The sequence below is a fragment of the Emys orbicularis genome, chromosome 1, assembly GCF_028017835.1.
Source record: "Emys orbicularis isolate rEmyOrb1 chromosome 1, rEmyOrb1.hap1, whole genome shotgun sequence".
Lineage (NCBI taxonomy): Eukaryota > Metazoa > Chordata > Testudines > Emydidae > Emys > Emys orbicularis.
Genome location: NC_088683.1, coordinates 77,099,138 through 78,252,570, shown reverse-complemented (window position 1 = coordinate 78,252,570; position 1,153,433 = coordinate 77,099,138). Strand labels below are relative to the sequence as shown.

Here is a 1,153,433-nt window from a genome sequence, read left to right as displayed (position 1 = left end):
CCTGCTTCTGCTGGGGGGAAACAGGAGGCCAAACAGGGGGTAAGGAGTGTAGTGGTTGCGGAGAATCCATTCCATTATCTTTTAGATGGTCTTTTAGAGTATCAAGTATATGAGCCCGGTAATGCGAGTCCATTCCAGGTTTTGGTTTTGACTAGAGAGTGCAGTTAGCTACCAACAGAGAAGCTGCCTGCTGTGCAGGATTAAACCAGGACTCTGTGGAATTTTGTTTTAAAACTATATGCCCTGTCTGTGTGATTCATTCCAGAAGCGCCTAATCAGTTAGGGCACAACAAGGAGGAGCCTGGGTTTGTGGGGGAGCCCTCTGAACTGACTTGTGGAGCAGAGGGTGGTACACTCCACGAGGAATCTCCTGTAACCCTAACAGAGAGAGTAGATTGCACACACTCTCCTCCACACAGATCAGCCAAAGAGAGAAGGAGTTTTCCTGAGGTACAATCTATCTGAGGCTTCTCTTGGGGGGGAGCAAGTCTGCACCACCCCTCCTTGGAGCAATGCATAAATGTCACAATCTAGGTCCTATTGTAAATCTCAACCTTGGTCGCAGCTGACTGGAAATGATGTACAACTTCCCTTCAAAGATAACTTGTCGTTTTTATACCTGGTGCAGTACATGGCCATCAGAAAGGATGGGAAGGAAGTAAAAGATTTATGATAACTTGGGCAGGAACCCACGTACAGTGTAGGTCAAATTTCTGCCTCCTCCTGTGCTGGGGAGCATTTGGGAACTGTGCAGTCTGCTTGGAGTATGGTGTTGCCTGGTGCCCCACCCTCTACCACAAAGGCAGAATCTGAGAGTCCATTCCACTTCCCTCCACTACTATCATATGCAGCAGATGGGGCACTAGCGAGTATTGTTTGGAGACATTTGTTCTCCAGTATCCTGGCAGTGTGGATGGGGTTGGATCCTCTCTGTCTGAATGACAGCTAGGGCCTGGGACCCAAAACTCTGAAACATCTGTCACCTGGGAAGGACCAGCTGTCTTGATAAATTGTCATAAAATCCTGTGATATGGGTAGGCTATGTTGTCAATTTCTGATTTATTGGCTTTTTACTTTCTAAAAAGAAAGTGTGATATGCTATATCCTTATCTAATGAAGAAACACTTGCAGACTTGGAACTTTGTGTACATATGACAGAGTTGTTTAAAAACACTTTGAATATCCATCAAAATGACTTTGAAGACTTAATTGTTTCATAACTTTAGACAATTTTTAAAGTGGCTTCAAGATTTGTTAAGAAACTCCTATCCAATTCCATTGTAGGGTGATTATAAACCAAACTGAACTTTTTCCATCATGAAAGGGTTAAAGCTAGTCTCCTATTTTGTAAGCAAAAATGATTTTATTTTCAGAAGAACTGAGTACCCCCAAATCCCAATGAATTCAATTGGATCCACAGAGGCACAACACCTTTGAAAAACCAGGTCAAAACCATGGTAACATTCTCCATTTTAGATTTTGTAGCTGATTTTTAAATTCCAGCAATAAACAACAAAAGTGCAAAGTACTTTCAGCTGTCACATATTACTGGGTTTATAAAACCCACTTCATATGTTTCTAATAATTGCTTCAGGCTTTTGCAAATTTCAAGTTTTCTACAGCATGGTCATTCTTTCTTATATGACCTCAGTCACAGAACTCTGTAGCAATCTAATTAGAATTATCATCTAATTATACAGAGATAGCAGTCACTGTAGGTTAAAGTGGGCTTGTCCTTCCAGTGGAAAATCTGATCTAAATGTCTGATTATATTTTCAAAATGAGCTACATGTCCCTGTTAATAATAATAATACCAATTTGCAGGGGTGGATTCTAGGAGTTCATCTTGAGGATAAGGAAGGGGGTGGCAGAGGAAAGAATAAAAAATTTTCTGGGAGGTGCTAACAAAATGTCCATAGAAAGCAGAAATGTTTATATATATAAACTATATATGTAATAATTTGTCCTTATTCTTTTCAAGCACTATACTAACATTGATGGCTGATCCTTATAACGCTCCTTTGAAGTGTAAGAATAGGATCATGTAACTAGTATGGCTGACAATACTAATTCTTTCAGGAAGGAACAGCTGTCTGTCACAACGTTGTGGTTGACAATACCAAATCTACAGACAGATCTAACGGCATGAGGAGGGATGTTTGCCTTTTGTCTATGGGCAAAATATTTCCTCCACAGAATCAGTAAAAACCTTAGCCTGGATTTGTGTCCTGAAAATAAGGGTTTGAATCTGTTTCCATACTCCTAGTGTTTTATAATGTAGATATCAAGAGGTGAAGCGATTTTAATAATCTAGGTCTGGCTATAACTTTAACACCCACTAGAAGATCATGTGCACTCTTTGGAAACAGTGCTGACCAGGAGTCCATAATTTGAAGAATAAACTATTCAGAACACACTTTTATAATGTGGAACAAAAGGATGAAAGACTGTATTGGGCTGTGACTTCTTGTTGATAGGGTGTTAGTTCCTAAGATTTCAGATTAATTGTTGAGGATTGATAGTTTTGACAGCTGGAACAGAAAATATTTGCACCTATTTCTTGAGTAGTTTGCCAGTGGATTGGATTATATTTGAATAGATCTTAGACCAGCGATACCCACCTTATGGGTATCTATCCTCTTAATGGACTGAATGCCACCTCATCCAAAACTAACCAAACACCCTTTCTGCTGGGAAAGCAGCAGCTCTTTTAGGAGATAAGCTATAGGGAAGTTTTCAAATGTCAGAGGAGTTTGAAGTGGCTCTTTTATGTCACAAGATTGTTGGTACAGAATAAATATAAGTATTTGTTGATTGTGCAAAGTAATGTGAGAGACTAACTCATTAGCATGTCTTATTCTTCCTGTGCAGACTGTTGTAGCCCAGAGACATAAAGAAGAAAATCGTAGGATATTGGGGAAGGATTATAGAAATATTTTGTGCTAGCACTGTGTGATATTCTGTGTCCTGCTCTTGGTTAAATAAATTCATTATCCAGGATGTTGCAAAAATGACCATTTATTGACAGAAAACGAACATGAATATTCTAATGAACAAATAATCTACAGATAACCTTCAAGAACCACAGAGTTTCACAAACCTGCTGTGCTATTCAGAAGAGATAAAGAGCAGTTCATTACCCTGTTAACTATGGTTCTTCAAGATGATTGCCTGCATGAATCCATGCAGTAGGCAATGGGCTTGCCACAGGCAAGTATGGCCAGCAAGTTCTAACCTCTTCCTGGCTGCTCCCTACAGATTTAAAGAAATAGTGCATCTATCATCTTCTTCCTCCCTTCCATTGTCTACTAACATCACTCACCAGTTCTGGCTCACTTAGATTCTGGCTCACTTAGATTCTAAGTTCTTCTGGACACAGACCACATCTTCACTTATTAATGACCACATGCCCATTGATAGTGATTGTAACGGCGTTAGCACCCATCTCTCACAGGCACCCCCTTTTTGGTTGGGTGTGAACCTGCTTTTCTTTTTGTTCTTACAACGGGGTGGCACCCACCTCTTGCAAGTGCTCCCCCAGCTGATGGTTCTTTCGGTGACTCAGCCCTCTGGCCAAGTCTCTAGTTCCCCTTCCGGGGTGTACAGTCTCTAATTCCTTCTCACAGATCTGGTATGGTGCCATAGCACCAAGGCTTCCCCCCCAGAGGCACTGCCTTCTTTAACAGCCCAACAGGGGTCCATCTCAATACCCTCAGTTGGTGTCCTTTTGGCAGCCCTCCCCGGGCTCAGTCTTTAACCAGACAACCAGGGCCCATCACAGTGCCCACACCCCATCTGCCTAGGTTCTGGGCTCAGTCCTCTGGGCTCAACCTGCCCACACTGACCTGTCTATGATCCTGCTACTCTTCCAACCAGCCAGGTACCCGGTACTCCTTCTTCAAGTTCCAGGCAGCAACTAACTGCTCTGCTGCTTCCTTTTATATGGCCCTTCTGGCCCCTGATTGGCTGCTTCTGCAGCCCCTCTAATTGGTTGCTCTTCTGCAGCCACTCTAGGCTGCCTGAAGGACTTCTCCTCTGCTCTTTTCTGGGGGAGGGTGAAGCAGGGCCACCAGGCCTCCAGCAGGGAGCCTCTGGACCTAGTCCACACCGTCACAGTGATATAAAAATAATATGATGGGAAAAAACTGCACAGGAGCTACAATGAATAGATATGAAATCATTAAGTTTAGTTTGGTTTTCTAAAGCAAAACTGATATATAGAGAAACAAGAATGAATTATTTTGCTATAGCACTTTCATACTATAGAATCTTCAAAATATGAGTAAAGTACATAAAGATAGTAAGCCCTGCTCCCAAAGGCTTACAATCTATATAAAATATTTAGATATAATCTATATATCTACGTGCATACAACATCTAGCATAAAGGGTCTCTGCCCCAATCAGGCCACCAGGCACATTAATAAGTATTACATGACAATCTTCTGAGGTTTACAACACCAAGAGGGTAACACCAACAACTGGTGTTCTCAGTTGCTTGTAACTTGTGGTGTTTAGATGCTGCTTGTATTATTAGAACTGGGAGCACTGGCTGTTGGGAGTCTGAAAGGACAGGAAACAGGAAGGAGGGGGGAGGAGTTGAGGAGGCTGGGAGAGTTACAGAGTGTGCAGCTACAGCTTGGTAAAGAGATTTCCACTGTAAATAAAGTTCTGTTAAAGTTTGTTAATACCTTGCCTGGTGGATACAACATTTTGGCGACAAGGGTGGGATCTTCTGCCTCTGAACCCACCTGCACCCTTTCTGCAAAGCCCAGGTGAGCCTCCAATTGCTTTTACTGTCTGGATCCGTATGTTTGAGACTTATCTGCTTGCAATCAGTGCTACAGAGATTTCTGAAGTAAGAAAGCGTGCTCTGCTAATCCACTGCCTTGGAGCAGAAGGGCAGCGTATATTCTACACTTTTCCCCTTGCAGATGATAAATATGAGACTGCACTCACTGCATTAAAGAACTTTTTTGTGCCAAAAGCGAATGTAGTAGCTAATCGCTACAGATTTCGCCAGCGTGAGCAGAAACCAGGGGAGACTATAATGCAGTATATTGCCTCCCTGAGGAGTCTGATTGCAACTTGTGACTTTGGGAATATGGCAGATGAGATGATTAGAGACCAGCTCATTGAGAAAACAACCATGCTTCGTGTAACAGAACGCTTACTTCTAGAACCACAACTTACACTAGAAAAAGCAATAACCATTGCTACTCAGATTGAGTCAGCTACAGCTGAAGCCAAAATAATGAGCACGGGTACAGGAGGCCCAGTCCAGACTATGACTCCTTTGCAGAAAAGTTCACTATCACTGCAGACAAACAATTGCAAAAGGAAAACTAATGTAAAGCCACTGAATCAGCGAATGCAAAATACAGTAAAAGCATGCTTTTGCTGTGGATCCCCACAACATCTTGCAAGCTACACAGGATGTCCAGCAAAAGTAGCTCAGTGCAATCATTGCAAAAAGATTGGGCATTTTGCTAAAGTATGTCGCAGTAGCCAGTTCAATCAACAGGTGCATGCAGTTACAGTACCAGATGTTACTGTGCTGAGTGTAGACAAAATCACTACTGCACATATTCCAGAACAGATAAAGTGCACTGTAAATGTTTCTGCCATACCCTCAGGCAAATCACACTCTATTCAGCTAATGTTGGACACTGGCTCAGAAGTATCTATACTACCTGATTCCATCTATTTGCATTACTTTAAAGATGTGCCTCTTACTGATCCCAAACTTCACTTGGTATGCTATTTGAAAAACCATATTCCAGTACATGGCTGCCTGCCAGCAATAGTTACTTTTGGTGATCGCTGTGTAACTGCGGAATTCTACATTGTTCACAAAGGCACTCCTATCCTTGGCAGAGATTTATTAGCTGCTTTAAATCTCAGGGTAGTTAATGGATGAATTGATCTTCCTCAGCAAAGCACTCTTGTGGTACACACACCAGTTTCAGCTGGGACCCAACTCCAGGTTGAGGAGAAACTCGGCTGTGCTTATGGGTTTCTGCATAAAGTTAAAATGCGGAATAATGTGTTGCCTGTACGACAGAAATTACGGTGCTTACCATTTTCAGTCAGGGAAGCTGTTTCAGAGGAACTTAGAAAACTTGTTCAAAAGGACATTATTGAAGAGATTAACTCCTCGGAATGGGTTTCACCTATAGTAGTGATGCAGAAGAAGGGTGGAGACATTCGCTTTTGTGTGGACTTAAGGGAGCCAAATAAAGCTATTGTGATTGACAGCCATCCTCTTCCTCACATAGAGGAAGTATTTGCAGAACTCCATGGAGCAAAGATGTTTTCTACTCTTGATTTGCAGAGCGCATACCACCAGGTTATGTTGCATGAAGATAGCAGAGACCTCACAACATTTATTACACATGAGGGACTATTTCGTTTTAAACGTGTTCCATACGGTCTCGCATCAGCCCCAAGTGCCTTTCAAAAAATGATGTCATTGATTCTGAAGAATCAACATGGAGTTCAGAGTTATTTGGATGATATTATTGTGTTTGGAAATACTACTGAGGAGCATGACAATAACCTGCAGTCTGTACTAAACTGCATCAGCAAAGCAGGCCTCATGCTCAATAAGTCCAAATGCAAATTTAGACAAACCGAACTCTCCTTTCTGGGGCATACAATTTCACAGGCTGGACTAAAACCTGATCCAGATCATATCTTGGCAATTTCAAATGCTCCTCCTCCAACAGATTTGCAAACCTTACGTTCCTTCTTGGGTCTTACCTCCTGGTATGCAAAATTCATTCCCAATTATGCTTCTGTCATTGAACCGTTACGAGAATTACTACAGAGAAGTTCCACCTTAGTGTGGACAACGGATGCACAAGTTAGTTTCGAAAGGGTGAAAGACTTGATTGTCTATAGTCCAGTACTTGCATTATTCAGTCCCGCATTGCCCACAATTGTAACTACTGATGCTTCTGATTATGGACTTGGGGCTGTCCTCACACAACTTCATGAGGACAACACAGAGAGGACTGTTGCATTTGCTTCAAGGACACTAAGTAATGCTGAGAGAAAATATTCTACAGTTGAAAAAGAAGCACTTGCTTGTGTCTGGGCTACTGAAAAATGGAGAACTTACCTGTGGGGCCGCACGTTCAAGTTGCGCACAGACCACAGCCCTTTGACAACGTTGCTCACCATGAAAGGACTGGGAAGAGCAGGATATCGTATTGCTAGATGGTCTGCAAGACTACTTTCTTTCAATTATGAACTGGAATATAAGCCTGGAAACAAAAATGTGGTAGCTGATTGCCTTTCTCGCCTGCCTTTGCCTTCACCAGATGGTCCACCGGAGGATGAGGATGTAGTAGTTGCGCTTATTACAAGCACTCTTACTGCAGTTACAAGAGAACAATTTCATGCTGCTTGTTCAGCGCGTCCAATTCAACAAAAAATATGGGAATTTCTGACAAAAGAGATGGCCCAGTAACCCTAAAAACCTTGACCCAGTTTTGCTGCCTTATTTTAGAGTTCGGGATGAACTTTCTTTGCTCGATGGCTGTGTGCTACGAGGTACACACCGGCTACTTGTGCCAGAAGAATTACAGTCAAAACTCATACACCTGGCACACGAGACTCATCAAGGAATTGTCAGAACCAAACAACGATCTGTATTGGTGGCCAGGGATGGACTCTCAAACTGAAGCACTCATAAAATCCTGTGTCACTTGCCAAATGCATGATAAGACAGCAGTGACATGTACCCCTCCATTACAGCCTGTTCCTCTTCCTGAATCTGCATGGGAAAAAGTGGCGATTGACATTGTAGGACCCTTTGATACTGCTCCAATTGACTGTCGTTATGCCATCACTTTAATAGACTATTTCAGCAAATGGCCTGAGGTAGCGTTTACATCGCAAATTTCTTCTGCTACAGTAATTAAGTTCCTCTCTTCAGTTTTTAGCCGGGAAGGTAACCCCAAAGAACTGGTTTCAGATAATGGTAGTCAATTTACTTCCCTGGAGTTTGAAACTTTTCTAGCAGAGAGGAACATTTTACACAGGAGGTCATCCCTATATTACCCTCAAGCCAATGGGGAAATCGAACGGTTTAACAGAAGTTTGAAAGAGAGTTTGCAAACAGCTAAACTGGAAGGGCGATTGTGGATACCCTTCACCACTGATTTCTTGAAAGCATACCGGGCTACACGACATGCCACAATGCAAAGATCACCCGCAGAGTTACTTCATGGGAAACAGATGACTACTAAACTGAACATTGCTGGATTGTTAAAGGCACGACCTGATGCCCCAAACAAGGATGATGTGAGAAAGACAGTTGAACAGAACCAAGCAAAGTCTAAGGCTTTTACAGACAAACGGCGGGGTGCTAAGGAACCAAAGTTTGAGTGTGGTTCCTTTGTTAGAATACGAAAACCTGGAATCTTATGCAAAGGGGACCATAAATTCACAGCTCCTCTTAAAATCATAGAGAAGAAGGGACCTTACACCTATCGACTTTCTGATGGGCGGGTATGGAATGCTTCTTATCTTGCACCTGCCTATGCACCAAGAGGAGATTATGCCAACACCCAGTCTGCATTGGATGACTTCACTGTAGAACCAACACAACAAGACATTGCACTGGAACCGGGGCTTGAGAGACAGCCTGTCAGACTCAGACGACCACCTGCCTGGACTAAAGACTATGTTATGTAGTATCTACAGTGTTTTCAGTGTAATATTCCTGCCAACAGTATAGTGTCTTGTTTCATATTTGTTCCTGGGGTTAGAACAACAATGTTTATTTTAATTTGGAAAGTTTCTTAAGAGAGGAGGGAATGTGTTGTTTAGATGCTGCTTGTGTTATTAGAATTGGGAGCACTGGCTGTTGGGAGTCTGAAAGGACAGGAAACAGGAAGGAGGGGGGAGGAGTTGAGGAGGCTGGGAGAGTTACAGAGTGTGCAGCTACAGCTTGGTAAAGAGATTTCCACTGTAAATAAAGTTCTGTTAAAGTTTGTTAATACCTTGCCTGGTGGATACAATATAACTACCCAGGTCACCTTCTGTAGGAATGTAGTGGGATCAAGAGAGGTCTCAGTTCAGAGCCTCCTGCTACAATCTCCTTTCAACTTGTCTTTCTGGTACGTGTTTGTGCAGCACCTAGCACAGTGGAGCTCTGATCCAGGACTGCGCATCAGGCACTAGTATAATGCAAATAATAACTTCAGTGCCCTTTAGCAGCTAGTAGTAAGTAACTGTGTTGATGTAGGCAAACATAGTAGCCATGACAGACTTAGCAACACTTTATGCACACAGCCTTGGGCACTACTGAGAGAGGTAATTCTGCACCTTGTAGCATCCAGGAAACCCAGTCAAAGATCAGGGCTCCATTGTGGTAAGCACTGTACAAAGCAAAGTAACAAAAAAGGCAGTTCCTGCCCAAGAAAGCTTACACTCTTGGTGTCAAACAGGATACAACTGGCTGATGAAACAGACAAACAGCATAAGGGTGAGTGGGAGGATGAAGTAACAGTAACATAGAATTCTCATATTTCCTTTTGAAGAATTATTATCTCTATATATTATAAAGTAGTTTTGACATATGTACAAACTGATAATAGTAGATAGATTCAGTGTATTATGTGTGAGTTGGGGAGATTACATTGCTATGGCTAAAGTCATGTGCTACTGTTTAAACTCATCAAACCATGCATCTAGAAGAAAACGAAATTGCTTGCTTAAATTAATCATATAAAATAACGGAGTAGAAGGAATTCTGTTGGATTGAGGAAGCTTATCAGGCATTATGCAGCCTTGCTTGTTTCTGCAACATGGCTCCAGTCTCATTCAAAGGGTTGGATTTCATTTTTTCCTGTTGCACTGTACTTTAAAGGGATACTATCAAGGTTTACAGGTCCAAAATGTCCTCCCATCCTAAAAAAAAAAATCTGCTTTTAAAATATCCTCCCGATAGATTTTTACTACTAATCTTGAAATAGTTATAAAATGCCAATGTAGTGAGAGAGGAGGGTAGGGGGATGATGATGAAAGATTCTATATAATACTCTCTCTGTGGTTCTTTCACTCCGCTTAACTCCTTTTTCATAGATCAGTGCTATTATTGCTTTCCACCATTCATTCTGAACTTCTTCTTGTTTGTAAATCTCATTGAATAGCTTGGGCATCACCTGCTTGCAGCAGTTCTGTGGTTATGTTGTCACTTCACTTTTCTTTTTCAAGCATTCTCTCAAGATCTTTGCTACTTCTTCTAAGAATCCTGACCTCTGCTATCCCTCATTTGTACTGGGAAGCTTCTCCAAGACTGTTTCATTTACTGTGTTCTGTACATTGTACAGCTCTTCAAAATATTTTTTCCATTGCTCATTCTTCTTTGTTCATCTTCAGTTATTTGCCTGCACTTCTCTTTCACTGCTGACATCTTCAACAACCCCCGAGTCACATTTCTGTTAACATGTTCTTCTGCTTCTTTACATTATTTGCCTATTCAGTTGTTTTCTATCTCTCTTTGTTTTCTCTTTTCTCTCTCTGGTCAACCTATTGTACTCCGCTCTTAAGACTTCATTTTATTCTCCGTCATCTTCCTACACTTGTCACTCAACTGCAGCACTTCATACATTTTCCATCTTGTTTTCTTCATTTTGGCCTTGTAGCCCACTTGTGCAGCCACTCTTGTAATCCCATTTTTTATACTTCAACGTTAATTTCTTCTTTCACCGGAGACATGATGTTTTCCCGCACAGCTTCTCTGTATTCTTTCTCATGTCTGCCTCTTTCTATTTTTCCATGTCCTAGATCTTAGTTCTTGGCATTCTTTCAGTTGCTCTCAGCCTCAACCTCTTTGACACTAGTATTAACTTATTCAATTCAATATTGGCCTCAAATGATCTGCACAACAACACACTTGATTTCCATATGCGATTCACAAGTATGAACTCTATCATGTTTTTCATCTGCCATCAGGCGATATGCAAGAACTACAGAGGAATCAGCTTCTTGGGTGTGCCAGAAAAAGCATTCACCAAGATGTTGCAGAGGAGACTAAAGAGATACATGGAAGTGGGGCTTACAGGGGAAAGGCCAGATTTCAACCAGGATGAAGTGCAATAGATATTAGTGATAAAATAGCTATCGGAAAAGTACATAGAACCCAAATGAACCCACTACAACAGCTTTAGAGACTTCAAAAGGCTTTTGGTAGCATTTGGCAGAAAGGGCTATAGAAAGTTTTGAGAATGTATGGGACCCCTGAGAAATTGATCAAGCTGATTGAGAAGATCTACAGCAAGTCAGTGAGTGTGGTCAAAGTAGACAAGAAGCTGACAGCATAGTGAAAGTAAGACAAGGATGCATGCTAACACCAGATTCGTTCAAATGGGTACCGGCAGAAGTAATTGCTGTAGCACTGAGAGATGAAATGGGAGGAGTTATATTATGTGGCTGGAGAGCGAGTAATCTTAGATTTGTTCAAGACAGAAAGTGGTGAAAAGGCTTCATTCAGCTTCAGCATTACTGTTGAGCTGAGGTACAGAAATTGAAAAATAAGATGAATTACACTTCCCTTCTTCCTGCAGCTCAGCGTAAGTTTTTGCTGAGGCATAGACCAAAGTTCTGTCTTTCCCAGACTCTTCAGAAATCATTATTCAGAGCTAAACCTCAGAGCTATTGTATGTAAAAGCCTGAGAAATAGATGTTGATAGTTCCCAGTGAGTTTCAAAGAGAGAATATCATGTGATTTCTTAGTAAAAGAAATATTTAATTCACAAGAAAACTTTGAAAATAGTCTAAAACCAGGGTTCCCAAACTTTTATACTGAGGCTCCCTTACAGATATTTTAAAACTTTGTGGCTCCTCGCAACCAAATACTGTTTTTTATTTGTTTGTTTTTGCTGACTCAGCACATTAGCTTCAAGAGGGACACTAGAGTTTGGTTTGGTTTGTAAATTTATTCAACTGTTTACAGTTTGTTTAATTATACAATCCGATTAACTCATGTTTTTCAAACTGTAATTTGAAAATACAGGTTTTTTGACATGGTCAGACACAGCCTAAGATTTTAGTAAGAAGAAGGGGCCTGTATCAAAATGCATAGTTGTACAATGTTTGTTTGAATCTATACTGCCAGATGTAAGTTATTTTCCAAGTTTAAATGATTTCTATGTTCAGCTTTCACAGATATCATTGCTAAAAACTCACCATCACAGAGGTAATGAAGTGAATGGAAGCCACATTTTCATAGGTTCATCACTGAGTTCTTCATACTTTCCTTTAACTGAAATCCAGAATTCATGGTTTGTTCAATTTGAAAATGTGGTCTTCAGCGTGTTGTCACTTGACAAGTCAAGACATTTTCTTGAACCAAAATACTTAAAGGTGGAAAAGAGTCAACTGTTACTGAGAACAGGTTTTGAATCCAGTGAGTATCTGGAGATTCATCTTCAATTCCAGGAAAATATTCTTTAAAATAGGAACACAGTCCAGACAAATTAGTTAATGTTTGGTCTTTAATAGCATTTAGATCATTTTCAATCTGTTCTTTTAACAAATTTGACAACACTGGAAACATCTCAGTAACGCCCTTTTCAAAGTGGTGTCTCCAAAGACAAAACTTCTTCATTAATTCCCAGCTTTTCTCTTTCATGTCTAGTATAATGTGTGTTCCTACCTTGAAGTATTAGGTTCAGTGCATTCAGTTTTCCAGATATGCCTACCAGGTAAACTAACATCATCAAGAAGTAAGTCCACATTACTCATGTAATCTGCAAGGGTTGGGTCACCGAGACTACCACCTGATGTGCTGAGACTACCTTTAAGCCCTTTTTCCCTGGCAGCTTGGGACTTCAGGACCCTGCCTGATTGTGCCAGACACACTAGCCTGCTACAAACACAGACCCAGGTCTGAACCACGTCCCCCAAAAGCTGCAGGCTTAACTGAAAACAGCATAAGAAGTGCTCCTGTCTCCAACACCCAACACCCAAATACCCAGTTCCCAATGGGATCCAAACCCCAAATAAATCCGTTTTACTCTGTATAAAGCTTATACAGGGTAAACTCATAAATTGTTCGCCCTCTATAACACTGATAGAGAGATATGCATAGCTGTTTGCTCCCCCAGATATTAATACTTGCTCTGTGTTAATTAATAAGTAAAAAGTTATGTTATTAAATATAAAGAGTAGGATTTAAGTGGTTCCAAGTAATAACAGACAGAACAAAGTAAGTTACCAAGCAAAATAAAATAAAAACACGCAAGTCTAAGCCTAATACAGTAGGAGACTAAATGCAGGTAAATCTCACCCTCAGAGATGTTCCAATAAGCTTCTTTGACAGACTAGACTCCTTCCTAGTCTGGGTCCAGCAATCACTCACACCCCCGTAGTTACTGTCCTTTGTTCCAGTTTCTTTCAGGCATCTCTTTGGGGTGGGAGGCTATGTCTTGAGCCATCTGAAGACAAAGTGGAGGGGTTTACAGGGGCTTATAAGAGAAAAGATGGAGTTTTGCAGTCACCTGGGCAAGTCACATGCCTATGAATGATTCAGCTTTTTGCAGGCTGATGCCACTGTTTACATGTTAATTTGAACGTTCCCCAGGAAAGCTTAGAAGGTCCATTGTTAGATAAGTACTCCCAATTACTTGAATAACCCCTTCACACTATGTTGACCAAATCTGTCTTATGTGCTTACTACTGCAAACACTTTGAATACAAGCATAGAGCCAATGCTCATAACTTCAGATATAAAAATGATATATGCATACAAATAGGATGAATATATTCAGTAGGTCATAACCTTTGCAAAGACATGTTACATGGCATATCTAGCATAAAACATATTCCAGTTATGTCATATTTACTCTCATAAACATATTTCTATAAAGCATTATGGGGTGCAACGTCACAGTCTGTTTTCCCAAGGGAGAAAATTCTGATTTCACCAGGCAATTCAAAGATGTGCTGTAACACTTTCCCCCATTACAATCCCTTGACTTCACTGTGAAACAGCAGCTGAGTGTAGCCAAAGTTCATTCCTTCGCACAGCATACTTAAACAATGTGTTTGCTGCATGGCATTTTATAAAATTAACAATTTTAATAACAGTGTTGAGGGCCTCGTGTACTTTAGGTTGCAACTCCTTCGATACCAAAGCTTGGCGATGAATCATGCATAGGGTTGCCAATTTTGGTTGGACATATTCCTGGAGGTTTCATCACATGACATAATCTTTAATTAAAGATTAATCTTTAAATCCTGGAGACTCCAGGACAAGCCTGGAGGGTTGGCAACCTTAATCTTACAGTGTGTCCAAATTGATGCTGGTGCCACTTTCTTTACTTGTGCTGCATCCCCATTGCTCTCACCAGTTATGGCTGCTGCCCCATCAGTGCACAGCTCCCCTCCTCCCCACATAGTCCAATTAAGAGCTCTACCAATACAAATTTATCAAGGATCTTGCATATTTCCCAACTAGTGGTTTGGGTTGGGATTTCTTTGCAAAATAAAAGTTCTTCAACTGTTGTACCTGCTTTGACAAATCTCATGGAACACAGAAGCTGAGCCATGTTGGCTATGTCTGTGGATTTATCAAGCTGCAGTGCAAAATGTATCATCTGCTCTAGGACATTTTCTGCAAGGTCATCAGTGTATCAACATATGGTACTACTTGATATAAGAATGGTTTTCAGTGCTATGGCTGCTTGTTCACCAATCATAATTCTACGCATTTCTACTTCCCACAGCAATAGACAGATCTCACCAATGTGTGTGCTTGCTTGCATTTTGCAATTTGCATGGCCACAACACAAAATCCTCCTCAGGCTTTTTGAGGAACAGTTGCGTCTTTAGATATGACCTTTTTTTGCTGCTTTAGTTCTTGTTTCCAAAGGAAACATTGTGGCACAGATTCCAGGTGTGAGGTTTCTAAACCTCACTGTAGTTTCCCTGGCCTCAGACCTTCATTTACTGACACTTGAAAACAAATGGCACATTGTGACTATGGACTTTTCATAGTAATACTGAGACATGAAAATCCAAACATAATGTAACTACCATCCTATTGTCTCATTTGCTTCTTTTCCTCTTTACCTGTATTAAAAACATCATCCTCTATCTACTAATGCTGGTGCTGCCAGCCCCAGGAGCCTCTCTGTGCTCTCTGTTCCAGCAGGGACTTTCACCAGAGAAATTTCCTGCTGAATGTTTTCCCCTGCAGGGAGCCTGTCTGCTGAAGGCCCCCCTGCAGGAGCAGAGGGCACAGAGTAGCAGAAGCATCAGACACAGACCCATAGATAAGACACCGGTGATTTTTAAGTCCAGTTTAATAGTTTCTTAATTTGAAAATAACAATTTTCCCCTAATGCTTGTGGCTCCTCCATGAACACTTTATGGGTCCCCAAGGGAGCCATGGTTTGGGACTATTCTAAAATATTGTAAATAGTATTTAGAATATTTTGAGCAACTGTTACATAAAAGCTATTAGACAGTAAATCTACTAGGTGTTCCTTATACAGACGTCCCCACTTTATTTCCGTTAAGTGCATTCAAATATAAAGTTTCAATTTTCTGTACTTTAGCACAGATATCAAAACACATTCCCCTCTGACCTTCTTTCAGAGATGGCTTTTCAGTCTGTAGTGTGTGTCACCTGGACCCTTCAGAGCTTGAGGAGAATGTCAGCCTCTCAATCCTTTCAAACACTTCATAGTACCCTGTCAGCAAACAAACAATGTGGGAATCGCCACAGCTATCGACATTCCAGTCCTTGGGTTAATATATCTGAATGGTCTTCTCGGTTGCTGGTGAAACAGAAATCTCTAGCCTGTATCCAAAGTGATACAGATATTGGGGTCACCATACAAAATATCCGTTTCCTGGATCTCTATAAGGCTCTCACTTTACAGGGAACTATATTATCCCCCTAAGCTCAGCTGAGGGTATATCTATATTATAGTCATACCCTATATGTCTGTATCGGTACAGCTGCGCTGCTGCAGCACATCTGGTGAAGGCGCTCTATGACAACGGGAGAATGCTCTTCCAGCAGCATAAAAACCGCACCTCTGCTAGCGACAGAAGCTATGTTGATGGGAGAAGCTCTCCTGCCAACACTACGCAGTACAAACAAGTGCTTATGTTGCTCCGTGTGGGAGTGTTGGAATATTCACACCCCTGAGCGACATAAGTTTTGCTGACACAGGTTGTAGTGGCAGCTGCGGTATGTACATGGTCCTAGCAGGGGTGCCTGACCAGAGGTATGTTTGCATGAAATGCCGCCTAATAGAGCTGCTGGAAGAAAAGATCCAAGGTTTAGAGATGCAGGTAGATACCCTGGTAGAGTTTAGAAGGGGGTTTGAGCAGCTGATGGAGCAAAGGCAAGGAGTGGCTGAAGGGGAATGCTCAGGGGTACAGGTGGAAGCAGGGGCTAAGGTTTGTGAGGAGGGAATATTGGGGGGAGAACAAGGGCAGTGGAAGCATGTGACCGTGAGAAGCAGGCCAAGGAAAAGGAGGGCCAGTGAAGGAGAAATAGAGCTCAGGAACAGGTTTGGGTGTTTGGATAACGAGGAAGGGGTGCAGCAGGAGGTAACTGAAGGGGGAAGGGTGAGGAAGAAGAGAAGAGCGGCTAGTCCCATAGAAAGAGGGGAGGAGTTGATGGAGACAGCACCAAATCTGGGCCCCGGGAGGATACAGGATGCCACAAGGGGGACTATAAGGGAAAATAGGAACAGACAGGGGTTGCGACTAGAGGGAACAGGGGATAGATTAGTAGATCGCACTGTCACCAGGCAAAGGCAGGTTTATGTGATTGGGGACTCCTTACTGAGGAGGTTAGACAGGCCTGTGACCAGGGCGGACCCAGAGAACAGAAGGGTGTGCTGTCTGCCGGGCGCTAAGATACGGGATGTGGACCTGCGGTTGAAAAGGATCCTAAAAGGAGCAGGTAAGAACCCCTTGATCATCCTTCACGTAGGAACGAATGACACGGCTAGGTTCTCGCTAGAGAGAATCAAGGGAGATTATGCCAGGCTGGGGAAGACACTTAAGGAAATCGAGGCTCAGATCATTTTCAGTGGGATTCTGCCTATTCCTAGAGAAGGGCAGCAAAGGGCTGACAGGATTGTGATGATAAATAGTTGGCTGAGGGAGTGGTGCTATAAGGAGGGCTTTGGGATGTATGGCCACTGGGAGGCTTTCGGGGACAGACAACTGTTCTCACGGGATGGACTTCACCTAAGTAGGGAAGGAAATAGACTTCTGGGAGGGAGGCTGGCTCATCTCATCAAAAGAGCTTTAAACTAGGAATTCGGGGGAGACAGTTGGGAGATGTCCAGTTAATCTCCACGCCAAATTACAACATTGAGAAGGAGGGTGACGAGACAAGAACTGATATAGCCGGGGGGAAGAGATTGGACATAAGGAAGCCAGGGGGGATGGATACTAGACTAATAGGTCATACTGGCGGTACGGTGTCCGTACCAAATCGGATAACTAATGTGAGGGAGGCTAAACGGCATAAATTAAGATGTTTATACACCAATGCGAGAAGCCTAGGTAACAAAATGGAGGAATTGGAGCTCCTGGTCCTAGAAATGAGACCGGATATCGTAGGAATAACCAAAACGTGGTGGAACGGTAGTCATGACTGGAGTACAGGTATGGAAGGGTATGTGCTGTTTAGGAACGACCAGAACAAAGGTAAAGGTGGGGGAGTAGCATTGTATGTAAATAATGAGGTAAACTGTAAAGAAATAATAAGTGATGGAATGGATAAGACGGAGTCTGTCTGGGCAATACTCACATTGGGTAAAAAAACTACTAGAGCCTCCCCTGGGATAGTGCTTGGGGTGTGCTATAGACCGCCGGGATCTACCCTGGATATGGACAGAGAACTCTTTAATGTTTTTAGGGAAGTTAATACTAATAGGAACTGTGTAATCATGGGAGACTTTAACTTCCCCGGATATAGACTGGGGAACAAATGCTAGTAACAATAATAGGGCTCAGATTTTCCTAGACGTGATAGCTGATGAATTCCTTCATCAAGTAGTTGCTGAACCGATGAGGGGGGATGCCATTTTAGATTTGGTTTTGGTGAGTAGTGAGGACCTCGTTGAGGAAATGGTTGTAGGAGACAACCTTGGCTCGAGTGATCATGAGCTAATTCGGTTTAAACTAAATGGAAAGATTAACAGAATTAAATCGGAGACTAGGGTTTACGATTTCAAAAGGGCTAACTTTAATAAATTAAGGCAACTAATTAGGGAAGTGGATTGGACTAACATATTTATGGATCTAAAGGCGGAAGGTGCCTGGGATTATTTCAAGTTGAAGTTGCAGGAGTTGTCGGAGGCCTGTATCCCGAGAAAGGGAAAACGGATCGTAGGCAGGAGATTTAGACCGAGCTGGATGAACGAGCGTCTCAGAGGGGCGATTAAGAAAAAACAGAAAGCGTACAAAGAGTGGAAGAGGGGAGGAATCAGCAAAGAAACCTACCTTATTGAGGTCAGAGCATGTAGAGATGGAGTGAGAAAGGCCAAAAGCCGTGTAGAGTTGGACCTTGCGAGGGGAATTAAAACCAATAGTAAGAGGTTTTATAGCCATATGGTACAATGTCTAAACAAATATTTTGCTTCGGTCTTTAATGAGGCTAATGAAGGGTTTAGGAATAGAGGCAGCGTAACGGAGGGGAACAAAGGAGGGGGGGTTGACATTACAGTATCCGAGGTAGAAGCCAAACTCGAACAGCTTAACGGGACTAAATCGGGCGGACCGGATGATCTTCATCTGAGAATATTAAAGGAACTGGCGCGAGAAATTGCAAGCCTGTTAGCGATAATTTTTAATGAATCTGTAAACTCGGGGGTGGTACCATTGGACTGGAGAATAGCTCATGTGGTTCCTATTTTCAAGAAGGGGGAAAAAAGTGACCCGGGTAACTACAGGCCTGTTAGTTTAACATCTGTAATATGCAAGGTCTTGGAAAAAATTTTGAAGGAGAAAGTGGTTAAGGACCTTGAGGTCAATGGCAATTGGGACAAATTACAACATGGTTTTACGAAAGGCAGATCGTGCCAAACCAACCTGATCTCCTTCTTTGAGAAAGTAACAGATTTTTTAGATAAAGGAAATGCGGTGGATCTAATATACCTCGATTTCAGTAAAGCGTTTGATACGGTACCGCATGAGGAATTACTGGTTAAATTGGCAAAGATGGGGATCGATATGAAAATCCAGAGGTGGATAAAGAACTGGTTAAAGGGGAAACTGCAGCGGGTCGTACTGAAAGGTGAACTGTCAGGTTGGAGGGAGGTTACCAGTGGAGTTCCTCAAGGTTCGGTTTTGGGTCCGATTTTATTTAATCTATTTATTACTGACCTTGGAACCGAATGTAGAAGTGGGCTGATAAAGTTTGCGGATGACACAAAGTTGGGAGGTATTGCCAATTCGGAGAAGGATCGGGATATCCTGCAGGGAGACTTGGATGACCTTGTAAACTGGAGTAATAGTAATAGGATGAAATTTAATAGTGAGAAGTGTAAGGTGATGCATTTAGGGATGACTAACAAGAATTTTAGTTATAAGCTGGGGACGCATCGGTTGGAAGTGACGGAGGAGGAGAAGGACCTCGGAGTCCTGGTTGATCACAGGATGACTATGAGTCGGCAATGTGACGTGGCCGTGAAAAAAGCTAATGTGGTCTTGGGATGCATTAGGCGAGGTATTTATAGTAGGGATAAGGAGGTGCTGCTTCCATTATACAAGGCGCTGGTGAGACCTCATTTGGAGTACTGTGTGCAGTTCTGGTCTCCCATGTTTAAAAAGGATGAACTCAAACTGGAACGGGTACAGAGAAGGGCCACTAGGATGATCAGAGGAATGGAAAACCTGTCGTATGAAAGGAGACTCGAGGAGCTCGGTTTGTTTACCCTAACCAAAAGGAGGCTGAGGGGGGATATGTTTGCTCTCTTTAAATATATCAGAGGGATAAATACCAGGGAGGGAGAGGAATTATTTCAGCTTAGTACTAATGTGGACACGAGAACAAATGGATATAAACTGGCCGTCGGGAAGTTTAGGCTTGAAATTAGATGACGGTTTCTAACTGTCAGAGGGGTGAAGTTCTGGAATAGCCTTCCGAGGGAAACGGTGGGGGCGAAAGACCTCTCTGGCTTTAAGATTAAGCTTGATAAGTTTATGGAGGGGATGGTTTGATGGGATAACGTGATTTTAGTCAATAAGTCAATAACATGCCATCGCTGGTAATTAGTATCAATGGTCAATGTGGGTCTGGCTGGAGAATCTTGCCCGCATGCTCGGGGTTCTGCTGATCGCCATATTTGGGGTCGGGAAGGAATTTTCCTCCAGGGTAGATTGGCAGAGGCCCTGGAGATTTTTCGCCTTCCTCCGCAGCATGGGGCAGGGGTCGCTGGCTGGAGGATTCTCTGCGACTTGAAGTCTTTAAATCATGATTTGGGGACTTCAACAGCTGAGTCAAGGGAGAGAATTATTCCAGGAGTGGGTGGGTCAGATTTTGTGGCCTGCATCATGCGGGAGGTCAGACTAGATGATCATAATGGTCCCTTCTGCCCTTAAAGTCTATGAGTCTATGAGTCTAGTGTAGATGTAGCCTAAGTCAAGAGAGAATGTACAAACTCTCACCTCACTCGTGCTGCCCCATTATCTCTCTTTAACTGAGGGCAAGTCTACACTACTGCTTAAGTCGATCTAACTTATGTTGCTCAGGCATGTGAAAAAGCCCCCCTTCTGAGCGATGCAAGTTACAGTGATCTAAGCGCTGTCCACACCGACGTAGCTTCCTACTCTCATGGAGGTAGAGTAATTATGCCGACGGGAGCAGGCTCTTCACCAGATGCTGTGCAGGTGCGCCGATGTAGCACTTCTAGTGTAGACCTGCCCTGAGACATAATCCCAGTTGAAGGCAGTTAGCTTATAGTTAAATATAAATTCCACAGGCTCTGTGGACTCTAGGGGGTAACAAAATGCTCTAGGAATTATTTTGGAGATGTTCTATGGCCTGTGTTATATAGGAGGTCAGACTAGATGATCCCAATGGTCCCCTCTGGCCTTGGAATTTATGAATCTATGGATATATGTTCTTCCCCCTCCCAGCTTTCTCTCTAGTTCCATAAAATGCACCATGATGGACCAAATATTATCTGAATGGAGGGGCTTCCCTAGTAAATAAAGCTGGAATAACACTCACCTGTATCCCAAGTGTTACAGGTGTTGGGACCCAGCCCTCACAGCAAACCCATCTTTTGGTCCTGCATGGATCACCTGCTGAGTCCACAGACCAGAGGTGTATTTAGTTTCTGTATTTTTAATTCTAACTATATTTAGCTCTTACCCAGTTGCACTCTGATTGGCTCAGCTATCACAAGGTGATTAGGGTTCTGACCTGCCCAGTAGAGTGCCCATAATGAAAACTTCCTCTAGAGCTTCAGAAGAGCTAATGAGCCTGTCTAGTAACTGCCACACCCTATTTCTAGATGTTTCTTGGCCCTTCTAGCTGAGTTGCTCTGGCCAGCACTCTGCACGTGTGCAGAGACAGAGTATTCCAGCTCAAATTCACATCTCCTTCCCACAGCTTATTTCCCTTCTTGGGGCAAAAAAAGGTCAAATACTGCAATATAAAGCATGTGGGTTACACCAGCGTCTAAGCTGGGCAACCATTCAACCAATTCAGGGGACTGGCTTCATTGCAAGCAACCACATTATGTTGTCTTTCTCATTCTTCCTGTTTTTGAACGGGTGGCAGTGGCTTTATACTTATGAAATTCATGCCCTCTTTGGACTTCAGAGATCAGGAACCTCAATAGTTACATTCTTCTGTTGGTTCACTAGACCACAGCAAGAAGGAAGAGTACAGGGAATGCATAATCTGAGCATTCACTATCCTGAAACCACACATCCTATACTGCCTTCCAGCCTAAGTGGTAGTCCAGGATGTGTGAAGTTTAAGAGTTTAAGACTGTCATGGGCCTCTTTTTTGAAGGACTGATAGTGAAAAACTTGTTAGGGCTTTAAAAATCTTTTGGGGATGGATTGTGACCCTGCCCATGCAAATTGGAAAGGGGAAGTAAGGCACTCCGTACATCCCTGTGCACACGGCTGGGACCTAGGGTCTGGTTGTGCAGGAGTAAGTACATTCTGCATGCCCACTTGTTCCCAAGCATAATGTGTGGTCGGAGAGTGTGCCAGGAAAGATGGGGAGTGGATGGAGCCAAGGTTCCACCTCCCCAATGCACTGTATTGCACAGATGAGCTAGTGCAGGGTGTTTTCTAAGTCTAATAGTATAGGCCAATAGCAAATTACTGCCCCTCCAGTCTGGAGTAATAAGGAATCAGAGTGGAATTGTGCTTCAGAGGACAATACCTCCCAGGACTACTCTTCAGGTGATGCTGCTTACACATTGCCTTTTGTTCAGGACTACCCAAAGATAAAATTTAGCCCTTTAAGGATATCATAGCAATTGTTCCAGAAGTAATTACAGCTCAAACTACAGTTCCATTTAGAATGCTTAATAGAAGGAATTTGTTAATTTAGTATGGTACCAGATAGAAAACGAATCCTAATCACATTTAACTTGCACATTAATAATGGCATCTCACACTAATTCTCATTTCTTTTGTTTCAGTGTGTAGCGGGACTGTTTTCCCCCCCACTACCTTGTATCATTCGGAGTTGGAAGCAGAGGTGTAAATAACTAAACAATGTGAAAGACCATGAGAATCAAGTCTAAAATGATCCTAACTGTGGAAACTTAAAAAATAGAACTGGTTGGGAATTTTCCATTGAAACATTAATTGAACAGAAAATACTGTTTCTGCAGGAAAAAAAATAATTTTGATTAAAAAAAAAATCATTTCAGGTCAGTTTTTCCTGAATTGAAATACTTAATTTTTTTGAAACCACTATCAGGTCAGTTTGATATCTGGCTGTGCTGCTGTGTTGCCTCATGAGAATTGTAGTGCAGGGGCCTAATTGTATGCCCTTATTCTCCTATTATATAGGCTGGTTCCCTACCTGGCTGGACTACATTTCCCATGATGCATCCCTTTGGTTGAACTGCTGTGATGTATCATGAGAGTCCCAACCAATAAAGGTACCCAAAGTGTGACTCAGATGACACTCCATGGCAGTTTAGGTAGACACAATTTAACATCAAACAAAACTGAAACTAATTTCAATTTGGTTCAAAAACCAAAACAAAATGTTTCCACCCAGGAATGTTGGAACATTTTCATTTTGATTGAAAATGTGAAAACAAAACATTTTGACATATCTGAATTGAAATCTTTCTGTTCTGAGAAATTTAATTATTTCAACCTTTTATATTGATCAGTGATGAAAACAAATGTTGAAATATTGTAAATTATCACTAGACAGAAATTCAAATTTTCAACTATTTCTAGTAATAAGTAATTTTTTTCACCTGCAGTTATGAAATAGGACGTTAAGGACCTAATGTGATGTTAAAAGAAGCATTTTATCATTGTGTCATATTCCTATTGAGCAAACTCCCAGACCAAAGTTACCATTACAATATCCCTAAAGAATCCATAAGTATGTCATTGGAAGAATCAAAATGGTTCATCTGTTTACATTCTGCCTCATTTACTTTCTAAAATGTAATCTCAGTGTTTATATTATACCTCACTTCATTATTAAAGAAATGGACTATGGAGAAGCCACTGAAAAATTATTTGCTTTTTCTAATAGTTTTCATTTTATAGGGAATATATTTTTCCCTAAAATTATTATATAATAGATTATGTTTCTGTAAGCTATTTTGGAGTGTTTTTAAGGAAATTTATGATATTTTATCATTTAGAAGTCTAATTCAGAGAAACCAAAGCACTTCAGAATTAAGAATTTGTTTAATTTCAGCCTAGGCCCCATTTAAGTACTGCTGCTGATTAGATGTGTGTGTGATTTTTACATACGAGTTTTTATACCAAGAAACAAACCAACAAAAAAAATAAAATGAATTAAGGATAGAAAAGGAGCCTTGAGTTTGAATTTTTTTTTGCTTTGAATAACTTCAGTCTGGTGAGGACCTGCATGTTATTTTGTGTTTAATGGGCATTTTTTTCCGTTGTAATTTTTAGCACTGGGGGCAACAGAATGGAACCACAGTAGTATCATTTACATGTCACTGTGAAATGGAATTGGCTGTAGTATAGTCAGGATAAAATTGATAGTAATTAGAATTCAGTATTTGCATACTCTTACCTATACATTTTACCAATAACTTTTAGAGACAGAAGACAATCAACATTTTAATTTGTTTTATTAGAAACCTGTCCTGTTTTTTTTCTTCTTAATGTCATGACAGAGTTTAATGAGAATTGTTACAGTTTGCAAGTGTCTGCTTCCCAAAGCGTATTTTAAATTGGATGCATTAAGAACGTATTTGCTGCTCTAATGGCAAGTCAGTGCGGTTTTCGAACCTTCCTTTTTCTAGTAGTTTCATATTTTTTCTCTGCACATTCTAATCCAATTTCTAATTACCACTTAGAGATACAGTATTACTTCCTTGACTTTTGAAAACACAACTTTCTAGAAAGAAACAGTGGGGGTGAAATCCTGGCCCCATTGAAGTAAATGGAATTTTTGCCTTTGACTTCAATGAAGTTAGGATTTCACCCAGCGAGTCTTATATCTGCGTATCATTATTGCTGGGGGTAGTGTGGGAGGCATGGGGGTGAAGGGGAAGGGGGGAAGACAGATGTTTCTGAGGTATGTTAGAAAGAATGTTTGCATAACAGCTGCCAATCTACTACTGTGTGCTATGCTCATAGGCACCAACTTTGGCTGGAGCACCCACAGAAAAAAAATAGCCCCGCAGATCAGATCTTCCCCCTCCCCACCCCAGGGGCCCCTGCCCACTGGTGGGCCCCAGTGATTAGCTCTTCCCCCTCCCTCCCAACGCCTCCTGCCTGCCACAATCAGCTGTTCAGCGGCATTCAGGAGGCTCCGCGGGGGGAGGAGTGGGGTCAGGAAGAGGCAGTGGAGGGGGCGGAATGGGATGGGGGCAGGGTGGGAAGAGGCGGGGCGGGGGCAGGAAGAGGTGGAGAAGGGGTGAAGTGGGAGCAGGGCCTGGGGCAGAGCTGGAATCAAGCATCCCTAGGGTGACCAGACGTCCCGATTTTATCGGGACTGTCCCGATATTTCCTTGTTTGTCCCGCGTCCCAACCGATATCCGGTCGGGACACTGGACAAACAAGGAAATGCTCCGGAGCCCGGAAGTGCTCGCCCCCTCCACCCCCTCCTCCCCCCATTGGCTCCCTCCCCGAATCCCCGCCTCTTCCCCAGGCTTACCATTCCTCCTCCCTCCACAAGTGCTGGAGGGAGGCCCCGGAGACGCAGGGGAAGTGCGGGGCCGGGGTGAGTGAGAGTCTGGCCTGGCCCCAGTGCAGGCAGGACTTAGTCGGGCGGTAGGGAGAGTAGGGGGGCGGCCCGCGGGCCCAGGCGGCGGCTGTTCTCCCCCCCTGGGCAGCGGGACTCGGGAGCAGCCGCTGCTGCAGCTCCCACTACCGCGGGGGGAGGAAGCGGCCAATGGCCAAGCTCAGCGGCTGCGGCTCTGGCACCCCCGAACCTCCCGAGCCCGGGCCTGCTGCGGGGACCCAGCAGTGCGCACGCTGCGCCCAGCCCCTGGCCGGTCGCGTCTGGGCTGCTGCCCAGCTGGTGCTATCCCGCGGCGGCCCCGGGGCAGAGGCATCGGCAGCCCAGTCCCGTTCGTTCCCCTGCGGGACCCAAGCGGGACGGGGGGGCTGGGCCCTGCTGCCCCCACTCAGGGGCCGTCGCGGGATAGCACCAGCTGGGCAGCAGCCCAGACGCGACTGGCCAGAGGCTGGGCGCAGCGTGCGCGCTGCTGGGTCCCCGCAGCAGGCCCGGGCTAGGGCCTGGGCACCAGAGCCGCAGCCGCCGAGCTTGGCCTTTGGCCACTTCCTCCCCCCGCGGCAGTGGGAGCTGCAGCAGTGGCTGCTCCCGAGTCCTGCTGCCCAGGGGGGGAGAACAGCCGCCGCCTGGCCCCGCGGGCCACCTCCCTACTCTCCCTACCGCCCAACTGGGTCCTGCCTGCTCGGGGCCAGGCCGGACTCTCACTCACCCTGGCCCCGCGCTTCCCCTGCGTCTCCGGGCCTCCCTCCAGCGCTTGTGGAGGAAGGGTGGTTTTTTTTTTTTGCCCGGCTCCCTCCCGCCACAAACCCCTCCCCCCCCCACGTCCCGATATTTGACTTGGGTGATCTTGTCTCCCTAAGCATCCCCCGGGAATTGGGGAAGTCGGCACCTCTGGCTACGCGGTCTATTCTTATGATAGGCCTCAAAGGAAGTAGCTCTTGAGAATCAAAGAGTAAAATGCTAGCTCCACTGAAATCTGTGCAAAACTCCAATTAACTTTACTGGGACCAGGATTTCACCCATAGAGAGCTGTGCTTGGAGCTAAATATCTAATTTGATAGTAAGAAAATAGGTTTGGAAACATGCCTTACTTTGAGAAAGGTAATAATTTCTTATTCTGATGAAGGAAAGGCCTTATAAAGCCTAAACAATATGTGTCTTACTGGGTGTGTATACTCAGATGCAATAAATACATCTGTTCCTAAACAATTTAAGACTATAAATCTATATATTTGAATTAGTCAATATTTGAGCCAGATTGATGGTGCAGATTCATTGACTGTTTGCATGGAATTTACAATGCATACAAACATGAGTCATTTAAAGGTCCTCCTTGTTTTGAAACATTTCCAAGATGATTGGAGAATATTTTTGAAATGTGCATAAATGTGCAAATGTGTGTTTTCTGAGGGGACATTAGTAAGTTTTATTTGTTTCCATTGTTTTATCTGACAAGCGTGTTCTATTTTTCATGATTTTATCTCCTCTTGATAAAATGACAGTTTTGAAACTGATTGTTTTCTTTGCAAAATATGTGGCAGATAAATTATTAGTGAATTTGCACTCTCCGCAGCCAGAGAGATGATTGTATTAAAATGGAAACAACTAGGTCCCTGTCCATAACATTTTAAATGCATTTCTTAAACAGCAACTGTCTAACTTTCTGCAACAATCAATCTAAAAGAAGACAACTTTCTGAGTATTATTATGCTCAGTCAGTTAGATTATAGGAAGAGAATTAGCCTCAAGATAATCCTTATAATTCAAATAAAATTATCTGAAAGGTGAATTTGGTAACTACAGTGTGACAGGGTGTACCGGGCCCTTTGAGGCCCCCTGCTTGTGGCTCCAAAATCCTACCACATCCTGGCTCCAAGAAAGAAGCAGCTAAGCTGGGTCCTCCAGGCCTGCCTAGAGAGACTGCATAGAAGCAACCAATCAGAGCCCAGAAGGCTCAGATAAAAGGAGTTGCAGGACCTGAGCATGTCAGCTGTTGGCTGGGACTAGAGAAGCAAGGAAGGGTGCTTCTTGATGAAGCTGAGTTGTGGTGGTACTTGCATTCAGTGAGGAGGAAGAGAATCTGAAATTTTCAGCACGACGTAAGGGTGAAGAGAAAGGGGCTATATGGGAAGAGAGCTAGGGACTATCAAGAGCAAACAGTTGCTGCTGTGTGTAGGATCCATGGACTGGGACCTGGGACCTGGTGTGGTGGGCAGGCCCAGGTCTCCCCACTGGTCTACTAGTGAAGTGGTCAAAGAAAGGCTCTGTTGGGAAGCCCAAGTGAAAGGCAGGACTTCAAGGGGCCCAGAGATGGAGCTGAAGACACTGCTGAGAGTAGACAGCATGTCAGGCTAGGTCTACACTAAGGGGGGATGTCGATTTAAGAAATCAGCTACGTGAATAGCGTAGCTGAATTCGGCGTATCCTAGTCGACTTACCCTGCTGTGAGGACGGCGGCAAATCGACCGCCGCGGCTCCCCCGTTGATGGCGCTTACTCCTCCTGATGAGGTGGGAGTTAGCTTGTCGATTCGGGGATCGATTTATCCGTCTAGATGAGACGTGATAAATCAATCCCCGAAAGATCGATTTCTACCCGCCGATCTGGGCGGGTAGTGTAGACTAGCCCTCAAACTATTTGCTACTCTGGAAGGGGTTCATCCATTTTAAATTGTGTGACTTGGCTGGAGTGCTAAGCCAGTGGTTTTCAAACTAGGGTCGCCGCTTGTTCAGGGAAAGCCCCTGGCGGTCCGGGCCGGTTTGTTTACCTGCTGCGTCCACAGGTTCGGCCGATCACAGCTCCCACTGGCCGCGGTTCGCCGCTCCAGGTCAGTGGGGGCTGCAGGAAGGGCGGCCAGCACGTCCCTCGGCCTGTGCTGCTTCCTGCAGCCCCATTGGCCTGAAGCGGCGAACCACAGCCAGTGGGAGCCGCGATCATCCGAACCTGTGGACGCGGCAGGTAAACAACCAGCCCAGCCCGCCAGGGGCTTTCCCTGAACAAGCAGTGGCCCTAGTTTGAGAACCACTGGGCTGAGCCACTGAAGACCTATTGAGTGAGGTCAAGAACCTACAGGGGACGCCAAGAGCAGGAAAGATGGCAGTATCACACCCAGCTGACAGGAGGCACTCATGAGAGGTGAGTGTCCCCCATTATGTACTGAAGCAAAATCAAGCCAATTTAAATAATCTGGCAAGAAATTGAAATGTGTGGTAATTACTGAAGCCACGTTAATACATGAACACTGCTGTTCACAGGGCCGGCTCTAGGCACCAGCAAAACAAGCTGGTGCTTGGGGCGGCACATTTTTAGGGGCGGCATGGCCGGCGCCAGAATGCCGCCCCTAAAAATGTGCCCCGGCCGCCCTAGCTCACCTCCGCTGCTGCTGCCGCTCGCGCGCCACGGCGCGCGAAACAGCTGATTCGCGCGCCGCTACTCGCCCTCCCTCCCAGGCTTGAGAGCCTGGGAGGGAGGGGGAGACTCCGAGTGGCCGCAGCGCGGGCGCCGCTTCTCCCCCTCCCTCCCTCCTAGGCTTGAGAGCCTGGGGGGAGGAGGCAGGGCTGGGGATTTGGGGAAGGGGCGGAGTTGAGGCGGGGCCGGGGGTGGGGTAATTAAAAAAAGGGGGGGTGTGGGGGGTGGCCAAAATTGTTTTTGCTTTGGGCGGCAAAAATCCTAGAGCCGGCCCTGGCTGTTCAGAACATATTTTGGCTCTTTATATGGCTAACCCTTTAAGCATGGATATTTTTATATATAGCATAACTTTATAGACCTGAGCTTTTCTTTTCATGTTGTTATGTATATGAAAATCAGGATAATACCTAAATGGAGTTTGAGTTTAGAGTCTCGTTTTGTGAACAATATATGGAAAGAATCTCTATACAAAGTCTATTTAACATTCATTAATGTAATTATTAATACATAAAAACATTAGTAACAATGATCACTTTGAGGTGCTGTAATTACTATAATTATTAACTTGCTCAAAGTCTTGCTATTTATTTTCATTTTGATTTGTTGTGTTTGCTCCTCCTTACTCCCCTATGGTTCAAGTGGGCTACTTAGCCCATTTTGTTAATATATAATGGCAGTGAGTATGCTAAAATCTTAATTAAAAATGGCATTTACAATGGCGGCCATTGTATTATTTTGTTATGTTGATTATTCCTTTCTTCACCTAACTCAAAAGAATTCCAGAGTGGCTGACATATTGAACTATTGTTTTGGATATGTCTGGTATCTCATTAGTGGTCACTTTTTCAGGTACTGCTAAGGTATGGTGCTGTTACAAACTTGACCAATGGGAAAGGCCACATTGCCATCTACATGGTTTGCTGTGGTGAGCCATAAAAGGCAGCTTTAAACTCTCCACTGTTGGTTAGGAGGATTCTATATTGTACTAACCCTATCAATCAGAACTTTTCTAATGGATTTTATTGCAAATATACCATACCATTTACTAATAAGATTAAATTATAATACTGTCTTCCATAACTAGAGATGAATCCCATATTAAAAAACTGGATCCACACACCCTGGAACTTTGAGAAAAGTTTAAATTTAAATCAGATGTTCTGTATAGGTGTCAACTCCAGTAATCACTTTGGAAGTCTTAGTTCTTTTGCACAGAAGCACTGGTAGCACATTAGCTCAGCTCACAGAAATGAGCAAGTGAGTTTAGCAAACCACCCAAATTCTTCTTAATGCCAATTTTCTTTCTAGTACCCTAGAGAGATAGGTAAAATGGCAGTGTGCAGTGTAAATATTTTCAATAGTTTTATATCTGTTTTGCTTTTAAAATAGCACCCCACTCTTCTGTCAGTCCTCCTGTTGCACTAAAATACAAGGGTGGGTCAACTCATGTATTAAGTGTAGAAAATAGAGACCCTGGAAGTATATACAAATTCCTTTACATCTTTTGGAGTAGGATTCCTAAAAGGAATATTGAAATCATAAGCTCATTTAGTGACTCACATAATAATGTGAATGGATGTTCAATGTCATGATCTGTTCATATGTCTGAAAAATCTAGTATTTGCTACAAGAAAAAGGACTACTATCTCTTTAAAAGTGGATTTATGTTTGCCTTAGTAAGTAATAAAACTATAATTTATTCTTAATAACAAAGAATACACATTTAATTACTTATAATCATAGTGGACATACATAATAATCAGCAAATGGCCCCTAAATTGCTATGCAAAGATTTTATTAAAAAAATTATCAGTGCTGTTTCAGAAAAGATCATCTACAGAAGACCACTTAGATGGGCAGATAGGAAATAGATATCTTAAACCATTTGTCTAGCTGGGACAGTGACAATTGTTTACTGCATACTTTGTTTCCAACAATGTGGGAAACTTATCCTCACTGCTCAGCTCATTGGTTAAATTCAAACCATGCAGTAAAAATGCTCATCTCTTTGGAGAGTCAATGTACAAACCACTGAACTGAAAGAAAAGCTGAGTGGGTGATGAAGGAAGGATGGAATCTTTCTTGACGATGAAGGCACAGCTCAGTGATTAAAGTCAAGGCACACACAATGCTATTCAGGAGGGATATATGGAAAGGTCACTTTAGGTCACCTGTGTGATCTCCCAGGCCTGGACCAGCTATGCACCAGATCAGTCCCCCAACAGAACTTAGAGTACCTGAGGACGGCTGTAACTTGTATCAGTTGCCTCAAGGGGACAATAGGGTAGCAGGGGATCAGCAGGATAGAAGTACCAGGACCAGTATGGCTGCAGGGAGAGAGGTGGCCTTGGGAGCTATCATGTCAGCTCTACACCTTCTATTAGGTTGATCTGCTGGCTCTATGGGCAGTTTGTGCCTGTGGGGCAGCACAGAGAGGCCAACATAACATTCAAAATCTGAGCCAAGAAGTGTTTCTTTTGCAAAGCTCATGTCTGTCTGCAATTAGTGGAATGACTGCTCCTTACCTGGAATCTCTCAGGCAGGCAGTGTAGATCATGTTATGATCCGTGCATCCAGTGTTGGCTCACTGGAAGGCATTCAGGCTTGCACTATGGGAACATGGCATTGGCCCTGTGCAGAAACCCTCTGTAGAAGCTGCAAAGACAGCTATGCTGGCTCTATGCTCTACCTCCTGCAGCAGGTCTCAGCTAATGGGTATGTCGGCTGGGGACAGAAGTGCCTGGGTGTGAAGGTGATTCTGTGCCACTGCAGTGCTTTCATGGCCAGCTTTAAAATCAGATATGTGCAGCGTGATTTAATATTTTCTCTTCATAGGAAGAAGTTACAGTGTTGCTCGAAAGGTTTGTGTGTATGATGTCAATAGATCATGCATCCCTTTGGGTGTGCTTTCTTTTAAAATTATCTACAAAAGATAAACTGTGTGTCTTTTCAGGAGAGGACATACACAGCCTCCTTTCTTTCTAATTTCAGCCTTCCCCCCCCTTAAAGATTGATTAACAAAACAACCTAAATAAATAACTCACTGATACGGTTCCAATATTACTGGAATCTCTGAAAAATGATGGATGGGGTAAAATTGAGGATTCAGTAACTTGAAGGCATTTTGCCCATTAATCATTTTTATTCTCATTACTACTTTGAAAGGACAGTGCAAATAAATTCTTAGGAAGTACAAACCTGCACCTAGCACCCGACTTGCAGATTGATGGCTTCACCTGTTCAGTAGGTACTACTGAGGCATATTAAAACACATACTCTGGACTTCAGCCCTGTGCAGTGATCCTGTTAAGAGCCTGTGCATCATTTCAGTCCCACCTCATGTTATCTTTCGAACCTCAGAATAGCTAAGTCAAAATTTCAAGCACCAGTAAATTATGAAGCCATACCATGTATACTTTTACAAAGACATAATTTTAACAATCTCTTTAAAATTATGCAACCACAAATTAATCATTAAGGGACAGTCGTGCTGTCCTCACATTTTAACTTCAGAAGGTCTAATACATGACTATAGGCTGCAGTATCGCTTTAAAATAGCAAATGTCATTTGTCTGAAAATGTTAATTAAAAAAAGAATCATTCCTAGGTTGAGAGGGAGGGAGGGATTCCTGGAGGGATTTTTCCCCCTCATTAAATAATTATAACAGTGCAAGTGTGCCATTATAATATTTTCAAATAATACATGTCAATTTTACATTCAGGATTATTTCAAAAACAATCACACATACAAAATGCCAAGTTTGAGGAAAAAACCCAAACAGTACATCCATATAAAGATGAGACCATGCCTATAAAAAGAGCCAAAACAAAGAACAGTTGTCCATTGAAATGGACAGATTAAACAAGAGAAAGTTAATGCTAAATTTGGAGTTCCTACTAATGTTTATGAAACCACACAAGGGAACTGTGAACTAGGGATTGGACCAAATTAATCCTAATTGTGTTTTGTTGTCAATTGACCACTTAAATGGCAAATCCTCCTGCAGCAAGGCTGGGGTTTTTAGATAATATATATAGCTCAACCATTCTTTTTCTAACTACTAGAATGTTCTGTATGTTTTGGATTGGTTAACATTTTGTTTGCTTTAGAAAATATTAAGTTACAGTATTAAACTGCAATCACATTAATGGGATAGACTTATTAGAAATGTTAATCAAAACACAACACCCATCTTGTTTCTTTGTAAATATAATACCAATACTTTGGGCCAAGTGTTTTAAAAGGATAGGCCAAAATCCACAAATCACCTCCGTTTGTGTGTGCAGATTATTTAAATTCACATGCAAATAGATATTTTCCAACATGTATCCAAATGTGGATGCACAGAGATCTGGGCCTCTATATTTCAAAACATTGGCCTTTTGTCTGTTTGCTTATTATATTGGTCCTGGAGGGCTTCCATGTTTTTCCATGGATGAACAAAAATTGAATTTAGATATCCATAATAAAAAACCCCAAATTCAAATAAAATGAATTTATTAGTTCATACTAGCTTGTGCCATCACTGAAAATGCCACAAACATTGTATTTAAGTATCAGAGGGGTAGCCGTGTTAGTCTGGATCTGTAAAAAGCAACAAAGAGTCCTGTGGCACCTTTAAGACTAACAGATGTATTGGAGCATAAACTTTTGTGGGTGAATGCCCACTTCGTCGGATGCATGTCCGACGCATTGTATTTAAATTACTCAGTTTTGCTTTAACATACAAATAAAACTTTTCCTAGTTTTTCAATATAAATTTCTCTATAAATAGGACTACAAAATGGGATTTATAAGCAGGTCTATACCATAAAACAAACTGTCTCAAGTTACAGTGATTCGTATTTCCAGGGGAATATGTAAATTTCCCATCAAGTATGGACCAGAGTAGACAGTCCCTGATAGTATTCTTTTCTAACCTTCTGAATCGGTATGGTGACTCGGCTGCACGTGTAGCAAATGTTACCAACACTGGGTAAAAGTTTCTAAAGTTCTTAAGTAGCCTAGGAGTCCAAGTCTCATTGACTTTCAAGATGCCTTTTAGGTGCATCATTTTCCAAACATTTCTTTAGTCAGTTCTATACCTCTTGAGATGGAGAAGGAGCTACCTTCTTCCATTATTTGCTCCAGGTGGGAGTTAGCTGTGGCCGAAAAGCAACAGCTCTTCTACATACTCACCTGCTGACACAGGCCTCACCTCTTCAATGCTGTGCAGTAAAGGGCTAAAAATCTATGGGAGTGGAGTGTGGTGATATGAGGTTGAGCTGAGGAGCAGCTGGAGACCATAGTGATATGCAAAGAGTTAATTTGATGGAGTACTCTACTACCTAACCCATGGCTTTCAGAGTGGAAATATACTTGATAGTTACTGTAGCTTAAAGCAGCAGTAACTCACTCCCCTTCATCCCTTTTAATTCACTTTGGAGTTGGGAGAGACACACCCCAGGACAGGAGTACATGTTAGCCAATGGCAGCTGAGTTGGTAAAGAAGCCAGAAAAGTTGGCAGAGGTCCATGTGCTACCTACATGGGGGTAGCCTGGGATCCAAGGATTTCTTTCCTGCATTCACCATGGTCAAGGATCCACGAGATTTGCAAGCCACTCCTATAGCCATCAGCCCCCAACCCTTCCTCTCCGAGGGGAGAATCCAGATGGAAGTGCAAGTTCAAACATACAGATATTTTGCTGTTTCTACACTCCTGAAGGTTTTTCCACAAGATGGTAACATGTTGTCCATAGTTCTCTGACTGGTGGTAGCTTGGTATCTCAGCTTCCACCTGTATCCTTTTTAGCTCAGGAAGGGGAGGTGGACATCTTCCATTAGTGTCCAAACTAGAAATCTTTTCTCCTTATATTTCTGCCACTGTGGCCTCTCTAAACCTTTTTAACCTTTTTGGCAAATATTTGCAGTGAGGGTAAAAAAAACCCCATTTGCGTTAAAGGAAAGCTCTAGCACTGCCACTGATTGTTCGTTTGAAATGTGACATTGAACAATGTATGTCCTTCTGTCCCCCTTAATTTATTTGGGTGTTTTCATTCTTTAAATTTATTATTAATATTGTGCAGGGTATTTTAGGTGCCAGTGTTGATCAGTGCAATTCCTGGAGGGATGTACATTTGAACTGGCAAAGAAGAAATGACTGGCATCCAGTTTAAATATTTATTGTCAAGGTTGGTTTTTTTTTGTCATGTCATTCACTGTGAAACTAATTCTAAAAATGCCATCTAAGACCTTCAAGGTCTGAAAGGTTCGTGACAACATATTTCAAATGCAGATTATCAATAGTCACTAAAAACTTAACATTTTTGCTTTTGATCTGTACAGCTTCAACATAGGGAATAAAACAGTAATTTTTGTGTTGGGGTCCAATCATGCAGTCTCATCCCAGATAAAACTCTCAATGATGTCTGATGGGAGTTTTGCTCAAAAAATCTTCAAAATTTGGCCCATAGGCTAAGCAACTAGGCTTTGCACTGGTTAGTTCTGTAGGGGCTGAAGGAAGTATTTCTTCCATAGCTGCAAAGCACCAACCCTCAAAGTGTGATTCTGATAGTCAGAAATCCATCAGCCCTGCCTCTTTCACCTACCTTCCCCCCCCCCCCCCTGGAATTGGTCACAGCATGCAGTATAGCATTTTGCCTACCCTCAGCCCCTATGGTAGAGGGACATCAATGATATAAGGTTCCTCCAAGGCCATGGAGGACAGGACAGAATTTTGGTAAGCTCAGAGAGCTGATAGGTAAGGTCCCATGGGAATCAAAACTGAGGGGAAAAACAACTGAGGAGAGTTGGCAGTTTTTCAAAGGGACACTATTAAGGGCCCAAAAGCAAGCTATTCCACTGAGTAGGAAAGATAGGAAATGTGGCAAAAGACCTCCTTGGCTTAACCATGAGATCTTGCATGATCTAAAAAATAAAAAGGAGTCATATAAAAAATGGAAACTAGGACAGATTACAAAGGATGAATATAGGCAAACAACACAGGAATGCAGGGGCAAGATTAGAAAGGCAAAGGCACAAAATGAGCTCAAACTGGCTATGGGAATAAAGGGAAACAAGAAGACTTTTTATCAATACATTAGAAGCAAGAGGAAGACCAAGGACAGGGTAGGCCCACTGCTCAGTTAGGAGGGAGATACAGTAACAGGAAACTTGGAAATGGCAGAGATGCTTAATGACTTCTTTGTTTCGGTCTTCACCGAGAAGTCTGAAGGAATGACTAATTTAGTGAATGCTAATGGGAAGGGGGTAGGTTTAGAAGATAAAATAAAAAAAGAACAAGTTAAAAATCACTTAGAAAAGTTAGATGCCTGCAAGTCACCAGGGCCTGATGAAATGCATCCTAGAATACTCAAGGAGCTAATAGAGGAGGTATCTGAGCCTCTAGCTATTATCTTTGGAAAATCATGGGAGACAGGAGAGATTCCAGAAGACTGGAAAAGGGCAAATATAGTGCCCTACTATAAAAAGGGAAATAAAAACAACCCAGGAAACTACAGACCAGTTAGTTTAACTTCTGTGCCAGGGAAGATAATGGAGCAAGTAATTAAGGAAATCATCTGCAAACACTTGGAAGGTGGTAAGGTGATAGGGAATAGCCAGCATGGATTTGTAAAGAACAAATCATGTCAAACCAATCTGATAGCTTTCTTTGCTAGGATAACAAGTCTTGTGGATAAGGGAGAAGCAGTGGATGTGATAAAACTAGACTTTAGTAAGGCATTTGATACAGTCTCGCATGATATTCTTATCGATAAACTAGGCAAATACAACTTAGATGGGGCTACTATAAGGTGGGTGCATAAGTGGCTGGATAACCATACTCAGAGAGTAATTATTAATGGTTCCCAATCCTGCTGGAAAGGTATAACAAGTGGGGTTCCACAGGGGTCTGTTTTGGAACCGGCTCTGTTCAATATCTTCATCAACGACTTAGATATTGGCATAGAAAGTACGCTTATTAAGTTTGCAGATGATACCAAACTGGGAGGGATTGCAACTGCTTTGGAGGATAGAGTCATAATTCAAAATGATCTGGACAAATTGGAGAAATGGTCTGAGTTAAACAGGATGAAGTTTAACAAAGACAAATGCAAAGTACTCCACTTAGGAAGGAACAATTAGTTTCACACACACAGAATGGGAAAAGACTGTCTAGGAAGGAGTACGGCAGAAAGGGATCTAGGGGTTATAGTAGACCACAAGCTAAATATGAGTCAACAGTGTGATGCTGTTGCAAAAAAAGCAAACATGATTCTGGGATGCATTAACAGGTGTGTTGTGAGCAAGACACGAGAAGTCATTCTTCTGCTCTACTCTGCGCTGGTTAGGCCTCAACTGGAGTATTGTGTCCAGTTCTGGGCACCGCATTTCAAGAAAGATGTGGAGAAATTGAAGAGGGTCCAGAGAAGAGCAACAAGAATGATTAAAGGACTTGAGAACATGACCTATGAAGGAAGGCTGAAAGAATTGGGTTTGTTTAGTTTGGAAAAGAGAAGACTGAGAGGGGACATGATAGCAGTTTTCAGGTATCTAAAATGGTGTCATAAGGAGGAGGGAGAAAACTTGTTCCCCTTAGCCTCTAAGGATAGAACAAGAAGCAATGGGCTTAAACTGCAGCAAGGGAGGTTTAGGTTGGACATTAGGAAAAAGTTCCTAACTGTCAGGGTGGTTAAACACTGGAATAAACTGGCTAGGGAGGTTGTGGAATCTCCATCTCTAGAGATATTTAAGAGTAGGTTAGATAAATGTCTATCTAGGATGGTCTAGACAGTATTTGGTCCTGCCATGAGGGCAGGGGACTGGACTCGATGACCTCTTGAGGTCCCTTCCAGTCCCAGAACCTATGAATCTATGAATTTGCATGACAACTTATAAGGTAATGCATGCTATCCCCGTGAAATGTCCTTGAGCACCACATACGTACAATATTTCCTTATGCATTGTAGCAGTCTCCGCCGCGGTTCAGCCGTCAGCGGGGCTGTGGGGTATCCCACCGCCTCGCTCTGGTCCGCCGTCAGTCCTGGTCCGGCGGCAGTCTGGGATAGCAGACGCACGGTTAGGGGGCTCAGGCCCGTAAGCAGGGGCTGAGCCAATAGGTCCGAAAAGAGCCCCAAGCCCTCAATCAGGGCAGGGCAGTAATCACGCAGTCTGGAGCTCCGGCCCTCAAGCCGGGGCTGAGGCAATGTCTATAGCAGCCCAGGCCCTAGGTCAGGGCAGGGCAACAAAACAGTCAGTCAGAAACCCAGGCCCTTAAGCAGGGGCTGGATCAGGGTTTGTAGCAGCCCAGGCCCTAGGTCAGGGCAGGGCAGCAATCAAATAGTCAGTCAGAAACCCAGGCCTTTAAGCAGGGGCTGGGTCAGGGTGCAACAGGTCCCAGCCTCTCTAGGCCAGGGAAAAGGGGGAGTCTGCCACCCAAGAAGTGGGTGGCAGGGGGGACGCAGGCCCTCCCACTCCACTGCGTCCCAGCCCGGGGCCCTAGCAGCGGCGGAAACTCGCTGCTGTCAGTGGGGATCCTGGCCGCAACACACTGACATCGGCTCTGGCAGTGCTGCCGCCAGACTGGGGTCGGCTACTCCCGGGCTACTTCCATACTCCCCCTCGTATGGTACCTGGGCCGTCCTAGTGTCCTCGGTGGTCTCCACCAGCATCGGTTCCTCTGGGTAGGTAGCGAAGGGTATGCTCGGCTCCTCCTCGGGATAGCAGGAAAGGGGCAGGCTCGGTTCCTCCTCGGGGTATCTCGCACGGGGCAGGCTCGGCTCCTCCTCGGGGTAGCTGGCACGGGGCAGGCTCGGCTCCTCCTCGGGGTAGCTGGCATGGGGCAGGCTTGGCCAGTCCTCCTCAGGGTAGCTGGAACGGGGCAGGCTCGGCACCTCCTCGGGGAGCTAGAACGGGGCAGGCTTGGCCAGTCCTCCTCAGGGTACCGGGCGAGGGGTAGGCTCGGCAGACCTGATGAGTCAGCAGGCTGGTCGCGGCCTGCGGCTGTCTCCCAAGCGGGAGCTCGGCCACCGACGTCTGCTCTCTCCGCCAACCTGTCCTCCACTGAGTTCTGCAGGCGGGCTTTTATACTTCCGGGTCGGCGCTGTGACATCTGCGGGGCGGGCGTCAGACCCGATGGCTCCGCCCCCATTGGTGTTAGGGGAGGTTCGGCCGTCAGCGGGGCTGTGGGATATCCCACCGCCTCGCTACACGCATATATAGATTTTTCCACAAAAATATTTGCCTACCACCTGCTCTCAAGTATATATGGTCAGTTCCCTTTAAAATCACATGTGGCTTGTAAAAAATAAAATAAAAAATAACACTTTGCTTGATTGATCCTAAATAATCCTCCAGCCATTACTGATGTCTTAATTTTGTATATGCTAGTAAGTGAGATACTAAAGAGCATTGTCTCTGATTTTAGCAAAGTATTGTCAGTTTGACACTTTATTCACCCAAGCCATTTTAAATAAATCATTATCTGAATGTTTACACACTTATCCATGAGAAGTTATAAAAAGGATATTTACATTTTTTTTGCCTAATAATACCTGTCGCTCCTTTATTTTAAGAATTACTTTGTTCTGTTTCACTGTGCTCTTATTCAAGTTAAGTTACATGCAGTCCTGTCTTATCTGTATTTAATATGTTGTGAGGATATAAAGAATTAGGCAGTGACCCTTAACAGAGAGATGGAGAATAAATTAATGAATGCCTCAGTCTCTGCAGTAGATTCATTCTTTGGTACCCACGGTCTCCTTGATAAGAGAGACAATTTGAAAGGGAGGATTTTTGAATGACCTTGTGCTTTTGTTCTGGCACACAAGTTATTGGGTGAGTTCCACTGTAAAGAAACAGGTTGTGGTATTACTACTACCTGACCCCATTAAGTGCTCACTGCAGTTTGGTATAATGGCTTTTATGGGGAAGGGGGAGCGAGAACACTTGAACAAAATTCAGCATTTACTCATGTATTCAGGGTTGAATTGGTTTAAAATAAAGTAGTTGAGTAGAGTGTGGTGCTGCTGAAGAGGGCTGACTTGTCTCTTTTAAGTACCCTCTTTGAAATCAAAGCAAATTTATTGTGTTTCAGAAATGTACATGTGAGGAGGTTTCCTGTACAAATAGAGTGAGGCAATGGAAGTTGCCTTTCCTAGTAAAAATGATTGGCATAAACAAATTGCTATTGTAAAGAATCCTGGGGAAGTCAGTGGGTTCTATTTTCCTTTCATTGCCTTAGTACTAACTCCTATTAGTACTAATTAATTATCCATTTTAGCGCCTTGCTTCAAATGGCTAATACTTCAGGTGAATGGAAGTTATATGCATAAATCTTTTGTGCACCGAAATAATAGATTGTAAGATCTTTGGGGCAGGAACTGTTTCTTACAGCCCCTAGCAAAACAGGACTCCAGTCCTGATCAGTGCCTCTGAGTGCTACTGTAATATAAATAATAAGGGCCAGATTCCAACACCTTTGCTTTCACGTTGAGTAGTATTTTACTCCACAAGTAATCCTATTGGGTCAGATAGTGCTCCGCCTATGCTGCCATGCAGGAGCACAAAGGGAGTAAGACATACTCCCTTGGGACAGACTTGGGATTGGGGCAAGGGAGAAAGCAGATTCTCTGTGCCCACTACTCCCCTCCCTAGCAAATGAGTGGGAATGGGTGGAGTTTTGGCCCTGTCCCACCAATATTCTGTTCAACGTAGGTGAGCTAGTGCAAAGGGGACTAACAAAGTCCTGATCTGGGCCACTAGCAGATTAACCCCTCCTGGAGCAAGCTTGGTGTAGAGACACAATTCTTTCCCTTTTCTGCTCCTGGAATTTATAGAAGACAGACTTCATAGCAAAAGCAATCTCCTAGTTTACAATGAGATTTATTGAACAGTACCTGACTCTGTAAAATGTTGTAATTTGACCCTGTATAATTAATAATAATAATTAATGTACCTTACTGTTGTGAACCTTTACAACATGGTTGGCTGCAAACTTGGACAAAGGCATTATATTACATTTGTCATTTTAGATAATAGCAATTTGAAATTTTACATAAGGATAATTCATGTAATATGCTTGCCATAACTTTAAGTCAATATTATAAGGCAGTACTCAACTCTCTCAACAATTACAATAGAAATAAATACATTTAAAATAGCTAAGGTCTTACATTTTATATTTAGTACAGGAACAAAGTAATCAATTCAAAACCAACAACTCCAGAACTCCTGTCATAAAAACAGATTCTCCAGAAAAATATATACTGGTTTTAATTACATTTTTATGGATATTTATTGTTAAATTCTTAGCAGTAACCATCAATATTAATATTTTCTAAGGAAGTATGATAATAAACATGGTTGGAGGAATATCATATCATAGCTTTTGTGTTATTCCCAGTTCAAGAAAAAACCCTAAATCAACTGATCTTTATAATAGTTATGGGCATAGTAGTCACAGCTCTCCTATTATTAAATCTCCAGCCACTTCACATTAAGCATGTTTTAAAAATGTAAATACAGTCAGCATCCTTCTGTCAGCAAGTGCTGCCCTTGAGAGGAAAAACTTCAATAATTGTCTCTGCTAGTAAGTGCCAAGTCAAACAGGAAAATGTTAGAGAGGAGAGTAATAAGGAGTGAGGAGGTAAAGTATAACCTGGAGTCCTCTCCAAACCTATGGAATAGACTTGGGGTTATACAGTAACACATACCTTTGCAGTCTTTTGTGCCTGGGAAGTAACAGAAGGTGATGTCAAGTAAGAGAGTTCACAACACAAGAGGACTATTAGCAACAAGAAGGTCAGGGAAAGTGTGGGACCCTTACTGAATTGGGGAGGCAACCTAGTGACAGATGATGTGGAAAAAGCTGAAGTACTCAATGCTTTTTTTGCCTTGGGAGAGGTAGATACACTGGAGGGTAGGGATAGGGTCCAGAGTGACCTAGACAAGCTGGAGGATTGCGCCAAAAGAAATCTGATGAGGTTCAAAAAGGACAAGTGCAGAGTCCTGCACTTAGGACGGAAGAATCCTATGCACTACTACAGGCTGGGGACCAACTGGCTAAGCGGCAGTTCTGCAGAAAAGGACCCAGGGATTACAGGGACAAGAAGCTGGATATGAGACAAGAATGTGCCCTTGTTGCCAAGAACAGCATATTGGGCCGCATTTGTAGGAGGATTTCCAGCAGATTGAGGGAAGTGATTATTCCCCTCTATTTGGCACTAGTGAGGCCACATCTGGAGTATTTTGTCCAGATTTGTGTCCAGTCCCTGCGACCCACGCTGCTTCCCACAGCTCCCATTGGCTGGGAACAGTGAACTGTGGCCACTGGGAGCTGCGGGCGCCCATGCCTGCAGACGGTCAATGTAAATAAACTGTCTTGTGGCCTGCCAGCGGATTACCATGACGGGCTGCGTGCGGCCCGCAGGTCACAGGTTGCCCACCACTGAGCTAGGCTGTTCTCAGTGGTGGCAGATGACAGAACAAGGAGCAATGGTCTCAAGTTGCAGTGGGGGAGGTCTAGGCTGGATATTAGGAAAAACTATTTCACTAGGAGGGTGGTGAAGCCCTGGAATGGGTTACCTAGGGAAGTGGTGGAATCTCCATCCTTAGAGGTTTTTAAGCCCAACTTGACAAAGCCCTGGCTGGAATGATTTAGTTGGTGTTGGTCCTGCTTTGAGCAGGGGGTTGGACTAGATGACCTCTTCAGGTCTCTTCCTACTCTAATCTTCTATGATTCTATTGTAATTATGATTTAATGTAGGTGATTAGCCTAGTGCATTTAAATTACCATTGAAGTTGCTACTGTGTAAGTAATGCTAAACATTGTAGTGCTCCTAGCAGTTGTCATGTGATGTCTGACCGTTCTAGCAGGCTGATGAGTTTGTGCCCTTCAAAAACAGAGACTGGTTGCTAACGTGCTGACAGAAAGATACTCGGTTTAATACTGAAATAATGTATATGTGCCTAAGGACATCTTTTTTTGTTTCATAGAGTATCTTATAAGCATAACGGGCAATAGGGTTATGATTCAAGAATAAACTGTTTTCCCATATACAAACTATAATAATGCTGGACAAGAGAGAGACCCTTAAGAGAGAGTAAACCTGTATTTTTAATTTTTTTTCAAATATATCTGTTGCATAAAAAACAAAACCCCTATGTTAAAAGTTTTTAAGTTGGCAGAACCAAGTACGTAGATGTTAGAAAATGCCAGAATTAAGGTTGCCTTAATTGCATGGTAAACTTCAATTCTGGCATTTCCTAACTTTGAGTGCTTAACTTTGCAACCTTAACATTCTTTTTAAAAAGTGTAATTTCCTATTTAAAAAAATCAACTCCACCCCCCCCCGAAATTCCCCCCCACCTCCTGGCTCCTCAACCCTTTCTCCCCCTCTTCTATTCTCCTCCATCTGTCTGCCTTCCTCCTCTTCATCCTTGCTGTCTGGATACCAGCAGGGGATGCATTGAGAATACAGGAGAAACAGTATTTGGCAGCAGGGATGAGCAATTGCATAGAAAGTCCTACTAAGCCCTGCAGCTCTGGGTTGGAACATGCTCAATACAGAAGGAATCTTTGGAGAATTTAGCTGCCAAACTCTTTGAATGTGTTTGAACTGAGATTTTTCAAAGGCTTATAACTTGGTCACATTCAAACAGATTTTCATAAGGATGGCGAAAAGGCACGTTCCTGACTCTAGGAAATTGTCCTGCCAAATTTCAAGTCCCCAAAGTATGGGGTCACTAGAACTACTCAATGGAATGGTTGTAAGACATTTTTGAACATAGACAAAACAATCTCATTCCCAGAAATGGCTGAATCATTTTCACTGAGACTTTCCCCAAACTTTCAGCCTGAGGCAGACATCTAGCATGAAAAATTTTCATCCTGAACTGCTAAAGTTTGGCAAATTTATAAGTGACTGAAACAAAAGTGCTTTAATGGAAAGTGTCAGTGTGACCCTGGGAGTCCCTCAGTGCCAACTGGAAGAGGGTGCTCTATACCATGACCCACATCAGGCATGACCCTCTCATTGCCCCAACATACTCTTGTCATAATCTGTATCTAAAAGGTGTCATGTAAAGTATCATATGCAAACTGACAACATGCTGGTCCTGAATATATGGTGATGTATGTATGGGATGTGTACAAAGAGTTATAAATGTATGCTGGAAAGATCTTAAAATGTATTTGGCAGACAGTGCATAAAGCCCTGCCCTAGACAAAGTAATGTGTATTTACTTGGTCGCAGAGAACAGTGAAAAGTACATTTACATATAAGGTAAATACAACCATCAAGCTAGCAAGTCGGGGAGATAACCACTTAATGATCATGATGGGGAATGGAGTCTGACTCTTGAAACAAAGCTAATGAACCTTCTCTCAATAAATAGAGGCTATGAACTTTGGGGTAATATAAGGGGAGCAAAGAGCCATTCAAGTCATCCATCACCTGAGAGATCAAAGAAGCCAGCACTTTGTATCTGTGAAAGATTGGTCCTCCTGCTAAAACAGAATGGAGAATGCTGCCAATTTGATGTGAGTAAGAAAATATGTTAGGCAAAGATATGTCTTGCTAAAATTAAGTTTTTCACACTAGAAAGTATGTTTTTTTGTTTTGTTTGTAATCCTTTCTTCTCTCTTTCACTCTTACTTGAAATCATGTAAAGCTGTTCTTTGTTAATCAATGTATTCTTAGCTTTAATACAAACCACTTCAGTGCTGTGTATTAAGGTGGAGTTTATAACCCTAGTTGGGCTAACAAGCTGTTCCATGTGCAGGCTCTTTGGAAGCAGTGAACTTGGTGTACTGGACACTGGAGGGGAGATGGTTTTGGGGACCCTTGAGATTGGAAGGGTTGCTGGGGGTCATCCGGCAAGGAGTAACTAGGCTTGTGGAAGCCAGGGAGCTGTGGGGATGCTGCTGGTGTCAAGACTCTGAACCAAAGCTGCACAGCATAGAGGGATACAAGTCAGGCAGCGATAGAACCCCTCATTGGTCTGGGTGAACCCCCAAATAGACAGCCTTAACTTTAGGCAGCACTACTACCTCTATCTATAGTACATCTAGCAGATCTCTTTGTGCACACACACTAAAAATGTGAAGACATACCTTTTTAAATCTAAAAAGAAATATTAACGATTCTAAAACCATTCCCCATATATCCTCCAAAAACAAACAAACACAGCTTTTTCCCTCCCTGTAGGGGGAGATTTTGGCAAAGCAGTAAAGTGCCTGAAAACACTATGGCTTATTGCTAAAAGCAGCCAAGTCAGCAGGCCATAAAGTGGCCATGCAGTAAACTCAGCTTGACCAAGGCAGGAGGGGAGGAAGTTTTGGGTGCCACAAAAAGGGCAGCTTGACCCCATGACCTTCCTGATAAAAATTGTGTTAAAGTTGCTGATACATGCATTTTAAAAGACCAGGAATGTCTATTGGGGCCTCAAGGCTGCAAACTCTGGAAAAACCCCACACCTGGTTAATCAATAATCAGAAGGAAGCCTCTTGCTTGATCATTGAAACTACTTGCTTAACAAGTTTTCTTTAAGGGACATGGCATTCTATTACTAATTTATAAATAAGGGGGGAATGTTTGAGGTAGTGGGACTCATCAGGACTGGACTATCCCTCTGGATACATCTTGTGTTCCCCACCAGCACATGGGCTACCACTGTGCCACTCAAAAGCCACACTCAGCTTCAGTAATTATCAAGGGTTGGGGGTGTTTTACTAACTTGTTGCGGACATGTGTAAGTGCTTAAGACTAAGTAAAGTTTAGCTTTAAGTAAAAGCACTCTCGTGTTGTCCTGTTTGTGCCAGCCATCTATTTGTTGGGCGGCCGTGTCTCCCCTGATTTATTTCCTGACACCACCTCTCATAGAGTAAAAGTTACCAAGAGCTTTGGGTTAAAAGAACCCCGGGTAACATCCCCACTTAAGCTAGTCCTTCACAAAAACATATATATGGCTGAACTGCTCTTCCTAATCAGTTTTATTGGTATATTTTAAAATATATACTATACATATATCAATATATTAGTTTCCTAAGGATTAATCTGTAATCATGTAATCACATTAATGGAGTAATGATGCTCAGAATTTTTTTAATGGTGATTGCTTCCTTGCTTGAACTGTTGGCCCCTTAAACAAATGAAAAGATATGAGGTCAGCCTATTTGCTTCCCAAAAGTGTACCTCCCACAAATTATAATCCATCTCATGCCACATGATATGTTTCTATTGTATCTTGGGACAACTTAGTTCTAGAACACACAAGAAGAGAGGCTATTGTTGACTATATCACGAAGGCATAGGCTCAAGAAATAACTACAGGTGAGCCACAGGGTAAGAATGAGCACAATATAAATACGTTCAACATTCTCTAGGGATTGTATCAAAAACCAATCATCGTGATACCAAACTTTTACAAAATAGGACTTTTTAAAAACTGAATCAAGAATGAGGTACCACTAAGTCTCCAGTATGAAACTGAGAAGCTCTGGGGCACTGATTAGAAAGTTCCTGATGAAATTTCTAATTGAATTTTAGAGCACCTAAAATTCCCATCTTAGGGAGTATGAAAGTTTTCTTTCAAAGTCCAAGCTTCCCAAATACAGATAAGCTACCCTTATATTCAAATACAGGTATTTCCCAGGTGTCGCATTATAATCGCAGCATAATGCAAAATAGGTTAATTTAGCTGGCTAGTTTACTTAATGGTAATCCATTATTCCTGTGGCTAATTCAACTTCAGTTTGGAATAGTCACATTGTTACAGTGTTTGGCATCTTGCAAATGTTTTGCCTATTGAGCTCTTTGCCTGCCTGGTTTCCCTACCATTAATTTACAGTTATAGAGTAGAAACTCACTAAACAGCACTTTGCTGAACCCGTAAATTGCACAAACACAACAAAAAATGATCTCTCCATACTTTTCATCAAAGATTTAATAGCTGAGTGCTGTAGTGAGATTTCAAGTAACTAAGAAGTCATGCAGAACATTTCCTAATCTATGATGCAATATTATTAGAACTAATTTAACTTACACTTCTCAATTCAATGTACAAAATATTTTGTGCTACATTACTCCTGCTTTATGTTTGTGTACTTGGTAGTTTATAAAATTCAGTTATTTAAAATAAGTCTTCCAGTCTTTAATGCAAAATAATGAAATTCTACTGCTTTATAAAACACTTTGGGATAATTTACACTCCTGTTTTTCAAAAGTCCTAAATTTCAGAATCAAAACAACTTTCTTTCTTCAGTACCCTGTACACATAGCATTAAGGAAGGCCCATTAATATAGAAACTATTTGCTAACATGAAATGAGATCTCTTCTTTGGAAAAAACAGTCTTGAAATGCTCTAATAGTTTAATTGACTGAAGATCTATTACAAAATGTCAGCAACATGGTATATTCAAAGTACAACTTCCTGGGTGCCAAGAGAGTGTCTCTAGTTGTTTAAAATCAAGACAGTGTCATCATGTCTTGCTATAAACTGAGAACCTAGATAATTTCTCAAAGGCGGCCAAATTCACCAAAGATCCAATTATATGTAGCGCTTCTGGCCTATTCTACGTTTTGTAGAAATCCTATTGAATGCAAGGGACCTGATTCTCATTTATACTAAAGGTACTTTGGCAATGTGAAGGGGCTGTAAAATGAATGTAAATGTAATTTGTTTAAAGTTTAAAGCCCATGTAGGCTGCCAGAGTTGTGTAAAGCTCCTTTAATGTAAATGAGAATCAGGCTCAAGATCATCAAACTATTTAACCTCCTTTGAATAGTTACGGCACTCCATCTATACCAATTGAATTTCAGCTAATGTTCCATAGCAGAAGAGTTCCAGTCTTTTCCTGTGCATTAACTGATAACCTATTTAAATCGTCATTTTTCCAACATGTATCATACTATGTGGACATTTCATCAGCTAAGGTATATCACATGCATGAAGTTAAATGTGATAAAATCCTTTAACACAACATTCCTTACTAATTAAATGTCTCTCTTTTATAGGTATTTTAGAGAGCTTATATACTAAGTCTGTCTGTATGTTTCTAGAGAGACACAAGGTGGTGAGGTAATATCTTTTATTTGACCAACTTCTGCTGACTGACCCAACTTGTGTGGAGATGGGGAATGGCCACTGTGAAAACTATCTGACAGGGAGGATATTCGATTGGAACTTCACAAGTAAGAGAGAACTTTGCAATATTTTTTGAGAGATAGGGAAAGTAGGGAAATGTGAATGTCATGGTATTGGGGTATCAGCTTTTGTGGGTCCGGATGTTGACTAGAGTTGATGGGAAAAAATATCCAGCAAGTATCAGAGCAAAATTTTAAAAATGAATTGGCTTCTCATGTCTCTTTTATATTCACTATCCACACACGTTCAAGTTAACACATCATTCACACTAATGCTCATGGACAGTGAAGTTTTAGTTTGCACACTACGGTATTCTAACTGGAAAAGGTACAATTATATGGGATAGAATGCTGCTTGACACAGCAGATAACACTTCTCAAAAAGCCTCACCAGAGACCTGGAAGAGAAGCAATTTAACAAGCCAGAAAAGGAGCTTGGTCAATATTCATTACAAAATTCAGGTTAGAAAACAAAGCCCTTTTGAATTCTGCCAGCACCTAAACTCTATTTTGTTTTCACTCCTGTAACTTAACATGTTTTAAAAATAAATTTAAAACTCCTCCCCAGGTATGCATTTGTAAGCCCAGTGTAGTTTTACAGCTGAGCTCTAAGCCCATAAAATAGGGGTTTAAATGCCAACATAGCCTTATTCAAGGGCACACAAACAGTGTAACTAGAATACTTCATTTAGTAAATGTTGAGTCTACTTATGTTTTCAGAATAACGTGCATGATAATCTTATAGTAATGAAACTGGCTCCTAATGTTTTCTTAAAACAAGGAGAACGTTAGTGTGCTAAGATCTTCTATTAAAGATGCTTCTAAATGTGCCAGTTAATGTTAAAAGTAAACAGTGGGGCAGTAGCTACAGAATTCTTTGGAATATCTAGAACTGCAGCAGGACCAGAAGTAAACTAATAATGGCTATGATGAGTTTTGGTGTCAGCTAAAGATGAAATAAGAATTTCAATTTCAGTTAGGTTCCCAGCTTCTCAGGGAACCTAATCTAAGTTTAGCATTAATAAAAGTATCAAAAATGGATCCCTAGTTTAAATTCTCATATAGGGCAATGCTGTATGGGCATTGTCAAATGCCTAACTGACTGCTTCTTGGAGCAGTTAGTCCTGGAACTCACAAGGGGGGAGGCAATTCTTTATTCAATCCTAAGTGGAGCACAGGATCTGGTCCAAGAAGTGAATATAGCTGAACCGCTCAGTAATAGCTACCATAATGTAATTAAATGTAACATTTTTGTAGGGGGTGGATGACAGGGCTTGCATGCCCCACACTGGGACCTCAGGGGATTAATTCCTCTCTTTGGGCAGAGGAGGCCACACCCCCTTGACTCTGCTGTACTTGGTCTGGCTGGAGGCCAGGTATAAAAGGGAGAAGCCCAGTTCATTTGTGGCTGACTGCTGGAGAGGAAGGAGATGTGTTGTAGGCTCCTGCTGAAGGAATGCCAGCACTTCAGTATGTGGAAGCCAGCCAGCCAGCAGCGACCTCTGACCCCCAGGCTCTGGATGCCACAGAGGGAGGAGAAACCAGGGGAACCACGAGACCACAAGCTGTGGAGAAACTGAAAGGAAGTAACCCAAGGAATCTTTGCGGGGAGGTGGTTGGAGAACTGGAGACTTAGCCTGGTGTGTTTTGGCTGGATCCCTGCAGAGCTGGGTGCAGGCAACCCTCCCATTGACAGGGTCCTGGATAGGGACCTGGTGGAAAGGGAGGGCCTGAGTCCCCCTATCCTGACTGCCACCCACCCGGGGGTGGTGGCCTGCCTCACCAGCCTTATTGACTGGCAGCTAGGCTGCACTGCCCCAATCATGAGGGCAGCTCTGACTCTGTCTGCTAGGCCACACAGCCCTGATCGTGCAGGCAGCTCTACTGACTGGCCACTAGGCTGCACAGCCCTCTCTATTGACTCTGGTTGCTAGGCTGCACAGCCCTGACAGAGAGGGTGGTGATAGGGACTCTGACTGCAAGACCACCCTGCCCAGATAGAGAGGGTGAGTAGATTGACTTTGGCTGTTAGGCCATGTTACTCCGAGACCTGGAGGGGTCGTACAGACTTGGCCGTGGGCCTATGATGACCCGTGCCCTATCCCAAAAGGGAATGAGGTGTGCATGATCTGTGACAAGAGAGAAATACCAAAGAAGTCCACCACAATAGCATTTAACTTCAAAAGGGGGAGCTACACAAAAAGGAATAAGCTAGGTCAATGGAATGCCTGCAAAGTGCAAGAAAACTTTTAAAACACACCATAATTAGGGCTCTACCAAATTCACGGCAATGAAAAATGCATCACAGACCTTGAAATCGGCCCCTCCCCCCGCTCCCAGCCACGGGGGGAGGGGTCACTATACAGGGAGCAGCCAAAGAGCTTCTTGCAGCTGGGGGAGGTTCACGGAGGTGGGTCTGACCTGGCCCTGGGAGCAGAAGAGGAAGTTCCATCCCTCCCTAGCCCAGCTGGGACTAGCAGCTGGAGCCCAGCACATCGTAGGAGGTCCCGGCAGGGTGCCCCGGCCAATGGCACTGGAACTGGGGAGGCCAGGGGGCCATGCCTGCCCACTTTTTAACATGGGAGTAGTTTGGGATGGTAGGGGGTGGCGTGCAGTGGTGCTGGCAGAGGCTGTGCTTTGCCCCTGCCACGAAGTGTAGCCCCGGCCAGCGTCACTCTGTGCCTGCCTGAGACTTGCAGTTTGGGGGGCAACACCCCTCCTGCTCCCCAAACTATGCCCATGCTAAAAAGTGGGGGGACATGGCCCCTGGCCCCCAGTTCCATTGGTGGTGGCCCCCCCACTTCTACAAAGGTTCTGATGCCCTTGGCCCCAGGCCTGCCTCTCTCCAGCTCCAGGCCCAGTGCTCAGGGGCTAAAGGGGCCTTGGGCTGTCTCTGTATGGGGAGGGGACTACAGCACCCCCCTGACCACAGGGCCCTGGGTGGCTGCTCACCTGTAAGGCTGGCCTTTCTCTACCGAATGATGACCTCCCCCATTCCATGTGACCCTCACGTCTGTGCTGCTCACTGCTCTCCAGCTGCCCAGCTCTGAAGGCAGCACCTCCGTCAGCAGCAGCAGAGAAGGAAGGGTGGCAATAACACGACCTCCCCCACCCTCCAGCCCTCTTTTGGGTCAGGACCCCCATGGTTATAACACTGTGAAATTTCAGATGTAAATATCTGAAACCGTGAAATTGACAATTTTAAAAATCCTATGACCATGCAGTTGATCAAAATGGACCTTGAATTTGGTAGGGCCCTAGTCTTTGGTGATTGATTCAACTGAGTTTTCACCCTATCAGCAAATTGCTTAAAATTAGATTTGGTTTTCCTATACCCAATGAATCTAATGATCACCTGCTAAAGTTGCAGATCCAACCCCATTCTTTGGAAAAAATCCAGACTTTCATCTTTTAAAAAATAAAACAAAACAAAAAACCTGAAAGTCCAAGATGCAGACCTAGGGTTATTACCTCACTCTTTCTCAATCCATTCATCAGTTTCCACAAGTATTGACACTATGTTTCCATCTTTATAAAAGAGTTATGCTGTTAAAGAGGTAGGATTTGGGATTGCTCTATAGAGGCCTCTAAGAATCAGTGTTCATAGAGCAAGTGCCCTCATTAAATTGTATCACTTGCACAAACCTTTATAGATGAGGTTAAAAATTAATTATACTAAATGAAATGTTTCCCACATCTTCCATGAGCCAAAAATTCTTTTTCCTAGACCACTTTTTTTTCTTGTTTACTATCCTTTTGAGGATAACCAGTTTTTCCACTCAAAAGAGTCAGTTTTTGTAGGTAACAACACAATATGGGGCAGGTATGAAAGCAAAACCAGTTGCCAGTTTGCATTATTGCAGAATCCTGCAACCTCTATAGGAACTAGACTCTCTAAAGGGCAGAGTGTTGACTATCCTGTCATAAACATGAAAGCAGAATTGCTTTTATGCTTGGGAAATTTAGCTTTACCACTCTGTTTTGATGAAACGAAGAGACAGACAATAATGGCACTTAGATTCCACAGTGACAGATGTCACCATGTAAGTGCTTAAAAATATCATTCCTTAGCTGAACCATAGCTCCTTTGCACCCTGATCTACTAAGGTATTTATGTGGGAATCCACACAGTTCTTTGTTGATGTTGCACCCTCTTTTGAAACCAGAATTACATTAACGTTGGTGCTTTTGATTTTAAGAGTTTTTTCTTTTAATTAAATACTTCAAGTCACATCCTCAGCTGATATAAATCCACATAACTCCATCATGGAGCAATGCCAATTTACACTGAGGATCAGGTCTTTTTATTTTTACTAACTGAGGCTCTCTCTGTTCATAGTACAGCATCTACAAATGCAAGAGAAAATATAGTCAAAGCCTGAACAAAGTAAAAACTTTTGCAGGTGTATATTAATAATATTTATTGCTAGGAGCCCTGTTGTCAATAAACACTGATTTATATTGAACCCCTAAATCTCATTAAATAATTGTCTGCATAAAACATAATCACAGTTACAAATGTGTTTGCCAATTGCTATGACAGCCCGCATTAGCTGGAGAAGTCTGAATCCCTCTTTCATTAAGAACATTTGCAATATATCTCCCTCTCCACACACACATACCCCTCCAGCTCCCCCAAAATCTTTGAGGTGTGGGTTGGGAGAAACCCATAAAAGAACCAAACCAAGGGAACATTTTAAATGTAGGCACTGAGACTTGAGAAATTTCCTCCTTGGGACATTGTGCCTCTCTGAAGTGAATAGTAAATGGGCAGACAGCATATATTTCCTGTTTGCTCTTTTTGTTCCTCTGACCTCACAGAATTCACTGTAATGGCTTCATCATCCAATCTGAAAGCACAAGTTTTGTAGCTTTGAATAGAGGCTAAGATGACAATGCAGGTGACAGTCTGAGTGTGGAGAGAGAGAGAGAGCTTTAACATGCGTGGTAGAGAAATACCATCTCTATACTTGTAGGGAATGGAAGATGGTGTGGTTTAGATCAGGGGTTCTCAAACATCATTGCACTGCGACCCCCTTCTGACAACAAAAATTACTACACAACCCCAGGAGGGGGGACCAAAACCTGGGGGCCTGTAATCTGAGCCCTGCGACTCAGGGCTGAAACTGAAGCATGAGCCCTGCCACCCAAGGAGCATAGTTGCCAACTTTCACCTGGTAAATAAGCACCCCGACTTTCACAATAAGCCAAAAATCAAAAATCCCATGCATCCGACAAAGTGGGCATTCACCCACGAAAGCTTATGCTCCAATACATCTGTTAGTCTTAAAGGTGCCACAGGACTCTCTGTTCCTTTTCCATTTTAAAGGAGATTTTACATTTTTCTGACACTGGATTTGTGAAATACAGGGAAACCCCGCTATAACATGCCCCGCGATAATGCAAATTTGGATATAACGCGATCATAAGGTGGCTCTGGCCGCCCCAAGCAAAAAAGAAAAAAAAAAGAAAAGAAAAAAAAGAGGCTGGAGTGCCGCCGAAGGGAAAAAAAAATGGAATGTGCCTTCCCCACTGCCTCTTCCCCCCCTACCCCCACTTCTCCTTTTGGCGAGAAGAGCCATTCTCCTCCACAGCTGCTCCTCGCTCTTCCTCTGCCCCTTGCACGTCTCCCCTGCTCTCCCCAAGTGTTTCCCTCTCTCGCTGCATGGCTGAGAGCCCCCGCTGCTGGAGCTGCACCCTTTCAGTTACTGTTATGGGCAGTTCGCAAACACAAGTCGTTTTCTGCCCAAGAGAAATTGACCAGCTTGAAACTGACCGGCTTGAAATGGTAAACCTCGCTATACCGCGACCCTGCATTTATCGCAATCGAATTTTTTGGACCCCAATCATCGCGTTATAGCGGGGTTTCACTGTATATTATTAAGCTATTAGTAAGGAGTGTTCCATTGGTGCTATGTGGTGTATAGAGCAGTGGTTCTCAACCTATTTACCATTGTGGGCTGCATCCAATACTAAATGTATGGCCCACAGGGATGCGCACGGGCCGCAGCTTTGTGCTGATTGGGACACAAGCAGCCCGCGGACCACAGGTTGAGAACCACGGGTAGAGAGTAATTGCCATTGGTTGTTATGCAACGCGAGGAAAAATGACTCTGCATTCCATTTCCATTGCTTATCACGGCCGCAGGAGTATTTTTCAAAGAATTCCAAAAAGCTAGCTAAACAAAACTTCTTCTTCATGGAACTAAATTGATTCTGATCATATTAGGTTTTTCAGTGTGTCCTCATTTCCTCAACCCAATATTATTTCTACATTTTCCTTCAATGACTGATGTTAATCTAACCCAACTATAACTCATTGTGAGCCATTTTTCCTCAATCTGACCTATCTGTTAATTACAAATATTAAGAATTATTGAAGTTCTGTACTTTTATTCTTTGAAACTGATAGATGGATGTTCTATAGACCAAGTAGGTGCTATAGCTGCCTGAAGAGAGACTATTAGTCCATTCACTTAGCAACTGCAAAATTACTCATTTCTGCACACTAACTCCTTTCTCATCTTAATAGGAAACATGACCCCCAAAGACAGAAGAAAAGTAGTTTTGTTTAACAAATCTATCATTTTCTGATCTGCTGTCTCCAATTTCCTTTTACGTATTATTTTAATAGAATTTTTTGGCCTTTTACTTCTGTATTCTGAGTACAACTGAAAAAAATTCTATATCGTTAGACAACGTTAGATATCATTCATCATTTCTCTTTGCTTTGTTAATGATTCTTTGACTTACATTTCCTTATTTTTATAGAGAAATAATAAAAAAAGCACCCTTCTACTCAATGTTTTCAGGACTCTAATCAAAAGTTTTCAAAAAATGGCTGCTGAAAGTTAGGCTTCTAAATCCATATTTAGGCAAATAAATGACTTGATTTTCTAATATACTCAGCACCTGGTGGCTCCCATAGAGGTTAATGTCAACTACCAAGTGCTCAGCATTTTTGAAAATCAAGACAGAGTTAGGTGCCTAAGTGTAGATTTAGGGCCTAATATTAGGCAGCCTTTTTTTTTTTTTTTTTTTTTAAATTTTGGCCTTTATATCCACTGTTGTTGCTTTTATCTCTGTTCATATTTACCTCAGACGACTTTCAATTTTACAACTGCTTTTGGTCCATTTTGTATTAATTTATCTCTTATGATAGTAAGTGAATTTGTATGAACCGAGCACCAAGGGCGGTCAGACTTTTTGCAAGCTTTATCCACAGTCTGTCACTCAAACTCAGTCCTAGACTTCTCTGGTACCAAGACACTCAATCATGTCCAGTTAATGTGGTGATTGGATGAGGACATTAGCCCTATCTCCAGCTATTTCTTAAATATATGTTCATTTAATATATTTAAATACATCTTACTATGTTTAAATATCTTTAATACCTAATAAAATTGTGGTCTTTAAGGGTGCAATCCACAAAGTTACTTAGTCACCTAAACCCAGATTTAGGTGCCTAAATCCCATTTTTAGGTGCCTACATCCCCATTGCGATTCACAAAACTCTCGCTGAACCCTGTAGGGCTAAACTCACTCAAAGTAAAAATTCCTTAGGCATCTCGCTTTTTGGCTGTGGGCATGAGCATTTCTGCCTCACTCTACGTGTCCAGACATCTATCTACAATGGAGCAGGAGCCTACTGTATTGGTCCTCATTAATCCAGGAGGAGGAGGTGGTGGTGTGCTAACCTCTGAACTATGAGATATTCTGATATGGGGCTTTGCATTTCAATGCCTAAATCCTTTCATAGATTATACTATAGGACCCCAATCCTGCAATGAGATCCACATGGAAAGACCCCCTTTGATTTGATTTAATTTAATCTATCCCTCTCCTAAACTATGAAGAATGGAGAATCATCCCCTGCTCTGGGGTTTTATCCAGTCTAATTTTAAATATTCCAAGTGATATATGCTACCCAGATTTAACCTTACCAATTTATCATTCTCCATTCTTAGGAGTAGATTCATGAATAGCCCAATATGCAGGCTGTGTAACAATATGTGTAAATATAAAATCCTGAGCTAGTTCTGGAAACATGCAGTGTTGCTGCTCTCCGAAATTTTTGCGGTGCAACTATTTCAGTCTACGGCAGAGTAATTATAAATCTGGTGTGTTATTCTTACACACTTTGTGATGCTGTGTATAAGAAAGGTGACCATTTATATCACCGTTGTTACCACTGTTACAAGATTACCTTGAATCTTGTACAAAGTATGACATTTAAGGTATTAATAGAAAAGTTAAGAATGCTAAGTATGATTATCTCGTTTATATGTATGTATCATCTTTGTATCTGAAGTTATGAATATTGACTATGTACTTGAATCTTAAACATGTGTTGTATTCCTGGGTAACACCCCCCTCCCCCAGATAGATTTATATTAGGGCTAAACAGTTATATGCTGGTAGCCCATTAAGGACACTCTACTCTCGCAATAGGTCATTGAAGAATCTCATCTCACCCAGTAGGCCTTTCCTGTGGATGCCTCAGACAGCGCGGAGCCAATGGCCACCCACTATGAGTCAGCAAAACATGTAGGGGTGTATAATATGCTCATGTGACCCTGGACTCCATCTTGGGCCACTAACTTTCCATACACAGGGGCTGTGGGCTTTGTTTGGGGCAATAAATTTCCATGCACATGGTGAAGGATATAAAGGACACCGGAGACATCTCCATTTTGCCTCTTTCTTGCTCTAATTCTCTGGACTGTGGATTTACAACTAAAAGGAGTATCTTGCTTTATGTACTAAGGACCTGCCAATCTTTTGGAAGTTACCAGAGAGACTTTTGCAAGCCAGCAGTCTATTCCATCACTACTACAAACTTGAGACAAACAGTCTTTAGTTAGTTTACTAAGGATTGGCTGACATGGTGTATTTGGGTAAAATTTCAGATTGACCTGGGGATAAGTGAACCATGTGAAGTGTGTAATTCAGGTTACCTATAAATATTTATTAGCCAGACATCTAGCCGATACGTTCTCTCTCTTCTTTCAAAATCTAGCATATATCTTAGATATCATTTAGCACACAGTCTTTATTCAGATCCTTCTGAGAACATTTTGAAGTTTTCTGCTTGGAATGGTGAAAGTGATACGTTTATTTTGGAAATCTCTTATTTGGCACAGGGCATGGTTATTGGATCTGGGTCTGGAAATTAATAATTTTTGGATTTGCTCAGATCTAAACTATAGCTATGATCTTGGAAGGGTTTTAAAAGCACAGTGGTATGAAGACTCCCCTGATAATGGTCCTGCTAACGAAAATCAGAGTTAGACAGGGGAATGTACTGTTTAATAAATGACATACTTGGGATCAGACTACCGGTAGCTAAATTCATTAAGAAGTGAGGGGGAAATTAACCATCTAATAGTAATACCTAGTTTTTAATGAAGGTTTATATATTTAGATCATCTGGCTTTGAAAATTGTTTCACACCCATAATTATTTTTAGGACAAGAAGGGAATATCCTGAAAATCACAAGTATACTAAACATTGATTGTTAGTCTAATTTCTCTGAAAGAGAATATATCTTTTTTGAAAACGTCATCTACCTTGCTTACAGTGCTAAGCTCAGACAAGTAATAACAATAACCTCCATTTATTCAGCACCTTTTATCTTAAAGGATCCTAGACTTTTGATAGACTGCTCATGTAGGGCCAGATTCTAATATGCTTACCGGTCTTGAACAGTACCTTTGAAGCCCATTTATGGAGTACGATGCTCCTCTGCATGAGTAAGTGTCTCTGGATCGGGGCCATGTTGATCATTCACATGTCCCTAAAAGGCAATCCTTTTGGGATGGAACATGGCAATCATTTTGTGCCAACCTCATGGCACAAGAGAGGACCTGACGAGAAACATCTACATAGTGCTTTCGAGGATAGGATTAAAATTCAAAATGATCTGGACAAACTGGAGAAATGGTCTGAAGTAAATAGGATGAAATTCAATAAGGACAAATTCAAAGTACTCCACTTAGGAAGGAACAATCAGTTGCACACATACAAAATGGGAAATGACTGCCTAGGAAGGAGTACTGCGGAAAGGGATCTGGGGGTCATAGTGGATCACAAGCTAAATATGAGTCAACAGTGTAACACTATTGCAAAAAAAGCAAACATCATTCTGGGGTGTATTAACAGGAGTATTGTAGGCAAGACACAAGAAGTAATTCTTCCGCTCTACTCCACACTGATTAGGCCTCAACTGGAGTATTGTGTCCTGTTCTGGGCGCCACTTTTCAGGAAAGATGTGGACAAATTGGAGAAAGTCCAGAGAAGAGCAACAAAAATGATTAAAGGTCTAGAAAACATGATCTATGAGGGAAAATTGAAAAAATTGGGTTTGTTTAGTCTGGAGAAAAGAATAATGAGAGGGGACATGATAACCTTTTATGTACTTGAAAACTGTTATTACAAGGAGTAGGGAGAAAAATTGTTCTTCTTAACCTCTGATGATAGGGCAAGAAGCAACAGGCTTAAATTGCAGCAAGGGCTGTTTAGGTTGGACATTAGGAAAAACTTCCTAACCGTCAGAGGGGTTAAGCACTGGAATAAATTGCCTAGGAAGGTTGTGGAATTTCTATCATTGGGGATTTTTAAGAGCAGGTTGGACAAACACCTGTCAGGGATGGTCTAGATAATACTTAGTCCTGTCTTGAGTGCAGGGGACTGGACTAGATGACCTCTCGAGGTCCCTTCTAGTTCTATGATTCTAGATGCCTGCAAGTCACCACGGCCTGATGAAATGCATCCTAGAATACTCAAGGAGCTAATAGAGGAGGTATCTGAGCCTCTAACTATTATCTTTGGAAAATCATGGGAGACGGGAGAGATTCCAGAAGACTGGAAAAGGGCAAATATAGTGCCCATCTATAAAAAGGGAAATAAAAACAACCCAGGAAACTACAGACCAGTTAGTTTAACTTCTGTGCCAGGGAAGATAATGGAGCAAGTAATTAAGGAAATCATCTGCAAACACTTGGAAGGTGGTAAGGTGATAGGGAATAGCCAGCATGGATTTGTAAAGAACAAATCGTGTCAAACCAATCTGATAGCTTTCTTTGATAGGATAATGAGTCTTGTGGATAAGGGAGAAGCTGTGGATGTGGTATACCTAGACTTTAGTAAGGCATTTGATACGGTCTCACATGATATTCTTATCGATAAACTAGGCAAATACAATTTAGATGGGGCTACTATAAGGTGGGTGCATAACTGGCTGGATAACCGTACTCAGAGAGTTGTTATTAATGCTTCCCAATCCTGCTGGAAAGGCATAACAAGTGGGGTTCCGCAGGGGTCTGTTTTGGGACCGGCTCTGTTCAATATCTTCATTAACGACTTAGATATTGGCATAGAAAGTACGCTTATTAAGTTTGCGGATGATACCAAACTGGGAGGGATTGCAACTGCTTTGGAGGACAGGGTCATAATTCAAAACGATCTGGACAAATTGGAGAAATGGTCTGAGTTAAACAGGATGAAGTTTAACAAAGACAAATGCAAAGTGCTCCACTTAGGAAGGAAAAATCAGTTTCACACATACAGAATGGGAAGAGACTGTCTAGGAAGGAGTACGGCAGAAAGGGATCTAGGGGTTATAGTGGACCACAAGCTAAATATGAGTCAACAGTGTGATGCTGTTGTAAAAAAAGCAAACATGATTCTGGGATGTATTAACAGGTGTGTTGTGAGCAAGACACGAGAAGTCATTCGTCCGCTCTACTCTGCTCTGGTTAGGCTTCAGCTGGAGTATTGTGTCCAGTTCTGGGCACCGCATTTCAAGAAAGATGTGGAGAAATTAAAGAGGGTCCAGAGAAGAGCAACAAGAATGATTAAAGGTCTTGAGAACATGACCTATGAAGGAAGGCTGAAAGAATTGGGTTTGTTTAGTTTGGAAAAGAGAAGACTGAGAGGGGACATGATAGCAGTTTTCAGGTATCTAAAAGAGTGTCATAAGGAGGAGGGAGAAAATTTGTTCACCTTAGCCTCTAAGGATAGAACAAGAAGCAATGGGCTTAAACTGCAGGAAGGGAGGTCTAGGTTGGACATTAGGAAAAAGTTCCTAACTTTCAGGGTGGTTAAACACTGGAATAAATTGCTTAGGGAGGTTGTGGAATCTCCATCTCTGGAGATATTTAAGAGTAGGTTAGATAAATGTCTATCAGGGATGGTCTAGACAGTATTTGGTCCTGCCATGCGGGCAGGGGACTGGACTCAATGACCTCTCGAGGTCCCTTCCAGTCCTCGAATCTATGAATCTATGATAGTGGGTTTTTTATTTAAGGTAGACAGAATGTAATGACCAGAACTGGAATTTAACTAGAACATGGAGTGAATACCCCTGTTAATATGAAAACTACAATAAGAATTCTTAATCATCACAAATGCTCAGGACCTCAGTTTTACATCTCATCCAAAAGACAAGAATCCCCCCACCACACACAGTATCAAGTCCCTTTAGATCGCTGCTGGGCTATTGGTTCAAAGCTGACATAGAATGGAGAGAGTCTCCTATTGTATCAAAATGTGTTGCCACCACCACTTTAAGCAGTTACTGTGTAATATCCTCCATACTGCACAGACTCTATATGATAGCATGAAAATAATAGTAGACTCACAAAATCATTACTATGGTGCTTGTGAAACTGTATGACACCATAGGATATAAACCAAAACAGTACACTAAAATCTGTACACTGCAATAGATACAGAGGATGGGCTCTTCCGCATAGTTAAAAACAAATTTACAGGCAGCTCACTTATATAGACACAAACATATTTTATATGTAGTTACTTTCTTAAATCACTGTCTGTGTGTAGATAACTACTCAATCTGTATAACTCTTCTGCCACCTTGCTCATGTTGTCTGTGTTTATACTGCCCTTTAGGCTAAGAATCATACTTTTAACGAGTTAAGTTAGGAGAATATGTTCTTCAAACAGGAGTAAAAATCAGCTCAGAAACCCCTTTAAGGTAAGAAATTAAATATCAAGAATAACAAGCCTTGTGGATAGGGGGAAGCAGTAGATGTGGTATAGCTGGACTTTAGCAAGGCTTTTGATACTGTCTCACATGACCTTCTCATCAACAAACTAGGGAAATATAGCCTAGATGGAGCTATTATAAGGTGAGTGCATAACTGGTTGGAAAACTGTTCCCAGAGAGTAGTTCTCAGTGGTTCACAGTCAAGCTGGAAGGGCATAGCAAGTGGGGTCCTGCAGGGATCGGTCCTCAGTCTGGTTCTGTTCAACATCTTCGTAAATGATTTACTTAATACATAGAATAGAGAGTACACTTATAAAGTTTGCAGACGATACCAAGCTGGGAGGGGTTGCAAGTGCTTTGGAGGATAGGATTAAAATTAAAAATGATCTGGACAAACTGGAGAAATGGTCTGAAGTAAATAGGATGAAATTCAATAAGGACAAATGCAAAGTACTCCACTTAGGAAGGAACAATCAATTGCATACATACAAAATGGGAAATGACTGCCCGGGAAGGAGTACTGCGGAAAGGGATCTGGGGGTCATAGTGGATCACAAGCTAAATATGAGTCAACAGTGTAACACTGTTGCAAAAAAAGCGAACATCATTCTGGGATGTATTAGCAGGAGTGTTGTAAGCAAGACACGAGAAGTAATTTTTCTGCTCTATTCTGCATTGATAAGGCCTCAGCTGGAGTATTGTGCCCAGTTCTGGGCGCAACATTTTGGGAAGAATGTGGACAAATTAGAAAGGGTTCAGAGGAGGGCAACAAAATGATTAAAGTTCTAGAAAATATGACCTAGGAAGAAATATTGAAAAAACTGGGTTTGTGTAGTCTGGGGAAGAAAAGAATGAAATGGGACATGATAACAGTTTTCAAGTACATAAAAAGGTTGTTAGAAAGAGGAGGGTGAAAAATTGTTCTCGTTAACCTCTACAGATAGGACAAGAAGCAATGGGCTTAAATTTCAGCAAGGGAGGTTCAGCTTGGACATTAGGAAAAACTTCCTAACTGTCAGGGTAGTTAAGCACTGGAACAAATTGTAGAATCTCTGTCACTGGAGATTTTTAAGAACATTCTATTTTATCATCAGCTCATTTTAAATACCCCCTCGGTGCTCCCTGGTGTGACTGCACTTTTGCAGTTGTCTGTATGGAACATCTTGTAGGATAGGGGCCTAATACATGAAATGAAAAAGAATCTCATATCCAGTTGAAACTAGAGGCAATCTAGGAATGCTGAATAATACTGAAACTTTGCATACTTCAGTATAAGTGGTCAGAACCTGGATTTTACATCTCATCCAAAAGAATCTAAAATATAGTCAGACTTCTGTAGAATTCCAGTGTAGATATTAGATTGTTCTAACATTACTTCTCAATACTACAAATAAGAGTACTATTAAATGAATGCAAATGTTCTGTTTTCAGAGGCAGTGGCAATGATTTACTGCTCTTTGTATAATTCCCCTCTTCTTGGCTCCATACCGAGGTTCTCTGCACTAAAGAGGCTCTTGACAGCTAGTGGAATACCACAAGCCCATTACAGCTGTGGTGGTTGCTGGTCATTGTATTTACATATCAAACAGCCACACATATGGAGGTGACCAGCAGAGAGAAAACATTTTATATAGCATTTTCTGGTCCTGTCAGAACAACAACAAATCTGAAAATTCTAGGCAGGATATAAGGCTCAGGGTAAGGCTGAATGTGAAAGGGGAACAGTTTCAGAGTTGGTTAAGAACCAGCAAGGTTTGCATTGGCTATTTTCCTCTCAAGATTTATTTGTAATTGATTTTGTTTTGTACAGAGTTGCATGTTCTTTAAACAATTCAATTGCTTGTGTCAATTTTATTGTTTAGGCTACAGATGTTTCGTTCAGTGTGCAATCGTGGCCAATAAAGCCAAATAATTCAGAATAATTGGTCATGCTATAATTAGATTTGATTGTATGTTCTTGTGTTTAATAAAATGTTCCAGATACACATTAAGTTTATTTGCTTGATACAAGTAATTGGGATGGAACTGCAGGTGCTTGGGTAAAAGGAAAGAAAGGTTTGTCTGTTTTTATTGCAGATGCTGTGGTTTGGTGGTGAGGGCACCCACCTGTGGGGCGGGGGACTTAAGGTACGTCTACACAGCAAGTGGCAGAGTCTCAGAGCCCCAGTCGACAGACTTGGGCTCAGGGGGCTCACACTACAGAACTAAAAATAGCTTTGTAGATGTTATAGCTTGGGCTCTGAAGATTAGGGAGGCAGCTGGGCTTCACAGCCTGAGCAGCAACTTCTACACAGCTGTTTTTAGCACCGTGGCATGAGCCCAAGTCTATTGACCTGGGCTCCGAGACTTGCTGCTGCAGGCTGTTTAGATGTACCTCTAGCATCCAGTCTCCCTGGTCCAAAGTTTCCCTAATAATTTGTACACAGTGGAACAGCTTAAACAGGAGAGATTGAGGGGAACCTTACATCAGAATATCCCGTAGCTCAGTGGTTAGAGTACTCTCCTGAGAGATGATAAACCCCTTGTGATGGGATATACCAGACACTTTGAGGCCCCCTTCTGTAGGCCTCATGGCCCTGCCACACCCCATCGCAAGGGCTCTATCACTTCTCAGGAGAGTACTCTAACTACTGACCTATGTAATATTCTGATGTAAGGTTCTCAAGAAAAGGGCAGTGGAGAGGGTCCTCCAAGCTGCCCAGAGTGGCTGTGTGGGACACAGCCAATCAGGGCCCAGCAGCCTAGTATAAAAAGAGCTGCAGGGCCCAAGCCAGTTCAATTCCTTGCTAGAGTTGGAGGAGTGTGGCTGGCTGATGGGCGGAGCTGCAGAGCCTCAGACAAGGCAGCACTGCCAGAAGCTGGGAAGAGCCTGAGGTGGTTGCTGGGACTCCATTAGGACAAGGCCCTCAGGTAAGGGTGATGACAATGAAGGGCCATGGTGAAGTAGCCCAAGGAATTAGAGCAGCAGTGTGACATAGATAAAGGGACACAGTGAATGGCTGCTATCTATGGGGTCCCTGGGTTGGGACCTGGATTAGTAGGCAGGCCTGGGTCCCCTCCACCCGCTCATTAGTCACTGGGGGGAAGTGGCCTGAATGTTGAGGCACCCCAGAGGAGAAACTGAACTGTGGTGGCCCAACTGGAGAGCTGTAACCAGAAAGGATATGACAGGCTGAAGATGTTGTCTCCAGGGAGGGAGCCCTGGGCCACTGCTCTATCCTGGAGCAAGGACAAACAGAGAGAGAGAGTGCAGGCACATTTACTTAGCCAATGGGGTGCTTGTGAGGTGTGTGCCCTGTTACACCCCTGTTCTAATCCTTTCTCCAGGCAGCAAGGAGAATTGAACCTGGGTCTCCCTGCATCCCATCTGAGTGCTCTAACCACTGGGCTAAAAGGACCACTGGGTGTCACCACCTCTTGCTGGGTTTTTTGTGGTGTTAGGCAGGTGCCTCACTCATTCCTGAAGAAACAGATTAGACAACTAAGCAGCCTCCCTCCAGGAGAGGGTTCCCATTTGTTGGTCACTAGCAGAGCTAGGTGCCTCCCTGCAGCTGTAGCTTAGGCACCTATCTCTGACAATGGAAGGGCTGAGGACATGCCCCCTGTCATTGGCAGCTCCCACGAGCTAGCTTAGGTGGCTCCCTGCCTACTGTGCTGGCTTTTGTGGATCACAGTCTAAGGCACCTTCTTTCCCCATTCATTTTACAGGGATCCTAGGCATCTAGCTCAGGCCTTGTGGATCTCAGTGTTGTTCCTATTTTTTTTTCTGGACACCTAAAAGTTAGGGACTGCAAAGCTGAGAGGTGCAATGCCTAAGATACTTTGTGGCTGTGGGTCCTGGTGGAATTTTCAAAAGCACCTAGACAGGTGCCTAGCTGCCATTGATTTAAATAAGAGTTAGGCACTCTCACTAGGTGCCTATCTGCATCTTTAGGTGCCTAACTACCTTTGAAAATCTGGCCTACGGTCCCAGTCTTGTAAAGACTGAAATGTGTGCTTAACTTTATTCACGAGTGACCCCTTTTAAGCCAATAGGACTACTCAAATACATTATGCTAAGCATGTGTATAAGTCTTAGCACCATTGTAGCTGAGACAATCATTGGAAGCATAAATGTTGCTCTCAGTTTAATATATTCCCTAATTTTAAAACAATATACCTGAGTAAGTGAGCATTCCTACCAAAAATAAAATGCTGCCGCCCACCCCCATCTCTTCCCACAATTTCTCAAGCAGAGATCAGTGGAGATATTGAATGCGTGTGCGCACACACATACTATTTCACTGGTCAGACGTATGTATTTTCACCAATACATTACATGAAAGTCATTTTCTTGTATTGTTCTTCAAATAGAAGTTGTTGGGACTTGTAGCCCTAGTTTTTGCCAGTTAATTTAGAACCCTGCAATGTGTATAGGTAATACAAATTATTTCTTATTATTACCTTGGACTTGTCTACACTGTATTTGAAGTTCCATCATTCTACTCATTTGATTAGCTTTGCTAGGTCTCTCTGGAATGCCTCAGGGTCTTCTCCAGTCTTATCATTTTTGTGAAGCATGGCTCTGGGAGGAATATTCTTTCAGTCTGAAAGGTACATAAGACTGAATGCTGTGGAGACCTCAAATATAGGCAAAGACTGATTTTTGGCATGGAGGTAGAAACATTGTGAAAGTGTCCTGCTGAAAAATGCCTGCCTTTCTACTGCTAGAAAAACCCATCATAGTAATTTGGGAAGGACACTTGCTAAGCAACTGGGATTGCATGGAACATCTGTGATCACTGATTGCCCCTGGGTCCTGGTACTTATTGTGGCTCTACTGGCAGCCAGGGGAGAAGAGATGCACCGCTTTACAAAGTGACTCTGATCTATCTGGGTAGCCCCATTATTTTCAAACTATGCCCTCAGTGACGGCTGTTGTAATAGGTTGGCTTGGGGCTCCAAAAGGGTTCTTTATGGTCTGATAAACCTTAGCCCCAGAATAAAATAAAGTGGTTAAGCCTAAATGGGATGGGATTCGGGGGAAAGAGGGCCTGGGAGGGTTGCATAGCTCAGGAAACTTGTTCTAGACCTGAATTTCTTTAGGAGTCTGACTCACTACAACAAAGGCAGCTGTGCTACGTTGCCAGTAGAGAGGTTTATAACTAAGAAGGCAGTCTGTCTCCATTTCTCTAGGAGGCTTAGGGGAATATGCTTGGCATAGTTAGAATTAAATCCCTTTATTGCAAGTTTTTTATTTACATTTGGGATTGTTTGTGCAGACTGGAAGGTCTTTGGGGTAACGACTGCCTTTTTGTTCTGTGTTTATACAGCACCTAGCACAATGAGGTGCAGGCCCATCCCTGGGGCTCATGGGCACTACCACAAATAATAATGATCGCAAGTTCGGAGGCACTGAACAGAGAATTTGTGTCTGACTGCTTTGAGGTTATCCGAGCCTAATAAATGGGACCTCTCAGAAGAAGCTTTGACTTTGCTTTCAGCAGAATTGCCTCTGGTTGTTCTTGTTGGACAACTGAAATTGGGGCAAAGGCATATCTATGCAAACTTGCTTTCAGCTAATAGGGTCTCCCAAGTGTCACTGAGGACATCATATAAAGACAAGGGAGTTGTTTGTTTCTGCCAGAGCTTGTACTCTTTTTACAGTTGGAGTGTCCTTGAGCAAAGGCTAGTCTGTCTTTTATCTTTCTAGGTTAGGACAACTGGATTTGCCCATAAGCCTCCAACTGAAAACCGATTTCTAGCCCCATCATAGTTCAGAATCCAAGCTCAGAGACGTTCCAGTCCAGCATCTGTTATGATGATGCTATGGGGAGATGATCAGTTGACCCCCGTAGACCTCTTTCCTTCCTTTTCCTGTCTTTAACCCATTCCCTTTGCCCTGGAGGTTGGCGGAACAAGGTGGGATCTAATGGGGTTTTTCTTCTCCAAAACACTACTTTTCTTTAGTACACTGTAGCAAAGGACCGTATGCCAGGGTATTTTGTGTAACTTGTAATTAATATTACAAAGCTAACAATCTTGCTAAGTGGGCATGGTTTTTTCCTAGTTGGAAACTCTATTTGAAAATAGACTTACTTTTCCTTGGAAGGACCAATAACCAGGGTAACTACAGAACTTAGAAGGTTTTATCTCATAATTAGGTGCAGGAAGGAAAGGAGTGGTACTTAACAAGGATGGTTCTGATCTATATATTTAGTTAATATTGATGATTTAGTGATGGTGGAAGGTGACATATTGACAGCTCTTGAAGACTTGAATCCTACTTATCCTCAGAGTAAGTACAGCACAGGGAGTGGCAGAACAAACTTCCTGCAAACACATTGCTCCACCAATGTGCCTAAATCCTGTGCTGCAAAGACTTCCACTAAGGATGAGAGGTCAAATCAATCCTTTTTCTCTCTGCTGAAGTTGCAAACAAGAGGTGATAATTAGGACCAACTTGAGCTGGTAGGAAAAAAGTTACTTAAAAAAACCCCATAGGAATAGTTCTATATGTATTTACTAGGTTTTTTCCCCCCCCAAAATTAAAAGTCAAATTGAATTTATCAGAAATTTTAAGTTATCCAAAAACTTTGGCTCACTGCAGAGCTGGCTGAAAACCCCAAAAATATTTGACAAGTTTTTGTTGGAAATTTTTTTAATTCAACTTTGTGGGTTTTTGGTTTCAATGAAATTTTTTGTTGAAACATGTTGCTGCAAAGCTGCAGAAAAGCATATACTTTCTCACCTCTCACATTTTTCTAGATAAGCTATTAGGAGTTGTTGCATCTTTGAGGCTGTAAGTAGAAAAATTATGTGCACTATAGTCACTGGTAGCACATCTTTACATGTCATCTATTGTATGTTTTATCACATCAGTTATACCTGTCTTGTGAAATGGCTAACTCTGCAAGACTATTGCAAATGGCATGTGAACAGTTTGATACTTAATCAATGTGGAAAGGTGGTGTGCCCTACTAGACAGAGCATTGGACTAGGATCCAGGACACCTGGGTATTATTCCCAGTTCTGCCACACACCTGCTGGATGACCTGTGGCAAGTCACTTCACCTCTTTGTGCCACAGTTTCCCCATCTGTAAAATGGGGTCAATGATACTGACCCCTTTTAAAATGCTTTGACATCTACTAATCCAAAGTGCAATATAAGAGGTAGGTGTTACCTATTAATCTGCACATTGATATATGTTGGGCTTGGTGAATGTTATTCAGATGTTACTGGAGTCTAAGCAACTGAGAACAAAAATAAAGGAAAGCACTGAAGGCTACACAAAGCCACTTCTGTGTTGCAGTTGCAAATGGCCACTTAGAATGTTCCAAATAAATGACATGCCTAATTTTTTTTGTGCATGGTAAACTTCCTTCCCTGGGGACTTCTCTTTGATGAGATGGGAAGGCTTGTATGTTCTATAATGCTGGGGTGAATTTTAACTCCTGGTAGGAACACCCAAACTGGACAGATCAAAGGGTAGGGACTAGATGAGAAGCAGCCCACTGGTGCTTTAAGTAGGGGGTTAAGCAATAGGTCAACAAGCTTATCTTTAGCTCATTATCAGATGCAGCATACTTCCCTGCCCCATCACTTCCAGTCAGCTTCTTTTGTGGTGGGGAGTTGAAGTGATGGAGATTGGCAGGGAGTAAATGGAACCATCTCCACTCTGGCCCCACTCTGCCCACTTGCTCAAAAGAGGCAAGGTGTATTGGGTGTGCCGCCCCACTGTTCTCCCTGTATTTGTACTCCAAATCTGGTAAATCCTATGTGACCTTAGGCCCCCTTCCTCCCTTGTGCAGCTGTGTAAAGTCACAATCCAGCTATTAATTAATATGTTATAAATCCAGTCCAAGCTATGCAATGATATAGGAAATGAGAAATACTTAGATACAACTTCTGGCACCCTCTATATTCTGAGCCATGATTTCATTTTGAGAGAAATTCTTTAAATATGTTTAGCATCTCAAAATAGTACAGATTTTGATAGCCATTGCTTCTAAATGGCTATTGTGACTGTAGGTCATAATAGAAACATTTTTCCTGTGCTTTCCTTTACACTTCTACCACAATATTAGGTTTTCCAAAGTTCCCATTTCTCTGGTTAAGGTAACATCTATTAAGTCCAGAGGTTAGTGCACCTTGGAAATCTGTATGAGTAGTTTCTTTTGATCATTTCAATTAGGAGAACTGTCAAAATACTGCATTTTAACATCATGGAATTTACAACTATTGTACTTGGGTGCAAAGAGCTTACTTCATTAAAACTCCAGAAAGCAACTGAGGTTTACATTAAGTCTTTGACCAGAATATGTAACAACAATGTTTGGGCAAATATTCATTCCTAATCTTTATTTGCTGTTTCCTTAACTTTGAATTTTCTTGTCAACTTGCTATGACCTTGTACAAGGGTGTATTTATTTGTAGATGAAAGTGATGATAAAGAATGATACTCTTCTGTTAGCTTCACTTTCAGGGGAAGGGGTAAGATAGATATAAAAAAATCTTATGTTTATGTAACATTTTCATCCCAATGGATTCTGAAGTGCTTTATAATCACAGGCTTCATTTAACCAACAATGAAATGGAATTACATTCAGAGTGGAGGACAACAGTCAGGGATAACACTACATAACAGAGGTGACAGAAGATCTTATTTACAAGATACAGTTTGCTTTTTAATGTTCATGTAAAGCAAACAAGAATTATTTTTAATAGATGAGAGCCTCACTTTGTGTAAATCAGTGCTTCTGATTTAAGAAGCTGGCCTCTTTTTGCCTTGAAACTCTTCCACAGAGTACTTTATTTATACGTTGTGGAAACATAAAACACTGATTTGACCATGCCTGAATCTGATTTGAATCTGTGGAAGTAGGGAGTCTAGGTTTCAAGTCTGAAGTTTATTATAGGTGGAGTAGGTAGTGATGCCTATTGTTAAGGTAGTTCAACACTTTTCATAATTACCAGTTTTCATTTGCTTAGAACTCTGCCAAATTTTAAGTTTGCAATACGTTTTCCATGTCAGGTGTCTGTTCTGGGCTGAATCTTTTGGAAACTTTCACAAAAATGGGTCAGCCATTTCTAAGAATGGGGTTAGAGCACAATAGATTTTGCTCAAGTTAAAAATTCTTACAACCATTTGCTTGAGAAAATTCCAGCATCACCATGCTTTGGAACAGGGACTTGAAATTTGGCAGGGGGTTGCTGCTGCTGTGAAATTCAGTGAACCTCAAGGCCTCTGACCTTCCAGGTGTGCAAAATTAACTAGCAGACTGCCTCAGCAGGTCATTTATAAGTCCCCACTAGTGGTCTCTGTAGGCTGTGCTCACAGTATAGGCCAATACAGTGAATGCCGCCTAGGGGCTGTCAATCAGTGTCTGCTGTGACACCTTTGTGGATCTGCATGTGCAGAGGGACTCCTGGCCCAAGAAACATGGGTCTCAAAGTCTTGGTATGATTCATGTGAAGAGTATTAATTGTAGTCTGCCCAGCAACAGTTACTGGTTTACCCAGTAACCGTTCCTGATTTGTTAATCTGTTTACAGAGTGGGAGAAGTTATTGATAGAGGGTGTGTGTGTGTGATGTCTTAGCATATGATACTCTCTTGGTGGTTTTAATAATTTCTGAACACAATTGGTTAAGATCAGAACAGATTTTGGTGGAAAACAGTGTGTGTGTTTCTTTATATATACACCCACTGTTTCCAAATCTTTGGCGTTATCTGGCAAGGAGTTATCTGCTAGCTAGGTTGCCCCACTATGATTGTGCCTGACCAACAGAGCTTCAGTGTTTGATTTCATTTCCAAAATAAATATTGTTTAAATACTTACCAAAGACTCCAGAGCTGGCTACCTGTCAAAATGGATATCTCAAACCAGGCAGGTAGTAGTAGGAACCTCTGCAAAGGAGCACTATTGCCTGGGAAAGGAAAGGCCAGGTAGTGCCCAACAGTGTCTCTGCCCAGATGTAGCAAGATACATTTTCCAAAAGCAGGGGACTCCTCAGACCTATCTGCAAACAAGGCCAATATGAAAAATCCTCAGTTTTGCTCCCTACAAGGCCACCATCCCAGCTCAATCATGGATGATTTCCTGCTACCCTGGTCAAGCATGTTTTACTACTCTTTCTCCTGAGTCCCATTCTTGCACTGAGTGCTGCTAAGATCAAGCAGGACCAAGGCTGAGTTACATTAATAGTCCCAGAATGACCTTGTCAATATTGGTTCTCCACTCTTCTGAAGCTGGTGGTGGTGGCAACTCCAGTTTCACTCTTACACCTGGATTTGATCTCCCAAGATCATGGTCAGCTGCTCCACCCTGTGAGCCCTTCACTTAACAGCCTGGAAGTTCCATGGCTAAATCCCAGGCAGGAGTCTTGCTCAGAGCAAGTTCACCATGTCTTGCTGAATAGTATGAAGCTTTTCACCAGAGCTGGCTACCTGTCAAAATGGAGCTGTTTCTCTATCTGGGTTCTTCAAACCAGAGTCTCACCAATCCAGTCCTCTATGCAACATAGTCTAGTATATTTATTGCACCTAAAACAGCATGGGTTAGCGATTCTTCTATCGCAATATCCGCTTTCCATCTTCATGTGGATAGCAGTCTGTAGTCTCGAATGACATGACAATCCAGTTTATGAAGGGCCTGGAAAGGTTATACCTTTAATTAGAGAACCTATTCCCCTTTGGGACTTGCACCTACTTTTGTCAAAGCTTATGGGACCCTCATTTGAGCCTCTAGCAATGTACTCCTTACTACCCCTTTCTCTGAAAGTGTCTTTCCTGGTAGCTATCACTTCCGCCAGGAGGGTGGCTGACTTGCCTACTCTGACATCCAAACCACCGTATGTAGGTTTTTATGCCCTCATCCAAGATTTCTCTCAAGTGGTATCAAATTTCTTATTAACTGGTCAATTTACTTATCTGCATTTTACCCAAACCCACACACCAATAGAGAAGAGCAACAGCTTGACATGTTAGAAAGGCATTGGCTTTCTACACAGATGGGACTAATTTTTTTTTTTTTGTCAATTCAGCTGTTCATGGGTATGGCAAACAGAATAGGTCTCCCAGTTTCTTCACAAATAATTTTATCTTGGATGCCTGACAGATCATAAACATGAATACAGGAAGTTATTTCCCTGCCAGGCAAACTGACGGCACATTCCACAAGATCACATCGGCATTCCTTGCACGAGTCCCTATCCAAGACATATGCAGAGCAGCAACCTGGTCTTCAGTTCACACCTTCCCATCTCATTATGCCATCATTCAATGCTCTAGAGATATTCTAAATTTGGATGAGTTGTACTCTAATCTGTGTGTGTGTGTGTATATGAACTCTGATTCCTCCTCCTACATTTACTTCATGTGAGGCACCATGAGTGGACTGGGGTTACTAACCTTTTGTAACTATTATTTGAAATGTTTTGCCCATTTCCATTCCATGCCCTTACTTCCCCCTCCCCCCTGCAATCCCTCTGCATCAGTCATCTGGTAAGAAGGAACTGAGGAGGCCAGGGTTAACTGGACCCTTTATACTGGTGCATAGTGGTGTGAGGCAGTACAGGGGGCACTCAAACCACCCTGATGGTTATCACTGAAGGAAAAATTTCCAACAACTGTGCACAGGGTGTGTGCACACCAAGAATGGATGGACATGTGCAACACATCTTGAACTGTTAAAGTTAGTAACCCTTTTTTATATGGCCACACTTTTTCTGCAGGACTCCTGCCTTATTTTTTTCTTCACTCCCCCTGCTCTTGTTGTCTGCAGGACCCTTGCCTCATTTGCTGCATAAAATTGAAAGGGGGTGCTGAATAAGGCATGGGTTAGAGTAGGTTTTTTTGGGGGGGATGTAACATTTATATAGTTTTGAAACCAGTTAGTCTTTCTTCTGCTGACCAGGACAATGCTGGTCACCTGCAAATGTGGCTGTTGCACAATTAATATGACAAACCACATTATACTTTCAACTGGGTGTTTGCAAAGCTGGGAATACAGAAAACGGATTTTTTTCTATGTGTATAAGGGCAAGTGACCTACCAATCATCGAGGATATCAATGTCTGACACAATGACCAAAATTCAGACAGTCAAATTAGGGTCACTGGAATAAGATAAATGCCATCAGAACTTGAGCAATGTGTGACAGATTGTCAGTGATTTATTAATTATCTGTTAGACTGAAAACTTTCATATAAGATTGTCTCCACACATGTCCTTCAGAAATTATTTTTTTGCAGTTGCTTATTTGTCTATTTATAGGCTGGCTTAAGAAGCATTTATCTTTAAACCTGGGGGGAAAGGATGAATTCATGTTTGACTTTCTCTTGAATAAGATCAAAGCCTATGTACCTTTTTAAAATTTCTCTGGTCTATTTCTCAGCATTTTGTGCATTAGCCCTTTAGAGGTGAGATCACCTCATGTACAGGAAGAGCCAATTCAAACATACATTTCACATGTTAATGGGAGTTACTTTCATAAATTCCCAGTGTACTGATGAGAGATGAAACCTGTCTATTGCACATCCTGTACAAAGCATTCTTCGAAACATTCACTCAATTCCTTAGGTAATTGCTTCCATTTGTTACCAGCCATCTGCATGTACCAATATTTATCCCATAGGAATTCTAACTTCCTGGCACAATGATGAAAGTTAATTTAGTCAATGAACATAATGGATGTGCCCTATTAATATATTGCATCATAGATTCCACACGACTGGAAAAAGTCTATGCATACAGTAGTTTTCAAACAAAACATTAGTCATAGGAAAAATATCTTCTAGTGCAGAGGTTCCTATGCTGTGGCCCATGGACCACTGGTGGTCTACCAAACACTTGCTGGTGATCCTTGACAAGCTGGCTGAGCACATGGCTCTCGCTCCTTCACCACATTTTCATTGATGACATTTCATTAAAAGACAGATAAAATATATTAAATACATGGCTAATATTCCTGTTCCATGTAAAAATCCAGCCACAGCAGTTTATCTGGTCAGTGCAGGAGCAGGAAGTAGGGCAGGGGCAAAAAGTGGCTTCATGCTCATGATGGTCTCCTGGGAATTCTGTGAGGGACTGGGCAGCTGCACTAAATGCCCAACTTTCCATGGCCCTAGGTGGTGTTCTGGCAGCCAGAGATCTGGCAGAGATAGACTCAATCCTCACTGATCTGGGTGCTGTGAGGAGAACATGGCACATGAGCAACTATGTCAGACCTATGGCACTTAGAAATTCTAATATACAAGGGGAATCCTTGGATAGCTGATTAGGCTATCTTTCCGGCTGTGTTGCATTGGTGGAGCAGCTGCTGGAATGGGTCCCAGGATAAGGCCCATGATATTTACATTAAAGTGTTAGGAAATATTTCACACATCTAAGTGCAGTAAAGCTCTCAGGAGAGGTAATCTTCTGAATCTGATTGACTTTGTCAGGAATAGTTTATTTGGAACGAACAGAATGAATACATTATAAGAGGTCTGTATGAACTGCCTCCAAGCCTTAGCATACATACAGCCTGACTCCCCCCCCCCCCCCTTTACACTAGTTTTACTCCAGTGTGTAACTCCATAAAGTTTCTCTTGATTTGCATCAGTAGAAGTGAGAGGATAATTTTAAAAGTGCACCCACATTGGCTTATACATTTTGTGCCTTGCCTTTCTGCTGAAAATGAGGTCCGTCTTTAAAAGACATATAACATGTACACTTTTGTACTGGTAATTTATTTGGTCCGAATTCTCTGTCACACCTGGCTCAGGCAATTGTACGGCGCACCTAAGGCCAACTGAATTCTGATAGCTACTAGACATCAGTAAATAACAGAGGCCAGAAGTTTAGGGTGAGTTACTGTAAGTGATACTGTAAGACTTGGGAAGTGCTGTAGATTGCACAAAGGCAGTTACTGCTGAAGTAACATGAGCTATATGGCTGGAGTCTGGATGGAGTCTCACATCAGTGTCAATGTACAAGGATTCAGTGAACACTATAAATGAACACGTATATGGCTGATCAGACCAATGCATAAACCACAAAGATGATGGCATGGGGGACAGACACAGTTGTCCATGACCATTTCAGGCTGTTATATCCTTGCTTTGCGCTGTTCATATTTTTCAGGTAAGGAACTGATGCACCTTGCTTCAAAGCAGTTAATGGATATGTGACAAATCTGCTGCCACCTTGCTCTGTAGTGGACTGCTGCTTCCCAGTTACCTGAGATTGATCTGATATGCTTTGAAGTTTGACTTCAGTGTATCTTTATACTGTTTGTATTGACCATCTGAAAGTGGGTGTCTTGCTTTAACTAACCATAAAATATGGCCTGGGGTATTCTCAAGTTAGCTATATGAACAAAGTGTCCAGACCAATGCAGCTGACCTGTATGAGAATGCTCTGAACGCTGGACATCCAACAATGATTAGGGATTTTGGTATTAGGAATCTGGTCCCACCATTTGACCCTTCAAAGAGACCAAAGACTGAGCAAATGGAACTGATCAAGTTCCCTGTGGTGGCAGCAATATGTTGTTTATGCCTCACAACCATATAGAGGTGTGGTTAGCACAACTGCCTGATAGACCTTAGCTTAGTGCTTATTTTGACACCCTTATCTTTCCATAGGTAGTGTGGCAACATTCCAAATGCAGACCTGGCCTTAGCTATGAGATGGTTAATTTCATGGTCCGTTTCTGCATTCTGCAAAAGCATGCTTCCTAGGTAACACAACTTCTCCATGGACTTGAGAGGAACACTGTCGATCTTAATAGTTGGGTGGACATGCGCATACCCCAGCACAGCATGGTACAATATTAGTTTTCTTTAGGCTAATTGTGAAACCAAAATAATTGCACAAGAGAAGTGATCAGTTATTTGATCAATGACATTCAATCAGGGCCGTAGCAACAAAGAACGTGGCCCCCTCCGAATGGTGGCCCCCTCCAAACATATGTCCGGGCGGGGCCCCTTACAATGCAGAAACTGGAATGCGGTATTTATTTTGCCACTTTTAGGGGCCCACTTCCTTGCGGGGCCCCCTCCGGTTGGAGGGTACGGAGGACTCTCGCTACGCCTCTGCATTCAATTTATGAGCAACTAGTGCAGTCATCTTCAAATAAAAGCTCCTTAATAAGTAAATCTCCCACTTTTGTGTGATCACAGAAGCACTGTAGATTAAGCAACTTTCCATTGGTGCAAGACTGAATAAATGCTCCTCAGTCAGTGTTATGAAATGCATCCATAAGCAGAGACGAAAAAGAATGTGGGAGCCAGCACACAGCCCTATTTGGTGCCATTAGTGACTGGAAAGGGGTCCAATATCCTGCAATTTCCCACCACTCTGGCCATCCTACTATTGTGGAAGGACTGAATGACAGAAATGTAATAAGAAAAGCCAAAAAAGAGTTTGAAGAACAGCTAGCCAATAACTCAAAAGGTAATAACAAATGTTTAAGTACATCAGAAGCAGGAAACCTGCGAAACAACCAGTGGGGCCCCTGGACAATCGAGATACAAAAGGAGCACTTAAAGACGATAGTCATTGCAGAGAAACTAAATGAATTCTTTGCTTCAGTCTTCACGGCTGAGGATGTTAAGGAGATTCCCAAACCTGAGCCATCCTTTGTAGGTGACAAATCTGAGGAATTGTCACAGATTGAAGTATCACTAGAGGGGGTTTTGGAATTAATTGATAAACTTAACATTAACAAGTCACCAGGACCAGATGGCATTCACCCAAGAGTTCTGAAAGAACTCAAATGTGAAATTGCAGAACTATTAACTATGGTTTGTAACCTGTCCTTTAAATCAGCTTCTGTACCCAGTGACTGGAAGATAGCTAATGTAACGTCAATATTTAAAAAGGGCTCTAGAGGTGATCCCTGCAATTACAGACCTGCAAATCTAATGTCCATACCGGGCAAATTAGTTGAAACAATAGTAAAGAATAAAATTGTCAGACACACAGAAGAACATAAATTGTTGGGCAAAAGTCAACATGGTTTCTGTAAAGGGAAATCATGTCTTACTAATCTATTAGAGTTCTTTGAAGGGGTCAACAAACATGTGGACAAGGAGATCCAGTGGACATAGTGCACTTAGATTTCCAGAAAGCCTTTGACAAGATCCCTCACCAAAGGCTCTTACATAAATTAAACTGTCATGGGATAAGAGGGAAGATCCTTTCTTGGATTGAGAACTGGTTAAAAGACAGGGAACAAAGGGTAGGAATAAATGGTAAATTTTCAGACTGGAGAGGGGTAACTACTGGTGTTCCCCAAGGGTCAGTCCTAGGACCGATCCTATTCAACTTATTTATTAAGATCTGGAGAAAGGGGTTAAAAAGTGAGGTGGCAAAGTTTGCAGATGATACTAAACTACTCAAGATAGTTAAGACCAAAGCAGACAGTGAAGAATTTCAAAAAGATCTCACAAAACTAAGTGGGCAACAAAACGGCAAATGAAATTTCATGTAGATAAATGTAAAGTAATGCACATTTGGAAAAAATAACCCTAACTATACATAAAATATGATTGGGGGGGGGAACTAATTTTAGCTACAACTAATCCGGAAAGATCTTGGCGTCGTCATGGATAGTTCTCTGAAGACGTCCACGCAATGTGCAGTGGCAGTCAAAAGAGCAAACAGGATGTTAGGAATCCCTAAAGGGATAGAGAATAAGATGGAGAATATCTTATTGCTGTTATATAAAATCCATGGTATGCCCACATCTTGAATACTGTGTACAGATGTGGTCTCCTCATCTCAAAAAAGATACTGGCATTAGAAAAGGTTCAAAGAAGGGCAACTAAAATGATTAGGGGGTTGGAACGGTTCCCAAATAAGGAGAGATTAAAGAGGCTAGGACTTTTCAGCTTGGAAAAGAGGAGACTAAGGGGGGATATGATAGAGGTATATACAATCATGAGTGGTGTGGAGAAAGTGAATAAGAAGTTATTTACTTGTTCCCATAATATAAGAACTAGGGGCCACCAAATGAAATTAATGGGCAACAGGTTTAAAACAAATAAAAGCAAGTTCTTCACACAGCGCACAGTCAACCTCTGGAACTCCTTGCCTGAGGAGGTTGTGAAGGCTAGGACTATAACTGGGTTTAAAAGAGAACCTCCATGAATTTATCTAGTTAAGTCCATTTATGGCTATTAGCCAGGATGGGTAAGGAATGGTGTCCCTAGCCTCTGTTTGTCAGAGGGTGGAGATGGATGGCAGGAGAGAGATCACTTGATCATTGCCTGTTACGTTCACTCCCTCTGGGACACCTGGCATTGGTCACGGTCGGTAGACCGGATACTGGGCTGGATGGACCTTTGGTCAGACCCAGTATGGCCATTCTTAAATAAATTTTTGCAGGGCATCCAAAGATCAATACAAGTTTAGAGTCCCTCATGCTTTAAAGACTCAAAAACCTTGGTTAAATCAACAAACCATATAAAGGCTGTGGTCTTGCTCTCAGTATTTTCTCTGAAGCTGACGGGCTGTGAAGACCAGGTCTATAGTGCCTCGTCCAGACCAAAATCTACCTTGAGACTTAGGGAAGATGGTTTCCACAAAATAGATATTAAGTCCATTCAATATAACCCATGCAAGGATTTGTCCAGGAACAGAGAGTAGGGACATAGCACAGTGATTATCACAGTTTGCCCTAATACCCTTACATTTATAAAGTGAACAATGCTGATATCCTTGAAATCCTAACCAACTCTTGCTCCTAGATAATGCAGAAGAGCCTTGTAAGATGCCTTGTAATATGGTGGACACCCTGTTTGTAAATCTCTGCTGGAATGCTATCCAGTCCAGGTGCTTTCCCTTGTAACATCTGCTTGACTGCTGTTGTGGACTTGTATAAGGAAGGGGCTAATGCAAGCTCTTTTAGTGGGTGTTGGGGGAACAGCATCGATTGCTTCCTCAGAGATGTTCGAAGGGTGGTTGAGAAGCAAACTGAAATATTCCATCCATCAAGCAAGTATTTCTTTTTTGTCAGTTAAGAGTTGATTGCCGTCCCGTATGAATAGAGGGATTATCCTGTTGCACCTGGAGCCATACACAGCACAGAAACTGGCAAAAAAGCTTTTAAGGTCTTTGTGGTCTGCTGCCAGTTGTAACTCCACTGCTTTCTTTTCCCACCACTGGTTTTTCATTTGCCAAAGTCCGGTCTGAACCATCTGTTTTGCTAGATGATATGCAGCCCTCCTAGCTGCCAAATCCTTATCCTCTAAGTAGACTTGATGGATAGCATGTGGTGAGTTCAAGAGCTGATATCAGCTTTTTTTCCTCCACTGTCTGTTATCTATGTTTAGAGTGGGTGTTTAGGGAGAGAAGGTTTTCTTGAGGAAATAACCGCACACTGATGGTGGGCACAGTATGGTCCCTCCCTGCCCTGTGCTTAGTCCAACAGGTGTTCTAGTGTGATATGTTCTAAACTTCACTCACTTTTATTTGTATTTTGAAATATTGGTTAACTTTTTTTTTTTTTTTTCCAAATGGCTGTGTTCCTAGCATTGGGCTGTCAGTGAAATACTAACACCTGTGCTACCTCAGGCTTAGCCCTTCTGCCCTTTACATGCAGTATATTGAATTTCCACAAATTGCAGGGTTCAGCTATTTTTTGCCTCTTGAAAAATAAGAGATCTTTGTCACTGTACTTCTCTGCCATTATTTGACATTCAAATGAAGCTTAATAAAACAGACTGCAAAGTAACGTTTAAATTCCATGAAGCTGAGTTCCCCTTTGCATTTTGGGTGGCTCTGTGTTATCCTGAATTTTTATGCTTTCTGTATGAACCATTTTATAGTAAAGGGAATAGGAAAAAATCATAAATTTCAATGAGAATAGCAAAGAATACAGGCAGTGCCACTCTATAGGTCCCAGTTTAGCCTTCTTTGTGCTGTTTACATTGATACCATACCAATGTTTGTGGCTGAATTTTAGCATTTTTTACCCATTACCACATTCTTTCATTTCTTCAAGACCAATTTCATTTAGGCCCCAATCCACATGTTTAACTGAATTGCTGGATTGGAGCCAGAGTATTCAGCTGTTTGCAGGATCAATCTCCAAGATGTCTCCACTGTAACCAAATTAGGGTTGCATTTATAATATTGAAGTATTTGTTATTTAATGAAGAGAATTGCTCTTAGAGAACTATTGTTTTAGGTTCAAGTTTCTACAAGGCAGCACCTCTGGCCTTTGGTTTTCCTGCTCCTATCCCCTCTGGCCTTGTGGCTGTCACACCCTTGAGTCCAATATGCAGCTTCCCATCATTTAAATATAAAGTAAAAATGGTGCAATGTATTAAAAGCTGTAATCTCATTAATAGAGCATTTGTTTGTTGATGCCATGCCATTTATATATAGAAATGAAACGGCATCTTCCTCATTATCCTCCTTCTCTCATTTATTTTAAACTTGTTACTATTCATTTTATTCCAAAAAATAAATAGCAGAAAAGGTGGAAAATTGCTCAGTATTGTGAATGATTCATACAATCTATTTACAATAGGCAACATCACTTCTTTCTCCCTCTCTAAGGATTCATAACCCTCTCTTCCTATTCTGGCCCCTCTCAATCTCTGAGCTATAATCAGTAATTCACCAACAGCTGTGCTGTCTTTTAACTTTCACTTTTTATTTAAAACCTCGGCTCAGGAAAAAAAATTATCTCAACTTACGCTGGCACTTTCTCAGTAAAAGTTAATATCTAGAACAACCATAGTGAAGTATTATTGAAAACCACAGACCCACTAATATCATGACAGGAAAAAAAATGGGTTGTGAAACGTGTTTGAGACACACAACCTACAGGCTTTAGCATACAACATGGACCTACATCCATATTCTCGAATATCCTAGTGAACTCGTATATCATGCTTTCTCTCTTGGAATGATGTTTTAAATACCAAGCAGATTTAAAGTACTTTGTGGTCTTCACTGGGAAATCTGTGTCCAGAGGCTTAGAGCAAGGAGGCAGTCTGTATAAACAAGAAATAAAGGCAGTCTTGCATCCCCTCTCCTCCTCCGTTCACTGTGTGCTGGGTTTCTGTAATCTACAGGGAGGGCAGCAACATTTCCCTCCTCCCCACAACTTTGAGACTATGACTAAGGGGAGGGGAGGAAGGCCATGAGAGATCAGCCCCATAATAATGTGGGAGCTGCCTAATAGCTTATGAGCTAATGTGTGGAGACTCAGACAGTTGAGAGAATTGGATGAAAGAGCCCAGCTCTGCTCCTCTCACAGGAAGGGGAAGGAAAAATGTCCCTTCCCTGCCCCCACATCCTCCCCAAGGCCTAGAGTACATGGGAGGAGGCAGAGGAGACTTCTGGAAGTAGGAAGGTACTGATGAGAGGATCCTTGTTTTGGAGAATGCCCCCCAAAGGGACAGGGACACAGATGGGATGACAGAGCACTGAGGGCCACAGAGATGCAGAACAGGCAGGAAATAGGACATTGCATTGGGGGTGTGCCACAGAGGGCCCAGAGTGTGCTGGGTGGACATGGAGCCCTGAAAGAGAGCCCTATTCAAACACATGCACGCATGCCGTCCTGCATCCACATACACACAAGCATACACACACACACTTGTCTGGCATAAATGTAGACCATGCTGCTACTAAGGAGCTTTGGGAAGGGGAACTCAGTCCAGTGTGCAGCCAGTTCTTCATCCCTTGCCATGTTTAGGGCAAAATATGAGTCCACTGCCCCAACACTTTTCTGTGGTTGCCTCTATGGGCCCATAGTCTTTTCCCCTCAGCTCCTTATACAGATGCTTGAACCATGTAATATTTTGTCTGAAGAGGACTCACAGTGAATCACACAATTAATTATAATGGACTATAGTATTTTCCAAAGTATTAACCAATGTAGACTATTTCCAAAATATAGTTCCCCTGAATTATATGCTAAACCTTTGAAGAAATATTGTTTTTAATAGTATTAGTTGGTAGTAAGTTAAGGCTTCTAAATAAAATTGACATATGAATTGCTGACTGCAGTACTGGAAGATTAGAAGCTGTGGGTTATTTGACTGCTATAAGTAGTAGCCATGAGCCTGTCAAAACACATAGCTTAGATTATTTCTTAATTCAATAACTCTAAGGCAGGGTTCCAGAGAAATAATACAGGTTATGTAATTAAAGACTATTCTAATGCCATGCCACAAGGGACAGTGTTAAGGCTACAGAAATAAACTTACCTTGATCATTTCCTAACTCTTGAGTGCAATCTTAAAAGTGGTGTTAAAAATGGAATTTCCTAAGGGTCTTTCAAGCTGCCATACTGGATGAGCTGCCATTCTGGATGAGACCAGTGGTCCATCTAATCGAGCATGCTGTCTCCAACAACCAGTTGCTGCAGAGGAAGGTGCAAGAAGCCCCACAAAAGGCAGTTATGGGATAACATGTCCCCAGGGAAAAATCAGACCCCTTCCAAAATTCAATCTTTCAGTAGTTTTACATACCTTGTTTAGTCTGCTGAAAATCTAGATCTGTCTAATGAAAATGCTGGAGTTATGGAAGTATGATGAAATTATGCAATATTTGGAACAATAAATAAATATACTGTTACATCTCTTTACTAATAGTGCTTTGCATCTTGTGGCATTCCAACCAGATCTACATGACTTTCTGGCAGAACTGATGGAGAACTGTAGTACTGAGATGGATATAGTGAATGCTGAAGATGGACTATATTCCGGGCTGGTTATGAACTGCATCTTCATGGCTCAAGTCTTCTAACTGAGGAATTTGTCAATATCATCTTCTTAAAGGGAAAGACACACTTTTTTTTTTCTCTTAAACATAGTACTTTTAACCATTAGTGAGGGTTTCTTCTCTTGGCTGCTATGTGCCAATTTGCCTAACCAGATTATACACTTCCAGTTTATTTTGACCAAAGGAAATCTCAAAATAGATCTGTAATAAAAGAGCAGCAACTTAATATTCACTTTTACACAGGGAAACTTCTTTAATCTTAATTGTTTTCTATTACTTATTAAGTCTAATTTCAACACCATGCCTATTATGTATGGGGAGGAAGTATATTGCTTACATTTTCTATTTCACTTAATGAGTCATTACTTTCATTCCTGAACATGTACTATAGATTTTTAATTTGTAGCCTATATTTTGCATTCTGTTGGAGATAGATAAGGGTACTGTGGAAAAATAATGTGATCATGTAATTAATGATGGCATCTTAATGCATACACCCAAGAAGGCAGAGTTGTGTTGCACAGGGAACCTTAATTCATGCATTTCCTAACTTTTTAAGTGTTTGCAACCTTAATCGTCTAACTGTGTGTGTGTGTGTATGTGTGTGTGTGTAATTTCCTAGGCTTTTAAAAAAGCAAACAAATAACAGATATTCCATCATGTGGTATCCTATTGATGCACACATGATTCATCAGAAGGATTGGAACTTTTAGATCCAATGCACAGAGCTCTGACACTTGAACTAACAAATAGTAGTGATAGCAGTAGTAGGTGGTTATCCTTTGTATGGACCAGCACTAAAAGGGGTGAGACATTGTGTCAGTGGGTTTCACAGATACTTGTTAGCTGCAGAGGAATGGTGAGACTAAGAAATCTTTGGTTACGTTCCAGGTTCTGGCATGGGAGGGGCAGTATTCTCTAATGAACACAGACTCTTCTGCCTATTACCCCTTCTGCCCCTTTCCCTGCAACCCGTCCTTGCCCTAGTCCTGCCTCTTTTCCACCCCTGGCTCTTGGTCCTAGTGCCATTCTCCTTGACCATCCAGTCCTAGTCTCAGCCCTCCAAACTCCTCATCCCAGTGTCCCCACCTCTGTTCCCTTACTCAGCCATTTCAAGTTCACCCCATCCCCCAGTTCCCCCTCCTAATTCCTCATCCATTCTCTCTGCCCACCCCGTTGGCCTCCATTTTCCCTCCCCTTTACCCATGTTTCCCAAGCCCACTCACACACAGTTCCAGTCTCCCACCCTGGGCTCTCTTCCTTGTCCCTCCTCAGACTCACTCCCTTGTTCAGTCTCTGTCCCCCTCCACCAATTGTCCTATTCTCCTTATCTCACCAGTCCCAGTGTCCCCTTACTCCTACTACTAGTCCAAGTCTTCTCCTCCCCTGGTTCCTTGTCCCAATCTATTCCTCCACCCTTCACAGGTCTGGCTCTTGTCTCCTTTGCATTCAAATGAGGCAAATTCCTCCTTACTGCCTGGGCATCAGAAGGGTGGTCACTGAGAGCAAAAGAAACATTCTCCATGCTCAGTTCTGGTGCCCCACTTTGGCCCATTCTACAGCAGCCCAGAGCTCAGTTGCAGAGAAAGTCTTGGTCAACTGCAGGCTGGATCATGCCTATTGTAGATGGACTCCTCAAGGAATTGAGCTGCAAAGCTGTGGCAATCCTCTTCTAGTGAGCATGTACAAGCTGTGATTTTTTTCAAAGGCTTATAACATGGCCAAATTTAGGCAGATTTTCACAGGGAGACAAAAGGTACATCCCTGGAAAAGGGGCCATATTTCAAGGCCAAAGACCAAATTTCAAGTTTCTGCTCCAAGTCATGGGGGTGCTAGAGCTTCTCAAAGAAAAGGTCGTGAGAATTTTGTAAGATGGGCAAAACAATGTGTTTTTCTCTACCTTCAATCTTGGAAATAGCTGAATGGTTTTAGTTGAAATTTTCCAGAAACTTTGGCTGACACTCAGCATGGAAAATTTCAACTCCAGTGGTTCAAGTTTGGCCAAGTTTTATAAGCAACTAAAACAGGATCTGATAATGGGAAGTACAGGGCAACCTTAATCATAGGTTAATCTTAATCTTCTAAAGAGTTGTGGTAAAGTTACAGACACAAAGACATGGGGATTCTCTGCTGGCATAACCCTGTTAGACTTCAGCAGGGTTACACCTGTAAAGAATTTAGCCTATGGTCTCTGGCTCAAATGGCTTACAATCTTAGGGTCTGAAACAGTAAGCACTTGTTACTGGGCATAGTGCTTACTGTGATAGCCCCACTGATTTGAACAAGACTTCTCTTTGTAGCAAGTACTATACTGCACTGTTTGTTTGCAAAATCAGGTCCTAAATCAGGGCCGGCTCCAGCGTTTTTGCCGCCCCAAGCGTTGGGGGGGAAAAAACCCACAACCTGCGATCGGCGCCACTTCGTCTTTTGGTGGCAATTCGGCGGCAGGTCCTTCCCTTAGAGGGACTGAGGGACCTGCTGCTGAAGACCCGGATGTGCTGCCCCTTTCCGTTGGCCACCCCAAGCAGCTGCTTGCTGTGCTGGTGCCTGCAGCCAGCCCTGTAAATAATACCACTTGGGAGTGTTTCAGCATCAGTGTAGTAACTGGTTGCCACTTTCTGCCATCTCACTAATGAGAAATCTTGCCATTGGTATTCTTGATAAGAAAACTATTCAATAAGAAGTCTATTGCTCCTGGCACTCCTTAAGACATTATAATTCTTAGTCACAAGTGGGGCAGAGGTAAATCAAACTGTATGAAATCTAAATGATCTGAGCGCAGCTTACATTTGCCTTCTGTTAAGCAACACTGAGCAAATTTAATGTATGTTCACTGCCAGTTAACTGTTCCTTTTTTTTTTTTTTTTCTTTTCCCCCTCCCAACATGTCTATTATGCCTATTTGGTGTGTGTGTGTGTACTATATTTACACTGATATTTACACTTTACACTTGCATGGATGTGACTATGGAGGATTGCTCCAGCAAAATAAACAAGGCAAAAACATTACAGTATTGCCTGTCAGTTATTTGGCCTATGCTTTATTATAATTGGATGCTGACAAGATGCTGCCAGTAGTGAACCAAATTTGTTGTAAAAATTATTAACTTTCATAAGAATATCTGAAATTAACTCCGAGTCATTTATTCAACTTGTCCAACACCCTTTTTTCTCCTGCAAGTGTGACAAAGGTTTGCAGAGGGAAATATGCTTTTATTTTTTGAGAAATTTTTGCCTTTTTCATGGCAAGATGAAATGTTTTCATCTATCTGAACTGCCTTTGATTCACAAAGATCAATGGAGAAATTAGAGGCAAAATAAAGTATTTGCCAAGGGTGAAAAATCTCTTCAATCAACCTTTATTGGCTGCCTATTGTGCACCAGCTTATTATAACTGAAACCCAGACTTAGAAGTGACCCTACCAATCTGTTCCTTTCCTATCAACTCCTGAGTTGGCTGAGTTCAAATGGATCGGATTTGGGGCACTGGTACTTGCAGGTGCCATAGCTTGTCTGTCCATTGTACATATTCTCCATTTGGAATCATGAATGATGGCCAGAAAGGAAGCATTGGTAGCATAATAATAATAATAATTAATCATTTATGTGTTTCACCGTTTGAGTCTTCTATTAAAATAGATAAGATCTTAAGGGCAGGGACTGTTTCTTTCTTTGTACTTCTGCAGTGCCTAACACAACAGGCCTCAATCCTGATCTGGGCACTTTTGTAATACAATTACACATGGAAAAAAGCCGATGTTAAAAACGTTCTTTAGGATGCAAAGTTAAGCACTCAAAAGTTAGGAAAAGGTAAATTTAAGGTTGCACGTTCAACTGTTATTCTGTCCCCTTATGCATCTTTTTCCCCCCACCAACCCTGATACAGTTGCTCCAGCAGCTCCCTGGTATTCCCAGTACAGTTGTTGGTGGTGATGGTGCTGCTGCTGCTTCTGACTCATAGACTTTAAGGTCAGAAGGGACCATTATCATCTAGTCTGACCTCCTGCACCAGTAGGCCACAATATCACCAACCCACTCCTGTAACAAACCCCTAACCTATGCCTGAGTTATTTAAACCACAATTTGAGGACTTCAAGACCTCAAGGTGCAGAGAATCCTCCAGCAAGTGACCTATGCCCCACGCTGCAGAGGAAGGTGAAAAACCTCCAGGGCTTCTGCCAATCTGCCCTGGAGGAAAATTCCTTCCCAACCCCAAATATGGTGATCAGTTAAACCCTGAGCATGTGGGCAAGACTCGCCAGCCAGCACCCAGGAAAGAATTCTCTGTAGTAACTCAGATCCCACCCCATCTAACATCCCATCACAGACCATTGGGCATATTTACCTGCTAATAACCAAAGATCAATTAATTGCCAAAATTAGGCTATCCCATCATACCATCCCCTCAATAAACTTATTAAGCTTAGTTTTGAAGCCAGATACGTCTTTTTCCCCACTACTCCCCTTGGAAGGCTGTTCCAGAACTTCACTCCTCTGATGGTTAGAAACCTTCGTCCAATTTTAAGTCTAAACTTCCTGATGGCCAGTTTATATCCATTTGTTCTTGTGTCCATGTTGGTACTAAGATTAAATAATTCCTCTCCCTCCCTGATATTTATTCCTCAGGATTGCTTTTTATAAATATATCAATCTCCCCTCAGCCTTCTTTTGGTTAGGCTAAACAAGCCTCGCTCTTTGGGTCTCCTTTCATAAGACAGGTTTTCCATTCCTCAGATCATCCTAGTAGCCCTTCTGTGTACCTGTTCCAGTTTGAATTCATCCTTCTTAAACATGGGAGACCAGAACTGCACACAATATTCCAGATGAGGTCTCACCAGTGCCTTGCATAACCAGGCCGGCGCTTCCACTAGGCGGTCGCCTAGGGCGGCAGCATTTGGGGGGCGGCATTTTGCCATCCCCGGCAGCAATTCAGCAGCAGGGGTCCTTCCGCTCCGCGTCTTCGGGGCACTTTGGCGGCAGGTCCTTCACTCACTCTGGGACCCGCCGCCGAAGCGCCCTGAAGACACGGAGCGGAAGGACCCCCGCTGCCAAATGTTCTGAGGAGCGCTGCTGCCTAGGGCGGCAAAAACCTTGGCACCACTCCTGTGTATAACAGTACTAACACCTCCTTATCTTTACTGGAAATACCTCGCCTGATGCATCCCAAGACCGCATTAGCTTTTTTAACGGCCATATCACATTGGCGGCTCATAGTCATCCTGTGATCAACCAATACTCCAAGGTCCTTCTCCTCTTCTGTTATTTCCAACTGATGTGTCCCCAATTTATAACCAAAATTCTTATTATTAATCCCTAAATGCATGACCTTGCACTTTTCACTATTAAATTTCATCCTATTACTATTACTCCAGTTTACAAGGTCATCCAGATCTTCCTGTATGATATCCCGGTCCTTCTCTGTATTAGCAATACCTCCCAGCTTTGTGTCGTCCGCAAACTTTATTAGCACATTCCCACTTTTTGTGCCAAGGTCAGTAATAAAAAGATTAAATAAGACTGGTCCCAAAACCGATCCCCGAGGAACTCCACTAGTAACCTCCTTCCAGCCTGACAGTTCACCTTTCAGTATGACCTGTTGTAGTCTCCCCTTTAACCAGTTCCTTATCCACCTTTCAATTTTCATATTGATCTCCATCTTTTCCAATTTAGCTAATAATTCCCCATGTGGAACCATATCAAATGCCGTAGTGAAATCGAGGTAAATTAGATCCACTGCGTTTCCTTTGTCTAAAAAAATCTGTTACCTTCTCAAAGAAGGTGATCAGGTTGGTTTGGCACAATCTAACTTTTGTAAAACCATCTTGTATTTTGTCCCAATTACCATTGACCTCCATGTCCTTAACTACTTTCTCCTTCAAATTTTTTTCCAAGACCTTGCATACTGCAGATGTCAAACTAACAGGCCTATAGTTACTCGGATCACTTTTTTTTCCTTTCTTAAAAATAGGAACTATGTTAGCAATTCTCCAGTTGTATGGTACAAACCCCGAGTTTACTGTTTCATTAAAAATTCTTGCTAATGGGCTTGCAATTTCATGTGCCAGTTCCTTTAATATTCTTGGAGGAAGATTATCTGGGCCCCCTGATTTAGTCCCGTTAAGCTGTTCGAGTTTGGCTTCTACCTCGGATGCGGTAATATCTACCTCCATATCCTCATTCCCATTTGTCATCCTACTATTATCCCCAAGCTCCTCATTAAAGACTGAGGCAAAGTATTTGTTTAGATATTGGGCCATGCCTAGCTTATGCTTAACCTCCACTCCATCCTCAGTGTTTAGTGGTCCCACTTCTTCTTTCTTTGTTTTCTTCTTATTTATATGGCTATAGAACCTTTTACTATTGGTTTTCATTCCCTTTGCAAGGTCCAACTCTACATGGCTTTTGGCCTTTCTCACTTTATCCCTACATGTTCTGACCTCAATAAGGTAGCTTTCCTTGCTAATCCCTCCCATCTTCCACTCCTTGTAGGCTTTCTGCTTTTTCTTAATCACCTCTCTGAGATGCTTGGTCTACAACTCCTGCCTATGAATTTTTTCCCCTTTCTTGGGATGCAGGCTTCTGATAGTTTCTGCAACTTTGACTTGAAGTAATTCCAGGCCTCCTAGGCCTTTAGATCTACAAGTACTTCAGTCCAATCCACTTCCCTAACTAATTTCCTTAATTCTTTAAAGTTAGCCCTTTTAAAATAAAAAACCCTAGTTCCAGATCTATTTTTGTTCATCCTTGCATCTAGTTTGGACTGAATTAGCTCATGATCACTCAAACCAAGGTTGTCCCCTACAACCATTTCTCCTATGAGGTCCTCACTACTCACCAAAACCAAATCTAAAATGGTATCCCCTCTTGTTGGTTCTTCAACTACTTGGTGAAGGAATCCATCAGCTATCACATCCAGGAAAATCTGAGCCTTATTATTATTATTATTATTATTATTTTATTTATTTTATTACTAGCACTTGTCCTCCAGTCTATATCTGGGAAGTTGGTCTCCCATGATCACACAATTCCCATTAGTGTTTACTTCATTAAAAAGATTAAAGAGGTCTCCATCCATATCCAAATCGGATCCCGGTGGTCTGTAGCACACCCCAAGCACTATCTCAGGGGAGGCTCTAGTAGCTTTCTTTCCCAATGTGATTTTTGCCCAGACAGACTGTCTTATACATTCCATCATTTCTTATTTCTTTACAGTCTACCTCATCATTGATATACAATGCTACTCCACCACCTTTGCCTTTATTTCTGTCTTTCCTAAACAGCACATAGCCTTCAATACCTGTACTCCAGTCATGACTACTATTCCACTGTGTTTCTGTTATCCCTATAATATCTGGTTTCACTTCCTGCACCAGTAGCTCTAGTTCCTCAATTTTGTTACCTAGGCTCCTCACATTAGTGTACAAACATCTTAATTTTTGCTGTTTGGCTTCACTGACATTCTTTACCCGATTAGGCACAGACATTCTACCGCCAGTATTGCCTATTAGACTGGTATCTACACAACCCTTCCTCCTTACGTCCATTCTCATACCCACAGCTGTATCCTTTCTTACTTTTTCTTCCTTCTCCATGTTAAATTCCGGCGTGGAGATTACCTGGACATCTCCCCCAAATTCCTAGTTTAAAGCTCTCAATCAGTTGTGCCAGCCTCCATCCTAGAACTCTATTTCCCTCCTTACTCAGGTGAAGTCCATCCCGAGAGAACAGTCCTCTGTCCATGAATGCTTCCCAGTGGCCATACATCCCAAAGCCCTCCTTATAGCACCACTGCCTGAGCCATCTGTTGATCGCCATAATCTTGTCACACCTTTGTTGCCCTTCTCTAGGAACAGGCAGAATCCCACTGAAGATCACCTGAGCCTCGATTTCCTTAAGCATCTTCCCCAGCCTGGCATAGTCTCCCTTGATACATTCCAGCGAGAATCTAGCAGTATCATTGTCCTTCATGTGGGAACAAATCAGTGGATTATTTCCTGCTCCCGTTAGGCTCCTTTTCAGCCTCAGGTCCACATCCCGTATCTTAGCACCCGGCAGACAGCACACCCTTCTGTTCTCTGGATCCGCTCTAGTTACAGGCCTGTCTATTCTTCTCAGTAAGGAGTCCCCAATCACATAGACCTGCCTTTTCCTGGTAACAGTGCGATTCTCCGGTCTATCCCCTGCTCCCTCTGGCTGCAAGTCCTCTCTATTTCTATTGTCCCTTACAATCCTCCGCAACCCATCCTGTATCTTCATGGGGCTCATATTTGGTGGTGTTATCTCCAGTGACTCTTCCCCCTCTTCCTATAGGACTAGTTGCTCTTCTCTTCTACCTCGTCCGCTCACCTTCAGCGACCACCTGCTGTGCCCCTTCTTCAGAAGATCATCTAGTCCAACCCCCTACTCAGAGAAGGACCAATCCCCAACTAAATCATCCCAGCCAGGGCTTTGTCAAGCCTGACCTTAAAAACCTCTAAGGAAGGAGATTACACCACCTCCCTAGGTAACCCATTCCAGTGCTTCACCACCCTCCTAGTGAACATTTTTTCCCCTAATATCTAACCTAAACCTCCCCAACTGCAACTTGAGACCATTACTCCTTGTTCTGTCATCAGGTACCACTGAGAACAGACTAGATCCATTCTCTTTGGAACCCCCTTTCAGGTAGTTGAAAGCAGCTATCAAATCCCCCCCCCCCTCATTCTTCTCTTCTGCAGACTAAACAATCCCAGTTCCCTCAGCCTCTCCTCGTGTCATGTGCTCCAGCCCCCAATCATTTTTGTTGCCCTCCGCTGGACTCTTTCCAATTTTTCCACATCCTTCTTGTAGTGTGGGGCCCAAAACTGGACACAGTACTCCAGATGAGGCCTCACCAATGTTGAATAGAGGGGAACGCTCACGTCCCTCGATCTGCTGGCAATGCCCCTACTTATACAGCCCGAAATGCCGTTAGCCTTCTTGGCAACAAGGGCACACTGTTGACTCATATCCAGCTTCTCGTCCACTGTAACCCCTAGGTCCTTTCCTGTAGAACTGCTTCCTAGCCCTTCGGTCCCTAGTCTGTAACAGTGCATGGGATTCTTCCGTCCTAAGTGCAGGACTCTGCACTTGTCCTTGTTGAACCTCATCAGGTTTCTTTTGGCCCAATCCTCTAATTTGTCCAAGTCCCTCTGTATCCTATTCCTACCCTCCAGCGTATCTACCACTCCTCCCAGTTTAGTGTCATCTGCAAACTTGCTGAGAGTGCAGTCCACACCATCCTCCAGATCATTAATGAAGATATTGAACAAAACTGACCCCTGGGGCACTCCACTTGAAACCGTCTGCCAACTAGACATGGAGCCGTTGATCACTACCCGTTGAGCCCGACAATCTAGCTAGCTTTCTATCCACCTTATAGTCCATTCATCCAGCCCATACTTCTTTAACTTGCTGGCAAGAATACTGTGGGAGACCGCATCAAAAGCTTTGCTAAAGTCAAGGAATAACACATCCACTGCTTTCCCCTCATCCACGGAGTCAGTTATCTCCTCATAGAAGGCAATTAGGTTAGTCAGGCATGACTTGCCCTTGGTGAATCCATGCTGACTGTTCCTGATCACTTTCCTCTTCTCTAAGTGCTTCAGAATTTGATTCCTTGAGGACCTGCTCCATGATTTTTCCAGGGACTGAGGTGAGGCTGACTGGCCTGTAGTTCCCCAGATCCTCCTTCTTCCCTTTCTCCTTCACTAGCCTGTCTTTTCCTCTGCCTGGTTCGCTTAGTCACATGCTTCCACTGTCCACTTTCCTCACCCAGCAGTCTCCCCTCAGAATTATTTGGTCCTGCTTCCATCTGCAAGTCTGCGCTTTTTCCTTCAGCCTCCTCATGTCTTTACACCATCATCTGCTAGAACACCCTTCTAAACTCAACCAAAGTTTCCACCTGCATCTCCAATCCTCGGATCTTTTCTTCCATCAGCTCTATCAGCCCCTCCAGGATCATGTACATGCCACAGCTTCCACATCCAGTCATCCTAATTGTCTTCCACTGCTGCATCTGTATCGGTCATAGCCTTCCCACCTAAAACCTGTTAGTCCGGGAAACACAAACCAATATGACCACCACCCACAGCAAAATAAACTCCCAACGGGCACCAAAACACTGGCAAACACCACCCACTCCCTTCACTAGCCTGTCTATTCCTCTGCCTAGCTCTCTTAGTCTCCCCCGCAAACTCCCCTTGCAAACTCCCACTGAAACTCCCCTGTTTACAGCTGTTTGCTGGCTCTTGTGCTACTGCAGCTGTCTATGCTGCTGCCTGACTGGCTGGCTACCTTTATAGGACCCCTAGGCAGAGAAGCCCTGCCCCCTAATCAGGGCTCAGCTTCCAGACATATAAAAGAGAGAAGGGAAATGGCTGTTTTGACTAGTTCATATCTCAGCTGAATCTAAATGAAATTTCAGTGGAAAAAGAAAAGTTGTTGTAGTCTGAATGTATTCCTCCTGCTGAATATCAGACTTGTTGCAAACACTGGAAGTGTGGGAATTGCTCAAAGAAAAGGTCACAAGAATCCTTTTATAGTGGAAAGTGCTGACAATCTAAATATAGGGGTCACTAATAAATCACTCCAACTTCCCTTTTTATAAAATCTGAGAGCTAGAGAGAGTGTGGTGCCTGGTCTACACAGAAAAGTTTTATTGGCATAGGTACATCAGTCAGGATGTGCAAAAAACGTCTCTGACTGATGTAGTTATGTCAATATAACCCCCATAGTAGACACAGCTTTGTCAACAGCAGGACTTCTGGCAACAGCTAACTTTATATGGGGAGGTGGTGTTTCTACACTGATGGAAATACCTCTTCTGTTGTATGCTATGTCTACTCTACAAGGCTATGCCGACATAGTTATGCCTGTGTTGTCTCTCTAGTATAGATCAGGGGTCGGCAACCTTTCAGAAGTGATGTGCCAAGTCTTCATTTATTCACTCTAATTTAAGGTTTTGCGTGCCAGTAATACATTTTAACGTTTTTAGAAGCTCTCTTTCTACAAGTCTATAATGTATAAACTATTGTTGTATGTAAGGTAAATAAGGTTTTTAAAATGTTTAAGAAGCTTCATTTAAAATTAAATTAAAATGCAGAGCCCCCTGGACCGGTGGCCAGGACCCAGGCAGTGTGAGTGCCACTGAAAATCAGCTCGCACGCAGCCTTCGGCACACGTCCCATAGGTTGCCTACCCCTGGTATAGATATATCCATATATAGATATCATAACATATTGAACCAGAAAAGCCTGATGTGGGTTGGGGAAAGATCTAAATGGATTTGGGGTAGTAAAAACTGGAATCGTGGAATAAAACACCCGCCCCATAAATAAACAAGAGCACACAAATAAAACACTGATCCACAAAACAATACTGATGGTTTTAGCCTTTAAGAGTACTATGTCTGACTGTGCAACTGTGCTGACTGATTTGTTCTCTATAAGGTCAGCTGAAGATACAGTATGTACACCTTTGTCAAGATGATGCCTTGTGAGGGCACTGAAATATTTAAGAGTTCACATTTGTTTCAGATAGAAGGAAGCAATCTGACAATGTTTTAGGTAACCTCAAATAACTTGAAGACATTAAGAATAAATTTCCAACTAATGAAAAAACAGGCATTTGATGCATTCATATTTATTATTGTAATATATTAATGGTCAAGATTTTTATAAATGACTAGTGATCTTTTTTCAGGAACTGCTGAGCACCCACCTCCAGAAAATCAGGCACCTTTAAGGAGTCTCAACTTGGGCACCCAAAAATCACAGTACCTAAAATCACTAGTTATATAATTTTAAAAACCTTGATCCATAACTACTTTTTTTTTCTCCAGGGTTTTCAGAGATTTGGAGACCCTAAAGAGGCTCCCAATTTAGCCTGCTTTAAACCAGTGGTTTTCAGACTGTGGGTTGTGACCCAGCACTGGGTCGCAGAATGTAAGGCATTGCATCACGGTGGCTCTGGTTAGCACTGCCAACTGGGCCATTGAAAGTCCCATCGGCGGTGCTGCCTGGCTAAGGCAAGCTAGTCCCTACCTGTTCCGACACCATGCTGCGCCCCGGAAGCAGCCAGTAGTAGGTCTGGTGCCTAGGCCGGGGGGCTCCTGGGCTCCATGCACTGCCCCCACCCCAAGCACCAGCTCCGCACTCCCGTTGGCTGGGAGCTGGGGGAGGGGGGTGGTGACTGCGGGCGAGAGCCGCGTGGAGCCGCTTGCACACCTCCATCTAGGAGACGGACCTCCTGCTGGCCACTTCTGGGACACAGTGCGGTCTGTCCCGCCAGGACAGGCGGGAAGCCTGCCTCTGCACCCCAGCTGCACCGTTGACTGGGAGCTGCCAGAGGTAAGCCCACGCCCCAACCCCGTGCCCCAGCCCTGAGTCCCCACCCCAAACCTGGAGCCCCCTCCTGCACTCCAAACCCCTCACCCACGGCCCCAGCCCAGAGCCTGCACCTCCAGTCCAGAGCCCTGCCCCGCTCCTGCACCCCAACACCCTGTCCCAGCCCAGAGCCCCCTCCCACACCCAGAACCCATTCCTGGCCCCACCCCGCAGCCCTCACCCCTGCACACCAACCCTCTGCCCCAGCTCTGAGCCCCTACCACACCCTAAACCACTCATTCCCCAGCTCCTTGGGGCCACAGGCATCAACAATTTTCTTCAACTGGGTTGCCAGAAAAAAAGTTTGAAAACCACTGCTTTAAACCTTCAATACTGAATATCCCATATAATGACCACCATCTTATTGGCCATGGCTGACTGGACAGAACTTCGTTGTTTTTGTTGTTGTTATTTGTAATATCCAGACCTCAATAGAATAGAATTGATTTTTAGAACCAGGTAGTTTACCTCATTATTCAGCCAGAATATTGAATGTATTATTGCCATCTTCCCCCCCCCCCTTAGTTGCTTAATACTCTGCCTTTGAGCACTCCCATCCCAGTTTTGCAGCCTGATCTTCAACTGGTGTATATCCACATAGCTCCACCTGGTCTCTTCATTCCAACATTTTAAACTCAAAGTGTATGGATAAGTAGCCCAGACCAAATTATTGAATTTGAACTTCAAAATTCATAAGAGTTAACCAATCACTACTAAGATATATTTCTGTTTCAAACCTGCAAGGAAATATTATGAAAAGGGAGTCCAAAAATCACAAATTGTTAGCAAATACCTTGACCGTTTCCTTCCACGAATGTGTGTTCACCAAAACACACTTTTTATGTTTCATTTTGGTACCCCATATTTTCACTTTCATATGAACCTTGGCAGAGTAATGATGTCATCTAGATGTCAGTGCCTTTGTAGAGTTATACTGTTGCTGTGGTGATGGTTGTTAGAAGCGGACTAGCAGAGGGTGAATGATCATTATCGGTAGAAGTGCTTTTCGTGTCCTCTAGCATGTCTCTGGTGGTTAACCTCTACAGCTTGCCAGAATAAAACCGGATACCTGTTGTCTGTGTCTTGCGGTTGTTATTGAAGAATGTAGTGGATATTGTATAAATGAACAGGTGAAAAAGGAAAAATGTTGGGCTTGATTCTGATCTCACCCTGGTTTTATGCCAGTGTAACTCCATTAAGGGAGGTTGCTTTTGTGGCTGATACAAATAGATAATAAACAACAATAATAAACTAAGCATCGGGTTGGAACTCAGATGATCTGGGTTAAATTCCCAGCATTGTCATGGACTTCCCATGTAACCTTGGGCAAGTCATTTAATTCTCCTGTGCCTCAGTTCCTCATCTATAAAAACAGGAATAATATCTGAAGATAAATTCATTAGTTTGTGAAATGCCTAGATAGTACAGCAGAGTAGGTAGATGAGTATGTAGATGGATATACACTCTGTGAGATCAGAATCAGGACCTTTGTGGGATCTCTCAGATGAAACAAGTTAAATGTTGAACATTAACATGAGCTTATAAATTGATACCTGCCAAAGATCTAATAGGTAAAATGGAAATAATCTGGGATGTGATGGAGTTGGGAAGGGTGGAATTATACCATCATTGCAATATATTTGAGACCACCCATTACAAACATTAAAATGGAGATTAGACATACTGTAGACATTGATCACTGGTGGAAGAAAAGGGAGAGGTAAATGCTGTAGTTTTGAACCCCCTTTTATCAACTGCTGGGTTGGTGGCTTGCTTATAGGTGGTAGAGAGGATGAGGGAAGAAACCTAGAAGCCACAGAAAGAAGTTGTCTGTCTTGGCTACACAAGGTCCGCACAGCTGTGTACATAGATGACATGTTCTGCTATCACACATGCTGAATGTTGTAACTGAAAGCTTTACTGGATCTTATATACATATTGAACTAGATTGTGGCTTTTAAGCCACAGCCCTATGTAGGGCCACACTGCTCCAGGAGGAGCACAGAAGGGCTTAGATAAACACAACCTCTCTGGGGCTGCCCTTGCGCTTGGAGGATGACAAATCTGCTCTATTCATTAAGATTGAGCAGATTGCTTCCCCTTGGTGCACTAGCCTCACTTTGTGGGAGAATGCAAAGATGAGAGAAATAGGGGATGGTGGGAAATTTGGGCCCTGACCCTCTCTCCCTCTTCCTTTTCTGAGCCCTGTGGAGCGGAGTAGGACACTGCATTCCCCAGAGTATAAGGCTGGCTACTGTGACCTGCACAGCTGACAAAGAGGAAAGGTAGATGACTTCTTGCTGGTCCAGGGGTGGCTCTCAATCTGGGCTATAACTAAGGCAAGTGTAACTCAGAAATCAGGAAGTTTTATTGTCTGTCTTGTGCTGAACAGCAATAGCTGCTTGGTGGCAGGGGACATGGTAGGATCCAATCAACTTTTCTGCTACTGTCAAGAGACCCTGATTAATGACTTTGTTTATTTTCTACAGCTTCCAGGATTTTTTTTTTCTTCTGTTGACATTCTATCTCATAGCAAAGCTTGATTTTTATCAGATATTTCATTGTGTGAAAAAGGGAGGGCATGTCTCACATTTTCTCAGATTCACTTCAATGAAGAATGTAATTGTGTGATCTTTGTATCAAGGGGACATTTAAAATAACTTTAACTGAATTAAATTATTTAGCAAAGCACTTTTTGCAAAGCAACAAACTGCTGTACTGAAGCATAATAAAAACATTACATGGGTATGATCAAAATTAGTAAGCTACAAAAATGAACTGACTGAAAAGAGACTCATTTGTTTCAAGTGTCCAGAGCATTAGTTGAGTGTTTAAATAAAAGGGAGCAGTATCTGTCAAAGCCATTTGATTTGAAAAACCAGCAGTAGTGGTTGTGATGAGAGCTGAACAAGTAACCTCAGCAAATATCAACAAATTCAGTCACTTTTTCTGGTTGCAGAATGGCCATGAACAGATCAGGATTTTCTCACATTTATTTAAAATGTACTTTGTTTTGCAAGTTATTTGTAGACAAGGGCTCTGGAACAATTTGTATAGGGGGGAGGGAGAGGGGCTGAGCGCCATTGACCCAAAATGTAAACCCTGGATTTGATGGAAACCACTTCAAGCGAGGGGCTGCTGCTGTACCCCCAGCACCCCTAGTTCCAGCACCTATGTTTGTAGAAGGGAAGGAAGAGGGCTTACTCTCTGGATCAATTTTGATCAGTTTGCTACAGGTATCTGATATTCATTATTTGAAATTTGAGCTGTTCTGATTGGTGGGGGGTGATCACGTAAGTCACATGATGTTGTTTATGTTCCCAGAATGGATAAGCATGATCCTGAAGAGCATAATCCTGCCAGTTTTTCCACATGGGCAGACCCTTGCTCCCATAAAAAGTCCTACTGAAGTCCACCTGCATGGAACAACTTTCAGGATCAGAGCCACAGTTAAGAGGCATGCTTGAGGAAGCTAAGGAAGATTTAAATATCTCAGGGAGAGGGAGCAGGCTATGGAAATGTAGTAGATAAACAGGTTTAGGAAATTAAAAAAACAAACCAACCATTTTTCCTTGCTGGGTCACACAGCCCTTGCCTGAGCAATCTTTTCTAGAAATGGTAGGTTACTGTCAGATTCATTGTCTAGGTGCAGAGTTTTAATATACGCTTTACAAACAGGAGGAGTCCCTTTTTAACTGCACAAATTATCCATAAACCATTTAATTGTTTGAAAAATCTGTTGTGGGAGTCATTCCATTGATTTCAATAGGGTTTAGCTCAAGCTTATAATGGAGAGGCTTTCCAAACTCTCTTCTACACCTTTGCAGAATGGGGCAGAGATTCTAGTCCCAGAAACCTTGGGTCCCATTTGTACTCCCTTTGCCTTCACCATCCCCCAGCTCCCTGACAAGTCAGCTTTAGAGGAGACATGCTTCCAGATAATTCCCAGGCAGCAGCTGCTTAACACAGCCCAGGGCCATCTCAGGTTGCATTAATTTTTCACTGAATTTTCCAGAGGCCTTGTAATGAATGATGTGCATCCCTTCCCCATCCTTGCCTGCTCCCATTCCTCCTCACAGATCCATATCCCTGGGGAGAGGACATGCCACCATCTCTGCCCTATGGCCTGGCAGGTTGCATTGAGTTTGGTTTCTTTCCCTTCACGGTAATAGAAGTGAGAATATGGCCCTGAATATAATGAGCATTATTAAAAGCTTTTTCATGTTTTGTCTATAAAATTTCAAGCTAATGAGAAGATTAAGGTAAAGAAATAAAACATGGTAACAAAGTAAAGAAATCTTTAAAAATATCTTTATATAAAACAATTCTGATAACTAGATTGTTAGGACAGCAAACACATCTAAAATAAAACTAACTACTTTCCCATTGATTTTTCTTTTAATGGCAAGATTCTGTTAAGTCCCAAGTTTGATTTCTGTACTTCCCAGTTTCTCTTATGGATTATTTTTGTCCATTGTCACAATAGGAGGAAACATCATTAAGTATAAACTTGTTTTATTTTCCCCCCCTGGATATCATTGGTAAATATTAGCTACACCCACTCAGCTGTAACTGAATTTACTGACAGTGAAATTATTTTTTTTGAAGACATGTTTGTTAGGTGACAGCTGGAGGGTTAGTAATAAATATCACTGGTTACCAAACACAGTTTATCAATTCAAACCTACCTTACATTTTAAACTGTTTTATTTTGTTTCCAGATGTTTTGTTTACATTGTCCTGTGTTTCAGAACTATGGCAAATGGACTGAGAGGGCTTGTTCACAGATAGCATCAGAGCTATCTGTGAACAAACAGGAGAGCAAAGTGAACATTTTCAGCATAGTGAAAACCTTTGGGGAATTGGGTGCATTGAGCTTGTTGTAAATGGAAGCTGCACACTAATGATGAGGGCCCCAATTCAGCACAGCTCTTAAACCATCTGCTTAACTTTAAGCCTGTGTTTAAGGCCCATTGAAGTCAATGTATTGGTTCATAGTTCTTGCTAGTTGCACAGCATCCTCATTGCCTATAAAAGCCAACCCCTTGTAGCATGGGTGGTGGAACCAGGAGAGAATGGGGTTGTAACATACCTACAATGGAAATACTGGGGAGACTCTACCCTTATGTAAACTTGCACTTGTGGTGGGTGGGGGCAGAGGTGAGAGCAAGACCCAGAGGGGCTGGAGTGGCCATGGTGGCACCCAGGATCAGATCAGTGAGCAAGTAGGAACCATTGGCACTCCCCAATCTGAAGCCAGCTCAAGTAACCTCCACCTCAAGTAGCTCCCCTCATTGCCCCTCTTATACCTCTTTCCCCACATCCCATTCACAGTGAGCTTCTGCCCCACCCCACCACCCACCTTGCAGAAGCAAATCCCTGATTTCTGAGACTAAAAATGGTACTAAGCTTTCCCAGCCAAGCCCTGGCTCATGTGTTCTGAGATACATTTGCCATCTGTCCAGAAAAACAAACTCTAAGTCATTAAGCACTTTTTTTTTTTAATGACCAAGCCACTTGGTGGTATCTGGTGAGAGGCAGGTACAACCCAAGATACCCATTCATTTTCCAAAAGAAAGGGGACAAAGAACTATGTATCCTGCATAGCTACAAGATTCAGTCTAGCATAATTTCACAACTACTTTTCAATGTCTGCCAGCTGTCTAAATATACGTCCATGCAGAGGCAAGCTCAAACAAGCAGTTATCCTCAAAGATGCACTGTAATTTAAAAAAAGGGACAAAATAATTCAGTAAATAGTGGATGTCTCTCATATTTATTCCAAAACAAAACAAAAATGACAGAAAAGCCATTTAAGGATTCAGAGTCAAAACACTGAACTGACTTGTCACATCATTAACTAAAAAAAACCAGTGCTTCCATGCCAGGAAATAAATCAATTATAAAATTTACATTGTCCCATAATAAAACAATTATTCTTATAAACTGTAAATGTGTTTCAATATAACCTTAACTCTGACCCAAAATGAACACCATTCTTTCACAAGCAATTTCAAAAGAGAAAGGAAACACTAAGCCTTTTTGAATATTACATGTTCAGATTAATGACACACAGAGTATGCTATTATGTCTCCTTAATTTAGAGGTATGTTGAGGGGGGGGGGGAGTAAAAGCAATTGACCTTGGAATAAATAACCAAGGGAAGTGGTCATGGCAACATCACTACCCATATTGAAGTCTATGACATTAGTGGGAATGATTTAATGAGCATCTGTGCAAAATGTAGATCATGCTGCATGGTACAAATGATTGGATTTTTTTGACCGTAGTATCTATGAAGGTATGAAACTGAAGGCTTCAGTGTCTATGGCGGTCATTCTGTCACCTTTCACTTCCTGGAAGGACCTTTCTCTGTTGGCCATCTTCCCTGCTAAAGGTGGGTGCAGTGCTGTTGCTGCTGCTAAAGGGAGAAGTGTGGATTTCTCCATTTTCCCTTATCTTTTTTAATTTGATCATCTTTTGTTGTTGTGCTTATTTTTTGTGCTGTTTGTCCCTTCCCAGTTATGTTTTTTACTTCCTCCTTTTCCAGTCCAGACCTCCCTTTGATTCCCCTTGTCCTCCTCTCCCAGTCTCTACCTACTGTGAAGAACAAGGGAGATAGCTATATTATTTTTATGAATACCATGTGCACCTCTGTTTGTTTGATAGTTGTTGTGCTGTCTGATACCTGGGTTCAAAGGGTTAACTCCTGTAGGAGCTCACACCATGTTCACAGGAAGGCAGCCAATGACTTTAGATAACCCAGTTACTGGTACTTAATGGACAATACAGGTGTTCAGTTACTTCAGTGTGTTGCCTCTGATGGAGCTGAACCTCTAGCTTCTGACAGGGAAGGGGGCCTTTAGCTGGAAAACCTGGACCAAAAACCTAAGCGCATGGGGGGCAGTGTCTGCAGGAAAGTAGACTGAATACCAGTCCCCAGAAGCAGGGGTACCTGGATGAGTTGGGCCTGCCTAAGCTTTGAGGGAAGTGTTAATCTTTAGATAAAACAGCTTGTAAATAAGCTTTTTTTATGTTCCTATGGATAAATAAGCAATACTTTGTCTTGAAGCTATTCTGAGTCACTGCATTAATCTACTGGTCACAGTTCCTGAAAGGAAGTCTCTTGCAGGTGCCAAACCCAGTTGGATCTGCTGAGGAAACATAGTCAGTAATCACAGATGCTGCATCCTGTGGACCTGATCTGTGAGTGGGAGCATCACCGAATTCATCCTGAGAATAGAGGAGGTGTAGGGACTGTCACTTGAAAAGGTGCGCTCAGGAAAGACCAGAGATGGGTTGAGGTTCAGCTCTCTAACTGTGACATCTGCCCAGGGAGCCCTTTTAACTTTTTTAGAGGACAGGTTGCCCCAATCCTGTCTTCCCTTTTCCTTGTCACATTTGTATTTCCATTTCCTCCTCCCCACCCCAATTGCATATCCCAGAACACCTATTGTACAATCCCCATCTATGTGCACAGCTGTGGAGGTCCCCCTCAGTGCACTGGAGGTTGGTCCTAGTGGGTGTCACTAGTCAGATTGCTCCTGGACTATAGCTGGCAGGGTTGGGTGGACCCCACAATGCTCACCTTGTGCATGGGGCTGCTCCCCCTCATGTTCCTCGCTGTGTGCTGGAGGAGGTGAAGACTATCCAGTTCCTTGCAGATCCTGGGAAGGGGTGCTCCCTGCCTGCCTATATAACCTGGTCCTCCAGAGTTTGACATGAGGTCCCTATCCCATGAGCTCCCCTAGTTGCTTGCAATGAATTCACATGGGCATAATGCTCTCCAGCTGCTCCACATCTGAACTGTGCCTTGGGAACTATACACACTCATGAGCCATACTCTCCAGTTCCTCAATCTCGTGTCCTTCCATGATACAAAGTGATGGGACCTTTTTGCCACCTTTGGAGGGCAAAGATTCCCCCATAGGCTAGCTTTCATTCCATGTTGCTTACAAAGCCTGCTTGGGACATAAGTGGGTGCCACCTTCACATAGCTGTGAGGATGGGCATATTGTTGGTATGGTTTAGTCTCCTACCACCTGCCATTTCTGCAGTGACACAGAGGAAACCATGGAGCATGCTTCATTCCTTAAATCACACATGCGGGCAGAGTTCCTTTAGGCATTGTCCACTGACTTCCTAGAGTCTCTCCGCAAACAGTGGGCATTGTCTGCTCAATGGCCTCCTCTGGTTCCCTCATTCTAACCCTATAACCTGCACTCCTGTTCTTGCATACTTTGTCCCCCATAATTAATTGACCCTTGTTCCTTTATAGCCTGCCTCTCCCTACCTTTTGTCAAGGGGTGGTTAAATGTGTTTGTTGTGGGGGAAGCCCCTTTGGCTCCATTCATCCCTACAGGGATCAGATAGTCTGGCAACTTTCATGAGCAGTCAGTTCACATAATAAAAAAAGTGAAACTATTGTTACCAGAATACCAGGATTATCGAAGAGAACAAGGTGCCATACTGAAATTACAAATGGATGATTTATAGTGAACAGCCTACTTTTGTAAAAGAAACCTATTACATCATATTGATTTATTTTGTTGTTCACAACCATAATCAGTCCAGAACTCTTGTTAGATATGTGGGGGGGAGGGGGGAAAGGGAGAAGAAGCTCAAGAAGATGGAAACGACTCTGCAGTTCACCAGCATGAAAAGCCATCTGGGTTAGTTGTCTTCCAGACTGTCTTCCTGCTGTGCTAACTCCACCCACAGATTATAACTCAATAAGGAAAATGGCAGGGCAGTGAAAGTGATTTCTTAAAAAAAAAAAAAAAAAAAAGCCCCATTAATCATAGTAGCAGCCAAGATGCATTCAATGTGAAAGTTAAGGTTTAAACCTGTAGGGTCAGATTCTGCCACCCTACTCACACTGAGTAGTCCCTTACTGCATGAGGAAAGAAATGCAACTTCTCCCAGAGGGAGGTACTACTTAACATGAATATTGGTGGCAGAATCTGGGCCATTGTCAAGTGAATTGAATTATATTTCAGTCTGCTGGATGGGTGCCTGTTGGCGTGTTTACAAATTGAAATAAACTATAGAACAATTAGTTATTAAAAGTGCAGTCAGACTTATCTGATGCCATTTACCTCGTCTCTGGCTGTACTGTGACTATTCTGAAGATCAAATAACAGATGTGAAGGAAACGTTTAGTTTTTTTGCTAGATCATTTTTCAGTAACCCAAAATTCCTTACTTTAGTGCTCATTTAATGGTCTCACATTTTCTTTTTTTGTCCGATAAAGTTAATGAATCTTATTGCTTTTCTAAATATCCTTAGCTAAATTGTTCATTTTTCCTGTCTGTGAATACTCTTTACATCTTATAAAAACTAACACTGCTACAATATTTTGATTGCTGTGACTAAAAAGCTTTGATTTTACTAGCAATTAACTTTAACTACTTATCATTTGTTCACGCTGGTTTTGAAGGTCGGTTCAGTTTTGTGTGGCAGGAAACACTCCTCTTGAATCAACTCTATGACCACTTTACCATTTAAATGCCTGCTAATAAACATTGCCAGTTCATTTAACTTCAGATAACATTAAAATTTAACCTTTTAAAGAAATTTAATTAATCTCTTTGTGCACCTCATATTTTTCCACTGGTTTTGGAAAACTGTATTGAACTGTGATCACTATTTCCCAAATCATCCTTACTAGGTGTTACACTTAACATATCTTCATTGGCTCATATTTAGTCCAAAAGGGTTAGTTGACTCAAAGACTTAACTAATTTTAGAAAATAGATTCTCTACAATACAACTTCTATTCTGTTCTTACTGATCTGTGATCAACTTCTGAACCCTAGCAGGCTAGGAATCGAACTATCTTTAGTATCTTTTATAAGATTTCAGCAGCTTTCTTTAGTAAAGATTTCCTATAAAAACATTTGACCTTTTGCCCCTTAATACTTCAATCCAAACTTACTCAACAATTCCTCTTATTTAAACAAAACCCCCAAACCACCCCTATCCCTCAGCTGTAATTTATCATCACTATCAGACTGCAACCTCACCCTCTTCCTCCCATCTCTCATTAATATTTTCAAATATCTAACCCAACTCTATCCATTGCCCACCTAATTTAGTAATTTCTACAGGGTGAACTATATCGGCTCCTGCACTGGTACGCTAGTACGGGGAAAGGGTGCAGGTATCCAGGATTCATCCTCAGGAGTGAGGTAAAAAAAGAGGTGTGCCTTCTAGTGATGTTACTGGGTGACCTAAGTAGCAGTCACACCTGTAACTGAAGGCAGAATTGAATAGCATAGCTTTTTTTTTTATTCCCAATTGCATAAGGGGATGAATAGAATTAAAAAAAAAAAAAACCCTAAGAATGTTTCTTAATGTTTGGCTTCCAGAAATAATGAAAACTGCATATGGCACTTGAGAGGAAATCACTTACCACCAATTCTCTTCAAAAAGCAAGAAGTCTGCCCTCTCACATATAATTGCCAGTTAGAGAAAATAAATTGGAGTAAAGACAAAACACTTGCTCCAATGAATTACAATAGCATTTGATAGCAGTTACAATCTTCAGATAAGTCAGGTTTGGTCAGCTAGGTCACCTACAGTATATATTTCACAGAGAAAGTCTTTTGCTGCAACTGTAAAGTAATTTAATTTATTATTGAGAGCGTTCAAATTGCTTTTTTCATCTAAACTGATATTCCCCCTGATAGGAGAAATGCTTAAGTTTATCAGTTACCTAAGGTAGCTGATGATGGGGATAGAATAAATAGGAATCACATTTACAATTGAATGTTCACCTTTGGGTGCATGTACTTTTGTTTAGTTTATTTAAGCTTTACATATCTTTCGACAGATGTAACGCAATGCAATATAATGAAGATAGAATCAATCAGGGCCAAAGAGTTTCATTTATTTTAAGGCCCTTTTAAGCTGCTAGAGAAGTGTAAATGGATATTAATGAGAATGAGTCCCTTTATCTTAAAATTAAAGGGTTGGGGGGGGGAGGTAGGTTTCTTTAAATTTACATTTACCTATTTCCTGCCAAAATGCTTTTTCAGCCTGTATAACACACCACCACTGAAATACATAACAGCTGGAGAGGAAACAAGGAGACAGATGGAGCATAATATAACTTCAGTGAAAGAAGAAAAAGTTTTGGGCAAGGAAATTAGGGTAAACCCTTAACCTTAGGAAAGGGCTTATGAGATCTTTGTAATTCACATAGTAAAGACAAGACCGCATCTTTAAGGCATCAGAAAAGACCAACATATATTAAATTGCATGCCAGTTTAGTCTGTCACCTCAGAAGGCGAAAGGGCTAAGTCAGTCCTGTCAGGATTTGAACCTATTGTTCAAGGGAGTGTGGTGATCCTTAGACTGCTGCTTTATCACTTTATATTGTGACTGGATAAATCATTTTATCAGACCAAATAAACAGTGATATACTCTTGCATCTAAATTCTTAATCATAAAAAGAGAGCTTCAAGGCAGAGTTCTTGATCCTATCCTCAATCGACAGAGGAATTTTTCTTAGAGTGCTGTGTATAAAAAAAAAATCATTATTTTTTAGCTTTTTTTTGCATATCAACCTTTATGTCTATCCATCCATTCATCTGTCCAATTCAATCCAAATCCTAGTAACTGGGTCAGTTTTTTGCAGTGGTTTCTTGGTGAATTAGAAAATGAAAAAGTAACCATCCAAAAAACAAAACCCCAATCATATTTGGTTTTGGTGCATAAATATTTTACTTGGGGGTGAGAGGACTGAGTTTTTCACCAGCTTTCTCAACCTAAAGCACTTTTTTTAATCTTTCATTTTCTCCCATTCACGGGAGGGAATCAAACTAGTTAATCATAGCATTCCACTACAAATAGAATATAAAAGCTGTCAATATTTTGAATGTATAGATGAATGTGAGCAAACACTTTATGCTCAAATGAGTATAATCAAACAATTGATATTCTAATAAATATATGAGAAATGCTGGAGTCTTTCTACTCTGTACTATGCCTCAGAATGGAGAAAGTAATGTCGCACTTTTACTTAATCCACACTGGAATAGCTATATCGAAGTGACAGCCATTCTCTTTGCTTTTGCTTTTTAAAGATTTATTTAATCTATTACATTACATTAAATTCTTTGGACCAAGAAATATAGGTCCTGCTTACACAAATTGCAGGGCGATGGAGAGTCATTTACACTAAGGTGAGGTGATTGCATGGTGGATATAAAATGCTACCAAATCAGAATGGTAGCATATAATACCTATTTTGCCCTGGTGTAAATGTGAGTCAGACCGATAGGAGGCAGAAGGTGCCTCAAAGTTCTCTTTGCAGAGTACCCTAGGAAGCATTCCTCAAGTGGGAGAAGGTTTGGGAGCCTGGAAATGTCGCAGAGAGCAAGGCCTTCCAGGCTCAGAGCCGCAAAGTTTATGACAAAGGGACTCATCCTCAGATCTGCAAAGAGCTATCCTGTGTATACTGCTCCTCTAAGCTGGTCCCATCCCTATGGCTCCAGTTTGCACAAACATTTTGCCAAGCAATGTACAAGGTTTCCTCTGCTCTAATTGACTGCAGTGGATCTTGCAGAATTGATCAGTAACATCCACATTTCTAATTTGTTACCATTCCCCTCCCTTATGGCTCTTTCCTTTGAGAACCTAATGAAAGGAAAGCAGCAGCTAGGAGACAATTATAAGCAGCAGCACATTAGGCAAGTCTGCATATTTTTCCCCTTTGTGAATAGTATATTTTGAGTTCACAAACATTCCCCTCTGACTCCAGTACATGTAAATGAGGAATATTGATGACCGTATAAACCCTTTCCAGCTGAAACTCCCTCCAGCTGAAAATATATTGATGTGATGCCAAAATTTTAACATATTACCCTTAAATTGTTTTACCTTAATCTGCTGCTGTTGTTCATCAGTTGTACTGTGATAGTGCCTAGCTGCCCCACTCATGGATCTGGGATACATACATGCATAATAGAAACATGTAACAAAGAGATCCCACCTTGAAGAGCATACAATCAGTGACCAGCAATATATATGACATCCCCTCCATAAAATACTCTTCCCTCTGTCTGTTAAAAAAATACATACCACTGATTGGTCAGGTAGGGAGTGGGTCCCCTTTGTTTTTTGCAGGGGGCAGGTCTCCTCTGACTATAGGTGGTCTACCCTACCTGACGTAGTGTTGCTAACTCTTGAAACACATGTAATGCGATTTTGGCCCCTTGCTCAAGCCAGTCTCCAGCCATGAAACTCCCACCCTCACACAATTTCCATCCTGGCATGGGGGAAATCCCCCAAGACTGGCTACCTTCCCCACTTCTCTGCCTCCTGGGTATGACTCAGGCACAGCTCTCATTCCACATATACCCCATACCCCCAAACTCCTCTCTGCTCCTGAGGGGGTAGGTAAGGGGGGGGAGAGGCCAATACCATTCTCACAAGAGGAGTGGGCGAGAAGGAAAATGTCCAGCAGTTCAGGGTGGCACTGCTCCCTCCTCCCCAGCTGTGAAAAATGGCTCAGGAGCAGTCCATTCTCTTCTCCTCCCCTTTCCATTCCTGCACCACAAGGCTTTGGAAGAGGAGGTGAAGAATGCAATGAAATGCACTCTCCACAGGCCTGGAAAGGGGTAGAAGAGGACCTCATTGCAGCTGCTCCCTGGGCCTGGAGAGAGGGGAAACTTACCCCCAACATTCCACAAGGACCCAGGTCCTTAAAAGGACAATGGTCTGGTATGTCCCTATGCTTTCCCTCTCCCAGATATTGTCTTTTCCCCAACACCGTCTTTCTCTCTCTCCCAGTGATTGCTTCAGTTATTTTCTGGCTTCCTTCTACTATCTCTAGACACAGAGAATGGAGTAAATGGCCACCCAAACTACCTCCTCTGGCCTTGAAGTCAGCCCTAAAATCTTCTTACGTGGGAGGAACTGAGAAACACACCTTGTTGGTCCATTCCCAGACCATTTTAAATAAGCTATCTTCCAATAATGTAATGCACTCAGAAATGGGCAGCTGGTCATTAGGGACTAATAGGGCTAAAACCCACTAATAATGTCATGGTGGTGTGACTGATGTACTACAGGGTGCAGAACTGCCCATTTCCATTGGGGGACTACTGGTGCAGCTGGTGAGTCTGGGGGCCCTTACCCCCACCACTACCCACTGAATAGAAGAAACCTGCTTCTGTAGCCTATTCTCTACCTGAACCAGGAGAGAGCCTTGTCCCACCTCACCTTCTCTCTTCAGCAGTATTGCCATACCCAAAACAATGAGATTTAAAAATAAATCTCATGATTTTGAGACCAATTTGTCATTTTTTTGGGTCTGTCTTTTGATTTTTGAACTTCCTCTGCCCATTCCCAGTTACAGTGGTGCCAACTCTCCCAGATGTAGAGTAAGGTGATTCTGGCCCCTGGTGCAGGAGCTCTTACCATGTGCCTGATCATTTTCCAACCTCAAAATTCTAATAATTCTGTGCCCCTCTCAGCCCAGCAATTAATGATGCACCTTCCAACCCCCCATATCAACTTTGCCCCCTGAAACTCCACTTCTGCTCCTCCTGCAGCTCCAGAGGTTCTTCACCCTCCCAGCCAACACAGACAGAGGATTGGGCTTATTAGATCCAGTTGGGGAGGATTCAGAGACCGATTAGTTGACTGGGTGGGTGACTCAAGAAAGAGGATCTAAGCTCAGTCAAGGGGGGAGCTGCTTTAAACTGGGGAGTATCACAAAATACATGAGGGAAATTTTAGTGCAATGTAGTAGGGTCCATATGGAGAGTTAGTGCATGGCAGGCTAATGCAAGGTAGATTTACCCCCTAGCTTGCTGCAAATTTAGTGATTGGGTAGACAAGCCCTGAGAGGAAGAGCTCAGCTAGGACATAAGCTGTAAGGAGGAGTGCTATGAAATCCTGAACCAAAGGGGACAGTCTACAGAACAGCATGGTCAGGACTAGAAACACTGCCCCAGGAAGGAGTGTGAAACCCCTGAACTGGAAAGAGGATGAGTTTATAGGCTTGGGAAGTCAAAACTGAAAGCACATAGCCCCCTAAAAAGGAGGGCCATGAAGACCTTGGACTGTAGGGGAGAGTTACAAGCCAAGGAATACACAGCTTGAAGCACCCAGCCCCAGGAAAGGGGCCTGGGAAACCCTAAATCTAAAAAATGTGCCATTTATGGGCAGTTAGTTAATCTGATGAGATTAGCCCCAAGGGAGGGGGAATATTAGTCTTAAAGACTCTGGGTATAAGCAGGGCCGGCTCCAGGCACCAGCTTGCCAAGCAGGTGCTTGGGGCGGCCACTCCGGAGAGGGGCAGCACGTCCAGCTATTCGGCGGCAATTGGGCGGACGGTCCCTCACTCCCGCTCGGAGCGAAGGACCTCCTGCCGAATTGCCACCGCAGATCGCAATCGCGATCACGGCTTTTTTTTTTTTTTTTTTTGCACCGCTTGGGGCGGCAAAAACCCTGGAGCCGGCCCTGGGTATAAGTGGGCTATTCTCACAATGAATGAGGGAAAGTGAGGAAGGGTTCCTGCCAGGCCATCCTTTGCCATGAGAGGATATAGACAATATACCTACAATATGCTATGTAAAGATTTTATATTATAATTTATATAGGACTGTATGTGTACATAATACAATCAAAGCCAAATAAAAGCACAAAGGGTTGTAATGATATAAAATCAGTTCTGAAATCTGTTTTATAATGAAACTGTGTTATAGGCAGTACAGGTAGTGATGCTTATAGTATTAGGTTGCATAACACTTTCCATTATAAGACCCTCTTTTTCAGTTGCTTATAATTTTGCCTAACTTTAGATCATTCATGCTAAAGTTTTCCAGGCTACGTCTCTGCCTATGGCTGATTTTTTTTAAAGTTTCAGCTAAAAATGGATCCGCCATTTCTCAGAGATTAGGGGAAATATGGTGTTGCCCATATTAAAAAAATACTTACAACTGTTTTGTAGAGAAATTATAGCGTCTCTATGTTTTAGAGCAAGGGCTTGAAGTTTGGCTGGGGATATGCTTGCTACATCTTTGTAAAAATTTTCCAAAATTTGCCCAGGTTATAAGCCTCTGAAAAAACACAGGTTGCACATGCTCAGTAGAGATTTGTTAGTGTTTGACAGCTAAAGTTTTCATCCCCTCTTGACTACCATATGCCAGTTGGACTGTGCTTATGCCATCCCTGGTGAGGAACTGAGCATGCTCCATCCCAGCACTGCAGGACTGAGCTCCTTGGGTACTGCACACCACTATGGCACCAGAACTGAGAACAAGGAGAGTGTTCTCACATTCAGAAGAAAGAGGGTTAAGCCTGACTTGAATGAAGGATGGAGAGCAAGGGGGTGGGGAGAAGAGATTCAGGGCAGGAGGACAGAGGTAGAAATTCAGGATGGAAGAGGGATAGGAGCAGGAGTTGGGATGGGGGAAAAGAAGCAGGAAGCCAGGGCAAGGAAGGGATAGTTGGGAACAAGAAGGGGGCAGGTGCGGAAGTGGGAAGAGGGGCAGGAGCATGGAAGGATAGGAGCAGAGAGGGAAGGGATAGGATGGAAGAGAAGGTAAATACAGGAGCAGGGAGTGGTGAGGACAGGCTTTGGAGCAGAAGGAGAAACAGGCAGGGAATGGGAACAGGAGCAGAGGGAGGAGGGCAATGGGGGAATAATGGGGTGGGGACAGGATCTGGGGATGGGGAGATAGAAACAGAGGGGACAGTGAGTAGAATCCTGGGATATGATTTACAGAAGTGCTGAATAGGAGCTTTGCTTAGGCCCTAGGGTCTCAAATTGGGCTCCAAAAGTAGAAATTTGGTAATTTCTATCTTGAGCTCTCTGCCTTATTTGCCATGTTAAAATGGAGGTAATATATCATTTTACCTCACACCCAGATGGTGAAGATAACTTCATTCAAGTTTTTCAAGAACTAAGTTATGATGGTGAGAACAGCATAGAAAAGCCCATGAGGGAATGAATAATTCCATATGCAGCTGATTCTAGGGACAGGTGAGCAAGGTGGCCACCCTAGTTGCTAACTTCCAGGTGGCCCGGTACCACTACACTGCTTGACCTCCTCCACACACCTGCAGCCACTCACAGGAAATGGGGTGGAGAGGAGACCGCACTGAAAACATTTTCCTCGTCCAGCAAATCAGCTGGGGCTGCTCTTGAGTGCAGGGTTTGGAAGGTGCACAGTAATTATGCATAAAACCATACTTAGAATGATGAGGAGAAAAAGAAACATTGAGCTTCCCATTCAGTCAGCACCACCCGTCCTATGCACTGAATGAGGCAGGGGTCCTGTGCTAAAAATTGTGTGTGATCATGATAAAGTGTGTATCATAGTGTATAATACAGAATAGGTCCAATTAAGCAACGTTGGAAAGCTTGATTTTGCCATTTTAACATTTTCTTAATTCATTTTTTGGGGGGTGGAATAGGGATGTAGAATATTGTTACTAAATGCTGCAGCATTCAAATAGCAAGTGTATTTCTAGTGAGTGTCCAGCTTATTATATTTTTTTAAATAAAACTACTTCCTTTTGGGTCTGGGTCTGTTCCCATTGAAGTCAATGGCAAAACTCCTATTGATTTCAATTAAACTCTTTATGGGGCTCCCTAGTGCATTGTGGTTTATATGGTTATCAGGACCACCTGATTAAAAATGCAAGTTTTGAATTGTGCTGTTTTCAGTACATTATACCTTACGAGGGGAGGGGGGTTGTTTGTTTGTTTTTACTAGTTATGTCCTTTCTGAATATGTGACAGTTTTTTTCTTTAAAAATATCGTGCTTTGTTATTTTGCACTATGATGCCTATGACATACTTTGCTGCTTCAGCCTAAGGAAGAAGAATATTAGAGAAATATTAGCTTGTTTTCTTATAATTTTTCTGAGCATATAAAGCACAAAACTAAATACAGATTTTAAACCATTTATGTTGTCAAATTCAAGTGAATTAATAAAGCTCTCAATTTTTGCTTGTCTGGCTTGTCAATATATTCATGATCCTTCATTGTAAGTATAGGTTTACACCCTGATTTTTATGCACATGACTAACTTTAAGCATACGAATAGTACAATTTACTGTACATAAAAAAAGTAAAACATTCAAAGCAAAATGATGAACTAGTTAGCTGCATCATTAATACCTTTCTGGAGTTGCTTATAACTACTGCCAGATATTGTTGTCTGACGAACATTAAACAGAAGAAGTGATGATTAAACCATCCATATATGTGACACCAAGTCATAATTCAAACAGTAGCACCACGCTGATGTTTTTGATAGATTGGTTAGGGTTTTTTTTTAATAAAAGGTAATTTATTATTGGTATTCCTAGGGCCAAATTTATCCTTGATGTAAGTGGATGAAACTCCACTGAAGCAAATTGACTTATGACTAATCATGTTGTCCAGTGAATAACAAAAGAAAATTTACCTATAGTTATATTCTAAAGATTAATAAGGGATTATGTATACCCAGCTGTGCAAGTGCTTACATTTAAGCATATGAGTAGTCCCATGGAAGTTACTTACAGAGAGTCAGTCAGAATTTGGCCTAAGTGTTTTCCCTTCTGTATTAAGTGTGTGTGTGTGATTTGGTTGGTAATATGTAAAAGAACAGTAATTTGAGGAGGAATGGAAGCAACCTAATATGACGGCCCTCAAAACATCCTACTATAGCAATTCCAGAGGCTACAGGAGATGACTGTGGCAGTGATATCTCAGTTACACAATATATAACATTATGAAATGTCATAAAATGAGGCATGATTAAAAAGGAAACTAAAGCTTTTACAGGAAGTAGAAATATTAATCAAATATGTCAAAGTAAGATGATCACAGAAGCATTAAAGGTCTAAGTGTTCAGCACTGAACTAAGCATTTCTCTGTTGTTACAGAAACAGTCATCCCTACAGCCCAAAATTCAAAGTGAGGGGGTAGAGTTGAGAGCTATCCAGACATATGAAACTGCATGAGCAACTAATACAAATTATTAAAAGGTTGACTCTTTGACATTCTGTTTTAGATTAAATTCATTAAACCAATTCAGTGAAATTCAAAATTCTGATAAATAATTGTTTTACATTTTCTCATTCATTGAAAATGAATGGAAAACCCCCTCATTCACCTGCTTATCTTCTATGAATTTGTCCTGTCAGGTTTTCTAGTAAAAAAAAAAAAATCAGATAGTCATCTCTGATGCAAACTTTGCTATAACAATCTTACTATCAGTACAAACTATTGCTGCAGTTCTGAAAACATGCTAGCTTTTTAGGAAGATCAACAAACCTTTCCACTTCATGCGGCTTTGATAGGGCTTCTCATCATATTCGAGATCTAGGTAAGAAGAAAAAAAACAATATATGCCTAAATCTATTTTTTTTTAAAGTACAGCTGCTTAGCTGGATTAATGTATTCAAATAAAAAATAACTACCTCTATGGCTCTAGAGGGGAGTTTTTGATTGTGACTTCAACAAGACAGAATAATTCCTAGTGGGAGGAGAATGGAGCGGGACGATACAGGATGTATTTCAAAGCCTATTGAAATCAATGAGATCCTTTCCATTCTCTTCTTTGGCCTTTAGGGTCAGGCACATAAAGGAGTATTTAATTTCTTTCCTCTTGTTTGTCTATGCAGTATGTACCAAAAATAGTTTACATAGGCTGGCCAACTTCCCCCCGTGAGCAGTCCTCTACAAATACAGTCTGGCGATCTGCCCAGGGATCTACCAGATGATATATTTTAAATTCTTAGCACTAAATGCTAAGTGTGGAAAGGTTTTCTCATTTTATAGTAACTGTGACAGAATACACCCCTGTGTTCATGCTCAACATACTACTGTAATAATGTTTGTACAAGGTATTGTGATACCGCTCGCTTGCCCTGAAAGGGTTAATGTAGATTGAGAAGGGGGCTGATTAACCTGAAAGGCCACAGCTGAGGGGAATCAGGTGGCTAAGTAATCCCCTGACTGAGTGAGGGAGCCCAGCTGAGGCATGCTGGGTTTATAAAGACAGGAAAGTAGGAGCAGAAAGACCTACTGGGAAAATCTATAGTCACTCTGTAGGAGAAAGGAAGAGTGTTCTAGAGCTACAGAGTCAAGTTACTCCTTAGGAGGAGGGAGTTGTGAGGCTGGCAAACCCTGAGAGAAGGGAAATACCAATGGTAAGGAAAAGAGAGAGAGAGAACAGACCTTAGCTGATGACTAGAGAATCCCTATGTTGGCAGCTGGAGTAGAGAGTTAGTGCAGGTTTCCTCTGCCAGCCACTGAGGAAGTGGCACTGTAGGATAAGGAATTCGAAACTTGTCTAACACTGAGGAGGAAATCCTGTGATACCTTGGAAGGGGAAAATGTGTATAGGGACTTGGCTGGAGGGCTGAGTCATGAAGAGGCAGCAGCAACCCCTGGAGCAAGAGAGGGTCTGCAGGGGGAGAGAGCGAGCGAGCAAGCAACTGTGGAAAAGAGTGTTGACCTCATGAAGCTAATCCATAGAATGGCCAGGCAGTGGGGCCATCTAGCAGAGTCAAGCATCACATCACAGGTATGACTTGTGAGGTATCACTTAAACTCATAATTTGTTGATCAATATCAAGCAGAATGCACATAGTGACATTATGTTCATAAGCTTACATATAAGCTGAAATCCTGACTGAAGTATGTTTCTCAAATAAAATCTGGGGAGTAACGAAACCAGTTCCTCGGAGACAAAGGGCAAGCTGATGCCTCAGCCAGGGGTCAATAAGGCTGATAGACCATAGATTGCTGCTAAATAACAATTTTCAAACTTTTGAGCTGAGCTGCTCCCCTTTGAGTTAACATTTTTGGTTATTCCCCCTGGGGGTGGGGGGACTGGTGGCCAGGGGCTCCTGCTGTCAACCCCGTTCCTTAGCAGGGGCTGGTGGTACTGATCCAAATGTTCCTACATACCCTGCACCCCCAGGGAGGGTGTGCCCTACAGTTTAAAAACCGCTGCTAGATGGCCAAGGTTTGGCAGGAAAGGGAGCTGGAAGAAAATCTACATTTTTTGCAAAGAAAGAGCATAGAGTTTCTTTTCTTCACTAGTCTGCCTTTTGCCTTACTCCCAGCTGGAAATGCTTCTGAAAGTGGGAACAGGGGTATAAAAAGAAAGGGGTAGACCCCCCTCCTCCCACTGCATTCGCTGTACCTGAAAAGACAAAAGGCAATAGCTGTTGGACTTTGGGGGAGGGGTCTTGGCCTGAAGAGGAACACCATTTCATAACTGAAGAGCGATTACTCATAAATGGGCAAAAACTGATACATCCCCTAGCCACCTACATCACAGACCAAACCAAAAAAAAAAAAAAAAAAAAAAGGCTGTGGCTGCACCCATTCAGCTAGAAAAACCTCCAATCAAGGAAAATCCAAAGTCATGATGAAGCCTATTTAGGAAATGAAATGTGACATTACTGGTTGCTATATATAGATTTGAGAGAGGCACAGTAGCTTAAGTTCATGATGTAACTGGGTAAACTCTCCATATGCCAAAAATGCTAAAATATTCATAGAAGATTAGTTAAACTTAATCTTCTTTGCAAAGACATGTGGACCCATAAGGCACATTGAAGATGTCATGGTTTTGAAAGACAAACGCAATGCACTGACTCTTGCAGTGTTTAATATAAATCGTCTTTTAAATCCCCTTTAATATGAATAGTTTAAAACAGTTTTGTATTCTTGAAGGCTATTGCTGTCCTATATATTTTGAGCACTACCTATTATATCTGTAGGATCTTGTGCCTCACCTTCCATCATGGTAGCTGAGCTCTGTCTTCTAATTCCTTAATGAACATATGCTTTTTATGGTTAAACTCCTAAGGGGCAATCCTCAAATGGTATAAATTACATAGCTTCATTGACTTGGAGGAGGATCAGAGAATCTTCCTGGTTTTCCAGTTCAAAAAATAATTCTCACTCCGAAGAAATATTCAAAAAAAGTGCCAAAGTACCACAGTGTGTGTGAGATTTCAAATGACATTGTAATACCTCTCCCTATACTAGGAGATTAAAATATTGATCCAAGCGCCACAAAGCTTTTTTTTTTTCTTTAAAAAAAGCACAAATAAAATGTGGTGTTTGTTTGTTTGTTTGTTTGTTTTTTACATGATATGGAGTAGAGAAGAGAAAAATGTGTGCTGACTTATCAAGGAGCTGAACCAATTTGTTTCAATTTTGCTACTTGCTGATTCTTCTACAACTTAAGGTTCTCACCTTGCAATAATCATCAAAATAGAAGGATCCCAGAGTCCTCCCTCCTATCTGTGTGTTGCCTTATAGACTCCATAAAGGTGACCTGCAAAGGTCAGAGCTAAAAATTCAAAATATCTTAAGATCTCAGAGGGGAAAAATTGAATAACACTGCATTATAACAAAATTTGAAACAATTACAATCTTAGAGCTGGGACTGAGCCAAAATCCCAGGTCCAGATACTAACCCCATAAACTCTGGAGTGCTATTATTTGCATCTCAACTTTACAACTAATGAATTACTTAATTTCCTGAGAAATTTTAGCTGCAGTTTCCCACCACCAGAGCAAGTGAGATCTCAACTACTATGATCATAGGCCTAATCCTGGAAACACCAAAGTGTGTGTGCAACAGTATTCACATGGAGATTTCTGGTTAAGTCAATCTGACTAATCTCATGAATCAAGATGCCCAGTGACCATGACATAATATGCAAATTTAAAGAGTGGTCATCATTGGCCTAACTTTGCCTCCATCGACTTCAATGGGAGCAGTGCTATAACAGTGCCGAATTTCTGAAAACCCCACTCTAGAGAGACACTGATGCTAAATACATTTATTTTTCACTCCATAACTTTCTCAATCTTTTCATCTAGGGCTGAAATGTGTCAGATCCGTCTGTACTCAAAGGTGATTTTTTTCTGAAAGTTTAAACAAAATTGATTGAGCTATTTTTGAATTATGTACAGATTGGAGGTGGTGGAGAATCTCCTTAGCCTAAAAGAAGAGGTGGCTACACAAGCTCAACAAAAAACTGAGCTTCAGATTTCAGCAGAATAGACATTCCAGTAAATTTTACCATTGACAATATCAGAGGTGTGGCAAAGAATAATGGCCCTTTTTATGGTATTTCTAATGCATCAGCCATAACATACATTAGAGGATGCAAAAGTAGGCAAAAATAACTAGAGATGAAATTACACAATTATAATTGTTTTAAGTCAGAAGAGAGTTCTGGGTCCTCTTCAGTTTTGGCTCTGATTCATGTCTGCTCCAGTTTTACTCAAATTCTTTCACTAATTCCTGCCTCTCCAGATGCAATGGTTCACTCTTGCAAATTGTTACAGATTTATGTGCTTTTAATGCTGCTGGCTTTCTCTGCAATTTATTGTGTGTGTGGTGAACCAGGGAAAAAGCTATTTAAATATTACAATGTTTCCATCCAGATTTTTTTCTCTTGTCTGTCTTCATAGGAGGCCCTTTCTGTCTAGTGTGTCTAGATACTTATATGGGTTACTCCAGCCAAACTCTTAAGCACATTTTAACTTCATTAAGCCCCATTATTATAACTTCAGTGGGGCTACTTTCATGCTTAAAGATAAGCATGTGCTTAAATGTTTTTGATCAGAACTGTAGCTCTTATCACAGTAGTATTGTAGTGCCTAGTCATGAGGACGGTGGATCCAGATTTTTGCCTCTTTGGGTGTGTAACAGAGCACTTACCTCTTTATCATGGAAACATGGCCACTGCCTGAGCTTCTCTCTTCCATACCTGGGTAGTTAGTTTGGCTGTCCAGCCAAGCCAAGACCATTCTGTGACTTCCAGGCTAATAGAGCATATTTTATAATGGGACTTTAACACAAGCAGTCCTTTACCCTGTTGTTCTCCCTCTGGGCCAAAGCCCTTCCTCCATAGTCTGTAATTCCTTTGGTGCGGAAGTTCCCCTTCTTAGAATATCCACAACACCTTCTAGTAGACACTCAGTCATAGTGGAACTCAGCTTCTCCATCTTCCATGAGCTATTTCTCTGGGGCCCCAGACAAATGAAGTGGCCAACTAGTCTGTCCTCCACAAACTATCTCAAATTCTCTTTTCTCTAGAGCTACTTCCTACACTCTACCCCAAATTAGGGTACTCAAAATACCATCTGTAACCAGCCCCCAAGATTTCCCATTGAGCTCTGTACCACCTTCCACCTCAACTTCCTCTTTCCTTTGGTTCCTTTTTAGGTCTTTTCCCAGGCTCTCTCTGGAGCTGCTTGAAAGACCAACCCCCAAGCAGTCTCTTGCAAATTATATATGGCCACTCCCTTTTCAGCATGTTTTGCCAATCCCTAATTCCCACAATGCTTCTGGAATACAAGTCTACTATCTGTGTGTTCTGGGTGAAGTCTGGGGCAGAGAGGGATCTCAAACATATTTTAAAACATTTTTGTAAATCTAAACAAACTAATTCATCAAATAAATTGTGGCAAGATGAAATGGTTCATATTTGTAAATTAGTGTTTTAAGAGCTGCTGTTGCCTTCCTGCTTCTTTAATTTTAGTTCTTTGCTGCACAACATAGTAAATAATGCATAATTCTAAACTCCCACAACCCTACTCCTAAACTTGAAACAAAAAGGCTTTTTATAACTAAAGGGTCTCATTCTCTTCTGACTACCATCAGTTTTACACCATTGTAGCTCTTTTGACGTTAGTGGCATTTCTGTACACTAAGTGAAAGGAGAATCAAGCCCAGTGTTTACAAGTTGAAATAAGCTGACATTCCTAGGCCTATGCTACGCTCAGACTTTCACGCCTACCCTGCAAGCTGAAATTTCTGCAGAGATCTAAACTTTATGCAAAGCTCAGAAAGCCTGAATGGAATGGTGTGAAACTCAAATAGACCAAGTTAAATTCACCATTGCTGCCGTGAGACAGTTCTATTTACATTGTAAAGACGATGACGTAAAGACTGAAAAAAAGAGATTCCAACAGCAAGACGTTTCATTGGCCAAATGCTTAGTAACACTATAATACTCTTCCTCTCATATTTGTTACTAGCATAACTGATATCAGAGTTCAAATTCAGTTAACTGCTCGTTAGTCCAAAGAAAGAAAGACACAGTTTGTATATACCATTAGAATTCTCAGTGATTTCCCTAGATTCTAGTAAACTTTATAGAACAGGGTCATAAGTACGGGCTGATCTTTTAAACTCTCAAAACCTTGTTGATACAAATTTTAATTGTTTTTAAAGTTTCCCAAGTAGTTTGACAACCTTCTTACAGGGCTATTTGCTGATAAACATTCAGCTCATTGTGCAATTTTAATATTGACTGATCAGCCATTGTGCTAATGAAAGACCCTCAGTGGATCAGCATAGAAACCAAAGGAACATGCATTGTCTTGTGGTTAAGGCACTGGACTGGAAGTTGGAGGATCTAGGCTCAAGTCCTGGCTTTATCACAGATTTTTTGCGAGTCCTTGAACAAGTCAATTAATGACTCTGCCTCAGTTTACCATCTGCAAAATGGGGATACTACTACTTTTTGCACATTCTTTTAACGTCTTGTTACATTTAAGCTCTTCGGGGCAGGAGCTATCTTCACATACATTAAAATAAGATACACAAATGGCATGTAGTTGTCCATATGTCATGCAAGCAAACCAGACATTTCACCACTTAAAGGTTTAAAATGGATTAGTTTTATACTCCAAAGATGAGATTTGCAAGGACTTTGGATGCCTAATTTCCATTAATTTTAATAAGAACGTGGGCCTAGATCCTCAAAGGTATTTAGGTGTTGCTCCATTCAGCACTGCAATGCCTAAGCACTAGGTGGCTGCCACCCAGTGGAATCCTCATCCCCAAACTAGGTTCCCTGGCTCTCCATTCAATGCAGGGGGAGACATAGGTGCCTAAGAAAGGCATCCTCAGAAGTCAGCCAGCTGAGTAGGGAGCTGCCTAAACTAGCCAGAAGTGAACTATTGAGGTAAAGTGAGGGGAGAGGAAAGGGACTTAGGCACCTGACTGAGAGGCCAGCGATAGAAACCTCCCTCAACACCTTCAGCCACAAACTCTCTCCTGGAGTTGGGCACCTAAGCCAGGTCAACTGCTTAGGTTGCCCATGCCCTAGCAACCAAAACAGGCTTTTTCTCTGTCTCCTGCTCATGCTCAATTCCATTGTCACTTACTTAACGTTGCCCTGTGTCTGATTGTTTTTGTGCTGCCCACATACCTACTAGTGTCTTGCATCTGGCCCTCCTGCTATAAAGTCTGACAGGTATCAGGCCTTAGGCATGCTCTGAGCATGCCTACAGGACCAGGCCTCACTGGTGAGATAGGTGGGGGAACATCTAGTTTGAGAATCCTGCTGTGGGGGTTCTGGGCCTTTGTCCTGAGTGAGGGCTCCAAGCTGGTCATCACCTACGGTGCAGCACCAGGGCTTAGACAGCTTTGCAAATGCCAGTTGGTGGAAACTTAAGCACTTATGGGATTTCAGTACCTATGGGGTTAGGTGTGAGCTAAGTGGAAGTTTTAGAAATGTCAATGGCACTTAAATGGTGGACTACAGAGGCAGATAGATGCCTAAATACCTTTGAGAGTCTGTCGGGTGTCTGAATCCCCAAGCAACCATGAAAATCTCATCCTGACCAAGTTCATAGAATATCAGGGTTGGAAGGGACCTCAGGAGGTCATCTAGTCCAACCCCCTGCTCAAAGCAGGGCCAATCCCCAACTAAATTATCCCAGCCAGGGCTTTGTCAAGCCTGACCTTAAAAACCTCTAAGGAAGGAGATACCACCACCTCCCTAGGTAACCCATTCCAGTGCTTCACCACCCTCCTAGTGAAATAGTGTTTCCTAACTTCCAACCTAGACCTCCCCCACTGCAACTTGAGACCATTACTCTTTGTTCTGTCATCTGCTACCACTGAGAACAGTCTAGATCCATCCTCTTTGGAACCCCCTTTCAGGTAATTGAAAGCAGCTATCAAATCCCCCCTCATTCTTCTCTTCTGCAGACTAAATAATCCCAGTTCCCTCAGCCTCTCCTCATAAGTCATGTGCTCCAGCCCCCTAATCATTTTTGTTGCTCTCCACTGGACTCTTTCCAATTTTTCCATATCCTCCTTGTAGTGTGGGGCCCAAAACTGGACACAGTACTCCAGATGAGGCCTCACCAATGCCAAATAGAGGGGAATGATCACATCCCTCGATCTGCTGGCAATGCTCCTACTTATACAGCCCAAAATGCCATTAGCCTTCTTGGTAACAAGGGCACACTGTTGACTCATATCCAGCTTCTCGTCCACTGTAACCCCTAGGTCCTTTTCTGCAGAACTGCTGCCTAGCCACTTGGTCCCTAGTCTATAGCAGTGCATGGGATTCTTTTGTCCTAAGTGCAAGACTCTGCACTTGTCCTTGTTGAACCTCATCAGATTTCTTTTGGCCCAATCCTCTAATTTGTCTTGGTCCCTCTGTATCCTATCCCTACTCTCCAGCATATCTACCACTCCTCCCAGTTTAGTGTCATCTGCAAACTTGCTGAGGGCGCAATCCATGCCATCCTCCATATCATTAATGAAGATATTGTACAAACCCAGCCCCAGGACCAACCTTTGGGGTACTCCGCTTGATACTGGCTGCCAACTAGACATGGAGCCATTGATCACTACCTGTTGAGCCCGATGATCTAGCCAGCTTTCTATCCACCTTATAATCCATTCATCCAGCCCATACTACTTTCACTTGCTGGCAAGAACACTGTGGGAGACTGTATCAAAAGCTTTGCTAAAGTCAAGGAATAACACGTCCACTTTTTCCCCCTCATCCATAGGGCCAGTTATGTCATCATAGAAGGCAATTAGGTTAGTCAGGCATGACTTGCCCTTGGTGAATCCATGCTGACTGTTCCTGATCACTTTCCTCTCCTCTAAGTGCTTCAAAATTGATTCCTTGAGGACCTGCTCCATGATTTTTCCAGTAGGTTAACCAGTAGGACTGCATATCCAGCAATATGTAGATGTGAACATAAAAGCAAATATGGAACGAAGAAGGGATGCCAAATCCCTACCAAATGCTGAAGTTTCACAGCAAGGAACAATGATCACCCTCCAGTTTGGTATAGGCAAGGGAATTACACTGGGTGGAACTGAAAGGGGAGAGTGACGGATATAGAGCTGATCTGTAATAATTATTAATACTGTATGCTAACCTGGTTGCTGGAATGTGTACTGTATGACTATATCAGGTTAAATCAAAAAGGCTTTTGGGAAATGGGCCAAAAGGCAAAACAATGACTCAAGATTAACACACACCCCCCCCCCGGCAAACAGTTAAGGGTTGTAACAAAACAATGGGTGAGCCATTGGCCCTGAGGAGACTAGCTTGATTTTTCTGCTGAACCCAACTGGTTTTTGACTAGCAAAGTCAAAAAGCCACAGAACTGAAGACACAAGGAAGTTGGGTTAAATATAAAATAACTCTCTGTAGGGAGGGAAGAGGTTGTTGGGTAGTTGGTTAGACTAATACACGCACTGGCTGCAAATGTCTGAAGAAGCTAGTCCTACCTGGGTCACCATCACAGACTCATAGGGTTTAGGTATGAGAGATACATGCAGGCTGTTTGGTACTTTAAATAATTTTCCTCTTATGTTATGCTAAGTTCCTACTGTTAAGGTTAAACAATACTTTGGTCCTAAGAAGGCTGTCTGGTCACTATATTCACTGTTGGTCACAGACTCCCAAAGGGAAGAATTGCAGGTGCCAAACCCAGGACAGATAAAGGCTCAACAGCTCTTCAGCACACTTCCCACCTCATGGGACACTGCAGAGCTCCATTGCATGCATGATGCCCAAGCGCTCTATATAGCAGGGGTGGCCAAACTTACTGACCCTCCAAGCCGCATACGACAATCTTCATAAGTTCAAGAGCTGGGGCACACTTGCCAGGGCTTGGGGCTCCATCTCTGCGGGAGGTGCCTGACGGGGCTCGGGGCTTCAACCCCGCTCCTGCTGAAGCCTCAAGCCCCAGCAGGTGCACCCCATGGTGCAGAAGCCCTCACCCCACCACCCCGCTGAAAGCAGAGGTCCCAAGCTCCCTCCCAGTCTGGTAGGTGGAGAATGGGAGGGCCTGGGGGGGCTTTGCAAGCCACACTTTAATGGTAAGAGTTCACAGTTTGGCTACCCCTGCTAGATAGGATGTCAAGGGCAGAAGGTGCTCTGGAATCGGGATAATTTTTGTCAACAGCAGGCTGTCTTCCTAAACTACTGGATTGCTCTGCACAGCCTTGGAAAGAGACATGTGAAGCCAATGTGAGGAAATGTTCTCCAGAGTGCCCTAGAGCAGCACAAAGGAGATGGTCTAGATTCCATGGGATTGTGCTCTGCTTTCTCTGCTGATCTTCATGATCTGTGTGGTTTTCAGGCTGTACCTCCTTTGCATTCTGCAAGGCCATAAAAACTTCTCCTTTTGAGCTTTGAAGGCTGAGTGTGGTTCCAGTTCTGAGGGTGCCTCTTGGTTTTTTTTAGTAGTTTTTCCCTCTCCAATGTTGCTTTTATCAGAAAGGAAGCATCCAGCCTATGCATGGCCTTAATACAATTCTGATTGAACTTACACTTGCTAAGGGGTATAAAGAGAGTCTAAGGGGGATATAAAAATGTTTCCTCATTTTCTCCTGCCCTTTACTCTGTCCCAGTAGCAGCTATGGAAAAGATGACATATAGGAAGTGTATAGGGTCATGCAGCTGTACTGTTTTTGGATGGGAGTGGCATTATAGAGTCTGGTGAGCGGGAGACTGATATAAAGTTAATGCTAGCAGACATCCTCATCATTGTGAAATGTGCAAAGCTAAGCCTTACTCTTACCATCATCAGTGACCACAACTTAGACAGGGAGTCAAAGCACAGTGCAAACCAAGAGAAGAATGATCTTGGAATCAACGGGGTAGGAGGTTTAACAGACAATTTCAACTCCAGTGTCCAAAATGCAAGGCAGGAAGAGAAAATTTGATGAAATATCTATCAGAAATGGTGAAAGGCTGAGGGGTGTGTGTGTGTGGAGGGGGGGAGCTGCATAGCTGTGACAGAAAGGAGTGAGACGGCAGAGACAGCTTACTGCTACGTGGCACATTGCCACCACCTCAGACATGGACATAGGAGATAAAACACCAAACACATGATAATTATCCTGTCCTGGACAGATAATTGAGGTCTCTTTTACTACACTTCAGAAACACTTGTACAGAATAAAAAGCATTGAATTACTTGCCTGACCTGTCCTGGAACAATGGCCTCTCACCACAAGGAGGCACTTACCTAACTTAGGGTATGTCTATACAACGAAATTAGGTCGATTTTATAGAAGTTGATTTTTAGAAATTGATTTTATACAGTCGATTGTGTATGTCCACACTAAGCGCATTAAGTCGGCAGAGTGCATCCTCACTACCATGGCTAGCATTGACTTACGGAGCGGTGCACTGTGGGTAGCTATCCCACAGTTCCTGCAGTCTCCGCCGCCCATTGGAATTCTGGGTTAAGCTCCCAATGCCTGATGGGGCAAAAACATTGTCATGGGTGGTTTTGGGTACGTCATCAGTCGCCCCTCCTTCCGTGAAGAAACGGCAGACAATCATTTTGCGCCAGACACCAGGGTGATTAGAAGAGCACAGCAAGGCGCGCTGCGCATCAGAGAGGCTTTGAAAACCAGTTTCATGACTGGCCAGGCTTCGGTGTGACAATTGTGTGTGTTTCTCCTTGATGCAAACCCGCCCCCTTGTTGATTTTAATTCCCTGTAAGCCAACCACCCTCCCCCCCTTCGAAATAAAGTAACTATTGTTTTGAAACCATGCATTCTTTCTTTATTAATTAAAAAAAATGCGATAACAGACAAGGTAGCCCGAGTGGGGTGGGGGAGGAGGGAAGGACAAGGCCACATTGTTTGTTGTAGCCACACTGAAAATCAAACTGTTTGAATGACAGCCTTCTGTTGCTTGGGCCATCCTCTGCAGTGGAGTGGCTGGGTGCCCGGAGCCTCCCCACCCGCGTTCTTGGGCGTCTGGGTGAGGAGGTTATGGAACATGAGGAGGAGGGTAGGCGGTTATACAGTGGACGCAGCAGGGTCTGTGCTCTTGTTGGCTTTCCTGCAGCTCCAACAGATGCTTCATCATGTCCGTTTGCTCCCCCATTAGCGTCAGCATCACGTCCTGCCTCCACTCTTTGTGCTCACTTAATTCCTTCCTCGCCTCTGCCACTGAATGCCTCCATGCATTAAGCTGTGCCCTATCAGTGCGGGAGGACTGCATGAGCTCAGAAAACATGTCATCGCAAGTGCGTTTTTTTCACCTTCTAATCTGCGATAACCTCAGGGACGGAGATGATAGGGGGAGCGTAGAAACATTCTCCACTCTACGATTCTGGGGGGACTGCATGGTCACCTGTGCTGCTGAGTTTGCCATGCTGACCAAACAGGAAATAAAATTCAAAAGTTCCCGGGGCTCTTCCTGTGTACCTAGCTAGTGCATCAGAGTTCAAAGTGCTGTCCAGAGCAGTCACAATGGAGCACTCTGGGATAGCTCCCGGAGGCGAATACCCTCGATTCGCGTCTGCACTACCCCAAATCTGACCCAGCAAAGTTGATTTTAGCGCTACTCCCCTCGCCGGGGAGGAGTACAGAAGTCGATTTTAAGAGCACTTTAGGCCGACGGAACGGGGTTGGTTGTGTGGACGCGGTCATTTTTAAATCAACCTAATGCGGCTAAATTCGACTTAACCCTGTAGTGTTACACTGACATAAGCACTCATGTACATGACACTATGTCGGTGGGCGAGCTTCTCCCGCTGACATAGCTTCTGCCCCTCGCGGAGGTGGGTTTTTTTCATGCTGATGGGAGAGCTCTCTCCCACTGGCAATAGTGTGTCTTCACTAGACGCACTGCAGCAACACAGATGTTTTGGTACAGCTGCGCTGCTGCAGCACTATACATATAGACATAGCCTTAAATTTCCTCTGCCAACTGGCGAGAAGCCAGTAAGAATAGCCAACTGAGAAGGAAGCAATTTTACCCCACCATCTTTTGTCTAGTGAACATTTCCACAGGAGGAAAAGACGCAGGACTGAGGAGTCTATAGGACTAGAGAGAGATGGTTGCTGAATAGCTCTGTCACTAAGGTGGGGATCTAATTACACAGCGACAAGGTCAGAAAATGTCAGCTGAACCTGCAAGCTGGGCACAGAAAGTAGAGGGGAAAGGCACCAAGGGAAGATTCCAAACAAAGAGTTAAGTGGACAAACCAATGAAATCCAGTGGAAGTGGGGTAGCCAGCCAGGGAATGACAAAGACTAGTAAGTGCAAGTAGAAGTTTACCATGCCATGTTGTGAGAAATCAGCAGGGTGACAGCACACAGACATCATAGTTAAGCTTAGATGGGACACCTGGCTGTCAGTGAGATTAGACCGGATCTGGTGAAAGAGAAAAAACAGACCAAACCCCACTCTTAAACAGAGTTCTCTCTCTGCTACATCCCACCCTGGCTGAATAATTATGAATTGTCTGGAAAGTGATCTGGGTAAAGCCAATCCTGACAAAACATAAGCAACACAGCTGGAGGTCAGGTGGGGGCCCCATATGTGTGAGGTAATTGCTAGTGATTTTCTAGTAGACTGGTAGTTTTTCCCAATGATTGTTCAGTGAGATCTGCAAGGGATGAACCATCTATAACTTTGGGATCAGTCAGAAGATCAGTGAAGAATATTCGGTAAATATCTAGGGAAAGACTTGTCAAGTGATTTATTCTGTTTACCACAGGCTATTTTCCAAATTAAACTGTTTGCTTCAATGGAACTGTCACTGACATGTTTCTCTATATTCTTTGTTTGGCTTCAAGGTAAGAATCATGCTATGTATAGGGAGGGGGTGATCAGGCCGCTATTATACAATTATTTTTTTCACACATGGATAAGAAATGTGACCAGTTTAGAGATGGTTAATCCATATTTGAAAGTCAGTTGATAACCTGGAGCAGCAGTTTAGCATAACCCACACAGCACCAAGACATTGCCAGGTGTCAAGTGTACTGCTTAAAGAAAGCATATTTTGTTAAGAACAGAACTGAGCTTTTGAAAAATCAGGTAGTGTTGTACAATGTATAGATAATGGGATTGTCAGAGCTGACATTGGAAAGAGACATCAGGTTGCTAGATTATTTTTTGAAATTATACAATCCATCATATACATCTCACATAGGCCTTGATACTGCAATGGGATCCATGTCCACACAGAGTCCCATTAAAGTCAATACAGCTAAATGCTTTCACAAAGATCTGCCTTTTTCAGGCACAAGGTTCTTTCATACCCATATAAAAAATACAGTGCTTGTTCAGATCTCAGAGTTGGGAGACCGGGGGGAAAGCATAATTAAATTGAAATATATTCCACCATCTCAGCTATGAAATCTCTTTGGACCTAGGCCACACAACGAAATGAACCTTTGGGCTTTTTGTTGACAGCAGCAAAGGTTGTGTAACAAAGGGAGTGTGACAAAGATGGCTTGTGGCAGCAGCAAAAAGCAAGTCAAAAAGTAAAGTTAAGAGAAGAAAACGGCAGAGATACAGAGAATGGTTAAAGAATGGAAGAACAGCAGCAAGTGAGACACAGAGGGCCTGTCTACATGAGAAAGTTGCAGCAGTATAACTTAAGGTGTAAATATAAACTGATGTATTTAAAACAGTGCAGTGTAAACATTATTAGGTTGATTTGAGAGTAGCTTATTTTGGTTTAAATAATGTAATTAGGAACAGATTTAACTTTAGTGACATAAGCCACTCATTCTGAAATAAGAGCTATTTGCACTGGTTTGGCTATATTGGGGATAAAGCTGATGCAATTTTCTCATTTAGAGGAGTTGAGTTCAGAGATGAGAAACAAAGATAAAGCTTTGCAGGGCAAGAAAGAGTTGCTGAGTCAAGGGAGCTGACTGTGTAAACAAGCAGTCTGAACAAACCCATTTTTGTAACAGCTTTTCTTAACAATCTATTATTGGAGTTGCTTAAAATTACTTGGTAATTAGTGATAAAATTAGCTGGTGGCTCTGTGAAGCTAATGACCAAAACAATTACTTTCAACTAGGGCTGTCAAGCAATTAAAAAAATTAATTGTGCGATTAATCGCGCTGTTAAACAGTAATAGAATACCATTTATTTAAATATTTTTGGATGTTTTCTACATTTTCAAATATATTGATTTCAATTATAACAGAACACAAAGTGTACAGTGCTCACTTTATTTTTCATTACAAATATTTGCGCTGTAAAAAACAAATAGTATGTTTCAATTCACCTCTTACAAGTACTGTAATACAATCTCTTTATTGTGAATGTTAAACTTACAAATGTAGAATTATGTATAAAAAATAACTGCATTCAAAAATAAAACAATGTAAGACTTTAGAGCCTACATGTCCACTCAGTCCTACTTCTTGTTCAGCCAGTCACTCAGACAAACAAGTTTGTTTATATTTGCAGGAGATATTACTTCCCACTTCTTGTTTACAATATCACCTGAAAGTGAGAATAGGCGTTTGCATGGCGCTGTTGTAGCCAGTGTCACAAGATATTTACGTGCCAGATGCATTAAAGATTCATATGTTTCTTCATCATTCAACCACCATTCCAGAAGACATGCGTCCATGCTGATGACGGGTTCTGCTCAATATGGTCCAAAGCAGTGCGGACTGACGCATTTTCACTTTCATCATCTGAGTCAGATGCCACCAGCAGAAGGTTGATTCTTTTTTGGTGGTTCAGGTTCTGTAGTTTCCACGTCGGAGTGTTGCTCTTTTAAGACTTCTGAAAGTGTGCTCCACACCTGGTCCCTCTCAGATTTTGGAAGGCACTTCAGATTCTTAAACCTTGGGTCGAGTGCTGTAGCTATCTTTAGAAATCTCATGTTGGTGCCTTCTTTGCATTTTGTCAAGTCTGCAGTGAAAGTGTTCTTAAAACAAACAACGTGCTGGGTCATCATCCAAGACTACTATAACATGAAATATATGGCAGACTGCGGGTAAAACAGCAGGAAACCTACTATTCTCCCCCAAGGAGTTCAGCCAAAAATGTAATTAATGCATTTTTTTTAACGCGTGTCATCAGCATGGAAGCATGTCCTCTGCAATGATGGCCGAAGCATGAAGAGGCATACAAATGTTTAGCATATCTGGCACATAAATACCTTGCAATACCAGCTACAAAAGTGCCATGTGAATGCCTGTTCTCACTTTCAGGTGATGTTGTAAATAAAAAGCCAGCAGCATTATCACCCATAAATGTAAACAAACTTGTTTGTCTTAGTGATTGGCTGAACAAGAAGTAGAACTGAGTCGACATGTAGACTCTAAAGTTTTACATTGTTTTATTTTTGAATGCAGTTATGTAACAAAAAAATCTACATCTGCAAGTTGCACTTTCACAATAGAGATAGCACTACAGTACTTGCATGAGGTGAATTGAAAAATATGATTTCTTTTATCATTTTTACAGTGCAAAGATTTGTAATAAAATAATATAAAGTGAAAACTGTACACTTTGTATTCTGGGTTGTAATAGAAATCAATATATTAGAAAATGTAGAAAAACATCCAAAAACATTTAATAAATTTCAATTGGTATTCTATTGTTTAACAGTGCGATTAAAACTGCAATTAATCATGATTAATTTTTTTTTTAGTTAATCGCGTGAGTTAGCTACGATTAATCAACAGCCCTGGTTTCAACCCCTGGTGGTGTGGTACAAATCAAAGTTAGGATGACCTTACTTGAAACATATTTATTAACACTGACCATGTTACTCATCAGCTTTTAACTCTAAAAAGGAACTTGGGTCAAGAGATCTCAACTCAAAGATGCACAATTTGTAGTTGCAGATCGTGGTTTTATAATGTCCATTTGATTGAGAGCTGATCTAGGAAAACAGAAGTGTGAGCACACTACGTTTCTTTGCTCATCTCTCCATTCAAGGGAATGGATAGCAACAACTGAAACTTGTCAGAAATGGGAAAAGGGAGGAGAAAGGTCCCATTCCTGGTACAGGGATCCAAACCAGGGTATGCCTGTGGAGAGGGTGTAACATTCAGTAGGAGTCATGGAACTAGAGCTGGGTGACTTTTTTTGGCCAAACATTTTTTAGCCAAAAAACACAGATTCTGCTCAAACAAAAGATTTCACACATTTGTGTAAATTTCAAATTAATTTTCTTTTAAACCTGGGGGGGAAAAAATTGTTCTGGCATTTTCTAAATAAACTGTCTTGATTTTTCAATTCAAAATGACTTTGTTTGAAATTTACCTAATTTTATAAAATTAAAAGGTAAAATACATAAATTAAAAAATGTTTTATTTTGGATCAAAGAAAGCATTGTGTGGGACCCAAAACAAAATAACTTATCAGTTAACCCTAGTTTTTTTTTTAATTGTTGACATGATTTTTTTTTATACAATCAGTGAATTGAAAAGTCAGTTATTGGCACAGCTGTACATGAGCCGCCAACATGAAACTGTTTGTTTAAAAGAATATTTTTGGACCATGCTGATAGAATCTGATTGCATTACAAATTTTAGTGGACAAAGGAGAAGTTTGTATCTGATTCAAGCAAACTGATCTTCAATAGGTTTGTTCAACATGAATTAAATAGAAATATATGGGTGCATGTGTTGGAAATAGTGATGGTTGTGGTTTTATTTTATTAGAAGCTTTTGTGAGTTGATCATGGTTGGTGACCTATTCACCAAACTATGCATATGATCATGTTACCTTTCAGAATCTCAGGCCTGGTCTATACTACAGAGTTAAGTTAACATGAGGCAGCTTATGTTACATCAGAGTCTACACCAATGGTTCTCAAACTAGGGCCGCCGCTTGTTCAGGGAAAGCCCCTGGCGGGCCGAGCTGGTTTGTTTACCTGCCGCGTCCACAGGTTCGGCCGATCGTGGCTCCCACTGGCCGCAGTTCGCCGCTCCAGGCCAATGGGGGCTGCAGGAAGTGGCGCAGGCTGAGGGACCCTTATGGAGCGGTGCACTGTGGGTAGGTATCCCACAGTTTCCGCAGTCTCCGCCGCCCATTGGGTTGAGCTCCCAGTGCCTGATTGGGCACAAACATAGTCGTGGGTGGTTTTGGGTACATGTCATCAGTCGCCCCTCCATCAATGAAAGGAACGGCAGACAATTGTTTTGCGCCTTTTTTCTGTGCAGACACCATACCATGGCAAGCGTGCAGCCCGCTCAGCTCAGCTCACCGCCACCACCACTGTGGTGTCCTGGGTGCTGTTGTGAGGTAGGACAGCTAACCGTCGTCATACACTGCTTCCGCTGCAACTCTGCTCTGCTGCTCTTGTCTCTATAGCAAATTTCTCCATGTTGTCTGTCATGGGCTCCCAGGTACGTGTGTTCTTCCTCGGGAAATGTGCGTGGTGCTAACCGTCTGCTTCTGCTGCAACTCTGCTCTCCTGGTGCCATGAATCCACCTCGCAGGTCCTCTCGTCATTCTATATAAATATCTACTCTCGTGGCATCTGTCGTCATCCACCGCTTCCGCTGCAAATCTGCTTTCCTGCTGTCCTGCAGACACCATACCACAGCAAGCATGGAGCCCGCTCAGCTCATCATCACCGCTGCTGTTGTGAGCATTGTAAACACCTCGCGCATTATCCTGCAGTATGTGCAGAACCTGCAAAAGCAGGTGAGGAGGCGACAACAGCGCGATCACAATGATGAGGCCATGGACACAGACTTCTCTCAAAACGTGGGCCCTGGTAATTTGGACATCATGGTGTTACTGGGGCAGGTTCATGCCATGGAACGCTGATTCTGGCCCCAGGAAACAAGCACAGACTGGTGGGACCGCATAGTGTTGCAGGTCTGGGATGATTCCCAGTGGCTGCGAAACTTTCGCATGCGTAAGGGCACTTTCATGGAACTTTGTGACTTGCTTTCCCTTGCCCTGAAGCGCAAGAATACCAAGATGAGAGCAGCCCTCACAGTTGAGAAGCAAGTGGCAATAGCCCTGTGGAAGCTTGCAACGCCAGACAGCTTCCGGTCAGTCGGGAATCAATTTGGAGTGGGTAAAACTACTGTGGGGGCTGCTGTGATCCAAGTAGCCAACACAATCACTGAGCTGCTGCTATCAAGGGTAGTGACTCTGGGAAATGTGCAGGTCATAGTGGATGGCTTTGCTGCAATGGGGTTCCCTAACTGTGGTGGGGCGATAGACGGAATATATATCCCTCTCTTGGAACCAGACCACCTTGGCAGCCAGTACGTAAACCGCAAGGGGTACTTTTCAATGGTGCTGCAAGCACTGGTGGATCACAAGGGACGTTTCACCGACATCAATGTGGGATGGCCGGGAAAGGTGCATGACACTCGCATCTTCAGGAACTCTGGTCTGTTTGAACAGCTGCAGGAAGGAACTTACTTCCCAGACCAGAAAATTACCGTTGGGGATGTTGAAATGCCTATAGTTATCCTTGGGGACCCAGCCTACCCCTTAATGCCATGGCTCATGAAGCCATACACCGGTACCATGGACAGTAGTAAGGAGCAGTTCAACTATAGGCTGAGCAAGTGCAGAATGGTGGTAGAATGTGCATTTGGACGTTTAAAAGCTCACTGGCGCAGTTTACTGACTAGGTTAGACCTCAGCCAAACCAATATTCCCATTGTTATTGCTGCTTGCTGTGTACTCCACAATATCTGAGAGAGTAAGTGGGAGACATTTACGGTGGGGTGGGAGGTTTAGGCAAATCACCTGGTGGCCGATTACGCACAGCCAGACACCAGGGTGATTAGAAGAGCACAGCTGGACACCCTGCGCATCAGAGAAGCTTTGAAAACCAGTTTCATGACTGGCCACGCTACAGTTCAAAACATATTGAATGCCAGCCTTCTGTTGCTTGGGCAATCCTCTGGGGTGGAGTGACTGGGTGCCCATAGCCTCCTCCCCCGCGTTCTTGGGCGTCTGGGTGAGGTGGATATGGAACTTGGGGAGGAGGGCAGGCAGTTATGCAGTGGCGGTCTGTGCTCCTGCTGCCTTTCTTGCAGCTCCACCGGACGCCTGAGCATGTCAGTTTGCTCCCCCATTAGCCTCAGCATTGCATCCTCTGTGTGCTCCTCCCTCCTCCCATAGCGTTCATTTAACGCTTTCCTGCACTCTGCCATTGTTTGCCTCCACGCATTCTGCTGAGCTCTTTCAGTGCGGGAGGACTGCATGAGCTCTGAGAACATCATGTTGCGAGTGCGTTTTTTTTCGCCTTCTAATCTGCGCTAGCCTCTGGGATGGAGATAAGGGGAGGGTAGAAACATTTGCAGCTGCGGGAGGGGAAAAAAGGGAGAGTAATATTTCACACTGAATCAAGCAATTCACATTACATAGCACATGTGCTTTTGGTACAAGTTCGCATTTTGCCTTTTATATTGAGTGCCTGCCAGTTTGGTGTGAGACATCACACACGCTCGGCTGGGCAACAGAATTCGGCTTGCAGGCAGCCATGGTAAGGCAAAGGGTTTCGGCTTCTTCAACCTTCATAACATGTGGGAACGGTTTCAAACAGCAGCGCCCTCCTTTCCCATACCAAGCAAAGCCTGTTGGGTTGGCCATTTAAAAGGAGGGGCTGTGGTTTTAGGGTGAATGTGCAGCACAATCCACCCCCCCCCCAATTCTCTGGGATGATCGCTTCACCCCCCACCCCCACCGGGTGGCTAGTATCAGGGAAGATGCCTGCCAGCCAAATGTGAACAGCTCAGCATGAACAGGCCTCCCCTCACCACGTGGCTAACAGCAGGGATGATTTATTTTCAGCCAAAGGCAAACAGCCAAAGCCCGGGCCCATTCGCTGCAAGGTTTTGTTCTGCAATGATTCCAGGCTACTTGCTACTGGCTTGGCATGGTAAATTAATCATTACATGCTTGCTTTTAAACCCTGTATTATATTTACAAAGGTACACTCACCAGAGGTGCCTTCTCCAGCTTCATGGTCCAGGAGCCCACCTTGGGAGGGTTGGGAGGGTATTGGCTCCAGGGTGATGAACAGTTCCTGGCTGCTGGGGAGAAGGGATTCTCTGCTTGTCTGCTGTGTGCTATCCTCAACCACTTCCTCCTCTTCATCTTCCTCATTCACAAAATCCTCATCCCTTTTGCGTGAGACTCCCCTCCCCGCCCCCTTGCAGGTGTCCATGGACAGTGGTGGGGTAGTGGTAGGGGCCACCCTAGAATTGCATGCAGTTCATCATAGAAGCAGCAGGTATGGGGCTCTGACCCGGAGCGACCGTTTGCATCCTTTGTTTTTTTGGTAGGCTTGCCTCAGTTCCTTAACTTCCATGCGGCACTGCTGTGTGTCCCTGTTGTAGCCTCTGTCCATTATGCCCTTGGAGACTTGGCATTTCGTCTTTTGTAACGGAGTTCTGCCTGCACGGATTCTTCTCCCCATACAGCGATCAGATCCAGTACGTCCTGTTCAGTCCATGCTGGAGCTCTTTTGCGATTCTGGGACTCCATGGTCACCTGTGCTGATGAGCTCTGCATGGTCACCTGTGCTGATCAGTTCGCCACGGTGGCCAAACAGGAAATGAAATTCAAAAGTTCCCAGGGCTTTTCCTGTCTACCTGGCCAGTGCATCTGAGTTGAGCGCTGTCCAGAGCGGCCACAATGAAGCACTCTGGGATAGCTCCCAGAGGCCAATACCATCGAATTGCATCCACGCTACCCCAAATTCAACCCAGCAAGGTGGATTTTAGTGCTAAACCCCTCGCCGGGGAGGAGTACAGAAATCAATTTTAATAGCCCTTTAAGTCGACAAAACAGGCTTGGTCATGTGGACGGGTACAGGGTTAAATTGACCTAACGCTGCTAAATTCGACCTAAACTCATAGTGTAGACCAGGGCTATGTATCTGGCTGCTGGGCAGCAGAGTTCAAAACGGTAACCAGAGAGGACACCTCTGGGAGGCCACTAAAATTGATATAAATAATGCCGTGTCTATGCGTCGACCTAACTATGTTGACCTAAATTCTACACCTCCTGCAGAGGTGGAGTTAAGTTGGCATAGTGGGTGAGTTATATTGGCAGGAGCGAAATTGTAGTGTAGACACAAACATAGTTAGGTCAATGTAAGCTGCCTTATGTCGATCTAACTCTGTAGTGTAGACCAGGCCTTAGCTTTGTGGATCTGGGTCTGAGGTGCACTTTCCCCTTATGGGCTGAGAGAATTGACTCCACAGCACTGCAAACACACATGCTGTCAGTCTATTGTGTGATGAATTGGATGAGCAATAACAGGTCATTAGAGGGCAGTGTGATTAAAGCTGCTAAAAGTAAATCATCTGCTTGCTTCTCTTTGGAGAGCGATAGGTTGGGAGGAAGGGAAGGTTGAAAGGACAGTAGGGGAGGAGTGGGTCACAGAGAGTGGGCATCTAGGGGGCAAAAAAGGAGGGGGAAGCTTTAGTGAAGAAAATGGGCAAACACCTGAGAAGTGTGTGGTTTTAATTTTTTTATGCCATCTATAAGAACAGATCTGTGAGGTAATTAAATCCTCAACTTACCAGCTGGATGGTGTTAGAAATTAACTTTAAGCATGATGAATCCCGAGGTGTTCGGATGGATTCTGAGGCTGATTTCTTTTATAATACCTCTTTAAGTTCTGCTCTGTCTGTTTCTGCTCTTTTAATTTGGAAACAAAATTAAAAGGTTCAAACTCTTTTGATCCTGAAAGGAATAATGATATCAAAGTGTTAATTACAATTGTTCAAGTAAAGAAACTTGATGGCTCAGGCCTATGGATCTTTTCAAGTCTAAGACACTGTTTTAAATGCAATTTAGATCAAAACTCATTAAAAGATGGTCAACATAGTATATTAAATGAATTTGGTGATCTCAGACTAGTTCCTAATTATGTGTTTATGGTGCAGAAATAACAAGAATGCTATAACAATGGTTGAGAGTCTCATCGAAGAGGCCAAAGATAGTCTGCTTGGAGACTAAATGACCCTCATTCCTTGAGGTAGCCTTTCAGAACAGGGCTGATTTACATTGATGAGGTTAGGGCAGGAACCATGGTTCTGGGCACAAGTTGGGAGTTAGGATCCATGACGGGACTTCACAATCAGACAGCACTGCAGTTGCCATGGAGATTAGGGAGCGGGAAGGGACATTTGTAGGACAAGAGCTACCCCTTGATTCTACCGAGGGGATGAGCAGAAGGGGAAAAAATGCCTCAGGGCTCTGAGGTGGCAGTTTAAAAACTGTGTGTGGGGGAGTTGCTGTTGCAACTCTTTCTCCATCTATCAGAGTAGGATGATAGTAGCATTAAAATTCCCATCCTTAACTCGTAGGCTACTCCTTTCAGACATCATTCTTTTTACCTATTCTAGCTGTTAGGCCCTCATTTTGTAAACACTTATGTATATAGTTAACTTTTACTTTACTACTGTGAGTAGTGTCTCCCCCAAAGTCAAGCCTATGTGAAAATGTTCACAGGATCTGAGCCTTTCTGTGTGCATTTAAGACTTTCTATGGAGAGTTACATCAGAGTTTCAAAAAAGTCAGTATATTTGGTTTTTCAGATAAGTTTCAGGTAAGCTACAAATCTTGCACAGCAGAGGTGCTACTTCAGTCTGAGATAAGCGCCTTTTACTCTGCTGCACCAGTCCTCTGTGCAAAAGGGAAAACAAGGACAAAAATTAAAGTAAAAAGAGGAGGATGCATAACCTAAAACACCCTCAACCATCAACAGACCAAAATCTGTCCTCTGTTACTCACATGCAACTTCATCTGAATCACTCTGGGAACAGTTGGAACCTTGATGTTCAAGATTGTCACTGGGTGTAAGGTGCAGTGCCAGTGGTCAATCATGGCTCCTTACTTTTTATATGAGAGAGAGCTGAAAGCCACAATTAGGATAGTCATAGGTTACATACAGTACCAGGCATTTCTATTAAAAACACACACACAACCCCCCCCCCTCAAAAAAAAAACCAGTCCATATATTTATTTTTAAAGCCCTTTTTAATGACTCAGCTCCTGTATTCCATGTAGCACTTTCTATAGTCCCCCATTACTGTAATATCTGGTAACCTCACAGTATTCCTCTGAAGTAGAGAAGTATTTTGCAGATGGGAAACTGAGACCCAAAGAGATTAAGAACTGGATCCACAAAGGTAATTAGTTTCCTACTCCCCAGATTTAGACACCGCTACAATCCACAAAAACCTGCTCAGCTGCTGCCTAACCCTTAAACACTTAGGCACTTAAACTCACTCCAAACCTAAGTTTTCAGGGTAAAAACTCACTGGATACATGTGCGTGGGAACCAGGGGTATGGGGGGGGGGAGGAGGGTGCTGCAGCACCCCCAGGTTTTGCGAGGGGTCACAGCACTGCCAGACCCATGCCTGGGGTCCCGACTGCAGGACCTGCACCTGTGGCTCTGCTTCTGCCCCCAGCTGTGGTCCCTGCCTCAGCCCCTTTACCTCTGTCTGCATCCCCCTCCCAGTCCCAGAGCCCTGGCCTGGTCCTGGCCCCAGCCCTGGGGAGAGGGAGCACAGAGAGGGGTAAGGGGGTGCAAAGTAAAAAAGTTTGGGGACCACTGGCTTTCAGCACCCCCACTGTAAAAAGTGTTCCAGCGCCACTGACTGGATACCTATGGTTCTGCCTCTGGACATGCACACACCAGTGTGCCTCTATAGGCAGCTTGATCCTTATCTCTCTCCTAAGCCCTAGAGCAATCCATGAAGTGGGGGAAGTCTGGCATTCCTCCTAACTCACGTGCAGGGCCTGGTCCTATAGGTGTGCTCGGAGGCCACTTAACTCCAGACAAAACAGCTGGGGAGGGGGAACAAGGAGACCATCCCTTATAACCTTTAGCTCAATAGTTAGGGTACTAAGTTAGGCTGTAGGAGAGCCCCCAGATCCCCCCTCTCCCTGAGCAGGAGTTGGGATTTGAACAGTGCACTGCTACTTCACAGGTGAGTGCCCTGGGCTGTAGGATATCCCTCAACTTCTCCTATTTGAAGTATTTCCACTCTAAATAAATGAACAATTAAATATTGGAGCAGAGAAAATGTGAGAAACTCTAGCCCAATGGTTAGATCGCTCACCGAAGTGGCATATCCCTCTTCAAATCCCATTCCCTCATTTGGTAGAGGGGGGACTTGAATTAGGGGTTTCTCACATTCCAGCTCAGTACCCTATTCCCTGGGATAAATGTTACAAGGGAGCACCTTCTCTCAGCCATTTTGTGTGGAGTTAGGGGCCTCTGATTACACCCCAGATTAGGCCCTGCATGCAAGTTAAGCAGAGGAACACCTATTTCCCCCCACTTCATTGATAGCTAGCAGACACAGGTTCCTAAGGAAGCACCCGTCTCTGCAAGAAGGGAGGGGCTTAAGACATACTCCTCTCATCAGCATCTCCCCTCCTAGCATGCAGGGTTTTGTGGGTCACATTTTAGGATGTCTCTCCCTCTTCATTGTATAGGGGAGCTTAGGGTGGCTTATGGATCACAGTGTTGTTCCTGTGATTTTCAAAGCATTGCACCACTAAGCATCACAATGCTTAAGTCTTGCTGTGGAACTGGGCCAAAGTGATTAGCCAAAGGTTGCTCAAGAAGTTAGTGGTAGAGGTAAGAATTGAATTCATATCTCCTTTAGTACAAGACTATCCTTCCTTCCCCTGCTTCTCCACTTCAAAAGGGACAGATTTCAATTATATGAGTCAATGATTTTTAATGCCACACAATGCATATATCCACATTTGCCCCTATGGTTAGCTTTACAATCTCATTAATTTGTGCTGTTTTAATTATTAGCTTGTACTAATGCCCCAGTTGTTAAAAGTCCTCCTCCTGTAATTAATCAAACAGATAAAATGCACGTAAAGGACCTTTAGTGGAAAAATAAACTAAAAATAGGACAAATCTGCAAAGCACTCTCACAATCACAGATCTAACTTGGTGTAATAATCTCACATGCTTTGCACATTGCATAGTATAAACATAGCACAATCTGTTGTGAAGTTTGTATAAAATATTTAAAATAAAAAGTTTATGGATTAAAATTGGTATAAGGAAGCTGCTCTTTGCTAATTATTAACTAATACGTACTAAACCCAGAAAAGTAGTATTTACCAGAGTCAGGTATACATGTGGGCCCTTTGGTTAGAATGGATTCAACCCAATTCTTTATCCACCATGGAGTGGTGGGGTGGGTCAAAGCCTGAACATATTCTCTTTGAAGTTAGAGGACGTTAGTCTTCAGGCTTAAATTAATGAGCACTAAATTCATTCAAAAAGAAACATGATTTAATGTACAAACAGTGTAACTAGAAACAGGATAAAGAAGCATTGAGCATCAAAATATAAAATCTAATTAAGACAAAAAAATCTGCTGAAGCCAAATACATGAGGTATTAATCAGTGAAGCTCAGGCAATATCATGCCATGTTTACTACAGGCCTGATGCAACACTCTTTGAAGTTAATGGACATATTTCTTTGACTTCAGTGGAGCTGAATGAGGCCCAAAGAGCCCTCTGGACTTCTTTCATTTCATCATGCAGCTTTTCCTAGTAGTTGCATTCACTAAAGACCCTGTTGGTGGCTGAAAAAGGGAGAAATCAGTATGTGTTAAGAAGAGGAGGCTGTGAGGCCCTATGAAATTTCACTTCTCTCCTCTCCTTCCTGAAGATTCCAGCTGGTTGTGGAAAGTCTTTGTAGTTGGTTGAACACTGTTTATACACTATGAGCCCCTTGTCTGGTATTTTGAAGTCAAGGAAGCTCAGGAAAGTTCAAACTGGGTCCAGACCTGCTAGGGTACCAGTAAACATGTGACAGGAGCACTAACAATATGGTTGAACAGCTATTCAGTTTGTAGGGCCACATGCAGGCTTTCCTACTGAAACGTAAGTCCTGAAGTCATTTAGCAATGGCTAAGAATTAAGGAACAGATCAATGCATTGGAAAAGGAACATGGCCTCTTTCAGGAGAAAAATCAGTGTGAGCTCTTAAGAGATCAGCAGTTAAGGATGCAACTCCAGCACCTGTGTGGGCAGGTTGTGTCTACAGTGCTCCAGGTGCAGAAGGAGTTTACAGGTGAACAAAGTGGAAAATACCAGACACCCCATGACTGGGAAGAACTGGTCGTGGTGGTGGCCAACACTCAAGCTCAGAGAGCCCTGGCCGTAGGAGAGGAGCAATGCTCAGAGACCCAAATAGCTGAACTTGAGGAGAAGCACAGCAATAGCACAAATGGGGAACAACTGAACCACAAGAGCAAACTGGCAGGAGAGTCAAGCAAGTACAAACTTAAGGGCCAGCTTACAGGTGATGGACCTCAGCATGCTGTCTAAGTACAGAACTTCTTCTTTGGAGGTGAGAATAATATAGTTTGAATGGCAATAGGATGTGGAGTCCAAGATGTGTCAGGCAGTCAAGGTGGAAAATAAACTAGTCCTCCTGGACAAATACCCAAGATCTGAAATGGAAAGAGTGTAAACAAGCCCTATTACTCCTGATAGACGGACTCTGGAAAGAGCAGCTGGACAGGATTTAAATGTCTGCCAGACATCATCAAACAGCTGAGACTGAAGGTGAAAGACACCATGGATGGACAGTGCATCCTGGAGAAGACAGGCAGCGCTGCACTAAAGGTTTTGAAGCGGCAGCTGCACCTGGAGTGTGACTGAGCAGACAAGATTCAGAAGAGACTGGAGGAGATCCTGAGCAACAGCAAGATCTGGACACCTATCCCTCCTAAGGCTCGTAGCTGAGATCAGAAGTGGAGGTGAAATGGAAGATGGAGAAAGAGGAGAAGAGGCTGCAAAAGGAGCAACTGCAGAGTCTGGAGACAGCAAAGCATGCAGAGATCTTTCTGATTGAGGAAGAGCAGAACAAGCTCTCCAAGAAACTGAAGCAGCACAAGAGAGTTGCTTGAGGCTATAAATGGAGAAGGAAACTCTTTACCACTGCAGGACCAAAAGTGAGGAGATTAAGCAGAGGAAGGATGAGGACCTGAAATCAACAGCCACCCTCTGGAACAAGTTAAGGAATAGAAAGGACTAACAAGGGTGGTCCAGGAGAGGGTGGACAGTGGAATGGAAAACAGTCAAAATATACCAAGGGACTTGCACCCCTGTGTGGGGTAAGAGTTAAAGCATCTTGGAGAATGGTGCAAGGAGGCAGGTTCACCTCCCAGTGAAAGACTTGATGTTAACCACCCCAAATACAGATGTGGTGTCCACAATCAAAGCTGCAGTAATGGTGGCAGCCTCTCCAACCTCTAATGGAAATAAGAGAGTTAGAAGACTGGGTCACATGGCTGACAGGGTCAAGGCAGAAATCATGGCACTGCTTGACACTTACAGGACCAAAAAGCAGCAGCTTTGCAGGTGTGAGGGTATGTCTACACTACGAGGGTAGTTCGATTTCTCTTAAATCGAAAATGTAGACTCGATATTGCAAAGTTGAACGTGTGTGTCCACACTAAGGACAGTAATTCGACTTTGTGAGTCCACACTAACGGGGAAAGCGGTGCACTGTGGGCAGCTATCCCACAGTTCCTGCAGTCCCCGCTGCCCATTGGAATTCTGGGTCGAGCCGCCAATGCCTTCTGGGTAAAAAAAAAAAGGGTCGAGGGTGCTTTTGGGTAATTGTCGTCATCCGTCCGTCACTACCGCCCTCCCTCCCTCCCTGAAAGCGCCGGCGGGAAATCAGTTCGCGCACTTTTCCGGTCAGTGACAGCGCGGACGCCACAGCACTGCGAGCATGGATCCCGCTGCGACCATCGCTGCAGTTGTGGCCGTTGTCAACGCCTCGCAGGTTATCATCCACCTTTACCACAGGCAGATGCAGATAAACCAGGCGAGGAGGCTACGGCACCGCGGTGAGGACCTGAAGTCTGAGAGTAGCACAGGCCTGTCAGAAAGCACGGGACCCAGCGCCGAGGACATCACGGTGACAATGGGTCATGTGGATGTTGTGGAACGGCGATTCTGGGCACGGGAAACAAGCACGGACTGGTGGGACCGCATAGTGCTGCAGGTCTGGGATGAATCCCAGTGGCTGCGAAACTTTCGCATGCGGAAGGGGACTTTCCTTGAACTTTGTGAGTTGCTGTCCCCTGCCCTGAAGCGCAATGACACCCGGATGCGAGCAGCCCTGACTGTCCAGAAGCGAGTGGCCATAGCCCTCTGGAAGCTTGCAACGCCGGACAGCTACCGGTCTGTCGCGAACCAGTTTGGCGTGGGCAAATCTACCGTGGGGGTTGTTGTGATGCAAGTAGCCAACGCAATCGTTAAGGTACTGCTCTCAAAGGTAGTGACCCTGGGAAACGTGGAGGTCATCATAGATGGCTTCGCCGCGATGGGATTCCCAAACTGTGGTGGGGCTATAGATGGAACTCACATCCCTATCCTGGGACCGGACCACCAGGCCAGCCAGTACATTAACAGAAAGGGATACTTTTCAATGGTGCTGCAAGCACTGGTGGACCATCGGGGACGTTTTACAAACATCAACGTCGGATGGCCGGGCAAGGTTCATGACGCTCGCGTCTTCAGGAACTCTGGTCTGTTTAGACGGCTGCAGGAAGGTATTTACTTCCCGGACCACAAAATAAGTCTTGGGGATGTGGAGATGCCTACAGTGATCCTTGGGGACGCAGCCTACCCGCTAATGCCCTGGCTCATGAAGCCCTACACTGGCGCCCTGGACACTGAAAAAGAACTGTTCAACTACCGGCTGAGCAAGTGCAGAATGGTGGTGGAGTGTGCTTTTGGACGTCTCAAGGGGAGATGGAGAAGCTTACTCACTCGCTGTGATCTCAGCGAAACCAATATCCCCATTGTTATAGCAGCTTGCTGTGTGCTCCACAATCTGTGTGAGAGCAAGGGGGAGACCTTTATGGCGGGGTGGGAGGTTGAGGCAAATAGCCTGGCATCTGATTACGCCCAGCCAGACAGCCGGGCGATTAGAAGAGCCCAGCGGGACGCGCTGTGCATCCGGGAGGCTTTGAAAGCTAGGTTCCACAGTGAGCAGGGTAACCAGTGACTTTTAAGTTTCTGTACAGAGAAGCTGAACCTGCCACCGTTTCTTTACCCAGTTAATGTTGACTATCCTCTCCAGTTACAGACCCCCTCCACCCCCTTCCAAAAAAATAAAATCAGTTTTATTTTGTTAATGAACACTGTTGTCTTTATTACTGTTTTCGCGGGAATGTTTTAAACCTGGGACGCAGACTGTGGTGGGGAGCGGGTGTAGTGTACTGATGCAAATGATCCTTCTAAACTCCAGGAATGACAGGATTCGCAGTGGCGGACTGGTTGTTTGAATGGAGCCTGCCAGCCCTCCTGAGCGGGACTGCGTGTATGTGGGGGCTATGTGACTTTATGGCAGGGGGAGGAGGGTTACAGATCCCCTGCTGCATGGCTCTGTGATCCAGGACAAGGACCGCTGCATAAGATCTGTAACTGCCCTCCCCCGCCACAAAGTCACAGAGCAACTCCCCCCTGCACAGAACATGAAAACCACCTCCCAGACTGACCAGGGTAACTAGTCACTGCACTGAGTATGTGCCCTGCTGCTGGACCTGCCCCCGCCTCTGTACCCTGCTAAAGGTGACTGTCCTGTCCAAGTATCAAGCCCCTTCCCCCCCCTCAGACAGACTCTCCCTCAAAAGAACATGATTGAAACAGTAATGAACAGAAACGTATTTTTTATTAACAACCACACATGAAACTGGGGGGTGAAACTTGGACGGGGGCTTGGGGGAGGCGGGCAGAAAAGGACTTTTCAAATTTTGGGGAATGACAGCCTTCTGGTGCTTGAGCAGTCTGCAGGGGTGGAGTGAGAGTTTTCACGGACTCTGCCGCCCCTCCTTCTTTGGACTTTGGGCGAGGGGGGTATGGGACTTGGTGGCGGGGGAGTGCGGTTACTGATAGACTGCAGCAGGGCTCTGTCCTCCTGCCTCCGTTCCTGCAGAACATCAACAAGGCGCCGGAGCGTGTCCGTTTGCTCCCTCATAAGTCCAAGCAGCGTTTGAGTCGCCTGCTGGTCCTCCTGCCGCCACCTCTCCTCACGTTCCATGTGTGTCCGGTGCATTTGGGACAAATTCTCCCTCCAATGGTTCTGCTGTGCTGTCTGGGCTCAGGAGCAGCCCATTAGTTCTGAGAACATGTCCTCTCGCGTCTTCTTCTTCCTCCGCCTAATGTGCGCTAGCCTCTGGGAGTGTGATGCCAGGCTGGGTTGGGAGACAGTTGCAGATGTGGCTGTGGGAATGAGAAAAAGGTAGTGAATTCCTCCGAAACATAAATGTAGTTGTGAACAGAGAACATAGTCTTTCTCTGTGAACAAGACCATGCACCGCACCTATCACATGCGCACTCAGGACAAGGTCGAATTTTCAGACCTCGCCTTCAGTGCCTGGGGTCTTGCACTGCCGATCTGGGAAGCGGGGCAGGACACCATAATCTCTGTAGCAGGCAGACATGGTAAGCCGTAGACTTGTGGCTCCTTAAAACTGTAGTAGTACCACTGGCCTCCTTTCACATTGAAAGCAATGCCAGTCTCTGCTGCCAGCAATCGGCCAAGCATGAACTCTGGCCCTGTCCCACCCCCTCGCGGCTGTCCCAGGGAAAGATCCCTGTATGCTGCCCCTCTCCCGCCTCCACCGCATGGCTGTAAACCAGCGGTTACAGTTCTGTAAAGGAACGGGCAAGCAGTCCCAATACTAACAGTCCCCTACCTAATTCAAAGCAGGTCATCATGAGCGACATCACACTCATGAGGATCTCGGACAGCGAGAAGGAAAGGATGCTTCGGGAAAGCCTGCAAAGACCAGGGCCCTATGCCGCCATGCTGTGCAAGGCAATGATCCCGGAGTACTTGAGGATCTCCTGGCGCGGGAATGTCTCCTACTTCGGAGGACCCACTAAGGTCGCTCTCCCCAGGAACCTGATGAACAGGCTTTCCCATTACCTCCAGGAGAGCTTCGTCGAGATGTCCGTGGAGGATTTCAGCTCGATCCCCGGACATATAGACCGGATTTTAATATAGCTGCAGTGGCAGGGACTAAAGAGTGGAGCAGCTTGGGCAGCAGAATCATGCACAACCGGACACTGTTAGATTTTTTTTAAATAGTTGGAACTGAGTACTTAAGCGCCCAGGGTTAAGAAATCATGAAGAACACATTGTTATTATTCTTAATATTCCAGTTTTGTTAAAAATAAATGTTTAGATGTTTAAAACACTTACTGCTTGATCCTTCCCCTGAATCTGTGTCTGGGTTAAATGCTGGGGAGGGTTGGTAGGGGATCTCTGTAAGGGTGATGAAGAGCTCCTGGCTGTCGGGGAAATCAGCTTGGTAAGCGCTGCCGACTGCCTCGTCCGCCTCATCTCCTTCCTTATCTTCCCCGTCCTCTAACATGTCAGAGGAAGCGGCCGTAGACAATATCCCATCCTCAGAGTCCACGGTCAGTGGTGGGGTAGTGGTGGCGGCCGCACCTAGGATGGAATGCAGTGCCTCGTAGAAACGGGATGTGTGGGGCTGGGATCCGGATCGTCCGTTTGCCTCTTTGGTCTTCTGGTAGCCTTGTCTCAGCTCCTTGATTTTCACGCGGCACTGCGTTGCATCCCGGCTGTATCCTCTCTCTGCCATGGCTTTAGAGATCTTCTCATAGATCTTTGCGTTCCGTCTTTTGGAGTGCAGCTCGGAAAGCACGGACTCATCGCCCCACACAGCGATCAGATCCAAGACTTCCCGATCAGTCCATGCTGGGGCCCTCTTTCTATTCTGGGATTGCACGGCCATCTCTGCTGGAGAGCTCTGCATCGTTGCCAGTGCTGCTGAGCTCGCCACAATGTCCAAACAGGAAATGAGATTCAAACTGCCCAGACAGGAAAAGGAATTCAAATTTTCCCGGGGCTTTTCCTGTGTGGCTGGTCAGAGCATCCGAGCTCGGACTGCTGTCCAGAGCGTCAACAGAGTGGTGCACTGTGGGATAGCTCCCGGAGCTATTAGCGTCGATTTCCATCCACACCAAGCCTAATTCGATATGGCCATGTCGAATTTAGCGCTACTCCCCTCGTTGGGGAGGAGTACAGAAGTCGAATTTAAGAGACCTCTATGTCGAACTAAATAGCCTCGTGGTGTGGACGGGTGCAGGGTTAATTCGATGTAACGGCGCTAAATTCGACATAAACGCCTAGTGTAGACCAGGCCTGAGAGGAAATACGCTCCTCAAGGGACTGAATTTTTGCATAAGCCATAAAATGAGAGCAAGAATTAGCCCATCTGAAGATAAAAGAAGACTAGGAACATCACCTGCTGTTACAGAAAGATCTGAGGGTGCAGCAAAACCCACCACAGAAGCCGGTAGAAACTAAGGCCACTAATAAAAGCCTTGAGAGAAGAGGGCATGAGATCCCTGCTCTCTTTGGTTGAGAAGTACCGAATGAAACTTCTGCTTTGCAAGAAGCCAAGCAGCAAGCCCTGAAAGAAAAGGAGGAATGCCTGAAAGAGAAGCCAGGGTTCTAGTCTTCAGTCCAGACTGAGCTCCTGGAGTATATGACAGATGTATTTCAAGTGCAGATCTGGGACATGCAAAAGGAACTCCAGGAGAGATCAGTTACCCTTTGTGAAGAGCCAGCTGAAAGGAGAGTGAGAGCAATTGCAGAATGAAAAAAACAGACTGGTACAGGTTGGAGGAAGAAATGAGGCACCTCTCTTCAACCAAAGATTTGGAAACAGCAGCACAAGACCATAATTAAAGGGGCATTAAAAAGAAGTCTAAACTAAAGGTAAAGATGATTCCCCTCAAGAGAGGAGGATAAAAATGGTTCTCCAATGGATAACATACCACACAAAGTGATATAGGTCAAAGAGGGTCCAAAATGGGCTCTCATAAGTTCTTTACTCAAGACTGTAGGGGAAATAAAGATGCAGTTGATAACACTTAGAAATCATTATGGGGAATTAGGCAAGTGAAAGGATGTATATGCGAGTGTAGAAGACTGTGCCTAAAGAGACTGAGAGGCAGCCATATGCAGGTTTGCCAATGGTGAGCGCCCAGTGCTGTCAATCACCTCTGATCAGGTCAGAGGACTAGACTCAGAAGGTCTGATTCCTGCAAAGAAGTGGATAGCAATGTCCCTTAAATGTGAAATGAACATCTTTCTCTTATAGTTTCTTTATTGCCTTGGGTTTCCAATCTACGGTGTTCTTATCAACCTGCTATATTTTCTTTACTATTAATTGTAAGTGTGCAACAAACAGACTAAATTGTATGTATTATAGATTGGCATCACCTCTAAGCCATGTTCCCACTTTTTAACCTCTTTAACATTTGCAGGACTCACTGTTGATGATGATTTTAGAAAAACAATCAGATCATTGATAGACACTTAAAGTTACAGGGCCATGTAGGTACAGACAATCTAGCTGTTATGCTGTATGGCCCTGTTGTAGTCAGTATGGATTCAGCTGACAATTCTGTGAAAACCTAGCAGGTTCTTCTTTCCTTTCATCTGACCCAGCCTACACTGGCTTAAAATATTTTTTGTTTCATCTGCCATTAAAATTAATACAAATTGAGAATTATGACAAGTATAATTTTCTCAATTCCATAGGGCATATTTCCTGCTGCAGGTGGATGAAGTCAGTATATTTTACTACTTCCCCAGCAGCATTGAATTATCAATTGATATCTATAGATTCGTACTTGATGTAAGGGTATCAGGCTTTCTTTTACAGACCTGCAGTGCTTCCTAAAATCATTTAAAGCCAACTCTGAGCCATTCTGTGGCATTATCTGCTTTCAAATTCCATATCCGATTACACAGACACTGTCATCATTATCTTAGATATTGGTACGATACTATCCTACTCTTTGAAGGGTGGTTTGATCTAGGTGCAGGCAGGAAACACAGCTCCCCAGAGAGTGGTGCTGATACGGATGCTTGAGGAGTAGTGGTGGCTCTGGGTTTCCCTATGAATGTACCATTCCTCTGTTCGTACCCTGAGATCAACAAAATCATCTCCTAGATGAAATTGTTGTTGTTTATGAGAGAGAGATTGCAGTTAGCTGCTTACAACTTCCTGTTAGCCCTGAAGATTCCTCTTTTCCATGGCCTTTCTATCCATAATATTTGTATGATCCCATCACCACAGTATGTGAGTATCTCACAGTCTTCAATATGTGTATCCTCACAATACCCCTGTAACACAGAGAAGCACGAATATCTCTATTTTACAAAGGAGGAACTGAGGCACATAGAGACTAAGGCCCAGATTTTTAAGGGTATTTTGGCATTTTTCCACTCCATGTGGGAAGAAGGAAGTCTCATTTTCAAGAGTGACTTAAGCACTTGGGCCCAGATCCTCTAAAGGTATTTAGACACCATTGATTTATGACTTGGAGCCTCAATCTCATTGAAAATCATTGGGATTTAAGGCTTGTCTACATGCAGAGCTGGCACTCGGCACAAGCAGACTAAGCAATTGCTTAGGGCCCTGAGCAGCTCAAGTGTCCCCCTATTCACTTTCTATTATAAAAACTTGACTGTTTTAGGGTTGTGGTGGCAGGGAGGTCCAAAAATATTCCTGTTTAGGGCTCCCAATAGGCTAGAATGGGCTCTGTCTACATGGTACGTTAGTTTGCACTAGAGGGTTGTAAATTCCAGTATGCACACAAACTGGCCTGTGTGGACCCAGCTGGTGCCCACTAAAAGTTCCCCAGTGCGTGTTCATGTAGTCCAGTTTTAATAGGCTACATTAATCCACGCTAGGGAACTTTTCAGAATCCACATTGTCCAGTTAGTGGGCGTAACACACTAGTGCACACTGGAATTTCCTAAGGGCCTTTGTCACATTTGAAAATGAGACTTAGGGCTTATCTACACTGAAAACTTACATAGGCATAGCTACATCTCTCAGAGGTGTGAAAAATCCACACCCTTGAGAGGCATAACTAAGGGCATGGCTACACTTGCGAGTTAGAGCGCATTAAAGCAGCCCAGTGCACTCTAACTCACGATGCGTCCACACTGGCAAGGCATGTAGATCGCTCTGACTCCATGGCTAGAGCGCTCCTGGTACTCCACCTCGGCAAGTGGAATAATGTTTGATGTGCCCCACTGGAGCACTGTGGTGCCAGTGTGGATGCCCTGGTCTGTTAATGCGCTCTGATTGGCCTCCAGAAGTGTCCCACAATGCCTGTTCTAGCCACTCTGGTCATCAGTTTGAACTCTATTGCCCTGCCCTCAGGTGACCAACCATCAGACCCGCCCTTTACATTCTCTGGGAATTTTGGAAAACCCCTTCCTGTTTGCTCAGCCAGGCGTGGAGTGCTATCAGCGAATCTTTCCAGGTGACCATGCCTCCATGGGCCAGGCGATCCCCAGTATGGAGCAATGGCAAGGTGATGGACCTCATCAGTGTTTGGGGGGGAGGAAGCTGTCCAGTCCCAGCTGCGCTCCAGCCGTAGGAATTACGATACCTTCGGGCAGATATCAAGGGACATGATGGAAAGGGGCCATGACCGGGACATACTGCAGTACAGGGTTAAAGTGAAGGAGCTGCAGAATGCCTACCGCAAAGCCCGTGAGCCAAACCGCCACTCTGGTGCTGCCCCGGCAACCTGCCATTTCTACAAAGAGCTGGACGCGATACTTGGGGGCGACCCCACCTCCACTCCGAGTACCACCATGGACACTTCAGAGCCCAGTTCAACAAGGCAAGAGGAGGAGGAGGCAGGAGCGTAGCTGGGGGCGAGCGGGGGGAGCGGCCGCTCCCCCACTGACCACATTCTTCAAAAGTGGCGCCTTAGGCGCTGACTCTCTGGGTGCTCCAGGGCTGGAGCACCCATGGGGAAAAATTGGTGGGTGCTGAACACCCACCAGCAGCCCAGCTCCCCAGTCCCCACCCCCCTGCCCAGCTCACCTCTGCCTCCTCCCCTGAGGGCGCCCCCGCCTTCTGCTTCTCCCCCTGGCTCCCAGCTCTTGCACCGCAAAACAGCTGATTCGCTGCAAGCCTGGGAGGGAGGGGGGAGGAGGGGGAACGCAGCGTGCTGGGGAAGAGGCGGGGCCAGGGCGGGGATTTGGGGAGAGGTGCAATAGGGGCAGGGAGGGGGCGGAGTCGGGGCGGGGCAGAGGGGTGGGGATTTGGGGAGGGGTCCAATAGGGGCAAGGAGGGGTGGAGTCGGGGCAGGGCCAGGTGGAAACAAAACAGCAATCTGGTAGGAAAGAACATTGAATACTAGAAACATAAAGCCTTTTAAAAATCCATTTCACCTGTCACTATTTTTGTTGTTTGCTTTTTGCATTTCTCTCAATGCTGACAAGGGAAATAAATAAAGTCAGTTCCACCTTTGTTTACAGTCAGGTTTGCAGGGCTGTGAAGTTTGGGTTGCAAACACTGCAGGGTAACCTTTATTTGTTTGAAAACCCAAACTGTTTCAATTAGAATGCTCAGAAAAATGCATCCCAAATCTCTCTTCTGGCCTTGTTTTTACAAATCTAATCTTGGGTCAAAATTTGAGTTGTGTGGTGGATCACTGTTCTCTCCCACAAACAACCTTTGTTCTGTGTCATAGCTTTCAGAAGTTGGCACGTATTCCATAGTAATAAAGTCTGCCCCTGCTACCAGAGGATCTGAACCTGCAAACACTTACACACAAGCTTAATTTTACACAGGTGAGGAGTCCCATTGAGTTCAAAGTTATGTATGTGTGTATTTGCAGAAACTGGGTCAGAGTTCCCTCTATCACAATTTAGATAACGTCAGGTCAAGCTACACGGCAATGATTTGCTACCAATACTTCAAAACAGGGGTTCCCCAAAAAATCTCCTTAGCTTGTGAAAAAACTAGGCATGTGGGTGGTTGCTGAAAGGACATTTATTTGCTTCCTTCCTTATGGAAAGGTCTCAGAATTTAATAGGGATTAAACCAATACAGGGAAGACATTAAATAGGTTTCTATAGAAATTGCTATAAAAACTTATAGCTAAGAATAAAAAACTAGAATGCTTTTTGTAGATGGTTCAAACCATTGTAGCCCACAGAGCTAGCTTTACCATTTATTTTATTTAGGGATAATGCAAGTAACCTACAGGACTGTATCCTGTAAGACATTAGCTTAAGCAGTTAGGATGAGGCTTGAGGCCTATGAACTTCGTCCGCCACACTTAAGTTATGGGGGAAGTTTATACACAACACCACCAGGCAACCACAGGAATATGAACCAACACAAGCTTTTGGATATTTAAAGTTTTTTGTTTTGCTTTTTTTTGTGTTTTGTTGTGCCTTTTTTTTTTTTTTTTTTTTTTTTTTTTGGACTAAATGGCGCACTGGAGAGAGGTGATGGATTGATGGCTCTAGTACCTAGAGTCACCTCTGTTCCTGTAGAACAGGAGAGCAGCAGGGCAAGCCAGCCAGCCCCCCCCCCCATGATTCCCCAAGATAAATCTCTGATAACACTGCTCTACAGACAAAATGCTTCTGAAATAAAAGTAGTCAAACTTTACTAATTCTGGGTCACTGAGAACGAAAATGATGCTTAAAATTGTTGATTGGCTCTAGTTTTCAAGATATGCTATTGGGTCAGTATATACGACCCTTGACTTGGGAATGGCGGAGGATAAGTGAGTTATAAAGGGAAGGGATCTCAATTTAAACCAGAAATGACTAAAATACATCTTTGACTGGATCTATGAATAAATCTATGACTGGGTTTGGACAGTACTTGCTTTTTAGGCAAAACAATGAATGATGCAATCTGAAGCTGGTATTGCGTCATACATGATATGAATTGTATCATGTCATTCCTAGAAGTCATGGATGATGCAATCATAACGAAGCTTACATCACTCTGCTGAACAAATTGCCCTATATCAGCTCTAGAAATCATACAGTGTCGTGCTCTCTTCTTTGTCAGTGTTTGATTTTGCAAAGGGACACATTTCTGTTTATCCAAAGTGAGCAGAGATGCCTCGTACTTGTGTGAACAGTGCAGATAACTTCTGCTATGTTTGTGGTGAAGTGACTTTTGCATCACAAAAGCGCAGTATAACCACTATGGTTAAGAAAGCCTATCACCTTTATTTTGGCTGCAAAATTGGAGATCAGGACAAGAGGTGGGCCCCACACATATGCTGCAACACTTGTGCAACAAATCTTCGCCAGTGGTTGAAGCATGAAAAGGAAATCTATGCCTTTTGCAGTGCCAATGATTTGGAGAGAGCCAACAGATCATACCAGCAATTGTTACTTCTGCATGGTGCCTCCAGTTGGGAAAGGTGTGTCAAAGAAGAAAAAGTGGACTGTGCATTATCCAAACATTCCATCAGCTATACGCCCAGTACCCCACGGAGAAGGACTGCCGGTTCCTGATGCACCAGAATCATTCTCACTTGAGTCAGACGAGGAAGAGGATGAAACTTCTGGTCCTGAACCATCAATGTCACGGGACCCACATTTTCTCCCATCCTCCTCCTCTGAACCACACCTCATAACACAAGGTGAACTGAATGACCTTGTCAGGGATTTGGAACTACCCAAGAGTAAGGCAGAGCTGTTGGGCTCCAGACTACAGCAGTGGAATCTCCTGGCAGGTGATGTTAGGGTTTCCATGTTCCGTGACCGTCAAAAGGATCTTGTCCCATTCTTCTTCATGGAAGGTGATCTTGTAGCCTGCAACAACATCGATGGTGTGATGGCAGCCCTCAACATCGTTCACGATCCAGATGAGTGGAGACTGTTCATTGATTCATCGAAGACGAGTCTTAAAGCTGTTTTACTGCATAATGGCAATGTTTTGCCATCAATTCCAGTTGGTCATGCAGTCCATATGAAGGAAACCTATGACAACATGAAACAACTTTTGAGGTGCAAAAACTATGACCAGCATCAGTGGCAGCTTTGTGGCGATTTGAAGGTTGTTGCTCTCTTGCTTGGTCTGCAGACTGGATACACAAAGTACTGCTGTTTTCTCTGCGAATGGGATAGTCGTGCAAGAGATTCCCACTACATCAAGAAAGATTGGCCACTCCGACAGTCATTGGAGCCTGGGAGGAAAAGTGTTCAGCATCCACCACTTGTTGAATCAAGGAAGATTTTTGTTACCACCCTTATACATCAAGCTGGGTCTGATGAAGAACTTTGTCAAGGCCATTGACAAAACACAAGCAGCTTTCAAATACCTCCGTGGAAAATTTCCAAGGTTAAGTGAAGCTAAGATAAAGGAAGGTGTCTTTGTTGGTCCTCAGATTTGTGAACTTCTTCGAGATGATGCATTTGACCATGCACTGCGTGGCAAGGAAAAGACGGCATGGAAAGCCTTCCAGTTAGTGGCAATAAATTTTCTCGGAAACAACAAGGCAGACAACTACAGGTTGTTGGTGGAAAACCTCCTCAAGGCATACAAACGCCTTGGTTGCAACATGTCACTAAAGATACATTTTTTGCACTCTCATCTAGATTTTTTTTCCACCGAACTGCGGAGCAGTGAGCGACGAGCACGGCGAGCGATTTCACCAGGACATTGCAACAATGGAGAAACACTATCAGGGCAAATGGAGCCCATCAATGCTTGCAGACTATTGCTGGACAGTGACAAGAGATGCTCCATTGAATGAATACAAGAGACAAGCCAAGAAGCGCCGAGTAGACACTGAATAGGACTAAACTATGTACAGAATAGTTTTTTGCCTTTTGTTTCATAATAAATTTTATTTATATAACCCTTTTGCTGATTTTTAAAGTGTTACATAAACAGGACAGGTGAAATATTATCATGTAAAGCAACCATAAACACATGAAAAGACCTAGGTTTACAATTTATGATTAAAACTCTACTATCTACACAATATACATAGACATAATATGTAAAAACTTAAATATCTTAGAAACAGTAGCCAATCAGTTGTTTTAATTGTCATATTTGAATTCAGCACATCAAAATACATAATAAATAGCACATTTTATCTCTGAAGCAGACGACTTCTCAAAAATTGTAGACCAGTGTAATTTTCATATGACTTTACATTGTGCCTCTTCCTATAACCTTGTAGTGGGTCTACCCACGTGTGACCTCTGTTTTCATGAAACTTTGTATCAAAGCCTCATATAGAAACCTTGTACTGATGAGCTTTGGTATATGAAAACTTCGTATCGAAGCCTCATGTAGAAACTTTGCATTGCCCTTGGTATAATGTTATAGCCCCTAAGGATAGAATAAGATAGAAGAAAAATGTCTCTTTGCTAAGAATAGACTAAGATTTCCCCCCACCCCTTAATCAGTTGCCCTGTTGAATGAATGAGGAAGGCGTGAAAGGCAAGCACCTCCAGACAGCTGCAACAGTTGGAAAGGGGATGGAAGCCAGACCCAAGGACAATAAAAATTGTCAGGTGGGCTCACGTACTTGTAAAATAATATAATTCTTGTGTTTTTATTTTAAGTACAAAATAAATATGTATAACGAATTTAAAAGTATGTAATTAGTAATTTGATATGTCGGGTGGTGCCTTTTTTTAATGTGTTCGCTCCCCCTGATGTTAGAACCTGGCTACGCCACTGGGAGGAAGAGGAGCAAAGTGGGAGCGAGGGTGCTGAGGCAGAGGAAGACACCCCGGAATCCCTAGATGCATGCAGCCAGGAGCTGTTCTCAAGCCAGGAGGAAGGTAGCCAGTCACGGCGGCCGGTGCTTGGGGAAGGACAAACACCAGAGGAGGTTCCTGCTAAGCGGCTTTTATTTTGGTAACGAAGTTATTCTGTGTGGGCTCTTGGGGCGAGGAGGGTTAGGGCTGCATGCATGCCTAGATGCAGAATAGGGTGTTGATGTGCTCTCTCACATCGCGGTAATCGGCCTCAGTGATCTCTTCAAAGGTCTCAGCCAGAACTTGGGCAATGCGCTTACGCAGTGACAAGAGCCACTGTGGTCCTTGTCCCAGTCAGGCTAACATGTCTGCGCCACTGTGCCGTGAGGGGCAGGGGGACCATTGCTTCACACAGGCAAGCTGCATATGGGCCAGGGCAGAAGCCGCATTGTAGTAGAAGACCTTCCCTTGCTTCCCAGGTCACCCTCAGCAGCGAGATATCTTCCAAGACAAACTCCTGTGGAAAATGTGAGGACCGTGTTCAGTATGGGGCCCCCTGCAGCTGTTGGCTTTCCCCAAGGCACAGAAACCTAGAGGACAGTATATCCATGAAACAATAAGTCCCCCTTGACCCTGTGCTTACTCACCATTCTGGGGCTCCCATGGGTTGTGTGCGCTCGCTTTGGGACGGGAAAATTATGCTATTGTGTAGACTGTGCTTGCCCTCCTTAAGTACGGGGGAATCATTGTTCTGTCTGGTGTTAACAATGCTGCCTCTAAGTGTTGTATTTTTCCTTTACAGATACAACCTTGAGATCTCAGCTGCCCATGTTATCACCGGCTGAGAGACTGCAAAGAATCAGGAAGAGGCCACATAGAAGCAAAGAAGACATGCTGCATGAAGTAATGCAGCAGTCACTTAATGAGAATCTAAAAGTGCAGGAGTGGAGGGAGAGTGAAAGGAGGATCCGCCAGCAGAATGCGCATCGCCAGCACAAAAGCGCGGAGCTCCGGCAGCAAAGCACGGATCAGCTGATAAGCATCATGGAGCGCCAAGTGGACTCGATCCAGGTGCTCGTAGCCATGCAGGCGGAGCACTACCGTGCCTGACCCCCCACAGTCCTTGTCCCAAAACTCTTTCCCTTGTACCCCCATGTCACCTCCAACCTACTTTCCCCAACATCCAGGTTCTTATCGCCACCAGCTGCCTCCAACACCTGTAGTTTCACCACCCAGCTCTGAAAACTCTGACCCTTAATCCCCATCACCATGCAGTATAGGCATCCTGAAGTGCAGCACTCATTGCACAGCACTCCAGACAGGAAGGCTGAGTATGATAACAGGACATACGCAAATCTGTGATTATACCGTTCCCTACCCCACCCCACCCCCTTGCCCTTTCTGTTTTCCAAGCAGTTGTTTCTTTTCAATAAATGGACTTTTTTGGCTTTGAAAACATTCTTTATTATTGCATAAAGTAAAAGATACCTTAGCACAGGAAAGCAACAGACACTGCAAGTCAGCGTAGCGCAAACAGATTCCTACTAACATTGGAACCACTGCACTTCACTCCCGTGCAGAGCACCAGACATTACTGGTGGCTTTCAGCCTCAAATTGCTCCTTCAAGACATCCCTAATCCTTGCAGCCCCACGCTGGGCCCCTCTAATAGCCCTGCTCTCTGGCTGTTCAAATTCAGCCTCCAGGTGTTGAACCTCTGAGGTCCATGCCTGAGTGAAGCCTTCACCCTTCCCTTCACAAATGTTATGGAGGGTACAGCATGCGGATATAACCGCGGGGATGCTGTTATCGGCCAGGTCCAGCTTCCCATACAGAGAGCACCAGTGGCCCTTTAAATGGCCAAAAGCACACTCCAGTCATTCTGCACCAGCTCAGCCTGTTGTTGAACTGCTCCTTGCTGCTGTCAAGGCTCCCTGTGTAGGGTTTCATGAGCCATGGCATTAAAGGGTAAGTGGGGTCTCCAAGGATCACAATGGGCATTTCGACTTCCCCTACAGTGATCTTCTGGTCTGGGAAAAAAGTCCCAGCTTGCAGCTTCCTGAACAGGCCAGTGTTCCGAAAGATGTGTGTGTCATGCACCTTTCCTGGCCAGCCTGCGTTAATGTCAATGAAACGCCCACGGTGATCCACAAGCACCTCAAGAACCATAGAGAAATACCCCTTTCGATTAACGTACTAGGAGGCTAGGTGGGCTGGTGCCAGAATTGGAATATGCGTCCCATATATCGCCCCTCCGCAGTTAGGGAAACCCATTTGTGCAAAGCCAGCCACAATGTCATGCACGTTACCCAGAGTCACAGTTGTTCTGAGCAGGATGCAATTAATGGCCCTGCAAACTTGCATCAACATGATTCCAACAGTAGACTTTCCCACTCCAAACTGGTTAGCGACCGATCAGTAGCTGTCTGGAGTTGCCAGCTTCTAGATTGCAATAGCCACCCACTTCTCCACTGCCAGGGCAGCTCTCAATCTCGTGTCCTTGCGCCGCAGGGTGGGGGCGAGCTCATCACACAGTCCCATGAAAAAGTGGCTTTTCTCATCCAAAAGTTCTGCAGCCGCTGCTCATCATCCTAGACTTGCATGACGATGTGATCCCACCAGTCAGTGCTTGTTTCCCGAGCCCAAAAGCAGCGTTCCATGGTGGTGAGCATGTCCGTAAATGCCACAAGCAATCTCGTGTCATATGTGTTACTTGAGTCAATAGCATTATCGGAGTCCTCACTGTCAGTTTGGATCTTAAGGAGTAACTCGACTGCCAAACGTGACGTGCTGGCGAGACTCATCAGCATAGTCCTCGGCAGTTTGGGCTCCATTCCCGCAGACTGAAAGGGAAGACAGAGCGCGCGGCACAAAAAATGTTGAAAGATGGCACCAAATGTGGATGGAAGCAGAGGGATTGCTGGGATGCGAACTGATGCATCACAGAGCCTTGGGACAGGACCCAGAATGTCCCGCACCCCCTGCACCCTTCCCACAAGCCACAGCGCCAGAATGAGAAGAGGTGCTCTGTGGGATAGCTGCCCATAATGCACCACTCCCAATGCCGCTGCAAGTGCCACAAATGTGGCCAGTGCACTTGCAGCTTTCAGTGTGGACAGACTGCAGCGCTTTCCCTACTGCGCTCTCCGAAGGCTGGTTTAACTCAAAGCACTCTACATCTGCAAGTGTAGCCATGCCCTATGCCTACCTAACCCCCAGTGTAGACAGTGCTAGGTTGATGGAAGGATTCCCTCCCATTGCTGTAGTGAGTGTCTACATTGAAGTCTTACGGTGGCGCAGTGCAGCTACAGCTGCACTGCTGTAAGTGTAGACATGCCTCAGGCATTGCAATCCTGATCAGAGCAACCTCTAGCCACTGGACAATCCTTCCTCCTCTTTGTAGCTTAAAGCAACAGAGAGTCCTGTGGCACCTTTATGACTAACTGATGTATTCCATTACATGCGTCTGACGAAGTGGGTATTCACCCACGAAAGCTTATGCTCCAGTACATCTGTTAGTCTTAAAGGTGCCACAGGACTCTGTTGCTTTTTACAGATCCAGACTAACACGGCTACCCCTCTGATACTTTGTAGCTTAAGTCCTTTTGCATGCTGTCAAGGTTCCTTCCCCACTCTGAACTCTGGGGTACAGATGTAGGGACCCGCATGAAAGACCCCCTAAGCTTATTTTTACCAGCTTAGGTTAAAAACTTGCCCAAGGCACAAATTCCACCTTGCCTCAAACAGTATGCTGCCACCACCAAGTGATTTAGACAAAGAAGCAGGGAAAGGACCACTTGGAGTCCTATTCCCTCAAAATATTCCCCCAAGCCCTGCACCCCCTTTCCTGGGGAAGGCTTGAGAATAATATCCTCACCAATTGGTACAGGTGAACACAGACCCAAACCCTTGGACCTTAAGAACAATGAAAAATCAATTGGATTCTTAAAAGAAGAATTTTAATTAAAGAAAAGGTAAAAGAATCACCTCTGTTAAATCAGGATAAGTACTTTACAGAATAACAAAAGATTCAAAAACACAAAGGATTTCCCCTCTAGGCAAAACTTGAAAGTTACAAAAACAGGGATAAACCTCCCTCTTAGCACAGCGAAAATTCACAAACTAAAACAAAAGATAACCTAATACATCTTCTCCCCTTATTGGTCCTTTTGGTCAGATGCCACCCAGGTTATTTGAGCTTCTTAACCCTTTACAGGTAAAAGAAAAATTAACCTTTTACAGGGTAAAAAGGGATTTTATGCTACCCTTAGCTATATGTTTATGACACATGCCATAGCTTTACTGCTGTGTCCCAGAAACTAGTCAGTCACCTCATCTTAGGTACCTTATTTTAAAAATAACGTTGCTAAGTTTTGACTTAAACTGTGACTAGATTAAAACATTAAAGCACATCATGCCTTGCCTTTTCCTCTGCTTTCACTACCACAATACATTTAGTGATCCATGGGATTGTACTTCTTACCATTTCTCTCTTGGTTTGTCATTTAATCTTTTTTAATCATGATTCATACATTACAAGATATTAATCAATATTTATGTATATCTTGTGTGTGTCCTTATAAGGAAAGAGAAGAATGTTGCCTGCAACAGTTCTGAATCATTCTGCAGGCAAATGATTTGTAAAATTGTCATATTCATTTTCAGTCATTTGGAATCCTGGTACAAAGGAAATATTTGATTAATTTCATTTGATCTAGGCATTCATTTCATCCACTACATACAGAATCATTTATTTTATGCTTACCAGTAAGCCATAGATAATTAAAGCCATAGTTTAGCGTTTTGCCTGAGCAACAGAAGCTTTTACATTCAGTGTCTGCCAGCTTTTCTCTTAGGATGACAATGATGTGTCACTAAAGGGACCTATACTACAGTTTTGAGGGCTATATAGTACCTGGATAGATCTATTTTATGATTTAGACTCCAACTAAAATGTTTTCTATCTTGGATACCTAGCATTATCAGCTCAACAATATACTGAATATACTAGTCATTTTCTGGATTCAGAACAAAACTGCCAATGGGCATAATGAGCATCTTCCAACCTGTTCATTTCATATACATAGCATATACAGCATGAACTTATTTGTGGATTTAAGTCACTCGAGCTTTTTCCTCCTCTACAGCAGCTGTTAAAAATTGCATTTGTTTCAGTTCTGACACTACAGTCACAGAGCATCTGAGGTAAGTATTAAATGCATGTAATATTCTCTTCTAGTACTGAGTCCGCAAACTGCTCTGTTTTATCTTGTGACTGTCGAGAGAAAACATGTAAGTTGGGGTTTTGAAGCTGTGATAAGCATATTTTGGTTTTGCCCTATGTACTGGCGGTGATACACCCACACAGATTGGCTCATTACCTTACTCATGACTAATTCTTTTTTTGCAGGAAAAAAATGACACAACATAACAAATTAGTCAACTAGAGCTGTAACTGAAAGAAAGTGTAGCACATTAAAGACTTATTTTCAATGCCCAGATAAAGCTGCTTGATTCTAACTACTAGCATATGACAAAGTTGGCAAATATTCTGTGCTGTCGTAGAAGCATAAACCACTCACAGGCCTTTGATGCCTTATTTGTCAGAGCAAGTTGTAAAAAATATTGTCTGTTTCAGACAAAGTAGAACAGTGTGAAACTTGATGGGTTTGTTCATGTGGGTTTGCAACCCCAAATGTTTACTTAGTGAATCCACAAATAGAGTAAAATGCAAGTGATAAAACAATTTTGCCTGACTTCCACATAACTAATTGTGGATATGGTTTAAACTCAGGTTCACAAACATTTCAGCAAAGCTGGTCCAAGCTTCAGGTTTCATTATGAAAGTTTTGCACAGGTCAAGTGAAAAGTGCCTTGTATCAAACAAAATTATTGAGACAAATGCCTGTTGTTCTTTCCAAAACTTAAAGCTCTTAGGGCTAAATTATAGCTGGTTCTGAATGGAGCCCTAGAGTGGAGAATGGTTTCAGGGATCCTCTTTCCATCCTTTCCCTCTGTATACAAGGCAGTCAAATTGACTGAAGGCAATGGAGAATGGATCTGGACTGCAGCCAGCATTGCTGCCAGTATGCAGTGTCCCTAAGAAGGGGGTTTTCTTTGGAGAGTGTGACCCAGATCATTACTCAGGGCAAGCTGCACCTTTTTAACAATAAACAAGGACTACCCATCACCCCAGAAGGCATTATGCCTCATGCCTCCACACTGCTTGAGCATTAGGGGTCGCTCAAATGTTCTACTCTCATGGCCATGAGAATATTTATGGTACACTTTCAACATCCTAATATATATTTAGCAAAGTGAAATGTACATGCCACTTTTTTAATATGGGAAATTTGCATAATTTGTTCAATTATTACTGAATTTTGGGGCTGTACACAACATTTGATCAGAAAACAGTGCCTAGCTTCAGTATCCTCCTTTCCCACTTCCAACACAATGAGGTAAGAATGAAAATGCTTCTACAGTGCTCTCCAAGAAACAGAGATTTAGAACCAAAGGTTTTTACAAGAACCCTCCTACACCTGAAACAAAATAAAACATACAATTTGTGACAAATGCTGTAGAAATAATACAGTATTGGAATTAAATGAATCATACAGTTTGTTCATGATTTAAAACTCTAGTAAGCAATTTTGACTGATAGCCCAAATCACACCCACATACCTCCGCTGAGTTACATTTTTTGAACTAGAAAAGACTATGATTGAAAGAGCAGATTTTTTTCCAACTGCAAAAAGTTGGCTTGGGGCCAAATTCATCTCTACTGAAGTCAATGGAGTTACACCACTGAATTAAGTGGTCCTTTCTGGACCAAATTCTAAGTTATACTAATGTAAGTAAGGCCCTGTCTACACTTATGGGTAAATCGGTACTGCTGCGATCGATGCAGCAAGTGTTGAGTTAGAAGGTCTGGTGAAGGCCTGCTAAGTCAATGGCAGAGCGCTCTCCCATTGACTCCGGTACTCCAGCTCCCCGAGAAGACTAAGGTAAGTCATTGGGAGAGCGTCTCCTGTAGACACATTGCGGTGTTGACACTACGATAAGTCAACCTAAGCTATGTTGACTTCAGTTACGTTATTCACATAATTGGAATAGCGTAATTTAGGTTGACTTATCATGGTAGTATAGACAAGGCCTAAGAAGTGAATTTGCCCCACCATTTTCAGTAATAATACTTCCTTAAACTAAAATATTTCTGATTCATTCTCTCTCTCTCTCGCTAGATAAAAACAAACACATACTTCTCAAACTGATCTGTCTCTGCCCCATAGAGCTAAGGTCAAGAGAGATGGAAACTTATTTCCCCCCCTTCATTCTAAGTTCAGTTCAATTCTTGTGCAAGGCTGTTTCCAAAAATCCACTCTTGGACCCATATATCCACAAATGAGACAATCATACCCCCTTTCTCTTCCCCCTCTCACCCCACACATTTACTTTATCTCATTCTGTTTCTTCACCAGTAAGTTGCATACTTTCTCCATGCAGCAGAATTGTATATAATAAAAGAATAGCTGAACCTGGAAAACGGATTTTATAAAAATGGCATCTTTCTCTCAACAGAACTTTAACTTTTGTATATTTGGAGTCTTAACCACTTACTGTGGTGACTTTTCTTTTTTACTTTTGTTAGTCCTGCAGAGTCAAATACAGCTAAAACTGAGCTAGCTGGCTTCTAGGCTTTGTACATGGTCCATAGAATTATTAACTAAGGCTTTTGTTTAACTACAATTTGTTATTAAGTTAACTTAGTAATGCCGGTGCAAACCTTTGTGTGGTCACACTTATGTAGGTTTACCACTGCCTTATATTGATTAGGCTTAATTTAAAAAAAAAAAAGTTGGTCAAACCAATGTTCCAATTACAAAATCTGGTGATGAATGATGAATCAGGAAGAACACACTGCTTGCCTGTCAGTGCTATGGAAGAATGGGCAGCAGGGGTAGTCAGAACCACTACCTTTTTTTGCTTGTGAGCAATGCTTGTTGGTTATGGACATCAATGAGAGAAGATACTCATGAATTCTGTTATGCCATTTTTAAGGAGGCACTTTTGAGAGGATTGCCACTCTTCAATAGTTCATGAATCATTGATTCCATATGGACACCTAGATCAAGTCCTTGTTTGCCCACTGGAACCAGTTTACTTTTGCATTCTGGAATGTCATTTGCCTCTCCAGCAAGTAGGTACCTTGCCAGGGCAGTATTACTTTTGACTAACTGAAGTATTCATGAGAATGTCTTAGTTCTATTGAACTCTGAAATGACTACTCTATGCTTATCTTTTCAAGCTTGTAGATTCAATTTTCCCCTTGAGGGAGTTATAGCCAGCAGTATTTTTGCCTTTCCAGAAACTATTTACTCATGCCACAGGTGGATTATGTTCATTTCCTGTGGATTCCCTACCACATTTTTCTCAGAGTATGAGGTCAGACATGTCTCTAGCCCACTCGGCCCAGGAAAATCTAGTAGTGTCTTAAAATCCTTCTGCACTTGATATAGCTTGTTCTATGGCACATTAGGCCTGCTTCTTCTTGCTGGAAGCTGGTGTGAGGGTTAAGGTCTGCTAGGCTTGTCTATAAGTATTTGTTTGTTTTAAAGATTAGCACCTTTACACCTGCATCTGACCCAACATGCACCCACTCCATCTCCCCGTTGCTATACTATCACACAATAACCATGTCACACTCCCAAATGATCAAAGCCTGTTACAAAATCTTCCTTTTGTACAGGCAGAGACTTAAGCTGCTCCAGTTTGGTGTCCAGATAGTTCATTCATACTAGGTTGCAGAATAAAAAGGAGCCTGAAGATTTCAGTCAGAAAATGAAATTTGTTGCTGTCTTCTCCATATGTGAAAAAATGTACCGTATCTAATCATAGAGTTTCTGGTAGGGCTACTTTTCTATTCATGAAGTTTCACTTTCTGTTGAATTACTGTTGACTTACTCTGTGGCAAGGTAGTCTGGTAACAAAATGGGGATATGCATGCCATCTATCTCCTCACTTCAATTTGGGAACTCCTTTGCTGCAAAACCATCCACTATGTCCTGCACATTACCAGAGTCATAGTCCTTCATAGCAGGAGGCAATTCATGGCCCTGCACACGAACATCACAACAGCCCCCATGGTGGATTTCCCAGCTCCAAATTGATTACTGACTGATCGGTAGCATTCAGGAGTTGCAAGTTTCCACAATGGAATCGCCATTTGCTTCTCCATAGTCAGCGCGGCTCTCATTTTGGTGTTGCTGCACTGGAAGGCTGGGGCGAGCACTGCACCCAGATCCAGGAATGTGGCCTTATGCATCCAAAAGTTCTGCAGCCACTGTTCATCATCCCAAACCTGCATGACAATGAGATTCCACCAATCAGTACTTGTTTCTCAGGCCCAGAACTGGCGTTCCACCATCTAAAGCTGCTTGGTGAACACTGCCAACGACCCTGAATTGTTTCTTTCTATGTCCCACAGCAATTTAGCCTCCAAGGAATTGTCATGTTCCCCACAGCTCCTCTTGTGGCTCTGCAAATACTGCAGGATCAGGCAGCCCATGCTTGCAACACTCATAATAATGCAGAGTTGTGCAAGATCCATGCTTCCATCACAGATGGTGGACAGCAAGTTGCACAGTGGGATAGCTACCCACGGTACACTACTCTCTGCATTGATACAAACGCTCCTAATGAGGACATGCACCACCGACTAAAGGGAGCGTAGTGTGGACACCCACACGCAATGTAATAACTGCAATGGCTGAACACCGACCTAAGCATAGATATGGCCCAGCTTTGTAATGAATTAAACTAAACAGGAACTCTTGTTGCAAAATAGTAGTGTCCACACCTGGTGTTATTCAGGAACAGTGATTGCTCTTTAAATTTACAACCTACCTTAATCCACAGCAACTTTCAAGGACTTGTCCACCTTTGAAATATCACAGTGGCACAGCTGCACCGCAGTGGCACTTCAGTGTAGATACTACACATGTCAACAGGAGTGATTCTCCTGTCAGTGTACGTAATCCACCTCCCTGAGGGATCAGCTCTTGACCATTTTATAGAAGTTCCATACAGGCATTGATAGACCAGTGGTTTGCTCCAGTATGGCAAATCTTCTGTTCCTATGTGAAAAACCTCTTTAGCCTCTGTGTCCTACATCACTAAACTGTTGCTCTGCTGTTTAAACTTCAGCCTGATGTTTTGTTTGTTTGGTTTTTTTAAAATAATTCTCTCAGGAGAGCTGTACAGCATTTTGTGATGGGAAAACAGAACAGCATTTTCTGTTTTGACCAGGCAGTGCTTGAATTTGACATGAATATCAATGTTCACCTACACCAACCAGCCCCTACCCACGGGGGGGTTAGCGGGAAGGGGAAGGAAGGTGAGGGGTGCGGGGGAAGGGGAGACAAAACAAAAACCTGTTATGAAGAGTTCTGCTACTTAAAGGCTAAATTCTGGTGCTCTTACTCACACTGAGTAGTTCATTACTCTACAATTAGATCATGACTTTCAAGACATGACTAATCACAGATTACCATACTACTTCAATGTGAACGAGGGTGTCCAGATCTGACCCTAAAAGTGCCAATGTGGAATACAAGTGCATGTAGATACAATTCAAGACCTGTTTCTGTGAGGTTAAAAAAAATAGCTGTGAGGTTAAAGGATCCTGTGTCCTGCAAAACCTGAATGTGAAGCACTAAGATTTTCCATTGCAGCTTGTGTTATGATGCAGAAGATAGTTAATTTGTTTTGAAATGAAATATGCTTTCATGCAGTATCTGTTGATCCGTTTTGACTATCCTTATTCTTGCTGAGTAGTAACTTATTTCATGAGTAGACCCATTGATTTCAGATCTGGCTGTTAATCCCGGATCTAAGGAGAAAACTGTCTAGATATTTGTTCTGATTTGGCTTTGAATTATGACAAGGATGCACGAAGAATGATAACTGATATGTTTTCACAAAGAAGAAGTGATGCCATGTCAGGGTGTTTGGTTTTGCTCCTCTTCCACTAACTGTGAGTCATAGGGATATATTTAGACATTTGAACTCAGAAAACTTTCTTTTTCAACATACCGGAGGAAGTGTTGGTGCTTTAGAATGCTGGACATGTGCCCACAATGAAGGACACAACAAATTGAGCAGAAACAACTTATTTTCATGTAACCATGGTTTCATCAGAGTACTTCTTTTGTTAGCACATCATTTTAAAGGGGGGGGGGGGAAAGCCTTTCTTTATGATAACAAGATAGATTTGAATCCAACATGACAGAATGTTGAAGGAAGACTTAATATAAATACCATAATATACTCCCTTATTTCCAAGAGATTTTTGAATTGCTGAAAAATCAACAATTGAAAGTATTAATTGGCTAACTGGGTTATTATATTTGTTGGTATAAAACTGAAATTATAAAGAGTGACCCATTGTGAAATGCTAAAGTAACATGACGTACTGATATTTATCTAGTATAACTCATTAGCTATTAAATTCTTAAGATTGATATCACCTTGAGGTTATTTGACCTAATGAGTATTTGTGGATGAATTTGATGACTCCACAATACCTAGACTCTGAAAAGACACTAAGTAAATATGACTACATAAATATAGTTTCCCAGATATTTCTCTCTGACAGCATGACGTGCTTGAAATTTTATACAAAACATGGAGAATTACAGTTCCTAAGACCCAGAGCTGGCTAACTGCTTTAGATATGTTAATTATGAGTATTGAGGTGACAGAGAATAAAAGATACAAACCAGTGGGGGAAACTTGTCAGAAACCAAATAAATGTGGATGAATTCCAAACTCTTTCCAGAAGGCAGCTTTAGTGGAAGAGAAATTTTTCATGAGCATATCAAATACTGAATGCTAGAGAACTAGCATTAGTACAATATTAAGGCTCAAGATCAAGCACTCCAAAGTTTGTCTTTACATTACGAATTTCCAAAGATACCATATTTACTATTGTACATTTTAGATGTTTTATGGTATACTTAAAATAATACTTTATTGTATTGCTATTATCAACCAAAATAAGGAATAGAAATATGAATGTGTGTAATGGGGTCAAATCAATAGTGTTGGATCAGTTTGATCTGCTGTAATGTCTTGACTTCTGAATTCTCAATCTCACAATCATAATGCTGCATTAGTACTAGTTTAGGGAAATTTTGTTGCATTTTTTCCTAATCTGGGGTTGCTAGTTTACAGCTCTGCAGACTTTTAAATATTTTGTCTCTGTAGCTATATACTTGACACAGGTTATACACTCTGCTGACTTTGGGCAGCAGTGGTGCCAGTACTTTAACTTCATGTATTTCATTTCTATATTTATTTGATCTGCTTTCCATATAGTGGCCCAAATTCTGCTCCCAGTTACAGAGGAACAATCCTACACTACAGAGTTGCATTGAAATCAGAAGGTAACCCAGTATTTTAGTTTTGTTCTTAGTCAACAATGCAATCCTCCCACAAACAACTATCATCCTCAGACACTAAGGGTCAGATCCTCAGCTGCTGTATAGTGTCATAGTGTCGTTCAATTATGACATCAAACAGGTGTGTTTCTATTGAGGTCCTGCAGGGATCAATTCTTGGCCCTACACCATTTAATATTTTGATCAGTAACACTGGTCTACAATTTTTGTGAAGTCGTCTGCTTCAGAGATAAAATGTGCTATTTATTATGTATTTTGATGTGCTGAATTCAAATATGACAATTAAAACAACTGATTGGCTACTGTTTCTAAGATATTTAGTTTTTACATTTTATGTCTATGTATATTGTGTAGATAGTAGAGTTTTAATCATAAATTGTAAACCTAGGTCTTTTCATGTGTTTATGGTTGCTTTACATGATAATATTTCACCTGTCCTGTTTATGTAACACTTTAAAAATCAGCAAAAGGGTTATATAAATAAAATTTATTATGAAACAAAAGGCAAAAAACTATTATATACATAGTTCAGTCCTATTCAGTGTCTACTCGGCGCTTCTTGGCTTGTCTCTTGTATTCATTCAATGGAGCATCTCTTGTCACTGTCCAGCAATAGTCTGCAAGCACTGATGGGCTCCATTTGCCCTGATAGCGTTTCTCCATTGTTGCAATGTCCTGGTGAAATCGCTCGCCGTGCTTGTCGCTCACTGCTCCGCAGTTCGGTGGAAAAAAATCTAGATGAGAGTGCAAAAAATGTATCTTTAGTGACATGTTGCAACCAAGGCTTTTGTATGCCTTGAGGAGGTTTTCCACCAACAACCTGTAGATGTCTGCCTTGTTGTTTCCGAGAAAATTTACTGCCACTAACTGGAAGGCTTTCCATGCCGTCTTTTCCTTGCCACGCAGTGCATGGTCAAATGCATCATCTTGAAGAAGTTCACGAATCTGAGGACCAACAAAGACACCTTCCTTTATCTTAGTTTCACTTAACCTTGGAAATTTTCCACGGAGGTACTTGAAAGCTTCTTGTGTTTTGTCAATGGCCTTGACAAAGTTCTTCATCAGACCCAGCTTGATGTGTAAGGGTGGTAACAAAATCTTCCTTGATTCAACAAGTGGTGGATGCTGAACACTTTTCCTCCCAGGCTCCAATGACTGTCGGAGTGGCCAATCTTTCTTGATGTAGTGGGAATCTCTTGCACGACTATCCCATTCACAGAGAAAACAGCAGTACTTTGTGTATCCAGTCTGCAGACCAAGCAAGAGAGCAACAACCTTCAAATTGTCACAAAGCTGCCACTGATGTTGGTCATAGTTTTTGCACCTCAAAAGTTGTTTCATGTTGTCATAGCTTTCCTTCATATGGACTGCATGACCAACTGGAATTGATGGCAAAACATTGCCATTATGCAGTAAAACAGCTTTAAGACTCGTCTTCGATGAATCAATGAACAGTCTCCACTCATCTGGATCGTGAACGATGTTGAGGGCTGCCATCACACCATCGATGTTGTTGCAGGCTACAAGATCACCTTCCATGAAGAAGAATGGGACAAGATCCTTTTGACGGTCACGGAACATGGAAACCCTAACATCACCTGCCAGGAGATTCCACTGCTGTAGTCTGGAGCCCAACAGCTCTGCCTTACTCTTGGGTAGTTCCAAATCCTTGACAAGGTCATTCCGTTCACCTTGTGTTATGAGGTGTGGTTCAGAGGAGGAGGATGGGAGAAAATGTGGGTCCTGTGACATTGATGGTTCAGGACCAGAAGTTTCATCCTCTTCCTCTTCCTCGTCTGACTCAAGTGAGAATGATTCTGGTGCATCAGGAACCGGCAGTCCTTCTCCGTGGGGTACTGGGCGTATAGCTGATGGAATGTTTGGATAATGCACAGTCCACTTTTTCTTCTTTGACACACCTTTCCCAACTGGAGGCACCATGCAGAAGTAACAATTGCTGGTATGATCTGTTGGCTCTCTCCAAACCATTGGCACTGCAAAAGGCATAGATTTCCTTTTCCTGTTCAACCACTGGCGAAGATTTGTTGCACAAGTGTTGCAGCATATGTGTGGGGCCCACCTCTTGTCCTGATCTCCAATTTTGCAGCCAAAATAAAGGTGATAGGCTTTCTTAACCATAGTGGTTATACTGTGCTTTTGTGATGCAAAAGTCACTTCACCACAAACATAGCAGAAGTGATCTGCACTGTTCACACAAGTACGAGGCATCTCTGCTCACTTTGGCTAAACAGAAATGTGTCCCTTTGCAAAATCAAACACTGACAAAGAAGAGAGCACGACACTGTATGATTTCTAGAGCTGATATAGGGCAATTTGTTCAGCAGAGTGATGTAAGCTTCGTTATGATTGCATCATCCATGACTTCTAGGAATAATATGATGCAATTCATATCATGTATGACGCAATACCAGCTTCAGATTGCATCATTCATTGTTTTGCCTAAAAAGCAAGTATTGTCCAAACCCACACATAGATTTATTCATAGATCCAGTCAAAGATGTATTTTAGTCATTTCTGGTTTAAATTGAGATCCCTTCCCTTTATAACTCACTTATCCTCCGCCATTCCCAAGTCAAGGGTCGTATATACTGACCCAATAGCATATCTTAAAAACTAGAGCCAATCAACAATTTTAAGCATCATTTTCATTCTCAGTGACCCAGAATTAGTAAAGTTTGACTACATTTATTTCAGAAGCATTTTGGCTGTAGAGCAGTGTAACCTGGAAGAAAACACAATCATTACTGATTACGTTTGCAGATACCACAAAAATTGGGGGGAGCAGTAAATAATGAAGAGGACAGATCACTGATACTGAGCTTAAGCAAGTAATATGCATTTTAATATGGGCAAATGAAAACAAAACAAAATCTAGGCCACATTTATAGGATGGGGGACTATCTTGGTAAGCAGTGACTGAAAAATACTTGGTAGTCATGGTGGCTATTCAGCAGTGCAATGATGTGGCCAAAGGGGCTAATGCTATCTTTTGGTATTTGGCAGTTGCTACTGGAATGCTGTGTCCATAATTCAAGAAGAATGTTGATAAATTGAAAAGGGTTCAGAGAAGAGCCATGAGAACGATTAAAAGATTGGAAAACATGGCTTAGAGTAATTGGGTCTAACAGAGAAAGTTAAGTGGTGACTTGTGTAAGTTAAGTGTGTAAGTACCTATGTGGGGAACAAATATTTGCTAATGGGCTCTCCAGTCTAGCAGACAAAGTTATAAAAAGAAAAAAAATCAGTGGCCGGAAGTTGAGGCAAGACAACTTCAGACTAGAAATAAGGTGTAATTTTTTAATAGTGAAGATAATTTCCAAGGGTTGCAGTGGATTCTCCATCACTGGTAATTTTAAAATCAAGATTGGATGTTGTTTCTGGGAAATATGTTCTAGTTCAAACAAGAATTAATTCAGGGATCTTCTTCTATAGCCTGTTATGCAGGAGTTCAGACCAGATGACCAGAGTGGCCCCCTCTGGTCACAGAATCTATGAATTTATTAAGGCAATTGAACTATGACAATTTACCCCAGCTGAGGATTTGTGCCAACTGGCAAAATCCTATGCCTGCCTCATCAGCTACACAGGGATAGTGGCTTATTAATATTGTCAACTGATCAGAAACATGTATTTTGATATGATAGTCAATCTTACAGAACATATGAAAACTGATGTTTGTTCTATTTGACATGACAAATATAAAACGAAAACCCTTAAATATAAGCTCCTAAATTTGGATTTTTTCACTTGCTATCTATAAGAATAGAACTAGAGATGTCCTCAACACAGACCTTTACAAAATTTGCATGTGAAGCTGAGACATCTAAGCATAAGTACTTACCACAGTAAATATCTAGCATGCTGTCCTGAAATTTAATCCTGCAACTTTTTTTTAACTTAATTGGGAATATGGACCATACTGCTATAGTAAGATATACTAAAATAAATATGCTCATTTGAAATAATCCATCCTGAGGGACTATTATTTAGGGGGATTGTTAAAAGGGTATAGAGCAGAAATCAGGAACTATATTAAGGAAAGGCGCCAAAGCTAATCAATTTCTATATCAAAATCAACAAACAGATGTGCTAGTTTTCCCCAAGCATAAGAACAGCCACATCACAAGTGAGTGCAGGGGGCTGTAGGAAGCTATGGGGTTAGATACTTTTTAGGACTAGCCTATGCAGGGGGAAGGGATAGCTCAGTGGTTTGAGCATTGGCCTGCTTAAACCCAGGGTTGTTAGTTCAATCCTTGAGGGGGCCATTTAGGGATCTGGGGCAAAAATCTGTTGGGGGATTAATCCTGCTTTGAGCAGGGGGTTGGACTAGATGATCTCCTGAAGTCCCTTCCAACCCTGATATTCTATGATTCCTTATATGCCAATATTTAGACTTGACTAGGAGGGAGAAATTATTTAATCTTACACTATTGCTTCTTGTGCCGCACTTTTTTGTGGACTAATAGGAGTTAGGTCTCTAGGATGATCAAACCAGCATATTTCACCAACAGTACATCAATAAAAAACAAACAAGGTAAGTAACAGTTCATCCTGGTATGCAATGCCTGTATGAAAGGTATGGCAGCAACCATCCAACTAATCTGATTATTCAAAAATTGTCTCATCCCTGGAAGGGTATCTGCAGGGAGCCAGGCTGCAGAGACAAAGAGATGATTTAAATGAGTCTCAGAATGACTGGTTTGTTGCAATAATGTGTCTCTTGATTTCAGTAATTGGCCATCCTTTGAATCATGGAGGTGATGTTTAAGAATGCATAGTTGCTTTACCTTTTGGCTGGATTAGCTGCTGCAGAATTTACTATTTGGATGGGGAAGACAGGCCAAATGTTTAACTATTTCCCATGCTATTTTTCAGTTTCTTCCAGATTCTTCTGAGTCCCCTATTGATTTATAGGAGGTTGCTGTCAATAAATCTTGATTTCTCCTCCATTCCTCCTTCAGATTTTCAGAACAAATCTCTCAGTTGGCTTTCCATCACTAATCTTATCTCTGACACTAGCTGCTCTTTTTCTCACACAAAACATTAAAAGAAGAGGAAAAAACAAATGAAGTGACCTGCCTCTTGGAAAATATTCTCCCACAAGCAACGTTATTTTTCTCCTTGTTCTCTCCACCCTCCCCTTGTAGTCATCAGGGCTGGATAAAGCATAGGCATCATAAGCCCATGTTCCAGGTCCTGGAGTCTTGTGATTGCATCAGAATTTGAATTTACTTTCTTTTAATATGTCTAGCTGTTATGGTTGCAAAGAAAAGCTTGAAAATGTGACAGTAGCCTCTCGTGGCTTGGGTTGCCTCGCTGGCCAGCCCACTGCAATTACTCCTTCATTTGGGCCCCCTTTAAGAACTCACTAAGTCTCCAGTGACCTTCTAAACTCAAACTTTAATATACTTTTTACCAGTTCTCCTCAGGCTGGCAACAGAGTCTGTCAAAAATAGAATTCAAAAGTCCAAAACAAACAACATTTTTCAGATCACCTTCCTTTCCTTAACTCCAACTCACAGGGGTTATCTGGCCAGAGCTCTGCAGGAGCCATACTTGCTCCTCCTAGCTGAGAGGCAGGAGGGGCCCTCCTGTGTCTGAGGTTGGGGGGGGGGAGGGTGCTGCCACTTCAGGTGAGAGACATGGCCCCCGCTGTTGCCCCTGCCTCTGTGGGAGGGTTGGGGCTCCCTGCCACTGCTGATCTAAGCAAGGAGTGGGGGCACAGAGGCAGAACCCTGGGGGTCCCTTGCTTTAGCATGTGTTGGGCCCTGGATTCCCTTAATGCAACCTTGGTCATCCATTGTTATTAGAGGTGGCTGAAACACAGGATTTCCGTTTCACAGGAAATTTCAACACTATTAAATCTGGTTTCATTCCAATTCAGACCAAACCAATTTTTTCAAAATTTTCCCATGAACCTCAAATTCTATGATATTTTTATTTTGGAAAAACCAACATGTTGATTTTAAATGAAATATATTCCCCGGGACTTCAGCAGCTGCTGACTGCCATTGATATGGTTCCCCAGCATCCTGGGGTGCAAGCTGACCTAGGAATCTGGAAGCACTGGGGTCCCCGGCCCTGGGGCAGTTCATACGGTGGGGCTGTCTTACAGTGATAGACCTGGAAGCCCAGGCTCCCTAGCAGCCTGCCAGGCAACCTGGAAGGGTTCTATTGAAACCCCTGTCTGTGATTCAACAAAAGTTTATTGAACCCAAGATGTTTCTTAAAAAACATGGTATTTTCTAATGAAACTGTTTTGTCAGAGAATTTGTGACCAGTTGTAGAAGTCATTTTCTTTGTTATCCATCTAATTTTGATTGTGAGCTCTTTTGGGCAAGGGACTGTATATTCCTACATGTATTTTAAGCAATTTGCATTCCTCTGATGCTAGATAAATAATTACATGGCTTCATGACAGGTTTCAGAGTAGCAGCCGTGTTAGTCTGTATCCGCAAAAAGAACAGGAGTACTTGTGGCACCTTAGAGACTAACAAATTTATTAGAGCATAAGCTTTCGTGGGCTACAGCCCACTTCTTCGGATGCAGTTTCTCATATTTGTGTTGACAACTTGCAAATATATTTCTTGGCATATGACCTCTCCCCCTTTGTTGAAACTTGTATCTCTGGCTGGCCAGTCCAGCATCTATTCCTGGACTTTTTGTAATGAATACCAAACTCATCGTTCTTCTTCATCTCTTTTTGCCTCCTCTTTTAATTTTGGCCATTTCACCATCCTCCCTAGCATGATGTAATTGTGAGCTGCTCTCTTACATGATCTTGCCTTGCCCTGCCCTCTCCTCCTCCATGTCCCTTCTGAAATGATTTGTCTTTAGAATTTTAGAAGACAAGAGTCAAGGTTACTGTGACAGAGTGCTGGGCAACAATGTGTTACTGTCCACAGTGAATCTAATAGACTTTAAGACCAGAAGGGACCATCATAATCATCTAGTGTGACCGTCTTGCACGTTACAAGTCACAGAACCTCACCCACCCACTCCTGCTGGTCAACAATGGCTGAGCCAGCGCTCTGGTCACAGCAGCTCAAATTCAGGGCCACCCAGAGGGGGGGAGCAAGTGGGGCAATTTGCCCCAGGCCCCGCAGGGGCCCCCACGAGAATATAGTATTCTATAGTATTGCAACTTTTTTTTATGGAAGGGGCCCCCAAAATTGCTTTGCCCCAGGTCCCCTGAATCCTCTGGGCAGCCCTGCTCCAATTAAACACTGCAGAACAGATCTTTTTAAGAAGAGCTGTGCCTAATGGGTGGGTGGAGGAGACCTGGAAAGCTAATTAAACCATTAGGCAGAGACTACAAAAAGGCAAAGGAAGGAAGTAAAAGGGGGGGGGGGGAAGAGATTTTGCTCTTTCCTGCTTGTCTCAGGAACTGAGGGCTCCCTCAGACTGTAGGAGTAGGGCTGTATATTGTACAAGGGTGGTAGAACCAATATTGTAAATAAACTGCACCAGGTGTTTTACCAGCATAAAGGTTTGTGGACTTGAGCAGAAGCAGGAGTCAGAGGGCCCTGCCACAGTTACGTATGGTCTTTTTGGTAGAGATGGGGGAGTCCTAGTGTGCTGCTGGTAAACCAGGTGCTAGCTCCTGCCAAGCCTGTAGGTGTCAGCTGAGCAGTGACAAATTCATAGCTGGAAACCCAGCTCACCTCTATGTTGCTATTGTTCAGGTGTTGGACTTGTAAGGATTGTTTGGACTCCATAAAATGCTTGTAAGTTGCTGCGTGCATTAATCTTGTAATGTCTATTCCATGCTACATGGTAAAATATGTTTGTTTTATAATTGTAAAAATACCTGCTCTGAACTTGTGAGCTCAGATGGGAAGAGTGGCTCCACCTGCCCAACCAGGAATATTATCAAATTTAAATGGGCCATTGAAGGACAAAAGCTTTTTCGATTACCCCATCCGCCTATGGAGAGGTGTGTGCAAGGGGTCTTATCCCCTCAATTTGAATGCTGGAAGAGAAAAATAAAAATACTTGACATGAAGATTTTTCCTCTCTTTGCTCTTACAAGGGCTGGAGCTAAGAAACAAGAAGCAGAGATCCCCTGGGTTGACCTGCGTTAAACCCTGAAAAGATAGTCAATGGTGACAAATTATTATATTGCTTTCACCTTTTGGAACCATAGACTGAACTCATTTGTGCATACAAGTTGCCTGTAAATAACTCTCTCATTTCATTTTCCTAGTTAATGAATCCTTAATTAGCTTACTATAGGATTGGCTATAAGCATTGCCTTTGTATGAGATCTAAGGTACAAATCAATTTGTACCTAAGTGACTGGTCTCTCAGGACTGGGGACAACCTCAATAATTAGTAATTTTTGGTGTAAGTGACCACTTATCACTAAGTCCAGCTTGCCTGGGTGGCAAGATACACTTCAGAGTCTAAGGGACTGTCTGTGACTCCATGGTAAGAGTGTTACAGTGATCCAAAGGAGTTCACATTTGTTATTGGGTTGGTGAAATCTAATTATAGAATGTACCACCAGTTTGGGGGAGCTGACATGCTTTTGGCACTCTGTCATGAACCTCCCCAGGCAGTATGACACCTAGAATTTCCACTGATGACAACTCTTGATCTGCCAGACTTTAGCAGAAGCCCTGGGATAGTGAAGGTGCCTGTCTTTGCCTCATTTCTTTAGGTGTGAAATATACACCCCTGCCAGGAGCGCCCCGAAATGCTGCCCCCCCCACAGAAGCGGCGGAAGGTCCCGCTGCTGAAATACCACCGTGGTCACCGCCCCCCAAATCGCCGACCCTGACCCCTTGCAGAGGGCCCTCCTCTGAGCTATAAAAGCCCTGCAAAGAGATGGGGTCAGAGGGCAGAACACTCATGCACTTTACACTCCAACTCTAAATAGGTTTGTATAGAGGCACATCTTGGAGCCAGGCTGAGTAGGCCAGTTAGAGGGCCAGTGGAAGAAGGGTGCAGACTGGGAGGCAGGCAGTGGAGCAGGTTTCATATCTTCATATATTTCCCCAGACAAAGCTTTTACTCATAAAATGTACCTTAAATGCACCATCACTTTGAAATAACATTAATACCACATAGTCTTCAGTCTCAGTTCTTAGCTTCCTTCTCCCTTCTGTGGTTAATTATTTAAAGTATTCAGCTTTTGTGTACAGTCAGTATGATATTTATTTTTACAAATAATGTGTGTTAAATTGGCAGACAAGCGGGGTTTTAAAATATGGACCATCTGTTTAGTGTTATTTTGTTAGCTGCTATCAAATTCATTTTTCTTACATTATAATAAACCCACTTTTTATACATATCTAGTACTTCATACAAAAGTAATAAAACTAAGGAGTGAAGGATTTTATTGTGTTTTACTGAGATGGGACAGAATGATGATTAACAAATGCTAGTAACTGTAATGTCAGAGTCAAGGTATCCAGATATTGAATCTCATCCAGAAAAGGGAATGCCAAACAATTTTAATGAATGATTCCTAAGGAAGGTTAAACAGGGCAAAATCTCATCCCATTGAAGTCAACAGGAGATTTGCCATTGATTTAAATGATCCCAGGATTTCACCCCTAGCTGATGCCACCTATAAACTCCATATTGCTTTATATCTTTATTTAAACAGAACCGGTTCCAGTAAGCTGGAAAATGGATGTAAGCAGAGTCAGGATGAGCTCTACCCTGACATCTGGTGGTGAATTATGGTGAGTGTGGAAAAGAACTCCAGGGGCTGATCTTGTTTGCATAGGCACACCCACCCGCCTGGCATGAGACAACAGCAACTGATAGTGGTTACTTTGGATGGGGTGGGATCCCCAGTTTCTCTGTTATTGGGGCAGGAGGAATAAAGTGTTGTTACCCTGATTATGTGAATCAAGGACAATGAAACAGTTTTATGACAGAGGATCTCACCATCACCTAAGTAGCACTCGCTAGACAAGGGACATGGGTTCCACAACCCAGTGAATTGAGAGAGGATGGGGACAGATATTTGTACCTGATGGTATGGGCCTCTTTTGAGGGCCTGAAACACCAATTGCTCCATCTCCACTGTTGTATGAGATCTGTTGAATGTCAGCGCTAACTTTGATTCCATTAGAAGTCTAGTTACAGGCTGCTGAGCTGAATTCACTTTGGGCTAATGGTGCACCAGCACTGGGGTTCTCCTACTATGAGCTGAAATTGCAAAAGAGCTAAAGTTACTAAGAGCTGAGATCACTGAGTGCTGTGTTAACTAGGGGGGGAGCCTGAAGCTATATTGCTAAGCGGCTGGTGGAGCAGTTTGCGGAGACGGCTGGAGGAGCAGCGAGCGGCGCGGAGCCTTGCGGGGATGGTTGGCGTGACCCAAGGAATGCCAAGCGGAGCTGTTTGCGGGGACGGCTGGAGCGGCTCACAGGTCGGTGAGCGGAGCGGAGCAGCTCGTAGAGCAGAGCAATTTGTGGGATGGCAGGAAGTGGACTGGCTCGTGGTGAAGACTGCGGCGGAACCCCATGGGGAGACGGCCGGTCGGCCTCAGATCACGTAAGGTGCCCCTTAACACCCTGCGTGCCTCCCCTTTTTACTCTGGGGCTGCACTGACCAGGGACAGAGACTTTGGGGGTGTTGGACTTTGGGGACTCTGGGTGATTTTTGGGTTCCTGGATTCAAGAACCAAAGGGAAATGACACGGCCCAATTTGCTGGGGTGGGTCTTTTGTTCATGGTTTGTGTTAGGAATCCTATCTGTGGTGTTTTTTCCAATTTAATGCTGATGTCGTTTACCTCATGTTATTAAACATTTTCTGCTACACTCAGACTCCATGCTTGCGAGAGGGGAAGTATTGCCTCTTAGAGGCGCCCAGGGGGTGGTATGTAATTGTCCCAGGTCACTGGGTGGGGGCTCGAGCCGGTTTTGCATTGCGTTATTGAAACGGAACCCCTAGATACAGAACCCGGCCCTTGTTGCTACCAACTTAGATGGGCAGAAGGGTTACATTTACATGTTTTTACTTTTTAATTTGTTATTAAGCTAAGTATCTTATAACCATTTAGATGGCAAATATTTTATTTAAAATATCTTTAAACCAGAGCGCTGGGAGGGAGAGCAAGTGGAGCACTAGGCAGGGTTGCCAGGTGTCCAGTGTCTAGTTTACGCAGCTCCCTGCCTAGCAGGCTGGCTTTTATGGATCCAATTCTCAGGTGCCTCTCTAGCTCCCCTCTCATTGTATAGGGAGGCCAAGTGCCTAACCCTGGGTTTGTGACTTCTACTGTGAGTATGTCTATACTGCAGCTGGGAGTGTGCCTCCCAGCGCGAGTAGACAGCCTTGTGCCAGCTTGGCTCGAGCTAGTGTGCTAGAAATAATAGTGTGGGGCCCTGGCAGACACTTGAGCTAGCTACCTGAGGTCAAACCCAGGGGTCAGGTAGGCTTGAGAGCCCAAGCTGGTGCCAGAGCTACAATGTGTACACTGCCATTTGTAGCAGGCTAGCTTAAACCAAGCTAGCGCAAGTCTGTGTCCCTGGGCAGGGCGGCTTGCTCCCAGCTAGGGTGACCAGACAGCAAGTGTGAAAAATCAGGACAGGGGTGGGGGGTAATAAGAGCCTATATAAGAAAAAGACCCAAATATCGGGACTGTCCCTATAAAATCGGGACATCTGGTCACCCTACTCCCAGCTGCACTGTGAACATATTCTGAGTGGCTAGTCACCTAAAAGTTAAGCGGTCAGTGCTTAAGTCCCTTTGTAGGTCTGGGCCCAGGTCCACCCCCTCTCCAAAAGCATTTCTTCTGCCTTGTCTAGACAAGGACAATAAGTGCTTCTGTTCAGTCAAATTAGCTTCATTTGATTAGAAAACCCACTTAACACCAATGTATCCACACACTTTAACCCCTTCAGCTCCTTTCTAACACAAAAGGGGACATCATCCTGAATTTATAGATAGGGGAAACTGAAGCACACAGAAGTTACAAGTCCATGGCATAGAACTCAGGTTTCTAGACTCCTGCTCCAGTACCTTAACCATTCTACTGGCTTGAAGGCCATAAGGTGGCAGCACAAAAAACATTCAGCTTTGTAATTTAATATTTTTGGTTTGGGGGAACTTAGCTGGAAGCCCATCTCTTTGCTTTATTGTAGTTCTAGACTATACTTTGGCCTGCTGTATTAATCACCAACTGAGAAATAACAGTTGTTTTCTTAATGAGAATGCTAGGCAGGAGCTTTTAATTGGCTAATTACATACAGCTGTTTGCTGGCTTGCACAAAGTTTGCATGTAACCCCTCTGGAAAGCTGCTTTTTCTGTAAAACGTCTGAGTTTTTCCTCCCATGCTAATTTTGGGCAGTTTTTGTTTTCTATTTTAAAAAATAAAGTAACACATTCATCTGTGTGCATTACATTTGACTTGTTTTCATCTTAAGAAACGAAGGAAAAATCAGAAGAATGCCTTGAAGAAAAGAGAGAGATTGTTTTAGAGAAAATTGACTACCAACTTTAAATTTTGGACTATTAAGCTCAAAAATTATTCTACCCGTAGGGGTGAATGGACATTGAGACGGGAAGAGCAAAAAATCCACCAAGATACACTAAATAAAGTTGAGTGAAGGAAGAACATAGAGATGACTTAGTAAGCTCTTACTTTTGTAAAAATCTTTTTAATGGAAAATTCCATTTGCTGTATTTTACAGCAGTGTTTGTTAGTTATAAATACTATGATTAAGGTTGAAAAACTGCTTTCAGTGATAGTTCTGCTTTTTCACAAGTTTGTAGCAAGCTTGGTCTGAGTTGAAAGGTGTTCTTATGGTTTGCGCTCTCATTATTATTATTATTATTATTGGGGAGGGGAAGTAATTCCTTTCTGCTGTTTGCAGTCTACAAAGATGGAAAGAGAATATTTTTCCTATTTAAAACAAAAACCACCGAACCTTGTTCACCTATTTTTCCTGCTCTTCCCCTCCTCCCATTTTTGATAACTGATGATAGCTGAAGTTTTGATACCTGGCATGTAAATAGATATCATACACATCCTTGTCAATGACTAAGTCTGGAAACAGTTTGGATAGTAATGGTATAAATTGTTAATGCTACTGTACCTGCACAGCAGAAAACTTCAGTAGTTTTTAGCAGTGGCACTCGAATATATTGCAAATATATGTGTTCTCACCTTAGTATTTGCTTTCTTGTCTCCCTTATTCTTCCTTAATGTTTCTTTTTAAATGCATTTGTCTTCATTTAATTTCCTAAGTTAAAGAAATGTTAAGGTTGCACAGGCACTTAATATCACTAAATGAAAAGATAAGCAAAATATAAGGATGCAACAGACAGTAGTATGGAGTATGTTCTATGCCTGCTTATCACTGGCTTGCTTAATAGATTCCTGTGTTATAAAAAATATATACCACAAAATATACAATGAGAGTAATAATACTGAGCTAACATTGTAATCTTAGTTTTTTGTATTTCTTCAGTTAGTGATACTTAGGATCTCACAATTGGATACAGATGGGTGGCCCCATGATTAAGTTAGTGGTGTTTCCCAGAACAGGACAGAAATGGGGAAGCCTGGCCAGTCTGTGCTGGTGGGGAGTTTGGTGAGGGAGGTACCTGAAGGCTGGCATTCCTGTAGGAAATGAATTAACACTGTGGGGTACGGTGGTTGTGCTAGTTGTGAAGTCTTTCTCTCTCTCTCTGGCTACAAGATAGTAAATGATGTGTTCCGTTAAATGGCTTAAGTTCTCAATTTCTTGCTTTTGAGGTTTTGTGCCGGGTATATATTGTGTGTAGCAGTCTTAACTACATAGTGTTTTGTGTATGAATACAGATACTGGTCACTTTGAAGAATTTTTTCCTTCCCAGTCCTCTTTCCACTGTTCTGTGACCATCACTGAAAAGCTCTCTGGAGTGAGTAGAATAACTACCCTTAAGGCTCTGATCCTGCACATCTTACTGTAGGATTAGTTTGAATGTTCCTATAATTGTTTTTCTTGTTTCAATGCTGAATTTTTCCTTTGGAAGATATTAATGCCAGAAGCCCAGCATTCATCTAACACCCCCACCTTCCAAACACAACCAGTGTGTGAGTGCAGTGAAGGGGATAAAGAAACAGATTTCAGCTTCAAGCCTCCAAGGGATTTATTGTAAAGATTAAGTGGCGGGGAGGGGAAGAAATGTTTTAAATATCATGAGACATTGATTCTTGGTAGCAGTTGCTCACTTCCTCTGTTGGGAGTCTACAGAAGCTGCATTGCTTAACCTTCCAGAGAGGGAGGCTATGAATGCTTTATATCCTCATGTTGCTCAGTGATGACTACTTTCAATACTCAAATAGTGACCCCTCTCTCATGTGCTGGATCTGGCTAGACAATGTAGGATTTTAGGGATTTCCTCAGAACGTACAAATATGCTAGCAGGTCAGACCAAGAGTCTACCCAGCTTAGTACCCTGTCTTGAACAAAGGCCAGTACTAGGTACTTAACAGGAAGGTGCAGAAAACATAAAATGAACAATTGTTTCATAATTTGTCCATATGAGATGGTTCCCCTACCTTCATGCAATTTGTTAGTTACTCTAATGACCCTGACCCTGCATTTTTTTTGTTCCAATTGGAACAGAGTGGAATGCTATTACTCCTGCTTTGCTGCAGTTTTTAACGGGAGCAGACTAAATCAAACTCTTTATTCACTTGTTACTCCCAGTAGTTAGAAGCAACACTAATAATATTCATTAGAGACCCTTGTGCTTTCTCCCATGCTTACCTTCACAAATGGGAGGAGCTCCCCATTAATAGCCACAAAACCACCACATTGTCCTCCTTCAAATACCTCCTTAAAACACTCTTCCTGTGGTGCCTACAAATACCAGTTAGCTGATGTGCTGAAAGCACTGCTTAACACGCTGACCAGTATTGTCTCAGGCTATGTCTGCACTACATCATTTACAGTGGTAAAGCTGCACTGCTCTGGTGCTTCTGATGAAGACATTTGAAGTCGATAGGAGCACTTCTCCTGTCTATACTGGTGCTTAGGTCAGTATAACTTGCATCACTCAGGGGTGTGGATTATTCACACCCCTCAGTAACGTAAGTTATACCAAAGTAATTTTGTAGTGTAGACATAGCCTCTGTGTGTTCTCCCTGTCTCTCTGTATCCACTCATCTTGTACTTTTAGATTCAAACTTTGAGGAGCAGGGAGCACTTTTTGCTATGTTCTCCAAAAAAACAACCAACCGACCCCCACAACAGTAATCCAGAGATGAGCCATATACAATAATGTAAGAACATAGAACTTACTTTTGTGGTGAGATTTTCGAGTGTTTGATCCTTTTTTTCATTGACACTTGGAATGGATTTGGTTTGCATGCTGCAAATTTACATAACCTTGCAACACAAGTGTGCATCTGAGATCTGGTCATTGTGCCTAGACTTAGAATGTGCTCCATACAGGAAAGAATGGCTCAGGGGGATTGTTAATGGGATACAGTCTTTCTTCCTTTCTGTGTTTTCAGTCAAACTTTTCCCAGGGAAAGCTTCTGTTGCATAGCTAAATGGAGTGTCTCTGTCTTCAGCAACTTTTAAATAAAACCTGTTAATAGTGAAAACTCACCCTGTGCAGGTGATCTTGAGTTTCTGAAGGAGACCCTGTTAGTGCAGGAAACAATCTTGTGGGATGGCCAAGCAGTACCACTACCTGGGGAGGCTCACGTATATGAGTTCAGCTGGATTCTCCAGAGACCAACAGACAAAAAAAGGACTTTTGGATAAATAGCCTGACTTCAATCTGACTCAGGGCCTTCTTTTTTTTCGGGGGGAAGCAATCCTTCTTGGGAGGGATTGGAAGGATTTGGCTTCTGAGGTTCCATAAGACTAGTAAGCTTTAAGCATGTTAATAGGAACTTGTTTTTATGGTTTTTTTTTTCTCTGTATTGTTTTCAACTTAAGAATAACTGTGCTTGCTTATAAAGAGCTATGTGGTAACTCATTGTTCGTAGCCTTTGAAGAGAAAGCAAAGCGCAGCTGTTGGCCTATTTAGGAAGTCTGGCTTGCTGGCAGATCCACAGTATAAGTAGGGATCGGTGCAGCCTTGAAAAACCTTGCTGAGGGGGGAGAGAGATGTAGGTCCCTATCCAAGAGAGGTGAAGGTTGAGGAGGCTGGAGTAGGTGCCCTCATGGGACCACAGAGGAATACGGCGCAGTTCCCATGAACTGACACTAAGGAGAAACTTCTTTACTATACAGTAACCTCAGTATCATAAATTATTCTGAAGCCTCTTACTCACTGGTGAAGTTGGCAGCAGAGAGCTGGGGTCGCAGGTCAAGTAGAGCAATCGCACAAGTAGCAATAATAGTTTTCCACTTTTAAAACAGAAATTCTACTCTTTCTGTGCTGGAGGGAAGGAGGTTGATGGGGGAGGGGGGGAGTAGATTTTCTGAATTATTCCACAATATATTTATAAATCATATGAATGGGAAGGAGGGCTGTGTATTGGTTAGTGCATAGGAAAGACTCTGGCAAAGAGAATGACTTGACCTATGCAAGGGCATGTGAGCCAGCGGGAAGTCCGTTTTCCCCTGTGCCTCCAGTTGCTTGCCTCACAGGAGTGTTGTAAGATTTAATTAATATTTAAGTATTGGGACCCTCACATGTAATGGTGACAGATGCAAAGGACCATTTTACACAGTGCTCACTTGCTATTAAGAATTGTAAGTCACAGGATGACTGCTCCCTGTATGGGGAAATGGGGACCCAGCCCCTACTGTGACTAATCAGCTATGTCCCAGCTGAGGCTAGGGGTCAGGAGGTAGCTGGAAGAGCACCTAGTTCTTATAAAGGCTGGCAAGAGCTCAGGTGAACTGGAAAATAGTGGATGGTCTGCTGGTGGGTTGGGAACTGCAGGGAGCATAAAGTATCAAGTATCAGAGGATAAAAGCTCCCGTGGGAGTCCCTGGGCCAGGGCATGGACCCAGAAGGGCTGAGAGCGGTGAGGGGAAAGCCTCTGTGGATTATAGCCCATGTTGGTCAGAAGAATTATTCCATCTTGGTATTTTGCATAAGCTTTCATTTAAACCAGTAATTTATACCTCAAGGCAAATGCCTGAAACAGGCTGGTGTGGCATCAATCCTTCCTGCTCATGCCCACCGACTTACAGACTAGTACTTTGTCATTTTTTCTTTGTGCCTGTTTTTTAGAATGGTCTTGCCAGCACCTTCCTTAGCTATTCATATTTCACCATTCACTTACATATGGGTAGCAATAGAACAAGCAAATGTGGAGGGCAAACCTTCTATTGTATCTCTGAGCACCTTTAGTACAGTTGTGAGCCTGGTATAAGAATCTGAATAGAATAGATTGCACTGGCTCGGTGGTTGTGTGTGTTTTGTTCTCCTTCTCACAAAGATGAATGACGTTTCCAGAGAAGCTTAAATATAAAATTCACTTTCTGAAATACTTCTTGGCCCCTGGTAAAATGGAAGTTCCCTGTCGATGCCAAATGAGCAATCTAGAAATCATGGACCAAGCCTTTTCTTAACTTGATATATGAAAGTTAAGCTAAAGCTTGGTCCCCAATTTCTAGATTGCTGGTTTGGCATCAATAGGAGGAACTTAGAAAACCATGATTATAAATCATTTTCAGTAATGTATTATTCTGCTATTCGGTGGTTCCCAACCTCTTATTGTAAGAGCTCCATACCTTCGGGATGGATTAGCACATGGGTGCCCCAAGTTTCTTTGCACCATATCACTCCAGTTTTTCTCTTATTTTCTGCTTTTTTTGTTTTTGTTCTATTTGTGTGTGTCTCATTTTCCCCCGCCCCTGACTTTTCTCCTTCCTGGTAGGTGTAAACCCCCACTCACCAGAAGACTCTGCTTGTATATGTCAGTATGGGGTGAGTGGGAGGGAGAGAGCTTCTGTTGGTACTCACACCAGAGTTTTGAGACTCTGAGTGGACAATGTTCCTTTTGCCTAAAGATCATTTAAAAAAAACAAAACAATATTTTTAGCTGTTAGTATTAAATAACCCCATAGATTGCTGTGACTGAAAGGCCCAAATCCTTGAAGGTATTTAGGTGCCTAACTCCCAGGGCCAAAAAGACTAAATGGTTCCCCTTCTCCCTCCCCCCCCCTTGTTTATTTTTCACATTTGCCAGCATTTGGGGTAGTCCTGCTAGCAGGTGACCTCACACTTTTGTAATTCTGTGCAACTCTATAGTCACCCCATGCAATGGACCTTGACAGAGCAATCAGGTGGGTGTCTCCCACTTCAGGAAGCCTGTGAAGGGAAAAGAGGTGTAGCCAGAAGGGTTTCTTTCCAACCCCCTGCAGCTGTGGTGAGGAGACTCCTCAAACCTCCAGAGGGAAGGGGTTGTGGGAGCTGGCTCCTACACACTGAACCTCACTGGTGTTGTGTGGTAAATGAGCCCAGGGTAGTGGACTAGTCTTCGTTCTTGAGCAGGCCATAGGGACTGATGTGCAGATAGAGGTAGAAGCTCCCTTGAGGTTGGGAAGTCACTGAAGGAAAGGGGGTTACCTGTTTCATAAACAGTCTTCACTCAGTTGGCAGAAAGAGCCATAAAGGAGGGTGGAAGAAGGGTATGGGAGGAAAGCAATGGTGGGTGTGTTCCATTTCCCTCTGCAGAGTCAGAGGGCAGCAGAGTCAAGGGAGGGGGCTGGTGAGGAGTGATCTCCGTTCTCCAGATTATTCTGCATGAGGGTGCAGAGAAGGTCACACCCTGGACACCTGCATAGGGCCTTGAGGTGGTGTTCAGAGCAGGAGGCATCTTCATTGCTTGGGCCTCTGTGTCATAGGGTTAGGAAGGATTGGGAGGTTAAGGGAAATGGAGTTGAGTGATTATTTTATTTAGTTTTATTGCTTCTGGACCCCTAGATGTTGCAGGAGTGGTGAGGGTAGGGAGTGGGGTAGATAAACAAGATTCGCTCTGCTGTGGGTGTGGGTCGGGAATGCAGGTAAGAAGGTTCTTTATAGTGGGACCAAGGAGTAGAAGTTACAGGATGGAAGGTGACAAGCAGAGGCTCCGACTTTGAGTTCCCGTGGAGTGTTTGAGCCCCGCTCAACCCATTCCCCCAAGGCCCCGTCACACCCCACCTCTTCCTGCTCCTTCCCCTCTCCCCCAGTGCCTCCTGCCCACTGCTGAATAGCTGATCACTGGAAAGCAGGAGGCGCTGGGTAGGAGCTGATTGGTGGGGACCACCAGAGGGTGCTGAGCACCCACTATTTTTTTCTGTGGGTGCTCCAGCCCTGGTGACAAGGGACAAGAGCATCACAGCTGCTCTGGGATATGAAGCCTAGGAGATCCAGGAGAGTGGGGGGATCTTCATCTTCTGGACCCTGGAGTACTAGCACAGTTGCTCAGGGCAGGGGATGAGAGCTCTGGAATGCTTAGGTGATCACAAGCATAAGAATGGCCATAATGGGTCAGACCAGTGGTCCATCTATCTTGGTGTCCTGTCTTCCAACAGTGGCCAGTGCCAGGTGCTTCAAAGGGAATGAACAAAACAGGCAATTATCAAGTGATCCATCCCCTGTCATAAAGTCCCAGCTTCTGGCAGTGAGAGGCTAAGGACATCCAGAGCCTGGGGTTGCATCCCTGATGATCTTGGCTAATAGCCTTTGATGGGCCTATCTTCCATGAACGTCTCTAATCCTTTTTTGAACCCAATTATAGTTTTGGCCTTCACAACATCCCCTGGCAATGAGTTTCACAGGTTGATTGTGCATTGTGTGAAGAAATATTTCCTATTGTTTGTTGTAAACCTGCTACCCATTAATTTCATTGGGTGACCCTGGTTTTTGTGTTATGTGAAGGGGTAAATAACACTTCCCTATTCACTTTCTCCTCACCATTCATGATTTTATAGACCTCCATCATAGCCCCGCAAGCTGAACAGTCAGTCTTTTTAATCTCTCCTCATATGGAAGCTGTTTTGTACCCCAATCATTTTTGTTGCCCTTCTTTGTACTTTTTCCAATTCTAATATAACTTTTTGGAGATGGGGCCAATAGAACTGCAGGCAGTATTCCAGGTGAGGGTATACCATGGATTTATTTAGTGGCATTATATTTTCTGTCTTATTATCTATCCCTTTCCTGATGGTTTCTAGCATTCTGTTAGCCTTTTTGACTGTTGTGCACATTGAACAGATGTTTTCAGAGAACTAGCTACAGTGACTCCAAGACCTTTCTCCGGTGGTAACAGCTAATTTAGATCCCATGGTTTTATATGTATAGAAAGGGGCGGGGCAGCAAAAGGTCCCTGACGCCCCCCCCCCCCCCACCTTGGGAGCAGAGACACCCTTAACTAGATAAATGGGGGAGGGCAATCAGACTGTCCGACTGAAAGGTGTGTTACAAGATCAGACGCGGGCATGTTTTAGAAATTCATCCCTTTTCAATAGCACGGACGGTCATGTCCCGTCAAACTCCTAAGCCAGCAGAAGAGAGCAGAGCACTGCCTTCCCGCTAGCATATCTTCTTTTCTTGCTCTCTCCGGCGCTAGGTTGTCTCTGTGGAGGGGCGGGTGTTGGAGAATTAACACTGCGAGCTGCGGAGCAGCTGTAGCTGGGGACCCGTGTGTGCGTGAGGCAGGGAGAGGAGACGTGATTACTTCAGAATTTATTTAAGGGCTGGTGGAAACCACTGCAGCAGCTTCCAGGGGAAACCCCAGCTGAGGAGGAAGAGAAAACCACTCCTGTCCTCCCCAGCCCAGCTCCCTCCTCCTTACCTGGCACCCTGTGTCATCAATGCAGGCGCACCCTGGGGGGCTGTGGGCAACACCCTGCTCTCCCGATTTGGGCAGAAGCGGCGTTGTTATTGGTAGTATTTCTGAAGACACAATACGATTTGAATTGCATGACTGCGCTAGTCAGATCAGACCCGGTATTGTCGCTGCTTTGTCCTGGCCGGATTATAGTAGCGGATTCATGTTATTACGCTACATATCCGATTAGAGGAGATGTAGGAGCACTGGCCTGACCTCTCCAAATTATAGCCACTCTCAGTTTAGCGCTGTCATAGGGCTTGAAAGACAGGCGTCCCTCGAACCCCCACACCACGGGGATTTGGGAACAACCCCGCAAGTTTCTGGAGCTACTGGAGGAGGAGCGGTGAAGTAGCGTCCATCGGTTGTTCCTACACACCCAGCGCACCTGAGCGCCGAGCAGCCTTTCCCCGGGCCCTACAGATCAATATCGGCGTGTGACTCTCATGCGGATCCTGGACGCCGTCTGAAACGCCCCTGACGAATGAATTTCCTTGATTCTGCTCAACTTACACCAGGGCAGTTCCACTGAGGTGTTTGCAGCAGTTACTTCTGGTTTACCCCGGAATCTGAGGGGCTGTAAGGCAGGAGTGTGCTAGGGCCAGCAAGCTTCTTTCTAATAGTGCATGTTCTTATTTCTTCTAACCCGTGTGTACTGCCTTAATTATACACGCAGGAGCTGATTAGCTTGGGAGAGGGCAGGCTGTGAAGAAATGGGGATTTCAGACCACACTCCGTCAAGTTTTTAATAAAAACAAAAGATAAATTCACTCACCCACTCCCTCCCCCTAATCCCCAGTCTCCAGATGTAAAGATGCTGCTGCTGCTTGAAAGGGGCTGCTGGAGCTTTAAGAGCCGCCTCCCCCCTCTCTTCCTCCTAACAATGGTCTGAACCAAGCTCTGCTTCCCAAAGCAAAATTTGTAATATGCCATTTTTCCCATGGACGCTTTTCCTTTTGGCTGCTGACGAAGTGGCCGAAGAAAATGCCGAGGTGCCATGCAGATACTCCTGCCGGGAGAAGGGCGCTGGGGCTTCGGTTTTCTCTGAGCAACGCCTGTGTCATCAATGCTAGGAAGATGCTCTAGGACTGCCCAGCTGTGTGAGCCCCCATCAAAGCCGAGAGAGACTGCGGTTGTCATTGATCAACGGAATAAGCAGAAGCCGAAGTAAAAGCCACTAGGTACTGAAACCTGCATATCTAAGCTCCTCCATCCCTCCTTAATCCCAGCCCCCTAAGGGGAGAAATGATACAAATGCAAATTCTTCCTCTCTGCTGCTTGCTGTAGTATGCCCTGTCTTGTTTAAATGTGGCTCTGTACTGGGCTTTGGGAGATGGGGGAATTTCATTGTAAAAAAACCCATGAAGTCAACTTCTTTTCGGATGGGGGTTGCTGGAGTGATGTCATGCAGAATAGGTGATCGGAACAGGTTATATGTTAAGATACTGTGTTGATTACCCCTGTGAGTGAAAGGAGTGCAAAATGTTTCTGTTAAAAGGTGATTTCATGATTTAGGGAAGATTCTGGGAGAGAATGAGTTAACTAGGAGGAGGAATATGCATGTAATGCAACTCAGACAATGGCAAGGATTTTCCATATGGAATTACACTGTGTGGGTTAAGTGAGGTGTTGAAAGCATCTGAAAATAAATCAGTGCAGTACAGGAACTGGTTGTACCAATCACTGTATCTATTTTTTAGTTGTAAACGCAAAATGTAAAAAAATGGTTCAATAAAAGGATGGAGTGTAGGGTGAGTCTTCAAAGCTGATGTCACTGTAGACGGATTCAGATCAGAGCGTACTGTAGTTGAATTTCTCCTTAGGGTATTGCTAAGGGGAAAAGTAACTTGAAATTGACTCCTAAACCTGGATGAAAAATTAATATCTGGGTATACCAAAATCAAGGGATTTAAGACCGAGATTAGGTACAAAGGTGATGGGGTAAAATTAGAAACACTTCCTAGAAGCTGGAAGTCTTCACGGTGAACTAAATGAATGCTCCTCTAAAAAGAGCTTTTTGTCGAGCTACAGATAGATATTTCTGATTCCCACCCCCAAATTCTCCCCAAGTGAAAAGAGTACTGGTGGCAAACCAAGTCCCAGACCACATGATTTATTCCTGAAGTGGAGATTTTTGTTGTGGTCACACAACTTCTTTTTATAATTGAGACACCAGAGGGACTCAAATTGGGTGGGGTCAAGTCAGAAGAAAGATGAGAACTTTTTACTCCCTTACTGCACACATCATATACCTATTTCAAATACCTTGTCTTCTGAGAATCATTCGGAATAAAGCAAATTTTAAATGTACTATTACAGTCCAGGTGTGAAAGTGATTATCTGCATCTGTGAGCATAAGAAATACAAAAAGGAAAAAAAAAACCCAGTCGTTATTTGGGTGTTCTTGAAAAGGAGCCGTGTATAACTGTACCCACAGGATTGTCATGAACTATACAATTTGTTTCAATTCATGTCCAGTCACTTCATCTGTAATTATAAACTGAGGTCTGCGACCTCAAGATGAGTCAACTACATGATTGTTCTTGGTGAGGATGTGTTGCAGGTAGCTAGGTAGATAACTTGACAGATCTGTAATGCAATGACACTGAGCTATTTTTAGGAATAGACTACTTTTGAGCAAAGTCTATTTTTAATTGTCAATTAAAATCTCTGGTGACCACAGGGGGGAAATGTGCAGGATTTCACTTAATATTCCAAGCCTTGGTCAAATAATACTCACTTTGATATGGCTAATACAGGCTGACATGTCAGATACTTTTTGTTTACACATTCCTGTTTGAAGATATATGAGATCAATCTGAAGCTTTGAACATGTCAGTGGTTTCTCCTATCATCTTCATGGAGCCTGATCCAGTGACCACTGAAGTCACTGAAAATACTATCATTGACTTCAGTGGGGTTTGGATCAGGTTCTAGTCAGATGACAGGGGAAACCACTGAAATGTGCAAACCTTCAAATAGGCATCATGTTATTTCACCATACATTGTTAGAGATAGAAAACCTTGCTCTATGAAATGATAGTATGAACTTATTCTAACGGTACACAAAAGTTCACGAAATGTATGTATTTTCATAATGTGCATGGAATTCTCTAGTTGAGTAATTCAGTGCTATGAGTATTAGGAGTAAATACATCATTTAAAAATTAGGCTTATTTTAGTTCTTTAATATTAAAGGTGAACTGCAAAGCTAAAACTGATTTACTTCCAGTAATGGGGGAGCTGAAGGCATTCAGCCCTTTGCTGTGTGCCCAAACTGAGCACATCACCTTAATGACTACCCAGGTATGGGGAACATGCATTCAGTACATAATTTTTTAACCGAAGTGCAGAGTGCTTCCCTTTCTACCCCTTTCCTTCATATGCTATTGGTGGGCTCAGTTTAGCCATGATCTTTCACACACCTTCAGCTCCCATCATAGTTATGGGAGTTGAGTGCACTCAGCACATATAAGGCCTTGGTTTTTTCTAGGGAAAGGGGTTTTAATCAGTGTCCTTGTCAGTAGCTGTTGATGAATCCAAGGAGCAGTATTTGTGTCTCTTTCCAAAGAGGCAGTGATGTATTGGGCACAATAAAGTAGTGGTGCTGCTGAAGGGGACCCAGGCTGCTTTGTGGGATTATTCCTTTTTTCTTTCTTGTTCAAACAAAAGGTTTAAACATTCCAGTTCAAAACATTAAAAATAGTTTTTAAAATTATTTTCAAGCAAAAAAAGATTGAAATTGAAAACTTCTTTAAAGGAGCCTAGTAGATTATTATTATTATTATTGATTTATTAATTCAGACATCTGTTCACATTATAACAGTGACTACAGGTGATTATTTTACAGGACATGAGGGTGCCTGGCCTCCCTTTAAAAAAATAAAATCATAAAACTTGTGGTACTCTCCCCCTCTCTTTATTCTTTCCTCTATCAATTTTTAAGATACTCATGAGGCACCTATCACCTTCATAGTTAAGCCTTCTGCTCTTGTCTATCCATGTTAAATATCCACAATATTAAATGAGCCCAGTGGAAATTAAAGGTGCACCTTAAATCCTCACATGCCAGTTGGATGCCTTACCTCAGTTGTCACACTTTGTGTGCTTCCTAGGTTCTCTTGTACCATATCCCTGTGCATCCTTCCTTTTATTCAAATAATATGTCACACTTAGATCTCTAATCTGCCTAACTTTTTTTTTTTACTTTCTTGAAAGAAAAAAGACTGTGTTTTGTCTCCATCAGACCCCAATTTTTGAGACTGTTTTATGGTGAAGGATTCAAATCACCAAATAATCCTGGTGATGATCATTCAGGATCTCAGTCCTTACTCATTTACTTCAGTAGGGGTTTGCCTAAGTATTGCTAGCAGAATTGAGGCCTTGGCGAGTTTCACCATCAGGAACTAAGTTGCTGAGTCCACTCTGTGTTCTCCAATGGTGATTTTTTTTTTTCCTGGTGAGACTAGGATGAACATTAATCTTTGTTACTCATTAATAGTAAATTAGGGAATTGACAAAGCAGAAAAAACTTAGCCAGTGGTAGGTGCAGAACTATATATTGAAGGATAACTTCCCAAAAGATCTGAATCTCATAGTACTTTGCAACATGTTTAAAATTTAATTTTAATCTAGTGTGTCTTTATCACCTATATTCTAAACAAATCAGTGACTATTGTGATTACTGAGAAAGTATTATTGTTTGTTTGTTTTTTCTTTTGATGATCCCTTCCACAAATCCTAGTAGAGATTGGCTTTGCTAGAAAGGCATCGTTATTCAATATGTAGCTTTTCACCTGCCTGGAGTCTAGTTTTAAATTTCTATTTTTTAACAAAAATATTTCTCTTGTTACAATTCCTTTGTGTTTGGTGGTAAAACAATTTTAAATCTTTCTTCAAATTTTTCTTTGATGTGAGATTCTTGGAATGACAAGCAAAGCAGGAAAATAACTATCAATATTATACTTTAGCTATGAAAGGCAGTTCTCAAAAATGTTAGATTTCAGATGTCCTGTGTGAGAACCCACTTTCTAGCAATCTAGTGTATAATCCTGGCTTGTTCTTCTGAGGCTCATGTTCATAAAATGAATAACTGCCTAAATTTTCAAAAGTACCCATGTTGAAAGCCTCCATTTTTGGGTGGCCAAATTCCCACCCTAATAAGGCTGGGTTTTCAGCCAATGGCTCAGCACTTCAATGAAAATCAAGACCTTTTTGAGTTGTCTCAAATTGAGTACTCAAAAATTGAGATGCCCAAAATCACAAGTTGCTTCTGAAAATTTAGGCTACATTTTTAATAAACAGTAGTTTAAACACCAAAATGGCCTATTAAAAGAGAGTTTTCTTTAGCTTTACTAAAATGCTTCCATAGTGGTTGGTGGCCCAAATCCTTCTGCTTTACTCATGCAACTAGTCCCATGGAAGGCAAAGGGATTATTTGTGTGAGTGAAGTGAGTAGTATTTGGCCCCAAGCCTTTATTTTTTTTCTTACTTTCTTTAAATTTCCTTTGAGTTCTGTATCTCTAAATTTAAATTCAATTATGGAATCCTATGACCAGTGAGTAGATCCTTTGAAGTTAATAGATCCTCCTTCTCTACAGGCAGTTGAAAATAATTGTTTAGCTGCAGTTGAGTCTCCTATGGAATTCTAAAGCTGATTTTGATACAGTCCAACTTCAGTAGTCTGTCTGGAGATTGGTTGGGAAGGTCTTTTGCCAAGGCAGAATTATTATGGTTTAAGGCAAATGCAGCTGGCATGTTCTAAGATTACATGAATTCCAAAAACGAGGGATTTGACACTTTAAAAATGTAGTGGTTGTGGTTTTGGTTTTATATCTTCTCCCCAGCTTCTTAGACAAGTCCTTTCTAAGATGAGTGACTGTTTGGCAGGGGTATCTATGGGTAATTATTTCATTAATAAAGGAAGCAATGCCTTAGGATACACAGATCTTAGCACTCCACATAGCACCATGCACATATAAGCCTAGTAGAGACATGGGAATATGTGCACATAGACCATTTGTATTTTCATGTCCGCAATCCAGTGTGCACACAGATCTGTATGAGGAAATGAAGGGTGTTGGTGTAAAAACAATGGAATGGAATGGAGAATTGGGGCTAAGATCTTGATACAGATCCTTGGGTCTATGCAGACTATCGCTGCACATATTTAATACATAGGAGCTGGATCACAAATTAGTATCTGATGCTGCATGTACACCTTAAAAAGCATGTAGTCTTTGGATGTGAACTTATTGACTGCTGAAGTTCCACCAAAAGTTAGGAATTAGGAAGCCCAAACCGTACTAAGTTATATTGGGGGCATCTCCAGCCACCAGAGCAGCCCAGGATCAGGAGAGCACAAAGGTGGCTTAAAGACATCATAGGCTTTCCCTCCACCTAGGCTGAGAGTTGTTGCACCTCTTAGAAGTTCAGCACAAACTTCACCCTGTTTTCTCCCTCTGTCTTTGTGGCCCTTAGACTCCTGCACATTTTGTAAGCTCTGTAGGTCTTCCCTTCAGACTTTTCAATGTGATTTTGATCAGACCCAGTCAATGGGAATCTTTCAATTGACTTTGATGGACTTTGGATCTGGCCCTTTTGTGGGGTCTGCAGGTGCTTCTTTGGCATGACACTTCGTAATTCCTTATTGAACCCACAAATTGAACAATTGTTACAATTAAAAATGCATAAGGAAATAGAGGAATAAAACTGTTAAACTAGAGGTAAGGTTGTAAATAAGTTACATTCATAACAAGGATAATTAACCATTGGAACAACTTACTTGTGGATGTGGTGTGTTCCCTATCATTTAAGACTTTAAGTCAACATTGGATATCTTTTTGTACACGATATACAATAGTTCAACTGGAATTTATGGTTTGTGTTAATCAGAACGTCAGACTGGATGGTGATAATAGGTCTTTCTGGCCTTAAAATCCATGAGTCTACAAAATACCTGAGTTAATTATGCGATAGACCTCTTGAGGTTCCTCAAATAACCAAAAACATGTGGTAAGCTGGAAATTCAAGGTTAAAGCTACCCATTTAATAATAATAATAAAAAAAAGCAAGTAACAACAAACAAAAAAAGACTGACATAAAAATCTTAGAAATGCACTGATGGTTACTTAAATAACCTTTACTCTGCCACTTCTCATATCCCCGCACCCTCAAAATCCAAAGAGAACCTTATGACTGAACACCAGAGACCCTCGACAAAGAAAATACTAGCCAACCTAAATGGTAGTGGTCCATAACCAATACTGAGATATTAATGTTCCCTGTTTACTCTGCTCACCACTCTACATTGGCTAAAGAAGAAACTGAAACTGAAATCTACTAGAGTCTGTGTAAAAGCTTAGAATGTAGGCAAGACCAGTTCTTCCTGATAAAGCTGGATCACTGTCTCAGCAAATCCCAGGAAACAATTGGCAGCTGCATTATTATCTGTACTTGTGACAAATGGGGGGGGAGGGGGCAGGTTTTGTGTGTTTGCACAAATGGCTCAGCTACCTTTACTCCCCTGCTACTTGAAACAACATTGGGCTGACCTTAAGATAGATGTGGCTGGTACAGAACATTTCAGTCCCATAAATTCTATTAGGAAAAATATACCAGATTTAAGAAGTCTTAAATCCTTACCAAAACAGAGAATATGCAGAGCTAATCAATACAAGTATTGACAGTGTGAAATGGTGAAGATTTTGTGTGTTGGCAGGTTTATAATGGAAGTGCCTGAAATTTATATATCATGTACAAGGCTTCCAGAAGCTCTAGTCTACACAAGATCTACAGGCAAACTCCTAAACTGAAAAATAGATTTAAACCTGCAGCTAGTGAAATTACAAACTCTGTAGGCATACTTGCTGATATATAAGGACTACAAGATTTAAGATCCAAGACTAATCCTTAGACCCAAATCTAACTTACATCTGCTATATATAAAAGGAGTATAATTTAGTAGTGATGGAAGGGCAAAGTTAAGGTTGGTGGTGATGACCTTATCCACAGACTTCCATAGAGGTAAATGTTTATTTTAAGCATAATCCTAATTTAGATTGAATTTTCAGGTTTTCTACCATATATGGCTTTTGAGAACCTCCAATGTCCTGGTTATTTTTGTGTGTGTTGTACCCAGCATCCAGTATCTTAAGGTTCCTGATTCCACATATGTCTAAATCTAGGTTGTGAGATGGACATGAGAGGCATCTTAATGGAAATGCTGAGCCAAGTGAGACTAATTGTTTTTTTTTTTTTCCTGAAGCCACTCTTTGTGCGGTGGCCTATGTGAACAAATTGGCTTCATGTGATTGTGGTCCTGTTCCTAGTGGCTCAATTTGGACAAGGTATCACAAGGATAGCAATTAGCAGTGAGCCTCTAGTCTTTGACATCTTACTCGGAGAGATCACCTTAAAGTAATTCCCCCTGTGGGAAGGAAAAACTAGGTAGAAAGATAGATTAACCTCGCATTATTAAGGCAGCATGCTACTAGATCAGTGGTTCCCAAACTTTAACAACCTGTGAACCCCTTTCACTAAAATGTCAAGTCTCACGAACCCCCTCCTAAAAATGAATATTTCCAGGGATTTTTTCCTTTACCTGAGTATAAATTATAAAAGCAGTGATCTTGGAAATATAAAATTTGACATGCTTATTACACACTATTTATTATTAATTATTATTTATCATTACAGTATTTTTATTACATTATGAAAACGGCAACACTCTTCCAAGATCTGACTTTTGTAGCTTGTATCACTTTGAATAAGTCTGTTATAAGACAAGACTCCTATGTTTCATCAAGGAGTATCAGATGTGAAACAGCATGAAGGTATTTAAGAAGCCAACTCAAAGAATTACTCCTACACAAGCATTCAGGTCTTGAGCAGTCCAGGCAAACAATGCACCTTACAACAAAGCTTAAACTTGTTCTTCATAATAATTTTAAAAACAATACTAGATGCCTATTTAATTTAAAAAACAGCAAAAAATATCCACCTCCCTTTCCATTTCTTATAGGGAGTCTTGAAGTTTTTATTTCCTCAGTGTAATAGATATGCTTGCTTTGATCTGCTTAGCTCTTGGAAGTCCAGGGGCTCCAGGCTGCTGGTCCCGTGCTGCCCGGGGACCCTAGGGACAGCTCTGTCTGCCATTAAGGAATTTTTTCCCGAGAACCCCCTGTAACATTTAGCGAACCCCCAGGGGTTCACAAACACCAGTTTGGGAACCACTGTACTAGATCAATGGTCAGTCTGGAGTCTGCCGTAGAAAAGCCTGCAGCAGGACCGAACTCTGCAATTATTGGCATCAATACAAACAAGCGGAAAATGATAGAGGGCAAAGGAAAGATAAAATGAACTAAACCAAAAAGTATCAGAGGGGTAGCCGTGTTAGTCTGAATCTGTAAAAAGCAACAGAGGGTCCTGTGGCACCTTTAAGACTAACAGAAGTATTGAGAGCATAAGCTTTCGTGGGTAAGAACCTCACTTCTTGCATCTGAAGAAGTGAGGTTCTTACCCACGAAAGCTTATGCTCCCAATACTTCTGTTAGTCTTAAAGGTGCCACAGGACCCTCTGTTGCTTTAAACCAAAAAGGAAATTTTCGACATGATTTTTTGTGTCAAGCCATTCATATGAATTAAATATCTCTTACCCTTATATAGGAAGTGTATTCAACATTTTTGCAATGTTGAATGATCAGTTATTTTGTCAGCCATGTGACTGGTGAAAACCTAAAGTTGAGAATCAATGCAATAATGTGCTAGCAGTTTGTGACTATATTAAATTCCTCATATAAAGTTCCCCTAAATGTTTTTCTACCTAAGATTTTTTCCTCTAACTTCTTATTTTAAAGAAATGATGTGTGAAGTGATGCCAACGATAAACGAGGACACCCCAATGAGTCAACGGGGGTCCCAGAGTAGTGGGTCGGACTCGGATTCTCACTTTGAACAACTGATGGTGAACATGCTAGATGAAAGGGATCGTCTCCTTGATACCCTTCGGGAGACTCAGGAAAGCCTGTCGCTTGCACAGCAACGCCTTCAGGATGTCATCTACGACAGAGACTCCCTCCAGCGACAGCTCAATTCAGCACTGCCACAGGTATGTCGCTTGTAAAAATCTTCCTCGTAACCTTAACCAGGAAATTGATTAAAGTGATTTGAATATTAATTGACAGCACCTATTTATTCCTTAAGGAACCAGTCCTGTTCTTATTGAGATCTATTGCAAAACTCCCATTAGATTCAATAGTATAGTATATGGTCTGGCCCTTAAGCCTTGGTATTGTATCTAGAAGAGATTGGGGGTTTTGTTACTGATCTCAAGGAGATCAGGATACAGGCCCTTAACCACACTTTTGGCTGTTGCTCTAACGTCCCTGACAATTTAGGATTTATTGAAATTAAATCTGTGATGGTGGAAGTCGGACAAAATATAAACTGAGAGATGGTGATATCACAAGTTCACTCCAGTCAATTCCAGAAAGGCACACCTTGCTACAAATAGGACTTGCTTTCTAATATTACCACAAGTAGAGCTACCACATTAGTTTACATATGATAAGTAAATTGCACCACACAATCTGTGATGTGATTGAAAATGGAATATAAAAAAAAATAGGCATTTTACTCATTTTTTTCCCTCCTGTTTTTAAAATAAACCGTCATGATTTTCTTTTTACTTTGACGTTTTCAAAAACTTAAAACATTGTTTGCTTGGGTTAAAACAAGGTAATATTTGTAATCAGTTAAAAAACGAAACAAGTAAAAAAACAAAAACAAAAAAAAAACCACCCACCCTGAGCCAAGATCTACAAATTACATCCTGCCCTGAGGTTTGGAATATGACACATGGTAAAGATGGGTTTTCTTCATACTCCTCTCTGGTCTCCCAACTTTTGGTTGGCTAAAGATGTGCTTGGAACTTGAGAGTCCTGAGAGCAAAGCTCTGCCCATAATTATTGCTGGTGACTGGGAAGGACGGGTGGCAGAGAGATTTAGATGAGAGATTGGGAGAAGGTGGTGTGGATGGGTTAAGGAGAAAGGTAAAGAGGGGCCAGTGTTGGCAGTTCTTGAGAATGGTGGGAGAGAGAATTCAGTTCCAAGGGTGGGTGGAGTTAATTAAAAATGTGCTACTGGTGGAGGGGCTCGCAATAATGGATGATGGTGGTGAAAGGAGGACAGGGACTGTGCAAGCAGTTGAGGAGTAGAGTAGGGGGTCTCCAATGTCAGCCTGGGTTTGGGGGAGTAAGAGCTTGTCATAGGTTTCACCCCCACTCTGGACTTTAGAGTACAGATATGGGGACCTGCATGTGAATCCCTAAGCTCAATTACCCGCTTAGATCTGGTCTTGCTGCCACCACCCAAATGATTTATGAGTTATTTGGGAAACTCTGTCTTCCCCCCAAAAAACCTTTCCCTCCCTGGGTAGCCTTGAGAGACTCCTTCACCAATCCCCTGGGCAAAAACTTAGTTACACAAAAAATACCCAGTTTGATTATTCCTCTAATTGCACAAGACAAGTTACAAAAGAAAATAAACATAAACCTATTTATTCCCTTCACTAATACTCACTACTTGATAAGAGGCTGAATTCTGGAGCTTTCCCACTCCGGTCAAAAGTGAAACTGACCCAGACAAAGGGAACTTCCCTCCTTCCTTTTGAAACATTTTGTCCCCGCATTGGTTCCTCTGGTCACGTGGCAGCTAGGCTAGGTGAACTTCTTAACCCTTTACAGGTAAAGAGGTATTAACCCTTAACTATCTGTTTATGACAGAGCTATTCAGAGGCTGCTGGTGGGGGTCAAACATTGGAATAGCAGCTGAGGGCAGGAACAGTAATGATAGCCACTGCTCCCATTATAGTAGAGGAAATTCTGTAGTCTAGAGGAAGTTAAACTCATCTTCCCTCCCACAAGTTATGTCTCCTGATAGAAGCATGTGGAAGAGTGCAGATCAGGGTAGGACCTATACTAGGGGCAACCCCTGCCAGGCATCTGTAGCTATGAACCTACAACAGCGCCGCAGAGCATTAGGTAAGTAATGCAGGCTAGAGGGGCTGTACGCTATCTTTGTATTAGGTATTGCTACACTGTAGAAGTGCTGGGAGAACATAGTCCTAAAAATTCAGTATTCATGACTCAGCCCTTACCCTTACTGAAGCCTGGCAATCGAAACGATGAGGGAAATGATAGTGAATAGGAAAGTGATATACATCCTACAGGAAACTAAAGTAATATGGCACAAACAATCTCTTATCTGATCTTGTGCGTGAAGTGATGCTAATGTCTAGTAATGCCATAATATTAAATGTCCATTTTTAATACTTTTAGATTTATACAAAACATAAAGATATAAACTGACTTGTCAGATCATTTAATCTCTTGTGTGACAATACAAATGTTGATTCCTGGCAGCGCTATATAATAATCCCCCAAAATTGCATAAGAAAGTGTACTATATAATGTATAAGGAACTTTTTGCTTACATTTTGAAAGAAGACCAGATGGTTTTTCATCAACTAGGTCACCTAGGTGTTTGTGTACATAACTAAGTAGTGTAGTGAATTATTTTTATAAATATGGAGCACCATGCTATCAGTGTCATTAAAAAGAAGAAAATCCCAAACAAAAGAATACAAAATGTATTCCATGCTTGTACTATCTAGCTCCCTTTTTTGAAGTTGAAAAATCCTGAGTTGTGTGTTTCTGAAGGGTTGTTTGGAGGAATTATTTTATGAATGGCAGGCTAGTATTTTTAACTGTTTGACCTAATCTCATTGTGCATTGGGAGAATCTTGGTTCTTTAAAAGATAGAGAAGAAAATTTATTATAATCTCCAAGATAATTAAGATTTGTATATTGTGTGGCACTTGTGAATCTTGCAAATGTGATATTTGCATAGACCATTCAGTTTTTGAATGATTTGCAACCTATAATGTATTAACCAAATTTTATTTATAATATTTAGCATTTACATAGTGCTTTATATCTACAAAGCACTGAACAAACAGTCAGGTTGATGTAATTTTTTTTCCAGTTTACTACTTCTGGGCATAAATACATCATTGAAATCTTGTGTAAAAACAACAACCGTCCCTCCCCCCAGCACACAATTTCATCGTAAGGACAGACTAAATTTCAAAATTTGCCTAATTGGAGACAATAAATAGATTAAAGTAGATTTGAAATTGTTCACTTTGCTTTGAAATGTTAATGATTACATTTAAGATATTGAAATACAATAGTTACAAAATGTACAAATATGAATAGGAATTAGAGCTGTACTGTAAGTGAATGTAACACATTACTGAACAGAGTATTCTACCACAACTGTCTTGGTCACCTACAAAGTGTATATGCATTATAGTGATTCCACTATAAGGCTATTTCAAAATATAAGTATAGGAGATGAGATCCCAACCATGTTGAAGTCAATTGGCATTTTATCATTGACTTCAGTGGGGATAGGATATCACTCAAGATGAGAGAATTAGACCTTGTTTACACTATGGGGGTAAGTCAACCTAAGTTACGCAATTCCAGCTACATGAATAACATAGCTGGAATCAACATCGCTTAGGTCGACTTACTGCGGTGTCTACCCCACGCTGCATCAATGGGAGACACTCTTCCATCGACTTCCCTTATTACCCTTGTTCCAGTGGAGTACTGGAGTCGACGGGAGAGCGATCTGCGGTTGATTTGGCGGGTCTTCACTAGACCCACTAAATCAACCCCTGGTGCACCGATTGCCACAGCGTCCATCCCCCACGGTAAGCGTAGACATGCCCTTAGAGGGCTCTATTGAGAAATGGTTTCTGCAGTCTTAGTCCCTGATCTTGCAAACACTCTTCTTATTAATTATTATTAATTAAATATATTTATTATGGTAGTGTCTAAGGGCCAACCAAAAATGGGAGCCCATTGTGCTAGGCACTGCGCGCAGACACACGCACCCAGGTTAGTACACCAGTCGTTCTCAACCAGGGGTATATGTACCCCTGGGGGTACACTGAGTTCTTCCAGGAGGTACATCGACTCATCTAGATATTTGCCTAGTTTTACAACAGGCTACAGAAAAATCACTAGCCAAGTTAGTACAAACTAAAATTTCATACAGACAATGACTTGTTTATACGGCTCTATATACTACACACTGAAATGTAAGTACAGTATTTATATTCCCATTGATTTATTTTATAATTAATGGTAGAAATGAGAAAGTGAGCAATTTTTCAGTAATAGTGTGCTGTGACACTTTTGTATTTTTATGTCTGTAAGCAAGTAGTTTTTAAGTGAGGTATAACTTGTGGGTATGCAAGACAAATCCGACTCCTGAAAGGGGTACAGCAGTCTGGAAAGGTTGAGAGCCACTGTAGTAGATGGTTCTTGCCCCAAAGAGTTTATCTATCTAAATAGACAAAACCGACAGTGGGGGAGGGGGGAGGGATTGAATAAACAAGCAGATTGCACAATGTGATAGCAACAAATGGCATGCTCCACAATATTTTATTTTAATTTTGGAAGGGGAGGGAGTTAGTCAGGAGGGGATGAATTAAATGGAAATAAAAGGGACATGCGCTGGGGACAGGGCAGGAGAGAAAAGGGTAAGAGGAGCAGGTGTGGAAGTTGGAGCATGCAATTGATCAGCACAGGGCAGAGAGTTTGTTCAAAACTGTATGGAGTTCTCTTAACATCCAAAGGACCAAAAGTCCCTGCTTTGTCTACGTTTGCTTGTACTGGCTGGAGTCTCTGGCTGGCTCCTCTGTAGTTTTCTCCTCATCCTGACCCTGCAAATACTTACACACAATCTTAACTTTACTACTCTAAGTGGTCACATTAGTTTCAATGGGACTATGCATGGTAATAAGGTTGTGTACATGTATGAACACTAAAACAAACAGGATTACTTGAAGTAGTAAACTTAAGCGTGTGTATAAGTATTTGCACAATGGGACCTTAATTTGCAGCCTCCACTGGTCTTCCAATATTCAGAATCCTTCTGAATAATGGACATGCTTGCTAGGCAAGGACTTCCAGAGGCTGCCTGGAAAGTGCTCAAACTGAACTCTGAGGGAAATGCACTTGGGTCGACACTTGGGCTGTGTGTCACTTATAGCCAGTATTCTGGGTCACAATGTGTGACCCTTTTAAGGAAAAAAAAAAACCTTCAGATACAACAGGACTGGACTATACAAGGAGTTAATTTATTTATCTTACAATATTTAATATTTCACTTTTGCTTTGGGATGAATAAAGTTCTTTGTATATAACTTAATCAAAAAGATCAATTATCAATAGAGTCGAGTTACAAAAGGAAAAGGTTAATAAAGAGTAAATTGCAACTTCTATTCTGAAACCTTTTTCAGTTATTACTTTCTCAAATTCCTTTTGGGGCTGAAAGCTTCCATACTCTTTCTCTACGTAATGATAAAGCGTTTGGAAATTTGGCCAATATTGTTTAACCTGTGAATGTGAACATTATATACATGGATCCAATTTCAGGATTGGGGTCTCAGTCTTCAACTTGATTGATGTCCATTTGATTTTCCTCTCTCCCCAATCCCCATTTTCTTTGATGCATTTTAAGGATTCCCCAGTTAAGCTTCAATCCATCATATCTGACTGACATTTACGTAGCAATACATTATTAAAGTTTACACTGGAAAAATATTTTTACAATGTGTAAAATGTTTATTAGCATAGAATATTAAAACAGCCCATTATCAAAATTATCTGGGCTTCATTGCACACAAGTTATGTATTACAAAGAAGCAGATATGGTAGAGAAAATACATTATTTGACAATAGCTCAGCTTCCATCATTATCAAGTTAAATAATAATCCTCAAGACATTTGTTATTGGAGCCAATATGATGTCTCTTTGTAGTGCAATCACCAAAGTATATATTGTAGCTCCAGTAAAAAACATACATTAGAGTGCCCTTTGATTATCATAGCTCCTTGAATGTAAGTGTGTGTTAAAAAAATTAATTTTCTGTTTTATTTAATACATCTGTTTTTATTTAATACTGGTAGTTATTTAGAAAATAAACAGAGGAATTTACCCGGTAGTCTAGTGGTGCCACAGGATACTGCCATGGCTCACACAGCCAAGTTTAAGACTGATCCCAGGCCAGCAGCAGCTGGGAATGCTATGAAAACAGTAGAGCATGTCTCCCATCAGCCTGGAAAAATCCCTATTGTTCAAAAGAGTTATTAATGGACTCCTGGGGGAGAACTTGCATCCAACTCTTCTCAATTGGAAAAAGGAACCACCCTCAAAAAAAAGTCTTCTAGTAAGTGTGAGTGTGTACTGAAAGTAAATTATGCATATTTTAGGGGGGGAAATTAGGATTTTTTTTTTTAGTGACTACAATAGCTTTCAGAATTGCTGGCCATGTCATTGCTCTACCATGAGGCATGATTTTACCAAACCCAAAACTATAATGCACTTCAACCTTAAGAACTCTAAGGTGTTTTTATTTTGGGGGTGATGACAGTGGTACGTGAGCTTGTGCAACTCAGCGTACTACAAGTGGGAGAAAATACTTGATAATGGACAGATGGAAGAGAAGGGCAAAATGCTTGTCTTCTAGCATTTGTAGTCACCTATTTTTAATTGATTAAATAATTTAAATATCATTCCTTTTTAAATACTTGAACCTGGTGGCACTCCTGATTTAAACAGGAGCGCCAACAGTGTTTCACAGAACTACTTCCAAGATTAGATCACCTGATCTAGCATTTTTTCACATCAAGTTAGTTGTAACTAAACTGGGCAAGAGAGAATGCAGCAATAACCAAGTGACAAGTGGCATCCAATTAACCTTCTTAACATGTAGCCACCTTTCTGAAGATTTTAACTACCTACCTAGTGCTTTTAGCTTCCATTAAACAGCTCCAGTGTAAGTGCTTACATTGACTTCAAAGGGGTTAACCATGTCCCCAGTATTACATGTGCTTGCAGGCACCGAGACTATTCCCTGTAGCAAGCTTGGTAACAAATGTTTATATTCAGAGGAAATTACCTTTTAATAAGGGCCCAATCTCTCAGTCAAAGACTTTTTCCACACACAGTGAAAGGACATGGCCTGGGTTAACAAAAGATATAGGAAACTATAGAACATCTTAAATTTTCAACATGAAGACCACATATTAGTGTAGTATATGATTATGCTGGTATTTCTATTTCACATCTCTATTTGAGCTCTCCTTTTTTATTATACTGCAATGTAATATGCAAGTGACTCTGGAGCTTAAATTAGATATTGTATAAGTACAGCAGGTGTCTAAATGAAAGAAGGTATTGTGTCTACACTCCTCATTTTAAGAAGATGTCAGAGTTAATAAAAATGTCTGCCTCATGTTCTAAAAATCACCAAACCTGGGATATAGCAGATCAAAATGTGAGTGAATTCCAATGCATAATACAGAACAGCAATCCCCGACAATGGATTGGTTGGTTGTTGTGGGTTTTGTTTTGGTTTTGGTTTGAAGATCCAAAATCTCATGGTGAATTTTTTCTTCCTCTCCTCTCACTCTGTGGAAGAAGGGGCTTCTGGCCTGGGTATCTCCTTATCCTCCAGCACTGTTTAAGGAGCAGCTCTTCTTGCATTTCAGGGGAAGCCCTGCAGGTCTCCCAAATTTTGCAGGTGTGCTGCTTGTCCAGGCGCAGACACCGTTGCTTATATAAGTGTCTTCAAAATGCCAGCCTGAAAGATTTTACATGCCAAAAAGGCAAAACAAAAAATGTACAACGGACAGAGTTTTCATGGGATGGCGATGCTGAATATACTTAGAAACAGTAAACGTTAAATTGACAGTATCCCTTTAATTGAAGTGGTGTGTTCCAGAGGATAGGGCACTGACCTGGGAGTCAGGAAGCCAGGGTTAAATTCCTAGCTCTCCCATTGACCTGCTACCTCATTCACCTCTTCTACCTTTGTGTCTCTGTCGCTGGCCCCCTGTGGATAAATACTCAAACAGTCATTGAGAGACAGAGAGACTCTGAAGTCAAGTGGTAGGGCACCCACATGGGATGTGGGACATCCTGGACCCAGATTCCTTTCCCCAAACACTTTTTTTTTTTTCATTATTTATCCAGAGTCCAACAGCTTTGACAGGAGATTGAGGGAGCCCCAAATTGGGATATTGTGTAATTCAGTGGTTGCAGCACCCTCTTGAGAGGTGGGAGATTCAAGTTCTAATCCATTCTTCCCCTCTGGCAGAAAGGGGGGAATTGATTATGGGTCTTCCATATCCCAGGCAAGTTTTCTAACCGCTGGGCTAAAAGTTATAAGGTGGGCACCATCCCTACCACCTCCTCTTCCCTCTCATTGTATAGGAAGCTTAGGCACCTAATTCAGCTTTGTGGATTACTGTATTATTCCTGTGATTTTTTTTTTCTAGGCACCTAAAAGTTGGGTGCTCTGATTCTCAGCATTGCAGCACTAAGTCCTTTCTTGGATTCCACCCTAGCTGCCTGGGAGTTTGTAAGGAATTTCTCAAACAATGCATTGTAGGATTGCACTGTCCCTTGAAGCATTTGGTCACTAAGGGCAGGACAGACAAGATACTGGACTAGATGAACTATTGGTCTTAGCTGAATACCTGATTCCAGTATTAATAAGGTTTGTAATAATCTTGGGTAAGATACTACATGGCAGATCTTATTCAGCGTCATTTTTTGCATATAGTGCGTAAATAACTGATGGATTTTTGAGACACCAGTCTTTAATGGATAGAAAAGCTGATAGCCCCTGGTCATGTAGTAAGACACTTACAGCAAACCCAATTTATTTCAAACAAGTGCATATTGTACGTGAGCAATTCACTTGCTCCGTGGCTTAATTAGAAATTAATCACGTTTTATATTGCCAGAAACACACACAACACTGGACATGCCCCTCAGGAATGCTGGGATGGTAAATTTGAGCAGTTTTGAGGGCAGTTTTTAATTTGTGACAGTTGCTAATGGCCCCAAGAGGCTCAAGTGGCTCCCAGGATTCTTAGGGTGCAGGTTTTCCCAACCATACTCCTACTTCTACAGCTGGGAGGGAAAGTGGGTAGCATAAAACCCGCTATACCAGCTATCTGCTACCAGAAGATCCCCATGGTCTGGAATGATCTTCCCATGGCTAGCTACAATAGCTTTAGTATTGCTCTGCACTAGTGGTAAGACCTTAAGTAGCCATGATGTTGATGCAAATCTGGCCCTATATTCATAATTATTGTTGACTACTTAAATGTACAGGAACTTTCCATCTTTTTTTTTTTTAAAAATCTGTTAGTTTATCTCTTTTTAAAATAGACATTAAGAAAAAGAAATCTGGCTCAATAATATACTCCCAGCAGCTTTATAGGCCTGATACTGATATCTTGGCATATAGAACAGAGTTTAAGTAAATAGCAACGTTATAGACGTAATCAATGCTTTTTTTCCCTTGATGAAAAAAGACAATTCTATGTACTCCTAGAACTAAAAAACCAAAAGTGAAACTAATGAATTGCTTCTTTAAACCAGTATTTATTGGCTACTAAAGTGTGTGCTCAGCATAAGGACTCTGGGACTTTTCACTGATAAAAATGAGTGAGATTAGTAAAATAGAATTATTCTGTTAATTGCCTGAAATAGTCTGTTTTAGGAGACATGTACCATACACAGTAGCCCGGATCCTGTACTGCCTTGCACAAATATAGAATATTACCTAAAGTGGTTGTAAATTATTGTCACCAGGGTAAATGAGTGGAATTTTAATTTGGCAGCATTTTACGCTCGCTTTGCAGAGCTGTAAGTGATTGCCCAGTGCACAAGGTAGTAGAGTCTAGTCCAGTAAATGCATGTATAACACTGTCAGTATTATTTTACTAGAAGAAAGCACATTTTGAAAAATCAGACTTAAATTGGACATAGATCCTTAGAGTTGCTTATAAAAAGAGTTCTAAAGATCTGTTTCTCTGTATTATAATATTTATGACGTGGTAGAGCACAATTTGGTCTGATTATAAGATTGATGCTAGTTCTATGATCATATTTACTTGTCTAAGTAAACTTTTTTTATGAAAACAAACTTATACCTGCTATAAAAAGGAAGTGATACAATTCTGAAAAATGCTACTCTCTCATCCTGCAGATAGAACTCCATGGGTTCTGTGCAGGTGTCTATCCGCCTATTGTAACTTATAGGATCCAGGATCAGGACTACAGACTGCATTGCCAACTCATCACAATATTAAAGATCATTCCATCAAAGGAAAGTCGCACACTGATTTATTTAACATTACATTTGAGTGCAAACTGTGTGTCTGAAGCTGTACAAACATGAAAGAAGCAAGAGACACAGAGGTTCCAAATCCTGAAGTACTACAGACTCTTTATTTCTTAAATCAAAGTTATAAAGATTTGTGGAAGAAGTATGTGTTAAGAGTGATTGGATTAAAGAGGGCCAGCATGTTTGGTGTGAAAGGAAAGGGAGTGAGCTCCTGCCATGAATGGAGCATGGGAAAAGGGCATGAAGCCTAAAGTGGTAGAAGAGAACAAAAGGAATGTTTAGTTGGGCAGCTGGAACATATTTCTTGAAAGCTACTTGCATTCTCTAGCTTGTTCTGCTATAGTTAAGGGGAGTAGATAAAATATTTAAAATGTCTGAAGTGTAGTTCTGTACTTTTAATATGAGAGCAGACTCAGCGTGAGCTTGAGGCAAGGCCCAGAGAAGGAATCTTGAAAGACTTCCATTGACTACGGTGGGCTTTGGATCAAAGCCCCATCTAGAAAGTTGTACAGACCAGTCTTAAACTTTGAGGAGAACTTTTAAACTGTACCTGCTGCAAGATGAAAATGTGGCCTGACATTTTGTTGTAAGTTGCATATCTTTCAAGTTATGGAAAAGTGAAAAGTTTAAGTAAGTAAGTTATTAGTGACTGAAAAGATGGATTCTTAATGCATTCTGAACACCCCTGAACACTGATGGAGACTGAAATCTGACTCCAGATCCAGATGGCTGCTTGAGTCTGTCTCTAGTTTATAATGGAAGTGTGTTTGTCATCTCCGTCATGTTGTATTTGTTAGTGAGTCCTGTAATATTGTCACTATAGTGAACTGGCCTCATGCATAAAAATACCTTGCCTAAGATACAGTATTGACCAAGCTGCTCTTTTGGGATCATGAGTAAGGATGAACACAAATGGGTAAGATCTATCATTATGTTTAAATGATTTAGTTTTGATGCAAACTGATGGCAAAGAATAGAGATGCTGACACAAGTCTTAAAAAACTACCATGACAACTTTGTTTTGATGTTGTTGTGAAATGAAATATATTACCATTTGAACATGGCCTGCACTTGTTGACTAGAACCTTACTATTTATGTTGCCCTGGTGATTTGACTATTTAAGAAATAAAGATCTATATTTATTAATATATTTTATAGATGGTGGAAGTTGTCATAGCTTCATTGACGTCAATAGAGCTATAATTTGCACCAGCTGATGTGTCCCACTGAGCATCAGAACATGCCCCAGAGTATAGAGAATACATGTAGTTGTTGTGCTATGCAGTTGTTCTCACATATAGATTCATTCAAAAAGTCCATGCTCAACACTGGTTTTGATGTGTTGTAGTGTGATGTTATTTACAAAGATCTAGATTTTGATCTCAGGATTTTCCGCAGTGTAACTCCACTGTCATCAGGATTACTCTGGTTTTTCATTGGCGTAACCAAGATTAGAATCTGCACCAAAGTCTCTCTGTCTTACTGTGCACAGATTTTTAAAAGTACACTCTAAAAAATTGAACTCAGAATTGACCTCTTCACAGTGTAATGGTCAAAAATGATATATTGTAAAGACTTCTGTCTGCCTGACATCAAACACCTTGTTTTTCCAGCACTGCAATATTATATAGAAGTTTATTTTTAAATGTTCATTTTTCACTTAGATACATAAGTTATTTCTAGTGTAGTGGATCATACTGTTAAAAGGATTATTAGTATATTTACTAGTGCACTTCAAACTTCAGTTGCATTAACAATTATCAGTATATTTATTACTGAGGGGGTTTTGTTAATGTCTTATCTGCAGGGCCGGCTCCAGGGTTTTTGCTGCCCCAAGCAGCCACCCCACCCCTCCTCGCAAAACAAAAAACAAACAAACAAACAAAAAAAGTCGCAATCACGATCTGCGGCACTTTGGCAGGAGGTCCTTCGCTCCGCGCGAGAGTGACGGACCCACTGCCGAATTGCCGCTGAAGAGCCGGACGTGCCGCCCCAATCTGGTGTGGCCGCCCCAAGCACCTGCTTGGTAAGCTGGTGCCTGAAGCCGGCCCTTCTTATCAGATTAAATAAATTTATTTGGAAATGTTGACTTGTGTGGGGGAGAGAAGGGAAAATTCAGGAGGAAAATATAGTGACCTTGCTTTATTGAACTAGTGCATGCAGTTTGATCAATAATAAGCTTGAATAGGGTTCTGTTTAGGGAAGTTTGTTGGTAGCTTTGCAGTTTCTTCCAATACTGAGGAACAATTAAAACTTGTCTGATTGGGAATAGGAGGATATAAAAAAAAAGGAATGTTAAAGTTAATTATTACTCTGAGGCCATACTTTTGAGGGCCTGCCATTCTGCACACACCACCTCCTTCCTACCCAGCCTCAATTTATTGTTGCTAGTTGCAGAAATTGTGCCTTAATAAAGTAAAATATCAGCTAAGAATGGAAAAAGTAAACCAAAGCTCAAAAAAAGGAAAGAGACCCAGCTAGACAGCTTCATGAGGTTGAAAATCTCCATGACAGGAATTTCAGATATTATTGTTTGGATAGAAATGATGGCTAGTAGTACAGCACCAAGTTCCATATTGAAAACCACGCTTTGAGATCTTGTGATGAATGCAGCTTTATCTTGTATTTTATTATTTTATCTTTCACTGACTATATAGAAAGCATATCTTACTGTGCAGTTAAATAGATGATCAGAAATTTTTGAATGGTGAATTGCCACTCTTTTTCTCTTGAGAGACAAGCTACTTCCTATCGTAGTTCTGGTGGCAGTAGTTGGGGTGTCTTCAGGTTGCTCGGCTGGGGCTGTTCCTGGCGTCTCCAACCCCTCTTGGGTATCAGCGGGTGCCTGGGTGTCAGCTGGGGCCTCAGTGCTTTGGGCTTCCATGGGGTGGGTTGGTAGCTGCTCCCCGGCAAAAGCCTGTATGCTACATCCTTCCCCTCCGGCGGTCAGCCCCAACTGAACTGGGTGGCCTGTCTTTATACAGTCACTGCACCTGGAGCATGCCCAGTAGGGCTGTGGGGGCGTGGCTTCCTCAGCCACCAAGGAAGAGTTAACCCCTTCCTGTTCAGTGTGGGTGAGTACACCCCGTCACAGTCTCTAATACCCTGGGACCAACATGGCTACAACACTGCACAGAGCTCTTTTTTTTTTTCTTGTAAGAAAACATCAATTTTTAGGATAATAAATTTTTCGAATATTAGTTTTCTCTTACATTGGCCATGCTGATGTGCAACAGGAGTGTTTTCTGTTTCAGTTTCGGAAGATAAAATGGATACATGTGAAATTCTACAAAGCTATTTAAAAATGAATCCTACAAGCGGCTAGGATATCATGTTCCACTTAACTAATCTAAGGTTGAAGGCCAAATTTTTCAATCTTGGGTGCCTATCATTAGACACTATTTCCATGTTTATTACCTAGGGCTTGCTCCAATGCCTATTGAAGTCAATGGGAAGGATTCCCATGGGGTTCAACAAACATTTATTTGGGCCTCTAAATAGAAGAGCTTGGTTTTCAGATGTGCTGAGGATCTGCAGCTCCCAGTGAAATCAGTGTTTTACAATAAATAATTTCAGTTGATATTTCTCACTTGTTGTGTCTAATCTCCCTCCCTTCCTCCCCCCCCCCGCAAGCTAATCTTTGTACAATACTAGGGGGCATGCACTGCGTTTGGAGCTAAAAAACTGTATATTGCTCTTAAATGATCTTCTATTTATGTTTAATAGAGTAAAACAAAGTTAAATGCATTTTTATATAGGTGTGCAGATAGGGTTGCCAACCATCCCGGATTGGCTGGAAGTCTCCTGGAATCAGAATTGATCTCCCGGTGACTACTGAAACAAATATGGGAGATTTTAATAGGCCGCTAAAAGTCCTGTCAGTGGCGCAGCAGGGCTAAGGCTCCACCCGGCTCCCAGAAGTGACCAGCATGTCCCTCTGGCTCCTAGGCGCAGGGGTGGCCAGTGGGTCTCTGTGCACTGCCCCCGCCCTGAGTGCCGACTCTGCAGCTCTCATTGGCCGGGAACCGCGGCCAATGGGAGCTGCGGGGGCAGTGCCTGCAGGCAGGGGCGGCACACAGAACTGCTTGGCCGCCCTGAGCCTAGGAGCCGGACGTGCCAATTGCTTCCGTGAGCTGCCCAAGGTAAGTGCTGCCCAGCTGGAGCTCTCACCCCTCACCCCAACCCTCTTCTCCATCCATGAGCCCCCTCTTGCACCCAAACTCCCTCCCAGAGCCTGCACCCCCTCTCGCACCCCAACCTCCTGCCCCAACCCAGTGAAATTGAGGGTGGGGGAGAGTGAGCGACGGAGGGAGGTGGGATGGAGTGAGCGGGGGGCAGGGCCTCATAGAAGGGACGGGGTGGGGCGTGGCCTAGTTTTAGGGGCGGGGCAGGGATGGGGCAAGGGTGTTTGGGTTTGAGTGATTAGACAGTTGGCAACCCTAAGTGCAGACTATGGGAAAACCAGACCATATAGAAACAAAGAGGGCATGGCTTAAGCGTGGACACTAAAGTATTCTTAACATAGGTTGAAAGTAGGAAATGATGATGAAATTTTGTTTGTGGTCATGCCCGAGGAAATAGAAGGCACAGTAACAGTCAGAAGCAGTAACCTTCTTTTTTTTTTTTCAGAATCATATATTCATAGATTTTATTTGCTTTTATATGACAAAAGTTAGTTGCCCACTATTAAATATAAACTTGGTTATTGCTAATGTCTCCTGGTTAACGTTATCTATCAAAATGCAGACTGGCTGTAACATTATAATAACTAGGATAAAGCTTTATTTTGCTTTCTGTTAGTCTTACTGTCTCCTATTGAACTGTGAGCATATTCCCAACACAGAGCCATCGCATATGCAGTTGAATTCTTTTAAAGTAATATTATTCTTAAAGCACAAACCCATTGATCTTCTCTCTTCTTTATAATTTTTTGCCATATTTGGTAATTATTGGAAATATTCTTAGGTAAAGAAAGCTTTTCTCTTAGAGCCTGTCTCTCTTCCTAAAATATTTGATCATGTAAACAGTAAAGCAGTAGTGCTGTGTCTGTGGTATCTTAATCATTTTCACGATAAAAGACTGATGTCACAAATAGAATTATGGCTCCCTTACAGCATCTAGCAGAAGAAAATGCTGGGCTGTAAGTAAGAAAGCTTTGAAATATTAATATCGGGGGGGGGGGGGGGAGGGATGATCATGTGGTGATTGCCTGAAACCAGCAGCAAGAACTGCATGCATCAGTCTCGCTTTCTAATTCTGCTTCATAAACATCACTATCAGTTATTTTAGCTTCAACCAGACACATCAACTGGTACATAAACTATTGATGGTTCATTATCTCAATGCTCATAAAGACACATGACTGAAAATGAGATAAAAATAAACTGGGCTAGTCAATAGAATAGAGATGGAGTCCAAATGCTTACAAAGGAGACCGTTGCCACTAAAATTTGTACTCAAAATAACTTTCATATAAGCTATAGCTGGCGGTGAGGAGTGAAAAAATATAAGCAAGTTTAGAAGGCATAACTCTAAAATCTGATAAATTCTCTGCTTGCTTTAAAGAATCTGAGTGATATATTTCCACAATCTAAGACACCACAGGAATATGTCAAGAGAATAATGCAAGGAGATAAAAATCTAACTTATTGAATGAGGTGGTGTTGTAGCCATGTCAGTCTCAGGATATTAGCGATACAAGGCAGGTGAGGTAATATCGCTTATTGGACCAACTTCTGCTAGTGAAAGCTCATCTCTCTCATCAACAGAAGTTGGGCCAATAAAAGATATTACTTCACCCACCTTGTGTCTCTAACTTCTTGAAAACATATAAGCCCTCACTAACTAACTATGGAAAATATTTAGGGACAGCTCTTAAAGAGACCTCCATCCAGCTTCTATGTTTACACCCACAATCAATTGTTCACAAGCATAAATAATACTTAGAGCTGGGATTTTTCCAAAGCTCTCTTCTTTGGCCCAACTCTGCTCCTATTGGAGCCAGTGGTAGTTTTGCCATTCACTTTGCCTAACTCTGCTACTAATGCAGAATGGTTTGCCCCACCCTAATGCCTGCCTGCCTCATTGCACCCCTAGGCTCCCCTAGATATGGGGAATCTTCAGGTGGCCATGTAAACCAGGTGGCTTTGCACTTCCAGACTGGCACAAAACTTCTGCAGCTTAGCCAAGGATCTGTCTCAAGATTTCAAAAACAATGGGCTGTAAGTTTTAATTGAATCTTTTATCTGTTTTAAACCCAGTTTTCTGTTTGCATTTCCAGGATCTTGCCAAAATCTATTAGCTATTTTTTCATTAATGATTTTTCTGAATAGTGAATATGTATAATTTGTTAGGAACCTATAGTCCACTTGGCACTAAGTCGCAGAAAAAATCATAGTCCATCTCTAAGAACTTGCAGTCAAAACAGCTGGATGATTTAAAATAACCCATGAGATTAGAAGAAGGTTCTGTTTTACATGTGTGACAGCATTTTTATTGATGTGGTTTAGTTTGTGGGATTCCCAGTTGAAGTGAATATTGAGGAGGGATTTGAAAGAGGATGGATATCTGGTATGCTGGGATAGGAAGGAAATTCTAGATATAGGAAGGATCAAGAGCAGTAAGAAAATGGGACAAAGCAAGAGGTGAGATGGGATTCATTGTGGGAGTGGTAGGGAAAGGGAGGAGCAGTATGAAATTACAATAGTTATGGGCTGGAGCATGTACATGCATCTTGACCATACCTTAATACATGGAAGGTAAAAGGCAGTCCGTGTAGGGATTTAGGACCTGGTCCATTTCCCGATGAAGTCAGTTGGATACTGCTGTTGTTATTAGTCATCTTTGATAATGTCCTGATGATCTGGAAGAGAATACATGCCACCATTGTTTGAATGGAAAGATTCTTCAGTTAACATGAACTGATTTTGAAACTCTCCTACCCACTGGTCTCCATACACACATCCCCCGGGTAGTGGACCAAGCACCTGATCCAAAGCCCACAGAAGTCAATGGGACTTGCATCAGGACTTAATTGGGGAATAGTCATTGAGCTTTGGATCAGGCTCTAATTGTGGTTGTTAAATATGCAAGTCTCTTAGATAAGTGGAACATTAAAAGTGAAACAGCAGAATGTTTACAGCTCTCGATTAACTGACTGAATCACTTAACTAAACATTACCTGCTAAAAAAGGAAATGGCCATGTTTCCTTTCATGTTGTGGGCAAGCTATAAACTGGTATGTTTCACTGGTAAGTTGAGCACTGGTTTGGTTTTTCACTATGGGAAGTTGAGTGACATAATGCAGTTTTATGGTGGCATCTATCAGAGGGGTGTTGGGAAATGCATTCTAAAGAAGGGGGGGATTACATTTTAAAATGCAAGAAAATATATTTAGAAAGTAGTAATCCGTAGGTTTTCATGCCAGGCTCCAGGGAGTATCTTTCCTTTCAATGATATGAAGTGCTGTTTGTGCCTGCTCTAAACCAACATAAAAACCCTGTGGCAATAAAAATATTAAAACATGCATTAAATAATATTAACACAGTATGGATGGAAAAATAAATACACCTCTACCCCGATATAACGCGACTCGATATAACACGAATTCGGATATAATGCGGTAAAGCAGTGCTCCGGTCTGGCGGGGCTCCGCACTCTGCTGGATCAAAGCAAATTCGATATAACGCAGTTTCACCTATAACACAGTAAGATTTTTTGGCTCCCGTAGACAACGTTATATCGAGGTAGAGGTGTACTACATTTGAAGTGGTTGCACTTTTCCTTTATCTGTTATATATTTGCCTAAATTCAGTAGGTTTTCTTTTTTTCTCGTATTGAGTCAGAATAATAATTTCAAGTGGAACCTGAATTATTTAAACGTTTTGTACTACTACTAGAGAACTGTACAGTTAATCAATTTTGTGTGACGATTTCATTGATACATATTTTAAAAAACACTACTGTGAATATGAATAAAGGTATGCTATCACATAATAGCATGTAGAGTCTAATCCCTCAATATATGTTTTTGACCATCTCATTTGTAAATTTACAATACTATACTTCTTAGTGAATGGAAACTTTTTGTCGTAGTCCTATGACTATGTAGATTTTTAGGGCCAAGTATTCAACCAGCTTCCATTAATGAACGCAAAATGCTTGTAGGCAACTTGATGTACCTACACAAACTCACATTTGTGCATCCACATTGGCATTTCCATGCACAGATCAGGTAATTAGAAATGGAGTCACCTGCTTTGCATGTCCAAACATAAGTTTTATTTGCTCACAAATGGATGCCTCCTCGTACTTTATAAACACCTTAATTAAGACTGTTTGTTTGAAAGTCTACACTTGAGCCTGACAGTTAATAATCTCCTTTTGGGGAAAAAAGCTGTTTATTATATTGTATGCTATAGGATCCCAACTAACTCTTGTAGACTTGAGAAAATGCATACTTTTGCCATCATAAATACGTGTAGATATTTCTAATTGTATTGTTATAGTGCAGTCAAAAACATAAACTCTGAAATCTAATAATGTGCATCACAACCATATAGTGGCAATCATTTTATGGTTATAAGTTGATTCATTGATATTTCTGCTTCTTAATGTCTCACTGGAGAGTTCTGTTTTAAAACAGTGATATTACAAGGAGAAGTGAAATATTTACATTCATTTATTCCCCAAATCAGATCCATATTAAAAAATGAATTTTTTGCTACCTGTAATGATTTCTACTTTGATTTTTGAGAACTTTGAAAGGAAAAATAAATATCACTTTCATTTTGCTTGTAAGTCTTTCAAATTGAATCTGTACTCCAATATTTTTATCCGAGTTTTTAACAATAAGATATAACTTGTTCCTTGTAAGCATGCTTCCACACTCCTAGGACACCCCTCACTCCTGGATGCAGAATTGCAGGGGATTTTGCCTATTGCACCCTCTCCAAGGGGCCAGTTCTTTTGCCTACAATAGTCTTTCTCAGTCTACATCCTCTCCTGACTCCCCCTCTGGTTGTTCTGTGGCTTGGCCCTCTGGTCAAGTCACATAAAAGTCTAAACTCCTTCCCAAGTAGCATGAACAAGTCCATATAAAGATTCAGACAAGTCATCAGATTAAAAGCCCTTCTGCCCCTCTCAGGCTTTACTATTGTTCCCTTATCCTGCCTGTTAAGTCCTAGTCCAAGGCTTCTCTCTGTCAGAGAGACCTGTCTCTGCAGTCTCTCCCCCTCAATTGAGCTCTCTTTATATGGCTTAGCTCTGCCTCCTCTATCCAGGAAACAATTAGTTAGTTCCCCCCAAGAGCAGAGCATGACTGAGTCCTTTCTCTTGCCTTGCAAGAGTTGGGGGTTAAGCCCCATCAGACTCCTACAATGGTTTCTTTTAGCACAGTATTAGCAGAAAGGAATGTTCTATCTGCTAAGGGGGGATAGCTCAGTGGTTTGAGCATTGGCCTGCTAAACCCAGGGTTGTGAGTTCAATCCTTGAGGGGGCCATTTAGGGATATGAGGCAAAAATCTGTTGGATGATTTAATTGGGTATTGGTCCTGCTTTGAGCAGGGGGTTGGACTAGATGATCTCCTGAGGTCATGAGCTTATACTTCTAAAGTGCTATGGATACATTTTACCAATGCAGGTGACAAGAGAATAAACATTGTAGACCATAATTATCCATTTTTCCTAAAACCAAAACAAACAAACAAAAACTTGAGGTAAAGTAGAACTGGAATCAATGTCAGGTCTGAAGTCTCTGGATTTGTGCACAGTGAAATGATTTCACTGTTTGTTTCTCTGGAAAATGGCAGACCTCCTCTGGTGTAAATCTATTTAACTCACAGCACTGACCTAACCCAAGTTATAGAGGGTACACTCTTGCTGTTCCCAAAATAATAAAGCAGTCCTGTATCAACATTTTAACGGGAAGACAACGAATGGCTCTTTCCTTTCCTCCACTTTGAACTGCAGCCTCGAGCTAAATCCCTTTTGCAAACAGCTCTACAGGAATTTAACCTCCAAATTCACTAAATTACATGGTGTAAAAATTTAAACTCGTATCATTTAATTAACAGAATAAAATTCCTTGGTGTAATCTTCTCTTGAAGGGAAAATCTTTTCTGATCTCAAGGAATCCTAGTTGAAAACAGTTTTCCCTTCATAGTCTTCAAACCCAAGTTTCCCTCTTTTAGATTAAAACAGCTTTAGAGAGGAGGATTTTTAAAAATCTGTTAACTGCAAAACTCTGCCTCTTGCAGGTGAAGAAAAACACTCATGTCTGAGTACACATTTCCCTTATAGAGATTGGAAACAACTCGCCCACAGTCTGATGATTAAAGCACTTGGCTGCCACAGAGGTGTTTTTGCTATCATGATGATGTGCAGTATAAGAAACAGAATGACAGAACACTTGTTATCTCACTGGCTAAATATTTGCGATTTTTTTGTTTGTTCAACATTCTGCATTTTCTTCTGTTGTCAAGTATGTGGATTGCATTCACTGTCCTTCCATTTCATACCACACTGTCATTCACCACCCATTTCTCCTTCTTATGAATCATGTGCACATGCTCACCAGAGGGTGCCCATCTGGTTGCAAGCCTGTATACCATGTACGGAGGTAGTTCATAGAGCAGTCCTCCTTGGAGATACTCATCTGCTTCATTGTCGGATGACATCTCAGACACCTTTCTCAATTTTCTGGGGCTGGAGTATGCAAACAATTTCCAATCTGTAGATCTTTTACCAGAAATTCCTGTCTTGACCTTCCTTCTCCTCACTGTTTCTCATGCTGACAGTGGCTGATCACTTGGTGTTGGTAGGGTTTTTGTAACCTGTTTTTCTTGCTCCCCTGCTTAGGCTGCCTCCCCACAGGTGACATCCAGGCTTCCAAAGAAACCTGTCCAATAAGCAAATGGATAGGCATACCAATACGTTTTTTACAAATGTCTGTGAACATCTCCAAATATGCAACTTTCTACATTAATAGGTTCATTCTCAAAAAATTAAATGGGGCCTCCATAAATATCAGTGTAACCAGATGCTGGTTGTCTGAATGCTTACAGAAAACTGAATGTAACTTAGTGTACATGTTAGCAAATACTTTGAAAAGGAGAGTGGGTTACATTTATGAGGAAAGTGTGTGCAAAATAAGGTTATAACAAAAACAATTCCATTGTTCAGACTTTGAGTACAAAAACAAGCCATCCACATCACATTACATAGGGGCCTTTTGCAATGTTTTTTTCTTTTTCTCTATAAAACAAGTGTCCTTGAGGAATGGAGTAGTTTTTCCCCCCCATGAGTCAATAAATGACTCATGAATGGTCATTGTACAGCTTCCTTCAGAGGTGACGTATTTGATTTGGCATGAGTGTAGTGTTTCTATTTTTGAAGCGCTGCAAGAGAAGTCTAAGTAGGTAAGTTTGGAATACTGACATGCAAGGTCTATTTCAGTGGAATGTTAAATAGCCAGTTTGAAAGAAATTATATCCCAAATGCCAAAGAAAGACCACAAATATTTCTATGCAATGTGAAGGATAAATCCCTTTCTAATGGGGTTTTCTGACTGAATGCACCCCTGTATTCACACCCTACACACTATTGTACTAATCTTTATACAGAATATGCCTTTTAAGGTATCATTTGAAAACTAATAACTTGTTGGTCAATAATATCATGGTGGAATATGTGTGGCAACGTTCTATGTGAAGTTATAAATGGACACAAATCTGACATCAAGAAGCATAACATTCAAAAACCAGTAGGAGAACACTTCAACCTCTCTGGCCATTTAGTAATAGATTTAAAGGTGGCAATTTTTCAACAGAAAAGCTTCAAAAACAGACTCCAATGAGAAACTGCTGAACTTGAATTGATATGCAAACTAGATAAAATCAACTTAGGCTTAAATAGAGACTGGGAATGGCTGAGCCATTACACACATTGAATCTATTTCCCCATGTTAAGTATCCTCACAGCTTCTTGTCAAACTGTCTTAAATGGGCTATCTTGATTATCACTACAAACGTTTTTTTTCTCCTGCTGACAACAGTTCATCTTAATTAATTAGCCTCTTAGAGTTGGTAGGGGAACTCCCACCTTTTCATGTTCTCTGTATGTATATATATCTCCTCACTATATGTTCCATTCTATGCATCCGATGAAGTGGGCTGTAGCCCACGAAAGCTTATGCTCAAATAAATTTGTTAGTCTCTAAGGTGCCACAAGTACTCCTGTTCTTTTTATAGGTTGAAATTATGACTGAAATGTCTGGGAAGGGGCAAACCTATTCCTCAGCGACAAAGAGCAAGCTGGCGCCTCTAGCCAGGTGTCATCAAAGCTGATGGGCAGTCACCTGTCAAGTGGCCATTCTTTGGCAGTGAAGGGGGGCAGGAACAGGTCCATCTGCAAATAACAGTATGGAACCTCTTTCACCATGAGATTCCATGTCTCCATCCTCACAGTGGGAATCTAGGGGTAGCCCTCAGGAATATGTATTTCAAAGGATGACTGACTATAAAAGCAAGAGGCAAAAACACCCCAGGATCGATTGATCTTTCTCTCCCCCCAGAAGACAAAGGAACCAGCCTTTGGACTTTGACAGGGGTTCTGACCTGAGAATTTGGTCAGCCATGTTGCTGGGAACATGTGATAAGGATATTTTACCTTGAACCAAGTCTAGTTTGTTAGGTCTTAGCTACTAAAAAGCATTTTTATCTTGTAAAGGTTTGACTTTAATACCTTGTACTCAAATAAAATCTCTCATTGTAGTTAAATAAACTTATTTTATTTTTAATAAAAACTAATCCAGTGTTTAAACTGAGTTGTTTGGTAACTCCCAATAAAATAGCCACTTGTTGTATATTGATCCCTTACAGGAGCAACAGACCGCCAATATCTGAACTATCCAGGAGAAGGCGGGACAGTGTAGAACACACATGTTTTGGGGAAAATTTGGGACTGGAGTGTGTTGGGATCACCATGCTGGAGCCAGGGGGTGGCTAGTGTGTTGCTGAGAGGCTGCTGGGGTCAGAGCTGCTGGACCAAGGCTCAGCTATAAACAGACACTCAGACTGTGACCTGCACGCTGGTAGGCTGTTTGTGAGCGGCTCAGGTTGGAAGCTACAGCAGCAAAGCATTGTGAGGCACCCAAGGTTGCAGGGCAGGTGGTGACACAGTCCCTCACTGGTCTTGACTGCACCCTGGAATGTGACTGATTAGACTCCCATTCAGTCACATAAGATGCAGAGGTTGGTGACATGGGACCTTTGGTCCCCTGGGGCCTGATAATGCTTTCACCCATCCTGGTGTAAATCAGGATTGACACCCGTTAAAAATCTATGGAATTATATGCTGTTTAAGATGAAATAATTGAAAGGAAAATTAGGCCCTTTAGGACTGTGTCTGTCTAAACTGTTCTTTGAAGTTGCAGCTCAGGCTGATGCTTGGGCTCTGAAGCCTAGGGAGGAGGTTGGGTGTCAGACCCCTGAGCTCCAGCCCAAGCCACAACTTCAAAGTGCGGTCTGCGCAGATACTTTTAGCACACTAGCATGACCCCCAAGTCTGACAACGCAGGCTGGGAGGCTCATTGACATGGACAGTGTCGACATACCCGTAAGTTTTCCCACTGTCGGTGCCCAGTGCAGTTCTCCCAGTGATAGTGCTAGTGCAGACTGGCCAGTAGCTATTTAACTCCTATCGTCTGGTTTGAATAACACTGTGGTTAAAATGCCAGTGGCTGCCAGTATCCTTGCCTATTCTAATTCTCCCACCATTGCTAATACAGGTGGAGCTGTACCAGCAGCAGTAATGGTGAAGAATTTCAAGAAAAAAGGGTTAGTGCAGTTAAGGTCTGAATTACAGCAAGTCAACATTTTTCAAACAAACTTAATCAAATTTGCCTAAAAAAAGAATTTTTTTGACAAAAATTTTCAGTTTTTCTTGAAAAATGTTTTGGTAGTTCTTATCAAAAAGGCTTTTTTTTTTTTTTTTTTTTAAGTGAAAACCGGGTTTTCTGTAAACAAAAAATTCTTATAGTGGTTTTCAATGTTAAAAAGAAAAAAAAATCTACAGTTTGGACCTTTAGTAGTTTTGAAGCCTTTTGTTATGAAAACAGCTTTGAAATTTTTCCAAGAAACGAAACGACTTCTTTCATTTTACAACTAGCACTAGCGTGAGTGTGGTGGGACCCTGAAGGCCTTATGCTTTGAATAGTATGAGAAATGCTATTATTGAACTGCACTTAATGAGGTTACTTAAAAAAAATAAAAGGGGAGGGGGTAGCATCAGGGTTTGAGTCTGTTAGGTTACATGCCAGCACCTGCCTTTCCATGCTTAAAAGTGAACCTAATGGCAGCATGCCAGCCAATGAGATTCCACCTTTAGCAATGACTTTTAGCAGGAAATGTCATGTGAGCTCTTTCTTTTATGGCATAAAATATGAATGTTCTGAATATGTAAGAATACCTGTATGCACATCTTTCTCCTATCTAAGTAAAACAATTTATAGCAATAATTTTATCTTTAACTACAAATGTCCCTTACAGATATTTCTCCCCATCCCACCCCCACCCCCAAAAGTCTACTGGCTGAAAATGTTGCAAGTTTCCTATGGTTTTGTTTTAGATATTTTTTTATAGTACCCCAAAGTGATGACAATAAGGCAATATCTATTTTGATCCACTTATTTTCAGGGTATCTATAAATAGAAAAATATACAGTTTATCAGAATGGCCCCAATTCTCTAAAGCACATTAAGTTCAATTAACTTTTATATCTGAATAGGGATTGTTCACTTGCTTAAACTTAAGATTCTGATGTGTACATATACACAGCAAACTGATGGATACTTAAATCTTGCTTTATAGAGGAACTGTTAGGGTGACCAGATAACAAGTGTGAAAAGTCGGGACAGGGGTGGTGGGTAATAGGAGCCCATATTAAAAAAAAAAGCCCCAAATATCAGGACTGTCCCAATAAAATTGGGACATCTGGTCATCCTAGGAACTGTATGGCTGGGAGACGTGCATGTAATCCTATACTGGCAACTGTTTAAGTGCTTATGCTTTGTGCTATTAGTATTACCCATTGAAAGTGGCTGTGCTCTAACTAGCATGTTCCTTGTAAGCCTGCTGGTTTGGAAAACTGACTGGCGTTCTTTGCTGCTCTCCAAGGTCAGAGGGTCTAGACTGCAGCTACTTTGAAGCCTATTGCCTTTAGGCCTTTCTCCAGCTGTGTAAAATCTTTTTTACTATGCTTCAATGTGTAGGCCTTTCACAACTTGTTGTACACCTCTCTGCTAATGTGAAACTGACTTTACTTAAAAATAATAGTAATGAGTCTACAATCCCTACCATCTTTTTTGGGGGGGGGGGGGGGGTTGCGGTTTGTAATTGATTCATCTGTTTTTTCTCATTTGTTAACCCTGCAGCGTGCCCAGCCCTAGTAGGAACAAAAATGCAGAGTCCCTGCCATGAAATGTTTACAATTGAAGTAAGACAGATATAGACACACTGACAATAAGATATGGATTGTTCTCTGCTACAAATTCCTGCCTTTGGGTAATTTTGTACATAGTTTAAATTTTAACTAATTTAGGAGAGTTCAGAGGGTCTAAAATGCAGGTTGTCATATTAAACTCAACTTCATTTTATGATTTTGGGTGTAACAACATTCAGTACTCTTGGAGCTGATTTTTCTAAATGTTAAAATGTTTGTCATGATAAGGCATGCACATTTGAAATAACTGCATTTTTCTATTTAGTTGCTCCCAGAGGAAGATTACTTATGTTCCTCAAATTAAATAACATCACATCTTCTGAAAACCAAGGAACGAATATTTCCTGTTTTAATAAAATTATTTTAAAATGACACTGCTCATATTATTGTTAATCCTGTTTGGCTCACGTGGTGGTTGCCTGTTCTATTCATTCCCTCTGGGGCAACTGCATTGTCCACTGTCAGAAGACAGGATACTGGGCTAGATGGACCTTTGGTCTGATCCAGTATGACCATTCTTATGTTCTTAATTTCATTCTGCTGCTTTTTATCAAAGTAATGAGCAGCAGCATAGCCACTAAGTTGTCCACTTGCAGACTCAGGAATGCCACACTGCCACATTTGGAAAGTTATCTACAACATTGAGAACTTGAAACTTAATTTTGTTTGTAAATACAAGCTTGGTTTCAGCAGATATGGATGAGGTAGGCTTTCCTATTCATCACTGGTAAACAGGCAAGAGCCATTTTCAAGTGCTGTGTTCAGTACAATTTAAACAACTCATTCTATTGTAACCAAAAAACAATCTTTACTTATTTTTTTAAAAAGGAGTTTGATGAAGATTCCCAGCTAATCTGACTTTCAGAATGTGTACCTGTATCTTTTATAGTACAGAGATTAGTACAGAGACACGGCTAGGTCCAATAGCTGTGTGTCTGAGTGGTTAAGTTAAAGGAGGGCTGGCAGGAAAGGGAGAGGTTACAGTACCATAGGTGTAGAGGCTTCAACAGTTGTAATTCAAAGTGAGCAATAGTTGTAAATGTCCGAGTCCCTGGAACAATCCAATCGAGTTTCAGAGCTCGTGCCTAGGGTGCCCTCTCCAACCTAGTCTTTATCAAAGCAAATCGGTGCTTGCAGGTTTCCAGGCCAGGTTCAGTTAGTTTCTCTCACTGGGGCCCCTCTGCACTGGCTCCCTGCCCAGCTGCTGCTGCTTCCCCGTAAGTCCCACACAGACCTGCACCAAGCTGTAATGTCTGGTAGTTGCAGCCTGTTCCGCACATGGCTCTGCATGTGGTTCCTGCTGAGGTTTACTGCTTCCAGCTTTCCCGCAGCTCCTTGATGGCCTTGCCCTCTTCCCAAACAGAGCCTGGCCACTTCCTGGTTTAGGAATTTTCGCCCTACCTGGCCAGGAGGAAGCAGATGTGCAGTGGGGAGGGGGCTGATGGGAGTTGTTGTCCTCTGCTTAGCAGATCCATCACAAACTAAAACTGTTGGCCATCAATAATGTGATCTCAAACCCTTTTTTCAAGTCATGGCTTAGCTAGCACATACGAGGTACTGCCCTGTGTTGCTGCATTTGAGTTCAATCAAGAAATGTCAAAAATCACCCAACTTGCTCTTTAGAAAGTGGAACGTTTTAACTGTGTATCGCACTGCACATACCTGCTTCTAGTCACTGTCTCACCCTTGGTTCTGTACTAAGTTCTGGGGTGAAATATGAAGTCCATCAATACAGCAAACTTCAGTGGACTCTGCCAAAGAACACCAGTAATTGGCTGGAAGAGTTCAAGCAAGAAAATGTACCTTTCTTCAAAACTGGAAATCTGACCAGAATGTTGGACAGGTGAATCCATCTTCATTAAACAAGCTTGAATTACTATGTGACTTCTCTTTCCTGATAACAATCCTCCACCATGCATGCCGATTAAATGCTTGACCATTTCTCCTGACTTACCCCTTTTCTGTCACAGTACATCTGACTGGGCTTCACCACCCTCTGCCATTTTAGACTAAAACTAGATATCTGGAAGTAGTTAAGGAAGCTGACTATAAGGTCTATCCATGTCCATCTTACTAGTTTGTTTCTCTCATTCTACTTCATTTCCCTCAAAGTTTCCTGGAATTTGTAGCAGATCCAGATACCACTCTATAGAATACAGGGTGAAATGCAGCTGATCCCAGAGCATTCAGCATATGCCATGCCAACAGAGATACATATTCCTGGATTGCACACCAGTCCTCCATAGCAGTCACATGCTTCTGTGGTCAGTGGATGATGCTTTTATCTCATCTCCAGCTCTCCCACCTCTCCCCTTTGGAGAACACTAATCTGTAATGAAAAGAGAATAAAATGAGGACATATGGAGAAGAAAAAAAGAAATCTGTGCTAGCCCATGACACCATACAATCTGATTAAACCCAAGAAACCCTGATAACCATCATTAAACTGTCACCAACCAGTGGCCTGAATGTCCGAGATACCTAAACCAAGCATAGGCGCTAAGGCATTCTGTGGGATTTACAAAGAGTGTCTATCTGCATCTTGATGTGTTTAAATGCCTTTAAAAATCTGGCCCCAGTGTGAAGACCCAGCTGGAACAGCCTTATGTGGAACCAGAGACCAGTTTACAAATATATGGACACACTCAGAGATACTACTGACAAGGCTGATCAGTAAAGCACCTATTTCGAGCTGACGTATTACAGAATATATGACAAGGGCTTGAGAGTCTGCATAAAAATGTATACAGCTTGGGCCCTCGTCAACCAGTTTGTAGACTACAAAATCTTTGCATTGATCTGGGAAGTCAGCAGAGCACATACAGAAAGGTGTGATCATATTATGGAAGAGGAGATCCTCTGCTGAAACATGCTAATAAAATGTAAGCATACATTGAGGTGTTCTGGCTCCACTAGAACAGTGGCAAAACTGTTGGCTGCCTGCTGGCTTCTACTACCAAGGCTAGTAACCTGTCCTGGAAATCAGGCAAAATATAGGCAATGCTGTTGTTAATTCTGTGTATGGAATTAGCTGTACAGTAGCAGGGATGGCATATATGAAAAATGCAGCCATCCATTCCTCGAGGCATCGGTACGCTTATGTTGTTTGGCTTTAACCTTGTCCACGTCTCTCACTCTTCCACCACCTACATATGAGAAACTGCCACTCAGTGCTGTAGTACTACTTTTGTAGTATATTTTACTTTTATATTTTCTTCTTCCTGGGTTTCATTATTCATTATGAAACAGCAATGATTTTCATGTACACCACCCAAGCAAAGGATGTTCATGGCAGGAAACCATGCACATCCACAGGCAAAACCTGAAGGAAAAATCTGGGAAGAGCCGGCAGTGCCATCAAAAACAGAGTAGGAATTTGATAGAATAGCAAGCCCTTCATGGTGTTTGGGCTAGTAGAAGATAAAGCACACAATACAGGTGAAAGGGAGGAAGAAGACACCCACCCCCCTATGTTTTAGCATACCATACTCATATGTTAGGACACTTTTTTAGGGAAAGGGAGGAATTCACCTGCAAACTGAATCTCCATGATGCCAAAACTCCTTGAAAAATGAGGTCAATAAGGTCACCGGAGAGTCTGTTTAAATTCACAGGGTAACACCCCCCCCCCCCCCAATCCTACCAGTGAAATTTATCTAAGTAGAGGTGAAAAAAGTTTTGCTGGCCCGAGAAGGAGGTGAAGATGTGCTACTTGGGGTTCCACCCTGGAGAGCAAGGAAAGCCCTGCATATTGAAGGTAAGCTCATAAAACCTCCACAAACAGAGTGTTGTCATCAGGTCCACTGAAGAGTCAACAGAGAGAGGGAGACTATGGTCATGTTCTATAGTTTCTTATTCAGGCCTGCCTGCTTGGGCAAGCAGGGAAAGAATGTCTCTAGATATCCCTTCTTTAGGCCCCGTGCTGAGAAGTTGCAGGTAGGCACTTGAAATGTGGGTGCTGAGGGGGAGGGTCTGAGCCTCCCCCTCAGCTGGCTAAGGCACTGGCCTGGGACTCAGAAAATGTGGGTGTGACGGGTTTGGTCTGAGCCCGTTTTCCCTGTCAGCTTGGGACTTTCAGAACCCTGTCTTGTTGAGCCAGACACGCTAGCCTGCTGCAATACAGACCCAGGGGCTGGGCCACGCCCCCAAAGCTGCAGACTTTAGCCAAAACTGCTCAGCAGGTTTCCTATCTCCAGCACCCAGACACCCAGCTCCCAATGGTATCCAAACCCAAAATAAATCCGTTTTACTCTGTATAAAGCTTATACAGGGTAAATTCATAAATTGTCTGCCCTCTGTAACACTGATAGAGAGATATGCACAGCTGTTTGCTCTCCCAGGTATTAATCACTTACTCTGGGTTCATTAATAAACAAAAGTGATTTTATTAAGTATAAAAAGTAGGATTTAAGTGGTTTCAAGTAATAACAGAACAAAGTATGTCACCAAGCAGAATAAAGCAAAAACATGCAAGTCTAAGCCTAGTACATTAAGAAACTGATTACAAGTAATATCTCACCCTCAGAGATGTTCCAATAAGCTTCTTTCACAGACTAGACGCCTTCCTAGTCTGGGCCTAATCCTTTCCCCTGGTACAGTCTTTGTTAGTTCCAGCAGACATCTCAGGTGGTAAGCAGGGGTTTTCTCAGGACTGGCCGCCACTTTGTCCTGCTCCACCCCCTTGTATAGCTTTGGCACAAGGTGGGAATCTTTTGTCTGTGCTTGTCTCTTCTCCCCCCCCCCAATCAATGGAAAAGTACCAAGATTAAGATGGAGTCCAGTATCATGTGACATGGTCACATGTCACTAAGAGCCCAAGTCTCCATTCTTCCTGGGTTGGGCCACATGTACACAGGAAGGTTTGCTGGTAAATAAACCATTTACAACCAATTGTCCTAGTCAATGGGAACCATCAAGATTCTAAACCACCATGAATGGCCCACATTTTGCATAATTACAACAGGACCTCAGAGTTATACTTCATATTTCTAGCTTCAGATACAAGAATGATACATGCATACAAATAGGACGAATATATTCAGTAGGTTATAACCTTTGTTATGATACCTTACAAGCGACCTTTTGCATAAAGCATATTCCAGTTACATCATATTCACACTCATAAGCATATTTCCATAAAACATATAGAGTGCAACATCACAGAGGGAATGATTCTAGGGTTTGTGGCCTTGGATCAATTGGCTAATTTTTCAGTGTCGCAGTTCTCCATCTGTAAATTATATGTTGGGGGATATTGTTTCATTGTATTTTCTTCTCACTGTCCCTTGGAGACTAAGCCTAAGTGTGGCAGATGTATAGTTACATTGCTTAATGTGCTACTGGAAAGGGTTCAGATACTATGATGATGAGCGTGGTATAAGAATCTGAATAGAATAGTGGTTCCAACTGTGTCAGTTTCCCCTGGAGCTCAATAAAATATATTTTCTATGTGGGCAGGGGCACGTATTACAATAGGCCCCTTTCTCGTGAGATCTTAACACTGAGCTCTATTCAGCTGTGGAATAGTGTTCTAAGACTAGTAGAAGCTCCATTCACTTGAGACATTTAAAATTAGAGTGGCCAAAGCACAAGAAAACTATACTGTAGGGAATAATTTTGCACTGGCAGTTGGAATGGACTATGTGGGTCTTCTCATCTCAAATATAAATTGTATTCACAAGTACTAAAGTTTTATCTCGAAAGAAATTATTAGAGGGGTTTTAACATTTTTACAGATAAGAGAAGAAGACTGTGAATGGCAGTCTGTGCTAACTGAAACACAAATATATATTTAACTGAACTCTGTGCAAGACTAAAAGAATGTTCATTGTCAATTCTGGGTGACACATGTGAAACTTAATCTCCCAATTTATGCCAGAGGCAAATGAACATTTGTAGGTTTTAGACTCTGGGTATTACTCATGAGACTGCTCACAAAGTATGATTTGTATCTCATTGCTTCTATTCCAATTCCAGCAGCTGCCTTGGTTTGTTTGTGGAAAATAGATTCCCATATAGAAATTGCAGAGCTGAATGTTTAGAAAGATGTACAATGTATTTTGGAACATTCAGTTTTGTAGTTAAGTATGAATACCTATCTTGCCCAACAGTGATAATCTTCAGGCACTGGAGTTGTGATGTTTGTATTATAGATTGACGTTAAATGTTATAATTTCAGTTTATAATCTGAATCAAGTAAAAATGCATTTTAAAAATGATTCCAAGTGATGCAATTAAAAAAAAAATTACATAGAAATTTTTATGCAATATAAAATTGCTATCTTACACAATATGGATTCAGTTGTGCCCAGTACTGTGCAGGTTCACACAGACATGGAGGATGGGGCATAATGAGTAGTCACATCTTTTGTGTCCCTTCATAGGACAAGGCAAAATCAACCTTTGTAGTCTCTTTATAACCTTTGGGTTTCTCAAGCAAATTCTTCTTGTACTGAAATTTTCCATGTTTGTTTTTGTTCTCAGCCAATATTTTTTTTGTAAAGTTACCTGGAAGAATTTGAGCCAAGTGTGGGCTATTCATATATTGGTGGAAGGACAGGGAAAAGTCTCTTTATATGTTTTCTGAAGAAAATTTGTGCTCCTACAACTCAAACAGCTGAATCTAGAAAATTCTAACCTGACTTGTTCTGTAGATCTCACTGAGATTTAAAATAAAATTGGAACAAAACTTCAGTTTGATAGTTTTTAAATTTATAAATGTTTGAAATTGGGGCTTTCACAGGAATACAGTGGAACACATTTATCCTTCTTTTGTTGTATATTTCTTGATTACATACAAGTAAACTTAAAAATTTATCAGCCACGTTAATTCCTAATTCACCACTCATCAGTTTGGCATGGAAAACTGGGAGAGCATGCAACTCACTTAAGGCATTTTAAGGATATGCCAGTTGGGGAGACCTGACAAGTGGCAGGTTTGTCATACATTGCTGCAGAACTAGTAGAATGTCTGTCTGTGTATAAGATGGCAGGAAGAACATAGACTTTCCACTGCACAATAACCTAGGGTATTGTGCACTGAACTACAAGCCAGGAGAACTTGAATTCCAATCCCAGTCTTCCACTGTTTCCTGTTAATCCTTGTTAACCAAAGCCTCATGCCTGTGCCTTAGGGGAGGCTCCTATCTTTCATCTATGTATGGATAAGGTAACAGGAGTTTCACGAGGTCACTCAGGTGGGAATAGAATCAATGTTTCTAATGTAACATCCTCTGATCTCATCCATTTTGCCATCTTGCCTTTCAGATTTAAACTAAATTTCAATGTTTTTCACTTGTCTTTTGACACCTTCCCCCCCCCCCCCACGCCTTTGGGGAAATGTAAGATTGTCTTAGGATCTAGATAAATTCATGGAGGATAAGTCCATCAATGGCTATTAGCCAGGATGGGCAGGGATGGTGTCCCTGGTCTCTGTTTGCCAGAAGCTGGGAATGGGCAACAAGGGATGGATCACTTGATTACCTGTAGTGTTCATTCCCTCTGGGGCACCTGGCACTGGCCACTGTTGGAAGACAGGATACTGGGTTAGATGGACCTTTGGTCTGATGCAATATGGTCGTTCTTATGATAAAAATTGAACCTTCCAGTTCACTCATTTCAGGGAACTCTACTTACCTTCTCCTGTCCCCTGAGGTGTGGAGCTGCATTATCTATTAACTACTTGTATACATACAGACAGAGCACTCTTTTAACAATGCTGCATACCAGCAGTAAATCCATTTTTTAAAGCTAACATTTATGGTGATGTTCAAATTATTTGCAAATATGCACATTGTCTCATACCATTTGTTCAAAATGTCATACATGGAGCCTCACCAAATTTGGCAGCTATGGTCAAGCATACATTTGTTAGCTATTTGCCAAACTTTAGAAATGTATCAGGTAATCAGATTTTAATCTCACTTGCAGTTTTAAATTTTAGAGAGATTTACAAAGCAAGAGAAGCTTGTTTCTGGCACTATTTTAGAGTGTTTAGCTATGAATGAGTTAGGTTTAGGCCAGCTATATCATAGTTACTAGGGCCAGATCCTTGTTGAGTTTGAGCCAAATTCCTCCCTAGCTTAACTCCACAGGGATGAATTAGGCCTTTCATTCCCAGAGGGGAGGGAGACATTAGTTTGGGGAGCCTTTAGCATAGGCTCAGGATCAAAGAAGATACACACTTCACTAATATCTGCAAACTGATGATATTAAGATCAAGGAATTTAAAGTAAGGGTGGTATTAGATTAATGGGACCTGGATTTCAGTGTCCTCCACAAGATTGTCTCTTGAGCATTTTTCCCTGCTCCTGATGGATTTTCCATCTCCTGTTAAAAAACATTTCTCCTGTATAGGGGCTAGTGGTGGTCTTAGAATAGATGTGTGTCCCTTGTGTGGTGGCATGGGCAACTGCAGACATTGCTTTCTCTTTCTGTCTTAATTCCTCAGGATTTATCTACCTGCCTATCACAACTATTGTCTGCTACATCAGCAAATAGCTTCTTGTTGGCCTCTGCAATCTGGGTTGCATAACACGCATCTTGTCAATCACTATCCCAGCCTACCCACTCACTGTGCCTGGGGTTTACACATCTAATTTTGTGCCTTGTGCATTGCTGAATCAGATTTTGGATTCACTCCCTTGCACACGACTAACTTTCATGTGTGGGATTTATTCACAGTGCTTTTTGCGCTTTTACTGTTGAATTTATCACAACATGCACTTGTGACACAAAGTACTGTTTTTTAGATGGAAATTAAATGAGAGGCTCATTGTGTTAAGAATGCCTCTTCTGGAGTTCTACCAACAGAAATGCCTCCGGAATGTGAATCAGGAATTAAGCACATTCAGGAGTTTTGAAGAAGCCCAAAACGCATCAATTAAGCATTTCATCTATACTTGCATCATTTTTCAGAGAATAAGTATGTGTAGATGTGACAGATGAACTTTTCTTTTAAACCTTTTATTGATTATCAGTCAAAATCACACTCATCATGTTCCCTTTGCTCTTTCATGAGGCTGAAGTTATTGAGGAAGGTAGACTTTTTAAAAAAAAAAATCTAGAAGGATCCACCATTTTAAAAATTAGGTAGCAAACACACAATTTATCCACTTCATACTAAAATGTTGCATAGATATATTTCCCTTTTCTGTTTTAATTTTGTATCTGAACTAACCATTGCAAGCACTTTGCACATTGTAAATGGTACTTCCTGCTGAGGCCCAATTAAACTGAATGGAAACAGTGGGAATGAATCAGATATGTTCAAGTGGACAAGGAACTGGTTAAAGGGGAGACTACAACGGGTTATACTGAAAGATGAACTGTGAGGCTGGAGGGAGGTTACTAGTGGAGTTCTGCAGGGATCGGTTTTGGGACCAATCTTATTTAACGTTTTTATTATTGACCTTGGCACAAAAGGTGGGAGTGTGCAGATGACACAAAGCTGGGAATTATTGCCAATACAGAGAAGGACCGGGATATCATACAGGAAGATCTGGATGACCTTGTAAACTGGAGTAATAGTAATAGGATGAAATTTAATAGTGAAAAGTGCAAGGTCATGCATTTAGGGATTAATAACAAGAATTTTTGTTATAAGCTGGGGACTCATCAGTTAGAAGTAACAGAAGAGAAGGACCTTGGAGTATTGGTTGATCACAGGATGACTATGAACCACCAATGTGATATGGCCATGAAAAAAGCTAATGCAGTCTTGGGATGCATTAGGCAAGGTATTTCCAGTAGAGATAAGGAGGTGTTAATACCGTTATACAAGGCACTGGTGAGACCTCATCTGGAATACTGTGTACAGTTCTGGTCTCCCATGTTTAAGAAGGATGAATTCAAACTGGAACAGGTGCAGAGAAGGGCTACTAGGATGATCCGAGGAATGGAAAACCTGTCTTATGAAAGGAGACTCAAAGAGCTCGGCTTGTTTAGCCTAACCAAAAGAAGGCTGAGGGGAGATATGATTGCTCTCTATAAATATATCAGAGGGATAAATACCAGGGAGGTAGAGGACTTATTTAAACTCAGTACCAATGTGGATACAAGAACAAATGGATATAAACTGGCCATCAGGAAGTTTAGACTTGAAATTAGATGAAGGTTTCTAACCATCAGAGGAGTGAAGTTCTGGAACAGCCTTCCAAGGGAAGCAGTGGGGCAAAAGACATATCTGGCTTCAAGACTAAGCTTGATAAGTTTATGGAGGGGATGGTATGATGGGATAGTCTAATTTTGGCAATTAATTGATCTTTGACTATTAGCGGTAAATATGCCCAATGGCCTGTGATGGGATGTTAGATGGGGTGGGATCTGAGTTACTACAGAGAATTCTTTCCTGGGTGTCTGGCTGGTGAGTCTTGCCCACATGCTCAGGGTTTAGCTGATCGCCATATTTGGGGTCGGGAAGGAATTTTCCTCCAGGGCAGATTGTCAGAGGCCCTGGGGTTTTTTTGCCTTCCTCTGCAGCATGGGGCATGGGTCACTTGCTGGAGGATTCTCTGCACCGTGAAGTCTTTAAACCACGATTTGAGGACTTCGATAGCTCAGACATAGGTTAGGGGTTTAATACAGGAATGGGTGGGTGAGAATCTGCGGCCTGTGTTGTGCAGGAGGTCATACTAGACAATCATATTGGTCCCTTCTGACCTTAAAGTCTATGACTCTAAATAAAAAAAAGTTACTGCACGAAGGGCATGCATATGTAAGGGGACTGTTGCCCCCTTACTAACATTCAGTGGGGTGTTTTGGTTGGCTAGCCCCCAGCCCTAAAAGGGGAAGGGTCGATGGCAAATCAGGAGCCTGAGACTGACAGTCCCCAGGAACAATGGGGAGAGGCCAATGCTCCAGATCAGCCTGATTGACAGGGCGGGCAGGCTAATCAGAGAGTCAGGAGGCGAGGGGGGCCCCGTCCTCCGTGTGAGCTGGAATTGCCTGGGTCAGACTGAGTGGGGCCGAGCTAAGGAGAAAGCAGGGGCCCAAGCTGAGCTGGAGAGCAGAACCGTGCCAGATCCAGAGGGGCCAGAGGCGCAGCCACAGAGCCAGAGACAAAGCCCAGGGAGAGCAGATCCTGAGCTGGGAGCAGAGCTGCAGCCCCAAAGCCAGAGCACAGCCAGGAGAGAGCAGGGGCCTGAGCTAAGTTGCTGGGAGCAGAGCTGCAGCCCCAAAGCCAGAGCACAGCCAGGAGAGAGCAGGGGCCTGAGCTAAGTTGCTGGGAGCAGAGCTGCAGCCCCAAAGCAGAGTTACAGAAGCAGCCTGCAGAGCAGACCTGCCCTGGGAGGAGAGCTGCAGCAACCAGAGCCAGAGGGGCCAGAGAAGCAGCCCAGGGAGCTGGAGGCAGAGCAGCAGCAGCAGCCGTGCTGAGGCAGAGTGGAGCTGGAGCTGGGGCTGGAGCAGTCCGGAGCTGGGTGCGGTGAGCAGCTGGGGAGAGTGAGGGGGACCCTGGCAGTGGGCCCAGCGCAGGGAGATACCTCAGCCAAGAGGCCTTGCAGGCCAGACTTGGAGGGGGATCGTAACCCTGACAGGGCGGGGGCGACGCTGGGAAGAAGGGTCCTGCCACCTAGAGCCTGAGAGCGTGTGGCCACCGCCAGAGCAAGTGTCCAACCCACAGCGTCCCTGCAGCACAGCCAGGGCCTGAGAAGGAGGCCCGGGACCTACAAGGAACAGACTGTGAACTGCCCTGACGTTCCAGAGACACTGCTTGTGATATTCCCTGCCTCAGAGCAGGGTGATGTGTTTCCTTTAACCTTTTCCATTTTTCCTTATTCTTTTTTAAAAGTAATTGTTAATTAAATAACTTGTATTTGCTTTAAATTGTATAAAATGATCAGTGGGTCAGGGAGGTGCCCAGTGCAGAGTGAGTACCCCGGAGTGGGGACACCCTAGCCCCTGTCCTAGGTGACCACAGCAGGGTTGGGGGTCAAGCCCCCCAGGAATCCTGGGCCCAGCCTTGTTGGGGTTTACGAGGACTCTGCCAGACAGGAGAGTGGAAGGGGAGTCCTCAAGGGCAGGGAGGCCTCTGGGTAAAGGAAGTGGGAGCGAGGACTCGGATCCTTTCGCTAGCCCACTTCACCGGGGTAGTGCAGAAGCCAGGAAAGTTCCCCACAATAGCGGGACCATTCCCCCGCTTACATAATTGGCGTCACGAACAGGATCCTATCCACAGGGTCCATCCCATTGGTTTTCTGGTTAAGTTCTAGTAGCACGGTCCGGGCCTGGTTGAGCACCCTACCATGGCTGGAATTGAAGAACTACGAACCCAGTTTGCTGAACTTCAGCGCAGATTATCAGACCAAGCGGAGGCATTACAGCAAGCTAGAACTGAACAGAGAGAAGCCTTATCGCTGGCCAAGGCAGTAATAGACCAACAGACAGCAGAAGCTAAGAAACCCCCTACTATTTATGTCCCACGGGAGCGGAAGGTCACGGAGTTTGGTGGCTTCCCGACTAGACCAGGAGACATTACAGTAGAGGAGTGGGTCAAGTCTGTGAAGGCGGCTCTGCGTGTGCTAAGAGTACCTGAAGAAGATCATGTGGACTTCATAGAGGAGCACCTCAAGGGCCAGGCCAAGGCCACAGTAAAGTTCATGGCAGTGGCAGACAAGAAAGATGTGAAAAAGGTATTTGAACTCCTCCTAGAAGTGTATGGAGACAAGGTACCTGTTGGAACCCGACTAAAGGAGTTTTTTGAGAAAAAGCAGGAGCCTGGTGAAACTGTCCGGGCATACGCATATGACCTCCAGGAGAGAATGAGCAAAGTGGAGCGGCGAGACCCTCAGCGAGTTCCAGACCCAGATACGGTTCTGAAAGAGCAGTTGGTGCTGGGGCTCCGTGATGACTCCCTCCGACGTGAAATGAAAAGGAGGTTTAAAGAAGAGCCCAGTAAGAAGTTCCATGAACTCATGCAGGCTGCCATTATGTGGTCAGAAGAAGAGGAAGTTCCTGTGGCAGAGGCGGCCAAGCCTAACCCCCATACACGAAGAGGGGGCCTAGTGAATGCAGCTGCTGGGGAAAAGGCCCTGCCCCAAACAGAGCTAACATTGGAAAGCTTAAGTGAAGCTGTCCAAAAACTGGCAGTCCAACAGGGGGAGATGCTGAAAGTGATGACCGAGTTGATGAAAGAAAAAAATCCCATTAGTATGCCAAAGTATCCAAGGGCACCGGGATCCCGAAGAGCCCCACTGAAGGACGAGCTGGGAAGATACATTTGTTACACTTGTGAAAGGCCAGGACATACTAGCCGAGAATGTCCACTGAGAAGGAGAACAGAGTCCCAGGCATTCGAAACCAATGGGGCACCAGGAGCAAATGGTCCATCTACAGTAGAAGGCCAAGCAGTGGCAGAAGGATTCCTAGGCCTGTCCTTCGTGGAAAATCCCTCTGCATACAGTGTTGAGAGGAACGTGGGCAGTGCCAGCATATCTAGCGACTTCTGTAAGCGAGCATTTGGAGACTGTCTAACTGCTGAAGTATGAATAGCAGGGGTGAAGACCAGATGTTTGTTAGATACTGGCTCAGAAGTCACCACCATTACTGAGTCACATTTTCAAAAATATCTGAAGGACAAGGACCTGACCATGCACAGCACACGGTTTGTACGTCTAACAGGTGTTAATGGACTGGCAATCCCAGTGGTGGGGTGCCTTGAAGCAGACATAGAGTATATGGGCCAGACACTGCCAGGAAAATGCATCTTCATCCTGAAAGACAAAGCCTCAAAAGGGAGCCATATAGGAGAAGGAGTCCCAGGGATTCTAGGGATGAACATCATTAGTGAGCTGAAGGAGCTACTCTTACCAGGAAAAGGGACCAGGAGGATGAACTGTCACGAGCACTCTACGAAGAATGCTGTGCTGAGTAAAGTACTGGCTCGAGAGGAGAGGCAGAGTCTTTCCCTGGGCCCCACAAGGCATATGGGAAATGTTAAAGTGGGCAGAGAACGGAAGACCGTTATTCCTCCTTGGAGAGGGAAGATCCTTGACGAACACAGCTGTGTACCAGGAAATGAGCTGCAGGTGACAAGGGAGAAGGGAGGACGAGTTACCTTTCTTCAAGAAAGATGTGATGGGAGACTGCCAGTTCCAGTTCAAGCGGCACGCCAAGGGCTGATTCCTGCACATGTGGCTAACATAAGGGCGTTGCCAGAGAAGCATCAAGAAATCTTTTCTAAGAATGAGGTGACCAATTATGATGACCAGGTCAAAGGTCACCATGACAGGCTGAAGACAGCCTGGAAAGTTGCTCTCAGTACAACTAAAGACACAGCCCAAAGTAGGAAAAGGACTTATGTTAGCAAGTCCAGTGGGGCTCTCATCAGATCTGGTGACTGTGTACCAGTTCGTAGCCGTAGACACCGGAGATGTAATAAAATACAGGACAAATGGAAGCCAAATCCCCCCACTGTGGTCACCCACAACAATCCCGAACTGCCAGTGTACACTAACCAGCCTAAACAAGGAGGTCCTGGGATAGTAGTACATAGGGACCAGTTGAAACATTGCACTCTTAGTCCAGACAGGGACCATAGGAGGCGTAGATCAGTACACCCCGAGGAGGCTGCAACCAATTGGGAAATGGTTCTAGTCCCACAAACCGAATACAGAGTGGGGCAAACCCAAACCCTAACAAGAATGGCCAGATCCTTCAAACTGACCCAGTATTACCCGAGGATAGGAAAATAGAAAATATGGGTAACGAACCGCCAGTCTTAAGAAGGTCCCAGAGGGCTAATAAGGGCATACTTCCTGTTAGACTTAAAAATAATTATGTTATTGGTTCTATGTAGTGTTTTAATGAATAGTGTTATGTATGGTATTAAGAAGTAGATGTGAAATGTTAAATATGTTAAATGTTCTTTTGATAATTGTTAATGGGTTGTTAATATAAAATGATGTGGGTATATGTTGTTACTATGGGGCCCGGATGTACCGGTGTGAATATGGTGGATGTGGCAGTATTTTAGCAAGGGGGAATGTAAGGGGACTGTTGCCCCCTTACTAACATTCAGTGGGGTGTTTTGGTTGGCTAGCCCCCAGCCCTAAAAGGGGAAGGGTCGATGGCAAATCAGGAGCCTGAGACTGACAGTCCCCAGGAACAATGGGGAGAGGCCAATGCTCCAGATCAGCCTGATTGACAGGGCGGGCAGGCTAATCAGAGAGTCAGGAGGCGAGGGGGGCCCCGTCCTCCGTGTGAGCTGGAATTGCCTGGGTCAGACTGAGTGGGGCCGAGCTAAGGAGAAAGCAGGGGCCCAAGCTGAGCTGGAGAGCAGAACCGTGCCAGATCCAGAGGGGCCAGAGGCGCAGCCACAGAGCCAGAGACAAAGCCCAGGGAGAGCAGATCCTGAGCTGGGAGCAGAGCTGCAGCCCCAAAGCCAGAGCACAGCCAGGAGAGAGCAGGGGCCTGAGCTAAGTTGCTGGGAGCAGAGCTGCAGCCCCAAAGCAGAGTTACAGAAGCAGCCTGCAGAGCAGACCTGCCCTGGGAGGAGAGCTGCAGCAACCAGAGCCAGAGAGGCCAGAGAAGCAGCCCAGGGAGCTGGAGGCAGAGCAGCAGCAGCAGCCGTGCTGAGGCAGAGTGGAGCTGGAGCTGGGGCTGGAGCAGTCTGGAGCTGGGTGCGGTGAGCAGCTGGGGAGAGTGAGGGGGACCCTGGCAGTGGGCCCAGCGCAGGGAGATACCTCAGCCAAGAGGCCTTGCAGGCCAGACTTGGAGGGGGATCGTAACCCTGACAGGGCGGGGGCGACGCTGGGAAGAAGGGTCCTGCCACCTAGAGCCTGAGAGCGTGTGGCCACCGCCAGAGCAAGTGTCCAACCCACAGTGTCCCTGCAGCACAGCCAGGGCCTGAGAAGGAGGCCCGGGACCTACAAGGAACAGACTGTGAACTGCCCTGACGTTCCAGAGACACTGCTTGTGATATTCCCTGCCTCAGAGCAGGGTGATGTGTTTCCTTTAACCTTTTCCATTTTTCCTTATTCTTTTTTAAAAGTAATTGTTAATTAAATAACTTGTATTTGCTTTAAATTGTATAAAATGATCAGTGGGTCAGGGAGGTGCCCAGTGCAGAGAGAGTACCCCGGAGTGGGGACACCCTAGCCCCTGTCCTAGGTGACCACAGCAGGGTTGGGGGTCAAGCCCCCCAGGAATCCTGGGCCCAGCCTTGTTGGGGTTTACGAGGACTCTGCCAGACAGGAGAGTGGAAGGGGAGTCCTCAAGGGCAGGGAGGCCTCTGGGTAAAGGAAGTGGGAGCGAGGACTCGGATCCTTTCGCTAGCCCACTTCACCGGGGTAGTGCAGAAGCCAGGAAAGTTCCCCACAATAGCGGGACCATTCCCCCGCTTACACATAGTAGACTTTCTGAAAAGCAGATCACTGTTAAGGCTGATCATAGAAAAACTGCTATTTTTTTGTCCTTGCAGATTCTAATCACAAAGCTAAATTTAAAACAATTAGTAAAACAGTGGCAGGTCAGTTTCTGAACTGCAGTCATGGTCCTACTGGACTAGTGGGGTCAAGCAGCCCAGGCAAAATCTACAATATTTTTGTCTCTTTGCTTCTACATCTATAGTAGCTACTTTGCCTTTCCATTTCCACTGCTACAACTTTGCCTAAATCCTGATCATATCTCCTCAACTACTGTAAATCCATAACTTTGACCCTAACCATATTCAGCCTCTTTTCAGAACCCTTCCCTGGCTTCCCATCAGTGTCTGCATAAAATCTAACCTCCTCATCCTCGCTTTCTTGGTGTTCCACAACTTAACTCCCCAATCTTTCTGTTTTTTCGCCTTTCACTCTCCCCTCTCCCACTCCATAAACTTCACAATTAACCACCCTCTTCATATGCTCCTCTGGCACATATTCTCTCTGTCTCCTTTCACACAGTCCACTAAATACTGAACCCTCTGCTATGCTTGGACCCTCGATTTCTTCAGGTCTCTGAATAAAACAGATTTCTTCCAAGATTTCTATAACTTCAGTTCCCCCATCCAACTCAAAGAAATATTACAAAAACTGATGGAAAGTAGATCCAAACAAAAACCATGGAACTAACTAGATGCATGCTGAGTTTCATTGTTCCATCATTGCATTTACTGTTACATCCTGTTCCCATCCTACATCGGAACCCAATCTAGCCATATTTTTTGGGACTGCTTCTCCTTACTATCTGTAAAACACTCGCAAGGGAAAAACTTGGTGCATTTTTACCACATAATTAGGTGTTGTTGGAGGGTAGGCCAGCACAATAGGTTAGAAGTAAGGGTTTGTATAACATTTGACTGGTATTCAACAAGAACCAAGTCTAAGATTTATATTCTAAAGCTGTTCTATACAATAATTTGCTAAATATGTTTATACGGTAGCAGTAGACAGCAATGATTAATGCAACAGCTTTGGGGAGAAATTTACTACTAAAATTGTTACAAAATTATCATCACATTAATGAATTAACATCATATTAGCAAAGTGTTACATTTGCATGGTGTTTCATTTGATACTTTTGGAGTACAGTTCAAAATTGACACAAAGAGGGGCCCTCATAAAACAAGTTGACATGTTTTCCATTATCATGGAATTAATAGGTCTTCCTGCATTAACTGTTAGTGGCCTTCAATACTTTTTGTGTGTAAGCAAAAAAAAAAAAAAAATCTAACATTTGAAGCTTAACAAGAAATTCCGGTAGAATTTCACTAACTTGGTCGCTCCAAAACAATATTCCATGGTCTCTTGCATTTTGTAAACAAAGATTTAATAGCAGAGAGTTTTAGCAAGGCCCTGTAGTAAGACATCACTGCTTTTACCAAACAGGGAGCATTACCAGTGTATTATGAAACATTATCATTAATAATTAAAAGCAAGCTTCTTGAAGCAATTAACAGGTCAGATTTTGCTGTGTTTACTTTTTTCACTTAAGTTTTGCAAAGTTTAGTAATTCCAAGTAACCATCCCAATAATTTGTTTAAATTGGCTGTTATATTTTATGGCTACAATCCTGCCATTGATAACATACAGGAGCAGGGGTGCCGGAACAGGGGGACCAGAGGGCCAAGGCCCCACCACTTTTAAGGGCAAGTGACGGGGGGAGGGGGCAGAGAGGAGTGAGCGGGGGGCAGGGCCTCAGGGAGAAGGGGCAGCACAGGGATGGGGACATGGTTCAGGTGCCGGTGCCCCCTCCATTTTAGGGAGCTTCCGCCACCCTTGTACAGGAGCACTGATGCTCCAAAGCAACAATATGCCTGATAGTGAGAAACTAAAGAAGCTTGATTTATTTAATCTGTCAAAGAGAAAGCTAAGAGGTGAGTCGATCACAATCTACAAGCAGGGAAGAGATTTCTGATAATAGAGGGCTCTTTAAACTAGCAAAAAAAAAAGACATAAGAGCCAATGGTTAGAAACAGAAGCTAGATAAACACGGACTAAAAATAAGGTCTGAATATGAATCACTGGAACAACTTACTTAGAGGTGTAGTGGGTTCTCCATCACTTGTCTTTAACTCATGACTGGTTATCATTCTAAAAGATAAATGATCGCTAAAATGGAAGTTATGGACTTGGTGCAGAAATCATTGGCTATGGGGATGTTCTTGGCTTGTGTTATGCAGGAGGTTAGACAAAAATAATCTCAATTTTTTCTTCTGGCTTTAAAATATATGAATCCTGAGTAAAGAGATCACCTCTTAGAGTGAAAGGGTAGCTCATTCTCTGTACCCATTCTGTCCATAACCTCCTTGAATAAGACTTCTTAAAGATGCTGATTCTAATTCTGATTTAAAAAAGAAAATCCCTGTCAAATGGAATAAAGTCCACCCATTCCTTCATCTAGAAAATAGATCAGCCACTATAACCATTACTGACCTTGGTTATAATGGTTGGTCACAGATGACTTTGTAGCTAATAATCGAGTGGTGTGGCAGATCTTCTGGCGTTGTAACAAATATTCTTAAATTCGTTGCTTGATTTTAATTTAAAAAAGAATATCCTCTCCTTGCGTTTATAAACACTGTGTGACTTTTTTATATTCCTGGATACATAATGTTTTGAGCTATTGCCCATTAAATTAACAGAAGTCCTTTTTTGAAGACAAGTAGGGAGAAGTGTCTTGTGGAATAATACGTTATAAAGGACTGGAAAAATACAGTATAAAGTGTCCTTTTTACTGAAGTTTAAAGTGTATTTACAATGCTGTAAAACACAAATTAGAGTATCTCTCCTTTCTAAACATTTTAACTTGGTGCGATAGAGGTTTAAAGTGATGGTGCTAATTATAATAATGTCACTTCTGAAAATTAATAAAAATTTCCATTAAGAGCTCAGTGATTTAAGTTGTTAAGGTGCAGGATGGTATTAAATGGCAACCTCATGCATTTTAATAGCTGTGTAAATCTGAATAATTTGAAGGAGAGTGTTAAACATGTTTATGATATTGTTAAAGATGCTTTTAACACAGTAGGTACTTCATACTCAATTCATTGAGGCTACCAAATATAAATTGGAAATCAGGGTATAGGTTAAATCATTTGAGAGGCTTGGTAATTAACCTAGTTAGCAAGCTCACGAAATCATCACTTCTGCACATCAATGCAGTTAAATAAGTGTATATCTGTAGGGTAACCTCATGTCCTGGTTGGATGCTTATTCTTTTGGGGGCACTCCCCAAACCCCAGCAAATTTTATTGCTTGAAACTAGGGTTCTGACTTCAACATAGCTAGACATTATTTTACTCTTATTTTCTTCATCTTCTGGGCTCTCTACTGCCTCATGACCTCCCACTAACCCTCCCTCCAGTTTCCTGTTCCCTACATCTTTTCAAGATTCTGGGACTTCTGTGCCCTAATAGGGGCCCTACTGGCTTTGTGCTTGGCCTGGTGTGTTGCCTGCTCTTCACCAACTCACAGCACCCTTCTTTGGAATGGATTTTGAAGTTTGGCCCAGAACATACTGGGGGAAGAAGGTGAGGCATTTGTTGAAGCATGGAGGAATGTAGTAGCTATGGAGGAACACTGTAATCCCCTCCTCTTACTCACCTTTGGTGATACATGTCTCCTTAGCCATACCTCTGGATTTTCTTTGCAACATACACCACAAAACATATTCCTCAGTGCTCTCCCTCCATTTTAGTAAATGCTCTCCATGTCCCAGCAGTTAGCTGAAAGTGACTTACCAGCTGCAAAATCCTCCAGAGTAACACATTCCCCATACTTGCAAGCTGGTGAAAGGAGGGGCAGGTGTCCCTGCTCTGATTTGAAAAATTTGGCCCTCCTGTGTACTGAGGAAGTTCAGCACATCTTGAGAAATTATAGTTTTGTTTTAATACTTCCATACTAGGGAGTACAGTACTGGTATAAAATGTAGTTCTCTAGAGTACCATACTATATGCTATTTTAATATAGAATGGTCAACAGAATGTAATTGGCTGAGAACATGTCTATTCATTTGGCCTCTCAGGCTGCTGAAAACTTATATGCTGAACTGCATATAAAAGAGGTCAAGGAAAGATCAAAGTATGTTATGCTGGCTGTTCATCTCCTCTAGGCAGAGTTATGCAAACACACATAACCTTGCATTCTGTTCTGAATGGAGTTATTTTAAGTAGAACTTTTGCCTTTTCTACTGTGTAATTTTGACCTGGCTGGTAGTGTAGATAACTCACTTTTGGGCTAACTGGAATAAAAAGTTAAAGATAACTCACAAGCTAAATTCTGAAGAGATTGGTCTACAATCATTATTAGTTTTCCTGGTATTGTGGGTTTGTTGTAATCTTCTCCACAAATATGTCTGACAGTAGAGGGCTCTATAGTCTAGGCGACAAAGACACAATAAAATACAATAGCTGGAAGTTGAAGCTAGGCTAATTTGAACTGGAAATAAGATGGAGTTAATACATTTTAACAGTAATTAATCATGAGAACAACATGAGAAAGTAATTAACCATGAGAACAACTTACCAAAGGATATAGTGGATTCTTCATCACTTGATGTCAAATGACTTTTTTTTCTTTTTTATCCTAAAGGAGGACCTCAGCCTTTTAAGCCTTCATCAACGGGTATTTTTAGTAAAATTAGAACCTTACTGACTCAAGACATGGGAAAATAAAGAAACTCTAGAATGGGTCTAGTAAAAATGTGAAATTGTGCATCATCTGCATAAATATGATCTTCAAAATAGAAGATCAGTAATAAGATGTACTAGGGGGAAAAGACAGATAGAGAAGAGGGAAAGGGGTGGAGGCTTAAGGCCCTCTATAGCTGGGAGGATAAGAGAAAAGTGTAAAACCAGTGCTAAAAATGAAAACAGGAGTCTTGGAGTAGACAGACATAAGTTGGCATCTGAGGACTGCCCAAGTGAGCATTTTTTCCATTAGCTGATATTATCAGTACTTCTGAGGTGGCAAAGAGAGAGACCCAGTGGATATGTAGTGTCTGGGGGCACTAGATGGGACAAGGGTAGAGAGAAAATGACTATTAATGTTAGAATTCAGTTCAGTGATTAGGTGCATTTGGCTTCTAATGAAATGGAATTATTGATGTCTTTCATGTGACTTGGAAAGGAATGGGTAGGTAGCAAGTGAGTAAAAGAACTAGTTAACCAATCTTGAAGTCAGTGCATACGATCTGCTGTTACATCTTAAAGAACAGTAAGAAATGTTCTCTTGAAAACAATTCCCTATAAAATAATGTAGTATCAAGTAAAAGTATGCCGCTAGTATCTTAGAAACAGGATCAGTAAAACGCATGGTAGCCTTGTAAATGATTCTTTGCTTATTTATGATGCTACCCTGTGGGGCAAAAGTACATGACAAATTTCTGTAGTGTTCACAAAATATAATATAATACATATCTACTGCTTCTTAAAATCACAAAACCTTGAACTCTTATGGGTGTTTCATGACTTTTTATGTAACTTGCTCTATAGATGGAAGGTATTTGTTGCAAGCAGATGTTACAATATTAAGATTAATCAGTAACATTTCTCAGCACACCGTGGAACACTAACTTGGTAGGCTGAGAGGGGGAAAAGATATGTGGAAACCACAAAGGGAAAGGATACCAAAAGGGTTGAACTAGCTCTAATAAAGTCATAAGAGCACAACATGCAAAATGAAATGTGCAAAATAACTAGTTCCTTTGCAGGTTACAGTTACACATCTGATTACACACGTTCTAACTGATCTTGCTTTGCACAACTACCTTTATTGTTAAAGGGTGTCTGGGAGTGTTACATATTCCAACACTGTTGAGCAGGTATATTTTTTCATGTTCTGCTTCTTATGTTTCTCTTAACCGGTTATGAATCATGTACTGGGATTAATGAAGTAAAAACCCATTTGGCATTACAGCTTTAGGAACCATATGGGGAACCAAGGTAGCCCGTGATGGGTACATGCATTTGGTGGGGAGTGCTGCCTGCAGTGAATTCTGCATGTTCAGTGGATCAACATCTACTAGATGTGGCTAGTCTCATGGGGTTGACATGAACCAAGGCAAAGCAATTGTTTTTGCAAAAACCAACAGGGAAAGACTGTAAAATTGAAGCCATTAGCAATTTTCGGGGGTACTTGAATGGTGTACAGTGAATGCAGCATGTGTGATTGTCTAGCTTGTCTACAGCCACACAGCTGCATGGCTCAGTGCTTCAGAGTAGACACTATCTACGCCAACTGGAGGAGTTTTTCTATTGGCATAAGCAATCCACCTCCTGGAGAGGCAGTAGTTAGGTTGACAGAAGAATTCTTGCATCCACCTAGCGCTGTCTATAATGGGGATTAGGTTGGTTTAACTATGCCACTCAAGGGTCTGGATATTTCACACTCCCTGAGCAACATATATAAACTTCATATATAACAGTATGTATATAACACATATATATGACTTCATATATAAACAGTATGATGGGAAATATTTTGTGTGTGTGTGTGTATCTATCTATATAAAATTCTCACAGCAGAATGACTGACCAAGTATTATTTTATCAACTACAATTGGCTAATAACATAGTAAAAGCATCATGATTGATTAATAACTTAGATTGGTTAATAATTAAACCACACAGTGTTTTAAAGAGCCGCAGGAGACACAGAACAGCCACTTGTAAAGAGCCACTTGCAGCTTGTGAGCCTCAGTTTGAGTATCACTGCAGTAGAGTGTGGCCGTGTCTCTATATTATTCTGGCAGTGTTATACAAGAAACCTCCAGAGCTCAGAACAGGCTCATTTTAAAAACTTAAATAAATTTAGGGGCTAGATTGAGCCTTTTGTTTCAGCCCTAAATATGGAGTGAAAAGCTCTGGACTGGGGGACGCTCAGTGAGTACTACTGGGGTAGAATATGCTCAGTGTTACTTCTAGGCCAGGCAGAACCTCACTCATTTTGCTTTGGCTGGGCTGACCTCATATGTCCTGTTGGCTCCCTTGTTGCATTAGTGCCTAAGAAACTCAGTGATCTCAAGATGTCTTTTTTTTTTTTTTTTTGCTTCCTTGTTCCCATGGTAGTATTTTCTTTGCTGTCCCTTGCACCACACTTCCACAGTTTTCTTATTACATGACTTGTATTTTCACTTGCTCAGATTGCCATGCCAGCTGTTCCACACATTCCAGATTTAGCTCAGATATTGACTGTAATTTTTCTAAAATTTCCTCAATGATTTTCCTTACATATACCAAAGTCACAATGCCCTCTACTTATAATAGCTTCCACATTTTCTCTGGGCCTCTGCACTGTAAGGTTAAAGCATGCCCTGCTTGTGTATTGCAGGCCTTGTGAGAATAATATGCTTGTCAAACCTCTGAAGAACAAAGTCACAGTGATTCTCGTGTCCTTTCTTAGTGAAGTCAAGTCACTCATAAATAATTTCAGCCTCTGTCCTTGATGCATAAAATAATGAGCTCACCAGTACTTTGCATTCTGTATGTTAAGCTTTGTTGTGATTCAGAATATGGTGAAGTGTTCCTTCCACTGAGACCACTTGTGGGCTTATTAAACCGAATGTCTTGTGCAGAGTTGAATCTGACCTATTTTCCTTCCTCTTATGTATGTTGGTTCAAAATGGGTTAACCTCCCTGACCCCACTGTCATGTGATAATGTTCAAGAATCACAGAAATAGCCACTTTCTTCTAACACTGAACAAGGAACTTTATTAGAATAACAAAAATAGTATCTAGGATAATGCTATTCTATATTTCTCTCTCTGCTCCACTGTAGAGCTTCTGCCTGTATAGTCTTCTTTAGCCCCCCTCCTGCCTGGTTTCTTGATACAGATTTAAAGAAATAGTACGCAAAACCTCACACTCTATTTATTTACTTTTCATAATTATGAAATCTCTTTTACCGGAAAGTCTCCTTTGCCAATGGGAATAAGCTTACTTCCCTCAAATTTAGATTAAAATGTGCCATTATCTTTGATGCTCTACACTGCATTCTTTGTAAGGTAATACTATCTATCTGGTAGCTCTATATCTAGAACATACATGCAGTATTCCAGATGGGATCTAAAAATACTCTGTGTAGTAACCATATTGCCTCTTTAATACTAATGAGAGGGGTTAAAGCTTTGCAATCAACCTGAGACTTGCGAATTGTTTGTGTATCACTTTTCATTGGTAGCTTAAATGTTGATTTTTGTGATGCAGTATTTGAAATGCTGTTCTATAAAGGCAATCACTAAATGTTCAGAACATAGTTCATCAGAAACACTTTGCAGGGAAATGTAAGGGTCCAGTAAAGTTCAAACAGATTTTGCAGCTGAATGCTATATTATTTTTGGTTTAATAGAAAATACATGTCATATGATAGAGGCCATAACGCTGTCTTGTATACCATAATGCTATTTTGGTACACAGCTTAACTAGCTCTGTGGCAATAATATCTCTGTATAATGTTAAACTGCTAGGGTTGATATTATAAGGAATAATGGGGTTAAAGAAAAAGAAATCAAAGGCCTTAGACAATATGCTCAATAAACCCTTTCTTCTTTGTGTTTCAAAATTGAAGTCTTTTTGACAAAAGAATCAATAGAAAATAATATTGCATCAAGTAATGTATAAGCTGAATAATAAATGTAACACATTTGATACAATTTTAATTTGTCTAAAAGAAAATAATCCTGGAATTGTTCTTCTTTATCAGTTTAAATTTTTTTGTGTAAAATATTTTAAATCCTTGCAGCAACTGATATGCCAGTTTTTTATAATTCAGACTGTAGGTAACTGTGTGTGGCTTTAAGTGTTGTAGCAAAGAAGGCAGCTCTCATATGAAAAGTAGGTCACACACAATTTCCCTCCATTTCACAATGAAAGAATTGGAAAATGCAGTTTCTGATGGTTATATTAAAGTCGCTCTGTAATTTGTGGTCTAAGAGTATTGTGCTTGACTGCAACTGAGTGTGGTAGGTTGCTGCATAGTTAATATCTGGTTGTGGAATTTGAAATTAAGATGCATACAGGACGAAATATGCTGAAACTAAATCACAGGTTTTACAATACTGCCAGCTAATATAGAGAAATCTGGTGGAGGTGACGCTTAAGAAACCTCAACTTAATGCTTCTGAATCTTAGAACTGTGTGAGGTCTGGATGTTGATAGCATTTTCTGTATCTCCCAATCATTGTGTGCAACAGGCTACTAGATTTCAGAGCTTTGCACCAAATTACAATATTTGATGAAGATTTTAACCATTTGGTACATTATGGTGGTAAAACTAGACAGACTTTCCCCCCCCCTCCCCTCCCCCACCCCGCCAAACACCTGAAGCTCTCTCTGACTTAAAGTGAAGTTGAGTTTTCAGCACCTTTGATAATCAGCCTCTTAACTCTTCACCATCCCATCAGAACATAAATATAAATAACATACGTGTGTGTGTGAGAGAGAGAGAGGGAATATAGGCCATTTAAAGTGACCTGCAAAAAATACATTAAAAAAAAAAAAAAAGCCATGACTGTTCTTCTCTGGAGAAACTCAAGTTTTCCAGACACCATGGAGTTTTTCAGGCTAGACAGGTCCTGAATTTTAACAAAGAAGACCACTCATGTTTTTCCTTTTAGGGCATAGGACTGGAAGGGAATCCTGGGTCACAGATTCCAACTGCCTGCTATCCCAGGCAACCCCATTTTATAAACACGTTCAGAAACTTTTGCAAGACCCCTTTTAATATGGGGCAGAAATCAATGGGATGAAGGTGCTTAACATGCTTAGGCACTTTTGAAAATCCCACTAGACATCTTGTCTGCATCTTTAGGCAGTGAAATAACTTTTCATAACTCTAGCCCTAAATTCACCTAAATTGAAACTTTTATGTAAGAAGGATATGTCTTAATCTTTTATGGCGAGTACTGCTTTGCAATGTTTATTTTATCTATCCACTCTGAGAAGGATAATTTGAAATAGGTAAGAATATGTTTCATTTGCATACTCTACCTTTTCTGCGAATAATCAACTGAAAATGAGCTTGGATCTACAAGCAGGGGAAATGCAAGTAGCAGTAGGGAGTTTATATTACTTCTATTTGGCACTGTGTGACTGATAATGGAATACCGTGTCCACTTCTGATGTCAAGAAGGATGTTGATAAATTGGAGAGGGTTCAAAGAAGAGCCATGAGAATGATCAAAGGATCAGAAAACATGGCTAATAGCGATAGACTCTTGAAGCTCAATCTATTTAGCTTAATAAAGAGAATGTTAAGGGGTTACTTGATCACATATGTATCTATATGGGGAACAACATTTTGATAATGGGCTCTTCAATCTTGCAGAAAAAGGTAGAACAAGATCTGATGGCTGGAAGCTGAAGTGTGACAAATTCAGACTGAAAATAAGACCCATGTTTTTTAACAGTGAGGGAACAATTTACCAAGGGTTGTGGTGGATTCTTCATGGCCAATTTTAAAATTAAGACTAGATGTTTTTCTAAAAGACATGGTCTAGTTCAAACAGAAATTGATTCAAGGAAGTTTCTTGGCTTGTCCAATGCAGAAGGTCAGGCCAGTGTCCCTTCTGTGAAACACAACTTGATCTTATTAGTTTGTAGATCTGGTATAAGTGCATGAAGCAGGCACCATCTACATTTGCATGAAGTGGAGAATAAAAAAAACCAATAAGGTTACAATTTTGTATGTAGTAATAAACCTTTGCATGACTTTCATATTGAATCCTATTTTGTCTTTAAATAGCTGACAGTGTCATCTATAAAGAGTTCTAGTAACTGTACACCCCATACTATAAAATGAAAAGCAATGTAGATTTATTAGAACAGACAAAATGTAAGTACCTTAGACACTATATTAACCAGAAACTTTATAAAAAGTAAAAATTGAACTATTGTAAAGGAGACCATTTCCTTCCAACAGTCTTTCTCTCTGCTGCAGCTTTCGTCTCTGCTTTCTACTGGGTCATTTAGAGAAAAACTCAGATTGGGCCTGATCCTGTCAGATGCGGAGCCCATCTCCTGCAAGATACTACATGTCCTCAGCACTCTTTCATGTAAAGTGAGATGAGGGTGCACACACTCTCAAGATTAGGGCCGATCTGAAGTTTTCACTTCGTGTTTGTGTCCTCCCTTCTTCTCCTTTTTCTCCTTCTCTCCCTCCCTCTACTCCTACCCAAAGGTGGTTTGTTCAATGTTTACATCTGACTACATTTCTTTTATCCTGATTTTGGCACTAAACAGGATTGTTGTGGCTACCTCTTCTTCAGCCATGAATGTGTTTAATTACGTATGTGTGTGTGTAGTTATTTTTTTCCCTCCTAGCTTGGATCAGGAAAATGTACACTGTGTTCTTTTATTTAAACCAAAGTCTAGTAGTATCTGAGTTACACACTTCTTGTTCTTCCTACTATCACAAATGACTATTAAGTTCTTTCCCTACTTCTACAGTAACTTCTTTCTTGGCTGAGGAGAGGAGCAGGGTCAGCAGACTGCGTTCCTTGTTTTCCTTGTGTTATGATTCTCAACCCTAAAACAAAAGGCTCAGCATACAGAAGAGAAGGAAACAGATCAAATAGGTCAATACTAATGAGACTGGGGTTTAACAGGTTTACTACCTCGTGCTCTGGCGCCACAGAGATTGTAATAAGGCAGTTTAGGGATCAGAAGGGTGTGAAATCCTTTTTCTCTCCCTGTGAAAATACACCCAAATTTGGCCTACTAATAAGCCTCTGAAAATCAAGTGATCGGTAGATTTATTAAAGGCTGGCGTCACAATTCTCAGAACATTCCATTTCCAACTAATATGCTTCACAACCCGCCCAGAGGTCCATGCCAGCTACACTGAACATATTCTACCCCTGTAGTACTCACTGAGCATCCCCCCAGTCCAGAGCTTTCCTGCAATCTCCTCTTGGCAACTGGGGACAGCTGTATCATTGGGCACCATTGACAAAGAACAGGGATAGAGAACTCTCTCCTGTGGTCTCAATTCCCGCCCCCTGCTGGCATCCAGATACTGTGAATGATGACAAGGAAACAGTCTAGCTTGAATGGAGAGGGGTCAGGAGCAGAAGAGGAACAGGAATAGGCTGTGGGGGATATGAGTGAGCAATCGGGAGATGGGGTTTGGTGACTGGACAGAGTGGGGCAGGCACAGAGTATGGACTGAAGGGTCTCTAACCACTAGATTCCACTCTTCAGCAGAACATGGATTTGAACCCAGGATGAGTCACATTCTCCTGCTGTCATAAGATATATGTGAAACCTACTGAAGAACTGAGTGTCTAACTCCCCACTAATTACTCCCCCACACAGGATAACAGCCTACTACTACTATCTGTCAGTCTATTAACTCAAGTGATAGAAAAGCTCTGGATCTGAAAGTTCTGACCCAGCAGATGACCCATGTTGGGGTCAGTATGTTTTTTCATGATGGATGTTCTTCAGTTTGCTTTTTTTAAAAATATGGTATTTTGTATGTCTTTTCCTATGTTAAAAGAACATATCTGAAATAATATATGATCATGTAATTCTAATGATAATGCACATATGCTTGAAGACTGAATTAAGTTTACACAAGCAGCCTTCATTCTGGCATTTTCATTTTTTTTTCAAGTGGTTGCCTATGCAGCCTCAGTCGTCAAATGTAGTTGGCTCTTTTATACATAATATAATATGTTCAGTGTTTATGACAATGAGACCCTGATCCTTGATTGAGTCCTAGAGGTGCTGCTGTGATCAGAGTAACAGACATTTAGCTTTGAACAATTATCCCATTTTCGATATCATGTCTCTACAGATGGGGAGGGTCATAAAGAATAGGTTATATGTTGTTCTGAATTTCTCTCTTGGGTTATTATTTGATGTAGTTGCTTGTCTCTCGCAGGAAAAAAAATCCAGCATCCTCACAATACTCAGATGACACAAATTGTAAAATCGCATATCGGCACTAGGGTTATTCTTCTGAAATTAATGCATTGACACAATATTTGCATATGTAATAAAAATGTTAAATATTTTCGTATGGGCGCTATACTACATTGCACGGCAGAAAGTTAGGAGTTGTGAGAGAGAATGTTCTGCAGTTTTTGGACCTAATACTGCGCAATGCTCAGTGCTTTCTTATAGGGGTACCCTCAGCCCCCATTGGTCTCTTTCTCTACTCCAACCTGTCATAGGTTATCATTCATATTTTATCTCAGTTTAGCATTGTTCCCTATCCCTAACACATTATAGACTGGATAAGCAATGACCTTGGAAATCTATTTTTAATGTAATAATTTTAAAACATGATGTAAATTGACATGTAGTAGGAGGGCAGATTATGAATTCCCTGAGCAACAAAGGGTATCCAGAAGTATTTCTTCTTCAGATGGTTGAATATAAATTTAACTGCCATATTATTCTGCTATTATGGGGACTATATCTGTTGCATATGGGGTGACCTATTTTTTTAATTAAAAGGGTCCTTTTAATGAGTCTGGCAGACTTTTGTATAAGAATTAAGATCACAAAGAACAAATGTATGGTTAGGTTAAACTCCTAATTTATATTATGGTTTAAATGTCAGTCTTGTGGCAAAATGTTATTAAATTGCTTCAAAAGATCCTGAGCAGTGTCAGAAGCATAGAGAACCCTACTAGATACGGCACTGGATTGGGACTCTGGAGGCCTGAATTCCATTCTCAACTTTTCCACTGGCCCACGGTGCGGCCTTGCTTAAGTCACTTCACTTCTCTGTGCCTCCTTCTTTCAGTATCTTTTGAGATCTATGGTTGAAAAGCTCTATTTAAGAGTCAGATATTATTATTTGATGATCTTGCCCTGTAAAGTAGATGAATAACAAACAGTACATCTGCCAAAGTGCATGCATATATAACGGGAGTGAAAAGCAACATCTCCTTACATTTTCCCAAGCCGGTAGCTGCCCTACAATTCCTGGGGCTCTTAATCTAACACAGAAAAGCATAACAAGAACCAACAGTTGGAAATTAAAATCTGACAAATTTAAGTTAGAAATAAGGCACAGTTACTTAATAGTGGAGGGAAGTGGTGGATTGTCCATTTCTTGGGATCTTCAAATAAAGACTGGAAGCTTTGGGCTTAGTACAGGGATACAGGGGTGAAATTCTATGATCTGTGCTATACAGGAAGTCAATGTGTCCCTTCTGGCCTTAAATCCATGATTGGCTGTCTGCAGTATCAAGAGGTGTGGCTGAGTGGTGAGGATGTGGAGTAGCAAAGATAGCTCCAGTACCTTACACTACACTTGCTACAGTTTAGCTCATAATTAGGGCCCTACCAAATTCACGGCCATGAAAAACGTGTCACAGACCATGAAATCTGGTCTCCCTCAGTGAAATCTCGTCTTTTGTGTGCTTTTACCCTATACTATACAGATTTCATGGGGGAGACCAGCATTTTTGAAATTGGGGGTTGTGACCCAAAAGGGAGTTGCAGGGGGGTGTCACAAGTTTATTTTAGGGAGGTAGCAGTATTGCTACCCTTACTTCTGTGCTGCCTTCAGAGCTGAGCAGCTGGAGAACGGTGGCTGTTGGCCAGGTGCCCAGCTCTGAAGGCAGCAGGGCAGAAGTAAGGGTGGCAATACCATACCATGCCAACCTTACTTCTGCGCTGCTGCTCGTGGTGGCTCTCCCTTCAGAGCTGGGCTCCTGGCCAGCAGCTACCGTTCTCCAGCTGCCCAGCTCTAAAGGCAACACCGCCGCCGCTAGCAGCAGCGCAGAAGTAAAGGTAGCAGTAATGCAACCCACCCTACAATATCCTTGTGACCCTCCCCCCCCCAACTCCTTTTTGGTCAGGACCCTACAATTACAACACCATGAAATTTCAGATTTAAATAGCTGAAATAATGAAATTTACAATTTTTAAAATCCTATGACCAAAAATGGAATGTGTATTTAATAGGGCCCTACTCATAAATTAAAGTTGGCTGAGTCAGTATGAACATTCAGAACTCTTTGCTCAGCATTTTTGGCTTCCTTAAATTGCTCTGACAACAACTCCAGAAACCTGTGAGATCCCAGCTGCCTATAATCCTGCTGAATCAGAGCTGGCATAGCAAACTGAACCAGTTACCTGATGTCCCACATATATGATCTGGCTCCCCTACCCCCATCTAGGAGCAATGCTGTTTGCACTGGTTTTTTGTCCCACACTAAAGCTCATGGGGATTTTTAGTCCTGGTCATTCCCCCTCTCTGGGATGGCAAATCACTTTTGTTAATGTACTCCCAATCTCAACTCAGTTCTATTAATGCAACAGGGAATTGTATTGGATTATGATATATGTACAGCAATCCCAATAACCCACAGTAACATTGGATTAATCCATAACATTACTAGATATACTGACTTTCAAGCAGAATTGTTCCATACCTCACTGTGGTCTGCTTCACCAACTATGTTTTTCGTGACACAGTAATAAATGTACCTTAGCTCTGTCTACACTAATGGCTTAGTATTTACACAATCACATCATTGCTGCCAAACAGTGACCAATGTTTGTGATTAGCCCAGCTTCCAAACCTTTCTCTTCTCCCCGCACCTCCCCACTCTTCCTGCCCTTCACTGATATACTATACAAGTCATAAAAGTCTGCCTTAGGCCATTCACATCTTACTTGGCACGGGGTCCTAACAAAACCTAGGGCAGTCCCTGTCAAATGCTATACAAAATGGAAGAATACTGCCAGATAATGTTAAGTCACTCTGTAGAGCTGTGGTCCAAGGAGTTTCTATGGAACATTCATTGCTAATGAACTCTAGGGCATTGAAGATTTGAGTGGCTTTTTCTTCAGGCTGCAACTGACCTGGTCCATTAATATCTGTAAACCTAATTGAGCTTCTCTCTTGGAAAATACTTTATAATGTTTCATTTCTAATATGTGTATGCATGCGTTCACTGATTGTCTTATCCCAGTTCTCCTGTTTGTTCTATAATTTACTGGTATATCACAGCTATATGTTGTACTCTCCTCTCTGCAGTCAGAAAAAAAAATGCACTGGCTGCACAATATTTATCAAAAAGTAAGAACAGGAGGATAGTAATGTCAGTTTTGCCTAGCCATAGGCTTGGACATTGACAGTCGGATGTAATTCCTGTCTTTTGATATACAAATATCAAATAAATCTACAAGTCTTCATGTGGAATGGACAATAGAATAAAGAAAAATCTTTTTGAGGGTGTTTTAAGCTGTCTTGCATACAAAACAATTCTTGAAACCAATCATCTTCAAATTCCAGTAAGGGTCTTTGTGTTGGGAGGCAGCAGGAATAGTTACATCACATTAAGAATTTTTTTTTTTATATATGGAGAGGAAAGGTGCTTATCAGTGAGAAATTGTCCAGGAACAATTCAGCCTCTTAAAAATATCCCCAGTGTTAGTGTCTGCTCCTTAGTCACAGCTGTAACACATTTGTGCAGCAATGCTTCCCCATACATTATCTCTTCTATGCCTGGCGCATCCTATACCTTTTTGTACATTAGTAACGTGCCTGAAAGCACACCCACAGATAATATCTTTACTACTTCTGTGAGAGAGATGTCCGCATTGTGGATTACTCAATTTAATGTGGGGAGAAGGGATGTTTAGGGGGAGATAGGACAACAAACCTTGCCAGCTGTGGAGGTTACCATTCCTGTTGGTTCTAACCTGACTCGATGCCCACTAGTAACTGAAACTGATTGGTTGCAGTGATGCCCACCTATTCAAGGTGGATCACAGCAGCCTAAGGCAGATTTTTCATTTCTATATAATATCCTGCCTGTACTTTTATATCTATATAAACTTTTTTAAATTTATGCCCCCTTCCTGAAAAGTCAAATGGAAAATTATAACCTCGCTATAGAATTTAATGGAGAATTATACCCTTTCTATAGAATTCTAAAGGTAGCTTCAAAAACTTTGATTCTATAAAATCCTATTGTTTTCATCCCCATTAATTAAATTTTATATGACATTTCCATTAGATTAAAGAAGCATACTTGAAAAGAGTCAATTTATTTTTAAAGGGCTCATTTTGAACCCAGAATTTTTCCATGATATAAGCAAGTAAATTGCTACAAGCTCAAATGGACACCTCTAGGTCAGGTGGAAGGATAACAACTGTGAGGGGTAAGATGATATTCCAATCCATAATGCATTTACTTAAGGTGCGATTCTCCCCCCCCCCCCCATAGAAACAAACATTAAGAAAACCATAAGCAATTTATAGAATAAACTATACTTCCAAAAAACCATCTAATATCTGTTGAGTGGGCTGGATTTTACATATACTTCTATCCACTGAGTTATTCACAATTTAACCTTACCAAAAATTAAATCACATGGGAAGGAAAAAAGTGGGGCTGGCAGAGAAGGAAAGGTGGAAAGGAGGACGTATTATGGCTATATAGTCTAGAAGAGGATCACAAATATCCTGACATTCGAGGCCCCAAAGACCGGCTGTGAGGGGTCTGTGAATATGCTGTGACTTATGGGGGGAAATCACAAGTCTTCAACCCTAGTGACTAGTTTGCATCAGTTACATTTTCAAGGCTAGAGTATCAGGAAAATAAATCTACCCATTTTCCTTTTCTCCTGAAAACTCAGATTTTCCCACAACATTTCTAATTAGGGGAGGCCCATAGCTGTGAGCTTTGCAAACCCACAAAGACTAGCTCTGCCCTGGGGGCCCCACTAGTGTAAATGAGGAAGGGATGGATTAATGCTTCCTCTTCCCTCAACACTTGTCAGCAGGCTGACTGGTCACAGCCCTTATAAATCCCACAGAATTTAATAGGGATGAAACTACCATGAATGTACAGAATTTTTATCAGGTTCTATAGAAAGGGCACTCAAAACCTTTGGCTCAGCACAGAACTCAGAGCCCAGGAGGTACCACTTTGATGCTTCCTTTAAGATATCTTTAAGCTAGCTTTATGCTCTTGGGATACTGGGCTATTCTAGATGCTAGCAAGTATCCCAGCTTACTTTAGACAGGAACCCAGGGCCTGAAGGTTGTTGTTCACTGCAAAGTTAACTCAAGGTAAAATATGAATGTTGCCTCTAACCTGACTCCTAATCTCTCTCTCTCTCTCTCTCTCTCTCTCACACACACACACACACACACACACACACTCTAGCTCAACTTAAGTGGAGCTTTAAAATTGAACTAGCTGGCCCATCGGGGGTGTGGGGTGAAGCTCAAGCATCAGCAGTATTTAAGCTAGTAATGCTGTGGGGACTCAGCTACTTGATACCACTACTACAAACACTCTGTGATGCTAATGCAATCACTCTGTGCAGCTTGAGTGTTGTTTTGCTCTATCGCTTGAGCTACAGAGACAAGGTAGGTGAGGTAATATCTTATACTGGACCAACTTCTGTTGGGGAGAGACAACAATATAATACAACCCCCTCCCCAGACTGCTTCCTCCCCACTTCCTTTCCTCCCTATGACTTGAGGGTGTTAACGGCCATTTCACCTTCAGTGGTCCCTTGAAATATGTTAACTGCTTATGCTAAACAATCTGTTCCACCTCGTATTTAGCTGTGACAATCTGAGTATGTTTCCCAGACCTGAAGAGGAGCTGGGTGTAGGCTCCAAAGCTTGTCTCTCATCAACAGGTAATATCTTTTGTTGGACCAACTTCTAACCCACCTTGTTTCTCTAATACCCTGAGACCAACACTCATAGGTTCCGACTCCATGGGTGCTCCGGGGCTGGAGCACCCACAGAAAAAAATAGTGGGTGCTCAGTTATACTGTTGGCTTTCACAACATCCCGTGGCAACAAGCTCCACATGTTGACTCTGCATTGTGTGAAGAAGTACTTCCTTATGTTTGTTTTAAACCTGTTGCCTATTGACTTCATTGAGTGACCCTTAGTTATTGTTATTTGAAGAGGTAAATAACACTTCCCTATTCACTTTCCCCACACCATTCATGACTTTATAGACCTCTATCATATCCCCTCTTAGTCATCTCTTTGTTTAAGCTGAACAGTCCCAATCTTTTCAATCTCTCCTCATATGGAAGCTGTTCCATACCACTAATCATTTTTGTTGCCTTTCTCTGTACTTTTCCAATTCTAACATATCTTTTTGGAGATGGGGGTGACCAGAACTGCACACAGTATTCAAGTGGACATACCCTGAATTTATATAGTGGCATTATGATATTTTCTGTCTTCTTCTTTATCCCTTTCCTAATGATTCCTAACATTGTTAGCTTTTTTGATGCTGCTGCACATTGAGTGGCTGTTTTCAGAGAACTATACACAATGATGCCAAGATCTTTCTTGTGCTTCCAGAAAATTTAGAACCCATCATTGTAAAAATAGAGTGTAGCCACAGCAGTCCGAGTGGTGGGACAAGCTAGCTGCCCTGAGTCTGTACCCATCCAAAACCCTAGATATGTCTTGGGGCAGGTGGCCCATCCCACTGTTCATGCTGCTGCAGCTATTCTTTCTTTTTAGCATGCTGGCTTGATAAGAGCTAGCACAGGTATGTCTCCTCAAGTGGATTCACTCCTCCAGATCCAAGAGTAGTCATACCCTAAAAGGTCCCAAAACCCCAGGCACAAATACTTTAACAGTTATACGAAAAGATCAAACCAACAGGTCCAAATCCAGCCCCTAGGGCAGTTCAGTACACTGTCATCCCACCTGCAGGCTTCTGCCATGTGTCCTCTTGCTGTGGCTACTGCTTACTATCTCCCAGCAGTAGGGTGCATCTCTTCCCAGCTCTCAGCCTTCCAGTCCCATTTCTTCAGATACCTGCCATTTGTCCTTCCCTCCACAGCCAGGGGTGCTGGAACAATTTTTACTGTGGGGGTGCTGAGAGTGATTGAACCAAACTGTAAACCCTGTGTATGATGGAAACCACTTCAAGCCAGAGGATGTGGCAGTCCCTCCAGCACTTATGTCCATAGTTACTTCCCAAGTGCTGCCTCCAGCTTTCTGTTCCTCCAACTGTGTAGTCTCCATCCCTTTCCAAAATCTGGTCTGTTCTGACCTCAGGACATGACTTTCTTTTCTTGTAAACTGGGGATTATGGAGCCCTCTACTGGCTGGATGTTGAACTGGGTAACAGCATTCTCTAGGGCTAGACCCCTTCCTTAAATCTCAGTTGAGGTGAAGGAAATATACCTAGTGGTGAGCCAATAGGTTTATTACAGTACTGCTTCCAGATGTCATTCTCTGTCCATTTTATGTAGGAAGAGAGTGTTCTGTGCAACTTGAATTCACAGTCTCCTTATTGGGTGCTGTGTAAGAGTCCTGACACTATAGAAAGAGAGACTGAAATGGGCCAATAGGCTGACAAAGAAAACAAAATGATCAATGAACTATGAAAATTCCATTTCTTTATGGAAAAAAAATCTTCTGTGCTTTGAATTAAACAGTACATGGCTTTCTACATGACCTCTCATTATTGAAATGATTGGGTTTAATCAGACACTTCCCTCAGTTAAATGCAGGGCCCCATTTGTGGAAAATCCTCTTGGGGATGGGGGTTGCAGTGACCTGTGTAAGGAGATGATTCAGTGCATCTCTCAAGCAGACACCTGTAGAGTCCTGGTTACAAGTTAAATATGTCCTTCCCTTGAGAACTTCCTGGCAAGAGCAGTAGTGATACCTCTGGAGCACAACCCTCATGTTGTTGTACAGTTGTTGCATTTCTCTGTGCCTGTGGGACTGACTCAAACCCACTCTCGTCATGTTATTATTTATATGAGTGAGATTCTCACACATGCTCCATCACTTGCAGACTGTCATGGGGCTCTAAAAGGCCCAGAGTGGGTTGGGGGGAGAATTTCCCCTGCACAGCAACTGGGGAAGGCAGAGTGAGATGTCTTCAAAGGATTCCTTTGCAAACTCCAGTGCACGGGGCATGCCGGGGTGGGGCTAGAGGTGGGAGGGGTGAAATTGCAGTGGGAATCACTGTGGAGATTCTGGGCAGCCTGAGACAAGCTGCTGTATTTTAGTTATGCTGAAGGCCACTCTGACCATTGCAGCAGCACTGCATCAGGAAGGTGCAATCATGGCTTAAAGCCCTGACATTGCCCTGGGCTGTGCCTCTAGAGGCCTAGTACAGAATTACATCTTGTATTCTTTCCCTTCCACTCTTTGGTCCCAATACTATCGAGGTAATCTTATGAGTTTTTGAGCACCAGCAACTCCCATTTCACAATGGCTGCACTGGCTTCTAGGGCAGTTGAAGGTGCTCAGCATTTTTAAAAATGTGGGCATTAAATGGTAGTGGCTCAAAACATGCATTCACTTTATATCTTAATGCTTTCACATCCCACAATACTGTTTACTAGAGCGGTGTGGAGAAAGACAATTCTGTTTCACAGAGGATTTTGATATTTCAAAATTTGCTTTCATACCCACTAGGAACAAAAATGAAATTTTCAAATTTCTGGGAAAGGGAATAAAGCCCAGATTCTGAGGCAGTGAACCCTGGAAACCCATGGGTCCCTGGCCCCAGGTTAATCACACACTGGGTTGTCCTTGACATGTAAATCTTGGAAGCCTAGGCTGTCAGTGAGATAGGTGGGTGAGATGGCAGGAAACCAGGCATCAGGGTGCCACCATGAAATGTTTTGATTTCACCGCAATGTTTCATTAGAATTTATCCAACCAGCTCTTCTGGTTATCCATGACATACCCAAATATAATTAATATTTTTTAAAGTTTTTTCCCCCAAATAATTTGTTTTGGTAATATACCAATAAGCTGAAATCATTTGATCTGTCTTCATTTCTAACATAAATGTCTTTTATAGGCCAGTTCTTGTTAATAACTTCACTTCCAGCACCTACTTGCTGAATGTCCAGACACCTCTCCTGCTGTATATGTGGGGTGGTATCTTAGAATTTGCAGTCATTGTGGGGAAATTAAGCCTTTTCTTCTGATTGATTAAAACAAAAGAAATTATCTCCAATGATCTTCCTAAATAATAGGTATCACAAATCTACATACATCAGTGTCCAATTAGCTTTCCTTTTTTTTCTGTCTTTTGGCCTTTTCCAATTTAATAGACTCAGTAAATCACCTCCAGTTTTATTTGCCCCAAAGTGTGAATAAAAGAAAACTGAGTAGACATACATTTTTCTTTTAGTGGACTACATATTTCAGAACAGATGAAAGTACCTACTGAAAAAATGCATTGTATTAGAAGAGCAAAAAGGAGTGGATTATGGAACAAAACTACTTATCTGTGCTATATTTTTGAAGATTGTGAAAATTGTCATCAGAAGTTACAGCTGACAGAGACCTACCTTATGTTCTCCATTTCTCTTTAATCTAGACAGCTTTTCTCTTATTGAAAATATAAATTAGTATTGTCATCTGTAGAAACAGTTTATATAGTTGACTCTGCACTGATGTGTATTCAGAAAGATCAGTCATGTTTTTTTTCACAGCAGCACAATGAAATGTGCTATTGGAAGTTTAAAAGCCATACTTTGATGCCATAGATATGTATTAGGCAAGCATCTGTGAAGTGATAACATTGTGCAGAGGAAATATTAGAACAGTGAAATAGTTGGCAGAGATGTTTGGTAATATAAGGAATTCTTAAATTTGATGAAGTGTTTTTAAACTCCTAATGACAATTATACACTTCTTAATAAATTTGTGTGTGAACTTAGTACCTCTGAAACTAAAAGACTCTCCTCGCTGTCTCAAGCAAGATATAGCATAGGAAGATGCTAATGTGAGGTTCCCTCATAGCTCTGACCATAACTGCCTATTCTATTTCAGTTTTAGCCCTTTCTTGAAATGTCTGCCAGTTGTACAAAACTGTGCAGTGTTTTTATATTTTTATGATCTGTAGACTTTCTTATTATTGCAAATGGTCGTGATACAGGGGTGTCACGTTGTGTCATGAAATGGGGATTGAAGGATGGTAAATACGAATTTTGTATGTAAAGTTTCAGTACAACATCCAGTGCTTGTGGAATTTTCCTTTTCAAAAGGTAGCTAGTACATGAAAAATATGAACATGGTGCTAAAATTGGCACATGCGCCTCTCTTCTTCACCCTCACTGTCATCCCAAGAGATGGTGGGTTTAATTGTATTGTATCAAAATGTGTGTGCATATGTATATGAATATTTAATAAAGAAGGATAAAGGTGAAAAGATATTGTAACATAAACCTGACATTTATAAATAAAGGTAAATGTCTTTGACTAGTAAAGGATGGAACCTCGGTCTCTTCAGCTCTTTTTAGCACTAAATTGGACGGACTGCTGTTGGAATACAACACCCTTCTTCAATCCACTGACAGAACACCTCTCGTGAATGGAGATAGGGTTGCCAGGCATCTGGTTTTCAAACAGAAAGCCTGGTCGAAAAGGGACTCTGGCGGCTCCGGTCAGCACTGCTGACCAGGCCATTTAAAAGTCTGCTTGGCTGCAGCGGGGCTGGCAGGCTCCATTCCTGGCTAGGTGTGGATCCTGGGAAGTGGCCAGCATGTTCCTCCCCCTCCTAGGCAGAGGGGCAGCCAGGGAGCTCCATGCACTGCCCCTGCCCACAGGTGCCACCCCGAGTGCCGGATCCACAGCTCCCATAGCCGGGAACTGCAGAAGGGGCAGGGCAGGGGCAGGGCAAGGGTGTTTGGTTTTCTGAAATTAGAAAGTTGGCAACCCCAGATGGGGAGGAGAGAGGGGTAATTTTCAAAGTGGCATGTCCTCTCTTTCTTGGATTCTTTTCTCAAATAGACATAGCTCTTGGTAGGGAACAGCCAGAAGTAAGTCACTCAAACAGTGTTAAAATATTTTGCATATAATAAACTCCTTGAGGCAAAATAGCCTGTCCTTTTCTGCATCTTGTACAGTGTTAAAACTGGTGTGACTTAGCTAATCAGTAATTATAAAACAAAAGAATCAGGAATCAGAATGAAAGTACAGACAGAAGGAATAGCAATGCTGGACAGTGTGTGTACCCTGATTGTGGCCTGCCCATCCTCTAATTAGAAAGGAATAAAAGGAAAGGAAGAGAAAGAAACTAAACTTTTTACTCCTTGGAGTTCTTTAGGAGAGAAAACTTCAGGCTCTTCATTCACTATGAGAATGGCCTCAGTGGCGGTGGTAGAAATATTCTTAGATGTGGCAAAGATTCTGAATCTGGCCTGCAAATTGAGTTTTAGGGCAACTCAATTTGCAAAAAGTAAAATACCCGTGTTGCCAGCTTGCTTTCTTTAAGTCCTATGTTTTCTTTAAGTCCTAACTAATGTAATTACCTCATACATATAGTTAGGGTGAACTGACAGCAAATGTGAAAAATCGGGACAGGGTGGGGGGGATAATAGGAGCCTTTGTAAGAAAAAGACCCAAAAATCGGGACTGTCCCTATAAAATCGGGACATCTGGTCACCCTACATATAGTTCATAAAGTTTAAGAGCTTGTTTTTTATGCTGGGTTGACTAACTCAGAGGTGGTATAAAACCAACACATAATAACAGTAGATATATGAGTTAGTTACTATCTGTTTATTTTTAATATTTTTGAAATCTAAAAATATAATAAACCACAGATTTTAGGGCTGTAGAGGATCCAATAGCCTGTGGTGATTTTAAGCATGTTGGTCTGAATCTACTATGTCAAATTATTGCTTTAGCTCAGGGGAAATGCTGGCCTTTAATGAAAAAAAATGTCATTAACACAATGCTGGCTTTTTAATCACTGTTCATAAGCAATATAAAATCTGCCCCTGACCAGAAGAAGCATTTGTCTTAAATGATGTTCTTTTAAAACAGCAAAAACATGAAAAACGGCTGCTTATTGGCTTTTATTCAGAGCGCCTAATTTTCCACTCTATTGCAGCAGCTTTATGCTGTTGTAACAGTGGCATTAGGCCAATGTAAAACTGATATAACAGAAGTGAAGAATCAGGCCTTGAGACTATATTGAACTTACAGGCCTTACAATGCAACAGGAAAATGAAAGCATTGTTGAATCCAAAGAGTGTTTCACTGAAGCACTGGAATAATGGGAAGAAAAGATGTCATGTGAAGCTTGCATACACTGAATTGTGTTGTTTGCTGAATTGGAGAGAGAACGCTATGGAATAATGCCAGGTCACTGAAGTAAACTGTCAAACATTCTGAAAACGAAGACAATGTTTTATTAAGGTTGTCTTGTTCTAAAGATATATTTGATTTTTACTTTCTATCATATATCAGATGCCATTATCTCTTTGTGTACTCTGGTAAATTTGGTATTTTCTATGTAAAGTGAAGGTGATTACAAGAAGGATACAGTTCATAAGCAATGTGTAGGGTTTACAGAGCTTTTCTTCCTTTTGTGTGTGTGTGTGTGTGTGTGTGTTCCAAAATACGTAAGATCTATTATCTGAAAGAAAAGATCAGCCTTCTAAAGCTGCAATCTCTATTTTAAAAAAAAGCCAACTCAGAAAGGAGCTGGGCCATTTATATTGCCAAGTTAATTAAAACATAAATAGGATTATCATGCCACCAGTCATCGTGTTTATGAAGTTTCAAGTGGAAATATACAAAGTCTCCTGTGGCATGCAAGGCCCAGAAGCTTTTGAATCCTGGCTATTTATTGGCCCAATTTATCCAATGGAAGCAAAACAGCTTGCAATGAGGATTATACTTTTTTCTCAGCCTGGAAAATCATGGAGCAGGTCCTCAAAGAATCCATTTTGAAGCAACTTGGAGGAGAGGAAGGTGATCAGGAACAGTCAGCATGGATTCACCAAGGGCAAGTCATGCCTGACCAACCTGATTGCCTCCTATGATGAAAAAACTGGCTCTGTGGATATGGGGAAAGGGGTGGAAGTGATGTATCTTGACTTTAGAAAAGCTTTTGATACGATCTCCCACAGTATTCTTGCCAGCAAGTTCAAAAAGTATGGATTGGATGAATGGACTATAAGGTGGATAGAAAGCTGGCTATATCGTCAGGTTCAATGGGTAGTGATCAATGGCTCGATGTCTACTTGGCAGCCGGTGTTAAGCGGAGTGCCCCAGGGGTTAGTCCTGGGGCCAGTTTTGTTCAACATCTTCATTAATGATCTGGATGATGGGATAGATTGCACCCTCAGCAAGTTCGCGGATGACACTAAGCTGGGGGGAGAGGTAGATATGCTGGAGAGTAGGGGTAGGGTCCAGAGTGACCTAGACAAATTGGAGGATTGGGCCAAAAGAAGTCTGATGAGGTTCAACAAGGACAAGTGCAGAGCCCTGCACTTAGGATGGAAGAATCCCATGCACTGCTACAAGCTGGGGACCAACTGGCTAAGCGGCAGTTCTGCAGAAAATGACCTGAGGATTATAGTGGATGAGAAGCTGGATATGCGTCAACAGTGTGCCCTTGTTGCCAAGAAGGCTAACGGCATACTGGGCTGCATTATTAGGAGCATTGCCAACACATCGAGAGAAGTGATTATTCCCCTCTATTCGGCATTGGTGAAGCCACATCTGGAGTATTGCGTCTGGTTTTGGGCCCCCCACTACAGAAGGGATATGGACAAATTGGAGACAGTCCAGCGGAGGGCCACGAAAATTATTAGGGGGCTCGGGCACATGACTTACGAGGAGAGGCTGAGGGAACTGGGCTTATTTAGTCTGCAGAAGAGAAGAGTGAGGGGGGATTTGATAGCTACCTGAAGAGGGCTTCCAAAGAGGATGGAGCTAGGCTGTTCTCAGTGGTGGCAGATGACAGGACAAGGAGCAATGGTCTCAAGTTGCAGTGGTGAAGGTCTAGGTTGGATATTAGGAAAAACTATTTCACTAGGAGGGTGGTGAAGCACTGGGTTACCTAGGAAGGTGGTGGAATCTCCATCCTTGGAGGTTTTTAAGACCCAGCTTGACAAAGCCCTGGCTGGAATGATTTAGTTGGGGTTGGTCCTGATTTGAATAGGGGATTGGACTAGATGACCTCCTGAGGTCTCTTCCAACCCTAATCTTCTATGATTCTTGTTTTTGCAATGTATACTCTTTTTTAGTTTATTCCGGGGTTTTCTTTTCCTGCTTGCCCTTAGTTTTGCATTTTATTTTCTTTTTTAAGGAATAAGAAAATCCTATGATAAATAGGCTTGGAAGTTCACACTTTATTAGTATAAGTAGTATAAGGGGGCCTGGAGAAAGGCTGGTCCAGTGGTAGGATGCTAGCCTAGACCTAAGGGGCCCAGGTTCAATTCCCTGTTTAATTATGTAGTTCCTGTGTGACCTTGGGTAAGACACTTAGTCTCTCTGTGCCTCAGTTGCCCACCTGTAAAATAGGAATAATAGCACTTACTTTCCTCACAGCATTGCTCTTATGACAACTACATTACAGACTGTGGTAATGAAGGCCATATAAGTAGGGCCCTACCAAATTCACTGCCATGAAAAATGTATCATGGACTGTGAAATCAGACTTCCCCCATGAAATCTAGCTATTGCAGGGGAGGGGCAGGGCTGGAGGTGCTCCAGCCGGGGGCTCCTTCCATGTCCCTGGCTGCTAGTCCCCTCTGGGCTGGGAAGGATGGCACTTTCTCTTCCCCTGCACAGCCGCTCTGTGGGGAGATCAGACCCACCTCTGGGTACCTCCAATGCCTGCAGGAAGCTCTGGAGCTGGGCAGCAGCCACGGAGCTTCCTGCAGCTGCAGGAGGTTGCCAGAGGTGGAGGTGGGTCTGATCTCCCCCATGCTGCTGGTAGCACCTTTCAGCAGGGGGAGGTACCCAGAGGTGGGTCTGATCTTCCCCTGCCCCACCTCCAACAGTGGCCATGCAGAGGAAAAACAAGTCCTGTCCCTCCCCAGCCCGGCCAGGACTAGCAGTTAGGAGCCCCCGATTGGGGCGCTCCCAGCAGCACAGGAGAGATCAGACCCACCTCCACCTCCAGCAACCTCCTGCAGCTGCAGGAAGCTCCAGGCCTTCTACCTTCATAGCCCAGCTCTGAAGGCTGTGCAGAAGTGAGGGTGGGAATCCCATGACTCCCCTACAACAGCTTTACAACTCCCCCACAACCCCCTTTTGGGTCAGGACACTCACGGTTACAACACTGTGAAATTTCAGATGTAAATATCTGAAAACGTGAAATTTACTAATTTTCAAATCCTATGGCCATGAAATTGACCAGAATGGGCTGTGAATTTGGTAGGGCCCTACATGTAAGCACCCTAGATGGATGGTTTTGCAAGACATTGATGTTAGGGGAAAGTGATGGCACTTGGCACCTAGAGGAGATGCTCAGCATCTAGCAAGATCTGGCTTTTCCTCCTCCTGATGTTCTTTGGCTGCATATATTTTTCGACAGACTTTTCTAGCATGACGTCAGCCTATCTGTTTTCAGTGGAATACCTTTATCTTAGCAATGGGAAAGCAAGAAATACATATTGGCCTTCGCTCCCTCCTTTATCCCCTTAGGAATTCTTAATTCAAAATAACTGAAGGGACTGTGATCAAACTAAACTAAAAGCAACACACTTTGGCTGGAGAGAGCAAATGTGGAAAATTTCAATGACAAATGTGAGTATCTCCCAATATTAGGGTGTGTGACAATGTGTGGAGTTGGGAGGAAGGGTGTTGTAATGCATGCTGGCTGAATACTATTTGTCAAGTACATTATTTGACAAATAGTGCTGGTACTCATTGAATAATTTCAATACCTTTTGCTGTATTTGACCATCTCTATAGCTAGTTGGATGCTATTTGTTAAATAAATTATTCAGTGAATAATGGCAATATATGTTGAATAATTTATGTGACTATATTTCCAGTACTCCAGTAGTTTTCTTATTTAAAAAACCTGTTTATTAAACACCGTAACTATAGCAGAAGCTACCAAGACCCCATTAGAATGCTTAGGATTTATAACCCTTTGTATCTTCAAAGCACTTTACAAGCCTAACTAATCCTCACAATCCCAAGAAGGGAAAGTTAAGTATTATCCTGATTTTACAGAAGAGGAAGTAGGGAGATTAACTAGGCTGACCAAAGCTACACAGTGAGTCATCTTAGACCCAAGGGTATCTTATACCCAGGTCCCTGCTCTAACCACTAGGATGCTGTGTCTCAATACCTCACCAAGGAGAGATTTCAGTTAATGAAAACACAGGAAGTTATTGTTCCAGGTGCAGTGTTTACTTTGAAATACCACTTGGCACTGCCATCTTCTGGCAGAGGTAAGCAACATGATAGTGCACTGAACTGATGTATGGTAGGGCATAAACAAATATTACATGGAACAGAGAAGCGAGCAATGTAATCTGTGAATTAAAAATAAATAGATTTGGATGGATGGATAATTTAAAAATAACTGTTCTCCTTTAAATGAAGAGTGTGTGCCAGGTCTGCCTTGCTCCAGGCCTCTTCTCCCTCTGTGCTGTTGTGTGTTTGAATTTAATAATAATTTGAGATTGTCAAATAACAGACTCAAATGAAATCATTTAATCAAAGATGATCAATCAGAGATTAGTACAGCACCAGACAGACCTTGGTATAATGTAAAGAGCTGGGCTTTGTGTCCCTCTCCTCTGTAACTGGGGGGATACTGGCAATTTGCACTCCCCAACACAACTTCCAAAACCTCTGCTTTTTTTTATAGGGTATGAGTCAAAGAAACCCCTTTTTGGAGGGAAAAATACTTTCCCATGGTTAAACTTACTGTCTTCTGCTAATTAGTGATGAAATTTCTTTTATGGTCCTCAGTTTACCTGACTAATGAGTTAAAAGGAATCTCTAATCCAGTCATTGTTACTAATGGCTGTGAAAACCAACAGTTCTCAATTAGTTAAAACATCTTTCAGTGGGTCATTGTTTCATTCGTTACAGAACCCATCCATAATAACAATTATTCCTTATTGATCACCCAGTCCATTACACAAAACATCTATCATTACAAGTATCCCTTATCAGTCACCCAGTTTTGTTTACAATGCTTATATGCTTCTGTGGACACTTTTAATACTTTGAGGGGTTCTTTTCCCTGGACACCTGGATACTTGAAGGTGCTGAGAATAATTAGTTATAGCCCAACACTCAGTCATATTAAATTCCTGAATACTGGTCACTGTCAGATTAAGAGCCAGGCATTGTGGGCCTAAGAATTCAAACATGCTGTTCACTAACAGCATAAAGATTTTGGGAGAATAGTTAATATGTGAATGAATTTAACATATTAATAAAAGAGGACTAAAATAATTAATATTTACTAACAGGTATTACAAGTGCCATAGGGCCTACTGGGTTGCTCTGTCATGTAGGACAGGAGATGAGTGCTTTGGCTGTTTTTGCCTCTTTCTTACAGCTGTGCAGAGATTTTTATTTTTGCTGTACGGGATGGAGGAGATGACTTTTTCTTTGGATCAGTTGTTGTGCAATCGGCTATCTCTGGACGGAGCATCCTCCTGGTTGACTGGCAATTGCTTGAATGGAAGAGGGCGACTGCCTGAATGAAAAACAGTTTATGCTCCGGAGGAAGCTGGCTCTGAAGGGTTTTTAAAACCCTTTTTACCAAGATGCCTGAAAGCCCCAGGAAGAAAAGGGCCTAGAGGCCCTACTACCTGGACAGAGGGCATGGCTCTGCTCCCCCATCAAGTGGGGACATGGTCAATGGCATTTCCTTTACCTCTCCTCAAACATGCACACACGAACACAGGCAAAGGAGGCTTTCTTTCATGTCACCTAGTTCCTAGCTATCTAGACTGGGCCTGTTTGGTTGCAAGGGATCATGTGGGCTGTTATAGCTCATCTACTCATGGCTTCAGGAGGATCCCAGGGCAACTGCTTCTCTTCCTTCGCAGGCAAGTTGTGTTCACTGGTGACTCAGAAGAGGAAGAAATATGCCATTAATAGAAGATAGGAATGGTGCATCTGGGGTCCTGGGGTGAGTTGGGGGCTCTTAAAACTGGGACTGGAGAGCTTGATTTAGGTCTCAGCGGAGCACAACAGCCAGCAACCTCATGATGGTTGGTGAAATGCTGGTGGGGTTTTAGAGAAACAAAATGGGTGAGGTAATATCTTTTATTAGACCAACTTCTCGTCTTCAGCTCTGTGTAAGTTCGAAAGCTTGTCTCTCTCACCAACAGAAACTGGTTAGATATCCTGGGACCAACAGGGCTACAGCAACGCTGGATACAACGGTGGGGTCGCCAGTATGCACAAAACATCTGGGATAGATGCTGGTGGGCATGTCATTAAACCATAGAGCAAGGGATCTGTTCAACAAGGACTACCAAAGCCCTTGATTGGCACCCCTATTTTGGGTTCAGTTGTCTGTCCTGTTCTCCACCCCTAGCTTGTAGTACATGCCTCCTTGGAGTATGTAGTGGATCCTTATCCTATGGCATCCCGGGCAAGTCATTCTGGGCTTCCATCACAGGCGGTCCACCTTGATTTGGAGGGGTAAGGTGAAGGTACAGGCTGTGTCTGAATTGCTGGTGGTGAGTGGGCCCTTCTCCTCATAGACACCAAGTTTCTAATCTGCCAGGGGCTGCTCCACCCAGGCCCCACCGCCACTCTACCCCTTCCCCCAATGCCCCACCCCCACATCACTTCTTCCCACGCCCACTTCGTCCCCCCTCTTCCCTGCCTCTGCCTGCCTCTTCCCCGCCCAGTTCCGCTCCCTCCCCCAAGTGCGCTGTGCCCTCGGTCCTCCCTCCTCCCCCCCTAGCACCTCTTGACACCGCAAAACAGCTGATCCGCGGCAGGTGGTAGGCACTGGGAGGGAAGGGAAAGCGCTGATCAGTGGAGCCCGCCAGCGGGCATGAGGTGCTGGGGGAAGGGAGAGGCGCTGATCGGGGGGTTGCTGGTGGGTGCTCAGCACCCACCATTTTTTTCCTGTGGGTGTTCCAGCCTTGGAGCACCCATGGAGTCAGTGTGTATGTTTCTCCTTGTGGTATATGTTACACAAGGGAAGGACCATTCATAGGGGGCTGATTCCTTTCATAAGGACAGGTGAGGTAGAACTTGTGGTTTGGTGAGACCACATGGCACTTTTGTTTAGGGGCATGGATGTATCAAGATCAGGGCTTGATTCCTGAGTATGTGGTTAACCTTTTGTTTTTGTTTGCATGTTGACTTATTTTTTTAAAATAAAAGTTGTGCTGCCAGAAGCCTATATTAATATTTCATGTTTTGTTTTGGTCACTTGGTGGAAAAATAGAGAATGGCACTCACCGGGTTTAAATTCCTGTAAGTTGTTACAGTTAAAATGACTAACTTATTAAAAAGCATTACTTAGATTTGCATTCGCTAAATAAAAATGTATGTGGTTAGGGAGTTTATAGCACTTCAGTTGTTCTACAAATGGATGTTTCACTGAATACTAGCACTACTCTAAGATGCAAATTATGGTATGTATTTATGATATTTGATTTCAGGAAAACATACCTGCAATCGTCTTTCTGAATAACTGAGAAAATAACATTATGGTACCTTTTATAATAACATTATCTTCATTGTGTCTGTGTCATCATCTTATTTCCTCTGTTTCAATTTCATTGTGATGCACTCACTGCTTGATCTCCTTCAAATGCAATTTTCAAGCCTGTCAAAAGTGCACTTGTCTTGAAAATATCATTTGATTTACATATCACTTTACTAGATTATGTTACATATGCAAGATTTAACATGCTGAAGCACTGTATTGTGTTTTACTAAACACAAGGTTGGACTGATATTGATAGCCTTGTTAAATACATTTCAACTTAAAATTAGGTAAAGTAGGAAGTAAACTAATTGATTGATATGTTAATTTTAACCTCTTAATTCCAAGAATCTGAGTCTTGAGAATAAAAATTCAAACTATAATCCAGTTTATGTGCCTTTTGTAGAGACCACATGCTTGCTTTAAGGCTGTGATTGTTTTTTTCTTTGTTTTTCCCTGTTTGGTCCCATCTTTTCAGTACTAGGTTTTGTAGCATCCCCTATCTATTTCCTCTACACCTTACTCCTGAAGGAATTCTGTGCCAAAAAGTTAAAAATTATGGGCACAATATTTTAAAATTCTGCAAATTTTATTTGTCAGTAAATAAATGTGTCTCCAGCACGGCAGTGGGGAGCACAGGACACTGGCTGCATTGAGGTGAGAGATCACCCTGAAGTCCCCATCTCCCCCAGTACAGGGACTCGGCAGTGAGGCTACACAAGACCCTGACACAGTGCAAGGGCTGGGCCTGCCCCATAAACACCCTGGGTCCTGCCCATCTGCGCCAAGTATACTAGGTGTGGGTAGACAGGCTCAGCTCAGCAGGATGCAAGTGTGGAGGGGCTTAGTGTGCTGGGATCCAGGTGTGGGGTGAGAGGTTTCTGTGTGGGGCAAATCTGAGTGTGGGCGGCACAGTGGGATGCATAGGGACTCGTTGGGGGGTTCCGGGTGCAGGGGCAATAGGACTCTGCAGGGGATCCAGGTGAAGATGGTTGGGGCTCAGCAGGGGGAGTCTGGGTGTGGGGAGATGGGGCTCAGCAGGGGAGGTCTGGGTGTGGGAGGCTCAGTGGGGAGGTCCAGGTGCTGGGAAAGTGAGGCTTGATGGGATGGGGGACCAGGTGCAGCTGGTTGGGGATCAGTGGTGTGGGGGGCTAGGTGTGGGGGGCTCATCAGAGGGGTCCTGGTGTAGGGGGTAGGGCTTGTCAGGGTGAGGGTTTGATGGGCCTGCTTAATGGGGGAGTCCCAGCTGTGCCGAGGGGTTGCTGCATGCTGGGATCCCGCCTCCCCCAGTGATTTCCCCTACTGCCTTTTCTTCTCCATCCCCCCCCCCTCACTCCCACATTCCCCTCCCCTGCCCTATTCCACCCCCCTGCCCTATTCCACTCCCTTCCTTCTCCACTGCCTTCCCTCCCACCCCCCCATTCAGCCCCACTGCGGGCATTCACTGTTTCACAAACAGGAAGGCTCCCATCACACAGAAGGGAGCTTGACTGGCACTAGGACCCAGGAGGCAGCGTTGAGCTGCAGAGTCAGTGGAGCCAAGAGACAGCCTCCTTCAGCAGTGCAGCTCTGCATTTGCAGAAATGGGGGAGGGGGGCAGAGGCATGTAACCCTGTGTGCTTCCCCTATGCCTCATCTCTGTTTGGAGGGGGCATTCCCCTCCCCCCAAATCTGTGCCCATGATCGTCACCGCACCCCTCCCTCCACAGCTTCCCTGCCATTTTCTGCAAGGAAGCACTGGAATTCGGGGGGGGGGGGGGGTTTGAGGGGATCATTTTCTGCCTGCATGCAGTCATGCAGAATCCCCCCAGAAGTAACACCTCTCCAGAGCAAACATATGATGTAACAGGTGGAATTGTAGTCCCCACACAGGAGGGGTCTGTGTAGGATGGGGAAGATCCAGTCTGGTCATGAAATATGATATCTACCATGAACCTGTGTCCTTATGAAGACCTTCTCTGTTCTTTACACATAAACTACCTCTCTCCTTAAAAAGGGCTCCTATTACCATGGCTGTTTACTTTCTGGGAAGAACAAACTAAGCATCATAGCTCTCTTAATGTTGCCTGTCCAACTAGTAGATGTTGCTGTTGAACAAATCAAGGTTTCCTCTTCCTGGTGATATGTACATAATAAATCTTTGCCATACACTTCTGTCTTCCATACATTATTTCATATAAGGGGCAGAAAATTCCCTAAATCTTTTCATACTCCACCAGGCATGTACTGTAGCAGAAAATTGCACATGTCTATCTATTGAAAACTCTGATTTGCTTCTAGAATTTCTGAATGTTTGTATGCCTAAAGCAGCACGTGACACTTTTATTTATGTCCACTATATATATATATATATATACACCCACACCCACACCCCCTGAGTATATCTGCAAAATATAATGTTTGGATACTTAAATTAATATTTTGTTGCCTAAAAAGTTATTTTTTAAATATAAATTGTGCCAAGATGTGTTTTGCCATTCCTTGGCATAATAGTTGGGACTTCCGTTAGGGTTAGAAACCTTAAATATCTAAAATAGACTTTACTTGTCAAACATATAGTCAGACAACTGTAGATAGTGCTGGTTTGGGATAGGCAATTTAATAACATATTTTGCTTCGTTTTTAAATTGTTTTAATAGAACACAATCTCTCTATCACCGCCGGTAAGGATTATAATAATTTGAGTGAGTAGCTTAGTTTTCTTTTCTGAATTTAATGTAAGTTTTTCATTTGCTACACTTATGTAAATGTCATTTTATCTACTCATTTCTATGATTGTCCTTTTCTCCTATGTTTGCTTAGTAACAATTCTTTTGCTGTCCTGTCATATACTTGTGTACACTTGATTGTATTAGATTCTGGTGTTTCACTGTCAGGGTAAGATTCTTTATTTTGTTCCTAAAACCTTATTTCTTCCTGAGTAATAGTTTTGGCTTCATTTTTTATTTCTGGAGTCAAATGTGTATTAATCTTTATAATGGAGTTAATTTCCAGAGCCCAGTTTTCAAATATGGGTACCTTAATAAGATTTTCAGCATCTAAATATAGGATGTAAGATTAGGAACATGGTCATTTAGATGCCTGGTTTGTATGTATAAGGTGCCTACCCTGGAGAACTTACATCTGAAACATATTTAAGACCATTTTCCCCAAATTTCTGTTTCCATTATCAATATAGTTGCTTGCTGACCAGATAGGAAATGGTTCTTTCATAAGCAGTTACCGATGAGTAAGTATTCTTTTTCAATGTGAAATATTAATATTTTAGAAATATGTATAAATGATAATGTATTTAATATCTGAGTTGATTTTAGAGGTGCTGAGTTCCTACAGCTCCCGGGAGTTCAGGATGTTTACCCTAAACACATGTTGAAAGCGGTAACATGTGCCTGAGAGGCCAATTAACTTGCCTACTTGCACCTGGAGGGGTAGGCCAGGTCTAATTAGAAATAAAGCCCACCTGGGGGAGAGCAGGGCTAGTTCCCATAAAGAACTGTGTGAGCCCAGTTGGTAGGGGAGGAGATACAAGGAGAGGAGGTGTAGAGAGTTCCCTCCATCTGGGAAGCAGCCTGAAAGAAGGCTGAGAAGCAGAGCATAGAGACTACTCCCGAGATGAGCTGGAAGCCTGTACGGTGACAGGGCCCTAAAGACCTGTAGCCTGCCTGAGCCCCTGAGTGAGGAGAGGAGTGTGCTAGCCCCTGGACAGAGGGATTACTGAAAGTACAGGAGCCTGAGAAAAAACATGGGGAAAAACTGTAGAGGATGAGGAGCGCTTGTTAGAAAGGGGAGTCAGCTGAGCCCAGCCAGGCTGATGGTTTTGTTTTGTTTCTGTTTCTGTTAGACTTTGGTAAAGGACTCTATGGCTGGAGGGCCAGGACATGCCCGTGGCCAGGGTAGACCAAAGGACAGTAGGGGGAAACTGAGGCAAACGTTGCTGCAGCCAGTCTAGAGGGGGTATGTTGAGGTGACTATTTTGCCACACTGAAAATCAATCTCAATGGTAATATTCCCATTGGTTTCAATAGTCTTTTGGATCAGTCCCCTATACTGCCAAAAGAACCAATCCTTAATATATGTACTATTCCCCTATACACATTAAAATATATCAAGGGGGAGCCTAATGCTTGTGAGCTGAGCCTCTCTGAAGTGTGAAAAATTAAGTATATTTGCCTTTTGGTATGCAGAAGATTGGAAATGGTCTACTGTTCCATGTTAGCCAAATAGACAACAAACTAAATTTTATTTTTAAAAGATTTTAATCCACTCTTAAATGAGGTAAAGTTGGTGACATTTTAAAGGAGAAAGATAAGTGTCAGATTCACTCTTCAGAACATTTCAAAAGGAAAAATTGGAAGTTATTAGAATATTTGTTGGATTTGTGGATGCCCTGTATCTTTTGGTTTTTCGAATATTTATGTGGCTAATGAGCTCTTGATTCAGAGGGTGCAGTATCTGGAAAGCTAATACTCTGTGGGGTACATAGTAAACTCTGTAGGAGATAGCAATATTTGAAAGCCATTTATATCCCAGTTCCATGAGAAAAAAATCTTTTGGTGTAGCTCATCTAGAATGCAAATGTTTAGGGGCAATTAATAAAGAATATGGTAATGAACATATTTAATTGAGACAATGTAGGTGAGGTAATAACCTTGGGACAGAAGTTGGTCCAATAAAAGTTATTACCTCTCCTACCTTGTGTCTCACGTATCCTTGGGTCAACACATCTACCACAACACTGCAAACAAGTCTTTGATTGAGGTATAATCACTTGGCATTTATTTGGGATAGGTCATTTTCAAAGTTCTTTCTGGGGCTCTGTTGGAACCACAAAGGCTAGCGCTGTCTGGCAATGTCACTCTGGTCACAATACCCCTGGACACTCTGTCATACTCAGGGGCAGGGGACAGGGCTACTTCTAAGCCCAGGGATGACTTTTGTTGCAAGGACGAAGGTTTAATCCAACAATGACAGTCCCAGCAAATATTTATCCATGACCAAAAACAGCTCCAGGTGGTTTAATATCCTTTTCTCAGGATTTGGTTAGTCCTGCTCCCTGTAAAGCCTCTATCAATTCAACAGCCTAGTCCAATGTACGGCTTAGAATGCCTTTTATGCCTGAATGCCTGTGGCATCCTCATTGATATAAACCTGCTAAAGCTCTCTTTTCATTAACGGGAAATTGTGCAATTCCTTGTAGTAGCAGCTGCATACCCTGTAAATGCATTGAACTTTCTATCGCATTGTCTCTCTTACAAAGACCAACTTTGTATATAACATTTGATAGGCAGGGCAAGGCCTAGGTGCATTGGTGCTCTAAGGGAAAAAAGTTTTTGAGGCAAGTTTGCATAGAGTATATGTCTCCTTCATCTGAACTCCAGCCCATCTCCAGCTGGGTCCCACATGGTGGAAGAGACTTTGTGAAAAAGCTGACAGATGCTGAAACTTCATACGCAGGAAGAATAATTTTGGAGTCACTTGTAGTTTGACACCCTAGACAGTCAGTGATCTAATTCCCCATCCCCTAAAAGCTCTGGCAGGGAATGGGCACCTACAACCAATAGCAGCACTTAAAAAAGCAGTAAGTGTTTCAGTTTTGATTTATACATAAAAAATGTATAATAATAGATTATACTTAATCCTGACATGAGGGCAGGGGACTGGACTAGATGACCTCTCGAGGTCCCTTCCAGTCCTATAATTCTATTATTCTAAACTTTATGGACTCTCTTTCTGACGCATAAAGAAAGTGTTTTTCATGGTATTTTAAAAAGAGAGAGGACTTGGAAGTGTGGAAAAGCGGGAGGGAAGAGATTAGGGATATCACAGAATCTGAGAAATGTAGGGCAGGAAGGGACCTTGAGAAGTCATCAAACCCAGCCCCCAGTGCTGTGGCAGGACCAAGTAAACCTAGACCAACCAGCTTTTAAAAAACTTCCAGTGATGGGGATTCCACAACCTACCTTGGATGCCTATTCCAGAACGTAACTACCTTTATAGTTAGATTTTCCTAATATCTAACTTAAATATCCCTTGCTGCAGATTACTTCTTGTCCGACCTTCAGTGGACATGAGGATGATAATCAATTGTTCTCCTTTAGAACAGCTCTTAACATAATTGAGGACTGTTTTCAGGTCCCCCCTTCCCCCTGTCCTCTTTTCTCAAGACTAAACAGTTTGTTTAATTTTTCCTAAATGGTCAGGTTTTCTAAACCCTTTATCATTTTTGTTGCTCTCCTCTGCACTCTCTCCAGTTTGTCCACATCTTTCCTAAGGCCTCCCCCTGAGGCCTCACCAATGCAGAGTAAAGCAGAGCAATGACCTCCCATGTCTGCCATACGACACTCTTGTTAATACACCCCAGAATGATATTAGCCTTTTTTGCAACTGTATCACATTGTTGACTAGTATTCAATTTGTTATGCCTTATAACCCCCAGATCCTTTTCAACAGTACCTCTGCCTAGCCAGTTATTCCCCATTTTGTAGTTGTGCAAATGATCAAAGGGAGAGGAGGAGGGAAGAGGATGTTAAATGAGAACCCACTCATGTAAAGATAGATCATTGTTTGCCTTCACTGATACTGTAGTTAACATACTAATTAATCTGCGTTTAACAGAGTGGGTCACCAACTAAATTGACTCCTGAAACCAGAAAATTGACTCAAGCAGTGGGTTGGGAGAATTATTTGAATTAAGCTAGAAGAAAATCTATTAAAGCATTACAACAGGTATAAGTTGTTGTCATTCAAAAAATACATGGCAAAGGCAAGCTAAGTCAACATGCTTTCAATGGTAAAAGCAAGCACATTCACAAAAAATGTAATACATAAATAGCTGTCTTTGTATAACACTGTTTTGCATGAAATGACAGTTTGTAGTAACATGTTTGATGTACAAAAAAATAATCCCACTGCCAAGACTTTATTTTTAGGCTGAGACTTGACACTTAAAAGAATGGCTTTCCCCTTTAGGGTTGGTTCTTTTATTCATAGTACTGTTTTCTTTTTTATGTTTCTACTTACTTTATTTTAAGAGTATTTGCATCCATCAAAGAACTAAAACCAAGTTGTATGTATTACTGAGAAGAAAACAAGTGTTTTACCTGGGGCTTCTACAATGAGTAATTGAGACATTTGTAAAATCCAACCGGTTTCTTGGCAGCAACTCTAATGCCTGTTGGTCTTCTGGCATAAACATTTTTGGTTTGGGCGTATTATAGACTGGAAAATAAAACCCAAGATTGTATAGGGTATCCATTTCAAAATATCAGCCTATCACTCCTCATGTCCAACAATCTAAAATTGTTCTTTCCTCAGCAGAAAGCAGGCAGAAAAAGCAATCTAGGGCCTGCTTCTCCTGGCCCTTACTCTCATTTTGCAGTCCAAGAGAATTATGCCTAATTTACACATGTAACTAAGGAGAATCAGGTCACTAGAGCCATCACTTTTGATTTTCTTTAGCTGTCATAGTTCTCCTTTTCTATTCAGATTCCCAGTCCTTGTGAAAACTCAAGCAGACACAGGACTTTTTTTTTTACAGTTGGAATGGAAAAGAAAAATGAAGGCTGTACAAAGGTTTGTGTGATAGCATTCCTCCTTGCTGTCAGTAACATCTGGTTAGCCTACTTCCAATTCTGCCCTAGATGCTAGCAGGGAAACTATTCTGAACCTAAAGCTGTTGCAAAGACCATTGCAGAGGGAGGATTACCCCTTTCAGACATTAAAAAACTGAAACAGAGCACAGCTAAAAGCTGTCTTCGAACTGGCTGCCAGGAATGCCATGAGATGGACATGGAAAAGTGACTACACAAGAGTATTAGAACTTTTGAAGCTATGTGTGTTGATTAAAACTAACCCACACATACTTATAACTCTCTTTCAGCAGCTACCTGGAAGAAGATAAGGACAAGATTTTAAAATGCAGAATATGCAATTCCCTTTTTATGCATTTGCTACAACATGCACCCAAGTCTTGGAGACTGGGAGCATAAGGAGCTCAGATCACTGATATTACTTCCATGTCTCTGAAGGAGAGACATTTCTGTCCCTGAATGGGGGAAGGAATAGGTGGAAACTGCCTGGTTTCCCTCCTTCCCTTATTTTCCTCTGCACATTTTCTACACAAATTTAACAATGAAAATAATTACCAGAATTGTTGCCTTTTGAATCCATGCTGTTTACATGTGCCAAGACTCAGAGGCTCTTAGCGAGATTAAACAAGGCAATTATTTCAACATAATCTGTCATGCTAAAGTGAGAGAAACCATTAAGATTTCAACTTGAATTAGAGATGTGGTTAGATTAATCTCATCTGGGTTGCTACTCTATTCAGTATCACAGGGTATGGGGGAAATGCAGGGCCGGCGCTTCCACTAGGCGACCCTAGGCGGTCGCCTAGGGTGGCAGGATTTGGGGGGAGGCATTTTGCCGCCCTTGGCAGAAATTCGGCGGCGGGGGGTCCTTCCGCTCCTGGTCTTCGGCGGAAATTCGGCGGCGGGTGCTTCCCTCGCTCCGGGACCCGCCTCGAAGACACGGAGCGGAAGTACCCCCGCCGCCGAATGCTCAGAGGAGGAGCGCTGCCGCCTAGGGCGGCAAAAACCCTGGCGCCGTTCCTGGGGAAATGCAATACAAGAGCATAACATAGGAATAAAAAGGAAAAGCTGCACACCATGTAGACCGTTGTTGGAGGTAATATGGTCAGAACGGCATCTTATTGCACATTTTGTAGAATTCTGAGAAATTTTACCCCCAATTGGACACAGGTGACCCATTATGTGAAAGATCACTGAATTGTTCCTCATCACTTGGTGCAAGTGAGTTGATTTGCAAAGGTATGAGAAATGCCTGACCCAGTAAAATACCAGTTGAACTAACTATTGCTTTTGGCATACTGAGTAATCCTAAAGATCTGGTTGGGACAATCCAGACCTGCCTTCGCTACTGAATGGATTTGATCAGTGTGACAAATCACTGAAATGTGGACTCTGCTTACTTTTCTTGCTCTCCTCTTTTTTTTCTTACTCTTTCCTATTTTTGCCATCTGGGTAAATTTCTGTCTCTCATGTGAACTATATGGTAAATACTTCAGTACTTTAAAATTGACATTAAGGACAGCATGAGTTTTGCCAAGTAGGACCTTCAAGATCGGAGTCAGTTTTTGTGAACAAAAAATGCTCACCATTTGACAGGGGAGAGGGAATAATATAAAGGAGGCTAGTCTTACATTTGTTAAATCAAGATTAATGTTGATTGCCTCACACATTTTATAAGGCGTGGAAATCATTTATAACAAGATTAAGCTAATGGAGGGCTATTTTGTAATGTTTTTTATTGCATTATGTTTGAAAAGCAAATAGGAATAATAGAAATGTAGGACTCGAAGGGACCTTGAGAAGTCAAGTCCAGCCCGCTGCACTGAGGCAGAACCAATTAAACCTAGACCATCCCTAATAGGTGTTTTCCACCATGTTTTTTAAAACCTCCAATGATGGGGGTTCCACAACTTTCCTTGGAAGCCTGTTCCAAATCTTAACTACCCTTATTGTTGGAAAGGTTTTTTTTTCTAATATCTAATCTAGATCTTGCTTGCTGCAGAGTAAGCCCATTTCTTGTCCTATCTTTAGTGCACAAGGAGAACAACTGGTCACCTCCTCTTTAGAACAGCCCTTAACACATTAGAAGACTGCTGTCAAGTTCTCCCCTCAGTCTTCTTTTCTCAAGATTAAACATGCCCAGTTTTTTAACCTTTCCCTCATAGGTCAGGTTTTTCTAAACATTTTACCATTTTTGTTGCTCTCCCCTGGACTCTCTTCAGTTTGTCCACATCTTTCCTAAAGATTATGAAACTGAACAGAAAAGTATGTGTAGAAATGAGATTAAATAATTGACTGTGCAATTTTAACTATCATGTGCTGTGTCTGAAATGCATTATATTTTGTGTTATTACCTTTACTTTTTCACACTATTAAGTACAGTAAGATAATTGCACTTTTTAAACCATTGGAAGCATAATAATTCGGGGTAGTTAGAAAAACAATGTTAGATTTAAAAGGAAATATTCAACAAATACAAGGAGGATGACTAATAAATAGGAAGAACTGGAAGTATTGGAACAACAAAGTAAAGGAAGCAGTGAGAGGAAGTTAAATCCTAGTGAGGAAAATAGAAAGGAGCATAAATTCTGGCAAATGAGGTATAGAAATATATTTAGGAAGGCCAAAAAAGAATTTGAAGAACAGCTAGCCAAAGACTCAAAAAGTAATAGCAAAATTAAAGTACATCAGAAGCAGGAAGCCTGCTAAACAACCAGTGGGGCCACTGGACCATCGAGATTCTAAAGGAGCACTCAAGGACAATAATGCCATTGCAAAGAAACTAATTGAATTCTTTGCATCAGTCTTCACGGTTGAGGATGTGTGGAAGATTCCCAAATCTGAGCCATTCTTTTTAGGTGACAAATCTCAGGAACTGTCCCTGATTGAGGTGTCATTAGAGGAGATTTTGGAACAAACTGATAAACTAAACAGTAATAAGTCACCAGGACCAGATGGTATTCACCCAAGAGTTCTGAAGGAGCTCAAATGTGAAATAGGTTACGACTATAGATAGTAGTCCTACAATCATTTAAATCAGCTTCTGTACCAATGACTAGAGAATAGCTAATGTGACGCCAATTTTTAAAAAGGGCTCCAGAGGTGACCCTGGCAATTACAGGCTGGTAAGCCTGACTTCAGTACCAGGAACGCTGGTTGAAACTACAGTAAAGAACAAAATGGTCAGACACATAGATGAACATAATTTGTTGGGGAACAGTCAACATGGTTTTTGTAAAGAGAAATCATGCTCACCAATCCACTAGAATTCTTTGAGAGGGTCAACAAGCATGTGGATGGGGGGATCCAGTGGAATAGTGTATTTAGATTTTCAGATAGCCTTTGACAAGGTCTCTCACCAAAGGCTCTTAAGCAAAGTAAGCAGTCATGGGATAAGAGGGAAAGTTCTCTCATGGATTGGTAACTTGTTAAAAGATAGGAAACAAAGGGTAGGAATAAATGGTCCATTTTCAGAATGGAGAGAGGTAAATAGTGGCGTCCTGCAGGGGTCTGTGCTGGACTCAGTCCTATTTAACATTCATAAATGATCTGGAAAAAGGGGTAAACAGTGGGGTGGCAAAATTTGCAGATGATACAAAACTACTCAAGATAGTTAAGTCCCAGGCAAACTGCAAAGAGCTACAAAATGATCTCTCAAAACTGGGTGACTGGGCAACAAAATAGCAGATGAAATTCCGTGTTGATAAATGCAAAATAAAGCACATTTGGAAAACATAATCCCAGCTATACATATAAAACGATGGGGTCTAAATTAGCTCTTACCACTCAAGAAAGATCTTGGAGTCATTGCATAGTGACAGGTTTCAGAGTGGTAGCCGTGTTAGTCTGTATCAGGACTCCTCGTTGTTTTTGGAGTCATTGTGGATAGTTCTCAGAAAACGTCCACTCAATGTGCAGCAGCAATCAAAAACGTGAACGGAATGTTGGGAATCATTAAGAAATGGATAGATAATAAGAAAATATCATATTGCCTTTATATAAATCCATGGTACGCTCACATCTTGAATACTGAAGATGTGGTCGCCCCATCTCAAAAAAGATTCATTGGAATTGGTAAAGGTTCAGAAAAGGGCAACAAAAATGATTAGGGGTATGGAAAGGCTGCCGTATGAGGAGAGATTATAAAACTGGGACTTTTCAGCTTGGAAAAGAGACAACTAAGCGGGGATATGATAGAGGTGTGAAATTATGACTGGTGTGGAGAAATTAAATAAGGAAATGTTATTTACTCCTTCTCATAACACAAGAACTAGGGGCCACCAAATGAAATTAATAGGCAATAGGTTTAAAACAAACCTGGTTTTATTTTTCACACAAGACACAGTCAACCCATGGAACTCTTTTCCAGAGGATGTTGTGAAGGTCAAGACTATAACAGGGTTCAAAAAAACCCTGTTTTCATTTCCATTTGCACCTCAGTCAATCTCTGAAGTATGCTTGGATCTGAAACAATCTCTCTGAAAGTATACTGCAGACTTTACCTTATTGCAAAGGAGCCCCACTTAAATCGTTAGTTAACAATTTAAAAAGTCTATTGATTTAAAACAATGATAAATAAGAATTACATGAACTATGGACAAGCAACATACACTTCGTTTTTTGTAAAGGCCTGGCTTGCCACATCACTTTATCCCATCATTCATCCTTTGCAATCTCATCTACTTTTGATTTGAACACCTGTCTTTTCCTTTAGAGAAGAGTTACATTTTTGCATATCACATGAACTTCTTCAACTTTGTCATTTAATCTTGTTTATAAGAGCACATGAGCTCTTACACGTACCATTTTTTATAAATAGGTCACAAGAGTCATTCCACTTTCTAAGGATCAATTTTTTGTATTACCCAGGATAACTGCTGACCATTTAAAAAGGACAAAAAAAAAATCCCTTTGTAGTTCCATGTATTGATAAAATACCATGTACCAAATCAAATTTTTACTCAGTATCTTCTGATTTCCTGTTTTTATTATAACATATATAACAATTGATCCAAAATGTCTAATTTAGTATACTGCCAAATGAGATGTGTCCAGATCAACACTTCGATTACAGCATTGCCACCACACATTACTGTATAGAAGGACACACTTGAATGTGTGTGAACAGGTCCAATAGATTTTGTATGGCTTGACATTGTTGCAGTTTCATTTTCAATTGATTAGCAGATCTTGCAGAATATACTTGACCATTGTCTGTCAAATCGTGCATTTAACTCACATTCTCATCTCTCTCTGTGCCCAGTCCAACTCCCATTGACTACTAAGCCTTTTTCAATCCATTTTCTCCAATAGCCATATCCATGCCATGCTGAGTACCTGCATTGGATATCTGTCACAGGGAGGCACCAGGAAATGCTTGGCTGCCTCCCCTCTCCATTCCCAGCAGGTTCTCAGATAGTCAGAGATTTTCCTTTTGTTTTGTTTTATTTAACCGAAGTGAAACACTTTTGCATCTGGTGCCCACTCCTAGGCTGTCAAAGAGTGTACAAGGTGCCTCAACTGATTCCATAGCATGCCCTTCCTTTCATGCCAGCTCAGGATGCCTCTACCTAAGCCAAGATATGAACTGCCCACAATCTTGGAGGCCCTGCCTGTGTACCCCATAAACAATACTGTGACCAGAAGTCCACACCACTGCTAACCAGGGCCGCCCAGAGGATTCGGGGGGCCTGGGGCAAAGCAATTTCGGGGACCCCTTCCATAAAAAAAAGTTGCAATACTATAGAATACTATATTCTCATGGGGGCCCCCACTTGCCCCCACCCCCCCACCCCCCCGGGCGGCCTTGCTGCTAACTTGGCTCATTTGCATGTTCCTAAAAGTGGAAATACAAGAAAATTAGCTCTGATTCTCTGGGGGTCTCATGCACTTCTTGTATGTACTTTAATACCATTGCCCAATTGCCTGAATTGCCCTGACCCATAGCCGGGCCGCAGCCATTATCCAGAAAGATTGGGAACCAAATTCTTGCACCAGTAGCCCCAGCTTTGTAATCCCCAGTTTGAAAACCATAACAAATTGGTAGGTGGCAAGAGGCTTTCCATTTCCTGTAGCATTATGGACTCGATTGCTCTCCACCCCGATCATTTTTTGAGATCCTCGGGGTTAAGATGACAGATTACTCTTTCATTGTAAATCCCTCCATTCCAAAGCCCTTCTCAAAGTATCCCTACTTCACTGATTCTAATCACTCCAAAAACACTACCATGAATGCAGCCTTGAACAAGACTGCCCCCTCTCTGTTTCTGCATACTTGATTGAGAACTTATGCTAAATCTCTAAGGGTATGTCTACACTACGAGAGTAGTTCGATTTTACTTAAATCGAATATGTGGAATCGATATTACAAAGTCGAACATGTGTGTCCACACTAAGGACAGTAATTCGACTTTGTGAGTCCACACTAACGGGGCAAGCGTCGACATTGGAAGTGGTGCACTGTGGGCAGCTATCCCACAGTTCCCGCAGTCCCCGCTGCCCATTGGAATTCTGGGTCAAGCCCCCAATGCCTTCTGGGGAAAAAAATGTGTCGAGGGTGGTTTTGGGTAACTGTCGTCATCCAACCGTCACCACCGCCCTCCCTCCCTGAAAGCGCCGGCGGGAAATCAGTTCGCGCACTTTTCTGGTCAGTGACAGCCCGAACGCCACAGCACTGCGAGCATGGAGCCCGCTGCGACCATCGCTGCAGTTATGGCCGTTGTCAACACCTCGCAGCTTATCATCCACCTTTCCCAGAGGCAGATGCTGAGAAATCGGGCGAGGAAGCTACGGCAGCGCGGTGAGGACCTGAAGTCTGAGAGTGGCACAGACCTGTCACAAAGCACGGGACCCCGCGCCGAGGACATCATGGTGGCTATGGGGCATGTTGATGTTGTGGAACAGCGATTCTGGGCCCGGGAAACAAGCACGGACTGGTGGGACTGCATAGTGCTGCTGGTCTGGGATGAATCACAGTGGCTGCGAAACTTTCGCATGCGTAAGGGAACTTTCCTTGAACTTTGTGAGTTGCTGTCCCCTGCCCTGAAGCGCAAGGACACCCAGATGCGAGCAGCCCTGACTGTCCAGAAGCGAGTGGCCATAGCCCTCTGGAAGCTTGCAATGCCGGACAGCTACCGGTCAGTCGCGAACCACTTTGGCGTGGGCAAATCTACCGTGGGGGTTGTTGTGATGCAAGTAGCCAACGCAATCGTTGAGCTACTGCTCTCAAAGGTAGTGACCCTGGGAAACGTGCAGGTCATCATAGATGGCTTCGCCGCGATGGGATTCCCAAACTGCGGTGGGGCTATCGATGGAACTCACATCCCTATCCTGGGACCGGACCACCAGGCCAGCCAGTACATTAACCGAAAGGGCTACTTTTCAATGGTGCTGCAAGCACTGGTGGACCATAGGGGACATTTTACAAACATCAACGTCGGATGGCCGGGCAAGGTTCATGACGCTTGTGTTTTCAGGAACTCAGGTCTGTTTAGACGGCTGCAGGAAGGTATTTACTTCCCGGACCACAAAATAACTCTTGGGGATGTGGAGATGCCTATAGTCATCCTCAGGGACCCAGCCTTGTCTCAGCTCCTTGATTTTCATGCGGCACTGCGTTGCATCCCGGCTGTATCCTCTCTCTGCCATGGCTTTAGAGATCTTCTCGTAGATCTTTGCATTCCGTCTTTTCGATCACAGCTCGGAAAGCACAGACTCATCGCCCCACACAGCGATCAGATCCAAGACTTCCCGATCACTCCATGCTGGGGCCCTCTTTCTTTTCTGAGATTGCATGGCCATCTCTGCTGGAGAGCTCTGCATCGTTGCCAGTGCTGCTGAGCTCACCACGATGTCCAAACAGGAAATGAGATTCAAACTGCCCAGACAGGAAAAGGAATTCAAATTTTCCCGGGGCTTTTCCTGTGTGGCTGGTCAGAGCATCCGAGCTCGGACTGCTGTCCAGAGCGTCAACAGAGTGGTGCACTGTGGGATAGCTCCCGGAGCTATTACCGTCGATTTCCATCCACACCTAGCCTAATTCGACATGGCCATGTCGAATTTAGCGCTACTCCCCTCGTTGGGGAGGAGTACAGAAGTCGAATTTAAGAGACCTCTATGTCGAACTAAATAGCTTCGTGGTGTGGACGGGTGCAGAGTTAATTCGATGTAACGGTGCTAAATTCGACATAAACTCCTAGTGTAGACCAGGCCTAAGTGTTTGAACAGTGATGGAAGTACATGGATCTTCTCTAGGGCGCACATCCTGAGCCCACCCCCCTAAAAATCGTTCCCCATTCTCACCTACTCCAAGGGAGTCCTTAAAGGGGCAATGCCCCTTTTCTTCCAGCTAGCCTGACAAAGACCTACTCACATGAAGGTTGGAGTGGGCATGTTGCCTTCAATGTGTTGGTAGAGATGTAACTGAGTAGAACTTGGACCTTTTATAAAGCTCATTGATAATAAACACTTCTGTTGATGATGCACAAGAAGAAATATAATCCAACTCTCACACTCATTTGTGTTAGCTCTGCAGGGGTAAGAGGAGTAAAAGAGGAAAAGTTACTTTTTGTCAGTCAGCAGATATGACTGAATAAACACAGAGCTGATTTGTCAAGTAAGCAGAGGCTGTTTTTACATTAGCCGCTTTTCTGAGTAGACACATAATTTAACACATGATTATTATTGTGTTAGTGCATAAAGACCTCAATCAGCTATTGGGGCCTGTGATAAATGAGGGGGGGAGGGGTTAGCTCCCTTTTATGGACATCCTGCCAGTCAGTAGCTATAGAATCTTCCTTAGCAGCTGTACTCTAATTGCCTTAACTGTAAAGGGTTAAAAGAAGCTTAACCTGAGTTGGCACTTGACCAGGGGAACCTTTGTACCCTTTCAAATTGGAAAAGCTGCTGGGTGTGGGTTTTTGTTTTTTCTTTGTCTCTTGGGCTGGAGAGAGGGGAAGGCAGCAACAAGCTGTAAGCTTTAAGCCGGGTATGGGAAATCATTAGCATCATACCTAGAAACTCCTCGTTTGGAACCCCAGATATGTAAGTAACACAGGCAGGGCCGGCACAACCCATTAGGCGACCTAAGCGGTCGCCTAGGGCGCTGCGATTTGGGGGGCAGCGACCGCGGCGGTATTTCGGCAGCGGGACCTTCCACCACCTCTGGGGGGGAGGCGGCATTTCGGGGCGGGACCGTCTGCCGCCTAGGGCGGCGGAAAAGCTGGCGGCGCTCCTGAGCACAGGAAGAGTTAAGACATGCGAATATGAACCTTTTTGGTTTTTTTGGTTTGTGGATTCCTCTGTGCCTATCCCAGGTGCTTTTGTTTTGCTTGTAACCTTTAAACTGAACCCCAATAAAGTTATTTTTGGTGTTTAATCCCTAAAGCCTGAGTTTTCAGATGTTTCTTTCTTTTTTAATAAAATTTACCTTTTTATTAAAGAATCCTTTGATTCCAAAGTCCTTAGACAAGGGATTGGTCTGTGCTCACATTGCTAAGGCAACTGGTTGGTATTTTATTCTCAAGCCTTCCCAGGAAAGGGGGTGAAGAGGCTTGGGGGGATATTTTGGAGGGATAGGGGTTCCAAGTGACCCTTCCCTGAATATTTGTGAAAATCACTTGATGGTGGCAGCAATATCTGTCCAAGGCAGAAGACTGTGCCTTGGAAGAGTTTTAACCTAAGGTTGTAGAAGATAAGCTTAGGGGGTCTTTCATGAGGGTCCCCCACATCTGTACCCCAGAGTTCAGATTTTGGGGGGTATACCCTGTCATGGTGGCAACTCAAGTTAAGCTTCTCTCAACCCTTTACAGTTAAGGCAATTAGAGTACAGCTGCTAAGGAGGATTCTATAGCTACTGACTGGCTCGGTGTCCATAAAAGGGAGTTATCCCCTGTCATTTATCACAGGGGCCCATTGTGCTAGGGCCCCTGCCTCAAATAGGTTGCAATCTGAGTAGATCAACATACCCAAGCAGTCCATGTCCTTTGGTATTCAGTGAAAGTTCCATTTAAACAGTTGGATTTTAAAATTTTATTGTTATAGGGGGGAGGTGATAAATTATCTGACTTTTTTTTTTAAATCTGTTTTAAATTAAATTAAAGTTAATTAATTTACAGTTTGTCATGGTAACTACATCCTGAATTTACAAAAGGAGAAACTGTGCATTGTTGAACATTTTGATTTTCTGAGGTGGCTATTTTCCTGTGTGAACAAAAATTTCTATATAGCAGCACAAAAGATGAGACTGTAGATATTTACTTTACATTGAACAGTATTGTACACATTGCTTAATACTTTAAAAGGCTGTGATGCATCTCTTTGGTTCTGAGGGTAGCAGAAGAGGCAAAAATTCTTGCGGGAGGACATCCATACCCATGGCCTTTATTTAAATAGGATTACAATCCTAACCAAACAAATAGCTCTTATTGATGTGGATATAGGAGCAAGACAAGGAGAGACACCTGCATGGACTTAAGTGGCAGGCTGCAACTTTTATTAAACTTTGGCACAGGGAAGGGATGCTACCTGACCATCACCCATACTCTCCTATGCCAGACATTTAATTGGTTCTAGTTTGAGGCGTTTACAGGGTTTATTACAATATAACCCATAACTCGTGGTAGGCTCTCCTCAGCCTACTCCCAGGACTCAGCTCTCTGAGTCTTAGCACCCATCCACTCCCTCATGTGAGTGGGATAGAGTGTATGGAAAGGTGGGGACCTTGGCCCATAAGGGCCACATGGTCTGACCTTGGCCCACTAGGTTTCGCACTATCCGATGAACCCAAGGCCCATCTCCAAACCCCAGGTTACCTCTGGGAACTGTTCATTTTATCTTTTTAACCACACCGGAAACTGGCAACAGGGGGTGCTAGCAAATAGCTTGGTCACTTCCCCTAACCACACACCTAGTGTCACATCTCCTGCTGAATCCATCCCCTTGTATTCCGTAGTCATATGTCAGCACCTCCCTCTGACATATGTACACCATCATCTCTGAAAATTTCAGGACAATTGTAACAGAAGTCCCTGTGCTTTATCACTGAACCCCCTCTCACCAAGAACATTTTGGTGACCTTTCTATTCACATTTTTTCTAGCCTTGTCCATTTGAGCTGGGTCTGCGGCTCCCCACCAAACCCACCTTGCAAGCATTCCTGACTATACTAACCTCACCTCTGCCCATGATTGCTTCTGGATTCTGTCCCTTAAGTTGATTTCAGCCACTGAGATAATTCTCCCTAAGGTGAATAACCGGGATGTATGGTGGGTCCACATTGTTCAGCAGTGAGTGCAGAAGTGGCGTGAGCAGAACCCATTGCATGCGTCTTCTGCTCAACCACTCAGTGCAAACAGCTTCAGCAGGGCCGCCCGGGGGGGGGAGGGAGGGGGCAAGTGGGTCAATTTGCCCCAGGCCCTGGGCCCCACAGGGGCCCCCACGAGAATATAGTATTCTATGGTATTGCAACTTTTTTTATGGAAGGGGCCCCCAAAATTGCTTTGCCCCAGACCCCCTGAATCCTCTGGGCGGCCCTGAGCTTCAGCCCTGAAGCCTAGCTGAGATCCACCTGCCATCTTGGCTACCCTCTTGTAGGCCCAATGCACTACAGAGTGCCCACAAATGCAAATATTGCATACATTCTGCATAGCCTCTCAAGTGCATTGGGCTAGTTACATTTTACTATTCACTGCCATCTTTTCCTTGGTGCTGACATAAGTCCTGTAACTCTTTGCCTGCACCTGCTGTGGGCCAAAATGCCCCACAGCCACTGATATCGCTGCTCTGATCCTGAAGGAGTGAGTTGGGAAATGTTGGCCAATGAGCACCCCTCTCCTCCAGCTGGCCAATAGGTACCAGTGGCTCCTGGGGTAGGAGGAGGTGGAGCTACCTGGTTTCTCTCAGTTAGTATCCCCTCCCTGGCTGCTGGGACTGTCCCCCTTCACCTCTGGCCCCATCACGTTCCCCAACCTCTTAAGGTAGGTGGGTGGCATTTCTGGTATACAACATAATTTTTGTTTTACGTTGTTATATAACAAATACATTACAATAAAGGAGATGCCACAGGGCTATCACATAAGTGCTCAGATGCTTGCTGCTGCAAGATCACAGTGCTTTTGTGGTCAACAATATATACAGCTGTAACTTTGACAAAATGAGGCTATGATGGGGAGGGAGGAAGACCAAAAAAACAGGATTTCCAGGCAATACCTTTGTCACTTCAGATACAGCAAAGATGTTGAGATTAACTTTATTGAGGCAGTGGCTAGTCAAGCAAAACATTCCTTGTTTTAAGTTAGATCTCTTTAGCATACAGCTAATCTTTTCTAAAGTGGTTCTTTAATCCAAAGAACTAGTATGCTTCAATAAATTGCTTGTTTGGAACGGATGGATTACAATAGTCTTCATTTCAGCTGATGGCTAGTTCCAAGGGAGTTGTAGTAGTGGAACAATGGAAGACTGACATGTAATGTTCCAGTCCAAATTATATATATTATTTTTTTTAATCTTAAACATATCTATATTAGAAGTTAATTTCTAAATTAGTTAGTTAAGCTGATTATTTTCCTTTACAGAGAGGCAAGAGCTTGTATGGAGTTTATTGGGAGGTAGATACTATCTTCACAGTTGGAATTTTATTATCGGCTGTATCACTCACTGAAATAAAATCAAAACATCTGCTTACTCACCTGTAGCACTAGACTTTGCATATTGAGTATTATGATTAGAAATGTTAATTGATATTTTGGGGTTTTACAAATGACTTATTTGTTACAGATTGGAAAGTGCTGTTGAGGGAGATATCTTTTATGCGGGTTGTTAAACTTCTGGGCCTTTGCTTGAGATTCAGATATTACCAACAAGTATTGTTTAGGGCCAAATTTTAGATCCACAAAGTGGATTACAGACAGCTAAGCAGTTTTTATGAAAGCATTTGGGGAATTCAAATGTAATTGGAGATTAATGGGATTTACACCAGAATTGCCCAGCTTTCTTTTGGAGATGACAGAATCCTAAAAGGAGTCTGGTTTGACTGAAAAAGGGGCATTTTTAGCAAAATGCACCAATAAATTGGATTCTTTCCTAACACCAGTTTAACTGAAGTCTAATTCAAGTTCAAAAGTTATTACATCTATTAGGAGGAATAATAGATGCATAGCCATTTCTTAAGATGCACAGCCAATAGCTAGATATCTGGATACTGTATTTTCTCACACATCTGATAACATAGTGCAAAGACTGAAGAGCATCAGGAGACTGGGAATCATTGTAAATAACTTAGTGAGGATGCTGCAGAGTGCAGCACTAGTTAAAAAGGCAAATAAGATGCAAGGTTATATAAAGATACAGATGGAAAGTAAACACACAAGTTCTAGCAACACGAGACTGAACACCAATGGGGTGCCCTGCTTTGAAGTATTTTGTTCATCTTTGATTGTCTTATCTTTACAAAAACACAACTGAGATTAAAAAAAAAAGAAGAGCCAAAGGTGAGGTAACAACGATGGCAACATTTTTATGTATTATGAGGAAATGTAAAAGCAAGGATCATTTAACTTTGGAAAGGAAAGAAGGGACTTAAATGAAGGGTTCAGTATTACAAAGGATGCAGTAAAAGTAGATTGTTTCTTCCTTTATATTGTCCTATAGCAAAAAGAAGAAACCACACAAAGTTAATGGCAAATGAGTTTAAGACAAATAAAAATACTTCACATAGCATATAACTTGTCTGTGGAGTTCGCCAACCCAGGAGACCATAAAATTAAACACTTTAGCCAGATTTTAAAAGGGGCTGGATGACCAATATTAATGTGTAATTATGCATGCTAAGAATAATCAAATCCTATGCTTTGAAGCCTAAACTAATTGGTCCTGAAACTTGTTGAGTGGCTCTTTAAATAGTATAAAAGAAAAAATAGTCATCACTATAGACCGTGTGTATAGCATAAAGATAAATCAGATATTTTCCCAACATTGTTAGATATAAAAATTAAAACACATCCCTCTGCATTTTACTACTTCAAAGGCCTTTTTGATGCTTCATACTCTGATTAGTACCCCTTAATGGGAATCATGCGGCCATATTGCCACTTACAATCTCGTTGCCTCCCTCCATCACCTGAAACGCAGCCTTGCCACATACCTTAAGCAGGGCATCAAGGATTATGATGTGATAGATGCCAGGAGTAACTCCAGAATCTTCACAATCTCAGTAAGAATCTCCAAGATGACAGTGGCTAATGTGTATAAACGACCAAATACAGATTTGCTGTTTTCCCCATTACCTATCACCTATGTATATGTGTTTGTGGTTTCAATAGCCACCAGACAATTTGGGGCAATAAAAGTAATGATACTGTGGGTAAGGCACTTGTAGAATGGTCATCCAGTGAAGATGCATACCTTTTTTTCAACGCAAAAACAGGGAAACATTCAATTCTGCCTACTGGAACAAAGACTACAATCTGCCTCTCTGTTTCCTTACTAAAGACCATTTCAAAATCCCTTAGAACATCTCCAGAACTATTCTTGGCAACTTTCTACACAGTCAGCATGAACCAGTGATAATTCATGAACTCCCAGTACTCATGTCATCTCCCTTACCACGATGGAATTTTCTAAAGGCAAATTGGCCAAGATTCACTGTGACAACTGAGGCAACCATCAACATAATTCCACCAAAGCCTGAAAATGTCAATCATTTCACCTCGCTCATCTGAATACTTGCATCTAGTGAATCTATCAAATACGGTAACATCCCTGCTGGCATCACTTGCCATCAAAGATGGTTTGAGAAGGTAGAAGCTCTGGAGTTTACTCATCGCAGCAGTGTAGCTTGGCTATTGTTGCATCAGCTTGGAGCTGCAAAGCGAGTGAAATATTGAAATCCTTAAGTCTCAGGTGATGTGATTGCAAGAATGCTCATTATACATTCAAAAGCATCGAGGACAATTCTAGTAAGCACAAAGTGTGCAGAGAGCTCCAAGAAATAGTCAAGTCGCTACCCTCCTCCCCCATTATTGCCCATCACTGTTGAGGCAGTGTAAATAAGGCCCTCACTCATGAAAACACAGAAATCTGCAGGACCTGCTGGTGTTTTACCAGAATTTCTTTAAAAGCTTGGCACCAAGGGACAGAAATGGCTGGCAGCGCTCTTCTCTAATATCCATTTATCAGGGCTCATCCCAAGGACCTGCCAGGAAGCTATGGTTATTGCCATTGCCAAACTTGAGAATCCAATCAGTAATCCGTCATTGTACCGGACCATATTACTTCATTGCATGTCATACAAGTTCATAGAGAGAATATTACTGTCAAGAATTAGGCCACTTGTTGAAGCAATGTTACTGACTGAACAAATAGGTTTCCGACCATACCACAGCTGTATCAACTAATTATTAGCCTTAACAATGTACACTGAGGTGAGATTCCAGCAAAACTCCAGACGGGGGCAGCTTTCTTAGACTTAGCAGCTGTCTACAATACCCTATGAAGGAGTGGCTTCCTCCTGAAAGCCAGCAAAATTATCCCATGGAATGAAACAATAAAATTCCAGAAGGTCTAACCAGCCATAGGTTTTGCATTTTTCTTAGGGCTGTCAATTAATCGCAGTTAACTCACGTGATTAACTCAAAAAATTAATCGCAGTTTTAATCGCACTGTTAAACAATAGAAGACCAATTGAAATTTATTAAATATTTTGGATGTTTTTCTACATTTTCATATATATTGTATTCTGTGTTCTAATTGAAATCAAAGCATATATTATTTTTGATTACAAATATTTGCACTGTAAAAATGATAAACAAAAGAAATAGTATTTTTCAATTCTGCACTACAGTACTTGTACGAGGTATCTTTTTGTCGTGCAAGGGTAACTTACAAATGTAGATTTTTTTTTGTACATAACTGCACACAAAAACAAAACAATGTAAAACTTCAGAGCCTACAAGTCCACTCAGTCCTACTTCCTGTTCAGCCAATCACTAAGACAAACAAGTTTGTTTACATATACAGGAGATAATGCTGCCCTCTTCTTATTTACAATGTCACGAGAAAGTGAGAACAGGCATTCACATGGCACTTTTGTAGCTGGCATTGCAAGGGATTTGTGTGCCAGATATGCTAAACATTTGTATACCCCTTCATGCTTTGGCCCCCATTCTAGAGGACATGCTTCCATGCTGATGACGCTCTTTAAAAAAAATGTGTTAATTAAATTTGTGATTGATCTCCTTGGTGGAGAATTGTATGTCCCCTGCTCTGTTTTACCCGCTTTCTGCCATATATTTCATGTTATAGCAGTCTCGGATGATGACCCAGCGCATAGTTCATTTTAAGAACACTTTCACTGCAGATTTCACAAAACACAAAGAAGGTAACAATGTGAGATTTCTAAAGATAGCTACAGCACTCGACCCAAGGTTTATGAATCTGAAGTGCCTTCCACAATCTGAGAGGGACGAGGTGTGGCGCATGCTTTCAGAAGTCTTAAAAGAGCAACACTCTGATGCGGAAATTATGGCACCTGAACCACCAAAAGAGAAAATCAACCTTTGGCTGGTGGTATCTGACTCAGATAATGAAAATGAACATGTGTTGGTCCGCTCTGCTTTGTATTGTTATCAAGCAGAATTCATCAGCAGCATGGACGCACATCCCCTGGAATGGTGGTTGAAGCATGAAGGGGCATACGAATGTTTAGCGCATCTGGCACATAAATATCTTGCGACACCGGCTACAACAGTGCCATCAGAATGCCTGTTCTCACTTTCAGGTGACATTGTAAAAAAGAAGCGGGCAGCATTATCTCCTGCAAATGTAAATAAGCTCTTCTTAGCGATTGGCCGAACATGAAGTAGGACTGAGTAGACTTGTGGGCTCTAAAATTTTACTTTGTTTTATTTTTGAATGCAGCTTTTTTTGTACATAATTCTACATTTGTAAGTTCAACTTTCATAATAAAGAGATTACACTACAGTACTTGTATTAGGTGAAATGAAAAAATACTATTTCTTTGGGGTTTTTTACAGTGCAAATACTTGTAATCAAAAATAAATATAAAGTGAGCACTGTACACTTTGAATTCTGTGTGGTAATTGAAATCAATATATTTGAAAATGTAGAAAACATCCAAAAATATATACCAAAATAAATGGTATTCTATTATTATTTAATAGTGCAATTATTCACAATTAATTTTTTTAATCATTTGACAGCCCTAATTTTTATTGCTGACCAGGTCAGTGCAGTCACAATAATGGGCCACCACTGAGATCAGTACAGTACTACCACCGATCATGTTTAATAGGTACACCAGTGACCTTCCCCAGACAGTATCAGGCAAATTAGTCTATTCTGATGACATTGCTCTGACCACACAGGCACAGAATTTACCTACTGTCAAGTTTTGAGGTACAATTCAGATCAGTGAAAATACCACTTGTATTATAACCCAAAATGCCTCTGCTACTTTTGGCTCCTTGCCTGGGACATACGCACAGCCAGCATACACTTTGTGTTCTATATGCTGTATAGCTCTGATTCAACCACTTTGAATCCAACAACCTGTCTGCAGTTATCACAGACACACTTTTTTGTCTTTACCAGACTTGGGTAATGTGAGCTGGTGACCCCAAACACTCCCAGTCCCAAGCTTTTCCGTGTGTTCTGATATGTCCAGCCACTTTGCTTTGAGTATACATGAGTCCAGTTCCAACCTCCCCAGGTAACAATTATCTCACACAGGGCCTGCTCAGATCTTCTAATAGAATCACAGAATCATAGAAGATTAGGGTTGGAAGAGACCTCAGGAGGTTATCTAGTCCAATCCCCTGCTCAAAGCAGGACCAACGCCAACTAAATCATCAATCAACTAATACAAGGTATGCAATGAAGAAAGATGTGCAACTTTAAGAGGGCCTTGTAACCATTGAGGGATTTAGGAGCACTACTACTGCTAAAAATAATTACAAGCTGTTCCTCAAGGATTCCTCTTTGTTTCTTCACTGACAAGTCACTTTCCTTTATGTTAAAAGACAAGCTCACAAGTCAGTTTTTGTAACTCCGAATTCATAATAGCCCTCTTAAATATTGGTATTTTATATTAGTGCTAGAAAAATACATTGACCTACCTACTACGGGCAAGCTTTATCTGGCAAACTAAGGGGCCTAAGATATGATGATGAAAATTCAAAGCTTTCATTAAAACAATATTTCTAGTAAGGGTAATGTTCTAAATTTGAACTGATGCAGTGCTATCTTCCTGTGTCTTCAGAAAGGGATAGCTCCTGTATCTGTGCAGCAGCTCATAGTATCTCCAGCAGCGTCAGTGAAGTTAACAGGACTCTGGTAACTTTGCTGCTGCTGTTATTCATAAGTAAAACTAGGAAAAATATTTCAAAAGCTTTCTGCAAATGTTTATTCAAATTTGATTTCACTCTGTTTATCTCTCATGTTCATTTTCAACAAACATTCTAGAAAACAAATTACATGGCATGGATGTTGACCAAAATAATTAATTTTAGGCAAAAGTGAATTTCATATTTGTGAGAATGCATACCAAAACCCTTTTCCAAAGAGTTGCACTTATCCAGTCAGGGAACAGAAACACACTATGTAATCTGTGTCTGATCCAAACAGCATGAAAGTCAACCATTCCAAACAGCCTGCTTGCGAAGCATCTAAAGATGGAGAATTACTCTTTGAAATTATTTGGTGACTCATCTTTTGAAAAAAAAGCAATCAGAAAAAAATTGTTAAATTTGACAGTTTTTTTTTCCCCAAATGAATTATTCACTTCGCTGTATTCAGAAGCCTGTGGGAAGCAGAGAAGCTGACAAGGGACATATCAATGTAGCTCTCCTTTTTGGAAAAGCTATGAACTCAACAAGAACTGTTCATAGAGGAAGACCCAAAAAAAGGGGTGGGAGGAGTTGTAGTTTAGCACCCTCTTAGTGCCTCTCCCCCACTCCTTCCCCACATATAGACACAAGGAGCAGCCAAGAGGTTGAGGGAGGAGGAGAGTAGCAAAGAAATTCCCTCTCCTTCCCCTCTTCCACCACCTCACAATAGCTCAAGATTATGAGGTAAAGACAGAATAACGGAGAAGACCCGCTTCCTTGTAGAGCCTTGTAGAGCCTTATCGGAGAGGAGAAACATATAAAAAGGAGCATTCTTTTACCCTGACAGAAGCCACGTGGTGTAGAGGGATGGTTTCAAGTTTAACAGCTACAATAGAACCTCAAAGTTACAAACTGAACAATCAATCACACACCTCATATGGAACCGGAAGGATGCAATCAGCAGCAGCAGAGATAAAAATGTTTTTTAAAAGACAGTACAGTACTGTGTTAAATGTAAACTACTAAAAAAAGGGGGGGAAAGCAGCATTTTTCTTCTGCACAGTAAAGTGTCAAAGCCTTATTAAATCAATGTTCAGTTGTAAACTTTTGAATGAACAACCATAATGTTTTGTTCAGAGTTATGAACATTTCAGAGTTACGAACACCTCAGGAATGGAGGTTGTTCATAACTCTGAGGCTCTACTGTACCTACTGACCGAAACTTGGTATGAAGGATGGATCAACCCAGACACCATCGAGAGACAGTGCTCTAGTAGGAGTTCCAGCATCCTCCCACCTCCTAGCAGTTGGAGATAGGGGGTGGGCTTCTCAAGGCATAACCTGAACCCTTTATCTTTTGTAGCAGCTTTTCTCTAGGAGGTCAAGATAACCACCTAGTCGATATCTGAAGTTTTCTCAAGCCCTGTTTGTATCCTACTGATCAGCTTTTGAAAGTTCATTGTAGAAAACTCAAAAAACTAGGTTAAAGCTTTCAGCACTTTCTTTAGTGTAAAGTAAAGATTTTGGGGAAAGGCACCAATGATTGTTAAGCATTGAATGAAAGTTGAATGCCTAACTCACCTGTGAAAATTTCCTCCTTTATACTTTTACTATTACCCTGTTCTAAACCTATCTTGTAAAAGCAGTTGATTTTTATTTAAGAAGGTATTTTCTGGTGGGTTTTTTTAAAATCTTCCTGTGTTGTCTCTTTAAGGCTTCTAGAAGCAGAATTCCTGAAATGATTTGGTTTAAAAAAAACCCTAATTTTATTGCATCCACAGTTCAGATGTCTTTTTTTTCCTGTCTTCAAACGTGCCAATTCTGCAAAGATGTAAATTCTCTATTACAAAACTTGTTTGATAATACCTTAAGGTTCCATTCAGTTGCAAGGAATGCAGTTTTTAAACCATTAACATACCATAGCTTCTGGGGTGGAAAAGAAGGGTCTTAGTGTTTTTAAAAAAAAAAGGCAATTATAGTTTTCACTGTATGCAGTACATGGACAGAGTTTAAATGTGTGAGCAGATGTGCATGAAAATCAAGCATGCACATAAATTAATATCCATGTTTACTGACTAACACAGGAAACACTAATGGCTGTAAATCTGTAGAGGTTGGAGAAGCCCTCCTAAATTTAGAATCTTCTCTGAACATTATTTTACACATTTACAGTAATGATCCCAGGTCAGCTACATGCAGACACATTTGTCAGCTAGACCACACACACAATGTTGGGAAAAGGGTGGGTTGATTTAAATCTAGGCGAGCTGATTAACTGGCCAGACTCTGCCCTGCACTCTGTGTCACTGCAACGGTGGGAAACGGTTCTAAAACTGCTGTAACTGACCACTGAAAGATCACCCAGCATAAGAGGATCTTTGTGTGCCATGGCATATATTTAATGGTTCCTATGCTTCCCTGCGGTGATCTCCAGCTACTATCACCATCCTTTGGGATACTGGCAGCTGATACAAGATAGAGCAGTCTTTAGGAGAACAGGAAACCAAGCTGCCACCTTTGCAGCTCCATCCTGAGTTGTTCTGCAAGCATATTAGACCTTCATGTGCTCCTCAGCCAAAGCCAAAGATTTGGACCACAGGTTTTCATCACAGTTTTAAAATTGTTAAACTAATTAAATCTATGAATTGCATATTTTTAGGCTTTAGTTTTCCCAGGAAAGGTTCGTTCTCATAGGATGGTGATAGAGTCCAAATAATATGTTTATTGGATGTAGTAAAGCATAGGCTCCTTACCAGGCTAATAATTCTTTTTGATAATAAGTGTTTTCATTATTCAAGACAATGGCTTGACTTAAGAAATTACATTTCTTCGAAATCTTCATTTGAATGTTCATTTAGAATCATAGAATCATAGAATATCAGGGTTGGAAGGGACCTCAGGAGGTCATCTAGTCCAACCCCCTGCTCAAAGCAGGACCTAATCCCAACTAAATCATCCCAGCCAGGGCTTTGTCAAGCCTGACCTTAAAAACCTCTAAGGAAGGAGATTCCACCACCTCCCTAGGTAACCCATTCCAGGGCTTCACCACCCTCCTAGTGAAAAAGTTTTTCCTAATATGCAACCTAAACCTCCCCCACTGCAACTTGAGACCATTACTCCTTGTTCTGTCATCTGCTACCACTGAGAACAGTCTAGATCCATCCTCTTTGGAACCCCCTTTCAGGTAGTTGAAAGCAGCTATCAAATCCCCCCCTCAGTCTTCTCTTCTGCAGACTAAACAATCCCAGTTCTCTCAGTCTCTCCTCATAAGTCATGTGCTCCAGCCCCCTAATCATTTTTGTTGCCCTCCGCTGGACTCTTTCCAATTTTTCCACATCCTTCTTGTAGTGTGGGGCCCAAAACTGGACACAGTACTCCAGATGAGGCCTCACCAATGTTGAATAGAGGGGAATGATCATGTCCCTCGATCTGCTGGCAATGCCCCTACTTATACAGCCCAAAATGCCGTTAGCCTTCTTGGCAACAAGGGCACACTGTTGACTCATATCCAGCTTCTCGTCCACTGTAACCCCTAGGTCCTTTTCTGCAGAACTGCTGCCTAGCCACCCGGTCCCTAGTCTGTAACAGTGAATGGGATTCTTCCGTCCTAAGTGCAGGACTCTGCACTTGTCCTTGTTGAACCTCATCAGGTTTCTTTTGGCCCAATCCTCTAATTTGTCTAGGTCCCTCTGTATCCTATCCCTACCCCGCAGCGTATCTACCACTCCTCCCAGTTTACTGGTCATCTGCAAACTTGCTGAGAGTGCAATCCACGTCATCCTCCAGATCATTAATGAAGATATTGAACAAAACCGGCCCCAAGACCGACCCTTGGGGCACTCCACTTGAAACCGGCTGCCAACTTGACATGGAGCCGTTGATCACTACCCGTTGATCCCGACAATCTAGCCAGCTTTCTATCCACCTTATAGTCCATTCATCCAGCCCATACTTCTTTAACTTGCCGGCAAGAATACTGTGGGAGACCGCATCAAAAGCTTTGCTAAAGTCAAGGAATAACACATCCACTGCTTTCCTGTCATCCACAGACCTAGTTCTCGCCTCATAGAAGGCAATTAGGTTAGTCAGGCATGACTTGCCCTTGGTGAATCCATGCTGACTGTTCCTGATCACTTTCCTCTCCTCTAAGTGCTTCAGAATTGATTCCTTGAGGACCTGCTCCATGATTTTTCCAGGGACTGAGGTGAGGCTGACTGGCCTGTAGTTCCCCAGATCCTCCTCCTTCCCTTTTTTAAAGATGGGCACTACATTAGCTTTTTTTCCAGTCATCCGGGACTTCCCCCGATCGCCATGAGTTTTCAGAGATAATGGCCAATGGCTCTGAAATCACATCCGCCAACTCCTTTAGCACCCTCGGATGCAGCGCATCCGGCCCCATGGCCTTGTGCTCATCCAGTTTTTCTAAATAGTCCCGAACCACTCCTTTCTCCACAGAGGGCTGGTCACCTTCTCCCCATACTATGCTGCCCAGTGCAGCAGTCTGGGAGCTGACCTTGTTCGTGAAGACAGAGGCAAAAAAATAATTGAGTACATTAGCTTTTTCCACATCCTCTGTCACTAGGTTGCCTCCCTCATTCAGTAAGGGGCCCACACTTTCCTTGACTTTCTTCTTGTTGCTAACATACCTAAAGAACCCCTTCTTGTTACTATTACAGGGCCGGCTCCAGGGTTTTTTCCGCCCCAAACGGCGCAAAAAAAAAAAAAAGTCGCGATCTGCGGCGGCAATTCGGCGTGAGGTCCTTGGCTATGAGCGGGAGTGAGGGACCGTCCGCCGAATTGCCGCCGAATAGTTGGACCTGCCGCCTCTCTCCGGAATGGCCACCCCAAGCACCTGCTTGGCAAGCTGGTGCCTGGAGCCGGCCCTGTACTCTTAACATCTCTTGCTCGCTGCAACTCCAAGTGTGATTTGGCCTTCCTGATTTGAGAAACAGAGAATGTTTTCTAGTTCATCTGAAACATAAAAGACCTCAATAATCATTCCTTTCCCTGCCATCCAGCTTCCCGGTGAGAATTGGATACACATTTCCCTCTGAACAGAAATGAAACTTCATTTCTACTGGCACATGACCTATTACAGCCTTATAGAATCTTGATCTATGCATAAACATATTTATATTGGCATCTCTACTATAGTCACGGAACAAATAATTTAATGTGAACAATTTGAAATGATTTGAGAAAGGTCTAACATGACCTTTTTGCAAAAACAATTATATTTCTAAATCAAAAAAATTAAGAATGGCTTGAAGCCTGCTGATATCTGCAGTTACCAATTAAATTGGTAGGTGTAAGTCCAGAACAAGCCATGTTACTAAAAAAATCATTCACAACTATGAAATATTATAATGCTTCTCTAGAAAAAGGCCTTAGATGACTTTGTTTACTCTCTTATTTCTGTTTTTACTTGTAAAGTGTTCTGCATTATATGTTGGTTAGGCTTTCCTGCTTAAGCCAAAATACAGACTTTTAAAACTTTCTTAAAGTTATTATTATGGCTGTCAATTAATTGCAGTTAACTTATGCGATTAACTCAAAAATTAATCACCATTAAAATAATTAATCGTAATTAATTGCAGTTTGCACTTTTAAACAACAGAATACCAGTTGAAATGTATTAAATATTTTTGGTTGGTTTTCTACATTTTCAAATATATTGATTTCAATTACAACACAGAATACAAAGTGTACAGAGCTCACTTTATATTATTATTTTTATTACATATATTTACACTGTAAAAATGATAAACAAAAGTAATACAGAAACTCCTCGCTTAACGTTGTAGTTATGTTCCTGAAAAATGCAACTTTAAGCAAAATGATGTTAAGCGAATCCAATTTCCCCATAAAAATTAATGTAAATAGGGGGGAGTTAGGTTCCAGGTTTACCAGACCAACTCTCTCTCTATATATATATACACACACACATACACACAGTATAAGTTTTAAACAAACAATTTAATGCTGTACACAGCAATGATGATTGTGAGGCTTGTTTGCGGTGCTGAAGTTAAAGGGTGGAAGAGGGTGGGATATTTCCCAGGGAATGCCTTACTGCTAAATGATGAACTAGCATTCAGCTGAGCCCTCAAGGGTTAACATATGGTTGTTAATGTAGCCTCACACTCTACAAGGCAGCACGAATGGAGGGAGGAGAGACAGCATGGCAGACAGAGACAGAGAGACACACCTTGTGTGTGTGTGAGAGAGAGAGAGATGGGCATTGCCCCTTAGAGTGGGGTCAGCATACTTAAAGTACATTGCCCTTAAAAAGATCAGGAAGTTGAGACAGCAACTGCGGCCAGCAAGCTCTCTCCGTCCTGAGCCCTGTCATCAGAGCCGTCCTTACCCATACGCAAAGCACGCAGCTGCATAGGGCACCAGCAAATTTCCTGGTGCCCTGTGTAGCTGTGTGCTGCTCCAGTCCCTGCTCCGGCTCTTCCCCAGGGCCCCCGCCCCAGTCCTGGCCCCAGCCACACTGCTGGTGAGTGCTGGGGGGTGGTTCCCCTCTGTCCCCCAAGCCAGCCCCACTCACCCCCTGCGGAGGCCTGGGGCCAGCCCCCCCCGCTCCCCTCCGCAGAGGCCTGCCCCCCCCCCCTGCAGGGGGACTGCGTAGGGCCCCAGAATAGCTAGGGATGGCCCTGCCTGCATTGTCCCCACCCTGCTCTATATGGAGAAGGGGTAAGCGGGGGGCAGGAGCAGGGGGGAGGGGGACACCCTGACATTAGCCCTCCTCTCCCCCACCCTCGCACAGTAAGCAGGAGGCTCCCAGGAGCAGCTCTAAGGCAGTGGGGGGAGGAACAGCTGAACTACCGGCAATTCATAGCCTGCTGGGCGGCTGTCGCACAGGGAACTTAGGGGAGCTGGGAGCTGATAGGGGGGCTGCCAGTCCATCCTAGTTCCAAGCCCCCACCAGCTAGCTGCAATGGGCTGCTCTTCCTGCAAGCAGTGAACAAAGCAGGCAGCTGCCAAACAATGTTATAAGGAAGCATTGCACAACTTTAAACGAGCTTGTTCCCTAATTGATCAGCAACGTAACAATGAAACAACGTTAACGAGGATGATTTTAAGTGAGGAGTTACTGTAGTATTTTTCATTTCACCTCATACAAATACTGTAGTGCAATCTCTTTATCATGAAAGTGCAACTTACAAATGTAGATTTTTTTGTTACAAAACTGCACTCAAAAACAAAACAATGTAAAACTTTAGAGCCTACAAGTCCATTCAGTCCTACTTCTTGTTCAGACAATCGCTAAGACAAACTAGTTTGTTTACATTTACGGGAGATAATGCTGCCCTCTTCTTATTTACAATGTCACCAGATAGTGAGAACAGGCATTTGCATGGCACTTTGTAGCCAGCATTGCAAGGGATTTATGTGCCAGATATGCTAAACATTCATATGCCCCTTCATGCTTCGGCTACCATTCCAGGAGACATGCTTCCCCACTGATGACACTCGTTAAAAACAATTATGCGTTAATTAAATTTGTGACTGATCTCCTTGGGGAGAATTGTATGTCCCCTGCTCTGTTTTACCCCCAGCCTGCCATATATTTCACATTATAGCAGTCTCGGATGATGACCCCGCACGTTGCTCATTTTAAGAGCACTTTCACTGCAGGTTTGACAAAACACAAAGAAGGTACCAATTTGAGATTTCAAAAGACAGCCACAGCACTCGACCCAAGGTTTAAGAATCTGAAGTGCCTTCCAAAATCTGAGCAGGGATGAGGTGTGGAGAATGCTTTCAGAAGTCTTAAAAGAGCAACACTCCAATGTGCAAACTACAGAACCTAAACCACCAAAAAAGAAAATCAACCTTCTGCTGGTGGCATCTAAGTCAGATGATGAAAATGAACATGCGTCGGTTCGCACTGCTTTGGATCGTTATTGAGCAGAACCCGTCATCAGCATGGACACATGTCCTCTGTAATGGTGGTTGAAGCATGAAAGGACACATGAATATTTAGTGTATCTGGCATGTAAATATCTTGCAATGTCGGCTACAACAGTGCCATGAGAATGCCTGTTCTCACTTTCAGGTGACATTGTAAACAAGAAGCGGGCAGCATTATCTCCTGGAAATGTAAACACACTTGTTTGTCTGAGTGATTGGCTGAACAAGAAGTAGGACTGAGTGGACTTCTCTAAAGTTTTATTTTTGAATGCAGTTATTTTTTCTACATAATTCTGCATTTGTAAGTAATTTTCATCATAAAGAGATTACACTACAGTACTTGTATTAGGTGAATTGAAAAATACTATTTCTTTTGCTTTTTATAGTGCAAATATTTGTAATCAAAATAAATATAAAGTGAGCACTGTACACTTTGCATTCTGTGTTGTAATTGAAATCAATATATTTGAAAATGTAGAAAACACCCAAAAATATTTAAATGCTATTCTATTATTATTTAACAGCGTGATTAATTTTTTTAATCACATGACAGCTGTAATTATTATCCCAGGGCGATGAAGATATTACAAACAGTAAAATTCAGTAACAGTTGCATTCCTAGGGCACGATTGCACATTGCTATAAATGACTGTGTCTGTAGGTTATAGGCCCAAGTTGGGGGACAGTGCACAGCTACACTTCCGCAAGGGGAGAAGCAGGATGTATTGTGTGTTCGGTAGGGACAATAAGAGCTATCCACCAAGCAATGGAAATGCATATGCTGCACTGTGCCTTAAGAGGAGGCCAGGATCAGTTTCAGGGGGGAGGGAGAGCAATTGTTCTGTCTTTTTACATCTATCCTCTTCAGAATGGCCAGAATGGGGTATGCTCTAAGGGAGGCGTCATTGTCGTAAGGAGAGCACAGGAACTGCATTTCTGCTTCCCCTGACCTAGGATACTTTTAATGAATTCCTAAACTGTCTAGTAGTAATTATTTTTATACAGTTTTAAATTGCATGGTAATGGCCATATAGAGCCCTCTGTCTGTCCATTGTTAGTGGGATGTTGTGCAATGGAACAGTGGCTATTAGCATCTCTGGGGAATTCTCAATATAACTGTTTAGATTTTTTTTGACATTTTAATAATCATAAAAACTCATTGCTGCTTTGCTGCCTTATAACTTCTGTGAATTGGATTATAAATGCATCTCATCCAGTTCACTGTTTGTGCTGGATTTTTTTCCCCCTGTATCAGAGTTGTGTTCCTTTAATTGAAATGGGAACCAAGTTGCACAATGATGTAAGATTTTTTTTTTTCTCCTCACGGCTTCTACTGTGCAATGTACAGTGAGTGAATTAAATTAGTTAAGGTTTACTAAATGTAGAGCACATTACTGGTTAGGTCACAAGTGATTTTTTAGGACAGTTGTGTGCTTAACATGACTTTAAAATAAAGGTTGTGTGCCAAAACAATATTTTCCTGAAATTTAACTCTTAATGGACTTTCATATAACTGGCTATCAGAGTATTTACCTAGAATGTGTATGGTTTATACCATGTCCAGAGAAAGACTGTATACCTGTTCTTATCCTAATATAATTGAAAAGCTTTTAAATGTAACCTCAGCACAGGCTGTAACTGATTTGGATAATATGCTTGTGTGTAAACTGCTAATTGATAAATAATTAGTTTATCAGTAGATGTGGCAATCTTTTAAGAATTAGTTCCTTATAGCTATAGTAATATGCTAAAAGAAGTATGCAACAAATTCTGATACTCTTATGGTAAACAATACCTTACTCCATGAGTAGTCCCATTCAAGTCAATGTGATTACATACAGAATAAGATGTTACTAAACTGGCAATTTACTAGTGATTTTTGGAGGCCTCAAGTTTTGAGTGCCCTAGTTGAGACTATCTAAAAGGGGTCTGATTTTCAGAAGGTGCTGGGCATCTTCCCTTAGAAAACCAGGCCATAAAAGGTTTATCAAGCGGGGCATCCAAAATCATCTGTCACTTTTGAAAATTTAGGCTTAGGTCACTTGTATTTAGGTGGCTAAATCTAGACTTAGTTGCCTAACAATATGCACCCAAGTAAGAAATGTTGGCTTTAAATTCTGTGATATAAATTGTGTGCTTGTCATATAAGGAACAAAGTAGTCAAGAAATTAGAAATGAATCAACATTTGACATTAATATTAAATACCCCTAATAACTGACACATTACAGTACTTATTTAAACTTTTCCCCTATCTTAACATGTTTCTCTGGTTTGCAAAAATGTATATATGGCCTATGTCTTTTCTATTTACCTTTTTTTCTAAAACAGTTTTAGCAGAGAGTACTATATAAATAGTTACTATTATTAATCTTGGCATTATTCTGAAATCATTTGTTAAACCCACTCATCTACATTTTGCATGCTGATTATGTTGAAAGTCAATGAAGTGTACAGTATTGTAATAGACAAAGTGGAAGTTTTTGCAATTCTTTATATTTCTGCTTCCAGATTCTTTGTTTTAATCTAAACAATGCTGACATGTCCTTCATTTTTAAGCCCAAGAGTATGTCTGTCTATTCAAGTGAAATTCTTCAGGACTACAAAAGGTGTTTTTCACTTATTATACAGACTCATCCTCAAGGAGATTAAAAAGTGTAGAGACTAATAATAATATTGATCATTTAATATTCCAAATGCTTTACAAACAACCATCCAATGCTCACAATACTCCTTGGAAATAGGTAAGTAAGTACTGGTAACTATCCCCATTTTAAGATGAAGAAACTGAGAGAACAATGGTTAAGTGACTTGCGCAAGGTCACATATGGAGTCAGTGGCAGAACCAGGATTAGAACTCAGGCATTTCTGTAATCGTACAACCATGCAATGCCCTTCTGTCTCTCTCTAGTTAATACTCATCTCATTCTTCTTCCAGAATTCTATGAGGTCCAACATATCCATAATCTAACCATGCACAGATATATAATGGAAGTCATTTTTAAAGGTAGTTAAACTCAACACTGAATTAATGGCAGCACATTCTTTTTAATGACAGGAGCATAAGTGCCAAATAACAACTATTTCAATGTTCTCAGCTGGGAATCATGCCCTCAGCACCCATGCTTGACGTACAAACATGGTCTCTTGGCTGCCTACATTTTTGCCCATCTGTTTGGGTGGCCTGCTGTGCTGCCTGCTCACAAATAGGTCAGCACCTTGCCATGGGGTATGTGTGCCAGACAACAATGGGTGTAGATGAAAAGACTGTGTAACCCTAAAAGTTGCTTCTCTTCTGCAGAAAGTCCCTCCTTTAGGACTGCATTGAATCATCGGTTCCTCAAATCTGTATATACAGGTTTCCAGGCCCTAAGAGAAGAATACTGAGGCTGGAGGGGTTAAGGAGTGGGCTATTGCAATGCTTAGCTACCTATTACCCAAGAAGACCACTCACTGCAAGTGAGTTTTTGATAGTAAGGGTAACCCTTTAAATTTTTTTCATTCAAGGAACAAATAAAATTTTGTAAATTCTTATTTTAACAGCATTGGTTAATCCAGCCCTGGCAGCAATCTCATTTATACTTGATGTGTAAAAAGGAAGTAAGTGTGTGTGTGTGTGTGTGTGTGTGTGTGTGTGTGTGTGTGTGTGTGTGTATTTTTATGGATCCTGATACATTTTAAATAAAACTTCAAAGACTTAATGCCATGCCTGTTTGCTTATATGTCTTGCAAAGTATAAGTTTGAAATATTACATTTATATTATTTCTTAGTACAAATGTATTTATTCCTTCCCTTTATTCAACTTGAGCATTCTTTGGTTTGACTAATGTTTTACTTGCTGAACTTAGTATTCTGCTTGAGTGTATTTAATGAATCAATTTAAAGATAATTGAAATGCAATCATTTTTTACTGTTATTTCAGCCAGTTTAACTATCCTACCAATAATAAATACACAAATAGTGAAAACTGACTGTCAGATTCTCAGCTGATATAAATCAACATGGCTCCATTGATTCCGGAGTGCTATGTAGTTTTACATCAGCTGAGGATTTGGTCTGGAATTTTCTTTCTATAGTTAATCTATTGCAGAGGTATCTCATATAGACTAGAATCCATTATTTGAATTTGTTCATAGAGAATATCCAAATGAACTTACTCAGTTGACTACAAGCAAACAGGAAAAGACTTATAGCTGCTAGAGTTCAGACATTGAAGAAAACTGTATGTACGTTACATTGTACTATTCCCACAAAACAAATGATAGAATAAGTGCCATCTAGTGTACAAAACCTAGGAATGCCTGTTCCTAAAAAATGTATAAAATATATGAAGCACTCTGCTCCATTCTTGTTTCAGAAAGTGTATTATTAGGCAGATTTATTTTAGAGTGTTGAAGGTAATTGATGTAGTGTTTATGTCAGCACAATATCATGGTTTATTATTTAATTGTAAAAACTCAGGATACTTTAATGAGTAACATTTGTATTACATTTGGTTTGTATGTTATTAAAATGGCAGATAGTAATGAACTTGAAGAGAGATTTTACAGTTTGTTACAATACACATGAAGCAGAGATTGAAAATCATGGCTACCACTATACAAAGTAATATATATATATATATATATGGGTAGCACTATGGATTATGTGCCGATCAGTTAGTGAATTATCAGAAACAAAATGTTAATCAGCTGGCCAGTATTGCATTATATGCTAAAATGGGAAAGTGAAGAGGGTCTTGGTGATTCCTGCATTTCTCAATGGGATATGTCATTGCTGGCAATATACTGTCATTGTTTTCATTTTCATTGTGTCCATTAGTGCCCAAAATGGGCCAACTACTTTCAAACAAAAGGAATATTCTCTATCCTGAAGAGTTTGTGTTCTAGCCAACACAAAACAGAGGCAGAGGGTAGAGAAAAGGAGAACGAAAGGTTCTCTGCTAGTGATTGGTCATATCCTAATTTATTGTACTTTTAAAAAAGTATATAGCTAATTCCAGATTACTCTACAGACAGATCATTATAATTACTTGTAGGTTTCAAGGTAGAGGTCCATCTTTGGGAAAAAATGAATGAAACTGAGGTGGACCAGCATGGACAAGGCTGTTCCATGAGGATCATGTACAGTGACCGTAGGAGACCAAGAGGCAGGTTTTCAGCATGAAATATAGTCTGTTTTTGGACAAATTGTTTCAATTCTGGTTCTTCCTGCCAAAGGTGAACTGTGGGAGCCTGTGCACATGCAGTAGTGCCTGAGCTGAAGTTCTCATTCGACTCAGGCACCCATTCAGAAGTCATTCAGTGTGTCCAGAGCAGATGTAGGCAGAGAAGCTCGAGAGTCCTGGAAGGAACTAACCCAGCAGCAATCCTTTCTACTACTTTTGAAATGACCAGTTTGTGCTGATTCACATGCCTCCTGCCAGACACCAGTATGCATGCCTTTGTGGGGTGGGCCACATAATCAACCCAGCCAATCACATCCCTTGGAGCAGAGTTTCACTAGCAGGCACATTTGATGGCTCCAAAGTCTAATGGTCCAGGGAGAAGTGGGTGTCAACTTAGCCTTCAAATGAGTAAAATGGCTTTGGACAAAAGAGCCTGCCAGAGGTCCTTTACTGTTAGACCTCTGCTTCAGAGTGGAGCACAAAACACCACTTAAAAAGATGGGTGTTTTAGAAGTGAAAAAGAGGTTTAGTGGCCAAAAAATTCCACACCTTCTGCACACCTCTGGGACAGCTTCTACTAGTTGAAGTCTGGCACAGTTTAGCAGCCAGAATTGCCCCTCAGGGAATGAGCAGGAGAAAGTTAAGAAGGATAGAAAAAAGCCTGAAGAGGCCTTTGGGTGAGGAATGTCAGTGGTGTAGATATGCGCATGGCCCACAAAATTGTCTTATATATGGAAGGCTTTGTCATCAATGTGCTGGTTAAGTCACTATGGTAGAGTATGCAAAGGGGTATAAGTAATGTCCGAAAATGTAATAGAAAGGCAAGAGATAAACTCTTTTGTGTGACCTCCATGTGGAAGGTCTGTTCATACTGGCTGACAAACTAATGTGTTACAATGTGTTGAGCACACCTGAGGCAATTCCAGAGAACAAGCTTCTTGCCAAGCTTGGAGTTTCACTTGTAGCATCTGAATGGTCCTAGATACACTTAAAAAGATTTGAGAGAGAGAATGCTAGAACTTTATGAAAAGTTGTTTTACCCTTCACAGAAGTGACATCCCACTTACTAGGCAGGACAGCATATGCAGTATTGGTACTAGTCCACAACAAAGAAACAGTAAGGGTAACGAACCTTTCATCCAAGAAGGCTTAATTGCTATATACAACAAAGCCATGGAAATCTGAGGGATAACAAGAGAGAAACCCAAATAATACCAGTTGTCCACAGGAGCCATAAAATACCTTTCATTGTGCGACACAGGATTAAGGACACCTATCTCCTGTTTGAAAAGTAAGAGTTATAAGCATTATTGACTGACTCACAGACTAGGTTAATAGAAAATATGATGTAATGTGTTTGCTCCACAGCAACTGAATTCAACAGTATATGGCCTGTACCACAGCATTACATGTCACACAATGTTGTGAGATGTATAGCAAACAAGTGGCAATAGAGGTGCACCTGTTGGGGTCAGCTAAGGGGGCAATGATACTAACTGAGAATAACATTCACCTGGGCAGGAACAGGCAGGGCTTCTATAAAGCCTAGGAGCTGAGGATGGAGGGGGTTGCAGTGAAGTGAACCTGCAGTCACGCTCCCTGATACAAAGGCGTGAGCCTGAAAAGGGAATAAATAAAAAAATAATTAATTAATTAATTAATTAATTAATTAATTAATGGAGATATCCTATCTCCTAGAACTGGAAGGGACCTTGAAAGGTCATTGAGTCCAGACCCCTGCCTTCACTAGCAGGACCAAGTACTGATTTTGCCCCAGATCCCTAAGTGGCCCCCTCAAGGATTGAGCTCACAACCCTGGGTTTAGCAGGCCAATGCTCAAACCACTGAGCAGTAAAGTCAGAGAGTATAGACCTGAACTGGTGGTTTGAGGGTCCCTGGACTGGAACTTGGATAAAGGGCAGCCCACATTCCACTACCAGCCACTGCAGGAGTGGTGCAGCCAGCGCAGTGGATCTGGAGACTGCCTGAGACTGAGGAAGTTTGATTGGAGGTGAAGGAGAGGTGCTGCAGCTCCTGACTAGCAAGAGAGGGGCCACAGAGAGAGTGACTGAGGCAACAGGCTGAGCAACCACAAGAGGAGGTGCAGACAGTGGCAAGCTAATTACCCAGATGAGCCATGAGGAGGCACCGCGGAGCGTGAGTAGCAGATCCTGTTACACCCTTTAATGGCTTTTCCATGAAAATGTCTGCACAGAGCCTATGGCCTAACTTGTGCCACCTTATGCTAAATAGTATCTTCCTCCAACAGAAATACCACTGAAATCAATGCAGCTACTTGCAGAATAAGGCACTACTCAAAGGCACGGACTGCAACTTAGGTGCACAAGTCCCACTGAAAGTCTGTGGGAGCTGGGTGCCTCCCTGCCTTTTGTTCCTCTGGAAATCTCCCTCAAGATCAATAAGGCTGGCAAAATTTGGCCCCCTATTTTTAAAAAACAGTGAACACGTTTGTGAGATTTCATCCACTGCATTCATAGTTCTGACATAGCATTGCCAAGAAAAATATTATCTCCATAACAATAATGCATTTGATTCTGTCAGGCCATAATATCCAATGAATTACAACTATATAGAAGACAATTCAGGGCCAAAAATCCCAAGTTATGTTCAGACACCAATTATAACAAGAAAAGAGTTTGGATTTTTCTATTTTTCTTTTTGTGGGAGGGATAACTATTACTGGTTTACTATTATGGCAGTATTGCATTAAATATTGAAATAAAGGTTATACTAACATAACTCAAGCCTGTGATGTGCAGGAAAGGCAAGTTTTAATTTCAATGCATTATTAAAGATAGATGTAATAAGAGTAACAGATAAAATAGTAGAATTATTTGCTCTTGAATTAAAAGTAGTTTTTGCTGGATGTTGAGTTTCATAATGAAATAGTGAAATATGGATATTAGAGGAACATGGCCCCCTTTGAGGTGAAAGCACACCTCTGAAGAAACTTGAAAATATCTGCCAATGAGTCATTTATGATGATACAGGTTACTGTAGATAACTGACAAGAGGATGATTGTTCCCTTGTTGCAGAGGGAAATGATGGTCCTGTCCTGACATGTTTATCACTGTCAGGCTGAATCATCCATGGATTCATTGTATGGCTAATGATAAACCTGCTAGACTGTTACCTAATCTCATGAAACTCATGCAAGTCAGGTTATTGGAGCTGTAAATCCAAAGGACATGGCATATGGTGTCTGGCTTTCCTTGACTAGCAGACTAAGTTCATCAGTGATGTATGTTAAAGGTCAGATGCAAGCTTGTCAGAAAATTGTTCTAAGGGGTGCAGTAACTTGCACTGTCAGTGTTCAACAGGCGTGTAATGTGAGTAACCTTCATGTTGAGGGGGCAAGAGGAAGCCCCCAAAAAATCAACTGAGAGCAAGGTGGAAGTTAAAACATGTCCTCCTTCTTAATCTTGAATGCTGCTGTTAGCTGGCTTTCCTGGTAACCCCCCCTGGAGCTGTATATTATTTCAATTTTGCGCACAAGGTGAATCCCAATTTCCCAATACACCACTTTACTATATACACCCATTTGCAAACCGGTTTACGTCACTCCTCGATTTGAAACAGTGTCTGCAAGTTGGTATTCTGTTCATTAATCCTTCTGCCTGAAAGGTCAAATGTGATGCAATTTTAGCCCTTGTTAAGGGCCATAAAGTAGCAGTTCTAGTCACTATCCTAATATGGATGAGTTTACGTCTATCAAATCTTCTCTTCTAAATCATGTTCTCTTCTAAAGTGTGTGAGTGTGTGTGTGTGTGTTTTCTGACTGTCTTCCTAGAAGCATTTTAGCAGTCAAATCAAATAATTTCAGGTGTGTTTTCTTAATTTGTAAACTATCTAGATTCCTAGATTAAGGCCGGATGGTACTACTATGTTAGAGTCTGACCTCCTGTATAACGTAGGACATCAATTGTCACCCAGAGATTCCTGTATTTACCTTGTGATTGAGCTAGAGTTGTGGTGGGCAACCTGAGGCCCGCGGACCGCACGTGGCCCATCAGGGTAATCTGCTGACGGGCCGCCAGACAGTTTGTTTACATTCGCACGGCCGCCCGCAGCTCCCAGTGGCCACAGTTCGCCATTCCTGGCCAATGGGAGCTGCGGGAATCCGCCAGTGGATTTCCCTGATGAGCCGCAGGTTGCCCACCACTGAACTAGAGCCTATCCTATACAAAGACATCGAATCTTTGTTTTAAGACTTCCCATGATAGAAAATTTACTGAATTCCTGGGTAATGTATTTCAGGGATTAATTCTCATCAATGTTTAAAAATTTGAATCTTGTTTCTTGCCTCAAATGGGTTCCAGGGTTAGCCAGATGCAGGTGCAACATTTTGTCAAAGTTAGACTCAGGACTCATAGTTTGTCAGACCACTCTGTTTTATTAGCACAGCGCTCTGCTAATACATTCAGATAATGTGAGCCCCCATGCAAGATTCAAACAGTCTTATTTATACAGATAAAAGGGTGCGAACTAAACAAAGGGACAGAGAGAGCAAAATTGTAAAATTTGCATGGGGCACAATATGCATATCCTGCTTCCTTATTAACTTTTATGGATCTAAGGCTAATGCTTCACCAATTGCCCTTAAGTGGGGCAATTCATTAAGCAGTTAATGTCTGCTTTCCTGCCACATGGATTGCAGCATTTCTCATTTCTACTTAAAGGTACATACAGCATTCTTTAATTCATTCTATTTCTTTAATATAATTCATTCCACTTTCACAATTTCTAATATCTAATCTGGTGCACCCAAGCCAAGGACCATATTAACAAGGTGCCTGTGTACTTCAGTTTATTTGCATGTAAATTTTAAATAATTTGTACAAAAATAAATACACATGCCCATAATACTTTCTATTGTTCTTATATGTACCTTGATAGATGCACAGAAACTGGGTTGAGTTCCCTCAGTGATGGGGGGAGGAGGTGAAAATCAAGGCATTTGCAGAGCCATTAGAGAGCACAAACAGATTCAGATTTCCAGCCATAAGTCTCCATGAGTCTCACCACCATTTCTAAAATACAGGGAAACAAAGGGATTACTATTTATTTATTTGTCAGACAGAATAACACTTAGCAAACAAATAAAATGGCAGTATTCTGTCTCAGAGGGCTTACAGTTTAAATGAATGACAACAAATGGCATTAAACAATGAGAAGGGGACTGGATACAGAAGGATAATTGCTGCAGAAGTGAAAGATCACGAGATGTGCTTAACATTACATACATACTTTTTTGCATTTTTAATCTACATTAATTAGAAGTATTATGTTTACGCTGAGGCCTAGCGGGAAGAGGTCAGCGATGGGAGAGTGACCAAAAGCAGAAAGCCTTGAAGAAGAATTTGAAGGCAGTTGCACGGTGCACAGGATCAGTGAGGATGTTCCAGGCTAGTGGATGTCATTAGAAAAGGCCCAGAGTTTCTTCTGGGGAAAGGAAACAAGGTGTACTGTGTTGGCAGACTGTAGGTCATGACTCATGAATGGTTGGAGACGACAGATAGGAGCTAATAAGCAGGGCAGAGCTGTGAATCACTTTGAAAGTGGGGAGTTTGTGATACAGAAGGAGATCAGAGAAGGCTTTAATAGTCTCATTGTTGAAATTCAAGAGCCACGCTTCTGAGGACTGTATTTGATTGTGGGGGATGTACTTTTTGGTATCATTTGATCTGGTACTTCATGTTCATCCACATTTGACATTTTGTTGAATACCAACACTTTTAATCTTCCAGTTTTGAAAAACACATAAAATTCTACTTTCCAAATATCCCACTTTAAATAGGGCTGTTGATTAATCACAGTTAAATCACAAGATTAACTCAAAAAATTAATCACAATTAAAAAAATTAATCGTGGCTAATCACAGTTTTAATCGCACTGTGTAATAATAGAATACCAGTTGAAATGTATTAGATATTTTTGATGTTTTTCTACATTTTTAAATACACCTCTACCCCGATATAACGCGACTCGATATAACACGAATTCGGATATAATGCGGTAAAGCAGCGCTCTGGGGGGCGGGGCTTCTTTACCGCGTTATATCTGGCAGCGGGGCTCGGGCGGAGATTTAAAAGGCCCGGGGCTCCCACAACGGCCAGAGCCCGGGGCTCTTTAAATCACCGCTGGAGCCCTGCCACTGCTACCCCAGGGCTCCGGCAGCGGGGCTCTGGCAGTGCTTTAAAGGGCTCAGAGCTCTGGCCGCTGCGGGGAGCCCCGGGCCCTTTAAATCACCATTGGAGCCATGCCGACGCTACCCCGACGCTACCCCGATATAATGCAGTTTCACCTATAATGCCGTAAGATTTTTTGGCTCCCGAGAACCGCGTTATATCGGGGTAGAGGTGTATATTGATTTCAATTACAACACAGAATACAAAGTGTACTTTATATATACTTTTATATACAAAGTGTTCACTTTATATTATTATTTTTATTACAAATATTTGCACTGTAAAAATGATAAACAAAAGAAATAGTATTTTCAATTCAACTCATACAAGTACTGTAGTGCGATCTTTTTGTCATGAAAGGGCAACTTACAAATATAGATTTTTTTTTGTTACATAACTGCACTCAAAAACAAAACAATGTAAAACTTCAGAGCCTACAAGTCCATTCAGTCCTACTTCCTGTTCAGCTAATCGCTCAGACAAACAAGTTTGTTTACATGTCAGGAGATAATGCTGTCCACTTCTTATTTACAAAGTCACCTGAAAGTGAGAATAGGCATTCGCATGACACTTTGTAGCCGGCTTTGCAAGGTATTTATGAGTCAGATATGTTAAATATTCATATACCCCTTCATGCTTCGGACTCCATTTCAGAGGACACGCTTCCATGCTGATGGCGCTCGTTTAAAAAAATAATGCATTCATTACCTAGTGATTGAATTCCTTGGGGGAGAATTGTATGTCTCCTGCTCTGTTTTACCCACATTCTGCCATATATTTCATGTTATAGCAGATGACCCAGCACATGTTGTTCATTTTAAGAACACTTTCACTGCAGATTTGACAAAACGCAAAGAAGGTACCAATGTGAGATTTCTAATGATAGCTACAGCACTCGAACCAAGGTTTAAGAATCCGAAGTGCTGTCCAAAATATGAGATGGACATGCTTTCAAAAGTCTTAAAAGAGCAACACTATGATGCAGAAACTACAGAAACCGAACTACCAAAAAAGAAAGTCCGCTTACTGCAGGTGGCATCTGATTCTGATAATGAAAATGAACATGCCTCAGTCCACACCGCTTTGAATCGTTATCAAGCAGAACCCGTCATCAGCATGGATGCATGTCCTCTGGAATAGTGGTTGAATCATGAAGGGACATATGAATCTTTAGCGCATCTGGCACGTAAATACCTTGCAACGCTGGCTACAACAGTGTCATGCAAACGCCTGTTCTCACTTTCAGGTGACATTGTAAACAAGAAGCGGGCAGCATTTTATCTCCTGGAAATGTAAACAAACTTGTTTGTCTGAGCGATTGGCTGAACAAGAAATAGGACTGAGTGGACTTGTAGGCTCTAAAGTTTTACATTGTTTTGTTTTCGAATGCAATTTTTTTCATACATAATTCTACATTTCATGATAGAGATTCCACTACAGTACTTGTATTAGGGAACTGAAAAATACTATTTCTTTTTCTATTGTTTAACAGTGCAATTAATTGCAATTAATTTTTTTTAATTGTGCGATTAATTGTGATTAATATTTTTAATCACTTCACAGCCCTAATTTTAAATAAAATTTATTGAATGATTCATTTATTAAGTGATCTGCCTCAAAGAAGTTCTTCAAACTTGTTGGGACTTTATAGCAATAGAAGAAAATGGAAAACAAATGCCTTTCTAAAGGCATTATTGATTATTGCTTTTGGCAGTTTTCCAACAGTCCTGTAAAGTTCACTGCCACATGCTTATCAAAAAGCAGTAACTCTGTGACGAACTCAAATCTTTGCATAACATTTCCATTTTTAACACAGATTATTAATTACTGCAATTCTTTTTCTGCCAATGCTTGTTCAAGATTTTAAACAAATTTGTGTGGTTGTATTTTCTTCCCACAAAACTTCTAGTAAATGAGTTTATTAGCAGGAATGTTCATTGAAGCTGGCAATTTTAAGCAAATATGGCTTATTTGTGAATAGTGAATTTTGTAATCATTGTGAACACTGAGATGAGAAATTGGATTCTAAGTTATACTCCTTCTGCCAAGGGACAGAAACATGTAATGTAAGTGTGTCCACTTGAAGCGGTTTTAATGTTGAATGTCCAATAACTTAAAACAAAATCTGCTTTTGGAACAAGCTGCAAATCAAGAATTGTTCACAGAAATAAATTTGGCAAAAAAAAATTCACAATGATAAATAGACATGGGGAAAGAATCATGATCTGTTCATGCACAATTCACAAACACCAAAAGAGGTATAATCCATTGAAGAAATTGTTTAATATGAAATTTATTCATTCCGCTGTTGCTAACAATAGCTACCTGAGACTATTTGAAGCTAGAATTAAGATTAATATTTCTATCTGCTCATCATTCTAGAGAGCCTTGATTTGTAAGTAACTGGGACCTTCCTGGACTCTGAAACCAAAGAGATTATCTGCCCACACCCAGATTCATTCAGGGTCCAGGGTTACCCACAAAGAGAAAACAGAGCCAGAAATTACAGCCTGGGGGTCCCTGAGATGCTTCATCTATCTCATGTGATGATACTGCATGACCTCAGCCTGCCCATCAACTGTCCCACACAACCCTAGTCAATACTGTACTTCATAGGGTGATTTGAGATGTAGACGTTACTAGGATGGGAATAGGAGCCTGGGTGGTTCCTCTTCTCTATAAGAGCGTTCTTGGGATAACTCTAACCCTGGTGGTTAGGAATACCATTACCTCTCAATTCTGCAGCATATGGATGTAGGACAAAATTCCCAAAGAAACCTACAACCCTTCAAAGAAATCAGGAGCACACCCACTCAAGTTAGGGATCCCCCGATTCAACAAAACAATTCAAGTGCTTAATGTTAAAAACATATTGATGTTTTCCTGAATTGGAAGCTAAACCAAGATTTACCCACCTTTTAATGAAAGCATGCCTAACTACCATGTAATAAATTTTTTTAAACATACTGCTCTTTACAAAATTAGATGTCAACTTATTTCTCCTGATTTCCAAAAGTAACATTTAAAGCCTATTTACCAACAGATGTACTATATCATTCAATGTATGTATTCCTTACATTTTTATTGTATCTAGTTAGTGAGGCCTTACACAGCAGTATTCAAAATAGTTACAAAGGTAGTTATTTTCCTGGACTTTTTTCTCCTATGTGTTACACTTTTTCTTTTTGTTTTGTTTGACATTTAGGAGCATGTTGAGGAATAGCAAAAGAAAAAAATCATCTGAAAGACAGTCAGAATTAAACATCTCACTTTCACTATTAAACACAACCATTCTTCCCCATATGATAAAACTTGACCTGGGTAGGTCTGTCCAATTGTTTTCTCTTTTTGAAAAGCAATTCTGAAATCCGCCATGGGGAGGAGACATATAGGCACAAGAGAGCTTGTGAATTCTTGAGAGGGGCATTTCAGTTAAATAAGAATACAACCCTATCTTTGTCTGTCTCGGAGCCTGAGCCAACCCCAAAACAACCATATCTGAAAATTTTAAAAAAAGCAATGTTCAGGGTGGAGGTGCTTGGGAAAATTCCCCTGCCCTCTCCCTCCTCCCCGACTCCCCCCACACATAAAAGAAATACATCAAAACATTCAAAAATTTGGTCGTATTTTTATTTTAGTTGTGGTTGTTGAACTGAAAACCCTTTTTATTTTTATTTTTTTCATTTACTGAAAATAGTCGCCCTTGAGCTTCGGTTTGGCTCCCCCACCGAAGGCAGTGGGGCTCAGGCTTCGGTCACCTTGCTTGGGGTCATGTACTAATTTTTGTTGTCAGAAGGGGTTGCAGTGCAATGAAGTTTGAGAACCCCTGAGTTAGAGGAAGAGTTGAAAATAGACTCCAGGTATTCTGACTTCCAGTCTACTAACCTAACTACATCATTATCCATGCAGAAACATATAATTGACATACATATTGTCTAAAGGCAAGATGTTCAAAAATATCTAAGGTATTTAAGAGTTATTCCACTCAGCACTGCAAGGCCTAAGTCCAATTTTCAGAAATGACGTAGGCACTTTCTAAATCACTTTTGAAAATGGTACTTTGGTCAATGAGGATACATCTACATTGCAAAAATAAAACCCTTGGCAGCGAGTCTCAGAATCTGGGTGAATTGGCTTGGGCTTGTGGGCCTAATGCTACAGGGCTAAAAATAGTAGTTTAGACATTCCTGGTTGGCCAAAACCTGGGGTCTGAACCCGGCAAGGCGGAGAGTCTCAGAGCACTGGCACCAGCTCAAGCGGGAACATCTACAGTGCTATTTTTAGTACCATAGTGCAAGCCCAAGTTAGTTGATCCAGGCTTTGAGACCTACTACTGCATTATTTTTTCAGTGTAGATGTACCCTAACTCACTCAGGTACTTTTGTACATTTTACCCTGGATCTCTTACCTGAGTACATTCAGCTAGAATGCGTCACATGCAGAACTCTCTGCGTATATGGCCATTTGAAACCACTCATTTCTAGTAAAAATAGATGGTATTGTGTTTAAGGTACTGGATTGGGACTCAGGAGTTGTGATCTCACTTTCTAGCACTACTGCATTCCACCTGTGCCACCTTGGACATGTCACTTGGGCACCAAAGCTCATAGAAATCAATGGAAAGTCTCCTATTAACTTCACAGGGATTTAGATCATACCCTTAGAGTCTTCTTCTACCACCTTTACATATTTTTAGAAGTACCTTACCTCCTGAAGATCCCCACTGAAGTCAACAGGATTAGTCCCAATGCCAGCCACTATTCAGAGTGAGTTAAGCTGGCCAAAATGGGCTCAATCTCTGTGTCTCATTTCCCATTTATGAAATGGGGGGTGATTATACTTATGTACCTTATAGGAATGTGGTAAGCATAAAGTCAGTAAAGTTGTGAGGCACTCAAAGGGCCACGTTACAACCTAAACAGAGACATATAATAACAACGATCAGCAGCAAAATTCTGAGTTCAGATGGAGAAAATTGACTTTAATGGGAGCTGTGCATACATCTTTGAAGGCAGAATTTGGCCCTTTACAGGATGTACAGCATTACATTTATTGGATTTAGCCCATTCTCATTACCATTTACATTTGACAGAATGTTTTTGAGATGTACTCCTGTGTTTTGAACTGCCCTTAGTCATAAACAATATTTTTTTTTCTGACAAAGACCCCTGTATTGCAATTGCTAAGCAAATTAAGAGAAACTGCAGTAACAATCTTCACTGCAAAAAGAGGGAAGCACATTTCATTCACTGAAGTGTTGTATGACAGAGGTGAGCAGGAAATATACTATGCTTCAGGACATTTGTGGGAGCAGGTATTGGACAGAAACTGTGCTATTGTGTGGGTCACTTCATCCTAGAGAAGAACAAAGGCATAGGGACTGACTCATGTCCACTGATATCACCCAGCTGGTGGGTCAAGTAACAGTAATTCTGTAAGGAGCAAGAATATAGTAGGCACTGGCAGGCTACTGTAGCTCTGGGAGGTGGCCTATAACTGGCCAGCAAATCACACAAAGTGGCCAAATTAGGCCCTATCAGTGGTGAAGCTAGGCCATCCCATGGGGATGTGTAGATTGTGTACCTCTCAGGGGCTGCTGTAGAGTTTTAGCCATTACAACAAAACTTGCATTTCCCCAGAAAAACAAACAAACAAACAAGAAAGGTGTCAGTAATCCCATAATCTGTTCCCTCCCAAAGAGTCATGCGTCCCAGCCACACAACTGTCCATGAGTGGAGGGACTGTGTGTATATTGCATCCATCCCCACACATTGTGCTCCTAAAAACAACTCTGGCCCAATGTATCCACACTGACTTTTTTTTAACCATCAACTGCCTCTTCTACTTGGATGGCTCTCACATGTAGGGTACCACAGAAGTCATTATCATCCTTCCTGATCAACTGTGCATAGAAGGGCTAATGAGGAGACATGAGCTACAGTCTCTTGAGCATGCTGACAACAACCAATTTTAAGTCTCCATTCTGACCTGGCTGGTTCAAGTGGAATGAATGGCCCAGTAGCCATTGACACTGGCATATGGATGTGAGCTAGGTAGCTGCGGAAATATTCAGAGTGACCTAAATGAGCACTGGTTAAAAATGCAAGTGGCTAATGCTTTAGAGGGAATGAACAGAACAGGGCAATTATCAAGTGATCCATCCCCTGTCATCCAGTCCAGCTTCTGGCAGTCAGAGGTTTAGGGAAATGCAGAGCATAGAGTTGCACCCCTGACCATCTTGGCTATTAGCCATTGACAGATCTATGCTCCATGAATTTATCCAATTCTATTTTTGAACCCTGTCACGGGGCAAGTCCCTTCTTGGGACAGGGTGATGGTAAAGATGGCCCCACGGCTGAGTCTATACAATCATTGCTTGTCTTGGGATAGCTTGGCCTAGGGGTAAAAGTCAATATGGTTGCCCTCTCTCAGGGCTGTGTGGCCTAGCAGTCAGAACCAATAGGGCTGCCCTGTTCAGCAGGGCTGTGTGTCAGTAGAGAAGTGGGCCACCACTTGTGGGGGGGTCGGGGGGGGCAGTATGGTGGCTGGGTAAGGGGACCCAGGCCCTCCCTGCTCCACCGGGTCCTAGCTCAGGGCCCTGTCAGTGGCAAGTATGCCTGTCACTGGGTCAGCGGGTAATCTGCCTGAAACACACAGACCCCACGCGGCACAATAACTAGTCCCTCCGAGCTACTTCCTACCCTCTTCCTGATGCAGTAGCCCTGGCGTCTCCGGGGTCTCTGGGCTCCTCAGTTAGTGCAGCTCCCAGCAGCTCCAACAATTCTTGGGCATCCTCTGGAGTCTCAGCGTCCCTGGCTTCCACCGTCTGTGGCTTGTGCAGTTCCCGGGCTGGAGCCTGCAGTGTGAAAGAATGAGCCAAGCTGCTCTCTTTTATATCAAGTGTCCAGCCGGAGTATGCCCAGCAGTGCCGCAGAGGCATGGCCTCCTTGGCCCAGAGATTAGAGTTAACTTTTGTGGTACCAGTGTGGGGCAAGTGCGCCCCGTCACAAACCCACTTAATTTTTTGGCCTTCACAACATCCTTGGCTACGAGTTCCACTGGTTGACTATGCATTGTCTGAAGTACTTCCTTTTTGTTTTGTTTTTTAAATCTATTGCCTATTAACTTCATTGGGTGACCTCTGGTTCCTATGCTATGTGAAGTGCTACGTAACACTTCCCTATTCACACTGTCCACACCATTCATGATTTTAGAGACCTCTATTATATCCCCACCACCACCCCTTTGTTGTCTCTTTTCCAAGCTGAATCATACCAGTCTTTTTAATCTCTCCTCGTAGGGAAGCTGTTCCATGCGGCTAATAATTTTTGTTGCCCTTCTCTGTACTTTTTCCCAATTCTAATGTCTTTTTTGAGATGAGGTGACCGGAAATGTACGCCCACACTTTCAATACATGTTACATGGAATTATATAGTGGCATTATGATATTTACTGTCTTATTATCTATGCCTTTCCTAATGGTTCCCAACATTCTGCTAGTTTTTTTTGACTGCCACTGCATATTGAGCAGATGTTTACAGAGAATTATTCACAATTACTCCAAGATCTCTTTTTTTGAGTGGTAACAGCTATTTTAGATACCATCATTTTGTATGTATAATTGGGATTATGTTTTCCAATGTGCATGACTTTACATTAATCAACACTGAATTTCATCTGCCATTCTGTTGCCCACTCACCCAATTTTGTGAGATTCCTTTGTAACTCTTTGCAGTCAGCTCTTAACTATTTTGAGTAATTTTGTAGCATCTGAAAACTTTTCTGTCTCACTGTTTACCCTTTTCCAGATCATTTAGGAATATGTTGAACAGCACTGGTACCAATACAGAACCTTGGAGGACTCCACTGTGAAAACTGACCCTTTATTCCTACCCTTTGTTTCCTATCTTTTAACCAGTTACTGATCCACGAGAGGACCTTCCTTCTTATCCCATGACTGCCTACTTTGCTTACTAGCTTTTGTGGAGGGACCTTGTCAAAGCTTCCTGAAAGTCCCAATTCACTATATCCACTGGATCACCCTGTCTATGTTTGTTGACACCCACAAAGAATTCTAATAGATTGGTGAGGCATGATTTCCCTTTACAAAAACCATATTGACTCTTCCCCAACATATTGTGTTCATCTGTGTGTCTGATAATTCTGTTCTTTACTATAGTTTCAACCAACTAATTTGCTGAAAGTTAGACTTACCGGCCTATAATTGCCAGGATCGCCTCTGGAGCCTTTTTCAAAAACCAGCATTACATAGCTGCCCTCTAGTCATCTAGTACAGAGGTTGATGTAAGCGACAGGTAACGTAGCACAGTTAGTAGTTCTGCAATTTCATATTTGAGTTCCTTCAGAACCATGAATACCATGTGGTCCTGATGACTTGTTATTAGCTTCAGTTGTTAAATAGTATGATAGTGAAAACCTCCCTTGGTACTGACACCAGTGTTATTCACCTAAGGTTTGAGCAAGGTGAGTGTTCTCATTTTCTGAAAGAAAGGGATGATGCATACCCTTTTCAAATCTTCTGGAATGTGACTGGTTTCCTAAACTTTTCTATGAAACCAGTGAACCAGGTCCTGTCCTCCACACTTAAGCAGTTCTGATGAAATATTTTCAAGACCACTTCATAATTGTTTGGCTGCAAGCATCACTTCCTCTTATGTCACCAGCATGTTCTCTGCTGGGATCATTTTGGGATTAAGTTGTAGTTTAAATCTTGATAGGGATTTGTTCATTAATTCACAAAAATGCACATGCCAATGCTTAAGTTGTGCATTAATATGCTGGCAGCAGTCTCCATTTTTGTTCTTAACAGGCAGAAGCCACAAGAATGGATGTCCAATTAGGACGTTTAAAGTCTCAAAGATCATTTCTGGTCATTTCTGTTGAAGGCTTCCTCAATGCACTTCCCAATACTATTCCATCGTTGATTATGATCATTTCAACAGGCCCTCTTAACTGCTAATTCAATACATCTTGATGATAGACTTTGCAGCTGCTTTTGACTCAATGCATCCATCAGCACTGTGAATACTGCTATGCCAGTATGGGGTGCTTGAGGACTTAGCGTGCGTAGCAGAGGAATTGTACTACGGTATATTCAGATGTGTAAGGGTCAATGATTGTATTACAGCCTGGTTTTCAGTAGAATCAGGAGTACACCAGGGATATGTTCTTTCATTTACGTTATTTAATATCCTAATAAACTATCTGATTACAAAGCCAATTGAGGTCAAAGTAGGTGGTGTAACATTTACATTTTCATCTTTAGAAGATCGAGTATGTAGATGATATTGACTTGCAGCTAATGCTGTAAGAGTGGCAAAAAACTGCAGAATCTATGGGATTTAAGATCAATGGCGATAAACCCAAAGCTATGCATGCCTCCTAGAAAATGCAAGTGAATGACCTGCCCATGCTGCATGTACATGGCAATGTCATTAAATGGGTGAATAGTTTTAGCTGTATGGGTATCAGTTGACAGCAGGAGGTTCTATATCCAAAGAAATCCTATCTGATTGGTTTTGCATCAATGGCATTTCAGCTTCTGTTTGTGTGGTGGAAGGTCTGTGTGACAGCTAAGATACAAGAGTTCAACACAATATGATAAGTTATATGTAGCAAAAATATGACTGTTAAAAACAGCTGATAAGAGGAAACTAAACAGTTTTCAGTGTCAAAAGTCAGAGTCAAAAGTTACTTAACATCTGTTGGTTTGATTTAGTCACAAAATGAGAAGATACTTGGATGATCCTGGCAAGTTGCAGTTTTGCATCAGTTGAGAACAAGATGACTGCAATGGTGGGGTCATGTCCAACATGCAGAAGAAGATATAATTTTACAATAGGTTTATAGAACTGAGGTTGATGGAAGTAGAGCATGAGGCCAACAATGAATGAGGTTGGAAGATGTAATTTTGAGGGATTTAAGAAGCTTAAATCTTCTCAGAGTGACTCTTGCTGAAGGAAAAAGACTTGAAATGGACCACTCCTGGTGGAAGTCCATTCTACACACTACCACAGCTGTACCATAACCATGTGAATTTGCTGCTCATGTTGTTGTTGTTGTTGTTTGCTGTTTTTTAAAGGAAAGACTTGGAGTCTGGATGTTCTTAGCTGGGCAGGTATTTTCTATTCTTTTTGCTTGCTTGCAGTTTAGTTTCTTATTTTTGGGTATTTAATTTTTTGTACAACACCTAGCGCTATTAACAAAATTGAATAAAAAATGTTTAACAAGAAAAATGAAATAATACTGTCCACACAATATTAGCTATGCAAACAGCTACTTGTATTAAGAGCCAAAACATTACATACTAAATGCCATTTCTCTTTAGCATGGATCACAGACTCTCCCAATATGATCATAATTTCAATTTTCTGCTGTGAACATATTTTAGTTCAGCTTGGGAAAATCCTCTGGCACCCACTTAAGGCAGAGTCTCTGCAATTTTGCTGCAAATTTAAAGCAGAAATTGCTTTTACCATGCAAACAGGGAATTTGTGGCAATCTTTTAAAGCAAATAATTGAAAAGCTTTTGGTAGAACTTCTGGTCTCATATTTATTTAAATTTTGTAGCTAGACCTTTACTATCCTGATTCTGTAAAGCTTGTGGCACATATTAAGTACAATATCTACCATCATTTAAAAGTTATAACTAGGGTAGTGGTTGAAAAGGGAAAATAAGCATCAATATGGTGTATCAACTTTCCCCCACTACTTGCTTGCTCTTCTCCTTGTGCACCCAGCAACGGAAAAGTGACAGAAATCACAGCTCTCGCTCTGTTCTGAGATTTGTCAGTTACACTCTGCTGTTACTCACACAGGGAGCAGAGTAGCAGATTAGGTGACCACAGAGAACACATCAGTGGTATGAAGCCACAGAGAGCAGAGCAGTAGGGGAGAACCAATCAGTAATTAGTTTGGGAGGAGAGGATCTAACCATGGATCAAGAAGAGGGGATATGAAGCACAAAAATGGATAACAGAGAACAAGGAACAAAAGAGAAAAGGGAGTGAAATTACAAAAAAAAAAAAAGAGAGAGAGAGAGAGAGAAACGAAATCTTGTGATCAGAGAATGAGACAAAACTAATGCCACATACACCAGGCTTTTATTATCCCAAGGATAACATGCACTATATAATACCCCATTACGCACCATAGGCCATATGCTGTAGGGAAGTCTAAAAATGAATGTAAATTTCAAAGCCATCAAATCAGCAGCACATCAGAAAGGGTATTGCCTCCCACTGCCTCTGCTGATGGAGTAGATGAGGCCCTGATTAGAGTCCTCTTTCTGACACGTGTGACTATTTAAAAGAAAATGGTGTCTATGGAGGGTAGGAGTGGAACAGTTTGTGTCATGCTGTGGGTGTGGCAGAGGCAGCTATATTTTATTTTTATTTCAGATGGGCTGTATTTGTATATCATGGCATTTCAAGAGTTAGAAGTTAGTATCTGGAGGTGGGTGCTGTTGTGTGCTATATTTTTCTTTTACTCCTGCTGCACTGTTCCTTTTGTGTTGTTGGGAGTTTGATGTCGTGAGAGAAATCTTCTGTTTAAAATACAAGCTGCTTCTCAAAAAGTAAAGAACTCTGCACTGAGAGGAAAAGACCATTAGGCCATTTGTTGGGGGGAAGACCCACTCTAGGAGGGAGAGAGGATGTACCACTGCAAGTATGCAGATGATGGGCTGTGCCTTGAACTATAGCTGGACAAACTTTTTTACTCAATCTGTGCGTGTCTGTGTTTTGTTTGTTTTAGGGCAGAGGTTCTCAAACTGTGGTCCGTGGACCACCAGTGGTCCGCGAGCTCCATTCAGGTGGTCCGCGGATAGTTCCCTCTAAGGTACACGCCTGGGTGGCCACACACAAGAGAATGAAGGGCCACCCATGTAATTAGTCGAGCCACGCAGGTGTGGCTCCACTAATTAGGTGCCTGGACCCTGGAGAAAATGCACAGGTAAGCTGAGGTGGTGGCCTTGGGGGAGATAGGAGGTAGGTGGAAGGGGGCAGTGGGGTGAGAAGAGGGGGTGGGGGAAATTTGGGATGTGCAGTGCTGCGGTGGTCAGAGAAAGAGGCAACTTTCCCCAGCTCCAGGGCTGCGGCTTCTGGGGAGAGACCTCCCTCCTTCCCAACCCCAGCTCAGGGGCTGTCGGGGTGGGTGGGGAGAGGGCACATCCATTGCATTAGAAAGGTAAGACTACTGATATTAAAATATGAGTTGTGTGCTTTTATTTGTATAACAAAAAATGTTTATTATTAACATTTTTTTTATATAGTGCGTTTATCCAAAGTGCTTTACAATAGTTAGCTAATGGTACAAACAACATTTGGAAAGATCATTAAGTGGTCCACTGAGACCCTCAGCAATTTTCAAGTGGTCCGCAAAAAGAAAAGTTTGAGAACCACTATTTTAGGGTTTGGGAGATTTTGTTTCTTTGTTTGTTGCTATTTTTTTTTTACAAACAGGGTTGTAGTGAAAACAAGTTTCCATGGTAAATGTCTGTTCTCAACCTTTTTGTGGGGTCCAGTCCCAACCCACAATTTGAAAACCACTGCGACTCACTGTGTTATCCTGGAAAAGTCACTTACCTTCTCTATACTTCAGTTTGCCCATATGTACAGTGGCTATATCCAGATACCTTTTAAGGTATTTTGAGAGCTTCAGGTTCTACAAAAAGTGCAAATTTAACAAATCTGTTTTTTTAATTGAACATTAAGGAAGATTTAAACAGGTACCATTTACAGAAAATAAGGTTATTTAATCCATAATTCTTATAGAATAAGTGTTTTATCATAAAATATTGAACTGCACACACCCTAGGATTAGTAATCAAACAAAAGCATAAAGCTTCAAACAGAATTCAACTATTGGTTCACACAAACAAATACCACAGAGAGGATATCAAATGTTCAGGCAAAACACATAATAAGCTAGAAAACAGAAAGGACGTACGCCACCAGTATTGTATTTGAATACACCGAGCTGGATTTTTTTCTATCAAACCTAAGTCCAAAAGTTCTACATTTTAATTATACTTTTAAAATAAGTCTTACGTGCCTTATGGATTTCCTTTTGTTAAATAATCAGATAAATACTAATGAATTTATTACTGTGGCAGTAGCTAATGAAGGTACATTGTAATGTTGTTCTTTACCACTTTTATTTGTAGACCAAAAGGTCGAATTCTTTATATTTAGTCTTCAGTGAAACTACTCACATAAGTAATGTTTGATTTGAACCACTCTGCTCTTGTGTAGTGACAGGGTTGCTTGCACTTGGAGTTCAAGTAGGATTTGTAAGAAAGAGCACCACCTTGTGGCAATATAGGCTGATTGTCAAAGGTGCTGTGTGTATGCAGCAACTCTGAAAATCTGACCAGTAGTCTGTACTACTGTAGTTTTAACACTGAGTCAGTGAAATAAAATTAAAAGAGGAAGATGAGGAACATTTCTTATGTTTTATGATTAGTGCATATGGAGACTGACATTTAAATCACAACAAAAATGAAGAAAGTTCCCTGATTAGTCAAAACTGGCCTATACAATAGGGATATTTTTATACACTACTTTCTGTGATAAAAATAGAGGCTAGATTTGAGACTGGCCTTGCATAAATGTGGAAGAGAGACAGGGAGCAAGAAACCCTCCAACCCGCCTTTGTAGTTCCGCACAGCGAGTAGTCTGGAGAATGGGCTTTGTGCTTCCTGAAGCTAGTACCACCAAGAGAGAGGCAGTAGTCTTCCCCATGGAGGACAACTTGGGGCAAGAGCTACTGCCCTTTCTCTGCTAAACCAATGTGGCTGAGCTGAACTCATGCTACTGCCATTTCTCTGCTTAACCAATATAGTAGAGCCAGCCTGCAAAGTCTATAATGTGCTCTTTTACAGGGTATAACAGGAGGCACTCTGGCTTACAGTCCAAGAAGTACTGTAAGCCATAACTGAGTTATGTTAATGGCACAGGGTCTTTGAAGATCATGACATTCGAGCAGACACCAAGCTTCTTGTTTATCAAGCTGTTATTCTCCCAACACTGTTGTATGGGTCCGAAACTTGGACAACCTATAGACACCACTTGAAAGTCCTTGAGAGGCACCATCAACGCTGCCTTCGTAAGATTCTGCAGATCAAATGGGAAGACAGGCGCAACAACAGTATCGAGGCAATGATCATCCGTCAGCAATTCCGCTGGACTAGTCACATTGTCCGGATGCCAGACCATCACCTTCCAAAACAGGTCCTGTTCTCTCCACTGAAAGAAGGGTACCGTAACGTGGGTTGACAACAGAAGCGTTATAAGGACTTGCTGAAGGACAACCTAAAAAAATGTAATATTGACATTGATACTTGGGAGACACTTGCCCGGGATCACTTAAAATCGAGTGAAGTCCTATGTGATGGCCCCCTGCATTTTGAACTTGCTCGCCAACAAGCCAAAGAGGACAAGAGGCACAGGAGGAAGGAGAGACTGGTCTCCAGTCATGGTCAACAGCCTCCTGCTGAGTCTGAAAACATCTGCCCTCATTGTAATAGAACTTGTGGTTCAAGGATTGACCTTATTAGCCACCTGAGGACCCATAACTCCCATGGAAGATGATCATACTCGGTAATGAGTGATCGCCCCATCATGTTAACACCTTTAATCCATATATTGCATCGAAATTAATACAACAGTACTGTGCCCTGTGTGAGGCATAATCCCTTTATAAACTCCAGCCAAGGGTGGTTTGCCTCTGCACTCATTCTTCCCAGCCACACTTTTGCCCACAATAGTCAACTTCCAGTTGATATACTCAGGTTTATCAGTGTAATTTAAAAACATAAAGAAAAGAAAGCAACATCAAATATCAGGTATGCAACCAATTTTTTGCTAGCTAATCAATTGCTGTATGCCCCTTACGAAAAATAAAATTTTCTTAAAAATTCAACAAAACAAAAGCCAGCTTGTTTGTAAGAGCATCTGAGCCTTTTAAAGTCCTTTATTTTTATGGATAAACTGATGGAATATGCAGTAGGCCTTATTGTGGAGCCGAATAGAACAGTTATTTAAAATAGACCTTGTATTGTGTGCCTCGCTCAACAGTGAGCAATTGTCACAGTAGTGCTGCAGCATCCATCAGACAATCTCATGGCATCAACATCAGTCATTCTGGTATAATAGCAATAAAGCCATTGTCACAGGAGCAATGCTTTGAAAAAAATCTCAGATTTATTTCTGAATTTACCTAACAGCAGGAGGCTCTGACAATGTTCTATTCCACTGACATCTGTTAATTATGTAAACCTTCTGGCAGGTGTGGTCATTCAGTTTTCTAGGGATTTCCTTAAAGACTTAACACTGGGTCGAGCCCCAGAAATCTGGGAAACTATGAATACCTCCATGGGTGCCCAAATGAGTAAATCTTCCCCACTTGCAAGCACAGAGTCCAGGAGTTACAACAAAGAGAACTTTATTTGGTGGGTGGGGGTGGAAGGCAACAGAATGAATTTGGGAAAAACAACAATTAACCAGTTCTATAAGGTTCTATGAGGTCTTCACAGGACCACCCCCCGTCCTCCTTAGGCTCTTGTAAGTGGCTGATGTGTTCTGGCCACTTTGTTCCTCCCCAGTTCCTCTCTCACAGTTTGCTCTCCTGGATTGAGGAAGTCCCACGATTCTAGCAGGCCAGTCTCCCTGGGCTGCTCTGGAGCTTCTACTACCTAACCCAGATGAAGTAATTTCAGCTTTAATTGCTGGGTACGGAGGCCTGGCCTAGAGACCCTTGGATAAGCTGCTGCTCTCTGCCATTTCAGCTGTTGCCTAGCTCTGCCACTACCTTCCACCATCTGGCCCCTGGAAGGTGCTGCCGCCATTCTGTGCCATCCATTGCCTTGGCGCTGCTGCCACTGCTGCTCTTTCGGTCCACCAACAACAACCTGCTGCAGTTGCCTTGGAGCTGCCAGCCATCTGCACTATCCACGTCAGTGGTCTCAGGTCAGCTCTTAGGAAGGGATCAGTGCAATATAGGACCCTTGACAGCATCCTCCCCATCAGAGAGGCACTCTCAACGGACGGCAGAAGACTCCTCCCTCTCCCCAACCCCCCGGCCCCTTTCTTCCTCCCTTAGGTCTGTCGAAGACCAACTGTGCCTAAGAGCAGTCTCAGTCAGGGTGACTCCAGAACATTGACTGTCTTATTCTTGTATTGCCCAACATAATCCATTGCCTTGTATTGCCCCAAAACTCAACATTTAAGTGAATTTTAATCAAAATTTCTCAAGCCATCATAAAACTGAAATGTAAATGAAGTCTTGTACATTGTCATCTCCTTTTTTTCTCCAAAAGATGTGGGCAGAGAGAGGTCCCTCCCCAGTGGAGCCCTGCCCATCTTTAGTCCTTATGTGATGCTGGGCTGCTCTTCTCCCATTTCACCAATAGATGGCAGCAGCGAGATCCCTTTTCTCTAACGCTTCAGGCCATAGGGCAGAGGTCGGCAACCTTTCAGAAGTGGTGTGCTGAGTCTTAATTTATTCACTCTAATTTAAGGTTTCACGTGACAAATATATTTTAACATTTTTAGAAGGTCTCTTTCTATAAGTCTATAATATATAACTAAACTATTGTTGTATGTAAAGTAAATAAGGTTTTTAAAATGTTTAAGAAGTTTCATTTAAAATTAAATTAAAATGCAGAGCCCCCCTGACTGGTGGCCAGGACCCGGGCAGTGTGAGTGCCACTGAAAATCAGCTTGTGTGCCACCTTTGGCATGCGTGCCATAGGTTGCCTACCCCTGCCATAGGGCTTACAATTAATGAAGAATTGTTCACTAGGAGTTCACTTATAGGAAAATTGAACTGAGTTGGATTTCATGCTCCTAATTCTCATTTATACTAATGCTAATATGTCAGCATAAAGGAGAATTAAAGTGGGAGTACATATAACTTGCACCATTTTAAGGCTTCTTTTATACTGCCAGAGTGGCATAGAGTGGCCTTAGCATATGTCTATACAGCAAAAGCTCTGCATAGTCTAACCTACCCAGGCAAATCCTGTGCACAGGGTAGCTTACTTGAGCTAACTTCAATCCAGCTAGTACAGGTAATGTACCAGTGAAGACAGTGCAGTGTGGGCTTCAGAGCAGGTTAGCAAACTAAGTACATACCCAGGGTCTGCGCTGTGAAGCCCACACTGTACTGTCTTCATTGTTGTTACCCACACTAGCTAGATTTAAAATACCCTGGGTAGGCTAGGCTGTGCTCAACTTTTGGTGTGTAGACATACCCTCATTGTACATGAGACTCAGGCCCTAGGTTTCCATTAAATTTGGACAGTGATTATACTCCATATCAACTGCAATTGTTTAAAATAAGACCGTAATCTGGCTCATATACATAATTAAATTATGCTAACCTTTTCACTGAAATCATCAAGAAAACTTTTGGGTTATAATGTTTATGGAGTTTTATGCAACGATATGGGTAGGCCAAAAAAATAGAGACAGTCACCTCAGTAGCAACACACAACCTCTACAGACGAAAATGTGATGCAGGTATATAGCAAATAATATCCTTCTGTCCGAGAGGTCAGTAACTAGACTGGAGACAGAATAAAAGTATCAAATAAGAACACAGAAAGAACACAGAAATTGCCATACTAGATCAGACCAGTGTCCATCTAGCCCAATACCCTTACTCTGATAAGACCAGTTGCTTCAAAGGAAAGCACAAGGATAAAACTGTAGGAAAAACCTGCTCACAGTGGAAGTTGCTATTTCATTTTTACCTCCCCACAACCCATTAGTTAGAAATTGACTTGTGTTCTGAGGCAAAACTCCTGTTTGTTTTTGAGTTTTTTTAATTCTTCTGATTTTAAAGCTAGATATTCTTTTTATTCATACAAATGTTCAGTCCGATTTTGAAACTGATTAAACTGTTGACATCAGCAATATCTTGTGGCAATGAGTCCCATTGATTAATTTTGCATTGTGTGGAAAAAAAATTACTTTTATGGGCTTCAAATTTGCTACCTTTCAAATTCACTTCCTGCTGCTGGCACATAACTGTGGCTCTTCAGTATCGTTTACATTCCTCGATAGTCATTTAGTGCGTACCCGGCTTGCTCTTGTCTACACATAGGAGTCAATACTAGTGCAGCTGCACCAATTACTGGCCACCAACTAATGAATTAGAGCTACTCAAAAGAACGAAGTATAAGTGTCTCTCTTTCTTCTGGGCTTTGAAAATTACTGTCCACATTCATGAAATATTAGAAGTAACCGCAGAATCAGGAAGCTGAATGAAATTTGTGGCATAAATATGGAGTTTCAACTTGTTACCTAGGGGAGATAAAGGTACGGTAGATAAGTATAGTGTGCCTACAAGTGATTTAGATGCTGGAAACTTTTGTGCTAGTTATTGCTTCAGCTCACTGCTGCTCAGGTCTAAGAGTTGTGAAAAGTTTCTCAGCTTTAGCAAAAGCTTTTCCTCTTTTGACTGTTCCTTCTGGAGATGAGATTCTCTCTCTTTTTTTTTTTAAAGCATATAAATATGCAGCTAGGAATGGAACAATTACAGTCATGTTGGGAGCGGAACAGGCAGTTTAACTTTATTTTAATTTTATGTGGGTTGTTTATTATGTCTTGTTTCTGGGGTTAGAAATGACTGAAAGCAGGTTCCGTTGTGTTCTGTATTTTTCTTTTACTGATCCGGAACTTTCTTTGTGATATTGGGAATTCAGTTCACAGAGCAAACTTGTTAGAACTAGAATTTAGAAAAATACATTTTTTTTCAGTTATCCTAATATATTCCATTTTTACCCACAGTGATCCTGGTTCTGTAGGGACAATCATACTCTTGCAAGCTGAACTTGCAGGAGAAAACAGAATGTGTACTGGTTCCAGGAACAGCTACTGAATTTCATATTGAAGTCAATGACAAATTGACCAGGATTTCACCTCTTGCATTTAAATACATACAGAATTATAACAACTAGCTGAGAACTTCTGTAAAGGATATTTGGTATTATCCATTGGTGTGTGTATATATATCAGTGATTTTGAATTAGCATAATCCCTTATGTTACTAATATTAACTACTCACATGAATAAAGTTACTTACAGGTGTAAGTGTTTGCAGGATTAGCTGCTTAGAGCTTTTCTCCATATTAGATTATCCAAAGCTTAACAAAAGACTAATCCAAAATGAATTCCTAAGTGCTTCCTGCTCTGAACTCGTTGGCAAACATTTTTATGAGTGTGTTAAAGATTGTTTACACCTTACTTTACTGCCTTTACAAAGCAATGCCTTGAACAAAACGTTTAACAAATTTAGTTTTGATAACTGCTGTTTTGTTAATTTCAGACTACCGCTGATTTTTACTCCCTTTCCTACTGTCTTGAATTTCTGTTAGAAATGCTTTTATTTTTAAACAACACACAGAATACAAAGTTTATATTTAAGTTTAGAAAATGCTATAAGGGTCAATCCTTCAATCTTTTTGTGGGCAAACTAAATTGACTTGAAGCAGAATTTTCATCACATAGGGACCCCGTAAGCATTGTAAGGCGGAACTGTAACATTAATATAGGTAGGTCTTTGAAAAGAAACTAATAAAGGGTATATAACTCAATATTTTATTATTTTTTACAATAAAGACAAAACATTTTAACAAAGATGTCTACAGAATTAATACCAATATATTTATGTAAGAAAATTGTTAAACTATCTAGTATGTATTTGTAAAGTATTATGCTTGCTAGAGTTACCACTATTTGACTTTTAATTAAAAACATTCCAAAAAGAGGCCAACAGTGAGTAAATTGAGGCTTAAATATAATATGAAACTGTGCTTATTGGTGTTAAACCTTGGGCAAATTTACATATCTTTTCCTTCACTTGCAATTAAGGATTGAATCCTTCTGCTAAGAGTTCTATTACAGATGCCAGTGAACGCCTGCAAAATTGTTTGATTTCTTTGCCAAGCAAGGAAATATTTACCAGGGGAATAAAAAATATATGTTGGAAGAGAAATTGCATCATTATTGATACAGAAGCCCTTCTTGGTCTTCAGATGGTCCCGATAGTACTTTCTTACAGAGATGCTCAGTTCTTACCAAAGAGTATTTCAGGGAAAACACATTCAGAGTAATTAGGGTGAAATGCAACAAATGTGTATTTGAAACAGCCCAGCATCAGCATGTTAGAATGTATTTACAGAAAAAAACAAAACAAAAAAAAATACATTTTTATTTTTGCTGTTCTAATTTCATATTTTTGCCACTAGATGGCAGTCATTGAAAACGATTTGCACAAAGTCATAGGACTTTTCCAATGCCGCATATTTTTGTGTTCATTACAACAATATATGTATAATAAAAGGTTAACCGAGTGATGATCTCATTTTTGTTAGGGAGACCTTTGAAATGATAGGCAGGTATTCCCCAAAGAATAATGTACCAACAGGGGATATTTGTCCTTGGAAAATATACTGTTTTCATCTGTAATGATGATTTTGATCTGCATGTGGATTTCTGTGCTTAACTTCAGGAAGTCGTGCTTGAAAATCTTGGCCCAAGGAACTAATTACATAAATTGTTAATCTGGGAATCTTAATCAATGGGACTTTTCACAGGAGTACAGTTATGCATGGGAGTCACTGCAGTATAATTATACATGAAGTTCAACTTTACATTTTCTTATATCAAGACTTTAGCATTTATGATGCACAACCTGTAAGAACAAACTCTAGACTTCTCCGTGTGTAGAACTTGTTTTCTCCTTTTGAATGGATTTCAATCGTGTAAATTATTCACTGCAATAATCAATTAATCCACCATGAGACACTGTGACTCAAACTCACCATGAGTTACACTCTGTCTCGCATCAGGATCCATAGTGTGTCACTGTGGGATTTTTTAATTTATTTATGTATTTTATTTTGGCTGGTTTTGTTGTTTAGTCAAATTCTCCTTTGACTTTAATGGCTAAAAATCAGCAGTACAATATGGCTGTATTGATGATAAACTTTGCTCTATAAAAATAGATATAGATTTTTAAAAACCTGCTACAAAAACTCTAAATAACTTAAGAAAAAAAATATTATATTTTACAAATGTAATATGGCAACTTTAAAGGAAAAACCATGCCTGTGTATCAGAATGAATTGGTGTCCAACTCATGTAAAAGTCCTATTTAAGTTTGCACACTTACATTTAGATATTAATAGATCAAGTTTCCTCTTGACATTTAATGCTTAACTCCCGTTAGGATTCAGAGAATTTATATATGTAAATCCTTCCTCCCCCGGGGAATTAAAAGGAGAATAGGTTTCTAGAGCATCAATCTCAATGCAGCTATTCTGACTTCTAAAGATTTAGTTCCAGATTTTAAATTTAAATCACTCAAAAAATCTGCTAATGCACACACATTGCATTACTGTATATTTTTAGATGTATATTAGCAGTGTGCTGCATGTCTGAGATTAGAAAGTGGGCTTTACGTTTTAAATAGGATATGGATATACTTAAAGAAAAGCCTACTTAATTACTATGGCCACTTTCTAATCTCAGTGATATGACATGCTCTGCCTATTTACTGTATGTGGAAAAGTGTGATACTGATGAGAGAATAGTCAGGCCTTAAATCCAGCTTTCACCAGTAAATTGCTTATACAGTGATAAATATTTTAAAATCACCAGTTGAAAATTAGTGGTTTTGTTCAAGTATGCTGTTTAAAATCTTATTTTAAAACCCAATATATACACTCTTAATTGGCCTTCTGTAGGATGGTTCACAGATTATTTTTGCAAGAATTGTAGGATAACCAGAATTGCTCTCTTTGTACTTGCAATTGCAAATCCAGTGGGGGATAATTAATTTTGTTTAAGTAAGATCCATAAAGGAATGGTCAGGCTGTATCTTTGAATAATCCACATAAAGTGTATTCCTTTCAAAATTTTGCCTTTTTTCTTCAGTAGAGAGTATTTTAAAGCCTCTTTGGCACGACATTTTCATCAGCGAGAGGAGAGGTTTAAAAATGCCTGAGGTGGTGGCAACCTAAATAAAGAATATGTATCACACACAGTCATATGTAAGTAATCTTTAGATTATTTGTGACACACAATACACTATGAAATATGTGACCAGTAATACAATATAAAGATAAGCCTGACACGCTCAAGCCATGTCTACACTGCAAAATCATGTCGACATACAGTTGCCACAGTTATTAAATCGTGTGTGTGTGTGTGTGTGTGCGCGCGCACGCATACTTGGCTCTTTGTGTCGGTGGCACACGTCCTCACCAGGAGCGCTTGTATCGATTCAGAATGCAGTGCACCATGCTCTGTCACATCTAGTGGCACCACTTAGAGATTAATGAGTCTGCTATAACCTTAACTAAGAGCCATGTGGCTTTTAGCTCATGCAATAGAGGCTCACACACTAAGCTTCAGAGGTCCCAGGTTCGATCCTGCCTGCCAATGATCGGGGTCTGTCGGTGTTACACTTGCAATGTCTGATGGGGCTGAAAGGAGTTGTGCAGGGGTGACTGAGAGCATGGGATCAATTTCCCTTAATACATGATACCAAGTATCAGAGGAGTAGCGGTGTTAGTCTGTATCCACAAAAACAATGAGGAGTCCGGTGGCACCTTAAAGACTAACAGATTTAATTGGGCATAAGCATGGAGTCATGCATCTGAAGAAGTGGGTTTTTTACCCACAAAAGCTTATGCCCCAATAAATCTGTTAGTCTTTAAGGTGCCACCGGACTCCTTGTTGTTTCCCTTAATACAGTGTTCTCCATCGCATAATTTCATCTGCAGCCCATAATATTTCATGCCTTCTTGTCAAAGTCCCATAAACCCACTTGTCCCTCCTGGCTGTCTGCCATCTATGACAGAAGCATGGAGCCTATGCAGCTCTGCACTATTGTCATGAGTGTTGCAAGCACAGGAATCGGATCCTGCAGTATTTGCAGAGCCACAAGAGGAGCCGCGGGGAACATAACAATTCTTTGGAGGCTACATTGCTGTAAGACATAGAAAGAAACAATTCCAGGTTGTTGGTGGTGGTCGTGGAGTAGCTGGAGATGGTGGAGCACAGGTTATGGGCTGGAGAAACAAGCATTGACTGGTGGGATCACATTGTAATGCAGGTTTGCAATGATAAGAAGTGGCTTTAGAGCTTTCGGAGGCTCAAGGCCACATTTCTGGATCTGCATGCCAACTTGCCCCTGCCCTCCAGTGCAGGGACACCAAAATGAGAGCCGCACTGACAGTTGAGAAGTGAATGGCGATTGCACTGTGGAAACTTGCAAAGCCAGACTGTTAGTGGGGAGTCAGGAATCATTTTGGAGTCAGGAAATCCATTGCAGGGGCCATTCTCATGCAAGTGTGCAGGGCCATTAATCACCTCCTGCTGCGCAGGAATGTGACTCTGGGTAATGTGCAAGACATACTGGATGGTTTTGCATCAATGGAGCTCCCAAACTGCAGTGGGGCAATAGACGGCACCACAACTCATTGGGAGTTAGAACTTTGAACACACAAAGTGCTATATAATACTACGTGCTCTGAGAAATCGGTTCTCAGCTGTCTGACCCAAAATTAGTGGATACTTTTGACCTTAGTGTATCTGTGCCTTAGGTCCCATCTGTAAAATAGGGATAGTATCCCCCCTATTTCATATGTGTTGTGAAAATAATTTCATTAATATTTACAAAGGACTAAGATATTATGTTGGTGATTTCCATAGAAAAGCCCACTGGAAATGAATAATTCTGTCTTCGGAGCAGTGTTTGATCAGTGTGAAGTAAATGGGGCATAGGGCCACACATTGAACAATGAGAGTAATGGGTAGTTTTTCAATTTTTTTTTTTTTTTTAAGTGAGCACCATCCATCCTGTGCACTGAATGAGGCTGGAGTTCTGTGGACAAAATAGTATGTGGTCATGAAATTAAAGCACTAAATCATAATACATTTTCCCTTCGGGCCAAATGGAGATTACACAGACAACCTTAATTCTTTCATTTCCTAACTTTTGAGTGCTTGACTTTGCACTTAACATTTTTAATATAGTTATTTATATGTAATATATAAAAATATTGACAATATCTAAAAACATTTTCTAGGGACAATATTCAAGCTGGGACTCTAGGAGGAACTATGCCCCAAACACTGGAGTAGTTCACTCTGATGAATTTTAGGTAATTTAAAAAGTTTATCATCAGGGCCTCAAAACTTTTATACAGCTTACAAGATGTTCTTAAAGCCCCTACCAAGGGAGTGGCCTGATCCAAGTTCCACTCAAGCCAATGGTAATCCTTCCAGAGTAGTTGGCTTGGGCCCCAAAAAGTCCATGATTTCTCCATATATTACATCATGACATTGTTGGAATTCCCTCTGAGACCTACCTGCAGATGATTAATCTATAAATGACTGACTTGTCACAATGATAGAATGTTTCAAAAGCATAAGAGAATTTAAGAAACAAACAAATAAAACCATTGATAGGAGAGCCCCAAAAACTTGGATTTCAGAAAAGTATCCAGAAGTTCATATGTATATTTGAAACTATGGAAGTTCCTAAACTTTAATCATTCAACCAACCCTTGTCCATCAGAAAACAATTTCACTCCTGTAGGAGAAATTCCATCATTTAGGACATTGTGCAGAGCAATATTTCTAGTGCCAAACATATTCTGAAAAGTATCATTAAGAATCAGACTATGCCAAACAGTGTTTTGAAAGTACACATTGGAGCTTTTTGTGTCCAGGAGAATCTGCTAACACATGTAGTTCACTGTTGAATTCTCAGCAAACATTTAATTCCTTTGTGGAATTTAATTCCAAATACAAATTTCTTCTTCAATTTGTTGGGCTCAATATGAAATCCGAGTCTATCATCTGTCTTTCCACTCCCCTCCCCCCAATGTTTTTTGTACTCTATGAATAATACTATCCACTGTCTTCCTCTAATATCTTGTTAAGTCTTGTGGAACACTGTGGATTTTATAACAGCTATGTTGTCCGATAACTGTGTCTGTATGTCACCACAAAACAACCCTTTCATGTAAACACATCTTCATATGATGCAATTTAGTGTGCTTACATCTAGTTCAGTTTTTTTATCAGAGTAATTCTTTACGGAATATACCCTTTAAACTCCCTTTTAGCTAGGCCATGCACTTCACCTGTGCATAATTCCTCAGTGAAGATTTTATTGTTTTGTCTTTGTATCCCAGTGACTATTCACGCTTTCTCAAGAGTGAAATTTGCACTCGCTGTAAGATTTCAATTTCATCTTTGAGCTTCGTATTTCCTAGGAACCAGTCTAGTTCAGTATCTATTGTTAATCCATTCACTTCTGATCCTGTCTCATGTCGGTCATTTGTGCGAATTTGTATTAGCCAGGCTTTTGCACGTCTCTCTTTATGATGTTTGTGAACAGCTCTTCCCCTTCACCTGCAGAATCTCTGCATTCTATTTATAACTCATGGATTTTACTGCTTTGTCTGCACATTGTTGCAAAATAGTTGGCTTTATTGGTGTCTATATGTTTGCTTGAATGCTGGATATTTTCTGTGCTCTTGCCAGTTACTGTTGTTCTTTGTAGGATTTTTTCCTTTTACATTTTTATTTTCTGTAGCTTTTTTCCCTTACTTGAAAATACCACACAATTAGACATTACATGCTCTGTATCCAGAGGTGTGTTTGACTTACATATTTGGGGGTTGGGGAGGAGTTCCAGCCAGGCCAACGTGGCCGTGGGAGGGGGCAAATTCCATGCCTGTCTGAGGTTTGCAGTTTGGGGGGGTAACAACCCCCCATTCCTCCACAAACTACACCCTATCTGTACCTTACTGGCTTGCGTTGCTATTTGTTCTGCTGCACGGCATATGAACATTAATTTTCAGGTCTCAGGTCCATGTCCCTGAGTATCCTTTCACATAACTTTTGCATTGCCCCAGGGAATCTCTCTTTTAATATTCCCAATTCACGGAATAGCATTTTGTATAGTTTTCAAGGTCAGAATAGACCTTTGATATGATCTAGTCTGACCTGTTGTATAATGTAGGTCCTAGGTCACTTTCCTCAAAGGTTCCTTTGAGGAACTTTCCTCAAAATAATTCCTAGAGCATATCTAATTTTAAGTCTTTGACACTTTTGTCTGTTTCACCTTCTTTCTGGATCCTTATTTGGAAAATATATTTTTCATAATTAACATTTTTTCTAGGATGCTATTCCTCAAACCTTTTCATTGCTTCCTTACTGCTTTCTTCCCCTTTCTTTCTCCTCTCCCAATTTATGAAGGACATTGTACATATCCAGTGATTCTGAGCCAGCCACCATTAAAAAGAAATTCAATTTTTGGCTCATCTTTCATTCTATTAGCCCCATGGCTTTCATATACAGTTCAAATTGCTGTTTAAACTATTTCAAAGTATCCTCAGCATTCCCCATAATTCGTGCAGCTGGTAGGGGATTTATATATTGCAGTTACACAGCCTTCACAGCAGCCATTTCCATTTTACCCTTCTCCTTGTTTTCAGCACTTTTCAACAAGCATTGCAATATTATTGTTCCTCTTCTGTTATCTCCAGAACTCTCTGCCTTTCACTCCTTGTATAATGCATTATTTTAATAGTAGCTGAAGTAGAGCTCTGTATAAGCTCAAAAGCTTGTCTCTCTCACCAACAGAAGTTGGTCCAGTAAAAGATATTACCTCATCCACCTTGTCTCTCTAATATCTTGAGACCAACCCAGCTACAACACCACTGCATACAATAATAGCTAAAGCAGGTTAAAGGAAAATTTACTAATTTAAAACAGCAACAATGGGGAAAAACACCATAAACAGTATTGATACTCTTCAGTCTAGCCTGTTTGCATTTTCTCATTGCCTGAAACTGAGGCCTTGTTTAGACTAGGGCCTGGTCTACATTAGGGAATTAGGTTAATATAACTACATCACTGAGGGATGTGAAAAATCTTCACCCCTGAGCGATGTAGTTAAACTGACCGCTACTGCCACTCAGGGAGGTGGAGAATCTACAGGTGTGAGAACCCCTTCCAACGGCCTAGGTAGTGTCTTCACTGATGTTCTACAGGGGTGCAACTGTGCCTCTGCAATGTTTTAAGTGTAGATAAACCCTAGGAGTCAAGGTGCTTTTTGTCTATTGAATTAACTAGTATAACTTGATTGAAAACCCCACTTAACACCAATGTAAACACAGTTTAACTTTATCTCAATGAGTTTAGTATATGCAAGTACAATTGTTTTGTCTTGAATAGAGTTTTAGGAGGTGTTAATTAGATTGAGTTAGGTAACTCCTATCACACCTTTAAATCTCAAGCTAAACAATACCAAGTGTCACCAGAAGTATAGCACTACCTAATGTCCTGCAGTGTGTGTCATCATTTTCAATCTCCTGCTGAAGTTTAGCTCTTTTTTTGCCCACCAACCTTTCGTCCCATGGTGTCTCACCTTCCACTCTAACTCTGCTACTTGTGTCAGACCTTTTTTGCTCATTCTTGTCTCCTATCTCTGAGGTCCCCCCACCATGGCTTTTCTCTCTCTACTGCTGAGGTGGCAGAAGTAGCTAATACTAAGGATAGTAGTGGGACAGACTGAGGCCACTGGCAGAGGTGGTTGTCTCTGCCTATGGAAACTACCATGAGAAACAATGAAGAATATCAGCTGAGAAGGAAACCTATGAGGCCTTGGCTACACTTGCGAGTTACAGTGCTGTAAAGGCTCCCCCAGCGCTGTAACTCACTCCCCGTCCACACTGGTAAGGCATTTGCAGCGCTGTATCTCCGTGGTTGCAGCGCTGCATGTACTCCACCTCTCCGAGAGGAATAGCGAGTATTGCGCTGCCGCTGCGGCGCCAGTGTGGCCGCCCAATGCGCTGTGAATGGCCTCCAGAATTATTCGGCAGTATCCCACAATGCCTGTTCTAGCCACTCTGGTCATCAGTTCAAACTCTACTGCCCTGGCCTCAGGTAACCAACCATGTGACCGACCCTTTACATTCCCCAGGAATTTTAAAAATCCCCTTCCTGTTTGCTCAGCCCGGCGTGGCATGGAGTGCTATCAGCGAATCTTTCCAGGTGACCATGCCTCCACGCGCCAAGCGAGCCCCAGCATGGAGCAATGGCGAGTTGCTGGACCTCATCAGTGTTTGGGGGGAGGAAGCTGTACAGTCCCAGCTGCGCTCCAGCCGTAGGAATTATGATACCTTCGGGAAGGTATCAAAGGACATGATGGAAAGGGGCCATGACCGGGACACCCTGCAGTGCAGGATTAAAGTGAAGGAGCTGCGGAGTGCCTACCGCAAAGCCTGCGACGCAAACGGCCGCTCAGGTGCTCCCCCCGCGACCTGCCGATTCTACAAAGAGCTGGATGCGATACTTGGGGTTAACCCCACCTCCCTCCGAGCACCACCATGGACACTTCAGAGCCAGTGGGGGGGGGGAGGAGGAAGAGGAGGAGGAGGAGGAGGAAAACGGGAGTGATGGTGGTGGGCCGGATGGAGACACCCCGGAATCCCTGGAGCCATGCAGCCAGGAGCTCTTCTCGAGCCAGGAGGAAGGTAGCCAGTCGCAGCAGCCGGTACTTGGTGGAGGACAAACAGAAAAGCAGGTTCCCGGTAAGCGTTTTTTTTTCGGGAAGGAATTTTTTCGGTGCGGGCTCTTTGGAAGAGGAGGGTTAGGCATGCATGCCTAGATGCAGAATAGTGCATTGATGTGGTTTATCACATCGCGGTAATCAGCCTCGGTAATCTCCTCGAATGTCTCATCCAGAACGTGTGCAATGCGCTTGCGCAGGTTTATCGGGAGAGCCACCGTGGTCCTTGTCCCAGCCAGGCTAACGTGTCCGTGCCACTGTGCCACGAGGGGCGGGGTGACCATTGCTGCACACAGGCAAGCTGCATATGGGCCAGGGTGGAAGCCGCATTGCAGTAGAAGACCCTCCCTTGCTTCCCGGGTCACCCTCAGCAGCGAGATATCGTCCAGGACAAACTCCTGTGGAAAATGCTGGGACAGTATTCAGTGTAGGTGCCCCCTGAAGCTGTTGGCTCTCCCCAAGGCACAGAAATCCAGAGGACAGTGCAGCCCTGAAACAATCAGTCCCCCTTACTCACCATTTTGAGGCTCCCGTGGGATATGTGTGCTCTGTTTTGGACGGGAAAATTATGCTATTGTGTAGACCCTGTGTGTTTTCTACTCCTTAAGTGCGGAGGGAATCATTACTCTGTCTGGTATAAACAATGCTGCCTCTGTTAAATGTTGCATTTTGCCTATACAGCTGCATCAACCTTGAGACCTCAGCCGTCCCTCTTATTGCCTGCTCAGAGACTGCAAAGACTCAGGAAGAGACCGCAAAAAAGCAAAGAAGACATGCTGCAAGAAGTGATGCGGCAATGTATTAAAGAGAATGAGAAAGCACAGAACTGGAGGGAGAGAGAAAGCAGGATCCGCCAGGAAAACGCAGCGCACCGGCGGCAAAGCACTGATAGGCTCATAAGCATCCTGGAGTGCCAAGCAGATGCTATCCAGGAGCTGGTAGCCATGCAGAAAGAGGAGCAGTACCGCAAACGCCCCCCCCCCACAGCCCTTGTCCCAAAACTCTTTCCGTTGTGCCCCACTGTCACCTCCAACCCACTTTCCCCAACTTCTGTGTTCTTCACGCCACCCGCTGCCTCCAATACCAATATCTTCACCACCCAGCCCTGAAAACCACGACCCTTACCCTCTGCACTCAACCCCCATCACCATGCAGTATAGCTATCCTGAAGTGCAGCACTCACTGCACAGCACACCAGACAGGACATACGCGAATCTGTGATTGTACCGTTCCCCACTCCACCCCCTTGTTTCTTTTCAGTAAATAATTTTTTTTTCTTTTCAATAAATGGATTCTTTGGCTTTGAAAACATTCTTTATTATTGCATAAAGTAAAAGACTCCTTAGCCCAGGAAATAAACAGGCACTGCAAGTCTGCTTGTCTGCTTAGCAAACACTGATTCCTAAAGATTGGAACTACTGCACTTCACTCCCGTGCAGGGCACCAGATATCACTGCTGGTTTTCAGCCTCAAATTGCTCCCTCAAGGCATCCCTAATCCTTGCAGCCCCGCGCTGGGCCCCTGTAATAGCCCTGCTCTCTGGCTGTGCAAATTCAACCTCCAGGTGTTGAACCTCGGAGGTCCATGCCTGAGTGAAGCTTTCACCCTTCCCTTCACAAATATTATGGAGGGCACAGCACGCGGCTATAACCGCGGGGATGCTGTTTTCGGCCAAGTCCAGCTTCCCATACAGAGATCACCAGCGGCCCTTTAAATGGCCAAAGGCACACTCCACAGTCATTCGGCACCGGCTCAGCCTTGCTGCTGTCAAGGCTCCCTGTGTAGGGTTTCATGAGCCACGGCATTAACGGGTAAGCGGGATCTCCAAGGATCACAGTGGGCATTTCAACTTCCCCTACCGTGATCTTCTGCTCTGAGAAAAAAGTCCCGGCCTGCATCTTCCTGAACAGCCAAGTGTTCCGAAAGATGCGTGCGACATGCACCTTTCCGGGCCAGCCTGTGTTAATGTCAATGAAATGCCCACGGTGATCCACAAGCGCCTGGAGAACCATAGAGAAATACCCCTTCTGATTAACGTACTTGGATCCTAGGTGGGGTGGTGCCAGAATAGGAATGTGCATCCCATTTATCGCCCCTCCACAGTTAGGAAACCCCATTTGTGCAAAGCCATCCACTATTTCCTGCACGTTACCCAGAGTCACGGTTCTTCTGAGTAGGATGTGATTAATGGCCTTGCAAACTTGCATCAACACGATTCCAATGGTCGACTTTCCCACTCCAAACTGGTTTGCGACCGACCGGTAGCTGTCTGGAGTTGCCAGCTTCCAGATTGCAATAGCCACCCGCTTCTCCACTGGCAGGGCAGCTCTCAATCTCGTGTCCTTGCACCGCAGGGTGGGGGAGAGCTCCTCACACAGTCCCATGAAAGTGGCTTTTCTCATCTGAAAGTTCTGCAGCCACTGCTCGTCATCCCAGACTTCCATGACGATGTGATCCCACCACTCGATGCTTGTTTCCCGAGCCCAAAAGCAGTGTTTCACGGTGCTGAGCATGTCCGTGAATGCCACAAGCAATTTCGTGTCGTACGCATTACGCGGCTCGATAGCATCGTCGGACTCCTCACCCTCACTCTCACTGGCACTTTGGATCTTAAGGAATAGTTCGACAGCCAAACGTGACGTGCTGGCGAGACTCGTCAGCATACGCCTCAGCAGTTTGGACTCCATTTCCCGCAGACAGATCACGCTGCACAGAAACCGTTGAAAGATGGCGCCAAAGGTGGACGGAAACAAAGGGATTTCTGGGATGCGAAGCGATGCATCACGGGGCATTGGGACAGGACCCAGAATCCCCCGCACCCACGCCCCCTTCCCACAACCCACGGCGCCAGAATGGGAAAAGGTTCTCTGTGGGATAGCTGCCCATAATGCACCGCTCCCAATAGCGCTGCAATTGCCGCAAATGTGGCCACGACAGTGCGCTGGGTAGCTGTCAGTGTGGACAGACTGCAGCGCTTTCCCTACTCAGCTGCACGAAGTCAGGTTTAACTCACAGCGCTGTACATTTGCAAGTGTAGCCAAGGCCTGATACTCTCCTCAGCATCAAAAGAAGTGTCCCAGAGTGGCAAGAGGAGAGAATTACATCCAGTTTCCTTATCATTCGAACCTATTCAGAACTCAGGGCAGAAATCCAGTGGCAAATATGATATGCTTACAAAACTGGCACAAATTCATTGATGAATAAACATTGCAAATTGGGCTGCTATTGACAGCTGTGATTCTGATCTTCACAATTGTTAAGAAGTCTACAACTATGTTTCTCAGACTTTTAATATTTTTATATCTGGTAAAGATAGATTGCTACATCTGAAATATCTCTTAGCTATTTGTGATTTTTAGGGGAATTATTAATAGCAAAAACATGAAGATTTTATAATTTTGCAGGTTTTTATAAAGCAGTGTTGCAGCTCACTATTTAATATGTGAACACTTCAGACACTTGAGCCAATAAAATACTTTGTTTGACTCAAATAGAAACCATGTTCATCTGTTCAGATTGTATTCTAAAGTGAGTCTGTCATGAAAGATAAATCAGATATGAGTCATTGTACATTTTTATTAAAATCACAGGTTTTATTTTAAATTGCTGACTCATCTATGACTTATTCGCTTCGTATCTAGGTTTGACTATATTTTGCCCATGAATACACAATCTCTTCTTCCTTCCCAATAAATTAATATTCTCTCTGACCTATCTAACCAATCTTCTCTGTTTTCTTCCTTAACCAGTGTTTACAAGATTTGAGCTATGTCTTTATTACATCTAAATTTGCATGTTACATCTGAGTGCTCAGAGGTGCAGTGTAGTTCCCTGTTAACAAAACCACAGAATGGTGAAGTTTTACATACCTCTATCTACCACTCTAGGAGATTTGGGATTCTCAGTATGTGGCTGAGAGGGCTACCTAGCTGGATGTGCTGAAGAAGAAACAAGCAAATTCTTTCTGTGCCACGATGAAGGGGTTTGGAGATGGGGAATGGAAATGATTTAGAGGCAAGAAGGGGGGGAGCTTGAGAGGATTGAGGCGCTGTTTAATTTAGAGGAGAGACAAATGATTATGGAAATATATATAAAATAATGAATAGAGACATTAGAGCAGGTGCTCCTATGAAATTCTCCATCCCTAACTAAGAAGGGTCATAATTGTACTTAGATTGCTATTTGCCAGTTATGCATATATCATTCCTCATTACAACTAAGAGTAATCCCATCATGTCATGATTCCGATAGCCACTGAAGGCATGAATTGCCCTTCAGTTATTTCAGCACTATTTATCTATGCATATAAGCCTAGCCATTAATATTGCCAGTACCTGACAGTAAGCAAAATCCCAAGCTTCTTGGTATGGTAGTTATTTGGCTATTTAATGTACAGCATGTGTCTGTGTTTATATAGAAATAATATAGATCGTATGTGTGCGTTGTCTGCTGCATGAACTGAGCACAGGACTGGGTTTTAGAATTAGAGACTTCCCTGCTGTGACATGGACTTGCTCTGTGGCCTTGAAGAGGTCTGTTAATTTGTTTGTGTTTCAGTGTCTGCATTTATAAAACAGATATAGTAATACCTGCTTCACAGCAGTGGTGTCAGGTTATGTTAGTTTCTTATTCTCACATCCGCCTATTGCAATCTAGGCTGTTTATCTTGTGAATGATTATAATAGATTTAAAATGCTGAAGCAAATTTATTATTATGGATGTGCCGTGTCGCTTCATTTGTTTTAGGCAGATGCAAAATTTTGTTTAAGCCTTGCGTTTCAGTTGGTTTGTTGAGGAGTTTTTTTTATTTATTTTCTTTATTGAAAACTGTACTGCAACTGATTTTCTTCTTTGTTTTACAGAATCAGTGGGATGCTATGTCAATAAATACATTGTCCTGTGTGCTCAATAACGTATCCATTTCATTTTGTCTTGGTTTATTTTTGAGAGCTTATTTCCCTGTTGTAGTTCAAACCCTTGGGTGCTGCTGCTAGTCCCTGTACGGATCCTTGCAATGCTTCAATTGCACAAAGAGGCTAGAAAGCTGTCCTAGGTGAGGAACTAAGTATTGCCCCAGTGTAGAGGGATCTTTGTTTGGTGTAGATCCAGATATGCTGGCGTGAGAGAGGATGTGGCTGGCACAGCTTAAAGCAGCCCTGAGGCTATTCGAAGTACACTGAGGAGAGCATTGGTGGAAAATTAGTCTCAGGGTCATCAGCCATAAATATCTCTACTACAGCTTCCCCCACCCCTAATCCTGGTATTTCAGAAATAACCACAATCTTTATCCCTCTCATTGGCAGATGCATAGCTCATAAGAGTCCATAAAATATTATCCAATGCCTAGGGTCTGAATCTGTGACTGCATCAATATCATGAACCTCTTCTTCCCCTTGAGTATTTTTATGGGTGTTGACTGCAGTCCTTCCACTCTTTTTTAACACTAGGGTTTGACCTAGTTATCTGGGCCAGTGCAGACCTGCATTACTTGGGCCTGAGGAGCTAATGAACCCCTCATGTAAGAAAGGGCCAGGATTTGGTCCACTCTTGAGAGCAATTCCATACCAGTATCACAGTATGTAGGTTTGACTATATTTTGCCCATGAGCCATTTCAAGTGAATTTTCAAGTGCCATGACCTCCAATAAAATGTCTTTGTAGAGCAGAGTTACATTCCTTTCTTTCTACCAGGCTGTTACAATTGATATTTTAACACTTACTAGAACATGAGAAACACTTAGTAGGTATTGATCTGTGTTAGTTTCCATTCTGTATCTAGGGAATGAGATTGAACCATCTGTTTGTTCAATTGTAAGACTGTTCAAGAATGTACATCTTCCACCTTGTATATGTGAATGGCATTTTTTGTAGCAAGATGGTTAGAGGATAATGATGCTCAGTTACTCGTGCTATGCATATCAAAGGGAAAATTGTCTTCCTTTTATTAATCCAGACAAAATGCTGAATGAAATGGAATGAAAATCAAAACATTTCCCTAAAATATCACATAATTACTCCTTTTACATGGTTAAAAAATAACAAAGGCAACAATTGTGTGAACTAAGCCTTACAAAATGGACAGCAAAAATATCTTTTCTCTGTGTATATTTGCATTGTGTCACGTTTTGAAGTGATTCTATCCAATAGTTAGGGAAATTAGTGAGTTCTTTTGTTTGTTTTTGGTTTTTTGGCCCTGGCTTGCAGGTCTTCTGTCATTATTCCCTCAAAGACATTAAAAAGGATCATTGAAAATCAGCACTGTGGAAAAAAATGGCACAACATGTTCCATGCATGTATATGAATTACAAAGACAAATAAGGGCTTAGAATATTTAGGTTCCTTTTCAATTCCCACCTTCCAGCTAAGAAAAAAATAACTTCCTACTATACTTGTGTCATAATTTCCTCCCCAGAAAAATATAACATTTGCTGGATCTGCTGCTTAATAGTTATACATTGGGTTGGCTAGTTCTATATTTTTATAAGCACTTGTAAGGGAAAATGAAAGTCTGCTGAGTCAAGAGCCGGAACAGCCATTTGCCCTGGGGAGAGCTTTGCCTGTACTTGTCATATAATCCCATATCTTTGTGGTGTTGGAGGAAAAATGATTTTACAGACTATTAGTACACAAACACTTTCACTGCAGTTTTGAAAGGGAAAGTGATATTGAAAGGTTAAGGACAGCCAGCGAGTAAATAGGATACTTTCTGAAGATATGGTACATCTGTTTTTCATGACTGCTAACGATTTCTTTCACATTGTGTACACTATGGAAAATGGGAGCATTTACTAGATAATATATAAATATTACTTTATACTTAAAAAAAAGAAATGTACGGATGAGTTGATTGCTTATCTCAACCCTAAATATTAAAATGTAATGCAAGTTTTTGTAGATTTGCATTGTCTTTAAAAGAGTAAATATATTAAGAATGACAAGTCTGAGACTTTTCAAAACTGGTCAGTAATTATGGGTGCCTCATTTATTTTATTGTGACACCTTGAGGCCTAATTTTCAAAGCTGCTGAGCATACAACTCCAACATAAACCAGTGGTAGGTACAGGTTCTCTGCACTTCAGAAAATTAGATGCAAACCATCTCCTGTTATACACGCAAAAAATGAAGGCATCCAAAATTAATGAGCACTTTTGAAAGGTTGGCTGTAAATATTATTATTTTTTTTATCTTTTAGCTCTTTGTTTTTAACAGTCTTGTGTCAGGTTCCAATTGCTACAAAAACAATAATTATAACCAAATTCAGAATTATTGCTCTAATTATCTACTCAGCTGGTTTCATGCAGTAAAAGCTACTAGAGTAAATCTATTTTTCAGATTTTTATTAGACCATTAGTAGTATTCCGCTTCTTGAGCAATGTGAAGCAGAACATAATTACCCAGTTTTACAAGTTGTTATCCTGGAAATTCATGTTTCTCCAAATTATATTCACTTCTATGTAAATACGATTACCCAGTGTACTTGTCAGTATCAAAAACATTTTATGAATTCTTACTCAAGTAAGAAAACAAACAGGCCTTCTCCTTCAAAGGCTGACTCATATCTGTAGTCCTTACTCAAGTGAGTATTTCCAACTTGTCACTGGCATTACTCTTATGAGTAAAGATTCGTGGGATTGTATCCAAAGTTGAAATGAATCAGAGGACAACAAAATGCCAGGTAGCAACCTTCACTACTCATATTTTAATAATAGCTATCTTCCAGATGGAGCTGAGAGCAAGAAGAGAAATGACTAAGGCAATTGTCCTTGCTTTCCTACCAGTTTGTACCTCAGAGGCTTACTTTTGCTTCCCTTACTCACGCTGAATAGTAATTTCAGCTATTCTGTAAATATTTCTACTGAAATGAGTGGAAATACTTGTGGAACAAGATACTCCTCAACATAAGAAAGGGTGGCAGAGCTATGTCCTTTTTAATACTATTATCTGGGTTTCCTTCCTTTTGAATGAGAGAAACCTTTCACGGGGAAAGGGTCAAAAATATTGGGGCAAATGAAAATGTTCATTTTCAAATCTATACCCAGTTTTCCCCTTGCCTTCATCAACATTTCTGTTGCCCGTTATTCTACGTACATTGTTCACATTGGCAGTTCAGTGCATTGTCTTGGTGCTTCTCATGTCTCCTCCCCTAAGTGACTCTGCTCCTATTCTCAGGTCATTATTTCTGGAAGATTTGCTATGATTTGGTGGGCCACGAAAACTCATTCACCTTCGGATCCCTCCTTTAACCTTACTTCTTTATGTCAACCTTCCATTGCTGGCCTCTGCCCTTGCACTTTCCCCAATGTTATGCACAAAATACTGCAACATATTAACTTATCTTTCTTTAAATCAACTAACTAGATAGATGGGCAACAACAATCTTCTTTCATGGTCTTTCACTATTCCTCAGCCTTCCTCTCAGCCTTGGTTTATTGTAATCCCTTGCAGTATTATGTGTAATTTAGATTCTAGAGTCCTTGGGCAAGGAGTTGTCATTTTGAATTTGTCTATAAAGTGCCAGGCACATCAGTGCCATGGTGTATATTATAAATAATAATTATAATAGTAATTTAAAAGATGTAAATATCATGGAAAACACATCTAAGTGATACGATGCAGGGTGAGATAGCAAGCTGACTGGTTTTATTACTTTTTCGCTGCCATCTGGGATGACAGTATTTTATCTTTCTATTGGATTTGATCCATCAACAGTTAATTTAAACATGACTATCATTTTATTATGGATAGTAGAAAGTGTATGTTTCAAAACTGTATTTAGTTTACAAATACTCAGATTTTATGTTATTTGTGCTTTTTCATCCTAGAGGATCTTAGGGTTCTTCAGAAAATATATGCCATGCAGCACTATAGAAATGTGATCACTTCTGCTGTCAAATGTGACAGCCAAAGGACACAAATGGGCACTCTCAATTTGTCTATCTTATACAACCCTCATCAACTTAGTATGTGTGTTCTGGATAACTGAAGCCCAACGGTGGGAATGAAGGAAAATTAGATATTTTTTAAAACTAGGTAAATATTAGACTAGACTGTTGACTAGATCAGAGATACATCTCTACTCTAATTTATCATATCCCTCTCCCCATCTATCCACTTCCTTCTTCCAGTCTCACATTCAGTCCTACTTCTTTCCTCCCCGCTATGCCCGAACTCCCCTTCCCTCCATATTCCCATCCATCCTCTTTTAATTCTCTTTAAAACATTTAGAGAGTTAGAGGCTGTGACTGTGAATAACTGAAAGACTCTAATCCTTACTTACAACTCTGCTTAAAAAAATTATTTAGGATTTTTTCTGTATAGGTGTTATTTAGTGCATTCATATCAAATGGCCTTCATACTACACCTCTACCCCGATATAACGCGACCCGATATAACACGAATTCGGATATAATGCAGTAAAGCAGTGCTCCGGGGGGGGGGGGGGGCTGCGCCCGCCGGTGAGTCAAAGCAAGTTTGATATAACGCGGTTTCCCAAGGACAGCGTTATATTGGGGAAGAGGTGTATTTTCATAACTACGTTGTTGTTTTTTTAACAGTCACTCATTGAGTTGACATCACCATCCCACATCTCCAAAATATGATACAAATAGTGACACCATCTTCTCAGTCTCCTAGTGAGTTTCGGTGTGCAATCTTGGTTTATTTAGGGCCAAATTGTGCTTAGGAGATGGGTATCCATGTTGGAATTAGTTAGGAACTGCAACGTCCCATGGTGAGTACAGCTGTTGGAATGCTTTGTATGCTCCACTCTAGCCAGCCAACTGTACTAGCCAGTGTAGAGGAGACAAAAGACATAGCCCCATCTACTTCTCAAGTCCTTACTCACAGTTCTGGGCAGGCTAGCCCCCAGAGGATCATTAGCATAGAGCTGTCCCGGTTGTGTTTGGCTGCTAGCTACACAGTGGCGTGAAAGGAGAAGGTTTCTTGTGTCCATCTTCCTCTTGAGCACCTATATGAGGGCCAAACAGCGCTCTGAAGGGTAGGAATCTTGTATTCCCTGTAAACTTGTCATTGTCACATCAAATTCAGTATGAATTTTTAAGCTCAAGTGGGTTATATGTTGGATTTATTTGCTTCCACACTGTATCTGATTCTTGTCAATTGTGGAACTATACACTAGCTAGGCTCTGCAAGTTGATAGTTAGGTCAGTTCCTGCATTCATAAACTCATTCAGATATTTGAATTGATGATTTTAAACTTGTTAATTTATGGTGGGGTTTTTGTTGTGCCATGATTCTGTTTAGTGTAAGAAAAATGAATCATGGTCATTGCCATCTAGAATGTGTATTAAATGGGTATCATGAAAGCTTGAATTTGATGGGCTGATGAAGGCTCTGACTGTGTGGGTATTTGGAATAACTGCAACAGTTAGTAAAATGAAGCACATGTTTCATAAAGCACTAAGAAAAAGCAATTATACTCAGTACACTCACTTCCAAGGTGTTTGAAGGCATGGACTCGCTAGTCTTTATGCATCAAAGTACAGCTAACATACAGTATGCAAGGATCTGATATAACTGCACATTTTGTCAGCTATTACTGCTGACATGTTGCATACAGTTTATACATTTATGGATTTATTTTTTGTAATCCAATTATCTTCAGAGTTACACAGATACTTAGTTTCAGTTAACTGTGAGTAGGTCAAAATAGGGTTTATAATGGAATGCTAGCTTCACGGTGTATTGTGGAGGTACTAGCACTTCCTTGTAATATAAAGAGCCATATTGTGACTACAACAACATTTAACTACAACAGTATAAAAACATTTTAAATTGCCTAACTGCAATAAAGGAGTTTATCTAATGGAAAATATCCATGGCCATTTAGACCATGGATGCTGGCTCAACAGCAGGCTGACATATCCAGAAGACAAATTGGCCTGTTCCATAGGGTCCTTGCTTTTAAAAAAAAAATCTTGCACACCTGGAAATGGCAGAGTTGCTTGGTGGAAAGGAGCAAATGACTCCCCTAGACTGAATCTAATTTTTCTAGATCTCTTCTTGTCCCTTCACCTTGTTGGGGATTGTGAAAGTTCCTACAACCATGGGCCTGGAATAACCTCATTCAGGGAAGAACAGGTTTTGGGCTCAAGTGTGTGTTAAATATTTTTAATATATTCAGTGGGAGGGGGGGCATTTCTTATCTCTGATGAGGAAATTCAGCAGCTCTACACCTCATTGCTATTATTTGGAAAATACAACATATTCCTTGATGGAGAAATAGAAATGTTTGTCTTGTTGGATCTTCTAATTTCTGGTCTCCATTTTTTAGAATGGTCACTCAAGTAGACTTTATCATTGGTGCAAACAGCCTCTTTCAAGTACTTTCCTGGGCTGTTGGATATTTAGTCACCCTGTCACCTGCATCAGTGCATCCTCAACATCTATCCCGTGAGGCTGATTTCCATAGAGTGCAGTACAAATGAATAAACCCTGCTTTTGGGAATAGGGGACAGTCACATAATCCCTGTACTGCTAATGAGGGGAAAATACTCCTTTGCAAAAGGGTACAGTTTAATTGCAGTTCTTCCATAAAGCAGCTCGGGCTATAAATTTGGGCTAGGAAGAACCCAAATTTCTTTTAAAAACCCACCAAAATAGTTATGAAAATACTCCAACATCAAGGCCATTTGATATTAATACACTAAATAACACCTATACAGAAAAAAATCCTAAATATTTTTTCAGCAGAGTTGTGAGTAAGGATTAGTGTCTTTCAATTATTCATGGTCAGAGCCTCTCACTCTCTAAATGTTTTAAAGACTTCAGTTTTTGTAGCACTCGGAGTTAATATCAGTGTTTTGAGAATACTTAGGTGAATACCGGTGCATTCTAAAGCAGTGCATAGAGATTAGGCGCACAATTCACTATTAACATTGACAGGAGTCTCTGTGCAACTTTCTTGAAGGTGTGCTTACAGAATGCTAGATTTTGGAAAGGTGATCTTGAAGGGGTTTTTCACAATTTCACAAAGCAGAAGTGATGTGGTTAATGTTTAACATGAAAGCTGTCTGGAAAATGTGCAATGAGTCTCACAAATTCACTGCCTTTGGTAAAAGAAACAAATATTTTGTGTGGCTTGTGAACCTGGAAAAGCACAGGGACAAAAAGACAAAAGAAATTTAAATATTTGGAGAAAATATTGATAACATAATGACTCACATCAACTATGCATGCAAATTGATAATTTGGAGTTGATCCAGCTACCATTGGCTTAGATGAGACTTGGCTTGGGTTCATATAGTTTAAAAAAATTGGACTGCTTTTTCAAAGTTCCTCAGCTTGGCGGGTACATTCACACCAGTCCTCCATTACTTTGTTTTGCCTTGTTGGCTTTTGACCCCTGACCTGATCTTGGAACTCCTTACATAGCGGCTTTTGTATTAACATTTGCATGCTAGGATAAGATAAGTTGCTTAAGGAAACACTACTATACAAGTTGGGGAAATCGTTGTTTAAAATATTTTTGGAAATAGACTTTGGTATAAGCAAGAGGCCTAGTGGGGCCTGGCAGTTAGCATGGCCAATTATTATAAGGTAACATGAGTGTTTGACCTAGGTAATAAGGTTATAGGGGCTTTTTGCAATGTGTGCCGTGGGGATAAACACACAAACCACAAAAGAGCAAAATAGGGTTGAAATAGGGGATTTTGGGAATTTGTAACCATGAGGTTAACTGCATTAGTGTGTTGGAAACATTGGGAAATGTATTGATGCAAACAGCCTATGTCAGCAATAGGGCCCAAGTTATGGTTCAACAAAATGCCGCGCATGGACAGTGGGCCAGGAGGTAATTCAGATATAGTCACTGGACAGGTGTGAGTATAAGGGGTATAAAATAAGTTGTATGTCTAACAGCTAGCAGGTTCATCAGGGTGATAAGATGGAGGAAGCCTGGATCATCGCATCCCATTTATGATGTTCTCTGCTTACTGTTTCCTTCTATCTTTGTTTCCAATAGTCTCCATGGTGTTGTGAGTATGCCAGTATTGGGGATTGTTACTTTCTGTATATCTATTGTCTGTATGCTAATGCTCATGTTTGGAATTATTTGGATGTTAATTAAAGTTTTTAAGTTTCTCTGTGTGGCCCAATAATCTCATACTTCCTAATAAATTTTACATTGCTGCCTGAGTAAAGAACCTGTTATCAGTGACTTGTGCAATTTGCACTCCAAATTAATCAAAGGCTACAGAATGTATGAAACAAGTACTTAGAACATTCAAGGGTGTGCATATGCAAAAATGTAGGCATCAATGGAGAGGCTTTTTTATTAATTGCCAAATGTGGTTAGCTTGTTAAACATGTTAGCTCTTATGTGGCGTATTCCCTTGCCAGAATAGGTAGAGAACAGCAATGGAAAAACAGATGTTTTGGGTTAAGATTTAAATCACTAGTTTTTATCAAATTAGACCTGTAATTATCCAGAAACATGTACTTTGTATCACATGTTGCTGTCATTTTAACCCTTAGCATAGGACATCATATAGAAGAAACTGCGTTTTGTCAATAAAAACAATGTTCTTTGTTTTACTCTTTGTCTAATGCACAGTCCTGTGTTTAATGGCAAAATGATGTTTTGAAGATGAGGTTTTCTTTAACATAAAAATTAAGTTGCAGTTAAATCCAGTGTGACATATACTCATAGTAATGCACAAAATGAGGTATTATTTTGGACACTTAAAAAGGCCATTACTGTTCTTCTACCAGCCTGGAACTAAGATGCTGCAGCTTCTGGACTGATCGGGGGAGATCTGGATGGACAAATCTGACTGACTAGTGCAGTGGGGAACAATCTCCATCATAGTCAATTGAAAGGAATAAGCAGGGGTCCCCAGTTTTTGGTTAGAGGAAGAAAGGGATAAGTCAGGCAGTTTCCTAGGCCATGAGGAATGGGTGGCAACAAAGGGATGCTTCAGGAATCCAACCTCGGGAGGGGAAGACCTGAGTTAGACTTGCAGACTGTCAATGTAGATACTGGAGTCCCAGCAAGAAAAGGCCTTAGAGGCTTTCTTGCAGCATCCTCTGATAACCCTGTTAAGAATCAGGGGGAGCTAGGGACCTGACTTAGGACTTATTTAGATTGTCCAAAGGTGAAAAGCTTCAGCTTCAGGCCAGAGACCAGGGAGGAAAATACTCTTGGCATGGGCATAAAAATTATGTGGAGGAAAGTTATTGGGGTTACCTCAATTTTCCACTTCTGGGGGAGGGCCTTTCCCCAAAATGTTTTGCTGGCTGGGAAGATAAACAACAGAGGAGACAGAGAGTAGAGTTTGAGTTGGCTTTGCACAACAGTGCTCAGCACTCGCCCCCATATGCCAGCCGTCCATTACCAGCACAGCTCAATAGGCTGCTGTAAGGCCAGCTATTGCCATCAGGTGCCACTCTGACCCCTGCTGGGCAGGCAGAAGACTACAGCAATGGCTGTAGTCTGTGGCTAGCTGAGCTCGCTCTTGTCTGCAAGTCCTGAGGTGTAGCAGCTGGGGTAGCAGTTTCTCCTTACTTTTTTGTGGGAAAGGTCTGAAAGTGTCTGTGGGCTGAAGAGGGGTAGCTATGAAATTGGAGAAAGTAAAAGAAGATGGAAGAGTTTTGACAAAGGGAAAGACTAGGTCAAGAGGCAGTTTGAGGGAGGAAGGGATGAAGGGGGGGTTGGGGTCTTGGGAGGAGACCTTGCAGGAGCTTGTGGGAAATAGGAGGTGACTGTGAAGATTTCACATAGACATCTGGGAGGGAAAGAGAACAGACTTGGAGGTGGTGGGGATTAGTGGGAGGGTGATATTTCAGTACACCCTCTTAAGTCTGCTCCAGCACAGTATAGAAGCCAGTCAAAGGAAGAGAGCCAGCAGGACACCAAAGTAAGCATTGTGGAGGTGACTCTTGCTTTCTTTGTTTTTAAGGGGTGAGGAGAAAGGAATTTTTTGGACTGTACTGAAAGAAGCTGGCCCTCTGAAGCTGTGGGGAATGTTTGTCTCCCTTCTCCCCCTCTCAGCCTTTGGGTCAAAATTATCCCACTGCCCTGAAGTTTAATGGTGCTTGTAATGGTAGGGTTTGGACCTAAGGAGCGCCAACTCTCAGAATTGGGGGGATGATCACCAGTGGAGAGACACATTTGATCTCAACAGATATGGCCTATAAATGGAAGAGTTTATAGTCTGTTTGTGAAGGCCTTCTGTTATTAGAGTGTGTGCTCCCTCCAGGTGTTGATTGACCAATGGCGTTCAAGCTGGTCTAGGTCTCAAAAAGGTTACCTCGCTATTTGCCAGAAATGTCGTAAGTGTTATTTGCCTGACCATTGTTTAGTGCATCTTTTGTTGAATTCCATGACGTGCTAATTTGGATTTTTATCTCTGTCGGACCACAAATGAAAATTCCTTTTCTTTTAATGACATTTGTATGTGAGATCCATTCCCGGCCAGATCCAATAAGATATGTGGGCTGGTATCCAGCGTTTGTCAGGCCCACAAAGGAATGCTGCTTCTTAAAGAATGTTACTGTTCTAAAGGTTTGGGATGTCATAGCCCTGGCTACCAAATTTCAGTGCACCAATATTTGTTGAGGAGTATCTTTTTAAAATTTGGCTTGGTTTATATAAAAGATTTGCAAGGTGTAGGTCAAAAAGTGGTCAACAAAACACTATTCATACAAACTAGACTGAGCCAAAATAGGAGTTATTTTTAAAGCTGAGTTTTGAAACATGTATTTTGTTCTGTCAGGGAGATCCTGGGTTGAGAGCAAACTTGGGTCTTTTCCTGCTTAGATTGTGGTGAGGGGATGGAATATATTGCACTTCGGTACCCTTCTGGTGCTGTTAGTCTTGGAAGTCTACTTAGACTTCTGTAACGCATTTGACTGAGTACCGCACAGCATTCTGATTTTAAAAATTACCATCATAAAAATCAAAGCAGCACATCTTAAATGGATTAAAAACTGGCTAATTGATAGAGCTCAAAAAGTAGTTGTAAATGAAGAATTATCTAACAATAGGGGTGTTTCCAGTGGCGTCCCTCTGTTCAATATAACAGTTATCTGGAAGAAACTATAAAATCATTACTGTTAAAATTTGCAGATGAAACAAAGATTACTGGAGTAGTAGATATGAAGGACAGATCAGTTCTACAGAGTTATCTGGCTGACTTGGTAAGGTTGGCTCATTTGAACAACATGCTTTAATATACTCAAATGCAATCTCATACATCCAGGTAGAAAGAATGTAGGTCACACTTAAAGAGTGAGGGACTGTATTTTAGAAAAGCAGTGATGCTAGGAAAGCAAGGTCATAGGGGTTAGGGTAGATAACCAGCTGAAAATAAGTTCCCAGTGCAATGTTGTAGCTAAGAGAGCAAACACGATCCTTGGATTTACAAACAGGGGAATATTGAACAGAAGTAGAGAGGTGCCAAGACCACTGGATAGGGTATTAGTGAAACTGCTACTAGAGCACTATGTTTAGTTCTCATGCCCAGACTTTAAAAGAATGTTGACAAATTGATCAAGGTTCAGAAAGGAGCTACAAGAATTACTTGGAGTCTGAAAACCTGCCTCACAGTCAAAGACTAAAGTAACTCAATCTATTTAGTTGCTCCAAGGGAAATTTGAGAGCTGAGTGGCTCATGGTATAGAAGTAGCTAGGTGGGAAGAAGATCTCTGATAGTAAAGGGAGCTTCACTGTAGCAGAAATACACATAATGAGATCCGGTGGCTGGAAACTGACACTATACAAATTCAGACTTGAAATAAAATGCAATTTATTTAAGACTGGGGATAATTAACCATTAGAACAATTTACCAATGGGATGCGGTCTTGAAGTATTTAAATCAAGATTGTGGATGTCTTTCTAAAAGGTATGCTCTATCTTAACCAGAAGATATGGACTTTTGATGCAGGAATTACTAGGTGAAATTCTATGGGCTATATATGCAGAAGGTCAGACTTAGACAATCATACTAGTCCCTTTAGTCTTGAAATCTACAAAAAACATTGTTTATTCATGAAACTGGGGGGAAATATCAGCAGATGTTTGTTAGGAGGATTATAAAGCAACAAAATAGTAGCTCAGAATGAAAGGTTCCATACTGAGATTACCAAAGATGTGGAGTTTCTACTTTGGCCAGTTGAGGGACCCTAATGCCTAGTCCTTTCTAAAATAAAGGAGAAAAAATAGACTGTACAGCTTCTATAATCTACTTCTCCAGCAGAGACTGATGAGTAGCTTTTGCAAGCTTCAGTACAAGAATGGGTTGAAATAACAATTCTAGAGTAATTATGGCCACTTCTGAGTAGAGTTAAAAGGGAGTGGGTGGGAAAGACTTGGAACAGAGGGTGACTTTCTCCCATTTGGTTTACAAAATATTGTTATGGGATATATCGTACCATAATGTGGACAGCAGCAGAGGTCAGCATGCACATTTAAAGAAAAGGGCATCTGCGTATATGTGGGAATATATGCCCTCTATTGACTGTTATAAAAGCAGAGGAACTATATTATATTTAGTTGCTTTAAAACATTAAGATGATTCAGAATGAAATGCAGAAAGAGAATAAAAACCAAGCTGGCAGCCTGGCAGCTTCTTAGTCTTTTGACAGATTCCATTTTTAAATTTGTATTTCTTAAGCTGTTTCTCTCTTGTTTTTAAAATTTTGTATAAACGTAACATGCTTGATAGAACCATAAAGGCATCTTTCTAGCTGTGTTCTATTTTCCATCCTTTCCTCAAACCCCACCTTTGAATTATGTGTAAATGGAACATTTATTTTTGCTGTTAAAAGGTGCCAGGTCATTTGAATATGTTCTTTTATGCCTTCCTGTAGTCTGAACAATCTGTGTGAACAAGTAACATAATGAATCCTTGTTGCCTGTTCGGCATAGATGTTTGCAAGTATCATTTTGTGATCTTAAAAAAAAAAAAAAAAAAAAAAGGAATGGATTTATGCTTAAGAAATAGCTCCAAGAAATGTCTATATAGTGTATTTCACCTGTAGATCCATTTTACAATCAATGGTTTGTGTTATGAATTATTAAAATGAGATGTCATGGTTTCTGTAGAGTGGCTTTGAGAAAAACATGAAGACTGAGGAAAAATGTAAAATAATTTCACCCTTATAATTAGTATTGCTTTTGAAGCCATTTCTAAAGATAAGGGACAAATAATGAGAAAAGAAGTCTGTGTTCCATTAAATGTTAATAGTCAATATGAATATAAACTGACTTTATTTCTGTATCTCTGTTTTTCATTATGTTCTCAGTCTATAGGAGATAAGTCAAAAATTTGTTTAGACATTTTCATATGAAGAGCAATGCATTATTTTTTTCAGCTGGGTAAAAAGACAATGCAAAAATTGTATATATTTAAATTTTAAAATAAAACAATGGTCAGCAAAAGTAAGAGTTAATATGTTTGTTAATAACTGAAATGATAAAATAATCATTGTTATCAAACATAGCTATAAACAGAATCTCAGACATGCTCCAGGTTAGTCAGAAGAGGTCCTCTGTATTACACTGTGCTTGCTTGCTTGAAATGAAACTGTGTTATTGGTTAACTGGGATGCTTAGCATAATCACTTTGCTAGGCTGTGGTGGAGGGAGGTGATTATCACTGGGAACAGATGGGCAGGTCCAAAGCATTGCCAGATTCTGCACAAGCTCCGTTTACTGTAGGTTCTAGCTTTCTTTTCTTCAACAATTCTAATTTTTATTCAGCCTGCATGTCTAAAGAACTAGCTGAACTAAAAGGTCAGGGACTGAAGACCTTACAGTTTAGCTCACAAATGTAGGAGTGGGGAATTCAAAATGCTGCCACTCTGTATGTGAATGGATGGAGCAGATTTCATTTCATACAGTTGCCTCCCTAAATATATGAAGGATTTATCTGTAAGCTTAGCACTCTACTCTGCGTCTGTATCTCCTTGTGGATTGTATTGTGTCTGTGATCAGAAATGATTTTCTCAGATATGAACACTGTCTCTGGCTCCCCTAAGGTGCATCCTCCTAATGGGACCCGATTTTATACTTTTCAGGTAAGTGTACTTTAATAACATTGGTTATCTGGAAGTTAAAATGTGGGTAAACTTTGAATCAGAGTAAGCTAAATAGGATAAGAAGCCTGTTTGTTAATGGTGTTTATTTGGGGAAGAAGAGATGTAAGAAATTAGTATTTTCACAAATCAGTTTACTTACTTATATGTCTGTAATTGAAGATGAAGTTGCATTGAGTATGTTTTTATTATTGATTATTTTCAGTAATATTATCCTTCTCAGGTTCATTGGATTTTGTAATTTCATAGCCAGAGCTGCATTAGTGTTCACATTTAGTAAAGAATAGACACTTTCTTGGCATCATCACAAATTTCAAATTGTAAAATTCAAAAGTATTTTTGAAACTTTATGTAATGTACCTGTCCTGATAGAGAAATGTTTTTAATATTCTAAATGTAGGTTAACACTGTCTGGGCTTTAATTTGATTCATTTGGAGAGTAGTAATATATGAGCAATAGACAGCACAGCAGGAATCTATTGTTAGGACTATTAAGGTTTTCAGTGTGCAGCCAACTTTCACCTCATGCAGGTGAATAGTCTTCTGTGCTATAGCTAAAGGTAAGAAAGTATTGACAAAACTGTGATATGTTTGATGTACAAATCTCTTATCCCTAACCTATTTCAATAGAAAGTGAAAAATGAAATCTTTAATGCCTTCGATCTAGAAAAATAGGTAAGCCCACATTAAGGTTTGACAAAAGTGCACCCTACAACACTCTGGCCCTGCATAACAATTCAAACTCATCATTACTTAAACCGACTGTCTCTTTCAGCTCAGCTTTAAAACAAATATTGCCATGCTTAAATATGTGTATCAGTCTTCATTTGGCAATTACTATACAGTATTCTAGAATAGCACCTTAAATGTATAACAAACTGAGTACATTCCCAGAACAATCAATATGATGAAACAAAGTTTATACTAAAATACTTAGCACCCGATGCATTTATTACATCTATTGAACTTGAAAGAACTTCTGTATACATTTTTTTTAGTTCATATTCCCTTCCTCTATTAAGCTACTATTTTTAATCATGCCATCCTTACACTGATATCTACTGATAGTTGAGGGCTGTGCTGAAACAGTGTGTGTCTACCTCACAGCGGATATCTGCTGATCCTGGCAATGATTCAGAGCCATGAGTGCCCCAGGGCTGTTCTTCTGCAGAATGACTACTTTTTTCACACACTTAGCTCTAAACATTCTTTACAGTCTCCTGCAGCTGGGAACTTTTACACAGCTCTTGACATCAGGTATTCTTTCTGAGTCTCTTAAATTGAAAGGGTCAGTATAGTCAACATGCTCAGTCATGGCTGTTTCATCATGTGTTATTTTTTGACCATAGAGCCTCTGATAGTAACTTGATAGAAGGCTGTTTTATGTAGGTTTACGTTATGGTTAGAAATAAATACCCAGGCCGTAGCATTCATTTTCACATGAACAAAAAAGTCTCTCAAGAACTGCTTTATTTATCCATAGGATTTTGGGGTGAGAGGGCATAATCTAAAGGAAGAAATTAACTAATTAACTAATTCTGGATGCTAAGTGAGCAATATAACACTGACTGATTTTGGAAAATGAAGCTGCTATTAACAGGATAGGTTGTCTGTGTATTAATGCATTTGGGTGTCATTGGGAGACCATTAAAAAAAAAAGACACCAAATTATATTGTTCTTCCTATAGTGTTATATTTTCTTGCTGAGTGCTTTGAACCTGATGTTAAATAGTGAAAACAATATGTATAGTTTTAAAAACTAAATAAAAGAAATAAAGCATATGTAAAGCACCCCCACTCTTCTTCAAATCTCACCTCAGACCCCACTCACTTCCTTTGCCTTGCTTCTAGCTTTGACTTCCATTCCTGTGCTGTCTACTTTTTCCCTCCTGTCCTACTTCAACCTGTATTTAAAAAAGATAAGAATTGGTAAGATTTGCTTAATAATGAATCTGTATTTGTTTTATCCCTAGTCCCACCTTTTGTTACCATCTCTTTTTTCCCGTTAGCTACATGTTTTTAAACTTGTCTAATTTAGATAGTAAACTCTTTGACACCAGGACCATCTCTTATTGTAATATTTGTAAAGTGCTATACAAAGTTAAGGCACTATATAAGGGCCCTGGAAACTCATATACATGTACGTAGTTTTAAGCACATGAATAGTACAGCTGAAGGCATTTGGATTACAGACATGCTTAAAGTTAAGCCCACGAGGAAAGGTTTGTAGCATTAGGGCCTAAACTGTGGTTATTAATAACAGAGCTGTTAAAATAACTTCACTGACTCAGAATCTCAACATGTAATATTATCCCCATATGCCTACAACTGTATTAAAAGAAACAAAGCCTGTGCACAAATCATATATGTGTTACATACTTTTAAACTGAAATTCTTAGGAAATAAGACATAGTTAGACTGCAGGCCAATGAGTTATAGTTGCCTTGTATAAATGTAGCGAGCATAGTTCAGCCATTGGGCAGAGCCAAAACCACTAGAGAGCTGTGTAAAAGATTTTGGGGAAAGCATTTACCAGATTTTTAATCAAATGCTGTGACTGATCAACTTAATTTAATATGGATTAAAATACAGAGGGCTGAGTTCTGCTTTTTCTTCATTTAATACTCAGATGTCTTTCAATTTTTGCTAAAATAGCACTTCACTAAAGATGAAGGATAAGACTTGGAATCAGCTTCTCCTCAACAACTGAAATGTTTAAATAAGCATCAAAGGAGAGGAGATTATGAAGTGTGCCATAAATATGCAAATTCACATAAAGTTTTTGCATGATTTATTTTAAGCAGGTTATGCTAATATAGACATTTTCTTTCAAATGAATTACAGTGTTTATGAAATAAAATTTCCATATGTAACATGAACTGGAATGAACAAACTTAGCCTCTATTTATTTATTTATTTCAAAAAGTCATATTTATGGCATATCATATACTTGATGTCCTGGTCACCCAGTGTTCAGGAAAAGTATTACAGGTATTAGAAAACAGTATTTAGACATCTGTGGACTCTTTAGAGACTGAAAATATCGGTGTCTATATTCTTCAACGCAGAAGAATCGTCCTGAACTTCTGATAGTGTTAAATTTTGATCTGGGCTGCTGTATTTGCTGAACTGCTTGTTATCATCAAAACAAGTCTCTGGGCTTTGATTGTTAGAGTATACCCGATCAAAGCAATTAAAACAGAAGACTACTCTGAGATGAGGTTATATAAAGGAGTTACATGGTGTGTGACAGTAACAATTGATTGGGAATTATATCATTTTAATAAAGATTTATTTTAATAAAAACAAATAACATGCAGGTTTTTAGGCTTCTATATATCAACCAATCATTATTTCACCTTGTTTGCGTGGGCATGAATATATTTAGCTTTTTTTATGTAAAACTTGGTAGACTTGTGTTGCTGTGTAAAACAAGGCAGATATTCCTTTTTCTTTTTTTCTTTTTAATTTTTCTTTTGCCTTGTATAGGAAGATACCATTGCTGCTGCTGTACATGGATGATTTAATTTGCCATCAGTCCTTGAAATAAGAATTTATCTTTAATGTAACTTATAAATGTCAAAGTCCAAATATTACTAACATTAAATTCCTCTTTGGCTGGTACATGCATTCCACTGTGTGCACAATGTATTTCATTATAATACAATGATTATGTGCATAATGTAAGTGATGATGGGGTCAGCATGGCTTAAGCAAGGTAGAATTTCTAACTATGTTTTTCATCATGCAATGGGATGCCCCTTATGAGATGCAAAATTATATTTTACCCAAGTTTTAAAAATATTCTGAAGGGATAGCTCAAAAGTAGCTGAACATTTAAACTTCAAATTTGCTTTGTAAATAGGGTACGAAGCTTCTGTGCTTTGCTAAGCTGAGAAAACCCGCTGTAAAATAATTTATGTATATGTCAATGTATATTCACTATATGCAGTCAAAATTCTTGCCTTTTTGTGAAACTGGAAGTCTTTGCTAAGAAATTGTCCAATCTAAATATTCATAACTTTAAAACTATGGAACCTATTATCTTCAAAGTTGTGTTGAAGTTTGTCTCAACAAAATCGATCAACAAACCAAATATGAGATCTCTATGTTGGGTGTCTTTGCATAAGAAAAATGATTTCCATAATGACGGTAACATCAGAACTAACTATTAAAAATGTCTTGTAATTTTCAGTTATTAAGGTAATATCATGTCATGTAAGCACAGTTCTCAGTGATGGCCAGAGAGTAGTGTACCACCCCAAGTGGAACTTATGAAAGAATTCTGCACTAGAGAGAGAAACCTTCCTTGAGTTCCCCAGTGCACAGAGCTATGCATGTCTGCTAGATACATCTGGGTCCTTCGCCTTCAAATCAGTATTGTGCAGCAATGAATTACAAACACATTAAAACTATCTCATAAAATGAAGAACCTAGTTTTTATTTTTATTTTATGTGTATGTGAAGTATTATGGTGACAAAATAAAAGTCATACTACTTATTAGAAAACTAAACTTATATATAACCTATCACTAAAATCCTATTGTGCTTTTATAGTCTGAACTAAAAACAAGTAAGCAAGAATGACAAAAATATATTGGTAGATACTGTGGACATGTGGCTACAGTTGTATGAAAAATATTATTATTTAAGGAATAGCATGTGATTTCTATATGGCAATAGCTGAAGTGGGCAAAGTTAAGCTGTATATTTATCCTGACATTACATTTCCTTTTTTTTATTATTATTATTATTATTATTATTATTTATTTTATTAGTATGAGTGCTTCACTCACCATCCTTAAAGTTCTCTTTAATACAGATTTCTTGTATTGAAAAAGTTGTAATTGACTCAAAATGCTCCTTCTGTAACAGAGGACTTACCTAACTTATTAAAATTTGTAATGGCTTTCACTTACCATGAACCACTTTTCACCTTAGGTTATATATGTGTGTGTGTGTGTGTGTACATACACACATATATAACCTAAGGTTATATTCAATATATATTCATTAAACGCTCAGTTTTCTTTTCTTTTAATACTTTAAGTATTTACACAAATGCCTTACACGATTACTTGACGTCAGAGGGAAGGTCTTGAAACATTGTTAGTAACATTGCAAAATCCTCTGTGTTTGTACAGTATGTTGTGTTGTAGTGATAGGGCCTGATTCTCCTTTGCCCTGCACCTTGTATCATTTACACCAGTGCAAAATGGGTTTAAAATCTACTAAATCTGATTGGTAGGGTTTTGCACTCTTTACATAGACTATGTGAAAATGTGAATAAGTACACAATGTGCAAGACATGAGAAAATCAGAGGCTATTGTCTACTCTGTGGTGTCCACGGGCTGGTCTGCAGAAGTTTTCTAGAGCTGATTTCTCTCTGCTCCTTTGTGGACTTCCCTTGACCTGAAAGTGTACAGGCAATTCCTCCAGGGAGTCTGTTCTCCTCTGAATGTTATACCTAAATAAATATCTTCCTTATTACTGAACCCTGGATCATTTCTCCCTACTGATACAACAATGCTCTTAATTTATTTGACAAATTCAATCATATTTGTGATTTTCATGTTGTGCGTTACAATCCTAAAGGCATGTTCAATGTGAAAGTCACAAGTCCATAGCATGCTGGTGACTGTTGGATAGTTTAGTCAAGTGCTATTAAACATGAAATAAAAGTCCTGTTGTAGAAAGTGCCAAGGGAGTGACTGCTTTGGTTTGCAGAAGTTTGTGGTACAGTTTGAGTGGGGCTGCTACTGGACTTTGAAAACTGCCTGAAACCCAGCTAGTAAAATGCAAGCAGTACCAGTGGCAGCAAAGCTGCTGCACAGCAGTGGGGCATTTTCAAAGATATACAGCATTTGAACTATGTCAAGGAGAGGATAACAATGATGGACTAGTCAGAATTTAAGTTATATCCTGAAGCTGAATGTGGCAAAGTCATTTAAAAATCTGGGCAGAGTCACAGCAAGGAGACAGTCATGAAGTGATTTGCCTTGTAATTAAAATGCAAATATTCAGTAGCAATATAAGTGGCTTTTGTATGACCTGGAAGGTAGGAGATTTATGGTGGGGCAAATATGTTTGCAGGCTTTTTTTTAACAGATGACAAATAGTCGGGGGTGGAAGACTGTTTCAAGTTATAATTCTTAAAGGATGCCCTATGCCGTCATTTATCACTTCCTTTTGTGGTCTGTATTCTTTTTTATTCTTCTTCTGCAGAGAACAAAAGCCAGACATTTCTGCTGAAATAAGGAGATGTTAAACAGGGTGTTATCATGCTTATATATAATTTCTCCCAATACGAGTCTCCCTAGAAAAGAAGATGTAAATAAAATGTTTTTTTATATACAAACCATTATACAAACTGAGACAAAACCATATAGAATTCTGAATGAATAATGTATACATGTTTTTATACATTGAAACAAAGTATGACAAAGAAACTTAGACTGTTAACAGAAGTTTGGTTTTCTTCACAATGGGCCAGATCCTCAGCTGTTGTAAATCACTGATATCAAAGGAGCTGTGCCATTTTATACAAGCTGAGGATCAGGCACTTTGATTCCAATAAGAATAATCAATGTTGGCTTGAACCCAGTGATATTTTATTAGTATTTTTAACAATACCATAGAATTAGTATAATAATACAGTGGTGTGTTAAATATTGAGGGCTATATTTAGTTAACCCTCAAATTTCTTTACCATTTTTGCAGTGGAGCTGGTTTGCCCCCTGCAGAGATTGTAGAAGACATGGCACTCAGACCCAGCATTCCCCTGAGGTCCATGACATATAGTCACAGAGAATAGCCATGAAAAAGTCCTGTGCCTGCACCCTGGTTTCTGGCTCTCCTCTGGCTTCTCGTCAAGAATCGTGCAGCAGAATCTGCCTCTCTATCCGCTGTTCCCACCCCCTACTCCTACCATTCTACTTAAAAATCAATGGCACTATATGGCTACAAATTATCATTATATCTTTTTCAGTCATTCAATAAAATGGTCTAAATCTTTTTATGGGACTTGCTGCTCTGTATGCAATGCACTGGGAAACTTGACTGACTAACAGACGGAAGAATGCTGAACATTAAGTGGTATATACTGATTACTTTGGACAATCCAAGAGAATAGCTAATGTATGATCAATTATAGATCAAATTTGCATATTCCTATGGGCTGAAACATATATTCCTAGCAAGGAAGAAACGGCAAGCATCATGATTCTAAACTAATAAGATGATTTTACTGTTAAGAATGGAGACTGGAAAACACAGTAGTATTTTTGCTTTAGTAAGTAGTTAAAAGGCACCTGTGTGTATGGAAATCTCCCGGTTGTAGAGATTTATTCTATTAGATTGTCTTACATCATTCATCCTTAGATTGCTTTATCTTAAACCCCACTATGTACTTTGGCAGCAAGAAACAGTAAGAAAGAAATGTGTGCAAGGATTATCAGCTCTGAAATTCAGTCAGAGGAGACTGATCATTTTGAGTCGGAATTCAATCTCCAAACAAACTTTACATTTTGTTTTTGCTTATTGTGCCAGAATAGGTTTATCCACACACCACAACACTTTTCAAGCTGAGTAGTAACCAACAGGAGCTGTCAGTATAGTTTTCTGCAGATAATTGCTGGGATCCAAACAGAGAGACTGTTAGGGCCAGGTTGTCTCCCACTCTGCAGGCCTGCACTGGGGAATAAGGAGGCATAAAACACCTCCTTATTCCTCTGCCCCAGCAACAACAGGAGGAAAGCAGGCTCTGCAGAGCTATTACTTTCTCCTCCCACGCAGGTGGGGCAAGAGGGGGAAGTGAGCAGTAGGAGGAGTCTTGGCATTTTCCCCGTCTCTCCCAACATATTAGGCCCTACATCTGCCCAGGGTTCATACACTGTTCCAGAAATTGGGCTATAGTTAAGGTACATCCCTCTGGAGTTAGCTGGCAACTAGGAGGCTGACTATGACTTGAAATGCTACCCTAGGCATTTGTTTTCATTTATGAGAATTTGAGGAAGGAAGAAAGAAAGCTGGAGCAAGGGAGTGCTAATGTTCTGCAGAAAACATTGGGACTTGAATGTGGCAGTACTGCCCCAATTTGTGTCATTTTGGTAATGGTTGCTCACTCCACTCAGCTGGTGATAAGATGTATTCCAGTGGTGTGGGAACCAGGGCAGGACTTGGATAATAAACCATCCTTATGGGAGAAGATTAGAGAACAAATGGAGGAGAAATACAGGCTCAATTTAATGTTTGTTAAGGGGCAAAGCATAATCCATTGGAGTGAGAAATGCAGATCATATGAGTTTCTGTGGATCTCTGTACTGAATAGCTCATGTAAATTGTAGGGAGAATTTGTGGGGAAGTAGCTCCTCTTCCTTGATGGATAATTTAGCCATCTTGCTATGAATGCTATTGAATCTTTCCCCTCACCATCTAGAGGAAGAATACTAAAAGAGAATTAACGTTACTGTTCCTTTGTATGTTTCATATGTCTTGAACACTTGCCCCGGCTCTGCAATGTGCTACTGCTTCTCCAGACTATGTTTCAGATTAAAGCAAAAGGAGGCCAGTACCATCTCTTGGGCTCTCTGGTAGAGCTTCTTGGGATGGTATGAATTTGGTTTAGAAGACTTTGTCCAAGTGCAAGCTGCAGAATTTTGTCCACAGACAAAGCCCTAATTTAAGAATTTTTTTCAGCAAGGTGATTGTGATGAGAGAATGTGGTTCTATTGTCTGGTAATCTGGAGGAATCAACTGTAAAGACTTAAATGGGACGCTAGAATCGGTAATTCTGTTCCTCATGAGTGGAAATACTGAATCTCCATATACTTTAAGACAAATAGTGTTCTGGGGGCCAGTCTAAAGGATAAAACAAACATATACAAAACACTCCAAACCATGCATTACAAAAAAAGGTACATGGAATTTACATGTACTCACTTTGCTTATATAATGCTCTTTTCTGTCTTGTGTATGTAGGCTGTAAGCTGTTCAGGTCAGAGGGACCGTTTCTTACTCTGTGTTTGTACAGAATCAAGCACAATGAGGCCTTGATAGCCTATGATCCTCTATGCATTACAATAATAAGAATGATAACTGGAGTTGGGTGATGTATTTTTAGGTAGAGCTGGTGGAAACTCAGAATTTGTGGTTCCTGGGAAATTTCAAAATTTGGGTTTGGTCTAAACTGGAACAGAAACAAATATTTTTGAAATTTCCCACAAATCAGAATTACTGGAAAAAAATACTTTTGGAATTCTAAAATCTCATTTTAAAATTTATTATTTTACATTAATTAATAACTTATCAGTGGTAGAAGTAGTGCATATTATATGTCAGAATATAATATAACATAATATAATAGATGGAATATTTCTCCTCTTTTTATTTTAAAACTGTGAAGGGCAGCTGCTAGTTAGTACTGTGAAAGTACTTAGTGTTATATTTTCTAGATCAGTGTCTGTGTTGTAAACTCAGTTTGATACTTTGACATAAAATAATAGACTATTTTAACTATTATGAAATATAAAAAATAAAAAATGAAAATAAAAATATTGAAACAATTTGGGAATTATGAAATAAAATTATTATTTATTTAAATTTTTTTCCTGCTGGAATGTTTGTCAAAATGATATATTTTCTGAAATGTTTGAATTTGTCAAAAGCAGCATTTTTCATCAATAAGTGTTTTGACAAAAAAAAATCCAACTAGCTCTAATCTTGAGGCATAACAGAAATCTGTCCTTTTTCTTTGACCTGTTTCAGGGAGAGGTTTGCTATCCAGAGATCTCTCTACCTGGAACAGAAATAGAGCACATGCAGAGTGGTTTCCAGAAACCTTTAAATGTTTGGTGGTTGTTCACCTGTTTGGTGCTGAAAAAGAAGTCTTCTAATGAGTGATTCAGGTATTCTGAATTGGACTTAGTTCAGATTTAAATACTGATTTTTTTCAGTGGTTGTTGGTTTGTGGATGTGTTGGTGTTTGGTAATTTGTGTTGTAGAAGGATTATAGGTTTCATTAAAGCACAGACTACATGTTTCTCAAATAGTGGGATGGTGTTTTCATATTTGCAGATTATAATATTCAAAATAGACACTTTATATAATGAATATACTAAACTCTCTTCTTTTTCATCTGTTCTTGTTTAATTCAGTATCAGGTGGGTAGTTATATTAAAGAATGTTAGTGGAGGGATTATGGGGATGTGATGCTTTTGAAACGATACCTGATAATTCAGTTGGTATTGTGATTCACTAAAATATACAAGCAAATGAGAAAAACAGATTCACTATTTCCACTTGAGAGAAATAGAATTATTAATTCATAGATATCAAAGTTATCTCTTAATATTTATATACTAAAATGAATTATACAGAATCAAGTAAAAAAGACTTCTGCTCCCATGAAATTTCTTTCTTTCAAGTGATAAATAGAATAAAGGATGAGCGAAATATGATTTTCTTGTACAAGAAAATATTTAACTCTAGGTACTTTGTACCTATTGCAATGTCACAGTATAAAACGTTGAATTTAGTCACAATTTCAGGCATAGAAGATGCTTCTGCTTTGTATTACTATAGAACAAAGTCAATAATCATGAAGTGTCCATGGTGCTGAAAATGTACTGTTGATGCAGAGTTAGTTCAGTAAACTATTTAAAAAAATTGAAATACCAAGTGAAGATGTCATGTCTGACAGTATCTGAAACACCAGCGGTATGCTGTGTATGTAAGCAGTGTGTGATTTGCAGTTTGGCTCATTGATCATTTTAATAAGAAATTATTCCCAAAGTATTTTTAAACCTTGTATGTGAAAATGTTATCTATTTTTGGCAGCCTCTCTGGTTTTAGGATTAAGCAAATAGGGAAGTGCTAATAAGCATGAGCTAAATGAGGAAGCAAAATAAAAATGCTTCATTTATAAGTGGTAATGTTTGTAACTCCTTCCTTTTCGTTGAGCCACTGAAATCCCTTGTCTCCACTACTGTGGCTCATACGATGGGTAGGCAGACAGGGAATTATTTAAGATTAGTAACTGAATCTCTGTTTCACCTTGCTTAAATCTAGAATCTCAGATTGGCTTAGTGGACAGTTTTGGTTTATCTCATTAGATCAGAAAGTGTACGCTGCTTCTGTAGGCCGAAAGCCTTGGACAGTTTGGCTGGCACTATCATGATCTATCGTAACACATACAGAGACACCTGGTAAACGATAGGTAGTATAGAGAATAAAATCCATGATTTTCTTTAAAAGTACTTGAACTAAAGGAACAACTTCAGTAGCTGTCAACAGTAACATCCCATGAGTCTTCAATGAAGGTCTGACTGCAGTAGTAGCTTGAGGACAAGAATATTGTAATTCACTCTGTGGGACACACAGTTTCAGCTGGTGTGTAATACAGATTCAGCCATCTTCTGGGTGAAATGAGCTAAAGAGATAATATTAAACTAGGACTTTGCAGCCTCCACCAGCTCCCCATTCACTATCAGATAGGACATCTCTCTTTCTTGTAACTATCACAGAAGCTATGATCATTCGATACATATGGCCAACAGAGCCTAGATAAAAATATGAGGGAGCTGAGGAAAAGCCGTGATTCTAGATCAACCTCCCCAAGAAAATCAGCATTAATTCTATTTTCACCAACTTCAGATCATGGTATAAAACTCACTATCATTGAAGCAATTCCTCAAAGAAGGAAAACATGGAACAGAAGAGCACATGTCAAAGGACTCCAAAGCAGAAGCCAATAACTAAACCAATGTGTTTATCCATTGTGGATAGATCTTGCAGGGGAACATAATTTGTTCCTCCTTTTATTTTTACTGGTACTGTCTTTCCATGCCCATGCCAAGTTTCTTCAAGGATGGAGAGCAATCCTAGAGATTAGTGAGAATTCCTAGTGTCATGATGTTAGTCTCATCACCCCGAAGGTTGAATTCCTTCTAAGGTCTGGATTACTAGATGGGAGTGTGATGAGTTCCCCCCAGGGTGCCACCTGGAAATGGGGTACCACTGAGCCCCCTGACCCACCAGCCTGGGCTCCCTTTCACACTGTATTGCTATGACAAGCTACAAAGCCTTCCAGCCTGCACTTTCACCAGCATACATACAGGTAGGGACACACCCAGCTGCAGTTAAAAGCAGGCTCTCTGACCAGCCCCTGCATGGGAAAGCTACTCCGAGCTCCTTAGGCATTCCTCCCCCCTCCCCCTGTAGTATAAACCCAAAATTATACCATCTTGTGCTGCACAGGTAACTGTACAGCATAAGCTCATAAAATTCACCTCCTCCCTCAATGTGGAGAGGAATATGCAACACCTTTTGCCCCTGAGTTATGATTCCCACACACTGGTTTAGATAAAGCAAAAAACAAGTTTATTAACAACAAAAGATAGATTTTAAGGGATTATAAGTGATAGCAAACAGATCAAAGCAGATTACCTAGCAAATAAACAAAAACACAAACTAAACTTAATATACTAAATAGATGGGGTATGAATAGCAGATTCTCACCATAAGAGATGATACAAGCAGGCTTCAGATTCTTAAGGGGAAAGCTGCACTTGCTTACAGCCTTGCATCCCCGGGTGGTCTATTCACAGGCTAAAAATCCCTTTAGCCTGGGACCATCACTTCCCACAGTTCTGTCTTTGTTCCTCAGGTGTTTCCAGGTGTAGTGTTATAGGGAGAGTGAGGCCCCATCATGATGTCATTTTCCCCCTTTTATATTTTCTTCCCACTTGCTGGAAAGCTCTTTTGCTGTGACCTGGGTCAAACAGTTCCCATTGTGTAGAGCTATCTCTGAGAGGTTTCTATTGTACACAGTTCCTGACGTAATCCTTGTGCTTGTGTGCATTTCCTCAATAAGCCATTAACATTGTTTGGCCTTTTTACTGTTGTACCTGAAAGGCTGCTTGTGGGCGTTTTTAACCTCAAAACATGTTTCAGTAACACATACATAGCCAAATTTCATAATTTCACATATAATGATAGCACATACAATCAAATGAGATATTAATGTCTAGCAGATCCAAACCTTAGAATAATACCTCACAAGGCATACTTTGTGCAAAACATATCCTAATTATATTACTGTGAAGAATATGGGGTGCAGTGTCACAGGGAGTTCCAATAGGTATTTTTTTTTTTAAGTGATAATTATGTAGGCATCGGTTGTTGCGTCATAGCTAAAGCTGAATTGAGTTTTGGACTTAAGAGGGTAATTATGATTAGTATTTGCTATAGCTCTCTTCATCCATAGATCTTGGTGCACTTCTGCAGAGGTCAGTAAATATTATTACATCCATTTTGCGGTGAGGAAAAAGACACACACACACGCACACACACACACACAGAAGTGTTACCCAGTGAATTAGCTGTGGCATACAATTCAGGTCTCAAATGGTGCAGAACCCAAATCTTTTTACCCTCAGTCCTGTACTCCATCAGCTGAACTATGTTGTCTTCTAGCAGGCCAATCAGCCTCATAATTGAAACACAAGACTACCCCTGCTTGTCCCCAGTCTGGACTGACTGTCACATTTAGAACACTTCTAACCTCTTTAAACAGAGAAGAGGAACCAGAGTCAGTGATCAAAACTCAACTTTTCACATGGTACAACATAATCTCCAGGCAGCTGATTCCAATTCAGTATTCAGTTTCTTAGAAAAAGTAATACGAATTATTAGGTGATTTTCTCTTTTAATGATGCACTGAAATGCTTTTGAAATAAATAAATACAAACAATTATCTGTCTGCTTTGAATTAGCAGAATGCATGTGGCAGCTTTGACATGATTAAATACATCATTTTCAAAGTGAGGGGTTTAATTTTCCTTATCAATATGAGGTTCAGGTTTCTGGAGAGTTTTAATTCCTTGCCACCAATCCCCCAAAGCGGAGCAGGAAGCTGCATTACTTACAGCATTTTAGGTGTTTGTGATGTCATGAAGTCCTGGAGGTGAAGGTGGGTGAGTAATTTTAAAATATATTTGGCTTTAAATGTATTAAATATTTATTTCTATTCATTTATTCTAGCCAAGATACAGGATCTTAATTTAAAAAATATATATTCTAAAATACCCTTTAAGTTCACTTTTAAGATCTAACGACAAATTGATTCCTTAGATACACAAAAAACTATCCCCATATTTTACTTATATGACATTGTAATTAAATATTCCCAGCCTCAATCTAAAATCTCCAGATAATAATAACTTTTACCCTATTGTCCTTTAGGGCATTTCCTTGTCACAGACTTTTAATACTTCAGATTTAAAGTACTGCCGCATACTCTGTGTCAGATGTAAAATACGTTTGTTATCAGTTATGACTTTAAAAGTCAGATATTAAATGAGCAAATTAAAATAAAATCTTTATCTCATAACCAAAATAATTTGGGTCAGCTTTTTATAATAATTTTCCAAATAGGGAATATGATGCAATAATCTTGAAGGGCTAAATCAGGGGTTGGCAACCTTTCAGAAGTGGTGTGCCAAGTCTTCATTTATTCACTTTAATTTAAGGTTTCGCGTGCCGGTAATACATTTTAACGTTTTTTAGAAGGTCTCTCTCTATAAGTTTATATATAATATAACTAAACTACTGTTGTATGTAAAGTAAACAAGGTTTTCAAAATGTTTAAGAAGCTTCATTTAAAATTAAATTAAAATGCTAATCTTAAGCTGCTGACCTGCTCAGCCCGCTGCCAGCCTGGGGTTCTGTTCACCTAGGCCAGCAGCGGGCTGAGCGGGGCCTGCGGCCGGAACCTGGCTGGCAAGGGGCTGGCAGCCAGAACCCCAGGTTGGCAGCGGGCTGAGCGGGGCCGGCAGCTGGGATGCCAGTTGGCAAGGGGCCTGCAGCCAGAACCCCAGACCCACAGCAGGCTGGGCGAGGCCGGGGGCCAGGACCCCAGACCAGTGGTGGGCTGAGCGGGGCCGGCACCCCAGACCAGCAGCGGGCCGAGCGTCTCAGCCCGCTGCCAGTCTGGGGTTCCATCTGCTGGCTCCTGCCAGCCAGGGACCTGGCTGCCGGCCCTGCTCAGCCCGCTGCCAGTCTGGGGTTCTGGCTGCTGGCCCCTTGCCAGCTGGGGTCCCAGCCGCCGGCCCCACTCAGCCTGCTGCCAACCTGGTGCTCAGGGTGGGGGTTGGGGATGTGGGGTGTGCAAGAGTCAGGGCAAGGGGTGTGGGAGGCCTGGGTATGTGTGGGGAGTGCAAGAGTCAGGGCAGAGGGTGTGGGGAGTGCAGGAGTCAGGGCAGGGGTGTGGGGGGGCTGGGTATGTGTGGAGGGTGCAGGAGTCAGGACAGAGGGCTGGGGGCATGTGAGGGGTGCAGGAGTCAGGGCATGGGGTGCAGGGGGGCTGGGTATGTGTGGAGGGTGCATGAATCAGGGATGGGGTTGTGCGGGGGATGCAGGGGGCTAGGGTGCAAGGGGGTGCAGGGGTCAGGGCAGAGGGCTGGGGGGGATGGGCTGGGATCAGGGGGGTGCTCCCTGCCTCCTGAGCAGTTCACAGCAGGGGGCTGGAGGGATACACCCTGCTCCTACCCCCCCTTCCTCCTGCCTCCCTTCCCCGCCTCCTTACCGGTCTGAACAGCGAGGTGCTGGGGCTGCTCTTCTCTCCTCCCTTGCCAGGGCCATCAGCGCTGGAGAAGGAGAGGAGACGGGACTCGACGCAGCACGCTGGGGGAAGAGGCGGGGGAGGGGGAAGCTTGGCTGCCGGCGGAGCCTGCAGTACAGAGAGAGCGGTAGGCGGGGGCGGAGAAGAGCGGGCTGGGTCGGGCAGGGTTTTTAATGGCACGCTGCTGCCTGCCAGGGTCTGGCTCAGCCCGCTGCTGGGGTTCGGGATCCCGGCAGGCAGCAGCGTGCCATTAAAAAACCATCTCACGTGCCGTCTTTGGCACGCGTGCCATAGGTTGCCGACCCCTGGGCTAGATTAATGTTTTACTCTAAACCCTGAGTAAGGGCCATGTGGAATTGTGCCTGGAGGAGGCTTGGGAAGGAATTGCAACTCAGAGCGCCTCACAATTCCTTCCTTGCTTTCTTGATCCTAGGGCTGGAAGTACTTTTCTGCATCCCTTTACAGACTTCAGCTAACTTGCCTTCTCATGTGGGCTTTACTCTACTGGCTTGCACATTGTAGCAGTGAGGGAGTGAAGACAAGGCTCAGCCAACTCCCTGTCCCTTGTGAAGGAAGAGAGGCTCCACAAAAACTGCTAATCTCCCCAACCACTGGAGTTGTGATTTGGGCAGGCTGCATGCAGCAGTGTAGCTTATGTCCCGTTACTCCCCGGGAAGTCATGTAGGACTCAATGACAATTTAGCCCCAGATCAATTGTGTAATATTCTAAATGTAACACCTGAAGGAGTAGTCAGTACACTGCTACCTCGATATAACGCTGTCCTCGGGAGCCAAAAAATCTTACCGTGTTATAGGTGAAACTGCGTTATATCGAACTTGCTTTGATCCACCGGAGTGCGCAGCCCCGCCCCCCTGGAGCACTGCTTTACCGCGTTATATCCGAATTCGTGTTATATCAGGTTCCGTTATATCGGGGTAGAGGTGTATTTATGTGTTGTTTTGCTGAGCATCTCATTAGATCACATTATTTAAATACCCATTCCTATTTAAGTAGACGGTGTCAACTTAATAAATCAGACTTTAGTTAGGTAAAACATTTTTACCTAATATTGTTCAAACTGAAAGAGATTAGAATAAAAATATTTCTCTTTTTTTCCATTTTGCAGCAGTTTCTGTGTTGTCAATTTCACTGTTTCCCTGTATAGACAGTGAAGCCCTATTCCACACTGCAATCCTCTAGAGTAGACACCCCCGTAGAGTCTAATTAGTATCAATGGGAATCTACAGAGTTCTGTGTTTAACAGATCCAGTTGTAGGATCCAGAGCCACAGTTAGTTTCCCCTTTTGTTTGTGTTGGATCTCTCATGTTTAAAAAAAAAAGGGGGTGGGGGGCAGGAAAAATGGAAGTTAAAACCATAAAAATGGGTGAGGACATTTGTATCACCTGTGCATGAAACAGCTTTTAGCTAGTTTTGTTTTATTTTTTAAACTGACTAAATTTCAAGTTGTATGCAGTGGTGTTGTAACCATGTTGGCCCAAGGATATTGGAGACATAAGATGAATCCGCTCCAGACCTGAAGAAGAGCTCTCTGTGAGCGTGAAAGCTTGTCTCTCTGACCAAGAGAAGTTGGTTCAATGAAAGATATTACCTCACCCATCTCGTCTCTCTAAATTTCAAATTAACAGTTTCCCTTTAGACCATTTATATTACTACGTTTTATTGCCAGTTGGAGGTGGTCCATGAATCTGCTCATGGCTAGTTATTAGTGCACTTTAACATCTGTAGGGGAGGGCAACCTCAGAAGGACATAATAAATTCTGTACTGAAAAGATTGCATCTCTGTTTAGTAGTTTTTTGATTAAAGTCTCAAGGGAGAGATTTTCAAAGGCACAAAGGGCAGTGAGGCACTGATCCTCCCTGGAAATTGTGCCATTGAAAAGCTATCCCTTAAATTATACTAATTAAGGTCCCAATCCTGCAAAGACTTAAATGGGTGGTTAACTTTACTCCCTGTGAGAACTCCCATTAACTTCCGCACTTGTTGAACTGGGGCCTATGTGCGTTCTAGAATTGCCTACTATGTACATAGATTGTAGTAAAAATGATATGGCAGCATGTTTTTTGTTGTTAAATGATCTGAGAAGCAGTTGGCATTTTATCAACTGTCGACTCTCGTTTTGTTAAGAGAAGTCAAGTGGCTCTTGTAAGCATATCTGTAGCTCTGAAAAAGAGTGTACCTAGCAGCATACGGTAGCATCATAGTTATCAAAAGACTTTTCTGCTTTCATTAGTGTTTAGGATGCTAAGCTAATTGATTTTTGAAGTATCATACAGATGACATGAAACTAAACTATGTGTGCTTTAGAATTGTTTCTGTGTCAATGGAGGATTAATCCAAATATGTGCAGTTGCTCTGAAGGGCATTTGATGTTGTGAATAACTTGTCTTTTATTCTTAAAGGTAAATCATATGAAATAGATGAGAACTGCTATCACATAAAATATGAATAGACAGTTTAGAAATGTTCTGACATTTATTTCTGAAATATTTCACTTCTTGATAAGGCTTCATCCACCAAAATTTGAGGTGAGGTGGGGCTGCCTGGGCCCAAAGTAGCTCTTTAATCCCTTCCTTTCCAGTGCAGGGTTGTGTACCCCTTTACAGTATTACAACATGGAAAATAGCAATTTAGAGTCTGGTGTAAATTGCTGAAAATGTTCTTGAAGAATATACCAGTTTTTTTCAGTAGCATTGTGACTATTTTTGTATAGTTAACAAGGTAAGTTGCATCTTTGATCTCACCTATTTGTCTTGCACAACATCTGAAGAGACGAGAGAGCTATCTCAGACATTTTCCCTGCTGCATTCACATGTTTTACAAGTAAGCTCAGCATTTGAAGTTGCTTAATGGATTCTGAAGGACACAGCCCTGGAGACTTATATATTTTCTAAGCAAAAGTTCTTAAGTACTTGTATTGAAAGGGTAGCAATTTTCTGGAAATGAAAGTATTTTCTGTTGAAGAATTGTATCAATTAGAGTAAACCAGATTTTTTGTTTTAAATAAAACTTCTCTAATGAAAATGATTGTAGAAAATTTAATGACATTTAATTGCAACAGATTTCAAAAATGAGGATGCTGGACTATATATACTTTTCTGATAAAGCACCAATGCATTACAGCTCTCTGATGTGTGGGTCATCATTAGTCCACGGAAAGACCAATTAATTAGTTTGTATTAATTTAATTTGCTGCTATAGAGTTCCTTTTAATAGCTATATATTTAAAATGTGGAATGAGTTAATTTTCTTATGGTGTTTTAATTTTCAAAGAATTTTGGGCAGCTTGGTTTCTGTTGAAAATCCTGTAGCAAGTTTGAGATGAAACAGGTATACATAACAGAGCTAATCACTTCTGGTAGTTTGGATGATTTAGTTGGGGATTGGTCCTGCTCTGAACAAGGGGTTGGACTAGATCAGTGGTTCTCAAAGCCGGTCCGCCGCTTGTTGGCGGGCCGGGCTGGTTTGTTTACCTGTCGCATCCACAGGTTCGGCCGATCACGGCTGCCACTGGCTGCGGTTCTCCGCTCCAGGCCAATGGGGGCTGTGGGAAGGGCAGCCAGCACATCCCTCGGCCCGCGCCGCTTCCCGCAGCCCCCATTGGCCTGGAGCGGCGAACCGTGGCCAGTGGGAGCTGCGATCAGCCGAACCTGCGGACGCAGCAGGTAAACAAACTGGCCCGGCCCGCCAGGGGCTTTCCCTGAACAAGCAGCGGACCAGCTTTGAGAACCACTGGACTAGATGACCTCCTGAGGTCCTTTCCAACCATGATATTCTATGATTCTATGATAACCCAGCTTCCCATTAGGAATATCTTCTGTAACAATACTATTCCTTAAAGAAAAATAAGTCAGAAAAAGCAGAAGAAATTGTAGCTCATGACAGAAATATTACCCTTCCCTGAAAAAAAAAAAAAAATTAAAACTTCCTGAGAAGAGAACGTCTAGTGAAATTTACCAAATTAATTCTGAATTCTAGAAAAAGGAAAGAAAGTGTTAAAAAACCTGGTCAGAGATGGAGAAATTATTAAAATTGAGACTACTGCCTATAAAGCAAATCCAACAACTTTATGTGGGAGGATATCTAATGACCCTAAATTGGTTTGCTGAAATGCTAGAAACTCCTGCTAAAATATGCTGTAAAAAGTTTATTAGTGAGAAAAATATTGAAAAATAGATTAAATACAGCTTTCCAGGGCATTAAAGATGTTGATTCTGACCTCTCAATGAACTGAGTGAAAGCAAAATAGGAGTTGCTCATCCTTATGAAGAAGCAAATAATTTTTTCAGGTGTCTAACTGAAATATCACAGTTTGGGGGCTATTAGGAAAGATGTAGTTAGTGTCTTCTACAGGTGGAACTCTGCCTTTCACTAATCTTATGTGTTCTAGAAAAGCTGAGTGGACAAGCAAGTTGCAAATTCATTGACAGCTCACTTATGCCAGAGCTGAATTTGGCACTATGCTTGTTAAACTCTTCTGGTTTTGGAATATGACCCAGATATTTTAAACATTGGTCCAGAGGATTCAAGTTTTGAATTTTTATGTGAGAATTGGCATGTTTGGAACAACAAACAAAAAGTTTTGCAACCTAAAGGGAGAATGAAGAAAAATCAAACTTAATGTAATTTCCACTTCTTGCCTTTAATGCGCACAAATTCTGTGTTCTAAGGTAAATATTTTTATTTGGGGGTAGTTACAGATTGTGAAATAGGAATTTTTAAGAGAGAAATTAAATTTGAAGAGTTCATAGAAAACAGCATTATGGGGCCCTTTTCCAGAAAGATCTCAAAACACTTTAGTAAAGTGCTGGGAGCATTGGCTCCTTCATTAGGCTCTGGAGAAGGGTAACCCTCAGGCAAGAGGACTGAGGAGGCTGACTAGCTAGCTTGTTCATGTCATTGGCCCTGGAAGAAGGGAGACTGCCACAGGGAAAAAGCCATGAGAGTCCACACTCTGTAAGAGAGTGGGAAAGAACTGGAAGCTGAGTGCAAGAGAACTAAAGATTCTTGCAGAAGAGAAGAGAACCTGAGCAGAGGGTGGTGTCCAGCTAAAGACTGGGACATATGACCCTTCTTTTGAGTTTGGGTTAGAACTTTGATGCTCCACAGGCATAGTGTGAACTGGCCAGAGGGCCAAGTCACCAGCATGCCAGAACACCCAAGTCCCAAGGAGGAGGGTGAGTCACTGAAACACTGTGTGATGCCTCAACAGGGTGCTCCAGGACAATAAGTCTACGATCGGACCCCTCCAGCTTTAAAAGTACTAGAAAGTCAGAAAATTGTGCATAATGGAGAGTTTGGGGATCTCTGATTTTTATAGGATAGTGGTGGTTTTGTCAATTAACAAAAAAAAGGGTTTGTGTGTGTGGAATATTAGAGGTATTTGTCAACTGAATCCTTATGTAAAACAGCCAACAGAGAACATGGCTTGTGTCATATACTTCCATTCTCCAGTGTAGTATGACAAAGGCTTGTTGAATATTTCAGAAGAGGTATTCTTTTTGTTATATATGCCATTAGTGATGTTCCCTCACCTGAAATTTTGGGGATATCATAGGAAATAATTTCTCAGAAATGTTGTGTGTCAGTGAAAGTTGGTTTACAGAAAGTAAAAAGCAAGGAAATTAAAAGTTAAGGCAACCATCAGAACATTCTCTGAACTCCTTCACCCAGAGTCTCACACTTCACTAACAGCACCACACCCAAGGCACCACTGAGAATGCACAACAACCTTAACTCAGCCCCAGTCTTTCAGCATCCTCTTTTTTCAACCCCGAGTGTATGTGGTTTCACAGAACTATGCTGAAAGGATTGTGGGGAGGTCTGGTACAATTGGCTGGAGGAAAAGAGTGGAGTGGATGACACTGCCGGAAGAGGTCCTATCAGCACAAAGAAAGAATTAGTCAATGCATTAGCTTCAGTCTCCATGAGAATGTGGCAGTTGCTCAGACATCTTTGCTGGGAATGGAATATTTTTACTTGTACGAGGGGCTTGGAACCTGGGTAGGGGGCGGGGGCATATAACGACCTAGACAGACAATTAGATGTTTCATAATCTCATTGAGATAAGGTGTCATCACAGCTTCTCACATTTATAACTAAAGATAATTTGATAGTGTCTTCTCTGGTCTGTTATCCTCTAATTGCCCAAAATTGTCAGTCTAGGTTTCAAACTACCATTCTTATCGGAGGAGGCATATGCGATGATATTTCAGTGGCAGCTGAACCAATACAGCTTTAATCCTGTGCAATTCTATGAAGGATAAACTCCATGCATTTGGATGTGGGTGTAGTCTATGTGTGTGTCTAAGAATCTGGTCTACACTACGGGGGGGGGTGTCAATCTAAGTTATGCAACTTCAGCTACGTGAATAACGTAGCTGAAGTCGACGTACTTAGATCTGCTTACTGCGGTGTCTTCACTGTGGTGTATCGATGGGAGATGCTCTCCTGTTGATTCCCTTTGCATTTCTCATTGAGGTGGAGTACCAGAGTTGATGCTAGAGCGATTGGCAGTTGATTTATCACATCTATACTAGACACGATAAATCGACCCCTGCTGGATCGATCACTGCCTGTCGATCCGGCCAGTAGTGTAGACAAGCCCTTACATTTGCACTTGGTTTACACTACCCTTCAATTCATAAACAATAAGCATTTTAAAACTGTTGTATATGAACAATAAAATAGTTTACCAACATCCTTGCATATTATACAGTTGTATGGATTATCTACTTATCCATATAACTGTACAGTATGTAAATATATAGAGAACATATATTACATTAAACATAGGGCCAGATTTTTAAAGATGCAGGTATGTACTTAGTGGGATTTTCAAAAGCTCTTAGGTAACTAACTTTCATTGGTTTCTATGGGAGTTAAGCACCTCAGCGCTTAGTGAGATTTTTTCAAGAACACCTATCTGCATCTTTTGGCATATAAATAGCTTTAAAATCCAGCCCACAATGTTTTGTTATACATAGGATGAGTATTGCAACTTGCAGCCAGGCTTGGGAATATGCTCTGTAAATCGTACCCTGGACAGATGTAATTGCCTTAAAGCAGTGCTGCCTGATCTTGTCTGATTTCACAAGCTAAATGGGGTCAGGTCTGGTCAGTGCTGGGAACAGAGACCTCAAGGAAGACCCAGGATACCCTAAGAAATGGTGTGGGCGATACAGGAGGTGGCATTCTTCCCTTTGAGCAGTACCGAACCATCAGTTTAGCACTGTGTTCTCCAATAGGGGAGGAATATCAAATCACTTATTGGATGCGCTATGAAAGTTCTGTGTCAAAACAAAAAATGCAACTTGTTTGCCCAGCACATTTCTGTTGACAGAGAACATAATAGCCTGGGCCAGGGGCAAGGACCTGTGGGAAAAGATACAGCACATGTTCATCAAACTGTGTCACCAGTTGGAAACTTCACAACAGGATCCCTTTGCCAGCTCTTTCTGCTATTGTTGTGTAGGCCATCAGTGGGAAGAGAGGCGTTCTTGAGTTTCTAGACCATTTCTGTCCCTTCTTTGCCCTTCCAGTACTTCCCCCCCCCAAAAAAAAAACTGGCAAAAATTATGGCCATAGAGATGCCTCATGGTCCTTCTCCCTTTATCATCCAGGCCGTGTTTTCACTAGATAATAGAGTATCTGCTAATCTTTCCCCTGGGTCCTGGGGAAGCTGGGAAAAGTGACCCCACAAATATAAGCTGAAAATTCCCATATGAAGATTCCCTTGTCAGAGAATCCTTCCAAAACAAAGGATTTCAGAAAAAGACTATTAGACTTCTGCTTTCAGTTTGAGGGGGAGGGAGGTAGGAGGAAGGCTACTAGTCAATCATGCATCAAACTTTGAACTGTGTTCTTGAGCTAAATCAGAACCAAGAGGCGTAAGGGCTAGACAATCTATCAGTGAATAGACAAAACTGTTGCATTAGGCAGGCCTACTATCAGCATTAAGATTTGATACACCAGGCTTAGCTTTTCCTTTTTTCCTTCATGTAACAAAAACAAAGGAATATGGCATGCTGGTGAAGGCTGTCTCCCTTCTAAACCCATCAAGACCAAATATATTTCCTTTCTGTATGCCATCATTGATAGTTCCTTCTTCAGCCTAAGAAATTACACTTTACTTAACACATCTGCTAGCTTTTTGCTGGTCAGATAAAAGGTCAGAGCTAGGCATTTTGAAGACCAACAACCTTTGAATGAGGAACAAATCAAAGAGCAATTTTTTTTCTCGCTGGAGAGTGTATATTAAACAAGAAGTACTGTTTTCCCCTTCTGCTCTAGATCATCTTGGACAAGAAGGATCTAAAGAGATATTGAAAAGTCTTGTGATAGAAGTACTGATAGAGATATCTTTTTGTGGCAACTGTAAATCCTGTCTAACCAGTGTCAGATCCAAATCAAATATCAGATTACATCTCATTTAAAAAAAATCAGATGTAGATGTTTCCAAGTTTGTGACCCTCATTCAGAGAGGAAACTGCTCCAGTTCCAATTAGCAATTCTTCTGATTATAGTCACAATTCTTTCAGCAGCTCATTTAAAAAGTACAAAAGAGATCCTCAGATGACAATTGATTGAGAGTCTCAGGTACCATATTATAATAAGGTGTTACTTCCTAAAGAAATATAGTGTGGCTTTATTCCCTGAATTATAACAGATTACCTTTTGACTTTAAGAATGGGCAATTCTGTTTATTTGAGTAGATTAGACACATTAGGACTAATTTCTGCCCTCAAATTTGTGTATATTCAGTGTGAAGAGTTTTCCTTTCTGTTTCTTCCAAATAATTGGGTTACATTCCTCCTTCACAAGTGGAATTAATGGCCTTTTGGATTTTTCCTCAGTTGGTCTTCAAAAGACCTAACTGTGGCCTTATCTGACCTACTGAAAGCTAACTGAGATGCTAACTTGGCAGCTAAATCTGTTTTGCTGGAAAAAGTGTGTACATATGAGTGTGCATTTATGGTTCTTATCCTTATATAAATGTACCTGTTACTTGCGAAGTGATGGTAAGCTTCCACTTTTTTTTCTTTTCCCTTTGAGAGGGTCTCTTAGAGAGGCTCTCTTAGAGAAGGACCCAAAATTTGGATTAGAAGTCTGTGACCCTAAGAGTCCCTTTATGCCAACTAGCAAAGGGCACACCCAACACTGTTAAAATATTTAGCCAAACAGTATTTTGTCATTTGATAATTGGATGACACACTGGTCATTTATATTATTGCTTGATGTATGTATGATTAGTGTGTAAAGGGTTATGTGTATGCTGGTAAAATGTTCCTAAAATAGGACCAGACCAAGCAATCTGAGTAAAGTGAATAAACAGGTTTGCCTTAGACAAAGGAATGTGGATTTGCCAGTCTGCCAGGCTTAAGCTATGTAAGCTAGAGATAATGGAACCATATTTGCATTTAAGGTCAAACAAGATAGTCAAACAACTAGAAAGAGCTAATTCAGAAGAGGACAAGGAAGACATCATGGCATCCGCATACCAGCAGAGGAGAGGAACTTTGTTTGGGTTTACTTTTCAAAGAATATATTTTCATGGTGTTTCTGGACTATAAAAAGAACTCCATAGTTATCCATCACTTAAGGGACAGAAGATGCCAGCACTCTTAGAATCTGTGAAAGGTGGATCCTTCAGCCATGTTGCTGAAGATGATGCTGAGAACTCACTGTAGGTGAGAAATTGCCAGGATTGTAAACTGTTAAGTTTTTCAAACATTAGAAACTATATGTTTACTTTTGTTTTCTTTGTAACCATATCCGTCTCCCTTTCTCTTCCTTAGTATCATTTAAATCTGTTAATTATTAATAAACATATGCTTAGTTTTATTATAAACCATCTCTGTGCTGTGTATTAAGTTAATGAGTGTGTCCTCAGTGAGCCAACAGACTGAGATGAGTACTGTCTCTTTGGAGACAGCAGACATAATTTCTGTGAGTGTCCCATGAGAGGGCCTGGGCGCTACAGACTGACATCTCTGGTGAACTCGGGAATTGGGGTTCACTGAATGTTATCTGCAGAGAAAGGTTTAGACTGGCAGAGTCTTGAGGACAGACTGGTGTGGCAGGGAACTCTCAGTTTCAACTCCAGCAAAATTCTTGCTTGCTAAGACAGAGAGGTACCACAGGCGTGCGGTTCTGGGCTCCCTGAGGAGAGGGTCACAAAGCCAGACTAATATATAGATTTCTTCTATTTCTAGTATACGGTGGTGTCTTCTCTGAGGATTATTCTGGCCAATATGTGCTTTAAACTTGGACCTTCAGTGTTGGGCATTTGTTAGGTACAAGAGAACTTGAATGGCAGCATTTTTAATTGCTGTTTGTTTCATGTTTTTATCATCTAGAGAAGTTTGTTCTTGCTGAATATTTAGTAAACATGTTTGGGTAGTTATTTATTAAAGGTATTTTTCTATGGGGAGAGAATATTTTAAAAATGTATGTCCCAGGCATGACTTGTTGTCTGGTTCAAAAACAGGGGAAGGTGAGCCTTATTGCTATGGTAGTCCAATGACAAGATTTGAAGCAATAATCTGCTCTCTTTCACCTAACATATTGGAGGGTAAAATGAATACCCTAAGGTGGAAAAAATGACTTTGTTCTTCTCAAATAACAAATTTCCCTGTTCTGAATATCAAATGTTATTTGTTTAATCTTAGTCAGACTAATGAGGCCCATGAAAGGTAACAAATGCAGTAGTTTAGTCTTTTAAATCTATGCTTCTTTAAGGAATACTTCTAAAAATATGATTTATTCATTTTAATTTGTAGCATAAGTGACTGTGCTTCCAAATGTGAGCATTACTTCTGAGAGAGCAATTTTTTGTTATGATTCTCTGTTTCTTGTATTGCTAAAGGAGATTTCTGACTGTCTGTTCAATATTCCAGATCGTTTTGATGTATTCCTATCTGACAAAAAATTGAGACCCATAGAGCCAACTAGAATGAATTAGAGTCAAATCCTACACATCAGAAGATTAATCTTGACATAATAAACTAAGAATAGTATAGTATGTTGTTAGGAATCATGTGTGACAGCAATGGCAATTTCCTGCAATATCCTTGAAAGACCTTATTGTATTAATTTTGTGTATGATTGTGGGCCAGGATTGTATGTAACCTCTCTAGGGGGGAAATGTGAGAGATATTACAATACCATGCAACATCTTAGGAGTCCTTGGTTTTAAATGAATGGTTTATGTATAATTGTGTTCTATTCCATGGGGGAGGGCTACCACAGCTCCACTAGGAACTAATAGCAGTGAGTGGTGATGTGAGTGTGGCTGCTGGAGGGGCCACACTGACTCCTAAATCAGGGAAAACTGCAAAGAATGGGGCAGATGAACCCGCAAAACTGGTGGTTTATTCTCATAATTAGATGCACCAAACCAGTCACAAACCAGCTTCTGTAATACCTTCCTGGTTACCAGAAGCCAAAAATACAGCTCCCCTAAAGCAACCCAGCCTTGGGCTCCCAACCAGAGAGCCAATTCAGGATTACTTAAAATCTTATTCACCATATATAAAGTTCTACCAATCCAAAGAGATCGGATACATTACCCGCCAGGTCAATTAATATTTCAGATTTTACCCAAATACAGGCCTACGGCCCATCTTTATTAACTAATCTAAGCTTTATTTAAAAAAGAAAAGAATGGAAAGGGTTACTGTGGTTAAAAAATCATTATACATACAGGTATGATTAAAGTTCTTAGGTCAGTTTCATAATAGAGATGGTGAGGATGCTGATTTATAAAAGTCCTTCCAAAATCAATTCAATAGGTTATAGTCCAAAAGGCAGTCCATGTGTAGAGTTTGTTCAAATTCTTCCATGAGAATTTGCAGGGATATTCCAGCATAGGCCTGGAGACCTCAGTCTTGTGGCTTGAACTTCCTCTGACAAAGTTTAAGCAGATCTGAGATAGCAAAGATCAGGCCCGAAGCTTCCTTTGTAGTTCTCTAGGGAGCTAATAGTCTCTTGACAGCAGACATCACAGCAGGGACCTTCCCGGATGAAGACTAGGCAGTGTATATTGTTGCTTTGAAGTAAATCTTCATTTCCTAGGCACACACCAGTAACTAGTTGCATTCATAAGTATAAGGTAATTAACCATTCAAGCAGTTCATAGGTAGTTTACTACAAACTTCAAAGAGAAATATATGCAATGACATTATTACACCATAAGTTTCATTTAAATGTTAATATTCCTTTTTTGATCTTCTGAATCAATAGAATATAGTGACAGAAGTTTATCATCTACAAGCTAATTAGATCAGGAAAAATCACATTGCTAAACTTCTAACAGAGATAGGTAAACACAGATAAATACAATTAGTATCTATTTCTAATTATCTGACAATACAGATTTACATTTCAAATAATGTAGTCTAATTAATATGGCTTTGATAACTATCTACAAGAAATGGCCCTGATTACCATTTCAATACTTCTGTAATATGTTCTTAAAAGTTGATTTTGGGTTACTTAGCCTGCTGGTTGCTTAACCCTCACTAGTTCAGTGTCATAGGTGATTAAAGCAAATCAGTCAGGTTGTTGTAATCCATCAGGGAAGAACTATCGCCTGGACAGGCTCACATATACTACTTCAGGCTGGATTCTCTACAGACCAACCAGCCAAGAAAGGACCTTTTAAATAGATAGCCTGAGTTTAAACTGACTCAGGGCCTTCTTTCCGATCTAGGAAACAGACAGGACCTTCTGTCCAATTCGTCGGGGGGACGACCCAATCCTTAAGGATGGATTGGAAGAACTTGACCTGATAGAGGCCCCTAAGACTGTTGGGTGACCCTTGGTAAGCTTTTTAGCATGAGTGTAGATTTTTATTGTTTTTAGTATGTTTTTCTGTAATGCTTTCACATTGAGAAGTAAATGTGTTTGCTTAGAAGGAGCTGTGTGTGGTCAATACATTGGTCATAGCCTTCAGAGAGAAAGCAAAGTAGAGGCACTGGCCTGCTTAGTCAATCTGGCTTGCTGGGGATATCGCAGTGTAACCCAGAGAGCTGTGCTGCAGCCTTAAAATCCCTGTCAGGTGGGAGAAAGAGACAGGTCTTTGCCCAAGAAAGGCGATGGCTGAGGAGCTGGGGGGCCGAAAGTGGGGTGCTCTCAGTGGATCACTGACGAAGAATACAAGTGCAGTTACCCAGAAACTGTGACACCATGTATTAAACTATTTAAATTATTTGGTCAAAAATCCAGGTAATACAGAGGTAAATTTTAATAAGTTTAGAGATTTCAGTGGCTATAGGGAAATTGATTTAATTTTTCTGGGTTTTTGTGTAATTAATGTTGACAGGAGACATGGACTTCAGGTTAAAAGGGGCTTTCTGCTTGGTTTGAGGAACAGATCTTATACCAAAGGGTTGTAAGAGCAGAAATTACACATAATGTTGGTACTGTACAATGGCATTCTTAGCGTCCACAGGTTATACAGAAAGGTACATCTTTAGAACTCAGTTCATGCTTTATGGAATAAAACAATAATACATAAGGGATTGTATTTTTCTGGTGTATGATATATTGTAGAAAGATATAAGAAAATTGGGCAATGTCTATATATAAATTTGAAACTATAACAATAACTACTATTAATTTAACATACAATATCACATATATCAGGTTGAATGTTCCTGAATCTGCTTGATGACAGCTGCTTGTCCCCGTGACTCTGATGTGATATTGAAGTTGGCTATAAGAGGATGCTGATAAATTACATAAAGTGTTTATCGGTTAAAATCAAAATGTGCATCAGGTCTGATAAGTTGTGTGTTAATTTTCATTTCAAATTCTTGCTCTGGGATTATGAGTCCAACAAAAAGGCAGTCAGTTTATGGCTTCGCAGGAAATAGAATGAGCAAAAAATATATGATTTTAAATCTTTTTGAGGCATGAATGAAGGATGTAAGGCTGATCTGTAATTTATTAATACTGTATGACCTGGTTATTAAGATAATTGCTGTATAGCTATATGGGGGTTTTAGAATGTTTATTGCATGCATATGTTGATTTAGTTTACCAGGAAGACTATTAGGAAACTAGCAGAAAGGCAGTACAATAGCTCTATATAAATAACCTCCTGGTAAACATTTGAAGGGGGCTTAGAAACGATGTCTGAGCTATTTTAAACTGTAGATATGCTACTTCCAGAAACCAGCAAAGTAACAAGACTCGTTTTGTTAAGGCTGGGAACTAACAGCTCTAAAAGGACACTAAACAGTTAAAAAGTTGCTCTTTAGAGGAACGGGGGTGGGAGAGTGGGACAGGTACTGCAGGGTATCAGACTGACACCTAGGCTCCAGAGATAAGGAGTCTGGAATGATATCTTGCTCATCTCAAAGGAGGTGGCCTTTATGGTTGGAGGAAACAGAGAGTGGTGAAAGTAATCAGATAAAAGGAAGAGGAATGTTTGAAAAATAGAAGGGAAAACATTTATAAAAATGAAGTAAATTGGTTTACTACAGATTTGTGTAGATGACAATTGGAAGAAATTTCAGAAATTTGTGAAGTTCTTTAAAATCTTGTATATTTCTCCTTTGAGGAAGGTAGCATTTTTTCTTTTTTTGCAAATAGATTATTTAGGATTAAGTCCAGCTCAAATTTACCTACACACATGCTACTTCCCAGAGGGTTTGAGCCTCCTAAATCATGCAGCCATTTGATGATGCACCTGTACCATAAAAGGGTGTTTTCCCACGTAAGAAACGCAAGTCCCATGATCTCAAATTTAGGTGTTATTCAGCTCCGCTCCTCCCCTAAAACCTGACTTTTGTGTGTTGCAACTGGACTCCTGGGGGAGTGATATCAGGGTGCTCGATGCATTCCCTGACTTCCTATCAGGGGAGTGGGTTTTTCCCCTGCTGACTGTCTCAACCAAGGAGGACATTTCAGAGATGCTTCTCTGGCTGACAGTTCCATTCTGGCTAGGAAGAAATGTCTAAGTTGGCTAACGATTCCAGTTCTCATTCTCTCTACATGGTTGTTCAGAAAACCATTGCTCAGTGCTCCTTTCTGATGAACAGAATAGGTGGATCTCCAGGCCACCTCAACACCAGGCAATAAAGAATAGATGGATTTCCAGGCCACCTCAACACCAGGCAATAAACAAATAAATAAGCATTGTTGTGTGTTCCCATCACTTTGGCTTGGGTCTTATGTAGGGAGAATGGTCTTCTGCAGACCAAAGTAACTCTCATGAGAAGAGGCAGAGGGAACAGAAGGCCAAATCAGGAGAGGAAATTGCTTTGGGCAGGAGGCAAAGAGTTCATTTACTTGAGCTTTCCTCCAACTACTAAACAAAATTTTAATTCCTGGGTGAAATCAAACGTTAACGCTAGAGAACTGAGCAAAAGTAAAATGCAATTATGAGCTGTACTAGCAAAGCAGGTATTGAAGTAGAAAGAGTTTGACCATAGAGCTGCTAATTCAACAAACATTATTTCTTGCAGCCTCTGGCAAAACAGATAGAACTACATGCATGTCAACTTACTAATTAAACACAATTGCAATTTTTGATTTATATTTGCTTCTGTTTGGCCTTCTTTCTTTGTTCAGAACAGTGACACACAATTCTCTCTCTCTTCCTCTCCCCTGCCCCATTTCCTATGCAAACTTCATTCCTTGAGGAAAGGCTAGGGAGTTCTACAATATGTGGTTCTGAAGTATTCTGCTGGTGTGAGGAACTTCACTTTACCCAAACTGTAGAATGGCAGCAGAGCTCACTACAGCTATTTGGAGTTCTACGCTCTGTACCTCGACTATCTCTATTGGAGAGAGGATTGGATGATTCAGACCCTAGCAGTCCTCCTCCAGCCTGTCAGTGCTTTCGCACACTGTCTGCCCACTGTTGTGCAGTGCCTGCGGAACTCACGAAGAATAATCCCAAATATAAAACAAGAAAACATATTTCTACAGGCGGTTGAGAAGAGTGTGGAAGAAGACCCCTCGGCCTTCCAATAATTCCTCTATAAAACCTAACCTAGAACCACATTAGTATCTTCAATGAATACAGTTTATTGTGAATTATTGCTTATGGCAGTGGTCTCCAAAGTGGGTTGCACGCACCCCAGGGGGTGCGCAAGAGGATCCTTGGGGGTGCGTGGCAGGAGGAGCACTTTTTTTTTTTTTTTTGCTTCGTCAGTTCGGGCGGGAGTCCGAGCGGCTTTTTTTTTTTTTTGGTAGAGCCGGCACAGCAGGGGGTGCGTGTTCAAAATTTTTTTACTGATAGAGGTGCGCGATCAAAAAAGTTTGGAGATCACTGGCTTATGGGATCAACATTAATTGCATAGAGAAAATTATTCGTTTTCTGATATGTAATTGAGTCTCCTCACTTTCCCTTTTTCTAATCACTGTCAGCTGTGATAAAAAACTGTTAGAGGTGCATGATTGGTGAAAATTCTAGTACTATAACTTTTTTCATAGGTGGCTTTTTTACGTGTCAGTTTGTGAGATGTTTGCACATACTTTTGATTCAAGGTTTGAATAATTAACAACAAAAAATAAGGATCTATCCCAAAGAGAAACTATATACTCCAGCTTCTTGTGCTTTATTTTGTTTCCTTTCAAATTGTTGGACTAGAATATTTACATATTTAAGATAGACAGAATAAATGTATGGTTTCTCTTTATTTCCGTAAGCCAAATGACTCTTACTATCATTATTGGAAAAAGGGGTTGGAGAAGATTATTTGCAGGGTTGATGGATTGAGGATTATCTTTGTTTAGTGGGGTAGAAAAAAATACACTGGTTTCTGGTGTGCACAAATGTTGGATTAGAATTTAACTCTAATATTACTATGTATATTCACTTCAAATATTGAATATGCTGCATCCTTTTCATGCTTTGGATAAGTGATTTCCAGTCTGTTATATTCACAGTGTTCAAAAGCAATCAACAGAAAATTGTACCATTTTAAATTATTTTAAATCTGAAGTTAAGTAGTTTCCTTTCTCTTAGCATGAGGACAATTTGAGACTATGGTGTCGGGGTGGGGGTAGAGGGAAAGGTAGAAAGAGAGAGATGCATTTATTTATCGGAAGATATGTGATGGTCTCTCCCTGCAGTCTAGTTCCCACCTTACACCTTGCCGAAGGATGACATCACTAAAAGGAGAGAGATTTATAAATTGGGAGGGAGGAATGAATAGCTCAGTGGTTTGAGCATTGGCCTGATAAATCCAGGGTTGTGAGTTCAATCCTTAAGGGGGCCACTTAGGAATCTGGGGCAAAATCAGTACTTGGTCCTGCTAGTGAAAGCAGGGGGGGTGGACTTTATGACCTTTCAGGGTCCCTTCCAGTTCTACGAGATAGGTATATCTCCATATATTATATTATAAACAATAATCCATACACATCTATCAATGAAACTTGACTTTCTCCGTCCTTAACACATACAAAATAATATACAGGAGGAAAGGAAGAATTTACAAATCCCTGTCATCTTTTATTATGAATTTAAAACACCTCATAGATTTTTCAGCTGCCATCTTTTTTCCCCCCCTAAAGCATGCCTTATCAACAAACTACGTTACATCCTCTTTATGGGCCATCTGTGACCTGAAGTATCAGCAACAGCTTCCTTTTTTTGACATAGAAATTGAAACAGATAAAATACCCAACTGAAGACATAAAAAACCTTTCATTTTCTATAATGGTAAATGTGCACAATTGGAGTTAAGCATAATTTGAGAGTACAGAACAGTCCTGGGAGATATTCAGGCTACAGTATACCCTTTGTTTGTTGCTTCCCCTTCTCCCCCAAATCAGCATGGGTGGATGCAGTGATAGAATTCTTCTTTGAGTCTATTACAAAGAACAGTTGAGAAGAAGGACCTATCTTTTTCTCTCTTGCTGCATGCCACTGATAGTTGAATATTTTTGTCCAAAAATGAAAACTGCCTTTGGCTAAATGAGTTTTTCAAAACACATTTTTCTACTTACATATCAAATTAAGCTAACAGATAAGAGGTTATTTGTGATATGATTTTATTGGCACTGCTTATCAGTTTACACATGGTAGAAAAAAATATTATTATCACTGTAGCTCCTAGGAGCCCTAGTCTTTGTTGTATGGAACTTGATTTCAATATACTGGATGTTTGGAGCAGCAAAAGGACATGAGTGGTTAAATGTGGTACATTTTGACAGACAAGGTGGGTGAGGTATTATCTTTTATTGAACCAACTTCTGTTCATGAGAGATTTCTTCAGGTCTGGGAAATGTACTCTGAGCATCTTAGCAAAATGTAAAGTGGAACAGATTGTTTAGCATAAGTAGTTAGCACATATTGTAAGGGACCATTCGAGGTAGGGTGGCCCGTTAACACCTCTGCAGTCATAGAACAAAAAGGGGGTTTAGTGGGTTGTAGATCGTTGTAATAAGGCATAAATCCAGTGTCTCTGTTCAGTCCACGTTTTTTAGTGTCTAGCAGAGTTATGAATTTAAGCTCCCAGGCTTGTCTTTTGAAAGTGTTGTGCAGTTTCCTTTGTCTCTCTAATGTCCTGGGACCAACACACCTACAACTACACTGCATACAACAAGGTAAATTTCTAACCGTCAGAGGGGTGAAGTTCTGGAATAGCCTTCCGAGGGAAACGGTGGGGGTGAAAGACCTCTCTGGCTTTAAGATTAAGCTTGATAAGTTTATGGAGGGGATGGTTTGATGGGATAATGTGATTTTAGTCAATAAGTCAATAACGTGCCATCACTGGTAATTAGTATCAATGGTCAATGTGGGTCTGGCTGGAGAATCTTGCCCGCATGCTCGGGGTTCTGCTGATCGCCATATTTGGGGTCGGGAAGGAATTTTCCTCCAGGGTAGATTGGCAGAGGCCCTGGAGGTTTTTCGCCTTCCTCCGCAGCATGGGGCAGGGGTCGCTTGCTGGAGGATTCTCTGCGACTTAAAGTCTTTAAATCATGATTTGGGGACTTCAACAGCTGAGTCATGGGAGAGAATTATTCGAGGAGTGGGTGGGTCAGATTTTGTGGCCTGCATCATGCGGGAGGTCAGACTAGATGATCATAATGGTCCCTTCTGACCTTAAAGTCTGAGTCTGAGTCTGAGACAGTTCAACAGACAGTTTAGCGTTACCTCTATATTGAAGTGTAGACTGTACAACTGATACTTTTTAAGGTACATCTACACTTTTAGCAGCCTGTAGAGTACAGACACTGCATGCCAGTTAGTAAGGGTACAAATAGCAGTGTAGATGAGGATAGACATGACTTTGGCAGGTAGAGTGCCCTACACACCTGAGCCCTCCACGGTTCTCTATATGCCCAAGCAGTACCTCCCACGTCTGCACTGCTATTTAGTACTCACTAATAATAGCAGTGTAGTGTCATGCTGTCTCCCTACTGCCAGAGCCTTTCCCACCCCCAGTGAAAGGCTCCAGCAGCAGGGAAAGGCTCTGGCCACAGAGAGACAGCAGGGAAAGGAGATGCCAGAGCCTTTTCCCACTGCCACATGTAGCTACTCATCACAGTGACAAACCTGGATGAAGCCCGTCTTTCACTGTGACATGTAGCTGCAAGTGTAGTGCCTGTACTCTACATGCCATTATAATTCCAGACAAAGCCTTAGTTATTTCTATCATAAAAGAATGCTGTGACAAGTCAGCCTCTTGTTGAGGAGATGCCGTACATACCACAACATTTGAAAATATAAAAATCTTCCAGCCACCTCTTCAGTTAACATGTTAAACAAATTCTTCCATTTGTTCCACATTTGTGGCACTCAAGATCTATAGTGATTGGAGGGATATAAGAACTTAGTTGTTGTCATGATGGATTTGGCATGTTTGCAGCATCCCATTTCAGGAGAGAATACAGATCACCCATTTCTGATCTATTATTGCTAAGGATGCTGATGCACCCATTTAGTCTTTCAGTACTTTGTTGATCTTATATAGGATTGTGGCTTAAATGGATTAAGACTGGAATTTTCAAAAGATCCTTATGGAGTTAAATGCCCAAATCCGAACTCCCATTTGTGCCTTTTGAAAATCATCCTATAATATATTAGGCTTTTATTTATGGATACTATGGCTCAAAAGTGCTTTAGGTCACAAATGAAAGGAATTTCATAGTCTCACTCTAGCCAGATAATTGGATAGGTGAGCCAGTCTTGAGCAGTATTGCTATAGGGGAGACACAGGAAGGCTTTATGGCCTAATCCAAAAACTCATTCAAGTCAATGGGAGTTTTTCTATTGACTCTAGTGGGCTTTGGCTCAGGCTATTAATTATCTTTCCAGAGCCATACTGAATATGGAAAGCCAGCTATATGTCTTACTTTTAAAATAGTGTCCTTGAAAATGTACTAAGAAATGTGTATACATTAATAGGACTTGTGTTTCAGTTGGGTACTAATTTCCTTCACTTCAAAAATCCAGAATAGTTTTTTTCAAAGAAATTTGAAAAAAGTTGTTAATTAGTGGATTGTTCTAAAAGCTTAGAATTTCAGAAAGTAGTATGATTTTAAAAGAAAAAAAATGATGAACAAAAATTAAGATTAATTCAAATCTCAGACCTTTCCATGGAGTGTCTGAAGACATAACACAAAGTTTTTAATTTTTACAGAATCCCCCAGGTATAATTAATTTAGCTGGAATCATCAACAAGAGATGATTTCAGACCTTAAAGCTATCATTTTTGAATTTGGGACTGAAGGGTTACAACTTTATTACCTCTTAGTAATTTAAAAATAGGATTGCTTCAACCAAGTGTGATATATTTGGCAGGACTTGAACTTCATGGTAGTGTTTTAGATGAGGTTGATTTGAATCCTGCTCAGAGGGAAAGGCCATTAGTCACTCCTACGTCTAAGTGCTCTTCTACAGTCTTTGGGACTGATTTTGTTCTCCTGAAGTCAATAGCAAAATGTTGCTTCAGGCTCTTCTAACTTCCTCTATTTATAGTACTACTTCACTCCCCCACCCCACTGTCCTGTAATGTGCTCCATGGAACAGTGGTAATTTGAGAAGTACAGTATCTCTAGACTTGCCTAATGAAATAAATGGACACTCAGTGAAAAGAAGGTAGAAGAGATGTTGGAACCATTTTTAGGTCTCAACAAGATCCAGCAACATAAGCTTGGCAGAGAGTTTTTTGTCTTGCACTTGACATTGCAGCTAAATTAAAAATTGAATGGGAACGGGGATAGAAAAACTATGTGATGTTTTAAAGAAGCAAATTTACTCCACATTTTGAATCCAAAATCTAGGTGGATAGGTTCCTTCCCATTAAAAGAGGTTTGAAAAACTGAAACACTGTGGAATCATTTTAGAGACAGGATAGTGTCTCATAGGCATAATTCCATCATTTTGGACAGTAACCTGCTACTGGGAGATTACCATTCCACCCACCCTCACCCACTGGCTCAACTACGCTGGCTAGCACCTTGGGAAATTGCAAGGCTCTGACCATTCCCTGTCCCTCTCTGACCATTTGCGCCTGCTTGAATGAGGGAGAAGTAGCGGGAGTGCAGCACTGTTTACCCGCCACATGTGGACCCGAAGCCTACAGGGACTTCTCCTGTACCCCAATGTCCCTGTATGGATGTTGTCCAGGCTACACTTTGGCCCCTTTTATTGAACACTAACAGTGCTGTACATGAATGCCATATATGCAGAAAGCAAGAGTCCCTGGCATAAGAATCTTATAGCTGAAATGTGTCAGTCAACAGATTAGACGTACTGAGTCCAGTGTGGAATTACACCAGAGGTGAATTTGGTTCACACTGTGTTTCACTGGAAGACCAGATGAATGTCCTATTATAAAAAGCTGTGCAGCTTCTAAAAGTATCCATTTGTTTGGGGGCTACTCTCCCTATCACTTCTGTCTGTCACGTCTCAGTGCCTGACTTGGCATTTACTGCGATACCACCTAGGGCCTGATCTAAAGTCCATTTATGTCAAAGGAAAGATCCCCATTGATTACAGTGGGTTTTGCACCAGCCTCCTACTGCTGTGACTGAAAAGAGGCACTTGTTCAACAAGGACAGTCTTTCTGCCTCTCCCCATGCCTATTTGTTCTTGCATTTCTTTCTCCTTCACTTTCTGGATCTCTCTCTTCCCCCCCCCCCCCCCCAGATTCTCTCTATTGGCTACTATTGCAGCGATTTAAATACCAGATATTTTGTTGGCTTTGCCATTTTTGATTACAATGCACTATTCGATAACTGATAAAGAGAGAGGCTCAGTGTTCAGATCAACATCTATCTGTGTGTGTATGTGTGTGAATACATTCAAACACTGCTCTGAGTTTGATTGATGACCCAGTTAGGGCAGTTATCAACACACTAATGCTGTTAACGTTTTCTTCCATTTCTGTTGCCTGGAAGAATGATTATAATAGGAAATTATTTTAAGTCATTTTAAAATGTATAGAAGACACCATTCTCCTGGAATGCTACTGTACATTATTACTTCATGTGACAATGTATAAGTCATTAATGATTTTTGTTAGTTATGTTCTGCTGGTTAGTAAGCCTGAAGTATATAATAGTAAAATTAAACAGTACTAACACCTAACACATATGGAGTCTTATGGTTTTAGAGGCAGTGTAAAAAAACCCATTAATAACAAAGGGCAAAACCTTAGGTCCTTACTTAGGCAAACTTCCATTAACTTCAAGGATGGGTTTGTGATTAAGATAGTGGATTAGGATTCTGAAGACCTGGGTTCAGTTCGTGGCTGCTCTGTACAACCGTGGGTAAGTCACTTAACCTCTTTCTCTCCCCTTTCTTTATATTGTCTGTTTGGATTGCAGATGCTTTAGGGCCGGGTCTTATACCTTGTGGACTTCTCAATACATTTTAAGGTCTTTGTTTTGACCTATAAATCTCTAAGTGGCTTGGGACGAGCCTCCCTGAGAGACCTCTTCTCCCTCTGTAATGCCATGCCACAGATGCAGTCAGCAGAAGTGCACATGGTAGAACCCTCATCAGTCTAACAGTCTGCTGGCAGGGTATGCTTGTGACAGTTCTCAGGGTACCCAGGACTGTGAATCACCCTGTTACCCCCAGCCTCCAGTGTGACGTAGTCTTGCTCTGTAACACTACCAAACTGTTAGCCACTCAAGCACTCTCATCTGGGCTATGCCAACCCTTACTTTGCCTTGCAGATTAATAATAGGTGCACCCTCCTCCCTGGCTTTCTTTTGAGACCTCACATGACATTCTTTGGTGAACTAGAATGTACATGAGATTTCTGTAACCCTTTGCCAGTTGCCATTAAGTGGTTCTTGGGTCACAGGTTTCAATAGGCCCCAGGGTTCTGGAGTGCCCTTCTGCCTCTGGTCCAAAATAGCCTGGATTTGATGACTTTTAGGACAAAATGCAGGGCTGGTTTGTTTGACCTGCTCTTGGAAGAAGATGGAGTTTTTGTCCAATGTATGGGGGTGGTATATTTGTGCTGCTGCTGCAGTTGGGATGAATTGATTGTAATGCATTTTATTTTGTAATTTTAAATAACTGTCAGGGTGCTCGAAGTTTGTGGACGAAGGGTGTTTGTTTATTATAAATCGAAATAAATGTGCTTGTGCAGTGTCTAGCACAATGGATCCTCAATCTCATTTGGGGCCCCTAGGCACTGTCACAATAAAAACAATAATAGTAGTTTGCCTAAATATTTAATAAAATTGAATAGGATCTTCTGGACTTGGTCCAATGGACAGCTTTTATATTATTTAGGAAGGAAGTTTTAAATTCAAGATAAGGAAGTTTTAAAGTAAGCCTAGACAAAGTTAGTATTTGGATATGCAAATCCACCTGTTTGAGTTTTAAGAGGTTTCTTTCTTATATTATACAACACCCTAAGTGCATTAGTAGGGTTTGGTGCTTTATAAATAAAGTTTTATCAATGTTATTTTCCTTAAATAGTGTCCCTGGATATTCTTTTGAAACATGGGAAAGGGGGGAAGAAACCAGAAAACTTGATATGTTTCTAGCATTTAAGCATATGTGATTTGACATGTGAAGCAGTATATCTGATATGTCTCCTGAGCTGACAAATTGTCAGTGGAATCAATCTAATAAAAATCATGAATGTAATGGCTTTGGGGATAATTAACTGGAGGAATGTTAAAACAAAAATCTGTTTTTGGCAGTCTTAGACTATAGGGGGTTAGGGCATGGCTTACTTTTCCCTAGGCATTCATTAATTGTTCTATCCATGCAATACTTGTCTACTATGCAAGAACAGCTGTCCCTGTGGGATCTTTCCTCTAGGAAGGCAAAACTTACCACTGTGTGAGGCTGCTGTCAAGGGTGCTGTATGGATCAGTGTGGGAGAGGTGTATCTTAAATGATGAATTATCATACCACCACTCCAATCACCTGGAATAGACTGCCTGAGAATGCTTATTAACTTTGGTTTCCTGTATAAGAACAAAATGTTTTATTACCTCTTCAGCTCTGATTGTTTAAGTTGCAAATTCACTAACTTACTTTTAAAAATGTGCATGCAGAATTATAAAGAAAATCAAATTAGCAAATGAGTGCCTATCACTTTGTTACTACATGTCACATGACATTTCATCAGGGGTATCTTATTTTACCATGGCCATGCTCTGTTGCATCCTATATCCCTGGGCATGTCTCTTTAGAGATGTTTTATTGGCAGCATGTCACATCATGCAATGACTTATCAGATTCATACCAATTACGTTTACGGGGATATTGTAGTTTTACCTTTTCACCACCAATTTATACCTGAAGATATATAATGAGATCTGCAGAGAGACAAGTGATTCCACACATGTATATTGGTTTAATTGTTGGAAACCTGTTTCTGCTGAGACATTTCTTGCTTAGTGGAGATAAATTTAATAAGTATGATGAACATCAGTTTTAAGAGTCCGAAACTGGACCAACAGAATACTCCTATGATTACGCTGAGATAATTATTAATCCTTATGGTGGCATTTTAATTTTTGCTGTTTTTCTTTCTCAAGAGCAATAGAGTTGAGTTTATAAATGGGAGTTAATAATTTGTTTTGAAAAGTTATGTTGCAAATGTACCATTGTTATGAAGTAAGATATTACATAAACAGAGTAATATAATATCACTCTCAATTCTGCAATTGTTTTACTAAGGCAGCATATAGTCAATTACACCAGTAGTGCCATTTATCATTAACTGACTGCTTGTAAAGTCAAGGATATAAATAATAGAGAGTAATTAAGACTGTCAAAGGGATGCTATCAATCCTTTAAGTCTATAAAACCGTCACTATAAAATGCAAATCTCATTCTGTGCTCAGTTCAAAACTGATGCTTTATTTTTGCTTTTCAAATTTTGGTGTGGATTAATGTACTTAAAGGCAGTGATAGTGTTGCTATTGTGTAGACAAGTGTGGTGCAAGCTTCCCCAGTCAATATTACTAAGGCCACCTCACTTTTTATCTGTAACACCCTAGTACCCAAGTCTTAGGGCCCTGGAGCAAAGGCTGGTCTGAATCTCAATCTTTGCTGTCAAACTTTCTTTAGGGCATGAACAAGGCTCCAATATCCCTATCTATCCTGGGCTGCTCTTTGCATGTCCTCTGTGTTGTTAAGTCCTATAAGTTTTCCCTCTCTGACTAATGTTTGATGGAGGGGTTCTTTTGGTTGGCTCTTCTTATGTGTTCCTGGAGCTGCCCAATGGCATGCTTGCCATTGCAGATGTTCTGGCTTCATTCTTAACACTTGTCCCAGATATTGCCATCATCTTCTCTGGATAATTTTGGAGATAAGGGATTATGTTGAACTCCCTAGTGAATCTTGGTATTTATTATAAATTCATTAGATTTAATACCTAGCATTTTCTAGAGGCATTTGCTTTCAAAGACATTTAGATATCGTCTGTACTTTAGGTGGATTTTCAGCTTTCACATCTATATGTTAAGATGAAAATAACATTTGAGTTGAAAATTTGTGGTTTGGTCTTTTAGATATAGATTTGCTATGACCAAATCTCATTTTAGCTGGTGAATGTAGCTGTCACCTTGCCAGTTCATGACATTCTTTCCTTCTGGACATCCCCATTGGCTTGCGCTTTACTGCCAAGGTATGTGAATTGAATCACCTCTTGTATTTTTTTTTCACTCTAATGTAATGTTTGAGTCGCTGGGGTTCTCATGAGATTTGTTTTTTCATAATTATTAACCCCGTCTTTTTTGCAGTGCTGGACAGTCTTTTGCTATTTGTTTGCATGTTGAACTGTCACTTAGAGCTATGTAATCAGCGAAATCTAAATCTTCTAGTATACTGTTATTAAACCACATGAAGCCTATTCTGTGTCTGTCTACACTTTTTCTCATAATGAAGTCAATGACAATGCCAAATGGGAGAGGTAAGATAATGCATCCTTGTTTGACACCAGTGTCTGTTAAGCCATTCTCTCAAGCTGGCATTTATTTTAACTATGCAAGCTGCACCATGATTGTTAATTATTTTTTTGGAGTACCATAACACTTCAAGATGTTCCAGAGTGTCAAATGCTTTCTTAAACTCTATGAAATGTATGATGACTGGTTTTTGCCACTTGAAGCTCTTTTCCGTGATTTTTATTAAGGTGAAAATCTAGTCCACACATGATCTTCTGGGTTGTACCCTTAGCTTTGCCTAAACTATTTCCTTTATTCCACATCAGATGATACTGAAGAAGACTTTGCTTATCACTGAAATGACTACATCACCAATCATTGCAGTCATTTAGGTCTCCTTTCTTTCATGTTTTGACTATGATACAATTTTTCCATTTTTCTGGAGGCTTTTCCTGGTCCCATACTTTGCCAGAAGGGCAACCTTGTTGTGTTTCTATAACTTTTTTTATGAGGGTAGATTGTTGGCCTATCACTCAATCCCCAAACTCGAGCACCAGTGAGTTGGTTTTCATCTAGTCCCTTCCCTTTGACTTGTCTGACTTGTGTTACCCGTACCAGGAGTTAAAACTCTCAGGATCACTGGAACACACAAGTCTTCCCACTGCATCAAGGTACAGTTCCCGGGAAGGAGAGCCTAGTAGTTAGACCAAATTATATGGTTAGGTTTTGATGTGGACAAATATCCAGGAAGAATTTAGACTAAAATGCTCCTTTTTGTAGGATTTATTTGGGGACCTGGCCCAGAGGGGTGTAACCTGGCATGGGAGAAGAAATGCAAAGTTCTTTTTTGAGGTTTCCTCAATATATTATTTCTTGTGAGAGGTGCCTTCATTGCTGGTGAGCTTTAGGTTGATGCAGACAAAGGCTTACTCTTACATTGCATAGGAACGGGGCCCTGACCTAAGAATAGATTGGATGGTCTATCTCATCGTGCCTGCATCATCAGAAGGGGCTGGCATTAATTATGTTTGTCCTTTCTGACATGAGCTGAAAAGGCTTTGCATGAGAAACAACTCTGGGGGGAATGATCATCTCCAAAGTACCTGAGAAATGTATCTAAACAAAAGGAAACCATAGGGCACAAAATTGGAAGGTCTTGAAATGAAAAGCGTGTTGTGGTGAACAAACTACTGTACTCAAAATCATCTGAACGATCCATATTTAAAACCACAGTAACTAGCTAAGAGATTTGGTTTAAGAAAACATAACTAAGTGGAGAATTATTCCAGCAAAGGTTCCTACTCCCACAGCTATTTGTGGAAATGAAGGAATTGAGGGAGTTGAGGGATGCATGTCCTCTTATAACAACAGACTGGATTTCTACATAGATTGCTTCCGTCAACGTGCAAAGGCTGAAATTGTGGATAAGCAACATCACTTGCCCCATAACCTCAGCCATGCTGAACACAACGCCATCTACAGCCTCAGAAACAACCCTGACATCATTATCAAAAAGGCTGACAAAGGAGGTGCTGTCGTCATCATGAATAAATTGGAATATGACCAAGAGGCTGCTAGACAGCTCTCTAACACCACATTCTACAGGCCATTATCCTCTGATCCCACTGAGGATTACCTAAAGAAACTACACCATCTGCTAAAAAAACTCCCTGACAAAGCACAGGAACAAATCTGTACAGACACATGCCTAGAACCCCGACCAGGGACATTCTATTTGCTACCCAAGATCCATAAACCTGGAAATCCTGGACGCCCCATCATCTCAGGCATTGGCACCCTAACATCAGGCTTGTCTGGTTATGTGGACTCTCTCCTCAGACCCTACGCTACCAGCACTCCTAGCTATCTTCGAGATACTACTGACTTCCTGAGGAAACTAGAATCCATCGGTGATCTTCCAGAAAACACCATCCTGGCCACTATGGACGTAGAAGCCCTCTACACCAATATTCCACACACAGATGGACTACAAGCTATCAGGAACAGTATCCCCGATAATGTCACAGCTAACCTGGTGGCTGAACTCTGTAACTTTGTCCTCACCCACAACTATTTCACATTTGGGGACAATATATACCTTCAAGTCAGCGGCATTGCTATGGGTACCCGCATGGCCCCGCAGTATGCCAACATTTTTATGGCTGACTTAGAACAACGCTTCCTTAGCTCTCGTCCCCTAACGCCCCTACTCTACTTGCGCTACATTGATGACATCTTCATCATCTGGACCCATGGAAAAGAAGCCCTTGAGGAATTCCACCATGATTTCAATAATTTCCATCCCACCATCAACCTCAGCCTAGATCAATCCACACAAGCGGTCCATTTCCTGGACACTACTGTGCTAATAAGCGATGGTCACATAAATACCACCCTGTACCGGAAACCTACTGACCGCTACACTTACCTACATGCCTCCAGCTTCCATCCAGGACACACCACACGATCCATTGTCTACAGCCAAGCTCTAAGATATAACCGCATTTGCTCCAATCCCTCAGATAGAGACAAGCACCTACAAGATCTCTATCAAGCATTCTTAAAACTACAATACCCACCTGCTGAAGTGAAAAAACAGATTGACAGAGCCAGACGAGTACCCAGAAGTCACCTCCTACAAGACAGGGCCAACAAAGAAAATAACAGAACACCACTAGCTGTCACCTTCAGCCCCCAACTAAAACCTCTCCAGCGCATCATCAGAGATCTACAACCTATCCTGAAAGATGATCCTTTACTCTCACAGATCTTGGGAGACAGACCTGTCCTCGCTTACAGACAACCCCCCAACCTAAAGCAAATACTCACCAGCAACCACACATCACTGAACAAAAACACTGACCCAGGAACCTATCCTTGTAACAAAGCCCGATGCCAACTCTGTCCACATATCTATTCAAGTGACACCATCATAGGGCCTAATCACATCAGCCATACCATCGGTGGCTCGTTCACCTGCACATCTACCAATGTGATATATGCCATCATGTGCCAGCAATGCCCCTCTGCCATGTACATTGGCCAAACCGGACAGTCTCTACGCAAAAGAATTAATGGACACAAATCTGACATCAGGAATCATAATACTCAAAAACCAGTGGGAGAACACTTTAACCTGTCTGGCCATTCTTTGGCAGACCTGCGGGTGGCTATCTTAAAACAGAAAAACTTCAAAAACAGACTCCAACGAGAGACTGCTGAGCTGGAATTGATATGCAAACTAGACACAATCAACTCAGGGCTAAATAGGGATTGGGAATGGCTGAGCCATTACAAACATTGAATCTATCTCCCCTTGTAAGTATTTTCACACTTGCTTCTTATCAAACTGTCTGTACTGAGCCATCTTGATTATCACTTCAAAAGTTTTTTTTTTCTCTTACTTAATTGGCCTCTCAGAGTTGGTAAGACAACTCCCACCTGTTCATGCTCTCTGTATGTGTGTGTATATATATCTCCTCAATATATGGTTCACTCTATATGCATCCGAAGAAGTGGGTTGTAGCCCACGAAAGCTTATGCTCTAATAAATTTGTTACTCTCTAAGGTGCCACAAGTACTCCTGTTATTTTTGCGGATACAGACTAACACGGCTGCTACTCTGAAACCTCTTATAACTTTGGTTCCAAACGGTCACTTTCTTGAGAGAGTAGTTGTGCAGTCCCAACAGCAACTGCTTTTCTCAAAGGTACTTGAAACTCAGCAGTGGCCGAGAGGAAGCATCCCACACTCTTGAAGTACAGTTACTAGTAAGAAGTCTGTCTTTTTCTCTGCACTCTCCTCTCTCTCCATGGAAATGTCACCTGATATGAGGTCAGAGGCTGCTCAAGACAATCTGCTGTTCTAGGCAGAACATCAGCATGCCTCTGCCTTCCTACTACCCATGTATAGCAGCTTGCTCCCCCATAAACAGGCTTCCTTGGAAGGACCCCACTGAGCTCCAAGGAGTCAGCAGCCCACCTCCACCCCACATTAGGGGTCTATACTCAAGAGCACCATAAACTGGCACTCAAGGCTTGGGTCTTCATCTGCCCCCATTTGGGCTCTGCTGCCCCATCCCAAGCAGACACCCTAGGTTGCAGGGGGAGCTGCACCAGTACAGAGGGGTGGGGGCATAAGTGCCAACTTTATCTGTTCCCGGGGGGTGCTAAACCCCTGTTCTGCCCCAGAACCTGTCCCCACCCTGCCCCACCTCTTCCTGTCCCTTCTCCTGCCTCTTTCTGCCCCTGCTCATCCCCCTCCCCCAGCACCTCCTGCATGCATAGAACTGATCACAGCATTGGGAGGGAGGAGGAGGAGCTGATCGGCAGTAGGTGGCAAATGGGGTGGGGGGTGGACTAGGACATTGTGGAGCAGATGGGTGGCTGGGCTAGGAAAAAGGGGGACAAGGAGAAGTCTATGGGGCAGGATGCTGGAGAAGGGTGCTGATGGCATTGGGAGATGGTGGATCCCAGGGGCAGATGCAGGGTAGGACACAGTGGGACAGACGGTGGTGGGTAAGAGGATTGAGGAGGGGTCAGACCCTGGGGAGAGGTTGGGGGCAGATGAGGTGGGAGGCAGATGGGCTAGGATAATGTGGGGAGATGGGCGACAGGAAGGTTAGGGTGGGAGGTTAGGACACAGGGGGAAACAGATGTCAAGACCCTGTAGGGGCAGAAGGGCTAGGATACAGGGAAATGGGGGAAAGCTAGAGCAGGGATATAGGATATGGGGGTCAGGAGCAGATGAGGGGGGTGGTAGGGCAAAAGGGGGCAGAGATGTGCAGGAAGCAGATGGGGGGAGGGGATGCTACTCACCTAGTCACTACCTACTGCCTACCATTAGGGCCCCTCATCCTCAAGCTTGTCCAGGGAGAGGCTGCCAGGAGCTGGGCTGGGCTGTTTGGCCCTCCAGCCATATGATTCACAGCAAGGCCTCTACCTGTGCGTAAATGCGTGCAGGCTGCATGTTGTGTGCACCCCACTGAAGCACATTAACATGCTTTGATCTAGTCCCAATTGAGAGACGACTAGATCAAAGTGCATTAAGGAACTGATAATGTATGCCAGGGTGTGCGCATGGCATAGCAGGCTAGCACGGAGTAGATTCCCACTCCAAACTAATTGTTCATGTAGAAATCCGCCATCCTAGCATGCTGTACACCATAGGCAGCAACCCAGCTTGCCTAGAGCAGCCTCTGCATCAGATTGTAAGCAGAGTAAATCAGCATGCCTTGTGGCTGGGAAAGATTCATGAAATTTTGTCTTTGCGTAAACGTTGTATGGTTTGATGCTGGTTGGAAATTTTGAATTAGGAAACTTCTACAATATTTTTCTCAAAATGTAATCCTAAATATGAATAAAAATAAGTTAAAATTCTGTCCTGTTTTTCAAACAGTGTTATGGCTCATGCAAACAAATCAAAATTTGATTTTTTTATTAAAGCAATCCAGTTTTGATGAGGGAAATATTTCTTCCTGAACATTTCATCCTATTTTTCCACAAAGCTCTATTTAGTACCTTTCTGTAAGGAATAAGGGTACCTGTGAAGTTTTTCTGTAAGTTGATACTAGCGAGCTAGTAGTGCGTTTCAAGGTGTTTGAGCATTTGATTCTCCAACAAATCATTCCAGATTTGGACGCTGTCTTGCAAGTCGAGCAGGCCGTGTTTAGGAAAGGACACAGCACCTGTGATCAAGCTTTGGCTTTGACCACCTTTATCAAAAATGGTATTCAACAAAATCTAAAGATGAGAGCCATCTTCTTGTATTTGACTGCCTCCTGTGACGCAGTTTGGCACAGAGGCCTTTTGTTTAAACTCTCTCAAGTTGCTCTGCATTGGGTGGTCAAAACAGGTGGTTTAGAGTACACATGGGCAACTGCTATAGCTCTTGGAAGAGTCAGATCAAAGGCTTCCCTCGAGGCTTAGTTATTTCACCAATACTGTTCAATGTGTACATCAGTGACCTTCCAGCTACACTGTCATGCAAGTTTATCTATGCTGATGAAATCTGCTGCAGCTACCAAGCTGTCCTCCTCAGAAATTGACAAGGTCTTGAACAAAGATATGAAGCTCATGGCAGACCATTGTAGTCAATGGCACCTGTAGTCAAGCTTTTCTAAGGCTGTTTCTAGTGTATTCCATTCTCATAGTGCAACCACAAGTGACAAGTTAAATGTTTTCCTCAATGGCCAACACCTGCAGCATGCTCCAAACTCAGTTTACCTCAGTGTGACATTGGATAGGTCATTAATGTACCACAACCACTTGAGGAAGACAGCAGCCAAAGTCAGCACTCAGAACAACCTGCTCATAAAATTGGCTGGTTCAACCTGGGATGTGAGCGCCCGGATGCTTAGAACATCAGCCCTTGCCCTCTGCTATTCAACAGCAGAGTACTGTGCTCCTGTCTGGTGTCGTTCATCTCACATGAGGCTGGTGGATGTAGAGCTTAACAAAGCTATGTGTATTGTTACTGGGACTTTACGGGCAACTCCGTTGCCATGGCTTCCGAAACTTAGCAACATAGCACTTCCCCATATTTGCTGTGAAAAGGTCTCTGTCATGCTGCTGGCTAAGATCCATGAGAATAGCGACCTGCCATCGTAGGTAGACCTCTTTGACCACCCACCAGATCACCTGTCTTCTTCACGCCCTTTATGGGCATTTATGCCATCACAGGACATGACAGTGGAATCTGTTTGGTGCAATGAGTGGTCAACGATGACAGTTGTTAATCGGTCTCTTGTCACTGACCCAACCATCTCTCCACAAGGTTCTGATTTACCAAGGCACCTGTGATCATCACTGAACCAGTTTCGAATAGGACAAGGCAGCTGTGAGGCCAATCTCCTTAAACGGCCTGTGATGCAGCTGCAGTCAACTTCAGACTATGTTGCATATCATTGATGAGTGCTCACCAATTTATTTCGGTGAGAGATCGGCTCTCCAGCTGGCTGATGATGACGCCATTAAATGGGGCACATTGTGCATACACCGATGATGATGATGACTAGCAAGCTCATTTTCATTTCATGACTTCACACTGCACTCACTCAGACAGATGAATGGAGTGAGTGACACCAGATTCACTCAGCATTTCCTGCACGTAGCTCATGCCCTGTAAATTTATGATAATTAAGGTGGATTTTTTTAAATTACAGAATTAAATGACTAAATCCAATGTTGTGTTGCTAATAAAGGAATTTAATTTAAAAGGCCATTTTAGGCCTAAGGGAGTTGGCAGTGACCAATTAAATGAAAAGCATGTCTAATACTAAATGGCTAACAAAACCAGAAACATAATTAGCATGGGTAACTGGAAATAACAGGATTAGGAATGAAACATGATCCTACAATTCACTTCACACACATTCTGTGGTGAGCTCACACATATTGAATTGCAGGATTGGGGCCTGAAAAAAGAAAGGGTAAGCTTGGGCAGAGGGTGGGATCTGCTATGTAATTAAAGACTGATCTCTTTTTTAGTCTTAAAGATATTTCTGAAAAATCATCATCTGATCTTTATTTTATTTTTAAAATTCAGCTAGGATGTTTTTTTTACATTGTGATTGCTTATCCTGAGAAAGAACAATGTGAAATTATACAATATCTAGCTTCCTTATCTGATTACAGATAACAAAAGCTTAATGTAATCATTAGCAACTTTACACAATGTGGGTCATTTATTAGTATAATACCAATAAGAAAAATAGGGTGATTTACCTTTGTGGGGGGAGGAGGGAGGTAACGAGAGATGTATGCTTATACTTTCTGGAATGAAATTTATATATTTTAAATAGGTATATTTATGGTTTGTTTGAGTCCCATATTTTTATCTTTTGTAGTATTTAAATTTCTGTTCTTATAGTTTACCTAAAACTACTGTAGGAGTGAGTGTAAATTTTCTTAGGGCCCAGTCCTTCTCTGCATACTCAGGGGAAACTGCTGTTGAAGTCATCATACGGATTGTAGGATCAGGCCCAATACATTTACTTACTTCATTCATGGCCATAATTAAATCTCAATCCTGCAGTGCTCCTCTGCAGGTCAGAATTTATTACAGTGTTAAAAAATGCATAGTCTTGAAAGCTTATAGAATCAGTATACTTCAGACATCAAAGAACTTTATTGTCTAAGAATTTGTTTTCTCAAGGATATTTTACTACTAAAATCACATACATGGTGTGCTTAGGATTTTGTTGTTTGTGTTGGTCTTTTGGCTAGTGCAAAATATATGAAACGTATTTGTGATTAAACAGAACCCTTCTCTTTCATGATCAGACCTCTCTTCATGTTCTCCCAGCTGTTACCATCTCAGTCACAGAATTGTTGTCATCATACCTGCCATAACAGATGTAGGGACACATACAGTAGGTAGGATGGTGATTTATGTGTCAAGAATATAGCTACCAAATCAAGCTGATTGTTATTGTTCAGAGTTGTAGTAAGCTCTCTATTTTATTAACTTAATTTTAGGGCTATGGAAATAAAATGAGACTACTTGGAGTTCAGAATTCACTCAGAGAAATATACCTTTTGAAAAGCTTTTTTGTTCCTTGAACATGGCATTGCATTCTTGTCATTCACAACACACCACAATAGTACAATTAAGGGCTGCAGCAGCAAGCCCTCCCGCCCCCTCAACATAGTGCCTTCAACAATCCAATGATGTGGAAAAATTTAGTGCATTCAAGAAGGAACATCAGGAAGTTCAGAGAGACAAGATCCTGGAAGAAGGGGGATTGACAAAGCTATGGAAGCTCACGTGAGTCCTGATACTGCACCGTAAGTCAGCGGGAGTTTTGCTACTGACTTCAATGATAGCAGGATCAAGCCCAGGGAGCAGCTGTCAGGAGTAACAGCAACCCCTAAAAGTGGAATTAGGCGTAGTCTGGAGAGAGACAGACATTAGAGTAGTGCTGTGGGATCCATCAAACTTTTGCAGATCAATCCAGGAAGAAGCCTTGGATCTTGTTCTTGTTGTTTGTTGTTTCTATTAGTTCTTCCCATGGCACGGATGAGAACACATTTTCTGAGGGAAAAGTCTTCTTTAGTCTGTCTCTCAAGGCTTCACACAAAAAAGTCATAGAAATGTCCACTGTGCTGTTTCCTTCATGCAAACTTAATCGCGGCTTGGAATCCTTAAAACCTTTGTTCAAGCCCCACGCTCAATTTCACTTCTGCACAAAACATTCTTCTTCAAGGAGGCTTATAAGCATTAGTCCTTTCTTAAATTACACTTAATATGTGCACATCACTCAGATAAGTATTTGCATTGTCTTTATCCCTTCCTCATTTCCTCTCCATGACATCCTGAGTAGGGAGGCTATCCTGAACTGGGTCCCATATTTGTTATCTCCTTCTGTTATTTTTGTCTTTACTTATATTATATGCACTTCTGGGCAGAGTTTCCATTTTTCTTTGTTTTCTAATGTGCTGTGTCCATTTATAGTGCTATATAAATATCAAATAATAGTGATTATCTCTGCCACAAGGCTCTTAGAGCTGAGAACACTCTCTGACATCCCAATAATGCACATCACACACAGAGAAAACTAGTCCTTAGTACAGATTCTGCATTGTTTCCAAAACAACATAATTTCTTGTGAGCAGTGAATAAAATTATTCCTCCGTCATTCTATTAAAAAAAAAAGGAGAGAGAATACCACATAGTTCCAAAATATGAGATTAAAAGAAATAATAAATTTGAGCTTGTTTTTTATTTGCCTTCTAGTTTCTGAATTTCTGAGAAACTTATTTTAATATTGGTTACTATTTACTTTAAATTTGCATGCTATTCAGACCAGACAAACCCGATTTAATTGTAGCAGGACTAACCTGAGCCCAATAGAGCACACCTATTAGTAAGTGCATTTCTACAAGAATACTATTGTTTGACTAAAATATATAGCAGTGCACCCAAACATACTATACTATGACACTGATTCTTGGGAAGTTTTCTTGGAATCCACCATGTAATCAAAGGAGACAGAGGTGGTATCTATTCTTTGTGGGAGAATTCATCCCTGTGCCGACACCCAGCACCAGGAGACCTCAAAAAGAGGATTTAAGGGGTTCATAGCCATTTTGCTGGTCCTCTGCACAGAGATGAATCTTTTGCATTTGGTATAGGGATCATTTCCTGATGTGCCCCAGTGTTCTGAGAGGTTCTTGGTCTGAGGCAGAGGTGTTGCTTGAAGTATCAACTGCTGTCTCTTTCAGTGACTACAGCTGCCATTGAAGAGGAAGAAGATAGTTGTAATCCAATTTACAACCCCACTTCTGCTAAATTTAAATGGAAAGTTCTTTATGGCTTTGGTAATATAGTTTTATCAGGCAATGTTTTGCTTTATCTAAATATGTTAACGGAGACTAAAAGGTGGCAAAAGACAAGGGAACAGTTAAAAAAAGTATAATGAAAGATTGAGGGAAGAATTATTTGCAGGATAAATTAACGTTTTCATAATATCTGTATTATCAGGGTAGCTGTCATGGTTACAGGGCAAACCTTACCATCTTTAGTCCTGCACCATCCCCCAAAACTGGGAAGCAACTTATTAATTATAATACAGGAGAGGCTGACCCCCATCTCCCCTAAAGAGGCCAGTCACCCTGTGACACTTGGCTTCCTGCACCTCATTCTGGACAGAACCACTGAGCCCAACTACACTGAGCTTGGATCTCTGGGCTGTAGCCCCCTTGTTTCCCATCTGTGTTAACCTGACAGGCCCAGCTGCGTTTGGCACTTTATAAGCCCCCTCTGTCCAGGGACTTGTGGCCAGTGAGCTGATTAAAGTGGCTCAAAAACAAATTCTTCGAAGCATTGTCTATTCATTCCCCCATAGAGCAAAGGGTAAAAACAATAAAAGGCTTATATGCATAGGTCTGTATTTCTTTCCTTAATCTTTCCTTGGCAGCTTTCATAAATTTCCCTCAGCCCAGCTAACCCCATTTCTGGTTGGAGGAAATAGACTGTTCTGCTCGCAGCATGCTCTCTGTGTTTCTCCTTGCCAGTCTGTCAGCTCTTGCTTACACTCCCTGGGAAGCCTCTAGCCATGCACTCAACCCCCATGCTTTTGTAGGCCCAGAGTCTTCTAATGTTTGTTATTCTTTTTTTTATCCTAGTGTTAGCCTTGGGAAAACAGCTATGTCACCAGTGTTGGGGTGAGGAGTCACCTCTTCATGGCTATCCACCTGGCTATTGTGTTTGAGTGTCAGGATGCTCCCGTTGTTTTATCTTTCTTGGTTGGTTTCCCTAACAACCCCTTTTGATCCAACTCCACAGCAAGTAACCCATCATAAACAAACATACAGAAGCAGATATGTAATGTTATTTGTAATCAGTAATAGCAAGAAAATAATTGGTCAAATATATATAGTATAAAAACAAAATGAGCCTTTGGAAAACCATTTTATATTGATGCCTAATTTTAAATGATTTCAGGCCTAACTAATAACACAGTAAAGTTCATATTTATTATTTATGACCAACTCCAAACTTATCATTGTGCTGTTAGAAATGGACTGGGTTTTTTTTAAACCAGTGAATACACAGAATAAATTCTTCAAAGCACTTAGTCACATGCTTGTCTTTATGAACCTGAGGAGTCCCATGGAAGTCAGTGGGATTATCCTCATCCTTGAAGTTAAGCATGTGCTCTACTGATTTGCAGAATCAGGGACAGAGGGTTCAGCACCTTGCAGGATTGAGTCTACAAAAAGTGCCTAAAGAGGAATCAGTCTAATTTGTTCTACATTATTAGAAACATTCTGAAACATTCTATCTTGAGAAATAATACCTTTTATATTTTGATAGCATAGAAGAGCCGAAACTAAATTTAGACATGTATGTAATTGACATAATAGGGGTTTTTTTCATTTTTTTTTTCTGTTCGGGTTTTCCCTGAGGAATTTAGAACTATTTAACTGTTAAATTCACTTCAGTACACAAAAGAAAGGAAATTCTGATTGTGAGAAATAAAGACAGAAATAAACACAAGAAACTTTGGACAGACATAAGGATTGATATAGAGGAAAATAAAATTAACATATATAAAATAAGAGATTATAATAAATCAGATAAATGAAAGATTAAAATCCACAAGTTGTACTTTGTTTGTTTCTAATGAAACAGCTAAAAGGAAGCAAAGAATGTTACTCCACACATGTTGTCCAGCTTTACATAGCCCTTACAGTCTACATTTGCCCTTCAAGTCTATATTTAGCGCTTAGAGTCCACATTTTATAAGCCCTTCCCCCTACACAAGGGCACCATTCTGAGCCCTGAGAAAAAGCTCCACACCTCTAGTTTGGGATTAGAGTAGATCTGGGTTTTGGGGCCTTGCTGAGGGCATCATGCTAGTTGCCTTTTTGGAGCTGGAAGTAAATTTTCCCTCTTGGCCACATTGGCCAAGGCAGTGTGGGTTTTGACATCAATGGGAGTTAAGCACTTGATGCTTATGAAAATCCAACCAAGCACATATCTACATCTTCAGGCACCTACATACCTTTGAGAATCTAGTCCTTAGAGGCTTTTAATACGTCTTTGAAGCCTCTATGTGTTCAAACAGCCCTGTGGTCTGACAAGCATTTTAGTTTTCTTGATGGAAGAATACAGTATAATTATTTTGCGTAAAATAAAAAAAAATCTTGTTTACCTTTGGACAGTAAGATTATCTTTATTTAGGGTAGGATAGTGCTTTGAATGAGCTTTTTGCTGCTTGTGATGAGGTTTCTAAGCCCCAAATCTTTAAACCTACTGGGTGATGACATTCAGTGGGGATTTTTAGGTTGACTAAACTGATTATTACCATAGTGAGCAAGTCACAAACAATTGAAACAGTTAGACATGTGCTCCAGACAAATACACTTCAGGTTATCTTGATTTGAAAGCTGCTCTGACAGAATGGTTATGAAAAACTATGAAGGAAGTTGTAACAAAAAACTTCCTTTATAGCTTAACCAGGAGTTTAACTAAAATGTCAGGTATTAAATTTAACCTAATTATCCACTAACAGCCCTTTTCACTTAATACCCATGGATTTTCCCTAGTCACCCAACTGATTGCAATAAAATTGTTACTATATTTTATTATAATGATGGGTGATATTAATCTAGTAACTCCTAAATGATTGGGATTGTTTTGTAATTAAAATTTCCCCTCAAATACAGAAATAAATCATATACACATTTAAAATAAATACTGACAATATTACACTGTTGTACTGTAAAAATAGTCTCTGTGTACATTAGGAAGATTACAAATCATCAGTAGGGTAAAACTAACCTGTCTCACGACGGTCTAGATTGTCATAGAATCACATTGTAAAACCCTAATTTAATTTTAAATTATATGTAATATTGAACTTTATTCAAAATTTGTTGGACGATACCATTACAAGATAAATATAACAGTCCATAGTACTTCGCTCAGACCTTGTAGTATTTTACAGGGGTTTTTATTCCCCTTAAATGTTGGTAGGGTTTGGATTTAGATTAGCAGTCCTTTAGTGATGACCCTTGTCCAAAATGTGATTATATTTTTCAAAGAACATGGGAAGACATGAAAGTGCAAACCAGTACTTACACAGATATAAAGCCTTCTCTCACATGACCAAAAGAGCAGATCTGTTTCGCAGTTCAAGAGAGAATCCTTCTGCCGCAGTGGAAAAATAAATATAGCTGTTTTTCCTGCTCAGCTTTATAAGGAGCTGAAATTAACACTACTGTGTTTATCCTGGACAGCTTCACTGCAGATCATCAGATTTTTTTTGGTTTTTTTTGAATACTCAGAACTTCTGCAAAGAAATATATACTCAGAACTTCATTTCAGGACACAGTGAGTCAAACTGACAAGAAACAGGGAACAACATGAGGCTGCCCCCCTAATGGGGCCTTCTCAACATGCCACTACTGTACCTTTACACTCACTTAGTAGGGAATATCTAACAATTAAGGTATGTTATACAAACTATATTTTATAATTACTGTGGTTATTTTTTGTGTGTAGTGGTGACAGAGGAAATAGCTATGAAATAAATGCCTCTCCCAAAATGCACACCTCATTAGAAGCAGCCCCCTTTGTTCTGTTCCACGCCCTCATATAGCTTTGCACAAGGCAGGAATCCTTTGTCCCTCTCTGGGTTCCCACTCCTCCTTTTAAATGGAAAAGCACCAGGTTAAAGATGGATTCCAGTTCAGATGACATGATCACATGTCACTGTAAGACCCCAAGCCTTCATTTCTCCCAGCCTGACTTACAGGAAGGCCTGCAAGCAAACAGATCCATTCACAGTCAATTATCCAGGTTGATTGGAGCCATCCAAACCACCATTAATGGCCCACACTTTGCATAATTACAATAGGGCTTCAGTTATATTTCATATTTCTAGTTTCAGATACAAGTGTGATACATACATACAAATAGGATGACCACACTCAGTAGATTATAAGCTTTGTAATGATACCTTACAAGAGACCTTTTGCATGAAGCATATTCCAGTTACATTATATTCACACTCATTAGCACATTTTCATAAGATCATATAGACTACAACGTCACAATGGGTACCCTGTGTAAGTGCACCAAGTGCACATTTGTTAATCCGGGCCTGAGAAACCGAAGAACATATCTGCATGTGATCAGTATCTAGTGTTGCAAGGCCAGTAGAGGGGGCATGACCTGGGAAAAACTGGGTAACTTCTACCCACAAATAAGTGCTGCAGTTACTAACCTCCAAATCCACTTTAAATACTTTCTACTGCCAGGTGTTCAATTTAGTAAACAACATGCCAGAGCAATCTGTGGCCTTGCTTCTCTGTTGCACTGAGTTTCCTCTCAGTGCAATGTGGCCAGGGACTGCCAAGGAACTGATTGTGATTCTCTGGGTTGATTTGTGCCATGGTGTGGACTACAGCGGCCTGGGGGCCACCACTCTAGTCTACATCACCAGGATTGGGACACAGGATAGTCCAGTCATGCCACTGCCTGCAGGTGGTATACCCCTGTGTTAGAGCAGAGCTTTACAAAGGGGACAGAAAACAAAGGAAAATGGCCCATTCTCTTTCCCTGGCTGGCCTTCTGATGCCTGTGACAAAATACCTCTTTTTGGGTGGGAAATGGTTTGCAAAATCCTAGGGATGAAGAAGACTCACTTCTATTTTATATTGAGTAAAATAATCTTAGATTCCCTGGTTAGGCAAAACAATGTTTTTATACTTAATATGCAGAGTAATTCATTGCTGATGCTTTGGGAATAATTTAAAAATACACTGTGTAATCTCTTGATTTATTCACGCAAAGCAGACAGGGACCATGCTTTTATGCTACTAGGTAATCCAGTCATCAGGGTAAACTCTTTTTTGCTAAGGAATGATGAAAAGTAGCACACAGCTGCCAGCACTTCATTTTTTTACTTAGCAATCTGTCTTCCTCTGAAGCCTGAATGTACAGTGCTATTCATGCAAAACCTTCTCATAATCATATTTTGTTAATATCAAATGAAAAACCTTGAACTGATGATAGAAGTCTTTGCATTGCTGTGTGTACATTAGAGGTTGCCTCTGATCGATGATGCACAATGCTTAGGCTAAGACAAATGCAAACCGCCATGTTTACTGCGATTTTGAGTGATTTCATCTTTTAAATTAAGTTCCTCTGATCAAGTATGGGTACGGCTGGTAAAATCCAAGATAAAGTTGTCCAGTAACATCTGTTTTTCAATTTGTATCCCTTTTAGCATTGACTAGTGAAAACCCAGTGTTTGTTAAATGTCACAGAAGACCCCCTGGGTCTAGAGGAGACATGCCAGATTGGGCAAGAGCCAAAACCCAGGAGCAGCTGCTCGACGTCGCGGGCTTCCTGTGTGAATTGTTAATCTTTCTAGCAGAAAACCATAGTAGAATTAATTTGGTTCCTACCCCCTTTATAGAGTTAATGGGAACACAGCTCCTACAGCCAGAGTGAAGGGTGATGTAAAGAGTAGCTCAGAGAGGCAGGCCCTTCCCATTAATGATCCATAATCTACAGGATTGAGAAGAGTATTCCTGTAGATATTTATGCTCTGCAGGGTTTTCATGCACCTTCTGTGAGATCATAAACCATCTCCCCACAACGGGAGAATGAATTGCTAACTCCACACGTTCAGTCTTGTGAAGCTCTTCAGTACTCTTCTCCCCCTATTAACTTTTCCTTGCATTGGGATAATGTGCCTAAATGGTGCAAACAGAAAGACAGTTGGAAAAAAAAAAGATAGAGAAAAGGGACATGGATAAGTACAGAGATGTGGTTCTACAGCTACTCTTTGCATCTTTCTGTTTTCCTCTGCACCCCACCTATCCATTCCATTTTGAAAGATATTACCAACTTCAGAGTTATTCCACTTTTTAAATATAGGGATTTTATTTCAAAGTTGTGGTATCTTTTGCAATAGAAGATATTATGTAAATTTCTGAAGGGAGGTGTGGCTGTTGAACATGCATACCTAGTTACAATTAAAAAGTCAATATTTATAAATGGTTCCCACAACACTGTATCTGAGAGATCCCCACTATTTCCCTATAGCTATACCTTAGTAGCGGATATTTATGAACTGTGTTATGATGCCTCAAAGAAGCCCCTAGAAGAAAAAAATGTCTTTCTTGGAGACCGTCTGCTTCCATTTGCTTTAAGAGGAAGGGTCTTTAGCTATACAATGGCATACAAGCGACTGGGGGGCCTATTACAGGAGTGGGTGGGGGAGGTTCTGGTGCCTGCAATGTGCAGGAGGTCAGACTAGATGAGCATGATGGTCCCTTCTGGCCTTAAAGTCTAGGAATCTTCTACTATTTTCTAAAATATTCTGGAATTGGGTTATCTCAATCAAATTCTAATAGGGACAGTTTGGCCAATTGTGTCTCAGCGATGGTTAGAGCTTGAGAAGTAAGATTGCAGACGTCAGTGGGGGTAATTTTTGTCTGGAAATAATAGTATATCAATGGGAATCTTCAGTTCAAATTGCCATATGCCAAAGGGGTTCTATGGGCAGCAGAGTCTGAGGTCTTCTAGCCATTTTGCCAGTTTTGTCTTTTCTGTGGCTTGGATTTTATCCCTATAATATTTATAACATATAACACCACATTTGGTCATTGGCATTTTTAATGAAATAATATGACCATTTAACATGCATTTTTATTTAATCTTTTGTATTCTTACATTCCTATTACTCTCTGAAGTTTATAACTTCCAATCAAGATATATTCTTGAACTTCTACACTTTATGAACTGTGCAACATATCTAATTGTAACAACATCCCAGAAGGTAGTTGCAAAAGGAATTTTGATTAAGTTAATGCATCATGATTAGCTTTTATGAATGATACTCTTTAAAACTTTAAGATAATTGTGAACATAAATTACATTTAGAAAGAGCACATAGCCTCTGATAGTAAAATGAATAATACGTTTACTTGTCCTGGAGTTTTCTTACAGTGCTCTGACATAAAGACAGTTTCTAATAGGTTTAATACTGTTAGTCTTTTAATTCTTACAACGGTATTCCACAGGTTTTTTCATTGTAAATCTCCTTTAAGGCTGGAGATTAAAAAGAGCCTCTTAGGCACCTCTTGATGATATAATGAAATAATCTTTCTGCTTAAATCAGACCTAAAGGGCTATTAAAGATTAATGTGATAATATAATCATGCTTTTGATCGTATTCTTATCAAACATACACATAATAGATATGTTGTTTGCCACCATTTAAGTGTATCAATTTTTTCTAGTGTGAGGTAGTTACTTGCACTCCTACAGTTTGCTGCTTACTTTCGGTAGAGATACTCCTCATTGGCGACTGGAAGATGATGGTGTAAGCGCTAAATCAGTTCAGTTACTGTTTATAGTGCTACAGCATCGCGAGTGGCTTAAAAAAAAAAGTCCAATTCTTGAGCCACAGTCTTTGTCACAGATAACACAGGTATAAGGCACAAGGCCAGAAGATAAAGCCGGCATACTATTAGCACTTGAGGCCTCCTTCGCTTTCCTCTTCACTCTCTTCACTTCCTCTCTCTTAACCATGTCTCTTTGGCACCCTGGTCAACACAGCCCTCAAGTATAGCCTGTTAGCTGATTCTTCAAACTTGTGGTATCAAGGTTGAAAGTTTTAAAATCCTTCTTGCAAATGTCCTTAAACCTGAGCCTACATCTGTCAAATGGGCTTGGAGCATTTGCACATTCTCCACACAGGAGATCCTATGGAACTCCATCTGGTACAGATGACCGTGCTAAAGAAGATTCTCCAGTATCAAAGTAAACATTAATATTACCTAAAAATGTTGTCATTGGAAATAGACAGGGTGTATTTGCTAAACCAAAGAAGAAAAAACTGTTTTGGTTAAAGGTAAAATTCATCTCCTTCAGTTGGAAATCTATTCATACGAAACCAGCAAACAAAAGATAAATAATGTTGTTGGCATAAAATTCAAAATGAAGATGACCTCCATCCTGATCTCATCCCATTTTGTGTTGATATCACAAAAGGTACATACATATATGTGCTTGGAACTCTTGGCTGGCACAGATTTTTAATTTCTATACTTTTTTTAGTCTGGAACACACACTTTACATTGTTTGAATGTAACTTTTGGTGGTATTTTTATAGAATGAGTAGACAGTTTGTTCATTTTATAAATGGCACAGGCTATTATGCACTTTAGAGCCCCTGATGTCGAACGGTTACTTTTCAATGTATTGTATAGTGTGATGGGTTGGACCCCCTGGATGTCACCTGGTGTGCTGGGATACCACTGAGTCAGACTATTGTACCAGCCTGGGCCCCCTATTACCTGGTCTTGCTGGGCTAGGCTCCCCAGCCTTTTCCAGCCAAGCACACAGGCTGGGCCACAACCAGCTGCACATAGAGACAGAGATCCGCTCTGAGAAGGCTCATCTTAAGGGGCTTGCCACAGCACCCAGATGTCCACCCCCACCTCCCCTTGGAGTACAAACCCAAAATTATATGAAATTTGCCTCTTCCCTCAATGTGGAGGCGGGTATGCACAACTTCTCACGTCCCTCCTCCCCAGTTAGAAATCACATAAACAGGGTTATACTGTAAACCAGAAATAAATTTATTAACTATAACAGGTGTATTTTAAGTAGTTAAGGAGGTAGCAGACAGAACAAGGCAGATTACTAAGAAAATAAAACAGAGCACACAAACTAAGCTTAATATACTAAAAAAACCTGGTTACATGTAAGTTCTCTCCCTAAATGTGGTTCTAATAATCTTCTTCACAGGCCAGATGCCCTTCCAGCCTGGGTCCAGTTCTTTCCCCCAGTTCAGTCTTAATTGTTTCCAGCAGTCATCTTGGGTGGGGTAGCAGGGCAGAACTGAAGACCTGGATTACCTCACTCCCCACCCTTAAATAGGATTTGCATAAGGCGGGAGTCCTTTGTTTCCTAGTTTTTGCTCCCCCCCCCAGCTTCTCATGGAGAAGTACAGAATTCAAGATGGGTTCCAGTATCAGGTGACTTGGTCACATGCCTCTGTAGGGCCCCTGTAGCCATTCTTCACAGGCCGACCCACACATTCACAGGAAAACTAAGCTCTTTTACAGTCCATTGTCTCTTGCTGATGGGCCATCAGCACTATCGGGCTCTTTCATTGTTGTACCTGAAGTGTTAGCAGGGGGCGTCATACAAAGTAACATAGTTGAAATATAGATACATAATCAATATTCCTAATTTCAGATTCAGAAATGATACATGCATACAAATAGGATAATCATATTCAGTAAATTATAACCTTTCCAATGATACTTACAAAGAGATATCTTGCATAAAGCATATCTTAGTTATGTCATATTCCTACCACAAGCATATTTTCATAAAGAATATGGAGTATAATGTCACAGTATAGTACATCTGTTTTTTTATTTTGAGTTACTTTATTGTAAGCAAAAAAAATCCTTTGTTTGCTACATGTACATTATTTATATGTCTGTGCACAGTTTGCTGAGTTACCGAGTTAGGAACCTGCTGGATGCTAAAGGAATTTTGTACCATTTTTGTAAACCTACTGGAATGTCACCAATTAGTTAAATCCATGGTGCAGAGTCCTACAGGCTGAGTTATTTGACTGGGTTTTATGTCCTAGCTATGGGTTTATGGAAAATTGGGGTCATAATAATTGATTTTCTGACACTAATGTAATTCTAGTGGCTTTGTGGGGAGATGCTATAATTGGTAAGCACAAAGTCAGATTTTATTTACTCTTGTAAAAACATACTTGTCTTAGTCTCTTAATACATGCCATGTTTGTGCCAGTTACATAATAATCTAAACAGCCTGATATTTGTCAACTTTTTTGGAGATATAGATGGAGATAAGGTCACAGTGGTTGGAGATTTGTTCAGTTATATGATGGGTCCAATTATGACTGAGGGGAGAAGATGAAGGGCAACTCTTCCTCCTCCCTTATGTGCAGTGACACATAAGCTGCTACAGTTTGGAGGCTTGTACTTTGGGAGTGCAAGGCAGGGTCAGTTAACAGTGCTTCCAGATCTTATTACACCAGAGAATATGGTGGCAAAGCTGTACTAATGTGTGCACAGCATACCTGTATAACAGATGAATGCAATCCTGCTATGCCACCACCCAAATATGTTCCCTCTGGTGAGGTTATACAGGTGCAGTGAGAGCTGATGACCAGTGCATTCCCTAGCATTCTGGAGACATTGTGTCTTCAGACCTGTCCACATCTGAGAACTTGTAGTTACCCTTGTGCAAATTCTAATGGAGACATACTTCACTATACCGGTGTGACTTCCCAGATTGTTACACAGGTATAATGCCTACTTTCACCAATGTACGTGCCAGTTCATTAGTTATTTGCATTGGAGTAAAGTAATCACTTTGATTTAATTACACTAGGGAAATATTCCAAAATTTGAACCAATGTAAAGAGTTCTGTAGACTGGCATTTTTCCTCCCTTCGCAACACTTGGTAACAGAAAATACTCTCCCTTCCCTTTGCACTCCTGGGTACAAGTTGTATTTACACATAATATAAATGATTACCTCACTTTAATTTGTATAGAATACTCATTGCTAGAAAGCTCATGCTATGGAAACTGGAGAAAGAAAGACACTATTCGTTTGTACTAACTATTTCATCTTAATAACCTTATTTCTACTGTAGCCAAATATTAGGCTAGTGATTTTAACTTCTCCCTTATTTCAACTGCTGTGTTTCTAATGTACTAATGGAGTAGTTACTGTTTACTTATGATCTAGCCTGAAAGCATCAGTTATGGGCAAGCTGATTTCAAATGTATTTGTTAAAAGAGGAGAATATATTTAAACAAGTATATGTAAATTAATAGGTGTCCAACAGTTTTTCTTCATTTTATTTACACACACAATGTGGCCAAACTAAAGCTTAAAAGTCCCAGAGATTTGGTACTGCTTCCTAAGAGGCTCAAGATAGAATGTGGATGTGGAGCTCTAAGTACCCCAGCCTGCTACTATGTGCCTGGACTGAAGATCCATTTGGACTATGTAGCAATGTAAGAGGGTTTTCTTTTCTTTTTTTTTTACTTCCTATATACCTTTGCATGTACGTGCAGTCCAACTGAGAATCCAGCTTTTAATTGTTAATGTAGGCGTTATGCAATTAGAGGCCAACTATGAGTTGTGACATGCAGGTGTCATGATGAACCTATAAATAGCTTGGTTTGGTCTTTCATTGATGCTTACTAGCTAGTTCAGAGACATCATTTACTTCCATCCGTTAATTAGACTTCTTCACATTAGAGAGGTTATTCTGGCAGAAAGTATTTAAAAAAAAAAGAGGATAGGAATCTAGGATAATAAAGAAAGGGTTGGAACTGTGCACACATGAGGGTAATAATAGAATTATCATAGCAGTTCTCTTCCCATGACAGGGGTGTATGAGTGTGTATATATAGATTAAATCTCCCAAATGGATATATCTGGGTTGAGACAGATGGGAGAGTGGGCACTCTGTACCAGCTGTATGGAGGCAGGCATGATGCAGCCAGCTTTTGGCTCAGCTTTTATTTGTTCATCTTGTTCCCCCATGGAAAAGCTACCTTTCTTACCCATGTATTTATAAATTGCCATCTGTGGCCAATAGCTACTTTTCACAAAGATTTTCTTTACATTTTCATTGTTACGGATCCTGTAGTGGTGTGGCGATTGTCCTTCCCCCTCTGGATCAGAGGGAGGCCACACTGCCTCACTATGCCATGAGAGTCTTCGCCTAGGATCAGGGGAATTAGCATTAGGCACTAGCATCCCAATCAGTCTAATGGGCTAAGCAGCCAACCGTCTATACCCTCGGGCCCTTCAAGCCGAGGCTGCGCACACCTTACTCTATGGTCTCTGGGCCCTGGTGGCAGGGGCCAGAGGCAACACAGGCATCAAGTAGCTCCAGGCCCTTCAGCTGGTGGGGGGAAGCAAATGGATTAGTCGATTAGCTCTGGCCTCTGGAGGTAAAGGCAGAGAGAAACCTGCAATCAATTAGCTCTGGGCTCTAGTTGCAGAGACAGAGCACCCTCAGTAGTCAATTAGCCCTGGTCTCTGGATGCAGAGACAGAGCAAATTCCAGTAGTTAATGAGCTCTGGTCTCTAGTTGCAGAGACAGAGCAAACCCCAGGGATCAGGCGTCCCAGCTCCGGTGGACAACTGACGACCGCAGGCCACTGGACCTGGTGAGGAGAGGCTGCCACCCCAGGAGGTGTGGCAGATGAGGTCTTGGCCCACCCTACTACACTGGACCCCAACCCAGGGCCTAACAGTGGCGGAGTGGTCCACCACTGGGACAGCGGGGATCCCAACTGCAGGGACCGTGCCTCAGGCAGAGTCACAGCCAGACTGAGTCCGGCTGTCCCTGGGCCACTTTCTCCCCTCCCCACAGGGTGTACCTGGATCAGTGGGGCATCCTCTGTCTCCTCTGAGTAGGTGGCCAGTGGCAGTCCCAGCAGGTTCGTAGCAGAAGCAAGTTCCCTGGCGGGGAAAGCGCTGCTGGGTTCAGCAGCAGGGTCAGTGGCCGGGAGCGAGCAGGATCCGTCTGCCTCCCTCAGTGTCTCAGACCCAACTGAGCAGGAGGCCCCACCCTTTATATTTTCTGTCCCAGTGATGTACTTCCGGCAGGAGGGGTGAGGCAGGCCTCAGAGGGAGGCCACACCGCCTCACTACAGATCCATAATAGTCAAGTGCATTATTCTATTCAACTGCATCCACAGTATTCACTACAAATGACAATGAATAATATACAAAATAAGGTTAAATTTACAATCCAGAATGTCTGCTATGTTTAATAAACTTGGTGACAGATTTTGACCACCCTTGCATAAGTGCTTCAGGGGAAGTAGCAAAAAGGCAGGATGGGACAACTAGGGGGGCTGGATGGTTGTAGAAGAGAGCTCATACTGCATTTCTCCCAGTGCTGGTGCAGAATGTACTCCCAAAGAGCCTGACTGAATTGTACAGAATTCCTCTTGGTACCCCTGCTGGAGTCTTCAACGTGTTACAGTGTGGCTTTAATGCACAATATAAACCTTGACTAATACTTATTCAGAGCACACACAGAGTGTTCAAGATGATAATATACAAATTCATCTCTGTCTTTAAGGATCTTTTGATGTGTGTTTGGGTTCAAAGGCTCCTTCAAACAGCCTAGAGCCATGGCAAGAAGAGTTCACATAATAACAATTCAGTAAAGCATCATTCTTATACAGAAACTTCACCCTGTACTAGGGTCGGGGGGAATAATAGTGACCCCTGTATTAAAGTTGTCACGGAGTCCCCGGGCGATGCTCTGGAACTGCTCCCCACAAAGCCAGTCAGGACCTTGGGGAGCCTCCTCTCCCATGGAGCAGACTGTCTTCAGGGCAAGAAGCTTACACGGCTTCACCTCCTGGGTCTCTCCTGGGAGCATTCAGCATATGCCCCTCCGTGCGCTTCCCACAGCGAGTCCGCCTAGGCGGGGTCCTGGGGAAGCCAGAGGGTCCTGCATGCACTCCCACTTCGCAGTCAGACGTGACTCTTAGCCAGCCAGTAAAACAGAGGTTTATTAGATGACAGGAACACGATCTAAAACAGAGCTTGTAGGTCCAGCGAACGAGATCCCTCAGCTGGGTCCATTCTGGGGCCCAGCGAGCCTGACCACCACGTCTGCACTCACTCCATGTCCCCAGCCAGCTCCAAACTGAAAACCCCTCCAGCCCCTCCTTCTCTGCTGAGTTCCTTTCCTGGGCCAGGAGGCCACCTGACCTCTTTGTTCTCCCACACCTTTAGCATCCCTTTGCAGGGGGGAAGGACCTGGCCATTAGTTGCCAGGCGACAGAGGGTCGGCCAGAAACTGAGGCACCCACACAGTATTCAGAGAAAACATTAAAAACAGTCCCACTTCGTCACAAAAGTCACTGAACTATTTTCCATTATATAGTTTTTTCTAAACATTTATCTTTTTCAAGAACTCTGCCAGGTTTTGCACAAAACTTGACTTTTGTCAGGAATTTTAAATTTGACTGAGTCTTAAACAGCTAAATTGTGTCATTTCCCATCTGTGTAGTGCTCAGTAGGGCTTGTTAGAGGCTTGTTGCTAAAATCCCTCAACAATAAATCACCACTGCCCTGGCATCTCACCTAAGCATGCCACACACCGTTGAAAATTGGACATGACACAGACAAATAGGATTCTCTTGGTGGCAGCTGCTGCTGCTTTTCCCCACCAAAATACTCTTTGCCAAAGATGGAAGTGCAGTGGGCCATGAACCAGGAAACTGTAAAATCTCACCACTTCTACTGGCTGGTGTTAATTCTCTCCTCTGCCCCTCACAGCCCTTGTTACAGGGTAAGGCCTCGCTCCCACTGAGAGGTTATGGTGACCGAGAATAGAAGCCATACTTCTGATATGGCAGGCCCAATTCTTAGCCACTTAGCAACACTGCCACTCAGAAGGAATCAGCACATCAATCTGTTTGACTATGCTGTCTGTAAAATCCATATGTAACCCACTGCTTTAGTATGTTATGCATCTTTCTTTTGTGGTACAGCAAATGAGCAAGCAGCACTGCTGGTGTTGAGAGAGAATGAAAGATCAGAGATATGGTTCTGTCTCAAAACTCAGAATGCATGCATTAAGCCTGTGATCCATAGTGTTTCTGATGTTTTCACCTGCAGTAGCGCAGTCTGTGCAGGATTTATCACAACATGTCCTCAGTCCCAACAGACTGACGTGCAGAATAGTGTAGGATGATATGTCTCAGCTTGCTCGATCTCTTGCTAGAGATCTTTCCCTAGAACCTGATGTGTGCATACTTAACACTAGCAAAGTTGCAGATGTCCATAAGCTGTTAATTAACAGTAAAGTTGTTCCCCTGGTGCTCAAGCTAATCATCACAGCACTTCCCCTCTCCCTGGGATCGATCATTGGACAGAACTGGATAAATCTAAACTCTGAGTGTCTGGCTGTTCTGCTCTGTGCTTCTCCTGTGTATTTAAATGCTGGTACTATGTTCAAATGAAGGATTTTTAATAAATATATAGCCAGATCATTTTTATCCAAGTACATTATGTTGCTGTAAAGGATTATTAGCAGCAATTGTCTCATTAGGTTTATCACATGTGAATTTAACAGAGGATATACTAGTACCACAGTGGATGCTCTGGTCTTAAGAGGAGACAGCTTGAAACAAACTTAATATTGACTGTCTTTCATCTTTGACATATTTCTTACACTAAGTATTGCCAAACTTTCCACATAAATAGGCTTGTCAGAATTCAATTATTATTTTTTTAATAATGTTGGCAGATTATGTTTATTTTAAGCATTTTTTATTTTTATTGATTTAAATTTTAACAGTTGTAGGAAATTATGGGGAAGTGAGACAATAATTATTTAATGAAAATAGACATTGAGATTCAAAAAGCTAAAGCTTTAGAATCATTAAAACACAAATTGTCAACCTTACATCTCAAAATATACAAAGTAAATATCCTTAAACCAAACTCTTAAGTCCTCAAGCAGCATTTTTCTCACTTTGCCTATTTGTAAATTTTAGTTATTATTGATGGAAATATTTTTTCATCTGTTGTGTGTGTTTTTGTATGGTGAAATAGACATTTATCAATAAATATCTAATTCTTCCAACTCTACATATATATTGGTTTATTCTCTTTCAAGTAACATGCACTTATTGCATTGTGTATCTCTCTATGTGGGGATGAGAAAAGGAATTATCCCCATCTTGAGGAGCTTCTCTGCAAAAGCTACTCTAATTCAACAGCAGAGCAGCCCTCTGCAGTCCTCTCCCACAGCTGGTCAGGACCAGAGTTGGATTAAGGCATAAGCACTGTAGAGTCCATCTCCTAGAGTCACATGATGATGTCAATCTAAGCTTTCTACTGTACAGAAAAAGTGTTTCTAGCCCTTATTGCTTCAAAGAAAAGTTTGAAAGCATAATCTGAGTGTTATGATGAAGGGAATGTCTGCACAGAACCAAAAGCAACAACTCGAGCAGGGATTGTTCCATTCATCTGAATGAGATGTTAACTCTGAAAACCACTGCACTGGAGGATCCCTACCAACACTATCCCAGCACAGGGCTCTGTCGTGGAGGCCCCTCATTGGCAACAGCCCATTATGACTCTGTTGTGGTGCTTCCCTGTTCCTATGGGTGGGGGCTGAGTCCTCCCTCTTATGGCATGGACTTCAGCGAACCTGAAGAACAGGGAGTGGTGGTCCAGATGGAGATATGGTCTGACCAAGAAAAATCTTCAACTTGTCATGCATTTGACAGCTCTCTTACAGATTCTCACAGCCCAACTGAGATGTCATGGGCTACAGTTGCTACTGCCAGCTGCAGGAAAAGCAACCATCCAACTCCAGTCTTGCCACTTCCAGCAGCAGTGGCAGGAGCAGCAGCAAGAGCAAGTGGAGACAGTGGGGACAGAGGTAAGGGGACCCAACACTCGTCTTGGACCCCCCCACAGCTAAATCCCAGCTCCTCCTGGTACCAGTCAATTGTATCTTGTTCCCAGATACCAATCTTCCTCTCCCCAGACACTCCCGCCCATTGTCCAGGTACACCTACTACTCTAGGATCCTTCAGCACTCACCTCTCTACCTTGCACCCCCAAACACTCCAGTACACCTGTGTGCACTTACACCTCTATCCCCACCACAGTGTCCAGCTCCATGTCCTCTAACTCAGTCCTGCTCGAGCCCACCTTCCCCCTGCATTCTTTTGTGCAGCAATCTCCATGGAGCTCTTGTGCATGGGTGAAAAGGCTACTGAGGGAGAAGAGATGAGTTGTGATAAAGTGGTGGAGGTCCACAGAGAGAGAAGTTAGTCTGAGATTTAGGGTTGAGGTTCTTTAGAGGTTGGACAATGACCAAGCTGACCATGATGATACCATTGAGGTTTTGGGAAAAATATCCAAACAGACATACAGAAGCTGCCTGTGGCCAAGCGAAAGGAAGAAATATCATAGTAACATGATGACTCTCTCTCTCTCTCTCTCTCTCTCTCTCTCTCTCTCTCTCTCTCTCTCTCTCTCTATATATATATATATATATATATATATATATAACTACTAATGGAGGAGGGAAAAAGGAATATATAAATTAGCCATGATTAGGTAAAGAAGCACAAAGAACTTGGAAGCTGTGAAGTGTGTCAAAGATGAAAATGGAAAAATACTGGTGGGGGATGGTGAACCTTTGGGAGGTGGCAATAGTTTTCTGAGAAACTGACCAATAAAGAGAACATGAGGAAACTGCTGAAGGAAGTATGCATATGCAACAACCTCAGAAGACCTATCACCATGATGGAGACTGAGGCAGTGCTAAAGATGATGAAACATGGAAAGGCCGTGAGACCAGACTACCAGTTGAGACATTTAAATCCTTCGGCCATGTGCAAGTGCTGCTGCTGATGAACTTTTTCAAATTAATTCTCCATACTGGAAAAGTGCCTGATGATGAAGCAGAACACAAAAGATTTTGGGAGGAGCTGGAGCATCAAGTAAGTGACAACTCAGGTTTATGCCAGGAAGGTCAACAATGGATGCAATGTTAACAGCCCGAAATATTGCAGAAGTGCAGGGAGAAATGCAAGGAATTGCTCTTAGTGTTTGTGGATTTAGAGGAGACTTATGACACAGTTCCTAGAGAATTATTGTGGTGGTGGCTACGATAACACAATCTGCCAGAGACATATGTTCAGACTATTATGGACACACATGAGGGTAGCACAACAGTAGCTGCAGCTATAGTGAGTCATTCACTGTGAGCATAGATCTACATAAAGGATCAGCATTAAGCCCATTCCTATTTGTGATTATGATGGACACCTTGATGCAGGAGATTAGGGGAGAGGCTCCATGGAGCAGCTTGTCACCTATGACATTTTGTTGTATGGTGAAGATAAATACGAACTGGTAAGGGACCTAGAACTATGGAGGGTTGCATTAGAAGAAAGTGTCTTACAAATCAGCTAACTAAAGATGGAATACATGTGATGCTTCATTGAGAGGGACAACAAGATGCCAGTAAATCTAGATGGTATAGAGTTAAAGTCTGTGCCACAATTTAAATATGTCAGTTCAGTGTTGAACCATGATGGTAATATGAATGCAAATGTTAGGAGCCATCTGATGAGTACTTGGTGTAAATGGAGGGATCTGGCAGGAATTTTCTGTGATAAGAATATGCCAAGTAAACTAAGAAGCAACATGTATACGCACTATGATTAGGCCAGCCATGATGTATGGATGAGAAGAGAGAACTAATTCACACTGCCAAAATGAGAATGCTCAAGTGGAAGCTGGGTAAGATGAGAGATGATAGGCTATGCAGTGAAATGGTTCGAGCCCGCATAATAGAAAAGCTGAGGGAGTATTGGTTGAAATGGCTGGATCATGTGAGATGGCAAGATGTGGAACATGTTTGCCAGAGAGAACAAGAGCTAGCTGTCATGGGACAAAGACCACAAGGAAGGCCTAGACAAAGATGATTTGAGACACTGAAAGAGGACATGAAGAAGGTTGGTGGAAGCTTGGAAGATGCACTTGGACGAACAGGAGCCTCTGACCCTGATTGACAGGACAAGGTGAATGCAAAGAACATGATGATATGGTATTAAAATATGGTGAATTATAAGATCTATTGATCCCATTTTTTTTCAGCATTGAGAGGGATTCTCCACACAGGTATCCCTGCCCAATATGGAGAAATGGGGTCAGCAATGTTTCCCCCTATCCTCTGAGACTCTGGGTAGAGCCCTTCTTCAGCCAAGGGATATTTGGTGGGGGGAAGAGAGTAAGAGGGAATTGTAGGGCAGAGTGATAAACATTTCTCCAGTAGATACTTGCAGAAGAATTGTTGGAAAGTTAATGCAGCCTGAGTAGTGGTGTCCCAGGGGTGGCATCAGTTTGCGGAAGTCCTACCATCATAGCTCCTAAGGAAGTCAGACAGCTGGGATGGAGAAACCCAGAGAGAGCACCACCTGTTCCACCATGCAAATGGCTTTGGTTTCCTGCAGAGCTATGGGGTGGAATTGTTGCCTATTCTGTAGTGTGAAAACCCCCACCCCTAATTAGAAAGATTGAGGGGAAGTTCTATTGTTGGAATTTTAGGAAGGGAGGTGAAAGGGGGCAATAGGGACAGTGTATCGTTAACTAATCTTAGTTTGACATGGCCATAATTTTGGAGCTGGAATAATGATTACATTTACAATTGAAAAGGACCAATTCAAAGTGTTGCTGCTCAGAAAAGGGACTTCCAACTCACCCAAGTAGCTCCAGTGGACACTCTGTGTCACTTATATGTACCTTATTGTCAAAAATGTTTTGTTTTTCAATTTTTCATTACTCTTTAGTGCTGTAGAGACAATTGGGCTCTGGGGAAGAGAGGGTAGATTATATTGCAGCTGGCATATAATCAACATTATTATTAACTAAACTCTAGTTGCAAATTCTTTATTGTTGTTCCTTGACCCAGTAGTAATCCAGCTTGACTTTTGAATTCTAGTTTCATTCTGAAGGGCTGGAAGCTAGAAAAATTATGGAAACTGAGCAGATGTGATGTGGATGTCACCGAGAAACCATAAACCCTACAATTCTCTTTTTTATCAAAGCATTTTAGAGTAGATTCACATTTAAGTACGTTTTAATGCTAGTTATGGTAAAAACTGTTGTCGTGGTGTTGGATAGATTTTTATTTATTATGTGTCTTTATTAATCAGAAGTCACTCTAGGGAAAATGCCAGCATCCAAAGTTTTTGAAGAAAACAGAATTTGAAGTAGCTTGTATAAGCTACTCTTCGCTGGCAGTATCATAGCTGTTAGTTTATCTCTCAACTAGTTTTCATGTGTAATGTGAATGAAGCTTATGAAAATGCTACTTGGTTACAAAAGGTAAGATCTGGAAAAGTCTCAAACATACAACGTATATTGCCCAATTTAATTAATTTGAGTAATTCTCAGCATTTTATAAACTTTGCAACTGGGAGTGAAAATGTTTTGTTTAATGCTGATATAGTTTCACAATCAATGCAGATCTTTGTTTAGAAAAACCCATTTACAATAATTGTTCTTTCAAATATTAAACAGTAACATAAACATGCTAGGCTTTAATCTAGTTTTTCTAACTATTTATTGTTTTTATGGAAAAGCTAAGAGAGAGAAACTGATAACATGGTCTTTCCATTATTTTATGCTTTTAGCTGGTATATGAATCTCTATTAATATATTTTCTAGCGTGGTCAAAATAAAATTGGGTAAAAAAATGAAGGAGGATTTTCCCTGGTAGTCCTTGGTCAGACTCTTATTTTGTTTGTTTGTTGATAGAGTTATTAAATTTTTATTTATTAGTAGCTCATCCCTTAAAATCGGATGGAATTGAAAGACTTAAGTGGTTACCAAAGAAGGATGGTGGGATAATACATTGTTATTAAATATCAAAACCTAAATCTGTGTCATTTGGTTCCAGCATAAGAGGGTTAAGTAGGTTGCCGGTACCACTATTCAATTAAAAAATGGCTTATATGCTGTAGTTATATTGTTGAAATCTGCTTGTCTGACTTAATTCCACACTATTCTGTTACAAATTCTTGTAACAACATCTGGACACGGTTTTATGTTAGTCAAGCGGATGCACACAGAATTCTAATATGTACATAGAGATACCCTTTTAACAATATAAAGACTTAACCTATATTTTCAGCTGGGATTTTCATGACTGTTTATTCAGTGAGGTATTAATGACCACCATTTTGCTGTATTCCTAATTATTGCTTTGTTCTCCATATTCCTGTAAGAAAACTAAAATCTACAACAATAGAGTTGATGTGCCAGAGAGACCCATCTCTTTACATTAGTAAATATATTATAAACCCCAGCTCAAACACAAGCTGTGGACAAGTACTCTGAATGCTTTTTCGTTCAGCACACTCTGTTACTTTCATTACTCCATTACTTTGTCTGATGCAATTGTCTCAGGATTGCACTAAGAAATAAGCAAACTAATAGAATGGCATGCTTTTAAAAAAATTGAAAAACACACCTTTTACAAGTGAAAGTTGATTATCAAGATGGCTTTCTCATCCCTTTGAAATAGTACAAAGGATGGGAGACAGAGGCCAGGAGCTGGCTCATGGTATTCTACAGATACCATTATTATTCCTTATCACTTGTATTTGGGTAACATCTGCAGGGGTTCAGACCCTGTTGTGTTAGGTATCGTACTCCAACATAATGAGAGGTGGGTCCCAAAGCATTTATGATCTAAGAATGAGAGGAAGCTGGTGGAGGCAATAAACAGCTGAGGGGAGAACAGGTCAACAAACAGCATAATAAGCAATAGTCACTGCCACAAGCTACCTAGGCATTGCCATTTTATGTGTGAGTTTTAAGGAGAAATTTGAAGGTGGACAATGTATAGTGGATTTGCAGCTGTGTATGATGAACTTCTCCCACACATAAGAGGTGGCATGGGAGAAAGCATGAAGGTTTATAAGGGAAAGTTGGGTTGACAGTTGATAACATCTGACATTGTTGTCAGTGTGAAAAAGAGGCAGAGGGGAGCTACCATGATAATAAATCAAGAGTATGGGTGCTACATAAATACCTAGCTAAACAGGCCCCACACTAGATGTGGTAAAAATGCCCCTTTGCTGGTGGATATTCTTGTTGAATTTTGGAACCCAATGTGGCAGTAACTTCTGGACTCAAGAACTTAGGGGAAAGGAGTGGTCCCGACACTTGGGGTGGTGTCACCATTTGTCCTGGTGTTGTGTACACATCAAATCACAGGGATGCTGTTGGGTTAAAATGACAGCTTTTTTTTAAAAACAAATTTCCTTATCAATGTTATTAATACCTTAAAAATCTAATTTAATGTTCACCATTTATACTGTTTACTCTTTGCTTTTCACTGAGTTTGAAAAAGTGAAAACAAATCAGCCAGCTTCTGGTCACTTCCAGTTTTGGGTTCCCATGTTTTAGCATCATGCAGTGATGGGATTGCAGAAGCACTACTTTTGAAGTACTTTTAAATCTGTTTAAATTTTTGGAGGGCCAAAGGGGGGAATGTTCTTTATTTCCCTGTTTGTTATTCAGACATGGGTTATACAATGAATATTTGGAATTATATGATTTTCCATTGGATTCTCCAGGTGATTCCATATTGACAAGGTGGGTGAGGTAATATCTTTTACCCAACTTCTGTTGGTGAAAGAGATAAGCTTTGAAGCCTATAAAAGCTCTTCTTCCGGTCTCTAGAAGAAGAGTTCCACATAAGCTAAAAGCTGGTCTCTTTCACCAACAGAAGTTGATCCAATAAAAGATACTACCTCTCCCGCCTTGTTTTCCTGTTGAGTGTTGTTGAGGCTTTCAGTCTCCTGGTCTGATGCATTGCCACAACAGTTACTCTTCTTTTAATTATAATTGTAAAAATACTGTATTTTTTTTATTTAAAATGTGACTTCGTCACATTGTCAATCCTTTGCATATATCTCCATGATTGATTGCATATGTACCTAGAATATGTCAGTTGACTAGATGCATTGTAAATTAGTGTGTGAGATACTAAGTGTGTATGAAAAGAGAGATTGTGTAGGTCATCTACTGTACTTAATGATATGGTCTTTAATAGTTCACAAGTTGTGTATGGCTTTGTTCAGCCTTGGGTTTTTAATTGGAGTTATTTATTTTCCAGAGAAATATACAGGGTTGTACTTAAATGTCTTTTATTTAGAAAAATTCTGAGAGAGATTTCCTTTATTTAAAATGTGAAATAGCACTGGTATCTCTCAAAACAGGAGAAAAATGTTTTAATTGCAACCAGTGTCCTCTCTCCTGTAGAGAAAACTAATAATGTACAATAGTTACTTTCAGGAGTGTAGGATAACTAAACGGGCTTAGATCCACAAACAATTTGATTCCCAGTGCCAGACAGACTTACTTTCAGCTTGAAAACCTGACAGGACAGACTTTTCCTCTCATTTCCCCTTCCCAGACACATTATTTCTCTTTTCAATCACATAATATCTTAAAAAGTACAGAAGTGAAACCTACAATCTATAAAAAGGTGAATAAAGACAACCCAGGGAATTACAGACCAGTCAGCTTAATTTTGGTACCCAGAAAGATAATGGAGCAAATAATTAAACAATCAATTTGCAAACACCTAGAACATAATAAGGTGATAAGTAAAAATCAGCATGGATTTGTCAAGAACAAATTATGTCAAACCAACCTAATAGCTTTCTTTGACAGGGTAGCAATCCTTGTGTAAGGGGGAAGTGGTATATCTTGATTTTTAGTAAGGCTTTTGATACTGTTTCGCATGACCTTCTCATCAACAAACTAGGGACATAGAACCAAATGGAGCTACTATAAGGTGGGTGCATAACTGGTTGGAAAACCATTCCCTGAGAGGAATAATCAGTGGTTCACAGTCAAGCTTGAAGGGTTTATCAACTGGGGTCCCGCAGGGACTGGACCTAGGTTCGGTTCTGTTCAATATCTTCATCAATGATTTAGATAAACTTTATAAGTGTACTCTCTATGCCATTGTGTATGATATCAAGCTGGGAGGGATTGCAAGTGCTTTGGAAGACAGGATTCAATTTCAAAATGATCTGGACTAACCGGAGAAGTGGTCTGAAGTAAATAGGATGAAATTCAATAAGGACAAATGCAAAGTACTCCACTTAGAAGGAACAACCAGTTGCACACATGCAAAATGGGAAATAGCTCCCTGAAGAGGAGTACTGTGGAAAGGCATCTGGGGGTTATAGTGGATCACAAGCTAATATGAGTCAACAATGTAACACTGTTACTCACATCGTTCTGGGATAGGAGTGTTGTAAGCAAGACACAAGAAGTAATTCTTCTGCTCTCCTCCACGCTGATAAGTCCTCTAGTGGAGTATTGTGTCCAGTTCTAGATGCCACATTTCAGGAAAGATGTGGACAAATTGGAGAAAATCCAGAGGAAAGCAACATAAAAATGATTAAAGGTCTAAAAAACATGACCTATGAGGAAAGATTGAAAAAATTGGGTTTGTTTAGTTTGAAGAAGAGAAGACTGAGAGGGGAGATGATAACAGTTTTCAAGTACATAAAAGGTTGTTACAAGGAGGAGGGAGAAAAATTGTTCTGTTAACTTTTAAAGAATCAATGGGCTAAATTGCAGCAAGGGAGGTTTAGGTTGGACATTAGGAAAAAACTTCCTCACTGTCAGGGTGGTTAAGCACTGGAATAATTTGCCTAGGAATCTTCATCATTAGAGGTTTTTTAGAGCAGGTTAAACAAACACCTGTCAGGAATGGTCTAGATCAGGGGTCGGCAACGTTCGGCACGCGGCTCGCCAGGGTAAGCACCCTGGCGGGCCGGGCCAGTTTATTTACCTGCTGACGCAGCAGGTTCGGCCGATCGTGGCCCCCACTGGCCGTGGTTCGCCGTCCCGGGCCAATGGGGGTGGCAGGAAGCCGGGGCCAGCACATCCCTCACCCGCACCACTTCTCGCTGCCCCCATTGGCCCAGGACGGCGAACCGCGGCCAGTGGGGGCTGCGATCGGCCGAACCTGCCGCGTCAGCAGGTAAATGAACTGGCCCGGCCCGCCAGGGTGCTTACCCTGGCGAGCCGCGTGCCGAACGTTTCCGACCCCTGGTCTAGATAATACTTAGTCCTGCCTTGAGTGCAGGGGACTGGACTAGATGACCTCTCAAAGTCCCTTCCAGTCCTATGATTCGATGATTCTACTATAGCAGGCAGCTGGCCAGCTATAATCACCTGTGTTCAGAACCTGCTCCTGCTGCTCTGCTTCTGCAGCATGATTCTATGGAGCCCTATTCCAACGGATCTTGCCTTAATCCATCTGTCTGCTTTCGTTTTTAAGGCTTTATTATGAGGTTATACCAGCTATAAAGATCTTGAACTTCCTGCAGTAGTTGTAAAGTAATTCTCAATACACACATCACTATGGCACATGCAGTTGTCCTCTATGGAATTTTTTTGTAATCCCTTTTACATAGGGATCATTGTGTACTGTATGTAGAATATGTTACTATTGTAGCACCTAGGGGTACTAATAATAAATTAAGGCCCCATTGTTCTAGGTACCGCACAAACTTTCACTAAAAAGATACCCTTTGACACCAGGATTATGTCTATGCTACATATTGGAGCGAGCCTCCCAGCTCGGGTAGATAGACTTGCACTAGCTCAGCTTGAGAGTTTCCTCTTGGTTTTTAGGAAAAGAAAAAATGGCAGTGGTGTCTGATTGTTGTCATGCTAAAATGTCTGTCTGCGGCATGATTGCAGGTCACATAAAGGCTATGATTAGACTAGAAGTTGATAGGTTTGAAAGTAGTTGATGACAGTTTTCCATTTGCCTGAGCTGAATTATGTTGCTGAATGTACTGCTTCTCAGTTTAGATACCACAGTGTGTTGATCTACGGTACATATTGTTATTGAAGGCTTAACATTTTGAGTCTTTTTGATTGTCCTGCTCCATCAGTTTTGGCAGGTGTTTTTCAAAAGAATATCTCAAAACTCGTCTACCTGAGCTTCTCTCTGTAACTTATTGATCAATGCACTTGAGATAACTTATGTTGATTTTATACTCACCATCAGATTTCAGGGTTCAGACATTTAGAAGAAGGTAAGGTGTTTAAAGGTAATTACTAATCAGTGCTAACTAGAAAGCCTACATTTGGGCTGTCTGGCTGCAAAAGTGGAGATAAGGATTAATGGAAGAGGGAATACCATGTTATGATAATAGCTGCTAATACACCTTAAACTATTAAGGGTCTTCATGTTTCAGTACTCAGAACTATTATCTTACTTCATGCTGGTTCTGGGTATTCAGAATGAGTGGGATTTTTTTTTGACTGTGGGGATTTACGTTGATTTTGTTTTTCTAATGATAATCCTAGAAGTCCTGTTTAATGTGGATTCTTTTTCTAGTTTCTCAAGATTTATCTTGTAGCGCTTCCAAAACTTTCTTTTTAACACTAAACTTGTATTTGATATAACTAAAGTATTATGGTTCATAAATAAGCAGCACGGCTTTGAGAGCTTTTAGCGTGCACTGCACCTTACCCTTTTTATTGTGGTTCAAGTACTTGATTCACTTTAACTTTAAAGTGGTTGGCCTGATTGCCTTATTCGCATTTTCAATTGAGTGCATTTTGAGGGCTTTTTGTTAAGCTGGTGAAGAGAAGGGAGATTGTTTTATTTTAGACAATGTAGCTTCAGGGCACAGAGATATTTTTATATAAATGGAATTCTTTGTATTAAAATTGTATGTACTTCTCACTGCTGTATGATGTGGAGCACTGGTGAACCATCTGGGCATTCTTCAACACTTAAGTCCAAACTTGATCAGTGTAAATAGTTAACAATAATATTAGACCATTTTGATGGAAAGTATTATTGATCTGGATCTCTGATTGAATTAGCTGCCAAATTTTATACTTGTAATCTTTTTGATTATGTGGGCTGTAGTTAATTTTACCACAAACATATCTCAAAGGCAGCACTGGAAACATTAGGGAACAAAAGCTCTTAACTGGACCCCCAGGGGTTCTGGGACCATGGAACTCACTGCAAAATTATGCTTCAGAATTTCAGCTTTCATTTTTTAAAAAGTTAGTTTTTTAGCCTTTATAATTGTGATGGTAATTCTGAGAATGTGAGCCAGTGCCAATCTGAACCTGCAAAGAGTTTGAAACAATGGATATGAAGTGTGAACTGCCCCCTTTATGTAATTCAGGGCCTGCAATTGTGCATATGTGGAAACTGGAAATTTTCCAAGATGCTACAGAATTCCCTGCCCTGCTGAGATCTACCTACATATGCCTCTTGCTGCTCATCTTTTTCTACAGGGTGAATTAGTTGGATTACTGTGTGTCCTCCTTTCACCATTCTTTAGAACTAGATATGAGAGGAGATCAGAGAGCCACAGCTAGAGTCCAGTTTTCAGCCAGGGAGTGGAGGAGAGCCAGAAGTGGTGGCCGATTAGGCTGTCTTGAGAAAAGGGTAGCAGCTGAAGTATGGGGAGAAGCTGAGAAGATGAACTGCTGGAGCTCACTACAAGCACCCCACTTCCCTGGCAAATGCAATCTGTGCCCTAAAAAGATCAAAATATACTGACCTCTGTAAAGTGCTTTGCTATCTACTGATGAAAAATGTTATATAGAGCTTGGTGGTTTTATTAATTATTATACTTTTTGAGCAAGATCTGGATTAATCAAACCTCATTAATCTTGAAACAGTTACTTAGCCATCCCAACTACCTTACTTGGACTAACATATCTGATACCACGTGCTTACTACTCAGCCCCTCTCATGACACTTACAAATAGATGGGTGCAGAACATCTCTTATCGACTCACCTAGACCAGTTCTTTCAAATTACAGACATAAAATCATTTGAACAAGTGACCTAACAATACAAACTTGAAAGGTCAGATTTTCATCACTATCTCCAGCTGCAATACCATCTCCACACAAGATCTAGTTGAGAAAATATACGTGAACTGAAGACCAAATTTGAAGCTAAATTGATACGGCTTAGACAAAATGGAAGAGCTAACAGATTTCTAAGTTCCACAGGGCAGGGTGCGGCAGGAAGAGCTAAGGGTCTGGTTACCCTGTTCTAATTTATTTAGGTTCTTATACCATACCCATCATTGTGGTATCTGGATATCCAAAGCTTTATAGGACAGATGAATCAAGAGGGAGCCTGAAATGGAAGGAACCTGCAGAAGAACAAGAGAGCCACAAGTCAGGTGAAGCCAATGGGAACTGAGGAGTTTGTGAACCTACAGAATTCCACAGCCCCACAGAGAAGTGTGAGCTAGGGCTGACTGGGACCTTTGAGCTATAAAGCCTCTCCAGGCTCTGCAAGGCAGGCAGAGAGATGCTGATGGGAAACAAGCCCCAAGTTGGCTCTATAGTAGTTTCTTTAAAAAGGAAACCGACAAACAAACAAACCCTGCACCCCATTATTACCGTATATTTGATTTACCAACACTGCAGTAGTTAACATTAAAGTTGAAATGTATGTAAATCTTTGAACATTATATTTAAAAAAAATAAGCATTTAAAAATCTGGAAACAAAGGGAAGAGAGATAAGCATTTGAATATTCCTCATAGCTGATAAATATCACATTGCACAAATCTATTGCATGAGGGTGATCACTTCCATCCTCAAGCCGTAAATTTCGAATGGAGGTGCGGACCAGTTTGGAAATTCAACCTGTGGGCCACAGACTCCTACCATAGAAGTCTTAGATGGAAAAACTGACTGAACTGTTACTTGCAAAAATCTAGGGCACCCCGTCTATACTATACCTGCCCTTTCCTGGGGCTCTCTGGGTCTGCAGAACCTTTTCCCAGTGAAAGAGCCTTACACAGCTGTGCTCTAAACATCTATTTATTTAGCAGCACACACAGGATATATATGCCAAGCAAATCATTATGCTCACCACTCCAAATATACAGACTAACTTCACCCGATGGCCAGTCAGGATCTACTCATCTGGTGGTGCTGGTGGTGCCCTTGCACGTCACAGTCGTGCAGAAGGGACAGAGTTCTAGCAGCTTGATGTTGAACTGCAGTCTGGAGATTGTTCCCAAAGAGCGTTGTTTTTCATTTACATTATATAGGTTAAAACTAGCTACCTCCTTTAACGTCACTAAACCTATCACATTATCCCACATCCCTAGGTATCAAAATGTAACCAATCATGCTCTGGCATCTATGTTTCCTCCTCCCTGCTCAAGTCTTTTTTTATATTTTATCTCTCATGCCCAAATTGTAACTTATTTATGACCTTTGTTTGTGCAGATGGTCAGCATAAATTCACTGTTCAGAGCTTATCTTAATCTATTTTACCATTTGCTGGGGCTTTCTGTATCCTCCCTAAACTTCCCAGTGCCTGGGTGTCTCTACATTACAACCCTTGCTGTTATAACTCTTGGTAGGGGCATTCCTGAGGTGGGGGTGCCTTAGCAGCAGCTGAGTTTCACCCAAGGCTAATCAAGGCCAATTTAGTATGGGGCTGAGTTAAGTCCCAGGGCTACAGAATAGAATTCACCTATAAATGTTGCACGTGCTCGGCCCACCATGTGATGCGGTGTGAGAAAGGGCACTAAACTCTGGGCTTGTACGGTAACGGCATCACTTCTGGCTTTTGACTTTTTGCTGGGGATATTTACACACTTTTGATCAGAAAAATCAGAATGCTTTTCTGGGATCTGAAATTTTATTTTCATAGTCACCTTTTGCGAACCCTTTAGACATAGTCTGTGGACCCCCAGGGATCCACAGACTGCAGGCTGAAAACCACTGCTTTAGGAGACATGGGTTGAACAAAAGAAAAATCTAATACTTTGATGAACATGGATAAATGCACAAGGCAGAAACATAATATCTTAACCCTTTCCTGAAAGAGAATGACCCTAAAAAACCAACATGTTTGAGATTTTCCCTTGCATTCCAGTATCATGGGAACATTTTGTTAATGCTTTATATTGTCCACACTATTTGATTTTGCAGTGTCCTACAGAATCGTGATATGTGAAAAACAGGATAAATGAAAAACTAATTTGCTAGACAATACCCCACATCTATGCTAGCTTGTTCTATAAATCCATGTGAGCCCACAAGCTTGTTTCAGATTGAAAAACACATTAGAACTGACTAAATAGGTCTGACTTTGATCTTAGTAACACCATTTTTACATTGGCACAACTCCATTGACTTCAAAGGAGTTATTTCTGATTTTTACCAGTAAAACTGAGAACAAAATCAGGTCCCTTTTCTTCATAACCTTACATCTTCTATAGCTCTAAAGTAATCTGATCAAAATGACAATGTAAGAGCCCAATCCTACAAACTCCTAATTAGGTGAGTAGTTTGTACTCATGCAAAAAGTGCCATTCGCTTCTTTGGAACTGCTTGTGTGAGGAAGAGTTTTGAGGATTGAGCCCCACATACAGACTGTGTTTTTCTTTATTTTAATTATGAAGTGACATTGTGGAACTATAGTATTGCAATATTTTAGGTAATCTGAATCTTATACTGAATTCTTCTAAATGTATGTTCCAAAGAATGCAAGTGAAAATGAATGTGACGCAAACCCACAGTTAATTGGTTCAGCTCCATTCACACAAATTTGATCACCTGATATTGAGATTTCAGGTTTGAGTTATGATATATAATCAGAAATGTTTAAAAAATTCTAATAAACAATTGTTAAAACAAGAGTGCTTAATTAGTAGAAATTAATTGACCAGATGATGGGAACTTCCAGGTAACCTGATGTTGTCTCAACACAAGATACAGTATTCCTCATCCTTGTTTTAATAATATAAAAATCATGTTGGTTATGACCTCTTATATAAATAGGTTTTATTTATTAGAATATAGAGAAATTATAAATTTCAGTCATCACAAAGTTACCTGAAAGATTCATAATGTGCACACTTTCGGGTCAGATAGATGTTCAACAACAAATGTTAGTTATATTAATGATACAAACAGCCAAATTTCTGATTTGTAAATTATTAACCATGTGTTCCACCAGTGTTAATTATGTATTCCTCTGATGTGCACATATGCATATGTTACTAAAGTTCACCATATCTAGGGAGAATGTGAATAAATATACATATGGTAATATTCTTCATAGGCTTAAAACACTTGTTTTATGTGGATCATTTGCTAATATTGTAGTAAGAGAATATACTATATTTACAAACATTATTTTGTCAGTATTCCATACAGTGGATAATATATGAAGGGTCATCTTTTTGGTACTCAGGTTTATCTGGATTTTTCTTTTGTGACATTCTGTGACAATTTAAAGTGTTCCTAATTCCAAAATAGTGTTCATGAATACTTATTTATCTTAATTAATGTCATGCCCCAAAGTGCAGGTGATTCTGCACATTTTTTTTTAAATAATGTCATATGTAACCAGTTTCAGTTTTCTTTATTGCATACTGGTAGATGTACTATTTCTCCCCCCCCCCCTCTCATGCACCCATACTCACGCAAACACAGTAGCATATATGGTTAGGGCAGTAGTCCTGCAAATCTAAACACTCGTGAGGAAACCTTAGTCACATAAAATGTTCCATTGTAGTTAACCCCGTAGGTTGAAATCAGTGGTACTACTCTCATGAGTAAGACTTTGTAGGATTTGTACTTAATCAGCCTTTAAAAGTGTTTATTGTCTTGTCTCTGATGCAGTGGCAAGTCCCTTCAGAGTCACTGGAACATGTCACTTAATCTCTTTGCCTCCATTTTTCCTGGTGGGGAAATGGAAATGACAATACTTACCTATTTTGCAGGCATCTTCTGAGGATTGAGTGATATATTGAATCATTTTTTGAACTTGAATTACATTTAAAATAAATATCAACAATTAAATATGGGGACAATAGTTTATCAATCATATTTTGCCAACATGTTTTTTGTGGGGCCTAACCAGTTTATTTTAAAATTATTTAAAGATGAAAAGTGCTACATAGATACTAATTATTATTAATTGTTTGAAATCTTACCAGTTTGGGCTGTAATGCTTTCAGATCTCAGATCCTGAAAGGGCCACAACTGCTTTATAGGACTGCAAAACAAATACATTATGTTGCAGGAAGTGGTGTTTGTGATTTAATAGGTGGTACTTCTATTTAAGTCAGTTCCGAGTGCTGGGGAACGCATTGTCTTGTGTGATTCTCCATTTGTAAACTGAGAAATAAACTCGAGGTACTGACCCCTTTTCAATATCCCATGGCACTTTACACAAGAGCAACAATGTCTTCAATTGATATCCTGGCAAAATTCTAGTTGGAGTTCTTAGATTTTCCAGTATAAGTTGCATAATACAAATAATAATGCTTAGCATTTAGGGCTTTGCATCCACAGATTTCAAAGTGCTTTGCCAAGGTGGAATGAAACCAAATTTTTTGAAAGTTCTTATGAACTGGAAATTCTCGAAAATTACAATTTCAGAAACACTGATACATGGTGTTTCTGAAATGAAATGTGCTCTCCAGGACCTGACAGCTGCTAACCAAAATTGGCATTTTTGCCAGTTTCACTCCTGCTGTTTATTTTACATCTGCCACTCCCAGGGAGTGTATTCAGTAGCAATGGTGAAACTGACAAGAATGTCAATTTCAGTCAGTAGTCAGGACTCCCAGGATCTGTGGCTCCAAGGCCGCTCTGCCATGCAGACTGCCCCAGGACTAGGGACATTAGGGCTTCCAAATTCCTGGGCCAGCCAGACAGTCATGCAGCCCTGGTGCCAGCTGGTTGGGGAGTCTGGAAGAAATGGCTGGGGTTCCCAGCCAGGGGCAGTCTGCAGAGCAGTGCTAATCCAGAGCCACTGACCCTGGAAGCCCATCCCAGAACCTCCATGTTCCCAGCTATGTACCAGGGAGCCTGGTATAGCTGGGCTGCCCCAGAACCATGGGGTAGTCAACATAATAAGGCTGCTGCTCTAGATCCATGGACCACTGAAGCCTGGACTCCCCAGCAGCATTCCAGGCAGGTTTTCATCGGAACCCTGCTGGTATTTCAACAAAAGTTTGTTGAACCCACGCCATCTTCGTGACACATTTCAGGCTCAATGAACTGACATTTTAAATTTCTGACCAGCTTTAATCATTAGTCCCATTTTATAGACTGGTAAACTGAGGTGCAAAGAATATAAGTGATATGCTGTAAGTCTCAAGGCAATTTGATGGAAGAGTCTAGAACCTGGGTCTGCTGATCTAATGCTGTCAGACCTCGGTCGTCAGCAGGCAGGATCAAACCTGGGACCTTTGCAGCTAAATGCATGAGCCTCTATTGCAGGGGTTGGCAATGTTTGGCATGCGGCTCGCCAGGGTAAGCACCCTGGCGGGCCGGGCCAGTTTTATTTACCTGCTGACACGGCAGGTTCGGCCGATCGCGGCCCCCATTGGCCGCGGTTCGCCGTCCCGGGCCAATGGGGGCGGCGAGAAGCGGCGCAGGCGAGCGATGTGCTGGCCACGGCTTCCCGCCGCCCGCATTGGCCCGGGACGGCGAACCGCGGCCAGTGGGGGCCGCGATCGGCCGAACCTGCCACGTCAGCAGGTAAATAAAACTGGCCCGGCCCGCCAGGGTGCTTACCCTGGCGAGCCGCGTGCCGAACGTTGCCGACCCCTGCTCTATTGCATGAGCTAAAAACCACATGCCTACTAGCTAAAGCTGTAGCAGACTTATTAATCTCAAAGTGGTCTCAGTGCCACTAGATGGGACAGAGCACCATACCCAGGAGGTCTGTGGGTTACACTGGCCCCCAGCTTGGATCCTAATTGCTAGACCATGCTGACTTCCTCTTCATTTCATTGTCTAGAGATATCATGTTTCATGCCAGAGCGAGCTGCATCTGAACTGGGGATGAACTAATCCCTTAGTATAATAGTACTTAAATATCAGCTGGTAAAGGGCATTATGACCTTTTCTGTTTGATGAGGACCAGTTAAGTCAAAGCTGAGGACTCCTGCAAAGCCATTTAATTGTACTCCTGATTCAACTTGTAATCTCCTTTCTCTCTCATCATCCCCAACACTTTCCCCCAAACTATTTCTGTCATACCTTTTGGGGATGTTTGGTCCCATAGAGGGAGAGGTAGTAGGGAATGTATCCAGACCTGGTGTTCATGTTTCTAGCGAGAACTAGGGGAATAATGAATGGCAGTTTCCTGTTAAACAGAACAAAGGGAAGAACATGCAATGTGTTTCCTTGTCAGGGCCATGATGAAGGGGGAGCTATCCCAATTCCCTGTGGACTCAAACTATCAATTCAGAGCCATGTCAGAGCAGAGCATCTATTTGTGCTGTGGAGCATGAATAGCAAACATCAGACTAGTATTTCTCCTGTCTCTGTTGGGGACATTGGGACTCAATGTCCTACGGTTCTCCAGGTTGCAGATTTGGCAACTGTCTCATGTTATGCAGAAAATGCAAATACATTATTTTCTCTTTTCCAATGTACACAATGGTTTTAGTACTGAAAAGAAGTTCTTGATTTGAGAATATATCTGATTAAAAAAACAATTGCTCTCAATTGCATTTCAGTTAATTCAGTGGCAGATATATTAACCATTATGTTATGTATTCTTCTAATACTTAGAATAGCACCAATATGTAACACCAATACTGGATAGTGCCCTTTCAGGTTTCTAAATCATTGTGAATCAGTGTCTTGTTTTAATCTGGCATCAGGGATGATGCAGTCTGTACTAAATTTAGTACTTCAACTTCCATTTGCAGTTGAAATATGGCCAAGTCCCATGTTAATACTGGGCAGGAAAAAAAAAATAGCTTCCAAACATTCTAGGATAACATGGCTACACTAAAAACCATGAGCATAAATACTAATTATTGTCATTAATACTATGCATTATGTGTTCGTTCAAATTATTACTAATTTACTAATGCCATGTGGTATAGGAATTTTAAAAGCCTTTGTGTGTGTTGCAGCTGTATTTCTTTTTCTATTCCAAGAGTGATGTTATGCATTTAAAGCATTTAAATTTAGGAAAACATTACAATAGGTTAAAAGAGGCATTCCTTTCTTATTTAAGTTGTTGTCAGATCCTCATGGAGTGATTTTCTATTCCTAGACTAATCACCATAATATTGTATTTTGCAGAGCAGGTTCTGGATTCGCTTATATGCTTTTATTTATGTCCAATTTATGGAGTATTCGAAAAAGATTATATGTATCTGAAGGATTTTATGCAGCACATCATGTTGCTGTGTGGGTGAACAGAATCCTGATTCTAGGGGGGAAAATAATATAGCCAATGTTTTACCCATTAGCACTCTTCGTTGCTGATTCTTCGGATGCTTAGATAAGTGTTGCTATGGAAATGCTTTAAATTCTCAGTGTATTTTTTCCATAGCAGGCAGTGAAATTTGTTAGCTTGAATTTTTGTGTGTTAGTTTACAACTATGCTGTATTTTTTAGTTTATATGGATAAAGTGTACTTTAGGGCCAAGCCATAGCCATGGATAGCTCATGTAATTTGGCTGTGCACTGAGGACTGCTGCAGACACTGGGGTAAAGAAACCTCTCGCACCCAAACCAATCTGTGGCCAGTACTACAATCTCCAGGCTTCAGCAGCCTCCAGAGACCTCTGTGCTATACCACAGGGAGAAAGCTAGATGGACCTGCTTGGTTGGTTTTCCCTCTTTTCCTCTGTGCATAGCTTTTTTTTTTTTTTTTTTTTTTTTTAATTGACTGCCTGCTGAGGCACAAGCACTTCACCCTGTTTGTGCAGCGGCCCCAAGGTGTCACAGAACTTTCAGAGGGACACACCATTCCTTCTCACTCTTGTTAAAGAGATATCACGCTAAAAAAATGGACACAGCCTGCTTTGTCAACCAGTCTGATTCTGGAAAAAGTTATTACTCAAAGAGTCAAGGTTCTATTACACCTAGAGATGGGTCTGACTTGTATAGAGAAATTTGAGGGATATGGGAGCTTGTCTCATCCTGCTAGGGAGGAGCAAAATGAACATTTCAGATCCAAATTTCCCAAAAGTCTTTGGGTTTTGCACCTTTGATTGCAGCCCACCCTATCTCTAATTAAAAAAGTGGTGCATATACTTATAAAAACGAGAATAAAAATATTTGACAACATTTTTATCTCTGTACACTTTGGTTTGATTAGGAAAGCCTGGAGAAAGGCAATCCTGAGCCTTCTGTCATTCTCCTGAAATATTTAATTGTTCATTGATATAAATCTAGACACTTCAGCTATTTTCATTACAATTTTTATTTTATGACTTTAGTTCCATTAACAACAGCTTTAATAAAAACTCTTGTATACAATAGCTAGATTATGAACTTATACTACCTGACTCTGTTATTGCAGGATTTGATTTACAAATAGTTCTTTGGGTGGACCCTGAGCCTGCACAGATATGATTGGATGATTGTGTATCCTAGTTAGTAGCGTATGATTATGGAACTGGTTAAACCAAAGGCCTTCCATGACTTCTGTTATATAATGTTTGTCTTCCTCATTTTCACTTTCTCATGGCTATCAAGTTACCATTATACTGTATATTCTGTTTCTCTCTCTGGCCACAATAATGGTTCCTTTTGGATCCTCTTGTTTCAAGCCATCCATGCTTTGAATGTTTCTGCTCTAAAAAGTTTGTGCATCTTTTACTGGACCGGGGCCTAGAATCCTGATGTACTCTTCTGAAACTGAATCTTTTAGTTTGCCAGCAACACATGACTGTCATTTTGTATCAGTGATGCTTTTTTTTGTTTTGTTTTGTTTTGATGGCAAAACAATATACCTTGAAATTTCCAAAGCTGAACAGAATAGGATTAAAATTTACCTTTTTTTAAATGAGGAAGTATATTTAGAGAGAGGACATTCCATTTGAGATTAAAGATAATTTAATAGAATAGTTTGGCTGTTAAGTTGCAACCTATTTGATGTTATAGACATGTTTAAATAGAAAGGAAGAAAAACTTTAAATTTCCTAGAAAATACTGTCATTTTTTCTTTAAGAAGAGTTGAAGATAACTTTTCTTTAGTTGAGACTATCCAGAATAGTCCTCCTTCGTAGCTTTACATATGCTTAAAATGTAGCTTGTCAGTGAAGTGCATTGCAATCTTTTACCAGTGATGATTGACAACAAGTAATATAGCTTTAGTCATGGTTTTCTAGATCTGCAATGCTCTTTGGGGATCCTGTAAGTATTTTTGCCAAACATCTGTCATAGCTGGTGTTTTAATTTATTACAAATGGAAAGATTTGTTTACATTTGAGAAATTGAATGCTATTTTTAAACAGTAAATGTATATGTTGATGTGACTGAGGTCGTTGGGTGTTCTTTCATAAGAAATGAGAGCTTTTTTTGTAGCTCTTGTGCATCGTGGATGCATATGTTCTTTCAATGGATCTTTTCTGTGGCACAATATAGGGAGAAATAGCAGCTCAATTCCCCCATCAAAGCTGATTTAAAGAGGGATAGCCTTCTTTCTGGTACTAAAATTATACTCTGTGTTATAGTCTTCCGGAAAGGAAGTTGGAGAGAAGAGGTTTCTGCTGCTGCTTCCCCTCACTCACAGCATTCTGGTTCTTGTAAGGGAAGAAGTGCTTGCTACTCTACTCCTCCCACAGCCTCTATTTTTGGGTTATCCTCTCTAGGTGTAACTCAATCAGGGCCGGCTCCAGGCACCAGCTTGGCAAGCAGGTGCTGGGGCGGCCACTCCGGAGAGGGGCGGCACCTCCAGCTATTCGTCGGCAATTCGGTGGATGGTCCCTCACTCCCGCTCGGAGCGAAGGACCTTCCTCCGAATTGCCACCGCAGATCGCGATCGCGGCTTTTTTTTTTTTTTGGCTGCTTGGGGCGGCCAAAACCCTGGAGCCGGCCCTGAACTCAATTGCTTGCCTGTGCTGCTGCTGCTTACAGCTTTCCCAAGCCACATTCGTGTGAAATCGGAGTGATTCTTGACATCTGGCTGTTGTCCAAAGGATTCCGAATATCAGCTAAGAACCTGACCAAAGTCTTGTTAATTTCACTCTGCTGCTGCTGCTGCTTGGCAGAACTATGAGCAACAGCAGTTGCTAGAACTGTCTATAGAATCACAAGCACAGCATTGCATCTTTTTATATTCAGTTCATATTTGGAACTATAAGGACTAGGAATTTTTAAGTAAAAAATTAATTCTACAGAATTCAGGAAACGGGAGTGAGGAGAGGCACTGAGACTCAGTTCCTATCTGCTCCCAGCCCATCCCAGCCTCTCGGGTCCCGCTCCCTTCTCCTCGGCCCCATCCTTGGCTCCAGCACCTCTGGGTTCCATTCTTGCCTCTGCACCTCCATGTGCTAGTTTTGGGAGTGGGAGGCAGAGCTCCCACAATATATCCCCGTGGGGGCGCTAGTCCCTCCCCTCCCCTGTTCCTCCTTCCTGACAGTGGCTTAGGCTCTTATACTCATCAGGGAAAGTGAATAGATTATCAAGTATGGTGTGTGTGTGTGTGTGTGTATTTATATATATACACCTATATCTATTAGGGGCTGTCAAGTGATTAAAAAAATTGATTGTGATTAATCACATTGTTAAACAATAATAGAATACCATTTATTTGAATATTTTGGATGTTTTCTACATTTCCAAATATATTGATTTCAGTTACAACACAGAATACAAAGTCTACAGTACTCACTTTATATTTATTTTTTATTACAAATATTTGCACTGTAAAAAACAAAAGAAATAGTATTTTTCAATTCACCTAATACAAGTACTGTAGTGCAATCTCTCTCTATCATGGAAGTTGAACTTACAAACGTAGAATTATGTACAAAAATATAACTGCATTCAAAAACAAATCAATGTAAAACTTTAGAGCCTACAAGTCCACTTAGTCCTACTTCTTGTTCAGCCAATCGCTCAGACAAACAAGTTTGTTTACATTTGTAGGAGATAATGCTGCCCACTTCCTGTTTACAATGTCACCTGAAAGTGAGAATAGGCATTCACATGGCACTTTTGTAGCCGGCGTTGCAAGATATTTAGCACCTGCCTAAGAAACAAGGTCAGGATTAGATTCTGTTCTTCATGACTACTCAAAGATAATAAGAATGTCACAGGGGAACTCAAATGAGTAGATCTATTTTTTTGTAAGGGCCACAATTGATTTATATCTATGCTCAGGAAAAGGCGGGGAAGTATGTCTAATGTGTATTAAATCCTTCTTGCCCAATACATTGCTGAAAAAAGTTCAAAACATTCCATCTGTGCAAAAATACTACCCTTGCAATGCAGTCAGGGTCACTGAGACCTATGATTTTATCTGCTGATTAAGTGGTAATTGTACAAGTCAAAGCTACACTAGGGCAGTTTAAAACAATGCTCCCAATTTTTGCAAGATTTTAATTTATTTTTTTTACATGGACGTTCCTGTGTTGGATGTGTTTATGCCTTGCACACCTGTCAAGTTTCTAAGATATTTGCCTAAAGTGTGTTTTTTCCACAAGCCCTGTGTATGGGTCAGCACATAACTGTGTTGCCCTGGAAGTAGACTGGGAAGCAGATTTTGACTCCATTTCCCCCTGCTCCAGGTGGGAACATATTCTGCTTCAGCCCTACCACCTGCAGAGCTGTGCTGCCCAATCAGGGCCAGCTCTAGATTTTTTGCTGCCCCAAGCAACAACAACAACAACAAAAACCTCCGGGAGCACAACTGCCGAAGCGGAAAAAAATAAAAAAATAAAAGGTGTCTGGAATGCCTCCCCTGAAATTGTGCCGCCCCAAGCACGTGCTTGGTTTGCTGGTGCCTAGAGCCGGCCCTGTGCCCAATGAATTATGGGAGAGGAAGAGTCAAGGCTCCATCTATTCCCTGCCTTTTTCCAATTACATGCACAGCCGGTGAGGATGTAGTAGCCCGGTAGAAGTTGATCTCCTCTAGGTGCTGCAACTGCTACCCATGGAAATGAGTTTGAGTATGGGGAAGTGCTTTATGCTTAGACCCCTTTGCAAGGGCATAGGCTAGGCCACATATGGCTTCAAATGATGAGATGCAATAAAAGATTTTAGTAATTTTGAATCAGAAAGTTAGACAGCATTACTTTGACATTGAGTCATATTTCCCATGATTGTAAAGGCAAGACAGAAGTGCAGAGGAAAGTAAGATTGTCAATTAAATGTCTCTGCATCCTTTAGAATTATTTCAGTAAAATAACCATCTATTTCTTCTATATTTATAGGTTACTCCAGTAGTTAATTTGTAGCTGGATTATTAATGTTTATTATTTGTAATGGGAATCCAAACAGACATGAGGCTTTTGTTGTGCTAGGTTCTGTACAAAATGTTGTAGATATGGTCTGTGCCCCAAAAGAGCTTCAGAGGGTTTTTTTTGAGTCAAGGAAGAGATTCAAGCTAGAGGAGTACATCATTTTCTTCTGTGATAAGAGTAATAGAGGTAGTTTACATCATAGATGTAAATTTTTCAACTCTACCATCTACATAGGGTTTTCCCTATTAGAGAATTTCTTTCCATTCTCCCATATGCTTTCTCTTACCTCCCCTAAGAAGAGCCACTGCTCCATAACAAAATTTCAAAGAGAAACATAGGCCTTTTTTACATTGGGGATTTGCCACAATTTCAGCTATTAGCATAATTGCACCGGTGCAAGCCACAAGCAGAGGCAAAGAAGACATGACTTGCACTAGTGAAGCTTCTTTTGGATTCAAACGGGTATTGTTTCATACTTGAGTGAAGTGTAGGAAACGCATGAATTCTAGTAGGTGCTTTTTCAGGTGGTGTGTAATGGAATCTTATATTCAAGGACTGAGGTGACAGGAAAATTTTTGAGATTTGGAATTTGATAGAGTGCAGTAAAGTGCGAAGTGATATGATTTGTTAAGGGTGGAGTTACAAATGAGAAGAAATGGGGTTTGATGAGTACATTTACTATTAGGCATTAGCATCCTACTCTGCCTGAAGACATGGCAAAAAAGGGGAGTTTAGGACTATCCAGAAATTAGTTTTATCAATGCATACCACTACTTTACTAGTCAGTTCCTCTCATTAGCCATTTGTGTCAGGTGGAGCAGGGAGTTCTGAATGTTGGAGTGACGGAGTAATAGCAGTAAGTCCAGTAGCTCTTTCAGACTGGAAGGCCAATGACAAGGAGTGAAGAAAGAAAGGGATTAACAAGATTGCAGTTGAGTGAAGGAAAGCAGGAGAATAAATCAGACTCTCCATCCAAACCTGTATAAATATCCCTCATGCCTCTTGAACCTGACAGCTCTGTATTATGTGAAGATATCCTATATAGCTTATATTGCACATGAAAATTAGTTTGTTTGTGGGTTATACAGTATTCCATACCTCTCCTGTGATATTTTTTCATTATTTCTAAATAAATGTGTTCTGAAAGAAAACTCACTACTCTGTATATATCTGCTGGTATGCATGGTGGTGTTTTGATTCCATTGAGTAAAGAGCTAGCTAACCATTTCACTGTACTTTATTTCCTCTAAGTGGTTAATGCAAGAGAAATGGAGAGGCTGAAAATACTGTTTCAAACAGAAAACTTTATTGAGCTCTAAATTAATGCAGGTTGTTTTGTTACATCATAATGGTCTTTATTTTGACTATTGAGGATAAATTAATGTTAGATTAAAGCTATTACTAAAACGTAGCCATCTGTGATTAAAGATATAATGAAAAAAATAAGAATCTGATGTGGACTATCTTGCATATTTAATTATTTTCAGATTTTTTTAATTTGCAGATTGTCAAAGCAATCTATTGTAATTTTAGCTCATTTTTAAATACTTTGTCTCGGTCAGAATCATTGTATTGATTCATATACAATTCAATTGTACTAGATGATATAGCTGCAGTTCAGTTACGTAAGAGTATTTTCTTTATATGTATTTTTAAATTATGTTAAGGGAAAACAGAGCATATGTGTAGGCTTCCTTTTTAGAGTGTATAAATCCAAATGAATATACAAACCAGAAACATTTATTTTCTCCAAAATAGAAATTAGTTTTAAGATAAATTAGCTTGCTCTGGAGAGTAACAGTTACATATTTTTAGAAGTGACATTTAACTGTTTTACATTTAATCCTGTGCAAGAAGTGAATATCTTGTTCTCAAGGAGAACATTTCTGTAAAATAGTCTTAGATAATGGCATAAAACCTTCCTGTTTCCTGTATGATTATAAACGTGACAGCTTTACATAAGCATGGTCCTGATAGTAAATTCTGAGGTGTTTATTGATCTCACACGGTCATGTGACTTGATAATTCTGATGATTATGACACTACAGTATCCTCATACAATGTCTGGCATAATTTAACAGTATGCTAACAAGGATATTTAAATGCAGTAGCAGATGTTAAATTTAGATAGGCTGTACATGCAATTCACTGTTCAGAATCTTAGGTAAAGTTCTAATTGTTATGCTTCGCTGTACCTCCAGTGCTTTGCTACAGTGATTTAGTCATGAAGCCAGACAGCATATGACTTAATAATAAAATATGAATAGTGATTGGCATCCTCTGAAAGAAAGAAAGAAAGAAAGAAAGAACTCCATGATATCAGATAGCAATTATTTTTAACCTGTAAAATCCTTAAAGATTGTCTTTCTAGTTCTTAATCATTATTGGAAACATTTAAGTTGCTTTGTGCATTGTTTTTTAGTTTTGAAGTTACTGGAAAAATATATAAAGGGCCTAATTTAGGTCTTTTGCCACATTTCCCCTGAAACTTCATGCAAAATGACACTGTAAAACCGCCATTGTGAGCTCATATCCTCGCTATTTGCAGCCCCATGTGCAGCTTATTCCCACCAGTCAATGCCAAATGGATCAGGGAGGGCACATGCAAAATGACTACATCCCTTAACACAGGACAACCTACTTTGCCTCCTGGCCAGCTTTATTTCTCCTTTCACATACAGAGCTCACTTGTGCCCTCCTGGAGCTCTTCAGCGACACAGGAAACACATCTGCTGTTACATTCCTTTATAGGGTATAGCCTTTTTCCCTCCTGTGTACCTATTCTGATACTCAGGCTAGTGAGAGCATTGTGCACCCCTGGATAGTAAGGAAGGAGCAGGCCCTGCACTCCTTCACCAAGGTGTGCTCAGCAGTTTCTGCCTCCTCTCCCTCCCTCATCCTTCTTCCAGCAGACCAGTGAGCAGTTTGTCACACAACATGCAGCCGCTCTTGTGTTCTGCTGAAAGAAACTATGGTAAGTTCAAGCATGCTTAGAGAGAATCCAGATTTAACATTTTATTATAAAATAAACAAAACAGACATTTCATTTATTCTTCCTACACTGGGATTCATTATTATCTGATGATACATTACTTCTAATTTTTTCTTTGTATTAGTCTAAGATATGGTAAAGAGGGAGAGGATTTGAAATTTAAACAGGGCCTTCCTTATTGCAGTATGCTTTATTGCAGTATGCTGGCTGATGTGTATTCAGTTCACCCGGACAATTTAGACATAGCCTTTATGGCTTTGTTTTCTGGACTAATAGTGCAATTTTGGACAAAAATTATAGAAAGAAAGCTTCATGTCATAGCACAAAAGACTCACTAGCTGTCTTGTTAAATGAGAGAGTTCAGAATCCTAGCTTCTGATTGTCTCCACGAGAGAACAACCACATTCTACCTGAGCCATGTTCTCTTCTTTGGCTTGTTCTCCTTCACAAGGTCCACCAGAAGGCTTGCAAAGTCAATAAAGGACTCCAGAGCATGACATATTCACCCTCCTTTTTTTTTTGGAAGGACAACTAGAGATCCTCTCTTAGGTGTAGACTCAGATGGAATTTCATGATGCAGAGTTACAGTGTGCATTGGAACCAAGAAGATGGGTTTGTATATATTCGATTGAGGCACTGAAAGAGTGTTTAGTGTGATTTCTACAAGTACTGATTTGCAAATGAATGAACATAACATTTTAAAATGTTCCCACCATTTCATTACATGTTATCACATGAGTTTTTGCTTTGTTTCTATATTTTTTACTGAAAAGTTCTTGTAGTTTGTAAAGGCTTTGTTTTATTATAAATTTTGACAATTTCTTGTTTCTTCCTTAACCAGCAAAAAATAACATTGCTTTGCAGACCAACAGCATATTCAGATGACATTCTTTTAAAACCATTAATGTTTTTATTACGTCATTAGTCAGGGAAATATATTCTTAAATTTATATTTGGGATCACCATAGATAGAAATCTTGGGCTATTTTAATAGATATATAAACTTAAACGATGCTATTGTAATTATTCTGCTAAGACTTGCTTTGCTATGTTAGATATATTTGTTAATAAAGTTATCACAAAATATTTTGCTATGCAACTATGAAATGTTGTTTTAATTATGGTGGTTCCCAGCAATTACATTATAAAGTATTTCCAAAATGATTAATCAAATCAAGCTCTGTTAATATGACAATTTAAAAAATATTACTAAGGCATGTTTTAAATGCTTACTTAACCAAGTATAACCTCAGAATATACCATGACGTAACTGAAGTGATAATGTAGCAAGAGTTTTGCTTATAGTACAGTATCTATCTACCTACCTATTTCAGTAGGCATATGACCCCAAACCTCTGGATACATATGCACATGCATAATTCTATGCAGATGAGTAGTTGAATTTTGCTTAGTGGGAAGACTCACATGTCTGAAGTCAAGCATGTGCAGAAATGCTAGTGCCACATAATGCAACCGCTCCATCACTGAAATATTTGAGTGCCTATGTATATAAACAAAGACCAAAAAATGGTGGGTTTGCTCCATATCATTAGCATCCAAGAATATAAGTATACTTAATTTAAATAGAATTATATTTTCTTTTAATTCAGGTATTTAAATGAGATTCCCATAGCTTTAATTTACATGGAATAAAGAATTTTTAGATACTGCTGACGTGGTAACACAAAGCTCACAGTATGGGATCAGTCATTCACTAGCCCTATTTACTATGCAGACTAGACTAAGTGTTAATTGGATGATAAATTATGATAGAAAAAAATCATTCTATTAATGATTTATTTTTGGAGGAAGGAGGAAATAAAAATGATTTCTGTTTGGTTTAATGATATAACAACAGAAATCAAAGTATGCACAGAACCAGCTGACAATTATAGATAAGATGCCTCTCACAAAGGCAACTTTGATATACTAAGGTCACTCGGTAGGAAGATACAGCAATATAAATCACTTGGTTCAGTGAATGAAGGTTATTTCTGATCTTTTGTGCATGTAATAATAAAACCCACCAAAATATCAGACAGCTTCAAATTTGGATTCTAGCATAATTGCCAATGAAATATAGATAATATTCCATTAATTAGATGGCATCAGTGACTTAGTAAGTGGGCCAAATTCTGTCCTCTGATATATTTGCACCTCTCCATTAAAATATAAGGGATTGAGGTGGGATTGTGCATATTTTACTGAGAGCAGAATTTGACATGTCATTTGTGTGTTGAATTTCATGGCAAGGACAGAATTTGGGCCACAATTTTACTATATAAACCAGAAGTACAATTTATTGAGATCTGAATGTGAATTACAAAATATTCACCAATTCATTTTGCATTGTAAGCTTGAGAAAATCATGAAGGTGTATAATTTGCCTAGTTGTATAATGGATATGTACCAACGTGCTGGGTTCAGTTTAAAAAACACAGTAAATACTGATATTTTCCTTCATCTGATGCACTCGAGGAGGGAAATGGGTTGGGGGCCCCTTCTACAGGCAAAGTTGAGGAGGGGCCTTCAACATAACTGTTCCCAGTGAGTCTCTAGGATGAATGTGAAAGAAGAAGGATCATGTATATGGTCTTATGTATGGCACCAGGTTGGGAGATTGGAGATCAGTTCTTGGCTCTGTCACCCAGGGCCGGCAACAGCTTTTTTGCCGCCCCAAGCAGCGAAGAAGAAAAACAAAAAAAAGCCCCGATCAGCGGCACTTCAGTGGCAGCTCTACCGCGCCGCTTCATTTTTCGGCGGCAATTCGGTGGCCGGTCCTTCCCTCCAAGAGGGACTAAGGGACCAACTGCCGAATTGCCGCTGAAGACCTGGACGTGCCGCCCCTTCCCATTGGCCGCCCCAAGCACCTGCTTCCTGCGCTGGTGCCTGGAGCTGGCCCTGCTGTCACCAGACTTCCTCTGTTGTATAGGTCAAGTCACATAGGCATCTATCCTTCAAACACTTAGCCATGCACTTAACTTTAAGCCTGCAAATACTCCCATTGACTTCAGTGGGACTACTCTCCCGCTTAAAGTTAACCATGTACATAACTATAGGGTCCTTAATCTCTGAGTTTCAGTTGTCCACCTGGGGATGCTGATACTTACTTTCTCCATCCTTTGTGTATCTTCTGTAGTTTGTAAACTCTTCAAGGAAGGGGCTCTCTCTCTCTCTCTCCCCTACTATGTGTATGTACAGAACATAGTGTAGTAGAGTCCTGATTTTGGTTGGGGCCTCTGGGTGCTACTGTAATACAAATAATGATAAGTAATATTTGCTCTGAACAGTTTCTATCAAACAGAACACACTGAATCTATAGAAGCATGGCCTTCAGTTTTACTAAGGAATAACCTATTTTATTCCATCGTATCTAGTGAATGATTCCCCTTTTAAGAATGTCTTGACGTTTCATTTGTGTGTGTGTTTGCACACGTCTGCACATGCATATATAATTACACCCACACATTTTTTCTCGTCACAGACACATGTACAAATCAAAGTTCTCAGTTCCATAGCTTAACAGACCCCAGTAAGCAAAAACCAATTTGTGCCTACAAGTCATTTGTAGACCTACCTGTATGTCTACACTGCAATGTAAGCCAACCCCCCCACTATACACAATTTTGTCTGACGCAGGCCAGCAAGTCTTATGGGTTGGACCCTGGCAAGGGCAGGAGGTTCCAAGCCTGAGTCACACTGGGACTTGGGACCAAAGTCCATCATTTTGCTGTGTGGAAGTAGCTCGGGCCTGGGTCCCCCATGCTCAGGTCTGGAGAGCCTGCCAATGCTATCCCATGATCCCCTGAACCAGTGTTCCTTGTCCTTCCTATCTCAAGACTAGACAATAGACTCCCAGTGAATGGAAGCAAACCCCCCCCCCCCCATTTCAGTACAATTTCTTGATGTTTAACCCTTCCATTTTATTCTGACCATTGAGCTGCATATAGAATGAGCCTACTCATGAATTTGCGATGGCCACAACAAGAAGTCCCTGGCCAAGTACACTGCTATCTGGGTCACAGGCTCACAAGCAGATTTTGGTAAATCTCTGGTGCAAGGAAAGCAAAACATTTGAATTCAGTAAAAATGCCAGGTGTGACCATGGAAATACTAGGAAATAGCAAAGAAGCTGGCAGCATTGGGGATTCACCAGTCTGGTGACCAGTTTAGGGAGAAGATCATGCGGCTCAAGAGCAACTGTTGTAAAGGCAGGGATGAGAATTGCACCTCTGGGAACTTAGCATCATCCTGCCTCTTTTATGAAGAGTTTCACTGGGTGCTGGGTATTGTGTCGAGCACTGAGCCACCAGTGGTTCATGACAGCCTGGTCAGTCATGATGTCAACCTGCTGACTCCTGAATCTAGTATCAGACTGGAGAGGATCCAGCAGGCACCAGATCAAGCTAGTGAAGTAACTCTGGTGCTCACACCAGTCCTCGAGGAGGCTTTGCTGCCGGAGTACATCCTGGGTCCATACTCTGAGGAGCTGTAAATGATTCCCTTGAGGAGCAGCAGAAGTAGAAGAGGCTGAAGGAGCCCCAGAACTTGATGTTTGGCTTCATGTTTGTTGTTAATATATGAATGGGAGGGATTTCTGGTTTATGAACCAATGCAATTTTTATTATAAGCCACGGGTAGCAGCATGTATCTGCTATTGGTGGAATTCATGCCAGCACCTTGGCATCTCCCCCTCGCCTGCACCAAACCATGTGAAATTCAAAATGGATCCTGGGAAGCACAAACAACAGTTAAACATTTAAATTTAAATTTTTACTTGATATTTGCTCATTCTTACATAGATGTGCTGGGATGTTGAAAGTAAGAACCGTATATTGCTTTCCCTTTAGTACACTGCTCCATACACATTGGCCATGCCACAGCATAATGAGCAACCCGTAAACAGTAAACTGTACAGGGAAGAACGAAATGTAATCCATGCATGAGTAAATCAATGTCCAAAATGTGGCTGGGGGTTGTATTCAGTTCAGAAATATTCCTGGTGAGGGAGAGTGGCTGTATAGTTCTTTGGGAATCTGTATTATCATGTGTGTTTGCATGTAGTCCATAGATAGATGTAGTCAGACCAGGCAGTATCAGAAACTGTAGGGAGGCAGTAATCTGTGTGGACACCAACACAGTGCTCTGTTGATTCCACAATGAATTTTGATCCAGTCCTAGGTGCTGATAGCTGCTAAATTTTTCCCATAGTAGAAACTCCAGATAGGTAGGCACATTTTGGGGAAGGGGGGTATTTTTCAGGCCCACCTCTGTAGCCCACTCCACTCAGATGTGTTGCTCAGTTACCAAGTAAATTGTAACTTACCATTGTTTGTGCTCTCTTTTCACTCTGATTAATTTAGTTGTGTCCAGGGCCGGCTCCAGACACCAGCTTAACAAGCAGGTGCTTGGGGCGGCCAAGGGAGAGGGGCGGCACGTGCGGCAATTCGGGGGCGGCAGGTCCCTCACTCCCTCTAGAAGTGAAGGACCTGCCGCTGAACTGCCGCCGCCAATCGCGGCTTTTCTTTTTTTCCCCCCCAATTGCCGCCGCCGATCGCGATCGCGGTTTGTTTTTTTTTTTTGCTTGGGGCGGCAGAAATGCTGGAGCCGGCCCTGGTTGTGTCCACAGAGCTGCTGTGATCTGAAGCTTTCCTATTACAGTATATTGAAGCACAGTTTTAGAAAGTATTTTTTGGCCTTGAGATTTCACAAAGCACATTTCTCTGGAGAGGCACTAAAACTTTGTTGAAGTACTGAGACAATAGTGCCTCTCTCGCTAATGGTACAGGCTCCTGCTACACCCACACCATGTCCTGATCCCCTCCACGGTACCATGTACTGCAGACTAGGAACAATTTGGACAGTTCCACCGTTGGGCAGCCCATGCATCCAGGACTTGCAAGTAGCTGGACCGGGCAAAGGTAGCCCTTTGGCCTCCACCCCTGTGCAGCAGCATCAAGTGCGTGCTAGATATGCAAAAAGGGGAAAGGAGAACAAGGGGTCAAGGGAGAGGCAAAAGGAGGCAATTTATCTGTTGGTACTGGTTTCACTGCTGATACTGCTCAATGTGTGTGTTTTGCACTTTCTTTTATTACTGGTTTTGTTGAAAGTTTATTACTGGTGTTTTGATGTTCTAATGGCAGCTGGCTTGCCTAGCAATGCTTTAATATAGTGTTTTGTAATAGAGCCTTGTTCACAAATTAAAGGCTTTTATTTTATATGAACCTTTATTAAGAACGTTTTTATTTTTTATTAAGGAAGTAATAAACTGCATCACATCATATTATGTGTATTTTGAATAATAAAGATAAACACACAGCTAGGAAGTTTTTTTCCCCAAACATAAATTTCTCAGTATATCTGTTTACAGCAATCCATAATGAAAATCCACAGTTCTTGCCACAGAGTGCACCGCCCCTCACCCCCCTTTCTTAAGTAGTCATCTCATCCATAATTAAAAATCATGGCAATCTCCCCCGCTTCATAAGCAGTCATGTCATCCGTCATCCATAATTAACCCCCCCATTCATTGTGCAAAGTGACATAACCTCATTTAGTATTAACATTGCTGTACAAACACATTCATAAACATACTATTCTCCCTCTTCCATTGGGCTATGCAAGTCCCTAATGTGAGAGCACAGAGCATCCCTGATTTTTGTTGTCTGGGGGCATCCTGTACCAGCTGTGACAGGTGCACTTTCTGGCTGAGTGTACCTGTTCAGCAATCTATTACTGTCATTCAGGGTCAAATGGCTCACCTTTGGGGTCTCAAAGATTGTGAAGAGCACAGCAAGCCACCATAATGCGGACAGCATTTATGACACTGAAATCCAAATGTGTCTGTATCAGCACCCGTGGGATTTCAATCTGCCAAACACATATTCAACCACCATGCTACACCTACTGAGAGTTTAATTAAAATGTCTTCTGCCAGGGCCTCTGAGATCAGGTTACGGTTTCATAAGCCAAGACCAAAGGAGGTGTGTGTGTAGGGATGGGGGGGTCCCCTAGAATAATAGTGAGGACAATAATTCCATTTATGACAATGTCATTTGGTGGGAATAGTGTCCTGGCTGACGGTGAAGATAGACCCTTGATCAGCAGAAAATCCTGGCATCTTGAATTTTTTCAGCATAGCCCACATTGGCATCCATAAATCAGCTTCTGTAATCCAGGGACTGCGTTACAGTGGAGTAATATCTTTTGTAGTTTATGCACTCGTGCTTCTTGAGGAGGGCAAACGAGGGCATGTGAGACCCATCAATGGTCCCAATGCAGTTTAGAAACACCAGTCTTTCAAAACAAGCAGTTACTTCAGGGATATTGTTTATGCCCACCTACCTTTGGATAAATCACATTCCTGATTGCCTCAGAAACCTCCACCCCTTTACTCACCATTGACTTTCCAACACTAAACTGATTAACAATGGACATATAGCAGTCTTGAGTAGCGAACTTTTAGATGGTTATAGCAACTCACTTCTAGACCTGCAAGGCTGCCCTTTTGCATGTGTCATGATACTGGAGGGTTGGGGCAAACTGCTCACAAAGCTTCAGAAATGTAGCTTTCTTCATTTGAAAGTTCTGGAGTCACTGCTGCTCATCCCAGGTCCTCATGACGATGGGATCCCACCAGTCTGTGATTGTAGCCCTGTTCCAAAGGCTCAGGTCTATGAAGGGTGCATCAGTGGCTACACCAAGAGCCATGAGCAGCATCAACCAGTTCAAGTCTGCCATGTCTGTTTTATCCTCCTCCTCCTCTGTCAGGTGCCTTTGGGAGGTCAGAAAAACTGCCAAAATGTCCACCAATGTCTCATGTATGATCTACCTGTTTCCTGAAACGAGAGTGAAAGTCCAAGCAAGGCAAGTTCTTCAAATGATGACTCCTCCTTGTTGCTGGCTCCAGCTGCTGAGAGTGTGCAGACCCAAAACCCAGGATGTGTTGGCAGGCTGCAACAACTTCCTGAAATGGGGGGTTGGCAAGCAAGTTTTCCCACATTGTACCAAAAACAAAGGGCTAGATTGGCAACAGCTGGGGAAGGCACTAGGAAGCCTGGCTTGACTCGGGTTTACATTGCAATATAGACACACCCTAAGAGGCAGTCAGCCAAACATCAACATGTGTGTTGGGACTGCAAAGCAAGGACTTGTTTCCATACCTGTGCGTGTATCTATTTGCCTTTTCTGTTAACCCAAATGTCTCCTGTTGAGGATTGATTCCTTCATGAGTTTGAGTCAGTTTCAGTTAGTGGTGTGACTATTCTGGTTTCATCATTTCTTCAACGTAGGAGGCGTCATGTTCCAAAAATGAGTATAATGGAAATATCACTTCCTTTTGTGTGAGTCCTGGGATAGGGTTAAAATGGGAATATTGTGGTATATAGAGGCCATGCCACTGCACTTCAGATTTTGAATGAGCAGAAGCAGTGGAAATCACTTTCTGAACCAGGCCACCTGTAACAGAGTTCTTGAAATTTTATGCTATGGCTGTTGTAGAAGGGGGAAAAAACAAACATTTGGCCTCCGCTGAAGTGTTTACAAAGTATCTGCCATCTGGGACAGTTCCAGAAGGTAGACAGTTGGTCTGTCTCTTTTGGGATGTGGAGTGTTTCTTGCTCTGAAGAGTTTTCTGTTAGCTTATCGGCTATGAACTGGATTAGCAGTCTCTGGGATCTGTGATCCATGACAAATGTGGGTGAAACAGCAAACACGAGGCTTTCTGTTTGGGTTTTGACCAGATTCACTTACTGATTGGTGGTCTTTGGGGAGCTTTGGGGTATGAGCTATGATTTAGTACCTATATCTCTCTTGGTTACCAAAACCCTTATCAGGAAACATCAGAACTCTATTGGGTGGAAATTTAATCAAGATTCCATCATCATTTTAACAACGGATTGGTAGGCTCTGAGTTCCTGAGTCCTCAGATTTCTTTGACTCTTTTCAGTGTAGATTTATTAAAGATTCTACACTGGTTTCATTGATCTACTAGCCTATTAAGTGTCTATATTGATTCTTTTAGAACTGTCAGCAGACTTTGATGCCACTGACCGTGAAAACTGCCTTTTTTGTGGATAGAGATTGGTGCAGTTGAATTTGAATGAGTCTATACCTTCCTTTAGGACAGGACCTTGAATTAGTTACTGTATGACTCCTTATATAGTAAGTAGGACCAGAGGCTTCTATTCTGTCACCACTCCTTCAGTAGAGAGATGGTAAAATGGGCTGGGTTGTAGAGCCACTCATATGTGATGATATTCCTCTATGTTTCATCTGATTTAAATAACTTTCCTAGTATCAAACAGGTATAAGGGCTGTGATGAAAACACAGATAAAAGTCTAGTGGAAAAAAACAGAGGAAATTGTGGAAGTGATAGCTACCAACTCAGGGAACAATCCTGCTGATTGTTTCTGTAGTTTGCAACCTAAGGGACCGGATGGCTCTTCAGCTGCTTCTGGTAGTCCAGATTGCAGCATTAGCCGGGGACATTTATTTACACCAGCGCTTATATAGCAGGTCTGAAAGCACTCTTCTCTGATATGCTAAGCGCATTCATCCATGCAATTTGTTACCTCAGACCAGTTGTGTGCACTGCACTCTGCTATACCTGGGGCAACACCTAGAAGACCCCTTAGAAACTCCAGAAAGTGTAGAATATGGCCATTTGTTTAATTGTAGGGTTTTTCACAAATGAAAATTCTTTCACTTGTGCTGTAAAGTCTGCCCTAACTTACAATTAATGTCTACTTTCAAGTCATGTTGCGGTTTTGATATATAAACAGCTTTATAGTTTGGATCCTGGGTAACTTAGTGTGGATGTGGTTCACAGTTAATGTTAGCAATCTGACAGTCCCAATATTTGTATGCATTGAGGCTTCATCTCTGAAATCACTTCTCCAAATTGAACCTGTTGTCCTTTTTTGGCATGTTGCAATGCCTATTAATTTATTGCGTTCTCTGAGGAGGTGAGTCAAAGTGTAATAGATTTCAATTGTAACAGAAAGTGTTGTGAATATTAACTATAATAGGTACTACTAAGTACTTGCTATAATATTAAATATGTGGATAAAAGGTTTTATCAGTATGAGTTTGGTATGGCTGTATTACTTATTAAAACCCTGCATAACACATTGATGGAATTTCAAATGATAGCCAGAAAAATCTTTATGCCACATCAATATACATTGTATAGATCCCACTTATTTTACAAAAAAAATTGGAAATATTTTAGAGTTTTAAAATATGTATTGGATTTTGTTTTTCATTTCTCTCCTCCTAAAACTTGGCAATTTAATTACCATGAGACCAACTGCCCAGGAAATTACCAGGGATAGAAGCAAGTGCCTTATAGCATTGAAAAATCAGTGATCACTTATTTTCAATTATGTAAAGTTTTCCATGCTATCCCTGAAGGGTCCCAAGATATTAAATCTTAAATCTGCCACAGGTTAGAATTGACTACACTTATCCCACACAATGTTCTTTGGGGTATAAAATCCACATTTTGGAAGGGGAAAAACAGGGGGGGGGGAATTTCAAAGGCTCTTTAAAACAAATGTGTCTGAAGCTCATCAGAGGTTAGAACTATCAGAATTCTACATCCCAGAGGTGATAGCTTAGTGGCCAAAGGGCAGATGCAGCAGTCAAAAGTGTATTTTCACAAGATATCACCATCACGTTTTTCACAAGATATCACCATCACGTATATAGAGTGTATATAAAACTGAATAAATACATACATACACAATATATATATAGAATCTCTCAGGTTCAGTATTTTCAATAATTGTATTTTTCTTTATTTCAGATATTTATGTGTAAACACTGATGCTCATTTTTTAAATAGGAATTGGACTAATTTTTTAAGCAAGATCTGAAAGTGGTGATATTATGTAAAGTATTCACTCATTGTTTAAATTGTATGTTTCCTTGTTTTGAGATACTGCTATTTAAAACCTATACCATGCTGATATTATATAGGCTGTGTTTTTCTTTTAAAATTCCAGAATAGTGGTTTTGTTAAAGAACCACCTACACATTACCTGTGAATTGATTGTGAACTTGTTATGCACAGAAACATGCTTGTTGAATGTAGCTAATCTATATCTAGAGACATTCTGTAAATTTCTAAACAAAAACCAACCAAAAAACGAAAAGAAATTTGACCAAAGCACTGTAAACATTTCTTGGAATAATGTGTCAATTTAGAAAGGAACAATAAATAATAAGAATCTGAAGAATGGAAATTTCATAGAAGTAAACAATGGTCCTTTCAGTGTGTGTGAATAGATTCTGTTTGTTTGGAGTTCCAAGATTTAAGTGTTGTTTCCACCAGTAGCATAATCCTTTTAAGAAATAAAAAAAACTAAAAATCTTTTAAGTCTTTTTAAAGCATTACAAAGCACATTTGAAGTGCATTGATAATATTTTGATAATAGGTGAAGATGCATAAAAGCATAACCTGTGGATGTTATCAAAACAAATTGAAACCTGTGCATATGCCTGGTTACTACTAAATTATTGTAAAGCATGGATTCAATTCCTCATTCCATAAATAATAAAGTAGTTATAAAACTAATGTTGACACATAGTGCAGGTGTATCTTTCCGACTTTCTTGTTATGCTATAGATAAATACTGTAGCAAGAAAATATTGACTTTGTTGATACGAACACCAGCTTTACAGAGTGTGAGGTAAACACTGGCTTAATTAAGTTAGGTCAGTATTTACTTCAAGAGACAATGAATTCTGACCATAATAAATATGAAATCAGTATAATGTGTGTATTGTTACATATACTATCAACATTTTAATCAAAAACATTTGGAAATCTTTACTTTATGGCCATACTTTCTCGATGTATAATTGTTTCTTTTTAAATTAACATTCAGTACTGATGAAACCAGAAATTTTAAAACACAAGCTATTTATTTCCTCTGATGTATGTATTAAGGTCTGAAGGAATGTCAGCCAGTCAGATTGCCATTCAGAGTTTCTCTTAAGAAAAATATTTTATGTATCAACTACTGCTGAAAAAGAAACATACCGTTATGAAAAATAGTCACAAAATGACCCTTAATTCTAAAGATATTCTTCATATATACACTATGCATGCGATTTCAATGAGTTTTAACTATATAGGAAGTTAAAGACTCCATTATTAAGATCATTCAAGGCAATAGAAAGGGGTGAGATAGAATGCTAAATTTCTTAATGGTAAAATTAATTAATTTTTACCTCCGATTTGTCAGAAAAAATCTCTAAAGTCAGAGGATGTGTTTTAATCTGGGGGAGGATATCCTGTAGTCAGATATAACAGAGGTTGAATTCCTGCTTTAAGTGGAAAGCTCAACTTATACTTAACCATAGATCTGTGACTGGCACCTCCATAATTAACTTTTGACACTGCTTCAGACTTCTGCATTCATTTCTATGGAGGTAAACAATAGGAACTTGCTGACTCATCACAAGACTGCTTTTAGCCAGCCATGATTTTCACACTGTATGTAACAATACTTTCGATTTTTTTGCAAGTTTGGGTTGAACCAAATGAACGTTGCATTAGGTCATCTTGTATGAATGAAAATTTAAAATATTCATCTGTTAAGCATGGTATAATTTGAATATACTGTAACACTTCAAAAAATTCTATTCAATTGAGTGGACTCTCTGTTGCCCCCTTTTTCAGATGACGGTTGCTGCTGGTACGAGCATTGAGAATAACATTCAAAGGACCATATCCTGCCCTAATGTATGTTCCACATATCTTGGATTTTTGTGTAATTTCAATGCAAAACCTCATTATATGAATTTGATATTTTGCCATCCACAAGAATCTCATGTATCTCAGGGTCACCACATATTATACTACAAGTGGAGGTTTCAGCTGATCAAAATGATGAATTACTGTCATTTTTTCCTATATGATTTGACAGCTCAGCTAAATAAAGACCAGGATGATATACTCACAGCTTCTTCCAAGTTTACCTTGCTTCTCTCCCATCTGAATGCTCCTGTCAGTTGAAATCAGTAAAATAGCAATAAGCAAAATGAGAAAAGTAAGATGAGGGCACATTTATTCTACTTTACATTGGTCTGTATTGGACTTTAAAGATATCTCATACTACATTTGGAAGGAAACTTTATTTTTTTCTGTATTGTGTGACTTAAAATGAAGGTGAGGGAGGAGGCACTAGTGATGGAAGGATAGAATAAGAAACCTATATTTTTGTTAAAAAGAAACTATTGATTCACTTGTAGTATAATAGCTAATTTATCTTTTGCAATAAGCCTGTTCCACAAGTGGGAACATAGTGGCCCAAAGCCTGTCCTCTGATACCCAGAACATTAGTGGGAATTCAGCACATATTCTAAGGGCAGACTTTGGCTCTCTGTTCTACATTATGTATTGAATAACTTGTATATTGAGCATTACTTTCTCTTGATAAAGATCACATTTTTTTGTGGGGGAAGAGACTGTTGATCCTGAAATTCAAGACTTATTATTGCGTAAAATGTAATCTAGGTAAGTATGATATAGTTAGACCATACTGCTAATTAAGCATCAAATGATTATTATTACTATTTTTGATATTGTGAAGATGAAACAGCACAGGGGATACTGAGCCACCCCAATCTCTCAAAAAACAAACAAACAAACAGAAACCCCAAACCTAGTTTAACACAGAAACTTTCTGTTTTTCAAGGAACACAGAAGTTTCCAATTTTCTGTAATGGATTAAACTGATTGGTATCCTGCTTCTAGCTATTTGGGTCACCAGTATGTATTCCTGGGCATCTATTTCAATGGGCCAGAGAAAACACTGCTTGATTAGGAAGTGCTCTCTTGAATTCTAGTTACAGTTTTATGTGATGAGGCTAAAGACCATTTCAGTGTATGAAATATCCATGTAGAGTTTAGTCAGGAGGAATGGGAGAAGATGCCATGGATGTACAATGCAAGATTGGTTTCCAAAATAGGTGATCCTCTCCCCATATCCAACCGGACTTTAGCTCCTTCAAGACAAGTTCAATCTGCTGATTTGCAGAGGTAATCACCTTCACATCATTCAGATGTCATCTATAGATAAACCTTGAATTGGAGGACTTGAACCACAGGCTTGGCAGTGTGCAATAATGTTTCAAACTCATACACAAAGGCTAGTACTATCACTTTAAAGAAGCATAGGAATGGTAACAAACTTAAAAATAACACTGCTCTACAGCCAAAATGCTTCTGAAATAAATGTAGTCAAACTTTACTAATTCTGGGTCACTGAGAACGAAAATGATGCTTAAAATTGTTGATTGGCTCTAGTTTTCAAGATATGCTATTGGGTCAGTATATACGACCCTTGACTTGGGAATGGCGGAGGATAAGTGAGTTATAAAAGGGAAGGGATCGCAATTTAAACCAGAAATGACTAAAATACATCTTTGACTGGATCTATGAATAAATCTATGACTGGGTTTGGACAGTACTTGCTTTTTAGGCAAAACAATGAATGATGCAATCTGAAGCTGGTATTGCGGCATAGATGATATGAATTGCATCATGTTATTCCTAGAAGTCATGGATGATGCAATCATAACGAAGCTTACATCACTCTGCTGAACAAATTGCCCTATATAAGCTCTAGAAATCATACAGTGTCGTGCTCTCTCATTTGTCAGTGTTTGATTTTGCAAAGGGACACATTTCTGTTTAGCCAAAGTGAGCAGAGATGCCTCGTACTTGTGTGAACAGTGCAGATAACTTCTGCTATGTTTGTGGTGAAGTGACTTTTGCATCACAAAAGCACAGTATAACCACTATGGTTAAGAAAGCCTATCACCTTTCTTTTGGCTGAAAAATTGGAGATCAGGACAAGAGGTGAGCCCCACACATATGCTGCAACACTTGTGCAACAAATCTTCGCCAGTGGTTGAACAGGAAAAGGAAATCTATGCCTTTTGCGGTGCCAATGATTTGGAGAGAGCCAACAGATCATACCAGCAATTGTTACTTCTGCATGGTGCCTCCAGTTGGGAAAGGTGTGTCAAAGAAGAAAAAGTGGACTGTGCATTATCCAAACATTCCATCAGCTATACGCCCAGTACCCCACGGAGAAGGACTGCCGGTTCCTGATGCACCAGAATCATTCTCACTTGAGTCAGACGAGGAAGAGGAAGAGGATGAAACTTCTGGTCCTGAACCATCAATGTCACAGGACCCACATTTTCTCCCATCCTCCTCCTCATAACACAAGGTGAACTGAATGACCTTGTCAGGGATTTGGAACTACCCAAGAGTAAGGCAGAGCTGTTGGGCTCCAGACTACAGCAGTGGAATCTCCTGGCAGGTGATGTTAGGGTTTCCATGTGCTGTGACCGTCAAAAGGATCTTGTCCCATTCTTCTTCATGGAAGGTGATCTTGTAGCTTGTAACAACATCGATGGTGTGATGGCAGCCCTCAACATCGTTCACGATCCAGATGAGTGGAGACTGTTCATTGATTCATCGAAGACGAGTCTTAAAGCTGTTTTACTGCATAATGGCAATGTTTTGCCATCAATTCCAGTTGGTCATGCAGTCCATATGAAGGAAACCTAGGACAACATGAAACAACTTTTGAGGTGCATAAACTATGACCAACATCAGTGGCAGCTTTGTGGCGATTTGAAGGTTGTTGCTCTCTTGCTTGGTCTGCAGACTGGATACACAAAGTACTGCTGTTTTCTCTGTGAATGGGATAGTCGTGCAAGAGATTCCCACTATATCAAGAAAGATTGGCCACTCCGACAGTCATTGGAGCCTGGGAGGAAAAGTGTTCAGCATCCACCACTTGTTGAATCAAGGAAGATTTTGTTACCACCCTTACACATCAAGCTGGGTCTGATGAAGAACTTTGTCAAGGCCATTGACAAAACACAAGCAGCTTTCAAGTACCTCCATGGAAAATTTCCAAGGTTAAGTGAAGCTAAGATAAAGGAAGGTGTCTTTGTTGGTCCTCAGATTTGTGAACTTCTTCGAGATGATGCATTTGACCATGCACTGCGTGGCAAGGAAAAGACGGCATGGAAAGCCTTCCAGTTAGTGGCAATCAATTTTCTCGGAAACAACAAGGCAGACAACTACAGGTTGTTGGTGGAAAACCTCCTCAAGGCATACAAAAGCCTTGGTTGCAACATATCACTAAAGTTACATTTTTTGCACTCTCATCTAGATTTTTTTCCACCGAACTGCGGAGCAGTGAGCGACGAGCACGGCGAGCGATTTCACCAGGACATTGCAACAATGGAGAAACGCTATCAGGGCAAATGGAGCCCATCAATGCTTGCAGACTATTGCTGGACAGTGACAAGAGATGCTCCATTGAATGAATACAAGAGACAAGCCAAGAAGCGCCGAGTAGACACTGAATAGGACTAAACTATGTACAGAATAGTTTTTTGCCTTTTGTTTCATAATAAATTTTATTTATATAACCCTTTTGCTGATTTTTAAAGTGTTACATAAACAGGACAGGTGAAATATTATCATGTAAAGCAACCATAAAAACATGAAAAGACCTAGGTTTACAATTTATGATTAAAACTCTAATATCTACACAATATACATAGACATAAAATGTAAAAACTTAAATATCTTAGAAACAGTAGCCAATCAGTTGTTTTAATTGTCATATTTGAATTCAGCACATCAAAATACATAATAAATAGCGCATTTTATCTCTGAAGCAAACGACTTCTCAAAAATTGTAGACCAGTGTAATCGATAAAGAGGTCTTTAAAACTAAGGAGGATTTAAAGTATACTTCTTCCAGAAAGAAGTCAAAGATACAGACCACCCTACCACAACCTTCTACTCTTTGGGTGAAATCTTCCACCAATGAAAGCAATGGGAGTTCTTTTATTGTCTTCAGTGGGTTTAGAATTACATCCTTTGTCCTCAAGAAAGGATGAGAGGCCTCAATGATAAGTCAAAATCACACTCACCCCAGCCCCCATTTTCTGTCTTCTCTGACAGCAATGTTTTTTCCTGCAAAAAGAAACAAAAAGGAAGTTTATGAATCCCGCAGAAGACATTGAGGTTAAAACATAAGAATTGTACATACACAAATGTCTAAGGAATTGGAATATTCTCATAACTCAGTGAATAAGAAGAGTTTTAGTGACTATTTCCCAAAATATTTCTTATTACAATAACACTAATAAATCTTACAACAGTGTTGGGAGAATCTGGGCTTTAACAATCCCTTCTGAAGTCTCTTCACAAGTTCGGAAGAATTCCCAAGCCTAGTCTCTAAGAAAGAGAGCTAGCACCCATTGTGGATTCTACCTTTACTGTAAACACTATAAAAAAGCCTTTCATATTGAAAGTTAATGTTTAGAACAAAGATCCCATGGATAGAAAATAATCATACATGCACTCTCACAAGGCATAAAACTTCCAGCTCAAGTTCTTAATGTGATGACTCACTCATGCCTTCCCTCTGGACTCATTGTAAAGTGGCTTTAAGATCTAATTTTAGATTCTGACTATAGAAAGAAATACAGTAAATCCAAAATTCCTGTAGACTTAATTGCTCTGGCTGCTGACTTTCACTTTTTCACTGCTGATCCAGTTACAGATGCTCTTTATGGTCCTATTTAGAATGTTGCTTTAATGAGTAGGTGGAAATGCCCTGTGGTTCAAAGTCTGGTCAGATGATTTTGCATGTAACTTAAATTAAATGGCTCTTCTCTTCAAGGTGTCATAAGCTTTTTAAAGAGAACCTGGATGCTACCATAAAAGGGATTAATGCAAAGACAGTTGCTCTCTTTGACAGATACCTCAAAATAAAGGAAAAATTACCTAATGAAGGAACCCCATATAGGTTCTGTGGTATGACAAGATATACAAATCAAGTCTATTCCAGCATTTCTCCTGCTTGAAAGAACCAAGGCAGAGTAACCTCCACATCAGTCTAGAGAAAATTGTTTTTATTTCTAATGGTCTTTTCCCACTAAAATTACCTTTAGGGATCTGACACTCTTCCTGTGTCACAGACTAAATAAATAAATCACCAAAGACAAAAATATGATATTTATTATCTCAAATAGTTACTTCTTAGAATGTTGGAAGATTCCTTCTATCTAGACTTAGTAAAATAATATCTCATATCTCAAAAATTGGTAAACACATAATAAATCTTTTAGCGCTTGATCCTGCAAACACTTATACATTTGCGCAACTTCATGCACATGAACAGTCACACTGAACTCCAAAGGAATTCTCACATGAGGAAAGTTACTAGGGACAAAGCTATCACATTATCAATCCAGTACCAGATACACGGTCATGTAAAGAAATATATTCTATATTTCATAGTTTACTGGAAATCAGGATGGGGGTTTGTCCAGTTCTTGACCTCAGATAGCTAAAAATTCCTAGAATACAAAATAATCTCACTTCAGTTGACAATTAAGATGCATATCTGCTTATATTATACCTACTGTCTAGCTGAAAGCCATCAATACTTTACTATGTTTGTTGTAGGAAACTGACATGATCGTGATTCACATTACCTTTTGGTCTAGCCTAGCTCCATGATGTGTTATATAAGTGATTCTCCCAGGGTCCACAGAAGTTTCCATCTAATTTCATATAAAGATAAGATAATAAAAGCTATTTCTTTCTGTAGCTGTTCAAGAAGTGAATCTAGTAGTTTTCACTTCATCAACTATAGGTGTGTTAGTGAATTTAGAGCTCCCTAACTCCCTCCCTGTAGCTCTGCGATTAGGCAGTTAGTTTAACACAAAAAGATACCCCTTGTTTCCTAGTTAATAAAGGATAAACTGATCTTTATAATCTGATCTTTCCAAAACTAACATAAAACTTCATCCGATGTTTCTTCACTTCTTCACCTAAATGATGATGATATGCCTATGGACAAAACTGCACACTCATCCTCTGATACATATCAGGGCTCAATAGCCTTAGCACCTGGAACTTCTTGGGCCATAAGAGAGATTAAACATTATGCTAACCAATTCCTGCCATGATGCCTGGTCATCAAGAACTTGATAAAACTAATATAATCCAAAACTGTCCACGTCCACCTAATAATAGCTTTGAGAAACACATTATCAACATCTGTCCACTATGAAGAGCAGCCATTTACTACGATTTTTTTTTGTCCTAGGAAAGAGTCAGTTTTTAATTTGCTCTTTATCTTTAGTTTTTTCTTTAATATTCATTCATATTAATATTTATAACAGAACTCATTTTAAATTTTATTTTTAGAAATCCTAGTTAATTATCATATATTAGTTGGTTTGTCTTTATCTAGTATTTTATTAATTTTCCAAAAACCATCTAGCAGGTTGATATGAGGCATGACATTCTCTGATACACAACATGTGTTGGTTTGTTGCTTTCTGGTTATGTTTATCTAAGCTCTCTATTAGTTTATCTTTAATTACACACTTGGTCAGTTTCCTCAGACTGAGTTGAGGTTTACTGGTCTGTAATTCTTGTGATCACTTTGCATTCCTCTTCTGGAGATTTGCACTTTGTGAATAATTTTCCAGTCAGGAACAGGTTTTGTTTTTGTTTGTTTTTTCCTCCTTGTTATTATCTCTGCTATTTCACGCTTCCTTGAGAACTCATGGATGAATTTCATCCATTTCTGATGATTTACTGCACTAAATATTTTCAAATTTCTTCATAAATTCTTCCAGGGAAGCTTAAGATTTTAGAACTTATATTTAACAAAAAGTCTTGGCATTTCCAAAACGAGCCCACAGATGCACAAATACAAAATAATCCTAACCAACACTTAAATGTCCCTCAAGTTTACAAGGTCTAGAACAAGGAGGAGGTTTTAATGCTGGCACAAATCTCCCCAAAGAAAGCTTAGACCTTTTGTTTTGGAAGGACATCTTTTGGGATAAGTAATACTCCTTGGGTCAATGTAGTGTACCAATAATGGGGATTACAAAAGCAGATCCAGCCCCAATGTTGAGTACTTTTTGCAGCTCAATCCACACCAGAAACTTTGCACATCTCTGTCCCATACACAGAAGGTTTCCTAACAGTTGGTACTTACTTTCTATCAATACCAACCTGAGGTGAATATAAACTAGAGAAGTGGAAAGTCTGCAATGCATGTTGTCAACACATAAACCATCCCATCTCCTGATAATTAGGAAATGTGTAACACTTCAGTGTTGTTCAAATACAGTGTTTAAAACTTGTTTATGAGCTATACACTACAGCCTTTCATATGATAGGTTGTTTGTCTCCTTAGGTTAGAAGAAATTTTCAGTGACAATTTTTTTACAGTGTATATACAAAAAAGAAAAAGTATCGAAACAACACATTTTATATTGTATTTAACTCCAAACCCAAAACCAGCATACACTGTGAAATATTTAGAACTCCAAATTAAGTATTAATGATTGGTTTAAGATTGCTGACCCTAAGTTTAATTATCTGGTACCTTTCCATGTGACAGGACTACATTTTTCTGGAATTCTCTCTAGTTTCTTCTAAATGCAGTGGGAAGCACAGGTTTCGACATTTGCTCCCAGAATTGAAAACTGTGAATGAGTGCTTTAATATTTTTGTTTGCTCTACAGTGATCCATCTTCCTCAACAGGATGCCCTCCAAAACTTGCAATTTCTAGTAGTTGAGAATACATTAGTTCAGCATTTTAATTACATTAAATTAATTACATCAATTTGTCCAGGGCTTATACTCTTGGTAAGATAGAGCCGTAGTATACTTTAGTTTACTCTTCTGACCCCAACTTGATATTTAAAAATATTAAAGGGCGATTAAAATATGTGGATAGGCTAGGTTGAGTATTATCAAACTACACAAAAACACTTTTACAGAATAAACTGAATACAGTAGACGGTGCATGTGACGTACACCTCTACCCCGATATAACGTGACCCGATATAACACAAATTCTGATATAATGTGGTAAAGCAGTGCTTCGGGGGGGCTGGGCTGCGCACTCCGGTGGATCAAAGCAAGTTCGATATAATGCGGTTTCACCTATAACATGGTAAGATTTTTTGGCTCCCGAGTACAGCGTTATATCGAGGTAGAGGTGTACTAAGTTTTACTAATGTAAAAATGTAAATAGAGCTCTTTTGATCTTCAACACTACCTGAGCATTATATTGCTACTAGTAACAAATGTAAGAGGCTATTTTAAATATAAAAGGTAATAGTACATTGACCTAAATGACAGCAACACATGCAAAACTTAACATAAAACTGAAAATCATAAAGGAAAATTGCCATCTTTTCGCACTTCAGGTGCTCAGAATTATGTTTAATATCATGGTGAAGTTACCAACATTACATGCACAAAAGGTAAAATCTAGTTTTTATGCAATTGGTCTTTGAAGTATGCATCTTCACTGTCTTCCATTACAGACCCCAATTTAGCTTTTATCTCACACAGAGTTACTGTTCTCTTTTTCATTGTTGTAAATAATTTTACATCAGAGAAGTTGAATCAACAAATTGATATTATAAATAATAAAATGCTACTTATAACTTGTACACTCCCCCTCAATCAGTATTGACCATCTAACGAAGTAGGATAAATGTTGTTATGCTATCTTTCATCTGAAAGGTAAAACCAAGGCCTCATTCATTTATTTTTGCCATAATAATGTGCTAGCCTGTCTGTTTGGCTAAAGCCCAATTGAGTCATTACATTTTGCCTACCTAAAATTCCTCTCTAGTTTCATTTGCATACAGCATTCTTTCCACCCTGAATTGCTGGGAAGAGTTGCTGTACACAGTTCAAAAGTTGTTGTCTCCTGACCCACAGGAGGACGAACTTCTGTGATGGGTGAAGTGATCACAGAAGTTCATCCTCCTGTGGGTTAGGAGACAACAACCTTTGAACTGTGTATAGCAACTCTTCCTAGCAATAAATATATATATACTTTGTATAGTTGAAGAGTTTTGGCATGCTTGGATAAACATATGAGTTTTAAATTAATACTGGTAAATATACAATGCGTTGAGTCTGAAAACTCTATTCTACTTTGCAAACTAGCATTTATATATAGTTGTTCAGATGCTAGGATAGTAGAGTGATCTAGTAGTCAGAACAGGCTGAGAGTCAGTGATTTAGGTCCTATTTCAGACTCTGTCATGAATCTGCTGTGTGACCTTGAGCCTTTGCAAATAGGGATATCAATACTCATTTTTGTAGTTCTTTGATATTCTCAAATAAAAAATGCTATATAGGTACAAAGTATTAATTTTTGGTGTCTTCCTGTAAAAAAGCAACTTCTTTTTTAAATCACAAAAGTCATAAACTATTATATAAATTGCAGATTTGTTTATGGTGAAATGGGTGACAAGTATTCCAAACCATATTTATAATTGCCATATTTCTTTGCTTTTGGGAATTTTGATAACTCATTCCAGTTCACTGGGTTTTTTTTCAAATAAAAACACCTTATTTTCTTCAAAATATATTTTATAAGAACAGCAGCTTGAAATGAAATTATGAAAACTATCAAGAATAATGGATAACAGATTATCCACGTTTGTTTTACCTAGAGGGATTTCCTCAGCAATGTATTGTAAACCTCACATTTTACAACAACAGGGCTGGAAATACAGGTTCACATACCAGAATAGTAGGTCAGCTCTTCATCCTTAGATACATTTAGTAGTAAGCAGTGAAGTCCATCTTATTCCTTTGGACATATAGTCCACATAATAATTCTGTAATAAAGTAGCAAATTGCTCATATGTTCTTGAGCAAAACTTCCCTTGTGTCCTTTAAAACACTTAGCTGCCACTTTCTGTTCCATAGGTAATCTTAATTGTACTGTATGGTGTTTGTGAAACTCTTTGGGATCCTTTAGGAAGATTATAATATGAGAGAGAGAATTGGTTTGGCAAAATTCTAACATCTCCAGATATGGTGGTACTTGGTTTTCCTTGACTAAGCTTTATAATGTTTCCTTGATTTTCTTTTTCTGGGCCAAATCCTGCAGCTCCCACTGACTTCTGTGAGGTTGCTCATCTGAATAAAGTGAGCAGGACTTGAGCCAAAATGTATTTAAATTTATTTTCAAACTATTTTGAAGGACTTGGAGTTCTAAGTTTTGCTAGGAAATAGATGAGGGTGTATGTGATAGTTAGAGTGATAGTGAACTATACTGTACATAACTAAAATAACATCTGATGGGTTCATTCTAACTGGCATTAAGAAAACTGTCTGAAGGTAAAGGAACTAGAAAAAAATAATGTACTAAAAGCTGCTTTGTTATTCATGGCGGTTTGGCCTGTCACTACTCTATTTAGTGGGCTTTTCAACTGCATTTCAGCAAAATATTTTGTCTTGGTTCAGAGGACAAAGTACTTCTGTATTTTTCTCTGGGAAGGGATATGTAATTGTATGAAGGTCATTGCTCACAACTTGTTTAAAACCTCTGCAAGGTCAGCACAGTACATATCATTAACAAATATACACAATTCTCTTTATCCCAACTTAGTTGTTTTCCCTTTTTTCTGGTTCAGTTCATTTGGCACAGATTTCAGTTTCATTACTTCAAAATATCACAGTTGCATTGATAGGAAAGTCACATTCAAGGTGTAAAAATAATGTGTGAATATGTAAACAACATTAAGCAGAAAAAGATAAAAAGTATGCAGAGAATGTGCCAGAGTTTCTGTTACTTACAATTTTGTAGAAAATTTTGAAGTTAGACTACTTGTAAGGCGTTCTGTAATGAGCTATCTAATATTCCTCTTAATATTGGGGAATTCGTGTTTTTTGCCATTTTAGCTACAAAAAGTAGTTGTTTCTATATCTCTGCAACAAAATAAATGCTGGTTTAAAGTGTATTTCCAGGCAGTATTGAATAATTTGGTCTATACTGGGGGGAGGGATAGCTCAGTGGTTTGAGCATTGGCCTGCTAAACCCAGGGTTATGAGTTCAATCCTTGATGGGGCCACTTAGGGATCTGGGGCAAAATCAGTACTTGATCCTGCTAGTGAAGGTAGGGGACTGGACTCAAAGACCTTTCAAGGTCCCTTCCAGTTCTAGGAGATAGGATATCTCCATTAATTAAAAAAAAAAATACTGAGAGTAGGATTGCGAGTTGTCTGGGGAAAGTGAGAAGAAATAATTTGATATGGGGCAGCTGGCAGCCATTTTGTGCCAAAAATGAAAGATGTTTCCTAGCCTATAGCCCTGGGTCTTTGTTTTGGGAATATGTATATATTTTGCTGCAAAAATAATATATTATTAGCCTTGAAAAGTTTTGTCAGATATGTGAACAGGTTAAAGGCTTTCTCCCAGTGTTCAGACTATGATTGCAGCTGAAGGCTTAATTGTCTGGCACAGATGAGTCTTGAGTGTGATTGGGCTGGTTTCTCAGGCATTTCTGGGATATATAATTTATGCCTTAGGCCTTTTTTGGTCTGTTTGTAAAGGGCATATTTTAATAAGTAAACTCATCTTCAGTTTCTTTCACAGAACTACAATAAACCTAAAAGCATTATTACGCCATGTTCTGTTTTAACAAATTAAAAGGGAGAAAAAAATATTAAAACTCCAATTATGTCCTCTTGCTAAGGAGAACATGTCCATTATTGGACCCAGTGTTGCTATATGCTGAGAACCCTCAGCTCCCATTTAGGCCATGATCCAGCATAGCACTTAAGTCTGTCTCTAAGATTGGGAGGTACAAGAAGGTTTTGTTCTGTTCCTGTGTAACACAAATGGAAAAAAAAATTAGTCTTTTGTGTAGCCCATAGGTCGCTTCATGACATTCTTGAGATTAATTTTCATAAGTAATTTGTGATTTAACCTTCCCCTTTACAGTTTATTCACGTATTTTGTAATTTATTTGGGAATTTTAGTTCCCAAACATATGTTGTTTCATTAACTGTAGTCTGTTTGTAAAATGCATGTGAATTTTTAACAGAAAATAAAGGAAATATATTTTGGGGTCAATTTTCAGTTCTGGCCTAACTCTGCTCCATGCAGGACCTGCACCTGGTGTGGCAAAGATGGCTATACATCTCTTTTATTCCTCACCTCCTGGTCCTAGGGTACAGAAGTCCTTTGGCAACACCTTTCCCCTCAACATGATCTCTGTACTGGGTGTTGCGAGGCAGGTGACATAGGGACAGTTACACTAGCTCTACGCAACTGGTGGATTTAGCTAAACCAGAGGCTAAGCGGATCACTTAGGTCTGTTTAGAGTTTGGTTTCCACTGTCAGAGCAACACAAATCAGAATTAACAAGGGACAGGATCTGGTCTTAATTTTGTAATTATTTATTTATTGAAAAAATATCATTATAATAGCCAATTTGTCCTAGTGAAACTTTTTTTATCCTAATAAAAATTAAACAATAATACACCCAAAGTATGTGTGTGAGAGATTGTGTATGTGTATGATATATTTTTCTCACACACACTCACACACAAAATGTAAATCTGCAAGAAGATTACAAATGGGAATACGTTCTCAAGGCAGAGAACCATTTTTGTCATCTGTACAGTAAACTTCACCAAAAATAAGAGTGCTGCAGTCCAATATATATATATATAAACATCATTTTGTGTAGTGATGAATTATATGATAGTATCATGTGATAGTATCTGGGGAATCTTTGAACTAGCAATGGCATCTCAGCAAGGCTTTCAGAAAGTAATAGTTCTTTTAACTAGAATGACCTAAATAATACCATTTTTTGAGATCAGGTACTGAAGACCAACAGAGAAGAGTATAAAAACCCTTATAAATATGATTGAACTACAAAAGATTGCTCTGTTGTTCTGGAAGATATCATTTTATATTTTGCAGTTTTAGTGGAAAGTAGGTATCACAATGTGTCTGTGAGTTTTGTTGTACAGTTAGTTGTATCGATGTGTGAGTATTTGTGGAAGAGAAACATGATGGGAGATCCTGAGAATCCTTAAACTCCCAATACAGAATATAAAGAGCACACAAAGAGCAAATGGAATGACATTGGACCCCTTTGTTTGTTTTCTATTAAAATCTAAATCAATAGTTTCAAAATGTAGAAGAACAGAAAATTATTAATTTGTCTACATACAAAAACTATTTCACTCCAGACTATGTAGTTTGATAGTTTTTTTTTTTAAACCAAACCTATTATTTTTTGAAAAAATAAAGATTTTCCTTTAAAAGATTGCACCAACACTTAAACTGATGTCTGGTATATAAGTGGACTTGTTGATCACATTGCAATGAAAATGTGTATAACTACTGACAAGGGCCATTATTGAATTCATGATAGACATAATATTTTATGCAGAAGAACACTTGTAAGCACGGTTCCTTTCCCAACTTTCTAGCAAACCCACACCATCTTCTTTGGGTTGTATACAGATATATGTAATCAGATAATATAAAATTCATCTAGTTCTCTGTGCTGATAAATTGCAGAATTGAAATCAATTTGAACAGTAACTCACGATTTGGTATCCTGCATCTACCAGTTCAACAGGAATGAAAGTTCAGAGTGAGAATTATATCTGGTATTGTTACATGCCTTTTAATTTGGGGTTTATTGTGCACAGCGAATAGTCACTGGATAGTTCTGTTATTACTACCAATTATTAGAAGTTTATTACTGGCAACTTCTAAGAGGTATCAACTCAAAAAGCAGTGTGTTAACATAGAATCATAATCTTGACTTGTAAGAATGTTTTTAGCCATTTAGATGAAGATAAGGATTGTCAAGCCATTACAATGTTTCATTCTGCATATGAAACATTAATTGTACTAATGAGTAAATAGAACAGTCTGAACTAAAAATAACTTAAAGGTATATGACACATCCTCTATTTGGACACGAAGGGAGAAAAGCTTACTTTGTTCTTAAAAAACAAACAAACAACAATCATGGTCCTCTATGGGTCCAACCCTTAACTGAACTCTTTGGGCCTTTTGCCTGAGTAAAGACTCCAGAATTTGCATATGTGTTCATTTTTCTGTGGTCTGTACTTGACATTCAGTAAGAGAAAGGACCAAATTCTGCCCCAACTTACCCTCTATCCAACCCAATTGAAGTCCAATACAAAAGCCACTAAAAATTTTGGCACTCTGTCCACATGCACAAATGGCTCTCTGTAGATTATATCCTGACAGACATCACAAATCTCAGTGGTCTACTTACATTTCATGTGAAAGCAAATGCATCTTTTGGGTCCTATGTGCTTTATTATAGATACGTTTTTGGTGGCATTCTCTCATTTAGGTATTGTAATGTGTTGCCACAGATCGTGTTTCAGGAGTGTTAGTGTTATCTACGTTTTACCCTGTCAGCCTTATACCATCTTTCCATGTCATTGGTGATGTCCAGGAGTTTAAACTAAATGGGTACTTCATTAGACCCTTTTAAAAACATGTATTGGGCCACAAGTTTAGGGCTAGATTTTGCCATTTTTCATGTTGATCAAGCTCCCTCTGCTGAACACCCACCAGGCTGATGAGTTTGAGTCCTGCAGGCTCGACCCATGTGCTCTTAAGCTTCCCTTGGTTTGAGATAGGCTGCAACATTGTTTCTTTCCTTGACCTCTCTAGCACACTTCCTGGGCACAGGCTCTCTGTCTGTTACCGCTTTACACAAATAGTACCAGTGCTGAGGCCCTCGATCTCTCCAGTAGCTTAAGCACACCCTCTCCCAGAGCTCCAAACTTGCTTTGTAAAACTTTCCAAACACAGTTTCTCTTTACTTTAGACAATACAAAAGGTGTGCAGATCCAGACAAAATTAATAATTTCCTACACTCTTTTTCCTGCCTTCATTTCCTCACCACTTTGGAACATTCTCTGGGCTTAGGTCAGCGTCTTCTGGGATGTCCAGGATCCTTCTCCTGCAGCTCATTGCTTCTTTTCTGAATTATAAAGTTTTTCCTTCTCTCCCAGGTCAACTGTCATTGACTTTGGCTGGCATTTTTCCTGCACTGCCCAGACCAGTCTGGCAATGCCCACAGCAAGGCCCACAAACCTGGTCCTACTTTAACTCCAAGGGGATGTGGAGTTTAGAACGGAGTCCCAGAGCAGGGGGGAAGTCTGATAAGCCCTCCAGGTGTACGGGAGCCAAAAATATAAACTGCATGCTTCTGTCCAACCAATCAGCAATAGAGCCCCCTTCCTAAGGCCCATGAAGAGGATGAGTGTCCACAAGGAGGGAAAGGTGGGTGCATTCCTTAAGGGAACCAATGATTTTCTTTCCCTTGCTGGCCTGCCAAAACTGCCTCACCTCTGAGGCTGTGGGAGGCATTTTTCTCCCATACTTTCCCTATTCCTCAAAGTCTCCGTATTATAGGGCCCTCATTCTTTCAGGGCATGGCTTATTGTCTCTCTCTCTTGAGACCCTCACAGGTCACTAGCGAGAGAGAGGAAACTCACTCTTCTGGGCAGGGCCGGCTCCAGCATTTCTGCCGTCCCAAGCAAAAAAAAAAAAAAAAAGCCGCGATCGCGATCGGCGGCGGCAATTGGGGGAAAAAAAAAAAAAGCCGCGATTGGCGGCGGCAGTTCAGCGGCAGGTCCTTCGCTCCTAGAGGGAGTGAGGGACCTGCCGCCTCTGAATTGCTGCAGGTGCCGCCCCTCTCCCTTGGCCGCCCCAAGCATCTGCTTGTTAAGTTGGTGTCTGGAGCCGGCCCTGCTTCTGGGGAACCGTGTGTGCCTTCACAGTATTTCCTGTCCATGCTTGTCAGGGACCATTAAACTTGTTCCCCAAAAGAACAGTGAACAGTTTTGCTATTATACCACAATGCCACTAGCACAGAGTTGTATATGGTATTCATAAGCATTTGATTTCATAAAGGTGAGGATTTAGCCCATTCAGCATAATTCAGCTTTGTTTATTGATACTCTTTCTTGGTTAAAGGCTTTTTGTTTGTTTGTTTGTTTATAGATACATGTGTATATATAGGTGTGTGTGTGAATATACTGATATTTCAGTTATATATAAATACTTGATTACACAACTTGAATTTTCATTTTGATTTAAAAGAAGTACTATCTTTAATTTGTAACTTGATCAGTACATTAAATTGCAGGTTTACTGCACTGCTACAAATTATACCATTATTTTTGAGTTGATTACATGTAAATTTTAATAACATTTTAAAAGTGTCTAGGTGTTCCTTAACTGCCAGCATGTTAACTAGGCATTAGAAGTATCACATACACGGAAAAACATGTTTTAAAATTAATAACCTTGCCCCGGCCCCTCCACTACCAAAAATGATGAAATTTTCAAGTGTCTTCAAACAGAGGTCAAATTTGGATAAAACCAACAAATCAGATCATTGTTCATCCACCATAGAGCTGCATTTGTATCTATCTATTTCTGGGAAAGTACAAGGCTCATCAGTTTCCACGGTAGTACATCTCCTTCCAGTGCCCCACATCTGGCAGACCTATCTCCAGAAACTGTACTGGGAAAGACAGCAGCTCCTGGGCAGGCCAAGTGGAGGGGAGAGTGATCTGGAGATGAGATGAAGGGGAAAGAAGCACATTGCCCCTTTTCTGGTTTCTTTCCCGCCAAAAGAGCTATGGTGCCAGGAAGCTGGGATGGAGGAGGGGATGCTGCCAGTAGCTAGATTGGTATGGCAGCATCTCCTAGAATGAAGGAGGTATCTCCCACAATCCACCAAGTTTGGGAATTGTCCCCATAGGCTTTTGTGGAGAGGGGCAAATCCTTCAGCCCTGACTGGAAAATTTGGGACAATAGTTACATCGTTCCCCAAAAGTCCTCTCACAACTTTTCATATAGGAGGGGGCAGAATTGGGACCAAAGTGTATAGAAATTGCAGACACTTATACAAAGGCTTACTTCCTGGGAAGGGGAAATGATGCCAGTGGTACAAGAAGAGTTTGATCAGAAACTATAGGAGGGAGCAGGAGAATAAACAGATAAAGTTTTGCAAATAAGAAAATGAATTGAGGGATGTTTAAATTCTAATTAAGAGATAATTGGTGCTTATTTAAAATCATTTAAGGTAATTACTTTGTAATTAATAAATAGCTGTTACACAGATGTAACACAGGTATAAGTTTTAAACAACTTTAAACAAACAATTTAATATTATACTCAGCAATGATGATTGTGAAGCTTGGTTGAGGTGGTGGAGTCAGACTGTGAAAGAGGGTGGATCATCCGGCTGCTCCTCTTGCTGTTCTTTCCAAAGTGCCGTGGGGTGCTCAAACTCCGATTCTGCCCCAGGCCCGCTCCCACTCCACCCCTTCCCCCAAGGCCCTACCCCACCTCTTCCTGCCCCCTTTCCACCTCCGCCCTGCCTCTTCCCGCCCCTACTCCATCCCCGCCCCCCGAGCATGCCATGTCCTCACTCCTTTCCCTCCCCACCTCCCCCGAGCCTCCTGAATGCTGCGAAACAGCTGATTGTTGCAGGCGGGAGGTGCAGGGAGGGAGGGGAGACTTGCTGACCTGTGGGGCGGCCGGTGGGCGGGATGCGCTGGGCGGGGCAGGATTCCAGTCCACAAATTTAATTAAAGCATTATTTTTTTAACGAGCTCCTTGGGGCACTTTTTGTAGCTGCTGGGGGGCTGCTGGCCCACCTTGGTTCCAAGCCCCCACGGCCAAACAACGTTATAAGCAAACATTGCATAACTTCAAATGAGTATGTTCTCTAATAGATCAGCAATGTAATGACGAAACAATGTTAACTGCGATGACGTAAAGTGAGGAGTTACTGTACTTTTGTTGTTAAACTTATCACATACACAAAAATAAATATCCTATTTATAAAGAAAAACTAGGACAATTTTGGCCCTCATTTTGCAATGTAATCTGCTAAGTGGACCCCTGCAGAGTCACACTGTAGGGGTGATCACTCGCTCATTAAATTGTACTCTCAGGGCCTTCGTTTGGAAAGAGTAAGAGAGAGAAAAGACCCAAGAAATGGAGCACAACAGTCACTCTCTCTGTATGTAACACCAAACATCATGTCTGCCTACTAGCATTAATCACTTTAAAATGTGGTTGCACCACTGTGTGTCTAAAGCACAATGCACAAGAATGGCAGTTAATTCACAGGAGGGACTGAGGGCAAGACTCTGTGCTGTGCCTCCCTGAGGAATGGACTACAGTGATTTTAAGACACCTTTGGGCCCTAATAATTCTGACCTGCTCCATGGGCCAGAGCAGCCCCTGGGGTAATCTAGACAGTTGTGGAGAGTTTTTTTAAAGTTACAGCAGTCTCACAAGGCTGAACAATAGACAGCAGTGCAGCTCAGAATCACTGCAGTGCTGCAAGAGACACACCCCTCTCACCCCAAATCCCACCTCTGACACACACCTTACTCCAAGGTTTATGAAGTGATCCTCAGAAGATAGACTATGGTTGTCTTCCTCAACTCCTGCACCTGGGGAATTCTCCCCCGATCAGGTCTGGAACTATGTGAGCCCCTTTACACTGTATGTTAAGTAAAGGGGACAGAGCAGGGATGAGAATCAATTTGGTGGTACTTGTACCATCCTGTATATGTGGTACCAAAATATCAAATAACATCAAATAACTATCCTTGATAAAGAATATGATTAGCCATAATATTCTGCTTAGTGTATAGCATAGGACTCTTTGTTGGATTTATCTGGTTACAAAAAAGTATGACTGAGAGAATATGAAATTAATCTCTCATGTGCCAGCTGCAAACAAGTAAAATTACAGCCCACTGGAAATTAATATGTAGACAAGGCTTAGAAAAATGGTTTCAGAGGTTTTGGGAAATATTAATAATATTATAATTTCAAATGTTATGGAGGTGGATTCCACAGAACATTGCTTCCATTCCATAAATGTACTGAGGACAACCCATCCCAACCCAACTGACAAGCCCGAAAGCCTTTGCAATTCTGAAACCACCAAGCAGTTTGCTTTTCTTTGAGAAATGTTCATTCAAAATATAGTTAATGCCTGGGCATCGTTTTGGATATTAGTAATTCTTCTTATATAACTAGAAATAGAACCCTGTCACATTTGGGCAAGGAAAATACAGAGTCTTCAGTCTGAATGAGAGAACCATTTACTCTACATTATTGTTTAGTGTAAGTGGCACTGGCCAGAATTAGAGTAGAATATAGCCCTGTGCATTCACTTTCTGAAAATGATAGATGCTAGTGGTATAAAAAAACATAGACATCTCACAGTTGTGGCAGCCAAGCTTCAGGTGGACATTGAGAACCAAAATTGGGAAACTGAAGCACAGTTCAGGGTAGCTGCCCATAGAAATTGGAGAGCAAATTTGGGGAAATGGAGGTATGACCCAGGGTGGCTGTGAAAGGAACCCCGGCTGAGATCTGGGAAGCTGAAGCACACTCCAGTGTGGCCACTGCCAAGACTCCAGGGGAAATTAGCAAAATTGAGGCACTGTGTCCAAGATACAAGTGCAGCAACTGGGAGGCTGCAGCCTACAATAGAGAACAGAATGCGGTCCTGGGACACCTCAGTCTAAAGGACCCTGATGCCTGACACACTGAGGCAGGGCAGAGGGAGGAAGCTGAGGAAGGAACATAGCATTAACCCAAAAGAGGGGAGATAGTTACCTCATATACACCGTGCCCAGGGACACAGACATGCCTTTGGAAGGCATGCCATAGCAAGAAGTAAGAGGGCACGAATCCCTTCCCCACCTGACCGTGTGTAATGGATGCCAACGTGTAACAGTTTACTGAAGACCAGCTTTGCATGTAGTGGGCCACCAGGATACACTTTTGTTTGTAGCAAGAATGGATTCAAAAGAAGATACAAGCCTGTTGACTTCTTTGCACATTGGCTGGCAGGATAGGAGTACTGTAGCAACCAAATTACAGAAAACACCCACCTCCCACAAGCTTATTTGTCTGGAGGCAAGTTAGAGGCAGACAGGTATCTCTATTCCTTTTAACAAACTGGCAGGATCATGGGAGTCAGGCAGGAGGACTGAGACATCCAAGATTACTTTGCATGAACCACACAAGCTTGGCTATCTTCAGTTTCACACCCGAGGTGTGGATGGGTGTTTTACACTTGGCTGTTGGCAGGACCAGACCACTTTATTGAGGGAAAATGAAGTGACGGAGGTTTTTTGGGGTGTTGGAAATCCCTTAGTCTGTTCAATTAGGATTTTCTTGAAGGGAGGCTGGGGTGCCAGAGTCAGATCTGAAAGCTGAGAGGAGCTCATTGGATCTGGGAAGGGATGGGAACATAACCCTGGGCGAACCATATCCCATCTTGGTGGCAGTGATTATCTACAACAGGGATTGGCAACCTTTGGCCCTGGCGGGCCAGGCCAGTTTGTTTACTTGCTGCGTCCGCAGGTTCGGCCGATCGCGGCTCCCACTGGCCGTCCCCAGGCCAATGGGGGCTGCGGGAAGCGGTGCGGGGCTGAGAGATGTTCTGGCCGCCACTTCCCGCAGCACCCATTGGCCTGGAGCGGCAAACCGCGGCCAGTGGGAGCCGCGATCGGCCGAACCTGCAGACGTGGCAAGTAAACAAACCGGCCCGGCCCACCAGGGGCTTTCCTTGGTGGGCCGCGTGCCAAAGGTTGCCGATCCCTGATCTATAACAATGAAGTTGGGGCAAGGGAGGTAAGGAGAAATGGGACTGGGACCAGAAGCAGGGAAGAGACGGGACAGGGAAGGGTTGGAGGGGTTAGGGCACTAGAGGTCAAACTTGGGGGAAAGAGGCAGAAGACATTCCTCTGCAGAGATTGGGCTGGAACCCAAGATTCCTGAGTCTCAGTATTCATCAGCTGTCAACAAATATCTATGTAACCCACTGGCAAAGTGTATCCCTCTACTGCTTGTCATCTGGATGAGAACCTACTGCTATCAGTTACTTCATTAGCTCAAGTGGCAGAGGTGTGCGCAGTGGATCTAAAGGTTCCAACTCTGCGGACATACCAAGTGGGTGCCAATATTATGCCACATGATGGAATTTCTGTTTTTTCTGCTTGCTTTTTTAGGGAATTACATGCAAAAATATATTAAAAGAACATGATTAAGGTTGCAAAGTCAAGCACTTGAAAATTAGAAAATGCCAGTATTAAGGTTGCCAGTGCAACCTTAATTCAATGTGCATTATGATACAGTCTGTCATTGCATTTTCCCACAAGACCTGTGCCTTGTTCTAAATGAGTCTTGTGGACAAAATAGTATGTGATCATGTAATTAAAGGCTATACCATAATGCATATGCACAAGGAAGCTGAATTAAGGTTGCACAGCCAATCTTAATTCTGGCATTTCCTAACTTGAATGCTTGATTTTGCAATGTTAATATTCTTTTAACATAGTTTTTATATGTATGTGTGTGTGTGTATATATATATATATATATTATATATATAAAATTTAGAGTAGTGGGATGTAAGATTAAGCTTTAATTCCTCCAATAGCCATTAGTTTAGGTTTGCTGAATTACCAATAATTGCGCCACACACAAAAAAAAAAAAAAAAAACACACCACCACCAACAACAGAAGGAATGATTCTAGATGTCAGTATTTCTTCAGTATATGACAAAAGCTTTTTTTTCAAATTAGAGTAAGCAGAAATAATTTGAAAGCATATCAGTGTTGCAAATGAAGTATTAGAGAAAATGCATGTGCAAAAGATTGTTTGAATTTCCTTAATTTCCTTCTCAAGAATGTTTTTGGCATGCAAATACATAAAACAGTGTACACATTGAGTCCAAGGACAGGAATTAAACTCAAATTCTGTTTCCCAAAGGAAATTCATCCTTTCAAATAGAGACTCTATACTGCAAGAATACTGTATTGTATATCTCCTACATAAACAATATTAGTTTTAAACTGATCTGATGATCTGTGTTGATGGTCCCCTTCTGTTAATAAAAATACTGTATGGCCAGTCTTGATAATACATTGTGAAGTAGTTTATACTTAAAAACAGAGAATTGCAGACACTGAACTTGAAGGGGGAAAGAACCATGAGTCAAAGACAAGATAAGGGCAAATATTACGGGAACTAAGGCTTTGACTTTTGTTGTGTTTTGGTTTTTTTAATGGGATCTGTGTGCCGACAAGCAAATAAAGCAACCTAAGAACAAAGTAGTAGACAAAATCTAAGGATTGGTGGAGTCCCAGATGGGAAAATTTTCATTAAACTAGTGGGATTTGTAGAAGGAAAACTCTTGCCCTGCCTGGGTTTCAAGTCAACAAAGATCTTGCATGTGGAAGGATGCTACTGGATTCCATCAAAACATAATAAAGGCTGTATTGCTAATAAAGCATGGGGTGTCTACTCTTACTGATACATGGGATGTGGAAAGAATTCTTGTGGCAGCCCAGAGATAGAAAAGATTGTTACTGATGAATGTGTTTCTGTTTCTGCCTGTCCTCTGAGTAGTGCATGATAATTAGACATAGCTGTTCTGGGTAGTGTGACCTCTGTTCAAAAACTCCTGGGAAAGATTACTGAGAGAAAAAAAGAAAACTAGATGCAAACTCTGAAAATGAACCATCTATGAAAAACAAAGCTGACTGATGTGCTCCTTCTTCTCAATTCTTGATTCATGATCTATTTAGTAATTGCCCATATAAGTATTTAATCTTTCTGTGAAACACACAGTGCTCTCTCTGATCATGCCATTCATGTCACAAATGGTGGGCAGATTTTATCCCCCTGCCTTCCTGATTTTTATGTATACTATGGCTTTTTACTGTTCTGGTATAGGACATTTTGGGTCTGATCCAGCAAAGCATTTTAAGTATGTGTTCAGTTTTAAGCACATGCTGAAGGTCTCAATACAGGAAAACATCCTTATTTAAAAAGGCACTTACGGATGCTCAGAATTGTATGTAGTTAAAGAATCTTCTGGACTAGAGTGTTCCTTTCTGAATGTATATTTTGAAAATAATATAACATTAATTTAGAAAAATGAATAGCAAGAACTTACAGGGAGTTGTATGTAAAGATAAAAAAATGGATTTTACTTTAAGTTTAAAAGAAAACATTTCCTTTTGTTTGATAATATACCATTACTACTGAATGCACAAACACTTTCTTTCTCTGGTTGATTTTATTGCCATTCTGATTTGGTCATCCTATTCTTGGGTCCTCAGAAACTCAAAACATAGTCTGAGACCGAAAGGTCTTGGAAATTTTTTCAAACAAACATAAATTAAAAGAATTTTAGAAAATGTAGATTTGCCTTTAAAATGTGTTTGATTGTTTTTCAGCACGTGTAACAGCCGGTCTGTCTGTGACAAATATTTACTCAGATGGTTTAGAAACAAATAATACAATAATACTCCTATTTTATATAGAGTCACAACTTTCATCTGAAGTGTTTCATCACAAAACACTTTATATCCGGAATGGGCAACAGGCAGCCTGGGGGCTGCATCCGTCCTGCCAGATCATTTCATTTGACCTGCCCACAGGCAGGGTCACAGCTACAGAATTTAAAAAAAAAAAAAAAAGATTTAGCCAGGGCATTGAGGGGCGCAGACTTTTAGTAAAGCTGCTGCTGCCTCACATTGTTCTGCTCAGCTTCACTTTGCTCCAGTTCCTGCCTACCCATTGGTTGATTGTTTGGAAGCTGAGAACCAATCAGGTTCTGGCCAGCACCCCTCCATCATTGGGCAGGGGCCGAGTACAATTCCACCAGTGGGGAACCACAGCTGGGTGGCGTAATGGTGGCATGATAGAAAGGTGACTGGGACCAATCTGAGTGGTCTTGTGACCAGCTCATGGGCTTCTGGGTTTTGGTTCTGCCCCACGTGGCAGAGCCTGTGTCCACGTGGGAGCAGAGCGAATGCAGAGACTGGGAATAGCAGAGGAAAAAAAATAAGAATCAATGGTTTTATATTTTCATTTATTAATCCCCTGCTCTTTTGCATGCTGAAAAAAAGGTTAGTGAAATATTTATGTTTAAACTGTTTATTATTATTATTATTATTATTTATTATTTAAAAGTAGTGCTATGTTACATTTGTATTTAAGAATACTTTGGTTTTGCACTATCAATACACAAATAATTGTATGTTAACATGGTATATTGTAGCAAACATTTCTGAGTTATGCAATATGTAGCCTCTTAAAAAAATAGCATGACGTGCCAGAGGGTTTTAATGGATTTTGTGGCCTACTAGTACTATAAAGTTGCTGATCCCTGCTTTACACACACCTCTTTATGGAGATGTGATTCCAATTATGCATTTCATTAATTTTGAGGAAATAGCAGTGTGTTGTGAGTGGCTCTATATTGGAGTTGAAAAAGGGTTTGTTGGGAACCTGAAGATTTTGTATGTTAAAGTATTAGTGTGGGTGGAAAGGCCTGTGAATATAAGTTGACCTTGAAGTTGAATTAACTTGTGATTTCTTTGATTTTTATTTTCTGATTGTGTTGATAGAAAATGATTTAGAATTAAGGTTGCTCCAGTACGACTACACCTTTTGGGGAGAAGTTTCCTTGCCTTTTAATTAGCAACAGAAGTTTGAGTGAAGTTCATGTTTATGGCTGTGCTCTGACAGACGTTATGAGACATACCACAGTGAGGACTCACTGTAGTGGGATTCTCCTCTTGGACTCCTCAGCATGTGTATTTGGGGAGGGCAAATTGTATCTCTGTTGCATATAGGGGTAGGCCTTTTATCTAAGCTGGAAGTGTTAAAAAATGTGTTTAAAGTTTAATAGGGCAAAACTGTCTCCCTTTTTTCCATACCGCCTCCTAGCCCATCCATGCATCCTCATCATTCCTGCTTTCCTTTCTTTCCCTGCCGTGGGTGGTCCTCCCTCCACCTCAAACATGAACAATCCTTTTATCTTCTCCTGGACATCTGCATGGCCCTCAACCCCCTTCGCTTTTCTCCTAACCCCACCTGTGCTTTCTTTTTATGAACTCCTTTCTTATGAAGCCTCTTTAGTGCCCACAGTTCCTCTGTAGCTCTACTCAGTGCTCCTCTCTCCTGGACTCCATAGTCCACCGCACCTGGTATATGTTCTCCACTCCCTCCTGTTCCCTCCAGTACTCTCTCCTATTGTACAGTCAAGTGTTACGAACAATCTTTTCAGAGACCCAAAATAAAGTCTGCCTTAAAAAATATACATATTGCATCATTCTTGAGGATGACTCCTTCTACATACACTTTGAAAATTATTTTGGTCAGCATAGTCACACAAGGGTGGTGTTGTAGGCTGGGAACGTGATTAGATGCAAGAGGAATTAGGACTTGCTGTTGTGTTGGATTTGATGGGGTGCATGGAAAGGAGTTGGTGGGGAAAATCAGGAATTGTGGGAAGTGCTGTGACCGTATCTAGTTGTGGGAAGAATTGGAATTTGTATCAGGAGGGAAAGCAAAGATAGTAAAATTGATAGAGAGGTTTTAGGAATGGAATAACATGACACAAACAGAACAACTTGCATTTCACAAAAATATGTAAGAAGATGTAACAAGTTGCATAAATTGTGAAAAAAAACTTCACTGGATTGAAGTTATAACAATGGCCTAATTCTCTGCAGATGTAAATGAACTCCTCTCCATTGACTGATGAAGTTTTTGCCCATTTGCACCAGGAGAAAATTTGACCCTTGATCTCTTTAAACTGATACTTTTGAAAAAGTGAAGAAAAATAGTAGCTGATTAAAGCGTTTGCCCCACCCTCCTTTGCTAAGTCTCTCTCTTCTTATCACCATTCAAAAGGAATTTGAAATTTCTCATTAGCTTAAACAATTTTGCTCTTCAATCCAATATAATTATTGAAGCTTTATTAGGAATCGTTACTGTTGTTAAATTAGTTTTCCTTTTCATGAGCAAATATCTTCAAATTGTATGCTGCAGTTTTTTATTTAAACAATAAACAGTGACCCTTACCTTCATTCTATAAATAGACAAAAGTCTAGAAAGAGTAAATTACTTTCACAGCTGGTTTAATTTTAAAATGTTAAGTTTTGTCAAGCATAAATATTTAGTTTGATTAAGAGAATTCGGCATATGTTTTAAGATAGTATGGCTACGTGGTTAAAGTATTTCCTCTGAAAAGATACTAAATGACATTTGTGTTTTTCAAGGTTGATTGTTACTATTAGATCAAGCTAATCTATGTTTGATTTGCCTGTCTGGGCATTTATCACTTGGTCCCATTTTGAGTTCATGTGTGACATTTTTCATGTCAGAATTTCAAATAATATAAACAAAAATGTATCATAGCTATATGAAATGGTAGTCGCTCATTAATTTTCTCTACTCAACCCCATACATTGGTTTTATCTCAAAAACCATCCCCAAATAGGATTAGAGAAAGCAGAAAAAGATTAGGAATAGGGATACCACATTGTATTTATTTATTATTTCTAAATATAGATAAACAAGGGGACATGTATGTCATAGCACTCATCACATAGTTTAAACAAGCACAGCTGCACTCACATAGATCATATTAGGCCATACTGACACCATTTCTGCCTGCACAGGAATAAACTACATGGGGACTGGAAACCACAGTGAGTTTCAATTTGCTGTCTCCTGTGAATTCTCCAATCAATAGGATGGGGGAGGTGGGTTCATCTCCCACACAGTATAATTATTTTATTCCTCCCTTGAATCTATTGATGACTGAGATCCACTGGATGTGAAGGACCACTTCACAGGGCCCCTTATGTCAGATGACTGGAATATGGGCAATCATGCCAAGTAGTTGGAGCAGGATTCAGGCCTAGTGATTAGAACAGGCAGGGCCGGCTCTAGCATTTCTGCCGCCCCAAGCAAAACAAAAACAAAAAAAACCCGCAATCGCGACTGGCGGCGGCAATTGGGGGGAAAAAAAAAAAAGCGCCGCGATCGGCGGCGGCAGTTCGGCGGCAGGTCCTTCGCTCCTAGAGCGAGTGAGGGACCTGCCGCCCCCGAATTGCCGCACGTGCCGCCCCTCTCCCTTGGCCGCCCCAAGCACCTGCTTGTTAAGCTGGTGCCTGGAGCCGGCCCTGAGAACAGGAGTCAGGAATCTGAGCCCAGGGTCAGAGGCCAAATACCAAAGCCAAGGGTCAAAGCCGAAATCAGAGGTCAGGAACCAGAGTCGATGGTCAGAACTGGGTTACCTGGATTGAGGTGAAGCAGGGGCAGAGCTGAGAACAAGCATGTGCAGGCCACATGCTTTGAGCAACCCCATAACTGCTGCTGCTGCTGCTGGGCATAAAAGCCAGTCTGTTGAGTCTTCCAGCCAATCAGGTGGTATAGCCAATCAGGTAGCCCACTACAGGCCAGCTGTGCTCATTAGGTTGCCTGAAGACTGGATCGGCTGCAGGCCCTGCCTCCTGACACGGTACTTACATACTACTGTCTGGCCCCATTAGCTCCCCTTCAAAGACAGCATAACTCCCCCAATCACCTTTGATCCCTTGCGGGAGGAGAATGGGAGTCCAAACCATGGAGGGGGCAGCAGTTTAAGTAACTGCAGACATCTGCAGTAACTTACTTTGACCTGTAGTTCGTATATGGAGAGTCTGGCAGACATCCTCCTTGTCCTTTCAATCTCTGCAGAGTTGGGACCCTGCAGAGATTCTGTGGAACTTTGTTTGTGAGGAAAGGAAGAATAATAATGAAGGTGGCTTTCCTTCCAATTGCAAATCCCCCCCCTCACCCACCCCCAGCTGTGATCCAGATGTGCCAAATTCCACTGTGGGCAAGTTTCAGAGGTAAGGTGAGGGGCAAAGGCAGTATTTTAAGTAAAATCTTTTTGTAATGATGAACTATTCTTGAACAATTTCTCCAGTGTATTAGTCACTGACCTGTTTTTCTTCCATGTCAGTTACCTATCTTTCTGTCAACATATACAGATACTGAGCAGTGGAAGGAAAATTCCACTATCAGTTCAAATCAGAGTTCTTCTTTGTCTGTATTTGTCTCTCAGAAGCATAATGAAGTTTTAATATCTTGTTTCACAATCTCACACATTGTTAATGTGAATTCTGGTGGCTAGAGCCTACCTGATGTTAACATTCTTAAAACCAGTTTTCACAAGAGTCAAATCCAAAATTTGAACAGGTGTGTACTGTTTATTTTAATTGTTCAATCCAAGAAGTCTGACATACACAACCACAGGTCCAAGGAACCCACAGACAACTAAACATATACAAGAACAAAAGAAAAATATAGAGATGGGAGTGGGGAAAAGGATGGGGGGGTGTGATGTAGTAGCTTTTCAAACCAAATCTATCTCTCAAATCCTCCCTGTTGACTTAATCTTGTGAAATCATTGGGAGGTAAAAGTGTTCAGCAATTGGGCCCTGTTCTAAATATCTAACATTCTCATTCCATGGACTCTTACCTGACACTCATCTGACCAGGGATCCTAAGAATTATCATACTCCCAACCATTTAGTATTTCTAAACTTGTTGGAGGTAGTCTCTATCTCCTCTAGATGGTAGTTTAAAGATGTACCTTTGTTCTGACTTACCAGTCCCTCTTGCTTATTCCTCCTGAAGAATTTGTAAGGGAGCAACTCTCTATAATGGAGGGAATCAGGTGATGCCACTTCTTAGATTGCTTTGCACAATAACCTTGCCTGACTAATCTCTAGTATAACAAGGCAATATACCAGACGGAACAATACTGGTAAAATAAACACGCACAAGGAGAATATAAAAACAAGGAAAGCAAAAGGATTGTACTAACGTGTGCCGCCATGAGTCTGTACTTACTCCTAGGCTTTAACATCAGTGGAATTCATCTTTCCGCTATCCATTTAGAAGGTGTGAAAAATTTGTTAGCAAAAAATCTCAATCCGATAGGCCAGGATCAACATAAATGGTCCCTGAGGGCCTCTATAACACGATACATGTTTATTTTCTGAGACATACTCAAGTTGGGTTTGTTTGATACTTGATAACACCAAATGTAAACAGTTTTGTTCCAGAGCAGGCAAGAACATGAGTTGGATGCTTTCCTACTGTGTTATAGAAAAGGGTCGGTAGATGCTTGTCAGCCATATGCTATAACCCCCAAAATCTTGAGAAAGATATGACAAGTCAGGAGATTTTAGTTACACTAGCATGAGCCACTCAACTTTGGTATTCAGAGCTGCTAGCTTTGTCCATGCAGCCTTTTTCCCATTAGTGCCAGATCTCAACTCAAAAGGAGGACAGGATTCCCTATCTGGATATCTAGTGTCTTCACTTGAAAGTTCTAATAAGCCTTTTAATTTTTCAGGAAGGTAAGGAAAGATCTTGCTGGAGTCCAGAAAGCCTTCTGTTAGCAAGGCATGCTTTAAAATTGAAACATTTTCTTCTGTGATCTAATAATAAACTCACTCCTCAGTTACTTTGCCAAACTGTAAACTCTTGGGACTTGGATTATAGTTTTACCAGTTTGATGGATCTGTGCCTCGGGGGAATGTCCCTTATATTGTTTTTTCCCCCCCTTTGTAGAAGTCTCCTTGACACCTGTAACATTGGCCACCAGGAGCTACTGACTCTTATGGCTGATCTATCTTAAATTGAATTACAGAAAGAATGTAGTGATTTTTAAAAAGTCATTTAATCCCAGCACTTAGAAGAGTTAAGGAGAAAGCTTACTGCAAGATCTTTGTTGCTATTAGAAATATATCAAGTTGCCACTTGGAACTTCATTTGCACCTTCACTAATCATTATTCTCTTGATTCTGGAACTAGGTCAGATGCTCAGTTCAACACAGTCCTTCTTCATTTCCTATTTTAATTACACACTCATTATCCCCCTTCTGGGTTGTAAAACTGCAGATTAGTCTCCGGTAGGGGGGTCTCCACAGAGGCAAATTGTGATGAAGAAAGGAAACTTACTTACTAGTATTAGAGTTTTCTAAATACATTGCCTCTGCAGATCCACATGGGCCTTTTTCTTTTCTTTTTTCTTCAGAGTTCACTGAGTGAAGCTTTGGGATGGAGAGAAACTGAAGATAGGTACTGGAATGGGGCCTTTTATAATCTGTGTTTCTGGAACGTTTGGATCCTAGAGATCCCAAAGTCCCCCAAACAGCTGTGTTATTTCTAACAGTTCCATGGCTTTAGAGTGTGGCATAATGAGGCTCATCAGAGAAAATGCCTTCAGAGAACTTAAATTACTTATGACTAAGCATCCTCTCTAGAATGTGGCCTTGGGCCATATTAATAGATTAATAGATTCTAAGGAAAGAGGGGATCATCGTGATCCATCTAGTCTGACTGCCTGTATAGCTCAGGTCATAGAACTTCTCCAAAATAATTCTTAGAGCAGATCTTTCAGAAAAATCCAATCTTGATTTAAAAATTGTCAATGATGGAGAATCCACAATGACACTTGGTAAATTCTTCCAATGATTAATTACTCACCATTAGAAATGTATGCCTTATTTCCAGTTTCAATTTATCAAGCTTCAACTTCTGGCCATTGGAACGTGTCATATCTTTCTCTGTTAGATTGAAGAGCCCATTATTAAATATTTGTTAATTATGTCTATAAGACTGTAATCAAGTCACCCCATAACCTTCTCTTTATTAAGCTAAATAGATTGAGCTCCTTCAGTCTGTCCCTATAAGGCATGTTTTCTAATCCTTTAGTCATTCTTGTGGTTCTTCTCTGAACCCTCTCCAATTTATCAACATGCTTCTTGAATTGTGGGCACCCAAACTGGACACAGTATTCCAGCAATGGTAGCACCAGTGCCAAGTGTAGAGGTAAAATAATTTCTCTACTCCTACTCAAGATTCTCCTGTTTATGCATGCCAGGATCACATTAGCTCTTTTGGCCACAGCATCAGACTGGGAGTTCATGTTCAGCTGATTATCAACCATGACACCCAAATCTTTTTCCAAGTGACTGCTTCCCAAGATTGAGTCCCCCATCCTGTAAGTATGGCCTGCATTCATTGTTCCTAGATGTATACATTTACATGCAGCCATATTAAAACACATATTGTTTGCTTGCACCCAGTTTACCAAGCGAGCCAGATGACTCTGAATCAGTAAACTCTCCTCTTCCTTATTTACAACATGTCCAGTTTTTGTGTCATCTGAAAACTTTATCAGTGCTGATTTTATGCTTTCTTCCAAGTCATTGATAAAGATGTTAAATAGCATAGGTCCAAGAACCAATCCCTGAGGACCCCAATGGAAACAAACCCGCTCAATGACAATTCTCTATTTACAATTACATTTTAAGACCTATCAGTTAGCTAGCTTTTAATCCATTTAATGTGTGCCATCTTAATTTTATATATATTTTATATTGTTCTAGTTTTTGAATCAAAATGTTGGGTGGCACCAAGTCAAATGCCTTACAGAAGTGTAAGTATATTACATCAACACTATTACCTTTATCAACCAAACTTGTACTCTCCTCAAAAAAAATTATCAAGTTAGTTGACAGGATCTATTTTCCATAAACTTATGTTGATTTCCATTAGTCACATTACTCTCCTTTAGCTCATTATTAATTGAGTCCCATGTCAGTCACTCCATAATCTTGTCTGGGATAGATGTCAGGCTGACAGATCTATAATTATCTGCATCATCCTGTTTACCCTTTTTAAAAATTGGCACAACATTAGCTTCTTTCTAGTCTTCTGGAACTTCCCCCATGCTCCAGGACTTATTGAAAATCAACATTAATGGTCCAGCAAGCTTATCAGCTAGCTCTTTTAAAACCCTTGGATGGAAGTTACCTGGACTTGCTGATTTAAAAATGTCTAACTGTTTCCCTTGTGTGATTTGGTGGTCTGTAGCAGACACCAACCAGTACCCCATCATGTACTTTTTCTGTTCGGACATTGAGCCGTAAGTATTCATTATCATTTTATTCCAAGTTATCGGTGACTCAGAAACAAGTAATACCATTTTTGAAAGAGTGCCACTCCCCGCCCCCCATTTTGCCCACTTGATCCTTCCTAAATAGGTAGTAACCATTTCTTTTAACATTCCAGTTTTGCAAATCATCCCACCGGGTTTGATTAATACCAACTAGATTGAATTTGTGCTCATAAATGAGCAATTCCAGTTCCACTTGTTTGTAAACCAGGCTCCTAGCAGTAGTGTATAGGCAATTCAAGAACTTCTTCTCTGAATATCCTTTGTTTCCTTGATTAATTTTGTTCTCAACATCTTGATTTTGTGCTGACTGAGCACCCATATCTTCTCTATTTACAATCGCCTTTTGCTATTAATTTAACCCCCACCCCCGACTCCTCTAACCAGCATTCTACTGAGGTAGAGGCCATCTGAACTAAACAGTCTCCTTTCCCCATAGAAGGTGGACCAATGTTCCAAAAAACCAAAGCCCTCCACCATTTTCCTAGCCAGTGATTCACTTTCTGAATCTTCTGCCTTCTGTCTTCCTTTGCTTGTGGAAGAGGAAGGATCTCAGAGAAGATTGTTTAGATAGTTGTCATCTTCATCAAGCTTCCGAGTTCCTTGAAGTCATCTACTATCTGTGAGTTATCTCAAAATGCAATGTCATTAGTGCCGATATGAACCATCACCAATGGATCCTTGCCCGTAGACTTCAGAAGACTATCCAGTCTTAGAGTGCCATCTCGTGTCTTGGCTCCAGGAATGCAGCACACTGTCCTGATCTCTGCTTGTCCCTTGCAGAATGTTCTTTCAGTTCTTCTGAGTATTGAATCTCCAACAAGAATTGTCTGTCTTCCTTGGGTGATTGGAGCTTTGTGGGTAAGCTTGATTCTAGTACAGTTGGGCTGTGTCTTCCATAGTTTCCACATAGTTCCATAGTTTCCACACTGAGAACCTGATGTCGATTTGAAACTTCTAGCTGTTTGGAATTCTTCCTCCTTCTCTTCTCTCTCATGGTCACAGTCTTCCCATTCTCATCTGTCTCCAAGCTCTTGTCTCTGGTGATTACGAACTGCCAGGCATCCTCTCTGACTTTTTCTCTCACTGATTCCTTTGTGGTTTGCTCCATTTTTCTCAGCAGCATCTCAACTTGCTCTTCCAATCCAAGAATCTTTTAATCCAGCACAGCCACCACTTCATGCATGGGAAATCCCTTTGGTCTTCGGGCAAGAAAGAGAATATGGCACATCCATGTCGGGTACCACCACTGTTCCATCTTGATATCACATGTAGTGTTAAACCTGGAAGGAAAGCTGCTCTCACTCCATTTCCAAATTCCTGCTGAAACTCCCTTATTAACGGCTCTAGAGTTCACCTATCAAGTAACTTTTTATACCAAGTCTTCCCTGCTTAGCTCAGCTCTGCACCTTACCATCATGGAATGATTAGCCACTCAGACTTCAAACAGCTGGGCTGATCAAAGCTCCCAGGGCTAGAGCCTCATGGCCTTTAGCAATGCACTGATCAAAGCTCCAAGAGCTTACTCAAGGACCCAAGGCCCAGCTATGCACCCTCTACACTGACAACGTACAGACGGACCAAACTCACCACTACAAACAGACAATGTACAGACAGACCAAACACACCAGTCACCAAGTATTGCTACCTCAAAGTACAGAGTCTATAGCTGGAACTACTTTCTCTGAAATTCCCTTGTTTTCTGCCTCTGTTCATGGCTCTTGAGTTTGCCTAGCAAGATATATAAAGGTATTTAGGCATCTAAAGATGCAGATAGGTACCTAATAGGATTCACAAAAGTGCCTAATCAGGTTAGGCACCTAATTCATGTAGGTACTTCTGCTTATTTCACCTAAACTGCTTTATAAATCTGTCCCCTTGTGCCTTTTGCTTGCAGGATTGAGCTCTAATAATAATTGTTTCAAGTGTATATTAAACCTATGCAGTGAAATGTCCTTAGGAAATTATTGTTTTGTCACTAAAATTTGAAAACATACAAACGGTAGTAATAATTCTAATTAATTAAGAACATGGTTTTGTACTATCTGCATTGCTTGGATTGATAAGATTATACTGGTTATGGTAAAGTAACTGCTCCACCTAATCCTCACTCCAGGTAACTGTTAGTTTTTCTGCAAATGACAGGATGAAATATATTTATTTTTCTTTAGAAAAATTCAAATATAATCTGCCTGAATCAACCCTGCTTTGCACTAGTATTATGGCTGTGTAACTCTATGGATCTCACCTACATGATGGAAGGTTTAAACTGTGAAAACAGGAGAAATTAATAGGAAAAGAAGCAAGTTGATGGGAGATGTGAAAAAAAACAAAGCTGATAAGAAGTGTGGCTTGATTGGTAGAAAACAAAGGCAACAGGTTAGCCTGATGGGTCTCTCTATTTCTTTGATATTTGATCCATGTTTCTCAACATAATTGCCTCAAAAATAAATGCAAGAAACGAACTGAAAAGGAGGATTTTATGCAGTCAGTTCTGTCCTCACGCTCTATACTCACAAAGAACAATCAGAGGCTGATTTCAGTAGACATGACTGGCATTGGTGATAGGGTTGGCAGGTGTCTGGTTTTCGATTGGAACACCTAGTTGAAAAGGGATCCTGGCGGCTCCAGTCAGCAGCACTGACCGGGCCATTAAAAGTCCGGTCGGCATTGCAGTGGGGCTAATGCAGGCTCGCTGCCTGCTCCCAGAAGCAGCAAGCATGTCCCTGCGGCCCGGGAGACTCCATGTGCTGCCCCTGTCCTGACCTGTCGAGGCAGTGCCTGTGGATGGGGGCAGCGAAGCGCAGAGCCCCCTGGCAGCCCCTGCACCTAGATGTTGCAGGGAGATACTGGCTGCTTCTGGGAGCTGCCTGAGGTAAGTGCTGCCCGGAGCCCACACCCCGCACCCTCTCCTACACCCCAACCCCCTGCCCCAGCCCTGAGCCCCGTCCTGCACCCCTAGCCCCACTCCAAAGCCTGCACCTCCAGCTAGAGCCCTCAGCCAACCCCCTACTCCAGCTCGATGAAAATGAGCGAGTGACCAAGGGTGGGGGAGAGCGAGCGATGGAGGGGGGGATGGAGTGAGTGGGGGAGGACTCAGAGAAGGGCGAGGCAAGGGGTGGGGCAAGGGTGTTCAGTTTTCTGCAATCAGAAAGTTGGCAACCCAAATTGGTGATACAAATTTGGTGGGCTTCAGGGAGAATGCAGTACTGTTGCCAAGCTGTTCATACACATGAGAAATCAGAACTGTTAGTATGTATTCTCCCAATTATCAGGGAACCCATACACCAATGGATATTATACTCTGCTTCAGACATTCTTCATTGCTATGCTTTTATGACATGTATTACAGAATTCTATTACTTACTTGTTTCATATAGAATCATAGAAATGTAGTAATGGAAGGGACCTCAGTAGGCCATCTAGTCCAGTCCCCTGCTCTGAGGCAGGACTAGGTGTTATCTAGATCAGGGGTTCTCTCAACAAATTTTTTGTTGGCCTCAGAGTGCAGCTACCAATTCTTGCTGGTGGCCGTGCTGACGATTTTTCCTAAAATACTTAATTAACTTTAGGAAAAACAAATAAATATGCACATATACATGTCCAAATCATTGTAATTTATTTATGTAGGGTTTTTTTCAGACTAAGTAATAAAAATAATGTATAGTGGTCTCTATTCTTTACTGTACCTAAACAGAATAGAGGCACAAATAAGGTGTTTTGCATGTTCTTGTCTTCTTCTTGTTGTTTCTTTTGCTTTTTTGGTTGCTTTCTTTTTTTAACTTGCTAGCTAGTAAGTCTGCTGCTGTGAAAAGTGATATTTGTATGTTTGTTAATAATCGCTTTCACACATACTCAGCCCCAGCAAACCTGGGGACAAATTAAACCCTAAATGGGGAGGTAGGCAGGGAGGCCGTGGGACCCAAGGATGATGGAGTGAGTGGTGAGCATGGGACCAGAGCCTGGAACCAGAACCTGCTATCGTGTGGATGGAGTCCGAAGCCCCATGGCTGAAGCCTGCCTACCCACCCTCAGGAAAGTGGGGCATTCACCAGCTGCCTGCACCTCCAGCGTTTGTGTCTCTGGAGGGGGGCAGGGCCAAACCCCCACTGGTGGCCCTGGGAGAGGGGCCACTGCTTCTTTCCCCCACCCCCAATCACAGCCGAGGAGGATGTGGCCACAAGAAAAGCCCATGGTGGCCACATGCAGCCACAGTGGCCGCATTTGAGAAACCCTGATCTAGTTCATCCCTGACAGGTGTTTGTCTAAACCCAGTGGTTCTCAGTCTTTCCAGACTACAGTACCCCTTTCAGAAGTCTGATTTATCTTGCGTATCCCAAGTTTCACCTCAGTTAAAAATTACTTCCTTACAAAATCAGTCATAAAAATACAAAAGTATCACAGCACCCTATTACTGAAAAATCACTTACTTTCTCATGCTTACCATACAATTATAAGATCAATTGATTGGAATATAAATACTGTACTTACATTTCATACTTGAGGCTGTTTTTCACTTGTGAACCTTGTCTGAAGCCCAAGCCCCACACCTGGGGCTGAAGCGTAACTTAGCTTTGCATGTTCCCCCTGTGGTGTAGGGCCTTGGGCAATTGCCCTGCTTGCCCCTCCCCCCAATGCCAACCCTGAACTTGCAATCTCCTTAAACCTATCCCAGTACCCCCCCCCCCCCACCACCACCACCACCACCACCACCAGAGGTTGCAACTCCAAGGTTGAGAAACAATTATCTAGATGCGTTGAGTAGTTGAGTACCCCTGGAACACCTCTGAGTACCCCCAGGGATATACGTACCCCTGGTTGAGAATCACTGGTCTAACCTGTACTTTAAAATCTCCAGTGATGCAGATGTCTAGGTAATTTGTTCCAATGCTTAACTACCCTTACAGTTAGGAAGTTTTTTCCTAATGTATAACCTAAATCACTCTTGCTGTAGTTTAAGTCCTTTATGTCTTGTCCTATCCTCAGTGGATAAGGAGAACAATTCATCACCCTCCTTTTTATAAGAATCTTTTGTGTATTGAAGACTGTTATCATGTCCCCCCCTCAGTCTTCTGAAACTGAATTTTTTCTGTTTCCTTGTAAGTCATGTTTCCTAGACCATAATCATTTTTTGTCCTCCCAAATCATGTTCCCTTAATTATCTATCATTATTCCATTATACAGATTCCAGAAATCTTAATGTTACCTCTCTCTTCCCATCTGTTAAATGTCTTTGTCTTTGGATTTTTTTGATTATTTCATTTAAAACTGTTTTTGAGCACTTTTCCCCCCACATTTTATTTTAAATTCATATGGGCTGCAATTTTGTTACAAGTTTCCTTCCTATAACATCCTCATTTTCCTTGTATCAGAGTTCAGAAGTTAGTTCATTTTTGCTAAGAATAGAGCCTCCCATGATTTCAAGGGTCCCAGGGATCAACACAGGAAGAAGGATAAAGAGGCACTTGTCAAGGGATTCAGCCATTGGATCCAATAGGTCTTACAAAGTAGGTGGTGATCTTGGATTTTAGGATTCCCCAAAAAAGAAAGGGTCACCTTACATTCCAGGCTGATCAAATCACTTTTCTGCATTGGGGTACATTTCAGATCTGCCTGGCCATGCCACTAAGTCCCCTAAAAAGTCAGATGGAGGAGGTGTTTGATGATTTGCATCTGTCCTCCACGCCTTGCATGGATTATTCCCTGACTGGATTAGTGAGGTAGGTTCTATAGGCATTTCCCCCTGCACTTTTAATCCCATGGTGTCATGAGAGTCTCTATTCTGAGATAAACTGGTATCATCACTGTATCCAGAGAGCTTTCTGTTCAGACTGGAGCCAAATTCAGTTCTGTGGAGTTCTTGGAGTCAAAACAAGCCATTTTACCCCTTTCACATTTCCTAAGTGGCCTGACAGTGCTGCTGGGTCTTTTTTTTGAGCTTAGTTGTGTTCTTGGACAAGTCCCTTGGTCTCTTTTGAAAATCCCAGTCTGTATCTCTTTTGGAAGGTCAGCCCTGTAGTTTTCTCCCTCTACCCCTTCAGTACCTCCAATGAAAATTGGTGATAAGAAACATATATATCTAACACCTATGTCACCACCTCTGAAAAAGTTGAAGAAATCTGTGGAGGCTTCTGAGTCTGTTGGGTCAGTAGTGGTACAGCAGACAGCTTCTAACTCTCTTTTAGAAGAACAAGAACAAATTGGGCAGTCTACTGAGATGCATCCTTCTAATTCATTCCATGATGAGGCCACAGAGGAGAGGCATGACCATTTTCAGAGTATTTGGAAAGCATGGAATTATAACATTAGCAAGAGAAAGGGAAAAAACAGTAAAGCAAAGCTGCAGAATGTAGGAAAGGTGAAGAACAGATGAACACTGTGAACAACCCTAATTACTGTTTTGCTGCTCAGATGCTATGGTGGTAAGTGTCCTAGAATGTTTGAGAGATGGATATGTGAAATCATCCAATTATTAAACATTAAAAAGGAGAAAGGTATTTTCAAAAGAATGTAAAACATTTTTAAATATGTAAAAATTAAAATATATATTTAAAAGTATGTACACTTTTAATGGAGGCGCATGGGTCTTCTGTCAAAGGCTGGAAAAGATTAAGTACATATGATTGTATGGTTTTACGGGTACTGTGTAATAACAGGCAAATCAAGTTTCTTGAATCTCAACATGATCTTTAGAAGAAAACAAATCAAATTGAATGGACTCCCTAAGGCAAAAGAGAATATGTAAATTTATGTAAAGCTCAGCATGATAAGGAAAGGAAAATATTTTTAGATATTTTTTTATTTGAGCAGTTATAGGATGATTTTATGATGCAAAGTAGGGGACTGCTCTTTTCCCCCTCCCTTTTACTTTTGCAAAATGACAGTTCAGCTTTTACAATATTTGACTCTTTCCTTTTCAGAAAGTTTTTGGTTATGATTGTAATGGAAAAATACACTAGTGTCTTCCAAAAGGTCCAAAGTTGGGAAGTGAACACAGTCAATGTTGTCAAACTGTTTAACGTGTTTAATTCAGGTTTCAGAGTAGCAGCCGTGTTAGTCTGTATCCTCAAAAATAACAGGAGTACTTGTGGCACCTTAGAGACTAACAAATTTATTAGAGCATAAGCTTTCGTGGGCTACAACCCACTTCTTCGGATGCATATAGAGTGAAACATATATTGAGGAGATATATATACACACATACAGAGAGCATGAACAGGTGGGAGTTGTCTTACCAAGTCTGAGAGGCCAATTAAGTAAGAGAGGAGGAAAAAAAAAAAAAAAAAAAAAAAAAACCTTTTGAAGTGATAATCAAGATAGCCCTGGGCTATCTTGGGCTATCTTGATTATCACTTCAAAAGGTTTTTTTTTTTTTTTTTTTTTTTTTTTTCTCCTCTCTTACTTAATTGGCCTCTCAGACTTGGTAAGACAACTCCCACCTGTTCATGCTCTCTGTATGTGTGTATATATATCTCCTCAATATATGTTTCACTCTATATGCATCCGAAGAAGTGGGTTGTAGCCCACGAAAGCTTATGCTCTAATAAATTTGTTAGTCTCTAAGGTGCCACAAGTACTCCTGTTATTTTTGTGTTTAATTCAGTTATTGTTGACCTTGGAGACAGATTGGAATCAACAACCATTTTAACCAGGAGTTGCGACACTTTCTAATGCCATTTGCTGTTGTGATATGAGCATTTGCAGCAATACTCATGAAATTATAGAAACTCAGAGGTTGTTCTCACAGTCATTATTTCATGTAACATGCTTAAAATCTGAACAACTGAGGATTCCAAACGTTAAGAGTAGATTACACATGTAGTTGTACACAGCACTGAAAAATACATCAAATTCAGAATACAATACATACTACCTAGAGTTCTTATATAGTCAGGAAATCTGAAGCTCTCAGGACCTCAAAACTTAGGTGGAGTGTTTAGTTTACAAGGTTAATTTCATCCATAAACCCTCCCCATATCCATTTATTTCAATTAATAAAGCGGTTTACTTGAAAGGGGCAAATAGTCATTTCATAGAACTCTTAATATAAACCTCTTCTACTATTCCTCACTTTCACTTCTATTGTCCAAGCTTCTTACATTGTTGTGCAACAAAACACAAAAAGCCATTTGTTAAAGAACATACACAGCAATGTTAAGTAAGAGTGATGATTGCCTGTACAGATAAACTCTAAAATATTTAGTAAATTAATATGTGATGGCTATATACCTTACTTACTCTATGCGCTCAGCTTCTCTTGTTGTGAGAGGAAGTCATGTTTGCAGATCCAGGGTCCTGCATGGCTCTAAATATATGAAAAAATATAATTTAGTGTGAATGCAATACAGATTATCTTTCAGGACTTGCAAATCAAATTGTTCACTAACCAGGGGAAAACCTTTTCTAATGAGTAGGGAGACCCTATCAGATCAATTTCTTTAGAATAAAGTTCTCATGTAAAAAATTACTTTCTAACTCTTATGATTGTGAAGTTAACCTTCCATATATGAGTTCAATGTGACAATGCAATGCTGTCTTCCATGTCTATAGGCAGAGGGCAATATTTTTCAAAAGTGTCTATGTCCCACTGACTTTCAAAGTCTCAAAATCAATGGAACTTAGGAACCTAAGTCATTTAGGCACGTTTGAAAATTTTACCCAGACAGCTTTAGTTACTGCTGGTAACTTTCTGCTGTAAATTTGCCCCAGCAGCTGCAAAGTGAAATTAACAAAACAGTTATTAATTTCATGCCTGATGCTGAGAAATAACAATGTCAGTTTCCATCTGCTACTGCTTGGGAAAGATATAAGAACCCTGTCCCCAAAATGAAATTTCCAGAACTGTACAGAAAAGTAAGAGGAATTCATTTAATGTGTGGTAGTAATGTGAGAAGCTTGGGAAAGAGAGTTCTAGAAGACTGGTTTCAGAGTAGCAGCCGTGTTAGTCTGTATCCGCAAAAATAACAGGAGTACTTGTGGCACCTTAGAGACTAACAAATTTATTAGAGCATAAGCTTTCGTGGGCTACAACCCACTTCTTCGGATCCGAAGAAGTGGGTTGTAGCCCACGAAAGCTTATGCTCTAATAAATTTGTTAGTCTCTAAGGTGCCACAAGTACTCCTGTTATTTTTTCTAGAAGACTGCAATTCCTACAGGGATAGAGTAAAAACGGTAGTGTTTTTGTGGGTGTATGGTGGTGGTTCTAGTGATGAGCTGTGTGTAGGTGGAAGAGAAAAGGATATGGATTATTATGTTTCATTTTCCTTGGGTTTGTTTTAGGTATGTTTGGAATAGACCTATCTCAACTGACACACAACATAATTTTTGTGTCTATTAATAGCTCACAAATTTAGAAACATGATTGATTTTTACACAGTCACTGTGAAAATATAAGGGCTGTTCATTAGCTTTCAAGTTGTCATATGTTGCATTTAGTGTAGTGTCCTTGTGGCCTCAATATGAAATATTGATGGACTGAGTCACTGTGAACTGACTTTCTAATAGCTAAATTCTTCCCTCATTTACACTGGCAAAATTCCAATTCAGTTCAATTAGAGGGGTACCAGAGCAAATAAGGACAGAATTTGGTCATAAGCTTTTAATGTGGTTTGAACTATTCAACATATCAGCTGTTTGTTATTGACCCATGGGCTTTGAACATCTCCAAGTTCATCATAAGTGCCCAAACTTCCGCACATTTCTGACTGCATACTGTGATTTCTGCTTTGTTTTAACGTCACAAATATAAGCATCCAATTTAGGAGAAATAGGATGTTGTCTCATTTAGCAACATTAAATGATAGTAAAATAGTTATAGAGACAACTTTGGAAAAGATTTATGTTGCTGGTGATGATGCATTTCACTCTGGTTAGCAATTATGGGTTGCATAGAGACAGGTGTTTGCATTTATGATAGATTTCTGATGTTTGCATTTGTTTGGATGTTTGCATGTAATTTTCAGAAAGACTTGTTTCTAGAAATATCCTGTAAAGAAATATGCTCAGGAGAAGAATTAACATAAAACACACATGTGGAGCTTTTGCTAGCTTGTTTTCATATTTTCTGAATATCATTGTGTGACCATATGGGGGTTAGGTGAGGTAAAACAAATGGACTTTGTGTTATAAATCTGACTTGATTTGTGGGAAATGGTGGTATTATCGTGTTTTTCATACCCATCTGCTGTTGACCACTGCAAACGTTAGGTGATATGGAAGGTCTGTTCTGAAATTATAGTACAAGGCAAGCAACTAATGGGATCTAAGTAGAATAGTTAAAAGCATATTCACAGTATATATATTTTTTTCTCTAAAAAGTTCCTTTGGGGAATTCTTACTTCCCAACTCTCCTATTTGTATGTCTGTTTGACCTGGTGGGACCTGGCTCTGGTTCTGAACTCAGATTTCCTAAGTGACCAAGCAATGTAATTCCACTAGGCCACCAAATATGCACTGCTTTGCTAACCATTTGTGTGTGTATATACATATACACACTGTATATACTCGTTCATAAGCCAAATTTTTTTAGTAAAAAAGGGAAGCACCAGAGAAGGGGGTCGGCTTATGAACGGGTATAGAGAGGGAGAGGTGGGACACAGCCCCTCCCCCCAACAGAGGGGGCAAGGAGAGGCAGCACAGCCAGCAGAGCCAGAAGGGAAGAGGCGGGGCCAGAGTCTCTCTGCTTCTGGCCATGCTGCTTTCCCCCAGCCTCCGAAGCCCAGCCCGCTGGAACATGCTGTGGCCACACCGCCCGGTCTGGCCCGCCGGAGCAGGCTGCGGCTGCGCTGCCCAGCTTGCCAGAGGAGCTCCAGCCAGGCCAGAGACATCCTCCCCTGGCCCTCCCCAGGTAAGGTGGGACGGGATGGGATGGGGAGAGTGTGGAGGTCCCAGGCTAGGGGTGGCGTCATGTGGGGGGTGGTCACAGGGGTTACTCCCCTGACCCCCAGCTTTCCCCCACAGCTTCATTGTGACCGCTCTAGACAGCACTCTCAACTCAGATGCACTGGCCAGGTAGACAGGAAAAGCCCCGCGAACGTTTGAATTTCATTTCCTGTTTGCTCAGCATGGAGAGCACAGGTGACCACGCAGAGCTCATCAGCACAGGTAACCGTGATGGAGTCCCAGGATCGCAAAAGATCTCCAGCATGGACCGAACGGGAGGTACGGGATCTGCTCGTCATATGGGGAGATGAATCAGTGTTAGCTGAACTCCGTAGCAGTAAACAAAATGGCAAAATATTAGAAAAGGTCTCCAAGGCCATGAAGGACAGAGGCCATAACAGGGACGCACAGCAATGCCGCGTGAAAATTAAGGAGCTAAGGCAAGCCTACCACAAAGCCAGAGAAGCAATTGGAAGGTCCGGGGCAGAGCCGCAAACATGCCGCTTCTACGCGGAGCTGCATGCCATTCTAGGGGGTGCAGCCACCACTACCCCAACCGTGTGCTATGACTCCCTCACTGGAGAAACGCACAGGGAAGCGGGTTTGGGGTACGAGGAAGATGAGGATGAAGATAATGTAGATAGATCACAGCAGCAAGGAAGCGGAGAAACCGGTTTCCCCAACAGCCAGGATATGTTTATCACCCTGGACCTGGAACCAGTAACCCCCGAACTCACCCAAGGCGTGCTCCCAGATACTGAGGGCACACAGGGGACCTCTGGTGAGTGTACCTTTGTAAATATTACACATGGTTTAAAAGCAAGCGTGTTTAATGATTAATGATTAATTTGCCCTGGCAATCGCGGCCAGTACAGCTACTGGAAAAGTCTGTTAACGTGTATGGGGATGGAGCGGAAATCCTCCAGGGACATCTCCAGAAAGCTCTCCTTCATGTACTCCCAAAGCCTTTGCAAAAGGTTTCTGGGGAGGGCTGCCTTATCCCGTCCGCCATGGTAGGACACTTTACCACGCCAGGCCAGTAGCACATAGTCTGGAATCATTGCATAACAAAGCATGCCAGCGTATGGTCCCGGTGTTTGCTGGCATGCAGACAACATCCATTCCTTATCGCTCTTTGTTATCCTCAGGAGAGTGATATCATTCACGGTCACCTGGTTGAAATGGGGCAATTTTATTAAGGGGACATTCAGAGGTGCCCCTTCCTGCTCTGCTGAACAGAAATGTTCCCTGCTGTTAGCCACGCAGTGGGGGGGAGGGGTGAAGTGATCATCCCCGATAATTGAGTGTGGGGGGGGAGGTGGGTTAGTTGGGTTTGTGCTGCATGTTAACCCGGAAACCGCAGCCCCTCCTTTTACATTGCGAACCCATTTTAAATGGCCAACCCAATGGGTGCTTGGTATGGGAAATGAGGGCGCTACTGTTTGAAACCATTCCCACATGTTAAGAAGGTTAAAAAAGCCAAAAGACTGTGGCTTACCATGGCTGCCTGCAAGCCGAAATCTGTTGCCTGGCACTGCGTGAGTGACCTCTCACACCAAACTGGCAGGCCCTCAATATAAGAGGAAAAATGCGACCTTGTAACGAAAGCTCATGTGCTGTGTAATGTGAACAGCAAAATTTAACGTGAAAGAGTGTACCCATTGTTCTCTAAAATGTGTCTTTTTTTAACCACCTCTCCCTTCTCCTCCACCAGCTGCAAATGTTTCTCCTTCACAGAGGCTAGTGAAGATTAGAAGGAGAAAATGGGGGACTCGGGATGATATGTTCACGGAGCTCCAGATGTCCTCCCACACTGACAGAGCACAGCAGAGTGCGTGGAGGCAGTCAATGTCAGACTACAGAAAAGCACAATATGAACAAGAGGAGAGGTGGCGGGCTGAATCGCGGGATGAACAGAGCAAGTGGCGGGCTGAAGATGATAGGTGGCGTCAGCTTGCAGAGAGAAGGCAAGAGTCAATGCTCCGGCTGCTGGAGCATCAAACTGATATGCTCCAGCGTATGGTTGAGCTGCAGGAAAGGCAGCAGGAGCAGAGACCGCCGCTACAGCCCCTGTGTAACCAACAGCCCTCCTCCCCAAGTTCCATAGCCTCCTCACCCAGATGCCCAAGAACACGGTGGGGGGGCCTCCGGCCACCCAGTCACTCCACCACAGATGATTGCCTGAGCATCAGAAGGCTGGCCTTCAATAAGAGTTAAAGTTTTAAACTGCTGTGTGTCCTTCCTTCCCTCCTCCCCCACCCATCCCGGGCTACCTTGGCAATTATCCCCCTAATTGTGTGATGAATTAATAAAGAATGCATGAATGTGAAGTAACAATGACTTTATTGCCTCTGCAAGCGGTGCTCGAAGGGGGAAGGGGAGGGTGGGGTGGTTGGTTTACAGAGAAGTAGAGTGAACCGGGTGTGGGGGGGGCAGAGGGTTCATCAAGGAGAAACAAACAGAAGTTTCACACCGTAGCCTGGCCAGTCACAAAACTCGTTTTCAAAGCTTCTCTGATGCGCACCACGCCCTGCTGTGCTCTTCTAACTACCCTGGTGTCTGGCTGCACGTAATCAGCGGCCAGGCGATTTGCCTCAACCTCCCACCCCGCCATAAATGTCTCCCCCTTACTCTCACAGATATTGTGGAGCGCACAGCAAGCAGCAATAACAATGGGGATATTCTTTTTGCTGAGGTCTGAGCGAGTCAGTAAGCTGCGCCAGCACGCTTTTAAACGTCCAAATGCACATTCCACCACCATTCGGCACTTGCTCAGCCTGTAGTTGAACAGGTCCTGACTCCTGTCCAGGCTGCCTGTGTACGGCTTCATGAGCCATGGCATTAAGGGGTAGGCTGGGTCCCCAAGGATCATGATAGGCATTTCAACATCCCCAACAGTTATTTTCTGGTCCGGGAAGAAAGTCCCTTCCTCCAGCTTTCGAAACAGACCAGAGTGCCTGAAGACGCGAGCATCATGTACCTTTCCCGGCCATCCCACGTTGATGTTGGTGAAACGTCCCTTGTGATCCACCAGGGCTTGCAGCAGCATTGAAAAGTACCCCTTGCGGTTTATGTACTCGGTGGCTTGGTGCTCCGGTGACAAGATAGGGATATGGGTTCCGTCTATCGCCCCACCACAGTTTGGGAATCCCATTGCAGCAAAGCCATCCACTATGGCCTGCACGTTTCCCAGAGTCACTACCCTTGATATCACCAGGTCTTTGATTGCCCTGGCAACTTGGATCACAGCAGCCCCCACAGTAGATTTGCCCACTCCAAATTGATTCCCGACTGACCGGTAGCTGTCTGGCGTTGCAAGCTTCCACAGGGCTATCGCCACTCGCTTCTCAACTATGAGGGCTGCTCTCATCCTGGTATTCTGGTGCTTCAGGGCAGGGGAAAGCAAGTCACAAAGTTCCATGAAAGTGCCCTTACACATGCGAAAGTTTCGCAGCCACTGGGAATCGTCCCACACCTGCAACACTATGCAGTCCCACCAGTCTGTGCTTGTTTCCCGGGCCCAGAATCGGCGTTCCACGGCATGAACCTGCCCCAGGAACACCATGATTTGCACATTGCTGGGGCCTGTGCCTTGTGAGAGGTCTATGTCCATGTCAATTTCCTCATCACTCTTGTCGCCGCGCTGCAATCGCCTCCTCGGCTGGTCCTGGTTTTGCTTTGGCATGTCCTGGCTCTGCATATACTCCAGCACAATGCGCGTGGTGTTCATAGTGCTCATAATTGCCGCGGTGATCTGAGCGGGCTCCATGATGCCAGTGCTATGGCGTCTGGTCTGAAAAAAGGCGCAAAACTAGTATCTGATGGACGGAGGGAGGGAGGGGCGAGTGACGACATGGCGTACAGGTACAGGGAATTAAAATCAACAAAGGTGGCTGTGCATCAGGGAGAAACACAAACAACTGTCACCCAGAATGGCCCCCCCAAAGATTGAACTCAAAACCCTGGGTTTAGCAGGCCGTTGATTTCACGGAGGGAGGGGGAAGCAAATGAATACAGAACAAATCTATTTTTTACATCTTAAGCTGGCAGACGACGGTGCAGCATGACTGATAGCCCTCGGCATCTTCTGGGTGCTTGGCAGAAAATACTGGGCGCTTGGCAGAAAATAGCATACTATGACTGATAGCCATCATCGTCAAGACAGTTCGATAGGACTGAGCATGTCTGCCCAGGTGCCCATGATTGACAGCCACTGCAGTACGACAACGACGGATACTAATCGTAATATACCATCTTCTACCAAAAGGCAAGGGGCTGCTGCTGTGTGCAATGCAGCCCCACGTCTGCCAGCACCCAGATCGCCGATGAAGGCTACCAGTCATACTGCACCGTCTACTGCCAAAAGGCAATTAGCTGCTGCTGTGTAGCAATGCAGTACCACGTCTGCCGGCACCCAGAGGACATATGGTGACGGTGAGCTGAGCTGAGCTGAGCTGAGCAGGCTCCATGCTTGGAGTGGTATGTTGTCTGCACAGGTAACCCAGGTGGTAAGGCGCAAATCTATTGTCTGCCATTGCTCTGACGGAGGGGGAGGTGCCTGACGACATGTACCCAGAACCCCCCGCGACACTGGTTTGCATCATTCAGGCATTGGGATCTCAACCCAGAATTCCAATGGGCGGCGGAGCGGGAACTGTGGGATAGCTACCCACAGTGCAATGCTCCGGAAGTCGACGCTAGCCTCGGTACTGTGGACGCGGTCTGCCGACTTAATGCACTTAGAGCATTTTATGTGGGGACACACACAATCGGCTGTATACAACCAATTTCTATAAAACCGGCTTCTATAAATTCGACCTAATTTCGTAGTGTAGACATACCCTAAGTGAAAGTTAAGCTTCAAATAGGCCTGGCCATCTCTGAAGTGCAGTTGAGGGGGTAGTTGGAATTACTTCCAGAGGAGAGTTGGGGAGGAGAAGAATCTTCAGACTTCTTGCCTCTTTGCAGTTAACAACTGTAATATGTCATTTTAAAAATAATTGAAAGTGGTGAGAAAATATATTTGCTATCTTCATTCCTGCAATTTCATTTTTATCCATTTTATTAATTTATTAGAAATATGGGCAATGCTAATAGGATGCTATATAGGTACCTAATACAATTAATGTCACGGTGATATAATAATCTATAAGATCGTGTTCATTGGTAGTTTACACCTCTGTAGGCTGCAGATATTAGAGGGTGACATGATCACACATACACATTTGAGAGCAGTTCTGACATAGCATTCAACAGAAGACAAGGGTGCACATACACTGCAGGGGAGGATAGATAGTCACAGAAGTAGCATTATTTTACATATTATTATATAGATACTGGAGGTCTTATTTTCATGTAAATTTCCCATTTGTGGAGTGTAATCACCTTGGCACTGCAGAGCTCTTGATAAGCAGTAATTTGTTTCCTGTAAATTGAACTACTTCTCATAGTCAGTGAATGCTGTATGTGTGGTAGGTATAATTTATTACTTATTGTCTACTTGCATCATTTATTTATCAAAGAGGTTCTTTTATAGAAAATCCTGTTTTAGTGTCCAGTTCAACTTCCATTGAAGTCGGTGGGAATTTTTCCATTAGTTTTTGGTGGATTAAAATAAAATCCTTTTAGATTACAGGCCATGTCATTAATTAAAATTAACATAAGCTGCAAAACTATTTTTTATCTTTCTTTGAAAAGGAAAAGTTACTACCTTTTATTCATTACACTCTCAGGGTAGGAAGATTAATTGTTTTATTCCAGCTATTTATTTATTTATTTATTCTGCCACTTCCCACAGCTCCCATTGGCCGGGAATGGCAAACCGCGGCCACAGGGAGCTGCAGGCAGCCATGCAAATGTAAACAAACGGTCTGGCGGCCTGCCAGCAGATTACTCTGATGGGCCACAGGTTGCCCATCACTGGTGTATAGGGAGGGATTGATCATTCCATCCTTCTTTGTTTTACCATTTTTGATATTACAAAAGGTGATAGTGTTCATCAAATCTGTCTAAATAAATTTACTTACAGATGCCAGGAACACTATTTCTTTCCTCAGGATGCTGCCTGTGTCAGCAATTACTGTTTCATCACAGTCCTTGATGGTGAACATCTGTTATAATCTGACACTAGTTTTCTTATTTTTTCTGCTGGAGTTTTGGATGTCCTCTCTGATAGCACAGAAGAAGCAAAATGTCTTTTTTTTTTTTTTTACAATCTCAATAAATTGAACAAAGTTGTAATTAATTTTAATTAAGCTGCTTTTATTGTATATATGAAAAACCATTGTTGTTTATCAGAATCCGAAACCTTGGGCTTCCTCTTTCAAATAAACTACTTTGGTAGTTGGCAGATACTAGATTGACAATATAGAATAACTAACAGAAAAGTCAAAAGATCAAATCAATAGCAAAAGTTACATACAGTAAAATCAGTTTGAGTTACATATAAGTATTGGTATAAGCATTTGTACAAACAGACAGTTCATATATTTTATTTCCCGTCAAATAAAAAGTAAATCAAGGCTTCAGAATTAGCTATAATTTATATGACTAGAAACAGATACAGTATATGGAAATAGAGTAATAAATAAATGAATATACGAATGCAGACATTTAAATTAATATTCATCTCTAATAAGAAGAAACTTAAAAATTGCAGTAGTGAATTTCTACATATGGATAGTTATTGAGTGACAACATCTTAGAAATTTTTAGCTAAGAGTTTAACTCTTTACTTCCTTTAACCAACTTTTGTTAATTAGCGCCTGAACCAGAAACACTTCCTTACTCAGGCAACACGGGGCATGGATCAACGTTCACCTCGCACTCCCTGTCAGTGCCTGGCCCGGGCTGGGCAACCTAATGATCCAACCAGCAGGCCAATTCGGTGAGGAATCCTGGTCACATGCCACGCATACACTAAGAAGACAGATAACCATGAGGACTGTGTCAGAGTAAGGCTGAAATCCTGTTCACCCTAGTCATACAAGGAGATCTCCACTGAAGGTGTGGTCTGGTCTTGTGTGCGAGGTCAGTTTAGGTGGTGTTAATAGAACGGTTTCAAAATTTTTATTGGAAAATTTTTTCTGATGAAAAATGCTCTTGTTTGGAAACAAAAACCTTTCCTCTCCTGCCCCCTCCTCCTCACCCCCCGGTTTTATCAAAAGCAAATATATACAAATTTTGAAATTTCAGTTTTTCTGTTTTCCTCCCTATATCTCCTCCTTTTCCTCCCCCGCCTAGCTTTTTGCCACTGCATGCTATAAAATAAATTACATCTGTTTTTCTTCCCTTTCCCTATTTCTTTTTTTTCTTTTCATTTTTCCTTTTGCCACTATCTAACTTTTCAAAAGTTGAGCAAGTTAATGAAAAATAATTTTAAAAAATGTATGGCGGGGGGTGAGGGTGGGTTTGGGGGGAGAGAGAGGAAACCAAACCCTGGATAACATTTATTTTATTATATGTATGATGAAAAAGGGAAATATGAAATTTTGAATTAAAAAATGCAGTTTTTCTTAAAACTATTTTGTGTAGAATTTAAAAAATATTAAAAATTGAAATGAAATTTTAAAATTATTTCAAACTGCAAAAATGGAAATAACATTGAAATTTGAGAAACTGTTTTTCCATTTTTCAGCCAGCTCTACTTTCTAATTTATGATCTCAGATCCACTACATCAGGAATGTAGAAGGGTGTGTCAAGAACCATCTAAATGACCCCAATCTCTTTTGTGTTTGCCACTTTTACTATTTCATTTAATTCAGAAGCAACTTTTTCACATATAAAGTCTTAATGCTTAATTGTCTTCACTAAATTAGTAAGATAAGCACTGTTTCCCGGCTTCTAAAGGTGTACAACTAAGGAAAGATGTAATGGCTTGCCTGTCCCACTGTAGTGGTTGACTGTGTTTTAACACTTCTGATATGACTTGCTAACCCTCCTTGTTACTGTCACTGGTTTTATCTTGGCCAGTCTGCTAATTTCTCCCTGTCACGCTGTCTCTGTCTCACACACACACAAACATGGTGCAATACTAGTGCTAAGGATTCTTCTAATAATTCTCTCTCATTATTTCCCCTACAATCTCCATATGCATATTCTGTACAAGTTTACTGACAAGAGGTACCAATCTAAGCCTAGTCCAATTAGCATTATTTTGTCACCATCTGATACAGATAGTATTGTAGAAGAATGAAAACAGGGAGGCAAATGGGTTTCGGTCACAAAGAACTGAATAAGCTTGTAGGCCCTTTTATGCTAATAATTTATGGATATGTTGATGATGATGATGATGATGATGGAATCTTACATCAATGTTGATGTACAAGGATTCATCAAAAACTATAGGTGAACATGTATATTTGAGGTCAGAATCACAAACAGTTGATAGCACCTACAGTTAATGAATATATCCCTTAGTTGTCTCACCATCAGGTTCTGATAGGGTAACTTGTACTGAATGTTTTCCAAAATATATTTTAGTATGAATACCATTCTCCTTTGGTTCCAGGACGAATTCCTACTGGTTAACTCAGAATATCATACATCACATTGGCCCAGATTCTCCACACACCACTGAAACCTCTTTATGGTATTTGGCTTATGCAAATTGGCCCTAAAGCTGGTATAAGTAGCCATGAAAGTATCACCCATTGTTGGATGATCGTCCAGCAGCATAGAGGCAGTGTAATGGCTCCCACACAACCACAACCATCATATAGGTGGCATATAGGCTATGACCAGGATTTTCCTGTGTCCAGGAAATTCAAGCTTTTGGGGGTTATTGGAAGGGAAGAGTAAATGAGGTTGTTCTAATGTATAGCAAAACTGTCAATCTTTTATATAGCAGGGGACCAGCCCAGTTCACAGCTGGCCCAGGATTAGGGGAGTGAGACGGTATCATAAAATCATTTTTGCAGATTATTATTATTATTATTATTATTATTATTATTATTATTATTATTTTATTTATGTATTTATTATTATGATCATAGCGCTTAGGAGACCTAATTATGGACCAGAATTCCATTGTGCTAGATGCTGTACAAACACAGAACAAAAAGAGTCCCTGCCCCAAAGAGCTCACAATTTATGTACAAGACCTGAGACAACAGCAACGGTCTGAGAGAATGATCTTTGCAGCAGCATTCTGAATAAATATGAGCTGGGCAAGACTGCATTTGTCAAGGCCAGAGGAAAGATTGTTGAAGTAATCAAGACACGAGATGATGAGAACCTGGATGAGTTTTAGCTCTGTGGGTGGACAGGAAAGACCATATCTTAGAGATGTTATGTAGAAAGAATTACAAGATTTAGACATAGCCTCAATACGAGGACCTAAAGAGTGAAGTTGAAGCCAGAGGTGACACTCATGTTATGGGCCTGACTGCCAGGCAAGATAGTGGTATTATCCACAGTGATTGAGTGGCAGGGAAGGTTTTTGAAAGAAAGATTAAGAGCTCTGTTTTAGCCATATTGCACTTGAGCTGATGGCTAGACATCCATGAGGAGATATCACAGAGACAGGATTTCAAGAAGAGCACGGTCAGCTGTGTTGAAGGCAGCTGATAGGTCTAGGAGGAGGAGAATGGCGTACTGGGTCTGAGCTTTAGCTAGGAACAGGTCATTAGAGACTTTGGGAAGAGCAATTTCAATATAGTGAAAGGGACAGAAGCTGGATTGGGGAGAATCTAGTGTGGAATTGGAGGAGAAGAACTCCAGACAATGATTGTAAATAGCACATTCAATGAGATCTAGAGACGAAAGGGAGAAGGGAGATGGGGAGGCAAATGGAGTCAAGGATAGGCTTTTTTATATATTATATTATATTATATTATATTATATTATATTATATTATATTATATTATATTATATTATATTATTATCATAGAATCATAGACTTTAAGGTCAGAAGGGACCATTATGATTGTCTAGTCTGACCTCCTGCACAATGCAGGCCACAGAATCTCACCCACCCACTCCTGTATTAAACCCCTAACCTATGTCTGAGCTATTGAAGTCCTCAAATCGTGGTTTAAGACTTCAAGATGCATAGAATCCTCCAGCAAGTGACCCGTGCTCCACACTGCAGAGGAAGGCGAAAAACCTCCAGGGTCTCTGCCAATCTGCCCTGGAGGAAAATTCCTTCCCGACCCCAAATATGGCGATCAGCTAAAACCTGAGCATGTGGGCAAGACTCACCAGCCAGACACCCAGGAAAGAATTCTCTGTAGTAACTCAGATCCCACCCCCTCTAACATCCCATCACAGGACATTGGGCATATTTACCGCTAATAGTCAAAGATCAATTAATTGCCAAAACTAGGCTATCCCATCATACCACCCCCCCCATAAACTTATCAAGCTTAGTCTTGAAGCCAGATATGTCTTTTGCCCCCACTACTCCCCTTGGAAGGCTGTTCCAGAACTTCACTCCTCTGATGGTTAGAAACCTTCGTCTAATTTCAAATCTAAACTTCCTGATGGCCAGTTTATATCCATTTGTTCTTGTGTCCACATTGGTACTGAGCTTAAATAATTCCTCTCCCTCCCTGGTATTTATCCCTCTGATATATTTATAGAGAGCAATCATATCTCCCCTCAGCCTTCTTTTGGTTAGGCTAGACAAACCAAGCTCTTTGAAGCTCCTTTCCTAAGACAGTTATATTATATTATATTATATTATATTATATTATATTATATTATATTATATTATATTATATTATATTATGAAGAGAAAGAGCCAGAGAGTGAGAGGTTTTGACAATCAGGGTCCAGACATCCCCACTGAAAGAACAGGGGACCTGAGCCCCAAAGAATAAGCAACTGAATCAAATAATTGCAAAGTGTATCAAGAGGGATCATATAAAAACTGGTGACACGCTGTTCATGAATATCATTGTGTGATGTATGTATGGATAGTGTGTAGAGAGTTATGCGTGTGTGCTGGAAATATGTTCTTAAAATATGTTTTGGAGGCAAACCTGTCTTAGATAAAGGAATGTGGATTTACCTGTCTGGGTCAAGCTTTGTAAGCCAGAGATCATGAAAGTACATTTACATACAAGTTAAACAAAGCAATCAAGCTAGCAAGTGACTGAGGAAACAACTTAGTGGACCCACTGGAGGACAGAGCTTGCACCTCCAAAAAGTCTTCCTGGCTTGTGAGGCAAAGATAATGGACCTTAGGAAATATAAGGGGAGCAAAAAGACATTGTAGTTATCTATCACTTAGGATACAATGAGGACCGCACACTGTGATATTGTGAATGTTGGATACTCTGGCCTGGATGGCGGGAGATGCTGATAACTTGATTTAAGTGAGAAAACTTCTGAGACAAAGATTTGCTAAAATTAAGTTTTAGTTATTGGAAAAGAGTGTTTTGTTTTGTCAGGAGCATACCTGTCTCTTTCTCCTGCTTAGTAGCACTTAAATCTCTGTTCTTTATTAATAAAGTTATTCTTAGTTTTTCTATAAACCATCTCATTCCTGTTATATTGAATTGTGGGTCTTCAGCTAACCTAACAGGCTGGTGTGTGCACTGTCCTTTGGAGACAGCAAATTTAATAATTTCTTTGAATGTCCAGTGAGAGGGACTAGAAGTTGCAGAGAGATGTCTCTGGGGAGCTCAGAGACTCGGGTTCACTGACTGTTACCTGCTAGGCAAGGTTAAGACTGGCAGAGTCTTGAGGAGTTTGCTGGTGAGATGGACAGACTGGTGTGGCAGATAGCTGACATAAGAGTGTGGGCATGAGAGACATCAGGAGATGGGATGGTATGACTAAGGCAAGGGGAGGGTTTAGTGATGGAGAGCAAATAAGAACCTCTGCATCTGTGATCAGGGAGAAGGAGAAGAGAATTTTTGGCGGCTAAGGGTGAAAGGGGAGGCAAGCCAAAGGGTGGTGGAAAGTCAGGGTGCAGAGAGAGAGGTGAGCAGGGGAGAGTTTGAGGAGTGAGTCAAGGGTGGCAAAAGGGCCACTGGGATTGCGGCCGTGAATTATGATGGTTTGGGTGTGAGTTAGGCCTTAGTTGAGTTGTACATTCCTTAGCCCTACCCTAGGAATAGGTCCATTGTGTTTAGGTCCATCTATTGTACTTTGCAGTCTCTCTTTGCACACCCTGTATTTCAGGATACATTTTAGTTAATTCCTCAGGGCTGTGTACTGTCCTAAATCTGCATGTGTAATGAGAGTTGCATATGTGCACTGAAGGCAATATGTGTCCCTGCAATCTGTGAAGGTCTTGCCAGTGCTGCACTGTATGGTAGAGATAGATCTATATTTATCCTTTATTTAGGTCTTGCTTTTATTTTCTTTTTGTAAGACTGTGGTAGCTGATAAATGTAAAATTCTATTTTCTGATTAACATTTTAGGTTAATTTTTGTTACCTCTTGTTAATCCAGTTCAGCATTTTATTGTTTATCTGTGTTCTGTGTATGCCGTTCTATGATCATTTCATGTCTTGAATAATATACTAGTCAGTTAGAATGAAGTTAATCCCCTTTTAATTTGTCCACATTCCCTCTTAGAATTGTCTTCTTTAATAAAGCATACATAATCTCTAGTCTGAAACTATATCTGCCAGCCTTTCCGTGTAGTGTATTTGCCTTTTAATTTTCCACAATTAGAGACATATTCTGCTATGTTTAAATGCAAAAGTGCTATTCTTTTCATTGAGAGCGCCATGCAAAGATCAATGGCTGGTTATGATCCTTAGCAATAAGGTATCACTTGAAGGTATCTACAGAAATAGCTTTTCAGTCTTCTAGTATCTGCCAAATGATTCTGAAGTAGTTTTGTGTCCTATATGAACTGAGCATAGGCATTTTTTTGGTATATTTTCTCTCAGGTTTACCTTTGTTGTATAGTTCTTTTACTTCCTCACTTGAATGAATGACCAACAGCAAAAATGTATAATTCTCCACAATCCCAGTCACCAACAATTTCACCTCATTTCTCAACAGCATACCTCAGTGACGTCAGTTATTAATATTTCTGCAAAGTATAGTGTACTGTGCTTACTGGAAAATTATGAAGTATTATAAATCAGTAAAATACATAAACCAATTCTTATAAAGTCATGTCATACAGCATCTATAACATTATGTTTACTTCAAAATTCCCTGCATTTTGATTTACAAAATGTTCTGATCTATTACATTTGTAAATATTAACCAGATTGATGTTTTATCTTATTTCAATATTGGTGCTAGGGACATTTAACCTGTGATTTCATTTCATTTTTACACCTCTGTGCCTCAGTCTTCCAATCTGTACAATTGAGTAAGGATACATACCTTGTAAATGCTTAAGGACTAAATTATGTTATTGTTAATAGCTACTGTAGTAACCCTGCATTACGTACATGAAAGATAATTATGTCGGTCTACATAGAACTATCTAAAATACAATCAACCCTGGTTAACATGAACAAATGTAACACAAGATAATGTGCAATCTTCAGAATATTCATTTTAAAAAAGAAACCTTATTTGCATTTAATTAAATGAATTGCAAAGGAGAACTTTTGTTTATTATAATTGGAATTGCCAGGTCATAATCATCCAAAAAGAAATAAAATGTGTAGGTTGTTTTTAGAACCTTTAACATTTACTTTCTTGTGGATGGAGGCTGTCAAATCCTTTGAAGGTTTAAGCTTTACAGCTTGACATTAATGATGACAAATAAGGAACATTAAATGTATAGTGTCTTACTGCCTTGTGTTTTAGGTAATTTGCTTAAGCTTTTGTGCCTTGTGTCTCTACATCTGCTATCATAATATGAAAATGTTTTTTTTAGTAGATTTAGTCTATTTTTAATATGTGATTCTCACGGAACTTAAATGATTTTAGAAACAAGTTAAAAGCATGAGGTCCATCATATCTTGTCCATTTTCTCCACTCCTTTCTCTCTCTCTCGTCAATATGAATGTGCAATTTCCATTAGTTTTAATGAAATAAGTGCTTATTGAGGGGACATTATGCTTCAGAATGTATTGGTTGTGATTAATGGTGGATATCCGACATTTGATGTATTGCCACAGTGTTAGATTATTTAAAAATCAAGGCAAGTGGGAAAACTTATAAAGACAGCAGTTGGGATAAATCTTTTAGTAATTTTCCATTAAGGGTCAGTTGTCAGAAAATGGGACAAACATGTCCATTTTTAATATTGGTAAAGCTTTCTCTAGCTAATATCCCTCATATTAGCATTCTCATTATAACCATCTCTTTTTATGAGTTTATAGTTCAGCTGTCATAAGTAAAAACTCATTATTTCTGACAGCTGAGCTATAAACTCATAAAAAGAGGTGTTTAGCTGGAAATTGTAGTGCTTAGCTCATGATCTCATAAAGATGTGTTTAGCTGAAATTTACGTACAGTACAACGTCTAATCCCTGGAACACTTTTGTTTAAAAAAAAAAAATCAAGAAAATCTGCCATTTGTTTGTACTGGATTACAGATGAGAATTATTGGATTACAGATGAAAATAAATAATGTTATAATATTGGGAGGTTGTTGTACCAAAGATAACTTCAATATTTAGAATAAAATTTTGCTGTCTAGTTAGAACGTAATAAAATGCATTGTAATGACTCGAAGGACAGCAAGTATGTGTTCTAATGCTCCTTAGTGAATAGAAAGTCAGATCTGTTTAAGTGTTTGTGAATATTCTGTTCCTTAATAACTTGGCCACAGAGGGTGTAAATTAAACAAATACTTTTACTGCAGTTGGTTGATGTGAAATCCACCCTGGCAGTTTGTGCTTGTGCCTTCTGAACAGAAGGTCCCGAGTTCTCTCCCCACTAATGAGTATGAAGTCCTGTGAGACAAGAAAATTAGAGCAATAAGTTGAATCATTATAAGAAGTTTGAAAAACAGATGCTCTCAGGGTTAAATTCCCTTTATCTGCAAAAAGCTTGAGGAATTGGACTTCATGTGGTTAAAGTGTGTGTGTAGAGAGTTGGAGGAGGGGGGCATTGGGGTGGTAAAACTCACCTCAACCTGTAATTAAAGAATGAGGCTGCAGTACTGATCCCAACTCCTTTGAGCTTCCCTGATGTACTAGCCTATGGGCTAAACACGATCATAACCATCTGCACCACGGGTTAGGATCTCTAGATTGTGTGCTCCCTCCCCTAGTACCCACCTATGTGCCCGCTTCTGTGAGGCCACCGTAGAAATCCTTCCACAGCTGGTGAGTGGCAGAGATTTTACTAAACTAAGTAGTTACTCTGCTGGTAGCCCTCAAGGGGCTTAATAATTGTGGAGGGTCTTGCCTGGTCCCCCTTCACACTTGTTTGAATTTCACTCATTCTGCATAGTATTATTTCCTGTTTTAAAAAAATTGATATCCCTGGTAACATTGTAAGCTCTCCATACTATGACTTCTCACAAAAGAATATAAGTTTGATTGTACATGTCCAAAACTGCAAAATCTTACTATATGGTCAAATATACATATTGTTATTCTTGTATTAGTAATTAGAATACCATCTTGTTCGACACAAAGGACTACAGTGAGAAGCTTCATACAGGGAAGCTTTAAGCTTTAAAGTTTGTCAATATAATAATATTAACAGAAGCTGATGTCATTTTAAAAGCAAACAAAGCCAAAAACCGTACAAAACAAAAACTGAAACACTGTTAATTAATTCAGATGTTTCAAAGGTCAACAATGCACTGATCTTTGTGAATGCAGAAAGCGTGTTGGTAAATTGGGTTATTAATCTCTGCTTTAGAGGAGTTTTTGAAGAATTTTGAGTAGTGCTAAAGAGACACTTGAGGCACATGAAGCATAAACATAGGGAACATTTATGTTTCCCAATATTAGGCCCTAGGTGATGTTTTGAGAGTATTTACATGGTTTCTTCTTTTGCATCTGTTGGAAAATACAAAAAGGATGTCAAACAATTTTTAAAGATTTTATTCTCCATGACTTCTAAAAAACATAATTTTGAGAGTTTGGGGTCACATTTTTTTTAACAAAAACAACAGCTAACAAATCACTCCAATGTTGAAATTACAAAACGTTTTAAATGAAGCCATGCTGTGTGCGACCAAAATGAACCCCAATTATATGCATCTAAAATCAATGGGGGTTCTCCATGATGTTAGTTGTATATATATTGCCAGTTCCACCCTCTTCTGCTTTGTTGTTGTCTTGGGCAATAGTGTACTGAATGATACCCAAACCCAATTTTTTTTCAGAGAAAACAATACCTTATTGCACATATTTGCAGGTCTTGGTTCAAAAATTTGCTGTTGATTCATCAAGTAATTAAAGAAGAAATTGCTCTATTTCAGAAAACTTTGTTGTAGTTCTCCATACATCCTGTGCTGAATCCATTTACTGGCAATATTTTGTGCTTGTGGATAGGTTAGAATTGTTTTGTATCCTCTTACTATAGAATACTTCTGCTATAGAATGTTCAATATACTGTATGTTTATAAGTAGGTAAGTGTCTATATCTTTCATATCTTCAGTTAATGTTTGCATTTCTGAAAGTAATAATACTGTAACCGTGGGGACGCAACTACATCATCTTACTGAATTATTTTTATATCTTACATAACAGAAATCCTCAGTCTGTGTGTTTTCCTTTGTGGATTCATGAACTCTCACAGTGTCACATTTAATCACACTTTCCACATGCTGGGTATCCTGCAGGGCAGTAAATAAGCTGAACCTACAGAGGTAATTTCTTCATAGTCTGAAGCATGTGTAACATCTGTATAAAAATAGGATATGAGTAACTCAGCTGAAAAATCACCTACATTCACATCTTAAAGGATGGTTTAAATCAAACTCAATGCCACTGTCAAATCAAGTTGGAGGTTACTCAAGACCACATCATAAAATAACTTTGTTTACATAATTTAGTACCAGTGGTAAAGCTACTTGAGGGGGGAAAAAACCACCTGATGAGCAAAGAGGGTGACTGAATCATCTCTTTGTTGTAAAAAAGGGTAGCTCTTGGAAATCACTTATGGAGCATTGCAGGAAACTCTCCATGTAAATTGCACGTAATAGATTAAGCTAGCTATGCATCACTACAAAACTCTGGTAGCAAATCTTTATTTGTTGCTTCCTGATTGGATCCAAAATTAGAAGTGGCATATTTTCTAGTTTTTATGTAACTGAAATCTCAGAAGAGCAAATGAACTCTTTGGCAGGTGATTCCTGCCAAAATCTCCCTACGTCTTGCAAGATTTAAAGATTATAAAATCTAATCCAAACTTTAGATGTCATTTGAAACTGACCAGTGCCATTAAACCTACTTTACATTCAAATACTGCTCCTTTGACCAGTTTGTAAAATGGGTGTACATTGAATTACATCTAGAAGGCTAGAGAGTGTCCAGCTGCCACTGGTAGTGGCAGAAGTACCAAAATGAAAACTTAATTATTTTGTTTTAAATGACTGAATAGAGCATATAGATTATTTTTAAAGTAAAATTCCCATTGAAGAATAATTAAACCAAACCACCCTGAATTAGGTGAAACAAAGCCCATGCGACCTAATGGTGAGATGTTGAAGAAGGTTTCTTCTGCTAGAGTCAGAGATGAAATCCAAATATGCAGGGAAGCAAGTCTGTCTACGTAGTTTGTGCTGGTCAAATAAAAAAACCTTTAGAAGTCTGTCTTTATAAGGATTCATTCCTTTTCCCACCTGTAAATAAAGAACATTTTTGTATCCTAGTAGTTATTTTGAGAATCTTTCGTTTCTCTCTTCATTGGGCATCCAGGGCTGAATTCAGACTTAGCTGAAGTCAGTATAAATCCGTGCAGTGAAGTCAAGAATGCACTTTGCTCTACTGTGTCTGAATTTGGGATTCAAACTGATTGTCTGGTTTGTTTAGTGAGGGAGGCAAAAGAATAACACTTGGGGCTGGTCTACACTAACCCCCCCACTTCGGACTAAGGTACGCAAATTCAGCTACGTTAATAACGTAGCTGAATTCGAAGTACCTTAGTCCGAAGTTACCGCGGTCCAGACGCGGCAGGAAGGCTCCCCCGTCGATGCTGCGTACTCCGCTCGCCGAGCTGGAGTACCAGCGTCGAAGGCGAGCACTTCCGGGATCGATCCGGGGCACTTCCGGGATCGATCCGGGATCGATTTATCACGTCTTAACCAGACGCGATAAATCGAACTAGAAAACCGATTGCTTACATCCGGACCCGGATGTAAGTGAAGACGTACCTTTACAAAAATTAATATAGGTTTCTATTTCCCAAATACAAAGCCATTGTTATTGTAGCATTATTTTGTCTAAATTAATATAGTTATAAGCTTTAAAGAAGTTTCTTTAATTTCAGAATACATCACAAATATTTTGGCTGCATATGGAAGCCAAATTGAAACCATCTCTAGCTTCTATGATATGTGAGAGATCACGTTTCATTAGGACCTGTGTATTTTTCTATAACAATGTAAACTTACTTGAGTTTTGCATAGAGTTAAAACAAGCTTTTGAAATAAGGCCAGATCCAAAGCCCTTAAAATCAGTGGCAACCTTTCCATTGACTTAAAGAGGCTTTGGTTCTAACCCATAATGAGTATTCTGGGTTTTACCTTTCTATGCATATATTTTACCTTTCTATGCATATATTTTATTTCTCTCTCTTTTTTCCTTGCCCTGGTGGGAAAAACATTAACATGGGTCAGTTAACATTTTTATTTTTGTATTGTCATGTCAGATTTCTTCCAAACCAGATATCCAACATTAGTATCTTTTTAATTAATATGCAGCATCTTGTTGAACACGCTTCCTGCTTTACACAGTCAGAGCTGTGGAAAATTGGCTTGTACTGCCAACAGAATATCTAAATGCCAGCAAACCTATGACTTACCTATTTTGCATACAACATTTACTTCTGAGTCTGGCAATATATTCAGCACACTGCATTTTGACAAACGATCAGATGGCTCAAGTTTCTCATAAAAGAAGAAAATCCCGACATTTTCCTTCAAGATTTCTAGTTAATTTCTTATTCCTAATTTACATTTCAGAAGATTATACCCGAATTTACAATCTAACAAATAGTTCAGATTAGAATGAGTTCTGAACACAAACCATTTTCGTTAAAGCTGATCATTGTCATTTTAGAAGAAAAGTGAAAATTCAAAGCTACTTAGATCTTTAATTTGACTGAAAATCACTTTGAAAGTTTATGGGGAAAAAAATCTCACATTGGTAATTTTGTGTGTGTGTACCCTGTGTTTTATAAAGCAAGGTTATATGTCCAAACCCAAAACCTGGATGAACAGAGAATGATGTGATTTTAGAGATTTTCACAATACATTTCAGTTGTATAAAATAAATTCCTATCACAAGCAAAAAATCTCTGAGCTGTCTCATAAGAATGGCATACTGGGTCAGACCAATGGTCTATCTAGCCCAGTATTCTGTCTTCCAACGTTAGTCAATGCCAGATGCTTCTGAGGGAATGAACAGAACAGGCAATCATCGAGTGATCCATGCCCTGTTGTCCACTCCCAGCATTTGCCAATTAGAGGCTAGAGACACCCAGAGCATAGGGTTGCATCCAGGACCATCTTGGATAATAGCCATTGATGAATCTATCCTCCATGAACTTATCTAGTTCTTTTTTCAGCCCTGTTATAGTTTTGTCCTTCAGAACAGCCCTTGGCACCAGGGCCGGCTCCAGGCACCAGGCAACCAAGCACATGCTTGGGGCGGCACCTGGTAAGGGGCGGCCAATCTTGGGGTGGCGGGGGGCAGCGCGGCACGGCGCGGCATTCCGCGGGGGGGGGGCACTCCGGCGGTGCGGCGCTCGGCGGGGGGGGCAGGCTCCGGCGGCGCGGCGCTCGGCGGGGGGGGCGGCGCGGGGCGCGGTGCTCGGGGGGGTTCCGGCGGCGCGGCACTCGGCGGGCGGGGGTGGGCTCCGGCGGCGCGGTGCTCGGCGGGGGGGGTGGCGCGGGGCGCGGCGCTCGGGGGGGGGGGTGTTCCAGCGGTGCGGCGCTCGGCGGGGGGGGGGTCGGGGGGCGGCGCTTTTTTTTGCTGCTTGGGGCAGCAAAAAAGTTAGAGCCGGCCCTGCTTGGCACCATTCCACAGGTTGATTGTGCATTGTGTGAAGAAGTACTTCCTTATGTTTGTTTTAAACCTGCTGTCTATTAATTTCTTTGAGTGACCCCTGGTTCTTGTGTTATGTGAAGGAGTAAATCACACTTCCCTATTCATTTTCTCCACACCATTCACGATTTTATAGACCTCTATCATATTCTCTCTTAGTCATCTCTTTTTCGAGCTGAACAGTCCCAGTCTTTTTAATCTCTCCTCGTATGGAAGCTGTTCCATACCCCTAATAATTTTTGTTGCCCTTCTCTGTACCTTTTCCAATCTTTTTAAGCTGGGGTGACCAGAACTGCATGCAGTACTCAAGGTGTGGGTGTACCATGGATCTCAATTAAGATGTGAAGGTATTAATGCCTGTTTTCTTAAACTGGTGGTGTTTGGGAGAAACCTAAACACATGAGATCAGAAAAAGATTGACATTTTCACTATTTAAGGGATCAGTTGATACCATATCAGTATAAAAATGTAACTAAATACCAAATCTTGAATCAAGAGAAATTTTCATTTGGTGAAGTAGTAACCCACTGACCTGAGCATTGACAAGATTGAAACATTTCATTTCCATGTTGACCCTTTTAAACGTTTGTCTTTTTTTAAACATTTTGAAATGAAAAGTAAGTTCAAAGTGAAAAATGCTGATATGTTGTCATTTTGTGAATTCATGTAAATTTGGCCAAATTGATCGTTTCGAAAAAAACACCAAAAATTAAAAAAAATTCAAACCATTTTGTTTCAGCATTTTTTTAGAACAAAACATTTTAATTTTTCAGATTGAAATGACTTGCAGTTTCAATTTTTTAAAAAAAATCAAATGTTTAAAAATGATCATAATGGAAATTAAATGCTTCAATCTTGTCACAACACATGTTTTCTTTGACTCAAAACAATTTTTTTTCAGCTTTTCAAAGTTGTCATTTAACCAAAAAATCCATTATTTGCCAAGCTCTAGGCTGGTAGTATCCTGGGTGTACTACAAGCTTGAAGGGAAGTGCTACAGGTGCTCCCAGCACTAGAATCTATAAACTAAAAGGTAAAATACACCAGGTGCATTTCCTTTAGTGGTTATGCTAAGCAAACAAATCAGTTCCTAGCCCAGCCACTAGCGGCAATCTACAACAGAGATTTAGAGGTAGTAAATTCTTGATGTAACCTCTTCACACTCTCCTGCCTGCCTGCCGATCACTGCCCTGTGACCTTCTCCTGCAGTTATCCCAGCTCTCAAGCTGCCTTCCTTCTTCACAGCCAGCTCCCAGGCAAATACCTCCAGCCTTCTGTTCCTTCTTGCATGCATCTTTTGGCTTTCTGCTGAGCTTGGTCCCCTCTGATCTCAGGTTGCACTTCTGTTTCCTGTACTGGAGGAATTATAGATCTACTCTAGTAGCTGTCTGTTGAACTGGGAGTTAACACAGTGCCCAGTAAATGAGCAAGCAGCTTCAGTTTTCATTTTGCTTTTTATTTTGTAAAACATTTAGGTATTCTGGTCTGTCTTGGGTCCGGTACTATTCAATGTTTATATTCATGATGTAAATGATGGAGTGGAGAGTATGCTTATAAAATTTGCAAATACCATTCAAGCTAGGATGGGTTGCTATCACTTTGGAGGACAGAATTAGAATTCAAAATGATCTTGATTGGAGAATTAGTCTGAAATCAATACGATGAAATTTAATAAAGACAAGTGCAAAGTGCTACACTTTAGGAAGAAAAAAATCAAATGTACAAATACAATGTGGAGTATAATGGCTAGGCAGTAGTGCTGCAGAAAAGGATGTGGGATTGTAGTGGATCACAAATTGAATATGAGTCAACAGTATGATGCTGTTGCCAAAAAATGGCAAATGTCATTCTAACATGTTGTAACAGGAATGTCACATGTAGGATGTGGGGGGTAATTGGTCCATCTATCTCACCTACTTGGCACTGGTGAGGCCTCAGCTGGAGTACTGTGTCCAGTTTTGTGCACTACACTTTAAGTAAGATGTGGACAAACTGGAGAAAGTCCAGGGAAGAGCAACAAAAGTGATGAGGTTTAGAAAACATGACCTATGAGGAAAGGTTGAAAGAACTGGGTGTATTCTGTCTAGAGAAGACAAAGCTGAGAGGAGACATGATTACAGTCTTCAAATATGTTAAGGGCTGTTATAAAAATGATCATGTTCACTGAGGAAAGGACAAGAAGTAATTGGCTTAGTTTGCAGCCAGGGAGATTTAGGTTGGCTCTTAGGAAAAACTTTCTAACTACAAAGATAGTTAAGCACTGGAACAAGTTATCTAGGGAGGCTGTAGAATGTTCATCACTGGAGGTTTTTAAGAACAGGTTAGAGAAACACCTGCTAGGGATGGTCTAGGTATACTTAATCCTGACTTGGTGGGGGAGGGTGTGTGTGAACTTGATGACTGCTTGATGTCCCTTTCAGCCCTACATTTCTATATTTTTTTATGATTCTGAATGGTTCTCAACTACATCTGAATTTAGAACTTTTTTAAAGATCTGCCAGCTCTTCAAAGATATGCACATGTAAATGAAAATCTGACATTTTGATTTGACTATTTTTCAGTCACATTGTGTCTATTATATCTCAAGTGAGCTATTGGGAGCGGGGAAATATTCAACAGAGTAAATAGACTAATCTAACCTCCTGCAGTATGTTTATTCAGACTTCAAAATAATTGCAGTTTCCTATGTTTCATGTCATTAGCAATTTTTCTTTATTAGTCTTTTCATATTATAATATAAAAATAGTGCAAACAGCTGAGTAATTTCCATATAGTTTTAATCTTGTTTAGTTCCTTAATTGGCTTCATAGCCCAACAACTTCTGTATCAACTTTAAGAGTGCAGTTGTGCTTGTCAAATTGTATTAGTTATGCGGCAGATTCTACCTTCAGGGGTCCTAAACTATGACTGACCATGCAACATTTCTGCTACAAACAGTAATTTTAGATGACAGTATTCTTTTGGTTCCTGTACATCTAGGAGGCAAATACAAGAGCAGAGGTCATTGCCATCACATGCTATTACATAACTGGGTAAAACAAAACATATATTTCTTTGCTTTCAACTTGTGCTTTTCATACTCTGGAGATATTTACATGTACATAACTCAGACGACATCCCAGACTTAAATGATACACTTTAAAAGAATTCCAGCATTTACACATGTTTTTCTGAAGCATGAATTCACAAGCAGCTTGTTGTGAAGTTTTAGCTAAGTTATTAAGTTGACCAAGGTCAAATCCACTGTTACAGTGAGACATTCTCTGTAGAAGTCTTACTATGTAAATTCCGAGAAGAAAATCTTTCTGTCACCTTTCAATTAAGAGAAGTCAAAGCTCTTGACGACTGGGTGCTATCTAGTATTTCAGATAAAAAGGAAACTGAATGTCCTTTAGCTCTTAATGCAAGAAGAGGTAACTGCCTTTTGTAAATATCAGCACCACAAAGATATCAACAACATGGAGGAAATTCAGAGAACAACAAAACTAAAATAATTAAGGGGCTTGTGGGTATTGACTCCTGGAAAAGATCTAGAAAGCTGTATACAGGGATCTTGGCCAAATGAGGACTACTCAGTGCTATGAATATATTCTACAGCTTTTTGATGGCTGTAGATGATGACGTGTAAGCAGGGGTTAAAGTAGTATTAAACACTTATTGTTACGGGGACCCGACTCCAGGCCCCTGGAAGGGGCAGGGCTTGGGGGTCAGCCTCCCCCAGCCAGCCCATCCACACTGCCTGGCCCGCGCTGCCCGGGGCTCCTGCGGTGATTTAAAAGGGCCCAGGGCTCCAGCTGCTACCACCAGGGATGGCTCTATGTATTTTGCCGCCCCAAGCACGGCAGTCAGGCGGCTTTCAGCAGCATGCCTGCGGGAGGTCCGCCGGTAACGCGGATTCGGCGGCATGCCTGCGGGAGGTCCGCCAGTCCCCTGCCTTCAGCGTACCCGCCGCCGAAACCGCAGGACCGGCGGACCTCCCGCAGGCATGCCGCCGAAGGCAGCCTGACTGCAGCCCTCACAGCAACCGGCAGGCCGCCCCCTGCGGCTTGCCACCCCAGGCACGCACTTGATGCGCTGGTGCCTGGAGCCGCCCCTGGCTGCCATGGTAGCAGCAACAGCCGGGAGCCCAGGGCCCTTTTAAATTGCCGACCCTGGGGCAACTGCCCCTTTTGACCCCTCCCCACCCCGTCAGCATACATGCCGGTACTGGTATGCCGTATGGGCCTACATTTACCCGTGTGTGGAAGATAATTATGGTGATCCCTAGACGTATAACTGAGAGTAATCACTTGAAATTAAACAATGGGAAACTTAGGCTGATGACCAAGAAAATGTCCTTAGGGTAAGTTCTGTAAAACCGTAGGATAGTCCCCCAAATGAAGTACTGGAAACTCTGTTGCATAATTATTCAAAATTGGACAGCCAGAGCACTAGACACATAGTGCAGGGACCAATCTTGCATTTGGTATAGTGATGAACAGATTACCTGATAAATCCATATGTCCATATCTAACTACTGATACATATAGACATTAAATCTAAAGAACAAAAAGTCTATTATCAGACTGTATCTCTGCCTTACTGTAGCTAATCACTATGAATCATCCTAAATCATCAGGTGACACGTGTAATCCTTGACATCAGCTGACACCCTTCCCAGCATCCAAGCATATGCCATCAGCCTAAAGCATTTAAGTTCCAAACAAAAAAGAGTTTACATCTGGTCATTAATAAAGCTGAGTACAGCCATAGTACAGCTCCCAAGCAGTAACTACAGGATTTTAGATGGTAGTCACTTGACTTATTTGTTTATTAAAGACTATGAATTGGAGGATGGAATGTGAAATATGCTAAAATATTACCTTTAACTTCTTTTTCATGAGTTTTTGAAAGCATAACATTTATAGCTAAAAGAGAGAAATCTGTCAAAACATTAGGATATAGTTAGAAATCTCTCATGCACTGTGATATGAGTACACAAAATATATAGCAAGGCTATCAGTAGGGTTTGAGATTGAAGGACTGTAACTTTTATCTTCCAGAAGGGTGTATAGAAAGAGCATATATATGTTTTGAGTATCTCATTTAAACTGACTTTTATTTCTTTATATTAATGTTAAATATAATATTGTCCCTTGGTATATGGTTTAAATGACATCCTTTAAATATATGCAGTGTTGTTGTAGCTGTGTTGGACCCAGGATATTAGAGAGACAAGGTGGGTGAGATAATATCTTTTATTAGATCAACTTCTATTGGTGAGAGAGAGAAACTTTTGAGCTTACACAGAGCTTTTCTTCAGGTCTGGGAAACATACTCACTGCTAAATACAAGGTGGAACAGATTGTTTAGCATAAGTAGTTAACACATATTTTGAGGGACCATTCCAGCTTTTGGGGAGGGGAGGGTTAATGGGTTACAGATTGTTGTAATAAGTCATACATGCAGTATGTCTTTTCAGTCCATGCTTTTTAGTGTCTACCAAATTTATGAATTTAAGCTTCCAGGCTTGTCTTTTGAAAGTGTTGTGCAGGTTTCCTTTGAGGATGAGGACTGATAGGTCAGATAAAATGATTTCTTTGTGAAAAGTGTTCACCCATAGGTGATGTGATGTTTTTGTCTTTTATCATTTTTCTGTGTATAACAGAGTTCTAGTCAGATTGCCATTGTCTGATAATATATCAAACCTACAATAAACTGCATAGACAAAAGTAGGCGCTGTGGCTAAAAATTTAAAAAGCACCATAGTCACTTAAGCGCTTAAATTCCACTTTCAAAAGTGACTTAGGAGCATAAGTCTCATAGTCCATCTATTGATAGAATATATAGTATATTATATATAAATACTATATAAAATATGCCAAAAGAGGTTAAACTTTTGAAATCAGAATAGAAAAACAATGTTCATGAAACATAGTTTATAAAAAACGTGTTCGAATAGTGTTTGAAATTAACTTCTTTGCGTTTCACCTCGTCTGAGTTACAAAGCTGAAGAATTCACGTGATGCCTTACAATATGGTTTCTGAAAGCTGTTTTTTCACCACAGAAATATTGGAAGGCCATAGAAATTACAGTGGGTGGAGTGTTTTGTTATTTTATTTTATTTTTGTTGTAAATCCCACTCATTCCTTTGTTCCTCTTTGCTTCAAAAAATAGCCTTTCCGATATAGCTACACAGCAGCAATAGTAGCAGCATAACTAGGGCCATTTATCATTGCATGAACTAATTAATTTAAAGAACAAAAGAGACTACAACATGATAATTCAATTAAACACAGAAAGTGTTAAAATAATACTACCTCTGAGGCATACGCCAACTACATCCAAGAACCCTTTTTATCTCTCTTGTACTGCACATAACGTATTGACTGCCTTGAGAAGAATCCTGTACATCTACATATTCAATCTGGTTACTGGGAATTACAATATTGCAATAAAACGAATGCACCAGTTAATGTGTACAGTATGTACATATCTGGCATTGGTAAAATAATTTTCTCAGTAGTATTTGATACTTGTTGTGAATGCTTCTAATTGAAGACAATGATGAAGGCCAGCAAAATGAAACTGATTTTACTTGCATTATTATTTGTCATTGATAGTATAATAGTGGTGAGAGGCTACAAGTGGGTTGGGGTCCCATTGTGCTAAGTTTTTCAGATATACAGTAAATGTCAGTCCCTGTCCAGGGAGTTTACAATATAAGGGCTTGTCTACAATGGCAGTTTACAGCACTGCAACTTTCTCGTTCAGGGGTGTGAACCTCCACCCACCCCACCCCCACGAGCATAGCAAGTTTCAGCGCCAGTGTAGACAGTGTACCAGCGCTGGGAGCCGTGCTCCCAGCGCTGGGAGCTACACCCCTCGTGGAGGTGGATTTTTTACAGTGCCGTGGCAGCACTTTAGCGTTGCCAGTGTAGACTAGCCCTAAAAGACAAGTTGTAACACATAGATGAAACAAACAAGTGAAGGTGGGATGAGGGAGAATGGGTAAGGAAAATAACAGGAAGTTTAGCAGAGCATAGCTGTGTGCACAATTCAAAGCCAATTAGAGGCAGTAATCACAATAATCACTTTTCTAGGGCAAAACTAGAATTTCCTTGGTTTTTTCATGTCTAGATTTTTTTCAACCGACATTGTTAGGTTTCCTTTTGAAGTTATAACATGGTTTTTGTGGCCTAGCAAAGAGCTTGAGAACTTGACTATGAAATGAAATGAAAGGAACAGAGAATTATTTCATAGAACATCATTAAAACAATTACTTTGATCAAATACGAGTTTCTAAACTGAAATTTGTTGAGAATGTCAAAGCTTTTCCTTTCCTTATCCACAGCAGCATAAATCCATGTTCAGGGTTAAAAACTTCAAACAAAGTTAAAGACTACCTTTATTTTAAATATTATCTAAAGCTTGGCTAAGAAGCATTTGAAGTATGGTCCAAGTGTGCTTTCTGATTTCTGGTAACTAAAATATGCCATAAATTACTTAAACATGTAATTAAAACGTAATGATCCACCCTGTGAGCGCTAGCTTGACTGATGGCATCTGCTGTATTAAGCCTTGAAGTCATTGTGGTTTGCATTAAAGCCACTCTCAGCAGTGCAGTGGGAGGCATCTGAGATATAAAACAGGCAAAGACCCTTCTGAGCCTGTTCACGGCCAATTTTTCACTTTAATTTTATTTGGTTTCAACTTAAAGTTGGAGGCAAATAAGCTAGACCAGAAGGATGTGTTTTCTCCCAATCTTCTGCTTCCTCTTTTGAGTAATTAAGTATGACTTCAGTTCAATTGTGGCACCTTCTGGGACATTTCAGTAAATGATGACTGTTGTTAAAATTTCACTTCAAAAAGCATGTTTTAAATTATTTTGTAATTTAAAAAATAAAATGTTCATTTTGATAATAGCAGTGCTGCTCTCCAGATAGTTTTTTGTGAGAGAATCACATGTTTCAGATGATGGAGGCATTTGACCCTTAGCCTTGTGCTTTACTGTGTACAAGAGATATGCAGTGTCTTTTCCATCAACTTCCAATATACCAGATAACACAACTACTTGATGCTGTGTGTAATGCCTTATGTAAAATAAATCATGTGGGTGAAATCCTGGCCCCACTGAAGTCAAAATGGCAAAAATTCCATTGACTTCAGTAGGGCCAGGAGTTTACTCATGGTTTCAAGAATTTAGAATAACAGACTAATGGTCAATCCCAGAGAGTTCAATGGGACTTTTGTCAGAATGCCAACTTGATAATATTCTTTTAGACTGTTACTCAGAAAATGGTATTATATGAAAGGCTTCTGTCATGGCGTACCCACATCCTGTCCCTCTTTGGGGGAAGATGAGGGATCAGAGTTGTGATACCACTGCGGTTGCAGTCTACCAGACGGTTCTTAGACTGACAGCAGTATGGCCCGTTGATCAGAGTCATTATGGCTGCCCTTGGGGTTCAGGACTGTATGGCCTAATGGCCAGAGTCAATATGGCAGCCTTTGGCATTCAGGGCTGTACAGCCCAACATCCAGTACAGGGGTCAGCACCAAAGGGGGAAGTGGCAGCAAGGGTAGGGGAACCTGGGCCCACCCAACTTCACGGGTCCCGGCCCAGAGCCCTGTCAGTGACGAGTGTGTTTGCCACCAGTCAGTGGGGATCCTACTGCAACATGCTGACCTTACGTGGGTGGGAGATACCACTCACTCTGCCTCCTTGTCCCCTTCCTACCGTGTCTTCTGAACCCGTAGTCCATATATCGTTGGGGTTTCCGGGTTCCCTGACGCGGTTAGTTCCCTGGAACTCTTGACTCCCAGGGCCGTCCTTAGGCATATGCAACATATGCAGCTGCTTAGGGCACCCAAACATTTGGGGCACCACCAGGACAGCAGGTAAGAGCGGGTTGGTTCCCGCACACCCAGTGCACGCTGCAGTCTCCTTAGGCAGGGGCCGTATTCACAGAGCCAAATGCGCCGGCGCGGCGCATTCTGCGTGAGCGGGTGTGGGGCTATCTGCAGGGAACTGTGAGTCTCCACCGCCGTGAGGCAGGCCGGGCAGCTCGGTATCCTTTGCTGCCTCCTCCCCCAGCCCCCTGGGCTGCGAGCCTGGACTGCCCCAGCGTCTGCTGTGTACAAAGCTCGGTGTGTGTCTGCAATGGGGGGGTGTCTTCTGGGGGTCCGTGGGGGTGGTGACTGTGCCCCAAGTCGGGCATAGGGGCACCAGTTTAATAATACTGCGAGGGCCCCATAAATCCTAAGGACAGCCCTGCTGACTCCCGCCAACGAATTGTAGGTAGCAGTTCTCCGGTCTGGTCCCTGGGATCTCTGGTTCCCGCAGTGAGGGGCTGTAGCGGCTCCTGGCCTGTAGCCTCCAGCAAGTGTGCTTCCTCCTCAGTGGCCAGCCCAGATTGAGCTGAGCTGCTCTCCTTTATACTAGCACAGCAGTTGGAGCATGCCCAGCACAGTCTGAGGGGTAGGACTTCCTCCACCCATAGTGTGGGATTAACTCTTTCTCGCCTAGTGCGGGGTATGCACACCCTGTCACAGCTTCACATATGATATAGTGTAAATTCAGTTTTACCTTCAGTCTTGAATTCAGTGGGAGTCCTTTATGACTAAAGACTGCAAGACTGGCCCCAAAATAATATTCTGCTGACATGCTGATTATTTAATTTGAACCGAAAATGTCAAATAGAAACATTAAAGCTTTTAGTATTACACAGCATACATAACATGTGACAATATGACTCTAATACATACATGGCTTTCTCCCAAGCTGTAAGCTACAGGTGCCATAACTAGAGGTGCATGAGTTGCATACTTCCATTTCATAGAGAGGGGCCTGTCATCAAGATGCTTTTGGTAGGGGTCTAGTCATTGAAATTCACTCCCTTTATTGGTCTAAGTCTGTTTATCTTCAGAGGAGGGATGTTGGGGGTGTTATAAGCTTGTATATGAGGGAGAGTGAACTTGAGTTTAGTGTGGGGGTGCTTGCATGGTGGTGGCCTGTGGTATACAGGAGGTCAGGCTAGGTGATCTAGGGGTCCCTTCTAGCCATAAACTCTAGGACTCTTATCACTTTTTATGTTTTAGTTCATAGGTGCTGGAACTAGGGGTGCAGCAGCACCCCCTGACTTGAAGTGGTTTCCATTATATGCAGGGTTTACAGTTTGGTTCAATGGCTCTCAGGGCCCCCACTATAAAAATTGTTCCAGCACCCCTGGTTTAGTTGGTAATTTCAGGTCTGAAGGTAAAAAGATACTGCCAGTTTCACTGATTGGCAAATGTAATTTTAAACATGTCTCAGTGTTCTGAATAGGTGCGTTTCATTAGCCATGTCCAGGGTTTCTGTCGAAAAAGTGTCTTTGTGGTATTTTTATTGTTTTTTTAAAAATCAGTTAAAACCTAAACAAATCAAAAACAGAATATTACCAACCTCACAGGAAAGTTATGTGCCTTAGGCCCTGATTTTGGAAAGCACTTAAGTGTACACTAAACTTCATTTCTTTTTATGTCCGCTTTTAATCACCTGCTTAACTTAAAGCACCTGCTAAAGACCTATTAATTCAATGGGACTTTAGCTGGTGCTTAAAGTTAAGTACATGCTTAAATGCTGTCCTGAATAGGATGCTTTCTTGAATTGGTACCTTAAAATGCTAATGTGGTAGAGCTTTTTGAGATCATTGGATGGACAGTGCTATAGAAACAGCTTATTGTTGTTATTGATTATGGTATTGCAATTAATTTGCTTCCCATTCTCTAATCAAAATAATTTGACATGTTCAGAAATAATTTGCTAGACTATAGGCCAGATCCTCAGCTATTTTAACTGGCCAAGCTCTGAAGCTGACTTTGACCTATAACTTTCTAGAATCCTTTAGTTACGCATAGTTATGAATTATGTACCAGTAACCACAAATACATATTATTATAGACGATAATACTTATCTATGCTGTTTTAACTTTATACTGCTGCCTTTCTGGACTTTTAAAAAATCCGTATATACTCGTTCATAAGCTGAATATTTTTGGTAAAAAAGTGATGCATCAAAGAGTGGGGGTTGGCTTATAAATGGGTCTACACCAAAATTTGATGATTTTAAACTCTATGGAATCATTGAATTGAATATCTAATACATTGTCGTTTTGTTTACCTGGAGCATCTGCAGGCATGGAGCCCCTCAGATCTCTGTTGCCATGGTTCGCCGTTCCCAGCCAATGGCAGCTGCGGGAAGTGACGCGCGACTTCCCGCAGCTCCCATTGGCTGGGAAAGGCAAACCGCGGACCCTGGGAGCTGAGGGGCTCTATGCGTATGAACGTTCCAGGTAAACAAAACGTCCAGGCCCGCTAGCCGAGACAGGAGCCAAAGTTGGCCAACCCCTGAAATATAGGGTCGGCTTATGAAAGGGTCATACAGTTTTTGCTATTTTTACTTAACCATCTTGGGGGGTCAGCTTATAAATGAACGGGCTAATGAACGAGCATATACGGTATTTAAATATTAAATCCAAAATGCTACAATGCAGATTAATTTTGGGAATACACTCCAACATGTACATTTAAAATAATCTTTATATTTATTTCTTTTTTGTAGGAATTCGCTGCACTGACAAAAGAGTTAAATGTGTGTAGGGAGCAACTGCTTGAAAAAGAAGAAGAGATTTCAGAACTCAAGGCCGAAAGAAACAACACAAGAGTAAGTATATAGTAGACTTTTTATGAGTGTATGCTTTTAGCACTAACTTTGTATGAAGCAGAAGGAATATAGCTGTGTGCCTACACCTGTTAATTTGCATTAATAATAATCATAATCCTGGCATAAGAATATCAAGTTTGTCAGAACTTGTTTATATTGTGTAAAGAGATAAGTTTACTACAATTCTTCTACAAGAAAGTGTGATATACACCGCTACCTCGATATAACGCCACGCGATATAACACGAATTCGGATATAACGCGGTAAAGCCGTGCTCCGGGGGGGGAGGGGGGCGGGGCTGTGCACTCCGGTGGATCAAAGCAAGTTCAATATAACGTGGTTTCACCTATAATGCGGTAAGATTTTTTGGCTCCCGAGGACAGCGTTATATCGAGGTAGAGGTGTATTTTATGTGAGGGAAACAAACCATTATAATTTTGACTATAATGTGCTTAATACACTTGAAGCCGATATTGTGGCCCCATGAAGTTGATAGAAATTTTGCTGTTGACTTCAGCAAGGCCAGGATTTCACAGTCCTGGAAAACTTGAGGGCCACATTCTCCCCATACTTACTTGAAGGCAGAATTTGACTGGTAGTGTACATTGGTGTGTATTGTAATCAGGTTTGAAAACATGTAAAGAAATCACCCTTTTAGATCTAAAATACTGTAGCTCTTGAAAGATGAGTGCCAATTTTAAATGGTAGCATATCTGTACTATGTAGATAGGTGCATATATATTTATATCCATTAAAAACGTGTGCTGATGCATATGATGGATTTGATGCTGTTCAGAAGTTTCTAATGGAAAGAATCACCCAAGAAAAGCTAATGGTCATTAATAGGCATTTGCTAAAGGATTGAGAAATGCCATCTTCAGGGCATAGCAGGTGCTAAATCCAGCTCTGACATTAACACCACTTTTTCAAACCATGAAACTTGCAGACAATCTGTTCCTCTGCAAGGTGAAGAACAAGAGATTTATTAGGGCAACCAATACCAGTGAATAAAGGTTATAGAATGTGATGACCTTGCTGGAGGGTATATTTGAAATCCTGGCAGCTAAAATTAATAAACTTACCAATGTGTTATGGGAATGGAGAAGGAGTTAGACATGGAAGATGAAGACCTAAGAGATTGGAAAAAAATACACTATATAGTAAATGCAGATAAACTAATGTACTCATCCAAACCAAGGCTATGGAAAGAAGAATGGAACAACTTGACAATCAAGTCAGAGACACAAGGTAGGTGAGGTAATATCTTTTATTGGACCAATGGAACTTTTCACCCATATTGTCTCTCTAATATCCTGGGACCAACACAACTACAACTACACTGCAAGTCAGAGACAGACATTCAAGAATTTTTGAGATACCTGCAACTGTGCAAACAAACAAACACAAGTCTGACCCTGATGAATCTCCATTAGCATTACAGTAACTTTAAATCTCATAAAGCTAAACATCAAAGTGCACTTTTTAGCACTATTGTGCATGTACTATAAGTGACTTTGTAAAAATGACATTTGTTACATATTTATTTCCTCTCCATAATCTCAGTACCATATTAATTGAATTTTCAGTTTATATTTATTTTTTTATGTCGGCGCTGCAAGGTCAACCTGGTATCTGCAAGAACAATCAGAGTTGAGAGTTCTTTGTTGAATAAATAATGTGTGTCACAAACTAGCCTGGTACCGTACTGTACAGTCACCATTCTTTTGCAAGTGGACCCATGTGCTTTCAAGGCCACTTGGCCCGGGTAGAATCTAGTCACTGTTTCTTGTTCTAGGAGTTCAGGGCAGGCTCATACCTCTTGTTTGACACCCTTCTTTGGGATGTGGAGTGCCACCACCTCGCTCCCCTGTGTCCTGAAATTAGTGTCTGAGACCTCCTGAGCCACTTCCCCTCTTCCCCCCATCGCGTATACATGCTCCCCTAGAGCTCTACCTAGGCTCTGGGCACTCTGCGCTTCTAGTTTAGTCCCTGCAGGGACAAAGAGGGAGGAAAGCAAAGAACACAGGCTTATCAAAGGAATTTCTTAACGACAGAATCTTTACTCTTAAAGCACTCAAGAGTTACAGATCTTCGAAAATAAAGCCAAAGTCCTGAGAAACACCCGTCCTTGGTCTGATCTCACCCCTTCTGTGACTCTGAGGTTTGTCAGTGTTTCAGGCTAGGCAGAGACCCTCCTGTTCTAACCTTTCTGCAAGACCTCCCTAAATGTGAGGATGGTCAGCCCTCCCACCCAGAGCAGCACTGCGCCCTTAAGTAAACTCTCTGTCTCTTAACCATGTGCTTCACTGGGATGCTACAGCCCCCTCCCGCAGTCATGCTTACCTCACCTGCATGCCTCTGCGTAGAAAAACCATTGTTCCATGTGCATGAGAGACAATCAAAGTTGCTGGCTCCAGATCAGTCTTGGTGGCTTCAATGAAGTGTCAAACACCTTTCCTGGACAGGGCACTGTCTGTAATTCAATACAATAAGCTACCCTCAGGCAAGTTTACAGATGTGTTCAGAATTTACTACAAAATAGAATTCATAATCTGATACAGACATGTTGTTCTCAGAATATGATGCTGCAAAAACAGCCTACTAAGCAAACAAAGGTATTCTAATAAACTAATAATATAGCAAGAACCAAGATATAGTGTGGCATTCAGAAGAGGAAACCTTCAAGCCAAAATAGGTGAAACCAATTGACTCTCCCCTTGTTTTAACCCAACCCCCTCACTACATTTGATACAGCCATGGGCAGGCTTACCTAGCCTCTCCAGATACTTTCGCTCTCAGAAGTCTTTATGCCCCCGTGACAGATATTGCAACCAATATCTGTGGTATCTTTACGGACCATATTGTATTAAGTGTATGAATGGTGGTATCTTTACAGACCATATTGTATTAAGTGTATGAATGGTGCCCCAGGGATTGTATGCAGTTCCAGGGCGGGGAGATTGCCACAGCTCCTCCAGGCATTGAGAACAGTGGGTGAAGGGGAGTGATTAAGATGAATTACTCAGGTTATAACCACTTCCAGAGAGGTGCCAACCCTTGGAGAGGCTTGCATATATTGGTTCAAACTGGATTTTCCAGAGACCAACAGACAAAGAAAGGGTTTTTGGTATAAAAAGGCTGTATTTAAACTGACTCAGGGTCTTCTTTCTGATCCAGCAAACAGGCAGGATCTTCTGACCAAGGGGGGCAACCCTTGCGGAAGGGTTGGAAAGACTTTGGCCTGCCAGGGCCCCATAAGACTGATGGGTGACTCCTGGTATGTTTAGTATGGTGTTTTATATCTGTATATTGTTTTTATTATGTTTTCTCTGTAGTGCTTTTACCTTAAGAATAAATGTGCTTACTGAAAAAGGGCTGTGTGATAACTTATAACTGCTGGCAATACACTGTTCACAGAGAAAGCAAAGCATGGGCTCTGGCCTTTAGTCATACTGACTTTCTGGGGATATCCCAGTATAGCCAGAGAGCTGTGCAGCCTTAAAATCCTGGACGGGAGGGGGAGAGGTGAGGGTCTCCACCAAGGGGAGTTAACATTTGGAAGCTAGAAACCTTGAGTGAGTGCTCTCAACGCACCATGGAGGAGGAATACAGGTGCAGTTATCCTGAAACTGTGACAATCCCCTCCTCTTTTGAAGAATAGAGCCTCTTAAAATGCCCTGATACTCTGATTTTCAGGAACAAGTTCTAGCCCAAATTCTTCACATGCTGCTGAGAGAAAAGGAAGGAGGAACTCCTGCCCGTACGCTCATTGGCATTCCAGTCTATGGAAACCTTAAACTTAGGCACAAAGAGAGCAGGGTCTCAGCTCCCTGCCTCAACCAGAGCCCCCTGGGAAAATGTCTATTCCTTCTCACAGTGTTTCTTAAATTCAACCCTGCAGTGGGTTTCTTCCCTGGAATGAGGTACTCACCTTTGGCCTTATCCAAGTGTTTTCTGTTTCTTACATTATCATAAGATACAGTAGAAATTAGGCCTGTCAATCACAGTTAACACCTGCGATTAACTGAAAGCAAAATTAATGCGTACATTTTTTAAATGTGTTAATTGCATACCTCGGGGGGGGAGGGAAGGGGGCAGGGAGGCATAGGTTGGGGGGGCTGACGCCTCAGCCTGCAGCTAGGTGGGTGGTGGGGCTGGAGCAGCCCAGTTCCGGAGGCGGCGCAGGGGGTGGGAGGGATGGGGGCTGGAAGAGCCCCAGCCAGCAGCTTCCCAGAAGATTGGGGGAGGCTGGAGCCCCATGCCCCAAACCCGAGAGGGGCTAAGCCCTGAGCCCCATGCTGGCCTGAAGCCCTGAAGGGGCTAAAGTCCCATTCCAGTCTGAAGCCTGGAGCCCCGTGCCCCAAGAGGCGCTGAAGCCTCATGCCATGCACCTGAGGGGGGCTGAAGCCCCGGGCCGGGTTGAATCCCGGAGCCCCTTACCCTGAGAGGCACTGAAGCTCCAAGCCCTGAGGGGTGCTGAAGCCCGGAGCAGGGCTGAATCTCAGAGCCCCCAGCCCTGACCCTATATTTGAAACTATAGAAAACCCCCAAAATATTTAAATAAACGGTATTTTAATATTGTTTAACAGTGCGATTAAAACTGCAATTAATTGTGATTAATTTTTTTAATCGCTTGACAGCCCTAGTAGAAATATTTTTCAGTTCAGAACATAGTTGGCAATTCTTTCAACATGTGAGGCAAAATAGAACAGAACTGAACCACCCGTACCTATATTGACTGGCTCTGCACTGATGACAGCAAGACAAATACGTTTTTGTCAGTAAAATCATTTAATGTGACTTTGAAAAAGTAGTAGAAGGATTAGAAATTTCTATAGTAATTTTTGTAGTCACTACTGAGCAGAGGCGCTGACTTTCTAATGTGCTCGACCCCTCCCATCTGCCCCCATTCCTCCCCGCCCCTGCCCTGCTCACGCTCTGCCACCACCCCTCCTCTTCCCACCCCATTCTGCCTCCTCCCACGAGTGCACCCCGCCCTCGCTCCTTCCTCTCCCCTCAGTGCCTACTGCATGCCGTGGAACAGCTGGCCCATGGCAGGCGGGAAGCACTGGGAGGGAAGGGGAGGCACTGATCAGTGGGGCCGTCAGCGGGCTGGAGGTACTGCGAGGGGAGGTGGAGAGCTGGCTGCTGGTGGGTGCTCAGCAACCACCATTTTTCCCCATGGGTGTTCTAGCCCCGGAGCACCCAAGGAGTAGGTGCCTATCCTACTATCTAATTTCAGTTTTGAAAGAATAACCATCCTTACAGTATATGGAAAGGTATTATAGGATCTCTTCTAGAGCTGGAACACAGAACAATGTGGTACATTAATTGTGATAATCTCAGATATCAGGAAATATCAAAGGAGGCCAAAACTAAAAATGAACATATGTTATGTTAAAATGAGGGCATTTTCTTTTCTGACCTGAGCCAGTTGATAATTCTTAGTTAAAGTATCTCTTCTTTTCCCAACAAAGTTGCAGTTTGTAATCAGAATGAATGTAAATGTGGTTGGGGGTGGGGATATAGTAAAGTATCTGCCTAAATTAACAGTTCAGCAAGCTACAGAAGCTCTGTAAACTTTTTCATATTGTTTCTGAAAACTCCTGAAGAATATATTGTAGTAAACTTGATAACATTTTTTATTTACGTAATGGCAATGGGTAGGCTCCTTGTTTAAATTAGAAATTAAAAGTGAAAATCCTGTTTGTCTCCTTCTATATTCTGTAAATATAACCGTTTGGAGGAGAAAAGCAGGACTCAGAAATCTGAGGTAATAGATTTAAGAGAGAAAACATATTTCATGTAAGTTCAGTGCTTGTGGAAGGTGCTTGCTGACAGCCCTGGAGAATGATGGTCCCTGTACACAGGACACTTGCAGAACAAGAAGTGACAGTGTAAGCTTTCTCGAACTGACCTGCTGATCTGGAGGACCAGCCAGAGCAAGAAGATAGCTCAGTCTCTTTGCCTGTTTAATCTTTTGAGACTGTCAACAAAGGTACCAATTACTGTGAAATGTGGTGTCTTTTCTGTGATTTAGATAGTTGTCGAGTCGACTGGGAAGCACATGACGTAGCACATCAAGCACATGTCATAGAAGCCACTAAACATCCATGGTAACACACTTCTGTCACTAGTGATCTAGCGGGATATTAGCTAGCAATCTAGAGGTGAAAGGCTATATATTCCTTTACAAATCCTCCCACCTATCTAGTTCCCCAGAACTCATAGATATTTAAGAGAAAACAATTTGAAATATCTCTGAAATATCGTTTTAGTAAATTGAAAATGCGTGCCCTTAAAAACATAAGGTACAAATTCTCTGCTGGTGTAAACTGGTGCTGCCAGTTGATTCAGTGAAGCTGCACCCCTTTACAGAACATTTGTTCTTTAACAGTGCTCACTTTCTTGGGATATTTTGTCCCCTTGGTGAAATCAACAATTTTATGGGCTGCATCCTATTTGCTTTCCACTTACCAATCGTCCCATTGTCTTAAGCAGGACCAATGGTATAGGTAAGATGTGTGGATGTGGCCCATAGAATCACGTGGAACTGTTTTCAAACAAGTGAGAGGAATAACTTCTCCATGTAAGAGCTCTAGAGTGGACTGGATGGAGAGAAAAAATCTACTTAGATTTCAGTGTACTCGCATGCTTGAGAATATTGTTGTACTGTGCCTAATCTATGCTTTATCAATGCCTGCATTATGTTTAAGCACTGTATAATACTCTGGTCTTAATTTTTTATGGAATTGCTATTCAGAATTTACAAATAATTAAAATATTAAAAATGGGTTATAAACTATGAAAAATGTGCTTTCCTATTGAAACACGTATTTCTCTTTGTCATATGTAAAAAGTACAAAATGTATATTATCTGAGTATATTTATAAAACATATATTTCATTATTTTACAATGAATAAGTTATCTCTACATTAAGCTACACAAATAGAATTGAAAGCTACTCTGAAATTCTAGTAATTAGCATGTTATAAATCGTGAAGCAGCTTATTTTGGGATAATTCTTGGTTTTGTTTTTATACAATGTGGATGAACAAAGCATTCCTTCCATCTCTCCAGAGGAAGGAGAAGGAAATTATGCATTGGTACAATTCATGGAGGCTTTAATTACTAATTAGTTAGAACAGGAGAAAAAAACTAAACAACAAAACAGGAACATTTGCTCTTTCATAACTGTGTAACCCAGCATCATATATGTTGTATCTTCCATACATTTATTGCATCATTTTAAAAGTACACTGAAAGCCAGATGCTCACTTAGTGTAAGTTTGAATAACTATATTTGATTTCAGTGGAAATAAACCATTCTACACACATTCTACACCAATTGAGGATCTGGCCCTAAGTATCTAGATCCAAAATTAGTGGTATAAAAACAAGCATCCTACAACAAAAGATTGAATAAAATGATTAGGTTTTTTTTTTAAACTTTAACTGACAGTGTAGTACATTTGGATTTAATCATTCTCTTGCATTGTGTTAGTGCAGGAATGCCAGAAAGTAAACCTGATTAGAAACTTACCCATTACTCCTTATGGTGCACTGACTCTCTGTGCAATACTAGATCTAATTTTAAGATCCTGATCTTCAAGATCCTCAGTAGACAGGACCCAGGCTGTGTCAGGGGCCATCTCTCTTTATGACCATGAACTACTTGACACCACCAGTCATCAGGAGCTGATGGAGTCAACAGCACTGAAATGGGAGGCTCTTAGGAACAGGAGATTGGACCAAATTGATGTTTGGCCTGGGTCTGGTAATCTCCCTTCCTCTAGATACTAGTAAAATCATGGATCTCACTATGTGCAGTGTAAGTTGTAAAACAACAGCTTTAATTTAATCAGTATCCCAGATACCTTAAATTTTCTTCCATAAATATAGAAGGACAAGAAGGAGGGAAAGTAAACAGGAAGGAGCAAATAAAATAATATGGAACTCTAGAAATGTAGGGCTGGAAGGGCCCTCAAGAGGTTATCTAGTCCAGCTCTCTGCACTGAGGCAGGACCAAGTATACCTAGACATCCCTGACAGGTGTTTGTCTAACCTGTTCTTAGAAACCTCTAGTGACAGGGATTCAACAGCCTCCCTTAGAAGCCTATTCCAGTGTTTAACTATCCTATAGTTAGAAAGTTTTTCCTAATATCTAACCTACATCTCCCTTGCTGCAAATTAAGCTGATTACTTCTTGTCCTATCTTCAGTGGTGTTGGAGAACAATTGATCACCATCCTCTTTATAACAGCACTTAACATATTTGAAGGTCCCCTCACCCACCCAGTCTTCTTTTTCTCAAGACTAAAAATGGCCACGTTTTTTTTAAGCGTTTCCTCATAGGTCAGATTTTCTAAATCTTTTATCATTTTCGTTGGCTTCTGCTGAACTCTTTACAATTTGTACAACTCTTTCTTAAACTGTGGCACCCAGAAATGGACACAGTACTCCAGCTGAGGCCTCGCCAATTCCAAGTACATTGGAACAATTACCTCCCAGGTCTTACATAACACTACTGTTAATACACCCCAGAATGATATTAGGTTTTTAGCAATCACATCACATTGTCAACTCATTCAATTTCTGATAGACTATAACTCCCAGGTCCTTTTCAGCAGTACTATTGCCTAGCCAATTATTCTCCAATTTGTATTTGTGCACTTGACTTTTCCTTCCTAAATGCAGAACTTTACACTTGTCTTTATTGAATTTTGTCCGGTTGATTTCAGACCAATTCTCTCATTTGTCAACAGGGCGAGCCTTAGGGAAAATGGCACCTTGGGCGAACTTGCATTTTGGTGCATATGGCCACCATGGGCTCCCCAGGTTCCCCTCCCTCCCTTTGCCCCAAAGGCCTCCCCCCCGCACCTCTAATCCCTGGACCCTCTTCACTCCTAACCCCTGCATTCTCCTCCTGCATCCAAGTGGGGAAACTGACCTGGATGCACAAAGCAGCTGGCATTACTGCTCACTCCCCCCCAGACTGCTGCTCCTCTGCCTCACACACCCCTAGGGGGCTGTGATGGAGGGAGCGAGGAGTAACATCAGAGCTCCCTGCATCCAGGTCACGTTCCCTGCCTGGGCTGCGTAAGGAGAGGGCACGAGAGCAGCAGCTCCTGATGCCCCACAGCACAGCACAGGTGGGGAAAGTGACTTGGATGCAGGGAGCCCTGGTGTGTGTGTTGGGGGGAACTGTGTGAGGGAGAGTGTGTGTAGGGTGACCAGATGTCCCGATTTTATAGGGACAGTCCTGATTTTTGGGTCTTTTTCTTATATAGGCTTCTATTACCCTCCAACCCGTGTCCCGATTTTTCACATTTGCTGTCTGGTCACCCTAAGTGTGTGTGGGTAAAAACAGCTAACAAAAGCCAAAGCTGACCAAAACACCAGCTGTGTGCTGCTCCCACTAAAAGGGAACCGTCACACTATCTCATGCTTCACATTTCTCATACGAACTATCAGGACTTGAATTAAATTTTTGTGTGAAATTGAGGCAAATTTAAAAACTGTTTAAAACATTTAAAAAATAAAAAATATGAAAAACTTTAATTCATCAATATCATTATTCATACCTGCTAGTCTTGCTAGCCCTTCCCCCCAGGCAGAGAGGCACAGAGACTAGGATCAGGACCAGCTGTGCCCCCCAAAGACCAGGCCAACCCTCTAAATCGAACCCGACCTGCATCCCTCCCCAGACAGAACTGGACCTGACCTGCATCCCTCCCCAGACAGAACTGGACCCGACCCACATGCCTCCCCAACCTGAACCCCCCAAACTGGACCAGACACACATCCCTCCCCAGACCAGGGGTGCTGGTTGGAGGATGGGACAGAAAGACCTGGGGGAGGTCCAGTCTCCCCCAAAGGTGCTGGTGGGGGGATGGGGCAGGGTACACTGGGTCTCCCGCAGGGGCGCTGGGAGGGGGGATAGGGCGATGGGACTCCAGTTGTTCCACAGGACCCAGGGCCAATGGGGCTTACCTGGAGCAAGGAGCGTCCACTGGTCAGGGTGTTGGTCCACTAGCTGCTGGTGCCGCCTCCTGCCCAGCATGGTCTGGGACCCCATGCTCCCCGGCCTCCTCATTTGAATAATGGTGGGGCTCGGGGGGGGAGGGGCAGGGAGATCTGCATGTGCAGCAGCATCCCACCAGTGCTGTCCCAGGCCCAGCAGAGGCCCGAGAGCCCAGGGAGGAGACAGGGGTTGCGCCATGGGGAAACCCAGCTGTCCATGGTGCATGGCAGCCAGAAACCCCTGGGTCTGCCACCGAGCCTCCCCCTACTCCTCCTCCCCTCCCCCCGCCGCTAGCTCCACCAAGTGGTACAAGCCTCTGGCGGGAGGAGGTGGGGCTGGAGCGGAACCGCAGCGGCTGAGGGCTCCTCTCCGCACCCATCACTTGCAGGAGCCCTCAGGCAGCCGGCTGGCCAAGAGGAGCAAGTGGGAGGGGAGCAGGGAGAAGACAGCCCTGGGTCTGGCCGAGAGGAGCAGGGGGTGAGGGACTGGGCCAGGTGGAGAGGAACCAGCGCCGTGTCCACTTGGCTGCAGCGTGCAGGTGGAGTGCTGGGCTGGGTCAGCGCACGGCATCTTTTTTGGCAGGTTGCCCTGGCTGCCCACCCCAAAGGTCGGCCCTGTTTGTCAAGGTCATTTTGAATTCTAATCCTGCCTTCCAAAGTGCTTGCAACCCTCCCACCATGATGTCATCTGCAAATTTTATAAGTATACTCTCCTCTTCATTATCCAAGTCATTAATAAATATTGAATAGTACCGGACCCAGGACTGACCCCTGAGAAACCCACTAGATACGTCATCCCAGTTTGACAGCAAACCATTGATAACTATTCTTTGGGTATGGTCTTTCAACCACTTGTGCACCCACCTTATAGTAATTTCATCTAGACTGCATTTCCATGGTTTGCATATGAGAATGTCATGTTGGACTGTGTCAAAAGGCTTATTAAAATCAAGATATATCACGTCTACAGCTTCCCCCCAGCCCCATCCAGGAGGCCAATAACCCTGTCAAAGAAGGAAATTAGATTGGTTTGGCATTATTTGTTTTTGATAAATCCATGTTGGCTATTCCTTATAACCCTATTATCCTCTAGGTGCTTACAGTTTGATTGTGCAATAATTTGTTCCAGTATCTTTCCAGGTATCCAATTTAGGCTGATTAGTCTATAAACCCCTTAGTCTTCTTTGTTTCCTTTTTTAAAGGTAGGTGTTATGTTTGCCCTCCTCCAGTCCTCTGGGTTCTAACGTGTCCTTCATGAGTTTTCAAAGGTAATCACTAATGGTTCAAAGATTGTTTCAGCTAGTTTGTTAAATACCCTAGGATGCATTTAATCAGACCCTGCTGACTTGAATACATATAACTTATCTAAATATTTCTTAAACTGATCTTCTCTGTTTTGGCTTGCATTCCTTTCCCCTTGTTGTTAATGTTAATTGTGTTAAGTATCTGGTCACAGTTACCTGACTGAAGCAAAATAGGCATTGAACACCTCAGCCTTCTTGATATTGTCTGTTAGTTGCTCTCCTTTCTCGCTAAGTAGAGGACCTACATTTCCCTTCATCTGTCTCTTGCTCCCAATGTATTTATTGCCTTTTATATCTCGCACTAAGTGTAACTAATGTTATGCCTTAGCCTTTTGGATATTGTCCCTATATGCTTGTGCTCATCTTATTTTGTTCTCATCTTAGCAATTTGTCCATGTTTCTACCTTTTTGTATGATTCTTTTTTGATTTTTCAGGTCATTAAAGAACTCTTGATGGAGCCATCTTGGCCTCTTACTATTTTTCCTATCTTTCCTTCACATCAGGATAGTTTGCTATTGCCCCTTAATATTAGGTCTTTGAGAAATGGCCAATTCTCCTGAATTCCATTTCCCCTTAGATTTTCTTCCCATGGGACCTTACTTACCAGTTCTCTGAGTTTGTTAAAGTCTACTTTGTTGAAGCCCATTGTCCTTATTCTGCTGATCTCACTCCTTTCCTATCACTTTCATCCAAACTGCCTTCAATCTTCAGATTCACAACCAATTCCTCTCTGTGTATCAGAAGCAAGTCTACAATGTCCATTTCCTTGGTTACTTCATCCACCTTCTGAAACAAAAAGTTGTCCCCAATACATTCCAAGAACTTACTGGATATTTTATTGTTTTGCCATATTGTTTTTCCAACAGATGTCTGGGTAGTTATAGTCTTCCATTATTACCAAGTCTTGTGTTTGGGATATTTCAGTTCTAAAAATGCCTCATCATCTTGATTTGGTGGTCTATGTACACCATTAACATGACATTATCCCTCTTTTCTCCCCCATATCTTCACCCAGAAACTCTCAACTATTCTGCCTCTCTACCTCGGAACAAATGTATATATTCTTGATGTAGAATGCAACAGTTGCTTCCTTTTCCCCTTTCCTGCCTTTCCTGAACAAGCTACCCCTCTATACCGCTATTCCAGTCATGAGATTTGTCCCATGAAGTGTCTGTGATGCCAATTAAGTAATAATTTAGCCTATGTACTAATATTTCCAGTTCTTCCTGTTTATTGCCCATGCTCCTTGCACATAGGTATAGACAGCTAATATGTTGAGCAGATTCCCCCACTGTCATCCCTCTTGTTGCTCTATGACCCTGTTGTAATTTTCCATGTCCTTCTCCCAAAATCTAGCCCTCTATTTAGGTCACCTTTTTTATGCCCACCGGTGGGTTTTTGTCACAAGCCACAAAGTGTGTATATAAGGGAGGAATGGAGAATGCAGTCTTTCAGGCCATGTATTTAATTATGTAATCTTCATTAACCCTCAAACACAAATGATGGATGCATTATAAACTTGTACATGTAGCACCAGATTAAGAAGGCAAGGGCCTCCGTGGGAAGGAGAAGAGGAGGGGGCTTTGGTGGCTCATCTTGTGTCTACCTGCCACTACTATGGCAGGTGGAGATGGTCTTTTGTCCCATATAATGAGATTGGAAGCACCTCTGTGACTGCTTGACATTGATTTTGTAGTGAGCTCAGCAGCCTCATTGCATGTGTAGCTCATGTGGCTTCACATGCTGCCCTCTTGCTGTTTTATGCCTCTTGTTTGCAAATCGCACTAATGTGCTCAGTATAATGGGATGTGTGAGATAGTGACATCATACTGCATAACACAGTACTATATTAAATTGAAACACAAGAGGAAAGAGACAGCAAATGGAGCAGTCCCAGACCTCAGAATCCCTTAATAACCACCCTTTGGCGGTGGTTCTTTCCCCCCCTGTTCTACTACCAAAAATAAGAGTCTGTGTTACATATCACAGACTGACAATAGATATTTAGGGGTCTGATGCCAAAATTATATTAATAAAATTAGGCCAGATGCTCTAGAGGTGATCCCAGCAATTACAGGCTGGTAAGCCTAATTTCAGTACCGGGAAAACTGGTTGAAACTATAGTAAAGGAAAGAATTATCAAATATATAGATGAACATGATTTGTGGGGGAAGAGTCAACATGGTTTTTGTAAAGGGAAATCATGCTTCGCCAATCTACTAGACTTCTTTGAGGGGGTCAACAAACATGTGGACCAGGGGGATCCAGTGGATTTTAGTGTACTTAGATTTTTCAGAAAGCCTTTGACAAGGTCCCTCACCAAAGGTTCTTAAGCAGAGTAAACTGTCATGGGATAAAGGAAGGTCCTCTCATGGATCAGAAACTGGTTAAAAGATAGGAAACAAAGAGTAGGAATAAATGGTGAGTTTTCAGAATTGGGAGAGATAAACACTGGTGTCCTCCAAGGTCTGTACTGGGATGGGACCAGTACAGTTCAGAATGTTCATAAATGATCTGGAAACGGGGTAAACAGTGAGGTGGCAAAACTTGCAGATGATACAAAACTACTCAAGATAGTTAAGTCCAAAGCAGACTGCGTAGAGTTACGAAGGGATCTCACAAAACTGGATGACTGGGCAACAAAATGGCAGATGAAATTCGATGTCGATATATGCAAAGTAATGCACATAATCCCAACTATATATACAAAATTATAGTTAGTATCAATTAGGAAAGGAATAGATAATAAAACAGAAAATATCATAATGCCACTATATAAATCCAAGGTACTCCCACATCTTGAATACTGCATGCTGATGTGGTTTCCCCATCTCAAAAAAGATATATTGGAATAGGTAAAGTACAGAAAAGGGCAAGAGAAATTATTAGGAGTTTGGAACAGCTTCCATATGAGGAGAGATTAATAAGAGTGGGAGGAGAAGCTCAGAGTTCCTGATTTAGAACTTATCTACATGACAGTTTTGTACCATTGGTCTGGAAGTATTTCTTCACACAACGCAAGTCAACCAGTGGAACTCTTTGCCAGAGGATGTTGTGAAGGCCAAGACTATAACAGAGTTAAAAAAAGAACTAGATAAAATCATAGAGGATAGGTCCATCAATGGCTATTATCCAGTATGAGCAAGGATGATGTCCCTAGCCTCTGTTTGCCAGAAGCTGGGAATGGGCAGCAGGGGATGGATCACTTGATGATTACCTGTTCTGTTCATTCCCTCTAGGGTACCTGGCATTGGCCACTGTTGGAAGACAGGATACTAGGCTAGATGGACCTTTGTTCTGACTCAGTATGGCTGTTCTTATTATAACTTATTTTTAAGATTAGGTTGTTACAAACTTGTTTGCACCCTTTCTGAATATTAAGATATAGCTACAAGTATGTTATAGCCAGGTGCTTGAGAATATAATATACTATATAAAATGTTCAGTCTGGTTAAGGAAATTGCATGAGGTTTCTGCTTTCTGTCGCCAAGGACAAGTAAATGTCAGGAAGATAAACCATCTTTAGCCATAATGCCATGTTTATTATCCCTAAGGGTGTTATACAAACTCAGATAAGCTGCATTTTAAACTTTACCTTGCTTTAACATTACACTATTTCCTTCTGTGCTATGTTTAAAATATATATTTGTTGTTGAAATTTGTGCTTTGGAATCAAAGTTAATTGCTATGGCAGACAGATGATAACTCTAAGGCTCTTGGGTCAAGAGACAAACCCATAAGAATGTCTTATCTAGACCAGAACACCTCCCTCTTATATAAATACCAGATACGGATTACCTTATCTCAGGAAGACAAACCATTTAAAACATTCGTGTTTTTTGAAGAGACTTGACTGTGAAAATTAATATAGTGTTGTGTTATCAGAGCAATAAATCTAGGTAAACCCACACAAAGAATCCATTTCACAGATATTGTCCCAAAAGACCATTCTTGTCTGCCACATTTGTTCAATATAATCTTTTGGTCATCCTGATCCACAATAATACATACATTGCATTTAATACAATGGACTCCAAAGATACTTAAACTTAATTCAATTTTTTTCAAGGTTATAGCAGGAAATTGCCACATCTACCACAGTAGTATTCCTTGGTAAACTTTGTATTGTGTTGGTCTTCCATCCTAATATGTTTGTACCAAGAAAACCACCTAAACCAAACCAGTACTGATGGAGGAAGTTGTTGGCTTCCGCTATGAATATCCTCATTGCTGATCTTGTCTTGTCACCTAATATGGAGCAGTTGACGAAGACAATGAAAATTGAAAATGTCAATTTTCCACTTTTCAGCCTTTCTCAGCACCCATGTTTCACTGCCCATAAAATAAAATTGGTATAATCATAGTTCCATAGATCTATAGCTGCATTGCAAGTTTGATGTTACGACATCATCACAGAGGCCACAGAAGGGCCCAAAACATTGTGCAGTTGCCTGCTATATGAGTGTCTACATCTTTTGAGCATCTTCCAGCACTGCCCATGACCCTTCCCAGGTATTTGAAAGTCGCCATCTGCTCAACATCAATAGATACATGGCATGGTTTCCTATTTCCACATGAGTTTGGCCAGGTTGTGTTCTGTCACCATCGTTGAATATTGGCATTGATTGGCTGATGGAAAAGCTTGAGGAGGCAGCTGTTGGTGGTGTTTAGCAGAACGCCATTCTGCTTCAATATCTCCAATATGCTGATGTCATTGTCTAGGTGGCTCAGTTTAGTGAATTGCTGATGACCAATCTGGTCTGGTTATTAATCCAGATACAACTATCTCCCTGGCCATTGCCATCAACAAGCCTCCAACTCCAGATTGCGACCAATTTAATATTAACCTGTCCAGATGGTAACTAATTTTTATAATATGCTGCAAAAATAAGAGCAGAACTCATTGTATTAGCTTTTTATGCTGCTTTCAAAGAGTATATATCTCAGTATCTTTAGGTTAATGGTCTTTTCTGGCCATTATCAAACTACTAGTTATCTGCAACCAAAGATTAAGGGCTGGTATTTTCATAAAACTTTGCTATATGTTAGGCCTTTGTGATTTACTATAAAATAACAGTATTTAGGACAACTTCCATAGGATTCAGATATTTAGAAAATGCTGGAACACATATTGATACTGAATACATTTATATTCAAATAGTCATTTTAACAACATAGGGTAGAAAGTACCTAAGTGACTTAGAAGAGCAAGTCTCATTGACTTTAACTTTCAATAGGAATTGCACTCCTAAATAATAAAGTTGCTTTTGAAAATCAGTCCCACCCGTATTAAACACATTTGCCAAATCAAAAAAAAGCAAGATGCACGAGTTTCTGAGAGGACATAGGAGGAGTTGCTTCAGGCAGAGTGTGTGTGTTTTAGTACTATTTAATCTAATCAATTACATACCTGCCAGCTTTTCAGAACAAAAGCTGTTGAAAATATACATGAAATGCATTGTACAATTCTTCTTGAGCAGAAGGACGGGGAAATGTGCTCTTTCCTGATTTAATGTGAATAGTTAAACTATTATTAGATCATTGCTTCAAAACAATTAATCAACCACACTTTGTAATAAGTTAATTAAATAAATTAAAAAATAACTTTATTTTCTTTCTTCTTTCCCTGAACTCCACTTTCTCTTGATGCAGCTTTCCTTCTGTCTTATTCAGGATCGATGTTTCTTCAAAGCATATTTTTTCATCCTTTCTTCACCCCATGCATTTTCCTCCACCATCATCTTTTTTCCTACATTTCCTTTACTTCTAGTTTTCTATGCTTCTGTCCACTTTCCCCCAGTTTTTTTCTCTTGGTTTCTCCCTTGAGTCCTCCATCTCTCGTCCTGTTGCTCAAGGTGTGTATTATCCTGTTGTTGCTGTTTTGACAATTTAGTAAAATGGCCTATTGGAATAAATAAATAAATAAATATTAGAGAGAATTTTTTTTTTAATTCACTAAAGCCCAGCTCCTGCAAAGCCTACAACCTGTGAGTAACCCCATTGATTTCAGTGTATTGACTAACGCCTCAAACCTTCAAAACACATTCACATGTTCAAATTTATGCAGTTAATGGGCCAGCTCAAAATGCATAAAATAACTGTGAACTTGTCTAAGGTCAGTCCACATGTCATTGCTGATCTATGTAAATGAGTAGGTTCCCTTGTTAAGTCCGTAATTCAGCTAACTTTACTAACTTTATGCATGTATTTCTGTTCCACGAAAATCAAGCACATGCATTAGTACCTTGCTGATATGGGGCCTTAACTATCTACACAATATATGAAGAAAATTATGGAAATCCTAGAAATGCTCTCTCCATACATGTGGCTTTTGTTTTTATTAAACTTTTAAAAAGGTATTTAGTTCATTCTTAAATGTGTGGGGTTGGGATTTGTTTGTTTGTTTTTTAAAATAGCAAAGACTTCTTTTCACTTTGTGGTCACCAGAACTCAGGATTTCTAAACACACCATGTTAATTCAACTGTTTACCTTGCTACCTTTACTGTGGGGTTTAAAGTGTAGCTCTACCAGCAATAGATAATAATGAATTCCATCTTGGGGATCTTATGACACACATCATAAGACTAAAATTCATTTGTACTTTTTAGATTCTTTATAATGCATTAGAAAAAACTGTTTTTTCCAATAGAAAAATCGTAGCAACAATTTGATACTTTGCCTGGATAAATTCAGACTGCTTGCTGCAGCAGCAGAACTCCATTTTCTTTTCTTTGCCATGCAGCTATCCCAATGGCAGTTCTAATGTCGGCACAGCATGACACAGTGTGAAAGAGCAGGCTGTCTGCAGCACCTCTTGACGCTGATTAAAGTGAACCTTTAATTATCATTTTTTAAAAATTCTAAAGCTGTTCTTAACAGACCTGTTATGCTGTGATTCTAAGACCAGCTCTTTTGCAAAACTGTTCTGACATGAAATCTTACTGTATTCTGCTGACATGTGCTTCAGGAATGTAACTCTATCGAATATATAGATCTTCATGTATTGTATTGTTTGAATGAAGTAACCATGTATCTAGGGTTGCCAACTTTCTACTTGCACAAAACCAAACACCTTTGCCCCGCCCCTGCCCTGCTCCTCCTTTGAGGCCCCGCCCCTGCCATGCCCCTTCTCCAAGGCCCTGCCCCCACTCACTCCATCCCTCCTCCCTCTGTCGCTCGCTCTCCCCCCCTCACTTACTCACTCACTCATTTTCATTAGGCTTGCTAAGGGGGTTGGGGTGCGGGAGGGGGTGAGGGCTCCGGCTGGAGGCAGAGGCTCTGGGTTGGGGCCGGGGATGATAGGTTTGGGGTGCAGGAGGGGGCTCTGGGCTTGGGGGGTGGAGCTGAGGGGTTTGGAGTATGGGAGGGGGCTCCGGGCTGAGGAAGGGGTTGGGATGTGGGAGTGCGTATGGGCTCTGGGCTGGGGGTGTGGGTTCTGGAGTGGAGCCGTAAAAGTGGGGTTCAGGATGCGGGAGGGCACTCTGGGCTGGGGCTGAGGGGTTTGGAGGGCAGGAGGGGGATCAGGGCTGGGGCAGGGGAGTGGGGGGCAGGGGGATGAGGTTCCAGCTGGGGATGCAGGCTCTGGGGTGGGACTGGGGATGAGGGGTTTGGGGTGCAGGAGGGTGCTCTGGGCTGGGGCCAAGAGGTTTGGAGGTCGGGAGGGGGATCAGGATGGGGGCAAGGGGTTGGGACGTGGGAGGGGGGGGGGGGGCGCAGGCTCCAGGCAGCAATTACTTCAAGCAGCTCCCAGAAGCAGCGGCATGTCCCCCTTCCAGCTCCTATGCGGCGACATGGCCAGGTGGCTCTGCGCGATGCCCCATCTGCAGGCACTGCCTCTGCATTGGTTCCCTGGCTGCACCTATGCATTGAAGCCAGAAGGGGGACATGCCACTGCTTCTGGGAGTCACGCGAAGCCATGGCAGGCAGGGAACCTACCTTAGCCCTGCTGCGCTGCTGACCAGACTTTTAACCTCCCAGTCAGCAGTGCTGACTGGAGCTGCCAGGGTCCCTTTTTGACCAGGTGTTCTAGTCGAAAACTGGACACCGGGCAACCCTACAGGTATCATTGTGCACAATGGAACATGGGTTAAATTTCCCTGAGCCTTTATTGGTTCACAGTAAAATGTGTTACAGATATGGCATGTTTTATGGTTAAGGAGACATTTGGGGAAGATACAGTGTGTTTAACTGGTTTGATTCTCAACACACACTGATATTGAAAACATTATTAGAAACAAAAGGCTTCTGCTCACATTGTTGTATATTTCTGCTTTGATAATTGATTATACTTAGTTGAAAATTTGTGGCCACATTTTCAAAAGACCTCAGAAAACAGCTTACATCAAGTTTTCAAGAGCTGTGCTCCCATTTAGACTCCTACATGAAGTGGCAGATCATTTTTTAAAATGGGCACTTCATGTAGGTGCCTAAGTGGGAGCTGAGCTTTCTTAAAAATGTGGCCCCCAGTTGTGGGCACTGAGCTCTTTTGAAAAAGTGGCCCGTGGTTTAAAGCTCTTTGTTAATGGATTAACATTTTTTGTTTTTACTTCCATACAAATGTTCACGTGAAATAAAACAAAACACTCTGAATGCTTGTTTACTTCCTAAAATTACAAGAAAGGAAAAAAATGCATCTGGAGAAAAATTTACATTTGCTCTACAGTATTCTCTGGGAAAATTCAGACAATCTTGGAGCGGGGGGAGGTGGAGGGGAAGGTTCAACTAGTTTTCATTACCTGTTATCAAATATGGCTAATAATCTTATGAAAGTTCAGCTTTTGGAAACGTTAGAAGAGTGAACAATATTAAAGATTGTTGGCATTTTGAATTGTTGAGTGTACTTGATATGGAACTAGTATAACTGAGTTTGATTACAAATCTAATATCTACTTTAACAGCCTGGAAAAAATGCTGCAGTCTGAGCTCTGAACCGGGTAGTATATAATTCTTATACATTACAATCTATTTTTGCAATTTAGGGCCATTATAAAAGATTTTAAGCAGAGGATCATTAACATGGCAGTTTGCTGCACTTCTGCTGCCTACCTGGATATGTAGGAGTTGGTTCAAAACATATTCCTTAAGAAGAAATGATCAACAAGTAGCCATTTGCCATTTATAGATGTAAATGGAACTTCAGATTTGTCTCTAACTGAAAATCGAAAGACAAAAACACCTGATCTATCAAAGAAAAAGAAGAAAAGTGGTCAAGAGACAATGTAGAGCCCGCACTCCAGCTTAGATTCTCTCTTTGCTTGTTCAGGTGACTATAGGGTTCTGGTGGAACAACTGGGGTTAACAACCAGAGCTTTGGAGCTGTGCTCCGGCTCTGCTCCAGCTCCAGGCAAAAACCTGCAGCTCCACTGCTCCGGAGCTGCTCCGGGCTCCAGCTCCGGGCTCCGTTCCAAAGCCCTGTTAACAACACAGGCAAAAGTGGGCCAGCTAACTGAAGATTAGTGTTGGAATTTTTCGGTAGTCAGGAATATAAACCTAGAGGTGAAAAACCTAGGGTCCATTGTGAAATTTAGCCATTTGGTCATGCTGGAACACTTTGCAGAACCACTCTGCCCCAGAAAAAACAGAGGCACATTCTTGTGCACAGGGATAAATAGAACAGGCAATCCTTGCAGTACCCTGAAGACAAATACTATGATTTACCTCCCCTAATCATATCCTGAACATCCCTTGCCGCCATGAACCTCTACAATATCTATCTTAGGTACTTATGTGGTCCCCATTGCCATGGTATCTGAGCACTTTGCATTCTTTTTTAATATTTATATTCACATCCCCTTTTTCGCAGATAGGAAACTGAGGCATTAAATTGCTAAGTGACTTGCCCAGGACCACACAGGAAGTCTGAAGTGGAGCAGAAAATTGAATCCCCATTCTCCCATGGTCCAGGCTAGTACTCTAACCACTGGATGATCCTTTGGGAGTATCATTTAATAAGGCCTTCAAGTCAGCCAACTTAACCCTGCCATAATCATCGTCTTTATAGATTGTGGGGAAAAAAATATGGGACTCTCAGTAGGGAGTCAATTTCTATTGAAAAGCATAACTAAACTCACTGTTAAGCCAGAGAATGTGGACATGTCCTCTTGAGCATTCATGTGGCTAGCAAAATGCTTGCGTTCAGAGTTAATGTCCAGAAAAATGAACAACTATTAGCTAAAACACTTCTGTAAACAATACAGTAAGCACGGATGTTGAATGTTTGCAGGGAGTCTATAATTCCCCACGGTTCCTTCAACACTTATCTATGATGTCAGCTTATTTCTCTTTATATGATAAAATATGCAAAAGAATATCTTTCACAGGTACATTAATTTAACAGATTTTATGATAAAGTGGGAGGGTATTTGAATATTTATCTGTCTCTTAAATGTCATTTTCTATTATTTCAAATATTAGAGGGTCTTTTTTTACTATTATACATATTTAATCTTTAATGTTACCTTTAAGTTAAGGTTCTAGTTAACTAAATATTTGGTGTGGAATGATAACTGTGAAATGTAGGGTCAGATTGTTTAGACTCCACTAAAGTGGTGCAGCAATGAAGAGGCACTGGACCAGGAAGAAGCACGGCCTGGAGATGCTCTAATTTAGGCCCACATTTAGGAAAGCAGCTAAGCACATGTTTAAGTGCTGTTCTGAATAGGAGTGAATTTAAGACTGTGCTTCATTGCTAATGTGAATCAGTGCTTTAGCATGGCCCCTCATCAATCTTTCCTGGGTGGGGCTCCAAACCTGTTTGCACCTTAAAGCTGCTTGCCAAAGGTGTGTCAAAAAGCCTGCATCTGCTGTCCCTCAACGTTCGTTACATCAGCGAATGACCCAGTAGAGCAGTGGTGGGCAACCTGCGGCCCGTCAGGGTAATCCGCTGGCGGGCAGTGAGACAGTTTGTTTACATTGACAGTCCGCAGGCACGGCTGCCTGTAGCTCCCAGTGGCCGCGGTTCGCCATTTCCCTGCGGCCCGTGCTGCTTCCCGCAGCTCCCATTGGCCGGGAACAGTGAACCACGGCCACTGGGAGCTGCGGGCGGCCGTGCCTGCGGATGGTCAATGTAAACAAACTGTCTCGTGGCCCACCAGCGAATTACCCTGATGGGCCCCGTGCGGCCCGTGGGCTGCAGGTTGCCCACCACTGCAGTAGAGCAAGCTCGTGCACATCTTTTCATGTGGATTGCGTTTGTTAATCTGCTTTCTTAACTCCAGAATGGCAAAACATGTTCCTTTTTTCTTCAGCTGTGTGGTATTGCTAAAGTTCTTTATATATTAACCTCATGTAATCTCTTACATATGTGTTTGGTGAATGGTTGTAAACTACTGGCAGGATGCAAGCAGGATGTGTTTTTAAAGTACAGTAGTGGTAAACATGAGTCATTCCCATTTTATTAAGGATACTGTAATTTCAGTATAGTTACATTGTCATTATAGTTCAGTTATGCTCTGGTTATGCTTCTGTCATACCTGTTATCATCACTAACTCATAAGACTTCAAAGTTAACTATCTGACTGAGAATAAATATATGCAAACATATATGTAGTAAACAGATTTGTGTTCTGATAGTAGATGTATTAAGAACCACATCAAAGGAGTAATAAGTAAATCAGTCATGTAACTTTTAAGCTTCCAGTTATATGAATTAGATGTAATTGCATGTTGAAAAGGAATACTATTGTGATTATACTGTAATTAAAGTATTCTTATTATACAGTATGACTCTTGAAGTTAGCTATTCACTTTCAATACAAATACAACTAACCACTGTCATGCTCAGATACTACAGGGATGGCATTGATATACCTTATAAAAATAGATAGATAGATTTTCAATATATCAGCAAAAAGATGTCCATAAAAATATGATTCTAACATTTTCTTCAGCTGAATGTAGGCTAGAAATCACAAAGAATGTACTTAGCAACATTTGTGGTCATTCCACATTCCAAATAGTGAATATTTTAGAGCTTGCCATATTAACATGCACCATTAGCTATGCAACATGCATTTAGAATAAATAAAGTGTTTTAAAACTTTAATGAAAATACATTGCTTGTTTTTGCATTCTCTGTTAAGTAAGTTTTAGTATAAATTAAATACAAATTACAATTAGGTGACTGATTTTCAGGCTTTACTTATAGACTGCATTAGTTGGTTAGCTATATTAGTTATTTTTGTTATTAACATTCCATTAATTACTGTGACTAAAAGAATCATTTAAATATATTAAGTGGATTTTAGACAGGCAACAATAAATCTAAGTAGAGCAATTTGTTGTTTTCAAATGGTCACAGCAGTTTTTTAAGATCTGAATAAAATTCCTTTTTTTAATTTCTTTCAAGTTCTCTGACTTGGAGTCAGAGAATGCTGGCAATATCTTTAATAGTCATAGGCTTCCTCAGCTAGGGAGGTTGCCAAAGTCATTGTCATTTGGTAACGTTCAGTTTGTAATTATAATTCTTATGACCTTTAGGTACAAATGAATGATGTCCCTTTATGTTTAAACCCAACAGCTGTTACTGGAGCATTTGGAGTGCCTTGTTTCAAGACATGAAAGGTCTCTGAGGATGACGGTAGTGAAACGGCAAGCACAGTCCCCCTCAGGAGTTTCCAGTGAAGTTGAAGTTCTCAAAGCACTGAAATCTTTGTTTGAGCACCATAAGGCTTTGGATGAAAAGGTACAGTATGGAAAGAAGCGTACTCAGCAGGCTATCTCCTTGCTTTACCACACTTATGATACAGCAGAGCAGCAGTATTGTTTCTCAGTTCTTGGAGTGTACTGTACATACTGAAAGTAGGACATCCAAAGAAAATCTTTGACAAAGCATGACTAACAACTGAAATGTTCATATTTCATTTCTTAGCTTCATTCTGGGGGGTTAGTAAGGATTTTACATAAAAATTAGGTCATCAGAACTTATTTGTGGCCACTAGTAGTTTTTGTTATAAAACAGTTCCATGAAAATTACATGACTGGCATAAACACCTCTTTCCATTAAGCTCTAAGCAAACATATCTCCCACACATGGAGATGCTAGTCTGTGTTGTGTATTTCAAGAAGCAAGTGATTGCTAAGAAAATATGGGCATCTCAAATTGCAATTCCCTGCAGCGGAATTGTGAATGAAGAGGTAGCAACATCAGTTTTCTCTCCTAACTAGACATCAGTACTTGACTTCTTTAAAAAGTTACTACATGTAATAGAGGTTTTGATCTGGAATGCCAGGGAATTTTTATAGTATTCATTGTACAGATTTCTAAAATGTAAATGCACATCTGTTTTTGTGCAAGTCCTGCAAGAGTTTGAAAATACTCAACCACAAATTAATATTTGAGGAGTGGTAGTCCACAAAACTTTATGAATACATTAGTTATATTCATAGAATAGTATGTTTTTCATTGTTATTAGAAGTGTCGAACACTGCAGGTTATGTCTCTTCATATTGGATTTGACTAACAGATGCAATATTACGTGAAAGTCACCTACACTTATTTAAAGTCTAACCTAAAGTGTATCTGTATTTAGCTACCAATGTGTGATATTTTATTAAGGTACTCATCACTAAAATGCATTTTAAAGAAGTTTATATAGATGTATTTATATATTTGTGTTTATGTATGTGTGTGTATCAATATGTAGTAGCTTCTCTTAGCTGTTAGGTTTAGGTTTAGTGAGCTTTCGGCGGTAGCATAATTTGCATAAACGAGTATTGTCAGTAATATCCTTTGGAGATTAGTAGGGTTTATGGTATTTTAAAGGCTGAAAAGAGTAAAAGCAGTAGAGGATTTCTGCCACATAGTAGTTTTTAGCATTTAGTTGTATAATAAATAACAAGTCCTGAGAACTGCCAGTAGTTTACAACCATACATACTATTTACAGAAATTCAGCAAACACGTATGTAAGAGATTTCATGAGGTTAATATATAAAGAACTTTAGCGATATGATGCAGCTGAGGGGAAAAGGGCTTATTTTGGGTTTAAATTGCAGCAAGGGCAGTTTAGGCAGTTTAGGTTGGACATTAGAAAAAACTTCCTAACTGTCAGGGTGGTTAAGCACTGAAATAAATTGCCTAGGGAGGAGGTGGAATCTCTATCATTGGCAATTTTTAAGGTTGGACATTAGAAAAAACTTCCTAACTGTCAGGGTGGTTAAGCACTGAAATAAATTGCCTAGGGAGGAGGTGGAATCTCTATCATTGGCAATTTTTAAGAGCAGGTTAGACAGACACCTGTCATGGTGGTCTAGATAATACTTAGTCCTGCCTTTAGTGCAGGGGACTGCACTAGAAGACTTCTCGAGGGCTCTTCCAGTCCTACGATTCTATGATTCCAGACCCTATACCTAGAAGCTAGAAGTATCCCCTTTCCAAGGGTATAATGCTTCTATTTCCACCTTGTCGGGGCTGCAAGTTAACTGACTTTAAGGTCATGGAATTTTAATGTATAGAAAAGGTGTGACTTGACTGTAGCTGAATCTTATAAATTTTGGGTGTAGGACAGGTCTAACTGGGGGTGGAGGGGAGAATTCCACATTTGGGGTAGAGAAAAAGGAAATAGTTTTGTAACAGACTTTTTTTTTTTAAGAATGGTGGCTGCTTGAAGCTATTCAGAGCAGAGGTATGGAATGTTAGGATTTGTCTACATGGGACATTAGTGTGTGGTAACCCAGAGTGTAAATCTTCACTGTATAAATCTACAGCCCACTAGCTTGCCGTGAAATAACATCCTGCATGGACGCTGCTATAGTCCACTAACAGTTCGACATCACACTGTGATATACTCCCATTTCAAAAGTCCTGCAGAATGTTTAGTTCACTGTAACAGGGTCCACTGGGTGAGTTAGTGTGCAACAAGCTAATGCTCTGTAAATTCAAACCCTGATTTGCCACACACTAACTTGCCTCGTAGACAAGCCCTTAGAATAGTTTAGGAGAGAACAAATTGAAAAATGGAATTTCTGTACTGTGGGAAATTCTGATATTTTGACAGTTGTTTTAATCTCAAATAGGATGAAAAGTTGAAATATCAAAACTTTTCACACAATGAAAAGGTCAGAAAAATTCACTTTGGAAATGTTTCGTTTCATTTCAACATCAAAACAAAACATTTAAACATTCTTGAAATGAAACATTTCATTTCAGTTTGTTGACCTAAGATTAAATGTTTTGTCCATGATGAACCGCGGTAGCTCAGCCACAGGTTGAGACTGTGGTGAATCATTGGAGATGTAGTCTGGCTCAGAAGCTGGGTCCATAAGAGAGAATGGGGGCATGAGGTTTCCTCACCTACAACTCCCAGGAGGCACTGTAGCAGCTCAGAGAGATGCATAATGTCAACCCGAAACAAAATGTTTCATTTTGTTTTTCCTGGCAGAAAATTCTGCTGAAATCTCTCTTTTCCCATGGAAAATTCAGATTTAGATAAAACCTTATTTTACAATTGGAATATGTTTAATTCAACATTTTTGAGCAGCCCTGATTAAGAGGAGGTAGATTAGAAGGTAAAGAGCCAGTGAGGCAGCCAAAGGTGCATGAAAAATGTATCACATGGGTTTTTTCATATGGGTATTACCTCCATATATATGTTGGCTGTATGTGCATGTCTCTATCTATAGATGTAGACCTATATAAAATACCAAGCCAGTTTCTCTGGTCTGGCCAAGGTATGCTTGGTAAAACATTGAAGGGGGAGTATAAAGGTGACAATAAGCTACTTCTACCATGTGCCCCGTATCCTGTATTGTCCTATTACCATATTTCTTGCCAAAGCAAGTTAGAGCTGAAGGCCATTCTGTCTTCCACTGGCTGCCCACGGTTCCAAACGGCTTTTAGAACATTTAGATATACGTGTAACATCCCTGCTCACGAAATCTGTGATGATTGAACCTGTACGCCTGGATCTAAAATCATGAGCCTCTATCATTTGAGGTGAAAGGCTAAGCTAATTATTTCTACGGCAATAGGAGCCTATAAACCTCTATCTGTGTTCTAACCACTAGCACAGTGTTGTTATGGGTTACAGAGGGATGGCCCAGCCATACCCTTTTTTCCCCATCCACACTCCCTGCAATGGAGCAACACATAAACCAGCTGGGCAATACCAGTGAATATGGCCCACAGTCTCCCCTCTGCTATATATAGTCTTGTGCAACAGAGGGGAGAATCTGACCTTTGGACATTCAAACCTGTTTTATTTTGCAGGAAGAATGTCGGCCAGACAACACAAAGTTATTCCAAATGCTTTTGAGAAAGTACAACAGGGTCTTTGCCCAAGCAGACTGCCCTTAGTATTCTGACCAAAAATCCTAACCAGATGTCTGTATTCTGCCTAATTGAACATTTTCATTTGTAATATCAACTCCTACACTTTGACTTACAACACTAAAATACTGTTGTGTCGTGTTGCAACAGATTCTATCACAGCAGTGTAGTGGTGTTTTACTGGTGGGGGCAATGATTCGTACCTGCACAGTATAACAGCCACTGCAGTGGAGTCATTGCTGTAATGGGATTTGATGCAAAGCCACACAACAGTATTTTAAGAGGGGAAAGTGGGGGAAAAACAATTAAAAGGAGATTTTTTTTTCCAGCTAGACACACACTAAATATCTAAGTAGAAATTTTGGCTATGGCATCAAGGCTGATAACACCTTTTTGTGGAAGTTGCCTTGGGATAACTACAAGTGGTCAGGGTCTGAGTTTTACTTGTCATCTCAGAGACAGCAATTGCAACAACACAATATCCCCATGCATCATGCTGGGGCTTTAACTTCACACTTACTCAGAGAGAACAATGCTAATGCCATTGTCATTGCCACATACCATGTCCCCAAGAACAGTTGTCGCAGCTCTGGCTATTCCTTCGAGGGTCGCCATTGCATGTACTGTAGTCACTAAAGGCCTGATACTGCTATCCTGAACTCAATAAGCAAATCCTAGTAACTCTAATGGGAGCAGGATTTGGCTCTAATGCCTACTCTGCTGGGCTTTTAAGATCTGACAAGGTTTAGACAAAAATTAATCAACAGTCAGTTTGACCACATTATATAAACAGATGAGAAGAACATGCAAGAGTGGGGGATCTAATTGCTGTCATTGAAAATTACCTTGTTTAAGTGCTTTATAAAGAATACCACTCATGGGGAAAATGATTGTGAGTCTTTTAAAATATTATTGGTTACACATACATTATATTAATAACATTATTCAAAAGTCTTCAGAAATCATTCTCCTGTAGTCATGATGTATTTTCTGGGAAGCTTAAGTGCATCACATCTTTAAGCATTTCCATGGGTGAGTTAGTTGAGGAAGACTTTGCAACAAACTCCATTTGCACTATGTACAAAAAATAATAATAATTATTTTTCTCCGCATTTGTTTTGTCACATCATATATCAATTTTCTGTTCATTCTCTATATATCTAACTGTGCTGTAATTGTTAAATTTTAGGTTCTTAGCAACCTAAAAGTTGGAGTTTTGCAGCCAATTCTGGATTCTCTTGGTGTCAAAAGCTACACAATATCCTCAGTACAGTCAAAATACCACAGAATCCTTATTCTACCATAGAAACAACCATGACGAGTTTGTTGATTTAATAGAATGTGTTTACATATCTCATTTTTTGTAAAGAAGAGATCCCAAAGTGTTTTACAATAATGTGTTACATACTATTCATTCTGTGACCTTTTGAGCAAAGATGTCCTCCAAAGACTTGGGGCTAGTTTATCATCTTCCATGAAGGACCTGCACAAGAGGAAAATTTTGCCACAAAAATTGACTGGTTTGGGGCTGCATATATTCTTGCATTACAAGCCCTGTATAGAGGCAGAACAGTAAAAGGGTGAAAGATACAGGGCCCGCCCCCCACTGCTTTGCTGCTTGGCTTGTACTCAGCACGCTCACATGGACTTAGCATGCTCAGTAACACTGCTGAAGCCAGCTGCCCTCACTCTGTCCCTCCCTCCCACTATCAGCAGGCACAGGTCATTTCTGCAAGCAGCTATGGCCTGTGTGATTTATTATTGCAGCAACATGGAACTCAGTGGAAGGCAGTTGCATTTTGCTCTCACATTCACAGAAGCAGAAAAACAGTATGCACAGATCGAAAAGGAGTACCTGGCAAGCATATGGGCATGTGAGAACTTTTACAGATATCTTTGTGGACTGGATTTGTTTATGCTGATAACAGACCATAATCTGTTTGTAACCCTCATCAACTGTAAAGACCAGGATCAAGCATTGCTGATATACCATCATCCATTGATAAGGTTAGTGTAATTGAACCCAATTGCTAAATATGTTCCTGGAAAAAATCTGATAGTAGCAGGCACTCTGTCTTGGAGCCCAGCATCACACTCAACTATCCATGAGCTCAAAGATGAAGTTAATGAGTAAATGGATGCTGTGAACACATACAGACCAGTGTCAGAAAAGAGACTACACCAGCTACAACAAGCAACCTTAACAGACACACAACTTCAAGAAGTTCTAAGTTATGTTAGGCCCAGCTGCCCAGAGTATCTAAAGGACACCAAGGAAGTGACAAGAGACTACTTTGCAATACGTGGACAATTAAGCAAGTCAAATGGACTCATGATTAAAGGCAATTACATCGTAATTCCAAACTAAATAAGAGGAGAAATCCTAAACCTCATCCATGAAGGACATCAAGGACTAACTAAGTGTCAGCCAGTCAGTACGGTGGCCGGGCATCAGCAAGGATATAAAAATACACTATCTGCGTGTGAACATTGCAGAACTAACAGACTGACACAACACAAAGACCCTTTAATAACAACACCTTTACCAGACAGACCTTGGAAAAGACAAGCTGCAGATTTATGTGAATTCAAAGGACAACATTCTCTGGTCGTAGTGGACTATTTTTCCTGGTATATAGAAATAATTTACTTGAAAGACATAACCTGTTGCAGTGTTATCAAGAAACTGAAGTGCACCTTTGCACATTTTGGTATTCCTGAACAACTAGTGATGGACAATGAACCACAGTTCACAGCAGTGGAATTTAAGACATTCCAAATGAGATATGATTTTAATCATATTACTAGCAGCACACATTATCCACAAATGAATGGGGAGGCTGGTAGAGCTCTACAGATAGCCAAGAAAATCCTACGGCAGGAAGATCCATTCCTTGCTCTTCTGAGCTACAGATCAAAACTAATAACAGCTACTGGATGTAGTCCAGCACAGTTCCTGGTGGGAAAACAACTCAGAACTACAGTTCTGACTTCGGAAAAGGACCTATCTCTAAAGTGGCCATCCATGAGGAGAATAGCAAAATCAGATAAAAAAGCAAAAAGAGCTTACAAATCTTTTTACAACAGATGTCACTAGTTAGAGAACTTCTGGGTTTATGACCTGGTGACCATGTTTGTGTCAAAGTGAATGGAGGGAAAAAAGGATGGAAAACTCCAGCTGTTGTAATGAAAAAAAATTAATTGCTCAGGTAATATATGATCAAAACCAGCAGAGAGTTCAACAGAAACCATCAACATCTACAGTTTGTTCGTCAAAAAAACAACAACAATCAACAGAGCAAACTCGACAGATGGCAGACGCAGAACATCATAAGAACATAAGAATGGCCATACTGGGTCAGACCAATGGTTCATCTAGCCCAGTATCCTGTCTTCTCAATGCCAGGTGCTTCAGAGGGAAAGAACAGAACAGGCAATCATTGAGTGATCCATCCCCCGCCGCCCATTCCCAGCTTCTGGCAGTTGGAGGCTAGAGACACCTAGAGCATGGGTTTGCATCCTGGACCATGTTGGCTAATAGCCATATGGCTAATAGTAGCCATATCCTACATGAAGTTATCTAATTCTTTTTTGAACTCCATTAGAGTTTTGGCCTTCACAACATCTGCTAGCAACAAGTTCTAAGTTTGATTGTGCGTTGTGTGAATAAATACTACCTTTCATTTGTTTTAAACCTGCTGCCTATTAATTTCATTGGGTGACCTCTGGTTTTTGTGTTGAGAAGGTATAAACAACACTTCCTTATTCACTTTTTTCACGCCGTTCATGATTTTATAGACCTTTCTCATATCCACTTTAGCTGTCTCTTTACTAAGCTGAAAAGTCTCAGTCTTTTTAATCTCTCTCCTCATACAGAAGCCGTTCCATACCCCTTCATCATTTTTGCCCTTCTCTGTACCTTTTCCAATTCTAATGTATCTCCTTTGATATGGGGCGATCAGAACTCCACACATATTCATGGTGTGGGCATGCCATGGATTTATATAGTGGCATTATGATATTTTCTGTCTTATTATCTATTTCTTTCCTAATTGATCCTAACATTGTTAGCTTTTTTGACTGCTGCTGCACAGTGAGCAGATGTTCTCAGAGAACTATCCACGGTGACTCCAAGATCATTTTCTTAAGTGGTAACAGCTAATTTAGGTCCCATCATTTTGTATGTACAGTTGGGATTATATTTTCCAGGATGCATTACTTTGCATTTATCAACACTGTATGCCATCTGCCATTTTCTAGCCAGTCATCCAGTTTTGTGAGATCCTTTTGTAACTCTTCATATTAAGTTTTGTATTTAATTATCTTGAGTAATTTTGTATCATTTGCAAACTTTGCCACTCACCGTTTATTCCTTTTCCCAGATTATTTATGAATATATTGAACAGCACTGGTCCCAGTGCAGATTCATAGGGACCCCACTATTTACTTCTCTCCACTGTGAAAACTGACCATTTATTCCTACCCTTTGTTTCCTATCTTTTAACCAGTTACTGATCCATGAAAGACCTTCCCTCTTATCCCATTACTGCCTATTTTGCTTAAGAGCCTTTGGGGAGGGACCTTGTGAAAGGCTTACTGAAAATACAAGTACACTAAATGCACTGGATTTCCCTTGTCCACATGTTTGTTGGCCCCCTCAGAGAATTCTAGTGGATTGGTGAGGCATGATTTCCCTTTACAAAAGCTGTGTTGATTCTTCTCCAACACATTGTGTTCATCTATGTGTCTGATAATTCTGTTCTTCACTATAGTTTCAGCCAGTTTGCCTAGTACCAAAGTAAGGCTTACTGCCCTGCACTTGCCAGGATCACTTTTGGAGCCTTTTTTAAAAAAATGGCATTACATTAGCTATCTCCCAGTCATCTGGTACAGAGGCTGATTTAAGTGATTTATTTACCACAGTTAGTAGTTCTGCAATTTCGTATTTGAGCTCCTTCAAAACTCTTGGGTGAATACCATCTGGTTGTGGTGACTTCTTCTTGTTTAATTTTTCAGTTTGTTCCAAAACCTCCTCTATGGACACCTCAATCTGGGATAGTTCCTCAGATTTGTCATTAAAAAAGAATGATGGGCAATCTCCCTCACATCTTCTGCAATGAAGGTCTATGCAAATAATTCATTTAACTTTGCCACAACAGCCTTGTCTTCCAGTGGCTGCACTGATTGTTTGGCAGGCTTCCTGCTTCTGATACATGTTCAAAAAATTGCTGTTAATTTTTTTGTCTTTTTCTAGTTCCTTTTCAAATTCTTTTTTGGCCTGCCTAATTTGGCCTGTCTTTACACTTGACTTGCCAGAGTTTGTTCTTTTCTATTTTGCTCAGTAGTATTTGACTTTCAATTTTTGTTTCTAACAGCGTCTTTTACTGTGTTAGCTTGTCCGGGTGGTATTTTTTGGTCCTCATACTGGTTTTTTTTTTTTTTTTGGAGGGGAAAGTTGGATATATATAATTTGAGCATCTATTATGGTGTTTTAAAAAAAAATTGCATGCAGCTTGCAGGCATTTTACTCTTGTGACGGTTCGTCTTAATTTCAATAATAATAATAAGATGATTCCAAGATTCCAAACCGACCAGAGACAATCGTTGCACCTAGTGGACAGCCAGATAAACAAGTTGTTACATGTTTGGGTCATGTAATGATAAAACCAGTATGATTCAGAAACACTTAACAGACTAGTATGTTGTGAACTTTAAGGATAGCATGATTTTGTACATGTTGGCAATGTAAAATGTAAAGGGAGAGATGTAATAGAATGCTAAACTATATTATACTATTCAGCCACCAGTGCATATATTTGAGATTTGAGCAACCTCAAACTTACCGTATATACTTGTTCATTAGCCCATTTGTTTATAAGATGACCCTCCCCCTCAAAATGGATAGGTAAAAATAGCAAAAACTGTATGACCCTTTCATAAGCCGACCCTATATTTCAGGGGTTGGAAAACTTTGGCTCCTGGTCCATCAGGGTAAGCCACTGGCAGCTTGGGATGTTTTGTTTACTTGGAGCGTCTGCAGGCATGGAGCCCCTCAGCCCTTTGTGGTCGTGGTTCACCGTTCCCAGCCAATGGGAGCTGCGGGAAGTGGTGCAACTTCCCGCAGCTCCCATTGGCTGGGAACAGTGAACTGCGGCCACAGGGAGCTGAGGGGCTCCATGCCTGAAGATGCTCCAGGTAAACAAAATGACAATGTATTAGATATTCAATTCAGTGATTCCATAGAGTTTAAAATCATCAAAGTTTGGTGTAGACCTGTTTATAAGCTGACCCCTGCTCTTTGATGCGTCACTTTTTTACCAAAAATATTCGGCTTATGAACGAGTATATACGGTAGTTCTTATTCATTGACATCATCTGATATGGCTATTTAGATTTTTTAGGAACACCAGGTAGCAAGACAAATAACAGTAATTTATCTAGATCACTGGAATAAAGCACTAAACCAAGACAGAGCATGTTTTTTATCTGTACTTGACTGTCTTTTCTTTTAAACATATCTCAGTTTGTGACGAAGAAATAAAATTCTATGTTAATCTGTTACAATATTTTCCTGTAGTCTGCACACAGATCAGCAGCCACCAGTTACCTATATGGGAGTTTTGCTAGCACTATGAAATGGCAGTATCAGCTGCATAGTCAAGGTTGAAGTTAGCTTCCCATTATAAGTTACCATAAAATTCCCCAAAAAGAAATCAAATGTCAAATGCCACATCTTATTTCTGGAGAGAACTTCTCTGGATAGTTTGGAAAAACCAGAAAAGGAGTATTTTAAATTATAGTCTTGCCCTAACTTGAATCGGAATCTGACTTTGCCTCAAAATTGCCCCCAGGATTCAGGAATGGGAAGGTAAAGGGAAGTTGCCAATGCTTCACCTTCTCAAGGGTGCCAGAGCATTTAAAATCTTCTCTCTTGTTGTCTCTTTGAAAAAAAAAATCCTAACTCTTTTTTTGTCTGACTGTATCTCCAAATCAGTTGGTAAAAAAACTCCAGATTTTTTGTGTTGGCCTTATTGAGGAGAAGTGCGTTTTAGTGTTTTTGGGAGGTCAAGAAAGGCAGGGAGTAAGCAAATTACAAAAATATGTAGAGTACTAGAGACTCAATAAAACAGATAGAAAATGGAGGAACAGGAAGTCCATGAGAGGAAGAGGAAGTGCTGTCTCTCCCTTCAGTCATCCCAGCAAGGAAATGGCTTCTGTAGGAAGCTCCCAGACTGGGAAGTAACAAAGAAACTAACAATCTTGTTCATGCAGAAGGACTTTGCTGCTGTTTAGTGACATAATGAGATCTGTCAGAACAAGTTTCCCCTCCTGCAGGCCTTATATAGCAACTGGATTTAAACTTTTGGTACTAATTTTTTAAAAAAAGTAAATTTAAAAGGAAAAGAGAGGTTTTAAAGAAAGTTTTCTGAGTTAATTTTGAGGTAAAGTTGTCCCACAAACAAAAACAGCAACAGGAGTTTTTATTGTCTCAGTTACGGTTGTCAAAAGATTATTAATTCCCTTACGGTAAGTGCTGGGCAGATACAACAGAAAAGTATATGTAGATATTCTTGCAGATGAAAACAACCAATTTGCTTCAACATGAGTCACAATCTTTTTATTCAGAAACAGGCAGGTAACTGGGGGTTTTAGTCACACAAGTGTTCATAGAAAGAAAAAGCGTCACAAATACTATCGTGAATAAATAATTTTAAAGCTCTTTGTGGGCTGGGAATTGAAAGGGGAGAAGGGAGGATTTGGCAGAAGAGGGGAAATAAGTGAGAAGCAGTTACTAGGAGATACAGTAGGGTAGGTGGTGTGTAACCACCTACAGGAATGCCAGCAAGAGATTAACCATGTGACACTGAAAGATCAATGATGTGCCTGGTTCTTTTTGTGGCACTTCAAAGCCAGTGGGGTAGCTAGTCGTCTGGCTCTGTGCTTGCAGTGCAGCCAGGCAGAAAGAAAACGGAATACCTTTTCTGCACCATTTGTGGCATCACATAGGAAAAGTGTCACCTAGAGGTGTATCCTCTGCTATGTTCTGATAGGCCACCACACATCACCAGGACTAGTCTTAATTCTCTGTACTTCACAAACCTTATTTAGTGAAGCCTCACACCAGTGCCCTAGAAAGTGGCCAAGTGTTGTTACAGTTTACAGACGGGGCAGCAGAGGCACATGTCTGATATTTCACAAAACCCTGTGGTTCTTCTCCAGAAAATTGCTTGACATTTCTGTGCTTGGCTGCACCATATATAAAAGGGACTGATATAATGTGAAGCACTTTAAGGTCTATAGATGAGAAAGCATTATGATAGTGCCAGTTATCCATATTATGGACCTTTACCAGATGTAAAAATTAAAAACCATATGTAAAAATAAAATAGACTAGGTGAGAATATCCTGAGTCTGTTTCCACTCATTTGTCTCCTAACAAGGTAATACTTAGAATGCCAATCTTTCTAGACCATTCAAAAGCTAGATTAGGGTGTGTTTTTGTTGTTGTTGTTTGTTTTTCAAATAAATTGGGGCGGGGGGGTGCCAACATAGGATTTATTATAATAAGTTTGTTGTAAACTTTTTAGGTGGCTCTGGCCCATAGTTAGACTTTAATGTTTGTTCTGCCTGATTTATAGGTTTCAGGGAAACATCACTAATGGGCTAATATTGTTTATGATAGCATACTGTTGAGTTTCTATATAGAATATACCAGTGTGCTATTTATCATCAGCATTCTTTAGGAGAACATAAATGACCAGTGTGAGTTCCTTACTCAGTTTTAACACTGTCCTTGCTCAATTTTCCATTGAAATCAGTGGAAGGTTGAGTAAGGAAGGAATACAAACTGAGTCAGGAAATAACCAAGATTAGTAGGTTAAACATTTATCCTGTTGGTTTAGGTCCAGATCTGGGGACTGCAGCTTCTATGGCACACAACATTCAGGAGCTCTGAGCATCATAACTGCATCAGAGACTAGTATGCATCTTGAAAGGGGAAGTTTCTCTCAATTCAAGACATCTGTGTAATGTTTTCATGGCTGCCCAAGGTTCTCCCTCCTCTCACTGTTGGAGTCACAGACTGCTGTCATCCTAACTGGCTGACATGTATTGGCAGTCCCACGTTGGGGAATGATTATAACATCACAATTGGGGATGGAGAGTGGGATTCTTCCTGGGCAGTTTAACAGACAGGTATAGAAAGAATGAATAGGTGTTTCTGTTGAAACAGAACTGTCCTCAGTTGATTTAATGGTTGCTTAGGTTGGGAGAACAAACTGGAGCCAGCAGGCTTAAGATTCTGGGGTGGGTCAGAAAGACAGTGGACCGACCCTATACTCTTCGGGGATTATTTATTTATTTATGGAAGGAAGGAAGGAAGGAAGGAAGGAAGGAAGGAAGGAAGGAAATGAAACCCTTTTCAGTTTAATTACTCTCCTACCAACTGACAGCCCTACCTTTACTATTGCCATATGGTTTAGGGTGAGAAAATGGCATGTGAATAGAGTGGCTCAGTATGTAGCTTATTCATGGAAATTCCCTGCCCACTTTCCCTGAGCGGCTGTGCTCTCACAAACCATGTGGTTCCTCTCATTCATCCATTGAGCCCAGGGCCTACTATCCCCAGGATTAGTGAGCCTGGCATGAAGCAACATATCTGGCTTTCTGGACTTTATTATGCCTCACAGTTCCATATAAACAAGGGTCAGGATTGGGTCCTATAGTATTGCATTGAATTTAAGAGGTAAATTTTCAGATTCCAGCTTCCAGCTCTGTATGTGGCCCAAGGGGGTTTTGTACATTCAAATTCTAACACTATTCAAAATCCACATGCAACTGTTAGAATTTTGTTAAAATATACGAACAGGTGTTACACCTGTAGAGTGCATGGGCTTGTATGTGTTTTAATTTTGTGTTTGTGTGAATAGCAGTCCTATGACGTCTAATGAAAATTTACCCCTAACTATGTATAAATGTTTAGAAATCACTACTGTAGATATTTTAGGTCATTTGAATAAATTATATGAACATACCTAGCATGTTCTCACTGCAATTAAACTTGTTTTTGCTTTTTACTAAATATGCTAATATATATTTTATTCAAATTAACTAAAACAAATAGTGTTGTGCAAGCAACAACTAGTTTAAGATACACATTAGGCTTACATGATCTTTTATTTCATCTAAGCCAGAGTAAATTGCTACAAGGTTTTCTTTACATGTTAATTAATATAACTTGAATAACTTTCCATGATGCTGTTATTTTCTGCAAATGTATTTGCTGTCTCGACTTAGTTAATTTCAACATTTGATTTAAATAAGAATAAGACTAAATAAGTGTACACATTGCAGCATAGTGTTGAAAATAAGTAACTTCAATAGTATGCTAATATGTACAGTTTTAAATGTTAGCTATTTGTTATTCGCTCTTGTGAATGCTGTAGTGTTAGGTATGTATTATAAGCATTTGCAAAATTCCACTTTCATCAGTAAGGATAGTAGGAGGTCAAAAGTGAAGTATTTCCCCCCAAGTTCTTAATTGATTAGGATTTCTTTCAACATTACCTATGGATATGAAATAAGTGTTCAAACAAGTAGAAGTTTATATGCCTTCAGTTGTATAGAATAAGACACATCACTTTCTTGTGACCTTCTGTGTGGGCCATAGACAGTATTAAGGGAAGCCCAGAAAATGGATAATAATGTCTTCTCTCATATATAATAAACTCTCATTTATTACAAACACAGCATTAGCTTTTTGTGTATAGGAAATATATCTTGTAGATTCTTAATAACTTTTTGCAAAGATAAAATAAAGTGAACAACTTTACTAACACGGATTAACTTGATCAGTTACAAATAGTGCTGCACATACCCTTTTCAATTAGTTTGGTAAATTAAATTAGTATTACCAGTTATTCTTCACACAATGAACTTTAATGTGTTTTCAGGAGTTCTTTTCCATACCATTCCTCTGGAACTGTTCCAATAAGTTCTTATATTTAGTATCATGTCTACTTCTAGAAGGTTGCATTTACTGTACATTTCATAGATTTAAAAGGAAATTGTATAGTAGCAGTGTTAGGCTTTAAAGGTTGTAACCTAATGCTCACATATGTGGCTTCACTCTTCTCAGAATCAGGTTTAAAAGGCCTTCTTAGTTAATGTCTCATGTGCGTTCAGGACACAATACACATACCTGCAAACAGACCTGCAGATTGTACTATAGTGTTTATGGCAGATTATATAAACCTTAAAGCCTGATAGAAATCACGTTACTGCACATATTTTGGTTTTTCTTCTAGGTAAGGGAACGACTGAGGGTTTCTTTAGAAAGAGTCTCTGCACTGGAAGAAGAACTAGCTGCTGCTAACCAGGAGGTAACATAAAACACTTTCTCCCCGTTTTAGGTGCAATTTTTCTAACATTCTGTCCCTTGTGTTTCCCATCACTATTATTGAAACTGACACAAAACAATAAATTACATTCTGTATAGGCCACTGACCAAGGCCTATTGTAAGTGGTTGTCATATTAATAAAATCTTCTGATTTCTGCTTTATTCAGATCTGTCATTGCGAGCAGACGAAACAAACAAGGGCTAGTGACAGTTGCCAAACTTTTCTTTCCTTTACTAGATATGGAAAAGCCATGAGGCAATAGATATGTGTCAGAAATTGTAAGCAATATAATAACACAATTGCTAAATTGGAGTTTATATCAGATATTGCTATAAAATTAGGGACCTGCAAACTCAACAGTAAGTACAATATTATAAATTAAATATACCCTGGGAACGGCTTACAGAGAGAAAAGTTAAAACCGCTACATAACCTATCCTAATAGTGTATTTTCTCTGTGTATGCATTAACATATAGGGGTTTTTTTTATACCTAATCCTGTGCTTATTACTCAAGAATGAAGATTGCAGGCTTGGCTCAGATATTGTACGATCCTTAGTTAATAATTAATATTGATATGTATAGGTCCTCATCCAAATCCATAAAGTTCAATGGAAGTCCTTCTGTTGACATCTACTATCTTGGGACCAGGGCTTTAGTCAATCATCTCAGTATCTAGTTGTTTTGGGGAGATTAGTTATACTTTCAGTCTTTGCCAGTCAGACACAAGGGAATTCTAAGAAAAAGCACTGTAGTTCTTGGTTTGCCTTCCGAGCCTGGTAAATATGCAAAATAATATATGTACTTGTAATTGTTCTTGCTTTACAATCTACAAATGAGTAATAAGTATATTAAATACAATAGAATTTTAGCTATTTGGACAGCAAGTATCCAAACCTTTCTAACAAGTTGCCGCTCTGTTTCCCATGTTTTGACTCCATTCTTTCTCACTGAATCCTGCTTATATGAATTATTTGAACAATTTTGGTGTCACCTAGTATTATCATTTATCTGACATTCATCACACGAGCATCTGGGCACCTTACAAGGCTTACATTGAAACATTCAAGAGTTCAATGAGAGAGACCAAACATAGAGCTCCCTGAATGCTTGTGGCTTTATTTTTCAGCTAGCAAACCAGAACTGAATCAATGTAGAGGGCATAGGCAAACAAGGGGGGGTTCCAAAGAGGATGGAGCTAGGCTGTTCTCAGTGGTGGCAGATGACAGAGCAAGGAGCAACAGTCTCAAGTTGCATGAGGGAGGTCTTGATTGGTTATTAGGAAAAACTATTTCACTAGGAGGGTGGTGAAGCACTGGAATGGGTTACCTAGGGAGGTGGTGGAATCTCCATCCTTAGAGGTTTTTAAGGCCCAGCTTGACAAAGCCCTGGCTGGGATGATTTAGTTGGGGTTGGTCCTGCTTTGAGCAAGGGGTTGGACTAGATGACCTCCTGAGGTCTCTTCCAACTCTAATCTTCTATGATTCTATGATTCTAAGTACATTTTGCAGCTCTTTCTAACAGTGGCCAGATTTGTACTTAATTATCTTTCCACAAGAAGTGAATTACAGACACGCTTGGGTTTGCTACTGAGAATGATCTTCAGTGATAGTCCCAGCCAGCTGGATAATTGTGATCCACTGTAAAGGACAAAATACAGAATCAGTTGCTTCTGATACTTACTTATACCTTGGCCAATAAACACTCTACTGTGCCAAGAAGGTGGCTCTTACATCTCTGGACAAAATCAGTTTCAGGGCTAGAGAATAAGCAACTGAGCATCCAGTAGTGAAATTTCTGGGCAGTTCTTAGAAACCTCTCTTCTAAAGCAAGATCATGCTGAGCAGTAATAGGCATCAGTATGGGGAAGGGAAAAGAATGCAGGGATAATAAATATACAGATTAAAATGAATTGGAAATGAGGATATTGGAAAGGCCTTCTTGCCTGCCATCCTTAGAAATGTTATACAGACTTACTGAGTTAATAATGCTGAAAACATTTAGAAGGACATTAATCAACAAAGCCTGACAAGATCATTTACACAACATGAATATTGGTATTTCAGTTTCTTTCAAGGTACAGCCTGTTATAGCTCAAAACTGAAAATGTATTAAATAATAATAAAAAAGAACTTGGCAAGGAGATATACAGTAGGGAATTGATGAATTACATTCAAACAATCAGTGCATTTTGAACAGGAGTTCAGATAATGTTCACAATTATTTAATTAAGCCCAAAAATGGATTAGACATCATCATTATATAGGGGCTGATTTAACACCAAAATCTCCAGTGAATGCCCAGCCACTGTTCATTTGAAAGGCATTGTAAATTGGATGTAGTGTATATGAAAAGAAATGGGGCAAGTTTCCAAGGCAATTGGGTTCAGGCCTTTCAGTAATTTCTATATTGCTGTTACTCTGTTCTGTTCTTCTAAAACACTCACTACTAATTGGCAATGTTCCTCCCTTGATAATTCATATTATTTTTCTCCATATCCATGTTCTTTTCATTGTAACAGCACACTCCATAGTCAGGACTAATATAGTCACCTAAATGATTGCAATAGGTTGATACCCTGATTGAAATGTTGTATCACTAGGGGAAAGACACACAGAAGATCAAGGTTTAGTAAACCACAGGAACACGTTGATATCTGCCTAGGTCATGGCTGCCCTGATGAAAGTGCCCAAACCCACAAAACTACAAGGAATCACATAAGAAATTCAGAGAGGTTAGGCACTTAATGAGACTGATACGCCAAACAATAAACACCTACAGGCTTACATAGGGAAAAGATAAATAAGAGCTTGTACTCCTAAATAGGCCTTGTAGCATAATTCCTAAATAACCAGCATTAATAAACATAATGACAGATGTGAGAAATTTAGATAACATTGTGAACACAGGCAAAACCTGTTTGGTTTCAGCTTTGGTTATAAACCAGAAACTTATGCAATAATTTAAAGTGGGCAGCAAACAAAAACCTGTGTAGTTGAAACTGCAGGGAGAGTTGAGATAGGCAAAAGATAATTACCGAAATTGGAATTTGATCCGAGCTTTCACCTCTCAGGGGCAACTTCTTTTACTGGGGGGGAGATAAAGCTAAAAAATAAAATAATAGCTGTTGAATAACGCCTCAATGAGTAGTTTTGTACCACGACTAAATTTGTTCACTTAATAAAGTGAGATAAACAAAATTCTGTTCCAAAATCAGTGTTTCATATATTTGTTAATGGAAACCCTAATTTTGGGGGTGCTAACGTCCCTTAAGACCCAGTTGTCGACATCCACACTGCTTTTCCAGAAAGAGCCGTGGGAGCACAAGTGGCCTTAAGCCTCTTTTATGTCACCAGCATGCTGGACCTATGGAGAAGAATCTCCCCTACTAAATCAGCAGCATCACTTCCTACTGAGCCTGTTTTTTTCTTGGTCTACTGCCTGGACATTATCTAGTTAAATAGCTGCTTGTGAGATTTCCCTAACTGGGTTTGACTATACATATTCTGATGGTAAAGACAATATTTTAATTCCTAGATGCCCTAGGAAAAGTGCTCAGCTGTACTTTTCAAACCCACGAATATCCTCAAATGGTACATTATTATTCTGTTTCCGCAGAGTCTGGAGTTCCTAAAAAGAGCAAATGTATGATTTCTTTGCCTTATCCTCAAATGAATGTACTATAGAAATGATGCAGGTTTTATAAAATGAAGAATTTTTTGAAGATTTAAAAAAGAAAATCAAAGTAGGGTTTTTTGTTTGTTTTATGTTATTTTTTAAATCAAGAAAGATATAACATGTACCTTAAACTATCACAGGATCCACCATATTAAATACAATATATCTAGTGGAGAATTTCCCAAACTAAGTTACATTAGCTGTCATGTTCAGTGAGCAGTCCTCCTTTCGTGTTCTTTATGACTTGCATTTTATATCATCCGTATGATGCTTGTTTCATATTCGCTTTCTATTGAAGCGTTGTTTACAAACAATAAAAATTAAGTTTTAAGGACTCAATCCCACAAGGGGCTGAGCAACTCCTATGTGTTTTGAATGCCTTCAACTCCCTTACAAATCAGTGGGAGTTGCGGGTGCACTCACCATAGGGTGACCAGATGTCTCAATTTTATAGGGGCAGTCCCGATTTTTGGGTCTTTTTCTTATATAGGCTCCTATTACTCCCCACCCCTGTCCCGATTTTTCACACTTGCTGTCTGGTCACCCTAACTCACCACCTTACAAAATCAAGGCCTAACAACACTTTGGGGGACTTTCTTGTTTTTGACAACTAGAAACAAGATGGTGGTGAAAGTCGCTGAGGGGCAGCATTCTTAATTCCTGTTAATTTCCCCATAAAGAATATTACTGCTGTAGGTTTTTAAATTTGAGTTCAGCTATTGTATGTAATCCAACAATTACATACAATAGTCACCATTAAAATGCTAGCATTTGTCTACAATTATCATACAGTTGTATCTGGGATTACCACATTTTTCTTTAATGTTTATAATAGGAGATATATGTGGTCACATTTGGCAAGTGCTGACTTTTCATATTTTTTTTTCTGTAGCTGTTGCATATATACTAGCTTTTTGCAATAGTTGGCAAGGGGGGTTGGTCATAATAGTTAAAAGTACTGTGCATACTCACATAGGTATTCATATACCACACCACTCAAGTGTGTCAGTGGTGTTGCCTTTCCAGGAGCCATACTTCTACCTATTCCAAAGGCCCCAGATGTGTGTCAAGAACTGTGTGGGAGATGGTTGTAATTAGCAATTGATTTCTGCTGCTAGTCCTCCAGCTCACAATAGATGGTGCATCCAACACTGAAGTTTGGTAGTCTACTAACCTCTGCCTGGGAACATTTGTCAGATAGGATAGAAACTTGTTGAAATACCAACCAGTTTTTCCCACTAAGTGGGACTTGCCCTTTTTTTTATAAGAGCTGGAATATAAAATTGTCTGCCTGTCTCTCTATTCTGTAGCATTCCGAGCTGTATTATTGAGACTACTGGCAGGGCAGCCAGCCCTCATAACCCCCACCTTTTGATGTACTGTTACTAATATTATGAAATTCAGTCTTCATTAAGAGCTTGATTAAATTATGGACATCTCCAGCATATGAATCAGATGCTTAATTAAGCTCTATTTATCTCAGAGAAAAAAGCAGGCAGTGAACACTTGGCCCCCGGTGCTTGCTGTCCATGTTAGAAAATCTCCAGGAGCCAGTTGAGACTTGGGGCACATTTAAGAGACTCCAGCAGCCTCTGAAGGATGCAAATTCAGAGTGCCTGGAAACATGATGCAGCTTCATGTGGTTGTAACATGCTTCTCACATCCCCTTCTTGCACCACTGCTCTGTGGAAAGGACAATTCTTGTCACTTCCATCAAATCAGAGTTCACTTTATCCCAGAACCATCTGAAGTCCTAACAAGCACTATTTCATCTAGAAACTACCTCTAAACCTTTCCCCCAACTCTTGTTCTTACCACCAGGCCTGGTAATTCACTGGCTCAGTATACTGGAAGCAACCCTGGTTGTGGAATTTATCACTTACTTGCAAGATGTGGCAGGATAGTTCAGAGGGGAGAGGGATAGCTCAGTGGTTTGAGCATTGGCCTGCTAAACCCAGGGTTGTGAGTTGAATCCTTGAGGGGGCCACTTAGGGATCTGGGACAAAATCAGTACTTGGTCCTTCTAGTGAAGGCAGGGGGCTGGACTTGATGACCTTTCAGGGTCCCTTCCAGTTCTATGAGATAGGTTTATCTCCATATATATATATCACACAAATCCCCACCACCACCACCCCTTCCTAGCTGTGTTACACCACAAGTGTTCCACATATGTAAAAGCCCACATATTGGCAACATCATATGGGGCCTCCAAGGCCCTTTTATTTTAGTTCAAACACAGGCTCTTCCATTTTCCTGGATCAAATGAGTAGAAAACCACAGAGAGATCATCCAGTTCTTCTTCGAGTGCTTGCTCATATTGATTCCAATTAGGTGTGCGCGCGCCACGTGCACGATCGTCGGAGAAATTTTCTACCCTAGCAACACTCGGTGGGTCGGCTGTGGAGCCCCCTAGAGTGGCGCCTTCATGGCGCTGGATATATACCCCAGCCGACCCAGCGCCCCCTCAGTTCCTTCTTACCGCCCCTGACGGTCGTTGGAACTGTGGAGCGCGGCATAGCTGTTCTCCACTCTCCCTAGCTTATCCTGTTAATTCGTATAGATAGTTGTAGTTATAGTTGTTGTATATTCTTTAGATTAGTCATCCTGTTCATAGTTATTGTTAAATAGTTGTAAATAGTTTGCGGGGGTTAAGGGGGCTACTTCTCCCCCCTTTTTCCCCCGGCGCATAGCCGGGCTCATGCCCAAGGCTCCTGGCTTTAAGCCGTGCGCGTCCTGTGCTAAGCCTATGCCAACGGGAGATCCGCACGACTCGTGTCTGAAGTGCTTAGGAGAGTCCCACCAGACAGATAAGTGTAAAATCTGTAAGGCTTTCAGACCCAGGACCAAAAAGGAGCGGGACTTTAGGCTCAAGCAGCTCCTCATGGAGGCGGCACTTAGCCCAGATCCTCCCTCGGCGCGCCAAGTTCCGGCACCGAGCGCCTCGGTGCGCAGCGCCCCTGTGGCACCTACCGGTACTGCACCGCGAGGAGACGCGGATAAGGCTTCCCGGCACCGCCCTCCTTCGGCACCGCGTCCGCCACAAGCGCCTCGGCGCCGGTCCCTGTCTCCGGGACATAAGAGACCCCGCAAGACGCAGGAGGCCGCTGTCCTACAGGCACCGGCTCCCCGGCACCGGGGGTAGAGCCAGGTCCGCCTCTAGAGCGCCAGAAGGCGCAGATATCTTCAACACCGTTGAGTCCGGTGCGGACTGGCTCACCACCTCGATCCGTGGTAGAGCCCTGTCTCCCATCTACTCCAGAGACTTTTGCGACGGCCAAAGACTTCATCGCTCTCACGGAGCCGGCGCCATCTCAACCCGCGGCACCGCTCGCTCTTCGGGCAGTGCAATCCAGGGGCAAGCCTACCCTGGTACGCCCGCCGTCTCCGAGCGTGGACTAGCGGCACCGTTTCAGGTCTCGGAGCAGGTCCCAACGCCGCTCGCAGTCCCAGCGCCGATTTTCACCCTGGCACCGGTCGTACTCACGGCCTAGGTCCTCTTCACGGCACCGGTCTACGTCTCGGCACCGTCAGGATCATCGGTACCGATCGGAATCCCGACGTAGTTCTCGGCACTGGTACGAGCGCCGCTCCAGTTCGAGGGGCCGCTCCCGGCACCATGTCTACAGGCGGTCGTCTTCGTCTCGGTCCAGGTCCGGATCTCGGCACCGACATGGCCAGCGGCACCGATCTCGATCACGGTACCGCTAACCGGCACTGCACAGGGACCGCTCGCCGACTGACCGGCACCGATCGGCACCGTATCGTACCGAACCCATGCAGCCGCGTTCGGCACCGCCCTGGCCCTCGAGATCAGCGTCTCGCTCCTCCGATGGCGCATCACGATCGGCATACCCTCCTCAGGGTCAGGCTGCCGCTGACTTGGGTCACTGGCAGGAGGGGGCAGAGGTCCCTGCGCAGGACCCTTCACATTGGTCTTTCTGGACCCCGTGGGCGTATCACCAGGCGCAAGGGGCTCCACCATCAGCCTCTCGCTCGGTATGCTCCGAGGCCAGAATCCCGGAGGCCACCATCTCCCGTCCTCCCCCAGGGGGCATGGAGGCTCCCGTGCCTACACCTCCTCAGGCCATAGACCCCGGGGCAGGAGATCCTCCGCTTCAGGGACCCTTAGAACCGGAACCGCCTTTGGACTCCTTGCCCCCGGAGGCAACCTCCTCATCTTCCCCGGATGAGGCGGTGGCAGGCACAACAGCTTCGGGCCCGCCCCCAATAGATCTTCGAGCCCACCAAGACCTATTACGTAGGGTGGCACATAATATGGATCTCCAGGCGGAGGAGATAGTAGAGGTACACGACCCGGTGGTGAGCATCCTGTCGGCTGATGCCCCATCCAGGGTGGCATTACCTCTGATTCGGACGATTCAGGCTAATGCCACTACCATATGGCAAACCCCTCCCTCCATTCCACCCACAGCCAGAGGGGTAGAGAGAAAGTACTTCGTCCCCTCCAAGGACTATGAGTACTTATACACGCACCCTCCACCGTGTTCACTGGTCGTGTCCTCGGTGAACGCAAGGGAGCATCATGGCCAGCAGGCGGCAGCGCCCAAATCGAAGGACGCTAAACGCTTCGATTTGTTCGGGCGTAAAGTATACTTGGCGGGGGGGTCTGCAGCTCAGAGCCGTGAACCAACAGGCGCTCTTGAGCCGCTACAGTTTCAACTCATGGAACTCCATGAGTAAATTCAAGGAGTTGGTTCCCCAGGATTCAAGGGAGGAGTACGGGGCCTTAGTGGAGGAAGGTAAGAAGGTGGCTAGGACCTCCTTACAAGCCTCCTTGGACATTGCGGACTCGGCCGCCAGGACACTAGCATCGGGCATAGCCATGCGACGAGTCTCCTGGCTCCAGGTTTCGGGCTTACCGCCAGAACTGCAGCAGACCCTGCAGGATCTACCGTTCGAGGGCGAGGGGCTGTTCTCGGACAAGACGGACTCTCGATTGCAGAGCCTCAAAGATTTGAGGACCATCATGCGCTCCCTGGGGATGCATGTCCCAGGGCCCCAGCGCAGACCCTTTAGGCCACAGTCACAAAGGTTCTTCCCTCCCCGCCTCGTCCGAGACAGGACTTTGCCAGAAGGCGCGGACGAGGTGGTAGACGAAGGTCGACCGGCCCTCAACAGGGTCAGAACCAGGGCCCACCTAGGCCACCTTCAGGTCAGAGGCAAAACTTTTGAAGGGGCGCTCGAGGACGGTGCCCCAGCCACTACCCAGGATCCATCTCCTTCCTTTCGGGATCACCTCTCCCGTTTCCACCGTGCTTGGTCCCTTATAACCTCGGACCGTTGGGTCCTTCGCACGGTGGAGAGGGGATACGCTCTTCAGTTTTCTTCGTTCCCCCCCTCCCACCCTCCCTCCCCGTCCCTCTTCAGGGACCCTTCTCACGAGCATCTCCTTATACAGGAGGTTTTAGGCCTCCTCTCTATGGGGGCCATAGAGGAGGTGCCCCCACAGTTAAGGGGCAGGGGGTTCTACTCCCGCTACTTCCTGATCCCCAAGTCAAAAGGGGGTCTGCGACCCATTTTAGACTTACGCGGACTCAACAAATTCATAGTAAAGTTGAAGTTCCGCATGGTCTCCTTGGGGACCATCATCCCTTCCCTGGATCCTGGAGACTGGTTCGCCGCCCTCGACATGAAGGACGCATATTTTCATATAGCAATCTACCCCCCCACACAGGCGCTTCCTTCGATTTGTAGTAAACAAGGTGCACTACCAATTTGCCGTCCTTCCCTTCGGCTTGTCCGTGGCTCTGAGAGTGTTCACAAAATGTATGGCGGTCGTGGCAGCATACCTTCATCGACAAAGGATACAGGTGTTCCCTTATCTAGACGACTGGCTGGTGCGCGGCCGCACCAGGGAGCAAGTTCACGCTCACGTCCAGATAATACTGCAAACATTCCACGAATTAGGCATTCTACTCAACAAAGAGAAGTCCACTCTGGAGCCAACCCAGAGAATAGAGTTTATCGGGGCAGTCTTAGACTCCAGACTCGCCCGAGCTCTTCTACCAGACAGTCGGTTTCTCACCATCACAGGCATCATTCGAGGGCTCCAGGTCTTCCCAATTACCACAATAAGGACGTGCCTTGGCCTGTTGGGTCACATGGCCTCTTGCACTTATGTAACCACGCATGCCAGACTTCGACTTCGCCAGCTCCAGGCCTGGGTATCGTCGGTGTACCGCCCTTGTCGACACGACCTGAACATGGTGGTTACAGTTCCGAACTCGGTCCTGACCTCTCTCACCTGGTGGCTAGATCACAGGGCGGTTTGCGCGGGAGTGCCGTTTCACGCCCCACAACCCTCCCTGCACCTGGTCACGGACGCTTCATCTCTAGGTTGGGGCGCTCACCTCGGGGAGCACCAGACCCAGGGCATGTGGACCGCATCCCAACTAGCCCTGCACATCAATGTTCGAGAGCTGATGACGGTGCGCTTAGCCTGTCAGGCGTTTCTAGGTCTCCTGCGCGGCCGTTGCGTCTCAGTCCTCACCGACAACACCACGGCTATGTTCTACATCAACAAGCAAGGAGGAGCCCGGTCGTCTCTCCTATGCCAAGAGGCCATTCGTTTGTGGGAGTTCTGCATTGCCCACTCAATACATCTCACGGCATCGTTCCTCCCTGGAGTCCAGAACACTCTAGCGGACCGTCTCAGCAGATCTTTCCAGACGCACGAGTGGTCGATTCGCCCAGACATCATCTATGCCATCTTCCAGAGGTGGGGATTTCCCCAGGTCGACCTGTTCGCATCTCGAGCCAACAGGAAGTGCCACGCGTTCTGCTCCCTACAAGGGTGATCCCCGGGCTCTCTGTCGGACGCCTTTCTTCTAGTGTAGAAGGGCCAGCTGTTCTACGCCTTTCCTCCATTCCCACTGGTCCACAGGGTTCTGCTCAAGCTACGCAGAAACCGGGCACGTATGATTCTAGTCGCTCCAGCCTGGCCAAGGCAGCACTGGTACACCACGCTCCTGGAGCTATCGGTTCAAACACCGATTACGCTTCCCTTGTGCCCAGACCTGATATCTCAGGACCACGGCCGACTCTGTCATCCAGACCTGCAATCGCTCCACCTCACGGCATGGATGCTCCATGGTTAAATCGGACAGAGCTACAATGCTCACATCCCGTGCAGCAGATTCTGCTGGGAAGTAGAAAGCCCTCTACACGGACCACCTACTTAGCCAAGTGGAAGCGTTTCTCCTCTTGGTGCGAGCAGCGAGCCACGCCCCCTTTGCAGGCTTCTATTCCTCTTATACTGGAGTATCTCCTATCCCTAAAACAGCAGGGCTTGGCGATATCTTCGGTCAGGGTTCACCTGGCCGCTATATTGGCGTTCCACCCAGGAGAACACGCTTCCTTGGTCTTCTCTAACCCGATGGTCGTCAGATTCCTCAAGGGCTTAGACCGGATATACCCACAGCAACGCCAACCCGTGCCGGCATGGGATCTTAACCTGGTTCTCTCCAAGCTCACAGGGCCCCCGTTCGAGCCATTGGCTACTTGCTCACTCATGTACCTATCTTGGAAGACAGCCTTCCTTGTCGCCATCACTTCAGCACGCCGTGTTTCTGAAATCAGGGCCCTCACGTCTGAGCCTCCTTACACAGTTTTCCATAAAGACAAGGTGCAGCTTCGCCCCCACCCCGCCTTTCTTCCCAAGGTAGTTTCACCTTTTCATGTGAACCAGGACATATTTCTTCCGGTCTTCCATCCTAAGCCACACGCTACCCGTCAAGACCAGCGTATGCATTCCTTGGACGTACGCAGGGCACTGGCTTTCTATATTGAGCGTACAAAGCCGTTTAGGAAGACTACACAGCTCTTCGTTGCAGTGGCTGACCGGATGAAAGGCTTACCGGTCTCCTCACAGCATCTCTCCTCTTGGATCATGTCCTGCATTCGTGCTTGCTACAACCTGGCTGGTGTCCCGACGCCGCGCCTCACCGCCCACTCCACGAGGGCCCAAGCCTCCTCAACGGCCTTCCTGGCTCATGTCCCAATCCAGGACATTCGTAGAGCGGCGGTTTGGTCATCGGTCCACACCTTCGCCGCTCACTACACGCTGGTACAGCAGTCCAGAGACGATGCTGCATTCGGATCAGCGGTTTTGCACACTGCGATGTCTCACTCCGACCCCACCGCCTAGGTAAGGCTTGGTAGTCACCTAATTGGAATCGATATGAGCAAGCACTCGAAGAAGAAAAAACGGTTACACACCTTTGTAACTGTGGTTCTTCGAGATGTGTTGCTCATATCCATTCCAAACCTGCCCCCCTTCCCCACTGTCGGAGTAGCCGGCAAGAAGGAACTGAGGGGGCGCTGGGTCGGCTGGGGTATATATCCAGCGCCATGAAGGCGCCACTCTAGGGGGCTCCACAGCCGACCCACCGAGTGTTGCTAGGGTAGAAAATTTCTCCGACTATCGTGCACGCAGCGCGTGCACACCTAATTGGAATGGATATGAATGTTTTATCTCAGAATGTTTTATCTCAGAGGAAAGATCATTGTTCTTGGGGAACACTGACAAAACCCCTGTGACCTCTGTAGAACACTGACACAAGTGCATCACGAGAGAGAGAGAGCATAGGTTTATCAGTCACTGCACCTCCAAACTCGTTATCTCAGCATTTGTTGCAAATGCCAAACACTAATGTATTTTCTCCATTAACTGAGAGTCTGCTTTGACCTGGGTATCTTTAAAGTCCCTATCAGTACTGTTCCTGTTAGAGGTAATCTTTAATGGACCCTTGTGATTGTCTCCAAAATTGGATCCTTACATCTCCTGTGTCTTTTCCAGGCACTCCATCCTCCTCTGCTGAATTCTACTCATCCCTTCCAGGATAAAATTAAGATGCAGGGTTATTCATCTCCCACTCTCAGGGCTCTCAGTGAAGTTGCAAGAAGGCTGGACCATAGGCATTTACTTCATACAACCGCATGCTTGTGTGACTACTGTCCTCCTCTTTGATTGGCCTTTGCTAAATGGGCATCAGTAAATGTCTAATATTTGCTGGAATTCACTTTATATTATAAAACACAGTAAAAGTTACAAAAATACATTACGGAACTCCTCTTTCTTACAGATGGGATTAGCCTTACTGTTGGGAGTCAAATGATATTATATAGAGATAGGAAGATAAGAATTGCTATAATGGATCAAACCTGTGGTCTATCTGTCAGTGGCCAATACCAGATGCTTCAAAGGAAGGTGCAAGAAACCATTTTGTCGACACTTCCTAAAGAAAAGTTTTCTCTTAACCCAGGGTGGTTAGTGATGACCTTATGATGCATCCCTTACTTATGTTATAGTTAATTACTATTATAGCACCCATGGAATCAGTCATCAGTAATTTTAGCACTTACTTTTAGAGATCACAGTAAAAGGTTAATTTGGGGTTTGATTCTTTTTAGCCTATTCCATGAACTTCAGAAAATGCAGTCACTCGGTGTTAGCTCACCTATGCAGTCACAAAGGGCCAAAACCACAAATGAAATTCTTTGTTTCTTCTGTACGAGGTGGGCTCAGAAACAGAGAAATCATATGGGGACATTCTGCAGTTCTGGAAAATTTTGGCCCCACCTATTAAGAATAATGCAGCACAGCATAGTTTGTGCAAGTATTATTACCTGTAAATATTTAATTTAGTATGTATTTTTAAATGATAACCTTATCCATCTATAGAGTGTTGTGTTTACACATAGTTCTACATACATATATTCAAAACTACATATTTGAAAGGTTCACAACACATTAGCATATAAACCCATTTAGTTGCATTACTCTCTTGATAACATGGAGCTTGTGCATTAACGCATCATGGAAAATACACTCCATATTGTAAAACGATTGATTTGGGTAAGAATATTATTTGGATAAACAGTTTTGATAAGAAAAATGTTTATTACTTGAACATGTGTTATATGTGATACTTATCTCAAACCCAACCTGAAACAAAGATAATAAACAGGAATCACTGGGTGAAATTCAGTGGCTTGTGTCATGCAAAAGGCCAGGCTAGATGATCATAACAGTCCCTTCCAGCCTTAAAATGTGTTAACTCTATAAAAGGAACATTTTGGTGTAAAACCATAATATGCTTTACATATAAATATTCCTCACCCCATTGTCCTTTCTCTGGGTGATGAAGACAAAAGTTACTGTCTCATATAGTCTCCAGTATGTGTTATAAGTATCCGTTGTTTTAAAATTCTAAAATCATGGGTTGTACAATTATAATTCCGAAGAGAGCTCCTCCAGTTAAGGTTGTATTCTGTGTCCATTACAAAGCACTTTTGTCCATTACCATGTCTACTACTAGCACCACCATGCCACTTGTAAGGAGATCGATCATCTTTCAACATGATTTCCATAACTTTCTACCATAAGCAATTAACATTTCTCAGAGAAACATTGAGAGTGAAAAAAGGCCATACGCTTTTTTCAGTGCTGGCAAATACTGGTTTCTGAACATTCTTTCAGTGTGCATGGTACAACATTTCATTGAGACATCTTATCTCTTCTGTTGACTTCCCAAAATACAACGAGCCTGTTTCTATGGCTGACCACAAAATATTGCTGATAAGACTGTGGCATCTGGCAGAAGTAAATGGGTTATTCAGCGACTCCATTCTTTCTTTTCTGAATAGTTCAGTGTGGTATTGTGTAGCTGCTCAGCTACCCTGCTGGTCTGCTCTCACTTGTAGTCCAGCAAGGTTCTACTCTGTCACCCCTACTCTTCAGAACATGGCCACTTGACATATTTTGAAGGCTTTAAGACTGCACTGCCATCAGTGCTCTGGTAACATTGAAATCTATATCACTTTCTCATCATAGCTGAACACCTAAGTATTTAAAAATGGAAATAACAATAGCAATCCCGCTTTCTGCCTAGTCTGTAGGAGAAATCGCTTGGGGTGAGGGTTGAGGATGAGAGAAAATGGATGTGTGGCATGCTTGTGAGTGTGTAACTTGCTTTTGGGGAAACCTTAGCTGAAGAGATGGGGTTTGCATTTCATTATGAATGCAATGAGATTAGTAGTCATTCTTGCCTTTTCTGGTAGTGTTTGTGTTGTCTGTTGTAGGCAGGTCAGTATCTTGTGCTTATTCTGTTTTGCAATCAGATTCCACACAGGCAGACAAATAAAAATATCATTAAACAAATAAGTATTCCATGATACAATTTTTAAATTGATCAGCCTGCTCCAAGACATTTCTAGCTACTGTTTTGGTCATTAAGAGAAGCAATCAGTTTCTGCGAACTAAGTTATACCTTAAGTCCTTTATGAATATCCCTGTTTGTCCAATGCCAACATTTTTCTTACTTCTTTGGGTCAGCTCTCTGATATTTCCACTCCATTCTACTTACTTTTGAACATATATTTTCTAATGGATTTTATTGTTTAAAAGATTTGTAAGGAGATTGAATCATACCGGCACTGATTTATTTTTGAAGAGCAGAAGATATTTACTTAGCTTCACTGCTGCTATTTACAAAACAGCATGAGATCTCCTATTGAAACTCTACATTTTCTGCTATCATGGCTCTGTATGTACCAATGAGCATACATACTGTGTAAGTTGCTCTTAAGGTATTATCAGTAGAATTTTTGTTTCCAATGGCGCTGTTAATTGCACCTTTTTAACAAAAGGAAATACAAGTATCTTAAGACACACATGAAGAAAGGAAACAAAGAGCAAAAAGCTATGAAAAATTGCTGTTTGCTAGTTCTACTATTTTTTTTACCATTCCCCCAAACCTGCTGTGCAACCATGAAGCAATTGTTATAAAATATATATTAAAATGGTTCCCTGCTGAGTTTTAGATGTTTGACATCTATTTTGCAAATCTCTTCAATCTACCTCTATTCTGTTTGGCTGAAACATTTGTCTTGATGAAACCTTGATCCCCCATGAGTAGAAACATTTTTTTAATGCCTTGCTTTTATCTCTGTCTTCATGATAACTGCAGATTGAAAATTGCCATGTTTTCCTACCCTCTTTCTCTGTTAACACAAAGATTACCACTGAAATTAGCACTTTGATCAAAAAAGAGCAGAAACCTGGCCCATTATTTTTTCTTACAGAAGTGTGTTAAAGTATTTTCTAGGGTTCACTAACTGATTTTTTAAACAAGCCACATGCCATTATTTCAATTTAATAGATAGATTATATCTTTCTTTTGTTCTCTGATCCATGCACACATTTTAGGAAACAAATGTACGTACCAAATTATCTATTGCTTGACAATCTGATATGACTTCTCCCCTTCAAGGATTTAAAGTATCGCTAAATATGTGAAGATCACTCTGACCATGCCCTCTCTCCCTTCCCCTCCCATTTGAATCCCTCCACTGGCTACCTCCTCATCAGGCACAAGGTTCTTGTTTAATTTTTATGGCTCTTTGCAATTTAGCCTTCACCCCATCTAGCTAACCTAGTAACTTATTGTGACATCGACCCCAACCTTATGTCTGTCAGTGTTCCCAGATGTACCGTCCATCAATCAGCTTCTCACTCAAACGCGTCTCTATTTTTCCCCACACTGCCTCTTATGCCTGGGAAATCTCCCCAATAAAATCTGTATAGAGATAACTACCTTATCTTCCTTCAAATCCCTCCTTAAAACTCATCTCTGTCATGATGCCTACAAAATCCTGCCTGCTGATCATAGTAAGGCAGGTGAGGAGATCTGACTGTTCCTTCTCCTCTAACCTTTCCCTACTCCCTACTTCTGTCCGAGTTTGAAAAGGCAAACACATAAACAGCATAAGTAATAAACAAAGCGGTGCCAGTTCTTCACCATATTAATTTGCCTGTATGTTATATACTCATCAGCCTTACTCTGTTTGTGTGCTTTAGATTCTAAGCCCTTGGAGGCAAGAATTGTCCCTTTTCCACATTTGTTCAGCAGAGCCCAGGACAGTCTTTGAGTGCTGCAATGACAGAAATATTTACTGCTCCCTCTAATAATAATCTATTTCCACATTCATATTTAAGTAAATTTAAACCAGGACTTGAGTTGTGCTGGAATGCTCCAGAACGCTGTTCCGGCACCATTTTGGGAGCCAGAACTGTATTCAGGCACTTTCGATGCTATTATTTATGATAGGGGAGCCTGGGGTCACAGGCTGGATGGTTTATGCTGGTGCCCTCTGCCATTCCCCTCCCCTGCAGCCCTGAGCTCCCTGCTTCGGTACAGTCCCCGCTACTTGCAAGCACAGCTGAGTTGGGAAGTGCACTGGGGGTGAATGTCGCTCCCTTAACCCCGCGCTTGGCTGCGGGAAGCGGGGGGCTGCTCTGCCCACTGCCAGGATGTACCAGGGATTTGTCTGGAGAGCTGCACCACTGATGGGTCAGCCAGCACTGGTGGGGAGGCTCTGGTGGTGTCGCAGTATGGCGTAGCCCCTGGCAGCAGTTCCAAGGCACACAGTAAAAGGGGGTACAGTGTGTAACCTGCTGCCACGGGACTCACAGGTCTCCCCAGACCCATGGGAAGCTGCCCCAGTTTGCATTACCATCACTTCTGAGTGATAGTGCCAGAAGTGTGTTTTGGCACGTCTTTTTTTAGGACTCAAGCACTGATCTGAACAATTTTTTTGTTACACAGTGATTGCCCTTTAATTGTGAATCTTGTGACTAGCAATTTCCTGTAATAGCTAAGTCTGTATATTACTGTGGGCCAGGGATTATATGTAATCCAATGTGGGAGGGTGACCACAGCTCCTCCAGAATTAAGAACAGTGCAGGGTGATTAGGCAAATTCACTCAGGTTGTAACACTTCCAGAGTCTAGGTACCCCCACCTGGAGAGGCTCACATACACAGGTTCAAACTGGATTCCCCAGACAAAGAAAGGACTTTTGGATAAAAAGCCTGAGTTTAAACTGACTCAGGGTCATCCTTCTGATCCAGCAAACAGACAGAACCTTCGCTCCAAGGGGGGTCCCCAAAGCATAGGGAACTGTTGGAAGGACTCACACCAGCCAGAGTCTAAGATTGCAGTTGGGGTGATCTCTGGTAAACTTTCTAGCATGTGTGTAGGTTCTTTTATTGTTTTTAATATGTTTTCTCTGTAATGCTTTCACCTTAAGAATAAGTGTGCTTGTTTAGAAAGAGCTGTGTGGAAACTCATAACTGCTGGGAATTACATTGTTCATAGCATTTGAAGAGTAAGCACATGGCAGATGCTGGCCTGGCTAGGCAGTCCGGCTTGCTGAAAGTATCACAGTGTCAGCGGAGATCTGTGCAGCTGGCTAGAAGGCATAGAGACACAGGTCTCTAGCCAAGAAAGGTGATGGCTAGGGAGCCGGAAGCCTGGGTGGGGCGGGGGAAAATCCTCTATTTTTAATTTGCAGGAATGAAAAGAAATTGGCTACTCTGAGGTACTTGCAATATATTGTGGTATTATTTATCAAAAATGTTATTTAAAAATGGCTAAGCAATTCTGGCATTTTTTAATGTTATAATTGTAATATGTGATCATGCAAAAAAATTGATGCTCATCATCTACTGAGAAGACCTACTGCTGCAAATGATAACCCAGTTTTTAATTCATTTAACAAGAATGTAGTACTGGGATTTTTATGACCATGATTGTTAATTATTAATATTTTAGTCTACATATAAATTGTATATGTTGCATTTGAAAAAAATGTTTAAGCCAGTGGTTTATCAATATTGAATAAGCAAAAGTAACCTTAATTTTTAATAAGCTCACATATAATAATAGGTGTTGTAATTAAGCTGTGAGCCATCTGATAATAAATCATTTGTATTTTCATATTATGAAAATATTCTTTAAACTACTTTAACTTAATAAGACTTGGATTTCCCTTACTCTGCAGAAATAACAGCTTGTATTCTGGTTTATGACCTGTGGCTGTGAAGCCTTACGTAATTTCCCCCCACATTTTTGTGTCAGAAGGTTGGGTCCTATTGTAATAACAGGGACTACAAATTTACTCTCATTGTAATCTCAACTGTAAAAAGTATGTAAGATGATAGAATAATCTATAATAACAAATGTCAATGGAAAATAGGTCAAGTTGTTTTCAATAATGAATGTTATAAACAGGTGCAAGCGAACCAGACAGAGACTAAATTACTACAAACAAACAAAAAAGGTCACGTTGATATATTTCAAGGACTATGTTGAAATCATGTTTGGTAAAAACAGAAAATGTGGAGCCACAAATTAATGAACCAACATTGGTGTGTTGGATATTAGGTCTAATTGGTGGACAAAATAATCAGGAGATGGGGTATTCCACTCCTCACTCCCTTTTTGATTCCTTAAAAAAAAGAGATTTTGGGAAGAAAAGAGGGAAGAACAGATGGAGGCTACTGAAGCAAGCTTCACCATCATGGTTGTCACCCCCACCATCTCCTGGGGTCCTGGACCTTCTTCATTCTGATCCTGAGAGTTGTCCTGACCTAACTGGGCCAAAGAGTGGAATCCAGATAACATCGCCACCCCTAGCAGCTCCAGCTGAATTCCGTACACCACCCGGGAAGAAATGGGATTGGACTTCAACAACAGAATCAACAACAACAGCTGCAGCCCATCTCAACTAATTTTTTCTCTTTCTTCCAAAAGTACAGTTATTACCATCTTTGATACCATCTAAGAAACTGTCAACCAAGGAGACTTTTCTTCCAAAACTTTCTCCAGCTAAAGGGAAGAAGGGATGTTGTTAAAGTGAAAGCCTTATCAATGCTTTACATTTCAAATGTTTTAACCATTTCTCCTTCCTTTCTGTGTCTTTAATAAAAGGCTAAAAAGGATTTTTAATTATGTGCTTTCCACGGTACTAAGCAGGCTGATGTCTCTGTATATCAAACCCTGGACCTTGTTTGCAAGTGTTTAATGTTGGACAGTGACTGGGTTATGTTAACACCTTTGGCTCATTTATTCCATGTAAATTAATACAACAGTCCCCTCCAGCCTCTTTCTCCTACCGATATAAGGGCACGTCTACACTACAAACTTAAGTCGACTTAAGATACGTCAATGTACCATCTCCGCTGTATTTAAACCGCTGGTGCGTGTCCACACTACGCTTCTTGTGTCAGCAAAGCACACCACATTGCATTGACACAGAGAGCAGTACACCATGGGTATCTATCCCACTGTGCAACTGGCCACCATCTGCCACAAGATGTTCTGGGAAGGGTTTGCAATAAATACCTCGTGGGGGCAGGCTCAGTTTCCCATGATGCAGCTTTCTCTTCTGTGGGCTTCCTAGTACGTTTTGTGCTGCTTTTCAACAATCCCTGAAAACTGCCAGTCTGCCTGCCATCTCTGTCAGAAAGCATGGGTCCTGCACTGCTCTCCAGTATTGTGATGAGCGTTATGAGCACAACGCGTCTGATCCCTGCAGTATTTCATGAGCTGTGACGATGATCATGATGATGATGATGATGTGGTGTCTGCCCGTCTGTGTGCCATGGACAGAAACAATTCAAGATTGCTGTTGGCATTCATAGAGCAGCTGCACACAGTGGACCGTCAGTTCTGGGCTCGAGAAACAAGCACTGAGTGGTGGGATTGCATTGTTATGCAGGTATGAGATGACAACCAGTGGCTGCAGAACTTTCGGATATGAAAGGCCACATTCCTGGAGCTATGTGAGGAGCTTGCCCCAGCCCTCTGGCACATGGACACCAAAATGAGAGCTGCACTAATGGTGGAGAAGCAAGAAGCGACCACTGTGTGGAAGCTGGCAACAACACACTGCTACCGATCAGTTGTGAATCAGTTTGGAGTGGGGAAATATACTATGGGGGCTGCAGTGATGTAAGGGTGCAGAGCCATTAATCATCTGCTACGAAGGACTGTGATTCTGGGCAATATCCATGAAATAGTGGATAGGTTTGCAGCCATGGGATTCCCTACCTGCGGTGGGGCGATAGATGGCACGCATATCCCCATTTTGGCCCCAAACCACCTTAGGACAGAGTAAATCAATAGAAAGGGCTACTTTTCTATGGTATTGCAAATGCTAGTGGATGACCGTGGTTATTTCACCATCATCAATGCGGGCTGGTCAGGGAAGGTACATGACACACGCATCTTTAGGAACACAGACCTGTACAGAAAGCTGCAAGCAGGGACTTTCTTTCCAGACCAGAGGATTACCACTGCAGATGTGGAAATGCCAATAGTGATCCTGGGAGACCCAGCCTACCCCCTGCTTCTGTGGCTCATAAAACCTTACACCTTGACAGCAGCAAGGAGCACTTCAACAATAGGCTCAGCAGGTGCAGAATGACTGTTGAATGTGCCTTTAAAGGGGCACTGTCTCCTCAGCAGGTTAGACCTCAGTGAGGAAAGTATCCCCATAGTTATAGCTGCCTGCTGTGCCCTCCATAATATATGTGAATCAAAGGGGGAGAAATTTTCCCGGGGTGGAGCGTGGAAGTGGAGCAGCTGTCTGCTGCTTTTGAACAGTGCTGTAAGAAGGTCTCAATGGGGAGCCATTTGGTCAGGATGGCTTTGAAGGAGCATTTTAACAATGGGCCACTGTAATGTGTGTTGCTGTAATGTGTTTAGCCAGGCTTTTTTTTTTTTTTTTTTTGTACCATGGTATAAAGCTTGTAATGATTACTGTGTGTGTGCTACTATAACACTGCAAATGCACCTATTGGTACTGTCTCTGAATGTTATCCATAGTCATCACATATTGGAGAATAATAATGATTCATTCACTTTCCATAAGTACATTTTTATTCCACACCCATGCAAACATATTTATGTATTGGTAACCTAAACGTTTTACATACAGAGAAAAGTATCTTTAAAGGGGAAGCACATTTGCCAGTGAGGCTCTCAGATCTGGGTGTATGTCCAGCTATGGTTCTGCAAATTGTCCCACGGGGTGGAGTGCCTGGGATACTGCAGACGCCCCTGAGCAAACAAGGAATGTGGGCGGGGACAATGGGGGGAGGTGCAGGAAGGCAGTTCTGTATGGGCTGCAGGGGGAAGCATGCCAAATGTGTTCTATCTCAGTTTCCCTTGGCACTGGCACAGTGTGGTGGTATCCCCAGCCATGGTGAGTATGGCCCGGGAGGCGAGGGGGTGAGTTGAGACAAAGCGGGAGGTAGCCATGGGGTATCTGTACCAGCGCATAGGGCTACTGTACTGAATACTGGTACCATTTTCCACAGGCAGGGGTGATTGCAGATGATATCTCACTCCAGAGGTTAACCCAGGCTGCAAGGGTGCAGCTCCTGCGTGTGTGTGTGGCTGAAGATGGGGACCATATGCTGCTGGCCTGTGTGCTGCTATGGTGCCTGCTGAAGTAATTGCTGAGTGGTGTGACAAAGTTTCCTACCACAGAAGAAGAAACAGAGCAGCCCTCTTGAGAAACCTTCAGTAGAGGATTGCAGAGTAGCTCCAGGAAAGGTTCCTAGAGATCTCTCTGGGGTATTCACAGGACATCCCAGTGTGCATAAACAAACTTTTCCGCAGGGTCCTCTCTGCCTAGCTGTACAGGGGAATGAGAAGCAGAAAGAAACTGTTCCTGCATTGGTTATTTCACATCTCTTGCAGCCTGATTAAAAAAAGCAGTACATGACCAGATGTGTCCCTGCAGTATTGAAGCAGAGTAATTATCAGAGGTTCCCTCCTCTGCATCATGCTTGCCAGAGCTGGACTGCTGTATAATTGGTGTAACTTTAGCGCCCTCGTGGCCAAGATGGAGTCTGCTCTGCAGGCAGCTCTGGCCAAGAGATGGCGCGCGCAGGAATGCAGCAGGAGAAATCCCTTCCACCCCAGGGGCACCTGTTCCAAACCCCCCATAGTGAACACACCCACCCACAGGAAAAGCACAATAGACATAACAAAGGGAAATATTTATTTACAGAGGGATGAGAGGAAAAAAACAACAAGGGGAAATATAGGGGGAGCAGAAAAACAGGGCTGCATCCAAGCCAAGGCCCCACAGGCCCAGTGGTAGCACAGTCTGGAAAGGCAGACACTGAGCAATGTGTCTGCACACAGAGTTCAGGAGTCCTGAGCAAAGTTCCAGTCCAGTGGTGAGTCTTGGGTGTTCCTGGTCGTCTTCGGCGCCAGTGAACTTTCCCCCAACAAACCCCTCCGGTGCCCTCTTCTGCCGCTCTCTGCAAAGCCACCCAGAGCGACCACCTCCCCACTTAACTAGCTACAGCCTCCCTCCTTGTTCCCAATGCAGAGTCACAAGCCCCAGTACTCACAGCCCCATGCAGCTCTGGGCAGCAGTGATACTGGGTCCAGCTCCAGCCTGTCCTTCTCGGGTGATTCCTCCCTGGCACAGTGCTCCTCCTGGCTCCTGTCCTGGGCTGTCCCCGATCGGCCCTGTCCTTCCCAGGCAGGTTCCTCTGCTGCTTCAGGCAGGTTCTCTCTGCTGCTTCACTTTTCCAGGGCCTCCGGCTGCCTCTCTCTCTCCCTGGAGCTCCAGCACTGCCCCATGGGGTTTCCCTCCTTTTTTCTTACTCTCCCCCTCCCCCCTAGGAAAAAGATTTAAAGGGGCCATGCTCTCTAAACCCCAAAGGGGTTACATTGGCTAGACTGCTCAGGACTCAAAAAGAGGTCCTGGCTTACCACACCACCAGACCTCCCTGTCGCCTGTCCCCCATCCTCCTCTGCCTCCTCTTCCTCGTCCAGCATGTCATCTGGGTTCACTTCGGTGGCCAATGACCCCAGCACCTCCCCACCAAATATCCACAGGGCTCCTGGCAGTGGAAGTGGGGTCACCGCTGAGGATGGCAGCTCCTTGTAGAAGCGGCATGTCTTCAGCTTTTCACCAGAGCAGCTATTTGCCTTCCTTGCCTTCTGGTATGCCAGCCTCAGCTCCTTGATTTTTATGCAGCAATGCTGCATGTCCCTGTCATAGCCCTTCTCTACCATGCCATGAGTGATCTGGCCATTGATATCAAAGTTCCTGTGGCTGGAGCAGAGCGGTCACTGCACAACCTCCTCTCCCCTCAGACCCAGGAGATCCACTACCTCCCATGTACTTCAGGCAGGAGCATGTTTGCTGCGAGGATCTGGCATGGTCAGCTGGGCAGTTGCTCTCTATGCCGAGCAAAGAGGAAGAGCAATTTCAAAATTTCCCAGAGCTTTAGAGGAGGAGGGCCGTTCACCTGTGTATCTGGCTGCAGGGCAGTGGAGTTCAAAACTGTGACCAGAGTGGTCATGGTGGGCATTGTGGGACCCCTCCTGGAGTCCACTTAGGGTGACATAAGCACCGCAGTGTCTACACGGACACTGCATCACTCCAACTCCATCGCAGAAAGCTCTATGCCAGTGGCTCTCAAACTTTTTTACTGGTGACCCCTTTCACATAGCAAGCCTCTGAGTGCGACCCCCCCCTTATAAATTAAAAACGTGTTTTAATATATTTAACACCATTATAAATGCTGGAGGCAAAGCGGGGTTTCGGGTGGAGGTTGACAGTTCGTGACCCCCATGTAATAACCTCGTGACCCCCTGAGGGGTCCCGACTCCCACTTTGAGAACCCCTGCTCTATGCCTCTCGTCCAGGTGGTTTTATTAGGTCAGTGTAACAGGCGAGTTAAAGCAGCAGGAGGCGCATTGCAGTGTGTACACTTCCATAGTTAGCTCGGCGTAAGCTGCCTTATGTCCACTTAATTTTGAAATGTAGACTTGCCCTAAAATACAGTAAGTCTGACCCCCAAAACTCCCCAATCTCTCATTATCCCAGCAGATCTCAGAGTATTCCCTGGATTCACATTTACAACGATTCAGCAAGGTGCTTAACATGCATAAATTGACTTCACTGGGACTACTTGTGTGCCTAAAGTTATACACATTTAAATACCTTGCTGAATCAGGGCCTGAAATACCAAAGCGGATTAGAAGATAGAGGTGCATGGCCATCTATAGAGAAGCATTGTGCCTCTGAAGTGACTCTTAAGCACTCTGCTGCTCTCACCAGCATTGTGCTTCCCTAATTAGTAATTCTTTCTGGCTTTGTCAAAAAGTTAGGAAAGTCTCAGTTCATAATAATTTGTAAGTCGATTTACCACTGGGTGCCAATGAAAACAATGTACATGAGCGCTCCACTGGTCCATCTAAAGGCACTGACCCTCTACTTCCACATGTGTAGGGCAAGATCCATGTGTCATGCTGGTCTGGAATGGCTCACGAACATGACTGCCAGCCTCAGGGAAGACTGCCCAGGAACAGGGCACAAACCCCAAACCAGTTGTGTGTTATATAATTAGAGTTCACCAACTTAGTAAAAAGTGTGAACTCCTAAAGCAATATAACAGCCTTAACAAGGAGTCACAGACAGCCCCCCCCCCGGGTATTCCAGTCTATCTTGCGACCCAGCCAAGCTTGTCTTTGCAATAGATGGTCCTTTATACCAAAAATCACAACACTATTCAGGTTACTCCCGGTCCCAAAGAGCCTGTCACTTATCTCAGGTCAAGCACACCCCAGATCTCTCACCAAAGACAACACTTGTACTGTAGTCAATAAACTAACTAATGGTTTATTAACTAAGAAAATAAATAAGTTATTTACAAGATTAAAGCAGATAAACATACACAAGTGAGGTACCATCTTAAGTTCAAAAGGTAATTAAGCTTCTATAATAAGCAAGCTTTTATGTCCTTTAGGGCTAACCCAAGCTAAGAAGCTTGGGAATCTCTTGTTTATGTTTAGGAATATTTGCCTCTTGGAGTCCAGACAGCATAAAAACAACAATTTCTCCTTAACAGGCATTGCTAGTTCCTTCTAGTCCTCTCCTTGGCTACATCTACACTACGGGGGGGGTCGATTTAAGATACGCAAATTCAGCTACGCGAATAGCGTAGCTGAATTCGACGTATCGCAGCCGACTTACCCCGCTGTGAGGAGGGCGGCAAAATCGACCTCCGCGGCTTCCCGTCGACAGCTCTTACTCCCACCTTCGCTGGTGGAGTAAGAGCGTCGATTCAGGGATCGATTGTCGCGTCCTGACGGGACGCGATAAATCGATCCCCGAGAGGTCGATTTCTACCCGCCGATTCAGGCGGGTAGTGTAGACCAGGCCCTTGTTAGTGCACTGAATACTGGCACCGTTTTCCACAGTGTAAGCTGCCTTGTGTCGATCTAACAATGTAATGTAGACCAGACCTTAGATGCATGAATTTTCTACTCTCTCTGATTCAAGATGTGATGGGATGAACTTGTGCATGTATCCTCTTCAAGGGTGTGAGGGAAGCAATCAACAAAGTCTTTTGTCCACAATGGCTTGTGTGATGTCTGTGGACCATGTGTTGGGGAGGAAATAACATCTCTTGTGGTAAACTAGCATTTCTCACTTGGTAATGCTTCTCCCTGACTATTGGAGATTTACAGTTTTAGGCTAGGTGTACACTACACACCTATATCGGTATAACTACATCACTCAGGGGTGTGAAAAACCCAAATCCCTGAGTGACGTAGTTATACTGACCTAACTCCCTGTGCAGCCAGTGCTGTCAATGGGAGGTAGCTACCTAGGGGGCCTTGGCATGAGCTGGCACTGGGACTGCCAGCGTCACACTATGCATGGAGGGTTGCCTTTGTGCAAGATGGAATTAGTACCTCAATAGAGAAGGGGAAATGACTGGTACATCCCTATTGATTTTTAATAAGGAAATAAAATGGATTTAACTTCATAAATATTTGTTTGTTTCTTTGTTAGTGGTAGGATTGTTAAAAGTTAAATATAAAGTGAGTGCATTTTCAAATGTCCCTATTAGGGTTGCCAACTTTCTAGTTGCAGAAAACTGAACAGCCCTGTCCCGCCTCCTATCCTACTACTTCCCAAGGCCCCACCCCTTTTCTGAGGCCCCACTCCCCCACTCACTCCATTCTCCCTCCCTCCGTTGCTAGCGCTCCCCCACCCTCGCTCACTCACTAATTTTCACCGGGCTGGGGCAGGAGGTTGGGTTGCTGGGGGGGGGGGGGTGAGGGCTCCGGCTGGGGGTGCAGGCTCTGGGGAGGGGCCAGGGATGAGAGGTTTGATGTGCAGGAGGGGGCTTGGGTTGGGGCAGGAGTTTAGGGTGCAGGCTCTGGGGTGGGGCCAGAAATGAGTTATGGGTGCAGGAGGGGGGCAGGGAGTTGGGGTGCGCTAAGTGGTTCTGTGCTAGGGCAGGGGTTGGGGAGTGGGAGGGAGTTCGGGGTGTGGGCTCCGGGCAGCGCTGACCTCAGGCGGCTCCCAGGAAGCAGCAGCATATCTCGACGGCTCCTACACAGAGGAGTGGCCAGGGGGCTCCACGTGCTGCTCCTGCCGCAGGTGCCTCCCCCGCAGCTTCCGTTGGCCATGGTTCTTGGCCAGAGGGAGCTGCAGAGCCGGCTCTCGGGGTGGTGCCTGTGGGCGGGGGCAACGCGCTGATCCCCCCTGGCTGCCCCTCCACCTAGAAGCCGGAGGGACATGGTGCTGCTTCCCGGGAGCTGCACGGAGCTGGGCATGGAGCCTGCCTGCCCCACTGGTGCTGCAGCTAACCAGACGTTTGTGCCGTCAGGGTCCCTTTTCGATGCCTGGCAACCCTAGTCCCTTGTAGCTTTCTTTACAAAATTTTAGAAGCAGAGCTTTCATTCATTGTACACTCTAAAGTGCCTCTGATTTCAATAGGAATTTTGGGTGTGCAAGGAATGCAAAATCAGGTTCTTAAATCAGTAAAAAGGTGTGATTTGCAATTGTCATTAAGGCATCCTGTATCATACCAGCTTATACCATATGTTTTGGGGTTGGGGGGGAAGAGAATAAATTCATTATCTATATTACTTTAGCTTGGGTCAAGAAACCTAGTAAGATTTTTTTTTTTAGGTTTGATGTGTGCAAAAATAGATTTGACTTGGAACCACATTTATTATCCTAAGTGACATTTTGTTTAAGAAAGTAATTATTGAGGATTGTTTATTAATCCTTATTAATGTATTGCATTGTATATTATATTGAATACTTGCAGTTTCTGCAGTATGGAAGTTTGTGTACGCTTGTTCAACTTTTGTTCAGAACAAGCCATAGCAGTTGATCTAGCTTGTTTGGTCTTGCATCTGCAGAGTTGATTTTGGGCTATTTTAATTGATTCAGACCCATGGTTACAAAAGAAAAAAAATCTATAGTCACAAAAATGTTTATTCTTCCTTTGCAGCAGCAAAGCAGTATTCATTAAAGGAGACTTTTAGGAATAATACCACAATATAAACACTGTTGTTGTTTTTAAAAAAAATCCACTTAAAAGCCTTATTTATCTTTAGAAAAAATATATGTAAAATGAAACCCCTAAGACCACAGCTTTTTCCTTTGTTTTCAGTGGGGAAATGTCTATCTTTGTGAACTAGGATTGGGCCCTAAAATAATTGTGCTGAAAAATATGAAGGATCTGAATAACATCAAAAAAGGAGATTTAGTTTTAAAGTTGGAGTATAACCTTTAATTCACTCCACTGTGCCTTGATTTTGACATGTCATACTTCAAAAGGTTAAGAAGAGATTCCTTGATTTTGTGCATGTAAGTCAGAGCTTTGATATTCTTTAACTGTAGTGTTAGGGTAAGGTTCATTTCCTCTCAGGATTTTTACCCTGTTATACCATATCTCATTCTTAATATGTCTTTTAATGTATTGTACCCATTCATATCAAAGATGATGATTTTAATACAGATATGGTATATTGAAAAATGTAATGAGAAAAATATCACTGCACATGTGGAGTAGTTGGTTTTCAGAAATAATGATGTGCAGTTAAAACAAATTAAAAATATCATGAGCTCTAGGGTACACTGCATAGAAGATCTCAAAACTCCATTTTTAAAAGAAAAGTTATTTTTTCATTGGAAAAAGTGCTAAAAACACCAGAGACAAAAATGGAGGATTTATACCTTTAAAAACCCAATAGTATAAAAATATTGGCTATTTTAAAGCAAAAATCTATACCTCTAAAATACACATAGCTAAGAGCTGTATATAGTGCTAATGGTACATCATTTTAACATGGAAATCCAGTTTCCTTGGCACTGCAAATATTCTTCATTTAAATAACTCATATATTGTAGCACATTCCAGCCAATAATAATGTTTCTGTAACAGGTATTTCCTTTGACTATGGGAAGGGCAAAGTCATCTACTGTACCATCAAGTACTGTCTCTGCACCATGGCCTCTATGAAAGGCACCCAGGACATTAACAGGTCACATCAGAGATTGGTTTTGCCACCATCTTGTTTATCTTGCCGTGAAAAGGGAGGGTGTGTATTTGTCTGTCTAAATCTACACCATCATGCAACAATGTTATTTGTTGTTATTATGATGTTGTTATCATCATCCGTATTATCATAGAACTTAGAAGTCCTAGTCATAGACCAGGACCCCCTTGTGCTAGGTCCTACACAAACACAGGATAAAAAGATGGTCCCTGCTCCAAACATTTTACAGTCCAAGTCTGAGATAAGAGACAACTGGTGGATAGAGACAGACAAGGGAGGACAAGGAAACAGCGAGACCATATTGGTCAACATGATAGGCAGTCGTCTCAGCACACCACTGGCCAAATTGTTGTCAAGTTTTTGGGGGAGCATCTTGGCAAAGAAGAATTGTAAGAATAATTTGAAGAAGGATAATGAAGTAGCTTTGTATCTTTTAGAATGGGTGGTAGATTTCTCTAGTCAAGACAGTTGACCATCTTTGCTAGTCAAGTTACCAAGTAGCATCTGCTTTCTGTTACCATCCAGGTAGGACAAGGGTGAGAGTAGCTCTGATTGCAGTCAGTTCATGTATCTAAGTGTGTTGTAGGACTGGATTCTTCAAGGAGACTGTTGTGTTTCTGGTCCTTCTGTCAACTTTTTGATTTTGGTGGCCTATACCATAATTTTAGATGTAGGTGACATTCTCTGTGATTAACTTATTCTGAGGCATTTATTACTATTTGCAGGTCGTACAGTAAGATGTATTTATCAGTTGGGTCACTAGGAAACCACTCTTTACTTACCTTATAGACAATTGCATTAGGGGGACTTTTAGTAATAACAAAGAGATCTCATTTGAACAAAAATGAAAACCCTTCCTGGATGCTCTGCCAAAGATTACATATAAAATGTCAGTGTTGGGACTGGATGATTGGTTGTCAACAACTAAATCTTGGAACCTGTTGTAATTTTAGTTGTATTTAGAATGGAGTTAGTGAAGAAGAGATTGGATAAAGGTTTATTTCAAGGGAGGGAGCTAATAGAAGAAAAACATTAAAATACGGCTCCAAATCTGAAGACAAAGGGAGTTATTTTGCAATCAGAGAGCAAAATAGTTATACAGTCTGATGCAGTTTCATCTGTTTTACAAACCAGGCAAAGAGTCAGAGATTTATATTGGTATATTTTATTGTACTAGTTAGCAGTTGGACAAAATTTGCATATTTTTGTTTACTTTGCTCAAGTCTTTTGAACCCGTAAATATATATTTAAAAGCAGCCTTGCAAACATTTTTGAAAATACTGACAGATATTCCTTTCCACATTAGTAACTGCACAATTACTTTAAATGCACTCTGTTCCATTTACAAGGTATTATTGGTGTATTGTAGAAATAAATGGTGTACATTGTAGACTGCATTCTCTTTTGTACAGTGACATTTTAGTTCTGGATCAGAGTTCATAATAAAGGGTAATAGATTAATAAAGCTCTTTGCCCTATTACCAGTTGAAATGATAAACCATACAATTAAGTTATAAAATAAAGAGATTGCTACATTCAGGACATTCTAGACAGTATTTGGTCCTGCCATGCGGGCAGGGGACTGGACTCGATGACCTCTCGAGGTCCCTTCCAGTCCTAGAATCTATGAATCTAGGACCTATAAGGCATTTACAGTTTAAAAGAACTGTAGAGGCTTATTGAGAGGTTTTAATAATAATACAGCATGTCACTATAGTGTGTGTCAATCTGACTGTTTTTTAGCTCTGTGGACGGCAGAGGCTGGTTAGTGTGCTCAGCCCCTGGGGGTATGAAGCACAGTAATACTGTCACCTCTAGACATGACTTTCAAATTAACATAACAGAACATTGATTTACGATATTTGTCATTATTTATCATTAGAGAAAGTCACAAAAAGGAAAAAAAATCACAAAAATCCATTAATATTTTCTTGTTTTCATTGATATTTTGTTTCTACAGAGAAGTTCTGACCAGCTCCACTTTTCATTGCTATTATCATTAATGATTTGTATTACACAGTACCCAGGGACCCCAACCAAGGTCATGGCCCCATTGTATTAGGCACTGCACAAATACAGAATAAAAGACAGCCCGTATACTGAAGAGTTTATAATCTAAATAGACAAGACAGACAAAGGGTCAGAGAAAGGAAGTATTTTTATCTCCATTTCACAGATGGAGAACTGATGTCAGAATGATAAAGTGATTTGCCCAGGCAACACAAGAATTCTGAGGTAGACATATGAATTGAACGTGGTATCCTGAGTACCAAGCTCGGGCATTAAGCACAAGACAACCTTTTCTTTCCAAGCTATCCTTTTTCTATCATATCCATGTGATCAGCTTGGTGTTCTTGAGACAGCACTGCTGTATCTTAACTGAAGACCTTCTGAGAGTCTGAATGTTTATCCACTTTCTTCAAGAGCTAACAAAGACTACTACCATAATAATAAGGCACCTCCTGCTGGTTATTCAGGAATAACATTAGCTAGTCTCTAAGCTCAGTTCAGTTAAACTAGATGGAAGTGAAAGACCTATAACACAAATTCAATTATTTGGTGTCACTGTGCCCACCTCCACCTATTCCTCCAATGTTGTTACCTATCTCGGTTCTCCCCAGTTAGGGGGATTTCAGACAGATGTGGATTTTGCCACAGGAAGTAGAGGTAAACAGCAATATAAATACATGGTCAAGAACATCAAGCAGTGGAAGAGAAAAAAGTATATATGACATATGCAAATGGTACAAATATTTATTATTTCCTCATTACTTTTATGGTTTGTTTTCTAACTTGTATCGAGAGTATTTGCATAAAGTAGATTTTTGACGTGATATTTTTAGGATTGATTTGAAGGGGCCATCCATTAAATTCACTTAAGTAAATCTTTCTATAAAGAACACTGGCCTAATATCAAATCAGTCAGTATACTGGTGAATACATAATATTCCACAGGGTGTCATAGATAGCCTCATGAAGAAGAGTCCTTGCTAGAGCTGGCAATCATTATTTTGGCTTATTTTAAAAGGAATTTTTCAAAACACCCCTGAAAGATCCCTTCCTCCGAATTATTTGCTTTGGGGGTGTGGGGTTTAAGCAGTTGAAAAAGAAGAGAAGACAAGCCATTAGAAAAAATGCTCTTTATTCTTTTTTCTTCCCCAATAGAGCCCAAAATGCATTGTTATGGTGAGGACAGCATTCCCCATATTCCAAAGTTATTTTTGTCAGTCTGAAAGGGCTTTTTTTCTTCTTACCTTTTGTTCTGTCAAAGTGCTGCTAGTGACACTCACAATGCTGTACAATCCATAGTTATTGTAACTTCTACCTGTGGTGAAAATATTTTGATAGCTTTTTCAAAGCTCAGAGTCCATATTTGTCATATTAAATATAACTGCTTGAAAAGGTCAGAACCTGCACTGCTGAATGGGAAGACTGGGGCATTTCAGCATTAAAGCCATCTTCAGATAGATTAGTTTCAATCTGTTGTATTTTGAAAGATTCAAGTAGTTAGTATGGAATTATGGTATGTTTGGATTCTTAAATCAGAATGTTCATTCTAAATAGTCTGGGGTGCCTTGCAGTAGCTGCCCCATCACAATCAAATAGCACACAGATTGTCAGGTATCATTAACACAGCATCAGTTTGCATTACAGTCATCCAGGCACTTAGGGGTTTTAGTTTATTTTTGTTAAAGACCTGGAAGGTAAGATTTTAGTGCTCAGTTAGCCTGGTGTTTTTCACCTTTTCTTAAGCTTCAGGCATTGGTCAGTTCGAGTCAAAAGTATTATGAGGCAGAAGGGTCATAGAGCCCAAGCTCCAGCCTAGGATTACCAGGTGTCTGGTTTACAACTGGAACACCGGTCAAAAAGGGACTTTTGGCGACTCCGGTCAGCACTTGACTGGGCCATTAAAAGTCTGGTTGGCATGGGGCTGGACAGCTCCCTACCTGGCTCTGCACGGGTCCCGAGAAGCGGCCAGCATGTCACTCCAGCTCCTAGGCATAAGGGCGGCCATAGGGGCTCTGTGCGCTGCCCCCGCCCCAAGCGCTGGCTCTGCAGTTCCCATTGGCCAGGAACCGCAGCCAGTGGGAGCTGCGGGGATGGCACCTGCGGGTGGGGGCAGCTCACAGAGCCCCCTGGCTGCCTAGGAACTGGAGGGATATGATGCCACTTACTGGGAGCCGCCTGAGGTAAGCACCACCCAGAGCCTCCACCCCTCACCCTCTCCTGCACTCCAACCCCCTACCCCAGCCCGGAGCCCCCTCCTATATCCCAAACCCCTCATTCCTGGCCTCACTCCAGAGCCCGCACCCCCAGCTGGAGCACTCATCCCCTCCCACACCCCAACCCCCTGCCGCAGCCCGGGGCTCCCTCCTGCACTCCAAATGCTTTGGCCCCACCCTCCAGCCTGGAGCCCCTTCCTGCACCTCAAATCCCTCACCCCAGGCCCCACCCCAGAGCCCACACCATTAGCCAGAGCCTCACCCCCCTACTGCACCCCAACCTCCTGCCCCAGCCTGGAGCATGCTGAACCCCTCATTTATGGCCCCACCCCAGAGCCCGCACCCTTAGCCAGAGCCCAACCCTCTGCCCCAGCCCAGTGAAAATGAGCGAGTGAGTGAGGGTATGGGAGAGTGAGCGACAGGGGGAGGAGGGATGGCACGACCAGGGGTGGGGCTTCAGAGACGGGGCGGAGCAGTGGCAGGGCCTCGGGGAAGGGGCAGGGCAAGGGTGTTCAGTTTTCTGCCATTAGAAAGTTGGCAACCCTACTCCAGCCTAAGCCGGAATGTCAGCACTGCAGTTAAACAGCTCCACAGCCTGAGCCCTGCACCCCTGTCAGCTAGCACAGGCCAGCTGTGGGTATCTAATTGCAGTGTAGACATACCCTGAGTGACTTCAGCCCAGGCCCCAGCTCCTTGCAACTTGCAAGGGGCTCTTGCCTTTTGTGGGCCTTCTTTAAGTCTCTCTGGCTTACCCTGGGAGTTCACTGTATTCTCCATAGGGTTGGGATGAATGGCTCCTGGCTGGGAGTTTTCTGTGTGGCTTCAGGAGACCCTCCAATAGTGTCCTGCGAACAGGGCCGCCCGGGGGGGGGGGCAAGTGGGGCAATTTGCCCCAGGCCCCGGGCCCCGCAGGGGCCCCCACGAGAATGTTGGAGGCTCCCCCTGCCTTCGCCTTCCCCCATCCCCCGGCTCCTCAGCGTGCCGCGTCCAGGAGCGGCCCTGGACAACGCTGCAGCGGCATGGCTTGGGCGGGGCCTGAGGTCCTCCCGCTCAGAGCTGTGTGGTAAGAGGGCGGGGCTGCGAGCTCCGGCAGGCCGAGCTGCAGGAGCTCCTGGACTCGGCTCGCTGAGGCTCTGGGAGAGGAAGGTGGCGGGCATGGTAAGCCCCTCTGAGCCGGGCACCCCCCCAGCCCTGACCCCCTGCTCCAAGCCCAGCCCCTCTGAGCCGGGCACCCCCCGACCCTATCTCCCCCCCCAGCCCTGACCCCCAGCTCCGAGCCCAGCCTCTCTGAGCCGGGCACCCCCCAACCCTATCCCCCACTGCCCTGATCCCCAGCTCCGAGCCCAGCCCCTCTGAGCCGGGCAGCCCCTCTGAGCCGGGCACCCCCCCCCACCCAGAGCCCAGCTCCCCACCCAGCCCTGGATAACAGTAGCATCACCCCCAGGCAGCGACAACCCATTGGCACCAACCATCACCATCACCCAGCGACAGCCCATTATGTAATTGCAAATGTATACATACCATTAAAGCATTTAATGTTTTTAAATGTATTTCACGTATTTTCAAATTATTAAAAATTAATTTTTGAATGTATTTCCTGGTTATTTTTTACATTTCTAAATACATGTTACTATAGTATTGCAACTTTTTTTATAGAAGGGGCCCCTGAAATTGCTTTGCCCCAGGCCCCCTGAATCCTCTGGGTGGCCCTGCCTGCGAAGGCCACTTCTGTTCCTTTCTCCCCCAGCTGACTGCAGTTTCTTCCTTTTTAAAGGTCTCCTCCCTACCATCTATGACTGATTGGTCTGGAGGGGTCAGGCTGTCCCTGCCCCCAGGGCCTCTCTGGAACCTTCCTCTCCAGTGTGGGATCTATAGACCCCATCATAAAAATCCATTCATCATTCATACATTTTTGAGACATGCAAGATGGGAAAAAACTGTTTTACTTGAAAAAATCTTTTAAGACCCTCTCTGTGAATTCATAACAAAGAACTGCCTGAACTTTACAAGAACAATAGCTACTGCTGAGGAGTACTCTCTAAGCTAATTAGAAAGAGAAATATAACATTGAATGAATATATACTGACATCCATGATGAGAAAAATCAGTTTTGCATATGTGCAGTATGAAATTTATCTATCTATCTATATATAGATAGATAGATATGTTATTTATAACTATATATGTCATTAAGTCAATATATAACACAACTGTTTTGATCCATGCTCAAAATTTAAGGGACTGTCACATGGTGAAACTTAAAGGTTCTGTTCTTTCTCAAAAACTAAAATCCATCATTTTAAGTCCTTTTTATGTTTTCTAAAATTATTTCACTAGTCTTTCAAAAAAATAATTTTATTAGCATCAATTTTTGATTAATTAAACATATTTGAACTGTGATTTGAGACAGTCTCTTCTAACAGAAATAGACTTGAGTTAGAAGATCAGAATTTCAGCAGAAACACAAGTTCAAATGTATAACAGCAAATTAGATGTGTTGATAGATTTTCTCCTTTTTGCGTGATATATACTCATGACTAATCGGATATGAAAAGAGTGTAATCACACTAGAGGATAGAAAATAATTATTAATCAGTAGACCTTAATATGAATTGTTCCAACAACACAAAATTTACAACCAAAATAGATTTTCAGTTCCATCTATGATGCATAATTTTGACCTTTTGAGTTTTTTATTTTAATGTTTAATGTTTTTGATAGCAGGAATTAATTGTTATCCTCATCCATCAAATGGAGATAATAATACTTCCTATCTCCCACCTTTTGTCTTATTTATTTATATTGTAAACTCTTTGGGGCAAAAACCATCTCTTATAATGTATTTGTACAGTGCCTAGCACGATGGGGCCCTGACCTTGATTGTGGCCTCTTGGTGCTACTGGAACATAAATAATAATATTTGATTATTCAACTTCAATTTCAAATAACAAGTGCCCACCCATCATTCACTGTTGTTCTATAGGGTACAAGTGACTTTAAATACAGTAAGAAGAAGGATGGTGTAGTTAAGACACTGGAATGGAACTCAGGAAATCTGAATTAATTTCCAGCTTTGCAGTAGACTTCGTGCATGATTTTGGGGTCTCTCTGCCTTCATCTGTGAAATGGGGATGATAATACTTCTCTACCACATAGGGGCAAATCATTAATGATTGTAGCATGATCTGGTTCTATGATAATAGAGGCCATAAAAATGCCTATATAGATAAAGAGAGAAAGGGTTTAAATTAAGAAAGAACTAATAATTTGCCAAAACTGATTGTATTCCAAATTGTCATTAAATATGTAGCTAATACTTATGAACCAAAGTATAATCTTGTTTGTACACATTGGACATAAAGATGGCAGCTTCCTTCATAGGAACTTGAGTGACAGTCTAGGCTGGTTACAGTACAAAAGTGTGATTGATGTCCTCCGGCCTGCCAATGAGTTTGTACGGCCTTTTAGGATCCTTCTGGATGAGACAAGTTGTATACATTTTATGCTGGTTATTATCATTCATGCAAAGAAAGTCACTGTTTCTAGAATTATGCTCATATTACATGATAGCTGTATAGAAATACGATTGTGTTTATTATACTTGTAGTGGAAGAGATTGGATCAGCCACTGTTTGCATATAATTCTCAAATTCTTATTAGCATTTAATTACTGTACCGATTAGGAAATGTGTGCAGTCATCATTGTTTTTTTATTGAATGCAAGTAAATAAAACAGAACTGTACTGCTGGACCATCTGATTTGCTCCCAAACTCAGTATACTTCAAGCAGAGGTCTGCTGGTGACTAAAAATTTGACTGGACAAGCAGAAAGTAAAGTGTGTCCTGAAGGCCAGCTGAAAAGAATTTTAGGCAAAACCCATGAGGACGGTGGAGGAGCGCTTAATATCTGTGTGTGTCTATCCCCTGCTACAATTTCCTCGTAGGTTACCTTGGTTTGATGATTTTTGACAGAGGAAGCAAGAGGGAAGATAACTGGTGTTCTTGTGGTAGAAGTCTGGCATCAAAGATGACTGAACTTTAAAAGAAAAATATTTTATGGCCTTATGTTGTAGGTGTGCAAAGACAAAGAGAAAACTCTTTGTTTCCATCATGGTATCTGCATGCCAAACGGCAGATTTCTCTCAAACGGCAGGTTTATTTCAAGTAGTGGATAGTGTGCTTACTCCAGACTGTCTTCTCCCGAGGGCTGATTTGAGTGAAGTGTAAAACTGTCTTGTTTGGCTGGGAAAATACTCAGATTTAGGTAGCGGTGAAAGTAAGCCGGTACGGTCCGGTACGGTGAACTGGCAAGAGCCAGTATGCTATGCCGGACCGGACGGGCTTCCCCAGGCTGGCGATTTAAAGGCCCTGGGGCTCTCTGCAGCTGCCAGAGCCCCGGGCCCTTTAAATTGCCTCCCGAGCCCCGCTGCCGGAGCCCTGGGGTAGTGGTGGCAGGGCTCCGGTGGTGATTTAAAGGGCCCAGGGCCCCTGCTGCTGCGGGGAGCCCCAGGCCCTTTAAATCACCGCTGGAGCCCTGCCGCCGCTACCCCAGGGCTTGGTGGGCGTTTTAAAGGGCCCGGGGCTCCCCGCAGCGGCCGGAGCCCGGGCCCTTTAAATCACCGCTGGAGCCCTGCCGCCACTACCAAGGGGCAGCCTTGGAATCTATGAAAAAAAATGACTTAGGGGGGATCTGACATGTTTATAATTGAGATTCCGGCAGGGATCCTTCAGTATTTATCAATCTGTCACTTTGGTGGGAGTATGAGGGTGGCCCAGCTTGTTATTGCCTTCTCTTCTTGGCCTGGAACCAGTCCAAGTGTTGTTGCTAAAGAGAGTTACAGTTCCTGGGAGAACCCATGTATGGGGCCAGAAAAAGAAGGTATTTCTTGCAGGCAGGGCAAGTGGTGGGCTCTAATGACTTAGACAGCAAAAGGCTCTATACACTCAACCCTCATATGAAGTAAGAAGAGGCAGAGGGTTCAGTAATGGTGCTGAAATGCCAGTTAGATGGATGGTTTGGAGGGTGGGAGAGGGCTATGAGTTGCTTTCTCTGTGGTTGTGCCTGACTTATGTGTGAGAGGCATGGGCCTATATTAGACCACTTATTTCCAGGGACTTAAAAGGATTTGTTTAAACCCTTTAAATCACTGCCGGAGCCCCGCTGTCGGAGCTTCCTGGTAGTGGCGGCAGGGCTCATGCGGTGATTTAAAGGGCCCAGGTTCCGGCCACTGCGGGGAGCCCCAGACCCTTTAAAGCGCCACCCGAGCCCCGCTGCCGGAGCCCCGGGATAGCGGCGGCAGGCAGGGCCACCAAGAGCAGGTTCGGGCCCTGGTGAAAAAAAATTTTCGGGCCCCCCAGCAAGGGCTGGGGGGGGGGAAGCTGTGGAAGCCAGGCCCCGGGCCCCCTTCCGGATCGCCGGGCCCCGGTAATTTGTACCAGCTTCCCCCCCGTCTCATTGGCCCTGGCGGCAGGGCTCCGGCGTCGATTTAAAGGCCAGAGGTTCTGCTGCGGGAGCAGCAGCCAGAGCCCCAGGCCCTTTAAATCGCCTCTGAGCCCCGGGGCTCCCAGCCGCCTCTGCAGCTGGTAGCTCCGGGGGTGATTTAAAGGCCCTGGGCTCCCAGCCACAGCTGGATCCCCTGGACCTTTAAATCTTGATTTAAATCTTGATTTAAAGGGCCCGGGTATTTAAAGGCCCCGCCTCTTCCAGTTGAGGCCACGCCTCTTCTGGTTGAAGCCATTCCCCCGGTCAGGACTCCGGAGTACCGGTAAGTCCTTTAAGTTACTTTCACCCCTGGATTTAGGGCTTGTGTAGGTGAGCAGTTAGTGTGTAGTAAGCTGGGGTGCAAATTTACAGGATGCTAAAGTGCTATGCATTAACTGTCCATGTGAGCCCTGCTGCTGTGCACTAAAATTTCCTTAGTGTGGCTTGAGTAGGTTGATGTGCACGAGGGACCTTTTAATGTGTGGTAGCAGGGTCCATGTGTACAGTTAGAGCGCAGCATGCTAGTGCACTGTAGAGGTACACCCCAGCTTCTTGTGCACTAACTGTTCATCTAGCCAAGCCCAAAGGTGAAGCTATTACATCCATGGAAGTGGAGCAGGAAGCTGAGGAGATGAGAATTATGATTTCTCTGCAGGTGGTGTTTGCTGTGATTCTGTATGTGATAGGAGAACTTGGTTCTACAACCTGTGCTTTGAACTTTGTCCATCAGTCTGGTGAAGGCTAATGGGGAATGCTAGATCCTTTGCTGGTGGAGATTGTCAATGCTTTCTTTAAGAAAGTCAGACATGCCCCATACAAGTCTGGGGAAATCACATGGAGGAATATGGTAAGGACTGTATCCGCCTCTTTGATAGAAGAGGTGTATCTCCTATTTGTCAGACATATTAACTGTTTATGCATCTTGTTAGACTCTCAACTGCTGCTGTCTAATATAGCAGCAGTCTTATTTTTCCACTTTCTTCTAGTCTGCAGTTTGTGACCCTTTCTCTTAGATGTGACTATCATTATTATCACATGTCTTTGTTACTTCAAGCTTAGACTATTGCAGTGTTCTCTACATGGGCTATTCCTTAAGTTAACTTAGAAACTGAAGCTGGTTGATGTCCTGCTTACTAGATTATGTATCTCATCAGGGGCACATGACTTCATTTGTTAATTCCCAGGTGGAATTTATGGTGAAGATTGTGTGGTGTAAGTATCTTGAGACCTGCCTACCTGAGAGAGCACCTCTCACCCCAGGTAGCATTGCTGCAGATGAGATCAGCAGCACTTTTTGAACTGGAGCTCGCTTGGTATAAAAGAGGGAGCTGCTGGCAAGCATTGTCCAGAAAGCGCCCTCGACTTTGGAATTCCCTCTCCACACCTCCACCATCCAAAATAACCCAAGTCTGTTGGTCTTTAAGGAATGCTGCAAAGCTCATCTACCTGAGTAGGCATTTGGGGAGAGCTGAGGTTTGGCAGGGTTTTATTTGGCAAGATTAAGGTTTTGTGAGAGCTGAGATGGAAAAAATATCAGTGTGGTCACCAGACTTCTCTTATGCAGAGAATGGTTGTTGGTTTGCTATTGCTTTGCTATTCCTGTTTATATGGGTTTGTATGCTTTGATGGGTTTCATTTTTAATGTTTGTCAAGGGCAGCTAACACATGGGATAGGCATTAACTTACGGTTTTAGATATTGAAATTCAAATACATGTATGTATGTGTGTGTGTGTGTGTGTGTGTGTGTTAGATATGGCTGAAAATATTACCTCTCATTTCACATATGCTTAGATGCAAAGTAAAATTAGATTTTATGTGTGTTAGCAACACTTTGTTAAAGAGGGAATTTGTCAGGGGAAGCAGTTTTTATGCTGAAAATGGCTAATCTCCATGCCAGAACAAATTAAACATCTTCATTAATTTATTTGTCTTTAGGCAAAATTTCATCACTCACTCAAAAATTTTGCCATTATGATGTAAAAATGGAACAAATTTTTGCCATACAAGTTTACGGTTTTAGTGGCTGCTTAAAGCCATTGCATTATAAAGGCTGTACAGAGTGAAACTCCCTTGACGGTCTATAGTACAAATTAATCAGTAATTTACACGGTGATGTGAATGGGTTAGAAAATGGATGCCGGTAAGGGTGTAAGTGGTAAAACGCTGTAATTGCACAAATTTGGCATTCATTGGATGTGTGAATTTAGTGGCACTTACCCACAGAACGGAAGGGGGGGTGTAATCAGAAAACAGAACATATGGGTGTGTCGCCAGATAACAGACCTACTAGTTACTTTTTCAGCTAAATTTCTTTTTTCTTTGGTATGCATATTATACAAATTTTGAATACCCACTGAATTCCAGATTGACATAGAATTATGTTACCACTTACACCAAAATGTAATTCATGATGAATTTGGTCCCAAGTATTTCATTGAGACAGATGAATTCCCTTGAAAGTCAGAGTAGTCAAATGCATCCTTCATAGGTTTGCCTGCCTGCTGATAATTTTTATATTTATGAGAAAACTGATCAATAACTTTGTGCTTTTCAGTGTTCAGAAAGGAGAGAAATAATAGGTGTTTGTTTGGCTGTTTTAACGCTGGTGGTCTTTTGTAACTGTATACAACTGTATTGGCAAGAAAATGGCATTCTCTTACTCACCAGTCCTTAGTGAATCCACAGAACAGCTGTAGTTTGAGTTCTCACATCTATAGCTAAAATGTATCCAAACAAATCTATAATCTAGCTAATCTGAGATTTGGATTTAGAAGAGGCTCAGGATCAAAGCAGAATCTTATTTAACCTGCTTGAAACTCATGTTTAAAATGACATTAAAACACAGATGATTTGTTGTAGTCACTTAGTCCCTGATCTAATAAGGAGCTTTCAACGGACTTCATAGGTGGCCCCCTGCATCTCAGTGGAAGAAAGATCCTAGAAGAATGGTCTAGTGGTTAGACACTAGCCTATGACTCGAGAGACCTTTGTTACAGTTCCTGCTTTGCCAGATTTCCTGTGTGACCTTGGGCAAGTTACTTAGCCTCTCTGTGCCTCAGCTCCACATCAGTAAAATGGGGATAACTGTACAGCCCTACTTCACAGGGGTGTTGTGAGGAAAAATACATTAATGCCTGTGAAATGCTCAGATACTATGATAATGGGCACCATAAAGGTAATATAGCTATGTAAAGCACTCTATGCGGGATTAGGGCTATAGCTGGTATTGAGGTACTGTACTGAAGTAACTGCAGACTAATTCCTTGAACCACAAGTCACAAAATGTAACAACTCTTAGGAGAGTACTGCTGAAATTGAATCTGGTTGGGTAAGTCTGATTCCTAGAATTGTTCATCGCAATGAAACAAAAAGACTGCCAGTGGGGTTCTAATTACATATTGAAGGCCTCTGTTGAATGGAATGTATAAGATGGCTGCCTCTTACTCCAGGAAAAAGAGAAGACAAAGAAAATGAACACCTGCTATTATTTTATTTATTTACGCCCTGTTTCTGCAATTTACAACATGCAGATGGGCTGCCGCACACAAGCTGAGCCCCATTGAATTCAAATAACAGTAACACCCACTGTATGGTAGGTGCTTTCTAAATCCTGCCCTGAAGAGCATATAAATCTCACATATTTTGTGTTGTATTTCTGTCTGGTATAATATTAAGGGTTCCAAAACATGAAAGCTGCTTGGGTATTTTTGTTTTTTAGGGGGGGAGTTGTTTGTTTTTTGTTTGCAATGCTTCTTCAAGTGCTGGTCACTATACAAATAGAACAAATATTTCCATTTTTCCATGTGCCTGAGATCAGAGATTTCTAGCAAGAAGTGTCCATTGGTCCGCGTATGTACAGCTGTTCTGCTTATGCTCTGAACCGAAGACATAAGGGGCGGCCTGGACTCATGCCTCTCCAGTTCCTTCTTATCGCTGCATGGCCTGAGTTGGAATCCTCTGTGTCCACAACTACCTTCATCTTTTTCAATCTGTAAATATATACATTGTAAGTAGTTCTTAGTATTTTTAGTAGCTCATATTGGTATTTTAGTATTTAGTATAATTAGTATAGTTTAGTTTTTCCCCATCTTGGGGAGTTTTTGCCCCGCAGACGAGAACTATGCCCAGAGTCCCAAGATTCAAGAATTACATCTCCTGCCCCCATCCTTCTCAGTGACTGATGGACACCAGAGCTGCCTTTACTGCCTTGGCAAGGCTCACATCTCCGCTAGGTGCAGGATCCTTGCCTACCCAGATTTGTGAGGGTCGAGAGCTCTGACTAAGAAAGCATCCCATGGAGACATCCAAGAGAGGCCAGTCAGATCAGGGCCTCCCTGTACACTGGACTCAGTTGATGGGCAGTGTCCCTCTAAGCATGAGCTCAGGAGCTGAGGCTACAACTACTAAGGCCAAAGGAGTCCTTCCCAGGGTTTTTCACAAGAGCAAAGGTGTCGGTCATATCTTCCTCCTCCTCTTCCTCATTGTCATCATCACCATCAGTGGGTGTCATCCTGGCATCTCCCAAGACACAGAGGCCAGGCAACATCTTTTATAAAATGTTACGCTGACGCCCACTAGAGTTCATACATATTTATGAAGCTTTCAAACCTTTTTCTTTATTTGAACTTCCAGACATTTTTGGAATGCCCCATTTTTCGTAGTCTGACTTGTTTGTTCCCCTTATGCTCATTAACATTCATATCACTCAGTCACCATAACAACATTGCTGACACCTATGTCTGCAGAATTCCCAGAAATACTCTAACCAGCTTTAACTGGTACCTTGCAAAATATATTTCCTAAATATCAGCAGTTAACACCTCTTCTACTATAACTGTTTCATCTTCTGACATAGGGTCACTCATCGGTTAGCTACTCATGTCAATCCATCTTTAGGTCTGAAGCTTTGTTTGGCTAAGCTAAATATATTACAGGCCTGAGGCCTGTAGGCTCTGTGTTACAACAGTAACAAATACTTATTTCACCTCTATATCCTAAATATGCATAATGTCTTTTATTGACTACAAGGAGCACTCTCACAAGCATAATGACAGATCCTCTTCAAAACCTGCTCCTAGAAGATAAAAGCCCTTCCCTACTCTCTCCAAGTTGGATGAGTCCTCACACAGGGTCCTAGGCTTGCTTAAACCTCCTCAGCTTGAGTATGGCGTGAAGGAGTATAGATCCATCAGTACTGATTTCAGTTCCAATGCATAAACCAAGGGATCAGCACCTACTGGCACAGTCTAAGAGCTCCAGACTAGACTCTGTGCTGGTTGCAACCCATCCCCAGAAGTAACTGATGTACACCATAATCAGGGAAGTGCTGGCTTCGCTGGTACCAACCACCGGTACATCTCACACTCTGGGACAGTCTGAGACCTACATTTCCCTAGAGGTTATTTTCACCCTTTGCTATCCCCAATCGCCTCTCCTTTGGGGTACAGCCTTATTCAGAAATATCAACACACTGGAAGGGGGAACTAACTTGAGGACACAGGATCATTGCCCAATTCCCTCTACAGGCCAGACCTCTTGTCCACTGGTACAAATGGCTCCGCAGGTCAAACAGGAGGCTGCCTTCTCATTAGCTGAGTTGGAGAATCCAGATGAATCACCACCTCCATGTAGGGAGGCTAGTCCAGGCAGAAGCTCTAGAAGATCTGGGTTTTGTCCTCCACCCAAATATGTCTATCCAGGAGAGTGATTGTACACAATGCCATAGGGTTCCCCCTCCACCAATTGACACTTCATTTTGGCATTATTGGGGTCCCTGTGCTAGACACGCCGGATCCAAGTATGAATCCTGCCTACCCTCTCCTAGCTGACACCAACAAGCTCTGTCAGAGTATGAGAGATAAGAAATTGAGCTGGATCCACCATGACCAGTGCTTCCAATAAGTGTCTCCTCCTCCTTGTATGAAGCAATTGTCCCATCTTCACCTTCCCCACCTGATGACCACAGGCAGTATCCTACAGAGGATGCTGACTGAACTCCAGATCCAACCTGAGGAGGTAAAGGATTCCTAGCAAAGGCTTCTGGACATTCTGTAGCCTTCTAGTCCGACTACTCCTTCCTGTGAACAAGGCCATTTTGGAACTAGCCAGAGTAGTCTGTCATACTCCTGCCTCCTCTGCCCTCACCTTACAGAGGGCTGAGAAGTGTAATTTCATAGTAATCAAGGGAGTAGAGTTACTATTTACACACCCAGCACCCATCTCCCTGGTAGTACAAGCAGCCACTCAGAGGTGTAGGCTGTGACATCCACAGGCAGCACCTGCAGATAAAGGTGCCAAAGACCTTGACCTTCTAGGCAAGAGAGATTTTTCTTCTTCATCTGTTGAGGTTAGAATTGCAAACTGTCAGGCCCTGTTAGCAAAATATGATTTTACCAACTATGCCAAATTCTTAGACCTCAAGGACAAATTCCCTCGGTGGGACAGGGCCCAATTTCAAGCCTTAATTGATGAGGACAAGCTGATAGACAAAGCATCTCTTCGGGCTGCAGTGGATGCTGTGGATACCACTTCCAGAGCGATAGCTATGGGGAATCATCATGAGGTGAAGACCTTGGCTTCATTCCTTGAGTTTCTCTGGAGAGAGACAAAATACCATTGAGGACCATCCCTTTGACAAGGTTAATTTGTTCAGTGAAAAGACTGACAAGGCTCTTCACTCACTCAAAGATTCTAGAACAACCCTCTGCTCTCAGAGTACTTATACCCTGGCTCCAAAGAGAAAACACCACAAACAGGTATACAGACCAAGACTGTCCTCTCAGCTGCACTCTTATAAACCATCATTTAGATGCCAGAGGGTACAGAGTTCCAGACATAGGAATTCCTCCAAATCTACTGCCACAGCGTATGCCCACCCTCCACCTAAAGGCTTCTTTTGACAAGGAATGTGTTCCTCTGTTAATGCCATCTTACGCTGACCCCAAACTTTTGACGGCCACCTCTCCCACTTCACTCACAATGGGAGGGCACTAATGACAGACAAATGGGTATTACAGATCATTCAGTCTGGCTGCATGATCAAGTTTATTTCACTGCCCATTCCTGTACCCTTTTCAGGAACCACTCTCATGAGAAGATTCTCTATCAGAAGGTAGATTCTTGACTTCAGCAAGGAGATGTAGAACATGTGCCACCTCAACATCAAGGGAAAGGGTTCTAGTCACGATACTTCTTAGTTTTCAAGAAAAACAGAGCATGGGTCTATGCCAATTGATTCTTGATCTACGACAACTGAATGTCTTTATTAAAAACAAAAATCCCATATGATCACAGTGGCCTCGATAATTCCCTCTCTGGAGGAGGGTGCATGGTTTGTGGCTCTCAACATGAAAGATGCTTACTTTCATGTAGGCATGCACCCGTTCCACAGAAGATTTGTCAGGTTCTGGGTAGGACAAGAGCACTACCACTTCAAGGTGCTGCTGTTTGGACTAGCTACAGCAACCAGTGTTTTTACAAAGACCTTTTCACTGGATGCGGCCAGGATGAGATAAACCGGCTTCAACATCTTTCTCAATGATTGGCTCTTGACAGGAAGATCCAGGAAGGAGATTCAATCTGCAACCCTATTCCTACTTCATCTGCTGTCTTCCTTGGGAATTTCTGTCAATATAGAAAAGTCCACTTTGACTCCCACAAAGACCTCAGACTTTATAGGTGTGATCCTAGACTCAACTACAGCAAGGGCCTATCTCCTGATGGAAAGATTCCAAGCTGTGATCAACTTGATAAGACAAGTCACCCTCAGACCACAGTCAAGGTCTGCCTTTTCTTATTAGGTCTCTACATGGCCTCATGTACCTAGATAACACCGTTTGCCAGACACCCCTTTGATTGCCTGCAGGCCTGTTTACTCACCAGATAGAAACAACATGAGTACCAGAGTCACAATCCCTGCCAAGATTATGGCTTCTCTTATTTGGTGGATGAACCCAGAACAAGTGCATGTGGGAATCCCTTTTCTTATGCCCACATATGACTTGACCATTATCATAGATGTATCCCTCATAGGGTGCGGAGCCCACATGGACAATCACATAGCACAAGGCACTTGGATTCATTGATAGGCCAGGATTAATATCAGCAAATTAGAACTCAGAGCACTCTATCTAGCCTGCAATGCCTTCCTTCCACTCATATAGTCCCACATATCCAGATAATGTCAGACAACATGATGACTGTTTTCTACCTAAACAAGCAAAGTGGAGCAAAGTCCCTTCCTCGTGGTATAGAAGTAGTCAGTTTATGGAACTAGTGAATCAGGAACCACATAACTCTCTAAATAGCATACCTACCAGATGCGCAGGACTCTCTGGTGGACAGTTTCTCTGTAGACCATGAATGGGAGATGCACAACCCCATCTTGAATGAGATCTTCACCCAGTGGGGAACACCGTCCTGGGACTGCTTGTCTCCCAGACAAATGGGAAATTCCACTTTTCCTTCCATCCTGCTGATACCACAGGTTCTACAAAAGATTTGCCATGACAAAGGTCAGGTCATTCTCATCATGCCCAACTGGCCTAGACAATTTTAGACTTTCTAAAGACATCAATCTTACATCCCATCAACAGCTGGCCCTTTTGACTCAAGAGAGTGGAGGGATCATATATCTAACAAAAGCCTTCTTCATTTTACAGTCTGGTAGTCAGATGGGTGTCAGACCTAAATCAGTCATGTTCAGAGGCCATTCAATATATTCTCAATCAAAGCAGAAATAATTCCACCAGAAAATGTTATGTGGGCAAATGGAGACTTTTTTTTCTCCATCTGGACACAACTGAACCTATTATCCCCAGATTGTGGGAATGCCTGTGATTTTAGAGAACCTACTCACCCTCAAGACATCGGGTCTTTCCATTAGCTCATTGCAGGTCCACCATGCAGCATTCAGTTCCTTCCATCCTCCAGTTGAGGGCTATCCTGTTTTTACTCATCCAGCAGTTTTTTAAAGGGCTTCATTAGGACTTACTCACTGGTAGTGAAACCAATGCCACAATGGGAACTTAATCCCGTTCTTTCAGTATTTACCAGACCTCCCTTTGAATCACTTGCCACCTGCTCCATGTCCTACATCTATTTGGACATCACTTTCCTAGTCACCATCACATCAGCTAGAAGGGTGAACTAACTGGGAGCGCCCCTGGCAGATCCGCCATATCTCCGTATGAGGAATAGTATGGTTTTCCTTTGCCTCCACCTGAAATTCATCCCTAAGGTAATTTCTGAATGTCACTTGAATCGATCTATCCACTTATTGGTATTCTTCCCAAAGCCTCATGCTTCCAATGGCGAGAGAATACTTCACTCTCTCAATGTCCCATGGGCAATTAGAAAGATGCCTAGACTATTTATTGCTTTTGTGGAGCAACCAAAAGGACAAGCACTATTTGTTCAGAGACTCTTTAAGTGGATCTCTGGCTGCGTCATTCTTTGTTATCAACTGGCATATATTCCTCCCCCGGATGGGATGAGAGCCCACTCCACTAGAGCACAAGCAGCTTCTACAGCATCTCTTTAAGGTGTGCTTATACTGGACATAGGCAGGGTGACTATTTTGAGCTCTATCCATGCTTTTATGAAACATTATGCACTAGTCCAGATCTCCTGCAGATACAGCCATGGAGACAGTAGTATTATAGACATCTGTACCAAGTGAATCCCTGTACCACCCTCCTGTTTAACTACTGCTTACCAATCACCCATATGTGGAATACACATAGGGACCAGCACTCAAAGGAGAAATGGAGGTTACTTACCTGTAACTGGAGGTTCTTCAAGATGTGTGGTTCCTATCTGTATTCCATTATATGCCCTTCATCCCCTCTGCAGCAGATCATGACTGGATTTGCAGTAAGAATTTGCTAGAGAGGCATCGGTCTGCATTGCCTTACACCCTCGGTTTGGAGCACAAGGAGAACTGTGCAGGTTTGGCGCAATGGACACTACCTGCTAAAAATCGCCACTCTCAGGAGTACAGTGCGCACGATTACGCACATGTATAATACAGATAGAGACCACATGTCTTGAAGAACCTCCAATTACAGATAAGCAACCTCTATTTTTGACTCTGATTACCAAAAGAACAGATTTGTTTTTTCAATCAGCGTTTTTGCAGGTATGTATGCCAAGATGTGTTTTTGCTCAAAAACAAACAAACAAAAAGCTAGTGCATTGTTATTACATGTTATTGTATGATGATTGCAAGGACTTTTACTTGGAAACTTGATACATAAAGAGAAGTATGTACATGTTGCAAGCCCTAAGTCTAAAACAGATCATTTATCAGATAAATTATTTAGTATTGTCATGTATTTACAAGTTAACTTTTTGCAACATAAGTGAAACAGCTGCAAGAACGTAGAGCCATTAAACAAATGTATATTGTCCAAATAATGGATCTAGGAAGGCCCTAGCAAGATATATATTAAATAGAGTGTTCATGGACTAAGCCCATGTGTGTTGGTATTTTCTAAATAAAAGGGAATTCTACTACCAAAAAGGTACATTTATGTTTTGATAAAGGTCTAAACCCAAAATCAAAATTAGGAGGAAATTAACTGAATCCTCAAAGGCCCGTTACTCATTGTTGCCGCTGAATTATATGGCATATAATTCTAGACACAGTTTAAAGATCCATACTGTGGCTAGCCACAGCAGTATGAAGGAAGGGACAGAAGGTCCACCTGAAGTCTTAATTCTGTTTTTCAGCAGATTTAAGTCAGACCTTTAACATTACTTAAATATACTCTATTGTATTAGAATAGAATAGTATGGCATCTATGCTAAATCTCCCTGCTCTCTGAAAGACACAATTTGTCTCAACAAGGTTTGGCTACAAAGTGCAGGATGCAAAACTGACACAGTATAATCACAACAAATTTCATTTAGCATGAGCATCTGTGTAGAAGGAAACACTTTGTTGCTAATGAGGGATAAAAAAAGAAAAGTCTGACTTAGAATTGTTAATTGCAATGAAATAAAAATAGACTTGTCAGTGGGGTTCTAATTAGATGTTGAGGGTCTCTATTGAAATGTTGAGGATATGATGATTTATTAGAGAAACAGGTGGAGTGGTTAAAAGTGGGGGAATTTTGCAAAAAAAAAAAAAAAGGAAGAGTTATTTCAATAGGTTTATGGCAGAAAGCAATTGTATTACACTAAAAACAATAAAATCTTGCAATGATCCTGTTTCTTAACAGTTTTAGGAGACCAGCTGGCATAATACATTTGTGTTTAGAGCCTTTGGTTAAAAACTAAACATACACTTGCATTGTTTAAAAAATTTCTGTAAGTAAAAGATTAATATAATAAATGCAAAATAGTAAAAATAAAAAGGGTCAAGTCTAAAAGGCTCCTCTAATGCTTTAAATATTTGACAAACTCCTCTGAGGATAGAACTTGACCTCTTTACATTTTTAGTGTGCTGTGTTTATTACTTTAATTAAATTTCTTCTGTGCACTGTATGCATCTGATTTAATGGAAAGCAAATTTGAATCAAGATAATTAGACTGATTAAATGTAATACTTTACTGTAGATGATTTTAAAGGTAATTTAAATTGCAGGAACATTAAGGAAAGTCAGTAGAAAAATGAATGCTGTATCTATTTTACTAATTACAGTAGCAGTTGATTTAGCCTAGGTAGAAGGCTAAATATGATAATCAGCACATACCATTTTTAAGTCAAATAATAATGTGGACATTGAATATGCACTGCATAGCTATTCAGTTTGTCTAAATGGGATTTGTTTGATTCTGGTCTATAAAATAAATAACTGAGAAAAGAAACTGTTGGTTTTATAATGAGAAAAAACGTGAAAATGTGAGGATACTGAATATATTCAGTGCCAAAATTTAAAGAATATTTTACAAAAAAGTAACTTGGGAACAGATTTTCATGTCATGTCCCCAGAATCTTATGCACATGACAGTCTATGGGAAGGTGCCTACCAGAATCTGAGTTTGTTTTAACATTGCTTTTACAGCACATGACTCGGCCTGTTCTGTAGGGATTTGTGCCTCTTTTCCACTGAGACAGAATTTGGCCCATTATTGTCAATACATTAAATTAGCAATGCACTTGAAATGACATCACTCAGGACAATACAAAACAGACTTCCAATGTGACAATGTCAGAGATGTTTTATAGAAAGGTAAGGGAATCTTGGCATGATCCAAAGTGTATCAGAAATTATTCACATAGCATTGCCTATGTCCGATAGTTCCTACCTACTGGCTACTATCATTATGTCCTTAACCTGATGGCACAGATGGGCAAAATCCAGCCTCTGGCACTAACATCTAAGTATAATGTGTATTATACTGGATTCAGGAAATTTGTATTACTACAAAACTAAAAAAAAAGCAGAAATAATGCCTCAAGAGTCAAGATTTCAAATCAAGATTGTGTGTGCAGGGTGGGGAAGGTAATCAGAAGACAATATTTATAATTTACAGTAGCTGAATGATATACATTAGTAATAAAAATGATTATACTTTGCACTCGTAAAACAGTTTACATCTGAGAATGTCAAAAAAATTTACAACACCCCTGTGACGGGCATGGAAGTAGTATTCCCAGCCTACAGGTATACAGTCTGTGATTTACCCAATGTGGCAGCATCAGTAAATACATTCAGATCTCCTAACTCTGTCTCCTGTGCTTTAGCCCCAAAACATACTTCTCTTTTAGGTCTGTACAATACAGTTCTAGTAGTACCAATGGACCAAAATTTCTCACGATTTCTATTTTAAATGTTTTTTTGCTGCCCCGCAACCCAGAGGGGTTTCTCCTGAACATTATTTGAACAGGCATCACGATTGACCGCCCTGCACCTTTAAGCAGGGGGGTGTTTGGCTGGCTGGCTGAGTGAAGGGAACAGTGCTTTATGGCTGGGGGTGAAGGAAGAAGATGAAAACAGCTGCAAAAAGAGGCACCGTGGTTGCTGACTCATCCCCTGGGAATGCAGGGTTTAAAAAGGGGAAGCTCGGTGCCTCAAGCCTTCCTTTTTACACTGACCAAGGCTGAATCAAGACCCACCCTTCCTCCCCCTTAGGTGGTAAAATACCAGGTTTGGTCAACACCTGCTGTGGGCATTACACTAGCCGCCCCTTTTTTAGGGGGGCTGGGAAGAAATTTTTCCCTTACCACCATATTGGCTTGGGTGCAATTGGGGGGTTTTTTGCCTTCCCCACAGCGGGTTTCAGGAAGGGCTCTGTTCATGCATGGCATGATGGGTGGTAGGCCATATGTCGCAACTCATTATTTAACTATAGGGCAGATGTCTGGTGCAAGTACTCCATAGGAAAGGTATACAGAGACCAGATAAATGGCTTAGAAAAGGACTTAAAAAGAGGTGTTCATTAAAAGAACAAACGGGAGATGGTTGGGGAGTCCTATGATTGGTACGGCAGGGAGCCAACCCCCCATTCTTATAGCCCACCTTAACACTCCTCTGAGGTAGGGGGGTGGATTTTAAGGTCCTGGCAATGGATTTGTTGGAGGGACCTGGATGGAAAAAGAGAGGGGGCTGGAAAAAGGCCCCCTGGGTATTAATGGAATAAACATGGGGTTACCTGCACGGTACACTGTTATCTGCCGGGTAGTCCCAGACATCTAACAATAAAGTTGCAGCCTGATTAAAACCATGTCAAATGTCTCCTGTCCTTTTGGTATTGCCAGACAATGTGACATGTGCTAAAACTCTGGCAGATTTCTTTGGTATTATGTTGCTTCTGTACTATTGTCTTAACAGATTTGTAGTTAACTTTGTCAGGAAAATAAGACATTAGAATTAGTTTTGTACTTTTGCCTTGGGGTATAAGATGCCAGTCGTCTTTTGTTCAGCACATTTGCACAGAGAAAACACAACACTTTGACACAAAGTGAAAATCAGCCAAAGTGTCACATATCTCCTTGGGCAAAACTATCATAAGTTCAAGAATGCTGGTGCTTTGACTGAAGGTCTGGCTGTGAGCCAATCACTATTCATATGAAATCTAATAAAAGTCATACAGTAGACACTCAGACATGTTTACAGCAGTGAAGAGACAAGACCAAAGTACTGTAGATGTAAGAAAGCTTTTTTAATGAGATTAAGCTGTATGGTCTAATAATTGCATATTTAAAAATAGGTCTACAATAGGTAGCTATTCATAAGGGAGGGTAATAAGCCAGGAGTATGTGTATTTAGTCCGAATTTCCTGGTGTGTTTGCATTCTGTAACATTGCTGTTATAGTACAGTGTATTATATATTCATATTACAGCTAGTATCTGAAGCTTAAAACCATAATGAGTTAACAAAGAGCCACGTGAATTGGTGAAAACAGAAGACAGCTGATTAAATTAGTGTGGTTTAGAATTAGTGCAGATATTGTAGCTGCTTTTGCTCTTCCATCTTTACACAAATTTTAATTTGTCAGTGCTGTAAGAGAAAACAGAGAGTATACGTACTTGATTGAAAATGTTATTTCTTCCTTAAAATTACTATGTTTTACAATCAGGTAAAAGAAGGGGTATCTGCTATGTTATTGTGCCAATAGTTTGTGCAAGCTTGCTTGGTTTTCATCCTTTTCAGACTGCACAATATAAATGTTACCATTCCTTTGTGCTGATTATTCCTTTTCCTTATTACAGTCATCCAGCACAGTTAGGAAGCCCTTGTTAGAATATTGTAAATCTTTTGTTTGTTTAAATTTATTTCTATAGAGTTGTGGGTTTTGGTGTTCTTGTATGGAGGACATATCTGGATAATCATGAGATTAACTACTTTTCCTGATAAATAGATGGAAATTATGCTTTTGTTCACTGTTTCACAGTCTAGCATAATTTTTGCTCTATCTTCTTGTAATGACACTGCTGCTGTCTTGTCATATTGTCAACATCCTTTCCTACAGTGCTGTTTTATACATTGTAGTGAACCTTTTTGCCTATGTAATAGTCTTTGAAAGTTCTTGTGGTCATTCTGTAATGACGTATTCATGGAATGAGACTTGAGGATTAAAAGCTAAATGAATACGATCAGTACATAGTAATCTAAAATGTAATAGTCTTGAAAACTGGTGTAACTTGATGGGTATGTCCTCTTCATTCCAAATATACATATTTGGACTTGTATTCAGATATATTTCATGGCCCATTATGCAAATATAAAACAGCTGCAAATTTTGGATCTGGATTTCCTCAAACTGCAAGGTTATCAAAATCTGTAGTTAAAGTTCAGGCCCACCCCTGTATACAATATAATATAGTTTCATATAGGGGCGGCTCTAGCTTTTTTGCCACCACAAGCATGGCAGGCAGGCTGCCTTCGGTGGCATGCCTACGGGAGGTCCCTGGTGCCACGGTTTCGGCGGCGTGCCTGCGGGAGGTCCACCGGTCCCGCGGCTTCGGCATGCCCACCGCCGAATTGCCGCCAAAGCCACGGGACTGGCGGACCTGCCTGCCGCTCTCGCAGGAACCGGCAGGTCGCCCCCTGCAGCTTGCCGCCCCAGGCATGCACTTGGAGCACTGGTGCCTGGAACCGCCGCTGGTTTCATATAATGTATTTAATACAGAAGTGTCATAACACTTCATGACTGATTACAATCTGTAAGTAATGTACCTATATAACAATACTCAGAGAGTTCTATAGATGTGGGAGGGCCTTGTAAGACGACCAAGGTTCTGAAAACCAGAAATTGAACTGGGTGAATAATTTATACCAAATGATTTATCTGATGAATTGCATTCATTTTTCGCTTTATGGTTTATCTACAAATAGACTGTGATTTTTCTTAAATTTATTTGTTCAAAATTATTCACTGAATAATTTCTGTGAATAATTCTTGGTGTGAAAAAAATTATGAGCAGTTCCTTGTGAGCATTTGCACTAATTAGACACTTAATATGTTCTCTAATTAGATAAGCATATTATCTTGTGAATTTCTGCTCTCAAATTTCAAATGTGTTTTCCTTCATTATTTTGCAGATTTTGTAAAATTTAACATTTGTGGTCATTCCTGGCAGAGATTTGAACAAAAGAGGGAGGATTGTGGGTAGGAAACGTAATTGGTGAAATCCTGGCCTCATTGAAGTCAGAGGGAGTTTTGCATTGATGACAATTTGACATCCATGGAGCCAGGATTTCACTGTGTATTTAACCAAACAAAGACAGCAAATAAACTTGAAGCTAAACTTGAAGCCTGTCATCATCGGATTTCATTGCTTGTTTGTTGCATCCCTTTGTCTTTGTCTCTTTTGGATTGTATGCTCTTTCAGGGCAGAGACTGTTGGACATTACTGCAATAGAAATAATAATAACAACGGTAAACCTATTCCCTAAAATATGCATGGAAAGAGAGCATAAAAATGTGCAAATCATGTCAAAGCAACTACATTAAAATATATTCATAGAAAATGTATTGTGATATTCACCCATCTCTAATTTGCAGTCATATTTGGTACTGGATTCTGAAGTGGACAAATAGCCAGTTCAGATTTTGGAGTGAATGTATAGGGCGAGGGGGTGGCATGATGGGGCTATGTTCCTGATTCAGGACATAGCTATATGTGACATTCTTGAAAAAGCCCCTGGACCAGTGAGGGGTTCTGTCACTGCCTGCCCTCTAACTTTGGGGGGCCTTTATGCTGTGCAGCTATGGTTTAGAGCTCTGACATTAGTAGTGAGCCCACAGGCATAAGCTCTCAGCAGCCTAGTTACTCCTTGCAGCATGACACCAATAACCCTTCCAGTCCAGAGTCTCCCCACATCTTTCTTGAATTCTGAATTATTAGATACTCAGACTTTTCCCCTCTGGTTTGTCACCACCAAAGGTGTGAAACCAGCCCCTACAGACACCAGCTTGCTTTGGCACATACACACTCCATACAGTTTGCACGCCAGGGACCTGCTTAGGATAAAAACAAACAAGAAGTTTAATAGAAAAAACACAGATTGAAAGATCAAACAGTAAGGAGAAGCAAACATATACAAACTACATGGAAAATAAACATAAAAACACAACCTCAGGTTTTACACTTCCATATTCAGTAAAATCTCTTTTCTAATACAAGTTATCTATTGCTTTTACACAGTTTTTCCGCATACTCCCTAGCTATAGGAGGGATCCAGTGTTCTTGGACAGCCTCCTGCTATGAAACTGTCCCTCAAGGTCTTGATAAAAAAAAATCTCAGTCCCAAATCTGTTTTGAAAAGGTAATTTCCCTTTTTCTCTCTCTTAGTCCATGGTGACTCAGTTTATTCAGAGTGGGGAAATTCCCTCTTGACTTGATAGCTTGGATGTTTCATTGTCTTCCCATTAACTCCAATAGTCTATCGTTGTCTTTTCCTGGGCTGTACAATGGATGGTGTAGCATTATCTGTAGTGTTTAATGTACCATATGTTTAATGTAATAGTCAGAGAGGGTAGAATGCTTACTTGAAGCCAGTTTTGCGTAAACACCTGGTTTGGGGAGGTGCCTCTCCCCATTTAACTGCTCACCATCCTGCTGTGAGCTGTAGTTGAAGTTTGCAGTGTAGACTATGAGCACAGTTTTCTATATACACAAATAACCCAGACTCATAACCACAGTCTGTATGTGTATCTCATAATGACAATCAAGTTCAGAACATTACAAGCTTTCATAAAAGACCTTACTCGATATACTTTTATAGTACGGTAATACAGTATGCAACCATTTGGTTTAACTACTCATTCTGTGGATTTAAACAGTCTGTTCTCTCCTTTGGGTGTCTGAACCCTGATTGTCACACTATCACAATTTATAATGGTTGAAATTTAGAAGGTTGGGCCTTAGGGAAACCATAAAGAAGGGACTTTATAGTCAAAACAAGGAAATTGAAGCATGAATAAGGATATTTTCAGAGGAGCGGTTGAGATAGAGCAATGTTTTCGAGATTGTAGGGTTTGCATATGTAGAGCCTTGTAAATCTGGGGATATCTGCTTTATATCTGCAGATATCTGCAGACCATGTTTGCGGATTGCGGATGGATGCAGATCCAAATTTTATATCTAGAGCCCTACAAATCTGTGGATATCTGCTTTGTGTCCACGGACCATGTTTGTGGATCACCGATCGGATGCGGATACATATTTTGTAACCCCACAGGGCTCTATGCCTGTGTACAGACCTGGTAGATAGGGGAGGCAAAAGCAAAATTCCCAGCAACAGAAGTGAATATCTAAGGGTAGGTCTACACTTACCCGGTAGTTCGGCGGCGAGCGATCGAACTTCTGGGTTCGACTTATCGTGTCTTGTCTGGACGCGATAAGTCGAACCCGGAAATGCTCGCCGTCGACTGCGGTACTCCTGCTCGGCGAGAGGAGTACCGCGGAGTCGACGGGGGAGCCTGCCTGCCGCGTGTGGACCGAGGTAAGTTCGAACTAAGATACTTCGAACTTCAGCTACGTTATTCACGTAGCTGAAGTTGCATACCTTAGTTCGAATTGGGGGGTTAGTGTAGACCTGCCCTAAGTTGAGCAGAGGTCAAAGTGCTCGAGTTCTGTTTATTTGCAAATTTCCAGGATATTTAGTTGGGGCATATTGTACTGAATGGACTTATGTCATAGTGAGGAATTACAAAGCTGAGACAGCTACAAAATTAGAGTGAAGTTGATCTATACAACATCTGCATAAAAATGTGACACAAGGCAGAATTTAGAGGGGAGATAACAAATATAGAGTGAAGTACAAGGGGAAAGAAGGGGGGCCAAAGGAGGAGGCCTAATACTAACCCTGGGTGAGACACCGTATTGGTGGGAACTCCCTAGAGTTCCAATATTAGAAAATTGTCCATTGTAAGTCACAAATAAGTGTCTGCACATGTGAGGGAGAAACTTGGAGATCAGGATGCCTGAGGCATCAAGCATTGTGTTAAGGTGATGATCCTAAGAGCCCCTCTGTGCCTACTGGCAAAGGGCTCACTGTCATGTAACAGCAAAAAGAATGAGGAGTACTTTTGACTCCTGAGAGACTAACAAATTTATTTGGGCATAAGCTTTCATGGGCTAGAACCCACTTTATCAGATGCATGGAATGAAAAATATAATATTCAAAAACCAGTAGGAGAACACTTCAGTCTGTCTGGTCACTCAATAACGGACCTAAAAGTCTTCAACAAAAAAACTTCAAAAACAGACTCCAACGTGAAGCTGCAGACTGGAATTAATTTGCAAACTGGATACCATCAGATTAGGCCTGAATAAAGACTGGGAGTGGTTGGTCATTACAAAACCTAAACCTAATTTCCCCAATACTAATTTCTCCCTACTGTTACTCACACCTTCTTGTCAACTGTCTGTAATGGGCCACTCTCTTACCACTTCAAAAGTTATTTTTCCTCCCCTAACCCTGCTGTTAATTGACTTATCTCGTTAGACTGACCTCACACTTGGTAAGGCAACCCCCATCCTTTCATGTATTTATACTTGCTCCTATATTTTCCACTCCATGCATCTGATGAAGTGGGTTCTAGCCCACGAAGTACCACAAGTACTCCTCATTCTTTTTGCTGATACAGACTAACACGGCTACCACTCTGAAACCTGTCATGTAACAGCAACTTGTATCAGGCGTGATAAACTCACTACACCTAACACATGGCTGGCAGAGTATTTATCTATTTTAAAAAGTTGTGTAGGATGTCAAAGCTTATATCATACTGGTCATCATAAGCATTGCAAGATGTATTTATGGCATTATTCAAGAATATGTACGTACTAAAAATATGTCGAAACTGTGTAAGCAGGCCAGGTAAATAAACAATTTCTTTCCCAGACAAAGGAATGTTGATTTACCTGTCTGCCTAGATGTGATGGGGTCAAGTCTCACCACCGCTGGCGCCTCCCACTCGTTGATCCGAGAATTAGCTCTGTCTACCACGGAGTGCCCTCAGCACGTGGTGTCTCCTCCGCTGTCCGTTCTGCTCTGCTCTGGGACCCGTGTTGCTCTCCACTCGGCGGCGTCCTCTTCAGGATGCTCTCCTCTGGCAGTGCCCACTATTCCAGACTCACCCCCTTCCGGCGGATGGGGGGGTTAACAGCAGTCTTTGGGACTCGCACCTGCCTCAGTGACCAACCGCAACCCACAGTCTAGCCCCTTAGCTTGGGGACAAGTTGCAGTCTGTATTGGCCACCATCACCTGTGGCCAGGTGCAGTATAAGGGGGGAAGAAGGGGGACACAGGCCTGCCCGCTTCTCTGGGTCCCGACCCAGGGACCCTCTAGTGGCAGCCTCTTTCTACCCTCCTTCGTTCCCCTCCTGTCCGCTTTCCTTCCCTGGCCCTCTTCCCCTTTGCCCCTGTACACCTCCTCGGCCCTTTGTAGCAGGGTGGCAGGTAATGGGGCTGGAGCTCTCTCTTGCTCCCCCGAGCCTGCCCAGCACTGCTCTGTCTGAGGTGCTAGCTCCTTCCTCAGGAGCCGGTCCTTCTCCCTTGCCAGCCAGGGAGCAACTGACTTCTCCTCTTCTAAGCAGCCTTTATGTAGGGCCTCGCCCGGCCCTGATTGGCTCCCTATAGGCCTTTGTTGATTGGCTGCCGGCCTGCGCAGCCTCAAAGGCCTTTTCCAACCCTTTTCTCAGGGGGTGGGGTGACCACCCCACCACACTAGGTCTCTGATGTAAATCAGCATTGTGTAAGTCAACACACAGCAAGCTTCATTTGCATATTAACTCAACAGGAAGGCAAGGTAACGGGAGAATGAGAGAGACCATATGGCATTGGCATGCTGAAGGATAAAGCAGGAGAGAAGAACTTTGGGGGTACACTTCAAAGGGATATATTTCAAAGGTTTTTCTGGGCTATGAGGAGGAGGAAAGGGAACCCTATGGTAGACCATCACTGAGGGAGCAAAAAGGACAGTGCTTTTTATACCCATGAAAGCTGGATCCCGGCCCAGAGGGCTGGAGACACTGGGAGGTAGTGTTAGGTGAGAAACTTATCTTAGACAAAGATTTTAGCCTGCTAAAGTTATGTTTAGTCCCCTAGAAGCATGTTATACTTTTGTTTGGTTTGTAACTACATCTGTTTCTACTATCCTCACTCAGTATCACTTGAATCTCTGTATTAGTTGAATCAAGTAAGCTGGTGTCTTTGGAGGTAGCGGACTGGATAATTACTCTGAGTGTCCAGTGACAGGGGTGGATACCACAGCCCCTTCCAGGGGGCACGGAAACTGAGGTGCATCAAGTGTTAGCTGCAAGGCAAAATAATGGGTGGCAGAGTCCTGAGAAGTTTGTCTGGGAGCTAACAGACTGGGGTGACAGGGAGCTGTCACTCAGTTTAGCTTCAGCATGTCTCTCTTTTCCTAAGGCACAGTGGTAACAAGATCACCCACAGTTCTGGGTGCCCCGAGAAAATGTCCCAGTCAAGATAGCAAATATATAAAGGAAATGTATTTAATTTTTGAACACTTATATTGCCCCAAACCTTCCCCGTCTGATTTGCCACAAACTTTCCAGAAAATTTCTACACTGATATAGGATCCCATCTGTGACATTTGAGGTGGATTGATTTAGTTTGGCAAAGTTGGTTGGGAGCCAATCTTGGGCTTGTGTTGGAAAGCTATCTTCACCCCTAACCATGAAGAGACTAGCAGCTCTATAACTTTACATTCAGAATTAGAGTCACACTCAAATGTCTAGCTATCACCTAGGTTGAAAGCTTTACAAAGTGTGCTAAGGAGGAAACAATGTCAGCAAGAGCAACTCAGGGAAAGAGTTTGAGAGCTAGACTTCTAATCTGTAGCTCAGAAGATAGGGAGAGAGGAAAAAAAAGACATCTATGTATTTTTTCTCATATTTAGATGGTCTTATTTCTGAGCTGAAAGAATGTTTTATAGTTTTGAGAGGCAATAAAGTGTAGTTAAAATGCATAGCATTAATTTAAATTTGTGTAGTTTATACTAATTCCTGTTTTTAATTTTTTGACTATTTTTTCTTTTTAGCAAATGGACATTTTGTCCCAAATATTTTATTTTTATTTATTTATTTATGTATTTATAGTCTTTTTAACGTGAGAGTTCAGTGGGAAGAATACTATTAATTCTTTCAGTCACAAGTACTTTACAAGGCTAACTTGTATGTAGGTGAAATAAAATGTAGCTAATCTCCATTCTTAATGTAGTTATATATTTTTTCAGTTGGGTATCATAAATCGAAAAGCACAAATATAAAGACATAGACATGCTCTTCCTTTTCTATATGTTTCATATTCAGTATTACTAGAATGAATTTGATCTACAATAGACAGTGAATGACTAATTTAAATTCTTGCTCTTATCACTTGCTGTTCCTGTGGTGATTATTGTATTTTGAGAAGAATGGTTTTGTGATGTACCTAGTTAAACATTTAGAATTGTCAGCATCTTCATCTTCAGCTTACTTGAACAGACCCTGTAATGGCCATATATTGTTTGCAACCAAAGACGTCCCCAGAAATTTTTGATGTGCTACACCCCATCAATCCCTGTGATGCCATCCCCACTGCAGCCACTGGCCACAGCACTTCACCTGCCAAGTCTGCGCCATGCTCAGCCCTCACCTTTCAGCCTGCTCCACCCAGGTGCAGAGTCACTCCATATCTCTGAGAAGGGCGAACATGGGCTGCTTGAAGCGAGGCAAGACTGGGCAGGCCACTGGGGGCGGGGAGGGGGAATATAGTACAGGAACCAGTCCCATGGCAGCAGCAAGGAGGAGCAGCACTGGCCGCCTGAGGGTCCACTCAGGTTTGGCCCCATGGCCCCTCATCGTACACCTTCCCCAGCAGTCCACCATGGAACTGCCCAGGAAAAGTCCCCTGGAGAACTTTTTCAGCCAGTATGCTGCTCTTCTCAGGTCTCTCCATTACTGAGAACAGGTTGCTTCTTATATCTCCCTTCAGACCTGGTTCTCAAGCAGCAATTCCACTCGCTCAATTTTGGCCTTGCTACCCCACCTCCGTCATTATGACAGAGGGATCTGGGGGCCAAACCTGAGTGGTGCTGCAACCCCTCCCCATGCACCAGGTTGCAATGCCACTCACTCAATTTTGGCCCTGTCACTGCCCATCACACCAGAGAACCATCGGGACCAAAACTGAGTGGCTAGTGGGATGACCAGCACTGCTCCTCATGGCCATTGCCAATGGTACACACTGTGCGTAACATACGTATGGCTGCATGTACCACTGGTTGCAGCTACATGTGTGAAATTTTATGCAGATTATTTAGTTAATTAGCATATTTGCAAATAATTTGCATAACTTCCGTTTTCAAAAGAAATGGCTTTGGTTTGACAGCCCTGGTACATGAAGTCCTCTGTTTACATACAAGGCAGCAGCAGAACATGGTTCCCATACACTCTGTTCTGTGACTGTGTGTGAACCCTGATCTGGGAGAGTGAAGGGGTGAGGGTGGATTTAAAATAGGAATAATAGTTTCCATGTCCCATTAAGTTACTGGCCTCTTTCTGAGCCTGCCAATTAGTGATGGTGTGTGTGACGTAGGAACTGGAACTGAAACCCATCAGTCTCATCCTATAGAGGACCACCAAAACATGCATTAGAGGAGAATAATTTTTAATTCCTGTTGATTTGGGCTAGATTCAAACTGATGTATAGGTGATAAGCTCTGTACTTCATATATCAGTGTCCTGAGGCCTCCAATAAATGCTAATGTTACAACTCCAAGAATTAGGCTCGTTTACTTGTATGGTGAGTTTCTTAAATCACATTCTGTCCATCTTGGAGCTTGCACAAGTTAGGATCCTCCACTATCTATATTATGCAGACTTAACTTTTTATAATATATATAGATATAGCTATCAAAGTCGTGCAAAAACTAAACTCTGGTGTATGCTACAGCAGAGAGGTAAGATACAGTACAGAAAAGGGGAAAGAAACATAACTAATATTAGCATAGTGCTTTCCCCAAGCTTGTTATATTGGCACACCATGATACTCCCTTTACAGTCATTTTTACAGTAGAACCATAGTTATATTTTCATGTCCCTTTATGTAAATAAGAAAAGAATTTTATCCTCTATATTTTAGAAAGTTGTGGGGGGGAAGGGAGAAATGAACAGGATAAAAACTTCTCATTTCTTCCAGTACTAAGAGCATATGCAGAGTACAATAAGGAAGCTGCAGGAATTCTCTGCATTTTTCACATGTATTTTTTAATAACTACTGTACTTCTGTTGATAATTCGGTCTCACTTTGTAAGCCCCTGTATAACCGCAAGGAGGAGTCCCAATTTCCAGCATAGTTAAAGTGGTAAAGCTTTTCAAAATAGATGGTTATATTGGTTCCAAGGAGTTTTTACTAGTATCGCTTTTCCTGTTCAATAAAGCTGAACAAGCCATACTGGTATAAAGCGCTGTATGCCATCTTTTACCAGCATAACTATATTGATAAAAACCCCAACGCTTTACCAACATAGTTATGCAAGTAAAAAAATTGAAGTGTAGACCTGGACTCAGACCATAAGTAATAAAACTCTTGTTATGGAAACTCATAACATAATGACCTCTCATCAATCAATACAGAAGGTTTCTGTGAAATGCTCTTTCTTTCTCACCCTCCTCACTCCCTCCCCCCGAATACCATCCTAAACAGCATCAGTTCTGTTGATTTTCAGTTTTTTACAAAGTTTTGACAGCAGAACCTCCTTCCCCTTTCTGGTAAATTAAACCAATCTTATCTTCCTTTCAGCCCTGCTGTGTGTTGTTAAAGGCCTACCTGTATTTTAGATCTTCATAATTTGACACCTCCTCTTCTTCATTACATACTTTGATGAGCAATGTAATGGTTAGTGATGTTGATGTTTAAGGTATCATCATTGGCATCTGAGTTAGCCCCCACTGAAATTAATGAGGCAGTTCAGACCTCAAAGCTATTGTTTTAGGGTCTCTAAAAACCGTGGCAGACATCTCTGGACCAGTTATACTTAGTCCATATTTTGAATGTTTTCTCTGGAACCATAACAGCAGGAGATTTCCTTTTTCTTTATGAAAGCTTTCTTTATGAGACTCTGAAGAATAGTTAAGAGTCCTGTCCGTGCCTCTCCCCACCTATTCCATTGCTCCCTACCACTCTTACCAGGGAAGCACAACTCACGGTATGGGAAACTCTGGACTATGGTAAAGCAGACCCAGGAAAGCAGCACAACACCAAACGGGCAACTGGGTCAGAGTTATCATTATTATACAGATCTCTTAGGCCTGGTCTACACTGGGGGTGGGGGAATCTATCTAAGTTATGCAACTTCAGCTACGTGAATAACGTAGCTGAAGTCGACATACTTAGACCTACTCACCGCGGTGTCTTCACTGCGGTGAGTCAACTGCTGCCGCTCCCCCGTCGACTCTGCCTGTGCCTCTTGCGGCGGTGAAGTACAGGAGTCGAGGGGAGAGTGCTTGGGGGTCGATTTATCGCGTCTAGACTAGACGTGATAAATCGATCCCTGCTGGCTCGATCGCTGCTCGCCGATCCAGCGGGTAGTGTAGACATACCGTTAACACACAAGGAGTGATGAAGTTAGGAGAGTGGCTGAATGTTTGGGGAATAGCTGCTTTTTGTACAAACACCTGTATTTTAAGGAGAATTAAAGTACTGTTGCAACAAACAAGTTGCAAACAGTTACTTATTATTCACTATTTGTCATAGTGAATGGTTATGAACAACCCATAAGCTTGTGCAGTCCCTCTATGCACTGAGCTTGTGGTCTCACTATCAGCCTTGTGCTGAGACCATTAGAATGTGCCAGGCTTGGGAAAAAAAATTCTACTGGTTGCCACAATGAAGCTGTTGACTTGGGAAGAAAGGAGTAAGCAAGAAGAAAGAAAAGCTGCTTCTCCTGGTGCTGTGACTTCACAATTATTGAAGAATTGCTAACCCCAAATGTTCATGAATCAGGCCCCCAGAATCATGGGATACGTTTGGGGTTCTTTTTTAGGCCTTCTGCTTTTTCAGCCTTTAGAGTTCACATTTTTAAACTTTTCTCTGCAGCATGAAAGGGTAGAAAATTAACTTTTTTGTTTTAATAATGAAAGCTGAGATTCTCACGTAATCATATCATTCCAGGAGCTGAGAAACACAAATACAGTATACGCCCAATTCTCCAAATAGCATAGGGAACACAGATTATATTAGTATATTTGGGAGTTTAGATAACCGAGAGGGGAGGAACCATTCAGCAGTGTAATGGCCTCCCCCATGGCTGGTGTCTCATTCTCCTCATTCTCCTTGCAGTCCTAGCCCAGGGCCTCTGCTCTGGCCCCACCCATTCACATCCATGACAGTGGGGCTGCAGAGGGCTCCCTGTGTTGCTGCAGGAGCCATTCAGCAGTAGGATGGCCTCCCCCAGGGCCAGTGGCTCTTCTTCCTCCTCCTCCTCCTTCTTGCAGTTCGGGCCTGGGGTTTCTTCTCTATTAGTCGAATGCACACATTATCCAAATCCAAATCCCTTCCTTTTCCCCATCACGAACTGCATATTAACTCACCTCCTTACAGTTAATACTTTATATTTTCATATAAGTACTTTGGGTCAAAATCTGCATTTCAGTTTGTCTTTGCATTGAAATCAATTAGTCACACCAAAAGCCATAATTTGGAACTCACTATGTAGTGAATCCATTTGGCTCATAACTCAAAAGTGTGACTTTCCCTACAAAATTTACATTTGAGATCAGTTATTTAAACTGTTGCCTCTTTGAGCACTCTCACGTGTGTAATGCTGATTGTGGAGTTACCACATGCACTCGGAAGTTAAATGTAGGTTAAAAAATGAAATTTAGAAAATTATGCTTTAAGGTTGAAGCAAGGCTCTGTCCTGAAAAAAAAACTGTGAAAGTGACAGTGTCGGGTCCCAAAGAGTGCCTTCTCTCACTGACTTTCAGATCCAATGTGCTCAATTTATAAATAAATAGATTACTTTTTCTAGCTTCCATTCACATAAACTTTAACCTGGAATCTGAAAGTTGTAAGTGTGAAAGGGGGTCAATTATGAATTTGCCAGGCTGCCAGTTAGATTTTAAAGCTGAAATCTAACAAAGTAGTTTTGCTAGTATATAATAGAATCCAAAGGATAACCCATTGTTGTTGAGTCCAGGGAGCATTTGTTTACTAGTTTAACGCTGGGTTCTTTTAGATCAGGGGTGGGCAAACTTTTTGTCCTGAGGGCCACATCAGGTTTCCAAAATTGAATGGAGGGCCGGTTAGGGGAGACCCCTATCTGACCCCCCCTGCTTCTCGCCCCCTGACAGCCCCCTCCCAGGACTCCTACCCCATCCAATCCCCCCTGTTCCCTGTCCCCTGACGGCCCCCCCCGGACTCCGCCCCATCCACCACCCCCTGTCCCCTGACCATCCCCGGACCTCCCCCACCACTGCCCCCCGCCACCCCATCCAACCCCCCTCTCCTTCCTGACTGCCCCCCCTGGAACCCCTGCCCCCATTCAACCATCCCTGTTCCCCACCCTCTGACCACCCTGACCCCTATCCACATCCCCACCCCCTGACCACCACCCCTAACTCCCCTGCCCTCTTACCGCGCTGCCTGGAGCACCCCCCAGAGCACCGGGTCTGGCCGCGGCTCTGCAGCTGCGCTGCCCGGCTGCCAAGAGCATTGCGCCGGCGGCGCAGTGAGCTGAGGCTTCGGGGGAGGGGGAACATTGGGGGAGGGGCCGGGGGCTAGCCTCCCAGGCCAGAAGCTCAGCGGCCGGGAAGGAGGGTCCCGCGAACCGGATGTGGCCTGCGGGCCGTAGTTTGCCCACCTCTGTTTTAGATAGATAGATAGATAAAATCAACAGTTCTCCACTCAAAGGTAGACACAACCAATTGTGAGTACTGTAAACACACAACAGATTTGCAATAATTATCACAGGCTAGAGCTGAGGCTTGGCAGTTATATCAAAAAACAGTTCAAGTTACTAAGATTTCTTATTACATTTACTTATGATCAACAATTCTCCATTCTTTAGGACCCATCATATTTATCACACTTACAAGGGTGCATTTGTCTTTACGGCACGTTGAAGAGTGCAGTTATATCTCTTTAACTAGTTTAGTCCAAAAGGGACAAGTTTAGAATATTAAAAGCAGTTGCTTAAAACAATTCATTTCAATCTCAGGCCAATTTGCTTGGACTTATAAAGGAGTTAAAATCTAAAATATGATTATTGGAGGTCTCACTAGACAGTGTAGATTCAGCAAGGTAACCTACAGTTATTTACCGTATATACTCGTTCATAAGCCAAATATTTTTGGTAAAAAAGTGATGCATAAAAGAGCGGGGGTCGGCTTATAAACAGGTCTACACCAAAATTTGATGATTTTAAACTCTATGGAATCATTGAATTGAATATCTAATACATTGTTTACCTGGAGTGTCTGCAGGCATGGAGCCCCTCAGCTCCCTGTGGCTGCAGTTCGCTGCAGACGCTCCAAGTAAACAAAACGTCCCGCCAGCGGCTTACCCTGACAGTCCGGGAGCCAAAGTTTGCCGACCCATTTATTGATGTCAATTCTGCAGCCTTTTAAAATTGCAAAGGCTTTGTTTAGTGGACTAAATTTGCTTGAAAGGAATACTAAAAGAGCAGTGCTTCAGAGCTGCATGACATTTGACCCATGCATTTCACAAAATGCTATGCCTTACAAGCCAATCAGAAAAATACAATGAATTATAGTACTATAGCACTGGTGTCAGTCCGCTACTGTGTAATTTGATCTCTTCATGCATTTCTACCAATGGACCTCATAAGTCTTGAGCCAATATGAAAATATAACGTGCAGAATTGATGGAATCTCTTATAAAATTGAAATAGCCTGTTATCCCCACAGACATGCCAATCTACAGGGCTGCTTTGAAATAAACAAAGAACAATAATAATTTGACAGTCATAAAGCAGGTGACATTCCTATATAAAGTCCTACAAAATCTATAACTACAATAATAATAATCTATTTTCATACTAGTATTTAAAATGAACAACGGTGAAATCAAAAGAAAAAGATCTGCTTATTACGCAGCATTCAAACTTAAAGTTGTTGAATATGCAGAAGCAAACAATAATTGCGCCGCTGCTCGTGAATTCTGTATCAATGGGAAGCAAGTAAGAGAATGGCGAAAAAATAAAACAATACTAAAAGACATGCCAAGAAGCAAGAAAAAATGTCCATCGAGGTGCGCTTTAATTTCCTGAGCTAGAGAAAGATCTCAATAATTGGGTTGTTGAATGTCCACAAAATGGGTCCATTGTCACTAGAACTGGAATTTGTCTGCATGTTCTGCAACTGTCGAAAGACGACAAATACAAGTCAGTAAAGCCAGCAATGTTTGTTGCATCAGCGGGTTGATGTACTCACTTCATGAACCATCATGATCTCTGTCTTTGTCAGCGAACAAAGATAGCGCAAAAGCTGCCGAGAGAGCTGGAAGAAAAAATTGAATCTTTCCAAAGGTTTATTATAAAATATCGAAAGGAATATGCATTTGGACTGTCACAAATAGGAAATATGGATGAAACACCAATGACATTCGATCTCCTGAGCAACAGAACGGTAACCGATGTTGGTGAAAAAACAGTTTTAATTAAAACCACTGGCCATGAAAAAATCCATTTTACGGTGGTTTTTTTCATGTTTGGCAAATGGATCAAAGCTCCCTCCTGTTGTTATTTTTAAAAGAAAAACCTTGCCTAAAAACATGAAATTTCTTGCTCGTGTCATTGTACGTGCACACGAAAAGGGATGGATGGATGAAAGTGGGACTATTGAATGGCTGGAAAAAGTGTGGAATAAGAGACCAGGAGCACTTTTCAAGAAACCTGCTATGCTCGTTTGGGACATGTTCAGGGCACACAAGATGGATGAGGTGAAAAATGTGGCCAAAAATATGAAAACTACTTTGGCTGTAAAACCTGGAGGCTTCACTTCAGTTCTACAACTGCTTGATGTCTGCCTGAACAACCCCTTTAAAGACAGGCTATGCAAAATGTGGTCTGAATGGATGTGCTCAGGCATGGCGAAGTTGACAAAAAGCAGGAATCTTATGAAGCCCGAAATCAATCTGGTTGCCCAGTGGATCAAGGATGCGTGGGTATCCATTCCCTAGGAAATGATAGAAAAATCATTTAGGAAATGCTGTATCAGCAATGCACTCGATGGGTCAGAAGATGATGCCATAATGACACAACAGAGGCTGATAATGAGAAGGAATCTGAGTCTGAAGACGACGCTGCCGACATCTATGATGACAATGCAGGTGCAGCTGTGACTGAAGCCGAGTTTAATGAACTGTTTGGTGAATAAGAGACTGATTCAGACTTTGAAGGATTTTAAGACTTTTTAAAGTCTCATATTGTTCTAAGTTAATTGTTTTAAATATCCATTTACTGATTTTAAATATTGACTGTAATTTTGAAGGTGAATACATATTTGTTCAGTTATTATAACAACAACAGTTTTTTTTGTTAGATTACATTAAAATAATTCTAGCAAAACTTTTGAGTGTTTCTTGTGATGCCAGCTTTTAAAATATAGCAGGGGTCAGAAAACTTTGGCTCCGGCCCATTAGGGTAAGCTGCTGGCAGGTTAGGACGTGCCACTTCCCGCAGCTCCCATTGGCTGGGAACGGCAAACCGCGGACACTGGGAGCTGAGGGGCTCTGTGCCTGCAGACGTTCCAAGTAAACAAAACGTCCAGGCCCACTAGCGGCTTACCCTAACGGGCCAAGAGCCAAAGTTTGCCAACCCCTGAAATATAGGGTCGGCTTATGAAAGTGTCATACAGTTTTTGCTATTTTTACCTAACCATCTTGTGGGGTCGGCTTATAAATGAATGGGCTAATGAACGAGTAGATACGGTATGTTAAAGAATAGAAGGGGAAATACAATCTTTGAAATGAAATCTCATCACTTCTTATCACTTACCCTGGGATTGGGAAAGTCCTTTCCACATGGCTGGTCCAGGCTTTGGTCGCATTTAGGATTTTTCAGCTTCCTGTGTTGGGTTCACTCAAGGAATCTGAGCACATGGTGACTCAGTACTAGGACTCATTAGAGGGACCCACCCTCTGATTCCTATTGGACATGTGCCTAGTGGGTGCTCAAATTTCAGCTTTTTGTTTCTCTGCTGCTTCCATTGGTATCTAGTAGATGATGATGGTGTATAACAAATTTCCTTAATCCTGTTCTTTTTGGAGGCTTTTTAAGTTTGTTTCTTTTCAAAGATTGTATTTCATTATTTGCTGTCAATTGGAATCCCTCTCCCCTTTTAAGCAATTGCTCTTAATATCCTAAAGTTATATCCTGGTTTATATCTTTTAACATTTCTCCTTCCTTGTGCCAGACAATTACTGTTACTTCTAGAATTCAGCAATTATTTACAATGAAATCCAACAAAACCCTTATAATCTTCTAAATTTGGAGGACATAATACATAGTCCTTGGTTATACATAAGCATTTCATATTATTTAGGACTTACAATAGAAAAAGAGACATTTTCCACGGATAGAAGTATACAGATCTGACTCATAAGGCAAACAAATGTCCAGATTCTAATTTGGGTTGAAAGACAAATTATTCATGGTATATTTGATTGACAAGGAAACAATGTATAGTTTTTAATAGGGGTAAAATCATGTGTTTTGCATTTCTTGGGGTAACTGTTTGCCCAATTTGACCTTCAGTCTTAAAGCCACATTGCTAGTTTGTCTGGCTATGCTGAAAGAGACATTGGATATGGGTTTAATCTGGGGGCAACTTTATTATTAGACGTCTGGGACTAACCTGGCAGATAAAATGTGCAGTGCAGGTGAAACCCTGACAATTAACCTGGGGGGGAGGGTGAGTGCTTTTACCAATCCCCCCCCCACACACACACACCTTTCCATCCATGTCCCTTCAGCAGATCCACTGCTGGGAACCTCCAATTTCAGCCAATTTGGGGATGTGGGGTGCTTCCACCAGCTTCCCACCTTTCCATCCATGTCCCTCCAGCAGATCCCCTGCTGGGAACCTCCAATTTCAGCCAATTTGGGGGGGAGGGTGCTTCCACCAGCTCCCCAACTTTCCGTCCATGTTCCTTCAGCAGATCCCCTGCTGGGAACCTCCAATTCCAGCCAATTTTTTTGGGGGGTGGGGAGCTTTCACCAGCCCTCCCCCTTCATCCAGGTTCCTCCAGCAATTCCCTTGCCGGGACCTTACCGACCACCCCCCTCATAGGAGGGGTTAAGGTGGACTATAATGATGGGGGGTTGGCTTCCTGCTGTACTAATCAAAGGAGTCCCTAACTGCCCCCAACTGGCTCAGTTACCAAGCACCTCTCCTTCATTGCTTTTCCAAGCCATTTATCCATTCTTTTTGCCTTAATTTATGGAGTACCTGCACTAGCCTGTTACGAGTGATGAGGGGAGGGTCCAGGCCCAGGCTGACCTTTTTAAACCCCTCATTCTTAGGTGGTGAGTCATCCACCACGCTGACTGCTTTTCCAGCAGTTTTACATCTCCCCTCCTTCCCCCAAGCCAGAAAGTATTGCCCCCTTCTCCCGGCCAGCCAGACAATCTCCCCCCCCCACCTCAAAGTGCAGGGTGGTGGTTGTTTAATGTGCAGCTTTCCCACTCATTTATTTTCCTGGTCCACTTATTGTGCAATGGGCCACTTTGAATAGGAAAGCTGTGTATGACTCTTGCTTGGTAAGTTGGAGTTCTTTTTAGCTAGGTTGGGAGGGAGAAAGAGATTTTATCCATATGGATATTATGAGAGATAATGAACAATACCCTCATTTAGCCATTGAAGTTTCTATAGTTGGAGGGGAATGCCTAATCTTGGCTGATCTGTGACCCAGTAGACAAAGTGTCTCACATGATGTGAACCATTTGTCTTCTTAGGTGGATCCCATTTTGGGCTAAACAGAGATGGATAGCTTTCCTTATTTTTGAGGGCCAGAAGGAATCATTATTATTTATTTATTATTATTTATTAATCATTCAAGGCATATCTGTCTCATATATCCTGTACAGAGTCAAACTGGGCTCTTTCCATTCTGTGCATCATGAAATGAATGAAGGGAATGAAATTCAATAAAGACAAGTGAAAAGTATTTAAGAAGGAAAAATAAAAATCTGGAGTTATAGTCCATCACAAATTGAATATAAGTCAACAATGTGATGGAGTTGCAAAAAAGGCAAATAGCATTCTGGGATATATTAATGGGCTTGTTATATTTAAGACCGAAGAAGTAATTTTTGTTCTCTGCTCTGCACTGGTGAGCTTCAGCTGGAGTATTGTGTCCAGTTTTGGGCACTACACTTTAAGAAAGATGTGGACAAATTGGAGAGATTCCAGAGATAGCAACAAAAATGATAAAAGGTTTAGAAACCTCTGAGGAAAGATTAAAAATACTGGGCATGTTTAATCTTAAGAAAAGAAGACTGAGGGGGGACCTGTTAACAGTGTTCAGATATGAGAAGGACTGTTATAAAGAGGACTGTATTTATTGTTTTCCATGTCCGCTGAAGGTAGGACAAGAAGTAATGAGCTTAATCTGCAGCAAGGGAGATATAGGTTAGATATTAGGGAAAACTTTCTAACTATCAGGATAGTTAAGTTCCGGAATGGGCTTCCAAAGGAGGCTGTGGAATCCCCATTGTTTTTAATAAATGGTTAGACAAACACCTGTATACTTGGTCCTGCCTCATGTCCTACATTTCTATGATTCTATGATTATCTTCAGTAACAAAGATTCTGTAAGTGGAACTTAATTAACATGTCTGATGACAATATACAAGCCAGAAGGGAATCCAGCTTCCTCTCCAAAAACTGTGTTTGCCTTTTAGTACTAATAAGAGTTGAAATAGGTTAAACATAAAAACAATTAAAATGCAAGCAAATGTAATTTAACTAGGAAAGTAAGGAATTCAAACAGGATGCATATTTGTTGAGTAAGATGTTGCCATTTGTGCATAGTTGACTTTCTTATCATAAACTACACTTTACAAATATATATCATAATCACTGAAAGTTATGAAATTCACACTTAGAACAGACATTTCATTTTACATAATGGCTTGTTTCTTCTTGGCCTTTTGGCCAGGTTTTCCTGTAGTGTGCTTTATATCTGTTGTTTTCTTTACGAAGAACTGTATCCTGTCCAGGTAGGGAAGTGAACTCAATGACCTAATAGGTCTTTCAGATTTCTAACCAATAATAAATGAAAAATGCCCCATCACTCAGTGATGGTAAATATGAGTAAACAAGCCTTAATATTGCATTTGTTACTATTTATTGATTTATGTCATATGTTCAATATTATTTAAACATCATTTTTATAAGTTTGTGCCCTAATCATTTTTATTATTTATTAATGATAATATTTGTATAAATCCCTTACAAATGTCTGCCCCAAATCCACAGTTAAAGCCAGGTAGATAGCTCCTCCTTGTATCTGCAAGGATCGGATCAAGTCCTTAATACATTTCATGCTAACCTGCTTGGTGATTTCTATGACGTTAACCATTTATTTCTCTTCTCATTCACAGATTGTAGCTTTACGTGAACAAAATGCACACATTCAAAGGAAAATGGCATCCGGAGAAGGGCCTGCTGAATCCGAACATATTGAAGGAATGGAGCCAGGGCAAAAGGTTCATGAAAAGGTATAAAACAATAGTTTTTTTCTCAGTGAGTCAAGGTAAAGAGAAATATTGAAACTAAAACTAACATAATCAGATTCAGATACTGGGCCCAGTTCTGGTCCATCAAGCAAATCCAGGTTGTTGGACCCTAGCTGTAGAAAGTCCCCACCAGATGCCAGAGAAGGCTGGCACATCCCAGAACATAAACAGAACACTTGGGCCTCTTCCAGTGTGACTTTTATGTAGCCCCATCTGGCAATTAAAGTTTTTCCCTATAAGTGGAAACTTGGGGAAGGACAATGATGGTAATGTAAACCATGAATCACTCTCTACTGGAATTAATAATAAAAAGGAACTCATCGAACCTCCATTTTTGTGATTGTCCACAGGATTTAGACTTCTAGACACCTAATTGTGGTTGCAAGTATTCGTCTTGGAAAAATTAGAGGCTGCTTGTCAGTATAAGGACTGCAGTTTTGAGGCACATTTGAATTTGCTATTTAATGACTGGCTGGGTAGGGTGCTCAAAGCCATATGACAGTGCCTACAGCAACTGTAATTGCTTTGTAGACCATGAAATACAATCTCACATAATAGTTTCTAATAAACTCATACTATAGTCCATTATTATTCCAATTATTCATTATTGTTTCTCAATTATAATTACATGAGAGGATCTCACCCTGTAAATTTTAATGCATAGTTGAGTTTCTGTAGGATTATGAGGCTATCATCACTCCTCAGTAACACCAGTAGTGCCCCAGAGGAGGTTCCTGGGAACCTGTCCTTGATAAATCTATTGCTAAATTGAAGGGAAGTTTGTGGTGATTTGAGTTCCCTGCTTCTGGTGGAGTTCACCCCTCTATGCAATCTATGCCTGAGAACACACATTTCTGGGCCTCATAAAAATAGTTGTGAAGAGTACATTTTTTGCCTTTGCACCAAGAATTACTGATTTTCAAAATAATTTCCAAAGGACATCCTAGGACTCCTCTAAAAGATATTTATCCCCCTCTGATCCTCGTCCATATCAATTATGCAAACTGAAGACCATGCCAGTCTATCCATTTAAAAAGAACAAGGTATAAGATTTTGCAGTATGTGCACTCTATATAAGATTGTCTGCTTAGAAGTTCTGGTTATGAGAAAATATGTTTGTTTAAATGGAAAACAGATGAATAGTTCCACTGCTTTTTTGAAAGTACACCTGGTGCGGTGCATAGGGTATTGCACAGGAGGAGGGTGGGAGGCAAAGTTTGTTGTAAGCCTGTTCTGGTACTGTTGGCACATCATTATTGACCCGCACTTTTGGGTCCTGCTGCTTGGTGCTCTTGAAGTACCAGCCAGAACAGTGAGTGGGGCATCCAGAGTCTAAGTGGTAGGAAAGAATTTCTTCTTGTGCCATTGAGCAGTTTCCAGAATAGCCTACACGAGGATGGAAAAAACATACTCTAGTAGCCAGGAAGAAGGGAGAACCAGAAGAAGGAAAGTGTGGTTCTTCTTTCCAGATAACCAGGATGGAGGGGAGAGTGAAGGGAGCAATACCCTTCAGGTAACCCAGAGTGAGGAGGAGAAAGTTTAGGTCCAGCCCTTCTAGAAGTAAGTGTATCAGGGCTATCAGATAACCACAGGTATGGAATTTGGACAAAGGATTTGCCTCTGAGGTTACCGAAGGGGAAAAATGAGAAATTTAGAACAAGATTTCATATGGAATTTGATTTTAGCCATCCATGAAGCTATTTCTGTCTCCTCCTCTCTTTGCTGCACCATGTTAATAAGGTAAAATGCAAATACAAAGTGCAGTTTGGCAAATTGCTGACATGAGTAGAACTGCTGTTCTCAAATTTTGCATTTTGTTTAGTGGTGTGGTGAATGTGACATTAATTCTACTTACAACACTAATCACTTTCTTTCTTTATTAGCATTTCTGTATATAAGCATTTAACTTGGATTAGTTGCATTTACCTTGTATCCTGAAAGTTTACTTTTCAGAAGGCTGCAGTGGCATTCTCAAGAGTAGTCTACATTGTGCGTGCATCTTTATTTATGTATTCGGTGTGGGTCAGACATACTGTAAATAAAAGCTAGTCATCTGTTCCCTCATTTCTTATAAAATCTTACTAGTTGACTAATATATGCACCTTTATTAAACTAGTGAATGACATGACTCCCCAAGAATACTAAAACCGAGTTTCCCTACTGAGCAGAAAGCATCACGTTCCCTACTTCCTTTGCCAGCCACATCTTCTGTTTTGAGCCATGCTAAGCTCCGGGCTTGGAAGTAGAACTCAGCAAAAAACTGGAACTTCCATACTGCACAAAATGCCAATATTTCAACATTTGTTTTTGCCTCAGATTGGGACAAAAAGTGGAAATAATCATTATTTTCATGGAATGAAAATTTTCTGAAAAAATTCTATATGGAAAGTTTCTAGATTTTGTATTGGAATGAAACATCTCATTTCAGTGTGTTAAACCAAATTGAAATATTTCAGGTCAGTCAGACATTAAAATGCATCTGCTTATAGTGCTGCAGTGTCTTACTGGAGTTATAGCTTGCATGCCACTTATCCCCATTCTCCTCAGGGGCTGGGCTTCCTGGCTGGACTACATCTCTGGACTACAGGATGCATTCTGTCATCATAGGCAGTTTGATTTTGCACTAACTCAAAATGAAACATTTTGGTTCAGTTCAACAAACAAATATATTTTGTTTGAATTTTCCTGAGAGAAAAATCAATTTTTTTAGCAGAATTAAATTTTTTGATGTGTGGAAACTGCATTTTCTGTCAAAAAGTCATTGGAGGCAGGACACTGGGTTAGATGAACCACAGGTCTGATTTAGTATGGCTATTCTTATGTTCTTTTGTTAATTGTAAGTGTTGCTAACTCTGTCTTCTTAAAATAGAAAATAGCAAATCTCTCTCCCATATATATATGGGATCAATAGGGAAGCTTATATATATGTCAAGCTTCCCTATTGATTCTTTTACATTCTGCTGTCTACATATACAAGGGAAAGTTGAGATCTCTACGGAGGATTCACGAGACATCCCAGTGGACATAAACATACTGATCCATGTTGCCCCCTCTGCCTAACTCTAGAGGGAAATGAAAAGCAGATAGCAACTCTACCTCTCTTGCTTGTTCCACTACCTCTTCTAGCACAAGTAAAAAAGAGTAAATCAATAGATGTGTCTTGCTAGTGGGGGGGGGGGGGGCAGTACATACCTGTAATTTCAAAGCAAACTGCATCCTTACCAGAGGTTCCTTCCCCTGCATCAGGCTCACCTGTGCTCAACTGTCAGGACCGGCTGGACTGCGCTAAAGTCATGTCCTGGCTTGCTGAGCAGTTGGATCCCCCAGTCACCTGTCCCTATACTCCTCCTCGTCTTCCTCGTCGTCCACCTCCTCCTCACTGTTCACATTGGGGGCCTGTGACTTGGGCTCCTCGGAAGTATTCACAGGGCTCTTGAGGTTGTGGGGGGTCTCTGGAGAGGATGGCATGTCACTTTTTGTAAAAGCAGGAGGTCTGTGGCTCCACACAAGATCGATTGTTGGCCTCCATTGCCTTCTGGTCCACCTGCCACAGCTTCTGGGCTTTCACGGGGCACGGCTGCTGCCCTTCTCCTCCCAAGCAATCTGCTAGTAGATGTCAATGTTTCTACAGCTGGATCAGAGCTGTGCCTGCACAGCCTCTTCTCCTCACACACCCAGGAGATCCAACACCTCCTGTGTACTCCAGGCAGGAGTGCCTCTGCAGTGTGTAGTCAGCATGGTCAGCTAGGCAATTGCACAGAACAGTGTAGAGCTGCTAGGTGTGCTTGCCAAGCCGGGCAACCAGGAAAAGGAATTTCAAAAATGTGCAGTGCTTTAAAGGGGAGAGGAGGCTTCCTGTACACCTGGCCTCTGGGCAGTGGAGTTCACAACAGTGACCAGAGCAGTCCCTATGGGATATTGTGGGACAGTTCCTGGAGGCCAGTAACAGTCAATGTAAGTAACGTACCATCTACTCTGACACTGCCATTACGTAGGAGGGAGTGAAATTTAAGTGTAGACGCATCCACAGCTAGGTCGATGTAAGCTGCCTTGTGTCACCCTAACCATTTAGTGTGGACCAGGCCTTAGTGAGACCACAATTGGAATACTGTGTCCAGTTCTCATGTCCACACTTTAAAAAGGATGTTGAAACATTGGAAAGGATTCAGAAAAGAACTACAAGAATGATTTGAAGTCTGGAAAGCATGCCTTATTTTGAGAGCCTTAAGAAACTCAGTCTATTTAGTTTATCCAGAAGAAGGTTTAGATTTATCCAATCACTGTCTACAAGTGCCTATTTGGGAAATAGATTTCTGATAGTAGATGACTCTTTAATCTAATAGAAAAAGACATAACTAGATCCACTGGTTGGTAGCTCAAGCTAGACATATTCAGACTAGAAAAATATTTTAACAGGGAGGGTAATTAACCCCTGGAACAACTTACCCAAAGATGTGCTGAATTCTCCATCACTTGATATTTTTAAATCAAGATTGGATATTTTTCTAAAAGATATATTATAGCTCAAGCAGAAGTTACAGGCTTGATGCAGAAAGTGCATGAGATTCTTTGGCTTGTGTTATGTATGAGGTCAGACTAGAGTGATCATTATGGTCACTTCTAGCCTGAAAGTCTATAAATCTGTATGCGCCTACTCAATAAATAGCCAAACTATGATTCTCAAGTTCTGTAGGCAATGGGCATTATAACGAAGGCTGTCAAGCGATTAAAAAAATTAATTGCGAATAATCGCGCGATTAAAAAAATTAATCATGCTGTTAAACAATAATAGAATACCATTTATTTAAATATTTTTGGACGTTTTCTACATTTTCAAATATATTGATTTCAGTTACAACACAGAATACAAAACGTACTTTAGATTTCTTTTTTATTACAAATATTTACACTGTAAAAAACCAAAAGAAATAATATTTTTCAATTCCCCCATTATAAGTAGTGTAGTACAATCTCTTTATTATGAAAGTTGAACTTACAAATGTAGAATTATGTACAAAAAAATTGCACTCAAAAATAACACAATGTAAAACTTTAGAGCCTACAAGTCCACTCAGTCCTACTTCATGTTCGGCCAATCACTCAGACAATCAAATTTGTTTACATTTGCAGGAGATAATGCTGCCCTCTTCTTGTTTACACCTGAAAGTGAGAACAGGTATTTGCATGGCACCGGCATTACAAGATATTTATGTGCCAGATATGCTAAAGATTCATCTGTCCCTTCATGCTTCAACCACCATTCCCGAGGACATGCGTCCATGATGATGATGGGTTCTGCTCGATAATGATCCAAAACAGTGCGGACCAATGCATGTTTGTTTTCATCATCTGAGTCAGATGCCACCAACAGAAGATTGATTTTCTTTTTTGGTGGGTCAGGTTCTGTAGCTTCCGCATCAGAATGTTGCTCTTTTAAGACATCTGAAAGCATGCTCCACACCTCGTCCCTCTCAGATTTTGGAAGGCACTTCAGATTCTTAAACCTTGCGTCAACTGCTGTATCTATCTTTAGAAATCTCACTTTGTTAACTTCTTTGCGTTTTGTCAAATCTGCAGTGAAAGTGTTCTTAAAATGAACAACATGTGCTGGGTCATCATCCGAGACTGCTATAACATGACATATATGGCAGAATGTGAGTAAAATAGAGCAGGAGGCATACAATTCTCCCCCAAGGAGTTCAGTCACAAATTTAATTAAAGCATTATTTTTTTAATGAGCATCATCAGCATGGAAGCATGTCCTCTGGAATTGTGGCCAAAGCATGAAGGGGCATACGAATGTTTAGCATATCTGGCATGTAAATACTTTGCAATGCAGGCTACAGAAGTGCCATGTGAATGTCTGTTCTCACTTTCAGATGGCATTGTAAATAAGAAGCGGGCAGCATTATCTCCTGTAAATGTAAACAAACTTGTTTGTCTTACCAGTTGGCTGAACAAGAAGTACGACTGAGTGGACTTGTAGGCGCTAAAGTTTTACGTTATTTTGGTTTTGAGTGCAGTTATGTAACAAAAAAAATCTACATTTGTAAATTGCACTTTCACGATAAAGAGATTGCATAACAGTACTTGTATGAGGTGAAATGAAAAATAATGTTTCTTTTGTTTCATTTGTAATAAAAATAATAATATAAAGTGAGCACTGTACACTTTGTATTCAGTGTTGTAATTGAAGTCAATATATTTTAAAATGTAGAAATGTAAATGTAGAAAAACATCCAAAAATATTTTTAAAATTTCAATTGAGATTCTATTGTTTAACAGTGTGATTAATCGCAATTAATTTTTTTAATCGTGATTAATTTTTTGAGTTAATCGCATGAGCGGTAGTGTAGTAGGCCTAATTCTTTCAGCTATGAAAGTCACAGGAAGTGTAATATTATGTGTTGTGCAAAAAAAAATACAAAGTTGTTATAATGTATTTATAATTGTTATATGTGAAACACTGAATTTTATGCAATAATTTTGCTTCAGCACCAATATATAATTACAGTAACCTCCATCTCTTGAAGGATGGGATTATGTGAAACAAAATTCAAATACTTCAAAAATCAAGATTTTCTTGTTTAGTTCATAATTTTGAAAAAGTCCACTTTCACAGAAAAAAAAAATCCATGAAATTTCACATTTTTGACTGAAAGGTCATATTTTGGTTTGAGGTCGGGACTTTTAATTTTTTTCAAATTTCCTTCAGGCAGAAATATATTTTACTAAAATGTGCAAAAAATTCAAATTTTGTTGATCTGCTGCTAAAATAGCCACTTATGTTGTCTGGGAAATTGTTCATTTCCAGTCACAAGATGGCCTAGAATGTAATAAATAATATATTTTATTTCTTTTCATGTTACTTGGATGGTTTCTTTAGTAACTGCCACCTGGTACAAAAATATATTGCTTCCTTAATCTAATATAAAAAATGTGCTGATGAAGAAATAAACATAATGCAAAGAGTGGTGTACAAAGTGGAGAAGTTTTTAAGTATAAATGATGATTTGGTTTCAGTTAAATTTCCCAAAGTTCAAGTGCTTACATCAAGTAAGGAGGGCAATATACTTTTTTAGGAGTGGGGGAGGGGTTTCACTAATTTGTAACTCTACCTAATTTTTTTTTCTTGCATGGAGGGTAGTGAAGGAAATTCGCAAGGTTTGAGTTCATGAACCATTTCCCCCCATAATTTGTTTGAACTGGTTCTCTAGTTGAAGGGAAACCTGCGCTATGTATTATGGATAAAAGAATACCCTACATCACTACTGCCCCAAAACCTAGGCTATCAAAAACTGAGCAGTCTCTATATGATATATATTCTGTTTTTATTCATTGGAATTTTTCTCTCCTCCCCTTTATTTTTTTTCACAATTGTGTTTTTCACTCTTCCCACTCACCGACCCATTTTTATATTTTTCCTCTACAATCACTCTACTCATGTTCATAGTTAAACATAAACTGAAGAATGTTAGTCAACATTTCTATCCTGCTTTTGCACAACTGGTTTAAAATTAGACAAAATTATTTCATTCACCCCTAAACAAAATCCTCAATGCCTGTCCCCCATCTCTTGACATACCAATTTCTCTCTCTCATCATCCCCTCCCCCCAATCCTCCCTGCTCCATGCAGTATATGGCCTTGCTATCAATTTTGCCAAGTTACTTTGGGAGATTATATTCAGTGACAAGACTGCATGGTACCTTCGCAATATAGTGGCAGCAGGGTGTCACACAGTGCGCCATGTAGGAAAAAAAAGCTGTGTGATCATGGGTAACTTCAATTTGAGTGACCTATGCTGGGGGTGGAAGTTCATGCTGCCAGTATAATAACATTCTTTGGAATTTCTTAATATTATAGATGACAATTTCTTATCTCAAAAAGTGTTGCATCCAACAGGGGGGAATTCTATATTAGACCTTGTCTTGACAGATAAAGAGGAACTGATCACTAAACTAAAAACTAATTGTTTAAGAATATTTTACACGATGCCCAAAATGCCACAATCCCATAACTGAGGAAGAAGATTGTGTTTTTCAACAACCAACCTAGCTTAGAAGGGAAGTGAATATAAATATAGATATACACATAATACATGGAAGAAAGGGATAGTTGATAGTAATGAATCTAAATCAGAAGGTTTTTGGGGGAGGGATAGCTCAGTGGTTTGAGCATTGGCCTGCTAAACCCAGGGTTGTAAATTCAATCCTTGAGGGGGCCACTTAGGGATCTGGGGCAAAATCAGTACTTGGTCCTGCTAGTGAAGGCAGGGGGGTGGACTCAATGACCTTTCAAGGTCCCTTCCAGTTCTAGGAGGTAGGATATCTCCATTAATTAATTTTTTTCCCTGTGGTGGGAAGTACATCTCAACAGCCCAACACTGTGGCTTTTAATTTCAAAAGGGGGAACTACGCAAAAATGAGGGGGTTAGTTAAACAGAAGTTAAAAGGTACAGTGACTAAAGTGAAATCCCTGCAAACTGCATGGGCGCTTTTTAAAGACACCATAATAGAGGCCCAACTTCAATGTATACCCCAAATTAAGAAACACAGTAAAAGAACTAAAAAAGAGCCACCGTGGCTTAACAACCATGTAAAAGAAGCAGTGAGAGATAAAAAGACTTCATTTAAAAAGTGGAAGTCAAATCCTAGTGAGGCAAATAGAAAGGAGCATAAACACTGCCAAATTATGTGCAAGAATGTAATAAGAAAAGCCAAAGACGAGTTTGAAGAACAGCTAGCCAAAAACTCCAAAGGTAATAACAAAATGTTTTTTAAGTACATCAGAAGCAGGAAGCCTGCTAAACAACCATTGGGGCCCCTTGATGATCGAGATACAAAAGGAGCGCTTAAAGACGATAAAGTCATTGCAGAGAAACTAAATGGATTCTTTGCTTCAGTCTTCACGGCTGAGGATGTTAGGGAGATTCCCAAACCTGAGCCGGCTTTTGTAGGTGACAAATCTGAGGAACTGTCACAGATTGAAGTGTCACTAGAGGAGGTTTTGGAATTAATTGATAAACTTAACATTAACAAGTCACCGGGACCAGATGGCATTCACCCAAGAGTTCTGAAAGAACTCAAATGTGAAGTTGCGGAACTATTAACTAAGGTTTGTAACCTGTCCTTTAAATCGGCTTCTGTACCCAATGACTGGAAGTTAGCTAATGTAACACCGATATTTAAAAAGGGCTCTAGAGGTGATCCCGGCAATTACAGACCGGTAAGTCTAACGTCGGTACCGGGCAAATTAGTCGAAACAATAGTTAAGAATAAAATTGTCAGACACATAGAAAAACATAAACTGTTGAGCAATAGTCAACATGGTTTCTGTAAAGGGGAATCGTGTCTTACTAATCTATTAGAGTTCTTTGAAGGGATCAACAAACATGTGGACAAGGGGGATCCAGTGGACATAGTGTACTTAGATTTCCAGAAAGCCTTTGACAAGGTCCCTCACCAAAGGCTCTTACGTAAATTAAGCTGTCATGGGATAAAAGGGAAGGTCCTTTCATGGATTGAGAACTGGTTAAAAGACAGGGAACAAAGGGTAGGAATTAATGGTAAATTCTCAGAATGGAGAGGGGTAACTAGCGGTGTTCCCCAAGGGTCAGTCCTAGGACCGATCCTATTAAACTTATTCATAAATGATCTGGAGAAAGGGGTAAACAGTGAGGTGGCAAAGTTTGCAGATGATACTAAACTGCTCAAGATAGTTAAGACCAAAGCAGACCGTGACGAACTTCAAAAAGATCTCACAAAACTAAGTGATTGGGCAACAAAATGGCAAATGAAATTTAATGTGGATAAATGTAAAATTATGCACATTGGAAAAAATAACCCCAACTATACATACAATATGATGGGGGCTAATTTAGCTACAACAAGTCAGGAAAAAGTTTTGGAGTCATCGTGGATAGTTCTCTGAAGATGTCCACGCAGTGTGCAGAGGCGGTCAAAAAAGCGAACAGGAAGTTAGGAATCTTTAAAAAGGGGATAGAGAATAAGACTGAGAATATATTATTGCCCTTATATAAATCGATGGTACACCCACATCTCGAATACTGTGTACAGATGTGGTCTCCTCATCTCAAAGAAGATATACTGGCACTAGAAAAGGTTCAGAAAAGGGCAACTAAAACGATTAGGGGTTTGGAACGGGTCCCATATGAGGAGAGATTAAAGAGGCTAGGACTCTTCTGCTTGGAAAAGAAGAGACTAAGGGGGGATATGATAGAGGTATATAAAATCATGAGTGATGTGGAGAAAGTGGATAAGGAAAAGTTATTTACTTATTCCCATAATACAAGAACTAGGGGTCACCAAATGAAATTAATAGGCAGCAGGTTTAAAACAAATAAAAGGAAGTTCTTCTTCACACAGCGCACAGTCAACTTGTGGAACTCCTTATCTGAGGAGGTTGTGAAGGCTAGGACTGTAACAGAGTTTAAAAGAGAACTGGATAAATTCATGGTGGTTAAGTCCATTAATGGCTATTAGCCAGGATGGGTAAGGAATGGTGTCCCTAGCCTCTGTTTGTCAGAGGGTGGAGATGGATGGCAGGAGAGAGATCACTTGATCATTGCCTGTTAGGTTCACTCCCTCTGGGGCACCTGGCATTGGCCACTGTCAGTAGACAGGATACTGGGCTAGATGGACCTTTGGTCTGACCCGGTATGGCCGTTCTTATGTAAGCTAAGAATTGTAGAAAATTGATTAGAGAAGCAAAAGGACACAGGCCAAATCTATGGCCAGCAGAGTTAAGAACAATAAGAAGGAGTTTAAGTGTACTAGGAACAAAAATAATCTTAACAATAGTACTGATCCATTACTAGATGGAAATGGTAGAATTATCAATAATAATGCACAAAAGGCAGAAGTGTTTAAATATATTTTTCAGTATTGGGGGAAAAATTGATGTAGTCATATCATATCATGATAATAACACTCTTTCCATTCCACTAGTATCTCAGGAGGATGTTAAACAGGAGCTGCTAAAGTTAGATACTTTAAATCAGCGGGTCCAGATAATTTGAATCCAAGAGTTTTAAAAGAGTTTGCTGAGGATGTCACTGGACCATTCGTGTTGATTTTCAATAAGTTTTGGAACAATGGGAAAGTTCCAGAAGACTGGAAGAAAGCTAATGTTGTGCCAGTATTTAAAAAGGATAAATGTGATGACCTTGGTAATTATAAGCCTGTCAGTCTGATATCAATCCCACGCAAGACAGTGGAATGACTGATAAGAGACTTGATTAATAAAGAATTAAAGGAGGGTAATATAATTAATGCCAATCAACATGGTTTATGGAAAATAGATCTTGTTAAACTAATCTGATTTTTGTTTTGGATGTGATTACAAGTTTGGTTGATAAAGGTAATAGTGTTGATGTACTATACTTTGCTTCTGTAAGGCATTTGACTTGGTGCCATATAACATTTTGATTAAAAAATTAGAACAATATAAAATTAACTTGGCATGTGTTAGATGGATTAAAACTGGCTAACTGATAGGTCCCAAAATGTAATTGTAAATGGGGAATCATCATTGTGGGAGATTTCAGAGTGGTAGCCGTGTTAGTCTGTATCAGAAAAAAAAACGAGGAGTACTTGTGGCACCTTAGAGACTAACACATTTAATTGGGCATAAGCTTTCATGGGCTAAAACCCACTTCATCAGATGCATGCAGTGGAAAATACAGTAGGAAGATATATATACACAGAAAACATGCAAAAAATGGGTGTTGCCATACCAACTCTTAAGAGACTAATCAATTAAGGTAGGCTATTATCAGCAGGAGAAAAAAAAAACTTTTGTAGTGATAATCAGGATGGCCCATTTCAAACAGCTGGCAAGAAGGTGTGAGTAACAGTAGGGGAAAAATTAGCATGGGGAAATAGTTTTTACTAAAAGAGAGAATATTTCTTGTGGGGTCTCTCAAGGATCGGTTCTTGGCCTTATGCTATTTAACATTTTTATCAATTGCCTGAAAAAAACCATCACTGATAAAATTAGCAGATGAGACAAAAATTTGGGGGAGTGATAAATAATGAAGAGAGCGGGTCACTGATACAGAGTGATCTGGCTCACTTGGTAACCTGGGTTACCTGGTCATTATGCATTTGAATAAGACTAAATGTAAATGCATACATCTAGGAAAAAAGAATGTAGGCCTTATATACAGGATGGGAGACTCTATCCTGGCAAGCAGTAACTCTGCTCAGACAGATAGTCGGCTGAACATGAGCTCCCGTGCAATGCTATGGCCAAAACCGCTAATGTGATCCTTGCACACATAAACAGAGGAAACTTGAGGAGGAGTTGAGAGATTATATTACCTCCGTATTTGTTACTGGTTTTGACCACTGCTGGAAACTGCCAGTTCTGGTGTCTGCAATTCAAGAAGGATGTTGGTAAATTGTAAGAGTTCAGAGAAGAGCCACAAGAATAATTAAAGTACACCGCTACCCCGATATAACGCGGTCCTCAGAAGCCAAAAAATCTCACCGCCTTATAGGTGAGACCGCGTTATATCGGGTTCGGTCTGGTACGCCGTGCCGGACTGGACCGGCTTCCCTGGCAGTGATTTAAAGGGCCTGGTGCTCCAGCTGCTGCGGGGAGCCCCGGGCCCTTTAAATCACTGCTGGAGCTCTGGCAGCGGGGCTCGGGTGACGCTTTAAAGGGCCCGGGGCTCCCCACTGCTTTACTGCATTATATCCGAATTCGTGTTATATCGGGTCGCGTTCTATCAGAGTAGAGGTGTATTAGAAAACATGCCTTATAGACTCAAGGAGTTCAAGCTATTTATCTTAACAAAGAGACAGTTAAAGCATGACTTGATCACAGTTTGTAGGTACCTGCACAGGGAAAAATGTTTGATAATGGGCTCTTCAATCTAGCAGAGAAAGGTATAATACAATCCAATGGCTGGAAGTTGAAGCTAGACAAATTCAGACTGGAAATAAGGCATAATTTTTTAACAGTGAAGGTAATTAACCATTGGAACAATTTACCCAGTGTCATGGTGGATATTCCTTCACTGGTAATTTTAAATCAAGATTGGATGTTTTTCTAAAATCCAGTAATTCTAGTAATTATATTTAGGAAGTTCTATCATACAGGAAATCAGACTAGATTACCACAATGGTCCCTTCTGGCCTTAGAATCTATGAATCTACATACTTCTGATGCTTCAAAGTGCACAACATTTAAATGTCTCTAGAGTTTCAGATGTATTCTGATGTGGCCAGGGTTCAGTACTAGAGAGAGTACTAAAGTGTTCACACTACTGGGCATAGTCAGTGTACAGTGTTTTCTAAATCAGGTCCCTTTAAGTTTTTGCATACTGGAAACCCAAAAAGCAAGATGCTCAAAATTTCTAATCATTTTTTAAAAGCTTGACCTATATAAATATAAAATTCCATATTAGGGCTTAATTCAACTCCCAAGAAAGTCCGTGAGAGTCTTTCTATTGAGTTCAATGGGAAGTGAATCTACCCCTTAAGCTTAAATTTTGTCACAGTATACATCAAAACAAAATAGTCTATTCAAAAGGATCCAAGTTGCAGTTTCTTTTGGAATAACTTTGTATTTCCTGAAATTTTTATATTGAAAATGTCAACCATAATTTTGCATTCATGTAACTCCTTTGCTTTTAGTAGTGAATTTCTTCTATACCTAGGTATTGCTTGCCTATTCCTTGACCATGAGGTAGAATACTGAAGGATAGGTTCAATGCTTTACCTTTTTAATCAAATATCTAATTCATTCCTGATACAGCTCCTTTGAAGTGAATGGGTGTTATGATTTATTTAACTTATGCCTCCTTATTCCATGCAGAACATAGGGGCTTCACCACTGCCTTCCAGCTTTGACGGTCTCTTGTTGCAGTCTTAGGGCATGTCTACACTTGCCATTTAAAGCGGAAAAAGTCCCTTTTTTGCGCAAAAACCATGGGAACGTTCACACTTGCCAATGACTTTTTGCAGTGAAACTCAGAAGTTTCAACGCAAAAAGAAAACCACCTCCAAGAGAGGCATTCAGCTCTTACTGGTGATGCTTTTGCAGTGATGTGCAAGTGAAGACACGTTCTTCCTGTTTACACAGCTTTCATCCTCCGAAGGATATCCCACAGTGCCTAGGTGATCACTCTAGCCAGCAGCTCTGCTGCTCTGTTGCCAGGTAAACAGACATCCACCCCTCCCCCTGTAAAGCCCCAGGAACTTTGAAACTCCCCTTCCTGTTTTCTTGGCAAGTGCTCACTTATCTGGCCAGGTGACAATGCCTGTTCCATGGAGCAAACAATTCCCTGCTTGGAGCAATGTGAGCTCCTGGAGCTGATCAGTGTTTGGGGAGAGGAGGCTGTGCAGGGACCCAGGGTGCCCCACGATCACCCCCCACCCTCCTTCCCACAAGACCCATAGTCAAACTGGAGAGAGCTGCACTGTGGGATAGCTGCCCTAGAGCACTGCTCTCATCAGTGATGGAAGTGCTGCTAATGTAAACACTCTCTGACACCTGAGGAATTAATTGAGTACACAAACCAACGCTTTACTTTTCACCAGTTCCCTATCACTGGTGAAACTTACAGCGCAAAAACTCTGCAAGTGTAGACATACCCTTAGCTTCTACCCATGTCATTTTGATAGCTTTCAGTTCTTCTTCTATTGTGCGTTTCTATGTTATCTGGGGTCTACCTCCTTCCTCTGGCTCTGGGGGGGGTCCAGTCCAATGCCTGTTTTGTTATATTATTCAGGTCTTTTCTTTATGTATGTCCTAGTAATCTTCATTTTTGTTCCATAATGTTCTGACCTCCCAGTTTCTGTTTCCTCCTCCTCCAGAGTTCTTTCTTTGTGATTTTTTTCTTGCCATCAGATATCTCAGGCAGCTGTTTATGAAAACATTAAGTTTAAGTAGTAAGGGTGTAATAAGCCTCCAAGCTTCATATCGGAAAACAGATTTTAAAGTGGTATTAAATAATCAGAGTTTAGTTTGGTGGGCAAGATTTCTGTTTTTCCAAATCAGCTTTAGAATTACAGAGGCATGTCTGGCTTTTGCTATTCTGGCTTTGATGTCTTTATCTGTTCCACCTCTTTTACTTATGATACTGCCAACACATGTGAAATATCAGAACGCTTCTATGTCAGTCCCAGAGAGGGTATTGGTTTTTCTAGTGTGTTGATTCTCATGGTTTTAGTTTTGTTTGTGTTGATTTTGAAACCTATTAATTGTGCTTAGGCCTGAAGATCATTGTTTTGGCCTGCATGTATCTATGGCTAAGTAGTAGCAGGTTGATGTCCTCTGCAAATCAGCGTCTTCTAACTTCTGTCTGAAAGTCCATTGTATACCCCTTTGGTTGTTCTATGATCTTTCCACTACCAGTAGAAAGGTCATGGGTGGCATAAGATATCCTTGTCTGATGCCAGTAGTATCATCAGATGGCTTAGTCAGTTTGTTGTTCTGTGTTATTGGCATGTCATATTGTCATGGAAGCTCTGAATGATATTCATAAGTTTCTGTGGGATTCCATAGTGGCATAGCAACTTCCATTAAATTGTTCTAGCCACTGTATGAAAGGCTCTTTGGAAATCCATAAAATTAACGTAAAAGCTGTAACTGCCAGTCGATCAACAGTTTTATAAAGATATGTAGGGTTACTATTTAATCTAAAAATGGTTTCTCCTGTCTGAAACCTGCCTGTTCCTGTTGTAACCTTGAATCTACTGCTTTCTTTTTTGTCTTGAATAATGAATGTAAATACCTTGCTTGAGATAGACAAAACTTGAATGTCCCCCTGACTGAGGTCTCCTTTCTTTGGCTGTTTCACTGTATGACCAACTTTTCACTCATTTGGTATTTTTTCTTCCCATATCTTTTGTAAGAGGCCTATCAAAATGTCCATTGTGTTCTGCAAATATGCCTTGAGAGCCTGCATTGGAAAGTTATCTGGATTTGGTGGCTTTTCACTTTTTAACTGACTGACTCTCATCTCTACTTCTACTCTGGTGATAGGTCCTAGTTCGATGTTCACAGCTTTTCCTTTCTCACTGTGTCGGGGATTGGCCAGTGGTTCACCAGGTAGCACTTGATTAAAGTACTGCCTCCATAAGTCTTCATTGTTAAGTTGCCCTCATTGTCTTTGGTCAATTGATAGTTGTTTTTCTTCCTGACAGCTGTTCATTGATGTTGTATAGTTTCTTCACGTCATTTTGTGCTGCAGCAGTTTGTACATCTGTTGCCATTTTGTCTATAAAATTACCTTTGTCTTTCCTAGAACTCTTTTTGACCACTTGGTTCTTTACAGCTTATTCCTCTTGAAGTTACTGTGTCTGTGTTCTTGCTTGATTTAGTTTCATTTTAATTTTCCATCTTTCTTCTATCTTCTTCCATGTGTTCTCAGATACCACTCATTATGCTGTTTCTTCCTGAATTCCAGCACTTCTTCACAAGTTTCAGTGAATGTTTTCTTTGCCCATTTCCCGTCTACTGTTCCATTGTCTTTGCCTTCAAGCATCTAGTATCTATTTGCTAGCACAATTCTAAACTCTTGTTATATTGTCATCTGTTTTAGCTTGGTGATGTTATAAGGTTGGCAACTCTGTTTTTCTTATCTCTTTTTTTTTTTAAGCTACCACTAATGCATGGTCCATTACCACATCTGTCCCGCTCGTACAATTTACATCTTCTAAGGTTCTTTTGCATTTGCACCAAATTGTAATGCGATCAATTTGGTTCCCTGTTCTCTGATCTGGAGACCTCCAAGTTATCTTACGAATAGTACAGTGAGGGAAGATAGCCGGGTTGTTCATTCCACCAAAATCAGCATGTTTCACCATTTTCGTTCATTTCATTGAGGCCTTTTTTCCCCATAGTTACCTCCCTGCCATTGTCATTGCTCCCTACTTTAGCATTCATATCTCCAATTACTAGGAGGACCTCTCTTTTCAGGAACTTACCTATTGCATTCTGTAACTGAAGTTTTCTCTCTCGGCGAGCTTGATTTGTTGGCGAATAACATTGAATAATGGACACTTTCTGGAACTTTGATATATCATACTGCTGTAATCCTTTCTGAAACTGGTGCCCATTGTAACAGGATATCGTCTGCCCTTCTTGATAGTGTCGGACCCAGGCCATCTCTGTATTTGTCACTGGTCTTTGGTAGCCTAGAATATAACAGGATGTTTCCAACAGACAAAGTTATTCAACCTGATGTTTCCCATCTCATTTCACTTAGGCCCAGTCTATCTGCCCATTTCTTTTGTTATTGGACCATTTTAGCTGGCTCTGATAACATCCACACATTCTAAGTACCAGTTTGGTTATAGTTTTAGGAGAGAAATTCTTCAGTAGAGTAGCTTCCTTGTGGGTATGGTCACCTTACATCATCATCTGTCTTCTAGATCTATTTGAATTGAGTTGAGTTGGACTGAGTTTGTTGAGTTGAGCAGTAATGTAGGTTTCTGTAATGACTTTGAACTTTTCACAGGAGGGGTTTGTTACCCCATTCCCAGCCCCTTACTGGGAGTTATACAAGGGATGAATTTTACCCATAGATCTCCCATTTTTAGTCACTTGTAGTTAAAAGTACTTTGAGTGACCCAGCTGTATGCGGCCCTAATTCAACAAAGCACTTCAGCATTTGCTTAACTTTAAGCTTTTATTTAAGTGCCATTGAAGTCAATGGGAGTCAAACTTGTGGAAACTTAATCATCTGCTAAATGATCTGAATCATCTGTGCTGAATCAGGGCCTTTGTTCCCTGAAGATGTACTGCTTTTATTTTAACACTTTATTGCTTGCAGGCTTGTTCACTTCTCCTGAGCACTAATGCAATATGAAACTTGAGCTAAGTATTACCACTTCATACATTAGTATGTATCCACAGCCTTCTAACCAGCAGGCCTGTTCTCTAAAGGCATGTCTACATTTACAGCGATTCAGCGGTGCTGCTGCAGTGTGTCTGGCAAAGACACTCTATGCCAATGGGAGAGAACTCTCTCGTCGGCATAATGAAACCACCTTCGTGAATGGCAGAAATGATGTCAGCGGGAGAACAACTATGGACAAATGCTTACTCATACTATGTCTGGTGTTCACATTTAACTTAGGAGGAGGAGAATTTTTCCCTTTAACCAGACATCCCCACATTTCAGCAGTTTAATCACCTGCAAATAATGTCTGCATTTCAAAATCAGTGAGAAAACTGTCCAGCTGCTATGGACTCTTACACCTTATTCCAAATATATTAATCCCAGTAAAAAAAAACATGTTATTTCATAGCAGTGGGAATAAAATATGTTTTGCCAAAACAAACTCAAGATGTGGATTAACAATGCTCTCAACGTTTGTATATCAAATAAAATTAAAAGGAAATTTTTGGATTAATATAATAAATTCAAGAGCTTTCTTTAATCTGTTGACAGCAGCATCTGCCTTATTTTTGGACTTTCCTAAAATCACTTATGTTGCTCTTGGCTGCCATATGGTTTTGATTCCACATTGGGATTCTACAGCTTGGAAGACTACATTAAGGTTTGTAATGATGCTGGATTTGGTGGTACCCAACGGAGACTGTCAATTCAGGATAAATTGCTCAGAGCAGGGCAGTTACAGCCCAAGGCTGGGGTTCCTTTGCACACTAAGGCAAACCAAACCAGCCAAACAGAGAGGACTTTGGTTTTACCCCACTGGCTAACTAAAAGTCACACAAGCAATTCCCTTAGACACTCCAGTTTCCCAGTATCACCACCAGTGCCACTCATTATGGGAATGAATGATTATGAAAACCAATACCCCAGTAAAAGAAAAAAAGGTTCACCCGATCCCAAAGGACCAAGACCCAGACCCAGGTCAATATACAAATCAGATCTTACCCACAAAGCACGCTGTTGCCAGTCCTTTAGAATCTAAAATCTAAAGGTTTATTCATAAAAGGAAAAAGCTACAGATGAGAGCTAGAATTGGTTAAATGGAATCAATTACATACAGTAATGGCAAAGTTCTTGGTTTAGGCTTGTAGCAGTGGTGGAATAAACTGCAGGTTCAAATCAAGTCTCTAGAGTACATCCATGCATGACTCAGTTTGCAGGCCGACCCCATTGTTTACATATTAGTTTGAACGTTCCCAGGGAAGCTCAGATGTGGATTGGCGTCTCCCAAAGTCCATTGTCAGATAAGTGTTTCTTGATTGGGCACTTACTGAGAATAGTCCCTTCTCAAGAAGCTGACCAAATGCTTCACTGAGGCTACTTAGAATCAAAACACATTAAGATACAAGTACATAGCCAATATTCATAACTTCAACTACAAAAATGATACACACATACAGCTAGCATAATCATAATCAGCAAATCATAACCTTTCCATAGACACCTTACATGACAACCTTTGTACAATATTTGCTGCAAATATATAACAGTGGTTGCAACAATGATCTATACGGTCACAGGTTATGTCAGTAATGTCACAAGGTCATATTTACACTAGCACTTACGTCGACAAAAGTTTTGTCACTCAGGATTGTGAATAAAACACCACCCTCAGCGACATAAGTTTTGCTGGCATAAGTGCTTGTTTGCACAGTGCTATGTCGGCGGGAGACTCACTCTCCCGCAAACATGGCTACCACCGTTCGTTGAGCTGGTTTTATTATATCAACAGGAGAGCTCTCTCCCATTGGCATAATGCGGCTACACTAGCACTATTACAGCTGCACAGCTGTACGCTTGTAAGTGTAGACGTGGCCTAAGAATTCTTTGTCTCCAAATTTTAGTCACCCAACTTATTTCATATTTGCTCCTTTGCCAGCTATGGTGTTTTGACTTCAGATAGCAGCATAACAGAATAGCAGAGAGTAGAGTGAAAGCAGGGCATATGGAGTCCTTATCTGGAGGACAAGAAGAGCCGTTCATGAAGGGGACATTTAGGGAGTTACCACTGACCTTCAAGGGTTGATTGTAACTCGGAGAAAGTTTGCTTCGAGGTGTTTTGTCATTATTTTGCTATTTATTGAGTGCAATCAGTATGCTTGATGTATAAAACATAGTGGGAGGCATGAACCTTGCCTCAAAGAGTTCACATTCTAAATTAGAGAGATAATACACTTCAGACACAAAATAGAGTTGATAATCAGATGGAGGGTTTGTCTCAAAGCAGTGCAGATGTCTTTTTGGATTTTAAAATTAACTACTTCCTTTAGTGGATTAATACTTGTATGCTTCATTGAAGAAGTATGTGTCTGAGGAGGATTTAAATGACGAGACTGATTGTTTGGCACACATGGAGAGGTAAGGAGTTCCAAGTGTAAAAGTTGGAATGGAAGAAGGCTATAGAAGCCCAACCAATAATTCTTGGCCAGCCCTCAAAATTCTACCTTAAAAGAATCTTTCGTAAGATATCGTGTATGTGTTGTGGTGAGGGGTAGGGACTATGTGTGTATGTATGGTGCATATTTGATGGTGTGATTATGGAGGTTTTTTATTGGCAAGAGATTGGGATGGATGTATTACTCACAAGGGGCACATTCAATATATAAATTAACTTTTCAGTCAAATCCCTTTTGTTTCCCAAGAAATCAACTCTTTCCCCCATCTCTTTCTCCCTCTCCTACCACACAGAAATCTATATATACTGTATACCCCACTCCCCAGTAAAATATTGTCTCTTTCTTACTATCTGGGCTCGGGAGCCTGGAGTTTAGATTTCAAACTAAATGATGGCTAACAGCTTGGATAGCTGAGCTTGACTGGATGATATGGTGCAAGAGGGAGGCCTCAAGCCTATCATTACTCATGCTGAGCTGATGAGACTACTAGAGAGGAGCAGTTGGTCAGAGCAGGTAGGTTTTGTTTCATGTGGGACTTTCTTTTGTGAGCTGAGCAGCTCTTGCTTTGGGGAATCAGAAGGTGCTGTTCTATCTCTTCTGAATAAGCTTTCAGAAATGACTTCAACACGCAACCAGTAGTAAGAGGGGGAGAAGTACTCTGGTCTCTGGTGAAGGTAAACAGTCTGCATAGGTGGGATGGAATAGACTGGTCCAGTAGCCCAAAGATGGGACCAGCAATGAGGCAAAATGCCCATCTATCATGCAACTCATTCTTAGAATTCTTAGAAACTGGAGAGAGGAGAACTGTTGCTGTATGCGGTTCTAGTACATTGAAGACAGAAGGCCTTGGCGCAAAGTGCCTCCATTCATAAGGAGGCAAACAGTCTCCAAGAATTGTTTGAGACACATCAGGTACAGTGCTACTATTTTGGGGTATAGTCTTTTTACATGTTCTGTTTTATATTGTGATTTACTGGTTATGATCTTATTGTTTTTGTCCGTAGTACAGTTATCACTTGCATTTGGGCTACTATAATGCCTATACTATGCAGCTATTCATCTGCATTAACATCATATACTTCTTTTTAGATCCGTCTTTCCTGTGCTTCAGATACTCAGCCTGATTAAGGACTCAAGCATTCCTTGCTACAAATACAATTAGAATGTGGTCATACAATGGTCTTGAAAATACGGTGTGATGGTAAAGCACAGGGCTGGGAGTCAGGAGACGTGTGTTCTGTTCCATCTTTGCCACAGACTTCCTATATCATTGTGTGTAAGTCTCGTAGGCTCAAATTTTTAAAAACGAGCTCTAATTTTGGGCTTCCTTATTTGGACACCTAGGGCCTGACTGTTAGAAGTGGCGAGAGCCCACAGCTCCAGTTGAAGTCAATAGGACTTGCAGATGCTCATTCTGAGTACCCTGGCAAACAAAAATAAAAACAAAGTAGGTATCTCCATTTGGGCACCCAAAAATTGAAATGCACACAAATATATGACACTTTGAAAACTTGGGCCTTAACTTCTTTGTGCTTCATATTCACCATCATTCCTTCCTGTAAAATGAGGCTTATTAACCTATGTCACATGGCACTTGTGAGGTTTGTTTAATTAATGCTTGTAACGTGCTTTGTGGTTCTTAGCTTGTGCTATATAAGTAAAATTCATCATTATTATTTATTTTACCCTTGATTTCCTAAACGGCTCCTGCTATGTTCTCATTAAGGAAGAGTGTCATTGCACACTCCTCTGAGTGTATTGATCAATCTGTTTTAAATCTATAATTGTGTGATCTTTACTATTTGTGTAGCAGGGCCGGCTCCAGCGTTTTTGCCGCCCCAAGCGGAAAAAAAAAAAAAAAGCCACGATCGGCTTCATAATTCGGCGGCAGGTCCTTCCCTCTGTTGCTGCGCTGGTGCGTGGAGCTGGCCCTGTTGTGTAGCAATCATCTCACGAGGTTCATTGCTGAAAGCTAAATATCTGTCACATATGCTTTATCCGATTTGTGACTGCTTTATTGATCAAGGGCTGGATTTTTCCTTTTTTTATTTTTTTAAACATACTGTGAGCTTGGCCCAACGCACTGGGCGGTGTTATCAAAATGGTTTTTTTTCTGATTTAGGAATTAATTTGCTCTGTTGTGATGAGAGCAGTGAAGTGATGTTGTTTAACACCTCATTTGGTGGCACATTTTCTAATTCTCCTATGCCTTTTTTTCACAAAACTGATGTTTTCATTAGGACTCTATAATATATATGTTTTCCTTCAAATGGATGTGGCAGTGGCCATTAATTTAGTCCAACATCTTTGACCACACTAGTAACTATCACCTTTTTTATTTTGTGAGGCAATATTAAATTTCACCTTTGCCAATTTCATCCTGCACTGAGTCTAAAGAGAGGTGATCTGCATAATATGACTCATCTGATAGAATTTATTTCATTTCCCTTCAGATTCCTGTACTGAATAATTCAGATTGGTTCCTTTGTTGTATGTTGACTTGGGAAGTATGTCTCTTTTGGCTTTCCTTGTAAGTTCTGTTGGCGATGTTCTGGCCTTTTTGACCACTCTTCAAGTAGAAGGGATCATCTGTGTAACTACCATTGCTGAGGGTAGTTTGTGTTTTTTCTTAAGACTAAGGCCAACATTTTCAAACTTCAGTGCTTAAAATTAGTTATTTTAGGGACATTTTCCCCAAATTTTCTGGAATTTTTTACCTTCCCACCCTACCCCTCTGCTTCATTTTTTTACATTTGCACACTGGATAGAAGTACGAGTCTCAAATATGTGATAGGTTTTAAAATGAGTTCTGCTTCTGAGCACATAGTTACTTCCACAATAAATGTTTGGGAACTCCTCTGCAGAAGGGAAGCACAGTGTAAGATACATGCTGAAGAGGACGACTGTCACACCTCAGCAGTCATAGTCAACAGTTCTCTGAACAGCTGACCTAAATGGCACTTTCGCTCTGTAGCCACCACCCTTTTTGAGGCTAATCAACTATGGAGGAAGAGTTTTGCTTAATTGAATAGTGCAACCCCGTTGTCCTGGGTCAAGATGTTACCCCTGAAGAATGGGGAATGGAGGCAGGACATTCTTGGGCTCAGTCAGCTAGAGCCAGATGTTCCTAGTATGAGTCACAGATCTCTAGCCTCCCTGATCTACTGCAGCAACAGTAGTTTAGAGATCATGCCCCATGCTCCTTATTGCTGCGCTGCCTTTTCTCCTCCTATTATTTCTTTATTCCAGTCTGAATCCCTCTATTTTTCCTGAGTGAAAACTAAACTCTAGGATTTGTATTGCCAGAGGTGGACTGAGAGTCTACCACCCTCACTGGCCCATTAAACAGTCACTAAACATTCACTGCCCTAGGTAGCACCTTTTCTGTTATGACAGTACAGCAGACTATTTTCCTAACTGAAACTCCCCAGCTGTTTGGAATGGTGCTGGTGACATCTCTCTGAAAATTGACTGGCAAATGTTACAGCTCCCTCCTGGTCAGCAGTATCTTTATTTCTATTGTTACTAGATTGTCATTTACAACCACATCACTCCACAACAAAAAATCCCCAGTAACAATAGAAGGTAGAAGACTTATAAAATCCTAGGATTAGGAAATGTTTCTACAAAACTGCTCATCTATAATCCAGGTCTCAGATCTGGTGGTAATGTGTGGCTATTGGTGATTTATTTCTGTTTAATTTCATGTATGACTGAATTTCCTTGACCTTTTTTCTAATATTATTTTATAGCGCTATATGATTTTAGTGTACATTCTCATTCATGATATATAACAATGCATATTTCTTTAATATTTTATTTCATAATTTTAGTGAATCTTTGAAATTTGAAGCAATTTGATTAAAATTATTTACAGTATTTTATTCATTTCAAAAGGCTGTGCCATTTACTTTGCTACCAGTACTTCTCTGCTTTCTCTTCAGTTGAGAAGTCACAAAACCCAGAGGCCACGCTTTGGAACATGCTATTCTAGCAGCAACATCTGGCTCTTTGGCAGTCTCTCTTAGGCAGTAGTTTTTTTCTGCTTTGGAGATGCTTCTGGGTTTGTCATATATGTCAACAGCAAAAGGGCTGCCAGGGCTTTCTTCACATATTATTTCCTTTTCTTTTGCCTACTGTCCTATTTGGACAAAAATAAATGTTTTAGCCTTTCCTGAATAAATCTGTGAATGTTTCCCTAATTGATTTCCTTATGAACCCAAGTTTGTTACCATGTTCTCACTTCTCCTGCACTTGTGCCCACCTTTATGCTGGCAAAAAGCTCCAAAACTGACATTTCTCTGGGGTCTTCTTGTAACCGTGTCAGTCCCAGGATATTAGAGGGACAGGTTGTGTGAGGTAATATCTTTTATTGGACCTCATCCACCTATTTCTCTGGGGATTGCATATGTTTCTTTTGTGTTTCTTGTTCATGTGTGTCCACATAAAGCATTTTCTGGAAAATTGACATTCCCATAGCTAACAACTGGAGCTCACTTTTTTTTCATAAACTTCTGAAAGGTCATCTTCATATTGGATTTTATGTGGCAAGTCAAGAAATCGCCGTTATATCAGTACCTGTAAATTCATTAGCACAGATATAGAAATATTTACTACAAATCTTTGAAGCACGTACATTAATAAATGTCTACCCATGCAGCCTTGATATATCAGTGTGACTCTGATATAACTCTAGTATAAAAATGGCATCAATTACTTTCTGGTTGTATGCTATATGTTGAATATAGTCAGCATAATTAGCATAGATATTGGTTCAACCATTAGGGTGACTCCTTGGGAAAAATTTGTCCCCAAGAACCAAGATGGTATAATGTGGCCAGAAAAAATAGCAATGACTTTATTTTAGATTTATTGGTGAAGAGTGTCCTCAGGTTCAGCCCCCTGTGCTGAGGCAGGACCAAATCAATCTAGACCATCCCTGACAGGTGTTTGTCCAACCTGTTCTTAAAAATCTCCAATGATGGGGCTTCTACAACCTCCCTTGGAAGCCTATTCTTTAGTTAGAAAGTTTTCCCAAATTTCTGAACAAAATCTCCTGTGGTGTAGGTGAAGCCCGTTTTTTCTTGTCCTACCTTCAGCAGACATGGAGAATAATTGATCACAGTGCTCTTTAGAACAGCTCTTAACATATTTTAGCACTGTTAACAGGTTCCCCTTCAGTCTTATTTTCTTGAGACAAAACATGCCCAATTTTTTTTTAACTTTCCTCAAAAGTCAGGTTTTCTAAACCTTTTATCATTTTTGTGGCTCTCCTCTGCATTCTCTCCAGTTTGTCCACATCTTTCCTAAAGTGTGGTGCCCAGAATTGGACTCAATACTCCAGCTGAGGCCTCACCAGTGCCAAGTTGAATGGGACAGTTACCTCCCTTGTCTTACATACAACACTCCTGATAATACACCCCCAATGATATTTGCCTTTTTCACAACTGCATCACATTGTTGACTCATATTCAATTTATGATCCACTATAACCCCCAGTTTCTTTTCAATGGTACTACCACGTAGCCAGTTATTCCCCATTTTGTAGTTGTGCATTTGATTTTTTTCCTTCCTAACTGAAGTACTTTGTCTTCACTTGTGAAGTGAAGGCTTGTGAAGGCAAGCAAAAACAAGGCCGCCTGAAAACAACATGGTGAAGAGCTGTGGAAGCTGAGCTGGAAACCTGGAGCACAGCTGGGGAACCATTGAAAGACTTGCCAGAAACAGACAGCAGTGAAGGAGCTTCCGCTGCCCTAAATGCCAGAGGCGTAATGGGAACATGATGATGATGATGATGAAGTGAAGTACTTTGCACTTGTCTTCATTGAATTTCATCTTGTTGATTGCAGACCAATTCTCCAATTTGTCAAGATCTTCTTGAATTTTAATCCTGTCCTCCAAAGGGCTTGCAACCCCTCCCAGCTTAGTGTCATCTGGAAGTTTTATAAGCATATTCTTCTCTCCATTGTCCAAGTCACTAATAAAAATATTGAATAGTACCAGACTCCGGACTGATCCCTGAGGGACCTCACTAGAATATGCCCTCCCAGTTTGACAGCAAATCATAAACCATCTTATAGTAATGTCGTCTAGACTGCATTTCCCTAGTTTGCTGTGAGAATATCATGTGGGACTGTGTCAAAAGGCTTATTAAAATCAAGATATATCACATCTACTGCTTCCCCCCATCCAGGAGGCCAGTAACCATGTCAAGGAAGGAAATTAGGTTGGTTTAGCATGATTTGTTTTTGACAAATCCATGCTGGCTATTTCTTACAACCCTATTATCCTCTAGGTCAGGGGTCTCAAACACGCGGCCTGCGGGGCTCTTGCGTGTGGCCCGCCAAGCTCCCCGCGCCCCCTCCCGCCCCTCTTCCTACCCGCGGGATTGCCCCCTGTGGCGCTGCGAGCCCCGCGCCGCTCTCTGAAGCAACTGGCAGCACACCCCTTTGGGCCAGGGGGGAGGGGGAAGGAGGCAGAGGGCTCCTGCATTGCCTCCTTCCAGGCACCGCCCCCCGCAGCTCCCATTGGCCAGGAACAGGGAACCGCGGCCAGTGGGAGGTACCTAGAGGAGCGGCAAGAGCAGCGCACGCACAGAACCCTGAGCGCCCCCCCCCCCCCCCCCGGGGCTGCAGGTACAGGGTTCCAACTGCTTCCTGGAATGGAGCGGCACGGGGCCGGGGGCCACTGCCACCCCGGAGCCGCTCTAGGTAAACGGTGCCGGGCTGGAGCTCGCACCCTGAACCCCTCCTGCACCCCAACTCCCTGCCCTGAGCCCCCTGCCGCATCCCGTACCCCTCCTGCACTCCCTGCCCTGAGCCACCTGCTGCACCCTGACCCCCTGCCGCACCCCTCACCCTCTTGCACCCCACCCACCAACTCCCTGCCCTGAGCCTCCTGCCGCACCCTGCACACCTCCTGCACCTCAACTCCCTGCCCTGAGCTCCTGCCGCACCCTGCACCCTTTCTGCACCCCCTGGGGGCAGCGTTGTGGTGGGGACTTCGGGGAAGGGGTTGGAATGGGGCAGGGAAGGGGTGGGAAGAGGTGGGGTAGGGGCAGGGCCTAATGGAAGGGGTGGAGTGGGGGCAGGGCCAGAGGCAGCGAGGGGGGGTGTCAGTGATGCGGCCCTCGGTTCAATGCACTAGTCCTCATGTGGCCCTCGTGGTCATTTGAGTTTGAGACCCCTGCTCTATGTGCTTACAAAGTGATTGTTTAATAGTTTGTTCCAGTATCTTTCCAGATATCAAAGTTAGGCTGACTGATATATAATTCCCAAGGGCCTATTTGTTCCCCCTTTTAAAGATAGGTACTTTGTTTGCCCTTTTCCAGTCCTCTGGGACCTAACCCGTTCTTCAGGAGTCCTCAAAGATAATAGCTAATGGTTCTGAGATTGCTTCAGCTAGTTCTTTATGTACCCTAGGGTGAATTTCATCAGGCCCTGCCGACTTGAATACATCTAATTTATCTAAACATTTTGTAGACCGTTCTTTCCCTATTTTGGCTTGTGTTCCTTCCCCCTTGTTGTTAGTATTAATTGTGTTGAGTATCTGGTCACCATTAACTTTTTTAGTGAAGACTGAAGCAAAATAGGCATTAAACACCTCAGCATTTGTCACGGTGAAACTGACTATTTCTGTGCTTTCCTTATATCTTGTCTTTTACAAAATTAAAAAGCAATACGTTCAACATCACTAACTTGGACAATTTTATATTTAATTTGGTAACTACTGTAGTCTGCTGTCCTTACTGTTGTTTTAAATCAGGGGTCGGCAACGTTGGCACGCGGCTCGCCAGGGTAAGCACCCTGGTGGGCCAGGCCAGTTTTATTTACCTGCTGACGCGGCAGGTTCGGCTGATCGCGGCCCCCACTGGCCGCGGTTCGCCGTCCCGGGCCAATGGGGGCGGCGAGAAGCCGCAGCCAGCACATCGCTCGCCCGCGCCGCTTCTCGCCGCCCCCATTGGCCCGGGACAGCGAACCGCGGCCAGTGGGGGCCGCGATCGGCCGAACCTGCCGCGTCAGCAGGTAAATAAACTGGCCTGGCCTGCCAGGGTGCTTACCCTGGCGAGCCGCGTGCCAACGTTGCCGACCCCTGTTTTAAATAGTACATTGTGCCATCTCTGTCACACAGCTTTCCCTTCAACAGTACTATTGAATTAGACTGAAGTGTGGATGTGGAACAGATTGAAAGAGATTAAGTTTTTCAGTGTGGGTCTTGTCCTGTACCTACTCCTGGTCTTGCTTTTATCTTCATTTCTCCCTTCTAATAGTCCAGTAGGCAGATACTTTTCTCATGCTGTTGTATGGGGGGAAGGGAGGGTCTGAGGGAATTTTACTGTGTTCCCATGTGTTTACCCTCCTTCCCACTGCTGACACGTTGCCTATACAAACAGCAGATTGCATTGCTGCTGTGCTTTTGATCTAGAGAGGGGGAAAAAATCCCACACTAATGATGTTGGTTTTCTTTTCATGCTATTCCACATTAGGGAATATGGGCATTACATTCCCCTCCTCCTCCTCCCATACACCACTAGCAATTTGAAGATGTTTTTTCTGGACCTTTTTTCTTGTTTAATCCCTGTTGCCCTCCATGGCACTTGCTCCCACAGGGTATTTTTGAACTTTGATTTTCTCTGTGGTATGCCTCCTCTATTGTAACTAATACTATCTCTGACATCAGATTTGCTTGATGATTCTTTCATCTCTGTTCTGTTTCCCCTCCTGGCTACTATTGCTATATTTAGACAGCTATAAAAGCTTTTTAGTGAGGAGACACTATCTCTGCACCACTTTATATGGACTGTGATTTCAGATTCTCAGTCACTGCCATGACTTTGCTTTTGCCTTTCTTTTTTTTTAACATAGTGATGTTAAATTCGCTTTTGCTGCTTCTCTTTATCCCTGTGGTCCTATAATACTATGTAATATGAAGTGAATATCATTAACTTAATTGTTTAAATCACCATTTGTCCAAGGATCCAAAAGATTTTGATGAACTATTAATGCATTGTTTCAGAGTAGCAGCCGTGTTAGTCTGTATCCGCAAAAAGAACAGGAGTACTTGTGGCACCTTAGAGACTAACAAATTTATTAGAGCATAAGCTTTCGTGGGCTACAACCCACTTCTTCGGATGCATATAGAGTGAAACATATATTGAGGAGATATATATACACACACACATACAGAGAGCATGAACAGGTGGGAGTTGTCTTACCAACTCTGAGAGGCCAATTAAGTAAGAGAAAAAAAACTTTTGAAGTGATAATCAAGATGGCTCAGTACAGACAGTTTGATAAGAAGCAAGTGTGAAAATACTTACAAGGGGAGATAGATTCAATGTTTGTAATAGCTCAGCCATTCCCAGTCTTTATTTAACACCACTAGCTGTCACCTTCAGCCCCCAACTAAAACCTCTCCAGCGCATCATCAGAGATCTACAACCTATCCTGAAAGATGATCCTTTACTCTCACAGATCTTGGGAGACAGACCTGTCCTCACTTACAGACAACCCCCCAACCTAAAGCAAATACTCACCAGCAACCACACATCACTGAACAAAAACACTGACCCAGGAACCTATCCTTGTAAGAAAGCCCGATGCCAACTCTGTCCACATATCTATTCAAGTGACATCATCATAGGGCCTAATCACATCAGCCATACCATCAGGGGCTCATTCACCTGCACATCTACCAATGTGATATATGCCATCATGTGCCAGCAATGCCCCTCTGCCATGTACATTGGCCAAACCGGACAGTCTCTACGCAAAAGAATTAATGGACACAAATCTGACATCAGGAATCATAATACTCAAAAACCAGTGGGAGAACACTTTAACCTGTCTGGCCATTCTATGACAGACCTGCGGGTGGCTATCTTAAAACAGAAAAACTTCAAAAACAGACTCCAACGAGAGACTGCTGAGCCGGAATTGATATGCAAACTAGACACAATCAACACAGGATTAAATAAAGACTGGGAATGGCTGAGCCATTACAAACATTGAATCTATCTCCCCTTGTAAGTATTTTCACACTTGCTTCTTATCAAACTGTCTGTACTGAGCCATCTTGATTATCACTTCAAAAGTTTTTTTTCTCTTACTTAATTGGCCTCTCAGAGTTGGTAAGACAACTCCCACCTGTTCATGCTCTCTGTATGTGTGTGTATATATATCTCCTCAATATATGTTTCACTCTATATGCATCCGAAGAAGTGGGTTGTAGCCCACGAAAGCTTATGCTCTAATAAATTTGTTAGTCTCTAAGGTGCCACAAGTACTCCTGTTCTTTTATTAATGCATTGAGCCTCACAACACCCCTGTGAAGAAGAGATGTATTATTGTCCTCATTTTATAGCTGGAGGAATGGAAGCACAAGCAGCTTGCCCAAGGTCATACAAGAAATCTGTGGCAGAGCCAGGAACAGAATCCTGGTCTTCCCTCTCCTCACTCTTGTCCCACCAGTCCATCCTCCCACCCCCCGCAGTACTCAGTGGAGAGGTTACTCTTTACACCATGAAGATCAGGGATACCTCTGCATGATAGGCAACTATCAATCTGCTGGATCATAGTGTATGCATAAGAAGTCTAGTCACATACCTGATGAATCCATTTGTGGCTGCCAAGCCCAATTTGAGAGATTGTTACAAAATTCCATAGATCCATATATTATCTGAGTTGGGAACAAAGATTACAGGGCTGCTTTCTTCTTTCTCACTTTGTTTCCATCCTCTGGATCAAAGCTGCTTCATGTTGAGTTGCACCCAGTGCCCGATGTTTCCTCCAGATTAGATAGGATTCTGTGCACTCCTCGCAGCTTTCTACGTTGATGTTGAACAACTTCATATCATTTTTACACATATTGTGGTACTGCCATAAAGGGTGACCTCGCTTTCTAGAGCTGTCACGGATCTCACTGTTCAAAATATTTTTGGGGATACCGTCTCCTCCCATTCTTCTGACATGACCAAGCTATCACAATATCCTCTTCTTAATAGTGACTTCTAAATATGTCAGTCCTGTGCACTCCAACATCTCTGTGTTTGGTATTTTGTCTTCCCACTTTATTTTCAGGACCTTGTGCAGGCATCTCATATGGAAGCTGTTCAGTCTGCTGAAGTGCCTAGCATATGTAGTCCACATTTCTGAACCATAAAGCAGAGATGACAGCACACAAGTCTCGCAGATTCGCATTTTACCTTAGTCAATAGTTTGCTGTTATTCCATGCACATTTCTGTGCTGAAATTCTTAGCTACTTTTCTGATTCTTTTAGTTCAATCTCAAGGTCAAGATTCCTGCTGATCATAGAACCCAAGTAGCAAAAGCTGTCAATGACATTAAGAGATTTACCCTCCGGAGTAATGTCAGGCATTGGTTCTACCACCCTTTGGTACATGATCACAGTCTTCTTGAAAGTAATTGTCCACCAAAACCTCTTGAATGACGCAGAAAAACTGCCCAAGAGATTTTGCAGAGAAGATTCACTATGGGCAACCAAGGCCGTGTCAGCCGCAAACAGGAAATTTCTCAAAACCCAGCTCTTTCACCTTGGTTTTCACTCTAAACCTTGTGATGTAAACCATCTAGTCTGGTTCAAAGATAAACGCTATCTTTAAATGTATGAAGAACCAGGAAAGAAAAGTTGATGTTTAAGAGTACAGAGGGCTATGATACACCCCTGTTTCACCCCATTGTTGATATCAAAGACGTTTTATTCTTTGTTTTCATATACTATAGTTGCCTTCATTCCTTGATGTAAAGAGCGAATAATGTTCAGTGATTTGAGAGGACAACCCAGAGTCTTCAGAACAGCAAAAAGGCAGTCTGTTTACCGTATTGAAGGCCTTCATCAGATCAATGAAGGCTATGTACAGTGGTATTCATTTTTCTCTACACTTCTCTTGCAGTTGCTTGATTGAAAATATTATATCAATGGTGGAACATCCTGAGCGAAAACCACATTGACTTTCAGGATAGATTCTTTCACCTAGAGGTTGCAGCCTACAGAGCATAATGCAAATGACAACTTTTCCGACAATGTTCAACAGGGAAATACCTCTGTAGTTGTCAGAGTTGCTTCTATCCCCTTTATGCTTGTATAATTGTACAAACCGAGCATCTTTGAAATCTTGTGGTATCACTTCTTCTTTCCAACATAGTATTATGACTTCATGGAGCTTTTGGAATAGTTTGTCATTGGCACATTTGTAGATTTCAGCAGGCAAGCAGTCTTTGCCATATGCCTTGTTCCTGGGAATCGATTTAGTGGCTGTCTGCAAATCTTCTAATGTAGGTTCGTTGTCTAAATCCATTATAACTTCAAACTGTGGTAATCCTTTGAGCTCTTCATGTTTGATTTCTGCACCTCTGCATGCTTGCTGTCATATTTGCTCTTTACTAGTTCACCCCATTCTTCCTGCTCCTTATCTGTGAATTTTTGCTCTACTCAGTGCTGCTTCCACAGTCCCTTCAGTCTCCTCTTCCAGAATAAGAAAACGTTTACAGCTAATATGCTGTGCCTAGAGGTGTAACTGAAGTAGATGAAACAGCATAGAGAAGTAGTTTTCACACATTTAAGTGACTTTTAAAAATATTTTATTTTTTTCTTGTGATGCCTGCACCCTCTCTTCCCTGGCAAAGTCTCCCAGTTGTAATGGTGAGTTTACAAATGGGAGAGATCACAAGGGTAATACTAAAGACATCATGTGATACAGTAAGATATAGTCCTTCTTTGACCTTTAACCCCATCTTCACTGTGATTTACAAAGTGATGGAGCTGATCTAAGTAGAGACTAAAACCTTCTATTAAAATGCTTGGGGGTAAGGAGATTTTCCACCCGTTTTCTGATGCTGCAGCATTTTCAAAAGAATTCTAGTAATCGGATCATTTCTCTGTAATCTGTAGAGCAATGGTTCTCCCCCTTTCACATAGGAAGCCTCTGAGTGTGACCCCTCCTTATAAATTAAAAACACTTTTTAATATATTTAACACCATAATAAATGCTGGAGGCAAAGTGGGGTTTGAGGTGGCGGCTGATAGCTCGCAACCCCCCATGTAATAACCTTGCGACCCCCTAAGGGGTCCTGACCCCCAGTTTGAGAGCCCGTGATGTAGACAATACATATAATTTGAAATACAAAAGGTTTTCAGAACCTAAAATACATTTTAAAACAGAGGTTCTCAAACTTTAGCAACCCAAGGACCCCCAGTTTGATTTAAAAAATTTTGGGGACTCCTAAGCCCCACCTCTCAACCCTTGCCCCGCCCCTTCCTGAGGCCACGCCCCTGTTCCACCCCTACCCTGATGCCACTCCCCCACTCACTTCATCCCCCCTCCCTCCATTGCTCGCTTTCCCCCACCCTCACTCATTTTCACCTGGCTGAGGCAGGGGATTGGGGTGCAGGAGGGGTATGGGCTCTGGGAGGGAGTTTGGGTGTGGGAGGGGGTGCGGGGTGCGGGCTCAGGGCTGGGAGTTTGGGTGTGGGAGGGAGTTTGGGTGCTGGAGGGGCTGAGGGCTGGGGCAGGGGGATGGGGTGGGGGTGTGAGAGGGAGTTTGGGTGCAGGAGGGGGTGTGGGCTCTGTGAGGGATTTTGGGTGCAGGTTTTGGGCTGGGGTGCGGGGGGGGTAGCGGGGGTGGAGCTTACCTTGGGCAGCTCCCAAAAGTGACTGGCACATCCCTCTGGCAGCGGCTCCTAGGCAGGGGTCAGAGAGTCTCCACGCGCCGCTGCTCGCAGGCACCGCCTCCGCAGCTCCCATTGGCTGCAGTTCCAGGCCAATGGGAGCTGCGGAGTCAGCGCTTGGGTCTGCGGCGGCGCACGGAGACCCCCTGCCCCCACCCCCAACCGCAGGGACATGCTGGCCACTTCTGGGAGCAACGCGGACCCAGGGTCCCCACTCCTCCCCCTCTCTCCCAGCGCCTCCTTCATGGTGGGGAACAGCTGGTGGGAGGGAGGTGCTGGGAGGGAGGGGGAGGTGTTGAGGGAGTTGAGAAATGCTGTTTTAAAATATTATTTAAATTAACTTTCCTGGACATCTCTCTGTGGTATAACCTCCGCCTCTGCTTAGGATGAAAACAGGGGCTTTGGAGATCTCTTTTGGCTCTCTTTCCATTTTTCCCTACCTTGCACCTCCTATCTACCTGTCTGTCTGTCTGTCTGTCTCATGTTCATCATGTCCTCTGAGCTCATAGCTCCTATCCTTTCTTGACTTGACCTCAGCTTCCTTTTGCTCTGAGACCTCAGATTACACCTAGTTTCTGTGCTTGGCTTTCAGTCTTCCCTTTGTTAATCTCTACTAACATCACTTCTGCTATTCTGTTTCCTCCCAACTCCACAATGACCTATGGATCTTCATATCTGAGCCAATAGTGAGTGAAAAGATTTAGAAGTCTGACTCACCTGTTCTGGGATCCAAGACAGAAGTCTTCCATTGACTTCAATGGGTGTTGGATCAAATCCTACAAAGGTCCTAAAATATCTGGCCATCCTGGTCATTGGCTCTCTTCTCTCCCCTTGGCTGACTTGACAACCAAATGTTGCTCTCCACTGGGTGAGGGACAGAGTGAAACTACAGTGTATTCTAAGTCTTTTGTAAATGACAGATGGCGTGAAATGTACCGGTACATAGCAATCAAAATGTTCCTTTAACACATTCCAGTTGTACTGTCAAGTTAATGAAAAATACCTTATTGAAACTGCCATAAAACTGATCTAGGTATATGTCACATGACTCAAACTAGACGTGATTTATTCATATTGGTATTAAGAAAGGTATTGAGTTTTTAGCCAATAAAACATATTTATATATATTTTGAGAAAAAGTTTTTAATAATATTTAGGCTCTAGCAAAATGTCACAAACACAAAGTAATTTTTGAGAAGCTACAGTAACATTATGGGACAACTTTTAAAGTGGGGGCTTCATAATTATTTGTGACTCAGCTGTGGCTTCTAATCCAACACAATTTTTAAAATATAATATTTCTTATGAAAATGTTGATTTTCTTAGTGCAGTTGTTAGCTAACACAAATTATTGAAATTAAGGATAGTCTGTATTTAATGGGGCCACATTGAATAGAACAATATTAGATAATCAGATGATTGGGATTGGATAATCAACATGCTCTCTTTCCTCCCTCCCTCACTGAGTTGAATAGTATTACATAATTAAAGGATTCTGGGGGCTAATCCTACCCTATAGTCAGACCATGCTGTTGCCTAGGATGGCAGGATTGAAAGGAAATCAAATTATAAAAAAACAAGTGACAAAAGTAAACCAACCCTCACTCTGTTGCAGCTCTTTCCCTCTGTCTATCCCTCTTTCCCCAGGATAGTGTGTGCCAAGAGATTAAATGGAACACAAGTTCACTTTGCCTGGTCTGAGACAAGGCCAACAAGAGTAAACTGAGCTTGGATCAGTTTAGCCTGGAGACCGGGCTCAATGCCTCTCCGCTCTAGCTAGGGAACCCTTGTGGAGAAAGGAGAGAGTCCCTCCTCCCCATGTGTGTGTTGTTGTTGTCTGGATGACAGTGGAGAGAGAACCAGAGGGATGGAGAACATGTAGCATGATGATAGGGGAAAGTAAGTACCCCTTAATGTTATTTCAGTGTTGCATGTGGTTTCTAAAAGAAAACAGTGATTAATTGCACTAGATGTGTTTCTTTGAATGTCAAATTATTGAATCATAGAATCATAGAATATCAGGGTTAGAAGGGACCTCAGGAGGTCATATAGTCCAACCCCCTGCTCAAAGCAGGACCAATCCCCAACTAAATCATCCCAGCCAGGGCTTTGTCAAGCCTGACCTTAAAAACCTCTAAGGAAGGAGATTCCACCACCTCCCTAGGTAACCTATTCCAGTGCTTCACCACCCTCCTAGTGAAAAAGTTTTTCCTGATGTCCAACCTAAACCTCCCCCACTGTAACTTGAGACCATTACTCCTTGTTCTGTCTGGTACCACTGAGAACAGTCTAGATCCATCCTCTTTGGAACCCCTTTTCAGGTAGTTGAAAGCAGCTATCAAATCCCCCCTCATTCTTCTCTTCTGCAGACTAAACAATCCCAGTTCCCTCAGCCTCTCCTCATAACTCATGTGCTCCAGGCCTCTAATCATTTTTGTTGCCCTCCGCTGGACTCTTTCCAATTTTTCCACATCCTTCTTGTAGTGTAGGGCCCAAAACTGGACACAGTACTCCAGATGAGGCCTCACCAATGTCGAATACAAGGGAATGATCACATCCCTCGATCTGCTGGCAATGCCCCTACTTATACAGCCCAAAATGCCATTAGCCTTTTTGGCAACAAGGGCACACTGTCGACTCATATCCAGCTTCTCGTCCACTGTAACCCTAGGTCCTTTTCTGCAGAACTGCTGCCTAGCCATTCGGTCCCTAGTCTGTAGTGGTGCATGGGATTCTTCCATCCTAAGTGCAGGACTCTACACCTGTCCTTGTTGAACCTCATCAGATTTCTTTTGGCCCAATCCTCTAATTTGTCTAGGTCCCTCTGTATGCTATCCCTACCCTCCAGTGTATCTACCACTCCTCCCAGTTTAGTGTCATTTGCAAACTTGCTGAGGGTGCAGTCCACGCCATCCTCCAGATCATTAATGAAGATATTGAACAAAACCAGCCCCAGGACCGACCCTTGGGGCACTCCACTTGATACTGGCTGCCAACTAGACATGGAGCCATTGATCACTACCCGTTGAGCCCGACGATCTAGCCAGCTTTCTATCCACCTTATAGTCCATTCATCCAGCCCATACTTCTTTAACTTGCTGGCAAGAATACTGTGGGCGACTGTATCAAAAGCTTTGCTAAAGTCAAGGAATAACACATCCATTGCTTTCCCCTCATCCACAGAGCTAGTTATCTCGTCATAGAAGGCAATTAGGCTAGTCAGGCATGACTTGCCCTTGGTGAATCCATGCTGACTGTTCCTGATCACTTTCCTCTCCTCTAAGTGCTTCAGAATTGATTCCTTGAGGACCTGCTCCATGATTTTTCCAGGGACTGAGGTGAGGCTGACTGGCCTGTAGTTCCCCGGATCCTCCTTCTTTCCTTTTTTAAAGATGGGCACCACATTAGCCTTTTTCCAGTCATCTGGGATCAAGAGAACATGAATATGCTGGTTTTCGACTAACTGCATTCAGCAAGTACTTACCAGAGTTGAACAACAGGAAAAAGTAACTTGCAAGCCAGTTTTGATCAAGACACATAACCTTTTTCTATAATGATTCAACTTAACCATGAAATATATGGGAGTTATCAATGAGAGTTAGGTACTTTTCTACCTTTAAAAATCTATTCTTTAGTCATCTACTTCAACATTTTTAGATCATTGATTTGTTTATTTCTATTTTTTAAATTATTGTAATCTCTCAAAGAAAAATGGTGCAATTATTTTTTTAACTTTCACAATTATTTTTCACAGAAAATGCTGATGAATGTACTCTTGTTAGTAATTAAGGCTTACTGATGATGAAGTTATCATAGTTTTGGTCACGTAAAGTAAGTGACCGGAATGGTGTTCATGTTTCATATTTGATGGTTGCTTAGTTATATTTTTAGCTTCAATTCATATGCTACCATTTAGGGAATAATATGGCAAGGTAAACACATGATAAAGTTTGTCCATCTGTCTATGACTTACTCCATCTGTCATAAATACAAAAATTACTGCATGAAAATAAAACCCTAAAAGTAACATTACAATAACCATGAGTGGAGAAGTTACATAAAGTTCATACACTGGAACAAAAGATGGTGGTAATGTATTTAATATTGTGGCCAGGTAGTATTTTTATTTTCATATACAGTTGCAGCATATGAATGGTAATTATATGCAAATGCTGTAATTTAAATCATTCTGACCAACAAAATAAAATGGAAATAAGATTTTCAACTTCTACGATTGTCATTAGTCAGTAGTATCCCAAAGTAGATCAACTGTATTTCAGTAATTAACATACAGTTTAAGCATAATACAAATCACTAGGAAAGTAATTTTGGAACTGAGCTGTTTTAATCTAATGAATCTTTAGTGTAAAATTTTATTCAGTGATCCACAGAAATGCAGATGGTCTTAGTGTAACTATATGGTCTGGGTTCATTTGATAGCTGAGTTGAGTAAGAATATAATTAAAGTCAATAAACAAAGTGATTTTCTTTGAATTTGTAAATAGACACAACTGTATAAATATGTAGTGATGATGGTAACGCAGAAGCAGCAATGGGAGGAAGTATGGATTCTATCCAGGGCACAGTCAGACATACACCATGTATGCAGTAGTATACACTTGGCTCTCCAGTGGGCAATGGACTACATCCTTGAGGACCAATATCCCCGTGCTGCACTCTTGACAGCATGGGACAGTGTAAAGTGGCTTTTATAGCACTGCTCTATTGAACTCCAGAAACTTGCAGCAACCCATCAGCTGTTTGTCTCCCCCACTTCTCTGTGTGCAGATACTCAGCAGCTAGTGCATTGTTTCCCTTCTCATTGAAGCTGAGTGGCAGAAATATGAAGTAGCCTAGCCTAGCTGGGTAGAGGGGTGAAGAGAGATGCTGAATAGAGACTTCAAGGAAGATGAACACTAATGAGGAAGAGACATTGGGAGAGTGAGACTTCAAGAGAGGACATAAACTAGCAGAATCAGCCTGCAGAATGTTATTTCTCAACTCCACCCAAACATAACTGATATCCGTCCACCATACGCATACCGTTCTGTTTGGGATTGGGAGAGGGTTAGTGAGATGATTCTTGGGAGCCATCCCAAACTTCATTGACTAATTTTAAATACAGTGTGGAGCCTTGTTGTTTGTTCTGTGCATACTTTCAAAATGACAGTTGTCCAGACAAATTCCACCTCTCCTGATGGAGATTTCCTTGCTCTGAAGGTTGAATTCTATTGACTAGCACCGACTTCCTATAAAAAAAAAGACCCAGTACATAAATAATCACAATTCACACACCCAGTTGCTCTAAAACACAACTAATGCACAGTTTAACAGTGCACATATCTTCTATTTCCTTTGTTTATTAGTATCCCTGAATCTCATGTTATTTACACTTAAAATGCCTGTAATATTTTGTCTTTTAATTGCTGACAGATTTGTTTTTAAAATGCTTCAGGCAGTTTCTACATTATATGATAAGTAATGAATGAATATTGTTGCTTCTCTCCCTGCAGCGCCTATCAAATGGCTCTATAGACTCAAATGATGAAGCCAGTCAAGTGGTGGAACTACAGGAACTGCTCGAAAAGCAAAATTATGAAATGGCACAAATGAAGGAACGTTTGGCTGCACTATCTTCCCGAGTGGGGGAAGTAGAGCAGGAAGCAGAGACCGCCAGGAAGGATCTAATTAAAACAGAAGAAATGAGCACTAAATATCAAAGGGACATTAGAGAGGTAAGATGGTTCACCACACTTTGACCTCAAACTTTCCAACAAGTTGTGCATGGGGTATTTGACATGAGCCAAGCTGAGTCACTGAACATGGCAATCAAGGTTAGCACTGACAGAAATCTTGGAAGTATGTTACACAAAGTTTAATCTTTAAAAAAAGAAAAGCACCCAAAATTATTATAAATCTTTTTACAAAATATCATTCACAAAAACAAAAGTGTGTGTATGTCTCCTCTCAATAAATCTGTTTCCTCCTCTGCAAATTCCCACACTTGTGAGACATCCCCTCCACTGAACTATTCTTCCATGCTCCTTATCTCCTCTCCTCATATATTTGTGACTCCCTCTTTTATAGCCTTCCAGATATCATGTCTCCAGGCTCAGATTTGCACTGAATCTGTTGCGTATCTTCTCAAACATGCAAAGAGGAGAAACCACTTTACCTCCTATCCTCAAGCACGTCCACTATCTGGCATTTCGATTCAGAATCTGTCAAAATTGCCTTCTCTGCTTTCAAAATCCTTCATGAAATTTCCTCCCTATCTCATAGTCCCTTTCTCTCTCTTTCCCTACTTCTTCTCCCTCCTCTGTTTCTTCACATGTTCTTGCCACTCTTCATGCAAGAGACTGCTCCTTTTCAGCTCCAGCTCCATGACACAGCCGTGCTGTGTTTCTCCATCTCTTTTAAAATCTCAAATTAAAACATGTTTTATACAGTTTAAGAAATTATATTGTCTTATTATGCCACTCTGATATCTCCCTATGTCCTCGCCCCCAACTACTTTCTTTCCTCATCTGTGCTCTCTGACATTCCCTTTCTCAACTTCTCTCTCCCCTCTCCAGTGGAACATTCACTGTCTTCTGGACATCTTGAGTCCCATCTGCCAGCTTCCTTTCTAGCTGTAACAATGTGCCAATGTTCAAACACCCATGCTTCAACCGACAGCCTGTCCTTTTTACTCTAAAACCCAAAAGTTAATTTACAGAAATAGAATGAAATTGGACTAAACTATCAAAAGCCAACTTTGCTAATATAATTTTTTTCCAAACAGATATAAAGGTACCTGCTTGTATGATCTAACTGGACAGCAGAAGAAATGCTTTCCAATGCAGTAACTGAAGTATGCACTGATAGAGTAGACTGGTTTGTTACACTTAGGATAAGGGTTTTTTCCTCTCCTCCACCTATGTGGAAAGTAGAACTATAAAATAAAAGATGTTTTAACTACATTCATTATTTATTTAAGAAAAAATATAACTTTATTTTCTTTTAGCAATCAAGGAAAGGATATTCTAGATGTTTGGTTTAACCTTTGTCTTAGGACCAGATTCTGCCACCTTTACTTAGATTACATAGTACCTTACTCTTTAAGTAATCCCACTTATTTCAGTGAGACAGTTTAGAAAGTAAAATAATCTCAGTGTGCCAAGATAATGTGTCAACATTTAAATCCTTCTAAAAAACAGACAAGTTTTTAAAGCTAAAACAATTATCTGCAGGCAGTGAAATTCATTGACATAGATTTCTGAGTCTAATAAAAACCTTAAAATGAAATCCTGACCCCACGGAAGTCAATAGCAAACCCCCGTTGACTTTAATGGGGTCAAGATTTCACCCTTAGTCTTCCAATAATTATGTGTATTGCATATTAATTATATATTGCATAATCTTCCAGTTATATATGTTGCATTGAGAGGAGACTATACCGCAACTTATCACTGTATTTAGGACTTATTTTTTATTCCTGATTCAGACATGTTAATTCTGTACAGTTAGTAATTTTCTGGGTAGTTCATCATACTTGTGGCTCTCCATTTCACTTTGAAATAGGGGGAGATAAACTCCAAGGTAACATGTTGAAATGTTTCTGTTGTTTCACAGTAGCACAGAATCTGTTGCATGTCACCACTGTACTCATCTGATTGAGTTACATATTGGGCCAAATCCTGAAGTGTTTACTCATTTTTGACTCAGTCCTTAGTCAGGCCAAAACCTTAGAGGGAATTTTGCCTGAGTAAGGCCTGAATAAAACATGGCTAAGAGCTTCAGAATTTGACTATTTTGATCCCCGATACTCTGTTTACTGATGCAATTATCATATAGACATTGATGGCTAGATGTGTTGGTGGTTTAGGTTTTATTGCCACTCCACCTGCATGATTTGCTGATTAATTTCATACTCTATGAGTATATCTACAAGGTAGTGGTAATTCTATGTTTTACTGCATTCTTCACTGATGAAACTGCTTTACTGATTGAGCTGCATGCTGCATTTCATTTTCCCACTGGATGGTACAGCGCAAAGTTAGCAGGAATTTAGAAGCCTAAATTGTCATCAGTTCTCTACAAATCTTTCTGCAAAATGTGCGGGCACATCCATTTGAGCACACAAAAGCTTGCATTTGTGTGCCAAAAGGAATGTGGGTGTATGAATCCCAGATAGTACAAATATGGGAGTTCAGGGCTAGATTCACAGAGGGACTTAGGCACCTGGCTGCCATTTTAGGCACCTAAGTCCAACATTTAAGCACAATTGAGATCCCCCAAACCCCTGCTTAGCTGCCACCTAACCCACTAGGTGCCCAACTTTCTGTTGGTGGGCATGCACATAACCACTTAAGTCCCGATGCTGCTGAACTGCTCAGTGCCCAGTTCATGCTTAAATTGTGGTAGGATTCACAACATAGGTGTTCCCCCACCTATCTCAGTTGTGGTAGGCGTTCTCACACCATGTGTAACCCACACCAGAGACAGGTGGACGTGAGCAGGTCATGTGTGTCTCCCACTATACCGAATAATTAGGGCACTCCTCCAGGATGTGAGAGACCCAAGTTTGAATCCCTGCTCTGCTGCCTTGGAGTACAGAGTTGACCCCAGATGTCCCACCTCTCAGGTGAGTGTCCCACTCCTTGGCTAATGAGTATTCTGTGGTGGGTGCCTCTCAATATCTCCTTGCAAAGGAGATATTCAACTTTGTATTAATAATTAAATATTCATTAAACAAGCAAGCAAAAATGACTCTATGGGTCAGGGCATTCTTCTGGGAGATTGGAGACATGGGTTCTAGTCCCTGCTCCAATGAATATTTAAACATTTAACTCACGGCTATGAATTCCACCGGGCAGCAGAGTGTCTAAGGCCTGGTCTACACTATGACTTTAATTCGGATTTAGCAGCGTTAAATCGAATTAACCCTGCACCCATCCACACAACGGAGCCATTTATTTCGAAATAAAGGGCTCTTAAAATCGATTTCTGTACTCCACCCCGACGAGCGGAGTAGCGCCAAAATCGATTTTGTCATTTCGAATTAGGGTTAGTGTGGCCGCAATTCGATGGTATTGGCCTCCGGGAGCTGTCCCAGAGTGCACCATTGTGACCGCTCTGGACAGCAATCTGAACTCCCATGCACTGGCCAGGTAGACAGGAAAAGCCCCAGGAAAATTTGAATTTCATTTCCTGTTTGCCCAGCGTGGAGAGCACAGGTGACCACAGATAGCTCAGCTCATCAGCACAGGTAACCATGCAGGCTGATAATCGAAAAAGAGCACCAGCATGGACCGTACGGGAGGTACTGGATCTGATCGCTATATGGGGAGAGGATTCAGTGCTAGCAGAACTTCATTCGAAAAGATGAAATGCCAAAACTTTTGAAAAAATCTCCAAGGGCATGATGGAGAAAGGCCACAATAGGGACTCAGATCAGTGCCGCGTGAAAGTCAAGGAGCTCAGACAAGCCTATCAAAAAACAAAGGAGGCAAACGGTCGCTCCAGGTCAGAGCCGCGGACATGCCGCTTCTACGCCGAGCTGCATACAATTCTAGGGGGGGCCGCCACCACTACCCCACCTGTGACCGTGGATTCCGGGTCGGGGATAGTCTCATCAGCTACACCTGAGGATTCTGCAGATGGGGAAGAGGAGGAGGAGGAGGACGAGCTTGCAGAGAGCACCCAGCACTCCGTTCTCCCCAACAGCCAGGATCTTTTTCTCAGCCTGACTGAAGTACCCTCCCAAGCCTCCCAAGCCAGTAGCCAAGACCCTGACCCCATGGAAGGGACCTCAGGTGAGTTTACGTTTTAAAATATAAAACATGGTTTAAAAGCAAGCGTTTTTTAATGATTAATTTGCCCTGAGGACTTGGGATGCATTCGCGGCCAGTACAGCTACTGGAAAAGTCTGTTAACATGTCTGGGGATGGAGCGGAAATCCTCCAGGGACATCTCCATGAAGCTCTCCTGGAGGTACTCCTAAAGCCTTGCCACAAGGTTTCTGGGCAGTGCAGCCTTATTCCGTCCTCCATGGTAGGACACTTGACCACGCCATGCTTGCAGCAAGTAATCTGGTATCATTGCCTGACAAAGCCTGGCAGCGTATGGTCCCGGTGTTTGCTGGCATTCAAGCAACATCCGTTCTTTATCTTGCTGTGTAATCCTCAGGAGAGTGATATCGCTCATGGTAACCTGGTTGAAATATGGGAACTTAATTAAGGGGACAGAGGTGGCCGTTCCTACTGGGCTGTTTGCCTGTGGCTGAAAAGAAATCCTTCCCTGCAGTTAGCCAAGCACAGGGGGGCGAATTGGCCCTGAGCTTTTCGCGTTTGGCTAGCAGGGATGTTCCCTGTTACCAGCCACGCGGTCGGGGGAGGGGTACATTGATCATCCCAGGGAATTCATGGCGGGAGGGGGGGGGGCGGGGGGGTTAGTTTGGTTTCTGCAGGGATCTTCCCTGATACCTGCCACGTGGTGGGGGGAGGGATAAAGCGATCATCCCAGAGAATTGGATGGGGGGGGGGGTTAGTTTGTTTTCTGCTGCTGAAGGTTAACAGGAAAACTGCAGCAGTCAACAGGCTTTGCTTGGTATGTGGGAAAGGAGGGCGCAGAAGCCGAAAGACAATGGCTTACCATGGCTGCCTGCAAGCTGAATTCTGTTGCCTGGACCTGCGTCTGTGATCTCTAACACCAAAGCCACAGGCACTCAATATTAAGATGGAAAATGCGACCTTGTACTGAAATCACATGTGCTATGTAATGTGAATAGTGTTTTTCACCATGAAAGAGTATAAGCATTGTTCTGTAAAATGTATCATTTTAAAAACTGCTCTCCTTTTTTTCAACCCTCCCTCCAGCAGCTGCAAATTTTTCAAGTCTCCCTCCTCCGTCCCGAAGGCTATCTCAGATAAGGCGGCGTAGAAAGAGGACGCGAGACGACATGTTCACAGAAATAATGGAATCCACCCGCAATGAAAGAGCTCATTTGAATGAGTGGAAGGACACTGTATCTAAATTTAGGAAAGATGCCAGTGAACGTGAGGTCTTGAGGGACGCTCGAGATGAGAGGTGGCAGGCTGCAACGCTGGGGCTGCTGCGTGAGCAAACGGACATGCTCCGGCGTCTGGTGGAGCTTCAGGAACGGCAGCAGGATGACAGAGTGCCGCTGCAGCCGCTGTATAACCTCCCTCCCCCCTCACCATGTTCCATATCCCCCTCACCCAGACGTGTAAGAACGCGGGGGGGGGGAGGCTCCGTGCACCCTCCCACTCCACCCCAGTGGACAGCCCAACCAAAATGCTGTCATTATATTGAATTTGTTCAGTGGCCTTTTACTTCCCTCCTATCCTCCTCCCAAACCTCACCCAGATTACCTTCTTGGTTCTCTCCCTATGTTTATAATCACTTAATAAAGAATACATGATTTTTAAACGATAGTGACTTTATTTCCTTTGAAAGAAAGCTGGGGGAACGGGGAGGGTGGGTTGCTTACAGAGAATGAATGAGTCAATAAAGGGGGCTGGTTTTCATGAAGGGAGAAACAAACAGAAATTTCACACTGTAGCCTGGCCAGTCATGAAACTGGTTTTCAAAGCTTCTCTGATGCACAGCGCTTCCTGGTGTGCTCTTCTAATCGCCCTGGTGTCTGGCTGCGCGTAATCAGCAGCCAGGCGATTTGCCTCAGCCTCCCACCCTGCCATAAAGGTCTCCCCCTTACTTTCACAGAGATTGTGGAGCACACAGCAAGCAGAAATAACAATGGGGAGATTTCTTTGGCTGAGGTCAGAGCGAGTCAGTAGCGATCGCCAGCGACCTTTTAAATGGCCAAATGCACATTCTACCACCATTCTGCACTTGCTCAGCCTGTAGTTAAACAGCTCCTGACTCCTGTCCAGGCTGCCTGTGTATGGCTTCATGAGCCATGGCATTAAGGGGTAGGCTGGGTCTCCAAGAATAACTATTGGCATTTCAACATCCCCAACGGTCATTTTCTGGTCCGGGAAGTAAGTCCCTTGCTGCAGCCCTTTAAACAGAGTAGTGTTCCTGAAGACGCGAGCATCATGAACCCTTCCCGGCCAGCCCGCGTTGATGTTGGTGAAACGTCCCTTGTGATCCACAAGTGCTTGCAGCACCATTGAAAAGTACCCCTTGCGGTTTATGTACTGGGTACCCTGGTGCTCCGGTGCCAAGATAGGGATGTGGGTTCCATCTATCGCCCCACCACAGTTAGGGAATCCCATTGCAGCAAAGCCATCCACTATGACCTGCACATCTCCCAGAGTCACTAGCTTTTGTAGCAGCACCTCAGTGATTGCTTTGGCTACTTGCATCACAGCAGCCCCCACAGTAGATTTGCCCACTCCAAATTGATTCCCGACTGACCGGTAGCTGTCTGGCGTTGCAAGCTTCCACAGGGCTATTGCCACTCGCTTCTCAACTGTGAGGGCTGCTCTCATCTTGGTATTCTGGTGCTTCAGGGCAGGGGAAAGCAAGTCACAAAGTTCCATGAAAGTGCCCTTACGCATGCGAAAGTTCCGCAGCCACTGGGAATTGTCCCACACCTGCAACACTATGCGGTCCCACCAGTCTGTGCTTGTTTCCCGGGCCCAGAATCGGCGTTCCATGCCTATAACCTGCCCCATTAACAGCATGATCTCCAAAGCACCGGGTCCCGCGGTTCGATAGAATTCCATGTCTATATCCTCATCACTCTCGTCGCCGCGCTGCTGTAGCCTGCTCCTCGCCGCCTGGTTTTCCAGGTTCTTGTTCAGCATAAACTGCACGATAAGGCGCGAGGTATTTACAATGTTCATGACTGCTGTCTTGAGCTGAGCGGGCTCCATGCTTGCCGTGGTATGGCGTCTGCACTGTTCACCCAGGAAAAAGGCACGAAACGGTTGTCTGCAGTTGCTTCCTGGAGAGGGGGGAGGATATACCCAGAACCACCCGCGACAATGTTTTTGGCCCCACCGGGCATTGGGATCTCAACCCAGAATTCCAATGGGCGGAGGAGACTGTGGGAACTATGGGATAGCTATGGGATAGCTACCCACAGTGCAACGCTCCAGAAATCGACGCTAGCCCCGGTACATGGACGCACACCGCCGAATTAATGTGCTTAGTGTGGCCGCATACAATCGAATTTATACAATCTGTTTCCCAAATTCGAATTATATAAATTCGGATTAATCCCGTAGTGTAGACATACCCTAAGAGTGAGATGCTGCAATGCCTAAATCCCTTTGTGCACAAAGATTGATGCATTTGGATATTTTCCTGCTGAAAATTTGCCAGAATGTATTCAGCTACCTATTGGCTGTGTGTTTTTAAAGTTGCAATGGATAAATCAAATTGTTAAATATTGTTCTTAACACATAAAAGCTGCTGGTGGAAGAGTTTATTTCATTAGCCCCATGAAAATATCAGGATGGATGAAGAAAATAAATTCTATAATCAATGTAAGCAAACTTGAAAAGTTTCCAGTTTGTTATACATAATGCATACAGTATCTTAGTGCAATCTCTAATATTATCTCCTTCAGTATGCAGCTTGATCACTAAAATGTAAATGGTTTTTTTTTTTATGTTCAGCATGTGAAGTATGTGATTATTGATCAGAACACCCAAATCAGTCAGCAAAGTATATGATAATTCAACCACTGAAATTTGCAAGTTGAAGAGTATGCCAATGTACAAGAACCATCTCAGTAGGTTGAGTACAGTTAATCATATACTTTCCTCTCTCCATTTTTCCCCACTTACCTCTCTTTCGGGTGTTCTGATTTCTAATTTTCCTGTGCTATCAGGAGAAGAAAGTGGTGCCAAAAGATAGTTAGAGCCAGAGCCATCCCTAGGGGAGTGCGGGGCCCGGGGTGGAAGTGACGAATCTGTCAGTTCCGGGACCGACCGGTGCTGGCCAATCACTCCGGCATTTCCGGGAACGACCGCACCCAGTGCCAGCCAATTGCACTGGCGACCTGCGGAGCCCCCCAAAGCACGGGGCCTGGGGCACGGAGCAGTTGCCCTGATTCGCCATACCCAAGGGACGGCTCTGGTTAGAGCGTAGAACCATAAGCCAGGATATCCGAGTTAAGTTCTTGCCTCTGCCACTGACTTACCGTATTTCCCTGGACAAGTCACCTTTCTGGATCTCTGACTCCCCCCACCCCCCAAGATATTCCACATGTGGAAATTATGACCAGTGTTTTCAGCTGAGTAGATTTGTGCCATGAGCTGCTTTTTCTGCCACTACTATTGTTGTTGTTGCTGTCCCCCAGTCAATTCCAGGTTTCTGTCCTCTTCTGGTTCTTTTTGTACCTCTCTAATTGCTCCTTAAGTATGTTCTCCAGAGGATCCTCCTCATGTCCCCTGTTCAACTTTCTGTGGGGTTCCATAGGGCTCCGCGGTTGGACATCTAGCTCTCAGCTCAAACTCAATGGCTAAAACAGAATTCTTAATGTTTTTCACCCCACCCTACCTCCCATATTGCCCCACACTTAGGAGGAGCTCCCCGTAAACGTCCACAAAGGTATCTCATTATCCTCCTTGAAATTCCTCCTTAACACTTTTCTTTGCCATGATGCCTACACAATATTTGTCAACCATCAGGCTGCTGATGTTCTGTGACCCCGGCTTATTATTCTGACAAGTGTTGTTTCATTGTTTCCTTGTACTCCCCATCTATCTGGCTGTGTCCATCTGTTGTCTCCTCTCTCAAGGCTGTCCTTTTGTTCTGTGGGTTCTTGGTCTGTGATTAGGGCTCCTAGGAGCTACTGAGGTATAAATAATAATAATAAGAAGATACAGGTAATGCAGTCACAATTAAAAAAAAACCTAAAAAGTACTATATTTGGGAGTTTCTTATTCGAAAATCTTTCATCTCATGCTGGTGAATTCACTATTGGCATAACCAAGAGAGATAAGAGCCATGTGGTTTGAGAGACATTTTCCCATTCACTATAAATTACAGGATTTTTTTATACTTCAAGTCAATATGTAAGAAAACTACTGGAACATATATATGTTTTTAATCGTAGCATCTCCAGGGTATACATAGCCCTCTACCTATGATATAATTGAACCTTTCTATTGTTTCCTTCCTTTTCTGATTGTTGTTTACTGTGAATATTTATAGATAACTGTTTTAGCATTCATAGATGATAGAGAGAAGCTGTTTCTTTTTGACTTTTGAATATCTAGAATAAAGATAGAAGTTACACCTGCAGCTTGAAAATCAGTCCTGTTATGTGAATCAGTGAAGCCAATGGAGAAAAGGCAAAATCAAATATCTCTTTAGTGGACAACATATTTTACTTTAAAGGGAATAACTGTTTTGAAATATAAAATGTGGAGCATTGTTACTCTCTCCCACTAGTTCCTGCATCAGCATAGTCCTTCTCACCCTGTATTATCTGTTTGCTCCTCTCTTCAGATGACAAGGAAGCAATCTCTTCACAGGCCCCTTTACACTCCACTTCAAAAATGCCATCAGTTGTCAGTGGGTAATAAGAGAAAGGAAGCAGCTGTTGGATGTGCCTTAGAGAAGTGCTCAGTGTGAGGACTGGCATGAGTGGGCAACATCCCAGTGAACCTGCAGGGAAAATTATTTCAGCAGCAGCTTCTTTCTTCTTGCAAGGCTTCTCTTCCAGTCTTGCCAACCCTGAGCATTTAAAACTCTTGAGTCAGCCTCCCCAAAATCATCAGACTCAGGGCCGGTGCAAGGAAGTTTCGCGCCATAGGCGAAACTTCCACCTTGCGCCCCTCCCCCCAGCCCTGCGGCAGCTCCCAGCCCCCTCTGCCCTGAGGCGCCCCTCCCCACCCCCCCCGCAGCAGCTCCCCCCCCCCCAGCTCACCTCTGCTCCGCCTCCTCCCCGAGCACGCTGCCCCCGCTCTAATTCTCCTTCCCTCCCAGGCTTGTGGTGCCAAACAACTGGTTTGCGCTGCAAGCCTGGGAGGCGGGAGAAGTGGAGCAGTGACGGCGTGCTCGGGGAGGGCGCGTAGCAGAGGTGAGCTGGGGTGGGGAGCCCTGAGGCAGCTTCCCTCCCCCTGCTCTGAGGCACACACCCCCCAGCGGCAGCTCCCCACCCCCCCGGCCCGGGGAGCCGTGTGGCAGCTCCCCACCCCAGCTCACCTCTGCTCCGCCTCCTCCCCAGCACGCCGCCCCCGCTCTAATTCTCCTCCCCTCCCAGGCTTAGGGCGCCAAACAGCTGATTGGCGCCGCAAGCCTGGGAGGTGGGAGAAGTGGAGCGGCCACTGCGCTGGGAGAGGGAGTCTGAGCCGCACATGTCAGTGCGCCACCGGCAGCCCAGCCCAGGAACACAGTAAAAAAAAATTGGGGGCACCGCTTTTTGGCGCCCCCAAATCTTGGCGCCCTAGGCAACCGCCTAGTTTGCCTTAATGGTAGCACCGGCCCTGATCAGACTGACTTAGAAATCATGGTATTTTAAAACCATGTTATACAGTTTGGTTCTTTTTATTTGTCTTCTTGTTATTCCCTGCTTTTATGATTCATTTTTTCATATGTTTTTCTCAGCAAACATAAGGGCTAGAAACTTATTTTAAAAAAAGCTTCAGATTCTCAAGTATTTACACAATTACAGGAGCTGGGACTTGAGGAAAAGAGCAAATATCACAAAGATGTCAATAAAATCAGAAGAGTTGACAACTGAGTCTTCTACCCTAACTGGGTTGTCCACAACAGGTCCCTTTGTCTCCCCAGGATATTCCTGGCAAACATAATATCCCTGTTAGAGTTGGTCAAAATGTTTTAATCAGAAAAACAGTTCATGGCACAACAACTACATTTACAACTAAATTAAATTTTGGTGAAATATGATGTTTTGTCAAAGCCAAAACCTTGCATAAAATGAGCTAGGGTGATGGCCCATGAAGTGGGTGAGCAGTTTCAAGGCTCCCTGATTCAGAGCAATCTGGGATTAAAACTCTCTTCTGCCTAATTTACAGCAGAGTTTTCCATTCCCACTCAGGCAGAGAAAGGACTTCAACTTGGCACTTCCACATCGCAGGCCGGTGCACTAATGGCCACCCACATACACAACCAAATGCAGATCAAAAACAAATTTCAAAACCTCAAAATCTGCCACAAAATGGAATTGTCATCTTCTAGTCAGCTCTAGTCCTGACTCCCTTCTCCTGCTCCTTTCCTTGGCGTGTCCCCTCCACACTCCCTCATCTTTGAGGAGGAGCATCAGAGGCTATTCTTTCTCCACCCAAAGGGCTCCTTAAGGAAGTCAGCTGCTACAGATCACAGCCTATTCAAACCTGAAAGGATCTTTGCAAGAGTACAGTGTATTCCCAACTGTCTGAATAGCATGGGGGGGGGGGCACTGATTTTGTTCCAATAATCAAGAGGGTGGGAGCCGTTCAGTTGGCGGGATGGCCTCCCCTGCTGCTGGTGGTTCATTGTCCTCCTCACAGACCTGGCCAGGAGTCTCTGCTCTGCCCACTCACTCTCTCGTGACAGCAGGGCTGCAGAGGGCTCCCAGGGCTGCTGCAGGGCCAGTGACACCTGAGCTCTGCAGGTGCAAGGTTCTGGTGGGAGGCTGCAGTCCTGGTGGGGCAGAGCGGAGTCCTGGCCAGCAGTCTGTGCTCTGGGGGACAAGGAAGGAATTCGGATAATGCAGAAGTTTGGATACTAGGATTTTGGATAAACAGGAGTGTACTGTATTATTTATTTGTTTGTTTTAGTTATTTCACTTACATTGCAGTTTCACCTAGATGACTTAGCTGGGTCAGAGCTCCATTGTGCTAGGCACTGTATAATACAGCAAATGATAGTCCATGTCCCAAAGATCTTACAGCACAGCCCACTCATGCATCAGAGAGCAGCTGAAACAACAAACATCCTGTTTCTGCTCCCAGCCATTGGCTTTACTGAGTACAGGGGATGAGTCTACCTTAATCACTGTGGTTACAGAACAATAGCTACACAGCTCCTGAGGTTTTCTTGTAACTGCATGTTAGGGTTTGCAGCATGTTTCTCACTCCTCGTGCTCAATCACACCTCTTTTTTTTCAATAATCATAGTTGTTTGGTATGTGTGGGCTGCAGCCTGTCTCTCCGAAGACCTTTTTAGGAGTGTACCCCAAGGAAATTGTTGGAGTCATGGCTCCTGGCACCATCTGCAGGACTCTGATTGTGGGAGGGGCACTGGGATGGTATCTTCCCTACCTTCCCTTTCTCTGTATACATCAAAGAGGAGACAAGGAGACAAGCCTGTGGGAGACGTGTCTCATGGTAGAAAGAGCTTGGCTGCAGAAGAATTGGGATTCCATTTGGAGATTTGAGTTCATTGAACTCAAACCTTCATGTAAATATGCAGAGATTAGCTCAATGCCAGCCTTTATGAACTTAAGCTACAGGACTCCATTTGCAAACAATATCTCTACTGATTCTGTAGGGTTCATGCAGCCCTAGTATATATGACCTCCACACATACTCTCCTCCTGGCAAATTAAAGAGTAAGGTTTGATTGATGACACTAGGTACTCACAATAGGAAAGGGTTTGGATCTACGGTGAGTCAAGTTAGTTAGTTCTGGACCCTGGTGCTGTGGATTTCAGTATTGGCCTTTATCACCTCCTCTTGTAATAGACTTACAATATATTAAAGCACATCAGCTTTCTTGATCAGTGGCATATAACTTTTATAGTACTGCTATAGTGATGTTCAGTTTTGATATATGAAGTAGATTCTTTTCTTTGTATTCATGTCTACAGTTATTTAAAAATAAGCAAGTTAATGTTGGGTTCTTTGTTATATGTATCACACATACCAAAATGCAGATAACTAGGAAAAAACTGAGAAGTTGAGAAATCTTCAGTTTTCCCTGAATGTTGTTCTGAACTATATATTTATCTATATTAGTGGATGGCATTAAATTCTCCTATAGACATTTGTAGGTGGTTTATTTATATTAATCCAAAGGGGGAAAAATGCTCCCTACAGAAAATAGGAAAATCACTTCCTCTGCGTATTATTTTTTGCAGCTCTGTCTACTGTTAACATGAAAATTAAGCTGACATCTAAACTAAATGACATTTGAAATACATGTTTCTTCATTTTAGGCTATGGCACAGAAAGAAGATATGGAAGAAAGAATCACTACCCTTGAGAAGCGCTACCTCAGTGCACAGAGGGAATCCACCTCCATACATGACATGAATGATAAACTGGAAAATGAACTGGCAAATAAGGAGGCCATCCTGCGTCAGGTTCAGTATCTACATCCCTGGAGCAGCTCTCTTTATGCAGAATTATAGTTAACACTAAACAAACAAAAAATTAGTCCTGAAGTTGTGGTAGGAGGTTTCTATTAAAGTAGGCCAAGTTTCTCATTTTAAATCAACCATAACAGAGCATGGACCAAATTGCTTTAAAGAAAATCAGGCAGGTCAAAGTCTATAAGGTTCACATTAGCTACCATAATCGTAAATAGCAAAACCAATTTGTCCACTCAGCTCTGTGAGGTATCTGTGCCGAGTTATGTATCCCTGTGGTGTCCTGCACCAGTGCGCATCAAATCACATAAGCTAAGCAAACATTGGTCAGTCTGTGCACCATGTTTACTTGGATATCATTGGTCACACAAATGCGAATAAAAATTATATATTTTAAAAGAAAGATTATTTCACCAAATACTGGTCATTTGCAGAAAATGGGTTTTAATAAATGAAAATATTTTAATAATGCATGGATTACACAGATAATTGTATCATCCATGTATCTTCATTTTAAAAAGGTTTTTAATGATGAGACAGTTTTCTTTCATGTCATATTTTTTTCTGCGATTGTTTCAAAACCTGAAGTCCAAAGTTGAAATAGGGGACTCCAAAGCCCATCATTTAGAACTTATTCAAATTTATGGATTCTAGAGCTAAAAAAAGCTTTTAGAATTCTTAGGGTTTGTTTATCTTATAGCAAGGGACGTATTCTAGTAGTTCAGTGAGGAGAATGGAAGTCAAAACTTACAGGTTCTATTTCTGATTCTTTCGCTGGTTCAGTACAACTTTGAGCTAGTTGGTTTTAACCTCATAGGCACAGGATTTAAATTTCTGTAAAATTTGTGTAGATGCCTCAAAGGGGTGCTGTGAGGCATTACTAATTATTATATATCAATATTTCTTGTCATCAGGTGCTATACCGGAGAGAGGGCACAAGAACTTTTGAGTACCAGAACCATCAAATTGCTTCTGGTTGTATTCTACTACAAAGTGATTTGAGTTTGACAGAATAAAACCTAGTTATGTGCCAGCAAGGTCATTTGTGATTAAGTTTGTGAAACAACAAAATCTTTGGGTCTGATGCTCCTTTGTGGCTGAAATACACACTGCATAGGGCTGTCAGGGAAGGGTGGGGGCAAACATGGCATTGCCTTCCAGTATAAATTAAAGCAACCTCGGAGTTCTCTTACATATGCTTCGACAGATGAAAGTCAGTGGGTGCATTGAAGCTCTGCCCCCATACTTGTCCTCCTGGGGATTCCCAGCACTTCAGACTCTGTAATGGTGGCTGGCTTAGAACCATTCTACTAGCCATGATAGGGTGGGAAATGAGGAACAAGAGAGATCTGCTACCTTTAGGGCCCATTTACACAGCCGTAGTGCTATAAAGGGGCCTTAGGGAAACAGAGAATCAAGTTCTTTGTTTGACCAATGGATCAGGTGAATGGAGGACATTGCTTATAGTTTCAGGTAAGAATTACAATATGGATAGAAACTGTAATGCAGAACTATGTATATTGTTTAAATTTTGGAGAAGTGAGTTTCTTTCTCTCCCTCAATAGACAACAAAGGTTTATTCTTTAGTTTTTCAAATGTCTTATCTGTAAACAGTATATAATGCAAAAGAAAAAAAAGAGCTCCCCCCATTATAAGGCAATTTGAGAACACCTTGATAACTAAATTGTCCTCTAATTGAGTGAAACCCCATTAAAATAAAAAGATTTATTTTCATTAATGAGAATGAAAGGATCAAAACCAAAACTTTTTGGATTCTATTTTGAAAGTTGCTTGAAGACTGTTATTAATTTTCCTCTTTAACCATAAGAACAATAGATGAAAGAGCAAAATACCTATATCAGCTGTTAGTTTTTTATTAGCAATTTAAGTAGTTTTACAATATGCATAAATTGCCTACAGAGAATAGTAAGTACTGATAATTGTGCTACATAAAAGCAGACTTAGAATACATTTTCAGCATTGCAACATCAACAAAATACATTTTAAATCTTATTACCCTGTCAAAGGATTAAAATACCAGTACAAAAGATTACAATATTTACAGCATGCTCTTGTTAGTCCCACCCTAAATTCATTGGAAGGGGACAATTAATACTAAATGAAATCATATTCATTTTGTATGTCTCATGGGGCAGAAAACACCCTACTTATAAAAAGAAAACTTAAAGGCCCACCCTTTTTTTTCCCCTCTGTACTTCTCTTTCAATGATTATCACAGGTTCAGTAATTCCATTTACATAAAACAAGATTTAACTGTAAATTCACAACAAAAAATTAACTGTGCAGCAGTAAGCAAATAGCTGACAGGAACTGATAATGGATATCCTTGGATGTGTAACCAAGGCTGATTTCACCATCACACTAGTAGTATGTTATTGGCATCAATTAGTTCCAACAATTTTTTAGCAAATGTATCCTTCTAAAACATGTACTTCTTCCCAGTCTCTTATGCTCTCGGTTTTGCAGTAAAGGAGTTGATGTTTGTGTCTGTGGCTTTCAAAACTCTGATTTTACTGGCACAAACGCTATCTTTTTTTCCTTGGCTGGCACTAATAGCACACAGATTAGAGGGAAAAGAATGTTTGTTCATCTTCATACTTTACAGATTGCAACTTCTTTACTTGGCCTTGATATGAAATCCTTAGTCCTCATATCAGTCATAGCGTAAAAGGCCTGCACAGTTCCATACTTGGATTAATCCTTTTCACAAGCCCATAATAAACTCTCTTGCAAGCTGGAGAGTATCTGTATCTGAACCCACTTGGAGTGTCCACCTCAGAAAGTACCCCATTTCTTAATTCTGCCTTTTTATATTTTTTGTTTTCGTCTCTGGGTTTCAGATGGAAGACAAAAACAGACAGCTGCAAGAACGTCTTGAGCTCGCTGAACAGAAGCTGCAACAGACAATGCGGAAGGCTGAGACCTTGCCTGAAGTGGAGGCTGAACTAGCTCAGAGAATTGCAGCACTGACTAAGGTACTGCACTGAGAAATAGGTTCATTTCAGAAATGTTTGGTTTAACTTTGGTTTAATACATTCTGTATTCCTCCCTACAACAACCATAACAAAAAAGGACTTCATTTCAATCTCATAAGAAATGGGGAAAAAACATGCTGTGTAGACACACTGTAAGCAAATGTTAATTACCGGTATGTAACATAAGTAATATTACCCTGGCTTTATTAATGCCATTGTTATAACTTGATATACCATGTGCCTTGACTGTATTTCTCACAGTCTTTATTGGCAGGTGCAGTAACTACTCTTACTTTAGATTACATTATATTTAAAAAGATGTCATGGATTTCCAAAAAATTCATGAACCCATTTAGTTTTAAAATATGTAAAAATTTCCCTTTTAACCAAAAAAATCAAGCTGATAAATCATTTTTTCCATAATGTTTTTATACCACATTAATTAGGAGAGACACAATAATCATTTTTACCACAATAAATGATACAAAATTACAAATTTTTTCTTACTGGCATTTAGGATGAGTTGTGTGTGACAGAAACAAAGCCATCCTGAATATTGATTTTTTTAAATTGATTCTTTATAGCAGTTAATCAAACTACAATTGATAAATCACAAGGATAAATGTAAAGCCCTAAAGGGACCAAAGACAGTCTGGTTTCTCTGTTAACAATTTATTGTACAACAGCTTTCTTCGAGAAAAACAATAAGACAAAAGTACGTTTTAAATTATGCAAATTTCATGTATTGCTCTCTACCACATTTTTCAGATGTGCATGCAGTTAATGCTGTAGTGTAGTTAAAAGTATTTTCAACTTCATTAGGACATGTAATTCTCATAAAATATTTAATCCTTCACATTTATAGTCGGATGAAAATGAAAAACTCCATACAGCACAGTATGTTACACATCATTATGATTTATTTGAATTTTCTTTTCTCTATCACTACAGAAGATTGTATTAATTTTATTAGGCAACTAATTTTCATATTTTAACAGGTTTCAGAGTGAAGTGGGTTTTAGCCCACGAAAGCTTATGCCCAAATAAATTTGTTAGTCTTTAAGGTGCCACAAGTACTCCTCATATTTTAACAGAATTCTAAAAAAACCTTTGTATTTGTCGCTTTTTATTAGGTCTTCAGTGCCTGGGTGGCTTATAGGGTTAGCCTGACCTTTGTGTAATTTAGTCAAGAAGGAAATAGAATATAATTCCTTTTACCTCATTAAGACAAAAGCAGTATTCAATAATCAAGATTTTGTGCTGTCGACTTTAGGTATATGGGTTGGGAATCTGAAAGGGAACTGGAAATGCTGGAAAAAAGAAGATTCAACAAAAAGGAAGCTGCGTGAAATGACAAACAAATGTTACAGTATTTTGTAAAAACTATGGTGCACATGAATGAGGCATCCCTTGTCAGCTTTAAGTTGTCCATCTGTGATTTATTCAGCAGATGACCTGACATTGTAATGCCCTTAGCAAAATATTGCTTTATATTTAAGATGAAATTTTCTTTTATAAATTCTCCAATATTTTAGGCACCAGTAGTTTTTCTTCAACCTCAAGCATGTCTTTTGTTGCCACCATTTTTTTTCTTGAACAAACACTAACACTTAATATTGTGAGAAGAATATCTCATCTCAGTCATGCAGGATACTCAGTATATTTCAGTGCAATATTGTCATTATTCTGATCATAAACATACTAAGACATACATTTCCGTGTGCCTTTTTAACAGTCTTTTATTTGATGTGATTAGAGAACCGTGGACAGAATGGACATTTCATCCAAAATGGCCTTCATCCAAGTTTTTATCTAGAGAGAAACTCTACAAAGTCAATTGGACTAAGTAATCTATATAAGAGTTTCACTGTTCCAGGGGCTTGATAGTAGTCCTCATTCTCTTGTATCAAACACTGGCAATGCGTGAAGTTGGAGAAATTGCAGGCAGGTAAACTGCAAGTAGGATGCTGAGCAAAGGCAGCTTGATAGTCCACTTTTACAGGTCAGAGTGCAGGCAGATATCAAGATAGAACACAGGATTAGGTGCCCAGGGCAGTGGCGGATTTAGAGTTAGTGGGGCCCTGTGCCCAACTTCATTTTTGCACCCCACCCCACTCCCGTGAGGACCCAGCTAAGAAAAAAACCACTCTCTCTTATCTCCCCACTATTTTTCATTCTTTTTTTCTTTATCCTCCTCCTATATTATAAGTAATGGAAAGCAAATTAAAATAAAGTGAGGTACCTTGATTGGGGCAGAGGGTTGGGGTGCAGGAGGGGGTCTGGCACACACCCCCTTCTGACAGCGGCTCCTAGGCGGGGGAGCGATCAAGGGGTCTCTGCATGCCACTGCCCGCAGGCGCCATCCCCGCAGTTCCCATTGGCCACAGTTCCTGGCCAATGGGAGCTGCGGAGTCGACGCTCGGGGCGGGGGCAGTGCGCAGTCACACACACACACCCAGGGGCTGCAGGGACATGCCAGCTGCTTCCAGGAATGGCGTGGAGGAGGGAGGTAGAGCGGGCAGGGAGCTGCCTTAGCCCTGATGCTGGCATGTCTCGGTGAGCCCCTTGGGGGGAGAGGGGCAGCAGGTCTCCGTGCGCTGCCTGGGGTGTGCAGAGACGTGTCAGCGGCCGGCTGCTTCTGGGAGTGGCGTAGGGCCACCGGCCATAGCATGCAGGCAGCCTGCCTGCCTGAGCCCTTCTATGCTGCCGGCCAGGACTCGGGGGCAGGTTGTCAGATGAGATTTCTCCTGCATTTTGGGGGACCCCCTGTCATTGGGGGCCCCGTGCCACCACATGGTTTGTTTAATGGTAAATCTGCTCCTCGCCCATGGGGCTTCTGGGATGGATTGGAGGACCATCATATCTCAGTTGTTGTGATTTCCTGTTTTCACTGCAGTTATCTCGGGGTAGCAACATGTGTTAACAACTGCCTAAGGATCTGCCCTATGGGGAAAATCTATGATAGATCAAGTTAAATCTGCAGTGAAGGCAAAGCTTTAGTCTCTGTGAATATCTGCACAAACCTTTATAGAAGACTCCATGATCCTCCCCTCCAACATGACGCCTTCTTCCCCATACATGATATTTATTTTTTGGAGGTGAGGCAGTCCGACTGGAATTCAACATCTTGAAGGGAGTAGTCTGTCAGATACGTTTCCCCCGCTGGTATTTTTAGGGAGCGGTCTCAATCCAGTCTGGGATAGTCATCATCACCCTTCCTCCATTCAGCCACATCAGGCAGTAATATATTGTATTGAGGCAGCAGTTGTAAACTGCATACTCCATGAATTTAGAGGTGAAGAAAAATAAAGTGAAAGTTACAGGGACGGGGAGAGCAAAGTTTTTAATGGATGTGAGAAATTAGTATGTATTAAGAAGAGAGTGAAAGGCTGAGGAGAAATGTGAGGGAGAGGAAAAGGGAGGCAGGAGGAGAGAGGTCACTGAGGCAGGGGGATGGTTTAGAGTACAAGAGAAATATCATTCTTTGGGACAGGAGAGGAGGGGAAAGAGCTAAGGTGGAGGAAGAAGGGGAGATCAGGTTAGATTAAATCAACTTTATTTTTGAAGAACTTGACAAGATCCTCTGTGAAGGGAGAGCGATACAGGAACTTAGGTGGTTTTATGACAAAAGACAGTTGGGATCAATATTTGTGGAGTAGTGGTGCTGCTTGATGAAGAAAATGAATGGCAGAACTGAAAGAGAGAAGGAATTTGAAAGTCTATGTGGTCATGGGACTTTCAGCAGAGGCACTTAGTAGAGAATATAAAAGTTGGGGATAAGGCTAGGATTGGGAGTTGTTGGTAGAGACCTTGTGGTGGGAGAAATGGATGAAAGAGGCAGACCTGAAAGAGAAAGCAGAGTGGAGAGAATCACTGGCTGAGTGAATGGAAGAGGGGTATGAGAATGGCTAAAAAGCCCTCCTCACATGCCCCCCCACTGCCCAGCACCCTCCACAGCCCCACCACCACAACTGCACCACACCCCAACACACACAGAGACCTCCCCCACTGCCCAGCACTTCCCCACAGGCCCCTCCACTGCCCAGCAACCTAAAACACACAAACCTCCCCCACTGCCCCCTCACGGCTGAGTGCCCCCCCACAGGCCCCATAGAGACCTACTCCCCCATTCCCTGCCCCCTGGCCACACTAGCCGGTCCCACTGGAAGGTGATTGTGTCTGCCGTGCTGAGCCGGCACCACAGCCAGGGCTGGTCCCAGGGTGGGGATCACTTTGGCCCCTCAGGAGCAGCGCAATCAGCTAGGCTGGAGCAGGAGTTGGGTCTGCCCAGGCCAGGCTCCCTCAGGACCCACAAGCCTGGCAGGACCCAGCCAAGGCCCCATGTTGCTCCCTTCCCCTCTTCCCCCCGCCACAACTGGCTGAGACCAGCCCGGCCTCTGCACCGGTCAGGTGGCTCAGTCCCTGGGAAGCAGGCGGGGCCCCGCAGGTGGTGGGCAGCAGACACCGCTCGGTGCTGGAGCCATGCTGGGGAGCAGGGCAGATTCCTGGGATGCAACCCCTGAGAACCCGCCAGGCCCGGCCGCTCTCACTGTCCCAGCAGCCAGCAACCTTGCCCAGCCCGCATGGCAGAGCCCGGCTTCTGGGTGGCACTGGCGAGCCCCCAACAAGCGAGCGGAACCTGCTGGCTGGGAGCTGATAACAGCAAGGCCTGGGCGCTGGACTGCCTTGGGCAAGGAGCCAGACCCGGCTGTGTGGATAGATTGTGGGGGTCTGTAATAGGCCCCTTCCCAGTGTGAGCCTGATGCCATGGCACCATTGGCACCATTGTAAACCCAGTACTGCATTGCTTAACAAATCTATTTATACCCCAGTATTCTGGATACATATTTTCAATAATTGTTGCTGAATACCGCACAGTGTATTTTACTGAGCCTCCCAAAGAGAATAACAGAAAATAATTACTTGTGTCTTATAAGCAAAAAATCTAGACTTCTGTGTCAAGGGTTGCACTGGAGAGTGCTGAAATTTCATGAGCTGTTCAACACTATTCATAAAACATTCTTTTTAAATGTAGCCACTGTTTATATAAGGACTTAAATCATGATCAACTATGGAACATGCATGTGATGTTCAAAATTAAACCACATTATTGTGATCAACAGTTTTTTACTTGCTACCCTGAGAAAGCTTTAAAAGTTTGGCATTTGATTATGATGTCATATTTGAGCAAAGTCAATACAAAATAGCATCCAAAAAATTAGCGTAATTCCTTTGGCTGCTAGTATGTTTTCTGATGCACTTTTAAATCTTAAAAGTCTCACTTTTAAAGCATGCTTAAATCTCAGTTGGACCGAAGTCATTTATTGCAATATCACTGGAGCTTTAAGCTTTAAGTGTACTTAGTTGAATTATAGCTCTGCAAATAAACAATGTACACAGTACACATCCCCATCTAGAATTTATTAATTCTGCCTCTGCATTAACCGGATCAGCAACTGCAGTTAGTTTCCAATGTCCCAAATAGAATATAATTTGCTTCCTCTTAGGTAAATAAGGAGCAAAATTTTTGGAACAAAAGGAGCCAAAAGGAAGTTGAAAGAGAACCAATATGCTTGAACGTTAAAAAAATATTTTTGGAACTATGACATTGGTCTTTATTCTCATTTACATTAAATTATGTTCACTTTAGACTACTAGAGCAGTATAAAGAGGCTTTGGTGTAAATGAAAATCAGGCTCATTGCCTTTTATAATAGAAAATATAGTATCAGATACCTTGATGACTGGGGCTCAGGTTATTTAAGCAAGTATATAACTTTAAGCATATGAGTAATCTCACTGAAATAAATATGTCTGCTTACACCTATGCTTAAGTACCTTGCTGAATCAGCAGTGTGGATTCTAACATGCATGATAGTCATCATAGGAACTGGATAATCAGATATTTATAAAGAGCCTGTGTGCATTTTGGTCCGAAATATGAATAGAGTTTTTCCTATAACAATAAATACTTTGATATTCTACCCTATTTGTTTTATTGGTGCCTCAGACAAACCATGCAGTTAAAGAATTATCCATCATATAATTTCGAATGAAAATCCTTCCTACAATTTAAAATATAGATGTGAGCAGCACATTTGAATGAAACAGCTGCCCAGACTTCTTTATCAAGAGTATGCTATACAAGGCAGAACCACTTATCAGATGTCTTGAGTGAGGTGCTCTTCAAAGCTAGAAGTAATGTGTTTGAACATATAAGGATCTTGCACGTGAAAGTGTTGAGAATAAATTAAATTTAACTTTGCACTCAGCCATTAAACCTCAGAGTAGCTTAATTTTCTAGGAATGATGCTTCCAGCAAGTTCTCTGTGACCCTGAAAGTAAAAGGTTTAAAATAATCTATAATTTCCCTAATCCTGTGTTTCTGCTACCTCTTGATCAGTGACTCAGAGCTCTGAGAACTTTTTTCCAGTCCTAGTACTGATTTTAGGAGTCATATTCATCCAATAAGGGTAGAGAAACTATACCATATGACGTATATGATGAAATACAACTAATTTATAAAGCTCAAATTTATAACATTGAATACTGAATACTCAATATCGAACTGATTGTGATTGGTCCATATAGTAATAAATAAAAATAGAGTAGTTTCAAATAATGACTAATCCACAATCAGAAAAAGAGGCTAAATTAATAAAAGAATTATCCGGGACATTTATGTTTACCCTTTTCATTTTACAAGTGAATAAACTTTATAAATACTCTGTAGTTGAAAATGATGTTAACTAAATAACATTGTATTCAAAAAACCTAGTGGTTAGGTATAAAACTTCATATATCAGTGTATGTGTATATTCATACTGTTCGTAATAGGAATGAATCCATACTGACAGTTGCAGTTTATATTTATAAAATTGTACATCAGTCTAATTTTGTGTCAATGACTCTTTAGTTCTGATAATACCATTGAAGTGATTTTAAATTATGGTGTACCAATGGTAATTACTTTGATAAATATACCTAACTGTTATTTTGGTAAGTCATTTGTAGATGACAGTCTCACTAACGAAGTATTACTTTATTAATAATGTTAGATGTGTTGAGAGTTTGCTCATCTGGTGACCCAGAGTTCACCTCTTGAGAGAATGACTACTCTGAGCATTTGGCAATCAGGAGCTCACAAAGAACAGGCATTGGTAGCACTGTGCTATCTGTGCTCCTTATGCATGTCTCTTGTTTCCATACCAACAAATTCAACATAACATTAATTTTTACAATGTTACCGTAGAATTCCTTGGTAAGAAGGAACATGGAGACCCATATTTTAGAATAAATGACTTTTTCAGCTGGGTTCTTTCAGAAAAGTGTTGAATCTTTGGATGGACTGCGATATTTCATATTCAGTACCTATACTGTTTTAAATTACTTTTTATCAAATTAATGCATTTTTATTTATAGGTTCTTCTCTTAATTATGACCCTGATCTTGCAAAGGGATCATCTTGGAAAAGTTTGGGAACTATATTGTTTTACTAGAATAAAAAGGGGTTACTTGATCTTTCTAAAATAGAATCCTAAAACTTGAGTCTTATTTTATATGGTTAATTCTTTGTGTTTTGTAGTAATGAGGGAATCTGGCATTATATTGCACAGTTACTGTAAAATCCATTAATTTAGTATATTCTACAACATGTGTGCATTGTTTTCATTCCTATAAAGTGGTAGCAAGAATCCTGAAGAACTTTCTGACACTGGCCTCTCAACATCATATTCTGGTGTTTAGTTCACCATAATTCCAACTACTACATTAGACCGTATTAGCCAGAGTTGCTTTGATTTTACTCTGTAGTAACCTTTCATCAGCCAGCCATCACTAACCTTGAACTTCCATATCTAGGTTGATAGCTTTTTTAGCATTCCATTATTTTTAGTTGATCCACATCAACTGCATCACATCCACCAACTATCAGTGTAGTTTATTCCACATAAAATTCAGTCAAAGTATTAAATTTTCAGTCACACTTTTCATTTAAGCATTCTGTGCTGTGTTCTTTTCAGTGTCAGTGTCTTTAGTTCTGATTTTTCAATTTTGTCCCTCTCCTTTTCCTTAACTTGTTAGTCTGATCCAACCTCTTCTACCTCATCTGATGATTATCAATATGTTATGGAAGCTAAGCTACAAGAAATGATCTCCATACGTAGGAAGGTAGTCCTACTGGACTTTACTTTCTATTGCTAAATAGAATCCATCTGATTTGTTTTCATTTATTTTTTTAATTATTTTTTTTATTGATAATCAACCATCGTGCAGTTTAGTGCTTCAGGAGCTTACAATTTTACGATGGCAGGTTTGTGTTCAAACCATGCACAGTCTGCATGTTACATTTGGCTGATTTCATTGCTCATAAATAACTCCAATATTTTGCTGATGCTTGGATGTAACAGGCCTTTGTAGCTGACACATTTCAAGCAATGCTGTTCAGCTGCCTGTTTAAATAAAGTTTATTTTTTGAAAACTAAGTTTGCAGTTAGTAGTAGCTTGCTTTATATTTTGTTTAAACTTTGCTGACAAAGATTTGCAAAGCAATTTAAATTTCAGACCGAGTCTTCCTATTTTTTTTACAGGCAGAAGAAAGACATGGTAACATTGAAGAACGTATGAGACACTTGGAAGCTCAACTTGAAGAAAAGAATCAGGAACTTCAAAGAGTATGTGTATTGCAGACCATTTATTTTTTGTGCTTATAATTTAACAATATAGGGCCAAATTCTGCCCTCAGTTACATGCCTACAACTCCATTAATTGCAGAATAATGCTTTTGTGAGTCTGAGAGCAGAATCTGTGCTGCATTTTTTCATCAACTTCGTCAACTGATTTAAATCTAATTTTAGTTGGCTATAAACAGTCTGCTGATACAGAAGTTTCTAATATACCTTGATCAGGAGTTAATATGTATTTATCAATAGATGAACTTAAACTATAATTTCTTCTGTTGCTGGATATTTTAATGAAAATGTTTTCAATCACCATAAAATCTACGCATTTTAATAGGGCATTAATTAACTTGGAAACTTATCATTGTATTTCCTTTGTTCTGTACTGAAGGCAAGACAAAGAGAGAAAATGAATGAGGAGCACAACAAAAGATTATCAGATACTGTAGACAGACTTTTGACAGAATCCAATGAGCGCCTGCAGCTACACTTAAAAGAGAGAATGGCAGCACTTGAGGAAAAGGTAAAGTGCAAAGGGCAGAATAAACTTAAATTGAATAAGGTTACTACTGTATATATTTTATCTGGATATAAATGTGATGCTGATGCTATGATGCACAGGCAAATGTGAACCTAATAGTTACAAATCTAATCAAATTTTTAGCATCAAGCAAAATATCAGATATTCATATTCTGGTAGAGTTTTTATAATACTGTGGATAATATATAACTTATCGAGCTTTTACATGTTCAAATCAAGGTACATACTTTCATGAAAGAACCCTCCAAATGCCATTGTGAGGTGGATATTATTATCTCCATTTTTACTGATGGGGAAAGGGAACCAGAGGTGGAAAGCTTACCCAAGCTTGCCCACAGCCACAACATGAGGCAGTGGCAGAACCAGGATTAAAATTCAGGAGTTCCCAAGATCTGTTCTCATTCCTAAATTGCATCTTCTGTGCAGTTAAAAGTTTACATAACAGATATGTGCTCTTTTATTCCCAGATAAATGTTTTATTCAGGGTAGGAGTGAGATGTATAGGTAAGTCAGTGACCAGAGAAAGAATAAATTATGGACGTTGTTCTTCAGTGGATTCCACTAATCCCTTTGTTATCTTAAAGAGAAATAAAAAAGAGGTGTGTTTAACACTTGCTTGAGGAGGGAAGGCTGGAAGATGATTAATGTGATGATATTATAGACTCAGCTTGAGGATTTGTGACACAGACATTCAGAAACATTCTCCATTTGCTCTTGTCTTGTCTATTGCTTGGCTCTGAACACATCCTTGAGATGTTTCCTGGGATTATTGGGGAGCAAATTCATGTTTGGCCCTCTGAATTTGAGTATTTCCACTTTAGCCATCCCAATTCCACTCTTCTTCATACATACACAAAGACTGAAATGTATTTCACTCACATAAAGCCACTGGCTCAGGGACTCTTTCTACAGTCCCAAGCCCCCTTGCATCATTGATATGCTGGTTTCTCGGTCCCCATCCCTTCCACCCCATAATGTGACAATGGGGCTTACATTGTGCAAAGTTGCTCTGGCCCTTGACACCATGATGTATTTCACTCTAAACATCAGATTCCTTTGAGTGGTAGAAAACTCACTGAAGTCTCCTTAAATAGTCGAAGAAAATGATCTATTCCTCTGAAATCCTCATTCAAATACACCTCCAGCCAAACTTCTCCAAGGCGACAAGTACAGCTGCAGATTTTTGCTGCTCCTGAGGCAGAATACTGTAGAAAGTAGAGAATATGCTGTCACAGAGAGAACCTGTGGGGAACAGAATGTGTAAAAATCTCAGATTAAGATACTAGAAAAGTGACTTCTGTCCTTGAAAGAAAATATTTGGATTGTTTATAGGGTTCTTGATCTGACCTGTACACATTCCGAAAGTATTAACAGATTCATATTGAAAATTCTGTGGAGAACAAGATGGATCAGTTCACTTAATTTAGTTAACTTGATCAGATGGCAGCTTCTGGTACTGGATGTTTCCTCCTGTTTAATTTACATTTCAAATGTCTTTTTCTCTCCTAGAATGTTTTAATTCAGGAATCTGAAAGTTTCAGGAAGACCCTGGAAGAATCTTTACATGACAAGGTACTATATAACTCTCCTATTTTATCTGTAATCTCATTGTTTTATTTAGAAAAATCATTTGATATTATTTGAATATGAGAAAATATGTTTGTGGTGTACTTAACGTCTCAAACTGGCCCCTGGAAATGGATCAAATAGCAGTAAAATACTCCTGAGGATCCAGGAGTAGATGGTTCTTTACCCATCCAGTTGCTTAAGCTAGAAATTGATGCTATATGAAAATGCTCCTAAAAATATAGTTTAGGGTTGAAATTCTGGCCCCATTGAAGTGAATTGACTTCAGTGGGGCCAGGATTTCACCATACAAATTGTAGTTCTTAAAAAGACTGGTTTAACAGAGATTTTCATGTAAATGGTTATACGTCTTTAGTTAAGAAAATAATTATTTGATTTGATACATTTACTTTAACAGGTGCAGTGAAATTATACTAACCATAGCTGAAAGGTGCCTTTTTGAGTTCAGGGCAATTTAACAACAAAACACTGGTTTAGTGAATCAGTCAAATTAATTATAAATGTTTATTCCAAACACAAGTTTTTGGTTTTATTTTAAAGATATACTTGCCTTAAAGGCAGTAGAACACAAAAATGCATCCACCTTTAGATTTATACATAAAGCATTTTTGCAGTGTGTCCAATTAAATTAAAATATATAGTGTGGAATGGAAAAAATACCGCTACGCTTGTTCCTAAGGGGAAAATAACTATTACCATATGACACCCAAAACGAACATGAAATGAGGAAAATGGTAAGAGAAAATATCTGTTTAAATCTATTGTTATTTTAGCATAAAGTAATTTTGTAGAGAGGCAGGGAGATTTTTGTGGTTAAGGCACTGAACTAGAGCTCAAGAGATTGTGATTCAATTCCTGACTGCAACAAATTTGCTGTGTGACCTTGGGCAAGTACTTAATGTCTCTGTGCCTCAGTTCCCCATGTGTAAAATGGGATAATAAACCTTCCTTTCAGCCACTATTTGTCCTGTCTGTTCAGACTGTGAGTTCTTTGGAGCAAAAACTGTTATGTATGTGTACAGCTCCTTGCAAAATGGGGCCACTAGGTACTAGCATAATGTAAATAATGATATTACCTTTATATGTAATACACTATTACAAAAATATTTAAAATATCTCTTGTCACTTAATTTTGGGTTAGGAATGTGGCAGCTGTATATTTTTTTATATTTACAATTTTATTAATTTTCCAATTCCTTGCTTTGTTTTAATTATTTTTAGAAATTCATTATTATGACAGAAGAAAGCTGAATTGTTTTGTGTTAAAAAAACCCAAAACTATAGAAACCTACCTCTTTTATCTAGCAACTGTTATAACTGTGTGTGTTCAAAATTTGGCCAGTTTTAAGAGGTGCAAAGTGGTGATTAGCATCCTTCATGTCTGCTGGCATTGCTGGAAATTGAGGTTTCTGAGCACCTCATAGAAGGTCTCATCAGCTCACAAGATTGAGCCTTAAGGCCCCAATTCAGCAAGACACTTAAACATCTGCCCATCTTTAAAGAAGGGGATTACTCACAAGCATAAAGCTAGGCATGTACTTAGGGACTTTGCTGAATTGGAGCCATAAGTCCGTGGGACTTAACTACATGCTTAAAGTTAAGTACTTAAGGGCTGAAGAGAGATGAACTTAAGCACGGGCTTGAGTACTTTCCTGAATCATGGTCTTACCTGGTTTGCAAGTTATTCATCACTTGGTTGGTTGGTAATAGTCATTTCTAGCAATGGCAGCATCATATGCCACCATTCCACATATTTTTGAAAGTGCATTCCTCAGCATTTTTTCTTATCAGCCTAATTTTGCTATTAGTGCTTCTTTCAAGTCATCATCCACGGTAAATGGTGTTTACTTTGCCTTTTCAGCCCTAAACTATTGTTTTAGTTTCTTCTTCTTTTCTAACACAAGTTGCATAAAAAAATGTAATTTTCAGGCATGAGCCCTTCACAAAGTTTCTTCCAGCTTGTGAGGATATAGTAAGGAATACTAAACAGCCTTCTCTCAATGCACAGGCATTATTAACAGTAATGGCATTTGCATGGGGGTCATCAAAAGGAAACTATGGCTGAATTTATTTCCTATTTTAGAAGTCAGTAACTAATTTTTTTACAGTTTTATATTCAATACAACTCCTCTTAAAAACATTTCTCCTTTTTTCAGGAAAGATTGTCAGAAGAAATTGACAAACTGAGATCTGAACTTGACCAGTTGAAAATAAGGGCTGGCTCTTTAATTGAACCTACATTATCAAGGTAACTTACAAAAATCATAAAGTAATTGAACTTCAAGACAACATGTAAAGATTGTTCAAGACTTTATAACAAGGATGTGTTTTCAATAGACATTAAAAACATTTTTTTTAAAGTTAGCTGTTCAATGGTTACTATTGTCCCTTTTGATTGTTTTTCATAATATAGCTGGGGCCTAACATAAGTGAGTATGTATTACCATATTGCTAAGATCAGAATCAAGTCTTCTGTTTTAAACTCTGTTATACTTCTAAATTATACTAAAATACTTCAATAATTTCCAGGAAAGTCTGAAAATGGAATTCCAGTTGCCACCTTTAACACTAGAATTGATTAACAAATTTAGAGTCATACACCAACAATTATATCTAACTGTTATTTTTCCCTTAAGTGAGAGTTAACAAGGTTTTGCTTAGTGCATACAGTAAGGCCCCGATCTTTCAGCTTATTGTGCAGGCAAAGTTCAGCAGGGTTCCTCACAGGCACAATGATCTGTCTGCCAAAGTTTGTTGAAGGATCAGGAATGAACTAATAATGAGACATGAGCTTTTTGAATACAAATCTTGTCTGCTACTGATAGCTGAAGATAAATTATTTGGGAAAGCTGTTGCTATGGTTATAGAATAATAGAATAATTTTCCTTTCTGTCCAACAATGTCCTTTAAAATAAAATTCACACCTGTTTCTCCTGCCTTCATTTCGTAACTAGCAAGCTTAATATGTTAAAGTGTAGGATTTGTCAGCCAAAACACATGGTACAAAACTAAATTGAGGAAATTGTAATCTGAATCAAGTTCTTTTTCCTTGAATGCTGTTATATTTGCCTGCATAAGCTACTATACACCCTCATGTTTCTGAGAGAGATTGCTCAATGCTTGTTTTAAACTCTTTTTTTTACTTTCTTATACCCTTTATTTTATTTAATTTGTGCTGTTTATTTGATATATAAGGAGAAATATAAATTAATGTAATGGACTCAAGCTTGTTAATTGTTATAACGGTTTCTCACTTTGTTCTTTTGAAACTTGAGTTATGTGGTCTCACACACACACACACACACACACACACACGTTTTATATAACGCCTTTCTCATGAGGATCTTAGAGTGCTTTATAGACATTAAACCATAATTCAGCCTAGCAACACCACTATGAAACTGGCAAGTATAACCTCCATTTCAGAGATGGGGAAACTGCTACACAAGCAGTGTAGAACAGAGAAACAGTGTTTAATTGCAACATACGCTCTGTGTCAAGCTGTATGAAGCACTTCATAGTGACACTCATGGTTTTTTTAGAGTGAAGACCACATACCTGCTTAAATGAAGAGAACTGCTGGACAAATCTCAGCACCTGGCACAATGGTTACTGCCCCAGGTGTAGCTGCTTACCTGAGACCTCTCACCGTCATGGGGGAAAAGCAGTCTTATTTTCTTGTCACTCACTGCCTTGCTGGCTTCTGTGAACACATCCTCATAGCCTGTGCCTAGGTGCTGTCTGAGCTCCGTGAGCTGCCTTACAACTGTTCCCCTGGAATTCAGCAGTGCACTCTAAAATTGTTTACTTCCCGATCCCTATTCCCACACTTACAAAGCTGCTGCTGCTGGAACTCTTCGCTGAGTGTGGGTAATACAGTGAATTCCTGATGCTGAGATCCCTTCACTTGTACTTGAATTCTTCCACCTCTCAGGAATGGAGTGAGGAGAACTCATCCCATTATATAGGCTGGTCTTTCAACAAGGAGGATACAACATGGGCTTATGTGGCATTATGAGGCTGGACAGTAGATGAATGTCTACTGGCTGGAGACTGGAATCTGGGCTGCCTCCTACTGTCTGCCATCCCATTGCAGAGCTGACAGGCATTGTGTACACTCTCTGACCTAATTCAGAATGGGCGCCACATTTTTCAGACATATACACCTAAAGGGTGTATTCACATCCCACTACTATAAGTCATGCACTCCGGCATAATTTAGAGGGTCCTAACTGTGCATGTGTCTTCCAGGCGCGATTTTCCGTTGAACCATAAGGATTTTCAAGAGCCTCCGAAAAGAGACTACACAAAAAGTCACACTGAATACCCTGATGGGTGTGTGCAAAACAGCCCACAGTATGTTTGCAGTGTATTATCTTGAATTTTTCAATTTACATTAGGAATATGAAGCTTTTTAAATTAACAATTACTATTTGTACTTTGTACTCTGGAAGAATTAATAAATCATTCTCATAGTTTGTAATTAGTAATTTTATTTCAAAGTTGTATGTTCAATTCAAATTTAATTTTAAACATAAATATGTTTGGGAAATGGAATGCAAATCACATCATTGATTTAATTTTCATTTTCCTTGCATTATGTTTAGAATAACCATTTCTGGCTTAACACACTAAGAAGCTAGTTCATTTAAAGCTAAAATCAAACTATTCTGAAGTACTCAAAATAACAAGGATTTTTTATTATAGGAACATCCACACAGGTTATAACATAGCTTTTCAAGGTTGTCACTAATATTTACCAGCTCAAACACAAAATCTACTTGCCCACCCTTCACCATTATGATTTATGATGGAAAAAAATAGGAGACTCAGCATTTATGACTATAGGGATCTGACATATGCTGTACCTAGGAACTAAATCCTAAGACATATTTTCCAACATATGTCTCTGGATTTGTTTATGGCTCTTATCTCATACTTCAGAGTATGTGGTATCTGTCTTCCTTTTTGTTTTGCTGTAGAATATTTATTGTTGGTTAAAGGTACCATATTGGCAGCTTAGGACAATGAAACCTTGATTTGTTGTTCACAGAATTGGCACAGTACATGTAATAAATGGCACTATCGCTCTTTACAGAACATGGTGTATGTGCCGATGAGTTCTTTTATAGCTGCTGAGTTCGATGCACGAGTAACAGTCCTGTCCACAGGTAGGGCACACTCACACCCTAGCAGTGCTCTGAATCCAAGCAGCAGATTCTTTCCTCCTCAGATGCCAGTCATCACAAATCTTGATCAAGTCTGCCTTGCAACACTTCACTCCATCTACAAGCTGTCTCCACCAACCAGAGCGGCATTCCGCTCTCCTTTCCCAATCATTCAGAGAGATTCCAATGGATAATTAAGTCATCTTTACAAGCATCCCAAAATCTATGCAGCAGTCTGCCTCTTTCTAGACCCTTCGTGAGCTTCTGAGTACTACACACTCTTTGGGATCCTGTAATCTGGCATTCACTTGTCATGTCCAAGCCACCTGAGTCTTTTCTTACTAATCAGTATTCCCATGGATGACATATCAGCACGATTTAACACTTCCACATTTGTCACCCTGTCTTGCCATCTTATTCGAAGAATTTTATGCAAGCATCAGATATAAAAGCTGTTTAATCTTTTGGTATGTTTGGCGTAAGTCATCCATATTTCTGAGCCATATAGAAGAGTGGATAAAACACATCTCACATAAATATGGATTTTCACTTTAGTTGATAATTTGTTATTGTTCCAGGCTTTGTCTTGAAAAGTTCCTGGCTGATTTGCCAATTCTACTAGTGAGCTCAGCAAGAAGATCTACATTGCTGGAAACAGTAGAGCTAAGGAAGCAAAATTGGCCAATACCATCCAAACAAATACCATGTAAGATGATATCTGGAACTGGTTTTGAAGAGCCTTGGTGCATGATAACCGTCTTCTTCATGCTTATTGCTAGCCCAAAGATTTTGCATGAATCAGAGAACTTGGTAATAAGCTATTGTAGGGCATCAACACTGTGAGCCACAAGGGCTGCATCATCTGCAAACAACAGGTCTCTTATGATGGTCTCTTTCACCTTCGTCTTGGCTCTGAACCTTGCAATGTTAAACCTCCATCATGTCTAATGCTAAGATAGACACCCTGTCGAACATCATGGGACGCATGTTGAAGCAGGAATGAGAAGTAAAAAAGTATTAAATAATGTAGGAGCCAGTACGCACCCCTGCTTCGCTCCATTGTTGATGTTAAATGAGTCAGGCTCTTGGTTTTTGTACATTACAGTTGCTTTCATGCAATTGTATAAGGATTTCACAAGATTTAGCAATAGAGGTGGACAACCAAGCTGTGACGGGTTGGATCATAGAAACCCCCTTGGGAACTGCCAACCGATGTGCCACGACTCTTCTGCCCCTGTTTTCCCTGCCAGCTTGGGACTCCAGCACCCTGTCCTGTTGAGCCAGACATGCCAGTCTGCTCCAACACTGACCCAGGGTCTGAACCACATGCCCCAAAGCTGCAGACTTAACTGAAAGCAGCTTACAGAAGTGTTCCTGTCTTTAACACTCAGATGCCCAACTCCCAATGGGGTCCAAACCCCAAATAAATCCATTTTACCCTGTATAAAGCTTATACAGGCTAAACTCATAAATTGTTCGCCCTCTATAACACTGATAGAGAGATATGCACAGCTCTTTGCCCCCCCACTACCCCCCCCCAGGTATTCATACATACTCTGGGTTAATTAATAAGTAAAAATGATTTTATTAAATACAGAAAGTAAGATTTAAGTGGTTCCAAGTAGTAATAGACAGAACAAAGTGAATTACCAAACAAAATAAAATAAAACATGCAAGTCTAAGCCTAGTAGAGTAATAAAACTGAATACAGATAAGATCGCACCCTCAGAGATGTTTCAATACGTTTCTTTCAGAGACTGGATGCCTTCCTAGTCTGGGCACAATCCTTCCCCCCTGGTACAGCCCTTGTTCCAGCTCAGGTGGTAGCTAGGGGATTTCTCATGATGGCCGCCCCCTTTGTTCTCTTCCACGCACTTATATATCTTTTGCATAAGGCGGGAATCCTTTGTCCCTCTCTGGGTTCCCACCCTCTCCTTCTCAATGGAAAAGCACCAGGTTAAAGATGGATTCCAGTTCAAGTGACATGATCACATGTCACTGTAAGACTTAATTACCCACTTGCCAGCACATACGTATACAGGAAAACTTGCAAGTAAAATAGAGCCATCTACAGTCTATTGTCCTGGTTAATGGAAGCCATCAAGATTCCAAACCATTAATGGCCCACACTTTGCATAATTACAATAGGCCCTCCGAGTTATATTTCATATTTCTAGTTTCAGATACAAGAGTGATATATTTATACAAATAAGATGACCACACTCGGTAGATTATAAACTTTGTAATGATACCTTACAAGAGACCTTTTGCATGAAGCATTTTTTAGTTACATTATGTTCACACTCATCAGCATACTTTCATAAAATCATATAGAGTGCAACGTCACACCAGCATCTTCAGACCAACTAACCATGTCAAAGGCTTTTGTTAAATCTATAAAAGCCATGTACAGTGGACTACGCTTCTCTCTGCACTTTTTCTGCAGTTGTCTTCCAGAGAAGATCATGTCTATGCTGGGCCTTCCCAAGCAGAGGCCACATTGGCTATCAAGATAGATTATTCTCAGCTAAAGTTTGAAGTCTAGGTAAAATAATACAGCTTAAGATTTTTCTCATGATGTTAAGAAGAGATATTGCTCTGTGGCTTTCACAGTCACTTCTGTCTCCTTTGTTTTTGTAGAGTTGGATGAAACAAGCATCTTTAAAATCTTGAGGAACAGTTTCTTCCTTCCAACAGAGTAGTAATACCTTGTGCAATCTTAGCCTTTTAGCAAACAAGCTTCCCCACATCATACAGCCAATGTACCTTTTTTCTGCTAGAGAAGGATCTATCTCTGGATGTAAGAGGACAGTCCTGTCTCCATGTTAGTCCTGTCTCTGATCTCTCTGGAGAAACTGTTAATAACCGCAGTTGTGTTTTTTCCTACTAGGAATTCCAACTGAGATCACCCAGACTCTGATTCTGCACTCCATGCTCACTGGAGATGCAGTTAATGGTCCTATGTCACTGAACAGACATCAGGTGGTTACATTTTAACAATACCAGTTGCTCTCACTTTCCGACTAATGTGGTGTTGCTAAAATTTAGGCTAATGCCTCATTCTTCTAGGCAACAATTTATTTTAGTTCAAAATAAGTGATCCTGTAGTGAAAGTGAACATCTGTTGAAATCTATTTATAGAATACATATCTGAAATGGGGAAGGGAGGATTACATTAATATTCTTCTAATAGAATTACAGATTTTACAGATATTACAGATTATTGGAATGGGTTACCTAGGGAGGTGGTGGAATCACCATCCTTAGAGGTTTTTAAGGCCCGGTTTGACAAAGCCTTGGCTGAGATGATTTAGTTGGTGTTGGTTCTGCTTTGAGCAGGGGATTGGACTGGATGACCTCCTGAGGTCTCTTTCAACCCTAATATTCTATGATTCTGTGATTTTAGCATAAATGTGATTTTCTGAATGATTTCCTTCATTTTGGAGATCAGTCATACCTTTACTTAGACAGCTTTCATCTCTAAAGATTAAAGCCATTATTTTCTTGGGCAACATTCTTCCACTGAGGTGAAGGAAATATTTTTAGGGATAAAAATCATATTTTGTTTCTTGAAAACTGATTATTAACCTTGCTGTGAACCTTTTAAGGAAGATGGTCACAAGCTGATTGTAAGCTTTTTTTCCCAGTTTGAAAGGAGTTAAAATTTAAATATGGAGGTATATTTTTCATGTGCATTCTAGATAGAGTAACTTTCTTGACTACTACAGAAATGCAAGTAGTCAGATAAGATTCTCCTTTCACTGTTGTTATTTATAACATATATATTATTTTTAAAAAATCCTTCTGTGTAGGAGTAACAACTTACTTTTCTTAACCATTTTCTTTTCTCCATTCAAGTTAGTACAATGAGAGATGACAGATGCAACAGTATATTTGCCACCTGCTAAAACAAACACAAAGATTATCTACCCTTTCCCCCTAACTGTTTTCTGTCTGTGTGTCAGTCTTCAGACTGCCAGTTCCAGAGAGCACAGACCATTGCTTCCTGTCTGCCTGGAAGGCTACTAGCACATCTTTAGGAGATACCATAAACAAACAAACAAATAATAATAAAGTGTTGTACTTTGATACTGATGAAGTATCATCACTACAATATTTGTAACATTACATTTCACTTCTCTAATGTTATCATGCCAATTGCATCCTTTTGCGAAGGCCAAAATGTGGCCAAATCTTCATGACTGTTCAAGAATTCTCAGAGGGTACATGGAGACTTCACTCCCCTTATTTCCCACTATGAGCAGCAACTGTGATGGGTCTGGGAGGTACAAGCACTGCCCTAGGTTAGTTCTGTCACGGGTACTAATCTCCTGAAAAGAGTCAAGGAAGGGGAACATAGTCTGTGTCCTCCCCCCACAGTCCCCACAAGCCAGCAAAACTGATGTTGGGCAGGAAGGGAATGCTGCATTGCTTCAGTGAGTGGCAGTGTTCCCACTCTAGCATGCACACACACACAGGAAAACTAGGAAGAATTCTGATTGTCAGCCACAATTCTTCCATTCTTGTCCTGGAGCTTAGACCATCCTCATCCCCAGCCCTGCTATGCAACCAATGGTTTAAAAGCCAGAGTCGTGCCCCAAACACACTTGTGGAAGCCAAGGTTCTTAGGCTGTATCAGTTGTATTAGTTTAAACTATTAACATAGTACCAGAGATGTAGCATTCCAATCATAACCATAAACCTTTATATCATTGGGAAGTTGACTAACATTATCATAATGTAGAGCATGTCTTAATAAGCAGATTGATTCATCTTCCTTTTCATTCATGATCGCATAACACTGTCATGGCAACAATTGCTTACATAGAAAAGTAATACTACAAAAGTGTTTAGGGTGGGATATGCAAAAATGATTAGTGTTGAGCCGACTCTGCTGATTGACTTCATTGGAGCTCTGCCAATTCGCACCAGCTGTGGATCTGGGCTGTTGTGGTTTGTTATTTAATTCTTTAATATAAAAAGGGTCAAGATTTATTTCCTTTATTACCCCCCACCATATGTTTAGAAAATGTTCACTGAATTGTGTCCCCAATGTAGTTTCTCTTGCAAGGCTTAATGAATTAATGTCAATAAAGGTCTGAGACCCTAGAATGAAAGGCACTGTATTATCATTACTGTTATTTGAATTTATCTATTGTCTCTGCCTCAATCCCTTTTCAGATCTCACCTTGACACATCAGCAGAACTGAGGTATTCTGTGGGTTCCTTGGTTGATAGCCAATCTGACTACAGGTCAACTAAAGTGATAAGGCGACCCAGAAGAGGTCGTATGGGGGTCCGGAGAGATGAACCAAAGGTTAACCATTTAATTGTTTTCACTTGTGAAACACTGCAAGCTTTTTTGCATGCATTATTACAATGTATTCCTAAACAATGACAGCATTAAACACTGGCATACATAATGCACCGCAAAAGTGCCTTAACTAACTAGTTTGCTGACAGCTTATAGGATATCTTCTTTTAATTGCATATGGTATTAATAGCTCATGTTAACAATTAAAATCCCCACACTGGGATATGACAGTGTACCTCAGTGTTTGTAGAAGATACTCGATGGGGTTACAAATTGTGTAGTTTTGTCAGCAAACAATAGGATTTTTCCATACAAATCTACAAGTACATCCACTGCTGTATAGCAGCCAACACGAATAGCGCAGAGGGAGATATTCAAGTTCAGTGGGAGTTGGAAACCTAACTGGACACCTTTGAAAATCTCTTCCTTAGTTAATGCTGAACTGCAGTAGAAACCATATGAAAGAACTTTACAGCATCTTTATTCTCATCAAATAAATCTATCATTCTTAATGTTGTTACAAATAAGAAAGGGATTAATAATGACAGAGCCAGTATTTTAAAATGTTAATGCTTCATCTTTTCCATTTTCCAGCAAGCTATTTTTGAAATAGTTTCTCAGACTAAACAATATGCATTTTGTACATTTTTGCTTAGGTGAAATCTCTTGGGGATCATGAGTGGAACAGAACTCAGCAGATTGGAGTCTTGAGCAGCCACCCATTTGAAAGTGACACCGAAATGTCTGATATTGATGACGATGATAGAGAAACTATTTTTAGCTCCATGGATCTTCTGTCACCAAGTGGGCATTCAGATGCCCAGACTCTGGCCATGATGCTTCAGGAGCAACTAGATGCAATCAACAAAGAAATAAGGTACCTAACATCAACCAACTGCAATGTGTTTTCTGGTCATAGATCAATCTTCCCCATTTTGCTCAGGATCAGTTTCCATAGACTGCAGTGGGAGCCCCACTCATGCATTCCAGGGCAGTAATTGGGGAATGTATGTGTTTATGTATAAGAATATGTACTATAGTGGAAGTAATGATAGCAATTTCCTTTCTTAAACATGGAGCTTGCGAAGAACATGCCAGGGGAAGAGAAATAGTTAGCTCTGTAGAAGAAGCTATTTTAGGGTACACTAACACAGGAAAGCTTTCTGATAGACCTTTATTCAGAGGCCTTCTTTTCAAGATTTTTACATGCCCATCCTACATAACTCCATTCTACCATTAATGAACTGTTATCCTGAAGATTTGAATTCAGTGATATGCATGGTTCCTGCTGTTAGTTACACCTGTAATACACCTCATATGGGTCTGGGTTACTAAGAATGGTATGAAAGCAGGAAGGAATTCAGTATGAGATTCATATCCCAGACCGAGTTATAGGGCTCAAAGTCAAGGAAAAAAACCTCAATGTATTAAACTGCACTAATTTCATCTGGAATTATTGATTCATATAGAATTTTGCTTCAGTTTTCTAAAATCTGTTTCACGGCATTTCTGTCAAGATAAAAGGCCAATGGAAAATTTTGCTATTGGAAGGTTTAAATCTTGCTAAAATAGCATATTCCCAATATAGGGAAAACAAGGAATTTTATTCATGTTTTCTTTTATTACAAGGAAATCAGGACCCTGACTAGTCAGAACATTATAAGTTAAACAAATATCTTAACTTTTTTTAAAAATTAAAGTGTTGACCTTTTAAGAAGCAATTATCTGATATAGTGGGGGTTTGGAGAAGAGAACATATCTGTAGGTAATGTATATAGATAGGATTTATGTCATGCTGAATCAGATCATTGATCCATCTAGTCTTGCATCTTGCCTCTAGCAATAACTAGTACCTGATGCTTCAGAGGAAAGCAAAACAGAGAGAAAAAACATAACACACTTAGTTATTTTTGTAGTATTGTAGATTGACTGAGAGAAGAAAAATTTTTATTCCCCCCCCCACACACACCAATTATCAGCCGATGCCCTGAAGCATGAGTGACTCTCATCAAAAAATTGGCTTGTAAAGATACCCCTATAACTAATGGTCAGATTTGCTACTTTCATATTCCCTTTTGTAAATTTCAGGGAAAGTTATTCAGTCAGGAGAGTCCACCAAGAAATGATCACCCTCTTAAGAACATAAGAACATAAGAATGGTCCTATTGGGTCAGACTAAGGGTCCATCTAGCCCAGTATCCTGTCTTCCGACAGTGGCCAGTGCCAGGTGCCCCAGAGGAAATGAACAGAACAGGTAATCATCAAATGATCCATCCCCTGTCACTCATTCCCAGCTTCTGGCAGAGACTAGGGACACCATTCCTGCCCATCCTGGCTAATAGCCATTAATGGACCTATCTTCCATTAATTTATCTAGTTCTTTTTTGAATCCTGTTATGGTTCTTGGCCTTCACAACATCCTCTGGCAAGGATTTGGTTGTGTTGACTGTGCATTGTATGAAGAAATACTTCCTTTTATTTGTTTTAAACCTGCTGCCTATTAATTTCATTTGGTGACCCCTCGTTCTTGTGTTATGAGAAGTAGTAAACAACACTTCATAGATTCATAGATTCTAGGACTGGAAGGGACCTTGAGAGGTCATCGAGTCCAGTCCCCTGCCCTCATGGCAGGACCAAATACTGTCTAGACCATCCCGGATAGACATTGATCTAACCTACTCTTAAATATCTCCAGAGATGGAGATTCCACAACCTCCCTAGGCAGTTTATTCCAGTGTTTAACCACCCTGACAGTTAGGAACTTTTTCCTAATGTCCAACCTAGACCTCCCTTGCTGCAGGTTAAGCCCATTGCTTCTTGTTCTATCCTTAGAGGCTAAGGTGAACAAGTTTTCTCCCTCCTCCTTATGACACCCTTTTAGATACCTGAAAACTGCTATCATGTCCCCTCTCAGTCTTCTCTTTTCCAAACTAAACAAACCCAATTCTTTCAGCCTTCATTCATAGGTCATGTTCTCAAGACCTTCAATCATTCTTGTTGATCTTCTCTGGACCCTCTCCAATTTCTCCACATCTTTCTTGAAATGTGGTGCCCAGAACTGGACACAATACTCCAGTTGAGGCCTAACCAGCACAGAATAGAGCGGAAGAATGACTTCTCGTGTCTTGCTCACAACACACCTGTTAATGCATCCCAGAATCATGTTTGCTTTTTTTGCAACAGCATCACACTGTTGACTCATATTTAGCTTGTGGTCCACTATAACCCCTAGATCCCTTTCTGCCGTACTCCTTCCTAGACAGTCTTTTCCCATTCTGTATGTGTGAAACTGATTGTTCTTTCCTAAGTGGAGCACTTTGCATTTGTCTTTGTTAAACTTCATCTTGTTTACCTCAGACCATTTCTCCAATTTGTCCAGATCATTTTGAATTATGACCCTATCCTCCAAATCAGTTGCAATCCCTCCCAGTTTGGTATCAGCTGCAAACTTAATAAGCATACTTTCTATGCCAATATCTAAGTTGTTGATGAAGATATTGAACAGAGCCGGTCCCAAAACAGACCCCTGCGGAACTCCACTTGTTATACCTTTCCAGCAGGATTGGGAACCATTAATAACTACTCTCTGGGTATGTCTACACTACAGGATTAATCCGAATTTATATAATTCGAATTTAGGAAACCGATTTTATAAATTCGAATGTATTCGGCCACACTAGGCACCATTAATTCGGTGGTGTGCGTCCAAGCTACCGTAGTAGCATCGATTTCCAGAGCGTTGCATTGTGGGTAGCCAATAACATCTAATTGCCAATAACATCGATTTGCGGCCACACTAACTTTAATTCGGATTAACAATACCGATTTTGACGCTACTCCTCTCGTCGAGGAGGAGTACAGAAATCGAATTAAAGGGCTCTTTAATTCGAATTAAATGGCTTCGTTGTGTGGACGGGTCAAGCGTTAATTCGAATTAAAGCAGCTAAATCCGAATTAAAGTCGTAGTGTAGACCAGGCCTCTGAGTACGGTTATCCAGCCAGTTATGCACCCATCTTATAGTCTAAATTGTATTTGCCTAATTTATCGATAAGAATATCATGCGAGACCGTATCAAATGCCTTAGGTATACCACATCCACCGTTTCTCCCTTATCCACAAGACTCATTATCCTATCAAAGAAAGCTATCAGATTGGTTTGACATGATTTGTTCTTTACAAATCCATGCTGGCTATTCCCTATCACCTTACCACCTTCCAAGTGTTTGCAGATGATTTCCTTAATTACTTGCTCCATTATCTTCCCTGGCACAGAAGTTAAACTAACTGGTCTGTAGTTTCCTGGGTTGTTTTTATTTCCCTTTTTATAGATGGGCACTATATTTGCCCTTTTCCAGTCTTCTGGAATCTCTCCTGTCTCCCATGATTTTCCAAAGATAATAGCTAGAGGCTCAGATACCTCCTCTATTAGCTCCTTGAGTATTCTAGGATGCATTTCATCAGGCCTTGGTGACTTGCAGGCATCTAATTTTTCGAAGTGATTTTTAACTTGTTCTTTTTTTATTTTATCTTCTAAACCTACCCCTTCTAAACCTTCCTTATCTACTTTCTCTATACCAGTCATGATTTTATAGACCTCAATCATTACTCCCCTTACACGTCTCTTTTCCAAGCTGAAAAGTTCCAGTCTTATAAATCTCTCCTCATATGGAAACTGTTCCATACCCCTAATCATTGTTGTTGCCCTTTTCTGAACTTTTTCCAATTCCAATATATCTTTTTTTGAGATAGGGCGACCACATCTGCACACAATATTCAAGATGTGGGCGTACCATGGATTTATATAGAGGCAATGTGATATTTTCTGTCCTATTATCTATCCCTTTCTTAATTATTCCCAGCATTCTGTTTGCTTTTTTGACTGGCGCTGCACATTGAGTGGATGTTTTCAGAGAACTCTCCACAGTGACTCCAAGATCTCTTTCTTGAGTGGTAACAGCTAATTTAAACCCCATCATATTATATGTATTGGGATTATGCTTTCCAATATGCATTACTTTGCATTTATCAACAGTAAATTTCATCTGCCATTTTGTTGCCCAGTCACCCAGTTTTGAGAGATCCTTTTGTGGCTCTTCGCAGTCTGCCTGGGTCTTAACTATCTTTAGTAATTTTGTATCATTTGCAAATTTTGCCACCTAACTGTTTACCCCTTTTTTCCAGATTCTTTGGGGGGGGAGGGATAGCTCAGTGGTTTGAGCATTGGCCTGCTAAACCCAGGGTTGTGAGTTCAATCCTTGAGGGGGCCACTTGGGGATCTGGGGCAAAATCAGTACTTGGTCCTGCTAGTGAAGGCAGGGGGCTGGACTCAATGACCTTTCAAGGTCCCTTCCAGTTCTAGGAGATGGGATATCTCCATTAATTATTATTAATTATTATTATAGATCATTTATGAATATGTTGAATAGGACTGGTCCCAGAACAGACCTCTGGGGGACACCACTATTTACCTCTCTCTATTCTGAAAACTGACCATTTATACCTACCCTTTGTTTCCTATCTTTTAACCAGTTACCAATCCATGAGAGCACCTTCCCTCTTATCCCGTGGCAGCTTACTTTGCGTAAGCCTTTGGAGAAGGACCTTGTCAAAGGCTTTCTGAAAATCTAAGTACACTATATCCACTGGATCCCCTTGGTCCACATGGTTGTTGACCCCCTCAAAGAATTCTAGTAGATTGATGAGGCATGATTTCCCTTTACTAAAACCATGTTGACTCTTCCTCAACAAATTATGTTCATCTATATGTCTGGCAATATTGTTCTTTATTATAGTTTCAACCAGTTTGCCCAGTACTGAAGTCAGGCTTACAGGCCTGTAATTGCCAGGATCACCTCTGGAGCCCTTTTTAAAAATTGGCTTCACATTAGCTATCCTCCAGTCATCTGGTACAGAAGCTGATTTAAATGATAGTTTACAGACTACAATTAGTAGTTCTGCAATTTCACATTTGAGTTCCTTCAGAACTCTTGGGTGAATACCATCTGGTCCTGGTGACTTATTACTATTTAGTTTATCAATTTGTTCCAAAACCTCCTCTAATGACACCTCAATCTGGGACAGTTCCTCAGATTTGCCACCTAAAAAGAATGGCTCAGGTTTGGGAATGTCCCTCACATCCTCAGCTGTGAAGACCGATGCAAAGAATTAATTTAGTTTTTCCACAATGGCCTTATCGTCCTTGAGTGCTCCTTTAGCACCTCGATCATCCAGTGGCCCCACTGGTTGTTTAGCAGGCTTCCTGCTCGTCATGTACTTTAAAAAAATTGCTATTACTTTTTGAGTCTTTGGCTAACTGTTCCTCAAATTCTTTTTTGGCCTTCCTAATTGTATTTTTACACTTCATTTGCCAGTGTTTATGCTCCTCTCTATTTTCCTCACTAGGATTTAACTTCCACTTTTTAAAGGATGCCCTTTTTCCTCTCACTGCTTCTTTTACTTTGTTGTTTAGCCATGGTGTCTCTTTTTTGGTTCTCTTACTGTTTTTTTAATTTGGGGTATATATTTAAGTTGAGCCTCTATTATGGTGTCTTTAAAAAGTTTCCACTTTCCACTCAGCTTGCAGAGATTTCACTTTTGGTGCTGTACCCTTTAATTTCTGTTTAACCTCCTTATTTTTGTGTAGTTCCCCTTTCTGAAATTAAATGCTACAGTGTTGGGTCGCTGTGGTGTTTTTCCTGCCACAGGGATATTAAATTTAATTATATTATGGTCACTATTACCAATTGGTCCAGCTATATTCACCTCTTGGACCAGATCCTGTGCTCCACTTAGGACTAAATCAAGAATTGGGTTCCAGGACCAGCTGCTCTAAGAAGCAGTCATTTAAAGTGTCAAGAAATTTTATCTCTGCATCCCGTCCTGAGGTGACATGTACTCAGTCAATATGGGAATAATTGAAATCCCCCATTATTATTATTGAGTTTTTTATTTTAATAGCCTCTCTAATCTGCCTGAGCATTTCACAGTCACTATAACCATCCTGGTCAGGTGATCGGTAATATATCCCTACTGCTATATTCTCAGATAAGATGTTTTTTATTCATGCAATATGTCTTATGTAAGAGGGTGATCATCTGTTTTATCCAAACTGATCTAAAATTTAGATTTATTAATAACATGGAAAAGATTATTTTAATTCCCAGAATATGATCTACATTAGATCTTTCATCAGATATCAGTTCAGAAAATACTGTAGACCTTTTATGGCAATTCTTAAATGGATTTCAGGCAAGAAGATTGATCTCAGCAAGGGACCTTTTAGCTTCTTTTATACTTTAGGCATTATGGCTCCTTTCATTTAATGTCTCTATTTTCACATTTCACTCTAAATCCTCAGCCCACCATCTTTCAGGTTCACATATTACTGCAATTCAGAACTGGATATTTTTCACCCCGTGAATATATATTTATGGGTCATAGGAAAGTAAATGGAAGCAGTATGTTGTTTATAAACTATTATTAAAGAACACAGTGGGAGCAACCTAGGGCAGTATTTGGGCCCTGTGCATGAACATCGGAGTGGTTGACAGTAAGAGAGTCATTTTACCATGAGAATGAGTAAATGCCGCATCCCATTTTCCAGTGAAACGAAATGCAACAACCTTCATGGACAAATATTTCTTACTCATTAGTTTGTGGGGATAAAACAGACAATTTGGTTTGAGTGTTTTCTCTTGTTCTATTAGTATGGATTATTTTTAAAAGACCTTTCTAAAGGTCCTGTGTATTCATTTGGGTTCAAATTCATATTCATACCTTCACCACAGAAAATCACATAGATCCATAAATTTCCTATTATATGGTGGAAGAAGCCACTGCATAGTTAAGGGTGAAGCTAGTGTCTCATTATAAATTCAATTTTTCAAGAATCGCTGTCCTATCTTTCCCATAAAGAAACAAACCCTCCTAAAATTTCACAAACCACATCTTATCCCAGGGTAGGTGTTTTTTTTCCTGACTAGTTTGGAAAAAAAATAGAAACAGGAGTTTTACAATTCTGGTGATTAAAAAGGTTCTTTGTCAGATTTTTTTTGAAACTAATTTTCAAACTTATTCTTGGCTTGACTTACAAACTGCATTTGTTTTGTTTCATTGGCCTCATTTGAGGGGAAGTACCCCTTAGTTTTGGTTTTCTGGAGAGGGAGGGCAAATGAAGGAATTACAAGGACATATTAAATACAGATCCAGTGAATGGGCATACTTATGCCCCACTAAGGTAGGCAGCAGAGAGATTAAATAGGGGCTCATTAAAGCAAGGATGTAAAGGAGAGGCAATAGGGAAGAAGCTTTCTCTTTTCCTCTCTTCCCAGCCTGAGGAGGAAATAGGTATAGGAAGCTCCCAGGCTCAGACAAGGAACAGTGGAACAGAGAAACTGACAATCTTGCTCACACAGAGTAACTAGCCTGTTTTCAAGAGACATCATAAATGGATGTTTGGCTTTCCCTCCATCTGAAGCCAGCCATCCCTTTGTCTGTTTCTTTTTCTTTTTTTGACAAGGCTGCGGTAAACCCTCTCTCTGGTGGGCCAGAGTGAGGAACACTGTTCAGAGGAGTTTATGCCTTAAAATGGCAGGACACAGTATTTTGTTTCTTGGTTGCATTGTGTTATACTACAACATTACTGTTGGATGATGGGGGACTTAACATGTTTGCTGATAGACACAATAATTAATGTAGTCAAAAAGACAAACTGGCAAAGTTACATAAGCCTAAATACAGTGGACTCAGTTCTCCACTGTGCCCAGCCTGAGCTCAGATGCAATGCAGAAGAGGGATGAGAGGAGCTGATCTTAGTTTCCTGGCCACATTGTAAATTTTAAAATATTGGTGGGAGGGGAAGCTTTAACTTAAGTTGCTGGCAGATCTTTCACCAACAGAGCATCATGCTCTGCCATGCTTCCTCTCCTCCCCTCTGCAGACATGGCCCCCTCCCTTCTCCTGACTCAGGCCCTGCCTCCCCTACCTACCTCATGCACTCCCCCTACCCCCTGGCAGACGGAGACTCCAGCCCAATGTAATCAACACATTTCATAACACCAGTGGGGATTTACTTACATCTACTTACCACGATGAGACAAATTGATAGAACTTTAATATAATTTAAAGTGCCATGGGACTATGTTCCTTTTGAAGTCTCTCCTACAGGTGTAGTAAACCACATGAAAAACAACTATGTAGATCCAACAGCAAAGTTTCCTCACAAATGAACACAGAGAGGGCAAAGTTTAGGTTGGGTGGAAGTGTAAATTGGGGTAGGGTTATGATGAGTGATGAAAGATTGTGTGATAGCAGGAAATTGTGATTGCAGCCATCCCTTAACTGTTCATTTGCAGATTTTTTGTATTTCTTTTTTTTTTCCATAAAAGTTATAGATTTTTAAGACATATAACATAGTTTTGAGCGTCTACACTTTTTATTCTATTATTGTTTAACATCGTGATTAATCATGCGATTAATTGCGATTAATTTTTTTAATTGTGATTAATCACGATTAATTTTTTAATCACTTGACAGCCCTAGTAAATTTGTTTTTTTAAATATCAAATAAAGGATTTCCTTTCAGAAGATTCTTATAATAGCTTTTGTATTTTGGAGATAGCTGGTTGCATTATAGATCATCAAAAAAAATTCCCATTTACCAATAAGACATGTTCCACTAAAGCATTATTACTAACATGCACAAGAGAAAGGAAGACCACACTGTAGACATCTGTGAGGCAGCCTGTTTGTCTCTATTTCAAAACTTAAGGAGCTGCTACTGACTTCTTTGATCCCATCTTTGTATCTTGCACAATTCTTTCATCTGCTCTTTCTGCCTCTAGATATACTAATATCTCTTCCTTTCCTCCTATATGAAAATGTGTAATTGTTTTGACCATATGTGACTGAGAGGGCAGATGAGGATGAAGAAAGGACAAACTACTCATAAATGAGTGCCCTTTTGTACATTACGTAGTGAAATTCATTCAGAAACAGATGGTCCCTGTAGTGAGTCATCCCCTTTTTAATACACTGTCCAGAGAAAACCTGAAGTCTCTGGGGCAGTTACTGTCCCTTGCTCTGGCTACTTTGTGACTTTCTGGTGTCACAAAGCAGCTGTACAGCTGACAGATCTAGTTCTCTGAGGATTCCCCTGCCTAGAGGAAACCTTGGGTGCATAGAGTCACTATGCCCACTGCAAGGGTCCTGTCTGGGGTATCTCTTGTCTGACAGAATAGCCCCTTGGGTCCTACTCAGTTGGCCCTCAACCTCAGAGTTGCTTTAACTTACCCTGGGGACCAGATTGAGGGATCTGTTGGGAGTTCATGTGGGTGCAGCCCACATGCTAGCACATGTATTTATTAGACCAGGGCTTACAGTACAGGAATTTGGGTTTTGTTTGGAGCATCTGCCCTGCTAATACTGAGGAAATCATTTTGGTGGGAAGGAGATGGAATTAAACACTAGCAAGTAACCAGACCACTCTCAGGAAATGAGTAAAGAAGCTTTTTGAGAATGTTAAGTGAAACACAATGGTGAATGTTAAGTTGTGTCTCCCATTTATTCTTTGTCATGTTTCTCTGCTGGTGAGGACTATCTGCCTTCCTGCCTTATTAGTTCTTATTGAGCTTACTCCCTGAGAGCAGGCAAAGATATCCTCAAGAGCCACGCTGAAGGTCTTTGGGATCCCTTTGAGTGGAAACCAGTGGAAATTGTCGGAGGTCCTGCATATTGCAGATTGAGGTCTATAGGGCATAGCACAGTAATAGGAGGGACGAGCTCTCTTGTTCTTTTTACTCAACATAGATAAAGAAGCACTAGACATATGCTGCTACTGACACAGAAGATCACCTAATGTGTGTTGCCTTCGGCAGCCCACACCACTTGAAAGGCCACCTAGCAGGGTGGAATCCAGACTTAGCACTAAAAGTTAATTATAATGCTATGAATTAGTCATACTGGTTTTCGAATATCACTGGGAAAATGCTACCAACTGTAGACAGTTGAAGCAGTATAAATAACATAACATAAAGGCTAAATATAAAGCTTAAATACATAAAACAAGTTAGTGTTAGTTGCAGTGGGGGTAACTTCACACATCCTCTTGTTTGATTTCCTGTTAGATCAGCACCTAGAATATGGGTCCAATAGGTTTTGCAGGTGCGGATTCTAATACTTGCAAATATTAGAGTTTATCCAGTCTGCTAGCACATTTTTGTACCTGCAAAGTGTATGCAGAAGTACGTGGGCCTGTATTTTGCAAGCTTACTAATGGTGCTGTAGTAGAGGACCTTTTGAAATTTTACCCAAACTGTTTTTACAGTTAAATTGTTGTATATTAGCAGCCTTAACTATGAATAAATAGTTATGAGGCAGTATTCTTAATACAGTTTTGTTCCTCTAATGTTTATCAAACTGTTATGGGTTTACTCACATCTACGCACATAAAACTTCTGCAAAGGTAAGTTCATACTCAACTATTCAAAGAAGCGAAGTTGCTGTTAGAGCCTGAAACACACCTTATGTAGCTGACACTGACCAGAATATTATCATATGCTTTCTCACTCCATAAGGTTAATTCAAGAAGAAAAAGAATCAACAGAACTGCGTGCTGAAGAAATAGAGAACAGAGTAGCTAGTGTCAGTCTAGAAGGCTTGAATCTGGCTAGAGTTCACCCAGGTACATCTATCACTGGATCAGTGACAGCTTCATCGCTTGCAAGCTCTTCTCCTCCTAGTGGGCACTCGACCCCTAAACTCACCCCTCGCAGTCCAGCCAGAGAAATGGATCGCATGGGGGTCATGACACTGGTAAGGAAATGTGTGATGGCAGTTTTGAGCATGATATTTATTAAAATAAACTGATCAAATTGTTTTTGCTGTTTGCGTAGTCCTTACCAAGCCTCGTCTACTCCCTTGTAGAATTTGTTTTGTCCATATTTTGTTGTCTCTACATATGCACAAGAGCAAACTATGGCAATCCATAGGAAAAACAGGGAGTATGGTAAAAGACCTGGTGGATTAACCAGGATCTTCAATGACCTGAAACTCAAAAAAGGGTCATACTAAAAAGAGGAAACTAGATCAAATTACAAAGGATAAATATAAAAAACCCACAAGGACAATATTCTAAAAGCCAAGGCACAAAACAAGATTAAACTATCTAGGAAAATAAAGGGTAACAAGAATTTTTTTTACAAAATACATTGGCAGCAAGAGGAAGACCAAGAACAAGATAGAGCCATTACTCAATGAGAAGGGAAAGACAATAACAGAAAACATCATAATGGCCTAAGTGTTAAATGCCTTTTTTGTTTCAGCTTTCATCAAAAAGGCTAGCAGTGATCACAACTAACACAGTGAACATCAATGTAAATGCAGTTGGATCTGAGGCTAAAATAGGGAAAGAACAAGTTAAGAATTACCTGGACAAGGAAGATGTCTTCAAATCAGCAGGTCCTGATGAAATACATCCTTAAAGAATTGGTTGAAGAGATCTCTAAGCCATTAGTGATTATCTTTGAGAACTTGTGGAGGACGGGACAGATCCCAGAGGGCTGGAAAAGGGCAAATGTAGTACCTATCTAAAAAAGGGGAATAAGGACAATCCAGGGAATTACAGACCAGTCAGCTTAACGTCAATACCCGAAAAGATAATGGAGCAAATAATCAATTAATTTGTAATCACCCAGAAAATAATAAGGTGAAGTAACAGTCCGCATGGATTTGTCAAGAACAAATCATGTCAAACCAACCTAATATCCTCCTCTGACAGGGTAACAAGCCTTGTGGATAGGAGGGAAGCAGGAAATGTGATATATATCAATGTTAGTAAGGCTTTTGATACTGTCTCACATGATAGTCTCATAAACAAACTAGGCAAACATAGCCAAGACAAACCTGCTGTAAGGTGGGTGCACAACTGGTTGGAAAACAACTCAAAGATTAGTCATCAATGGTTCACACTCAAGCTGGAAGAGCATATTGAGTGGGGTCCTCAGGCATCTGTACTGGTTCTGGTTCTGTGCAGTATCTTCATAAAAGATTTCAATAATGGCATAGAGAGAACACAAAGTTTGCAGATGATACTAAGTTGAGAGAGGTTGCAAGTGCTTTGGAGGACCAGGATTGGAATTTAAAATAATCTTGACAAACTGGAGAAATGGTCTGAAATATATAGGATGAAACTCAGTAAGGAGAAATGCAAAGTACTTAGGAAGGAATAATCAAATACAAAATTGAAAATGGCTGCCTAGGAAGGAATACTGCAGAAGAGAATCTGGGCGCTTGTATTGGAACACAAACTGAATATGAGTCAACAATGTAACACTGTTGCAAAAAAGCAAACATTATTCTGGGATGTATTAGCAAGAGTGTTGTAAGCAAGACATAAAAAGTAATTCTTCCACTCTACTCAGAACTGATTAGGACTCAACTGGAGTACTGTGTCCAGTTCTGGGCCCCACACTTCAGGAAAGATGTGGACAGATTGGAGAAAGACCAGAGAAGAGCAATAAAAATGATTAAAGATCTAGAAAACATGACCTATGAGGAAAGATTGAAAAAATTGGGTTTGTTTAGTCTGGAAAAGAGTAAAGAAGACTGATGGAGGACATAACAGTCTTCAAGTACATGAAAGATTGGTATAACGAGGAAGGTGATAAATTGTTCTCGTTATCCATTGAGGACAGGACAAGAAGTAATGGGCTTAAATTTCAGCAAGGGAGATTTAGGTTAGATGCTAGGAAAAACTACTTAACTGTAAGGGTAGTTAAGCACTGGGACAAATTACCTAAGAAGGTTGTGGAATCTCCATCATTGGAGGTTTTTAAGAACAGGTTAGACAAACACCTCTCAGGGATGGTCTTGATAATACTTTGTCCTGCCTCAGTGCAGGGGACTGGACTAGATGACCTACTGACCTCCCTTCCAGTCCTTTGTTTCTATGATTCTATATATGGGTTGTAAGGCTTTTGGAGGAAAGACTAAGTTGTGTTGGGTTTTTATTGTCTCTGTACAGTGCCTAGCAGAGTGGGGCCCTTTTCTCTGATTAGGGCCATTGAGTACCAATGTAATAGAAATAATAATTAATAATAATTAGTAAAAAGTATTGGAACCAATTTACATAGGATTTTTATTATAAGCAATGAAGTCTCAAATAATCCATTTAATAAAACATAGCTTGAGGCAGGGTTGAAGGCTGTTAATCCTAGGTCAGATTTAAATCTCGAGCAAATGCCTTACAAGGCCATTATTGATATTAAAACCTTTTAAAACTTATTTTTCAAGGTGTTTTAGGTGATTTTTTTCTGTTTTATAGAAGTGGCACATTGTGCATTTCTCTGTATATGCTTTTCAAGGCCAGTTGCATGGGATGACTTGTTTTCCCACATTCCATTTAACCTGTATTATATTTAAACCGCATATAGTGTGTTCGAATATTCCTTAAACCACTTGTGTTCCACCAATGAGCATGAAATTGATATTGAATCATTTCAAAAAAATTATTCTGAAACTAAACTAAATGAGTGGGGAAAGTGCTCTGAAAAGGGTTGTCCAAAAGATTCACATTTCGGTTCTAATGAAAACTGCAAACAAAAGTCCAGCAGACGAAGGAGTAGAGGCATTTCCCCCACTACAAGACTTAGCCAGGTAGTTATGGAATCCATTGGGAGTCTCTAGCAAATAATACACTGAGCATTTTACAATGCTACTGCCACCGCTCTCAATATGTAATTATTTCAGCAGGTATGGTTTGCCTGTTCCGGCTGCCTGGGGATGGATAGGACAGACTGACAAACTCTCTTTGGGTGGAAGGGTTAAGTTGGGAGATCCTCTTGGAGGTTTCAGAGTAGCAGCCGTGTTAGTCTGTATCCGCAAAAAGAACAGGAGTACTTGTAGTCTCTAAGGTGCCACAAGTACTCTTTTTCTTGGAGGTTTAGATTCTATAGTACACAAACTTCCAAATAAACCTATAGGAGTTGGCTAGATGCCAATAACTGCAGCCAGATTTCACAGGACAGGTCTATGTAAACTTGCATAAAACAAACTCTGCAGGATTTGTTGAGCTCTAGCTGTATATCACAGAGTGACACATTTGCCTAAAGTAGAAGTGTTAAGCGGTTGAACAATGTATGTTCTAGTAGACTTCCATAGTGAGATAATGCCTGCGGTAAAGAGGATTGGTGTTTTTGATGAATTATTGAAAATGTCAGGTACTCAAAAATATTCATTCAGATTTACCGTAACAGGAGAGAAATTTCCCTCTGTCATGTACTGCAGTTTGTGTGATGTTTTGCTCTCATATCTGTTTTTCAGTGAAATGTTTAAAAAGTTTTAAACAGGAGAGAGTTGCAAGAAAGCATTATCCTTTTATTATTGTTGATTCTTTTGGGAGGATTTATGGGAGATATAGGGGGAAAGGAACTAAAAATGAAACTTTTATATCATGTCTGAAAACTTTATTTCTTTCCAGGCACATGAAAATGAAGGGGACTTGTGGGAGTGGCTTATTATTTGCAGGAAAGCAGGGCTTTGTGGTGGGTTCTCTAAATTACTGCACTCAGAAGGTATTAAGTTATGTCAAGGGCATCTGGAGAATATGAATAGGTATTCTTGTCACTATTTCTATGTCAGAATAAATATATATGTGTAGTCTGAGTGTTTCTTTGGTCAAATAAGGTTTACTAATAATTCTTTTTTGTTGTTGCTTTTTTCATCAACCGAAGCCAAGTGATCTAAGGAAACATCGACGAAAGGTATGACACTCGATATTTTAATGATACGATAGCTGTATTAAACATATTTTTTTCATTTCTTCATGCCTTTTACTTATGAAACTTTTATGTCATTTTATCTAAACAATTGGAAAAATGTATTTTCATTTTTATTCCAACTTGAAAATGCTTGTGAGTGAAAATCAACAATTAATTCAGTGTTAGGAGTTAAGTTTCTCAGGTGACTTTATCTGATAATTCATCTTTTAGTGCAACCATTAAGAAACACTCCATCATAAACCAAGCGTAGTTACATTCTGAGTACTTTCACAGAACATTTTGTTCACTCTTCTTATTGATGGAGCAGCCATAATCTTTAAGGTTGAGCTTTGTCTGTGCTGGTACAATATGCAGCTATGTATATAACTGGGATAGAATGTCATAATTCTGTTGGTATAAGAGAGATTAGTAAAGCCATCAAAAACTGTGACAAAATTCCATTCCATTTCCTTCACGCTTATGATCTAGAAATTTGATCCCTTCATAAACAAGCTGTGAAAACAATCGACTTGACCCTGCACAGTCTTAACTCATGAGTGTCAGGAATCAGGGCTTGCAGCAGAGCTAGTCTCCAGGCAGCCTCACCGGTATAGCTGGCCTGTCTGATTAAGAAGGGGGAAAAAAGTGACCCGGGTAACTACAGGCCTGTTAGTTTAACTTCTGTAGTATGCAAGGTCTTGGAAAAAATTTTGAAGGAAAAAGTAGTTAAGGACCTTGAGGTGAATGGCAATTGGGACAAATTACAACATGGGTTTACGAAAGGCAGATCGTGCCAAACCAACTTGATCTCCTTCTTTGAGAAAGTAACAGACCTTCTAGATAAAGGAAATGTGGTGGATCTAATTTACCTCGATTTTAGTAAAGCGTTTGATACTGTGCCGCACGAGGAATTATTGGTTAAATTGGAAAAGATGGGGATCGATATGATTGCTCTCTTTAAATATATCAAAGGGATTAATACCAAGGAGGGAGAGGAATTATTTCAGCTCAGTAGTAATGTGGACACGAGAACGAATGGATATAAACTGGCCATGGGGAAGTTTAGGCTTGAAATTAGAAGAAGGTTTCTAACCGTCAGAGGGGTGAAATTTTGGAACAGCCTTCCGAGGGAAACGGTGGGGGCGAAAGACCTTTCTGGCTTCAAGATTAGGCTTGATAAGTTTATGGAGGGAATGGTTTGAAGGGATAACGTGATTTTAGTCAATTAGGCATTAACGTGCCATCGCGGGTAAAATGAGGGTCCGGCTGTAGAATCTTGCCTGTATGCTCGGGGTTCTGCTGATCGCCATATTTGGGGTCGGGAAGGAATTTTCCTCCAGGGTAGATTGGCAGAGGCCCTGGAGGTTTTTCGCCTTCCTCCGTAGCATAGGGCAGGGGGTCGCAGGCTGGAAGATTCTGTTGTGGGTGGGTCAGCTTTTGTGGCCTGCATCATGCGGGAGGTCAGACTAGATGACCATATTGGTCCCTTCTGACCTTAAAGTCTATAAGTCTATGAGTCTATTAGCCATGCTGCCTGATTGGCTGCAGAGGTCAGCAGGCTGGCTTTTACACCGGCAGCAGCTCACTGGCTTCACAATGTTCATGCCCACCACTGTGACTAGTCTTGTGTTACTTTGTTCCTGCTGCTCCTGCCTTGCACTGAGTCCTTGCCTTGAACCCCTCCTCACCTGATACCCAGCTCACTCTAGTTCCTGTCCTATGGCTTGACCCTTGGCGCTGGTATCCAGTTCCTGCCATCCAGTTTGACCTTCAGCTTTGACTCCTGACTATGGCTCTGACTCTAGCCACTAGGCCTGATGCTTCCTCCAACCACTAGGCCTGACACCTGCTCTGACCACTAGTTAGACCACCCTTGTTCTAGTCGGACAAGAATGAGAAACTTTGAACACATGAGTAGTCCCATTGAGTTCAATTGGACTACTTCTGCATAAAGTTATTGTATGCTAAGGTCTTTGCGGGATCAAGTCTATTCTGCATAATAGGAACAGTCTGCTTTTCTAAGTGATTTCTTTCATTTATAATATACATTTTAGGTTGGCACAGTTAGAACATTTGGTCTGTTTCCTAATACTTTCATGGGGTTTTTACGTAATCCTAACATTTGCTCATTTGCTCAGATAATTTCAATTGATTCCAGATCTCATCATTTGACAAATACTTGAAATACTTGCTGAAATTTCCAGAAGTCTTGAAAAGCTGATGCATACTCTCACTGATATATTTGATTGGTAGATTGCAGTGGTAGAAGAAGATGGACGTGAAGATAAAGCCACAATAAAATGTGAAACCTCTCCTCCTCCAACACCCAGAGCCATCAGGATGACTCATACCCTTCCTTCTTCATACCACAATGATGCCAGAAGGTAAGAAGCTCATAACATGAGTCAGAAATTCACAACTTGACCACTTTATATCCTTTTAAAAGTATATGATTCTTCTGATTTCCCAGTACACCCTGACCTTTTTTGAGATTGTATGTCCTGCAAGTCAGAAAATGTCCTTTTCTTTGTCTTTTCTACAATCCCAAGCACTACACTGGTGCTAAAAAACAAATAATAATAGTGTCTGTTTCTCTCTTATGTCATGTCTTTGGTCTAACTTTAAGTTATAACTACTTTAGAACAGTTATAATATTCACCTGAAAGAGTGCTGTTAAATGATGATAATCCTGATGGATGGAGAAGACAAGGACAGGGGGAATTCAGGGCAAGAAGTGCCTATGCATAAACAAATCCTGTATTTTGCAGGAGGCCAAGAGACAACATTGATGTGGATATAGGGGATGAGTAAACTGAGAATCCAGAGAAGAGGGACGAGTAGATTCATTAAGGCCAGTGTAGTAATATCAGCTGGGGTCTGATTTTTAATGACATTTCTGTGCTTGGCAAAAGCCCTAATGTAGATACAGTTATCCCAGCATAAACGTGTTGCCAGAATAGCTTATTTAGCTTGGGGAAGCAGTATAAGTCATACCAGCTAAAGCACTTTTTTGCCAGTATAAATGGTGTCCATACTACGGTTTGGAACCATATAACTATATCAGCAAACTTTTTCTACTATAAACCTGGCCTAAGAAAGAGAAAATATTTCAGGACTGGAAATATTTGCTGTAAATTAATTTTCCCTAGGTTCACCCATTTGAAAAAAATAGTGAAAATGAATTTTGAAACAATCATTTCTAGTGATAGCTATGCAGCATTGCTCCCTAACATGAAAGATATGATGTAAGTATCTGACCAGCATTTCTTCACTGGTTGTACAGTAATTATACAAGAAAAAATACATATTCAAAGAGGTGAAATAAAATCACTGAAAGAGGGGGAAACAGTTGTGAAAGGAGAAGAAATAAGGGAACGCAAAAAGAATCACAGAATATGATTTTAAAAAATGGAAAGGAGCAACTAGATAAACATAGAAAGCAGGTACAAAGTTTTAAGAATTCAAGAATATAGGTGAAAAGAAAAAGACACGAGAAAAACTGGGAGAGAGAAGATTTTTAAAGGGGTATTTTATTCGTAATAATTTGTTAATTTCATTAGTTGATGAAACAAGACCCCATTTTACATTCATTAACAAAGTGATATTGCACATGTTGGAAATTGTTCTCATGTATTGTCATTATGAGGGATCAGAGAAACTGCCATCCAGCATAGCAGGAGTTAAAGAAAACCTTTGGGTTCAGCTAGCCCCACACCACTATACCTGCAGCCAATCCCAGGCCTGGGGGTGGGGGGAGAAAGAAGGGATCCTGGCTCAGTTAGGGGCTGACTGGCGAGGAGGCAGGAGCTCTCTGCCTGCCTGCAGGGACAGATCAGCGACCTGCCAGCCAGTGCAGCCACTTGAGACAAGTAAGGGCTCCCCTGCCAAGGGGAAGCTGCAGATAAGCCCCAGCACCTGAGGCAACTGACTAGGCAAGCCCCCGGTAAACTGGACTAGCGGGGTCATGCCTCAAACTGAAGAGACTTGTAGGAAGTAGCCCAGGAAAGCAGGTCTTGACTCCCTCCCAGGAGGGAGACCTATCTCCCCTGTTTAGGGTGATCTACACTGGGCCCTGGGCTGGGATCTGGTAGAGAGGGAGGGCCCGGATCTCCCTACCATCCCCTCTGGCCTTACAGACTGAAAGACCAGTGATATAGCCACTAGGCAGCCTGGCCATGGAAGACCCGATTACAGTTACACAGTGCCTGCTCAAGATGGTGAGAGATGGGGCTCAGCATGAATGATAGAAATTACACATGGAGGGAGATGGAAGTTTTGCCACTGAGTTCAGTAGGACCAGAATTTCACCCAGAAAAATAAAATTAAATAATCAAATCCATTTTCCTACCAGTGCAAGATTGTTGTTTCCTACCATACATTCATTAGTGTTTGTCCAGTCTAACTTCAAATGTACCAAATTTTGAGGATTCCAACAGTGGTCTCAGGAGAGTTTATATTTTTTTCCTGATACACAGCATACATTTTTCCATTCTTAATTTTATCCCTATCAAACTTAATTATAAAATCACCTTGTGCCACTCTAACTACTTCTTCCCCTTGGTATTTATATCCTTGAAATCTAGATGGTTGTATCCTCCTGACTGTTGTGTTCTACTTATAAGCTGATCAGTGTTATTTGATACAAACCTTAATTAATTATAGTGGATTATTCGAGGATGACAAATAACCAACTCTTTTACTCACATGGCTGTGTCTTGGCCAATTGGAATACGGTTAGTCATTGAAAGGTGTAATAAATATACAATATAGAGTACACACCATTAAAATGCAAATAGTTGTCAAATAGTTATTATACTGTGGAATCCAAAGCTGGGCACAGGAAATAACTTCATTATCTGAGATAACATTGAATGGCAATTACTGGGAAATGTGCACTCCGAGTAGCAAATGCTGAATGTATCCATATAGAATATATAGTAATCTGTTTTGCAAAACATTCCTTTTTAAAATTAAATCCATGAAGTAGCTTGTAATGTCAATATGTCTGCTTTAGAGTTTTATAAATGCTCAAAATCTGAATTGCTTTGATTTAAATATGTAGTCAATAATGTATGCTGTATTTGGTTAATGAGTGAAACAAACAGAAATTATCTGATTGAAATTTTCTTTCTGTAATTGTCTAATTACACAATGTAAATGAGATAAAAACTTTGTCATTCATATATTTTTCTTTACAAATAACACTTCAAATTTCAATTGGGAAACCGTATATTGCTGTGGTTCATACATTTTCCCAGCATCATTTTTGGCAAAACAAATTTGAAAGACTCTTTACGTTTTATTTCTTCTTTGCCATTTTTCGTGGGATTGCTTCAGCTTGATTGAGACCAGAGCATTAGATATTGTACTATTCTATATGTTGCTAAGATGTACAGGAAAGAAAACATCAATAATTTGATTAATTGTTCTAATTATGAAGAGGCTCTTATTAGATCCTAGATAATTTGTTTGCACAGCTGCTCAGGAGAAAATGAAACCTAGCTAGGAGTAATATGTTACCTATCTATTCTTTTCTATTTTACAGTAGTTTGCCTGCTTCACTGGAGCCAGAAAGTATTGGTCTTGGCAGTGCCAGTAGCAGCCAGGACTCCCTACACAAAGCTCCGAAGAAGAAAGGAATCAAGTCTTCAATAGGACGTTTGTTCGGTAAAAAAGAGAAGGCTCGACTTGGACAGCTCAGTAAGGAATTAGTTGTACCAGGCCTAGGTCATTGTTCCACTGTCATTTTTGTGTTTATGTTTTTGCTTCTTACTTGTTTTCTAAATGGCATATTCCTCATTTGCATTGGCAGAACCTTTCCATTAAATTTCACTATAGTAATGAGCATATTTGTCAGGAATTTGGTATAATCATGATCTAAATGAAAGGAAATCTATTAAGCTAACAAGCTTCATTGTTTCCTGAGAGTTAGCCTCTTCAATGGGACTACTCTCAAGCTTAAAATTAAGCACATGCTTAAATACTTTGTTGTATTAGGGCAAAATTGCTAACAACATACCCTTAACTAATGAAAATAGAAGGGTAATAGTTTCTGTTCCCACAGTAATGAGCTTGTCTTAATAATGCAATCTGGGAGTTTCTCAAAACTCAATGTAACAACCCTTCAGTTTTCCAGTCTCTCACTGGGTAGCAGTTCCTGGCTGTTTTGGTCATACCTTGGCTGTCCTCTTGCTATTGGTCACATTTCCCACTGAAACTCCCCATTCTCTTTCTACAGTTCATGCATTTTTCCTCAGCTGTGATCCTCATTTAATTCATTTAATGGCACTAAATCTGCCTATAAGTCTCTCTGGCTTCCATTATGCTTCTTAGTGGACAAACTTTACGGAGCAGAAACGGAGAAAAAACAGTGTTTTCGGGAAATAGGTACTTCAGTCCAGATTGTCATTCTTGACACTAATTTGAAAAAATCTAATTATAATGTCCTTTAGGCTAATGCTCAGAAGACATATCAGTGAGAATGTGATGTTCTATAGCATCCAGATAGCTGAGAGCCTAAAAAAGATGATAGTTTGATGTGGTTCCTGTTGCAACATGCAGCACAGTGACAGAATCATAACATCCATTATAATTCATATTAAAAAGCTTCTTATTATTGTAGGTTTACATTACACTAGTTCGGAATATATTTTCAGCTGTAACTTCATACTCACCATTTTGCTATAGCTGTGGGTATAATCATGAAATCCTTAGTCATTTTAAAGCTTATGAGTATGAGTTTTGTCTTGGTAAGGACTTCATAAGATCTTTTGTCCTAAATTATAACTTAGAAAATATCACTCTTCTTTAGATGGTATCATTGGTGTTTTGGGAGGGAGGATGGTCTAGTGGTAAGTGCCCTAGCTTGGCACATATAAGACCCAGGTTCAATTCCCTGTTCTACCACAGGCTTCCTGTGTGAACTTAGGCAAGTTACTCAGTTTTTGTGCCTAAGTTCCCTATATGTAAAATGGGGATAATAGCACTTCCCTGTCTCTCAGGGGTATTGTGAGCATAACTGCATTAAAGATTGTGAATCATTCAGATACTACAGTAACAGGAACCATGAGAGAGATTTTAAAACACTTCACCAATTTGAAATGTATCTGGCTAACTTGAGTGCCTGAAGTTAGAAACCTAAATCCGTAGTGAAATCTGCTCCTGATATATCACAATCAAGAACCACATAACTAAGGTTCCACATAAGAAAATAGGTTATTAAGGTCAATCCATCAGTATAAAATCAAAGAATTCAGAATTTTTGTTCTATATCTCTCTTGTTATGGACACGTATCTTCCTCTCTTTGCTTACTAAAACCCTGTGTTCTTGAAAAAGGACTGAGTTTTAATCATACTTTAGGCTTCAATTGCTGTATCACTAGGCAAAGAATGAAAATCTGATTTATTCAATCATGTGGTAGTTTAGTGCATTTCAAAATCTATTAAATGGGTCTCTCAAGTCAATCTTCATGTTCCCATCTGCACTGATTGAGAATTTTATATCTTTAGACTGGGTTATTAATTCCCATTTACATTGCACGAGACCAATTTTATTGATACTGGCAAATTATACATAATATTGTATTAATTTACAGTAACTCAGAGCCCAGAGGAGAAAGATAAAATAAACGTATTGGTCTTCTATGCTGCTCTTTACAGTGCAGAATGGAAAATTCCTGTAAAGATTGTCACAGAAGCAACAGACGATGACCGTAAATTACTATCTTAATGATACCTTAAAATGTTAATGCTATATATGCGTAATCTGGTAAAACACATTTATAATTCCCAAGCACCAACTCATGAAGTTTCAGACAGACGTTAGTGAATATTTGCAATAGATGATTGACTGGCTATGCCAGAAGGAGAACAGGAGACACTGGATGTGGTTTTAATTAGGCTGCAACTTTATTCTTAAAATATCTGGATGTACCCAGCAAATAAAATTGTACAGTGTAGGTAATTCCATTCTCATTTCCCTATGTTTGGGGGCTGCTGTCATCCTTCCCCTTTTCCATCCTGGTCTAGCCATCCCGCTGCTGGGACCCCAACACCTCCTTTCTATGAGGTTTAAAGGGAGCTATGAAGGAGAGAGGGTTGACTCTCTGCTGTACAATTTGTATTTGCCCGAACCCACTTTTTCACTCCTTTAAAGTATGCCTCCTTTAAATCCTTTGCCAATCCACTTTTTATCTGATCTGTATCCCCTGGATATCCATCACAGATTTAGATGAGTTGTGACATTATAACCTAACCACCATTTCCTAACCTAATAGATCCCCAACTCACTATGGGGAAGGCGAAAAACATGCATTTTACATAAACATAGCCAGGATCAATAAAACATACTATTACATATAGTAACCAAAAAGAAGCAACAAAAGCATTTTTAGAAGCTATTAAGGGTGATCACTGTGCTACTGAAATACAGAGCAATGTGTTTCCTCTTTAATTTGTAACCACGGCAGATGAGAAAAGAGAAGGAAATGAAGTCTTTTGTGGCAGGCAGCTTTTATATGCTTACACTAGTATAGAGCTAGTATTTTAAAGGTGATACAAGATAGCAAAAACACACACAAAAGTACAATTTTTTACAGAATTGCTTGAATTAGCGCCATAACAACTATAATGATATAGTTATAACTGTATTACAAGTTACATTAACATTTAGGGGGGTGGGATAGCTCAGTGGTTTGAGTATTGGCCTGTTAAAACCAGGGTTGTGAGTTCAATCCTTGAGGGGGCCATTTAGGGTTCTGGGGCAAAAATCAGTACTTGGTCCTGTTAGTGAAGGCAGGGAGCTGGACTCAATGACCTTTCAGGGTCCCTTCCAGTTCTATGAAATAGGTATATCTCATATATATTTTTAGGATGCTATGTTATGAGACTTATACATTATTGTACCTCTGACTGCTAAAATCAGATTTTTTTATGTGTTGTCACAAATTAACTTGACAAAAGGGAATAAAAACAGTCTTTCTTCCGGGTTTCACTAATCTTGATGTGGCCTGTGCAAGTACAATTTTACTATTACAAATATTCATTTTTTCCTGTTATTTGGAAGATATTTTCCCTTTTCTTCAATAAAGCAACAGACAGCATTAAATAGATCTTATTGACTAGCCTCAGCAAAAATGTTCATTCTTTTTTATATATTCATGTGTGCAGTCATATGCATACGTGTGTGCGCACACATACGCAGACTAGCACACAGAGTGAGTGCACTTAAAAAGATCATCTCAGTGCCAAAGATGTTTCTGGTTCCAGCAACTTTAAGTATACATAATATTTCTGGAACCAGTAATATCTCTTAAAAAACATAGATATATGTATATAAATTCTCACAATCTCTCATTTGAGTTATGTTGATAAAAAAACAATACTGGAACATCAGGAGTTTTACCACTGACTTAAATAGGGCCAAGATTTCACCTTGATAATTTCCTTGTACCAAATTTCTTGTATGTATTCAGGAGAACTGGTTTTCCAGTGCTAAATCTGTTACTCTTGTGAGTTATTATTCTTTCAATGTCTGCTAAATTATTTGCATTACTATCCATCCAAAGTCTAATACATTCTTAGAACATGTTTAACATATTTATACTTTTTAAAAGATTTTTTGGGGGGACTTTGCATCTTTTGTTAACTCATCTGACTTTATCAGCTTGTGCATCTTCTAACATCCTTTTGGAATATCATGCTAAACTTTCTTTTTGTGTTTCTTCTCCTGTTACATATTAGCTATATCTGTCCCTAATACAAACCATACATTACAGTGATTTTTAGATCCCAATTATATAAGCTGATCTGTGTTGGTGCAAGTGTGTGGATCAGTTTGCAAGACAGGAGTGTTATAAAGCACTTATCTCATTCACATATACATTTAAGACTATGGCTGCCATAACCCCAGGTTTGCCATCCTTTCTTGGTTATTCAAACAGCACAACTGTATTTTGTAAAAGTATATTATACTACGAATATTTTCCATTCTGTAAAAGTTACTGAACTCACACTACCTATATCTAAAGCAACTTAATCTGCACAAAAGAGTGTAAGTGATATCTTTACAAGGGTCAGAAGGAAACATATGATAAAGTATTCTATAAAACTTCTATCAAAGGACACTAACAATAAAGCAATGCATGAGGTGATTTTTGTGTGTATGTGTGATCAGATGCATCGCTGCCATCTTGGAAGTTATGTGGCTAATGCCCTGTTTACAATACTGAAAATGTACCCTTGTCCTGTAGACAGTTATAACAGTAGAATAATTTATATTTTAAAAGGATGACTTTAAAAAAGGCATTTGTTCTTCAACACCAGCAAACTGATGAATCAATAGATTTTTGCTCTCGCTTGACTGAGCTGCATATTAAAGTGGTTTGCAAATTTCAGGGTTATATTTCCTCTATGTGATACCCTATATCCATTTGTTTTTGTTTTTTAAAGAAAAATTAGTTGCTTAAAGTAACTAATATTGTAAATTCTATTATGTTGTCCGAGATAATGCCAGTATCTAATATATACTAATTCAGGGCCAAACTGTGACTCCAGTCTTGCACTAGGGAGTTACCATAGAGCAGTGGTTCTCAACCAGGGGTTCGTGTACCTCTGGGGGTACTCAGAGGTCTTCCAGGGGGTACATCAACTCATCTAGATATTTGCCTAGTTTTACAACAGGCTACATAAAAAGCACTAGCGAAGTCAGTACAAACTAAAATTTCATACAGACAATGATTTGCTTATACTGCTGTATTTATTATACACTGAAATGTAAGCTGATTTATTTTATAAATATATGGTAAAAATGAGAAAGTGAGTAATTTTTCAGTAATAGTGTGCTGTGACACTTTTTTATTTTTATGTCTGATTTTGTAAGCAAGTAGTTTTTAAGTGAGGTGAAACTTGGGGGTACGCAAGACAAATCAGGCTCCTGAAAGGGATACAGTAGTCTAGAAAGGTTGAGAACCACTGCTATAGAGTAAGGAGATGTAAGGTGTCCTCTTCCTACTTTACCCCAGTTACCTACATCATGGGCAGTAGCATGGGAGGGGAAGCAGGCTCCACTGAGCTCCTACATCCACCTTCCCCACATGTAGGTGAGAAGTGAGCAGAGCGAGCAGGTTGGGCACTTTAAACTGCTGTTCACTCTCTTCCCTGAGCAGCAGGGAAAATAAGCTGTCACAATGTCCCTCCTCACGTGCTCTTGGAACACCACAACAACATACTTCACTTTTTCAGGGCAGAGCATAGAATCACAATCTAGCCCTCAGTTTGTAATATGGTTTGACACCAGATAGATAGACAGACCGACAGACAGACAGGTCGGTCTGTCTATCTATCTGTCATTCGCAGTTAATGCATGCGATTAACGCAAAACAAATTAACTAAATTGTAAACATTGTGATTAATCGCAGTTTTAATCGCATCGTTAAACAATAATCGAATACCAATTTAAATTTATTATAAATATTTTTGGATGTTTTTCTATATTTTCAAATATATTGATTTCAATTACAACATAGAATACCAAGTGTTCAGTCCTCACTTTACATTATTTTGATTACAAATATTCGCACTGTAAAAAAAGATAAAACAAAAGAAAAGAAATAGTATTTTTCAATGCACCTCATACAATCCCACTGCATCCTACTTCTTGTTCACTCATACAAACAAGTTTGCTTACATTTGCAGGAGATAATGCTGCCTGGTTCTTATTTACAATGTCACCTGAAAGTGAGTACAGGCATTCACATGGCACTGTTGTAGCTGTCGTTGCAAGGACTTTACATGCTGGATCAGCTAAACATTCATGTGCCCCTTACTGCTTTGACTTGTAGGCTCTGAAGTTTTATACTGTTTTGTTTTTGAGTGAAGTTATGTAAAAAATAATAATCTACATTTGGAAGTTGCACTTTCATGATAGAGAGACTGCACTACTGTACTTGTATGAGGTGACTTGAAAAATGCTATTTCTCTTATTTTATCCTTTTTACAGTGCAAATATTTCTAATAAAAATAATATAAAGTGAGCGCTGTACACTTTGTATTCTATATTGTAATTGAAATCAATATATTTGAAAATGTAGAAAAACATCCAAAAATATGTATAATACATTTAAATTGGTATTCTATTATTGTTTAACAGTATGATTAAAACTGCGATTAATCACAACTTTTTTTTAATCTCACAATTATGTTTTTAATAATTTGACAGCCCTACTAGATATCTATCCTCCAGAAAGGATGGCCAGTCCAATGGCTAAGGTACTAAACTGGTACTTAGAAGACTCAGGTTCAATTCCCTGCTTCACCCCAGGCTTCCTCCCCAATCTCAGGCAAATCACTAAGGAAATGTCTACACTTTGAGCGGGAGGGGTAATTTCCAGTTCAAGAAGACACACCTGTGCTATCTCTGATTGAGCTAGCATACTAAAAAATAAAGTATAACCACAGTGGCACAACCAGTGGGATGGGCTAGCCACCCTGCATATGTCCCTAGTGTCTTGGACAGGTACATACTTGGGAAAAGGCCTCCTTGGCTACACTGTTTTTAGTGTGGTAGCTTAATGAAAGCTAGCATGGGTATGTCTCCTCAAGCTGGGGCCTGTCCTGTAAAACTTACTCATTAGTGAACTGGAAAAAAGAGGTGAATAGTGAATTGGCAAAGATTGCAGACAATGCAAAATTATTCAAGATAGTTAAGAACAAAGCACACTGTGAGGAGTTACAGGGGGATCTCACAAAATTGGGTGGCTGAGCAACAAAATGGCAAATGAAATTCAACATTGATAAGTGCGAAGTAATGGACATTGGAAAAAATAATCCCAACCATACATATATAATGATTGGTTCTAAATTGCATTCTAAGAGATCTTGAAGTCACCTTGCTAGTTCTCTGAAAACTTCTGCTCAATGTCCACCAGTTGTCAAAAAAGCTAACAGTGTTTTATGAACTATTAGGAAAGGGATAGAAAATAAGACAGAAAATATCATAATGTCACTATATAAATACATGGATCAATGCCTTGAGTACTGGGTCCAGTTCTGGTTGGCCCATCTCAAAAAGGACATAGTAGAAATGGAAAAGGTTCAGAGAAGGGCAACAAGGATGATCAAGGGTGTGGAACGGATTCCAGATATGAAGAGAGACTAAAAAGATTAGGGCTGTTCATCTTAGAAAAGAGATGACTTAGCGGGGATATGATAGAGGTCTATAAAATCATGTATGGTGTAGAAAAAGTGAATAGAGAAGAGTTATTTACCCTTTCACATACTATAAAAATTGGGGATTATCCAATGAAATTAATAGGCCGCAGGTTCAATGCAAACAGGAGGAAGTAATTTTTCACACAACTAACCTATTGAATTCATTGCCATGGGATGTTGTGATGGCCCTATATATATATATATACAGAAAAATAAACTGTTTAAGTTCAAGGAGGATAGGTTCTTCAATGACTATTAGCCAAGATGGTCAGGGATGCAACACCAGGATCAGGGTGACCCTAAACCTCTGACTACCAGAAGCTGGGAGAGGAAGATAGGACTGGATCAATCCATAACTGCCGTGTTATGTACATTACTCCTGAAGCTCTGGTGCAGGCCACTTCAGAGACAGGGATACCAGGCAAGATGGAGAATGGTTTGACCCAGTCTGGCAGCTCTTATGTTCTTAACTACACCTTCAGCTTGAAGTACTGACATACCCTTAGTCTCCCTTTGCCTCGGTCCCCCATCTGTGAAATGGGAATAATAGTATTTCCCTCACAGACAGGTGTTTGGAAGTTAAAAACATTACTCAGACCTTTCCAGGTAGTGAGAAGGATATATAAAGCCTTTGTCAAGGTTTGGTCAGATTTGTTCCTTAATTCTGTGGTTATAAATAGATAGTAGGTATTCTCAACAAGCAGTAGACTTAAAAAGAGAAAAATAAATAAGTAAAATAAAAATTGGGTTGCGTTGAGGAGTGGAATAATCAGAAAAGAACTATGAGGAAATATGTTCCTTTTTGCTTACTGCTTCAACACAGGAGGTTTTATGGAAACAGAGGCTGCAGCACAGGACTCTCTGGGATTAAGCAAACTGGGAACTCAAGCAGAAAAAGACCGAAGACTAAAGAAAAAGTAGGTTGCTTGTTCATTTTATTTTCATCATACCTTGTTCATATTTTGATTTTGTGTGTTGTCCTAGGTATGCACACAATTGAAAGCATGACCAAACAAATGACTGTATTTGTCTGACACTGTAGCAGTTGACCATCATGTATATGTGAGTTTTCCCAGGATTATTGTTTTTAAAAGCTCCACATAAAATAACGGAAATATGTGGTAATAAAGTACACTAACACTAAAGTAATGTGGTAATAAAGTACACTTTATAAAGGTAGAATACTTTATCATTCACAAAAAAAACATGAGTTTAAAAGAAAGGAACATTTTTTTCGTTTGACTTTACAGTTCAATTACTATGTCCTGTGCTAATTGTGGTTTTTAAAACTACACATGCAATGAAAGAAATATCTTACCGACTCTTTTTGCCTGGATTATCCAAAAGAAAAAGAGGATGCAAGACTGTTTGCATTATCCATTGAGCATATAATTATTTCAATCTATTATAAAAGACAATGATTCCCCATAGACATTAGTAACTTTGCTTTCTCTTATGTCTGTCAGAAAATGACAACCTAGCTTTTTGTTCACATAAATTATAGAATAATTAAATGCTTTCCGCCGCTGCACTAGTTGTAAAACTGATACACTCTGAGTCATAACAGCTGCAAGAAAGTAGGTAGGCTCATTTGGAAAAAAAAATAAAAAGCATTGCTCCCACCCCCCCAAAAATCTATTCAGTCTCATAATTCCAGTGTCATTAGAGAACATCTGAGGAGAAAAAGGGCACTTTTTAAAAATCACGCTCTGAAAACGTTTTTTTAAAACAAGCTCATTCCTGTTCTTTAATTACTGTTTGAGTGTCAACATTTTACTTCCTAAGACTCTTTTTATCTTTCATATTTACAGTATGCTTATGTATCTCTGTCTTCTGCTGATCTTTTACATGGTTTGATGGATACTTTGCATAGTATTCTGCCCTTCTGATGAGGAAATTCCAGGGATTTTTTCCAGCCTTTCTGAGTAGTTTTATGTATAGTGTGTGTTTTAACCACTTACTTTGTACCACATGCGGTTATGGTACATGCGATCATTATCGTTAATGTACGAATATGAGTGTTCAACTTAAACTGGTCCTAATTTTAGAATCTGTGAATAAGGGTAAAGAAGCATTCCTTCAGCATCCTCTCCCAACAGAGAAGAGACTTTGGTCACCAAACTCAGGATACTGTTTTTAAGAATACTACAACAGATCAATCTTTCCTCTGCATCTGGAATTTTTATCTCTAAATCAATTATCAATCGCCATTCTGTTATATATTTTATGGAAATTAAACACTTTTTATGGAATTATATTGTAAAAATATCAATTGCTTATCCTTAATTCTGCAAAGCTTCTTAAGAGCTGTTGAAGCCACCACTGGGAACAGACCATGTTGGGTGGCATTAGGAATTCAGCATTCACCATGCTATTTCAAAATATGTCACTTCTCTTATTCTGTTAGGTTAGTATTTATTAACAGAATGTAAAAGTTTTAATCTATATACAATGGACAACACAGAAAATGCAGATTTACACATTAATTGCATCACACAAATACAATACCTAGAAAAGTCTTGGATTTGGATACATTGGAGAATATACAGGATAATCTATGCCCAGACCTCTTAGTCTAATCTCCTACAACCAGACTTTCTCGTGCTGTCAGCTTTTCAAAGTTTTCTCTTCTCCTGTGTCTGTCCTTGGCTCCTTGTGGAGTAGACATAACCAAATCATCCCCCGACGTGGTCTCATTTAGGAATCTTTTCTTTGTGATTATGACTCATCCACTTAGAATATAATCTTGGGCTAGTATTTCAGGTGCATATTTTTCCAGATAGTCCAAGATATTAGAATGTAAAAGTGGCAATTGTATGTACTTACCTTTAATCATATGTTTATATATCTGTCTCCTGAAGGCCTTTGTTCCATCACTTTAGACCTTTAAGAGTGGTCAATCTTTGTAGATTTTGGTTTCTGAACTGTTAAAAGTACTGTTCAGAATTCCTCTAGGTTACTTGCAGAGACAAGTTTGAACGTGCTTTGGGTTGGTCCATTTACTGAGGTCCTTAATTCATTCAATATATAATTGTATGTCTAAGACTAATACAGAAAAATTAAGAATGTAGTTCACAGGTATTTATTGAATTCTGGACATTACTGAGATAGGGACCTGTGAAATGGATGGTACAGAATTCACATGTTATCAGATCTGCTTTAGAAAGATAAAGGCATTTAATGTGACTGAGACTTTGAGTGTATTAGAAGTTAAAACAGTCCAATACTTCATTTTTTAAAGCTTTAAGCAGAACGGTTTGTCTCAGTATGTCAGACACCTTTCTTGCCCCCATTTAACAATGCATATCTCCCTCCTTGCATAAATGGAGAGAGGTTTTCTTAGCTGAGAGATGAATACCAATTTTGGTAATATAAGTGAGAGAGATATTTAGTGTCTCACATTAATGATAGTAGAAATATACTGTACTGACAGGACCTTATCTATAAACAATGTGGTATCTTTATAAAAGGTAAGTGAGAGAGTTTAACTTTATTAAACTATCTTGTTTTCTAGTGGCACAGCAACTAAGTTTGAGATCAAGCCTTTTGCTTGACTCCTTGCTTCTGTTGATCAGGGCCTGTGAATACTGCAAAGAAAGCAAGCTCAGACCCTGAAGGGGAAGAAGCAGCTTACAGATCTTTGTAGTGATTCCTGCCCCTTAGCTGGAAGGACAGATATGAGAAAAGGGCAAAGAAGCATTGTCTAGTAATTACCATACAGGACTGGGAGGTAGGAGATCTGGATTCTATGCTGTCTTTGCCACAAACTTGCTATGTGATCTCCCAGTCCTGTATGGTAATTATGGGAATACTATGATTTAATGAACAGGTGACTTTAATGAAAAAGAATATAGACCACCACCTTCTACTGGATAACATCACATCTGCTCATTCTGAAGCCCTACCATTATATTGCTTGCAGCTCAGACACTGCTTCTTCAACTCAGGTGGCAGGATACTGTGGTTTTAGAGTGGGGGAATATGTTTTCTCCTTGATGTTGCAGCAAAGTTATGAGTAGCCAAAGTGTGACCACAGATTTGTTACAATATGAGTTAGCTTTGAGATAATGACAATAATTATTTGTAAATTATTTAAACTTAAGCCACAATATTTCCAGGGGGACTCAGAGGAACACTCTCTCAGGGGAAAAATGCCTTAAACTTAGAACTCTTAAAAATTTTACATTCTGGATTATATTTCTAATTAAATTTACATTATGCTATTTTAGCTCTCTAGCCCTGACTATTTACATATGCAAAATAAATTGTTGAACAATATCTTTTACTCTAAGTTTCCTGAGAGACTACTACACTTCTGCATATCAAATCCCACTCTTGTTGTTATAGTGTAATCAACATATTATTGCACTTCAAAGTTTGCCTACTTCCTGCTTAGAGGATGCTATTTGGCATTATATATTTCTATGTATTTGAATTAACTACTTACACACCATTAAAGTGAAATGAAGAACCTTACTCAGTGATAGGCAAGACTTTTGTAGACCTCCCTAAAGAGCCAATTTTCATCCTAGGAATTTGGTTGTTACAGTTAGTCATTAGCTATGAATCCTTATCCTAGGACTTCAAAGACACAGGAAACTAGCTCTTTAGAATTTGTTAATTTAATCCTATCATGGTGCTAAAATTGATTCAATAATACAGCCATTAGTTAGATGAATCATCTACACATTCATAAAGTTATGTATGTTTTCGGTGAAGCCTGACCACAAAAGACACATGATGTAATAAGACACATTAATTTAAGTATTTTAGAGTTGTATTATTTGTAATTTAAATGTGGTTTAGTGTTCAGAGCATAGAAGTGAATTTCAGGACTCTTCTGAGTTTATTCTTATTCTACGAGGGATTTACTGAGCAGTTTTTGCAAATCTACCTCTTACACCTAATTATAACCTTAAAGATCTGTTAGAAGGGTTAATAAATTTCTGTAGAGAGCTTTAAGAACTTGTGATGAAAGGTACTATAGAACGGCAAACTATTATTATCTAAAAGAAACTTGGTTAAGAATAGAGAAATAGATTTATTCTTACATTTGTTAAGATTTGTTTGCAATGGTATTATTGTAGCCATGTTGGTCCCAGGATACGAGAGAGACAAGATAGGTGAGGTAATGTCTCTTATTGGACCAACTTCTGTTGGCAGAATGTACAAGCTTTCGAGTTACGCATAACCAAATCATCCTCTTCTTTAGGTTTGGGGAAGGAAGCAGAGCATTTGAGCTAAATATAAGTTGGGACAGATTGTTAAGCAGAAAGAGTAACACAGGTTGGAGGCTGGCACTTGAAATGAAGTGGGCAAATTGGGGGTTAGATTGTTATGCATAAAAGATTTGAAGTGTGCAATTAAGGTCAGCAGGCAGGGTGGTGTGTTACAGATTGTTGTAATGAGCCATAAAAGCAGTGTCCCTGTTAAGTCCATGGTTTTTTGGTGTCAAGCAGAGTTATGAATTTAAGTTTCCAGGTTTGCCTTTTGAAGGTGTTGTGTAGGTTTCCTTTTGAGGACAACTATTGAAAGATCAGCTATAGAGTGATTGCTTTATGAAAAGAGTTTCCCCCACAGGTGATACAGTGTTTTTGTTTTTTATCATTTTTCTCTGTGAATTCATTCAAGATTATCTGGTTTCACATGCATAGTTGTTACTGGGGCATTTGTTGCAATGGATACACCAGATGTTGTGATAAGCATGTGTAGGACCCATAAATCTTAAAAAGTATGTTGTGAGGGTATTGATCATCATAGCAGTGGAGATTTGTCTGCAGATTTTGCATCTGTTGTTCTGGCAGGGCCTGGTGCTGCTTTGAGTTGGCGTGTCCTGGTCTATGGGGAGCTTGTTGAGGCTTGTTTGAAGGTCAGAAGAGGGTTCAGGAAAGATTTCTTTCAGGATGTCATCCCCATCAAATATGGGCTGTAATTGTTTGATGTACCTCGCATGGATTCCATCATGGGGTGGCAGGTGACAACTAGGGGTCAGGGATTTTTTTCCCTCTGTACTGAAGCAGGTTCTCCCAAGTATTTGGATGGCCCTTTCCATGATGGGATCTACTTCTCTGGTGGAGTGTCCTTGTTTAGTGAAGGCATTTTAAGTGTGTTTAGGTGTGTATCCAGGACTTTCTCTTCAGAGCAAATTCTGTGGTATGTGAGTTGTAGATAACAGATTTTTTGGCGTGTCTGGGATGGTCACTGGATCTGTGGAGGTAAGTTTGGTGACTGGTGGGTTTCTCATATATAGTTGTTTGTAGGGTTCCATTTTTAAGCTAACTGTGGTATCCATGAAGTTGATGCTGGTGTTGGGTATTCTGTAGGGAGTTTGATGAATGGGTGGTGGTTATTGAAATTGTGATGGAAATCTGTGGGGGAGTTTAGATCTTCTGTCCAGACTCCAGAGGATGAAAATATCATTGATGTATCTCAGGCATATCACTGGTTTTGTTAAGAATGTGCATTCTTACATTTTGTCTGATATATGGTATAGAGAAGATAAACAATGCTGAAATGTGGCCTAGATAATTGCATTATTTGCTATCAATATAAACTAGTCCTGATAACCCACCTTGGCTTATCACACACAAAACTTGCCAACACTTATTTTTCTCAGGCTTCCCTCTTCTTCCCAGCCTGCTTACTTGCAGCCTAAGCTGTTGAAGGAGGGTGTAGCCAATGTGTTGCAGTCCTTAAAGAACATATCTAGCAATATAATTCTGCAGACATGAGTGTCCCAGTAGCTGACACATCCTTTCATAGCATTTAATGCCAGAAGGGTACATTAAATCATCTAGTCTGACATCCTGTTTATCACTGGCCATTACAATTCATCCAGTGACCCTGTACTGAGTCAAAAAACTTGTGTTTGGCTAAAGCATATCTTTCCAGAAAGGCATCCAGTCTTGATTTGAAGGCATCAAGAAAGGGAGAATCCACAACTTCATTAGATAGTTTGTTGCAATGGTTATTCACCCTCACTAGTAAAAATGTGTGATTAATTTCTAATTTGAATTTATCTGCCTTAGGCTTTAGCCACTGGATCTTATTATGCCTTTTTCTGCTAGATTAAAGAGCTCCTTAGTACCTGGTATATTTTCTCTGTGAAGGCACACTGTTATCCAGTCACCTCTCAACCTTGTTTGTTTTTGTTTTTTGTTATAAACTAAACAGATGAAGCAATTTAAGTCTTTTACTGGTAGGCATTTTCTCAAGCCATTGAATCATTTTTATGGCTCTTTTCTGCATCCTCTCCAATTTTTCAACATCCTTTCTAAAATGTGGATGCCAGAACTGTACATAGTATTCCAGTATTTGTCTCACCAATGTCATATACAGAGGTAAAATCACCTCCCGACTCCTACTGACCACTTGTTATACATCCCAAGATCACATCTTCCCTTTTTATCACAGCATTGCACTGGGTGCTCATGTTCAATTGCTTGTTCATCCTTTTCAGAGCCACTGCTTTCCAGGATATAGTCCCCCATTCTATAGATATGGCCTGCAAACATTGTTCCTAAATGTATAACTTTGCACTTAGCTTATTAAAATGCGTTTTGTTTGAATGGGTTCAGCTTACAAAGTGATTCAATCGATCTGTATCATTATTTAACATTCCACCAATGTTTGTGTCATCTGCACATTTTATTAGCAGTGATTTTATATTTACTTCTAGATCATGAATGAAAATGAGGAATAGCAGTTTTGGTCCCTGTGGAACCTTACTAGATGATTCTCCATTAATGATTACTTTTTTGAGATCTGCTATTCAATTTGTGACAATTAGGGCAAACGGCAAAGAATGGGGCAGACAATCCCCAATACTTAGATTTACCAAGCCAGCATAAAACAGCTTCTATAATACCTCTCTGGTTACCCAGAAGACAAAACACAGTTCCCTTTAGCAACCCAGCTCTGGGCTTCCACCCAGACACTCAAGTCAAATATGATGAAAATTACTGAAAATGTTATTCATCATATAAGAAAGTTCTATCAATTCCAAGGGATCGGATATATTACCTCCCATGTTAATGAATATTTCAGATCTTACACAAATACACACTTACAGCCAATTCTTATTAACTAAACTAAAATTTATTTTAAAAGAAAAGAGAGAGAATATTGGTTTAAAAGATTAGTATACATACAGACATGAGTACAGTTCTGAGATTAGTTTCATAGTAGAGATGGTGAGCTTTGTAGTTGCAAATAGTTCTTTCAGAAATAGTCCATTGGTTATAGTCCAGTGTTCATATCCAGGGAGAGCCTGGTGGAGATCTCAGTCTTATGACTCAAACTTCCCCTGCATAAAGCATCAAGCAGATCTGAGATTAAAAGGATCAGGTCCCAAGAGTTTTTTATATAGTTCCTGGGCAGTACAGAGTCCTTGACTGAACAATAGGCCTTTGATGTAACCTTGTGTTTCCCAAACATCATCGGTAATTAACTACATGGATTAACATAAGGTAATTTATACATTAAGTAGTTCATATATAGCTTACCACAAACTTTAAAGAGACATACAGACAATGACATTATTTCACTCACATTTCATCTAAATGTTAATATTTCCTTTTGATCTCTGAATCAATAGCTATAGTAATAGACAGAAACTTTCTGTTCACATGGATAACATCTAACAAGATATAAGTAAACACATATGAGAATCAGTATCACCTCTGATTCTCCAACAATACAGGTTTTCATTTAAAAGTTCTAGCCTATCTAACATGAAATGGCCCGAATTACCATTTACATACTTTTCTAACATGTCTCTAAAAGTGGAATCTGGGTCATTTAGCCTGTGAGCTGTTTAACTCTCTCTGGCCATGTGTCATACAGTTCTTAATCTGTTTAATGGTGTGCTTTATTGATATTGTATAGTGTTATTTTTTTAACAACAATGTTTTGCGGTGCTAAGTCAACCACCTTTCAAAAGTTTAAGTATATTACATCTATGCAGGCACTTGTAACCTCATCAGTGATTTTATATTTATCCATCATAATGGAGACCAAAATAGTTACCTCATGTTGCGTATAATACCTTTTGTCAAAATATTATCTTTCATTTTGTTTGTTTAACTACTGGCTGCATGAGACTTCAGGCATATGTCTTCCAAACTGAAGTCCCCCATGATAACACAACTTTTTCTTTCTACACATTGCAGACAGGTGCTTAAGAAGTAACTCATTTTCTTCTGGTTTGATTTGGTGATCTGTAACAGACCACCCCACATGGTACCACTTCCTGGGCTTTGTTTGTTAGTACATCGATCCATATGCATTCAAGATCCTGCACTTCTGAGTTATCAACAACTCTAGAACAGGTTGTGGTGTCTTTAATGTAGAGAGTACCCCCTTTCTCCCCTCCTCCCCCCAAACATACCTTTTTTAGCTATCTTTCCTAAAAGATTATAAACAGATTTTAGCATTGCAATCACACAAATTATCCCACCAGACAGGGCCATCCCTAGGTGGGTGCGGGGCCCAGGACATTAGAAACTCGGTGCCTATCTGCTGTGGGGGGATGCTCCCCCCTGGCTCCGCCCAGGCCCTGCCCCCACTCCACCCCTTCCCCCCAAGGCCCCACCCCGACCCTGCCTTTTCCCGCCCCGCCTCTTCCTCGCCCAGTTCCACCCCCTCCCCCAAGCATGCTGCACCCTTGCTCCTCCCCCTCCCCCCAGCACCTCCTGACGCTGCGAAACATCTGTTCCATGGCAGGCGGTAGGTGCTGGGAGGGAGCGGGAGGTTCTGGTAGGGGGGCTCTTTCTCCCCGCCTGCCTGCCCACCTTCCTGTTCGCCGCCCCAGCCAGCTTGCCCACTCCTGCATGTGGGACCTCCCAAAGCGCAGAGCCTGGGGCGGTCGCCCTGATTTGCCGGACTCAAGGCACGGCTCTGCCACCAGGTTTCAGTAATGACAGTTATATCGAATTAATACTACAGTCATCTAGGGTCAAATTTCAAATGTAGTCACTTTATCTACATTTCCACAATACGGCATTACAAAAAACAAATTATCTATTTTCATGCACGAACTGGTAAACATGTAAGCAGTCAACCATTATCTACATAATGGCACATTATGTGCATAAAATTACTTACAAACATTAATTAGAGACTTAACTTTGGAAATTTATATTTTAAAATAGAAAACCTGTCAAATATAAAATAGTATTAAAATTCTTGTTTAAATGTATAATTAGCTATAAAAATAAAAAGTTATTATGTTTAAAAAGTTCCTCCACCTACACTGACTTGCAACTCCATGCTTCCAACTTATCTGTGCACTCTCTATTACAGAGAGGGTCATTTAATTTGCCCCTGTGGAGAGGGCTAGCATAAGGCATGGTTTAAGTAGAGTGATCTCCCATACTGAGGTGGATGTCACCTCATATGCACTGCTATAGTAGCCTCAAACAGTCTCATCTGGTACTCCTTCAGCAGATCCTCTGGCTGAATTATTCCCCACATTACCAAAGTTGTCTGTATAAATCAACCACCTCTTCCACAGAGCACACTGATAAGTTCCAACTCTGAAGATGACATATTGCTTGTGCTCTGTGATGCATCTGTCAATATCAGTCTTAGAATAGAAGCCACAATATTACCTACAGGCAGAGGTGTCCTCATAACAATCAGTTCACCCTTACTAAATTTTGTTGTACTGTCCTAGTCCTTAGTCTAATAGGAACACTAGGGTGAGTCAAGGTCAGAGCTGACAGCTTTAACTTTTCCTCTGCTTTTGTTTGGCTTCAATCTGAATGACAATATTCTCGTTCTGATTTTTTTAAATTATTTTTTAAACAGTAATCTAAACCTTCAGTCTATACTCCATGCCCCCAAAATAGGCTTGAACATTAAAGTTCATATTTACCAAGGAGAATAGATATAGAAAATATTCCATACCGTGGATATGTTTTTGGAACCCTTATTCTAGTTAATTACACAAACCACAATTAGGCTTTGTATTTGCAAAATGCAAGTTTTTGCTTTTAACGCAGGTAGCAAAAAAAAAAAAAGCCTTGATCATGCAGTCAGTCCTTGATAAACATGTGCATAAGTCGTTGCAAGATCAAGGACTGACTGGTCCACTCTACAAAACTCCCTATATTCATAGAAACTCTGTGTTTGCTATACCAGATACCTATATCTGTTCATAAATCTTCATTATTTCACTAACAATTTTTTAGCCTTTAATCCAGAAGTACTGCAGCTTGGCTGAGTCTAGTCACAAACTAATCATAATTTATTACAGGAATGCACATATCAAGAAAGAACAATTCCCATGTTAAATAAAAGGGAGACTTTTGTTATTTAGTTTCATTTTTCTTTGTATAGAGCAAAAAGGATTGTTGCCTAGTTACATTCCTAATAGTGCTAAATTTCTTTTCTTTCCTTTTGCTGATTTTTCTCTTGTTTAATTTCTTGAAAAATTGGGAGAGAATGTAGAAAAGAAACACAGACATGATTTCAGGGCTAGAGAAAATGCCTCAAGGAGCTCAAAAAGAAGATTGAGAAATGAGTTGATTACAGTGTATAAGTACCGCGGCGAGGAGAAAATACTGGGTACTAAAGAGCAACAGAGGGTCCTGTGGCACCTTTAAGACTAACAGAAGTATTGGGAGCATAAGCTTTCGTGGGTAAGAACCTCACTTCTTCAGATGCAAGTAATGGAAATCTCCAGAGGCAGGTATAAATCAGTGTGGAGATAACGAGGTTAACACCACCCTATACCGAAAACCCACCGACCGCTATGCCTACCTTCATGCCTCCAGCTTCCACCCCGGACACACCACACGATCCATCGTTTACAGCCAAGCACTGAGGTACAACCGCATCTGCTCCAACCCCTCAGACAGAGACCAACACCTACAAGATCTTCACCAAGCATTCTCAAAACTACGATACCCACACAAGGAAATAAAGGAACAAATCAACAGAGCCAGACGTGTACCCAGAAGCCTCCTGCTACAAGACAGGCCCAAAAAAGAAACCAACAGAACTCCACTGGCCATCACCTACAGCCCTCAGCTTAAACCTCTCCAACGCATCATCAGTGATCTACAACCCATCCTGGACAATGACCCCTCACTTTCACAGACCTTGGGAGGCAGGCCTGTCCTCGCCCACAGACAACCTGCCAACCTTAAGCATATTCTCACCAGCAACCACGCACCGCACCATAACAACTCTAACTCAGGAACCAACCCATGCAACAAACCTCGATGCCAACTCTGCCCACATATCTACACCAGCAGCACTATCACAGGACCTAACCAGATCAGCTACAACATCACCGGCTCATTCACCTGCACGTCCACCAATGTTATATATGCCATCATGTGCCAGCAATGCCCCTCTGCTATGTACATTGGCCAAACTGGACAGTCACTACGCAAGAGGATAAATGGACACAAGTCAGATATCAGGAATGGCAATATACAAAAACCTGTAGGAGAACACTTTAACCTCCCTGGCCACACAATAGCAGATGTTAAGGTAGCCATCTTACAGCAAAAAAACTTCAGGACCAGACTCCAAAGAGAAACTGCTGAGCTCCAGTTCATTTGCAAATTTGACACCATCAGATCAGGATTAAACAAAGACTGTGAATGGCTATCCAACTACAGAAGCAGTTTCTCCTCCCTTGGTGTTCACACCTCTACTGCTAGCAGAGCACCTCACCCTCCCTGATTGATCTAACCTCGTTATCTCCACACTGATTTATACCTGCCTCTGGAGATTTCCATTACTTGCATCTGAAGAAGTGAGGTTCTTACCCACGAAAGCTTATGCTCCCAATACTTCTGTTAGTCTTAAAGGTGCCACAGGACCCTCTGTTGCTTTTTACAGATTCAGACTAACACGGCTACCCCTCTGATACTGGGTACTAAAGGTCTCTTTAATCTAGTGGAGAAAGGCATAACAAGAGCAAATAGCTAGAAACTGAAACCAGATTAATTCAAATTAGAATTAAGGCAAAAAATGTTAACAGAGATGGTGACTAACTACCATCAGAACAAACTACCAACGGAAGTGGAAAACTCTCCTTTTCTTGAGGTCTTCAAATGAAGACTAGATGCCTTTCTGGAAGTTATGCTTTAATCAACCACAAGGCATTGGGCTCAAAACAGAGGTAACTGGGTGAAAATGAATTGCCTGTGATATACAAGAGGTCAGACTAGATCAGGGGTCGGCAACTTCTGGCACGCGGCTCGCCAGGGTAAGCACCCTGGTGGGCCAGGCCAGTTCGTTTACCTTCCGCGTCCGCAGGTTCGTCCGATCGCGGCTCCCACTGGCTACGGTTCACCTCTCCAGGCCAGCACATCCCTCAGCCTGCGCCACTTCCCGCCGCCCCCATTGGCCTGGAGCGGCGAACCGCAGCCAGTGGGAGCCACGATCGGCCGAACCTGCGGACGCGGCAGGTAAACAAACTGGCCCGGCCCGCCAGGGTGCTTACCCTGGCGAGCCGCGTGCCAGAGGTTGCCAACCCCTGGACTAGATGATCTGATGCTCTCAGCTATACACATATACAATTCCTGTAACTTCAGTGGGGTTTTATACGTGTGACTGAGAGCAGAATTTGGTTTAGTACATTCTTCAGTAGAAAAACTCTCTTTGCCCGCTGCAGTATAAAAGTGCTTTTCCTAATGATGTTGTTAATTACATGCATTTTTTAAAATTAATCAAAATTGCATTAATTAAGCTCTTCGTAATTGCCAGCCATCTAAATGTTCTCATATTTGTAACATTTATAAAAACCTATTATCCTGTAAGTGTGCATTCTTTGTTGTATATTAGTCCTTAAGAATAATTTTTATTTCATGCCTTATTATTTTTAATTGTCCTTCATTTAATTTCTTTCCTTTGTATCTGCACTCATGACGAATCATTTGATGTAAGAGCTCCCAAGCCTTTTCCCCCCTTTTTGCAAACAAAAGATGCATTCAATACCTCTTGTTGCCATAAAAAAAGTGTATTCTATGGCCCCAGTCGGGCTAGGACAGGGGTGAGCAAACTTTTTGCCCCGAGGGCCACATCTGGGTATGGAAATTGTACGATGGGCCATGAATGCTCACGAAATTGGGGTTGGGGTGTGGGGAGGGGGGAGGGGGGAGGGTTCTGGCTGGGGGTGTGAACTAAGGGTGGGGTCAGAAATGAGGAGTTCAGGGTGCGGGAGGGGGCTCCGGGCTGGGGTGGGGTCTTGGGGGGTGCGGGCTCTGGGGTGGGGGTGGGGATGAGGGGTTTGGGGTTTAGGAGGATGCTCTGGGCTGGGATGAAGGGGTTCAGAGGGCAGGAGGGAGATCAGGGCTGGGGCAGAGGGTTAGGGCACGGGGGGGTGAGGGCTCCAGCTGGAGGTGCAGGCTCTGGGGTGGGGCTGGGGACGAGGGGTTTGGGGTGCAGGAGGGTGCTCCAGGCTAGGGATGAGGGGTTTGGAGGGCGGCAGGGGGGATCAGAGCTGAGGCAGGGAGTTGGGACGTGGGGGGGTGGCTTGGGGTGCAGGCTCCAGTCTATGCTTACCTCAAGTGGCTCCCGGAAGCAGCAGCATGTCCCCACTCTGGCTCCTACGCGGAGGTGCGGCCAGGCGGCTCTGCTGCGTGCTACCCCGTCCTCAGGCGCCGCCCCTGCAGCTCCCATTGGCTGTGGTTCCTGGACAATGGGAGCTGCAGGGGCAGCGCTTGGGGCAGCGTGTGGAGCAGAGCCCCCTGACTGCCCCTATGCATAGGAGCCAGAGGGGAGACATAGCGCTGCTTCTGGGAGCCGCACGGAACGGCCCCTGACTCTGCTCCTCGGCTGGAGCACCGGAGCAGGGCAAGCCCCAGACCCCGCTCCCCAGCGGGAACTTGAGGGCCAGATTAAAACGGCTGATGGGCCGGATGCGGCCCACAAGCCATAGTTTGCCCACCCCTGGGTTAAGAGAACCACAAAGTGCCTTGTTGAAGTCAGTGAGGCATTGCATTCATGAACCCATACTGTTCTCCTTGCAGGATCAGGGCCTAATTTTTGTTTTATGTAAATAAGAACTGTTTTTTTCTTTCAAGTTAATTCCATTTCAAAACATATTTTCCCTCCATTTATTGAAGTATCTTTCTGAAACAGTCAGTAAAGCCTCTACCAATATTTTCCCTTAATATTATTAATATGTGATGCTAAATTAGATATTGGGGAGACCTTCTCTTTCCTGTACCCAAAATAGTAATTGCTTTCATTAAAATACTGTACACTTACAAATATAATGATATTAAAGAGAGAAGATGGGTGAGGTAATATTTTTTGTTGGACCAACTTTTGTTGGTTACAGGGACAAGCTTTCAAACTTACACAGAGCTCCTCTTCAGGTCTTGGAAATGTGTCAGAGAGAATGTCTACACTACAATTAAAACCCCACAGCTGGCCCAAGCCAGCTGACTCAGGATCATGGGGCTTGGGCTAAGAGTCTGTTTAATTGCAATGTAGAAGTTCAGGGTGGGCTGCAGCCCAAGCTCTGGGACCTCTCCCACCTCACAGGGTCCTACAGCTTGGGCTCCAATTTTAGCCCAAATGTCTACATCACAATTAAACAGCCCCTTAGCCTGAGCCCGTGAGCCTGAGTCAGCTGGGACAGGACGGCCGTGGATTTTTTAATTGCAGTGTAGATGTACCCAGAGTGCAGAGCTGTAACCAGGGCAGGATGAGTGGAGCAGCCGCCCAGGGCGCAAAGCAGTGGGTGGCAGAAAAATGGGGTGCAGTGGGCGTTGGTGGGGCCAGCCTCATGCAGAGACTAGGGAGAGGGGCATGCATGGTTATTGACCCCCCCCCCAAACTGTGTACCGGTCCCAGCACTCTAGTGCCTGCCAGAGTCACTCCCCCCTCAGCAGCGAAGCACCCAGGATCTGCCCGCCGCAGCTGAGTCCACTCAGAGCGCGGTGGGAGGGGAGGGCAGTCGGGTTCTATATTTCTTTCAAATTTCAATGAAAGCAGTACATAATTTCATTCTTCCTACTTATGGAAAACTGTTTCCTTTTGAATACAGGGTTTGTGAAAAATAAACAGAGGGACACAGAGATCCCTCTTGCCAAATGTTTGAATCCTTTCTCCCTATACAGTATAAGGAGGCTTACCTCAACTAACAGCAATTTCTGAGCTAGATACAAGTAAGAAAAGCAAAACAAGGCCTCAACCCTGCAATCTGATCTATGCTGGTAGGGCAAGCACTCATGCAGCATCCCAGTGACTTCAGTGGAAGGACCCTCATGGATGTCAGTGTGTACTCGTGGATCCAACTGTGCCTTAAATCCTGATTCTGCCATCAACGGGACACCATACAGACACAAAGGTCCTGCCATGTCAGTCCCTTCATAGGATGGGAGCCTACGGGAATAAGGGAGAAAGAGACGAAAGACAGCAGGAAACTCCCCTCCCGCCAAAAAAAGAAGTATTAGATATTATTTCCAACAAGCTGAAATATGATCAAGGAAGGTCCTTGTCTTCCTTCATTAAAATGGGGATAAAAAGTTTTCTTAGGAAAATTAGAGAGCTAACATTTAAGGACCCGGAGTTTCTGTAGAGTGGGATGCCATGAGGAAGCCAATTTATCTTCCCTTATTCTCTGTCTGGCTCAGGGGGCAGGTTAGAGCAGCCTGACACTCATCTAGCCTCCCCTATCATAGGGAATGCGCTATGCTGCCTTTTGGATGCTGGGAACTCCACCACAGTAGGGTTATCTCCAGCTAGAGCTTTAAGGTCAGTCCCCACAGAGTAGAGCAATGCAGAGAATCTTCTCCCAAATGTTACACTTCATGACTCTACTTCCAAATCTAATGGTGGGTCCATTAATTTAGGAATTGTACAAATATGTATTTATTTCTCTATTTCTTTTACCCACTTTCTTCATCCTCCCTATCTGTCTGTCCTCTTGCCCCAAAACTCTCCGTACCTCACCCTTTTGTCATTTACTCCCACTTTCTTCCCATTTTTCTCCTTCTCTTGCCCATCCTCTCTCTTCACCACACACACACACACACACTTGAAACAAAAACTTTATTTCTTGGCCTCTTCCCCCCTACCAACTACTGTGTGTTTTGTCTGGATCTCATCTCCAGCTGCCATGCTCAATCAGAGCACGGGTTTATCAGGCCAGCCTTTTCTTCAGTTATATTTTCCAAGCAGTTTTACAGCACACCTTTCTTTTGACCTGTGTAAGGTTTTTTTGAAATACAGTATTGTAAGATTGTGTAGATGTTATTCAGGCTTGTTGTGATGGGTTCGGTCACAGGGACCCCCTTGGGACTGTCACCTGATGTGCTGAGATTACCTCTGAGCCCGTTTTCCCTGCCATCTTGGGACTTCCAGAACCCTACCTTGTTGAGCCAGACACGCTAGCCTGCTGCAACACAGACCCAGGTCTGGTCCATGCCCCCAAAGCTGCAGGCTTTAAGTGAAAACAGCTCTGCAGGTTACCTGACTCCAGCACCCAGACACCCAGCTCCCAATGGGATCCAAACCCCAAATAAATTCGTTTTACCCTGTACAAAGCTTATACAGGGTAAACTCATAAATTGTTTGCCCTCTATAACACTGATAGAGAGATATGCACAGCTGTTTGCTCCCCCAGGTATTAATCACTTACTCTGGGTTCAATAATAAACAAAAGTAATTTTATTAAGAATAAAAAGTAGGATTTAAGTGGTTTCAATTAATAACAGACAGAACAAAGTAAGTCACCAAGCAAAAACACGCAAGTCTAAGCCTAATACATTAGAAACTGATTACAGGTAAAATCTCATCCTCAGAGATGTTCCAATAAGCTTTTTTCACAGACTAAACTCCTTCCTAGTCTGGGCCCAATCCTTTCCCCTGGTACAGTTCTTGTTAGTTTCAGCAGACATCTTAGGTGGAAACTAGAGGTTTTCTCATAACTGGCAGCGCCCTTTGTCCTGTTCCACCCCCTTTTACAGCTTTGGCACAAGGCGGGAATCTTTTGTCTCTCTGGGTCCCCACCCCTTCTTCTAAATGGAAAAGTACCAGATTTAAGATGGATTCCAGTATCAGGTGACATGTTCACATGTCCTATGAGACCCCAGCCTCCATTCTTCCTGGACTGGCTCACAGGAACACAGGAAGGGTTGCAGGTAAATAAACCATTTACAACCAATTGTCCTAGTCAATGGGAGCCATCAAGATTCTAAACCACCATTAATGGCCCACACTTTGCATAGTTACAATAGGACCTCAGAGTTATACTTCATATTTCTAGCTTCAGATACAAGGATGGTACATGCATACAAATAGGATGAACATATTCAGTAGGTCATAAGCTTTGTAATGATACCTTAAAAGAGACCTTTTGCATAAAGCATATTCCAGTTACATCATATTCACACTCATAAACATATTTCCATAAAACATTATGGAGTGTAACGTCACATATGGGACATGGGTTCTCTCTTTCTTTAATGAATGACAATCATAAAATACAGATGGTACGCTGGGGAAATTATATTACCAATGGTGGCATCTTGGCTCTGCAATAGACACCTTTAGAAATTATGTTGGTAGCACGTGGTTTGCTCCTGGGTTTTCTGCATGTTTAGCAGGGTTATTGGCTAGTGGGCAATGTCATTCATCCAGAAACTATTTTTATTAGCTCGCCTTTGAGTCTGTGTAACTTTACACGCTTGTGTAAACAGGAAAATAAGCTCAAATGTATGGTGTGATTGGTGCACAGTCCTTTTAGTGATATTTCTCTGTCCATGTTTTTTGGAGAATCATAGCTGTTTTACAACCATACATAACTCAGCATGCTCTTATATATAGTCTCATTATGAACTGGAAGTAAAATTCCATAACCTCAGTAAGGGGCCAGATGCTGCTATCCTTACATGGAATAACACCTTACATAGAATGCAAAGCTGCTTAAATCATTATGACAACTCGTCTCACACCAATCAGACTAGTCACAGAGTTACATACTACTCAGCATGAGTAAGGACAGCAGAATCCAGCCCTAACTGATGCTGACATTTCCTGTAATGTTTCAGAAAACACAACTTAGACCATTTTATTTTGGGTTGGGGTTTTTTTGTTTTGTTTTTTTGATGTAATAGGCAAGAAAGCAAATCCTGGTTCACCCTTTGCTGTGTATTTTCTGTGTGTGTGGCTGGAGATTCTTCTGTGGTAATTTGCTTAGTGGCTACATCCACATTGTTTGTATCTAAATGCGTTTGTGTGAAAAAACACTAATCAAAATATACATAACATTCCATTGCACAAAAGGTTATGAATGATGAAAGCTGGGACAACTTGCATTTGTTTGTGAATAGTATCCAACATGTGTTGTGTTGTCAGACCTTCTGGCTCTAACATTTATTGTAGGTCTGTTGTGCTAAGAGGTTTCTAATAAGTAACAGATGCCAATTTAATTATAACTGCTATTATCTCGGTTTAAAAATCCACACAGAGGCATAAAGAACAGGAGTACTTGTGGCACCTTAGAGACTAACAAATTTATTTGTTACAGGGGCATGTATCTTTTTAAATAAATTAGTGGAAGGTCTGTTTCCTAGTGAGATTTGCCATATTTGTGATTGTGCTATTATTTTATCTATCATGATTTTTTTTAATGGATTGACATATATTCATTAATGTTTGTGTGCTTTTCTTTTCCATCCATCTCTCTTCATCTCATGAAAAGCATATCTGGGTAAGTTAAATCACATTGGCTGCTGAACATGTTCATTTTCAGCACCATGTTTTCTTTTCTTTTTTTCTTTTCCCTTTTCAATTATATAACCAGACCTATGCAGAGAACTAACCCCAAACCAAATGTTCAGGGTATTCTAAAACTTTATAATAATTGAACGCACAATATTTCTCATTTTATTAAATTCAGGACTTGATCCTGAAGCCCTTACTCTTATGAGTCTACCCTGGGGATAATGCCAGTCCATTTTCAAAATAGATTGGCTCATTGGGTCTACATACTCTGTATATAGAACAACAATATTTTCATTTTATGCTTATATAATTTCATGCTTATTTTTCTTTTTCACCAATTCATTTGTTTTAAAAGTATGGAAATTTGTTTTAATTGGCTCTCCTGATTTCAGTTTTAAAATCCTCATCTCCTCCTCTTAGATCAATTGAACATGTTTTTTGTTTTTCCTGAAACAAACTATTTATGGAGCTTATAAAAGAAAATTCTATGCAGAGTACACAGACTCTTAAATATGTCTGAACTATGGCTTTTTTTAAGATTGGAAGACCAGAAATAAACTTGTAGAGGACAGGAGTTACTATTTTAATTTAAAATGTATTACTATGAAATGCTGGTACAAAACCTGATTTAATAAAATTTAATTAACCTGTAAGCTCCAAGGGTCTCTAATAATGTCTAGTAAACTTTATACTAGATTGCAAGGTCATCTATTTGGCAAGTCTATTTGGTTCATTATTGTTTTGATTATATTTTTAATAGTAATTCTCTGCTGCTTTAATTTAAAGTTATGATCTGTATTTTTTATGGCTATTCAGCATTCCAGAATATGCCTCTGTTCGCATAATGTATGCTTTCAGAAAAGCAATAAAGCTCTTCTGCTTGCAGAACATGCACTAATATACAGCAATTACAGCAATGTTTAAAAATGCTGTTCATAACTATGTTACCTATGCTCATATTCAATGAATAATAAAACTTCCCTTGCCCTTTGTATTTAAACACTTTTTATTTATTGCTTGAATCATTACTTACATTTACCTGTTTCAATATTTCAATCATTCTCCCCTGAAAACTCTTTTAAAGTTAACTGGAAAAAGTTTTGCAAAGACATGAAGAATTAACCTTGCCCACCATTCCCAGTCCACCTATTATACAAAGTAATACATATATATATGCATATACATAGAAAAGATGACTGCATTATTTAAAGTCAGGGTCAGCCGAAGGGCAAGAGTTTGAAGAAGTAACTTAATTTTTAATTAAGGATTGTATTTAAAATACATATAGACCCTTTTAAAAGAGATTAAGTCAAAAGTATATGGCAATGGCAAGTTTGCTTCTAGTTCCTTTTAAATCTATAGTGGCTAAAAAATACCAATACAGAGAAATGAAAAATTCCTTCTGCCAAAGCCCTACGAGTTCAATGGAAAGATTCTTGCCTGATTCCAAAGGGCTTTGAATCCAAGACACTAGTTCCTGGACATTTGTCTGTTTCATTTATTTGAATATTATTTTTCCATGGAGAATCAATTGTGTTTACACCTTGGTTTGAAGTCCTCAAGTTGCTCTCATTGAATGGCATCTTCTATCTATCTTAATTTACAGAAATCTAATATGTATAAAGGCTTGTTGTAATTTGGACAATATTTCTACTTAAAAGAATACAATAATTAACAATTCCATTTACATTACTCAGTGTTAAATAATAATAAAGGAAATAATAATAATAATAAAGGAAATCTGTTGCATTTTGTCTTCAACGAAACATTTTGACTTGCAGCCAATATCTTTATTAGAAAACTTTTATGCATGACATTTCATGGGAATTAGCTTCTCTGTCTACAAGCCAGCGTTTCTAAGTGAGAACTACTAGTACCGTACTATTAAAATGTTGTTACGTCTTGTTTTAACATGCCTCATTATGAACTTGCCTCACATTTGCTATTGAATTTTAATTAAGAGCCATTATAATTGGTATTACTGAGAACTCTACATGTGAAATCAACTGGAACTATCTAATCGTACTACTGTTTTACAGAAGTACGGAGTTGTGTGTTGAAATTCAAGTTTCATCATGGAAGTGTTTAGATTTTGTATTATAGTTCCTGCACTTGAATTTAGGTGTCAGTCATCTTGAGCAGCTATTTATTGTTCACCTCATTAGGTGAGCCTCACTTTTGTGACAGTTATAAACAAGATCAAGCTAGAGATTTCGTTTTTAATCCAGATTTTAATATTTGCCTACAGAGAGGTCAATGAGTGGACTCTCCTTAGTCATTCATTTTTAAATAACATTCATTTACTGTTACACAATGAACAGTTGGCAGTGGGTGATACAGGGTTTGAAAATCACCTATGCAGGAAAAAAACATTTAGTGGCCAAGAAACTCCATGAATTATAAACCCCTAAATCAGTGGTTCTCAACCTTTTTTCATTTTTGGTTCCTAAAAAATTTTAAATGGAGTTATGGACCCCTTTGGAAATCTTAGACTTAGTCTGCTGACCCCCAGCCTTTTGTGGACCCCCTCCATGGACCACAGGTTGAAAACCACTGCCCTAAATCTCAGGTTGTCCTGAACATTCATAGTCAGCACTGATCTCTTGGGTTTTATCTCTCCCCTGACAGCAAAGTTGCTATATTGTCCACTCTGGCCACTGCTCCCTTCAGAGGAGTTTCAAAGTGCTGAACGGCAACCCTAGTATAATAATGTTGAGTGTGTTAGCATAGTCATATGCTAAACAGTCCCACGGGGCTCTGGGGAGGATCAGGTTAGGGAGAACAGCCCAGTACAATAGTGCCCCTGTGAAGTAGTTTCCTTGGATTAGAGAAGAGAAGTCAATGCTGGGGGTAGCCCGCACTTCCATGTCACTACCATTCTGTGCCAGCCAGCCCAGACACACCTGACTGTGCCCCTCTCTAATTGCACCAATAGTGAGGATACCCAGTTGTATCATGTCTTCTTTCTAAAATGTTAGATTAACAGAAGAGTCACCCTAGCTTTGGACAAAGGCTAACTAAAGTCCACTTTCATATATTTTCCTTAGCTTGCAACACCTATCTACAGGGCCGGCTTCAGGCACCAGCTTAACAAGCAGGTGCTTGGGGCGGCCAAGGGAGAGGGGCGGCACCTGCAGCAATTCAGAGGCGGCAGGACCCTCACTCCCTCTAGGAGCGAAGGACCTGCCGCTGAACTGCCGCCGCCGATCGCGGCTTTTTTTTTTGCTTGCTTGGGGCGGCAGAAATGCTGGAGCCGGCCCTGCCTATCTAGCACAGTAGAAGATACTTAATGACGCAATAATAAATTATTTAGATAATGGCATAGAGAGTACACTTATAAAATTTGTGGACAATACCAACTGGGAAGAGTTGGAAGAGTTTTGGAGGACAGGATTAGAATTCAAAATTATCTTGACAAAATGTCAAAATGGTCTGAAATACATAGGATGAAATGCAATACGGACAAATGCAAAGAACTACACTTAGGAAGGAATAATCAGCTGCACAAATACAAAATGGGAAATGACTGTCTAGGAAGGAGTACTGCAGAAAGTGATCTGGGGGTTGCAGAGGATCACAAAATAAAGATGAGTCAGCAGTGTAATACTGTTTCAAAACAACAAATGTCTTTCTGTGATGTATTAGTAGGGGTGTTGTAAGCAAGACGTGAGAAGTAATTATTCCACTCTACTCAGCATTGATAAGCCTCAACTGGCGTACTGTGTCCTTTGGGAAAGATGTGGACAAATTTGAGAAAGTCCAAAGGAGAGCAACAAACATGGGTGAAAGGCCTAGAAAACATGACCTACAAGGAAAGATTGAAAAAACTGGGTTTCTTTAGTCTGAAGAAGAGAAGACCAAGAGGGAACATGATAACAATCTTGAAGTACATAAAAGGATGTTATCAAGAGGAGTGTGATAAATTGTTCTCCTTATCCACTGAAGACAGAAAGTAATGGGCATAAATTGTAGCAGGGAGATTTAGGTTAGATACTAGGAAAAACTACCTAACTATAAGGCTCATTAAGCACAGGAACAAATTATCTAGGGAGGTTGTGGGAATCTCTGTCATTGGAGGTTTTTAAGAGCAGGTTAGACAAACTCTTGTCAGCGATGGTCCCTAATACTTAGTCCTTCCTCAGTGCAGGGGACTGGACTAGATGACCTATCAAGGTCCCTTCCAGTCCTACATTCATATTACAGTTACTCCCACAGTGTCTTAAATAAAGGGGATTTTATTCTTAAATAATAATATCTAAAAATATTGATTCATTTTGTAATCATTCCAGTGCTTGCAAACCCTTTTAGAGAATATTATATGCAAACTACCTCTTACAGTAAAGTCTAATTAATATCAATTCTCTTTACCATATTGGTTGCACATGTTGTCAAAAATTAGATAGGAAAGCAAGGAAAGTCCTGTATCTGCCTAAAGATACAAACAAGTGACATAGTGTAACGGTATATAGTGCTTTCTCTGACATCTGCCAGCTCCTCCCCACCTTTCAGATTAGGAAGGGGAACACTACATTTCTCCCCACCAACTGTAAGCCCCAGCAGAGGGAAACAGTCTGAAGCTGTTATTAATGCAGCTGAGCACATTCACTGTTCCTCCCCTAATGATCAGTTGCTTAACTAGGCAGGGAGGAGGCAGCTGCAGTTGTAGCTTCCTGTAACCGGGGGCCTCTCTGTCCATCTGCGGAGCAAGCAGTAGGCTACCCTCTGGAGCCAAGGGCCCCTTCCTCTCAGTCACTAATTTGTGTGTTTTACTTAGAATAACTTCATGGCCTCATAAACTACTTTGATGAAGTGTAGTGTATACATTTTTCACCAAAAATGGCATCTAAATTTATGTGAACTGGTTTATAGCTGTTATTACCCTGGTGGTAGGAAAATTGCACACAATTTTAGCCATTTCCACGTTGTAATGAAAAATTACAGATTCATTTGAAAATTATCTGATTCTTTTTGCAAGAAGTTTATACTGTAAAATAAACTAATGTATTCTCAAGTGAAAACCGCTTTAATAGATTCAGAGATTATAAAGCCATCAGCTACTGTGACCTCTTATATAACACAATCTTGATTCTAACATCTTGATTTTGATTTTTTTTAAACTTGACTTTGAAATAGCCAAGGAATTTTGGTTTGAAAATTTGCTGCAGACCTACAATCACTGCAGAAGATTCATATTATTCATAAATACTGGAAATTGCTATTTTAGTTATATTACCTTTATTATTACAGGAGGAGGGATAGCTCAGTGGTTTGCACATTGGCCTGCTAAACCCAGGGTTGTGAGTTCAATCCTTGAGGGGGCCATTTAGGGATCTAGGGCAAAAATCTATCAGGGACAGTGCTTGGTCTTGCTGTGGAGGCAGGGGACTGGACTCAATGACCTTTCAAGGTCCCTTCCAGTTCTATGAAATAGCATGTTTCCATTTAAAAATCATATTTACTTTTTATCAAAATTATACATAGTTTATTAATTAACTTGCATCATACTCATTTTTGTAACCCATTCTAACAAAGCGTGGATCTTTGTCCCCCTCTAGTGGCTGATTCATATAAGAGGATAAGAGTCTACTACAGCTATCACCTAAGAAATTGCTGCTTTTATATGGAGTAATAGAGGCTTTGCTTTTAGTTCTGAAGATCCAAGGTTCAAACCCTGTAGACAGCCTAAGTGACATAGTTTATAATTTCATATTATATAATATAAAATCATACATATTTAAACCACAGTTTTTTTTTTAAAAAGGGGGTGAAAATCAACTTAAATAAAATTTGCATTTCATGAGTTTTAGGCAAAACTATAAAGGAAAAGGAAATTATTATCTGAGCTTTTAAATATAAATTTCAATCCTTCTAAAAAAATAAATAAATAAAGATTTCTTCAAGATCCCAAATCATTAAGTGAGGCTTTGGTCTTGTGCTGGCACTCTGCCCAAGGGTAAATTTCACCCTAATACAATATTTGACTGAATAATAGATTTTAAAATTACAACTAAAATTATTTATAATCATTTTCCTCCCTCCCCTGCTGTGCCTTCCAAGAACCTCAGGATTATGTGTAATGTCACTGATAGCCGTAGCCAGGAGTATAAGAAATTCAGGTTTGGGACTGTTCTGTTCAGCCAAAAGCAATATCCAGAGCTGCTCTCCCATAAGTACCGCCACAAGTCTGACTGACCATGCAACTATAGAGGCTCTTCGCTACTCCAGGGGAGAACATCTCCCTCAGAAGCGGCAGCATAATGCTAAACTGAGAGCCCAAACCTGACTCTGGTCTGATTACCGTGTGGCAACTGAGTTCATGGGAATCACACCAGAGATATACTGAACATGCTCAATACTTTCTCTGATATTCCAGGCTGGAGGAAGTGAGTTGTTCAGGGGAAAGACATTGTAAAGGGGCTCTTGGGCCTAAAGATTATGTCTCTTTTCCTGGCACTTCAATTCCAGAGTTCAGCCATGGGTTTAACAAGCCCAAATTTGCCTCCTAGACCGAAGTTCCCCCCAACTCACATACCGCTGAGCACTGAGGAAGCTCACACTGATGATGGGGAGAGGGGTGGTTGAGTGATCTCATACTCCAGTTATGGGGTAGAACCTGTGAAACAACAGTGTGGTAGAGAGGGCCACTCCACCCTCTCTGGGAAATTGGAGCAGGAAACCCATATATCTCCTCAATATATGGTTCACTCTATATGCATCCGAAGAAGTGGGTTGTAGCCCACGAAAGCTTATGCTCTAATAAATTTGTTAGTCTCTAAGGTGCCACAAGTACTCCTGTTATTTTCACCCACAGAGAGTAAACGCCATCCTTACGCACCAAGCAGTTAACTGATTTTTTTACTGGTAGTTTTGGGCTCCTTGGCCCAGCTCCCCAGGTCTCCTTGGCCTAGCTGGGATTCAGGAAAAGGACATGGATAGCAAGTGGCAGTTATATAACCAGTTTCCTACAAGCAACTGCAAAACTCCCTGTAGCAGAGGACAGTGTGTGTGCTGAGAGGTTGATTTTGGTTGAAAAGTGTTATCAGATGTCAATGGTGTTATCTACAAAAACAACAAGGAGTCTGGTGGCACCTTAAAGACTAACAGATAATGGTGTTATCTATAGCTATCGGAGAAATACAGAAACCTGAAACAGTTGTAAGGCCAGATTTTCAAAAATGGACTCTTCTTCTGGATGCAAAATAATTTAGGGAATTTAGGTATTTAAGCGGCTGATTTCACCTATAAACTCTGACCTTTGGGTATCTAAAAAACTTGCATTGTACCTGAAAGTTGTCATTTAAGAAATTAAACAGTTCCATAGAACTGAAGACATAAATTTGGAAAGGACGGTGACATAAGTACTTTGTGTTTATCACTGCTGGACGACTTGATTCAAATCAAAAATGAGACTATCAAGACAAAGAGGTATGCAGGTCTTAATCAGTCTTTCTCCCCTTCTACTAGAGCCAAATTCTGAAACGCTCACTCACTGAATAGCATCTATCTGAAAGTGTTACTCCATTGATTACAATGGAGTAATTTACAGAATAAGAGGATACTCAGTAGGAGCACAAGTAACAGAATCTGACCCTTCATGATTTGGGAACCCCAAGTTTATTTCTTAAAAAAACAGGGTCATTCTCTCACCTTTATCTCTGCTTCATTGTGCCACAGTTTTTCAAGATCCCTATGTGAAGAGCTGCTAAGGCAAAGAAGCGTTGTTGGGGGATCTCTGAACCACGTAGACTGCAACAATAAAGGACAAGGAAGCAAAATCAATATTATCACTTTAAATTTCCTTTCTTATGAGGTGTTGTCAGCAAATTTTAATGTTACATTAGCATAGTCCTTATCTAATTCGTTTCCATTACTGCTGAGAACCTGCCTTCTGTGCTCCTCTCAGTGGGAGGCAGACAGAAATACTTTGGTTATAAAAAACAGGTTTTAGAGGGGCTACGTGATGAATTCTGTGCCCCCTGCAATATCCTATTGATCCTTTCCCCTGTGCAAAAGGATTTTTTTCGTGTGCGTGATCAAATTATTTAATATGGGTGAAATGTAAAGCTAGCATTTTCCTGATATTTTAATAGATTTAAAATGTATATAATCTGTATGATATTCAATACCGTTATATTAAATGTGATGTTATACTCTTTGTTTTAAAAGCTGCAAAAGCCAAATTCTTACTGTGGAGTGACGGGTTCCACAGTCTTTGAAGTCCAGGGGAGATGGCAGATGCAGAATTTGGATCTGTAGCTGGCCACCGTTATAATGATTCACATATCGTTGATAAATTATCACAATGCTTATCCAATGAATTGTGTCAAAACGTGTAACAAAATTGTATAATAGATGTCTTCTCTATGGTATATTTCTATATGCAATCCAGAAATGTTGAAACTTAAAATACAAAAGTATTTCCTTTACATGTTAGGCATTATCAAAGGAGTCCTAGTCCAAGAAAAAACGAGTCCTAGAACAGAAAGAGAAAAAAGTTTGGGATAGAGAAAAGAATATGTTCAAAAAAGGCAAGGAACTGCTTTTACTTAGGCTTAAATACTTTAACAAGGTTATTGGTGTAAATGAGGAGAGTTATTGTGCTGCATTATTGTTGCATTTAGCCTGGGAAGTATAAGTGTATCTCTGCTGTCCCAGGTACTGCCACCCACTTAACACTTTATGATACACTTTTAGGCATGAACTTCTGGAAGAAGCTCGGAGAAAGGGATTGCCTTTTGCACAATGGGACGGGCCTACAGTGGTTGCATGGCTGGAGGTAAGTGTTAAGAGGAGAACTTGGAAACATGGAACTTATTCACAGAACTTCTGTATTTATGTTACCCTCACAAACTCTGAGAGACAGTATTTGGAAAGAAAGTTTGAATGTTTCCTTTTCTTACTTTCTATTAGCTGTAGTATCACTGCCAGCTGCAGGTGGATAGAGGGTGAGGGGCTGAGACAGAAACTGCCGAGAGGGAGATAGAGGCAGGTTGGATGGAATGGGGGCAAAAAAAAAGGTTGATTACTTCTGAAGAATGCTACCCTAGAAAAACTACAATTGAACACTGGGTTCCTGAGTCTCAATATTCCTCTGTCAGTAAATGTCTAGGAAACCCACTGTCAGAGTGTGTCTGTCTCTCTTATTTCCCCAAGTGGCAAATATGTGTAGAGGATCTTACCCTCACAAATAGTATGTAGTCATATAATTTAAAGCCTTTTCATAACACATAAGTACAAGGCGGGCAAATTAAGGCAAACTTAATACTGGCATTTGCTAAATTTTCATTGCTTGATTGTCATCTTAGTATTCTTTAAACATAGTTATTTGGTGTGTAATATATGTATGTATAGCTTGGATAAATCTTAAGAGCTGTGAGCTTCCTAAACTAATGCTGATTGATAAAGTGTCTCAATCTTGATCTGCATCCTCCTTGCTTGGAACAATGGGTATACACTTTTCCGAGACACTATCTGTGTCACACTAAGTGGTTGTTTCTGATGTAGATAAGTGTCTGCTATAGAGCTGATTAAGACCTGCACACTCCTTTTTACCCTTTAACTTTGAATCAAGTTCTACAGAAGTAAAGAACTCAAACTTAGGCAACTCTCCTTTCCAAATTGCTGTCTTCTGTTCTAAGGAGCTGTTTAAGTGCAAACTAAGTGGAGTGTTTGGCTTGGAGAGAGTCTGAAAAGGAGAAAAATCTAATTTATTTAAAGAATACATGTATAGAAAATATGAGAGAAGATGCATTATGAAGCTATGCATAATTTTTTCATAGTCCTTTAGCTAAGATCAGTTGTGTTGACAATTCTATATCTGGGCCCTGGAATCAATCTGCGTACATGTCCCTATTAAACTTTACATGGCAATTTAACTGGGTTTAGATAGTGCTTTAAAACTCAGTCCTGTATGTGTGGTGTGGGGCACTTCAAAGAGGGGACTGTGCATCAAAAAGAGACCCAATCTCTCCCTAAGCTTCTTGATATACAATATTTCAGCACAGCCTGCTCCCTACAGTGCTCTTTTGTAGACCAGTGTATGGTGGAGAGACAGGGATCCATTTCCTCCCAGACTCTCCCCATCCTCTTTGTAGCACTCTACTCCTCATGGGGCATATGGAGGATCTGACTAAACTCCCCGGGGCACTGGAACTGTGATGGTAGCGGCCCATTATGTAGGCCATCTGAGGTGTGGGCTATTTGCCCTCCCCCCGACCCTTTGTGCACCTGTCCCAGTCTGGCTCTTCAGAATGTCTTCATTTTCAAAAACAATGAGTGATATGTTTTTTTAAAATCACTGAACTGCAGCCAGAAGGGTTAGTATTCTTGAAGTGTGGTTTTAGGCCTCCATATAGCTGAGAATTTTTATTTATCCTCAACAAGGTTTAGCGCTAAGTAACTGGTCCCCTGACAGACTATGATGATGAGCAAGTTACAGTGGTACCAGTGACAAGCCATCAGAAAATTTCACTCCTACTATGGAAAAGGACAGTATGAAACTCAGTGACATCCAAGAGTAAAGTCTATGTCTGTCTATTTTCATGCAAAATTTCCAGTTTTTACTTGTTGATTTTTAATATGGTAAAAATGGGAATTTTCATAAAATTTGAGAACAATTCGGTGATATTTTCAGTCATTTTGAGAAGTCCTGCATTAGTGAATGTTGTAATGCTTGACAGAATATCATATTAGGTCTACATCTGAAGCAAATACTGGACGGAGAGGAGGAATCTTGCCATTTTGCCTTTTCATAGCCCCTATTCTAATGAAACATGCCAAGTAATCCTTACAGATAGCTGCCTGCCGGATCATCCCTTGAAGCATCGGGCAGTTTTAGTGCACTACAGCTTGGTACCAGGCACAACACTGCCCAAAAGGATGCAAAAGGGCACTCCATCAGCCTTGGGGAGTTGGAGGAAATTCCAAAAGGATAAGGTGTTGTACCCAAGTCTGCACCTGTGGAAAAATAAGTTTTCTCTATACTGAGCATTTTTAGCTCTTTGTAGATCCTGGGGTTCCCCGCCCCCTCCCCCCATCATATGAAATTTATCAGACAGCTCTCTTCATGGTACACATTTCCAACCTGATGGTTTAGGTCTAATGTTGAGTATTTCATTTCAATGTAGGAGATTGTTAAATCAGACACTTCTACCTGTCCCTGATGGCTGTCCAGGTGCATATGGATTAACCGATGCCATGTTTAAAAATTTTTCCATGCCTACATTTTCTCTCTTGGTAAAACAGCTTCTAATATCCAAAGACACTGGAGAGGATTTAGACTTACATTTTCAAAATTATATGTTAATTTTGAATGTTCAACTTGAGACACACAGAACATGATTTTTCAGAGGTGTGGCGCATGTGAAGCTCCCATTTACTTCAGATAGAGCTGCAGATGCTTAGCATCTATGAAAATGTTTCTAGTTCAAACAGGAATTGTTCTAGGTCAAACAGGAATTATTTTAGGGAAGTTCTATGGCCTGTGTTAGGCAAGAGATCAGACTAGTTCACAGTGGACATTTCTGGCCTTGGAATCTATTAATCTATGAAAATCCAGACCTAGTATCCTGAACTGGATACCCAAAATTAGTGAACAAGCTTGAAAATGTAATCCTTAAGTGGTACGGTATTATGGGTGCTCAGCAGGTACTCAGTTCCATGCTGATGGGTGTGGTATAGGAAACAGAACAGAAAAGAACGTTTGTACACCACCAGTAGCTAATGCATTCATTTGAAACATGCTTTTTTACACCTTATATTTGAAAAGTACAAATTTCTCAAGTTGGGCACCCAAAATTACTGGTCACGTCTGAAAATGTTGTCGAGTTATGTCTTTTGGTCCTCCTTCTGCACATTTCATTATAATTGAATGTATTTCATACTGTGACTAGGAGCTCCCTGGATTTTGGGGGAGGGTTTTTGGTTTTTTGGGAGGACCGTGTTTTGGAGGGTTCACATATATATTTTTTTAATATGGAATTCTTTCCTGTGGATAAGAAGACCTGGGTGTTCTTGCAATCACAATAAGGTGACACAACAGGCAGTGTGTTTTTGCATGCTTAGAAGAATGCAAAACAGTTGAGCACGGTTCAGTCTTATGGTCAGTCTCTGCTCATAAGAGGTCAGGAAAAGAATAGTAGGACTTTTGCAGGCAGGGATTTTGAGTGGCTCTGAAAACACTTTGCATATGTCTACACTTTGAGCTGGAGGTGTAAATTCTGAGGAGGTTGTGAAGGCTAGGACTATAACAGCGTTTAAAAGAGAACTGGATAAATTCATGGTGGTTAAGTCCATTAATGGCTATTAGCCAGGATGGGTAAGGAATGGTGTCCCTAGCCTCTGTTTGTCAGAGGGTGGAGATGGATGGCAGGAGAGAGATCACTTGATCATTGCCTGTTAGGTTCACTCCCTCTGGGGCACCTGGCATTGGCCACTGTCGGTAGACAGGATACTGGGCTAGATGGACCTTTGGTCTGACCCGGTACGGCCATTCTTATGTTCCAGTTCAAGGAAACATACCTGTGCTAGCACTCATTGATCTAGCACACTCAAAATAGGGTGTAGCAGCCACGGCGCAAGGGGCTAGCCACCCTGAGCACAACCCATCCAAGATGCTAGGTAAGTACTCAGGGCAGCTACCCTATCAGTGGCTCATGCTGTTGTGGGTATACTCAATGTTCCACACACTAGCTGTCATTGAGCTAGTGCAGGTATGTCTCCTCAAGCTGGAATATAGACATACCCTAAGAAACATGCCTGTATTCGACATTCCTGGTATGGTTATGGAACACTAGAGAGCTAACGTGAAATCTCCAGTCGTGCTCAGGTCCAGAATTCCGAAGCCATTTCACAACATCAAAATCACTTTTTGATCACACTTTTGCCTGTGCAATGCCTGTATCTGCATGCGCAAAAAGGCCTTTCACAAACTGGTGATTTGAGTGCTTGAGTATTACCATAGTAATTCACGTGGCAGGTGTCTTAATAACTGAATCATGTATGAAATCTCAGAAATTGAGTTCTAGTGTCTTAAACTGGTGACTTTTTTCTCAACAGCTGTGGTTGGGAATGCCTGCATGGTATGTTGCTGCTTGCCGTGCAAATGTGAAGAGTGGAGCCATAATGTCTGCTTTGTCTGATACTGAGATTCAGAGAGAAATTGGAATCAGCAACCCTCTCCATCGCTTAAAGCTCCGACTAGCAATCCAGGAGATGGTATCACTTACGAGTCCATCAGCTCCTCCCACTTCTAGAACAGTGAGTCACGTTCAGCTAACTTTCTTTCTCACACTTGACACTATGTCAAAATCCATAGCAAAAGTTTTGTAGTACAAACCAAATCAAAATCAGTCTGAATTGTCCTGAAGAGAGTGGAAGTGCCTTTCCTTGCTTGTTGATCACTGATACTTTCCTGTAAAAAATACATTTTTAACATCGTGCTTCTGATTAACCTTGAAATTACCTCAGTGATCAATATGAGAGAAGGGCAAACCTCAAAATGCTCACACATGCTATGCATAGATACCTAATGTTTGGAAACTTACTTGTACTTTTGCAGGTATTATATTTTCCCCTTTCTCCAAGTCACATCCTCTCCCCAAATGAACCAGATACTTTTCCTGCCCTGGCTCTTTCCTCCCATAGAATATTCTTGCCTCTCCCTCCTTCTACCTTTTTCAGTTATCCCCCAGTCTGGATCTGCTGTATCCTCCTGCTTATCTTTCCTTCCTAGGAGAGGCAGCAAGAGTATGTGGCTATGTAGTGAGAAGAAGGAAGAGAGATAGAAAGTGTTTTATTTTCTGTGTATAATGGTGTGGGTGATGGGAGGAGAGAGAGCAGGCAGGAGAAGAGTGCATATAGGAGAGAGAATGAAAGTGATGGGAAGAAGCCTATTTGAAAGAGAACAAAGGTGAGAAATGGAAGTGAATTTGAGAGGGTGAGAATCCTGTGTGTGTTATGGTAAGAGTGTGCATGGAGGTGGGGAGACGGAGAACAAAGGGGCCATGCTGGTGGGGAAAGAAATAAAGAATGGGAGTTAGGAAGGGAGAGAATCATGAGACAGATGGTGAACGCTAAGAAATAGATGACTGGAAGTAAGGTGAGAAAGCTGGGCCTAGAAAGAGATATTGGAGGTCAGAGAAAGAGAAAAGGAGCTTGGACTGATGGGAATTGTGCAGAAGAGGTGAAGGGAAAAGGCTGAGAGGTAGAGACCCTGAAGGAAAAAAGGGTAGAAAGAAAGTCAAGAGAGGAGAACAGTAGGCAGCAGGAAAAAGAGATGAAGCAAATGAATCAAAGTGAGAGAAAAGGGGAGAAAAGAAAGAAATGGAAAAACCTAAGACAACACTCACATTTAAGGATAGTATAAGTATAAGTATTTATCTCCCTATGCTGTATAGTATTTTCCTGTCAGAAAAGGGGAAGCTGATTGAAAATGAAGGGGGTCCGGGGCAAAATGCTGCCTGGGAAGGGGGGACATTGGAATACTAACACTTTCCCTTCTCCATTTGGGCACTGAGCAGGGGTGGCTCCAGGCACCAGTGCAGCAAGCGCATGCCTGGGGCGGCCTGCCGGTCGCCGTGAGGGCAGCAGTCAGGCTGCCTTCGGCGGCGTGCCTGCGGGAGGTCCGCCGGTCCCGCGGCTTCGGCGGCAATTCGGCGGCGGGGACGCCGAAGGTGCGGCACCGGCGGACCTCCCGCAGGCATGCCGCCAAATCCGCGTTACCAGCAGACCTCCCGCAGGCGCGCCACCGAAAGCCACCTGACTGCCGTGCTTGGGGCGGCAAAATACATAGAGCCGCCCCTGGCACTGAGCCTTGGTTTGGATCAGCATCCAAAAGTCTGGATGCTTATTCAAACCCCAGTATACAAACCTCTTGAGTCTGCAAAGTGAGTTTTGAACTTTCTAGAGATTAAGCTATTTTGTAGCCTCTGATACATGTTAATTTTAGTCAGATGCAAATACAAGTACAGTTAGTTTTATGTAAATTGTTTTCAGGTCTATAAGTGGAAGCTGGGCTGAAATATGGAGACAGAATTAAGGGGATTTTTAAATGTTCAGTGTAATATATTACACTTGTTCTTTCATTGAAGAGATTGTTTGAACAGTGAGGATATTTGAATATTTCTCTACCTTCTCTTAACTTCCATATTCTTAACTTCTTAATTTCCATATTTTAAATGCTCAATGATCATGAACTGTGTTGCACATAAATTTTAAATCTATTGCTGAGTAACATAATATAAGGAAACAATTGCAGACACAGATCTGAGCAAGTGAATTTTATCTGTCATAGTGAAATGTATCTTGAACAAACAGTAGTTGTAAGTCACTGCATGATCAGGTGGCTATAAGACTTTTTACAGCACTGCTCAATTTTCTGCTGTCATGATGTCATATACAACTTGCACCACTTGATCTGCACAATCAGTTTTTCTATAGAGTGCCCATACTGGTGGTTTTTGATCCCTATGATATTTAAACATCTTTTAGAGGTTTATGTATGCAATCAAAATATGTCAGCTATTACAGTAACTGCTAAGGGCCAAATTCTGTTACTCTTACTTTGAGGAGGACCTTATTCCTCCAGTGAGATGATTTCTACTACTCAGAGTGCTCCTCCTTGAAGTGGTACTATCCAAGGTACTGCTATCAGTAACCTGGCCCTAAGAATCTGGCATATGTACTCAAAATCTGATGGCTTTCCTCATTCAAGGATGAATCTTGCTCTCATTGAAGACAATAGCAAAAACCATGATGACTTAGGGTAAATTTTCAAACAAACACACCTAAGTACCATTTTCAAAAGTGGCTCAGGCACTGAGAAGTCTGAGTTTCATTGAAAGTCAAATTTTACCCTGAACATCTCGGTTTCTCTATTCCCATTACTGAGGCACCTTTAAAATATATAGTTACACAGCTCAAGAAAAGCATTGACGTTTACCTGATGAGATGTCACATATTCAGGCTAGAAATATTAGGGTAGATTGGGCTTTTTGCACTTAGCCCTGAGGGATGTATGGCACGCAGCTGTACCGTGAGTCAGAAGTCCTCTGACCTCTCTCTTTCTCCAAAGGAAGTTAATTTACTGCAGCCTTTGACCTTGTGTGCTCAGCCAGCTCTTGAACCCCCTTACTTCCCTGCCTGGTCACACGGGGGCAAGTCAGACTCTAACCCTTATTAAAAACAATGGCATGAGGGGGAAAAGCGAACGTTTTTAAAAGAAATTCTTCAAGAATGTTTGACATACAGAACTGTAGGGAAAGGGATCTTATGTTACATCACAATGCAACTGCAGTATGTGTGCAGAATTTTTAGGCTGGAAATTCATCACCACATTAGAACTCTCCTCAGGATTCAGTTACCACATAAAAGCTTACGTCAGCTCTTTGTGTGATATACTTGCTTTAACTGCTATTCTTTCCTTTTTAATGGTATTCAGAGAATTTCCACCACATTAGGAGTAAGACATTTCATCCACCACTTCTGGTTAATAAACAATCATCTGTTAAGATCTTAGTGAAGAAAGATATAAAGCAAGTTGTCTAAAGTTCTCTCTAGTTGCAGTTCGATTGAGGCAAGAACATGGTTGTGCTGATTGTGATGCTATACGCTGTTAACTTACAGTGGTGCTGCCTTTCTTCTTTAACACTGCTTACCTAATGTGGATTCTACCTGCTTCCCTGTGGGCCTTGTTAACAGCCCTCAGGCAATGTTTGGGTGACCCATGAAGAAATGGAAAATCTTGCAGCTCCAGCCAAAACGGTTAGTCTTTCCAATTTTATTTAAACAACAGTGATATTTATTTTAATGCCAAGAACACAACTGAAGTGTATGTAGTTGTTTACAATTGTCAGATCACCTGTAGACTGTTTCTCAAATATAAAGTTAGAAAAAACATAACAGTTCCCTAAAATATAAAATACCAAATGTATTACAGTCACAGAGACTATATTAACTTGCACACAGTACTGAAGTTTCACTGTACAGCTGTAGTTCCGTTTTCTGAAACATTAATTTGAATGTCACGCTCTGTTGAATATGAAGGAAGAGTGTTTAATATAAGGGAGCACTGTCAATTTGAAATCTAGTCTGTTAAAAATGAGTCTATAGCAGTTTCAGTACTGCCCTTGCCCCTAAGCCTCCTTGCCAGTATCACTTTAAATAGAAGTTTGCAATAATGATGACACTGAGAGATGTTAATCTAGAGGAAGCCTAAACAGTATGTAATCAGGACAAAAATGCTTTAGCTAGAATTCTCTCTTTGAAAACCAGACCAAGTTGTTCACAGTTCTGGGACTTAGGGTGACTATTGTGCCACTGATTTTTTGGCAAATGTCTTACTGATTTTGGTAGAGACTTAAAATGTATGGCAATATGTATCCCCCAGTCAATGGCTCAGATTTTTTTCATTCCTCAAAACTTCAGAGTTAGAATTATATTTTTGTTTTCAAAGGTAAGGTTGTTCTATGCCAGCATGAGACCATGTTTGTAAGCAATTAACTAAGCTTAAAAAGAAAGATGTATGAAACCTTATCTTCAGTTCAGAATAATTTATGGTTAGCCCAGCCCATAAATGGCAGGGGAGGTGCTAAATCTACATTTTAATGCAGCAAAGATGGATTTGTTACACATTTTCATTTGCTATAATGTTTTACATATTCACTATAAATTTCAGGGAGTGATTTCCTTACCAATTATTTTTTACAACCAAGCTGCCTCTCAGCTTTATCATTATTGGTAAAGAAAACACTAACACAATAACAACACCTTTAGCACCAACAAACAGAGCTAGCCCTGGAAAATTGACCAGGAAAAAACAACATACTTTTGGTACAAGAAAGTGAGTGGCTTTATTGCAATGTGTTGTACAAAATGTTACTGTTAACAGAATTGAATGAAACTGTTACTTTGCCCGTTGAGTATGTGCAAGTCAAACACGAGAGCTTTACAAGTCTTCACAGATCTGAATCAGGGCAAAATTTCAACCATTCTGCCTGTAAACGCAGCTTTACATTATGAATGTTTTGAGACTTTGCTGAACAAAACAGTGGGTTACCCCTAATGTGCAATATTTTGAGGCAAAATGGCAAAATTTTGACTTTAGTAGCTGCTTTTGTAAGGGAGTTTGAGATGAACTTGTAAAATTTCACAAAACTATGAAGGTTTTTTTATATCTTTAATATGTTCTTGATTTGTCAGTACTAAGAAGTTTTTTACTCAACCTTAATTATAATGGTGTCAGTTTTGTAGTTTAGCTAAGCAGTTTGCCATTGACACTAGGTCAAATGCATTATCAGCTTATTTATTTGTACATTTTTCTTTGTACTAGAATTGTTAACATTTGCATTATAATCACCTTTTGCTTCTTGACTTGTGTTTTTTGTATTTTTACCTGCTTTTCTAATGGCTCCTTGCTGATAATACAGAAAGAGTCTGAGGAAGGCAGCTGGGCCCAGGTATGAATCTTTTGACTTTACACTTTTTGGGATGGAAGACTAATAATAATTTAATTAACATAGTAATAGAAAACCTTGTAACGTTTTATCAGCTATTGTATGAATCTAATGCTGTGATTTCCTCCTACTAGTTTAAGTATAATGAGTATCTTTTACCTTTTTAATTCAAAGACAATCTTTTCTAGACAGGTTTGTTACATAAGACATCGACAGTATATTTGCAGCAAATATTTTCCTTTATATAAATTGCTATGATCTTTTGTAACCAGATATTTTAAGGAGACTCAACACAATCCTTTATTTTGTGCATATATACTTTGCACACATATCCATTATATGCACTAGTATGATTTGCTTTTGCTTGGGATGATGAGGAAGTAAAACACAACACACTAGTAAGCAGAATAATGGCAATGGCTGCAAATGCCTTGTTACTCTGCAGTCCCTAATGCTCATAAAGAATGAGTATGTCTGCTACATGACCTCGACACCAGCAAGATGCAGCTCCCAACCATACCAGTATTGGTTAGAAACGTGTTTGCTCACAAGGGATGGGGGATGTACATGCAGGCACGCCAACAGGGGAGGACAAAGGGGGCAATTGCCCAGCAGCCCGGGTGATTTAAAAGGGCCCAGGGGCCCCTGGCCGCTGCTGCAGTACCGGTGGCCGGGAGCCCTGGGCCCTGTTAAATCGCCTGGGCAAGCCACAGGGCTCCTAGGTGCGCGTGGGGTGGTACCGGCAGCGGCAAAGGCAGCTGACCCGGCATGTAGAAGCCCTGGCCGTGCGGAAGAGCATGCTCAGCAGCTTGCTGAGTGCCAGCAGCGCAGTCAGCAGCAGCTCAGGCCCACTGCGTGTTCTGCCCTGGGGCCCGGAATTGCTGTCGGTGGGCCTGTGTACATGTAGTCAGTAGTAAGGCCCTGCATGCCTCATTATCCTTCCCACACTGTCCTTAGCATACCTTTTCCTAAACACAGGCCCAAGTTTGGGACAATTAGGTCACAACACACTGAGTTTATGTGCTGCTTATCCAGATGGGATATTAATGTCAGGCTATTGTGAAGGGTGCAGGTACGGTTCCTGTTCCTACTGGCAATGTCTTTCAAACCCTACTAGCACAGAAAAGACCTCTCTTGTTCTGGCTACCAGTGTCTGTGGAAGGCCATCCAAGTCACAGAGATGGCATGCTCCCCCTTTATGACGAAACAATCAGTAAACTATGGGGGAGAAAGGATGATAGGTCAGCTGGAGGCATCCTGACACCATCCTGTGGTTGGTTCATAGTAAACTTGGATCCTCATTAATATGTATGTGCTGCAGGGGTAACTGAAGGTACAATCAAGTGCCTGCACAATTTTTGTATACATTTTTGGAGGTTCTTTGGGTGTGTCATTTATAGAATAGGGATCAGATTTTTAAAGGTATTTAGGCACCTAACTCCCATTGAAATCAATGGGAGTTAGGTGCCTAAATATCTCTAAAAATCTGGGCCTAGATGCTCTGCACGTAAAGTCTACAACCATCATGTACTTCACATATGGAAGCTGAAAGGCCCTATTAATTACACTAAAGGCTAAATGCCCAGGAACTACTAGAAAGAATACCCTTTGCAAATTGTGTTTAGGATCAACAGTCAGAGCAGACTGGCTTCACTTTGATAACCCAAAGTTCAGCATGCTGAGATGACACAGCTATCAAGGAAATTGTGCTAGTTCTTGGAGCTGAACCATTAATGTAGAAGCTTTTCAGTATATTACACAGTTTCAAAGATTTTTTTTATTAATTATTATTATTTTATTTGAAAACCACTCCATATACTACCAAGTCCATTTAAATCATAGATCACCGTATTGTAGGATTGGAAGGGACCTCAGTAGGTCATCTAGTCCAGTCTCCTATGCTGAGGAAGGACTAAGTATTATCTAGGTCATCCCTGACAAGTGTTTGTCTGTCCTGTTTTTAAAAATCTCCAAGGACAGTGATTCTACAACCTCCCTAGGTGACTTGTTCCAGTGCATAACTACCCATATAGTTAGGAAATTTTTCCTAATGTCTGAACTAAATCTCCCTTGTTGCAGTTTAAGCCCATTACTTCTTGTCCTGTGCTCAGTGGATAAGGAGAACAATTTATCACCCTCCTCTTTTTATAATAATTACATACTTAGAATCATAGAATATCAGGGTTGGAAGGGACCTCAGGAGGTCATCTAGTCCAACCCCCTACTCAAAGCAGGACCAATCCCCAGACAGATTTTTGCCCCAAATTGCCCCCTTAAGGATTGAACTCACATCCCTGGGTTAGGAGGCCAATGCTCAAACCACTGAGCTATCCCTCCCCCCTTGAAGACTGTTATCATGTCCCCTCTCAGTCTTCTCTTCTCCAGACTAAACAAACACAGTCTTTCCTCATAGGTCATGTTTTCTAGACCTTTAATATTTTTTGTTGCTCTCCTCTGGGTTTTCTCCAATTTGTCCACATCTTTCCCAAAGTGTGATGCCCAGAACTGGACACAATACTCCAGTTGAGGCTTTATCAGTACTGAGTAGAGTGGAAGAATTACTTCTCGTGTCTTACTTACACAGTGGTGCAAGTAGATTTTAATTCTTATCGGTACGTCTAGGCGACTCATGGGAGGGACACAAAGGGGGGCAACAGCTAATGGGGGGGCATGTAACCGCCCATGTGACTCCTCCCCGCCCCCAGCCCCCCATGCTCTCCCCGTCCCACGTTACTGGGGTGGGCTCTGTCATCCTGTTGCACCGGATACGGATTTCTGAACTGCAGGGCTCCCGGGAACCGCAGGGGCAAAAGGAGCACTGGCGGCCCCATGCTGGCAGCATCTCCAGTGCAGCTGTACTGCCCCCAGCCCTGACCTCCGGCGGGGCTGTACAGACCCTAGACAGGAGACGCAGCTGTGTGGAAGGGCTGTGGGTGGGGCTGGGGGTGATACAGCTGCGGTTCCTGGGAGCCTTGCAGTTCTGAAAATGGTTCTTTCTGGTACAACGTACTGGCAATAAATATCTTAATGGTACGGTGTACCTGACCGTACCTGCTTACTTGCACCCAGGGCAACTACTGTTTTTGCCGCCCCAAGCAGTGCGCCGAATTGCCACCGCGGATGGCGGGGGCAGTCCGTGTGCCGTTAGGGCGGCATGCACGTTTTTCCGCGGCGGTGGCAATTCGGCGGCAGCTTCTGTCTTCAGCTGGAAGTCAGAAGCCGCCGAATTGCCACCGCGGGCAGCTGAACATAGAAGCTGCCACCGAATTGCCGCCACCGCGGAAACGCGCGTGCCGCCCTAACGGCACACGGACTGCCCCCGCCGTCCGCGGCGGCAATTCGGCGCCCTGCTATGGCGGCAAAAACACACGGATTGCCGCCCCTTGCAGATTGCCGCCCCAAGCACCTGCTTGGAATGTTGGTGCCTGGAGCCGGCCCTGCTTGCACCACTGTACTTACAACACTCCTGCTAATACATCCCTGAAGGATGTTCATTTTTTTCAACAGTGTTATATTGTTGACATATTCCGTTTGTGATCCACTATAACCCAAGATCCTTTTCTGCAGTACTTCTTCCTAGGCAGTCATTTCCCATTTTCTATTTGTGCAATTGATTTTTCCTTCCTAAGTGGGGTACTTTGCATTTGTCCTTATTGAATTTAATTCTATTTACTTCAAATCATTTCTTCGGTTTGTTCAAATCATTTTGAATTCTAATCCTGTCCTCCAAAGCGCTTTCAATCCCTTCTAGCTTGGTATTGCCCACAAGCTTTTTAAATGTACTCTCTATGCCATTATCCAAATCATGTACGAAGAGATTGACTAGAACTGGACCCACTTTTAGCTAACTCTTAAGACTGGCTGCAGTATGTTTATCTGAAATTCATCACACTCACACGAAATAACAGGATTTTATTAGAAGTTTTATTAGAAAATGGAGAGAAAATCCAAGGTAAAATTATATAAATCATAGATTTTAATCTACAAGCAGCCTTGCCTATTTAGGGCACAAGTTTATGGTTTCAGATATATCAGAGAATCAAATATTTATATTCTTGGACTTATGTGTCTGTCCAGCTGCTGTCAGGTCTCTCTCTCCGTTTTGGCATCCCTCTTTCCCTCAGCATATGACACATCCCTTCATATATACCCAGTTCACTCTCATGAATAGGTGTCAACCTCTGCATCATCATTTTAGCTATTATACCTATTAACTTTAGGGGGCAAACTGAAAAAATTAGTGGTACCTTTCCAAACTATACTCACAAACCAAGCTCCGCTCACTAGATTTGCCACAGATCTTCATAATATACTAGTCCGTCTTTCTTACACAGAATCAGCAGTGAGATAGTTCACAATAGTAACATTTTAATTATCATCATTTTGCCTCTGAATAATCACCCTCATTGAAATTAATACCACAGTTCAGAGCTATTGTTACAGGCTGGTTGCAGACTCAGGCGAACTTTTTTATTATTTTTTTTTATTATTTTCTTGCTGTGTATAGTTTCCAGTTCTGAAAATCAACACACTTTACAAAACAACTGGAACACAAAAAAAGAAACAATATACCTGCATGCCTTTTGCAGACTAATCTTTATTTGGCTGTAAAAGATATGCAATTTCATCCTTTAATACATATGTAGGCATCACTTCTACTTCTAATCAAAATGAGCCAAAATATCATTTCAGTATCTGAAAGAACAGAACTTTTAACACCTAAATCCTCTAATTCAGTTTTATCAATAGCCTTCTGTTAGCTATAACAATAATATTACTAATCAAGAACAAGTGCAGGAATTATTTTTTCCAAATTCTAGTTTCTTGTAGTAGGCTTCTGTAGGCCCATTTCTGCTCTTCACAACTCCAGATGATTGATTTATTATTTGTTTATATTGGAGTAGTGACTAGTCACCCCAGTCAGGGATCAGAGCCCTCTTTTGTTCTTCACGGTGTACACATAACTAAAAGACAGTTTCGGACCCAAAGAGTTTGTTACCATCTAAGTATAAGACAGGAAACTATTGCCATAACAAGCAATGGTCACAAAAATGTGTTTTATTATGAGAAGTGAGAGAGTCTAAAAAAATAAATAAATAAAAATGTCCTGCAATTTTTAGGTTGTCTTCAATGGGATTGCACAGAGCACTAGTGAAGGCAGAATCTCTCTCTTTCTAAAATATGGATTATATACTTCAAATAAACCATACAAAAGTAGTTCAATGTGCATTTACGTCACACTCTGTAACGGGGTTCACTCACCACTGTGGCACCTCCTGCTGGCTGTCCTGGGGATTAGATCAGTTTGCCAGTGCGCCCTCCTCTTGTGGTGCCTTGCTGCCATCACTTCTGCTCTAGGACCCACATCTCTCCAAGGACCACGGTGCCCTATTCAGCAACACAGCCCTCTGTCCGTGCCACACACTGTGCTCCCCACTTCCGGGGAACCTGAAGTCCGCTGTTCAGTCACTTGGGCCACTGCAGCAAATTGTCAGGCCATTTCCTTGTGGCCCCAGCATCCTCCTTGCCTCAGGGCCTCGGCTTGCAAACCCAGCAGCCAGCCAGGAGCTGTGTCTCACTTCCCCGGTCCCTGCTAGCAGCACTGCTCTGTCCAGGGTGCTGGCAGATCTCTCAGCCCTCCAGGGACACAGTCCTTCCTCCCTGAGCTCCCAGCAAAGAACTGCCTTCCTCTGCCCTGAAGTTTCCTTTTTATATAGGCCTGATTGGCGCTGATTGGCTGCCTCCTGCACAGCCTCCCGAGGGCTCTATGAAACCCTTAGAGCCCAGTCTGGGGCAGGCACCCCATTACACACATACTTTTGTTTTCTACTAGAATCTCACAACACAGAAAGTATTCCTGAATTGTAGTGTTTTTTGGAATTCTCCAAAGATTTTTTTCTCTTTATTCAAGGATGCACATATTGATAGTCCCACAAGGTGCATTTCATTTGTGTTGGTCACCCTTTTAAACATATTGTTAGTGGTGTGCATTTGGCTACTTACTGTTTCTGGTGCTGGAAGCAGAGGCAGGTATGCAGGCTTGGCCAAGAACCAATTAAAAATAACCACTGTTTCAGAGGGACAACAAATGTATAATGCTAATTGCTTGGTGAAATAAGATGTAGAAAGCTGTGAACTAAAGCTTGGCCCCATTGAAGCAATGACAAAACTTCCATTCACTTTAATGTTGCCTGGATTTCACCCTAAAGGTTTATTATATCACTTGTGTTAATGCAGGGAAGGATTTTTAAAAGCACATAGGTGCATTAGGATAACAAATCCCTTTGAAATTCAATAGGATTGTCCTTCTAACTCTCTTAGTGCTTGTAAAAAATTTCCCTCAATCTATATGTCTGATTTTCTTGATTTTGCTATGATGTGAATTTTCTAATGAATTATTTCTTATTACAACTAGAATTTCCATTTCGAAAAGGTGATAGACATGCTATTGAGAGATCATATTTGTATTTAACAAAAATATTTTATGTATACAGAGAGCTAATCATGTTTAGTTACATATTTGAGGCTCAAATGGTAGTATTGTCAGAATTACTACAGAAAGCAGTGTGAATTTCCTAGACAGTGAACTCCTATTTGAAATGGCACAGCAGATGGATACACTGCCTTCATTCTGTGGCATTGACCCAAATAGGTAAAAATGTGAAGTCTCCTATTTTTCTATAGACCCTTGCTTATGGTGATATGAACCATGAATGGATTGGTAATGAATGGCTCCCCAGTCTGGGTTTACCTCAGTACCGAAGTTACTTTATGGAGTGCCTGGTAGACGCAAGGATGTTAGATCATCTGACGAAGAAAGATCTCCGCGTGCATTTAAAAATGGTGGATAGCTTTCATCGGTATGTTTGTACAAAGGCCGCTCAAAACGAGCACGTGGATGTAATATTATGGTCAGTGCAGCTTAAGCTAACAAAGCTTTAGTGTTAAGGTTGTTCCAACTTTAGACAACCACATGAAAATATAAACAATCAGCACCAATAAACTATGTGAAAATGAAAGAGGTTCCTTTTGACATAGCAACTGTAAGTGTGATTAGTTATGGAATGCAATTCCATGATGCAGAGAGTAGCCTTAATACATAAATGTAACTGTAACACTACATCAATTGTAAAAAAATATATTAAAAGGCACAGCACCAGAAGATGGTAGACAAGAAACATGATGATAAAGAAAATGTTTAAGCTACTTCAGATTACAGTGGAAAAAAACAACTGGGCAGTAGGTTCATCTACCAAAGGAGGCAGCCATTCCTGCAAGGATGCATTCTTTACTGTCTGATTTGACAATAAACACCTCTTCCTGCCTACATCCTGATTCAACAGTGCACTTAAGTTCACATAGTTTGTTGGCCTGTTTTGGATACATTCTTAATGTAAAATGTAATTCTGCTAGATAACTTAGTTAAACCCCATTCGTTTTTGTTTGTGCCCATTTCATTTTTTAGTCTGTTACGTTTTTTGGCTCTTTGCCCCTATGATTTGATACATGAGCACACTGAACTACCGTATATAAAATATAGTAAATACTTCAAATACATTCACATCCACAATGTTATTTTCTTTTAAATGTCTTATGTTACTCTGTAAATGTTTCTCTCTCAAATAACAGAACGAGTTTGCAGTATGGGATCATGTGCTTAAAGAGGCTGAATTATGACAGAAAAGAACTGGAAAGAAGAAGAGAAGTGAGTCAGCATGAAATAAAAGGTAACAGTTTCAGGGAATGGGTATTGTGATTTTTTTTTCTTTGTGACACTTCAAACTATAGTCTTCAATTCAACAAATGATTTAAGCATGAGCTTAACTTTAAGCACAAATTTGAATCCATGCCTATTCAGCAAAGCACTTAAGCATTTGCTTACAGTTAAGCACATGCTTAAGTACTTTGCTAAACCGGGACACATTCCTGAATGGTTCTTGCAAGTATATGTTGGTGTATATGTGTTTGGCCAAATTGGATCATAAGCTCTTTGGGGCAGGGACTGTGGGCCAGATCTCACTACAGTCCTTTTGCACCAGTCAGCCAGTAGAAACTGGCCATAAAACTGGTAAGTCCAACTGCCTGAGAATGTTTCCAGTGCTGTTCAATGGGAGCTGTTGGGTGCAGCATGTTTGAAAATCTGGCCAATACCTAAGCATGAATTTAGGAGCCTAACATCAGGCTTTAGAAAATCATTGCTTTTGTTTCCTAATTTTAAAGCAGCTCATATTTAAATAAAATTACATGGATGGATTCTCATCAAGTCAGGTCTTTAAGATCTGAAAAGGCACCAGTTTCAAATTTACAACTTGCCATTTCACTTTGTGTCAGGCCTTGACCCATAATGTTAGTTCCCAAAGAACAAGGTTTATTGTATGACGTAATAGTTGTTAAACAGTATTTTCCTACATAAGGCTTCCTAGAGAGCATGCAAGCTCAAGATACAGGTCTTGCACTTAAGAGTGAGGCTTTTTTTCCTGTTATCAGAAGTGAATCCTTTGATTCCTTTAAGCATTGCCTAGTATTAAAGGAAACCAGAACATTTTCAGTTAACTCTTTTCAAGTGCAACTTTCTTTGGAAGAATTGACAATACAAGAACTAGTGGGACAGAATTAACTGTAACATCCAAATCTGTGCTTGCGTCAGCAGAGATGGCATCATACTCCAATGCAAAAGACTTACATAGATGCTGAGGACTTAAGGTCAAATTCCCTGCTGTGCCCCGAGCACAGTTACCAGAATTTTTTCCCCTAGTGGTATCCATCGTGTCAGCTCCAATGCCCTCTGGTGCCATGTGTTCATAGCACCAGTATAAAGGGTCCTCCCCACCCCGTTCCCCTTCTGTTTCTTCTTACTAACTGCCTCCGATAAGAGGGGATGGAGGGTGGGTTTTGGAATGGACATATGCAACACATCTCGAAGGACAACAGTTACAGAAAGGTTAGTAACTGTTTTTTTCTTCTTTGAGTGCTTGCACGTGTCCATTCCAATGTAGGTGACTAACAAGTAGTTGTACAGGACGTGGTTTCGGAGTACAAGGACAGGCTGGGTGCAAGACTGTGTGGCCAAAGTTGGCATCGTCTCTAGCCTGTTGGGTGATGGCACAGTGCGTTAATAACATGTGCACCAATGACCAGGTTGCTGCTCTGCAGATATCCTGAATAGCGCTAGGAAGGCGGCAGATGAGGCCTGAGATGATGTACAATGAGCAGTCAGATTAGCTGGGGGGTGAGATGCCCATGAGTTCATAGCATGCTCGGATGCATGAAGTAAACCAGGATGAAATTCTCTGAGCGGAGATGGGTAGGTCCTTCATTCTCTCCGCTATCACTATGAACAGCTAAGTAGATCTGCAGAATGATATGGTCCTTTGTATATAGAAAGCCAGGGCCTGTCTAACATCCAGTGTAGGCACTGTTCCTCTCTGTTTGCAAGTGGTTTAGGGTAGAATACTGGCAGGAAGATTGCTTGACTTCAGTGGAATTGTGAGACCACCTTTGGGAGGAACGATGGGTGTGGGCACAGGACTTTATCCTTGAAGAAGACCGTATATGGCGGCTCCAATGTGAGGGCCTGGATCTCTGAAATTCTTCTGGCTGAAGTGATGGCCACTAAGAAGGCCACTTTCCAGAAGAAGTATAACAACAACAAGCACATTGCTAGCGGCTCAAACAGTGGACCCGTAACCTTTGACAAGACAAGATTCAGATCCCAGGAAGGAATGGGTTCTCTGACCTGGGAATACACCCTCTCCAGACGTTTGAGAAAACTGATCACCATGTTGTGCAAAAAAACAGATTGGTTGTCAACATTTGGATGGAAAGCTGAGATGGCCGCTAGATGACCCTGAATTGAAGAGAGGGCCAGACCTTGTTGTTTCAGCAGAAGAAGGTACTCCAAGATGAGCTGCAGGGAGGACTGCATAGGTGGAATTCCCCATTGGAAGGACCAGATGGAGAACCACTTCCATTTTGCAAGGTAGGTGGCCCTGGTGGAGGACTTTCTACCGCTCAGTAGGACTCTATGGACCTGCTCCAAGCAAGTTGCTCCTCAGGATTCAGCCATAGAGTTTCCAGGCTGTCAGATTAAAAGAACTGAGGATCGGGTGGAGCAGCTGACCATGGTCTCAGGAGTCTGGGTATACCGAAAGCCATAGTGGGCCTCCACCGAAAGGCCTAAGAAGTTGGTGAACCAATGTTGCCTGGGCCACGCCAGGGCTATGAGAATGACCCACACTCAGTCCTGCTTGATCTTCATCAGAACCTTGTGAATCAGTCATGCAGGAGGAAATGTATACAACAGAAACGCATCTATGGGAGACCCCAGGCTGAAGCTTCACAGGGAGCAAAACTGATGGCATTTCCTGTTGTTGAGGGTAGCAAACAGGTCTATGAGGGGAGTCCCCCACCGTTGGAAGATATCCCTTGGAGGGACCATTCGTGGTGAGAGGAGAAAGACCTGCTGAGGTAATCTGTCAGCTGGTTCTGCGTTCCTGGAAGGTAGTACACTTCTAGGCTGATGGAATGATCAATGGAGAGCTCCCATAGTCAGATTGCTTCCTGACTCGGGGGTAGAACACTCACTGCCCTGTCTGTTCATATAGAATATGCACGTCATATTGTCTATGAGAAACAAAACAGTCTTGTTCGTAATATCAGGTAGAAATGCCTGGCAGGATAGGCGGACTGCCCTGAGCTCTGGAGGGAAAGCCCTTCTTGGAACCAGATGCCTGAGGGACCCTAGGTGGATTCCCCAGCTGAGGGCTGATGCGTCGGATACTAGAGACATCAACAATTTTGGATGCCTCTGCGCTTAGTTAGCGAGATCATCCACCTCCCAGTGCCAGGGCATGCCTCGGTCACTGGGCTTCAAGCCCTGCACTTCCTGTGGTAAATCTATGCCTTTGAGTGACCCACACTCGAGTTGTCTCAAGTGATTGGGGGAATCTCATAGGAAAGACCATTGCCAAATCTGCAGGGACTTCAAACACTGCACCAAAAAGGTCTTCCTCATGGAGGCAGCCTTAAGACCTGCCTCAGAGCCACAATCGGACTCAACACTGAGCATCTCAGCGTATCTATTAAAAAACTACCTACTAACTACCAAATTACAATAACTAAAGAAGTAGAAAAGCCACTAGGAGAAAACTGCCTGAGCAATGAGGAGTTCCAGCAACCTTCACAGGCAGTAAGAAGGAACTGAAGGGAAGCGGAGTCGGCAGGGCCCTTTGTACCAGTGCTATGAGCGTGCAGCACCAGAGGGCACTGGAGCCAACCCAACAGATCCCACTGGGGAAAAAATTCCAGAAATTGTGCTTGGGGCACGCACACACCTACATTGGAATGGACATGTGCAAACACTCAAAGAAGAACAATTACACTGCCCTAAACCAGCTGAGGAGTCCTCCTCACAGAAGAATTCCAAACTAACAGTTTTCCAGCCTCCTTGTGCTGGTGGTGCAACAAACAGATGCAGGAGCCAGGGAAGGATTCTGGTCTTTTTGCTTTCCATTTAAATTAACTTTATTGCTGTTTGACGACTTCAGTGGCTCATGATTATTTACACCTGAGACTTAAGATGTTAAGGAGATCATTAAAAAGCAATCTTTGATTTGTTTTTGATTAGAGATGCAAAACATCACACATGTAAGTAAAATAATAAATATTAAGAATGTGGTACAAATATCTCTTTTTCTAATGTGGAGATTTTTTTTGACTCAGTCCTCAGATAAGACCTCATCTCTCTTTTACTTGTCCATAGCTTTCTAATTAGCACAGCTCTTAATGGAACAGCTTTCAGAAGTGAGAAGAGCTAGTTACTAAAAATGTCAACACAAGGGATTTTTTTTAGCCTCTGGCACATAAGAAAACTATAGATTTTGACCTCTAGCTATTTTATGTACATGTCTCGCTCTAAAAATGTCACTTCAGTTGATGTTTAACTAATCCCACCCCACCTTCCCTTGAGGTTGGACCTCAGGGGACTGGGTTTTTTTTCCTCCCAGGAACCTGTAAAATCTTTTCTGAAAATTGTAAAGCCCTTTGCTGACACTACTGTGTTTGCTGAGGGTTGTCATTTGGTATGTTTAAATAGCAAGTGGGAATGGAGACACAGGTAATCAACTTTCCAGACTCTGTATCAACGATGAAACCACTGAGGTTATTTTAATCATGTATTAGCATTTCTTGTATGGAAAGTGGTGTAGTAGGTTAACTACCATATAGATACATGTAGCTGTATGCTTATGAAAGTTCAATTAACAGTAAACTGATACTATATTGTGTGTGTTCGTAGATGTATTGGTCTGGAGCAATGATCGAGTCATACGCTGGATACAGGCTATTGGACTACGAGAATATGCAAATAATGTCTTAGAAAGTGGTGTACACGGATCACTTATAGCCCTGGATGAAAACTTTGATTACAGCAGTTTAGCTTTATTATTACAGATTCCAACACAAAACACCCAGGCAAGTCCTTTCCTGACTTTTACTTTGTCTGGATTTTATTTTTGCTAATTTTCAATTATTTTAATTATTTAATGTGTTATATGTAGGCACGGCAAATCCTTGAGAGAGAATACAACAATCTTTTAGCACTAGGAACTGAGAGACAACTTGATGAAGTAAGTAATTTAATTTATGTCTTTAATAAATTGAAAGCAACACACTAAGTTCAGGAGGACACTCACACACACACACACACACACACACGTTAAAAGAATGTTATTAAGGCTACAAAGTCAAATAGTCAAAAATTAGGAAATGCCAGAATTAAGGTTGCCTGTGCAACCTTACTGCTGCCCCTTGTGTATATGCATTATGAGTGTTAATTATATGACTATTTTTTCCCACAGGACTCCTGCCTCAGGCTGCACAATGCTCAGAGAATGAGGCAGCAGTTCAATATTTCTTTTCATCTACAGTGGGGGCATTGTCCCATACTTATACTGCACACCCTCCAAATCCTGCATTAAATAGGCAATTATTAAGTTCCTTATAGGCTTTCCTATGGCACTTGTCACCACAGTAGGAGTGTACCTCACACACACACCAATGAATTTATTTTCACCATGGTCTGTAAGATAGGGAAGTTATTTTAAAGTTGGAGATGTTAGAATCAGAGGGATTAAGGTCTAAATGTTTACTTCAGCTTTCTTTCTTGTACTAGCAGAGAAAAGCTAAGATGACACAATTAGAAGGGCTAAGGGAGCTGGAGCCCCCCATGTAGGAGGCAAAGAATTGAGTGGACTGGGTGGGTCAGGAGTTATGGGGCCCTACCAAATTCATGGTCCATTTTGGTCAGTTTCACAGTCATAAGATTTTAAAAACTGTAGCTATTGAAATCTGAAATTTCATGGTGTTGTAACCGTGCGGGTCCTGACCCAAAAGGTGCTGGAGGTGATCATAAGGCTATTGTCAGGGAGTCACATATTGCCACCCTCACTTCTGCGCTGCTGTTGGTGGCAGCTTTGCCGTCAGAGCTGGGATCCCAGCCAGCAGCCACAGAGCTTCCTGCAGCCAGAGGAGGTTCCTGGAGGAGGGTCTGATCTGGCCTCGGGAGTGGCCCATGCAGAGAAAAACACAGTTACCGTTCCATAACTGGTGTTCTTCGAGATGTGTTGCTCAAGTCACAATAGGTGTGCATGCTCGCCACGTGCACCGGTGCCGGAAGTTTTTCCCTAGCAGTACCCGTAGGGGGGAGTGCCCCCACGACCCCTGGAGTGGCGCCTGCCTGGCGCGGCTCCCCCCACCCTCAGTTCCTTCTTGCCAGACAACTCCGACAGAGGGAAAGAAGGGCAGGATGTGGAATAGACATGAGCAACACATCTCGAAGAACAGCAGTTACGGAAAGGTAACTGTCTTTTCTTCTTCGAGTGATTGCATAGTGTGTATTCCACAATAGGTGATTCCAAGCTATATCTGTTAGAGGTGGGTAGGAGTTCACAAGTTCCCAGGACGGAGGACAGCCCTGCCAAACCTGGTGTCATCCCTGGTCTGGGGGATGATCGCATAATGCAAGGTGAATGTGTGAACCAAAGATCATGTGGCGGCCCTACAAATGTCCTGGATGGGGATGTGGGCGACTAAGGCTGCCGACGAGGCCTGCGCCCGAGTCGAGTGTACCCTCACAATGGGTGGCGGGGGGACACCCACCAGCTCATAGCAGGAACGGATGCACGAAGTAATCCAATTGGAAAGTCACTGAGTGGAGATCGGCCGGCCCCTCGCACGCTCAGCCGAGGCAACAAATAGTTGTGAGGACTTTCTGAATGGCTTAGTCCACTCGAGGTAGAAAGCCAGAGCCCGCCGCACATTGAGCGTGTGGAGACGGCGTTCCTCACTGGATGCGTGAGGCTTGGGGCAGAGGACTGGTAGAAAAAGGTCCTGACCCATGTGGTAGGCGGAGACCACCTTTGGGAGGAACGCGGGGTGTGGGCGGAGCTGGACCTTGTCCTTATGAAAGACCATGTACAGTGGCTCGGAGGTCAGGGCCCTGAGCTCTGAGACTCGCCTGGCCGACGTGATTGCAACCAGGAAGGCCACCTTCCACGAGAGGTGAGATCAGGAGCACATGGCCAGTGGTTCAAACGGGGGCCGCGTGTGATGAGCCAACACCAGGTTTAGGTCCCACTGTGGGACCGGGGGTTTAGAATACGGAAAAGATGGTCCAAACCCTTAAGGAACTGGCCAGTCGTAGCAGGGAAAATACCCTGTGCCCTTGCACCGGTGGATGGAAGGCTCAGGAGAGCCTGATGGTTCGCCACTCATAACTGGAAGCGTGAAGATGAATATATTTTCCTCCCAAAAGAGTCCAGTTTCTGAAAGTCTTTGTTCTTTGGGGTTGGGGCTGGCTGACCCTGCCGTTCCCTGTGGTTGACCAACTCAACCACCAGGGAGTTGGGCACTGGGTGAGTATACAAGTACTCATGCCCCTTAGTGGGTACAAAGTACTTGCATTCCGTCTTCTTAGAGATGGGGACCAACAAGGCTGGTGTTTGCCACAGGGCATTTGAAATCTTAGCCACACCTTCATGGAGAAGCAAGGCCACCCTACCTGGTGCTGATGTGCACAATACGTTAAACAGGGAGTCCGAGGGCTCCTCCATCTCCTCTGCCTGGAAATGTAGGCTTGCTGCCACCCTCTTTAAGAGATCTTGGTGGGCCCTGAAGTCCTCCTGCGGGATGGAGGGGTGCGGGGCCGCAATCACCTACTCTGGGCAGGGCGAAGAGGCCGGTGCAGTGCTCTGGGTGTCATCCGGCACCGGAGGGTCCACCACCTGGTTGGGCACGGTGCCGAGGACATATGTCCCACCGACTCCTTTCTCGGGGGTCTGGAAAGGGGGGCTGACTGTGCTTCCGAACCTCCGGCCACCGAGCGAGCTCCCACCGGGGGCTGCACTGGAGGCCACGGTGCCCACTGGTACCATTGGGCTGGCCATGACGCTCAGTGCCACTGCACCTGGTGTGGAACTGCCTGGCCGGGTTGGCTGGCCTGGTCCATCGAAGGACCGCTACGAATGGAGACCGGGGTGGCATAAGATCTGCTGCTGTCTCTGGACCAGGAGGAGCGGTGGTGCCAGGATCTACGACGGCCACAGGACCGCAATCTCGACGTGGCAGACCGGCACCGACGGTAATAGCTGCTCCGCGAACGGCCATGCCATGACCGACTGCGGTACCCTCTCCGAGATGAGGACCGACGGCGACACCCGCTGTGGTCCTGCCGATATTCACTCCTTGAGGATGAGCGGTGCTGAGAGTCCCGACCTGACGGGATCCAGCCAGACACTCTGGTCGGCATCGAGGGCGATCCACCTGGACTCTGCCCCGAGTGGTCGCTGGGCGGTGATCGGCGTCGAATGTTCCCTCGACCGAGACCGGTACCAGACCGGAGGCGACTGTGGAGATCCCAGCAGCGGCTTGCCTTTGGAGCGCGGGGCCGACATGGACGGCGCTCCGGCACCGGCATGGACATGATGTCCCGGGCCGCCTGGAGGGCTTCAGGCATGGATGGCATCCGGAGAGGCCTGTCCCGAAAGGGCTGGGCTACTCTGCTCAACTTGAGTCAGAGGCCTGGGGCCCGGTGGGGATCGAGGACTGCCCGACATGGGTCTAGCCTCTGTCCCAGACTTCTCTCAATCCCGCTGGGAAGAGGGAGTCTTCCTGGCCCTCTTGGTGTGCCCCGTGGACAGGGAGTGGTGCCGGCTGGTCGATGGCACCGGAGGGTCACCGCATACCGACACTGTGGTGCCAGGTACTGGTTCAGAGTGGCATGCCGGGGTCGGGGGCAGCGCCAGCACCAACTCCATCATGGATGGCTCAGAGCCTAATGTCCCTTTCTCTTTTGGTCCAAGGCTTAAATGACTTGCAAATCTTGCACCTTTCGCTGATATGGGTTTCTCCCAAGCAGCGCAAACAATCTGCATGCGAGTCACTTCTTGGCATAGAATGCCTGCAAGAGCCGCACGACTTAAACCCTGGGGCGTGGGGCATGTCCTGGCCCGGGCTCACTGAATAACTAAACAACTAACTAACTACAGGTACTAACGCTGAACGCAACGAACAGTTCTGGGGACAAGCTACAGCAAAGCTGGAGCAGAGCAGTTCTGCTACACCTTCATTGGTGGCAAGAAGGAACTGAGGGTGGGGGGAGCGTGCAGCTCCCCTTATACTGCGCCAGGCGGGCGCCATTCCAGGGGGTGCGGGGGCGCTCCCCCCTACGGGTACTGCTAGGGGAAAAACTTCCGGCATTGGTGCACATGGCGAGCACGCACACCTATTGTGGAATACACATGAGCAATCACTCGAAGAAGAAGAAGAAGGCCTGTACTTCCCCAGCCTGTCCGGGACTAGCAGCCGGAGCCTGGCACACAGTAGGAACCCCAAGCTGGGGCACCCCCAGCCCTGCCCCTTCCCAGGTCCAGGCCCAGCACTCAAGAATTAAAGGGGCTTTGGATTGGCTGTGTGTGTGTATGTGACCACGGCACCCCCCTCTGTGACCCTGGGTTGTCACCCACTCGCCCACCTGTAAGGCCAGCCCTGCCCCCCCAAAAAGTGATGACTCCCCCCCCATGCCACTCTCACTTCTGCGCTGCTGCTGGTGGCAGCGCTGCCTTCAGAGCTGCGCTCCTGGCCTGCAGTCGCCACTCTCCAACTACCCAGCTCTGTGAAATCTGGTCTCCCCTGCAGTAGCCAGAGTTCACAGTCCCTGACATGTTTTTCATGACCATGAATTTGGTAGGGCTCTAGTTATATACCATCTCTGATTGACAGATCTTTGCCTCCTGATCAGGGAAGACAAAACTCCGCTTGATAGACTAAAAGGAGTAGGATGTATGAAAAATATTTTCAGAACCATACTTTGTTCTTTAAACCAGGTTGTGAGAAAATACTGATAGTTGAACTGGTTTAGAACTGGATTTCACTATTCATTTTTTACCCAATATTAATCTATTCAAGAACCACTTATTGAAATTTGATAAGTGGTTTATAAATTGCCGACTTAATATATCTCCCTCTAGGTACGGTACACATATGTTGTTTTCATTAATATTAATGCAAATTGGCACAGATCCACCAAGAGAAGAACCCACACTATTAGTCTTTTCTTTTATCAGACTCAGTATTTCCAGCTAGGATTTTCTGTATGTGGTTACAAACAGATGGTACAAATGTTCACATAAACTGAATTTATGTTGAAAAAAAATATATATGTGACTCCAAAATTCTAAACAGTAAAATCAGACATGAAATTTAACTGAATACGGCTTTTAAATCCAAACATTCAGTTCTTCTATCATTTTATTCCTCCTCATCTGATATTTCCTGCCTTTGAATTCAGTAGACATCCTATGTGGCGATACTTTATGCCTCCTTGATTTTTAAGAAAGTTCTACATCAGCAGACAAAAAAAAACTGATAGTGTATCATGCAAAAGATTCAAGGAAACACCCTCTGATCCAGAGTCACAAACGTATTGGAGCATAAGCTTTCGTGGGTGAATACCCACTTCGTCAGACGCATGTCATGATGCATGACATGCATCTGATGAAGTGGGTATTCACCCACAAAAGCTTATGCGCCAATACATCTCTTAGTCTATAAGGTGCCACAGGACTCGTTATCGCTTTTTACAGATCCAGACTAACACGGCTACTCCTCTGATACTTGACACCTCTGATCCAGTATTTCTTGTAAGAGCAACTGCTTTAGAAACTTTGAATGTCTCACATACACTTTCTTCTTATTGGATTGCATGAAACATGCAGTAATCTATTTGCTAGAAAAAAAAATTAACAGCTGGAGAAGAAGCAACCATCCAGAGAACTAATCATGAATTTAATTTAGTTTTATCGAACACAAACATTTGTATTGGCAGAGTGATGACAAGAACTTCAGACGTGGCCCTTCCTGGCGAAGACAATTTCCTCCACGTGAGGTCCATGGAATCAGCATGATGCCTGGCTCCTCAGAAACACTTCCAGCTGGATTCAGATTAACTACAACATCAGGGCAGTCACGAAAAATGACAACTGATGGTATGAAGTGCTTTGGTACTTAACATGAACTTGGGCAATTAGCACTAAGCCTGGAATTGAACAAGTTTAGTATAGTCACAGGTAAAATAGAGGCTTAATCAGGGCTCAACTGGGGGAGGGAAATGCAGTGACATGGTGAACCCCCCCCCCATTTTTTCAAGTTGTGTTCTAGAATCTCAGTTTTCAGTACTATTACTTTTATTGTCCTATCTGACCCCTCGGCTTAATGATGAACTAACTGTGGTTGCTAGCAGTTAAATATCAAGACCCTGGGTAAACAGAAGGCAAAGGCCACATTGCAGTTATTGACAATGTTATCTAGTACCAGTCTTAATTTTCCCTCTAGCCCTTCTATACAGAAAAAGAAACACTATGCACTCATTTCACCACAGAATAGTATTTCATTCTTGATAGTGTTTGTGGTCTACCTGAAAATGCTTCTAATTTTCTGTGTCTTCAAAATAATTGGTATATTGGTGGAAGTTACTATTTTTTGCAGCTGTTTAAAGAATTTGGTATAAAAATATATCCCTCTACATTCCATGTACGAGAAGCGTATCTTTTTTAAAAAACATCTTCTATAGTAGCACAAATGGCATAAGTTACTAACCGCATCACTAATTCCATTGACTGCACTGCTCATGTTCATGCTTTTCTCTATTCTGTACTTTTTAGCACTAGTGCAAAGTCAAAGGGTAGAAGAGATCAATTTCAAAGGTGGTTTCCAGCTATGAATAAAGGTACTATCTAAGTAGGGACTTACATAACCCTAATCACCACTGGATCTGAACACCGCACAATCTTTAATGGATTTTATCCTCCTAGCACCACTATGAGGTTGGAAAGTATTATTCCCATTTTACAGCTAGGGAACTAAAGCACTGAGTAGATTAAGTGACTTGCATAGGGTAGGGAGTCTGTTGCTGACATGACAATTGAGCTCAGGGCTACCTGACTCCCAATTCTGTGTCCATTAAGCCAGGCTCCAGGACCATACTTCCCACCTTCCTGTGATATGACATTATTTTGTTTTAAACTATAATGCACACCTGTGATGCTGTATTAACAATAATAATGGCATCAGTAAGTTGGAAAACCTCTTATTTTTCCTGAAGCAGTCAGATTTTCAACAGTATCTCAGACATGTAGCAACACTAAATGAGTTTTATAGACCAGACCAAACCCAGAAGGTTGGACAGAATGAGCTACATAGTAATTTAACAGTCAAACTTTCAGGGAGGGAAAATATATTAATTTATTTTCTTCGTTATTCTAAAGAGGGTTTTTTTCCAATTTGCAGTTGCTTCATCACGATTGCAGAGGTTAGACAGCTCTACAGTTCGCACATACTCATGTTGACAAGGCTAGCAAAGAAGCCAGCACTGAATTGCTGTGAGTATTCACAAAAAGCCATCATGGAGGCTGTATAAATGTACACTATACCCCATATTCACTGACATTACTGAAATGAAAGCCAAGATGCGGTCCATTGCCCCCAGCACGTCTAGTTTATCAAAAAAACCAAAAAATTCTACGTAAGTGGGCCTCAGTCTGGGGGATGCCAGCCTCTGATTCCACCTCCCATCTCAAACAGTAACATCTCCCTCTCTTTCATGGGCATCCCTTCTAATAAACTGGTCATGCCCGCCAAGAGATAAGGATGCTGTTTAAGATGGATAGCTTGTGATGATACTGACCAAGAAAATGTGTTGAGACATCTAGGTGAATTTCTAGTGAGAGCTCAGGAGGAATCTGTGGTCATGGTACATATTAGTACCAGGGACATAGGGAGGGGCAGGGTCTTAGAACCTACATTCAGCTAATTAGGAGAAAGGCACAGAGTCAGGCCTCTATGATAGCTTTCTCTAAAATGCTTCTGGTGCCCGAAGAAGAGAAAATTTGACAGGAACTTCAGGGTCTCGCTGTATGGATGAGATGATGGTGTAAAAAAGAGAAATTTACATGCATATAAGAAACTGGGGAACTTCACTTTAGAGAGGAGCCTAATGAGAGAGAACAGTTACACTAGATTTACTTTAGAAAAAGTCAGAGCTATAAACCCGCTTTAGGACATCATTTGGGTGGTGGCTGGCATGAGTTAGAACAAAACATCTCCTGTGGCTAAGGTCTTCCAACATTATCAGTTATGAAAGTTCTTACACATTCCGCAAAGCACCTGATAGTCGTCAGTGGCAAAGACAAGATACTGGACTAGATATACACAGGGGTCAGGTCATATGTAGTAGTTCTTATTACTTAAATATCTCATCATTTGTCATCTACACACATGTACTAGTTGTACAAATACGTTTCTGAACAAAGTACAGCTGTGTGAAAATATATTGTTTGTTACCAAATCATCAATCTTGCAAAAATAAGAACATGATGAACACTTCCATTAATATGCCACCATTTCATGCTAATTTTACTTAAATAACAGTTTTCCTTTCCATTTTAAGTTTCAGCAGATAATCATAGGCATTTATAAAGCACCTGTCACCACAGTGTTTAGCTGTCTCTATCTTTCTATATACATGTACAGAGAGACAGAATTAAAATACACAATAGTATATTGAACCATGAGTTTGGATTACAGCATTACTCGCAAATGAGATGCGTAGGTTTTCCCCCAATGAATTCAAAAGAAATTTTACACCACACAACCATTGTTCTATATATGCCATGTGTGTTACTGAAACATTAAGAATTTTTTTGTAGCCCTTCACCTGTAAAGCCAGGTGATGTAGGTACCTGACTATTTTTGAGGATCTGGGCTTAACTCTCACTGATTTCAATGAGAGTTAGGCAAGTTCTAGGCAAGCTGAAAATCTCCCGTTTCCTAGCCATGCAGGGTAGTAAAATAAAATTCATATCATTTTTATACAGCAAAAAACTGTTACAGGTTCAGCAGCGAGTCTGACCCATCCTGCACCTCAGGCTGGTAAATATTTATATGGAGGATGGGGAGGAAGCATTTCTGGGGGCTTAGAATGTTATAAGTCCTGGGAAATAATGAACAGTCCACTACCAAAGGAAGGGGCAGATTTTCCATCTCTTAATGTGTTCAGATCAAGACTTTCTGAGGGATATGCTTTAGCCAAACACTTCTTGGCGCTTAATACAGGGGTAACTGGATGAAACTTAATGGTCAGAGACATAGAGGAGATCAACCTACATGTTCTAATGTTCCCTTCTGGACTCAAACTCTGAATCACTTAGGAAAAATTCAGATCTGGTTTCAAACCTTGTGCTCTAATATCCTCAGTGCATGATCCTCCAAGGATGACAATACAGCCCATCTCTACCCACAGAACAATGGTTGAGTCATTTAGGGCCCAGTGCTACCTCATGACAAAACTCTCATTCAGTTCAATGGGAGCAGGCATTAAGCACGTGTTGCTTTAAGCTTGAAAGGCATAATGCAGAAAGCAAAAATCATAATTTAAAAAATGTTACAATGGCATGCAACTAAAATTACCCAAATATTGTAAGCCTCCCATGGATGTAATTTACGGTGACATGTCCCAAAGAGCTTCAAGTTACAATGAATACATGAAGGGCAGGGACTGCAAATACTGAAAAATATGTTAACTTACAATTAGCCAGTCAGTCTCTTACTGCTGGAGCTCTGTTATTGCCCGAGAACCCAAAAGCCAAAAATAGATAAGCAGCAGCAAAAAATTACTGGAGCTGTACCATGTTGTATTTTAAACAAAATACATTTATAAAAATAAATTGTATAAAAATAAGTTTAATATACTCTATAGGAATATTATTATTACCTTGAGTATGAATGATGTCTGTTGGGTCAATACCTTTGGCCAGTCTTTTGCAATTACATGTTTATTACAAGTCATCTTTCCAGTGAGAAGGATCAATAATTTCTTCCTTTAATTTCCAGTTGCCCATCCCTAACATGTGAATGACTAAAATGTTATGAATATAATACTGGTTTTATTAATTTCCAGTCCACTTTTTATAGCGGGAATATGCTACAGTAATTATTCAGATGGTCTCACTCACTGTTATTATATGCAACTGCAAAAATTTCAAGGAGGCTAGAAAATGACCTTAATAAAAATGTAGACAAAAGCAAATGTGATCACTGTAGCTGCAAACAAGCTCTATAAACCAAAGGGGAGGATTCTGCTGCATTGTACCGTTAGTGGTATATTGATCTTGTAAGGTTCATTAGTCTACATAAAAGACATCCACAGTGGTACTGACTCAGCAGAGTACCCAAATCCAAGCTAATCCTATCTGAGGCGATATACAGTTGGTTCAGAGAGGGTAGAAATTAGAGTTCCAGCAACATGTGAGGCAAATCGGAACACTATAGTAGGGCGAACCAAGCTTCCTAAGGCATGAAGAGTTTCCTCAAGGGAAGGGGATGAGTGCCATTTGGACAAAAGGAAAGACTTCAGCAACTGCAGATGAAGGGGATACCTGGAAACCAGATTCTCACAGGCTCCAACGTGCCAAAGAATAAACTTGACTAGGTCAGGATCAGGACGAAAGCTCAGTAGGGCTTGTAACCTAGCTCAGGAGACAAACACCTTTATTAGTCTGGTGGCGAGGACCATTCACAGCTAAGACGTGCAACACTTGCTCAGTTACTGGTGGGTAGTGGATTTTTCTGAGAGAGACAATAAAGGGACTCGGTTACAGATAACACCCAAGTAGAGATGTATCCTTTCCCACGATCTTCATAAAAAACTGAGGGAGCAGGAGAGTCCCGAAAAGATGGGTGTAAACTGGCAACACTGTCTCATAGCTCAAAGCAAGCACTGGTATCCTAGGTGGATAGGGACACAAAGGTAGATGTACTCCAGCTCCACTGAACAATGGAAATCACAGTGAAGCATGGACCTAGGATGACTACTCATATGCAACTCGGCAGCTCCCTATTGATTAGACAAAGGTCCAAGATAGGGACGAATGCCAACCTCCCTCCCAATGCTTAGTCACATGAAGAAATAGTAGGAGTAAACTAAACAAACACACTTGTCTCATCTCACTGAGACAGGAAATGGCTGACTTGCATGCTCGAGGGTCTCAGACCATGCAAGACCACCCAACCCTCAAGCAAATGGTACCCGAGAGCCCCATGAAATGGGCAGGGCTGCCCGGGGGGAGGGGTAAGTGGGGCAATTTGCCCCGGGCCCCTGGAGAGGGGTCCTTCACTCGCTCCGGGGACCCCAGAAAACTCTCATGGGGCCCGGGCCCCCGGAGCTTCTTCCGCTCCGGGTCTTCGGCGCCAAATTGCCACCGAAGACCCGGCACTTCGGCAGTGGAAGGACCCCCCGCCACCGAAGTGCCTCGGGACCCACCGCCGAAGTGCCAGGTCTTCGGCAGCAATTCGGCGGCGAGGACCCCCCGCCGCCGAAACCCCCAGACCCCCTGAATCCTCTGGGCGGCCCTAGAAATGGGAGGTGGAGAGATGGGTTTTCTGGTTCTCTCACCCATGGAGAAAGTTCCAAAGCTTGAAACAGGGAATTATGTCTCTCCCGCTGTTTTTCTTTCTACTCAAGTAATCTGCAATTCTGGATTCTTGGAATATTTTTTTCTCTTTGGTCCCAAAGACAAGGAACTTGAATTAGGGGAAGGAGCACTGATGTGCAGACTTTAAGCTTCTAGGCACAATGAGACAAAAGAACTGTAGGTTCTGCAGTGAATGGACTAAGACTTCATACATAACTAACAGCTTTTGCTTCTTGGTTCACGTACGTGGAGCCCTAATGCTGTCTGTTCTTGACTATCTGCAAGATGGAGGATGTAAAGATTTGAAGTGTACACAACTTTTTTATACTGGAAGGCCTCATATGGCCTTCAAATTTATAATATTCTAAATCTATAATTTATTGTAGTTTTTGCTTGAATTTCAGTGTTTGAAAACTAATTTCTACATGTTACTAAACGATTAAATAATGTGAAGATTTACAGCTAAATTCCATTCTCTCAAATAGATTCCATTCACATACACAGAAAAAGATGTAAGATTTACAATAAATGAAAGTTTAATCTCTCGCTCAAGCTCAAGTTTTAGTAAAACATGAAATACAGTATGAAGTGTTATGATATTTCCAGTGGTCTCACTGTAAAGCAAGTCTGGGCAAAAAGGATATAATCAAGAATCTTGCTAATTAATGGTTTTTTTATTTTTGTCTTTAGATATCATCTCTTTCTTCTACTTTACCTGAAGTGCACTACCACTATTTTAGGGAAAAGGAGCAGGAAAGGTCTCTTCAAGAACAGGGTAATAGGGAAGAGAACACAAAGTTTTATCAAGCTAAAAAGTGTGATGTTCTTTTCATGTATTAAGTTATTGGTTAGTTTAATACAAGAGTAATAAAATACCTAAATCATTTTAAAAACAAAAAAACCAAGCATCTCTGTCATCATAAATTTGGCAGTAGTGCACAACCAATGGTTTTATCCACTGGAGCCACTCATTTTTTACATTGTTCATCTGTTTTATTGTAATATACTAGCCATCTACGTATTTACTGTGTATTTCTTTTAAAATGTGTATGTAAAGGGATATAAATATGATTTTTTAAAAATAAAATTTATGGTACATGGGGTCTCAGTGCAAACACTTGACAATACAGTGTCAACAATACTGTTTGTATCTTTCCATTCCACCATTTTTATAGTTTTTTGATTGTAACAGTCAAATTAATATGTTTAGCAGAGTTAGAAGCTTCAACCTGTTCCTACTTAAAAATCTGTCAATATTTAAAGCTGAACACCTGCCTCTGATGAAGTATAAAAGGATGATTTAAACTGGAACTGGAGCCAAAATGGACCTATAAAGTCAAGCAGAAACATCAGATACCTGTAATACCTGTAGAAAAGCACTGTGATGGCTCTCCTTTTAAAAACAAAAACAACAAAACTGTTTACAAGAGTCAAAAGCAATTACTGAAAAAATATGTATTAAAAAAAACCATTCTCCTGTGTTACCTGTGGACCAAGAAGAACCTTGCTTTACCAAGAGCCACCTTTTTGTTCCAGCCAGCGTGGGATGTAAAAATCTGAACATTGCAAAGAAGCTGATGTTCAAGTTTTCTATTAAAAAGAAAATTAAAAAATGCCAAACCCCACCATTTCTTCATTGTAACAGGGCATTAGACAAATTCCTGTCTAACGTTATGCTTTTAGCCAAGATGGCCTTGCTGAGACTTCTTGGAAGTCAGTTTTATCAGAGGAAATAACTGAAAGACAGAATGATAATATATAGTGTATAAAAGTTTAGAAGAGCAATTATTACCTACTGTGGCTTTATTTGGTGGTGTTAGTGTTGTTTATTCTTTGTTTATATGGGAAGTTTCAAAGTAAAACCTATTTAATAATGTCATTGATCTATTTGCTAATTTTCTGCTGCTTGATACTATCTCAAGATCTGTCTTTTAGTTATTTCTTTTAGCATTTTGATCTGCAATGTTTGCACGTACCTAAACATTTGTTTTATTGTCTATTTTCATTTGACAGATTTCAGTCAATCAAATGGTGACAGATTTTTCTCCCCCATTGTCAATAAAAATATTCAGTGCTATTTGTGTTTAATATCTATAAGGCTGGGTATATGGTAGCATGGAAAAGCAGTATGGATGACTGGCACATCTCAAAGCATAAGAAATTTTTCCCAGGCAGAGACTGTTATCAATATGAACTTAATGTTGAGTCTGCCACTAGAGGGAGCACTAAACTTGCTTATTTGTAGGATATGGTGAATTTGATCAGACTGTCAAGACAATAAAGCTATAGTATAAAGACATTACTTCAAATTCCTCAGATTTAACTAGCTTTCATGTTAATGTTTTCCCCCCCTTTTGATTGTTTTAGTGAAAAAACGTAAATAAGTAAAAACAGTGCAAACTCCAACATTTTCAGTAGTTCTTGTCTCTTTTGAGCAAACCCCTCATTATGTTCCAGTTCAGTATTTATTGTTTTGTTTGCAGTTTTCGCATGGTCTCAGCCCAAACCAGGAGCAACACAGAGGAGAAATCCCTGTGAACTGAACAAGAAGTTACATGCCTGTAGAAGACTAACCCCTAAATCTCTTATTTCTACCCTGGAACATCAGAGGAGGAAAAACCCATAAATGCTTAAAGCTGGATGTGAACAGTTCTGACCCAGAGCCTCTGTCTAATTATTTCCCCCTGCTGCTGAGTTAGATTGCCATTCTCAAGAAAAACATTAAAAACTTGCAACTGTGGTAGCCGTTCAAACCCATTTTCAGCTATCCTGACCAAGTGTCCAGGGTTTTAGGGTGTTCTTTGGCTGGTATAGTTCACAAAGATGTGTCTACCTTATGTATGATTTAGATTTTGGAACATTTATCTCAGCCAACCTAAGATGGCCATGGTTGATGTCACATCATCATTTTACACTCCTTTAGCCCACAGACAAAACACTATAAGGGGATCAAACATTACCAGCTTTCAAAGTTTTGTTCAAGTCTATTCATTCTTAAAAAAAAAAAAAAAAAAAAAAAACCACTGCTCTCCTATTTTCAGGGTACTTAAACTCTTGATAAATTGGTTATTAGCCAGCAGCCATGCTGTGCAAGAAGCTACATTGTGCTTGGAGGGTTTATAAACAATTTAATTAATTCCCTAGTGAAAATTATCAATTTGGCATCTCTGATCTCCTATTTATCTCTACACTAATGCACCACCAAGAGTAGTGGTGCAAGTATAATGCATCTCAACCTTGGCATAAAAAGGAACAACATCCAAATAGAAGGAATTTCATTTAAAGGGCCCATTCCTTTCTCAGATTACCCTTTCTTGGAACCAGCCAAGAAATAACCACACACAAAAAAAAAGGTCAAACTGAAACAGTATTGAGGTTTGATTTATTGCTTGTTTCCATTATTTGCGCAATTATATTCACACACACATTCCATTCATGCTGGTGACAGGCTGCAGATGTGGGTGTTACTTTCGATCTTAGGTGACTCAGACTGGCCAGGTTCCAGCTTCCCAGAGACCGAGCCGCTAGGCGACAAGAACCCCCCGACGTCCCTTTGGATCTACTGCTTCCGGTCCTGAGTTTCTGCTGTCATGGGTTACATCTCTCTCTGGCCGCTACTGCCGTAGGTTTATATACAGTTCCATATACACCTTGATTATCCTTACACAGTAATATTTCGGTTCAAGCCTTGTGATTGGTTTCTTACACTCATACTATCTCACTCATTCCTTACATATTGATTATATATTCCTAAGCATGAATACAGTTGGTAATATAGCTTTAAGCTAGCCTCTCACATCAGCGAGGCCTTCCACTGCTGTTTGTGGTTCAGACAGGAAACTGCAAACCGCACTTTAAGAGCAAGGTGAAGCTGGCATAACAGAAAGCCTACACAGACACATTCAAAAAAGCAGATGTGGGGGGGCTATGGACTGCCCCTCCTCCCCATGGAGCAGGAGCTGCTCCTGCCTGGCAGAGGCCAAGCCATGAACAGGGCCGCGTCCGGCTATAATACCAACTGTAATAGTGGTTTGTGTTCAAAAACACTCTTTTCAACCCAGAATTATAACCCCAGCGCTATTCACATAGGACTCTACAAATCTAGATAATGACTTCTGGTCAGTAGAAACCTGAGCAATAGTTGAACTAACGAACAATCCAGAAAACAAAGACGAAAAAATCCTTTTATCATTTTCTGGAGCCATCTAGTCCTGTTTCATAAAGAACACTCTTCAAGTACTAGGAAGTCTAAGAAGATGGTTTCATTCAGTTCTAAGTGCTGTACATACCCATATTAAGAGACAGTCCTGCTTGAAAAAGCATAAAATAGACACAACAGACGAAGACTGGGAGAAAGGGTGTATTACCCTATTTTAGAGGTGTGGAAACTGGAGCAGAGAGAGCTTGTGACTTGCCCAAGGTCATGAAGCAAGTCTCTAGAGGCCTAGGCTAGTGCCTTAACCCCAAGGCGTCTTCCTCCCTATAATTACTTTTCCCCTTCATGGACATTTTTATGACATTCTATTTACAAAAGAAAAAAATTAACCCCAAAGACCATAATTTACTTTTAAATGTTCATCAATTGTATTACATAGGAAAGCAACTACCATACAACTCTGTAGTCCACAGGATAAGACACCTGCATCCAAACCAATGACTCACAAAGTAGTTCTTATCTGAATAAAGTACAAACAAAACTAGCCTGCTATACTCAATTTTTCATATTCACAAAAATATTTGGCATCTGCTTTGGTATCATTTTCCCCACCGATCTAAACAAGATGCAAGACAGTGGTGAAGAAGGCTCTTGGTATATATTTACAGCTGCCATATTTGTTGTACAGTGCTCTGGTGCTAGTGTCAATAATTTAGATTTTCTGCAATTTTATACCTCAGAGCTTGGCACTAATCTTCAGAAGAGGCAACTTTTGCAGCTTTTGATTCACTCCATATTAGGCAGTCCACTTTAGGTTAACATTAGTTAGCTAATGAAGTCCAGGTAGACAGCACTGCAGCATTCATAGGGACATCTCTGTCTTCCCTCCAAAGCTACAAATACATGCATAGAGATCATCTTAGATGCCTACAAAGAGACAGCAAATGCAGTAGAAGGAGAAAGCTGCAAAATGTCATTTTTATAGCCAAACTGAGGAAATTAAGGAGCTGATCCTGCAAACACCCAGGTGAGTAATTTACTGAACTCAACAGTACTACTCACATCCGTGTCCCATGAGTGAAAATTTAAAACCTGTGCAGAGGGCCTATCCCCGATGTAAGTCCCCCCTCAACCTTTATTTTGAGGTCTTAAGTAGTGGCTAGTCCTGCTGCTGGGCCATGCCTAGGTGGTGGATTTCACCTGAACTGAACAGGAGAGCAGGATTGTTAATTTATTCATCCTGGTTGGTAAAGCATACAATTAACTATGGACTCAATTATTATGTGACTCTACTCATTCTATCTGAGTGTTGACAGGGCCAATTCGATCAGGTTCTCCACTTGTGAGGTCATTATATAATGCCTGCATCTGTAATTTTTCACTCCATGCATCTGAAGAAGTGTTTTTTTACCCACGAAAGCTTATGCCCAAATAAATCTGTTAGTCTTTAAGGTGCCACTGGACTCCTTGTTGTTTTTGTGGATACAGACTAACACGGCTACCCCCTGATACATAAATCCCTATAGATACTCTTTAAAACCAAATATAGCCCTCAGCTATGGACCGATCTGTAAAATAACTGGAGACCCTAAACTATCTTCACTAAGGCACTCTCCCTTAGCATAGCTTCACTAAGTGAGTCTCTCGTTCATTATAGCAAATTTTGAATTCACATGTTGCTTAGTGTCATTTTGTATGGCAGGAAATGCTGATTTCTTTGCTTTGAATGTGTTTGTTTTTTAAAATCTATTGTATGAATTTTGTAAATATTTATTTTAAAATAAAGACTATTAATTTCATTATGCATTAAAAACTACCACTTGAAACGGAGAACACACTCAAATGTACAAGCTCTCTCCTTTGACTGCGTTAGCAGCTGCAGCCTGCAATGACCTCATAAATGCATGGGGTGCTCGAACAACTCTCCGTGATATTCAGCACCTTATGAGAATGACTGCACCATAACTAAGACGGGGCAGAATTTGACTGGGGCTTACCCAGGAAGGACAGCTCTGCTTTATTGGGGGGGGGGGGGAGGGGAGAGGTCAGAAACTGCTGTAAAAAAGATGCTCGGTGGCTCTTTGTTTGTCATCAATTAGCCAACAGTTATCATATTACTTGGTAGCTGCCAGTGTTCCCGTTTCTCACTGCAAGCCTGAAGCATGTGGTTAGCTCAGCAGCAGTATACACACATAGAATCTGGTTATCCCTTTCATTATCTTAAGAGTGGCACGCACTGTAAAAGGCCAGAAAATTCCAAATTTAGATGATCCATCATTAAGTCAACCTTCTGTATCTTATTTGTTTTTAATATGATATGAATTAAGGATATAGTGATGGTCATCCATAATCAGATGTTCACCGATTTTAAAGCTGGAAGGGACTATTATGATTATCTACAATCACCTCCTGCATAACACAGACCATAGAACCTCACCCAGTAATTTCTGCATCAAGTCCATAACTTTTGTATGAGCTGGAGATATATTTTAGAAAGATATCCAGTCCTAATTCAGTCTTTGTCTTTCCTTCCTTCTTTCCCCTCTATTTGTGACATAACTTTAAAGTAAAGATACACATGAAAAGCATCAAGCAAATTAGCATGCTGCACCACCAAGTCAATGGCCAAAAAGCCATAAGTCCACAATCAATAAAGATTAAAAAAATTGGCTAAAAGCCCATCCTAATTCAGTGGCAAAGTGAAGGCAGCAATTAGGAATAAAAAAAATCAACATACAACAAATGGAAAAAGGGGAGGAATAGCAATTGATATAAATTAGAATGTGTGAAGTGTAGAAAATGGATAAGGGAAGCTAAAAACATCGGGAAATCCATGCCTGCGAGGGCTAAGGAGAATAAGAAGGAATTTTTAAAGTACATTAGGAATAAAAGAAATCCTAGCAATGGTATAGGCCCATTACTAGGCGAAGATGGTAAAATGGTTAATACTGCTGCAGAAAATAAATATCTGTGTTTTATATTTGAATTGAAGCAAGATTATGCGCTTGTATTGTCCAGTCCATTAGTCCAAGAGGATGTTAAGCAACATATGCTAGTGATTAACATTTTCAATTCAGTAGGCCTGGATAACTTTCAAAAAACTTCCAGAAGAGTGGAGGAATGTGCCAATATTCAAAAAGGATAAGTGAGATGAACTGGGTAAATATAGGCCAATTAGCCAGAAATCAATGCTGGGCGAACTAAAGGAAAAGCTGACACAGGATTCAACAGATAAAGAATTGAAGGATAGGAATATAATTAATGCTAGGCAACATGGTTTTATGAAATTAGGTCTTGTCAAACAAACCTGATTTCATTTGGAAAAGCTTACAAGTTTGGTTGACAAAAGTAACAGCAAGATGTAATATACGTATATTTAAGTGATTTTGACAAAGTATCACGTGACATTCTGATTAAAAAAATTAGCAGTATACGATTATCAATAAAGCACAGCTAAATGAATTAAGAACTGGCTAAAAGACGTCTGTCAAAAAGTAATTGTCAATGGGGAATCATCATCGAATGGACATATTTCTAGTGGGAATCCACTGGGATCAGTATGATACCTGATACAATTCAACATTTTCATCAGTGAGCTGAAGGTAAATATAAAAATCACTAGGGATCCAATTTGCAGATGACATAAAGATTGGTGAAATGGTAAATAATGATGAGGACTGGGCAGTCATGCAGAGCAATCTGGATAATTTGGTAACTGGGGACTATGCAAACAAAATGCATCCAAATACAGCCAAATGCAAAGTTATACATCTAAGAACAAGTACTCCTGGAGGAATTCTGCGCTACTGCGTGTGCACATATTTAATGAGTCCCACAGATTTCTAATTTTTCGGGCAGAAAGAGCTTCTGCCAAAATATTGCTGCAGTTCCGCATTTTGCCCACCAGAGGGCGCTGTGGCGACAGAACAAAGTTGCAGCTCCCCACCAGCGAGGGAAGAGAGACAGCTGCCTTCGCAGTGCTTGTCAGGCCAGGTCAGGAGACGGGGCTGTGTGTGTGAGGTGTCAGACAGGGGCTCATAAGGGCTAGTGGGGGAGGACTGGGACAGGGGCTGAATGGAAGTGGAGGCACAGGGCGAGGGAGGTGCAGACACACATGGGGACAAGGGGAGGTGGGGCAGAGCTGCATAGGGACAGGGAGTGGCTGGGTGAGGGCACAGAGACTCATGGGGACAGGGGCGGATGTGCCTGACTGAATGGGAGAGGCTAGGGGTCAGCCAGGGTCTGCATGGGGGAAGCTCCTTAACAATCCAACAATCCCTCCCTGCCTCCCCCCCCAAAAAAAAAACCTATTCCATACTTTTCCCACCACACCCAGGCTCCTTCCCAGCAATTTACCTCCCTCTCCCTCAACTCCTCTGTTACCCCTGACTCCCCCAAGCCTTTGCTCTGCTTCTGAGGAGTGTGGGAAATATGGTTCTGTATTGTAGTCTAAATGAATTATTACTCAGAGTTCTGTATTAATATGCCTAGTAAGGAATCTGTTTGTCAAAAAACATTTCCTGAGTCTTTTTTTGTTGTCTGTATTGTTACAGACATACTTGTTGACAGGTAGTATTTTGAAATAAATGACCAAAAATAATTGAAACTGGTGTGATTATATTATTTTGACAAAATATGCAGAATTTTGCAGAATTTTAAAATATCGTGCGTAGAATTTTTCATTTTTTGGCGCAGAATTCTACCAGGATTAGAACAAGGAACGCGGGCCAGACCTATAGAATGGGAGTCTGTATCCTGGAAAGAATGTAGGGGTCATAGTAGAGCAAATCAACATAAGCTCCCAGTGCGATGCTGTGGCAAAAAGTGCGAATGTGATCTTTGTATATAGAAACAGGGTGTAGGAGTTGGGAGGTGATTTTATCTCTTCATGCAGCATTGGTGAAACTGATATTGAGATAATGCATACAGTTCTGGTGTCCGCATTTTAAAAAGAAGCTGAAAAATTGGGGAGACATGCAGAAAAGAGACACAAAATTGATTCAAGGGCTGGAGAAAATGCCGTATAGTGAGAGTCTTAAAGAGCTCAATCTGTTTAGTTTATCAAAAAAAAGGTTGAGAAGTGACCAAGGGAAGTGGTGGATTCTCCAAATCATCTAATCAAGTCTGGCTACTTTTCTAGAAGATATGCTTTAGCCAAACAAGTTATTGTGTTCAATGCAGGGGTTACTGGGTGAAATTAAGAACCTGTGTTATACGGTAGTCAGACTATATGATCTGATGGTCCCCTCTGGCCTTGAACTCTATGAATTTATGAACCCTCTTCACAAGGCTCTGTTAAAACTCTCTGCTGTAAGTATCTACTTCATATCTGTCTAAACCTCCAGTATAATACAAATGACAAATGCTGCCAAAACTCAAAATGTTTCACTGTCCATGATGATATGACACAGAAAGCAGCAACAGTTTTGTAGTAATAAAATTAGTGCCAGGTTATTTCAGACTTCTAAAATATGTTCTATAACTGTGTTACCGAATACAAAATTTCTTCATGTATTCCAGACGTTCGGAAGTTTACTGTTAAAAAACACTGTATGATGGATAAAAGTCACATTATTGTTTTTTCTTCAGTACTTCTTCTACGTGTTTAAACACACCAGGATCCTCAATGGTTGGAGTTATCTGAGGGAAGAACATACATAAACATATGATAGAGAATTGCCAAATACCACATACAGTAAAGGAGAAATTGGTTCAATATCTCCTCTAATGCTAATTTTTCTAAAGTAATCAAGAAGAAAGCATTTATAAAGATTCTGAAGATAAAATATACCAGGCAAAAATAAAATGACATTACAATATCAGATATTGTGAACCAATAGCAAAATACATTAAAGAACCAAAAGATTAAGTCACTTCTGCTGATGTGCTAGCGTCCCTTGTTAGAATAAAGAGCACCTATAGCTTACCTGATATGGTTTGCCATTGACAAGAGCAGAAAGAGCAGAACGTGGTATTTTGCCAGAACGTGTCTTTGGTATCTGTTTCACAAACACTGCCTTTCGGAAAGCTGCCACTGGGCCAATGCTTTCTCGAACACGCTTAACAATTTCTTCCAAAACGATCTCCTCCTCTGTCTTTATACCTGGTGAGGAATTTCAGATGCTGTAACTACTTTACAACATTATACAAATCTTAGTGACACAAGACATGAGTCGATGAACAGTAATGAGCTCTCACCATTTCTTAATACACATAGCGCTAATGGGACAAGACCTTTTAAGGCATCCTCTTGGCCAACAACAGCACAATCAGCCACAGCTCCATGGGAAAGAACAGACTGAGGGAGAAAACCAAACAAAACAAAAATCAAACAGCTGAGTATATATTCTACTGTAATTAATATGCAGGTAGCATAGACAATCTAGTGTTTGGATGGAAATAAGAACAATCCCTAGGTAACACAACATACAATTGAAAAGGTAATAAAAATGTCATCTTTACAGCAATACTAAAATGACAATGTCACATTTTAACACGTTTCACAAGATCTTAGCTGGAAAATGTTATGTTAATACAATATTATGATCCATGTTTCACACAGTTATGCAGGAAGGAAAGAGCAAGTGAGTGCTGGTACATTCTTGAATATCTGATCTATCACAATTCAGATATGTAATCTACCTGTAACCTTTCCAATCGTACAGAAAGCAGGGACTTGGAACTAAAGACCCTCTTCAACCATAACTAGAGACTACAACTCTATAATGAAACACAAACTGCAGTATGTTAATAAGTGTAACCCCTTTGGGGTTTAGAGAGAGCATGGCCCCTTTAAATATTTTTCCTGAGGGGGGAAGTGCTGATTGTTCCAGAAGGAGGAAGTGCTATTGGTGGGAGGGGGAGCAGAGAGAAGAGAAGAGAGCAACAGGGGGTGTGTCTGGAGCTCCAGACAGAAGGGCTGCAGCAAACAGGCCCCTCAAAGAGTGAAGCAGTCAAGAACCTGCCTGAAGCCTGGGAGGGACAGAGCGGCTGATCGGGGACAATCCAGGACAGGAGCCAGGAGGAGCACTGTGCCAGGGAGGAATCACCCAAGAAGAACAAACCGGAGCTGGAACCAGTATCACTGCTGCCCAGAGCTGCAGGGGGCTGTGAGTACTGGGGCTTGTGACTTTGCATTGGGAATAATGAGGGAGGCTGTTAGCTAGTTAAGTGGGGAGGTGGTCGCTCTGGGTGGCTTTGCAGAGAGCGGCAGAAGAGGGCACCGGAGGGGTTTGTTGGGGGAAGTTTACTGGCGCCGAAGACGACCAGGAGCACCCAAGACTCACCACTGGACTGGAGCTTTGCCAAGGACTCCTGAACTCTGTGTGCAGATACATTGCTCGGTGTCTGCCCTTCCAGACTGTGGTACCACTAAGCCTGTGGAGCCTTGAGTTGAATGCAACCCTGTTTTACCACTCCCCCTATATTTCCCCTTGTTGGTTTTTTCCTTTCATCCCTCTGTAAATAAACATTTCCCTTTCCTATATTCATTGTACTTTTCCGGTGTGTGTGTTTACTCTGGGGGGGGTTGGAACAAGTGCCCCTTGGGTGGAAGGAACTTTCCCTGCTGCGTTCCTGCGCACTTCTCTTGGACAGAGCTGCCTGCAGAGCAGACTCCACTTGACCACGAGGGCGCTAACGTTACATAAGTAATTTATCTGAAATTTTACTTTCTGCCAATCCAAACCAGCAACAATAAACCCACAAGTTATTACTGCTTCACATTTGTCTGTCAAGTTGAAGTATCAAATTAACATATACAAAAATGTGTCTCCTTCCCTCCTAGTCACATCTCCTGCTCAGGGAACTTTCCTAACCGTACAAAAGAAAACATCATAATGGCCTGTATAATCTCCCCATTATTCATTGGTGACCTCTTAAAGAGGAAAAAGAGAGATTGAAATTGAGGAGAAGAGTCCTCATTGGCGGATCACCATCAGAGAAAAATTAATCTGCTATATTTAGGGACTTTTAGGTGGATGAAGACTGTTGGCGGGTGTACTAGGTGCTGTGCGAACATATATGAAGGCAAAATTCCTGCCTCAAAAAGCCTGCATGGAGCAACACTATGGAGTGCTGTAAGAACTTGCTAATGAGTACGAACCTGCACATGAATGTTGCAGCTGAAGGAAGCTAAAATGAATGAATGCACAGACCTTCATCTACTATCTTTCAGATATCTCTGAGAGTCCTCTCCATTTCCTCTCAAAATGTAGTCAAAACCCAGGTAAAACGAGACCTCAGTTTGCCTGGGCAAGAAACACTTCAGCTTTCCAAAACAGATATCCTGACTATAGCCCCTGAAGTACTCTGTTTTGCTCTTCATATATACCTAGGGGTCCAGGTGTTCAAAATGATTATAAAAACTATAGGATACGCATCCTTGATTTCCCTCCTAAGAAACTCTTTGGATCCACTGGTATTCGTGGTCCAACTCTTAATCAAACCTTTCCTGTAGGAATTATATTAGTGATAATATCCATTAATGCTTTCCTCATTGGCTGATAAAATAGTATGCAAAATGTACACAAAATTCACCATGAGTTAACATTGTCCCAAGCCACTGTTTTTTTACAAAGAGTTAAGCAACAAGGCCAAAGGATAAACCATTAGCATGAGCCAACGCTTCTTTAAAGAAATAGCCTATTGCAAAAACAAAGATTCGCTCCCACACTAATGACAGACAGTAATCTAAATCCAATAATACATGCCTCAGGTTGCAGGGCAGCTGTCATAAAGTATGTGAAACCTCCTCACACAAACACACTGAACATTCCTTTGCTTCCTAGTTTTTATGTTCAATTGACACTATTTTTGCAGCACACATGTACATGATATCAACACGCTGAAGCTTTCTATACTTTTAAGGTAGCAGTGATTATATATGCATATTTTGCCTTAACTGGCACAGCATTAAGATAAATATCCTGTTATTTATGGAATTAAGTTATTTGCAATAATATGAAAAGCAGAGTGCAGAGAAGATACAACGAGTTTCAGTTTTTAAATAACCTCAAGCCATTTTCACACGCACAAGGTACCATGTAATATTTTGTTATTGTAACTTTATCTGTTAAACTTTCAAAACTTCTACTGTTTGGTTCTTTATCAGGGAAGAAATTATTTGCAGGCTAACAAATTGCTCTGCTCTGTAACATTTATGTGGTCTGAACAATCCACAGGAGTCCATATATCTGGAATCGAGCCAGTTGAGCGCCCCAACCCTTTGTGGATGCATTGGTCACTATCATCTGAATGGGAAATATTGGAGTGAAAGGCACCCCCAGCATACATTGCTTGATTCTAGCCATCAATGAAGGGGTGATCATTCTGTGGATGTTTGGATAGTAAACTGACCTGATCCAGGACTGAAGAGGTCTCATCCTCAGTCTGGCAAAGGGTGTGATATGAGTACTTGAGACCAATCTCAGGCTTGAAAATAAATATGAGAGATAAATTCTGGAACTTCTCCTGAGGCAGGTATGTATGCCTAGGAATTGTATGGACCGAGATTGAGCCTGAGATTGAACTTTAGAACCAAGTTTGAGAACAGATGTAGATTTGATCTTACTGAGTCTGAGACCTGTTGAGTTGATCTTCCCTGATTAACTAATTGTGAAGAGACAGGTAAACATAAATCCCTCGATGATGAAGATGGGCGGATACAAACAATAGACATTTTGTAAACACTTGGAGTGCAGTTGAGAGTCTGAACGGAAAGACCTGGAATTGATGATGATCGCCTAGTACTTGGAAACGAAAACATTTCTTGTGCAAAGGATGTATTGCACTGAACCGAGTGTACTGAACCAATCAAGTAAACTGAACCAATCCATGGGATATAAAGAAGGTATGATGGATGCCAGAGTCACTATGCAGAATTTTGTATTGGTGATGACAATGTTGAGGAGCCTAAGGTCTACTATGGAGCACCTGGTCTAGTATACTTTTTTGATATAAGAAAGTATGGGGAATAAAATCCCTTTCCCCCAAAGGCTAAGGGAACCAGCAACATTTCCACTAACTCCAGTAGTGACAGATTTTCCTGAGGCATGAGAAGGGTGCATGAGAGGGAATATGGTATGGAATTGGAGGGTGTATCCTGTCTGGATGACCCAAAAGCGCAATGTTATTGAAGTCCAAGCACTCTTGAAAAAAGAAAGGCAGGTCCCAAAAGGGGGAAGGAAAGGGTACCAATCCACATAGTCTAGTGCAGTAACCTCCACTGAAGTATCAAAACTGTTGCTTCTGAGAATGAGATGGTTGAGTAGAGAATGAAGAGGACAGTCTTCTCTTTTGGAATCTCTGACTCTTTTTAAACTGATCTTGTTGCTTCTGATAATAAAATTAGGATAAAACAAAATACATGGTTGAGATCTCTGCCTTGAAGAAAACCATGACTGCAATTTTGTCCCATTGTATATAACTGTATTTGGCTAGCATAGCTAAGTAGTTTGCAATCCTGACCTGAAAAGATACCACTGAATAATCCTTACAACCAAACAGATCCCATTTCTTTGTCTCTTTTTCTCTTGGGATGGTCTTGGCAGTGACTACTAGAGATGATGTTGCCAAGTGACATAATATCTTTTATCGGACCAACTTTTGTTGGTGAAAAGTACAAGTTTTCGAACAACACACAGCTCTTCTTCAGGTCTGGGGAAGGAAACAGAGATGATGGCAGCAGATGCGAATAAAAATACTCTAACCTTTTAAGGAGACCTTAATACGTTTGTTCTATTCTCTTTCAGATTGCTGAGATGCTGGAGTAGTCTATAATTCCTTTTGCAGGTTCAAGAATTCCCTCATTAAAAGGAAGGGCTATTCTTCTCTGACTGTTGGGTTGCAAAATGTCAAATTGCCATTAAAGGAAGTCTTTGTCTATCATTTAATGGTACCCCCTGAAGATTCCTTTGCCTGCTCAGTCAGGAGCGTTAGTTGACATAGCTGCTTTTTGTATATATCAAGGAAAATACAAGTAAGGGGGTAAAGAATAGAATATAACACATAAATGGAGACAACCACTAGAAAAGTGAACACACACAAAAGGAAAAGGTAAAATCTTAATCAATTAAACCCTCGGGAGTGGGATATAAAAATAAATTCAAAGTAGAGAAAAAATCATGAAAAATTCAGTGCACCTCAGGGAAACATAACACACTGATACAACGTAGGGAAACCATACAAAAACAGTTGTAACCCTGAACTTGACATTAAGGTCCCAGCTCCTGCCGTTAGGTTCAAAGTAAATAGTTACCCTTCCTTAAGTCCTCAACCTCCCATTTTTTGCCTATGGACTAAGCCCTTCTAAAGCCACTACTCCCAGTGCAGTCTTTCAGGCCCCACACCTGACCTTGGACCAGGTATCCTCCATGGAGTTCAAAAAGTTTATAGATAATTCTGAAGAAGAGTGAAGGGGGTTCCATATTCATAAGAACCAGATAAGAGCTTTAAAAATTAGTAGAAAGTTTTTAAAAAATACAATAAAATTTTAAAAAGCATGCAAAATAGAAATATAGAAAATAGAAACAGCCACAAGTCATTCAAAAGCTGTAAAAATAAGAAACAAGAAAAAAAAATTAAAAAAAGAGGCAGTGTTTCTAGAATGGTAGTTACTGAAACAGGATGCATTCCTGTTTTCTACAGCAGCAGCAGCAGCCAGACAGTCAGGAGGGCACTAGTCATGCTAAATCCCTTTAATATTAATCCCTTGCTTCAGAGAAAAGGCGAGCAACTCCAGCTGAAAGAGACACACACACACTGAGCACAAGATGGAAGCTGAAATTAACACAAATACGTAACAACTACTTATTGAGCTACAGGATAAATGGTAACTTCTGTAGTTTCACAGGGCCCTGATGATACTTATAGAAAACCTTGGTGAAATAAACAACTCTTATTGGAACATGATGAAGTTGAGATGTATAGTCAAAATCTGAGGAAAAACTTGCTCAACTACATGTAGCTACAATGGAAAGGGAGATAAATATTCATACTCGACAAGGTGACTGTCATTTAATTAAAGGAAGATTCACTGAGCTTCTAATTCTGTATTTACTGATCTTACTGAAAAGTTAATTGTGTTGTTGTTAATGTTTTCTCATTTAGATAGCAGTTTGCTCTGTAAACTAACTACAATCTAGCTTTTGTTAGCTTGGTTTAAAAGGTGAATTGAAAAACTAAGCATTTTCTTGTGATTAAGTGTATATTGTTTTCAGGGGAACAAAATTACAAAACAGTAGGGAAGACGACAGAAAAACAAGAGACTGAAATTAAAGAAAAGAAGAAAGCTCACATGGTACACAGAGATAAAGTAGTACAATATTAAACATCAGGTAATTCACAACACCAGCCATTTTATCAGCTTCAGATCCAGTCTGAAAGATAAGGAACACCGCCTGAATAATTTAACGATACAAAAGTAAAAGACCAGTGGTGAGATTCTGTGTTGTGTGTCTTCAACCCTGGGTTGCTCTAGGGGCCAGTGTGGTCCCTTGAATAACTTAATATTGAAGGGCAGCCTAAATTAGCAGAATCCCTGAAGTGCTATGCTGTTGCTATGCTGTTGCTGTTCCCCCCACTGCCCCCGGTTTAGACATGCCCCTTATGCCAGGGGCTTGAGGCAGGGGTCTCATATGGCCGCATAAATTACCTTGTGTAAAGTCCATATCGGGGGGGTTGGTGATTTGATCCTCTCCACCTAGATCTGGTGTTGTGACAGCCTGTCAACCTGGGCTCTGAGCATAAGCTTTCGTGGACTACAGCCCACTTCATCGGATGCATAGAATGGAATGAGTGAGGAGATATATATACATACAGAGAACATGAAAAGGTGGGAGTTCCCCTACCAACTCTAAGAGGCTAATTAATTAAGATATAATAATATATGGAGATATCCTATCTCCTAGAACTGGAAGGGACCTCGAAAGGTCATCGAGTCCAGCCCCCTGCCTTCACTAGCAGGACCAAGTACTGATTTTGCCCCAGATCCCTAAGTGGCCCCCTCAAGGATTGAACTCACAACCCTGAGTTTAGCAGGCTAATGCTCAAACCACTGAGCTATCCCTCCCCCCAAGATGAGCTATTGTCAGCAGGAAAAAAAAACTTTTGTAGTGATAATCAATGATAATCAAGATAGCCCATTTAAGGCAGTTTGACAAGAAGGTGTGAGGATACTTAACATGGGGAAATAGATTCAATGTGTGTAATGGCTCAGCCATTCCCAGTCTTTATTTAAGCCTAAATTGATAGTATCTAGTTTGCATATTAATTCAAGTTCAGCAGTTTCTCGTTGGAGTCTGTTTTTGAAGCTTTTCTGTTGCAAAATTGCCACCTTTAAATCTGTTACTGAGTGGCCAGAGAGGTTGAAGTGTTCTCCTACTGGTTTTTGAATGTTATGATTCCTGATGTCAGATTTGTGTCCATTTATTCTTTGGCGTAGAGACTGGGCTATCCTGATTATCACTACAAAAGTTTTTTTTCTCCTGCTGACAATAGCTCATCTTAATTAATTAGCCTCTTAGAGTTGGTAGGGGAACTCCCACCTTTTCATGTTCTCTGTATGTATACATATCTCCTCACTATATGTTCCATTCTATGCATCCGATGAAGTGGGCTGTGGCCCACGGAAGCTTATGCTCAAATAAATTTGTTAGTCTCTAAGGTGCCACAAGTACTCCTGTTCTTTTTGCGGATACAGACTAACACGGCTGCTACTCTGAAACCTGGGCTCTGAGACTCACTTCCACAGGCTCCCACTCAATGTGTAGATGTACCCTGTGATGCTAGCTTTTTTGTACCCATTTTCACTGTTAAGTTTGTGCTCACCTCCTCAATTGCACCTGCAGAAATTCTATGACCTGCAACATTGATCACATCATCAACTCGAGACATGACATATAAGTAGCCATCTTCATCCATGTACCCAGCATCCATGGTATCATAGTATCCCTGAAAATAAAACCACAAGAAATAAATTGGTATTAATGCTAGGGTCATCGGCAATGTTCTACCAGCAAAATGGATGAGTGACTCACTCAAAATGAAAAAGGTTACTGGCCTGTTTAATATAGTCACCTCCCACCTAAAGTTTATGTGTTAAAAATTATCAAAATATTTACCTTCACGGTGCAAAATAGGATCACATCAACTTTAAAGGTGAAAAATCTTTATAAACTCTGCAGTTCCTTCTTTTCCCAATTATTATTTTTTCATTACAAGGATTTTATTCTGGAACACTTTATTCACTGTTCTTATTTCATAATACAGCTTGGGTTCCCCTCCCCGAGTGAGCTTGGTGGGGTCAGCAGGAACAGTATATGCCCCGCAAGTCCACTCACACCTTTTCCAGCCTGTTCACTGCTCCCTCAGAACCCCTGGAAGATGGGACTCTCCTGAGTCCAGAGGAAGAGTGGGGGTTGTCTCTAAAGGATGGGGCAGCAAAATTGAACTCAAATTCTCATGCTATTCCTGTTTCTTTTGGGAATATCTTGACCCAGAAGCATGATAGCAACACCTTGCCAGACCAAAAAATGACAACTTGTCCACACATAAATCTGTTCCCTCGGCTATTTCCACCCTTGGACCAAATCTTCCTCCTTGGTCATGCATAGGAAACACAAACACACACACACACACACACACACTTCTGTGTAGGGAGGAGATCAGCTTATGTACAATCTCTTCCATGTGTGGATCTGATGGGGAAAGCATAATTTATTCATCTATGTACTGATTCCCTTCCCTAGTCATGCTCCCCTCCTGCATATGTTACCCCACACAGAAGACAAACTGTATATTTTAGACTTTCTTTAAAAGAGAGTGACTACATTCTAATATTCTGCACAATGAAAGATTTAACTTTAAATGATTTTAATCTTACGTAGAGATACATATCAAAGCTCTCTCATCAAAAGAAGAAATGACAGAATCCTAACTACTAACTAAGATCATTCAATGCCATAGCATTACTGGTAGTTTATATAGTTCCTTTTGCAATTCTTACGGGAAATTTTTGGAAATATAACTCCTTGAACGTTTCCTGATTTTTCCAGAGACCCGAGAAGGCTCCAGGAGGCAAAGGCAACCTTACATTAAAAAGGGAAATAGTGCAGTAGTTAGAATAATAAGATACAAACTTAAAAACTTCAATGATGCATAGTATAATAGATAATCACAATGTGATAGAACTGCATTCATATTGCACACTCAGGTAAGCTTATGAGGATTATGCAATTGGATGACAGTTCCCTTAACACCTATATCGCTTAGTGACAGATGATTCTGAAAGTTATGTATTTCATAAACTATTGTTAAATCACATTCATATAGTTCTAAACTTGAAGATACAGCTAGCTGATACATTTTATAGAACACTAGGGCCTCCAACTTCTAGTAAAATAAAGTTTGCTCTAGTAAATGTGAAAAAGTGCTATAAATATCTGTCATCATCATTCAGTTTAAAACATTGCCCAAGATAAAGCACCTGGCACAAATACATATAGTATCTTCTATATGGATACAGACATTTTACAATACATACATTACATATGTACACACATGCACACACACACACACAAGATCAGATCCTCAGTTTGTGTAAATTGTCCCAGCACCACTGACTTCAAAGTCATGAGGCTCTGGATCACAGTATTTTCAGGTGATTATAGTTATTTTAATTGTACAAAAATGAAGTGAAATTATGCAGATTAAACTGCAGTAATTATTGGGGGGAGGAAAATGGAAAAAGGTAAAAACCTATATTTTCAAAAATAAAATAATTTGGGTTTAATTCAGAGAAGAAAACAGAAATGACAAAAGTTGAAATGCACCATGAGCTGAGTTTTCAACATGTGCTCCTTTCTGCCACTTTAGTCAGCATCTGAATATGATGAAGACGAGAGAAGGAGCATTCCACATACATAATTCCTGTCAGATGGGAACAAGCTGCAAAGCTTCCTGGGCTGACAAGGAGAATCGGTGATTTTTTAAATTCCACAGTGTTGACTGTCGATAAAAAGTTCAAGGAAACTGGTTTAACCCTAAAAAATATAAATTCGGGGGGGAGGGGGGTGTTGAACTGGGATTCTATACAGGTTAACTCTGAAAGCAGGGTGGGGGAGAGAGAGTGCGCGAGAGGAGAGAGAGAGTGTGCATGCATATATTAGATCAATTCAATTATGTGGCATAAAAGATCTCCCTGGTATGAGTTTGGGATGGATGTATTACTCACAAGTAATACCTCACACATGGGATCTTCACTTTCACCCTGGCAGTCACCAAACACTGACAAACGCCACTATGATTCATAACACTATCCAAAGGACAATACCTCCAGCACTGAAACATTCCCAGTAGTGTAGCAGTGTTCATACTGATAAAATATAAACTGCATGTGGGATTTTAGCCCACAGGAAACGGTGTTAGCAAGTCAACCACATCTACACTACAGGCTTTACTTTTATCAGCACAAAAGGACAATTTCCTTTTTTCTATAGAAAGTATTAACAGAATAAGCCATGGCAAAATAAGCTAAATCATCACTGTTCTTCCTAAGATGATGGGGGCCTCTCAGGGTCAGACTCAGCTATCCTCCACGTGATTCACTTTAAGAGGACCAGAAGGGTGTATTTGGCAACAGGATGTGGTCAGGGGTTCAGCTGATGGGACACTTCCCAGTAAAGTGTATGAGCATCCATGGGGTATCTAGCCACTCCCCACATTGCCCATTTTGGTGGGTTTATTGGACAGCTTCAGGTGCCCAAACAGAGTGGGAGTACTAGTTGCTTTACAAAAGAGTAACCCCATTTTTGTGGACATATAGCTTGAAGAAACCCAGGAATGATCAAGCCATGTGTTTGGAAATGTGAGAGCTTTAAAGAAAAAATTCTTGTTCAGATTCAAGAGAAACCACGAGAGAATGGTAATTACCATGTTTGTTGCCTGGTTGCTAACTGTATAAGAATTCAGGTTTTGCACCTTTAATTTATTTAATTGTCTGAGATGTCCTTATGATAGAGAGAAAGGATATTACACATTGACAGTCATTAATGATTTCTCCAGAGTTGCATTCAAACGCTCCCAATTTAGTGATTAAATAGAAGAACCCATCATATTTCTAAAATAAGAACCTTATTTTGATGTTTTGTAAATATGATTTCTGAAAATTAAAACCAGAAGAAATATGTAACATATGACATCAGGGAATCCTGATTTCTTGATTGGTCAATAGCAGTAGATCAGTACTTTAGCGACTAAACTACCTCATGCGTAGCACCAGGTCATTTGTATAAGTCATGGTTAGTGACCGCTTAGAGTGCAAGAATTTCTAAAGAAATTAGTAATAATGTCAGGATTGTGTGTGGGTTTTTTGTTTGTTGTTTGAAATCCACAAACAAAATTACTGGCTTTTTTGATCTGCCCTATCCCTTTCTTCATACTTCTTCCTCATTTTTTTGTATTTATTTTTATTTGATATTTTACAAGTCTGAGAGCATATTATTTCTCTGGAACACACTAGATTTACCTCTACACTTTTGCTCCAGCTCCCTCTCCTTTCTGTCTCATGCTCCCTTGCTTTTTTCCCCCGCCATCACTCCTTTCCCTCAGGCTTCCCCCTTCCCTCTATTTTCATCTCTGTTTTCTGTTATCTCACCTGGGATTCAGTGTTGGTTTAACAAGAATTAAACTAAAAAAGCACAGCTGAAGCCCCACCCAGAGCCTTGCTGTCTTTAAGGTCAGGATAGAAAAAGAACAAAATGACTAACAGTGGCTTCCCATGACTCTCAGCAACACTTTAGTCACAGATGAGAACCAAGAGAACTTATCCTACATGTATGTACAGGGAGTCCTTGGCTTATGACACAATTCGTTCCTCAGAATTGTGTTGTAAGTCGAAACGTAAGTCAAAACTGTTTTTCCCATAGGAATCAATGATATAAAGTGGGGATTGGTTCCTGAACCGAAGCTTGATACACTATTTTCACCACAATAACCCAGATTTTTGTACTAAATGAATTATAGATGTCTAATGTAGCACCATCAATGTATTTATTTGGTAAACAACATTCAAATAAACAAATAAAATCACATATGTTTTGACTTTCCAGAACTTTTTGAAGGGCTCTTGGCTGGGCTTCTCTGAAGTCTGGGCTGCAGGTTTCTCTGAAGTCTTCTCTGGAGTCTTAAAGAAAGTGTCTAAGGAAGTTTGGACAGACGTTCTCCTCTTCTCCTTGTAAATTTCTCTGTAGCAGCTGTACATGTTGTATATGCCCCTATTCACAGATGCACTGAGTTCAATGTTGGGAGACCTGGTGGACAGACAGCCAGGGGGGCAGACAGCAAGGCAGGCAGCTGCTCAGAATGCCGGCAACATACAACAGAGAACTGGGCTTGCTTTTTACAGAGTTCCTTGTAAATAACTTTGTGGTCGCGTTATAATGAATGGAGCTGGAAGGGGTTCCCTTGCAGTTGCTTGTCTGATTGGCTTCCACAGCCAGAGTAGCTTGTTGCCAGGTAGCCTTGATGATTGTTTTTTATTGGCTCCCGGCTCCGGGCTCAGACAATCAGAAAGCTTGAACACTGAAATCCGTGATTGGCTGAGGCTCAGCATGTGATGTGTGCTGTTCTCCCTGCTGGCTTTCATCATAAGGGCGAAACAAGTGTCGTAGGGGCGAAACGAGCAGTCAATTGAAAAGCATCATAAGTGGCATCCAACTAAATCGGACATCATAAGTCCGAGGACTCCCTGTATATCATCTTTCATGCCAAAGGATTCCAAAACAATATTTACACAGGAATCACTCTTGTTACCAGTAACGTGTTCCACCTCTAATGTCACATAACAGGACACATTTGGGTCAGGAAGAGAAAATGAATCCCATAAACTACAGAGGGAAGTCACCTGATCAGGATATACATATATACACTGGAATTTTGACTTTACACACAAAGAGCAAAATCTCCATCCCATAGAAGTCAATGAGCATTTTGCCACAGACTTTAATAATAGCAGGATTGGGACCTTAAGAGCCAGAGGATGAAAAATCAAATGGTCAAGAGCTCTATTTTGTGTTTCATCTGAAAGAGCACTTCACATAATAAAGTGTAACCTAGCACCATGGGAGGGCACTGGTTCTGTTCTGAGATACCGGAGAGAGAAAAGTCATTTGCCGATCTTCCTGTAGCATCCTTGGTTTCCTTGGAGCTCTCCTATCTCAATACAGACCAGCTCTGATCTTGCTCAGCTTGAGAAATCTGACAAGAACATAATCCAAGGTGATGCGATTGAAAAACTTCAGTTCCAGCTTTGTAAATTAAAATAAAACGTAGCCTCCCAAACATGAGGAAACAGATGCAATGCTGCTACTGGGAAGGGATGGTTATCAGACCTTTACTACAGCCAGGATTTCTCCCAGGGTGCTTCACGACAAAGGTGCAAAAACAGCTATATAAATATTAGGGGAGAACTACCACACTGAGATTAGAAGCACAGACACAGAGCTGCATGAGAGGCTCTAGTGGGAGATCAGCTGTTAGACACTGCTGTCCTTATGATATAATTGTGTGTCCTCCCTTAGTGTTCTGGCAGGGTGAAAAGCAGTGGTGGGCAACCTGCGGCCCATCAGGGTAATCTGATTGCGGGCCTCGAGACATTTTGCTGATGTTGACCATCCTCAGGCACGGTCCCCCACAGCTTCCAGTGGCTGCAGTATGCCGTTCCTGGCCAATGGGAGCTGTGGGAAGCAGTGGCCCACACGTCCCTGCAACCTGCCACTTCCCGCAGCCCCCATTGACCGAGAACGGCAAACCGCAGCCACTGGGAACTGCAGGGGGCCGTGCCTGTGGACGGTCAACATCAACAAAATGTCTCGCGGCCTGCAATCAGATTACCCTGATGGGCCGCATGTTGCCCACTACTGGTGTAAAGAGTGATGGTAGCCAGGGAGACAGAAGTACTGGTAATTGCCTCTAAAAATAAATACAGAAGGCTTGTGACTTTTACAGTCTACAGATACAAGGATTCTGAGTTTCCCCCAGCAGTGGAATTTTCGCTTGATTTTTCTTTGCTAATGTTCCTTATGAGAACAGACAACATTCTGTTTTGCTAATAATAATGGTTACACACATAAACATGCACATATATATACATATTATATATAATCACAGAAAGGTCAGACTTTGTGTTAAAATATCGGTCTCCTCATCAGGCTGCCCTTGCTAATGGAAGCTGTAGGTTATTACAACAATCATTTTAAAATGAACCCTCAGTTAATTAACCTTCATGTCCAAAGATTTTAGCTCACAGAAGAAGAAACAGAGAGACAAGTTGCCTCATGCTAATTTCATAAAATCATAGAACTGGAAGGGACTTTGAAAGGTCATCTAGTCCAGTCGCCTGCACTCAAGGCAGAACTAAGTATTATCTAGACCAGAGGTGGGCAAACTATGGCCCGCAGGCCACATCTGGCCCGCGGGACCATACTGCCCGGCCCCTGAGCTCCTGGCCCGGGAGGCTAGCCCCCGGCCCCTCCCCCGTTGACCCCCCTCCCCTGCAGCCTCAGCTCACTGCGCCACGGGCACAATGCTCTGGGCAGCGAGGCTGCGAGCTCCTGGGGTAGTGCAGCTTCAGAGCCCGGCCTGACCCGGTGCTCTCTGCTGCGCGGTGCGTGGCTGGCTCCAGCCGGGCGGTGCGGCTAGAGCACTGCCAGCCACCGGTGCTCCAGGCAGCACAATAAGGGGGCAGGGAGTGAGGGGGGGGGGGTTGGATAGAAGGCAGGGGAGTTCGGGGGGTGGTCAGGGGCTGGGGGTGTGGATAGGGGTGGGGGTGGTCAGAGGGCCGGGAACAGGGGGGTTGAATGGGGTCGGGGGTTCTGGGGCGGTAAGGAGAAGGGGTGGTTGGATGGGGGAGGGATCCGGGGGGGGAGGAAAGGAGGGGTTGGATGGGGCGGTGGGGGGCAGTCAGAGGTGGGGGTTCCGGGGGCGGTCAGGGGACAGGAAGAAGGGAGGTGGATGGGGCAGGGGTCCCGGGGGGGCAGTCAGGAAGGAGGGGGGGTTGGATGGGGTGGGGGGGAGCAGCGGTGGGAGGCAGTTAGGGGCAGAGGGTCTCGGGGCAGTCAGGGAGAAGAGGTGGTTGGATGGGGCAGGGGTCCTGGGGGGGCCGTCAGGAAGGAAGAGGGGGGTTGGCTGGAGCAGCAGGGGGCAGTTAGGGGCAGAGGGTCCAGGGGTGGTCAGAGGACAGAGAGCAGGAGGGGTGGATGGGGCAGGGGTCCCGGGGGGGGCCATCAGGGGGCGAGAAGCGGGGGGGGGTGAATGGGGGCAGGGGCCACGCCATGCCTGGCTGTTTTGGGGAGGCACAGCTTCCCCTAACCGGCCCTCCATACAATATCTGAAGCCCAATGCGGGCCTCAGGCCAAAAAGTTTGCCCGCCCCTGATCTAGACCATCCCTGACAGGTGTTTGTCCAGCCTGCTCTTAAAAATCCTCAATGATGGAGAGACCACCACCTCCCTAGGCAATTTATTCCAGTGCTTAACCACTCTGACAGTTAGGAAGTTTTTCCTAATGTCCAACCTAAACCGCCCTTGCTGCAATTTAAGCCCATTGCTTCTTGTCCTATCCTCAGAGGTTAAGAACAACAATTTTTCTCCCTCCTCCTTGTAACAAGCTTTTATGTACTTGAAAACTGTTATCATGTCCCCTCTCTGTCTTCTCTTCTCTAGACTAAACAAACTAATTTTTTCCATCATAGGTCATGTTTTCTAGACCTTTAATCATTTTTGTTGCTCTTCTCTGGACTTTCTCCAATTTGTCCACATCTTTCCTGAAATGTGGCGTCCAGAACTGAACACAATACGCCAGTTGAGGTCTAATGAGCGCAGAGTACAGCGGAAGAATTACTTCTCGTGTCTTGCTTACAATACTCCTGCTAATACATCCCACAATTATGTTTGCTTTTTTTAAAACAGCGTTACACTGTTGACTCATATTTAGCTTGTGATCCACTATGACCCCCAGATCCCTTTCCACAGTACTCCTTCCTAGGCAGTCATTTCCCATTTTGTATGTGTGCAACTGATTGTTCCTTCCTAAGTGGAGTACTTTACATGTCCTTATTGAATTTCATCCTATTTACTTCAGACCATTTCTCCAGTTTGTCCATTTTGAATTGTAATCCTATCTTCCAAAGCACATGCAACCCCTCCCAGCTTGGTATCGTCCACAAATTTTATAAGTGTACTCTCTATGCCATTATCTAAATCATTGATGAAAATATTGAACAGAACCGGACCAGAACTGATCCCTGCGGGACCCCACTCGTTATGCCCTTCCAGAATGACTGTGAACCACTGATAACTACTCTCTGGGAAAAAGCAACAGAGGGTCCTGTGGCACCTTTAAGACTAACAGAAGTATTGGGAGCATAAGCTTTCGTGGGTAAGAACCTCACTTCTTCAGATGCAAGTACTCTCTGGGAATGATTTTCCAACCATTTATGCACCCACCTTATAGTAGCTGCATCTAGGTTGTATTTCCCTAGTTTGTTTATGAGAAGGTCATGCGAGACAGTATCAAAAGCCTTATTAAAGTCAAGATATACCACAACTACTGCTTCCCCCCATCCGCAAGACTTGTTACCCTGTCAAAGAAAGCTATCAGGTTAGTTTGACACGATTTGTTCTTGACAAATCCATGTTGACTGTTATTTATCACCTTATTATGTTCTAGGTGTTTGCAAATTGATTGTTTAATTATTTGCTCCATTATCTTTCCGGGTACAGAAGTTAAGCTGACTGGTCTGTAATTCCCGAGTTGCCCTTATTTCCCTTTTTATAGATGGGCACTATACTTGACCTTTTCCAGTCTTCTGGAATGTCTCCCGCCTTCCATGACTTTTAAAAGATAATTGCTAATGACTTAGATATCTCCTCAGTCAGCTCCTTGAGTATTCTAGGATGCATTTCATCAGGCCATGGTGATTTGAAGACATCTAACTTGTCTAAGTAATTTTTGACTTGTTCTTTCCCTATTTTAGACTCTGATCCTACCTCATTTTCACTGGCATTCATTATTTTATACGTCCCATTGCCACCAACCTTCTCGGTGAAAACCAATACAAAGAAGTCATTAAGCACCTCTGCCATTTCCACATTTTCTGTTATTGTCTTTCCCCCCTCATTGAGTAACAGGCCTACTCTGTCCTTGGTCTTCCTCTTGCTTCTAATGTATTTGTAGAATGTTTTCTTTTTTCCTTTTATTTCCCTAGCTAGTTTGATCTCGTTTTGTGCTTTGGCTTTTCTAATTTTGTCCCTACATACTTGTGTTATTTGTTTATATTCATCCTTTGTAGTTTGACTGAGTTTCCACTTTTTGTAGGACTCTTTTGAATTTTAGATCATTGAAGATCTCCTGGTTAAGCCAGGGTGGTCTCTTGCCATACTTCCCATCTTTCCTACGCAGTGGGATAGTTTGCTCTTGTGCCCTTAATAATGTCTCTTTGAAAAACTGCCAACTTCCCCTCACTTCAGTGTGGCTTAGTAGGTAGAGCACTAGAGTGGGACTTGTGAGATCTGGGTTGTATTTCCAGCTCTGATACAGGAATGCTGAGTAAATAAATAAAAAATAAATTAATGGAGATATCCTATCTCCTAGAGCTGGAAGGGACCTTGAAAGGTCATCAAGTCCAGCCCCCTGCCTTCACTAGCAGGACCAAGTACTGATTTTGCCCCAGATCCCTAAGTGGCCCCCTCAAGGATTGAACTCACAACCCTGGGTTTAGCAGGCCAATGCTCAAACCACTGAGCTATTCCTCCCACTTGGGCAAGTCACTTCCCCCCCCTGTGTCTCAGTTTCCCCATCTGTATAATGTGGATAATGATAGTGACCTTCTTTTGTAAAGCACTTTGAGACCTAAACATGAAAAGTGCTATTGTAAACATAGAAGAAGGGTTCCTACAGTGTGAGTTTTGCAACTATACAGTAATTTTAATAATACTGGGCCTGATCTTGGGACAAGAATCTGTCAAACCTCAAAGTGATAAGTGGGAATCCTTAAGTAATCAATATAATTAATACATAATCTATATATCAGACTACAACAGCATGAAGAACAAGGAACAAACTGCTACATCCTTTTAAAAGGTGCAATAATACTCCACAGGCTAATGCATGGGAGAGAAAAGGCCATGACTATGCCTGTTCTCCCAATGCTTTAGGGTGCTATGTTCCTTATTCGCCCTGCTCTCTCCCAACAACATGGGTTGCCTTTCTGAAGTATCTTTATGGGATCTGTGGGAGGTCAGGGTGAGAAAAGGTCTCTTTTCCTCACCATTCAGAAAGGACAGTCAAACTCTAGCCTTAAATGAAAAAAAAAAATTGTACTGTGTCAGCATTTCAGAATTTTTCTAGTACACAAAGGCTGTGCTGGAAACAGCAGCAAATGAGTTGAGGATTTACATTTCCTAACAACCCCAGATTTTTAGTTTATTATTAGTAAAACCTGTTAAAAACTGCCAAGAAGATGTCATATTGCTAGAATTAAACTTGGAGAAAAATGCTGAGACTGCTGACTGTAATTTCTACAAATGTGTTTCCACTCAGCAGCATCCAAGTTGCAACTTCACAAGTAAGTAGCGTAATGGTCATCATTCACCCTTCTCCACTTCACTAATGTTTTTTCTTACATTTCCATAGTTTCACCTAATAGAATACAATTTAAAAGGGATACTGTGTCCAAGTGGTTATATCAAAAGAAGAGGGGGGGAAAACAACCTACTTCACAAGAGGTCCCATGTTGTTTCTTAAGGATTCTTGGTGTATAAAAGACGGTTACTTACCTTCTGTAACTGTTGTTCTTCGAGATGTGTTGTTCACATCCATTCCACATTAGGTGTACGCGCGCCGCGTGCACGAACGTCGGAAACTTTTTCCCTCAGCGGCTCCCGTCGGGCCCGCAGGGTCTCCCTTCCCGCCAGAGCGGCGCCCCACCCTAGCGTATATATATCCCTGCCGGCCCGACCCTCCCTCAGTTCCTTCTTGCCGGTGACTCCGACAGAGGGGAAGGAGGGTGGGAAGTGTAATGGACGTGAACAACACATCTCGAAGAACAACAGTTACAGAAGGTAAGTAACCGTCTTTTCTTCTTCGAGTGCTTGTTCACGTCCATTCCACATTAGGTGACTCACAAGCTTACCATTGGAGGAGGGTAGGAGTCAAGGAATAACTGATTGAAGCACCGCCCTGCCGACCATCGCGTCATCTCTGGTCTGATGGTGGATCGCGTAGTGGGCTGTGAAGGTATGCACCGACGACCAGGTGGCTGCCTTGCAGATCTCCTGGAGCGGGACCTGCGCCAAGAAGGCCGTCGAGGACGCCTGGGCCCTAGTAGAGTGAGCCCGGATCTGAGGTGCAGGCATGTTGGCGAGCTCATAGCACGTGTGTATGCAAAGCACGATCCACGCCGACAGGCGTTGCGTCGAAATAGGTGGGCGTGAGTAGGGGAACATCCTCTCCAGCCCCTTGAGGAATCGGACTACAGTGGGGTTGGAGAACACGGACATCCCCGATTCCCCCGGGTGGAACGCCGATATGGCGGCTAGATGCACCTTAATAGAAGCGGGGGCGAGGCCTTGACGCTTGAGGTGCAGCAAGTAGTCCAGAATCAGTGGTATCGAGGCCTGCAAGGGCTGGATGTGCTGAGGCCCACACCATAGGGAGAAGCGTTTCCACTTGGCAAGGTAGGTCGCCCTTGTGGAGGGCTTCCTACTATCAAGGAGGATTTGCTGGACCTCCTGAGAGCACCTGTGCTCCACCTCACTTAGCCAGAGAGAAGCCATGCCGTGAGATGCAGCGATGGCAGGTTCGGGTGGAGCAGGCGACCTCGGTCTTGTGTGATGAGGTCGTGATGGAGGGGGAGGGCTATCGGAGAGGTCACGGACAGTTCTAAGAGAGTTGTAAACCAGTGTTGTCGTGGCCACGCCGGGGCGATGAGAATGACCGTCGCCTTGTCCCTGCGGGTTTTTAGGAGGACCCTGTGGATGAGTGGGAACGGGGGGAAGGCATACCGCAGGCTCCCGCCCCACGGGATTGCAAAGGTGTCTGCCAGAGAGCCCGGACTGCGGTTCTGGAAGGAGCAAAACTGCGGGCACTGGCTGTTGTCCATGGTGGCAAACAGATCCACCTGGGGAAACCCCCACCTCAGGAAGATTGAACGGAGGATGTCCCGTCTCAGCCTCCACTCGTGCATGAGATAGGACCGGCTGAGACGGTCCGCCAACCCGTTCTGGACCCCGGGGAGATATGCAGCCTGGAGGTGTACTGAATGGGCTATGCAGAAGTCCCAGAGGAGGAGCGCCTCGCGACAGAGGGGAGAGAACCGGGACCCGCCCTGCTTGTTTATGTAAAACATAGCGGTAGTGTTGTCCGTCAGAACTGACACGCCGTGTCCCCTTATGGTGGCGTGAAAGGTCTGGCAGGCGAGGCGAATCGCCCTCAGCTCCTTCAGGTTGATGTGAAGCAACTGTTCCTCCCTGGACCACAAGCCCTGAGTGCGCAGATCCCCTAGGTGCGCCCCCCAACCCAAGTCCGACGCGTCTGTCACTAACGTCAGAACTGGTTGTGGGGCAGCGAACGGGACCCCCGCACAGACCTGCTGTTGATCGAGCCACCAACAGAGGGCGCTCGATACCCGAGCCGGGATCGTGACGACCATGTCCAATGGGTCGCTGTTGGGGCGATATACTTGGGCCAACCACAGCTGCAGAGGCCGGAGCCTGAGGCGGGCGTGTCCAACTACGTGGGTGCATGCCGCCATGTGCCCCAAGAGTTGTAAGCAACATCTGGCCGTGGTCGTGGAGAATCTCTGAATGGAGGTCACGGCCTCCTGGATCGCCAGGAATCGCGATATGGGAAGACTCGCCCGTGCCGCCACCGAGTCCAGGACTGCCCCTATGAACTCCAGTCTCTGTGTGGGGACTAGTGAGGACTTGGGCACATTGACTAACAGGCCGAGTTCGCGGAATACTTGTAGCGCCAGTGCCACGTGGGCGCGAACCTCTGCCTCCGACCGGCCCGCCAGGAGCCAATCGTCTAGGTACGGGTAGACGCGCATCCGTCTTTTTCGAAGGAAGGCCGCCACCACGGACATGCATTTCGTGAAGACACGTGGGGCCGTTGCCAGGCCGAAGGGCAAGACCGTAAACTGAAAATGACGCTGCTGGATGGTGAAGCGCAGGAACCGCCGGTGGGCCGGGCGGATGGCGATGTGAAAGTAAGCGTCTTTCATATCGAGGGCAGCGTACCAATCCCCCGGATCCAGGGAAGGAATGATGGTACCAAGGGAGACCATACGGAAACGTGGTTTTTGCAAGTACTTGTTCAGCTTGCGAAGGTCCAGGATAGGACGGAGGCCCCCTTTCGCTTTGGGAATGAGGAAGTATCTGGAATAGAACCCTTTTCCTCTGAGGTCTGGAGGAACCTCTTCCACCGCCCCTACAGCGAGGAGGGTCTGTACCTCCTGCATGAGGAGTTGCTCGTGAGAGGGGTCCCTGAAGAGGGACGGGGGGGGGTGGCTGGGAGGGGGGGGGCGAGGAGAACTGGAGGGTATAGCCTGACTCTACCGTGCGCAGGACCCAATGGTCTGATGTTACATGGGACCAGGCACGGAAAAAATGGGACAGGCGGTCCCTGAAACACAGGGGAGGATCCGGAGAAGAGATAGGTACGCTGTCCTCGATCGCATCTTCAAAATCCTGCTTATTTCCCGGCTGCGGCTTATTGTTGCCCTGTTTTTGGCCTTGGTTAGGCGTATTGTTGCGCCTACGCCTATTGTCTCTGCCCCGCCTACGGTATGGTTCGTGTCGAGGGCGAGGCTGGTACTGCCTCTGTGGAGGCTGCGGTTTGAAGGGCTTCCTCTGTGTCACAGGGGTATGCATCCCCAAGGACTTGAGGGTAGCCCGCGAGTCCTTGAGGCCATTGAGTCTGGCATCTGTCTGCTCCGAAAACAACCCCGTACCCTCAAACGGAAGGTCTTGGAGGGTGTTTTGCACCTCAGGGGGAAGACCAGAAGCCTGCAGCCACGCTGAGCGCCTCATCACCACGCCGGACGCGATAGTCCTAGCGGCCGCATCAGCCGAGTCGAGCGAGGCCTGTAACGAGGTCTTGGCCACCGCCTTTCCCTCGTCCACTATGGCCGCAAACTCGGGTTGCGATCCCTGAGGCAAGGCATCCTTAAATTTAGACACTGATGCCCAGGAATTAAAATTATGTCTATTGAGGATCGCCTGCTGGTTCGCGATCCGCAACTGGAGGCCTCCCGACGAGTAGACCTTTCTGCCGAACAAGTCCAATCGTTTCGCCTCCTTGGCCTTGGGGGCTGGGGCCTGCTGGCCATGCCGCTCCCTCTCGTTGACCGCCGAAACGACCAGCAAACATGGGGCTGGATGGGAGAAGAGGAAGTCAGACCCTTTGGATGGGGCAAAATACTTCCTCTCGACGCCCCTTGCCGTCGGCGCAGAGGAGGCTGGCGTCTGCCATACAGTCTTATAATTTGACTGTACCGTCTTTATAAGTGGAAGTGCGATCCTGGAAGGACCCTCCGGGCTGAGAATGTCTACCATGGGGTCCTCCTGCTCAACCGTCTCCTCCGCCTGCAACCCCAAATTGAGGGCCACCCGGCGGAGCAAGTCCTGGTGTGCCCGGTGGTCAATCGGGGGAGGGCCGGACACTGTTGTGCCCGCCACGGCTTCATCCGGTGAGGAGGAGGAGGTCATGGCCTTTTGTGCGTCCTCGTCCTCCTGCAACTCCTCCTCGGCGGGACGGTCCTCTGGGGTGCGTCCCCTGGCCTGGGTCAGGGACGGTGCCCGGGTCAGGGACGGTGCCCGGCTCGGTACCGAGTCCGTTCTAACCCTGTCTGGCGGCCTGGAGACCGTGGCCTCTGCATGGGAGGCAGTGCGGTGCCGTGGGGAGCGGGACCGGTGTCCTGAGGGCCCCGATCTCGCGGTTCTGGACGGAGGGCCTTGCTGATGATAGGCCCACGGGGTCCAGAATGGCCAATGTCCAGGATGGCTCCAATGTGGTTGCCAAGAGGCCTCGTGCTCCCTAGCGGCGTGCACTCTGTGGCCATAGCTACTGGAAAGGCCCGAGCCCTCCTCCGATGCCAAGGACGGCGATCTAGAGGGCCACGGCGGTGCCGTCGGGCGGTGCCGTCCCGGAGTCGGGGAGCGGCGCCTTCTGGAGCGAGACCGCGAGAGGCGCCGTGTAGACCTGGATCTGGATCGGTACCCACCATCCCGGGACCGGGAACGGCCGCGAGAGCGCGGTCTCGGGAACCTCGAGGTCGACGCGTCCCGGTGCCTGCTCGAGCCGGGCTGCTGGGACGGTGCCTCGCTCGCGTCTGGGCCTGGCTGTTTGGCGGCCCGTTGCGCGGCGGGAAGCCGGGAGTCCACCGAGGCGGAGCTCGACCGGGACCGGCGCCGTGTTCGGTGCCGAGATGGCGACCGTGACGGGCGCATCATCGCCGGCTTGCCCTTGGATGGCAGTCGCGGCGGAATGTCTTTAGCGCGGAGGTTACTTTTGGAGGACAATTCAATGAGGTCCTTTGCTGCCTCAAATGTGTCCGGGGTGGAGGGCTGTTCCAACAGTTCCTCCAGCCCTTCCTCCTCACTCGACGCGCTTATCCCGGGGCTCGACGGGCCCTTGGGCGCCGGAGCCACTGGTACTGGGATCTGTGCCGGGGCCGTAACCGCCTTGGCGGCACTCGCGGTCTTCGCCGGTGCCGGCTCCTTATGCGGGGAACGTCCCCTGGTCTTAGGCTGGCTCTTTGGTCTGGCAGGCGAAGAAGAACGGTGCCGGGTGTGTTCCCGTCGAGGCGGCACCGTAGGCTTAGGCTGTCCTGCCGGCGTCGGGTCGCGGACCGATGCCGGGGCACTCCGCACCGATGTCGATGGCGCCGCGGAAGAGGAGGGCTGTAACGCCGCCTCCATGAGGAGCTGCTTGAGACGAAAGTCTCTCTCCTTCTTGGTCCTAGGCTTGAAAGCCTTACAAATCTTACAGCGCTCCTTTTGATGGGCTTCCCCCAGGCAACGAAGACACGAGTCGTGCGGGTCGCTCAACGGCATAGGCCTGCGGCACGTGGCACAAGCCTTGAAGCCTTGGGCGTGCGGCATGCCCCGCCGCCCAGGGCCGGTGCCGGGGTCGCCCAACCCCTATCACAAAGCGATTTAGGCCTTTGTGAGGGGCTAATCAACTACTATTTACACTAAACCTTAAACACTTGAACTATTAACGAACTGATAACTATCACTAATCACTATGCTAAGGGACACTCTCAGACGAGAGATAGAGTTGTTCCAACGTCGCCACGGGCGGTAAGAAGGAACTGAGGGAGGGTCGGGCCGGCAGGGATATATATACGCTAGGGCGGGGCGCCGCTCTGGCGGGAAGGGAGACCCTGCGGGCCCGACGGGAGCCGCTGAGGGAAAAAGTTTCCGACGTTCGTGCACGCGGCGCGCGTACACCTAATGTGGAATGGACGTGAACAAGCACTCGAAGAAGAATTTATTTTCTGATTCTCCCCCCACCATACTATGAGGGAGTGGTGGAGTGTATAAGCCCCACAACAGGGAACAAAGAGTTAACGAGCAGTTCTGGGCCCATATGCCCTGCCCAGCCACACCTGCTGGGCACGCTCACAATGGTGGCATAGCTCAAAAGGCAGCAGCCCAGCCCAGTCAGGGTGGAGAGAACAAGGGAGCAGCCCCAGGCTTGTAGCTCCTGCAGAGAGGCCACAGGAGTTCCTCAACAACCTGGACCAGACCCCACTGTTGAACCTCCAAAGGCCCCCATGAAGACTGGGCAAAGCGGGGCCTGATTGAAGGAAAATAGCCTCCGGATCACAGTCAGTGAGAAACCTCAGTGTAAGTTGATAAGCCAAACCCTGTGGTGACTTTGGCAGAAGCCACGTAGGAAGAGACCCAGGAAACAGATTTGGTGGTGACCGCCCCCAGGGGGCATATCCAACCTGCTAGTCACAGGGCCCTGGTTGGAACCAGGTGGAGCAGGGAGGCCCCGGGATTCCCCTACCACTGACCCTAAAGACTCTTGCCACCAGGTGATACAGCCACAGACTCTTGCCACTAAGCGATACAGCTGGACGCAGACCGAACCCCCCTTCCCCCCCCCTCCCCCCCACTGACAGAAGGCCAAACTGCTACAATAGAGGATACTGTACTGGTATTCTACCAGGAATTACAGAATACAAAAAGTATTCAGATTCCCCACCCCCGCCTTCTCCACCAACTCATCCAACTTCAGCAAAAGTCAAGATGGGGGTTGGGAGGACAGAATAAAAACCCACAATACAAATACCCTTAGAATCTTTAAAGCTCTTTAAAAAGGGAAACTTGTTAAGAAAGCTCACTTTTGGCTTTACCAAGGCTAGCAATGACACTTTAAATGGCCCCTATAGTATAGGCCATTAATGACAAAAACCTAGAATAAAAGGTGATACAAGAAATAGCTATACATGAATATATATAACAAATAAATATAGTTCAGCTTAACTGCCACAAAGTCACCAAATTCACCAATGAGTACTCCTCCTCTACCACTTTTGGGGCAAACAGTCAAGTGCTTCAAAATATTTTGTTGAGTGTTGGTATTTGGGGAAAAAAACAGTTACTAACCTGTTCAGTAACTGTTGTTCTGGGTGTACTGCACATGTCCAATCCAATCTTGATGTCTGTCTGCCCAGCGTACAGCCATTGGAAACTTTTCCCCTCAGTAGTACCCGTTGGGTAGCTTGAGCTCCTCCTGCTGGCACACACCACTGCATGCAGGTATAAAGGACAGAGCGGCCCCAGTTCCCCCTCAGTTTCATCTTGCCAGACCTCCGACACAGAGGGTTAGGAGGGTGGGTCATGATTGGAGAACAACTCACTCAACTCTAGCATTGTCTCTCAAGTCCTGAGCAACACCACGACGGGAAGCAAATGGGTTGACTGAGAACTAAGTTGCCGATCTACAACTGTGGCTTTGGGCAGAATGCAGATAAGTAAATTGGCTGGCTGATATGGAAAGATGATACCACCTCTGGGACAAACCTCAGATGAGGCTGCAAGTAAACCTTGTTCTTAAAGAAGATTGTATAGAGAGGCCTATCCATTAAGTCATGCAGCTATTCTACTCTTCTGGCCAAGGTGATGGGAACCAAAACTGCCATCTTCATTCATAGATGTAGCCAAAGGCTCAAACAGGGGGACCCATAAGTCTTGAAGGCACTAAATTTAGATTGCTTGGAGAAGGTGGTCTTGCAACCAAGGATACAATTTGACTAGCCCTTTCAAAAACCCTGTGAACATGTTGTTAGAGAAAACAGACCAATTATCCACTTTGGGCTGGAAAGCTTACTCCTGGGGGAGTTCTGTATCACTGCGCAATGCAGAATTTGCACAGAAGTAATGTTCTGCACAGAATTTCATTTTTTCCCACAGAACTGGCACTGCAGAGCTGCTGCTAGGGACTGCTGGACCTGACAGAGCCCAGCTTCCCAAATCGCAATGCACCAATGCAAGAGGCGTGCACAGGCTGCAGTTCCCAGCACGCCCTGAACAAAGGAGATGGCATGTGAGCCAGGGCTGCACAATAAGCAGAGTGCCCGGAACACAGGGTCAGGTGCCCCCCCCCCCCCCAGATTTCTGCCAGAGTTTGCTGGCCCTGCTTGGTCACATGGTGTGGCCAGGCCCCATCCCTGAGCAACAGCTGCTGGAGCTGGCAAGCTGCACCCTCCAGGGAGAGGCAGAAGCAACAGCTGAAATCTGCAGGGAGGGGCCACTGCTTTCCAGGAGGGGAGACAGAAGGTAAGGGAGGGGGGCATCCCAGAAGGGGGCGCGACTCGACCTGTTCCAGGAGGTGACCAAATCTTTACATTTTGCCTCCCCCATCAATAGATATGGGTCGTTTTTGCCCAGTAGGACAATAACAAATGCTGTGTGGAGTGGAGCCTGAAGCTGGGCTCTGGAGGGAGGGGGTGCGGGTGTCTGGCCCCACAGCTGAACTCTGGGGGGGAAAGGGGTGCAGGTGTCTGAGCTGGGGGGCCCTGTGAAGCCAACTCCTGCACACCTCAACTGTACCCCTGCATCTCCCTCTTGCCCTGGCAGTGTCCTCTATTTGGGAACTTGAAATATTGTAACCTACAAGGGCAGGGTGAAAAAAACAGAATTGACTAAAAGACCGGAGGGGCAGAGTTTTCCCCCAAGCTGTGCCGAGCTGGCACGTGTGACACACCCAGACTGAGGCGCCTGGTAAAAGCATAACCGAGAAACAGGAACTGGGTTGTCGTAACGGTTTCTTTAACTTTCTGCTCCTGGGGGAATCTTTTTTTGTTGTCTGTATTGTACAGATATACTTGCGGACAGTATTTTGAAATAAATGACCAAAATAATTGAAACTGGCATGATTATATTGTGTTATTTTGACAAATAAAATATTCAGAATTTTGTAGCATTTTAAAATATTGTATGCAGAGTTTTTAATTTTTTTGCTGCTGAATTTTTTATTTTTTTGGCGCAGAATTCCCCCAGGAGTAAATGCTGAAATAGCTGCCTGATATACCTTGACAGAACTAGCGGTCAAACCTCAGTGTTTCAGGTACAATAAGTAATCTAGTAGCTGTTGAACCAAAAAAAAGGAATGGTGATGCTGCCTGCCTGATCACAGTAGTAAGAATGCATCTGTCAGGGAACCCAGGCTGTGATCTCGTAGGGAACAGAACTGCTGACATTTTCTGTTGATCCTTGTCGCAAATACGTTTATTTGCGGAAACCCCCACCGATGGAAGATGTATCTGGCCAGATGTGGACAAAGAGACCACTCATGGGGTCTTGTAAACGATCTGCTCAGGTGATCTGCCAGATTGTTTTGGACCCCAGTAGATGAGAAGCTTCTAGGCCTATTGAGTTGGCAGTGCAAAGCTCACAAAGCAGTGTAGCCTCTTGAAAGAGCGGGCTCCTCCCTGCTTGCTGAGGTAAAACATTGCTGCTGTGTTCTCTGTGAGGACTAAAAGGTTGTTTCCCTTGATCTGTAGCGGAAAATCTTGGCAGGCCAATCTAACAGCTTTCGAAAGCCAATTCCTCTGCGGACCTAAACTCTGAGTCTGTAGAGAATTCAGATGGGTCCTCCAGCCAAGGGCAGACACATCGATCACTAACATGAGCGTCGGTTGCAGGCAGGCAAAGGGACTCCCACACATACATTGGCTGGAACTGTCCATCAAGCTAGGGAGATGAGGGCATGAGAGGGACCTTCACTACCGAGTCCAGATAGTGACAGCTTGGTGAGTAGCCAACCCTGTAGAATTATGAGGTGCAGACTGGCATTTTGAACCATGTAACTGCACAAGGCCACATGCCCCAGAAGCCTCAAACAAACAGTTTCATGCTGTTGTGACTGGGTGAGCTTTGTGATCTATAACAATAGACTGAATCATCTGAAACCTCAAGTTCAGATCATGTGTGTCTACTGCTATGCCACAACGGTGCCACTTCGGCACCAGAGAGGGCACCGTCAAGTCCAGTGCTGATTTAGGCACTGATTTGGAGGAGAAATGCTTGGATTTCAGATATACTCTACTCAACTCCCTCTCACCCCTCTTTTCAGGCTTTGAGGGTGGATATCTTCCCCTGGAGGGTGCCTCTTTGGGAGACACATGCTTGTTGCTAGGCACAAGGGAAGGAGATGTGTGCCGGGACTCTGACAACGTTGGAGCAGGACAGCTCAAGGGTGGTCTGAGTACCATCAGCAGGAACTTCAGCCTAGCCTCCCTATCCTTGTTTGTTTTAGGCTTGAATTTACAGCAAATCTGGCACCGGTCTTTCACATGTGCTTCGCCCTGGCACTCAAGACAACTACTGTGTGGGTCACTCACTAGCAACTAGCTTGAAGCCCAGCAACTGGGGCATTCCTAAGTGCTGGTGGTAGAACCCCAAAACATGGAAAACAATAAAAAAATTGAACATAACCAATCTTATTAACTAACTACAATTATATATATTTATACACAGAGCAGAGAGAAAACTTCTGGTAATGAAAAGGGATTCCAACGACTGTTGTGGGAAGTAAGAAGGAATTGAGAGGGGCGTGGGAGCAGCTCTTCCCTTTATACCTGCATGCAGCAGTACCCAGAGCAGAAGATGCTCGAGCCACCCAATGCGTACCGTTAAGGGGAAAAGTTTCTGATGGCCATGTGTCAAAGTGTCCATTTTCTGAATGCAAATGAGCTTTTAAATTAGGGGAGGAAAAGAGGTAGGATGTCCCAAAAGTTAAGGCACTGGCTTGAGATGTGGGAGAGCCAGGTTCAAGTGCTTGCTCTGCATGAACCAAAGTGGAGTTTTTCATCCCAGATCACACATAATCAGGGAGAACAGGGACTTGAACCTGGGTCTCCCACATCTCCAACCAATGCCCTAACCACCCACCTACGGTCTGTCAGTCAGTCATGCTTTCCTTCCCCTTCTCTCCAGATTTCCCAACAAAAACTTAGTTGAAACAGATATGTCTGCACAAAACATTTTGACTTTGAGCACATCTCAAGGAAATTTCATTTAGCCAAAAATGTTTCAATCAGTTCTAGTGCAGACCAATGTTAAACTTCCAGTATATTACTTACCAGCCTTCTAAAGGATGTTTTTGACCTAGCACTGCTCTCCTAGCTTTTACTGAAACAACAGTGAGTTGGTGCATTGTCATAGGGACCTGTATTTGCTGAGAGTTAGACTAGCTTGTAAGTCAGAAAGGGGTATCTGGCTGACCAAAAGGACAGTAATCCCAAGTATTACCTGTAAATCAGCCAAGAAATGCAACAGGCATGTGCCAGGGGAGCAGACACAATGGAAGCTGAAGATTATGAGAAAGCCGAAAAGGAGATAAGAGAAAAGCAGTTAGTATTTAGAGTGGCTTTAAGCTGAAGTCCCTGTATCTAAAATCTCCTTTGGGGAGTGGAGTGGGAAGGTATAAAAAAGGGTGTGCATTTTAAAGTGACTTTTCGTGTTTATGAAACATACCAGACTGGAGAGACAAAGGAGTTTGCTGTCAAGTGTTATCAAAGAGAAGACACAGCAAGGAGAACAACAATGATTCTCTTGCCTATGGAGTCTTTCAATACATGTTCCTCATTTGACCTGTAGCCATTCTGGGACAAGTCATCCTCTCCATACAAACCACACTTTCAGATAACAGAAGGGCTCTTGCTTTAGTAGGATGAGGAAACCTAAAGAATTTGCAAATGCTGCTTTAGGCTGAGCCAGCTAGACAAAGAAGCAGCAAGCAGCCATTGCTTCATCCCCCTAGAAATCAAGCATGTAATTCTGTGACGCTGCAGACCTTCATGGAATCAGAAGGAAGTCCGAGACATGGCAGTGTTCTCTTGCATCACAGTAATTAGGCTTGTCCTTGTGCCAACAAATAAGAAACGTGGCAAAGAAGTCTGCCATTAAAGAAAAAAAGCAGTATAGAGTTTGTTTTAACCCTTTTGTACCAGGTGAGTTGAGTGCTCCCATATTAGTGTTGCAGGATAAAGTAAGAGATTCCTAAAAATCAACATGAGAGACAGCCATGCTCTTCTACTCTCATCCTCCTTACTTTATGTGCCACTGCTATTTATGTCTTTGCCAAAAAATAATAGTCTGCCCTTCTCAACAGTTTTCATGTAAGGCAGCTCCTCTTAATTATAAGACGCCTTGTAAGTTTTGACTTGCTTACTTTACCACAATATTTCCTAAAGTCTTGGCCTTCACTGGTTGCTTGTTGTCATCCAGAACCATCACTGCAAAGTAACAAAGAAAGAGATCATTTTTCTCCCTTGCAAATGGTACTTTTCAGATGGACAAGGACAATCTCTAAAAAGCTTGTCTACCTGGGGAGTTAGTGCAAGGCAAGCCAGGGTGAGAAGCTACAATGCACTAACCGGCTAGGTAAACCCTGATACGGAGCACTATGGAACATCTACTGTGCAGTAACAGGGTCCACGCAGCAAGCTAGTACATTGTAGATTCACACCCTGGCTTGCAGCACACTAACTCACCATGTCTACAAACCTTAATTTGATGAATGCCCACTTATGTCACACTTCAGTGTGGAGTAGGAACAGGCAACAAAAGTAATTATAGAATTTCTGGGTACCAAAATAGATGAGTTAAAGATTCCTGTTAGCATCCCCGCCACAAATCCCTAGGCCTTAAACTAAAGACACACAAACTGGGAGGGAGAAACATCTGGTTGGACTGAAAAAAACCCAACCCCAAACTAAAAATTAAAAGAAAAAAAATCTCCAGACAGCGAAATCTGAATCTTCGATTAAGAAAAGCCTTTTCATAAGTAGGGCAGTGAGCCCATGAAAAAGAGCCCACAAGAAATATTAGTAAGTGATAACAACTAAGGTTATTAGAGATTGACCTAGCATCCACTCAATAAATATAATTTGTGGTTAAAAAAACTGTCTGTTTTTCAAATGCACAAAATCGGTCTCTGATTTGTCAGACTCTGCATAGTGAAACCACCATCCCAACAGGGAAGGATTGTGTTTTTTATACTACAGAGAGGTGAGGTGAAGTAACTTCTGATTTTCCCAAACTCACACAGCAGGTCAGTGGCATAGCTGGGAATAGAATCCAGAGACCAACTCCAGTGCCATTTTCAATGGTCCACACTACCTTTGTTACAATCTTCAGTAATTTGGTTATATTTCAATAGAGAACATTTAGGTTTACAAGGACAGAGCCTGGAACCTCCTCTTGGACAGTCTTTATCTAGGAAATCTATTAGAATCAAATCCATGCTGCCTGGGAACAAGGGCAGGATGACAAATAACTTGTTGCCCAGGGCTGTGGTACCCTTATCTGTACTAACTACTCAGAGGCATGGCTTATAATAGCTAGAGATACCTCATTAAGAATGGTTGATGCACATGAACAGCAAGTGGAGGTGGGGAGGAGAGGCATATTAAGCCTTTTAAATCATAAGCTATTTGAGTGTGGCCAAGCAGAGGAGGTAACTCTGATAGATATGGCAATTTCCTGCAATATCCTTAAAAAAACCTTATTGAATTAAGTTTATTTGGTGTCCACTGTATTAAACGCAAAGGTAATGTATTATTGTGAGCCCTGGGAAATGTTATGAACTTCAAAGGATTATACTGAACAATGGGCCAGACAAGAATGGACTTTTGGACAGTGTCAAATGGTTTGCCTGGGGAATCTCAAAGGGGAGGTTGAAGCAATGCCATGAGGAGGGAATCATTGTCTACTGCTTACCCATTCCCAGAATCTGAAGATCAAAGATCCAAGATGTCTAAAGAAAGTACTAACCATTTTATGGGGATGCTTGTTCTGAGCTACAGGTGTTTTAACCACAGGAAAATCCCTTAGTGGAGTTTGAAGGACTGACTCCTACCAGAGTCTTTGCTGGAGTTGGGGTGATCTCTGTCAAGCTTATTAGCATTTGTGTAGGTTCTTTTATTGTTTTTAATGTTTTCTCTGTAATGCTTTTCACTTGAAGAATAAATGTGCTTGCTTAGGAAGAGCTGTGTAGTAATTTATAAGTATGGGCAATTATGTTGTTTACAGCATCTGAAAAGAAAGCAAAGAGTAGACGCTGGCCTTTTTAGGCAGTCTGGCATGCCAGGAATAACACAGCGTAGGCAGGGAACTATGCAGCCTGGAAAACCCTGACCATGACTGGAGGGAACAAGATGTGGGTCTCTGCCCAAGAGAGGTGACAGCTGAGGAACAGGGAGCCTAAAAGCGGATGCCCTTGCTGGACTCCATAGGGGAATACAGGTGCAGTTGACCTGACCTGCGACAGGAACGTCCAGCTAGGTCCATCCTGCTACAACAGCCTTGGACAATAAGGAAGAAAGTTGAGGTGAGAGCAGAGATACCCACATCTGCCAACAGACCTTTGAAGTATCATTGTGCTTACCTAATACACAGACTCCAGGACTGCTGAAATTTGATCTTTATTGTCTGAAACCACTCCTTCAGCAAGGACAGTGATTTTAACACCTGCATAGCCTGTCGCAGACAGTGGGTCAGAGGCTTGGCATAAGGACAGATAAAGGCCCAAGAACTGGAAGGGTTAATTAGACAGACAAAACGTAAGCTAAGAAAGGTTCTGCGAAGGATAAATAGGAACTCAGAAGTCATCCTGTCCCCTCTATTCGAGGGAGGGCAAGTCTGGGATGCTAACAAGAAGCTTCCATTCTCCTGGGCAATGACTACAAATTCTGTAAACACTATTTGTTGCTTGTACCTGTTCAAGTAACATAAGAAAAATCCATCAAGTTAGACTTGGAAAACTTGGACTCATATAGTAGGAGGAGATAGTCTTACTCATATCACAGTTTCAAGAACTTACATTTTTTTGTTGGTTTTTGTTTTGGATGCATTAGAGTCCTCAGTTTAATGTAATTTGTTTATCAAGGTGCTAACATCAGTTTTTCATATTAGATTTTGTTTCCTGACAGCTATGTATTTAGGTTTCCAAGATTTTTAGAAATTTTTTAAAAAGAACAGCAGTTTAGGAGTATTCCTGAATTATATGGCTACCAACCTATATTCAGGGTATTTACTGCCCTCAAATCCAAAACTTGCTGTATTTTGTCTTGGATAAATAACAAACAAACGTATAGACCAAGGGACCAATACCAAATAGGTCAGATCTCAGAAAACATCAGAGCTAGAAATGAATGAGGTATATTATTAAAAAATTAATTCAGGTTTAAATTAGTTTTCCAGTGGTATGCATCATTCATAGCCTAACCTGGTCACCCAACATTGAATCTTGAACTGTGGCCGAATCCTGCTCTCATTTACCCCAATGTAAAGCTGGAGTCACTTCACACAATATACTTTACTCTGTATTTACAATGGTATAACAGGAAAGAATTTGGCCATGGGGGGGCGGGGGGTAAAAGGGCATTTATTCCGATTTTACTTCCCCAAATCCAATTTAAAGGTATCATGACTTCAGCAACCATTGTCCAGAGAACTACTAATGCAATTTTATACTATCAGAAAGCATAGAGTCTGTCTTTTAAATGGCATAAAATATTTATCACAAACTAGTAGCTAAAGTAGCAGCAGCTAGAGTCATATCACAACTGAAGTGAGGAAAAGTGAGATAGTAATCAGAAGTGATTTCAAGATCCTGTATTTCATTAACAGCAGGGTTACAGGATTTGTAAACTTTTCCAATAAGTGGTCCTGAACCATTGGTTAGAAAGGAAATGTGACATCTGTTCCCTTATGGAACATACCTGAATGTGCGTTCATTTTATAGTCTATTTTAAAGTACAGTAGAACCTCAGAGTTACGAACAGCTCAGAAATGGAGGTTGTTCATAACTCTGAACAAAACGTTATGGTTCTTCTTTCAAAAGTTTACAATTGAATATTGACTTAATACAGCTTTGCTGCTTTCCCTTTATTTATTTTTTTTAGTAGTTTACGTTTAAAGTAGTACTGCACTATATTTGGATTTTTTTGTTTTTTGTTTTTGGTCTCTGCTGCTGTCTGATTGCATACTTCCAGTTCCAAATGAGGTGTGTGGTTGACTGATCAGTTCGTAACTCTGATATTCGTAAGTCTGACGTTCTGCTGCAATTCCCTTTCATCCATTTAGAAGGAAGTTTTTAGATACTCTAACAGCAGGTTTTGCAGAGTTCATTTAAAATCTCTGCATATGTGCGTCCCACGTATTCTTGCTAAGTCTGACTACCAGAGCTTTGGGAACAGGTTTGATGCAATTATATTCTGCCATTGTTCCCTGCTTATTAGAGCTCTGGTCAAACTTTAAGCCTTTTCTCTAACTTCATCTTTCATTCATTGTTTGTCTTCGTACAATAACTACTAATGCCAAAGTCTAGGGCAGCTGAAAATCTTTATTTTTTTTAATGTTCATGTTCACTTCTACTTGTTAGAAGAAAGTCAGCCAACCGTTCCTTCCCAAGAATGTGAGCACTCCTCCTGTAGATGGCTTGACCTCAAAAAAATCTAATTATGTGTCCTTCTTGAAGTAATTCCTGAACACTCTGGGTCAAAATCAGAGTTCCCAGGTATAAAAATATTTTAGAATTCTTCATCTCATGGCTGTGCACTCTGCATGCAAATACCTTCCAAACAATGAAAGCTCTCATTTTTTATGCCCTATGCTGGTTCACAGTCTATAATTTCATACAGCTAGAAATAAAAATGCTGCACACGTATTGAAACATAACGTGTTTAACAACTCTCTCAAATATGAGCCCCTGTACAAGTCTGAACACAAACACTGTCTTCTTTGATAAAATGAATGAGGCTGTGAGGCAGGTACAAATAGACAAGATTTATACCCTTACCATGTTGCTTTTTAGTTCATCATTACATATTTGTAGAGGTCACAGACTTCAGGAAGAATCATCTTTATACACTTAAAATCAGGTGAGTTTTTATATTAAATTGTTGTGCAGAAAAAGATCAGATTAGTGTGTTTATTAAACATATATGTACAATGTATATGCCCAACAAGCAAAACCATTTAGCCTCTGAATAACACATGTAGTCATAGATGTAAGGTACAGGTATGACAATACGTTCTTAAAGCACTATTTAGCTACATAGTCTAGCTACTATTCCCTCTCCACCAATTATAAAGATGATCACTGTTAACACTATTTTTCCTAACAGCTAAAAAACAATGTCACTGCTGGTTATGATTTAACACTAGATTACTGCAGATTATGGTTTGAAGCTTTGAATGTTTCGTAATATCCATTGCCCCTTTGTATGCAGGCATTCCAAACCTTCAGACTCAACAGTACAATGACAACTGCAGTTCCTTGTGCACTTTCAAATCTAACTGTATGCCTGAGAAATTTTGGGTGCATAAGGAATGCATAAGACTAACAGTTGAAAGATGGAAAGGAATGTTTGCTAATAATGCAGATTGCTACGGGTCTGACCTTGTGAGTTTTTGAGCACTTCCTGAAAGATGCAAGCATCTTCGAGGGATACAGGATAAATTCAAACCCATACGATTAAGTGGTTGCTGTAATTTTAATTGTACTGGATACTGGAGTCTGATTGTAAGAACTGATGCTTCTGAACCTGACACAGGTCAAAAAGTTGCATGTGTGCATGTGAGAGAGAGAGAGAGAGAAAATGGCGTTAAGTCCATTCTGGAGCCACTAGACTGGTTCCAAGGGGCAACATGGAATAGCATCAGGGCTGCTCTAAATTGCGCCAATTGGTAACATACACAATGGGATCTCCAGGATGTGTCAGCTCCCAAATCATGTTTTTCCCCCAGCCAAACTGGGGAGGAAGGAAAAATAAAGAAACATCGGTGAGGAACTACTATGCTGACCCTAAGTCACATGGACATTCACCCAGTTAAGTAGCCAGTTAAACCAGAGAGGTGCAAAGCTGATTGAGCAGAGACCAATTTTGGCCCTAGATTGTTAAACAATAACTGCAGTCTTAAACCCTGATCTTGTGAGGTGCTGAGCTCTCTCAGAAGTGCAAGCAACCTCCTCCCCTATTGATATACACTGCACATTCTTACCATTGTATCCTGGCACTGATTTTCCTGCCTGTCCTGGTGGAGGATTTGTAGAGTTTCCCAAACCGATGCAGGAAGCAGTAATTGCAGATCCAGTTTCTGTTATGTAATAGAAGGAAAATGTGTCAGTTAAGGCTTGTACTTAGTGTCATTAAGTACTCTTTGTGCCAAGCTTGGTTTCTAGTTCGGAACATCAAAAATACATTCCCAGATGAGCAATGAAAGATTCATAGATAATATGTAATGAATGCAAATTCACCACAGAAACCAGAGTGCTCTAAAAGGCCATGTTTCCGTTCAATAACAGACAATTTAAAAAAAAAATCTGTATTGCACTAAGAAAAAAGGAACCTGTAGCTTATTCTGCTGTGGACCTAGGGGAGTCAGAGAACAATAAATTACACGTTCGCAAGAAACCTATAGATGATCGGACTGCTACATAAGATTATTTTATATGTGTATTTTAAGTTGTCCCATCAACCAGAATCAAGAGGAACAATCTCTAGAAAACACACTAGACCAGACTTGTTTTATTATTATTCTACCTCTCTGTTTAGATTGTCCTAGTGCTTTCTGTGTAAAGTGTGTATCACTAGGTGGTTGCACGTTTCGTAGCTTCTGTAGGCCAAGCTAACTGCACACACCAGCATTCCTCCTTTCCACTCCATAAGCTCCCATCCTCCTTTATTTCAGGGACTCCCTGTAACTTCCCCCACCCTGTCCCTCATGCCTGGGGCTCTACGTGTCCCCTATCCGTCCCTCCGCTCCATGCAAATGGCTCTGTGCGCCCTCATCCTCCCCCCCCCCATTTCCCGTCATGGCAGGGACTCTGTGTGCTCCTTCCTTTCCCCTATACCAGGGTCCCCCAAATTCCCTCCCACCATGGACTGTATGTTTCATTGCCTCCCCTATACCAGGGTCCTCCCATTCCAGGGGCTCTGTGTATGCTCCCATCCCTCATTTCCTCTTCCTCATCATTTTTATTTCCATCTATCATTCAGGGTGTCAACATGTTAAGCTACTGGAAGGATGAGGAGAGATGAGATGGGATACTGTTATACTGGAAGTTATTAATGGGTGCCTTCAACCAGTTTGATTTATAGACAACTGGAGAGAAAGTGGAAGCTGTTGTGCTAAACAGATGACAGGGGCTCCATGTCCCCCATTTTCCTCCTTTCAGTTTTTCAATTTTGCCTGTAAATCGATACACTCATGCCTAGAATATTCCCTGGAATTGATCAGATGTGGCATTTAAAATTTATGGTGTTACATACAGACAGAGGAATGCAGTTGTGCAAAGCCTTCTCAAGGTCGACCAACTGTATGCAGAATTCTATTTTGGGGCTGAGAAATTCTCTCCCTTGAGATGCTCAGTAAGCAGACAAATGTAATATTTCCCAATTTCATGCTGCTGCGCAGGAAGACCAGAGAGTAGTCTCTGTTATGAAGCAATGGATCACTACTTTATCTGGAACTACTGCAGATAGTTCAGGAATATCTATTTTATAACTCATGGGGTTCTCATTGAGATACCACTTTGGGAACTATTTGCAGATACACAATGAAGAAGAAAGGAAAAATAAAGTAGTATAAAGTATGTTGTAGTAATAGTATAAAGTAAGTATGTCTGTGCTGCAGTCATGATTAAAGCTAGCTCAGATACATTCACACGAGTTGCAACCAAATCCCATGACTGCAATGTAGACGTATCTTAAGTTTCTGAAGCTGCTAGAAAGAAACTTCATGGGAGTGCTGGGGGAAGAGGAGTCATTCCTTCAGTATTGGCAGCCCCAAGCATTCAACAAATCATGAGTCAAGCCCCCAAAAGCATGAGATTTGACAAGCAGTACATTGAGGTGTTTTTTTTTTTACTTGCTTTCTGGCTTGTGAATCTTCAGTGCTCAGATATTCAAGCTTATCTCCACACCCAGGAGGGCTAGGAATTTACTTTCATTAAAATGAAAGCTGAGGTTCTGATGTGGTTATATAACTCCAGGGTCTGGAGGAGGGGGAGGGGGTTAATGAAAAAAAATGATAAGACTCACAATAAAACTGTGAGAGTCGTCTATGTTTATAGGAGCATTGCTCTACAGCAGCCATACTTCCTTCTGGAAGGAAGCTAAGTCTGTATTCTCGCTATGGAGGCTTTTCATGTTGGTAGATTCTTACAGGAGTTAACCAGTCAGTGGTGAGATTAATACAGAATATTTAATAGAGTCCTTATTCAGTCTACTGGCTTTCCCATGTGTGCAGGGCCCAAAATGGGCTGGTGTGCAGTAGTTTTGGCCAGTGACACTGATGGCCTTACTGGAATTTCAACTCATCCATTTTTCAAACTAAGCAAGCCAGTGCAGGACCAGAGATGGCCCTTGAACTTGCACCAAGGTGAAGCTGTGCCCAGCAAGAGAAGCATGCCAAGTTGTGAAAAAATCCCAACTTAAGGCAGCCTGTCTCAGATGCTGGCTGCAGGAGGCAGATAACAGCTACACTTACAAGAGCCACAGAGGTCACAGATAGAATAGGGGAAAGGCAGTGGACGCAGCTGGTGGCAGCTTGAACTGGAGCCTCAGGGATCTCCAGTGGGAGGAGGCTGAAACTGGCCTGAACAGGAGCCTTGAGGGTTAAAGGGAAAGTAGGAAAGAGAAAAACAAATGGAGGCAACAACTAACTGAGCAGAGGGAGAACAGGTCAGAAGAGATTGGGAGAAAGTAAGACTGAGGGTTGCACCCAGGCTGAGAGAAAAACGGGGGTGGGAGGGCGGGCACAGATTCATAGCAGAAAACAGAAAGGGGGGAGAAAATGGTTCAGAGTTATAATGAGAAAAGGAGGAAAGAGAGTGGAATAAATGATGTGTGAAAATTAGAAAAAACAATAGGATATAGTGTTACTGCATCTCTGAGCCATAGTTTAAGTGAGGGTTTTGGCAAAGATTAATAACATCACAATATGGGCCTATTTCCTTGAAAGAGAGAGAGACTCGTATTTTGCAGGCAGAAAAAAAGGTAAGGGGTTCCTGCTTCACTATGATGTAAAAGAAAGGAGCCTCGTCCCATTTAACAATGTGTGTGAGGATATTTGCCAGGGTTCTCTTGTAGTAGAAGCAGGGAGGCAGTAGCAGAAGGTAATGGAGCTGCAGAGGGTATGTCTACACTACCGCGGTAGTTCGACGGCTGGCAATCGAAGTTCCGGGTTCGATTTATCGCGTCTGGTGTGGACGCGATAAATCGAACCAGGAAGCGCTCGCCGTCGACTGCGGTACTCCAGCTAGACGAGAGGAGTACCGCGGAGTCGACGGGGGAGCCTGCCTGCCGCGTGTGGACCGCGTCTGAACCGCGGTAAGTTCGAAGTAAGGTATGTCGAATTCAGCTACGTTATTCACGTAGCTGAATTTGCGTACCTTACTTCGACTTGGGGGGTAAGTGTAGACCAAGCCTCTAACCCTGACAGATGTTATTCAGCAGGTTTGGAACTGCATTTTCCCCAAAACACTGATATTGGGCTATTATGGACCCTAACCTTTTCTTCCCCATTCAATTTATTTTAAACAGAATGAAGTCAAATTGAAAAATAAGGGCAGATACACTTAAATACACCAAATTTCTACACAGTCCGCATTTCCCTGGGGGGTGGAGGGAATCAGAAAGCAAGGGGAAGGGGAGAATCTTCCAGCTGACTGCAGGAGTTGCAGGGAGGAGGCTGCCAAACCTACTGCAACAGGTCTGTTGAGAAAGGCCTGGTTTACACTACTAAGTTATGCCAGCATAACTATGTCACGTAGCAGTGTGAAAAAATTCATACCTTCTAGGCAGTGGTGGGTCTGCAGACGGTCAATGTAAACACAGTCTCGCAGACCACCAGCTGATTACCCTGATGAGCCGCAGGTTGCCCACCACTGTTCTAGGCAGTCTAGCTATGCCAGCGGAATGGAGTAGTGCAGATGCAACTAAGCCAACAGAAGAGTCTTTCTGTTGGCTTAGCTAAAATCACTCAAGGTTGATGTGCTACTACTGAAGTAGAAGAACTCCTTCTATCAGCATATGCAGTGTCTACACTAGCGGTCTATGCCAGCATAGCTTTACTGAAATAGACTCTTTTAGTGCAGACCTGGCCAAAAGGTGGTATGTGGGTTTGGCTTTTAGATCAGAGCTGAGAAGAGGAAATCATGGGACACAGTCAGTCTCCTTTCACATGACCTGGACTGCTCATTTGTTTGTGGACATCACTCGTCAGTGTATTTAAAATTTAAACTTCTGACAAGCTGATGCCCAACTACCTGCTGCTGCGGTGGGTGGTACTGAGGAAAAAGCTCCCCTTCCAAACGCCACTCTTCAGCCTGTTAACGTTCTCCCTGTGAGGCCCTCCAGCCTATCCTCACTGCTTCAGTATACCCCAAACAACTGCTACTCTATACAGCTCCTTTCTCTAATGCCTCCTGTTCCCATAGATGAGGTCACATTCACTGCTGACAGAGTCAGGTGCAACTCCATTAACTTCAGCTTAGACCAGCAACGGATATAGGCCCAGGCACCAAATGACTGTGGGGGGAGGCAGAATGCAGACTTGAAAGTCTTGCAGTACAATCCTGCAAAAATGAAAAATGTGTGGGGGTGAGGGGGATGACACGGTAGGGAAGTAGGAGGATAGGGAGCTAGAAACTTAGGACTGGGAAATCCAGGGCCCCAGACAGTATCCCACCCGTATAACACAACAGTCATCACAAATCTCCTCTTAGGGCACCTGGGCCTCCTCTATTCCCCCCCCACCCCCCCATCTTCAGGAAACCCGGGGTCCGTTCCAGAAAATAGAGGATTCAGTATTTAACCACCTGAGTAAAGGACTTTGTGGAAGTCAGGGTAGCTCTGCTGACATCATCCCAATGGAGTGACTGCAGCCAAGAGAGCCACAAACATATTGTCCCCCTGCTATGATAATGGTGGAAGACCTCCCCACCCCCATGTTGGATTCCCGAATCAGGGAGTCCATGTAGGACTGCTCTAGTTTGCAGGAAGAATATACTCAGTGTTAGGTCTGTGACTAGGAAGCGTGGAAGAGTCTGGTCATGGAGATCCTGGACTCATTTTGTCTTATTCCACTCCAAGGAGTTGGCCTGAAACTGCTAAACTCAGTTCACGTGGGCTGCAAAGTAGTTCCTTCACTGAAAATTGTTACAGTATCTATCAACCTAAGCCACATTTGAACTTGTAACAGACAGCCATCGCCAAAAAGCTGAATGTCCAATTATGAGTTTCATGAAACCATCCAATACACCACTTTATCACTGTTTTAATGCAATGTTGTGGATGTGACTGTCGGTAACTCAGCAAACCAATTTATATTTCTTACTCACAACATTGCCAAGTACAGAAATATTAATAAATTCTACCTTTAGTATCATTGTTGACAGCAGTTTGTGAACTCCAGCCAATTTCTCTTTATACACAAGTTGACAGGAATAGGGAATGCCTTTGACAAGGAAAATTACTACAGCTGCAAAGCAATGATTCTGTCAGAAAAATGGAATGAGCATAGAACATTACAGTAACCTAATCCACAGATATGATTAGTGTGCACTAGGAACTGACATAAATTTGTCACTGCAGAGTCCTGCTGTTCAAAGGTCTTGAACGGGAGGAGATTTGTGAAGTCTTCAAGGATAAGTTAGGATCCACTTTGTGTTTTTTATGCACAATCTACAAAACTAACAATGTGAACTAAAAGTGAACCATGCTATTATATTGATTTATATTTCTGCACTTACTCACTACACAATAAAAAAATATAAAAAGACTGAACTGTGTTCCATCTCTTCTAAATAAGGAATATATATTTCCAAAACAGCGGATATGCAATTTCAGTAGCAGCTACTTTATGATACCGTCTTGCTAGTTACCACTGTGAATGTAACATTTTTAGTATCTACCCTACCATAGGTAAGTATGCTGGTCAAATGCTGGTCCCTGATGTGCACACGTGGTTCGCATGAGACAGTGGGAACCTAACAAACAACCCTGTATGCTGGCCCAACTAGCCCTGTATTTTCAACAGTGGCCAGTGCCAGATGCTTCAAAGGGAATGAAGATAAGAGGGCAACTATCATCCAGTCCCAGGTTCTAGAAGTCAGAGGTTTAAAGAGAAAGCATGAGGCTGTTTTCCCTGACTAACTTGGCTAATAGCCATTGATGGACCTAACCTCCACGAACCTATCTAGTTCTTTTTTGAACCCAGTTATACTTTTGGCCTTCACAACATCCCCTCACAACTAGTTCCACAGATTGCCTGTGCATTGTGTAAAGAACTTTCTTTGTGTTTGTTTTAAACCTTCTGGCTATTAAATTAATTGGGTCACACCTGGTTCTTGTGTTATGTTAAGGGATAAATAACACGTCTGTATTCACTGTCTCTATATCATTCATGATTATACACCCCTATCACATCCCCCCTTAATTATATCTTTCCTAAGATGAATAGTCCCAGTCTTTTTAATCTCTCCTCATGTGGAAGCTGATTCATACCCCTCATCATTTTTGTTATCCTTCTCTGTACCTTTTCCAGTTCTAACATATCTTTTTTGAGATGGGGCAACCAGATCTGCACACAGTATTCAAGGTGTGGGTGTAACATGCATTTGTATAGTGATATTTCCAGTCCTATTATCTATCCCTTTCCTAATGGTACCTCACAATATTAGCATTTTTGACTGCCGGTACATATTGAGGAGATGTTTTCAGAGAACTATCCACAGGGACTCCAAGATCTCTTTCTTGATTGGTAACAGCTGATTTAGACCCCATCATTTTGTATGTGTAATTGAGATTATTTTTTCCAATATGCATAACTTTGTATTTATCAACATTGAATTTCACCTGTCATTTTGTTGCCTGCTCACACAATTTTGTGAGATCTCTTTGTCACTTCTCACAGTCAGCTTTGGACTTATCTATCTTGAGTACTTTTGTATCATTTGCAAATTTTGCCACCTCACAGTTTACCCCTTTTTCCAGAGAACTGATGAATACAGTGAATGGCACAGGTTCCAATACAGATCCTTGGGGGACCTCACTATTTACCACTTTCCACTGTGAAAACTGATCCTTTATTCCTACTCTTTGTTTCCTATCTTTTAACCAGTTATTGATCCATGAGAGGACTTTCCCTTTTATCCCATGATTACCTACTTTGCTTATGAGTTTTTGGTGAGGGACCTTGTCAAAGGTTTTCTGAACGTCCAAGTACACTATTCCAATGGATCACTCTCATCCACATGCTTGCTAACATTCTCAAAGAATTCTAATACATTGGGGAGGCATGATTTCCCTTTACAAAAACTGTGCTGACTCTTCCCCAACATATCGTGTTCATGTGTCTGATAATTCTGTTCTTTACTATAGTTTCAACCAATTTGCCTTGTACTAAAATCAGGCTTACTGGCCTATATAATTGCCAGGATCACCTCTGGAGCCTTTTTTAAAAAAACATCAGTGTTACATCAGCTATTCTCATTAGCTATTAGTCATCTACTACACAGGCTGATTTAAGTGACAGGTTACATACCACGGTTTGTAGTTCTGTCATTTCATATTTGAGTTTCTTCAGAATTCTTGGGTGAATACTTATTCTTCAGTATTCTTGGGTGAATACTAGGACTTATTACTGTTTAATTTATCAATTTGTTCCAAAATCAATTTTTTTCACACAACGCACAGTCAACCTGTGGAACTCCTTGCCAGAGGATGTTGTGAAGGCGAAGACTATAACAGGGTTCAAAAAAGAACTAGATAAGTTCATGGAGGATAGGTCCATCAATGGCTATTAGCCAGGATGGGCAGGGATGGTGTCCCTAGCCTCTGTTTGCCAGAAACTGGGAATGGGTGACAGGTGATGGATCGCTTGATGATTACCTGTTCTGTTCATTCCCTTTGGGGCACCTGGCATTGGCCACTGTCGGAAGACAGGATACTAGGCTAGATTGGACCTTTAGTCTGACCCAGTATGGCCATTCTTATGTTAACCTCCTCTATTGACACTTCAATCTTGGACAGTTCCTCAGACCTGCCACCTAAAAGAATGGTTCAGATGTGGGAATCTCCCTCATATCCTCTGCAGTGACGACCGATGCAAAGTATTCACGTAGGGCTTGTCTACACTATCACTTTTGTCGGTATAACTTATGTCGCACAGGAGTGTGAAAAAACACCCCCGAGCAACATAAGTTACACCAACAGAAGCACCGGGGTGGACAGTGCTATGTCAGTGGGAGACCTTCTCCTGCCAACACAGCTACCGCTGCTCGCGGAGGTGGTTTTGTTATGCGAACAGGAGAGCTCTCTCACATCGGCATAGAGAGGCTACACGAGCGATCTTACAGCAGCGCAGCTGCATTGGTACAGCTATGCCGCTGTTAGTTCGCTAGTGTAGACATGGCCTTACCTTCTCCACAACAGTTTTGTCTTCCTTCAGTGCTCCTTTAGCACCTTGATTGCACTGTGGCCCCACTGATTTTTTGGCAGGCTTCCTGCATCTGATGCACTTTTTAAAAAAAAAATTGCTGTTTGTATGTTTTGTTGGTTACTCTTCAAATTCTTTTTTGACTTTCCTAATTATGCTTTTACACTTGCCAGAATTTATGTTCCTTTTCATTTTCCTCCGGAGAATTTGGCTTCCAATTTTTAAAGGATGCCTTTCTCCCCTCTAACCACCTCTTTTACTCTGCTGTTTAGCCACAGTGGGAGTTTTTTGCACCTCTTACCGTTTTTTGTTTTTTTTTTTAATTTGGGCTATACATGTACTTTGAGCCTCTATTATTGTGTTTTCAAATTGTTTCCATGCATCTTGCAGGCATTTCACTTGTCAAAGGGGAGGGAAGATTAGGGAAACAGTAACAAAGACATACATTCATATAGGTCATCTACTAACCTGTGACTAGCCACTTTACTACCAGGAAAACAGCTAGTGAACAATTACATTTAGGAAAAGTTATTTACACTTTGGTGCCTACCACTGGGAGAAGTTCTTCATCCCATCCTCTGCCCCTCTTCACACTGTTCAGTGCGTCAGCAAATGAAGTAAAATTTACTGGCAAAGATTCAATTTTCTGAAAGGCTAAACTCCATCCTAGCATACTGAACAGGATGTTCCCACAAGGAAGATCAACAAGATAGAGTGCAGCAAGAAGGAAACAAACACAGAAGAATTTGGAGGAAGATAACACCTTGAAAGATCCTTTGCCTGCCCGGCACCAAATCTGTCAGAAAGCTAGTCTGGAATTAAACACAATTTACTCATTAGACACTATTTGATGAGGTGAGGTAAGGACACACTTTCATTCTTACCTCTGAATTTATTTTCTATTTATGTTTCTTTGAACTGTGATAATTGTGTCAGAGGCAATTTTATGTTTAATTCCATACTACTTAAGAGATTTGGTATACACGGATCAAAGGATTTTGAAAGCTCATAGTTATATTCTTTTTTTTTCCACCTATGTCCTCTTATTTATTAGATATGCAATGTGCCAACATGGTGCTAGGTGCCAATAGCCTGCTAAAAATAGGATTACATCCACTACAAAATCAGAAAGGGTAAGCAGCAGGATTCTGCCCTTATATCAAGGGTCATCATAAATACTACATTTAAGGTAATACTCAAGTTGATTGTTTCATTTGATTTTAAATCAACTTTCTGATGGAGACTCCTTCATTAGTTTGTCATGATCTTTTTAAAATTTCTTTAAAAAGAAATATCATAATGGTAGGACAAAGTTTTCCCAACATATACAGAATATCCAGCAGTGAGACTGAAACCCAACCAGAAAAGACAGCCCTTTTCCCCTTCCTGCTCTGGTATCCTGTAGTCAGTGAAAGAGAGACTGCCATACACTAAGTGATTTTCTCTGAAGACAACTTGGAAAACTTTTGATAGTGAGAATTACTTGACTCTTGCCAAGTGGAGACAGTCTGCATTCACCATGCTGCCCATTACTCAAAATGGATCTACTTGTTAGAGAAACAGAACAGAAATGTTGTCATCTTCAGGCTGGATTATGGCAACGCACTCTACTTAGGATGATTTTGGAAAGGTACCAGGAAGTTGCAGCTATGTACAATGTGGATGACTGACTTTTAAGTGGGTTAGGCTAAGAGGAGCATACAACTCTAGTGCTCCACCCTGACTTCCTATCTATTTCCGGGTGCACTTCAAGGAGCTGATTCTCAATAAGCTAGCAAAGAAATAGGATAACTTGGTCACCTCACTCCAGACTACTGCAATATACCTGCCGTAAGGCTACCTTTAAAGAACCCTAGGAAGCCTCAGCTAGTGCAGAATGTGGCCACATGGCATTTAAGTATCTTAGGTTGACATGACACCAGATCTCTATGCTAAGGTCATATACCAGGGCTCCACAGTTTTTTATCCTATCTTGAGTCTACAAGAAAAGTGAAAAACCTTTAGAGAAGCACAGCATTAGGCTCATGAACAGAAGTTTTGATCATTCCAAGTTTTTTTCCCCCACACAAAACTGAAATTGGCATTTGGCCTGGCTTCATTGGGATGAACTGTATGTGACACCTTAAAAGGCACCCAATTTATTTGCAAAGGTTATCCTGATTATCTCCATTCAGAAACTGAAACATAGAAATTTAACCCATAAAACAAAGAAAAGAGGCAGAGGAAAGGTGATGTATAACGCAGAATGGAAAAGAGGAAAGATACAAAACAAAAAAGAGCAGAAACAACAAACGATGGAGGGGCTAAAGACAGAGAAATTGGTACCAAAGAGATTCCTTGATACACATAAACTCTCACAGTACAATCCAGTCCCTTGCACAAAATCTGCATGTAACAGTCCTCCTGGCTATGGCCACATTTGCTGTTCATTGTCCACTCCTACTCAAAGCTCTTTGTAGTATCATTATTAATTTGTATCATGGTAGCACGCAGAGGTCTCAGTAAGAATCAGATCCACCTCCCCCTTGTGCTAGTTGCTGTATAGTCACAGAGTAAGAGCTTACATCCTAAAAAAATACTTAAAATCAGACAGATGGGGCAAAGGGATTGTGACACGACATAACCCATACAGGTGGCTGCCACTGTTTCCTTTGTAAGAGTAAGGATGACCTTGAAGTTAAGGTGCTAAATTGGGACGTTCTGTCACAGTTTCCCAGTGTGATCTTCAAGTCTTAATTAAGATGAGGATACTATTACTTCCTCTTTCCCAATTTTTGTTCATCTAGTCTATTTAGTCCCATTAAGGAAAGCACTTAACTTTAAGCCCTGTGTTTAAATCTTACTGAAGTCAATGGGACTTAAGCACATGCTTAAGTGCTTTCCTGAACAGAGATGCTTTTCTGAATCAGAACTTTAGATTGCAAACTCCCTGAGACACAAGCTGTCTTTCTGAACTCATCTATACACTGATTTAACTGTATCGGTTTCTAAACCAGTAGTTAAACTCGGTATACCCCCTAGTGGGGATGCAATTATTCAAATATGAGAGTATTTATAGCAGCATTGCTTAGTTTGGTAAATAAGCTACACCAATACAGCACTTATAAATTGGTATAACTGAACCCACACTGGGAGATGCACCAATTTAACTATAATAGCTTTTAAACCAATATACTTAACTCAGTACAAATACTGTAGGTAAACAAGACCTTATTATGTGCTTTTACAACACGTAGTACAAAAGGGGCTTGAGTTTGACTATGGCTTCCTGGTACTACCATAATAAAAATAAACTTGATCTTGGACTCTGGAGCCACAACCAGCGTTTCTGTAACAACTGGGTACAGGTAACCCTGATACACTACTTCTGTCATTTCTTGCAAATATACAAAATCCAGAGGAAGTCACATGACCTGTTAAAATATTTAAAAGATGATTTTGTCTGGAGAAACAGTGCTTGTTTCTTTATAAAATTACAAAAACTCAAGTTCATTCAGAGAATTTTTTTTTTTTTTTAAATGTAGTCACTCAACAACTCCTTTTTCTTCCTATAGCCTCCAGGCATCAGTAGTCACCGCACACCTGCTTTCATGAACATGTGTTTTATTTGTGAAAACCACTCTCTCATGGTAATATAGTTGTTATGATATTCAGTTCAATAATAAAAATATATATATAATTCCCAAGATCTTTGCCGAACTCTCTCAATCCAGTGTGTAAACATTATGCAGTAAAAGCTTTCTGGCATGTTGACGGAATTGGGGGTGCAGGTTAATCAAAAATTCCGGTTAACTAAACGTTATACTTACCAATGGAATACCAATTTTCAAAGAATTAGAATACAATCAAATGAATAAAGTATAAAATACTAAACAAGTACTCACCAATCCAGTAGTAGCACTGCACTGCAGAGTGGTTGGTTTCTTGAAGCACTTAGGTGTATACAGGTAAAGTTTTCTATACAGTAGGTTATCTTATGACACTACATATCACTATGGGCAGGGCATGGTGTACACCCAGATCACTAAAAATACACTTAACACTAAAACTATACTGAACATCATTTAATCTTTCTTTGATAATTCAGAAGGCACTTTAGGATCTTGCAGTGCCTCAGGGTCATCATTATCAATGATAATTATCATTGTAGATGTAGAAGAAGGTGTAGGAGATAGGGTCATTACAGATTCAGCCCAATGACATACCCAGGAACCTGCTTTTTTGAATAAATCCCGGATACCAGCTTGTTTACTTGTCTTTTGCCTCCTTTGCCTAAAAGTAGAGTGCAGAATGTACAGTTGCATAACCTCCTGGGCATTATACTAGTCCTGGTTACTAGATTGAAGATTTGTATTAGGAGCTATCAGAAATGCCAGTTAATAGAGCTTTCTGATTGATAAAGTGCTGGATAACACAGCTTGTACTGTATATTTATATACTGTATTGTGCACAATGTACACACACACACACACACCTGCCCACCTCTGGGGTTTCAAAGAACACCCAAAACTTGCAAACTTCGGAAGTGTGGCTGCAATTAACTGAGCTTATTGGGAAACACTCATTAGCTTAACTGGAATTTGGTTGCCTATGACAAGGGTTGAAATAAAAGTCCAGTGATCTTGTAGTGCTCCAAGTCATTCACAGTGCAGCTGAAGTTTATAGATGGAATTTGCAAGAGCAGAGTGATTGTTGAGATATTCAGACAGAAGGAGCAGGCAATGCTTTCGGTCTTACTTTGAAGATTTCAGATAATAGGACTAAAGATTTAAAGATGCATAAAATAATGCAATGCATATGATTATAAAATGTATTTTCATGCTTTAATTGAAACCCATTTTTTTTATTCTCTTCCTGTTGTAATACTATAACTGATACATGATGAAATACTTAATAGACACAAATGGATGTTATAAAAAGTAATTACACATCTCAGTGCTAACCATTTACTGTTTAATCATTTTGAGAAAGCGTTATATATTTTATGCAGAGTTATACTGTAACGATGGAAGAGGATGATTAGATTATTACTGTGTGATTTAGGTAAATTTCTCTGCAGCAGGGATTAACATTTTATAAATTGTTTCTCTCCCTCTCTCTCTCTCTTCAAGAAAATCTTCATCAAGGCTGCCTTAAATCTTGCAAAGGATTATTCTTCCCATAAACTAGATTCATGGAGCTTAACTCTGGGCTTCCTGTTCTCAAATCATCAGTAAAATTGTCTACTTGACACTAATGAGGACTCTGTTCTACGAACTAGAGGGAAAAAACAGTTGCCAAGCAACAAGAATGACATCAGCAACCTGTAACATTTTCACATAAATATACAAACTGGGGGCGCTGTCACAGCCGCTTTCACTCACACAGCTGAGACTGCATTACACTTAACTCACTGTTTCTTACACAAACGCCCCCCTCCCGCCCCTACATTCTCCTATCTAGTGCATCCTAAAAATAGGTCAGAGATGAGCTCCATGACTGAAGATCATTTTACAATTCCTTTGTTTCCAACCATCAAAACTGCATAAAGGAAATTTGAAAAGGGGTGGGCATTTATAATGCTTTATTCTTATTACTGCAGGTCCCTTAACTGCAATGTGGAATAACAGTCGGAAATGACTTAGATTAAGCAGCACAGAGAAACTAAAATCAGATGGAAACAAAAAAGCTTAAAATATGCTAAACTTATATAGAAAGTCAGATTGGATACCATAAATTAGAATACAGAATTATAGAGAAGCACTGTGAGGAAACCAGTAAACCTGTGCAATTTAGAGAGCACAAGCTGTTTGTGCTTTAATTTACTGGAGCAGATCCCAGTACCGGCTCAATGAACCCATAGCCAAACCTTTATCATTTCTAAAAATAAAACCAAAGGGATTAGAAGCTTTTTCAAGACACAGCTTTCCTTCCCTCAGTCACCGAACCTGCACCATCTCTGCTGCCTAGAGCACTTCCCATGATGCAGAGGAGGATTGATCGTCTGTCAAATGCACATTTGAAGTAATTCATGTGGGATAAAACATCTTTGGTGGAGAATATAGAAGCCACATCCAGCAGGATGATGAGATGGATCAGAGTGAGTAGCACTGAACAGCTGCCCACAGCAAACTTAGGTACCTGTAACAATTTTATTCCAACTAAGATGATCATTTTAAAGAATAAACATAATTAAAGCAAACATTCTTGAGTGCCCAGTTGAGAATGTGGAAATGAATTAAAACTTTTCTGCAGGAAAATAATCCTCAAATCTGAGTACATTAATGAAGCAGATGCCAGCTAAGTGTCTGGATTAGAATCTTCTGCATCCGGAGAAGAGCCTCAGAAATCCCATGAGGATACAAGATTAGAGGAGGAACGTAGACAATGGTGACTCCGAATGACTACAGGTAGCAGAAAGATCAGTCCTAGTGGCCAGTTTAAGTAAGACATCACTAGTCAAAATGTGAAGAATATGCTAAGACTGCATTAATAAGGTGATAGATAGTAGATAATGTTTTCACCCCTCACCATTATATAAATCAATAGTCTGTCACCTGGCAGTTACACTAATTACCATACATTCAAAATTACTAAGGCTATCAATACTTAGACCTCAGGGGAAAAACTGATCACCAGATGGAATCAGGAAGAGCTCCCCACTCATGACACAATGTTTGCATAAATAGATAGGAAAAAGAACAAAAATTTAAAAAGTTACAATGTTCCTTTCTCTGAAATATCTTGATAGGCCACAGTAGAGGATGGGATACCCAGCCAGCCAGACTATTAGTTAGATATGGTCATGGCAATGACTATGGTCCCTATGAAAAACTGCTTAAAGTAAGAGGCCACAGATAATGTTGTGTACTTCTAAGTGGATGAGCTCAGACTATTAACCCTTTCAAAAATAACTTCTTAAGTAAGATAGCCACTTACCTGTCCTATCCCCAATATGAAAGTCTGAGACAAGTCCAGATTTTGCAAAACACGAAGTTCAGTGACCCAAGCATTTCACCACTATGGTATTTTCTGCAGAATTCACCCCTTTCTTCCAGAGTTTTGCTGCAGAATCTCGGCTTCCAATTTAAAAATAAAAATGTTTCTAGCCTTTTTTGCTGCAGAGAAGGCCTCAAAAGTATGAACAGACTGTAAACTGAAACAATAGCTCTGAGACATGTGTCTTGCTTCACTCATCTCAGTCAGGACCCTGTAGGCTTCATAATTTCACGTCATAATTTGGCATTTTCTGAAGATTCTATGAAATTCACCATTTTACTGCAATCAGAAACCCAATATTCTTTTGTCAACCTGTCCTGATGGGACCTGCTAGCAGCTGCCTCTTGCTCTGCAAGGTTCCCCACATGGGGGAATTAATTGGATTACAATGCATACTCCCTGCACTGCTCCATAGAGCAAGGTAGCAGGGGTTGGAAAGAGAGAACTGGAATCTAACGCCATCATCCCTGACACATGTGGGGAGAAGAAGAATCTGAGACAGGTCACATGGGCATTATGGGAGTTGAAGCCTATGGAGTATGTATGGAAAATAGGGCTGTCAAGTGATTAAAAAAATTAATTGTGATTAATCGCACTGTTAAACAATAATATAATACCATTTATTTAAATATTTTTGGATGTTTTCTACATTTTCAAATATATTGATTTCAATTACAACACAGAATACAAAATGTACAGTGCTCACTTTATACTTATTTTTATTACAAATATTTGCACTGTAAAAATAAAAAGAAATACTATTTTTCAATTCAACTAATACAATTACTGTAGTACAATCTCTTTATCATGAAAGTTGAACTCACATGTAGGATTATGTACATGTGACAGGGCGTGACTCACCTCTGTTCCTGGACCCATGTCACTCCCAGGACCGTGGCGTCCTCTTCATGACACTACCCTCTGGCTGGGCCATACTCCGTGTTCCCCCCTTCTGGGTGGACTGCAGTCCATTGTCCAGCCACTTCCTTCAAGTGCAGTCTACTCTTTAGCCTCCTCGCCAGTGGTGAGGAGCAGGGGAGAGGGACCCGGGCCCACCCACTACTCTGGGTCCTGGCCCAGGGACCCTGTAGATAGCAGCCACTTACTGCATCCCCTCCGACTCCTCTGTGGATCTCCCTGGGCCACTTCCCCGCAGCCCCATCACCTTCTTTGCCCTAGCCTCAGGGCTTCAGCCTGCAGCACCAGCCTATAGCACTGCTATGTCCAGGTGCTTGCTGAACTCAGCCTGCAAGGCAGCCAGTCTACCTCCCTCCTCAAGCTCCAGGGAGTGGCTCCCTCTGCTCTGCCCTGCAGCCCTTCTTATATGAGCCTGCCAGGCCATGATTGGCTGCTCCTCTCAGACCCTTTCCAATTGGCTGCCTCTGGCGCAGCCTCGCTATGGCTGCTTTTAACTCTTTTTCTACTAGTGTGTACAAAAAAATAACTGCATTCAAAAACAAAACAATCTAAAACATTAGAGCCTACAAGTCCACTCAGTCCTACTTATTGTTCAGCCAATCACTCAAACAAGTTTGTTTACATTTGCAGGAGATAATGCTGCCCGCTTCTTGTTTACAATGTCACCTGAAAGTGAGAACAGGCTTTTGCTTGGCACTGTTGTAGCCGTCTCAAGATATTTACATGCCAGATGCGCTAAAGATTCATTTGTCCCTTCATGTTTCAACCACCATTCCAGGGGACATGCGTCCATGCTGATGACGGATTCTACTCGATAACGATCCAAACCAGTGTGGACTGACATGTTCATTTTCATCAACTGAGTCAGATGCCACCGCATCGGAGTGTAACTCTTTTAAGACTTCTGAAAGCATGCTCCACACCTCGTCCCTCTCAGATTTTGGAAAGCACTTCTGATTCTTAAACCTTGGGTCGAGTGCTTTAGAAATCTCACATTGGTACCTTCTTTGTGTTTTGTCAAATCTGCAGTGAAAGTGTTCTTAAAACGAACAACATATGCTGGGTCATCATCCAAGACTGCTATAACATGAAATATATGGAAGAATGCGGGTAAAACAAAGCGGGGAATATACAATTCTCTCCCAAGGAGTTCAGCCATAAATTTAATTAAGACCTTTTTTTAAACAAGTGTCATCAGCATGGAAGCATGTCCTCTGGAATGGTGGCCGAAGCATGAAGGGGCATACGAATGTTTAGCATATGTGGCACGTAAATTCCTTGCAATGTCAGCTACAAAAGTGCCATGCGAACACCTGTTCTCACTTTCTGGTGACATTGTAAATAAGAAGTGGGCAGCATTATCTGCCGTAAATATAAACAAACTTGTTTGTCTTTGTGATTGGCTGAACAATAAGTAGGACTGAGTGGACTTGTAGGCTCTAAAGTTTTACATTGTTTTGGAGTGCAGTTATGTAACAACAACAACAAAATCTACATTTGTAAGTTGCACTTTCACGATAAAGAGATTGCACTACAGTACTTGTATGAGGTGAATTGAAAAATACGATTTCTTTTATCATTTTTACAGTGCAAATATTTGTAATCAAAAATAATAATATAAAGTGAGCATTGTACACCTCGTATTCTGTGTTGTAATCAAAATCAATATATTTGAAAATGTAGAAAAACATCCAAAAATATTTAATAAAATTTAATTGGTTTTATTGTTTAACAGTGCAAACTGTGATTAATCGTGATTAATTTTTTTAATCGTGATTAATTTTTTGAGTTAATCGCGTGCAATTAATTGACAGCCATAATGGAGAACATAATAAAAACCCATCCTCTCAAATTATCATGGTCAAAAACAGTCAGTAACAATATTTGTATCAATGAGTATTGTCAACTGTGAACCACAGCTCTGAGATTGCTAAGCAATTTGGGGACTCTCTTTGTTATATATTTATACGGGGCTTAGGACAATGGGGTCCTGGTCTACGACTAGGGATCCTAGGTACTACCTCAATACAAATAATAAATAACAGAAGTAATTATAATAATCGTTCTCTGTGTTTGAGAGAAGACAGGGACGGGAATGAAGGATATTTCATGATGACAGAGTAAATTAAATTTTGCCATGGAATTTATCGGGTTGCTGACAGGGAATTTGGTCTCGCGCTACAGAGTACTCAAGGCCCTTATTATGTTATACAAACAACAGCCACCTTTTTAGCAGCCATACTGTGCCAAACACCACGATATCTATCTTGATACCGAATGCTCAAACTGCTCTTACATACTCCATTTATGGCAGCTTATTTCCACAAAAGCAGATTTGTACAATTCTCTTTCAAAGTACACCTCTACCCCGATAGAACGCGACCCGATATAACACGAACTCGGATATAACACGGTAAAGCAGCAGGGAGCCCCAGGCCCTTTAAAGCGCCACCCGAGCCCCGCTGCTTTACCGCATTATATCCAAATTCGTGTGGCGCCCCGGGCCGTTTAAATCACTACCCGAGCCCAGCTGCCGGAACCCTGGAGCTCCGGCAGCCGGGCTCGGATGGTGATTTAAATGGCCAGAGGCTCTAGCCGCTGCGGGGAGCCCCAGGCCCTTTAAATCCCTGCCCAAGCCCCGCTGCAGGAGCTCCGGCAGTGATTTAAAGGGCCAGGGGCTCCCCACAGCAGCTGGCGAACCGGGCTCTTTAAATCCCCGCCAGGGCTCCGGCAGCCGGGCTCGGGTGTTGATTTAAAGGGCCAGAGGCTCCGGTCGCTGCGGGGAGCCCCGGGCCCTTTAAATCCCTGCCTGAGCCTCGCTGCCGGAGCTCCGGTGGTGATTTAAAAGGCCGGGGGCTCCCCTCAGAGGCTGGAGCACCGAGCCCTTTAAATCACTGCCAGGGAAGCCAGTCCAATCCAGTGTGGCGTACTGGCTCTTGCCGGTACGCCGTACTAGACCGTACCCGATATAACGCAATCTCACCTATAAGGCGGTGAGATTTTTTGGCTCCCGAGGACCACGTTATATCGGGGTAGAGGTGTATGTGTGAATAAGTTGCAGACCCCTCTGAGCGGACATCACATCTGTAGTTGGAGAGATTTCTTTAAGAGACTGTATCATAGAATCATAGAACTGGAAGGGACCTCGAGAGGTCATCTAGTGCAGTCCCCAGCACTCAAGGCAGGACTAAGTATTATGTAGCCCATCCCTGACAGGTGTTTGTCCAATCTACTCTTAAAAATCCCCAATAATGGAGATTCCACAACCTCCCTAGGCCATTTATTCCAGTGCTTAACCACTCTGACAGTTAGGAAATTTTTCCTAGCGTCCAACCTAAACCGCCCTTGCTGCAATTTAAGCCCATTGCTTCTTGCCCTATCCTCAGAGGTTAAGAACAACATTTTTTCTCCCTCCTTCTTGCAACAACCATTTATGTACTTGAAAACTGTTGTTATGTCCCTTCTTAGTCTTCCCTTCTCCAGACTAAACAAACCCAATTTTTTTCAATCTTTCCTCATAGGTCATTTTTCTAGACTATTAATCATTTTTTTTGCTCTTCTCTGGACTTTCTCCAATTTGTCCACATCTTTCCTGAAATGTGGCGTCCAGAACTGGACACAATACTCCTGTTGCGGACTAATCAGCGCGGAGTAGAGTGGAAGAATTACTTCTCGTGTCTTGCTTACAATACTCCTGCTAATATATCCCAGAATGATGTTTAATTTTTTTGCAACAGCGTTACACCGTTGACTCATATTTAGCTTGTGATCCACTATGATTCCCAGATCCCTTTCCGCAGTACTCCTTCCTAGCCGGTCATTTCCCATTTTGTATGTGTGCAACTGATTGTTCCTTCCTAAGTAGAATACTTTGCATTTGTCCATATTGAATTTTATTCTATTTACTTCAGACCATTTCTCCAGTTTGTCCAGATCATTTTGAATTTTAATACTATCCTCCAAAGCACATGCAACCCCTCCCAGCTTGGTGTTGTCCGCAAACTTTATGAGTGTACTCTCTATGCCATTATCTAAATCATTGATGAAGATATTAACAGAATCGGACCCAGAACCGATTCCTGCAGGATCCCACTCGTTATGCCCTTCCAGAATGACTGTGAACCCTGATACCTACTCGCTGGGAACGATTTTCCAACCAGTTATGCACCCACCTTATAATAGCTCCATCTAGGTTATATTTCCCTAGTTTGTTTATGAGAAGGTCATGAGAGACAGTATCAAAAGCCTTAAAGTCAAGCTATATCACATCTACCGCTTCCCCCCATCCACAAGGCTTGTTACCCTGTCAAAGAAAGCTATCAGGTTGGTTTGACACGATTTGTTCTTGACAAATCCATGCTGACTGTTATTTATCACCTTATTATCTTCTAGATGTTTGCAAATTGATTACTTAATTATTTGCTCCATTATCTTTCCAGGTACAGAAGTTAAGCTGACTGGTCTGTAATTGTCCTTATTTCCCTTTTTATAGATGGGCACTCTATTTGCCCTTTTCCAGTCTTCTGGAATGTCTCCCCTCTTCCATGACTTTTCAAAGATAATTGCTAATGGCTCATATATCTCCTCAGTCAGATCTCAGATATCTCTTTGTCTTGTATCTACAAGACAAATGAGCCTTACTTCTTACACTTAATAGAAATAGAAGGAAATCTTATTTGTTTACCTTTTTTTGAAGACAGAAAAAATGATTGGACAATTTCACTTCATATCTTTGTTTTACTGGCACTGAATAACTAACAGCTCAATGCAGAGGAGGCTCTCTAATGCAAACTTTCACAACCATCACCTCTTCAATTACAGCAATGAAGAGGTCTTGGAGTGACATTATATTCCTCTACTAAAATCCAGGTTCCAGTGTGACGTTGTGCAGTCTATATGGTTTTATAAAAACATGATAATAAGTGAATATAATGTAACTGGGATAGTTTTATAAAAATTTGATAAGAAGTGAATATAATGCAACTGGGATATGCTTTGTGCAAAAGGTCTCTTGTAAGGTATCATTACAAAGCTCATAATCTACTGAGTGTGATCATCCTATTTGTAGAAATGTACCACTCTTGTATCTAAAACTAGAAATATAAAACATAACTCTGAAGGCCTATTGTAATTCTGTAAAGTGTGGGCCATTAATGATGGTTTGGAATCTTGATGACTCCCATTAACAAGGACCATTGTCTGCAGATGGCTGTGTTTACCTGCTAGTCTTCCTGTATGTGTGTGTGCTGGCAAGTGGGCAATGAAGTCTTGCAGTGACATGTGATCATGTCACCTGAACTGGAATCCGTCTTTAACCTGGTGCTTTTCCAGTGAGGGGGGTGGAAACCCAGAGGGACAAAGGGTTCCCGCCTTATGCAAAAGATATATAAAGGGGTGAAAGAGAGCAAAGGGAGGGAGGAGCCATCATGAAGAATCCCCTAGCTATCACCTGAGCTGCAACAAGAGCTGTACCAGGGGAAAGAATTGTGCCCAGGCCTGGAAGGTGTCCAGTCTGAGAAAAAGCTTACTGAAGCATCTCTGAGGGTGAGATTATCTGTATTCCGTTTGATTAGACATAGATTTGCGCATTTTATTTTATTTTGCTTGTGACTTACTTTGTTCTGTCTGTTACTACTTGGAACCACTTAAATCCTATTTTCTGTACTTAATAAAATCACTTTTTATTTAGTAATTTACTCAGAGTATGTATTAATACCTGGGGGAGCAAACAACTGTGCATATCTCTCTATCAGTGTTATAGAGGGCGAACAACTTATGAGTTTACTCTGCATAAGCTTTATGCAGGGTAAAATGGATTTATCTGGGTTTAGACCCCATTGGGAGTTGGGCATCTGAGTGCCAAAGACAAGCACACTTCTGTGAGCTTTTTTCAGGTAAACTTGCAGCTTTGGGGCAAACGATTCAGACCCTGGGTCTGTGTTGGAGCCAGATGGGAGTGTCTGGCTCAGCAAGACAGGGTGCTGGAGTCCTGAGCTGGCAGGGAAAACAGGAGCAGGGGTAGTCTTTGCACATCGGGTGGCAGCTCCCAAGGGGGTTTCTGTGATCCAACCCGTCACATCCAGCTCTAATGGGAGTAATCCATTCTCAGTATTTCCTCATGTATCCATGCTAAGGAAAATGGGCACCTCCTTGGAAAACTGGACATACCAATTATAGTTCCTGAATTTTAAAAGATTTAGGATACTTCAAAGATATTTTTGTCAAAGTACCTTACATGATATTTATTTGGAATGCTTAACTAGAAAAACCTGCCAGAGGCAAATTATATTCCCTTAAAACACCAATACACACATAATGCTGGGACCCAAATGTATTTTTCTATTACCCATCACTCACTCACACACACAGAACAAAACATATGTAAGCATGACAGGAAACTTTTTCTTTGAGCACAGGAACTTCTGAGCTCTAACCCTGAATCTGTAATGACTTGCTGTGTGGCTTGGGGCAAGTCATCTCTCTTCCTCAATTTCCACATCTGTGAAAGTGGGATAACACTTTACCTACCTCACAGGGGTGTTATGAGAATTAATTAGCTCATGTTTGAACAACCACTTTGAAGATGAAAAGTGCTATTTAAATGCAAAGTATTATTTTTCTATAAATATGCAAAAACCAAGCACCTGCACTAATATATGCATAAAACCAAAACAAAATTATCCCTTCTCTATACATAGATGAACACAATGTTCAAATGCACTACTCCCATCCATAGGCAGGTCTCTCAAACCTCCCCTACTCCAAATATATACAATCATATCTTCTAAGATATGCAAATTATATATTTAATGTTTGTTTTTATAAAATGTGTATATATTTTGTCATAAGACTTTCTATAAAAGCAATTAAAAGAAAACAAAAAATGTATTATTGATTAAATGACCAAGCCCCTAGATATCATCTTCCCTAGCTCCATTCTAATATGTCATCATGGTTTACAGGTGATCTGTGACAAATAAAGTGAGAGGAAAAGATGTCTAAAGTACCAAATGACAGAAGTGGGCTGGATCTGACCAATAGCACTATAACAATTTTAGAGCCTTTTTGCAGTTGTTGTGCATGAGGCAAACAGGAGTTTATTTTTTAGCATTGGTTTACTCCTGATCAGCAGAGTTGTTTCAAGTAATGGACAGCTTTGGTTATTCCAACTGAAGCGAGTACCTCCCATTGCGAGGAAATTGCATGTTACTTTGAAGAGAAAATTGATTGGCCTGAAATATCCACTTCAGCAGATGCAGAGTGATTAAGCCTTTTCTGGCTAAGTTTAGGCCAATGATGCTCCCTGAGATACTAGAAACGTTAGGAATATTTTGTGCTACAATCTGTGCTTTGCAACCAAGTGCTTCTTTTCTGAGCAAGGCAAGCAGGGAAGAACAGCATCCCCAGCTGGTGGAGACTGCCAATGGCCTATGTAGGACAGGTTGCTGATTTCTGTAAAGGAAGTTGTTGTGAGGCCATCACTTGGTGCTTGTGATAATAGCCAGATTTTTCCCAGGATCGCAATTTTCCATTTTTGGTTAAGGGTACTGTGGCAAAACAATTCTCAGAGCATTTTGACGTACAAAATCTTCCTGACCCCTGTCAATCTGGGTACAGACTGTGGAGTATTCTGGGTGCCTTGCTAGATGATCTGCTGATAAAGATCAAGTATCCATACTGATACTGAGGAGTCCGGTGGCACCTTAATGAAAGCTTATGCCCAAATAAATCTGTTAGTCTTTAAGGTGCCACTGGATTCCTCGTTGTTTTTGTGGATACAGACTAACACAGCTACCCCTCTGATACATATTGATACTGTCAGATCTATCGGCTCTCATAAATACCATTGGCCATGAAGCACTGTTGACTTGCCCCATTTTCTTCCATTAGGGTTCACAGACTTCATTCCTATCTCCTAAAGAGGTTCCAGATGGTCATCGCTGGCAAACGCTTTTCTGTCAAAGAGTGGTCCCTCAGGGCTTCATCTTCTTTTTTTCTACTCCATGTGTATACAGACCGATTAAGGAGATATGTACTATGGTATTTTAATATGCCACTGACAACCATGCTTTCAAATGCCTTACCTAGCATTTGATAGATGCTGCACCATGGATAACTGGCTGAAGCTCAGCCTAGGCAAGAAGGAAGTGGAGGGATAGCTCAGTGGTTTGAGCATTGGCCTGCTAAACCCAGGGTTGTAGTTCAATCCTTGAGGGATCTGGGGCAAAAATCTGTCAGGGACGGTACTTGGTCCTGCTGTGAAGGCAGGGGACTGGACTCGATGACCTTTCAAGGTCCCTTCCAGTTCTATGAGATAGGTATATCTCCATATTATGGTAAGACTGGGGAAACAACCCAAACATATGTCAAGAATTATATCTGGCCATACAAATGAGGGTGTGTTTCTCTATCATTTATTACTCAAGTTTGCAGTCTATGGGTACTGATGTAACCCCAAGTGCTGTTAGATGATCGCACAGCAGCGGTAATCAGGACAACATTTTTTCATCTGCATCTGGTCCGGAAGGCATAACTATTTCTTTCAGATGCGGCCTTGCTATTATGGTATCACATTGTCAATTTAATATTATACTACAGCAATGTGCTGTACATGGAACTTCACCTTAAATCATCTAGAAAACTGAAGTTAGTGCAGAATGTGGCAACTGTGAGCATACCATACTTACAGGATTGGGGATTCTATCCTGGGAAGTAGTGACTGAAAAAATTGTGAGAATCTTGGTGGATAATTAGTTGAATATGAGCTCCTAGAGTGATGTTGTGGCCAAAAGAACTAACATGATCCTGGCGTGTGTAAACAGGGGAATCTTGAGTAGGAGTAGAGAAGTTATTTTACCTCTATATTTTGCACTGGTGCGACTGATGCTGGAATACAGTGTTCAGTTTGGTGCCCACAATTCAAGAAGGATGTTGATAAATTTGAGAGGGTTCAGAGAAGAGCCACAACAAAGATTAAAGGATTAGAAACACACAATTTATAGTAACAGAATCAAAGAGCTCAATCTATTTAGTTTAACAAAGAGAAGGTTGAGAGGTAACTTGATTACAGTCTATAAGTACCTACATGGGGGACAAATATTTGATAATGGGCTCTTCATTAGAAAGGTACAATTACAATCCAATGACTGGAAGCTAAAGCTAGACAAATACAGACTGGAAATAAAAGCCTTACCTTTTTAATAGTGAGTGTAATTAAGCATTTGATGAATTTACTAAGGGTTATGGTAGATTCTCCATCACTGAATTTTAAAGTCAAGATTGGATGTATTTTTCTAAAAGATATGCACTCAGAATTATTTTGGGGAAGTTCCCTGGCCTGAGTCATACAGGAAGTCAGACTAAATGATCACAATGGTTCCTTCTGGCCTTGGAATCTGTGACTTTGCTCTGATCTGCATTGGCTGTATGTTGGTTTGCAGGTAGAGAGTAAGGCGTTGGTATCAACCTACGAAGCCCTAAATGGCTAGGGACCTGCCTGTCTGATTTCCTCTCTCTCTATGCCAGATTGTCAATAATTCATAACTATTAAATTCTTTACCTCTGTAATACTTTTTATAAAATGTACTCTGATTCATAGGACCAAACGAACTGTCTAACACTTGCTTAAATTACAGCAGTCATCCAGCATTATCTGGCATGAACTGTCTTGCTCCAAAGCTCAAAATTTTCAAATGTAATTGAATGGATCTCCACAGGGTATGATTTAATGCACTGAAAACTTATTTAGTATAGGAATCAGTAATCTTTCACAACAATGGAAATCCACTTAATAAAATGTTCTTCAAAGTGACAACAGACTGATATAGGATCATCATAAGATTTCGCTACATTAAAAAAAAACTAATATGAAACACAGTCTCCTGCTAAGAATGACATATGTTTGTTCTCAGACATCAGGGAGCCTTTTCTTTAAGCCTGGGTGCACTAGCTGCATAGAACGGCACAAGTTTTATTCAAACCTATCAGAAATGAAAATGGATTGTTTTATTTATGAATCTATCCTTCAGTATTACTAAAGTTGCACAGGAAGAAAAAAAAATAGGTTCTCTCTCCATGCTGTAACACTTTTATTTTTATCAACTAATAGGCACAAGGATTAAGTAACAGGCAACACCATTATCTTTCGAATATCTCACACAAGTGCTGAAATGTTTATACAAATAAGCTGCACTTTAAGCCCACTAGACTGGTTTTATTGTATATGGTAAATCAAATCAGATCAGATCAGAACTAAAGAAACTTCTCTATTCCAGGCAATTGTATCCTTAAACCACATTTTTCTGCCTCATGCCCATTCCATGTGCCACCCATCATGGAGCAGGCAGAAAGCTTTCTGCCTCACACAAAGATCTGTGAAATTCTATATTCAAACAGTGATGCACAGAAACTGAAAGGAATATTCTTGGCACAAAGAGATCAAAAAAAAAAAACAAGCATAAGGCTTTTCTAACATGCTTAGTTTATGTAACACATGAAGCCCATTCTGATAATTTTATATATATATATATATATTACATAGAGACACACACACGTCATTCAGAGTTATGGTAAATAGCTGTTCAGTCTAACGGCCAGAACCAAGCTGTCTAACTGTCACCAGAATTTGTGACACACAGTTACACATACACTGGTGCTTTTGATTCTCCCATTGTGATCTACGGGCTCGATCCAGCTCCCACTGAAGTCAATGGTAGTCATTGAATGGGTGCTGGATCAGGTCCAAATGGAATATGACCAAAAACTGAGGAGCCTATAGTGTGCCATATTTTTTCATACATAAAATAGACTGGAAGTGTATAAAATAAATCTAAAATCTTCTCTAATAGATCAAGTTTTGTGTGAGAGGATAACACATGTACATGTATAATATAGTTACAGATGGAAAATATAGTGATGATAATAATGATGTTAAATCTTTTAAACACAGGTATCAGAAAACACTATATTGTGTTTTCCACATTAGCAAACAGTGTGTTTAAAATAAATATGTACTGCTTTCCGCCCCCATCCAGAAAGCATAAGTGGATCTTTAAAGAAATAGGACCCCATGCAAACATAAATAGAAAGTCATGTGGATGGAAGGATCCACCTGTAGTGATTGCTTTGCAGAAAACAGGAATCAAGTCTGTAAAGCTTGGTGAGGGGGAGGGAGAGGGAGAATTTCAAACAATATTGCAAAGTGCTCACCAGTTTGCCACCAGTGATCCAACACTGGGACCTTGAAGACTTTTTTGGACCATTCTAATGTCTCCACATCACAGCGTTCACCAGCTACAAATAATGTTCGGAACCTAAATAAAATGGTAAAAATTTTAGATGTTAATGCTTGACAAGGAAAGGTAAAATGGAAAAGGAATGTATTTCTCTATAAACTTTAGAAACATGTGTTCTATGTCCAAGATGTTGAAGGGTGGAAAGTGTGTTTCTGTTCCAGCTTACTCAATGGAAATTGCAATCCTATGGATATTAATGTATACTTCTTAATATAATACTTAAAAATAGCCTCTTTTTTAAAATGTGAAGGCCTTGGGACACCATGACTAGCTCAACAATTCAAGAAGAGTAAACTTAAATATAAAAATGTATTAAATTTAAAACAGATAAAATATAGAAATTGTGTATGGTGTCAATAGCTGTGCCACAAGTACTCCTGTTCTTCTTAAAACGAATACAATATACCAAAAAGGAGCTCTGATTGTGAGCCCGGAGATTGCTAAGGTTTTCATAAGGGTATAAAGGAGAACAATGGATGGCAGAATGTTGAAGATAGAGAGTAGGCTTGCGTGTGTTATGTCAGCGTATGCTCCTAAACAAGGTAGAACTATGGAAGAGACGGAGAGCTTTAGAAATGATCTGGCAGAGTTAGTGGTCATGGTTGAGAGTAACTCCTTGTTAGTGGTGATTAAAACTGCCATGCTGGTGAAGGGTGCCCAGTAGACGGAATGGAGGGTAAATCTAGCTTTGGTAAAAAAAAAAAAAAAAGGCAGAAGGAAAGAAATGGGTTGAGCACTGTTTGTTTAATGGGTTCTCAGTGGCGAATACATGGTTCGAAAAAAAAGAATCCCACCTGGTGACATGCTACAGTGGAAAAAGCATGACCCAGGTAGACTATATTTTGATAAGAAGAGAACGTATGAAAATGGTGAAAGACAAAAAGGTTATACTGACAGATTATGTGGCAGAACAACAAAGTATTAACAGCTAAAAAAAATCGCAGCCTGAGAAACCAGGAAAGATGATGATGCTGAGGAAGAAATTGCATTGGTGGTTATGTAAATGGGGGTGGGGAGGAGAGAAAGAGTTCTGCCAAAAAGTAAAGGAAGGCTTTCATACTTTGCCAAGAACAATGAAGTCAGTGGAGGGAGAATGGAGGAAGTTTAAAGAATGTTTCATCAAAGCAGCAGAGGTAACATGTGGCAGAATAAGTGGTAAGATGGGGTGCTTTCAGGGAGAACAAGCTGGTGGTGCAAGTCTGATGTAAAAGAGAAGTTAAAAAGAAAGAATGAATAATTCAGAGAGTTTGAGGAAGCAGCTCATGATCATGAGAATCAAAAATGCAAGCAAAAATTGAGGCTAAAAAGGCAGTTGGCTAAGGTAAGAATGGTGGCAAAAGAGGAATGATACTGAAAGCTGGAGGAAGGTGGTAGCAGGAAATTGGTTTGGGGGCTGGCCAAATAGAGAAACAATGAAGCACAAAGTATGAAGAATTCTTTATGTGAGAAGAATGGGAATCATGTGGTGAGTAACTCTATGGAGATGGTAGAGGTATGGAAAACATATTTTCATAGGCTGTTAAATGAGAAGTGAAAGCTGCAAATGCAAGCACCAACAAGTATGGGGAAATCTCAAAAGATACTGATCTCTACAGAGGAGGCAGAAGCAGCACTGGATAAGAGAAAGATTGGTAAAGCAATTGGTGAACATAAAAATTGTTGATATGATCAAGGCCACTGGAGATACTGGAGTAACATGGCTTCACAGATATGTGATTTATTAGAGCAAGGTAGGATACCAGATGACTGAAGAATGGGATTGATTGTGCCTCTTTGGAAGGATAAGGATGATGCAGATTATCCAAACACCTATTGGGGCATCATCCTGTTAAGTCAGCTTCTCAAAGCCCTTGAGAGAATTTTGGAAGCAAGACTGAGATGCAAGGTATAGGAAACTACAGAAGAGGAGCAACATGGCTTTAAGAAGGGAAGGAGTACTATAAATACAATATTTGTAATGAGACAGAAATTTGAAAGAATGATAAATGTAGGATTTAACTGCTACACACTACTGACTAATCCTGAGAAAAACACAAAGAACACTGAAGTTATGCAAGTAGGGAAGGTGGAAGAAGAGAGGTTGACTGACATTTTAGGAGAAAAACTGAATCAGAAGAAAGAATGTGTACTTGGGAAGTACATTTAGTGCCTTCAGAGAAAGAACTGGAAAAGTGAAAACAAGAAACTAATGTGAAAAAGGTGACAGAAGTACTGTGGGATGGGCAACTAAGTAACTAAGTGAAAGGAACAGTGTTTGCTGCATGGTTGTCCCACCTGCTGTATGGTTTGGAAATGGTGGGTCTTACAGAGATGGAAGAAAAGGAGATAAGTAGTAGACAATAATATACTGAGGAGAATGGCTAGCATGCAGAGGGTAGACAGAGTGTACAGGGAAGAAAGCAGGAGGAAGATTAACTTGGGACTCTCAGTGACAGATAGGCTGGCACGTTTGAGGTGAGCTTGACATGTGATAAGAATGGGAGAAAGACGACAAGCAAAGAAAACATGGGAGGAAGCGAACAGCAAGAAAGGAAGACTGAGAATATGTTGGAAAGACTTTGTCAAGAGAAGCTTGAAGAGAAAAGGCCTGGACCTCCAAGCCTACAAACCTGTACCATGGACTGCAAGGAATGGCAAAGAAACGTGGGCACCTCTGACCCTGTGTAAACAGGAAAAGAAGTCAAGAAATGACGGGAAGATACCAAAAAGGAGTGGGGAAAAAGTATCAGAGACAATAAGAAACCAATTACACAGAAATTAAGTTGTTTTATGGAAAGACCAGTAGTCTCTCTATAGTTGAAGTTTAAACAGTGTTCCAATTTAAGGTTGATTTTCAATAGTTTCCTAACCTTAGCTGAACCAGTAATTTCAAAATGGGATTTCTAGCAACTACTGAAGCTAACCCCCTTCCCAGAACTACAACCAATGTGCATGAATAATCTTAAAGCAAATCTTCTAAGTCATATATGAAATAAAAATAATACTTTGAAAATTTGTAAATTATGTGAGACCTAGGAGAGAGACAGACAGACAGAGAGAGACTGGCCTAAAAGCAACCTGTAAATTTCAGAGGCAAACAACAATGGAGACGATATATATAGCATTTGAAACCCTGTTGAAAGTTCCATACTCTAAGAGTTTACAGATCATTTAGATTTCCAAATAGTATAATAAGGTATCACACTTATTATAGCCACCTCTTTGCTGAACAATATGCTGCATGCACATTAAACACTCAATTGATGCTGTATGTACTTGACATCATAACATGTGTTAGAATTCTATTCATCTGGAGGATGTTCTCTAGCAAACTGCAGCAGAAACAGATGCACCTTCTGGCAGTAGCAATAGGTGCTATTTGCATTTATATTAATTAATTCTTATTATTATTAAATTAAATAGTACTATAACCATATATTAAACCCACACAATCTTTTTACATCATGTTTTATCATATGCTTTGTCACAAGTTGTCATCCCTCATGAAGCACTACAAATTCATTTCACTCCCCCTTCAGTATGGTAAGGTCTTGAAGGTGAATTGAAGTGCTTTTTAAGTAGGTCCCTACGACACAAAATATTATTTAGGATCTAGAACTTAGAACATACTAGCAGACTACAGGTCTTATGCAAACTCTTACACAGTAACTTTACTCACGTGCATAGTCCCATTGTTATATTATATCACATGCATTTCTCATTTCCAAATAATTCACACACCACTTTTCATGTGCCTGTTCTTATACCCCGTATCTGTCCATAGACACTTAGGGTATGTCTACACTGCCTGCTGGATTGGCGGGCAGCGATCAATCCAGCAGGGGTCGATTTATCGCGTCTAATCTAGATGCGATAAATCGACCCCCGAGCGCTCTCCCATCGACTCCCGTACTCCACCGCCCACTCCCCTGTCGACTCCGCCTGCGCCTCTCGCAGCGGAGTACGGGAGTGAAGACACTGCAGTGAGTAGGTCTAAGTACGTTGACTTCACGTAGCTGAAGTTGTGTAACTTAGATCAATCACCCCCTCCTTTTTGAGGAGCAGCAGAAAACTTTGAACTTGGGTCCAATGAGAGAGACATAAAAGATAAATGACTGCGTAACTGTACCTACATGAGCAGCCACATTGACCTCGATAGGATACTTGTGTGAATAAAATTACACACATACATGTGTGCAGGACTAAGCCCATAATCATTACAAATACATACAAAATATTTTAAAGTTGTTTATATTTCACTAATTTGGTGAACGTGAATTCAGGGTTCTGCATTTCTCCTGAAAACGTTTTTGTTTGTTTTGGTTGGTTGTTTTTTTTGAGAGAGTGAGCAAGAGACTGTGTGTGATGTTCATCATGCATGACCCACTGATGTAGAGTATTTTAATCACATAATAAAGTCACATGAACATTATGCTTCATGTTTGAAGAATATGGTTTTGTGTCAAACAGTGTACTATTTTCATAGACATTTCCCTTACAAAAAATTGACAATCAATTCTATACATTAATGAGCACTAAGTTTGTTTGGCACTATAATTCTTTATTAGTCATCGTTCAGTGAGTTTCACTGTAACACACTGGACAAAATGTCTCGTGTACGGCAACACTTCCATTATTGTCAATGATAACAACCCAAGAGAGAAAAGAGGTTGAGATGATTCATAGTAGTATTCCTTTCTTTGCAGCATTAGCAGGATCCTGCTGTGAGGAAGCTTATAGCAATGTTCCATCCCAACAGATTTATAATAAAAACTTAATTCCTTCACAAATTAAACTGAGCTCACCAAATGAGATGTTATTCTTCAATATTTTTTTACTCCAGTTCAGTGGAGCAATCTAATTGTTTGCAAAAGGAAACATCTCAGGAGGCAAGATTCCAAAGAATAACGAAAGCTGTATTAACTAGAACAATTAATCTTAATTGTATTAATACTATTGGCTGTAACTGTGATTTCCTCTCCATGGACATGAGTCTTTGGCTCCATTCACAGCATCGCTCTACATGCTAGGCAATTTTCTAGTAGTAGCCAAAAGTTAATAGGGTGGGAGAAAACAAACAAAACAAACAAAAACAACTTGTGCAGTTTTAAAGAGACCACTGATTATCAATTAGGGGTCAGTAAATTAGGATCAGTCTCCATCCTCTGAATTAACAATGACTTGAGAGAGTACTTTACATAGCAGTTCAAGATGGAGAATGATGACTACAACTGCCACAAGGATCAGAGTTAAGTCCAATTTATATATATCATTTTGCTGCCATGAAAAAAGCAACCTGTGGCAAGTTGAAGCAGGCAAACAGAGGAGGATAGATGAGGAAGTTTCTAAGTTTGTTCAAAAGAGGCAGGCAATACAAGACAGCATGAATGGGTTAGAGTAGAAACAGACCAAATGTTTCAAATTTGGAAACCTATAATTAGGCACCTAACTCTATATTTTGGTACCCAAGGGCTAAGGAGAGGTGCAGAGTCACACCACCTCTGAAACCTAAACATGGGCACCTAAATTTATCAGCCTGTGTTTATTCTGTCGAACTTCATCCATGCATCTTGGGGGTTTTATAATGAATTAAAATAAATCTCACACTTATACTGTGAAAACATTAAAAAAACTAAGGGCTTGTCTACCTGAGGTAGCCCACCTTGAATTAGAGTAGTGGTTTTCAACATGTGGTCCATGGACCCCTGGGGGTCCACAGATTATGTCTAAGTGGTCTGTGAAAGGTCGTCATTACCATAGAACAGTGGTTTTCAGCCTGTGATCTGTGGATGCCTGGGGGTCTGCAGACCACATCTAAGATTTCCAAAGAGATCTGCACCTCCATTCAAAATTGTTTAGGGGTCCACAAATGAAAAAAGGTTGAAAACCCCTGAATTAGAATGACCACACTCAAACTAAAACAGACGGACTTGATTAGCAGCACAGAGTGATTCAGTTAGCAGCTGATGATTTGTTATAACTCTAACTGCTGCATAACTGGAGCCTCAAGCATCCCCGCCCAACCTCTTGCATCCCTCCCTGAATGGGCCAGATAGTTTGAACTTAAAACACCATGTAGCTTCAGCTAGAGACTTGTGCGTGTGTGTGCACGGGAGTCAGGTTAGGGGCAAAACTCAAGTTATAGCTTGAGCTAACAATGCAGTGAGGACAACTCTTAAGTGTCATATAAGTATCCCCATTTTACAGATGGGGACATAAATGTACAGAGAAAACTTTAAAAAGACTTGCCTAAAGTTAGAGGGACAAGGTGAGTGAGATATCTTTGACTGGACCAACTTTTGTTGGTGAGAGAGACAAGCTTTACAGCTACAGCTCTTCTTCATGTCTGGGAAAGGTACTAAGAGTGTCACAGCTAAATAGACTAAAGCAAAAGAAATATGGAATTAATTATTTTCTCCTACTGAAGAGTAAATCAAAAGTGTGTAAGTGATGCAGAACACTATATATGTATACATATGAAAAAAGTCCTGGTATGAACAATTTTATATTTTTAATTGCACCTAAACCTTAATGGTTACAATATGCCAATGCATTTATTATTGCAGTCCTACTCGAACTTGATATGCAAGAAATCTTGCGACCTCTGTGTTAAGTGAACATGTCCTAAACCGTTGTCTCTGAAACCTGAATTCCTGACATTATAAATCAATGTAATTAAGCTTTTAGGACTTCAATCCAAAATGCACTGAAGAAGAATTAAGCTACATAAAGCTTTAGATCAGTGCATTTAGGATCCAATCTTGGAAGACAGATACAGCATGTACTTTTTTGGCACTGTTCCTGAGTACAAAAGAAAACATTCCTCTCTATTCATACCATTTTCTGAAAGCCCAGGTGTTTGACCTGACAGTTTTTTAAGTTTCACCATTTAGGGTGTAACACATGAAAGAGTATTTTCAGTGGAGAGCCGTCCACTCCGGAATTTGTACTCCAGTTTTACCTGACAAGGGAGAGTGGTGCCCCTAGCAAGATCTCCGCCTTTGTCTCCAAACTGTTGTCTGAAGGGGTTGGCTGGGGATTTAGTTTGCATTTACTAACATAAGTTGGTGGATGTATTATGGAGTTTTTATTAATTCTTTCTAAATGTACCTAGAGACTATGGACAGGTATAATTTGAACATGTAAAAGACAAATTATTAAATTATAAGTTTGCATACTTTGGGGTTTTTTTTAAATCTAATTCTATGACTTTTGTTGGTAGTGGTTTTCTTCTCTCTGGATGAATTTTCCCTTGGTGCAGAGGACCCATGCATGATCTCCACACCACTTAAAATGCACAGCAGGGCTGTATCGGGAAGGGCCACAGGGAACATGTCAGTCATTACATCCTCAGCTCACTGCAAGAGACTTCACAAGAACCCTCATAAATTGATGCAAAGGATTCTAATGAGATCAGAGCTATGTGATCTACAATTGCACAGATCTAGTAGGGCACAGGAACTGCCATACTGGATCAGACCAGTTGTCCATTATATTTGAATCTTGGTAAATTCGTGGCCTCAATGACTTCCTGTAGCAGTGAGTTACACAGTTTAATTCCGTGGTGTTTGGAAAAGTATTTACTCTTATTAGTTTGAATTTGCCATTTTTTAAACACCAGATCAGTAACTTCTGTTCTTCCTGTCTCATAATACAAGAACATAATTTTGTATACTTCTATATACCCCTCATATTTGTCTTTCATCTAAGGTAAATAATGCCTAATACCTCTGTTACACGTGGGTAGTATTTAGGGTGACCAGATGTCCCAATTTTATAGGGACAGTCCTGATATTCAGGGGTTTAATCATATATAGGTGCCTATTACCCCTAACCCTCACCCCAATTTTTCATACTTGCTAGCTGGTCACCCTACTAGTATTCTATGCCCGCAGTCTGACACAGGAGCTGTCTCATACCTCAAGTTGTCAGGGTAGATTTCCCCTGCAGAAAGCCACAATAACTTGAGCTCTATGCAGATAAAATTAAATTTCACTGTGTGCTCCTTGAAGTTATGTTTAAAATAGATCACTCTATGGTCCAATAGCCCTGTAGTTACCATACTGTTCAGCAGCATCAGTTTACAGGCCAGAGTACCACCAAGGAAAAGTAATAATCTTTATATTACCTCTAAACCTTACTGCTGACTAATATATGCTGGCTAGCATATATATTTATATATATATTAATAATATATATTATTTGCACCATACATTTTATATATATTATAGTATATATGCATATTAGTATGCATTAAATACACATATTATTTTAGTTAAATAGCCTAAATTGGCCTACTCCTTTTCTATAATCCTATACTAAATATCCCATAACATCTTGCATTACCTGAAGTAAGCTTTGGATTAAGTAAATAGGAAAGGTGTCAGGACCAGGATTTACGAGTATTTTACCATAGCAACAGGTAGGGAATTATTCTCACAGGCCAGTACTGGAATATCCCAAAGGAAGAGGACAAGCTATATGATTGTTCTACCATGATACAAACCTAGAAGGTACCTTCACAGACCAATACCTGGAATGCTAGTATTCAGAACAAAAATAAGGAAAGGAACAGAACAACAAGTTAAGGAACTGGGACAAAAAGACGGCTTCCCGGAGACTAGTATCCTAGAGAACCCTTTTCCTGAATTATATTACTGTTGGATTGTAGCAATAAACCTGACTGACATTGATTATGTGGTCTCTTGAGTATATTTCATAACAAACCAAAGCATGGCTAAGCAACTGACTATACAATTTATTATCATCTAACATTATCTTGACAACTGAAAGATAATGCCTTGACTAGCTCCAAGTGTTTTCCCCACTCTCCCCTTCCAATGAAGACAGATTTTTTTTTTTAATCCAGGTGCTCATCTCTTGAAGGCATCGTGACATCTGTGAGATGCATGAGTCATATCTGCTGAGGAGAAGGAGATATATAGCTGGGTGTTGGCAGCATTGGAGTCTTCCAAAAGGTCTCACATACACGTTCAGAGATTCTGCTCTTCATCACACATGAACCAAATGGTTAGCTAGGTTCCAGATGCACAATCTTTATTACTGGTGATGCCAGAGCCAGAAAGAACAGCTTGACTATCACATCCCAGAAGGAGTTTTAGACTGGTACTTAAAGGCTTTGTCTCTATTTGTGAGCTGACCAAATTTGATGCAGAAGTCACTGAGAGATAATCACAGATAAGAAACATCCAGATTCCAATTTTACAGTCATATTTTACTGTTTAACTGCACTTTAAACAAAAATACTTAAATATCTCTTTGCTAAAAATAAATTACACATATGTTATTGGTGTGGTAGGTTGCATTGCCTATTAAGATTGCCCAACACTTCCCATTAAAAGACACTGTTTTCAGTTGCTTATAATTTATCAAACTGTAACTAATTCGACTGAGATTTTTCATGCCAGCTGTCTGCCTCAGATTGATTTTTTTTAAGTTTCAGACAAAACTGTTCAGCCATTTCCAAGAACAAGGCATGTTAAAAAAAAATCTGGCAACCTTTTCTTTGGAAAACTAGTGCCCCCAGGCTTTGCAGCAGGGACTTGAAATTTGACAGGGGGTGACCTTTGTAACAGCGATGTGCCTTTCGCCATCCCAGTGAAAATCCAGTCAAATTTGGTCAAGTTCTAAGTCTCTGAAAAAAATCACAATTTGCACATACTCAGTAGAGACTCCGATTTTACCAGCTAAAATTTCCAGAATCCATCCTCACTGAGCATGCTCATCCCTCTCACAGCTCTTAATGCTGACCAGACTCTGCATGACATCCCCACAGAGCAACTGAGCATGCTCCATTCCCTCACATCTCCTATGCGTGAATGCACTGTGCATGTACCGTCTCCACAGAGCAACAGAACATGCTTCAGTCAAAGGCGACAGGGGCAAAACTAGATTTTCCCCGTAATTGTCACTTCCAGCTGCTCCAGGACAGGGTGGGGCCAAGCACCGGAACGGACAGCAGGGAGCCTGTCTCTCATGTGCTCTCAATGATCCACCTGCTGGCACCCAGGCAGGCTGGAGGAGGAAGCCCCCTAATTCAAATGCTGAAGGGACAAAAGCTGAGCCATGGGGAAGGAATGGAGCAGATTAGGACAAAGTCTAGAAAGACCAAGAGAGTTGGAAGGGGGTAGAATGGGACTGGGTACGGTGGAGACAGGGGCAGGTAGGCTGGGACTGGCTGAGCAGTGAGACTGGAACTTGTTGGTCAAGGACACTGGGACTGGGGACACAGATCACATGAGGAGCTGGAGGATAGGGAGATTGCAAGTAGTGAACAAGAAGCCTGGGACTAGGAACCAGTGGGAGACGGAAGAAAAAGCTGACAAGGAATTGGGGTGCATACAGAGAACTGGGAGGAGTCCTGTGAGGGAGACTGGGAGTCAGTTGAGGGAGGGAGGAGAGAGAGAGATAAGATGAGTAGCTGAGAGGGGGGTACTAGGCCTGGCTGAGCGAGGAGACTGGAATTGGATGAGGGAATGGAATTCTGGGGCTGGAGTAGATTGGGATTCAAACATGAGCCCAGAGTGGAAGATTAGGACTGGCTGGGCAAGGACTGGGATCAGAAGTCTGAGGAATAGAGACTAGAAAAGCAAGGAGAATGGAACTGGGACAAGGAGCCAAGGGTGAGGAGGAGACAGGACTGGAATGGTTAGGAAATACCAGAATTAAGGTTGTTTATGTAATTTGCCCTCAGTGGTTTGAGCATTGGCCTGCTAAACCCAGGGTTGTGAGTTCAATCCTTGAGGGGGCCATTTAGGGATTTGGGGCAAAAATCTCCTGGGGATTGGTCCTGCTTTGAACAGAGGGTTGGACTAGATGACCTCCGGTCCCTTCCAACCCTGACATTCTATGATACACTCTTTAATTACATGATCACATACTATTTTTTCATAGGACCCCTGCTTCATCCAGTGCACAAGATGGACAGTGCTCTAGGAATCAATCAAGGCTGTGTAGTAAAGGAAACTTGTCAGTAGGACCCCTGCTTCATTGGTTGCAGAAGTTGGAAGGTTACCCTATAAGTAACGCTACGTTTATGTCACGGAGGTCTTGGAAGTCACAGACTTCCAGAGACCTCCCCGACATTCTCTGCTTCAGCCCCAGGGGCTGCCGGACTCTGGAGCTGGCAGCCAGTGGGGCCCTGGCAGGGTTCCAGCGACAGGAGACAGCAGCCACAGGCAACAAGGTTCCAGTGACAGGTGACAGACTCCTGAGGGGGCCCTCCTCAGGGTTCCAGTGATGGGCGACAGCCTTGTGCAGGGACGGGGGAGAACATGGGAGGGGAAGGCGGATGCCTCGGGCGAGAGGCTGGGAGTGTCCCATTTTCTCTTTAGGAAATATGGTCACCCTGCAGCTCCCAACAGCTATGAGGGGGAACTGGCCCCACAGCTCCCAGCCACCATGGTGGCAGGGGAAACCATGGAGCCGCAGCAGCAAAAGTCACAGGCAGGTCACGTTTTCTGTGAATTTTTGTTTATTGCCTGTGACCTGTCCGTGACTTTTGCTAAAAATAACCATGACAAAATCTTAGCCTTACCTATAAGTGAATTAGGAAGGGGATTGCAGGAAGAAAAAGGAAAGTCTCATGGTTAAGGCACGGTTAATGTTGTTCTGGAGAACTAGATTCCATCCCTGCCTCTGCCACAGAGTTCCTATATGGTGTTAGGCAAGTCACTTAAACCAAAGTTTTCACAGGTGGTCATAACTGTGTGTTCCCTAATTTCTGGGTGCCCAACTTGAGACTTCAATTTGAAGAAGTACTGCGCACTCACAGCTGCAACTGAATTCAGTGTGAGCTGTACTTTGAACATGGGAGTGCCATATAAAGCTAAGAACTCTGAAAAATCAGGTTTCAGCTTGCTCAGATTGTGCACCCAAAATTAGTGTACACTTTTGACTTTAATCTCTCTGTATCTTAGCTCCCCAACTGTAAAATGAGAAAAATATCACCTCCTCACTGCACAGAGATCATGTGAATATACTTAGCATCTGCATGCATCACAAACACTATACTGATGAGCACTACAGAAAAGCCCATGGGGAAATTAATAATTCTGTCTTTAGAGCACGCTTTGAATAGTGTGGAGCAAATAAGGCCTAGGACAACACAATGAACACAAGGACAAAATAACACACTGATTAGCTGCTCATTAAGTGAGCACTGTTCATGCTGTGTACTGAATGATGCCAGGGTCTTGTGGAAAAAGCAGTATGTGATGACATAATTAAAGACCAGGAGGTTGCACAGGCAACTTTAATTGAGGCATTCCTTATTTTTTGTGTGCCTGACTTTACAACCTTAATATTATTATTTTAATGTAAATTTTGTGTAATATATGTAGATTATTTCTATATCACACATGCGCTATACACATTTACACATATATAAATAAAATACAGTTGGTATTTTATATATTTATATTCTACTGCTTAAGTGTTCAAAGCTCTAGACATTATACTCTCCTCAGTCTATGAAGTCTATTTCTATAACAAACGATTTCCAATGTATCCTTAGTTCACCTTGTCAAACAGTACTGCTTTCCCAAGTCTGCCTCAGGGTCCTGCTGACGGATTGCTCTAATTGCAGTTGGTGCAGTAAAAAAGGCAGCCACTCCATGCTCTGCTAGCACACGGAAGTAAGCACCAGCATCTGGCGTTCCCACAGGCTTCCCCTATGGAGAGATTAATAAAAAATGTCATAGGATAAAAATATTTCATAATTCCTTGACAGCTCACGACTTGAACGCGTAGCAATAGCAATCAACACATCAACAACTGTATTTCAAAAACACTTTAGAAATACCTTTGTCAATATACAATGAGATTATTCATTTGCTATACCATTAATATCACAAGCTGGAGTCATGTTTCAGAGTAAACTCAAAAGGTTCTGAGCTCAATCTCCAACTGTGCCCAATAAGTGCTAGCGGCAGCTAGGAAAAGTTGGGGGAGGGATGTGTGTTAAAAGGAGAGCCACAAAAGAGCTGTTTCTACAATGGAGACAGAGGGAGTCAATTCTGCAACAACCCTGGTCCTGGAACAGTGTAGAACAGCTTCAGAGTCCCAATGGGCTGCATAGGCGGCATGTAATGGAGGCTGGGGGAGGCTACGTGTCCCCAAACCTCTGCTAATGCTCCCCACTACAACCCCAGCCATGTTGAGGGGCTTGGGGCTCCTCTGGCCTGGCAGGCAAGAGCAGGGGGGTAGAGTGGAGGCAGGACTTTGGACGGAAGTGGCACAGCCTTGGGCAGAAGGGGTGGGGCAGAGGGCTAGCCTCCCCAAACTGGGGGTTCACATGATGGGCTGGTTCAGCACCCAGGTGTCCCTGGAGTGCAGCAGCAGCCACTCCAGCCACATTCCCTTTCTCCCAGTTACATTGTCAGTGCAGAGGCACAGAAGGTGGTTGTACAGCCAAAATGCTTCTGAAATAAATGTAGTCAAACTTTACTAATTCTGGGTCACTGAGAACGAAAATGATGCTTAAAATTGTTGATTGGCTCTAGTTTTCAAGATATGCTATTGGGTCAGTATATACGACCCTTGACTTGGGAATGGCGGAGGATAAGTGAGTTATAAAGGGAAGGGATCTCAATTTAAACCAGAAATAACTAAAATACATCTTTGACTGGATCTATGAATAAATCTATGACTGGGTTTGGACAGTACTTGCTTTTTAGGCAAAACAATGAATGATGCAATCTGAAGCTGGTATTGCGTCATACATGATATGAATTGCATCATGTTATTCCTAGAAGTCATGGATGATGCAATCATAACGAAGCTTACATCACTCTGCTGAACAAATTGTCCTATATCAGCTCTAGAAATCATACAGTGTCGTGCTCTCTTATTTGTCAGTGTTTGATTTTGCAAAGGGACACATTTCTGTTTAGCCAAAGTGAGCAGAGATGCTGCGTACTTGTGTGAACAGTGCAGATAACTTCTGCTATGTTTGTGGTGAAGTGACTTTTGCATCACAAAAGCGCAGTATAACCACTATGGTTAAGAAAGCCTATCACCTTTATTTTGGCTGCAAAATTGGAGATCAGGACAAGAGGTGGGCCCCACACATATGCTGCAACACTTGTGCAACAAATCTTCGCCAGTGGTTGAACAGGAAAAGGAAATGTATGCCTTTTGCAGTGCCAATGATTTGGAGAGAGCCAACAGATCATACCAGCAATTGTTACTTCTGCATGGTGCCTCCAGTTGGGAAAGGTGTGTCAAAGAAGAAAAAGTGGACTGTGCATTATCCAAACATTCCATCGGCTATACGCCCAGTACCCCACGGAGAAGGACTGCCGGTTCCTGATGCACCAGAATCATTCTCACTTGAGTCAGACGAGGAAGAGGAAGAGGATGAAACTTCTGGTCCTGAACCATCAATGTCACAGGACCCACATTTTCTCCCATCCTCCTCCTCTGAACCACACCTCATAACACAAGGTGAACTGAATGACCTTGTCAGGGATTTGGAACTACCCAAGAGTAAGGCAGAGCTGTTGGGCTCCAGACTACAGCAGTGGAATCTCCTGGCAGGTGATGTTAGGGTTTCCATGTTCCGTGACCGTCAAAAGGATCTTGTCCCATTCTTCTTCATGGAAGGTGATCTTGTAGCCTGCAACAACATCGATGGTGTGATGGCAGCCCTCAACATCGTTCACGATCCAGATGAGTGGAGACTGTTCATTGATTCATCGAAGACGAGTCTTAAAGCTGTTTTACTGCATAATGGCAATGTTTTGCCATCAATTCCAGTTGGTCATGCAGTCCATATGAAGGAAACCTAGGACAACATGAAACAACTTTTGAGGTGCATAAACTATGACCAACATCAGTGGCAGCTTTGTGGCGATTTGAAGGTTGTTGCTCTCTTGCTTGGTCTGCAGACTGGATACACAAAGTACTGCTGTTTTCTTTGCGAATGGGATAGTCGTGTAAGAGATTCCCACTACATCAAGAAAGATTGGCCACTCCGACAGTCATTGGAGCCTGGGAGGAAAAGTGTTCAGCATCCACCACTTGTTGAATCAAGGAAGATTTTGTTACCACCCTTACACATCAAGCTGGGTCTGATGAAGAACTTTGTCAAGGCCATTGACAAAACACAAGCAGCTTTCAAGTACCTCTGTGGAAAATTTCCAACGTTAAGTGAAGCTAAGATAAAGGAAGGTGTCTTTGTTGGTCCTCAGATTCGTGAACTTCTTTGAGATGATGCATTTGACCATGCACTGCGTGGCAAGGAAAAGACGGCATGGAAAGCCTTCCAGTTAGTGGCAATAAATTTTCTCGGAAACAACAAGGCAGACAACTACAGGTTGTTGGTGGAAAACCTCCTCAAGGCATACAAAAGCCTTGGTTGCAACATGTCACTAAAGATACATTTTTTGCACTCTCATCTAGATTTTTTTCCACCGAACTGCGGAGCAGTGAGCGACGAGCACGGCGAGCGATTTCACCAGGACATTGCAACAATGGAGAAACGCTATCAGGGCAAATGGAGCCCATCAATGCTTGCAGACTATTGCTGGACAGTGACAAGAGATGCTCCATTTCATGAATACAAGAGACAAGCCAAGAAGCGCCGAGTAGACATTGAATAGGACTAAACTATGTACAGAATAGTTTTTTGCCTTTTGTTTCATAATAAATTTTATTTACATAACCCTTTTGCTGATTTTTAAAGTGTTACATAAACAGGACAGGTGAAATATTATCATGTAAAGCAACCATAAACACATGAAAAGACCTAGGTTTACAATTTATGATTAAAACTCTACTATCTACACAATATACATAGACATAAAATGTAAAAACTTAAATATCTTAGAAACAGTAGCCAATCAGTTGTTTTAATTGTCATATTTGAATTCAGCACATCAAAATACATAATAAATAGCACATTTTATCTCTGAAGCAGACGACTTATCAAAAATTGTAGACCAGTGTATTTTGGGGTTCACCCAGAACAGCAAGGAGTTCTGCAACTGCCTGCCCAGTAACTTTGGTGTGTCTTAATGCTGTCCTGCTATGGCTCAGATCTCTGACCAGCAGCCTGCCCACAAGCACAAGGCCTTACCCTGACCTCCATCAGCCTAGTTACTCCTTGCAGGGTGATACCAACAGCCCTTCCAGTCCCAAGTCTTCCCAAACCATCCTCCCCAAATTCTAAAGTACCAGACACTAGGACTGTTCCCCTATGGTTTGTCACCCCAAAGGCATGAAACCAACCCCCCAGTTATCAGTTCACTGTTGCACTCACACGTCACACAGTTTGCACAACCAAGACCTGCTAGGGGTAAAAGGTTTATTTAATAGAAAAACCACAGATTTAAAGATGAAATAGTAAGGAAAAGCAAACATAGACAAGTTCCACAGAAAATATGCAAAGACCCCTGCTGGCTTTGCACTTCCATATTAGATAAAATCTCTTTTCTAGAATAAGGTACCTTTTCTCTTTGAACAGTTTCCCAACATGTCCCTAGTCATAGTGGGGAATCCAGTGTTGATAGACAGCCTCCTGCCTTCGAGACTGTCCCTCAAATTCAAGAGGATTTCACTTCAAATCAGGGGTAGTCAATAGACGGACCATGGGCAAAATCTGGATAGTCAGACGCTTTTGAATGGACCCCAAAATCTTTTTATTTACTTAGTATTATTTTTATTGGTATTATTTTCTCTGGAGACTGGATCTTGACTATACCTTGACCAAGAAATTTGGACTTTGACAAAAAAAATAATTGACTACTGCTGCTTCAAACCCCTTCCATTTTAAAAGGGTTGGGAGGTTTTTTTCCCTACAGTCACTACTGCTATACAAAGTGGGGAAATACCCAATTGTCTCAATGTCTTTCCATTAACATTAATGGTCAACCACTGTCGTTTCCTGGGCTGGTCATGGTCACTTGAAGCTGGTTTTGGGTAAAGAACGGGCTTGGGTTCTCTGCCCTCTTGGCTGCTCCTCCGCCCTGTTGTGAGGCGATGATAAAACTGCAGTACCGATCAGGAGCACAGTTTTCTCTGTACTTAAACACCTAGGTTCATAACCACAGTCTGTATACATAGCTCATAGTGACCAAGTCCAGAACATCACAAGCTTTCATAAAAGACCCCACTCAATTCACTTTTATAGTACAACTATGCAGTATGCAACCAGTTGGTCCCAACTGCTCATTTTGGAGGTTCAAACCTTCTGTTCTCCCATTGGGGTGTCTGGACACGGATTGTCACAGTGGTAACGTAGAATTCAATTATGCTGGCTCTTTGCTACCCAGGATTCCCCTCACCTTGCAAAAATCCCCAGCTGGCTGCTCATACTGGCTTTCTGGCCCCTTCATGCCACAAAAAGGCTGGAGAGGGGGCAAGGATCTGTCCCTTTGTATTTTGGTGTGCTACAATAGCAGCTTTTTACTAAGCACTGACTTTCCATATCTCAAAACATGCCAGGGGAATAGTAAACAACAGTAACCAGATGTGACAGATTGCCCGGCATGGCTAGGGATAAAAAGCACCAATCATTTTCTACAGTGCTGTAAATAAGGGAACCAGGTGGCACACAATCTTCTAATAAAATTTTTATTGCTCCTGATTGCTGCAGGGAGTGAAGGTCACCATACCTGTTTATTTTAAATGATAGAGATTAAGTAAAAACAGAGTGACTTTTAGGCAAAACTCTACAGCTATTGCCAGGGCCTTTTCACTAGAAAGATCACATTTAGAAGATGAACTTTCTGTATCACACAAAGCCAAGTCAGGAGGTATATACAGCTTTCATATTGAAAATGCCACTTGCATAAACATTGGACAAGAAGCCACAAGCGCAGAGCAAGCATTTGATTGTTGCAAATGTCACCATATTGTCACCATGCTGCACTACAGCACTCAAACAAATGCACATTACAAACTCAAATCTCCACCATCTGGTATAAATGAGAATTTAGAGTGCATTACATATATATGTACATATTGTGATTGCATTTATCTAGACGATCAAGTCAACCGTGTTAATCTAAGTGTCTTAACCACTCAATAGCTGAGTGAAGAGCGTTATGCAAGTCTATGACAAAGTCCAAGCAGTCCTTGTTAATGGATGCAACCTACAAATGTGACCTACATCTTTTAACTGGCCACAGGAGCAAAGGGGGAGTCACAAAGACCCCACTTATAGTCATTAGCAGCACATCTGATTACTCTATGTCTGAAGTGATTGAGTTTTACCCAAAGATGGTGTGGAAGGTCAAAACCATGGGGCTGGACTGTTGGATCAGTCATGAGATAAGAACAAGTTTCAAACATAACCAGTGCCTGTCACCTAGTATGCCACCCGAAGAAGATATCAAGGTCCTTAGGGGAACTGTCCAAACAGGATGCCTTGAGCTGTGACTGTGGGCTTGGTAGACTAAACACATCTTTAAACAAGGGTAGATGTGGCACACTTTGCACCTTACGGTGCATATTCTGCAAAGCGATTTGTTGCCCGATGTCAGGAGGGTTGAGGCTGAACATGACTGGAAGCCAGGAAAAGGTCAGTCAGTTTCATGGTATCTGTTATTAAATACATGGTTTTGTTTAACTGAGTGTCTACCAGTCACATGTGAGAAGAGCTGAGCCACACCAGGGAGCAACACTCTATTACATAATAGCACAAGGCAAGCCCAGAGTTTCTTAATGTCTGCACATTGCCTCCCCAGGAACCAGCTAGTTTGCTGATCAGGCTGTTTCTTGTCTTTCATTTACAGTGTGGTCTTAGTAAGGTGTTGCTTGAAAACTCAAGTTACGGTCCAGTGTAACACCTAGATACACAAACTGAGTCCTGGTCTAGCCTGAGTCCACTCAGGAAGATGTTAAGCTGTTTGTTGGCCTTTGTGTGGTATAGACAGAAGCAGCTAGAAACTGTTCTTTTTCTTTTAGTACTAGGTGTGACACTCTGCACCCCATAGTCATCACAGTGGTATGATTAAGGATATGATGACGTAATTATGATGCATCTTGGACAAATTGTGTCATGCGGTGTCATTGGAAAAGTTATGATTTGCTGAATATAATTATCCTACTTGTATGCATGTACGATTTTTGTATCTGGAGTTATGAATATTGACTATGTATCAGTATTTCAAATGTGGTTGCACCTGGGTGAAACCCACAAACCAAGATGCTTCCAGTCTAGATGGCCTATAGTGAAGAGTCTGTTCAAGGTAATGGGCCTTAAGGAAACCAATAGGCCTTGGGAGAAGCTTATCCCCCACCTGGTGAGCCTCCCAGGGAATGCTTCAGTCTGCCTATGAATAATGGCTGCTATGACTCAGCGAAGCATGCAAAGGCATGTGACTAGACCATATGATACTCAACTCCATTTTGGTACCTGTATTTTTCCACAAACTGAGCTGGCAACTTGGCTTGGAAGAAAGGTGTTCCCTCCATAGGTAAGACACTATAAAAGGGGGGAGTGACTTCACCAATCGGCCTTATTCAACACCTGGAAACACCTTAGAAACAAAGACTGAACTGAGGGAAGTGCTGGCCCCAGGTTGAAAGAGAGGATTCCTGCCTGCGTATAAAACATATACAAACTGCTTGTACTATCTAACAGGGTCAGACCCTGTTTGATTCAAATCCTGTGTAGTATATAAGATTTAGATTGTGTTTTGTTTATTTCTTAAGTAATCTTCTTTGATCTGTTTACTATCACTTATAATCACTTAAAATCTATCTTTCTGTACTTAATAAATCTATTTTATATTCTTTACCTAAAACAGTGTGGTTTGACTGAAGTGAAAAATCTCAGCTCAGTTAACAAAGGCTTTGTGCATGTCCTCTCCACATCAAGGGAGGAGCGGACTGGGTAATAAATTCATACTGGTTGAGCTTTTGACCATGGCAGGACAGTACAGCTCTGGGGTCATAGGCTGGGGAGCTGGGGATATTCTGGCTGGAGACTCTCTATTGTTGGTTCATGCAATGACTGGCCAGAGCATTCATGAACACAGCTGGGTGTGGTCCCTGCCTGTGGATGTTGGTGAGAGTGCAAGCTTGGAGGGGGTTGCAGCTTGTCACAACATCACTGTGTGAGAGGGAACCCAGACTGGTATGGCAGAGGGATCAGCAGTACCCCAGTTCTAGGTTGCACCCTGGGGGGACCCCTCACACCAGGTTTATATCTCTACTTTTTATAATAATGAGTCATCTCTTTCATATCTGCACTCAGACAGGAGCGCTGGAACCTACGTAAAAGGGGGGCGTGCCCTCAGTGCTGGAACAGTGGCCTCACCTCTGCCCCAAGGTCCCACTCCTCTTCTTCCCCCTGAGGCCCCGCCCGCTGGCCAGGCCGGAAACTGGAACCAGGCTGTAGTAAGAGCTGCCAGCCCCAGACCCTTCACCTGCCCGGGGGGGAGGGGGAGGGGGAGGGGAACAGGGTGCCCAAGAGCAGACCCTGGCCTATGTCCCCCCCTCCATGTGCCGCCCAGGGCAGATGGAGGGCCTGGAGCTCCCCACAGTGGCTCAGGTTCCCTGGGCAGCTCTTACCAGGGCCCAGCTCCCAGCCTGGCCAGGGCCTCAGGGGGAAGAGGAGCAGCAGGGGGCAGAGCCCCATGATGATTGGGGACTAAGGCCCATCTCAGCCCCCACCCCACACACACACTCACACACACACCCGGGAGGCGCTGGCGCTGCCGTGAAGCACAGCCCCTGAAAAGTGGGTGGGCATGGCCCTCCCACTATTAAAAGTGAGGGAGCCATGGTTCTCCAAACTCCCCCCTGGTTCTGCACCCCTGCACTCAGAACTTCTAGGTGACAAATCCTGGTCCTGTATTGCCAAGCAGATGACACCTTTGTAGTTAAAACAACTGGCACTGGTATTAGGAAGGTTGTAGGATAAATATAAAATTAAAGAATTAAAGTTAGCTTATTGGTTAAGGAACTACATACATGTTTAAAGAAAGGCCCTGATAGCAAGTAGAAGGAAGGCCATGAAAATAATGAGTTATAATGCCAAAAGGAATGAAGTAGGGAGAATGTCTGATTCAAAGACTAAATAATGAGATAAGGGGAAGTTTCTAAAAAGAAGACCTTTAACCGACGTGGGTGACTGCAGATGCTTTTAAACCAAACAAAAGGAATCTGTCTTAAAATGAGCTAACACAGATCTTCCCACCCCACATACGAGTTTTTTCCCCTATGTGAACCCAGGTGCAACAGGAAAACAGTTGAACAGCAAGGAGGAAGGGAGGAAAGTGCTAGACAGGTGATACTGGTCTAACACTCAGTTCAGGCCACACAGTCCGATAGCTTTTCAGGCAAGGATGCCACTGAATTTCCTCTGGGAACTCTCCACTATCCGTTCTTTTCCATCTTATCAATTTCTCTATATCAGTATCTTCCTGCTCGCTCCTATGCCAATCTATTATCCTGCTGACCTCTTCTGTCTCTCTGAGCATTAGGACCCTGCTCTCTTCTGTTTCCCTTCCCCAAGTGCCACTTCCTCCTTGGGCATTCCCTCCAAAAATGGTCAGGGTTATCACAATGCCAGCATCCATCCGCTTCCTCACTTTGATCCCACATCCATCATGATCTGGGCTGATATTTCCATGGGAACTTGCACTGGGCCTGAATCTTCACAGCCTCCTTAAGCTGATCCAGTTCACCCCATAATTCTAACACTCCCGACACTGTCTACATGACCCGTGACTCATACGATGGTGTCTCGACCTTCCTTCTCTTCCTTCCAGAGAATGGACATACATCCTAGCACCAGTATCTTGAAAACTAAAACTTCCAATCTCCTCCCCAGTTCCATCTCTATAGTTGGTTGGTAGTTTCATCTAATCTTTGGGTCTTCCCCATCCGGAGCTGTAGTTGCATCTCCCCACTAAAAGCGTAACTGACTAATTGATCTCAGGCTAAAGCATCTTGCATCTCAGAGCCTGCTTATGGGGAAGTGTTCACAACCAATCTCCTCTGGCTTCTTCCTATAGTTGAGAAAAGCTGCCCAATCTCAGTCAGTGCATGCTGCAGGCTCCAAAGAATGTTTAAGGCATCTGTTAAGACACTTAGGGTACGTCTTCACTACCCGTATCGGCGGGTAGCAATCGATTTATCCGGGATCGATATATCACGTCTCGTTAAGACACGATATATTGATCCCCGAACGCGCTCACCGTCGACTCTGGAACTCCACCAGAGCGAACGGCGATAGCGCAATCAACAGGGGAGCCGCGGCCGTCGATCCCGCGCCGTGTGGACCCCAGGTAATTCAATTTAAGATACTTCGACTTCAGCTACGCTATTTGCGTAGCTGAAGTTGCGTATCTTAGATCGATCCCCCCCCCCCCCCCCCCGTGTAGACCAGCCCTTATAGTCCTGTCAAGCCTTACTGCTAAATCCTCATCCTCCCTGTCTTTCCCTATGAGCAACAGTCTCAGGAACTTCAGCTTAGTGGACTCAGCTCACTCATTCAGACTGGCTGCCATTTCGAACTGTGCATGCCAATCACTCCACTTTTGTTGTTCTCTACTATATGGGGCTGGGTTAAATACAGGCCATGCTGCCCTTCTTGGAGGTGGCATAGAATCATAGAAGATTACGGTTGGAAGAGACCTCAGGAGGTCATCTAATCCAACCCGCTGCTCAAAGCAGGACCAACACCAACTAAATCATCCCAGCCAGGGCTTTGTCAAGCCGGGCCTTAAAAACCTCTGATGGAAATCCCACCGCCTCCCTACATAACCCATTCCAATGCTTCACCACCCTCCTAGTGAAATAATTTTTCCTAATATCCAACTTAGACCTCCCCAACTGCAACTTGAGACCATTTCTCCTTGTTCTGTCATCTGCCACCACTGAGAACAGCCTAGCTCCATCCTCTTTGGAACCCCCCTTCAGATACTTGAAGGCTGTTATCAAATCTCCCCTCACTCTTCTCTTCTGCAGACTAAATAAGACCAGTTCCCTCAGCCTCTCCTCATAAGTCATGTGCCCCAGCCCCCAAATCATTTTCATTACCCTCGCTGGACTCTCTCCAATTTGTCCACATCCTTTTTGTAGTGGGGGGCCCAAAACTGGAGGCAATACTCCAGATGTGGCATCACCAGTGCCGAATAAAGAGGAATAATCACTTCCCTCAATCTGCTAACAGTGCTCCTACTAAAGCATATCTGACCCTCCCACCAGGAGTGCCCCCTCCTTCCAAGTCACTCATTTTCTTCCCTTCAAATGCTAACAAAAAGAAACCTCTCTACAATTAACAATAGTTTATTTTTTAAATAATGGTCCGGATCGCAGACTTCCACTTGCCTCACTTGCAAGATAATCACCACAATCCCAACTGTGGCATCAGTTTGTGCTAACCACCCCACACTTTGTGCTGCAACATGTGCTGGCTGATGTCCTAAGGTAGAAACGCCTTCATAATTTGTTGAGGGATGAAATGACAACCTGCTCGTGGTCTCTCCTCCTATGTGCATAAGCACAATGAATGTCATTAAATTGGTGATCAAATGTCCCGAAAAGGCCTACAGGTCAGCAAAGCAATGGCAAAAATGGCCCCTTCCAAGTCAAACCAGACACCGGCCCCTCACTGCATATAATGCAGTTAAATATCAAGGGTTTATCCAGCACAAAATGCAACTACCTCACAAAGATCCTATGAACTGACAAAACTGACTGGAGGAAATGTAAGTTGAGTAAAAAACCCATCGCTCCAAGATCAACAGATAGACCCGTCTTAGCAGTCTTCCATCCAAAACAAGGCCTAGCAATCTATGCCAAAGGTGATGTGAAGAACCCTATACAGGTACTCCCTAACACAACCCCTAATTCCATCGCCATCCAGGTCAGCGACTTGACGGTAGTGAATGTCTATAAACCTCCATTAACAAACTAGTCCTCTCACAGTGCTTCCACCTTCAAGCCACCCCACCATCACGTAGGCGACTTCAACAGCCACCACAATTTGTGGGGCTATGACACCAATGATTGCACAGGAGAAAAAATGTCATCACGGGCAGTGGCAGAAGACCTTTGCCTGCTCTACAACGCTAAGGAGCATGGCACCTTTAGGTCAGCACACTGACAAAATGCTATACGCCTGACCTTTGTTTTGTGTTGCAAGAGAACAACAGCCACCTTTTGCCATCAACAAGGCTAGTATGTGACAACTTTCCCAACAGCCAACACAGACCCCTTGTGATTCAGGTCAGTCTCCAGATCCTGCTATTTCGAAGCCTCAGTGAAACTTTCAGAAAGCAGTATGTCCAAAATACGGCAGACACAGAGAAATTTGTGAAGTGGATCCCTCCGACCTCTGCCAATTATCACCTCATTAGCCTAATAACAGTTGCCAAAGCCAATATTCCCGGGTGATACAGAAAGGCTTTCACCACCTGCTGGACATTAGAGAGCAAAGAACTGCTTTGGCAGTATAAGGCAAAAGGAAAACTGGATACGGCAAAAGCCTTGAGCCTTTCCCTGCAGCCATATTAGGAGAGCAGCAGCCATGAGCCAAGAAGCTGAAAGTCACATCCTCACATTCCTTCTAAATTCTATCAAAACAATGTAATATCAGGCTGATAAGAAGGCACCCTTGCTAATAGTGCCCACCATCACCAGATAAGCAAGGAATCTCTTAAGATGTTTAAAGAAAACTTTGCTTGATAGCACTCTGTCTGGCAAGGAATCACTTATCAATAGTTCTGATTGTAAAACCCATACTTCCATTGTTTTGCCTTTATGGTCCCTACTTTTCTACTGTTTATCTGTATGGTCTCTGTCTGGTTCTTTGATTGTTTCCATCTGTTGCATAATTAATTTTGCTCAGTGTAAATCAACTATGGTGGTGGGGTCTGATTAGTTAAATAATTGTTTCATAATGGGCTAGGATTGTTGAAAATTACCTTTTTATAGTACTTTGGTTAAGGTACAGCTAAGCAGGACTCAAGTTTCACTATATAAAACTGGGGTCCAAAAGAAAGCTCTTTGGAACCAACTCCCGGACACAGCCCCAAGATCAGAGCTGCCAGACCGCAACACTCTGCCAATCACACCATGCAGAAACTGGAGTCCTAGGATGACCTGATCCTTACTGGCCAGTAGGAAAAGTTCATCTGCCTTATTGGGAGTGGTGAGCATTGTATGCTTAGCGTGTGCATTCTGTTTTGGTAATTGTTAATAAATAGAGGTTAAGGATATTACTGTGCAAGGCTCTTTCACTGGTAAAAAGATCCTGCAAACCTGCAGAAGAGTACCCCCTGAGCCCTAGGGATTGGATATGGGTAGGTGCCTTTCCCCCAGAACCCTAGGAACTGGGAAAGGGTGGGGGTGCCTAAGTCAACCGGATTACGCCTTGAGCCCTAGGAACTGGGTAAAAGTGGGTGCCCTGGAGAGTGTGGGTATCAGTGTCTGATCTTTATAAGGGCACAACTTTTACCACATACTAAGCCTACATGTAGCTAATGTTTGGCTGAAGAAGATGATGGTTTTAACAGAGTTAAACATAACATGAAGAAAAGTAGATAATGTGATGATAGTTACATTATATTTAAATTTTCGTGTTTCAGTATTACTGAGGAAAGTCCATAGCCAAAACGTGCCACTTGTTTTCAGGTGTTAGTAAATGAAAGCATGAGGCCAGGGAAACTACAGAGACATTTAGAAACTGAACACCCAGAATTCGAAAAACAAGAGCAGCAATTTTTCTTTTGGAAACAAGAAGAATTAAAGCTTGGGGGAGCAGCAGGGATGAGAGAAGTCATGTGTAAAGAAGCAACTGTTCCACAAAAATGCTTTAAATGATCTTGTGTTGTGGCCAGGTGAATTGCAAAAGGTAAATCTGCACACACCATTTACCAGACAATTCAACTTCCAGCAGCAATAGACATGTAAAATTATGACTGGGAAACAAGTAGCCATGGTACTGATAACCATTTTTATGTCAAATAATACCATCTACCAACACAATGATTATCTTGCAGAAAACATCCAGAAGCAGTTGACAAAACAAGTTAAGAAGAGGCAATAGGGTGCACTGCAGCTTGATGAATTCACAGACATAGCCAACATGGCTCAGCTTCTGTTACATAGGAGATTTGTCAGAGCAGGTATAATAGTTGAAGACTTATTTTGCAAAGAAATCCTAAGCTGAACAACTAGTGAGGAAATTGTCAAGATCCTTGATTAATTCATACTGGTTGAAGATCTTAACTGGGCAACATGTGCTGGGCTGTGCACTGATGGGGCAGGACCATGATCCAAAAGAAGAGTGGGACATGCAGGACAAGTAAAGTTGCAAAACCATCTGAACTATAGTGTCCTGAACTCTTGAATCTAGTATCCTAAGTCAATTAAAAAAAAAAACCCCACTGTACTTGGTTGTAGGGAGCCACCAAGTTTTAAAACATCTGTATGGGAGCCATAGCACTAAAAAGTTTGGGAACCACAGCGCTAAACATTTAGAGCCAATCCTCCATTATCTCCATGGTTAAGAAAGCATTCCCTCCAAAGCAGTCATTCTTTGCTGGCCCAGGATAACAAAGTCCCAAATTTCATCCCAAACGTACGTTTATTTCATGATAGCACACTATTGCCCACAATCATGCAAAGACCCACAAGCATCTAACTTAATGCAAAGACATATATGTATTTAACTGTATACATATATGTAGTCCTGTTGCCTTTAATGGAATTATGTATACCAGCATTTCTCAAACTGGGGTCCACGGACCCCTGGGAGTCCCCGAGGGTAACCCTGGGGCTCTGCTAGCCCCGCTGATCAACTCCTCCCCGTCCCTCCCAGCGCCTCCTTCATGCCAGGAAACAGCTGTTTCCCAGCATGAAGGAGGCGCTCGGAGGGTGGAGGAGGAGCAGGGAACCTGGGTCCACGCCGCTCCCAGAAGCGGCCAACACGTCCCTGCAGCCCAGGGGAACAGAGAGGGGGGTCTCCGTGCGCTGCCCCCAGCCCAAGCGCTGGCTCTGCAACTCCCATTGGCCGGGAACTGCGGCCAATAGGAGTCGTGGGGGCAGTGCCTGCAGGCAGAGGCAGCACATGGAGACCTCCTGGCCCCCCGCCTAGGAGCCGCTGCCAGAGGGATGTGCCGATCGCTTTCGGAAGCCGCCCGAGGTAAGTGCCACTCGCCTCACCCCCTCCTCCACCCCAACCTCTTACCCAGCACAGAGCCCTCACCGCGCACCCAAACTCCCAGCCCAGAGCCAGCACCCCGCACCAAACTCCTTCCCAGAGCCTGCACCCCAACCCCCTGCCCCAGCCTGGTGAAAGAGAGTGAAGGTGGGGGACAGCGAGCAACGGGGGTGTGTGGAGTGAATGGGGGCATGGCCTAGGTGAAGGGGGCAGGGCAAGGGCTGAGCAGGGAGGGAATTGCAGGGTCCCCGAAAAATTTTAAATCAAAATGGGGGTCTTTGGGTTTTTCATAGATTCATAGATTCATAGATTCTAGGACTGGAAGGGACCTCGAGAGGTCATCGAGTCCAGTCCCCTGCCCGCATGGCAGGACCAAATACTGTCTAGACCATCCCTGATAGACATTTATCTAACCTACTCTTAAATATCTCCAGAGATGGAGATTCCACAACCTCCCTAGGCAATTTATTCCAGTGTTTAACCACCCTGACAGTTAGGAACTTTTTCCTAATGTCCAACCTAGACCTCCCTTGCTGCAGTTTAAGCCCATTGCTTCTTGTTCTATCCTCAGAGGCTAAGGTGAACAAGTTTTCTCCCTCCTCCTTATGACACCCTTTTAGATACCTGAAAACTGCTATCATGTCCCTTCTCAGTCTTCTCTTTTCCAAACTAAACAAACCCAATTCTTTCAGCCTTCCTTCATAGGTCATGTTCTCAAGACTTTTAATCATTCTTGTTGCTCTTCTCTGGACCCTTTCCAATTTCTCCACATCTTTCTTGAAATGCGGTGCCCAGAACTGGACACAATACTCCAGCTGAGGCCTAACCAGAGCAGAGTAGAGCGGAAGAATGACTTCTCGTGTCTTGCTCACAACACACCTGTTAATACATCCTAGAATCATGTTTGCTTTTTTTGCAACAGCATCACACTGTTGACTCATATTTAGCTTGTGGTCCACTATAACCCCTAGATCCCTTTCTGCCGTACTCCTTCCTAGACAGTCTCTTCCCATTCTGTATGTGTGAAACTGATTTTTTCTTCCTAAGTGGAGCACTTTGCATTTGTCTTTGTTAAACTTCATCCTGTTTAACTCAGACCATTTCTCCAATTTGTCCAGATCATTTTGAATTATGACCCTGTCCTCCAAAGCAGTTGCAATCCCTCCCAGTTTGGTATCATCCGCAAACTTAATAAGCGTACTTTCTATGCCAATATCTAAGTCGTTAATGAAGATATTGAACAGAGCCGGTCCCAAAACAGACCCCTGCGGAACCCCACTCGTTATGCCTTTCCAGCAGGATTGGGAACCATTAATAACAACTCTCTGAGTACGGTTATCCAGCCAGTTATGCACCCACCTTATAGTAGCCACATCTAAATTGTATTTGCCTAGTTTGTCGATAAGAATATCATGCGAGACCGTATCAAATGCCTTACTAAAGTCTAGGTATACCACATCCACAGCTTCTCCCTTATCCACAAGACTCGTTATCCTATCGAAGAAAGCTATCAGATTGGTTTGACATGATTTGTTCTTTACAAATCCATGCTGGCTGTTCCCTATCACCTTACCACCTTCCAAGTGTTTGCAGATGATTTCCTTAATTACTTGCTCCATTATCTTCCCTGGCACAGAAGTTAAACTAACTGGTCTGTAGTTTCCTGGGTTGTTTTTATTTCCCTTTTTATAGATGGGCATTATATTTGCCCTTTTCCAGTCTTCTGGAATCTCTCCCGTCTCCCATGATTTTCCAAAGATAATAGCTAGAGGCTCAGATACCTCCTCTATTAGCTCCTTGAGTATTCTAGGATGCATTTCATCAGGCCCTGGTGACTTGCAGGCATCTAACTTTTCTAAGTGATTTTTAACTTGTTCTTTTTTTTATTTTATCTGCTAACCCTACCCCCTTCACTATGTTAGGCGTTCCTTCAGACTTCTCGGTGAAGACCGAAACAAAGAAGTTGTAGAGGGAGGGTTGCTAAAGTTTGAGAACCGCTGATGTATATGATTAAGGTGCGTAAGTCTGTGCAGGATTAGGGTTCATGCTAGGTTCAGTTAATTCTATTTTGAAGTAGTCTCAGAAATTTTAAAAAGCAACACATCTAAACATAGCACTAAGATGATAAAATGTCAAACAGTGATAACAGTGACCTGAATTAGAGCCCTGTGTAGCTCCAACACATGTACATCCCATCAACAGAAGTTAGTCCAATAAAAGATATTGTGTCTCTTTCAAGCATTTACCTCATACAAAACAGTTGTATTCCCATGCAGGAGAGGTGCATAACAAACGTAGGAATGGCCAACTACCCAGCCTAAGTCAGAAGCTGCCCACCATACCTAAAATAAAATAAAAATTGAATTCAGTTTTTTTTTTTTAAACAAAAAAGGAGTTCCAAAAAGTTTTAAAACATGCAACTACAATTTAAATAGCACTTACCTCTCCAGGTCTGAGTCCATATATAGCTGACATTGTCCAGTTCAACATAACCGCATAGCCACCTGTTGGTCTAACAACACCCTAAGTGAGAAGTAATTTAAAATTAAGATCACTTAAAATGCAAACACACATTAAATCTCTATTAAAAAAATCTCATTACTATAAATTAGCTAGAATATTTAAAGTTGTCTAACTTCAACTTTGACATCCCTGCCACATCAGAATAATATAACAGCCCAATCCTACAAATATTTGCTCATACAAGTAGTCCCATTGAAGAAAGCCCAAGTACGGATTAAAATTAACTTTTGCATTATTACCTGGAGGATCAGTTCAAAAGATAGATCTAATTTTTTGTTCTGATCTCAATTATTTAAAGAACACAACCATCACCCAGCTAAAATCCTCTCTTTAACATCAGTTTTCCACACATTTACAAACAAAAGTTATAAAAATTTAAAATAAAAGAAAATTTAATGCAAGTATGTACAGAAATTAATCCTCTGCTTCTCTTCAGTAACAGAACATAAGCACCATGCTATGGAATATTATATATATATATTTTGCTGTCAACAGCATCTTGCACAGTCAGTTACGTTGAGAACTAGAGCTGATTGAGAAATTTCCAACCACACAGGCTTTCACTGGAAAATGCTGATTCATTGAGCCCAGAATGTTTCACAAAAATATACTGAGTCTGACAGATTGGCTATCTGGCTGCTATTTCACCAGTGCTGTACAGCATAGGGCAGAAGAAAAACTGACAAGAATCACGATCAATTTCATACACTAGTGGCAGAGTCCTGGGGAGCCTATTTCATTTTGGAAACATCATGTATCGAAGTTTTCAAAGCAAAAATTTTAAATAGAATGTGTGGGTTGCAGGAAATTTTGAAAAAAAGGTTTTATTCCGGTCTGAATCAAAACTAAATCAAATTTCAAAAAGTGGAAATTTCCCCCTAACTGGAAATTACGAGTTTTGGCCAACTCTATTGACATCTAAAAGTTGCTTCTGGGATGCAGTTAGCACAGCAGTTGCTAGAAATTTTGGAAGAGTGGGGATCACAGGACCTATGGGCACCTACTTATATAAGCTTAGCTGTAATACCCCACAAATAACTTTGCCATTTCATCTAAGTACTTTATTGTAGTTCTCCAAAAGAAGCATCATGCATTTGACTCCTCTGTGCTTTGATTAACTGGATTGCTATCTGTTTGTGAAAAGCTCCTAGTCACTGAGAGTAGGTAGCGTTCCTAGCCTTTTTAGTTGGATTTCACCTCAAGATGAATAGGCACCTGGGAATCCCTTCCCCCTCTCTCAACCTATGTCCTTTCATGCCAGTCATTGCCTCTATTTTAAGATTTTCTTTTCTGTTCTCTGCCCCCATGTCTCCGTCTTATTTGGTTTTCTTCTTGTTGTGCAATTGTATTTTTAGCTATTTATCTCGGGTTCTGCTCACTCAATATTTTCCTCCACCTACCAGGCCATCCATTATGTATTCCACTGACCACACCCAGCCACCAGCACTACAGAGCTCTCTTTCCAACTTGTTACGATATAGAAAAGTTTTTGCAGTACCAGAATGGGGCAAGTGAAAGGGATGGAAAAGCACATAGCTGGCACCTCTGGACCCAGATTTCTCACTGACATGCCCTTACCCTACTCCCACCCATCTCCCACTCCCTAGAATCGGTAAACCAAAAACAGTTTAGAGTTAAGTGTCATGATATTAAGTATCAGAGGGGTAGCCGTGTTAATCTGGATCTGTAAAAAGCGAAAAAGAGTCCTGTGGCACCTTACAGACTAACAGACGTATTGGAGCATAAGCTTTCGTGGGTGAATACCCACTTCGTCAGATGAATGTAGTGGAAATTTCCAGAGGCAGGTATAAATATGCAGGCAAGAATCAGTGTAGAGATAACGAGGTTAGCTCAATCAGGGAGGATGAGGCCCTCTTCTAGCAGTTGAGGTGTGAACACCAAGGGAGGAGAAATGTCTCATTGAAAGGTGACATAGGGCCAGAAAGAGTTAATTAACTCACAGACTGACAGATATTAAGTGTCTGTTTTCCACAAAGATATAATGGGCTTTCCACTTAGACAGTCTTTTAGATGCTTCCTCCACCCTCCCCCCGCTCTCCCATGAGGGGAGACCTTTTTACTGTGTTTGAGAAGACACTTAAATCTGCATCATATGTGATTAAATGGAGTATTGCTTCAGACATTTTACTGAAGAAATACTCCTTTCCTTTGCGGTAAGAAAGTTCTAACACAAACCCTATGGGCTACTGCTTTAGTAGTGTACAGTTTCAGACTGATCTTAGCACGAGTCAGCCAACAGGCAAAGGTGAAACAGGTTTGACATTTAATCTTAAAATAATGAGGGACAGCAGACAAAATGTAAAATTTTCATTAATTCTTGGATATCTTAAGTTTTTGGCTAAAGTTCCTGGGGGTTGGGTTGGGGGGAATTGGAAAAAATATACAAATGAACACAGGAAAAAATGTTAATATAGCAATAAAGTAGCCAAGAAAAAAGTTTGGGGCATTCTGTGTTCTGCTCAGCATATCAGAATTCTTCTAAAGATATATAACTGACTGAATTTGAAAAGCTAAAATCTTCAAAGCATACGCTGCCTTAGTTGTCTAACCTTATTCAATCTCAACTTCCTCCATTAAAAAAAAAAAAAAAAGAGCATATGAAGATGGAACTAGTCAACATTACACCTGATTCCAGTTAAAATTCATGGACTATTATCTGATCCTCCTTTATTCAGTATAAAATAAACAAGTGATCACAAAGTAAACACTGTTGACCAACCTATCACTAAATTATTATATAAACATATCACACTGATAATATAGAGGGTGCATACATAGATAAGAAATATGTCCCTTCTCCTAAAGAATTTATATTAAACAAATATTTAGATTAGAATGCATTTTATTTTATGTCATTCACATTCAGATCCACTAATATGATTTATTGGAAGACAATGAACTTTAAATCTTAAAAAGTTAAAGTAATGAAATGCGAGTAAATGAGATCAAAGCAGTTCTAACAATGCTTATCATTCACTGTGGTGAGCTTTGGCAAACATTTTCAGCCTTTCAATTAAATGCTCTCTGATATGGAACAGAAAATAGTTTGGTCACAGATATTAATACTAAAGATAGTACCCTACCTTGGGCAAGCCAGTCGTTCCTGACGTATAAAGAATGTAAAGTGGATGATCTGAACGAACAGCAACACAATCATGAGGCTTGGCTTTTGCTATTTCTTCATCCCAATCAAGGTCACGACCTGAGACTAGAGGAACAGTTCCCTATACACCAAGAAACACGGAAATATTCAATGAAATTTAATCAGATGGAATAAAAGACAGTGGCTCAAAAGATATTCAGCATCCAGTCTCCCATATGGATACCTTGAACAAAGGTAGTATACCTAATCTCTCAGACACAGAAGCTCTACTAGCTAATTAAAAGTAATTTAAATCTCATGACACAAAAGATCTCAATTAAAATGCACAGCAAAGCATATTTGATTAAAAAAGAAAAAAAAGGACACCAAGAAGACATGTAAAAAGTTAATAAGCAAGAACAACCATAAGTTTACCAAGTGAGGTCGACTGTATATGAGAACTTTCTCAGGTTGGTGCTGTATCATCTCCAGTGCTCTTTCTAGAAGCGGCATGTATTCCACTCTCCTTCCTGGTTCTATCCCAAAAGTTGCAGTTACAACAAGTCTGGGCTAAAGTAAAGAGGATCATAGAATATAAAAAATGTTTGCCATAAAATTATTCAGTATATAAAGCCCTTACACACAGTACACACATTTACTTCATTTCTAAGAGAACATTGTACTCTTCACACATACAAGTTTGTATATTTTTTTAAATGATTGTTTAGATGACGTACTCTTCACTTACACTGGGAGTGAGAACATTAAACTGCACAATTTAAAGTCAGGGCACCTCTGACTTTACAACAATATACAAAATGTTTTGACATAACTTCCAAGACCCTGACTCCAAAAATTAACTAAACCAAATTTATATTAGTCCTATTCCAAGAAGTAAAAGTCAACTAATAGTCAGACTCATCTTATTTAGAACAGAACCAATCTTCTCTCCTCTGAAAAAACTATAAGCACAACATGAGTGCTCTTAGTTTGTATTGTGCAATCTCACAAACTGACCAAGCTAGTTTATTGTGTATATTACCAGAAATCTCATGATGGAGGCAGTGGCCCCAACTCTATAGTTACGGATGCGTTGTGCTTTGAACTTAGAATGGGAATTGAATAGCTTTCTTATGTCTGAATAATACAGTGTACCATCTCCAAATTTGTTAGTAAAGGAAATTCATTAATTAGTTTGAGTTAAAAAAAATTAAAAATCTTTTTTAAATGAGCTTTTAAAAAAAAATAAGTTCAGCATTTGTCATCTCTCTCTTTTTGACCAGAATAACCTCAACAACAGAATAAGTCCTGCTTTCTGATGTTGAGGTGAGAGGGATATGCAAACCCTCTTCCCTCTGAAATCCCCATTTACTACCTTCAGTGTAGGCTACACACATTCCTGCTTGTCCCCAATGCATCCCATCTTGCCTTCCTACTGTCCAATTTGTCTCTGGACTTTCACAGATAATCAAGATTTTTAAAATTGAATAAAATCAATTTTCTTTAAAAAAATCAAAATTTGAAAGTTTCATAACCTTCAAGCTTACTTATATGCTGATACTTTATTTTTTTTAAATATTTATGCAATGTGTTATTATGTATGTGTTTGTAATATATATTACACAAACGGCAGCGTTAGTACAGACAGGGCATCAGACGGCACCAGTGCTTTAACCATCTTGTCATCCATATCTGCTCTCAGCCAGATTAAATGAAACAATGATTGAAATCCAGCATCTGTTCTACCATATTTCAAAAGCTTCAATTTTCTTCTTGTCAGTAGCATTAGTTTCCCAGAATTCACATCCATAAGTTGCTATGAGAAAAATAAAAAGCTTATTTTTTTCGTAATGACTTATGCATGGGATTCCTTGGAAACTAATACTGCTGACAAGAAGAAAACTAAAGTCTTTAAAATGTGGTGCTAGCAAAGACACTTGTGCATCTCCTGGATGGAAGAGAACAAATGCTTATTTTAAAAATATTACTGAAGAGAAGTGGAATCTGCTCTCAGAAATCAACAGGCACAAACTTATGTACTTTGGTCACATCAGGCATAGAAATAGAAATAATGCAAGGAAGTTATTATGGAAGGAATGGTGTTGGGTCATCATAGTAGGGGATGACCAGCAAGGAGATGGATGGGTGGATCGTATGTGGCAGATCATTGGGAAGTCAGCTGCTGAGTGTGCAAAGTTAGAATGCCTCAAAAAGGCTTCTGAAAATTCTATGCTGTCACCACTATTCAGACATAAATAAATGGACTTTACTACTGCTACTACTATCTGAGCTACACTAAGCACTTTTACCATAAGACTTGTGATTATTTGTTGTTCTGGAGTAAAGTTGTCACATGAGCATGTCAGCTTTATTTTTTTTAGTAAGTTTCTAGCCCTCATGCATGTGGGGAACAGCATGAAAACATGAATAGAGAATGATCTAAAGGATTAGAAAACAGAAGACCAATGAACAGAACCCTCACATTAAGAAGCTCATGATTTTGTGGATCTGACTCATAATTTGGGATTGGCAATACTACACGCCCTCTGTTGCTTCCACTAGTGGAGCTGCATTAGTGGTAGTGCAATGGCGGGAAATTTTAAGGGCGGGGGGGCAGGAGGGAAGACTAATGTTTACATAGTTTTACTAGCCGGACTAGCTGCCACTGTGTGGGCATATAATCCATATGAGATAGGACTGAAGAGGAGTTGCAGTCAGGTATTCTGTAACATTCTACATAAAAGCAGATAGATCATACTTAAGGATATGATTTTGTCACGAAGATTGCAGAAGTCACAGAATCCATGAGACCTCTGTGACTTCAGCCCGTGGCGGCTGAGAGCTGCAGGGTCCCCCCGCCACCAGCAGTGGCCGGGAGTTGTGGGTACCCACACTGCCTGAGGTGGCCCTCTGCAGCTCCAAGCCACCACGGGCAGCAGGGACCCACCCCGCAGCTCCTGGCCGCTGCAGGTAGCGGGGGGACCCCAAAGCTCCCTGCCACCCTGGAGCTCCGAGTCGGGGCCCCTGCAGCTGCCCGGCCGCTGCAGGCGGTGTGGGAACTCTGTAGCTCCCCACTTTGTCACGGATGTTTTTAGTAAAAGTCGCGGACATGCCAAGGGCTCCAATTAATTTTTCTTTATTGCCCATGACCTGTCTGGACTTTTACTAAAAGTATCTGTGACAAAATCTTAGCCTTAATCATACTATAAGAGTGGGTAATAAAGGTATATACAGTTGCTTTTAAAATCTATGGAAGAGTGGACTTTTTAAAAAACATGTATTACAAAAATAAATAAATAGTTCTTTAAACATAAGATTGGGCTGCCATTATTCTGAGGCAACCATATCTCTTAAGTGCCAGGCTCATCATCTTAGTGCCTAATCACACAAATGGTCCGATCATCATGATGATAATCAGGAGTAGCCATTTATAGATGTATCTGTGTGCAAGAACAGTATCTTGTTCAGAATAAATCGGGTCCCTTATTTTTGTTTTTTCCACCAAAAACCTCTGTAAAATTCCTGGATTTTGAAAAATCCAGTATTTGTATTTTTCCGGTTTCTACTCTGACTTTGTCCCGGCTTGAATTCTCTGGACACGGCTCCCTCCTCGGAGACCCCACAGACCTCCTCAGCATGCCTGCGCAGGGAAGGTTAAATTGTCCTGTTGGTGGCTGCTGCCGCTGCACAGTGAGGGAGTGAGACAGGCAGGGAGCCTGCCAAGACAACCAACTGCTGCACAGATAGGCCACAGGGAACAAGAGGCTGCACTCATGAGTAGTGGCCCCCCTCCTGACCAGCTCCCCCAGGACTGTAAGGCATCTCCCTTCCCCCATCCCCACCCCCAACATAAAAACAGCCATACTGGGTCAGACCAAAGGTCCATCTAACCCAGTATCCTGTCTTCTGACAAGGGCCAATGCCAGATGCTTCAGAGGAAATGAATGGAAGAGGCAATCACTACTGATCCATGCCGAGTCATCCACTCCCAGCTTCTGGCAGTCAGAGGCTAGGGACACCCAGAGCATGGGATTGCATCCGTGACCATTTTGGCTAATAGCCATTGACAGACCTATCCTCCACGAACTTATCTAATGCTTTTTTTAACCTCGTTATAGTTCACAATATCCCCTGGCAACAAGTTCCACAGTTTGATTGTGTGTTATGTGAAGAAGTAATTCCTTTTGTTTATTTTAAACCATAAGTGCCCCTGTGAATAGCTGGGCCTGGAAACCCCCTCCCCATGCCTGCTCCTCCCCATGAGTGCCCGGGCACTCCCTTTCCCTGTAATAGCCCCTGTGAGTAGGTAGGCCCAGGAATGCATCACCACCTGGAGAGGAGCCCCAAGCCACAGAGTCCCTTCCACTTCATTTGCCAGACATAGCCTGCTCCTGCCCTGGGCCAGGAACAGGTCACTCCAATCCCCCTGTGGTCTGGTGGAGCAGAGCTGAGGAACTCATGATGCAAGGAGAGTAGTGGCAACCCCCCCTGCTGCTGGTAGGTCTGTATATCGGTGTCAGGCAACCAGCAGGAGGGCAGGCTAGCCTAGTGGTTGGAAAAAGTCTCAAGTCTAGTGGTCAGGCATCAGGACCAATGTTAGACCCTGGGACTAGGGTCAGAGGCAGAGGCAGAAGCTGGAGCCAAGGGTCAAACCAGAGGTCAGAAGCTGGAGGAAGCAGGAAAGCAGGCAGAGAGGTTCAAGATAGTGGCAGGACCGAGGCAAGGCAGGAAGATAATACAGAAGCAGTCACACTGACAGACATGAGCACTGAGCAGCCAGCGAACTGCTATTGGCCTAAAAGCTGGCCTACTGGCCTCTCCAGCCAAACAGGGAATGGGGCCAGTCAGGCAGCCTGCTGCAGCCCAGCTGTACTGATGAGGTTGCCTAGAGACTAGCTCTGCTGCAGGCCCTGATTGCTGACATTCAGTGACCAGAATCTGCTCTCTACTGGCACCCAGCCCTGTGCCCCTAGCTGTGACAGGAAAGATGATGATTTTGGGACGGGGTTTTGTTCAAGTACTATTTTTGGAAGAAGCTTCTCTGAGATACAGTGAAGATCCCATTTCATGCTAAAATGGGTTGAAAATGAAAAACTGCATCTGAATGTCTACACCGCAATTAAACAGACTCTTAGCCGGAGTCAACTGACATGGGCCAGCTATGGGTGTTTAATTGCAATGTAGACATACCTCAAGAGGCTTCAGTGACTTAAAGCACAGCATCTGTAAGCTGTACATCCGACCACATCATATTTTAAGTGTCCTTGCAGTTTTCCTTTTAAATTTTTCGAAGTATTAAAATAAGATGCCAAAACAAATAGTGTGTTTAAGATCTAACAGACATTTAATGGCCATCAGAAAATTGGCCATCTTATTTCAGTGTAGTGAAGTATATATATGCTCCACTTCAAGTGAGATGAGGTTACAACAAATGCCTGTACTCCCATTCCATATCACTTCATCTCAATTAACTAATGTCCATAGCACAGTCAATATCTGAGAAGACTAACAATCATCATGGTCTATGCAGCATTCCCAGAGCTATTTAAAATTCAAGACAAATTAAGGCAAACTGGTACTATATCTGTACTTTTCTATATCCAATAGAAAGTTCTTGTTATTACTTACATTTGGGGTCTTTTGACAAGATCTAAATTGTGACCTTTCTTCCAAAAGAACTTCTCCCAGATTGAGCTCTGTTCCAAAGATGCGACTCTTTCTACCATATCAAACCAACATGAGGTTTGGTACCTCAATGTTCAATAAGCACAAATTATAGTACTAACTGGGGCAATTGCTAAAGAATATCTTACTAACTTTGAGTTCAGCACAGTGCCATCTACTACACAATTAATTAAATGCATATGCTTTAAAATAGTCTAATATAATTTGTACTAAATTTTTAAAAAGTTGTACGGAGTTCTGAAATCTGGACAAATCTTGAAATTTCAGTATGAATGTGGCTCACCTCGTCTTACCCTTTCATTACACATCAGTTTGTTCAACATGCAAGCTAGCTAAAGCAAAATTCATCAAGAGAATAAAACATAGTTCAATTAGATTCGCCTTTCAAATTTAAAACAAATGACAGCATAATCTAGCACAGAACCCAGGGCATGCAGCTCCTAGTTCTATGCCTGGTTTGCCACAGACTTGCTGTGTGGCCTTGGATAAATCACTTAACCTCCGTCTCTGTTTTCTCATCTGTAAAATAGGGATAATTATATACTGTGTTCTCTTTTTGAGAGAAGGACCATTAGGATTAATTAGCTAATATTTGCAAAGTACTATGAAAATGAAAAATGCTAGCTCTGTGCTATTATATAAATTGACCTTAAGGTTTTGCACTCCTACTTGGTTCTTTTCACCACATAATTTTGCCAATCAGTAGCATCCGAGGCTTAAAATTCATGCCTCTAGCTTGCTGAAAAAGCAGAAATAAAATTTCAAGAAATTGTTGTGATTGCCCCCTCTCTTTTCCAACTGTAATTCCCACAAAATAAATCATCAAAATTTTAAAAAAATTGAGCAGCACTATTCATTTGTAATAGAAATTGCTAGGTATTACTTACAGTATATAGTGTCAGACATGAATGATACTTTATAACCACATAGTGTACTTGAACATACTCTGCAGCGGAATAGCTCACAACATAATATGGACAGATGGAAAACAAACAAAAAGGAGAAGTACAAGGTAGGCAGTTCGCAGAATCTTAGTTGCCACACTGGAGGATGTTTGTTCTAAGCATAGAGAGCAGCATGATAAAAAGTCATACTTTTAAAGGTCAAAAAATTAAAACTCAGTATCTGCTATGAAAATATAACACTCTGCATAAGGATCTATCTGCATTTTGATACTATGTACTGTCAACAAAACAGGTCTATTTACCATAAAAGGGGAAATATAACAATCACTGGAAAAAGCAATTGATCTGCAATCAATTATTTTCTATAATTTACGATGGGCTTTGTTTTTCTAAATGTTTGTTACCTTTGCATGATCAATGCGACTAGAAAGTTCTTTAGATGCAAATCCACCAAAAATGAGGCTATGTATGGCTCCTATTCTTGCGCATGCCAGCATGGTATACATTGTCTGTGGAATCATGGGCATGTAGATGACAACACAATCTCCTTTCTTCACACCGTATTTCACCATAACATCAGCTAACTTGGAGACCTGTATAGGCAAAATTTTCAGGTTAACGATAAAGAGATGTATAAAGCAAGCACCACAATAAACAGATTAATTGCTTTTCCAGTTTAGGTGGCATCTCACAAAAAGGAACACAGTCAATATTAGACAATAATTGGACAACATACTTGACCATTTTATCATTGATCTCGCCATGAATCACTGGTACAGTTTACTTAAAAATTAATGCTGCTTTTCACTTTAAGCCACAGGAATGCCACATAAAATTAAAGCTCCAATACAAGGTCAATTAATTTAGTCCAGATTAGAAAAAAAATAGAGAATGCAGCAGCATCTTCTGTAAAGATGAAAAAACTGATCAAAAATATTGGCATTAGTGGCTTTACAAAGTAGAGCAAAGAAAAAAAACTAAGAGAAAAGATTTTTCAAATACTCGAGTGATTTCATTTTAATTAGCTACTCATATTGCTGTTACAATTAACTAAAAAAATTCTATGTAAGACATACAAAATAAGACCATGTTTGCAGGCCAGGTGTATTTTACTAAACTAAACGGATATGAAAAAAGCCAGGAAAGTATTGTTCATAACTGTTCATAATCCAAGTTTCATTAAAACATAGCAAAGTGGGGGCACAAGTCAATAGAGAAGATACCAAATATTTTCCCAATATTCTGTATTCTCTGATTTCTAAAGCCTTTGGATAAGAGTTCTTCCACATTGTGTCTGTCCCAACATCCTTGTGATCCATTTAATTTCAGAGATCACTTTTTCCTCCCACCTCCAGATTATTTAGACATGTAGACAGGTTTAACAAACTGAGCATCAGACTGAAAGTCAGGCACTCCTGAAATCTAATTCTGACCCTGCCAGTGACTTGTACGTTCATGAGCAAATTATTTACCCTCGTGAGGCACGTAGTTAGTACTGAGAGGTTATAGTAAGGATTTATTAATGTTTACACAATTCTTTGTACAGTATAAAAGAAACCACTAAGTGTTAGGTATTCATTATCCCCAGCTACAAGGTCGCTGAGGATATTTAATATAATATGCTAACCAGAAACAGGTAGGCATCTTTTCTTGGTTTATTGGTTTTTAATTATTTTTTGGGGGTTAACTTTAGTGGTTAATCTCAAAATAAATGTCTCCATCATTCTAGATATAACTAATTCCACACCATTAATACACTGTGAAAATCGGAGATGCACTATTAAAGAGCAATGCAGTCGTTGGCACTGATAAATGTATGACAACTGGTAAGAACATAAGAATGGCCATATTTGGTCAGACCAATGGTCCATCTAACCCAGTATCTTGTTTTCCAACCAGAGCCAGTGCCAGATGCTTCAAAGAAACAGGGCAATTATCCAATGATCCATCTCCTGTCATCCAGTCCCAGCTTCCAGCAGTCAGAGGTTTAGGGACAACCACTGCATGAGGATAAGTCTCCTAATCATTGTGGCTAATAACCATTGATGGACCTATCCTCCATGAACTGATCTAATTCTTTTTTGAAACCAGTTATATTTGCAGCCTTCACAATATCCCCTGCGATGAGCACACAATACATAGTCAACTTGTAGTAAAGTACTTCCTTTTTGTTTGTTTTAAATCTGCTGCCTATTAATTTCATTAACTGATCCTTGGTTCTTGTGCCTTGCAAAGTGGTAAATATCACTACCCTATTCACTTTCTCTACAGCATTCATGATTTTATAGATATCATATCCCCCCCTCTTAATCATCTCTTTTCAATGTTGAACAGTCCCAGCCTTTTTTAATCTCTCCTCATGGAAGCTGTTCCATACACCTAATCATTGTTGTTGCCCTTCTCTGTACCTTTTCCAATTCTAATATTTTTGAGATGGGGAGACCAGAACTGCCTGTAGTATTCAAGGTGTGGATGTACCATAGATTTACATGGAGGCCTTATAATATTTTCTGTCTTATCATCTATCCCTCTCCTAATGATTCCGAACACTGTTAGCTTTTTTGACCGCTACCACACATTTTCAGGAGAACTACGCATGACGACTCCAAGATCTTTCTTGAGTGGTAACAGCTAATTTAGTTGTGATTATGTTTTCCAATGTGCATTATTTTGCATTTACCAACTCTGAATTTCACCTGCCATTTTGCTAGCCAAATAATCTGGTATTCACAGAAGATTTTAGGTGGGACTCTTGGGAAAAGTAATTATAGGTGGAGTTGTCTAATACTTTCCATTATAAGACCACGTTTTCAGTTGCTTACAACTCTGCCAAACTGTAACTGTAAAACAGGGATAATACCACCAACTCACCTCACAGGGGTTTTGTGAAGATTAATCCTTGTAATCAATACCTGAGAAGCACTCATTCTATGGGAATGAGCACAATAAAGCAGCCCAAGAGGTAATTAATGACATTTAATTAATAATTCTGTATTCAGTGCGCAGGTTAGGTGGTATGCAGTACATAAATATGGGGCTACACACTGAATGAGGATAAAAAGAAATATCAACTAATTATCCAATTAGTAAGCAGGATGCATCCTGAAGTAGGGGTTCTGTTCAAAATAAAGCTTGTGATCTTGTCATTAAAGACTATCATAATGCACACACAAGCTTAATTCCAGTATTTCCTACCTTTTGAGTGCTTGACTTTTCAACCTTAGAAGTCTTTCAACATAGGTTTTTATATGTAAAAAAATTACAATCTAGACAGTTTTGGACCTTTATTGAAGCATTGTAAAGCACAAACCTATGAGGAGGAGAAGGGGGCATGTCGTAGCAGGAATCCCACCATATTTGCCACATGTACCCAGTTATGTTTGGTCTGCACCCTCTGGAGAGATGACTGTCACTGAAGACAGTAGACTAGTACAGTACCTGTATGCCTCAGCCATACTGTGGCTGGTCCCTGAGCTGTTGCACAGCAGCACAACTGTGAGAATACTCTTTGCACCCTCTCTCTCATCCCCCCCACAAACACAGCCAGAATTTAGGTCACAATATCCACAGAAGCATTTTACTCGACTGTAGAAGCCTAGAAAAATGCAGAACACTATGGAGCAGGCTTATTTGGCTCTGAAGATGGTTATGGCAATTCTGAAACATTCAAGCAATCACTCTGTTTAAAAGAAAAAAATAACTGGATAAAATGACATTTTCATTTCTTTGTTAAAAGTTCTGAAGAAGTTTTCCCATATACTTTTTATCTCAGATTTGTTTGATGCTTCATGCAGGGAAAGCTTAAGTCGTAAGAATGAGCTCTCCAGTCCTAATCTGGATTCACTCTGAATATGAACATTGGACTATAACATATGGACCAATTCTGAAAGAACTCTTTGCAACTATGAAGCTCACCATCTCTATTATGAATCTTAGAACTGTACTCATATCTGTAAGTATACTGATCTTTTAACCAATACTCACTCTCTTTTTTAATAAATTTTAGTTTAGTTAATAAGAATTGGCTGTAAGCATGTATTTGGGTAAGATCTGAAATATTCATTAACCTGGGAGGTAATGTGTCCAATCCTTTGGGATTGATAGAAATTTCTTATACGATGAACAAGATGTTCAGTAATACTCATCATATTCGACTTGGGCATCTGGGTGGAGACCTAAGGCTGGGTTACTTTAAGGGAACTATGTTGTTGGCTTCTGGGTAACCAGAGAGGTATTATAAAAGCTGTTTTGTGCTGTCTTGCAAAATCTAAGTATTGGAATATCCACCAGCTTTGGGGATTGTCTGCCCCATTCTTTGCAGTTCGCCCTAATTGAGTGACCTCAGTTGGCTCCCCGGGACTCCGGTCACACCCTCCTGGAAGTGGTGAAATAGTGGTGAAATACTGGGTTTTGTCAAGATCCGCTGTGGGCACTGTGCTAGTTGCTCCTTTCTTGGGGGGGGGGGGCTGGGAAGGAATTTTTTTCCTCACTGCCAGATTGGCCAAGGCAAAGTGGGGTTTTTATGCCTTCCCCACAGTGGATTCTGGGGGGCTTAGTGGGGTGAACATGAAACTGGAATTAGGCTATGATGTTGCAACCCAGGGCAGATATCCAGAGCAGGTACATCATAGAGAAGGCACACGGTGATCAAATAAAATGGATTGGTAAAGGATTTAAAGGCAGTATTCTTTAAAGGAGCAGAAACAGGGATGAGGGGGTTGGGGGCTACTATGACTGGTATTCAGGGGTCCAATCCCCCTGAACCCTCATTTGAGTTGGGAGGTCACAGCAGCAAGTTGGCTGGGGGCCAGAATGGCTAAGCGGGAGGGCCCATGGAAGCCCCCGGGTATATACTGAAATGATTATGGAATTACCTGCACTGTCAACTTATCTGCTGGGTACTCCCAAACATTTAAAAATAAAGTCGGGACCTAATTAAAACCACATCCAGTTTCTCCTATCCTTCTTCAGGCTTAGCCAGACAATGCAGTTTAGTTGATGTCCTAAAGCTTAGGAAATAAAACCTGAACAGAAGCAGCAAGTTTTATATTTCTTCAAGGCATCACTCAATTTTTAACATCAAGACAGCGACACTATGAATAAGGCCAGTTTCTAGTGGCACTTTTATCTCTCCCTTATCTTTTTTTTCTTTTTTTTAAACTTCTTCCTATCAGTACTTTAATACTGGGCAGATATTTTTGACTCAGCTTCTAACACTCATGAGATAAAACTTCTTGTCTTCATTTCCTCCTAATCTCTCCTCCATTTCCATCCCTCTCTCTTTTTTGATTCAAGACTCTCAATCTCAGTATAAAAATATTCAACTGTTTAATCCATTAATCTTTCCATAGCGAGGCTCTTACCAAATCTTTTTACTAGATACTAAAATCTTTAGTCTATGGTGCTGGCACCTGTCACTGTAATGACAAGTCACCTTCCAAAATAGGCTTTAAGGGGCTCCCACTGGTTATTACATCTTGCTACTGCTTGGCCGAGATTGAGCCACCCTGTTTCACCTTGTCTTGTTAGTTGAAGCTCGTCTGCATCACACCAGTGCTGGTATTGCTTGTACTCCTCTTTTCGTTTTGTGCTACCATTACAATAATAAAAAATGTCCACAAGCAGATCTTCTGCTGGTTTTGAGATTGCCTTGTGTTTCCCACATTGCACATCTTGCAGTGAAAGATGCTGTTAAAGCAGACAGTACACAGACATAAGTGCTGGAACTAGAGGTGCTGTCACACACCCTGGCTTGAAGTGGTTTCCATTAAATACAATGTTTACTGTTTGGTTCAATGGCTCTCATCACCCCCACTATAAAAATTGTTTTAGCACCCCTGTACATGGAATTGACTGCTGTTTTATGTGACTTTAAAACATTGTTATTTTTTCCTATCATGAAAAGGTCAGAAGATTACAAATGCTGAAGTACTTTTTTGCCAAGCCATTGCAAAATATGGGTTACCAACTGACTGCATTTGTAGTTCATTAAAAAAAAAAAAATCATCAAGTTGGTGTTTCCCAATTCAAACATTGCAAAAGAATTTCCCAGTGGGTGAACAAAGGCCACTGCAATAATAAAAGCACTTTCCGACCACCATTCTGAATCAGTTGGGGAAACGAGCCCAACCACTTAAATGGTGGATGACAGTAATGATGTTTGCAATGGCAAGGAGGTTTGCAGTATCACTAGGTACTTTCATCAGACTCATAAAGTTGTGAAAACAGACCTCTTGGCCATGGAAATATTTAACATAGTAAATGCAGAAAACCTGTTAAGTGCAATAAATTCTGTTTTTTGCTAACCACCACATTCCATGGGAGAATGTTATTGGTTTCTCTTCTGACTCCTAAATGTCATGATAGGAAAAAATAACTCTGTTTTAAGTCGGATAAAACAGCAGTCAAGTTATATGAAAAAATTACCACTAACAGATAACATTATTCAGGCGTTTGGACTGCTACATCTGCCTAAATAACTGCATTATGATGAAGATACAATCTTAATCTACTGACATGATTTCCATCTGCAATGAAATCTGAGGGTGAAAAAACAAACAATTGTGTTCGAGTGGAACCAGTATCAAGTAGGTTCTGAACTGCCTGATTTCCAGACAGGAGTAACAAAACTGAATGAGTGAAGGGGCGGGGGGCAAGTCCTGGATCTTAACAAAATGGGGACACAAGAAAAGTGGTATCCAGCTCTTTTGAAATTGATTGCTACGCTTCTGATTCTCCCTTATGATCAGGCTAGGGTGGAGCATGTAGTCTCCCTAATGCAGAGAGAAACAACCATTTTTGATCTAGAATGTGCAGCAAAGTCTTCTCTCTTTTACTTGTAACAAAAACAAATGTTCTTGCCTGCTATGAACTGAAACCTTCCCAACAGCTACCGGAAATTGCTAAATGCACAGCACTCCAGCAGATGTCGTCATCCCAATCGCTGTCATTGTAACATTAAACTGAGATGAATAGCAACATGGGGATGATAACAGGTAGGATTTTTTAAAAGTTTTTGGTACAGCATTTTCGGATGCAGTAATATTGTTTTTGTAAAGAGCTCTGACCTGTTAGAAATTAAATAAGCCACTAATGAGGTTTATAAGCTGTCTGTCTATCTATAGAGAGATTTATGTTTGAAAAAAATAGTAACATGATTTATATACACCAAATCTCTTGATTTTTAAGACGAGGGGGTTGGTAACACTGCATAATGGGTCAAAATGGGTAAAGGATTTGTTTTCCATTATAAGTTTATTGTTAAAATATCGTCCTTTGTAAGAAATATAACAGGAGTAAAATACAATGTAAGATTAAACAAAAAAAACACAAAAAGATAGCATGCATAAAACAGAATATTTCAGGGAAATCAGGTATTATATAACACCCAACTCAACAGCTTCAAAAGGCTTAGCAGTAGACTAAGTATTTTTATAAATTGTAGTGTATATTAATCTGACATTCTCTCCTTCACATGACAGAAGGGCATGAAAATGTGTAAATTAGAACACATGCATAAGCTGTACGGAATTCAAAGACAATATTTAGACAGGACTCTACTACAGGCAGCATTCCATGACCTGCTGACTTCAGAGTGAGTTTGGTTACATACTCGGGCTGTTTAACTAGTGCTCCCTGTTGACTTGGTTTGTTAGAAAGAGGAGAAAATGTGGGGAGAGGATGTTTAAGTTAATTTGTGCAGCTCTCTCTTCTTTACAATACTATTATTTATTACTATTGTTCTCTCCCAAAGCTATAATTAGACCTGGACAGAATACACAGCCACAAACCTAGGAAACTGAACATCAATTTCAGGTTCAAAAAGGTAAAGAGCTGCATTTCAAATGATTTTTCAAAGTAAATTACTGCAAACGGGGTGCACTGGATGGGATTTACACAGGGATATTACATCATTAAGATAGCTATTTAAAAACAAACAAACAAGAGACATACTTTATCAATAAATGTTGAAGTACATGAATAGCTGAGTCACAACACTATAGTGTATGTTGGTTGAAAAATCTTGAAAGTCAATCAATAAAAATGAAGGGTTTCTGTAGATCTCAGTACAGGGTTAGAGAAGTGCTGTGATGTGTATCAATGTTTGCAACTACACGATTTTTCCTTTCCTAAAGCCAGCAACAGAAAACTCACAAACTGGACTATTTTAATGTGAGTACATTACACATTTGTAAACATATTCACACATTTCAGAACACTACACACAATTATGCTGTAAATATCTTTTTTCCATGGAACAATTTCACTACAACAGTGACCTGAATTGCATCATGGACACTGCAATAATTAAGACAACGTGGGAGTCTCATTCTACCTCACCTCAGTTCATCACAGCTGATAAAGATAACTGAACAAAACAAAATGGCTAAAACATAGTACTGGAACAAGAAATCCAGTTTGATTACCAATTGCTGTATAAAAATCTGCACATTAACTACAGTATTTATTAGTCAGACATTAGCATCCACACTGTTGAAGTATTTTCCTCACTTAAATAAATGTACTGTAATATTTAAAACCCTTACAATAGAGGTTTTCTCAGGGGCTAACTGGCCAAGGCAAGGATGCTATGCTATAAATATAGGCCACAGTGAACATGAATCCTCCCAAATATGGAACCTACCTTCAGATCCTCAACCAGCCTCTTTTCTAGGGTATAGGCAGCCTTTTCTCACTATCTGGTAAGCAGCCTGTATTTTTAACTAAGAGAGAGAATTCAAATTTGTTCCCAGCTAGGCAAAAATATAGGTCATTTGCCAGACAGGTCAGGATGCTTTCAGCACTCCAAGCACTCAGAGGCCATCCATCTCAGGTTCAAACAAAACAAAAAACAAACACGAACAAACAAGATTCTAAGAACATACACACCTTTTTAAAAACAGAAAGAACCTCCTGCCATAGTACAATCTAGATATTACTCATACCTATGGTGATGAATCAGAGTTATGTCTGTAAACTTATAAATTCTGATTATATTGTGAAGGTGTTGTCAAGCTATCCGGAGTGGCTCACGACTGTGATTGCCAACCTCATGGGAGATAGTCAAGAAGCAGGGCACAAACCCCAAATCAGTTGAGAGTTCTATACTTAGATCTCACCAACCATGTAACAAGTGTGAACTCAAGAACTACACAGCCTAACCATGGAATCATAGCCTCCAATCTATCTTGCCACGGCAAACTTGCTTTTGTGATAGATGATCCCTTAACACAAAAATGTTCAGGTTACTCCCAGACCCAAAGGATCAGTCACTTACCCCATGTCAATTTCACCTTAGACCTCACACTAAAGACAACACTTGTAGACAATCCTATGATAAACTAGAGTTATTTACAAGGTTGAAGCAGATAAAAATAGACACATAAATGAGTTACAGTCTTGGGTTTAAAAACAGTAATAGAAACTGCTGTAATATGCAAGCGCTATTTATCCTTTAGGGCTAATCCAAGCTAAGCAGCTTGGGGATCCCTTGCTTATGCTAAGAAATATTACCCACTCCAAGTTTCAAGAAGCATATTGATACAAAACCTTCAGGTCAGGGATTTTTATTCCCTTTCCCCAGTGTTCAAACTGTGATGGGATGAGCGGTTGTGTCCATCCCCTCTTCATGGGTCTGGGGGGAGCAATCAACAAAGTCTGATGTTCCATAATGGTTTGTCCGGTGTCTATGGGCCTTCTGTTTTAGGCAGGAGATGACACCTCCAGTGGTAAACTAGCATTTCACACTTGTTAATGCTGCTCTCCTCCCTGTGGGGGTTTCCAGTTTCCTAGCAACCACTTTTATAGTTACAAAGCAAATACTTGCATATTACTTTATAACACATGATACAGATACTATAAGTGAAATTAATGCATGCAGCAACTCACAAGGATTTCATAAAATCCAAAACGAAAAACCTCTCTCTATAAATCTAATACCCATTTTAACAATACCAACACACAGGTAAGTCAGACTGGTTTCCAGCTATGCATTTGTCAGTGTTCAGTGAGGCCTAGGGTCCTTGGCATGAGCTGGCACCTGGTCTGCCAGTGTCACAGTTGTTTTATGAAAAACACCTGAGTCATGAGTGCTTATATGTATACAGACCCACCGTTGCCGACAGGCCCTGTAGCTGGTATGCAGCAGACAGATACAATAAAAGGTGCTTAAGACAACGATTCTATTGAGGTGCAAACACCTGGGACAACGAGTGAGCTGCCACCTTAGAAATCCAGTTTAGCTGACTCCTCTGAAGGGAGGAGCACTGGAAACTTTCAGGAGCAGAACAAAAGAGAGCAGGTCACCAGATGGTGTTTAAAAAAACAACCACACAGGAATATGGAGAACCAGACAGGAAGGGAAAGAATAGGGCAGGTGAGATCATGTCATAGGAGCTGGATAAAGGGCTCCAAGAGGGAGAGACCACCCATCACATAATCGCCTGCATGAGGGGACCCCTAACCCCCAGAATACAGTTGATCCCAAGGATTTCCAAGGGAAAGGTGTGATAGAAAGGGATGTGTGTAACATTTACTGTTTTGTATAATCTCTTTTGCTTTGCATGATTAAGTATAAGAGAGCATAAAGTGTTAGAGTGTGCAAAGTGTGTGTGTGCTGAATGCTTCACAACTAATGCATGCCCCTGAGACAGACTGTAAACCAGAACCTTCACATCTTTTGGGTGGAGTTCTGGGAAATGGAGGTGTTTAAGTACCGGCAAGTCTCTACAGCCGGCACTGTGCCATGGGCTAGGCAAGTGGAGAACAGATTCCAACTCTCAAAAGGGGGTGCCAGATAGAAGATCTGTACCCTAGAGTGCACTTAGAGACTCTGATATTAGGGCAATGGCTGAACACCATACAGGCTCCATGAATCCAGAGCAATAGAGCAGGGGTTCTCAAACTGGGGGTCGGGACCCCTCAAGGGGTCACGAGGTTATTACATGGGGGGTTGCGAGCTGTCAACCTCCACCCCAAACCCCGCTTGCCTCCAGCATTTATAATGGTGTTAAATATATAAACAAGTGTGTTTAATTTATTAGGGAGATCACACTCAGAGGCTTGCTGTGTGAAAGGGGTCGCCAATAAAAAAAGTTTGAGACCCACTGCAATAGAGGCTTGTATTCCCCTCACAGAAGTCCAAGTGGATGACCAGGAGGAGACCCTCACTAGGATCTGTGACACCTACTAATAGAACTTGGAACACAGATATTTTCTGCATATGTACAGCTCTCTGGCACCATACACATCTCCATGTGCATATGCCAGTTTTCACCAATTATTCAATGTTAACTGATTTACTAAGTAAACACATGAGAAAACCTTCACTTCCATGATGATCTAGAATTTGGTGGATGAGGCACATATTTTAGGAGTTCTGTCCTTTTAATATTTAAATTATAATTATGTTGTTTTGTTGGTGTATTGGGTCAAGATATATGCTTTTCTTTTCACAAGCTTATTGATATCACTACTGGAAGAGTAGTTTTGTTGATGACAGTAAGTTACTTTAAAGAAACGTTTACCTATACTGTTTTTCTTTTTCAAGATGGACTATGGAAGTGGTTGGGGGGGGGGAGAGAAAGAAATCTAAGGGTATGTCTACACTACGAGAGTAGTTCGATTTTAGTTAAATCGAATATGTGGAGTCGATATTACAAAGTCGAACGTGTGTGTCCACACTAAGGACAGTAATTCGACTTTGTCAGTCCACACTAACGGGGCAAGCGTCGACATTGGAAGCGGTGCACTGTGGGCAGCTATCCCACAGTTCCCGCAGTCCCCGCTGCCCATTGGAATTCTGGGTCGAGCCGCCATTGCCTTCTGGGTAAAAAAATGTGTCGAGGGTGCTTTTGGGTAACTGTCGTCATCCAACCGTCACTCCCGCCCTCCCTCCCTGAAAGCGCCGGCGGGAAATCAGTTCGCGCACTTTTCTGGTCAGTGACAGCGCGGACGCCACAGCACTGCGAGCATGGATCCCGCTGTGACCATCGCTGCAGTTGTGGCCGTTGTCAACGCATCGCAGCTCATCATCGACCTTTCACTGAGGCAGATAGAGAGAAATCAGGCGAGGAGGCTACGGCACCGGGGTCAGGACCTGAACTCCGAGAGTAGCACACGCCTGTCTGAAACCACGACACCCAGTGCCGAGGACATCACGGTGGCAATGGGTCTTGTGGATACTGTGGAACGGCGATTCTGGGCCCGTGAAACAAGCACGGACTGGTGGGACCGCATAGTGCTTCAGGTCTGGGATGAATCCCAGTGGCTGCGAAACTTTCGCATGCGGAAGGGGACTTTCCTCGAACTTTGTGAGTTGCTGTCCCCTGCCCTGAAGCGCAAGGACACCCGGATGCGAGCAGCCCTGACTGTCCAGAAGCGAGTGGCCATAGCCCTCTGGAAGCTCGCAACGCCGGACAGCTACCGGTCAGTCGCGAACCAGTTTGGCGTGGGCAAGTCTACCGTGGGGGTTGTTGTCATGCAAGTAGCCAAGGCAATCGTGAAGGTACTGCTGTCAAAGGTAGTGACCCTGGGAAACGCGCAGGCCATCATAGATGGCTTCGCCGCGATGGGATTCCCAAACTGCGGTGGGGCTATAGATGGGACTCACATCCCTATCCTGGGACCGGACCACCAGGCCAGCCAGTACATCAACCGAAAGGGCTACTTTTCAATGGTGCTGCAAGCACTGGTGGACCATAAGGGACGTTTTACTAACATCAACGTTGGATGGCCGGGCAAGGTTCATGACGCTCGCGTGTTCAGGAACTCTGGTCTGTTTAGAAGGCTGCAGGAAGGTATTTACTTCCCGGACCACAAAATAACTCTTGGGGATGTGGAGATGCCTACAGTGATCCTCGGGGACCCAGCATACCCGCTAATGCCCTGGCTCATGAAGCCCTATACTGGCGCCCTGGACACAGAAAAAGAACTGTTCAACTACCGGCTCAGCAAGTGCAGAATGGTGGTGGAGTGTGCTTTTGGCCGTCTCAAGGGGAGATGGAGAAGCTTACTGACTCGCTGTGATCTCAGCGAAACCAATATCCCCATTGTTATTGCAGCTTGCTGTGTGCTCCACAATCTCTGTGAGAGCAAGGGGGAGACCTTTATGGTGGGGTGGGAGGTTGAGGCAAATCGCCTGGCTGCTGATTACTCCCAGCCAGACAGCCGGGAGATTAGAAGAGCCCAGCGGGACGCACTGTGCATCCGGGAGGCTTTGAAAGACAGTTTCCAGACTGAGCAGGGTCACCAGTGAATTTTAAGTTTGTGGACTCAGAACCTGAACTTGCCACCGTTTCTTTACCCAGTTACCGTTGACTATCCTCTCCAGTTACATACCCCCTTCACCCCCTTCCCAAAAAATAAAATCTGTTCTGTTTTGTTAATGAACACCGTTGTCTTTATTACTGTTTTCGCGGGAATGTTTTAAACCTGGGACGCAGACTGTGGCGGGGTGCGGGTTTACTGTTGTGATGCAAATGATGCTTCTAAACTCCAGGAATGACGGGTTCCGCAGTGGTGGACTGGTTGTTTCAACAGAGCCTGCCAGCCCTCCTGGGCGGGACAGCGTGTATGTGTCGGCTATGTGACTGTCTGGCAGGGGGAGGAGGGTTACAGCTCCCCTGCTGCGGGGCTCTGTGATGCATTAGATCTGTAACTGCCCTCCCCCGCCACAAAGTCACAGAGCAACCCCCCCCCCCCCCCAGAACACGAAAACCACCTCCCAGATTGAACAGGGTCACTAGTCACTGCACTGGGTATGTGTCCTGATCCTGGACCTGACCCCGCCTCTGTACCCTGGTAAAGGTGACTGTCCTGTCCAATTACCATGCCCCTTCCCCTCGTTCAGACAGACTCTCCTCCAAAATAAAATCATGGAAACAGTAATTAACAGAAACGAATATTTTATTATGAACCACACATGAAACGTGGGGGTTGAAACTTGCACGGGGGCTTCTGTGAGGTGTGTAGGAAAGGACTTTTAAAATTTTGGGGAATGAGAGCCTTCTAGTGCTAGAGCAGTCTGCAGGGGTTGACTGAAAGTTTTAACGGCCCTTGCCGCCCCTCCTTCTTTGTACTTTGGGTGAGGGGGGTGTGGGACTTGGTGGCGGGGGAGGGCGGTTAGAGATAGACCGCAGCGGGGCTCTGTCCTCCTGCCTCCGGTCTTGCAGAACATCCACAAGGCGCCGGAGCGTGTCCGTTTGCTCCCTCAGAAGTCCAAGCAGCTTTTCAGTAGCCTGCTGGTCCTCCTGACGCCACCTCTCCTCCCGTTCCATGACTGCTCGGTGCATTTGGGACAAGTTCTCCCTCCACTGTGTCTGCTGGGCTGCCTGGGCTCGGGAACAGCTCATTAGTTCTGAGAACATGTCCTCCCGCGTCTTCTTCTTCCTCCTCCTAATCTGCGCTAGCCTCTGGGAGTGTGCTGACAGGCTGGGTTGGGAGACAGTCGCAGATGTGTCTGTGTGAATGGGAAAAATGGAGTGAATTCCTGAGACAGATAAATGAAGTTGTGTACAAAGAACCTAGTCTTTCTCTGTGAACAAGACCATGCACTGCACCTCTCACATGCGCACTCAGGACAAGGTCGAATTTTCGGCCATCGCCTTCAGTGCCTGGGGTCCTGCAGTGGTCTTGCAGTTATCTGAGAAGCGTGGCAGGACACCTGAACTTCTGTAGCGTGCAATCATGGTAAGCCGTAGACTTCTGGCTGCTTAAAACTGTACTAGTAGCACTGGCCTCCTTTCACATTGAAAGCAATGCCAGTCTCTGCTGCCAGCAATCAGGACAGCATGAACTATGCCCCTGTCCCACCCCCTCGCGGCTGTTCCAGGGAAAGATCCCTGTATGCTGCCCCTCTCCCTCCACCGCGTGGCTGTAAAGCAGTCCCAATACTAACATTCCCCTCCCTAATTCAAAGCAGGGCGTAATGAGCGACATCACCCTGCTGAGGATCTCGGAGTCCCAGAGGGAAAGGATGTTTCGAGAAAGCCTTCAGAAACCAGGGCCGTTTGCCGCTATGCTCTGCAGGGCGATGATACCAGACTATCTGATGGTGTCGTGGCGCGGTAACGTGTCCTACCACGGAGGGCCCAATAAGATCGCCCTACCCAGGAACCTGATGAACAGGCTGGAAATGTACCTTCTTGAGACCTACGAGGAGTTCTCCTATGAGGATTTCGCCTCCATCCCCGGCCATATTGACCGGATTTTCGCGTAGGTGCACTGGGACTAAAGAGTGGAGCGTCTTGGGCAGCATAATCATGACTTACCGGACATTGTAAAAAAAATTTTAAATACTTGGGACTAAATTGTGAAGAGCCTAAGGCAGACAAATCATGAAAAACCCTTTGTTACGATTGTAAATATTCCAGTTTTTTTGCAGTTAATTGTTTACATGTTTAAGCACTTTAATAAACAGCCATTGTTAATATTATAAATATTCTAGTTCTTGTAAAAATAAATGTTTAGATATTTAAAGCACTCACTGCTTGATCCTTCCCCTGATTCTGTCTCCGGGGTAAGGGATGGGGACGGTTGGTAGGGGATCTCGGTAAGGGTGATGAAGAGCTCCTGGCTGTCGGGGAAATCAGCGGTGCCAGCGCTGTCGACTGCCTCGTCCTCCTCATCTCCTTCTTCATCTTCCCCGTCCGCTAACATGTCCGACGAGGAACCTGCCGCGGACAATATCCCATCCTCAGAGTCCACGGTCAGTGGTGGGGTAGTGGTGGCGGCCGCACCTAGGATGGAATGCAGTGCCTCGTAGAAACGGGATGTCTGGGGCTGGGATCCGGAGCGTCCGTTTGCCTCTTTGGTTTTTTGGTAGCCTTGTCTCAGCTCCTTGATTTTCACGCGGCACTGCGTTGCATCCCGGCTGTATCCTCTCTCTGCCATGGCTTTAGAGATCTTCTCGTAGATCTTTGCATTCCGTCTTTTGGAGCGCAGCTCTGAAAGCACGGACTCATCGCCCCACACAGCGATGAGATCCAAGACTTCCCGATCAGTCCATGCTGGGGCCCTCCTTCTATTAGATTGCATGGCCATCTCTGCTGGAGAGCTCTGCATCGTTGCCAGTGCTGCTGAGCTCGCCACGCTGTCCAAACAGGGAATGAGATTCAAACTGGCCAGACAGGAAAAGGAATTCAAATTTTCCCGGGGCTTTTCCTGTGTGGCTGATCAGAGCATCCGAGCTCGGACTGCTGTCCAGAGCGTCAACAGAGTGGTGCACTGTGGGATAGCTCCCGGAGCTATTACCGTCGATTTCCATCCACACCTAGCCTAATTCGATATGGCCATTTCGAATTTAGCGCTACTCCTCTCGTTTTGGAGGAGTACAGAAGTCGAATTTAAGAGAGCTCTATGTCGAACTAAATAGCTTCGTGGTGTGGACGGGTGCAGGGTTAATTCGATGTAACGGCGCTAAATTCGACATAAAAGCCTAGTGTAGACCAGGCCTAAGATGTTGACAAAACAGGACAGCAGCTGTTTTGCCTAAATAACCAGTGGAGAAGAGAAGCGAGAGAAACAATGCACTATTGGGTACAATTAGTGAGGTTTATAAATCAGAATAGAACTCAACTAAAAGAATTAAATGCAGTTTGAAAGGCAAGATAATCATATGGCTATGTTATTTCTAATTCACACATTTCTGTAATATCTGCGTGTCACGAAATGTGACATTATTTCCTATCTGTTTAAAAAAAAACAGGATTCTATCATCAACCATACCTGTTCAAGAACTTCTTTGTAAGTGATAGCCTGTTTAGTGTTTGTTACAGGACTATCATAGATAATAGCAATCTTGTCTGCATGTCCACTCTCAACATGACGATCTACAGCATTATAACAAATATTCAGCTCTCCATCCACAAACCTAAAAGAGAAAAAGTACAGTGTTAGATAACAATCTTTCTAAACTAACTAGACTAATTTCTGGGGTGGAGAGATAACATTCAGTCAGACAACTAATGAAACACTGTCTTCAATTCAGAAGGCCCTTGCTGTTAGATTACTTACATTACCAACTTATGTCGGTATAACTAAGTTGCTCAGGGGTGTGGAAAATCCACACCATGAGCAACATAGTTATACAGACCTAACCCCCAGTGTAAACAGCATGCGTTGGTGGGAGAGCTTCTCCCATCGAAATAGCTTCCGCTGCTCAGGGAGGTGAAGTATCTACGCCGATGGGAGAAGCTCTCCTGGTGGCATAGGTAGCATCTTCACCAAGCGCTACAGCAACGCAGCTGCAGCTCTGTAAGTATAGACAAGACCCAAATCAAACAGAATTTGCTCAAAAATGGGTAAACGAGCCTATTAACTGGGTAGTAAAATGCTGTACTTTAACTGTATAAAGACTAGGAATCTGCAAAGTGAGAGTTATGATCTCTTCAATAGCCAGATATTTACAGAGAACTGTTGTTGATTAAAAACTGTTTCACTAACTTGGGATTTGTTTTTGTTGTAATTTTACATAGAAAAGATTATTTAAATGTAGTATAATGCTGAAATACAAAAATATACTGAAATGGTGTATTCAAAAAGGACACTTAACTTGAAAAGTAGACAATATAAAAAAAAATGTACTTCAAAAAGAGGAGCTTTGAATTTTAGTCCTATTCCCCTGCCTGCCATCTCCCCAGCCACGGTCCCCTTTGTGTGTATATCCCTCTCCCCATCTGTGCATATACCCCAATACAAGAGTGAAAGACGAACAGCTAAACAGAGCAGAAGGAAAGCATTTATGAACCCTGTGATCCCATGAGGATGCTCTAGACTGTACCAGGGTGAAAGTGCCCCATAGGAAGAGAGGGGCTTACAGTGGCATACGTTTACCTTTACTACCACAACACCCTTGGCTGGGTACTGCACTGGACACAACTCAAACTCAACAATTAAGTCCATTATGAGCAAGGAAAGAAAAGATTAGGGTCCCTTTTTTTCATCTCAATAAAGAGACTGATTTAAATAATATTTGCATGTATGCAGCATCTTTTATCACAGGTTCACAACTATTAAATCTAATCCAGGTTGGTAATGACCTGGAGTTACCACCTAAAGACCGTTCAGTTCCCTACCTGAAGCAAGTTTGATTTTAATTTTGTTCCCTGTGCATTCCACAGAAAAACAGCATCACTATTGGCACCCTATTCTATTCCTGGCAGATTCAATATAAGGAAAAAGGACAGAGTGGGTATGGAGACTGAAATACCCTTTGCCCCTAGAAATGGTTCCTCCAAATTATCATAAATGTTGTTACCAGGGTAATGTCAGGTAGTCTGTGAATAATGAACTTCTGTCTCCAGACTTATCAGACCAACAGCTTTCTCACATATAAACTAACTCCTCCTTCCTAGTCCTAAACTAGTCTGCCTTTCCATCTGCAAGACAAGCCATCTAGTTTTAAGGATGTATGTGTTCTTAACCCAATTAAAATTAAACTGAATACATTAGACTTACATTCATATTACACTAAGGGTACATTTTAAAAACACAAAAATTAAATGAGAGAGTTAAAGCTAAAATGAAAAACAAAAAATATGTTTGTATCCTTTTTTAAAAGACTTTTTTTCTGATGTGATAATAACATTGCAAGAGACCGAATCCAGACTTGGAGGTTCAACTTCCCAGCTCTCAGCTGATGTTTAACCTGACTGCTGACAACTTTTCTTGTTGCTTTTGATAAGAGTTTAGGTTACACCAAAGAGCTGAGAGCAAAGCAAACAAGATACTTTCACTTTCTGTGCCTTTTGCATTAGCACAATGCAACAATGTATGGATTTTAAAATCTGAAGTAATATGTTTACATACAAATAAAGTTAATTCATTTTTAAAATTTCACAAAACTTTTTCTAATTAAAGTTGTGGAAAGCCTTTTATTTAAAAAATTTAAAACCCTTTGTTTTACAACAAGCCAGCTTTTATTCAAATTTGTTATCTATTTGAATACATTTACTTAAAAAAAATTATATATTATATGTATCTGTTCTGATTCCATAGCCATTTCTTGACGAGTTCAGCAGAAACTTTTAAGTTATGTCTACACTACAAACCTTACAGAGGCATACCTGTACCGCTGCAACTACGCCACTCCAATGACAGGGATTCCATAACCTCCCCTGGAAGCCTATTCCTGTGCTTAGCTATCCTTAAAGTTAGAAAGTTTCTTCCTAATATCTAACCTACATCTCCCTTGCTGAAAATGAAGCGGATTACTTCTTGTACTACCTTCAGTGGACATGGAGAACAAATTTATCACTGTCCTCTTTGTAATAGCCCTTAACATATTTGAAGACTCATCAGATCTCCCCTGAATCTTTTCTCCCCGAAGATTAAAAATGCTTGGTTTTGTTTGTTTTTTAAACCATGCCTCATAGGTCAGATAGATATCATTTTATCTTTTATCATTTTTGTTGCTCTCCTCTAGACTCTAGTTTGTCTACATCTTTCTTAAAGTGTGGCTCCCCATACTGGATACAGCATTCCAGGTGAGGCCTCACCAGTGCTAAGTAGAACAGGTCATGTGTAGTTAGGAACAATTGCTCTGAAGTTTTCAAGCAATCATCTTCCTCATCCTCCAGCATATCCTTTGATGACATGTAGTTACTGCTAGATTCTTTTTTGGCAATTGCCACTGCACCATATTTTTTCTCCCTATCTTTTCCCACAATAGTGAAAAATCAAGTGTTCTTCTGAGTTTCTTAAAAGTTGTTTAAGAGAAGCCTTACTTCATGATTAGGGTTCCGTGATTCCATGACTTTCCACGATCTCTATGTCTTCTGCAGAGGCCAGTGTGGCTGACCCCAGGACCACCCAAACAGCTGGCTCTGAGGCCAGCTGCTCAGGTGGCCCTAGGGATAGTCACACCAGCCGCTCGACTGTCCGCAGTGGCCGGTGTGGCTGACCCTGGGGACCGCCCAAGCAGCGGTGACTAAATGGTAGCCTTAGTCATGGTGTACACTTATTACTAATTTTAGCAACTCACAAACCTATGAATCATTCATACATCAAGATCAAAAATTCTCACCACATAGCGTAACAATAGTATTACTGAAGATGATTTAATACCCAGCTCAGGAGTTGACCACTTGTATATATAAAATTTAAAAAATAAGAAAGAGCAGCTCCAAACACAAGAGTTTCTCTTGGGGCAACTAAGTATTTTAGAGCATATAAACTAACGACTCAAAGTAAATGCTATGTCTTAACTGTTGTATTTCCTCTTGTACTGAAATGTCTTTAAGCTTTATTTAAGTGTTTCTTTTGGCATCATTAAACTAAGGATAGTAAGTGTCATTCAGTCCTCATTTAATGTTTTTGGCTTATGTGAAAGCTTTCTGAAAGAAATGCTTCCCAATTTGGGATTCTGTTTTTGCCAGGTTATGAAAACTTCTTTAAAATTTTAAACTAATGTTAGGTTTCAGAGTAGCAGCCGTGTTAGTCTGTATCTGCAAAAATAACAGGAGTACTTGTGGCACCTTAGAGACTAACAAATTTATTAGAGCATAAGCTTTCGTGGGCTACAACCCACTTCTTCGGATGCATATGCATCCGAAGAAGTGGGTTGTAGCCCACGAAAGCTTATGCTCTAATAAATTTGTTAGTCTCTAAGGTGCCACAAGTACTCCTGTTATTTAAACTAATGTTGCCCTTCTTCTCAAGTAGGTTCACTGTGACCATTTAAAAAAAAAAAAAAAAAAAAAAAAACCACTTATTTTGTGCAAGTCTAAATTCCATTTTCTAAATAAAATATTGAAGAGAAGGTAATGGCTTCCCATCCATAAGTCCATTAGACTAAGCAACTCTTCTGTGAGAAAAGAGCAAGTCCCATTAGACTTTTCACTTTAATCAGACAGAGACTGCTGTCAGGATCTGAGAGAGATAAGGACTTTCTTTGCTTGCTGTCAGTAATTTTCAGTACATCAAATCAGAGTATCTTCAGACTTCTAGAGAAGCTGACCCACTTATCAGGCTCCAGAGGCTATTTCATTCATAACTTCCAGAATGAAAAGCTCATTGAATGCTGATTTATTACCACAATGATTCTTTCATCCAGCCTTCACATGATGGAATATTAAGCTTTTTAAATGGCTAATGACTGCCTTTCATTGTATCAGGAAGAAGGTTAACAGAGATTGCTGCAAGTAAATTAATCTAATTTACAGAAGTAAAAAAAAATTAAAATTAAAAAAAAAAAAAAAAAAAGTGACCAGTAGCCTTATTGCAGAATATTTCTGCAATTCCAGTATCTTTTAGGAAGCGGAGGTTACTTACCTGTAACTGGAGGTTCTTCGAGAACTGTGGTTCCTATCTGTATTCCACCAAGGGTTTATGAATGTGCACCATGCGTCCAGAGGCAGAGATTCTGAAAGCAGTAGTGTCCATTAATCCACGCATGCTCACCTCATGGTTTTGTCCGAGATGATAAAGGATGGGGCAGAACAACCGCATTGTCAGTTCCTTCTCCACCACAAATCCAATAGATCCGCAGCAGCAGCAGGGCAGAAAGTGGAATACAAATAGGGACACCCATCTCAATGAACCTCCAGTTACAGGTAAGTAACTTCCTCTTCTTCTGTACTGTATTCCACTGATAGTAATTAACAAGCAGTACATAAGTCAGAGGAGGATGCGAGGACAAAGTTGGAATGGTTGAGTAGAGCCAAAGGAGCCATCTGTCGCCGACTCCTGCACCAAAGCGTAATGTGTAGCAAAGGTATGTACAGAACACCACAGGGTCACTCTACATATGCCCCGAGTGGCACGTCATGGAAGGAAGCCATGTTCGAAGCCTGGGCTCTCATGGCATGGGCCCACACCTCAAGGGCCCGGAAGCAGTTCTCATAACTGACAGCAAAGTGTAATGCACCCCAAAATCCACTTGGAGATTCTCTGTGTGGAGATTGCCTGACCTTTAACTCTTTCAGCTATGGCAAACAGTCTAGGAGATTTCCTTATCGGTTTTATCCTCTGCAGGTAGAAGGTCAAGGCCCGATGGACATCAAGGGAGTAGAGTCATCATTCCTCTTCCGAGGCATGAAGCTTCAGAAAGAAAGCAGGTAAGTGAATGGGTTGATTGAGATGAAACAGATGACATTTGGCAGAAATTTTGGATGCAGGCACAGGGAGACTATCCTTTAAGGAAAGTGGTGAAAGGAGGGTCTACCATCATGGCCCCAAGTTCACCTACCCTTCTCACTGAAGTGATAGCCACAAGGAAGGCGACTTTCATGGAAAGAAGGGACATAGAGCACGAAGCCAGCGGCTCGAATGGCGGTTTCATTAGTGCCAAAAGAACTAGATTGATGTCCCACTGGGTAGCATGGGTGGGAAGGTTCTGAGGAGGCCTTTCCAAAATTTAGCAGTCAGCAGGGGTGTAAAGACAGAATGTCCTTCCACTGGGATCAAGGGGATGGAAGGTGCTAACTGCTGCTAGGTATACCTTGGGAAAGTTGAGGGTGAGACAAGGACAGGATGGACTAAAAGTCTAAAAGGAGGGGACTCTCCACCACTTCTGGGGAAAGCCCCTTCTGTTGGGCCCAGGAGATGAAGCCTTTCCATTTCGCCCTTTAGGAACGCTTAGTGGACTCTTTCCTACTGCTCGAGAGGATGTTTTGCACTTCTGATGAACACGTCTGTTCTAGAGAAGATGCCCATCCAAATACCATGTGCTGATGTGAAGCATCTGCAGATTGGGATGTCTGAGCCTGCTGTTGTGCTGTATCAGTAGCTTGGCGAGAGTGGGGATGGGAATTGGAGGACAGGTGGATGTGTGGAGGAGGTTGGGAAACCAGAACTATCTGAGCCAGCAGAGGAGCAATCAGGATGACAGTTACCCTGTCCTGTCTGATCTTGTGGAGTACTCATGCCAAGAGTGGAAGAGCAGGGAAAGCATAGTTGATCTGATCTGACCAGCTGAGTATGAGAGCATCGCCCTGAGAGTGGGGACCAATGCCCCCACCCCCACCCCACGAGCAGTATGTGCTGCATTTGTTGTTGATTGGGGAGACAAAGAGGTCCCTGGTCGGAGTTCTCCATTGGTCAAAATTGTCACGCACTACGGTGTGATGGAGTTCCAGTCATGGTCAATCACAAACCATCTGCTGAGCGAGTCTGTGATCATGTTCTGAGTCCTTGGAAGATAGACTGCCGATAACAGGAAATGGTGGACAATGCACCAGTTCCAGAGGTTTACAGCCTCTGTACATAGAGCAGTTGACTTTATGTCTCCTGTTTGTTGACATAGTAAATAGTGGTGATGTTGCCAGACATAAAAAGATGATGGGACAGAACGGATGAGAGAAATGCTTGGCATGACCTCATTACCACTTGGAGTTCCAGAATGTTGATGTGCATCCTGGATTCCCAAGGAGTCAATGTTCCCTGTGTCATGTGGTCTCCCATGTGTGCACCCCATCTTATGAGGGACAGGGAGGAGGGGAGAAAGGGGACTCCCATGCAAACCTGCCATGGGTCTGTCCAACACTGGATGGAAGAACTATCAGCATAAAGGTCTATGGTGCAGCACATGGGTGAGTAAACTCTCTGGAGACACATCTCGAAGCAGCAAGGGTGGAGGCGAGTGAAGGTATATGCACAAGGCCATGTGACCAAGGAGGAATAGGCAAGTCCTGGCCAGGACTGTTGACTACGTGGGCTATGATTTCCTGCAGAGTCTGGAACCTGTCCCTCAGCAGGTAAGCTTGTGCTGTGACTGAGTTGATGGAAGCCCCATAAGGTCTAGGGATTGCATGGAGTCCAAAGTTGATTTTTCTACATTGATGCTGACACAGAGAGGAAAGGAGTCCAAGCAACATGCAAGTTGAAAGTTGAGCTTTGTCTCTGGACTCTGCTGCTAGGAGCCAGTCACCAAGATAGGGGAATAGAAGGAATACAACTGACAAAACCTTGATGAAGACCCTGGGAGCAGTGGTGAGTCCAAATGGCAGGACCATGTATTGAAAATGGATGCGGGCCAACCATGAATCTCAGGAATCGTCTGTGAGCTGGATGAATGTCTATGTGAAAATAAGTGTCCAGCATATTGAGAGCTGTAAACCACATGCCTTCTTCTAATGATGGATGATTGTTACTGAAGTGACCATACGAAACTTGGGTTTGCAGATGAAGCGACTGAGACAGTGGAAATCCAGAACTGTTCTCCATCCGCCTTTCTTTTTGGGTATCAGGAAGTAAGTTGACTAGAACTCCATCCTTTCATAGTCTGGAGGAACCCGCTCTTTCACCACTCTTTGTAGGAGTCCAACTCTAAGGTGAGAATGTTGTCTCTGAGATGGGATCGGGGAGGGGGCTGTCAATGAGGTAGCATGATGAACTTGACTGTATAGCCATAGTGGGCAACATTTATTCCCATTTGTACGTTGTTTTTGCACTCCAAGCTGGTAAGAAGAATACAAGATGACCCCCAAAGGAGGTGGGGTGGTTGTATGGCTGCAGGCAAGGTGGTTGATGGCTTTCAAGGGTTCCTCAGAAATCTCTCTTTTGTGGGGGTTGTATCTGGGAGGAGGAATGTTGCGAGGACAGGCACGAGGACGAGATCTTTGAGTCTCTTGACACTTCCTTGGTGGTCCGTACGGCCGCTCATAGAAAAACTCTGAGGTTCCATAATGGTGGGTGGGTGGCAGGCAGTAGAATTTATGCTTCAGCGCAAGTATGTAAATACCCAAGGAATGAAGTGTTTCAAATCCTTGAGGATGTGGAGAGAGTTGTCCGTTTTCTGGTTGAAACGATAGGATTCATCAAAAGGGAGGTCTTCGATGATATCTTGTACCTCCCTGGGAAAACCAGAGGAAAGGAACCACAACTTCATCCTCATGACTATGTCCAAGGCCATGGAGTGCAATGAGTAGAGTCCTGCGCAGATACAAAAATTTTTATCCGTGTTCAATCCACAAAATTTGTCCGTGGATATCTGCATCCATGGATGTGGGTATCTGCGGATTTGCAAAGGCTCCACAGGTCACCCCGCACCAGTGATGCAAGGCTGTGCCAAACCCGACCCCCAACGGCTCCCCACTTCTCCCCCACCACCCGCTCTGCCCCTGACATACCTCTTTCCCCACTCCAGGCAGGGAGGCTACAATCCTGGGCCTTGTGTACAGCACCACCCTCCCAGTGGGGGCCTTGGACACCCCTACACAGCTGCGGCAGCTCTAATGCATGCAGATCCAGCCAGGACAGACAGCAGTGACAACTATTCTCTTCACAGCGCCCACTAGTTTAAAGTACAACCACACATCTTTCAAAATGGCACTTGGCTCACTTCTTTCTGGGAGCTGTAGCTTACCTCCTCCATCCAAGCAAGCTGGGGACTTCAACTCCCAGAATGCCCAGCAGGCTATTGCAACATATTGCAGCCTGCTGTTGCAGGATTCAGAGAGCCGAGCTGGAGCCTGAGGGCTGGGTGACAGCTGCTCCATTCGGATGAGCATGTGCTGCACAGCCCTGCCAGGATACAAAATTTGTATCTGCATCCAAGCTGCAATTCGCAAAAATGGTCCACAGATATAAAGCGGATATCCGCGGATTTACAGGGCTCTAGTGATGAGGTATCTTCCACATCCACCGCCGATTGAAACAATGATCTTGCTACCAGCTTCCCCTCCTCTATTATTGCTTAGAAGGGGCCCAGTCTTGCTGAGGCAGTTTTTCCGCGAAGTCCTCCAATTTGCTGTAATACAGGAAATCGTATTTGGCAAGTAATGCCTGATAATTCAAGATCTTGAAGAAGGCTGGCTGAGGAGAAGACCTTGTGGCCCAAAAGGTCAAGCCACTTTGCCTTCCCTGTCGGATGGGGTGGAGTGTAGGTTGTTGTCTAGCCCATTCTGTTGCTGGGAGTGAGAGGTGCCTCAGCTGAGGCATGCCCTGCAAAGAAGATAAAGTCTCCCTGGAAGTAGAGGGTCCCAGACAGTGTGGAGACCTCGACTCTCCCAGGGCAAACACTTCCCGACCTCCCTGGAATCAAGGATACTCTCTCAGTCCCCAGAACTAGTATAGGAACAATGGTCTTCCCTGGAGCAGACAGGTCTCGAGCTCGGAGGGATGCAGGTGTTGACAGTAGGTCAGTGCAGGTCAGAACCCAGTAACAATGGATCCATTGGTTTCTGTGGTCTTTTTTTGTGCTTGGACTCTTTAGAGCATGCTCCCTCCCCATAACTGGAACTTGTGGAAGGAGCCTTTCCTTTCACAGGCTTGAAGGAAGACTTACTGCCATTCTTAGTCATTCCCGCAAAGGGTTCCCTTCTACCTCCGCTCTTGATCATGGTGGACAACCCCAACCAACTTACCAGATCTGACACTCAGACCCATAACCTAAGCATCATCTTTGACTCAGTCCTTTCTCTAGGCCCTCGCATAAAGGCTATGTCAGAATTTTGCCAAATTCTCTCTGCATAACATCCATCCATCCAAGTTAAAACTCCTGCCATTTTGCATCTCAATTATTGCAACATCTTTTGTTTACCTTGATAAATACAATCTTGCCGCACTCATATCCATTCAGAATGCTGCTGCACAGATCCATCACTTTGATCACATTATTCCTCTTTGCAGCCTTCCATTGTGCCGCCCCTCCCTCCCCCCCATCGGATCAAATACAAGCTACTTGTCTTAACTTTCAAAGGCCTTTCACTGTCTATCCCTACCCTATCTATCATCTCTTATTCACTATTGAAATGTTGACTCCTGCCTTTGATCTACCATTGGCACCAGCCTCCGTTGCTTACTTGTTAAATTTTCAAACACACTCTTCTGTGCTTTCTCCCATGCTGCCCCTCATGGAAGAGCAGCCCATAAACATCTTCAAAGCTACCTCATGATCCTCCTTCAAATCCCACCTTAAAACTCTCCTTTGTCGTGGTTTTGTAGGCATCCTGGCAATGGTCAAGCTACTGGTGGGCTCAGACAATAGCTTATCACCTTGACCAATATTGTCTCATTGTTTCCTTGTACTCCCCTATCTGCTGCCTCTTGTCTTAAACATAGATTGTAAGCACTTTCTGTGTTTGTACAATACCTAACACAATGGAGTCCTGGGCCATAACTGGGGCTCTTAGGTGCTACAGTAAGACAAACAATCAGCAAGTAATAATATACAGGCACACTCACTCTCTGTTCAGATAAGCATTAACATATGAACTTGGATTAAAAAACAACAACAGTTGTGGAGCATATGAAGGGAAAGAAACTCCTTTGTTAGAGAGTTTAGACATGAGAAGTATACAGACTTGTACTTGATTTCATTAATGTGTTTTATTAACTAAAATGGAGCACTAGATACTTGACATCAATACAATTCCAGTCAGAAAAAGAGGGACTGATTCTGATCGTTCCAGCCTTGCACCTTTGTGTAGTTCTTCACTCCTATGCAAAGTGGTATAAAACGCTATCACTCTGATTTAGTAGCAGTTTATATCCACTTTGTACAGGGGAAAATGAGGTATAAAGCCAGAAGGGACCTTATATCATTTAGTCTGACCTCCTATATAACACCGGGCATAGAATTTCACAGAGTTACCCACACGCTCAGTCCAATAACTTGTGTTTGACTTGTGGTATCAAGTCAAAATGCCTTACGAAAGTCCAAGTCCAAGGCAGTTACCTTTCTCAGCCAAACTTATCTCAAAGAATGAAGTCAGGTTTGTTTGACAAAACCTATTTTCCACAGAACCACGCTGACAATTATATTCCTATCCTTTAGCTCTTTATTGACTGAATCCAATACCAGCTTCCATTATTTTGCCTATGGGAGATGTCAGGCTAAATGGCCTATAATTAGTCAGGACATTCTACTTGCTCTTTTTTAATACTGGCATGGCATTAGTATTCTTTCAGTCTTCCGGAACTTCCCCAGCATTCCAAGATTTATTAAAAATTAACATCGGTGGTTGACAGATCTCCTTAGCTATCTGTTTTAGGACTCTTAGGTGTAAGTTATCCAGGCCTGCTTATTTAAAAGCGACAAAGAGTCCTGTGGCACCTTATAGACTAACAGACATATTGGAGCATAAGCTTTCGTGGGTGAATACCCACTTCGTCAGACGTGACTCTTTGTCGCTTTTTACAGATCCAGACTAACACGGCTACCCCTCTGATATTTCAAAGCGTTTATCCCTAGTAGATTCTGTTTAACATCCTCCTTAGTTATTTTATTACAGTGGAGCAGGGATGGCCAACCTCTGGCTTCGGAGCCACATGCAGCTCTTCAGAAGTTAATATGCAGCTCCTTGTATAGGCACCAACTCCGGGGCTGGAGCTACAGGCACCAACTTTCCAATGTGCTGGGGGGTACTCACTGCTTAATCCTTGGCTCTGCCACAGGCCCTGCCCCCACTCCACCCCTTCTGCCCCCTCCCCTAAGCCTGCAGTACCCTCGCTCCTCTCCCTCCCCCCGCCCCCCCCGAGCCTCCTGCACGCCATGAAACAATTGATCAGGATGTGCGGGGAGGGAGGGGAGGGAAGGTGCTGATCGGCATGACTGTCGGTGGGCGGGAGGCACTGGGAGCGGGGTGGGGGAGCTGATGGGGGGCTGCTGACATATTACTGTGGCTCTTTGGCAATATACATTGGTAAATTCTGGCTCCTTCTCCGGCTCAGGTTGGCCACCCCTGCAGTGGAGAGATGCAGAATAATGCTTATATTCTCATGACAAATTATTGTATTAAAGCTAAATTAGTGGAAATAATTTAGAACCCTGACAGATCACGTGCTTGATCATAATTTTTAAACTAAAGTCTAAATGGTGAGTTTAATTGAAGTTCCCTTATGAAAACAAAAAAAAGACATAGGGCATAGACTTACTAATCACACAGCTGGGACACTGCTCCAGCGGTTTTTTGATGTAGATTGTACACAGGTTTTCTAGGGGAATGCAATGGAAATTATTGTTCTAACATTATCCTGCCTCCCCAATACAAATTATATTATATATATATATATAAAAATACACACACACACACACACACACACACAATGGTGAAGCCGTCTTTGGAAAGGCACTGAATGTAACAAATTATCTTGCAATTTACTTTAACTGACTGATATCAATTATGTTGCTGTATTAGTATATTGTCAAAATATAAAACTTTTTGAAGGTCAAATGAGTTTAATTTTGTCAAGATTCACCAGAATAAAATATGTCTTCTTTCCAGAGTACAAACTTTTCACAAACTGCATATTAATTTAGCAGATTAATTTATTCTCTTTTAGAAAGTATCATAATAAAAGTAACAGGATTTTAAAATAACCATCTAAAATCTCTTGCTGTAATTTGATTTTAGTTTAGTGTAAGTGGAATGCATACTCTCAGTGAATGGTGCAATGATTTACCTGTAATCTCATGTTATAGACATCCTCTGCCATAAACAGTATAGCAAAAAAACGGTTACTTACCTTCTGTAACTGTTGTTCTTCGAGATGTGTTGTTCACGTCCATTACACATTAGGTGTGTGCGCGCCGCGTGCACGAACGTCGGAAACTTTTTCCCTCAGCGGCTCCCGTCGGGCCTGCAGGGTCTCCCCTCCCGCCAGAGCGGCGCCCCGCTCTCGCGTATATATATCCCTGCCGGCCCGACCCTCCCTCGGTTCCTTCTTGCCGGTGACTCCGACAGAGGGAAAGGAGGGTGGGAAGTGTAATGGACGTGAACAACACATCTCGAAGAACAACAGTTACAGAAGGTAAGTAACCATTTTTTCTTCTTCGAGTGATTGTTCACGTCCATTACACATTAGGTGACTCACAAGCTTACCATTGGAGGAGGGTAGGAGTCAAGGAATAACTGATTGAAGCACAGCCCTGCCGACAACCGCATCCTCTCTGGTCTGATGATGGATCGCGTAGTGGGCTGTGAACGTATGCACCGACGACCAGGTGGCTGCTTTGCAGATTTCCTGGAGCGGAACCTGTGCCAAGAAAGCCGCCGAGGACGCTTGGGCCCTAGTTGAGTGAGCCCTGATCTCCGGGGCTGGTACGTTGGCGAGCTCGTAGCACGTGCGTATGCAAAGCACAATCCATGCCGACAAGCGTTGCGTCGAGATAGGTTGGCCTCTCATTCGCTCCGCAAGGGCGATGAACAGCTGAGTCGATTTGCGGAATGGCCTGGTTCGTTCTAGATAAAACGCCAAGGCTCGACGGACATCAAGGGTATGCAGGCTGCGGTGGCTTGGGTCCGTATGGGGCTTGGGGAAGAACACCAGTAAACAAATGTCCTGACCCATATGAAAATGCGAGACCACTTTTGGAAGTGCGGTCTCAGTTGCACCTTATCCTTATAAAAAACTGTATAAGGAGGCTCCGAAGTGAGGGCTGTCAATTCCGATACCCTCCTAGCCGATGTGATGGCCACGAGAAATGCTACCTTCCATGAGAGGTGCAGGAGAGAGCAAGAGGCTAGGGGTTCAAAGGGCGGCCCCATGAGTTTAGTCAGGACCAGGTTGAGATTCCACGCAGGGACCGGTGGGCGTGAGTAGGGAAATACCCTCTCCAACCCCTTGAGGAATCGGACTACTGTGGGGTTGGAGAACACCGAAACCCCCAACTCCCCAGGGCGGAACGCCGATATGGCGGCCAAATGCACCTTAATTGAGGCGGGGGCGAGCCCTTGATGCCTGAGGTGTAGCAAGTAGTCCAGAATCGATGGGATTGAGGCCTGCAGAGGCTGGATGTGAAGAGGCTCACACCAATGGGAGAACCGTTTCCATTTGGCAAGGTAAGTCGCTCTTGTGGAGGGTTTCCTACTACCAAGGAGGATTTGCTGGACCTGATGGGAGCACTTGTGCTCCATATCGTTCAGCCAGAGAGAAACCACGCCGTGAGATGTAGCGACGGTAGGTTCGGGTGGAATAGGTGACCTTGGTCTTGCGTGATGAGGTCGTGATGGAGGGGGAGGGCTATCGGAGTGGTCACGGACAGTTCCAACAGGGTCGTGAACCAGTGTTGGCGTGGCCACGCCGGGGCGATGAGGATGACTGTCGCCTTGTCCCTGCGGGTTTTGAGGAGGACCCTGTGGATGAGCGGGAATGGGGGGAAGGCATACCTCAGGCTCCCGCCCCACGGTATTGCGAAGGCGTCTGCCAATGAGCCCGGACTGTGGTTCTGGAACGAACAAAACTGAGGGCATTGGCTGTTGTCCTCGGTGGCAAAGAGATCCACCTGGGGAAACCCCCACCTCCGGAAGATTAAACGCAGGACGTCCTGTCTCAACGTCCACTCGTGCATGTGATAGGACCGGCTGAGGCGGTCCGCTAACCCGTTTTGGACCCCCGGGAGATATGTCGCTAGTAGGTGGACTGAATGGGCTATGCAGAAGTCCCAGAGGAGGAGTGCCTCGTGACAGAGGGGAGAGGATCGGGACCCGCCCTGCTTGTTTATGTAGAACATGGCGGTAGTGTTGTCCGTCAGAACCGACACGCTGTGGCCTGCTATGGTAGCGTGAAAGGTCTGGCAGGCGAGGCGAACCGCCCTCAGCTCCTTCAGGTTGATATGAAGCAACTTTTCTTCCCTGGACCACAAGCCCTGAGTGCGCAGGTCCCCCAGGTGCGCCCCCCAACCCAGGTCCGACGCGTCTGTTACTAACGTCAGAACGGGTTGTGGGGTGGCGAAAGGGACCCCCGCGCAAACCTGCTGCCGATCGAGCCACCAACAGAGGGCGTTCGACACCCGAGCCGGGATCGTCACGATCAGGTCTAAGGGGTCTCTGCCGGGGCGATATGCTTGGGCCAGCCATAACTGTAGCGGCCTGAGTCTTAGGCGGGCGTGCCCGACTACGTGGGTGCAGGCCGCCATGTGCCCCAAGAGTTGTAAGCAACATCTGGCCGTGGTCGTGGTGAATTGCTGGATGGAGCTCACGGCCTTCTGAATGGCCAGGAACCGCGGAACGGGCAGACTCGCCCGTGCCGCCACTGAGTCCAGGACTGCCCCTATGAAGTCCAGCCTCTGCGCGGGGACCAGCGATGACTTGGGTTCGTTGACCAGTAGTCCGAGTTCGTGGAACACCTGTAGTGTCAATGCCACATGGGAGCGAACCTCGGCCTCCGAGCGGCCCGCAAGGAGCCAGTCGTCCAAGTATGGGTAGACGCGCATCCTTCTTTTTCGAAGAAAAGCTGCCACCACCGACATGCATTTCGTGAATACGCGCAGGGCTGTTGCCAGGCCGAAAGGCAAGACTGTAAATTGGAAATGGCGCTGGTTGATAGTGAAGCGCAGGAACCGCCGGTGGGCCGGGCGGATGGCGATGTGAAAGTAGGCATCTTTCATATCGAGGGCAGCGTACCAATCTCCCGGATCCAGGGATGGAATAATAGTACCAAGGGAGACCATACGGAAACGTGGTTTGAGCAAGTATTTGTTTAGCTTGCGTAGGTCCAGGATAGGACGGAGGCCCCCTTTCGCTTTGGGAATGAGGAAGTATCTGGAATAGAACCCTTTCCCCCTGAGGTCCGGAGGAACCTCTTCCACTGCTCCTACTGTGAGGAGGGTCTGCACCTCCTGCATGAGGAGTTGCTCGTGAGAGGGGTCCCTGAAGAGGGACGGGGATGGGGGGTGTGAGGGAGGGGGCGAGGAAAACTGAAGGGTGTAGCCTGCCTCCACCGTGCGTAGGACCCAGCGGTCCAATGTTATACGTGACCAAGCACGGTAAAAATGGGACAGGCGGTCTCTGAAACACAGAGGGGGGTCCGGAATAGAGGTTGGTACTCTGTCCTCGATCGCAGCTTCAAAACCCTTGTTTGTTTCCCGGCTGCGGCTTGTTTTGGCCCTGATTTTGGCCCTGGTTAGGCGTGTTGTTGCGTCTACGCCTGTTATCCCTGCCCCTCCTGCGGTACGGTTCCTGTCTAGGACGAGGGTGGTACTGTCTCTGTGGAGGTTGGGGCTTGAAGGGTTTCCTCTGCGTCACTGGGGTGTGCATCCCCAACGACTTGAGGGTGGCTCGAGAGTCCTTGAGGCTATGCAGCCTGGCATCCGTTTGGTCCGAAAACAAGCCCGATCCCTCGAACGGAAGGTCTTGTATGGTGTTTTGCACCTCTGGGGGAAGGCCGGAAGCCTGTAGCCATGCCGAGCGCCTCATTACCACACCTGACGCGATTGTCCGGGCAGCTGTGTCCGCGGAGTCCAGGGAGGCCTGTAGAGAGGTTTTGGCTACCGCCTTCCCTTCATCTACTATGGCCGCAAACTCGGGTTGGGCGCCCTGAGGCAGGGATTCCTTGAACTTGGAGACTGATGCCCAAGAATTGAAGTTGTGTCTGTTCAGAATCGCTTGCTGGTTAGCGATCCTCAACTGGAGGCCCCCGGACGAGTAGACCTTTCTCCCAAATAAGTCTAGGCGTTTCGCCTCCTTGGCCTTGGGGGCCGGGGCTTGCTGGCCATGTCGCTCTCTTTCGTTGACCGCAGAGACGACCAGCGAAGAGGGAGTTGGGTGAGAGAAGAGGAAGTCGAACCCTTTAGAAGGGGCGAAGTATTTCCTCTCCACGCCTTTTGCAGTTGGTGCACTGGAGGCCGGCGTTTGCCATACTGCTTTCTGGTTGGACTGGACCGTTTTTATGAGCGGGAGCGCGATCCTGGAGGGGCCCTCAGGGCTTAGAATGTCGACCATGGGGTCCTCCTGCTCTACCGTCTCCTCCGCCTGCAATCCCAAATTGAGGGCTACTCGGCGGAGCAGTTCCTGGTGCGCCCGATGGTCAATCGGGGAAGGGCCGAACACTGTTGTGCCCGCCACGGCTTCGTCTGGCGAGGAGGAAGAGGTCAGGGCCTTTTGCGCGTCTTCCTCCTCCTGCAACTCCTCATCAGCTGGGCGCTCCTCTGGAGACCGCCCTACGGCGTGGGTCTGAGACGGTGCCGAGCTCGGTGCCGAGTCTGCCCTTTCTCGGCCCGGCGGTCTGGAGACCGTGGCCTCCTTGCGCGAGAGAGGGCGCCACTGCGGAGAGCGGGACCGGTGTCCTGAGAGGCCCGATCTCGAGATCCTGGATGGGGGGCCTTGCTGATGGTAGGCCCAAGGGGTCCAGAACGGCCAGTGCCCGGGCTGTCCCCACTGCGGATGCCAAGTGGCTTCGTGCTCCCTACTGGCCTGTGCCCTGTGGGCATATCTATTGGACCGGCCCGAGTCTACGTCCGAAACCACAGACGGTGATCTGGAAGGCCACAGTGGTGCCGTGGAACGATGCCGATCCAGGGTCGGTGAGTGGTGTCTCCGTGACCGTGATCGGGAGTAACGTCTTGCCGACCTGGACCTGGATCGGTACCGGGGCCCTCGGGACCAGGAACGACTGCGGGTGGCCGGTTCCGGGGATCGCGTGAGTGACACGTCCCGGTGTCGACTCGAGCAGGGCTGCTGGGTCGGTGCCGAGCGCTTACTGCTGCCAGCCGGTTGTGCGGCTCTCTGCGCGGAGGGAAGTCGGGAGTCCACCGAGGCGGAGCTCGACCGGGACCGGCGCCGTGAACGGTGCCGAGATGGCGACCGTGATGGGCGCACCATTGCCGGCTTGCCTCTGGATGGCAGGCTCGGCAAATTGTCCTTGGCTTGGCGGGGGCCCTCAGCGGACAATTCAATGAGGTCCTTTGCTGCCTCAAATGTGTCCGGGGTGGAGGGTTGCTCCACAAGGCCCTCCAGCCCTTCCTCCTCACTCGACGCGCCTATCCCGGGGCTCGACGGGCCCTTCGGCGCCGGAGCCACTGACACCGGGATCTGTGCTGGGGCCGCAACGGCCTTAGGCGCACTTGAGGTCTTCGCGGGCGCCACCCTCTTATGCAGGGAACGTCCTCGGGCCTTGGGTTGGCCCTTCGATTTCGCCGGCGAAGACGACCGGTGCCGGAGGCGGTCCCGAGGGCTTAGGGTGCCCCACTGGTGCCGGATCACGGACCGATGCCGGGGCACTCCGCACCGAGGTTGACGGTGCCGTCGAAGTGGAGGGCTGCAGCGCCGACTCCATGAGCAGCTGCTTAAGGCGAAAGTCTCTCTCTTTCTTAGTCCTAGGCTTGAAAGCCTTACAGATCTTGCAGCGCTCCTTCTGGTGTGCTTCCCCCAGGCAACGGAGACACGAGTCGTGTGGATCGCTCAATGGCAGAGGCCTGCGGCACGTGGCACAAGCCTTGAAGCCTTGGGCGTGCGGCATGCCCCGCCGCCCAGGGCCGGTGCCGGGGTTGACCAAACACCTAACACAAAGAAGTTTAAGTCTTTCTAAAGAACTGATAACTGCTAAGCTTAACACTAACTACTAAAGAACTGATAACTGTCAAGATAACACTAATTACTACGCTAAGGGACACTCTCAGATGAGAGACAGAGTTGTTCCAACGTCGCCACGGACGGTAAGAAGGAACTGAGGGAGGGTCGGGCCGGCAGGGATATATATACGCGAGAGCGGGGCGCCGCTCTGGCGGGAGGGGAGACCCTGCAGGCCCGACGGGAGCCGCTGAGGGGAAAAGTTTCCGACGTTCGTGCACGCGGCGCGCGCACACTAGTGTGTAATGGACGTGAACAATCACTCGAAGAAGAACATTTATTCTTTACATTCCCATCTACTTTTGGTGTGATGCTACAGAAACAGCCAACAAAACACACATTGATTCGGCTTCCTTATGCATGTTTTAGTATTGGTGAAACATACCCATTTTCCCACTTAAAAGGGTCCATATTTTCTAGTCAAAACAGAGACATTTGTTATGACGGGTATACCAAACATACTCCTGGTGAAGATCAGGGAAGGAAGAACACAGATATGCACAGTGACCCCTATTAAAGGCGGAGGGCATGCGCGCCCTCCAACACACCTGACCCCCATTATACATTAGAGGCATTCTCTTCTCCTCCCCACCACCACACATAAACAAACCCCTGGCTCTCATTATATGCTAGAGCAGACGTGGGCAAACTACGACCCGCGGGCCCGTCCTGCCCGGCCCCTGCCTAGTCCCCGGCCCCTCCCCCGCAGCCACACTCTGGCCCGCCGCTCCCGCTGGGCAGTGTGGGGAGCGCAGCTGGCTCTGGCCGGGTGTCGTAGCTGCGAGCTCCTGCTGCTGGTAAGGGGGTTGGGTAGGGGAGCGGAGGGTCCTGGGGGGGCAGTCAAGAAGGAGGGGATGGTTGGATGGAGTGGAGGTTCTGGGGGGGCAGTCAGGGGGTGGGGATGTGGCTGGGGTCGGGAGGGCAGTCAGGGGACAGGGGAGGTTGGATAAGGGAGTGGGATCTTGGGGGGCAGTTAGGGGTGGGAGGTCCCGGGAGGGGGTGGTCAGGGGACAAGGAGCAGAGGGCGGTTGGATGGGGGTGGGAGACCTGGGGGGGGGGCTGTCAGGGAGCGGGGATGTGCATAGGGAGCAGGGCAGTCAGGGGACAGGGAGTTTGGATAGGGGGCAGGGGTCCCGGGAGGGGGCAGTCAGGGGACAAGGAGCAGGGGGGATTGGATGGGTTGGGGATCCTGAGGGGGGCAGTCAGGGGGCAGGAAGTGGGAGGGGGCAGATAGGGGGCGGGGTCCAGGCAGTTTGGGGATGCATAGCCTTCCCTACCCAGCCCTCCACACAGTTGCCCAACCCCGATGTGGCCCTCAGGCCAAAAAGTTTGCCCACCCCTAGGCTAGAGGCACTTACTGCTTCTCCCACACCGGATCCCCATGATAAGTTTGGGACATTCCCCGCTCCTCCTCCCCCTACAAACACAGGCCCCCATTATAGGCTAGAGGCAATAGCTGTTCTCCCCACACACACATCTGACCCCCATGAAAGGTTTGGGGACATTCCCTGCTGCTGCTCCTCCCCACACACCCGACCCCACTACGGACGCTCTCTTCTTCCCTCCAGCCCCTCGCTGCCAGGGGGACACTGGGCTTCCCCCCGCTGTCTCTAACCCTTCTCTGCTGGACCGCCGCCCGGTCACCCACTGCTCCGAGGGCGCACCCGGAGGCGGGGTGTCGCTCACCAGGAGGCGACGAGCGGGTTGCTCCTGTCCACGAGTTTGGCCCAGGGTTTGTGCCACTGGATCCGCCCGGCGGCTTCTCCCCACAACTTCTCGGGCTCCGCCACGGCGGCCCTGAACGCCTGCTCGTACGCGCCCTCGGGGGCGGCTTGCCCGGCGGAGAGGGAGCGCCGGGCGGCGGGAGGGCTCCCAGCGCCGCGCGGGGCTGGCCCCCTCAGCCAGCCATTGCCCCAGACCCGGTTGCAGGCGAGGAGCCGTATCACCCTGCGCTGGAGGCCCATGGTGATACTGCTCTGCGGACCGGTCCCGTCCCGTGCGGCTGGGGAGCGACTCCCTCTAGCCCGACTGAAGGGCCACGTGGAAGCTGCTCGAAAAAGCCGAGCTGGATCCCCTGCCTGCTGCAAGCGCCGCTCTCTGCCGCGGAGCGCTTCGCGAGCAACAGGTCTGCAGGCGCTAATGTACCGAGTCCAGCCCGGGCTTTGCTCCTGCCGCTGAGCCACCCCCGCTGATGGCCAGGGGCCAGGTGAGTTCGGTTGCACAAGCCTGAGTTTGTCCGTCCCCCCTCCCCCGATTTTGGCCACGGTCTCTGCGCTGAACAGCGGATCAGAGCCCCGCGCAGCTCGGAGTGTGGGCCAGGCAAAACAGATCTTCCTGCTTATAGGGCACTGTTAGTAGAGCCCTGTCCGGCTACAGATTTGTATCCGCGTACCCGGGGCTCTAACTGTTAGCACAGGCGCCCTTGTCCATAGTACCTGGAGGCACTTGACAGCTTCCAGCAGCCAACACGTCCCTTAAAGCAGGGAGCATGCACCGAGTGCAACCCCTTCTACCTCCATAATCTAAGACCCGCAGGGGAGACTCCAACCATAACAGCCTGGCCGTCCAAAGCCTGGGGTTCGCCAGACTGCCAACCTTGTGAGAAAACACAAGGCAGAGGAATGCACCAATTTAGATCTGTACCAGTGTGCCTCCCCACATCACTTTCAATAAATCACAAATATTCCCTCTCCTATCTAGCTCAGTGGTTTGAACATTGGTCTGCTAAACTCAGGGCTGTGAGTTCAATCCTTGAGAGGGCCATTTAGGGATATGGGGCAAAAATCTGTTGGATGATTTAATTGGGGATTGGTCCTGCTTTGAGCAGGGGGGTAGACTAGATGATCTCCTGAGGTCCCTTCCAACCCTGATATTCTATGATCCCCCACTGCCCAAAAATAATTGAAACCTACTGCTCAACTTTATCGGCCTGCAGTAGCAGTACATGCTTATTATGAGCAGGAAGAGGGATGAATTAAGTGGGTGCATAGGGAGCAAACTGAAAAAGGAGGAAGAGAGGGGCATCTTATTGTAAGGTTATTTTTAACACTTATGTGATTTGTATAAGTACTGGATGTTTGATTGCACTTGTATCATACTTCCCAACATTTCTAGTGGCTAACGCAGGGCGGGCCCTGTCCCTAGAGGGGCAAGGTTGTGTGCTGTCACTGGGGTTGGGAGGTGGGTGCTGCCCCGAGAGGGGAGGAGTTGCAGAGTGATCCTGCACTCATCCCACAGCATTAGCTCCCGTCGCTCCCATCACATAGGGCAGGCAGGGCTCGGCCCCCCACTCTGGGCTTAGTGACCTGGCACCTTGGGCATGAGCTCACTGCATCACTCAGGTTTGACCTAGCCCCCTGATGGGAGAGTTGTGGGCAGCCAGGCCAAAGGTGAATGCATTAATTCCAATTTGAATCAGTCCTTTCCCCTTATCTGGATAGAAGGAAGGGCATGTGCGGTGGGGAAAAGTCTTGAACCAGAAAGTGGGTACTGCCATACTGTGTTCAGTGAAGCCACAGCTGCATGGCTAGCCAGGAGCTACAGTGACGCTAGAGCCAAAAAAGATTCCCCAGAAACCATTGTGGAAAAAAGAACTAGGGGGCCTTCTTTATGACAGCCAAAGTAACACCGAAGGCCCAAAATCAGGCCCTCTGACAGCAAATTAGCAAATTACGACAATTTGGGGGCTTGTCCGGGATCACTCCATGTCCCACCGGACCGGAGGACCGTGGACCGCTTCCACACCGATCCCAGGCGCCAGGTAAGAGACCCTTGTCTCTATTTGGGCTTCGGTGGGGAGCTGCCCATAGGCTCTGGGTTCAGGTAAGGGCGCGCTGTGATCCGAACCTTTTGAGGCTAGACTCATTTGCCTGACGCCTGTTCGTTTTGTGTGTGTCCGTTCTGTAACTTGTCTGTTTAATTTCTTGCATCATGCTGCGCTATCTCTATCATTGTTTACTTAGGCTATAAGCTGGGGGGGGCGTCGGGAACTGTCTGTTTTGTGGTGTGTACACGAGGGTCTTAGACCCAACGGTTTCCTTGGGACAGCCTCGGTGAAATTACTGGGACATCCGTCTGGCAGTTAAACACTTTTAGAGTGCCAGCCCAGTATAAAAACAAGTTTCGGATGACAGGAGATTATTCAGGCAGGAACAGAGGCTGAATAGGCTGGGTGATCTCTCCGGAACATAAAGGAAACCATTACTGACTACGAGGACAAGGAGTACGCCAAGCTCCTATGCTTTGCTTTTATAGCTTCCTACTTTGTGTTAAGTATCAGAGGGGTAGCCGTGTTAGTCTGAATCTGTAAAAAGCAACAGAGGGTCCTGTGGCACCTTTAAGACTAACAGAAGTATTGGGAGCATAAGCTTTCGTGGGTAAGAACCTCACTTGCATCTGAAGACCCTCTGTTGCTTTTTACTTTGTGTTAGTCTGATTTGCGTGGCTCATCCTTTGGGGACTGGTCCCCCCGGAGGGTGAAGGACAGGCTGCTGAGGGACCCCGGGAAGGAGGACCCCATAGTGAGTAGGGGGCGGAATCCACTCTCTGGGCCCTACGGTGGGTAGGGCGGAAACCAGAGTGTCCCGGAGCAGCCAAAGGGGTTGGCAGGGCTCCCACCAGCAAATAGGCTGTGTGGACCGGTGAGGACTGTCGTAGCAAAGATCCCGATTTAGGTGTGTTGTATGACTGTGGGTCGTGAGGTGACCCTACCTCTGTTTCCCTTGAAGTGCTGAGAAGCCCCTCCTTGCTCGGAGAGCAGGGAGGCCCCGGGAAACCGCCCACGTACTCCTAGGCAGTAAAGTAACCCATCCCGTTCTCTTGAAGGCGGGTCGGTGCTCTCTGCTGGGGGAGGGGTGTGCGGAGACCAAGCCTTTCCTAACCTTCTGTGTGGTTGACCTACGACCGAAACCTTACCCCAGGTCTTCCTTTTGGAGCCGTGGGCTCCCTCCCCTTGCTCGGAGAGAGGGGAAGTCCCTGGAAATCGCCCGCCGTACCGGAGGCAATAGAGTATCCTACCCCGTTCCTTTAAAAGACGGGCTGGTGCTCTTTGCCGGAAGGGGGGTGTGCAAGGACCTCCCTTATAAATCCTCCCCACTGGTGTGAGTGTTGGGGATCTAGCCTCACCCGTAAAATTGAAGGGGGCTTGGGAAATTGGCCTCGCCTAAATGAGGAGGCCTGGGCTTACTGCAGTGTTCTAGTGTTGTTGTATTGTTTAACCAGGTATAATAGCAATAGCCTTGTTTAACGGTGATTGGTTTGGCGCTGTGGTATTCTCTGGGCGGTTAAACGGTGCAGGGCTTGTCGCGGTGGCCCTGTGTTGTTTGGTCGTTCGGTGGGTGTTGTGGCGTTAAATTAATCACCTCCTTAATTTAGCTAGGCCCTCCTTGCTGAATTGGTAGTAAAACAATGCCTGTGCCCATGAAGAAAAAAAAAAAAAGTGAACCAGCAAAAAAAAAAGAAGGATTGGGCCCAAACGAGCAGGCAACCGCAGTTTAAGGAAGTTAAAAGAAAGAAAGTAAGAAGTTAACTCTGTAATTACTGGTGGAAATTAAGCAGTGAAACTATGAATAAATGTTAAAAGAAAAATTCTTGGTTTCTTTGCAGCCATTCCTTTGGGAGTGTATGTAAATAATCCAGGCAAAAGGTTATATAGGTGAAATCATTTGACTATAAAAAAGTTAGTTGAATTTGTTAAAAAACACTCCTGGTGTGTATAATTTTTGTTTTATAAGTTTAAAATAAATTAATGTTGTTTTGGGGTTATAGAAAAAAAAATACTTTTGCCAAACAAAGTAAACTAGTGTTGTTTGATTTTGGCATTTAGCATTTAATCCTTAAAGTAACTTAATACTTTACAAAATTTCAATTGTTTTAAATAAAACCAAAGTTGTGGCTGCAGCAGGGTAGTCAAAGCCAGGAGAATGGAAGATTTTAAATGTGTTTTGGTAACAAATAGCAAATAAAAGCTAATATCAACTAAAAAGCCACCAATTGTTCTTGAGGTGTTGCTGGGTACACCTTATACCCTGATCACCTTTGGCGCTCCCTGGACGGTTGCGCCTCAGGTGCTCTGGCCCTATTTGCTCGCGTGCATCACCGGATGACCGTGCACCGTTGATTGCTGCAGTTAAATAAAACTTTTCCTCTGTGGCCCAGCACTACTGCCAGCAACATAATGATTAGGCAGACAGCACTTTTCCCTCTTTGGAAACCTTTTCTAAATATTTGGATTAATTTTATTCAAATGTTTAAATGTTATAATTGTAAGTATGTGTTAGTTTTAGTAATGTATTTTCTTGTAAAAAGGGCGGATGCAAAAACTGTTGTAAAACTTTTGCTTAAGGATTTTGTATCACAATCTGGCATATCTGGACTGATTATAAAAAGCTATGTGCAGCTTCACAGATCCAGTATGGCCAAATGCCCTTTAAAGGCCACTCCCAATCAAAAGACCAGATTCAGCCCTCATAAAATTTTTACCAGGGCGCCTAATGCAACTACCGGCAGTGCCCTGCTGGCCCTGGCTCAGATAAACAGTCATTTAATAAATTACACAATAGTCAGGCACTAACAAAATGTGTTAGGTCTTTTTATATACAGCAGTCCTGCCACTCACTGAAACCAGAAGACTGGGTCTACATAAAGGTCCATCAGCAGAAAACTGCCCTGGCCCCATGCTAAGGAACTCTTATCAAGTCCTGTTAATTATCAACACCGCTGTAAAGTACTGAGAATTGACTACCCGTCCATATTTCTCATTGAAATGGCTCTTCGACTGATCGGTCTATCTTTCCTTCTAGCGTTGTTGCTCCTTCTGGACAACAGAAGTGAAGGACAAGGTAAAAAGCTGGTAACCTCTCCTTTGTCGGCTGACAAACCCACTAAGCCTTTGGATCTTGCTAAGAAAACAACTTCTCCACCTGAGGACATAATAAAGCCTCCAACCAAGCAAGGTGATTGTGCTAGTAACCCCTCCCTTGCAGCCTCATTGCCCGACAGCTAAGTGAACTAAGACTACGAAATCTCGAAGAATAGCTTGCGGAAGCTAGCCAAAACTACCTGAAGATGAAACTTTTAATATTCCTCAACCTCTCCTCCTTAACGAACTTGGGGTGGGGAGGGGAAAAGTAATATTTTTCTAAATCTTGGCCAATCAGTAGCCTCCGCTTTAGCCTGTATCATATTGCAATATACCCCAACTCTACATGACTGCCTCCTAGCCCATCATTATAATCCCCACTCCCCAGCTACTCCCCCTCATATCTTCTCCAATTCCCATACAAATCTGTCTGGCCCTGGCCTCAGAGAAATTCAAGTCTCGGAACAACAAATGTGGTATAGCACACCCTACCAACGAAATTACTGTCTCCAAGGGTGGATTGTGCTAAATGCTACTATGGGAACCACCACTTTCTCATTTCCCCTCTCTGCCTTCCAAATAACTACCCAATACACCAATTGTACCCAGGGAGCAGCCATTCGATTGGCCGGCTTGTGCAGTAAAAAAATTTCCGGAGAAAGAGAGGCTTGCTAAAAGGGGCCTTGCATGGTCTAACAGGAGCAGCCGCTATCTGGACAATAAACAAGGCCCAAGACCATGAACAACGCCTGGAAAATTTGGAAAGGGCATCAGGCCTCCTTACTAAGGCAGGGTTAACCAGCACCCACTTAACAAAACCCTCCATGCCCTGTCAGGACTGGGAACCACAACCCAGACCCTCTTAACGAAATTGATAAACACCCTCGTTTTAATAGGAAAAGACACCAAATGGGATTCAACTTGTAGCCAAATGCAGGATTTCTTTAATGGTCTCTTAGCAGAAATGCGAAGCAATGTCCTTAGTCAGCAATGGCCCAAAGCCCTTAACACTACTGCAGAAGTGCCACGCAAGCTGTGGAAATGGAGGCATACGTGGGCGTTGTCAGGATGGGCCTGCGACTCCTCAAAGTGCTCTTTCCAGGCTTCGGGACCTGTCAATGGCACTTGGGCCCCAGTGCATTTACTTTTGCCAGGGCCCTGGGCGGGCTGTCTGTGGGACTGGGTTATCAGCCGGCAGGTATGGGAAGTCAAGCCACCCCACGAACCTAGCCGTTTTATCACCACTCCCCATGGTTTCGCTGCTCAACACGTCTGGGTGAGAATCGGAACCTTGTGGTCCTTGTGGCCCTTGGAACCCCACAGTTATTTTGTCTCCGTAAGTTACACCCTGGGGAAGTACTAAACATCTTTAATACAGTTTGTTGGGAAGGAGAAGCAGTAGGTAAGGCCCCAGGGGAGAGCCCCTGTTTGGGAAAAAGGATGGTTGCGCTCTGCCATCCAATCCCCACACCCCTCTTCCTTTTTACCTTAATTTGACCACTGCTCAAGGTAGCCGCTTTATCACATGGCCTGCTAATTCCCAAATCTCTGTATCCCTTCACCCAGCCATCCCTCTTATCTTCGACTGGACTTCCCTCATCCCAAACCGCTTCTTAAATTTAACTTTTCTATTTTCCCTCTTCTCCAACCTATCTCACCTCCAAAACCAAATACAACAAAGAGGCTAAAGATCAAGTGGGGACCCTATGTTCTTCCCACGACGTGCTGTGTTTTGCCTCTAAGGAAATCACCCAAGCCACGCCCAGCTTCTTCACTTCCTCAGTCTTAAAAATACTAGCTGGTATAATTCTTGCAATCTGTTGCTGTTTATTAATCACCACCCTCTGCTGTCTTTGCAAGGTATGTCGTTTACCCCAGCTACAGGTTCACCTTAGTGTCAAATCCATCAGTACCCCCAGTCTCGTGTCCGCTAATCCCCCCTTATCACCAACTAAGTCTGGGTACTGCACTATGGCCCTTTTAGCAAATTACGATAATGATGCCTACATGGCATCAGAGGAGGGAAATTGTGGAAAAAAGAACTAGGGGGCCTTCTTTATGACAGCCAAAGTAACACCGAAGGCCCAAAATCAGGCCCTCTGACAGAGGCTCGATATACTGACTGCCCTTACAGAAAGCAGTACAGGCCAGGGCCTGAACTAGACTGAGCTGCACAATTCTCTGCCAGATTCGGTCAAGGGTTGTGACCAGAGGAGGGAGGGGGAGTAAACAATGCAAGAGACCTCTGCACATAATAACCGCTTTAGCAACAGAACCGCTTGTTTATGAAATATAATAACCGCTTAATATGAAGAAATTGCTTTGCAAAGGCCAACTCCTCCTGTAGTTCCAGCTATCTGCAAATTCAGCCAATCATATATCTTCTTTGGGCGTCCTGTGTTAACCCTCTATGCCCATAACCGTAAAACCCCGGAAAAATAATATGTACTCTGACGAGAAATACCCCTAAATGGGTGCCAAGTAACACCCATAACGGAAAACCCCAAATGACCCCTTACCTAATATGTACCCAATTCTCGTAAAATAATAAGGAAGGTGCCGGGAATAAGGGGGCTGACCCCAGCTTTAATTTCTCGCAAATGACGTATAATTTGTACTTTGCTTGCGGTTTGACGGAATAAAAGCCGCCTGCGTGCGGTCCTAGGTGTGGCAGTCTTCGGACTGTTACCCCAATGCATTGGTATGTATGTCAATAAACTGGCCTCAGGCTTGAGTCTTTGAACTAAAATCAATGCGTGGGTGTCTTTGACCACGACACCATATACAGAGCCACACATGGAAAAGGCTGTGACTGCTGGACATCACAGCTGGGTGCAGGACTATATGGCACTTACAGAGAAGCAACAGCAGCTGGGCAGGGAGGCAGTGCAGAGAGGCCCCAATCAGACACACTGAGCCTGGTTTGGAAACCTGTAAGTTCCTATTTGCTTAGAATAGAGCTGCACTGGAGAGGGTACCCCAGGCACTATCCCTGAAGATCCCTACTTCTCGACTGGACTGCTCCAGGGACCCAAACATTTACAGCTATGGCTCACTTTGAACTGTAAAGGTTTAAGCCTCTGAACCTAAGGTATGTGCAACCTTTCCCTTTCCTGCCAGCCCTAGTAAAATACCTTTTCTTGTAGCCATGTGTCTGACTGGTTACTGGCACCCTACCAAGGCCAGCACCCTAAGACCTAGTTACTGAAGCACCTGCAGTACTTGCCTTTGAGCCATGGTAGTTACTGGCACATTATGGGTTTGGTGTACTCCCATTACTGAGCAGCTGCAGTAATTACAAACTAAAAACATCTCCCCCACCCCTTGTTTTGAAAGATTCTACTGGTTTGAGAGAGATTCCCTGTGCCTAAAATGGAGACTACCACTAGTATTAGCAAGGCCTCTGAGAATGAAAGAAACATCTTAAGCTCAGCTACTTCACATTGTTTTGAATTTCTTTTTACTATTTTGGGCCAGGCCAGAGGACTTTTCTAAGTTTCAGAGGGTCCTTTTTAGAATACTATGAAGTGTGAACCAGCTAAAAGAATACGCTAGACTCCTGAATTTTGCAGAGTTATATATTCTTTATGGAATCAGTTATTTTACTGTTCTAATGGTTCTATCTGTAATGAAAAAAAAAGGGGGGAGGGGAGATTGTTCATAGAGTCACATTGTACAAAGACATTATATAAGAGATACAGAAAATTACGTTTTGCTGCTGACTGTGAAGCGGCTGGGATGAGAATCAGCATCTCCAAATTGGGGGTCATGGTCCTCTCCCAGTGTTCTCTCTAGGTGAAGGGGGAGCAGCTGCCTAGGGGTCTTGTTCACAAGTGATTGTAAGCGGGAGCAGGAGATTGACCAGTGTATTGGTGCAGCGGCAACAGTGATGCGGGCGCTGTACCAATCCGTGGTGGTGAAGCAGGAGCTGAGTGCTTGGACAAAGCTCTTGGTTTACAGGCCAATCCATGTCCCCATCCTCACCTATGGTCACGAACTTTGGGTAATGACCAAAAGGACAAAATCGTGGATACAAGCGGCAGAAATAAGGTTTCTCCACAGTGTGGCTGGACATACTCTCCAAGACAGGGTGAGGGGCTCGGCTATTCAGGAGAGCCTCGAAGGAGAACTGCTACTCCTCTGGATCAAGAGGAGCCAACTGAGGTGGTTTGGGCACCTGATAAGGATGCCCTCTGGGAGGCTTCCTTTGGACATCTACCAGGCATGTCCCACTGGGAGGAGGTCCCCAGGCTGATCTAGGACACTCTAGAGAGATTATATCTCCCAGCTGGCCTGGGAACACTTGGGAATCCCTCAGGAGGAGCTGGAACCTGTTGTAGAGGAAAAGGAGGTCTGTTCCTCCCTACTGTCCATACTGTCACCATGATCCTCACCAGAAACAGTGGCATAAAGGTAATAGAAGAAGAAAATTACAACTCCAGGTAAGTATACTTATGTGTCAACAAATCAGAATAGCCATAAATATTGTAACATTCACTATTAACTTGGGGGTTATGCGAGGTGACTATTACTGATATGTTCCAAGTTTAGTCATTCAACAAGGTACATAACTGGTAAATGAATAAACTGATCAAAGGAAATAGTCTATTTACCCACTACAAGAGGGAAAACATTAACTCAATAAATTCTCAGTCAGGACTGAATAAGGTGAGCAGGATTTGACCAATAAACAGTCACATTTTGGCCCAATCCTCTCTCACTTTATTCCATTCTCTACCCCCAAAAACAACTACCACTCTTCAGACATCAAGAATGGTGGCTTCTATTTCTGAGGCAAACAAAACCACCCATTATCATGAGTAATGCCAAGAGGCTCCAATATGCTAGGCCCTGTATATAACAAAGGAGCTTACAATGCAAGTAAAGATTGTTCAGTAGACATTCTAAAAGAACTCCGCCCATTTAAGGTCCCACCCTGTAGCCTGTGGAAGGACTGGAGAATGCCACCAAAGCAAAGGAATCAGAATGGCATTTCTGAGACACCAAGAGGCTGCACGTTGGAACACTTGTGCCACCTGCACCATTTTGCAGATACTCTGTCTCAACTATGGAGAGGGGGTTGAAGAAATAGGCAGGGATGGAAGGATTGTCTGTACACATCCTCTGGCCAATATGCTTCAAGGAAGAGGAGCAAAGGGGTTGTGAATATGACTGCAGCCCTAAGATTGGTATAGCATTTATGGATTTGCTGGTGGTGCATCAGAGGAAGAATTCCATTTCCTCCCATTGTCCATGGAGAATGCTTGCACACAGCCAGAGTACTCAGTTAGGACCTGATCTTGCTCCCTTTCAAGGCAACAGGAATTTTGTTATTGATTTCAATGAGAACAGGATTGGGCCAGTAAACAAATTTTGTCCTCAGGCACCAAGGAAAGCTTTTGAGTTGGCTGGGCATAGCACTGTTAGTACTTAGGTATGTGTACAGACAGCTTAAATGCTCATCCAGACTCTCTTCATCTCATGTCTCAATTTCTGCAACATCCTTTTCTCTAGCTTTGACAAATGCTTTCTTGCACCACTGACATCCATTCAGAATGCTGCTACAAAGATCATTTTCCTAACATGTCACTTTGATCATGTCACCCTCTTCTTTGCATCCCTTCATGGCTCCCTCTTCTCTATCATATGAATCTATTAGTCTTCACTTTCAAAACCCTTCACAACGTATCCCCACTTGACCTGTTATATCTACATTCTCATCAAAAGGTCAACACCAGCCTCCATTGCCCACTAGTTAAATTTTCAAACAAAGCACCTTTGTGTTTTCTCCCAAGCTGCCCCTCATGCTTGGGAGAAGCTCCCCATCAACATCCACAAAATTAACTTAATATCCTCATTCAAAACCCTCCTTCAAACTATCCTTTGCTGTGAGGTCCACAAAAAAATTGACAACAGTTAGGCTGCTCATGTGCTCAGACCACTGCCTAACAAGCTGACCAATGTTGTCTCATTCCCTTGTACTCTCCCATCTTTCTGTATTCGTCTGTTGGCTTATATTTAGATTGCAAGCCTTTTGGGACAGGAATGGTCTTTTTGTTCTGTGTTTGTACAGCACCTAACGCAGTGGGGTCCTGGTCCATGACTAGAGCTCTAAGGTGCTATGGTAATACAAATAATAAATAATCATAACAAATAATAATATATGTGTTCACACACAGTCTCAGATAAGCATGAACAGAGACGGTCTTCTGTGTTTGTATAGCACCTAGCATAATAGGGTCTTGGTCTATGACTGGGGCTCCTCAGTGCTACAATAATAATTAATAATAAATCACAAGTTGTCTTGAACACAAGCATGTGATATGTGGGCAGGACAGCTGAGTTCTGCACATCCACTTTTAGAGAAGTCTCTCTGCGGGCCTGTCTGCCCCAGAGAATCTAAATATTGCTAGAGACAGCTGAGGTGCCGGCAACACTTGTTACCTCATGTTCACACACACAATTGCTCTTTGTGTTACATAATCATCGCTAGTACTATAGCGGTTGCCCTTCCTGTGGGCAATTCATGACAATGCTTTCTGTCCACACCAGTTTACTACACATTGCTATCATATCAACATGGATAAGCCCCAGGGTGGGAGGGATAGCCCAGTGGTTTGAGCATTTGCCTACTAAACCCAGGGTTGTGAGTTCAATCCTGGAGGGGGCAATTTGGGGATTTAGTTGGGGATTGGTCTTGCTTTGAGCAGGGGGTTGGACTAGATGACCTCCTAAGGTCCCTTCCAACCCTAATAATTTGATATCTGTGCTATTGAAGATGGTCCTCCCCACTCAGTCTACAATGCTCTTGTACATAATTCAGTGACAGTTTTGCACTCTATCCACTAATTATTCATCTTCAAAGCACTTAAAGATTAATTCATTTTAATCCTTGTTGTTGTTTTTTTAAAAACCACAGTATTATCCTTCAGACATCATTATTCATTTTTTCTTGATATTATGCACATTCAGGCTAAAAGAAAGCAGTTAATGGCTTTTAAATTGAATTTAGCAATACAGTCTTAAATCTGCCTGTCCTACTCTATGACAAGATAGATATTAAATGCAATGGACAAACTTTCATGTTTATTTTGATTAAGTTTGACAGCTCCTGACAATGAGTGAACAGACCAGATCAAGACTGTGTTGCCAGAGCAGATGACTTATCAGACTCAAATGAAGATTTATTTTAAAGTTCTATAAGATTGGAAGGTTAGACTATTGGAATACATATAATTGAGTGGCAAAGAACTATGTGAACTCAGAGTTAAGGTTGGTTGGTGGTATGTCATCCCCTTACAGAATGTTGAGGAAAACTCAAAATTCTAAAATCCAGGAAATGCACAGTTAATGCTGCGTATGCAACCTTAACTCTGCCTGCTTTCAACAATGCCCAAATACACCCCTTTAACACACATACCTTTACTCTGCCAACCCCACAGTTGCTGAAATGTACACGCCCTTCACCTCCTTTTACAGCCCATTCACTCTCACTCACAGGATTCTGTCTAATGCTATTGCATGGCTACACTGCTATTGTTGGCCAAATAGGGCCCGTTCTCCCCGGAGCTTACCTAATTACACCAAGGAGGCACGGAGAGACAAGAAGACGGGTACCAAGTTCTTTATTGATCGATCAGCTGAGCGGGTGCTCTGATCGGCTAATGCCAGAAGAGAGACACACCTTACATGGCCGAACAGGCCCTTTTTATAACCAGTAACAAACAACTTAGCCTTTATTCTTTTGCGTCATTATGCTGACCTATAGATAATAGGTTATACAGGATTCATATATTATTTTGGGGAAGAAGATACAAGAGACATCTGTTGCAGATACATTTGTCATTTTGAAGGGAAAACAAGGTACATTTGTTGACCCTTTGCACTAAATACCTTGGGGAGATATGGGGAAACAGCTGCATATACTTGTGAGCCAAGTGAGCCAATTAAATTGGTTAACAAATAGCTGACATGATTAAATGCATGGTTAAATGCACGTCCTTAGTTCTATTTAGATCTTTAGGCCTTTTCCATCAGATTTTCCCCCTTAAAAGCATTTTAAGAGCCTTATGGCCCTTGTTCCTCAGTTCCTACTGGCTGGTATAATATCATCATTTGTTGATATGTAACCTGATTAGCCAGTCTTCGGACTGTCGCAACCAGGCAAGGGGTAAAGCAAGCGAGAGTTAATAGGGTGGTAACAAAGAATATAAAAAGGAGAAAACATTTTCGTAGCCATCCCAATTGTGGCAGCCAGGAGGTAAACCAATCTGTGTCCCACCCACCCCAGGTTTGTACTGGGACATGGGCTATCTTTCTCATTTAACTCTCCTGGACCGCCACATACCCAACAATTGGTAAGGTTAAAGGAATCTGCTATTATTTCCCCTAATTGCAAAAACCTGTTTTTCCCAACCATATGAATAACTGAATATGCACAACAGAAACACAAAGGATAGCTTCATTGTCCCTTTCTCTTAAACTGTCCCTTTAGTCCCTCTAGTCCTTGGTACTCCCAGGTGGAGTCTTCACCTGTGCCACCCCGGGCTTCCAGAGCCGGAGCGGACAGAGGGCTGTTGTCCTCTTCGGTTGTGTTGCTCTCCGGGTTTGGATTCAGAAACCGCTTTACCCGTGTATGATGTGTCCACTTGTCGCTCCCGAGAACCTTAACGGCGGCCTGGCTGGTGAGCGATACAGTGTGCGGGCCATCCCACCATGGCGTGAGGGGATCACGCTTCCACTTTTTGATAAGGACTTGATCACCGATCTGGAATGAATGCACGGGTTGATCCAAGGGAAGGGTCTGGAAAGGCGCCGCGTATCGATGTAGCTGTAACAAAACAGTTTGTAGCGCAGAAAGCTGCTTCCACAAGGAGTCATTCCCTACTTCGCAGTTTACATCCTCTCGGTACCCCGGGATGAGTACTTGGGGAGGGAACCCAAAGACCAGTTCAAAGGGTGAAAGTTTCAGGCCCTTACGCGGGGCCCTCCGAATGCGGGTAAGGGCGAGTGGCAGAGCATCAGGCCACTTTAAACCGGACTCCATACATAGTTTAGTGAGAGTATCTTTGAGAGTTCTATTCATTCTCTCTACTTGGCCCGAGCTCTGCGGTCTCCAAGGTGTATGCAATTTCCATTGGATACCGAGGGCCCGCGACACCTGCTGAACCACCTGAGAGATAAAATGGCTTCCCCGGTCCGACTCAATTACTTCGGGGAGATGGAAGCGGGGAAGTATTTCATGTAACAGGGCTTTGGTGACTGCCCGTGCCTGACAATGCCGTGTAGGGTAACACTCTACCCACCCAGTAAGTTGGTCAATAAAAACAAGCAAATACTTATAGCCCCTACAAGGGGGGACTTCAGCAAAGTCCACCTGCCACCTTTGAAAAGGATAGGCAGCCCAGAGCCGGCCTCCCATTGGGGCGGGGGGGGCCGCACCCCTTTTGGTTTGTTCGCTGGCAAACAGAACAGTTATTAACAATTCTTTGGGCTTCCATATGTATACCCAATCCCCTAAGGGACCGGGTAGCCAAATCGACCATAGCTCCTGATCCCAAATGTCCCTCCTTATGTAAGGATCGGAGAATCTCCTGGAGTACTGGTCTAGGTACAAAAATCTCCCCCCCTGGTAACTTCCACCACCCAGAGGGAACTTGTTGGGCCCCTGTAGCTCGCGCGTGGGACACTTCCTCTGCTGTATAGTGGGGAGTAGGGGTTTTAACTCCTGTACCTTGGACCCAGAGAAACCACGTGGCTCCTTCTTGTGTGGCTTCTTTCGCGGCCTGATCAGCCAATCGATTGTATTTACGCTGTTCAGTTTCAGGGGCCCTCCCATGTGCACGCACGTGTATTACGGCGACCCGGAGGGGGAGCATCAGGGCCTCAAGCAATGACTTAATAAGGGTCCCATGGGCTATTCTTTGGCCTGAAGCCGTAATGAAGCCCCTTTCTTTCCACAGGGTTCCGTGGGCATGCACCACCATATACGCATAACGACTGTCAGTATACAAATTAATAGTTTTCCCAGTTCCTAACCGGAGAGCCTTGGGCTGTTAGCATTCCCCTTTGCTTCCACAAACCAGCGTGAGCATGCAATACCCCAAAAGCATACTTTGAATCAGTAAAAATATTAACCCGTTTGTCTTTTGCCAGCTCAAGGGCACGGGTCAGGGCCACTAGTTCAGCAAGCTGGGCAGACGTTCCTGCCGGTAAACTCTCAGCTTCCACGGTATCATGAAGAGACACAATAGCATAACCAGCCCTCCTTTGCCCATCCACAACAGCACTACTTCCATCTGTATACCATTCCAAGTCAGCATTTGGGAGTGGCTGATCTTTTAGATCTGGGCGGCTAGAATACTGAACATCTATGATTTCTAAACAGTCATGTTCCGCTCCCTTAACACATTCATACAGAGGTTTAGCCCACAGTCCAAACTCTGGAATCCATATTCTGCAAAAACCTGCCATGCCCAGGAATGCCCTAAGCCGTTTACGGTTGCTGGGGATGGGAACTTGGCAGATAGCCTCCTTCCTTTCGTTTCAGAGCTGTCTCTCTCCCTGCCTGATGTGAAATCCCAGATATTGAACCTCTGAAAGAGCAATTTGGGCTTTGCTTTGAGATACCCTGTATCCTCGCAGTCCAATAAAGTTCAGGAAACTCACAGTAGCTCTGAGACAAGGGATTAGACCCACAGCAGCAATCAACAAGTCATCTACATATTGCAGCAGGAGGGCTCTGTCTGAATTATCCCACTCCTCCAAGTCTCTGGCCAAAGCCTGGCCGAACAGAGTGGGGAAATTTTAAATCCCTGGGCCAATACTATTCAGCCAAGCTGCTTCTCAACCCTTCGTTTGTCCTCATTATGCCTTGCAGTATTTTGCAGATCTTACAGTTGCTTGGGCACATTCAGGCCCCCCTTTCTCTTGGTGGTCAGCCAAGTCTTAGCTGTGAACACTGTCCTTGGATGAGCCTGCTAGCTGTATTTTCCTCTCAGTTAACTCATTCCATGCTTTTTCCTCTTCTTCCTTTCTTGGCTTCTTCTAACTTCCAAAGGAACCTTCCACTCTTCACTCATACACCTTTTCTCCAACCATCAACACATACACATTGCCATTATCCATCCTTTCCAGTAACATAACTTCTGTACAGAGCCTTGAAGCAACAAACCAGGACGAGCACACTCACTTCTGAGGATTCCATTCTGTACAACCTCTGGTGTCCAATAGCTTTCCCTTTTAAACCTTAAATGCCTTCCCTGTCTTCCTCCTTAGAATCAATCCACTAAGACGAGAAGGTACCTGTACCCTTGGGTCCTGGGAAACTCAGTAAAGTCTATTTGCCACACCAATCCTGGGCCTGGGGTAGGTTCCAGGGTGGCTGGTGGCACTGCTACTCCTGGTCGAGGGTTATTCTTTTGGCAGATTAAACATTCAGCTTGTACCTGTGATGCTAGGGGTTTAAGTCCAGAGGTTAGAAAATATTTATTCATGAGCTGGGTAAGAGCCTCTCTGCCTGCGTGTGTGGTTTGATGCAGTTTCTGCAACACTGGTCGAATCAGGCCCTTGGGCAGGAGGATTTTTCCCTCTGTGGAATAAAGCCATCCCTCCTTTTCCTGGAGACCGAGACTGTCAGCCAGGTTTCTGTCCTCTTGGGAGTACTGAGGGGCTGCAAGCTCACCCACTGATGGGATGAGGGCATGCATTTGGGCATTCTCCTCTGTTGGTGATTTCAGGGTAGCAGCACGCTTAGCTTCCCTGACTGCTCTGGCATTGCCCTTGGTTACATCTTGATCTTCCCTTGATGGGCTTTGCAATGCACCACTGCTACTGCTGAGGGGAGTTGTACTGCTTCTAAAAGCCGGAGAATTTGAGACCCATGCTTGACCGGAGAGCCTTAATAAGAGCCACCAGCTCCGCCGCCTGGGCAGATAAATTGGGGCTAAGCTTAAACTTGTACACCTCTCCACTCTTAACTACGACGGCTGCTCCTGTAAATCGCTTCCCATCTACTACATAACTAGATCCATCAACGTATCCTTCGATATCGGGATTGGGCCAGGGCAAATCTGAAAGATCAGGGCGAGGTTTAGTCTCTTGTTGCAAGACTTCAATACAATCATGAGTGGGGCGGGTCCTACAGGGAACTTGGGGATCAGGCAGTAAGGTAGCCGGGTTGAGGGAACTAACTGTTTTGAAAGTCAGGTTAGGGGCCAACAAAAGCCCCACCTCATATCTAGTATGCCGACTGGGATTTAGATGCTTTTCCCCGGCTCCTGTTCCCAGTATCTGGGGTACCCCATGGGGCACCACAACCTCAGTATCCCCACCCAAGGTTAATTTTTCAGCCTCCTGCACAAGGAGAGCGGTCGCAGCCACGGCTCGTAAACAAGCCGGCCAGCCTTTGGCAACCGGGTCCAATACCTTTGAGTAGTAACCTACAGGTCGCCAGGTCGGTCCCGACCTTTGGCACAGGACTCCAGATGCCACCCCTCCCCTCTCGTGAACGTATAGGGTGAACGGCTTCCGGGAGTCCGGAAGAGCTAAAGTGGGAGGCTGAACTAAGGCTTCTTTAAGCTCTTGAAATGCTTTTTCTTTTTCCTTGGTCCATGACCAATGGAGCAGACCCTCTTTAGTAAGGGACTCGTATAGTGGTCTGGCCTTCCCTCCATAGTCAGGGATCCAAAGCTGGCAAAAACCGGTTAGTCCCAGGAAAGCTCTCAACTCTCTGGGACTTCGGGGCTGAGGGCTCTCAAGTATAACTTGGATCCTGTCTTTACCCAAGCTACGACGTCCCTGACAAAGATGATATCCGAGAAAAGTGACCTGCTGTCTAACCAATTGGGGTTTTTCCCTGGAAACCTTGTACCCCTGAGCCCCAAGAAAATTAAGGAGTTCTATAGTCTGCTCTCTACAAGCTGTCTCCGTCTCAGTACTTAAGAGCAGATCATCACAATACTGAACTATGTTGCACGAGGGGTGTCTAGCCAGGAAAGGGGAAAGATCTCTTTTTAGCTGGCTACCAAAAATCTCGGGTGCACAGGTAAGTCCCTGAGGGACAACAGTCCAGAGATACTGAGCCTTGTAATGGGTATCTGGGTCCTCCCATTCAAAGGCAAACAGTTTCTGAGACTCCTGATCAAGGGGTATAGAGAAGAAAGCATCTTTTAAATCTATCACAGAGAACCAGCTGTGGTTCTTGGGGACTTGGCCCAAGATAGTATGAGGGTTTGGGATAACTGGATAAGGGGCCTCTATTAACTTATTAACCTGTCTTAGGTCCTGGACCAATCGATACTGCCCATTAGGCTTAGGCACTCCCATTATCGGAGTATTGTACGGGGAAGTGCCTTCCCTTAGCCAGCCGTACTGCAAAAACTTTTGAATCAGAGGCTTCAACCCAATCCGAGTGGTTAACTTAAGGGGGTATTGTCGAATTCGGACTGGGCGGCTTCCTTCCTTAAGGGAAATATGCACTGGTAGAGCGTTTCGAGCCCGAACGAAGCCTCCCTCCTCAGCCCAGACCTCAGAGTTAACCCCCGGCAGCTGGTTCCTCTCACCCTCCGGCTGCGCCGGGGGGGATTTTCAGCACTCAGAAGGGCCATTTGATAATTAGAAGTTTGTTGTTTAGGGAGCCTAACTTCCATAGTCCCATTATTATTGAACGAGATTTCCGCCTGTAATTTAGTAAGGACATCTCGTCCTAGCAGCGCAATGGGACAGGAAGGGCTACAAACGAATTGGTGGGATTTTGTTTCTATATCCTTCCCCCATGGTATGTCGCTGGGGGCATTCGTTCTTCCAGTGTCCCTCCTCTTTACAGATAGCACATTGATTTCGTCCCAAACGGGGGCCCTTTCCCTTCCCCTGTGGTCCTATTCGCCCCTTAGTCTTGCCCCCCTTTTCCTCACTTCCCTCCCTCAGGGCCATCGCCAGCATGCGGGCCCCCTTTTTCCGTTCCTCATCGTCTCTGCGATCATAAACCTTTAACGCAATCTCCAAGAGCTCCTCTATATTTTTCCTGTTCCAGCTTCATGAGTTCTCTCTGAATCTTTTGACGTTTCATTTCCAAAGACAGCTCATGGTCATAATCATAATTAACTTCTCCATTATCAGATCATCTTTACATAATACCATTCCATAATCAGCCTGGCGTTTAAACGCCTTCCAATTATTTAACATACATTCCAAGGGTGTCCCAGCATATGTGCTTTGTCCGGACCCCATTATGCTCGTGTTTAATTAAACCTGGTCACGGGTTCGACCGACCCCCCTTGCGATCAAGATATCCTGGTCACGGGGTTTCCCCTCGCAGGAGTCTCGGTGCGGCTAGAGTCAGTTTAAGTCCTAGACCTGGTTATCACAATTTTGGCTTCCAGCATATCATTAAAATGAAAAAGAACAGTACCCCTACCAGGAATAAAAGCAAGCCCTGGGGCTTTTCTACGTCCCAGTAATTGTCCAGTACGGCCCACGGACAGTGAAGTTAGTGACATTATTCATAAGCCGTTGCCTGGTTTAGTTATCATGACCACAAAACATTTGTTCATTGGACGTTACTCATTCGTTTAACAACACAGTAACAAGATATTCATAATACTGTCACAGCTTTTAACACTCATACACCCTCCCTGTGCACAGGCTGCCTAAGGGGCTTCCACTGTCCAACCCACACTTCGGGGGCGTTATTCCTCAAAACCCAGGAGGTAAACGTACTTACCGCCCAGAGTGGCTGCGTCCAGCAGTCGGACCTCCCCTTCTTCTGGTACCGTCTCGCTTCCGTGTCCTTTGGAGTTCTCTATAGAGGGGGCGCAGCCGTCCCGGCCGATTGTGGCGACCCGGAGCTCGAGCAAACCAACAGCTCAAGGTGGCCACTCTCCGGAGTCGTCCTCGGCCGGTGGTCAGCGTCCCCTACAGGGAGAGAAGTCCCGGCGGAGTCGCCAATTTGTTGGCCAAATAGGGCCCGTTCTCCCCGGAGCTTACCTAATTACACCAAGGAGGCACGGAGAGACAAGAAGACGGGTACCAAGTTCTTTATTGATCGATCAGCTGAGCGGGTGCTCTGATCAGCTAATGCCAGAAGAGAGACACACCTTACATGGCCGAACAGGCCCTTTTTATAACCAGTAACAAACAACTTAGCCTTTATTCTTTTGCGTCATTATGCTGACCTATAGATAATAGGTTATACAGGATTCATATATTATTTTGGGGAAGAAGATACAAGAGACATCTGTTGCAGATACATTTGTCATTTTGAAGGGGAAAACAAGGTACATTTGTTGACCCTTTGCACTAAATACCTTGGGGAGATATGGGGAAACAGCTGCATATACTTGTGAGCCAAGTGAGCCAATTAAATTGGTTAACAAATAGCTGACATGATTAAATGCATGGTTAAATGCAAGTCCTTAGTTCTATTTAGATCTTTAGGCCTTTTCCATCAGATCTTTAGGCCTTTTCCATCACTATTTATACTCACATTAGCTTGATGGGAGCTAGCGCAAGTATGAGTACATGAGCAGGGGAATCACACCCCTAGATTCATAGTATAGACATAAACCCAATGTCCCACCTCTCATTCCCTACGCCTCCCTCACCTGAGCCCTTAGTCTCTCTCCCCTCCCATGCATCCCCATTTGACCCCTTCCCCATAATCTCCCTTCCCTTTCTACAGCCCCATGTTCTTCTCCTCCTATTCCCCAATTCCACCCCCCCCCCCAATCTCTCTCCCCTCCCAGGAAGCATTCACATGTCTAATTTTCCCCCAAATACTTTGATTACATTTCTCCAAAAATAAAATCCCGCCCCCATGCATAGGTGCTGACTCCGTGAGTGCTCCAGGGTTGGAGCACCCACGGAAAAAAAAAATAGGTGCTCAGCACCACCGGCAGACCTCCCAAACAGATCCTCCCCTCCCCCCAGCACCTCTCACCCGCCGGCGAGCCTCACTGATCAGCTCCTCCCCCTCCCTCCCAGCACCTTCCGCCCACCAGTGATCAGCTGTTCAGCGGCATGCAGGAGGCGCTGGGGGGCAGGGGGCAGGAAGAGGCGGAGGTGGGGCCAAGGTGGGGGCTTGAGGGAAGGAGTGGAGTGGAGCTTGGAGCAGAGCAGGGGTCGAGCACCCTCTGGCAACTAAGAAAGATGGCGCCTGTGCCCCATGACTCACAAATTTTAGCAACCTCCACCTACTTCATCCAAACTCCTTTTGTTTTAGGGGGGGCCTGTGATTAATTTGTTTCAAGCTGCTCGACACCTTGTTATGGGGTAAGTTAAAACACCATTGAGATTGATACCCTTCAGTTAACATATCTGTAAGCATAAGACCCCAGCTAAGACAAAAAGAGTGTGTGAACCTGCCCAGGAGCTTTTGGCTTAGTATTGTTTATTTTGGGGGGAAGGAGAGGAGGGGGGAGACTGACAAAAGACTGAAAAAGACAAGAACAAAGAGAGAGGCAGAGACAAAAAGCAAGAAAGCCAAGCAGTAGCCTATGATCACAGCTAGAGAGGAGCTTTTAAAGTTGTTGGCTAAAGAGATTTGGGGCTGTAAACGAAGGGCACATCTTCACTACCCGCCGGATCGGCGGGTAGCAATCGATCTATTGGGGATCGACTTATCGCGTCTAGTGAAGACGCGATAAAATCGATCCCTGATCGCTCTGCCGTCGACTTCGGAAATCCACCGTGGCAAGAGGCGGAAGCGGAGTCGACGGCGGCGCGGTAGCGGTCAACTCGCCGCCCTCCTCACAGCCAAGTAAGTCGACCTAAAATACGCAACTTCAGCTACGCTATTCACGTAGCTGAAGTTGCGTATCTTAGGTCGACCCCCCACCCCCCCGTAGTGTAGACCTAGCCTAAGAAACTGCTCCTTTTGTTCTTGGTTCATCCTCCATTTGGACAAGGGGAACTAAGTACATTACTTGTAAATAAACAAGATTGTATCAAAGAAAATATCAGACTCCATCAGTTTCTTCAGCTGAGCCCCAATCTTTGACTAGCCACTTGGGTCAAAAAGGAGCAACATTATCCTTAGTTATGTTAATTGAAGGGTGACTTCACAGCTGTCAATCTCAACGAGGGCTTTGATTCATCCACTCATTAGTACCTCTCAGTGTAACAGCAGAAGTAAACCATTTTGGGTGGGAGGCTGTCACTTGGAAACTTCTTGGTCAAATGACCCCACATTTGGATCACTAATGCTACCCCATGCCTCCAGGATGCATGCCAAATTTCAAAGCAATCCAAATAAACATTTGCATTTTAGCACACTTACAAGAGTCAAGCTTAAATGGCAGGAATAGAAACCCTATAGCCACTTTTCTGTATTGGCTCATGCACACTATAAAAAAAGGTACATTTTCTTAAATACTATTCTAAGTATGGGTCCCCCCAAAGTTTAGTGGGTGCCATGCGCTATCCTGGGTAAAACTCAACAGATGTCACTTCTGACCCACATCACATCAATAGGTTAATTTCTAGCTCTGCACAAGAAAAGAGCTTCATCTAGAAACTTTTTGGAAAATGGCTATTTTCTTCAGATCATATATCTCTGCAACCCCCACCTCATATTTCCCCAACCTTGGGTCACTCAGCCTACCCTGACCCTCCTGAGGACAGGTACATCAAATTTCAAAGGAATACAACTAAGCATATCTATTTCAGATTACTTAGAAAGGTTGACCTTCAAAGAGCAGTTGTGACACAACCATAACTATAGTGGTGCTGCCATACCTGCACAGGGGCATAGACTCATCCTGTACATTGTGTATTTCTCCTTTGTGTGTGTTTTTCAAGGCAGTGATGCTTTGTTGCATCATGTGACAATTACTTACATGATGGGGCTATTCTTTTTCTTTCATCATTCTATATGGTTCTTTGATTTAAATTACTTTGAAAAGGAGATGTGACTCTTCTCTCTATCTCCTTGCTCTTTCCTTGTACTCTGTTTTTGGTGGTCTCTTTCTCTAGTGGAGGATTTTCTAGAAAGCTATTGTGGAGATTTCAAAGTAACTGAATCTGTTTTACAGGTTTTGGCTTTTGTGCATGTTTTTCTTCCTGACTTCTCCCTTTGATTTCATATTTATTATTTTGAATGGAAATTTTTAGTCCTCTGACAAAGTTTTTGGGAAACAGTCTTAGTTGACGCACCTGTGGAGTTAATGCAACAATATATTTACTGAGAGACTGTGACCTCTTCTTATACCAAGATTGCAACCAACTTCCATTGTAAAACCATGTTTTTAACTCCCTGTGACACTGGCATGAAAAATAGATTACCATTGAGAGGTTATTTTAAAAACTTGTTGGGGACAACTGGAGGCCCATTTGTGCTACCCCTCCCACTGATTCCAGTGGGCATTATGAATCCCAACCTGTTCTCATTTATGTCAATGACCTATTTTGCCACTGACTTCACTAGCAGTAGGAAAGAGTGTGTGAGCACACTGCCCTCCAATAATAGTCTGGTAGCATTTCCCATGCCATTTGTTTAACTTTTTTTTTTTTAAAGGCCTAGTTGTTCTTCCTTCCCTATGCATCAGCAAACAGAGCTAGCTGACTGTGGAGAGAAAAAAAATCTGTGACACTCTCTCCATTTCTGATCCTTAGGAGGCAACACTTCCTACAGTCAATCCTGAGCCAGAGCAGTTATGCACTGCCCCCTACCCTAGGTCTGTGCCTTAATGACACAATCTTGCCCTAAGACAACCAAAGCTTCAGTTTTGTAGCCAAAAAATACCAAAACATTTAAACACCAACATTCTGTACTTAACAAATTGTGTAGTCTTATGCACTGACAAGATAATCAAGATAGTTAAGTCCCAATCAGAAAGCGAAGAGCTACAAAAGGATCTCACAAAAGGACTGGGCAACAAAATGGCAGATGAAATTAAATGTTGATAAATGCAAAGTAATGCACATTAGAAAACATAATCCCAACAATACATATAAAATGATGGGGTCTAAATTAGCTGTTACCACTCAAGAAAGAGATCTTGGAGTCACTGTGGATAGTTCTCTGAAAACATCTGCTCAATGTGCAGCAGCAGTCAAAAAAAGCAAACAATGTTGGGAATCATTAAGAAAGGGATAGATAATAAAACATATTGCCTCTATATAAATCCATAGTACACCCACAGCTTGAATATTGCATGTAGATGTGGTTGCCCCATCTCAAAAAAGATATCCTGGAATTGGAAAAGTTTCTGAAAGGGGCAACAAAAACTATTAGGGATATAGAACGGCTTCCATATGAGGAGAAATTAATAAAACAGTCTTTTCAGTTTGGAAAAGAGATGACTAAGGGGGGTATATGATAGAGGTCTATAAAATCATGACCGGTGTGGAGAAGGAGTAAATACTTTTTCTTATAGCACAAGAACTAGGGGTCAACAAATGAAATTAATAGGCAGCAGGTTTAAAACAAACAAAAGGAAGTATTTTTTCACACAATGCACAGTCAACCTGTGGAACTCCTTGCCAGCGATGTTGTGAAGACCAAGACTATAACAGGGTTCAAAAAAGAACTAGATAAGTTCATGGAGGATAGGTCCATCAATGGCTATTAGCCAGGATGGGCAGGGATGGTGTCCCTAACCTCTGTTTGCTGGGAATGGGTGACGGGATGGATCATTTGATCATTACCTGTTCTGTTCATTCCTCTGGGGCACCTGGCATTGGCCACTGTCGGAAGACAGGATACTGGGCTAGATGGACCTTTGGTCTGACCCAGTATGGCCGTTCTTATGACACGGAGTATCATGGGGCTTGAAAAGCCCCTGGTAGGTGTTGAATTTGCTTGAGACCCCGTAGAGTGCGGAAGAACACTTCTGGGCCTGCTTCTCTTGTGATCACTCCACTCTGCCTATAGTACCAGCAGAGTGGTGAAATAATCATTTGTCAGAATGAGCAGCACTGCAGGAGTGAACCTCACCGTACTGGGTTCTGGAGGGACATCCTCTTACAAATGGTACAGTGGAGATGGAGGAGAAGCACAGAGTATCACAGGAAAATGAGACAGATCACTATACTGTAGAGTGGAAGCAAATTAAATTCCTACTTTAGCTATAGTCCTAAAATCTGTTTCCTAAAGGAATTTTGGTAATGAATAACTGTGGAAGATCATATTCACTAAACAAACTGCTCGCAGCCCATACTGATATCTTAAGGGGTAAGGGTTAAGACCGTTAACTTGAGCTTCATTTACAAACACCATCAGAGATGATTCCTGGGTTGCTGAAATTCATCTCTAAAGATTTTTTCCAGCAAGATATGAAAGACAAAACTAATGAGTTTAACATTTCCATTTTATTTCCTGAAATTCACACATGATGGAGGATTTTCAAATAATGTGTACTGGTGTGTTAAGAAATTTTCATTTTAGCTATAGATTCCATTAAAATACACACATACACACTCACGGCTTTATAACTTGGCAAAGAACAACAAGCTATGTTAAATTATTTTCTAAAGTTAGGCTTCAGATAATATTGTTTGCCTGTTTCAAACAAAAGAAAACATTTTCCTCTAACATTTTCCTTTAACATAAAAAAGGGAAAGAAATATATTCACATCTTTGAAAAACATTTTTAAAATATTCTTATTTTTTAAAAAGATTAACAAAAATAGTATAACTTTAAATCAAATATTGTAAAGATTATTTTGCCTCCTCCTATTCTTGAAATTTTTCAATCCCAATTTGCCAGGCACTCACATCTCCTAATTCAAAACACTTTGGAAGGCTCACTTCTTCCACAAAGCCCACTATTGAAACAAAAATAACCTTGCTTTGATTGGTTTCAGAGTAGCAGCCATGTTAGTCTGTATCCTCAAAAAGAACAGGAGTACTTGTGGCATCTAACAAATTTGTTAGTCTCTAAGGTGCCACAAGTACTCCTGTTCTTCTTGCTTCGATTCTACCAGTGCATCTTGTCTTTTTTGTTCTGACTTGTAGATTGACAGCTCGTCGGGGCAGGTACAGTCTTGCACAGTGCTGGGCATACTATCAGTGATAGACAAATAATAGTAATACATTTGAGTTCAGTGGGTGGTAGTCCATGTAATACAGTGAAGTTTCTGTCAGAACCTGTTCTCCTATTTATTTCCTTCAAAGGTGATGGAAATGGAACTGATAGGCTGAGTGCTTAATTTATAATGAAAGAGGTGCTGGGGCTCAAGCAGTTTTTTACTTTCATAACTGAGGGGCAAGCCCAGAGGTGCCAGGTCTATGAACTGCCAAGCCTAGAGGTGCCAGGGCTCAGCCCTGGCATAAATTAAGCATGGGATAGGTTGAGTCTTTAAATGTGTACAAGCGTTCCAGTTTTCTGTCAACAAAACCCAGAATAAAAAGCACATCATATTTATGTTCAAAATCCAGGAAGCATCTCACACATAGAATTTAAAACAATAATTTTGATAATTTGAAACAAATTACATTAAGATGGAACCCTTCAAGAGGAATTTTTGTCTATTCTATGTGAACATTAAAGATCTTGTGATATGTTCTGGAATATTAAGGGCTGGCCTTAGACAAAACTCACCACAGTTATCTGTCTGCTGTCCTCCTGCCCAAAGATGGCTACATGTCAGTGTGTTACATGTATTTCATTTGTGCAGCACATACGAATCCTTTGGGGTGAAGAGCAACATTATTCTATGTAATAAGAGTCCAGGAATGTCACTCTGAAGCCTACAATGTCTGTTGAGTTGAGGTAAAGTAATGGAAACAGCTACAAACATGGTTGAGAGCTCTTTTTGTTTAGAATTCACCAGGTTTAACCATTACTGGGATTCATTGTCTGTTACTATCCAATTTTTAAGTTATCAGCCTTTGGATTTTTAAATCATTCATGGCTGTATGAATTACACCTGTGCAAGAGCACAGGCTTTCTGCTACTAGTATAAATGATTAGTGCTGTAATTTGATCCCTCTGAAGGGTTTCTTTGCAATGCAAGAAAAATCTCTTCACAAGCACATTTTCCCAACTGAAGTCCTGTTTCAAACATGTTTAGCTTCATACGTGCAAATAGCCCTGCTCATGTAACATTCTGCTGAATCGGAACCAAAATCCTCAGTGATTTTGATTATTATCCTCCTTACTGCCAACTCTTCTTGTATATTTAAAAAGGAAAGAAACAAACCCACAGAGGATTATGTTTTTAAAAAAATATTCTAGTTGAAAATTAAGAGCATTTGAAAGCAAAGCAGTTCAATGATAAAAATAAAGTATATGAGATGATGTCTAGTATTTAGGAGCAATATATAAAAAGCAGTCAAGTATAGTTTTCATAGAGTACAAATAAAATTGTAACCTTTGCTTTGAATTCTTTGTTTTTGTGGACTTAACCTATAACCTTAACCTGACTTCACATAGCTCTTTGTGAAGTAATGTCACAAAAATTGCCAATGAACATTGATCTTTATGTAGTTCATGTCCCAGGGCTGTGAAGGTTCATGCAATTGCAGAGTATTGATTATTTCGCTCTACAAGAGTAAAATCTGTTTTATCAAAAGCTATCCTTGTTTGTTTGCTGTGCATTTGCAACTATTTTTTCAGATTGCTGCATCCGAGCTGTGACATGCACATGCATTGCTTTTACCAAATGTACAGTGCTTGATATATATTTTATTATTGGGGAACAAAAGAACTCCAGGCACTGATGTTCCTGTTGACATTGCTTAAAAAGTTACTTTCAAAAAATAACTTGGCCATTGTTACTTTTTTTCCCCCTTCTTAGTTTCTTATAACTGAGAGACCTTAAGCCCTAGATATTATAAATGCCAATATAGTTACTGGAAACAAAAGAAATAAAAACACAGAAAATTTAAACTGTCCTTTATCAATATTGCTGACCAGCAGGCATCATTACAGGGGGGTGTTTGTTTTTCTGAAATTGGTAAAAACAAACCTACTCCAAAAACAAAACAGCACAACTCAAAGAGATTATGAGCAGGATAAACTGAAAGTGAAATCCGAGCAGTTTCTTCTAACTATCCCTTGTTCCTGGGCTTTCTTCCATTCTTATAATTCAGTAATTCACCTCGAGCCTTGAAGTACATGGACATTAGCTCTTATGGAGCAGTTCCATAGTTAAAGTTGCAACCATTCTAAACTCTATTTTCAACTCTCTCCTTCAATAATAAAATAGCAAAGCTCCCTTTTGCCTGAACATTTCCACACAATACTCTAGGTTTAAAGACTAGGCTTTACCCCCAGTGTTTTGAAGTTTGTGTGGGGATTATCCATTATGTTATAATTATAAAAAGGTATTATAATATAATTAAGTTTAAAATGTTATTTTGCTGGCTACTGGTTACAAATGTGATGTGGTGATGAAGTATGAGTGATTCAGCAGTGAGTTGGTTTAGATATCAGCTTCCATTTCTTAAATAGCCTTTCTCCTTTTTAAATTACCCTTCAAAATATAAACTACTTGATGAGGCTGAAAGTTTTACTGCAAAAAAACAGCAACAAAAACAGCTTTTTTCCAAACATCTGTTCTTGCTGCTCCCCCAGAGTTGCACCCTTGCTGCCTACTCCTTTCCAAACCACTGCTGAATGGAGTTCCTACTGGTAGCAGATGTCTTCACCACCTCTACCCCACTCTATCACAATATACAATGTAGAGTTGACATTCAGACTTCAAGGCAGGTGGCATGCACAATTTTATTTCATTTACAGAATTATCTACAAAGTTTTAAATTCAAAATTCTTCTGATTTTCAGGTGAATTCTTCAAACTGCATGATAAAGTCTATGAGCCTGAAGGTTAGCTTGTCGCATAGACCTCTGCAGATGTAAAGGGGGAAAATAGATGTGGATTACAGAAGGCACTCAAATAATTTTAGAATGTGCAATTCCTTAAGGCTATGTCTACACTATGAGCTAGGAGTATGGTTCCCAGCTTACACAGACATGCTTGTGTTAGCTCTCATCTGAGCTAGCAAGCTAAAAATAGTCATGCAGCCATTAGTAGCATAGGCAGTGGCAGCACATGCTAGAAACCCCAAGTATGAACCTGTGGGTTTGCACTAGGGGTAGCTAGCACAGTGCTGATGCACGTGATACCACAGCTACACTATTATTTTTAGTATGTAGCTCACATGAGAGCTAGCACAAGTACGTCTCCGTGAGCTGGGAATTACAGCCCTAGTTCATAGTAGAGATGTAGCCTTACATCTGGGGTTCTCAAATGGGGTCGAGACCCCTCAGGGGGTCACGAGGGTATTACCTGGGGGATCACGAGCTGTCAGTCTCCACCCCAAACCCCGCTTTGCCTCCAGCATTTAAAATGGTGTTAAATGTATAAAAAAGTGTTTTTAATTTATAAAGGGGGGGGTGTCGCACTTAGAGCCTTCCTATGTGAAAGGGGTCACCAGTACAAAAGTTTGAGAACTACTGCCTTACATGGTTAAGAAAAATTAGCACCAGTCTTTAACTCTCAAAAAGTGTTAAAATTATTCTGTTTTATATAGAGATGAGCTTGAAGCCAAAGCATATGTCCAGATACCCTTAAACTTGAGATAAATGCAGAACAATACAAATTTCCATGGCTCAGACTTCTACTGTGGATCTGAATATGAGGCCCTTAAACTTGAATCTGGGGAAAGTATGGTTCCAGAACCAAATTTCCATGGATCAGGACCCTGATATATAGGGTGAAATCTTGGTCCCATTTAAGTCAATGGGAGTTTTGCCATGGAAGTCCGGATTTCGCCCATAGTCTTAGAGCTGGATTCTGTGCTGATTTGTACCATGTTCAGTAATTTATATCAATGAAAAATGTATGCAACATGTTACCAAAACAGAACGATAGCATCTTACGCTCACTTTGCATAGATACAAAGACTGCACAAAGTACAAGGTAGTGCCCTTCAACTTAATTCTCTGGAACTGAGGAAAAAAAGCCAAGAGAGTCAATTTCCCTGTCAACTCAGGGTCATAGCAGTAGCCCTGAATTTGGCAGAAATCCAGATCTGGCACCTGTTCATTTGCCCTATCACAGATATCCTACGTTATCCTTCACTGAGCACTCTAGACCTTGGTCAAAGTAACTACACCGCTTTGTTCAAACAATGACTGATCATACCTAGTACACATTGATATACTCATTCTATTTTTTGTCTAAAATGGTGGATGTCTTCTAGGTATACGTTTCAGATTATGTTTGTCTCGAGGATTCATGTTGGCTGCCAGTGGCACAAGTGCTCCTGAAATAGCAGCAATTATAATAAATCTAACAGACACTCATTTGACTTTTGCTCAGAGGTCCATCATATGTAATTGGAAAGATAAGTGAAAATTAAATGTTACTGTTTAGTGTAATAGTTTGTCTCATTCATATACTTGAGAAGGCTGTAGCAGACACAGACTTTTGAAAGTTTGGACCATTTCAGCTTCTTTAGTGGATTCTTCAGTAGCCATATAGTTGTTATTCTGGTCTTTATGCTGAATGTATTCATGCCTTTTTTGTAGTATTTGTTTGGTATATCTATTTTGTCTTGACTCTGTGAGAATTTCTTGATCTTCTTTTATTCCTGTAGATAAAAGTTACAGACCCTCATAATAATTGGCATTAATTCTCAGGTGCACATAATTCCTTGAATGATATTCAAAAAGAAAAAAAATGCCTTTTCTCTGAGGTCAACCATGCCAAAGTCATCTGAAGAAACATTCTACAATATGTCAAAGCAAAAATACACACAGAATATTCTCTCTTGTGACAAAGTAGAAATGTCAGATGGCATCTTCTATGAACTACAGTCCCCAGAGAAGATGACATTTTTTCCCTCAGATAACATTTGAAGAAAAAAAAAAATATGAACTCAATGGGCTTTATTTTCCCAGCACCCAAATTTGCTCACTTTTTACACCATGTCTTGGCTTCTTAGTCTCTTATTCATCTTGGATTTTACTTTAGTATAGATAAATCTGAAATGTAAAAGATAAATGCCGTCTCCTCTCATTTTCATACCAACGTAGAAGTGATAGGATTGCCAGGCCTCTGGTTTTCAACTGGAACGCCCAGTCAAAAAGGGACCCCGGCAGCTCTGAGCAGCACTGCCGACTGGGCCATTAAAAGTCTGGTCGGCAGTGCTGAGGGTCTAAGGAAGGCTAGTCCCTAGATGTCCTGGCACCGCGCTGTGCCCTGGAAGTGGCCAGCAGGTCCAACTCCTAGGCAGAGTGGGGGCACAGGGCTCTACACACTGCCCCCACCCCAAGCACCAGCTCAGCACTCCTATTAGCCAGGAACCGGGGCCAATAGAAGCTGGGGGGCAGTACCTGCAGGTGAGAGTAGTACGTGGAGCCTCCTGCCCCCCGCCTAGGAGCTGGACCTTCTGGCTGCTTCTGGGGCACAGCGCGGCACCAGGACAAGCAGGGAGCCTTCCTTAGCCCCGCTGTGCCGCTGACTAGAGCCGCCAGAGGTAAGACAGTGCCCCAACCCCCTGCCTCAGCCCTGAGCCCCCCCAGCCCAGAGTCCTCTCCTGCACCCCAAAACCCACATCCCCAGCCCCACCCTAGAGCCTGCACCCCAGCCCAGAGCCCACACCCCCTCCTCCTCCCCCTCCTGCATCCCAAACCCCTGCCTCAACCCACAGCCCCCTCCCACACTCTGAATCTCTTGGCCCCACCCCCAACCTGGAGCCCTCTCCTGCACCCCAAACCCCTCATCCCCAGCCCCACCCTGAGCTCACACACCCCAGCTAGAGCCCTCACCCCCTCCTGCACCCAACTCCTTGCCCCAGCCCAGAGCCCCTTCCACACCCTGGACCCCTTATTTCTGGCCCCACCCCAGAGCCCACACCCCCAGTTAGAGCCCTCACCCCTGCCCCAGCCCACTGAAAGTGAGTTAGGGTGGGGGAGAGCAAGCCACTGCGCGATAGGGAATGTTCAGAGTAGGGGTATGTGGAGAAGGGGGCAGGGCCTCAGGGAAGGGGCAGGGTGTTCATTTTTGTGCAATTAGTTTATCTGCTTATTAGGGTTGCCAACTTTCTAACAGGAATAACATTAAAAAAAAAAAATAAAACCATGCAAATCTCAGCCTCACTACAACCACTACTACATTCTACTCCTCCCCTCCTCAGACTATAAGCCAGCTTCACCATAGTTATTCATACTAAGCCTTTTGAAATTTGACTAACTAACTAAACTAAACTATGAAAGCCCTATGAGGCCATGCACAACCTGAGCTGGTGTTATCTCCCTTTGGGAAAGGACTGGTTGTGAAGCATGTAGAGTTATTATTGCAGATTGGTCAATCTGAAGGCTGGCCAGCTGGTATCTTTCACCCCTTTCATCTTTTGCCCTTAAAAGTTCAGGAACCCTCATTTCTTACTGAAAGAAATCAACACATAAGTCAACTTTCCTTCAAAAGCAGTTATGAGAAGTTCTATGGACTATCAGTAAGTGGGTCACAGAGTTGCCTCTTTTAGTGACCCCAGTATTCCTCTGAGTCCAGACCCTGACATCTGGGGAAGAATAGCAGACCCAAACAAGTTTCCAGTTTCATATTTTATTAACTAAACTGTTAAGCAAAAGCATAGAACAAAATACATATAAACATGTAAAAAAGGTTGTTATAAAAATCAAGTGGATTAAACAATATCAATAAACCAACCTTCCTTATAAATTCTATGTAATAATTTAGAAAGGCAGTAGTCTTGTTTGGCTATCAACCTCTAAAATGATAGGGCATTGTCAATCTCAATGAGAAGCAACAGATTTATGTTCCCTCCAAATGGAGGATGAAGTAATCTGACCCTCACTTTCAGATTGAAGCTAAAAATTGAGATTACAGCGCTGATTCCAATTAAGGCAACCAGCCTTCCCAAGTTATTAGTTATCAGAGGGGTAGCCGTGTTAGTCTGAATCTGTAAAAAGCAACAGAGGGTCCTGTGGCACCTTTAAGACTAACAGAAGTATTGGAGCATAAGCTTTCGTGGGTGAATGCCCACTTCATCAGACGCAAGTAATGGAAATTTCCAGAGGCAGGTATAAATCAGTATGGAGATAACGAGGTTAGTTCAATCAGGGAGGGTGAGGTGCTCTGCTAGCAGTTGAGGTGTGAACACCAAGGGAGGAGAAACTGCTTCTGTAGTTGGATAGCCATTCACAGTCTTTGTTTAATCCTGATCTGATGGTGTCAAATTTGCAAATGAACTGGAGCTCAGCAGTTTCTCTTTGGAGTCTGGTCCTGGGCAGAGTTGGCATCGAGGTTTGTTGCATGGGTTGGTTCCTGAGTTAGAACTGTTATGGTGCGGTGCGTGGTTGCTGGTGAGAATATGCTTAAGGTTGGCAGGTTGTCTGTGGGCGAGGACTGGCCTGCCTCCCAAGGTCTGTGAAAGTGAGGGATCATTGTCCAGGATGGGTTGTAGATCGTGCCAACTCTGCCCACATATCTACACCAGCAACACCATCACAGGACCGAACCAGATCAGCTACAACATCACCGGCTCATTCACCTGCACGTCCACCAATGTTATATATGCCATCATGTGCCAGCAATGCCCCTCTGCTATGTACATTGGCCAAACTGGACAGTCACTACGCAAGAGGATAAATGGACACAAGTCAGATATCAGGAATGGCAATATACAAAAACCTGTAGGAGAACACTTCAACCTCCCTGGCCACACAATAGCAGATGTAAAGGTAGCCATCTTACAGCAAAAAAACTTCAGGACCAGACTCCAAAGAGAAACTGCTGAGCTCCAGTTCATTTGCAAATTTGACACCATCAGATCAGGATTAAACAAAGACTGTGAATGGCTATCCAACTACAGAAGCAGTTTCTCCTCCCTTGGTGTTCACACCTCAACTGCTAGCAGAGCACCTCACCCTCCCTGACTGAACTAACCTCGTTATCTCCATACTGATTTATACCTGCCTCTGGAGATTTCCATTACTTGCGTCTGATGAAGTGAGGTTCTTACCCACGAAAGCTTATGCTCCCAATACTTCTGTTAGTCTTAAAGGTGCCACAGGACCCCAAGTTATTAGTTGTTATAGAATAGTCTATCTCCCCATCCCTGAACACAGGGTAACATGAAACATTCCAATTTGATTGAAGAGAACACAGCTGGTTACACTAAATATTCAAATAGCAAGTTTGGGTTAAAATAATGATTTCCTAGGATTACACAAAAAACTTCTAACCCATAAAATGTGTGTCATAGAGCAGCCTCACCTGAAGCACCCTCCCCTGCAGTAAGCCACAGCATGATAGGCACAACACAGGCACCCTGCCTCAGTTTCCCCTCACAGATAACCAAATAAATTTGCTTCAGGTTCTTTTCTCTCAATATTACCTCTCCTCCTTGGGGCTGGTTTATTATTAAAACCTCATGCAAAATAGTTCACAAGAGTCCCAACATAAAATCAATTCATTACCACAAATGCAAATATCTCACCCCCTGATACTACACATGCCACACCCCAGCACCCTTTGACCATGCCTGGATTCTCTGCCAATCCTCTTCTGTCCCTAGATAACCACCCCTTCCCTTCCAACTGGCATAAAACCCCACTCTTCCCAATGGGAACCCACATAGCTAGGAGCATCCCTGCCAGTGGGGCATTCCTTGCTCCTTCTGGCCCTCTCACAGTTCCCCTGAGTCCAGCTCTCCACTGCTCCCCTCCCCTCAGCTCTCTCCAGCCCTTAGCTTAGGGTGACCAGATATCCCAATATTAGGGGCTTTGTCTTACATATGCAACTATACTCCTCCCTCCCCCCAAAAAAGGTGTCTTGATTTTTCACATTTCCTATCTGGTCACCCTATCTTGGCTCCAACTAAGAGCCAGCAGCTCTTCTGCTCCCTGGCCATCAGCCCTTGCTCTCTGGTTTGGGGATTCCAGCCAGCAAACCTCTCTTACTGCTCTCCTGTCTCCAGCCTTCACCCCAGGAACCACCTATGACTCCTGAGTTTGGCAGCTCTCACTTCCTGCCCTTTTTATGACTGATCCAGGCTCTAACTCACTGGTTCTTGCCTCCCCTGAGGCCCAGGTGCCCTCTATTAAGCCCAATTAATTGGCCAAATTGGAGTGTACTGATAAGGCACAGGTGCACTGATGTTATTCCCTTTCAAAGGGTCAATGTCACCCTGTAACAATATGCAAGCATGATCTTTTGGACAGTACGTTGCTTAACCTAGGGCTATTTTAGGTATTTGGGGAACTATTTTATAGGCCATTCTCAAATAAACTCTGTGGGTTCTACACAAACACACTCCTGCTCTCACTCACTACCAATTATCTACTGGAATTAAAAAAATGTGCAAGAATACTAGAGTAGAGAAGTGCCTCTATTAATAAAAATTGGAAAGGAACACAAAACTAAAAGGTTGATACTTATGCAGGAATTTTGCCACAACTCCTATTTCATTCAGGTTTAGGAAGCTGGTATGTCACTGAAAAGATTAGCCAGTTGTCTTATGGGCTCATATGTTTTAACACTGATGGTCTTACTGGCTGGCTAGAAGTTACTCATTTGTAGGATGTTGCTAAGGTCAAGTCTATACTGCAGTGCTATACTGGCGCAGCTGCAGCCAAAGACGTGCTAGGCCAACAGGAGAGAGCTCTCCCGTTGGCATAATTACTCCACCTCGGTGAGAAGCGGAAGCTATGTTGGTGTGGACAGTGCGAAACTTGCGTTGCTCAGGAGGGGGGCTTTTTCACACCCTAAAGCACGTACGTTATATCGACTTAGGCTGTAGTGTAGACCTGTCCTCAGTTACTTGCTAAGGCTTGGTCTAGACAACAAAGTTAGGTCAATGTAAGTTGTCTTGCATCAGCTTGTTTGTGCATGTGGATACACTCAAATTTGTCTCTGGCTGATATAAGTGCCCCATTATGGCGAAGTAGTAAAACTACATCCCTGAACAGTGTGGAGTCATGGTCAACCTACACAGTTCAATGCAGTTCAAGTGTAGACACTGCATGACCTGCATCGACCCTAACTGTCCTCCAGCAGCTGTCCCAAAATGCCCCATTCCCTGCAATAATGACCACTCATGGCACAACAGTAAACTCCATTGCCAGTGGTCACAGAGACTGGAAGCCACTTCCCACTTAACGTCCCCTCCTCCCGCCTCCCGAGTGTTTTTGAAATACCTTTCCTGATTTCCCCGCCTTGGCATGCACACCTAGCAGCTCTCCCTTGTTGCCTGCAACTGCTCAGCCAACCCTACCAGCTCCCCACACTAGATGTGCTCCTGCCTGGAGTAGACAGGAGGTATTAGTCTCCTGGCCCTGTGGGGTTGTGCAAGCACAACTACAGGCAGAAGCCTGGGCATCTACAAACAGTTTGCACGGGGATGCAGGCAAGAGAGTGTGACAGAACAGCAACAATGCTGCGTGAAAGTGAAGCAGGCATACCACAAGGCCAAGGAGGCCAACAATTGATCTGGAGCTGAGCTGCAGACCTGATATTTTTACAATGAGCTGCATGCCATCCTTGGCAGAACCCCCAGCACCCTGTGGACACCATAGAGGAGCAGAAGACAGAGACCCCTACCATGAACAGCGAGGAGGGGGGAAAGATGAAGTGTGAGGGTCCCAGCCATACCACGGGCCAGGACCTGTTTAAGTTTCCATCACAGTCTAGCCAGTCCCACTAGCCGAGCATGGATGAGCCCAATGCTGGGGAAAAAAACTTGGGTAAGCATGTGCATGCATTTTCCCTTGCATTGTTTAAATTTAAAGATGGCACCCACCCCATCCCCAAGTTAACAAAACACAGGGATAGTAGGGTTTTTTTTTTCATTTTTTTACTCATAAGAGAAGAGGTAGCGGTACAACAAAGAGAGGGAGAGTTGGCATCTGCTTTTCATTCCCTTGTTGGGTTAGGCAAGGGCCAGAGGGCATGCCTAGCAGTTTGTTTATGTACACAGGGATGTCCCTTGTATCCTCCTAAGAGATCTCAATGAAACTTTCATGAAAATGCTCTGTAATCCTCTCCTGACAGTTTCTAGGGACAGCAGCCTTTCTTTCTCTGTGGTAGGACTCCTTTTCCATTCCACTACACAGTGAGTTCAGCAGGCATCATTGCAGTAAACAGACTAGCACCATAGGGAGCTGGGTGGTTTTGGGAGACCAGTAGCAACTGTGCTTTCTGTGCCTTTCTTATGCTCAGGAATGAGATATCAGCTAAAACCACCAACACGTGGAAAATAGTGCCAATATTCAGTGCCATCAACCCATACTTATGCCCATGGAATAGGGACCAACATTTTATTGTTTCATACAAATGAAATTCCCCCTCCACACACTTCATTCTTGGTGGGCCAACCATCATGAAACCAAAGACTTCTATGCTACTTTGAAAGACATATGTGATCCCACACATACCACTACCGTGCCTTTGAAGTGTGGACGGCTTAACACTGACTGATAAAGAAGAAATCCTTCAAAGGTGGTGACAGCATTTCAGTGATCTCCTGAACACACTGTCCCATGTCATAAATGTTGCACTAATGAGAGTAGTGGATCAGCCAACTTGTAATGACTACATAGACACAGCCCCGTCCCTCAATGAAGTCAGCACTGCAATTAGTGCCATGAAGAACTGCAGAAATATTCAAGTATGGAGGCGAGACCTTGCTGAGGTGACTGCATGGACTCCTTCTCAATATATGGAGTACTGGACATGTACCACAAGACTTCAAAAACACCACCACTGTCTTCATACACAAGAGGAAGGGTGAAGAGTTCAACTGTGGCAACTATCATGGTACCTCATTACTCTACATCAGTGGTTTTCAAACTGTGGGTTGTGACCCAGTAGTGGTCGCGGAATGTAAGGCATGTAAGGCACTGGGTGGCGGTGGCTCTGGTCAGCACCGCCAACCGGGCCATTAAAAGTCCCATCAGTGGTGCTGCCCGGCTCAGGCAAGCTAGTCCCTACTTGTTCTGACACCGCGCTGTGCCCCAGAAGCGGCCAGCAGCAAGTCTAGCTCCTAGGCGGGGGGGCCACGGGGTTCCATGCACTGCCCCCACCCCAAGCACTGGCTCCACACTCCCATTGGCCGGTCCCCAGCCAATGGGAGCTGGGGGGGGGTGCCTGCGGGCAAGAGCTGCGCAGAGCTGCTTGTGCACCTCTGCCTAGGAGCTGGACCTGCTGCTGGCCGCTTCCAGGGTGCAGCGCAGTCCGTAGTTCCAGGATAGGCAGGAAGCCTGCCTTAGCACCCCCACTGCGCCGCTGACCGGGAACCACCCGAAGTAAGCCTGCGCCCCAACCCCATGCCCCAATCCCCTGCCCCAGCCCTGAGCCCCCCACAAACCCGGTGCCCCCTCCTGCACCCCAAACCCCTCAGCTCCAGCCCCACCCCAGAGCCTGCACCCCCAGCTCAGAGCCCTGACCCCCTCCTACACCCCAATCCCCTGCCCTAGCCCAGAGCCCCCTCCCACACCCTGAACCCCTCATTCCTGGCCCCACCGCGCAGCCCTCAGCCCCACACTCCAACCCTCTGCCCCAGCCCTGAGCCCCTCCCACACCCCAAACCCCTCTGCCCCAGCTCCGTTGGGTCATGGGCATCAACAATTTTCTTCAATTGGGTCTCCAGAAAAAAAGTTTGAAACCACTGCTCTACATCACTGGACAGATTCTGTCCAGAGTACTCTTAAATTGTCTGCTATGCAACATCACTAATCACATGCTATTAGAGTCACTATGTGGTTTCAGGCCAACACAAGGAATGGCAGATATTATATTGCAGCTCGTCAGATGCAGGAGAAATGCAGAGAACAGCAATGGGTCCTTTACACTGTCTTCATCGACCTGACTAAAGCAGTTGACACCATCAGTAGACCTGGACTTTGGTAACTATTCCGTAAGTTTGGTTGTCCAGAAAAATTCACCAACATTTTGAGGCTACTTCATGATGGAATGCTCAAACAAGTCATTGTAGATGGTGTTCTGTCTGATCCATTTCCTATCACTAATGGTATTAAGCAATGGGGCGTAATTGGGCCAATCCTTTTCAATTTCTTCTATGCTGCAGTGCTCAATGATGCTACAAGAGACCTGAGTGCCATTATCAGGATACATTTCCAATCCTCAGGAAAATTATTCAACCTGAAGACACTATGAACTAAGGTCAGCGGGTGGAGATGGATGGCAGGAGAGAGATCACTTGATCATTACCTGTTAGGTTCACTCCCTCTGGGACACCGGGCATTGGTCAATATCGGTAGACAGGATACTGGGCCGGATGGACCTTTGGTCTGACCCAGTACGGCCATTCTTATGTTCTTATGTCTTTGAGGCAATTGTACATGAGCTGCCGTATGCTGGTGACTGTGCTCTACGGGCATCATGAAGAGATATAATCGATTACAGACAGATTCAAAGAGTCTGCAAAAAGGTTCAGGCTGACAATAAATCTGAAAAAAACATAAATCATGTCTCAAGCTGCACCAGGAAAACCCTATACAAAATCACAAGTCACCATCAGCAACACACAGCTGGATGCTATTACAGACTTATGCTATCTTACCAGCATGTTGTCAAATGATGCTGCTATAGACAAGGAGCTGACAAGTTGCATCAATAAAACCAGTTCATGATTTGGCAGACTATCAGGCAGAATCTGGCAGCAAGATGATATTAAGCTTCAAACCAAGCTACAAGTTTATAAAGCAGTTGTGCTGTCCAATTTGTTGTATAGGTGCAAGACCTGCATCTACTACAAGCATCACATCAAGCTTCTAGATAAGTTCCATTTATCACATCTGCGTACCATACTCCATATTATAGCAAGATTAAGTTACCAATTATGAGTTCTGGAATGCAGCCACACCACAGGAATTGAAGCAATGCTCATTACATAACAGTTATGCTGGACTGGTCATGTGGTGAGGATGGATGATTCCAGAACGCCCAAACAGTTGCTGTATAGTGAGCTGAAAGTGGGTAATTGCACACACGGCTGCCAGAAGAAGTGCTTCAAAGACACACTGAGGCATAACTTGAAACAGTGCAACATTGACATTGACAGCTGGGAGTCATCAGCAACAGTTAGATCGTGCTGGCAAGCAGCAGTCAATGATGGGGTTACTCAGTTCGAGATTAATTGCCATATGGATCTTTAGGCACAGAGGCTGAGCTGTAAATAGCGGCAGATTCAGCGAGCACAGTCTGTAATCCCTTCCTCGATATCAAGTTACATATGCACTCAATGCGGAAAGAACTGTCACTCGCACATCAGTATTTTTAGCCAGAGTCACACCTACAAGATGTAATACCATTGCCAGTGTCATCTTCGGTCATAAAGGACAACAACAAGTAATGCGGCATTGCAAGCTTCCAGAGTGTGATGGACACTCACTTCTCCACTGTGAATGCAGCTCTCATTCTGGTGTCCTTGAGCTGGAGAGCTGGGGTGAGCTCAGCAAACAGATCCGGGAACATGGTCTTTCACATCTGAAAGTTCTGCAGCCGCTGGTCATCATCCCAAATCTGCATTATGATCTGATCCCACTAGTCAGTGCTTGTTTCTCAGGCCCAGAAGCACCATTTCACTGTCTGCAGCTGCTCCGTGAATGCCACCAACCATCTTAAATAGTTTTTCACTATGTCCTTCAGTAAACTGTCCAAGAAATTGTCATGTCACCCTTTGTTGCACTACTTCCTGCAAGTCTGCAAATACGAGAAAATTGTGTGTCCAGTATTTGCAATGTTCATGACAATAGTATGCAGAGCTCTGTGGGCTCTATGCTTCTGTCAGAAATGGTAGACACTGAAAAGTACTGTGTGGATTTGTGGGATTTTTTTTAAAAAAAGGATGAAAATTATGGGATATGGGTAGTATTATGGGATGGAGAAAGTTGCATGCTGGGAACTTGAACCCTATCTCCCAGAGATCCCTACGTGACTCATTTCTACCCCACAACACATTGCAAAAAGTTCCCAAAAGGCATCACACCGGATGCCAGTGTGTGGCACATGGGGCAACCTACCTGTAGTTCATCACACTTTGCACTGACACAAGCTTTCATAGTGTGTATGCACAGTGCCAACATGAGCAGTCAAGTATGCCTGCACATGAGCAATATATCAACTTTGGCAGCTGTATGCCAGTGCAAGTTGCATCAATCAAAGTTTTTAGTGTAGACCTGGCCTCAGAATGATGTAGATAAGTTGGAGAGGGTTCAGAGAAGAGCCATGAGAATGATTGAAAAATTAGAAAATATTCCTTACAGTGATAAACTCAAGGAGCTCAAATCTATTTAGTTTACCGAAAAGAAGGTTAAGGGTGATTTGATTACAGCCTATAAATATCTACATGGGGAACAAATATTTGATAATGGGCTCTTCAATCTAGCAGACAAAAGTATAATAAGATCAAATGGTTGGCAGTTGAAACTAGACAAGTTCACATTAGAAATACGGCATAACATTCTAACAGTGAGGGTAATTAACCATTTGAACAGTTTACCAAAGTTTGTGGTAGATTCTCCATCATTGACAATTTTAAAAATCTAGATTTTTTTTTTTAAATATATGCTCTAGTTCAAATAGGAATTATTGTGGGGGAAGTTCTATGGCCTGTGTTACACAGGAGGTCAGCCTAAATGATCACAGTGGTCCCTCCTGGCCTTGAAATCTGTGAAAGGTGTTGAATCTTAGATGCTGTTTGTTGCTGGACTCCTAGCCCTTGGTGACCAGCCAGGAGAATGGAGGAAGTGAAGGCCTCTTTTGTCAGGCGTGGTTGCATCACATGGCCAAAGGCCAGAAACCAGCAGCTGCAGTAGCAGCCATGACAGCAGCAAACAATGGTTTTAAACCAATGGCCAGAAGCAAGCAAACTTGCTTCTTCTTTTCCTTCAGTTGTTGAAGATGATGGCCTGGCTGGTTCCTCCCCCTTGGAACTGCATCTTAGGAGTCTTTTGGCAAATCATACACAATATTCCTTCCAAAGTCACTGGCATCACTCAGTTGGTTCAACCTTTATGCACCATTCCAGCAATCTGAAGCACAAAAAATCCATGGATCCAAAATTATATCCCGTCAATCAGTCAGCAGACTGATAGGTATTTTGAGACATTTGAGGTCCTGGGTCAGTCCACAGCCATTATTTCAACCATCCTATGAAAGCAATTTTAGCAAAGAGATGAAATGGAAAGCATAGGAAGTCACCAACCATACATTTCATTGTACCATGCACATAAGGAACAATTCCTTATTTTTCATCAGTTCCTGTTCAACAGATAGATGCCTACAACTTCACTTTTATACTTTAGTACTCAGTTGCTCAACTTTGAGACACACAAGTCTCTAACTCAGAATAAAAAGTCTTTTCCGACTCCTTTTTCTCCCTCAAACACTACATCAGGGTGCAACACAGAGCCACTCCTGACCACTATCCATTATTTCTGAATGTTTCAGAGAGTGTACATAAAATGATTCTACTTCCTCTGAGTCAAAATGGCTGTTGCAAACCCTATTGACCAAATTACTCATTCATTCAGGGAACTGGAACCAATACCACTTGACTTTGGCGATCAACTAAAATCAGCCAATCCAGTTCAAAATCAGAGACAGTAACTCAAAAACTATTGTAAAAAAACCCCAAAACAATCTATGATATTCTCCAGGGTACAATATGGACTGTTGAACAGCTGTGTCCCCTCAGTTGTCCATCCTGGGGTGCCTTTTACACTGCTTCGCTGTGAGAGCAACCACTCCTGGCCGGCTCACACACAGCCTCCAGCATGTAAATTATCCTCCACCTACATTGCAAGAGTGCTTCAGCCAACCAGCCTGCCACCCTTGAATTACACTGCAGAGTGACACCAGCAAATTCCCAGTCCCAGATTTGTCCCCAGAAATATGAGTCTTGTACTGCTCAGTATCCTCCTGGACAATATAAGCTCACAGAAAGTCCATCATTTCATTAATAGAAAATGATATGAACAAACCCCATTATCTCAAATGAAGTTTCCCAAACACTTCAGTCCAAACACACTGGCTTAGATAAAGTGTAAAACAAGTATATTAACTACAGAAAGATAGATTTAATTGATTACAAGTAATGAGGCATAAAAATCAGAATTGGTTACAAAGAAATAAAAGGTAAGATGCAAACTAATACCTAACTTAACAAGCTACATAAATTCAAAGCAAAGGTTTGTCTCACCACATGCTTTTACTGGCTGAACTCCTTCAGTTAGGCTCCCTCTCCCAGTTCAGTGTTCCTTCATGTGTCATTGACGCTGTGAACAGGGAGAAAGGAAGGAGAGAGGTGATTTGGAGCCTCTGTTTCTCATTTTTATATCTTTTCCTTCTCTTTGAGAATCATCTCCAGCTGGGGTTCTGGTGACAGCCAGTCTGTTTACACGGAAACTCCAAGCTGTTCCGTTGCCAATATGTAAAATTCTCACTCACACCATTCTTCTTACCAAAGAATGGCCACTTAACCAGGTGATAGTCCATTTGATTTTGTTGACACTTGCTGAGGTGCTGGCTAGCCTTTTGTCTCTGGGGAATTGGTCTTAAGCTGTTTCCTCAGACTTGAAATATGCCTTATAGAGTAGAATGTTATAACTCTACATACAATGCTGCCACACATATTTTACCAGAACAATAATATTCAGCAGGTAATGAGTTTTCAAATGATATCTCACAAGGCATATTTGGTACAAAATGTATCATAGTTTTGTAGGGGGTGAACATAAGAGTACAGACTGTCACTTACCCCCTCTTCATAGAAATATGTTTTACATGCATTTTCAAATAATTTAGAATTATTGAAAAATTGCCTGCAGTTTTGAAACATTTTGCAAACATGAAAGGAGGTTTATTTCAATGGATAAATTTTTTACTAATATTTTGTCCAGCTTCAATGAAGCTGTGAAATCATAAAAAGCAGTTCTGTTCTTGCCATGTTAGTTTTTTAATTAGATAAAGAATTCTTACGTTATTATGAAACTTCATAAACAGTCATAAACCCATCATGGTTTCCTCAGTTGTGTCTTTATGTCATAATGATCGGCTAGTGTCAGACAATTATAAAAAAATGAGCCCTACTACAGGTTCAATTTTTCTTTTGAACTAACAAGCTATCCAAACTCTGTTACATTTCTGTCAAAGGGCTGGCAATGAAAGCAAAGAGATGTTCATTCCACTTTCTATATCACTCACATGTCTGAAGTCCGTCCGTCCCCAAATTCCAGAAAATAGCATGGTTTATGAACACATTTTGTCTAGTCAGTTAGTCAAAAGGTTGATTCTGATCATTAACATGGTCTTCTGTTTCCCTAGTCATCTGGTCTCCTCTTCTGAAATAGGCATTTATTTTTGGTATTGTTTTCCAGTGATTAGATAGGCTTTTGAACATCTAAAGACTGTCTGATTGATTTTCATTAAATTTGTGTATATACTGTTCTTTAGGATGTTTCAATGGTCAGGTCTAATCCGTTTTTCTGCCTTTGAAGCTTGATTGCAGGCAATTGCAGTTTCTGAGGTGGGGGGTTATTTTTTGGAGCTCTTTTTCTTGCTAGAGTGTAAATTATCATCTTTGTTCAGAGACAGATTAAAAGCCCGTGGTATTTTTCTCTGCATTTCACTTTCCATGAGTTCTGAATTAATTGCACATTTGATATGCCAGAGTATTGTCAGGTGAATTGTAGATGTCTTGATTGCCAAGTTCCTCCTAGATAATAACTTGTACTTAGAATGCCTTCCATCTGAGGACTCTGAACGACTCTACAAATGTATTTATCCTCACAATACCACTGTGAGAGAGGCATTAGGTATTAGAAACTCCAGTTTATAGATGAAGAAACTGAAGCACAAAATGGTGGAAGCCTCTGGGTTTGTCTATACAGACAGTTGGTGTGCGGTAAGTGGGGTATAAATTCACAGTGCACTTGCCTAACACACTACTGTCTGTGTGGACACTGCTACCATGCACTAAAAGTTCCCTATTATGCTTTGATCTACTGCCATTTCAAACTGCAGTAGATCAAAATACACTACAGAACTTTTAGTGCATGGTAGAAGGGTTCACGCAGCAGGCTACTGCACTGTACATTTACACCCCAGCTTGCCATGCACTACTATCCATATAGACAATTAATCCCAATGGAATAATTCCTATTTACACCATTGTAAATGAAAGCAGAATCAGGCCCTCTTGCTTTGGTCAAGGTCAAACAGGAAGTCTGTGGAAGATCCAGCAATAGAACCAAAGCTTCTCAGGGCTATCCTCTAACACTAGTGTAATAACTCCACTGATGTCAGTGGGGTTACTCCTGATTTAAACAAGTGTGAGCAGAGGGTCTGGCTCACAGCCATTTATTTAAAACCACAAGTCTATGATTTGTGTCTGATTCTTCATTGTCTTGTGCCTCATGTAGTCATTTAGATTCTGATTCAGAAAAATACCTAAGCAGCAACATTCAGTCAATGGGACTTAATGCCCATTTTTAAAAAAGGGAAGAAGGAGAATCCGGAGAACTACAGCCTCACCTGAGTCCCCAGAAAAATCATGGAGCAGGTCCTCAAGGAATCCATTTTGAAGCACTTGGAGGAGAGGAACAGTCAACATGGATTCACCAAGGGCAAGTCATGCCTGACCAACTTGATTGCATTGTATGATGAGATAACTGGCTCTGTGGATATGGGGAATGCTGTGGACATGATATAACTTGACTATAGCAAAGCTTTTGATATGGTCTCCCACAGTATTCTTGCCAGCAAGTTAAAAAAGTATGGATTGGATGAATGGACTATAAGGTGGATAGAAAGCTGGCTAGATCGTCAGGCTCAACGGGCAGTGATCAACGGCTCGATGTCTAGTTGGCTGCCGGTATCAACTGGAGTGCCGCAGGGCCCGGTTTTGTTCAACATTTTCATTAATGATCTGGATGATAGGATGGATTGCACCCTCATCAAGTTCGCGGATGACACTAAGCTGGAGGGAGAGGTAGATACACTGGAGGGTAGGGATAGGGTCCAGAGTGACCTAGAGAAATTAGAGGATTGGGCCAAAAGATGAGATTCAACAAGGACAAGTGCAGAGTCCTGCACTTAGGACGGAAGAATCCCATGCACTGCTACAGGCTGGGGACCAACTGGCTAAGCGGCAGTTCTGCAGAAAAGGAGCTGGGCATTACAGTGGATGAGAAGCTGGATATGAGTCAACAGTGAAGGCTAAAGGCATATTGGGCTGCATTAGTAGGAGTATTGCCAGTAGATCCAGGGAAGTGATTATTCCCCTCTATTCGGCACTAGTGAGGCCACATCTGGAGTACTGCATCCAGTTTTGCGCCCCCCACTATGGAAAGGTTGTGGACAAATTGGAGAGAGTCCAGCGGAGGGCAACGAAAATGATTAGGGGGCTGGGGCTCAGAACTTATGAGGAGAGGCTGAGGGAACTGGGCTTATTTAGTCTGCAGAAGAGAAGAGTGAGGGGGGATTTGATAGCAGCCTTCAACTACCTGAAGGGGGGTTCCAAAGACGATGGAGCTAGACTGTTCTCAGTGGTGGCAGATGACAGAACAAGAAGCAATGGTCTCAAGTTGCAGTGGGGGACGTCTAGGTTGGATATTAGGAAAAAATATTTCACTAGGAGGGTAGTGAAGAACTGGAATGGGTTACCTTTGGAGGTAGTGGAATCTCCATCCTTAGAGGTTTTTAAGGCCCAGCTTGACAAAGCCCTAGTTGGGATGATTTAGCTGGGGTTGGTCCTGCTTTGAGCAGGGGGTTGGACTAGATGACCTCCTGAGGTCTCTTCCAACCCTAATTTTCTATGATTCTATGTGTGCCTAAGTACGCTGCTGAATAGAATAGGCACATGCTTAGCTGTTTTACTGAATTGAGGGGTCTAACAGCCAGTGGCTTGCTGTGACATTTTTAGTCATGCATGCAATTTTACACTTGCATGCAAAATGACATTCCCCCATGTGGCGTGACCTCACATGTACAGTGCATGCAATGTCATGCTGTGCAGAGGATGCCATTTTGTTCTATTACATGGCGTCTTCCATGTGTGTTCAGGGGCTGGACAGAATTGTCCTGTGGGCACAGCCAGTCCTGGGGCATGCAATGCATGCCTTGCATACACAGATGGCATGACAATCCTTACAGCTTTGTAAAACTGTATCAATTCAGAATTTTCCCCTCATGTACACACATAGTAGCATTTGACCCACTTTGCATAAGTGTATATGTTTAAATAAAATTCAAGGCAGTGGAGAATCAAACCCCTTACATTTATAATTGCCTCCCTCTTAAGGACAGGGAGGTAGAGCTGAAATATTCAATAGCCCATTACCCACCCAGTGAGTTATCTATTTTCACTGAACTCTAAGACGTTTTAGAGTTAGAGTCTAATAAACTCTATACAAGAGAAACACATACTCTTTGTCAAAATTGTCTGAGTTTCACTTTAGGGATCATTTGTGCTCTGTAGGTGTTTTTTTAAATTATATATTAATTTCATACTTCTTGTAATAGACACTTGCATATTTATATCAACATCCCCTTAGATTATTCATGCCTGAGTGGATAGTCTGCTGCAGGAAGACAAGGCTTAATGAGTGCCAGGGGGATAACATAGCGGAAACAGGAAAAAATATAAAAACAAGCACCTGAATACTAACATAAGCCACTTGCTAAAACCTATCTCCTGAGTTTATGATGATAGATGGTCCCTCCATAATATGCCTCAGTTTTGAATCAGATACTTTTATTCCCAATTATGCTATAATTCCTTATATAATTTTTCTCTCTAAATGCACTTCACTGTAGCAAAACATTTAAGCTAAACATGCTGTGGAAAGAGAGAGGTTAGACCGTACTTAACTCAATATTGTGTAACATCTGCGTGAGTTATCAGGTTGTTATATGTCACATTACGGCTCTGTCAGAATGCAGTTGTTTTTGCCATTATGATTGTTTTTATAATGGAAATGTACCACTCTGAAAATTCAATATCTCAATATTCAGATTAGAATGCAATACATACAGGGTTTTTTATTTCAGGTGGAGACAGTAGGACAGTGGTTTCCTACTTTATGCCAATATTGTCTTTGGATAGACTCTCGTGATCCCCTTTCCCAGTGCTCAGTCTGACCCACCAGTACTAAACCCTGAATCATTCCCTGTATGTGCTTCCTCCACTCCTGCGGCACTGAACGTCTCCAGAAAAACCCCTCTAAGGGAAGGGTTATTTTGACTTCCTCTACTGTTAATTTGTGCTCTCATCCTTTGATTCTGCCATCTACCTTGTTGTTGCAAGTTTACTTCCCCCCTACTTGACTGACTCCTTTGTCAATATATACAACTACTACTACCAACTTATATTAATAATAATTCTAAGGAAGCAGTTATTCTGGAAAAGCATGAGGCTCTTGAGTAATAAATGGCTCATTTTACAGAGACTATTTACAAATTAGAAGACCTTCCACTACCTGAAATTTTCTGTTCATAGAAAGGAGCCTTTTTGCAGTGAGCTGCAGGGACAGTTTACAACTGGGGCTCTGGCCCAGTCAGAAAAATCAGGGAAAAAAGCCAACTGTAAAAATAAATATACCTCCATCCCAAATCTGTGTGTCACCCACAGCTGGTAGTTTAATAGAAACAGTGTCCTAGAAATGTAGGGGTGGAAAGGACTTCAAGAGATCCGCTAGTCCATTCCCCTGTGCTGAGGCAGCATTAAGTACACCTAGTCCATCCCTGACAGGTGTTTGTCTAACCTGTTCTTGAAAATCTCCAAGGAAGGAATTTCCACAACCTTCCTAGGTAACCTGTTCCAGTGCTTACCTATCCTAATAGTTAGAAAAGTTTAACACCAAATATGCAACCTAAATCTCCCTGGCTGCAAACTGAGCTGATTACCTCATGTCTTACCACTGGTAGATGTGGAGAACAATTGATCCCCTTCCTCTTGATAAAAGCTGCTGTGCTTTTAACAATGTCTCTTTTAGAAACTTTCAGCTCTCCTGAGCTACTTTTCCCTTAGATATCCTTCCCATAGGATCATATCTATGAAGTCTTTGAGTTTGTTGAAGTCTGGGGGTTTTTTGAAGTCTTTATTCTGCTGCTCTTACTTCTTCTTTCCTTAGAATCATTAGTTTAACACCTTCATTCCTGACATTTGTGTCCATGTCTTAGGGGGAGATCCATGAAAGCTCAGAGGCAGGGTCAGGTGTGTCTTTGATGTGTAATTGGGCAGGCAGTGATAGAGAGGCAATCCAGAGGCAACTGTGGAACTGGAGAAACATTTGGGGGGAAGCAGGAAGAGTAGAGGAGGAGGAAGCACTAGCTCCTAGCTATGAGGCACATACAGGATGGGGTGTGCAACTTTCGCTGTATCATTCCCTCCTTCTCCTACCCTACAACAGCCCTCCAAGGGCTTGTGGATTCATGTGTTCGGGGTGGCCTGGGGCAGACACTTTTTTCACTTTATTTGCATACCAATCCTGCAGAAATTCCGCACAAAAGTTAATATAAAGAAATTCAGTCAGTTATCTTTATTGAATCCTTGTACACACTGTGTAATCTCCTGCCCTCTGCACCCTTCCTAGAAATTCTAGGGAAGTTCCTGATTCCATATAGACAGAGGGAGCAGAGGCCCCAGAGACATAGTTTAGCAGCAGAAAAACATCACATGGATGACCCTGTTCACCAGCTCATTCACTGGAGGTCCGGATGGATCTTGGGGGAACCACGTAACTTGTGAGCAGGAAACCTAATCAATTATACGATGATCCACCCCCCCAAATGCCCCCTGAAACAATCTAGCGAATTCCAATGAGAAGAAGCTTGGAAAGGGGCAGAGGAAAGAACAAGGAATTTCTCATGGAGTTTCATCCCATAAAGCCATCGCAGGACTGTCCGATTTGGCATCTGCAAACTGAGATGCAGGGCTCACCCACAAGATCCACTGATCCCAGGGGATTGCTAGGAGACCAGAACCATCCACACAGAAACCCTATGTCTCTACAATGGCTTTGTACTCCTGAGCCCAGGGCTGGCTCCAGCATTTCTGCCGCCCCAAGCAAAACAAAACAAAACAAACAAACAAAAAAAAGCCGCGATCGGCGGCGGCAGTTCAGCGGCAGGTCCTTCGCTCCTAGAGGGAGTGAGGGACCTGCCGCCCCCGAATTGCCGCACGTGCCGCCCCTCTCCCTTGGCCGCCCCAAGCACCTGCTTGTTAAGCTGGTGCCTGGAGCCGGCCCTGCCTGAGCCCCCCACTGCTTCCATGAAACAGTCTTGGGAGAGGGGGCGGTTCCTGCACTGCAGATGAGTCCTGCAAAATAGGTGTTAAAGCCTTAGGGCCTACTACTGTTCCCGGGAAGTCTTCATGAGACCAGTGGGAGAATGATGTGTGTTCCCCACAGATGCCTCTTACTCCCTAGTCTCAGTCCACATCCCTCCCGCTTTCGTGGATCCTGTGGAAAGCCTTTCAAGGGTTCCTGAGGAAGAGGAGATGTTAATGGAGAGATTGGAAGATTGTCAATCTACACATGCGCACAGAGATGCTCACACAGAGGGTCTCCTCTGCATATGGATCTTGGAGCATGATCTGGCCCAGTGTTTCCTTTCTGTTCTTCTATGCAGGTTTTTCCCTAGGTAGGGAATGAGCTTCTCCCTTGTAAGTAAGGCTTGGTAGAACAATGCAAGTCTATAATTAAGGCATGCAACACTCTCTTGCTTGTCTGGTCTTGATTTTAATGCCAATTTTAAATTCCCAATGCTTTCTTATTGTTTGCACCTGCATGTGTCGCTATATCCATCTGTTTTTCATGTTATTATAAAGTAATGTTATGGCATCACCAAGAAGGAATGGGCTTTCAGTTGACATATTAACTAATCTTTTGCTGATTTATATACTGAATTATGAATGCAATCAATAAATAACTTATGTTACAGATATACAATTGTAAGCCAGTGGGCAGATTCACCAGCCAGGCTAATTCAACTAAAGCTCAAACTTTTGAGTCAAGTTTCGTGTCCTTTTTCTGTTAAATAACAGAAAATGCAAAAGGCTCAAAATAATACAAAAGTTCATAACTGAGACATTCCTGATTTCCACAACTTTGGAGGACAAATCCTCCTCTGCTAGGCAGCCATTCCTAGCTTCTATAGAGAGCCCCTCCCAGGTTCTTCCTTGACACTGGGGGTCTCCTACGTAGGAGGCAGGAAACCTTATTCTGGTTTCCTGCAGGTCACATGAATGCTCCTACTCATGTGCCCCATGACTACAGCAGTCTGTTTTAAAGGGGCCACGGGCTATAACAGGTGCACAGGTATGTACATATGGACCCCAGGCACCAGTGACCTGTTATAGCAGTATCTATGGCTAAATATGTTTGGGGCAATAATGACACTTAATTGTTGGCTAAGTAAATAAGTAAGTGTTGTGGTATAGAACACAAATAAGTTTCCTCCCCTGCCCAAATAAAAATGGGAAAAGCATAGCTCAGTCAATGTGGGAATGACATTAGAGGGGCCTGGAAAACTAGAGAGGCACAGAAAGTAGGAGAACCTATCTTTTACAAGGCAACACAGGTACTAAGTAAACTGATAATATCTCAGTAATTATGTTTCAACTTGAAAAAATGTGTTTATGTGCAGACACAGATTTAACATGAATTTATCCATTGCTGTTGAAACATTCTCAAAATTCCTTTAGAATAATTTTAGAGATTTGCTCTACCTATGTAATCACTCATTTCTTAATTTGTGCAGCCTTCAAAGAAATCTTTTATATCACAGCACACACAGTTCTGAAAGTTTGATAAGGAACCCTATTTGTTAATACAAGTCTGAAGGAGGTTTTAAAACAAAGATACTGTTTCTTTGGCTGAAATACTAAAGTGCATTCCTTTTGTTCCTCCCAAGAGTGTCTAGGTGACAGTTAAAGCTACCTTGGCAGTTTTCAAAAAGTAAAGGAGACTGCTGATGTCCTACTCTGTATTCCCTCTTCATAAAAGAATGGATATAATGTCCAAGAGCTATTGTTAAGCACATAACTGGCCAGATTGGTGCAGGGTCTGGGCACAATGTGCCAGGTGGAGATAGGGGCACTGAAGATATAATTTAAGAAGTTAAATGTACTAATACCAAGTTGTTTTCTGAATGTCCTTTCTAGTAATAGACAAAAGACATAAAAGCTACTAATCCTATTTTTGAATGTGAATGGCAAGACCATTTCCTCTCTATTTGTAGTGTTTTCTATTGTTCCTTTTTCAATTCATGTAAAACAAAGAATAAATATTAGCCTATTTAAGTACTAATGTAGGAGCACTATAAAAGGAACTTGAGAACAAATAAGAGATTTCTTCCCCAATATTAACATATCATTCACTTTTCTCATGTTTGCTAATACTATGCAGCCTTTATAGCAACAGGTTATGAGTAAATGGAGAATTTGATAGCAACCACATTATTGGGTTTACATAGGGGTTTACAGGCATCCTCTGTGTCCAATGTCTACATAATAGTGCACCAATGGGTGGCATGTGAGGTATCTACCAACAACCTGTGGCACACTGGCCCTCCTAATCATTGCAAGGTATATGTATGGATGATATACAGGGAGTTCTGTATCTATACTGAAAACGTATGTTCTTATGGTATGTAAGTTAAGACAGATTTCCTTAAAACTGATAAAGAGGTTCTCTTTGGGCAGGGGATAGGAGATGATTATCTTTCCCTGGCTAACTGTTGTGTATTGTGTGTCTTGCCATATAAGTCTATTTGCATACAGAGCCACCAGCTAATCAAAATTGCGAAGTCAACAAAAGATCAAAACATCTACAGGACAGAACACACTGGGTGGGGTATCCTGTTTATGACTAAGATCAAACAATTTATCTGGTATACCAGGAGAATGCAGAGAGGCATCCAGTGTCCTTCACCTCGAGGACAAGCAGCCAGCATGCTTGTCTTATGAACAGTCATGGCCAGCTTTAGAATCATAGAATCATAGAATATCAGGGTTGGAAGGGACCTCAGGAGGTCATCTAGTCCAACCCCCTGCTCAAAGCAGGACCAATTCCCAACTAAATCATCCCAGCCAGGGCTTTGTCAAGCCGGGCCTTAAAAACCTCCAAAGAAGGAGACTCCACCACCTCCCTAGGTAACGCATTCCAGTGCTTCACCACCCTCCTAGTGAAAAAGTTTTTCCTAATATCCAACCTAGACCTCCCCCACTGCAACTTGAGACCATTGCTCCTTGTTCTGTCATCTGCCACCACTGAGAACAGCCGAGCTCCATCCTCTTTGGAACCCCCCCTCAGGTAGTTGAAAGCAGCTATCAAATCCCCCCTCATTCTTCTTTTCTGGAGACTAAACAATCCCAGTTCCCTCAGCCTCTCCTCATAAGTCATGTGCTCCAGACCCCTAATCATTTTTGTTGCCCTCCACTGAACTCTTTCCAATTTTTCCACATCCTTCTTATAGTGTGGGGCCCAAAACTGGACACAGTATTCCAGATGAGGCCTCACCAATGTTGAATAAAGGGGAACGATCATGTTCCTCGATCTGCTGGCAATGCCCCTACTTATACAGCCCAAAATGCCGTTAGCCTTCTTGGCAACAAGAGCACACTGTTGACTCATATCCAGAATCTATGAAAGCCATTCGGTCCCTAGTCTGTAGCAGTGCATGGGATTCTTCCGTCCTAAGTGCAGGACTCTGCACTTGTCCTTGTTGAGCCTCATCAGGTTTTTTTTGGCCCAATCCTCTAATTTGTCTAGGTCCCTCTGTATTCGATCCCTACCCTCTAGTGTATCTACCACGCCTCCCAGTTTAGTGTCATCTGCAAACTTGCTGAGAGTGCAGTCCACACCATCCTCCATCCTCCTTTGCCATTAACCACTGGGAGAAAGACTTTGGGTAAGCTAACCTTTGAGACAGGAGTGTCTTGTTAGCTAAACCTAGGCCTAGGCAGTGTATTATGATTTTATTTTAGATGTAACCAATTGTTTCCCATACTTCTGCCAACTTGCTATTATTTGAAGCTCTGTTCTTGGGAAAATAAACTTATACTTGTTTTCACTATCAACAAATGTAAGTGCTGTGAGTTGAGCGGAGTGGTGATCCTGAGGTAAAACTGATGAGCAGAGGTGTCCTGGTCCTTTAGGAACAGTGGACCTGTGAATTCAGTGACTGCCCAGAGGAATAGGGGCTGGACACTCCAGGGAGAAGCTTGGAGGCCTCAGCAGTTGGAGTGTGCCTATTACTACACAGCGGAGCCTGTGCAGGCTGAGAGGGGAGTATTTGTATTGCCCTTGGCCAGAGGAGTCTGGGAGCTGTCTTCTGGCAGGCATGGACAAGGCTTCCTCATGCTAAGGGCAGGTGGCAGAGAAGTGCATCACAGCCGTGGGGACCCCAGGAAGCATCAGAACCCCCCACAAGGAAGAAGGGGCAGTTGCTGATCCTTGAGGTGACATGCTAATCAGATATGAGAAGGCATCAAGTAGAGGGAACATGTTTGATCAGACTTGAAATAAGGCTGACCACCACCACCAAGAACAGAGGAAGGAGGAGAACCTAACAGCCCAGATGCTCACCCATCACCACCTAGCCCAGAATCCTGTCTGATAACATCCCTTTATAGCCACTGAAGGCAATTACCTAACTCAAACTAAAATTAATATATGTGCTGATATGTTTTCTATAGTAATTATATTCAAGCAATTTGATGCTGCACTTGAATTGTTTGTAAAATTATTTATTGCTGTGGGAAGTGATGCAGCTAGTAAATAACGGTTTTTAATTTAGCGAGACAGCCTTCTGAACAGTACTGTAAGATTTTGTTTAGTCCAACTTTGAGTGACCTATAGCTCCTACCCCTCAAAGAGCCTCTTTCTTACAGTGTCCACAGAAGTATTAGGCACAATGGGGTACTAGCATCAGGAAACATAAGACATCTCTGGGTCCTACTGCTTCAGTCAGAACTAGCCTCTCCAAAGCAGATGGGGCCAGAGCTCTCTCCCCTCCCATCCCTGCCCCTACAACCCCTCAGAACTGTCTGGCAAGTGGATATTGTACATTCACAAAAGGTGCTATAACAGCTACTTTCCTCAGACTTATTGCTCACAATGCATCCGAGCTCTCCAGGAGGCATTGTGCTGGCCTTCAGCTAGTTCAGGGGTGGGCAAACTACTGCCCGCAGGCCAGATCCAGCCCCTCAGGGCTTTGGATCTGGCCCGCGGCGCCGCCGGCACCATGTCCCTGCGGCCCCCGGATGGTGGGGGGGCAGAGGGCTCCATCCGTTGCCCTTGCCTCCAGGCACCGCTCCCTACAGCTCCCATTGGCCGGGAACGGGGAACTGCAGCCAATGGGAGCTTGGGGGGGAGATACCTGGAGGTGCAGCAAGGGCAGCGCACACAGAGCCCTCTGCCCTCCCCATCCCCCAGGGGCCGCAGCGCTTTCTGGAGCAGCACGGGGCCGGGGACAGGGCAGGCGTGCAGGGAGCCTGCCCTGGCCCCGGTGCGTGCCGCTGCCACCCCGGAGCCGCTTGAGGTAAGCGGCGCCGGGCCGGAGCCCAAACCCCTCCTGCACCCTGCCCCCCCAACTCCCTGCCCTAAGCCCCCTGCCTGCACCTTGCACCCCTCCTGCACCCCAACTCCCTGCCCTGAGCCCCCTCGTACATCCTACACCCCTCCTGCACCCCAACCCCCTGCCCTGAGCCCCCTGCTGCACGCTGCATCCCTGTGCACCCCAACCCCCTGCCCTGAGCCCCCTGCCGCACCCTGCACCCCTCCTGCACCTCAACCCCCTGCCCTGAGCCCCCTCCCGCAGTCCGCACCCCTCCTCTGCCCCAATCCCTTGCCCTGAGTGCCCACCCCGCATTCCCTCCCGCACCCCAACCCCCTGCCCCGGCCCTGCATACAATTTCCCCACCCAGATGTGGCCCTCGGCCCAAAAAGTTTGCTCACCCCTGAGCTAGATGGCTATATGCCACATTCCAACCCAACATTTGCCTATATAGTCATGGCACCAATAGCATCTGATATATTGTGACATGGCATTCCATATGCTTTATGAAAATATGCTAATAATATGAATGACGTAATAGAGTGGAGGAGACAGAACCCCCCACCAGGGGGCTTCACCTCTCCAAAAACCCACAAGTGGGAGAGGTTGTGCCCACCACAGAGAGAGTCTGGTCACATTGCCGAATATTTCATCACCTTTCATAGATTCTAGGACTGGAAGGGACCTCGAGAGGTCATCGAGTCCAGTCCCCTGCCCTCATGGCAGGACCAAATACTGTCTAGACCATCCCTGATAGACATTTATCTAACCTACTCTTAAATATCTCCAGAGATGGAGATTCCACAACCTCCCTAGGCAATTTATTCCAGTGTTTAACCACCCTGACAGTTAGGAACTTTTTCCTAATGTCCAACCTAAACCTCCCTTGCTGCAGTTTAAGCCCATTGCTTCTTGTTCTATCCTTAGAGGCTAAGGTGAACAAGTTTTCTCCCCCCTCCTTATGACACCCTTTTAGATACCTGAAAACTGCTATCATGTCACCTCTCAGTCTTCTCTTTTCCAAACTAAACAAACCCAATTCTTTCAGCCTTCCTTCATAGGTCATGTTCTCAAGACCTTTAATCATTCTTGTTGCTCTTCTCTGGACCCTCTCCAATTTCTCCACATCTTTCTTGAAATGCGGTGCCCAGAACTGGACACAATACTCCAGTTGAGGCCTAATCAGCGCAGAGTAGAGCAGAAGAATGCCTTCTCGTGTCTTGCTCACAACACACCTGTTAATACATCCCAGAATCATGTTTGCTTTTTTTTGCAACAGCATCACACTGTTGACTCATATTTAGCTTGTGGTCCACTATAACCCCTAGATCCCTTTCTGCCATACTCCTTCCTAGACAGTCTCTTCCCATTCTGTATGTGTGAAACTGATTTTTCCTTCCTAAGAGGAGCACTTTGCATTTGTCTTTGTTAAACTTCATCCTGTTTACCTCAGACCATTTCTCCAATTTGTCCAGATCATTTTGAATTATGACCCTGTCCTCCAAAGCAGTTGCAATCCGTCCCAGTTTGGTATCATCTGCAAACTTAATAAGCGTACTTTCTATGCCAATATCTAAGTCGTTAATGAAGATATTGAACAGAACTGGTCCCAAAACAGACCCCTGCGGAACCCCACTTGTTATACCTTTCCAGCAGGATTGGGAACCATTAATAACAACTCTCTGAGTACGGTTATCCAGCCAGTTATGCACCCACCTTATAGTAGCCCCATCTAAATTGTATTTGCCTACTTTATCGATAAGAATATCATGCAAGACCATATCAAATGCCTTACTAAAGTCTAGGTATACCACATCCACCGCTTCTCCCTTATCCACAAGACTCGTTATCCTATCAAAGAAAGCTATCAGATTGGTTTGACACAATTTGTTCTTTACAAATCCATGCTGGCTATTCCCTTTCACCTTACCACCTTCCAAGTGTTTGCAGATGATTTCCTTAATTACTTGCTCCATTATCTTCCCTGGCACAGAAGTTAAACTAACTGGTCTGTAGTTTCCTGGGTTGTTTTTATTTCCCTTTTTATAGATGGGCACTATATTTGCCCTTTTCCAGTCTTCTGGAATCTCTCCCGTCTCCCATGATTTTCCAAAGATAATAGCTAGAGGCTCAGATACCTCCTCTATTAGCTCCTTGAGTATTCTAGGATGCATTTCATCAGGCCCTGGTGACTTGCAGGATCTAACTTTTCTAAGTGATTTTTAACTTGTTCTTTTTTATTTTATCTGCTAAACCTACCCCCTTCCCATTAGCATTCACTATGTTAGGCATTCCTTCAGACTTCTCGGTGAAGACCGAAACAAAGAAGTCATTAAGCATCTCTGCCATTTCCAAGTTTCCTGTTACTGTTTCTCCCTCTTCACTGAGCAGTGGGCCTACCCTGTCTTTGGACTTCCTCTTGCTTCTAATGTATTGATAAAAAGTCTTCTTGTTTCCCTTTATTCCTGTAGCTAGTTTGAGCTCATTTTGTGCCTTTGCCTTTCTAATCTTGCCCCTGCATTCCTGTGTTGTTTGCCTATATTCATCCTTAGTAATCTGTCCTAGTTTCCATTTTTTATATGACTCCTTTTTATTTTTTAGACCATGCAAGATCTCGTGGTTAAGCCAAGATGGTCTTTTGCCACATTTTCTATCTTTCCTAACCAGCGGAATAGCTTGCTTTTGGGCCCTTAATAGTGTCCCTTTGAAAAACTGCCAACTCTCCTCAGTTGTTTTTCCCCTCAGTCTTGATTCCCATGGGACCTTACCTACCAGCTCCCTGAGCTTACCAAAATCCGCCTTCCTGAAATCCATTGTCTCTATTTTGCTGTACTCCCTTTTACCCTTCCTTAGAATTGCAAACTCTATGGTTTCATGATCACTTTCACCCAAGCTGCCTTCTACTTTCAAATTCTCAACGAGTTCCTCCCTATTTGTTAAAATCAAGTCTAGAACAGCTTCCCCCCTAGTAGCTTTTTCAACCTTCTGAAATAAAAAGTTGTCTGCAATACAGTCCAAGAATTTATTGGATAGTCTGTGCCCTGCTGTGTTATTTTCCCAACATATATTTGGATAGTTGAAGTCCCTCATCACCACCAAATCTTGGGCTTTGGATGATTTTGTTAGTTGTTTAAAAAAAGCCTCACCCACCTCTTCCACCTGGTTAGGTGGCCTGTAGTAGACTCCTAGCATGACATCAGCCTTGTTTTTTACCCCTTTTAGCCTAACCCAGAGACTCTCAACACTTCCATCTCCTATGTCCATCTCCACCTCAGTCCCAGTGTGTACATTTTTAATATATAAGGCAACACCTCCTCCCTTTTTCCCCTGTCTATCCCTCCTGAGCAAGGAGGGATCCCATCCACACCAACATTCCAATCATGTGTATTATCCCACCAAGTTTCAGTGATGCCAACAATGTCATAGTTGTATTTATTTATTAGCACTTCCAGTTCTTCCTGCTTATTACCCATACTTCTCACATTTGTATATAGGAATCTAAGATACTGGTTTGATCTTGCCTCCCAGTTTTGCCCTGACCCTCCTTTCTCTCTGCCATTATAGCCCATGCTCCCTCTTGTTTCCGACCCATCTCCCAGGTCTCCATGTTCCCCACTTACCTGTGGGCTTTGCTCACCTGTCCCCGTCGAACCTGGTTTAAAGCCCTCCTCACTAGGTTAGCCAGTCTGTGTCCAAATACGGTCTTTCCCCTCCTCAAAAGGTGAACGCCATCTCTGCCTAGCAGTCCTTCCTCGAATAGCATCCCTTTGAGAGACTGTGTATGCTCCATGAGATTCCTGAGGATGAAAAGATGACTACTTTGGTTGCAAAATTGACTGGGAGAGCTCCGGATATATTCAATAAGATGCCTATGGGTGATGCTTCCAATTATGGTAAATTTAAGGATTTGGTTTTGAAACAGTTTCAGATTACACCTGAAACTTACAGAGTAAAATTTAGAAGCCGTAAGAGAGGAGCTGGGTTAAGTAATGTGGTTTATGTGAACCAAATGAGAGATTTACTGGATAAGTGGGTGAGGGGAAAAGGTAATACAAGCTTTGAAGGAATGTGTGATTTGGTTGCTCAGGAATAGTTCCTGAATATGTCTAGTGATCAGGGCCGGCTCCAGGGTTTTGGCCGCCCCAAGCAGCCAAAAAAAAAAAAAAAGCCGCGATCGCGATCTGCGGCAGCAATTCGGCAGGAGGTCCTTTGCTCCAAGCCGGAGTGAGGGACCGTCCGCCGAATTGCCGCCGAATAGCTGGACGTGCCGCCCCTCTCCGGAGTGGCCGCCCCAAGCACCTGCTTGACAAGCTGGTGCCTGGAGCCAGCCCTGCTAGTGATGATGTGAAACAGTGTTTATGGGATAAGAGGGTAGGAATCAGTCGATGAACTTGCTTCTTATGCTGACAAATTTGAGCAATCCCAAGCACCTAGTAGGAATAAATCACAGGCAGAGGGGGTTAAAGTTTGGTGGGAAGCAAGGTCCCCATTTTACCCCTGGAAAGGAGGAGGATGGATAGGAGGCAGGACTCTCATCTCCCTAAGTTCACTCCTCCTGTCCTTGTCCCAAATCTCCTGTAAAAACACAGGAGCCCAGAAGGTGCTATCATTGTAATTCCACTCAGGACCTGAGGAATAAATGCCCTGTGCTGAGTGGGAACAAGCAGCAGGCAACTCATGGAAATGCTGCTACCCAGAGCACAGAGACACCTCAGGCAGTTGCCACTTATCATACAGGATTTGTAAAGGTTGCCACTGCACAGCCAGGCAGTAAGCACATGGGCTGTCAGAGTAATTAGCAGAGAATCCCTGCATGGAGGGATACTGGTGCAGAAATTTCTGTGGTCAGGAGAGACCTGGTTCAGGAGAAAGACATACTGCCAGGACAGATGGCAGAGCTTTTGTTAGTAGGGGGTCACAAAGTCCTTGTGCCTTTGGCTAAGGTGCATGTGGAAACTGAGGATTTGCAAGCCGAGCTGACTGTGGCGGCTGTCCTACAGAATCCTACACAAATTCTTTTGGGTAATGACTTTTTTGATGTGGCTAGGCCTGTCCCTGGGTCTGTCAGCCGCGAGGAGAAGCCTTGTTCTGAAGACCCAGTGGGAAGGAGCAAAGCTACAGAAACTGCTGAGGAAATGGGAGAGTGTCTCTTTAATTCTTCTCCAGGAGTGCAGAGCAATTTGCCACAAGGGGTGGGGGTGGATAAAGCCAGCTCCTGTCCCCTGGATGTGGTTATACCCTCAGGAGAGGGGGATATTTTGCCTGATGGTAGGGAGTCTGTCCACATTGCTGGCTGCCAGGAAGTTGCAGCTAAGCAAGGGATAAATCCTCCTCTAGGATGCATGGGGAAATGTGTCTTGGAGGAGACCTTCAGGGGGAAGTTGGGGTCTGAGAAACTGCTGCGGAGGGTAAGGATTCAATGGGCTCTGTGACTAGGAGCCAGCCCAATTCAAAGAGGGAGAAGGATACAGGGCTCACCAGGGAAGGATCTGTCATGGCTGGGAGCCTACAGTTGAACAGGGGACAGGTTACCCTGATGGGGGCCCTGAGAAAGAAGTTAAGAAGGAATGTGGGGGAGTACAGGAGTGTCTCCCCACTCATTACAGGGAAGAGTTTGCCCAGGAGAAAGTTGCTGGATCTGCATCTGTAATCCCAGGCACCTCACCTGTGGTCCAGGTTTTAAGGGGGAACTGTGTATCTGACCTCCCGGAGGGGAGAAGCCACACAGCTGACCTCTTGGGGACAGAGAGAGGGGCAACAAAGGGTATCCCCATCCAGGACCCACGTTTGCAAAATGTTTTTCCTGCTGTACTTGGGGAAACGATCTCTGTCTCTTTAAGGCAGGGAGGGGATTCTTCCAAGCAGCCTGGTTTCTGTGAACATGCTAATGACCCACCTGAGGAAGGGGCAGGGACAGCCACTTCCCCAGCAGGTAAACTCCTTCCCAAAGCTGAGCTTCAGACACTGAGTGATGGGGGTGATCAACACAAAGGGATCTCAGGAGAGGGGGTGGATTCTTCACAGGGGCTTAACCCTGGAGAGTAAATGCAACTCCAGAGTGGGTGGGCCAGTAACATAGAAGTCTCCTTACATCCTTTCCTTGCCAAAACCCCAAAGAAATACCTGAAGCAAGAACTGAGGGGGTGAGAAATACAGTAAATGCTAAACAAACTGAACTATTTAGACAGAAGGCATGGTATGATAATCATACTTGGAAACGCGCCTCCCTGTCATGAATTTGCTGGTAATTTTATGTCTCTTACTACACACTCTGTGGGTTAAAACAAAGAATTGGATACTGGTGGTAAATACTTTCAAAATATGTAACATGCATGATTTTTGGAAAAGCCTTTGGTACAGACTGGGAGTGGTAACAAGAAAGTCCTATAAGAGTACTGCTTCTCAGCTAGTACCTGTACACAGGTTTAGAGCTTGGCACAGCAGAGAAAGCATAGCCAATCTAGACTGCTGTGTGGAAGGGGAAACTGAGACACCTTTACAGCATTGGTAGCTAAATGCCAAGACACCTACACTTTAAAAGATATTGATATCTGCATTATGTTAGCAATGCTATACACCAAAATGTTTTCAGGCAACCTGGGAACAGAAACCCAGAATTTTACAAAAGCACCTATGGATGACATTGCAGTGTTTGGTAACACTTGGAGGTTGCATAACCAAAGCCAAAAGGGATTTTAGGCGTACTGCCTTCACATTTGTCAGTGACCAACCCTCTGGCAGTAATCTCCAAGGTGAGGTGTGACATGGCATTCCATATGCTTTATGAAAATATGCTAATGATATGAATGACATAATTGAGATATACTTTATGCCAGATGGCTCATGTGAGATATCATTGGAAAGGTTATGATTTACTGAATGTGATTATCCAATTTGTATGCCTGTATCATTTCTGTATTTGAAGTTAGGAATATTGACTATGTATCTGTATTTCAACTATGCCGCTTTGGGTGTCACCCACTGCTAACAGGTCAGGTACAACAATGGAAAAGCCAGACAGGAGGGATGGCCCATCAGCAAGGACAATGGACTGTGAAAAGCTTAGCCTTCCTGTGGTCCCTTCATATTGTCCCTGACTCATGGATGGTGTAATCCTACAGAGTCAGGTGGTCTTGTCACCCGATACTAAAACATTACCTGGGACTTCTTCTAAACTTTCCACTGTAAGGGAAGGGGTGGGAGGGGAATCAAACTAGGGAAACAAAGGACTCCCGCTTTATGTAAATCCTATTTAAGGGTGGGGAGTGAGGTAATCCAGGTCGTCAGTTCTCCCCTGCTACCCCACCCAAGATGACTGCTGGAAACAACTAAGACTGAACAGGGGGAAAGAACTGGGCCCAGGCTGGAAGGGTGTCTGGCCTGTGAAGAAGATTATTAGAACCACATTTAGGGTGAGAACTTGCATGTAACCAGTTTCTTTAGCATATTAAGCTTAGTTTGTGTGCTCTGTTTTATTTTCTTAGTAATCTGCCTTGTTCTGTTTGCTACCTCCTCAACTATTTAAAATACACTTGTTATAGTCAAATTTATTTCTGGTTTATGATACAATCCAGTTTATGTGATTTTTAACTGGGGGTGGTGGTGAGAAATTGTATATACCGTCTTCCACAGTGAGGGAAGAGGTGAATATAATATATCTTTGGGTCAGTACTCCAAGAGAGGGGGACAACTGAGTGCTGGAACAGGTACCTTAAAGTGAGTCTTCGCAAAGCTGATCTGAAGCTGGGTGTGGCCCTGCCTGTGTGTGAGTGTTAGAGGAGGTTTTAAGAGCCTGGCTCAGCAAGACAGGTTAAAGGGGGGCCCTGCTGGCAGAACAGGTAGACTCAGTGGTATCTCAGCACAGCAGGTGACTTCCTAATGGGTCCAATCCGTCACAATATTGCTTTGTAAAGTACTTTGAGCATGAAAGTCACAGCATGAAATGAAATTTTATTGGGTCTTCTTATTCTCATTATTGGTAACTCTTTCCATACTTATCCGCAGGCTCTTTATTCCTGTACCCAATTGTACTTTAAGTCTCCAAATTGCTCCTCAGTTAACACCTGGGGCCAGTACCCTCCACTATTTGCATTGCTTATTAAACTTACGTAGTTGCTGATTCCCACCATGATCATAATGTGAGCATTTAAGAAGCCAATCTCTACTCACTGCGATCAGTGGGAATTTTCACTGAATAAAGTCTGGCAGGATCAGGCTATAAAGGTGACTTGCAAATATCTTCTTCTGAATGAGCTAAATGTGCTGGCTGTCTCAATGAGCATAAGGAAGACGCACAACTGGATGTCAAAGTGAAGTGGAAGCTGGTTGATGCCCTTTTTATTTGAGCTCATTCCAGGGATAACCAGTTCTTAAGCATAAATTTATATTAGCTCAAAATGTCTTGTGTAAGTCACCTTTAAATATTTTTGGTTTACAAACTTTTTCAAACATTAATATATGAAACATCATAATAGAAGAGGAGGGAAAAGAGGGACTTTTTCTCATCCCTTTTTATTTTATATGGAAATACCTTACTGAAGTATATGCAAATAAAAAATATAATCAAAGTGCTCCCTACAATAAAACGAAGAGTTATCACAAATACCATACATTAAGATCTCCATTAAAAAACCCACAAACCCAAACTTTCAAATGAGAAGTGTCAACAAACAAACAAACTTTAGATTTTCATTTATTTGCATTTTAAAAGCATGGAAACTTTGGAGATACTATGTTTCTAATTAAATTCATTTAAAGAATTGAGTAGCCTGCTGCTTTGATATTGCTGCTATTTAGTAAAAAATTATCTTGACAAGAGAGTCGACTCCTTGATACGCATGGTTTTGTATTTTCTGAAATTAATGGTATAATTATATTTTTGAAAGAGATTTCAAATTTTCTTTATAACAAAAAATATTTCAGCTTAATATAGTATAAAAGTGAAATAATATACAAAGAGAAAAAAGACCTTGTTTAATTTGACAAGTGTCCTGCATTATCTGGGAAGGATTAGACCAAGAAAAATAATATGACAGAGAAATGTTTTCTAGTGTTTCAAATCATTATGGGGGGAGGGAGGGACATCAATGGAAACTGAGTTAATTTTGCTTAAACAACTTTTACTTCATGCTCCTGTGCATTATATTTTGCTGCTGCTGACCTGTTCATCCTAAACATACATTTTCCCCAGGCCCCACCCTGCCCACACTCCTTCCCTGAGATGAATGCATCCCAGAAAAGCTAAGTTACATAACTGATCAATATTAGAACAATCAGGTACACTGCCAACAGGTAGCCTAGTAAGCATTTGAAGTGGTGCTTCCTCCAAGTGAAAGATTCTAATCACTTATGTTCACTGTCAGGTCTTATCTCATGCCTAAGAGATAGTGTCAACCTCTGAATGGACCATGCAGCTGAGTACAGACAAAAAGTTTACCTAGCTGATAGTTTGAAACATATGTAGGCAAGACTGCAGAGATCTGAGAGTTTTAGAAAAACATGGATGAGAGAAGTTAGGTTGATTTGGGATTTCCTGAATGAATTATTATGCCTTTTACTTTGCTTGGGATATGTAAGCATCCAACAACAAAAGTTGACTCACCTGATAGCTGCCAGACTCAGTTTCCAGTTTGTAACTCTATTGCACTGAGTCTGAGTAGCTGTTTTGGCAAAATGTGTGATATTTTTATTATGGGAAAAAAACTATAAAATAAAACATGGGAAAAGTAAGCAATATTTTGCTATTTGTATTCTCTTCATTAAATATGCAGATTTTAACATACAAGCAGCTAAACCTTATCATCACTTACACCGAATGAAATTTATATGTAATTCTAGTTTGGATCCTGTTTATTAATTTGCTGATTTTACAAGGAATCTGCTTAACATATAAATTGTTCCCAGCTGTGTCAGTATCAGGGGAGAAGAGTTGGGAAAGGGAAGATGCCGAAAGAATTTCCCCAAGGACATTCTGGCAGGAAGGATTTGCAACTCTGCAGAATGACCCACAGGTCTGCCTCAGAATCCATTAATCTGATGAGTTCCGCAGAAGGTCAGGACAGTCCTTCCAGAAGACCTGTGCTGTTGTGCCAATTTGGAGATCCTAGTGCCCCCTTCTGCTCCCTGGTAGAATGGGTATAATGGCACTGGGCTATCAATCAGGGCCTTGGCTTGCCACTGCCACATCTCCTCAGATGGGTGGGGAGTATTCTAAGCACAGGAGGATACTGTATTACCTTTCCTTGGGAAATACCATGGGTCCGTAGCCCACTACCAACCCATGGGCCCATCCACACCACCTGCATGGATCTCAGCATTACAGAAGGCTTTCTCTGGTCTTCCAAAAAGGGGAAAGAATATTGCCTCAATAGTGTCTGACTCCCTCTCTTTTCGATGTGGTAAAATCCATGGCGGGGGGAGGGTCCTCTTAGCATGTGGATCTGAGGGCAATGATTTCAGTCCACTTTATTAAATGATACTTATGACCAATGCTTCTACTGTATTAGACTGAAAACTGCAAAGCTTCGTACTGTCTGTTTTTTTCCTTTTCCTTTAATGACACACAAGTAAAATTAAAATAAAATACTCAATTGAAGGAAAGAATTCTCATTCTCTCTGAATCTTGAGCTAAGTTTCTACCCTTCCTGAGTTTATTTTAGTTATGCCCAGAGGCTCAGACAAGATTAATTTTGGGATTGTGCTGACCAAGAGACACAAATGTGAATTGCCTACTGAGTGCAAAAGTTGCAGACCTCGTGAGACAACTAAATAGACTTATGTGCATTGGTGGCGAGGAGCCAGTGGTCGTCGTACATGTAGGTACCAATTACATACGGAAAAGTAGGACAGAAGTTCTGGAGGCCAAATTTAGGTTGCTAGGGAAGAGATTAAAGTCCAGGACTTCTATGATAGCATTCTCAGAAATGACCCCTAGATGTTAAGGCTAAAAGGTGTCAAGTATCAGAGGGGTAGCCGTGTTAGTCTGAATCTGTAAAAAGCAACAGAGGGTCCTGTGGCACCTTTAAGACTAACAGAAGTATTGGGAGCATAAGCTTTCGTGGGTAAGAACCTCACTGACTTGCATCTGAAGAAGTGAGGTTCTTACCCATGAAAGCTTATGCTCCCAATACTTCTGTTAGTCTTAAAGGTGCCACAGGACCCTCTGTTGCTTCTTAAGGCTAAAAGGGACCATCATGTTCATCTAGTCTGACTTCCTGCACACTGCAGGCCTCAGAACCTCACCTACCCCACTCTTGTAATAGACCCATAACTTCTGGCTGAGTTACTGAAATCCTCAAATCATGGTTTAAAAGCGTCAAGTTACAGAGAATCCATCATTTATTCTAGTTTAAACCAGCAAACGACCCATACCCCATGCTGCAGGGGAACATGAAAAACACCCCAGGTCTTTGCCAATCTGATCTGGGAAAAAATTCCTTCCCAACCCCAAATATGGTGTTGGACCTTGAGCATGTTGGCAAGACCCACCAGTCAGACACCTGGGAAAGAATTCTTTGTAGTAGCTCAGAGTCCTCCCCATCAAGTGCACCATTTCAAGCTGTTGAGAATATCTGCTACTAGATAACATCTACTAATGGGATATATGCCATCATGTGCCAGCAATGCCCCTCTGCCATGTACATTGGCCAAACTGGACAGTCCCTACGTAAAAGAATAAATGGACACAAATCTGACATCAGGAATGGTAATATACAAAAGCCAGTAAGTGAACACTTCAATCTCCCTGGACATTTTATAACAGATTTAAAAGTCACTATTCTTGAACAAAAAAACTTCAGAAACAGACTTCAAAGAGAAACAGCAGAACTAAAATTCATTTGCAAATTTAACACCATTAATTTGGGCTTGAATAGGGACTGGGAGTGCCTGGCTCATTACAGCTTTGCCTCTCCTGAAATTGACACCTCCTCATCTATTATTGGGAGTAGACTACATCCACCCTGATTGAATTGGCCCTGTCAACACTGGTTCTCCACTTGTGAGGTACTCCCTTCTCTTCATGTGTCATTATATAATGCCTGCATCTGTAACTTTCACTCCATGCATCTGAAGAAGTTAGGTTTTTTACCCACGAAAGCTTATGCCCAAATAAATCTGTTAGTCTTTAAGGTGCCACCGGACTCCTTGTTGTTTTTGCTACTAGCAGTCGCAGATGGGCCACATGCCATTGTAGGCAGTCTCATCATTCCATCCCCCACATAAACTCATCAAGTTCAGCCTTGAAATCAGTTAGGTTTTTGCCCCCTCTGCTCCCTTTAGAAGGCTATTCCAGAACTTCACTCCTCTGATTGTTAGGAACCTTTGTCTAATTTCAAATATAAATTTGATAGCCAGTTTATATCCATTTGTTCTTATGCCAACATTGGTGCTTAATGTAAATAACTCTTCTCCCTCCCGGGTATTTATCTCTCTGATATATTTATAAAGAGCAATCATATCTCCCCTCAGTCTTTGTTTAGGCTAAACAAGCCAAACTTCTTGAGTCTCCTCTCGCAAATTAGGTTTTCCATTCTTCTGATCATCCTAATAGCCCTTCTCTGCACTTGTTCCAGTTTGAATTAATCTTTCTTAAACACGGGAGACGAGAATTGCACACACTATTCGAAAGGAATACTTTATATAACGGCAATAACACTTCCCTATCTCTACTGGAAATACCTCACCTGATGCATCCTAGGATTGCATAAGCCTGTTTCATGGCTGCATCACATTGGCAGCTCATAGTCATGCTGTGATCAAGTAATACACCCAGGTCTTTCTCTTCCTCTGTTGCTTCCAAATGATAAGTCTGCGCTTAGAGCAAAAATTCTTGTTAGTCCTTAAGTGCACCACCTTGCACTTTGCACTATTAAATTTCACCCCATTTCTATTTCTCAAGTATTCAAGGTCCTCCAGATTTTCTGGTATGATATTCCAGTCCTCCTCCATATTGGCAATACCTCTCAATTTTGTGTCATCCACACATTTTATTAGCACACTCCCACTTTTGGTGCTAAGATCATGAATGAAAATGTTAAATAAGATTGGTCCCGAGACTGATCCCTGAGGAACTCCATTCATAATCTCCCTTCAGCCTGAAAGTTCACCCTTCAGTATGATCTGCTGTAGTTTCCCCTTTAATCAGTTCCTTGTCCACTTGTCAATTCTCATATTAATCCCCCATCTCCTCCAATTTAACTAATAATTTCCCATATGGAACTGTATCAAATGCCTTACTGAAATCCAGGTAGATGAGATAACTGATTTTTTAGACAAAGGAAATGCAGTTTATCTTCTCAAAGAAAGAGATCAGATTGGTCTGACACTAAGTTTTACAAAGTTTTGTAAAACCATTTTGTATTTTATTCCAATTAGCGTTTATCTCTACATTCTCAACTCCTTTCTCTTTCAAAATGTATTCCAAGATCTCGCATACAATTGAGTTAAACTAATAGGCCTAAAAGGTAGTTTCCTTTCTTAAAAATAGGTACCATATTAGCAATTCTTCAGTCATAGGGTATGACCCCTGAGTTTATGGATTCATTAAAAATCCTTGCTGTTGGTCTTATGATTTCTTATAACTGAGGCAAAGTATTTATTTAGGTGTTGGGCCCTGCGTACATTATCTTTCATCTCCATCCCATCCTCAGTGCTTAGCGGTCCCACTTCTTTCCTTGTTTTTTTTTTATTTATATGGCTAGAGAACCTTTTAGTATTGCAAGGTCCAACTCTGCTTCACTTTTGGCGGTTCTCACTTTTCCCCCTATACTTTCTGACATCCAAGAGGTAGCTTTCCTTGCTGATCCATCCCTTCTTCCATTCCTTGTAGGCTTTCTGCTTTCTCTTAATAACCTGTTTGAAATGCTTGCTCATCCAGTTTGGTTTGCAACCTTTCCCTACAAATTTTTTCCCCTTGCTTGGGTTGCAGGCTTTGGATAGCTTCTGCTTCTTTCACTTAAAGTAATTCCAAGCCTCCTCCACATTCAGATCTTTGAGTTCTTCAGCCCAGTCCACTTCCCTAACTAATTCCTTTAATTTTTTTTAAGTTTGCCCTTTTGAAATCAAGGACCCTAGTTGTAAACCTATTTTTGTTTATCTTTCCCTTTAGTTGAAACTGAATTAGCTCATGATCACTCGAACCAAGGCTGTCCTCTACAAACAGTTATTCTATGAGGTCCTCACTACTTACCAATACTAAATCTAAAATGGCATCACCTTTTGTTGGTTCGGTGACTATTTGGTGAAGAAATATGTCAGCTATCACATCCAGGAATATCTATCTACCATTATCAGTAGCACTTGTCCACCAATTAAAGTCTGGGAAATTAAAATCTTTGTCACGGGATTCACTCACCGCTAACAGCGCCTCCTGCTGGCCGTCCTGGAAATTAGCTCTGTCAAGCTTGCACTCCCTCTCTAGTGGTGTCTTCCCCTGTCCTGTCTTGCTCTGCAGCCCCGGTCACTCTTGGATCTGCAGTCTTCTCTACGTGGCTTGGCCTTCTTGCCAGGTCACTAAGGTCTTCCTCCTCTGGGGAATTCAAAGTCCTTCCAGACCTGCTGTCTGACTGACGTCTCCAACGTCTTTGCCCCTTCCCAGTGGCTGGTAGGGGAACCCAGGCCCACCATCTACACTGGGTTCCAGCCCAGGGACCCTATAACAAGCAGCCAAGGTCTCTGCTCAGTCTGACCCCCTTGCTGCTGTTTCCCTGGGCTTCTTACTACTCATCTGGCTTCCCCCCTCTCTGGGCTTGCCAGCCTCCTAACTCCCTTCACTCAGGGAGTAACTGCAGCCTACTTCCCTGCCTTCCTGCAGTCCTCTTGCTGCTCAGTGCTCCTGGGCTTCCTGTTCCTGCCCAGCTGAGCCTACTTCTAATTAGGGGCATTTTCCCTGGCTCCTCCTCCAGGTGTACCTGGTGGAGTTAACTGGCCTGTCTGACCACCTTAACCCCTTTCAACTTTGTGTGGGGTGGACGCCCCATCACATACCCTCCCCCTCAAGTCTATAACCCTTGGGGTGTGGATGCCTCATGCCCTACATTTGCCATAATTGGGCCCTCAGGTCATCCCTCTCCTGTTCTGCTTCCTCCACCAGGAGATGCAAATTAGTGGTCATCACTGCCATATCTACCCTGGTGGTCTCTGGCATATTCCGGTCCCCAGACACCCCCTCCTTTTTTCCTACCTCTCTGGGGCCAGTGCCTTCCCCTTTGCTACCCTGCTCTTTCTTTCACAGCACCTGAAACAAACCCATTGTCTTCTCATTTTAGTAGGCCACACTTCAGCCTTCTCTACTCTGGTCACCCCTCCTGGGTTAGCTTTCACCCTGCAGCTCATATATGGGCAACTTCTTCTTAGGTGTCTTGGCTCACTGCAGGTAAAACACTACCTCTCCTGTTCTCCCTGCAGGATGGGCTCTTTTGGGCTTCCTTCTTTTCCTGCCTTCTGGGTGAGGCTTCTTGTCCCTGTGCAGGTAGAGGCACTCTTTTTTTAGGAGTGCCTGTCACCTGCAGGCATAGCACTCCCCTTGTTGGGTCTCTGGCCTCCTGGCCCCGGTACCTCTCTTCCCCTTTTATTCTTTGCAGCCTCTGCCAATTTCCTCCTGTAGGAGCTAAATACTGTTGCTGTTCAGCCAGCTTTATCAAATAATTTTACAGGTACACCTGGGCATCCCCTTGTCTCTGCTGGTTCTCCAGCACCTGCCTCAGCAGGACCTGGATCCATTCCTGCTGTTTGTCAGTCCCCTTCTGCAGGGGTGCAAACTCTGGAGACCAGCCTGGGAGGATATAAGTGCCCTCTGCAAATAAAGCTTCCACATACTGTCTCTGTACCCTTTTTTCTGCCCTGCTGTGGCCTCTTGCACTCCCCCTGTATAAGGGTGACCAACTTATGCTGTCCTTTACAGGCCGCAACAATTTCTTAAACTCCCCTTGCTTCAGGGCAACCACATGCCTGTGCTCTCCACTAATTTTCACGGGGTCCAGTCACTGCTAGCAGTGCCTCCTGATGGCTGTTTTCCACAGTCTTCCATAATCACACAATTCCCAGTAGTATTACTTTCAATGAAATAAACAAAGCGGTCTCTATTCATATCAAAACTGGATCCTGGGTGGCTGTAGCAGATTCCAAGCACTATCCCAGTGAAGCCTGTTACCTTTCTTTCCCAAAGTGATTTTGACCCAAACAGATTCTGTTTTATCCATTCCATCACTTCTTATTTCTTTACAGTCTACCTCATCGTTAATATACAATGCTACTCCACCACCTTTTCCTTTATTTCTGTCTTTCCTGAACAGCACATACAGTAACTCCTCACTTAAAGTCGTCCTGGTTAACATTACGTTGCTGATCAATTAGGGAACATGCTCGTTTAAAGTTGTGTAATGCTCCCTTCTAACGTCGTTTGGCAGCTGCCTGCTTTGTCTACTGCTTGCAGGAAGAGCAGCCCGTTGCAGCTAGCTGGTGGGGGCTTGGAACCAGGGTGGACCAGCAGCCCCCTATCAGCTCCCAGCTCCCCTAAGTTCCCTGTGCAGCAGCTGCCTGCAGTTCAGGTGTGTCCCTCCCCCCACTGCCATGTGCTGCTCCTGCCCTCTGCCTTGGAACTGCTCCCCGAGACTCCTGCTTGCTGTGCGGGGGGAGGGGAGGGAAGGAAAAGGGGGGCTAATGTCAGGGTGTCCCCCTCCCCCCTGCTCCTGCACCCCACTTACCCCATCTTCCATAGAGCAGGGGGGACAGACCAGGACTCAGGACGGAGGGAGCTTGCAGCAGCTGCGTCTCAGCAAGCTGATCTAATTAACAAGGCAGTGTACTTAAGGGAAATGCGCATATCTCCCTCCATTCCTGCTGCCTTGTGTAGAGAGGGAGTTAACCCTTGAGGGCTCAGCCAATTGCTAGTTCATCATTTAGCAGTAAGGGAAATATCCCACCCTCTGACTCCTCTACCTGAACCAAGCTTCACAATCATCATCACTGTGTACCAGTATTAAATTGTTTGTTTAAAACTTATACTGTGTGTGTGTATATATATCGAGAAAGTATAGACTATATAATATAGTCTTTTGTCTGGTGAAAAAAAATTCCCTGGAACCTAACCCCTTCATTTACATTAATTCTTAGGGGGAAACTGGATTCGCTTATCATCGTTTCGCTTAAAGTCGCATTTTTCAGGAACATAACTACAATGTTAAGTGAGGAGTTACTGTACCTGTGCCCTAGTCATGACTACTATACTACCATGTTTCTGTTATCTCTATAATATCTGGCTTCATTTCCTGCTCCAGTAGTTCTAGTTCCTCCATTTTCTTACCCACACTCCTTGCATTGGTGTACAGACATCTTAGTTGATTCTGCTTGGCTTCATCCAGATTAGATACAGTCATTCTACTGCCAGTATTGCCTACCTGACTGTAATTAGTATAATTGGTACCGGCACTATCTTTCCTCTTGATGTGCATTCTTCTACCCTCTGTTGTTCTTTTCTCCATTGCTGTATACTCTCTTACTTGATTTTCATAGAATCATAGAATATCAGGGTTGGAAGGGACCTCAGGGAGGTCATCTAGTCCAACCCCCTGCTCAAGCAGGACCAATCCCCAGACAGATTTTTGCCCCAAACCCCTAAATGGCCCCCTCAAGGATTGAACTCACAATCCTGGGTTTAGCAGGCCAATGCTCAAACCACTGAGCTATCCCTCCCCCTCCAGCTCAATCTTAAAATCAGGCATGGAGACTACATGAGCATCTCCCAACCACCTACTCTGAATTTCTAGTTTAAAGCTCTTTTAACCAGTTGTGCCAACCTCCATACCAAAAGTCTATTTCCCTCCCTATTCAGGTGGAGTCCATCCCATGAGAACAGTCCTTTGTCCAGGAATGCCTCCCAGTGGTTCCACTTTCAAGGAGACAGGCAGAAATGCAGGGTCTCACTGCATGGATGAGACAATAATATTTGGAAGAGGGATTTAGGTTTATTAGGAACTGGGGAACCTTTTGGGAAAGGAGGACCCTATGCAGGAAGGATAGGCTCCACCTAAACCAAAATGGAACCAAAATCTTGGGATGTAAAATTTAAAAAGTCGTAGAGGAGTTTTTAAAGTAAGGGTTGGGGAAAAGCTGACAGGTGCAGAGGAACACATGGTTCAGACAGACACATCCCTAAGGGGACGATTTATTAAAGGGGATTCTCTATATCCTAGTAGAGAGAAGAGGATAGAAGTTGATAAAGTGCAGGTAGGAACTGAAGAGAAACAGTCAAATGCAAAAGAGTCCCATTCAATTACATCACCTGAGGACAACCTAAATATTGACTAATTTTATAAGTGCTTGTATACAAATTCAAAAAGGCTAAATACTAAGATGGGTGAACTTGAGTATTATATGGTATTATATGAGGATATTGATATAATAGGCATCACAGAAACTTGGTGGAATGATGATAATCAATCAGACACGGTAATATCAGGGTATAAAATATAGAGGAATGATGGAGTTGGTCATGGTGGGGGAGCGGCACCATATGTGAAAGAAAGTATAGTATCAAATATAATAAAAATATTGAATGACTCAAACTGTACCATAGAATCTCTATGGATAGCAATGCCATGCTTGAATAATAAGAGTTTAGCAGTAGGAATATACTACCCTACCACCTGACCAGGACAATGACAATGATTGTGAAATGCTCACAGAGATTAGAGAGGCTACAAAAATAGAAAATAAAATAATAAAGGGGGATTTCAACTATCCCGATATTGACTGGGAACATGTCACCTCAGGATGGGATGCAGAGATAAAATTTCTAGACAGCATCATTGACTACTTCTTAGAACAGCTAGTCCTGGAACCCACAAGGAGAGAGGCAATTCTTGATTTAGTCCTAAGTGGCGCACAGGATTTGGTCCAAAAAGGGAAGATAGCTGAACTGATTGGTAATAGCGACCATACTTAATTAAATTTGTAGGGTGGAAAATACCAAAGAAACTCACCACAGTAGCATTTAATTTCAAAAAGGGGAACTATACAAAAACGAGGAGGCTAGTTAAACAGAAATTAAAAGGAACAATCACAAGGGTGAAATATTTGCAAGCTGCATGGAAATTTTGTTAAAACACCATAATAGAGGCTCAAACTAAATAAAAGGGTCAGTTTTCACAGTGGAGAGAAGTAAACAGTGGGGTCCCCCAAGGATCTGTACTGGGACCAGTGCTCTTCAACATATTCATAAATGATCTGGAAACGGGGGTAGAGAGTGAGGTGACCAAGTTTGCAGACACAATTACATAATTCCACAAGATAATAAAGTCCAAAGCTGACTGTGAAGAGTTACAAAGGGATCTGTCAAGGGGTTCTCACTCACCACAGGTGGTGCCTCCTCCTGGATGCTTTGGGGAATAGCTCTTTGTGATGATGTGGAGAAAGTGAAAGTTATTTACCCCTTCACATAACACAAGAACCAGGAGTCACCCAATAAAATTAATAGGCAGCGGGTTTAAAACAAACATAAGGAAGTGCTGTTTCACCCAACGCACAGTCAACTTGTGGAATTCATAGCCAGGGGATGTTGTGTAGGCCAAAAGTATAATTGGGTTCAAAAAGAATTAGATAAGTGCCTGGAGGATAGGTCCATCAATGGCTATTAGCCAAGATAGTCAGGGATGCAACCCCACACTCTGGGTGTTTCTAAACCTCTGAGTGCCAGAAGCTGGGACTGAATGACAGGGGATGGATCACTTGATAAACTACTCTGTTCTGTTCATTCCCTTGGAAGCATCTGTCACTAGCCACTGCCGGAAGACAGGATACTGGGCTAGATGCAAGGGCGCCAATTGGGGGGGGGCAGGGGAGGGCAGAAACACCCCCCCCCCGCCCCCGAGTTTCATACAGGAGGTGTGCAAGCTCCAGGTGGAGCTCTTAACTACAGCACAGCATTAGTGTGAAATGTAAGTTCTGCAGAGGAGAGATGCCCCTGGGGCAGGGAGTCAGTATTTTGTTTACAAACAGAGGCAAGGTGATTAAGATAAGAAAGGGCTGATGATTAAATTAAGGATATGGAAGTTTAGCCTGTAAAAGAGGAATCCCTCTGTGGAGAGGGAGGAGGGGTTGTTTTAGAGAGAAGGGGGGCGGCTCAGAAAAAATACATCAAAGCACTGAGCCTAGGTTACATTCAGAAAAGAGGGAGATTTGAGGGCATAGGTGAAAAGAAGGTGTCAAACCCAGGGAAGGTCTAGCAGTGTATAGAGAAGTTCCCACTCTACCTGTGGTACTTATGTGGTCCCATCACCATGGTATCTGAGGCTGCGCCTCAAAATGTCTAGCCTATTTCTCCTCCCAGCCCCTCGATGAGGTAGAACAATGCTGTTATCCCCATTCTACAGATGGGGCACTGAGGTGCGCACAGACTAAAGGCCAGATTTTCAAAGGTATTTAGGCACCTATGAGATTTTCAAATGCACTTAAAAGGTTTGGTGCTTTGTAAACCCCACTAGATATCTAGCTGCATCTTTGGGTGCCTAAAAAACTTTGAAATTCTGCCATTAAAGCACTGGCCTGGGGTCAGGCAGGAAGTCCATGGGGGGCAGGATAGAACCCAGGTCTTTCAAAGCTAGCTTCCTATCCAGCAGACCAGCCATTCTCTCTCTACTGCATGCTGGAAAAAAAAAAAGAGGACTCTGGTAGATGGGAGCAAAACCAAGGCGGCCAGTTCTCTGAGACTTCAGCAAATGGTCCCAGGATGGATGTCATGGTTGACAGCATGAAAAGCAGCAAAGAGGTTAGGAAGGATGGAGAATGAGAGGCAGATGAGAGGAGATCACTTAACTCCCAAGGGGTGGCAGGTTCTGCCCCAGGCTGGGCTGCACAGCAATGGCTGCTGTGCAATTTTACATTTTAACTGAAAACCATCTTGTTTTGTCATTTTTTGTTCAGAGTTTGAGAAAAGGAAGGAACGAGAAAGTGTCATATAAGTATCAGATGTGTTTATGCCTCAAATTCTCAGGGTTTCAGCTGTATTCAGGCCAATTCCAGAACAAAGAACAGAAACTGCATCCACAGAGTCCATAAAGTCGACGATTATTGTCATGATTTGCATTATTCACTGGGCACCATCTGTGTGCTCAGCACTGTTCGGAATATGCCAGAAAATCCAGTCCCTGAGCCAATGCATATAAGATGTATAACTCTGGATAAGATGGTTCAGATATTTAAGTACAAAGTGTAAAGTTATTGACCACACATGTTATCTCATGGTCATTGTGATGTTTATATCTATCACTGATGGCAATAGAAGTTTTAGTTGATTAAGGAATAGAAGATTTGACCCTCCAACTTTCTTTCTAAAGGAAGAGCTGTCCAAAGCTCCTGTGTCCGTTTATTTTCCTTTCCTGCCTGCAGTGGCCCTGATATACCTCGGAAGTCTCAGTTTTTTTCTCAACTTTAAGAATTTCCTTGGTGTTTGGTTTTAAATATTCTCCTGTAAGAACTGCAACTCCATCACGGTAGTGTTGTGTTTAAGAGCCTTCTGGAAAGTAACTAGCCTTTAAACAGAAGTAAAAGCAGGGATAGAAAGTAATCTAGGTTTTTCTACAGTTGTTTCAATTGTTGTATTCAAGAGTTAGTAACAAAGAATATACATTAAAATCTTAAACCTAACCAGTGTTACTTAAGTGACTTGACACAAGATGTGAGAACATGTTAGTATTAGAGCTGAGTGGGTCTAATATTTATTAAATCCTCTTTTTTTATATAGGAATTAGATACAGTGCTCCTATCAGCTAATTTCTAAGTTATCTGGGAAAAAAACCTGGAGTTTTTGGGTGCTTAAGTAGCCCTTGGAATCATGGTTAAAGTTGCCCCACACCCCCACCAAAATCTGAAATGGCGTCCCTGGCTAGATGGACCATTGGTCTGACCCAGTTTGGCCATTCTTATGTTCTTATATTAATTTATCTTCAAGTGAGCAATTGAGGTGCAAAAGTTGTTTGGTTGGTTTTGATTCTTCCTATAGTTTCTTTATTTAGCTTGGCACTAGACACTTTAGCAAATACATTAATGAAGCACTGAATCCTTTCAATTCTGCACAATACAAGGACTATTTTTTAGATCAGCAAATGGAAAAGTTTATGGAAGATTTTTTTTTTAATGACTTATGTGGTACTGCTGAAGTGGTAAACATTATAGATACTGAGTTCTTTTGGTTAGTCAAGATGAGAGAAAACAAGAGGAACACTTAACTAGATATGCTGGTAGTATAATGACAGATGAAATTCAGTGTTGTTGGATGCAAGGTAATGTACCCTAAATAGAAAAAAATCTGAACCATTCATAAACTGTGGGGTTCTAATTGATCTGTAACCACTTAGAAGAGACACCTGAGCAAAGCAAACAAAATGTTAGGATATATTTTTTTAAAAGACAGAAAATATGATGCTACTATATAAACTTATGAGTACTTCCTCATCTGGAATACTGGGATGGATTAAGAAACAGGCAACAAAAATGATAAGAGGTGTAGAGAGACTTCTAAATTATGAAAGACTGAAAAGAATGAGACTGTGTAGTTTAGACTGGAGAAAAATAAGAGGGGACATTTTAAAAATATAAAAATAAAAGCTATGGAGAAGGTAAATCCAGGAACTCCTATTTATCCTCTCACAATACAAGAACAAGGAGACAGTGATGAAATCAAAAGGAAAAACCTTTTATAAATTTTAAATGAAGTAATTAATTGTAAGCTCTTTGGGGCATGGAAGACCTTTTATTTTCACAAGTGGGGCCAAACCCAATGCCGTTAAAGAGCATCCCACCCTGCGACAGACAGATCATTTCATAATCATACACTATGGACTTTTCTATCTTCCTCTGACCATCTGGTATTGTCCACTGTCAGAAAAAGGATACCAGACTAGATGGCCCATTAGTCTGATATGGAAAAATTATTCCTATGTTCCTATGGCACCTGTATGTCAGTCTCAGCACCTGCTATCCAGCTGCAGAATTCCAGGATTCTTGGATTTTCAGAATTCCATGGGTACTGAATGATCTACAGCTCATTGTTAGATTGGTATATTTAAATGTACTGAAAGGGTTACCTAACAGGTAGACTGTAGAGCCAGGAAATACAGTATTAGAAAAATATTGTAATTACAATACAGTAAGAGTGCTCATTATGAAGTAATTACAGTACTGGGGTTTCATAAGCAGGACAGTCAGCCCAGTGTTTCTGCTGCATTATGGGGGTGAGGCTGGGCAGAGGCCTGTGGGGCACTGATACATGCAACGTTCTGCTATCGTTCAGTACTAGCTATACTATAAAGCTATTTTAGCACAAAGGAGCTGGCAACATTCGTGTTGACTCCAGAAAGGCTTCTACACGCAAGTGCTGAACTCTGCGCTCTGCGAATATTCAGATTCGCATCTTCTTGCGTCAGTTACAAAAATACATTTTTTACTCCCATGTGTGCTGCAGAGCCAATGTAGCCATAAGGCAGTGAGTCGGACTGTAGTCCATCTTGTGCATCATCAACACAAAAGTTTACTTAATTCTAATCACTTACATCTGTGCAACCTTACTGACTGCAATGACTGCACAGGAGTCACTGAAACTATAAACTGAGGACAATGATGTTTCATTAGTCTAACTGATGGCATAATTGGCCAGCAGAATCTTTATTGCTGGTAATAATGTTTGAGAAGGAAAGACCTCAGGGCCCTGGTGGAGTTTGCAGGGCAGGTACTTAGAAAGGCCATCTTTTTGTTTGTATGTTGTGTACTTTTGACATGGAAACTGAGACAATAAATATGCAGCTTCATGAAGTTTCTTACTTTTCAGAGTACTTCACACTTTCGGGTTATATGCAAACACTTGGGAACATGGAGGGAGGGAGGTCTCCAGATAATTTTTTATATCCTGTTTCTATCCTGTTCCGGACTCATTTAATTCTTGCTCCCTTCCTCAGAACCATGACTTTGTTATTGTTGCGCCATTTCTTTAAAGGTGAATATATCTATTTCTGCAGTATTTTGCGGAAGTCCGTTTCTTACAGCTTCATCCTCACTAGGCACATTGACATAACAGTAAACCAGCACTAGCTGTACAATTGCAAGGAAGGAGTGAGAAGTAAAAGTGCTCATTCTCCCAGCAGGGAAAGCTGTCTCTCTTTTATCAGATCCTGTGTTTCTCGAAACATTTGAAAATTGCCTGTTCTGATGCACAGCTATTCAGGGGGCTAGTCAGTTTATTGTTCACTGAAATTAGCTTCACACTCATACACAACATACCATTCCTTAGGTGACTATTTATAATCTTTGCTTAAAAAAATAAGTGTGTGTGTGGGGGGGCTGATTCAGCCACTGTGGTCACATTGGGATAGTACTACTCTACAGGTAGTCCCATTGAATCCAAAACATTGGAAGAATTTTTTTTATAAATGGGGTTAATATTGTTCACCCTCTCTTTTCTGACTCAAAAATATATGAGCTGAATCTACTCAAAGTTGCTAAATGATTCACCTTTGCACAGAGACACGCCCTGGAAAATTTCAGCCCAAAAGGCTAATGTTTCACCAAGCTATGAGAATCAGTGTTTATAGCAGAAACTGTTTTGCAACCTTAGCATCACAGCTGCTGCCTCAATAATGGACAAAAAAGTACTTCTTACTTAGAGTTATTAAAATACAACACACAAGAGAAAAACTGGGCAAGGCTAGTTTTAAACCTGCATGCCTATAACACTATAAGCAAGAGTTCTGTTTACAAGCCACCAGTGTTCAGAGTTGGAGTAGAAGAAAATGTGATTGTAATAGAAATTTTCTATCCTTAAAACACAGTTATTCATGTTTCATATTTATGGGGTTTTCCATGAATCACTTTGGAGATACTTAAACAAGTGCATGTCTAACACAGTGTCCATGCAAGAGGAATAGCTGAGAAAGAGCTACATGTATTGGATGGCAGCAGAAGGATGGTGATGTGTGCTCAGATTAGTAAAAGAGAGGTTTGCAGGAATCACAGAAACAGACACAGTGAGTTATAGAATCAAAGAATATCAGGGTTGGAGGGGACGTCAGGAGGTCATCTAGTCCAACCCCCTGCTCAAAGCAGGCCCAATCCCCAGACAGATTTTTGCCCCAGATCCCTAAATGGCCCCCTCAAGGACTGAACTCACAACCCTGGGTTTAGCAGGCCAATGCTCAAACCACTGACCTATCCCTCCCCACAACCCCTACTTTTCTGCCCTTCGTTTCTCTATTATTAAATCATAACACATTTTTATTGTGTGCAGAGAACACATGTTTTTATAGGAGAAGGTGAAGCTATCATTGTGGACTGTTAAATAATAACATCTAGCTCTTTTCATCAACAGATCTCTAAGTGCTTTACCAAAGAGCTCTTTGTATCATTTCCCCCATTTTACAGATGGGGAAACTTGCCCAAGATCACACAGTGAGCCAGTGGCAGAACAGGGAATAGAACCTAGTCTCAATCCAGGGCTCTGCTCACTAGACCACACTGCCTTTCATCTGAACTGTCCAGCTCACAGAGGATTCATGAATGAAAACTACTCACTCACCTGTGAGCAGGGTCTCTCTCATTCTGCAAGTCTCAAATTTCCTCAGTAAATGCCTCTTACTCTGCTCCCCGGTGCAAGAGTCTCTCATACCACTAACCGTACAGTGTGCACCCTGATTGCCACTCAGCCTCCACCAATTTCAGGAGCCAATTGCAACTGCCAACCCATTGCCAGCAGTGACTAAAGTCTTGATTTTCTCCCACCCTCTCTGACAAAAGTCTTAACCATCCACCTTTGCACCTGACAAACCGTGTGGCTTTCTTCTCCATCCCTGAACTTGACAGCTACTACAATGTGCTAGTGTAGGTGTAAATCAAGGAATATGATAAAATCCACTCACTGGACTGTCTTAAGTATAAATAACAATTTTGTTCAAAGTCTGAGGCTTAGCATTAGGGAATTGAACCTGCACTAGAATTCACGAGACACACAGCTTCCTGTGGGAGAAGCTAACAGTGAAACATAGAAGATTGTCTCTCCGAGAAACACTACAGCTGTCAAAGTTGGCATTGATATTTACATAATGGAAGACACAGCACAGCTTGTTGCACCCAGCATCATATGATGAGCGTGGGCAGGTGTGTAATAAGGAGAGAAAAACTAGGCTTGCTACACAATGTGAAAATTTTGCAGCCAAACTTCCAAAAGCAACCTTTAAAAAGTGGGTCCACAATTTTGCACAAGCAAAGCTACTCACTTCAGCATGCAAACAGTACTGATTTTCACAAATGTACCTGTCATGCTGCCTGGGGGTACTCAGTGTTGTTACCACCTGCCCTTAGTGTGAAGAAGCCTTGTTTGTGCCTGCCATGGGTGGGTCAGCTTCCCAACTCCTGTGGCCAAGGGCAACACAAGCACTTCCTTCTAGACCCATGCAGGCCCCACTTGCTCTCTCCAGGTTAACGATAGCCACACTCAGAGGCACAGACTCCATGGGTGCTCCAGGGCTGGAGCACCCATGGGAAAAAAATGGTGGATGCTCAGCACCCACCAGCAGCCCCCCAATCAGCTCCTCCCCTCCCTCCCAGTGCCTCCCGCCCACTGCAGATCAGCTGTTCCATGGCATGCAGGAGGTGCTGGGGGAAGCGGGGGGAGTGAGGGTGGGGTGCGCTTGGGGGAGGGGTCAGAACGGGGTGGGAAGAGGCGGGATGGAGGCAGAGCGGGGATGGCACGGGGCCATGGTGGAGGCAGGAAGAGGCAGGGGAGGGGTGGGGTCTTGGGGGAAGGGATGGATTGGGGGCAGAGCCTGAGGCTGAGGTGGGGGTCAAGCACATTAGAAAGTCGGCACTTCTGACCACACTCCAACCCCCGAGTGTCTCCTTGGAGCGTTCAGCCTCTGCTCCACTCGACACTCACAGATTTCTTTGCTCCAACAGAAGCACTACACACCAGTTACACCCTGGATCACCGCTCCGCTTGACACACAGCACTTAGGTGTGTGTACAATGAAAACAAGTAAAAGTTTATTTAACAAGTGTAGAGAATTAAGAGCTAGCAAGTAGAAGTATTGGAAAGAAATGGTTACATATAAAATCAAATCGTAACACACATTCTAGAACATAGAATAGTTCTTTCTAGATACTTTCATGTCTTATAGAGCAATGTTCACCCAAAATTCTTCTAGCACTTTACAGCCAGTCTTAGCTGTGATCTTCCATTCATAAGACAAGTCATGTCAGCTTGCTGCCTCGGCGAAAGATCCCGGGTGTTTCTTGGTACCCTTAGATATATCAGGACAATCCTTTGGGGTTTTTTTCCCAGAAACAGGACACTCTTTGCTGATTGTTTTTTTCCCCTGCACCTTCCCTACCTTGTTGATTTCGCAACCTTTTGATTAGCATCAAGCTCAGTATGCAAATAGACCTCTATTGTGAAACAGACAATATAGAGTACACATATGACCAGACAGGGACATAAGCATCTGTTATCACCTGCCTGAAAGGAACATTCCTAAAACATTCCTCCTGCTGACCCACCCTAATCCCAAGTCTTGAATTTTCAGTATAGCTACATAACTTCTTAAATATTTATCTGTACATACATTTCACAATGATTATGATGAACAGCAGGCTACTGGCTCTCAGTAGAGTCCTTACATGCCACCTTTTGGGGAACTATTATGCATATATCAGACCCTGTGAACCCCTGCAAAGCTCTCTGCCAGTTAGCACCAAGAGGTCCCTGGTCACAATATCTGACCTGTATGTTCAGCTAAGCTCTTTGTGCTCAGAAAACTGTAGGTGAAAAGTTACAGGCAGAAATTTAGAGGTTCCCCTTAGAAAATTTGGCTCATGAGGTTTAGCTCTGCTGAGATAAGGAAACTTCCTTCATTGTTTCCATTATTCAAGCTTCCTTCTTTTCCCATGACCCTGGTTAAAGCGCTTCTTCTATAGCATCCCTCAACAGCTCACAACTCCCGCTCTGTGACCAGCCCATAGCGCTCCTCCACCCCCCATCCTGGATATGTTTCTGTGGAGTCCAGGAGGTACAGCAGCTCTGCCATGGAAATTACTGTACTGCATTGAAATTTCATGCAATTTAGTATGGAATATGTTCCGGACTGAAGTACCTCTGACCAGGGAAGAAGATGTATTGTAGCCAATTAGAAAGCAATGATCCTCAAATAAAATGCTATCATCTTTTTTTCAGTGAAAAGGAAATTGTGGGAAGAAGTCATGAGAATGGGTGAAGGAACACATGGGACTGATGGAACATCATGGAAAGGAAAACAGTTTGGGTGAATTTTGCAGATTGACAGTTGAGGAGCCTGTTTGATGTCACAGGAACAGAACTGGGGGCAGGATATCTGAATCTTTCCAGGTGATCTATCATTGTGAGTTCTTCAGGGCAGAGACACCATCTTCATCTGTTGTATAAAAATGCCATTTACATCTGTGACACTACAAGTAGTTTTGTTTTTTCCAAACAAAAATACTCAAATCTATATATCTGCTATATTGTAAATTTTTTGGAAATATTGCAATGTACACAATGGTTTTGTGTCTTTTCTTATTGTTTATGACTTTGAGTACCATATAGTTACAAGATTATTATCAACCAGACTCAATCATTAAGAATATATCTAATTCTCACCTTTATTAATGTAGGTGATTTTAAAAAGCATGCACACATCACTTTTCTGAACAACCTGTAATAGCCCTGAGATCCTAGTTTCCCCTCATTAGTGTCACTGCAGAGGGCTTTCAAAGTCCTTTGAATATTGTCAAAGTGCAGAAATGGTCAGATAAGGCCTCATACTGTTTAGATTTAGCTAAAAATATTGAATAGTATTTTCACATTGTGTGAAAGAAGGACCCAGTTTTGTCTTAGAAATCAATATAGTCATGTCTACTAGGGAAAGAGATACTATTTAAAGGTGGCATTATTCTTCTGAAAATCAATGCCAGAATATAAATGATTACTATTTCAACTACTAGTTTTTCACTTTTCAGTTATTAGATTTGCCATAACATTCTTTGCAAAAGCAAGGATTGGAACTCTATTTCACAAAATGTAAAAGTCATAATCTTTGAATCCTCTCCTGTGTTGACCTTCCAAATATACTCATTACTTTAAGAATCTAGAGTCTGCTATTATCCTCATTTACATGTAATTCAAGCACAAGGTGGAGGGATTATTTGTATAAAATGCAGGGTGAGTGGGATTTGTACAGACCAAAACTTTCTCTTCAGTCCATAATAATGTTCTGGTACTTCAGACATTAGAGTTCTTTCCATCAAAAACACAGTAAGTGCTGTGTTACATGAATATTCTTATATTTGAATATTCTGTCAGATTAGCCTACTAATAATTCAAATATTTGAATTTCTTAAATATTGTATGCAATGATAAGGACCATTTTAAAGGCTCAGATTTTTACAGTATCAAACTGCTAGGAGGTTATGTTAGCAGACTGCTAAGGAGACCAAGTTTATGTTAAAAACACGCTTAAATTCATATTCATTCTCTTAAAACAGAAATTTCAAACAGAATAATATCTGTGAAAGAGAATCTCAGTCCTTTCCCAGAAGGCAATATGCTGTGGTAAATGTTATCAAGAATGCTGAAAAAAGACATTGACTAAAAAATGACATTCATTCATCTTGAAATTAAAAGATAATGAAACCCTTTCTTCCCAAAGATCAGTATTTCAATTTCAAGCATCTGCAATTACCATAAAATCTTCTTTTAAAGTATTCAAAGTCTGATTCTCATGATGTAAAGCTACAAGATTTTATAACTCTATCAGGGCCCTTCTGTTCTGTCAAGAAAGGAAAATAGGTGATGGGGTTGAGGCAAAGAGAAAAGGGGGAAAATATAGGCAGTCAGAAGACAGCTGGGGAAAGTGCACACACTCTGTGGTTTCCTAAGACTTCCATTATGGAACCCTTACTCAAGTTGCTGAGCACTCACTCCTGCGAATAATCTCACTGACTTCGACTGAAATTTTCTTATGAATTAAGTGTTCGATAATGTGAGTCAGGTTTCCACAACCTAGCTGCTTCCAGGGGCTGCATGAATTAGGATACTAGTTTGAATCCAGCCCAGAGCCTGAAAATTGTCATAACCTTGATTGCTGTTATAATCTGTTTTCTGGTTTCACTCTAATTCCTAGGGGACCACACCACAAAGAAGCTTCACTGTGGATAAGAGGCCAAGAATTAGAAGAGAATGTGGCTACTGAACCTCATCAATAGAGGTGATCCCTCCAAGTCCAGTTTGGAGCACAATTCTGTCTCTGCCGCAGGGGTTGGGGGGCTGATAACTGGGCCTTTAAGAAGATTGCAGTATTGATGCCTGTGCGAGTTTTGCAGGTGTAGGGAACATATTGTAGCTTTTAAGCCTTGGACCTGGTGAAGAGCAGGGAGCTACACCATCTCTGGTAGAGCAGTAGAGAGATCCAAGACTGTTCGTCCACTAGCAACAAAAAACAAACTGCTCCACCCATTCAGATTTGTCCACCCATTAAGTAGGCCCTAGGTTGCTGACCCAACGGCCCCACCTCCTCCCCTACACTTCTAATCTCCTTTTGAGGAGGAGGAGTGAGCATGGCACATGGAGTGCATAGAGTTCAGGGAGCGGTATTATAAGCAGCTCCCACACTGCCACACAAGCAATGGAAGCTTCTTCCTCTACAACTAGGCAGGCACCACTCACAATATGGGCTACAGAGGGCTTTAGTTTCAAGGGCTGTCAGTCTGGCATTCACACCCCATAAACGATTTCCGAGCAAAGTCCAATTAGAATAGCCCTCTTACTTACAACCCTGGAATCTTGGAGTTATTTTTTATTCAAAGATGCCACTTCTGTACCTCTTGGCTTGCCAAAGCCCAAATGTGGGACACAATGGGTATGTCTTCGTAGCAAAAAAAATGCGTGGCTGGCCCGTGCCAACTGACTCAGGCTCACAGGGCTCAGCCTGCAGGGCTGTTTCATTGCTGTTTAAACTTCAGGTCTCAGACGTCTATATAGCAATGAAATAGCCCCACAGACCGAGCCTGCTGGTACAGGCCAGCCATAGGTTTTTCTTTGCTGTGTAGACATATTAATATGTGACAAAGGCCCAGAAAGAGGGCCACAACAAAATTATTTATACAGGAAACTTAAAATGCTATGGGAGTCATTCCTTTAGGCTGAATAACATTCTAGATACTTCAGTTTCATGACTTTTCATTTTGGGGCACCAAATGTGTGTGGAATGCATTAAAATGAGGGATATCCTCAATGAGGGATGGTTGAAAAGGTGTGGCAATTTCAGAATTGTGTTGCTACCAGTAAAGCTTCCTGTTGTGATCTTTGGAAAACTTTCAGACTGCAACCAATGCTTAATATGCAGACTCATTCTTGTCCATGTTTGGTCTCTGCTATACTAAGTTATTATAATTCATTGTTGACTGGTCTTTCGTGTTCTCTCTAAATTGCCTCTAGCTTCTGCGGAATTCTGTAGCCAGAATTTTACTAATGAGAACTAAATTGTGTGGCAAGGCACCTCCTTCACCTCACCAGGCTCAGTGTTTCCCCCTCTGGCACTGGGTGGAGGAGGGTTGGCCGGGAGTAAATCAGTTCCACTCCAGAGAGAATTTTTTCCTCACTCGGGTTTTATTTTTCACTGTTTAAAAGGTGGGCCTCAGCATAGTCCCAAGCAGCACTCTTCAGCCACACCAAAGAAACCAATTCATAACACAAAAAGGAAATACCTTTCCCTGTCCCCTCTCTGGAGCTGTTGCCTTGTTATGCTGATAGCTTCAGGATGCCAGTCCTTCTCAAATAGGCAGTTAGCTCAGTTGCTTCCCCTATAGGGAGGAGAGCAGCCTTTCACCCAGAAAAAGAAGACTTTTCTCCCTGCTACCACAAGCCCTGCTGCAGCTTGTCTCTCCTCCTCTCTTGTCAGAAGAGGGATTTTTGAAGGTCACAGGCAGCCCTTAATTGGACTCAGGTGTCCCTATTTGACCAGAAGTAACCTCTTTTCAGGTCATGGGGAAAAGGGCCTTTAACATTCTAGGGCTGACATACCTGCCTTCCTCCACTCTCTTACATATCCGGGCAGAGTTCCTCTGGGCACCATCCACTGGCTCCCTTGACTCCTTCGAGGAGCAGTGGGCGCTGTCCAGGGTTCTGTGCTTGGTGTCCTCTTCAGATTCCCTATTTTTGATCCTTTGACCCTCACACCTGTCCCTGTTATTTTTTCTGTTGTCCCCCGAGCCAAGAGGTCCCGGGCTCAGTGGATCCATCCAATAGGCTGAGGGAGAGTCCTTTAGCTGTGGGGGGGCTTGCGCCGGCCCACTTCCCAGAATCCAACACGTCCACTTCTTACAGCTGTGCAATCTGACTTTGTCACACCTGTCTCATTATATCATACTGAATGCATATAGAAGAGCTCTCACACCTTGTTACTTAGTAACATGTAAGTTTACCTCAAATGATTCAACACTTAATTTTGGCTTCATTTTTTAACATCCTTGGGCAAGAATATCATCTTTAGTGCTTTATCATTTAACTAGCATGCATCTACTGTTTTTTTTTTGTTGTTTTTTTTTTTTAAATGGAGATATCCTAACTCCTAGAACTGGAAAGGACCTTGAAAGGTCATCGAGTCCAGGCCCCTGCCTTCACTAGCAGGACCAAGTACTGATTTTGCCCCAGATCCCTAAGTGGCCCCCTCAAGGATTGAACTCACAACCCTGGGTTTAGCAGGCCAATGCTCAAACCACTGAGCTATCCCTCCCCCGACTGCAGAATATTTTGCTCTTCCACATCAGATATCCAGGACGCTTTGGCTGCTTTTAAAAATAGAATTTACAAGTTCAGCTTTTCCTACAATTATTTTTATTGGTTTCATGCAATACTGTAAAATGCCTGAGGTGCCATCAGAAAGTGCTGTCTATATTTTCTTACTTTTCACTTGCTTTTGAGTCACTTATGCTGTATAAAAGCTGCTTTCACTTGATCGCTGTGAGTGAGCATGTAAACCTCATTTGAAACTCTGTTTTGATGCTATTTTCTAGAGCCGTCTGTGTATTTCTGATCCAATTTATCTTTTGGATATGTCCTTGTCATCCGGTTGCAAAAGAGGCAGCTAAGCAAAGGTTCGCAGAGCTCCAGACTCTTAGAGAAGAATTAGAGATGTGCCAATGATCCACTAACTCTATCCATTTTAAATTCACACTTTTGATAGAACTTTGGACTATCATAGAAATTCCATACCAGCTCAGATCAGAGGTGCTTCTGAGACACTGCAAGATTTACTAATAAATCAACTATTTATCAGTCTCTAAAAAACTTACATTATTTTAGCTGTAGTTCATTGCTCTTTCAGCTTATTGCTGGAGTGTTGTTTTGTTTCTTATATCCCACAGCCCACATTGGTAGCAACAAGGGATACATGTGGGCCACATAGCAATGGAAATCTCTGCAAGCATTCTGGGTGATTCAGCTAGAATTCCTCTGTGAGCATGCACATTAGAACAGGAATATCCCCATACAGTGAGAAAATGACAATGTAACCTAGTGTTAGATTTCTATAATTGTTGTGCTCAAGAAGCACAAGAACTGAGACTGGCTAGCCACTGCAAAGCAGTATGGGGTTATGGGACGCCATCCATCATGATCTTCCTACAGTGTATACATGAGGACATGTGCCTATATCCCACAAAGGAGATACAGCTGACAGTAGGAAACTACAAGGAGACTCTCCTTGTGGGGGTGGTGGCTTCTCTTGCTTACCCCATGATCTTGGGCCATGACTGGAAGTACTTTGGCAAAGTCTTGCGGGTGTGGAAGAAAGACCTGGCCAGGGTGAATGACTAGGCCTCTGAGACCACAGAAGAAGCCAGGTCCATGGAACTGGCTGACACAGGTGCGCGAGAAGATCTCAGGGAGGGGACTTCATAGCTTGCAGAAGAGCCCCTGAAAGACCAGCAGAACCAACAAACTCAAAGCCCCATGGGTACAGAATGGATGACCCAGAACAAGGATTTCATAGGGGAAGAGAAAAGAGATTCCCACCTTGAGCTGGGCATATGAACAGCTGGCTGCTGTCAAGGGGAGATAGTCAACCCACAGAGGGTAAGACAGAGGTCATGCTTTGAGCTGGGAGAGGAATGGTTACCCCCAGACCAACAAAATCCAGGGCCAACTCCTGGTACCCCAGCCCTTTCAGAAGGAGTTATTCTGGCTTGAACACTCAGTACCATATGCCAGCCACCTGGGGAGGGAGAAAACCCTGGAGAGAATTATCTGTCAGTTCTATTAGCCAGGCGTCCATAAGAAGATAAGGGATTACTGCATGTCCTGCCTCGTGGGTCAGCTGAAAGGACCAAGAACAATCTAAGGTCCCCTTCCCCCAATTCCCATACTGATAGTAGACACCCCCTTTGAAAGAATAGGTACGGATTTGATAGGACTGCTAGAGAAGAGCACCAACACACATTGATGATCGTAAATTATGCAACACAGTACCCTGAGGCTATTCCTCTTCCTACAACCAAAGCAGAGACCATAGCTATGGAAGCCATGAAGATCTTCATGAGGGTGAGGATCCCCAAGGAAATAATAACAGACCAGAGGATGAAATCCATGTCACAACTGATGAAGAATTTGTGTAAGCTGCTGAAAATCAAATCTTTGAGAACATCTGGCTACCACCCCAACCAGATGAGCTAGTCAAACTCTTCAATGGGACCCTAAGGGGATGCTAAGAAAGTTCCTGGCTGAAGACCCTCACCACTGGAATCGCTTGTTACTGACCCTCCTATCTGTAGTGTGCAGGGTTCGCCAGGCCTCAACAGGGTTCTCGCCCTTCAAGTTGTTGTATGGGAAGCAACTCCAGAGCATGCTAGACCAAGTGTGGGAAACCTAGAGGAGAAAGAGCTCAGATGCACCAAGGTAGTACAGTATGTTCTCCAGCTATCAGAGGACCTAAAGATAATAGGAGCTTTTGCAAAGGAAAATTTCCAAGAATGTCTCAAGCAAGCCTATGACAAGGGTGCCCATCTATGTGAATTCCAACCCAATGACAGAGTACTGCTGCTACTGCCTGGCTCAGAGTCAAAGTTAGTGGCTAGATGTTGAGGGCCCTTTGAGGTACGCTGGGTCAGAGCAGTGGATTATGAGATTTGACAACCCAGGAAGAGGAAGGAGACCCAGATTTATCACATAAACCTTCTTAAGGCCTGGTGGGACTGTGACAGATTGTTCATAGCACCCTTCCCCACTCCCCCAATTCCCCAGGCTCCATTATCCCAGGACTCAGACACGATTCCCCTGGGGGAAAGTCTGCATCTAGCCCAACAGGGTGAGATGCTGCAGGCAATCCAGTCTTTTCCTTTCATGTTTTCATCATGATCTGGAAAAACATAGCTGATTTGTCACTACAAGAGAGCCCTGGAGCAAGGTCCATGAAAGCCACTATCCCCTGCCCAGGCAATACATCATACATAAGTAACTACAGGTTATGTTGAGCCTGGGGGTGGTAGAGGAATCTCACAGCAGGTGGTAGAGTTCCATTGTCCTAGTGCTCAAGATGGATGGGATGACTCAGTTTTGTATCCACTTTAGGAAGGAGAATGAGATATCTCCATTTGACACATATTGCATACCGCAAATTGACAAGTTGCGGGAGTGATTGGGGGACACAAAATACATCTCAACCCTAGATATGACCAAGGGCTACTGGAAGATCCTTCTGACAAGGGGCTCTCAAGAAAAAATGGCATTTGCTACACCTTTCAGCATATATCACTTCAAGACTGTGCTCTTTGGCCTTCTTGGGGGCGCAGCAATCTTCCTGCTACCATACGGCCAGCATACAGAGGCCTACATAGACTATCTGTCTTTTACAGTTGCAATTGGGAGAAACATCTCGAGCATATATCAGTGGTGCTTCAGATTCTTGAGGAAGCTAAACTCATGGTGAATCCAGCCATGTACTGGCTGAGGTTTCATGAGGTGACATATCTAAGATACACCCTTGGAAGGAACAAACTTACACCTTTAGTAGGCAAGGTCCAGGCCTCTAAGGACTGTTCTATTCCATCAACAAAGAAACAAATTAGACAATTTCTGGGTCTGGACAGCTAATATGGATGGCTCATACCCAGCTTCACCACGATAGCCACACCCCTCACTGACTTGGTGAAGAACTCTAGCCCCAAGAAGGTTAGTTGGTCACAACTCCTCTGCTGTGGGAAGCGGCGCAGGCCGAGGGATGTGCTGGCCGCTGCTTCCTGCCACCCCCATTGGCCTGGAGCGGCGAACCACGCCCAGTGGGAGCCGCGATCGGCTGAACCTGCGGACGCGACACGTAAACAAACCGGCCCGGCCCGCCAGGGTGCTTACCAAAGGTTGCCGATCCCTGTTATAGGCAGTTATTGTGTAGCCAATCATACTCTCCACATGATTTTGTTGTTTTTAAACTCGGTGAAGGAAAAAACCCTCATCACCCCCGAGAAATTTAATGTGGTGGTTTGTTTTGTTTGGGGAGAAGGAGGGTGCAATGGTGGCAAAGCAGTGTTTTTGATGAGCTCCTGCTGGCTGTTAGCCTCCTGTACTGCTTATATTTTAAATTGGTGGCTCTGTGCTCTCAATTAAATTGATTCAGTTGTTCACCTTCCCAGCCAGCTACTCACCCAAGCAGGAAAATCCCAAAATATCAAAAATCATAATTATGAATCAAAAGCATGACTTGGAAGTCACGGAATCTGTCACTCCAGAACAAAAGAGCAGCTTTTCTTTCATGGTTATATTTTTTTCCTTTTACTGCTCAGTGTTGCTCTATTAGGTAAATATTAACTATGATCTTTGGCTCAGAAATGCTTCATTTTACATTATCCAGGATTCACCAAATTATCCTTGGATCTGCAATGAAAAGGAATATATTTATGCAGGGTTCCATTTATTCATAGTGTTTAACAGATATATTGTACATATTGACACAGCTCAGGAATCTGGGTTATTAAATTATGACCCATCAATGAACATCTTTGAAAGAGCACAAGGTGGGTAAAAAACTTTTTATTTTTCTTCCCATGCCAAACTCACTCTCAGGGTATTGCAGGGGCTGGTGCTGATCAACGTCACTGCTATTAACCACTGGGTGTTGTGCTCATTCGATAAAGTAGTACCAAAGCCCACTCTAGACATGAAGACCACTTCTGACAAACTGGTCTGTCTGACAAACCGCTTAGTATTATTTTGTATTTCTAGTCTAATACAAATAGATTACCATTTTTAAAGGCTCCCTATTTCTCTGAACCAATCTGTCAAGCATGCAGCACTCACTAAGACCATCCTTCATATTCACCTCGTATTTAAGGAGGCAGTTTTAATGTTGGCTAGTATTAGGGTTCTAAATTTAGTATGGGCTATATACTATGGTGCTTGTGACACAGCCCCCCTGTGCTCATAGGATATGGCTACACAGCAAAGAAAAACCTGCAGCTGGACCATGCCAGCTGACTCAGGCTGCGGGGCTGTTTCATTGCTGTGTAGACTTCTGTTCTCGGGCTGGAGCCCAAGCTCTGGGATCCTCCTACCCTGCAGTTTTGCAATTTCCCTCACTTTATGAAATGAGAAATGAAACATGGAAGAGGGATCTTTACGGTGACCTCAACTATAAAAATCTACGATGTCATGACAAATTTTTCATTTGGACTGAAATCATCTACATGGATAAACATTGTATAACCTGTCAAATGTCTTGGTCTTTACATTTTGCATATTTAAAAAATGCAATTAAAAACAGAGATTGTCAGTTAAAGTGGAGGACTTGGTCTAAATGTGCCAGCTTGGTAGTGCTCTCAGGCTCTGCTAATCAAGGGAGTGAAAGGCAGACTCTGGGATCAAACTGAGCTTCTTATACAGCAGTCCAGAGAATCATAGCTAAGCTAGAGCCTTGAAAAAATTGTTCAGAAAAGGTTTGATGAGATTTACATTTCCTCTGCACAAAGGAGTGAAATTTAGCATCAGGCATGATGGACTAGATATGTAAATCTCTTTAATAACAAAGATTGGTAGGTGTCTCATTCAGAATGCACAGTGCAGCAAAATTATCTCACAATGACTGCTTGGTGTGTCACTGACTGCTAGGCACCATGATGATTGAGCGAAACACACCATCTTCTAGTTATAGCTAAAGGTTAGATGATAAATCAATTATTTCGATGGCTGTGTGAAGAATATACATTTTTATTATAAATATTATGATCTAACAAGTTCATCGTCCTCTCCTGACTTTATTTCTGGTTTTAACTTGGTTCAAAAGGAAGTAATACTGAACCAGACATCCTGTATTTTCCCCCTACCATTATTCTCCGATGTAAATGACATATAAATGCCCATTGAAACTCTCTATTACTGAGGGGTTCTCAAACTTCATTGCACTGTGACCCCCTTCTGACAACAAAAATTACTACATGACCCCAAGAGGGGGGACTGAAGCCTGAGCCTGCCCGAGCCCACCGCCCTGGTGGAGGGGCCAAAGCCCGAGCTCCACTGCCCTAGGCAGGGGGCACAAAGCCGAAGCCTGAGCGCTTCAGCCCCAGGCAGAGGGCCTGTAACCTGAGCCCTGCGGCCTAGAGCTGAAGCCAAATCCTGAGCCCCGCTACCCAGGGCTGAAGCCCTCAGGCTTGGGCCTCAGGTGGTGGGGCTCGGGCTTTGGCCCCGGCCCCCGGCAAGTCTAAGCCAGCCCTGGAAACCCCATTAAAACAAGGTTGTGACCCACTTTGGGGTCTCGACCCACAGTTTGAGAATCGCTGCTCTACATGTTAAATCCAAAGGCACTTAAGCAGTTAATTTTTAGCTACTGTTATTGACTGTAGACCTTGTTCAGATTGACCTTTTCCTCTAAAGAGTCTTCAGTACATCACTTTTTTAATTTTTTGCAGTGTTTGGCAAAAAACATCAATAGTCCTCCCTCAGTGCCTGATGCCACAAGGCCTGTTAAAGACTCCCTGTCGGTGTGAGAGCAGTTGTCTCATGTATTCTAAAATCAGGATTGCAACATTTTAATCTTATTTTGGCCAGTACAAGCTCTACTGCTGAGAACTCCATTTGGTTGCTTAGGTTGGAAGATACTTTAAGCAGAGAGAGAAACTGCAGGCCGTTGATCCCTGCTAATTGTAATTTTCTAGTGAATCTGCACCTTACAGGTTGCCTGCTGCCTAGGAATTATGGGCCAGATTTTCAAATATGCTCAGCACTCCAGGACTCACTCAAGGCGATGAAAGGAGCCAAGGGGTGCTGAACTTTCCCCCCTCCACCTGCATCTGCTCCTATGACTAGATCTTTGCAAGGAAAATGCCTCATTTAAAATTTGTGAAGCAAACATGCAAAATGCAAAACTACAAGAAAATATGGTTTAATTAGATACAAAAACAGATTGTGAAACAGTTGGATGCTTTAAACATGATATTCACCTGGTATAGAGCATCTATGCAAAGCCCCCTGCCCCCCTTAAGCTCCAGGTAATAGGGTTTTGTATGGTCCCACTGTACTCTGCCTGGGTGTGAACTTCACCTAAGGACCCAACCAATTCCCACAGAAGTTTCAATTTCAGGGAGAACTGATTAGGCCCTAAAACCCAGATCAGCATACAAGTGCACTCCTGCAATCACACAGGTCCTGTTAACTCTTTGTGTGTTCTGCACAGGTGCAGGGATTCACCAATACAGTTCAAAGGTTCCTTCCCATCACTCATTAATAGCAACACAGGAATTGAATGGCTATACAGGATCAGACCAATGGTCCATCTAGCACAGTATCCTGTCTTCTGACAGGGGCCAATGCCACGTGCTTCAGAAGGAATGAACAGAACTGGCAATCACCAAGTGATACATCCACCGTCGTCCATTCCCAGCTTCTGGCAGTCAGAGGCTAGGGATAGCGAGAGCATGGGATTGTATCCCTGACCATCTTTGCTAATAGCCACCGATGCACCTATCCTCCATGAACCCATCTAGTTCTTTTTTGAACTCTGTCACAGTTTTTGGATTCACAATATTCCCTGTCAACGAGTTCCACAGGTTGACTGCACACTGGGCGAAGAAGTACTTTCTTTGGTTTGTTTTAAACCTGCTGACTATTAATTTCATTGGGTAATCTTGGTTCTTATGTTATATGAAGGAGTAAATAACACTACCTTATTCACTTTCTCCACACCAGTCATGATTTTATAGACCTCTATCATATCCCCCCTTAGTCATCTTTTTTCCAAGCTGAAAAGTCCCAGTCTTTTGAAAAACTCCTCATATGGAAACTGTTCCATACCCTTAATCATGTTTATTGTCCTTCTCCATACCTTTTCCAATTCTAATATATCTTTTTTGAGATGAGATGACCAGAATTGCACACAGTATTCAAGGTGTGGATGTACCATGGATTTACCATAGTGGCATTATGATATGCCTATGTACTATGGATGTACCATAGTGGCATTATGATATTTTCTATCTTTTTATCCCTTTCCTAATGGTTACTAACATTCTTGTAGCTTTTTTTTTTTACTGCCACTCCACATTGATTGGATGTTTTCAGAGAACTATGCCCAATGACTCCAAGATATCTTTCTTGAGTGGTAACAGCTAATTTAAATGCATCATTTGTATGTATAGTTGAGATTATTTTTTCCAATGTTCATTTCTTTGCATTTATCAATATTGAATGTCATCTGCCATTTTGTAGCCCAGTTACCCAGTTTTGTGGAATCCCTTTGTAACTATTTGCTGTCTTCTTTGGACTTAACTATTTTGAGTAATTCTGTATCGTCTGCAAATTTTGCCATTTCACTGTTTACCTCTTTTTCCAGGTCATTTATGAATATGTTGAATAGCACTGGTCCCCATACAAATTCCTGAGGGACACCACTATTTATCTCTCTCCATTCTGAAAACTAACCATTTATTCCTACCCCTTTTTTTCCTGTCTTTTAACCAGTTACGGATCCATGAGAGGATCTTCACTCTTATCCCAGACTACTTACTTTGATTAAGAGTCTCTGGTGAGGGACCTTGTCAAAGGGTTTCTGAAAGTCCAAGTACAGTATATCCACTGGATCACCCTTGTCCACATGTTTGTTGACCCCTTCAAATAATTCTAATAGATTGTTGAGGCATGATTTCCCTTTACAAAACCCACATTGACTTCTCCGCAACAAATTGTGTTATCTATATGTCTGATAATTCTGTTCATTACTATAGTTTCAACCAGTTTACCTGGTGCTGAAGTTAGGCTTACCGGCCTGTAATTGCTAGGATCACCTCTGGAGCCTTTTTTAAAAATTGGTATCACATTAGCTATCCTCCAGTCATCTTTTACAGAAGCTGATTTAAATGATAGGTTACATACAACAGTTAGTAGTTCTGCAATTTCATATTTGAGGTCCTTCAGAACTCTTGTAATAAATGTATGCTATATGATTAATACAAATATTCTGGCATCAGGGCAATTATCAGCAGAAGGACCTATTTTCTTAAGAAGGAATATGCTGCACAATCATATGTCTGATGTTTATACATATACTTATTACTTTCCTCAGTTGTGCTGAATTCGTTATTTTCTCTGTTTGTTCTTTGTTACCCTTGGAAAATTCTTTTAAAGTGTTTGCCGAATAATTCATCATTATATTTTTAGTGTAGTCATTCACCTTTACACTGCCACTGTGAAGTCACCTGACAGGTGTCTATGGTCCTTGCCACAACTTTCTTATCTTGAAAAGTAACTTTATGTTTCTATCCTTTGATCTTGCAAGACACACAAACACACACACACACACACACCACTTTTCCCGACTCTCCTTTTTTTTCTTTATTTCTATTTTCTCAGGACATTTTTCACACTGGATTTCAAAATTTCATAAAGGGTTTTATTCATCCTCAACTGATGACCGAGTCTCCTCAAACATGTCCATTCTCCAGCCACACGTTTCTCCTTTTTTGCCTGGTGTTCTTGAGAGTAAGGAAGCAGGCATGCAAGTGGCATGAGACTTTTTTCCATTCAGTGCAGAGGACCATGCCTAATACATAGCCGTACTTGAGTCTACATATAGCCTCTTCTCACACATGCACTATTCCATGAAACAATGTTTCATTCCTTGCTGTGCACCAAGGCAGGAGTTGGAAGATCAAGGTGTAAACAAATGAGTACAACATGTATTCCTCTTGGGTACACAGAAAGCAGTAGCCTTTTCTGTGAAGTGCTAGCAAAGGATGACATGCTGGTGCTATCTTCTTCGTTGCTCAAGAGCTACAAGCTTCTGACCAATCATGAGTTGCTAACAACTTTTTGACACTGCCAACCTGGTTTGGACAGGAACTGATGGCACAGAGGTGAGAGATTATATTCCATTATTAGCCCACTCCACTGCCCAGTTTCCTAAGGCAAATATTTTTAGAACTGAAGATAAGAGAGTTGCATGTATTTCAGCTTAGAACTATGCAAATATTGTATGTATAATTATATCTTGTTTCTTGCTGTCTGTGGTTTTCAGCTGTTATTTTGTTTCTTTTGCTGAGATTTGTTTATAGGGATAAAGAATTAATATGTTTGACTATGATAATTTACTTGTCAATTTAGTTATATTGATTTTTAGAATGTGTAAGGTTACTTTTGTTTTTGTCCTCTTAATTGCCTGTAATCAATCAGAAAAGTATCTCCATATGTTTGGGGTTTTGTTTTGATTATATTTCTAATAAAACCCCTAATTTTTCAGCAGTAGAATTAAATATTTTAGGAAAATGCAGGGATAGGGCTGGATTCAAGCTTGAGCAGATGCATCATCCAGAAGCTATCTGCTATGGGTTCCTTAGTCTTTAAAATTCAACTAATTGCAGATAATATTTTGACAAGGGAAAAAAACAGAGTAGAGTATGAATACTCACAAGAAGTAATGATAAGTTTCAAGCTTTCAGTAGAGACCTCACATGCTATCCTTTCTGGATAAATACCATAACACTGGTTTATTGGGTGTAGTGAGTTTGTCAGGTCTGAGACAGGAGTTGCTTGTAATGAACAGTGAATGCTTTGCCAGTTGGCACAAAAGGGCCTACATCATAGGGACACACTCCAGTACTATGGTGCTGGAATAAGAAGACAGATAGGCCTGGTTGGTCATAAATGAAGATGACATCCAAGAGAGCCAGTTTAAGTCCCAGAGTCCTAAAAAAATGGGATTTTTCCTCCCTTTCTGGATTTGCCGGTAATGTAATGTTTTAAAAACTGCTCTGTTTATACAGTTATATAGGAAGGCTATTTCCTTACCCTCCTGTGAATTTTTGAAGTCATACTTTTATTGTTTTTTTTAATGACTCTTGAGAGTTGTATTAGACCCAATATTGCAGAAAAGCACAGACAACTGTAAAGTCGCCCTCTGACCTAGATGCTGACCAGTCCAAAGCAGAAGGCTGATGTTCATCATTACTCAAATCTCTGGCCACCTGCTGTCTGTGGCTTTATGATATTTATATTCTGTACATGGTCTAAATCACAAGGCCAGCTTTGTATGTCAGATAATCCCACTCCCTGAAATGGCCTCATTCATATTATAAAATGCTTTTATAGTAAAAATAAATAAAACCAAACAGAAAAGCCTTTCCCTTTCTAAGTGTTAACCTTCTAAAAAATTGTTCACCCTTTGTTATGCTGTTCTTTATGCTTTAAAATAAGCCACCAATGAATACAGTTTAGTGGCAGCTGCATCCTGAAATCACACACTCCATTGGTGGGAAATATTTAGATTCCCATTTTAAGATCAATTGATGCTTGACTCAAATGTCCCCAGTTATTGCCATAATAGCATTTTTATTGACTTAGGTATGAAAGAAATAATTATTCTTTTCATAACGTTTCTAACTCTCAGTGAGGCAAAACTAAAAGTGCCTGTTAGTACCAGGGATGTTTTGCTTTTGTGCTGGTGAAAAATGAAGCAGTGTCTTTAGAATGCTTCACAGCTAGTGATTAGGGCCTAACCCAGGGAGATTTTGAACACCTGCAACTCTATTCAGCCCCTCCCAGGATCAAGCCCCGAGACTGCTAAAAAGCCATGCAGTTTTGAACAGCTAGTCACAATAGTTTCTATATTCAAATATTTACCAAACCATTGGTATTACAAACACATCCTCTTTTCCCCAATTCTTTTGTATTTCCTGAGTTCTTTTACCATTCCTGAGACTTTAATAGCCTAATGCACTAGTAATAACAGGGGCAACATCAGCTCTATAATCTGTTGAAGGTAATAATAAATAAATAAAATATGCCCTCACTTCCTAGAGACTACCTGCAATGTTAGATAGCTGTTCCCATTAATTTCTTGATAAATAATATTTCATCTAGCTAGCCTGTAAAATAATTGCTTTAGTGTTTACTTTAACCACATTGCATCCAATCTGTATTTTCCCCCAGAAAAAAAATGTGACTTTACATGATGTTGGTTCAAGACTCTGGGATCCAGTCCTATAAAATGCTGAGCATTCTCAATGCCCACTCAACTTCAGAAGGAGTTGGAAGTGCTCAGCATCCTGCAGAACTCGATTCTTACTTTCCACCTCCTAACACTTCTCAACATAACTCACTTGGAAAGTGCGTGTGCAGTTCACTTAATGTCAACATTTCTGTTCAAATTGCACAGCAGTTTTGTTATTTTAATCCTGATAGTTATAACTGAAAAGTGTTTCTAGACCTACTTTCTTGGGATTTGAATGCTAAATGCCACACATACACTGCTAAATAGCATTTTTCCCTTAGTAATTATTAACAAAAATCCTCTTTATAGACCAAACTTGCAGCTCTCTCACAAATAGTCCATTGAAACCAGTAGAAGAGACAGCAGTAAGTAGCAATAGGATTGTGCATATAAGCAATAAGGGCTACAGTATCTGGCCCAATAGGTGCATGGAATGCAGAATGCTATTTGTACTTGCTTCCTTGAGAAATAATGTAATGGCCACCAAGGAAATTGGGGGGGAAAAATCACAGAATTATACAGTTAGCAGTAGCAGATAAAGTGTTACAATGGTAAACAGTCAGACTTAATACAGTGAGGCAAATGACATTAATTTTGTCACAAATAAATAAATTAATTACAAAAATGAGTTGTTTTATTAGAAGCCTTCATTTTTAATCTAGACTAATCTAGATTTTAATTAGAACATCCTTTACCCTCGATGCTGCATTTCTAAGGGTATGTCTACATAGCAACTAGACGCCCGCAGCTGGCCTGTGCTAGCTGACTTGGGCTCACGGGGCTTGGGCTGCAGGGCTGTTTCATTGCTGTGTAGAAATTCAGGCTCATGCTGGAGCCTGGGCTCTAGGACCCTGCAGGATGGGAGGGTCCCAGACCCCGAGCTCCAGCCTGAGCTCCAGCCCGAGCCCTGAAGTCTACACCAGTGGTTCTCAAAGTCGGTCCGCCGCTTGTTCAGGGAAAGCCCCTGGCGGGCTGGGCCGGTTTGTTTACCTGCCACGTCCGCAGGTTTGGACGATCGCGGCACCCACTGGCTGGGGTTCGCTGCTCCAGGCCAATGGGGGCTGCGGGAAGCCGCGTGGGCCGAGGGATGTGATGGCCGCCCTTCCCGAAGCCCCCATTGGCCTGGAGCGGCGAACCGCAGCCAGTGGGAGCCGCGATCGGCCAAACCTGCAGACGTGGCAGGTAAACAAACTGGCCCGGCCCGCCAGGGGCTTTCCCTGAACAAGCGGCGGACCAACTTTGAGAACCACTGGTCTACACAGCAATGAAACAGCCCCATAGCCCAAGCCCCACAAGCCCGAGTTGGCTGGTACAGGCCAGCTGCGGGTTTTATTTTGCTCCATAGACATACCCTGAGAAGCTAAGTAGCCTCTATTCTGAGCACTCCCACTTAACTCTTTTTTCTCCCACCCTAGAGACCAGTGCCTTTAACTTAGCCAGACTTTTGTCTGTTCCAAATCCCCAAAAGATAGTAGACTCTTTCAAAGGTAAATATCTTACATATCCAAGTTTAGATCCTTAAAAAGTGAAACAAAGTACTACATAAGACAGGAAAATATATCTGATGAATAGTGTCAGTTCAAAGCTAGGTATTTTATGATGGCAATCTTATGTGAAATGAGCAGTGTTAGAATGTAATGCAGTTTAGCCATCTGTGCTAGAGGAGAAGCAATCACCATTTGAAACGAACCATAATATACTTTAGTATTTATCTTGTTTAAGCAGCAGAAACATTTCTGCTTTTGTCACAATGCAGTTCCATTAGAATTTCATTCCTCCAGCACAAAGCTAGTGCTATTCTGTAGTTAAAAAGTTGATTTTAACCCTTTTGTGCTGAAGTAGAACTAAGTAGCCTAACTAGCATAGTAACTAACATAACTGGGAAGTCAGCAATTCTGAGCATACGCAGATTGCCTCTGTGGCAGTTTGGAATGGACACTGTACATCCTCCACATACATTGGCTGGTATGCAGCTGGGGAATGTGAAAGCATCCTGCAAATGTATTGTGGCAACTATGTTTTGCCCACCAGATACGATGTGTGGTACCCAAACGGCTAATATTAGGAGAGAAATGTTAACTGCTGATGGAAACTGCGAATGGAAACGATGGAAAAGGCTAACTGCTGATGGAACGTTGTAAAGGGATTACATAGGGAGAACTCCCCATTTGGTTTTAGGACATCTCCTGTTCATTACATATGTATATATCATCTGAATGATATAAAGACATCCTTCAGCCTGATAGACAAAGATATACAAATATATTGTAAATAAAGGCCTGAGCTTTACTCCATTTAATTCAGGTGAGCAGGAAGAGCATTTAGCTCTCCAATGGGACTGAAGTGTATAACATGAAAATTAAGAAGATGAAGGTAAGTTAAACTAAAAAGGTTGGGTACATTTGGTGAGACGGCTGTTTCCTATTCAAAAGATTTTTCTCGTGCCTGGGAATTCACTTGATAATTGGAGAATGCAGCAAAGCAGCATGGCAAGAAGCTAAGGGAAGCAAATGACAGTAACTGAATCGGCAAAACTTAAATGCAAATAGGTCTGTGGGAGTCTCCTGTGTATTTGAAGGAAACTTAGAAAGAGTTTTCAAGTGTGGCGGAAAGTTTAAGCAACTGATTCAACATCAATAGAAGCTGCATGAAAATATCACAGGAATCACTTGGAAAATGTAAGAATGAGGGCCTGCTTGTGCATTTAGAGCTGTGTCTTCTGCTGGAAAAGGTACCACTCAGCCATTACTCCCCCTGATGATTCTGGGGAAGCCCACACTGCACTGGCAGCTTCACCCGACATGGGATAACAAATGACATATACTCCTCATTGTGACCAGCCAGGAAAGGAGTACCCACAGAGGCTGCTAGCAGGAAGCAGAGGCTGCACTTCCCATAGAGAGGTATACAGGAAGGAGACACCTTGCGCCCTGTCCCCCTTGCACACTCAACCAGAGTGGAGTACAGTTTAATATATAATGTGTTAACCTATTGGAGAGGGAAGTCTCTGCATATTCAAGGTCCATTTCAACAGTTAACAAATAGGGGTATTTTCATCTACAACAGCAGCAGAGATAAACTTGGAGGCTCAGTGTTTGATTACAGTTGTTAATGTGATCGGACTGCTGTGTCAGTGAGCCCAGCCCATCATCAACCCCAACAATGGCAGGTGAGAATCAAACACCTTCAGAAGAGCCCCGTGAACAAGTCTGAATCCCAGCAATGTTTAGATCTATTTAGGAAAAGCCTTCAACAGAGAAAAACTGTTGACAGCGCTGCAGTCATTAGAGCAGAAAGAAAATTGAGAATTTGTTCTCTACCCTGGAATAGAATGTGGGTCAACTTAAAGGCAAATTTGATGGCTTTGAATATGAGCGCAGAGCAGATTTACCTGAATGGTGTCATCTGAGGGCCCTGAGCAGATGGATGACAGCAGGTGCTGGAGAGTGTTGTTAATTTAATGCCAAGAGAAAATGTTCTTTTAAAACTTAAAAATAAGTTATCAGAAAAATCACTTGTAAAGCTGGTCATTGCAGGCTTCCTAGAAGGCCTAGACAATGAGAATATTATGTTTTTTCCGGGACTGTCAATTAGTCGCAGTTAACTCATGCGATTAACTCAATACAAATTAACTCCATTACAAAAATTAGTCATGATTAATTGCAGTTTTAATTGATAATAGAATACCAATTTAAATTTATTATAAATATTTTTGGATGTTTTTCTACATTTTCAAATACATTGATTTCAATTACAATACAAAATACAAAGTGTACAGTGCTCAATTTATTATTATTATTTTTGATTACAAATATTTGCACTGTAAAAAAGATAAACAAAAGAAACAGTGTTTTTCAATTCACCTCATACAAGTACTGTAGTGCAATCTCTTTATCGTGAAAGTGCAACTTACAAATGTAGATTTTTTTGCTGTTACATAACTGCACTCTAAAACAAAATGATGTAAAACTTTAGAGCCTACAAGTCCACTCAGGCCTACGTCTTGTTCAGACAGTCGCTAAGACAAACATTTTTACAGTTTGCATTTACGGGAGATAATGCTGCCTGGTTCTTATTTACAATGTCACCTGAAAGTGAGAACAGGCGATGCTGATGATGCTCGTTTTAAAAAAAGTGTTAATTAAATTTGTGGATGAACTCCTTGGGGGAGAATTGTATGTCTCCTGCTCCATGGTTTTACCCACATTCTGCCATATATTTCATATTATGGCAGTCTCGGATGCTGACCTAGCATATGTTGTTCGATTTAAGAACACTTTCATTGCAGATTTGACAAAACGCAAAGATACCAATATGTGATTTCTAAAAATAGCTACAGCACTCAACCCAAGATTTAAGAATCTGAAGTGCCTTCCAACATCAGAGAGGGATGAGATGTGGAACATGTTGTCAGACGTCTTAAAAGTGCAGCACTCTGATTCAGAAACTACAGAACCCGAACCACCAACAACAACAACAAAAATCAACCATCTGTTGGTGGCATCTGACTCAGATGATGAAAATGAACATGCGTCGGCTGCACTGCTTTGGATCGTTATTGAGCAGAACCCGTCAGCAGAATGGAAGCATGTCCTCTGGAATGGTGGTCAAAGCATGTAGGGGCATATGTTTAGCATATCTGGCACATAAATACCTTTCAACGTCGGTTACAACAGTTCCATGCAGTTCTCACTTTCATGTGACATTGTAAATAAGAAGCGGGCAGCATTGTCTCCCGTAAATATAAGTTGCACTTTCACAATAAAGAGATTGCAGTACAGTATTTGTATGAGTTGAATTGAAAAATACTATTTCTTTTGTTGATCTTTTTACAGTGTAAATATTAGTAATCAAAAATAATAATATAAAGTGAGCACTGTACACTTTGTATTCTGTATTGTAATTTAAATCAATATATTTGAAAATTTAGAAAACATCCAAAAATATTTAAATAAATGGTATTCTATTATTGTTTAACAGTGAGATTAAAACTCTGATTAATCGTGATTTTTTTAATCTCATGACTGGAGTACTGTCATGGATGGATATAAACTGTTCAGTAAGGACAGGCAGGGCAGAAAAGGTGGGGGAGTTCCATTTTATGTAAGAGAGCAATATGACTGCTCAGAGCTCCGGTATGAAACTGCAGAAAAACCTGAGAGTCTCTGGATTAAGTTTAGAAGTGTGAGCAACAAGGGTGATGTCGTGGTGGGAGTCTGCTATAGACCACCAGACCAGGGGGATGAGGTGGATGAGGCTTTCTTCCGGCAACTAACAGAAGTTACTAGATCGCAGGCTATGGTTCTCATGGGAGACTTTAATCACCCGGATATCTGCTGGGAGAGCAATACAGCGGTGCACAGACAATCCAGGAAGTTTTTGGAAAGTGTAGGGGACAATTTCCTGGTGCAAGTGCTGGAGGAACCAACTAGGGGCAGAGCTCTTCTTGACCTGCTGCTCACAAACCGGGAAGAATTAGTAGGGGAAGCAAAAGTGGATGGGAACCTGGGAGGCAGTGACCATGAGATGGTCGAGTTCAGGATCCTGACACAAGGAAGAAAGGAGAGCAGCAGAATACGGACCCTGGACTTCAGAAAAGCAGACTTTGACTCCCTCAGGGAACTGATGGGCAGGATCCCCTGGGAGAATAACATGAGGGGGAAAGGAGTCCAGGAGAGCTGGCTGTATTTTAAAGAATCCTTATTGAGGTTGCAGGAACAAACCATCCCGATGTGTAGAAAGAATAGTAAATATGGCAGGCGACCAGCTTGGCTTAACAGTGAAATCCTTGCTGATCTTACACACAAAAAAGAAGCTTACAAGAAGTGGAAGATTGGACAAATGACCAGGGAGGAGTATAAAAATATTGCTCAGACTTGCAGGAGTGAAATCAGGAAGGCCAAATCACACTTGGAGTTGCAGCTAGCAAGAGATGTTAAGAGTAACAAGAAAGGATTCTTCAGGTATGTTAGCAACAAGAAGAAAGTCAAGGAAAGTGTGCACCCCTTACTGAATGAGGGAGGCAACCTAGTGACAGAGGATGTGGAAAAAGCTAATGTACTCCATGCTTTTTTTGCCTCTGTCTTCATGAACAAGGTCAGCTCCCAGACTACTGCACTGGGCAGCACAGCATGGGGAGGAGGTGATTACAGAGTCATTGGCCATTATCTTTGAAAACTCATGGCGATCGGGGGAGGTCCCGGATGACTGGAAAAAGGCTAATGTAGTCCCCATCTTTAAAAAAGGGAAGGAGGAGGATCCGGGGAACTACAGGCCAGTCAGCCTCACCTCAGTCCCTGGAAAAATCATGGAGCAGGTCCTCAAGGAATCAATTCTGAAGCACTTAGAGGAGAGGAAAGTGATCAGGAACAGTCAGCATGGATTCACCAAGGGCAAGTCATCCCTGACTAACCTAATTGCCTTCTATGACGAGATAACTGGGTCTGTGGATGAGGGGAAAGCAGTGGATGTGTTATTCCTTGACTTTAGCAAAACTTTTGATATGGTCTCCCACAGTATTCTTGCCGGCAAGTTAAAGAAGTATGGGCTGGATGAATGGACTATAAGGTGGATAGAAAGCTGGCTAGATTGTCGGGCTCAACGGGTAGTGATCAATGGCTCCATGTCTAGTTGGCAGCCGGTATCAAGCAGAGTGCTCCAAGGGTCGGTCCTGGGGCCGGTTTTGCTCAATATCTTCATTAATGATCTGGAGGATGGCGTGGACTGCACTCTCAGCAAGTTTGCAGATGACACTAAACTGGGAGATGTGGTAGCTATGCTGGAGGGTAGGGATAGGATACAGAGGGACCTAGACAAATTAGAGGATTGGGCCAAAAGAAACCTGATGAGGTTCAACAAGGACAAGTGCAGAGTCCTGCAGTTAGGACGGAAGAATCCCATGCACTGCTACAGACTAGGGACCGAATGGCTAGGCAGCAGTGCTGCAGAAAAGGACCTAGGGGTTACAGTGGACGAGAAGCTGGATATGAGTCGACAGTGTGCCCTTGTTGCCAAGAAGGCTAATGGCATTTGGGGCTTTATAAGTAGGGACATTGCCAGCAGATCGAGGGACGTGATCATTCCCCTCTATTCGATATTGCTGAGGCCTCATCAGGAGTACTGTGTCCACTTTTGGGCCCCACACTACAAGAAGGATGTGGAAAAATTGGAAAGAGTCCAGCGGAGGGCAACAAAAATGATTAGGGGGCTGGAGCACATGACTTATGAGGAGAAGCTGAAGGAACTGGGATTGTTTAGTCTGCAGAAGAGAAGAATGAGGGGGGATTTGATAGCTGCTTTCAACTACCTGAAAGGGGGTTCCAAAGAGGATGGATCTAGACTGTTCTCAGTGGTACCAGACGACAGAACAAGGAGTAATGGTCTCAAGTTGCTGTGGGGGATGTTTAGGTTGGATATTAGGAAAAACTTTTTCACTAGGAGGGTGGTGAAGCACTGGAATGGGTTACCTAGGGAGGTGGTGGAATCTCCTTCCTTAGAGGTTTTTAAGGTCAGGCTTGACAAAGCCCTGGCTGGGATGATTTAGTTGGGAATTGGTCCTGCTTTGAGCAGGGGGTTGGACTAGATGACCTCCTGAGGTCCCTTCCAACCCTGATATTCTATGATTATTTTTTTAATTGTTTGACAGCCCTAGTCTTTTCATAAAATTTTAATTAGATAATGAACTAACTCAGACATTAATCTTGAAAACACTTACGCATGTCGGTGCCCTTTGCTCACATGAGTGGCTCCAAGGAGGTCAGAGGGAATACCATGTTAATAAAGTTAGTATGTGACTAGGTGTTTGCAGGATCGGAGTCTAAAAGACTTTCAGGCCCATAGAAAGTAAGACTCCAAACTCTGCCTCCAGACAAATGAGTTCCCCAAATGATTGTACCCATGAGTATCCTTACAGATCTGGAACTCATACACACACTTTTTCTGGAATCCTCTTAAGAACGGTCTTGCCATTAGGACACATGAGGAAATAGAATACCATGGCAAATAAGGAATCTAATCTGCGATGTAGTGACCAGATGTCATTCAATTGCTCACACTCGCACACAGGTTAGCACTGAAATGATGTAGGCCTGTAGTACAGCAGTGACCGTTAAACTGTTTCTCAGAGCAAGATAACTCAAATACATTCCCTCTTGGTTTCCCTGTGAAGACAAAGTATTACTCAGAACAAACCTCATTAGTAGATCTGACATTCTGATCTCCTGCAGGGCTTTAAATATTGTCATCTTTGTGAGCATATGGCTGGAAAACACAGAACAGGCTCAGTACCATCACAAGCCAGCTTTTGAAAACTAAAATAATCTTTTTTCTTAATTTATAGAAATTAGGGCTAGGACAAATACACTGCTAAATTTGAGTTCAATCACATCATTGCTTTGTTGTTGTTTTTTAAAACTCAAACTAGGAAGCTAGGTTATTTGTGTGAATTCATTATGTATTTGATGATTTCAGATAATACTGACAGCCTACTTCTACATCTGGGTCTGTAATCAAATCAGGCTCGCAAACTGCTTGCCTTTGCTCACATCCCAATCAAAAACTACAAAAGCATTCAGGATTACAATAGCAATTTGATCATATTCTCATTTTTACTGATCAGGTAAAAAAGAATTCATAGCATACACTAAAATAAGAATCAACTACAGTAACTTCTTGAAATTGGGTTTCTACCCATTTGGGCAGGCACCCTGCAAGTTAGTAATGGCCACATAACCTGCTTTCCCTCCCCCCGGCCCCATCTGTATATAGATGCAGTAAATACAAGGCCAATAGTGAGCAATGTCTTTTGCACCATTTGCAGCTCACAAATTATGATACAGCAATTTAATGAATGGTAGCATAAGAGTGGCCATACTGGGCAGACCAATGGTCCATCTAGCCCAGTATTTGGTCTTCTGACAGTGGCCAAAGACAGATGCTTCAGTGGGAATGAACAGACCAGGGAAATTTATTGAGTGATCATCCTGGTGTCAAGTCCCAACTTCTAGCAGTCAGAGGTTTAGGGTCACCCGTAGCATGCAGCTGAAACCCTGACCAGATGTCCCGTTTTTATAGGGACAGTCCCAGTTTTGGGGACTTTTTCTTATGTAGGTGTCTATTACTCCCCACCCAGTGTCCCGTTTTTTCACAGTTGCTATCTGGTCACCCTAATCTTGGCAAATAGTTTATTTGAAGAAGTACTTCCTTACGTCTGTTTTAAACTTGCTGTTAATTTCATTGGGTAACCTTGGTTCTTATGTTATATGAAGGAGTAAATAACACTACCTTATTCACTTTCTCCACACCATCCACGATTTTATAGACCTCTATCAAATTCCCTCTATAGTCGTCTCTTTTCCAAACCAGTCTTTTTAATCGCTCCTCATGTGGAAGCTGTTCCATACCCCTAATCATTTTTGTTGCCCTTCTCTGTACCTTTTCCAATTCTAATATATCTTTGTTGAGATGGGATGTCCATAGCTGCTTGCAGTATTCAAGGTGTGGGTGTACCGTGAATTTATGTAGTGGCATTATGATATCTACTGTCTTATTATCTATCCCTTATTAATGATTCCTAACATTCTGTTAGCTTTGTTTGACTGCCACAGCACACTGATCAGATGTTTTCAGAGAACTATCCACAATCACTCCAAAATCTCTTTCTTGAGTGGTAACAGCTAATTTAGATGCATCATTTGTATGTATAGTTGAAATTTTTTCCAATGTGCATTATTTTGCCCTTATCAACATTGAATTTCATCTGCCATTTTGTTGCCCAATCACCCAGTTTTGTAAGATTCTTTTGTCACTATTCGCCATCTTCTTTGGATTTAACTATCTTGAGTAATTTTGTATCATTTGCAAACTTTGCCACCTCCTTATTAACTTCCTTTTCCAGATCATTTATAAATATGTTGAAGCCCTGGCTGGGATGATTTAGTTGGGAATTGGTCCTGCTTTGAGCAGGGGGTTGGACTAGATGACCTCCTGAGGTCCCTTCCAACCCTGATATTCTATGATTCTAACAGTACTGGTCCCAATACATATCCTTGGGGAGTCCACTATTTATCTGTTTCCATTCTGAAAACTGACCATTTATTCCTACCCTTTGTTTCCTATCTGTTAACCAGTTACTGGTCCATGAGAGGACCTTCCCTCTTATCCCATGACTGCTTACTTTGTTTAAGAACCTTTGGTGAGAGACCTTGTCAAAGGCTTTCTGAAAGTCCAAGTACACAATATCCACTGTATTACCCTCACCCACATGCTTGTTGACACCCTCAAAGAATTCTAACAGATTGATGAAGCATGATTTCCTTTTACAAAAGTCATATTGATTCTTCCCCGAAGTAGCATATTCATCTATGTATCTCATAATTTTGTTCTTTATTATAGTTTAAACCAATTTGCCTAGTAGTGAAGTTAGGTTTACCAGCTTGTAGTCTCCAGGATCGCCTCTGGATCTTTTAAAAAAAATTAGCATTACATCAAGTATCCTCCAGTCATCTGGTACAGAGGCTGATTTAAGTGACAGGTTACATACCAGTTAGCAGTTCTGCAATATCATATCTGAGTTACTTCAGAACTCTTGAGTGAATACCATCTGGTCCTGGTACCTTAATTTATCAATTTGTTCCAAAACCTCCCCTACTAACACCTCAGTCTGGCACAGTGCATGAGATCTGTCACATAAAAAGAATGTCTCAGGTGTGGGAATTTCCCTCACATCGTCTGCAGTGAAGACCAATGCAAAGAATTCAATGTCAATGGCTTCCTTGAGTGCTCCTTTAGCACCTCGATTGTCCAGAGGCCTCGCTGATTGTTTGGCAGGCTTCTGATGTACTTAAAAAAAATTGCTGTTAGTTTTTGTGTCTTTTGCTAGTTGCTCTTCAAATTCTTTTTTGGCCTGCCTCATTATACTTTTACACTTGACTTGCCAGAGTTTATGCTCCTTTCCATTTTCCTCACTAGGATTTGACTTCTAATTTATAAAGGATGCCTTTTTGCATCTAAACAACCTTGTTTTCTGTGTTGTTTAGTCATGGTGACCACCTCCCACATGACCCCACCCCTAGCCCAGGACCCCCACGCTCTCCCTATCCCATCCCTTCCCACCTTACCTGGGGAGGGCCAGGGGAGGATGTCTCTGGCCTGGCTGGAGCTGCTCTGGCAGGCTGGGCAGCGCGGCCGCAGCCTGCTCCGGCGGGCCAGACCGGGCGGCGCGGCTGCAGCATGCTCCAGGGGGCTGGGCTTGGCTGCACAGCTGCAGCGTGCTCCGGCGTGCTGGGAGGTGCAGCCACAGCCTGCTCTGGGAGGCGGGGCCGAGCAGCATGGCTTCAGCCTGCCAGCCCTGGAGCTGCGGCTGCTTCGGAGGCTGGGGGGAGAGCAGCGTGGCCAGAAGTGGAGAGACTCTGGCCCCGCCTCTTCCCTTCAGGCTCTGCTGGCTGTGCTGCCTCTCCTTGATCCCTCTGTTGGGGGGAGGGGCTGCGTCCCACTTCTCCCTCTCTATACCCATTGTGACGTTGTGCAGTCTATGTGGTTTTATAAAAACATGATAAGTGAATATAATGTATCTGGAATATGCTTCATGCAAAAGGTCTCTTGTAAGGTATCATTACAAAGCTTATAATCTACTGAGTGTGATCATCCTATTTGTATAAATGTACCACGCTTGAACCTAAAACTAAAAATATAAAATATAACTCTGAGGGCCTATTGTAATTATGCAAAGTGTGGGCCATTAATGGTGGTTTGGAATCTTGATGACTCCCATTAATCAGGACCATTGTCTGCAGATGGCTGTGTTTTACCTGTGAGTCTTCCTGTATATGTGTGTGCTGGCAAGTGGGTAATGAAGTCTTGCAGTGACATGTGATCATGTCACCTGAACTGGAATCCATCTTTAACCTGGTGCTTTTCCAGTGGCGGGGGGGGGGGGGGGGGGAGAGGCGACAAGGGGACCCAGAGGGACAAAGGGTTCCCGCCTTATGCAAAAGATATATAAAGGGATCGAACAGAACAGAGGAGAGCCATCATGAAGAATCCCCTAGCTACCACCTAAGCTGGAACAAGAGCTGTACCAGGGGAAAGAATTGTGCCCAGGCCTGGAAGGTGTCCAGTTTGAGAAAAAAAACATACTGAAGCATCTCTGAGGGTGAGATTATCTGTATTCCGTTTGATTAGACATAGATTTGCGCACTTTATTTTATTTTGTTTGGTGACTTACTTTGTTCTGTCTGTTACTACTTGGAACCACTTAAATCCTACTTTCTGTATTTAATAAAATCACTTTTTACTTATTAATTAACTCAGAGTATGTATTAATACCTGAGGGAGCAAACAACTGTGCATCTCTCTCTATCAGTGTTATAGAGGGCGAACAATTTATGAGTTTACCCTGCATAAGCTTTATGCAGGATAAAACGGATTTATTTGGGTTTAGACCCCATTGGGAGTTGGGCATCTGAGTGCTAAATACAAGCACACTCCTGTGAGCTGTTTTCAGGTAAACCTGCAGCTTTGGGGCAAGAAATTCAGACCCTGGGTCTGTGTTGGAACAGACGGGAGTGTCTGGCTCAGCAAGACAGGGTGCTGGAGTCCTGAGCTGGCAGGGGAAACAGGAATAGAAGTAGTCTTGGCACATCAGTTGGCAGCTCTCGGGGGGGTTTCTGTGATCCAACCTGTCACACCCGTTCTTAAGCCGACCTCCTTCTCTGATGCTTCTCTTTTTAACTAAAAAAATTCGGTTATGAACGAGTATATATGGTACTTTGTCATTCCTATATAATTTGTACGCTGCTATTACCATGTCCCATCGATTATCATCGTTCCACCAAGTTTCTGTGATGCCTATATCAATATCTTCACTTAATACCAGGCACTAAAGTTCACCCATCTTAGTATTTAGACTTCTTGCATTAGTATATACACATTATATATTATATAAAATCTGTCAGTATTTAGTTGTCTGCCTTCATGTGTTGTAATTGAATGGGACTCTTTTTCATTTGACTATTTCTCTTCAGTTCCTACCTGTTCTTTATTAACTTCTATCCTCTCCCCTTTACTAGGCTATAGAGTATCCCCATTAATAAAACCTCCCCTAACGGATGTCTCTGTCCAAACCATGTGCTTTTCTGCATCTGTTGGCTTTTTCCCAGCCCTTACTTTAAAAACTTGTTTTTCTTTTGGTTTCTGTAAGTCTAAATGCCTGACCAGAGACCTGTTCACCATTGATTTTTTGCAATAATTTTATATAATATAGTCTGCTAGGTTAACATCCTTTAGTGACAAGATTTTAAATGTATTAACCACAGTTTGTTTGTCGTCACTTCTTTGTGTAACTCTGTATTGATGCAAGCAAAAAACACAGCCAAGAATAATCAATAAACATAGTCAAAAAATGGCTAAAGTTTTTTATTGTTGTGATGATTGTTAGAAAAGCATTATTATAGGCAAAATATATGTTAACAGACTGGCCAAGTAAACAGGGTGGATAGCTCATTATGCTGATGTGTGGGAGATGTAGTTTTAAAGCTCGAGTCACTTGTAGTTTTAATATTTTAAAAAGTAAGGCGGTACAGACTGTGTGCACAAATTGTAAACCCTGTGCTCAAAACAGTCATAAAAATAACAATTCAACATAACTACTTTCAAAAATGTCAGTATTTCAGCTGATATAAAACATATCCAAAGTTGACAATATACATTATGGATTAAGGGCTTGCTCCCACACCTGAACTGAAGTCAACAGTAAAGCTCTCAGAGCACAAGAGCTCAGTCCTATTCTCACTGTAGCCAATGGGAATTTAGCATTAAAAAAGTACCATTTGTTAAGTTGAAGCTGGTTTGGAGCTTTTAGAAGAACAGTTTTTTGAAATTATGTTTTATGTTTTGCAATATTAGAACATAAAAGTGGCCCCACGTTGTAAGTATTGTAGCACCAGACACAGCTGCTGAGCACTACCTCCCCAGTTCCCAATCCATCTGAAATATTGCTTACCAGTGGATGGCTGTCCTGGAGCATAATGTGCTGCACATACTGGTAACGTGTATAATTATTACCAAAAGCACCAAGTTGCAACTTGTTATTTTAGAATCCTAAAAAAATCCTGCTGGAAGAAGGATGCAATTTTCTGCCTAATAAGCAAATTGCGCCATAAACCGTCAGATATCCAAATTCCAAGTCCTTTATAGAAACACCATGGAACTGGGCTGACTGATTAAATAAAGAGAAAGAGGGCCCTTTCCCCTACTCACACTGTATGCCAGAATTCATTCCAAAGCAAATTTTAATGACCAGGTTATAAAGAAGAAAGAAATTAACAGGCCCTGCATTATAATGGTGCTAGCATCTTTGCTTATATTTTCATTGAAATACTATGGTAGGTTTTGACTGAAACCAATATCACCAAGAAAATGTAAACGAAGGCCGATAATGCGCTTTTAATCCTAAAGGATCCATTTTACAAACTCCACACATGATCTTGCAAACCGCAGTGTGCACGGAACTTCCACTGAAGCGAATAGGAGTTCCATGCAGAGCCTAGGGATCGGGAGCTAGCATGACAAGGCTCCAATGAAGAGAAGCCACCGCTACAGCTGACCATGCTGTAACTTTTCCTGAGAATAAACAGTGGATTTCAGTCTCCAGAGCTGTCAAGTTTTTACCGTTTGAGAGCACTGGAAGCACACATAACATTTTCTTTGTTTTATAAAAAGAAGAGATTAAAGCCTGCGTTATATTGTGAAGCAACCAATTTATCCATAGTTGAACTTCCTGGGACGGAACACATGGTAATATTACAGAACGTGGCATGAAATGAAGAGTACAATAGCCAACTGAAACTACATGGGGAATTTAGGTAGGCAGAATGTAACAGCCCAAAGCAAAGTTTGGCCAGAAATAGGACACTGAATCTAAAGGTAAGGATGTCATCTACTGCCTCAGCAACAACACTCCCTAGGGGAAAGCCAAGATGTGTGGAAATCTCCATTCAAGTACTGATCAAGCTTAACCCTGCATGGCACGGGACATCTGACCTGTTCATCCAGCAACAGACATAAAAGGGCACTCAAAAAGGCGCAAAGTTGGCCTACTGATTTTTCCCATAGAAAGCACCTCTCCCCTAATATGGTTGCTCTTAAACCTGAGGACTACTACTTTTTTTTTTTTAAGAGCTGGATCTTAATAACTTATCCATGTGGCATGTCTATTACATATTTATTAACAGGCCACATAATGTTATATTTGTATTTTGTTTAAAAAATATCTGTTTTTAATTTGTCAGTTTAAAAAAGAGTCTGAAGAATTCTGAAAACCTACAAGAAAAACAACTTGATTGCTTAATTAGCTTGGCAGTGTGCTTTTAATATTATTTAAACATACTTCCCATAATAGGTTTTTTAAAAGTGTCATAACAGTTTGAGAGTTGTCACATTAGGCTGTTATAGCTCCAAATGTGTACATTCTTTTCATTTTAAGACTATGAATCCCATATACAATAATGTGACTGCTTAAAAGGAGCTGTTACACTTTATGTCAATCCAGCTGCTATGCAAATACATACAATCTACATAATAAAAATCCTTATGTTAATTTAGGTTAACATAATTGACTGCCTGCCAGTAACTGATTTTTAAATTTCAGCATTTTAGCCAATTAAAACATTTTCTTGTCAACACAGCCAAACTGATTTGACTACTGTATTTACTACTCAGAAGAGAACTTTTAGTTTTTAACTCATCTTTCTGAGGAGAAAATGTGTCTTAAATTTAATCTCTTACACTCACCTAATTATAAAACACACCAAATTTGTGGTCAAAATATTCAAGTAATAGTTCCTTTAGTGCTCCAATTGTGGATTCAATTCTTCATGCTTGAGCTCACAAAACTTCACTTTGCAACTGTAACTTTGTTGTAATGCAATTTCTTTTGTATAGCATTTCCTATATATTTTAAAGGGAAAATGTAGGAACAGAAATTCCACCCTGTTTAAGTATGTACCGGACAACAGCAAAATGCACATATTGCACAGCAGAGCAATCAGTGAGGACGCAGGCCTTGCCTCATTTAATGCAAACCTTTCTCTACCACCTCATCTTTCATAGGACAGGCTGCAGCAGTACTTTGGCTCTCTGTCATCATCCATATACACCTTCACTCCTCAGAAGGAAGGTGGCTGGACTCCCTTTGGTTTACCTAGTTTATGCATGCACAGAGCTGTCAGGAAGCCATTAAGAGATCACAACAGAAATATCCATGAGCCTGCACTGTCCTCTTTACAAATCTTTCCAACTTTCACAAATCACAACCAAACATCCTCAGATGACCAAAAGGCACATCTATGACTTGGGGACACGCTATCTGCCAAATGCCCAACAACTACCTCAAGCCACTGAGGCATGAAAGCTGATTTTTAAAAAAAAAGAGTTGCCAAACTTTTTTTATATTGGAAAATGTTTTTGTTTTCAAGAATGGCTGGACCATTTTTATTCAAAGATTACAAAAATGTGTACTCCAGGACTAACATCTAACCTGGCAAACTTCAGTCCAGTGGGTAAAAACTGGAAAAGGATAACCTGCTGAAAGTGACCACTGAGAATGAAAATGCCTGGGCAGCCAAACTAAGGATAGGCTTGTGTGTAGAGCACTGGACTAGGACTCAGGAGATCTTGCTTCATTTCCTGGCTTTGTGAACAGCCTCCATGTGACCTTCAGCATGTTATTTAATCTCTCTGTGCCTTAGTTCCCCATTTTACAGGTAAGGATGGTGCTGGAGCCACACAAGTACCTGTTTAAAAACAATACACCCCTTCCCTGCCTCTGTAGCAACCTACCTCCTCCTTCTCTGGGGGACAGAGGATAGGATGATCAACTTTTTTAAACAAACCAGACACACGAAGTTCACACCCAGTCACACTCTCCCCATCAGCACCCCACCCCTCCCCCCACAGACGCAGGGCAACCAGCTGCAGAGTCCTTGCCCAACAGCCACCCCCCGCCCTCTCTCAGAGCCCACACTTCGCTGCTGACGTCAGGGGATGGCAGAAGGGGAAGGCTACATTTCGGGCAGCAGCTGGATGCTGCCTCCTCCTCCTCCCCCACCCCCTAGCCTTGGCTGCAGCTGGCGTCTCTTCCCTCCCCGTGGCTTGAACCTGGCTCCCACGCCCCCGCCATTGCCACATCTCCAGCTAGTCGGTGCTTCCCCCCAGGGGCTCCCCCTGCCCAGGCTGTGCAATACAAAGTTTCCCAACGCCAAGGCTGCGGAAGGTACCCGGGGGCTCGCCCCGGCACCGGCCCGCGCCCGGCCCTTGCGGGAGCGCCCCAGGCCGGCCAGAGAACCAGGCGGCGCTGGGCGGCTGTTGCGCACATCTGGACTCCACAGGCAGGGCGCCCGGCCAGCGCGGAGTTAGCTCCGCCTGCCTACATGTGGCTAGCGCTCCTCCTCGCCACAGAGCAACCTCCAGCATCCCCGGCCAACTCCTAGCCCCCGTCCCTTCCCCGCCTTAGCCCCCTCCCCAGCGCCACCCACCTCCTCAGCGCCCTCCCAGTCCCCTCCTCCGCCTCGTCTCCCGGCACGCCGCTCCCGAAGCGGAGCGTCACTCCGGCTGCAGCCGCAGACATGGCGACGCTGACAGTGGTCCAGCCGCTCACATTGGACAGAGGTAAGCGCAGCTGCTGCCGCCCCTAGCCCGCTCCAGGGCAGCGGCTCAGGCGGGGATTTCAGGCGCCCGGGATGCGGAGAGTCACCACAGTAGGCTGCAGAGAAGAGGCTGGTGTCTGCTGGAGACCCGTCCCCGGCACATCCTGCTGCTTCTGGCTGCCGCGGAGTAGCCCCTGCCTGTATCCCACCCTGGTCCCGGGGAGGAGCCCCCCAAAGCCGCAGGAGGCCCCTGGCCATACCTGTGCTGCATGCTTGGTGCCTCTTGCCGGAGAACAGGGCAGTGGGCAGGCTGCGGGATTGGGGGGGACGCTGCCTCCCATGGCAGTTCGGACTGCAGGTGGCTGTAAGGTGAAAGGGGAGGGAGGAAAGCAAAGAGACCAAACTTTCTTCGAGGGGGAGAAGCGTTTTGGAGACTGGGGTAGGGCTGGCAGCCTGAGGAGACAGCCGGGGCAGGGATCACCACAGTACCCGGGGGAAGGGGATTAGTATATTACAAATCTAGGATAGTGCGGGCTAGTGTGTTGCAACACCAGAATCTCTCCATGTAGCTCTAGGATCTTGCTTTGCATCTTTTCTTCACTAGCTTTTCTCTGCTAACTTGCTCTCTGGTACAGCATCTTGCTATACTAGCATTTCTAGAGCATTGCTTTTGAAGTATGTTCCTATACTGGCATCTCAAGTATAGTGACAGAGTTGCTGTTTGGCATATAGATGCATTTCTAGTTATTAGCTTTGTGGTGGCTTCACTTTCCCGGTAGCTGACACCTCTAAGAAAAGGGCTCCGATCTAAGCAAAAGAATCTCAGCCATGTGAAAAATCTGAATTTTGGGGGGGAAAGGAGAATGGGAGGGAGCTGCAATTTGCCATATTTGCTATTATTAATACTGCTTCCAAATAGAGCAGCTTGTTCCTATTCCTGAAGACAGCTAGTTGCCCCTGGCATTGATGACAACACTGATAAATTTTTTCCACCCTCCAGACTATGACAGCAGCACCTTTTTATCCTTCTCTTTGTACAGTCCATTACAAAAGAGATAAAGAGGGGGTGCAGAAAGCTTGAGGCTATGCTAAATTTAAACTTCTGCCACAAGACTGTAAAATTAGATCTCCCACCCAACCTGATTAGACGACAATAAGAAACTATTTCTAAATTGATACCATTGAAAGTACATTTGTAATCCTAATAAGATACCCTAGGAATACTTGGTTATTACAGAGGGGGGAAATAACTTGATTTATTATTTGTTTGGCTTTTTCTTCTTTATGAGTTCTTGTTTAAGAGATCAAACAAGCTCCCTGGACAGGACTCTTAAGTGTTAGGACCATTTTTTTTAATCTGCATCCTGTGTATCTTAGCCTCCGAGCAATTTGTAAATCCTTTACTTTGTAGAGAATGATTTAGGCCAGTGCCTTCGTTTTAAAAATACTCTTTCAAGAAGATTAAGATGGACTCGAAACGTGAGGCACAGAGCTTCCTGCTGTAAATTCAATGGAAAAGAAACCTGATGAACTCAGTTTGAGATTTTAATTTAGAGGACACTAGGGTTACTTTGCTGGAACCTAATTGAGAGCATAGCAGCTCTTGTGGTGCCCATCACAACTTTATTGTGCATTAGGTGGATTGTTTTAATAAGATATTCAGACAAAAGAAAGAACAAAATGAAGTTATTACTAAAATAAAGTACTGGCATGCGGTAAGTTAAGGAGAATACATGTTTCTCCAAAGTGCTTAGAAATCTACTGTGTAATGTACAGTTTCATCCCAAAATTGTCTGCATTAAGCAGGACAAATCTATTTCTTGGTAAAGGGTTGAACAGATGGCAATCCATTAAAATGCAAAGAGAATTATTAGTATTTCAATATCATGATCCAATTGCATTCCTGTTCATTATTAAAACTATGGTTTTTTTTTAAACACTCTCTCTCTCTCTCCCCATTAGTCATAATTAAGATTCCACTAGATATGGGCTAGAATGTGCCTGGCACTTTCATAGAGGTGCAAGTTGAGGGCCAAAATACCCTCCTCTCACCTGGTGACTGAAGTAGATGAAAATAGGAGAAGGACTCACTTAATGTAGTTGGGATGCAGAGTTGCATCAGAACAAGGTGATTGCCTGCAACAAGGAAAAGAAATATATCCAAAGTGTTCATGTCCCAAAGAAGGCCACTTCTTCAGTGGGGACACAGTCACCTTTCAGGGGCTGCTGCTGCTGCTCCAGTTCTCAAGAAGGTTGAGAGCCCCAGAAACATCTCACCTAGGCCCAGTGCCTCCAGATATTTTCACTTGAGTTCTCCTCTTACCAGCCAGGGAAGAGGGGAATCTCTGGGGCAGCAGGATTTCTCAAATCAAGGAAGAGAAGCTCTCCCTTTGCTTTTATCAAAATAGAAGGAGCTGGGCTCCTCCAGAGTCTGCCTCAGCCCAGCTAAGGTCAAGACACAGTCCACTCTGGAAAATACCATAGACCTGCACCGGCTCCGTGCTCTCCCATGGAGAAGTCAGTGCAGCAAGGAGAGTAAAGTGCATTCCTTGAAAGCGTGTAGTAGTTCAAGTGATCGTAGTGAGGGAATTATCATGGTGGGGCCCATGGGGGCAGTGTCTAAATGGTGAAATCTAGCCCTATGTAGATAATATACAGATGTAAAATCTTCATTACTGTCCTGGAATGTGTCATCTCACACACACACACACACACACACACACACACACACACACACACACACACACACACACACTTCATATGCACAGTTTTGTTTTTCAAACCCCGTCACAGATAAATGAGAAATACATAAGTTAAAATAAAACAACATTTAAAAGTGACTGTCATTTTTGTGTGAATGATTGGAAGCCGATTTAATTCTGGAAGATTACTTCTGTCTAAAGGACAAGAATTAACTTCCTTAATTCCTGTCAGCATGTCTCTCTCTACCTGCACAACTGTCTGTGTCTGCAGGACTCTAATATGTAGAGCAACTTTCCAATATAATGGAAATTTTAATCACAGTTTCATCTCACAGACATCTCCCTTTACTCTGAGCACTGTATGTGACTGGGAGGGAGACAGCATATGTCCTGGGGTGGGAATGTGATGTGACACAGCTACTAGGGCTGGTGAAGCAGTGGGTATGCGTTCCCCCGTGGGTACTCAAAGGTTTTCCAGGGGGTACATCAACTCATCTAGATATTTGCCTAGTTTTACAACAGGCTACATAAAAAGCACTAACGAAGTCAGTACAAACTAAAATTTCATACAGACAATGACTTGTTTATACTGCTCTATATACTATACACTGAAATGTAAGTACAATATTTATATTCCAGTTGATTTATTTTATAATTATATAAAAATGAGATTTTTTCAGTAATAGTGTGCAGTGACAGTTTTGTATTTTTATGTCTGATTTTGTAAGCAAATAGTTTAAAAATGAGGTGAAACTTGGGGGTACACAAGACAAATCAGACTCCTGAAAGGGGTACAGTAATCTGGAAAGGTTGAGAACCACTGCTATGGGGGAGGGGGAGGTTGGGGGCAGGGTTACAAGTGTTCAAGAGATTTGGGAGGGGAAAAAGCCTGTGATGCATAGTGGAATGCGGTGGACATAATATATCTGGAATTTGCAAGGCTTTTGACACAGTCCCACATGACATTCTCATAAGTAAGCTGGAGAAATACAGACTCAGTAGAACTACCCTTAAGTGGATACATAATTGGTTAAACAGCCGCAAACAAAGAGTAATATTAATGGAATGATGTCAGATTAGAAGGAAGTCTCAAGTGGGGTCCATAGGGATCTGTTCGGGGTCTGGTGTTATTTAACATCTTTATTAATGACCTGGATGTAGGAATAGAGAGCATACTGATCAAATTTGCGGATGACACAAAGCTATGGGAGGTAGCAAACACTTTGGAGGATAGAACTAAAATGCAAAAGTATCTTGATAAATTGGAGAACTGGGCTATAGACAACAAAATGAAATTAAACAAAGACAAATGTAAGGTGCTAAACTTAGGGAAGAAAATCCAAACACACAAATACAGAATGGGGGAGAACTAGCTTGGCAGCATCATTGCAGAGAACGATCTGGGAGTTATGGTGGATCACAACCTCAACATGAGTCAACAATGCGATGCTCTTGCAAAAAAAGCAAATGCAGTTTTGGATTGCATTAACAGAGGCATAGCATGCAAGTCACAAGAGGTGATAGTACCACTCTACTTGGCGCTGGTTAGGCCTCAGCTGGAGGACTGTGTCCAATTTTGGTCAGCACTGTATAGAAAGAATGTAAAGAAACTGGAAAGGATCCAGAGGTGAGCAACAAAGATGATCAAAGGGATGGAATAAAAGCCATATGAGTAAAGGCTGAAGGAACTGGGTATGTTTAGTTTGGAAAAGAGGAAATTAAGGGTGGACATGATAGCCATCTTCAGATGCCTGAAAGCCTGCCATTAAAAAAATGGAGAAAAATTGTTCTCTTTTGCCAGAGAGGGCAGGAGAAGAGGCAATGGGTTCAAACTACAGCATCACAGATTTAGATTAAATCTCAGGAATAACTTCCTAACTGTAAGAACAGTAGGACAATAAAACAAACTACCTAGGGAAGTTGTAGAAGCTCCTTCACTGGAGGTTTTCAAAAAGAGACTGGATAGCCATCTGTCTTGGATAGTTTAGATACAACAAATCATGAATCTTGGCACGGGGTTAGACTAGATGACCCTGGTGGTCCCTTCTAGGCCTGTGATTCTATAGTGACTTGCGGCAAGCCAGAGATTGAGGGTTGGGAGAAACAGAGAACATGGGAGAAGCACTGTTTGGAGATAACCATGAAGGAGGCTTAGGTTAACAGTTAAAATTTAATCTTTTAAAGTTTGATCTGCAATCTTCGTTTAGTCTGGACTGTAAGAATGTGCTACTGAGATGTGGGGTTGGGAAGCAGACTCACTCCCCAGTGCCTCACTGCTACAGCCCTATTACACTATGGCCTAACGTCCCCTACTTGCAGAGCCCTACTCCTTACCTGCCTCCACTCCCTCACTATAGCCCCACTCCCCGTCATGATCACCTCAAACCCAGGCCTTCCAAACAGAACACTATTTTCCCATGACCTCTTCTACCAGAGACCTGCTGCCTCCATGGTTCTTTTCCTGCTGCACCATGCCTCCTGCTACAGTGCAGATCCACTCAATGCCCCCTCCCTATGCTTCCACCAGACTTCCACTCAGCTCACCAGAAAAGCCCTCTTTGCTAGGGATCCCTAAGGCTTGTCTCTAAAATGCATGGGCTCCCCATCTCCATGCCCTTGGATCCCCATAAGCCAATCATACCTTCCAAATAAACCTCTACTTAGGACTCCTCATGTACCCTTAGAGTCTTTAGGGTGGCATTCACCTCTTTTTTTCCAATTGTCTGCTGGTGGGGGAGGATCAGACTGAACTCTCTCCCCCCCTCCCTCCCTCCTTCTTTGGGGGAACATCAAGAAGGATTTTTGCCCTCCCCAAGTCAATGGATGGTCCCCAAAATCTGAAGAGGAAGGACTACAGTCTTTCTGCCACTATCAAACTGTGGCCAGCCTGAGTGTCTGGGCCTGTCTGTTACAGACAGGGGTTTCCCTGTGGTAGTCTCCTCACAGAACATATGCAAGGACTTCCCAACATAGAGAAATCCCGCTTGTCAGAGGATGGGTTTTCCGAGACCCAGACATCTCAGCATCCTTATGTCACTCTCCCCACCATACTTCCCCTACCAATTACCCAACAAGCCTATGCCCCCCCAAACTATATGCCCCTCAGACTAAACACCTCCCCTCTTCCCACCCCACCAACCTTACATCCCCCACTCAGTACCACTTATGTCACTCTATCAATCATCCTCATTGGCCATAGAGGTGAGCTGGAAACCATTTTTCCATCCCAGGGAAATTTTCAAGAGATTTAAAAAGACATTGGTCTGAAGGTTAATGTTTATTGATTGCATTGAGAGAAAATGCATTTAAACAACCTTAATTTTAAGCTAAAATGTGTGGGCATTTTATTACTCTCTCTCTCAAATATTTCTTGTCAGGGCCATTGTATTGTCTGAGATTTCAATTCCTATGTTTCTCATGTACCAAGCTCACGAGTCTGCACCTGGGGTCCCTCACTTATAGGCAGACATCATTGTATCTGTCAATAATAGAAGATGGATTTTCACCTTTCACTTTATCTGAACCGTTATACTTCACTGAACATTTTAAAATACTATTTTTCAAAAAGCTTAACTTATTTGAAATTTTATTTGTACTCTTCACTCTGAAGCTGAACTTAGTCTGCTGTGGCCACTATTTACTCAGAACATTGCACCAACATGTTCCCTGATCTTTTTCATTGTGGGTTTTGCACAGGACCAAGCAAATGGCAAGTTATGAAAGATCACTTTTCAAGAGACCATCTTGATTTCTAGTCAATTAGATATTTAAATTGTTTTGAACTGACTCATGGATATGAGCTAGATTGTCATGGAAAATATATTTCCAGGGAGAGGGTCCCACTAGCCTATGTCTTCATCTATCCTACCACCCCACATCCTGATTACTTTCTTATTTGCATATAGTTAGTATTCACATCCTTGAGGTGAACACTTCCTTAAGTGCTTGCAGATTGAAGGAAAGACTGCTGAATTTTTTGCACATAAAGAACTGATACCACAGTTGTTTATGAAGCTTCACCCAAGGTCATAACTGCTGGCTGTGCAGTAGGTCAATGGGGAACAATCTGAGATGGATTTAATTTAAAATCATTCAGGCATTAATACATATGAACATAACCTTAAAATAACCCAAACTTATTGACAACCTAATTTCTACTGCTCTCAAATCTATGCTAGGAAACTGGAAAGACTTCTTGCTGTTAAACTACACTGCATAACTAAACTCCATTTATTCTCTATTAATTCAAACAAATAACTTTCAAATGAAATTGATGTGCCAAAACACATTGGGAAAGTTGTCCTATACAGCATTCTATTTAGAAGAGATACAGAAAAATAAGAAAAGATCTGAAATTAGCTTTAGAGCTTCTAATATAAGCAGATATGGCAATGCTCTGTTGATAGTTATAAAATAAACCTCCATTCCAGCCAGATAGAACACCTTTCTTTTATAGGTCTGTGTACATCCTTCTCTATATTATTTTTCTGTTCATCCTTCTCTTTTGTTAGCCTACTTAAGTGGGTTTGGTTCCCCACCACACACACATCTGTGTGTGGTAAGTACATATCATTGATATAATTTTCATGGAAATTGGCAATATGCCATTATTCTGGACTGTAAGTCTTAATATAATTTATATTTGTTCTGAAAAAATATAATTAATACAAAGTCTAATTCATAAGGTAGGAGAGCTTGACCCTACTACAGAGACCCAGCATAAGGCCAAGCATCACTTAAATCCCACTTAAGCCATTAAAATAGGGTTGGAGTGGTTGTGCTGTCCCTCTGCATGGGCATGAATATCACCCAATATCTATCTAATATATCTGTCCATCTCAGAGATTTTATAGCACCCGTCATTGTAGCATCTGAGAGCAATGAAAATACTTTTCAAGTGCCACAAATTTGCAGTTGGATATCCTTTATGATGATGATATACAAAATAATGATATATTAAAAATAAAAATCACTCATTCCATTAAGATAAAAAAAAATCAGAGGGTTTGGTCTGTATTTGATTATGTAGTATTGCAACAGAAAGACATGTAGTCACAGACTGAAATAATTTGTTTTTTGTCACTGTGTTTGATTTTTTTTTTACTGGATGTTTTTCTGAAGAGATGGATTTAGGGTAAGCCGCTTGGTTTAGTGCATTTTGGATTATGAATGAGTATGCTTTCTACAGATTTATGCAACTGAAGCGTTCATGCAACTGTTATCATGCATTGATAACAAATTTCTTTAATTATGCACATAGTTTAGTAATGCTTCCTAAAGTCTTATAGCTCCTATATTTATACCTTTAATATGGGAGCTTGGATTTTTATAAGAAATGTCAAAATAATGTTACTATTCTAAAAAGTTAAATGCACATGAGGAACTCAACTGCATCTGTCAGGCACAGCCCTGAATTATGGGTAGGTATGGAGATCCACTTCCCCAGGGAGCTTTGAGAGGGACTGTGTCTACCTGAGGAGTCTGTGTTCCAATCTGCAGTCCACCAGTTTCACTGGATCATGGTCCTGCTTCTTTCTCTCTCTTTCCTGTCCTCACTGAGGTGGCTTCTGCCCTGAGGCCTCTAGGAGAGAGCAATCCCTGACACCTCAGGGGTTGTAAATGGACCTGGCAACTGTACAGTGACCAGAAAGCAGTAACAGCTCCTTCTCTCCACTTCGTCCTTGTGCATCAGACTATCATCCAGGCACAATCTGGCCTTAAATATGAATGTCCTTCATAAATGTGTGTCTATATGTAACATTCCACGAACATACAGAGTTTTGGTGGAATTTGGTGTAAGTCACTTCTGTGACTTGGAAAAGGGATATCTTAAATCCCAGTCAAGTGTAATTTTTGAACACAAGACTAGTCATGCCACATTGTTCTGCAGTGGCTTTGTTCATGTTAAGGAAATGTTTGTTGAGCATGTTAAGCATATGATTGCCAAAACAAGACGGACAATGTTCACAGCAAACACTTATTACTGCAAGGATCTTGCCTTACTCCTGGTCTGTAAACACCTAGCACAGTGTTGGTACTTGTAGCAATTCAATAATAATGCCTAGACATAATTTTAGTTTATTTGAATTTATACTGGAAGATCCTGAATCTGAACAGAATTTAGGTTACCAATAGTGTATTCTACTCCTCATTTGTTACATTGGTCGGGATCCTGAAACTTGTTGATCCCAATAGGGATGTAAAATGTTAACCGGTTAACCGATTAACCAATAAGCATCAATCTTATCGGTAAGATATTCTGGTTAACATTTAAACTCTGCTGCGGGACCATGCTGCCAGCCAGCACCATGAGTCCCGGCTGCCGCGTCCCCCCATCCCCTTCATTCCTGGCTACTGTCCCCCGAGATCCTGGCTGCTGATCCCCTTCCCCCACCCCCGTCCCGGCTGCTGGCGGCCCCTACGCCCAGGGCTTTGCACGGGGTGGCAGCAGAGCCCCATGCGCGCAGTGGCAGCTGGGACCCCAGGCATGGGGGGCCGCTGGCAGTCGGGACCCCAGATGCGCAGAGCGGTAGCAGAGCCTAACAGTTAAATGTTTAACCAGTAAAATTTTAATAGTTTAAACATTTACTTTTTTAAAACGTTATTTTCACCCTAATCCCCAATGGGGCTCTGAGCAGGTGCAGGAGTCCATCACATGTAACAAGTTACAGGATTGGTATGTTAATGCTTAGGAAACACAAGGCATGCTATATTATATATTCCTTCCCTTTTGACGATGTGTTTTATAAACAAAGCCCTATGCCCAATCCTAATATCCTACATGCCTCATTCACACTGAAGTTAGTGGGTCTTTTGCCTGAGTAAAGAGGGCAGGATCAGGTATTTAATGACATATCAAGTAAATGATTTGTTTGAATATATGTCTTCTCTTTTCAGCTTACATGTGCTACTGGGCTGGGCACTCCTCTAATGAAATTATCAGAGGAAATAAGAAATGTGACAGATAATAAAGTCCTTGGCTTTGTGCAGATATGTTCTTTTAATTAACCATCACAAAAATATGTACATGCATACCTCTCTTTAACAGTTATGATATTTATGCAAGCACACAAAGATATACACTTTTAGTTGAGCTATGCTAGTCAAATGTAAAGAATGCTCTTGGCAGATAAAAAGGCAATATGATTTGAAATATTAATCAAATGTGAAGCCACCAATTTAAGTCATTTCATAGGACCATCATTAATTGTAAGATGAAAAGTCAAGAGAAAAACAAGTGAAAGCAGATAGTGTTTTGACCCCACTTAAGTGGCAATTCCTAAATTTATCTGTCTTCTCTAAAGTACAGATGTGTTTCATGAGACTTCACACATATTTGGCACTTTTAAAATACTAATATACTTTAAAATACACAAACATTTACAAACAAAGTTAATCTGAGCTGATTTAATCTTCTTTTACCTAGAGTTGTAATCAGACATTTGCTAGAGATTCAGACTCTGGATAAGAAAGTCTAACTTCAGTCTCTTTAGCAGTTCATTATACATGAAGATCATAAGAAGCAATTCAGGAAAGAATATTTATTCAGAAAAGCACTTTAAGCATGTACTGAAATCCCAAGCATATGCTTTAAATTAAGCACACACTTAAGTGCTGTCCTAAACAGGGATGGATTTAAGTACATGGACCAGCATTTCTCAAATGGGCACTCTCTTTATTTCTGCTGAATCAAAGTTGCTTCAACTTTACTGTGGAAGCTCCTTTTGATAAATCCTTTAGGGTAAGCATTTATCCTTCAGGACCCTGGCTCTTTCGTTATCTTCCTCAACCATATCATGTCAAAAAAAAGAAGAAGAAACATTATTTATATTTTAAGGTATCAGTCCTGCACATTGGCCTGTATGGAGTCCTCTGTAATCAAAGATCTCCAGCACCGGCACAGAGGTCCACATGCACAAATCAGATAGCTGATTGGGGCCTATATTAGTCCTTTGGCAGCCGTCTTAACCTTCTGAAATCCATCATCTATTCATGCTTTCAAAACAAATTGAAAATGTGCTGTAGTCGAACAAGTTATTTGAAGGAATACAGGAGTAACGGGATGGAATTCTATGGTCTGTGATTTGTAGGAGGTCAGACTAGGTGATCTGGCCCTAAAAATCTATGATCCTACAAAGAATAGTAATTGGGAAGAGAGTCAGTTGTGCATCCCTGCCCCATCACCATTTCCTGCCATGCTGCCAGTTTTGTATCATAATAGCAATGGCTATGGAGCTCATACTAATGTATACATCACCTTTTGCTTCCTAACAATGAAACCATGCCACAATATCTCAGGTTTTGTTTGTTCCACATCTCATAAATGATGTTCTGTTATATCAGGCTACAATTTGAAATAAATTGTACCGCCCCCCCTTCCACTTCCAAAATCTATCAGAATCAAGCAAACCCTACAGCTGTAGTTTGTACTGACATTACCTATATTCTCTGTACAACAGGAAGGGAGCTTTCCATTTCAAAGTTTGTTTTCAGCTTGCAGCAGCAAATCCGGAAAGTCATTGCCCCATCCTCTGATCACAATTATGCACAAAGAACCCTAATTTCAATTCATTTTGTTGTTTGGAAAGTCATAGGCTTGGAAATTAAAAGTAAAAAAGTGGTATATTTGGCCATGTCAATCGTTGTAGTACACTAGCACTGCCTGCAATGTCTATTTACACTGGGGTATATTAACAAGGGATGTTGCTTCCATTACACTAATCTTGCCGTTACAATATTTCTCATATATACTTTCTGAAGATTGTGTTTCTCTGTGAAGTTGTATCTCCCTAGTCAGCTGCCACAGGGAATTAGTCTACAAAGTTCAGTGCTGGAGTCAACTAAAATGAAAAAAGGTGAATTCAGAAAGACAGAAGATTAACCTTCTCATTACTTGTTCCAACAGAGAAACAGTGCCATTATGTATTCATGCATAATGACTTATTGCATCGTTTGTCATACATAATAAAGTCATCTGATCTCTGCTGCCTCTATGGGGAGGAGGCTTATGGAACATCCAGTGAAGAAATTAAAATTATAATGCTAGAAATAACGTGAAGCTGTTTATCTCCACTGTTGGCCCACCGCCATCTCTTCCTCCCTTTTCTGGTATGAACAATAAAAGAGCTTTACGATCAAGATTACTTGAAGAGATAAGAACTAAGGAGCAGACAGCAGGAGACTCTAATAATGACACACCAGCAAAGAAGAAACCGAGAGTAGTGGCTCTAGCTCAAACACAGAGCCTGTTGTGAAGGAGAATTAGTATCTGTGAACTAACCTCACCACCCTTTGTGAAACACCTGTTGGTGGTTCATTTCCTTCCTTTTCCCCCATTCCCCAAGAAAAATCTGTCTGACCATAGCTAAAAAACACACTATTGAATACCAGTGCGGCAACATGCACAGTTATACTGTATGTGCTACTTTTTTGTGATCTAGATGCAGGAAGTATCACTTGTTACGTCCTTTACTTAGCAGGTTAGGTGGGTAATGGAGTGGAATTCAGCTGAAAGAAAGATACATCACAGTTAGAAATAATGTTTTTCTTCTTACTGCTTGTCTTGGTACAGACATGTTCCTCCCCCCCACACTGCTCTAGTTTTCTTTAATTCCTCCACGGGTTTTAATGGGTTTCACCATAGGTTCAAATTTCATAAGACAATTTTTGTTTTATTAAGCAAGCAGAGAGTTATGGGTGGGTTAATGCACCAGCCTTTTATCTGGGTTCAAATCCTGCTCAGCTAACACATGAAAGCGACTGCATTTATTGACCTCAGCCTAGTCTCTAGTGTGGTTTTGTCCAGTTTCCAATGCAGACTCTGCTTAAGACAGACCCTAAACTACAATAGCAAATGGCGCTGCAGGTCAGAAACCAGCTGAATTACAAGGACTGCAGGGAAACTGGCAAAGCAGTTTACTATTTCTTCAGTTTTGTGAGCTCCAAATTATAAAACTATTTAAATATAAAGTCAGTTTATTCACTTGAGTTTCTCAGGTTTATATAGCTCTGTTTTAAATTCCCTGCCCCACTCATCTCATGGTCTTAAAGGTCAAATCAGAAAAAAAGATAACTATTGGGGCATATTTGCTTCAAAATAGGGGTAAAAGCCTTAGGCCCATTGCTGTTCCTGGGAAGTCTTCATAGGACCAGTGGGAGAATGATGCTTGTTCCGCAGGGATGCCTCTTACTCCCTAGCCTCAGTCCACATTCCCCCTCTTTGATAATATCATCCATCCCAACCTGAACCAGTGATGGGTTTGGGTCAGGTGTAATTTGTATAGCACACATCGGGGCTTGGCTCGGGTTGAATAGTCTTTTATCAGAGTGTGCCAACTATGTTATTCAGAGGCAGAGTAAGGTCACTTTTCTTGACCTGCTGCTCACAAACAGGGAAGAATTAGTAGGGGAAGCAAAAGTGGATGGGAACCTGGGAGGCAGTGACCATGAGATGGTCGAGTTCAGGATCCTGACACAAGGAAGAAAGGAGAGCAGTAGAATACGGACCCTGGACTTCAGAAAAGCAGACTTTGACTCCCTCAGGGAACAGATGGGCAGGATCCCCTGGGAAAATAACATGAAGGGCAAAGGGGTCCAGGAGAGCTGGCTGTATTTTAAAGAATCCTTATTGCGGTTGCAGGAACAAACCATCCCGATGTGTAGAAAGAATAGTAAATATGGCAGGCGACCAGCTTGGCTAAACAGTGAAATCCTTGCTGATCTTAAATGCAAAAAAGAAGCTTACAAGAAGTGGAAGATTGGACAAATGACCAGGGAGGAGTATAAAAATATTGCTCAGGCATGCAGGAGTGAAATCAGGAAGGCCAAATCACACTTGGAGTTGCAGCTAGCAAGAGATGTTGAGAGTAACAAGAAGGGTTTCTTCAGGTATGTTAGCAACAAGAAGAAAGTCAAGGAAAGTGTGCACCCCTTACTGAATGAGGGAGGCAACCTAGTGACCGAGGATATGGAAAAAGCTAATGTACTCAATGATTTTTTTGCCTCTGTCTTCACGAACAAGGTCAGCCCCCCGACTACTGCACTGAGCAGCACAGTATGCGGAGAAGGTGACCAGCCCTCTGTGGAGAAAGAAGTGGTTCGGGACTATTTAGAAAAACTGGACGTGCACAAGTCCATGGGGCCGGATGCGCTGCATCCGAGGGTGCTAAAGGAGTTGGCAGATGAGATTGCAGAGCCATTAGCCATTATTTTTGAAAACTCATGGCGATCGGGGGAGGTCCGGATGACTGGAAAAAGGCTAATGTAGTGCCCATCTTTAAAAAAGGGAAGGAGGAGGATCCGGGGAACTACAGGCCAGTCAGCCTCACCTCAGTCCCTGGAAAAATCATGGAGCAGGTCCTCAAGGAATCAATTATGAAACACTTAGAGGAGAGGAAAGTGATCAGGAACAGTCAGCATGGATTCACCAAGGGCAAGTCATGCCTGACTAACCTAATTGCCTTCTATGATGAGATAACTGGGTCTGTGGATGAGGGGAAAGCAGTGGATGTGTTATTCCTTGACTTTAGCAAAGCTTTTGATACGGTCTCCCACAGTATTCTTGCCGCCAAGTTAAAGAAGTATGGGCTGGATGAATGGACTGTAAGGTGGATAGAAAGCTGGCTAGATCGTCGGGCTCAACGGGTAGTGATCAATGGCTCCATGTCTAGTTGGCAGCCGGTTTCAAGCGGAGTGCCCCAAGGGTCGGTCCTGGGGCCGGTTTTGTTTAATATCTTTATTAATGATCTGGAGGATGGTGTGGACTGCACTCTCAGCAAGTTTGCAGATGACACTAAACTGGGAGGCGTGGTAGATACACTAGAGGGTAGGGATTGGATACAGAGGGACCTAGACAAATTAGAGGATTGGGCCAAAAAAAACCTGATGAGGTTCAACAAGGACAAGTGCAGAGTCCTGCAGTTAGGATGGAAGAATCCCATGCACTGCTACAGACTAGGGACCGAATGGCTAGGCAGCAGTGCTGCAGAAAAGGACCTAGGGGTCACAGTGGACGAGAAGCTGGATATGAGTCAACAGTGTGCTCTTGTTGCCAAGAAGGCTAATGGCATTTTGGGCTGTATAAGTAGGGGCATTGCCAGCAGATCGAGGAACGTGATCGTTCCCCTTTATTCGACATTGGTGAGACCTCATCTGGAATACTGTGTCCAGTTTTGGGCCCCACACTACAAGAAGGATGTGGAAAAATTGGAAAGAATCCAGCGGAGGGCAACAAAAATGATTAGGGGTCTGGAGTACATGACTTATGAGGAGAGGCTGAGGGAACTGAGATTGTTTAGTCTCCAGAAGAGAAGAATGAGGGGGGATTTGATAGCTGCTTTCAACTACCTGAGGGGGGGTTCCAAAGAGGATGGAGCTCGGCTGTTCTCAGTGGTGGCAGATGACAGAACAAGGAGCAATGGTCTCAAGTTGCAGTGGGGGAGGTCTAGGTTGGATATTAGGAAAAACTTTTTCACTAGGAGGGTGGTGAAGCACTGGAATGCGTTACCTAGGGAGGTGGTGGAGTCTCCTTCTTTGGAGGTTTTTAAGGCCCGGCTTGACAAAGCCCTGGCTGGGATGATTTAGTTGGGAATTGGTCCTGCTTTGAGCAGGGGGTTGGACTAGATGACCTCCTGAGGTCCCTTCCAACCCTGATATTCTATGATTCTATGATTCACTTTGAATGGGGGGTGGCTGAGGTGTATACAGTGGGAAGCCCCGGGTGGGAGGGGAGTGCGGAGGGAGAAGGGAGGAAGATAGGGGCAGACTCCCCACAGAGCCTGTCACCGGTCCCCATCTCCTTCTACCTGTGCCTGGTTCCTATTCTCTGCAGGGGGCTCCATGGTCCAGACAGCCCAGCTTCCCAGCTCTTGACATCTCCTATCTTTGGCTGTGACCCAGGCTCCCAGCAGCTCTGATCCCCACACTTCCCTGCCCAGTCATGGGTGCAGTGTTCCTGGCTCCCTCTGTGCTGATCTGCTGCCAAGTGTCCCCCGACCAGGCCTGGGATTGGCACCTGTTGGTTCAGAGGATGCTCTGCAGTCAGGAGGGAAAGAGGCCCCGCTTGCTCAGTTCCTACTCCACAGCCCAGTCCCAGATGCCAGAGTGGCTGCTCCAGCTCTTCCAGGTCGCACTCTTGCCTCCACACCCCTGCTCATGAAGTACAGGGGCAGAAATGTACATCAGTGCCCTCAATGTATCTATCCAGGGGTTTGGGCCAGGCTTATAATTAGACCAAAGCAGACCTCTAGTTCAGACCCTTTGTTAGCATCTTGGCATGCAGGAATATGCCATCACTGTTCAGGGCAGGCAGTGATGGTACAAAGGATCAAAACCATTTCACCAATGAGGGGACACCTGTTGCAGCCAGAAGGATGGAGACACTGCAAAGGAGATGGTCAGCAATCAGAGAAAGCAGGCGTATGAAGTATGGAGTATGAAAGGTCAGCCAAGGATCTGTCGGCCCTGGAGACAGGTACTTCTGTGAGGATCCAGCCATTAGACACTAAAGGAGTAATCAGGGTTGCAGTGGCAAGCAGATCATAGAAGGTGATTACACAAGAGGGACAAGTGATCCCAAGGAACAGGAGACATGAGCCAGCAGACAACACCCAGCCAGAAACTAGAGATCATCACAGAATGGAGACACAGAGAACCATCCAGAACCATCCAGACAGAGAGGGAGGCAACTCCACAGAGAGTGTTTACTAGATTATGGTGACAGGGAGACAGAGATCAGTTACTCCTGGTGTGGTCATCTGTTGACGAGACCAAACTGTCTCAAAGAAATATGTAACTAGCTGAATCTGTGGTTAAAATGAGACTCCAACTTGGCTCTGTGTTAGTAACCTCTGACAGAAGGGACACGGAACAGGTATCATGATCAGTTGAACTGGAGACAGAGGCCCATGTTTCTTCCCTGGAGGGACTGTTATTGATGGGACACCAGGAAAACCAGGGCTGCCCAGAGTATTCAGGGGGCCTGGGGCAAAGCAATTTCGGGGGCCCCTTCCATAAAAAAAAGTTGCAATACTATAGAATACTATATTCTTGTAGGGGCCCCTCCGGGGCCGGGGGCAAATTTCCCCACTTGCGCCCCCTCCCGCCCGGGCGGCCCTGAGGAAAACAAAGAATGTGGAGAGAGACTAGAAGCAACTCAACCACGCAGACAGAGCAGAGCACATGGTTTAACAAAATTTCACTTGTCTCAACATAACCTTCATTCAGCTTTACTCTTTGCAAATGAAACAGTGCAGCACCCAGCCTGAGAAGGGGCAGATATTAGGGTGAGAGCTGCTGCAATGGGAGCCCACAATCACCTTACTGACGCATCTGGGAGAGTGAGCAATGTTAATTGTGTCATGCTGGGCACGGGCAGGGGGAATTCAAAATCAAAAGACAGACCAAAATCCACAATATAGGCTTTTTAAAAAATGTCATGATATTTGGGGTTCAGCTCATGATCGCTGCTGATCTCTTGAGATTGGCAATATTGTAACTGTCACATGACCCCAAAAGGTTAAACTGTAAAACAGCAGTACGCACGAGGCTGGAGCTCTGGGGAGGGTGTGCTTAAATTACTGGCTTAGAAACCTGTAGGATCCAGTGTATGGATCCAAACACAGCAGCCTGATGAGCATCCAGCAGAAGGAGCTTGACCCCGTCTATGATAGCAAGCACGTAGGAAGTCCAACACACTTAGGGATTCATATACCACTATAATGGGCTAAGTGAGACAGATACAGCACATCCAACTCTATTGCATGGTTGGATTTTTTCACACATTAAGAAAAGACCGACAAGCATTTGCTAAACTGCTTGCTTAAAATGATTTATTTTAAGCAGCTTCAGGGTATGTCTACAATGCACATCACTTGCAACGGGATATAAGGTGTGTAGCTACACGCTGCAGTGAAAAGCAGACTGCTCCCACACCACAGTGCATTGCTACATGTGTCAGTGAAAGACTTTGGCAGCTGCCTATAGCACAGAAAAGCCTTTCTGCATTTCAGGGAGCTGCCGGAACCTTTCCCTGCTGTTCCCCCGCTGCCAGAACCTTTTCCCATTGCTAGAGCTTCCCCCTGCAGCAGGGAAAGACTCCAGCAGTGGGACACGGAAGGAGGCACTGCTTGGGTGTGTAGAGAGCCGCGTAGGGCAGAGCTTTTTCTTTCTGAGGTCTCCCCCCAGCCCCAAATTCCACGGCCCACCTCTGCCACAATAACTGGTTTTCTGCATATAAAAGCCAGGGCTGGCGTTAGGCAGTAGCAAGCAGGAGCCACCCTGAAGCTACATTGCTCAAGCTTCAGCTTCAGCCGTGGGTGGCGGGGCTCAGGGACCTCTGCTTCAGTCCCATGCTGTGGGGTTTCGGCTTTCTGCCCTGGGCCCCAGCGAGTCTAATGCTGGCTCTACTTGGAGGCTCAAGGCCCCCTAGGGGGCCTCAGAACCCTGGTTGAGAACTACTGGCATAGGGTATATGCTGTGACAATCAGGGTCCAGACCCCCCCAGGGGAGAATAGGGGCTCTTAACCCCAGAGAGTAAGCATTTGAATCAGCTGGTTGTATGCAATGTTGTGTATAAAAATATGTGGAGTAAAGTCTTTTATGAAAGCACGTAATGTTTTGAACTTGATGGCCATTACGAGATATGTATACAGACTGTGGTTATATATTTATTTATATAGAATACTATGTCTATGACCTAAGCTACAATTTCAAATATACCTCACAGCAGGGAGGAGTGCATTCCCAGCTAGGTGTTAAGACAAAACCAGATGCAAGTAATGATCCATGTTGCAACCCAGGAAAAGACAAATGATTGACCATTACAGTTAATAGGAAGCCACTGAGACACCCCAGCTACCAAGTCAAGAGGGAATTTTCTCCATTGTGAGTAATGATGAATCACAATAGTCTGACAGAAAGGGGGGGAAAACCAACAAAAACAGTGCAAACCCTTAAAAGAGAAGGGCTTTGAAGTGAAGGCTTTCTAGAAAGTGATGGGCAGCCTCTAAACAGGAAACTGTCCCTGAAATGCTGGATCCCATCTATGATGGGGCATACTGGAAAACTGTTCAAACACAATAGGTAACTTGTATAAGGAAAGAGAATTTACCTAATATATAAGTGTAAAGCCTGAAGTTGCCTCTTTATGTTTATTTTCTGTCTGACTTGCATGTGTTTGCTTTTTCTTACTATTTCTTCTCTGAATTTGTGATTTTTCTTTTAAACAAAACTTTTTGTTTATTTTTATCCAAAGCATGTCTCCAGTGTGCAAGCTTTATGGTGTGTGTGCCAAACTGATAACTGGGGGCAGTTTTCACATGTTTGGGGTGACGAACCAGAGGGGAAAGGTCTGAGTGTCTTGTACTTAAGAATTTGGGGAGATTTATATAGAAAACTATACATATAAAATGATGGGGTCTAAATTAGCTGTTACCACTCAAGAAAGAGATCTTGGAGTCATTGTGAATAGTTCTCTGAAAATATCTGCTCAATGTGCAGCAGCTAGGGTTGCCAGTTTTGGGTGGACATATTCCTGGAGGTTTCATCACATGACAATCTTTAATTTCTGGAGACTCCAGGACAATCCTGGAAGGTTGGCAACTGTAGTAGCAGCAGTCAAAAAAAGCTAACAGAATGTTAGGAACCATTAGGAAAGGGATAGATAAGAGAGTAAATATCGTAACGCCAGTATATAAATCCATGGTACACCCACAACTTGAATACTGCATGCAGTTTCCTCACCCCCCCCCCCTTTCAAAAAAAGATATATTTGAAATGGAAAAAGTACAAAAAGGGCAACAAAAATGATTAAGGATATGGAACAGCTTCCATATGAGGAGAGATTAAAAACACTAGGACTGTCCAGCTTGGAAAAGAGACAACTAAAGGGGGGTATAATAGAGGTCTATAAAATCATGAATGGTGTGGAGAAAGTGATTAAGGAAGTGTTATTTACTCCATATCTTAACACAAGAACCAGTAAAAATTAATAGGCAGCTGGTTTAAAACAAACAAAAGGAAGTACTTCTTCACACAATGCACAGTCAACCTGTGAAACTCGTTGCTAGGAGATGTTTTGAAGGCCAAAATTATAGTGGGGTTCAAAAAAGAATTAGGAAAGTTCATGGAGGATAGGTCCATCAGTGGTATTAGCCAAGAGGGTCAGGGATGCAACCCCACGCTCGGTCTCTCTGAGCCTCTGATTGCCAGATGCTGGGACTAGATGACGGGATGGATCACTTGATAATGCCATGTTCTGTTCATTCCCTTTGAAACATCTGGCATTGGCCCCTGTTGGAAGACAGGATACTGGGCTAGATGGACCATTGGTCTGACCCAGTATGGGCATTCTTATGTTTTTATGTTGGGATCACCCTGAAAGGACTAACTAGGCTGGTGGAAGCGAGGGTGAGACTTGTGGGCTGGTGTCAGGACTCTGAGCAATAGCAGCATAGAATTAAGACACCCAAAGCTACAAGAAGGCAGTGACAGAACCCCTTAGAGATCTGGATGATGATACCCAAAATGTCACACATACCCACAGGGTTCAGGGTTGCTCTACTCACCTAGTAGTGCCATACTGTCTACACTGCTGTTTATACCCATACTAGTGGAGCATGCAGTGTATGTACTCTATGCGCTGCCAAAAGGAGCGTGCAGTGTAGATGTACCTTTAATTTTTAAAAGTGATGTCCTACCTGCTAATAATGAAGTTCTTGTCACAGGTGGGTATTGTCAAATATGGTAGGGCCAGTGGCCGTTTACCTAGACCACTTGAAAAAGATATGCATGAGTAGCTGTAGCAATATTCAGTTGTTGGAATGTAAAAGTGCTCTTGCATTAGACCTGTAATGATTACCAGATCATTTATTTAAACCAAAATAATAGAACATTAACATTGGTTTTAACTATAATTATTTTGAGTAGACTTCAAAGATATACGTATATATTATAGATGCAGTATAAAAATGTACCATAAAGGCCTGGATAACATTACTGGATTTTAACTAATTAAATTGTTGCTCCCTGCACACCATTATGCCCAATTTACGATAGTGAGGTATACCTCTAAGATGACTAGTTAGCATGAAATTTTGTACAATTTAAAAACAAACAAAAATGGCACAAAAAGACTCCTCACTTTCTCCATTCTTCTAAACTCTCCATTTTAATCAGTAAATTAAAGAGAATTACTGGAACAGGAGAGAACACTATTCTGTGAGTAAGTAAGGAACTACACACAAGAATGAAAGCAAATTGGGCTGTCTGGTGTATGACACCATAGAAGGAAGTGTAATGGAATACAAAGTAGCAAATGACAGCAGGGTTCTACTAATACCAAGGATTTTCAGAAGTATACACTGAAATTCATCCAAAACTGAATATTACAGAAATAACTACACTTAATTAGAAGAGTAGGAGATCAAGATGAACTGTGAAGTTATACAAGGATTTATTTGATTGAAACTCTTCACCTTCTGCCTAGATAAAATCTTTAGACACACTTGAATGAGAGAGAGTGACATGCCTAAGGCTTGGTCTACACTATGAGTTTAATTCGAATTTAGCAGCGTTAAATCGAATTAACCCTGCCCCGTCCACACAACGAAGCCATTTATTTCGAAATAAAGGGCTCTTAAAATCGATTTCTGTACTCCTCCCCGACGAGCGGAGTAGCGCCAAAATCGATATTGTCATTTTGAATTAGGGTTAGTGTGGCCGCAATTCGATGGTATTGGCCTCTGGGAGCTATCCCACAGTGCACCATTGTGACCGCTCTGGACAGCAATCTGAACTCGGATGCACTGGCCAGGTAGACAGGAAAAGCCCCGCGAACATTTGAATTTCATTTCCTGTTTGCCCAGCACAGGAGAGCATAGGTGACCACAGAGAGCTCATCAGCACAGATAACCATGCAGATCAATAACCGAAAAAGAGCACCAGCATGGACCGTACGGGAGGTACTGGATCTGATCGCTATATGGGGAGAGGATTCAGTGCTAGCAGAACTTCGTTCGAAAAGACGAAATGCCAAAACTTTTGAAAAAATCTCCAAGGGCATGATGGAGAGAGGCCACAATAGGGACTCAGAGCAGTGCCACGTGAAAGTCAAGGAGCTCAGACAAGCCTATCAGAAAACAAAGGAGGCAAACGGTCGCTCCGGGTCAGAGCCGCAGACATGCCGCTTCTATGCTGAGCTGCATGCAATTCTAGGGGGGGCCGCCACCACTACCCCACCTCTGACCGTGGATTCCGAGGCGGGGGTAATCTCATCAGCCACACCTGAGGATTCTGCAGATGGGGAAGAGGAGGAGGAGGAGGACGACGACGAGCTTGCGGAGAGCACACAGCACTCCGTTCTCCCCAACAGCCAGGATCTTTTTCTCAGCCTGACTGAAGTACCCTCCTAAGCCTCCCAAGCCAGTACCCAAGACCATGACCCCATGGAAGGGACCTCAGGTGAGTTTACCTTTTAAAATATAAAACATGGTTTAAAAGCAAGCGTTTTTTAATGATTAATTTGCCCTGAGGACTTGGGATGCATTCGCGGCCAGTACAGCTACTGGAAAAGTCTGTTAACGTGTCTGGGGATGGAGCGGAAATCCTCCAAGGACATCTCCATGAAGCTCTCCTGGAGGTACTCCAAAAGCCTTTGCAGAAGGTTTCTGGGCAGTGCAGCCTTATTCCGTCCTCCATGGTAGGACACTTGACCACGCCATGCTAGTAGCAAGTAATCTGGTATAAAAGCCTGGCAGCGTATGGTCCCGGTGTCTGCTGGCATTCAAGCAACATCCGTTCTTTATCTCGCTGTGTAATCCTCAGGAGAGTGATATCGTTCATGGTAACCTGGTTGAAATATGGGAATTTAATTAAGGGGACAGAGGTGGCCGTTCCTACTGGGCTGTTTGCCTGTGGCTGAAAAGAAATCCTTCCCTGCAGTTAGCCAAGCGCGGGGGGGGGGAATTGGCGCTGAGCTTTTCGCCTTTGGCTAGCAGGGATCTTCCCTGATACCAGCCACACGGTGGGGGGAGGGATAAAGCGATCATCCCAGAGAATTGGATGGGGGGGGGGGGTTAGTTTGTTTTCTGCTGCTGAAGGTTAACAGGAAAAACGCAGCAGTCAACGGGCTTTGCTTGGTATGTGGGAAAGGAGGGCGCAGAAGCCGAAAGACAATGGCTTACCATGGCCGCATGCAAGCCGAATTCTGTTGCCCGGACCTGCGTCTGTGATCTCTAACACCAAAGCCACAGGCACTCAATATTAAGATGGAAAATGCGACCTTGTACTGAAATCACATGTGCTATGTAATGTGAATAGTGTTTTTCACCGTGAAAGAGTATAAGCATTGTTCTGTAAAATGTATCTTTTTAAGAACTTCTCTTCTTTTTTCCATCCCTCCAGCAGCTGCAAATTTTTCAAGCCTCCCTCCTCCGTCCCGAAGGCTATCTCAGATAAGGCGGCGGAGAAAGAGGACGCGAGACGAGATGTTCTCGGAAATAATGGAATGCACCTGCAATGAAAGAGCTCATTTGAATGAGTGGAAGGACATGGTATCTAAGTACAGGAAAGATGCCAGTGAACGTGAGGTCATGAGGGACGCTCGAGATGAGAGGTGGCAGGCTGCAACGCTGGGGCTGCTGCGTGATCAAACAGACATGCTCCGGCGTCTGGTGGAGCTTCAGGAACGGCAGCAGGATAACAGAGTGCCACTGCAGCCGCTGTATAACCTCCCTCCCCCCTCACCATGTTCCATAGTCTCCTCACCCAGACGTTTAAGAACGCGGGGGGGGGGAGGCTCCGTGCACCCTCCCACTCCACCCCAGTGGACAGCCCAACCAAAAGGCTGTCATTGTATTGAATTTTTTCAGTGGCCTTTTACTTCCCTCCTATCCTCCTCCCAAACCTCATCCGGGTTACCTTGTCGGTTCTCTCCCTATGTTTATAATCAATTAATAAAGAATACATGATTTTTAAATGATAGTGACTTTATTTCATTTAAAAGCAAGCTGTGATTTAAGGGGGGAGGGTGGTTTGCTTACAGGGAATGAGTCAATCAAGGGGGCGGGTTTTCAACAAACAGAACTTTCACACCGTAGCCTGGCCAGTCATGAAACTGGTTTGCAAAGCTTCTCTGATGTGCAGCGCTTCCTGGTGTGATCTTCTAATCGCCCTGGTGTCTGGCTGCGCAAAATCAGCAGCCAGGCGATTTGCCTCAGCCTCCCACCCCGCCATAAAGGTCTCCCCCTTACTCTCACAGAGATTGTGGAGCACACACAGCAAGCAGCAATAACAATGGGGATATTGGTTTGGCTGAGGTCTGACCGAGTCAGTAACGAGTGCCAGCGACCTTTTAAACGGCCAAATGCACATTCTACCACCATTCTGCACTTGCTCAGCCTGTAGTTGAAAAGCTCCTGACTCCTGTCCAGGCTGCCTGTGTATGGCTTCATGAGCCATGGCATTAAGGGGTAGGCTGGGTCCCCAAGGATAACTATAGGCATTTCAACATCCCCAACGGTTATTTTCTGGTCCGGGAAGTAAGTCCCTTGCTGCAGACGTTTAAACAGAGTAGTGTTCCTGAAGACGCGAGCGTCATGAACCCTTCCCGGCCAGCCCACGTTGATGTTGGTGAAACGTCCCTTGTAATCCACAAGTGCTTGCAGCACCATTGAAAAGTACCCCTTGCGGTTTATGTACTGGGTACCCTGGTGCTCCGGTGCCAAGATAGGGATATGGGTTCCATCTATCACCCCACCACAGTTAGGGAATCCCATTGCAGCAAAGCCATCCACTATGACCTGCACATTTCCCAGTCACTACCTTTCGTAGCAGCAGCTCAGTGATTGCTTTGGCTACTTGCATCAAAGCAGCCCCCACAGTAGATTTGCCCACTCCAAATTGATTCCCGACTCACCGGTAATTTTCTGGCGTTGCAAGCTTCCACAGGGCAATCACCACTCGCTTCTCAACTGTGAGGGCTGCTCTCATCGTGGTATTCTGGCGCTTCAGGGCAGGGGAAAGCAAGTCACAAAGTTCCATGAAAGTGCCCTTACGCATGCGAAAGTTTCGCAGCCACTGGGAATCGTCCCACACCTGCAACACTATGCAGTCCCACCAGTCTGTGCTTGTTTCCCGGGCCATGTCCTCATCACTCTCGCCGTCGCGCTGCCGTAGCCTACTCCTTGCCGCCTGGTTTTGCAGGTTCTGGTTCAGCATAAACTGCACGATAACGCGCGAGGTGTTTACAATGTTCATGACTGCTGTCTTGAGCTGAGCGGGCTCCATGCTTGCCGTGGTATGGCGTCTGCATTGTTCACCCAGGAAAAAGGCGCGAAACGGTTGTCTGCCATTGCTTCCCTGGAGAGGGGGGAGGATGTACCCAGAACCACCCGCTACAATGTTTTTGGCCCCATCAGGCATTGGGATCTCAACCCAGAATTCCAATGGGCGGAGGAGACTGCGGGAACTATGGGATAGCTATGGGATAGCTACCCACAGTGCAACGCTCTGGAAATCGACGCTAGCCCCGGTACATGGACGCACACCGCCGAATTAATGTGCTTAGTGTGGCCGCATACATTCGCCTTTATACAATCTGTTTCCAAAATTCGAATTATATAAATTCGGATTAATCCCGTAGTGTAGACATACTCTAAGTCTCCTCAGATTTTCAAACAACATATTAGCTGAAACTCTCCCATTTACACTGCCCTGGGTGTATTTCTACTCTGCCTTGGTGAGCTTTTTAAATAATTGTTTTTTGAAATGTCAGAGACAAACTGTGTATTCTTACTATTAATTGCAGTGACATCCCTAATGGCATTTTGTGTTTATTTTATATATTTCTTCTTTCTGATAAATAATACAGTTTCACCTCCAATGAACTTTTTCATACCTAAAGTGAATGTGGCAGTAGAAAGACAAAATGTGTCTCAGAAAGGTGGGGAGTCTACTATCCAAAACCTTGTTAGTCTACAAGAAATTTTTATATTTCCTTATTGCGAGCAATCCTGCAAGATGATTCCAGACCAGCTGGTGAAAAAAAAAGCCATATATTGTTTATGTAAGCAATTACTGCTTGAACCAAAACTAACTTCACAGAACACTGTCATTACTAGTCAAAAAGAGTCTTATGCCAATGGGTAAAAATTGTTCAGGGGGCTGCAGATTATAACAGTGCGATCTCCAGATAAGCACAGGATTGGAAGACTCTACATTAATTAATGTAGTACAGCTCTTACCTCCAGTGTAGATAGTGGATATAAGTATCTTGCATTCCAAGCATTACTGAAATTTTGTATCACTAAACACTGACAGTTACAGTCACTCTTGAACACAAAATGATTCAGAATGCTAAAATCAAGTATCCTGGCATTTCTATGAATTGCTGAATTTCCTGGATCTCCTGAGTTAGAATTAAGACAAACCTTGCCAAATTCTGCCATCAGTTACAGCTATTATACATACTCCAATGAAAGCTAGAATTTACCTTACAAACTGCTAACAGAACTGTGACATGTCTATCAGTGTTGGAGTATCTAGGATCCTTATTTCTCATAGCATCTGGGTTTGGTTGTTGTTTTGGGGCTACAGTGATCTGAAATGCAATACTGGAAATAATATTTATGTTTAAAATAGTCAACAGATTAATCTATCTAAATTGTGTTTAATGACATTAGTTTTGAATAAAGAGACAGCAGGGGAGAATGATATATAATTATACCATTTGAAAGAAGTGAGACTAAACATAGGGACCGAAGGACAGTGATAAACAAGCAAAATGACCTGCCTTTACAACTGTATTATGCTACATGGTTATGTCTGCACAATTCTACTTCATTTAATATTGCATGGTAATGTTCCAGTTTTTAATCACAGTATGAAATCATACTAGCTCCATGTTCTAATGATTTCTCTCTCTTTCTTTATGTCTGTACAGTAACATTATAATAGCCTGCTTATGGTCCCCAGGAATGCAAACAAAACTGCATTCAAATGAAAAAATATAAAAATATTACATTAGATGAGAATTTTTCTGAAAACAATGTTCCTTTCCAATGCACACTGTTGATATAATGTGTTCCATCTGCAGCCACCTCACCATTATCTGTGTTTCACTGATAATGTGACCCACCATGCTGAAACATTATTTCCTCAAGTGCTGCGTGTGAGTTCAATGATGAGAAGAGAGGAGAAGTGAACAGAATGTTAAATAGAATGGGGGGAGAGTAGAGATCATTGCTTAGATAGAAGAGAGAAGTATAAAGAGGTGTTGGTAAAAATAAAAATGTAAGATGAGCATTAGGTCCAAAATGGAAAGAATAAACAGATGTTCCTTTTATGGTATGTTCAACATAAAATATCAGGTAATCATTCATCCCCAGTCTTCAAACAAAACTCCCATTGATCTCAATGGAAGATCAGTGAGTGGAATGAAGACAAATTCATGCTGATTTGATTGAAATCTAAGTTTCTATCAAATGAAATTGTGATCAAAGGGATTATTATTGGAAGGCTTTTGTTTAAAAAAATAATCTGGTTCCCTGGCTGATGAAAGGGATGAATTAGAAATAGTAAAGAGAGAAGACTGAGTTTAATTTCCTTTATTATAGAATATAAATGTAGCTTTAAACTGATTTAAAAATAGTTTCACAATTTCAATGGATTTTTAATTAATTAATTTACACTTTCTACAAATATGTGAGAAAATATTATGAGAACACTTTATTGCCCATTCTTCATAACAAACAGAACTAATTCCTTAGAATAATTACACAGCAAAAGGAAGATTTGGTCAAGAAAAGAACCCCAAAGGGAAATTCTGGCCCTATTGAAAACAAGAGGAGTGTTTCCATTAAGTTCAATAGGGGCAGGATTTCACCCCACATGTTAACTTCTCACAACTAACTTTGAAATCTTCATAGCTGCCAGTCACATCACTTCTTCCTCATTCCTTGGAACTATTATTCACATTTTAACTCTGCCCTCAAGCAGTTATTCCATGTTGGGTGAAATTCTCCCTGTCCAGAGGGCCAGCACAAAGCCTATGCTCCACTTGAGCCCTTATGCAGGGATGAACTTCACACTTGTTGAACCTGCCTTAGAGCGGGTGTTTATCCAAGCCTCACCTCAACAGGCGTATCACTGGAAAGCTGTACAATGTTTCAAACCCTCATAAGGTAATATTTTACCTTCATGCCTATATTTTATAGTGTATGTTGAATCTTGTTTTGTCTTATGAAACAAGAATAACGCTCATGACAAAGGTGTCTGCTTGTAACAAACAGATATGGCCATGAGCACATTCCTCATTTTCACTTTGGGATTTAATCCTCCTCCAAGCTATTTATTGCTTCATATATTCTTCTGTCATGAAAATTATCCCTAAAGTCACTACCAAATGGAGTCAGAGCACTGGGCCCAGCAGTGATAAGGGTAGGGACGCAGCATTAAGAAATATGATCGGGAGATAATACATCAAAGCAACAGCTTGGATCACTACATCTATTTTACAGCATTGGATGAATTTGGGAGCATGGAAAGTTATATAATTTTTTTTAAAATGTCTTTGTAATAGAGACCTTGATAGTTTCTCATTATATTTTCTGAGCACTGGAATTTCCTTATGTTACCTGCAAATGGAAACTCCCAGTGCTATATTACTTGCTCGTGTCAGAAACAATAAATTAAATGGTATCATTTATTTACTTGCTGCTAGACTTGGGAAATCTTCCAAATCCTGGGGCCAAAGGGTAAATAATTTACTGTTTTCAGCATCCCAAAACCCCAGACAGTCATGCTTCAACTTTTACTGTAGCTTACAACAGCATCTAAGACTTTGAGTTTCATCTTTTGAAATAAGTATACATATGTATTTCTTAGACTTTCATTTTAGAAAAACAAATAGTGTGCAATACTGCTTATATAGTTAAAAATTGCATTTGCTCAGCTAGTGAACATCTTGAGTTTTAAAGTATGAGAAATAAAATATTGAAATAAAGTATATGTGTTATCAGCAGAAAGGTTTACTTTGGGTTTCAGTGGCAGGGTTTACAGTTCTGAGAAATTTCTAGGCAGGAAGTATCCTGCCTTCATGATCATTGATCAGCAATGGACAATTTTGTCCTGATAAAGTAATGCTTAGAACTTAATATCCTTGATAGAGATGATTATATGAGTGAGGGTCTATGAAGATCACTCTCAACTTGTTCTCTGCAGCTTAGATTAGTGTCTGGGGCCCTATTCTCTCACCGCAGAGCCTGTGTAACTCCCAGCAAAGTCAATACCTTGTAAGCAATATTCCTAGCCTATCTCACTGTGGGAGAATAAAGTCCTAGCTCTCCTGCTCCTGCAGTTGAATTACATTTCTTAATAAAGCTTATACTGTCTTTCTAATTTGCATCTGGATTCTTTATTACTACAAACACAACTGTAAGCACCCGCATGGTGAAGGTCTGACTCAAGAAAACCAGGTATAGTGGCTATGGTTTGAAAACCCCCACAGGAGCACCATCTACATACACATTCTGTATTATACTCACCTAGTAAAGCATGGAGAAAGTAAAGTACTCATGACTTTTGTTATGGTAAGCAAGATAGTGAAAAGTAATACCTCCCACAATTTGCATAATGGAGTCCTGGCCCGTGACTGGGACTCCTAGGTGCTACGATAATACAAATAATAGGCAGCATATCATCAACTGGTAAAGTTAATACCGTTGGTAGTTTTTGTTATTTAGTTTAAGAACAATCACAAGCTTTGCTTTATTAGCGTTTTCATGGGGTGCTGCCTGAATTTGTGTTTATTCATGGGCAACTACTCTATCAGAAAATGGGAGATGCCCACTTCAGCAAATGACAACTTGGCACTCAGTTTTGCCTAGGAATTCACGCACTCACCTCCTGTTGATTTCACATTAGAGAGCATGAATTTGTCATTTGTACTACCATGTTCCTCTCTTTGCAATATATTGCAATACTAAATGCAAGCTTGTCCTACTTCTAAATGCAATTAATCATACTGTGAATGATCCAGGCACCAATTCAGGAAGGCACTTAAGCACATGCTTATCTTTAAGCATATACTTAAAACCCATTGATTTCAATAGGAAAATGACATGCCTAGAGCTAATTAAGCATTTGCTTTAAGAATAGGGTTACTTTACCCAATCAGGGTGCCAAAAGAACATTGATGTCAGTGGGAGTCTTTCCACTGAATTTAATACGTTTTGGATCAGGACCATAGTGAACATGGGGAGAAGCAGAGACTCCACAGAACTGGAGGTAGAACAGCTAAGTGGGAATAAAATAGTGGGGGGATCAGCCAGCAGCTGCACTGCGCTTCTGCTCAGTATATTTTGGGAGGAGGACTAGGAAGGAAGCTCTAAACTGGGCTAACCAGGGTAAAAAACAACAACACACAAAACAAATCCCCCTTGTAATTTAGAGCAGCTGAAGGGCTTTTCTAAGCTCTGGCAACTGCAGAGGTCCAATCAGAACTGCTATGTCAGCAAAGAGTATTGGGCAATTCTAAGATGCAGCCCTTCATCTGCTTTGTACTGTCTGCATAGAGCAGAGCAGCTGAAGCTGGGGCCAAGGACTAAGGACTGGAAGTCTAAAAATTAACTAACTGTGAACCTCTCAGTTTGAATGGGAAATGTCAGAATTATGAATCTGGTAAAGAGCCATTTTTGGAGGTATTTCATTGTGAGAAAGATAGTTTTGTTCTCTGCATTTTTAACTATTATTATGAATATTAAAAAATATACTTTAAACCACTCATCTGAAGCCAGCCTTTCCCCATTTCTAAATAGCTTCTCATGTCTGTGCCAGATAGGACATCTGCTCAGAAGAGCTAAACTGCAAGAGGAGGATTCTAAGAATTGTTTCAATTAGTGTAATCTCCCAGTCACAAACACTACAATCTTTATCATGGGGAAGGGGGGTTATTTAAGGTAATTTCCATTGATTATAAAGACTTTATTTTTAAACGCAGCTAAATCACATTTAAAATGCCTCAAATATTTTGCATGCATGTAGCATTGTATATTCCCTTAGTCACTATATGACTACACTATGATATTTTTAGTATTTTGGTATAATTGGCTAGTGATGGCACGGGTAGAAATGAAAGAAAGTCTACATTAGAGGCAATGGGAATGACCAGACAATCAAGACAACATTACAGTGTTGCCAGGCTTCATCTACTTCAGCAAATTTTGTGGCTGTAATTCACCTCCTGTGCAGCTCCTGCAGCAGAAGTTGTAACGTAGGCTTCCATGACATGGTAGTAAAAATGTCTGAGCCCTACCTATGCTACAGCTTCCATTGGTTAGAATCCACCCCTTACAGCTGCTTGTTTCAGTTAATTCTTGCAAAGAAATGTATTTTAACTAAGTAGACTGACTCAGCTCCCTCCCTTGATCAGTGGATACATCCATCAAGTAATACATGGAACAAATCACTACCTATCATGCTTATACGGCCCCCATCACCACATTATTTGAACATCTCACAATCTTTAATATATTTATCCTCACAACATCCTTGTGAGGTAGGGAAGTGCTTTTATCCCAATTTTACAGATGAGGAACCAAGGCAGAGATACTGAGTGACTTTCCCACAGTCATCCAGGAAGTACACGGCAGAGCAGGGAATTGAACTTGGCTCTTCAGAGCCCTGGGCCAGTGCTCTAATCACTAGAGAAGCCTTCTTCTAGCAACAGGCAAAACAATTCTTGAAGAAAATATTAGTATATATTTCCAGGTTTGTACAAAGAAAAGATTAAATTCTTTCCTTATCCATTATCATACCAGATGGACTTATATAAGGACCAGTTTTAACTCAGTCTTTGAAAGCATGCCCCATACCTCTTTGGTGCTGTTCTCTTTAATGCAGAAGGAAGCAGTTATATATTTCTAACTGTTTTAAACATACTACTGTATATTACCTGCTTACACTGGTATCTGTTTTTAGAAAAGAGTACTTGTAATTGATAAATATGCATGTAATGTCAGTACTGAAGGATTCAGATTTCTGAACAGCAGTGCCTACACATATATTAGTTTAAGGTAATGTATACATTTCAAGTGGTTTACCTGCAGAAATGAACTTTATCTTGTCTGCTAAAGAGTTATAAACACAAAAACAAATCAATTAAGCATTGATAAAGCTGATTGTGCATTGAAAATATTGATCATCACTATACCACTTATTTGGAACATTAATCATTCTTACATGTCAAATCTCTGCTTTTCTGAACTTTATTCCTATTTTTACCCATTCAGATGTTGCAAGAGCAATTGAATTACTGGAGAAACTACAAGAGTCCGGAGAAGTACCAGTACACAAGCTACAATCCCTAAAGAAAGTACTGCAGAGTGAGTTTTGTACAGCTATCAGAGAGGTACGGAAATGAAAGTCATTTCTTAGCATAGCCTTATTCCTGTCAGCGTTGAAGGAGCAGGAGTGCATTGTCCACCACAGCAAAGGATATGTGATTTGAAGTCATGATGCAGAGACAAAGTGGGGGAAATCCAAAATCCACTGATGTTAAGGGGACCCCTTCAGGGGACCTCAGTGGGCATTGGATCAGGCCTGTACAGAGAAGTGAGGTCATGCTGTATGTGTTAGAAAGTTGTAGCCACTTGCCAGTGCTGAGGACTGGGAACATTACCCTGCCATCTGTGCGAAAAGGCCCTCCTTACACTCTCCAGCAGTCGGTGATAAATTATGGCTGCCTCCCACACAGGTACACAGAGGGAGAATGAGATCCTTGTGCTCTCATCTCTCCTGGCCCTCCAACATATCCACACAGGATGTCTCTAAAGCAGTAAAATATGTTCTGGGCTCACAGTAGTGAGACAATAGTTAAGGCTGCTTCCGATTTTTTGTTTTACAGAGTTGGTTCCTTTCTGGAACCCTCTTTTGTAAGCATATCCTGGGGAATGTGAACCAAATTTCATATATGTAAATGATAATGCTTTATCTTTCACTTTACAATTTCTTGGACAGAAGATACAAATGAAGCTAATCAGTCCAATAGGATTCCTAAATGTTTAGGATTATTTCCCTACTAAACTAAACATTATTTGTATGCCAGACTGAAGTGATTGGAAACATTCTTATGGAGACAACAGTTTACAGCTTGCAACCTGCAAGCCTCTCGGTTCTCCTTTGTGCTTATCTATTTAATGCCTAACACTAATCCTCCTTCAGTGACATCAATGGGAGTTCTATCGTTTACTTCAATGATAGCAGGATTGCACTCTTTGGTATTGAGGCAGCAGAAGTGCATTGATTGTGATTTTTTTTTTCATGAATGGCTGGAAGGAAGAGAAAAGGGAAGGTACATTAGTTTATCAGCAATGTGCAACACACCTTTATTTTACTGAATAATGTTCTGCATTGCGAGAAACAGAGAGAGGTTTCCACTTAAATAGCCCACAGTTTTAAAGACTTTTTAGGGCAATACTGTTTCAAGACTGTAAATAATGGCACTCTCTATTCTAAGATGCTGATATCCTGGCTAGTCTTTTCATTTAACTAGCTAAATGTTTCCTTCATTGACAGCAGGAAGCACAGAAGGTTTATTTTTATATATATAGCACAGCTTGGCACTCAAGTTATAAAGGGGAGCTTTGCTATCTCTACAATATCACCAATGAAATCCTAGCACATTTATATTCATCAGCAGAAAATATTCTCAACAGCAACAAACATGTAGCTTTTTGAAGAGGTTTGGAGCATAGGAAGCTAGGAAATGGCCTAGACTGTAATGCAGTTCAGTGAACTAAAAATATCTAAGTAGAATTTGACAGGATCATCTATAAGGCATAGTAAGTGCTTTTATGGGCTATTGTGTAAAACCATCCTGTACTAAACTGATTTTTCTTTTACTGTTTTACACTAGTAAGTAAATAATATTCACTTTAGGATATTTATAATTATTTATTTACACAACAGTTGACCGACTCCAAATGAGTGGTCAGGTCAATTGTGCCAACTGTCATAAATGACATTTATTTTCTCTCTCTCTTTTTTAAATATCACTGAAAAAAAAAAGGAAATTCAATTTAAAAAAGCATTTTTATTCATGTCAGTCCTGACTTTCTAGTGAAAACTTTCAACTATATTAAATTAACACAAATCTATTCATCTGTTATAGGTGAAGGTGGTAGCTCACCCAATAAATAAGGTTGCGCGACATATCTTATTATAAGACCCTGTTTTAGTTGCTTATACTGTGCCAAATTAACTGTTTGGGCTAAAATTTTCCATTCTGGGTGTCTGTGGCAGGCTGAAGGTTTTCAGAAAGTTTCTGCAAAAATGTTTCCACAATTTCTGAGAATTATATTAGGGGAAAATACGTTGTTTTGCTCATGTTAAAAAATTCTTGCAACTATTTTGTTGAGAAACTCTAGCATCTTCATGCATTGGAGCAATGGCTTGAAATTTAGCAGGAGGAGTTGCCTTTTTGTCAGGGATGTGCCTTTTCCTGTTTCCATGGGGGGGGAAAAAAAGCCCAAATTTGGCCACTTTACAAGCCCTTGAAAAATCTCAGTTCACACAATGCTCAGCAGAGACTTGTTAGAGTTTGACAGCTAAATTCCCTGAATCATTCCATCTGCATGCTCGAGGGTGGGACGGCAGAGGCAAGGCAGGACTTTCCCTGCAGTTGCTCCTCCTGGTTGCTGGGGGCTGCTGTGGACCCAGGCACAGAGCAGGGAGTCAGTCTCTCTTGTGCTCTCAATGCTCCTCCTGTTACTTGACATCAAAGCAGTGTGGAGGAGGCAGTAAATCCAAGTATTAAGAAGTTGTGAACTGCCAGAGTTAAGGTTCCCTGTGAAATTTTATTTGGGCCTCCGGTTGCATATGCATTATGATACAGTCTTTGCACAATCACATTTTTAATAGGAACCCAGTGCACAGGCTGGACCTGCTCTGGGGATGAATCACGGATGTGTAGTGAAGGAGACTGTTGTCCATAAGACCCCCTGCCTCATTTGTTGCCAAAGTTGGTAGGTGTATGCCTGTTGTGATTACTGGGAGACAGTGGGCCTAAGCCTGCCCGAACCTAAAGGCCCTTCCCCTCAACTGAAGGGAAGGGGCAATTGAACCCAAGCCTCAGTAAATACTGGTGACAACAAATGCAAAAACAGTGATGGAAATGAAGTCAAAGAGAAACAACAAAGGGAACTGGCAGGGAGACTGAGCACACAATGGGGTCATGCAGGGTGGGCAGCCTCATGAACTGGCCGAACACTGCAGGGTCCACCAGTCCCTCCAACCATAGGCCAGGTCTCACATTCTGATGGTGCAAGCCAGGATCAACCTCCGGTGCACCAAGGGGGACTCCACTACCCATGCGCCCAGATGGGGGTTATATAGCAGGAGGAGATCCTTCCCCTCAGAGGCTGCTATAGACCTGGTCGCTGAAGCTATTTTCCAGGTCCTGAGGAGGTTCTTGTAAAAATGACCAGGGAGGAGGATAAAAATATTGCTCAGGCATGCAGGAGTGAAATCAGGAAGGCCAAATCACAATTGGAGTTGCAGCTAGCAAGAGATGTTAAGAGTAACAAGAAGGGTTTCTTCAGGTATGTTAGCAACAAGAAGAAAGTCAAGGAAAGTGCGGGCCCCTTACTGAATGAGGGAGGCAACTTAGTGACAGAGGATGTGGAAAAAGCTAATGTACTCAATGCTTTTTTTGTCTCTGTCTTCACAAACAAGATCAGCTCCCAGACTGCTGCACTGGGCAGCACAGTATGGGGAGGAGGTGACCAGCCCTTTGTGGAGAAAGAAGTGATTCGGGACTATTTAGAAAAACTCGACGAGCACAAGTCCATGGGGCCGGATGCACTGCATCCAAGGGTGCTAAAGGAGTTGGCAGATGTGTTTGCAGAGCCATTGGCCATTATCTTTGAAAACTCATGGCAATCGGGGGAGGTCCCGGATGACTGGAAAAAGGCTAATGTAGTCCCCATCTTTAAAAAAGGGAAGAAGGAGGATATGGGGAACTACAGGCCAGTCAGCCTCACCTCCGCCCCTGGAAAAATCATGGAGCAGGTCCTCAAGGAATCAATTCTGAAGCACTTAGAGGAGAGGAAAGTGATCAGGAACAGTCAGCATGGATTCACCAAGGGCAAGTCATCCCTGACTAACCTAATTGCCTTCTATGAGGAGATAACTGGGTCTGTGGATGAGGGGAAAGCAGTGGATGTGTTATTCCTTGACTTTAGCAAAACTTTTGATATGGTCTCCCACAGTTTTCTTGCCGGCAAGTTAAAGAAGTATGGACTGGATGAATGGATTATAAGGTGGATAGAAAGCTGGCTAGATCGTCGGGCTCAACGGGTAGTGATCAATGGCTCCATGTCTAGTTGGCAGCCGGTATCAAGCGGAGTGCCCCAAGGGTCGGTCCTGGGGCCGGTTTTGTTCAATATTTTCAATAATGTTCTGGAGGATGGCGTGGACTGCACTCTCAGCAAGTTTGCAGATGACACTAAACTGGGAGGAATGGTAGATATGCTGGAGGGTAGGGATAGGATACAGAGGGACCTAGATAAATTAGAGGATTGGGCCAAAAGAAACCTGATGAGGTTCAACAAGGACAAGTGCAGAGTCCTGCACTTAGGACGGAAGAATCCCATTCACTGTTACAAACTAGGGACCGAATGGCTAGGAAGCAGTTCTGCAGAAAAGGACCTAGGGGTTACAGTGGACGAGAAGCTGGATATGAGTCAACAGTGTGCCCTTGTTGCCAAGAAGGCTAACGGCATTTGGGGCTGTATAAGTAGGGGCATTGCCAGCAGATCGAGGGACGTGATCATTCCCCTCTATTCGATATTGCTGAGGCCTCATCTGGAGTACTGTGTCCACTTTTGGGCCCCACACAACAAGAAGGATGTGGAAAAATTGGAAAGAGTCCAGCGGAGGGCAGTAAAAATGATTAGGGGTCTGGAGCACATGACTTATGAGGAGAGGCTGAGGGAACTGGGATTGTTTAGTCTGCAGAAGAGAAGAATGAGGGGGGATTTGATAGCTGCTTTCAACTACCTGAAAGGGGGTTCCAAAGAGGATGGATCTAGACTGTTCTCAGTGGTACCAGATGACAGAACAAGGAGTAATGGTCTCAAGTTGCAGTGGGGGAGGTTTAGGTTGGATATTAGGAAACACTTTTTCACTAGGAGGGTGGTGAAGCACTGGAATGGGTTACCTAGGGAGGTGGTGAAATCTCCTTCCTTAGAGGTTTTTAAGGTCAGGCTTGACAAAGCCCTGGCTGGGATGATTTAGTTGGGAATTGGTCCTGCTTTGAGCAGGGGGTTGGACTAGATGACCTCCTGAGGTCCCTTCCAACCTGATATTCAATGATTCTATGTAAAGACTGGTAACTCAGAGGTCTCAGGAAAGACCTCTCAGCTGGAAATAAGAACTGTCATTTGTATCGTGGCCCTCAGGTGGTGGAGGAAGGCACTTGCCAGCAAACTCCGTGCTGGGCTACCTGCACTATAAAGGAGTCTGCAGGGCCTGAAGGCAGAAGGTATGGACCTGACTACAGATGCACCAGGCACTGTCTGCCCTCCCCCAGGGGAAGGCTCAGGATACCTGCAGAGACCCAGTGCAGCCCCAGCCAGAAAAAAATCCATCATGTATCTTAGTGGAGAAAGTTCCACTTTGGGGTTGAGGTTGGAGAAGAAAACATTTCTCTGGAAAGCAGATCTTGATAAACAGTGGCCAATTGAAACTGCTCAGGGGTTGGGATATTAAAACATGTGCCAGGGAAATGGATTATTGGGAAGAATGCAGGTTAGGTGGTCAAAGATGTGTGATAAATCCAATTTGTAAAATGCATAAATGCATGATAGATGAAATATGGCTTATCCCATCTATAATTAACTATACATGCAACAGATTAATGTATAATGGAATTACCCTTTAGGGCATTAAATGTTAGGCTAGATGATGATATAACAATATGAAATCCAATATGTAGCAACCTATTAAAATGGCTGTAACACATTGTATTAATGGAACCCCCAAACTGGCAAAAAAAATTAGTCTTTGTTAGGGACGATCATTTTCTTTTAAAAGGGACCCTGATTGTAGTTAATAATTATGAATTTGATTTAAATCACCAGGTTTTATAAGATGGTTGTAAGATGCCATGTCAAGAATTGGTAATTAATGTAAAAAAAACAGACTCTTATTTCTCCTGGAGTATGAGGTTGCCCTTTAAGAAGTTGCATATTAAAAGGTTCTGGAAATGAAGATTTTTGTTCACATGTAGGTTAAACAACTATATTTATTAAGATATCAGTGCCTCACTACCACCGTACCAAATAACTAAATATATAATAATAAAATTCAGCACCACTGGGACCAGTTTTCTCTGTGAATGTTATTTAAAATAAAATTTGATTGGTAATGTCCTATATCAGTTAAATGGATAATTTATTACATAAATTAATCTCATGTACAATAGGATTGGAAAGGCTAAATAAAGTCTGTCTAGTTTATAAACCAGGGAAGCTAAAATATGCATTGTCTTATTGCTTTATTATTGTAACATTTCTACCCAAATATCTGGTCATCATCTGATGCTATTTTTGCAAGACTGTCAACAGTTTTTAAAAGGGAGAAGCAGACAGGGTTTAAGGAAAGTCACTCTATAGCTGCTGAGTACTTTGTATGGGATTATCTGGTGGAACAGTATTTATTTTGAGGGAGGGTCAATATAAAGACTTTATTGATTTAAAATACGCTTTTTATCTGTGGATTAGAGTACTTTCTGGAGAAAACTTAATAAAACTAGTGAAGCGAGATCCTGGCTAAGTTGAAGTCAGTGGCAAAACTCCCATTGACTTTAATGGGCCAGGATTTCGCCCCTATGCTTTTGAAATACTTTTGGTTATATTATATCGAAACTGGGGTTCATTACCAGGACGTTAGGTTAGAATTCAGTGAGAAACATTTATCCCCACCTTTAAAAGGTTTTTTTTACAAGCCCATATTCTGTCTCTATTTTTGGATATGGTACGTGTGAGTGATTTTGCTTTATTAATAATGGATGATAATTTCCATGCCTCAGTGATTTTAAGCACTAGAATCCCACACTGCTACATGCAGATATATTATTTTCTCCAGCTGGCTTACAGTGCCTTAATAAAATGTTACTTTCACACTTCATATGTTTTCGCAAACATTAAGGAGAAACACTAAGGTTGGGTGGGTAGTATAAGTTGGGTGCAGTGATATTGAGCAACGAAGAATTACCTGACAGCAGGGATCTGGCTAGATTCCTTCAACTATTCACCTTAGTTCTAGCATTCAGGATTTGTCATTCTAACATTTGGGGATTTCTTTTTAAAAAGCTATACACAGTGCAATGTTTTTGGGGTGTTAGTTAGACTCAACTCACACTCCTTCCACCTTAACTTTCTTATAAGTTCTTTATTTAGAAATTTAAAGTGTGGTTACAAAAAAAAAAAAAAAGGAGGCCAAATTCTACAGTCTGTAACAGCTGAGCAACCCCAGTGTGCAGATTCTGCTCTCCATTACTCTGGTGTAACTGCCTTTTTGTCCCCCAATCACCGAAGGCAGAATTTTAGTTAATTTTGTAGCTGGTAGATGAGCAGAAATAGAATCCTGTTCTCTCTATGTAACCCTACAGAGCCAACATGTGTACAAATGTACTCAAATAAAGCCACTAAAATATTACTTTGAATACACACAGGGAGAAGACCCATGGATGAAGATGATAGAATTTCCAGGATAGAACTGTCCTTTAACTTCAATATGAAACCCCAAGTTTAAGGTCCAGTTCTGCTCTTTTTACCCTTTGAAATTACAGTTCTACACTACTCAACATGAGTAAAAGTGGAAGAATTGGACCTTTAGCAAGTTAACTGGTGGCCAAGGAGGCTACTCATCTGAATAAGGCAAACAAGATTTATCATTTAAATTACAGGTTATATAAAATATACCGAGTAAAACTATAGATTAAAAATACTCTCAGAACACATTCTTGTTAATTTAGCAGGAACAGTCTTACAGCACTGAATATGGAATTGTCCCAGATATAGTATACAGCTGTGCAGAACATAATCATATGCAGTGTTGTAGCCGTGTTGGTCCCAGGATATTAGAGAGGCAAGATGGGGTGAGGTGATATCTATTATTGGACCAACTTTTGCTGGTGAGAGAGACAAGCTTTCGAGCTTACACAGAGCTCTTACTGAAGAAGAACTCTGTGTAAGTGCAGAAGCTTGTCTCTCACCAGCATAAGTTGGTCCAATAAAAGATATTAACTCATCCACCCTGTCCCCCAGAACATAATTGACTTTTAAATCTTGTATAAACAAGGTTTTAAATCTCTTAAAGAAATCTCTATGGTTGCAAAATTCTTTGTGAAGTTGTGTTCTTGGCAGTTCATATTGTAATTTCAGATCATATGTTTAACAGGTAAATAGAGGGCAAATGTGATAGTTTAAAACTAGTAATGTCGTTTTCATTGCAAACTAACAGATCTTGGAAACAGTTTAAAGCTTGACTTTGGGCCAAGTTCAATGAGATTTTTTGTCATGCTTACAGGGCCGGCTCTGGCTTTTTTGCCGCCCCAAGCAAAAAAAAAAAAAAAATTGGGGCGGCCAGAACGGCAAAACAGGAAAAAAAAAAAAAAAAAAAAAACCTGCGGGGCGGCCGGAGCCAGGGTGCAGGGGGACTCCCGGCGCTGCAGACATGCCCCGGCTAGCGGGGGGGGGGAGAGGGAGGGAGCGGGGGGAGAGAGAGAAGGGGGGCGGCCAGGGCTTCAGCGGGCCGCTCACCACGCAGCCCCGACCACCTTGCCGCCTGCCGGGTGGGCTCCGCGCCACTCCGGTCGGCGGGGAGGGAAGGACGCGGGCTGCCCTGCCAGGCTTGCTACAGACCTGGCATCGGCTGGGGCAGACAGAGCGCGCAGCCCGCTCCCAGCAGGGCGTTCCCCTCCTCCGCACTGCCGCCCCCTACAGGGCGGCTGGATCGGCTAACGAAAAAAAAACCAACCCCCCCCCCAAAAAAACAAAAACAAAAAAAGCGGCCGTGCCGCCCTAGGATTGGGCGGAATGCCACCCCGTAGAATCTGCCGCCCCAAGCACGAGCTTGCTCGGCTGGTGCCTGGTGTAAGCCCTGCATGCTTACACTAGAGCTATATTTGCACCTTTGTGTTAAAATTGCTTTTATTGGATGTTAAATCTGCAGTTTCAACCTTTGGTTTTGAAATATTGAGTCAGATCCTGGCCATATTCTCAGTTAAACTCGTACAGTTCTCCTGATTTCTGTGAAGTTGCACCAATTTAAAAAGGTATGATCCTGTTCCCATTGGAGTCCATGATAACAACCCCCTGGAGTTCAGTGGGTTCAGGATCAGGCCTCTAGCGAGAGCAGAATTTTGCCCCTTTTAACCTCTCTAACTTTTTATGGTTGTATCTCATAATAATAATAGCTATAAAGGGTGAAACTCAGAGTTGTCTGACCTTATTTATGTATATAGTTCTGTGGGGAGCATGATACTTTGTAGACATGAGATGTTTGGTGTTAAGATTTTCAATAAAATACTGTGCAGAAATAAGTGATAAAATAGTAATAATTCTACCAAGACATCATATTCGTCCCTCTGGGGAAAGGGCGTTATTTAATTTTGTTCAGCGGTGACTTCTGAATGATTAAGGATTAGTGTTATGAGGCTCTACTGCAGGGGCGGGCAAACTTTTGGACCGGAGGGCTGCATCAGGTTTTGGAAATTGAATGGAGGGCCGGTTAGGGGAGGCTGTGCCTCCCCAAACAGCCAGGCGTGGCTTGGCCTCTGCCTCCTATCCCCCCCTGCTTCTCGCCCCCAGGACTCCTGCCCCATCCAACCCCCCCGTTCCCTGATGGCCCCCCCCCCCACTCCCTGTCCCCTGACCGCCCCCGGAACCCCCACCCCTGACAGCTCCCGCCGCTCCATCCAACCCCCCCCCTTCCTGACTGCCCCCCGGGACCCCTGCACCCATTCAACCCCCCCCGTTCCCCACCCTCTGACCACCTTGACCCCTATCCACACCCCTGCCCCCGACCACCACCCCGAACTCCCCTGCCCTCTATCCAACCCCCCCTGCTCCCTGACTGCCCCCCGCCACCCCATCCAACCCCCCTTCCTTCCTGACTGCCCCCCGGGACCCCTGCCCCCATTCAACCTCCCTGTTCCCTGCCCTCTGACCGCCCCGACCCCTATCCACACCCCAAACTCCCCTGTCCTCTATCCAGCCCCCCCACTCCCTGCCACCTTACCGCGCTGCCTGGAGCACTGGTGGCTGGCGGCGTTACAGCCGCGCCGCCTGGCTGGAGCCAGCCATGCCACAGCGCAGCACAGAGTACCAGGTCAGGCCAGGCTCTGCAGCTGTGCTGCCCGGCCGCCCTGAGCATTGCGCCGGCAGCACAGCGCACTGAGGCTGTGGGGGAGGGGGAACAGCAGGGGAGGGGCTGGGTGCTAGCCTCCCGGGACAGGAGCTCAGGGGCCGGGCAGGAGGGTCCCGCGGGCCGTAGTTTGCCCACCTCTGCTCTACTGTGAGTTTTATCCTCCCTCCTTTGGTTAAAAGGGTTATATCTGTGATGAGGACTTTGGAGTATTTGTCGGGGGCATGTTTAGAAATTAGGACAGGGAATGACTGATCAAATCTCACTAAACAACCTGCCTCTTTCCCCATTCCTACCATAGAGTATAAAGTATTTAGAAAGTTCAGAAACTAGAATAAGTTGGGGTTTAAATAAGCAGAGATCATGTTTCTTGTATAAGTTCACCTGGTTAGATGCATTCCATTTCCTGTAGTTATCAGGAACTTTAACCGGAAATTACACCAAATGACAAATAATGTACTGCTGTGAAGGAAAGAGTACTTTCATGTCACCATCTTACTAACACAAGTAACGTATCCTTACTTTGTTTCCTGAAAGCACTGAATTGCCTGAATGAACTTTTGGAATGATTACCTTATCACTAGGCAGATGGCCCTCATTAATGGCAATTATATATGAATATACCATGCACACCAAGCACTGTCTGAGAGGAGACATTATTAAGCCTCTATGCAATTACAAAATCCCTATGACTTCACTAGAGGAGATTTAAAGCAGCTGCTGTTGTCACTTTTTTAAAAGCAGCGTAGAGCTAAATACATTGATATCACCGATGTAATACTCCAGAATCTAGGGCCATATCAAACCATTGATCTTTACTGAGTACTCCCCATTGGCTTCAATGGAGATTTCTGATTGAAACCAATGAGAAGTACTGATTAAAGATCAATTGTTGGGGATGGCTGCTGGCTATATAATTACTTGCATTTGTGCTTGGCTTGCTTAGCTGTGCCCCAGGGGGAAAAAAAACAATATTCCAAAAAAGCCTGCAAACACCCAGTATCAAAATAATGCTGTATTTGTCTCATGTCAGTGTTTGGCTAGGTTGCTGCTGCATAATTGTTAGAATTCTAATAAACTGTCCTAATTTGATTTAGCTAATTCTGTACAGAGCTTGCTGCAGTTACTTATTTCATGGAAGATTGTTCTAATACAACATTGGATATGCAAATCAGCAACCTATTTGCTTTCCCTACATTATCATTTTTGTTTAGCGTCGCAGTATCATATTTGATTATATAAAACTCTGGAGGATAACAATAGCCTTTACTGCAGTTCATCTCAAGCCTGCTTCTTCATTATCAGAGAAATCTGCAGCCAGGTGAACTGATGAGAAAAATATTTATTCTGGCAGTCCACTGGAGTGGACCAGTGCAGTTTTACTACAGACTTGCGTTCCTGCCTTGTTACAGCCCCCAATGGTTCCCTACTCCCATCCACCAAAGTCTTTTAGGAAATTCTTGAGAAGTGTCTTTCAATCTATACTTCTGGGTTACTCCCTCAGAGGGGGGAAAAGCTTGTCTAATTCTAAGTCTACCTCTATGAACCCCATGTTATCTGTTTGCCTCCCAAGGGTCTAAAAATAGAAACAAATAGTCTCACTCTCTCTCACTTCCATTCCAGCCAGGTAGAAGAAACACTTGGAATACACTCAGATAATAGGATGATGTGCTCAGCTTTAGCCAGCTGCTGATTTTTGGCGAGGCACTGAGAAAACTGTTTATGTTTGGTGTAGAGCTGCTGTGGTCTGCAGCCCATACCGACTCACTGATAAAGTGAAGGGAGTGTGTGTTATTGAAGGCTCAGATATTTCTCCAAACCAGAATAGGCAATGAGTTGAGAGATGGGGTTACTAAATTATGGTCTGTGGATTATAAGTGGTCTGCTGGGAGCTGGTTGCTCCCTTCCTCATTTCCAGCTGCTATAAATTGCCGTAAAAGCCTCTAAAGACACACCGAGGCCAGTATTTTCAAAAAAGGCCACTGATTTTGGGTGTCCAAACTTGAGATATCTTGAGCCTTTTCTATAGAGGTGCTGAGCAGCAATAGCTCCCATTTATTTCGAATGGAATGGGGAGTGCTCTGTGCTTCTGGAACAAGGAAATACGCCAAATGACCTAATAGGTATTTTCAGTGTCTAATTTCTATTAATCTTATTAGAATGTAAATTAAGTTCAGTTGACTAATCTGGCTTTTTCAGTAAGAAATCACATTGCAGGAGGGAAGGGAGGGCGTGCAGAGATATCATGCCCTAGCAGCAGTACCAGGAGCATTCTGTCTGACTCATCCAATACATGTCAGAGCACACACTGTGGAAGACATGACAGCATGCATGCTACGTGCATCTGTTATGCTCTCATGGCCAACACAGAAGGGAGTGAGACCATGGCCCCAGTTCATCCTATGCCCTGGGGGGTCATTCACTGTGACTTTCAGCACAGGACAGTCACAGTCCTCACACTGCAGGAATTCAAGCACCAAGACTGCGTCCAGCCCTTGCACAAAAGCCCAGAAAGAGGGGGTAAGACTCTCCTTGTCCCTTCCTTCCCACGCTTACCAGCATGCAGAAAACCTAGTCCCAAAACTAGAGCAAGATGCTAATCCAACCAATTCTGTTTGTTACAGCTGCCAGTTTTACAAAGCATATGTAATTACAGTAAGAGATGTGAAGGCAGATGAAAACGGCACTAGCAGCTAAAGGGTGATTGAAATGAAAGCTGAAATGTAGCAACCGATAGTATTGATAAAAATTAATGGGAGAGGTCATCTGGTAACTCAAAGACTAAGCTAAGTATTTATATGGCCCCGTCAGCATGGTATCCAAGTATCTATCAAGTATTTTTTTTAAAGCAACAGAAAACAAGATAAAAAGATCTTTTGGATCAAAACAAATTTTTAGGCTCTAACTGGATCCTACAGAAAGTGTGGCATCTTAAATTAAAAATTTTCCCCTTACATTGGTTAAACTTCAATTATTTTGGAGGATATTTCAACCCCAAAGCAGATTTTTTTCACTGCCTAAGGATAGTTTAATAAAGTATCAAGATTCAGAGCATTTTTCACTTTGGTAAAACTGACCTAGTTTCTTTTTCCCCCCCCCTGAAAGAAATGTTTTATTAAAATATCCTCATATTACAAATGTTAGCTTTTACATTTTCATATATTTCTTTCATATGTTCTGTAATTAAAACTGTCATATCACCTCAGGAAGTTAAATGAGATTTAGTTCATTTGCAGGTTTGGGCTTTTTAATGAGTTATCCTCTGTGCTGCATAAGGCAAAATGACACATTGTGGCTGCACTGTAGGGGATTGTTCTGACAGCTGTGATAATGATGCAGATGTTTGTCTCTGAGGGTAGCTGCTAACAGATTTCCTGATGCAAACACAAAACTACTTACAGAGTAATGAAAGATTACCATACCAAAATGTTCAAAATGATTGCAGCCTAAATGACCACCTTATATTTATTTGATCACATACAATAGCCGCTTCTTACAGTGCCAGCTAATAAAAAATACAGCTTTTCTGTAAGTTGTCAAAGTTCAGTAGCTACAGGAAACAACTTCTGTAATATAGATTTTTTTTTAATTATTTCTTGTAAACTCATAATATGTCACAAATGTCTCCCTGCAGGGATTTCATTTTTCAGTTGTTTTCACTTTATTGTGCTCACAGGTGCATGTTTGTTTTGTCCGTTTTAAAAAGAGGTCTTTTGTCAGTGTGCTTCAGATTGCAAAATTGAAAATAATTTTGATCTTATATACAATGTATGTACATCTGTGCATGTATTATATGTATACAGACAGACGCAAACAAAATCTCAGTGCCTAATTCTGGTTCTATCCAGAATTATTTGACCACGCATTGCATGCCATGCAATCCTAACACCAGTCCTCCATTTACTCATGTGATAGGGAATTGTGCTTGTGGAAAAGGAGCATCCACTGACACCATGAAGTTACAAGAGGATAGGATATGCAACATAGCGACAACCATGATGTTTTTAGATGGCCACAGATTTGTTAGCAGCAGAGGTTCTTAAAGTCTTCCACGGTGGGAACCACCATTTAGAGAGACTGCCCCATGAAATACTCCCTCTTCTATTCTGAGTCATACAAAATATCCCCCATCCCAGTTCTCGAGCGCAAAACATCCCTGTGGTAACTATCACTATGGGAAAGCAATTTGGCAAATAATATCTGTATAGCTGTACTTTAATGCTATTTGGCAGCTGTAAAGGAAGAAGAGGAAGAGCCAGAACCCGTGACCTACAACTCTCCATACTACTGGTTTATGGACCACAGGTGTTCAAGTAATGTGTTACAGTATCTTAATTATAACTTGTAACTGAGGTGGAAAATATATTACCATTCTTTTATTATCCAGTACTTAGCCCTCCTGAGCCTGTTTACCTCATGAGATTATCTAAAATTAGCACACAAGAAAAACAGAAATATGTGAAATTGCATGTGGTGAGAATGGGGGACACAACAGGTAGCCCATCTGTGGCAAGTCTCTCTACTCGCATTGACCTAGTACAGCATTTCCTAACTAGCAGGGTGGAAGTGCCAGGCTAGACTAATCCAAGGGTGGGATGAAGGAACAGTGAGGAGGGAAACATCACGAGTGGGTATGGAGAAAGCTACAGAACTCTGGATTCACCCTTGCGTCAATCCACATATATACACCCACCGTTGTGTTTGGCATCATATAAGTTTCCTACCTTCCTTTTTCTTTAAATAAAAATAACTTCTTATCTGTGACTTGCTGACTTTATAGATTAGTCTCTGATTTGGTTTTGGCATGGAGTCCTTAATTTTTCCATATGATCTAAAATATCTACATAAATATTTATAATTGGCAGAGATAACCTTTTATGCTCATTGAGTTGGTGACTTCTGTAAAGGACTTTTTTTTTTGTCTTGAATCATTTCTTTAACTGATGCTGTTACTTTTGCATATTTTCATTTACTGGCACTCTTGTGTAAGTGCAGAAATAATTGTAATCAATAACCTATTCCTATTTTTCTTACTTGAAAGTAGAAATTAAAAGATAGTGTTCAGAGGCTAAACATTCCTGGGGAAGAGAAGCCTGGCACAAGGACAATCAGACAACCAGTAACAAAAAACATGTCCCCAAGCAGACTTGTAAGACTAGAAAAAAAGATAAAATTAACAGAGTCTTAGCTCAGCGGCGCCCAAACTGTGGTCCATGGTCTACCAATGACAGTCCTTGGAGCCCTTGTTGGTTTTCCACAGAGAGCTATCTGGTCACACAACACTTACTGTCTTTGTTTCGGATTGCCCCTAAAGGTGTGCAGAGGTGAAGAGGTGACTGGAGGCCTAAAAAACAATAATGGGGGAAGGGGAAGGAGAGCAGCTTAGCTGCCTTCATAAGAGCCTGGTGCTCAGGGCCGGCTCCAGGCACCAGCTTAACAAGCAGGTGCTTGGGGCGGCCAAGGGAGAGGGGCGGCACCTGCGGCAATTCGGGGGCGGCAGGTCCCTCACTCCCTCTAGGAGCGAAGGACCTGCTGCCAAACTGCCGCCGCCGATCGCGGCTCTTTTTTTTTTTTTTTTTTTCCCAATTGCCGCCGCCGATCGCGATCGCGGCTTTTTTTTTTTTTTTGCTTGGGGCGGCAGAAATGCTGGAGCCGGCCCTGCTGGTGCTACATAGTAGCTGGAGGAAAGGAGCAAGAGTCATCCCAGAGACTGGAGTCTGCAGGGTGATTATGTCCGGGGACAGAGGATCATATAGTTGAATAGCACATATATAGGAGCAAAAGAAATAGGGAACTAAGCAGCAGGGAAGCATATGAAAGTGGAGCGGTCAAAGAACAGATGGTAGAAAGTGGGGCGGGTAGAGAGAGAGAGCAAGGAGATAAAATGATGAGCAAGAGGAGGAGATGTTGCCATTAACTTTTTTCCCCAAAAAGGAAAAAAAAACACTTATACTCGTCAGATAAAAATACATGAATACTCTTCTTCTGTCCAAGCAATTGCTGTAGTTGCCACAGTAATGTTATTTAATTGCAAACAAGTGGGAAGGTCCATATTATGAATCCTGTTCTAATCAATTCAATTTTACTGGGACCAATATTTCAATAGTGCAAACAAGATCACCTTCTTTCTTAGATCACCTGTTAATGTTGTTAAATATATACTCTATTTTGCTGTTGTGTGTTGTAATGTTTGTTTTGGTGTAGCTCTGTAGAAAAGATTATTTTCACAGGATATGAGCAGTGACATGTATACACCGTATTAATCTTGAGGGCCTATCTGTTCCATTTCTTGGAGATATGTTTTTCATTCACTTCAGTCCAGAGAGGGGAAAACTGAATTGTGTATTACACAAATATTGTTGGTCTTGAGAACTGCCTAATCTATTACAAGATGCTATAAAAGAGTTTAAGGTGTGGAGTCAACTCGAAGTGTGTCTAGAGTATATATGGACGCTAGAGAGAAAAGTCTACAGAAATTCTGCTGTACAGCTCAGCTCCTGCCTACTGGTCTGCCATCATCTGTTTTTGTGGCATGAAGGAATGTGTGAAAACTCCACAACTAACTGCCTCATTTCTATCCTCCTCCCATTCAACTCCTGGTGCTCTCTGCATCTGAAATTCTTCCCCAGCACTGTCTAGCATGTCCCTATCCTGCTCTCATTAAAACACACTTTTTTCAATAGTTCTAAAACTTCCTGGACTTCCTCTCACTGAAGCATTAAAAGTCAAAGTCTACTAAAACCTAAACCAAGTCCTGGCAGCAATGAAACAAGTGCTAAACCTCACTGCTCAATCACTTTGCTTTTGTTGCACTCTATCTCCTATCCTTCATTTCTGTTTAGTTTGTGATCTCCATGGAGCAAGGATCTTGTGTTTCTGTTCGTACAGCACCTAACATGATTTGGATACTATAGAAATAAGTGACCATCCATTAGTAGTCCTCAAGTACTCTTATATTTACAGAAGTCTTTTAAATAGCTTGCTGCTTTCTTTAGAATTCTTAAGAAGTTCATCTGGTACTGTATCTTACCACTCTCAATTTCTTTATAATTTGTCCTAGTTTGTCCTCTAATTCTATAAATAAATCTTTTTTTCTCCCCTCCAAAATTTTGTTTCTGTTTCTTGCCTTTTTTTTTTTTTTTTTTTTTGCCTTCATTTTTCAGGCTGAAGCAATCTAAAGTCCTCTGAATGTGCTGTTATTGCTATGAATAGGGTGGAACCCACATCCGTAACATTTCACCCCTGGAAGAAACACCAGCCTTTTAAAGGGGTTAACTGAGCGAAGTCTCTATTTAAACTGTAACTTCGAGAACTCAAGCAGTAAACACACTGCTACACATAGGCTCTTACAGAATGGTTCTGGTAGTGTCCCTCGTGCAACAGAGCGTTGACGGCATTACACTTCCTAAGTGTCTTCCCACAACTTTACCAGGACTTCAGTAGGCCAGTCTGCATTCTCAGTCCACATTACACTGTTTTGGGCCCTTGTTCAATAGCTTCTGTCACCAAGCTATCCTCTAGTGCTTGTGGGAGGGGGAGGAAGGAATGTTATGTAACAGGAGGCTGTGAGGCCTAGTGGACAGAGCACTGGACTGAGACTGGGACACCTGTGTTCTATTCCTGGCTCTGCCATTGGCCTGCTGAGGACCTTGGGAAAGTCACATCTACTGTCTGTAAACCGGGGATAACGATCCTGACCTCCTTTGTAAAATGCTTTGATCCAAAGCACTATGTAAGAGCTAGGTACTTATTATTATAATGTACACCTCCCTATGCCAGCTAAAGCTCCTGTGCTACAATGGGGATTCACCGCAAAGAACGGCATGGATTGCAAAGTACTGTGAGGGAGCAGCTTTAGCTTATTATAGCTAAAGCTCCTACCTAGTTTATTATAGCTAAGGCTCCTAACTGTACAAGCTACATAAATGGTGGCTGAATACTATATTCACGCTATCTGGAGTGCTTCTCGTTAAGAGTGTTGTGTTGCATGTGGCATATGGAAGTGGAACGCAAAGCTAGGTATTTCTGGCTCCATACGGCAAATTAGAGCTGCATGAATAAAAAATAAATACCTACATACATCACATTTTTGCTTCATGAACGTTCACATGTGGGAGTTGACATTCTTCCTAGAAATCATTTTTTTTCCTCAAAGAAAAGGTGAAATGTCACCATTTAACCTACAATTGCAGCTCTTTGTTTGGAAATAATGAAATTTCACCTGCAGCTCCATTTTTATTAATTGCTTGTGGGGATGGCTTCCCCAGTTTCTTCTGTGGTCTTTCCCCATCCTCTCAGTTGCTACTACAATTGTATTCTTCTCTAGTGCCCTTCCAACCAACCTTCCAACCCTATGCCTCCAAAACAGCCTTTGCAGCTTCAGTGACATTCATTTTCAGTATTTTAGATTAAGAAATAAATATTGCACAATAAATACCTGGCTTTAGAAGCTTTTCTTGAAACAGACAGCACAATGGATGTTAACCATTTTTACTTTCCTTCATGTTAAAATGAAGGCTTCCATGTAGTGCGTATACTAGAGTGGTCAGTACCAATCAGTGAAGCTCTTACACATCCTGGTCTTCAGTATTTATTTATTTACCAGTATCCATCTAGAATTTTAGGCACTTTACACTTTTAAAAACCAGCTATAAGATACTTGCTTCATCACCAGCCTGGGGAATTATCAGCCATACCAAATTAGTCTTTAAACCTTGGCTTTGGGCTCCATTTATTGTCCGTATATCCACAAACTCATAAAAGGAAAATGGAGACTGTCAGCTGAGGCTTCCTAGCCAGCCGCAAGTCCCAGGACTTACCACATGGAGCCTGCCTTCCTTCCGTAGGGGGTCCTGCAGGACCCTGCCCCTTCCTGCAGCTTCTCCCTGCCGTTCCCCCTCAAATGAGCCACTTGCTGGCTTTTATAATCACTCACTCCCTTTCCAGCGGGTCTGATAACGGGCCTGGTGCCTGGTCAGTTAAGGAACGGGCCACCATTTCACCAACCATACACACAAAATTTAATATCAAGTGCTTTGCAATGTAGTAATGTTCATGCTACTTCCTCATGTCTCAGTGCCTCAGCTTGTTGATGATACTTCATTATAGTTTACAGTTCACTTTGGTGGCAAGGAAAACCTCTTGGCTATAACCCTGCAATATTATTTGGAAAAAGTATTGGGATTTTTCTTTTTATATGGATAGTTAGATTGGCAAACATCTTTAAATTAAATTGAACCTTTGACTTCTTCTTGCTTTATTTGTATATTCACATTATTCCTGTTGGAGAAAAAAAGATTAAAATGAAAGCAATTATCGTCTGTTTGCTTTTCCACTGAAATGACAAAAAAGACATGGCACATTAAACTGGATCCCACATGGTCTTTCAATGTGATTGGTGTTTCATGGGCACCACAGGACACCATTTTCAAAGACCTCTTTAATAAATGTCCCTAAAGATTAATTCAGACACTTGTAATTATAGTACTGTACCTTTGTCATCATCTTTGATTTATCATGAATGATGTTTTATCTGAGTAAATCTTTGGTGAGTCTTCTAAAAAAATTCTGTTGTATTTATGAGAATTGCAGTATGTTAAGAAATCTTTCATTGGATGTTTTGCTGATGTTGGAATTGGCAATAAGATTTTTAAAACTGTTTCTGGTCCTTGACATATACTGCGTGTTGAAAAAAACAGCTGTGTTCTCTTCTGAAAATAAAAATGATCTTTTTTACCTTGAGAACAAAGAACATTTTTAGTGTATGTGTACACATAGGATAGGCAACAGAATTGATTGCTTGTGTCCATTTCTTTGTGCACAATATAATCTAAATGTCTGAAGTGATACTGAGATAATTTAGATAAAAGAGATATTGTGGCTACAGACATATGGTAGTTATTTATGGAGCCCTATATGCTTTGTATATGATGTTACAACAAGTAATCTGTAACATACTCAAAGCCTCAAGGGCTTGTTGGAACTGGTATAGTTAATCCTTTTATTGTTTTGTTTAACTTAATAATGTGAAAGTCATTTAGATGTATATTTTATCTCTCTTAATCTCAAATTATATTAAGCATTATGTGACAATCAGGTAGGGTAACTGGATTTGCTGTTGCATCAAGCTGATATTCAAGGGTAATAGCATCAATTGCTTGTAGTGAAGGGGTTTTAAATTACAAGATAAATTCCTGTCCGAATAGAACTATATTACAGATGTTATGGTCACCATGGTGATACTGACAATTCTTTAGAGAACACCATCTTAAATTTGCTAATTTTAAAAAATTCTTAGTGACTGGAAAGATTTGAAGTTCTTGCTTTTGTATGACTGATTGCAGAAAGATAGACAGACAAACATTACATTGGCTTAATGGCATTCTAAAAGCCTTGTTCTCTCATCAGTATGCAGTTTAGTTACCTATATAGCCTCTGCCTCAACCTCAACCTGCCATATACACACTGATAATATACAGACACTATTGAGTCATATCAGTTCTGCTTGATAACTGCTGACTATATGAATACCCACCACCCCTTGGCTTCTCCAAGCTATATAATCAACGTCTCAAATAACTTCTCAGGATTTAGCTTGATAGAATGCTGTGGTTAAATCTCAACACAATTCACTGTCATCGTACAAAAAAGAACATTTCAAAACGATTACTGAGTCAGTGATCTCAGTACCTGGTTATTATTTGTTATTTATTTATTTTTAAGTTTTAGGGTGATATCTTGGCCCTACTGAAGTCAATGTAAGTTTTGCCATTTGTTTCAACAGGGTCAGGATTTCACCCTAACAAGAGATGGGCAAAAGGTTTCATCCTGTTCCCTTAATCTGTTTTATCCCCATTAGACACTATTGTTCAGAATTCAGCCCCAGGATGATTTCTATGCTGGTGATAATCAAAGAGTTCTCCACTCTGTAGGAAAGTGCCTACTACATTTGGATGCTATAAAAAAATTCAGTTATTAGATAGCCCTTCCCTTGTTTTGCCATTACCTTGATTTCCACCTACCTGCACATTGCATTCTCCCTTCTTCATTGGGGCAGCTACACCAAAAAACCAAAACCCAAAAAACTTCTCCATCCCTAAACTTAGCCATTGCATCCTTCTTCCGCTCTCTCCCACCACATCTGTACATGCTACCTGTGTGGTACAGTGTAACTGCAAATGTAAATTTACTCCGCATTTTTACGTACAAATTAATCTGTGCAGTGTGAAACTGTATAAACAATGCTATAGAAAAATACTGAATTGTATATCAGATACAGAAAGGCTACACAGGGTCCCAATCCATCAAGGACCATCCCCAATGTTAACCATTGCTAACCTACCACCCAGATTGCCATCCCTTATTCCCCACTATTTGTCATGACAGACTAATGCCAATAGGTTACAGCAAAGATTAAATTCAACACCACCACCAAGCTTAGATGGTGAAGGTCTGTAGCGCTGAGTACGATGCCCACGTTCTACAATTAAATTCCCTGAGATTTAATTTGGGCTTCCCTCCACAGACCCTATCAGGAAAGGTTGGGGGTTTTTTTGTTTTGTTTTTTACTTCCGCCTCCTGACTTCCCAATTCATGAGGGGGTTCAGAGGTCACAGAAACTCAACAAGTTCCTGTCAGAGGCAATTGACACAGTCCAAGGCAGACATGGCCAGGGAGCAATTTTGAGAGACTTAGACGGAGGATTGCACAGAATGTCTTCAAGGGAACTAAATGTACAGCTAGGGCAACAAACGCAGGATTCCCTAATTGTACTAATGGAACATTAATGAAACCATCTTATGATGGAAAGAGTGTATCCTGGATAGGGTAAAATAAATTAAGGTTTTGTTCCTATAATTAATTCCTCTTTATTTCCATGAACATTTTAGGTATATCAATATATGCATGAAACCATAACTGTTAATGGCTGCCCAGAATTCCGTGCCAGGGCCACTGCAAAGGTAAGACCTGTGCAACTATTGAAGTACATGTTACCAAAGTGACCTAGTAATTGACTGTGCGCGTGTGTGTTTCAGGTATTCGTGTGTGCTCTGTAAGAAAATTTAGACATCAGTGGCAGCCCAGAGTCTAGAACCAGTGCTACTTCCCAGGTAACAATCCTAATGGCAAATTTAACCTTTGTGCTGCTTCTATAGCTTAAGAAAAGAGAATGATATCATGGGATTTGGTGGTTTATTGAAAAATCAGTTTGCAAAAGCAAATCTACTGGTTCATTCTGTAGAATTAAACCTGGAATACCAATATTTTTATGACAAATTCTCCTATAAGGCTCATCCCAAGTAGCAGGTGGTCTAGCCTCCAATCAATGCATGTAGGATTTTCAGAGGTGCTGAGCACAGAAGACTCCAATTGAAGTCAATGGGAGCTGTGGGTGCCCATCACTTCTGAAAGACAGGGCCCAAGTATGTAAGTCTGATAAAAGTGAGTGGTAACGATGTGTGAATTCCCCTGTATTGATGGAAGAATCCCTATTGTACCCAATATGTAATATGCTTTGTGGTTTCAGTGCACGAACAAAAATAATTGCTTCCAACAGGGCTTCATCATGGAATTACTCCCTCTGCACCAAATGGTAAAGGAAGATTACCCGCCACATGGTAAACGGGTTATGTAGATATCGTGCAGTAAGCGTATTCTAGGAAAGCCATGGTATTTTTTCAGGAAAATAATTCATTAAGACCCAGTCCTTCCCCCAGGGAAGTCAATGGCAAAATCCCACTAGTTTTAATGTGATTACACCCTTGTAAAGCTACACTAGGGGAAAAGCAGCAAATAAATAA

At 42.0% G+C, this 1,153,433-nt stretch overlaps 3 protein-coding genes across 5 annotated transcripts in view; 2 read left to right on the top strand and 1 right to left on the bottom strand.

Moving 5' to 3' along the window:
• The first annotated feature begins 198,754 nt into the window (after positions 1 to 198,754).
• On the top strand, positions 198,755 to 825,935 carry PPFIA2 (PTPRF interacting protein alpha 2). 3 transcript variants are annotated; one of them, XM_065422644.1, is made up of 31 exons: positions 198,755 to 199,003; positions 279,257 to 279,267; positions 324,680 to 324,722; positions 549,024 to 549,125; positions 572,972 to 573,136; positions 588,026 to 588,100; positions 661,245 to 661,361; positions 700,910 to 701,131; positions 714,484 to 714,630; positions 717,498 to 717,632; positions 726,220 to 726,303; positions 726,701 to 726,832; positions 728,360 to 728,422; positions 730,594 to 730,685; positions 738,787 to 738,922; positions 739,576 to 739,796; positions 750,494 to 750,731; positions 754,649 to 754,678; positions 756,929 to 757,059; positions 760,221 to 760,375; positions 768,708 to 768,801; positions 796,277 to 796,358; positions 800,639 to 800,839; positions 804,281 to 804,343; positions 806,008 to 806,037; positions 812,719 to 812,894; positions 813,664 to 813,761; positions 818,330 to 818,505; positions 818,592 to 818,660; positions 824,417 to 824,576; positions 825,877 to 825,935. In XM_065422644.1, the coding sequence occupies exons 1-31, from the start codon at positions 198,755 to 198,757 to the stop codon at positions 825,933 to 825,935; spliced, it is 3,756 nt and encodes a 1,251-aa protein (XP_065278716.1). The 3 variants fall into 3 exon arrangements, with proteins under 3 accessions (XP_065278716.1, XP_065278728.1, XP_065278723.1); XM_065422656.1 differs by lacking the exons at positions 198,755 to 199,003; positions 279,257 to 279,267; positions 324,680 to 324,722; positions 588,026 to 588,100 and adding an exon at positions 366,285 to 366,365; XM_065422651.1 differs by lacking the exons at positions 198,755 to 199,003; positions 279,257 to 279,267; positions 324,680 to 324,722; positions 804,281 to 804,343 and adding an exon at positions 366,285 to 366,365.
• A 13,849-nt stretch (positions 825,936 to 839,784) lies between these two features.
• Positions 839,785 to 980,963, bottom strand: ACSS3 (acyl-CoA synthetase short chain family member 3). Its single transcript, XM_065423450.1, has 16 exons — positions 980,686 to 980,963; positions 960,497 to 960,641; positions 944,176 to 944,364; positions 937,617 to 937,751; positions 937,183 to 937,323; positions 933,998 to 934,078; positions 933,802 to 933,897; positions 916,951 to 917,102; positions 904,346 to 904,449; positions 876,800 to 876,895; positions 870,963 to 871,026; positions 849,218 to 849,299; positions 848,041 to 848,163; positions 840,412 to 840,511; positions 840,141 to 840,316; positions 839,785 to 839,853 (listed from the first exon to the last, which is right to left on the bottom strand). Exons 1-16 carry the CDS (start codon positions 980,961 to 980,963, stop codon positions 839,785 to 839,787), a joined length of 2,031 nt encoding a protein of 676 aa, XP_065279522.1.
• Positions 980,964 to 1,152,533: 171,570 nt separating this feature from the next.
• Positions 1,152,534 to 1,153,433, top strand: part of LIN7A (lin-7 homolog A, crumbs cell polarity complex component) — a 16,171-nt gene continuing 15,271 nt past the window's right edge. The window contains exon 1 of the mRNA XM_065423477.1: positions 1,152,534 to 1,152,593. Within this exon, the coding sequence (XP_065279549.1) occupies positions 1,152,534 to 1,152,593 (60 nt within the window). The remainder of the gene's footprint in view (positions 1,152,594 to 1,153,433) is intronic.

Excerpts from the sequence above, each read along its gene's own strand:
- PPFIA2 (XM_065422644.1), top strand. The coding sequence starts at position 198,755 with ATGATGTGTGAAGTGATGCCAACGATAAACGAGGACACCCCAATGAGT. Across the intron at positions 717,633-726,219 it reads GAATTGCAGCACTGACTAAG|GCAGAAGAAAGACATGGTAA; the intron begins GTACTGCACTGA and ends TTTTTTTTACAG. Across the intron at positions 757,060-760,220 it reads TACCACAATGATGCCAGAAG|TAGTTTGCCTGCTTCACTGG; the intron begins GTAAGAAGCTCA and ends TCTATTTTACAG.
- ACSS3 (XM_065423450.1), bottom strand. The coding sequence starts at position 980,963 with ATGGGCCTCCAGCGCAGGGTGATACGGCTCCTCGCCTGCAACCGGGTC. Across the intron at positions 876,896-904,345 it reads GGATCACTGGTGGCAAACTG|AAACTGGATCTGCAATTACT; the intron begins GTGAGCACTTTG and ends ATTACATAACAG. Across the intron at positions 839,854-840,140 it reads TCAATGGCAAACCATATCAG|ATAACTCCAACCATTGAGGA; the intron begins GTAAGCTATAGG and ends TTCTTCCCTCAG.